We start from the raw sequence: 1,047,676 nt of genomic DNA, 5'->3' as shown, positions 1-1,047,676 counted from the left end.
GTATACAAATTACAAAACTTTTGGAAAATATATATGCGTGTCTTTATAACACGTTTCTTGCTACAATATGTTATTTATTCTTATTAATTATTGAATGAGACTTTCTACCCAAAAAAAAAATTATTGAAAGAGACTTTTTTTGGTAGAACTAGTAGAAAAAAACTCATAATAGAAAGTATAAAGGGACTACTATCTTTAAAAAAAAATACAATTACCTCGTTTTCGAATGGCCCAGGAACTCTGTAGTTGTGGCTATGGATCTGCTTTCCTGGCCACGATTTTATACCTAAAGATATAGATAGTTCTGATAGTTTTAGATTATATGTTAGATTGAAGTCTTAAGTTATTCATCAAGATCGGACGATGTATCTAGAAAATTGTAATCTAAAATCCAGCAGTGGCAAATGATTCAATCACTAACTGGTTTTTATAAGGGTAATATTAGAAACTAACTATAAAATTGAAAAGAATCAAGTAACTAACAATTGTCAGTTTTTCTACGGATAAATAACTATATGACGGCATAAGAAAATACAAAACTATCCTTGCAAGTTGAACCAAAAGCAGACTTATGTAGATATATTTGATGTTTTTTAGCAAATCGCATGAAACATGTTAAAATAGCACGATATTTATAAAAAATATGACATTTTATAACGTACATTTTACACAAATAGCATGTTATATAAACAAATATCGTTTTATTTGAAAAGTTGAACCAGGAGCAAGCTTATACGAAGATAAAATAATAGATTTAAGAAAGTTTTAACATTTAAATCATGTTTTTAGAAGAAATTACATGTGATTTAAATAAATAATGTGTTATATGAAAAAGTAGCATGTTGGGAGAGAGAGATTTCTAGTTATCACGTGTAATTCAAAAAAGTATCGTCGTATAAAAGAAAATAACATACAATTTAAAAAGAAAACATAACGACGGAGATTCCAAGAAAGAATCAAAATCGAATAAAAAATGACAAATCTTCTGCAAATTGAAGGAGAGATGATCTATCAATATAAATAACGTTTGAGAGCCTAGATTTATCGAAAAAGAGATCGGGTGGTTGTGATGGTGGAAGATGTGGTGGTTGTGGTGATGGGAGAAAGAAAGATGAGATGATTCTAAGTGTTTTATTTGATTTTGAAAAATACCATGTAATATATATAAAATACGAAAAATGGGTAAAAAAGTAATTGCAAGTGAAGAAAGAGAGTGTGGTCTGACACCATGGCTATTTTGTTAGTTCTTTTACAATCCATAGTTTTATAAAAAATGTTACATAAATATATGTGAGAAAACAAAGTTATTTTTTTAAAAATAAAATAAGTAGTTAGAAAATGATCTTTACCAGGAATATGAGCAACGTTTGGTTCTGTATAGTGTCCACTGCAAACAACAACGGCGTCAAAGATCTCATCGTGGGAAACACCGCCAGAGGTTTTAGACCAGACCCTCCATTTCCCGTTAACCGGTTCAACCCGAACCACCTCGATCTCGAACCGAACCATCTCCTCTAGGTTAAACTCTCTAGCAAAGTCTTGAAGGTACGCAAGAACTTCCATGTGGCTCGGATACCGTCTCGAGTCTCTTGACTCGTCATCGAAACGAGGCACAAAAGGGAAGTCCGTGAAACCCATACATTCTCGTGGGAGGTTGGTTCGGAGAGACTCGTACACGCTCGAGTGGACTATGGAACGGGTTGGGTCAAGGCTAAGCGGGTCGGATTCGGCTTTGGGTGAATAGATCCAGAGACCTCCTACTTCTTTCTCCCGCTCTAATACGACAACAGTGTGACCTTCACGACTGAGCTCCCTAGCCGCTACGAGACCGGCTGCTCCGGCTCCGATGACTACCACGTGTTGAGAACTGATCGGGTTTTGAGCTGGTGCCATATATTTGAACTTTATGGTATGGTGGATTTTTCTTTATTTGGTAGGAGACTGTCGTATGATCTCTGTGTTTTGGTTAAAGGTCGTTCCGTGCTATTAATGGGCTTATATAATAGAACTGAAACAAGATGGCTAATCATCATCATTTTCGTACTTTAACCAAAAACAAAAAAAAAACCATCTTTGTTGTAAGAACAATATACTTCATACAAAAATATTCGATCATTCTATTGTAAAAATGGAAGGGGAAATATCCGAAAAAGCACAATTTATTTTGTTATAAAATTAGCTGAAATTGTTTTGTTGTCAGAACAATACACAAACTAATTTAACTTAATAAAAGAATATGATCGAATTTAAAATCTGATTTTCTTCATTCAACAACCGTTACCGGTGTAAACCAAATCGTCAAAATAGAGTATATAGGCATGGCTGCCAGCTTGAACTAAAATAGTAAGAGACTTTTGACGGATCTAGGAGTAGTGAAGCATAGTGATCCGATGTTGATGTTTTGTGATAGGAAATCAGCATTGCACATTGCTGTTAACCCAATGTTCTATGAGAAAACTAAAAATATCAAAGCGGATTATCTTAGTATAAGAGATGTGGTTCAATATTATTACATATAATGTTCGAACCACATAGCCTTGAGAAGTTCCTGTTTTAGCTACTTGTCCAAGTTGAGCGTTTGTGATTTACATATATACTCAAACTTGAAAGGAAGTGTTAAAGTTTTATATGGTTCTACAATTTTCGGAGATATATGTTTATTAATTAGAGTGGGTACGGGATAAATCTTATGTTAAGATAAGGATTAGTAAGTTTAGTGCTTAAATTAATATATATAATTGTGTATTAGTGTATATATATATTGGTGCATGTGATCAATAAACTTAACTTTTCCCAAATCATCTTGAATTTTGAAACCATATTGAAAAACCATTGTTAAAAATATTTTCAATAACTGGATATTAAAATATTTTCCACAATCAATACTTCAATAGTTCTAGTTTTAAAATTCATAATAGAAAAACATAGGATTTATCATTTTAACATTAATTATTTAAAATGTGTGATTAAATTCATATATACCTCAAATGAAGAAAGAGAAGGAAGAAAAATATTTCATCCATTTCAAAATGTAAGATGTTTTGGAAGTTAGGACAGAGATTGATAAAATTTATGCTTTTAGTCAAATATATATTTTTAATAAGAAATACTCGGTGAAAGCCAATGAAGAAAAACAGTCATTTAATTCTTTATAAACCTTTTAGATAAAACTTTTTAATTAATATTTCTTTTATATGAAGATATGAAAACATCTATATTTTGACTCAAAAGAAAAACTCTAAAACAACTTATATCCCGTTTTAAAACGGAAAGAGTAAGTTTTAGCTTGGATATTACAATTTCTTAATTACATTTACCGATTTACGGACCTTGATTGCATTTTGAAAGGGACGGGCCATGGACCCAGACCTAACCGCAAATGGATGGACACGTACCCTCTCTTTCATTTATCTTCTTCAACGAATAGCCACCTAAAAGTACGAAGGCTTGGACCGTTCGGTTAATTGCGTTTTGTGGGTTGAGTGAAATATTTAATAAGCTTACTATTTAAATCGTCAAGTCATGTTATTTCAGTCTTTGCATAATTCACGTGTTTTGCTACCCGGCAAAATCGGCAACTTTATCTCAATCATTGTAGAATCAAGTGAAGAATAAACGTGACACAACTACCCGATTTTTGTTTGTAGCTTGTACATTTCTTCCTTTATTTTTTTTTGACATCCGTAAATTTCTTTTTTCTTTTTAGTAAATTTCTTGATTTTTTCTAATCCAGAAAAATCAAATTCTGACTTTATCCATCAATAATAGAGTTTTATGCAAAAAAAAAAACAATCTTAAAATCAACAATTTTTCAACTACCATTCATGTCGAAAAAATGCAAAATCATATGAAGTAAAAAAATAATACGGTATTGTATATAGCCTATTTTAACAACTTTACATATATTGATTTCATATAATTATTCTGTATTTTTTGGACGTGAAGGATAAAATTACAAAAATAAACGATTTTGACGTTTTTTGGTACAAAAACCATCAATAACATGGTCTTAGATCTTAACCATATATGGTTCCTACAAAAGTCTTATACATTAACTTTGTGTAGGTGATCAATCTACATCAATAATTTGGTCTTGTAGGGATTCTTCAAAAGTCATCATGTAGGAAACATTTTTAAGATACATTAGTCGATCAAGCATCCCTTACCCTTGGGTATAATAACTAGAGCATATAGATCAAAGATTGGACTACCGAGTAAAGCATCATGAGCAGTAAAAACAAGAGTTATCCGCGAAAGTAATGTCGGTTTTATATGTGATAACGCATGCTTGAGTTCGAGTACGAAAAAGAAAAATAACAAATTTGATAAACCGATAGCGAGGAAGGCTTTTCGAAAAAAAGCAGAGTCAAAACTTGTTTTTATCTTTTATCGTTCTATATTATTTTTGATAATTTTGATGATATGTTTGTATAATTGGTTTGAAAACTTGTTTTTTCTCCTTAACGTCTTAATAAATGAAACAGAGTAATAAAGAAACAGAGTAAAAAAAACAGAAATACAGAGAAAACGGACTGCAAAACATAATAGATTAGAACCAAAGACAAAACGGAAAAAGCTCATCCCATGCAAGAGTTGTACTTTAGACGTCATCGACTCGAACGGCTTTCCACTGCTATCCGTTCATGCAACCAAGCCGGACCACCCAACGCTAGGTATGAAAACTTGTTTAGAAATAATAAAAGACGTTAAAAAATCAAACTCTCAAAAGATAACTAGCAACAGTTTCTCACTCTTTCCAAGCAATATAAATGGGCCTTGGACCCTATTTTGCAAAACTAAAATATAAATTGAAGGCCCTTATAAGCTAATGAAGTTGATAAAACGAAAAAAGTTTGGCCTTGTGCCGTGGGCAGAGCCCATAAACCGGCCTGACTTCATGCCTTATATAGATTACATAGATCTACTATTTGTTTTGGTAATTAGATTTCTTTGTTACCATAACCATTTGCTCGCTCTTTTATTTTTATTTTGGGCAGCTTTTATTGTTTTTGGCAGTCTTGCTCGCTCAACCTAAATTTCCAAATCTAACATAAAAACAATTCAAATTTCCTCTGAGTCAAATTACAAAAGGAAATATACAATCATTGTGAACACAAAGAAAACAATTGAATATACAATGATAACTAGAAAAAATGGAAACAAAAATATTAGAATCTAAAATATTTTTGTTTTAATATAAGAAAGTGTTTTGCTTATGCCATTGATGGAAATAGAAAAATTATTGTATGGTTTTTGATATTCTTTTGAAAGTATGTCTTTGAGTTATAAAAAAATAAAAAGGATAGAAACGAAGTTGATATATATAAACATAAAAATGTTTGCTAATTGTGCCCACTAACACAATAATAACCACTAATTCTCAATCTCTCTAAAAATAAAAAATAATAAAGAGAAACACTTCTCGCTCCTCATGGTAAGATTTCTTCTGTAATTCCTATAACCCTATACAAACAGACCTGACATATATATATATATATATCTGTTGATTACATCTCAAAGACTCTAACCATGAATATTGTCTTACTAAGATTACTTCTATTTGTCTCATAGGTCTGTTGGTCAATCTAACAATTGAAAGCTGCAATTTTATTTTCTGGGTAATGATTCTTCTCTCTTGTTTTCCCTATTAAAATTATACTGTCTTTGAATTAGTTTTTGAATTATTCATAGTAGGAATATATTGATTTTTCCTCATTATATATTAATTGTTCTTTTGTCGATAATTTTGGTTAGTCATCATTGAAATCTCCGGTAAAAGTCATACTTAATGATCAAAATCATTTCTTTGTTAGTGTCACGAAATTTGCATGTTTAGAATAGATGCATAAGAAGAGAAATTGATTCTCTCTGTCTATGTATGTGAATGATCAATACAAGTTCAGTTTTTCATGAAATTTTCTGCAAATTAGGAAGGTTTTTCAAAGGATTTTGGATTCAGAACCTTTGAAAATCTGAATATATTTACTTTTAAACAATGATTAATGGTTTTAGTTACTTCTAATTAGATCAGTACCTGATAAAAATCTTAGTCAAATTTGTTATTCGATTTTAGTTCTTGATAATGGTTCTGTACAGCAATATTCAATAGTTATTTATATTTGTCATGTTAGAAGTTATGCAGCCATAGATTATGTGTATACATTTTCATAGCTAGTTTTCTTTTGTAAATGAAATCATTTGGAATCTGTAAAGGCCTGATTCTAGGGTTTAAGCTCGATTCTCTGTTCCAATTTTTGTGGCAATGTCACAGTTCTAACGATTTAGTTGATGTTTTGAGTATGGATTGTCTCATTATATATCCATTGCATTTGATAGAGAGACGTCCTATGGAGAAAATAAGACAAAAGGCATTGTAATGTATCTCCACGGTTTGTCCAAGGACGAAATTTTGTGCAAGAAACGTTTTGAATCGTATGAAGAAAGTTCTAAGAAAAATCAAATTAGAATGGTCACTCTTTTTGGGCAGCAGGTAAAGATTTTTAACGTTATGTCGCTAGTATACTATTTTAAATCTTTTTGTTCTCATTGTTGCCTTTGTTCTTAATTAAAATAGCAAAAATACATGTTCATCAACTCTCATTTCAGGTGTATACAGCAAGAGACGAGAGCTTTGTGTCGTGTAATGAGCAGGTGAATAGAAACTGCCTTAATCCACTGATGGAAGATTGTGATCTTCAACTTCCTGAAAATCATGAAAGCGTCGAATACCGAGAATTCCACAGCATTGGTTCTTCCCAAGATAGCATAGATTTGAGGATTGAAGCATATGGCACAAATTTGTGTGGCAAGAAAAGTGAGAAAGTGAATATTTCAGATGGATCATGTTTGCTGGATCTTAATAAACCCCCGGCTTACGAGCCGGTTTCAATTGATCATCAATGCGGTTTAGATGGTGTACATGAAAAAGATTGTTCAGCATCTCCAGCTTCATGTTGCACCGCAGAAAACAATTCAAGGACTGAAGGAGAAGATTCGTGTGAAGTAATTCAAATGGCAGCTGAATGTTTAGTCCACATCTCAGCTGTTTCTCATAATCAAAGTCACGGTGTCCAAGAACCGGGTCGTTCTTGCGATTCATTTGAGCTACATACTTTAGAAATAAGAGAAACTGTCCCTGAAGAGCTCTGTTGTGTATCATCAAAGGCCATATATGACTTCAGTAAGAAGAAAGAGTTTGGAGTCAAGCTGAGAAGAGGGAGGAGAATGAAGAATTTCCAAAAGGAGATACTCCCGGAGCTTGTATCGCTCTCTAGACATGAGATTCGAGAAGATATTAACCTCTTAGAGACGGTTTTTAGATCGAGAGATTACAAGAAAATGCAGGGGAAGACTAAAGATGGAAAATGCAAACCAAACCTGAGAAACACCAAAGGTTTGACTCAAACGTATGTAGGTAAAAGAAGGAGATGATGAAATTCACGGTGCTTGAGGTCTTATAGACATTTGCTCTAGCTCCATTGGTTTAGCTTTAACATATAGCAGTTTTCAAAATCATTCACTATATTGAAAGTTAGAGGAGGAAGTTGGAACTTTGTTCGAGTCTATGATCTTCAAAGATTAGTTGGTTCTTTTAAATTCTTGAAAGATTCGCTAGGACTGATTCCGTAAATTATTTTATGGGCCTAATGGGCCCAACAGGCCTAATTGTTTTTTTTTTTACATCAACAGGCCTAAATTTTACGCTTCTGTTATTTCTTCAATTTTTCATCACTTGTGCATTCTAAATATTCTTCTCCCTGCGGATCCAATGTAACTTTCATGATTTCTCATTTTCAATTTTTACTCTTTTTCTCTTCTTCTTTTTTTGACTTTAAATCTTTTACAAATGCTCTTTAGTGGGAATCACTTTTCACTGATTATTCCTTCTTTTGAACTACTCTCATCTCTCAGTTAAAATTTTGAAATTATTTATTTTATATTAAAGAAACGTTACAAAATTTGAAATTTTCCAACTATAGCTTTTCGCTTTAAGGAAGTAGTCGTGTAAGTAACGTAAAAGATATTTTAGTGGATAAAATATTTTACTATAGATGGAAGAAAATTGAATGTAGAATCAAAACCCAACTGTAAAAATTAATAACAATTGACTGTGTAATAAAATCTATTAATGGCATTGTAAAAGCCAACGCACCAAAATATTCACTATTTACGACATCATTTAATAAGAAAATATTTTACTACTAGTTGGGAAAGAAAGAAAGAAAGAAAATCTACTAATTGCCATTTTTTCTTGTCGTCAACAAAATTAATTACCATTTATCAACACAATTTTCTACCAATTTTACATTGGAAATAAAAACAAATCCCTAAACATTAGGGGAAAATTGCGTTGATAAATGAAATTACAATGTCAAAAAGTTAGAAACTAAAATAACTTTTATTTTTTTGAATTTTTACAACCGATAGATTATGAGAAAACAAGGCAACACCGCACGTGTATCGAACACGAGCAACTCTCCGTCGTCACCACTCACTGAGTCAAACCGTGACCTCAAATCCGAGTCATACTTTAACTCGTTTTGCTTAGTGACCCGACCCGCTATGACCCGACAAACCAACATTGCCTTCCTCCCTTTCCCACCGCCAGCTTTCTCATTCGCCGTGCTACTTCCGGCAAACGTATATATCGACGCGCCACCGCCTTTTCCTCCCAAAATACCCCACGCGCTGCCACCTCCACCGTAACTTGGACCCAAACAGTAAAACCTCATTGTTTCATTCCCGTCGGCAACCGAACGCGCGTTCTCTTCACGCGCTTTCCCCACGCTCCTAGCTTTCACGGCTTCACGATACTCTTCGAACCGGGTCAAAGTCTTAGACCCGTTTTGCACTTTGAAAATCATTTCGACCCGACCCGAAAACGGTTTCGGACCCCAGCTCGTCTGAAAGATAATCTCCACCACATTACGTGACTGATGACCTTCCGATAGCTCCGTCAATGTCGGTAAAAACGGATCACGATCACGAACTCCGGTTGATCGGATCCGGGTTGATGGTGATAAAACCGGGTCGGTTTCTCGTTTATCCGGTTTTGGATTGGGTTTCTTCGGTTTAGGTTTGGGTTTTTTGGTTTCGATCACATCTTTTAGACTCTGTGTGCTTTTTCTGCAACTGTAGCTTGACATGAGATGTTTCGGACTCGGGCTCGGATTCGGGTTCGGGTTTTTAATCGGATTGTAAACATCATCGAAAGCTTTCGACTTGCATTGTAACGATTTGACCCACCCATTTGCCATAATCAAGATCCGGAACCAAAGCTCTCTGTTTTTTGTTTTTCTTTCAGTCTCTCTCTCTCTCTTTAAAAACTTGGAAAAGAAACAGAAGCAGAAGAAGAAAGCAACATGGCGCGATGATGATGATGAATATTAAAAGTGTACGTCGAAACTTGGGAGTGTAAATTACGGTATTACCCTTTAGTTTAATATAACATAGTAATTTTTTACAACATAAATTTATTTTTTTGATTTATGTAAGATGATTCTACGATATGACCCCATTCCTTCATATCACTTTTGTCTTATTGATTTTAAGTTTTTTCAAAAAAATTATAAGAATGGAAAATTTGTTTTTTGATTTTATGTAAGGTAATGCAGAAAAACAAGACGGAAATAAATGTAAGATAAAAATTGACAGCCGGATTTTATTGTTTTTATTTTGGTACAGTCTTGTGATTCTTGTCTTTTTTTTATCATAAATGGATCACAAAAGAACACGAATAACATTTTTTAAAAATACGTCAACTTCGTAACTCTATTTGTTTTTATCTCAACAATAGAATTTCACATGTAATGTCTATTCAAGTCAATTAAGATATCTGGATCTCTTAGTCGATGACAAAAATATTTCGAAATCAACGTAAATTTTACGCTATCTTACAAAAAATATTCAATACAAAATAATGATTTCATTTCAACCTTTTTCTTAGAATACGCATTTCTACTTAATTTGTATATCTTGTTTATCATACAAATTATAAGTTTTCTTCTTGTCATAATTAATTAAAGCTAGTGAGCTAAAACAAAACTATATGTATTTCTAATTTTCTACACCATAGAATTTTGTAAGAATCACGATTCATTGTCGTCTTTGAATCAATCAGTGGTCAATGGTAGCTTGTTTGTAACTTTAAAAGTAAAACACCAAAATAATAAAAGATTCGAAGATGAATTAGAGAAAAATTGCACACAAAAAAAAAAAAAAAAACTATTTCTAACTATCGAAATTGTATATATATAAGCTAGTTTACTGTAACTAATTACTAACTTTGTTACTAACCAAAATGAAAGTCTATTTCAATTTATTTTGTCCTCTCATGGAACCCAAAATTTGATGCAATCTGACTACTGACTAGCTGATGTGTTTTCACAAAACATTGTATCAGTGAGCAAGTGATAAAAGCTATCTAACTTCACAAATTGTGTCTGTCAATGCTGAATATATGTTTCTGCACTACAGCGAGATATAGTTGGCTGCTTTCTGGTTCAGGAGTTCACATAATTTAATTCATAAAATCAACTCAACTAACACTCTGAAATATACACAATATAAATATAATATAGAGAAAATTGTATACTACTCACTAGGATATGCGTATCTTAATCACTTGTCATGCTACTAATATAAAAATAATTGTTTGCTTTTAAAAATAGGAGGAATCTTTAGAATTTTGAGATTTACAAAAACAAAATGGAAGAATAGAAGAATAGAAAGAGAATGGAAGCTGCCAACGACGGACTATTAAAACAAATCGCACTGAAAATTTTGAAATTCTCACATAATGACACCCATTTTCTTATCTGTCGTCTTCCTCTTATTTTTTCTTAATTACACACTTAAATTAATAATTATAATAATCTATACCCTGATGATATTACAATTGCCTTGTCTAACATAAGTAAGCATTTGACTAATTAGTGATTAATGCGTATATATGACATTGTTGGTTCTGAATAGTGTTCAAATATTTTGTAAATCCGTTTGTGTCACTCAATATATAATCTATCATACCGTGAAAATTTCAATTTCAATGACAATTTAGAAAGTTTCTTAGTATGAACGATTATACACTTCAACAGTATGTATCATGTATGATGCGAGTTTAAATTCGAGTGACGGTGCATCGACGATACTAACACAAATTACTATACTACATGTTTGATCTTAGATATTATAAAGATTTAGGTTGCCACTAATTATATTTTAAAGTTTCTATTTGACGCAATTGCTTAGTTTATACAGATGATAAGTGTTTTGTTATACTATATGTCTATATATATGTAGAAGACATATTTTAAATATGATCTTCTACTTAAATATTGCTTTACTTTATGTGACAATAATTGTTATTATCTTTAGTTAAATTTTATACCAACCATATGATTCACAGCTCAGTATGAATATATATGCATTTATAAGAATTGATACACAAAGCTCCGGAATTTATCGAATATATATATAACCATGCCAGAGTTATACCAGCTTAATTTGGTTGTATTAGTATATAATAAATCGTAAAAATGAGATATTAAGTGTGTTTATGAGAAAATGTGTATGTAAAAAAAAAAACAGACATTAGAAGTTAGAACCCAAAAAAAATATCAGACATGTGCATTAAAAACCGTATATACACTATACTTGAAATCTTATGGTGAAAATATTTTTTTAGTAGTAAGAAACTTTTGGGAGAGTGGGTCGTGTAGTAACATGAGGAGGCCACAACGTTGATATATGTAAACACATAATTAAAGCAATTCTAGTAAACTATTACGAAAAACTAAACAAAAGAATAGAATAATACATACTCCCATCCCGCACGTAATCATAAATGGTTTGAATTCATGTCCATACTTGACTCAAAGTATTTAAATACTAAAGTCTAAACATCACTACGCATCCTTAACTTTTAGAAATCTATTCAAAATGACTCTCACTATCTATATTGGAAAAGTAGATCCATTTTATCAAAATTCCGATTAATTCAATATCATAAGAAGTATATATAACTAGTGAAATACTCTATAATTAAATTATTAAACAAAGAAATGTAACTATAGATAGTCGTTAAAACTTTAAACTCAACAAACTATATGTAGTATACTAAACAAATTAAACGTACAAATATATATTAATTTTAAATTAATTAAGCAAATCAATAAAATTTGGTAGAAAGTTCAAAGTGGTATATACTAAACCAACTAATACATATATATTGTAAACTGTATATATATGGACTAAGCTGGTAGATTCCAAAGTTTAGGGTTGCGTTGTTACTTGGAAAAGTTCAGTGACTACTTTGTGCAATCTAAGTATCTCTAGGGCTTAGTTTGCCATTTTCACTTTCATATTCAAATTGCATGAATAGTAATAGTATATTATAAAGTGTGTAATGATTATAAGATCCAAACTAAGTAAATAAATAAATCAAATATGGATGGAGCTAGTTTGGAATTGAAATAAAAAGGAGAGCCAAGGAGGAAGTTTGGTTGGGTAGAAACTAGGGTTTTGTGAAAGATGTAAGTTTGTAATTGTAATGTTTTTTTTTTCGACAGCCTTTTAACTTCACGCTTTGCCCTAAGAATCTTCTTGGTCTCCTCCGGGAACGGTGTTCAAATTTTAATCCTCCTTTTTTGTTTTTTAATCCTCAGTAACCGATTTACGTATATAATCCTGGAAGAAATAATCTCAACCAAAAATAAAATGTGACACTAGTTACTAGTTACGAGTGACACAAGTTGAATATCTCGAAAAAAATAGTTGGACGGTTGGACATTTAATTTGATATATTTTTTCAAATGGGTATACATCTATATGGTCAATATCAGCACCCCATTTTTCATTAGTTGATCTGTATTAGGATATACTTCAAATAATGAGATGTAATACTATTCTACCATATAAGGAAATCTCATTATGTATAAATACTCTTCTTATGTTAATGAATAAATCAAGTTCTTTTTAATTATATCATGGTATTAGAACCATCCAATCGTTGGATCATCCAGTGGATGTTGTTTCAACATATATCTACGCTTCAGAGCCAATAATATCTGAACGTAAGAAGGGTGTTAATGAAGAAAATCCCACATCGAAACTTGGAGAAATTATTAAGTAGTATATAAAGGGTTAGAACCACTCCATCTATTGCCCAGATTAGGTCGCTGGTACCATGTTAAAAACCCAAATCTATCATGGTAGCAGTGACCTAATTTGTTTTTTAAATGGCCGTCGTTGCTTGGCTTCAGCAACCGCCGCCTTTGTTCTAAAATCATTAACCTAGCCACCGATGTACTAACTAGTGTTGCTTCCATTATCTTCTATTTTCTACAATTTTTAAACTATAAATATATTTGATTTTACCAGTTATCTATTAAACCTAGCTACTATTGCCTCGTTTTCCATAAAAGCCACCGCTGCAGCCGTTTAACTTCTTCTTTGCCGCTGCTTCACAAGCTGTCGCACGTCTATCTTCTACCGTTTCTACAAGCCATTGGTGTCGTTGTTTTCTATGAAAGCCACAAGCTGCCGCTTCACTTCTTTTACTTTGTTGTCGTTTTACAAGTCGACGCTCTTCTATTTTCTACACATATGTTTGAAAATTTATTGTCCAAATTGGTGCTCGAAATTTCAGATCACCAAGTTGAAGGAGGGTATTAGGATATATTAGGATAAATTTAAAATATTGAGATGTGATACGATTCTATCGTATAAAAAAATCTCATTATGTATAAATACTTTTCTTATGTTAATGAATAAACCAAGTCTTTCTAAATTATATCATGATGGTATCATTTTTCCACATTACGGCTTTAAAGCGTGACGGTTTATTTTTACTAATAAACTACTGGCTATCAAGTTTGTAAGAGGTTGGTTCAAATGGTATAGAACATAAACCATTAATATGATTATTTTTGATGAACAAAATATTTAAAATCAGAATAAAAGTAATCATTTAAAAAAAAAGAATCAAAGCTCAATAATTAATAAGGTTCAGATCTTGTTGTTTTGGAGTTTACAACGTGTGAATTCAGAAATAACAGTCAATAATTTTTTTGATCTATGAAATAATAAATACAGTTTTATTTCATTATGAGCTCCCAATAGCTAGGTTTGGTTTCATTTGAAAAATGGATTTCAAAATTAAAATCTATCAATGCTAGAATCTATCAACATGATGCATTCCAATCTAAAGAGCTTTTAATGTACCAATTACATTTTTTCACCATATTTCAAGAATTCAAAGAACTTACGCTGACAAGAACGTACGCTGTTTATGCAGAGGTTGACCAAAAAAAGTATATTTATTGATGATTACAATCTCAATATATCACATATACACACACCTCTTATACAGTTATAATTTCCCTTCCATCTCTTTCTATTAAACAGAAGTACAATATAACTATAATTAGCATCCCACTCTTTCCTATATAGGCGATCAAATATCCTGCAAATCAATTAATGAAAAAACAATGATAGATTCATAACAAAATTCGATATTGGTAGGGTTGATAGATACTGGTACGGTTTTGCAATACTTGAATTTTGGGCCATTTGATGGGCGAAGGCCCAATATGTCCATGTGATTTTGCAATGGTTAAAATATTGGGCCAATTTTATGGATGAAGGCCCAAAACTCAAGAGTGTCAACTGTCGAGTATTGATTGAAGTGCAAATGAATTAAAAAATGGTTTTGTTATACAATGTGAACAAAAAATATTTTAACAATATATGGTACATGTAAAATTTTTAGATTATTACACTACTGAATTTACAAATCTTTCATTTTGTGTGATTTGATATAAAAAATGTCAAACGACAAGAAAGGTTAAGAAAATTCTTCGGAAACATTTTAAAAAGTAAATCTCAAAATCAATAACATCCGAAAAATACACAAACATAAAAAAAAAGGTTCAAAACCTATAATTGTAGATTATGTAAATAATTATAGGTTTAAAATAAAATGACTTCCACCTTCCACACAAAATGTTTGTGTACAGAAATTAATGTGTTTTGACACACAAGTTCATAATCTATAGAATGGATCATCTTTTGTCATCCATGCACACGTGTACGAATTGTAAATAAGACATCTTTAGTAATCTATGTGAAGTAGGCCTTTTATGTATTATCATATATCATCTTATATTGTTTTCAATTGTTTTTTCTTTTTTGAAGAAAATGTAAAATTTATTCGGAAAAAATGTGTTTACTCAACGGAAATTTGATCGATTTTAAGTTACATAAACTGAAAAAGTAAAAGAGAAACCAGCCTCCTTCAATTGTTTCGTGAAGGGCACAAAGAGAATCAGCAGCTCCACTATCACATATTCTGAATAATGTTCATTTCTTTGAAACATTAAAGTATGGAGATTGAACATCATGGTTAGAAATGTTTATCTCTTTGTTAACATTATTGTATGGAAGTAGAACATCGCAGTTGGAGTTTCTTTGAGAACTGTAAATGTATGGAGATTGAAAATTACGGCTTGACATCTTTTACATTCCAAACGGCTTAACTTTTTTTTTGCTTTTTTCTAGAGTATATATAATCTTACAACATTTAACAAACACATTGAACATTTAATTAGAAAACAACCAAAGGTTAATAACAAAAATTTGAAATGTTTCAAACAACTTCTACATATTTTTGGATAATCGAACGCAGAAGATACAAGGAAGTTGCTTTAAAAGTATACAGATGAAGTATATCTATATGTCAGAATGTCTTCTTTCCGACGATATGCCTAGGTTATAGAGCAATTAGATTGAAACTTTGTCATATCTAGATTAATAATGCGACTTTATATATTAAAAAATACTACCAAGAGGATAAGTTCAAGAAGAGTTTCATCATAATCTGAAGAACCTAACAAAAATCCAAATATTCACCTTCTGTTGTTTGCCAGATCAATGTCCAAGGACCACACATGGTTTTAATCTTGTCATTTTCCTGCAAATTTCAATACTAACTATAAGAAAATAATGATAATTCAATAATAAGATAATAATGAGAGTATGTGACTAAAAAGAATAAAGATTATGTAGATAAATCACTCGCGATAAAAAAAAAAGATTCATAATTTTATTAAAAATTATAGCTGAACTTACTGGATGTTTTTTCTTAAGAAAACTGGACAATATATATTCCAAGTGTTATATGTTTTATCTTATAGAAAAGAGTCGTGGGAAACTAAAGGTGCAAAACTTCTTATTTACCTTTTTAACAAAAAAAAAAACTTCTTATTTACCATAATATACAAAATGGACAATATATATTCCAAATTTTGCTTTTGTCAATTTGCCACCACAGAGTTATCTAGCACTTGAATTTAATCATATAAATTGTTGGAAGAATCTTCTCGAACCCAGTCTAGAATCAGCACTAACATGCTCTGTTTACACAGGACATTCATATATCAAATAACCTCTTTTTATCAGTAATCAAAAATAATTATAAACCAAAAATTCAGAATTTCACCGATGTTTTTCTTAAATAATCACATATATGAGGTCATAAACATTCTCGGCATGTCCTTCAAACTACTATAAAAGCAACTTCGAACCCTCCATCTTTCTCCAACATCCCAATTCACACATACCAAAGAAAACAGTACTGTTTGTTTTTGAAACCTCTCCTCTATAACCAAAAGTGAGATTAACAATGGCTTCAAGAACCACAAAATCTTTAGCTCTTTTCTTGATCCTCAACTTCCTTTTCTTCACAACAATATCCGCCTGCGGTAACTGCGGTTGCCCTTCTCCCAAGCCAAAACATAAACCTAGCCCCTCTCCCAAGCCAAAACCTAACCCTAAACCCAAGCCAACACCACACCCTAGTCCTAGCCCGGCAATAGCCAAATGCCCTAGAGACGCCCTTAAGCTAGGAGTTTGCGCCAACGTACTCAACGGCCTACTAAACGTAACCCTTGGCAAGCCACCGGTCGAGCCATGTTGCACCCTCATCCAAGGACTCGCTGATCTTGAGGCTGCAGCTTGTCTTTGCACTGCGCTCAAGGCTAACATCCTCGGTATCAACCTGAATATCCCACTCTCTCTCAGTCTTCTTCTCAATGTTTGCAGCAAAAAAGTTCCTCGTGGCTTCCAATGCTAATCAAGAACCTAATTATACAACACACACTTCATATCAATATAATCTTCTTGTTTGGACAGACAAGATGATTTCTACCAAAAAAAAAAAGATTATATATTATTGTCTTTGTTATCTTGTATTTGTGTGTTCATCTAGTTACTTATGTATGTGTGTATGATTGCTTCTAAACTTCACAGTTATGTGTTTTTTTCTGTTCTCTTATATAGTTTCATTGGGGTGTGTATTTGTTGTTGTATGAATTAATAAATAATATCCTTATAACATCTCATCTTACAATACATCCAAAGTTACAAAACACAATCATTTCAATATATAAGATTATAAGGTATATATGGATATTATTGTTGCACATCGAATTTTAAACAATAATTAATTTGAAGACTGCAATCCCTTGTGTGGAAACCGAAGGTTTAACCATCAAAATTGAGGAACGACTTTAGGCACAACAAAAAGTCTCAAAATAAGAAGATGTGAAAATGAGCAGATCGTTGATATGAAGTAAATTAAACCAAACAAGAAGAAGCTAGGCTCATGGCGAAAACCATAAAGTCCAGTTATCCGTAAAATCGTGCAGAGATAATCTTCAGAAGTTACGGAACCAATTCATGATTCAAGCCTAATTTACTACATGCGCGTGTGTCTATCAAAGTTTAATAAGAAAGATTTGTTTTTCTTAACCAATACTGGAAACTTAAGAGAAAAAATACCCATGCGTTTTAACATCCAAAATTTTACGGGAAAAAAAATGGATCGACACAGATATGAACATGTCAAGCATCAGGTTAGATCTTTACAAAACTGTGTCAACCTCTTATCATTTTAGTGACACTGACAAATGGATATGGATTCGAAGAAATAAATTTATAAAAATGTCAATATATGGAATAATCAAGTATGAACATTAAAGATAGATGGTCAACTTTATAGAACAAAAACAAGGGTTTTTAAGGTGTTTCCCCCTACCCCTATATACTTTTCAAATTTAATTTCCAGCTAATGAATTCATTTGACAAATGATAAGAAAAAAAAAGAAACCAATTATCTCGGTAAGAAAATAAGAATAAAATCAAAAAAAAATTTCGTCCACAAGAGAAATGTAAGCAGTTATTTATAATAATATAATTAATAATAAAAAAATTAATTTGGTACAAATCAATTAGCCTTTAAAAGATAAAATGTTATGTGCTTATTTTTTGTCAAACTAAAAACAAATGTTGTCTTTATTGTCAAATCATGTCTATTGATATTTTTTTTTTGTTCATAAGTCTATTGATTTATATGTCATCTTACACACACACACGAACATTCAAGTAAATGGGACATTTTGTTTTACGTGTAAATGGGACATTTACGTGTAAGTAAGATTTTCTAATATTTTTTTTTTTTCAAGTAAGATTTCACTTTTGCTAGAACTCATTACATGGTATACTATATATCGTGTGACAAAACAAGCCCAAAGACAGATACAAGTATACATAGCATATAATAAAGTTGAAATGACATGTGACCACGTAAAATTTAGTCTCAAAGAACATACATTATATTATTATAGGTGGAAATACATATATAGTGTCTAAACCTGATGATTTCTACTAAAAAAAAAAATACAAATGACATAAACTTTTTTAATTTGGCTCTATCATTATCATATTATAAGGTAAATAATTTAAGAAAAAAGTGTTTGTCTTTATAAGTAACTGTATTATTTTGCTGATCGGATTAGCCATCTTTTCACTTAAAATGTTGTTGATCTATGCATGAGACCTGGTTATCTATACAATTATATATTCATTCATCATTCTTTTTTATTTTTGGATAAAATTCTTCACTTTTATTACATATAAAACAAGTTATATAGGCGTTTTTTTGTAAAACCAGAAGATCAAAAATAAAAATAAAAGAACATGTCTTAGCTCTAAAAATTTAGCATTTAAATTTAACGATCGTTTAAGCATTTAGACATATAAAGCTATCATGATATCACAATTCATTTAGAAAATTGATGAAAATTTTGAATGATTCATTAGTTTGATAAAAAAAAAGTAAAAAGTTATGGATTCTAATCTTAATCTCTCAGGTAATGTTGTGAAATACACTACGATAGGTTACTATATAAGTTTTGGTCTAGAAAAAAGCTAACTGACTACTTGGAATCGAATGAACCGATCAAATATGAGGCTATGAGCTATGCATAATATTTTATTAAAATATCTTAGTTTTGATGTCAAACCAAATTATTTATTTTTATGGTCCGATTAATAATTTAGTCGGTGTCTCTGCTCCACATAGTTTTTTGTTCTTTTAATAAAAAAAAAAGAAAGAATCATTGAGACTTCATTCTACTAAAATGGCTAGCTATACTACGGTATGCCACGATTGTGTGCCCTGTCATTTCCGAGTTGGATGGCCCTAATGAATAATTAAAATTCAATGGATCTATATGGAGCCCGTGAACTATAATTGTTTTTTTCTTACTCAACTTGTGTAAGGAATTATATCTTATTATTATTATTATTATTATTATTATTATTATTATTATTATTATGTGTAGGTACATAGACTATGGAACTGTAGAATCTATGTGCATTTTTGAATTTGAATAGTGAAACACATTTTACATAATACTTTATACAATAAAATAAAATAAAAACACATTGCGAATAATTTATCGTGAACTGGATTGGACCAACTTGTAACAATGAACTAAACTTTTTATACTTTCCGAAGTTACATGCAGTTTTATTTTTCATATATGTGACTAAAGCTTGAAGCTCCTTTTATCGAACATATAATCATTCTTTGACCCAAAAAAAACATATAATCATTTTTCATATATTTGCAAAACATTTTTTTTCTTACATATTAACACTTTAATTTGGTTTGAATATATTTACTAAAAAATCTTAACATGTTTTATGTGGATCAACCTTTAATTATCAGCAAAAATAAAAAATATATATATATAATCCACAGCACAACAGAGACCTAAGTAATTGAAAAATGATACATATTTTTTTGTTACCAAAGTAATGATAGATTTTGCCTTAGAATAATGCAAGATCTCCATGAGGACAAATGTCCTTGATGTTGGAGTTTAGCTGCGTTTTATGACAAAAGACAATGATTTGTATGAATATAATATAATAGTTCTCTTCATAAAAGTTTATTTCCGTACGATCCACACACGTTCCCATATCTGCACTGCATCTGCATGACTGCATGCATAATGCATGACAATACACACAAACTCCTACATACGTAGAGAGAGGGAGATAGAGAGACTAAAGAGTCAAATTGATAGACAGCGAGAAGCTGGAACAATACAAAACGTACGAAAGATTACACGCAAAAGAAATTTAAAGAAGGCCATGCAAAAACCCTAGCTTAATTATAACAACAACGACAATAACAGAAAACAACACTTGTTAATTAAAACCCTAGATAATCAACAAACCTGATAATCAAAAGTACCACATATATATTTGAATTATTACAAAAGCCTCGAAAACCACCCTTGATCATACGTACATTTGTTAAATCAAGGGGATGTTTTTAGATCAAGTGAGAGGAGGGCAGACAAAACCAGAAGGAGGATTGATCCCACAAGTGATAAGAGCTTGAAGTGCAAGAGGAATGAAGATGTTTAAGTTGAGAAGCTTAAGTCTTATGGTTGTGCAAAGACAAACGGCTGCTTCTAGCTCAAGTAACCCTTGTAACACTGGACAACACACATTCTCCACCGGATTTCCAAGTCCTATATGGATCAATCCTCCCAAAACATCAACACAGGCTCCAAGCTTCAATGCATTGATCGGACACGTTGGTTGTTTGCCGCCGCCTCCTCCTCCTCCACCGGAAGGTGGACCATATGGTGGATAGCCGGACGATGGTGGTGGGACTGTGACCGGAGGTGGGTTAATGATTGGAGGGAGAAGTCCTGGAGGAGTTGTGACTGGAGGGAGAAGTCCCGGAGGAGTTGTGACTGGAGGGAGGAGTCCCGGAGGAGTTGTGATCGGAGGGAGGAGTCCCGGAGGAGTTGTAACCGGCGGTGGTTGAATTGGAGGGATTATGATGGGAGGTCTTGTGATTGGCGGTGGCCTCACAATTGGTGGTGGATAGACGACCGGAGGAGGTCTTATGATTGGCGGTGGCCTCACCACTACGGGAGGAGGTCTAACAACCGGCGGTGATTTCCCTCCTCCTCCTCCTCCTCCACCATGATGCGGCGGTCCTCCACCTTTTCCACCGTGGGGTGGGGGTTTACCACCACCTTTTCCACCGTGATGTGGAGGCGGCTTGCTACCACCACCTCCACCACCGCCGTGTTGTGGAGGTTTCGGAACCGGAGGATGAGGACGAGTACAAGGAGTGCAAGCTTGGATCGTGGGAGGCAATGTGATGACCGTGAAGATTAAGAAAACAAAGAAGGAAGCCAAAACTCTCGAACCCATTATCGTTATTAACTAGGGTTCTTGAAATTTTCAATGAAACTCTTGTTGCATTATTGTCAAATCCTTTTGGCAAATAACATGCAAATATATAGTTGAAGCTTAAATGTGACCCGTGACTCTTGTATGGGTGTTAACCACTACGCACATAAATAGGTATAGTGTTTATAAGTGTAGTAGATTTGATTATTTGTTATGGTACGTACAAACGAACATGTGTAAGGCAAGAAAATGAAGAAAAAAGAAGATGTTCCAAACTTCGAGAAATATTGGAGCATTTTATTGCGTTACAACTAAAGGTTTTTTGGATCGTTGTTGGTCCGATGCAAACTTCAAGGTCAAGCCCGTGACTACAAAGTATATATCAGATTATGATCACTGTCTCCGAACTAAAGAGTCCGTGAAATTGTTTGTTCTCTTATGTATTTAACTTTATTTCTAATGACATTTTGTTGAAACTTGAAAAGACTTGACAACAAACAGTGAACGCTTCTTAATAACGTAGAGGGTTTCGTTGTCCGTACATTCTTAATAGAGAAAAAAGCAAAGCTACAAGGAAAGAGTGGCACAGTCGTAAATAATGGAGTTAGATCATTATGGCTTTAACATTGTTTTGAGCGATTAGGCCCAAAAGGCCCAATACTCTGATCATGTCGGAATCTAAAACCCAGATGACGAATTTTGTTTTCCCTCTCCAAAATCTTGTTCTTCGCGATTTTTTGGGTTCTAAGATTGATCCTCGAAGCGGAAGAGATTTGACTGGTTATGTGATGTGTTCTCTGATACTCCATGGAAGAAGATCTATCGAGTTACATAAATGGCGTAACTTTAGTGTTTCAGTGAAGCTTTTGCAAAATGTATTCTCTGCTTTTTCCAATTCCTTCTCCACTGTTGCTAGTGCTGCTGCTGATGTGAGCCTTATAGATAGTCAAAAAGGTAAGAACTTTACAGTCTCTTACCTCGTTGATTCATTGGGTTTACCTAAAAAGCTCGCTGAATCGATTTCAAAGAAATTTAGATTCGAGGACAAGGCCAATCCTGATTCTGTTCTGAGTCTTTTGAGAAGTCATGGGTTCACAGTTTCTCAGATCTCAAGTATCATTACGGATTATCCATAATTGCTTATAGTAGATGTTGAGAAATCACTTGGTCCCAAGTTTCCGTTTTTTGCAGTCCAGAGGAGCTTCAAGCTCTTAGCTCACTAAGATTGTTTCTACAGTTCCTAAACTCTTGGGAAAAAGAGGGCACAAAACTCTCAGCTTATACTATGATTTCGTTAAAGAGAGTTTAGAAGCAGATAAGAGTTCTAAGTATGAAACTTTATGTCAGTCTTTTCCACAGGGTAATCTGGAGAACAAGAAGAGAAATGTATCGGTTTTAAGAGAATTGGGAATGCCTCACAAGTTGTTATTCCCCTTGCTTATATCCGTTGGTCAACCTGTATGTGGAAAAGATAGATTTAATACGTCTCTCAAGAAGGTAGTTGAGATGGGTTTTGATCCGACCACCGCAAAGTTTGTCAAAGCTCTCCACGTATCTTACGAAATGAACGACAAAACAATAGAAGAAAAAGTCAATGTCTACAAAATGTTAGGCTTTGCTGTGGAAGATGTATGGGTAATCTTCAAGAAGTGGCCATACTCTTTGAAATACTCAGAGGAAAAGATTACTCAGACGATTGAAACCTTGAAGATGTGCGGTCTACGAGGTCCTTCAAGTTTTGAAGAAGTATCCTCAATTCATACGTACTTGAGAGCAGAGGATATTGAGCTTAATTGATACACTTTTAGGTGTAGGATTCAGTAGAGATGAGTGCGTGATGATAGTCACGTGTTTTCCTATGTGCTTTGGATTGTCTGCAGAGACAGTGAAAAAGAAGACTGAGTTTGTGGTGAAGAAGATGAATTGATCACTAAAGGACATTACTTTGTTCCCTCAGGTACTTGGATTAAGCATGGAGAAGAGGATTGTACCAAAGTGTAAATGTAATCAAAGCACTCACGTCCAGAGGATTGCTTGGAAGAGAACTCCCTTCAATGCGTCTGGCTTGGTATGTAACGATCATGATTTTGTAAAAAGGTATGTGATGATGCAGAATGACTAAGAGCTTGTGGCTGAATTGATGGCTGTTTTCATTGGAAAGAAGAGCAAAACAGATAAAGCTTCTGTATGAAGTGCACAACCTAATTTTTCCATGTAAAGTTTTCGCTTAGACGCTAAATTCTAACTTTGAAATGATGCAGAATGACTAGTTGATCCTAGGAGTAAATGGTTTGACTGTTAGATGTTAGATTGTATGCAATTGAATCTCCAAACTTTTTGTAATTTAAGAAACTGAAGTAATGTATCTCAAAAATCATCATTACCATATTGATCTCGCTGATTCTCTTCATGTGAATTGTTATCTAGTCTGGTCATAATCTTGGATCAAACAAACTATATATAAAATAATGTATATCTTATTAAAAATGATAACCATTGAAAATAGTACTTAAGAAGATTAAAAAACCAAAAGCAAGAAGAGTCATAGACTCAAAAACATAACAAGACACAAAGTACTTAAAGTAGCAAATAAATTACTTGCTAACATTTTCTTCTTCTTTTGTCTTTCAAAAGACAGTTTTTTTCTTCACATTTACTCATCAGCCTTCTCCACTGGAGCTGTCACGGAGGCTTCCACGGCGGGTTTCTCCTCCTCTGCCTCTGGCTTCTTCTCTTCCTCCACAACCACTGGAGCTTCCTCTGTCTTCTTTTCTTCTACTTCTTCCTCTTTCTTCGCCTCTACAACTTCCTCTGTTTTGCTCTCATCCTCCACAACCACCGGAGTTTCAACCGGAGCTTCTTCATCTTTCTTGATCTCCACAACCTCCGGAGTTTCAACTTGAGCTTCCTCTGTTTCTTCGATTGGTTTCTCTGTCTCTTCCACGACCAAATCTTTAGTTGTTACTTCGACAGGCGCTTGAGATTCTGTTACCGGAGCTGGAAGAGACTCGGAGACGGTGGTGACTTCCTCCGACTCCACAGCCTTTGGTGGTGGCACCTCGATGTTCTCAGCTGCTACTGGAGTCACTTGTTCAACCTACAAAAACCATTGTTTCAAACTTCAAAACTTAGATTATATAGATCAATTCAAAACTGCGTGAGGTTTTTATTTGATATAATAAAGGATATAATAAACGGCATGTAGTCTGTTTTAGTTAGCCTTCAACAGAATACATGATCATTATGTAAACTTTAGCATATAGTTAGTCTGTATTAAAGCAAGTGAATACATATATTCCGATTTTGATTTGTTTGCTTGGATCGCTAATCAAACGTTAGACCAACGAAATAAATTTGGTTGAAATTTTAAGAATATATGTTTGCATACCTCGATGGTGGCCATTTGAATATATGTAGAGAAAAGAGTTAAAAGAACTGAGAAAATAAGAGAAGAGAAAGTGTGTGTGTGAGTGTTATGTGATGCTTTGGTGAGTGAAGAGTTTGGTTGAGAAGATGGCTTAATTTATAGGAGAAACAAATACACCTTTATCAAAAAAAAAAAAAAAGCTTTAGAATCATTTTTCAAGATATATTTAAAAAAAAAAAATCCTAAAACAAAATCACATATTAAGCATAATTATTCTCTGGCAATAATAATGAAGCTTTTGTTGTATAGATGTTTGAGAAAGAAACATCATGTACAGTTTGTGATCGTGAAAGAAAATATATATCATATACAGATCTTACACCACTTGCAATTAACGTCTATTAGTCGTGAATATTATAGATTTAAATATATATTATTTTCTTAAGCAAAGAAATTCTGTAACTATTGTTTGATAGAAATATAGAATCATTATAGCATGAAAACAAACTATAGTTAAAATGAATATTTGAAGGAGTGATGATGGTGAGGAGAAAATCGATGGCAGAAACAGTATTGCAATGAATGAGAATGTTAATGATATGGAGTCGTCTTTAGTCTAGTTGTTGATTTAACCGTGCACTACAATTCTCACTATACCAAAAAATCTGAAATTTTAATTATAAAAATGTATAGAAACTCATAATTCTAGATGTCGTGTTAGATACTGATTATCATAAGTGAGGTTGGATATGAAAAAATATGTTTCATGAAAACAATATAATGACATAAATACGATTTTTTTGTATTTTGGTTAAAATATAGGAACACCGATTGAATTGGCTAAAATAGAACTCAAAACAATAGGTAAATCTTTGTGCCATTTAATTATGAACAATATTTTTTCATGATATTAAACATATTAACATGTTTATGAACAATATCAAATCATTTTCATCAATTCTTCCCACTAAAAAATCATATCAAATCTCGGATCGTGCATGGTCGATTTAATGTTTTAACAACTTAAACTTCTTTTTTTTTAAAACGTTTAAACCTTAGTTAGCATCAGCGAATTCTACCAAGACATTAAAACAGTGTTAAAGAGTCACAATGTTTTGGTTTTGTTTTTTTGATAGAAATACAGTTTGTTTGTTTATTTCTTCTTACTAGTTTTAGCCTCAAATTAGTCACAAAAAGAAGTTGATCCCTCGAGTAACAATTTCGGTGAAAGTGGTGGTTGGAATTTTTTATCATTCATAGAAGATTAGGTGATCATTTATTCACTTATAGTCGGTAATGTTATTAAGAATGTTGGTGTCACAGATGATAACTGTTCTTAGATTGCTATATAGATTGATCATTTTAAAGCTAGAATTAATTAATATCTACGTCTTTTTGTATGAATTGAGATAGAATGTGAGTGATATAAAGTGTAAACAACTAACAAAATAACACGATATATCATAAATGGATCCTTATTATAAACTCTAGCATTTGGATTTTTGCGTTTGCTTAACATTGTACAAAGCAAATTATTTACTGATCCAGATAAGATATCACATGGAATGTAAAACCGCAAAAGTAGCGAATAGTACATACTTTATATATGAATATATGTTTGTTTGTATCCAGTGAAACATATATATGAAATTGACCACAATATATTCATAAGTCGGCATAGAGGTAAATATTAGTTATTAGTGATCTGATTTTCTATGTAAGGGAAATATATGGAACCAATTACAGAAATTTGAATTTGGGTAGAATGAAAATGACATTTTAGTGAGTCATAGTCACTCGTGAATTAATCGTTTTCATATCCACTTAATTATAAGCTTGTTAAAAGTATACGATAGAACTTTTATATGTTCTATATATAATTTTACATTTATATAAATATTTTATAATTGTACGCATTATTATAACAAACTATATATATTTATCCTTCTTTATTTTGAGTATCCAGTATCCTGAAATTATTTTTTTCTTCTGGCTTTGAGATTTCTATTTTTTTACCCAGCATTTTATTTAGGTCACTGATTTTGTTATTAAATTACAGTTTTTGATCTTTTCCATGTTAAAAATCTACGTGGACAGTTGACGACAAGTAATAGGCCGGTGGGTAGGACCCATAAGAGTCAGAAATAATGACGTGGTGACAAGTTGTTTCCGATCGCTGACACGTGACTGTATGCCACGTATGATTCCATTTGAAAGTGGGTCCACATACCAGCCGGTCTGATTTGCCCCGTCAGATAAAATCCTCACCGCAGTTTCGTCTTGGTGTAGAACTCTTCAGGGTCTGTCTATTAGAAAGTATGAAAAGGATGCTTACTAAAAAAAAATTTTAACTGGTTTTATGAGAAGGATGTTCAATGCAAATTTTTAAAAATTTCATTTTATAATTAATATTTTTTCTTCATCCTTATTGAAAATTGTTGATTAAGTTGAATTTATTACTATTATTGAAAACTACGAAAACTTTATAAATTTTTATCTAAACTTAATAGGATTTTCAAAATTTTCAGAATGTTTTGTAAGTTCTTCACCAAAAAGTGATGAACGCAGTGCATAACATTTTCCGTTAATTTTTTTCAAACTGTTCAATTAATTTTAAAATTAGAAAATGCCATTTCATTAAATCAAGAATATAAAAGAAAATATCGGACCTATTTTCCGGAAAAGAAAGAGAGTCAAATCTTATTCACAAATGATACTCAATTACATGATAAATATAGTAGTTTAATTAAGTACTATGTGATGTCAAAAATAAAAATTAAGTACTATGTTAAAAAGTTGAAAAGGACTATCGTATTCAAAGGGACGGATCATATTGTCTGCGGTATTGGAAGGAAATTGAAGTGTCAATTTTGTATCAAACTTCTATCGCTATTTTTGAATTTGTAACCAAATTGCTAATTTTTATTTCATAAAGATTGGTATAGACACGTAATCACCATCTGGAAAGGTACGCCAGTGGAAAAGCTGATTAAAGAAAAAGGAGTTGGACGGCTAAGATGGCCCCATTAAAATTTTGGAATACTTTTATAATTAACAGAAGATATGACTTATATCGGATTTATCGAATCTTAGGAAGTGAATTTGTAAGCTCGTCGTTTATCTTTAAAAACAAATTAAACCATCTATATATACATTTTTGCAGCCATTTTGTGAAATAAATCATGTAGTTAAGACTTATTTACAATGGTTGCCACTGGATTTTAATGTTTGTTTTTGATAATTAAAAAAAAATATTCGAATTAAATATTTAATATTTAACAATCTTCCCTAAATCTCTCCACATTAACTAGACGATTAGTTACTAAAATAAAACTTCCAAAATATTTAATATCATTTAATTACTACAAAATTATCATTTTTGATATTGTTTTTCTCCATGACTATAACAATTCGATTATAATCATCAAACCGCAGAGATATTTGATAGCATTTAATTACTACAAAATTACAAAATATTTAGACAATAATTCATAAACATATCATAAATAAGATCAACATTAATAAAATAAATAGTTTTTTTTACGGTACGGGTTGGCGGGACGGGTTTGGCAGGACGTTACTTAATAACAATTGTAAACTATAAAATAAAATATTTTATAGATAGATACAATTTGCAAACTTTTATATATTCTAACTTTAAAAAATAAATTGTTCTCGCGGTGTACCGCAGGTTAAAATCTAGTCCTTTTGTGATTGTTTTTGGGAGCTAACTATCTTACATTCCACATCGTGTATTTGTAAGGTAAAAAAAGTTTACTGTATCGATATGTATTAACTTATTTTGGTTGTTAAGTATTAAGTTTATCACATACAAATCAACTAAACTGTAATTATTGTAGGTCGTATCTATTATGTAGTATGTACACATCACATATTTACTTTTGTTAATATATTAAAGGATTATGACATATATCATAGTAATTTGCTAGTCACTTCTTCATATTCAAATTTTTATATTATATGATTTTTGATAATAGAATTTTATTATTCATAAAAAGGTAGGTCTTCTCTTGCACTTTAGCTTTGAAATTATATTTTTTCATTCAGATCTTATAACAAAGATAAAGTTCGAAATAATTCGCTTTTTGCATCGGAATTATGTTAGACGACCCCATGCGGGCATGCCTTGAACATGTGTAATCCTAAAGTCGAACAATCTTAGGTATAATTGTCTCCTAATAGCTGTGTTAATTCTTAGCCGTTCATGTTAAGCACCGATTCAGATCAACGGTGGCAGATCAGCCAGCTGTCGATTATTCATTGGTCGGCCACATGTTAAGATTGATCCTATAACGAGTTCTCCTTGGCTCCACCAGAGTAGAATCTCTTCGTCACCAAATAGTTGGCCACCACCGCTAAACCACCAAAGAATGAATCTATTTTTTTTTTTTTTTTTTCAACTTCCGATCGAATCTTATCTATTATCCAGTTGTTTTGTTAATGCTAGCTGATTTGAAATCTAGTGTGAAAAATAAGCTAATTTGATATCTATTTTTTTGGATATATGGTTTACGATGTAAAACAAGAATCATGGTTGAGTGAAACAAACGTTTTGATCAATGTGTGTGTTGATGTAGAATAAGTAGTGCAAATACAACATTAAATGGTGATAAAAGAAAAAAAAATTACTTCAACCAGTTATAGTCATTGTCTCATTGAATAGAGTTTTATTGGATTATCATATCGGATAGTGTAAAGACGTTAAAATATATTTAACCATTCATATTCGGCTTATTTATCTATTTTAGTCATGATAATCAAATAAAAACCTACTCTTTATGTTTCAATTTCTTTGTATTTTAAGGGTTTTGCGCACATATTAAGAAACTACCTAGATTGTGTAAATAGTTATTTATCTATATTAAAAATATCATTAAATTAATATATTCAACCAATAACAAAATGTTCAGCAGAATATCAATAGTCAAAGAAATAAAAAATTTGCATTGAATAATGAGAACACTAAACTTACTAATCCCCTAAGTTTGTAAGAAACCGGATATTAATGTAATTTAATATGTTCACAATGGAAATACTTTTCGGAGTTACGTTGTCATTTACGAATTCCTTTTCTAAAGCAAAATCCGTTATATTTTTGCTTCATTCACATCAAATTTGGCAACTAATTGAAATGGTCCTATCGGAAAGTATACCATTTAATTGACATATAGTATACAACTTTACAATACATAATTATAAATAAAGAAAACTTTACAGTACATTCATAGTTAGCATGCACATGCACATATGTTGATGATGATATTGAATTCTAACGTTCTAGAACAATGATTTGTGGGAATTTTATTTTTGGGACAAACAATATATTACCTAGCTATAGAAAAAGACCAGATGCATGAAATTTCAGCATCCAAAAAAACACATACACTAAACGGTAGTAATTAGATGTTATGTCTGATTCTGAATAAAATCCACAAAATGATACATAACATATTCCAAAGTAAAAAAAAAAAAAAAAGATATTCAAAAGATTTGGTTCTGAATTCTGATAACATAACATAACAAATCATGACCATTGTTGACATTAAAACGGACAACAAGACCTAAGTACTATGTTCTACCTATTCTTCTTTCTTCCATCTGAAGAGAAAAAGAAAACTGTGATTATTTCTTGACAAAAATGTTTTTATTTTGCTTATCTTTCAATGGAGTTTTACATCTTTTTTTTATAGACTTCTTTAGAACAATCTAGAATCCTTGACAATGTTATCTTTAATCAATAGCTATTTATTGTGAATTACTGCAACGGCAGCGACTGCAACGGCTTGAATTTGTTTTCAAGTGTTATTGTCTTCTTCTTCGTATTAGTGACAGTCTTCTGTTTTGCAGGTAAAGAGCTTTTGGTCTTTATCTTCTTTTGCATATGTTGACTGGGCTTCTGTAGTGGGCTTTGTTGAGTTTGGGCTACCATGTCTTTGTTTTTGTCAAAGCCCGTTCTATTTATTGGGTTGTCTTCTACACCCTCCTTCAAACTTGGCGTGGGTGAGACCGGTGACGCAGACACGCCGAGTTTGGCTCTAAGCGTGATAAAGGGCCGTCGCGGTAGTGACTTGGTGAAGACATCAGCAAGTTGAATAGTTGCTGGGATGTGTTGCGTTTCTATGAGACCGAGAGCCACACGTTCCCTGATGTAGTGAAAGTCTTTATCGAAGTGTTTAGATCGTTTATGAAGAGCAGGATTTGCAGAGAGGTAGACAGCAGATAGGTTATCACAGAACACTCGTGTAGGTTGATGTTGAGAGATTCCAAGATCTCGGAGAAGAGAGGAAATCCAAGTGATTTCTCGAGCTGTATCGGAAAGAGCTCTATATTCGGCTTCTGTTGAGGAGTGAGAGATAGTGGGTTGTCTCTTTGCAGACCAAGATATCAGAGTAGATCCCAAGAGGATGCAGAAACCAGTAGTGGAGCGTCTAGTGTCCTTGCAGCCAGCGTAATCACTATCGCAAAATCCCGAAAGAACAGGGTTGTGGTGTTTTCTGATTGGAAGCCCCATGTTGATAGTTCCTTTCACATACCTGAGTATGCGTTTGAGAAGGCCAAAATCAGAGTTGGTCGGAGCGTGCATTCTTTGGCAGATGAAGTTCACGGCATATTGAATATCCGGTCTTGTGATTGTTAAGTATTGTAACTTGCCAGCTAAACTCCGAAAGTATGTTGGCTCTTCAAAGGGTTCTGAATTGAGGTCTTCCAAGTGTTGTGGCAGAGGGGTAGGCATAGGGTTGCATTCTGTCATGCCTGCTTGATGAAGAATGTCGGAAGCGTATGCGTGTTGATGTAAAAATAGACCATTGTTGTAAGATTCAATTTCTATACCCAAAAAATAGCGAGGAGGCCCAAGATCTTTCATCGAAAAGCGGTTGTTGAGAGCTTGAAGAAGTTTATCCATGAGCAGTTGATCACTTCCTGTGAGGAGTATATCGTCGACATATAAGAGGAGTATGAGACTTTGCCCATTTTGATGACAAACGAAGAGGGAAGGATCAGATGTGCTGCACTCAAAGCCAAAGTCAAGAAGAAAGTTGCTAAAGGTGTCAAACCAGGCTCTAGGCGCTTGTTTTAAACCATAAAGAGCTTTGGTGAGCCGACAAACGTGATTAGGCTTGTTAGGATCAACAAAACCAGAGGGTTGGAACATAAACACCGGTTCTTGTAATTCTCCATGGAGAAACGCGTTGGACACATCAAGCTGTTTGAGAGGCCACTCATTTGCAGTAGCGGTATCGAGAACAAGACGTATAGTTGCAGTTCGAACAACCGGACTGAATGTCTCAAGATAGTCGACTCCTTCTTCTTGATCAAACCCTTTGGCAACTAGACGAGCTTTCAACTTATCTATGGTGCCATCAGGTTTGAGTTTAGTCTTGAAAACCCATTTGGATGTCAGAATATTCATGTCCTCTGTTGCAGGAACTAGAGACCAAGTGTTTAGCATGTGAATGCGATCTATCTCATCCATAACTGCAGCGTTCCAGCCAGGATGCTTCATAGCAGTAGTAATAGTTTTTGGTTCATCAAAAGAGGATTTAGAGACAATGAGAGCATACCGGGGGTTTGGCTTCTGAATTCCATCTTTTGATCTTGTAATCATGGGATGGAGATTTTCTAATGAGCCTTGTCCTAGTGCATTGTCTTCATTTTGATCATTTAGTACGGGAGCTACTTCGTGGTCAAATTCATCATTTGATTCAGTTTCCTCATCAGAGCTAGTTTCCATATTAACATTGACGGCTTCCTCTGTCTCATAATTCATCATTGGCTGATTCTCACTTGTTGCCATAGGAGTCACTTGTCTTGCAAGAGGTTGTAATTGAGAAGAAGGCACTGAAGGTGGTGTGAGATCAGTATGTTGCCAAGCCTGTAGTAAGGTCGTCTGGTATTTTGGAACCAGACTGTGGTACTTTTCTTTAAATGGGAATTGAGCTTCATCAAAAATGACATGTCTAGAGATGTAGACTTTACCGGTAGGAGGATACAAACAGCGGTATCCCTTGTATTGGTTGTGATAGCCAAGAAACACGCATTGCAACGAGCGTGGATCAAACTTGTTCTTTGCTAACGGTCTCAAGCAGGGGTAGCAGGCTGTACCAAACACTCGGAGAGGTGTATAATCAACTTTTTGTTGAAACAAAGTTTCATAGGGACTTATTTCCTTGAGGACAGAAGAAGGCAAGAGATTACTGAGATAGTTGGCAGTGAAGAAAGCTTCTACCCAGAACTTGAGAGGCGTATGACTGTGATATAACATTGAAAGCCCAAGCTCTACCAAATGTCTGTGCTTCCTTTCGGCAACACCGTTTTGTTGCGGTGTATATGGACAAGATATACGATGATGAATGCCATGCTCTCTAAAGTGTTCTTTTAATTTGTTGCTTGTAAATTCTCCCCCTCCATCGCTTTGAAACTCTTTGATTTTTGTACCAAGTTGATTCTCAACCAATTTCTGATATGCAATAAACACTGAAATAAACTCTGACTTCATGCGCAAAGGAAAAAAACCAAGAGAATCTTGAGAAATCATCAACAAAAACTGCATAGTATTTGAATACTTGGTTTGATACAACCGGTGATGGTCCCCAAAGATCACAATGAACTCGATCTAAAGGTTTTAAAGCTCGAAAATCAGAAGAGAAAAACTGTAATCTAGTGCTCTTTCCCATTTGGCAAGGCTCACAAACGGGAGAAGTTCTGCTTTTATTCACTTGGATTTCCTTGCGCGTTAAAAGTTGCTGAAGAATCTTTGAGTTTGAGTGGCCAAGTCGATGATGCCATGTTTCCATGCTAGCTGCACATTGACGATTTGAATAGAGTGCTACAAACTCTGAATTCTCCAGCATGTAGAGCCCATTATTTCGTGGACCCTTGGACACCACTTTCTGAGTGGTTAAATCAATTATGCAAACCTTATTAGCATCAAAATAAACACCGCATGGATAATCATCGCAAAGTTTGGACACAGATAGAAGAGATTTTTGTATAGCAGGGCACACTAAGACTTCATTCAACGGAATAGTACCTTTGGATGAGGAAATTGTGGTGGATCCAACATGTGTAATAGGGAGGTATGTTCCATCTCCAACCAAGACTGCATCGTTTCCCTCATATGTTGTTGCGTTTTGCAGACCAGATGTTGAGGCTGTTATGTGGGCTGTGGCTGCAGAATCGGGGTACCATTCCTTGCCGGTTTCATTAGAGACACGGAGAGCAGAAAATGCTTGAGTAGGGACTTCACTTTGGTAGTTGATGTCAAATCAGTTGTAGCATTTGATAGCAGTGTGTCCTATGCGACCACAAATTTGACAAACTGGTCTTTGTCCTGATGATGGTGAAGCGGATTGATGTTGAGAAAATCCTCTGCCGCGTGTAGAGTAGCCACCGCGTCCTCTGTTTTGCCCAGAACGACCACGACCACGGGAATTGGAATTGTATTGAGGAGCGCCAGAGTTAGACCTTTCAGTATTGAACGCAAGATGAGGATTAACAGAGACAGTGTCGTCATAAGATTGCAGCTTACTGTCAAACCCTTGAACTTCGGAGATGACGTCGTTATACGTCGGAGCAGGGAGCTTGCTTAGGGAGCTTTGGATAACTGTGGTGATAGGATCGTACTCTCTGCCGAGTCCATTGAGAAAGCCAAAGATTTTCATGGATTCCTCTACTGGTTTGCCAATGGAGCTTAGAGAGTCGCATATTATTTTAAAATCACGACAGTAAAGAGATAGAGACTTATCTTTTTTTGTCAGAAGTTGAAGATTACGACGAAGAGAAAACTCTCTGGCGATGCTACTTTTGTTGAAATTTTCAGCTAGAGAGATCCAGATCTGACGAGATGTAGTGAGGTTGTGGACATGACCAAGCACTTCCTCTGAAAGCGTACCAAACAACCACGACCGGACGAGCTGGTCTGTGCAAAACCAGTCTTCATATTGAGGATTCGGAACTTCGCTGGTGACATCATCATTAACAACAAGACGAGTCTGAGCTGGAGGAGTGACGACTCCATTGACAAAACCTATGAGCTTTTGGCTCGATAGAAGGGACTCAAACTGTGTCTTCCACAACAAGTAGTTACTATCGTTGAGCTTTAAGGTAACGGAACTAGAGACATGGACATTGTCTGGAAAAGGGTAAGCAGGGGCCATTGAATCACCTGTTAAGGTATAATAGCTCTGATACCATGAAGAGAAAAAGAAAACTGTGATTATTTCTTGACAAAAATGTTTTTATTTTGCTTATCTTTCAATGGAGTTTTACATCTTTCTTTTATAGACTTCTTTAGAACAATCTAGAATCCTTGACAATGTTATCTTTAATCAATAGCTATTTATTGTGAATTACTGCAACGGCAGCGACTGCAACGGCTTGAATTTGTTTTCAAGTGTTATTGTCTTCTTCTCCGTATTAGTGACAGTCTTCTGTTTTGCAGGTAAAGAGCTTTTGGTCTTTATCTTCTTTTGCATATGTTGACTGGGCTTCTGTAGTGGGCTTTGTTGAGTTTGGGCTACCATATCTTTGTTTTTGTCAAAGCCCGTTCTATTTATTAGGTTGTCTTCTACACCATTTTCGCAAGCTCAATTTATCCTCTTATATGAATAACGCTTAGTTAATTGTTGGATATATTCTCTCCCCCTGGTCAAGAAATAAGGTTACCACCTCACATTGTCCCGTTACAGTACTTACTGTTTTCTCTCAAATCCACTAGATTTTGAGCCGTCAATCATCAACTTATTAGCTCGTGACTCGTGAGGTTGTTGTTGATGGTTGATTCTCAAAATAAATTACTTTGAAATTTGATTTTTGTAGATCTTTCTTAAAAAGCTTTAGTGTCCAGCGTGTTTGATATGAGCACTCAAGAAATTTTCTAAGCCTTCAAAAATAACCAACCGACCATCAAACAAAAAGTAAACCTTCTAACGTAATTAGAGTAAACCAAGAGATATTTAAGGTCATCTCTAGAAATGAATATTTTCAATCACACTATTGGGAAACTGCAAACCTCACGAGGCCACATTGGGCTAAGGAAACTGATAATAATAGCCCAACTACACGAGTTGATTCCTCCGAGTACTAGGTATATCTCCTTTTATAGTTTTTGTTAAAATCCTCTTTTTAGTCTCCTATAAGTCAAATTAGTTGCCATGTATTTAGGTGTTGAGCCTACAAATGTATGTGCATTGTAGAATACGTATATATTTAGACAATTTTGATTTGAAAGTGAGACTTACAAGATTGTAGGATCACCACATGACCATTTCTTCATGCTCCAAATATAAACATTGCTCAACAAAAATACACCAAAAAACTCTTTCTCTCTCTGTCTTCTCTATAGCCATCGTTGCATTCTACTCCAAGCCAACGGTTGAAATTGTGTAAGTTCTTATTAGATCAACAAGAACTTATTTTTTTGGTAAGAGGAAACAAAATTAAGATGGTTTTGGAAGATGAGATGAAGAAAGGTGAAGCGTCAGGAGAGACATCAGAGAAAATGGGGTTAAGCAGAAAGAACAGTGGGAGCTCTTTGTCTCCGACAGAGGATGATGAAGAAGATGAAGACAAGAAGCTCGAACTCGGTCCCATGATCGCTCTCAAAGAACAACTCGAGAGAGACAAGGTCTTTTACTTTGTTTATTTATACGAAATATGTAAACTATACCATATTATGAATGGGGAAAAAATGTTAGTAGTTTACTATATTCTTGGCATATTAAAGTATGAACTTGGTGAAATTAAAATTAATAATAGATGATAACGTCAAGAATAACTATCTGGTTTTTCTTGTTTAAAAATGGCTTTATATAATTTAAATTTTTTTCTTCGATATTTCTTATTTTCGACGAAAATTTGATAGGATGATGAAAGCCTGAGGAGATGGAAGGAACAGCTTCTTGGCGTCGTGGATTTGGAGGATGTCGGAGGTAAACCAAATTCATTACTTGATTTAGATTCCATGGTTCGTAAGTATGGTTTAGAATATTGATTAAGAATCAAATGTATTTAGCTCTAATGGTGAAAAGATTATACCGGTCTCACTAGTTCTGATTCAAATGAAGTATTACGTACGAAAGGAACGAATCATATGCATGTTAGTTAAATGACATTTTGGCTTGCCTTAGGCTCGGTTAAAAGGAAAAAAAAAACGGATACAAAATTCAAAACTATTGAATCATGTTATCTAACATAAAATTAATTAAACTGAAATGCAGAAACACCGGATCCAGTAGTAAAGATACTAGATCTCACAATTAGATCACCAGACAGAGAGGAAATGGTATTGACAATACCCGAAGATGGGTTGCCAAACCCGAAAGGCCCTTGGTTTACGATAAAGGAAGGTTCTAAATACACACTTGTCTTCAACTTCCGTGTCACAAACAATATCGTTTCGGGCCTTCGCTATAACAATACCGTGTGGAAAACCGGTGTTAAAGGTTACTTTGTATTTTCGTGTGTTTCTCCTTCATTTTAAAAATATTGTCGAATGTTCTCTTTTGATGTTCAGTTTTTTTTTTTCCCTACTGAGCAGTGGATAGTACAAAAGCAATGCTTGGGACGTTTAGTCCTCAAGCTGAGTCTTACCAACATGTAATGCCTGAAGAAATGACACCGTCTGGTATGTTTGCTAGAGGATCCTATTCCGCAAGAACTAAGGTATATCATTTAGTATACATGATGAAAGGTTTTGCAGAAACTGATCAGATTGTTATTAAATAATACAGTTATTTTCACTGAACTTGGTGAGTTTGATGTCATCTTATTGTACATATTTCAGTTCATCGATGACGATAACAAATGCTACTTGGAGATCAACTACACCTTCGACATCCGCAAGAGTTGGCAATGATCCACCGTATATACATTCTCCCAAAGTCTAAATCAATGCTCGTTTGAATATTTGATCATCAATATCTATTTAATCTTACATTCGATTTTCAAGACTAGAAAAATGATTTAGCTTTTGATTAAATGAGCAGAAATAAGAGACCGTTTGTGTATTTATGGAATTTACTCTTCACTTTTCTTGTAAGTAGACCGTTTTTTGGGCACTATTAATTTGAATGTAGGTAGAATAACGGTCATAAACATAAACAATTCTGTCAAAATGAATACAAACTCTTAGAAGAATTCAGCCTACAATTCTTTTGCCTTGCCGAAGAAAAGGAGAAAACAGAAAAGAGGATAACAACAATAAACAACAACACCTTTTAAGGATGGTCCCAAATTACATGAAAGAAATTAAAAAGACAATGTGAGTTCTACAGTGAGAAGAGGCTTTTGTGAAGGGAATGTATAATTATACTGAACATTATAGAAGAAAGGAAAATACATATAAGAGATGGGTAACCAATAATAAAATAAGTGAAACTATATACTCCATATTCTCTGTTTAATCAAGAAATAAAAGAACAAAATATTACTCGGAAAAAAAATAAGTCGAATGTCTCGTATCAACCATAAGACACAAATAGGTTGATGCCAAAAGAATTTTGATCATGCATGGTTTAAACTTAGTAGTATGGGATTGATGGTGGAGGAGGAGACGCATAAGAGACACCGCGGATAGGCGGAAGAGGTGTGTCTTCGTAATATGGAGGCGGCAGAGAAGGTGGTGTTGGTGTTTGGTAGTGATGGTCGTTACTTGGACTGTCGTTGCATCCCTTTGGTGGTGGTGATTGATACTCCGGTGGTGGAGACTGGTTTGGGCTTGCCGGTGGATGGTACTCAACTGGTGTTGACGGTGGAGGTGGGCTTTGTGTTACCGGTGGATAGTAGACTGGTGATGGTGGTGGAGGGCTTTTTGCTACCGGTGGATAGTAGACTGGTGATGGCGGTGGAGGGCTTTGAGTTACTGGAAGATAATAAACTGGTGGGGGAGGTGGACTTTGGGTAACTGGCGGATAGTAGACCGGTGATGGTGGTGGACTTTGTGTTACCGGGGGATAGTAAACCGGTGGTGGTGGTGGAGGACTTTGGGTAACAGGTGAATAGTAAACCGGTGGAGGAGGAGGAGATTGTATAACCGGTGTATAGTAGACCGGTGGTGGAGGAGGACTTGCTGTTACAGGTGGGTAGTATACCGGTGGTGGTGGCGGGGGAGATTGAACAGCGTAGTAAGTAGGCGGTGGTGGTGGCGGTGGAGATTGAGTGGCGTAGTAAGTAGGCGGTGGCGGAGAAGACGTGTATTGGTAGTAAGGTGGTGAAGGTGATGGATAGTATTCCCTTGGTGAAGGAGTTTGCTCATATTTCGGAGGTGGGGGACTTTGTGTTGTGGGTGGACAGTTAACTACGGGCGGAGGAGATGAGTAAATGTATGGCGGAGGAGGAGATGGTGACGGTGGTGGAGGAGATGAGTAGATGTATGGTGGAGGAGGAGATGGTGGTGGTGGTGATAGTGGTGGTGGTGGAGGGTATGCCCTAACGGAAGGTGACATTTCGGAAGAAGGAGGAGGCGGAGATGGCTCATACTCTGGCGGTGGTGGAGGAGGAGGATACGCCTTGACGGAAGGCGACATCTTAGAAGAAGGTGGTGGCGGAGTTGCTCTAAAAGAAGGCGACATTTTAGAAGAAGGCGGTGGCGGAGTTGCTCTAAAAGATGGTGACATCTTAGAAGACGGCGGTGGCGGAGTTGCTCTAAATGTAGGCGACATCTTGGAAGACGGAGGCGGTGGAGGAAGTACTCGAACGGTGGGTGACATCTTAAAAGACGGTGGTGGAGGAGAGAAAAAGTTGTTACACCCAAACTTACTACAATCAACAGAGCGTGAGGCTGGAGAAGAACACTCTTTAGACGATCTTTGATCTTCTTTACCATCAATACAATTCATCGAGCCATTAACCACCACATTGTCTCCCAAAAGAGCCACACATCTCGGGGCATCACCGGTGAAGAAGTTGGAAGAATAAGTGAAGTTCTCAAGGTTAGAGAGCTGACAAATGCTGCTTGGTATAACTCCTGTGAATCTATTGTTAGCAACATTGAGCTGTTCCAAACTCTTCATGTTTCCAATGCTTGATGGCAATGGACCGCTTAAACGGTTGAAACTGATATCGAAAACCGTCACATTCTTGAGATTCCCAATCTGTGGTGGTAAGCAACCGGTTAAGTTATCGTTAGAGAGGATGATCTCGTTGAGAGTCTTTCCCATTAAACCGATACTTCCCGGTATGCAACCTCCAAGATCATTATCCGCAAGAACTAGAGCAGACACCGGAGAGTTTCCCATGTTTTCGGGTATCCCAAACATAAACCGGTTATGGTTTAAGAATATCGCGTCGAGCTCTTTATCGAATAGCTTCGAAGGGATACTACCTTCAAACTCGTTGTACCGAAGATCCAAGAACTTGAGGGAAGGTAAAGACAAGACAACATTAGGGAACTTCCCAACAAAACGGTTGTTACTTAAGTCAAGCTCGAAGAGAAGCTTCATGTGTTTAAACGTGAGAGGTACTTCTCCACAAAAGCGGTTTGAGTTGAGATGAAAGAGAGCAAGATCAGTGAGAAGACCAAGCTCACGAGGTAAATAACCAGCCATGTCCGCATGGTTAAGGTCAATACCCGCAACAACTCGAGTTTTCGGACTAGAAGGAGAAGGAGCACAAAAGATACCGTTGTAGGAACAAACATCAGAGCCATTCCAATTAGCAGTGAAGTTAAAAGGATCAGAGAAAATAGCTTGTTTCCATGATTGAAGAGCAATGTAGGCTTGTCGAAGACTTGGGTTTTCGAACTTGAGACTCGGGTCGACTTTGATATTATCATCGCTTATATCATCATCATCATCATCTCCTCTAATCTGTAAGAAACAAGAGGAGAACAAGAGGAAGAGAAAGAAGAAGAGACGTAAAGAAGTAGAAGGAAACAACAACATTTTTTCTTAGTTTCAAGAGTTTGAGAAAATTGAAAATTTTGAGAGGTTTTTGTTGGGAGAAAATATAATTTAGCACATGGGAAAAGAGACCCCACCTCACTAATTGTGACATCTAAGAACTCCCATGTGCTTCTTTATAAAAATAACAGTCAGAAAAAAAACTCAGAAGTCGTATCTAATTTTGTTATAAAATTACAAGTAATCAATCAATTTTTGTGTTAATAAGTTTAATACTATGACATATTGATAAGCACGTCGAAGGAGGAGACAAAAAGACTGACCTTTAATTACGCGGCAATAGATTGGAGCCACCGTCACCGACTTTAACTCTATATATAAACTTGGATACATGTCCCTAAAGATTCTCTCAAGCCGTCACTTACCTATAAAACGCGTCAACCGATAATTCAAATAATATGGTTTTATATAACTCAAAAAGACATGAATGCACATCTGCATGTTATAACTTTGATGCATGTCTCTCACAAACATTATAGGTACAAGCTGATGTTGTAATTATATATGCAACATTTTTCCACGGACAACAAGTTTGTCTTGTACATTATGTACCAACAAGGTAGTTTTGGACCCGTAAGATTTTGTATTTAGTGTTGGAATCTTGAAGTTAAGCATGTACAAAATGAAGTTGAGTGTCTATCTAATGAAATTTTATGCAAAGAAATTCAAAGAGACTACATATATATATATATATATATATATGGATTAGTTAGGTTTAGACCTCGAGATTCATCAACTGGCCTATCTCAGTCAAGTTACCTTCATCATCCACTGCACCAAGATGAAAAAATCCGTCAAGGCCTGAATAAGAGTCCCAGGGGAAGGAGGTTCTATAATTTTCAAAGGATAACAAATCGTTCACACCGAGCCTTACACTAACTTCAAGCTCAAACCAAACTTATATATGTTAAAACACACTAAGGCACAAACAATCATACCAAACACACAAAAGATTCGGTAATCAAAATTGGTCTTTTATCCTAATCAGAACTCTTTCTTCATTTTAATCAAGATCTGTTAAAGAATAGAATAAATAGGAAGATACTTTCACGTCCGAATTAACGGACCTGAATGAAGCAATCGTCGGAAGACTCCATCCCAGCATTGCAGTCTTATAATTCGCTGATTCGGACGCCGGGAAGTTTCGTCGAGTTATGTCGCAGGAGCTTTACGATGTCGTTTCATACGACTGAACATTATTTTTTTTGGTGTAAGATTCATTCGACTAAACATAGTTTTCAATGTTTCATTCACTTTTTTTGTTTTTTAATTTTTTTTTTTGTCAACCAAAAATATAAATTTATTTGACTCGAATGCTACACTAATGAAGTTTAGTTTTGTAAAACTGTGGGAAAATTGATTTTTTTTTACAGAAACTAGAAATAAGGTGTATTTTTTTCTTAGACAGAGACATAAAGTGTATTTTTAAATCCAACTTATTGAAAATTGGAATGCGTAAATTAACCTCCAACTACCAAAATTAAATGACTAACGTTGATAAACTCTTTATAATATTTTAGAATTATCTTTACTAGAGACAATCTTAAAAGGGAATTGGGAATTAGTTTATGATTATTTTTTTATATTAAAGAAAAACACTAATAACAGAATTATGTATTAATGCTCAGTCAGATTATTTAATTTTTCTTTTCTCAAGCCAGATTATTTAATCAAAATATTTCCTACTAAAACAGATTTTATAATATTTGGGAGACAATTTATCGAATTAAACAGGCCGAGACAGGTAAGGCCCATGTGCCCTGAGACCATTTGGTTCCTTTCTCTTTTTATTTTTCTATAAACTAAAAGAGCTACAAAAATGTGAGCAAAATATTCGATATTCGTTTCATTTTTCAAAGAATATCACTAAACTAAAAGATAATATTTAATATTTGACATGTGTACAAATTGCCAAGTGAATGAATTTCTCAACAAATGTTAGAGAAGATGTTTGTTTCCCTTTCATTTCGAGCTGGAATCTTTATTGTGGGTCATGTTAATAATGTTTTTTCGAAGACTACTGTTTCGATTTTGAGAAAAATGGCATAGAACTGATAAAGAATGACGTACTTTCTTATTGATTAGCATGCATTCTCTAATTTTCATTTAACAAAAAAAAATGCATTCTCCAATTTTCTAAACTATGCAAATTGCTTAGAAACCGGTTTAGTTGTTTTTGGGTTCTCTTATTTCTCACGATTTCAATTTTATAATATATATAACTTTTTTATGGGTGTATGTCCTATATCTTTAGGAGTTTATTAGGTAAATGACAATTGAAAATAATCTACATTGGTAAAGTGATAATGGAACTTATTTAATTAGAAATCAAATCCTACATGTTGGCGGGAGAGTGGTCTCTGATTAAGCTTTAGCCTAACGATTGGTAGATCTCTTTAAAACTACGAAATCTTGGTGAAGATTGTATGCTATAAGTGTGTGTACTGTGTACTATTTCGAACAAAGTGAGAATGTCTAATTGTAGCCAAGCCGCCAAGTAGCTGCCTTAAATGTTTGAAGACACATTCATCATTTAAAAGGGACTTTACAATGAAATTGAATATGTATACCTCCTTTTTTTTTTTTTTTTCAACGTATACATACCTCAAATAAATGGCATTTTCAAAGGAAATCACTCAGTCGATGAGATATGTTTTTGTGGCGCTACGTGAAAACATAGGTAAATGAACTTTGTGCATCATTGTTGGAACGAAGGATATGGCTATACAAAAAAATATTTGGTTTCCGCGATGGATATGATATACAATTCAAAGTTTTGAAGTTGAATATTACACATTTTTCTTCAACATATATGTTTTCTTTTCAGTAACTTCTGAAACCTAAATTGTGATATGGAATTATATAAAACGAGTTGCAACTTTTTAAAGATATCAAAGATAATGTCAACGTTATTTTTTGTAACTTTTAAATGTATACATCACAAATTCATAATCTCTTTTTTTTTTTTTTGATAAACCGTAGGAATTCCAAACATTTGTTCCGTTGATAATACTAAGGCGTATAATCATCTCTTCCAAGTGGGGTTGAGCTAGTGATCTACTTCTTGAGCACTCACGCAGACACGCAGTCACTCTCTTGACCACTAGGCCAAAAACCCATCAGATAAATTCATACATAATCTTATACACTTTATATGTTTTATTATTACAACATAGAATATAATCATACACACCTAACAGAAAACCTTAAAAGCTTAAAACCTTTAAAGAGTAAACAAATGGTTGAAGTAGTAGACCCAAAATCATTAATCATAGGTATGTTACTTCCTATGTCAAAAGAAGAAATATGAAATCTTCTTCTTTTAGTTATAGGAATAAGCCAAATATACTAACAGCAACTAGAATATCAAAAGTGTGACCAAAAAAAAAAAAAATCACCAAAAACAATATAATTAAAATATCTATTTAATCCTCGTGCTTGCTCTCTCTTCCAGAGAAAGGGGAAAAAAAAAAAAAACAGATTCCTGATATTTTCTGCTTCGCTTCGCTTTGCTTTGGCCTTTGGGTTTGCTTTGCCTTTTATCTCCACAATAATAATATTCGTTAACCTCTCCTCGTTCTCGTCGCTGTTTCTTCCCGATCTTTGCTATAGTTCTGGATTCAAAATCTTTCTTCCCCAATAGGTATACGCGAAAAAAAAAATCCAACATTTTCTTCTTACTTAAATCCTCAAATTTTGTCACTTGTTCATGCTTTTAAGTAATCAATTTCTTAATTTCAGTGTTAAGTTTGTCACGAATCTTATTTCTTTTCTGTTGGGTTAATGAATAGTCGATTAAAAATCCCAGCTTTTTCAATCTGTTATTGCTAAGTGATTAGGAATCTCAGATGTTGACGTTCACTGATAGGGTTTTAGTCAAAATTCCTAATTTCTTCAAGCTTTATAGTAAGAATCTTAAGTTGTTTGTTTTGGGTACAGATGTTTGTCTCTTAATTTTTGATTTTTCTGCAAAATCAAATTTTTAAGAGCTATGGAGGAAGAGAATGTTACTAGTTCACCTTCAACACCGGTACATAGGCTTAGGCATCGAAGACGTTCTAATGAGGTTTGGTTCGTTATCTTCTGTAGCTTCATTGAAGAAAATTTGAAGTGAGGTTTACTTAGTGTTGCTTGTTTGTGTTAGGTTGTTACGGATGGGGATAAAGTGAATGCAAGTCCTTTGTTGGTTAATGATCGGAATAAGTACAAATCTTTCATGGTCCGGACCTACTCTACGTTATGGATGATTGGTGGTTTTGTTTTGGTTGTCTACATGGGTCATCTTTATATCACAGCTATGGTTGTTGTTATTCAAATATTTATGGCTAAAGAGTTGTTTAATCTGCTGAGGAAAGCTCCTGAGGATAAATGTCTCCCCTATATTAAACAGCTCAATTGGTAAAGTCACAAGCTTTTTATCTTCTAGTTTTAAAAAGGCTATTGGCTCAGGTGATGTAAGATGTTGTTAAGTCGTCTTGTTTGTTTGGTTTCCTCTGCAGGCACTTCTTTTTCACTGCCATGCTTTTCGTTTATGGACGGATCCTTAGTCAACGGTTAGCCAATACCATGACTGCAGATCAGTTCTTCTATCGGCTAGTCAGCGGCTTAATCAAATACCATATGGCAATCTGTTACTTGTTGTATATTATAGGTCAGTCTTGCTTCACCGTTCTGTCCTCTTTGTGGAATTTGATTTTCTAGCATCGGTGAAAATAGGTCTTGACGCTTGGCTTAGTTGATTCACCTTACGTTTAATGCTTATGGAATATGCCTCGATGTAACAAATTTCAGGTTTCATGTGGTTCATTCTCACATTAAAGAAGAAGATGTACAAGTACCAGTTTGGCCAGTATGCTTGGACCCACATGATCTTGATAGTCGTGTTTACTCAATCGTCGTTCACTGTTGCCAACATATTTGAAGGGATCTTCTGGTACACATTTAATAATGTCACCATATGAAGTTTATGCTTTTTCGACTATTCGTATATTAAGTTTGCTAAGGAATCATCTTTTTCTATTTGTCACCACATTGAATCAGACTGTTCTTAACAAACATAGCTTCTTACACTTGCATCTATTTTACTTTTTTCTTCGCTGTAATGTAAATTGTCTACTTCTGATGGCTTCCAATGCAGGTTTCTTCTCCCAGCATCTTTAATTATAATCAACGACATCTTCGCCTACATTTTCGGTTTCTTCTTTGGAAGAACGCCTTTAATAAAGCTGTCTCCAAAGAAAACATGGGAGGGATTCATCGGAGCCTCTGTGACAACTATCATCTCTGCATTTGTTGTGAGTATATGTTACTTTTGCCACCACATGGCACATCAAAATGCTTACATCATTTCATCATCTTTTTCTTCACCATGCTTCTGAAATGTTTTGTATGCGTAATGTTTCAGCTGGCAAATATTTTGGGTCGTTTCCCTTGGTTGACATGCCCACGACAGGTTAGTCATTGAGCACAAAGAATAACACTAATCTTGCAGACGATCTTTTAGGGAGTTTATAGTAAATCTTTGAATCATGATGCAGGATTTGTCCACTGGCTGGCTACAGTGTGACGCTGATCCATTGTTCAAACCTGAACCTTTTGCTTTACCTGCATGGATTCCAGAATGGGTAAGCTTTGGTATCATGTTGCATCGTGTAGAAGAAAATTATCTATGTTGTATATTTTGGCGTTTGTACTTGGTATATTTCTAGTCATGAATAAGTGAATGTAGGCGAACTCCCTCAGAGTATAACTTATTTCATAGTGTATTCTTAGATAGGTTCAGATCCTGGCCTTTTTATTAGTTTCTGAAATAGGTTTGGATTCTAGCCATTTTATGGAGGTTACTCAGTTAGCTCTTGTTAGCTAACAGATAGTAGTGTTAGACTGTGCGGTTAGCCTTTCTGTTTGAATAATATTGCATGAGGTTTCTCAACTTTCTAGTTCATTTGTGCAGTTTCCTTGGAAGGAAATGACGATCCTCCCTGTTCAGTGGCATGCTTTATGCCTCGGTTTGTTCGCTTCAATCATAGCACCTTTTGGAGGATTTTTCGCTAGCGGTTTCAAAAGAGCATTCAAAATTAAGGTCAGTAATCAATACCTCCAAATATGAGCCAAGCTTCACTTTCCATACGCATCTAACCTCTAACAAAACCTTGCTTGACAAAAACCGTAATCGCAGGACTTTGGTGATAGTATTCCAGGACATGGTGGAATCACAGATAGAATGGACTGCCAGGTAACTCTAATGAAACTAGTATCTCTTCGTAAGATTATGATTAGGTCTTTAGAGTTTTCATTCACAAGATTCGCATTGCATATTCTTCTTCTCTAACTCTCATCTTTAAGCATATACATAAACCAGACCTAATGTTATCTATTGTTACAGATGGTTATGGCAGTATTTGCCTACATATATCTTCAATCATTTATTGTCTCCCAAAGCGTTTCGGTTGACAAAATCCTAGACCAGGTAAATGAACTTCTCGACTTTGTATCAAAACTGAAAAATATTCACTTTTGCACTGAATCATTGAATCAAACATGTGATGGTTTCATTGTAGATATTGACGAACCTTACCTTTGAGGAACAACAAGCGCTCTTCGTGAAGTTAGGACAAATGCTGAAGGACAAGCTCTCATAGGCTCCATTGCCAAAAGTTTCTTTTATTCAGATTCTGATTCTCCAAGAACAGGTTCCTCTGGAATATCCTTTTATCTTTGTCCTTACTAGAGACAATAAATTTAAAATTGGATTAAGATTTGTTGTTTCCTGCCATTGTAAATCCTCTCGAAATTTGTCGAAAAAAATAGAAGTTTTTTTTTTTAAGTCTTCTCATTGGATACAAAAGGTTTGAAGGAAGTTGTATCTACTACTATCTACTTATTTAGTAGCTTTGGTGGTTTTTAGCTGTATTTTGTATATTGGTTAAAATGAAACAACATTTGGTTTGTTTGTCTCATGATTCGATTTGTTCTATGTTTTCTTTTTTAACTGGAGAAATTGAATGCATAACGATGACATAGTAGGCCCATATTCTTTTTGACTCTTCTGGGCTTTGAAGATAGGCCCACATGTTTTGTTGGAAATAGGCTGAGAATACGTATCTAGTTTTCCAATGTTTGTGAACATCCTTCGGCCTTTTTACTAACAGTGTTTTGCATGAACTAATCATAGATTATATTTCATATCGCAGCAGAATTACAGAAATTGAAACAGAATTACAGAATTATCGCACCAAAGACCAGTCTGCGGCCTTGTATTCACGGGTTTAGTCCTACCATGTCTTATGACCGGCGAGTTTATCTCTAGCTGACGGACTTAAAACCCAAATTTTGACACCTCAAAATGAAACAATGATCAACTAAACTATGACAAAAATGATTAGCCAAAACATAACTAAACTAAGGTGATACTACGATACTAGTATGAAAAAGATGATTTTATCACGTCTTTCACGTTTGTACCAAAAAGGTGATGCGATTAATTTTTTCAACAACTTCAAAGTGATAAATAGAGAGGCATTGAACAAACGAAAACGCTATTCATTAAATACATTGAAGCTAGACGTTCTTAGGTTATAAGCCTGCTTCTTATTTCCGCGTCTGAAGATAATACCAAAAATCTGGAAAAAAAACCAAGATAACCACATATTATCACGTGACAATCACATGTTAACCTTGAGTCACTTGTTATCTGGCACGTGTTCTCACGCGCCGGCACATTAGACTAAACACGCAAGGTCTTTAGTACACGTCAGCAACTGATAACCGATAATTACTATGACGTGGACGTTGGTTAAAGAAAATAAGAACAACAAACACAACACACAAATCAAAGTAAACTTTTTTTTGTCGTTTCTTTTTTTCTTTGGTCAATTTTTTTTTTACATGTTTTGTCGTATATCAATAAACTCTTAAGTGATAAAATACATAGAAATAAATCTGAATAATTTAATTCAGCACTAATTATTTTTAAGCATGAAATTATAATAAAGAGTATAACCATTGAAGATTTTATTTTGATACAAAGTGAATCTAGACGCTATATGTGCGATAAAACTGAGAATTTAACCATCAACATTTCACAATTATATTCAGTAAGTTATAAAAAACATTACATCAACGACGTTCAATCTTTTTAATTATTGTCACATAATTTCACCACTCTGTCGTCATCTTTTAACATTTTGTCGTTTACTCCGTTTAGTCTCTCTCTATTAAATCGTATAGGTATTATAAATATACGTTATAAATTCTTCGAATCATTTGTGTATCGTCAAAAAGATTTTATCAAAAGGACAAAAGAAAGAGATGGTTGAGATTCAGGGAAGATTCAAAAGAATTGAGTCGGCTTTCAACGTAGCCGCGGCTCGTGTACATCCACCGTGTGATAACAGTAGCGGAAGCGATCATTCGCCGGATCTTTCCGATTTGGTCGCATCTTTTATAGAGAAAGAGGGACAAATAGTATTACGTGAAGAAGAAGAAACTTCTTCCGACGATAACAATTTGGAAGATGTGAATGAGAGGTTACGGAAGCTTCTAGAAGGTTTATCCTGTGGCGAAGAGCGGATGAGAATACTGTCAGCGACGATGGAGGTTGCTGGAACGTTCGTCGGAGATATTAGTTCTTCTAAGCGTCACTTAATGGCGTTTCTACGTAACAAGGGTTTTGATGCAGGTACATATATATAGTCTATAATCATCTCTTTCTATATAATATACTGAAATTTACATTTTTTATATTGAAATGGGAATTAACGGAGATGATTTTACTAGTTTGTGACTAATATATGGGATTATATTTAACCTACGGAATAATTTTCGTATCTTATGTAAACTTGTAATTTTGTTTAACTATTTCGTGATTTTACAAGTGTAATTAGTGGCTAAAATGAATCAAAGTTTTGATTTTATTTGTGTTTTTCTTTTAAAAGTTAACTAGAAGATTTATTTTCATCATACTGTAGTTCCATTCCACCATTTTATAATTTAAATCACGATTCCACAATTTATTTTTATCATCTAGAGCGTACGTAAGGTTCCTTAACTTGAGTATTTTCTTCATTCGTTTTATGATTCAGTAGTGTCTTAAAAAATTAGTTTTTTGAGTTAATAAAATAGTGTTTTGGATATTGGAAATTTAGAACCATAAAATATTCAGACGAAATGGCTGCGAAGATTTTTTTTCTTGGGGGGTCGAATAGCTAAGTAGATTAAAAAAAATCCTCCTTTTCACCGCAAGTAGCCAAATTTGTTTTTCCTACTGATATCTATGATTTGTGCAATTGCTTACCAATCATATTAAACAGAAGTTACCTAAATAAAGTACTTAGAAATAATTAAGTTGTACTAAAAGTTATATAAATATGTACTTTATATTGCAGCCAAAAAAAGTTGTACTTTCTGTAGTATTATGATGTACTCGTGGTACTTGGAATAAGTTTCTACTATATGTAAGAAAAATGACAATAATCATCGCCATGTATGTGTATAGGTCTTTGCAAGTCGAGTTGGGAAAGATTCGGCAAAAACACCGGCGGAAAATACGAGTACGTCGACGTTCGTTGTGGCGGAGATTATAATAATCGGTATTTCGTCGAGACAAACCTTGCCGGAGAGTTTGAGATAGCTAGACCAACGAAAAGGTACCTCTCAATACTAAGCCAAGTGCCACGCGTCTTCGTGGGAACTTCAGAGGAACTGAAACTGCTCGTGAGAATCATGTGCCATGAGATGAGACGGTCGATGAAGCACGTAGGGATCCACGTGCCACCGTGGAGGAGAAACGGTTACATGCAAGCTAAGTGGTTCGGTTTCTATAAACGAACTTCGACGACCAATAACTACGAAATGGTTAATACTTATGATACGACTGCGTTTAAGGGTTGCAAGGAAGAGTTTTGGGAAGCTAAAGGTCTTAAGGTTATGGTTGGTCAGCTTTCGATTGCTTTCAACATTAGTGCGGTTGAAGTGTAATAATAATCAGAAAACAAAAGAGGGATCCTTTTCCAGTTTGAGCTAATATGTAAGCTAATTCTTGGGTTTTGTTTGTAAATACTAAAATAGTGAAATTTTTGTTGATTTAGTTACGCAGATTAATACGTAAAATGTATTTTAAATAACATGCATTTCGGAGCGGTTTTAACTCTACTGACCAAGTCAGATTTGTTTTGGTTTATTTTCATTTTTCAACACAAATCTAGTCAAAGACGAGTGTCATAAATTGAATGGTATTTTAGCGTTATTCCTTCCCCGAAAAAGAAATTTGTGTCCGAGTGTTTTTGACGGCAAAGTGTGTGTTTCATTAATTGTACTAACTAGTCAAAAAAGTATAAAGAAACTCACAAAATATTTATTTTTCATTTATAAGCTAAATGGTTTATTACTAATTTTGTTATCCTTCTACCATAATTAGTTGCCACTGTTAAAATCGGATGAATTATTTTTGTTCTATGTGATTGTTGATGATACAGTGCACTAAAAAAAGTTCTTCATCTTAGTGTTGTGATTATATCAAACAGATTTCCATTACTGTCTCCTCAGGTTTCATAAGTTTATAAGCATAATGTTTGCTTTCGATGTGAAATGACCAATAGACTCTTGACTCTTTAGGCCCATTATATAACCCGATCATGGGCCAGTAACATGTGGAAGGCTTTTCATGTGGAAGGCTTGTCTTCATTAACACATGTAAAGACAAGGATCAAACTCTTTTTTTACAAATCTGTTTAGTTTAGTTATGAGGTTGCAACAGGTAGCATAATAAATAAAAATTTTACCAAATGTTTCATTTGTATTAACAATCTTTTAGTAATATGTAAAATGGGAAAAATAGGAAAAATTGGAAATAGACTTTACAAATGGATAACACTGGATTTCTTGTAATTGATAAAATAATTTTTTTGAGATATCATATGTTTCCTCTTTTCACATTTACAACAACTACAGGTCCTAAAATTTGTCCAAATTATCGTTTATGTACTCAATTATTCATCTGCAAGTTCTCACAAAAATGTTGGTGTAAACCATTAGGTTAAATTCTCCGGTCTCCTCTGTAAGATTTTGAATTTTCCGCAATAGAATTAAACCTCAAAACGAAAATTAAAAAAAAATTATCCGAAAAATGCAGATAACGCATGTAGAAAAAAAATTACAATTTACGAAAATAATAATAATAGCAAAATATTTATAATTTTTAGTACTTTTGTTTCGTTTACCAAACGTAGAGGCATGCTCCTAGGCTCTTTAAACATCCATACACCATTTTAACTGTCTTCAAATATAATTAGCTAGTATTATAAATCCTGGAAAAAAAAACCCAGCCATTATCGTAGAACTCTAAAACAAATTACAAAGGAAACTTTAATTATGTGAAAAGCAAAAATTATATCAAATAGTATTGCATATGAAGTATTTTGAAAACACTACTAATCAGATCTTATCAACAAAAAGAACATAAGATAAACATTTATAAGAAACTTACCATTTAGACAAAAAAAAAAAAAAAAAAACTTACCATTTCATTTTTTTTTCTTCGAGTAATATTTTTAATTTTCTATATATACTACATGGTACATTTATTGTGTAGCTCTAGTAACATTGATGAGAATTGAAAACAACTACGTGTTACGGGACTGCAATGACAGATCATATTCTGGTAATTAAACAAATGTTATGATTTACATGTGGGATTTGGCTCAGTAGATACCTCCTCAATATAAACCTATCCATTATCCATACATTTTTATTTCCTTCAATGGCGAATAAAATACAACTTAGAAAATTAACAAATAAAAAGAAAACATAGTTGGACTTTTCTTAGACCTTTCGAAATTCGGCGTCACGAATAAAGAACAAAAAACCTTTCAAAATTCAAAGTCTCATCAAACTCATTCTTCAAGAAAGACTCACTCTCTTTTCTCTCTCTATGAAAAAGCTTTGCCGGAAAGGAACCGTTCATCCGTCGCCACCGCCGGCGATAAAGACCGACGAACAGTTTCTATCTCTTCTCCCCGTAGCTATCCTCTCTCTCGTGGCGGCGCTCTCGGTGGAGGATCGTGAAGTTCTTGCTTACCTCATCTCAAACTCCGGCGACTCAAATCGTATCTCTCGTCTCAAGAAAAACAAAGAAGATAATCATCACTCTCCTCTCTTTCTTTGTGATTGTTTTAGTTGTTACACGAGTTACTGGGTCAGATGGGACACGTCACCGAGGCGCCAACTCATTCACGAGATCATCGATGCTTACGAAGATAGTTTGGAGATGAAGAAGAAAAAGAAAGATCGGAGAAAGCGATCGGGAAAAGCTTCTGGACGAGTTAACTCGATAGGAACGAGTCGACTCAGTGAATTGGGTTCGAGTTCAGCCGAGTTTGCTGGTGGTGACTCGGAGAAAGATGGAAATTGCGGCGGTGAAGAGGCGGAGAAGGAGAAAGGCTCCGTTGGAAAGGTTATGAGTTTCATTGGTCAGAGATTTTTGGGAGTTTGGGGATAAGGAAATTTCCAAACATTTTGGTGGAAAAAATGATGAAATTTACTAAAAAGACAAATAAATAAACTTTAGTTTATTTTTGTAAAATTTATTTCTGGCTCAAGCTTTTTTCCAGAGATTTTTATTTTTTTTCTTTTCTTTTGCATTTCCGTTAATTTTAATTTTTCCTTTTAAAGGGTTTAGTTCATGTAATATAGATGTTTAACTACGCACCCTGTAATTTTTCAAGTTTAAGTCACTGTATTATAACATCTAAAATGAAATATATGTGTATCATAGCAAATACCTACACTTTTTAAAGAGTCTCTGCTTTATACTTTCTGATTGGCTCTGGTCGATGATATCATGGAATCGTAAACATGAAAAAATAAAGAATAAAAAAGATAATTTAATGAAAAAGATACATTTATCTTACAACTTATAATTTGTAAAGACGAAATAAGTGAATTCTTTACACTTGTAAAACCGATTAGCAACTTCCAAAATCATGGAATAGTTTTTTTTTGTATAAATGTTAAATTATTTTGGTTTTAATAAATGTTAAATTATATTCACCTAAAAACACCATTTTACAAATAATGCATCGTAATATCGAAGGAGTTCGAAAGTTTTAGAAAAAAAAATTAAAATTTGAAAAAGAGATTAGTGTCTATAGGTATGGAACCTGTAGTGTATAAACCACTTTTATATTCTGATGGATCCGACAGAGCTAAAATATTCAGCCAATTTCTAACACTTTTGTCAATCAAGCGGGTGAGTTTAGAGGCTGGCGGAGTGGCGGGTGAGTTTGGAGGCTGGTGTTGAAGTATCTTTGTGCCTTCGTCCATTCCTCTCTCACCAATTACTGTAGGTTGTAAGCTGAAACACATATCGCAACACGAACAAGTGAAGACTTGGAGTAGCTGAGGCGGAGAGTAAGGGAAGAAGTGACTCCCCATCTTGCCGTGAAACTGTTGCCTAAGATGTCACAAGTAAGTGCTGACCAAAACTTGGGAGGAATAGTTTAATTTTATTGTTCCATCTTCACGAGTTAGCATAATTTTTACTTTAGGACATACGATAAAAATTGCATATGACTACAAGTAAAGTCATTACGAGTATAATTTTTGTGATTAAATGGTTTAAATGTGTCAGAACGTATTTTCAAATATTCATTTGACAGTTGATTCGTTGTCGAATGCTATTTGGAAAACATCGTTGTTGCTGATTTTACCAACCAAAAACATTAAATAATATAAAGCTATATGAAGTAGTATGAGTTAGGCTATATATATAATATAAAACCATATGAATTATGAGTTTGGCTATACATATAATCACGTAGATACATACAAAAATAGTTTAAAGCATGTCCACAATATCTGGTGTGCCGGCCACCACCACCAACAAGCACTTTTATGCTTCCCATGAACATAAATGGGATTGGTACACTTACGTTAAAAAAATACATCACCTGACTGTTTGGAATTTTATATCCTTATCCCTATTCTCATGTATATAAATTCCTGAATGAAGATATATTTGAAATTTCTTTTGCTCGAAAGTACAAAGGCATAATTTTATTTTTATTTTAGGTTAATACTTCAAAGTATATGAAAACACCTTGACCAAATTGGCAAATAGATTATGAATTATATATCATGATAGATCAGGGGAATCTCAGGGACAAGGATCGATTCAGATAAATGCTAGGTTATTAAGCTTACAATTACTAATCAATCATCCCTTGTTAAATCGCATTTTGAATGTTTTGATGGACGAGTGCAAGATTGTTCGTTACATGGTATCATACAATTATAGATAGAGCTTTAACCAAAAAAAAACAATTATAGATATTGCATAGAGATTCGGTCGAATGCTTTACCAATATACAAATACAATGAATTGGTACTTTAATTCTAGAAATGAGCATATTCCAACATTGAACTTCACGAATAAAATACATAAAGAAGAGACAATACGGGCTCTTGTCTCGGTGTTCTACTTTACCTCTCCAGACACATTCCTTGGCATAAAAAAATGGTTAACAGTTCTGTATGTGAAATAATACTTTTCAATGACAAATGGTTTTTGGTCAAAACTTTAGTTCTATATATAAAACTGTTAAAACCTTTTTATGATAATTAAAACAATCTTAATTTTTAAATTTATATCAATGGGGTAATGAGATTTACGGTCTTAGCAATTACCAATCATAAAAATGTTACTAAAAACGTTATTTCTAAACTTTTAAACACACTAAATCGAATTAAGGTTCAGTTTGGTATTTTCCGTTAATGATCTTTTGTACTTAGTTAGTGTGGTTATTAGCACTATGCTTTTTATTTTTTGTATATTAATAGTAAACTTACTATTGAAACTTTTACCATTAACGTTAAGTGTAGTGTTAAACCTTATAATGAGAGATGTTTGTCACGGCATGAAACGTGTTTGAACTTTGAAGGGCTTTCTAATTTGTTTTTATTTCATACTACAAAAGTCAATACGTTGTCTTTGACTGCGTCTTGTTTTTGGTCATCACGAGCATCTTGAGGCTTTTTTTTTTTCTTTGAAATATAAAGCATCTTGACAGTACTCACTACAAAAAAAGTGATTGGATTACAGCAATTAATTAGAATCAGAAGTATAAATGATACTAGTTTAAATTACTTATAGTTTAAATTACTTATAGTTTAAATTACTTATAAGCAAATGACACAAAATAAATAATTCAACATCAATTCTAATAAGTGATTTGTTAATTAGTTTGTTTAGTGTCAGTTTAATCAAATTGATATAAATTTGTATTAGTTTGCATCACTTCAGAAAATGGATACAAAAATATGTATTTACATCAATTAAGATAACCGATGTATTCCCTTACTTTTATTAACATTATTTTTAAAAATGATACAAAATATAGATTAATAGAAAGTGATGCTAAAAACTTATTATTAGAAAAAAAAACTAACTGAATTAAACAATTTATTGTTATAAATGACACGGAATTGTTATTTCCGTAGATAAATAATATTATTAGATTTATCATTATTTTTAATTTTCTTTTCTCCTCAAAATCAGCGAAATTAAATAAATTTATTTCCTTAATCACGATCCTATTTTTACGTTCACGATCTTTTTTGCTATGTCATCTCCAAAAGACGTTCTTATGATATCTCCAAATCAGTTTTTGAAATCTCATAACTCTCATACCATTCTTCACCTTCACACATCTGTACTTTTTAATTCTCTATCGTTCTATTTTTCTCTCCTAAGTCCTAACCATCACTGAGGTTTTTTCTTTTCTTCTATTTTTATAAATCTGTCATGAACACGGAAGAACACTGCATAATTAATACAAATATGCATTGCTAATCATTAGGACTGTGTTTCCTACACAGATGGGAGAAGCATAAAGTAAAGGTATTCCATTATTTTATGTTCTGTTACAATTGCTTATTCTAATTCCGACCTAAAAATTCTAAAAATCTCCAAACAATTAATATCTTTTTCATTTTGTAGAGAAAATACTTAAGTGGGATAATGATTCAAGGGATCTCAAGTCAGCATGATTTTGATTCCATAAATGGAAGAGAGATGATATAAAAAAAGAAGAAATAGAAGTTCCAAGAAGAGCAAACAATTACTCGAAGGAAGAAGTATGAAACTGAAGGAATGTGTTTAAACATGAAGAACATCCAATTATTATTATTTTTGTTATAAAAATTTATTATTCTTAAAAAATGTAATTTATAAAATCTTGAAAAGATTTTAGTAGATATTGCAACTAGTGATTTTGGGAGAAAATATCCACCATGATTTATTATATATATTAAAAATGAAACAAAATAAAAGAATAATTAGAAAATATATTTTTTAAATAATTTTTTATTATTCTAAATATTATTATTCTGTAAATATATTACTATTTTTAAAATCACTTATTTTAACCAAAACAAATATTAACATCACTTAAATAAATTAAAGTAAATGTTAACATCATCTTTTAGCAATTGATGTAAATATCACATCAGTTTTTATAACCGTTGCAAATACTAATATCGTTTAGGCAAAATGATGTAATTATTTACATCACTTATAGAAAATGATGTAAATATCACATCAGTTTTTATAACCGACTCAAAATAAACATCAGTTATAACAAGCGATGCAAATATTATGTAAAGTTGCATCAGTTGTTAATAAATCGATGTAAATTATTTGCATCAACAAGATACGAATCATTTATTTAAGTGATATATTTTTATCAATTATAAGTAATACAAATATTTAAAATAAGTGCTTTAAAATGATCCCTTTTTTGTAGTGACTATATACATTTATCACCTGAAATATTGTATTTAAGATTTTTTTTTTTTTTCTTATGAGTCGTGGAACACATCAATTTTGGTTCGTTTGTTTCAGACTTTCAGTTATTGTGAACTATACCAGGAAATATCTGAATCTGGAATAAATTTGGCAAAGACAAATTTGGATTTGTTTTCTTCACTACAAAAGATTTATATATTTGGGTGAATATTGTTAACGACGTCATGTCTTAGTTTGGAATTGATCTTATTTTCGCCAAATAGAAATCGCTACTATAAACTTTTGTAATACTATATATATAAAAAAGTCAACCTTGAAAAACTAGCTACTACGTTGTAAGTTGTAACTTACATATACATTTCAATTTGTGAGATTTTTTCGGACCATAAAAAGGGCCAAATGTGATAATATTGACTTAGAAACTCTTATATATGCTAGAAGAATAAAAACAAAATAGTGGAAAACACTGACCCCTATATACTAAATTACTGTCAAGAGTTTATCGCTCAATGTTTCTCTTCTGACTTTTTTTTTTTCTCACCAACGAACCATTAAGAAATGCTAAAAATTTTGGCGTTAATGAAAAGTTAAATCATCATACGAGCTACCATCACTAGTGAATAGAGATGAATATTTAATTATCATAAGCCTAGCTAAGAGTGTTGACAAAAGGGATTAAACCATGATTCCTTAAATTTTCACTACAAAGGCAATAAATAATGAAATAAATTAACATCAAACCTAATAAATAAATAAATAAAATATAGGATTAGGTAGATTAGTTAGAACTTATATGCTTGTTACTAAGAATCTTTAGACTATCTTCTCCCTTAGTTAAGAAAACTTTCTTTGGTAGGTATCTATTGTTATCATCATCACTTCACAGTCAGTCGAGTTTCATATTCTTTGATCAACGCTAACTCAATAATAAAAGGATTTGAGGTGATATATATAGGTCGTGCTTACGTAGTGAGCTCTTGTTCATATCGTTGAGAACTTTGCTTTTTAGCGTCTATGTTTGAAAAAAAAATAAGTTCGATGGTTAATGATCTCACGTGCTTTACTTAAGTCTATAGAGATACCAAACAAATAAAATAAATGTGAACTTTGCTATAAATATTTTAAATTATATATCGTTAATCTGTTTTTTTTTGTCAATAGATATTATTAATATCCGTAATCTATTTTAAAAAGAAAATATTTCATACTAAATAGAAAAACATAACATATATAGAGTACTATTAATTTTTACCAATTTTATTCTTTTTTAACTTTATTCTTTTACCAATTTAAATATCGATACAAGTAGGCTTAAATAACTCATAACGTAAAATTTAAAGAGATGTGAAAAAGATATTCAGTATGAAATTGCGGATCTTTATTATGATATTAAGTACACTATGTTTAGCAAAAATAATGTTCAAAATAACCAAGCACATGAATGTTCATTTAATCAGAGACTTCGTAGCACAATGTTTTTTTTTTTTACAATTCACACTTCTATGGAAGTTTGATAAAAACAAGTGTTATCGGTAAATTCGAACACGGTAAAAAATTCTATAAAACGTATAAGAACAAATGAACAATGAGGAAATAGAGAATCTTTATTGTGGAAAGATCACTATGAAGGAAATAAGAATATAGAGTATGCAATTGAAAGCCGAAACCAAAGTGTATTGGTTCTCGGTTTAGTCTTTGTTTCATGTTACCTCATGTTAAGTTCTGGTTCAATTCTTAATTTGGGTCTAGTTCTTTAAGGCCCACTGACATCGGTTGACGAGCATCTAGTTTTGTTTCAACGAGCTTAGAAGAGAGTAAACATAGTTGTCGAGAAAAAACGAGATTTATGTGCTCGAATCATCATCTTCGTGACTGGTGAGTGATGCTTGGTTTTCGTTTTTTAACTTAGCATTGAATCTTCCAGAAATCTTATTAATTCTATCATTCTCATATGATGACATCCATGGATTCAAACAAAATTTTTGCCTTTAAGGCTATCATTAAGGCTAGAAGTGATGAAGGAACTAAAAAGCAAAGATCATGAAACACTAAGAGATTCATCCTTATGTTTGTGTTTTAGAATGCGATACATTCTATATGGAGGGAGAGAAATGATAAAGACACGGAGAGCGACCCTCAACAACGGAAAAATTGTCAAGTTGATTGATAAAAATGTGAGAAACCGATTGAGTACTCTAAGGAAAGGGAAGGTAGAAAAACATGTGGGAGGACTCCAAGTGTGGTTCACATCGAGATAATACCGAGGATATAACCACACTTGGAGTCCTCCCACATGTTTATAGGATCGGACTTTATCTGTATGCTAAGAAAACTTTGCATTCACATATATAAACGTTTATTTTTTTTTGAATATAATTTAACATTGAATTAAAAAAAAAAATTGTAAGTAGCAACAAAACAAAGTCTTAATCTCGTAACTCAGAAAGCTTATGATGTTTTCAAGGGTATTAGAACAACTCTTTCGCGCTGGGACCCCAATGGAGTGCAAATGGATGATCTTCCCAACCATTAATCTTAAGCTCATAACCAATTGAGGATGATTTGACAGATTCTTTAAACGTCTTAAAATCTCGTTCATCAGTTTTGAGTTCAATGAATCAAGCTTTTTGCCAACAGTGTTGAGAAAGAGACAAATAGCTATAATTTTTTCCTCTGATGGACACATTTGCTCAGCATCCTCCAAAAGCTTCTGTATGGTAAAAGTAAATTTAAATTATAACACACTAACACAAGTGTTAGGCATGTAGTCCCATCAGACCGGAACTAGAGAAAGTTAAACAGTCATCTTCCTAACCTGACCAATGGCTAAAACAACCTTTTCTGTCAACATCCGCTTCAAAAAAAGCTCACCACAAAAACGAAGATTTCCTAGAGTCCGGAGGTTCAACAGTCTTACTTCGTCTTCCCGTTCGGCCTCCTGATCTGGCGCGTTCATCTTTCTAATCTCCTCACTTAAGTCGTCAGTTCTCTCAAACACCTTTTGACATGTGTTCAGCAAAACCCTCTTGAATGAGATCTCATCAGTCTTAGGCGCTGAAGGTGGAAACCTAGGCATTTTGTGGCGGATATCAAAGCACAATTGAGCGTACATAGGGCAAAAGGTCGGCTCAAGGACTGCTTTGTCGAAAATAAGGGTTGTCAAACGCTGTAGTGAAAGAAAAGGGCACAAATTAGCCATATTCACGAAACTGAAGATAGATAACTCATTACGCAAAGAGAAGATGCAACCCATAAGCCATAACCAAACCTTCTTAAGTTCGTTGGGTTTTTTTCAGTTCAAATCAGAGTGTTATTCATATAAAAAAAATAACTAAAAACCAAGAAAAAAAAACTTAATACATGGTTAATTAGCTCAGACTTTTTTCCCCATAGCTAAAACCCCGACAGAAAATAATTTACGTAGAGCTTTAATATATGTAGTATAAACGAATGTAATTTTAACAAATATGATATATAGAACTAATTCTGGCAGATAATTATATAAAAGTTAATCTATATATATTACTATATGGTAAGAGCATGCACCTTTTAAGATATCAGATGTATTGCAAGAGCTGATAAGTTGGGTCATGAGACGACCATATTTCTCTTCGGCTATCTGGTTCGTTATACTGCCCAAGAAAAGTATAAAACACAAAGATAAATCTAAAGATTTGATGTTTGGAAGTTAAATAACATAATGATGCCAATATGAGAGATCAGAAGTGTATATATCTATATATATTCTGTACAAAATAGCGGATAGAGGAATTAAATTACCAGCTTATTCCTTCCAAAGCCAATGCTTTGAATGTTATCCAATCTTGCAACAATACTGTAGATCGAATACAAGCCAACCTAGCCTCTTCAATGGATTTTTCTGTCATCTGTAGTTATGAATTATGACACGTTTTGGGTGCAAAGACTTAGAAGAATCTACAATATATAAGAAAGGAATGGCCACAGCATGGTGGAAACGTGTCCAAAATTGATAATGGGGAATATTTCCCCATGCGTCAATGTTCAGAAAAAATCGAGCCTAGAAAACTGAAACGTCGGCGACCGAAATTTATTGTTTAATTTTTATTTAAGATTAGTTAAAATGGAATTACATTTGGAAAAGAAATAATGATATTATTATAAATGTAGATGGTCTCCGTTTTCCAATGTAAATCATTTTTTTTTCTAGTTATGAATGTTAATATCATTATAAACTGAAAAAGTCTGCCTTTACATTGTAATAGCCTATGATTTTAATTCCTTGAGAAAAAAAAAGTTAAAAACAATGAGTCAATATAACTAAGAAGTCACTTCTTGTGAGTTCAAGTTATCCACTTTCGACACATTTAGATAATTAGACACTTACGTATTCTTTTTGAGCTCATTCCCTTTTAAACGAGAGACCAGTGATCAATAAGTATCATTATATATCATACAAATTAGTTAGCCTAAGTTCGTGTATATCAAATCATAACATCACGTAGATGCAAATATACAATCAAATAACTAGTGAAAGAAAAAGAAGAATTGTAAACTTTGGAATGAGACCAGGTTACAGGTACTTCAAATAACTTTTATCTACTACTAGGCATTTACAGGAACAGAGGAGGAAGAAAATGGTGAGCTAATGGATGTGACACAGCCTTTAAGGTGATCAAGAATAGCTTTCTTTGTCTTCGTTAGGCTTGCGTGTGACGTCAAAGGCAGTCCTTCTTTGACACACTCGTCGTACTTCTCTAGCACCGCCACTATGTTTGAGAAGTCTGGCCGCTTCGACGGATTCTCTGACCAACACCTCTTGATTAGATGAGCTAGCGCTGGTTGACAGCTCGCCGGCAATGGTGGTCTTTCGTTCTGCTCATCAAAGAAACCAAAAAAATCAATAACTTGTATCCCAAGAAAAACAACAATCTGGTAAATAAGATGAATGGAGACTGACCTTTTCAGCGACTGCGAATGCGGCTTGCACAGGAGTCATGCCTTGGAACGGAAGCAACGCGGTGGTGAGTTCCCATAGAACGATGCCAAAGCTATAAACATCGACTTTTCTGGTATAAGGCTTCTCCTTGATCATCTCTGGAGCCATCCATCTATAAGTTCCCATGTTACCCTTGGCCTCTCTGCATTGCGTCTCAAGACAAGATGTCCCAAAGTCTGCAACTTTAACTCTCATCTCGTCGTTCAAAAGCAAATTGTTGGACTTTAGGTCTCTGTGGATAACACCTTGCGAGTGAAGATACTCCATTCCTCTTGAGATGTCTAGAGCCAGCCTTAGTACGGTCTCGATCGAAAGCGAGTAAGGCTCTTTCTTGTTTAGGTACATTCGGAGGTTTCCTTGTGACATGTACTCTGTTATAATGCAGTACACCGGCGGTTTCTTGCACGCCGCAATGAACTATATATCAAAATAAAAGATGAAATTAGCAAGAATTTTAAACCTTGTAGAGACACATATTTTCTAAAGCCAATGATCTTTGCTCTGTTTTTTTTCTCCCTCAATGATATTACTTCTTGATAATGAAAGCTACATGTTTTGATAAGAAGATAAACAATACAGACCTGAACGATGTTAGGGTGAAAGAGACGAGAAAGCAGAGCAACCTCGGACTTAAACTGTTGTTCAAGCTTAGCCCTTGTCTCTTCCTTGTGTGTTGGGATCCTCACCATCTTCACGGCAACGGCTCTTTGTTTGTAGATCCCTCTGTATATTCTAGAGTGTGCTCCGGAAGCAAATTTGTTTCCGATAAATAGCTGCGAAAGATCTGCGGTCCATTCCTCTCTTTCGCCTTTAGAAGCTTCCCATGTCTCCACGTTCTCGGACTCGAGGATCATCGACCAAGATTCCATACTGTCAAATCTCTTCTTCTCCATCGTCTCTGCTTCTGCATACCGGTTGGTTTTGGAGGAAGATGGGTTACAGGGTAAATTCGGGAGGGACGGCTCTAAAGGTAATTTGGATCTTAGAGACCAACGTAGACGAAACGGATTGAAACATAAACCAGACATATTGATCAAAGGAGAGTTTTGCTTGGTTCACAAGGTAGGGTTTGAAAGCAGAGAAATTAGGGTTAAAGATATGTTAAACTAGGTTTTTCCTTCTGAAAGTATGAATAGATTTCAGGAAGTGCATGAACTGATTCAAAAACATGGGTTCGATAGGATCTCCCGAGAATCTAACCGTCGTTTCATTAATTTTCTAGGGAAAACAAAACAGAATCAGGGAAAAGAAGAAATAAGCCAACAGAGAAAATTTGAAACAGAAGAGACTTGTGTCAAAAGGAAGAGACTTTCACAGGAAGGAAGCAGAAACAGAGAAGGAAACAAATGGGTTTCATCTTCTTCTTTTTTCCTAGTGTATAACAATGATGAAACTTTCCGGGGAAACTAACGAAGAGGAGCTTAAATTTTCCGGGGAAATAAAGGACACGAGAAGAAAGAAAAGCACCAGAAAGTTTTGGTTACAAGTTGAGTTTTGGAAGTTAAAGAAGAAACCAAGTGAATAAGGGAACGGATCCAAAGTAAGAGATTTTCAAAGGTTTCTCGTGATTGCTTGGTTCAAAAGTTAGCCTTTTGAGAAGTAAAGAGTTATAAATCTATTTATATATTTTCTCTTGAGAACAAATCAAATCGTGTTCGGTTCGTGTTTAGAAGTCTTTTTATAATTCGAACTGAATTAACGACTCGCCAAGTTACCGACTAAAATTGCTTCATATCATTGGTTCGATGATGATAATAAATATAAAGTAAAGCTGTATTTATTTACAGAAAATTATGGATATAATTATTTCTCTTCAACCTATTATTATCCTAATATTATTTAAAAAAAAATTATAGATGAAGATTGACTTCAAAAATAATCCAAAGATCACACTGTATTCAACTTCGTAAAAACCATTAGACGCGACTGCGAAAATATTTGTTATCTGACCGTCTTTTTCTATTTTAGTATTAGGATTATTTTATATATCAATAAACTATCCTATCTTAAAAGGGAATTGTCGCGATCGACGAATAATTAGTTACACAAAAAATTACACTTTGATTCATCCATATACAACACTGGCTAGTAAAATAACAAAATTACACCGTAATAATAAACCAAATTCAGATCACATTCTTATTGGTTTTCACGATCATCGTTGGAGCATTTTTATTGGTGTACCATTAGATCATGTTATATTTGGATATAGAAACTATTGATTTGATCATATAAGATATTAGGTCACAGAAAACCTTGTGGCATAAAAAATATATACATCCGAATGAGATAAAGAAACATAAATAAGACATGTTAATATTACATCAAAATTTCAATATATCAACAAAAAAAAATCTTCAATATATCAAAGTTAGAAACACTATATGATTTGCAGTTTTCTAGTCTCTGCAAAAACCTTCCCTTAAAATATGACTAAAAATGACAGAAAGTGTCATAAACTCTCTTTCTACCTGATATCTAGAACTTAATTAATTAACAAACTGTTTCATAAAGTATATTCGGAGATAAACGTAACGTTAATGGATGGAGATGATCTTTGGCAATGTGTAAAAAGCGAAATATTTTACACTACTTGGAGACAACATTTGTGAACAATCCGTGAGTGAGGATTCGATGCCTTTTCGTACTGAATTATTTAATCTTACAGATACAACTTGTCTTTCCAAAAAAAAATCATGTTTACCAAGTGGAATCGTACACGTGGCAATCCATGATCGGGACCACGTGGAAGCTGAGAAGCTGTAGAATCTTGTTCCGTTAGAGAAAACTGTTTGATCTTGGACCAAAAATATGTGACAAATGTTGAATAAAAATCCGAAGAGAAAACAGTTTGATCTTGGACCAAAAATATGTGACGAATGTTTCATACACTCAATTTGGAATGAAAGGAACCAAAGAAGACACGGGAAGAGCCCATCCCTGCCGGAGAGACTTATAAAAATGATAGACAAAAACGTCAGAAATCGTTTAAGTACGATGAGTGGTTGTGGTGTTTTGAAGTATAAGGATGAAATGAGAGTTTGGTTTGCATCGAGAGCTTAGAGAAGAGAAGTTTTTTTTTCATAAAAAGTTTCAATCAGTTTCCAGTTTTGTGTAAAAAACGTTTTTTTTTATTTTGAATATAATTTAGCATTAAATTCAAAAAACAAATGTTTCATAAATCTTTTGTGGGCACATTCACCAAAACCCGATGTTTGTTTTGCATGTCTATTCATCACTTATACCATAATGTCCTCTTCACAAAGCTAGTGAAACTTGTAGTAAGTGTATAATATATATAGAGGAAAATATTTCATTTTCCAATGTGAAATAAATGTTTATATTTGTTCATTGCTATTATAAGCTTTCAAACTAAGACCTCAATTTCTTATGTAATATGACTTCAATTTTTACATGTAGTTACATTAGTTTATAATGTTCATTGCAGAGAATCTAATGACTTCAAGATCCGATCATTTTGGTAATGAACTTCACCAGAAGTCATTGGTTTAGAATTGAAGTTCCAACAAGTAGATCATTTAACTAGACTTAGAAAGATAACTATACTTCTTCTTTTCTCACTCTTTTTTTTTTGTCAAAATTGCGATTCACAATCTTCTAATACATTTTGTCCTTTTGTAGGTTTATGAGATTTAGGGGTTGGCTTTGTGAGCGTTGGACACTCAATTAGTTCCAATTACCGATTTGATTCATTGGTTATTATAGTTTATTTTAACGAAATCTTGTTAACTAGTTTACATAGTATTAGAAACAGACACCATTTACATAGCTTGTATAGTTTAGACCATACAATTTTATAGATGATCTAGTCTACAACATCACATGTTTGGATGGTTTCCGATACTAGTTACAAATCCATTCATGCATAAAATGTTTTCAGCCATTGGGCTGAAAATCTCTAGGCCCATTATCTTCCATCTTCGGCCCAAAATTTATCTCACGACTTGGTAAAATAGTGGAGAGACAACAAGTTGATGATTCCCCTTTGAGCTAGGGTTTCTAGTTTTTCAAAACCCCGTCAGGCTCATCTTCTTCTAGCACCTTCTTCTTCCCTTAAAGTATTCAACTTTATCTGAATTTGACCATTTTCTCTTCATTTCTCCGACTAATTTCCCTTCATTTCGATCTTTAAGCATCTGGGTATCTCCCTTTCTCCATCTATTCATCGGAATTTGCGCTTAGATTTTGAATATTTTGAAGCTTTTTTTGGGATAGAGGAGATTGAAAATGGGGAAATCTGGAGGAAGGAAGAAGAAGAGTGGTGGTTCGAATTCGAATTCGAGTCAAGTCAATTCATCTGAAACTTCAGGATTATCCAAACCGTCAACGATTGTTAATGGTGGTGTTGATTTCGATGCTTCGATATTCTTGAAACGTGCACATGAGCTTAAGGAAGAAGGTAATAAAAAGTTTCAAGCAAGAGATTACGTTGGTGCTCTTGAACAATACGAGAATGGTATTAAGCTTATTCCTAAGAGTCATCCAGATAGAGCTGTGTTTCATAGCAATAGAGCTGCTTGTTTGATGCAGATGAAACCAATTGATTATGAATCTGTGATTTCTGAATGTTCAATGGCTCTTAAATCTCAGCCTGGTTTTACTCGTGCTTTGCTTAGAAGAGCTAGAGCTTTTGAAGCTGTTGGCAAGTTTGATTTAGCTGTTCAGGATGTTAATGTTTTGTTGGGTTCTGATCCTAATCATAAGGATGCTGGTGAGATTTCGAAGCGGTTAAAAACTGCTTTGGGTCCTCACCAAGATTTGCAGAGCCGTCCTTCACCTGCAGCTCTTGGTGCTTCGGCTGCTTTAGGCGGTCCTATTGCTGGACTTGGTCCTTGTTTGCCTTCTCGTAATGTTCATAAAAAGGGAGTTACTTCGCCTGTTGGGTCTGTTTCGTTGCCTAATGCTAGTAATGGTAAGGTTGAGAGGCCACAGGTGGTGAATCCTGTGACTGAAAATGGTGGTTCGGTGAGTAAGGGACAGGCGTCGAGAGTTGTGTTGAAGCCGGTTAGTCATTCGCCAAAAGGGTCGAAGGTTGAGGAGTTGGGTTCTTCTTCTGTGGCGGTTGTTGGGAAGGTTCAAGAGAAGAGGATTCGGTGGAGGCCGTTGAAGTTTGTTTATGACCATGACATAAGGTTGGGTCAGATGCCTGTGAACTGTAGGTTTAAGGAATTGAGAGAGATTGTGAGCAGTCGTTTCCCGTCTTCAAAGGCGGTTTTGATTAAGTACAAGGACAATGACGGAGATTTGGTGACTATAACTTCTACTGCAGAGCTGAAATTGGCGGAATCTGCTGCTGATTGTATTTTGACGAAAGAGCCTGATACTGATAAGTCTGATTCTGTTGGGATGTTGAGATTGCATGTTGTTGATGTGAGTCCTGAGCAAGAGCCGATGTTGCTCGAGGAAGAAGAGGAGGAAGTGGAAGAGAAGCCTGTTATAGAAGAAGTCATATCATCTCCTACAGAATCACTATCGGAAACAGAGATCAACACTGAGAAGACAGATAAGGAAGTTGAAAAGGAGAAAGCAAGTTCTTCTGAAGATCCTGAGACCAAGGAATTGGAGATGGACGACTGGTTGTTTGATTTTGCTCATCTGTTCCGTACTCATGTCGGTATTGACCCTGATGCTCATATTGATTTACATGAGTTGGGAATGGAGCTTTGCTCAGAGGCGCTTGAAGAAACTGTGACAAGCGAGAAAGCTCAACCACTATTCGATAAAGCTTCTGCGAAATTCCAAGAAGTCGCTGCTTTAGCTTTCTTTAACTGGGGAAATGTTCACATGTGTGCCGCTAGAAAGAGGATTCCTTTAGACGAATCTGCGGGAAAAGAAGTGGTTGCTGCACAACTTCAAACCGCTTACGAGTGGGTGAAAGAGAGATACACATTGGCAAAGGAGAAATATGAACAGGCTCTCTCGATCAAACCAGATTTTTACGAAGGTTTGCTTGCGTTAGGACAGCAGCAATTTGAAATGGCGAAGCTACACTGGTCTTACTTGCTAGCTCAGAAGATCGATATCTCAGGTTGGGATCCGTCGGAAACCCTAAATCTCTTTGACAGTGCAGAGGCGAAGATGAAAGATGCTACAGAGATGTGGGAGAAGCTTGAAGAGCAGAGGATGGATGATTTAAAAAACCCGAACTCGAACAAGAAAGAGGAAGTTTCAAAGAGGAGAAAGAAGCAAGGAGGAGATGGGAATGAAGAGGTTTCAGAGACAATCACAGCTGAGGAAGCAGCAGAACAAGCGACTGCAATGAGATCACAGATCCATCTGTTTTGGGGAAACATGCTGTTCGAAAGATCGCAAGTTGAATGCAAAATCGGGAAGGATGGTTGGAATAAGAATCTTGATTCAGCTGTTGAAAGATTCAAACTTGCAGGTGCTTCTGAAGCTGACATAGCAACAGTTGTCAAGAACCATTGTTCCAATGAAGCCGCTGCTACCGAAGGAGATGAGAAAAAGGTACCTGCGCCTTGAAACCCTTTATCCGAACAAGAATTACGATATCAAAAGCTATGAAACAAAAACCGATTCTCGCTTAATGAATGGTTGTGTGACTGGAAAATAACCCTGAAGATGTAGACTACTGAATCTTGCTTGATTTGATGATTCTCAGATGTTTTTTTTAAGTTTATCTTCTTCACCTCAAAGGTGATAAATTTTCCAGGGCATTTGTTAGATAAATTTGTAAACTCTGTTTAAGTTTCAACCTTTTAAGTATTTGTGTTGTTTTTGCATTAGTGATTGATTCTTCTGAACTTCCTTCTTCTTCTTTAATGATAAAAGCTACTTTAGCTTCATTTGTGTTAAGTTCTGAAACAGAGTGTTTTGACTTGATTTGGTGATGACCACGTTAGAACTCTTAGAATTTAGATTTTTATAATTATTATCATCTTCCATAAACATAAACACCCCACACTTTAAAACACACCAATTGACCAACAATTAATCAACACTAATACAAGTTTTAACTTATTGCCATAACACACAACACAAACTCATCTTTCTTTCTCTGCTTCACTTGAATCTCAAATCCATTTTTAGAAAGTCTCTACGGCTGCTGTAGGATTCAGTTCTGTAACTGCAGAAGCATTCTTCATTGCTGCGAACCGTGGCTCCTTGGGCTGAAACTTGACCCCTGCATAAAGCTTCATGTAGTCATCAAAGACGAAACTCGGGTACTCGGAATCTTTCTCGACAAGCGAAGTAGCTGGTGAGATCTCCGCATCGCTTCCCGGGTTGTAAAACGATGCAACCGACATCCTGTTTCCTTCTTGTTGAGTCACCACACGGTGCAGCACACTCTTATACTTCCCGTTGGTTATCACCTACAGACAATTCAGATCGGTTTAGCTGTACCGAATCATACTCAATTAAGATTGCATGTCGTTCTTCCGGTTTAACTCGGTTATAACATTTACTAACCGTTTCCTATAGTTCCATCAAACCGAGACTAAACCATAACACATTGGTTTTGTTAGCAAAAAGATATTTTGAAAATGTGGTGTGAACATGACATACCTCAAGTTGGTCACCAAGATTGATGACAATAGAGTGGTTGAGAGGAGGAACATCAATCCAGTCACCATCTTTAAGAAGCTGGAGACCACTGACCTTGTCGTCTTGAAACAACAAGATGATGCCTCCTGCATCAGTGTGGGCCCTAAGACCTTTGATCATCTCTGGTTTAGGACATGGTGGATAATTGCTCACCTTTGTCCCAAAGGTTGGGCCTTTTGTTCCATGAAACACTTTCTTCAAATACCCTTTCTCTAACCCTAGATTCTCACACAGTAGATCCAACAAATCCTCAGCAAGATTCTCCAGTCTCTTACCAAAGTCTTTCATGGCCGTCCTGCCAAATCAGAATATATTACATAATATTTCCCAAAAAAGAAAATGATTATGCTTCACTATGCAAGTTTCAAGTTACTTTTAAGTAAAATAATAATTTTTAAATGGGTTTTAACAATAAAATATTTACCAATAAATATCACAAAAAGTCAGAAATTCTTAAACTCATGCATGTGAGAAAAAGTAAAAAGTAAGAAAATATTTATAATTAAAGGTAAAAGAGGTAGAGTGTACAACTGAAATTTTTTTACAGTCAATTTGAGATTTATTTAAGAAAAATAGAATTAAATTCGGTCCTACAAATAAGTGATAATTAACTGGCCTTATTGGTATTCATGTATCCTAAGAGATGTTATGATTAAGGGGGAGTTTTTGTGTGGTGACTAATTTTTTTCATAGAAGAAAATAAATATTATTTATCACTAAATGAATATAACATTCGATCTAAAATAGTATTTTTCTAAAAACATTATGTACCTGTATTCATCAGACACATCTGAAATGTCATTGAGATTGGATTGAGGGAGGTGACGAACGTAGAAAGTGCTTTCCCAATCGACATCTTCGACTTCTGTCTCAAGATTATCCAAACCTTTGGACTTGAGCATGTCATTGAACTTTTGTTCTTGGCATGTCTTGTAATGGTCCTTTGTCATCTTCTCGATCTTGTCCATTAAGTCATGTGGTAATCCATGGTTCACTATCTGAAAAATGAAATTAACAAAAGATCAACCTTACCACTAAGAGCTAGCTATAGTCAAATCTTTTCAAACAATAATATGTTAGATATTGTGTATGTACCTCAAAGAAGCCCCAATTCTCACAAGCTTCATTGATTAGAGCCATGGTTTGGTCTCTCTCTTCCCCATTGAGCTTGGACAAGTCTACTACTGGAAACTTCATGTTCTTCTCCATCTTTCTTTCTCTCTCTCTTCTTTGAAAGTAATCTATTTGAAGTTACAAGTTGTGTATTTGTTAATTGCTTTGATGTGAGACTTGTAGAATGAGAGAGGGTTGCTATTTATAGGCGCAAATGAGAGAGATTGGCTTTCAATAAAATAAATAAAATTCTGAGAAAATATGTGCGAGTCATAGTCATAGATAAGATGTATAAATATGTTTCATTCAAATTGTTAAAAAAGAAGAAGTTAAAGTAAAAGAAACAAGAGTTCGTGGAGCATGTATGTGAGCACATCATAGATGGACCCCTACCATCTCCTTTCTTTAAGAGATTGATTCATTTGGCATTTTCCTTTTGGGTCTCTATTTATACACTTCAATTGGTTTCTTTTCTCTTCCCTTTTGGGGTTATTTTATTCGAAATAGTTTGAAAAATTTACGAAAAAAGAGAACAATAATGAGAGATTTCAAGTATTTCGAAACAACTCTGAATGACAAAGTTTACTAGTTGAGCCCATCGTTTGAATCATATAACCAAATTTGAGAAGAGACCCTTCCTAAAAAGGAGACTAGTTCTATCACTTACATTTTCCATTTTCAGGATACTGATTTCGAAAATTACTTGATATCCTTTTTATAAGGAATTTTTAAAATTGCAATAATGTAACATTCTAGGATTCTTTTCAAATGTGTAACACTTTACTTCTTTTGTATTTTAGATTTGGCTTTGCACACCGTCCGAATTATTTCCAGTATAAAGATTTTATTTTTATCAGACAAATCATCTGTTGATCCATAAAACTCGCTTAATTTGTCTCTTTTTATCATTTATCACATAATTTATTTTGTCTTGTATATTTATTGAAACTTACTTGTTAGAGATTCTCTACCCACTTGTTCTAGGATTTTTTTTTTTTTTTTGTATAGAATAAATGTATATTGAAAATACAAGTTCTTATATCAAGTGTGCCATCAATTTTCTAGTATCAAGGATAATTCATGGTGATATTGATAGCATGTATATCATCTTTCGAATTGATGTAAGAACTAAGAAACCTTTATCAAAAAAATTCTCTAATATATTTGTTTTTAGGAGATATTATGTATCAGTGTTTCAGAAAAATAGAAAGCATATGGGATATAAACTACCAAATTTACAGGGTGGCTTGTTTGATAATATTCGCCACCTTTTAATATATCAATTCATCTTAAAATTCCTTCACACTTTCTACGTTGATCTGATGTTTCATAATTAAAGAATACAAGTCAAATAATTATATATTGGAATTAAATTTATCGAATATTCCTACTCAACTTAAAGAGTGCATTATGGTATAAAACCATAAAATATTACTTCTTTCTTTTCACTTTATTAAAAAACCTGTTTTCTAACTCAATAATTCATCCAAAACAATATCACAACCATAAGCCGTCGTTACGTATACACAATGTAAAATGTTATTAGTTAGTTACTAGTTGCAATTAAGCTTATATTACATAATAAACTGTTGAATAACACAATGTCTCTTTCTCACTCTCCCTATCGTCTTAAAAACGTTAACCAAAGTGAGAACAAAGACTTCGGTCGTGGCTGCTACCTACTTTTCTCTTGGGCGATCTTAGACTCCATTCATGCGCGTGATATAATTTTTTATTTTCCAATAATTGTCTAATGGGTACACATGATTATGAATATATAATGTTTAGATCTAGATTAAAGTTTGGTTGGAGAAAAAGAGAAATTAAAGTGTGCATTTGAAACAGTTTAATGCAGTATTCATAAATCATAATCATATGTGTAGTGTGTACGCACATAATCTATGAACTATGATATGAGTACCAAAAGATAACATGGGAAGCAAAAATTAAGATAGATGTAAGTTTAAAATTTAAATATATATTTGGTTCCCATCATACCCTGTATATTCACTATTTCATGCGAGTTTGGTTCAATTTTTTTTGTTCAACTTAATTCTTCTTCTTTTTTTAATCATTTTTTGTAATCTACTCGATCATAGATTCTGTATCCATTTTAATTCAATATAAAACAAATCATCCTAAATTATAAATTATACTAGTTAATTTAGAAATGAATCCAAAAGTCAAAAAGGTGTTGATGCTAGATAGATGATTTGCATTGCCGCATCATTCTTGATTTATTTTCCTGGAAAAATGTTTTAACAAAACTATTGCTTCACTACAATAAAACTAAAAGTAAAGCTTATGTGTTTATGTTTAATACGCATTTAACTTGTATTTTACCAATGCCGACTATGTTTTTATAATCCGACGCACTGTATGTGTTTGCCGGAACAAGGTCTTGTTGAGTTGTTAATTTAATGAAATATTTTAAGTGGCAATTTGCTTGCTAACCTATTTTCGTTTTTCTGTCTTTTCAGTTTGCTCTAGTCTGATAGAAACTTTCGCAAACCATTTCTCTCGTTTTTTCTCAGATTATTTTGTGACGTTATTAAATACAATTTGATCTTTGACCATTCAAAAAACCACGAGAAATAATTGATAGAAATAAATAAAAAACTTTAATGGTTTGTATTAGTAGCTTCTGATGAAAAAAACAAGAAGTATTAGACTATTAGTAGCTGTTTTTTAATTGTATACCATAAGTTTTTTTTTTTTTGGGACAAATTGTTATACCATAAGATTTAAACCAGTTAAGATATATATTATTGCAAAAAAGTTGTATTAAGAAAAGGGTTAGTTTTTTACTACTAGTTAGAAGAAATATATAAGTTTTTAGATCTTAAAAAGAGTGCAAGCACGGTGTCATGGGATTAGCAAATTTCACGTATCTTTTTTGTTACATTCTCATTTTTATTCATTCTATCAATACCATTTTTATTCATTCTATCAATATTCATCGTTTTCCAGTTTTTTTTTCGTGAACCCATTTACAGTCTATATGATTTCTACATGAAATTAATCATTTAAAAATTTTAAAGGGTATATGTGAATGGTATTTTGGTTAAACGAGAAGCATATTTTTTTTTAATTAATGATTTTACCTTGATACGTTATTGAAACAAATATAGAAAATTAGGAAATTTTTGATTGGGAAAAATAAGAAATATAGTCGTTATTTCTAGATCGAGGATAAAATATAATGTAATCTACAAAATGTCTTTCTTTATTCCCTTGGAGAAATCAAAGTTTTTGGTCAATTGGTTATTCTTATAATTGGTTATCCTTATGAGTGGTTGAAAGCATGGCGTACGACAAATCAAATCATACAAATTAGGTTATATCACAAGAGGACATATATCAGGTTCATGAACTTCATCATTCATGGCTTTCGATTTTTATTTTTTATTCGTTTACGTCACGATTCAGCATTTTTATATAAGTTAAATATGTTTATTTGTATATCTATAAATCACGAGGGCAATATTGAATAATGGGAATTTTTCTTTTTCGAAATATTCGGTTTACATGAAAGAGATATGATGCAAAGTTACAATACATATATTTCATTCTATGTTGGGTGAATATTTTATAATTCTTATTGGTGCTTTGAATGCTATTACAATTATTAACGTTTTTAATCGATGAAAGTCCTCCACACTACTATATTTTTTAACACAAAAGAAGATTTACTCAACTAAACATTTCAAATGGTTACTATGCAATTAGAAAATCCCATGTTAGTTAATTTTGAATTTTGGTTGCTAGAAAGTTTTATGTTAGAAAATTTGGGTTGGAAAAAAGATTGGACGGCTTTTACAAAAAGTTTCGGATTTCAATCTTAGAGTTTACAGATTATCACAGTTTGTGATTTCCAGCTTTTTACAATTAAAGTTTACCGATTCAAAGTGATTTACAGATTCTATAGCAAATGATGGATATTATAAAAATAATTACTGATCTATTTTATTTTTTAAATAAAAAAGTAATCTAGCAAAAGATTTAACAACTTTAATCATACCGAATAGTACATATATATGATTTTACTTTAGTTACAAGTTTCTTAGGAATCATTTAGTATGTGTGTTTATCAAAATAGAAATATCATGTTGATTAGGTTATACATTCTTTATGATCAAGAATTTATTCTTCATATTCTTTATAACACTGCATTAGATTAAATGGTTAATCCTTGTTTGCTTTTTCTTTATATATAATTTAAATAATGACTTATTGTGGAACATTTAGTACCAGAGATTTTATATTATGGTTCTTACATATGTAAGGTTCGAAGAATCGATTAATGAACATAGTAACGCTAACTGCTAATGAGTTATATATGGCCGCCCTTCAAAATATTGTCTTTTGTTCAATATGTACATGAATCTACAATATAATAACAACTAATAATAGGTCTTTACTTGTGCACAAAAGAAAACATAACCAGGCTTACTTTAATTGTAGTGTTTTACATAATTTACAAAACTTTCAATATTGTTATGGTTTAAAGTTTAAGTTTTCGTAATTAACCGACATTGGTTCAATCATGTGTATGTGATTACTTCTCTATTGTTTCTTTGAAATAAAATGAGAAAGAAACATAGTTTTTTTTTTCCTTTCTTTTGGTGTAAATTATGAATTGAACTTACAACATCCCCTTAAACCGGGGTTATTCTTTAGTAATTTATTCGAATTACCACTAGATTCTGTAACCTATTAGATTATTCCATAATACTTTTTCAATTAAACTATTGACTTCTAGTGAGCAAATAAGAGTTTTTGCTTTCTGTCCAAGCTGCTTAATTAATCATGCGTTGTTTTAGTGTTAATGGTATGATCTCGAATCTAGTCTACCTAGAAAATTTATTAAAATTACATAGCCTAAATTTTATTGTTACCGAAATACAAATTTTTGCCTTTTGTTTGCTAGATCTTGGTTTTGTATTTATATAGTGCTGAACAAAGATTGGTGAACCAAAAAGGAGAGCGGGATCCGCGTATATTTCAGGATAACACCAAAGTAACTAACATAAAATGGTTTATTCAAACTTTTGAATTATTTGTGTGACATATATCAAACTTTTGTATGATAATGATAACTATAAAACGTTAAACAAATCGAAATAAATAGATGGAAAATGATAGAAATGGAAATGAAGGACCAGCGCATGCTTGGAATAAATGATGACAGAGACAAAATGTGAAATTGTCTATCAACTTTTTAGCTTTGCAAATTGCGGCCATTTTATCGTATTGAACAAAAGATAAATAAATTAAAATGAAGTATCGTTTATATAATGTTATTTTTTTGGATTAGCAAGAGATTAAATACTCATAATCCGTTCGGACCAGATCATATACTCTAGCGTAGGGCATTTAGTCTTCTCCCCATGTTCGAGATTCGAACTCGTGACTTTAACCATATCCTCTCTAGAAGGTATACTATTACACTAGCAGAACTATAGACCATGGAGCTTCTCCACATACGCTAAACAACACTTAACTGCTATGTTTAAACGATGTCGAAAACATATTAATAAACACTTATAGGTATAACTAGTAATAGTTGCGTGTATATATATATGGATCGTTCTGCATAGTATTAATTTGAATATAATCAGATAAAATTATTATTTTTGGGTATTATTAGTCCGGGTTTTGGACTAAATTCTATGAATCTTACCCATAATTCGGTTTCGTGTACTTCCTCGTTATGGCAAACATTGTGCCGTCTCATTTCTTGCTCAATAATCATATCTTAGGTCTACCAATTTTTCCTTTAGCTAGTTAATTCGGAGTCATATTTTGTTGCTCAATAAGGGTAGATCTTACTTATTTGATCTACCCTTTAAATGTGAGTGGTTATATATTATTTTCATCAATGCGGATTAGCAACGATCAAAGTGGGAGTTTAGAACTCACTTTATATTTCTCACAGTTATCTTCTTTTTTTGTTCGACTAATAACTTAATTGATGTACTTTTTTTTCTATCAATTGGGAGTTTAGAACTCCTTCTTTTTTTTGTCTTTTCTTCTTGTATAATAAACAAGTTCCGCATTCAAAAGAAAAATAAAAGAAGTTCCGTAGTCAAAATAGATAAGTAGAACAAATCATAGGACCGATTAATACATGCATAAAATACTTTAATTATAAATCTTAATTTTCAATCCCCATTTTAATTTGTGCCCAGCGTAAGATTTGTCGTAGATTTTTACAGCATGATCATTATAACAGCATGTAAAAAAGAAATTAAATTTTTACAAGATGATCGAAAATTAAATTTTACCACTAAATTAAACATTCATCTCTATGATCTCATCCTATGATCCTTATCGCACTAATATTTTTATTATCAAGTTGTTATAGCGCATTAATACATAATCATATCATTTGACAACATGATAATCAAAAAAAAAAAAATTAGGGGAAGCAAACTTATCCCTAATTAAATTTTATCATCATGTTGTATATACATAATTTTTGAAAAAGTCTTTGTGATCTACTTTTATTTATTAATCATAAACAAAAACATGTAATAGTTTTATCTCTAGAAAAAATAAAACATTTTCATCTTTTCGTTTAAATACTCGGAACACATCAACGTGTAAAAACAACTTTATTTAAATCAAATTAATTAGCCACTTAACTTTGTCGCCATGATGAATCTATAATCACGAGAGTGTGGGAATTAATAAACTAAATGATGGGATGGGGATAGGTAGATTGCCATTTTAGGAAAAGTGTGTTTCGTTAAATGTGTTTGGTCCATGAGAGGGGACATATTTAAGGTTTGTACCAATTGGTTAACCATAAATGAGAGATGGGTTCATGAACATGGACGACATTGTCTCAACTCTATTTTGGAACTTGATGCACATGCCTTGTTCTCATCTATTCATTACATTCATACATAGATATGTATCTAACCTGGGTCACATCCATGACACATCTTCTCTCAATAGCCACAAATAATACAGCACTCACTTTTGACATATCTATAGACTTATTACTTTTTTTTTAATAAAAAGAATTTGGTTTGAGTTAATAGAAGTATAAAAGTAAGTTTTCATTAAATACATAAGACAAAATAATTTATGTGATAGGTGATATAAATAGAAAAATTAAGGGGTTTTTATGATGTAACATACTTTCTGTGAGGTAAAAACAAATATATATATATATATATATATATATTGAAATATGCAAAGCTTAAACTATAATACTCTGTAAAATTATTACATGTATAGATACTAAAGTCTAAAGTATATGAGATCATAGTTATAAAAGACTTTTTTTCTTCTGCGTTTTTACATGTATAATAATTATTTTGACCCAAGAAAACAACTATTTTTTAAAAAAATATCATATAATTGTGAAAAAAGAAAACATTTCAAGTTTACATTAAAAAAATAAAAATTGTGAATGCTAAACGCAATAAAGAGTTTACAAAATTTCAAAATACCAAAAGACGTATATGTTGTGGGAAAAAACATCCTCTTTTTTTTTTTTGCAAATAAAACAAACAAGGGGATATATATCATTGAAACTAAGCAAAATAACCAATAAAAACACTCTCGACACATTGGCAAAACATCTTCTTAAAACTCTTTGAACAAGACATGTTCTCTCTTAACTTCTTTTTTGATAGATATGAGATGATATGATTTATACTTACTTTCACGTATAATGGTATTAACTAATGCATGACAAAGTTATAATACATTCGAAAAATAACACCAAACCGAATCGTCAACAATGTTGATGGCTGCACTTTCATACGATTTGTCAATTTATTTGCACCACTTATTGAATTTGAATGCAAATAGGTTACGTAAGGTACTTACTTAACACCAGTAGCTCTCGGTCATGATGGCACATAGAAATGTCTGAACTTGACACTAATAATAGAATTTGATTTTGATACCACCAAAAGTTATAGTCTCAAAGGCATATTTTCTCTTAAAACATTGACACGGAGAATAAACTCTTTAGCGTTATATACACCTTCTTGTTTTTTTCTTCTTCTTTAAACTCAAGAAGGGAATAAATTCAAAATGGAATGTTTGTTATATACATTTTTTTTTTGGACAGAGTTTGTTATATACATAATGATAGAGATATATCAGTTAGTTTATATTCTGTTATTGACAACACTTGAATTTTCCATCAGTATATATTGTCTTATGATTTTATGCATGACCTTTCGAATATTGTTGAAACTTAACTAGATAATTGATAATGCTTCATGATGTGATTTAAGCTTACCAACCCACTAATAACACATAAATCTATTCATAATCTCACACAGCCTAGATTCTACATATATGCGTGTAATTTCATGTAACGTTGACATCACAAACTCATGTATGCCTCGGAGATAACATCACAAGATTTGACAATATTTTGAATTTTCCATTTCATAATTTTGTTTGACTTCAACCACACGATTAAATCGTATATGTAACATTCAAAAGTTTCGTCGTGTATTACTCTGATAGTCAATTTCTAAGATTTCTCAAGTGACTATCATGTATTAGATCATTCGTGAACAAATAATATATTAAACAACCTCGACATTAGTGGTCCATATTTTCGATCAGGCCCAATAACTGATGATGTGCATAAACAGGCCTACAAGCATCTCTGCAACTTGTAAATTTTAGAAAGAAAAAAGCCCAACAAAGGCATACAAAGTGCCACGCTCAACAACGTGAAGCAATTAGTGGCAATAAGGTCCTTAAAGCTAGCGGTGCCGGCGATCGACGATCTTCCTTAGCGTTGCAGCCGAGCTCAAATTACATCACCATACAAGCTTTCTGCAGCAGAAACCGAGGCTAACCAGAATGGTATATATCACCACTACTAAGACATTAATTATACAAATTAAGTCCAAAGTTGATGAGATCAAGTTCTACGTGACTACGTCTAACTATGTTTACTATTAAAAAAACACTCTACTAAACAAGTAACAACGGTTGAAAATATATAATGACTTGAATTATTGTTTTTGAAGTGAATAAGAGAAAAGTTACTAAATTTAATCATAAAATTATATAGAATATTTTTCTTTAAAGATCTATAAGTACTTGTTCACAACGTTAATTAGTGGTACCTTTTTGATTAGTCACCATTTATTTATCTTTACTACAAGATTCATCACCAAATCATGTAATTACTAATATAAATATGCACAAAGAAATTTAACATATCATCACCGTCGATCAGATCGATCTATGAATTTTTTTTCAGTAAAGATCAAGAACGTCAAAGATCGAACGGTTACAAAGAGGACACGTCCCACGATTCATCCAAATCTCTCTTGAACAAACTCTACAATACGTATGTCCACAGGGAATAAAAGCCGCACCTTTCTCTCTTCCCATACACACACAACACAGCGGATCATTACCCAACCACGTCGTCGTCGAATCACAACCGTCCGATTCCGCAAGCAACCTCATCAACGGTACTTTAGTAACTGCTGTCTCCTCCTCCGTCACGTGCGCTAATCTCTCCTCCGCTAAAGCCTCTGCAAGGTTCCTCGTTGAGCCACGTGTCAAACAATCCAACTCCGTACCCGTACCCGGATCCGAAAAGTCAACGACCTGGTTTTGACTTTCTTCTTCGTCGTCATCATCATCGACGACGATTGGTGTCTCCGCTTGTCTGAGACGCAGAGTAAGAGGCTTACCACAACAACCAACCCAATCAAATCTCAGCCGTTGCTTTAACGTAGTCCATTTGCTCATCGTTCTATCTCCACCGTTGATTTGATCTTCTTCGAGCAAACTCATCATCATCGTCCTCTCACTTCTTGTTCCATCTTCTGATTCTCTAAGCAAATCTCCGAGTTGACTCATCGTGACTCGGACCCGTTACAAGAAAAGAAAAACTCAAGAAATATATAACCGTTTTGGCTCAAAAATTCACGAGAAATATAAAAGCTTTAATGGCTCCAATCAATAAATGCTTAAGCAAGAACTCTTGTTTTTTTTTATCTTGAGTTCTTTGAGAAGATCACAAATTTGGATATAAATATTAAATGTTGCATTTTTGTGACAATACATTATGCTATTAAAATGGACAAAATGACAAAATTAGGAGAATAATTAGTGGGAACCACTCAATATCAATAGTAACGTATTTGTTTGACTTACGTTTTGTATTATAGGGAATCGCACGTATTTCTCAATGTTATGATTTTATATTATTTTGGTACATCGATTTTTATATTATGTTTCCATTGGTTGGTTTGTTTTTGTTCTTAATAAGATTATTTTGTCCGTTAGGGAAGACATCAATTATCAAATGTTGCTTCTTCAAAAAAATGTTGTTATATTAATCAATGATTGAAGGCGTTTTAATTATATACTATACATTTTGAAACATTAATTCTAAAATATGATCTTGTGATTAACCAAGATTTCGTGACCAAATAAAAAAACTGAGACTAACAAAAGAATAAATATTTGGGCCTAAAGCTGAAGGCATAAGTCCAAGGTACAGGCCGATAAAATTATTTTTTTGGGCTCAAGAACACAGTCAAGAAGGTAGATTAGGCCAAGTTTAGTTGTTATCAACGCCAATTCTTGTCTACTTGCGGAATTCTATCAACCATCTTCTTGAACTTGATTTTTTGAATCATCTTTGTGATTGGTTTCTGTTGTAAGAACTTTCAAAACTAATGAGCTTAACAATTTACCAAAACCAAAAAAAACTTTAAAAACCAATGTCACTAGGTGACCAAAGAGTTTCCTACTAGTTTCGGATCCGATACAACATATTTAGGTTATAGAAATGTAATTAAAACCAGATGTACTGAAGTTTGTGTGTATTATTCTCTAACAATCTGCTCTTCTTACACTTGTGCCACAAATATTGAATTGTGATCCATTCTTCTTTATATTCCCACTGTTATGCTTTCGTTTGGAAAGCTAAGATATAGAATTATGTTTTATAACGAGATATAGAAGATAAATTACTAATCAAGTTGAAAAAGTTAAAACTGTGAAAATTATGAAAGTGCATAACTCAAAATGATTTGTACGAAGAACATTTGGAAAATAAATTATTAGTGTGGACTGTGGACCTAACTCGCATCCAAAAGTTAGTTCAAAAGAGGAGGAATTGCTACACACTTCTATATTCCCAAAGAATTTCGTCAATTTCCTATGTGGGACTCTACTAAAGTGTATGTTCGATATACAACTACAACGAATATAGCTATATAGAGCTTTGAAGGATAAACTCAAATTTTATTTTATTTTTAAAACATCTTTAGTTGTAGTCCTGTCGATAAGCAAGTACCGATCAGATTGAGAGCTATAGTGAAAGTAATTTGAGCATTGAAACTGAAAGCATAAGAGGGGAATGAAAGAAGGTAAGGTTGGGTGGTCCAAATGTAAGCCATTATTGTTTGAATGTTTGGTATAAGAGGGGAACAAGGAGAATATCTATTTGACGTTTGTAGTTACCAATCAATCTCTTGTCTTATGTCGTTTCTATCATATCCTAACATGAAGTTGTGGCTTGTGCACTATATATAATTAACAGGTATTCACCTTTTAATTTACCAAATTGCTTTTTGAATCCTAGTCAAACCTAAGAGTTTGATCAGATGTTACAAGACTTAATATTAGTCAATTGTTTTTGGTCGATCACTAGTTTTGATTCTTTTTGCTTATTGCCTTCTTGGGTTTGAGAGAACACAAGTCTCTCTACTCATTCTTATTTTTTCACTAAACATTTTTTTTTGGCTCAAACTCCATAACAAAACTTTATACATGGACGTACGTAAGTATGTATAGACCATAACAAAACAAAAATGTATGGAGTACTGTATAGACCATAACTAAACAAAAAGTTTGGACAAATTAAAATTCCATTATCATCATATCATGGCCCTTGTAATTTATTTCATACAATTTGTTTTCTAAAGTTACGATAATTTTATTTGTATCTAAATTTAAAATAGCATTTTCAAAATTCTAGTGCAAAAAATTATAGACTATAATTTATCTCGTAATTAAAAAAAACTTGTGGCAATTTATATATTTTGTTTTAACTTAAAAAATTTAATATGTTTAAAAATTGACAAATATTCATAAGTTTAAAATCTGATTATTAAGAATATTGGAAAAAAAGAATATTGGAATATAAGTATATTTTTATAGATATAGCACAGATCTGCAAGAAAGAAAAATAGGCTAAATTATCTATTACTAAAAATATTGGAATATAGGTATACATGCTTTATTAAATATACAAAATATAAAAATAGGAAAAGGCAAACAAAATAACAAATCTTTCAATAGTAGACAGAGGTGACGTAAAGCAAGGGAGAGAGAGAGAGAGTAAGAGATTGTAGTTTGTCTCCCTCTTCAATGACGTCTCACGACCTCACCTTTCCTCCTTTATTCTCTCTTCCCTCTGTTTTTATTTTTCTTTTGGTTCTATGGATTCACATTTCTCACACATCCATATATTTATGTATACTTACGTACGTATCTACGAGTTTTTGTGTAAACATGTGGATGTGTGTTTTTAAGAGCATGCTAATCCCTAACCCTACAAATCTTCGACTTCCTAAATTTTGGAATTTCTAGAGGTTGAAGCTTCCAACGTTATTAGGTAATTTTTCGACTTTTTAACAAATGTTAATATATCTCTTAGTTACATTAGTTCATTTCACTAACTCACAAAGAAATTTGAGGAGTGATTAGTTTAATGGTTTGCATGAAACAATATAATGATACAATAGCTTGTTTTTCATAATGCAAATGTTAAAATAGATAATTTGAATGAAATATTTGTACCAAACTCCTTTATATCATGCATTTATAATATTTTTCAAAAATGATTCTTTTGAATTCTAATTAATATCGTTAACAGGTATATATTAAATATAATTTACTTTAGGGAAAAGAAAAGAAATAAACAATACATTGTTGAAAAAGAAAAAAAAAACTACTTCCAATATTCATTGACATGAGATGTAATTTAAGTGTCATATTACGCCAAAAAATATTGTCATTATATGTTGAGATTGATATTTGTGGGTACGGTGATACCTTTCACGGGGGAACCCCGTGGCCCTACTATGATTTGAAGGGTACCATAATGGATTATGGATATATAAAATTATGTACACTATATCATCGCCATCTTCAATTCTTCATTATTCATCTTCTTGAAGATGATATTAACATTCACCGTTATTGTTTCAGTGTGTCAAATCATGGTTGGACCACGTCCACGAAATATATATCGAGTAAAAGTATCATTGTTGAAGAGTAATGATACATGGTGTTCCTTTTCGGAGCCAATGATACATGTTTGATTTAAAAAAAAAAAAAATTGATAAACATAATGGTACATGATATTACTAGGAACAAAATATATACCATAAAAAAAAATTTCATCAACTGCGACGTTTCTTTATGAAAGACAAAACCGATTGAAAAATACATGCATAAGAGATTGTAGTTTATTCCTACATGAAAACTACATTCACTTTCCACCACCATAAATTTCAATAAAACAATGTGATACAAATTTGGTAGTATATATTTCTTTTCTTTTTTGCTCTTCAGCAACAACAAAAAGGTGAAAACTGTAAATTAGAGAGATTAAATTCTTATACAAACATGCATAAAATACCTAATGTGCTCTAGTTGTGAGGTCAAACAACTTAAAGATATGACCCTACAATTTAACAAAAATATGTGATTGTTTACATAGATGGACATGTCATTGACATGTATGGGTATGCCGGTATGGTAATATACATATATATTATTTGGAATATGTGTTTGGCGAATACGAAATTATATATGTGACTAGTTTAGCAAAGACATAACGAACCGTATTAGAACCATGCATTCGTTTAGGACTTTTACATATCTGTTTTATTTTATGTATTGGTTTTTTAAAATTTCATTTGAGATTTGTTAAAACTGTTTCAGATTAGTTCATTTTTTTTGTCGTCTGAATTTTATTAAGAACTCAAGGTAGAATACCATTTGAAATACAAACGCCGGCAGACCAACAAAATGTCTTCAGAAACTAAGACCAAAAGAGGGAAGCTAAGCTCCAACCAAACGGAAAAACTATTTAGACCAACAATAAAAACAAAAAGACAAATATCTAAAAAAAAGATCGAAAATGAAAATTTAAACACTAAAATTGCGCAAAAGAACCAGAAACTCTTACAAAGGTTCCTCAAAGAAGCAGTGAACATCGGAAGCACCAATAAGATCAGAAAGAACTCATACTGATGTTAAACCAGTAACAATCCAACATGGAGGATAGCAAGAAACCACCCGAACGAGAGACACAAATACAAACACCATCACACATCACCAACCAGACCGAAATAGCAAAAATACTAGAGACAAGGCAAGAGCCTTAGAAATCGACTAGAGATAAGCCAATTAAGATCACTAGTTCTTACACGCGGTTTCAAGTTAGTTCCGAACCTCAGTTTTTAAGAGGTTATAAGTGTCCAATATTTAATGCTAACGACAGTGATCGCTAGACGTAGTAATACTAGATCTCGATTAGGGTATTACTATTACTATATTCTCTAAACATGATGTTTTCTTCTCAAAATTTTGCACCATTGGAGATCTTCTTTTCAAATAAAAGAAATATTTACTCTCTCAAACAACCATTTTCATCCAAATAAGAAACTAACAGATTTTACCTTACCCAAATTATCTTAATATATATTTTGATATTATTTTTTCACAAGCATATATTTGATAATTTATATCAATATAGTGAACACATTAAAACATATGAACTACCACTAAACATCTGTTATATGATACACAACAATATAGAATTTAAATTTATAGGGTCAAGAGTCCAATAATGTTTGGAATTATTACAAAGCATCAAAGCATATAGAATCTCCGAGACATGTATCTAACTTTTTATTTTGTCACGTATCTAAACATCAAGCACCCATTATAACCCAACCTAGCTGTCTTCAACAATTTTTTCTTAAAGAGAAGAAAAATTCAACTTCCTAGAAAGTAAAATGAAATTAAAACAAAAGTAATAGATTTTTAAGCAGTTCAGGACTAGTGTCATCATCTTCATGATAGTCTGTTTTAAAGATGTGCAAGAAGTACATAAATATGCATAATCTCGACTTTTGTTTTATGCATATAGTCTTAAAAAATTTAGCTATTAATTTGTATTACTACTTTAAAAATTAAGAATATCAAGGTGATATGTAAACGGACACAATTTAATGTAGACAAATACATGTCTTTTATCAGAATAATCTGACTGAAGCATGCTTTGGCATACATTACAGAGATTTATTTATAAAGTAACAATTTAAAATATTTTTGCGTATTTGTAATGGGTTCTAATTATAAAATTTATACGTATAGGTTGTATTCAATTTTCTTTTTTAATTATATAAGTTAATGTAAATCAAAGCAACTCATGTAATGGAGCCGATCCTATCAGTCGTCCCCAAAAGTTTGCTACTGTCACTGAGAAATAAGTAACCAAACATATTAATATTACAAAAACAATTAAAGTGGCTAATATAATTTGGTAAAAGTTTGTATTAAGACTTTGTTAATAACATCTAGCAATTTTATTAAACTGCGTATATGTTCTTATCTAAGCTATGAATTTACCAACTAACAAATTATGATTAACAGATATAGTCATAGTATAAATTTTAATTGCAATACAGTTTTTAAATGCTACTATTAATGTTCCAGTTGAGGATCTTCCCAGTTATTTTTTGGTCAATAACTAATCTCTTCGATTAAAACCAATAATTAATTTATCCTTAACCTTTTTTTTTGATGATTTGGAATAAAATAGCTTTTCAGACCAGTCAAGAAAAGTGAGCATGACATAATGCAACACGTTCTTTAATGTATTACCCATGAGATAATAATTAACTTATTTGGGGTTTAATGCATAAATACCCGTGATAACACAATCGGTCACTAAAACATTTACTTCTCTACTAATAAATGAAATCCTTTCGAAGATTGACGTGGAACTGTCGAAAACTTGGTTTTAAAATCAAACATTAACAAAAATATAGATAATTTACGAAGAATTATTACAATTTCTCTAGCCTCCGTTTAATTTAATGCAAAAAATTGTTTTAAGAATTAACATTATTAGTTTCAATAGGAGCGTCGAAATGGTTATAACTTTTAAGCGAGAAAAATTAGTTGTGAACAATAGGAATACAAAACTGCGGTACTACGTTTTTCATAGAATGTAGCAATACAAATATATGACGGTACCGTTATCCATCACCATTATATGTATATATGTATAATTTGATAAATATTCACTTTGTGTTTCGTCGTTTGCTTAATAAACAGCTCATTTCCATGGTATTGAGTCTTCTATATGCGAGAGAATCAGATTCCCGCTGGGATAACAAAAGAACAAGGTACTGAAAAAAATAGACAAAACTTTTTTTTAAATTATATAAGCTATAAAAGAAAAGAGTATAGAGAGAGATTAGCCCTACTGTTTAAGAGGGAGAGAGTAGGGTCATTAGGGCTTTAGAGAGAGAAGACATTCGGACTGTCCCCACTTGCTTTTCTGTAGAATAACATTATTTAAATCTTATTTTTAATTAAATATTACAACTAAAAGAAGAAACCAACTTTTAAAATAAATGCAGATTATATGCTCTGACTTGGACTAAATAAAACTTGCAAGTAACAGTTTCAAGTCCTTTTGTTTTAGAACTTTTTCTTTCGTAGAAGTGATAAATGATTGCCCTAGACCTGATAGATTCTCTAAAATTCTACGTATTACAGCATAAGTTACCTCCTTTATTTGACTATTAGACCATCCATATTGGTGGGCTTTTAGCAAATGTTCTTAACAATAATTTTATAATTTATTTTAATGTTAAGAGGTTTGATAATTTTTTTTTTTTAAGAGTGTATTTTGTTTATTAAAATGTGTTTTGTTTCTTATATAAGAACCAAATCTTAACTATTTTACCAATTAAACATTAAATTTAAATTTTAATATCTCTAAGAATTATATTAAGAGCCAATATAGATGCTTTTAAAACCATTGGTTGAATAAATAAATCTAACCTTCTTAATTATTTCTGTGTGAATATTTTCTAAATTTTCATTTTAATTTAGCACAATATAATCCATGTTCTAAAAAGAACAATTAACATAATATTTACAAACCTAAAAAGATTATAAAACACAATTTTATTTTTTACAGCTTATAATGTTTTAAAGTTCAGGTTTATTTTTTAAAAGTTCAGGTTTATTACATTAGGTTTGACTTGTAATCATCATTTATCACAACGATCAAACTATTATTACAATCACAATAGTAGACAAAATTTAGGATATATATATATATATATAATTATGTATAAACTATGAACATTTAAAGTGAGATTTTTCAAAATAATATATAAATTCAAATAGAAATAGACTATTTGGTTCTTAAATGAGAGACCCCCGAAAAAATCTTTTTTTTTTTCTCATCAAGCTGTTTACATTTTTAGATATAAAATCATATTCTTTATAGTTTAGAATATGAATTAAATAGTTTTATATGTTATTAACTTATCATAAGATATGCGTGAGGTTGGCCAAAAACTCATCAATTAACCAAATAAGAAAAGTAAAATTGTATTTTGCTTTGCTAAAAATGTAAATATTTCATTGAAAAATGAAAAAGGTTTAGGTAATACAATTAAGTAAATCCTACAATTTTGGTTCCATGGCAAAAGAATAAAATTGTATTGCTTTGGTAAAAGTTGATCCAACTAATATATTCAGTAGAAACTGCAAAACTGAAGAAATAAGTTTGTTTAGTAGAATTGCTTTCGGTTATGTAATGAATATACATCCAAAATGGCTTTTTAGTAATGATGTCTTTTCATACTCTTTCCAATCCCTACTACTTTCAGATTATTTGTCCTACTATTATAGAGATATACGTTCGTTTTCAATAATATGAAAAGTGATATATATTTAAATAGTGTGATATATATATAAGTTTTGCAAGTGCATCACTTCCCAAAATCGCATAAATCATTAATCATATTGTCGAAAACAGTATAATAACTTCTTAAACGAAAACGCAGCGCAATTAAAAATAACAACTAGAGATAATTGACAAAACATTGATTAATATTTACCTATAAGTTAATTATTGTATTTAAAATTTATTTAAAGTTCATAAGGAAAACATATGCAAAAATATTTATATCTAATATTTTGCTATGTTATCCTTTTTTTTTTTTACGTTATCCTAATTTTGTTTATCCTAATTTGTTGTGGTTAAAATCTTATTATTGATAAAAAGAGAACTTTTTTTTTTGTCATCATAAAAAAGAGAACTTATTACTTCGATTTTAAAATTCTATGAGCGTAGGAGACAAAGAAAAAAAAAATAAAAAAAAAAAGAAGAGAAAAATCACTTCTTTTCTTCTTTTTAGTCCAGATCCAACATATTTTGGATAACTAAATGAAGATTTTTTAAAAAAATATATTTTAGGGTATATATAAATCATAATTTGAAGCAAATGAAATAAAATCCAGTTTGGTAATATATAAATATGATTTGATGGGTTCCTTGTAATCTCTCTCTATCTATTAGTTTCTCAGTTATCTTTTCTTTGCCAGAAATGGCAGTGAAGGCAGTGGCTGAGGAGAGAGTTTTTTTTCTTCTTTCATGGGGAAAGTAAAACTTTGCCTTGAAGATTTCTCTCTTCAATATTTTTCTAAGACTTTTGATTTCAACGAATCACTGTCCTTAACCTAAAAGCAAGAAAAATTAGCTTTATACTGGTCTTTACTTTTTTTTAACATATTTATTTTTATATAGTTTACTTATAAACATAGACATACGAGTATGGGAATATATAGTATATCCAACTTCTAAATAATATTTCGAATAGTGATAACAAAATTAGCAATACATACGGCTAGTGAAATGTTGATCGAATAAACGGCACTGATGTAATGTACTTATCAATTTTGATAATTTTAATTGTATTGTTTTTCTTTTTTTCCCACAGTATTGAACTAGACAATTAAATTTAAAGTAAAATTATACATTTCTTTCGTTGTGTATTAAAGTAACATGCATAATATCATTTTCCTTCGTACAATCCTCCAAATTGACAATTGATGAATTACTTTGTCAATCGTAAATGAATTTTTCTCAAGTCTGTATACTATTTTCAGGGATAAACAGGTACAGGTGTCCCATGCTTATTCTCTTGATAGTAACATGTGTCCTATGTTGAGTCAATTCTACGTTCGAAGAAGTGCTAACAATTGTTAATAGCCTCGTATATTATTCTAATTAAAATGCCTCGATAGATTTGGTTAGTGGTCTGAATGTGATTGGTTATTTTTTCAAGTGGCAAGAGGTCTACCATCTAATATTACAATCAATCGACCAAAAAGGTCGAGAACATGATAATGGTGGCAAATACAAATGGTTCATTGTTGTCTAATATAACAAGCCATCAGTTGTCACTTTTTAAAAACAATACAGAATACAAGATACTTTTTTTTTAAGGTAAAATGTGTGTTTAATATTTTCGTTTATATAACAAATAAACAGTTACATGTTTTACTCTATGATTATATTTATGACATTTTTCTTCTTCTTAACAACATTTTTTTCCCATAAGAACATTTACAATAGTATTAAAACTTTGATTGCAATCAAATGTTAGATCACTTATTATAAAATTACTAAGACTGCTATCTTTTCCTATTGACAAAAGCGAATCCAATATATGTTACTGAAACAAATGCGTAAATTATACTATATGGAGATCTATCGGTTAATTATTGAGAGAATCTAAGAAAGTTTTTGAGTACAACAGTCCTAATAATATCTTCACATACCATATAATATACATATATACATATACACAAATGTACTTTTTAAACCAACATCAGCATACGTATATCCCATCAGGAAACTTAGACTTTTGGGAATTCATGGTATGAAAACCAAAACCAAATGACAACATTCGATTTGATACTCCCGACCCATGGTAAAGAAATAACAAATTCCAATATATCTTTCACTGGACTTTCCGAGGCACATTCCGGTTTTCTCCATTTCAAGAAATTGTCAAAAATAAATTGAGATCCGGTTTATTACCTCAAAAAAGAAGAAGAGAAATTACAACATTAATTTCCGAAAAGGCATAAATGAGAAATCATATTTCAGCAGAAGAACACAAAAGAGTTAAGAACCCACAGATCACACAACCTCTGTCCATGTCTGCTTTTTACACTTTTTTAAAATAAGTTTCTCCTAAAAAGTTATTTCCTATTTATAATAATTTCCTTAGATTTATCTTCCTGGTCTCTCTTCTGCTGCTTCCCTCTCCCCCATAACTATCACTATTTAGAATTTTCAATGTGGAAAAGGAAGCTGATTGTTGAAGCATAAATCCCGGGAGACCACTTTTGCATTTTCAAATAATTAAATTAAACCATAGATACACACACACAGTTACTTACTCTTTTAGGGTTTCCCAATAAATTTATAGTACTTTAATGTGTTTCATGATATTGATGATAAATGCTAGCTGTATTTACAATGGGGGCTCCTCTTTTTTTTTCTTTATGTTATTTTCATTTTTTATTTCTCATAGCTATATAGCAAAGCCAAAGTGAATAATAATACTAGTGAGAGAAAGAGAAGATGGAGAGTGGTTCCAACAGCACTTCTTGTCCAATGGCTTTTGCCGGGGATAATAGTGATGGTCCGATGTGTCCTATGATGATGATGATGCCGCCCATCATGACATCACATCAACATCATGGTCATGATCATCAACATCAACAACAAGAACATGATGGTTATGCATATCAGTCACACCACCAACAAAGTAGTTCCCTTTTTCTTCAATCACTAGCTCCTCCCCAAGGAACTAAGAACAAAGTTGCTTCTTCTTCTTCTCCTTCCTCTTGTGCTCCTGCCTATTCTCTAATGGAGATCCATCATAACGAAATCGTTGCAGGAGGAATCAACCCTTGCTCCTCTTCCTCTTCTTCAGCCTCTGTCAAGGCCAAGATCATGGCTCATCCTCACTACCACCGCCTCTTGGCCGCTTATGTCAATTGTCAGAAGGTGATGAGAGAAAGAAACTTGAAAAAATTACTTTGAAAGTTTCTTCGTAACTCTAATGATTCTTATTTGATTTTCTTGCACAAAAAAGAAGAGAAAGATTCTAGAAACCCTAATTACCAAACTTTACCTTTTATTTCCTTTTTACATAACCCTTTACTTGATGTCTGAGTTTGATTTTGATATCTACTTTTGTTTACTAGTTACTTAACCCAGCTAAGTATATACAAATCAAAGGATACAATTTTTCCTATATTGAGAAAGTTTCAAGAAACAATTTGTAAAAACCCTACTTGCAAGAGATTATCCAAAATATTGTATGTAGGCTTGAAGATTAGGACATATATAATTATTTCATTTTTTTCTTTACTATATTATATATCCACAATAAACGTGAGGATCCTTATCTTAGTTCAATTAACGTTTTTATGTCTATCATTTACTAATTACACAATTTCTTAAGGTTGGAGCACCACCGGAGGTTGTGGCGAGGCTAGAGGAGGCATGCTCGTCTGCCGCAGCCGCTGCCGCATCTATGGGACCAACAGGATGTCTAGGTGAAGATCCAGGGCTTGATCAATTCATGGAAGCTTACTGTGAAATGCTCGTTAAGTATGAGCAAGAGCTCTCCAAACCTTTCAAGGAAGCTATGGTCTTCCTTCAACGTGTCGAGTGTCAATTCAAATCCCTCTCTCTATCCTCACCTTCCTCTTTCTCCGGTTACTCTCTCCTCTCTCTCTAGTTCTCTGTTTTTTTTTCTTTCTTTTTAATTCATATTCTTGTTAATTATGGCGTCAAATTAAACGTAAGATGAGGAAAGTTGTTTTTTTTCTTTGTGGGTTTTAAGAAAGATTTTCCTTTTTCTGATTTTTCTTGGGTAAATACCCCTTTGATGGTTGTTACTAGGGTTAGTGTCAGATTGTTATATATAGCTTACTAGGTTTACGTGTATAATCTATCTATACATAAGTTAGTGTATGTAGTTGTTTTCATTGAATTAAAACAGTTTGTTTACTGTTTTTTTGTTTTGTTTGGAATTGAATTCATTTGCTTTGGTACAACAACAATCACTGTTCTTGTCTCTTTCTTCTCCGTTTGTTTTGGATCTATTTAATTCAAATGCATCAAAAAGAATATCTGGATCTAGAGTCTGCTCGTCCTTAGATCTATTGCTCAATTTAGACATACACATGTTTTTGTACGTATAATCACATATACATATATCTACACAATGTCATATCACTCTTCTTTTCAAGAATGTAGTTAAGTTTATATAGACACACAAACTCACATCTACTTAACATGTTACTTTGAATTATTTGGATCACTAGCCTATTCTTTTTCATTTCCCTAGACACATGTTCTTGTTGACAAATTTGTCTTGCTTTCACATGTTTAATCAATATAAGGTTATGGAGAGACAGCAATTGATAGGAACAATAATGGGTCATCCGAGGAAGAAGTCGATATGAACAATGAATTTGTAGATCCACAAGCTGAGGATAGAGAGCTTAAAGGACAGCTCTTGCGCAAGTACAGTGGTTACTTAGGGAGCCTCAAGCAAGAGTTCATGAAGAAGAGGAAGAAAGGAAAGCTCCCTAAAGAAGCTCGTCAACAACTGCTTGATTGGTGGAGCCGTCACTACAAATGGCCTTACCCTTCGGTAACTCTCTTCCCTTATACTCTAATTAAATAATCATTTCATGTTTTTAAAAAAGCATTTATATGATAGCAAATTCAATTTAGTTGTCTATTAGCTTGTTTCAATGTTTTTAGTGATTTTTGCATTCATACTATATCGTTAGGGACATTAGTTTATGTTAGCTCATGTTGGCATTGCACAATATGCATTTGCATAATTTGAAATCCTAAAAGCTGAATGAAGTGAACTTATTTAGTCTATGTGTACTGTTTTGGTCTATTAGCCGATGACAAACTTGATTCTTGCTTCCATACCTTTTTTAGGGTCCGAATAATATGTCAATCTTAGTCAAGACTACGATCAATTTCATCTTATGGCTGTGTACCATAACTTAGACTAAACTTTGTTGCACATATTTCAAGTCATAACTTTGGAAAGTAGGGTGCATGAGGCCATACCCTAATGCAATAGTAGCTCATGTCTTTATTACACTTGTATAGTGTCATTACCCATGTTCGTATGAGTAGATGGATTCTAAGTTCTCCTTACAATCTAGCAAATCGTGATGTAGCTGTGATCATGGACTGACCTTATATCGGAGAGAACACTTGATGATTGATTTTTTCTCGCATGTGATATGAAATTGCAGGAGCAACAAAAGCTCGCCCTTGCGGAATCAACGGGGCTGGACCAGAAACAGATAAACAATTGGTTCATAAACCAGAGGAAACGGCATTGGAAGCCGTCGGAGGACATGCAGTTTGTAGTAATGGACGCAACACATCCTCACCATTACTTCATGGATAATGTCTTGGGCAATCCTTTCCCAATGGATCACATCTCCTCCACCATGCTTTGATCGATCCTTTAAAACGTTTATTTCATTATATTTATAATCGTTAAACAGCTTATAATATGTATAATCTATGGTTCTCGGTATACTTGGAACATATGAAACATGTTCCGATTGATGAACAAGCGTTTGATGTTGTGGTGTGTATCCTTTTGTGTTGTTCTATTGTTATGCGAAATTCCTATTCCTATTATAATGATAGTAAAGCTTTTTTGATCTATTCTTTTTATTTGACAACCTTTTTGACAATTTGGACCATTTTTTGGTTGTATGTATATCTTCCTTGCTAATTTTTAAGTATTTGCGTCGAAATTTTGTACTTTTGGGATGGAAAAGACGAAAAGAAAAGAGAGAATGCTATTACTCCAAAAGACCTAGTCTGGCCCAAACAGACCCATCACTATCCCAAAAAGACAAGATCGACCAAAACTTAATCCACTTCTAATAGTTTTGTCCCTTAAAACGCTTTCTGCTGTATGTATCTTCACAAACATATGACTTATCTTGAACCGATTCAATACAGCAGCATTTAGCATTGCTGAGAGTGATCTTTACACATATATACGCTTATAAGCTTCTCAAATTCTTCTTCATATGCTCCTCATCATCTTCAGTTTTCAATAGCCATAATTTGTTCCTACCAAAGACGAATAGTTCCAGTTTCTGCATAGCCACAATCTTCCATTTGTTTTCCCACTTGATCTAACCTGAAACTGGGACATGGTTCCTGAAGTTAGTGGATGTGCAGAACAAGAGAAACTATGGATCGAAGATACATCGGGTCAGCCTCGAGGATAATATCATCACTGACATTTTGAGCACTAACTAAACAGTCCAAACCAAGCATTGATTCAAGACATACCTCTCTATTCAAGATCGCTATCTGTTCTTGCTTCTTCATCACTATCTTCACATATATCCTCAGGAGGATCGTATACAATCATTCCAGGGAAAAGCTCCAAGAAATCATCTTTAACTTTCTCTCTCAACTCAGGATAAGGAACGAGTCCTTTCAAAATAACTCGAAAAGGCAGAGATAAAGGCCGGTCAGGAGACTCTCTCATCTCTCCATACAATCTCATTGCTTCTAAAGGAAGTTCATTATCCAAGAACCCTCGAACAAGGTCTCCAAATGTATGTTGATCAAACAAAACCTCTTCTTTCTTTAAATCTTCCCATACTTTCTTGGTTTCATCAACTTTCTTGTTTCTTGCAAGCATCATTAGCATGTCTCTGTAAAAAAACATGTCCGGTCTGTACCATATTTCTCTCCTCACTACTTCATAGAGCTGAAACATAATAAGAAGACAAACACTAAACCAAATTAAACATCAACGACAAGTGACAATACATAAACATCAACAAGCTCCATATAAACCAAACCGAAATAGTTTAACCAAACCAGTTAGGCTAATTCGATTCTGATTCAGTTTATTAGGTATCAAGCGGCAAGAGGAAGTATGAAATTCAGTAACTGGTTTGGTTCGGCATTGCCAAACCGAAATTACCAAAATTTTATCCTAAATATAACCGAATTCACAGAAATATACCAAAATTTAACCGAAGCATAAACATTAACAGTAACACCATCAACAAACTCCATAACCAAACTTAGAACTAGGCTTATAAAATCAAACCGAAATAGCTGAACCAAACCAGTTAGGCTAATTCGGTTCGGATTCGGTTTATTAGGTGAAGCCAAGCGGCAAGAGGAAGCATGAAAACCGGTTCAGGACTGGTAAACCCAAATTTTATCCTTACTTTAACCAGAATCACCGAAATGTACCAAATCTTAACCAAAATGATGAGAAATGTCAAATTATCAATAACGAACCAAACCACATTTGGTTTTCGGTTCCATTTCAGCACCAATTTCCAAATCGAAACACCCAAATTTACGAACCGGAGGAGACCAATTAACCTAAACGCCCAGAACTATCAAAAACTCAGTTCGAAACTTAACCAAATTCAACGATTATACCTTCATACAGAGGAACACTTGGTTTTGTCTCTGAAATTCAGCAAGAACGGAAACGAGATCGGATTTAAGGAGACGAGAGACATGAGAACCAATGAATCGATCAAGTCGGACTGATTGGGTTTGGAGACGCTTGAGCTCTTTGGCTGCGATTAAACCTTCTTTGCTCATTTCTTTCTTCCGTCTCCATATCGATAAGCTTGGGCTTGAAGCAGGCCCTGATTGGTACGTACGAGTCGAATCAACACTAATTTCTTTGTTTCTAGAACCAAATTGGCGGAGAATATAAAGAACGAAGCTTTGTTGAATTGAGGATTTAGGGGTTTTAGCTCTCAACATTTAACAAGTTTTCAAGAGTTCCTGAGGTTTTTTGTTCGATATATGTTAGCAGATTTGGGTTTTGAGATTATATTTTCTTAAGACAATAGTCCGGCCCATCTTGGCCCAATAATAAATGAGTCGAGAAATGAAGTGGTTTGTGTACAATTCCATAAGGGATTTGGACGATAATATTGTTACATGAATTATATTTCGAATATTGTGGCTATATGAGAATATGAGATTGAGAATGCAAATATTCACATGTTTCAGAAATAAAATGTCTAATGAAAAAATCTAATTTTCTTTTCTGTAACAGTTTAAATGAAGGGTAAAATGGTTTAAACTTGTCTTAAGGAATATTCAAACAATCTTGTTATCTTTACATTGCTATATTTTAATTAATTTTCCATATTTCTCATTATAACTGAAATTACTCTTGAAAAATGTAGTTCACAATCTTATCAATCTGGGTCAGCAAAAACCTAGAAAACGAATCAAAACATGCCATGTGGCATACGATAAATTGTGTACCTATTTTATATAAGTTGAAAAATAACATTAAATGGGAAAAAAAGGAATGACAGATTGTTTAAGATATAACTTTTTCTAAATAAGCTTCCTTTTTACTTTTTCTTTATGGTTTGAACTAAGAAAATAACTTCCTTATAAGCAAGGCTCACACCATAATACCAAATATTACAAATTGTAACGCATATATATAAACCTCTGATAGAATAAAATGGTCACGTTGGTAATGTGCATTGTCCAAGAACATGACTCTCATTGCCCTCTACATGATATAAATTATCTTCATTAACGCAAATGGAGAATCCTAATAAAGATCTAATGGAAACCAATCCAAGAAAACTAAGATCATATTCCTACATATGTTTAATAGTATGTATATTTGTATTGGTTGTTTGTGCAATATTGTCCAGAGCAGAAGAAAAAGAAGGAAAAGGCGAAAACGATGATCATATACCAAAGATTTACTCTATTTTGGTTGAAGGTGAACCATTGGCCTTTCGAGCTTCTACTAATATCAACAGGTCCACATCAATACATTTTTCTTCGAAATTTAAAGAATTTATCACATTATTATTTTTTCATATACTTGGTTTAAATTCATCTATAAGTTCTTATTTTCTCATCTTCCATGTTCATTAACAATATGTCTTTGACTTGGCCAATATCTAAATTAATCATTATATAATTCATTTATTTATTGAGGAATACTTTTTTGATGTTCGACAATTAATTAGCAAAGCTATGGCGTTAGAAGCAAAGAAGATAGAAGAGATTCATGACGAAATACTTGGAAGCACACTTGAAAAGGGAAGTTATACAAAGCTTTATAGCTTCAAACATGTCATCAATGCTATTGCAGTCCGTACCACTGCTTCTCAGGTTCTCCGCTTACCCAAAATGAATATAACTCGGTTCACTTTTCTGTTTTGGTTCATTTCGTTAGTCAAGTTTAAGGACTTCATTTTTTTTTGGATAAAAAGTCATATTTTTAAGAAATTGAACCCACTTTATATCGCAAGTGCATAACTAAATGAATTCCCAATTTTTTTACTTGATATCAACTACTATGAATCCGATATATTAAGAAAATATCAAAAACAATTGAAACTAAACCAACCAGGATCGCCGAGTTTTGAATCTCTTGATAATTTCCATTTTTAATTAGGTTTAGTTCAATCACTGGTTAATTTTGGTTGTCTGATACTTGCAGGCCAAGAAACTCGGGAAAACAAAAGGAGTGAAGGCAGTAGAAGAAGACAAAGGAGTGAAACTAATGACAACATACACTCCCGATTTCTTGGAACTTCCTCAACAAGTCTGGCAAAAGATCTCAAACGAAGGAGACAGACGTGCTGGAGAAGACATCGTGATCGGTTTCGTGGACACCGGAATTAACCCTACTCATCCTAGCTTCGCCGCACTTGATCTCACAAACCCTTACTCATCAAATCTCTCACGTTTGCATTTCTCCGGTGACTGTGAGATCGGTCCCTTTTTTCCACCCGGATCTTGTAACGGAAAAATTATCTCCGCAAGGTTCTTTTCCGCCGGAGCTCGAGCTTCAGGCGCTCTTAACTCCTCCTTGGATATACTCTCTCCGTTCGATGCGTCCGGCCACGGAAGGTATAAATGTCTCTCTCTTTTTTGAAGAGATTTTGTGAAATACCATTTTTGAATTTGATAAATCACTTAGCCATTGTATTATAAATACATGTCTTTATTTTGTAGTCAACTATATATCTTAGAAAAAAAACTATAAATCTATCTTTTTTTGGTAAACTGTAATGATATGTTCATATTATTTTTTGAGAATATGGAAATGAGGTTGTAGACTTGACTCTATATAATGGTTTTAAATTATTGGCGGTAATGACAATAAGTTTTGCTAAAGTCTCTTTACGGCCATATTATGGGGGTAGATTATATGTCTTTATATTGTTTGTGTTTGTAAAATGGTCTATACATTTGCTTTGTAAGTTTGTTGTGCATTGTATGTGTTGCATAAGTGTTTACTATTTGGTCGGGTTGGTTCAGCCACGTGGCATCCATCGCAGCCGGGAACGCTGGAGTTCCGGTGATCGTCGACGGATTCTTCTACGGCCGTGCTAGCGGTATGGCCCCACGTTCACGGTTTGTCACCTCACGCATATTCATTAGCTCATATATTGAAAGTTCAAAGACTAAATGATACTTTATAGTTTTGGAAAAAAAATGACGAGTTATTTTATTGGTTTGTGTGGCAGAATAGCCGTCTACAAGGCGATTTATCCATCAATCGGAACTCTTGTTGACGTAATTGCAGCCATCGACCAAGTAAACAATACTAATTAGGGCCTATATTTCTCTTAGTGATCTTTAACCAATTTTATTTGTTTACTTATTTAATTTTGTCATAGGCAATTATGGACGGCGTAGATGTGTTGACGCTATCGGTTGGACCAGACGAACCACCGGTGGATAAGCCCACGGTACTCGGGATATTCGACCTCGCAATGCTATTGGCTAGAAAAGCCGGCGTGTTTGTGGTGCAAGCCGTAGGGAATAATGGCCCGTCGCCGTCTTCTGTGTTGTCTTATAGTCCGTGGGTCGTCGGTGTTGCTGCCGGAAATACTGACCGGTCTTATCCTGCCCCCCTCATCCTCGACGGTGGCCAAACCGTTCAGGGCGTTGGACTATCAGGTAAAACAAGAATTACTATAAACATATAAAGTTTCAAGACTTTTATAATAGAAGAATAATAACAATGTAGTGTTAGTGATGATCTTAGATCTTCAAATACCAAAATTTGCAAGATTTAGTATAAAATTATGGCACTCATCGCTATAAAAGTTTGTCTTCTTTCATAGATGCTTTATTTGGTTATTATTGTGTACCTAATTATAGCATAGCAGTAGCTAGTAAATTATTTAGGACCTAAACGATTTGAAATATTTGGATCATGTTCTTTCAAACTCGCAACAATTTATACTTGTAGTAAATATTCATGAAAGGAATGTCGTTTCTCCTTTTTTTCAACTTGAAATTAAAGGTCCAACCCTTGGAGCTCCATTAGTTCAACACAGACTTGTCTTAGCCAAAGACGCTGTTAGAACAAACGGCTCGGTTCTACAACCCTTAACCAGAGACATTGAAGAATGCCAGCGGCCGGAGAATTTTGACCCTGCCGCAGTTTTTGGAAGTATCGTGATATGTACATTTTCTGATGGCTTCTACAATCAGATGTCGACCGTTCTTGCCATCACCCAAACCGCCAGGACTCTTGGTTTCATGGGTTTTATACTCATTGCAAATCCTAGATTCGGCGATTATGTTGCAGAACCAGTGATATTTTCAGCTCCTGGTATTCTAATCCCTACAGTATCAGCTGCCCAGGTAATTTCTTTACGTAAAAGCCATATAATAAGAAAATAATTGCCATAACAAATTTTTGGACGAAAAATACTCTTGTACTTGTTTATGTGCAACTATTTGACACAATAAAAATAGTCTAGCAAATATATAAGTTCGAATATGTGATTTGATGTGGATGAAGAAGACTATTACATAGTATGTCACTTAGCAATAACGAAATCCACATTTATGTGTAGCAATGAACTTGAGTGAAGTAGGTAACTATATTCATGGTTCACTAACAAACTGGCCATTTGATTTGCATCGAAATTATATTTCAAACGTTTCCTCACATTTTGAGACTTTCTCATGTTAGATTATTTTGAGATACTACGAAGAGAAAACCTTTAGAGACACGAGAGGAGTGGCGACACAATTTGGGGCACGTGCTAGAATAGGCGAAGGCCGAAACTCGGTCTTCGCCGGAAAAGCACCGGTGGTGAGCAGATTTTCTTCGAGAGGGCCAGCTTTTATTGATGCAACTCGGAGTCCTTTAGATGTACTTAAGCCAGATATTCTTGCACCTGGTCACCAAATTTGGGGTGCTTGGAGCCTCCCTAGTGCCTTTGATCCTATTTTGACAGGTTCTAACTTTACATCCCTCATTTTTTGTTATCTTATGAAATTTACTCCCATAAGTTTAAAATTGATCATTTTGTGAGTAGGACGAAGCTTTGCCATATTGTCGGGAACAAGCATGGCGACTCCTCATATAGCAGGGATTGGTGCGCTCATAAAACAACTTAATCCTTCTTGGACTCCAGCCATGATTGCATCTGCCATCTCCACCACGGCTAACGAATACGATAGTAATGGTGAAATTATATCAGCGGAGTATTATGAGCTAAGTAGATTATTTCCATCTAATCATTTTGATCATGGTGCGGGCCATGTTAATCCTGCTAGAGCCCTAGATCCTGGACTAGTTTTACCCGCTGGTAAGTTTTTTACATATCATGGAAAGGAATTGATAAATTATACAAAGTTTGTGCTATTAATGTAGTAAAACAAAATCTTATAGGTAACTTTATAATATCATTTTTGGGGTATTGGACCAGGTTTTGAAGACTACATAAGTTTCTTGTGCTCACTGCCAAACATTAGCCCAGCCACTATCCGAGACGCGACAGGAGTCTTGTGTACCACTACGCTTAGCCACCCAGCGAACCTTAACCATCCGTCAGTAACTATATCTGCACTTAAAGAGTCACTTGTGGTGAGAAGAAGTTTCCAAGACGTCTCCAACAAGACTGAGACATATCTTGGTTCGGTTTTACCTCCCAATGGTACAACTGTACGGTTAACCCCAACTTGGTTTACCGTACCACCACAGAAAACTCAAGACCTAGACATCGAATTCAATGTCACACAAGTCTTAAACAAGTTTACATTTGGTGAAGTTGTTCTTACTGGAAGCTTAAACCATATTATAAGAATACCGTTGTCAGTTAAAACCATTTGAAAACATAAAATTTTATTGTTACTTGTCGATCTCACTTAAAATAAGGTCTTTATTCTTAAAAATTTCCAACGAAAAGGTTATTGACACTCCATCAAATAGGAACGGAGATAAGTTTTTTCATAAAATGAATGTATGGAATAAGGAAGAGTTATTTTTTTTATTTGTTCAGCGGCTCTCACATAAAACGTAAACAACAAACTAGTTATTATATTCTAAATTTTACATTACAAATACAAAATCAAATAAAGTGCAAGCGTGCTCCGTTTCAACCTACCACCCTGCGAAGGTTGAGATACATTCTAATTACACATATGAAGGATGATTACACAGATGAGCCTAATACACATGAAAGTGTTACACATATGAAATCTTTAAAGATCTAAGATGTTTCGACAATATATATTTCGAATTATATACTTAAATAGACCAAAACATTCATGACGACTAATATGGTGGTCTAGGAGGGCGTGGCCCAAGAAGTCCTGGAAACCAAGTAGCTCCGGGAAGTGGAGGTGGTGGATCAGGTCTGGGAGGAGGTGGAGGTGGTGGCTGAGGTCCTGGAGGAGGTGGAGGAGGGCGAGGCTCCGGAGGCGGTGGTCTTGGTGGCGGTGGATGGTGGAAAGGAGGAGGATGACGATGAGGAGGAGGATAAGGCATTTTGTGAATTGTTATTGCAATATCTGTCTTGTGTACTAACTTAGTTTATATATAACATCAAGATGAAGAATCATTGTTACCGACAAGTCTTTGAAGTGTAAAACAGTTACTCATTAAATAAGTGCTTAGTAGAATGGTAGTTATCCACCTAATCCTTCAAGCTAACTTTAATTCTTCTGGAAGGATTTCATACTTATGCATGTATAGAGAGATAAATTTCATACTTACCACCGGTTTACCAAACCCAATCTTAGTATTTCCAGCATCAAAATACCCCCAAAACCAAATACTAATAATACCATATTGGTACCAAACTCAAGCTTGGTACTCACTAGAATGTGTAGCCGCTACAAATGCCATGAAAAATATGAAGACCGTTTAAAAAACCGAACCAACAATGTAAACCAAATAATCAATCTTCATTACACATACATTCTTTACATCTTGGATAACGGTAAACGCTGCGTCCCGTCGGTCTAACCAATACATGTTTGGTTTGCCTAACCGTTTTTCTCACTCTCTGCTCGAACACTTTCCACTCTATAGTATTGTTCTTCAACAATATGTCTGAGAATCTCCGTTTGTTCGGTCTGATCGTCGGCATTTTCCCTGCTCCGTAATATATCCGATAACCCGAGACCAGAGACGACAATTGGCTCCCTGAATCCGTCATCGCAAAGGCGTCTGATGCAGCGCATGCAATGAAATCAAGAACCGCTAGCTACATAACCAGAAAGAAAAATATGCAATTCTTCGGTTTAGTTTAGCGGAGAAAGTTAACCGATAAACCGAAAAGGAAGTTTTGACGGGTTTTCTTGTTTTCATTTCACCTGAGATGAGAAGTTCTTGAAAGGCTCTAGCTCAGTTTGTGAGAGTACATTCTCTTTGGTGACTAGATTCGGGTAGAGACTCGTTAAAGCTGCTAACCGTTTATTCCCACCATATATATTCGCACCAGCGACGAAAACACGTGTCTTCCGACTAAAACCCAGACCCGCAAGCATAAGCACGGCTTCTTCAGGTGATAAAGGACAAAGTCCTTCTGTCCTCAGATCGTCTGGAGATGGCATTCTGCATAAGAGAAAACAAAAGGGCATTCAGTGAGATACCAAAACTGAAATAATAATGTGAAAAAGAGTTAAGAGAGGAAAGGAACAAACTTTTGCGTCTTTGTTAGATTTGCCAACGTCGGGAAATGCTTTTCCCGGTAAGCATCAAGCTCTGCCTTTTCCGCATCACCTCCTCCGAAGTAACAGAGAGAATGAGCCACCATATCAATTTCAAACCTGAGATGGACTGCTAGATACTTAGAAGCCTTATGGAGAGGACCTGCTTTCTTGTCCAATATGAATGACGCAAATTTTGGACCGACGAGATACGGGTCAACTGGTGCAAGGTGTGATCCACTATCTCGTAATCTCCTTACGAGTATCGCACCCGTTTCTTGTATCTTCGGAACGAAGTTTAGCGCATGAAAATTACATCTACACCGCAGCCTCTACTCCCCAAGAAAAAGTTGGATCATTACGGGTAATATATCGATATCCACGGTGCTAAAAGAAGGTTCTTTACCTGTAACTCAAACGGTATCGGGTCAAAGGCCAAACGGTTTCCGAATCCTAAGAAATGGACGACTCTGTTTTTGAGTAGAAGAGGAAGAATGTGCTTCATATAAAACCCGGGCTTGGCTTCTTTCATGACATCTATATCCGTAACCTTAAAAAACGACATAAAAGAGAACTACATTAGAAAAAATACGAAGATGAAATCGGTTTTTCACACTAAAAGCGGTGTAAGGAACTTACGACGCTGCCAATAGCCTCAAGATCTAGAGACTGAAGCTCTTTGGGTAGTTTCTTTACAATCCGGATATCAGGAGAAAGATACTTTATAAAGTGTTCCACCTGATAGATATCTCCAAACTGACTATGAAACATATATATACCATTCAAGAGTGTTAAAATTTGACGTTTTCAAGAAAGCATCAATTATAAGAGAAGGAGACAGAGAACGGAGGGACCTTACAATAGTTACCTTGCATCGGTCCAGACATCGCTGAACATAAATTTAGGAATAACGAGTGTCGCATTTAGCATCCGCGCAACAACAACGATGTTACAAACCTGTTTTAATAATGTCCCCGCGAAATCCAACGGTTAGTCAATATAAAGAGTGGGACATGACAAAGTAATGTGTAACGCAATCAAAACTTACAGCAACTCTCTGTTGGTTGATCCCACCATTTGCAGTTACCATTATATATCCATTTTTACCATCTAAACTCCACACACAAAAAAAAACACAAAAATCAGAAAAACTATACCTATATAGTACGAGAAATAAACTCATTGAGAGTAAGAGTAAGAGACCACTAGGCTTCCAGGAACGTTGATCAGCACAAGGCTTCCAAGCCAAAGCTTGGTCCTTTGGTTCTCTCCACAACTCTTTTGGTTCAAGCTTGTTTTGCCCCTAACGAACACAATGTCTCGGTCAGTAGGCTTTTCGGTTTCGGTTTAAGAATTCGAAATGTCGAAAGCGGAAAGGATAATACCTCAGCCAAAGCATGAGCAGCATAAGCCAACAATCTACCATATGTTCCATTATATGTCTTCTTTGGTTTTCCCATCTTTTTCTTCTCTTTATGCTACCAAATCATAAGTCACTCAACATCAAATGAAACTTCCATAACCATTAATCCAAATGCAAAAATCATGTAATATATAACATTACACTACATAAACTTACCATTTACTACAATAATTTCATACTTCACCTAGCAAAATCTCAAACATGTAAACTTTGTCTCCTAACCACAGCATTTTCACATTCTAACTAACAAATCTCAAACAGAGGATTTTATTTTTCTCTAACCAAATCTGTATTTGAAGTAATTGTATATTAGACAAAAAGTTTAAATTTTTACACAATTTAACCATTTGGGGATTTGAAATTGATTTGACAAGAAACAGACTGTTAAAAAGTTAAAGTTCACAGTAAACTGACTGACCAATCACATTATTAAATTTTTAACTAATTTACCTGTACATTCGCCGACACTTTAACGGATACCCGTTTCACACTCGAGTTCGGATCCGGGTTCAGTTTCGGTTTAAGATTCGTTTTTTTCGAGAATCCTCTCCGTAGCCAAGCTCGACCTTCATGGAGCTGAGAGAGCATAAACCAATTAACGAAAATGAAGAAACCAACAAGTACGATTACAAACGCGGCGGTTTTCGCCGTTCTGATTCGTTTCCTTTTTGCTCTCTTAACCGGATTTTTCAAATTCCGGTTTGGATCTCCGTTGATCCAAGACAAAACCGACCCGATACAATTCGACCCGGTGTTAAGAATCTTGTCTCCAGCTACTTCTGAAAAGCGGGTTGGACCGAGACGTGTCGGTGATTGAACCGGTGAAGCTCCTCCTCCTCCATGGATCAGATCTTGGACTCGAAGAACATCGCGAGTCTCTGGTTTCTCTTCGTCTGGTCTCTCAGAAGACATGGCTAAGCTCACACTCTCTCTCAGTTCTGTTCGATCGTGAGAGATAGATTTGCTGAATTTAACGAAGCTAGCGAAGAAAGAGCGAAGTGAGTGTTTTTTGCTCGAATTTCAGTGAGGATTTTTCTTCTTTGTCTGAACGTAATTATTAAAGTTTTTTTTAAACCTTGAGATTGACGCTGGTATTAATTTAAGGTCCCTGTCCTTTAAAATCATTTTAATCTTTACCTATTATTTTATCTAATACGAAATATAACCCTACGTATGTCCGTTGTGGTTTCAAAGTTATAAGAAATTGATCAAGTAGACTGTTCTTAGTAGTTGTTATCATTTCTTAGAATTAATAACATTTTGGTAAGACAGAATTAATAATTTTGTTGAGTATTTAAGATGAATAATAATTTTTCATTTAGCGATGTGTAAAGTTGGATTAGCTCCTACCAACTACGTAAATAATAAAATTGAAAACTAGTTTATTACTACTATCTACAGCTTGTTGAAGCTATATCTATGAAATTTGAATAATTTTTCATTGTGTTTCATAACATAAACAAGTAGCTAAACTAGCTGTCAAAAACAAAAATAGTTGCAAGCATGTGTTTGGTATATTGGGCTTTTTGTGTGGAGGGTTTCAAATACGCTTTCTGCATATCAGAGTAATATGATTTTAATTGGGGCCTAGACATCTGTTTTTGGTGTTATATTAATTAGACAAGAGTTAGAGAACTTATTAATTTCCTTTTGTCAGGCCTTTTTTTTTTGTTAAAGGAAATATAGCACATGCAGACACTTATTAACTTACTTTTTCAAGATAATTAAGTTAAGAATTTAAAATTGTATTTACAACCATTTTAATATATGTATATAGCAATTGATACAAATGTTTACTTTTTCGACATGGTACTAGTACTACACGTCTACAAGGACTAATATAATGAGAGTATTAAAAAACAATTGCAGTTTTGATGTAATCCCAGATAGTCTTAACGCACGTCCTTAGATAAATTTCTGTGACACTGATGAAAGGTGGTTATTAAAAAAAGAAAATGAAGAAAAATGTAGCTAGATTATTCACATTGATTTGGACGTAAGAAAAGTAATTCGTATTGGGAATAAAATAGACAAAAAGGTGATTTATACTGAAGAATATGATTATTAAAAAAAAACAAAAAAAATTATAGACTTCAACGTGATGGCACGGTATTTGCCTATTTTCATTATTTTCTTACTTGAGTAGTATTAGTAACAATTTAATTAAGCTAATTTCATGATTTTTTACTTTAGTCAACTATGAAGTCATTATCTTATTTTAGCAACAAAGTTATTATTTTAGTTATTTTAATCTAACTTTATCTCCAAAATAAGCATGGGTATATCTAAAACAAATAAGATAGATGTGTAATAATAATAAAAAGTTAGAGCTGGTTTAAGTTTAATTTAGGAATAAACCCAATTGGGACATTTTTTTGAAATGAAACTTTTTCAAGGAATAATAATAGTCTCTTGAGTTAGACGGCCGACCAACAACAACTAGATTCAAAGATTTTAAAAAGATCCAACTTTTTCATCATCTTCTTCTTCTTCTATTTCTCCGTGTATTTTCAGCGTTTTGTATCAACAAAAACGGCACGAAGTTTCTTTTCTTCTCTTCCCCATTTTTGTGCTGTTAACAGAACCAATCTCTCTGTTTTTTCCATACTCTGTTTTTTCTTCCCTCTCTCTGTTTCTGTTTTCAGAGGAAGGAGAAGAGAAAACTAAAGAAACTTGTGCAATACTTTTCCTTGAAGAAAATTTAAAGATTATATTCGAAGAAGCTTTTATACAAACCACACAAATCTCCACTTCACCAATATGATTTCTTGATTCATCTCATATTATTTTCTTCTTCAATCTGATCGCAAGAACATTGTGAAAAAAAAGAGTCAACGAAAGGGCCAAATTTTTTTGAGTAATGAGTTTCTAAAGGTGAGATTAGTATAAGCGTCTTTGACTATTATACAAATCTAAAACTTGATCTTTGTGTCTAAACTCTTATGACAATTTTTAGGGCTCTTATATATTTGCAGGTGAAGAAAGAATTTGTGAGGGTTTATTATAAATTAGTTTGAGGAGATGGCGACATTAGCAGATATTGGACTAGCAGCAGCGATTAATATTCTAAGTGCATTGATATTTCTATTGCTATTTGCAATCTTGAGGATTCAACCATTCAATGATAGGGTTTATTTCCCTAAATGGTACTTAAAAGGTGTTAGAAGCAGCCCTGTGAATTCGGGTGCTTTCGTTAGCAAGATTATGAATTTGGACTTTCGATCATACGTTCGGTTTTTAAACTGGATGCCTGATGCTCTTAAGATGCCAGAGCCTGAACTTATTGATCATGCTGGTTTGGATTCTGCTGTTTACTTGAGGATTTACTTGATTGGGTAATCAAAAAATGTTTTGTTCTTGCATACAGTTACTAATTATAGCTTTGTTTTTTTTTTCTAATGGTTTTTTTTTTTGTTTACTATTTTATAGGCTTAAGATCTTTGGTCCGATTGCATTACTTTCATGGTCAATTTTAGTACCTGTAAATTGGACAAGTGATGGATTGCAGCTAGCAAAACTTCGTAATGTAACATCGAGTAATATCGATAAGCTTTCGATTTCGAATGTCGAACGTGGATCAGACAGGTTTGTTAGTGAAAGAAAATTATGTAGTTGCTACTTCTGATTTTTGTTAAAAACTTTATAATGATTAGAATTTTTCTTAATTTGGTAAAAAGGTTTTGGGCACATCTTGTGATGGCTTATGCATTCACATTTTGGACTTGCTATGTACTAATGAAGGAATATGAGAAAATTGCTGCAATGCGGTTATCTTTTCTCCAATCAGAGAAGCGACGTGCTGATCAATTCACTGTAAAGATTATTGTTTTCATTAATATAGAATCTCTCTTTGCTATTTGGTCTGAAGAGATAGTTTCCAATTTTTAGGATATTGTATGCATTTGACAGGTTCTGGTTAGGAACGTACCACCGGACTCAGACGAGTCGATTAGCGAAAACGTGCAGCATTTCTTTCTTGTTAACCACCCAGACCATTATCTTACACATCAGGTTAGATCATAGCATTAAAGGAATGAATATTTCTTTAGGTTTATTGCTATTCGTTAAGTATTTTAGACTTATATATATCCAGGTGGTGTACAATGCAAATGAATTGGCTAAATTGGTAGAAGACAAGAAGAAAATGCAGAATTGGTTAGATTACTACCAGTTGAAGTATACAAGAAACAAGGAACAACGGCCACGGGTAAAGGTAAATACTTTGACAAACCCGAAAAGCCGACACACATATTGAGACCGAAACTTTTTTTTGATTCGCAGATGGGATTTCTCGGGCTATGGGGCAAAAAAGTAGATGCAATGGATCATTATACAGCAGAGATCGAGAAACTTAGCGAGCAAGTAAGTATCTTTCTCGTGTAGGGGTGCACAATGCCCCAAACCCTAAACCCTTAACCTTTCTTGTGTGAATTTGATTTTCATAGATAATGGAAGAAAGGAAGAGGATAAAGAAAGATGACAAAAGTGTAATGCAAGCAGCTTTTGTGTCTTTTAAAACGCGTTGGGGCGCTGCGGTCTGCGCGCAGACACAACAGACGAAGAATCCAACTGAATGGTTAACCGAATGGGCTCCTGAGGCAAGAGAAATGTACTGGCCAAATCTCGCAATGCCTTACGTATCTCTCACTGTAAGGAGATTTGTAATGCACATCGCCTTCTTCTTCCTCACGTTCTTTTTCATCATCCCAATCGCATTTGTGCAATCCTTAGCGAGTATTGAAGGTATCGAGAAATCCGCTCCGTTCCTCAGTCCCATTGTCAAAAAGTAGGTACATTCTCAAGTTTTTTACTTACCATTTCAAGAATAAGGCTTAATTCAATTCTTGATCAATCTTGCGTGTGCAGCAAGTTAATGAAATCATTGATCCAAGGTTTTCTTCCCGGTATTGTCTTGAAGCTCTTTTTGATATTCCTGCCAACAATATTGATGATCATGTCGAAATTCGAAGGGTTTATTTCAATATCATCGTTAGAGAGAAGAGCGGCTTTTCGATACTATATTTTCAACCTTGTGAATGTTTTCCTCGGTAGCGTAATCACTGGATCTGCTTTTGAACAGCTCGATTCTTTTCTTAAACAATCCGCAAACGAGTAAGTTCGATTCACTTGACCCGCACTTTTATTACTCTCTTGGAACTCTGCTCTCAACTTTTATTTACATTCTTGTTTTAAGCATTCCGCGGACAGTTGGAGTCGCGATACCGATAAAAGCAACGTTCTTTATAACGTATATAATGGTAGACGGTTGGGCGGGTGTGGCGGGAGAAATCTTTAGGCTGAAACCATTAGTCATTTTCCATTTAAAGAACTTCTTCTTTGTGAAAACTGAAAAGGATAGAGAAGAAGCTATGGATCCGGGACAGATTGATTTCTACGCTACCGAGCCTCGGATTCAACTATACTTCCTCCTTGGCCTTGTCTACGCTCCTGTCACTCCTGTTCTTCTTCCTTTCATCATCTTCTTCTTTGGTTTCGCCTACCTCGTCTTCCGTCATCAGGTAAAAACAAAGGAAACAAACTCTCTTTTACTATCAAACAACAAGGTAACATTTGGTTTCTATGCAGATCATAAATGTGTACAATCAGAAGTATGAGAGTGCGGGTGCATTCTGGCCAGACGTTCATGGACGTATAATATCGGCATTGATCATCTCACAAATCCTTTTGTTGGGATTAATGAGCACGAAAGGAAAAGTTCAGTCCACACCTTTCCTCCTCGTTCTAGCGATTCTCACCTTCGGTTTTCATCGGTTTTGCAAAGGCCGGTACGAATCGGCATTCGTCATTAACCCGTTGCAGGTTAGCTCAAACCAAGATCGAGCATTTTCGGTTAATGGATGGTAGTTTTAGCTACATTTGTTTTGGTTCAGTTTGTGTTATTTAATCTTGTGAGTACCGGTTTACAGGAAGCTATGATTAAGGATACATTGGAACGAGCAAGAGAACCAAACTTGAATCTTAAAGGGTTTCTTCAGAATGCATATGTTCATCCTGTTTTTAAAGACGAAGAAGATTCAGATGAAGAGGGACTAATCGAGGATTCAGATGACGAAGATTGTGTAGTTGTACAAACCAAACGTCAAAGATCACGGAGAACCACCGTTGCGAGCAGCAATGCGAGCCGTGGCTCGTCACAATCAACGCCTTTTAATCAACTTGATTTGGGTAAGGGGAAACCGGAGACTTGATGGTCCATGAGTAATTGACTTAACCGGATTGGTTTGTCTACGTAGAGATCTTTTTTTTTTATCTTTTCTTTTGTTACGTGTGGTGAAAGGTTTTGTATATTTGTATGATTATCATTGTTTTGTTTGAGTTTGATGTAAAAAAAAAGAGAGGTGATTAATGCAATTTCATATTGCTTCGTTTTTTGCTAAATCGGTTTTGTAATTGTTGTTTATGCTTATGCAATGAATTGTATCATTCTTTCGTTATAAATTTGAGCTGGAAGAAATATTAAACTAGACGTTTTATTTTAAAAATGAGACTTACATTGAAACGGTATATTTTTTCCTATTGGCAAGTGTATTTTTTTTGTTTGGTTGTCAACAAAAGTATTTTTTCCTTGGCTCAACAACAACAACCATCATTTTTTAAAAAGAATGTAAATATCATTCAAAATTAAACTTAGGTTTTAAATAAGCATAAACTTAAAACATAGTTCTATACCAAAGAAAGATTAAAAAAAAAACATGAAAACATGAAAACATTTGAGGTTCATTTCATCAACTAAACCTTAAACGATGAAGATCTTGGTAAAAAGATGTAGTGAACTCGACAAACTCCTTTAGGCGAAACCGAGAGAGAAATCAAAAACAAGATAAGCATTAGATCAACATTCAACAATATAGCGACCTTTCGACGATGGCCCAAAACAAGCAAAAACAGAGCTACACGAACTAGTAGCAGAAGACAATGCTTTCTTACTCTACCAAAATCCTCCTAATATCAATAGTCTAACAACATCACATCCTCTAAAAGCTTTATCAGCACTTCCAATCGCAAAAATTAGCAACTATCTTACTTGTATGTACCTTATCTTTACTGTTGTAAAAGTTTTATGATAATTTTTTCCTTAAAAGCTTTTATTTATTAACATAAAACAATTAAAAAAAAAATCCGACATGTATGTATCGTACTAGACGTAAGCATCGCATCGATAGGTTTGGTCAAGACTCAAGACTAACTATTGTGCGTGTTTCAAAGCTTACTCAGATCCATGACAAGAAGATATCGTACTCATTCTTTATTAAAAAAAAATGTTGGAACTTTTTATTTTTTTTCGTGAGATCCAATGAAATGGAACTGCATAAGGCTTATATCCAATTAAAACAATATTTTTTTTTAACATCTCAACTAAAACAATTTTTCTATTAAAAAAACCTAATTTTTTTTATACACTTCTTACTTTTTATTATTATTATTATATAAACTATCTAATTAGTCAATCTATTATAATTATGTTTAAAAGATCTTATAAAACACAGATAGTATCTACAGATATTAATTCATGATTGTAGGAATGAAACTCCTGGTTAGTTATGAGAATCTAATGAATTCATTGAGTTATAAAAATAAAATAAAAGATATCAGAAGATATTTTCAGTTTCTTATTCGGATAAATATCATACGATTTTTTTTTTATAATAACCTTTACAAATTGTTGATTACTAAAACGATAAACATGCCAATAAATATCAGTAAGAACAACAATAAATCCAAAAATCAAAAGATATCTCTTTAAATGCAAAGAAAAATCCACAACTACTTAAAAACCATTGACTAAAAGTAGAATCAAATCAGGAATTTTATTAAGACTGCTTTTAGCTTGTTGAAATAAAATAAAATAACTAACGCTTTATCAGAAGTGAGTAAACGTTCTTTATTTGTTTTCCACGTGGTGAGTATCGGTGAAGGTAATAATCACCTGCGATGCATTTCTTTAATCACTTGCGCTCCACGGATCTTATAGGTCCCAAAAAAGTGCTTTAACGGTCAGATTAGGCTCGATTCTTTTTCTTTTTTTCCGTGCTCAAGAAATTTTCCTTTTCCTAATTCTGGGATATTTCTCCGAATAAACTATTTCTCTTTTTTCCTTTATTCAGTTATGAAATAAAAAGGAAAGCTAAGTTTGAGAGAATCCAAAGTTTGTTCAATCTCTTTCATCTAACTTAGCTGGAATCTAGGGTTTATAGATTTGTTTTTCACAGGAGATTCATCGTTGCAGAGTTCTTCGAGCTTGTTTTTTTCTGTGTTTGTGTTCATCATAAGGTAAAATTGAGTTTTCGATCTTCTTCTGATTTCCAATTCTAGACTCAATTGTCTCTTTTGATTGATTTGGTTTTAATAATGTTGTTTGGTTTTGATTGGAATCGATTGATCATATACTGTTTTATTGCGATTAATTTTGATTATGATCGAAGAACTCGAATTTGTTGTCTCTGTTTTAGATATTCAAATCTGCATGTTCGTTTTGTTTCAATTTTGGTGTAAGAATCTGTTTCATAGATCTGAATTACCATCACTGGCGATTTTTGTTTGCAGGAGCTAAAGAATGGATTCTGGAGTTAAATTGGAGCATATGAATTGTTTCCAATTATCTTATCAATATTCGTGGACGACTAGGAAGAAGAGAACTCTGAAACCATTCATGTCAAAAGGTTCTAGCCCTAGTAGTAGTAGTGATAGTAGGAAACGGAAGCTTTCGAGAGCTGAAGATAGCGATGATTCAGCGGTTAAACGGAATGCGAAACGAAGGAGAAAGATATGCAAAGTAGAAGAATATTATGAAGATGATGATTGCATATTAAGTGATTGGGTTCAGAGGAATACTGCGAAAAGGATTGATAAGCGCAACGAAGAAGTTGAAGTTATGGTTAAGATAGAGTCAGGTGATGATTGCACAATAGGTAAGTGGTTTTCTGATGTTAGTAGTAAAAGGAAAGATAAACGACAAGTAGAAGTTGATGAAGATGAGGAATGGGAAGAAGAAGTTACACTGTGTTCTAAGATCAAGGCAACGTCGTCGCGAAGCAGAACCCATAGTTTAAGTGCTAACAGTCCAGAAAATGTTACAGATGTTATTAGTCCTTGTCGTTCACGGTCTCCAGCTTCTAATGTATCAGATTCCATTCAGAAAAATGACTGCACCAGTAGTAGAAAACAGAGTGGCCCAATTTGTCATCAGTGCTTGAAAGGGGAAAGGATAACACTTCTCATTTGTAGTGAATGTGAGAAGACAATGTTTTGTCTTCAATGTATAAGGAAATGGTTAGTTTCTGTTTTAACTTTGATAGTATATATCTCTGTCTTGTAATAATATATCCTTACTCTATTTGTGGTTTTGTTGCAGGTATCCAAATCTATCTGAGGATGATGTTGTTGAGAAATGTCCTTTATGCCGTCAAAATTGTAATTGTAGCAAATGCTTGCATTTGAATGGTTTAATTGAGGTATGATGAGATTATTTCTACCAATCCATTTGCAGAAGATTTTGATTTTTTTTGTTAATTCGTATTTGTGTTTACAGACATCGAAGAGGGAACTCGCGAAATCTGAAAGACGTCATCATCTCCAGTATTTGATTACGTTGATGCTTCCTTTTCTGAATAAGTTATCCATATTCCAGAAGCTAGAGATTGAATTTGAGGCAACTGTTCAAGGTATGAATCTTGCGCTACTAAGACAGGGTTTCTGTTGCTAAATGTGAGTTAACATGACGTCTTTTCTGTAGGAAAACTGCCTTCTGAAGTTGAAATAACTGCGGCTATAAGCTACACTGATGAACGTGTATACTGGTAAGTAAGAACTAAGTTAGGATATTTTTAATTTCTCGAGGATCTTACTGAAAATATTCATATGTGTTGCAGTGATCATTGTGCAACTTCAATTGTTGACTTGCATCGAAGCTGTCCAAAGTGCTCTTATGAACTTTGTTTGAAGTGCTGTCAAGAGATTCGTGAAGGATCGCTTTCTGAACGCCCTGAAATGAAGTTCCATTATGTTGATAGAGGACATCGATATATGCATGGTTTAGATGCTGCGGAACCGAGCTTGTCTTCCACTTTTGAAGACGAAGAAGCTAACCCATCTGACGCTAAGTGGAGCCTTGGTGAAAATGGAAGCATCACTTGTGCACCAGAAAAGCTAGGTGGTTGTGGTGAACGGATGCTAGAGCTTAGGCGGATCCTACCACTCACGTGGATGTCAGATTTAGAGCACAAAGCAGAGACTTTCTTATCATCATACAATATAAGCCCTAGAATGTTGAACTGTAGGTGTTCTTCTTTGGAGACAGAGCTGACAAGGAAATCAGCTTCGAGGACAACATCAAGTGACAACTACCTTTTCTGTCCTGAATCTCTCGGTGTCTTGAAGGAAGAAGAGCTTCTTCATTTTCAAGAGCATTGGGCAAAAGGCGAACCAGTAATCGTTAGGAACGCTCTTGACAACACACCTGGTTTAAGCTGGGAGCCGATGGTTATGTGGCGGGCTTTATGCGAAAATGTGAATTCAACATCAAGCTCTGAGATGTCCCAAGTCAAAGCAATTGATTGCTTAGCTAATTGTGAGGTGGAGATCAATACTCGTCAGTTCTTTGAAGGTTATAGCAAAGGAAGAACATATGAAAATTTCTGGCCTGAGATGTTGAAGCTTAAGGACTGGCCTCCTTCTGATAAGTTTGAAGATCTTCTACCTCGTCACTGTGATGAGTTCATATCCGCGTTACCTTTCCAGGAATATAGTGATCCTAGAACTGGAATTCTTAACATTGCAACAAAGCTTCCTGAAGGATTTATCAAACCAGATTTAGGTCCAAAAACTTACATCGCCTATGGGATTCCAGATGAGCTTGGTAGAGGCGATTCCGTGACTAAGCTTCACTGCGATATGTCAGACGCGGTAAAGCTTTCATTTATTTTGTTTTTAACACTCTTGGTTTGGTTTTAAATAGTCCATAGACTGACTTTGCGATTCATGTAGGTGAATATTCTAACGCATACGGCCGAAGTGACCCTAAGTCAAGAACAAATATCCTCAGTCAAAGCACTGAAACAGAAACACAAGTTACAGAATAAGGTCGATAAACAGAGTACTGAAGACTGTAACGAAAAGGAAGAAGAAGAAGAAGAAGAATTGAACATGCCAGAGATTTCGAGCAATGAAAATGAAGAAACGGGCAGTGCTCTTTGGGACATATTTAGGAGAGAAGACGTTCCCAAGTTAGAAGAGTATCTAAGAAAGCATTGCAAAGAATTTAGACACACTTATTGTAGTCCAGTTACAAAGGTAACAACACCCACCTGCATCAATTTTATGACGAATTTATTTCCGGTACTGACGGTTTCTTCTTTTCAGGTTTATCATCCGATACATGACCAATCATGCTATTTAACCTTAGAGCACAAAAGAAAACTCAAGGCGGAATATGGTATGTAACCGTTTACTTGGGGATAATGTTTCTAGTCAATCTTTTGAGTCAATATTGACAAGTTAACTGTAGGGATCGAGCCATGGACATTTGTGCAAAAGCTAGGTGAAGCGGTGTTTATTCCCGCGGGTTGTCCTCATCAAGTTCGGAATCTAAAGGTAAACTGAATGGTTTCTATTCTTCTTCTACTCATACAATTTGCTTTGTATTGGAAAATCTAAAACTTCTCTGTGATTGGGGGACAGTCGTGCACAAAAGTCGCAGTTGACTTTGTGTCACCAGAGAACATCCATGAGTGTCTGCGTTTGACCGAAGAGTTTCGCCAACTTCCCAAAAACCACAAGGCCAGAGAGGACAAACTCGAGGCAAGTCTTTTATCTCTTTGACATTTCTTTCTTTCTTTTTTTTTTGTTCGTTGTCTGAGCATACTGTGCATTGCTTGCTGCGGGTGTTTTTTTTTTTTTGGGATATCTGAATTCAATTAGAAGAGATGGGCGATTGAACTAAATCAAAACTAAGACCAAACCGATTTACTCAATTATTTTTGTTGTTTTTAAAATCGTGTTGAGAAAACTCCATATCAATGACGAGATAGAAATCAAACTAAAAATGACAAAAATATATGTTTTTCCTCCCCAATTCTAATTTACATTTAGACTTTAAATAGTTAGCAGCACATGATTTGATTACATATTTTTATTATTTGGATTTTCTTTTCTATTGAACCAAAATATTTCGATCCAAATATTGGATAAAATTTTGGTTTCAATTAGGTTAATATTTTGTTTTCATTTATAAAATTATAAATCATAAATCAAAAACTTAAATGCCCATCTCTACCTAATTACAATAACAAGGGGAAATATCTAATGGCCGGTTATCCGACCTATTGATAAGCTATTTTTATTTAAGCTTTCAATGCTTGTTATTTGTTTGCACAAATGCGTTTGTCTCCGTTCGATGGGTATATTTCACAAAACTAGTTTATCTAACAAGTTACAATGGTTTCTTTTTAAATGTGATTTTTTTTATTTTACAATGTTTTCCCATGTAAACTTAAACACATAGATTGAAAACTAGTGAGGTCTTATGCAAAATATTACTCGCCGTGCGCTTTATTGTAATCGGCCTCAAAAATAAAACATCTTTAAGTACTCAGGTGGTGCTAGTGTACTCACTTTGTCACCACCCATATTCGAACTCGCATGTTGCGTGTTGTTGACAAAAAAAAGAATCTAGGTTGCATTGTGGTACTTTAGGGTAAATATGACTTGTGTAGAAGTGTTGAATCATCGATTTACCCAATCCGGTCAAGATTGAAGACCCATGTCTCTACAACAAAGAAGGATGGGTTGCAAGTATACTTTTTCTATCAACGAAACATCAGGGCTCAGGATGCAGAGGGGACCTCTCTCTGCACTCGAGACCCTTGTCTTTCCACTAAATGCAGATCCCGGTGTAGGTTGCATCTCGTTCAATTTTCCGGGATAGTTTGTGGTTAGAGGCCATATCGTTCAATTTTCCGGGATACTTGGTGGTTAGTGGCAATCATCTTCCGCGCATATGGTTCTCAATGCATCCTATGAATATCTAGCTCTTAGTTTCCAACCAATTCCTCAAATCGTGGCATCCCCGACGTGGTGTGATCGTGTTGTGATCTCGTTGAATCCGGGGGATCATACGATCAATCTTGTCGGTTAAAGGATATAACACTACAATGTGATGTGTAAGCGACGCAGATTTCTTCTCACGTTCTCAAGTTCAATAAATTGAACGTAACGATGCGTGCTAATGGAGAACCTTAAAATCGCGGAAACAAAACTCGTTAGTGTCTTGATATATGTTCACCTACTTTTATCTACTTTCCTGTAATGTATTTATATGTGTGCTACTTTGTTTGTGTTGTTCTTGCATTATAATTTGCTTTGGGATTTTAATAAATTAGGGAAACTTCTAGAAAATGACAAAGTATAGCTTTCGATTCATGTCGAAGAAATTTTGGTCAATGAATGTTGATGGCAAATATCTCCGGGTTCTATCTAGTACATGTCTCCATAACAATTTGGTTTCAACTCGCAAAAGAATTCAACTCGTTTGAAAAGTTTAGGCCAACGATCCGATATCTTGGATGTTACCGGAAGTTGTGAATTCATGTTGTCACGATAAAGTGGTTTCAATTGGTGGACAATGGCGGGTCGACTAACATCGGAAATAGTTGGTCTAATGATCATCTTCGATGATAAGACGAATATCGGGGATTCCACCTACAAGAAATTAGGGATTTTAATTTCAAACGACGAAAAGAAATTAGGGATTTTAATAAATTTGGAAATTTCTATAAGTGACAAAATATAGCTTTCGATTAATGTCGAAGAAAATTTGGTCGATGATCGTAGATCTTGGATGATGGAAAATATCTCGGGTTCTAGTAAATTTCTTCGTAACAATGTGGTTTCAATTAGCAAAAAGAATTCAACTCATTCGAAAAATTGAGGTCTAGTGATCCTATATATTGGATGGTTTCGAAAGTTGTGAATTCATGTTGTCACAAAAATGTGGTTTCAATTAGTGGAAAATGGCGGGTTGACTAAGATCCGAAATAGTTGGTCGAATGATCATCTTCGATGATAAGACGACTATCGGGGATTTCACATACAATAATTTCAACTGACGAAAAGAAATTTGGGGTTATAATAAATTAGGGAAATTTCTTGAAAATTGACAAAGTATAGCTTTCGATTACTGTCGAACAAAATTTGGTCGGTGATCGTAGACCTTAGATGATGGCAAATATATCGGGTTCAACTAGCAAAAAGAATTCAACCCGTCCGAAAAATTTAGGTCCAGTGTTCTTATATCTTGGATGGTACCAGAAGTCGTGAATTCATGTGGTTTCAATTGGTGGAAAATGGCGGGTTGATGTTCACCAGTAAGAATATCATGCGGTCCAAAGTTAACTGGACCGCATGGTCCACCGTCTGAACACTGGTAAGGAAATCCAAAAAGTAAAAAAGTGACTGAAATTTTTAAACTATAAATTAATCCAAATAATAATAGTTGGTTGATCATTATCAAATATTTCTAATGATGATATAGTAGATGAAAAAAAAAAAGTTGAGACTAAGAAATAACCAGCTAAGAAATGTACAGGATTGTAATAATGATTTTAATTAATTTATCAAAGGAGCTTTCTACTTGATAATAGGGTTGGACCTCTATTTGTTTTGGCTTTTGCAACGACCAATCAAAGTCAATTAGTTCTGCTACGACCTTTCTTTATGAGACTTTTGGATTGACCCGAATCAGTACTCCTCTCCGTTTGTATTCAATCACAGGTCTAACCACTTTTCTGCTTTTTGTTTATGCTCGTGTAACAGACAAACAAGATGGTGATCTACGCGATCGAGCAAGCTCTTAAAGAACTTGAAACATTATCGAGCGAGAACCAACCGATGCTCCAATAGTTGAAGACTGCTGTTTGTGAATGTCCTGACCCCATCAGCTCCTTTGTTGTGCATTATTAAGCTGCGTAGGATTTTCAGGTTCTGTATAGATAATAGAATAAAAAAAGTCATGGAAACTGATCAGATAAGCAAGAGACAGCGTTAGTTTCGTCATACAAAAAGGTTTATCTATAGGAGAGGATATATAGCTTCGCTTCAAAAGAATAATTGCATTTGCGACTGATATTTTTATAGATTATAAGCGCATTTTAATGATTTTTTCTTTTTGTTGGTGGGTTTCAGAAATATGTTCATTACACATAATAATAGCAAGGTACATCTACCAATTGTACATAACCGCATGTTAAACCTATAATAACATGTAAGATGACGCGATTAGGTATCAAATCTACCTAAGGGTTAACAAACAACAAAATCTACCTAAGTAAAAATACCAAATCAACAAAATAAATGACTAAGTGTAGGCAGCTCACCTGTTTGAGAAGTTGCTTTCCAAATTCCAAAGGTGGTTGCGGTCTTTCAACCCAAGGGGGTGGCGTTTTTCTTGAAGGAAAATCTGTAAAAAAGCTAGCTTCAGCAAAATAAGAATATGACCAAGTAGGTGGTGGCCTAATGATCTTGAGAGTGAGTGCTCAAGTTCACTAGGTCAATCCTACGTAGTTCTTGTGGATTTTACGTCTTAAATGTGGTATTATCAACGGCTGGTTCCGGAAGAGATTATAGAAAACTTAAATACTAAGAGAGATAATCAACTATACACATTATAGATAACCGAAGATAACCGCACTATATTCAACATTAAACTAAAGAGATATAATCTTTAATATTCCCTGGCAAGATGGAAGTATGACATCTTGGAATTGAAGAATTTGTGTGCTCAAAGGGACTTTTATGAGAAAGCAAGAGTCTCATTTTCCTCCATGTAGAAAGACTTGACACCTTTCATAAACTTGATTATAGAGAAATGAATAAAGGTGTTGTCCTCTTCTTCAATAGCCATGTGAACTTGAGAGTTCTTATTTTCCGTGAGTGGCTACTAGTGGTTAGGCACTCTTATATGAGTCTTGGGTTGGGAACTTCCTTCAAATGCAGGGTGTTGGGAGGTTTTCATGGTCTCAAATATCATCAAATCAATTATAATCTTCTATGGGAGATGAAAGATAAAGAGAAACTTGTGAATTCTTCTTTGTAGTTCTATAATTCCTCCAAATATGCTGAAAACACTGGCCATTCGGTTCGAGAAAACATTATCTTCACAAGATCTGGGCACCAATCATACACAGTAAAACTTCGATTTCGGTATGTTATGTAGTGAAAATAGACTTCTTCGGAGATTAGCAGCTTCCATGGTTGACGGCTCTCATGGTTGAACCTAATCAAGTATATGTTGAACAAAATATTTATGTAAAATTAGATTTATAAAAGTTTCATAAGTTATGTTTGACATTTATATGGATTCATCCCAATAAAAGTTATGAAACACACAACCCACCCACATATATGTATAAAGAATGAGAAGAGTAACCTTTTTTTTTATGAGATGTATCTTGTTCTTTTCTTCTTTCAAAAACTTGTTTCACACCAAAATCCTTTGCATATCTCTTTTTCTAAACTTTTTTTTTCCAAACAACTTGATTCTATATAGTACATAACAGAATTGGAGATAGGGTTTTTGTGTCACCATCATAAAAAGACTAAAAGGACCTTTAGGATAATATGGAATTTATACTTTTTACTGAAAAGGAAGAATTGGAATCTTCTTAAAACCAAACGTCCCGCTCTTTCTGTTATTACATATTTGTTGACACAAAAAAAAATGATCAATTTCCAATCAAAAGTTTTTATTTTCTTATGTATTAATTAGTTTACTTGTTTACTCGTAAGTTTGCCGATTTTGGCTCGTGAATTGATATTTAGTAAATCTTTATAACCGTGCAAGATTCCAAAGTTGTTTAAATATATATGGAAACCAAGCAAATCGGGACTTCCGAGTGCCATCTGAAAGTCTAGTCAAGATCTGAGTTCCATTGTCTCAGAGTGTATTTTCTTCCACATTAATCTGATTAATATGAGGCAAATTAAAATTTGACGGATGGTAGAGAGTTCCATTACATATAGAGCCATCCATCGTGGTTTCTCGTGAATATGTTGCGTGTAAGAATAATTAGTTTGCCGATACAAGGGTTACGGAGGACATAGTTATTGTCTAATTAGATTTCATTTGTAACATGATTATATCAAATATATCTGATTATGTAAAAAAAACTATTTATATTAATCTAGTTTAGTAGACAAGATTCATCGATTACTTCGGAGGTTTGGTCAAATGACTTTCCCTATTTCATTTACAAAAGCGTATACGATCGCTACAAGCCTACAAGTGTAACGAGAGATGGGCGTTTCAGATCCTATTTAGCTCGTGGTAGTCCTGTGGAGTTACACACACGAATTGAAGATGAAAAGAGGAGACGAGATTACTGTGTTGGTCTTTCCATAGATTGTTATATTTGTGTTTCTTGGAGCGATTGGACTCTGTATTGATATGAGATTACTGTTTTGGTCTTTTTATAGATTGTTGTATTCTTATGGACACGAATCAAACTTTATTATTTATTCAAACTTTTGTTTTCAATAATTTTTTCGTTCAATAATAATTTTAGTCAAAATTAATAAATTTCATTTTAATAATTTTTTTTTAAATTTTTTTACTGTTATATATATATATATCTCAGCTCTGTTTGTCTTTGGTTCTTTTGCACATCCAGTCTTTTCTGTTACCCAACATTAACGATCTCTTTGGAAAGTTTGGTGGGAGGTCCTTTGGAACATTTAGGCCGTTTAGGGCATTGGCTTCTTTATTTTCCTTAGCAAACTCTGTTTTACACTTTATTATGGTTTGTTACCTTTTGATGTGGTTTATTTTATGGAGAGTTTACACTTTTCTCTAGATTATGTTTCCAATATTTATTTTTTGTTCTCGGACTTAGCTTCCCTCGTTTGGGCTTTAGACTCTGGAAATATCTCTGTTTTCCGCCGGCTTATGTTTGTATCTCATGTATCTCTTCAAGTTTCTTATAAATATAACCAGATGACAAAAAAATATATATATATATCTCAGCTCCCCGTTTCTGCTGTAGCTCCTTTCAACTACTCCTCCCTTCTCCACTTATCAATCAGGCCCCTTTAAAAGATAATTTTCACGCCTAAACCATCTTTTAAAACATCGAGTAACTAACCAAAATAAATTGATTAATAACATATGCATTCTAGTTGAAGTTAAAAAATACTACTATCTCTATTTTAGTCTTAAAAACTAACAAACATAAAAAAAAAAATGAAGTTAGTGTGTTCCGATGAAACAGACCAAAACACTGTAAAAGAAAAAAAATGAAACATACCAAAACAAATGCGTTTACCGCATTAACTTCCTAAGAAACGTCTTAATAAAAGACTCACACTCTTAATCCCCCTAGTCAAACCATTCAATGATCTTTTAATTCTCTTTTGTAGTATTAATTTGATTCCCTAATTAAAACAAAAAACGTTACACGTGGACAAAGACACGGTGTCGTTTTTCATCAGATTCAACGTCTTCCTTGGTGACTTGCCTTCTTCTTCTTCTACGTCTCTCACATGTCAAATCCTTACGATTTCGATTTCTCCTGAAAATCTCAATTTCAACAAAACCCTTAAGATTTTTCGATTTTGGATTCCCAATTCTCCCGGAGTTCTGATGCAGATCGCCGGAGATAAGTAATCTCGAGTTTACTAATGCCGCGGCTTCCGTCGTCTCGTCGCGGTGTCGTGTGGTTTCGATGGAAGATACTCATCACTATCTCCACCGCATTATGCATCCTCGCTCTCTTCTGTATCAACCGTCAGTCTAATTCCACTGCGACGACGACGACACTGTCTTCGTCTCTCTCCGTCGCGAGATCTCGTATCCCTCTCGTTAAATACTCCGGCGATCGTCCCAAACTCGCCTTCCTTTTCCTCGCTCGACGTGATTTGCCACTTGATTTTCTCTGGGACAGATTCTTCAAGGTTCTTAAAAAAAACTTTGATTATTCATTGAATTTTGAAAACATTTGCTCATTGTTATTGTGTGTTTTCGCAGAGTGCAGATCAGAGGAATTTCTCAATCTATGTACATTCAATACCTGGTTTCGTATTCGATGAATCATCCACAAGATCACATTTCTTCTACAATCGTCAATTGAAGAATAGCATTGAGGCAATATCTCTTTCGATGCATTGATTTTAGATAGTTCCTTTTTGTTCTGAGGATTTTGATGGATGAATTGATTCACTTGTTCAGGTAGTTTGGGGAGAATCAAGCATGATTGCAGCAGAAAGATTGTTGCTTGCATCTGCTTTGGAAGATCCTTCTAATCAAAGATTTGTTCTTTTGTCTGATAGGTTGGTCTCTTTATTCTATCTCTGACTAGAAGATCTTATTGACGTTGAAGTTAAGCCATTGGTTTTTACTCTTTTGTGATGCAGCTGTGTTCCGTTATACGACTTTGGTTACATTTACAGATATCTAGTTTCTTCACCAAAGAGTTTTGTAGACAGGTGATTTTGCGATTTTTGCGTTTCATTTTGTTTCGTAAAACTATATAGAGCATAAGCAGTAGATATAATTGCCTCAGCTAGCTGTTGTTGTGTTATAACTGTGTTGCTCTTTGTTTGCAGCTTCCTTGATAAAGATAATCGCTACACTATGAAAATGTTTCCTGTTATACGGAAAGAAAAATGGCGAAAAGGATCTCAGGTCTGTTTCTTATCATATTTGATCTCTGGAATAGAAAAAAGGAACTTCCTTATTTTGCTTTTGAAATGAACTTTTGCAGACTGTTTCCTTTGCAAGATATTGGAAGTTTGAGTTGTTTTGAAAAATAAGCTTCACAGACAGTGACAGAATTTTTATTGCAGTTTTGTGAATCAGTTTTTGTTTGTTGCAGTGGATATCATTGATCAGAAGCCATGCAGAGGTCATTGTTAATGATGATACTGTGTTCCCTGTTTTTCAGAAATTTTGCAAGGTAAAGCTCAGAGCTTTTGGTGTTGTCATTTTGATAATAGTTCTCGATTTCTCGAAGAACTCTATCACTCTTCTTAATGTATCTGGTGTTTTGATAGTTTCCTTTCTACTGTTTTCTTGAAGAAATAACGGATTTGTTGTTCGTTTCTTTTCTTTTCCAGCGATCTCTACCTCTGGATCCCAGAAAGAATTGGCTATATCTTGTAAGTACAGTCTTTCCATAATTTCCCAGAAACATAACTTTTGAAGTTTCTGACTATTAGTCGCACATATCTCATTCATTTCCAGTGAAGAGTGGATTAGTTCTTAACATTTTTTGTTGCGATGAATGCGAAAACAGAAAAAGAGGCGACACAACTGTATCCCTGATGAACACTACGTGCAAACTCTACTAACAGTAAGCACAAACAGTTATCAAAATCTCCCATTCAGTTCATCTATTTCTAACCCCCTGATTTTTCGGATTCACTTTTTGCATCCCAATCTTGATGGTCTCTTCAGATGCGTGGCTTGGAAAATGAAATGGAACGGAGAACAGTGACATACACCACATGGAACCTATCAGCAAAAAAAGCTGAAGCTAAATCTTGGCATCCTCTCACTTTCACATCTGACAATTGCGGACCAGAGGAAATAGAAGGAATAAAGGTACCTTTCTTATTTTTATATACTGTGCAATCCAGTTTATGGTTTTGTGCTCAACTCTATTTGTATCACGCCGGTTAAGCTGATCAAATCTCTTTTGCATTCCGGGTAACAGAAAATCAACCATGTATATTATGAATCGGAGTATCGAACAGAATGGTGCAGAGCGAATTCAAAACCCGTCCCGTGCTTTCTGTTTGCGAGGAAGTTCACTAGAGGAGCCGCAATGCGTCTTTTGAGTGAAGGATTAATAGAATCCTCTATAGATACAACAACCTTTTAGATACAAAAAAAAAAAGGTAAGCACAAAGGTTTTATAGAACTAAGAAAGAAGAAACCATGATTGACACCAGAAAAGAAAAAAGTTAACTTAGAATATACAGGTGAAAGCATACAGATAGTACATTAATCGATCATATGACAGTAGTTTGGTACAAACTATACATCCATCATGGATTTTCTTTTTAATGGTATTTATATGAAGTTGTTTATAAAATGGCAATTCATGAGGTTCTTGTAGGGAAATAATTCAATTGTTCTATACTTGCGCTAAGGATGTAGTGATTAGGTTTATTTTGTAGGAGACTTGGTGTGATGTTTCTTTTCAGAAACAAACCTCGCTTGTCTACAATACAAATTAGAGTTGGTAGTGTAATAATGGGCTTAAAATTCCAAGGTTGGCCTGATTTCATTCTAGAAAATTGGCGGACAGATCTAATAGTCCGTCAAGGCGATTCAGATATGGCCGGATTCGATGAGCTTGCCATTTTCTTATCTAACTTTTCATGTTGGCCACGAGCCAGCCTGTGGCCCGTATATTCAAATAATGGGAAGGCTCGACCGCGTTTAAAGTTGCCGGGCTAGACTAATCGACCCGGACTCAAAACAAGTCGGGCCTGTTAATCAATGTTCAACTATTTACTTTTCTCTAGCGTAATCCGAACCTCAAAGATTCAAGGAAAATTAGACAAGAACCATATAGTATATATAACCTTCATTTGGCCATGTGGCCAAATCCATTTTGTGATGGTTAGAAACTTAGAATACATATATAGTCTTTAAGATTATTGCATGGGTGAACAGACGTTGATATGCTCTAATTGCTCATGTATTCATTACATTCGTAGGTTATAATGAGTTAAGCATTAAAGAGATGTTGGTGTAGTCATATATAGATCATGCACTTCCACTAACAATATAAGCGTTTAGAAATGGTATCGGTTTTCCTTTTGATGAAAAGGATAATACATCATATAAGCATTGAAAAATGATTAAGTTCCCAAGTCTCTTTGAACTCGTAATTTTTTTGCTAGATCTATCGACTACAAAAAAAAACGCAATTGCATCTTTATCGTACATTGGGTCAACCATATAATTTTATGAAATAAATTATTTTTCATAGGTTGATAGTATTGTTAAGGAGTTGTGTTATGTGGTCTACCTATATTTCTTACCTTTTTAAATGCATATTTACACTTTGCTGCGATTTTCAAATTTATTGACTTATGAGAGAATTATTAAGAAACCACTAAATCACCCTAAATTGTTTGAAATATAAATTCAAAACAAATAAATCATAATCCATACATATGCTATATGTAGGATATATATAATAATGCATGCCCCGCCTTTTAAGAACATAAAGATCACAATATTATTTTTTATTTGAAAAACAAAAAATTTCTTAAAGTATTGTCTTTCTTTGACTCTTATTATTAGACAAAAGGCTCTTTATTTAGATTCTGACGAAATTGAAATGGTTCATGCATACTTGGACTATTGTAAGAAAGGTTTCTCTAAAAGTTAAAAACACATGCTAATTAACTACTTACCAAATTTATTTTGGTCTTGCAATGTTTGGTGAGATTTGGAATAAAGTTACATATTGGTCTGCCAGACATGTTGTTACTTGTTTAGTACATGTGGGGTAAAATTGAATAGGACCCCCTTAATCATGGTACGATACAAGGTCTACGAGCCTCAACAACAACAAGAACATTATTTCCGAAGCTTGAGCTACTTGGCACATATCATTCAAAGATGAAATCGGAAAATGCAGCCAGGTTGGAGACTCGACTTATGGAATATCTAGTAGTTATATACTAGTCTATGTTCCATCACACTTCCAATGCTTATATATATGCTAATAAAGTCTATAAAATAACAAATTATTAGACAATTTTCGACCAAATGATTATAGTTCTCTTTTTTCTGTACGTGGAAATTTCTCTATAAAACAAATGAGAGCTTCTTCTATTCTTCAACATGAAGACAGGAATCTTTGGCCATTTTCGTAAATGGCAGTCACAAGAGACAGTCGTAAATGGCAGACCAATTCCTTGATATGCACTTTGGCTCTCAAAAGAAATTTATTATTTTTATCTCTTTTTGTTTACTTTTGTTAATTCGGTATAAAGATGGCAGACATAGTACGGAACCAATGATTCTTTTCGTCAAACCAACCAATGTTTTTCTCTCCTTCATGTTTGAAGGTATTTGAAATTGATTATGACTTTCGAGAAGCTATAATAAATAATCAAGAGTTCCCTTTTCCTTCTTTTTCTTCTTATTTATTAGGTAAATAAAATCAAACTTCTCAAAAGAGAATATGTTGAATCACTTACCAAAAAAAAAAAAGAGAATATGTTAAATCCTTAATAAATAAACAAACTCTTACAAAAAGAAAAAAATATTGTATCAGAGAAAATACATTGTTCATTTTTTCTAAGATTACATAATATATTTTTTAATATGACATTTAAATAGACATATATATCCCTTTTTAAGTTAATCTCTATAATTTGTTTTCAGAAGAAAAAAACATGTGGTTCCTCTTAACCAAAAAATAAATATATAAATTAATTTCTGAAATGGTATAATGATTAAAAAAAATAAAGAGGCCTGATGATAGTATTTTTGGATAAGAGTCAAAATCTTCAGTTTTATGCAAAACAAATCTTCTTGGCCAAAACTAAGAGACGAATCTCATTCAGTTGCAATCACGAGGTCTAAGTTAGTCAAAATTAGATTGATAAGAAAGTGTTATTGATAACGTCTATGTTACCTTCTTCTTCCGTCGTTGAACTTTTTGGCCTCATTGCCTTCTACTAGTCATATAGATAGACCTCTTTTGGACTTATCCACTCTTTATAAAAGTCTTAATATACAATGACTTAGTGCCCCCAAAAAATCAATGTAAAGTATCAATAAGAAAGACCGCAATTGATTGGTCCCTTGGTTATATTAAAAACCTTTGGGTCACCCAAAATTTAATATGAGTTCGAACTCTCGTGGGAAATCAAAATGATAGTATAAAACCACTCTAGAAGAGTATATGACCAGGAAAGTATCAATAAGTACAAGAAAAGAGAATTTTGGATGTTTTCACTATTTTATTGATTTGATTTTTAAAACTTTGAAAACATGGGACTCAAAAGCACAAGGTTTATTCTTTTCTTCGTTTCTTGTTGACCTTATTGCCAAAGCAGCAGCTAGTAAAGAAACTTGTTCATATACGATTCAATGTTCTAAAAGATGTTAGTTTCTAGTTGGATAGAAAATTGAGTTTACTAAAAACTTAGACTATTACAATTTGTCTAAGATTGGTAAAGAGTGGTCCATACCATATCGTATTACTCGGCTAATCATTATGAGGTGAACATATCTTTCATAAAAAGTTCAAATGAGCATATCTTTCATAAAAAGTTCAAGACTCTATTTCACAATAAACTAGTAGATTAAAAATCTAGAGTCTAGTACTAGTATAGAGTAGATTATTTATAGACAAATAAAAGTATAAGCAAAATCTAAAACTTATGAATTACAGTTTGTTAAAACTTTCACATATGAGGTAAAGATTTATGATAAGAAGTTTTTGATCAAGTGATCACATAATGTCATAATTTTCACATAGTATCAAATATCCGAATTAGCTATGTTACCGTTCATTTGAACAAAAAAAACAGAAGATATGTTACCGTTCCTAAAACAAGATTTAGATTATACGAAAAACAACCATAATCTCGAATAAATCAGAATCCTATATCTAAATTAATTTTGAGAAACTCATAATAGTTCGTGGCACATATGATTCTTCTATTCCCTTTGATAATTACACCAATCAAACCTGACTTCATTTTATTTTTTAAGAAAAGGAAAATATATAAAATATTAATTTAATATAAATCTTGGACGGTTGAAACATTAAATTTCACCGATTTGGATAAAATCAGGTTGCTGACTGCGTCAAAATTTAAGACCATATATGTGGTCGGATTCAAATCTAAACCTCTCGTACATTCATAAAAGTTGGAAGATGTCTCACATGATCTCATCTATATACTTATATATTCATATAGGGGAAAACACAAAAGTACATAAAGATGTCATAAAAAGAAGTACAAAACTAAATATTAAAGTGTGAAAAGCATCAATAGTCAGATGGTTTACTTGTAAAACCAAAACTTATGTCCACAAGATTTCTACGTCATGCGAACTCGGCCACGTTGTGTAGTACTATCATGTTGGTCAATGCAAATCTCAGACAGCTCTGCAGATTTTCTTCTATTTTTCTTCAACTCATTTAATTGTTTTGGGGAAAAAAATATTTTTGATCGCTAAAAACTTTAATTTTTAGTGGACCTGTTTTTGACATCTTACACGCTTTCTTGGCTCCTTCCTCAGTCTTAAATGTAAAATGAATTAAATACATAATCCTGCAACTTAATCGTGGCTTAAATTAATCAAAATTATACTATAATTCATTGATTATTTTTTCAAATAAAGTTTATCTACGGCAAGTACTGTAGACTTTGAAGAGTTCTTGATGATGAAGAAACCTTTTAAAAATAAAATAACCAATAAACAGACAAACTTGTAATTGAAGAAAAAATTGACCTACATTAACAAACTGAAGCAGATTAGTGGCTTATAAATCGATCTAGAGTAGAGTAATAATTCGATCAAAATGAAAATTTTCTGCAGATTAATTTTCATAAATAAACATAAACGCATCGTGAGAATCCGTGAGCTTATTTTGAAAATTATAGAGGAAAAAATTAGGTAAAAAAAAAAATATAATTAGTTGCCCACAAGACAGGTAATATTAACACGAGGGACGGAGAAAAGTGCCAAAAAGGTCAGAAGAAAAGAAAATGAGATTTTTTGTAACCTTATTAATACAATTAGTTTAACGTGATTAGAGAGAGATTTGAAAAGGTAAAAAAGTCAAAGCTAATGACTCGGTCGTTCCGGTAGACAGTCAACCGATCTACACATCTCTTTTGTCAATACGTGGGAGCCCTTTAAGGCTTTTATCACTATTATTCTTATTATAACATGATAAAATAAAATAAACATGATCTCTCTTTCTTTCTGTCTATTTGTTTCTCTTATTTCTACGTGTGTGGACTCAAACTAAAATTTAGTTTTTATTATCTTCTCGAATTTTAAATTATAAGGTCATGCCAAATAAGGTGACACGTTTCTTCACTATCTAGTTATTTTAGTCATTTGACATAGCATATCAGTTTTTTTTTGTTTTTTTCGTTGGTGGTTTTAATCATCAAACTTTGGCGATGAAAACATAAAAAGGAAATCAACAGTAAAACAAATATCAAATATAATTATGATACTATAAATTTGTAACATTACTATATGAACAACATAACTAATTCACCAACCAAATTTTTTTTTTCTTTCTAATAAGGTTTATTATGGGCAACACATGTTATCACGATAAATATAATATAGACTATTTGGATATGTGTTATTAGTTGTATTCTTTTTCTTTCTTATTTTTTTTTATTTTTATTTTTTTCTATATTTTCATTAACTATTATTTTATAAGGTAAAAATATAAATATTAAAATACATTCGTCTGCTAAAATTATCCAATGTAATATTGCAATTCAAAATTAATTGTTTCAGAAAATAATCTCAGTAGAATGCGCTCTTATAACCGCATGTAGCCAACCAATGAGCGATTCCAATGATTAGTAACACTAAATCTCTTCGACTTTTCTAAATTTGTTGAACCTGTTTCGATTTCTTTATCCGGTTTGTATAGTACCATTTTTTGGTTATCCTTCAACAAATTTAACAAAAAAAATAAAAAAATTGCATTTACATTATGTAGTAGTCTAATAAAATATAATTATAGATAATAGAAAAGTCAATAGTTCTAATATGATAACAACAAAAGAAAATGTATACTTTAAAATCTGAAAATTACCATTCTTTTATTTGTTATCCCAAACATAAGCCATGTACTATAATTAGGTTATTGTAATTTATTATAAAAAAAAAAGAAAGAATATTCCTGTACTTCATGATTTCTTTTTGTAACGAAGTACATAAAATTTTCAAATCACATGTGGTAACCATGATTTAACAAAAAATTAAGTCGGTGACAAGCAACGAAACATAAATAATCGACTTTGTCAAGATATGTATAAAAATCGACTTTGTATTTAGAGAACAAGGTCTTCATTATTTTTCTTTTTTAACATTAGAGAAAGAGAACTAAAGGTCTACTTCAAGAAAACAAGAAACTAGGTGCTTAGCTTTAATAATATATCAAAGAAAAATGGGTCAAAAAATAAATTATTACATGAGTGGGGCCCGGCCGGCCACGGAAGTAAGACCTAACGACCAGCGCAACCGGTCACCAGTCAAGACTATTAGAAGCCGGGCCGTCAAAATCGTTGACTCGGTTTTTGTTTCCAACTGTTTTTGTATTTTGTTAAAAATAAATTAATACTAATAAATAAGCTGAAAAAAAAGAAAAGAGAAAAGGTATAATCACGTGGAACGCGCCGCAGTAAACGGAGCGGTGGATCAAACTTTTCGTCCGTTTGATCAAACAGAAGAGAACTAGTCAATGCTCTTTCTTCATATCACAATTTAATAGTCTCAAGACGATTACGCCACATAACCATTTTCTCGTGATTTCGACATCAAAATTTAATAAAAGGAACTGATTGATTGGTCATCATGTTACAAGTGTCAAATGAGCTAATCCGTTTTACAGTGGCATAGTTTACGATCAATTTACAAATTTTTGGTTTTATAACATACTTGTAGTTAAAACTATTTATAAGCTATTTATAGTGAGTTAGCTTATAAAACCCTATTCTTTTATCTAAAATTATGTTTTGACTCGTTTCATGATAAAATTTTATCCTTTTCATCGGAATAAAAAACTTTATTATTTATTTGGCAAAATAATTGGTGTAAAAATTATGTATATGTTAATAACAAAAAATATTAATCTGATTCATAATCTTAAAAAAGAAAAATTTCTTGAAATAAACTTTAGACATTGTAAATAAAAAAACATTATTTTTATATAATGGGATGTTTATATGTAATTTTTTATAAAAAAATAAAAGTTGTTTACTAGTAATCCGATTGGCTTTAACTATCGTCGCCAAAAGAATAATGTAGAACTGACTTTGAGGTAAAACTAAAAGAAATTTGTAAGATAATAGTCACATTAAATGCTAAAATTAATACATACTGATATATCGTATAAAATTTATGAAAACTACACCTTAACCTGAATCATACACTGTAATAAAAAAAACAAATTATATATAAACCCTAAAAACTAATCATAAATCCCAAACGGTGTACTCTCTATTAGCTTTGAAAGGATTGCCCAATTGTTTGTTAAAAATTTCTAATAATAGTACAATGTTTTGTTTCATTTTTCCTTTTCGTCAACCTGTTACCCAATAGCAAATGAAGTTTTTATGTGTGTGTGTGTGTGTGAATTTCCATGAAAATGAAACGGGCTTAGAATCCCGGTGTATTATGGGTCGGGTCGTAACCGGGCAATGACGCAGGATCTGACGTAAAACTCCCAAGAATTTTTTTAAAAAGTCTCCGGAAAATAAAATCAAAGTTCATTAACTTAAAAAGAAAAAACAAAATCGGTCCACGTCCCAAACCCTTTTTATAGGAGAGTCTTATGTTCTGGCAGAAGACTTCACAGACTCTTTCTTAATCTCTCTCTCTTTCAACCAAACCCCTAAACAAAAAAAAAATACATTTTCTGATCTCTCTAAAAATCTTTCTCCTTCGTTAATCTCGTGATCTCTTTCTTTTTCTATATATGGACAGAGGATGGTCTGGTCTCACTCTTGATTCATCTTCTCTTGATCTTTTAAACCCTAATCGTATTTCTCATAAGAATCACCGACGTTTCTCAAATCCTTTGGCGATGTCTAGAATTGACGAAGAAGATGATCAGAAGACGAGAATATCAACCAACGGTAGTGAATTTAGGTTTCCGGTGAGTCTCTCAGGTATTCGTGATCGTGAAGATGAAGATTTTTCATCTGGCGTTGCTGGAGATAATGACCGTGAAGTTCCCGGCGAAGTGGATTTCTTCTCCGACAAGAAATCTAGGGTTTGTCGTGAAGACGACGAAGGATTTCGTGTGAAGAAGGAAGAACAAGATGATCGAACGGACGTAAATGTAAGTACGACTTTTCGATAAATCATATGAAATACAATTTTCTTACTAATGGTTTGTATTAGTGTGGACGTGTCATAATTTGGTTTACATTTGAAATATCAAATAAAAATACCAAATTTTGTTTCATTTTTTTTTTTTTGATAAAGGTATCATATTTTGTTTTCTTACAAAATGATTTCTAAATTTGAATTTTAATTTGTTATAGACCGGTTTGAATCTTCGAACAACTGGTAATACAAAGAGTGATGAGTCAATGATCGATGATGGAGAATCTTCCGAAATGGAAGATAAGCGTGCGAAAAATGAGGTAAGTTTAGTTTGATTTTACATTAGTAATATTTAATAGATGAATAATTTGAACCGGTTTGATTAATATTTCGATTTTTTTTTGTTTATCACAGTTGGTGAAATTACAAGATGAGTTGAAGAAAATGACAATGGATAATCAAAAGCTTAGAGAATTGCTTACACAAGTTAGCAACAGTTACACTTCACTTCAGATGCATCTTGTTTCACTAATGCAGCAACAGCAACAACAGAACAATAAGGTAAATAATTATTAGATTGATCAACCACAAGTAAATGGAATTTACCCTACATGAATAGGCAATTAATTTTGGTGAACCTATATGATTAGGTAATAGAAGCTGCTGAGAAGCCTGAGGAGACGATAGTACCAAGGCAATTTATTGATTTAGGCCCTACGAGAGCAGTAGGTGAGGCCGAGGATGTGTCAAATTCTTCATCCGAAGATAGAACTCGTTCGGGGGGTTCTTCTGCAGCCGAGAGGCGTAGTAACGGGAAGAGACTTGGGCGTGAAGAAAGCCCCGAAACTGAGTCCAACAAAATTCAGAAGGTGAATTCTACTACCCCGACGACATTTGATCAAACCGCTGAAGCTACGATGAGGAAAGCCCGTGTCTCCGTTCGTGCCCGATCGGAAGCTCCGATGGTAAGTTGATTTATTAGATACTAATACTTATAAGACTATATAAAAAATAAACTATGTGCTTTAGAGATTAATTATCTTTGTACTTTATGTTTCTATAGATAAGCGATGGATGTCAATGGAGAAAATATGGCCAGAAGATGGCCAAAGGGAATCCTTGTCCGCGGGCATATTACCGCTGCACGATGGCCACGGGCTGTCCCGTTCGCAAACAAGTAAGATTTAAAAGATTTAACCATTGGACTAAAAGATTCTTGTTGTAAAAACATTAGAGATTTCAATGTATATATGTTTGCGTGATTGGCTAATACGTTCGGTCCGAAATGATATTTATAGGTTCAACGTTGCGCGGAAGACAGATCAATTCTGATTACAACCTACGAGGGAAACCATAACCATCCGTTGCCGCCAGCCGCGGTAGCCATGGCTTCTACCACCACGGCGGCGGCTAACATGTTGCTATCCGGGTCAATGTCTAGTCACGACGGGATGATGAACCCTACAAATTTACTAGCTAGGGCTGTTCTTCCTTGCTCCACAAGCATGGCAACAATCTCAGCCTCCGCGCCGTTTCCAACCGTCACATTAGACCTCACCCACTCACCTCCGCCTCCTAATGGTTCCAATCCTTCCTCTTCCGCGGCTACCAACAACAACCACAACTCACTGATGCAGCGGCCGCAACAACAACAACAGCAAATGACGAACTTACCTCCGGGAATGCTACCTCATGTAATAGGCCAGGCATTGTATAACCAATCCAAGTTCTCGGGGCTGCAGTTCTCTGGTGGCTCTCCCTCGACGGCAGCGTTTTCTCAGTCACACGCGGTGGCTGATACAATAACGGCACTCACAGCTGACCCGAATTTCACGGCGGCTCTTGCAGCCGTTATTTCTTCTATGATCAATGGTACGAACCACCACGACGGCGAAGGAAACAACAAAAATCAATAGAAAAATATTACATTTTTTTTTTGGGTATCTACATTTTTTTTCCAACTGGGTTATAGGAAACAGAGAGTTTATTTCATTGATTCACATTTGTTCTGTTTCGTACCAAAATCCCAGTAAATATACAAAAGCAAACTATACTCAAGTTCATATTCGTAAACACTATAAATAGTTACGTAACTTAATTAGCATTGCCTTTAAAGCTTTAATATTTGATATTTCTTTTGAGTGGTATATTAAATACTTCACATGTGAGCGCCGATACAAACCTAATAGTTTGGCCGTACCTTCAATAAGATAATGAGATATCATCAAATAAGTGTCCTACATAATGACACTTAATTATTGAACTTTTAATAACCTTTTTATATATATTTAACAATTGCAACGGTCAATAAATGCTACCATAACAATTTGACACGTAATTGCTGTCTAATTAAGTCACCTAAAAATCTGTACACATTAATATTTGCTAACAAATAGAGACAACTTCCTAGAAACTACGAGTTTAATGGCATGAAAAATTTGAAGATAAATAAACTGAAATATGTGACCAAAAATTTAGGCAACAATATAACGAAAAGTTTAGCTTTGTCAATTTCTTCATTTTTATGAAGTAAAAATAGGATTTTCTAGAAAATTATTAAAATTTCGATACGTAATTATCTGTGTACTGTGGAGTAATAATATTGTAAATAGATGGAATAATATCTCAAGCTTTGGAAGGAAGCGATACGCAAAAGTACGTTGTTGACTTTCCGTGCAACTCTAGTTGACGTGGGGGTCATGATTTGCCAATAATGCATTTTTTTAATACAGGTAAGTCTTTATTATGCTTAATTTTAAATTGCACTAAAAACCAAGTTTTGATCTGCTTCCGATCCGAGATGCCTCTCCTACTCTCATTATTTTATTTTGGATTATAAAGTGGTATTTTTTGAATAATCTTTTCTTTAGTAAAATATGTGAAAACGGAATCATAAAGCTGGTATTTTAAAAAAAAAAAGGCCATAAAAAAAAGAGAGTAGCTGTTTGTATTTTTTTTGTGTGCACAGTTTGAAGAAAATCCAAATCTATTCTTTTGAATGAACTTTACTAATTAGAAAAAGGAGCAAAATCCTACGTGAAAACGGTAGAAGGTATAGTAGTTGTTAAACGATAGGAGTATTCTCTTTAAAAAAAAAAATTAGTGTGTGAACTGCTTGTGAAATGTTTAGTATAGTATATAGAATATTAATTGAATTAAATGAAGAAAATGCAAAGTCATGGACTTATAAAGCCGCCGTTTATTATCTACCATTTCTATTTTGGAAGTTATAAGTTATTCATATGGTTTGCGTGAGGTCGAGAGACGAGAAGAGAGACTTCTCTACGACTTTTGAAAAGAGAGTCGTTGAGTCACATGTCTGCATGTGGTCATACTTGTTTTAACCTATCCGTCTTCTTTAGGACTCTTCCTAAATCAATACATTTTAAATGGTTGTTACAATATGGTTGGTAAAAGAATATAAGTCTATTGGTAATACTAATATATAGTTGTCACGTTGATTAATAGCAGTCGTTTTTATTCAGTATGGTTGCGCGTGGCCACTATTTAATTAAAGATCTAATCACTCTTGAAAGTAATCAAAATTTTGGCAAAATTTGGATTATCAAATGCTGAATTTTATAAGAAGTTTGAGATAGACGAAAATTGGATCTATAATATGCCAGACTAATAAATGTTGGTCTAAACCTTACTACGAAACGATTAGGTTTAGCTGAACTACATGAATGATAAATCTGTTATCGAATATAATTTATAGAAAAATATTGTATAATATTACGACTTTCATTTTATGATAATGGTTATTGGTTCCTAGTATGGCTTTGTGATGAACGATCATTTGCATCATCGTAACTTGCTTGTGTGATTTAGGTTGGACTGAATACTAAAAGACACATGTTAACGATATCATTGGGGCACAATTGATTGGCAAGGATCTAACTGGATTGACTGCTATAGACAACATAATCGTTGGAATTGGTGAGAACCCAAATGTGCATGTTATTCTTGTTTGTCTCTTTATTTTAAAACATCAAGAGCCATTATTCAAACCTTGAAATCTAATTATGATCAAACAGCTTGCAACAAGAAAAAGAAAAGTAGATTTTGAAATGCCAACAAGAATACGGTAATTTTGAATGTCATTGAACAACTTTTGGGGATAAAATTTCATACCAAATAACAAATTAAAATCTGATGCAAAGACGTGACTAATTAAAGTTTTCATAGCTAGCTAGGCAGTCAGAGCAAAATATCAAAATCATAAAATGGACATAAGAAAGGAAGAGACCAAGAAATTACTTCATGGTTCTTTTTGCCCCTCTTCTTTAGCCTTCGAGACTTCTCATCTTCTTAAACAAAATAATCATGTTTAAACAATCACAAAAGAACATAAACTGGTTATTTTGAAAATTTTGATGGCTCAAGAACTTTGGGAACTGTTCCGAAATGATTTAATAAGTACGTGGTGATGAAATTGAGTATATTAAAACATCTATCTGCACAGCAAGAAAGACAAACAACTAGAAAAATATTTTAAATGAAGCACCACCATCTTAACACTAAGCTTAGGTTAGGTGCTTTCGTTTTTTTTTTCCATTTTTGAGCTTAACTTATAGCATGTCAAAATTCTCATTTGATGGTTGTTTTTGTTTGTAATTGTTCAGATTCTCATTTACGTATGTGTAATTGCTCAAATCCTTATTTTTGGAGCATTATTGCGACACTATGTCAATCATATACCTGAGACTCATGTGGACATATGATATTATCGAGTTAAATATGGGTATTGTTTATAAATTGTATGATATATGTAGTTCATATGATTATTATTTTTGTTAGGATCATGTGTTCCTGATGAGATTGTTATATTGATTATTGCATGCATGGTTAATTTCAGGTTTGTGGCAAACGTTTATGAAACCCTTATCCAAATAGAATGAGCTTTTAAGGCCCATGAAAAACTATCCAAACATGATTTTTTTTGTCCCTTTTCTTCAACCATGTTATTTTTTCTCACAAAATTTGAAAATCTATTTTGGAATCTAAAAACTATTTCAAATTTTGGAAATTCTAAAATTGTCTAATTAAACAGTTATAAAAAATCCGAAAGAGCAAGTAAATTAAGCTCGAGTGTAGCAACTTACCAACAAAACTTAGTGGGTCATATCTTATCAACACGTCAACGATCAAAACCTTTAGCCTATTAAATTCAACGGCTTAGATCAAAACGAAACTAGGTGGGTCCCACTTTTAATATCGTGGCTGCATAACATTTCCTCGATAACTGAAGCCGTTGTGGTCTTTCTCAGAATCTGGTGCTTAAACACTCTGGTGAGTTCTAGTACTTCTGCTATGATCGATCTCATTACCATTTCTTAAATTTCTCTCCCTAAATATTCCGAGTTCTTGATTTTTGATAACTTCAGGTTTTCTCTTTTTGATAAATCTGGTCTTTCCATTTTTTTTTTTTTGTGGTTAATTTAGTTTCCTATGTTCTTCGATTGTATTATGCATGATCTGTGTTTGGATTCTGTTAGATTATGTATTGGTGAATATGTATGTGTTTTTGCATGTCTGGTTTTGGTCTTAAAAATGTTCAAATCTGATGATTTGATTGAAGCTTTTTTAGTGTTGGTTTGATTCTTCTCAAAACTACTGTTAATTTACTATCATGTTTTCCAACTTTGATTCATGATGACACTTTTGTTCTGCTTTGTTATAAAATTTTGGTTGGTTTGATTTTGTAATTATAGTGTAATTTTGTTAGGAATGAACATGTTTTAATACTCTGTTTTCGATTTGTCACACATTCGAATTATTAATCGATAATTTAACTGAAAATTCATGGTTCTAGATCTTGTTGTCATCAGATTATTTGTTTCGATAATTCATCAAATATGTAGTCCTTTTGCTGATTTGCGACTGTTTCATTTTTTCTCAAAATTGTTTTTTGTTAAGTTTATCTAACAGTTATCGTTGTCAAAAGTCTCTTTCATTTTGCAAAATCTTCTTTTTTTTTTTGTTTGTAACTTTGTTTTTTAAGCTACACATTTAGTCTGTAAAATAGCATCGAGGAACAGTTGTCTTAGTAGACTTGCATGTTCTTGTAACTTCTATTTGTTTCAGTTTGTTGATGACTGCTTTGATTTTGTAGGTCAAAATGGGAGTATACTCGAGAGCGGTTGCGTTTTCGGTCTTTGTGTCGTTTCTGCTGTTTTTCACTGCTTATTCTAAGAGAAATGATGGAACATTCAGAGTTGGCCTGAAAAAACTGAAGTTGGATCCTAACAACCGACTCGCAACACGCTTTGGTTCCAAGCAAGAAGAGGCCTTGAGATCTTCTTTGCGTTCGTACAACAACAATCTTGGTGGTGATTCTGGAGATGCTGATATTGTCCCGCTCAAGAATTACTTGGATGCTCAGTACTATGGTGAGATTGCTATTGGTACTCCACCGCAGAAGTTCACTGTCATTTTTGATACCGGAAGCTCTAACCTTTGGGTGCCATCAGGAAAATGTTTTTTCTCGGTAAGCTTTACACCATTTGTTAGTTTTTAGTTTAAGAGATAAAACTTATTGTTTTGTTCCCGTTGTTATCTAGCTGTCTTGTTACTTTCATGCTAAGTACAAGTCCTCGCGATCAAGCACATATAAGAAGAGTGGTATGCACGCTATCTCTTTTCAGTCCTGTACATTAAAAGTAGTTTAGCGAAATCTTGATATAAAGATGAGATATCAATGTTAATTGGATCTCTACAATTGTATGTATATCTTTGATGCAGGAAAACGTGCCGCAATCCATTACGGCTCAGGATCAATCTCTGGTTTCTTTAGTTATGATGCTGTCACGGTTGGTGATTTGGTTGTCAAAGATCAGGAGTTTATTGAGACAACCAGTGAGCCTGGTTTAACATTCCTGGTGGCTAAGTTTGATGGTCTTCTTGGTCTTGGGTTCCAAGAGATCGCTGTTGGAAACGCTACTCCTGTTTGGTATATGCGTGCACTTTTCTCTCATTTTGGATTGATGGTTACTTACGTACTTACACACACCCTACTAATGTTTGATGAGCTGACAACTAATTTTATTTCTTACAGGTACAATATGCTCAAGCAAGGCCTTATAAAGAGGCCGGTCTTTTCATTTTGGCTTAACCGTGATCCAAAGAGTGAAGAAGGCGGTGAAATCGTATTCGGAGGTGTTGATCCAAAGCATTTTAGAGGAGAACATACATTTGTTCCTGTGACACAAAGGGGTTACTGGCAGGTTTGTTCTTTATCTATTTGTCTTGGTTTGCTATGCTTGTTTCATAAAAATCTAATTCAAACTATTATTTTGGTCATAGTTCGACATGGGTGAGGTTCTCATTGCCGGTGAATCTACTGGTACGTCTATCACTCATTGTGATATCCTTTTTCATCATGTGTTGTTTTTAACATGACATATATTTTTCTTTTATTTTTGATAACTCACATCACAAAACTTTATTTATGCTTGTACAGGATATTGTGGAAGTGGTTGTTCTGCGATAGCAGATTCTGGAACATCGTTACTTGCGGGTCCAACGGTAAGCAAATACCACGAGTTTATAGTTTTATTTCAGTTAGTTTGAGTATATGTTTGCTCTTGAAGTTCTCATTTTCCTGGTAATTTCTTTCTAGGCTGTGGTTGCCATGATAAATAAGGCTATTGGAGCATCTGGAGTTGTTAGCCAGCAGTGCAAGACTGTTGTTGACCAGTATGGACAAACCATTTTGGATTTACTTTTGGCTGAGGTAAGAATATTGTTAATATATATGATACTTGATACAGAACGCAATGAATCATATATGCTTTTTTTTTTGCTGTATATGCAACTCTTTTGCTTCTTCCAGACTCAACCAAAGAAGATTTGCTCACAAATTGGTCTTTGCGCTTACGATGGCACCCATGGGGTCAGGTAAATTTCCAATGATTTTCTAACCAAATAACTATCTGTCTATTATGTACATTGGTGTTCTCTTATTGTGCGGTGTTGTATCATGTTTAGTATGGGGATTGAATCGGTGGTGGACAAGGAAAACACAAGATCATCTAGTGGTCTTCGAGACGCGGGTTGTCCTGCATGTGAAATGGCGGTTGTGTGGATACAGAGCCAATTGAGGCAGAACATGACTCAAGAGAGGATAGTGAACTACATTAATGAGGTAGAAAGACAATAACAAGTTTATATCTTGTGGAAGTAAGTAATGATATTGTTTTTGTTCTGATACCAAAATCGTAAATTCTTAGATATGCGAGCGCATGCCTAGTCCAAATGGAGAGTCTGCTGTTGACTGCTCACAACTTTCTAAAATGCCTACTGTTTCATTCACCATTGGAGGCAAAGTCTTTGATCTTGCTCCCGAAGAGGTACATTCTATATGTTGCCCTTGATGACATTTTGAAAACATATGTATATTATTTGTGACTGATAATGTTTGTGGGAACTAACAGTACGTACTGAAGATTGGGGAAGGACCAGTGGCACAATGTATTAGCGGCTTTACCGCACTTGATATCCCTCCACCTCGTGGACCTCTCTGGTAAATATCGCGACACGTAATACGTAATGATGATTGCTTTTTTACAATGTTAGATTCTGTCTGATGTGGTTTTTTAACATTGGCCAGGATACTTGGAGATGTGTTTATGGGAAAATACCACACTGTCTTTGACTTCGGAAACGAGCAGGTTGGCTTCGCAGAAGCCGTGTGAAAAATGTAACATCGATCTTTTGTTGATATGTTTTTGGTGTGAGAGCTTTGTTGTGTTGTGTTTACATGGAGAGGTTTTAAGAATGAAGCCTCGTTGTTGTTGTTAACAATGTTTTGCCATAAACATACGTTAAAGCTTTGGGGATGTTTTCTTTCTAACTCTCACCAATAAATAAAATAAAGACCTCTTTTTAAATAACTTGTTATGATTCGATATTTGAATGAAAACCACCTTATTTGAAAACAACACAAGTGCTTCGAATTATTCCAGAGTTTTCTATATAACCAAAGGTTCAATGTATTTTGTTTGGGCAAAAGGTTTCAATGGTTAAGACTTCATATTCCATATTCCTACTTATGTATTGGCTTTAAAAGCTTTTTGCATTTTATTCAAACATCTGCGACCATTTATTCATTGCTATAAATATAATCAACAATTACGTGTGACTTCAGCAAATATGCACCATGACTCATTTTATCGAGTTATTTCCGACCATTTATTCTTCTATTATTGTATACAAATCACCGACCTAGGAAAAACATAACATAATCTTTTCCTTTTTTTTGTAATATTGGTGTACTAAACCAAAACAAGTAATATAAGCGTCTACACAAACCGTACATTATAATGTCGTAGTGAGTTGCTGAAAGAAAAAGAGAATCTCTTAAAAATGATCTCAGATTTCAACTTGGCAAAAAAAATTGACTTCAAAAACTTTGTTCATGACTTTTCCATTTTCTTCATTTTCACCTACAAACCCACCATATGAGCACATAAATCCCATAAAGTATACTCAAATCTCATTCAAATTATATGAGGTAAGAACACACATTCTTGATCATGATATCGTACAATTCTAATAAACATAAACTAAATAAGTGAAAGCTAAGAAGGCACTTACAAATTCAAAAGTGACCAAAAACCTACCACTTTTTATGACCGGTTTTATGCTACATTGGCTCACAAAACATGTGAGCTTATTCCTCGAGCTAAGGCACTGGCTTTTGACCTCGATGAATAGGTGGTGAATACGTCTGTGACCCACTGGATTATCTTATTTCGACAATATGATTGTTTATCTAATTTTTCGAATTTTTCTTAGAGAAAATTATAAGTATTTAAGAATTTAGTGGGTCGCTGCCATCAGAGATAGTGGTAACATCTTATGATAAGAAAACCTAATAATCCTGTTTAATTATAATGTACTAGTTAGGTAAAGCAGGCAATAGATAAAAGATTAATTCGTAAAGTAATCAATTGGAATGACTTTGTGTGTGTGTATTTTTTTCAAGCTTAAACAAGACATGTTGAGACGTACTGTATAAGTTATTGAACTTACCAAAAGTTACTAAAAAGGTTATATCCTTATTTTGAGATTCCATTACTACTTTTGGTTTTAGGTATCATTTTTGTCCAACACTAACTAACTCCCCCTAAATCACGTGTTTTGTACTAATTAATCTCCATTATCTATAATTTCTCTACTTATATATACTAACTCTATCCTAAGGTTAGGAAACCATAGAGCCAAACAAGCCAATACCTCTTTTTCATCGATAAACCAAGATGGAAATTCCGAGGCAAGAAATTCATATCGAAATCGATAACTCAATACCGAGTAGTAAAGAGTTTAAAACTGGCCTAGCTGATGCTAAACCCGTTGTCTTGATGTCCGCTTTGCGTAGTCTCCACGCGGGCTATTTCAGGATAAGCCTCTCTCTTTGCAGCCAAGCTCTTCTGTGGAAGATAATGATCGCGCCTGAGTCACCGAGCATGTCTCATATGCACAGCAAACTCCCATCTATGGCGTTCCATCTCTTGTGGTACTTAGCACTTGTAACACAAGTGTCACTCTGTTTTTTGTATGCCTTGAAGTGCATTTTCTTCTTTGACAAGGTGAAGGAAGAGTTCTTGCACTATATCGGAGTGAACTATCTCTACGCTCCATCTATTTCATGGCTTCTCATGCTTCAATCAGCTCCAATGATGGAACCAAATAGCGTTTTGTATCAGACACTATTCTGGATCTTTGCTGTTCCAGTCTTGACACTAGACATAAAGCTTTATGGCCAGTGGTTCACAACGGAGAAGAGATTTTTGTCGATGCTAGCAAACCCGGCAAGCCAAGTATCGGTAATCGCAAACCTCGTGGCTGCACGAGGAGCAGCAGAGATGGGTTGGAATGAGTGTGCTCTATGCATGTTCTCACTCGGAATGGTTCACTATTTGGTTATCTTTGTCACCCTCTATCAACGCTTACCGGGAGGAAACAACTTCCCAGCCAAGTTAAGGCCAATTTTCTTCTTGTTCGTCGCTGCACCAGCCATGGCAAGTCTAGCCTGGAACTCTATTTGTGGAACTTTTGATGCCGTAGCGAAGATGTTGTTCTTCCTTTCACTTTTCATCTTCATGTCCCTGGTAAGTTATCGACACACTTATTAAGAAACAAGGTTCAAACATATATTGACCTTCTTTGTGTTTAACATTTTCAGGTCTGTAGGCCAAATCTTTTCAAGAAATCAATGAAAAGATTCAATGTCGCGTGGTGGGCTTACTCGTTCCCACTCACTTTTCTTGCGTTAGACTCGGTTCAGTATGCGCAAGAGGTGAAAGATCCGGTCGGTTCTGGCTTAATGCTTATCTTCTCATCTATCTCAGTTTTGATCTTCCTCGGTATGATGGTACTGACAGCAGCAAACAGCAATAGACTACTCAGACACGATCCTGTTCTTGGTTCTGCTACAGATCCAAAAGACAAACAAAAAACATTGTCGCTCAATGCGACTAACCAAAACTAGTCTACCCTTGAGATAGAAGCAAGAACTCTGTTACAAATTTGCAGATATTAAACAAGAACTTACTCACTTCTATTTGTTCTGTATTCTCTGATTTTACTTGTCAACCATACCTTGTTAACCTCATCCTCAAGTATTCTTCATGATGCTTGAGCCTGATAATTCCCAATCTAAAGTGTGCAACTAAACTTCTTGAGCCTAGATTTACAATCTTCTTCGCCAGAGTTGTTTCCCCAAAATATTGTATTGTTAGCTCGGTTTGCATTCTCAAACAAGTCACTCAATTTTACACCCATATTAGTACGTAGTTGGAGCTGCTTTGACTGCCCAACAACGTTCTGATTTGGGTGTAAAAAGATTCGTAACCCCGAGCGTGTAATGCAAAATAGCCCATTATGTTAGGAAACCGCTCTGATGACCAAGATGGCAAATCACGAACCAAGATAAGACAACGAACAAATTTCCATGTCGCTAGTCTATCAAGTAGTTCTTGAGTAGACTCAAGGGGCTAAGAGGCTCGAGTGATTATTGCTTATACAGAGCCACTGCACTGGATTCCTATAGCAAAAGACTTGCGCTACAAGTACTCCCTCCATTTTTCTATGTGAATTCAGGGACAATAGTTTGCAGATTATATCAAATTGAGATTGATATTTTTAAAGATAAAACAGGCAAGAAAAATACATTCTGTTTTAAATATGATTGTATCAGATCGTGATTGATATTATTTTATTTCTTAAAGGAAAGAATCATATTTTACGTTTTACGTATGATTGTATCATATTGAAATTGATATGACTTTTCTAAAGACAGGAAAGAATCATATTTTTACGTTTTAAATATGATTATATCAGATCATTGAGATTGATATAATTCTTTTGTAGAAAAAAAAGAGAGGAAAGAATCACGTTCTATGTTTTAAATTCATGTGATTGTATCGGATTGAGATTGATCAACATCATCCACCTGATCTGCATTTGTACTTCTTCTATAACCGTTTGATCCACACCGTCTTGTCTGTTTTCGCTGCCGAATTGAGGAATATGCTTACTTCATTATATATGTCAGTATGTCACATCATTTTCTTTTTCATAATCATCATGGATATACTATATTTATTTCACTATATATAGACTCTGACAAGAGATAAAATTTGCGGACAAGAGAACCCGAGAAGGGTTTAAGGCTAGGTTAAAGTTTGGATGATTATAGAGCCCGACTAAAGTTCAATGATCAAAGTGTAGATATATCAACTTTTTGGGTCTGAAAGTTGTTTTCCATTACAAAAGAATCGAGGAGGAACAGATTTTTGAATTGGTTTCTTGATAATATCTATTGGGAGCCTTTTGCTCTCTTTTTTCTTTCTATTTTGAGTGATCTTAAGCGCTCTTGAACCTTATAAAACAATATTCTAACTTCTAAGCGGTCAAATGCTTTTTTTTTTCAATATATAGTTTTTAATTTCTAATTACGTAGGTTTAGTTACATAGTTATAACTTATAAACGTTCATATCTTGTTTTGATAGGAACTAAATTGATTTTAATTTGTATAATTTTTATTTATAAACCTTTCTTAAACATTACATAGAAATTAAAAATCATTAAGTAGTCAAATGACGAAATGAGAGAAGAATGTGCAAAACTCTAACTAGGAATATCTGCTAGATTTGAACCAAACTAGGAACATAACTGAACATACGTGGCCGATATGATCTTTGTACAATATCCTCTTTTCTCCAATATTCATTCTCTCCAATAATGTATACAGTATCGTTGATGTCATCTTCCTCCTCATCACAACACACAATCACTTTATTCTCCTCGTCAACTAAAAAACTTACTTCATTCCCAAACCGATGACCGTAAGTGTACAAATCAATCTTAAGAAAAGGGCTCCAAGACATAGTTGTGGTTTTGGTCTCAGTGATATTATTTGTCATCCATATCTCCATCTTTAATGTACCGTCGTCCTGAAAAAACAGTGAAAGCCGCTCTTCTCGTACACAAGATAAGGAGATAGTATCCCAAGAAGATTCACACTTAAACGGAAGAGACACACGTGGACCAAATCTTTCTGTAGTAAAGTCAAAACTTATTAAGAAATCGTTGATGAAGTACTCATTTTCTTCTTCTTCTTCTTCCTCTATTTCTTCTCTTTTATGTGAAGCGATCCAGTAAGAATTCCCCCTTAAAGACACACCTTCGGCATCTAGTGGTATTGTGAAGTCTGGAGTGACGGTACCAAGAACCCTCCATGAATTAGAGTTAACCTCGTAGATTTCCAAATCAAAAGATTCAAGATCCAAGAACTTCATGATTTTGTAATTATAGCATGATTTGTAGTTTCCGTATCCGAGAGCGTACTTATCGTTTCTATTGTGAGGAACTTCGGTTTTGATCCACCTGGTTTGATCCGTACACGGATTCCAAACCACAAGTCCGGTCATGGTTGTGCATAACAATAAGCCGTTGCAGTGAAAGACTTTACTTACGAAAGTTTTCCTTGAACTACAATGTGGATCAATTAGGCTAAGTTCACCTTTAACCTCTATAGATGGATCAATATTATCGTGAAGTCCACGCAGATCAAGGCTCATTGAACAAACCGTATACAACCGCAATATGAGAACCAGAAACTGCTTTTCTGCTTTATCAAAGTGCATCTTGGTGAATATCTGATCATTGAATAAAAAGTTCCATTGTTTGCAAGTAGATCGTAATCGTTTTAGAGACGTAGCCGGAACCCTAGCGAGTATATCCTCTACTAAATCCCAGGGAAGACTGGAGAAGGACGAAGTTTTTAACGTCGTCATTGTGATCTCCCAAGGAAGAAGATATCGATATAAAAGAGGTGCAATTAGAAATTAGGGTTCGAACTTTCAGATTTGACATGCTTCGTCATATATATATATATATAGGCAAACAAGAATCAAGTTTCTTGTTTTATCACCTTTTCCTACGTGGATTATATTTGCTATATTTACTTCTTTTTTTTTCTTTGTTTCAGATTTAATTAAAAGGTCAAAGTTTTTCTATTTAATTATAACATTAGTCCTTGTAGTTTGCTGTCATTTTTAATAAATTCTTTTTTGGCTCACACTTGAGGGTGATCTGATTACCCCAAAATTTTCAAAACGAAAATATCGGCCATAATTGTTGAGCCTTCCAAACGCCTTTAGTGGAATGTTGAATTGATCCATGTTAATTATTCGACACAATATAACTACCATTTATGCGATAAATATAATTCAACTCCTAAAAGATATAGATAGATTTTTGTGAAAATTTCTAAAACCTCAGATAATTAATAAAATCGTAACGGTAACAGAAAAATCCTACTAGCCTTAGATCTAAAACCTCACATTACGATGGTCAACACTTTGACAAAAGTCGTCTGGTCATGATAAATTTAAATCCTCGGATACAATGGAGAACACTTCAACAAGAGTCTTGTCAGGGAAATTACAATGGACAATAAAAACGTATATCAAAACAAATATAGAGAACCAGCCAAGGAAGAAGAAGAGATTAGGAATTAGACAAATTAATCCCATTACTATCCCTAAGCCAACAATGAACCAAAAATGTTTCATCACCATTTCAAATTTATGGTCAGGCGTTGGATAAAAAAGATGGGAAATTGCAATGAGGCCAATGATGGACGACATGGTAAAGAAGAAAACCTCCACAACTTTTCCCAACCCGAGTGTCATAACACAGATAAACACCACAAATGCCAGTTCCGACCACGCTCTTTCAGCAGGACTACACTCTTCTGGAGGAGGACTAGAGGAGGATGGCATCCAACCCCACATCTCCTCTACTTTGATCGATGCACCGAACACTGCATACTGTATTATAAGATACTTAGCAGTGAATATTATTGCATATTCAGTTGAGTCTTCCATATTGTTGGGTTTTCCTCTCTTGCAAAATACCAACAGAGATATTGCCATAACCGCTATGGATAAAAACAATGTTATTTTCCAAAATTTTCTACGTTCGTTACACCAATCCACTTTTGCCATCACCACTCCACCGGCCTCCATTTTTTCCAATGCATCATTTGTCATCGTTTATCCTTTTCACTAGCAAGACTCGGTACTCTCTCTTCTTTTTAGCTTTATATTAGATACCTTTGGAAGTAAACCAAACAAAAAAAATCCACATAAAGATTGCTTTTGACTATGTAAGGAAAAAAAAGAAGAATATATTTTAGATATTTTGTTGTTCGTTTGTTTGGATATTGTTAAACTAATCATGAATGCGTATAAAACTGATCCCGACTTAAAATGACATTATTAAGTTATTTTTTCCACAAAAGTCTCACCGAAACCAAATGCTACAGTAATCGAATTACGGAATTAGTTTTAAAATTGCCGTTTAAAGTTTTTTACGAGTATTAATTTATAATATTTCTTAAGAATGTGATAAATTCACCCAATTTTTTCTAAAATATTGGCAAAATAATCTTCAAAATAAAAAATAGTCCATAATTATTAGACCTTACAACAAATCCATTAGACCATTTTCAATGGTTGTCTCTATTTGTTAGGAAAAAAAATTAAAATCTCTATTTTAGAGATAAATAAAGACAAAAATAGAGTATAGAAATAATAATAAAGATGGGTTGGAGATGTTTTAAGCGGCTTTTTTGTAGCTTGCAGGTTCCAATCTAAGTGAGAACGACTTTTTTTTGTTGGGTAAAAAAAAATTAAAAAAATTGTTTTCACTTGATTGAGACCTGTGAAGCTTAGGATTTTGATTGGTAGCACATTTCCAAATTTGAATTGTTTTGTTGGAGACCAATAAGAAAGAAACGAATCTGTTGAAAGTTGAAACATACAAATTTAATAGATATATAATTGAAATATTTGTTTACAACTTGTTTGACAAATATAGATTGTTTACCATCGTTCATTTACCAAATGGATATTTTGAGGAAAATATCTTTCTTTTGGGAATCATCTTACTAAAATAAAAAAAAATCTAATCGTATGTCTTTGCTTATAATTTCTTTTTCATCTTTTTGTCAACCAACGACATTAAACTTGTTTTTAAGGTTAATTATAAAGATTTTCTAAATATAACAATTGTATATAGTATACAATTGTATGTAAAAAAAAACAATTGTATAGCCGTCGTGACGTAGTAAAAAGGGATATTAGGATCACATAAATTCTTTATATAAGGAATCTTTACGTAAGGCAACATTATTATCTCCTCTCCCTTATTGAGAAGGGCTCATGGTCAACGTTGGTTATAGTCTTATAGATGAAATGGGGATCTAAGACGACAACCCAGAATCCGAAGACAGTTCAGGAATCTAGGCGACATTAGTATACCACAATCTGTGTGCAGACACTGGCGAAGCACAGACAGTTGAAGTATTAAAACAATTTTTAAATCGTTTCGCTGCAAATTATCCAGGTTTATTTAAATTATATAAGCTATATTTCATTTAGTACTTTGTATGAATTATAAGGAACTAATACTTAAAGTTATAAATCAGCTGAAAGAATTTATGATGATATAAGCAATTGAAATGGTTTGATGTTTATTCATGAAGCTTGAAGAAGAATTTTCGCTTCATCAAAAGAAAAAAAAAGTGTTGATGTCGAAAGAAAAAAGAAAAAGATGTTGATATGTATATATGTACTGTACAAGTTATTGAACTTACCAAAAGTTTCTGAATGTCCAACACTAACTTGTGTTTTGTACTTTTGATTTCTCTGCCTTATGCTTATGTACATGAATTCTTTTTTTTATAGGTTAGCACAACATAGAGCAAAATAAGCTCTATTTCATCGATATACCGAGATGGAAATACCTAGTCAAGAAATTCACATCATGATTGATAACACAATATCGAGGCGCAAAGAGAGAAAGACTAACCTCGCAGATGCCGAACCCATTGTCCTGATGTCTGTTTTGAGTAGTCTCCATGCGGGATATTTCAGAATAAGCCTTTCTCTATGTAGCCAAGCATTGTTGTGGAAGATTATGGTGCATTTGCATAGCGAACTCCCGTCTATGGCGTATTATCTCCTGTGGTACCTAGCACTTGCAACACAAGTATCACTCTGTTTTTTGTATGCCTTCAAGTGTATTTTTCTCTTTGACATGGTGAAGGAAGAGTTCTCGCACTATATTGGAGTGAACTATCTTTACGCTCCATCCATTTCATGTCTTCTATTGCTTCAATCAGCTCCTATGATAGAACCACACAGCGTTTTATATCAGACACTATTCTGGATCTTTGCTGTTCCAGTCTTGACTTTAGACACAAAGCTTTATGGTCAATGGTTCACAACAGAGAAAAGGTTTTTATCGATAATGGCAAACCCGGCAAGCCAAGTATCGGTAATCGCAAACCTAGTGGCTGCGCGGGGAGCAGCAGAGATGGGTTGGAAAGAGTGTGCTCTATGCTTATTCTCACTTGGAATGGTTCACTATTTGGTCATCTTTGTTACACTTTATCAACGCTTACCAGGCGGAAACAATTTCCCAACCACGCTAAGACCGGTTTTCTTCTTGTTTTTCGCTGCACCCGCCACAGCAAGTCTAGCTTGGAACTCTATTTGTGGAAACTTTGATACTATAGCCAAGATGTTATTCTTCCTTTCACTCTTCATCTTCATATCTCTGGTAAGTTTACATCTTTACGATACACCAAGAAACCGAAAACCGACATTTTTACATTCTTTTTCTTATACATTTTCAGGTTTGTAGGCCAAATCTTTTGAAGAAGTCGATAAAAAGATTCAATGTCGCATGGTGGGCTTACTCGTTTCCTATCACATTTCTCGCTTTAAACTCGGTTCAGTACGCGCAAGAGGTGAAAGACCATGTCGCTTCGGTCTTGATGTTTATCTTCTCATCCATGTCAGTTTTGATATTCATCAGTGTGATGTTACTGACAGCAGCAAATAGCAAAAGATTACTTAGACGTGATCATGTCCTCTGGTCTTCTACTGGTCCAAAAGACAAATAAACATCGTGTATGGCGAAACTTGTAAACCAAAGCTAATTACCCATAAAATAATGTATGTAAAAGTAGTTACAAAACTAGCTGGATAAAAAATTTCAGTTGGAAGATCAACCAACTACAGACTACTATGTAATACAATTTGTAGAAATTTCTACTCTAATTACTATCTGACCTGATATCAAACCCGGTTCAAATACTATAAAACCGGAAATGCTGAATTGAACCGAGTTATTACCGGTTTAAACACAGTAAAATCAAAATTCACCTGACTGTGAGAATCAACTGATCAATTCCATTCCACTGACTGATTCTTCCAAATCTCAGGAGTCAGGCCTCAGAGGCTAATTTGGTTTACAATAGACACATTTTACTATCTGAATTGAACCAAATGATTTCCGGTTCAAACATGGTAAACCGAAGAATGTCCATTACATCATCATCTGAACCAAATTTACCTGACTCTAATTTTCAAAGCTAGAGGCTTTTTTAGTTTTTGATCGCTGCAAATTTCGCCGGCGACGACGATGATCCGATCACGAAGTGTCTTGTTAATTTTCAGGAAGGTGTTGTATCAATCGTCTTGTCTTAAGTGTTTATTATGTGCAAACTCTTTCTCTACTTCAGTTTCGTCAAGCTTGGGTTTTCGAGCGACGAACAAAGAGTTAAACCAGATGATAAGATCGGGGTATATCGCCGAAGCTAGAGATATTTTTGAGAAACTGGAAGCGAGGAACACAGTGACATGGAATACGATGATAAGCGGGTATGTGAAAAGGCGTGAAATGAATCAAGCACGGAAACTGTTCGACGTAATGCCTAAGAGAGATGTTGTGACTTGGAACACGATGATTTCGGGGTATGTTTCATGTGGTGGGATTAGGTTTCTTGAGGAAGCAAGGAAGCTGTTTGATGAAATGCCTTCAAGGGATTCTTTTTCATGGAACACTATGATTAGTGGTTATGCGAAGAATCGGAGGATAGGTGAAGCGTTGTTGTTATTTGAGAAAATGCCTGAGAGAAATGCAGTGTCATGGAGTGCTATGATCACTGGGTTTTGTCAGAACGGTGAAGTGGATAGCGCGGTTGTGTTGTTTCGGAAAATGCCTGTGAAGGATTCGTCTCCTCTATGTGCACTTGTGGCTGGTCTTATTAAAAACGAGAGACTTTCAGAAGCTGCGTGGGTTTTGGGTCAGTATGGGAGTTTAGTTTCAGGAAGGGAAGATTTGGTGTATGCTTATAACACTTTGATTGTTGGATATGGACAGAGAGGACAAGTAGAAGCAGCTCGATGTCTGTTTGATCAGATTCCTGATCTCTGTGGTGATGATCATGGTGGAGAGTTTAGAGAGAGGTTCTGTAAAAATGTTGTGTCATGGAATTCTATGATCAAAGCTTACTTGAAAGTGGGTGATGTGGTCTCTGCAAGGTTGCTATTTGATCAGATGAAAGACCGCGATACAATTTCTTGGAACACAATGATTGATGGATACGTACATGTTTCCAGGATGGAAGATGCTTTTGCTCTGTTTTCGGAAATGCCGAACCGTGATGCACATTCGTGGAACATGATGGTCTCGGGTTATGCTAGTGTTGGCAATGTAGAGCTTGCTCGCCACTACTTTGAAAAAACACCTGAGAAACATACAGTCTCGTGGAACTCGATAATAGCAGCTTATGAGAAAAACAAGGACTACAAAGAAGCTGTTGATTTGTTTATCCGGATGAACATTGAAGGAGAGAAGCCTGACCCACATACTTTAACTTCTCTTCTCAGTGCATCTACCGGGCTTGTGAATCTGCGTTTAGGAATGCAGATGCACCAAATCGTTGTCAAGACTGTGATCCCCGATGTTCCAGTCCACAATGCCCTTATCACTATGTATTCAAGATGCGGTGAAATAATGGAGTCGAGGAGAATCTTCGATGAAATGAAACTCAAAAGAGAAGTAATCACATGGAATGCAATGATAGGAGGATATGCATTTCATGGTAATGCCTCAGAGGCCTTGAATCTGTTCGGGTCGATGAAAAGCAACGGGATATATCCTTCTCACATAACATTCGTCTCAGTTCTGAACGCTTGTGCTCACGCGGGACTTGTTGATGAGGCTAAAGCACAGTTTGTGTCCATGATGAGTGTGTACAAGATCGAGCCGCAGATGGAACATTATTCTTCCCTGGTCAACGTTACCAGTGGACAAGGGCAGTTTGAAGAGGCCATGTATATCATAACGAGTATGCCTTTTGAGCCAGACAAAACGGTATGGGGTGCATTATTGGATGCTTGTAGGATATATAACAATGTAGGGCTTGCACATGTTGCAGCTGAAGCAATGTCGAGACTCGAACCAGAGAGCTCAACACCTTATGTACTGTTATATAACATGTATGCGGATATGGGACTATGGGACGAAGCTTCTCAAGTGAGAATGAACATGGAGAGTAAAAGAATCAAGAAGGAAAGAGGATCCAGTTGGGTTGACTCCTCAACGTAAAAAGCAGCCTTTATTTATGTTTACTTAAACATAAAAATTGATTTGGGATCAGAATTGAGATAGAAATTGATAAGGTACTCTTGAAAGTTCTCTCTTTTCTCAATTCTCTTCATCATATTTGGACTCATATTCCAACGACATCGTTTTGGGAATCCCCATGATTCTTGTTTGCTTCTATCTGTTTTTCTTTTCCAGTGCCCAAAAATAAAATAAAAAGAATCTTTGTCTACATTGATTGAAAATTTGATGTTTTTCTTTTTGCAGCCATTCAAAATATTGGTGGCTTCAAATTCACCTCTTACACTTGTAGCTTGTGCTTCATCCAATTCTTTGCAGCGATTAAAACACACAAAAAGTTTGCATATGAATTGCTGACTCTGAATTTCTCAAAAAGGTAAGCCTTTTTTTGTTCATATCTTGCTTTTTAATCTCAGATGTATTTAAATGATCGTAAGTATCTGTGAATTGGTCCAGTATGATTAAGAGATTCTTGACACTTTCCAAAGATCAGAGGTTTTGATTTTCTTCTTGAGCTAATACAAATTTTCTGATCGCAATATTAGCTAATCTCCAAATCCAAATCATTTGAATTTGTTTTCTTTTTTGCCACTTATGGATATCTCTAAGGACTAAGAATGAATTGAGAGATGAAATTAGGGTTTCAACTTTCAATTTGAACAGGGAAGCTGATTTTTTTTTTCTAGAACATCAATGTATCTTAGACTCTTACACATCTTAATTCCTAATATAGTTGTGTTATTCAAAGAAAAAAGCTTCTCTCTTATGCAGATAAGGGCATTGCTTCATTGATATGGTTAAGAAATGTTAGTTGCGTATCCTGCGGGAACTATCAACAAATTCCAAATCCCTATTAGCTGCTATGCCGCTTTGCGCAGATTCAAGACCTCGCCTTTTGGTCCTCTGATTAGTTGTTCTGTCTCCCCAAGATCAATAGTTCCTTGTAGCAATGTAGAGTGTTATCATTCATCTTTTTCTACAAAATATCAAATTCAGCCTCGAAGGAGATGGATGGTTAGTAATTAAAGTTTTCGTCTCTTCGGCAAGTTATACATCCATCTGTATACTGCTCCTAAGTTTTTTTGTGTTTGTTCTTTTGATTTCATCAAGTTTTGTAACTCACGCAACAACTCGATTTCATCGGATGATGAGTACCGTTCATCACCCAACATAGCTATAAGTCTTTTAAGACGTTACAGGACCGTGATTGGACGCGGTGAAGGCGAAACCTTAAAAGTAACTTCCTTTTTTTATTTGAGTCATTCTTGTTTTCTTCTCGATTGTATATCCATCTTTCATTAATTTGTTTGTGTGTGTATCTTCAGGAATTCATATCCGCTGGTGTGAATGCATATGCGCTCGGCTGCACAGATGAAGATTTGAGAAAAGAACTAATGGCTATGAAAGATTCGGGTTTAGAGATTGAGAGAATGGAGAATTACGGCGGAAGCACACAGACTAAATCCAAAATTACGCTGTCTGAGGTTAGTTAGTTACAACGAACTTGTGATATCATCGGTTAATATATGAGCTAAGTCGTATCAGATCAATTTTAACTGGCGGTTTTAATTCCGCAGGTAGATGAATGCATATTGTGGCTTAGGATTGTATTCATCACGATCTTGTGTACGCCGCAACCAACAGTCATAAGATGGTCATCGACTCCTTCGGTTTCTGATGAAATTCTAAGCAAATGGAGAGGCTTTTGCGCGGTTATAGCAAATGCATACTATATTAGAGGAATGGCTTGGTAAGATCAAATATATTCGATTCTATCATTTTTAAAAATCCATTCTAAGATGAAAAATAAATGTTTGTAAAGAGTGTGAAATCTATGTGTATTTACGAATTACGACAATGCTATTATTGGACCTTGGTGTGAGTGTAGGCTGCCTGTGAAGACTCTTCAGTTGGAGCAGATGGCGGTGACAGGACAATCAGAGGAGCCGTCCGTTGTGGCCAGCCGAATGAGACTGGTGTTTAGCACTCTCGAGGTTAGTCTTATTGTATCTGTCTTATAAAAAAAAGTGATATGTTATTGTGTCTCCACTGTTTCAAAATGGATTGTTACTTTAAATTCGCCAAATATTGCGTCAAGAGTCAAAAAACTCGTTGGAGTGTTATGTTTAATAAAACTTGATTCTTTGTTTATCGTATTCGTAGGTAGTGAGTCCTCAATGGCCACGGGTTTAACTATGATGTTCTGCAGATTGAAATATACGAGTTCTAAGGTATCTTTGTTTTGTTCTTTGAATCTTCAAAATGTTTTTATCGTCTTGTTAATCCCATTTTGTAAATGGTTGTAGAACTACTGTAATTCAATAGGTCACTGTTTTAATACACAAACATATAAAATTGTGAATATGCGACCAACATATTATGATATTCAATGAACATATCACACATAAGACGAAGATCGAATAAGAATGTTATATATAGAAGCTTAGAATAAGGACACACATAATACTAGATACTATTTCAACTTCAATGATAGACATTGCCGCTTCCGCCACCGCTCCCACTACCACTGCCACTTCCGCTACCATCAACACCACCACCGCCTCCGCCGCCACCACCTCCACCACCGCCTCCACCACCTTCTACATGCATATACACATCAGGGCCACTAGCGGTTCCAGTTCCACTTCCACTTCCACTTCCGCTTCCACTACCGCTGCCGCTGCTACCGTCACCGCCACCACCACCGCCACTACCTTCACCACTGCCTCCCCCACCTGCACTTGCTGAATACTCACCACTGCTACTGACTCTACCATCACCACTACCATAGCCAGTACCGCTGCCACTGCCATTAAAGAAACTACCATTACTGCCGCCAGAACCGCCACCGCCTCCACCTCCGCCTCCACCACCACCTCCACCTCCAACAACTATGCCTCCGGGACAGTCGGCGCGTCCATGCGCATTCCCATTTCCATTCCCATCTCCGTACCCGTTTGCATTATCGTCGATACCTTTTTCGGTACCACCTTCAACACTAGCTCCTCCACCACCACCTCCACCTCCCCCAGCGGCACAAATTGGCTCACCATCGAATTTTGGATCCAACAATTTTGTGTTTTCGAAAAGTCCTTGGAGTTGCCTCGCGCCAACATTGGCACTCACTAGTCCAACGATAATCACCACAAGCAACTTAGTGATTTCCATCTTTTTTTCTTTAAATATCTCTGAAACACAAAAATGTGAGTTTTTTTTTTTTTCTTGTGAGTTTTTGTTCACAGCATCATTAGGCCATTGGCTATATATATATCACCACATACATACATACATTTACATATATAATATACAACGTGTTTGTATTTGTTATATGTTACTTGAATGACTTAAATTCATTTAATTTTTACCTAGATTACGTATATTCATTTAACCTAACTTTCAACAGTAGTAGTATTCATGATTTTTACGTATTGTTCTCAAATAAGATATATTAGCAAACCGTATGATATTCAAATGATATATTTCGACAATGTATAGTGTATAGATATTTAGGGTTTGTTTTGTTATAATCAGCAAACTGAGTTTTAGGTCCAGACATTTTTTGGGCTAGGATCAGTTCTTTCTCATATGCTGAATTATTACATACAATTGTCAATAGAATTAAGCATGTTTGGCTAGATTTACTATATCTTAGGTAAAAATGTATAATTATATACATGATCTTAGGATGTAAGCGTCCATAATATAATAGTCACACTCAAGCTAGGGCCATCAAACGTATAGAGGGATATCCTACATATTATTTGGGAAGTACATTTTAAATGTAACATTAATTTTTGTTAGTAATTACATAGGTATGCCATTAGAAATAAATTTTTAAAAAGCAATTAATTTATCTCTTTGAGGATTAAAAAGTCAAATACTAATTTAATTTAATTAAATTTAATTAAAAAACGAAATACATTATTAATTTCCAAAAATAATAACCAATCAAAATCAACATATAAGATTTGATATCTAAATTTTAATTAATTTAATTTAATTAGAAAAACGAAATACATTATTAATTCCCAAAAAAGTAACCAATTAAAATCAACAAATTAGATTTGATATCTAAATTATCATATTAATTTTTTATTAATTATTATAGTTCACTTCTCATCTTTATATGATTCTATTTTTGCCGAAAAATAATATCATCATTATAGAAAAATAATTAGAGTTTTTTCACATATGCCATAATTTGAATTTTTAAAAACGAATATAAACTGTTCAATACATGAAAAAATATTATAACGGGTGAAAAATAGATTTAAGAAAACTTTCTACTGAGTAACATGTCATAATTTGAAATATTTATATTCAATTTCATACATCTTATATTGAAAATTTATAATCTTATATACTACAATAATTAATAACATATTAGATGTGATTCAATTTTTAATACAAGCTGGAAAATCCTAGAATTGACGGGTTTAGATCGATATTAATACAAGATGATATACTACAGGTGAAACTCTTAAATTAACAATCAAACTATAAGTGTATAATCTTAAACACTAAACAATATAGATAATATCAACAAAACATATACAACTCACAGTTTACTATACATTTAAAATCAAATAAAATAATATCATATATTTTTAAATCATTTTTACAATAAAAGTTTTTAGTTGAACTAAAATATAAGGGTACTTGCGGTATACTGCAGGTTAATATCTAGATTACAGGGCTTATTGGATCTAAAGACAAGTCATCAAAGATTTTCTAAACTGAAGTAAAATATACTGAATATTCAAATATCTATCTGTTACCAAATTATAAACAAATAAGTTCGTAAAACAATTTAATATTTTATATATGAAATCAACTAAATCTTAATCACATAAAATTAGCACAAAAAAAAAGTATTCAACAATTAAAAAATTATCAAATCTCTATATAAGTTTTGATACTATATTCGAATAAAGTGTAATATACCTTTTCAATTTGTATTCTTTAACTAATTTAAGCGAACAAATATATTTGCTAATCTTATACCTATCAAAACCGACTATCGTTTCTTATCTCTATAGTATATATGCAAGACTTTTTTGGTGGATTTGGATAAAAGTGCATATCGTCCTACTATATTTTTTGGGAAGTACATTTTAAATGTAACCTTAATTTTTGTAATTAATTACATGACAATGCCATTAGAAAAATTTAATCAAAAACAAAATCTTTTAATGACATCATTAAGATTACCAAAATCATTTAACGACAATATTCATCTCTTAATTATAGGACTTATTGGATTTAAAGACGGATCATCAAAGATTTCCTAAACTGAAGCAAAATATACTGAATATTCAAATATCTATCTGTTACCAAATTATAAACAAATAAGTTCGTAAAACAATTTAATATTTTATATACGAAATCAATTAAATCTTAATCACATAAAAATTAGCACAAAAAAATATGGTACATTCGGGTCTATAGTAGTTTTGCAAGACTTTTTTGGTGGATTTGGGTAAAAGTGCATTCGGGTCATATGGTACATTCCCCTATTAAATAAATATGGTGCACTCCTATGTTATTAGCTAAAATGTTTAGATTATAATTCAGAGTCATATCATAAATAAAATTAATATTAATAAAATAAATGGGTTTTTGGCAAGACGGATTTGCAGGGACGGGTTTTTGAATCAACATTAATAAAAAGTAAAATATAATTAATCCACCGTTTTAATACGGGTTAAATCTTTAATTTATTATTTTTTAATAACAATTAATATATATAAATACTTAATAATAATTATAAACTGTAAAAATATAAATATTTTATAAAAATAAAATTTGCAAGTTTTAATATATATTACTTTTAAAAAATAAATCATCCCGCGGTATACCGCGGGTTAAAATCTAGTTGTATATATTGGATAAACCAGGTATCTCCTAATTTTACACATATTTGATATATTTATTCAGAATGTACTTTTAAATACTAATAATGTTAGAATTGGATATAATTACTAATTAAGATTTAAATACAACTAATTTAAGCTATCGGCAACCCAAATCACTCCTGCGTATTTATTAATGAAAACTATCATTACGAAAAATAAAGCAATTGAGAAATATCCAAAGATAATGTTCAGTGAGTTTCATTTATGGTAGAGAATGTCTTTGGGGCGAATAGGGTAAGGAAGGATAGCGTGAGGTTTCTCAAGGACTCGGGACTTGGCTTAGAAGGTATATGCAGCAAATGCGGCGTGTGGGAAGCATATAGGGCCAGCGGTATGGTGGAATAGATGATAGGTTGGGTGGTTCCACAAGCAGGCTCGTTTAAACCTTATACATATGGTGCATCATATGGAAATCCGGGCTGGCTACCGCTGGTGGTGTACGTGTTGAGAACTGGTGAAAGGGATTGATGTGGAGGGCTTGGGTTAAATGTAGGGCGATGCTTGACACCGTTAGCGGAGCTTTGTGGAGTTTACGATGGCCTATACATTGCTTTGGAACAGAGAATTACGTGTTTGGAGTTTTAGGTGAATTCAGAGTTGGTTATTTACAAAAACCGTCTCAATATCTTGTTGAGCTTTTGGCAAAACCAACAAAAATGTCAAAATCTTTTAATGAATTTTGTTTAAAAAATAATAATAGGCCTTTTACCCTTTTGCAAAATCAACAACCGTTGTTTTTCCTGACACGGTTGTACTATGATTTTTTTGTAAATTAAAATTAAATTGTCCATATTTCACATGTATATAAACAATCTAATTACCTTGCAGACATATTAGCTAACTCTAAGTTCTCTTTACATTTAGGATTTTATGTTTTTATTTTAGTTTTGGTGGAGGTTGCTCCGATTAATATATATGAGGGAAGATGTTGTTAGATCCTGTTTCCAAGACGAATTTCTATGTAAAATTGTTTCGTTTCTATTTTTAATTAAATCAGGGAGAATTATTTCCCGGTTTTTCACAAAGAAAAAAATTTATAGAGAATATCTATGAAAATTAAGGAAACAATGCAGTATTTTAGATCGCGATTCATACATACAGTAAACAGTATGTAATTAGTCTAAACTGTGTTATTTTAGATATCTCAATTCATAAGAGTTAAATGCAATCCTTTGACCTTTTGTTTTAGACTTTTAGTGAAAGTAATCTAAAATGGAATTAAGTAAAAAAAAAAATCACGACACCGGTATACTCTTACGTTACACAAAACAACTAATTAAATATTTGATAGTCACATAATTAAATCACAAGACAGTTTAGAAGCATATCTAGTTTCAAAATGTAAACATGTTTAAATTTTTATAATGGAGATAGATTTTGGCTAGACGTGTTTAGATGGTAACATTAATTTGACATCTAGGAAAGACTAGTAGTTATATGTTAAAATATTAACTATAGCATTAAAGTATATATCTTTTCTTGTAAGAAACGAACTCATATCCTAATAATTTCATGTGTATATACATAGAGGCTGCGATGTGGGAGGAACACATCATAACACACTTGAAAAAAAAACATCTTAATTAGAAAACAAAAAGGAGAGACATAAAGATGAATGCTATTAAGTTTGTTGTACTTCTCTTGATTGGAGTTGTATGTGTCAATGTTGGTGCAATTAGGCAACTCGAGAAAAGATCCAAAGAGACCGAATTAAGCGTCTCTCTTCCCAAAGCTACCAAAGGCGTTGGAGCTGAATTTACAGTTACTGTTTATACTCAGTCTATAGGTGATGGCAATGGCTTTGGTGATGCTAAAATAAAGGGTCGCAAAGGTTCCAGCAGCAATGCAATTGGAAGCGGCTCCGGAATTACTAGTGGATATGTCATTGCAAAGGGTCCCAACGCAACAGCTTTTTCTAGGAGTATTGCTTTCGGTCTAGGCCAAGCTAATGCTGTAGCGGGTCGCAAAGGTGCAACCGCCAAAGGAAATGGTTTTGGACGTGGCATTACTACTGCATTTGGCAGCACCGGGCCTAAACCGTGAGGTGATCATGCTCATTTCTCCGCCTATATATCATAATACTCTACAAACCCAACAATAATCTCTTTGTATTCATAAATAAGACTAGAGATTGCCACCTTTATTAATTATGATGAAAGTGCTACTCTTTGTGTGATGTCTATTGTTAAATAAAATAAATGCAATAATTACGACTTTAATAGTCTTTTTAAATGACGTCCAAATATAGAAAAAAGGAAGATAATCTATTTGAGCTCCTCATATCTCTTGTAACATGTAACATCTCAAAGTAAACTGAATTACATGGTATTTCTATCGTAGACGTATGATCCTCCTCTTAAAAGGATTTGAAAACATAAAATCGTCCGTTGCACACTTATTCTTGTTTCTTTTTTCTTGTGACTTCTTCCTCTCTTTCTCGATATATCACCGTTCGCGATACTCACTTATCTCCCAATCAGTCTCGTGGTTCACGGTTCTTGGTGAGTGTTTCGTTCTTAAATCTTAACAGCTAGCTAGTATCAGAGCCACATGTTCTTGGTGTGCGTGACGAAAAAGAAAAATCAAAATAGATCGATTTGATGGTAAAGGCGATTAATTACTGTTGTAGAAGGTTTGCTCATTTAGGTGTTGGGGCTCAAGGAAATCTTGATAGATGAAACGCTGGAGACTCCATCATCAACTTTGTTAGATAGAAAGATAAGAATGAAACACCTATGGAAAGGGTCATATCTTACTTGGAGATGCCGTAAATGTAAAATCGAAATGAGTAGGCTCCATTCAACTTGATATTCATGTTGGGACAGTGAATATGCCGAAGAGTTAATGTTGGGTATGTGCCTAATCAATTTGTAACACAGTAGGCTAGACGACATGACGACATGAGTGACTATCGTGTTTTAGCAAAGGCCACAAAAAATCAGTTTAGTCGGGAAACATAACACGGATAAGGTTTTTAGATATGTTTATGAGGATCTGTAGAATTGAGCTTTTCAAAAGGAAAATGTTTTTTTTTTTTCTTTTCCTTTTGTAATTACGTAAGACAATCTCTGGTTTTATTTATGAACAAGAAAGAGATTGTGAGTTTGTAGTTTTTAGGATATTATTTATATATAGGTTTGAGGAATTCGCATGCATGAGAATATGAGATCACCTCACGCTCAATCCTTTTTTCCTTTGCCCTTCTTTCCTTTGCCCTTCTTCTTCTCAGAGGAACCCTTCACCCTTGATGCCGAAGCTACCTTACCATTTGCTCGTGCAGCAGCAGCTTTGCGAGTCACTGCAGCTTTAGCATCACCTTTAGCGGTAGAAGCACTTGCAGAAGAAACTCTTGCCTTGCGACCCTTGGCAATGACTTGTCCGCTGGTACTTGTGTAGCCATTTTCGTATGCATTAGCGTCTGGACCTTTGGGATTGTTGAAACCAGTAGCAGAGCTATAGACATCACTACTGCTGGAAGTAATACCAGCAGCAGAAAGCTGAGCTCCAATGCCTTTGGTAGTACTTTTTGGAAGAGAGGTGCCTAATTTGGTCTCTTTAGACACTTCTTCGACATGCCTTGCGGTGACAATGGCACACAAAACGCTAATCACGAGAAGCACAACAAACTTTGTGGCATTCATCTTTTGATTGTTTTTATCTTTTGGAATTAAATTGTATGTTTGTGGTGAGTTGTGTTGTGTGCTTCTTCCCAGATCATAGCCATCTATATATACACACAAACTCGATGCACATGTATTTATTAAGGTACGTGAGCATTCTTTATCAAAAGAGATACGTGAGCATTTCTTACAATAAATATACATTCTTAAATTTCATTAGTCAAATTTCAACTAATAGTCATACCAAGATATTTTAACACCTCTCTTGCTCAAGATCAATCGCATGTTTATATGGATATATTTTGGTAGACGAAAAATATTATTTTGAATTAACATGAATGTAGATTTTGATACCAATATAGTTAAATGCTTTATGCTTATAACGTACGAGTTAACTCACCGTGAGGCAGGTCGAAGATGTGTCCAAGGAGACCAAATTAGGAACCTCTCTTCCAAAAACTACTACCAAAGGCATTGGAGCTCAGCTTTCTGCTTATGGCACAACTGACAGCACCTCTTACGTCTCTAGCTATACTAGTGGTTTTAACAATCCCAAAGGTCCAGGGGCCAATGCAACGAAGGTTGCTCCACATATACTAACGGACAAGTCATTGCCAAGGGTCGCAAGGCAAAAGTTTCTTCTAAAAGTGGTTCTTACGCTAAAGGAAATGCGTCAGCTGCAGTGAACCGGAAAGCTGCTGCTGCACGTGCAAAAGGTACAGTAGGTTCCGGCTCCATTGTGAACGGCACTTCCTCTGAGAAGAAAGGCCGCAAAGGGAACAAGAATTGAGCGGGAGGTGCTCTCATGCATATTGCTGATCAATCCTATTAATAATATCCTTAAAACTACAATCTCACAATCTCTTTTGTGTTCATAAATAAAATCACCTCTAAATATTACTATGAAATGCTACTCTTTTGTCTGTAATGGCTTTATTTAAAACATATAATAAATGCATTATTTATGATCTTATATTAATTTTCTTCAGTATTAAAAAATATTTTTATTAGACTCCAACGTCATCTCTTGGTATGCTAAACATTATCTTCGAGACTTGAACATGTGGTTCTTGGTGCATTATATTGGTTAATGGTTATTCAAGCGTATTCAAGTTCCTCGTAATTTAGAAATTCTCCGACCATTAAGTTCGTCGGAAACAAAATGTTTTCTTGTAGAATCCCCTGTTCTCACTTTCCACACAGAATTTTTTCGAGCAATTTAAGTTAGCAACTTCATGAAGTTCTTTAAACCTAGAGATAACGTTTTTTTACACTCGAGAATTTCCTGAATATGGTAAATTCAAATGACAAAATCTTATAAATTGATAGAAATCTACAACAACAAAAGGGCGCCCGGTCCAAGTTTCTTGTACCAAAGCTATTGACACAAGTTCTAATAAAAAATCCTACAAAAGACAAAATATGGAAATATTTATTGATATTTGATTTACACATAAGACTTTAAACCTTTGCGGGGTATCGGGTAGCCAACTCTTTTTATAATGTTGAAAATTAAAATGAAGAAATAGAAAGTCACAATCTCTAAATTATTTGTTTTGTCATACAAAAGAGATTAATGTGACTTTGTAGAGAATATTTATACGTACATATAAGCCTAAGCATGATCACTTACGCTTTATAATGTTTCAAGGCTTTGCACCACTCCCACCGTTGCTACCATCTTCACTCACCTTTGCATTGATGACAAATCTCGTTTCAAAGTTTTTAGTAGTAAAAAGAACTTCGCTTTGTACGTTGGTACCGACTCCCATAACGGAAACACTAGGTTTTCCAGTGTTGTTAGTGGCAAGAGTTGCTTCACCTTCACGTAGAGGAGCTGGTCTTAAAACGCCATTAAGAGGAGCTTTGGTGCCAATAGTGGCTCCACTTTCTTTGATGGGAGAAACTCCTACAATGACACCAATAACAGGAGTTTTAGTGCCATTAGTGGATCCGCCTTCTGTTACATGAGACGGAGCAACTCCTCTAATGCCACCACTAAGAGGAGCTTTGGTGCCATTTGTGGCTCCACCAGTAACATTGTTAGTAGAGTTTCCAATTGGCTGTTTTTTATTCATGAGTTTGGTATTATTGGCCATTCCTCCGATCTTACGTGCTCCAACATTACCACTCAAAGCTGCAATGAATACCACCACAAGTAACTTGATGATATTCATCGTTTTTGGCTCTAATTTTTTTTTATAATCTAAGATAATATTTTGTTTGTGTAGCTTTGAGATTGTGTTCCTAATATCATTCCCACATGTATATAAATAATGTGTATTTTGTACTTACTTAGAGAGAAATACATAGATGTGAAGAGAGTTTTATACGTTTTAATAATCATTCATTATCTTATAGTGACAAATAATGACTCTTCTTCGCTTCATTGAAATTTCAGAGATGCAATGTCCACAAGAATCATGCACACTTGAGCCGTTTAACGTGTGTTGATTCAGATGGATGACTATGCGAAAGTATAGCTACAAAATCACCTAACAGTCAAAATTTAAAATAATTTTCCAACATAAATGTTTCGTATCGTGGAAAGTATAACTTTCTTTTAAAACAAAGACGGTGATTGCATTAACTCGTACCAAATCAATACCATGGGCAACTTAGAGCATGTCCAACGGTTAAGGCCCTAAAAATTTCTAAAAAGACAAAAAAATAGATTTTATTTTAATAGTTATAATCTATTTTTTTAATACAGATAGACCAGTAATAAAAATACATGTGTTATTTTGTTTGTGAGCTCGTCCCTTACTTACGGGTTTTAAGAGTTTCTCTCTCATGTTCCTACTAACTTTTGATTATTTTTTACTTTTTTTATTGTTAGGGCCTCACCTAAAAGCCTCCGGTTGGGGATGGTCTTTAATGCATTAACTTTCAAATCAATATGGGATTGCATTCACTTTCTTTTTGGGTCTTCAAAAAGTTCAAAAACCTCAAGTAATTTCCCTACTTAAATTATCCTTAAAATCTGAAAAAAGAGATTAATCAACTTCTTAAATTCTTCTTATGGTTTTGGTTTACTTTTACTTTTTTTGGCATATGATTTATTTATTAACATTGAAAATAAAATAAAAACAACTTAAAAAGTTGGGTTTAAGTTTTTTTTTGAGCTTTAACACTTGAAGAATGAAATCATAAGACTTTTAAGTTATAAAATCGAATATGGACTTAAATATATCCGGATATCCGTTATCCGGTTCAAATTCTCGGATTATTCGTATCTATATCTTTATTCGGACTATCCGTCGTTTTACTATCTGCATATGTTGGCCGGCTATCCGTTTGTTTGGATAAAAATCCGTGGTAAAATATATTAACCTCATGCGTACTTTGGTCTACTAATAATTAGACTATAAATATTATTCTAATTTTTTGGTGTGTTATTATTGGAGTTGTCTCCTACCAAACAAAAATGCGAAAAGAGTCAATTTTGAATTTTGATCATTTTGATAAAAAGTAAAAGAATCGTTTTATTAAATATTTTTAAATGATCTTTTTTTTTCAAAATCAATCAAACCCGTTATATCTAGATATCTATTAACCGGCCTAAATTCTAGGATTATTTGTATCCGTCGTTTAACTATTCGTATATCTGGCCGGCTATCCGTTTGTTTGGTTCAAAAACCGGATACGGATATCCACGGTTTAAATAGATTAACCTCATGCCTACCTACTTTTGGTATTCTAATAATTAGACTATTCTAATTTTCTGGTGTGCTATTGTTGGAGTTGTCTCCTAAAAAAAATGCAAAGAAGAGTCAATTTTGATCATTTAAAAATATTTAATAAAAACAATTCCTTTAGTTTAATTGGTATACTGGGCCATCAATGGGACCGACCACCAAGAGTTGTGCAAGCAATCGGATTATTTAGCGTTTTTGATGAGTTCCAGTAATCTATTTGCTTTTCTCAATAGCTTTAAAATGGTGAATTCGAATGAAGAAGACGAAAGGAGAATTCTTGACGTTGAAGAATCTCTTCTTACACAGGTTTCGACTTAAATCTATCAATTTGCGTTTGCCAATTTCTCTCCATTTATTTACCCCTTGACATCTTTCTAATTATAGCTATACTTTCAATTTTTAGAATCCACTATGTTCAAGATTCTAACCACAAAAATCCAATCTTTTTTTTGTCTGAATATCTCAGGAGGAAGTGAACAATCACTTGACCGGATTGTCTTCTACAGCTGAAGATGGTTCTATTGACATTTATGGAAACCCACCATCGAAGAAGAAGACAGGAAACTGGAAAGCTTGTCCCTTTATTCTTGGTAAACAAAAAAAAAAGATAAAAAAAAAATTCTTGTTTTATCAGTACTTATATATAACCTCCAAATTTGGTCTCAATGTACAGGAAACGAATGTTGTGAGAGATTAGCTTACTATGGAATTGCCAAGAATCTAATCACTTACTACACAAGTGAATTACACGAGTCCAATGTTTCTGCAGCTAGTGACGTTATGATTTGGCAAGGAACTTGCTATATCACACCTCTCATTGGAGCTGTTATAGCTGATTCTTACTGGGGAAGATACTGGACCATTGCTTCTTTCTCTGCTATTTATTTCATTGTAAGACTAATCAATCTCTTTGGATACTTGCATTTGTTTGTTTAGGTGATTTGCATAGTTAGTTAATCTTGGTTTTTGAATTTAGGGAATGGCTTTGTTGACACTCTCGGCTTCACTTCCGGTTTTAAAGCCAGCGGCATGTGCTGGCGTTGCTGCGGCTCTATGCTCACCAGCAACAACGGTTCAGTATGCGGTTTTCTTTACAGGGCTTTACCTTATTGCTCTTGGTACTGGAGGTATCAAACCATGTGTATCATCTTTTGGTGCTGATCAGTTTGATGATACTGACCCGAGGGAACGAGTTAGAAAAGCTTCTTTCTTTAACTGGTTTTACTTCTCCATCAACATTGGTTCATTTATCTCATCCACTTTGTTAGTTTGGGTTCAAGAAAATGTCGGGTGGGGACTCGGTTTCTTGATTCCCACCGTGTTTATGGGAGTCTCTATTGCGAGTTTCTTCATTGGAACTCCGCTTTATCGGTTTCAGAAACCGGGAGGTAGTCCGATTACTAGAGTTTGCCAAGTTCTTGTAGCTGCATACCGTAAATTGAAGCTTAATCTCCCTGAAGATATCTCATTTCTGTATGAAACACGAGAGAAAAACTCCATGATTGCTGGAAGCAGGAAGATTCAACACACTGACGGTTACAAGAAAATACCTGTCCCCTTTCAGTTTCTCATTTTGAGCTTTTGGAAATGTTCATCGGAACATAAACCTTTGTTTTTATATCTGTGCAGGTTTCTTGACAAAGCTGCTGTTATCTCAGAATATGAATCTAAATCCGGTGCTTTTTCCAACCCATGGAAGCTATGTACTGTAACTCAAGTCGAAGAAGTTAAGACTCTAATCCGTATGTTTCCAATCTGGGCCTCGGGGATCGTCTACTCGGTCCTATATTCACAGATTTCCACTCTATTCGTGCAACAAGGACGGTCCATGAACCGAATAATCCGTTCTTTCGAGATCCCTCCTGCTTCATTCGGGGTTTTCGACACACTTATCGTGCTCATATCCATCCCAATATATGACCGTTTCCTCGTACCCTTTGTAAGACGGTTCACAGGGATACCAAAAGGGTTAACTGATCTGCAGCGAATGGGCATTGGTCTTTTTCTCTCTGTCCTAAGCATTGCAGCTGCAGCTATTGTTGAGACAGTGCGGTTGCAGCTTGCTCAAGACTTTGTTGCAATGAGCATATTTTGGCAGATCCCTCAGTACATACTAATGGGAATAGCAGAGGTCTTTTTCTTCATTGGTCGAGTTGAGTTTTTCTATGATGAATCTCCTGATGCAATGAGAAGTGTATGCAGCGCTTTGGCACTACTCAATACCGCAGTCGGAAGCTACCTGAGCTCGTTGATCCTCACTCTTGTGGCGTATTTCACAGCTCTTGGAGGTAAAGATGGTTGGGTTCCAGACGACCTTAATAAAGGACATCTTGACTACTTCTTCTGGCTTTTGGTCTCTCTTGGACTTGTCAACATTCCTGTTTATGCCTTGATTTGTGTTAAGCACACAAAGAAGAAGGCTTTGTAAGCTATTTTTGTAACAAGCTATGTTGTTTTGGTTCATCATATTCATGGTATACTCTGTATATTGTAATCTGTACTAGTAGATTTTCTTAAAAATATGAATAATGTTTCCGCCATGTAAAAAGAGACTAGAAAGGTTATTTGTAAAAAGTAGTAGTTCAGGTTATTGAAGTTTGCATGCTTACGAAAGATCATCAACAATGGAGGTTTAATCAGCTTACAAGATCTGATACTTAAACCTAATACATGCTCTTTATTCGACACACTCATACATATTCAGATATTCTTTAAATCTTTGTAAAGAAATTAGTCTCGGTTTCTTCTGTCCAGTCAGAGTTTGGCTCGTTCCACGAGTTTGGTCTCACACCGAACTGGAAAAACAACGCCATCTCCAATGCCTTAAATAAGTTACTTTCGTCCAAAACTTTGTTCCATGCCCCACTCACTACACAGTAGTTGCTGTTATACGGTGCTTGGTGATGTCCCGGGTGATCTTTCCGTGAGACAAGCAGTCCCATGTCCTGCAACGCCATCACGAGAGGTGGAAGCTTGCTCTTGGTTCCATGAGCCCAAGCATGGAATTGTTGGCTTAACAAAATGCAAAATGCAAATGTGCTCACAAAGCTATGAAACAGAGGATTGTTAATTGCAAGGTTTAGTGGTAGAACTATAAAAGTTATGGCTCGAGCGATAGTGTATGAATTGTTGGCGAATTGACGTTTTGTGATTGTCCAGGGATACTTGTGATGACCCTGAGACGCTTCAAGTTGGGCTCCAACTATAGGTGTTGATGCACCACCATAGTTATCAATGGCCCAGTGGTAAACACCGGAGCCTAGATCAGCAAACACGTACCCTGCATAACACGCTAAAGCTGGTTGGAGCCAAAGATGAGAACCAAACCCTCCAATGATAGATTTAGCGAAAGAGGCAAATATGGTTGTACTTCCCGCTGCAACCCATAACCGATGAGTCCATGTCGATTGCAGAGTCGGGTCGTTGTTCTTGGAAAGAGGAGGATTCACAAGGCGTTTCTCAACTACAAGGTTCTCATGATTAAGCTGAGGATTGGTGGTAGTAACAGAGCATGTGACACGTACACGCGTTGGACCATAGCTTCTTGGGATGTTGGTGATGGGTCTTAGAGGGTTCTTGGTTTGAAATGATACAGCCATTGAGAGAGATTAGAGGTCAAAGATATCAAAATTATTGTTTTTGGCAAAGATAGATGAAGCGATCACGATATATAGTGGCAGAGATAAACCAGAGTTATATTGTAGCATGTGGCCATGTGGGTACGTCAGAGATTTATGGGGGGGAAATTATGATCAAATACATCATATAACAATAATTTATCTATCAAAATGTTTGTGGGCGTGATATTGTGATCTAATATATCAATTTCAAGAATCAACGTATCGAATCGTATTAATTGTGTATCGAATCGCAATAACTGATGTTGTACTTTGTAAGAAAGACGAATAACAGAAAATCAGTTATACTAAATCATTAAAGAGCAAACAACAATGGAGGTTAGTAGGTTACTTGTAGCTCGCGAAACTGGAATTGGTTGACCAGACAAACCTTTTTTCTTCTTTTTTGGATAAATGTTTTCTTTAATTAACAAATTACATGCCTAACGGGCCTAGTGATTTAGAGTAGTTTTGGGGGTAGAATGTTTGGGCTGTAGTGTAGAGCAACGAAAGTTAAGGAACTATTTTATGGGGGTGGCTAATTTAAATACCAATAATATTTGGGCCATAGTGTAGAGAAACGAAAATTAGGGGAGATTATTAGTTCATGATCCAGAGTCTCCAGACTCTTTCTTCTACGGAGGCCATTTGAAAATGTATGGATCTCGTTTAATGAAAATGGGCCATAAACTTGATGACTTTATTTGTTGCCCTAGAAATTTACTAAAGGTTTTAAAATTTAAATGGTGTCAATTTAGAACAAGGTCTACTAGATAGGCAAATTTTACCATATTAATTCCTAAATCGACATATGAAAAAATCGTAAATAAAAGATGTTCATATATATATTGCCTAATAAATTGAAAATTCGGTGATATGCTATTTTACATAATAGTATTGAAATCACTTAATATATTCTCAACTATTCTTAGTGGGTAATGCATAAATCTTCTATCAAAATGATGTGATGTTCATAAATTTGCAACTTGAGAATATGATCCTTTCATTACTCAAGGATCCAGCTCACACCACATATATTATTCTTGTATACAATGTGGACCATGGTCCTAACATTTTAACATAACACTTATGAAAATAAAAAGAATATGCTATGTACAAAGAACCCAACTTCATATCCAATATCAAAATTTGTGTAAAATAACCCAATTAGTTTATTTGGTATATAATTCTCTTGAGATCAATTTATAGTCACAGGCACTCTAAAAAATTGAAACCCAAGAGGGTCAGATTAATTGATTAAACCGTTCTAAATCGAAGTTAAACCAATTATGTTTCTGAGTAAATTATTTTTCCTAAACAAAAATGAACCGAGATGATAAAATGAACCCACAACATAAATTTAAGTTCTCTTGAATATCAAAAAAACACAACAAAAAATTCAAAGCGGATATATACAGTTTTCTTTCATAATTCAATAAACCGATAAACCACAAAGAGAAACAAAACAATACCAAATAACTAGAACACATTTATGATTTCTTTGTTAAAATTTGAGTTTAAATTTAATAGTATATATGTGTGTAAGTTGAAGAAAACAAATTATAAAGATCATACATATGACAAGAAAAGAGTTAGATAGAGTGATTTTTAATGAAACTAAAATAATAAGTATCCTTTGTTGGACCCCAAAGGTCAGCAAGTGAGCTTCACCACAAGTATTATATTCCAAAGAAAAGCATTCCCCTCACACGAATCTAAATATAATCTTATGCAAAAGTAGCCACCAACACCAAAATATCATAATCAAACTTTTGGGAGACTTATGAATTACTATTTCATGGAATTATTAACATATAGAGCATGCATACGGACCATATAAAATAAATTTAAAAGTAGTTTCACCACTAGTTGTGCATGTTTAAAGGGTTTAAGTGGTTCTCATAAAAGATCCAAATCTTGTTTCCTTTTACATTTTGCAAGTGTGCCTTTATCCTCATGCATCATTATATACAAGCTTTGTTATAATCTCAGAAGGTTACATCTTACAATAATAATATTAAAAAAATCGAGCAAACTCAAGTGAAGTGTTACGTATAGTATACACTATACTAACAAGTCGCTTTATATTCATTTTAAAATCAAAATCCCAGCAATTCTTATGATAGTTTTCTTAGATTATATTATTACTCGCATATTATTCGATTAACATATGTGAAGCTTTATTTTGCAAAATGATAAGCTATCTAGCTACCTCAATATATATTCGATTTGTAATATATTGTTATCTCAAATTCTTGGTCGTCTGAGTTACGTATGCTTTTAATTTTAGCTACCCGAATATTTAAAAAATTAAATACATGAATGTATAATATACACATCTATTTTATTTTATTTTTACGACAACAAAATCACATATTAAAATACGTATATATGAAATACTTGAGTCTTGATCAATGACAGTTTTGTTTTGTTTTTAAAGGGTACAATGACAGTTTCAACATCTAGTGTTTTTGTTAGTTAAAAGTTTTAACATAGAGTTTTACTATGCTTTTGGAATCTTTCTTCTAATGTGCCAACTACAGAGAAATACATGTATTACCACTAGGAATCGGACCATATCATAGATATCAGGATTAGATAACTAGTTCTCGTCGCTATCACTTCGCATTAAGTTCTAGTAATTGTTAAAGATTCTAATTTTTTACTAAACAAAAACTAAATCAACATCAAATATGCAAAGTGTGTGTTGTCCACACAAGTGACTCAAAGTATACGCAGGTGGGATTGGACCATATTATTGCAAATCGTTTCCGAACCACTCATATTTCTTTTTTTCTCTCCTTTTTTTATCCGGAGAATTATGGAACCACTTCATTTCAACTTCAAAACTAATTTTTTGGTTCAGTGATCAAATACAAAAAAAAAAAAAAAGTTATAGATATTAAATAGAAAACTATTCCAATCTTAAAAATACAAATGAAACCATAATTTTAATTTATACAAAACTATTTAATTAGCTAAGGGTTGTCTTAACGTTTAGAAAATAAAAAATTATGATTGTCTGTTTAAAATTACAATGAATGAATAAAAAAAATATGCAATGAATGAAAGAATAAATTTTGTACATCCGATAGAATGAGAAAATGAATTTTGTACAAACCACTCAAGAATTCAAAACAATTGTCAAAGTTTTCTTCTCAGCCGTGTGTCCTCCTCTCCTAGCCGCCACATCTCACACACTAATGCTAACCACGCGATGTAACCGTAAGCGCTGAGTTTTTGCATTTCAGATTTCACTTCCACCAAACAAAACTCGCCACGTCATCAATACGAATCATTCCGTATAAACGTCTAGATTCTTTACAGCCTACAATGTTCTCTTCTTTGGTCGGCCATTATTTAACGCTTTGAACCTAAATCTAGCCCAGCCAACGAAGAAGACGAAGCAAATCCAAACCAAAGTTCTCCATTTTCGTAGCTTCTTTAAGCTTTTTCAGTATCATAGAGACACTTTTTTTTTTTTGATTAGAAATGGCTTTAGCTGTTACTTCTTCTTCAACTGCAATCTCTGGATCGAGTTTCTCTCGTTCTGGAGCTTCTTCTGAATCTAAAGGTACTAACTTTCTCTTTCATTTTCTCTGGAAAATACCCAAAATCGAATCTTTGATTGTTCATTGTTATACCCATTTGCTGGATTGTGTTGAATCTAACCAGAAATTTTGAAATCTGGTGTCTTTTTTTGCAGCTCTTCAAATATGTTCGATTAGGTTATCTGATCGAACCCATTTGTCTCAGAGACGTTACTCTATGAAACCTTTAAACGCTGAGTCACATTCACGAAGCGAATCTTGGGTTACTCGTGCTTCAACTCTAATTGCTCCTGGTTCGTGCTTGTCACTATTCTCAGATTTCGAATTTCATTTTCTGATTGATTTTGCTGATTTTCGATTTTGATGGATTGTAACAGAAGTTGAAGAGAAAGGAGGAGAAGTTGAAGACTTTGAGCAACTTGCTAAAAAGCTTGAAGATGCTTCTCCACTTGAAATCATGGATAAAGCTCTTGAGAGATTCGGAGACCAAATCGCAATTGCTTTTAGGTATCATTGATTATACATCATTGAGCAATTGATTCAGTTAGGATAAAAAATAAAACTTTAGTTGACTTATGAATCTGGTTTTGATTTGCAGTGGAGCTGAAGATGTTGCATTGATTGAATATGCACGTTTAACTGGAAAGCCATTTAGGGTTTTTAGTTTAGATACAGGGAGATTAAACCCTGAAACGTACAGGCTCTTTGACGCAGTCGAGAAGCAGTACGGGATTCGAATTGAGTACATGTTTCCTGATGCAGTTGAGGTTCAAGCTTTAGTGAGGAACAAGGGTTTGTTCTCATTCTATGAAGATGGTCATCAAGAGTGTTGCCGTGTGAGGAAAGTTAGACCTTTGCGTCGTGCTCTTAAGGGTCTTAAAGCTTGGATTACAGGACAGAGGAAAGACCAATCTCCGGGTACGAGATCTGAGATCCCTATTGTTCAGGTTGATCCAGTGTTTGAAGGGTTAGATGGCGGTGTTGGAAGTCTTGTGAAGTGGAATCCTTTGGCTAATGTTGAAGGAGCTGATGTGTGGAACTTTCTGAGAACTATGGATGTTCCGGTGAATGCATTGCACGCACAAGGGTATGTGTCAATCGGGTGTGAGCCGTGTACTAGGCCGGTGCTTCCAGGCCAACATGAGAGAGAAGGAAGGTGGTGGTGGGAAGATGCTAAAGCTAAAGAATGTGGTCTACACAAAGGGAACATCAAGGAGGAAGATGGTGCTGCAGACTCAAAGCCTGCTGCTGTGCAAGAGATATTTGAAAGCAACAATGTGGTTGCATTGAGCAAAGGAGGGGTTGAGAATCTTTTGAAGCTAGAGAACCGTAAAGAGGCGTGGTTGGTCGTACTTTACGCTCCTTGGTGCCCTTTCTGCCAGGCGATGGAAGCATCGTACATCGAATTGGCTGAGAAACTTGCGGGAAAAGGAGTTAAAGTGGCGAAATTCCGAGCTGACGGTGAGCAGAAGGAGTTTGCTAAGCAAGAGCTTCAGTTAGGGAGCTTCCCGACGATACTTCTCTTTCCGAAAAGAGCTCCACGGGCTATTAAGTACCCTTCAGAGCATAGAGATGTTGATTCACTCATGTCGTTTGTGAATCTTCTTCGGTGAGTTATGAGATAGAAAATAAAAAGAGGGTGATGAAGAATGAAAGAGAATTGAGATGAAGGAGTGATTTCATCTTGGTTATAATATTGTGGACGTCAGAGAATAAACAAGAGTTATTACTCTTCTACATGACTTTGTATATTTGTATTGTAGGGGTTTTTATAGACTCTTTTTGTTACCTCTATGTATCTTTTTTGGTCTACTTTTGAGTTCTACTTTTGTTTATAACGTTTTTCTCCTTGTTTATCAAATATAATTCAGCAAATCAAAACAATCTAAAACTACAAAGAATCAAAATTTAAATACCATACTCTGATCCGGTTAAGGCCGATCCTAAGCAGAAGGATCGAAGATTTGACCAGCGAACAAAACAGTTCCGGTTTGTTCTTCTCTAATCAAGAAAAGAAATGGATGATCTGCTACAAAATCAATAGGCTTCACCAAAGCGCAACCAAGGTATGCAGAACGAAATGCAGTAAAAGTAACAGCTTCGGTACCTTTTTCATCGATTTCAATCAAAGTTTTTTGGTAAAATGACACATCAAGCTCAAAGTCACTGAAAGCACTTGAAGCTTCAAACCCGAATTCGATCTTAAACTTTGGAATTCTGAATTTACCAACTTTAACTCTTCTTTCTGGATTGTGACTATCCAAGAATCCAGGAGTAGATGTCATTCTTTCCAAAAGATCATCCAATTCACCTTTCTTGTCCGGGAGATAGATATACATTGCAAAGTTGCGGTTGGTATTGTCACGGCCTTGTCGATAAGGAAGTCTGAGTACCTTAAAACCATCATAAGCCGCAATGTATTGTTTCTCAAAGCTACTCATGAATGGCACAGACACTGATGTTCCATTGAGAAGGTAAAAAGGTTTGCATTTCGTCATTGACTTTGAGTATTTTTCCTCCCAGGTTCCTTTGAAGTACAATGCGCTTCCATAAACCCTGTCGGTTAGGCTTGTAACTGATCCACGAGGAAGAAGATCTTTGATGAGACCATTTGTGTGACTTGATGCCCACGCATTCACCTCCGTACGCACTTCTTCGGCCTTCAAAACAACAAAAACCATAATCACAAAACCACAATGAACCGAACCAAAGAGGCAATGATATAGATTATCAGAAAAATCGAAAACATTGAATGTGTTATGTTTTACACTCCTAATTAAAGCAAATTTAAAATCGAAAAGTGTACTAATATGGAATATGCTCTCTAAAAGAGAGACGGCTAAACCTAACTTGTTTAGCACGTTACACTATACAAGCCAGTTAATATAAGATATGGCTCTATAGAAAGATATGTTTCTCAAGAAAACTAGAGATATTGAAACTAACCTTGGATCTGAAATCAACTTGAGCGAAAGCAGCACTGAAGAAATTCTTAAAGAGATCTTTCGACAAGGGATTGACAGATAGCGACTGATCCATCCACATTCCATTAACCACCGCGATTTTGGGGCCGCCTTTTTTGCTTCCGTCAACAAGAACGACGGAAGCGATTTCGCGGAAAATTGCGTTAAGTTCATCAGTTGAGGATGACTTGAGGAAGGAGAGGATGAAGGATCTTAGTTCTTCACCTTGTTCACCACCGGAACTAGCAGCAACCATGGTGAGTGCGGCGTTGATTGATGCAGGAGAGAAGACAAAATTAGAGTTTTTGGCTACGGAAGAGATTACTATCCCCGTAAGGAATATAGCGACATCGTTTTGCTTCTTCATTGCTTCTCCCACATCAATATTTGATAGAGAAGGACTTGCGATTACCAAATCTGTATTCTTTGACAGAGAGGGACTTGTGATTTCTTGTGATTTTCTGATTTTTTGCTTCTTCGTTTTCTTCTTCTTTAGATGCGTCTTTGAGAGAGAGGGACTTGCGACTTCTGATGTGTCAAGCTTTTGTTTCTTCTCTTTTGGCTCCATCTTTTAAGTTTTCTGTTTATTTCTTTTGAGCATATGAATATATTCATAGAGAGAAACTAAAGAAGATATATATAAGATGATGAGGCAGAGCTAGGGTTAGGTCTATCTCCCCATTGGAATATAAAAGGAAGAAATTTTCCTTTTATTAAAGTTGTTGCTTGTTACGCAAGTTTGCTTGCTTTCTTTACCCGCAAAGTTATATAGTTAAAAGTTGGAGTTGAGATTCAGAATTCACAATTTTATGTTTTTCAAAAATACAATAAAATGTAAATATAACTTTTACGAAGCATTTAGAAAAATGTAAATTCATAATAGAACATTACCCAAACGGTTTGTAGAATTAAACCGAACTAAAGTGACCATAGCAAATTGACAAGGAAAATTTATAGAATAATTTTTGTAGAATTTGGGAAAACAAAAATCAGAACAAAATGTTCCAATCATTAAAAAAAAAAAAAGTGTTTTAAGACAAAGACTAATAATAAAAATTAACCTACAGTAATTAGAATTCGTCGTGAAGCAACAAATCAAGGATTTTCAAATACCAAACTCTGATCCGGTTAAGGCCGGTCCTAAGCAGAAGGATCAAAGATTTGACCAGCAAACAAAACAGTTCCGGTTTGTTCTTCTCTAATCAAGAAAAGAAATGGATGATCTGCCACGAAATCTAACGTCTCCACAAAACCGCAGCCATCTTCGTTGTCAACAAAAGCAGTTGCAGCAGCAGCTTCAGTACCTTCTTCATCGATCTCAATCAAAGCTTTTTGGTAAAATGACACATCAATCTCAAAGTCACTGAAAACACTTGAAGCTTCAAACCCAAATTCGATCTTAAACTTTGGAATTCTGAATTCATCGACTTCAACTCTTTCTCTCGGAGTGTGACTATCCAAGAATCCAGGAGTAGATGTCATTCTCTTTAAAAGATCATCCAATTCACCTTTCTTGTCCGGTAGATAGAAATACATTGAGAAGTTGCGGTTGGTATTGTCACGGCCTTGTCGATAAGGAAGTCTGAGTACCTTAAAACCATCATAAGCCGCAATGTATTGTTTCTCAAAGCTACTCATGAATGGCACAGACACTGATGTACCTTGAAACCATCATAAGCCTCAATGTATTGGTCTTTAGAGCTACTCATGAATGGCACAGACACTGATATTCCATTGACAAGGTAAAAAGGTTTGCGTTTCGTCATTGACTTGGAGAATTTTTTCTCCCAGGTTCCTTTGAAGTACAATGCGTTTCCATAAATCCGTTTGGTTAGGCTTGTAACTGATCCAAGAGGAAGAAGATCTTTGATGAGCCCATTTGTGTGACTTGATGCCCACGCATTCACCTCCTTACGCACTTCTTATGCCCACGCATTTTAGGGCCGCCTTTTTTGCTTCCGTCAACGAAGACACTGGAAGCGATTTTGCGGAGAACAGCGTTGAGTTCATCGGTTGAGGAAGCCTTGAGGAAGGAGAGGATGAAGAATCTTAGTTCATCATCTTGTTCATCACCGGAACTAGCAGCAACCATGGTGAGTACGGCGTTGATTGATGCAGGAGAGAAGACGAAATTAGAGTTTTTGGCTACGGAAGAGATTAATATCCCGTAAGGAATACAGCGACATCGTTTTGCTTCTTCATCGCGTCTCCTACATCAATATTTGATAAAGAACGACTTGTGATTTTCTTTTTTGATCTTCTAAGATTTTGTTTCTTCTGTTTTGGATCCATCTTTTAAGTTTTCTTTTTATTTCTTCTGAGCACATGTCCGTGTATAAATAGAGAGATGGAATTGAGATTTTGTGTAGGGCTTCTGTAGATTTTCAAATCTAAGACGGCAAAAAAAAAATTAGGTTAACTTTTTACTTCTTTGTTTCCTTTGCAACATAAAACTGGAAACCCTTCGTCAAGCAACAAATCTTAAGTGGGCTTTTGCGTAAGATTGGCCCAGCTTCCCTTATGAATTATAATTGGACCAATAATAGAAATGACTGAAAGCCCACAACTCACATAAATTAACAATCGTATACCAAAATAAAATTGAATCTAAAATAAACCGGTTTGGTACTTTGTAATTAGGGATTTGCTCATAAACCATTAAACCCTAGTTTTTTCTTTCTTCCTTCTCCCCCTCAAATTTTGATTTTTGCCATTTTGGGTTTCTCGAACACTCATCGATCACTCTCGCCACTCGATGTATATTTGTAAGCTTGGATCCTGTAGTTTTCTCGAATTTAAATAGCTTGGTCGAACCTGTTTCAAGCATTTGTCTGTCAATCGCATTGGTATAGTCATGTGTTCTTCTCTAGTTCCTCATGGTAAAAGGTTGGTCCAGTTTCAGAAAGGGCGTGACTTTAGTGTTTCAGTGAAGCTTTTGCAAAATGTATTCTCTGTTTTTTCCAATTCATTCTCTTCTGTTGCTACTGCTGCTGATGTGAGCTTTAGAGATAGTCGAAAAGGTAACAACTTTACTGTCTCTTACCTCGTTGATTCATTGGGTTTAGCTTCAAAGCTCGCAGAATCGATCTCGATGAAAGTCAGTTTCGAGAACAAGGGCAATCCTGATACAGTTCTGAATCTTCTTAGAAGTCATGAGTTCACAGATTCTCAGATCTCCAGCATCATTTCGGATTATCCAACATTGCTTGTAGCAGATGCTGAAAATTCACTTGGTCCCAAGCTTCTGTTGATGCAGTCTAGAGGAGCTTCAAGCTCTGAGCTCACTGAGATTGTTTCTAAAGTTCCTAAAATCTTAGGAATGAAAGGGGACAAAAGTATCGGCAGATACTATGATATCGTCAAAGAGATTATAGAAGCGGATAAGAGCTCCAAGTTCGAAAAGCTGTGTCATTCTTTGCCTGAGGGTAGTAAGCAGGAGAATAAAATCAGGAATGTATTGGTTTTGAGAGATTTGGGTGTGCCTCAAAGGTTGTTATTCTCATTGCTCTTCTCTAATCACCATGTCTGCTGTGGAAAAGAAAAGTTTGAAGAATCACTCAACAAGGTTGTTGGGATGGGTTTTGATCCCACCACTCCAAAGTTTGTGGAAGCTTTATGCATTGTTTACGGATTGAGCGACAAAAGACTAGAAGAAAACTTCAATGTCTACAAGAGATTTGGCTTAACTGTAAACGATGTATGGGAACTTTTCAAGAAGTGCCCTGCCTTTCTTGGATACTCTGAGAATAGGATAATTCAGACATTTGAAGCCTTAAAGAGGTGTGGTCTGTGCGAAGATGAGGTATTGTCAGTGTTCAAGAAGAATCCACTATGCTTACGTGCTTCAGAGCAGCAGATATTGAACTCCATGGAAACATTTATAGGCTTAGGATTCAGCAGAGATGAGTTTGTCATGATGGTCAAGTGCCTTCCTCAGTGCATTGGATATTCTGCAGAGATGGTGAAGAAGAAGACTGAGTTTGTGGTGAAGAAGATGAATTGGCCACTTAAGGTCATTACTTTGTTCCCTCAGGTACTTGGATATAGCATGGAGAAGAGGACTGTCCCAAGGTGTAATGTAATCAAAGCTCTCATGTCCAAAGGATTGCTTGGAAGCGAACTCCCTCCAATGGCGTCTGTTTTGGCATGTACCGATCAGACCTTCTTAAAAAGGTATGTGGTTGAGCATGATGAAAAGCTGGTGCTTGAGTTGATGTCTATCTTCAACCAAGACCGTGTCTCATAGCATAGAGAGCTTGTGTCAAGGATTTTGCTTTTATTAATTAATTTTAGACTTTTGTAATCTCAATTTGACATTATATGAAATGTGCTCATAAATTTCTATGAATTGTTGTTATTGTCATTATAAATAGACTCTAGTAAATCATTACTAAATTAGAAAGAAAGTTTTTGAGAACTCTTGTTTTCAGGTGATTGTGAATTTGTTGGGTTAATTTTAGACTTTTATGTTGTGTTTCGTGACATGAGCAATTTTGTATTTTGTGGAGTTTTTGTCGATTCTTGTGTCTCGTGGCGTGTGAAATTTTTTAGTTTGAGAGTGGAGTGTTTGTTTTGTTTAATTGCTTCTTGTTCTGTATTTGTGATTGTGTTGAGTGTTTGTGAAGTTTTTGATGTTATTGTTGTTTTTTGTGTTAAGAGAGACAGAGAGATCTTACCTGACTCTTCATTTAGTCTGGACTACGCATTTGCCTTTCGAGAAAAACAATTCCATACTTCCCTTCTGCTCCCATTTCCCCATCTATTATATTGCATAAGGAATCTGCATTTGGCTCTTCCACAATTTTACTTACATTTTCAGTTGACTCCAATCGCATATGCAATAATTTAAAAGACTAAATTGTTATCCTAAGTTATGGAATAATATTCCACAAAGAAGATTTTTAACTTGTCGAGTGAAAAGATAATGAAGACTCCAAAGAAGAGTATGGAGAAACACGGCCAAAGAAAGGTCGGTTTAAATTCAATACAGTGGAAGACTATGTCTATAACTGGTACCTGATATTGTAAAACAGGTAAGCTTGAACATCAGTTACATAACACCATTGTAAATTGTAATACATAAGAAATATATAACACGAATACTCACCGTTAATCAGGATCCTCGCGACAATTATCAAAATTTGGAAAACAGAATTGCTTCCAAAACTTATGTTCACTGCAGTTTAAGAACATATTCACAAGGCAATAGTTGTGAACAAGATAGAAAGTTACATCACCTAACTAGTCATTTGCTCTTAGGCCCTTGGCTATCAAATGTTCAACAATCACAGATAAGCAAATGTGGTAAAGAAAATTACCTTAGTTTCCTTTTGAATTTTGGTTTTATTAAACCGGGCTTGCTCGAGTTAAACCGGTGTTATTTGAGAAAGGCTTATACGTATATATACACAAATTACACTCTCAGCACATTTCTGTTTCCTTGTTTCGAAATTCATCATCTCTCTCGCATTGATTCTTTCTTCTAACTCTCAAAGAATCAACGCAAGACTTCAAGAAATCGTCATGGTGTCACCGGGACGGAGTGAATCTATCTCCGGCGAGAACAATACAACCCTTCCCGACGGAAGCAGCGGCAAGAGAATTCCTCCATCGTCTCCTTCCGGAGACAAATCTCCTTCATCTAAACGCTCAAAGGTTTCTGATCGGAGACTTTACTTCCTCTTCACCATCTGGAGCTTCTCGTTTGAAATATTTAGGGCGATTTTGGGGATTTCCGTTTTCGTTTCAGTTGGGAGATGGCAGCGGCGCTTCTACCGATAGCAGTGAAGCTCCAACCTCCGAAGACGCCAAGATTGCCGAAGGTCCGTCGTCACTCTTCATTATTGTTCGATCTTTCTGCAATTTTTTTTATCTCAGTTTTGAAATTGGATTCTCAATTTCATCTTTGATTTTTGATTTCTAGGCTTAACACCGACTTTGCCAGATAGTTCTTTTTCGGGATGGACATATCGACACTGTACATTTAAGACCCCATGGTGTAAATTGCTATCACAGTCTGCAAAGGTTTGATTCAAAAAGAGAGAAACTTTTTTAAGGTTTAATGGTTTTATTATCCTGACAAATTGATGAGCTACTTATGAATTTTCAGCAACAAAACCTTTGCCTTTATGAATCTTCATGCACTTTTGGTTCTTGTTTAACCTCCGACTTCACATTACATGACCGGAATCTCGGTGCATTTTTGTGCAAGATCACAAGAATTCAGGTAGATTTTTGATAATCATCAGATTTTTATTCCTTTTTTTTTGTGGAGTGTGGAGATATATTCTTATTGTTTGTGCACATGTTCAGCGCAATGGCAATGTTGTAGCGGTTCTAGATATCACAGGAACCGGGGGACCTCTGCGGATAAATAAAGCATTTGTCATCAAGAATGTCAGCCATGAGCTACACTCTGGTGACGAATTGGTTTTCGGTTTAAACAGGAGCTATGCTTTCGTATCCTTTTCTTTTCTGTATGAAATATGCAACAAGTATCCAGATATGTTATCAGATGTCTATACTTGTATGAACTACACATAAGTTTTCCCATTAAGGTCTATCCAGATATATCAGCAGATGTCTAAAGTTACAGTCATATCTGGTGGGGAACAGGTTCCTGCAGGAAAATTTCTACAGTTAGAGAGAGAGGCAAGAGATCCATCAAGAGTTTCGATGTTGGCATCGCTTGAAATCTCGCGTGAGAATCCTGCTACTTCTGGGGTCCAAGAAGGCGTGGAAGGATATTTTCCTGTTAACAATCAAAGTAATAAAGCTGCAGACAGTGGAGTAGTCATCAGCCACAACCAAGATTCCAAAATGGAGGTATTTACTCTATGTTTCCCTTGGACCCTGGCGGCATCAACAATATTGACCACTATATTAACAAAGCTAGTATCAGATATTAGATGAGGAAAACGAGGTGACAAGAAACCGGAGGGCACAACAAGCTGCAAAGTTCAGGGAATATATTCGAGCTGGTATTGTTGACGGCAAAAGATTGGAATTTTCATTCGAAAATTTTCCTTATTATTTGAGGTATTTATGCAGAGTTAAGATACGTGCATGTGAATTTTCCATTAAGAATATTTTGGTCTAATGTTTTTTTGCTCTGAACTTTGAATTATCATAAATTCTAATTCCCTTCCTTAAGTATTACAGTTGGAGAATATGAGAGTTATCCTTCCTGTTTCAGTCTTTCACACGAATCATATTTTATTCTTTTCTTTGGTATTTTGGGCTTTGCATGTGTACTGTTCTATGTTTGGTGTATGCTGACTAAGGTCTTTCTGATTTATTTTTGCAGTGAGCATACAAAGTATGTCTTACTAGCTGTTTCAGATATGCATCTGAATAAGATGAATATAGGATATGCCCCATATGCATCCGACTTGACCATTTTGAATCCAAGGATATTGCTTTCTGGTCCTGCAGGTACAAGTATCTTGTTTGTGTGGTTCCTGTACTTCTTTTAGGCGGCAATATCATTTTCTCTTTTTGTTTGGAATTGTCTCAGGGTCTGAAATATACCAAGAGATATTAGCTAAAGCACTTGCCAATTCATTCAATGCGAAATTGCTAATATTTGACAGCAATCCAATTTTGGGGGTAAGATATTGTATGTGTTTCTTAAATATGACATCCGAGGAAGCTGTTTGTAAAAAAATCAATGTTGGTTACTTACAAGTATGATGATATGCTTGTTAGTTTACAAGAGGAAAGATTTTGCATCTACACTTATTTATCTGCTTTCCTGACTACGGGTATGATATGCATCCGCTCTGCAATTTCCTGCAGGTTATGACTGCTAAAGAATTTGAGTCACTGATGAATGGACCTGCGCTCATTGATCGAGGAAAAAGCTTAGATTTGTCATCAGGTCAAGGAGATTCATCTATCCCTTCTCCTGCTACTTCTCCCCGTTCATTTGGAACTCCAGTGAATCATAATTTGAAGAAAGGCATGCCCCTTTATATTGTTTGCAACAAAAGAATGTTCTTCAATCTTCTTAGATTTCTGGTTTACTGATACTTCATTGGGGAAAAACACTTGCAGGGGACAGGGTAAGATTCTTCGGTGATGAGTTGTGTCCGGGGCTACCTACCTCAAGGTTTGATTCTTATGATATTTCTGATGGAGGCAGCTGCTGAGACTGATATTGACTTCTATATTGTATGAATATGAATATTTGTTGGTTCTGGTGAAGAAAGTGAAGAAAAATGCAAATAATTTATTGATGAATTACTTTTATTTACATCCAAGAACTATATCTCTTTCAAAAAATCTATTACCTATCTTCTAATTTTGTCTAAATTTCTGGATTTGTTTGAGTTAGGCTTACAAATATATCTTCTGAACTTTTCTCTTGCCTTTTTATAGTCACTCTTTGACTTAATGATCCACTTTTTACTTAATCTTATTCAGGGGACCACCTTATGGGTTTATAGGGAAAGTACTGTTAGTATTTGATGAGAATCCTTCAGCTAAAGTGGGTGTTAGATTTGAGAATCCAGTACCTGATGGAGTTGATCTTGGTCAACTGTGTGAAATGGGACATGGGTTCTTCTGCAGTGGTACGTCATGTTCAGTAGTGCATTGGTTACTCGTCCTCAGCTGCTCTTGTCTCACACACTGTTTCGTCTGTTCTTTTAATAGCTACTGATCTTCAGTTCGAAAGCTCGGCATCTGACGATCTAAATGAATTACTTGTTACCAAATTGTTTGAGGTACTTATCAGTTGCAAGCAGTGAATTCTTTCTTCGTCTAATACTTTGCCTAATACTTTGTCCGTTTCCAGGTTGCCCATGATCAGAGCAGAACTTGTCCGGTTATTATATTTTTGAAAGATGCTGAGAAATATTTTGTTGGAAATTCCCATTTTTGCTCTGCATTCAAAAGCAAACTTGAAGTTATCTCAGATAACCTAATTGTGATCTGTTCCCAGACACATTCTGATAATCCCAAGGAGAAGGTAGTTTACATTAACTGTTATCAGTTCTGTCTTCTAGCCGGCGTTTAGTTCTGCATGTAGAGTGGGACTTATATTAATTTTTGCTTAATATTCCCAGGGTATTGGACGTCTAACGGATCTCTTTGTGAATAAAGTTACTATATACATGCCACAGGTCTGTTACGCTGTTCTAGTTGACGTAAGCACTCCCGTCTGTTGTCTGTCAAAAAAAACTTAAAGACTAGATGGATCTAATTATTACCAGGGTGAGGAACTTCTTAAATCTTGGAAGTATCATTTGGATCGTGATGCTGAGACTTTGAAAATGAAGGCTAATTACAATCACTTGCGCATGGTATATCTTTCATCTGAAATCTGAATATATGGAATCGATATACTTTTGGTTGTATTCTTGGAGTTAATATGTAGTTAGAAAAAGGTCATGGCAGCATTTTATATCTGGATACAGAATAAGTTTTACATATGATGGGTCAGATTGAAAATTAAGGATTTCAACCTCAGTGTGAAATCTTTCGATTTCCTTAGATACAGTCCTTATTTGCATATTTAGCTTCAAAAATTAAAGCTAAATTATATCTGTGGCATTTTGGCTGTTAGACGTAATTGTGGAGGCACAACCGCAGAGATAGCACATCATTAAAGTCTATAACTTTATCTTTTCTCTATTTCAAGACTTGATTGCTTCCATCTCAAGTCACACGAAAATAAATTGGTGATAGTATACCTTTTAGAATATGTTACTTTTTCTCAGGTGTACAAGACTATCTGTTTTTCATATGGCATAATTCCTTTTCCTGTTGTAAAACAGGGGAATACAGAAGCTTTAATAAAGAATTCATAATTGCATCTCAATTTAGGTGTTGGGACGATGTGGTATAGAGTGTGAAGGCATTGAGACGCTGTGCATGAAGGATCTCACACTTCGAAGAGACAGTATGTTTTCCCTTTCTTCGGCATGATGACCAGAGTTGACAATGGAATGCTTTTCGAAAAAGTTGACTTTGGATATCTGCATCAGGTGCAGAAAAGATCATTGGATGGGCTCTTAGTCACCATATAAAGTCTAATCCTGGTGCTGATCCAGATGTTAGGGTTATTTTGTCTCTTGAGAGGTAATTGGCAGCTTGTCCCTGTGCATCGTTGTTTACTTATTTTCACCAATGTATCTGTTTCAGTATTGAGAATGAACTTTCGATCCTTGCAGCTTAAAATGTGGAATAGAACTCTTGGAAATTGAATCTAAGAAGTCTCTCAAGGTTAGCAAATCGTCTTGGAAATTGAATTTTTGTTTACTTATTTTCACTCTGGCAATTCCTTCTATCATGTAACAATTGTTAATTTTCTCTGTTGCTTTCAGGACATTGTGACAGAAAATACGTTTGAAATAAGTGATATTATTCCGCCCAGTGAAATTGGTGTTACATTCGATGACATTGGGGCACTTGAGAATGTCAAAGACACTTTAAAGGAACTGGTTATGCTTCCTTTTCAATGGCCTGAACTTTTCTGCAAGGGGCAATTAACAAAGGTGGTTGTCTTATCCGCATTTGGTTTTAGGAAATTCCCATATTGTTTCACTATGTCCTGCCTCGAATTGATGACAGATCTGTGAAGGACCTTTTATTTGTGTGTACCAGTATACATGTTCATAAGTTTTGTGAAGTAATGACGATATTAGTAATACTAGCTGATAATTTGGCTTTCCTCAAAAAATTTATCTCCTATAATTTAGATGTTAACGTTATGGATTGGTGGCTTCCTAATCAGTCTGCTCCTGTACTTCTCTACACAGCCTTGTAACGGAATTCTCTTATTTGGACCTTCTGGAACTGGAAAGACCATGCTTGCAAAGGCAGTGGCAACGGAAGCTGGTGCTAACCTCATCAACATGTCAATGTCAAGGGTAACAGAATATCCTTGAAAAGTTGGACTCTACCAATTTATACACGGAATCTCTTGTTCAAACTTGTGTTCTTCTCAATATTGCAGTGGTTTAGTGAGGGTGAGAAATATGTCAAAGCTGTCTTTTCGTTGGCTAGTAAAATTTCCCCAAGCATTATCTTTTTGGACGAGGTAATTCCTCATGGTCAATTCGTGGGCGAATCTTGCTTGTAGTCAGAGCATTGACTGTCTTACAATATTTTACTGTCTTGTAGGTGGAAAGCATGCTACATCGGTACAGGCTGAAGACGAAAAATGAGTTCATAATAAATTGGGACGGTCTGAGGACAAATGAAAAGGAACGTGTTCTGGTTCTTGCAGCCACAAATAGACCTTTTGACCTTGACGAGGCTGTCATTAGAAGGTTGCCTCATAGGTAATTTATATATAGCTTCCTTGTTGGACTAAGCTTTCTGTCAAATTGACATGTCGTAACAAGTTTTTGGTATTGGCTTCTGCAGGTTGATGGTGGGACTACCAGATGCTCGTAGTAGATCAAAGATATTGAAGGTGATACTTTCAAAAGAAGACTTGTCCCCTGATTTCGATATTGATGAGGTTGCTAGTATGACAAATGGATATTCTGGAAACGATCTTAAGGTAAAATTCCTAGTAATTCCTTTTAACCTTTTGCTATGGTCTGACGAAATGATAAGTAATGCTCATATATATCCATGTTACATGCTCTTTTGGTGCGTGCAGAATCTATGTGTTACTGCTGCCCGCCGTCGAATCATAGAGATAGTGGAGAAGGAAAAAAGTGTAAGTAGTCTTTGTGTTAAACCAAGAAAACTAACTTTATGCTGCCTAAAACTAGTCTATAGAATAAAAATATGCTTATGATGAGATATATTATGGTAGGAGCGAGATGCTGCTGTGGCTGAAGGCAGAGTTCCTCCAGCTGGAAGTGGAGGTTCTGATCTCCGAGTTTTAAAAATGGAGGATTTCAGAAACGCACTCGAGCTGGTATGATTTTTGCTTGTGAGCTTTCTTTTCTCAAATCTGTCTCTGGCTCAGAGAACTGTATAACTGTTGTCGATGTTGTTGAATCAGGTGAGTATGAGCATCTCATCAAAGTCTGTCAACATGACAGCGCTTCGACAATGGAACGAAGACTACGGGGAAGGTGGATCCAGAAGGAATGAATCATTCAGCCAGTACGTGTAGGATTGAGTCTACTTCAGAAGCAGAATGTGTTGTATATAATATGTTCACGTGAATAGATAGATAGTCATAAAACAGTATAAACTATAAAGGTATAGTGAGTTCTGACAGAATAACAGGTTTTAGTCGGAGTTTTGATACAAACCTGTCAGGTTCGGTCACTGGTAGTTTCAAATGACTTATATTCTTGTCGTAGTCACATTTCAACAATTTGTTTTAGCTTAAATAGTTAATAACGGTTCACATTTCAACTAAACCAGTCAGGTTCGGTCTCTAGTTCCAAATGTTTTTTCCCTTTTCGATCAATCGGACGATCTTTGCTTTGAAAGCATAGAAACACTTGAAGAAATCAAGAACCGTATCCAAATGAAGCTTCATGTATCTGATGACGACTTTCCCAAGTGGAAGTTGCGTTCATGTGACCATGTCAATGGATGTTGTTTATAATCGCTTCCAGTAAATCGAACGAGTCGACTAAACCGAATTATATTGATCATCCGGTTTGTTTTGATTGAATTTGAGCGACACGCAGTTCAGCTCCAGAACTTGAATTCGGCAAGCAGTAACACCGATGTATAACGGAGGCGAGGCTTCTTCCCACACAGACACAGAGGATATAGGAAACTGCGAAGCGAAAAAGCTTCGTGGCTCTAAAGGTTAGAGCTTTATTCAATTTCTCGAATTGAATCAGATTTAGCACACTGTGAGTTATTTGCATTGTCTTTGTAATGTATTCTCTGATTCTCCATGGAAGAAAGTTGGTCCAGTTGCAGAAATGGCGCCATTTGAGGGTTTCAGTGAATCTTTTTCAAAATGGATCAGCTTTTTCCAATACCTTCTCCTCCTCTGCTATTGCTGCTGATGTGAGCTCAAGAGATGGTCGAAAAGGTCACAACTTTACAGTTTCTTACCTCGTTGATTCATTAGGTTTAGCTACAAAAGTCGCTGAATCGATCTCCATGAAAGTCAGTTTCGATAACAAGGGCAACCCTGATTCTGTTCTGAGTCTTTTGAGAAGTCATGGGTTCACTGATTCTCAGATCTCCAACATCATTAGGACTTTCCCAAGATTGCTTATCCTAGATGCTGAGAAATCCCTTGCTCCCAAGCTTCAGTTTCTGCAGTCCATAGGTGCTTCAAGCTCTGAGCTCACCGAGACTGTTTCTGCAGTTCCGAAAATATTGGGGAAGAGAAAGGGCAAATCTCTCAGCAGATACTATGATTTCGTCAAAGTCATTATAGAAGCGGATAAGAGTTCCAAGTTAGAAAAGTTATGTCATTCTTTGCCAGAGGGTAGTAAGCAGGAGAACAAAATCAGAAATTTATTGGTGTTGAGAGAAATGGGTGTGCCTCAGAGGTTGTTATTCTCATTGCTTATATCCGATGCCGGAGATGTTTGTGGTAAAGAAAAATTTAAAGAATCACTCAAGAAGGCTGTTGAGATTGGTTTTGATCCAACCACCGCAACTTTTGTCAAAGCTCTTAACGTTCTTTACGGATTAAGCGACAAAGGAATTGAAAATAAATTCAATGCCTGTAAAAGGTTAGGCTTGGCTGTGGACGATGTATGGGCAATGTTCAAGAAGTGGCCAAACATTCTGACAAAGTCTGAGAAGAAGATAGAGAACTCCGTTGAAACATTTCTAGGCCTAGGATTCAGCAGAGATGAGTTTTTGATGATGGTCAAGCGATTCCCTCAGTGCATTGGATATTCTACAGAGTTGATGAAGACGAAGACTGAGTTTCTGGTGACGGAGATGAATTGGCCACTAAAGGCTGTGGCTTCAATCCCTCAGGTACTCGGATACAGCCTAGAGAAGAGGACTGTCCCAAGGTGTAATGTTATCAAAGTTCTCATCTCAAAAGGATTGCTCGAAAGTGAACTCCCTCCAATATCCTCTGTTTTGACAAGTACCAGTGAGGTGTTTTTATATATGTATGTTAGGAAACATGATGACAAGCAGCTTGTGGCTGAGTTGATGGCTATCTTCACCGGAGATCGTGTTTCACTCACCGATCAGAAGACACGCCTAGAACAATGAGCAAAGTCAAGGATGGATTTTTTTTTTGTTTTCTGTTAGGTTTAGATTCATTAGTGAATCTTGATGCTTGACTTTTGGAAGTAGAGAATAGATTTTGTGTATGAGTGTCTGAAACCCATTTAGACTTTTGTAATCTTAAGTTGACCCGGATCCAACCCGTTTTCTTCTAATGTGAAATCCGTTTGGGACAATAACCAAGAAACAGCAACACAACTATTTACTACATGACATATGTAGGTTATTGGTAGAACTAGAATAGAGATCTAGAGGTTTTGGATTGTCTGAACACGAATACTTTTAACCCTGAAGGATGATGAATTAGTCTTGTACGAAACAATCTTGAAGGATATTACTCACTCTTCTGGTCCAAGAAATGGACATATAGTATGTGACCTTTAGAGGAAGACACTCTTGTGTGCTCATGTAAAGTCTATGTCGTTGTTACATCTTGTAATAATACTTCTGTTGTTGTTGTGAGACAAAAACAAGTATAGCCAAATAACAACAGTATGTTTATTTTTAGTTCTAAATTAAAACAAAACGAGGGCTTTGCCTAAACCCTAAAGAGCTCATTTTTTAATTTTGCCTCCCTCAATTTGGATAATTGGATCTTTGAGTCTTCTCTAATTCTCTATGGAGAAAAAGGTCACACTTTTAACAATCTATGAGAAGGTGGGTCACTGATTGATGAATGAATTTGCTCTTCTTCCTCGCTCAATCGTAAGTTTAGTAGAAATTTTCAGAGTCTTCTTCTCGAATAGAAACGGATAGTTGGGGTAGAATCGCTTTTACACTTCTGGGATTTGTTGGTTCTGCTCTTCTTGTATTCGCATTTTCTTTGTCATGTATTCTGTGATACTCCATGGAAGAAGGTTGGTACAGTTGCAGAAATGGCGTCATTTGAGATTTGTTGTGCAAAATGGATCAGCTTTTTCTAATTCCTATTCTTCTGCTAGTGCTACTGATTTGAGCTCAAGAGATGGTCGAAAAGTGAAGAACTTTACTGTCTCTTACCTCGTTGATTCATTGGGTTTAGCTACAAAACTCGCTGAATCAATCTCAAAGAAAGTCAGTTTCGTGAACAAGGGCAATCCTGATTTAGTTCTGAGTCTTTTTAGAAGTTATGGGTTCACAAATTCTCAGATCTCCAGCATCATTACGGATTATCCTAGATTGCTTCTAATAGATGCTGAGAAATCACTTGATATCAAGCTTCAGTTTTTGGAGTCTAGAGGAGCTTCAAGCCCTGAGCTCACTCAGATTGTTTCTACAGTTCCTAAAATATTGGGAATGAAAGAGGGAAAGTCTCTAGGCAGATACTATGATTTCGTCAAAGAGATTATAGAAGCAGATAAGAGTTCCAAGTACGAAACTTTGTGTCAACCTTTGCCAGAGGCTAATAGGCAGGGTAATAAAATCAGAAATGTTTCGGTTCTTAGAGACTTGGGTGTGCCTCAGAAGTTGTTATTCTCCTTGCTCATCTCTGATGCCCAACCTGTTTGTGGAAAAGAAAATTTTGAAGAATCACTCAAGAAGGTTGTTGAGATGGGTTTTGATCCAACCACCTCAAAGTTTGTCCAAGCTCTTAGGGCTGTTTACAGATTCACCGACAAAACAATAGAAGAAAGAGTTAATGTGTATAAAGGGTTCGGCTTTGCTGTGGAAGATGTATGGGCAATGTTCAAGAAATGTCCTTACTTTTTGAATAGTTCGGAGAAGAAGATTGGTCAGACAATTGAAACCCTGAAGAAGTGTGGACTACTCGAAGACGAGGTCATCTCAGTGTTGAAAAAGTATCCGCAGTGCATTGGTACTTCAGAGCAGAAGATATTGAACTCCATTGAAATATTTCTAGGCCTAGGCTTCAGCAGAGATGAGTTCATAACAATGGTTAAGCGCTTTCCTCAGTGTCTTATTTTATCTGCAGAGACGGTGAAGAAGAAGATTGAGTTTGTGGTGAAGAAGATGAATTGGCCACTGAAGGATGTGGTTTCAAATCCTACGGTACTTGGATACAACCTGGAGAAGAGGACTGTCCCAAGGTGTAATGTTATTGAAGCTCTCATGTCAAAAAGACTTCTCGGAGACACAGGAAGTGAACTCCCTCCAATGTCGTCTGTTTTGGTATGTACTGATGAGTTGTTCTTAAAAAGGTATGTGAGGAACCATGGTGACAAGGAGCTGGTGCTTGAGTTGATGACTATTTACACCAGAGGTCGTGTATCATCATAGATCAGAAGGATTTTCCTTTTATTTTTGGAGATTTGAAACCTTGATATTAGACTTTAAAAGCAATCCGGTTTGGAAAAGTAACTTTAAATTGTAATTTTGAATCTTTTTTTCTGATATATTACTAAGGTTTGCATCATAGAAACAGAATTGTTGCAAAATCACAGACTTGTGAATTCAAACTATGTATTTGCTGATTTAAATCTTCTGAATTTTTGGTGACCTTGTTTGTCTGAACTCTTGAAGTTTAAATTCAAGACGTATAAGAGAGTCAAGGTTCTGTTCTCTGCTCTTTTTACCAAAAATCTTCATTTTTTTTAAAAAAACTGTGAATTGTACTGTAATTTGGATCAGGTATGGTCTTATTTCAGTGTCACGTATCGGATCATGGTTTTTGGAACTGCAGATATGGACTAGAATGATGCAATGCAGCCCCTTAGCTCTTGGATTGGTCATGTAAGCCCTTTTCGTTTCTTTATTTGTGTTTGATCTTTGGTCTTCCCTGACAGCTAACGTTTTTGGAGTCGAGCCAAAATCATTTGATGATACTTCAAAACCTTGCTACGTAGAGATTCTTTTCCAAGTGATTTGCTTCGTCTCTGTCACAAGTTCTTGGATCATATGATTCATCTGATATGTGGAATGTATGTTTTCTTATCAGATTAGTAATCTTTTTCTTTACTTGATTGGATATCACTGAGACACTTGAAAGCTATCTCATGTCATTAGGACTCATAAATCATTGTCATCCAAATTGATGGTTGTAATGTTCAGAGTCTAGCTATTGTAATGGAAACTGAGATGCTTGAAACCTTTTAAAGGTTGTTGAGCTTCACTAAGTTAGTATATACACTGAAGATTATTTCTCTACGACAGTTGAGAAATCCAATACATGTAATATTTGATCCTAGAAAACCGTGCCAGGTGTATATTATTTGAAGTATGAATTTATGGATCTTTCTTCTATTCGACTTTCAGTTTCTTTGCATACTCATTTGGCTTGGAGACTTTATGAAAGAACTTGCTTTGGTAGGAAAGACAGATGCATAAACCGCTTTATCTTGGTATTTTCTTGGGGTATTTTAAATGCAATCCTCACGGTGCATTGCCGATTTTATAGTGTTTGCGGATATTTCGTGAGCTTTAGGTTGTAACTTGCCTTATCATGTATGTTCCTTTCTCTTTTTCTGACAGTAACCAAACTAGATGTACTATATGGTAGGCATACTTTGGTTTCGTGATCAATAAAATTAATCTGGTTCTGCTTGGTTAGTACTGAATCTTTTGTGTTGATGATGTTGTGATGTCGAAATTGAGATCCAAGTAAACCAAACTATAATAAAAGATGAGTAGCAATGAGGCTAAAGCTTAGCAGAAGTAAGGAAACGATGTTGTTTTGTGTACTGTTGCACTTTTTGTCCAGAGGTTGGCCAGTGAAAGCTACCCAAGATACATAAACACTAGATTTCACAAATGCTATTAACTAAACGATAAAGACATTATGTGTTTTGTTACTTCAAATCATTATTGAGTATGCAAGCAAGCACTACACTAAATACTGAAACCTCTGTTTTGACTTTTGAAACTAACCTTCCTTATATAAAACTTTTGCAGCGAGCTCGTCCGCTTCATGGCAAAATATTAAGCTACAAGAACAAAATAGAGAATCCTTTGTTGGATTCAACATTGGCACATATCTCTCATATCCGTTTATATGATGCTGCTCCTCATTTGCTCACAGTATTGTCCAAAACCAAGATCCGTGTCATAATCGGATTCTTGCAATCTGATCTACAAACAGAATTGCTGCGTCATGGATCGGTCTCATCAACAGTGCCTTCTTCAGTCTCAATGTTGTTACCTGCAATTGAGTCTATTTACAGTGTTCTTGTTGCTTCAAACCTCCACACACATATCAAAGTGTCTACGCCTCACGGTGATTCAATCTTTCTCGATACGTTTCCGCCATCTCAAGCTTACTGTAACCATAATTGAAATTCTGTTATGGTTCATTTCCTTCAGGCTTTGTCGATAACCAGTTCCAGTTGTCTGATGATGAATCTTTATCCGCAGAAAAACTATTTGTGCAAGCCTTTAACTCTGTTTAAAGAAATGGTCGATCCAAACACTGTTGCATTACACCAGACGTGGTTGACGCTATGACATCAAACAATTTCAGTTACGAGCACTTCCGGTGAGTGAAGCTAACTGGGGATTGTTTTACTAAATTTTAGGCCGGTTTATTTGCTTCATGATTTGCCGATTTGGGGATATGCCTTGTTTTCTTTATATAGTTACTAACAGAAAGAAGGAAAAATCTTTTGGTTCATGTGACTTTAAAGGTGGGGCAATGATTCACTTCTACAAAGCGCAAGTGTAAAGACTCCTTCTATCGCTTCTTTGCAATGACCAAGCTGATAAAAAATTTCGAGCACCGTTCTGAAATTAGTATAAACCACGATGGTTTTGTCTATTGTAGGTCATGAAACCTGCATTTTACCAGGAAGTTAACGGAAAATTTTGTATCTGAAACATGCTTTATTATTAGTGATGGGCCTTATCAACTGTGCCTTCTTCATCCATCGGATAGCAGAACAAAGATTGATAAATTATGCATGAGATCTCTGTTCTCTATCCGATGGAGAACGTTGGGAAGCCTCATGGAGTCTCCCAGTAAGAGGAAGCCCACTCCTACCTTGAAATTGTCTTCTTTACAAGCTGGAGTTTTCTTATTTGCACCATTTGACTTATTTGCTAAAGAACCAAAATTTCTAACAAAATCACCAAAAATAGTGCGGTGACAAAACAGTAAATAAATATATAGACACTATATGTGCTTTTGGTGCAGTGATGTATCCACGTTGCCTTCATCATCACGTTGACTATTAAGGCCAGCATGTTGTTATGACTGAAATGTTCTATGTTCTTTACTACTTGACAAATATATTTATTTGTTTGTTATTATTCGAATTTTTATAATGCTTGTGGCTGGGCCTGAAGAATTTATAAGTTACCTTCATTTTCCAGAAGAAGAGTTCCTTGCATCATTTGGTACTTCAACACCTTTGGTGAATTTCCCTGGAAGCAAACAGAGGATGATGAATCGTCAACTCTTATTCACGCTGCTTGTGGTTTTCGCCATTATACAACTCATATTTGCTCAGGAACCAGAAGGTAATTTACAAATTCTTTACATTGGTTTTGTTTATCTTTTTATCAGGATCAACATCATGAAATCTTGTTTTTCTATTACCAGGATTTATCAGCTTGGATTGTGGGCTATCCGCTAATGAGCCTCCTTATGTCGATGGAGATTTGGGATTAACATACTCGTCTGACGCTAAATTTGTTGAGGGTGGGAAAATTGGTCAAATTCAGAAAGATTTAGAGCCAGGCGTATTAAAGACGTATGCAACTCTAAGATACTTTCCAAACGGGATACGAAACTGCTATAACCTAAATGTCACGCAAGACACTCGTTATTTGGTCAGAGCTGGGTTCATGTATGGAAACTACAATGGTCTGGACAGTCCCCCAGAGTTTGATCTGTATATAGGTAGGACTTGGTGGGAAACAATATCTACAATGGGAGACCCTGATACCAATTGGGCATGACTGCGATCAGAGCAGAGAGGATATGGTACGTCCAGCGAAATCATTCACACCCCAAAGTCAAATACTTTGCAGATTTGTCTTGTAAGGACAAACGACGGAATCCCATTCATTTCAGTCCTAGAACTTCGGCCATTGAGTAATAATATTTATGCTACTCGAAGCGGCTCCTTGAATAGATTTGTCCGAGTGTATTTTACTGAGTCCAGTAACTATGTACGGTAAGTTTACTGAGTTTATGATCGAGCTTTATTTTCCGAAAACTCAGTGATAGATTTGTATATCATATAGACGTTTTATCCCATTAACCTATAGGTCGGAACTTTGGATTAGCAGCTAAAGCGAATGTAGTCGTAATACCTTCAACTAATAAGTAGATTTGCACGAAATCTTCATGCACGTCATTAACAAGACCATTCATTATTATTATTATTATTATTTTACGAATTCTTCATGCAACTAATTTTTTTTTTCTTTTCTTCAATAACTAAGAGGTTCTAGGCCTAGCTATGCCCGTACATCCCTCAAGTCAGTGACCGAATCATTTTATATGGTCCCCTCATATGTAACTGGCAAACAAGCAAATTGTTAGGTTTTGGCCTAGAAACACCTTATAAAAACCAATGGTAGAACTCACTGTCGAAAGCTACTATCTTAAGTGGAGAGGATGGCCTTTAAATTTGAACTTTTAAGTCATTTATAATTGTTTCCACTTTCTGATGTTGGGTATTTAGTGATAGTTTTCCACTTAGTAATATTTAGTCTCTTTATTCCAAGTTCCAAATGTTGGATCATATCACTAAACAACAAGCATGGAAGTAACTTTAGGGCCAATGACTTATTTATGGATTGTTGTGTCTTTTGCTCTGAACTTGTTATGGATTCTTGTCAGGTATCCTGATGACGTCCATGATCGTAAGTGGGTTCCATTCTCAGAAGATGAATTGATGACAGTAAACAACACTGTAGATACAGACTTTGATAATCCTTATGACCCGCCAAAAGCTGTAATTAGCACGGCTGCCATACCAACCAATGCCAGTTCAAGTCTGATCCTTACTTGGCTAACTTCCAATCCAGAAGATCAGATCTACATCTACATTCACTTTCTTGAACTACAAGTGTTACGGGGCAATGAAACTAGGATATTCGACATTTTGATGAATGGAATCATTACTTCTCCAGCTTATAGTCCTACGGACTCGGTTGTCGACACAGTATACAACAAAGAACCTCTAAGGTGCAATGCTTCAGTATGCAGCTTGGAACTAAGAAAAACACTCGGTTCAACTCTTCCACCTCTAATTAACGCCATCGAGATTTTCACAGTACTTGAGTTTCCAGAAACAGCAACATATGAAGATGATTGTAGGCCACCTAGCCTCTATATACCTTGCTCATAACATACACTTTCTTATTTATTTATATTCTAATTCCTGGAATTTGTTCCAGTCAGTGCAATTGAGAACATCCGAGCTGCGTATGCATTAAGCAACGGGAGTGGAGATCCATGCGTCCCTAAACCATCCCACTATCTCAAATGCAGCAACTTCACGGATACGTCCGTAGTACAATTGAGAATCATTTCCCTGTAAGTGTATTCTTTCACACTATGATTCATCATATAATATATGTCCTAATAAACAGTTCATGAGCTTGAAATAATTTTCTCATCATGCAACCAGAAATTTATCCTCAATGAGATTATCCGGTGTCATATCACCTAGCATTCAAACTCTGACCAAGCTTCAAGTGCTGTAAGTATAGCCTCTCGATCTTATGTTGACTAGAGTTATGAAATTATGACCATTTTGTTTTTTTCTGCAATGGCTAGGGACTTGTCGAATAACAATTTGACCGGAGGAGTACCCGGATTTCTATCCAACATGGTGTCCTTGTTGTCAATGTAAGTAACTCGAGAAAGAAACCAAAACATGTATACGAATAATAGTTTTTTTCTTCCATATCCTGCTAATCTTGACATAATTCGTCTCTTTGATAACAGAGACTTAAGCAATAATAGTTTAAGTGGTCCGATTCCACAAGCTCTTCTTGATAGACGAAAGGAAGGATTGGATTTAAAGTAAACTTTCCTCTTGTAATTTCCTGCTGGCTCTTATCCAACTACTCTTTGTGTTATAAGTAATTGTAGAAATGTCTGTTGTTTTGTAGGTTTCATGGAAACACAAAACTTTATGAGTTTATTTCACACAGGAAAAAGAATTTTCCATTAGTAGCAGTTGTTGCCTCAGCTTCTGCCATCGCCATTGTCCTGGTTGTTCTTGGTGTCCTTTTCATCTGCCTTCGAAGAAAGCCACCAAGTAGAGAGGGTATTGTATTTGCAGCAAACTCATCAATCTAGATATTTGATTAAGTACCATAAAAAACTATCGAGTTATTACATAGATTTTGTTGAATTCTTGCTTGCAGCTCCACACTCATCAATCGAAACAGTAAAGAGAAGATTTACTTATTCAGAGGTTATGGCAATGACAAATAATTTCAAGAAAATTATTGGTGAAGGAGGGTTTGGAATCATCTATCACGGTCATCTGAACGATGGCCAGCAAGTAGCTGTTAAAGTACTATCTGAATCATCATCCCAAGGATACAAGCAGTTCAAGGCTGAGGTACTGTATGTTTAATATATCATCCTCACAAATATATCTTTTAAAATCATGCTTCAACGGGCTAAGATGTTTTTGCATATGGTCAAAATCGCTTCCTAGGTTGAACTTTTAATGAGAGTTCATCATGTAAACCTGGTAAACCTTGCTGGATATTGTGATGACAGCAACCACTTAGCACTGATCTATGAGTTCATGGAGAATAGAGACTTAAAAGAGCATCTCTCAGGTAAACATAAATCCACACCACCTAACTTAATGATTTGAGTATTATGTTGTTTCGATGTCAATAACATATCTTGGTTAATACAGGAAAAGAAGGCTCCTCATTCTTGGACTGGCCATGTAGACTAAAAATAGCTGCAGAAGCTGCACTTGGTTTGTGTTTTGTCATAATCCATCTTCAAAGATCACTCTATATACAGTTGTGTTCATATTCCCTTCGAATTTCCATCAACTTTTTAACTTGTTAATCATATCACTTTGTAGGATTGGAATACTTGCACACAGGATGCAAACCACCGATGATTCATAGAGATGTTAAAAGCACAAATATATTGTTGAATGAAGACTTTCAGGCAAAACTCGGTGATTTTGGACTTTCGAGATCTTTCCCTATCGGGGGTGAAACTCATGTGTCGACAGTTGTTGTCGGAACTCATGGATTTCTCGATCCTGAGTAAGCATTGTTATAGCTTTATGTCACCAGCTTCTAATTCTTGTTATCTTCCTTCTTTAGTTATCACAAAACTCCTACAAACCATCCTTTTGCAGATATTACCAAACACAGCGGTTGTCCGAGAAGAGTGATGTCTACAGTTTCGGTATTGTCTTACTAGAAATCATCACAAACAAACTTGTGATTGATCAAACTCGTGAAAGGCCTCATATAGCAGAATGGGTGAGGTATATGCTTTCAATAGGTGATATCGAAAGTGTAATGGATCCAAACCTTAAGGGGAAATATGACTCTAGCTCTGCCTGGAAAGTTCTTGAACTAGCGATGTTGTGTTCGAAACTTTCTTTAGCAGAAAGACCAAACATGGCTCAAATTGTTCATGAACTAAATGAGTATCTATTGTACGAGAACTCAAGAAGAGAAATCAGTCAAGATGTGAGGTCAAAAAATTCCAGTGAAGTGAGCACAAACACCGAAATGGCTCCTATGGCACGTTAGATCAGGAGTCTTGTCAAGTGTTTTGTAGAATGGCAAAACGACTACCTTCACCTGAGGTTGTGTCATAAATCAGAAGTCTTGTCAAGGATCTTACCTTTTATGTATGAATCTCGGAAAGCCCGATTTTTACTTTTGTAATTTGACGACATGTTTCTTTTTGTGTGCAGTTCCGACTTGGAAAATAACTATATTTTCAATTTCAATCTCTTTTCCGAAACCTTGAACTCTGTCAGTGAGTCCGATATGTTACTTTTGATGTTATTTGTATTTTATATTCAAAAATATTTTCAAATCATTAACGAAGAATCATAAACCCTAAAAATCATACCTTTTTTTTTACTCCTCATTCCCCAATTTAGGGTCGGTCTGTGTGATTTTGGATTTCATGAGATTTTGATAGTCGACCACCCGTCGATCTTTGGCGGCACTCGATCTATGGTTCACTGTAACTTTTGAATTTTGAGACTAATCTTCGTAGCCTGGTCGATCCATTTTCACGAACTGAAGAATCAGATAGATTGCTTCTGAGCCTCCCGTCATGTATTCTCTGATACTCCATGGAAAAAGGTTGGTCCAGTTGAAGAAATGTCGTCATTTAAGCGTTCCAGTGAACCTCCTCGAAAAGGCATCTCCTTTTTCCAATTCCTTCTCCTATGCTAATGCTACAGATGCGAGCCTTAGAGCTGGTCGAAAAGGGTTGAGTTTTTCTGTCTCTTACCTCGTTGATTCATTGGGTTTACCTAAAAAGGTCGCAGAATCGATCTCAAAGAAAGTCAGCTTCGAGGACAAAGGCAATCCTGATTCTGTTCTGAGTCTATTGAGAAGTCATGGGTTCACTGATTCTCAGATCTCAAGCATCATTACGGATTATCCACAATTGCTAGTAGCTGATGCTGAGAAATCAATTGGTCCCAAGCTTCAGTTTCTGCAGTCCAGAGGAGCTTCAAGGTCTGAGCTCACTCATATTGTATCTACAGTTCCTGAAATCTTGGGGAAGAGAGGGGACAAAACTATCAGCATATACTATGATTTTGTTAAAGAGATTATAGAAGCGGATAAGAGTTCCAAGTTCGAAAAGTTATGTCATTCTTTGCCAGAGGGTAGTAAGCAGGAGAACAAAATCAGAAATGTTTTGGTTTTGAGAGAATTGGGTGTTCCTCAAAGGTTGTTGTTCCCATTGCTTATATCTGATCACCAACCTGTCTGTGGAAAAGAAAATTTTGAAGAATCACTCAAGAAAGTTGTTGAGATGGGTTTTGATCCAACCACCTCAAAGTTTGTCAAAGCTCTTAGGGTTGTTTACAGATTCCGCGACAAAACTATAGAAGCAAAAGTTAATGTCTGTAAAAGTTTAGGCTTTTCTGTTGGAGATGTATGGGCAATGTTTAAGAAGTGTCCTTCCTTTCTGAATTTCTCTGAGAACAAGATAGTTCAAACTTGGGAAACCCTGAAGAAGTGTGGACTACTCGAAGACGATGTCCTCTCAGTGTTGAAGAAGTTTCCACAATGCATTAATGCTTCAGAGCAGAAGATAATGAACTCCATTGAAACATTTCTAGGCTTAGGATTTAGCAGAGATGAGGTTGCAATGATAGCCAAGCGCTTTCCTCAATGCCTTATTTTATCTGCAGAGACAGTGAAGAAAAAGACTGAGTTTCTGGTGAAGAAGATGAATTGGCCACTAAAGGCTGTGGTTTCAACCCCTGCGGTACTTGGATACAGCTTAGAGAAGAGGACTATCCCAAGGTGTAATGTAATTAAAGCTCTCATGTCCAAAGGATCGCTTGGAAGTGAACTCCCTGGAATGTCGTCTGTTTTGGTATGTACCAATGAAGAATTCTTATGCAGGTATGTGAAGAACCATGATGACAAGAAGATAGTACCTGAGTTGATGGCTATTTTCACCGGAGATCGCGTTTCATAGATCAGAAGTCTTGTCAAGGATTTTGCTTTTATTTTTGAATTTCTGAAACCTTGATTTTAGACTTCAAAAGCTATCCAACTTGGAAATGTAACTTTTAATGTAATGTTGAATCTTTTATGATATATTACCAAGATTGGTAGCTTAGAAACGGCAATGCAGCCAATTAGTAGACATGTGAATCCAAACTATGTGTTTGCTGACTTTAGTTTTCTAAATAATTTTTCTTCTCACTTTTTGCTGACCTTGTTCGTCTTGACTCTTGAATTTTTACTGACCTTGTTCAGGAGCTGCATTGCACACAAGGTTTCTTGACTGTCTCTATACGTCTTGAGTTTGGATCATGTATTGTCTTATTTCTGTATCATGGTTTTTTGAACTGCAGATATGGATTGAAATTTGGAATGATGCAATGCAGCTCCTGAGCTCTTGGATTGGTCATGTAAGCCTTTTTTGTTTCTTTATTAGTGTTTGGTATTTGGTCTTACTGGGAGGCTTTAATTTCACTACAATTCATAGTTTTGGGAATAGAGCCAACTTCTCTTATGATACTTTAAAATCTTGCTACGGTGAGATTCTTTTGCAAGTGATTTGCTTCGTCTCTGTCATAAGTTTTTGGATCATATGATTCCACATTGCTCGTTTTTGTCATATTGGTAATATTGGTCTTTACTTGATTGGATATCACTGAGACACTTAAATGCTATCTGATATCATTAGGACTCTGGAATATAGCTATCATAGTGGAAACCGAAGAAGCTTGAGACCTTTTTTAATCTTGTTGAGCTGCTAAGAGAGTCGTTTCAAGTTCAATACTTTACTCTGAAAACCTTTTATACCAAGGTGTAACGTACTCAAAGCTCTCTTGTGGAAAGGACTGCTCAGAAAGAGAAGTGAGCTACCTGCAGTGTCCTCTGTTTTGTCGATGAAGGATTTTTAGATTGGTATGTGATGAAGTACAACGAGCTGATGCCTGCGTTGATGGCTATCTTCACCAAAAGTCGTGTTTGTTATGAAGCACAACGAGCTGGTGCCTACGTTGATGGCTATATTCACCAAAGGTCGTGTTTCATAGATCAGAAGGCACACCTACAACAATGAGCAGTGCCAAGGTTTGTTCTTATTTTGTTGTTGTCAGTTTTAGATTTCTAGATGAATCTTATGATGTGATAATGGAAAAACGAAAGAAAAGCTTTTGTTAAAGTATCTATGAGTGATATCATGATATGTCAAAAATGTTGCATGGATACATTGATTCTTTAGTACTTGTTACGAGCTGCTAAGAGAGTCGTGTCAAGTTCAATACTTTTCCTTGTCATTTAACATAATTGCTTGTCTGTTTGGATTCTATTGTGCGGAAGTTATGATTTATATTTTCAGATTCATATTTTCAATTAGGAAGCTTTAGTTGGAATCAAAGTGGATGACCCTGATTGAGGATTTTAATGATCGTTGTGAGAACCTTTCTTGTAGTTAGTTGGTGGATTGTAAAAAAATTATATGTATTTAACTCTTGATTGAGAGTCAGAAGTTGGAAAAATGAATTAAGAGGTTTTCGAATAAGAGATCACAGTTATAGTATAGTATTAATTGGATATCACAATCTATTCATAATATTAGCTAGTTAGATAAAATTGTGTTTGATCTTGGCAAGAGGTGTTAAAATAGTATCATGTTGACATGTTGGTATGACTATTAGTCGTAATTTAAGCTTATGTATATTTCTTGTAAGAAATGTTCATGTATCATAATAAATACAAGTGTATCGAGTTTTTGTATATATAGAGGTCTATGATTTGGGAAGAAGAACACAACATAACTCACCACAAACACAATCTAATCCAAAAAATCAAAAGATGAATGCCACAAAGTTTCTTGTGCTTCTCGTGATTGGCGTTTTGTGTGCCATTGTCACCGCAAGGCAGGTCAAAGATTTGTCCACAGAGACCAAATTAGGGGCCTCTCTTCCAAAAACGACTACCAAAGGCATTGGAGCTCAGCTTTCTGCAACTGGCTCAACTTTCAGCAGCAGCAGTGTCGTTAGCTATGCTAATGGTTTTAACAATCCCAAAGGCCCAGGGGCCAATGCATTCGAAAGTGGCTCCACATTTACCAGCGGACAAGTCACTGCCAAGGGTCGCAAGGCAAGAGTTTCTTCTGCAAGTGCTTCTACCGCTACAGGTGAGGCTGCAGCTGCAGTGACTCGCAAAGCTGCTGCTGCACGTGCAAAGGGTAAGGTAGCTTCCGCATCAAGGGTGAAGGGTTCCTCTGAGAAGAAGAAGAAGGACCGCAAAGGAAAAAAGGATTGAGCGTGAGGTCATCTCATATTCTCACACATGCGTATTCCTCAAACCTACATATTAATTATATCCTAAAAACTACAAACTCACAATCTCTTTCTTGTTCATAAATAAAACCAGAGATTGTCACCTCTAAATATTATTATGAAATGCTACTCTTTCTCATGTAATGGCTTTTTTAAAATAAAATAAATGCAATAAATATGATCTTATAGTATAATCTTCTTCAGTAATGGTAAAAAAATGTTTATAACACTTAATATTCTTGTGGAAGAGAAACTTCACGAACATGTGAATATGGTGACTCTCATAAACAACAGGGTGATGTGAATGTGAATATGTTTTCCTTAACATCACATAAGATAAATCCTCTAGTCATTTCTCATAAGATCCACTGTTTCTAAAATCTACTTGATTCTTTTGTCTTTAAACTTTGGTTTAAATTTAATCACTCACTACGAAAGAGAAAACTGGTTGAGACTGGTAACAAGGTTTCTTCTTCATCTTCGCATGCACGTAAAGACTTGGGATTTTTTTAAAGTATTTCTTCCTGAATATAGTTGTCATGAAATGGTAATGTTTCTCTATCTCTGTTTCTCCTCTTCACATCAAAAATACATTTCACATTTTATACATTTCACATGTGATTCCTCCAGATTTTATTGACATCTTAGAGCAGTGGCGGACCCACGTTGGAGGCAGGTGGGGCAAGTGCCCCATACTAACTCTTGTAAATATTATATAAGCTACTACTAAACATAGTAATTCAGTTAGCTCAAATGGTTTTCCAGCAACAAGTGCCCCATACTAACCCGACTTCAAGTCTCCAAATTGTCATTTTTGTTAAAAAAAATTATAATCACCATACAATTTAGGTAATTAAATTATACTTAGTACTATTTATATATATGGTGCCCCACATTAAATTACATTCTAGATCCGCCCCTGTCTTAGAGAAGTCATTACCAATGAAGCTGCCTTATTACTCGATGAGAGGAGACAAAAACAGAGGACACAGAAGAAAGAGTTGATTTTTGTTAAAAAGGTTTCGAAAGTATTGCTAACGATCAATCTCTTGAATTTTGAACAATTAATATTCTTGTGAACAACATGATGACTCTCGCTCAGAAACAACAGGGTTTTGTTGTCTGGTAATAGGATTCTTCCCAAGTAATTGAGCAAATAAGAAAGAAGATTTTTCATCACAGGTTGTTTAGGCGATATATCAAAGGTTCACCTAGACAATGGGTTTTGTTTATTTCTACGAGTGATCTTTCCTTATCGGCTTATTGTGTTTCCGATTATGCTTCATGCGCGGTGACTCAGAAATCATTGACCGGTTTGGTGATTATACTTTTGGTGGGTCTCTAGTGTCTTTGAAGACAAGGAACCAAAAAACGGTATATCTTGTTCGTCCGCATGCATAAGCTGAGTATAGGGCCATGGATTATAGTCAATGCGAACTCACATGGGTTATCGCTTTATTACGAAGTCTCGGAGTTGTGCAACATAAGACGATACCTTTATACTGTGGCAGTCAAGCGGTAATTCATCTATCAAACAATCCGCTGTTTCACGACCGCGCGTACTAAACACATTGAAGTTGACTGTCACTATGTACGAGATGCGATAAAAGCTGGGATCATTTCAACACATCACGTTAAAACAACGGAACAACTAGCACAAATCTTTTGACTAAAGCTTTGGGACGTAATCACTTTTGTTACTTATTTTTACTTATTGGGACATACACGCAACATCTTGAGAGAGAGCATTAGGCCGTATATATTGGGTTAGGCCATATGAAATATATTGTACTTGCTCGGCCAGTTAGTGTAGGGTTTTGGGATAGCTTCTCTCATTTGTATAAATACGTTGTATTGCGGTTAATCACTCAACCTTTTCTCTCAATCTCACCATAACGCTGCGTGTAAGGAATTAACTATTGTAATCTATGTTTATGTAAAACGTTATTGCTAATCTATTAATGTCTTTCAGATATAGAGTCAATCTACATCGCCATTTTAATATAAATGATGGTATGTTATGAAATCCTAATATATTAAAGAAAAATGTAATCTTAGTTTACAGATGTGTACCACTTTACAAGCACACACTTGACACTTCATCACTTCACTTCCTTATAACGAAAACTAATCTTAGAACATTGGATCATTGAAACATGGTTGTATATTATTTGGTTATCGATCAGTCAGACGGACACCATAATCACTCATACATATATTATTCAATAAGATAAAGCCGTAGTAAATTATTACATTTATTTTATATATTACACATAGAAAGTAGCATTTCATGATTATTATTAGGGATTTCTTATTATTAAAGGGGACAATCTCTAGTTTTATTTATGAACAGAAAAGAGACCGTGCGTTTGTAGAGTATTATTATCTTATTATATAGGTTTGAGCAATGAACAATTGAACATCATCACCTCACGCTCAAGGCCAAGGGTCAGTGCTGCCCGACGCATCACTCCTGCCACCTCCGGAACGATATCCTCTGGCTGTGGCACCATGGGAACCCGCTGGAGCATCTTTGGGTAGTCTACCATCTGCGTTCGCATCAACTCCTCCAGTGTCACCATTAGACATCTTTGGCGGAGTGGGTAAACCTGGTAACTGCGCTGGCGGTAATGTTGGTAATGGTGGTGGTAACGGTAACGGTGTCTTAGGAATCGAAACGGCCTTCTTATCCATAAGTTCTTTGGAAACTTCTTCTAGCGGCCTTGCGCCTACATTGGCACAAACATCTCCAATTACAATGAGCAAAAGTACCATCACATGAAACTTTATGGCGAGATTCATTGTTTTTGGTTTATAATTTATTTTTAAGATTTTGGTGTGTTTTGTGTTCCCTACATCATACCCTATATATAGTCACACACACCTAAACACATTTTTACATCATTTTTAATAATGTCCGTGTCTGTGTGTATTTTCTTAATTGTTACAGTGAAATAAATAAATGTGAAAGAGATTTGGTTTAAATTAGATAACTATTTTACTTGAGAGTGTTTAATCTGACGTACATATTGGTTAATTCAGTTCAACGTCTTATAGTGACATTAGATATTAATATTGATTAGATATTTTCTTACGTAATGTTCTCAAATCGGATAAATCAGTCAGTCAAGCCATTATAATAAAATATTATACGAAGTTATAAAAGAAGAAAAAGAACTTTTTACTAAGTTTAGAATTTATAATATTCAATTTTCACTTTACTAACATCGGTGATTCACCTAAAGCATTCTGTTTTACCAAGAATGTGTGTTTGCTTTAGAATTCACAGTATTTACTTCTCACTTGATCCCGTGTGTAGTAGACAATAAAACCATGTTGTTTCGGAGACTCATCATATTCACAAACAGATTTTCCGATTTAATAGTTCTTTTTCTTCTTTTATAATTTTCATAGTACTGTATCTTGTTTTAATGGCTTTGCCTTGACTGACTGATTTATCTGATTTGAGAACACTACGTAAGAAAACATCTAATACTATTATCTACTATCACTATATCTGTATTTAAATAACAATAGTTGTTTACCAATATCAAAATTACAGAGGGTGCTTAACTGCGTTTAGTATACATTTTTTATTATGTAATTTTAATTATAAATAAACCAGTTTACAATTTGGGATTTCTTTATTAGGATTTCATAACACACCATTGTTGAAAAATGGAGATCTAAATTGACATTATATATGAAAGACAATAAATAAGATACAACGTTTTATATAAACAATATGGATTATATACAATAGTTAAAAAATCCTTAGATGTCTGTTAAACACAGCGTTTTGGTGAGTTAACTCGTATGGTATAAGTTTAAAGCATTCCAGTAACTATATTGGTATCAAAATCTACATTCATATTAATTCAAATAATTTTTTACGTTTACCAAAATAAATCCATATAAACATGCGATTGATCTTGGGCAAGAGAGGTGTTAAAATAGTATCTTGGTATGACTATTAGTTGAAATTTGACTAATGCATTCAAGAATGTATATTTATTGTAAGAAATGCTCACGTATCTTATTTGATAAAGAATGCTCACGTACCTTAATAAATACGTGTGCATAGAGTTTGTGTGTATATATAGATGGTTATGATCAGGGAAGAAGAACACAACACAACTCACCTCAAACAGACAATTTAATTCCAAAAGATAAAAACAATCAAAAGATGAATGCCACAAAGTTTGTTGTGCTTCTCGTGATTGGCATTTTGTGTGCCATTGTCACCGCAAGGCAGGTCGAAGAAGTGTCCAAAGAGACCAAATTAGGCACCTCTCTTCCAAAATCTACTAACAAAGGCATTGGAGCTCAGCTTTCTGCTGCTGGTCTTACTTACAGCGGCAGCAGTGTCTCTAGCTCTGCTAGTGCTTTTAACAATCCCAAAGGTCCAGGGGCCAGTGCATCCGAAAGTGGCTACACAAGTACCATCGGACAAGTCATTGCCAAGGGTCGCAAGGCAAGAGTTTCTTCTGCAAGTGCTTCTGCCGCTACAGGTGAGGCTGCAGCTGCAGTGACTCGCAAAGCTGCTGCTGCACGTGCAAAGGGTAAGGTAGCTTCCGCATCAAGGGTGAAGGGTTCCTCTGAGAAGAAGAAGAAGGACCACAAAGGAAAAAAGGATTGAGCGTGAGGTCATCTCATATTCTCATGCATGCGAATTCCTCAAACCTATATATAAATAATATCCTAAAAACTACAAACTCAAAATCTCTATCTTGTTCATAAATAAAACCAGAGATTGTCACCTCTATATATTATTGTGAAATGCTACTCATTCTCATGTAATGGCTTTTTTAAAAATAAAATAAATGCAATAAATCTTATACTAATCTTCCTCAGTAATGTTAAATATATATATAGAACACTTAATATTCTTGTCAAGAACATGATGACTCTCAGTAACAAGTAACAACAGAGGTTTTGTTGTCTGGTATTGGTAATAAGATTCTTCCCAAGTAATTAAGCAAGTAAGAAAGAAGAATTTTCATCAAGAGGTTGAAGATTTCTTGATTTTAGTTGTTCTGAAAATGTTTAGCATTCGGTTGAACATTAACATCTATTGGACGAGACTTGAATATCTACTAGTAGTACTCACGCAAAATGGTGGTTCTCTATCTCTGTTTCTTCTCCTCGCATCAAAAATAAATTTCACATTTTATATATTGAAATAGATCTGCATGTGATTGATTCCTCCAGCTTTTATTGGCATCTTAGAGAATCCATTACCTAATGAAGCTTATTACTTCGATGAGATCGGATGGTTATGGTGAAAAAAACAGAGGACACAGATGAGAAAGTTTGTGTTTTGTTCAAAAAAGTTTGGGAAAGTTTTGCTAACGAAAAATCTCTTGAATTTGGAGACTTTCTCGTGTTTTAGCTACGACGAATATTTTGAGTTAACGTTATCAAAGCTCTCGTGTCCAATATCCTCTGTTTTGAACACTACCGATCAAATGTTTTTAAAAAGGCATGCAACGAAGCACGATGACAAGAAGCTTGTTGATGACACAAAGAAACTGTATTCATTTTTATTTATTGATTTTGATTTGTGTAGTCCATTAAGGAAATGTAGCATAAAGTTTACTTACTAAATATAATACGACGTGATTCCATTTGCCAAATCTTGATTATTTTATTTTAATGAATAATCATAAACCCTTAAACCCTCATTTTGAGAGTCGTCTCAGTGCAAAATCCATTTGCTTTTTCCAATTCCTTCTCTTCTACTAGTGCTAAAGATGGTCGAAAAGGTCAGATTTTCACTATCTCTTACCTCATTGATTCATTGGGATTAACCGAAAAACTCGCTGAATCCATCTCGAGGAAAGTAAGCGTCGATGAGAGGAGAAATCCTGATTCTGTTCTGAATCTTCTTAGAAGTTATGGTTTCACAGATTCTCAGATCTCAAGTATCATTACAAATTATCCTCGGTTGCTTATAGTAGATGCTAAGAAATCACTTGCTCCCAAGCTTCAGGTTTTGCAGTCTAGAGGAGCTTCAAGCTCTGAGCTCACTGAGACTGTTTCTACCGTTCCTAAAATCTTGGCAGTATTACAAAGTTTCAGAGAACTTTTATTTGGTTTCTGATTCTCGTAAGTGATGAATACAGAGAAGCATTAGAGTAGAGAGAGCTAATTTATAGATAGCAGTCACCATTATTGCATATCTACTTGAGTCATGTACTCATACTTACATGTGTTGATTCAAGTATGAGTACATTTCGTTGCACATATAAGAAAGGGAACGATGTCGTTTTGTGCTGTTGCAAATTTCTTCTCCACCAAGATTAGAGAACCATACTTATTATATATCAGTTCAAGAAGACTCAGTTTTAAGGCTTACGACTTCATTTTTGATAGTGAATTAGTTTAACGATGATGATAATAATATAATAATGAAGACTAATAAAGAAGCGGATTGGTCGGTTAGAGAGAGCAAAGTATATTTTTTAGCTAGCAGATAAATTTTATTCTGTTGCATAATTTGCATTTGGTCACGACAAAAGCGATTCTTTTCTCACTTTTCTTTATCTTTGTTTTACTTCGTATCGTACCTTGTGTCCTATTAAATACAATTAAATTATGGTTGGTCCATAGAAGCAAAAATGTGTAGATTTTGTAAGGGTATCTATAAACTTCAAATACTTATACTTAATACTAGCTTTTATTAAATAAAAAACAGTTAGGCAATGAATTTGAAGTTAAATCAAGTCCGTGAATAGTAATGTATACACAAAATTGGTTGTAACAATTTGTTGCATAAAGTACTCTAATCTCATAACGAATATGTATAACTATCAAATATGTGTAACTATCAAAATAGCCGTATTAAACATATATATGTACAAAAATAGTATCAATCAAATAAATAATGCTATAGTTTCGACAACCATGATAGTCACTAATAATTATTTATTTTATTTCTATCATTACTAGTCAACCATGAGTCATCACTATAAACTGTGACATCTCAAATAATTTTGTTTAAGAAAGTACTACTAATTATAACAAAATTCTTCACATCAATCAAATATATTTCAACCTATCATCAAATACAATAATGTGTATTTTTGTTTTAAAAAAAAGCCCATGATGTTCTAATTTATGCTACATTACAAAAAAACACCTAAAATCCAACAAAAAAAAAAAAAAAAAAAAAACTATAATGTAAAAGACAAAAAGCTCAAATAAGAAAACAAAGAAGAAATTAAAAGAAAAGAGTACTGACAAAAAGCCCAGAAATATCCTTATTACGAATCTCTTCTCTCACTCACGCCTCCCCAAATAAAGAGAGTTTTTATATTTTAAATAATCTAAACAATAAACAAATAAAACAAATAATAAATGAATGAAATAAAAAAGGAATTAAATTGCTCACCACAACTTCGAATTCTGTAACATCCCATTTCCAAAAACATTCCGTTTCAGCTTCAATCGAAGAAGACGAACTAGAAGAAGAAGAAGAAGAAGAAGAAGAAGAATAAGAATCACAATCACTCTTTTTGAGGAAGTTAGTTAGATTCTCAATCTCTCCGGAAACAATCATGGCTCGGCCTTCGTCGGCGTCTGCAACAACGGCAATTAGACCGGAAGATTACTCTCACAGTCCAGTTCATTACGCCGTCGTTTTGGGAGATCACGGTGCACTGACTCGTCTTCTCTCTTCCTTGCCGAAGCTAGGAGATCCTGAACAGATCCGAACAGAATCCGACTCACTGAGTCAAGAGCGAGTCGCGGATCAGATCTCCGCCGTGCTTGACCGTCGCGACGTTCCTTCACGCGAAACGCCTCTTCATCTGGCGGTTAGACTCGACGATTTGTTCGCGGCGAGGGCGATTTCGTCGGCCGGTGGTGATATTTCGTTACAGAATGCTTCTGGATGGAATCCGTTACAAGAGGCGTTTTGTCGCCGGAATTCTGAGGTTATGAAAGTGCTTTTACGGCATCACCACCGTTTAGCTTGGTGTAAATGGCGGCGGAGATTACCTCGTTTGATAGCTGTTCTCCGTCGTATGAGAGATTTTTACATGGAGATCTCTTTTCATTTCGAGAGCTCTGTGATTCCGTTCGTCGGAAAAATCGCTCCCTCTGATACTTACAAGATCTGGAAACGCGACGGTAACCTCCGTGCTGATACTACATTAGCCGGATTTGATGGTTTAAAAATTCAAAGAGCGGATCAAAGCTTTTTATTCCTCGGTGATGGTGATGAATCTCTAGATATTTCTCCTGGATCTTTGCTTGTACTGAATCGAGACGATCGGAAAATTCTCGACGCTTTTGAAAGTGCCGGAGCTCCGATTAGTGACTCCGACATCGCCGGATTCTGTTCTCAGTCAAGCTTATATCGTCCGGGAATGGATGTTACTAAAGCAGAGCTCGTCGGACGAACGAATTGGCGGCGGCAAGAGAAGATGGAGAACGTCGGAGAATGGAAAGCTAGGGTTTACGAAATCCAGAAAGTGACATTTAGTTTCAGATCTCGGAAAATTGTTACCGGAGATGGAAGCGAACAAGTTTTACCGTTGGAGTTAGACGAAGACGATGAAGGATTCTTAGTAGCTGAGAATCCGAGTTTCTTAGCTCCTCCGCCACGGTCACAGAGACGACACAGTAGCTTTGTTAAAGAAGATAGAGATTGGATCTCCGTTGGGAGAAAAAGCGTCGACGTTTATCCCTCCGCCGCACCACCGCCGCCGCGGCAATCTCAATCACCGCGAAGATCAGTGTCTCAATTTCAACCACCGAGAAGGTCAATGGCTCAGGTCCAGCCACCGAGAAGATCAGTAGCTCAAGCCCAGCCACCGAGAAGATCAGTGGCTCTACCTTCAACGGTGTCTCCGGTGAATCCTCCACCGTCTCCTCAGATCAAAGAGAAGGAATTTGTGAAAAGCTTGCATCCGTCAGTGTGGTTAACGGAACAATTTCCGTTAAAAACGGAGGAGCTGCTTCCGTTACTTGACATTTTAGCTAATAAAGTCAAAGCCGTCGCCAGAATGCGTGATCTTCTCACCACTAAGTTCCCGCCGGGAACTTTTCCAGTCAAGGTAACAAAAGTGGCAATCTCGTAAATATCTTTAATTTCTCTATTTACAGTTTTTCAAAAGGACTTTTCAAAAAACTATCATATCTTATACCAAAATTAGCAAAATAATCTATAGTTTAAAAGCAAAAAAAAATAACTAAATATTTTTAAAAATTAAACCTTAATCCTAAACCCTGAATCTTAAACCCAAAAAATCAAACCTTAAACTAAAAAAAATGAATTCTAAACCTTTAAAGTTAAAATCTAGAGTCAATAATAGTGTATTTACTTCATTTTGAAAGAGTTAGGCTAATTTAAGATAGATTTTGTTAGCATTATTTTTAATTGTCCCAGATTGTTATTAAAACCAGTAAATCACTTTTTCCGTTTGTTACTCTTTTTGGGTTCTTCCTAAGCCTAAAACATTACGACCGTTATACCTAATGGGTCAAACCAACTTACGAGTCAAGTTCTCATTGGCTAGTCTCGTCAATGGAACGCTGACGTGACAAGATCACGGACGGGTCACGGAGGAACCAAAGCTTTAGCTTTTTTAGGGACCCATGCTTTTTTTTTCACTTCTATAGATCTCTAATTTTGGGGAATTGTGCTTTTTAAATACCCAAGTCAAATTCTTTAGATGATTATGAAATTTGTTGCTTTCTTTATGCTAAACAAAATCTTTCTTGTGGGATCCAGCTGTCTATTCCGGTGGTCCCTACGGTCAAAGTAGTCATCACATTCACCAAGTTTGTCGAGCTTCCGCCGGCGGAGACATTCTACACGCCGCTCTCAAGCCCAAGATTCCTCTACTCCGCCACCGCGGGTGAAGAAGACCATTCCGATGGCGAGAAACCCGATGCTCGAAATTCGATTTCACGGCCATCGACGTGGCTGAGACTAGCCACCGGAAAAGGCTCACATCGACGGGTAGAAGAGGAGGAGCAACAAACGCCGGACCCATTCGCTATACCAATTGGGTATAAATGGACAAGCATGAGTAGTAGTAATAGTAAGTCAGGTAATAGTAGTAAAATGAAGAAATCAAAGTCTACTAAGAGAACTAAGTAGTATCTTCTTTGAGGTATTAAAGATACGAATCAAGTCCTCTTTTAGTGTAGATAATCTGATATTAGTAAAATACAGAGAAGCTGGTTGTAGTATTTCTTTACTATACATTTATATTTTTTCATATGATTAAAATGCTGTCGTTTTTACTCTTTTCGTCGGTCATGGTCTAAAAGAGTTCAATAATAAAAGCTTTCAGATAGAAGCACCAACTAAAGTAAAAATAAAATTGCATAAAAAGAAAAATAACTATTTGTTCATGCTTTCCTTTATTTATGGATCAACATTGGTGGTTGTATTAACTTTTCTAGATACAATAATACTTTTTTTTTATAGCAATTTTTTACTTTTTTTTGTTGCTTTAATATTCGTTATAGTATTCTGTACTAAACTTCGAACTAATGACTTTTGATAAAGCAATCACTGAGTGTTCTGCTTTAGGTTACATAAGACACATTTTAGACGTTTTGGATTACATTCCATTCCAAGCTGGCTTTGTATATCCGATTTAAATAACTTGACAAAGCTACAAAACCTATGAATTACCTAATGAGAGTCCTTAAGAGACTAGAAGTTGAAGTTAATAATATATAGTACATACATAATAGAACACTTAGAATTGCATAAGATTTATGTGAAAATAAAGTCTTTTTAGCTGTAAATCTAAAGAACATAAGATAGATCTGTCACATGGAATGGGACATAATTAGATGGCTTAAATCACGACCAATATCATATGCTTTATACCTAAATATTCCAAAACAATGTTTGCTTCGCAAGTCGGAAACGAACAAACTTGAGTTAATAAAGTGCATTCAAAGACAACCTAAAAAAAAAATATCTTACACATTAACAAATCTAAAGATAAAAAAAAAAAAAAAAAAAAAGACAACATAAACTACAATATTTTACACTTTGTCTAATAAAGAAAAGAACAACACATCTACTATTTGTCTCCATTCTCCGCGTTGGCACTCATTTTGCTAAATCAAAATCGTCTTTCTCCTCCAAAGAAGACCTCTCAAAACATTACAGGTAATTTTTCTTTTCTCTTCTATTTTCTTAGTTATGAACGTAAGTCATGTTTTGATCCAATATGAAAAAACGAATAATTTGTATCTCTAGATGTTTTTATTATGTTTCTTTTGATTGGTTGAAGAATTCATTTTGATATCTAACTATGATTTTCTATTTAGTTTGCGAAAAGATATCGCAATATGGCAAGTGAAGCACCGAGTTGGGCAGATCAATGGGGAACCGGAGGGATCGGGGAGATGCCGGAGGAAGACAACACCAAAAGCAAGAAAGATGCCGGCGGTAAGAACTCTGGCCAAACCAAATCAGCCAAGATTGTTGATTTCGTAAGTTTTAAGTGGATGAAGAATCTTGTCCATAAGAAGAAGAAAGACTCTGATTCTTGAAAGATAAGAAAGAATCATTAAATTTCGATGTTTTGGAAGAAATTGTTTCTTCCTAAGATCTCAATTTATCTATCAATCTATTTATTTATTTTTATTTGTTTTGTCTTTCATATGAGTTAATGCGTTTTGGTGCATCCCACGATCGAAAGTCTTTTGTTCTTTACGACATGGTTTAATATTTTAATAACATGTAGGCAACGCGGCCTCGCTTATCATTAGTTGTTTCTTTTCTCACAAATTGTTTACCACACACGTCACACTAGATTTGCTAACTAAAAAAAAAAAAAAACATGTACGCACCAGAATCCAGATAGTCAAATTCAACCTCAGTGTTTGCAAAAACATGAATGACATTGTAAGAGAACTTAATTCATTTTAAATAACACCAAAGATACACTACTTATTTAGTAGATGTCTTTTTTACCACAAATATATTGCCTAAATATTAATAGATGATCAAAAAATGGTAAAAGAGAATTAATAATAGTTGGATGACACAAGTTGTGTGTCCAAAAGTAAAACCCAAACTAACAACTTAAATTCAAAGCAACATTTACATTAATAGTAGTACATATAACTTTTGCATATTCATAGTGTTATAAAAGAGCATATAATATACACATCAGCACAAAAGCATTGGAAGGCACACATTTAAACCAAACCAAAGGTGTTCTCTCCACTGTAAGTCATGTAGAGAAACCCATCTTCGTCTTTGTTCTCATCATAGATTGCAGACATCATTGCAGCTGCAAAAACATCAATAAAGAAATCTTTTATCATTGTTTCGAATTTGCAGAGAAGTGTATGCGTAGATTACAGTACTAAGTTAGCAGCGGATTTCATGAGAGCGAAATTAACATAAACCAGCTTTTATGCTAAGAAGTTGTGTGTTTACCAGTTGGAGGCAATGTGTTCTTCACAAAGACGAAGATAGCCTTTTCGGCACTCAGCTTGATTCTTTTACGGACAACATACACAAATTGCCCAACAGTTAGATCAGCTGGAACAAGGTACCTGAATCCAACAACCAAAGAGTCACAGATCAACACATTTCCCTGATATAAGACTCTTTTAGTCTTCAATAGAAGATCAATCTCATTCCGTAATACTACACATAGATAAAGTTCTTCAAGATAATGTTCAAAGCAAGGCACACTCTTTCTTGTTAGATTATCAAGTAAACAAAAGATGTGTAGAACTCATAAGTTGCCAACAAGAAAGAACAGCAGGAACAGAATATCACTACTCATTACTCACTTCTTCTTGTCGATATTGGGAACATCACTTCTTTCAGCTCTCTCTACGATCACCTACACCATGAACTACCTCTGTTACAAAAGCAAAGCTACATGCAAGAATTTACACAGAGAGGTACATAAATGCTGGAAAACATTACTGGAATTCTGTCTGGATACTTCTCCCTGATGCGAGAAGATTCAATTTGTCTCCTCTCTGCCATTACCAAAACCCCCAAATAATGGTGAAAGAACATCAGTGAACTGATCAATCATTAGAAACATAAGAGATTTGATCGATCGTATATCAAAGTCTCTAACAATCCATTCAAAATCGTCTCTTTTAAAAGGGTAACAATCAAAGATCCATAATTTCTAGTGATCCACTAACAAAACCCAGAAAGTTTTAGTTTTTACCTAGTGGGTGTTCCAACTTGAAAGAGCTATTAGCCATGGCGATTAAAGAATCTGAAATTAAAACACCAAAATCAATCAACACAATCTATGAAATCTGATATTCAATTAGGGATTTCGCAGAGGAAAACAAAAACCCAGAAACTGCGAAATCAGAGGGAGCAACATACCAAAGATTAGGGCTTCTCGTTTCCCCTAAATGTGACTGATGAAGAGAATCAAATGGCAGAAATTAGAAACGATCAAAATTCGATTTTGATGGGTTTCGTGTAGAAAACAGAATTAGGGTTTCGAGATTCCTAATCTATGCACGAAACTGAAAACTTATTGAAGTCTGAAACTTTCGATCAAACTTATCATCGTTACTTTCCTTTGTTGCCATTTGTCCTGCTGCAGAACCGGAAATTTGTACCGGATTATGGTTTGGTTTAGAATAACATTCGGTTCTCGTTGAACTTTTTTGTCTTGACTCATTAATTTGGTTGATTTATTTTATTTTACAAGATACAAAACAAAAAATTTATACGATTTTTTTTTTGTTTACGAATTAGGTCGCATGCAACCATTTAAAGTCTACACTTTAATATGCTTGGTACAGAAAATGTGAAAACAAAAACTTTATTTTTATTGGTTGATGCAATTTAACATTTGTCTTTCCTTTTCTTTTTTTTTTTTTTAATTTAGTAGTGGATTTTCATAGAAACTTTTAGGCCTGGGAGTTCGGTTTTGTCGGTTTAATCGGGTCGGTTAAATCGGTTTTTGGGGTTTTAAAAATTCTGCCGAATTGGACCGAATTAAATTTCGGTTCGGGTCGGTTTGGTACTCGGTTTTTTCGGTTCGGTTACAGGGATTAAAATCAATTCCGAACTAAACCGACCCTTTTTCTAAATCGGTTAATTCAAACCGAATTAGACCAAAATTAAAATTATGGGCTCAATTATTAAATTTACAATTATAAACCAACAATAATAAATTAATAATGGGCTAAATCTAATAAAAGTCCAAGTCCAAAATAAACAACATGCCCAAGCCCATCTGAAATCTAGGTTTTTGACAAGTGAAGAATGATGACGGTGACGGAGACGCCGTTCACTCATGCGCGTCCGACTTTCAAAGGGAAAGAAAGAATAATTAGCGGCTTGACTAGATCTGTAATTCCTACATAGTGCAGATGTCTATGTTTGCCACCACCGGCAACTAGACGAGAGATTTGATGTCGCGGCGGTGAGAAAAAAAAAAAAATTGGATTGATGCCAGAGAGTGTTGGTTTCACAGCAGTAAACGAATATGATAAGCTGAGAACGAAGAAGAAGAAGACTGAAGAAGGAGAAGAAGATCAAAGAAGGATCTTGAGGAGAAGAGTTTAAGATTAGAAAAGGAAGGAGACGACATGAATTGTTGACATAGATCTAGGGTTTCTTCTATTTTATAGGGTGTACCTCTAAACCGAGAAAACCGATCGGTTTAGCTTGCCGAACCGAACCGAACCGTAATCCGAATCACAATATTATTTTTGCCGAACGGTTTGCCTTCTCTTTATCTCTCTGCGCCGAGAACCGAAACATTCGATTTCCTCGGGTTTAGCCGAAATCCCAGGCCTAGAAACTTTACTAGGTAAAATTAAGAGGGAAGTATAGATGTATTTCAAAAATGAAACCACCAAATTAGTTTCAAAATTCAAATAGATGTTGGGAGTAGCAGAGCCCACCAACATGCCTTTGTCTCTCATACAAGTCCTCATAAATACCGATTTTGAAAGCTCTATGGCATTCCTTGTTCCTTTATTTCATTTTATTCTACAAACCTCTCTACATAAAAAGTCACATGTACATATACTACATGTACATGCACTATTCATAGACCCATGTGTATATACTTGGAGATGAAAGCTACCTAATTGAGTAAATTTTACGTTCCTCTTGAATATCGTTATGAGATTTATAAATGCTGTTTTTCTTATCAAATATCAACTGACTACTTTTTCAACTTCTATGTTAACGTTTTAGAGTTAAAATAGTAAATCAAAGATATGGACGTGTCATGTGTGACATAGTGACATCAAACAGATTTAAGAACAATGCGTAGACCAAGCAAGCTTATGCATGAACATATCATGTAGTTATTGTTCCGATTTCCCCGTCGAGGCGTTACGTAGGTCAGGAGAGAGATCAAGAGCATATATATAATTCATAATACATGCAAGATGCAAGATGTAATAATATTATTTATAAATATTGCCTCACAAGTTTCATGAGGATGGAATCCAATTATAAATAAAGTTAAACAAATGAAAACTAAAATCGCAAAAATAACGTATTTTTAACACATTCTCACGTTTTCCACCTAACAAAAATTGTGACGTATTTTTTTGTGTTAGAAGTATGCGATAAATTTGTAATCATAGACTCAAAGAGAATATCCATCACAAAATAGTAACTTTTTCATGGCTTATAAGAAAATCATTATGATATATTTTGTCGTATATTTTGTTTTTTTTTTAAGAGAGAAACGTCTATAATGGTTTAGCTGTTTCTTATGGACTTTTTAATAAACAAGAACTAGCAAGCAATCATCATGAAATTCTTAAAAGTGGTTCAATGTTTTTTTTTTTGTTTTTTTTTTGTAACGGACGACCTAAATATTTTGTTTGATATTTATTATTTCGAAAAGTATTTCACTATTTCTTAAACAAACATATTTTTCAAATTTAATACAACCAACTTCCTTTTTGTTGTGGGGGTTGTTGGCCTAATTCAATGCTTGTTTTCCTCTGTCATTTCTTCATCACCCTCTTCGTATTTATATCTCCTTCACTCTGCAAACCCAAGAAAAAACATTGAAATAGCTCATGTTGTCTCTTTCTCATTTTCATATCTGCTAAAAAAAGAACCGTGTTTTCTAAACTGGTTTAACGGTAAGTACCTGTCTCTAGTAACTTACCTATCAATTTGTTCCAATCATTTACTTGCTTTGACTTATTTGGTTTCCTTTTGTTTTGTTTTTCTTTAATATGTGGATGGAGTTTGGTGTAATAAGCAACTGAAGAGTCGATGAGCGCACTATCGGACATCAAATACGAGATATTGGTGCGGTTCAATCAGAAAACCGTACTCTTTTGTTTTAAAGATCGGTTTATTTGATTGAGCCGTGCCAATATCACGCGTTTAAATAGTTTAAAGATTCTATGTTAGTTGATGTGATCAATCAAGGTATGAATCTATATCAATTCTCTTATGCATAGTTTTATATTTACAGAGATGAGGTATTATCAATGTCTATCGTCGAGGATCACGCTCTTACTTATGTTATATTTCTATATAATTTTATTAATTAGTTTTCTAAAAGAGAAGGACAATTTAAAATTATTTTAAAGAGTTTTTTTTAAGTAGTTTTGTTTTCATGTTTATCTTCTGCAGGCTCTGAAGTTAGGATAGTAACAAGAAAAAAGACAGAAAAAAAGAAGAAAATTCATATACATTCGTGAGAAGATACTACTATTAGCGATAATGAATTCATTACAAAAAACTGTAGCCCAATGTTATAAAGGGTAGTTTCTTCTCTCTTTTTTGTATAGATGATTTATGTCACTCACTCACTCATTAATGTAAAGATGTCTGACTGAATTGTTTATAATATTGTGTATATTCTGAACTTTTAATTAATTTGTTTATATTTTTATTCTATCACGAAATTGAAGGTGTCGATGATGTTCGTTATCCCGCGGATTAGACATAACTCGTCAATTACATCATTTTCTCAAATATATTTTGATCTTGTTGTATTTACATAGAATAACCTATAGACCAAATTTAACTCAATGTGTCATATGCAATTATATGATGAACGTTTTAACAGACGATTTTACCGTAGACACCTCTCCTCGCAATACAAAAATTTTCAAAAGACAATTCTACTTACATTTCACCCATGATACATAGTATAAATATAATGATGGATAGTTCTACATGCAATCTGTAGGAACCTCTAGTAAATTCTACACCTAAAATTTTGCATTTTATGAAATCAAATCCAAATTTGGTGTTAAGAGATTAAACCATGAACTAACCAGACGATCAAAGAATTTCCACGTGAAGTATAAGATCGAATTAACAAAAAAGAAAAACAATAATAAGAAAAGTACTTAAATTTTTATTATTATATATGTGAATCAGAAGTTTATTTTTCTTTAAAATATTAAAGTATAACCGAATGTCAAAACATATAATACATCTCTACATATACATTTATATATGTATATTGTTCAAATATGTGAACAGATATGCATAACCAACCAAAAACCTGCGAAGTGGTCGCAGATCTTAATTACACATCTCACAGAATACCCACGAGTTTAGGACCAAAACCTTAAATTGTTTTGGCGAGGACGTATTAAATGAGATAGCTCTACTCTCAATTATTGACAAATCTATATATATCCACTACATGATCTTGTCCAACAAAAGACATTTACAGTTTGTAAATTTATCATCCTTAATGAGTAAACGAATCTAACACCACATCTTGCTTCATCTTGGAAGAGTATTTGAAATTGTTTGACAAAAACAAAATTACATACAGTGACCTCATATTCGATCATTGATGTTCAACAACGGTAAAACTTCCAAATTGATTATTTAATTCGAAAATTTACCATATCTATTAATAGTATACAAATATTAATAGGAAAGTAAAAAAAACAAAAAAAACTACAAAACAGAAAGAAGAATTTAATGAGAAGGAAAAAGAGAGAGCATGTGGAAATAAATGAATGGAAATAAGAGCTCTGTCTCTTATAGGACAAACGAAATGTAACCAAAAACAATATGGTTGCTCTCTCTTTCTCTTCTTTAATTTCTTTCCTCTCCATTAAAACCACTTCACTTTCTCTGAATATTTTTTTATCTTCAACTTCTTTTATTTTTTCAACCAAGCATTCAAACTAGAATGAAGCTATCTGACTGGTTGTTCAATCGGGAGAAGAAAAAATTGCAAACTAAAATCATTAATAATTAGGCAAAACTTAGTTTACCACATCCTTTCATTATATCTTCAAAACGTGTTGTAGCTTCTTTTTTAATTCCATTTTCTAGTTTTGATGACATAGACTAAGGTAATTATATTTTACAAAAGTATCACTTGTAAAGAAGATATACATAATCATGTATGTGTTGCTGGATTCTTCTTGTTAGAAAGAGGTGTGTTTGGTCTGACTAACACACACGGAAACTAATATTCATACTTTTTAGTTGGAATAATCTGATGTAGCTCATAGGAACTTGACAAGAGAGTATATAGTTTTAAAGTTCATGTTGTTGTTTAAACCCAAAAAAAAAACAAATTCATGCTGTTGTCACACGTAATATAAACCTATTGCCATATGTATAATTTCTTATAGCTATCTGTTTGGTATTAGAGTATTTTTCGAATTTACTCTGTATTAACTAATCTTTTTTTTTTATTGTTTTGGAAAAGAAGTATCCAAAACAATCTGAAAATGTGCAAGTCTTAGGTTTGAGGAAAAGGAAGAAGAAGCAAATTGATCATGGTGCAGAGGCATGAAAAAGAACTTTGCTATATCAGCGAGCAGCAACAACGTCTAATGCTTCTTTTCGTGGAGAAGTAAAGTTATTCATTAAGGGTATGCTTGAATCTTCTTTCAATAGTTTTGCCTAGAACATCGGCAAAAGATTGGCGAAAACGAAAGGAGGATGTATCTAAAATCAAGGGAATGATTGCTACATGTGGGGTTACAAGAGAAACGACTTCGACACCGTCCCAACTACTAAAAGTGCAGCATAATTCTTTGGTACGTAAAAAGTAGCTTTGTCCTATGTTACCTTTGTGTGTTCTTGTTTTCTTTTCTTTGTATTTGATCCTATCACTTCCAAATCTGATATGTATCTGCATGTATAATTTTTTTAATCGGCAATGTATCTACATGTAGGTATTTTTAAGAAAGTGTATAACACTGCTGTAAACTTACGTATTTGTAATTAAATGTGTTTTTTAACCGTTATAATTACTTTTTTTATTTTTTTCACAGGATGAAAACATGAGTTAATTTGATTATATATGCACTACGAATTCTCACATAGACCTTAATTTGAGTACACAAGTGTTCATACAAAAAGCTAGCGGACACCTATCTCGGCAATCACAAGTACCTAAGTTCGATTCTACAGAGAACTTTTTTTGGTTTTTGGTTTGTAACATTGAATGAGATAATGTTTTTTTTAGGACTTTAAAATAAATTACTTACTGGTCTTCGAATTTTTGTTTCTGGTTTTTTTTTTTTTTGTTGCTCTGACTCATGTTCTTTATCTCTCTTAAAGTCTTTTTCTACGCATTTGGACTTTCCAAACTTAAAATAAGATCAGTGGTGAAGAGAACATGCATGATTGGATACCTGTGAAGTTTAACAAAGGAACAATTAGTTGGGAAAAAGTAAAACATTGTTAGATACAATGCATTGAATTTGTAGGGTTGTATCTGAATAGGCTGGTGCTAACATTAAATTTATTCACAACTAACACAAGCACTCGTGTCCTAGCAACCACCACTCAACTACGAACTCCAAACTTTATCCATCTTCTTATAACCTCTCAATTATCTAGCCCTAGCTAACCATAAGAAAAAAATTTAAAAAAACTCACATAGATCATACTCAATATCTCTCATATTTTTTTCTTACTCATACTACTCTCTGTACAACACTATGGATTTTGAGGGGGAGGTCATATCAGCCATTTCTCAACTAATCTCTATCGACGACCCTTGGGAAGTGGATAATGGGGATGCGAATACGGAGATCATTGCACGCGTTATTGAGATAAGCTACGTTAGTAACACATTCTGCGAATATGCTATGTTACTAACGCAGCAGAAGGCGGAGTCGGAGCTCATGTTACTTATTACTCAAACCATATCTTTCTACAACTCTATGGATTTGGATTCCCAGCCGGAGCCGCTAAGGAAGCTCATATCATTTATCGCTAAAAAAGCAGATCTCGACTACTATGTTGATCCCTTGTTGGAGCAGGATTTGGAGGTCTTGCCACTCTTTGGTAAAACATTAAGTCTTGAGCCAGAGCCAGAGCTTATATCACTCATCCGTAAAATAGTCTCCCTCGTCATCTCTATGGATCCAAAGTGGAAGAAACTTATTTCCTTATGTCCTCAAGTAGCCGTAAGATTGGAAAATGGTATATTACACGTGGATGAAGAATTCGTGTGGGAAACCAATGACAAGTGGTGTTGTTTCCCTTTATTCTGGCTGAAGTTCAGGTCACCAGAACAAGATGCTACCCATTTTTTCTGCCGAGGTTGCAACGGCAAGAACCATAACGAAAACAACAAGGCTCCAGTTGAGATCAAACACCCTCTTCATCCAAGACATTCTCTTCGGCTTGCTTTGTTGCGAAAGTCTAATGAAACGAGGCAGTGCTATTGTTGTGATGTAAGTCTTCAAGAGATATTTTATTATTGCTCAGCTTGCGACTATGCTATGAACATAGCTTGTGTGGAGAAACCTCCGGTCTATTCTATAGACCATTCCAAATGGCATGAGCATACTCTTGCTCTGTTTCCAAGACAGACTCCCTTTGCTTGCAGCCTATGTTCGTTGACACATACAAGCTGTCCTTTCTATATATGTCCCCCTTGTGACTTTGTGGCTCATCAAAGGTGTATCAGCTTACCGCGTGTCATAAGGATATCTCGCCATCCTCATCGTATCTCTTTTAACCATTCTTTTGGTCAAGGAGATTGGTCTTGTTGTGTTTGTCGTAGAAAGATCGACAATGATTACGGTGGTTATTCTTGCATCAAGGAAGGTTGTTCATATGTGGCTCATTCAAAATGTGCCACACAAAAGAACGTGTGGGACGGTAAAGAACTTGAGGGAATACTAGAAGAAGATGAAAAAGTTGAACCGCCGTTTGTGAGGATAAGTGATCGAATCATCGAGCATTTTAGTCATCAACATCATCATTTGAGACTTGATGAGAACACGGGTAGAGATTACGACGTGAATAAGTTGTGTCAAGCATGCATCATGCCAATCTATTCCGGTAACTTCTATTCATGTATGCAATGTGATTATATTCTCCACGAAAAATGTGCAAATCTCTCTCGCAAAATGCATCATCCGATACATCCACATATGCTCACTCTCAAAGTAGGATCTCGGGGTCTTGTGGAACATAGTGTTGATCCATGTTCAGCTTGTCCTTGGAAGTGCAAAGCCGGTTTCTTCTATGAGTGTGAACAACAGGATAAAGATGAATATCTTTTCAAGCTACATGTGCAGTGCGCCACAATGTCTGAGCCATTAGTCCATAAAAGTCATGAACATTCTTTATTCCTAACATCGAAACCAGAAGAGCAAAGAAGATGTTCCGTTTGCAAAAAGTTAGAACAGTTTTCAACAAACGAAACATTCAATTGCATTGAGTGTGACTACTTTGCTTTGTGTTTTGGATGCGCCACTTTACCTCAAGAGGTAAGGTATGAGCATGATAAACATATGCTCACTCTTTCTTATGGCGAGGAGACATGCATCACGACTTATTGGTGTGATATTTGCGAGCAAGAGATAGACCCAAAGGAGCGGTTTTATACGTGTGGTGAGTACTGTTGCGTCACCCTACACATTGAATGTCTGCTTGGGCAGGATTTATACGTGAAGCCTGGTTCATCTTGGATAAGCTTCTCCTTCAATGGAGAGAAGATATATGTTCGGGCCAACGATCATCATATGACTCGACCTATTTGCTCTCATTGCAAGAAGCGTTGTCCACACAAAATAGTTTTGGAGTCGTCTGGTTCAAAATTTTGTTCCACATCTTGTGTTGGTTATTTTTTGTCTACAAAGGTGAACACAGCTGGTCATCGCGAATATCTACAACGGAGAGGCTACGGAAATTATGAGTTCTCAGCACTGACGTAGAGATTAGTGTTCTCTGATGTGTCTCTGTTTTTGTGTTACTATCGGTTTAGTTGCGTCGGGTTCTGTCGGATCAATCTTTTTATAAAAGCTCGATTGATAAAACATGCAAGGAGAAAAAACTATTTAGCAATCAACATGTTACAGTGTTATCTTTCCCTAGAACTACAGTTAGTTGACTAAACAATTTGGTTTACTATCGGTTCAATTAAAAAAATACATTGGACTTTATCGGTACATTTCGTTGTAGATAAATTTGTAATTAGGAACGACACTCACAAAATTCAAAAATTTGGAGAATTTATAAAATCATAATTTCACAAGTAAACCATAATTTCCGAAATTGAAATTACAAGTTATCCAGTGCTACTATGCATCAAAAAGAGAAATTATAAAGCAAGAAGCTAAAGTTCTCATGTGTACTAAAAGATAAGAAACAACTTTTAAAAGAGTAATAAAAACCTGCAACGAGAAAAATCCTCAAACCTGATTGGTAAGTACACAATCACAAAAACACCAAAAGTTCAACACTCTTATTCTGTTAATAGAGCATCTCTGTATTGATTATGAAATCTGAAATTGATCACCGGACTTGAGATGGAGAGCATAACAAACCAGATGCGTCTGCGCCAATCACTGCTAGATCACAGACCGTGCAGATGTTTCCTTCCTGGTTTGGTACAAACCGGGCGGTGCAGTAAGGACATGAGACGTCTTTCTGTCCTCTGTAGATCGGGACATATGTGGAACCACATACCACAAAAGGGTTCCTGAAGTCGTAGTTAAGCTTTGTTTCATCGGTCATGTTACGTTCAGCGGCTTGCACAACTTGTCTAGCCATCTTGGCTTGGCTATCAACTGGGCTTGTTTCCAACAGTCTTCTGGCGAAATTAGAAGCAGTGGCGAGGTTCTTTGCCTTGTAGCAGACACCCATTGCACTAAGCAGCGCAAGCCGTAAGTGAGGTGTTTGGAGGTTGCAGTGAGTGAAGTAAGCAGCGAGCTCTTGCTGCCTCACCGGATCATCTTTCATCTCTCTCCTCTTGAGCTCCATTTGAAGACCAAGGACATATTCTTTAACGATAACGATTAATTCCTTGACCTCATCCACTTCTCTTCTTGTCTCGACTACCACTAGAGGGATGGTGTGCAGGATAGAAAGGAAGAGACGGAGAGCCTCAGTGAATTTCCCAGTTGTTGTAGCTTTGTAGCCGGATTTGAGCTTCTCGTCTAGCTGAGAGAAATCATAAACAAGAGCTGGTGGGCTACGGACGTTGGGACTGGAAGACTCGCTCCATCCACGCTCAATGGCAAGTGGAACCACAGGACATGAAGAAAAAGCACGCAGATAGCTATGGCTGCCATTGAACAGATCTAGAAACATCGATTTCAAAGGTGTAAAGTTCTTGATACCAAGCTGTCTGTGGAGCAGACGCATTGCAGTGTCGAAGCTTCCCGCTGCGGCTTGCTCAGCAGCAAGAGAAGATTTCTGGCTCCAGCTCTGACTTACGGGCATACCTTGGGGAGGTGTCACAAAAACAGATGAACGTGCATTAGCAGAGGCTTTAGGAGTGTCAAGCTCTGGTGGGAGCACCAAGTCTTCAAGTCCCCATCCACCTTCCTCATCGTTTTCTTCTTCACCTGCTTCTGCAGCCGCCAAAATGTCTTCAATATCTCTGTTCTCCATTCCATCAACATTAATGTCAAGTTCCTCACCCCAATCCCCTTCAACATCTTCTTCATCAACAGTACCTCCTCTGTCTGCACTCTCAAGTCCTCCTTCAAATATTCCTTTCATCACTCTAAGAAGAGGCCAATCACCACCACACATGATGGGTGTCGGTGGCATTAGAAGCGATGGAGTTTTTCCTTCAGGCAATGAGGGCACGTTGTCTCCTAACTCAGTTGCCAGTCGCTCAGCAATGTCATTTAAACCATGAACCGAAGCTGTGATATAAGCTAGAGGCAAATGACCAGCATTCTCCAGTATCTTAACACGCTCTTTAACATCTCCTAGGTAGAGAGCATTGTGAAACTGTCCCATTACGTTGTTCTTCACTTCTGCAATCTTCATCAACTTTGAAAGCTTGTCCAAATTTCCAGTAATGAGATAAAGAAAAGATAACCTCTCAAAGTTCTTTGTCTGCTGGTATGCAAACTCAACAATTCCAGAATTACCTTGGCGAAGAGCCTCCACTCCAAGTCTATACCAGTGGTCTTTCTCGTTAATCTGTGTAGCGGATGCAACAGCCACACTGATGTTGCCACTTTCAAGAGCCAGATTGAATCGGATCCTCTCATCTTCAACAAAATGGAGGGCAACTTCAGGGAATCCTTTCTGCTGCAGGTAAGCAATCATAGCCTGTCCACATAGCTGAGAGTTCTTTATCATGCTCATGACATGATCATATCTCTTCCTCAGCAGTGAAAGCTTGAAAATGTACTCGGTTGCATTAATGGTGATAGCCTTGTTTTTGCCATCCCGATCCAAGCAAAAGATTGTATTACCAGACACCTTGGTGATATAGATTGGGACATCCAGGGTTCGGATGATTCCACTATCTCCATTAGGAAGACAGTACTTGATATGATTCAAAGTTGTGTAAATGAAGACACCATTATCGTCCCAAGCTCCACTTTTCACACGTATCGTCTCATGAAGCGTGCACTGGAGAACAAGTTTTTTGCTCGCGATAATGATAGTATGTTTGCTGAGCAAAGCAACACTCTCCATATCACTGGACCAAACAACGTACCTAACAAATGGTGTCTGAAGCTCACCAAGAACAAGCCTTTGCTGGAGGTCAAAGATAACTACTTTATCCTCAGATCTACAAAGCAAATTCCCAGTCCCAGCATAAAAGATAGCATCTGTGGGAATAGGCAGAGGACTCTTTTTAACCACCTCATTCTTTAGATTCTTGACTAGCACTTGGCTGGTGCTTTTCTCGAGAACAGCAAATCGGTTACGGGCAATGAATACTGCAGAGCCACCTGTCCCTCTCTTTGCATCTTGCACAACGTCACTCCTGCCAACACTATCTTTCGGTATGATGTACAACTCATACGAACCACCATCCAGATCTGAGCAGATCAAAACTGCATTTTCAGTGGGACTGTATGATAGAGTCCTAGGACTTTGATTCAAGCTTGGAGTACCCGGACGCCGTATAGGGATAACTTGGGAATCCCTTTGAGTTGAATATTCATAGTACCGCAAGAATCTATCCTTGGCATAGAACAAAGAATCCCCACTCAAAGCAAATGCAGGACGTTCTCTCTCAAGCTTGAACACAATCATGCCACTGTCATGTCCTGCTGCTAGTAGATTCATCTCAGGGTGAACTGCAAGAATCCAGAATCTATCATGTTCACGACGGAAAGTCTGAAGTCCAGTTCGCTTGGTAGCATCCCAGACACGGATGCTCTTATCTTCAGAGTTTGATACAATTATGTCCTGTTTTGCATGGAACATAACAGATGAAACGTTATTCATATGGCCTCGCAATGTATCCACCTCCCAAGCTTTAGTTTCTGCAATGATATCGTTAAAAACATGTTACCAACTCGTCTTTGCAATTTCGAGATTCATCTAAGGATTAAGGCATGCAGAATATTTTCATATCAGTAACATCATTGACGATTGATAGCATATAAAAATTGTAAGCACAAAAGTATACCACCAAATAATTACCATTCATACGCCACAGCTTTACTTGGCGGTCATCTGCACCCGAGACAATAAGAGGCAGGGTGGGATGAAAAGCAGCCCAGTTTACACCTCTATCATGACCTTCAAGAACGTACTTGACAATGGCATCAACTCCACCAAAAAGATCACTATTCATCTGAGTCAACCTCATGATATCATCAGCAGGAGATACAGTCTTCTTCCTAAGAGCACCAATATCCCAAACACGAACAGTCTGATCTAACGAAGCTGATACGACGAGGTCTTCTTTCGGATGGAAAGAAGCACACATAACATAATGATTGTGACCAGTCAATACAGAAACACAAGTCCGTGATTGCCAGTTCCATATACGGATAGTTTGATCATCACTTGCACTCACAATCCATGGGTACTCATGATGGAACTGAACCGTGCGGATATAATCAAGATGCCCTAGAAGAGTGAAAAGGCACCTGTGGTTTTTGTAGTTCCACACTTTAATCTTGTAATCATCCCCTGCAATATCAAGATCAACATCATTGTAATGCAACAAATCATGTATAGATCCATTCTTTTGAGCTTATACGATTTCACTAACAATGATTCCGAATTATATATACCTCCGGAGACGAAGAGAGGCTGAGAATTGTGGAAATGAACACCACGAACAGGTCCTTCGTGTTCGTCGAATCTATCGATCAAAGTACCCATACGATAATCCCAGAGCTGGATCACGCCACTGTGCAAACTCGCGAGAATCCATGGTCGTTTAGGGTGAAAACTCAGTCCCTTAACTCTGTTACTTTTGGTTTCGAACTTTGTCAACATAATCTCTCAACGATAATGGCACTCTACAAAAACCAGATCACAGAAAAAAAAAAGCGAATCACGAACAATTAGAAATAGATCTAAATTGCAACAATGGTAGTGAGATCAAAACAGAAATTCGAAATCGTAAGGAGAGGAACAATGGTGGTTACCACAGATCAGATGAGTTTACGAACGAAGCGAAGAGGAAGAGGAAGAAGAAGAAGAAGAAGAAGGTGTATAGATCTGAGTGAGTCGCTATGCCCAGATCTCGAGTTCTCTCTTTTGCGTTAATTTGGGATAAAAACATGTATTCAGTGATGAATTCTATATATCCTTAAAAAAAAAAAGGATGAGTTCTAATCTTATTGGTCGAATGATGCAATTTAAACATATTTTTTCCTATTCTTTTTTAACGTCGAAGGAATAAATAATTACTCTAAATTATTTTCTGCCAAAAAAGCTCTTACGTAATTATTTTTTTATGTTTTTGGTCAAATTTAATTTAGAACCTTTGATTAAAACTAAGTTGTAATTTTATAAAAACCAAATAAAAATTAAACTGAGTAAGAAACAAAGTGAAGCCTATTAAAAAAAAAAAAACTAAATATTCATTCACTTGATTAAAAGACGTATATATTATCATCTATATCGTTTATTTTTAATAGATTGGAGCCTCAGAACGTCAAAAGTGATTTTATATATGATGAGCATTTCTAAATTTTTGTATACTATTGTTGAACATAAGTGAAAAATAAATTATGCATAAGATGAACAAATCACAAAAAAACATGAGAAATAATCTAAAAAATATTACGTCTCTATTTGTAATCACGGTTATCGAGTTTAAAAATCCAATTAGCGTAAATGTAATGTTTTCAAAAACATTGCAAAACTTGAAAACAAATTGATCATATGATTCTGAATGAGAGAGACCAATCAAACCTACACACAAAAAAAAAGTGATAGGCGGCCGAGCTAAACGCAGTTTAGGCAGCTGAGGAGGAGCCAGGAGGTAACAACAACCATTAGAGATCTAGTGACAGGTTCATTCACTCCCGTTCAATTATCCATCTCACACTTGCTCTTTGCATCAACTTATTTGCTATCTTAATAGATTCTAAAGTGTATTGATTCATGTTCAAAGAACAATCTTTACAAAAGAAAGGAAAACAGCAGAGAAGATAAGAAAAAGAGATATCCACGAAACATATAATGTATTGTTGTAATATAGACTAGTTAATGGTCTCCTTCTCCTTTCCTTTTGCCTTATAGTACCAGAGCTTGGTTGGAATAGCAAACCATGTAACCAACAAAGGAAGATGCTAGCGAGGTACAAGAACAATGCACAGTTTCTTGATATGACATTCCTTGGAGCAAAAACAGTAATCTCCAATACCAGCTTATCATCATGCTTCGAGACGTACCAGCTTTGATTAGGTTATAACTTGGGACAATCCTCTTCTCCAGCCTCTAGTTGCCACTGGTCAAGTCAACTTCTTTCATCAAATTACAATGCACTCAAGATAGCGCTTGATCATCATTATGCTGAATCCTAGGCCTATACATGTTTTAATGGAGCTCACTCGACACCATTGTGAAGTCATCATTATGTTGCAGGTTTGATGAAATTTGAAGCTTTGGAATCGGTTAGGAAGTGTAATGAAGACACTGTCTCCAACAGAAGGACTCAAGTGGAAAACGAAACTCTAGACTCTAGTGTTGCCCTCCTTGGCAAGGGATAACACTAAAAGACCTTGAATTGATTAACTACACCTATTTGCTTTATATAGATGGATCAACCAAATCTTTGTGGTTATGGATTCCATGAAGATTAACACTCATCAAACAAACACTAAAATTATTCATCCTCGGCTGCTTTACCACAGTGCTTCTTGTTAACAAATAACCAAAAATATCATGTAGTAAATAGTTGTCTTCTGTTTCTAGACTTTTAATGTTGAAGAGTTAAAAAAAGCTAGTAAAAAAGAGTTTAACAATTACAATTTGTCAGTCAGATTGCATACAGAGATGGATCAAGTAAATGGATTGGATATATCAATAGACTATAAAAGTCTTTTCTACTTATTTACCTTATTATAAATCCTCAACTAGCTTTTCTACTCTTTTCTACTAGCTTTTATAGTCTATTGATATATCCAATCCAAGAAGCTTGAAGATTTATAATCTCACTTGAAAGATTATTAGTTTGAGGCTTGATGGAGTTTGAAGATGTAGCAGAGACTGAAGAGTTGGAATTGGGTTGAACAAGAAGGTATGAAGTATACTGAAGACTCTAATACAAACTTAAGGACTCAAGTAGAAAAAGCAAACTAGGAATTTGAATAAACCGTTCCATCGTTTGCGAGTGGATCTTACTCCTCAGAGTTGTCTACCAAATCCTGCGAAACAGGAAAGATTTCTGCCACGAAACTAGTAAAATGAAATATATCATATGCTCTGTTTAATTTCCAAAACAGAACAAAGCACATCACAAAGATCTTAACCATAATTCATATCAACAAGACAAAGAAAGATAATTGTAAAGATTTTTTTCATACAAGACTGATTCATCATCCTTCAGGGTCAAAGGCTTAGACACTCATACACAAAATCTATTATCTACTTCCAAAAGTCAAGCAACAAGACTCACTAATGAATCTAAACCTAACAGAAAACAAAAAACAATCCTTAACGTTGCTCATTGTTCTAGGCGTGCCTTCTGATCGGTGAGTGAAACACGATTTCCGGTGAAGATTGCCATCAGCTCAGCCACAAGCTGCTTGTCATCATGTTTGCTAACATACAAATTTAAAAACGACTCACTAGTACTTGTCAAAACAGAAGACATTGGAGGGAGTTCACTTTCAAGCAATCCTTTTGACATGAGAACTTTGATAACATTACACCTTGGGACAGTCCTCTTCTCTAGGCTGTATCCAAGTACCTGAGGGATTGAAGCCACAGCCTTTACTGGCCAATTCATCTCCTTGACCAAAAACTCAGTCTTCTTCTTCACCGCCTCTGTAGAATATCCAATACACGGAGGAAACCGCTTGAACATCATCATAAACACATCTCTGCTGAATCCTAGACCTAGAAATGTTTCTATAGAGTTGGCTACCTTCTTCTCCGAATGTGTCAAAGAGCGTGGCCACTTCTTGAACATTGCCCATACATCATCAACAGAGAAACCTACACTTCTATAGACTCGGATTTTTTCTTCAATCGTTTTGTCGCTCATTTGGTAAAGCATATGCAAAGCGTGCACAAACGTTGAGGTGGTTGGATCAAAACCCATCTCAACTACCTTCTTGAGTGATGCATCAAACTTTTCTTTTCCACAAACAGGCTGCGATTTGGAGATGAGCAAAAGCAGTAACCGCTTTTGAGGCACGCCTAGTTCTCTCAAAACCAAGATATTTCTGATCTTGTTACCCTGTGCCAAAGAATGAGATATCTTTTCATACTTGGAACTCTTATCAGCTTCTATAATGACTTTGATGAAATCATAATATCTGCTGAGAGATTTGCCCTCTCTCTTCCCCAAGATTTTAGGAACTGTGGAAACAACCTCAGTGAGCTCAGAGCTTGAAGCTCCTCTGGACTGCAAAAACTGAAGCTTTGAACCAAGGGATGTCGCATCATTGTCTATAAGCACTCTTGAATCACTCCTGATGATGCTGGAGATCTGAGAATCAGTGAACCCATAACTTCTGAGAAGATCCAGAACGGAATCAGAATTTCCCTTGTCAGTGAGTTTTGTAGCTAAACGCAGTGAATCAAGGAAGGACGAGGATTTAAAGGTCTCCCCTTTAGGGCTCACATCAGCAGCACTAGCAGAAGAGAACGAATACGAAGAGAAAGATTCATTTTGCAAAAGGTTCACTGAAACTCTCAAATGCAACCCCACGAACCTTCTAGCAGCACCGAGTATAAGAGAATTCATGAGAATGCAAAGCGATTGCCTTTAAAGCGTTAAACCGATTCTAGCGAATTATCTGATTCAATTCGTGCCCGAGATTCTCAGAAACTTTCTACTTTCTTACTAAGCAACGAAGAACACGAAATCGATTAGTAAAATTACTGCACAGATCCAATATCGGAGAGGAAAGATAAGATTTTTAGGGTTTTAGTTCTGGACCGGTTTAAGGACAAATCAAATATTGATTTAATTGGTTTACTTTTTGGTTCATTATAACCATTATTTTTGTGCATTGTTTCCAACTTTCTAACCCAACGGTCACATGTACTACAATCAAAATTTGGACATTCACAAAAATCAAAATTTGGAGAGAATTCATAATCTCTTGAGTGATGCTAATGACAGGAGCATCACTCAAACAGTCAAACTTCCTAAAATTATGGACATGAACAATTGAGATAATATAAAACATGACATCTATATTAGATGATAAATAGCAAAACACATAGTTAATAATTGTTCAAAAGAACATTAAAGTCAATGGAATGAAACAAACGAAGATGATGCAATTTTAACAAAATACGTATGAAATGCGGATACTTCTTCAACACTTGAAGGACTTCGTTTTCGTTCAAACCACATATCTTCAAGGTTTCAATCGTCTGACTTATCTTTTCCTCTGAGAATTTCAAAGAGCAAGGCCACTTGTTGAAGATTTCCCACAGCAAAGCCTAACCTTTTCTTCAATTTTTTTGTCGCTCATTTGGTAAAAGACGTGGAGAGGTTTGACAAACTTTAAAGTGGTCGGATCAAAACCAATCTCAACAACCTTCTTGAGTGATTCTTCAAATTTTTCCGCTAGATGAGCAAGGGGAACAACAACTTCTGAGGCATTCCCAATTCTCTCAAAACCAATAAATTTCTGGTTTTGATCACCTGCTTACTACCCTGTGGCAAAGAATGACATAGCTTTTCATACTCGGAACTCTTATCCACTTGTATGAGAATGTACAAAGAATGCTATAAGCAATGCTTGTGGTCGGTGGATATTTGAGAATCAATAAAGAGAAGATATAATGTATCATTCAGAATATTATAAATTTTGCTATCATTTATATATCATCAATAGCCATTACAGAAAGATAGTAGTAGCATTTCATGATAAGTAAAGGTGACAATCTCTGGTTTTATTTATGATCAAGAAAGAGATTGTGAGTTTGTAGTTTGTAGGATATTATTAATATATAGGTTTGTACAATAACCATGAGATGACCTCACTCTCAATCCTTTTTTCCTTTGCCCTTCTTCTTCTCAGAGGAACCCTTTACCCTGGATTCGGAACCTGTGGCACCACCTGCAGAAGCAGCAGCAGCTTTGCGATTCGCTGCAGCTTAAGACCCTCCCTTTGAGGCAGCTTCATTGGTAATGGCTTCTCTAAGATGTCAATAAAATCTGGAGGAACCACATGCAGATCTATTTTGATATATAAAATTTGAAATTTATTTTTGATGTGAATAGAAGAAACAGAGATAACGAAACATTACCATTTCATGACAACTATATTCAGGAAGAAATACTTTAAAAAAATCCCAAGTCTTTACGTGCATACGAAGATGAAGAAGAAACCTTAGCTTGTTACCAGTTTCAACCATTTTTCTCTTTGGTAGTGAGTGATTAAATTTAAACCTCTGTTGTTACTGAGAGTCATCATGTTCTTGACAAGAATATTAAGTGTTCTATATATATATTTAACATTACTGAGGAAGATTAGTATAAGATTTATTGCATTTATTTTATTTTTAAAAAAGCCATTACATGAGAAAGAGTAGCATTTCATAATAATATATAGAGGTGACAATCTCTGGTTTTATTTATGAACAAGATAGAGATTGTGAGTTTGTAGTTTTTAGGATATTATTAATATATAGGTTTGAGGAATACGCATGCATGAGAATATGAGAGCACCTCACGCTCAATCCTTTTTTCCTTTGCCCTTCTTCTTCTCAGAGGAACCCTTCACCCTTGATGCGGAAGCTACCTTACCGTTTGCACGTGCAGCAGCAGCTTTGCGAGTCACTGCAGCTGCAGCATCGCCTTCAGCGGCAGAAGCACTTGTAGAAGAAACTCTTGCCTTGCGACCCTTGGCAGTGACTTGTCCGCTGGTAAATGTGTTGGCACTTTCGAATGAATTGGCCCCTGGACCTTTGGGATTGTTAAAACCATTAGCATAGCTAACGACACTGCTGGTGCTGTAAGTTGTGCCAGTTGCAGAAAGCTGAGCTCCAATGCCTTTGGTAGTAGTTTTTGGAAGAGAGGCCCCTAATTTGGTCTCCGTGGACAAATCTTTGACCTGCCTTGCGGTGACAATGGCACACAAAATGCCAATCACGAGAAGCACAACAAACTTTGTGGCATTCATCTTTTGATTTTTTGGATTAGATTGTGTTTGTGGTGAGTTGTGTTGTGTTCTTCTTCCCAAGTCATAGACCTCTATATATACAAAAACTCGATACACTTGTATTTATTATGATACATGGACATTTCTTACAAGAAATATACATAAACTTAAATTACGACTAATAGTCATACCAACATGTCAACATGATACTATTTTAACACCTCTTGCCAAGATCAAACACAATTTTATCTAACTAGCTAATATTATGAATAGATTGTGATATCCAATTAATACTATACTATAACTGTGATCTCTTATTCGAAAACCTCTTAATACAAATGAATTGAATTCATTTTTCCAACTTCTGACTCTCAATCCAGAAGTTAAGAACATATCAATTTTGATACAATCCACCAACTACAAGAAAGGTTCTAACAACGATCATTGAAATCCTCAATCAGAGTCATCCACTTTGATTCCAACTAAAGCTTCCTAAGTGAAAATATGAATCTGAAAATATAAATCATAACTTCCGCACAATAGAATCCAAACAGACAAGCAATTATGGAAATGACAAGGAAAAGTATTGAACTTGACACGACTCTCTTAGCAGCTCGTAACAAGTACTAAAGAGCCAATGTATCCATGCAACATTTTTGACATATCATGAATTCACTCATAGATACTTTAACAAAAGCTTTTCTTTCGTTTTTCCATTATCACATCATAAGATTCATCTAGAAATCTAAAACTGACAACAACAAAATAAGAACAAACCTTGGCACTGCTCATTGTTGTAGGTGTGCCTTCTGATCTATGAAACACTACCTTTGGTGAATATAGCCATCAACGTAGGCACCAGCTCGTTGTGCTTCATCACATACCTGTCTAAAAATCCTTCATCGGTACACGACAAAACAGAGGACACTGCAGGTAGTTCACTTCCCTTTCTGAGCAGTCCTTTCGACAAGAGAGCTTCGAGTATGTTACACCTTGGTATAATCCTCTTCTCCATGCTGTATCCAAACACCTGAGGGTGCAAAACCAAGGCGTTTCGTGGCCATTTCATCTTCTTCACCAGAAACTCATTCTTCTTTTTAACAGACTCTACAGAATATTCAATGCAAGGAGGATAACGCTTAACCATCATCAGAAACTCAGCTCTGCTATATCCTAGGTCTAGAAACGTTTCAGCCGACTTCAATATCTTCTTCTTGGAGACTTTCAAAACAGAAGGAGTCTTCTTGAAAATTTCCCATACATCATCCACAGTAAAACCTAAACTTCTAAAGACTACAACTTTTTCTTCAATCGTTTTCTCGCTCATTTGGTAAAGCATCCGCAAAGCTAAAACAAATTTAGTGGTGGTGGGATCAAACCCCATCTCAACAACCTTCTTAAGGGATGCATCAAAATTTTCTTTTCCACACACAGGCTGCGATTTGGAGACGAGCAAGGGTAATAACAACCGAGAAGGCATGCCTAATTCTCTCAAAGCCGATACATTTCGGATTTTATTCCCCTGAGAACCCTGTGGGAGTTCATAACTCGAACTCGTATCGGCTACTATAATGTCTTTGACAGCATCATAGTATACAGTAATAGATTTCTTTCCTAAGATTCTCGGTACTGTAGAAACAATCTCAGTGATCTCAGAGCTTGAAGCTCCTCTAGACTGCAGAATCTGAAGCTTGCGACCAAGTGCTTTCTTAGCATCTGCTACAAGCAATAACGGATAATCCGTAATGATGGTAGAGATCTGAGAATCTGTGAACCCGTAACTTCTAAACAGACTTAGAACAGAATCAGGATTGACCTTGTCCTCAAAGCTAACTTTCCTTGAGATGGATTCAGCGAGCTTTTTAGATAAACCCAATGAATCAACGAGGTAAGAGACTGTAAAGTTCTTCCCTTTTCGACCATCTCTAATGCTCACATCAGCAGCTCTAGCAGAAGAGAAGGAATTGGACAAAACAAATGCATTTTGCACTGAAACACTCAAACTCAAGCATTTCTGCGATTGGACCAACCTTCTTCCATGGAGAATCAGAGAATACATTACAAAAGACAATGCTACAAATGCTACAGTGTTGAAAGCTATTCCGACCCAACTACTCTCTGTTTCAATTCGAGAAGATGAATCGCGCAGTCATGAATCATAGATACCAAAATTTCTCTGGAATTACGAACAATAACAAGAAACTCACCATGAATCCGCTTCCAAATCGCGAAACCCTAAATCCCAAAATTTAGGGTTTATGTGTTGCTCCACCGATAGTAAACCTTGAAGAATTTCAATTATGATTCTTTTTTTTTCTCAAAAGAGTCAGGTGCCTGACAGGCCTGACTCGGCCCATATAGTATCACGGCAGGCGGATATGGACATTATGTTTCAAGCCCAAAACAAAGTTTGAGATCTTCAAAAATTGGAGGAGAAAAAAGGTGATCACACTATTTCTGAGATCTCAAACGATATCGGTTTGTTTTAAATTGCGAACATATGGTTGTAGAGCTTCTTCATTCACCAAATGTCATTTGCTTTATCTATTTAGGAATGACCTCAAATTGCATACTCTAGCCTCATTACGCCTCCTGTCATCTTCAGATATTGTTTCAGTTTGGTTCACTAGGATCTCACGTTCTGCATCAATTTAAAAGACTTGGTATTATTAACCAAGCAGAACCGGATTCATTTTGGTCTGGTTTAGATACTATTCAATTGTTGATCACGAACCAACTGTATGTATACCAGAGTACATTTGTAATCTGGTTACTGTCAACCAAATGTGATCCTACAAAATTAACATGCAACATTGGTGACTGCTCTGATGCAACATTAGTGACTGCTCTGATGTAACAATGGTGACTGCTCTATAGTCTGTATGAATAGCTCTCTTCAATAGTTTCTGGATTCATCACTGAAAAAAAAAGATATGAGAATCACAAACTATAAGAAAAAGTTCTCTGAAACATTTTTTCTGCGCCAAGAGATTCACCCTCAAGTTCCTATCAAGAACGAACAAATAGTTGATAATGTAATTTTCCTAGAATAAATAAGAGATTCAATTGCCAAAAGTGTTTGCTGAGTCCAAGTTGAAACAAGATTCTGAATTCTTCAATGATGAAAGAAACTTAACACAGTTTTGACGTACCATTGTAAACTTGTAGATTGCATTCTTTCAAGGGAACCATATCTCATACGTCTAAAACTCAATAAGATCAAGTAAAGGAAAAGATAGTTCTGATAGATAGCCTAGAGATATCGAGCAAATGCATTGAATGAGCACATTAATAAACAACCAACACATTATACTATCTCAATGTACCTATAATAACGCTAATAAGCATATTACCTTGCGAGTCAAAGAGAGAAAACTTGAGTATTCACTCCAGAGGTCGTTAGCCATAGCAAAAGCTCAAAACAACGTTCAACGTCCCAAGCTTCTTCAGCTAGAAGCTAGATATAAAGATTTTACCACCTTGGACTGGATGATTATCTGATTGATGTGTCCTAATGATGTAGGATAGGTTTCCAGTGCCCCTGACAATATATTCAAGACAATGTAATATAAAGCTCACAAAAAACGTGTACGAGTAAAAACCAAGATCACAAATCTGAAATACAAACATTCCACAAATCAGATGAATCATATGATCAAAGAATATATAAAGCAAAGACAGAGCTTACATGAGGACTCCAGGATCTCAGGAGCAAAGAATATATAAAGCAAAGACTTTATTGTACCATAAGAGGATTTTGGTATCAGTAGCTGTAATTTCAGTACTCCAATCCCAAAATTTAAAGAATAATGTGAAAGTAAACACTAACTGAGAAATAGAAAAGGCTTACATGACCAATTCAAGAATGCAGGAGCTGCATTGCATCATTCAAATCTATATCCGAACAAGGTCACAAAGAATTTGGAATTTAACTTCAGTAATATAGCAGAAAATGGATTCAAAACTTACAATTTCAAGCATCTATAGAGAGAGACAAACAGTTTGGATCGATATGAAATTGAGAACTAAAGTCTAAATTGAGGATTTCAGATATTTAAAGATAGAAACCAAAATCCTTGATCAGCCTTGTGATCTATGAAGCACGATAGATAGCCATCAACTCAGTCTCCAGCTGCTTGTCCTCATGCCTCTTCACATACCTGTTTAAGAACACCTGATCGGTACATACGAAGACACGCGATATCGAAGGGAGTTCACTTCCGATCAATCCCTTGGAGATGAGAGCTTGAACTACGTTACCCCTTGGGACAGTCCTCTTCTCTAGGCTGTATCCAAGCACCGCAGGGTTTGAAACAAGAGCCTTTAGTGGCCAATTCATCTTCTTTACCAAAAACTCAGTCTTCTTTTTAACCATCTCCGCGGATAATCCAATGCCCTGAGGAAAGCGCTTAATTAACACGCTAAACTCATCTCTGCTGAACCCTAGGCCTAGAAATGTTTCAATGGTGTTCAATATCTTCTTCTCCGAGTGTGTCAGAAAGTTTGGCCACCTCTTGAACACTGTCCATACATATTCCACATCAAAGCCTAACCTTTTATACGCATTGACTTTATCTTCTATGTTTTTGTCGCTCAATCTTTGAACAACGCACAAAGCTTCCACAAACTTTGAGGTGGATGGATCAAAACCCATCTCAACAACTTTCTTGAGGGATTCTTCAAATTTTTCTTTACCGAAGACAGGTACGTCACAAGAGATGAGCAAGGGGAATAACAACTTGTGAGGCATCCCCAATTCTCTCAAAACAGATAAATTTCTGATCTTGTTCTCCAGATTACCCTGTGGAAAAGGTTGACATGACTTTTCGGACTTGGAACTCTTATCAAGTAAAGTTTCTTTGATGAAATCATAGAATACGCTGATAGTTTTGTGGCCTCTCTTTCCCAAGATTTTAGGAACTGTAGAAACAATCTCAGTGAGCTCAGAGCTTGAAGCTCCTCTAGACTGCAAAAACTGAAGCTTGGGAGCAAGTGATTTCTCAGCATCAGCTACAAGCAATTGTGGATAATCCGTAACGATGGTGGAGATCTGAGAATCAGTGAACCCATGACTTCTCAAAAGATTCAGAACAGAGTCAGGGTTGTCCTTGTCCTCGAAGCTAACCTTCCTTGAGACCGATTCAGCGAGCTTTTTGGGTAAACCCAATGAATCAACGAGGTAAGAGACTGTAAAGCTCTTACCTTTTCGACCAACTCTAGGACTCAAACGCGCAGCAGAAGCAGAGGAGAAGGAATTGGACAAAGGAGACGCCTTTTGCACTAAAACTCTCAAATGACGCCATTTCTGTAACTCGACCAAACTTCTTCCATGGCGAATCAGAGAATACATGACAGAAGACAAGGATATGCGATTATGACCCAACTATCTATTTCAATTCGAGAAGTAGAATCACACAGTCATCCTCAAACTTCTCTGAAAATCACTCAAAATTTCATAAACCCTAATGATTTGCCAATTGGTATACGTCGTCCTTTAATTTATTCTCTTTAACAAAATTAATAAGGTTAATGTTACTGCTGGGATTCGAACCCAGGTCTCACCACTTGGCTACAGCTACAAAGAGAGTGTTTTATAAATTCCATGAATATTGTAGAGATGTGAAGATTTTTACTGAGTTTTCCAAAGACTATAAATGCATCACAGAGCAAAGTCATATTTTGATTTGAGGAGATTCTTAGAGTAATGATTTCTTACAAATTATGTCTAGTGAAGAGTGTGTGTTGTGTGTTGTGTACAGTTATCTTTGAATAACCAAGGAACCGGAGCTGGACTTGTCGTGACAACATTGAAGTTAAGTATATCATGCACGAGTTAAGGTCGGTTTGTTAGAACACCAAAGTAACAAGACAACAGAACTTAATGTCAAGCAACAACAGAAACTTCTTCATTTCATCATCCAAAACAATTTAAGAAACCCTCAAACGCAGGGCAAACAAAGCTTATCCATTTTTCTGGCTCTAACAAGTAAAAGTAAAAGGCCTTGGATTTTTTCCATAGAAAGCTTTGCTTTTTGGTTCCTCCCCGTGATTCTGCTAAAATGCAAGTCCTTTTACCTCTTCCGGAATACAGAGAATTAGACATCACCAGCACCCAGTCCAGAATAAGTTCATCAATGAGAGTATATGACGGTATCAGAAACTGTACAAAGATCATAATTTACCTTCAGTATACGAACCACCAAGCTTCTCAACAATAGATAATCCCTCAGCCAAAATATTAAACCCTCTATATAGCCACAGGACCTGCACCTCCACCTTTAAACCACCAAGCATTTTCAACCGATATTTCAACTTTTCAAAGAGCTATTTTGAAACATTTCTCATCTCTTCTGACTTCCTAATTCTCCTTTCCTTCTCAAGACCTGAATAGCCACAAATACGACTGCGAATAAGGTTTTCCGAGAAATATTTCTAGCAACTCACAATTGCACAGGTCCATCGCTGAGTAAACAAAGCTCTAAGAAGTAAAGTAAATGGCCTTCGATCATCCCATAGCTAAATTCAGGTTAAAGGTGCAAACTTTTATGAAAATAGATTCTGAATTCTTCAAAGATGAAAGGAACTTACCATAGTTTTAACTTTTAACGTACCCTTGTAAACTTGTAGATTGCCTTTTTTACAAGGGAACCATATCTCATATGGCTAAAAACACAATAAGACTAAAAAAAAGGAAAAGAGAGTTCTGTTACAATTAGTTTCCAGAGATATTGGGGGCAAATGCGTTGAGTGAGCACATTAATGAACAACCAAAGCAATACATTATCTCAATGATACCCCATAACAACGTTGAGTGTGAAACGGTTTCGATGATCATATCCTTCGATTTATTCAATAAACCTAGAGTAATAAGCTTGAGTGTGTACACTAAAAAGCATATTACCTTGTAGGTCAAACAGAGAAATAAACTTGAGTGTGTTCACTCCAATGGTCGTCAGCCATCGCAAAAACTCACCAAACTTCAAACCATCCAGAGCTTTGAAGTTTCTAGAGTAATAGCTAGATTCCAGATTTTACCAACCTGGATTGGATGATAATATGATTTATGAGTCCTAATGATGTGGGACAATGTACCATAAGCTCAGAAAAAATGAGTATGAAACGCCATAGCAAGTAAAGACCAAGATCACCAATCTGAGAATTAAAACATCTCACAAATCAAATGAATGATATAAAGCAACGACAGAGCAAGATTTTAATTATCATAAGAGGATTTTGGTATGACCAGCTGTGATTCAGTGTACTCCTATCTCAAAACTGTTAAAGAAAAAAGTGAAAATAAAGATCAAACACTACTTGAGGAACGGAAAAGGCTTACGTGATCAATCGTAGAACTCAAGAGCTGCATTGCATCATTCAACTCCATATCCAAACAATGTCACAGTGAATTCAGAAACTATCTCTGCTTTAGAAGAAATCAACAAACATAGAATTTGGATTCACATGTCCCCTGCAGCTCTTTGGCTAGAAACCTCAGTAATATATGGGAAAATTACAGTTTAAAGAGAGAGAAAGAGTTTAAATTTATGAAGCACGATAGATAGCCATCAACTCCGTCACCAGCTGCTTGTCCACGTGATTCGCCACATACCTGTTTAAAAACACCTGCTTGGTACACATGAGGACACACGATATCGAAGGGAGTTCATTTCTCATCAATCCTTTGGACATGAGAGCTTTGATTACGTTACCCCTTGGAACAATCCTCTTCTCCAGGCTATATCCAAATACCGCAGGGTTTGAAACAACAGCCTTTAGTGGCCAATTCATCTTCTTCACCAGAAACTCAGTTTTCTTTTTGACCGTCTCTGTAGATAATCCAATGCACGGAGGAAAGTGCTTGACCATCTTGGCAAACTCATCTCTGCTGAATCCTAGGCCAAGAAATGTTTCAATGGAGTCCAACATCTTCTTCTCCGATACTCTCAGCGAGATTGGCCACTTTTTAAAACTTGACCATACATCTCCCACATCAAAGCCTAAGCTTTTATAGAGATGGACTTTTTCTTCGATTGTTTTCTCGTTCATTTTGTAAATAACTTGTAGAGCTTCGACAAACTTTGAGGTGGTAGGATCAAAACCCATCTCAACAACTTTCTTGAGGGTTTCTTCAAATTTTTCTTTTCCACATACAGGTTGGCTATCGGAGATGAGCAAGGAGAATAACAACTTGTGAGGCATTCCCAATTCTCTTAAAACCGATACATTTCTGATCTTGTTCTCCAGATTACCCTGTGGCAAAGAATGACATAACTTTTCGTTCTTGGAACTCTTCTCAAGCAAAGTGTCTTTGATGAAATCATAGTATACGCTGATAGTTTTGTGCCCTTTCTTTCCCAATATTTCCGGAACTGAAGAAACAATCTCAGTGATTTCAGAGCTTGAAGCTCCTCTAGACTGCAAAAACTGAAGCTTGGGACCAAGTGATTTCTCAGCATCTGCTATAAGCAACTGTGGGTAATCCCTAATGATGGTGGAGATCTGAGAACCTGTGAACCCATGACTTGTCAAAAGATTCAGAACAGAATCAGGATTGTTCTTGTCCTCGAAGCTAACCTTCCGTGAAATGGATTCAGCGAGTTTTGTGGTTAAGCCCAATGAATCAACAAGGTAAGAGACTGTAAAGTTGTTTCCTTTTCGACCAACTCTAGGACTCAAACACGCAGCAGAAGCAGAGGAGAAGAAATTGGATGTAGGTGATGCCTTTTGCACTGAAAGACTAAAGTTACACCATTTCTGCAACTGTACCAACCTTCTTCCATGGAGTATCAGAGCATACATGACAACAGGCAATGCGATTACTACAAATCCCGAAAATAACAATTTTTGAAGCAATTCTACCAATCAATCTAACTCAATTCGAGCACAAATCTCAAACTTATGTTGAGCAGGGAAGACAAAAGACTCAATCATCGATCAGTGGTGACTCGTGCCGTTAAAGAGTTGATGAGTGATGGATCTTTCAAGGGTTCAAATTTGAGGAGAAGGAAAAAAAAAACGATTTTTTAGGGTTTATGATGATTATGATAGGCAAATTGATTTTAGGATCTGCTGATGTCAGCATTTTCTTATAAGATAACGAAATATAAAATGATCGGAGGGTTCTAATTATTGTTTTTAAAACATATCAATCTAACGGTTCCAATTGCTTTTGCTCTCTCTCTTTGCTTGGCATAACATTTTTTAACTGTAGACAAATCTGTACCTGCAGTTGCACGGTTGCACTGACCTAATGGATAAAGTCATTCGTTTAAGATTACGGTAATATGGTATGCTATTGAAACTGTAACTGAGAATCATCTTCCCTTACAAGAAGTAGCCAAAAGCAAAACCAGGAACACAAATGGTAAGCTGAAACTTTTGCTATTTATACAAAGGGACAAAGGTCACATTCGCTAAGAACCATGTAAAGATGGAGCGTAACAACTTCTTCTCCTCGGCTGCAACCTCAATGGAATGATATAACCAGAGTTCTTTATGATATCAAATCTGGAACCAAACCACTATCTTCGAAAACTTGCTCTTAGGATTGATCAATATATTGTAAGTTACCTGACTAACCAAGATATGTGCTTCATGTGAATGCAAAGAAGAACATATCTCCACGTTTCTAGGCCACTAAAAGAGTTCAAGACTCAAAAAAGATTGAAAAGTATTGCTACTTATTTTCAATGTTGGATTGTATATTAAAATGAGTCAAATTGAGATTACAAAAGTCTAAATAGGTATCAGAGATATATAAATGAAACTCCTCTTTTCACTTCTCATGGCCTGATGTCAACAGATTCATGGAAGAATCTAAAACTAACACAACAATACAAACCTTAATGATGCTCTTGTTGTGTGGTAGGTGTTCTGACTATATATAGAAGCTCCTCTTTTCACTTCCCATTTTCTCCAGTGAAGATAGCCATCAACTCAGGTGCCAACTTGTCGTGCTTCATCACATACCTCCTTAAAAACGCCTGATCGGTACTTGTTAAAACAGATGACATTGGAGGGGCTTCACTTCCGTCTTTCATCAGTCCTTTTGAGATGAGAGTTTTGATTACATTACACCTTGGGACAGTTCTCTTCTCCAGGCTGTATCCAAATACCTGAGGGATCGAAACCAAAGCCTCTAGTGGCCAATTCATATTCTTCACAATAAACTCAGTTTTCTTCTTCACTGTCTCAGCAGTATAGTCAATGCACTGAGGATATCGCTTGACCATCATCGCAAACTCATCTCTGCTGAATCCTAGGCCTAAGAATGTTTCTATGGAGTTCACAATCTTCTGCTCTGAAGAACAAATGCATTTTGGATGCTTCTTCAACAATAACAGGACCTCGTGTTTAAGCAGACCACAACTCTTAAGGGTTTCAAAAGTATGAGTTATCTTCTTCTCTGAGTATGACAAAAAAGAAGGCCACTTCTTGAAGATTGCCCATACATCAGCCACACCAAAGCCTAACCTTTTGTAGACATTGACTTTTTCTTCTATTGTTTTGTCACTCATACGGTAAATAACTCGCAGAGCTTCAACGAACTTTGTAGTCTCCGGATCAAAACCCATCTCAACAACCTTCTTGAGAGATTCTTCAAATCTTTCTTTACCACAGACAGGTTGGCCATCTGAGATGAGCAAAGGGAATAACAAACGCTGAGCCACACCCAATTCTCTCAAAACAGAGATATTTCTGATCTTATTCTTCTTGTTACCCTGTGGAAAAGAATGACATAACTTTTCGTAACTAGAACTCTTATCAGCTTCTATAATGTCTTTGACGAAATCATAGTATACAGTTATAGATTTGTGCCCTCTCTTCCCCAAGATTTTAGGAACAGTAGAAACAATCTGAGTGAGCTCAGAGCTTGAAGCTCCTCTGGACTGCAGAGACTGAAGCTTGGGAGCAATGGATTTCTCAGCATCTAATGCAAGCAATCGTGGGTAGATAGTAATGATACTTGAAATCTGAGACTTTGTGAACCCATAACTTGTAAGAAGACTCAGAACAGAATCCGGATTTCTCCTCTCCTCGAAGCTTACTTTCTTGGAGATCGATTCTGCGAGCTTTGTGGTTAAACCCAATGAATCAACTAGGTAAGAGACTGTAAAGTTGTTACCTTTAAGGCTATCTATAAGGGTCGCATCAGCAACACTAGCAAAAGAGAAGGAATTGGACAAAGCAGATCCGTTTTGAACTGAAACTCTGAAATTAGACAATTTCTGTAACTGGACCAACCTTCTTCCATGGTGTATCAGAGCATACATGACAAGAGAAAAAACTGTTACCGAACAAGAAATGACACGGCTTGAAAAGATTCTACCGAACTATCTGACTCAATTTTGAGAAATGAATCGCTAGTTGTAGACGACGAACAACCCTTTTTCGCCAAAAAAAATAATTCGGTTAATTCTTAAACCGAAATCGGTTTACGGAGAGTACAATACCAATGATGGACCAAAAACAAATTGTATGAGGAATATTATGGACAGTTTATTTATCCAAATTACATTCGAAATTTTATGTACTGAACTAAAAATGAATTAAATCGGAGATTATGGTCCTTAATTCGGTTGAACCAATTTTGATTGGTGTGATTGTGAGCAGCTCTTCATCATATTGCAAAACTCTTGATAATTTATACTTCCATCCTTTTTTAAAAACAAACAAAAATATGAATTAGAACATTTTAAAACTATCATTAAACTAAACAAATTGTGTTTGGTATTTTATAAATTGAGATATTCGACTTACATTATCAGCATCAACTTCTGAGATAATCTCTTTGATCATAATATCATCTCCCATATTATACTCTTTCATAGCTGTTTCTAATTCTTGTCTCGAAATAAACCTACAAACACATGTAATTTGGTTATTAATCCGGTTTAATTCTGGTTCATCAGTTTGGTACATATCGGTTTCCGACACATACCCGCTGTTATCTTTATCGAAATGTTGAAAAGCTTTGAACAAATTATCCTCTCTTTCTACTCTGAACCGGTTCATAGTAGCTGAAATGAACTCAATGTAATCAATAGTACCGTTCCCATCGACATCAGCCTAAACCAAAAAACATTAACCAAATTGATCAAAACCGGTTAGTTTAAGTTAGTAAAGAGAACAAAACGCCTTACATCTTCCAAGAGCTGCTTAACTTCGGTTTCGGTTAACCTCGAACCGAGTTTTTCCAGTCCGGATTTCAATTCGTCGTAAGTGATTGTACCGCTCTTATCGGTATCCATGTTTGCGAACATTGTCTTGAGACCCTTTAGTTCCTCTTCTTTGAGATTTTGCGCGATAAACTTAAACCAAACCAAATCATATTAATGAATCAAAACCGGTCTAATTTCATCAAGTAAAACGAAACATCAAAGATACTTACTTTAAATGCAAGCTTCTTAAGCTTATTCATAGCTCGGAGTTGCTTCATCCGCGACAAAACAGCACTATCGATTGGTTTATCAGAAGCTTCTCCACCTTCTCGTATCCAAGGATGTTCTAAAGAAAAACCAAAACCGGTTCAATTTCCTTCGTTCGAAACATTAAACCAAACAAACCAAGTATACTAGTAACGTTTACCTAGGACTTGAGCCGCAGTAAACCGTTTCTTGGGATCATACTTTAACATGTTTCTCACCAAATCCTTAGCACTCTCCGAAATCGACGGCCATGGTTCCGACTCAAAATCAATCTCTCCTCTCAAAATCTCCTCAAATATTCCCTTATCAGTCTCTGCACACGACAACCAAAAATTAAGATCAACTTAACTTTAGAAACTACAGAACCAAACCTAGTGGTTCAGTTGAAGTTTACCTGCCCAAAATGGAGGATTTCCGCAGAGAAGGATGTAGAGAATAACTCCGGCGCTCCAAATATCGATTGCTTTGCCGTAGTTTCTCTTCAGAACCTCCGGTGCAACGTAATATGCACTTCCAACAATGTCTTCATACACTTTCCCTGAAAAAAACAGATTGGTTTAGTCACTGAATTCGAGTTTATTTTTCGAGGAATGTTGCTCGGGTTTTACTTTTAGGTTCATTCAAAACCATGACATCCAAAATCAGATAGCAGTTCAAGAAAGAAGCAAAAACAGAAACAGAATAATCGTTTCTTCAGTAGCAAGAAACAGCGCGTAGAAATCATTTCTTAGGTTGCAAGAAAGAAAGTTTATCCCTTGCATATTTCTTATTTTGGCTATATACCTTCTTCGATGAAAACTGAAACACCAAAATCAGTAGCCTTGAGCATTGAGGAAGCTTCATCTTTACTGGACAACAAGAAGTTTTCGGGTTTAAGGTCGCGATGAATCACACCCATGAAATGACAAATCTGTACAACTTTAACCACACTTCTAATGATCTCCGCGGCTGCTTTCTCTGAGTAATGTCCTCGTTTAGTGATCTTATCAAAAAGCTCACCGCCTTCGCAAAGCTCCATTACAAGATGAACACTTTGTCTGTCTTCATAAGCTCCTTTGATTTCCACAATGTTTGGTTGTCCTGATAAGTAGTGCATTATCTGTATCTCCCTTCTTACATCCTCTCTGTCCTGTCACAGTAAATGTCATCAAATTTCTGAAGATTAATGGTCTAATGAGGAATAGGATTACCAATATAAACCTAAAACTCAAATCAAAGTAATGTTAAAATGTGAGTGTTTATAAGGTTCTTGCCTTAGTTCTGATGAGCTTTCTCTTCAAGATGGATTTACAAGCAAAGTTCTTGCCTGATGAAATCTCTGTACATATATACGTTATACCGAATTGGCCACGACCTAATTCGCGACCAAGACTATACTTCTCCTTAATATCTTCAAATGGTCTCCCTAAGATCGGTTCTGGTTGTTGCAGGGTGCTCTGTTTTTGATGATTGATCAGCTTTTGTTTTTCTTGAGGCTGAGGAAGTGGAAGTGGGAGTTTATGAGGTTGCACCACAATCTGGAACTTGGCTCTTGGAGCTGGTTGTCTTTGACGAGGTTGTTCTTTTGGTGTTATTTCTCTGCTCTTTACCTCTGTGTTTTGTTCTCCACTGATGTCTGGTGTTGGTTTCTTGACCTTCTTCTTCAGATTGATGCAGAGACATCCCATTTTTTGTACTGAACAAGGAAATCTTAGGACATAGCCTTAGAAGAGTTAAGAGATTTGGTGTGTTTAATGTATTTATTGGATTTCATAAGGACACCTAAGCACGTTAGTGAAATATGTTCCAAGTCAAATATGAGATAACACCAAGAATAAATATAAATTTCAACAACTAGCAACATTTTATTCTTGTTTTATATTTCTCTATATTAAAAATTGAAATTTTCGTGTGGTATCTTTGAAATTTTCCATGGACACCCAAGAAACTAAAGAGTTTATACAAAACTATATCAATGTGATTGGCTCTTTAAGTGGCAGGCATGTTATAAGTAGTGAATTCATAGATAGAAAAAAATGGCTGATTGATAAAAGTAACAAAAAATATCTCCATCTTCATTTATATTTAATCCTATATACAACTACACATTTACAGAAGAAAAAATGTCATGATTTTTTTTTGAGCTTAGGTTAACGAAATATATGTTTGTATAAAACTTCAAGTGGCTGTCTTTAATTAGCTCCTTAAATGCTAGATAGAACCAAATCCAAAGGATGAATATGAAGGAGAAATTTGGTCCAAATATTTCTATTAAAAGGCCGAAGAATCGGTCTTGTTCCTTGAGAAGAGGAACACATTTCCATATTTCCAATATTCATAAGTTGTAGGGATCAGTTGAGATCTCATAGTTACTATTGTTTCCTTGTTAGGGTTCTTGAAAAGTCAGCATTGCTTGAAGTGTGGTAGAGCTATGTCGTCTCGAAAGAGATTCGATGTGAGATTTGGGTATTGTGGGAAAAATGGGGGAAGTCTCAAGGAATGGTTTAAGAACTGAGCTGTTGGGCTAATATGCCTCCTGAGCTTCTGAGAGATGTTCTGATGAGGATAGAGCGATCCGAAGACACTTGGCCTTCTAGGAAGAATGTTGTTTCTTGTGTAGGTGTGTGTAAGAACTGGCGACAAATATTCAAAGAGATCGTTAACGTTCCTGAGGTTTCTAGCAAATTCACTTTTCCAATCTCCTTGAAACAGGTCACATTCTATGTTTTACTTTATAACTGACTTGTGTGCTTCTTCAGACTAATAATCTTTGCTCTGATATTTCTTATAGCCTGGTCCAGGAGGATCACTTGTTCAATGCTATGTTAAGAGAAACCGTAGCAATCAAACTTTCTATCTATACCTTGGAGGTGAAGCAAAAATATTTTGTCAGTCTGAACCAAGTGAGCCTAATAAGTCAATCTGGAAACTATCCTGTAGCCCATATCTCACGTGAGATTCTTAAAGTCAAAATCTTGGTCTTCGGTTTTTAGGTGATATTTATCTCGTTCCTTACAGTTACAGAGAGTAAAAGATGGTTTGCTTTTTGTGGCTTTTGCTAATTGTGATCATTGTTGTGTCAAACCAGAATAACGGGGCCTTAGAGGACGCATTGCGTCATGGATGCCATCTCTGCATCAGCAGTAAAACCTGGAGGAACAGCTACAACTCAGACAGAACTCGATAATTTCGTGTCATTCAGGTCTCCTTCTGGTCAAAAGGAAGGAGTGCTTGTTCTTAAGAGCAAAGTGCCTAGATTGGAAGAACAGAGCTGGTGTCTCGACTTCAATGGGTGGAGAGACATTGTGTCTTCCGGAAAAAAATTTCAGCTAGTAGCTCTCCTGAGAACGAACCTGAGAATGAAAACGACATTTTCCAGTTTGCGAAAGTCGGAAACTTGCACAAACTCTTCAGTTTAGTTAGAAAACTTGTGAAATGTGTTTAACGGTATCTGAACTTCAATCATCTTTGTGTTGTGTATTTTACAGACTGTACTTGGTAGCAGTATGAGGCTGAATGGATTCCTCTCGTTCGCACCTCAGTGTTTGCTGTCATTGCTCGAGTTTGTAGAGATAAAAAGCATACACCATCGTATGAATTGAAACTTGCATTGTACTTTGCAAAAAACTCTGCAATCCTCAAGAAATTCGTTCTCCGCGGTTACACTCGAGAAGAAGATTTACTCGCATTGCCCGTGGCTAACTAGCACATGTCAAATTGTCTATGTTGCTGACCTAGCACTTGTAGGTGCTTCTACTATGATCATTCAGTCTTAAAGTTGGACTTGGATTTTGATTTAGTGAACTCTTGGATGATGTTTGAGGATTCCAATTTGATTGTCTTATTTGTCCTAGTTGGTGCAAGTGTTTTTTGAGTCGTTGTTATAAACAACTTTGTTATCTACTTCTGTTTTCTTAGCCACTGAAACCGGAAGAAAAGCTCAAGTATAGAGCAATTGATCTTGAGTTTCCTAGATATAATTCCGGCGAGACATAGGTACAAATCCCGAACTCGTAAAATCCATTCTTGCACAAACTCATTTCTGTTCTTCGCATCTTAACACCAATATCTTTGATATTTGCCTTGTCATGGCAACCAAACCTGCAACATTTAATAAATTAACTTTGTTGAAAAAAAATATTAAAAAGTTTTCTACAAATAATATTGAAAAAAATGAAATAGAATATGTAGCGTAAGCTCTGTTGAAACTTTAGGTGACAAATATTAGATTATGACCACCATTGGCTCTTCGTAAAGATATTCTAGAGAATAATGTTTCATTATTGTTTAAGTCGGATGTATAGTATATGTTTAGAATAAATTTTTCCTACAAGATGCAGATTAAGTAGATAAACAAATATATATTCTCTGATTTTTTAAGCCATTGAAAATTAAAAAGTAACTATAGTTCTTCGAGAATCGATAACTATAAAGCATCAAGTCAATGAACGTGTAAATTGTTATTATGAAGAATCATATCAAACACTAAAATATCTGACTATAAAAATGTACTATATCATTTCTTAACTATGCAAGTATACAATGTAATAGTGAATTGATGGACCTAATGTTATTCCATTATTGCTACAAAAGTACCTCTAGAGCGTTTTGTTCTTTCTTAATTCAAGTATTTTCACCTGTAGAAATCTCTATTTTCTGGCTAAAGTTGAAATTTAAAAATATAAAACTAAATTATCAGATGGATGTTGAAAATTGAAATTATAACTTTATGGCTGCTGCTAGAAATATGGTACCTTCCTAACACTTGTCAAGAAAAAAGGTTCATCTAATTTTTTAAACGGTGTTTTTCTGTCATATGTGGGATGTTATTGATCTCTAATCATTTTTCTTTTTTAAACAATGTATTTTTTAATAGAAACCTGTCGGCAAAAAAAAAAAAAAAAAAAGATTCTAGATTATTATTAGAAAATATAGAAATGAACGGTGAATAGAAGTTGGGAAGAGACATGAGAGTGTATGAAGAGAACTCTCTAAACTCATTTTCAAAGGGACTTTTTTTAAAAATGGCAAATGCAGTAAGGGACCAAAGAGACCCCAAAACATTTTTGACAAATTTGCCTGTATTATATGCTTTGACACAACACTCTCCAAACTTATGTCACTCTCTTTGATCACTATTATACCCATTACTCCATTTCCTTCCACATTTATACAGTATTAGATATTGATATATAATATTTGATAAGCGTAGTTCATTTCGATTTTTAAAAATATTGTTTAGAAAAGAAGAAATGAATTTTTAATATAGTTCCAATATACATTAAAGAAACTAACTATGCATTTTGCATATATTATGATCGGTAAGTCTTGAATCTAGAAAGATTACACATCGAAATACGCTCCAAGGAGAGACCATATAATCAACTATATATAGTGATTTAGAAATCACTTGAAACTTATGATAAACAAAACTACGTTGTAGGAGTAAGTAACCGTATCATATGGTTTTGGAGCATCGACCTACACTTATACACGTAATATGTATAAGCATAAATATCCACTTTACACTGCATATGTAGCACATTTAGTCATTTAGTCAAAAGTGATGTTGGGTCGATTTGTGTATGTTACTGAATTACAAATTTTTGGACAAAATAATTTTCTTCTTCTCCTATTACCTAACAAAAATTCATGAGTTTTTTTTTAAAATATTCTTTTTGGAACATAAAAGATTCATTTAAACTTAGAGGCTATTGAGCTTTAGGTCATTTTTCTATTATAGGGATGATTGGAATACTCCTAATATGTCAGTTGTCTTGTCATAATCAAACCATATATTGCTATTAATTTATATATGCATCTCACTACAATGTTTAAAGATATTCAATCAAGGAAAATTAGTCAAATATACACAAATGAAGGAAGCAATTGTCCAATTCTGTAATTTATAGATCTTTTTATTCCATCAATATTGATCATGAATTTTCTTACATATTTTAGTGTTCTACTAGCATAATACATTTTTGGTTTTTGGTGATATTTGACTTAAAGGCTATGAATGGGAAGAGTGACGGAGTGATATATTGTTTGCATTATGTGGGCATTATTAAACAAAATCAATTATAGTCTGCATGCATGATGATCATTTTACAAAGCAAAACTATGTTCTACCCATGACTCAATCCTTAGTTAATTGGTTAATCTTCCAATTAGTAACTTATATTCTTGTAGTATATAAAGGGTTTATTGCTTTAATAATACTAATCGAAAAACGATAAGAAATTAGCGTTTCCAATATCAGAAACGGTATTTTCATTTTTAGTTTTGTTGTATTGTTATCTTTTACCGCGACTTTGCTTATGATCTGTCTATTAACAACAAAATATAATATTTAGTTAATCAGTGATTTTCTATTAAAAAAAAAAAAATTAAAGAAACTTTGTAAATAGTAGCTACGCCATTGATTCACCATCATGGTTTTTGCTGATAAAAAGACAAATAAAACTTCTAAAAAGTGTCCTCTTCTTGCTCGTGAGTGCCCACTTTGAAGTGGATTCTTTGGACTGTTTACATAAATTATGTTTCCAGGACAAATCTGTTCTTGTTATTATACAACTTCCCTTTCACATGATATCAATAACCTAAATTAGTTAAACTTAAAAGAACATTAATAATTTAACATTTATATATTATACTTTAAATTCATTTTGAAGTAAATCTGACCAATAAAGTATGAACCGTTCTAACTTCTAAATATTTAAAATATTTGATGACAGCACCTGATCTTTATAAATCTATATCAATCATAGAAATTACATTTGGGAATAAAACTACTTATATATGTCGCTTTCTACTATTTTTTTTTTTGTTTTATAAAAAGTAGCATCTTACATTTTCAATATAAGAGATTTGATAAACTCAACTCTAACATTGTAATATTATTAGTTAGAAAGATAAATTAAATGAAAATGAAATGATGTTGTATTTCTTGAGTCTAAACTGAAAATGATGTTGTATTAATTAAATAAGAACATTATCTAGCATTTTTTAAAAATCTCAAAACTTACGTTGCACTGATAATTTATAACTACAGCTAATTAAACTAATTAACATAAGACAAAATTATTTTCGAGTTATAATATACATATAGACAGAACAACAACATATACGAGGAACTTGAAATTTTGGTCTCGTTCATAATAAAACTCAAAATTAAAAATTTGCATAATCACAAAAATTACTTCTATACTGGCAAAAACAAGTAATTTTAATTGAAATCTAAAATGTTTTTTTTTTTAGTTTTGTTAATTATACTTAGCCGTAGAACCCTGTTTGGCTCCAAATCGCGTCACGAACGCGCCTTAGTTCTCTGCCTTTGAGAGTCCTTCCGACGCCGTCAAACACCGACGCACCACCACCTCCGATCTTTCTACTCCGCCGTGCTTGACTCTTAGCAAGGTACTCATGCGGCGGCATCATCCCGGATTCCTCATCCTCGTCATCCTCGTCGTCTAACTCGTGTATTGACTCAACCGAGTCAACTCGGTATATCTTACTCCAGTCCGGTACGTTTACCGGCGCCGAAGACGCCAATTTTCTCCGGTCTTCCTCTCCCTCACCTCCTCCGCCGTGAATCTTCTGCACTATCATCGGCGAAGACGACGGCGGAGCAACCAAAGAGCCCTCGAAAGCCAGCGACAATCCTCCCACGCGCCCGTTTTTTCCCAAGGTAGCGCGTAAGTTCCACGTGCCGTAGGATTCCTCATTCTCGGTGGTGTCGTCGTGAATGACGGCCGGTGACCAGATGTCTTCCTCACCGAGCTCTAATTCGTCGGTAACGGAGTTTCCGTGACTGTCACCGTAAGTGTAGCTTCCAAGGTATCGATCGCTCCGGTTCATTGTCGTCGGCTTTCGACCTTTTGCCATGCAACAACAACTTCACCCTCTTCTTTAATCTCTAAATTAATCACTGATTAATTCAAGTTTAATTACTATAAAATTTAACCATTAATTCATATAATCAATTATTAGAGATTTTGCTATAAGGTTCACACCGAGAGAAATGGAGGAGTATATATAGCATCTGTGAAGACAAGAGTACAAATGAAGAAAATAAAATTATTCAAATTTGACACCTATATTATCCATTTCTTACAAAAGGATACTTACATTTATTATGGAGAGTTAGAACCCAAATTTTGTCTTTTTCCCAAAAAAACATTTGTATTCTTGGATGATCTTATAGTCACATCCAGTAACTAAAAAATGGAATAAAATAATAACAAAAAATCCTGATAGTAAGGATTTATTCCAACTTGATTATACTCTACGTAAGTATCGTTTTTAAATTATTTTAACACGAATTCATAAAAATTAAATATATCTTTACAAAATAAGATTAATTGGAAATTCTCATATGTTTGGAAATTGGAGATTAATATAAATTAGGGGTAAATTAAATATAGTCTTCTTATCTAAAATTAAATTGATAATATTAATCGACTCTTTAGAAGAAAAAAAGTTGGTCATTTTTCTTTTCATTTTTGGATAACAGAAGAAGTATTTTTTTAATTTTTTTTTATAGAAAATCATGTAGCATTCACAATGTTACACATAATGAAAATCAAGTGTTAAAACTAATGAAAATGTGAAGTTGCACATATTATATCTATAATTCACTTCTTATTTTCTTATAAACTTTGCGTGGGAGGAATATGTTGTTCAATAAATGTTCTTAATATTCGGTCATCTAATGAATGAAACGAATTTTTAATTTCGACCATCTGTTTTATATTTGGGTCAAATCAAAAGAGGAATCTATGTGACTATGTCACTTTGATATGAAGGTGAAGGACCTTTCACACCCCAATAAAATCGCCGATGAGTTAACGAGAATTTGTCAAAAAAAAAAAAAAAACATTTCCGTTATTTCTAATATGTGATTACGTATATAAATTTAGAATCTACAAAAAATAATGTAAATTTTAGGAGTTTTTTTCTTGGAAATTACGAGATCGATTCAAATATGACTCATTTCACGGTTATATCGAAAGAGAACGAAATAGTTGTATATAGGAATCTACGATTAAAGCAAACTAAACAAATCATATGTTGAATGCTTTTAGCATTGGCAGATTATACGAGATTACAATATTACTAACATACGTTTACATTATTGTCACTCAGTAATGAATCAGGTTAATGGTTAAGAACTAGTAGTTAATTAAAATTGAATCAGCCTTTTTGCGTTTGTATTAATTGAAATATTGAATAACAAAAGCAAGAATAGTCCACTTGTAAAAGTCTGCGACGTACTCTGTACAAAAGATGGCTCACACTGAACGGCTGAGAATGAGAGACAGGAGTATCAGACAGATTTTAGTAAATTTAGCAGTTACAAACTTACACATTTTGTTTTATTTTTATTTTTCTTAGAATATGTATATGCATTACGTTAAGTCCGAATTTAAATAGCAAGCCACACAACAACATTAACACAACATTTTAAGTTTTTAACTACAAATCTTACTCACTTACACAAACAAAAGAACAATCATCTATTTACATTTGCGCAATAATATTACTTGAAACTCGACAAAAAGAAAAAATACATTATTATTTAAATTATCCATGTATCGTTTATATTTAAACATTGAAAGAATTACATACAATAGCAAATTACAAGATAATCATAACAATGCAATATGACTTAACTAACCGAATTTTCTTTCCAACAATATAAAAGTTATCACAAAAAAATGTGACGTTTAACAAAAAAAAAAAAAATGTGACGCAAAGAAATTGAAAATTTCATAAACTAGTTATGATTTTTTTTTTGCTGACAACACATAATTTTTAACAACTACTGTATGTACTTCAGTTACTATGAATTATATTCCACATAGTTCCATGAAAATTTACTACAAAAGCTAAAGAAAAATGAACCTTTCCAAATATCTTTTTTGTGTTTTCGAGAAAAACGAAATGAACCGAGAAATTAATTCACACATGATCTAATTGGAACATCTCAACTCTCAAGTAAAGAAAAAACAAATGTCGATATTTTTATTTTTATTTGCAGGGATTTAATGTGATTTTTTTGGTATATAAAAGAGTCTACTTTTTAATGTGATTTTTTTGGTGTCAGTGTATACTTGTCTTTTTGTGAGATGAAACGGTCAGTGTGTTGTTATCACTCAATGTCCCACCACCTCAAGGGAAATTATAGCATTATTATTGTATATTTATTTACATTTCCTCCTCGTAGTTTTTTTTTTCTTTCTTGAATGATAAAGTTCTCCTCATAGTTCGTAGTTGTATTTATATTTCTTAATTGTTATAGATTGTAAATATATTAGATTGAATTCAACAAAGATAGGTGTATATGACTCAATAGTCAAATATATATACTCTTAAGAGATATATAATTATATATACAGGCCCGATAATTATATATACAGGCTCGACTCTACACATGTGCTTGAAGAGCTGAGGTATAGGGTCCACCCAAAATTTCTCTTTTTTTTTAAGTAAATCTAGTACAATTACGATCCAAAAAAAAATTTACATAACAAAACACAGGAAATGAGAACTAATTTTTTTTCCAGCTATGGATCCTTTATTATTTTGAGCCAGCCCTACATATATAGCTTTAAAAAATAAAAATGTAGCTTTGTTTTTAGACATACCAAACAATTGAATTGATCTTGAATTCTTGATAAGATAGATAATGAAAATGTTTACGATACTTTTGATTTATTTTTCTTTGATGCACATCTTAAATTTTCATATCAAGTAACTATATATTATTTTAGAAGAAAACATAACATTTTTATCCTTTTTATCATACATTTTGCAGAAATTAGAAACGCGTAGGGGTATATCCTAGTCTCTCCATCTTGTATCGCTTTATTCTATTCATTAATTGTCGTAATTTTAAAGTACAAAAGTGGGTGCAACTAATAAAAAGGCACCACCTTCTATAAAATAATTTGTAGTGACCTACCAAAAATAAGGGGTTATATATGAATTTTGTTCCCATGTTATTAGTATACCATCACGAGTGACCTGCCAAAATAACTGAATGTATATCTTTCTTTCTCATGAACTTAAATAATTTAAGGGAGAACAAAGAAACACCGTATGACAAAATGAAAGTACTTTACGCAACACGAATCCTTTGTTAAATTATAATGTTAGCTATTTTGGATGGCCAAATAACGCTTACTAATCCCACTATTTTAGTTCAATGAATGAATGATTCCTTTAATGATTACAGCTTTTAAGTTGTCTCATTTTAAATTAGTGATATGCTACGCGTTTATTTTTTAAGTTTTCCGAGTTTAATGGTTTCCGTTTGGCTTTCCTTAAAGGACAGTTTGTATTCGTAAAACTTGATGAAATAAAAAAAGAAAAAAAAAAAAATCAATTCTAAAGTCTAACAATTATTGCAGTTCTCTCTATGATAATCGGAAATCTTTAACCGAAACTCAAACTAATATATCCTATGTAAAATATCTATAATAGCAAACCATAATAAACAAATAAAAATTTAAAGGGTAATATTAGAAACTAACTGTAAAATTAAAAAGAATCAAGTAACTAACTATTGTCAGTTTTTCTATGGATAAATAACTATATGACGGCATAAGAAAATACAAAACTATCCTTGCAAATTGAACCAAAAGTAAGTTTATGTAAATATATTTGATGTTTTTTAGCAAATCGCATGAAACATGTTAAAATAGCACGATATTTATAAATAAGATGACATTTTATAACGTACATTTTACACAAATAGCATGTTATATAAACAAATATCGTTTCATTTGAAAAGTTGAACTAGGAGCAAGCTTATACGAAGATAAAATAGTAGATTTGAGAAAGTTTTAACATTTAAATCATGTTTTTAGAAAAAATTACATGTGATTTTAATAAATAATGTGTTATATGAAAAAGTAGCATGTTGAGAGAGAGATTTCTAGTTATCACGTGTAATTCGAAAAAGTAGCGTGGTATAAAAGAAAGGGAAATTTGGAAAAATAACGCACAAAAATTTATAAATTAGGTAAGTAACCAAACAAAAAAAAGACGAGTGATATTGTGTGTGTAAACTGTAAATCAGATCTTTTTACCCTTTTCTCTTTCCAAATGCATACACATACATGTCCATTTCTATCTCCAGATGCATATCAAAACTCAATTTCACATTCACCTCATAGTTTCACCACCACTAACAACATATTTGCCGGAGTATGTCCAAAAATCTTCACTTTCCCACTAAAGTAAATATGAAGATTTTGGATTCATAGATCCATGAGAAAAAAATTAAGAATTTGAATGATACAAAAATTAAAAAATAAGAATTCAAAACATCTAAATCATTGATGATGAAGCATATAAGGCTGAAGCCGCCACCATCACTAACGCTACCGCTGCTTGAGCCATCACCATCGCCACCACTGTTGTTGATGTCACCATCGTAACCGCCGCTGTTGTTGTCATAATCGCCACCGCCGCTGTTGCCGTTATCATCGGCACCACCATCACCACCACTACCACGACACCACCATCACTACCGCTGTTGTTGCCGTTATCATCGGCACCACCACTACCACGACACCACCACTACCACGACACCACCACTACCACGACACCACCACATTGCCCATGCTTCTCTCTTTTCATGCGTGTCCAAACCGAAACGAGTGATAGATCACGTCCCTCTCTTCTTCATTACAGGAGTTACTTGACTTTTCACTCCTCGGTAGTGTTATTTACTTAATTTTATCTATGAAGGTGCTATATTTTTAAATAGTTTATCAAAAATGGTTATTTATGCAAATCACCCTAAAAAAAAATAACATACAATTTAAAAAAAAAAACATAACGACGGAGATTCCAAGAAAGAATCAAAATCGAATAAAAAAATGACAAATCTTCTGCAAATTGAAAGAGAGATGATCTATCAATATAAATAACGTTTGGCAGCCTAGATTTATCGAAAAAGAGATCGGGTGGTTGTGATGGTGGAAGATGTGGTGGTTGTGGTGGTGGAAAAAAGAAAGATGAGATAATTCTAAGTGTTTTATATGATTTTGAAAAATAGCATGTAATATATATAAAATACGAAAATGGGTAAAAAGGTAATTGAAAGTGAAGAAAGAGAGTGTACTCTGAAACCATGACTATTTTGTTAGTTCTTTTACAATCCATAGTTATCTAGTGCATATTCTCAAATTTAAACTCTAGAGTCCAGTCGACTAATCTTTTAATTTACATAATGAAATTTTTAATGATTGGATTACCATGAATTAGTTTGTTATCTTATAAGCTATAAATATTGGTTGTCAAGGACTATAAATAGAGAATGATTGGCCATGTGCAAAGCCGTAAGGCCGGCCAAGATTGGATCTGTAAATTCTATCGATCATTCGCCAACCATAAAAGTAAAACAAACAAATGTGTGGATTACATATTACATGTATGCATGAGAAACATACAAAATAAATAATAGAGATGAATAATTTGATTTCCTGATAAAGACTAAAGTGTTAAGTGGACTACTCCACGAATTAATAAAAAGACATCTTTAGAGAAGAAAAGTAGACATCCAACAAAGTTGGAACCCGTGAGACTGATCGGTGATTTGCTATTTTCTTCGTCTCAAATTGACAACATACATCCCTAGTTTAAAGTTTAAACCTGCCCCAAGGATACTCAGGTCAATGATCCATCACATTTACTAGCATGTCCATTACTTAACTGGTCGTTTTTAATTGAATCTGAAAAAGTTGGACCTTTTATCGGATTATTTAGGTTTGGGCCCTTTGGGGCCGGGTTTTTCTCTGCCAACCATCAGCCCAATAAATTTTTGTTTTATATTTGTCAAGAAAAGATCTATAAAAAAAAAACAGTTTCGCAAATCCAAACCACAAAAACGAATACTAGCAGTACAATTGTTCAAAATTTATTTGACAACTGTGGGATTTGAACCCACGCCCTTTCGGACCAGAGCCTAAATCTGGCGCCTTAGACCACTCGGCCAAATTGTCAATTGTTAAGAGCATCATAAACTATTTATATAAAGCAATCCACATTTTAATGTTATTATTAAAGATCATCCAATTTTTTTTTATGTGAAAGCATGAAATATTCAGCGTTACGTTGATAGTTCAAATGGTGTACTAGACTTTTATTTTTTATCTTACTGAAGAAAACTTTAAAAATCATGAATTCGGATACTGGCTGCAATGAAGAAACCAGTTTAACATGTTATGTCCTCCAGTGTGAGGAATAATAAGTTTTCAAGTTTCACTATAGAACATCTTGATCATCTTAAAGCGTAAGATTATATTCGATTTTTAAATTCTTTATTATGAAAGTAAATTGTTTCTCTTGGGTCTTTTTATAAAATTTATTCAAATATCTCATGAAATATGAAGATGAAACGAAAACATATGTCACTGTTAAAGTTAATCTTTATAAGCCAGAAAAAGAATGACAAGATCTTCGGTCACTCACAAGTCACAACCTAGGGGATAATGAATTTGGGTGATCTCAAAACTCAAAAAGGAAAATTAAGGTGGTGTGACAATATAAGGAAAGAAAATTGGTTGATTTTAATATTAGAACGTGGGCCTGTAAAGGCCCATTAATAGTCCAGCATTATGATCTGGATCCCTCTTTAATCTTATCTCCAAAAGCAGTAAGCACGGTTCCGCTCACGTGACCATACCCTACGCCTTAAGCATAGTCACGTGCCATTAGTGTTCCATTTCTTCAGCACGACGAACCTATCAGAAAGTAAAAAATCAATAAATAATATGAAAGTTAATTATTTTGTATTTTCTTGTTTCACCTATGAAAGTTAATTATTTGATTTACAGTTTATGTTTTTTTTGGTGGTGAACTGTAATTTACCTATTATTTTAGGGGGTCTCTTATTTTTATCCGTAAAACGACATATTGTAGAAATTTTTCTAGTTAAAAAGTTGACTTAGAATAATCGTGTATGACTTTTGCCCATAACTAATAATATATACACGTATCCTAAAGAGTCTGAAATTAATACGAACACAATTCATTCACTAATTCACTTTGTACTTTGTAGAATGATTGATTTATTATACTTGTTACATGCTTTAAGATTATGGACAAAAAATATAAAATTATGGACAAAGAATTGAAAATTATGGGCAAGAAAGTAAAAACTTTCTAATGTAACAACATATTTGGTTGAATTAAATACGACCACAATAATAGCCTTACTTATTATATCACATATCTTTCATGTCCCCAAGTCGCGAAGTTATAAATGCGATCCAATATTCTCAATTTTGGACCGGCTTAAACCAACAGGCGTTATAACAGCTCCAACGGTTTGGTTCTGTTAATTTATTTCGCGGTACGATGAACATTCAATTTAGCTGATGTACTAGCTACTAGCTTTTTTTTTGGTCATTGAGGTTAATTTTCAATGAAGTTATTTTTTTTTGTCAATTTATAGTCTTGTTTTAGAGAATTTACTTTCAAGTACAATCGATTTCACGATAATAAATTTATTATAGGCTAAACAACGATCATTAGAATAACTCCAAACTTGTAATCCAAAAATAACATTTACACTAAAAAAAATTCAACTTATTATACAAAACTAAAAAATTTGGTATCACTTCAAAAGTTTAACTTCGGATAAAATTGAGACATTCTCATTTTTATATAAAAATTTATTCGAGATATTCTTTTTTTTCATCTCCAACTAAAATAACAACAAAACCGATTATAAACAAAACAAGCAAAGTAGCAAAAAAACTATTAAACATCATTAAGATTTTTAAAACTAAATAATTACCTAATAATACTAAATTATATGATCCTCAACAATCATTCGGTTAATTTGGATAAATCAGAACCCGGTTTAAATTTGATATGATATGAAATCCGGTTAAGTTCCGGTACCGGTCCGGGTTTTGGTTTTGTTTAATTTCCACTATGGAAAGAGTGAGAGAGAGATAGAGAAAAAGGTGGGGGGAATTTAATGGAGGAGTAATAAATGCTCTCAAGCGCTCTCTCTTCCCTTCTCTTCTCCCACAACAGACTGTGTTCATTACTCGTGGGGTCGGTCTCTCTCCTCTCTATCTCTCTCTTTCTCTGTGAAGACGAAGACAGCTGTTTCTGAGTTTCCCTTTTGTTTTTGTGTCTATCTTCTCAACCAAGTTTTTTGGTGTCCAAAATTCGCAAAGAAACGCCTTTCTCTTCTTCTCCTTAGATTTCTCGGACTTTCTTTCAATAGTGGGAAAAAGACACAGAATCTCAAAAAAGTCCTCTCTTGTCCAAAGTCCAAAGCTTTTGAAAGAGACCATAAAAACAGAGCTTAATCTCTCTCTGTCTCTGTCTCTCTCTCTTTTGGAGGCTTGAGGATGACGAGAAGAGCTGAATTTGAGATGGGTTTGTTCGTGATTCTTCAATCCATGTTTCTGATATCTCTATGTGAGTTTCCTTTCCTTAATTTGGGGAGTTTTGAGGGAAATGGGTTTAGAATTATCTGTTTCTAATTCTGTTTCTGTTTGATAGAAAAATTCGTTTTTTTCGTTGAGATTTCGCTTGTTTTGGAACAATTTGCTTGTTTATATTGATGGGTCATTGTAAATTCACCTTCTTTATGTAGAAATTGATCGAATTTGTGGTGGAATGTTGAAGTAAGCTTCATGGTGTTTTAGGTTACTTAGATTAGGGTTTTGGTGTAGTTAACGAATTAGGTTTCTTTCTTCAGAGATATTTAAGCTTTTGCAAAATCAAAAGTGTGATGATTTTTGTATCTTATCTGGTTCAGGTTCATCACAGAAACCTGAGGAGTTCTTACCTGAGATATCACCAGATACTTCTCCTCAACCGTTTCTTCCTTTCATTGCACCTTCTCCAATGGTTCCATACATAAATAGTACCATGCCTAAACTATCAGGTTTGTTCTTGTTTTAACTTGATCACTTTTCTCTATTAGTAATTTGCTTTTTGTAATTTACTAATCGGTATTAGTTTTTTCGTGTATCTTCAGGGCTTTGCTCGCTTAATTTCAGTGCGTCTGAGAGTTTGATTCAGACTACTTCACACAACTGTTGGACTGTTTTTGCTCCATTGTTGGCAAATGTGATGTGTTGTCCTCAGCTAGATGCTACACTCACAATAATCCTTGGTAAAGCGAGTAAAGAAACCGGTTTGCTTGCTTTAAACAGAACCCAGTCTAAGCACTGTCTCTCGGATTTAGAGCAAATCTTGGTAGGAAAAGGCGCTTCAGGTCAGCTTAATAAGATCTGTTCTATTCACTCGTCGAATCTCACTTCTTCGTCGTGCCCTGTTATCAATGTCGATGAGTTTGAAAGCACGGTGGATACAGCGAAACTTCTTTTGGCCTGTGAAAAAATTGATCCTGTGAAGGAATGTTGCGAAGAGGCTTGCCAAAATGCGATACTCGATGCTGCTACGAATATATCTCTTAAAGCATCAGAAACTTTAACTGATAATTCGGATAGGATCAATGACTGCAAGAACGTAGTAAACCGCTGGCTCGCTACTAAACTTGACCCTTCTCGGGTTAAGGAAACTCTCAGAGGATTAGCAAACTGCAAAATCAATAGAGGTAAAAGCAATCTGGTTTTAAAATTTAACCTTCCATTTTGGGTGAACATTTCACATTTTTGTGTTTATTGGTTTTCAGTTTGTCCTCTTGTCTTTCCGCACATGAAGCATATTGGTGGTAACTGCAGCAACGAGTTGAGTAACCAAACGGGTTGTTGCCGTGCAATGGAGAGTTATGTGTCTCACTTGCAAAAGCAAACACTTATAACCAATTTGCAAGCTTTAGATTGCGCAACCAGCCTTGGGACAAAGTTACAGAAACTGAACATCACTAAGAACATATTCAGTGTTTGTCATATAAGTCTCAAGGACTTCTCTCTTCAAGGTTCATACTTTATACTACAACTTCTCTCGCTTCTTAAATTTCAAGATATGTCTCTAACTCGTTTTGTTTGTTTTTCGTGCTTGTTGATGCATCGTGGTTGGATTCAAACAGTTGGAAACCAAGGTATAAATTAATTTCCTCGATTTTCAATTCTATATTCATCATCACAAAAACCCAAAAACCATTTTGTTAACTTGAGTATTCTGTTCTTTTTGGTTTAAAGAATCTGGTTGTCTATTACCGAGCCTACCATCGGATGCGATATTTGATAAAGACACGGGGATAAGCTTTACTTGTGACCTCAATGACAACATTCCCGCTCCGTGGCCTTCATCTTCTCTATCCTCAGCCTCTACCTGTAAAAAACGTGCGTGGTTTATCGTATTTATCTTCTTGATTTCCGACATTTTTGCCTCTCTTTTTTTCTTAACTTGCATACGTTTTTCTGTATTGTTCTTTTGCAGCTGTTAGAATTCCTGCTCTTCCAGCTGCTGCCTCCTCGCAACCTCGTAAGTGTTTCACATCTCACGGATTTCACAAAAAGAACTCTTTAAAGGTTCTTTCGAAATCTGAAATGTGTATTTTCTTTTTATCTTTCAGGTCTCCACGATGAAGGAGTGACACGTTTGGTGATCTTTGTCTTGTCTATGCTTCTTGTGATGCTTCTGTCATAGTACCAGAACTAAGCCGGATCCAGTCTTCTCTTATACCGGTTTACTAGTCAATAGGTGTGTTTGTGTAGATCAAACTGGTACAGTCAGCTACAAAAGTCGGATGTTGACATGACCGGTTCAAGTGTATGAGTTGTTGAGGTATAAGTTTCGGAAAGTCTTTTTATCTTTATTGATTTATGATTCTTGAAAACCTTTTTAATGTAAAGAAAAGGTCTTGTAGGGTTTATAACGTAAGGTTATAATATATTTATTTATAGACTGTCGATTTCATAATTCAAAAGTGTTACTTGAGTAATTTTTATGCTAAATTTAAGAATCTGTCTTTGCAGCCGTTTAGATGCTTACTTTCTCTGAACTATTTTTGTTTGCCATAGTGTATGATTGAAATAGACAATATAGTAGTAGTCTTCTCGGCATTGAGATACAGAAATAATGTCACGAGTACGACAATTCATGTTTTTTTAAGGATCTTCCAAAACTCACAATTCTGATGTTTGTTTTTGAAATTCAATGGGTAGGTTACTTTCACTTTGTAGATTACCAAAGATTGATGGTGATAGCTTAACAAAGATGGACCCATAAAATTGTACTCCTTGATCAAACATCGAGTCTCGCTAACCACCAATCACTCATCCTAGTTCCTGTGAAAGAACCACAATATACAACTAGACAACCCCACCTATGTCACACACCGTTAATATTCAATCATACACACCGTTAGAAATATCGAAAAACATTTGTATATGGAGACATTGGTCAACAGGCCCATAATTTAGTTAATGGGATAGAGTCTCTAAGAATAGATAAGGGCAATGTGGGCCTCTCTTTGTCTTTGATTGTTTTTGCATGCAAATTATTGGGTTTTTTTTTGTTAAAGTGCAAATTATTGGTTAACCATGCAAATTACTCCATCTATTCCTAACTAATTCAATTTTTAACATTTTCACAACTATTAAGAAGAAAGAAAATTAGTTATAAATACATCATTTTCTGTAATTAACAATTTTTTATAATTGTAAGCCAATAGTATTCATTTTGATTTATTTGGCCTATGATAGTTTATAATTATAGTAGGAGAGTCATATAAACTTATATAAAAAAATGTTATTTCCAAACATATTTTCTGTAAATTTCAAACTCTAATTTTCTTTTCATTTTCAAACTCAACTATATCTTATAGGATGTCACAAACCTTTTAAGTCGATGATGGCTGCAGCCTGCATGGCATTGATTTTTATGTCGACCGCGACCACTAGACTAAAGTCACTAAATATCATGGACTTATGATGGTCCACAATTTTATAATATATGTATCAGATCAGTTTATTGTTTTATAGTTATCAGGATAATAGAATTAATTGGCTGGTAATGTGATTAAAGAATATGAATGTTTGAAAGAAAAAATAAATATGAATGCCTACGTTCGAAGGATTTTCTTTTTTTATCTACGAATAGGTGAGGTGGCAAAAGAAAGCTCAACCACTTCTTACTAAACGATACGAAGTTCCAATTTTCCACTCGAAACTTATCCACGTTCCACACTGACAAGAAGCAGAAGAAAAAAACTCAAAGTAGTACTTATTACAAAAGAAACAAATTTCCAATTTTCTACTCGGAAACCTATCCACACTAATTCTTTTATCAACAGACGTGGACACAACAATCCCACGAGAGTCTCGAGTTTTCAATCTCATAGGTATAGATATGAACACGGCTTACAAAATTCCAAGTCGGCGTATGTATGCATTTATACCAACGTAGCCTACTAAATATAGTAATCTACGATGTCATAATGTTATGGTTATCTATGGAAAAAAGATATGGTGGAGTGGATATATTAGCTAGAAAACAGTTCAGCTATGTCGTGAACATCTGTCAATTCAATTCATTACACATTTGTAATGAAGACGAATCCAAGATTCTTTTAGTTGTAGCGACAACTCATTAGCGCAGTATCTTTTGAAAATCTCTTGGTAAGGACAAAGTTAATCTTATCTTAAATCTATATTTACTTAATTCATTTATAAATACAGGTAAACTATTATTTTAGAGTATAAATGTGATCCCCCATGTGGCATGTGAGAGAGTAGTAAATATCTCCATTTATGCATCTGGCTGTTCAATACTCAGGAATTGAATTTGGATGATGAGCATGGGTTGCACAAAAAAATATCTAGATTTTGGGTAAATTAGAGAGTTTCGATGCGTCCAAACTCATCAAATACCATAATATATTACAACTTTCCAAACCTAAGATAGAAGAAATTTGTCGTCATAGAGTTCAATTAATTCATTTTTACCATACATATATATTTATCTTCTTCTATATTTTAAACTATTATAGGCCAAATAAATCAAAAGGGTGTGTTAGAATATCTTATATTATAAATGAAATTATTCAATATGAATCAAAGGATATAAGTTCCAATCATTTCTAATTGATTTTAAAATTTTCACAATCTTAACATTATGGTCCAGCACTATAACGCATTGATGGAAAAAAATATATATACACATTGATCATCAACGTTGATAAGATAGACGAATCTTAACATTGTGGTCCAATACTATGAGATCCCGACAAAGAGTATGTACTAACAAAAGTTAACATAAACGTTTGTGATAATGCAACAAAGATAAACACAAAAGAGTTTCATACATATTCTAAGTGGTCCATTAATAGGTTGAGACACTATATATGGATTCCCCATGGTGGAATTTAAACTAGCATTGAATTTTCTGTTGACAAAAAATTACTAACTCGTTAAATTATTAAAAACACTTAAAACACATATAACAAGAATGCAAGCTATTCAGAACAGTGTATATATATATATTTTTATTAATCTAATCTTAACTCTCAAGTCGAAAATATTATATCATTTTTAATATATTAGTAAACATATTTAATTAGATATTGTATTTCAGATGTATCAGTCACGTATAGATTGATATTATCAATGAAATCATACATATCAAATATCAATTTTTAAGAAATCCTCTAATCAAACTAAGGAAAATACATATTCCAAAGAAAACCATGTGCATACCTTAGGATAACCCCTAGTGATTAATAATTAATATACTAATTTATCATTGACACTTGGTAATTAAATTAAAAAGTAATGTTATTTTTGTCTTTTGAAGAATCCCTACCAAAAGTTGAATGGAGGAGCACGAATTATGAAATTATTATAAGTGAGTTAGGTTTGCTTCCCAAGAGTTATTACATAGTTTATCTCCGCTCACTACTAAATTAGCACAAACGATGTTCTCCAACAAACAAAATTAGATATGCCAAATCATACGTTTTAAACTTTGAAATTTGAAAATGAAATCAATTTTTGTCTGCTTTAGTTTTGAAGCTTAGGTTTATAGTGACGACGTTAAAATTTATAGACTTGAATTGGTATAAAAATTGTAATTAAATAACTGTTAGAGGCAAGAAGAAAAACATAGAACTAGTAGGCCAACATTTAAAAACTGCGGAAGATGAATTTGATGTTAGATATATGTCAACATACACACACACACATATATAAATTACTAGTCATTTTAACAAATTAACACTCACTTATCTATAGCGAATCAAATTGACGGGTCACCAAAGGATAAACAATAGTTCATGTCCCCCCAAATCAATTAAATGAAATTATATAGTAGGTTTTGGGTCAAATTAGCTAGAGAAACTCACATAAAGTCAATAAAATACTGCATGTAGATATATCCTGTATATTATAACCAATAGTCAAAATTGTGGACTTTCATTAGACTATATTTGTTTACAGCTCAGGCAATCATTGTGGACGGAAAAATCTGAAATGTCCAAACTCCTGAAGAAAAAGCATTTGTTTGAAGAAGACATTCAAATACACAACTACATAAGTGTGCTAATCACGAAAGTATTAGAAGATTCACATTCGCGGTCAACATATACAATATTATACACATATAAAAAGCATGAGATAGTAGTCCTTAAAACACATAAAACATATAATAAAACGGGCTCTTATTAAACACACACACACAAGGTGTTTAAGTTGAATCCGCACAAAAAGTAAAAATCTCTTGATTAATCAATACCAGTCAGTAATTTACATTGCATGCAACAAAATGAGTTCTCTTTCACGTAATCAAAACTAATAATATTTTTAATTTACTTAAGCAAATAAAGAATATTTCCCTTTTCCTAAATCAAAATGTAGCTTTGGATCAATTTATTAAAGCTACTTGTAAACAGTGTTGTGCGAGGTTTTTAGGACCTTAAGCGAGTTGAAAAATATATATAATTGTTATGGTTTGGATATAAAAAGTTAACAAAATTGATAGAAATAAACTTTTCCTTGAAAACGAAAATGTGTTCTTAACAAAAACGAAAACGAAAATGTGTTTCACACTCGAGATTTTTTTTTAAGTACATTCTAAATTTTTTGATTATCTCTTTTTTTTTTTGAAAATTTTGAACTAATACATTTATATATTATATCTTTGTTGTTTTAAGGGTTTCAAATTTATATATCATATATCTGGAATTCGAAATAAATTTTCTTTAAAGTAAGCATTTTCATTGCATATAAAATAACTAAAGAATAAAATTGGGAAAATTCATAAATTTAGAATATTAATAATATGTACATTTACATATATATATATATATATATAAATACAATAAAATCAATCACCACATTATTATTTTTAGGTTTAAACGGACCTAAATTTTCCTTAAGTCGGTTTGAAGAATTTGCTGGGCCACCTCACGCCCTTTATGTTCACATATCACTGCAACAGACGCATTTAATAGATTTATGAAATTTCTTGTAACATCGTTATTGTTTTTTAACTGTATGTATGAAATTGTTTCTTATGGTTTGGCGTTGATGAGATCACCGCGTTTGCGGTTAAAACGCGTTGACCAGATGAGTCCATACTTGATGTGTGATTTGAAGCACGAGTTTGGTGTGTTTTTTATTTGCTTATTAATCCACGTGGCATTCTTACTAAAAGTATAGTGCATGGTCCCCGTAAAGTAACTAACTACACAACTCATCTTCTTTACGTTTGTTCTAAGTAACGCTCAAAGTTGTTGTCCCCAAATTTTGCTTTTGTCCAAAATACCCTTTATTTCCGTAATTGTATATCCTCTATATATATATATAATTTTATTTATTCAATACAATATATGTATATATATTTGTCACTATATCATTAAATATATAAAGTCATTTCTCTTATTGACGTCAATTATTTTATTTATAATCTGAATTTCTACAAAGTCGAAACATGGATTTTTAATTGGATTTAACTTTGGTAGTATTGGGTAAAGCATAATGTCACGATTAATAATACGTACCAACAATCATTTTAAAAAAAATAATACTATATCCTTGATTTTATGCGTAAATAAAATTAGAAACACTGAACTCGTTTGTAACTCCAGATTTTCTCTTTGTTAAAGTCTTTTTTTTTGTAACTCCAGATAGTCCAAGATAGTATGTTTTTTTCTTTTATGCGAGAGGCTTCCACTTGTGCTATGTGTTTTTCTTTTTTTTTAGCAGATTTTGCTCTATTTAAGTCATGTTTTGTGCTCACTTTTTCTTCTCCTTTTTCTGGTAACAAAATGTAATTTCCAATTTCATTGATTACTAATATAATATAAATGAAAAATATAAATTGAACTAACCAAAATATTACATAAAATATGTTTCTTTACTTAATATTTTTGTTAAAAAAATCGCTTAGCGTTAATCGGGCGATTGGTATAAACCTAGCGATTAATCAAAAAATCGGATTAAAATCAAGGATTAATCGGAATTTGTTTTAGAGTTATTTTAATATTTTTAAAACACATTAATCTAATATTGTTTTCATAATTATAATAAATACATAAACCTATATTTTTAACACAAAAAATATGATTTTTATTAAAATTTTGAACTTATGTTATTGTAAAACATCAGAAACTCTTAAAATAAATAATTAAATAACAAAAATAATTGTTTTATATTTGCACTCTAAAAGTAGTTTGGATATACAAGATTAGCCGAAGATTAATAAAAAAGAAATCGGATTAGACAAAAAATAATAAATAATTTATTTTTTTAAAATTAGTTATTAATCAAAGTGGATATGATGAACCTAACGATTAAGTAGAAATTAATCAGGGTAGACGGAAACTTTAAAACGAGACTTAATATTATATCAATATAAATATAAAAATAATGGTTAGCTCATATATGAGTTTTCATATATGTGCTAATTAGACGTAGTTGATCGTATTGAGCTAACCACTTAATTTCTCTTAACCGAATAGTCTAACCGTTCGAATACTACTTCGTAAAATTGAACTGGTTAGGTTGGACATAGATAGAGATCGATATTATTGATCAAAGAGTTAGGCACCAGTTCATATAATTACTTTATACGTGTCGTGCATATACACCATATATATTTTATAATATGATATGTTCGATAACTTTTTTGCATGATAATGCATAATACGTCAACACTTATATAAATATGGCCTGGACACATGTCTCTAGATACGCAAGTCGACATGCAACTAAATTATCAAAGATCTAATAAATCGTTGACACGTATCAGTATCACAACCTCAAATTTTCGTAACAGTGATTCTCCGTTATTAAGTTAATACATTAAATTCTTTAGCTTACCAAATAGTTGTCATTTTCCCCTTTTCTAGTATTTTCTTTAGGCACACCCAACAAATATTTGAAAATAAGAAAATATTTTGCAAATTTATGCATTTGTGGTTGGGGAGATACAAATTGTATATTTCATGGCAAATAATAAAAATATAAAATACAATATCTCTCTATTTGAGAGACCAGATTCAGTATCTTTGTGAATGTTCCGTGCGAATAAATTAAAGTAGTAACGGTAGGTTTCTAGAATCTTGTATCATTTGTAGTGGTATTCCAAAAGTAATCTTGGATTCTAGTGTAAATGTGAAGTCACTTATTGAGTTATTTCTGTAGGGGTGAATCAATATTTACACAAATCGAAGCAGTTTTTAAATACTATCAAGGAATAGTTCTTGAGTATTGGTTAGTACAGAAAACGAATTTTGGAATTAGCTTACTCACATTCGAATCTTTCTAGTGGGATCTTGTATGTTACAATAACCACGGAACTAAAAATATAATTAACTAATCATTGATTGGAGAAATCACTTTTCGTTTTTGCCTAATTATATAATTGTTGCTGCTTAATAGAGTAGCCTAAATTCTAAGCACCACAATAATAATAAGGTCAGATGCAGCTGACCGTTCTATAAATGGTCGCTCGTGTCGTGTCTTGTTACTATACAGTCTATACTCAGTCACATGATTGGAATTTCTTTAGGGATAATCTGTTGAAAATAAGTAATTATATAGAACAATCAAATAAAATGAATCAAAATAAAATCCAAAATGTCATCGTTTACGGCGATCGACTGGATGGATTCTTTCAAATGTTAATAATAATAATAATAATAATAATTCAGTACTAATTAAACTAGTACATATCAATATATCATATACTATCATAATAAATATGAGTAGGACTCAGTGATGTATTGTCGCATTGTCGTAATTATAGCATAACGCTAGCTCTTTATTATTCCACGTCTTACATATTCGCAAGTGCATGCATTATTTCTGTAACTTTACTGTAAAAATATAGTAATTTTGAATCTTGTTTAAAAAGAAGTGGATATATGTTTCTTTTCTATTTGTTAAGAGAAGAAGAAGACGTGGTAAAGTGGATATTAATAGTAACGTTTTCATTAGGAGAGAGCGATCACGAGGCCAAAATAATATGCCTGCTCCACCCATGTTATTTGTCATTTTCTTAGCTATTACATTACCTATTTTTTTTTCTTGTTCATAAACAAAAGGTTTGAAGAAAACTTAAAGTTGGGCTCATGGATCATGCAAATTGTTCCAACCATAATTTGTTCATCTTTAATATGTATGTATATCAACTTCTAATTAAATTTATCATTCAATGGTGGAATCCTATTTTTTTTCTGTTAAAAATGCATTATTTTTAATTTATTAGAAATATAATGGTTTGAAATTTTTATAACATATATTATCCACAAATATATATTTGAAAATATTCTACGATGGGTTAAACATTGTTTATAATAAAATTAAGTCAAATGTTTATAAAACGAACTTCGGTCACAAGTAAGTTTTTTTGAAAATAGCTCCACAACATACTATTGTTATGGGGTAATTTTTCAAATACATAACACACTATACTACATGATCATGTACGAGTATGCCAAAACATTTTGATAGTTCAGAATCCCGTTATATTGATCATATTGTTAGATACATTTTTTTTTCTTAGATACATACATATGACGTCACACACTCACACAACACCCAGCAAATTAACATGGATTAATTTATCCATCAATGTGGCCTCCATACTTTGTCTTTGTGTTTATCAGTTTCCATTTTCAAAACGTATGGAGAGTACATTGATTGATAAATGTATTAATCCTATTCAAAACATCTAATTTGTATTTTGGCAAAAACATAAAAGAGTACTTTCCAATATTTGTTGTGAACCACCGCCAAATACGTCTCGGGTTTGCGTTGGACCCTTATGTTTGTGATATCTGTTCGAATTCTTTGTTGATTCAGCTTAAAATTGTGTGATTAACCAAAACCTCAGCTTGTAACAACTTTTGTATGTGCTTTTATATTTGCTTAGATTGACTCAACTCTTAACATAAATAACTTAAATGACACGTTTGGTTTCAAAAACTGTAGTAACCCATATCTTTGATAAAAAGACGAAATAACCTTAATGATTAATTGTAATCAAATTAAAACAAAAAATAAAAAAATAAAACAAATTTTTTATATTTTAAAGCACAAGTCACTCTACCAATAAAATTTTGACAAATCAGCAAAATCAAATTATTTTTCAACAGAATTATAAAACCAAAAAAGAAATCGTGGATAAAAAAGAAAACCAAAACCTATATTACATAATTAAAACAAAAACAAAAATCCACGTTAACAAACTTTTAAAAAAATAATAATTTTGAACAAAATTTAGATAAAGAAGAATCTGCTTCACATATTTCGTTTTTGATTTTAAAAATAGTAAAGAAATGTTTTTTAATTTTGATATTGCATATTATAAAATGACTTGTTTTAGCTTACCAATAATATTTTGACATGTATCAATTCACAAATAATTGATTTGATGGTAGGAATAGAAGAAGAAAAAAAACGGTTATGAAAACCCTTGGAGAATTTATCATGACTCACAATTGGATATTTAATACATTAAAATTCAAATATGACAATATTATGTAAAAATTTGCCGATATTAATAAAAGTCTGTTGTAACATTTTCAAAAAAAAAAAAAAAATCGAGTCAAACCAGATTTAACATACAATCAAACCGGAAATAATTTAATTGAGGGCTAGCTAATAAATCTCATATAACAAAAAATTTTGAAATTTTAAAAACAAATCTGCCAAAAAAAGTCTGTTAGTACTAAAAAGGTTATTGTAGTCATAAACAAATCAGCCATAACATTGACATGAGTAAATCTGTTATGCTTTGACACTGAAAAACAAAACTGTCATCACTAAAAACAAATCTGTTATCATTATGTGACTGTCTAGTAATTTTATTTTTAAACAAAAAACTGTTGTAAAACACCAGATTTGTTAACAAGTTAATTAAATCTCTGATTACACAAAACAACTCTGTCATGCCTATATAACATTTTTCGAGGTTAACAAATCTGTTATAACACAACAGATTTTTGGGTACAAATAGAAAATCTGTTGCCACCATAAAGAAAAATATGCGGTATGGAAAACAAATCAGTGACATATTTGGTTTCAACATTCTTACTTTTGAAATTTAAATAAAATCTGTGGAAACTATATGAAACAAATCAGTCACGGTTGAAAAATCTGCGGAAAAAAAAAATCTGGCGTAATATAACACAGTAAAGTCTGTGGTACAAAACAAGTCTGTTGTAAAAAGTCTGTGGTTGACCAACAAATCTGTGATCGATAACAAATCCGTCGCAACAAGAGCCACAGATTTACCAAAAACGACGATGGCATTTTCGTAAATAAATGTGGTTTTATTGCCATGCTGGAATTAAATAGTAGTGACATTTCTGTAATATTGTTTTTTTCTGCAAAGGAAAATAATGATATTTTTGGTATAATTATTATTCAAATAACTCATATTTTTAGCATTTCTTTTGGGTCATTATGTATAAAATATGGATTACTCTAGTAATTTTCCCTTTTATATATATATAAAAAACCATTTGTGTGTGCTCGATTTTATCTATTTCTATTTTTTTTTGAAAATTAGATTAAAAAAATTCACCAAAACTTAACATTACAAGTTTATATATAACATAATATTCTTATGAAGTAAGAACAATGATCTGATCACATATTGTGACTTTGAATATGTTGATGAAAAATTACTGTGATATTATACAATTTTTAATTTTAATTTAATCCCTAAAACTTATGAAACTTATACCAACTGAGTAATCATCAAAAATTCTATTTTTTCATTTAAAAAATTCAACTTCCATTTTCAAACCGTTATGAAACTATGAAAAGGATCGGGGTTATATTGGTTCTTTGATTTTCATAAAGTTATTGTCAACTTGATTAGTTTTGGAAGTTTGTTAATTAGATTTATGATTTCAATTGATTTGTTTTTTTTGAAAATTTTCAATTGATTTGTTATTCAATTTGTAGATTTGAACATTTATTAAAATTTAGTGTTATTTAACTAAAAAAGTCAAAATACACTTAACATATTTAACACATCTTCACATACTGTATATCTCAACTAAATATCCAAATAAACAAAATTTAGCATACTTTTTAATATTCAGAAACTTACTTTTTAAAAATATTTATATATATACACACTTTTCTTATATACTTTTTCTTAAATTTGGAAATAGTAACAAAACTCCAATGGCTGTTTTTAAAAAAAACAAATTTAGGTTGGACACATCTTATGTGTGATATAGCCTCATAATAGTACGAGAAAGAAAAAAAAAAAAACAAATAATACAAAAGGGCAAAACAGGTAAAACAGCCTTTCCTCGTTACTTCATTTCCATATTATTAAAAAATATATTATTAATTCCGTCAGCTATACACGGCAAAAACTCACATTATATAAACTCTGCCAAAGCTGCAGAGACAACAACACAGAACTAGAAAAGAGAAACACTATTAGATCATCACTTCTCAGATTTCGATATTCCCAATAAATAATAAATACTCTCAGTTCTTCTCTTCTCCAAGAACAAAAAAAAAAAATGAATTCAGAATCGCTAGAAAATCTTCACCGTCCATTAATCGAATCATCGAAGTCGTTCGTCGATTATCGTCTCGAGACTGTGTTAACAGATCGAGAGTTACCGTATTTTCGCCGGATTTATCTAGCGATGATGATTGAGATGAAGTTTCTCTTTCATCTGGCGGCTCCGGCGATCTTTGTTTACGTCATCAACAACGGCATGTCAATTCTTACACGTATCTTCGCTGGACACGTAGGAAGCTTCGAACTCGCCGCCGCTTCACTTGGAAACAGTGGTTTCAACATGTTCACCTATGGACTTCTGGTAACATAACAAAATGATTTTTCATCTCTTTTTGTTTAGATTTAGTTGTAACCACTAATATGGTTACGAATCACCAAAGCGATTTTTTTCTTTTTGGTTAAAACCAATCACCAAAATGATCAGATGTATTATATCAAATTATTAATAAAAAATAACATTGAAAATTTATTAAAATTGAGAAAAAAGTAGAAAATTTACTGAAATTTGACTAAAGTTTTACCGGTTTTTTCCTGATCAGTTGAAAAAACAGAGAAAATTTCTTGAAATTTTGATTAAAATTCCTCTGAATCTAATTGTTTTCTTTTCTCTGGTGATGATATAGCTTGGAATGGGAAGTGCAGTGGAAACATTATGTGGTCAAGCACATGGAGCTCATAGATACGAAATGCTTGGAGTTTACCTCCAAAGATCAACAGTTGTTCTAATCCTAACATGTCTACCAATGTCATTTCTCTTCCTCTTCTCAAATCCGATCCTCACAGCACTTGGAGAGCCAGAGCAAGTGGCAACATTGGCTTCAGTATTCGTCTACGGTATGATCCCGGTGATCTTCGCTTACGCAGTCAATTTCCCTATCCAGAAGTTTCTCCAATCACAAAGCATCGTCACTCCAAGTGCCTACATATCAGCTGCAACGCTTGTGATCCATCTCATACTTTCGTGGATCGCTGTGTATCGTCTTGGTTACGGTCTTTTGGCTTTGTCTTTGATACATAGCTTCTCGTGGTGGATCATTGTTGTGGCTCAGATTGTTTATATTAAAATGAGTCCGAGATGTCGTCGGACTTGGGAAGGTTTTAGTTGGAAAGCTTTTGAAGGTCTTTGGGATTTTTTCCGATTATCAGCTGCTTCTGCCGTCATGCTTTGTCTTGAATCTTGGTACTCTCAGATTCTTGTTTTACTCGCCGGACTTCTCAAGAACCCTGAGCTTGCTTTGGATTCTCTTGCTATCTGGTACAATTTTCTAACTTCTAATTATTTTTTCATTCAAAGTGATTTGATTCTTTACCTTTTGAGACGTAATAACATAAGGACATAAATTGCAAAAAGAGAAAAGTAAAATTGAGTAACGTCTAAAATCTAGTAAAAGGGTCTATGAAATTTAGCAGGAAACTTTGCTTTTAAAGTCGGAAAGTGTATCTTTTCAAAACAATTTCCATTTTAATACTACAATTAACTATGATGACAAATCATTTGTAGCATCTTTAGCCAAAAACAATAATATAGTTTGTCGTATTAAGGTGACTCAAATTTAACTAGTGTAGTGGTCAAGTAGTATTCAAATTTAAATTTAACTTTTTTTCATTAAAAACAATTTGATTTCTTTCTGTTTTTTGGTTTAACAATTTTATTTCTTACCTTTTGAGACTTAATAACATAAATTGCAGAAAGAGAAATTTATTTTCATTTAAAATTGTCCATGAATATTAGCTGTAAATTTGTTTATTTCCATGTTTGTTATAATCTGACATATGACAAATCATTTGTCGCATTATGGTGTGACACAAATGTAATTATTGTAGTGGTTAAGTATTTAAAGTGCTTTATGATTTCTTTCTTTCTGAAGAAGTCGAAAATGACGACTCCTCACCTCGTTACGTCTTTTTCAGTTTCAGTAGAAGATCTATAAGTTTTTGTCGTCACTTTGTCGTTTTGTTAGAGTTCTTACCGCATGTCGTTTCCATTGACTAGAAACGGCATACACTTGCACAAACCAGTTGTCGAAAACTCATTTTTTTGTTTTGTTTTTGCAGCATGTCAATTTCTGCAATCTCATTCATGGTCTCCGTTGGATTCAACGCAGCTGCAAGGTTGGTAACAAAACTAACATTATTCACTCCAAACTATAGTTATTGTTTTGCTCCTTATGGTTTACTAATAATACACTTTTTTCAATTTATGTGTAGTGTGAGAGTAAGCAACGAGCTAGGAGCCGGAAACCCGAGAGCAGCCGCGTTCTCCACAGTCGTGACAACGGGAGTATCATTCTTACTATCGGTTTTCGAAGCCATCGTGGTCTTATCGTGGCGTCACGTCATCAGCTATGCGTTTACTGATAGTCCAGCAGTGGCTGAGGCCGTTGCGGATTTATCTCCCTTTTTAGCCATCACAATTGTCCTCAATGGAATTCAGCCTGTTTTGTCCGGTATAAAAAAAACCCCCACATTTCACACAAATCGTTATACATCATTAATAAACGTACTAAAAACTGAAATTAATTTGATGTACAATATTTAGGTGTGGCTGTTGGATGTGGATGGCAAGCATTTGTTGCGTACGTAAACATTGGATGTTACTACGTTGTGGGGATTCCAGTGGGATTCGTTCTTGGCTTCACTTATGATATGGGAGCTAAGGTAAATTTTTTCTCATGTAAATTTGGTTACAATAATTGTACCTTATTAAATAATAATAGCTGTAATATTTAATGTGTGTGTTTGATATGGTGCAGGGAATATGGACTGGGATGATTGGTGGTACTTTAATGCAAACAATAATCTTAGTGATTGTCACTTTACGAACTGATTGGGACAAAGAGGTAAATTATTTTTATTTTTTTAATCTAGGAGCATTTTTAGGTTTATAATGAAAAGTTTTATGCACAAATCTTTGTATGAGTTTTGGTAGATATGATAATGATGGAATTCAATGAATCGTGGTATTAATCTAAATTTATTTTGTAATTTAGGTTGAGAAAGCTTCGAGCAGATTGGACCAGTGGGAAGAGAGCCGTGAGCCGCTTTTGAAGCAATAAATAAATTAATGAAATGATTTGTTTATTTTTATTTTTTTTGGGAGTTTTGAGGTCAGATTGAAATCAAAATTTTTGTTTCCCCGAAATATGGCGATAGATGATCACTTGTAAGATGCATATTCAATTGTTAAACTCTCGTTTTTCAATCGAAAAATGTATATCGCTTTGTTATTTAATGACTTGGAAATTTGAGTTTTTTTTTTGGTTTCTTGGTGTTGTGGGAGTTTTTTTTTTGATGGACATTTGAGATTAGAATATATAGGAGCAAAGTTGAAAGTTTATTTCAGTGTATGATTGTATATGAAAATAAAGAGTGAGTTGTTTCTTCTTACCAACTTCTGTCAGTTTTTAGCTAAAAGTTGAAGAAGAAAGGGTATCTTTTCAACGTCTGATTAATAGGAGTTAGGACCAAATACAATGGCCCAATCACTTCCCTAAATTAAATGAATCCAACCATCGAGAGTTGGAGTTTTAATTAATTCCATAAGTTAAACTGGCAATGGACAATAAAATATGTGGTCCTAACATTACTGAATCTAAGAGGAAAAACCAATCTTACTATGAAAAGAAAACCAATCACAAGCGTATCAAATGCATCAGCTAAACCTTAAGAAAACACCATCTTCCATCTATCTTCTCTGGTGTCGGATCCTGCACAAGACAAAGCTGTGATCATCGCAAAGGGAATAATACTGAGTCATGAACCAAGTATACTTCCATAGGAATTACAATTCTGTTTCTTGCGGTACACGAAACTCTCCCTGTAACCTATCAACATCTCGGCTTCGTCAACGATCGGAAATTTCCAATCAATGGGTCTCCAAGTGCCGCCTTCGCTCTCTCCGTTTATTGCGGGTACTTTGCGATCTTGCGGTCTATTCGTCCCATCCTTGTCTACTCGGAATAAAATAGAACCACTCTCTAAAACTTGAAGAAAGGATGTGGTGTTACGTGTTGAAGAAGCCACAACTCGACTTGGTACAATCTCTTATGGAGCTGTTTTGCCCCTTTTCAACCTTATTTCGAAGATAGTCTCTCACCAGTTGAAAATCGCTTGGATTGAACACTGAACCAATCTGATTAGTCCCCTTATTTCTAGCCTTGGACCGTTGTAAGATCGAGAAATTAAAGTAGAAAAAAGTAGTTTATGGGAAGCGTATGCGTGTGTGACTTATTCATCACCAGATTTGTCACCTCAACCGCAGCAACCATTCGCACCATAATACAATTTATCTTCTGCAATATATATAAGTTAGAGAGACTATTAATTACCGGATCCGTGGCGCAATGGTAGCGCGTCTGACTCCAGATCAGAAGGTTGCGTGTTCGATTCACGTCGGGTTCAATTCCCCGAACAAATCCGGATCTCAACTTTTTTAATTTTCGTTTTCATCTCAACCGTCCATTGTGAAGACTTTTAAAATACCCATCAACGGCTATGATTAGATTTTACACAACACAAAAACCCTAACAATCCCTAATTCTCCAGTCTCCGTCTTCTTCTTCATTTCACAGTCATCTTCTTCATCTAAAACCCTAAGAAAACAACAATGGCGTTACTCTCTCGAATCCGTTCATCAACATCTCTCTTCCGTCACCTCAACGCATCACCACAAATCCGATCACTCTCCTCGGCTTCAACAATCCTCTCACCAGATTCAAAAACTCCTCTCACAAGCAAAGAAAAAAGCAAAGCAGCTCTCTCTCTTCTCAAATCCGAGAAAGATCCAGATCGTATCCTCGAAATCTGCCGTGCAGCTTCTCTTACTCCAGATTGCCGCATAGATCGAATCGCTTTCTCCGCCGCCGTCGAGAATCTCGCCGAGAAGAAACATTTCTCCGCTGTATCGAATCTCCTCGACGGATTCATCGAAAACAGACCAGATCTCAAATCGGAACGTTTTGCTGCTCACGCCATTGTTTTGTATGCTCAAGCTAATATGCTTGATCACTCTTTAAGAGTTTTTCGTGATCTCGAGAAATTCGAAATCTCTCGTACGGTGAAGTCTTTAAACGCGCTTCTCTTTGCTTGTTTAGTAGCTAAGGATTACAAAGAAGCTAAAAGAGTTTACATTGAGATGCCTAAGATGTATGGAATTGAACCTGATCTCGAGACTTATAATCGTATGATCAAAGTGTTTTGTGAATCCGGTTCAGCGAGTTCGTCGTACTCCATTGTTGCGGAGATGGAGAGGAAAGGGATAAAGCCGAATAGTTCAAGCTTTGGTTTGATGATTTCTGGGTTTTATGCAGAGGATAAGAGTGATGAAGTAGGGAAAGTGTTGGCGATGATGAAAGATCGTGGTGTTAATATCGGTGTTTCGACTTATAACATTAGGATTCAGAGTTTGTGTAAGAGGAAGAAATCTAAGGAAGCGAAGGCTTTGCTTGATGGGATGTTATCTGCAGGGATGAAACCGAATACGGTAACGTATAGCCATTTGATTCACGGGTTTTGTAATGAAGATGATTTCGAGGAAGCGAAGAAGTTGTTTAAGATTATGGTGAACAGAGGATGTAAGCCTGATAGTGAGTGTTACTTCACTCTTATATATTACTTATGCAAAGGAGGAGACTTTGAGACGGCTTTGAGTCTTTGTAAAGAGAGTATGGAGAAGAATTGGGTTCCGAGTTTTAGTATCATGAAGTCGCTTGTTAACGGACTAGCTAAGGATTCGAAAGTCGAAGAAGCAAAGGAGCTTATTGGGCAAGTGAAAGAGAAGTTCACTAGAAACGTTGAGTTGTGGAACGAAGTCGAAGCCGCATTACCGCAATGAATCAAAAGATAGTTCCCGAGATCGGTATTTTCAAAATTTTACGAATTTTCTCTCTTCATTTGTCAGCAATGAAATAAGTTTATATCTTCTTAGAAGATAGTAATCTTTTGCTCATCATGGTAGCTATAGATTAATGGTTTATCTTGTTAGTTTTTGGATTTGGAATCAGAGAGATGTTGAGCAGTTTATCTGTAAGATTTGGTCAAAGCATTGTAGCAATGTTAAGTGTCTTCCTATGTTTATATTATATAGTATGATGACTATATAATATAGAAAGAAGTTTAATGTTTACATGCTTACCACGAACTAATGTGTTTTGGAGTAAAGATTTGATTGGAAGTTTGTTAAAAGAGAGAGACGCGTTGGCTTATTCACGAACAGAGAAGAGAACCCTAAAAATAAGAAAAAGAAGAATAATCCTTTTATCCAAATTTGAGAGATGGGAACATTCATATATAACAATAAGAGAGAGCAAAACTTTGTGATCGTCCCCTAAATTCTCGTGTCATGCAACATCATTTTCCTGGGAAAGATCTGATCTTTCTTTCAGATTCGTTTTGCCCAGACAGGGTTTGGATCTGAAAGGATCGGTAAGAGAGACAAGATCGAATCTTTCCTTGGGGGATTCATTACAAAGGATTTGTTTTTGTCTGAAGAATCAAGAACAGAAAAGAAAAAACAAACAGAGGAAGGAAGAAGAAGGAAAATGATGAAGCTTTGTCCTTGTTTCATCAACCCGCATCAGCTTGGACCTAATTCGCCTAGAGATTCATTTGACGAAGGTCTTACAGCTTATAGAGGCCATAGCCGTAAACTTTTTGCACTGTTCACATTTCGCTCACATCGGAAAGGTATTCGTAAACGTTGTCTCTTCTTCATCTAACTCAATCTTCTCAAAGATTTGATCACATATCATTTGGTTTCTGAAAATGTTTATGAACATTGATAAATGCAGGAAGCTGCAGGCAGAAGTATATAACGGAAGAGATAAAGAAGTATGGGAACGTGAAGAACTGCGGTCGAATCTTCAAATTCAAGGAGCTAATAGCTGCAACCGACAATTTCAGCATGGATTGTATGATTGGTGAAGGCGGTTTTGGAAGAGTCTACAAAGGGTTTCTCACCAGCCTCAATCAGGTCCTTTTCAATCTCTCAAAACTTCTATGTAAGTGTGTGAAATTTGGCGAAAAGTTGCTAATTTTTGTTTGATTGAATGATGAGAAGTTTAGGTGGTGGCTGTAAAGAGGCTTGATAGGAATGGGTTGCAAGGAACAAGAGAGTTCTTTGCAGAAGTAATGGTATTGAGTCTGGCTCAACATCCAAACCTTGTCAATCTCATTGGCTATTGCGTCGAAGACGAGCAACGAGTCCTCGTTTATGAATTCATGCCTAACGGATCTTTGGAAGATCATTTGTTCGGTAAAGATTGTGACCTTCTCATGTTATATCATCAAAGCTTTTGCATTGTAATCTAAAGTTTTAATCTTTCTTCACTACATAGACTTACCAGAAGGGTCACCAAGTCTAGACTGGTTCACCAGAATGCGGATAGTGCACGGAGCAGCGAAAGGGCTCGAGTACTTGCACGACTACGCAGATCCTCCTGTGATCTACCGCGATTTCAAAGCTTCAAACATATTGTTACAATCTGACTTCAACTCAAAGCTATCGGATTTCGGGTTAGCTAGACTTGGACCAACTGAAGGCAAAGATCATGTGTCCACAAGAGTCATGGGAACATACGGATACTGTGCCCCTGAATATGCGATGACCGGTCAACTCACTGCTAAATCCGATGTCTACAGTTTCGGTGTTGTCCTTCTTGAGATCATTTCCGGAAGACGAGCTATTGATGGCGATAGACCAACTGAAGAACAAAACTTGATCTCTTGGGTATTTCATCAAGCAAGAGTCTTGTTAACATATTTGTGTTGTTGCTTGAGAAGAAAGAAACCGATGAAAGTCTTTTTTTTTTTGGTTTGGCAGGCGGAACCGTTGTTGAAAGATAGAAGGATGTTTGCGCAGATTGTGGATCCAAATCTAGATGGGAACTACCCAGTAAAAGGGTTGCATCAAGCTCTAGCGATTGCAGCGATGTGTTTGCAAGAAGAAGCAGAGACTAGGCCATTGATGGGAGATGTGGTCACAGCACTTGAGTTCTTGGCTAAGCCTATAGAGGTGGTTGATAACACTAACACTACTCCTGCCTCTCCTACTCAGACATCATCATCTGATTCATCAAACTAATTTTTATTTTCTTTTTCATCCTTTTAAATCATTAAGTTTTTTTTTCTTTTAACGTAAAACCCAAGAAAAGTAATTAGGGTTAGAGTTCGAAGTCAATCGGATGCAAACAGTTCTTTGTAATATGGTGTAATTTGGCATTGGGGAGATCGCATCATCTGTGAATCACATTGTTAATCTCTTTTGTTGATAAGTTAAATCTTGATCTCTTTTATTTACATTTCAAACTTTTTGAATCTTTCCCGTTCCTGAATTTATTATTTAATCAGTGATCAATCTGTTTCATTGAACGGTCTATTGCTATACGCCATGAAAACGAAAGATTTTCGTTTTGAATCAGCTGTTGAAACCTGCGAGATGGATCGAATATGACTACGGTGCGGACTTGACCATTCCATGGATGTGTATGGTCTTTGATACGTTAGTAACCAATCATCATCAAGTTGTGATTACATTATTACAAATGCGTTGAAATCTGATGGAAGGTTGTTGTTGATAAAACCTTTGATGGTTTCTACGGATTACCAGTGTCAAGTGTGTGTTTTCGAGGAAGAGGGATTGGATTGTTGATAAAACCTTGTCGATACAGAGTTTCGATTTCTCAAAAGAGACATTTGAGCCATTGACAGGGTCTCTTCAAAAGAAAACAACTACAAGTTTTATTTAAAAAGTTGTTAATATCTTTTCTTCCTCATACCTCTTAAATGCTTCAAACGCAATGAACTTATTTGATACTTTTATTTGCAGAAACGAACAAAACTTCGACAATGTTATTGTTTTTCTTTCTCTCAATTTCTTTCCTCTCCCCACGGGTCAAAAAAGTATAAAAATTAATAAAATTTGTAATTTTGTCTTTCTATACATTAGGAAGATGACAAGTGTACCTGAGCTTTCGATGAGAGGCAAGAGCTTTTTGAAGAGCAACATCAACTCTTGAGTTCTCTCTGAACAACTGATCATATAACTGGCAAACAAATTCAGACACTTCTTCTTCATCATCTTCCCAAAGACCACAATACTTACCGTCTCTGTTTGTTTTCTCGTGGTCGCTATCTTCCCAGTCACTTGTCGGTGTCGGTGGTTCCATCTCTTCCCTTTCCGTTTCCTCGTTTACTTCTTCATCTTCGTCTTCTTCTTCTCCAATCTCAAACTTCCCGTTCTGATCTCCAATGTTGTACTCAGATGAGCCTTGGGATGTGATTAGTGGTGTCTCTTGTGGCTCGTTTGATGGACCAATCACAGCTTTGGCACCAGAGTCCAAAAAGGCTTTAACTACAGCTTGTGTTGGTCCAAATGTTCCTGAGAAGACTATTATCCTATCTCTCCATGCTCCTACCTGTTTCAGATAAGATGTTCATAGCATAAGACAAACTTTTGGCCTTCTTCTTATTAGCCTTCCTTATGTTTATCACTAGCTTTGATGGTTTGGGTTCTGTACCCGTCAAACAAACTGAACATAAGTATACGGACAATATTTTCGTAGAAGCTAGCCTTTTAAGGAATGCGAGAGTAAATATATGTGAGCAAAAGCTAGCCTTTCGGCAATTTTAGGTATACAAAAGTCAAGTAACAACATTACCATCCAGCGAATATCATCAGGAGTCAAGTGTGCCGAAGGTACAGTTCTGCGGAACATAAACGATGCAATTTCTTGATCATCTTCCATCACCTACAGTATATTAACAAGTAACATCAAAAATAAAATAAAGCTTTCAACGCTATAACAGTAACACCACAAAGAAGTTAATATGAAAACATATTCTTACTAGGGTCTGGCGTCCAATATAACGGTGGATGATATTTCCAACTTGGAAGCATTTCTTGCTACGCACCAAATCCGAGATTGAACAGATATTGGAAAGAACTGATGCAGCCTTTCGGCGATTACTTTGCATGACTGACAATATACTGACTTTGACGCTTTGGAGAAACTTATCAGCTAGATCTCCAGGTTCAGCAACCACAAATACATCATTTTGCCAACTAAATGAAACCAAAAAGCAAATGTAATCAATTCACTAGAATCAACCTTTTTAGAACTGAGTGTGATATGGTGGAAACTGAAAAGTTTGGACTAACCTCAGTATTGAACCATTAGAATCATTTTGAAGTGAGAGATGTAAGATCCCCACTTGGGGTAAATTCTGTAACTTTTCATGCATCTGTCGTAGTGGAAGATAGAGTTGTCTTTGTCGCGGAGGAGATGATGGAGGCGACATAACCGTCTTCCCAACATGTCCCCCATCCAAGCTAAGTGGCGGAACCATATCAATCCTATTGAACTTTTGTGGGCCAAGCTCAGGAGTGAAGAGAAGGGGGCTCGGAGGCAAGCTTCCAGTTATAAGAGGAGAGGTAAATGGTGTGGGAAAAGCAGTTCCTGGAGATGGTTTTTGGCATCCAGGAGTAGCAGTAGTATGTAATGAGGATAACTTTATTCCATTATTCGAACAAAATGACTCGAGCGCACGAGCATGATACTTTACTCTCCCTGAGTCAGGACTATGCTGAGCCTCCATAAGCAAAACATTGCGTCTCCATCCAAGAGAAGGACTGCTCTCTACTGTTTAGGAATGAAAGAAAAATGATAGAAGTTACTAAGCTAACAGTTTGAGAAGGTTTTGCTGAAAAGCAAATAAATTTTAAAATAGATACCTCTGCTATTTGGTAGCTTTCCATTCATAAATCGTGGTTTCAAATTATCACACCATTTCTCATCGTTTAGGAAGGGGAGTGTTAATCTCTCGCATACGTTTTTAAATACTTGGGGATTGCTTTGTATGAATTCTTCAATCGCAGCTTCCAATTTTAGCCAGATCGCTGGATCAGTCTCATCCAACTCCATTCCACAGCGATCGTCAACTGCATATACCCAGATATGTAAAGATTAACTAGATTCTACGTCAAAACACATGCATTATGGAAATCGGCATGGATAAGAAATTCAAGGTTTCATAGGTGTTCAACAGGATAAGAGTGTTCTTGCATGTTGTAAAATGCTGTTTGTTACCTGGGTTGAACCGAAAATATTGTATTTCTGGCAACATAGGGAGCAATGTGCTTAGAGCTTCTTCAACACGTTCCACTGAGCATGCACTCTCAATCAGTACTTGCCCAGTATCTAAATAACGCCATCCACCTTTCCGTACCTACAAGGGAGTTAGATCAACAATGAAAAATAATTACTTAACATTACAAGGACGGCAAGATTTTATCCACCATATGTATTTCAGTGGTTTTCCAACATAAACATAGATTTTGCACAATCTGGAGCCACAGGAAAAACGGGAATTACCCTTGTTGGTACAGAGCCAGAGCCAATCGAAACCAAGCAATCAATTTTTGTGTCAGGCCATAGAAGTTGTGCTTCTCTGATGGCAAAGATTGTAGGATTGTTTGCCACTATTGCACCATCTTGCCAGCGATATGAGTCTTAATGATTTAGAAAGGAAACAAGATAATATCAGCGTAAAAGCTTACAACAAAGAGTCATGGATAAGAGTGGAGAATAGAGAAGGTAGACTTGTACCAACTGAAAAATCATCAAGATAATATGGAGCAGCTGATGATGCTCGTATCGCTTGCCAAACCTGATGCTTACAACTTCCCATAAAAGCACTTTGCTTGTAGTAGCCAGCTTGATCACTGGCAGTTGATGAAGTTAGTGTACTGCCGCCTGAATGATCTGAAAATGCATACGACATTTCCGGTGTTCCAACAGGATACTGCAAATAGAAAAGAGAGAACATGATACACACAAGAAGAATAGACAGACAAATTTAAAGTGGTAAAAACTTCATACGCAATTAACAGAGAATAAAGAATTAACCAAAAGTAAAAAGAGAAGTGTTGTACCTGGTAGTTCCGAAATATAAATGGTTGCGCAGGCATCACACTAACAAGAGTAGATACAACAAATACTTTTGGAACATTCTTCACAGCTGATTCTATTAGTAAATCTCCATCCTCATCAGCACACATTTCCTTTAACAGTCTCTCAAACTCGTTTGCACTGTGCTGCAAGACAGTATATTATAAAATCTGATTCCAAGTCATGTCGGAACTACGAAGAGCTATTTGGTTTTCTACAAGCATATATCTTTACAATCCTTAGTGGCAATAATTTTTTTTTGGAATTCTTACATTTAAAATCCAAGACGCTAAATAATATCAAAATGATAAGTCCTTAAAAACATAACCAAAAGTCTAGATCTTTGATTCTATGTCGCTACAGAAGAAATCAACTGTGAATAGACCAACAGCGTTGTGTATACCTTAGATCCATGGATAACAACTCTAAAACTTTGCGATGAACTTTTATATAGCTGATCCAACTTTTCCCGCCAGCTTGCAGCTTCATTGTCCTTTGGGACAGATTCAGCAAAAACAAGCTTTCCTATAGAAAAACATCCAAAGTAAAGTCCAGAACCAATAAGTCAACGAAGCTGTAAAGGGAATTTTACACACCTAGATTCTTGTAAATTTCTTCACATTGTTCCAATGTCATAAGCTTGACACCAAGGGCAATAGCTAGCATTCCTCCTGTTGATGTGCCACATATAAGGTCGAATAGTTCATGAATAGGCTTGCCACTTCCCTTCTCAATCTCCTTAAGAATCTGCACCGTTGCAAGACCTTTCATTCCTCCTCCATCCATGGTGAGTATCCGCAGTCCCTGTTTTGGTACTTGCCTGCCTTTTATGGAACGTCGCAGAATTTCATTTTCTCCTGTCATCAGAAGAAAAACGTTCTATGTAATGCCCAACCAGAATATCAAGCAAAATGACGATTTGATACACAAGAAACACACCAAGAATTGCCAAAGCTCGAGCCGCAGCTTTGTTGACTCGTGGTTCAGGTGTGACAATTAACCGCATCAATAACTCTCTCAAACTCTCTGAAGTAATCAGAATACGACGATTTTCTAAACAGAAGGCCAAGTTCCCAACTGCTAATAAGGCTTGTCTTTGAACCTAAGGGAAAGGATACTCAGTCGAAGAAACTATAGGGTTTTCTTATAAGGAGAGCAAAAATGCAACAAACTTACTTCAGGATTCTTATGGGCACACAAGGATTTTAAAGCTTTTAGCATATCCTTGGTGAGCATCTTCTGAGAAACGGAATCAGATACAAAAGCTAAGGTGACCACGACTTGTAAAACGGATATCACTTCGTCTGGGGACGAAGATTTCAGAACTGTTTCAGTCGGCTTCATTATATCACACTTCATCAGCTGCATTGCTACGCCAACATCTCGAGCAAGAGATGATAAAGCAACACAAGCTTGCTCAACCTATCAAACCTGTAGTTATGGTGATTGTTCCCAAAAGAAAGTAAAAGTTTTTTCAAACCATAGCACAGAACAAAAACCAACATACCACGTGTTGATTGTCACTAGTTATCATACTTATAAGCTGCCTCACCGCATTTTCATCTTTACCAATAACAGAACGATTTCCTTCATCTTGCATTATCTTCACCAATGTAGATGCTAGAAGAGGATGATGACAAGACGACGAACGGAATATAAGGGGAGAGAAGGCACTGAGCTTGTGCCTAGATGCCCCAAAATAGGAAGTGTTTTCTGTCTGCAATCATGAAAACTTATCCTTAGCATAAACTTAGTGACCTAGAGAATGAAAAGTAGCAGCAGATAGTCTGATGAGTTTTCTTCTTACCTCTATCTGTACATTTACTGATCTTAGATTCTCATCAGACACAATTCTGATATTTACAAGAGACAAGTGACGAAGCTGATGCAAAGGTAAAATTTCCGGAAGGAATTCAAGGGGATTACCAAAAAGCCGTAGAATTCGTAACCCAGCCATCGCCCTGCATTTCAATCGTATACTTAATCAGCATCCTAACTAACTTCAAGAAGAAATTAAAACAGTAATACCAGCTCTCTGCCCCAATGACCTGAAATCAAGAAGAGGCCGGACAAGTTTATTGTGTTCCAACGACAATTCAACAAGACCTACACACTGTCTTAGTTCCACTACACAAGAGTTTCAACCAACATCAGCTGAAAAATCTAATGATTCCAATATGTTTTTTTTTTATCATTAAGATGCGATAACGGTCACCTGGGACAGAAATAAGCATGTTATTGTCAACCCTAAGTATCTTAAGGTTCTTCAGCTTCCCTATCTCAGGTGGCAAAACTGACAGTTTATTGTGCTCAAGGCATAGCTTCTCAAGCAGAGGTAACTCAGTCACTTCAACTGGCATTACCTGCCCAACATTGCAAAGCATTAAAGACGGATCAGCATAACCCAATTCCTAATCAAAGTTTCTTCCTTGGATTCAGAAATGCTAAAAGTAACATACCAATAAACCACAACCAGATAGACTCAACGAAGTCACAGTCTTCCAATGCACCCCACAAGAAGAAGCAACGTCGATAGCCGGCGCAGGAATGGCTGCAGGCATCATATCAGACCGCATTAGCCTTGTCAAAACGCCGACACCGTCGTACTGCTGACCGGAACCAACCGCTTTCATCAATGTAACTGCTCGTAACGGCTCTCTCCGTTTCTCAACTCTCATCTCTAATCCAACATTCTCTAAACCACCTTCATCGTCATCGCCAATTCCCTTCAATTCAACCACTACTGTATCATGCGGTGCAGGCAAAGCCACCATCAGCTGCGATTCCAATCGCAACGCTACCTGATCCTCCGAATCGCCTGCCGTCCAATCTAAATCAATCCGAAACCCTAATTCAGGATCCTCCACGGCGGATGGAGAAGAACATGTAGAAGACATCGACGTTGGAGATCCGAATGGAGACGCCGACGGTGATTGAATCGGATCGTCGTTCAGATCATCGGCGCCGTAGCTGAGACTTAAACGGAAACTCTCCGATGATCTCTTCCATCCTAATCCCCACGACATGGCGAAATTCTCCGATCACCGCTGGAGGGTGAAATCAAAACAGGAGAATTTCGAATCAAAATCGGTAATCTTCGATTGAATTCGATAAACAAAATGTGATCCGATCAATGGTTGAAGATGAAGAAGTGATGATCAGAAGAGACTAACTCTCTCATCACCTTTTCTTCCGTTTTCTGATCTCTCTCGCCTGGAAGTTTTGGAGTAACTTGAATACTTGATAATAATCAATGTGACGCTACCAAACGTCGTCGTTCGCTTGAAAGGTGAATAATTCGAATATCCAAAAAGAAAAAAAAAAATATGCATTACATCTGGGAAAATATGTATGACAGAAATAAATGAAATTTCTAAAAGTGATACCATGGAACTATGGGGAGCATATTATGGCTCACATATAGCTGGATCGCGGTATCATACACTTCGAGCTGGAGATTGGCTTAGAGATGGTGGTTGGTTTTCTTTGGACATAGATAAATAACTTTTTTTCAAAGGAATGGGTAGTACGGATTTCATATGCGTATAGAAAGGCTAATCGTCTTGCGAATGAGTTAGCTATATATTTACACTTTACCCTTAGATTTTCATTTGTTTAATTCTACTTTGGATAGTGTTATGTCGATTGTTCTTGAGTATGTAAATGGGTATGCGGGCTCTCTGAATGTTCGGGTGTGATTGTTTTTTTAGTTATTAATAAAAGTGGGGGTTCGATCCCATCTCCTACCCCAAAAAAAAAAAACATAGAAATAATTCAAATTTCTAAAAGTGATTTCATACCATGGAAACTACAATTAGTGAAACAGTGTAAATCAAAATATGTATATAATGAAGAAGTATATAATCAATTATTTTTTACAATAAAAAGAGCATAAGTAAATATAAAGATCTAGTTGAACTCTCCCACGAGACGATGCTCTCAATTTTCATAATTTTCTCGACGATTTTTCACTACAAAAAACCGTGTAGAGGTGGAACGAAAATCGGTGAACTTCAAACCGAATTGGTTATTTTGGATCGGCTAACAAAGTGTGTTTGCTGACAAAGGATTGTATGACTGAAAACTGATACGATTGGTGTATCATGTGAATGGGAGACAAAGCAAAAGAAGACATGTGCAAGTGAAGAGGCACGTGAGAAGGAAGCTTGCTTGAAGAAGATATAAAAATATCTCTAACAAACTCCGTTCTAGTATAAATAAGGAAAGAGATCAATTTAGAGGGATTATGCTTTATGTTGTTGTTGTTGAATTGTGCGAGTCTCGCATGAGAGACTTGAGAGCTGAGCTAGTGATGTGCTAGTCTCTCTCGTATGGTGTAATGTGAGCTGAGCTAGTGATGTGCTAGTCTCTCTCGTGTATGGTACGTACTGGTTTGGTTAAGGAATCGGAGCTATCGATATTAAAAACTTAACAAAAACCCGATCAACGAAATCAATACCGGAGAACGTCGATCGGATTGGATGATTCAGAAATGGAGACTCAAAAATGCAAATCTGATCAATGAGTGATGATCAGAGGAGAGAGTAGTCTCATTCTTCACTGAATTATTCTTCTCTTCCGTTTCTGATCTCTCTCTCTCGCCTGAGTTTTGGTAACTCGATAATCTTATGGGAGTTACAAAACGTCGTCATTCGTTTCAATATGATTATTAAATTTTAATTTATAATATTTTTAAGTTTTTAAACTAGATATTAATCCGCGGTATACTGCATGCCTATAATTTTATTAAAAAATTAAATATTTATTTTTAAGTTGATCAATAAATATATGTTTTTATTTTGTTTAATTTAAATGTATGGTACATCACAAAACTATATTTTTTAAACTAAAAATTTGAAATTTTAATTTTATATTTGTTTAAATAATATTGTTTATTTTATTTAGTGTTTAAGATTTTATAATTGTATTTGATTGTTAATTTCTCCCATAGTATATAATTTGTATTAATATCAATCTAGGATTTCACCCGTAGTATAAAGTTTATAACGTACTAAGATATGACCCGCGGTATACCGCGGGTTAAATATATATATTTTTTTTTTTATAAGATAAAGAATTTGTTGTTGTTTGTGTTGATTAATAATTCTCGATAAGGTTGTGTACGGTTTTTAGTGAGTCGTAATTATGATATTAGTAAGTTTAATATATATTATTTTATCTTATAGAATTTGACTGGTGATAGACCACACCACGGGATAATATTTTGTCATGTCTCATCTAAACCCGTTCCACCGTATAATCCGTCCCGTGATAACTAAAAATCAAATTATTTATTTTCTATTTTTAATAATATTATTATTTAAGATACTTCGAGTCAATTTAAAATTTCAGTCTAATAAGAAAAATTGTATATTATATTAATATTTTTATTTAAGAATCAATATCGGATTCGTATTGAAGATTTTATATTGAATTCATTGAAATTTGTTTTTTTTAAAACAAAATTTCTTTATAAATATTTTGTATCTTTTAAATTATTATATTTCCTATTTGTATTTTTTTTATCTTCAATATATTCGAACGATATTTTTAGAAAACCTGTTCACATCCTAATTATTGAAATCTGAATCCCGAAAATATTTATGTGATTTTTTTATAATTTAAAGATATGTTATGTAGATGCTATAGAAAATAAGGATAAAAAATCTTTTAGTTAATACATATTCCTAATTCATTTTGTGGGATTAAATATAGAATTAATATTTTTTCTTATTATTTAGGAAACAAATATATTTAAGTTTATAAATAATGATGATTTGACATAATCATCTCATTGTTTCCTAAAACTTTTGAACCAACAAATGTTTCTTGGTAAATGGTTTGTTAATTTTACATTAATTAGAAAAAGAAAACCCAAAGATCTCAAAAATCTAAATTAGTAAAGGATTTGATTTTATTAAATTAGACTAATATGTATGAAGTATAAAGAAAGACCCGGGTCAAAAATTTTATAAATTAAAAAAAGAGCAATTATGCACTTCAAAAATGTTAAGTAGATAAAATGAAATAAAATTATTTTTTGTAACATGGTGTTATAATTTTCTGAATTATAGATTTTGCAAGTATTATTAGATTGACAAATAGTGTAAATAAGTGTAATGTATATGTGAAACTTAGGGTTTTAATGAGAATTAAAATGTTACATGATCATCAAAGCCTAGTTAGCTAAATAGCCCAACACCATACAACATAAGAATTCAATTTCAATAAAGAAAATCCACACAAAGAATAATTAAAAGAAGAGAATTCGTAGACAAAGATGCCCCAACAAACTGTCGTCGTTAGAGACGGTGCCGTCGAGGCAAAAGAGAAGTAAGAAGAAAAAGAGAGTCATGGCCATGATGCAGTGAGGAGAACCATGACCCTTTTCATTCTCTTTTTCGATTTTTATTTCGATTGTAAAATTATACACAAAGGATCAGTAGTAGAACCTAGCGCTCCTATGAAGTTGATGAGAGGTCCAAGGATCTTTCCAGAACCGGAAAGAACGACCGTGATGAATGGCTACATATAATATGTGACGCTCATTTAATATTGATGTTCTGTTCTTCAAATAATATTTTACTTATTCTATTTCATAAGCATGTTTTGGTTTTGATATCCAAAAAATCTTTAATCGATGGGTATTTGCTAATATTTCATGCTTATGAAATCGAATCTTTCGACCTTAAGTATAGGCAAAGGTAATTTTGATTTAAAAGTTCTATAGTTTCCAATTTCATTGCGTAATTACATTTACCCATCTTCGAATGCTAATTTAAAATTAGATTATCGAATAGTGAATCCTACCAACCATACTAATTCAACTAATTAGATAAAGTGAAGAGAGATGGGCGATGTAGATAAAGTGGCATGCGTCACCGGAGCTTCCGTTTGTCTTGGATTGTCAAGCTTTTTCTCCTCTGTGGATACACGGTCACCGTCAATGCCACCGCCGTTCGAGTCCCAAGTTTCTTCCCTTGTCTCTTTTTTTCCATCCTTCTCCTTTTCTACTTTTACTAAGAATGCAGAAACATCAAAGAAAACAAAAAGAAAACGTTGAAGTTTAATTAAGACCACAATACCATGTCAAGAGAATCTTCAAATCTTGTGTTTTCACGTATAAAGGATCCTCAACCACAACTGAACATGTCATGCAGTCTTGTATAGCAAAACATCTCTAGAAGTATGCATACAAAATATTTTGCTAGATGAGAATTCTCAGGGATCGTTTAGACTGACGCAATTGTTCGATAGAAGAGAGTGTAAGGTTTTAGCTGTTTCGGTTTCAGAATATCTTGGAGAACAAGTAAAAAAATCATAGATACGAATCAAAAATTAGAATCATACCCACATATTTAAGGGAAGAATGCAAATCATTATATAACAATAAAGATATTCTTGTTAACACATTTACGTTAGAATGTTCTAGATGTTTTGATTTAGGCAATATTCTTGCCGAAAGATATATTAACAACGATCGCCTATAATGAAGGAAATTTGCGGTCTATCAAAGAGATTTTTTTTTGGAAAGTCTCAAATTATTTGGATCCGAAAGACTTATTTCCGAGTCAAAAACTTTTTTAAAAAAACGACCCGATTTGATTTCTTAAAATGTAATTTAAAAATGTTAAGTAGATAAACTTCTTATAAAAGAATCGAGATGTGTTTCTTTAAAAAAATAAATTTGAAGTTGTATTTGTTTGGTTAATATAGTTTGTTTTGTTTAGTGTTTAAGATTGTATACAAATATTTTGATTGTTAATTCTCGGATTTCACCTATAGTGTATGGTCCCAAATTATTATCGACTCAAAACCGTTAATTCTAAGATTCACCTGTTCTATAAAATAATCAAGATGTGTTTTAAAAAAAACAAATTAAGTTGTGTTTGTTTTGTTAATATTGTTTATTTTGTTTAGTGTTTAAAATTGTATAATTATATTTTGATCGTTAATTTTAGGATTTCACCCATAATATATCGTCACTTATTATTATCGACCTAAACACGTCAATTCTAGGATTTAACCCTTAGTATAAAATTTAAATATTTACAATTTTTAAACTTCTTATTTAATTATTATAACTTTCAAACATTTATAATATTTGAAACTTCATAAAAAATTTAATATTTGAAACAGTTATAGTGATTCACTTTAATAATGGTTAAATATTTATAATTTTTTGAATCTTTTTAAAAGTTTCTATTCTTTTAAATTAAGAACCGAAGTAAACCGAACGCTATTAGTTTTGGACGTTTGAGAACTCAAGTTTCTTGTTCATTCATATTCAGAATAATTTTTGTCCTTTTTATAGTATGACTCTCAACTATTGTCTAACATTTTTTAAGCAATGTTGGACATTATACACATATTATTTCTTCATTGATTGAATAATATATGATTGTTTTAAATTTTTTGAATCACATCATATACAGAAAAAAATCTAATATTTTATGAACTATATGTATTTTGATAAATTTAAAGTAAAGTAAATATAAGATCAAATAAAAGTGAAAGAAAAATCATATATTTATATTTAAATTAGAGAGGTTTTGGAAAATTAGTTAAGGTAAATAACAAATATAACTCTGAGAATCAAACCATCTCCATATACTGGTAGCCATGAGCAGGATTTTATCCCGTTTAACCTTCCACTTCGGTTGTATTCAAGACCAAAGGTCCCAACACGTCAAAAGCCAGACCCCCCCCCCCCCCCACTAGATGGATGACGCAATCCAAATAAGAGAACAAAGAAACCATTCAAAGAAACCATTCAAAAAATAATCCAGTATGACAACTTTCAAAGAGTAAGAGACAGGGAGGGGGAGGCTTTCAAAACCAAACGAGACTAGAAGGAACATCATGGAAGTGAGCTGAGAAAGTAAAGGTTCGACATCGAGTGGTTGACTGGGTTGCCGTGAAACAGCCTTATACTTAGAAAGAATATCGGACAGATTTGAGCAGCTAGTGTCATCCATCTTGCAGAAGAAGTGTCATCTGCAAAGAGGAGGTGGTTGGTATGAGCGTTAGTTTAGAGATATTCTATATATTAAATTTGGTAACTATATAAGGTGAAGCCCCTTTCAGTTATTTGTTGCATTTGAATCGTTTAATTTACAGTTATCAACATCGTTATCTTTATGATCATCTCAATTATAAAACATTAGAAATAATATATATATATATATATATATATATATATATATATATATATATATATATATGAAAGTACAAAATAATTTACCAAAAATAAAACAAAAGTATGAATTCAAAACAAAAGCTGTATTACATAGAGAAATATCTCTTGTTGACCAAAATAAAAATAAAAACAAAGATACAACAAATAACTTAGTGGATGGTGGTTCATCTTTAGAGAACACTTAAACAATGTCACTGGCGCATATCAAAGAACATGCTATGCGATTATCTCTCGTAAATATTTTGCCTTGACAACGGTTTTTGCAAATATTGCAAAATGGTCTAGAAGAAGTAGCTTTCCCAAGAATTTGGAACTCTTTCCCACCACTATCAAAAATATACTTACCAAGTTTTAGATATAGGATTTCCCCATATAAGCATTCAATATGAAGAGTAGTGCAGCACTCGTTGCACCAATAGAACACTTTTGTGTCTGTATCTCCTAAATTACGCTCACACACCTCACACCAATCTTTTCCACATACCTCTTCTCCCCACAGAATTGTGAGAGAGTGTCTGTCATGCTTATACTTTGCTTTAAATGGTAACGTCGCACACTTGATACATACAACAAAATCGCATTTAATGCAATTTAATGGTATATGGCTCTCTGATTTGCACATCTGACAAATGGGTTTTTCGCTTGGGTCTATAGCTAGGAACAATGAATGTTCATGACCTTGGAAATTAAACGGTTCAGAAATTGAAGCGCATCGTACATCTAGATCGAAGTTGCATTCCTTTCTCGAACACATATAGACAAAGCCACCAGAATTACGAACACAAGCATTGCACTCGAAGTCGCCCGTATCATATTTACTCACGGCATTTAATGTAAGTGGATGAGGATGTAACGCATGTTGTATTCTTCGCCGATCTTTTGCGCATATTTCATGGATGGTGAAGTCACATTCCACACAAATGTAATGATTACCTTCATAGATAGGAATGACACATGCTTGACAAAACTTCTCTTCATCATATAATATGCTAACCTCAAGTTGGAGATGATGGTCATGAAGAAAATGAAGTATCACTCCTTCAGATATTATCTCGAACGGCCCGACATCTTTTGTTATATCATCTTCTTCTGGTACACCTTCAAGTTCAACTCCATCCCACACATCTTTCCGTAGAGCACATCTTACGTGAACAACATAATCCTTACATTTTTCACAAGTATATGCACCATAATCACCGTCAATACTTTTACGACAAACTCCACAAGACCATTCTTCGGATTGGAGAGAAGCAGTGTAGGAGATACGATGATGGTGACGTGAAATCTTGATGATGTGTGGAGAATACATACAGTCTTTATGAGCAACAAAGTTGCATCTAAGACAAACAAAGGTGGGATAGTTTTTTCTGAGTAAACCACAAACGTTGCAAGTTAAGGAAGCTTGTCTCGGAAAAAGAGTGAGGGAATGGTCATGGCTTTTTGGTTGGTCGATAACAAAAGGTATCGACTTCATTGCACATGGTGTATGCATTACAGCTTCACATATGGTACAACCATATACTAGATCTGTAGCTGTTGTTCCACAACATAAACACTCTATATCGGGAGCACTAGGTAGGCGATAGGAAAGCTGCAAAGAATGCTCAGGATGATAAGGGTGTTTGATTGAAATTGGAGACTGCACGCATTCTTTGTGATAAATTTTATCACAGTAGACACAGAAATAATAGTCTGTGCCAAAATTTGAGCCGCTGCATATGTCGCACCCACCATCAACATTGAATTCTTTATTGTTACACCAAAACAAAGGGAGTACTGACAAATCTTCATCACTTTTTGTTGTAGAGACGATGTATTCAGGGGAATAACTGATTGGGTAAGTGAGAGAATCAGAAGAATTTTTAGTAACACGTAGATGAGGACATAAGAAAAGTGGTTGAAATGGGAGATCGTGGTTGGCTGTTTTATCAGAGGAGGGGCTTTTTGTTTGTGGTATGGGTTGGTATTTTGGGTGATGATATACAAAAAATAGTTTACCATTGTTTTCCAACTCGTGAAATCCACCTAAGGGTATCGACTTCATCGCACACACTGTATGCATTAGAACATCACATATGGTACAGTAATATACCAGATATGTTGCTCTTCTTCCACAACAAAAACACTCCATAATGCGAGCATTAAGGTCAAGATAGGAAAGTTGTAGAGAGTGCTCCGGATGGTATGGGTGCTCAATTTTGAATGGAGATTGGACGCATTCTTTGTGGTATATACTATCACAGTGGACACATAAATAATAGTCTGTGCCAAAATTTGAGCCGCTGCATATATCGCACCCACCATCCACATCGATTTCTTTATTGTTGCACCAAAACAAAGGGAGTAGTGAATGATCTTCATACTTTTGATCACTTTTTGTTGCAGAGACGATGTATTCAGGGGAATTACTGATTGGAAAAGTGATAGAATCAGAAAGTTGTTTAGTAACACGTGGATGAGGACATAAAAAAAGTGGTTGAAAAAGGAGATCGTGGCTGGCTGTTTTATGAGAGGAGGTTGGGCTTTTTGTTTGTGGTATGGGTGTGTATTTTGGGTGATAATATACAAGCTGCTGATATAGTTTATCATCAGTTTCTGTCTCATGAAATCTACCGATGGAATCCATGGCTATTCCACCAATAATTTTGATAGTTTTCTCTCTCTTTTCTTTTGGGTGAAGGATTTTTGGTATGATATGATGTTCGTTTCCTGCTGTTCCCACATATATAGCACAAACAAATAAAAGTTAACTAGTCGTGCACATGGTTTACGTCGTCGTCTCTAAGATCATCTGGCGATCAAGCTTTTATATATTATTTCATGATTAATAATTGAGCAAGTTGAGAATATTTTCATATTTTATTTTCTGTCAATTTGGGACACTTGCTCATCGACCAGATGAAAAAAAATTAAAAAATTTTATTTTCTACATCGACCGGTAAATTAAAAAATTATTTTCATTCGCTGTTTACAACTCGATGTAGTCTTACTTTTTAGTTAGATTTAAGTTCTGGTCTTTAAAAATTGTTTCGTATTAAAATACCATTGTGTCTTTCAGCTATTTGAGATTTAAATATCATAGTCATATTTGGTTGTGAAATGTGTAGAATATTACTACCGCTTTCCGCATTTTGTTTTTCAAATTTAACGATTCTTTGATGTAAAATACAAGGTTTTTGTGTGGTTAAAATACACTTTCCACATCTGTATTTTTTGTCTTCAAATTACCATGATTACTCATCCCTTTTCTTTGTACAAAGTACATAGATATTTTTAATAGAGTAAAATATAAGGATAACTTTGAAGGCAGCACTTCAGAAAAGTCTCCATTACTATTGCAGCAAATATTTTAAAAACTGACGATTTGGTCAAGAACCAATTAGTAAGCTAGGTAATTTCATCCAAGCTCATGATAAAAAATAAGGGTGTGAATGTTTTTTTTTTTTCCAGGTAGAAATTGCGAACAGAAAAAGATGATCCACTTGCAACAAAATAATAACGCCTCATATTTCCAAGTGATCTTCTTATTAGTTCTTACAGCTGGTGCGTTTCAAAGTGTTTTTCTTCTTCTTTTGTTCAGTTACTTTAAAATATATATATATATATATATATATATATATATATATAAAATATGCATACTAACTTCAAACACAAATAATAATATGCATATGGATTCTAAAATTAAATGGTTTTAAAAAAATCTTAATTTACATATATAAAATAATAACATAGGAAATTATTTATAAGATACTTTAATTTGTGTACTTATTTATATTTAAATGTTATTACTTAGTACATTAAAAAATAAATAGGATTGCTACAATAATTAAAAACTTGAAAGTGAATTTTTGAAAAATTAGTCATATATAAAGTTACTATAATTTATTATTGTTTAATTATCATTGTAAATTATAAAAATGATAATAGTATAATTTATGTTACATACTAATTTTAACATAATTTTATTATAATATTTACGTAATGTTATTAAATAGTTTATCTAAAATTTATGTTAGATACTATATTTTTTTTGTTTAATACCTAAACCGCTTTTTAAGTTTTTCGTCATTTAAAAATTTATTTGAACGGTTTGATCCGCTTGATACCCACTTTTTATGTATGATATGTTTGATACGGTTGAACAACATTTTACATGCTATGCTTTTTCCATTCGAAGATCACAAGAAAAGGATCTACTATTTTTCTCGAGACACAAAATTTAAGACATTAAAAATTATTCCCAGTAGATTTTGACATCAACGCAAATTATTCATTTATTAAAATCATTTAGAATTTCAGTGTTTTACTATGATTGAAAAAAATTTGTAATGTTTTTTCTGAATTTAAAATTCCGTCATTCTAAATTTTATCTAGGATATTATCATTATCTATACTCCAAAGATTTAGAAATTAAGTCAATCATTTTTCCACTATTTATCTTACACTGTTTATGTGGCAAATACTATAACACCTCTATATTATATTATTGTTCTTATCGCCATACTACCTGTGAAGATTACGGCAATGGTAGTTTTTGTTAAAACACAAATTGGTTAACAATCAAATTATCGAGTTAAATAAGTTTTTATCTAGAGATAGTGATAATAATAATCTTATTGGATGAAATTCATATTTTGCACGTTATAGTAACTCGTTAATTTTTTCTGTATGATATAATCAATGAGTTAAGATGGTAAATATAAATATATCATATAAGTTATAACTTATCCCGATACAAAATGACTTAGCATGACATAATTATAAACTTATTGATACAAATATTTTGTTTTCATGTTAACCTAATAAATATTACCGAGATATTTGTTATCATGTTATCTTGATAATATGTTATTTGCTAACTATTTTGATGCATGTATTTTTTTACATGATTATTCGGTCGCGAGTCAAGTTTTTTGCTCTTCATGCTAAATATTTTGTTACTTTTTAATAATAATGTTATCGTCTTCTCATATATATCAGTCTTTGAAATCTAATCATTGGTTCAATCACTGAGAATTTGTTTATATCGTCAAATATATTATTAACATATTAAGTTGGTTTGTACCCCATATCATTTCATCCATATATTAAACTTCATCCATATTTCGCTAACGATATTATCTCGATAATGCTATTTTAGCATGCTAACAAACTAATTATACACTAAAATCATAAAATATTTAACAGTAACGCTAAATCTGTTATATAGGGGCATTTTTGTCATATTGATTTTGTAAAGAAAACTCACCTAAATAAATAATTTTCAGGTATAATTCTTAGTTATTTAGTCTTCTATATACATATTTTTAAATCACCCTTTTATCCAACATACTAAATCTGACATCACGAATCACCAATTATTTTGTAATTGTGTATATACAATCTATACATACAAAGCCAGTTGACAAGAAAAAAAATGGAAACTAACAAAATGTCAAAGAAAAAAAAAAGATGCAATCAGTCTAATTGGTAGAGTCAAACAAAAACGAAAATCTAGTTTAATCAAATCACGGATACTTATTTAATTCTAAGCAAATGTATAAAGCATTCCCATGATTTTATTAACACTTGGAAAGCTTGACTTGAAGGTAGTACTGAACCACGATTTTAATTTGTTTTGATCAAGAAAATTGTGCTTTTACGGTTTAAATTAGCTCATGATAATAATAATATAAACCCATTTGTAGTGTGTTTTCTAAGAAAAAAATTGTTCAACAATTTCCTAATATTCCTAAATTGTTAAATTTTCTAACGCATGAAAAGTTATACTACAATACAATCTCGAAAACTGAAAAGTACATACTACTATAACATACTACGATAATATATCCAAATATTATTATATTAGCTGTGACAAATGTATTAAGAAAATTAACAGATTGGAAATAATGTATTTGAGATCTATTTTTGTTGTGTGCATTTAGTATGGTGGGGCTTACGCCCATTAACGTTGTATCAGTTGATTAAATTAAAGATGACTTCTGGGTCTTTGATTAACTGAAATAATAAACTTATTAAATTATTTGGTAATGCATTACAATTTACAGCTAGAAGCCTCGAATCAATTGATTGGTTTATAGAGATTAAAAATGAAAACAAATTAAAAGACGTGCATATAGTTGACTTGAAAGCAGTACTGAACCACGACTATAATTTGTTTTGATCAAGATAATTGTGCTTTTACGTTTTAAATTGGTTTATGAAAATAATAATATAAACCCATTTGTAGTGTTTTTCTAAAACAAATTTTGTTCTCAACCATTTCCTAAATTGTTAACTTTCTAACGCATGTAAAGTTATACAATACCATATTGAAAACTGGAAAGTATATTGTTAATACCACATCGGAAACTAGAACAGATCTCAAATGCATTATTGTAATACTATAACATATTACAATAACTTATCCAAAGTTTATTATATTAGCTGTAACAAGTGTAATATATGTTCTTGTTGTGTGCATTTAATATGGTGGGGCTCACGTCCATTAACGCTCTATCAGTTGATTAGATTAAAGAAGACTTTTGGGTCTTTAATTAACTGAAATAATAACCTTACTAAATTATTTGGCAATGCATTACAATTTACAGCTAGAAGTCTCAAACCAATTGATTAAAAATGAAAACAAATTAAAAGACGTGCATATAGTTGACTTTAGCTTAAGAAGAAGTTCATGATTTATGATAAACCAACTACATAATTGAAGTTTTTTTTTTTTTTTTTCAAAACTACATGATTGAAGTTTTCTACAAAAGACGATCACGATCAAATAATTATGTTATAAGACATTCACTAAAACAAAAGGTTGTGTAATGAAACATTTTCTTAAGATTTTATTGTTTTGAAAAATAAAAATAAATAGGGTAAATATCACTTTCAAGATAATCAAAAACTTTATTCAGAACAATAAAACGCATTATTTTGCATCTGTTAAACGCAATATCACTTTCAAGATAATCAAAAATACATTGGTTACGAATTTTCACGCCCATTAACCAATATATTTATGTCTTCGAAGTTAAGCCGACGCAACTCTAACATAAGCATCTAGCATCTAGCATCAGATCTTCCCCACCGTTGTCCACATTTCTCTTATCAAGGAGAAGACTTCAATGGATGCAGAAACTCCTCGAAACGGCATTGTTTCAGCCAAACTTGCAAAACAACAAAAACGACGTCACTCTTATAAACGGATTTTTAACGGTGATCATCACCAGTAAGAAACAAAAAAAAAACAGAGGAAGGTCACTCAAAGCAATGCAGCAAAAGAAGTGTAAGTTGTCTTATGGATCGAATCGTCCTCAATCACCAATTTGATCATGAATCGTGTATCACCTTCTTAGAGGACATGTGGCAATTAGAAATTTAGATGTCTCCAATTGTAACAAACACCGTTAAACACAATTAAAACAAAAGTATTGTTTAAGATTATCTTGCAATTTGAAATGCTTGTCTTGATATAATTAGTATAAATATATACACCCCCAAGAAACAACTATACGTAACGTAGCACAGAGTAGAGCCCCAAAATTGTTGATAAATGTTTGTCGAATGTCACCACTTCTTTCGCCATAGATTGGATATTCAAATTGGAGACGCCTAGTTGAGTTTTCGAATTTCTTTCAATGAATTTCATGGCCATGGCCAAACAGAACTAGTAAACGGTTGCAAATCAAAACATGTATATATTGGAAAAAGATGAATCAGTATTCAGGAAAACGGATTAGATAACCACATAGCAGTGTTAGGCACTTGACAAATATCTACCATAAAATGAGCTTAAGCGAAGACAAAGATGTAGGGAAAAACTCTCCAATGAGACGACAATCTCTTCCGTTCCAATTAATCCTCACTACTCATCGACAATCTTCCACTACTGATAAACCGTGAGAAAGTGAAATCACAATAAGAGAACCTTGAACCAAATTGGTAACCATTGATCGGCTAACCAAAGATTTTGTGAATAAAAAATCAAGACTGTAGAAAGAGACGAGATGTGATTCTATTAAAGGATGATGAAGTGATTAGAAAGTAAGAATCAACAAAGTAAATATACCATATTTATAATTACATCAAAGAAAAAATAAATCAAACTTAATTATAAAACTGAAATTACACTTAAATAGAGGAATAGACAACACACTAGACTCAATAAAAAACTTGATTCCCACATTTAACTGAACATACTATATCGTTGTATGTCTTCAATATTTTGACTTGGCAAGGGTTCTTGCAATCCGGGTTCATGCATAACGGTCGAGAAAGATTACTTTTGCCAAGAATTTCAGCATCCCTATCAAAAAACTTTAAAGTTTGACCAGGCTTCACATATATTAGGTCTCCACCAAATAAGCATTCAATATGAAATGTGGTGCCACACTCGTTGCACCAATAGAACACTTTTGTGTCTGTAGCTCTTAAATTACGTTCACATACCTCGCACCAGTCTCCCTTACATAATTCTTCTCCAAATAAAACTCTGAGAAAGTGTTTGTCATGTTTATACCTTACTTTTTCTGGCAAGGTAGCACACTTGATGCATACAATAAAATCACATTTGATACAATTTAATTGTTTATGACATATTGTTTTGCATACCTGACAAAGTAGTTCTTCTTTTGGATCTGAAGCGAGGAACATGGAATGTTCATGATATTTGTAATTAAATGGCTCATAAATGGAAGCACACCGTACATCAAGATAGAATTTGCATTCCCTTATGTGACATCCATAGATAAAACCACCACAAAAACGTTCACAAGCATTGCACATGAATCTACAAGAATCGTACTCCACATGTTCCAATGTAAGTTGATGCGGATGTAACGCATGTAGTAGTATGCGGCAAGAATTTGGGCATGTTTCATGGAAGATGAAATCACACTCCATACATGAGTAGAAATTACCTTCAACGATAGGAAGAACACACGCTTGACAAAACTTGTTTTCATCATAAAGTATGCTAACCTTGAGCCGGAGATGATGGTCATGAAGAAAATGAAGTATTACTCCGTCAGATATTATATCAAAAGACGTGACATCTTGTAATTTATTATCTTCTTCAGGTACATTTTCAAGATCTTCACCATCCCATACATCTTTTCCTAAAGCACATCTTGAATGAACAACATAATCACCACACATAGCACAACTATATGCACCATAATCACTGTCAATACTTTGACGACATATTGTACAAGAACAATCTCTAGATTGAAGAGACGAAATGTAGGAGAGACGATGGGGTGACGTGATATCTTGATTATGCGTGGAGAATACATACAATCTTTATGGGCTACAAAGTTGCATATGGCACATATGTATGTGGAATAAAGTTTTCTTAACAAACCACAAACGTTGCAGGTTAAAGAATTTTGTTTAGGAAAGAAAATGAGAGGATGATCATGCCTTTTTGGTTGGTTTATAACCATAGGTATCGTCTTCATCGCACATATTGAATGCATAAGAACTCTACATATGGAACAATAATATACCTGACCTGATGCTATTCTTCCACAACATAAACACTCAATATTGTGAGCAAAAGGAGGATGAATGTAACATTCGAGAGAGTGCTCAGGGTGGTAAGGGTGTTTTATTTTAAGTGGAGACTCGACACATTCTTTGTGATACATTTTATTACAGTTACAGAAATAATAATCAGTGCCAAAATATGAGCCATTGCATGCACTGCATCCACCATTGACATCAAATTCTTTATCGTTGCACCAAAACAAAGGGAGTACAAAATGATCATCATGAGCATATTTAATTCTGACGTAATTTATGATAGAACCGAATGGGACATTGGTAATTGAAGAAAATCTTATGGTATACGGAAAGTCTCTATTTTTCCATCGTACTATAGGGCATAAGAAAAAAAGGTTGAAGAAGGGAATTATCGCTACTTACTATTCTACCGGAGGAGGTTGGACTTCGAGTTTGTATTATGGGAGGGCGATATACCAAGGATAATTTACCATCTTTCTCCATCATATGAAATATTCCACGGTCATTATCCATGGTAGCTCCGGGTCTTTCTTTATTGTATCTCTATTAAGGTTTTTTAAAAGTGTTGTTATACAGAAGTCAAATGTTTAACAATCCAATGAATATGAAAACTATTGGATTCTTATATAGTGTAAAAACGAAATGAATTTTGTTCTTTTCTTTGTAGTTATCATAATGTTCTTGCCATGCAAATAAAGAATCAACTTTTCTTTGCGTATGGTTTTTGTCCCGTATGAAATTATCCTACGATTCAAGATAGTTAATTAACGTGTAAACGAAGTGGATTTTGTCTTTCCACGTACATAAAGAATCCAATTTCTTCGCATATAGTTTTCGTCATTTCGGATGACATACGCACTTCTAGGCGTCTCCTTCGTCGAATTTGGATCTCCCCGTGGTCTCCCAGGATTTGTTTCTGAAAATTATCTTGCAAGCAGGAAATATTTTATTTTTGTATACAAACTCGAAATTTTTTTACCAAAAAAAAAAAAAAAAAAAAAAAAATCGAAATTCTGAAATCAAATCACCACTTTGAAACAAGAGAGACTTGGCCACTCGTTTTGCTACATACTATCGAAACTACATGCTTTGAAGAAACTTATTATGAAATTTGTTCAAATTGAACTTATTTTTTTTGGATCCGTGACGTGAAAACTAAGTGGAATTTGTTATTTTCTCTGTAGTTGTGATAATGTTTTTTCCACTACAAACATTAGTTTAATGAAATATCTCTTCAAACATCACTCCACCCAAAAGAAAATTTCAGTTTCTTTGATTTTAGTTGTCGATTTAAATTTATTTTGATATTTCTCTATAGATGGACATATTGATATTTCTCTACAATTAATTGTAGTTGTCGATTTAATTTAATGAATATCAAAATATATATCTATATTATGTGTACTGGTATATTTCTAGACATATATTGATATATTCAAAAAAAATTATTTATATTTTATAACAAATTTTGTATTTTGATATCAACTATATATATAATATTTTTAGATATATTTCTAGATTCACCACAGGCTTTATTGGTACAAAGTGACCATGAATATAGCGATGAATGTTGTTTGGAATTCATGAACACATTTGGCTTGATAGTAGCTTTTTTTTGTCAATAAAACAACAAGATTTGAGGAATCGAACTCAAGTTCTGTGGGTTGCAAAACCTACCTCTCACTCTAGACTAAGGTAATTGTACCTTTCTTTTTAGCAACTAAATTTGTGACCGCGTTGATGATAAGTTTCTACTATAATAACTAACTTCTAATTACATTGACTACATGTTTGCATCCATATATTATGGCAGTTCTTAAACCAGATTTTGAAATTTATGTTAACAATTATTATTTTCATAACATAATCTTAATAGATGTGCACCCAAATTTTTTATAAACACCATATTGTGCAAGATTAGAAAAAACAGTTATGTATAAGATACACCAAACACATTAAAAAATAAAACAACAATGAGAAGATTTTTAATTAAGCCTTCCTAGTTATAACTTCCTTTGCTTAAGAATACTAATTAATTCTTTATTAATTTACATTTATATTTATTTATCTATTTGATCTTCTATATTCACGTTCTGTTCAATGAAGTTCTTGTACCATGTAGCTGATTGCTTTGGTGTCCTTTTCAAAGTTGTAAAATCAACGTGGAATAGCCCAAATCGAACCTTGTATCCGTACAACCATTCAAAATTATCTAATAGTGACCATGCGAAATATCCCTTCACATTTGCTCCATCCCTACATAAGAGTTTACAATAAATTTATTAGGAATTGGTAATTGCCTAAGTGGTTATTACGTACATTCAACTTCTCTATGTTTTTGAGATCCATTTGTATATATGAGTTGGTTTATAATCTAACTAAATATACAATTCACATACCTCATTGCTGCTTTCAAAGCATCCAAATATCCACTCAAGTATTGTATCCTTTTTGTATCATGCAGAAGTTCTTCAACTGTTGTCTCTGGTTTTTGCAACTGTCCGAAACCTGCAAAACCATCGTTAATATTAATTTTTCAGCATACCATTCTTATAAAATGGATATAAGTCATATAACCCAAACAAAGTTGAGGTATTAGTACCATTTTCGGTGATGTACATTGGTATGTTGTGGTACCTATTTTTTAGGTAATTCAACATCTTTCTGAATCCGTTAGGATCAATATGCTGCCAATTTACGTCGGTCTATCATGTGCAAAAAGCCAAATATTTCAAAAGCCATGTTAGAAAATTCACTGTAATACACAAAGGAGCTCACTACAAACTTTAGATGATAGCTAAAGAAATGTACTTACCAGTTCTCCGATGGAAACATTTCCTTTCCGGTCCAATTTGAGGGCTAATCCTTCGCTTTTAGAAGCTCCGTCTCCAGAATTACAAGCAGTGATCAAACAATCTTGTATGAAGTAACTTGTATAGTGATTAATACCCAAAAAGTCTGATTTATAGCTCATTAGGCTGTTCATTTCATTGCTCGAAAATTTTGGCAAAGCTGATCCAAGTAGATTCACCATTTCTTCCGGATATTTCCCATACACAACGGGATCTAGAATCCTGGTACACATTAGATAAGAAGACATGAGTATGTGAACTATACATACTAATATATGATGAATTTTTTGGTCTAACTTATTATAACATAACATACCAATTTGAATAAAATGATTGAGCTCTCTCGGCAGCATTTTTATCAGCAATCGAATCGCTTATGGGTTCAAACCATGATGTTTGTACCACAATGCCAATGATTCCCTTTTGTTCTCTCTACAACAACAAAAAACGTATTTATATCGATATAATGCATACAAATATATAGTTTAAATCATATATCTATAGTATATTGGTTATTGTTACTTGATATTTGGTTCGGTATATTTGAATCGCCTTTGCATGTGCGAGGATCATATTATGAGCGGCTATAAAAGGCTCAGTTTCTGAGTTCCCGTGAGTACAATTTCCGTATGGCATGGAGCACCGCGCTGGTGGAAACAAACCACTTCGATATGCTAAGCTTATATGTTGGTTTGGTTCGTTAATCGTGATCCAGTGTTTAACTCGGTCTCCAAAATGTTTGAAACATATATCAGCTAAGTACCCGAAATCTTTCCTGAATTATAAACAGTGAATGAATCAGTTTTAGTTATGGTAAAATAGATAGAGACTTAATTTTATCAACTCACTGCATCTCGGAGCTTAACCAACTCTTGAACCGGTTCTCGAGTTCTTGAGGATAGTCGAAGTGGTTCAACGTCACAAATGGTGTAATCCCTGTAAACATTTACATGAAAAATAGCAATCTTTTGAAGTTAAAATTTCTGTATGTAATGCTTCAATAGATACTAACTTAAAAATTAAGAAGTAGGGAGAGTAAATATTACCTTTTTTAATAAGAGCGTCGATCAAATTGTTGTAATACTTTATTCCCTTATAATTAATAACTCCAAATCTTCCATCTGTATTTTTATTACATAAGTTAACAGTTTGTTTTATTTTTATCTATATATCAAAGGAAAGGTACACACTTTTAACATATTGTTTCCGGTTTAGATATCTGAACCAATCAATTGATGGTAGAAGTTTAATTTCAAACCAAATTTAATTATTACAGTCATGATTAAGAAGATAAAGACTTACTAGGTAAGACTCTAGACCAGGAAATAGATAATCTGTAACTATTGACTCCAAGAAAATTCATTGATTGGATATCTTCCTGTAATCATATATAGTAGATAGATGTCAATATAAAAAAGAATTAAAAACAACTAAAGTAAATAGTTTATTCAGGTAAAAGGAACAAAATATTATAATAATGTATTTATTTTACCATATATCGATGATATTGGTCCGTAGCTATGTCTCCATTGCTTCCATCAACTATTTTCCCTGAATTTTTTAATATAATATTGTCAATGGAATCAACATGGCATTTATAAGATAAAAAAACTTTGTCGAGAACCAATCAAAGAAAGCTAAACTGTAATTTATTTTAAATATGATATGCATGGATATATAATTAACTACAAATAAACACAAACTTAATTGAACCCAGAACTAAACCACAAGATTCATTCAAAACATAAAAATCATATTGTTTAGCTTATCTAAGCCAAAACATAATTGGATGGGAAAAAAAATATTCAACTTAAAGTCCAAGTTAGTTCAATTTCCACATTCTTCAAGACTCATTCCAAACCAAGCTAACCATAGACATAATCCAAAATAAACACATACCAGGGTTTTCATGGGCAAAGACATCCCAATTGTTCAGACCTTTTCCATCGGTTAAGAAGGCACCTTCATACTAAATACATCAAATAAAAACCAAAATTATAAAGTGACTCCAAAAACTGATTACAGAAATATAAAAAGAAGGAAAATAAAGGTACCTGGAAAGCAGAAGAAGCTGTGCCAAAGAGGAAATCAGAAGGAAATGGAGATGAATCATCTGAAGTTTGATGAAGGCATGAACTGTAAAGAGGAAACAATAAGCTTTGTAATAAAAACAGAATTGCAAAGTTGGCAAAAGTTTTCATTTTGGTTTTTTTTCTTTCTCGTGTATGTCGTCTGTGGTTTTGTGTGCACTCTTATCTATACGTGTCTATATTTATATGAAAAAATTGCAGAATATTTTAAATGCATCATTGCGATTTTGGGGCAGTCTTGTCAACTTTTTAAAAATTCCCCAATTTCTACCTACTGAATATATTCGAAACTATTAAATATCATAAACTATGCATCAATTTGGTTACAACTATAGACAAAGCATACCAAATTTTTACATATATTATAACCAAAAAAAGAATATGTACATGCTTTAAATATCATAAAGTTTAAAAGAAAATCATTAAAATTTTAATATATGAAATGTGCCTAACAACTCCATCTAATTTCGTACGTTAGATTTTACTGGTTTTACTTTCTAGATATATAGCGTTGATGATTATTATATAAAATATAAAAATTTGGAAGTTAGAAAGTATAAATAAGTATAAATAAAAATACTATGGCTATAGTTTATGGCGTAATAGTTTTTAATATTGTTGTTACTATGCTTCGAATTCAAAATCACATATTTTATGTTATTGACAGTGTGAAACATTAATTAATTACTGATATCTTACTTTTTAACAACAAACATATTCTTTAATAAATGTCTTCAATACTACTCACGTGTTAAATATTATATCATCCGTCGCCATAATTTACAATTCTATGACACGGCTAATTCTTTTTCTTTTCTTTTTTGGCAAACACACGACTAATTCATACGTTTATATAAATTCAAGTAAAAAGAAGAAACTTACGGTTTCGTACAAGAAGTGCTAGTGCGGCGGAGAACGTTGACCCATTTGGTGAAGGGGTTGGTGTTGCGGCGGCTGAGGATATGGTTGGTGACATGGCTACTCCTAGCTTCATAACTATCATCGGAAGTTTCGTACCTCAACTTACTTCTTTTGAAGTTTCCAGTGTCTGAACAAAATTTGCAGAACACGGTTGCGTATACCACAAGAAATATGAAAAATAGGAATAAAAAATTGATGATTCTAATTGGTTTAAAAAATGTCATCTTCTTCTTCTTCTTATTCAACTCTATAGCTGTTTTTTTCTTTCTTGATTCTAAGTTTGGTTACTAGTATATCTGTTTTCTTTTCTAGGTCTTTATACAGCTATGTGAAGATTAATTCAGAGAAATTGAAGATATCAGCGATGGAGACCAAACGATTAACTCAACCACGCAACTTTTTTTAATTTTTTAATTCTCGATTGAAAATTTCGCAAACAAATATTTTGATTAAATTAAATTTTTGAACTTGATAAATAAACCAGATTGTATGACTAAGTGTTATACAGTTTATATGGCAACGAAGTTGACTTCTATGTACCTAGAAACGATCTTGTCGTGAAAATACCAAATGAAATCATTAACCACGCAACCATTTATATATGTAATTGTTGATTCCGACCTATTTTGCTTATATGTTATCTATGTTATCAGTTTGTTCGTGTGTCTTTTTCTTTAGATTGTTTAACGACTCATTGTGTATTTGATTAAATCATAGTCTATATGTAACTCAAAATATAATAAATATTCAAAAAATTTCTATTCAACCAATATACGTGTACGGGTAGTTTTGTAAATTAAAAAGTTTTGGGAGTGAAATGAATGAATAAATTTTTTGAAAAATGTTGTGAATCGTACTTGAAACTTGACTGTTTCGCAGACAATATTGAAGGATGATTGCAAAAAAAAAAAAAAAAAAAAAAAAAAAAATCAGCATGTTTACATAATTTGAAGTGAACTAAAATCTTAACATATTTTAAATAAGTATCTTTTTTTTTCTTCTGAAAGTCTGAAACATATTTCAATCAAACAAAAACCAAGTTCACTTTCGTAAAATAACTTTCCTAGATGTTACTGACGTTAAACCGCAGATAGAAAACACAGAAATATAATTTTCTAGGTGTTTATGGTTCCTTTGGTCATTATCAGTTAGTTTATGATTTTATTTTTAATTTTAAATTTTTTTATTGAAAAAATTAAGAAGAATTTATCTTACAAAAAACAGTGATATAGCGTTTAGAATCCATATCTTAGAAACGCTTGCTTGCGTGAAATTAAATTTGGAGGTGATGTCAAATGCTTTCTAACGCGTGTTTAGTTTTTTCGGTGATTTTTAATCTAAAATAAGTTTAGTTTACTTTTGTACTACTTTTGATTTAACACTATTATCATCATAGAGAACAAAAAAAGTTTTCTTTGAAAACGTGTTGAATGATTGTGCAAGATTAGACAATTACTTCCGTATGGCGCGTAACACTGATTAAACATTCACTTTAAGGTAAAGAAAACCATTAATCATTCATTTAACGAAGTTACATAAATTCTTTCCTAGTTTGACTTTCTTTACTTAGGAATACGAATTACTATTCTTCCTTTGACCAAAAAAAAAACCTAAATTCTCTTCTCACGTGTTCTTCAACATCTTAAGCTAATAGAATTATTGTGCAAGATTAGACAAATAATCATGTAACACATTAAACATTCACTTTTAGGAGGAAAAGACAAATTTAATCATTCAACAATCAACAACAATGATAAGTATCAATTTTAAATGCTTTTGTAATTTTTGACTTTCTTTGGCAGTGAATACGAATTAAAAATAAATGTGTTTAATAATTATCTACGATATCTCTTCGATTCACGTGTTCTTCGATATAATTTTTGTACCATGAAGCTGATTGTTTCGGTGACCTTTTAAGAGTTGTTAGATCCACATGGAATAGACCAAACCGAACCTTGTATCCGAACAACCACTCAAAATTGTCTAATAGTGACCACACAAAATAACCCTTCACATTTGCTCCATCCCTACCAAAACAATTCACAACTTATATAGAATTAGTAAATTTTCATTAGATAAAAATTGGTTTAAAGACTATTTGAATGCATGATTTTAAGAATTGGATTTCTGCATAAATTTACATAAATTATTTACCTCATTGCTGCTTGTAAAGCTTCTAAGTATCCACTCATGTATTGGATCCTTTTTGTATCATTTAGAAGTTCTTTATCCGTTGTTTCAGGTTTTTGCAAGTCTCCAAAACCTTCAAGCCATTAATAATAATTTTTCATGATAATTTCAAATATGGTTGATGACTCGATCATTGATCAAATTTGAGGTCTTGTACCGTTTTCAGTTATGAACATTGGCATGTTTGGGTACCTATCTTTTAAATAATTCAGCATCTTGTGGAATCCTGTGGGATCAATATGCTGCCAATTTACATCGGTCTAACAATAGAAACATGGTCAATAAACAATAAAATTTACTAAAACATTTGAATATAGTCGTAAAATATTGAATATAAGAAACTGAATGAATGTACTTACAAGTTCTCCTATAGTAACATTGCCTTTCCGGTCTAACTTGAGAGCATATCCTTCGGCCTTAAAAGCTCCATGTCCAGTATTACAAGCAGAGGTCAAACAATCTTGAATGAAGTAACTTGTATAGTGATTAATACCAACGAAATCTGCCCTCGACTTCTCTAAGTTCTTCACTTCATTGCTCGAAAATTGTGGCAAGGCTGGTCCAAGAATATCTACCATTTCTTTTGGATATTTCCCATATATAACGGGATCTAGAATCCTAGTACATGTTAGAATACAAATAGATAAAACAATATATATTCCATATGTGGGTGAAGTACTATACTTCATATCTACAAATATGATCTCAACATATATAGTAATATAACATACCAATTAGAGTAAAATGATTGAGCTCTCTCAGCAGCTTCTTTATCCGCATTGGAATCACTAATGGGTTCAAACCATGATGTTTGTACCACAATGCCAATGCTTCCCTTTTGTTCTTTCTGCAAAAACATTATATTTATATCGATAACTCACGAAACCAGGTCTTAATTTGATGTATGAGTTTTATTACCTGATATTTGGTCTTGTATATGTTAACCGCTTTTGCGTGTGCAAGGATCATGTTATGTGCGGCTATGAAAGGTTCGGTTTCTGAATTCCCCTGGCTACAGTTCCCGTATGGCGAGGAGCAACGAGAGGGTGGAAATTTACCTGTTAGATAGCCTAAGATTAATTGTTGATTTGGTTCGTTAAGCGTGGTCCAGTATTTAACTCGGTTTCCAAAATGCTTGAAACATATATCGGCTAAATAACCAAATTCCTTCCTATCAAAAATAACAAAAAAAAAAAAAGTGTTTATAAGTTCATTGCCATTCTAAGTAATTAGGGGTTCATAAAAATACTAATTCTATTTAACCACTCACTGCATCTCGGGGTTTAACCAACTTTGAAACCGGTCCTCGAGTTCTTGAGGATAGTCGACATGGTTCAACGTCACAAATGGTTTAATCCCTGGATAGTGATTAGTTGATACAATTATGTATTTTCATTAACTTTATGAGATTACAATATTTTAAAAAAAAACTTAAATTATTATAAACCGGAAAGACAAAAAAGTACCTCTACTAATGAGAGCATCGATAAATATGTTGTAATACTTTATCCCCAAATAATTAATCTCTCCAAATCTTCCTCCTGTCTCACAAATAATAAGCTAAATCTAAATAACTATTCGTCGATTGAGTTTCAGTATTTTAATTTATCAACTCTGGTTAGTATATGAGATGCAATCGAATATTTTCTTTTTTTTACCATGCAATGCAATGTAGTATTAATAATACTGCTGATTTAACTAAAGAAGGACTTACTAGGTAAGATTCTACACCAAGAAATTGAAAACCTATAACTGTTCACTCCAAGAAAAGACATTAATTGGATGTCCTCCTAAGCATAGAAGATAATATAAAATAAATAACAACATCAAATAATATGAGAATATAATATGATAAAAGAAGTTGACAAGAACAAAAATAGAAAGAAATAATTATCATAAGAAAATAACCAAAAATCGATTATATTGGTCCACAGCTCTATCTGCATTGTTCTTGTCAAGTATTTTCCCTGCAGTTCCAATATATATACTTGTCAATAGAATAAGTGAATTAAAAAAAAATAAAAATCTTAAACTAATCTTAAACTATTTCAAATAGAAAATAAACCAAATGGAAACCAAAATAAAATACATACCAGGATTTTTATGCGTAAAGACATCCCAATTGTTCAAACTTTTTCCATCAGTCAAGAACGCACCTTCATACTATTCACAATTTTTTTATATATAAAATAAACATTTCGTAATGACGATACACTAAATAAATCTGATATTAAATTATCAGTGGGACGCAAAATAAGTACCTGGTAAGCGGAAGAAGCTGTACCAAAGAGGAAATCAGAAGGAAATGGAGATGAATCTACTAAAATGTTCTTCGAAGAACTTTGATGACGACCATATACATGAAACAATAAGCTTTGTAGTAAGATAACAATTACGAAACTGGTTAAATTTTTCATTGTTCTTGATTCTCTTGTGTGTCTTCAGAGATTTGTTTTACTATATATATGTACATGTAAGAAACGTGAAAATTTTGGTCTGCATTATTGAGAAAACGTCAATTCAAATCTGTCAACTCTATGTAAATAAACGTCAAAGGTCACTAAGAAACCAACAAAAGTAGATAAAATGAGCAACGTCAAGAGTGGAGCCCAAGAGTTTCTTTACACGATAAAAGATAGGTCTATCCATCCGTACCGGATAAGTTTGGGCCGAGCAGCCGAGTTTTAAAAGTAATAAAATTTGTGGCAATTAGTTGAGTATCCCATTTATTCTTTCTTAAAATCTAGCTTAATTGCCGTGACGATTTAAATGTGGTCCATGAGAAAAAGATAACTGGTTAATAAGACGATTTGGTTCTTGTATTAGCATTTTCCTTCGTGGTGGTAGCTAGGTGACGTTGGTCCTGAATTGATTGTTGAGTGATTATCTTAATTAATCATGCTTTACCAACTAATATTTAACCGTTAGATTTCATAAACCGATTTATTGAATGGTAGTTAATGAATCATATCATTGTCAAACTATATCATTGAATGGCGATGATGTGATTAGTCCTTTCTTTTTCTTTTAAAATTTTTGTTTCCGCCTTTCACAAAATTTTCTTAATGACATTTAGCGCTTACTTTAATTTTTTATTTAATAATTAAAATATATATTTCTACTAATTTTATGTTAAAAATGTGATCTCCAAAATTTCCTCCAATTTTGTTTTAACACTACTAGGTAATTATCCGCGCTACGTCGCGGTTTTTTCGGATTCTTTTGTAGTGTTTAATTTAAATATAATTTATATTTATCTAATCATTCAATCATGCAATAAACAATTACTTTTAGTATTAAAAATATTTTTTTCTAGCAACGTTCTCAACAATGCATCATATACATAATTCATAAACAACGTTTGTTTTAAACCAATTTAACAGAGGTTAGTGTTGGATTCTAGAAACCTAAGAATTTGATGATGGAACTCCTTACGCATTTTTCACCCTTAGTGATTTATTATATAAATATCAATTTAAGAAAATATAAATATTCATTTAAGAGAATAACTTACTCAAATTATTAAGTAATCCACGACTATTATACACTCATACTTTGAGTTTGGATTACAAAAAAAAAAAAAAAACTTCAGAGTATAAGAAAACTATTAAAATGGTTTTATTGAAAAATCATGTAATATTAAAATAAATATAGTAATAGTATAATTAAATACGTAAAATAAAATAAGATGTAAAATTAAATAATAAATATATCTTTAACCTATAAATTAGAAGTTGAAGAGCTTACATTAATTATTTAATAGACACATGTCAAATGCTAAAGTGATTATGTGTCAATCATATGGAGAGAGTTGGTCAATTTTCATATATATGATTTCCTCCAAAATTACTATCCTCCAATTTTCTGTCAAAAAACATAATTTTACTGTTTTCTACCAAAAATACGACTCAACAATTTTTTACCAAAAATGTAATCCTATAACTTTCAGTTCAAACTCCGACTGTGTAACTATTCACTCATAAATCAGAATAACACCTAAATCAAATTTATAGTCGGGGTTTCAAAGCCTCTCCAAAATCAGTTTTGATGTCAAAAAAAAATAAGGGAGAAAATATGGCAGTGGTTGATATTGGAACAGTGTTTTATTAAGTTAATGCGATTTTGGTGTTACCCAAATTTAACTAATGGAAACAAGTGGGACGTTTCGTTGTCTAGTTGGTGGTTCGTCGTTCGTTACAAAACCGAGAATGGGTAAAAAGAATAGAATCCGTGAGTAAAGTTAATTTGTCTTACCATATATATATCTTCAATAGATTACGATGATGATAAGGCCAGACGAGATGTGAGCTCTCTCCATCACGTCCAATCAGTGAACGTATCTCTTCTTTGGCCTTACATTTTGTAGTGAGTTAGATTATATTCTTGTTGTGATAATTTATCTTCTTTTTTAAAACAAAGCTTTTAGGATATTTTAAAGGGTTGTAATTGATTTTGAGTAAAAAAAGACCGTCATTTAGTTTACTCAAAAATTACAAAGGCTATTTGATTTAATACTCTAAAATTTATGTGAAAATTTGAAAGTTACAATAATCACTCTGAAAATTATTATACGTTATGTTTAAATGAACTTTTATTATGCATGCAAACTTTTGGTATTGTACGTTGCTCCTTAGGATCGGTGGCAATTGTCTATTGGACAGTAAATAAATTTATACACTACAAAAGAGATTAGTTGAAATTTTTGACATGCAGCAACTTGAAATTTCTTATCAAAAAGTACATACAGAATCTGGAAAATTTTACATTTCCTGAAATCAAATCCAGAATCAGTCAAAAGTCAAAACCTTAATTATTTTATCAACGAAACTAACAATTTCCCAACCTATTATATATGATATGTATAAATGTATCCATCTCATCTGCCGACAAGATTAGCATAAAATAATTGGAAGCCGGAATTGCTTTACGTACTCCTTTTGGGTGGGTGTCGTCTCACCAACTTCACTACAGTGACTACTGACTAGATCGCAAAAAATAATATGATCATAATTTAGTAAAATATTAAACGCGCATTAAGATTTGATTATTGGGGATGATTTTCAGGCCATCAGATCTGACCACAAAATATAGAAACAAAATTCGGAATCGTTTAAAACAGCTTACAAAATACTAATACCCCCAGATGACTAGTATGTAATGGGTTCTCTAGCACCCTAACCGATCAAAAAAGGCTCCTAAAACAATGTAAATGACTCGAATCTTTTTTAACAAATTTTTATGATGGCTCATACTTTTTCCATACGAAGCCAAGCAAGCATGAAATGCATTGATACAAATAAGCACATCCACATAATTGAAATTTTAGAGACGTGTGTCAAACACACTTGTCATAAGAAGTTTTGCATGCCGTAAATATTTTGCAGTCATTGGATTGTAGATCCCTAGCCCACAAAATGGAGACAGTGTCCAAGTATAGACGAACTTAGAAGAGTACATGGACCAGGCCCAATATTGGAGTTTCCTAATGTTCTTCTTGGAATAAGAGAGTGTGTGAGAGACCAATATAGCTAACTAGACCAATTATAAGGAATGGATTGAGTAGAATTTTTAACCTAATGGCCTAATATGATATGTATATAGGCCAGTAGCGACACACCTCAATATATTTATAATTCAGTGATTTCTGAAACTATTACACATGCATCAACTGATAGATACCTCAAAAATAATTCAGTAGATGGTCTGATCAAGAAATGACACTGATATCTTTATTATTACGATCATCTAAATAAAACATAGATAATATAGAATTAGCCTGTCTTGTGCAGAATCTATTATGAGACAATGAAAAAAAAAGTAAAAGCAAACACTCTATCAACTTCAAGCTCCAGTTTCTTCATATCCATGGACCGGGGAAAAGCATTTTCCGATGTTGATCTCACCGGAATGTTCTCTCCTCCCCGGCTACTCTTTTGTTAGTTTTCATTTTCTTTTGCAAAACAAACCCAAAAAACTGCCTCCTAAACCATCCTCACTGCTTCGCCTGCTCAATGATTGCAAAGAACATAGGAAGAACGTCAATGAATTATATTAGAACTAGAAATTGTTCACTAAAGAACCAAGTACTAGAGGTAGGTAAACAAGAATAAGTTTGTTTGTTTACCTGTGAGTAGAGGAAAGTTCCAAAAATCGCAATGGCAGCACCGAGGGCATTAACCGGTTGAATCGGGGTATGGAAAATGATGATCGATGCAACAATAACGGAAATCCGCTTCATCGTATTACCGATACTGAAAGTTAACGGCGAAATCTGGTCTAATGACATGTATGAGACCTGATTGTACAAATGGTAAAACACACTTTGTGCCACTACCCACCTATTGATTCAAAAAACAAAAACAACACATTAAGTTAGAATCTTATATCTTAAGTTAGAAGGGAACTAAAGCAATATATACCAATCCACTCATAGTCATTTGAGTTGGAGTCTATAAAACTTAACAAACAATTAAAGATTATTGATTTGGTTTTTAGATCATACCAGACAAAGTTTGGTCCGACTTGAGAAACCGCATTTTGCCAACCAGCAGCCCACATTTGAGGACCTTCCACGGCAATAGAAAATGGAGTGAGGATCACAAGAGACATCATCGATAAGCAAGCGTAGTAGTTCATTCCGCTCACTGACTTCCCTTTCATCCCTTTCTTCGAAAAGATATTCCGGAACACAAATGCCAAATTCGATATCATTGCCCCCATAAACCCTACAAAAAAAATTCCACAAAGTTTCACATAAGACCATAAATCAAAGAAATGTCACCATGTGAAACCAATATTCTAGGATTGTGAGTTTTACCAGTGATGTTGAAGTTAAGCTCGGTGATGGCCGCGAGAGCGCAGCCTCCGATGATTGGTAAGAGAGAGAGATAGACAGGAAGAGGGAAAGTCTCTCCCATGAAGAATCTTGAGACTAAGACACTGAAAGCTGGTTCACCACTTTTAATGATGTGTGTGAAGGAAACTGCTACTTTTGACATACTCACTGTTGCTGCAACGTGTCCTATCGTGTGTGCTACAGCGACCTTGAAGAATAAGAAAAAACGGGAACATCGATCAAAACACACTCTTTCATTATCAGACAACAAACAAAATTATAAATCCATCAAGCAACAACATCATGAAAATACCTAAACCATTACCGGAAGACAGATCTCAAGATCAGTTTCATGCTCGAAAGTACACTAAATTCTTACATGAAAACAGAGAAGATATAAAATACTTACATGAAAACAGAGAATCTAAAATTCTTACCGTAAAACAGAGTAAATCATGACTTTTTACCAGAAAACAGAATAAATCATGAATTCGTACCGGAAAAACAGAGTATTCCAGAAACTGAGCTCTCAATCGTAAAAAAAAAAGATTGAAACTTTTGAGGCAACAACTACACACAATAAACCCTAATTACTTACCGGGAACAGAGTTTTCCAGAACTCGAGATCAGTTTTAGGAGCATCTGCGATTCTAGTAGCCCAAGAGACAAGCATCATCAAAGAACCACAAGCGAGAGACAACGTCGAAGTAAGCCACGGGTAAGGAAAAGCATTGAGGACTTTCTTGTTGTAGATGTTGAAGACAACGTTAAGTGCCCACCAAGTTGCGAAGTAGATTCCGATTTTCAGTTTCTGCGCGGATTGTTCATCGGGAAGCTCGATGTTGATGTCCAGTGGACGGGAACGATCGGCCTCGTAAGCTTCGACTTTGACCTCACGCTTGAAATTCGAAGCAGATGAAATGTGTAGAGGCTTTTGATGGGAGACAACATTAGCGTTAAAGCTTTGGTTATGGCAGTTTTTGATGATGAGTAAAGGAGAAAACTTGAGCTTTGTAGGAATTGACCGCCTTACGCTGCCGGAGATAGCGGTGGAGAAGGAAGACGAAGATGGTTTGATTGAAGAAAGCATTGTGCTTTTTTATGGCTAATTGATGAAGACTATGATCTCGAGGTGGGTTTTAAGATTTTATCAGAGAGAGAGAGACTTTGTGTTGTTGGGAAAATGGAAGAAGAAGAAGAAGAGAATTTATAGAAAGATTGAGAACAGAGGAGGGAAAGATTTCGTTTTTGAGTGTAACGACAAGTTCGACTATTCAGATATTTTTATAATATACGAATATACCCTTTGTGGTTATGGTTTGGTGGTTTATATTGTATGGGGTAATTTTGTCAACATATCCGAGAGGCGGTGCATGAGCTGATGATATTGACATTAAGATCCGTTTAAGGTTTTTCTAAATTATGAATATCATCAAATAAAAGTTTATAATCGTAAAAATAGTTGGTTGTATACTAATAATTTTCTGGAATAAAAAAAAAAAACTAGTGAAAATTGAGAAAATATTGTTTTTCGTTTAAACTTTGTCGTCATTAGTTATAAACTTTTAATAATCTACGACCATGAAGAAACCAAGTGTTAATCTTTGGGTCTTACGTTACGTTACGTTATGGAAGCAAATATCAATTTTGAAATAGTACACAATACACGTACCCAATTATCTTCTTGATATTTATCGCTTTTGTTAAGATTAAATTGAATTCAAAAAAATCTGAGACGTTCATCTTTTTGTTGCCTACTAAAACCATAGGGTAATTTATAAGAAAATGCCTGAAAATAGTATTAATATAAGTTTCTCAAAAACAATTATAAAAAATAATGATTGATTTAGGATATTAATCATTTATTTGAATTTTTGAAATTTGGTCAGTCCTCGGAATACCACATTTTATGCTTTATTTTCCAAAATTACCACCAAAAATCATAAAATTTACTAAAATGTTTAGGCTTTACAAGGGTTACTAATATTTTGGAGAGAATTAAAAATGATTAGTCTAAATTTGAAGAAAGAGTTTTAGGAGTTTTCAAGTTTTGGGCTTAGTAATTCTTAATAAACGTTTAGAGACCCTTCCTAAGCCTAGATTTTGTGATATTTTGGGACCTTTTCCAAAGTAATGGCATTTTTAAATACTAAAAATTTGTTTTTGTGGTACTTCTCTTTGATTTTATTTTCTTTTATATCATAGAGGTATAAGAATTTTCAATATTCAAGAATTTTATTTTCTCCTCCTTTGTGGACTTAAAATATTTCCAACCACGAGTTTGATAATATTGCCGTCAATAGTTGTCACGAGTCAATGAGTAATTTACATGTGACAAGTTAGTTTGTAAGTTGAGCTATAATATAATGGAATGGGAACATCATAAGTTATAAAAAGAAATGTTGAAAAAGGTGTGTCTTTTAGTATTGAAAATTTTATATCGTTAATTACCAAAATTCATCGATGAAATAGATCGTTGTAAACCAGCGGGCAACGCCAATACAATGAACATAGTTCCATTATTATCACATCGTTTTGGCAACAATAACACGAATTCGAACAACACAATGTATCGTTTGTCATTTTCATTCGTCATTGATGCTAACGAGGTAACGACAATAAAAAGAAGAACAGGAACAATAGTATTAAATATATAATATATTTGTGTATGTTAATGTAATGTTAATTTGGACCGTTGATATAAAAGAAGGTCTGGTCACATGTTGGACGTACAGGCTTCACCCATTGATGTAACCTTGCAAATGGAATTCTCACCGTAGAAAATATCACAAGAGGAAAATTACAAAACATACACAAAGTTGTTGAACACATGCAACTCTCATTACACGACAAGCTCTCTCTTCACCAACACTGATTCATAGAACACATGTGTCCATTTGCCTGCATATGTGTGTGTTTATAGGTCAGGTAATAAATTTGGTTCATATTCGACGGCTAGGAAAGATTTCAGGAAAGTTCGTAATATTGGGGAAATCAACGATTCATCAGAAATATCGCTTTCCAAATTGTTCGCTTGGTGGATTTTTCTGCATGCGCGTTTTGCTCCGTGATATATGAGTCGTTGATTCATTTAACTATTAGATATGAATTGGACACAATCGAGTTATGATGTTCATCGTTTACACAATGTTCAGTTAAAATAGTAAACCTTTTTAAGAAATAAAAAATTCTACCTCACAATATATATATATATATATATAATAATTTTCAAAGTAGATTTTCTCCTAATAAATTAAAATTAGATTAAAAAGTCAGTCACTTTTTTATATAATTTTTAATAATTATCTCTTAAATTAGATATTTTTACTGTTAAATTTTATAAAATGTAATATTCTTAGGTTGAATACGATCGAAGCTTAATAGGTAAATTAAAAAAATTCAATGTTCATAAATTTTACTTCATTGCCAATTGGACAGCACCAACGATTGATATTGAATCTCAAGTCGTTTTCTTTTCGCTGTTCAAAATTTCTATAAGTTTATTATCATTGCCTGCAGTAGGAATCCTGCTACTATTCTCTTTTTCTTCGACCGTAAAAAGTATAAATAATAAAAAAAAGGTATGGGCTTATGGCAATATATGAGAATTTCATGGTCACTGAACAATATCGATTCCATTCATTCTTTGCTACTACAAATTCGTTACTTCTTAAAGATGTAGATACATATTAATAAATGGGCCGGATCATATATGCTAGGCAAAATGTTTAGCCCATGTTAACAAAGTATTAGCTTTTTGGTGCATTTTTCAAGACTTTAGAGTATGTCCACTACTATATCGGCACAAGGCCATATAAGCCAATGAAATCAGGTGTAATCGGGGGTTTCTACCACCCGAAAAATCTCTGTATATAGTAAATTTAGCTATTGAATAGTCCACTCACATGGTTTTTTAATGAGCGTAAAAATATAACACCATTTCGATTGATCAAATAAAATGATTTTGTAAATCACACGTTTAAGAAGAATTGATCTTTGCCTCTTTGGCGACATAAGAAGCAATTCTTCCTTAAGTAAGAACCACTTAACCAGTATCACTTGATTAATGAAACCATTTTATCATATTTTAGATTTTGTGAAGGAGGTCATTCAATCCATTTATAACTAAATTAGTTTTAACTTCTTTTTTTGATTATTTGTTTTTTTTCTGTTAAGCATCATCTCATTTGATCAAACTTTCGATGATTACAAACACCATAATATAAATTACTAAGTACTTGATAAAAATTGAGCTGCGAAGTTTAAAAACTTTCAAAAGTGCAATAGAGAAATCAAGGGTTCATTACATTTTAAAACCCATAACCATCAAATGTTCTTCACTCAAACCACTAACTCAATAAATTGTGATTATTGTTGCACTTACGACCAATATACACTAATCCTTGATCATCCCAATTTCCCCCGCTGTCCCAAACGGAATGTCGTATAGTAAATTTTCACATTCACAACCCTACTGAACTAGATTTTCACCATATTCATTCTTTTCAAAGAAACTTCGAAATTCGAAAACAAAAATATAGATCTAAAACAAGTCATAATCATTAGATTTGTGAAAGTTTTCTTAATGGATACTTTTTGAAACAATAATTTGTGAAATTAGTAAAACCATCCCAATATCATTGCGAAGACAGTATGAATATTAATTTGTACACACTTGTGAAAAGACATACGTATCTCGAATGAAAACATTAAGATTGATATCTTACTATACGCTCTATATATTATTATATAAACAATGGCATGGGAAATTAAATTAAAATGAAAAATAATTAAGCCAGGACCTTGCTTGATCTTGAGAATCTTGGTGACCATGAATTACACAATAGAGAAGCTTTTGAAGAGAGTTTCTTCTTCAGATTTTGTTTAGTTGATTCTCTTTCCATTTCTTTGCTGCTTTCAACTTCTCCAAATGCCTCCATCGCTGACTTCAAATCTATATATTTTTAAAATTACATTTCATTAGGATCTATGTTGTCAAACACATATATTAGTTTATGCATCCATCTATCAAGTAATACATTTGGAGGTCTGCTTAAATTATTTATTTTTTGATATAAATTTCAATAAGGACTAGTAATACGTGGAAACCATTTGCTTATTATTGACAGAAAGCTTCTTTTAAAAAAGGAATATAATAGAAAAAAACTTGCCTTGAAATGGCCACGATGAGTTTGGCTCTAAAACATTGTTGCTCGTCTTGAATTCATGTAGCTGCAAAATTCCATAAATAGGTTAAAACTTAACCTAAATCGATCCACGTTCTATTTTTTTTGCTCATCTGATATCTTAAAACATCAAAACAGAGTACAAATGATGAAATCCACAACACAGAGCACATTAACGTTGTAATTAAAAAACACACACCATAATTTCTAATTGTTGCAAAAAAATGTCTTACCCAACTAGGTGCACTACTTGATGAACTATCCCAACCGATATGTGACACGTGTCGAACATCGGTCGGATAACCAATTTCCATCTCCTCCTCCTCCTCCACATCTACAAATTTAATCCATTTTGTAATCATTAGAAAGCTTATTCATGTCCATTTAAAGATAAAACTAAACAAGATTAGAGGTTTTATCTATTTACCAAAAATGTCGGAGAAACATTTGAAGCTCTTGTTATAAAGCCCCTTGAATCTTGTAGCCATGCTCAAGAATCCGACGCAACAATAAAAATCTGTCTACTTATAAAGAACTGAAACACTTCTATAAAAAATGTAAGATGATATTGTTAACAAGACCAAAAGAAAATTTGGTAAAGAACGCAATGAATCGAACAGAAGAAAAGAATCAGAGATGATTGAAGAGGATGATGAAAATGAAGAAGAAAGAGAAAAGAGACAAAATACTCTTTCGTTTGAGATTGGAATAGTATTTGAAGACAAAGAAAAATTGGAAGGAGACATGAAAGAGTAGTGGTAATATATAAATAAAAATGAAAGTATATATATTCTTGATCAATTATTGGAGGATATAAAATTTGTATATATTTTAACGGAAAACAGAAAAACGAATATCTTATCCGACCAAGGACAAGGAGAATAGTGTTTACAGTTTTGTTTACCGATGTTATGTATAAGACAATAAGAAATTAGTTAAAGGTTTAGGTGATCCATTCCACGAGTTTTAGTTCAACTACCAATTCCATTCGTTTACTAGTTATCATCCACTCCAATACAACTGTTCAAAAATTGGACTAGAATGCGTTTAGGAATTTAGCAATTTATTTTTAAAAATCTAAATTTTCGTAAACGATTAGAGAAAATAAAAAAAACAGAAATGATTTATAATGGTTCATTTTAATGTGAAAATTATGATGGTTCGGTTTCGTTATGATTAAACGAATGTTTACACAGTTCGAGTGACATTTGAGAAGATATCATATAAAATGATTTGGTCGTTGATCAGAGGATTATGTACAAATCTAGTCTCAAAACTTCTTCTTTACTCAAAAACTAAGAAAATAAAAATGTATTTACAACTTTCATTTTCCTATGTTAGCTTTATAAACAATAATTAATAGGAAACAACGACAAATAATTAATAAGCTTGAAATTTTCTGAAAATATACTATTCAAGAACACTATAACAAATTTGGTCATGACCGCAACTCTCAAATGGGAGGAGGTTTTCCGGTCCATCGTCGACATAACCGCTTCGGTTAAACCGCATCTAGCACGCTCATTGGATCGATTAACGAATCCAAGATATTTTCGCTCCACAATTCAACAAAATGTTAAATGAATCATATTGTAACAATTATATCTAAAGAATAGACAAAAATTTTGGTGGCATTTTAGCAGTATATGTTGTCGAAATCGCATGTAATAAGCATTCTAGGGATTTTCTTCGTCTACTCTAATACATACTTTTATATATACAACTAAATGTTGCGTATGCCTAATTCTATAAAGTTTTGATGTCAATTATAATACTGGATTTGGACAGTATAACAACTAGAATTTGGAGTTGAAAAAGTAAGAAATTATTAGACTAAAAAAAGAAGCAAACTTTTATCCTTTTAGCTAAACAAAATTTCTTTCAATATAAAATACAATCATTGGTTTTTCTTACAACTTTAAATATGTAATTAATTAATATATATATATATATAAATCATGATATTTCATTAATATTATTTTATAATATTTCTTATAAAAATTGAAACGTCTTAAAAGCGTTTTAGATTTTGATTAAGCATTTAAACGCTTGATATGTCCTCAAGACACCTATCTTTTCTTAATAATATGTCAATTTTAAAAAGTGTGAATTTTTTAATTTGTTTATTAGAATGAATCTTTTCTTTTTATCGGTTATGTATGGAAAGATATTAATAAAATGACTACCATTTAGGTTTTCTTTTATAAACAAAGTTTTTTTGCTAATTAGAAATATATCGTATAGACAATGAAGATGGATCTAATATTTTGACTCAAAAGCATATATTTCTCTGAAATTTTTTCTTAAAAAGTGGTCTAATTTTGGGCTCACCAAGAGGGTTCACATAGCTAGTTGACAAAGTTTAAAAATAGGGTTTATACCTTAATATGGTATAGTCCCGTGAAGCAAAGATAGGATCGAATCTTAGACGTTCAAGGAAATTAACCACCATAGTGGTTAACTACATACTAGTCCAAAGGTCTTTTTATTTTTAAAAATTGGTTCAACTATGGTATAGTTTTCTTGTGTTTAATTATTTTTTTCGTTCACTAACTAACCAATATGGAAGTATATATGCAACGCAATCATAAGATTTGGTCCAACAACTTGAAAAACTATAGTAATCTGAAAAGGTGACGTGAAAAAACTAAAATAACTGATTTTACATACTCATATTTTCAAAGCACAATTATAGTTTTGAAAGTCTGCACTAAATCTATAGTAACTGCGTAATAGATGATCATACAAAGATCAGGATATAACTAATATCGTATAACTGAAGACAATTTTTTCTTTTAATGCAACAAAATATTGTGGGGCTTTTTCAAATGATTTGCTACCATTTGAAGAAAATAAGATCCACAAATCTAAAACAGACAAGAAAATGGGAAGTTCACGGATAAAGCTATCCGATCATTAGAAAACATAAATTCCAAATCATATGAATTTTTATTATTCACAGTTTTCAAATACATGCCTCTAAACATCTTTTCTTTTATGCTAGTTAACAAAAGACTTTGCTTTGTTTATCAATAATAATCAATAAAGTTGTCATTTATTGTTATATTAACCATAGCTAATTAGTGACTAATAATATATTCATAATCCATACAAGACGCAACAAAAACTTATATTGCTGTCAAATCAAATGATTAGCCTTGCTCTTTTCTATTTAGATTTTGAAAGCTATACATATTGAGATATTTGAGTTGTGGCCTTCACGTTTTCAAGATATATGTGTGTATAAATAATTTTTATGTATATGCAATCGTCATTGTCTTAAATTGTAATAACATACAATGTGACTGTGTGAGACAGGCTGTGTTTTTTTTTTATATAGGTTGAAAATTTGTGCTTAGTCACTTTCAAGACACCTCGTGCCTTTGGGTTAGTTCAATATCCTCGTCGAAAATGAATTTAGTTTTTAAATATTTATTTACCTAAATTTTACTAAATGAGTATTCTTTAAAAATTTGCAAACCTAAATTATGGTAGACTAGTGATTTTGTTTTGTTAGTCCAGAGTATATTTAAATGTTCGCCAAGAGCACTAATGAAATCTTATTAGATTAATTTCATATAAAGATGGAGAAGAGAGTTGTACCATCAGCAATTCTAAAGTTACTTCTCTTCTTCTCATTACACAAATTTATCTCTGAATCTATCTTGAAAGAAACCTTAAACACATGGGCTAATGGACTATTTTTATGATAATGATTGGGCTGCTCTAATAATAAGAAGCATACATACCAAATTTACTAGTGGTTAATTAAAATTAGAGTCGTAAATCCATTAAACATAGCAATATGTCGAAACCCGAACATGCGCCAGTCCAACTCAAACGAAGATCAATCTGACCCGAAATTGTCAAATGAGAGACCTAAAGAAATATGTAAGAAACGTGGATTAGCAAGACTTAGACCCATACACAACGTACAAATAAAACTCAAGGCCCAAGTCGAGAAGCCCCCAAAAACTTATTAGAAAAAGTGAAACACTCATATGGATTAAGCTCATTTTTTCTGTGTGGGCTAGAAATGGATCGAATGAGCTAACTAAGTCGAGATTGTCCAACTAAATTCAAAGACGAAAGAAAATTTCCATCAACCATTTGATTCGACAAAAGACAAATCATAGGTTACTTCACTTTCTCGAGTGAAATCTGAAACTTTTTCAATTTTGCGTGTGAGTGTGACATTTTTTTTTTTTTACCATAAACAAGTATAATCTGTTTTAACTGCTGAAGATTGTAAATTCATTTGATGAAAAAAAAATTAATTGCACAATAAACGCAAACAAACAATCAAAGTCATACTGATGTATCAGAGAGGCATGCTTTGCAATTTTCAAGTTGAAATGATCTCACAAAATGTGTGTACACAAATGAAAAGCCTATCAAGAAGAGACTTGGTTCCCACCTGCGCAAGCCTATGTCATGTCGAATGGCTAAACCTAATCCGAAACTCCATCTCTATCACAAATTTATACTTGAACCTAAATTTTACTTAGACTCATTCTAAAACAGAGAGCAAAACGAGAAGAGGACACAGTCAACGACAAAACATAAGGTCCCATAATGCTTAAACAGAAACACTATCCTCAATCACAAAGTCCCTTTTTCTGAATAGATGCAGTAAGCAAGGGGCGCAAGGCTGAAGACACATAGAAACTCTAAAAGTGTCAATGTACCAAATAACAACAATCCTAGACTGATCTCAAGAAACAGTACCTGAATTTCCAAATATGGTTCCTATATTCAATCGACTAAAGATCCCATATTCTTGGTTATATAAGTTACTCATTCAGATAAATAACTTAACAATGGACTAATGTAACAGTAAGGAGTTTTAAACCATCTGAAATAGTAGTACTACACCGATTCAAAAGTATTTCAAATCGAAACACAAAACATCCAGAAACATCATTACTCAATTCCCATAACTGTTTTTCCAAAACTAAAGCCATTACCTTGTGAAACAGAGATCCTCAAGTGTGATGTAATCAACGCCAACTCGATGGCCAATACGGATGAATTCCATATCCAGTCTTCCAGTTATCCAAGTAAACAACTTTCTTCACAGCCCAGAACGATATGAACAAAGCCAAAAGCATAATCAACCTTTGTGCAGTAATATTCTTCACTCGAACAAGCACATTGGTAACAAACGCCAAAAGCAATCCAACAACAGTATACAAGAATCCAACAGCAAATCCTTCAGCTCCAAGCTGCATTCCAGATCCTTGGTAGAAAAACACAAGCTTATTCGGATCGTTACGATCTTGAAGAAACATCGGCATTTTCCTGATAATGTTGTGCATTGTACCAGCAACACTAAAGAAGTAAATGAAGATAGCACCAGATAACCAAAGTCTAGTATCATGAAGAATAGTTTCTCCTTTCAAAACTCTTTTGATGATAAACGGAGTAGCGATAACGATCAACGCAACGATAATACCGATCTGTGGTTTCGAAAGTAGCGGTGGACGTTGAATAGGACCGACCTTGAGTTTAGTTCGTTGCTCAACAAACTCAGCCATTGATTCAGCTAATCTAGAGTAATCCGATTGATCCATTTGACCAGATTCATCACGTAGATTCGATATCGAAGGACTTACAAGACGAATGTGAGGTAAAGCGTTAACGCCAAAGAGCTGGAACGAAGATTGAGACTTCGAAAACTCGATCTCACAGAAGAAAAGCTTAGTTCCTTCAGATCCATTGTTGTTAGCGAGGAATGAAGCGGAGACGATGCCGAATTCGCGACGGAGCTCTTGAAGACGAAGCTCGTTTTTGCTGTGGAGTTGAGTAGCGTCGAAGAAGACGAGTAACGAGTAAGGACGAGGCGTGGAAGCGGAGGTTAGGAATTTTGAGATTCCATGGTCATCGAGATGGATTACGCCTGATTCGCTTGTTGATCTGAGAGATACAAGTTCGTTGAGAAGATCTGAATCGGAATCCGAATCGGAAAACGAAGCTGCGAATGTGGATGATAGTGTTGCTATGAGGAAGAGAAGAGAGACGAGTTTTGATTTGAGCGCCATTGTTGTTGATCTCTCGTTCTCTCAGATTCGAGAAGACGAAGAAAGTGAAGGAAAAGGGTATTTGCCGTTTACCGGAAAGCCTCTATCTGGAGAAGAAGGTCTCGAAGTTCTTGGTATCTCGCTGGTTGTACCACGTGGAACGTTTTTATTGGTTGATGTACCACGTGGATTATTACGATTCGTGGCATAAAATACCTGTGAGGCTATGAGTTTTGACGAGACATATCCGACTTTCCAAATCCAGAAAAGGAAAAAAAATATATTTAAACATAGATAAAAATTTCAACACCGATAAGTTTTCGTCGTAACTCTAACCCATTCGAATTGATTTAGGCGTTAGGGTTTCTTCATATTTCTCTCTCGGAAGAAGAAGATGGTTTGCGATAAGTGTAAGTCCATCAATAATCTTCTCTTTGAATTCCATATTCTAATTGAATCAATCTATACTTGGATCGGTTTTAATTCTAATTGAATCTATACTATTGGCGTTAGGATTTGTGATTCGTTTCGTTTCTAGCTTAATCGATTACATGTTTCAGGAAGAAATTTAATGATCTCTGATTCGATTTTGGTTTCTTAGATCGAAACCCTAGTTGTAGGATCTCTAATTTAGTTCAAAGTATGAACCTTTTGACTCAATTTGTTTTTATCTTTTAATTTTAGGTGAGAAGAAGTTATCGAAAGTGATAGTTCCTGATAAGTGGAAGGATGGTGCTCGTAATGTAACTGAAGGTGGTGGTCGTAAAATCAATGAGAATAAGCTTCTCTCCAAGAAGAATAGGTATGCATTTCTTATGTTTATCCATCTTCATTTTACTACTTTTCATTATTTGAATTGCAATATGGAAATAGTGATTAATTTGTAGCTTTGGGGATGTTTGTATCGTCTAGTTTGGTATTGGTTTTGTTTCCTGTAGTTTCTTCTAAGAAATATTGGTATTGTAGTTTCGTGTAGTGTCTTTTTTGAGTTGATCCCTCCAGGTTCTTCTAAAAATCATTAGTAATTATAGAATTTCTCATGGAAATAGCGATAAATTTTTTAAGTTTGGGATGTTTGTATTATCTGTTGAGTTGATTAGGCTACTGGACTCTTGCCATCTAGGGTGTAGAACTCCACCGCTTCGCTAGTCCTCTAGGTTTTAATAAGAATCATTAGTAAATGTACAACTTCTCATGGAACTAGCGATATTTGTAACTGTGAATGTTTGTGTTGTCTTTTTTGAGTTGAGTTATTAGTTTTGTTTACTCTTGTTCTGCTTCTAATTTTCTATTGTGATATTTCTTTGCCTTGTAGATGGTCACCTTACAGTACCTGTACCACAAAATGTATGATCTGCAAGCAGCAAGTGCATCAAGATGGTAAATACTGTCACACATGTGCCTATAGCAAAGGTAAATAGTTAATACATCTGTTTTACTCTACTAAATTCTTACCTCTGGTTGGATAGTGATATTATAGAGTAACTTAACAACTGATGGAATTGCCTCTTCGTGGTTGTGCAGGAGTGTGCGCAATGTGCGGGAAGCAAGTGTTGGACACCAAGATGTACAAGCAAAGCAATGTATAAACAAATCCGCAAGCGTTTCACATTTTAGTTTTTGTCCCTTTGATGTCAACGTTGTATCCTCTCACTCATGTATTTTTTTGTATCGGTTTCCTCCGGTTTTAATATAACCAAACAGAATCTTGTTGCTTCACTGTGTTTCTTGACTGATCATAAAGTTAATGTTTCGTTTTAGAACTCGAATTCAAGTATCAAAGATAGATTTGAACATTCCACGGAGCAAATTGGTTTTAAACAAAACTGAGTCAAAACTGGACCATGTCCATTGACAGACATGATTTCATCTTGTATATGACAAATTGAGATTTGGTTCCTGGTACCGTACAATTATACTAGTGTCTCTTCTTGTAACTGGTTCGTTCTTATAACATTAAAGTAGAGTGATAATGGTAAAAATGGTGTCTCTGAAACTCGAATTGTATTTTGTATCGTTGCATGGTAAGCGACAAGTGACCTATCTTCTCCGCTTCGATTCTTTACGCATTTCTGCAAAGTAATTCTCAAGATTCTGCTTCTCCCACAGCCTTTTCTGCACCAGATCTTCCTTCCTATATTCATCTGAAAAATATCGAATTTGCACAATAGATTTAATCACATTGTATTAGACATCAATCTTTATCAATATGTCGGTTCAGGTTGGAAATTAGAGAATAGAAGGATACCTAGATTAGCCCATGCGTCGGCAGGCACACTAAGTGATCTTCGGGTTAGGTATGATGCGTCTTCCCATGAATAAGGAGCTTTCTTGACCTTATATCTCCACACCCAACTGCTGTACCATACTAGAAGCTGGAAGATAACAGAATGTTGAATCAGCTATCTCGGGAAAGTAGGATATGGAGGAATCTGTGAAATGTGGCACAGTGAAAGTATTTTAAGAAAATGAAACCTTAATGATAGTGTATGGTAGGAGAATGAATCGAACACCGAGAAGTTCCCAGACCGATGGTTTTTCAGCTCCTTTGATTTGTAAGTCAAGTTCGTTGCTTAGCTCTTCCTGTAGTTTCCTGCCAAAACAATAAATGATTATGATTTATTCAGCGATACGACACATTCTCAGCTAATAAAAAGGCAATTTAAATAACTGGGGGTACATACTGGTCAATCTGCTTTGAACCCTTCTTCTTGTTACTTACTCCACCTGTGCGTTCGAGTTCTAATGCCTTGAGCTTATTTTTGTAAGCAGGTGTTCGCTTAACCGTCGCTATAGCCTGCATCACAACAATAATGCAAGATCTCATTAAGAAAATGAGCCGAGGTTTGTATAATTTCTAATTATAGGCTTTAAGAGTTTAAGCTACATAAAGTTCTCATAACAAAGTATATGAATCACATTCAAGAGGTCAAATTCTACGTTTCTTGAGATGCTATGATACATGTGATTAGGTATTGCACATACATGTGATTAGGTATTGCACATACATGTGATATATAGATGAGTAGTACTGATGCTTAAATATATAACAATATAGGTCTGGCATGCATCAGAAAAACGATACAGAACAACTACTTGAGACTATTAACACATAGTGAGAGAATCCCGATCTCTAATACGTACCTCATTATACCTTGCCACGTTGTTCAGATATTGAAATGCAGATAAAACCACCAATAGACCAACAAGAACAGCACGGGGATCCTAGAACACACATTAGGCAGTCGTAACATCAGTTAAAAAAGCCAATGGTTTTCCGAAAGAAAAGTCATCAGAAACATTCAATAACATCGTACCGATTTATGTCCATATTTCGCGCGGTAATATTGAGCGGTGTTGTAAAATACCTATATACAAAGAAACACAAAGCGGTACAGAATTTTTTTCAAAGATCTTTCACCTATGCAATGTACACAAAGTCACAAACCAAGAATAACAGTTGAGAATTCTCAGAATAATGGTCTACTAACCTCTTCTGGATGTTCAATTGCATAATCATATTGTGCCCGAGTAGTATTATCTTTCAAAATCTGCAACAAGACGAATCCTTTTGAGAAACTTTCATGTTCAATTATTCTCAGCTATAACAAAAAAACCATACACTATCAAATCTATCTCCCAATGTAATGATTCTCGATTCGCTAAAACTGGATCATACCTAAGAAATTATACGCAGAGATATATAATGGGATTGACTAAGCCAGATTCCAAAGTTTCAGAATCATAAAAATATTGAAGTACCTCATAAGCAGTGGCGATTTTAACAAACAGTTTCCTCGATTCAGGATCCGGATTCTTATCTGGATGACTAAATCGAATCATCAAAATTGAGAAACAAAGATTAGCAAAACACTAATCAAAATCAAATCTGAACAATGTCTAAACAAATCCAGAATCATCCTTACTGTTGAAGAGAGAGCTTATAATAAGATCTCTTGATATCCGATGCGTTCGCATCTTGAGCGACTCTGAAATCGATAATGCAAAACGATTAAGAGAACGAAATCAAAATCTGAATTTGAAAATGAAGATCGGAAGCTGATGAACAAACCCGAGAAGAGCATAACAATCTTCAGCACCGCAGTAAATTGCCGTTGAAGATTGGACGAACAAGGAGAGAAAGAGAAGAATCAAAGCTAAGCACCACCGCTCCGTCACCGGCGGCGCCATCTCGTGATTAGTCGTCGGCGAATTCGGAGGAAAATACTCTTTGGGCCTTTTTTTGTTTGTTATGTTGTTATAAGAAACAGAAAATTGAGAGTTTTTTTTTTTTGTGAAGGTCAACAATAAATGTGACTTTTTAGAATATTTAATTTTGTTGGGCCATTATAGATTTTACGTTAGTAGTATATTCTCTTCTTAAATAATTGAGTCTTATCGTGCAAAATAATAGGAATTTAAAAACTTACAAAACATTATACTATATATTTATATATTTGGTTTACTATTTAGATGAAAGATAATTATATATGTTTTGGTTTTTTCTTTTATTATATACATTTTAATACTTACCACTATAACATCGAGTTTTAATAGTCATACAAAGACAATACTAATATAAAGTTTTGTGCTGTATATGTGTTTGCTTCGAAACAATAAATTGTTTGTGTATGCGTATTGAAAGTATGGATAGCAGATTGTTTAATTTTTGACAATAGATATTGCTAAAATTAGTAGAGTTTACAATTTTATTGTCTCATCCTAGTCTTGAAAACTGTATATATTAATGGGTCCATATTAATTATTGTTGATCTATATTTCATTTTGTCGTTTTTTTGTGAAATTAGTGCTACTATTAAATAAGATTGAGGAACACACCAAAAAAAAAAAAGTTGAGGACAAATTAGTACTGAATTATGGTTCAACTATATACTTTCGTCTTCCGGTTTACCAAAAAAAAACTACTATATACTTCCGAATTTTCTAAAAGTAATTCTGAAAATGATATATCAAGATGTTAGTCTTCAAAGCACAAGAAATAATTAGAACATCATAGATACAATAAATTCAATGTAAGAAACAAAAAGTATCCTTATAATATATACTTAAGCTCTAAGATAACATAATTTTGAAGTTATTATTGAAGAATTTTGTAGCAAAAAAAGAATGTTACTGTTGAGAATTGAGAATTGACTCAATTGAGTCTTTTGATTAAGTGAGAAGAAGAAGATGAAAAGCAGAGATCATAAATCAAGATGAAAAAGAAGAAGAAATGATGGGAAGAGGAAGAAGAAAGTCAAAATGGAGTTAGTCAAGAAGGCCATTACTGGGCCATTAGTCAAGCCCATACATTTGGGTTGTTTTGTTTAAAAGTAACTAAGCTAAACTACAATGATTAAGAGTTGTTTCTAAGATGAGTATTTTATCCTTGCTTGTAAAACTAGGCTATTATCTAAGAGCTAAAGTCTAACTTGTAGTTGTTAAATTAGATGCCTATACAAACCCTAAGAAAATAGAATATTTTTACAAACCCTCATATAAATTATGCATTTATAGTTAATTAGTTTTGGACATATGGGCTACTTGGGAGTTGGGATGAAGTACTTGACAAGAAAATCAAATAAAGAAGTACCTCAATTCTATCTAGCTCGAAGCAAATCTAATTTTGGACTTAGGGCCTTTTTCAAAATTTCTAACAGGGTATTAGGACATATGTTAATTCGAAATCTTACACAAAATTCTAAAACTTTTCTTTTTTATAATATCAAATACTTCTCAAGCACTCCTTCACATCACATGTTAGCAAAACTCTTAACATATGGACACTTTGCAGGAGTATGTCCCTCCAGCAAGAAACCTCAAATCCGCTCAAAATAAATTAATCGATTTTTAGAGAAGAAAATTACATGCAAATATATCAACTTAATTGATAATCCACATAGCTAATAGCTAATTAATCGATTAAAAATTTTACAAGTTTCAGGCATTGGGCCGGCCTTGGTTTCAGGAACTAGCTAGTAAGGACAAGGAGTTTGGTCTAAATTTTTTAATGAACTTTATGATTGCATCTAAATCTTTGCATTGCATATACGGAAAAGCAATGCACTTTTAGCTACTTAGTTTTCCTCTATCTTTTTAGTTAAAAATTTAGATACTTAGTTGTCTATTCTTTTCTTCTCAAAGTGTAATAACCATAATATTTTCCAAGGTATCTTTTGCTTTCTTCTTAACTACCAACAATGTTTTTCTTTTAGAAAAAATTGCTACATAAACCTCACATTACATCATTTTACTTCCCATGACCCACTAACACTAAATCTACCCCCAAAAAAAAAATGCACAACAAGGTCGATTCTTTACCGGTTCGATCGAACCCATCAACGCGACCCATATCCCGTCACCACTCGGCGAGTAACATCGTTCATCGGGTTAAAGAAAGCCTCACAACAAGAGTCTCTAAACTCATATGTGCCATTTTCTTATCTCTTTTACTATGTTTAGGCATTATCACTTTCATCTTATGGATCAGTCTACAACCACACCGACCACGCGTCCATATCCGCGGGTTCTCAATCTCTGGTCTATCCAGGCCCGACGGGTTCGAGACGTCACACATAAGCTTCAAGATAACGGCTCATAACCCGAACCAAAACGTCGGCATTTACTACGATTCCATGGAAGGATCCGTTTACTACAAAGAGAAACGGATCGGTTCGACTAAACTTACTAATCCGTTTTACCAAGACCCAAAGAACACGAGCTCGATCGACGGAGCCTTAAGTCGACCCGCAATGGCCGTGAATAAGGACCGTTGGATGGAGATGGAACGAGACAGGAACCAAGGGAAGATAATGTTCCGTTTGAAGGTAAGGTCCATGATACGTTTTAAGGTGTACACATGGCATAGTAAGAGTCACAAGATGTACGCAAGCTGTTATATTGAGATCGGTTGGGATGGAATGTTGTTGAGTGCGACTAAAGACAAGAGATGTCCAGTTTATTTCACTTGATTTGAACAAAAGTGTATGTGTCACCAACATAATTTACATAGATATGTATTAACATTATGAAATTACATTTTGTTTTTAATGCTTACAAAAAATTATTGGAACATTTTATTGGTTTTCGTGTATTGAATTTGGTTGTAACTTGTAACATTCGGCCTGATGACCTCTACGATATTTGTTTTTGTTTTTACTAGCCATTATCTATATATGACTCGACGTTAGTGTTCTTTTTTTGTTTTCGTTGACGGCCGACATTAGTGCTTTATATAATCTTATTGTCACCTAATTATTTGCACAATTTACGCGTTTGATTAATATACGTTGGGAAAAAAAAATTATGCTTATGTTGTCACGTCGTAGAACTTATTATTAAAGATAGTTATTTGAAATTTGAGAGATTGAGACTGTGCAATAGATAATATGATTATCATGAACAACATAATAGAAAAGAATTAGTCATTTTAAATTGAACTTGTAAAAGAAAATAAACGTTTTGTAACTTTTGTTAAAATGATTACGTACATTTTAAAAGAAAAGTACTAAAATCTAAAAGTAATATGATTTTTGTTTTATTAAAATCAAAATCGAAATAAGAAAATGGGCAAAATTCTTATGTTAATTTTGAATTCGATCTTTCAAAATAAATCTCTGCCACACGAATTACTTTAGTAAAACGATTATTTAAGTCATAATTTTACATAGTTTATCTTTATTAATATCTTTCAAGATATACTTTAAAATAATAAATTCCTAGTTTCATCAAATCAATAGTTTTCCCAAACTTAAAAAATTTACTCGTAAAAGGGATTGGACTTTTCTTATAGAAAAAAAATCAGCTAAAAGGCATATAGGCATGCATATAATTTTATATTAAGTTTGAAACCTCGTCCTTATTTATACATTATCAAGTTCATAATCATTAAAGTCAAATTAGGACAGCCTGGCCCAAAGTTGACCATTAGAAGAGGGAAACAAAATAGTGTATAGTTTTTTTAAAAATGAAAATATGCGAACCAAACTATATCGTCTACTAAAAGGATATACATAAGAAGAGTCAATTCAAATAATATAGACCTATAGCTCGATATTATGTTGAAGAACACAACAAGTTTACTCAAACGAAGATGTTCTCTCTCCCTCTTCATCAATCAAAACTCATCTTCCTTCTCTCTTTTCTTCTCATCAAAACCCTTAATGCACAACCAACATACCTCCTTAGCTATTGCTACACATCAGGAAACTACACACCGAACAGTTCGTACAAATCCAATCTAGATACTTTAATATCCGTTCTTGATTCTCAATCATCCAACAAAGGCTTTTATAGCTACGCCTCGGGTTCTTCCCCAACCACAACAGTGTACGGAAGTTATCTATGTCGCGGAGATATCTCGTCCTCAACTTGTGAAACATGCATCTCAAGAGCATCCAAAAACGTTTTTATATGGTGTCCGGTCCAAAAAGAAGCTATCATATGGTATGAAGAATGCTTCCTCAGGTACTCCAGCCGTAAGATTTTCTCGATTCTTGATCAAGGTCCATTTGTTACATGGACATCTTACGATACCACGTTGTACCAGTTTTATTTCATTAACACCGTGGAATATCGTATGGACCGGTTGATACAAGAAGCCTATTCGAGCTCTTCATATTTTGCGGAAGAAACTTATCATGTCAGTTATCTTGGAGAAGTTTACGATCTAAATGGATTGGTACAGTGCACACCCGATCTGAATCAGTATGATTGCTATAGGTGCTTGAAATCAGCGTATAATGAGACTAAGGATTGTTGTTATGGTAAACGTTTTGCTCTGGTTTACTCTTCGAACTGTATGTTGACATATAAAGCCACTTTTTTGGCGCCACCACCCCCTCCTCCTCCACCTCCACCACCTCCACCACCCCCACAACGTCTTTACGGAGAAAATGATACTCCTAGCTCCGACGAATCATTTTCATTCAAGTTAGGTGAGAATAAATATATATAAAATATAGTTCTACGCTAGGGTTTGAATTTTTTTTCATTTATGTTTGTGTCTTCACTGAAAATTACCTAAACATGTAAGTGTAACTGATGTGAAATTAGGGTTAATAGCAACTTATGCATATGATAATATAATTAGGTGTTTGACTAATCATCAAGAATTAGAAGTAACGGACTCTTTTGTTTTGTTTTTGTCCAAACTGAATTTACCGACTAATATTCATATTCACCCTGATAAAAGATCGGTAGCAATATTCATCGTGTTCCTTGACGAACACTTAGGATTGGAGCAACATATTCATGTTATATATCATATTTTTTTTTTAATTAACATTAAAACATATCTTATATATATAACGTGGATCATTTATCTCTTTCTTTTGTCAACGATTGGAACTATTTATCAAAATCAACATTTTTTACACAGATTGCTATGGATAATACATGTAAGCGTACTTATATAAATTTTAGCTAAGATATGGTAGTTTTGATGATATGGAAGTGTAATTTAAATATATTGTACTTGACGAAATTTTCTCTTTATAACAACTGCTATACATGTATGTAAATATGAATTTAAATATTTTATGAACCTTGAAATGCTAATTTAAACAAATTTCCTTTGATAGTCTTTATAACATAGAGTTTTGTTTTATGTGTGTAGGTAAAGTGTTTAGAAGAATCATAGCTCCGGTGATAGCTGCGGTGGTAATAATCTTGGTAATTTCCGTGTGTTCTCTTTGTTGTTGTTGCATTAAAAAGAAAAAGAAGGCAAACCAAAGAGAAGCATCGATAGAAATTCCCACGCTTAACACTGGAGAGAATCTCACGGTTGATCACCAATAACGAACACCGAATCGGATTTACGAAAGTAAACTCGTTTGTTTAAATCAGATTTCAATTGTACTGATCACTGTTGAAACCCACACAATTAATTAGCCATCTGTTTATCGTTGCCAAATTAATTTGTACATGTGTTCTTTTATACCATAAACGAATGATTTTGAGCTTAAAGTTAAACTACAACTTTTCAACAAACTAAAAGTCTGGACAATTCCAAACCGTTGGTGTTAACTTTTTGTATTATAGAAATTGATCCCCCTTCACTTGACCAATACATCACAACACAATATCATTAGACTAGTGCAAGTTGGTAAATGGTAATACGTGTTGCGTGTAAACCCTATATATACTTGAAAGATACTCCTATTATATATATTTTTTTTAAACAATTTTTTTATATGAAATATGTATTTAGTTCGCGTTATCATTCGGCGCCAGAATGACTTATACACCATGTTATAGATAACAATTATCAATAAACTTATACAGCTTGTTTCATTTATTAAAAGTTGTATCGATTAGATAAGCTTAGAAAAATTGATGGTGTAGAAACTAAATAAGTTTGTTTTAAAATCTTGGTATTTCAACAAGTAATGAAAACGTACGATCTATTATGAGATCTCAAATATAATACTTGCTAATTATGTTTGATCATGAGAATGGAAAATTGGTGACTTTTAGAGCCGGCTCATACTTATCATATTTTTATCGTTTATGTTGCTTTTTAAGTGATTATTTACTATTGGATCATAGTACAAGCCCGACTCAGGAGACTTTCCAAGAGCCAAAATCATATCGAAACAGTTCGAGATTACAATAATGTTATTACGAATACACGACTACGACTTTAACCAAAAAGTTCACAACACTTTTGATTAATATAAGAAAGTGCATCGGAAAATTGTGTACACTAGGTTGTTCTAGATAATGTAAAGAACTTACCTGATCATGATTGCTAAAAATAAGAAAATTAGAAGAAATTTAAGTCTTCTTTCAGGTTTAGCGAAATATCTAATTCTCCATATGGCTATATATAAAAATCTGTAAACAGACAACTTGTATTCTTTGTTAAAATTTATCTTGTGTAGTTGTACAACCAATAATTGGAATATTCGTTGTCCTAGATTCAGGTTATCAGACCCCTAAAGATTAATGTCTTATGGAATGCTTGTATAGTTGTATATTCTCCAGTTTAATATATACCAGTCTCGTATTTAAACCTTATACTATTTATCCAGCAGCATGATAATGTATAGTTTACAAATTATAAAATATTTCAATGCTTCTACGGTAATCATATTTAAATAGGAGAATTTGGCGCCGTGATATGATTGTAGTTTTAAATTTTGGTTCCTTTAATCAAAATACATACATTTGTTTTTCCAAATAAAGTTAAATTTCAGTTCAAATTATTTCATGGTGGGTTTGGTTTCCACTTTTCAGGTACGTATAAAAAATCTTTTTATATTTAGGTAAGATCGATATAGTTTGATATTTAGATCAATTTTTTGGTTTAAATTAGGTAGGAAGTTTCCGATCTATATATGTATACTGAAAACTGAGTAGAATCGAACGTTACCGTTAATCAACCATTACTTAATCTTGGTTATAAATAAAACAAAATTTGTTGCAATTTCAGAACTATATTGCAATCTTGAGGCTTTCTACAAAACATAATAAAAAACTTACACACAAGACAGTTATATTTTTGGAAAAATAAGAATTGAAAGCTTGATTTAAGGATCTCTTTTAGTTAGGTAAATCTTTAAGATCAATCTACTATCAGATGGCAAAAATAATACTAGATACTATTCCAACTTCAAGCGAGGTTAGCAGTTAGAGTGTGGGTCACGTACAAATAATTTCTTTTCATTTGTGTAGCTTAGAATTGGCCGGCATTATAAACTTTCCATCCAAGAAATCTATAACAAAAAGATATAACACCAGACAATTGATTATCGTTGGAGAATTTTCATATTAACTACATCTTCTTACAACGAGTCTATATAACCATTTCAAACTTAATACCATCAGAAAATGTAAAATTTAAAATAGTTATTCAAAACTTAAAATAGTTATTCAATTATATAATCGGTTACTAGCTAGATCAAGTTAGTCGGCGTAGAAGTGAAGGATCCAATAATATCTGGTTAATAATGTCGACAAACATTGTATACTTACATGCAAACATATACATAAGCATATATATAGTTTATATTATTATCAATTTGGTCGTATATGCAAAGAGCAAGTTGATCTACATAAAACGAAACACAACAGATAAGTGTTTATTTTTTCGCCAACTCATGACTCTAAAGATAAGTATGCCATTGAATAAAGGAAAGTTTCATATAAACTATTACATTGATTTGACAATTACCTGCTTACTTGAGTTAGACATATATTTGGGAAAATAACACGAGAATGACTCATTACGTCATTCGTTTCATCATCTTTCGATTAAAACACATAAGTATATTTACTCCCCATCAAAAAAGAATTAAATTTTACTTGCATGTGGCTTTGGAGGTTTATGGTATAGTTTTTTGCATGTGGGTTTGACATTAGAGAAATAAACTGTCTGCATGTGGTCGGAACATGGGGATTTCCAAAAGATATAAAATTTTACACTTGGCTTGTGGGTTAACCTATATGGGTTTCGAGAGACGAACGTTAAATAAAGCATGTTGCAAGTAATATATCAAAATTTTATAATATCTCTTATAAAACTGTTTTGTTTGGAAGAAGCTAAAACCAGACTATTAGTATTGAGCCGTTCATGATGTCTGGAAGTTTCTAGGTAGGTACTGTCTAAAGTATCAATCAGAGAAATTGAAATCATTCACTTATCATTTTGTTCTTCTAAGTGATGAAGTGAACCAATACTATCACTTATCATTTACTAATATTGATAGTTATAATACTCTGTTCGGGTTGAAAAAGCAGACAAACCAAAATAAAACTATATATATGTTTACTTTAATTTCACTCAAAGATTAAAGAATTTAGTTTTTAATTGAATTGAAATGTGATTTAGAAATTTATATAGTCTCTTTAACTGAAATTTTATTGTTAATGAAATAATATTTTTTTGAGGCTAACAGTTTTCAAAAGTATTGTAGATATTAATTATATTTATATTTTTTATATAATAACTATATAAAAAAATCTGTAGCATATTTTTAAAAAATACAAAAGTCTCACTTTTAAGATCAGTGGATCTTATTTAAATAAAAGTCTCGCTCCTAAGTTATTCTGGTTTTACATAATAATATTTAACAAGTATGAGAAAGTAATAGGTAATGGTGGGAGCAAATAACATAATGCCCACACAAGTTCTATGTGGTATTATTTCATTTTCTCACCACTTGCCAATTGTTGATTTGTCTCTTTTTATCTTCTTCTTTCTATTTCTATTTCTATTTCTATTTAATATATTTTTTTTTTCTTTCTACTTGACAATCCAAGCATCACACACTCTCCTATATGGCTATATATAAAGTGTTATAAACAGAAATAACATACATAAAAATCCCAACATCTCCTAAAATCTCCCAAACTTTTAAAAAGTTAACCAAAACCCCCAAACAAAAAAATGAGAAACAATTTCGTCCCTATAATTCTCTCCTTCATCATCTTCTTGACTCCATCAATCGCAGAACAAGAACCTTCAATTCTTTCTCCCGTCGATCAACTCCTCAACAAAACAAGCTCATACCTCGATTTTTCAACAAAATTCAACCAACCAAGAATCGAACTAACAACATCAACGATCATCGCCGGCTTACTCTCTTTCCTAGCTTCATCAATCTCAAGCGCCGGTGGAATCGGCGGTGGAGGTTTATATGTTCCGATAATGACAATCGTGGCCGGTCTCGATCTAAAGACAGCTTCAAGCTTCTCAGCTTTTATGGTTACTGGTGGATCTATAGCTAACGTGGGATGCAATCTATTCGTTAGAAACCCTAAATCTGGTGGCAAAACCCTAATCGACTTCGATTTAGCTCTTTTATTGGAACCATGTATGCTTCTTGGAGTTAGTATTGGTGTGATCTGTAATCTTGTTTTTCCGAACTGGTTGATTACGAGTCTCTTCGCTGTGTTTCTTGCGTGGTCGACGTTGAAGACTTTTGGAAATGGACTTTATTATTGGAGATTGGAATCGGAGATGGTGAAGATTAGAGAATCGAATAGAATTGAAGAAGATGATGAAGAAGATAAGATTGAGAGTCTAAAGTTGCCTCTCTTGGAGGATTATCAGAGACCAAAGAGGTTTCCATGGATTAAGCTTGGAGTTTTGGTCATTATTTGGCTTTCTTACTTCGCAGTTTATCTTCTTCGAGGAAACAAATATGGCGAGGTAACTAAAAAGTTTCATTTAATTTAATTTAATTTCATTATTAGTATTAGAATTAATGTTGCCTGCATTTAATGAATCGTATTTAATGTCTTTTATAGATCTGCTTAAAAGTTTGAAATTTGGAATTGACAATTTAGACTACTAGAGACAAAACACAGAAAATTAAAGGAAAAAAAAACAAGAAAGAAAAAGCCAAAAAGGCTTGCAACTTTGCATAGTTATCCAGAAAAAAAAAGAATTATTTGCATAATATTTGAATGATTTTTTTTTTTGGAATAGTTAATATTGTTTTCATTGAGTTATTATTATTTTTAATTGGCTGACTTGTAAATTTCATTTCACTAATACCTCTAACCAAACTTTCTAAAACTATTTGATAAAAAGTAATTTTTTTTACCATAAAAGGAAAAAACTATGACCGAGAATAAAAATATGTCAAAATGATGATTCTGTAAGATATTCCTTTATTTTTCAGTTGGTTTTTATATACCAATTACATTTTTTGCTTTATCTAGGTATATTTCAAAGACGTAAAAGATTATACAGAGAAAGTATATGTCAAAATCACGTTGATGGAGTAATTAGGTGAACGTTAAGATTTATGTTTAATGTTTGAGAAGTAAATGAAACACGTTTGAATTTTTCTCATCTACCTTCATGACATCTTTTTTTTTTAGTCTTGTATATGTTTTTTGTTTTTTGGAATCACGTGGTGAAGAATAAAGATGCGTTTGAAAAACGATAGGGAACTTTTTTTTTTTTTTTTGATGAAAAGCGATAGCGAACTTGTTCACGTGAAAGACAGGTCATCAATAATGTTTGTTAGTTTTGAGATGGTCCTAATAAAGGGAATCAAAAATACAAACACTACTTACGTGTCTTTTTCTTCCTAGGATCTTCTTTAAGATTTGCACTTTTTTAGATTCCTTACCCTTTCAATGATGCTTAGGGCTACTATTTTTATGTCATTTTCAAGAAAGAAAGTATAACACAGTATTTCTCTACAGTGACATTGAAATGTGACTTCATAAAAAAATATATGAAAGGAACAAATTCAAGATTTTCTTTTATTTTTTAAGAATTTCATGATTTGTATTTGCAGGGAATCATATCGATCGAGCCATGTGGAAACGCCTACTGGCTCATTTCATCGTCTCAAATACCACTAACTCTCTTCTTCACTCTCTGGATCTGCTTCAGTGACAATGTTCAAAGCCAACAACAATCAGATTACCATGTCTCAGTAAAGGTTAGATTTCAAACAAATCTAACAAACACTTGAATAGTTTTTAAAAAAAGGACGAGAATCGATGAATGTCTTAAAACAATTTTGTGCTTGCAGGATGTAGAAGATTTGAGATCAAATGATGGAGCAAGATCAAACAAGTGTATGTTCCCTGTAATGGCTCTATTAGCTGGAGTTTTGGGTGGTGTTTTTGGTATTGGAGGTGGAATGCTCATTAGTCCTCTTCTTCTCCAAGTTGGTATCGCTCCCGAGGTAATTAAGTTCTTGGCTCGATCAGAAAATACTCTGTTTTGTTTATCGATCTCTAGTTTAAATACTCTGTTTATATTGTTATAGGTAACTGCAGCGACATGTTCTTTCATGGTTCTTTTTTCATCAACGATGTCTGCGATTCAATACTTATTACTAGGCATGGAACATACCGGAACCGCAAGTATATTTGCGGTTATATGTTTTGTGGCATCACTCGTGGGACTAAAGGTGGTTCAAAAGGTAATAACCGAGTATGGAAGGGCTTCGATCATTGTGTTCTCGGTTGGTATCGTCATGGCATTGAGTATTGTGTTGATGACAAGCTATGGAGCTCTTGATGTTTGGAATGATTATGTCTCTGGTCGTTACATGGGTTTCAAGTTACCTTGTTGAGACCAAGTTTCATAATACATGTGTATATCATATCACCATGTTGTTGCTCTTTCATCCATTTGGTCATTTAGAGTTAACAAGCTTTCTATTTCTTTCTTTTGTATGATTTTTAAATCACTATTCAGAATGCACATCTCGTGCATTCGAATATATGGTCAAATAAAAGTTATGTTCTGGACCTAAATTCAGATTTCAATATCCAATTCTATGCATTTGTTTGTGTAGTTTTATTGTCATAGTGTTGTCCACAATTGCCGTCGTTGGCAACTACATTCAGAAAGAGATTGATTTGAACTATAGAATGCTTTGAGTTATTCAAAAACAAAGAAGTTCTTGGATTAAAACGCTTGTGACACTCTTCTCAACATAAAGATCAGGTCTCACAATCGGTTCCTTTCTTCCCAAGAAATCAAGATTTCATTGCTGATCACAAGTCAAAAAAGAAAGAAAGCTAAACTAGTTTCTTGGTTCAGAAACTAGTGTCGCAGACCATAACATATGGTGAAAATTGCTCTGGTCAGAGGTGTATACGGGCCATAATGATATCCATTATTCTTGGGTTGCTGGAGATGACATTAACCACGCCAATGTTCTAGTATCTCATTATGATTTATAATCCCTTTGATATATTGGAACATTGCGGCGGTTGGTGTGGCCTCCAACTACAAAATAATGGATATCGTTCTGGGACCTCTTACCAGTAAGGTTCTTGCACTACGTGTGGGTCTAATGGTTAAGTGTATCTCTATTACACATAAACCTCTGACTCTGAGAAAGCACTCGATCGAGTTTCAATTTTGTAGGAAAGATCTTTGTTTGACACCATGATCTCAAGACCGTTTCTCTGATCCCAACCAAGACTCTACGTCTCTAACACAAGAATTCATCCGGATTATTGTTGTTGGATAATGGAGATAACTACAATCCGGATGAGTTCTTCTTCCTCTTTTTCCTTTATGATTTTATTTTACAATATCCTCAAATGAAAGGCACAATAAATTTCTACCATATCTCGCATGTATCGAAGGTTGTATGTGGGAGCACTAGAGTGTGGTAATTTGTGGGACAAGGATCATGCATTGAGCATTTTTTTTCTTGAACGGCACATGTTATGTTTTGGGCATTTTGGCCACGTAAGAAATTAATTACACAAGTAGATTTGTAGCAAAAGTTATTGACCAATAACAAAAGAAACTTGTTGAAAAATGATCAAAATCATCCAACAGTCATGGTGTTCCTCACGTTCGGATATTTAGCCAATGAAAGGGAAATACATAACCACAACCAATAGGTATTAGAGCTTTAGCCAATTAGTCAGTCTTGTCGTTAACAAGGATACAAGATCGTGCAATACCTTTGCTCTAAGAAATTCTGCTTCTAATGGTGTTGAATATACACATCTTACTTTGATCTTGACCCCTTGAACTCTTAAGACCCATCATGGCTTTGTATTTTTCTACACACACAAAAAAGAAAAACAAAACTTGAACTTTTAAGACCGATCATGCCTATGTACCTTCTACACCCATTTTGAAGCTCGCATTGCAGTTGACCCAATTGTTATTGGTGGCTTAAATCCAATGGACTATACGTCCTTGCAAGCTCCTTCCGTAGTCAAGTTCTTGGCTCCATCAGAAAATAATATGTTTTTGATATATCTCAAGTTAAAAGACTTGTTATTTCATGGTTCTGTTTTCATCAACAATATATGAAAAAAAAAACAATGTCTATGATTCAACACATGTTGCTAGGCATATAACATACTGGAACCACAAGTATATATGCAATTATTTGTTTTTGTGTCTTCCCTCGTGGGACTAAAAGGTGGTTCAAAAGGTTATAACCGAGCATGGAAGAGCTTCGATTATTATGTTCTTGGTTGGTATTGTCATGGTATTGAACAGTGTTGATGACTAGCTATGGATATATGTTTGGAATGATTTGTCTCTGTAGTTACATGACTTTCAAATTACCACAGAAATAAAGTTTTGGTTTCTTTGCTAAATAGTTCAAAATAGATGTGTATAACCATATCATCATATTCTTTTGGTTGTTCCTTCATCCATTTGGTTATTAGTCCATAATGCCATGTCATCATTAAACTTATAACATTATTCTTGAAATTGCTATTGTCACTTTACGCAGGAAATAATCGATCAAATCTTTACTTGTTGTCACATGCACTCAATAATACACGGAATCAGAAACAGAAACAGAGCAAAACAGAGGAAAAAGACGATCTTAAGTAGTTCGAGCTCACATAGTGAATAATACGTCTAAGCTTGATTCTCTACAAAATTCACTCTCATCTTTAATGGTTACATTAAAAATAAGACCCCAACTCTCTCAAAATCCGAGAAAAGATTACAAGAATGATCAACAGCAAAAACGTTAACACCTTGAGCTTGAACCGGCTTTCAACTGACATCAAACCAACAACCATGTTGCTTGATTGTTGAGTAGTTGGTTAAGCCAGAGACTCATGATCACTAAGAAACCTAATCTCTACATGGAACAGAGTTGGCTCTAAGACACACCGCTAGAGCCAACTTCGTTCCATGAATGTCTTAGGTGCCTTAGTTAACCTCTAAGGTAGCCATCGAGTGTCGATTTAGTAGGAAAAAAAAAATCAGGTTAAAGCCATGAACATCAATAGAAGACTTAGAATCTTGGAAAATCGTAGACGATCTTGTCAACGTTTTCACATGATCTTAAGAATTCTATTGAGTTCGTGGCTATAATCCCAACCAAATTTCATCACTGGAAGTAAAAAGTCATAACTCTGCCACAAGGAGATGTTTAGGGTTCCGATGGATTTGTTTAAGAGGTTGTCTCTGTATGTACTTCCTCTAAAGTATTACTCTTAGATCGAAAATACAAGAGGAACCAAAATCAAAAGCAAAAAGAAACGTATAATTAAGAATGGTGGTAAGTAATGTGGGTAGACTTATCATCTTTCGTTCCTTTATATAATGTTTCACCATGCTCATTTAATAATAATCTAACCATATTTTCATCAACAAGGCCCATCATGCCTTGTACCATATTTTCTTCAACGACACATGATGTTATGTTTTCTATTTTGTGAGCTGATTGTATCTGGGTCAAAATGGTCTCTGGGCCTAGTAATGGGCTCTACACAATTGGATTTACACCTCATTTAACAGAAGAACAGAAGTTAAGCATGTACAAGCCTGAAAGCCCATACTTCAGTTTGATACTGAAAAGAGAAATTTAGGCCAAGATTTTAGGAGATTTTAGATTTCAGATTTTGGTTTTTGTAAATAACATGAGATTTTTGGATCTTGTTAAGAAATTAGTAAAAACTCTTAGAATTAGATTCCCTAATTTATATAGGGAATCAACTTTCCTCAAAATCTTGAATGGTTTAAAAAATGGATTTTTGGAAAAAGCTAAAAGCAAAAACCATAGCCTTGGCTTAGGCCTTTTTTTTTTGGTTATACATAAGAAAAATAGAGAAAATATTTACCAAAGCAAATAATAAAAATCCTAAATTACTTTGACCAAAAGAAAGAGATAAAATATTACCAAAGCAAAAGTAATAAAAATACTAAATTACTTTGACCAACAGAAAAAGAGAAAAAAATAATTAATTCCCTATATTAAAAACCCTAAAATATCTATTGGAAGACAGCAACCACTTTAAACTAAAGTTAACACCTTTATATTCCCAAACACTTTTGCCGTCCTCTCCTCACAAACCCTAAAAAGCTTCTCTCTTCTCTTCTGCTTGAAGGATTCCGATTTGCCTCCTTGAAAATTTCCAATGACGAAGAAACTCAATCCACTGGAAGATCCACCAACGGCAACTTCAAGCGACGAAGATGACGTCGAGACTTCCGAAGCTGGTGAAGCTTCAGACGATTCCTCTTCATCTGAAGAAGACGTACCAATCAAAATTCGAATCAAATCCCCTTCCGCCACAACCGCCGCCGCTCCTCCAGCTAAATCCACCGCCGTCTCCACCGCCGCTGATTCAGATTCTGGATCCGAGACTGAAACAGATTCGGATTCTGAATCAACAAATCCACCGAATTCTGGATCTGGGAAGACAATCGCTTTAAACACAGTGAATCTAAAGAAGAAAGAGGATCCAACGTCGTCGTCAGCTACTTTAGCTTTACCGGCGATGAAATCAGGAACAAAACGGCCAGCGAGTGAAGCTGCTGCTACGACTTCAACGAAACGAGTGAAGAAAGATGAAGAGAGTGTGAAGAAACCAGGAGGTTTTCAAAGACTATGGAGTGAAGAAGACGAAATCTTAGTGTTACAAGGAATGATTGATTTCAAAGCTGATACAGGGAAGTCTCCTTATGTAGATACTAATGCGTTTTACGATTTCTTGAAGAAATCGATTAGCTTTGAGGTTAGTAAGAATCAATTCATGGATAAGATTAGGAGTTTAAGGAAGAAGTATATTGGTAAAGAAGGAAGGAACGAACCTAGTTTTGTGAAAGCTCATGATAAGAAAGCTTTTGAATTGTCTAAGTTTATTTGGGGACCTAAAGGAATAGCTCTTGATTCTAATGTTAAGTCGAACGGTGTATCGAAAAAGAGTGTGGCGAAGAAGAAGATTGATTCTGTTAAGCAAGAGTTGGTGTTTGCCGGTGGTTCTTCAACTAATGGTAAAAAAGTTGAAGAAGATGGTGGTGATGATGGATGTGATTGGTTTGATAACTCGTCTCTTGTTAGGATGATTGCTAGTTTGGGTGTTGATGAGTATTATGTGAAGCAGCAATGGAGTTTGGTTTCGGTTGAGAGTAAGAAGATTGTTGAAGAGAAGTATAAGTTGTTGCAAGCTAAGGAGTTGGAATTTGTGTTGGAGAAGACTAAGTTTTTGAATGAGGTTGCTTCTATGTTCGTTGAAGCTTCTAAGAACAAGCCATTAGATACATAGATTTATCGGTTTTTTAAAATCGGAATGCTATTGCCAATGCCTTCTTTTGTTTTCGATTTAGGATTTACCCTCTCTTTTTTTTGTCTTCTTCACTTTTTATCTTTCAATGTAACTTTCTGGTTATTTTATCTTTGTTAAACTCTGTTATGGATTTGTAGCTTAAATATGATAAAATTGCTTAAGGCCAGATTCTGTGAAACATGGACAAGAACAGAGCAAGTTATGTTGAATTGACTCGTGTAATTCGTGAAACAGAACATAGCAAGTCCAAGTTGTGTTAAAAACTGCAGAGAATTTGACAGATTGGTGGAAGTAAAAAGCATTCTTTTGCAACTCATTTTAAGATCGGCAAAGAAAAAATTGAAGTAACAGAACCTTACTGTAACACTATTCGTTACTCTAAAGCTGTGTTATATTGTTTAGAGACAGAAATAATCAAACTCTTGTGATAATTTGGTAGATGATAACAAATCAGAACTCTGAAGGTCAATCTTTTTTGATTCTTAGGTGAAGACAAGTTGGTTATTTCAAAGATCACGTGCTTACCTTCTAAAACAGCCTTATTGATCTACTGTTGTACCTAATGAGCAAGGACTATTTGCAAATCTTTTTACTTCTTATATAGAAGTCTCAAGACGATAAACTCATAACAACTAAATCTCTATCTCTGTAATTTCAAAAGTACAATCATGGACCAGACTCTTACACACACCGGATCGAAGAAGGCTTGTGTCATTGGTGGCACGGGAAACTTAGCCTCTATTCTCATCAAGCATTTGCTTCAAAGTGGCTACAAAGTTAACACTACAGTTAGAGATCCAGGTTCTTCACTCTCTTCTTCTTTCTTTTTTCTCTGAAGGCATTTTGAATGTTTAATGGATTTTTTTTATTCTGAAACTGCAGAAAACGAGAAGAAAATAGCTCACCTTAGGAAACTTCAAGAGCTTGGCGACCTGAAGATCTTCAAGGCAGATTTGACTGATGAAGACAGTTTCGAATCCTCATTCTCCGGCTGTGAATACATCTTCCATGTCGCAACTCCGATCAACTTTAAATCCGAAGATCCCGAGGTCTATCTTGAACAGAATGTGCAGGCTTTTATATACTCATAAGAGAAACATTATCAAGCTTATCTTGTTTTTGTTTCAATATACAGAAAGACATGATCAAGCCGGCGATACAAGGAGTGATCAATGTGTTGAAATCTTGCTTAAAATCGAAATCAGTCAAGCGTGTGATCTACACATCTTCAGCTGCTGCTGTTTCCATCAACAATCTTTCTGGAACCGGAATCGTGATGAACGAAGAAAACTGGACTGACGTTGAATTTCTCACAGAGGAGAAGCCTTTTAACTGGGTAATTACGTTTCTTGTTACACAAGCTAGGGCTTTTTCATACATAAACCAACTTACCTCTCTGTTCTTTTCTAGGGTTACCCAATCTCGAAGGTGTTAGCAGAAAAGACAGCTTGGGAATTTGCAAAAGAGAATAAGATCAATCTCGTTACCGTGATTCCGGCACTTATAGCCGGAAACTCTCTCCTCTCCGATCCTCCGAGTAGCTTATCTCTCTCGATGTCTTTCATCACCGGTAAACACGAATTTACCATTTTATCCCATTCTGTTTCACGATAAATAATCAAGATGATTTGGTGTTGTTGTCAGGGAAAGAAATGCATGTGACCGGTCTCAAGGAAATGCAGAAGCTATCTGGCTCGATCTCGTTCGTCCACGTAGACGATTTAGCTCGTGCCCATTTGTTTCTTGCGGAGAAAGAAACTGCTTCTGGTCGCTACATTTGCTGTGCTTACAACACAAGTGTTCCAGAGATTGCGGATTTTCTCATACAGAGATATCCTAAGTACAATGTGTTGTCAGAGTAAGCCTTTATGTTCTACAGAAATTGCAAAAATATTAATTGAAAATTCGATTTTCTTTTGTCTAATCAATTTTTGTTTTGTGAAATTTGGCAGATTCGAAGAGGGCTTGTCGATTCCGAAATTGACACTATCTTCGCAAAAACTTATCAATGAAGGCTTTCGATTCGAATATGGGATCAATGAGATGTATGATCAAATGATAGAGTACTTCGAGTCAAAAGGATTGATCAAAGCTAAATAAACTTGACTTTTATAATGTCAAAATGGATTCAAAGAGTATATGAGTCTTTGGTCTCATTCTCATTCTATAAAATGGTATTGAATAATTATGTATTATATGTTGGTTGATTTAATGTCTTTTGATACATAAATATTACATACTTTTGAAATGAACTTGTGAAAAACAAGATTCTTTGATCATACACACATGATAATTCTATTACTCTAGGAAGCTGCTTTGTAAATTCTATTACCTGAAAGACTACTTCACATTTCCCCATTGTGAATCATTCTTTCCTCGAGAAGAGAAGAAAGCTAAGAGTACAATTGTAAAAGAATCTTGATTGGATGACTAATGATTTCTTTTGATAACAAAAACCAAAAACTGACTAAAAAAGTAGTTACCATTTAAGTTAAGGTCTCAATTTGTTCTCTATTGTAATTGATCGTAAAATTAAAATCTTGACGAGTCGGATATATAAGTTCCGTAAGGGTGAAAACTATGTGGAAAAGAGTATTCTTTACTTGCGTGGAAAGAAAATTACCATTCAATACAAAGAAAAGAACATAATTCAACTCATTTTCACGGTTAAGGATCCAATAATTAAACGTAGAAGGAGACCTTTGGTATCAGATTTTCTTATGTATAGTGGAAAACTCTCAAAACTAGTATTTTGCATTTATATAAAAAAAAAAGATCTTAACAGAAGTATAGTAAACAAAGACTAGGAGAAGCCATGGATTTCGGTGGATTTCATGAGGAGGAAAAGGATGGTAACCTATTTCTGGAATATCATCATCCCAAGTATCATCCCAAACCAAAAACACATAGCCTATCTCCATCCGGTGAAGCAGTCAGCGATGACCATCTTCTTCAACCTCTTTTTTTATGCCCAAGTGCACGAAAATTTAAAGATAGAACTGGGAATATTTTCCCGCTCAATTCTTCCCCCGAGTTCGTCTTCTCTACAAGAAGTGCTACATATCATTCAGTACTCCCGTTGTTTTGGTGCAACAATAAAGAATTCGATATTGATGGTGGATGCAATATATGCCGTCACTCAAATTTTGGCACTGACTATTATTTTTGTGACATTTGCACGAAAAAGTATCACAAAGAATGCGTCGAGTCTCCACTTAAAATCAAACACCCTTATCACCCTCAGCATTCGCTCCAACTTTACTTTCACTTCCTTCTTTACAGTATTAATTGTTTATGCTGTAGAAGAAGAGTAAACTTCCTGGTATATTATTGTACCATATGTAACGTTTTCATGCATCCAGTATGTGCAGTGAAGCCAATACCCTTTGTTATAGACCCACCAAAAAGGCATGCCGACCATCCTCTCACTTTTTTTCCTAGACAAACTTCTTTAACTTGCAACTTTTGTGGTTTGGTGAGAAAACTATATCCCACCTACATATGTGTCAGATGCAACTTTGTGTTTCATAGTGATTGTATGTACTCTCCAAGCGTCATCAAGATATCACGTCACAACCATCGTATCTCCTACACTTTTTCTCTACGATCATGTGAATGGTCTTGTGGAGTTTTTCATCAAATTATTGACGGTGATTATGGTGCATATACTTGTGATAAGTGTGGTCATTATGCTGTTCATTCGAGATGTGCTCTAGAGAAAAATGTGTGGGATGGAAAAGATCTCGAAGGTTTACCAGACAAAGATGATATTACACAAGATGTTGGATCATTCAATATAATATCTAAGGAAGTGATACTTCATTTTCTCCATGACCATCATTTCCGGCTCGAAGTCAGTATACTTTATAACGAAAAAAAACTTTGTCAAGCGTGTTATTTACCTATTTTCGAAGGTAATTTCTATTCTTGTGTGGAGTGTGATGATTTCATCTTCCATGAAACATGTGCAAAATTTTGCAGGATATTACAACATGCATTACATCCTCATCCACTAACATTAAAAGCTGCAAGTAGATATGGTATGGATCGTTTTGGATGCAGTTCTTGTAATCGTGGTTGTCGTGGCTTTGTCTATGAGTGTTGCATAAGGGGATGTATCTTCACTCTAGATGTAAAATGTGCTTCAATTGCTGAGCCGTTTTGTTTCCAAGGTCATAAACATCCATTGTTCATATTTGTAGGCCGAGACGGAAAACTCATATGTCGCGTATGCAAAACAGAACGTCATAATCAATTAAATTGCATCAAATGTGATTTTATTGTTTGTATGAAGTGTGCTACATTACCCTATAGAGCAAGGTATGAACATGACAAACACTTTCTCACAGCTATATGGGAAGAAGAGGTCCGTGAAAAAGATTGGTGCGAAGTATGTGAACGTAATTTAAGAGACACAAACACAAAAGTGTTCTATTGGTGCGTTGAGTGCTGCACCATTTTCCATATTGAATGCGTACTAGGTAAAAACTCGAATTTGAGTCTAAGCCAAACTCTCAAATTCTGGGTTCAGCGGGCTCAAATTCTTTTAGAAAATCTTAATCTGTAATAGACTAATAGACAATATTTCCAAGCATTCAGTGAGTTATATAGCTCTACCTCTCTATTCAAATGTAATTTGTTTTCTTCATATTTGTCTCCTTGGTTTGTGTTTGAAAAAAAATAAAATAAAAAAAGTCTCCTTGGTTTGTTAAGTTCAGTATATTGTTCAATAAACATATTTCAGAATAAATTTTTATAATAAAAATATATCTTAATAAACATTTGATCCAAAATAAATATATATTCAACTAATTATAGTGTATATTTAATATAAATATTTATATTTCTTTTGTTAAATGGTTTCCTTGAATTAATACAACCACTTGTAACTAAAAAACTTTGATATTCTCCGGTTATAAAATGGGAGCTCCATTCAAATTGTTTTTATGTGCTCTGTTCTCATTACCAATTTGATATCGTACAAAAAGAGCTGCTTCCTACTCGTGATCTAGATTGTAGATTTGAACCTTATCAAATGTGTGATCTTTACTATTTATCAGGATTAGATTACCAAAAACAAATCAATAGATGATGACTCTACAGGCTTGAGCTTTATTTTTGGCTCGAAAAATTGTCTAGATTTCTAAAACCGAACAAGAACATCAGAAAACATTGAAATATCAACATTCCTAGTTATAAATTAAACCAAAATTTCTGAAACATTGTGGTTTTATTAAGACGCCCACATGGATGAGATGCATCACTCCTTCACTTCAGCTCTTGATGATTTGTTATTCATTATAGCATCTTTTTTTAATTGGGGTCGGATTTCTCCATAGCTGCAAAAGAGAAGTATTCGAATAAGCAAGTTAACAAAAAGAATAGAGCAGAGGCAACACAAGGCAAAAGAACCGGGTATGGAGATATTACTGTTGTAGTTTAGAAGCTTTTCGATTAGATCGACATGAGTCATAAGCATACGCCTGCAGCAGTAACGGACTAATCCAAGCGCGTCAAGAGCATCCCTGCGTATTCCAAAACCAAAATTCAGATTTTCAGTTCAACAAAATGCAATTTTAGCATAATGCCTAAAACCAAAGTAGCTAAAAGATTAGATAGAAACAAGAGAATGGAATATATCAGTGATCACCTACCATCATGCTCTTTACTAACACTTAAGATAACATCTATGAACTTCAAGATGATCAAATTGCAACTAAAACAAAAACGAAATTGCGCAATTCCAAATCATGTAGCTTAACACCTAGAACCAAACGGGCTAAAGATTACACTAGCGATTAAAACAAGAAAATCGAAAAATCCCAATGATCTAACTTCATGCTTTTAGTAACAAGGCTAAAACATGTATAAACTTTCAAGATGATCATACAAGACAAGATCATGCAATCTCTTTGACTACACAAAACCATCAAATCATTCTATTGTCATGTTCCACTATTGTTTCATCTTTTACATGACTCTCATTTCAACTAAGAAAATGTCAGAAAACGTTCAAAATTCCAAGATTCAATCACTCTCATGTTCACCAAAAAAATTTCTCACAAATTATGATTCTTTTTCTAATCATAAACTATATATCGCTTACCCTTCAGCGTAATCAGCCTGGAGAAGTTCAAGGTATGTGTCCCATTTGTTCCCAATCACCTACAAAAAATCATAAACAAAAGCTTCATAAATCTCAATACTACAAACCCTAGAGATTTGTCACACACATATATATATAACAAATCGAAATCGTACAAAAAGAGAGAAGAAAAAACAAACCTTTCCACAAGTAAAACAACGAACAGGGACGATCATCGTGAACGAATCGAAACTTTAAGAGTTTATCGTCTCAAAGCGATCTTTAGGGCTTGTCTCTTTCTAACTTCGTTCTCGTCTCAAAGCAAAAATTAGTTTCATGTCTAATTATTATTGCTTTATATATTGAGTCCTATTATGTGTTTTAGCTAAAACGATACCGTATTAGTTAAAATTATTTATTTTATATCTGACAATAGAGGAGGAAAAGTATTCTTCTTCTTCTTCTTCTTCATCTGCTCGATCTTTTACATTTCCGGTAAGATCAAAATCAAAACCAAGTTCGTTTCGCGGCGGAGGAGAAGAAGAATCAGACGGGAAAATGTTGGAGAAGATCGGATTACCGCCGAAGCCATCTCTAAGAGGAAATAGTTGGGTCGTTGATGCTTCTCATTGTCAAGGATGTTCTTCTCAATTCACTTTCATCAATCGCAAGGTCTTCCTCTCTCTTAATTTCCTTACTCTCTCTATCAATTGGTACTTGCTTATTGCTATCGCGATCTTTAGATTCTTAGTTTCTTCGATCGAAATTTAGTTTCGTCTTAGTCGATTCTTCTTCGAGATCTAATTCAGAATCTGTTTATCGGAAAACTTCACTGAATGATCGGTTTCTGGTGATGTGCCTATTTGATAGATTCCATATTTTTGAGTAAATTTGGTGAATCTGGATGTTTTGTGGTTTGTGTATTACTAGACTTGTGACTTGCTGGATTCTTCTATGTCTCCCAAAAACCTTTGAATTTGCTTAATTTTTCTTAGTTTCTGTTGGCTTTGTTTTTTTGAGCGAGCAGCATCATTGCCGGAGATGTGGGGGATTGTTCTGTGGAACCTGCACTCAGCAAAGGTTGTCACTACGTGGACAAGGTGACTCACCTGTGCGTATATGTGAACCATGTAAGAAAATTGAAGAAGCTGCACGGTTTGAGTTGCGTCATGGTTACAAAAATAGAGCTGCTAAAGGTATTTATGTACCTATAGTGATCTTATTTATGACACTTTTGTGTTATCTGCTAGTTTTTGATGTAAAGAGATTGTGAATTTGTTCAGGAGGTAGCTCGAAAAGGACTGTAAAGAATGAGGATGATGTTCTCAGTGAGATTCTAGGCTCTGATGTTGATGTATCTTCTTCATCTGAATCTGTGTCTAGCACAGACAGGAATGCTTCTAAAGAAATGGCAAGTAGCAGTAGTAATAAAGGTATGGAGTTGGATGCTAGTCCTGAAGAATTGCGTAAACAAGCAGTAGAAGCGAAGAATAAGTACAGAATTCTTAAAGGAGAAGGGAAATCTGATGAAGCTCTAAAAGCATTTAAGAGAGGGAGGGAACTTGAGAGAGAGGCCGACGCATTAGAGATATCTTTAAGAAGGAACCGGAAAAGGGAACTGTCTATGCGAAATGTTGCTGAGACGCAGAACAAGGCTGCTACCAAAGAATCTAGCAAATCACAAAAGCCTCTACGTCAAGGGGGTAAAGGAAATGATGATTTGGCAGCTGACCTGAGGGAGCTTGGGTGGTCTGACGATGAAGATAAGAAACCAGCAACTATAAGTTTGGAGGGCGAATTTTCGTCTCTTCTCCGTGAAATTCCGCGAAGTGCTAATCCTCAGAAGACTGGGGGTATTGACAAGAGTCAGGTAATTGCCCTTAAGAGAAAAGCCCTTACGCTGAAACGTGAAGGGAAGCTTGCGGAAGCTAAAGATGAACTGAAAAAGGCTAAAATTTTGGAAAGGGAACTGGAAGAGCAGGAACTTTTGGGTGGAGCTGATGGATCAGATGATGAGCTATCTGCACTTATTAATAGTATGGATGATGACAAAGAAGATGATCTGTTAGCTCAATACGAGGGAAGCCATGATTTCGACATTAGTAACCTTGTGGGAAATTTAGATGATATTGGAGTTCATGGTGAATATGATGTCACAGATGAAGATATGGAGGACCCAGCAATCGCTGCTGCATTGAAATCTTTGGGTTGGAGTGAGGATCCTGGACACCATGAGAATGTCCACTCTCGACCATCTCCTAAAAACAGAGATGAAAGTTTAGCTGAAATTCAGACATTGAAAAGAGAGGCCCTTAATCTAAAACGGGCTGGAAATGTCGTTGAGGCCATGGCTACACTAAAGAAGGCAAAATTACTTGAGAAGGAACTAGAGGCTGCTGATACTTCCTCTGAAACTGTTGACACAACTAGGGCAGAGAGGGATACGAGTCTTAAACCTCCTCCCAGAAGCAGGCTAGCGATTCAGAAAGAACTTCTTGCAGTGAAAAAGAAAGCACTTACTTTGAGAAGGGAAGGAAAGTTTAACGAAGCAGAAGAAGAATTGAAGAAAGGAGCGGTTCTCCAAAATCAGCTTGATGAGCTGGACAATTCGTCAAAGTTAGCTGCCACAGGGAAGGCCACTCGTGAAAAAGGAAATGATCTGCCTGATATTAGTTCTCTGGATGATGATGGAGAGGTGGATGTAAAAGATGAGGAGTTAAATGATCCGAATTACTTGTCGATGCTAAAGAGCTTAGGTTGGAATGATGAAGATAATAATCCTGCAGGTCCTTCATCAGAAAAATCTGACCCACTAAATTCTCGACCAGGGAAAACAGCAGAAGCTCAAGGTGCATATGAAGTACGTGTTACTAAACCAAGGAGAACTAAAGCAGAAATACAACGAGAACTCTTAGGGCTGAAAAGAAAGGCTTTAACTTTGCGACGACAGGGTAATGTTGATGAAGCTGAGGAAGTTCTGAACCAGACACAAATATTGGAAGCTCAGATAATGGAGATTGATTCAGGCAAGAATCTATATGCTGACAGTGATCAGCCGAAAAAACGATCCAATGATCTTGCCACCGACAGTCGGCTCAATGGAGGAGATGATAGCGTTACAGAAAATGATATGAAGGACCCAGCGTTATTGTCGACTCTTAAGAATTTGGGATGGGAGGATGAAGAACCAAAGAAAGAAGAAGCTTCTTTCGGCTCTGTGCAGTCAAGCGGTCCACGGATAGCAGCCAAAAGCAAGGGACAAATCCAAAGAGAACTTCTTGACTTAAAAAGAAAGGCACTTGCCTTCAAGCGTCAAGGGAAAACTGGAGATGCTGATGAATTATACAGTAAGGCCAGTGTTTTGGAGGCACAGCTAGCAGAACTGGAAACCCCCAAGATGGAGATGAAAGGCTCAGCTTCTGCAATTAAACCTGAAAACTACATGGATGTTGATTTATTAGTTGGATCGCAAATGGAGGATAAAGCGATAAAATCTGCTAGTGTTTCTCATGCTCCTCAAGATAGTTATGACTTGTTAGGAGACTTTATCTCCCCTGCTAAATCTGGTTCCTCTGGCGTTGTTTCTCAACCTGGCCAGCAGCAACCAAGTATGATGGATTTGCTGACTGGTGAGCATTCTGAGAGGTCTCAAATTCATGCAGAAAAAGGAAATGCTGAGACTATGTCAGGCTTTCGTTCAGGAAACAATCACGGCGCTGAACAAAGAGTGGCACGTGAAGAGTCAGAGCCCAGTCATATTCAATCAGCTTCGATTCAAAATACATCTCCTCAGAACACCCTTAAACAAGAGATTCTGGCTCATAAGAAAAAGGCACTTGCCTTAAAGAGAGAAGGAAACATAAGTGAAGCCAAAAAGGCATTGCAAGAAGCAAAATTGTTGGAGAGGAGACTACAAGAAGGAGAAAATCCCTCTCCTGAAAAGCTCGGACGAGATGATATGGTTTCCACAACGGAGGATCCTCCTGCTCGAGAGAAAGAGAATAGTCCTTCAAGTTCAGCTCCAAAGGCAATGTCAGGTCGTGACCGTTTTAAGCTGCAGCAAGAGTCACTAAGTCACAAACGTCAAGCCATGAAGCTTCGGAGGGAAGGTAAAATGCAGGAAGCTGAAGCTGAGTTTGAAATCGCCAAAACTCTTGAAGCTCAATTGGAAGATTCAACATCCTCTAAACCAGAACCGGTGGACGATGTAGCGGTGGAAGATTTTCTCGATCCTCAACTCCTGTCTGCCCTCAAAGCTATTGGATTAGACAATCCCGTGAATCCTCCACCGGTAAGTAAAACAGACACAACACAAGCTGCGGCAAAACCAAACCCAGTGAAGGAGAGTAATAGAAATACTAATAATCAAGAGAGAAGTCAATTGGAGGAACGAATCAAAGCAGAGAAGGTAAAAGCTGTGACCTTCAAACGTGCAGGGAAACAAGCTGAGGCATTAGATGCTCTTCGACGGGCAAAACTATATGAAAAGAAGCTAAACGCTCTTGCTTCAAGTTGATTCAACTCTCCAGTTCATTGGATATTTGTAACATAACCTTCATGTTACTCGAGTGTTTATCATCTGATTTGTAAACTGACGAGAGTCGGAAGTTTTTTCATTAGTCATATTTTGTCGATGGAACAACACAGAAGACTCATATGTACATTTGAATCAGAGCTTTCTCTTTTACCTGTTGATATCTTTGTGGTTTATATCAACTCAGTTGTGTATTTTGCATTACTTAGGTTCTTCCTAGGGTTTGGAGCATGTATCATGAAGAATGAGCTTAAAGAGGAAGTTTTGATCGTAGAAAGAGCAAAATCATGTATTATGATTCATGAAAGGTGAAGAAACATTTTGGAGAGGAGCCCATTGATCACTCCCCATCAGACCAAGGCATCTGATGTACAAACAACATCCTACAAAAAAATTCAAATCATAGCATACGCGAAAAGATGATGTGATGATTTGTTTTTTCAGAAAAGTAGAATTAAACGAAGATGAGCGGTGAAGTACAATGATTAAATAAAAATTAATATGTTAAATTAGATATCAAATCTTCTTTATTTAATTTGATTAATTAAATATTTTTGAAAACTACTAAAGCATGTTCGTTTTAAGAAAGTAGCCCTCGAATGGATGTGGTTTTTAAATTAGTTTTTGGTTTTAGTTTTTCCCAAAATCTATTTTGTACCCATTTAAGATCTATTTTGTACAAAATCTATTTTGTACCCATTTAAGATTAAAAGAAAAACAAGTTTTCCTAAAAAATAGGGAATCTAGTTTTTGAGTGTTTGAACAATTTTTCAAGAAAACCAAAATCTATAATTATGGGAGTTTCTTTCTCAAAAACCATTGATCACATTTTTTTATTTTATTTTAGATTTGTTTAAAAAAATATATATTATTCATTAACATAAAAACCAAAATCTAAACAAATTATCATTCAAGTTTTTAAGAAACTAAAATCTACACCGAAAACAAAAACCAAGAAAATCAAAAATTAAAAACCAAAAACCAAAATCCAAAAACCATTTTAAAAACTACAAACATTCATGGCCGTAGTGTTTACTATTTTACTTGTAATGATTATTATTAATTTGTTTAATGAAAACCTATATTTTAATGAAAATTTGATGTAATTTTTGATATGAAATATGGTTAATTTTAATTATGCACTTCATAAATATTAGTAAGGGTAATGCCGGTGTTCTAAAGTGCTTGGTAAGAAAAAACATTCTATGTATTTTATTTTGACTACAATTCTATAAAGAAATAAACTGAAGGGATAAGATATTTATTTTGACCATATGAAAATAAATTGTAAATTATAGTATCATAAGTTATTTACATCTTTGACTAGGAAAACAACCATTTACGTATATTTGTATTAATATATATATATATATATATATATATATATATATATATATATAATCAATCAAAGTATTGAAGACCTCATTGACAAAAAAAAATAAGAATATAAAAAATGGCTAACACCCCAAAAACCCTAATCGCATTTGTTTTCAGCGTTATTGTCATCATATCTTATGTTCATTGTCATACAACAATTGCAAGTGCCCCAAGCAGTGGTGAACCAACAACATACGCAACAGGTAAACTTTACCAACCATTTAGAATTTAGAGCAAAACTTTTATAGTGACTGTTGTTGATTTTTCAGTTTCCATCCTCTTTCATTCTTGTTTCATTTGAAGATAAGAATTCTATGTTCCATTATTATATATTTAACTTTTAATGTGTTAGTGTATTCTTATAACCCATTTTATAATTATGAACATATTTTTGTCCTTTTTTTTAAATGAATGTCTATATTGTACTGATTTTTATTAATAATTAGGTCCTGCACTTTCGAAGCACTCGCACGACAACGATGGGATTTGCTTCGTAACACCAGCGTGTTTTGCCCCAGGCCAATATGAAATAGGTTGCATTGTGTATTGTCACGAATCCCATTATAAACATTACAAATGTGTTAATAGATCATGTTGTTGTTATAATACAGATAAGAATGCGTCCGAGCTGAAATAATCCAACGAAAATGTAAATGTATCTACTTGAAAAAATAATCAACAGTTTTCCTATGTTCTCAATATCTATATAAAAGATCAAATAACAAAATAGATAAACTTTACCAATCAAAAGTATAGTTTGATTAAATGTTTGAGTGATATCTTTTTTTTGTATTGAATAAAATCTAAAATCGAAAATATAACATAATGAATATTAGAAAATCCAAATACTTTCACATGTTATACGGGGTCCATTTGGTAAACGTGTTGTTTCATCAAATTTGGGTTTAATTGGTAACCTCTACTGATGTAGTACATGTATATACCAATTCCAAAAGCGATAGATGATAACTCCAAGAGAGCACAAGTGGAAAGGTTTTCGATGTGTAGGCCTATGGGTTGAGACAGTTTCAGTAACCGATAAATTGATGAGAGTAAAGAAAATAAAAATGTTTAGGAAGAATTATGTTAGACTCTCATCAGAATAAAGATGCAAGATTTATTGTCTTATAAAGAGATGAAATAAATCTAAGTTCTCTTAAAATGATAAACTTAAATGTAAATAATATAATAAGACATAATATCAAATTTTATAAACTCGTATATTCACAGTCCACAATATCTCCATAATTATATCTTAATTTTGGTTTGTAATTTCTATGTGTCTCAATTCGGTTTGGGTCGATCTCATCGATCTCCCAATAGAAATGTCTTTCGGAATCAACTATTGCTAGATTGAGAAAACTTGGCAAGCTTCAATATGTGTTGTCAACCTTGGGCTCACATGGTGTTAAACGTATGCATATTACATATTCTTGTGCATCAATTATGTTGGCACGAGGATTGCTTTTTGTGAAATGATGTGGATTATTCACTGGATATGAGGCCAGACAAAAGGAGCATATGTTGCCTGCTTCTAAAATTTTAATAGAGAGATGTGGTATTCTTTACGCACTCCTTTGTTCCGATTCATGATAATGGCTTCTGTAGGTTTTTAACAAGGCAAGAAGTTCAACCTATCTTTTTATATACAATTAAATAAGAAGTATCGTCGGAATATTTTTGGCGGAAAAAATCAATATTTCATTATGTTAACCGAAAACATTTTCAAATAAAGATAAAATGGTCATTAATAATTTAAAAATGTATAAATAAAAATGAACTAAATGAAAGGGTAGAATTAAAAAGGTAACCTTGGAAGGGTAATCTTAACAATCTCTCTAATTCTTATTATATTTTGTTTTCATTATTATACAAAATCTCGTAAGAATTTGATAGTTAATCACATGAAATTACTAGTCATTTTTTTTATTAAACTAAAAATCAACCAAAAAAACAATCAAAATTTGTTTTTCTTGTTCCCTCCTCTTAACTAGCCAATCAAAATATAACTAGTTCAAATCAACCCATTTATTTTTCTTATTCCCCCCCCCCCTCTTAAGTAGCCCATCAAAATTTGCCATATCATCTTATTAAACAAACTAAAACAGTCATTATTATCTAATAATAATAAAATTCATTAATTCATTACAAACTCTTAAATTGAATTAACTATAAAATCTAAACCATAAAAAACCCAAACCGCATCTAGTTTCATTTAGTTGTAAATCTAAACCCAAACTCTTATTTATAAACATTAATTTTGTTTAATTAAATGTATACAGATTTTGTTTCCTTAATTTGTTTTTATAAATTTAATTTTGATTTATTTTTAGTAGTACATGGCAAAATGTTATAATCAATGTTTTGAAACCCGACCCGGACGATGAACCGGACTACCTTTTGGGTCACCGGGTCATCGGGTCAACCGGGTTGGACCACGGGTTAATTAGTTAAAATTTATTTAATAAATTTAATATTAATAGAAATTTTAGAATATTTTATATAAAAAAAAATTCAGTTTTATAAATATAAAACAAAAATAATCATATCATATTTAATCAAATATAAAATTATATTATGTTTAACAAAATATAAAATCATTTACACCCAAATATATATATATATATATATAAAATCAAACAATAATAATAAAGTGGTTAAAAATTTGAAATCCAACTAAATGTCTAACACTGTAACAAATATATTAGGAGATCATCAATGACAGAAATAAATTAATAAAACATCGTGAATTCAAACAACTAATCTCGATTGTCTCTCTCACCATTCGATTCAATTTTAAGGCGGTATTGTAAAGTTTTCACCAAAATCTAAAACATCAAATGAATTTAAGAACTGAAAAAACTTTTAAAAATAATTGAATAAAGTCTAAAATCCCATATTTTATTGTAAAATCAAGAGAACTTTTTAAAACCCACACTCGGCCGGTTCAACCGGGTCACGGGTTAATTGCGAGTTTTTGTGGGTTTTTTCGGTTTTGTACTTGTTGGGTTTTAGCACTAAACCCAAACCGGAATGTGTTCGGGTCACGGGTTAACCGGTCGGACCGGACGGTTTGGGTCGGGCGTGAAAACACTGGTTTTGCTTCATGCTAATGGCGTGTTATTCCGCAGGGCAACTAGGTTGTCTTGTGTTTTGTAATGAAGCCGAGTATTCTTATGGCAAATGTATTGGTAGAGGACGATGTTGTTGTTATGACTTATGATAATGATAAGAATGCGTTCAATGTGAAATAATCCAACCAAATGTAATTTTTTCTGCCTAAGAAATAACATCAACAGTTTTTATATGTTCTCAATATATATAAAAGATTCCTACCAAATATATATATATATATATATATATATATATATATATATATATATATATATATATATATAAGATATAAAGAACATAAACTTTTACATATCAATGGAAGTTTCAGTTAAAAAATTTAGTGATATATTTTGCTTCGCATTAGAACAAAATCTAAAAGAAAATTGAAACACGGAGGAATGAATATTTATTTGTTTTTTCTTTATTATTTTTTATTATTATTTTTTTTTTATACGTTATGAATATTAGATGGTCTAATATCAACCTAAAAACAATTTTAAGTGATACTCATAAATTTTTTGTATACTTATATATATATAGCTATTTTCTACGACTTTAATCTATTTTGTATTTATTGCTTACTGGTCGTCTATTTTATTAAAAACCTTGTACCGTTTTGAGTTTCCAATCTAACCATTTATTTATTATCAATATAATGTTCCAAGAGTCTCTACTAGTAGGTCTCATGTATTTTCTCGGGTCTGTGGGTCTATTTCTGTCCAACGATCGATACGCCATGTCTGAGAGGCTTTAAAAACTTGGTACTTACCTTACAAATCACCACATGATTTTCTCCCGTATTTTGTTCTCACTCACACGGTTCCGACAATCATTTCCTCGAAAGTTATCTATCATAAGACTTTCCCAGCTTAAAAATGCTTAATTGTAGAATTTTCTTTAAGACGTTTGACAAAAAAGATAAGTGTGTTTTAGTAACATAGATGACCAAATTAATTTTTATAAATTTCTCCACATGCACCACCATATTCCTGTAACCGAAGTTTTACAATTAATTTGTATTGGTTAAATTATTTAATTAACGACTGTAGTGGTTATAAAAGAAAATGATGATGTTTGTTATCCCCCATCCCCATTAACGACTGTAATAGTTATAAAAGAGCATTTCTTTTGAAGTTTAGCCTTGATACATCATGCCCATGATCATAGGTCCCACGATATGTTCACTTTCTTGTTTTGATGTTTCTAATATCAAAAGTTTCACAGTACGGCCGGTAGCTTGTTCTTCCCCAGCAAAAACTGCAAACATAATGCTTTGAATTTGCAAATGTTTTTTTTTTTGGTAAAAGAATGTGTAAAATTTGGTTTGGAATGTGTAAACTTTCCTCCCACCAACAACATTCTTTACCCATAACATCAAGTTGGAACCACTAAAATTTGGAATTGTAATACAAAATCTTAAATATATGCTACAACCATTTTCGTAATGTGAAAAAAAATTGAAATGTAGAGAAAACAGTGTACATAACATAATATATATTTGCCAAAAAAAAAAATATATAATACTAGCACTTTACCATTGTTCAAACGTAATTAGGTAAGAAATTAAAAACATTATTTTCTAGTTTCTTTTGACTAATTATATAAGGAAATAAATTGAAAGTATAAGTTATATTCTTTTGATTATAAATCTATAAAAAAATAAATGGAAAGGTTATAGTACCTCTCAACTTTGACCACAAAAAATATCATTTACACAATGAAACCCGACCCGGACGATGAACCGGACTACCTTTTGGGTCACCGGGTCATCGGGTCAACCGGGTTGGACCACGGGTTAATTAGTTAAAATTTATTTAATAAATTTAATATTAATAGAAATTTTAGAGTATTTTATATAAAAAAAAATTTAGTATTATAAATATAAAACAAAAATAATCATATCATATTTAATCAAATATAAAATTATATTATGTTTAACAAAATATAAAATCATTTACACCCAAATATATATATATATATATAATCAAACAATAATAATAAAGTGGTTAAAAATTTGAAATCCAACTAAATGTCTAACACCGTAACAAATATATTAGGAGATCATCAATGACAGAAATAAATTAATAAAACATCGTGAATTCAAACAACTAATCTCGATTGTCTCTCTCACCATTCGATTCAATTTTAAGGCGGTATTGTAAAGTCTTCACCAAAATCTAAAACATCAAATGAATTTAAGAACTGAAAAAAATTTTTAAAAATAATTGAATAAAGTCTAAAATCCCATATTTTATTGTAAAATCAAGAGAACTTTTTAAAACCCACACTCGGCCGGTTCAACCGGTTCACCGGGTCACGGGTTAATTGCGAGTTTTTGTGGGTTTTTTCGGTTTTGAACTTGTTGGGTTTTAGCACTAAACCCAAACCGGAAACGTGTTCGGGTCACGGGTTAACCGGTCGGACCGGACGGTTCGGGTCGGGCGTGAAAACACTGGTCTAAATAGTAACCGAAAAATCTGGCTGAGTCAGGCTGAATTGCTGACTAACTGAATTTTAGTGATTTTCAGATGGATCTAGCTGAACTTTTACATTTCCAAACCGCCGGAATCAAACTGAACTTTCTTTTTTGTGATTTTTGGTCAAATCTGTCAAAATAGTTAAGAAATTTAATTCAAAAATAACGTCAAATAATTATGAATGTTAATAATATAAAATACATCAAAATTATCTAATGGTTTAATTAAATCTTATACTAGAATAATTATCTAAAATGAATACTAACATTAATATATTGCTTAGGAAAATTGAGTTATTTTTCCATCTTTAATTTTTGAACAATTAAATATGTAAATAACTAATGAAAAACTTTGACAAATCATTATATAAAAAAAATTGTTTCAAAAATTAACATGATAATAGAAAATAGCTTATCGCAAGGAAGCATCATTAAATTCATTTTTTCGTATTTGTTTTCTTTAGTATATGGCACATAACTTGGCTTATATAATTAAAAGAAAAAATCTGAAGTTTTGTAGTGCACTTTGTACTTGTTTTTGTAATACCAATTTTCTAATGAAACTTTTTAAACTGAAAGAAAAATGGAAAAAAAATATCAGTGTCAGTCATCATTATTGGTTTGTTCCGTTGATCATTTGGTTCTTCACGTTCTTCGGATTTGCTTCCACAATTGATGTCTTCCGAACTTGTCTAACAATAAATACAAACCGTTTCTATATTAAGTTGAAAAATATAGTGAAGCCACCAAACATGATACATAATGCATTTAATATTTACCCAATTAATCTTAATGTTAGCTAGCCAAACTTATTGGAATGTATCAGTTCTATAAGATCTTAAAATTACGACTCCAGTAATTCAAATAAAAGCTTAGTACAAAGACTCTTTATAATTCATTTATATATGGTTGAGGCTTGAAGTTTAATGCTTTTCACTAGTATGCACATGATACAAATTATATATATATATACAAAACATAGTTGATAACGAATTTTATTATGCATGGCCCCGTCCCCTAAATGCTACATCCACCACTCCTTTATAATCCATAATCGCTATATGTATAGAGCATTTCGTTTGAAGTTTAACACCATTCTCATTAAAAGCTTAAGTTCATACAAAAACAAAACAAAACTTAAGTTCATACATCATGGCCTTAATAGCTACCAAAATAAGTTCACGTTCTTGTTTTGTTTCTGCTTATCCAAACAATTCTCCAACGTTTCTGATATCCAAATTTCCCAATACGGTCGATTCTTTGTCGCCTGCAAATACTGCTAAAAGATCGATCTTGAGAAACGTCCATGCTTCAGTTTCTAACCCTTCGAAGCAGTTTCATAATAAGACATCCTTAGTATATATATTCTGCTTACTTTTTGTTGCTCATGCTGTTTTCAGAACTAAGAATGTGTTTGTTCTTGTACGTAGGAATATTTACACGAGTTGAATATCAAGAAGATCAAGAATATACTAAGTGCAAACGTAGATGTTCCATCCGAGAACCTGGAGATGATCGATGTCATTCAAAGTTTAGGCATTGATCTCCATTTTCGACAAGAGATCGAGCAAACCCTTCACATGATTTACAAAGAAGGCCTCCAATTCAACGGTGATCTCCATGAGATAGCGCTTCGCTTTCGATTGCTGAGACAAGAGGGTCACTATGTTCAAGAAAGTATGTGATGTTATATATATATATTTACTTACTATATTGCTCGTATGAGATATGCGTATTTACTGTTACAATTTTTATAAAACATTTAGTTATTTTCAAAAACATCCTAGACAAGAAGGGTGGATTTAAAGACGTAGTAAAAAATGACGTCAAGGGTCTAACAGAATTGTTTGAAGCTTCTGAGCTCCGTGTAGAAGGTGAAGAAACACTCGACGGTGCGAGAGAATTCACATATAGCCGCCTTAATGAACTTTGCTCAGGTAGAGAAAGTCATCAAAAGCAAGAGATAATGAAGTCTTTGGCGCAACCTCGCCACAAAACCGTAAGAGGATTAACGTCCAAGAGGTTCACAAGCATGATCAAAATCGCGGGTCAAGAAGATCCAGAATGGTTACAGTCTCTATTACGAGTGGCGGAGATCGATTCCATTAGGCTAAAGTCATTGACTCAAGGAGAAATGTCTCAAACATTTAAGTAAAATCAATGATGATACTCCCTGAAGATCAATGTTAACTTTTTGTCGAAAATAATTGAATTCCGATATACGATTTTGTTTTTGTATGGTTTTTGATGTTTCAGATGGTGGACAGAACTTGGTTTAGAAAAAGATGTGGAGAAGGCAAGAAGCCAGCCGTTAAAATGGCATACGTGGTCCATGAAAATTCTTCAAGATCCGACCTTAACCGAACAAAGGCTTGATCTTACCAAACCAATATCGCTTGTTTATGTTATAGATGACATTTTCGATGTCTATGGGGAGCTAGAAGAACTAACCATCTTCACACGAGTTGTTGAGAGGTACATACAAATTACTTTATACATTTTCTTGATTAACATTCTGTCAAACATAATGAAATCATTCGTCTAGATGGGATCATAAGGGGCTTAAGACGCTACCCAAATACATGAGGGTTTGTTTTGAAGCTCTAGATATGATCACAACGGAGATTAGCATGAAGATCTACAAATCACATGGTTGGAACCCGACATACGCTCTTCGACAATCGGTAATTATCATTCAAAACGTAATGTGTATATATATTTTGTATCATATAGCTCAACTGGTTCAAACCCTACTAAAAATATGATGTCTTTGTTTCTCAGTGGGCAAGTTTGTGTAAAGCATTCTTGGTAGAAGCAAAGTGGTTTAATTCGGGTTACTTACCCACCACTGAAGAGTATATGAAGAATGGGGTTGTGAGTTCAGGTGTTCATTTAGTGATGCTTCATGCCTATATCTTGTTAGGCGAAGAACTAACAAAAGAGAAAGTCGAACTAATAGAGAGTAACCCGGGGATTGTATCATCTGCAGCTACAATTCTCAGGCTCTGGGATGATCTCGGAAGTGCCAAGGTTATATTGAACTACTGATAACTAATGTGACTAGAGAGAATCTGAAACTTGATATCGAATCTTAGATATGGTTTTTGTTGTTTAACAGGATGAGAACCAAGATGGAACTGATGGATCATATGTAGAGTGTTACCTGAACGAGTACAAGGGATCAACTGTTGATGAAGCAAGAACACATGTTGCCCAGAAGATATCTAGAGCATGGAAACGCTTGAACAGGGAGTGTCTGAATCCATGTCCATTCTCAAGATCATTCTCAAAAGCTTGTCTCAACATTGCAAGAACAGTTCCTTTAATGTACAGCTATGATGATGATCAACGACTTCCCGACGAATATCTCAAGTCTCTAATGTAAAAAAGTTCCCTTTGACGCTCTGGAAATAAGCAGTCTGTAAATCTTTCTATAAGACTAAAAGAACTTCGATCTGGTAAACAAGTCCTTAAAGGTCAGTAAACAACTTACTCAGGTACAACGGATAAAAGACATAAGGTTACATACACTAAAAACTACTCGGCGAGGTATGGACTATCTAACGCTTGCTATCTGGAGCTTACTCACGTTTGCCCTCTTCAACGTCGTCTGGAAGCCCAAATAGAAGTTCATTCCTTTCAACATCTTCTGTACTCTTAATTCCACTACCTGTCAATGAGATACCTTCCTCTTCAAACTCATCCCCTGTTTCCGCTAAGTATGAGTACCTGAAAGGTTTAAACCAATTAGAGGTAAGCTGAGTGCAAAATGATAATCTCTCGGTGAAGAGCAAATAAGTGTCTTGAATCTTGACATCTTTGGCAGTTGACCCATTGGGACCATCGGAGTCCAAAACATTTGAGTAAACGCTAATGGAAGTATTAGAACCTTGTAGGATTATTTGATGGAGCCCAAAGGATGCATATGACTGCTAACAGACCATAAGAGAGTAAATTCCAAAAAGCTGGAATGATCCACGCCATTCGCCAGAGTTCGATTAGAGGGTCAGTTCCGTTGAAGTATAGCTGATACAGACACATAGAAGAATTTGATTTCAGTTACACTCCTCTGACTAGGGGTTTCATGTTATACACGAGACACAGTCACTAGAGTAGCGATTTGTTACCTCAAAACCAATCCAAGCGATAGAGAGCAGAACAGAGATAGCGAGTGCATTGGTGAAGTTCCTATAAAGCTCAAGCTTGGCCATGTTTCTCTTAATCTGTAGTGAAATTTAGACAGATAAGCAGCTGAAAAAAAGAGTACGAAGAACTGGATCGTCATAGATGGCTTAAGCAGCAATTGTATATGATTTTCCCTCGAATAGGCTGCATAAATTGGAATCTAAGTACGATAACATGGTTAAAACCCATGAAAGCCTATGGTATATATACATCCTTCTGATATAATAATGTGACGGATCATGAGTATCCAATATTCGATATAAGTGTGGTATCTTACCTGAAGTTTCTCAAGTGTTCTTGCCAATGATGAGAAAATCCACAGAATAAAGCAAGCATCCAGTAATGCCACGGGAATAACCAAAACTATCATCGTCTTTCCCGAAAAGTCATTGATGTTTCCCAAATGCTCAACCAACTCAAGAGCCTCTGTTGCAACAAAATATATGACTCCAAGTAGAAGTATCCTCGAGGTTATACCACCAAGGGTAGGCTTTACAACACCATAACCCATAGAGACTACCAGAAGAAGAAGCCTAGAAAGCGTCTTCTTTATAGAAGAAAAGGTCACCGCCCATAGGGTAACATCCATTGGCCTCATCCCAGTGGAGTTAAAATTAACATACTCAAAGTATCGAACAGCCATTTCACACATACCAAGAGCAATAACCAAAGTGATATGATAATGCAACTGAATTATATCCTTCCAAAACTGAACAAACCTCACAAACCAAACTAGACCAAGCAAAATATACGCTAACGACATAAAGCCAAAAACGTTCATTAAAGGAGCAACCTTTCCAGGTAAATAACCATCAGGGTTCTTCCAAACTGTTCTCCCCTTGATCCTAGTACCATCCAATTCCGGGTCACATATCATGAAATAAAGATAATACATCCCAGTCTTATTGATAACCACAGTTTCAGGGGACATGTTAACTTCAGTCTTATTCCCTTTAAAGAATGTCTTGATCTGTCTTGGCCACTCAACATCATTAGACTCTCTCTTAATGATAACTTCCCCAAGACTACAAGATCCAGTATCAGCTAGCTCCGGCGTGCAACAAATCACTTCGGATTTGAGAAAAGTACCACCGATTCTATCACGGTCTTTTACCTCAAGTATAATTGCTTCCACTAATCCTGAAGTTGACTGCATTGCATTCTGTTTACTAGCAGATTCCTTTGTCCTCACAAATGTTACATCATCAAACCTAAAAGGAACAAACTTTGAATCAGTACGATTCCAAATGCACAAACTTTGAATTATGAAGCTGATTCAGAAAGAGTGAAACTGACCTTATAAAGGACTTGCCTTTAAAAGAATTATCAGAAGAAGAAGAAGAGTTTAGATCTTGAGATTTGGAAGCGTAAAGACCTTCGCTACCACCATGGAAGAAGCGAGCATTGAATTTTGCAGTGAACTTTTCGTTGTTGTACTCATGAATCGAGCCTTCCGTAGCTCCGATCAAGCTTCCGATGAGCAAAACCCCGATCGCCCAAAACCCTAAAGAACGATTCTTCATCGAAATATCCGATCTGATTCTAGAAATTGATCATTCAGAGATGAAGAAAGCAGAAGATGCTCGTCGAAGATTTTTGTTGGGTTCATTCACCTGTAACAGACACGATTACTACTTAAAAAGACGAGCATTGATCATATACCAAAATAGTCACAAATTAATTTAATTTATTTATTTTTCTTTATGTACTATTAATAAAAATAAAACGAAATTGATGTTTTTAAAATTTATCTTTAGTATTATACAAATTTTTCGTAAAAATATCATTTATCAATTAAACTTTAACATAATATGAAATATATAAACAAAATAATGTAATTTAAGTTTTGAATTATCTAATAATATATCTACTAAATAAATGTATAACATTATTATCTCGAGGGCTATATATAGTAAATGTAGTTCATCATAAATTTGAATTATGTCACGTAACTATAATTATTATCAAATTTCTTAAACTTTAGATATTAACATAAATCTAGCAAAAAAAATCCTTAGAACCAAAAACCTCAAATTTTAACATAGCCAAAATCATGATTTAATATCATCATAAAATTTTTACTATATAATACCACAGTGATTAAACCTTGAGACAGATTCTTCATCTCTCGTGTCCACCACAAATGTGAACTGTTTTGTGATGGAAGATCTTCCGATGCTGTGGTGAGCATAGACAAAATATATGACTCCAAAAAGAATTCAATTTGTATCAAAATCTCCTATACACTCATAACACTTTATCCGATTTGAAGATCACCAACTGATTCTTTTATCTCGTTTACTTAAAACTATGTAAATTAAAAAATTTACAATAGGTTGTGCCTATAAATATATTATTTTTAATTAAAAAGTTTGGTTAACATAAAAAATGTTAGGTTATCTAATTTCAACTACCTTTATATCATTTAAGAATTTTAAATATATTCTAGAATCAATTGGTGAAATGACTATAAATTCAAATAAAACTGGTGAAAACATGTTTACTAAAATAATTTGATCAACGATATACATGTGATATTCAACACTGAAAATTCCAAAAATGTTACTAAAATCGCATATAACTAACATATATCACACTCTGACGCGTATTGACATCTGTGATATCAGAATAATTGGTGGTTTGAAATTGACCCGTGTTCTTTTTTTTCTATGCAAAATTTTTATATTTTTTCCTTATGACTATTTATATTTTATTTTATCATTTATTGAATATGTATAAATAAATAAATTACGTTTTTATTTCGGAAAAAAATATAATAACTTCTGATCTTTGTGTAAAAAAGTTAAACATCATTTATTTTGGTACAAATGGGAGTATTTATTTTACCCGAAATATCTACCTGATTTTTTTTTTTTTTAAACTTCTTGTGTAAAAATGAGTGAAAGTTTTAAATAGGTATTTCAGTGCTAGAATTTTATAATCCGTCAGTTGTGTTTAGGTTAACAGCTGTGATTGCCTGTTTGGTAACAAATGCAGCTTTGAGCTTCCATTCAAAGAATAATTCTATGTCAATGATTATGCTAGAGGATAATGATTAAACGAAAACATCATTCCTCAAAAATTAAAGCAAAAGTTAAACAAATATCTAAAGTACTCTATATTCCCTCTATATAAAGAAAAGAAAAATAATTGACAAGTGACAAAATTGATTACTTTATGGACCCCATAATTTATACAAAGTTCCAAAATTTTCCTCCCTTCTTTCCAGATTTTACACATATCTCCCGACACTTTCCACGGTTTCCCAAACAACCCCGAACAAAAAGGTAAAAGAAGAAAGAAAAAAACACATTTTTTGTTCAAGTTTCAAAGAGACAAGTTTGAGTTTTGAATCTTACACAACCCCAAAAAAAAAAAAACTCATTCATCTCTTGAGCTGAATATCCATCTTGCTTTTTTCTAACTTCTCCATTATAGATCCTACAAATAAAAACATACAATTATTACTACAAAAATATTCTGTTCAAGATCATATATATGTTACCAATAAATAAAACACTTGGCATTAAACACTAAAACGTTTTGAGGAACAAACTTTGACTCACCAGGAGGATAACAAACAGGAGGATCTTCAAAGAGAGAACGAGAGATTTGTTTATGAGCAACACCGATATCGAAGAGAACAAGTCCAGAAGAAGGATCATTCACTGCAATGCCTTTAACAGGTAACCAAAGAAAAAGCTCTTCTTGTGTTAAACCTTCAAGTCCAACAAGCCCACCATAGCTTAAATTTGCTTTAATCACACGATCAAAATATACTCTGTTTTCGAACCGAGCGAAACAAGGATTTTGTAGCTGAACTTCGAGCTCTCCTGTCTTATCATCTAGACTATAACTCTCCACGTTGTCTGGAAACAAACCACCTGGTAAACCGCGAGCTTCGAGGAGGTTTCGAATGGAAGATTGCGAAGATGGAGTAATGAATGGGACAAGAAGAAGAAGAAGAAGAAGCATAGACATATTTTCTTTTTTTACGTGTGATGGTGAGATTTGTGTTTTTGAAGGGTTTAATGTTTGGTGCTCTGTTTTTGTCAAAAGAGTGGAGAAATGAGTTGTCTTTTTTAGCATATGAGCTGGTTAGCAATGAGTTGTGTTTTGTGAAAAATTGTGATTATTTCAAATATACATATATTTAAATAATTTTTGTACCATGTTAATGATTTGAAAAACAATCCACTTAATTTTTAATAATATTATTATCTGTATAGTCTCACTATTTGAATTTGTAGTCTTTTGCCTTAAGTAAAGCCATGTTGAACTAATTGACGTTGTAACATCCGCAAATCACGGTTTGTTTCCGGGAAACATTATAATGGAATATCATTTTCTTAAAACATAAATTAGTGGATCCAAAGTACCAATCATGGTTAAGTGTATCACACATTATTGTTTTTATCTCTTTTTTCTACCTTATTTTAGTTTACACTTAAAACATAAATTAATTGATTTTAAATACTAATCAAGATAAAGATTGCAAAAATTTTACTTATCTAAAAAAAATCCAGACTCATTCCAATAGTAACTCATTAATTGTATTGAATTTATAAATGTTGTTGTTGATTATCATGATTCATGGACAGTGTAAACTTCTCACCAAATTTCGCCTACTGATTTTGATTAGTATGCTAATGAATAGTTTCGTTACTTCTTTTTAAAAGGTTTCGTTAAGTCAGTCTTCCATTTAGACGTTATTCTTTTGTCTTGTCTGAAAAATGGTACAAGGAACTTGGGCTGTGGGATCAAAAAAGGAACCCAAACGGAACTGAAAATGACACAGTTTCTATATTGAAATATGAAGTACAGAAATTACATAAAATAAATATTTAAAAATTATTTTGATTTCCAACTAAAGCTTGTAATACTTCCTCTGTTTTAAATTAAGTGATGTTTTAGAAGAAAAAATTATTTCAAATTAAACGATATTTAATTTTATTTTAATTGGTGTGCCAAAACATCAAATAAAATAATGAAACAGAGAGAACATCTGAGAGTTAAAATGATCCGACATTACTCCACATTTTAATTCATTCACTAGCAGAATTATTATTTTCAGTTTTAAATAAATGACATAGAATTTAAATTAAATTATAGCATAAAACTCTTTTTCTAATAATTTAATTGCAAGTTTTGCACACATGTATATGTGATTTTTTTTCTCGCCCTCCAAATTTTTTAATTATCCAAGCAAATACAAAATCAAATATCATTATAACCACAACTCATCGATCAAGTGATGATTTAGCGGCCTCTTCAGACTATTGCTGAAAATGCAACAAAAGAATGGTGAGGTATAATTTACAACAAACTCACTATATATAACTTCAGAGCATACTTCAGAGATGCACTACATTGCCTTATCCATTAGTATTAACCACCTAACTTTTCTTCATCGGGTGAATGGATTATGGACTTGTGATGTTGTAATATATTTCGATAATGAGATGTGTGGTGAGAAGTAATAGATCTTGCAGCCAATAGATTCTCAGTTTAATATATTTATTTTGGATGAAATATACCAGTCTGAATTTTTTACGCAGAAAAAATAGATCTCCATATTCATGGGATGCGCAAAATGTAAAGACCAAAAGTGTTGAGTGTGATAGCATATGGCAAGGAGACATTAAAGATGGGGTTGTTATGGAAAATGGCTCTAGACTTAGTGGATGTGAGTCATCCAAACCTTGAGCCAACAATGGATTGCCGAAGTTCTGCAAAAACAATGAAAACATATCGCTAATAACACTAAAATGTATTTAACATTACATGTTTGTTTGTATTTTAAAAAAAGTAGTGGTAAAATTCATTGCTTATTTGTAAAGTTTATATAAATTTGAATGAAATATAAAACTATTTACATTTAGAATTCTTTGACGATATAATAAACCATTTCTTTTAGAAAAAAAAAACTTTTTTTAACACACAAAAAAATGATACCAGTCCGGAATAATGGCTTCCTAAAATTTATATTAGTTTATGAACTATATAGTAGCAATGTTAAATCAATCTTGCTTTCTCCCTAAAACTTTGTACGACGATGAACATTTTTCATTTATATAAGCTTATTAAGTATCGTTTTTGGGTAGCTCTGTAAATAAAAAAGTGTGTTAAAAATAAAACTTTGGAAAATATCTAAAACCTATAAAAGTAAAATATCTCCATTTCCTCAGTTCTATACAAAAATCAATATATACATAAACAAAACCGTATGATGATCATTATGAGAATCAAGAATTAATGCACATATAACGTTTTCTTAATTGAATTGTAGAACTTCAACAGTCAACACCAACAAAAAGTTATTTATTATCTCATAAAGACTATACTATCTAAATAAATAGAAAAATCTCAATTTATAAAACGTTACTCAAGGTCCTCAAGTGCTTCATTATAAGTGCTTCGTTAAGGTTCTCAATTTGATATCATTCTACAACTTCTCAAATTTTCACTTTAAGCACGATTTCTCTTTTCAATGCTCTTTTGATTTTGCGGTGAGGCCAACGCAACAACCCCATTTTCCTGCGAAGTTTATTTTACCACAAAGATTCATTTTTTTTTTTGCATCTTCTTTAGAAAGAGGAAAGTGTATAAGTGTAGTTCTTCTCGTTTTATCCACACGATCCTCTTTCTAAAAAATTAAAAAAGTTGCAAAAATAAATCTTTTCATACGTGGCAAAGAAAATTTTGTAGGAAAGAAGGTTTATTATGTTGGCCTCATCGTAAGATGAAGAGCATTCAAAAGTAGAAAAATGTTTGCCCATGCAGTTGCATGCAAGCCTTGCATTGGACCTTTAACAATCTTTAACGTTTGCAGTTCAAAACGTCGATGTTGTTCAAGAAGGTTTTATGATACTATAGATGATTTTACAAGAAAAACACTAAGAGCTTATAGCAAATTAGCAACTAACCAATAGATAATATATATCTTTCCTACGAACCTTTGTAATCTTTCTATCGTTCAAGGTGAATCAGAAGCAGCCGGTTCTTGTCTTTGTCTTCTTTGTTCAGGAGGCAGACCATCTATTTTTGTCTCTCATACTTCTTAATCTGGTATTTCGAGTTTCTTACTCTTATTCTATATCAGCTAACACAGATTCAAATATGTTCTTTTTTAAAAAAAAACAGGCTTAAGATTCAAGAATCTCAAAGAGCATTATCAAGTCAAGACAAGTGAAGCAAGATGTTCTAGTAATTTGAGTGGATCCCAATAAAAATTCATTGGATACACATGTATAATTCAATATGAATTTGATCAAATTTGAAACTGAATGTGAAGATTTCAACCTTATTTGAACCCTTAGAAATAATCATCCTTAACTTAAGTGTATGTGCTGAATATGAATCTGAGTAAACGAAACAAATTCGATAATCAATAGAAATCAAATTAGGTATAAACTTCAAAAGGTCCGACAACCGACGTCGCAAATTATTTATCCTGATGAGTACATTTTTTTTTTTGGTCAAACTACTGATGAATACATAAAATTCAAAAGCTGTATAAAACGACTTAGTCAATTATCGTGGGCTTCGTGTTTTTGATGGGCCGAGATAAGAAACAAGAAACATTTATAGTCCAGTCCACTCTAGATATTTATGAGTTTTCTTACACAAGTTACAAATTACAATATGAAGTTATGAACCGAACAAAACCAGAATTTAGTGCCTTAGAGCACCATTATTGGTTGTCTCTTAGATTAATTCTTAGGATTTTTTTTTTGTAATTGATTGCAAAGAACATCTCATTCTTAGCCTAAGAACTAATTTAAGAGTTAACCAATAATGATGCTCTTACTGGCATAGTGCAATCAAATAAATTGAACAAAAGAAATCTAAAGTCATGTGAATTTGAACACGAAATTTCAAAATAGAAACAACAATTATATGATTAAACTGAAGATGTATCACAAATCTTCTTCTTCTCCTCTATGCTAATATTAGATAAGATGTTTTACAAATTTCTGTGTTTATTTTACTCAAATAAATCTCTTGAACTTAAACACCAAATGAATCATATGTGTTGTAACCAAATGAATCATATTCATATCTTTTAACTTAAACACAAATTTCATACACTTCAACTTTTTTATACATTTAAACTAAAATAATTTTCAAAAATTGAATTCTTTAAGAACTCTAACTTAAGAGTCTGTCTAGCATTGGACACATAAAAAAATTAAAATCATTACACAACCTCTTAAGTATAAAATTTTCAAAATTAATATTAAAAAATTCATTAGAGCTTCTACTAAAAAAATATTGTTGGAGATGGTCTAATAGTTTGTCTAAAAATAGCACAATTCTAGTAGACTCCACATGCATGCATAACCCAAATCAGGATCTCCAGCTTTGCGAGAAGCTCGTTCACAAATCCAGCTCATTCCTGATGTCACTTCACAAATGTAATACACAAACTTCAACCGAGTAAAATGTTAACTCATATTGTTTTCATTACATTTTAAAATCAGTGCCTAAAAAGTAAGAAATAGAACGAGTCAAATTGTATTAGTTTTTGGCAACTTATACCGGAATTGACTTACAACTTACAAGTGGGACCATGGAGACTACCACACCCCGAAGACTCTAAAACCCATTGACGTTGTTTATTCATTTCTTCTCTCGAAACCTTCTTAGAAGTCTGCGAAATTATGATGATTGCTTTCTCTACTAAAACGAAAATTACGGAGAAAATCTATAACAAATGAAAATTAAATAAGTAATAGAGATTCTCAAGTTTACCGAATTTCGGCCTGATGCAATCAAGCATACTTATCTCATTTCGCATCTCATTAAAAATAATTTATTTGTTTTTAGTCATAGACTACAAGTGAAATATATTGCGGCAACAAAAATAATAATTATTAATGTTGACTACGTGTTGTTCTTACGAATATAGGAAAAAAAAGACATAAAGTTTAATTATAGTACAATTTACTATGTCTATAAAGTGAACAAAAAAAGATACTAGTACTGTATAGTTTATACACGGTTTTATTAATTACTGTATAACATTTAAACAGATTTTGTAAAATGTTCTTACAATTAATATAGGGGCAATATATAATCTTATTTTAAAAATGATGAAGATGATTACAATTTATTATCAATGTTGTAGTCTATCAGAGCTTGTAACCTTCTTATACTAGTGTGAAGGTGATGAGTTGCGGATGCAAAATAGCTCAAGAAGAATAATGACTGCATTTTCGTATAGAGTTTTAAACATATAACTGTATTTTAGGAACGTAGGATATTTTTGCATAACAAAGGTTAGAGAAAGTGATTTATATATGTTTAAAGAAAAAACAAAGGTTAGTGAAATGTTATTATTTTATTCAAGTTTTATTAGTGTATGTAATTTGACTTAAATAACATGCTCTATTATAAAACAACAATATTTGCAAACTATATTCTTTTTAGTTGCAAATGTTATATCCAAGTATAGCAAGAGATCGCTCTCTCTTTATATCTCAACTATTACTTCAAAAACTATAGGCATAATCTTCGATTAGAATAAATTATTTTTGATCTTTCAAATGATCCTGGGTTTTACTACTAACTTTGAATTTTATTCATATTTATTAGAATTTTTCGGAAAACAAAAAGAACAAATGAAAATGACAAAACTAGAGTAAAAGCGTGGGGCGGCTCTTGTCGTGTTCTTGGCACGATATCTAGAAGAGTCGTATTGATCTTGAGTTCTGCGTTGACCTTTAATTGTAATCAAGAAAATAAATTGAATAAGAGATAAACTAGGAGTCAACTTTACCTAAAAAAAAAGTAAAACTTATAAGAAGACTACTACTTTTCACTGGTCAACCACTAATCAGTAGTACATAAACCAAAATTTTAGCGTGTCAAATGATTACAGTTTTTTGTTTAAATTACTTTCTCAGAAGACAATTAGAAGTTTATAAGTACTTTTTCAACTATCACCAGTTTCACATGTTTTAGCCAAATAAAAAATCATTACATGTTTATAAGTTCATGAACCATAAAATACTGTTCCATATTTAGATGTTATATAATTTGTAGAATGTCTACAAAACAAATGTGACTTATTACATGTGAATAATTCCATATTTTCTCAGTCCCAATTAATTCTCAGTTTTTACCTAATCATATGTAGTTCTCTTGGTGTCTATGAGAGTTCTCAAAAGTAGTGCGCCTCAAGGTCACGTATTCAAATTTTGATATAGGAAACATGACTAATTTACATATTTTTGTGTTTGGCGTCCAAGAAATTGTGTGTCAAGTTTATAACATTTTGGGTTCATAAAAAACATTAGTTTGATCGACCACAGTATTCTGGACACCACCTACTAAGAGTCTGACCATGCTTAGTTTTTAGCCAGTTGTATTGATAATGTGTGGTACCGGTAGAACCAATTGCATAATGATGATCGGGGACTTCATGTAAATATTTTTCATGTAGACGGTTCTTGGAACGGTGCTGTCCCAAAATTCGTTTTGCTCCACGAATTCGTGATAAAAATAACCAAGCAAAATTACAAACACAGAAACTTAAAATCTTACCTTTATTGCCAAATTTGTTTTTATCAGTTAGATGATTGCATGAATTGTGAACAAAAAAAAACATACAAGTAAAATCTAAAATGTAACAACTCCTTAATTTCACCATGACAAAATAACTTATATTGATCGTAAATGGACACAAATTAATATATAACATATATGAATCAAAAGATTCAGCTAAGAGTATATAACATATTTGTAACTTTTAGTTAGCTAGTTGTATAATAATACTATAATAGATATAAGTTAAGTAATTATATGTCACATGTAAATTAATATATCTATATGAAAAATAAGAAGTAGCAAATCATACACAATCCATTTTATAAATATTTGAATTCGATGTAAATTCAGGTTTCAACAGAAAAACAAGATGCAAAGTATAGATGTACACACCTTATGACTATGTCATTGTCATGTCATCAAACACTCTACAAATGTTGTGATATTACATTTGCGACATCTATTATGAGAATGAGTGGCATGTAATAAATTTTAAATTGATAAATTACCAAAGAAACCATAAGAACATTATGTTGATTTTGTCATATAAACTGTAATTAATTAAGCGAATAATTAAACTGACCGTAAATCATAATTAATAACCATAACTTAAGATAGGAGTGGACTAATTAAAGCGCTTTTCTTTTGACCGTCATTGCTACAAGGAATACAATTTCGTTTCTTTATTCATGGAGCTCACTACCCCACGTGTCTGTCACGGCCATGATGATTTTTTCCGATCGTATCATCATCGTTCTGTAATCGTGCAAAAAAAAAAAGCTTCGTTTTTGTAGTTTTCTGCATTTCATCCTTACGTCAGTATGACATATATCCTACATAGTATGAGATAATGAGATATATAATATTACGATCAATAAAAATTTGATAGATAAATAAAAATAGAAATACAACTGATATGTAAAATCGGATGTAGAAATGGCATGTCATGAGAGAAATATGCGTTACGCTTGTATTCTTCGACTGTTATTCTTCAGTGACTTTCATTTCAACCAATAAAAATAAAACAAAACATTATTTGTGTTCTAATATCTTTTGCATGTTAAAAGCCTCATAATAATATTTTATAGTTTATGTATGAGATAGCAAATTATCTGTATAATTGACAATTAATGGTTCGAAGTTTTTATCCGCACCATCACTAAAAAATTACGTAACTATACAAGTTTTAACACATCTCGCCATGATATACACTCTTTAGTAACAGTATTAATTGAATTCCAATATTACTTGGGTTTTTTTGTTGGTTTATATATATCAATATATCGAATATTTATATCAATTTTAATGATTATAGTATATTTTAATATGAGGTATTCCTTTTAAATTTCGATATGTTTAGTTTGTTTAAAAAATTAAGGCTGAGTTTGTTGCAAAAGAGATTAGTACGTATGTTGTTGACATAATTTGTTATATGGGACATTTTGAGAATTTGATTCATATAATACTAGGACTCTTTTTAGATAACTTAATTATTTATTAGTTTTCGAACTTATGTGAACTACATGAAAATAATAATTACATATGAGCTCCCGTGAGTCCCAAAAACAGCATTACGTTACTTACGTGTAAAAAGAATGTTATCATAAACATAAAAACAAAGAAACATGTGCTTTTCCAAATACAAAACAAAAAATTGTTAGGACATATGATGATTTGATTTTGGGGTTTGAAGAAAAGAATGAGTCGCTGACACTTATCCGACTATCTGCGCCAAACAAAGTCTCCACTCATATTTGCCGTGTGGGTCCTATTTTTTGACTACTTGTCGTTTTCCTTCACCTACTTTAAATTTTATACATGTTCATATTGCTTCTAATCGTATATACGTGTCTATATCACTTTATATACGTATATAGCAATACGTATTTTGGAGCAATTCTTCGTCAACTAAGTTTTTTTCATACAACGAGTGCATGAATCTCATTGTTCGTGATCAAGTTTTACTCCAACATCCGAAAGTGTTCGTATACTTGCATTGTGAAAAGCGGTATATTTCAAAACTAGTCGTTGATTCAACTATATATGTTGCCACCATGAATATACTAAACAGAAAATGGAAGAAAGCTGAATAAGATTGGGGACTATAAAATTTAGCATATGTGTCCGATAATAATAAAATCCAAATATCGACCGACAAGAGCTTAGAGGAGTGTCGGTGTACATATCGATGGGATCGACCAGACCGTTAGAGAAAACAACCGATGGGCTGACAAAGATTCTTCGGATTTAACTTATGTTGTCATACGGTGGCTGTGACACATTCTTTTGACGTTCATTTCATAACTTTTATTTTATCGATATCAACCTAAACGAAACAAGTGTTTTCATAAATAAATAAAAAGTTAGTCACGTTGCAATAATGAATTATTATTTTTTTCATTTTTGGCGGAGTGGACTGGTGGGCTTAAGCAAATTGATCAAATTTGTTTTGACACTTTCTTAGTTTATATTAAAATTAATTTTAATTGCACGATGAAAACTTACTAGTCAGTCGCATGGATCTGACCTAACTGTCTCTGTATTTCAGTGCTTCAAAGCTCTTTTAAGTTTTAAGTCAAAATGCATTGTGTCGCATAGAGAGACCATTAAGAAAAAAATTCAATTAGTTCTTAATTAATATTTTAATAATAATTAGATAAATTGGGGCCTTTATAGTCTTCATTTGTCCTCAATAGCCATTATCCAATAAAATATTACCAGTTTCATTTGATATTTTTGTGTCATATTTTTACCATTTAAGACTTTTCACAATTCGAATAGCCATGAACAATAAAAATCTACGAGTTTCATTTGATATTTTTTTTTTTTTGCCGAATACATTTAAGACTTTCACTTCTACTAACCATGAACAATGGTCTCCCAATTACAAAATATATTTTTGAATCATTGGACTACCATAAATGATTAGTGTCTTTTTTGTATTACATGTAACGTAAAAATACCATTCTTCAAGCATTCATAACAATTTTTTTTTTGTCAAGATACATAACGTAAATTTGAATTTCGTAATAACGATACTAGCACAATTTAGCTTAGAATATGTCCAATTTTTTTTTTTATTTTGAAAGGAGATAGATATATAAATATTATATACATGGATATCGGTGAAATTATGTTTATTATCTATGCCTATCGTTTGATAAAACTTGTATATTTTATGGACGGTGACACAGCCCGGTTCACTATGCCTCGAGCCGTATAATGATCATAAAGAACAGAACTGGTTACTATTATCAGGTTCAACAAATCCATTTTTTGATATTTTGTGTGGCTATCAGTCTATCACATAAAATGGAAAAAGAATTAAGAGAAAGAAGAAAAACAAAACAATGACTTGTAATTAAAGTGCAATAATTGATTGACTTATCAAATTTATTAGAAGAATAAAATATTTACGGAATTTAGAAAAAGCTAGTTGAAAAGAATAAGGACCGTTTGGTATAAAGAGATTGTGAAAAAAGTCACAAACACAATAGGTCCAGAAACGGTGACGTGACACACAGATCGAAACTCAGCATCGATCGACGATCGTCATCATATACCATTTATCCCTTTAGCCTCAAGCCACAAGAACAAATCTTATTTTATAGTACTATTTTTAACCGAAAGAATCCGATCGACAATGAAATAAATATCGAACTCATATCAAGTGCTAACTCTAGGTTTTGCCATTAATTTTGCGTTTTCCAATCGAGCTAAAAACAATTGATCGTCTATTAAAAAAATAAAAATTCCTATGATCGCTTTTTCGATCTAAAACTAATTTTTAGTAATAGTAATACCTGTTAAAGTATAAATATCCCTCCCAAGTACTGAAAACTCAAACCTGAACGAGCTAGCCTAGGACTCAACTTTTATCTCGAAAGAATCTTTGAATATTACTTTTGAAAATAAGTGAGTCTAATCCTTGAAGATATATGTTTTAAAGTTTTTTTTAGCAAATGCGATTGAGAAAACATATATTTTAACTTCAAGATAATCATTACTGTATGAAAGTATGGATAATTAATTAGAAGAAACGTTGTTCAAAAATTGGTTAGTCGTTTATAATTACCAAAATAATAAAACAATTATTAATACGCTTGCATAGACTAATTAGTTTTTTTTTTTCCTAAGCTTACTAAAGTGATCTGATAAAAATCATGTATGGAAGCATGAAAGTAATAAAAAAATATCAAGTTTCAAAATTTTAGTCTTTCATATTTATGTACATTTATATATATACGCATGCGTAGACTATAATCAGTCATTTTCGTGTTTTGTCTATACAATTACTAAAAACTGATTTAATCAAAATCGTGATATGTTTTCTATTTCTGACCACTTAATATAAACGATCGATTTGTAGAATTTGATGGCAACCAATCAAAGGTTACCGTTAGATATAATGTCTATATATAAATAGTATCCCCTTTTGGCATCTTGCATAATAGTACCAAACACCTATCTAATCTCAAATTAAATATTTAAATATTTATAAAATGAGGATCATTATCACTTCTTCGAAAAGCTAAGCAGCAAAGAAACAAATCTCACAAAGACAGTTGTTCTTATAATAATAGAAGAAAATTGAGGGATTAGGAACACTATTATTACAACATCTTTCTGTCAAATAAAATATTTAGCTTAAGGAAAAAATTTAAAATCAAGATTATTTAATTAAAAAAATCACATAGGAATGTTATGATGATATAAGTTTTTGTCTTCAAATGTCAACTAAATTCCGGTAATTTCCACACACTTGTCCGTACTTGCCTATATAAACATACACACCCTCATAAACATATATCAAAATTTTACACTTATGCTCTTCATATCACATACAACAAACTCATATATATAAAAACTTTAACCTTCGTATAGCAACGATCTAGTAGAAAGCTTATACTAAAACTTTCTGATTCTCTTAATATGGCGGAGGAGTTTAAAGCTACGGCATCGATTTGTGGTGGCGGAGGTGGCGCGTGGTGGAACTCGCCAAGGAGCGTTATGTCTCCTTCGGATCATTTCTTGTCACCATGCTTCGGAGCGGCTATCACTTCCAATGATTTTAGCTCGCAAGAGAATCATCTCAAATCTAGGATGACTTGTACGGACAACAACAACATCGTTTTCGGGCAGCGAGAGGCGGATTCTGACAGTGGAGGAAGTACCGTGACGATGGACTCGACGTTGCAGATGATGGGTCTAGGGTTTTCCTCAAATTGTTCTTCAGATTGGAACCAAACCATTTTGTAAACTTCTTAAAGAAAAACCCTAACTTAATTTTTTTTGTTCACTTTCTTGATGAACAAGATTGAAGATTTTTAATAATAATCATGAGATCTCTTTTGTTCTTGTTTTGTATTTTTCAGACAAGAAGACTTAAACTCAAGCTTCATAAGGAGCTCACAAGATCAAGATCATGGCCAAGGATTCTTATCCACAACTACTTCACCTTATATACTTAATCCAGCTTGTTCTTCATCTCCATCAACTTCTTCGTCCTCAAGCTTGATACGAACCTTTTACGATCCCGAACCAAGTCCATACAACTTTGTCTCCACCACAAGTGGTTCAATCAACGATCCTCAACTTTCTTGGGCTAATAAGACAAATCCTCATCATCAAGTAGCTTATGGACTAATTAACAGCTTCTCTAACAACGCAAACTCTCGACCCTTTTGGAATTCTTCATCAACCACTAACTTAAACAACACGACGCCGAGCAATTTTGTAACCACTCCGCAGATAATATCTACTCGTTTGGAGGACAAAACCAAGGTAAATTATCTCATATATGTCAAAATAATTTTGCTACTATATAAGTTTTGTGGCTATATTATTGAATTTATTTATTTATTTATTTTTGTTGAGAAGAATCTGAAGACAAGAGCTCAGAGTGAGTCTTTGAAGAGAGCAAAGGATAATGAATCTGCGGCGAAGAAACCGAGAGTCACCACGCCTTCACCGTTGCCAACTTTCAAGGTACATGATCATATTTCAAGATTTGTTTAAGACCTTTTATTTTAATTCAATTTCTTGGTGGATAAAATGGATTGTATATGTAACAGGTGAGAAAAGAGAATCTAAGGGACCAGATAACTTCATTACAACAACTAGTTTCACCTTTCGGAAAGGTGAATGATTTATGTGTTTACTTTATTTTATATGGCTTAATATATACAACCAAAAGCATTTATTTTCCCTTGGTTATGTATTGAGCTTCTTAGTTTGTTTATTTTGTATATCTTTGGGTTAAACTTCAGACAGATACTGCATCTGTTCTCCAAGAAGCTATAGAGTACATCAAGTTCCTTCACGACCAAGTCACTGTACGTTTCTTGTGATTTCTCTCCTAACTCACTGAATTCATAAAACCCTAGAAATGAGCAAATTTTTAAGCATATTAATGTTTTTTAAATACAGGTTCTAAGCACTCCATACATGAAACAAGGTGCCTCGAACCAACAACAACAGCAGGTTCAATACACGATCTAGTGTTTTAGTTTTGTCCAAGTTGGAGTCTTCGTGCTATAATCATGGTTAAATAAGTACTAATTTCAGTATGGATTCATGTAGATATCTGGTAAATCGAAGAGTCAAGATGAAAATGAGAATCACGAACTAAGAGGACATGGTCTATGTCTCGTCCCAATATCAAGCACGTTTCCGGTGGCTAACGAAACAACAGCCGATTTTTGGACACCAACGTTTGGGGGCAACAATTTCAGGTAGAGAAGGTGAATTACGTATATCATACGGTTCTTAATTAGCATTAAGATATTATTTAATAATGCTTAGCATAAAAATAAAAGAAAATAAAATTCACAAGTCATGATCAAAGATTGAATCATTACTTGGAGAAAAAGTAGAGATGGGAGAAGAAGAAGGTGACTCTTCAAAGGTGGGCAGAGGCAACAATAGTGTTGGAGGGGACCAACTACGAAAGCAAGAATGATTTAGGGCTTAGAAAATTTGGGATAATAATCTATCATAAACTAATAGATAGATATATTTTTAAAAACATTAACTTACATACTCTCATGTTATATATGTAATAATTAACCTAAATTTCACTTTTTAATTATATATAGGTGATTAAAGAGAGAGGGTTGTGGTTGTCAAGACGGATGGGAACATATGCTAAATTCAGCTTGGAGACTCTAAAGCATAACAATAATTTTTAATGTATTTTCTTCTTCTTTCAATATTTTAAGGGGGGTTTATTGCTGAATTTAGCATATATGGGTTGTTTTTATGTTGAATAACCTTTTGTTCCTGTCATTGTTCTTGAATATATATATATACATATTTTTGTCGTTGGTAACATCTTTGTTAATCACTTATTAAAGTTAGAGAACATAATAATTGGTGGTTTGTCATATGAAGTTCTTTGTTGTTTTTATAGAGTTGTTTTTTTCATGTTTAATCATAAATTTTAATTTTAACAATCACAAAACCAACACTTATAACCTAATTGTTTGTGATAGTGCCGTTACTCTTACATAGTTACATTTATGTCCAAACTTGCAAACTTGCACATTTTCTGGATACATGCATGTATTTATGTTCGTACATATCCATGTATAAATATGTGTCCATATGGATTCAACTTTTTGTTGGTTCGATTAAGAACTATATATTATGGAAATTCAGTAGTGGAAGCCAGTAGAATAGCGGCCCACACTGCTTCCTACTTTATGATTTGAATATACATATATGATTTTAGTATAGATACCGATAAATATATACTGATTTGCATTCAACATCATTTATGTTTACAGAAAAAAGATTATTCATATGTTACTATAAAGACATATATGTGTGTCTAATCTATCAAATGCCACTCAAAAATATATGCAATGCAAGAACAGAATTCTTACCTTAGATCTCAATATCGATAAAATACTCAACAAGTCCCATGCATGATTAGTACGTATTTATTATTAAAAAACAAAATCTCAAATTATGCCCTATTGGAAATTAATGTTGGTTTTCTCCAAAGTACAAACAAATTAAAAGAACATAGCATGGAGTCAGGATTCAAGATTCTAAAAAGTGAAAATGGAGTTAAGGTCGAAAGTGAACGTATGGAACGGTGAATCTACACATTCAAATATGGTTCTCGGAACCATAAATTAAAGAAGTACTAGGCTTGATTACCACAACATGTCTCTGGCCATTGGAAAGAGATCATTCCGCGACTAAAGGAGAACCGGCAAATGTTTGTTTATGAATGTTTTTCATGTTGCAACTAAGATTATCGTCGTTGATAGAGAGAAGTTAAGATTTGGTTGCAACTCATATTCGGCTATATCCTTTGTCTCAGGATCAACAAAAGTTACCGTCCTACGTAGATTTTTTGGATTCATGAGGTGCTTCGGCTCTTGTCATTGGTTTAATATGTAACTTGGATTCATGTAAATTTAAGTTGCTAAGTTTGTGAATCTAGTGACATCGGTCCCTCTTCTAGTCTTCTTAAATCTTAACCAATAAATTACAGAAAATGGTCGATTACAACTATATATGTGGTGGCTCATATAAATTTTTCGTACCTAACAAATAACAATCTTCGACATAAACAACATATAACTAGTCTAAAATATTGGATATTATATGAGAAAGATAGCATAAACTTGAGTACATTTCAAATCAAATTTAACTTCTACCTGAAAATTCGATTCACTAGTTTCAACTGTAGATCGATTAGAATCAATGTTGTAATAGAGTTTGACAAAATATGCCATGCGCCAAAAGAAAGGAGGATCATGTATAATGTAATATGAATATAAAAGGCAAAAGAAAACATTATGAGCATAAATTTTTAGTCTTTTAGATGTACAATAAAGGACGAACAAGTTTCATCTTTTTTGCTTTATGTGAATACAACAAGTTCTTAATATCTTCAGCTATAAGCTTCGTTTGATTGAAGCTTAAAAGCCTTATTCCTTTTTCTATAAATAAATCACATTGATTCTAATATTGTTTAAGTTTCCGAGTATCACAAAGACACACGGCTTATTTTCCTCCAAAGAGTTTATATATTCTCTACTATCATGAATCAAAATATATCCGTTTTATATTGATATCCTTTATATATTGATATCATTTACAGATTTTCTTTTGAAAATCTTTTACGTGAAGGTTTTTTTCCATAAAACATTCGAATGAAATTGCTCATATAGTTTATGAAGTTTGTTAATTGTTCCCAATATATTTAGAATCACAGAAGTAACCTTTAAATTGTGACATAGTGTTACAAAGATAACATTGGTAAAATTACTTTATTTTTGGCTTTTTTTTTATATGAACGGTAAAATAAAATTATCTATTTAAACTAGAACTGTACGGTTTTCTTTGGAAAAAAATCAGTCCAAAATAAAAGAGCTTACATGAAAAAGATAAAACCTCGTGCTATTGCCTTTTTTGCAAGACAATCAGCACGTATATTGTTTATAAGAGTCCTCTTTTTAAATGCTAGTCATCATGCATGGGATTAACTATATATCAACTTTCTCTTATGTTACATCATTTTTAGGTGTATTAGAAGGAATACAAATCAGAAGAAGATACTTGGGAGCCGTATGATGGATTGGGGTAAGGTTTTTTAAATTACTGCTTTGGCCTTCTCATGTTGTCCTCTAATCTGTATATGGTTTCATTAGAAAATACAAATAAAAACTTAAGGAATTCGTAACGAAGGGTTTCAAGTCAAATTTATTGCCACTTCTTGTAAGCTAAGTCATGTTAATTACACATGTAAATCCTCCAAATATTTCTTGTTCCCCACTTTTCGTAACTTTTCGACCTTGTGTCGTTCTTTTAGGAATATGTGCATCTTGTATGTGGGGGTCTTCCATGCCAGGGACTTAGTGGTTTTACACCGATTTAGAAATAAAGATAAACCACTTCAAGATGAAAAAAAACAATGAAGTGACGGTTTCATGAATATCATAGACTATACTTGAAGCCCAAATACGTCTTGATGGAGAACGTTGTAAATCTTTTAGGTTTCATGGAAAGATTTGTTGGTCGTTATGTTGTAGCTCGTCTTGTAAACAAGAATTACCAAGCAAGATGAGGCATAATGGCTGCTGGTGCATACAATGTTCCTCAATGTAGGTACATGGTGTATTAGTATCGGTAGATTAAGGATCCCAAATCAATTCATGAAGAGGAAATGAGGACTAAGGGAAGAAAGGCTAGAGTTTGGGAGAAGATGAAGATTGTGGAAAGTGGCATGTTGTTGCTGTTCCAGTCGGGATTGCCTTAGGATACATGTTTGGGATGGCGAGTCAAAGGTTGTGTGATGATAAACCTGTCATAGACTACCCTTTCATGTATCCCTGAATGTCTTAAGAGAAAGGTAGATTCTGATAGATTAAAGATCCCAATTCAGTTCATGAAAAGGAAATTGAGGACTAAGGGGAGAAAGCCGAGAGTCTGTGAGAAGAAGAAAATTATGGAAAGTGGCTAAGTGTCGAGTAAAGGAGTATTGAAGAAACCTCTTCCTGAGCTAGAGGATTTTTTCTTCTTATTATCTTCCTTTAGAGGATTCCAAAACAACTGTTGTGATCTCATCTCTTAATAACTTCTTCATTGTTTATCTTGCTTTGACTTGGATTTATATTAGGATTTAGGACTGTTTATTTTTTTTCTTTTAAATGATTTCATTAATAACTCTAAATTATCTGCTAGGTTTCATGATACTATGGGGATCCTCAGCTTTTGTTAGATAGGTTTGAGGAACTTAGTGAAGAAAGTACACATCTTGAATTATGGGTGGATACTAAGAATTAAATTATGAATTTCGTATTTATTAGATTAGTTGCTGAGGACGAATTATTGTTGGAGTGACTAATACTTGACGAAATCTTGATGCACTCTATTCTTTCCTTTTTATTTGCTCTACTTCAACATGAAGACTAAAACTATCAAAAGAGAGTTTAGATCCATGGAAATATGGAATGGATGTATTTAGGGATGGTAGAGTGTACACCAAGCTAGGGCATGTGCAGAACCTAACCTAAAGCTTAGGCAGCAACTGTTTTAAGATTTTACAACCAATTTTTTTTTAAATAGATCATGGGATCATAGGGGCCAGAGAGTGATTGCGCCTATCTACCCGAACTATTAACATCAGATAAATCAATCGTGTCTCTCCATCTTTTGCAATTACCATATTCTCTTTTAAGGTTTTTTTTTTTTTGTTTAACTGGTCAAGTTACTTATTACTCTATCTGTTATTTTTTAATTGATTTTCTAGAAAAACACACAAACACATATTAAAACTAATTATAAATATATTAGTTTTTGTGATGTAGATTTTTTTATAATTCTAAACCAATAATTATTTGTCTTAAAGTTTAAAATTCATCAATAATAACTAAAAATAGTGTCTAGAAAACTTAAAAATCAACTTTTTAAAAACAATTTTTTTTCTAAAAAATCAAATAATAATGAATAGAGGGAGTATCGACCAAAATTAAATTTTGTTATTATAAAAATGTGAAATTATTTTTTCACAACAAATTATTTAGCACTTTCAGTTGGGAAAATGGACACAAAAACAATTGATAATTTCTTTACGGAAAGATAAGTATGTTTTCATATAAAATAAATAAGTCAAAATAATTAAATAAATAATTCGAAATTAGTGAATTACCTCTGTGAAAACTATGGAAAAGTAGAATTTTCCATATATTTTTAATTTCTATCTACCAAGCTTTTTATTTCAAAAACATTCATCCAATTAATAAAATAAATTGAAATGTCAAAGTGAATCCAATAAACGAATAAGCCGACAAATAAAATTTTAGCGTGAAGCCCACGAGGTTTTTTTTATGGGCCCCACTTTTCTCCGCACCAAATCACTGACTTCTCTTTCTCCGTATCTTTCTTCAGCTCCTAAAACCCAGAACCTTCTTTTTCCGGCGAGGGAAGAGCTTCCTCAGCCCTAATCGCTAAATCGATGAAATTATGCTCCCAACGTTTAACGGTTTAAAGATCATTCCAAAAACTCAACCTTTTGCGTGTCTCCTCTCGCCATGACCCTAATCTCAAGGTTCGTCTCTAATCTCATATTCAGGGTCTCTCGTGAATCTCTAATCCGATTAATTTTGATTGCCCTTTTAGCCGGAGATTGCTTAAATTGATTGCTATGTTTAAAAATTGAACCTTTGTTTATAAAGTTTTGAACTTTTCTCCAAAGTCTTCGTTTGATTAGATCTTCATTGGGTGGGTTTGGTTTTGGTTTCTTTTGCAGATTTTTGATCTCTAGAGTGATTAGTAGAACTCTGTTTTCGAATCAGAATAATAGAACAGCTATTAATGTTTCTGTAAAGTTGCCACAATTCAGAATTCAGAGTAATGGATATCACACATTGGGTCTTCTTCATAATGTTAAAGGAAGGTTTTTAGGTAGTAATCATCATCAGCTTGCGCGTAGGAGCTATTCGATTGCAGTTGCGAGTAATGTAGTTAAGCAACATGCTCAAGTCTCTTGGGGAAGGCTTGTACAGAGAGTAACTCTGAGTCGTAGTTGGAACTTACCTCGGATAAGTCAGATTGCTCAAGCGTGTAGCTTGTCTTTAGCCCGTTCGCACTTCTTGTTACCTGGTTTATTGGCTCTTACCTATAGACAAGTGGCGTATGCGCAAAGGGTGGTTCCAAATCCTGTGGTCTATTCTCCTTCACACATTTCTCCTTATAGGAGTTCGATAAACTTCCCTATCGTTCTCTCGTCTTTAGTGTTTTCTGCGGTCAAGGGTGTTGTTCTGATCGGGAGAGCTCTTTATTTAGCAATTTTGTTTTCTCCAAATGTTATTATGGCGTTGTTGGGATTTGCTTGCGGGCCTCGTTACAGACAGCTGCAGTATGAGGTCCTCCATCGAACTCTGGAGAAAGCAGGTCCTGCTTTTATCAAATTTGGTCAATGGATTGCTACGCGACCTGATCGGTTTAATAAGGATTTGTGTTTGCAGCTTTCAAAGCTTCACAGTAATGCTCCTGAGCACAGTTTTGCGTTCACCAAAAAGAGCATTGAAAATGCATTTGGTCGTAAACTCTCTGAGATATTTGAGGAATTTGATGAGGCGCCAGTGGCATCTGGGAGTATAGCTCAAGTACACCGAGCTTCCTTGAAGTTTCAGTATGCAGGACAAAAGGTGAAGTCCTCGGAAGTTGCTGTGAAAGTTAGACATCCTTGTGTTGAGGAAACGATGAAGCGAGATTTTGTGATAATTAATTTCGTGGCGAGGCTAACCACTTTTATTCCGGGGTTAAATTGGCTTAGATTGGACGAGTGTGTGCAACAGTTTAGTGTCTACATGTTGTCCCAAGTTGATCTCTCAAGGGAAGCTTCTCATTTGAGTCGGTTTATATATAACTTCCGTGGATGGAAAGATGTCTCTTTTCCTAAGCCCATCTATCCTCTAATACATCCCGCTGTTTTAGTCGAGACGTATGAGCACGGAGAGAGTGTGGCTCGTTATGTTGATGGCTCCGAAGGACAAGAAAAACTTAAGGCTAAAGTAGCTCATATCGGAACTAATGCTCTCTTGAAAATGCTCCTGGTTCTGTCTCTTTCTTCACAGTGTATCTTTTTATTCATTTCGGTTACTTATGTAACTTATAGTTGCTTTGATTCTTGTTTTTCAGGTCGACAACTTCATTCATGCTGATATGCATCCTGGGAATATTCTTGTCCGGCCAAACAATACTAGAAGAGGTCTATTCAGATCGAGGAAGCCACACATCGTTTTCCTAGATGTGGGCATGACTGCAGAACTTTCAAAAACTGACCGAGATAACCTACTCGGATTTTTCAAGGCCGTTGCACGTAGAGACGGCCGGACTGCTGCTGAACGAACACTTAAATTATCTAAACAACAGAATTGTCCTGATCCACAGGCCTTTATCAAGGTAAGATCTCTGCTCTGTGTTTCTCTTACATCATTCAAAGTTTCTTCATTTTTGTAGTGTTTATACATACATACACACATTTTGACAGGAAGTAGAAGAAGCATTTACATTCTGGGGAACAGAGGAAGGGGATCTAGTCCATCCAGCGGATTGTATGCACGAACTATTCGAGAAAATGAGGAGTCATAGAGTTAATATCGACGGCAATGTGTCCACCGTCATGTTTACAACATTAGTTCTCGAGGTGAGTTTAAATCTCTTATCATCCCATAGAACCACGAAGAACACTCGCCTTTTGGATTATTATTGACCTATGAACTTTAGCTAGAGTTGATTACATCAGTATTTTAGAGCCAGTCTCTTGATGGTTTAAAGTTTGCTTCAAATCTAACAACACTGAGGTTTGTGCTTAACTTTCCACGTTTTCAGGGTTGGCAACGGAAACTGGATCCAGGATACGATGTGATGCGTACGCTACAAACAATGCTGCTGAAAACGGATTGGATGAAATCACTTTCTTACACGATCGATGGACTTATGGCTCCGTAGATTGAAAAGGTTCAATCTTTGATTCTTTTACCCATTTAACACTTGAGAGCCACATTTTTGTTTTGTTGCCTTAGGATGTGAAGAAGAACCAAAACATATATTTTAGAGAAAAACAAAGGAAAAGTCCTTTACTGTTTTGTCTTCTTCTTATCTTTTGCTTATTCTTTGATTATTCTTTTTGCTAGAAATTGGAATTCTTCATCATTCTAAAACAGAGAATTTGTATTTTGGGTATATATCAGTTTTGAATTTCCTCGAAGCTCAAAGAACAACCAGTGATAAATTTTCTAAATTCATTCGACCTATAAATATCTCTCCTTCATTTGAAAAAAAAATATACTCAACTGAACATAACTTGTTTCATCCACACTAGTTACAATAGAGATAAAAATAAATTTTAGACAAAACCCTGAAGAATTAATGTCAAAAAACACATTCAACCGTTAAATTGTAATGAGCTGAATTTTAATAATTTTGCGCTTGGCAGCAAAAAAAAAAGAAAATAGTTATATGATCTCTAAAACGAATCGTTGCCAATGAGCCAAAGCCAACCCAAACAAACTCCAGCGAAGATCCCTCCCAATAGAAACACACACATCAAATTCCCTAATGCATTTGCTTCCGGTCCCTATACAAATTTGATCGAACCAAATTAACATAACCGATCAAATATTAAACCAAATCGAACCGAGGTTGAGTTTTGTAAGGAGAGAAGTAACTTACATTGTAGCCCTTTGGTGCAGTGCTGAAGATACAAACGGTTAAATAACCGTTACTCAATCCCAAGAAAGAGGTGAGGAAAAGCATCCATCCTTGATCTGCGTATTTAGCAGTAAAGTAAAAGGCCGGAACGAGCAAAAGACGTGCCACAACGCAGACCGTGATCCATTTCCTAGACTCCATTGCTAACGGTTTGATCGAGGGAATGAACCTCGATATCGCATCCCACCCGTTGTACATGGCTACTAGAACCGGTGCATACCTTTCAACACATCAAAACATAAATGGTAATTTTTATGTAACCAATATGAGCATAGAATGGTTTAAAAAAAAAATGTTAATGTTGCATACCAATCGCCCAATCTATGTTCTCCTGTGTTCTCGTAAAGAAACCCCGGGAAAATCGATAGCGTCACCACGTAAATCAAGGAAAGATTGATTCCAAGATCTATGTTTTCCCGTAGTAACTGCTTCTTGGTTAGTTTTTGGATCTTGGACTCATCCATTTGGTGAACCTGTTCAGCTTGCTCTTGGAGGCCAGCTGCGGCAAGATCCGCTGAAACAGTTTTGGCCCCTTCTTTCCCAGCTTTTGCGCGGTAGTACTTCACGATAGGGAGCTTAGCAAAGACTAGTGTATATAGAAAGACACAGGCTAACTCGATCAATGTCGCTATTCCTATGAACAACACTGCAAAAAAATAAACAAACACATAATGATTAAAATTAGCTTAACAAAGATAACACTACAAGCGCCTATAAGAATTTGTAGGAGAGGCATTACAAGCGCCTTTTCGAAGACCATCAGGCGAATTGTCGAAGATTGCTTTAGTAATAAGCCTTAATACCGAGGTTAGAGCTCCAGCTATGCCTAAACCGGCCATGAACGCCTGACAAAATAATCAAACATTTTAACAAGTAACAACATTAAGTTAAATGGATATTACCATTGCAAAAATACAACAAAGTTTTAACCTGGATGAAGTCGGGGGACATGAAGGATAAATCTCCAACCATTGCACCTTGTACAAAAGCATCAGCGAGACCGAAAAGAGCAACGATCAAACATAACAACACATATGCTACTACGCTTCCACTGCCATGTGAAGCAAGATCCAACTTCACCAAACCGAATCAAATCAAGTCAAAATCACAACTTTATATTTATAAAACCAACGTTACAACAGAAAAATGAGAGTACTTACAATGATGAGACAAAAGGTACCAGCGGTATAAAGGCTATACCCAAAAATGTTACGAAGTCGAGTATTGAGCTTAGCTTCTTTAGTAGCAAGTGTTATTATAAACACATTCGCAACCAATTGGTAAACTATTGTCAGCACCCTCGATGGATGGTATTTCTGTTGTTAACCAAGTAAACATATCAAATTAAACTGATTTATATATCCACTGAAACAATTTGTCTTAATACCGAAAAGTTGCTTAGAGTCATACTGGGAAAAGTTGATAATAGTAATCAGTGATGGTCAGCATCGCATTCCATGCCACGAGAGACCCTACTCCAAGGAAACAACACACAAGTCTTGCTACATTCTTGCCCTGTTCATCATCAAAATTATTTCAGAAGTTGCATATATCACTATATATAATAATTACTATGTAGTGTGTAATTTATGAATGATTGATTAATATGAAACTGTACACTAACCTCGATCCTGCTAGGGATATCCTCTGGATTAGTCATCAGGCGATCACAAATCCCCTAAATCTTCAAAATCTTTAAAACAACTGTAAATATATAAAATTTAGTTACTAGCAAAGAAACTTCGTCTATTATTGAAACGACTAACAATTCAACCTCTTAGGGTTTCTTACATATGAATAAACTCTAACTTTTTGAATCACGTTCTTCACAATTTTCGAGTATTTCACCCAAAAAAAAAACTCCTGATATTCATGAGTTGGTCTAGGGTCACTGATCAAAGAAAAATAAATAAAATTCTACGAGTAGGAAAAAAATGCTAACCTTAGGGAAACTTATTCAAAGTTGGCAGCAAACGATGTAAGAAATCCCCCAAAACCTAAGAAAATATGAGATTTTATAAAAAAAAAAGATTCTTTGATTCCGAAATCAATGGATTTATCTGAGGTAGAATCGTAACAAATTTAATCCGAAAAAGATTCGTTGACAAAAAATGAGAGAAACAAAAATTGGAAAAAATATTCATCAGTAGTAGTTAAGAATTTTTTGCTCAAAAGTAAATTTAAATCTGATAAAGAAGGGAATATATATTTAATTTAATTATAGAAGATTTGGTTTTACTCCGCTGAATGCGTGTGATTATCTAAATACATATATAGTTATAAATATTTGTTTGTTTGACATTGATAGAAATAAGAAATTATTTTCTTATGGTTGAAAATTGCTATATTTATTTTAGGATTTCTTTAGTTAAAGGTATATACCGTATATTAATTTACTTCCTATATAACACACCAAAAAAAAAAAAATTACTTCTACCCTGTTCTTTTGTTGATCGCTGCGACAAGCACCGGCGGCACAAAATATAAAAGAAAAAAGAAGGAGAGATGAAGGTGAGATGAATGAAAGAGTCGCAGCGATAGATCTGAAGAGATAGGAAAAAGGGAATTTGAGACGCTGAAAATTCCAGCGTCTACGGAATGGTCGAATTATAGTTGCTGCGGCAGAGATGAAAGAGAGGAGAAATGAAAGTGAAAGAGAGATGAGAGCTTTTTTTGGATCGCAGGTAGCTGACGCAGCGATCAATCAAAGAACAGGGCCTTCCTATATATATTTATACCTTTCTGAGGATTATATGTTATTTAAGACAAAAAGAATATGATCTTAATAAATATATAGATTGGACTGATTTTTTTTTTTCAAATCAATTTGTCAGCAACTAATAATCTAGTAATTGCACCTAGTATCAATGAAGAAATGAGTTTACACCACACAAATAGATTCTTAAAAATAATTTCAAATTTCAAATCTAAACCTTAAATAATTGACTACTCTCAATAAGTTAACACCCCCTTAATGATTTGATTTTCATCTATACCTGTTATGAGAAATGTAAAAAAAAAAAAAAAATGTAATTTAGATGTGAAGACTCTAGTCCCAAATTTCTTTGCTTTTTTTATCCCATACGAACTATCACTTTTAAAAAAGAGTGGGAGAGTTAAGTTTATATTACTTAATCACATCTACCAGAACCAATATACTTTTTTTCAAACCAAACTAAACTAGAGGCAAATTTGTCTTCGTGATTCTTGGTTTCATAATATCTTGGTAGTTAAACATCGTATTCGTATGGTAAGACTACATTTTTAACTTAAGGAATATTTTATAAGCATATGGAACTAGAGAAAGTTTGTGTGCAACAATTTCACAATTAAACATCGATGAACTAGTAGTCTAGTACTATTCATAAATCAACTAAAATGTAGTACTTTTGCGGTGATGGGAAAAAGCTTACCTCCAATTGTGAGAGCATGCTATTCTTATGGATGGTACCACCGGTGACGGTGTTCCAATTGTTTCAATGATTGATCTAATACGAGAAATAATAGTCTAATATTATACAACAAATAATAAGCTAACTAAAATTTATCAGAACCATAACTTTTTTAATAAAACTTAATTAACAACAGTTAAAAAAAACTGTGTTTTGTAACAGAAGTATCATCTAATATTAAAATTATTTTACAGGTTTACTAGGGTTGATTAAGTTACGGAGTTGATGCAAAAACAAAAGAAGAACTAATATTATTTTTGTTATTTTAATCAAGATATGTATAATGATTTAATCCTAGAAATTAAAACGGATCAACTAAAAATTTAACACAAAACACAAAAAAAGAATCATCCTGATGAGAACAAACAAACAATAGCCGCCGCATCATCGAAACAAACGAAATTAAACAACTAAAAGAGATTAACCTAAATCAATAAAATCCTAATTAATGTTTACATGAATATTTTTCGCAGATCGTAGTTAGAATTAGTAATCGCTGCTTGATAGCTTCCCTCTCCGCCACGCTCTTCCTCGCCATAGCTCTCCTGATATAAAGTTTCCGACTATTAAAACGATCCACAGAGGATAATGCCTGTGACATGGAAGTTAGATCGAATGCACTTTTTTTCTTTGTCGGGACATTAGTTTTCACAAGAAGAGCTTTGTCGCTTGGTTTGTTGATAGCTTCTTTGAGCGAACTTAGATCAAAAGTAGAACCTCCATCATCGTTGATCTTAACTAGTTTTTTCTCTGAAATTTTCTTTGACTCTGGCTTCATCGTTTCGTCGACAGAGATCAAAAGTAAACAATAGGTTTAGAGAGAGACATGGAAGGGAATTTCCTTTATATATAGAAGATGTAACTCGTTTACGACCTAAACTAGGCCCAACAGATGTTTTCGTGGTGGGCCCAATAAAATTAGGTCAAATAATATTATTTCTAAAGGAAATTGATGGAGCTAAACAAAATTAGTTTCCATTCTTTGTTTGCGCTAGTTTTAAATTTTGATATATATTTTTTAACCATCATTAAAATAGTTTTTATATTCAATACAAAAACAGAATCCTCTAGATTTTAGAAAATCTTCAAAACTTTTTGGGTGATAAAATTGCATTTCAATCATCTTGTTTTAATTACATTTTTGATGATAAATTTACAATCTATTAATTACATTTCCATTTTATAATTAATCATACTTTATAAGTAAGCCAAATCTATTAATTAAGAAATAAAATTAAACAAAGAAAATAAAGAACCTAACAAACAATAAAAAGAATCATCAATTATCTTTTTTTAAATCAAATATATATACATCAATCCTAGAAATTAAAACGGATCAACAAAAAATAATATTAAATTAAAAAAAAAATCTCCAAAACCTAATAATAAAGAGAAATTATCATTGATGAGAATGAACGTAACAACAATCGCCGCATCATCACAACGACATGAAAATTACCAAACTAATTCCAAGAAATTAACGTGAATCATAAACTATTTTTTTTTTTTATTGAAATATTTTTGTTGTAACACGACACTCCTTAGAAATCGAAACTGGTTCTGCTCAAAAAATTCCTTATCCTCCGTTGATGCTAGACGTCTCTTCATCGCATTCACATAACATCTCCGTTTATCACACTGACGATTCACAGAGGATAATGCATGCGACATCGATGTTAAATCGAATGAATCTTTTTTCTTAGTCTTTGGGACAATGGTCTCCACTAGAAGTGGCTTCTCGCTTGCATTGTTGGCAGCCTCTTTGAGCAAACTTAGATCAAACGAAGAGTCGCAAACGCCATCGTTGATCTGAATCCTTCTTTTCTCGTTAATTTTCTTTGATTCTGGCTTCATATTTTTGTTGAGAATCAAAAGTATTAGGTTATAGTGATATCTAATTGCTTATATAGAAGATGTAATCCGTTATGGGCCATAATGGACCCAAATTTTGTTTTTATGAACAAAGGCCGAAATAGGCATATATGTTTGTTTTTTTTGTTTTTTTTTGAAGTTTTAAAAGTCTTTGGATTTAAATTTTCGAAAAGAAAATCATTCATTAAAATAAATCTTAGATTCTCTACTAAAATAAAAAAAAATGTTACTGGATTCTCTAGATTTTAGGAAAGCAAAAACTTGATTGGATAAAAGAGATGCATTAACTCATATTATTTAATTAATAAGAAAATTATCTAGGATTAAAGTGGAAATTTTTAGTTTTTGATATTATAATTAATAGATATACTAGAATCTTAAAAACGAAAGGAGATCAATTAATTAAGAAATAATTTACCTTTTTTTATTGTTCAAAGAATAAATTATTTACCTAAAAAAAGAAAATCCAAACTTAAAATTGAATAGAATCATCAATGACAGTAACGAACAAATAATTTGAAATATATATATATATTTAAATTTTCACTAAACAATTATTTAGATTTTAATTATTGAAAATTAAACGTTAACATGAACAAACAAATAAAATGTTTAAATACCAAGTAAATATATATGAGAAGAATATTTGTATGAAAAATATATATAGTCAGACAATTTGGTTTTTTACACTTCTATAAAAATTTATGCAAAATGAGACTTACATGCAAGACTTGGTACTAATAATCAAAAATGGTGAGGATTGTGTTCCATGCTAGTGCTACAAGTTTTCTTATTCCTAGGATACAACATACCACCACTACTTTAAACTTACCCTAGTCCATATATTCACCCATCATAATCCAAATCAATTTTAATTTACATTGATGAAAGCTAAGCACATTATGTAAATTTACTAACCTGGAGCTTCCTTGTGATATTCTGTGATCCTAAACGTACGTATCAGCCACAACTACAAGAGAAATTGAAACAAATAATAATACGGGGATGGACATTATAAACTGAGATCGTAACAACCTGTCTTATGTTTGAGATAATTTATGGGCCAATATTTTGAACAGCTCATTGATCATTTCTATCTCTGCATGTTCATAGCCTAAAAGAAGAATATTTGAATTGATCAATTACTTAAATGTTAAATTTCCATTTGATCTCCGTAGGGAAGAAACACAAATAGGATCCGATCAAAAGGACAAACCAAGAGCCAAAATGGAGAAAGCAGCGTCTCTTAGTTGTAGCAAAGGATACAAGCCATAAGTATTACAAAATCAAGGATATTTTCTGTAACTGGAACAGAACATTTGATGTGGTTACATCATGTCTTAACCGGCCTCACAAGCCCCAAACCAGATCCACTACCCAAATGCTTGTACTCCTTAGCCTCAAGATGATCGTCGTGCTCAGCGAAACCCGTGCCTCCTTTCTTTAACCCAACCAAGTTCCTATCCTTGCAAGGTTTGTCACACACAAGACAGACTTTGTCGACGGGCATAAACTTCTCAGCACACTTCTTGCAGAAAACATGTCCGCATGAGCTAAGTGCCACGAGGGACATTGTGTTGGTGAGAGTGACTTTGCAGCTCGGGCAGATGTAGGATTTATCATAAGAGCTTGAAGATGCTGATTTTGTCTTGGTCTCTTCCTCTTCGCTGTTGTCTTCTGTGAAACGAATTGCAAAGAGGTTCTTAAGCTTGAGCTTCTCTTTGCCCTCTGGACAGACTGTGTGAGTTTCTGGAGCATCTACTCTGACCGAAGCTGCTGGTGTAGCTGATGGGAGCCAGAAGGCTTTCATTGTCCTAAGCGCTTCTTCTTCAAAGGAAGTCGTCTTCACACTGTTTGCCCCATGAAAACCATTCTTATCTTCGTTGTGATTCTTGTCACTGTTTCGAGGCATTGCACTATGGTTTTGCTGATCAAATTCGTCGAGCTCTCTCGCCTTTTGTAACATTAGCCTCTCTTCTTCTTCATCCTTATCTTGCTTCTTTTGAGACGAATGTGCAGCAAGCCTCCTATAGACATCTCAGCACTACATATCAGTATCTTAAATATACAGAGCAAAGATAAATCAGACACAAAATCTTTTTAAAATATGTAATTTTAAAATTCCCAACAGGTCCTAACAAGTGAGGAGAGTCAGCTCCAACAGTTTCTACACCGGTGGTTATTTATATACAAACTCAAACAATCATATGCAACCATAGGCTAACCCTGAGACCCGTACTCATTAAACCCAAAACAGAAGCATCAAAATCAACTCTAACATTACTTTAGTTATCACTCCATACGTTTATCCAAGCTTTCATGCCAAAACTCAAGTAAAGTTACCAGCTTCTCCTTCTCAAAAACTGTGGGACTAGTAGTAACAAAACCAGTACTCCTTTAAACAAACACTATTCAAGCATTAAATATCAGATCTTTGTTATCAGAGTGATGCTAAAGAGACTTGATCTAATCCATGACTTGATCTAAGAACCTCAATCATCCAATTCACACCAGATTCATGAGGAATTCAACAATCCTATATAGATACTAAAGCTAGAAACTTCAATCACAAATCCAAAGTGTTTCATAAATACATAACAAAGGAACTTAAAGTTCCAAACTTTTGAAAGAAAACTCCAAAAAGTTTATACCTTTGGATATCTTTCTTCTGAGCAAGGAAACATTCAAGTATACACTCTCTGCAAAAGACATGACCCTTATGGCAACACATCGGATCAATGAAAGGCTTCAAGCAGAGAGAACAAGCATCAAAGGGTTTGATCGAGTCTCTCCCCAATCTCTCTCTCTGAGTTCCATAACCTAACTTCTTCTTCTCGTCGTAAGTGAAATACGCAAGATCATTGTTGTTCTTCGAGTGTCTTTGCGGCATATTGGCGACGAATATTGAATTGGGGGTAGGATGAGAAGACGAGTCAGGTGTCTGAATTAAGGATCCAAATCGGAAACCCTATTTTCTCAGATTGGAGAAATTGGGGAATTGAGTTTTCCAGTGTTTCGTTCTCATGTAAGTCGGTGATGGTATCACAGCCTTTACCGTCCGATATGAATCTAATCTAACGGTTCCTAATTATTACCATTTGTTTTTTTCAGCAAGAGTTATTACCACTTTTTTGGTTATGTTTACTAGGAGAGATAGGTAAAATAAAATCTTGAATAAAGGTTTTGGTGTGATTTGTATTAAAATCTTGTGTTATTCAAACATGAATTTAAAAAGTTTGTAAAACTCAAGTGTTATTGGATTATTAATTTTAAAATGTAGAATCAAATCAACCAACATTGTTCACAAATGAGAACTTAGTTATAAATGAAAATTTTCTCTTTTAAATAGGATTTTTACAAATGGGTGGAAAAATATAATTTATAATCAAACATAAAAATGTAGATAACTCCACTTCAAGAGTGTTGATTTCATTACTAGCCCTAGGGATGGGCATACCGTTTTTCGGTTTGGTTTCACTTCGGTTTTTTGGTTTTACGGTTTTTAGTTTTATAAAAGCTATAATCATATAGAAACCGTAAATAATTTTTTTTTTTTTATGGTTTTACAGTTTTTTAAAAAAGAAATATGTGAGATGTCAAAAAAAAAAAAATTAAGAATACAAATGTCCAAATCATATGATTTAAGGGAAGATTTTTATAAATTTAATAACAAATTTTCTAATTCCCTAAAATTCAACAAAATCATCTTAAAACTCATTAAATCTCAAATCACTGGAAATTCCTCCTTCGATGCCACTACCTTTGTCCATATTCCAACTTCTCCAATTCATGTTCGAACAACAACGCTTTTTTCTTCACAATTAAGTATGTTGTTGAGCTTCTTCTCTTTTGTTGCTAAAAGTATGTTGTGTACAAATCCGATTAGTTTTTCATCGTCAATGTACATGTATTATAATATTTTCAACGAAGAATTTAATTATGTATAAAAAGTTGAAAACTATGGAGAAAAGAGTTCGAGACCAAATGGATAGTCAAAGAGCGTTTTGGGGAAAAATAACTTCTGGTCAGTGAGTCATCTACCAACAATTGTTGTGAAAGTAACATCGTTAACGGAGGCAACATCGTGACCGTCAAAGTTGAGTTCAATGTCACCAGAGTTCAAGAACGAGTGGAAGGTCGGCTGTCTCGGGGGTGGAAGTTGACTGGTTTGACTCTCCAACATCAACAAAACCGAACCCATGTTTGGTCTGTGAATGACCGAGTCTTGTGTACACAACATACCCACGTGGATGCATCTCATCGCTTCCGTCACGTCTCTAGTGTCCTTCACAATTGGATCTATCATCTCTTTTGTCTTTCCTTGGCTCCATAAATGCCACGCCTTATTTTTTTTTTTCCGTTTAGAACATTCATTAGTAACAAATATTCGAATATTTTAGTTAGACCTGAAAATTTATGGTTAAAGAAAAGAGACGTACATAACCAATGAGACTTCCATGATCAGTCCCTCGAAAGCTAACGTTTTTTCTTCCACTCACAATCTCCAATATCAACACTCCAAAGCTATACACATCTGATTTCTCTGAGAATATCCCTTCCATTGCATACTCCGGAGCCATATAACCACTACACTTGTTGAACATCAAAATCATTAAAAATTGATAGAGTTCGATATTGTTTAATTTAGAGGAGATAAAGAGGTTTGTTAAGTTACTATGTGCCGACGACTCGGATTGTGTTGGCATGGTCTTGTCGGTAGTTGAATATCCTAGCCATACCGAAATCCGAGATCTTTGGATTCATTTCCGTGTCTAGCAAGATATTGCTAGCTTTTAGGTCACGGTGAATGATCTTTAGTCTTGAGTCTCTATGTAAGTAAAGTAATCCCCTCGCGATTCCTCCAATGACCTCCCATCGTTTTCTCCAGTCCAAACTTCCTTGTTTACTCTCATCTGCGCAGAGTCATTATATACTCAATCCGAACATTTTCAAAACATTTTAATTGAAATTGTTTAGAAAAAAACATACCAAAAAGAAAGCGGTCCAAACTCTTGTTTGGCATATATTCATAGAGAAGCATCTTCTCATTGTCTTCAATGCAACATCCTAGTAATCTAACAAGATTCCGATGCTGGAGTTTCGCGATTAGTAAGATCTCGTTCTTGAACTCCTCTAGTCCTTGTTTAGATTTCCCTGATAGTCTCTTCACTGCAATCTCTCTTCCTTCTGAAAAGTTTCCCTGTCCAAACATAACACATAAGTTTTTGCATACAAAGCAAAGTTTTATTATCCAGTATTATTGTCAGAAAAAAAAAATCATTTTCTACCTTATATACAGTACCGAATCCGCCCTGTCCAAGCTTGTTCTCTTCAGCGAAATCTCCAGTAGCTGAGGCTACGCTGTCAAAACTGAATATTGGTAAATCGGGTGTGTCAACTTGATCCCCTACTAGAACTTTGATCGGCGAGCTTGAGTAATCTCTGTTCTCTATGATATCAGAAACTGTGATATCTTTCTTCTTCCACAAGAAAGCTGCAGATCATGGAGTAATTGACAGTCTCAGTAGTTTAATTCTTGTGAAACAAGACTATGTACGAATAGAGACTTTACCTTTAAGGCTTTTCTTAAACTTCCATAAGATCCAAATGCATAATCCTAGTAAGAATGCTCCTATAACACTGAAAACAATTATCCAAAGTGTTGAATTTTCCTTCCCACCACCTGTATACACAACAAAAGAAACAGATTAGTCATGTTTAAATCTTTCACAATGTTATATGATAGCTTAAACATTTTTCCAAACCTAGTTTAGAACCCGCTAGCCGGATGTTGATAGAGTTTCCACCGCGTTCAAAATGTTCCATATCGATCAAATCACGGGTCCAAATCATGCATCCGATCCCTACTACTAACGCATAAGCCTTACAAGAACAGTCCCTTGCGCATACATCTTTACAGGTCTCTGAGTTGTTATGTAAAACAACTGATCCAAAATCAGGCACCTTTATTCCCTTAAGTACCGTAAACCCATCCTCTTGACCTGCAACCAGACTCTGATTACAGTTCAAAGGAACTCTTCTTTGGCAGCCACCTGAGAAGTCCCTGTTGTTCCATTGATCCTGATGAACCGGCTCAAATCCATCAATGCAACTGCATTTACCGGAATCAAACTCCTTACTATCATCACATACACTGTAATTACCACAACGGTTATACTTCTCACATTCCGTGCTTGGTTTCCATTGAAGCAAATTCCAGTTCCTGATATCCTTATTCCATCTGAACTGCTCTTCTACGCCATCAGGCCTAATCCAAAACCTCAAGAAATCGGAACTATCTGAGGCAACATACGTGAAGTACACGCTACCATCTCTATCAGGAGGAGAAGAGAGCTTAAACCCGTAAATATAATTTGTGAAACGGAGCATATCAGGTATACCGGTAAAGATAGCCGAATTCCACGGTCCGCTACGCCATTTTCTCTTTTCCCCTTCCCAAATCACAATCTCTAGTGCTCCCACAGGATCAATCCCCATTGAATACTTTCCTGGTGAAGGATCACTCTCGGATTTCCACGGGATAAATGCGCGATTTTCTCCAAGCGAAGGATTCACCCGAACCCTCATACCGGGCAAGAAAGTGTCGGTTGGATTGTTAAAACTCTCCCAATACCATTTTCTTCTGTCTGAGTCTGAACACAGAACCAAATCCCCTGTTTTGAACAGAACAGCAACCGTGTTGTTTGACTCGGGCTCGACATTTGTGGACCAAATGGTTTCGTTTTGACCGTTCACGATCACCAAATTTCCGTCATCTGCAATCTTTAGAGCTCCCTTGTGATCCAACAACGGCTTCTCTCTATTCGCAACCCAAACAACTGTTTGAGGTTCTATGTTCTTGTACCATATTCCAACATACCTTAACGTCGAATTTTTGGGGGTGAAGAATCCAAGCTCGAAGCTTTCATCCTCGCTGATCAGTGAGTCTCCCTCTCGTATTGTGTGGTTTCTAGTGAATGAGTTGCTTGTGGAGCAAGATACGTTGCTACATAGTTGATGGAATATCAAAAGAGTCGTCACCAAAGTAAGGTTTCTGTTAAATCCTGCCATATTTGAGATGATTTGAGCTTCAGAGATCTGTATATAACAAGAAGGAAAAGAAAGAAAAGAACAAAAATAGTGGCTATCGAAGTTTCATGTAGACTAGTTTGGTCTTTCTCAATTTAACGAGAAAAGTCGTCTTTAAAATTGAGGAAAATAGTGGAAATCATCTCCAAAAACAAATACCAACGAATGAAAAGGACAACCGACGAATTCGTGTTGACAAGAATATGAACTTTCACGTTTTATTTAAGACTTTTGATTTTATAGTGCAAAATTGTGACTTTTAAGGCAAGAAAAGGATATATCAATTGATTTTTATCTCTTATTGAGAATACGACCTTCTTCATTTGGGTGGTTGAAAACATCCAAAATAAATAAATATTCTAAATACATAAAAATACTAATGTAGAATGGTAATCAATATAGATTGGGGCACAACAGTACAATTTTATTTTTATGAGTTCAAAAATTTATTGGTGAAGAAAAACTGTAAATTCTATTGTTGAGTGGCGTTTTCACCTTACAAAACGCAATTATGGAAATATGCATAATTCAAATTTTGTGATGAATATAATCTAGCTGCATTACGAAGCACAAGTTCCTCTTGCGCAGATTCACTCATTGACATGCGTGTGAGGAAGCAAATAAACTACATTTTCCGACAGTGAGTGACATGATACTGGCGAAGGCATGACTTTTGGAGAATTATATTGCCCCACCACTTATTACTCGTGTAAGTCCTCGTCTTATAGCCTAGTTTGGTACAAACCCATTTTAAACATGGCTTTATCATATGCTTAGATTTTTATTTTTATTTTTATTTTGGTTTATAGATAAGAAATTTTCAGCAAATTTGTTATTAAAAAAAAAAATATATATATATATATATAGCAAAACCTTAAATAAATGGTGTGTGTGTGTGTTTTGCATTTGATTTGAAGAAATAATGTGATTTCATATCAAACAGTGTGATATCGGTTAAAATAACATGACAGTTGTTATTTAAAAAACACTAATAAATTTCACGTTATTGATAAATAAAAAAAGTATGTAAAAATGAATCAACTTTTACAATATTTCTCATCCATCATTTTTGCAACTGGTAAAATTTGGAGATCTTGGCCCTGAATGGATGCTGATTTTCGATTCAGTTTTTGGATTTAGATTTTAGTTTCTAGATTTTAGATTTTAGTTTTAGATTTTTGTTATTATATATTTGTTTTAAAAATCCCAAAAATTGGTTTTTAGTTTTTGAGATAAATAACGTTGATGAAGTAAAAACTAAATTTCCTAAATTTTAGGAAAACTAAAAAACTAAAATCATAAATGGAAAATTACAACAAAATAGTTTTTCTAAATTGTAGGGAAACCAAAATTTTAAAATCTTGATTGGTATGAAAATAAGTTTTTGAAAAACAAAATCCAAAAACTCTTACAAAATCTACGAAACATTCAAAGCCCTTGTAAATTTTACACATTTATAACCAAAACTTTAAACACTAGTCCTGCAGGTTTGAAATACGCTCTACCCAAAAACCAAAGGGTGAAATACATAGATAACGCTATAAACCTTTGTACATTGTCATGCTTTTCATTTTTGAATCAATAATTCTCAACGAAAGAAAAACAAAGAAATCAAGATTGTCAAATGCTTCAAATGAACACAATTCTTTCTAATGGTTTGTGGATTCTTCAGTCGTACCAAACCCGTATTAGAGTCATTTCCTATGTTTGGTAAGAAACTACAAACACGGAAACACCAATCATTCAGTATTGTTTTGGTCTCCGTCGACCAAAAGAGAGAAACATGAGTTTTAAATATGAAACTAAAACGCCAATATTGAAGGAACACAATGACATTCACAGATGGTATTTTCTTATATTCTGAATTCCATACATGTATGATATTTTAATAAACAATTCTTTAAACTGACTATTATTTCGGCTTTAGACTAAGTTATAAAGTAAAGATATTGTGGGACAAACCAAACCAAACAAAGATAGGTTTATGCTCAATAGAGCATGAGCTTATTAAAATAGATAAAAATGAGACTGAATTGAAATAGCTTATTAAAGCTTTATAGTTTGGGCTTGTTGAAATGGCTTGTGTTAAGAATCCTCTAATAGATATAACTTGTTGGCTGATTTTATTTAATGTTTTCCATCATTTTAGAGTAATGATTTAGTAAAGAAGTACTACAGTTTATAAAACATAATCCATAAGCATAGGCTTAGGGATTTTAGTATATATATATATATATAGAAGTAATAAATTTTATAACATAAGATGAAGTGTCACTCCCAGTTACATCTCAATCTATTAGTATGTCTAAATACACATTTAACCAACAAAACTCCATCTGCTCTTCTCAGCCCAAAACTCTCCACCAACACATAACACCCAAATCTCCTCCAATTTCTATCATTGTTACCATTCATATTCCTACCATCTCTTCTACAAACCCTGATTGGTTCATCTCTCTCCACCCTCACCACTTTCCTTCCTCCTCCCACCCACCCTCCTTCCTCCATTACCCTTCTCATCCTTTCTACCACCACAAAACTCAGCCCCACCGGAGACCTTAAACCCGTCTTCCTCCTCCTCTCCCCCGGTCCCCGTGGACCTTGAACCTGCCTATACCAATAAAACCCTCCATGCCCTTCTTTCTCTCCCTTAACCGCCTCCATACCCTTCACATAGTTGGCCTCTCTCACGACGTTAGCCTCTACTCTCACAACTTCTTCTTCGTTTTCATCATTGTTTTCATCAAGATCATTGTTTCCGCAATGGTAAATTCGTTCCCAGTATTGGGATAGTGTGATCCTATAGAACATTGACTTCCTCATTTGTTGACTTACACTACAATTCTCCTTCACAAACATAAAAGGGCAATACCATTCTCCAACTATCACACTTCCTGACCGAATTGTAGAAACTGGAAATCCAAATGCTGGGAGACGAGCTCTTAGTTCCTCGTCTAGGCCAAGAGCTTCTCTAGGTCTCCTCGGATGTAGGCTCCTCGAGGTTCGTAGCTCCCATCCTTTCTTCTTGAGAAATGTTGGCGGTGTACCGTCTGGCGCCACAGATTTTGCATAGAATGTCCGGTCGTGATGCCGGTTGATCTTAACCGTCTGATATATGTTTCTTGGATCCAGAGGTTTAGGTTTCTTGTCATGCAAGATATCTGGAAAACAACATACCCCTTTCTCTATCTCTCTAGAACACACGGAAACTTTCCTGCAAAGAAAAACAGAGAAGATCTCTCAACACTAATTCCTCAATCTTCTTTATAATAAAGCCTTATAACTTACAATTTCTCGTATTTTTTTGGATCTTACCCTTTGTGTCTGCCTCTAGCGTGAACAACGTAATACCGATTGGAAGACAAAGGTTGATCGAGAGCCGGTATGAACAAGACCTTCTTAACCGAAGTCTCTCTGTTACCAGAACTGTCTAAGTGAACAACTGATAAGATCTTGTCCTGAGGTAACGGAAGCTTCTCTATTTTTGTCCTCGTACACATCCCGAAACAGAACGTATCCTCTGTTTCAGCTTCTTCATCTGTGATAACCAAAACGCCGGAGAACGGACCTTCCGGTGACTCTTCCGAGAGCGTCTTCTGATATTTTCTGAACTGCGACAATGTTCTCGTCACGTACATTTTTTCGTTCTTGAAGCTTTAAGGGAATTAGTGAGTTATGATGAAGTTTTAGTATCAATCTGAGGGATTTTATTAATGAATTTTAACAATTGTAGGGGTGTAAACGACGAGATTATAAAGTAGTTGGGTGGCTCAATGTAACTTTTGATAGTGGAGGGTAAAGTTATGTAATTTTAGTGTTTGCTGATTGCCAAGTCTTTAACTTTGATTTTATGAAAGTAAAGATAAAAAGATAAAGCTATAACAGTCACATTCCACTCTCAATTCTTAGTAAGTTAATTTTTTACTATTTAAAATTCAGATCTAAGATATTCTTTTCATTTCAATATTTCAGATAAATTGGGATTTTGTATTTCGTAAATTCGGCGGTTGATTAAAGTAAATGATTTTAATAAAATTATACTAACTAATGAAAATTAGAGATACCTGTAGCCTGGAGCCACTCATAATGAATAGCTTTAACTTAGTGGATGGACTAAAGCGATGATATAAAAGGAGGGAAAAAGAAAGAAAACGAATAAAGGTATATAAAAAAAATTGTGTTAATAAATCTAAAGTTTTTCTTGTGAGCATACACATACTAGTAGATTTAAAATATTTTGAGTAAGACAAACAATTTAAGGTTTAAAAAGTGAACCAACATCTTCCTATGACATTCTTACTGTAAATTTAACATATGAAAATTTGATGGTTTATGTTATGAAACAAAGCATCGATTCCACCTAATCGAAACACATAACCTCACGAATCCAAAAAGCACAATCAAAGACACAAACGATTTTAACGAGTTCCCTGCCAACAACAGGTACGTCTCGTGAGGGATCGGTACCCTCAAACATCCACTAAAGATCAAGAGATACAAGTGTTTGTGTTCTCTCACTTTCTCATGATTACAAATCAATCGTGTTACAAAGAAGAAGAAAAATAGCGAAGAACAAAGAAGAAGAATGAATCAGAGATGAACCCTAACTTGAGAAGACTCTAACAAGATATCTCTCATCATCATCTCTCTTACGCACACAACGATCTAAAATCGAATGATCACGCTAATCACCAAGCTCGCTTCTTTGTACGCTCTGTTTCAGGTTTTATAGTCGATGATGATTTAAGACAGCTCCTCTCATATGATGACAAGTGTCATCATAAGCTCCTTTCAAAATCTCTACTTGGTACAGAGTCTTAGCCTTTTCCTTAAACCCCTGAAATCCTCTGCATCAACTAGAATGTTTAACACTTAGTTGATTCTTGTGTTTACTTACTCTTTTTCCTTTCTTCTACTTCAAGCAGTCTTCAAGTTTTTGTCTAAGCTTCTCCAAGATGATTTAGAGTAGTCTCGAGGTTGAATCATATTTCAACAGTTTACACGTTTATTTTGGTCAAATCTTACACGCACACACTTAAGCCATCACCTGCAGTGCACATACTATATTCTCCTATAAGATAGAATATGATAGATATTCAAGAGATCAAGAGGACAAGTACAAGACTGAGTGGATCTATGTCCAAACATAACCTTAACAATCTAGCAGGCCCGGCTCAATATTTTATTGGGCCATGTGCTACAAAAAAAATGATATTCTTTAAACTCTTAACTCTAAACAAAATAACCTTATGTGACATGTATTTACTGTATTCTTTTTCTAAACCTATTACTAAAACACACAAAAATTAAGAAAAAAAATATGAGGACCCTGTGCATTGGCACCTCTGGCACTCCCCTAGAGCCGGGCCTGCAATCTAGTCATATAAATTTTTCTGAAAGGTTGATTATACATAGTCTCATGTAAACTAAAAATGGTTTACACAAGCATTCATCTTAATACTCAATCACGTATAATAACTAACATACTCAGTCCTTGTTTAAACACTTGTTATCTTATAACCCTATTACTTTGTTACTTCGCGAGCATGCTATCTAATTTTTACATATAAGTGATATAAACATACAATAACTATATGTCTATATCCATGAACCTTACTTTATAAGACAATCATGAACCATAACCATGCATGGAAAATATGCGGATGTGTTAAGAAATTTTTATCGACATTAGCTATTCGAGTTAATTTATTAAGTGGTTTGTATTTGAAACTATATATGTACACTGTACACAGAAGAAAAAATAATTTTAGGATACCACATATGGTTGATCAAGGAACAAAAAAAAAGAAAAGATGGAGTAGAATAAGCCAATAGTTTTGAAAAGTGGAGCAGGAAGAAGCGTAATGGAAATGATAAAGTTTTGTTATAGTAGACATTATCCATTTCTGCATACATCATCCATTATCTCACTTTAACTGCTCCTATGATTTTTCACAAGAAAAAATAATAAGAAATTAATTAAGATGTAAACAAAACTGAAAACCAAAAACCATCCGTTGAGGAAATATCCTTGTACACACTATAAACCCCACAGTAATATGATATAAAAATATTTTCCTTAACAATAAAATGAAATATTTGGGTATAGGTCAATGACCAAACTGTGGATCAACTAAAGTAAATATATTTCTATTATTGGAATGGAAGTTCACACTTAACTCAGAGTCCTTTCTGGATATATCAAATCCGATCAGAGAATTTTTCCTGAATGATCTGTCATTCAGTCAAATTAACTAACCCTTAAGACCCAAAAATGCAATAGACCTTTGTTAGAGGTGGAGGTAACCCTGGCCGAAGACGTAACCATGGCCTAATAGGTTTATGTCATAATAAAAATAAATTAAAAACATTATCTATCAATTTATTCCAACATAACTAAATGTTTTTTCTACTCCTACATTTTTCGTAATATACATTTATTGGCATTTCGTAAAGCTAAAAACTTATAAATTTTATCAAACAACATCTTTGATTACAATTGATTAATTTCTCGTAATCTCTCTTTCTCTTGTAACTGGATCTTCAGAGCCAAAACTAAGTTAAAATCTTAATTTAGCCATTAAGTGAAATATGTAGTGATAAAAAAGCTTCCCCTTAAAAAATCGTCTCCAACTTGTTTGACTAATATAACAAATCCACTACACTTATTAGTTAATGATTTGATAACTCCAAACTAGTCCGTAATTTTTAAATCGCTTACGCTAACAATATTGTATCTTCAAATTTACTAAGATATATTTTGTTTTTCCGAGTCAAATGTGATACCACATGTACATATATCTTTACAATGGAGTCAAAAGAGAAGACATCATGACGCAAAACCCCAAATTTTGAGTAGAGTGGTTAGGGCAGTTGATGAAAGAACGTCCCTACTCTTTCCTCTTCATCCTTTATTTATCAGCTTATCCTTAATCGAAAGCTAGAAAACAAAACCGCTATTTCACATTTTCTAATCGTTATTCAAATAATAAGTTTGTGTGAGTCTAAAAGTTAGATAGCAAAAGTTGCAAAACTATTGAATTTATTTTTCCATGTTTTTTTCGGAAATACTGTAATGTGATGAGTATAATTGGATCTGTTAGTTTGTTGGTTTTAATTAGAGGTTACTACTATAGAACATTTTATAGTTTTAATGTTTCTATAACCAACCAAAAATCCATTAGATCAAAGTATCCGAATTCAAATATCGTGTCAAAAAAAACACGATCATGCAATATACATTTAAGTGTCATAAATTAACCGTTACGTATTACATTGTGACCTATATGATAGTTACATTTATTTATTATACTTATATAAGCATAGTCCGTCCCTATCTCATATGTATAAATAAGACCCAACCCATCCATCATTGTTTTGCCTCCTAAAATCTTACAACACAAAAAAAAAAAAAACATTTAGTTAAATCCAATGAGAGACTCTTCAACAACTGCATCCACCAAATCCTCACCGTTATGGAAACCCTTTGCCTCAAACTGTTGTTCCGTTGATGACCAAACCGTCTTTGGCAATCTCAGCCGTTGCCGACCTTCGAGATCAGAATTCTCCAAGAACCATCTCGGACCACTTCCTTCTTTTCGGCGACTCTCCTTTGCTGATCTAAGCCGTTCTTCTTCGGCTAGGATCAATGAAGATCTTGCACAGACTCTTGGAGCCGACTTAGTGGATTTTCAGATGTGTGAACTCAAGATGATCACTCAGAGTTTCTCCGGGAACTATCTTCTCGGAGAAGGTGGGTTCGGTAAAGTGTATAAAGGTTATGTTGATGATTATCTCCGACAAAGTCTCAAGGCTCAGCCTGTTGCTGTCAAGCTATTGGACATTGAGGGGCTTCAAGGACATCGTGAATGGCTTGTAAGAACGTTTACCAATAATTGCATGCTAATTATTGTGTTATTTTTCTTGTTACTGTTCAGTAATTATTATTTAGTTATGACATACATTTGATTACGCATACGTATATGGTTTAAGTTATAGGACATCCCAAATATTATTCTAAAATTACAAACCACTCCTCATGGTTTTTATATTTTGAAGATTCTTTGGACTCATTTATTTTTAATTACTTTAGGCTAGGAAACTATATTAAAAAATGTGTTTGGTCATAATATGGACTAATTAAGTACGCATACGATACGAGCTTGTTGTTTCTTTTTTTGGTGTCACGTACATTGTAAGAGAATCTTTTTCTTGTTAGTCTGATATATGTAAGAGTTGGTTAGACCACTTTCGTATACTCTTATATACACCTATCATCTTAATTTAGTCTCTAAGAATATAATTAATTAAAAACATCTGATACATAATATGTTTTTGGTTCATATGCAGTCTGAGGTCATATTTCTTGGACAGCTAAAACACCCGAATTTAGTCAAACTTATTGGTTACTGCTGCGAAGAAGAGGAACGAGTACTCATCTACGAGTTTATGCCACGTGGTAGCCTAGAAAATCACCTCTTCAGACGTAAGAACATTTTTAATAATTAAAATTTAATTCGTATCTTAATGTAATTTTTACTGTATTAAGTGATCAGTATTTCATTTTACTTTCATATTAACGTAATTAAATTGTCAGGGATATCACTATCGTTGCCGTGGGCGACGCGGCTGAAGATAGCGGTCGCAGCTGCTAAGGGTTTGGCGTTTTTGCATGATTTGGAGAGTCCAATCATTTACCGTGATTTCAAAACTTCTAATATACTACTTGATTCGGTAATTTACTAATTTTAGTTTGATTTTTTTTTTTTCAGCGTACAAAATTATCCTAAATACATTCTTCAAAAATATATTTTCTTATTATTACATGGGGGTTTTCAGGATTTTACTGCAAAACTCTCAGATTTTGGGTTGGCAAAAATGGGACCAGAAGGATCCAAATCTCATGTCACAACTCGAGTCATGGGCACTTATGGTTATGCTGCTCCTGAATATGTTTCAACAGGTTTATACACAATGATTTCATTGTCTGTTTTTTCAGTATTTATTCAAATCATTAGGGTCCTTTTAAAAAAAAGGATATAGTTTCCTTCTCATATATATATCTTCCATTGCTTTCTCTTACAAAGAGACCATTTTGATAGAGTCATTTTGAGGATTACACAGAACATAGAAATAAGTAAAACATATAAATCTGTAATGCGTCAAAATTTGAATGAATAGGAATTAATTAATTTTATGGGATTCTAATTTTTGATTAATTTTTCTTTTCTTAACTCAACAGAGCTTTATTAATAAGAGTGGACATAGTCATGGTGTAATCAGAATCTAATTTTGATTAATTATCTAACGCATGTGAGCATTATTTTCAGGGCATTTAACAACAAAGAGTGACGTGTATAGTTATGGCGTCGTTTTACTCGAGCTCCTAACGGGAAGAAGAGCCACAGAAAAGTCACGGCCAAAAAACCAGCAGAACATCATCGACTGGTCAAAGCCTTATCTAACAAGCAGCCGCCGACTCCGATGTGTTATGGACCCGAGGCTCGCTGGACAATACTCCGTCAAGGCGGCTAAAGATACAGCTCTTCTAGCCTTACAATGTGTGAGCCCAAACCCTAAAGACCGGCCCAAAATGCTTGCCGTTGTGGAAGCTCTAGAGAGTCTCATACATTATAAGGACATGGCGGTTTCTTCTGGTCATTGGCCACTGTCTCCTAAATCTCAGGGCGGGAAGGTTTCCCCGAAGGTTCGAGGGGATCATCGGAGTGGTAGAAAATCAGCTCCGGGTTCGTTAAGATCGTGAACTTAGGGTTGAATGACCTTATAAAAAAAGAGAGAAAATAACATGTGTGATGTGGTGTGTGTGTATGTGTGTATACGGTCATACGTCTAAGAGTGACATAGTGAGAGACATATGACTCTCACTAAGAAAAAACAATGATATGAATATATAAATATTGTAGATTAGGGTTTTCGTATAAAATATTTAATCCAATTGGCTTTGATATAGTTTTGCGTTTTTCATTGTGAATATCACATCTGTAGATCATTCATGGTGTATAGTATCACTTAATTGGATCTAGTAATATCATATCATCTAACATATGTTTGCGTAATAGATTGAGGTCTTTTAAATACACTCTTTCATTTGATCAGATTCTAGAATTTTTTTTAAATAGTTTTAATGCAATATTTTGGATATATGCTAATTAATTAAAACTAAATGGGCCGGGCTACTTGACCCTAACCATAAGCCAAGCCCATAGAAGGCGTAACCCGTAATTCAGAAGCCCTAGGTTTCAGAGAAAGTATAAATACCTTATTTCAGTTTTCATTTTACCCCAAACATTAATATCTCTACTCATATCGCCGACTTAAAGGTACATAAAGTTTCTCTTGATTCTTTCGATCTTGCTTCAGGAATCAGGACACTGGTTCATCTCTTACCTCATTTGATTTTCATCATTAGGTTTCAATTTATGTGCGCTTTGTCTGTTAAATTTTCGTAATTTGCCTTGGTTGATCATAGTTTCACATTCTCTAGCTGCTTAAGTTTTGTAGTATGTTGTAAAAATGTGTGTTTTGATTATGATATACTCTCAAGGTAGTTCTGGTTTATGATTCAAAATGAGAACCCTCGGAGATACTTTATAAAATCAAGGCCGGAGTCTCTGAATCAGCTCTTTTGCTAGAATCCAGATTTATCTGATTTTTTAGTGAGAAACACTCTTATAGAGCTTGAGATTTGGTTTATCTTAAATGATACCATCGGCCTTTGATCGAGGGAACATTTCGTTTCATTTTTCCAGAATTCCTTAAGAGTATATCTTCTATTGTCATAATTTCTCTGCAAAGTCCTGATTTTTGTATATACCTGATTCGATTGATTCTATTAGATTGTTATAGGGGTTTCTGCTAATAGTTTAAATATGTAGTCTGGTAATAGTTGGTGTTCATTGATATGAGATTTTTGCTTGAGTACATGGGACCTTTTTGTTCTTGCTTGGTTTTGTCATTGGATTTGTTAGATGTTATCTGCTGTGTTTATAAGTTTTTATCTTATTTTCTAGTATTTGTTTCTGGTTGAAAGAATGTCTCACAGAAAGTTTGAGCATCCAAGACATGGTTCTTTGGGTTTCCTTCCAAGGAAAAGAGCTAGCCGACACCGTGGGAAAGGTAATTTCATCTATTCACCTATTTATTGCTACTTCTGTGTACTTAGTAGAATGAGCTGAGGTTTTCTTTGATGTCAAAAATGTTTTGTGTATGCTTCTATGTAGTGTTGTTCTTATATTCCTTGATTGTGTTTTTCCAGTGAAGGCCTTCCCTAAGGATGATCCAACTAAGCCTTGCAGACTCACCTCCTTCTTGGGATACAAAGCTGGGATGACTCACATTGTGAGAGATGTTGAAAAACCTGGATCAAGTGTGTTCTCACTCTCTTCTCTTATCAAGTCTTAATTTTTGCATGTGGTTTTGTACTTAACTTTTTATTAATATTGTTGACAGAACTACACAAGAAGGAAACATGTGAAGCTGTGACGATCATTGAGACACCTCCAATGGTGGTTGTTGGTGTGGTTGGTTATGTAAAGACACCTCGTGGTCTGCGGTCTCTATGCACTGTGTGGGCTCAGCATCTGAGCGAAGAATTGAGAAGGAGGTTCTACAAGAACTGGGCCAAGTCAAAGAAGAAGGCTTTCACTAGATATTCTAAGAAACATGAAACTGAAGAAGGGAAAAAAGATATTCAAAGTCAATTGGAGAAGATGAAGAAGTACTGCTCTGTCATCAGAGTTCTTGCTCACACTCAGGTATGCCATTTACTTCAAATTCACAATCATTTTGCAAATTTCATTTGTTTCTGATTACGATTGTTGGATATGTTTTAGATAAGGAAAATGAAAGGGCTGAAGCAGAAGAAGGCACATCTGAATGAGATTCAGATCAATGGTGGAGATATAGCAAAGAAAGTTGACTATGCCTGCAGTTTATTTGAAAAACAAGTCCCAGTTGATGCCATCTTCCAGAAAGATGAAATGATTGATATCATTGGTGTCACCAAAGGAAAAGGTTATGAAGGTGTGGTTACAAGATGGGGAGTGACCCGACTTCCAAGAAAGACTCATCGTGGTCTTCGCAAGGTTGCTTGTATCGGTGCTTGGCATCCAGCTAGAGTCTCCTACACGGTGGCTAGAGCTGGACAAAACGGTTACCATCACCGTACTGAAATGAACAAGAAGGTATACCGGGTTGGGAAAGTTGGCCAGGAGACTCACTCAGCCATGACCGAGTATGACAGGTAATAATACTAACGATCTTGAGGTGTTTCAGTCATCTGTGTAGTAAGCGGACTTGTCTTGGTGTTCATATGCTGTTTTCTGTTTTCTTTTCAATAGAACCGAGAAGGATATCACACCAATGGGAGGATTTCCCCACTATGGGATAGTGAAGGAAGATTATTTGATGATCAAGGGATGTTGCGTGGGGCCTAAGAAACGTGTGGTGACTTTAAGACAGACTTTGCTTAAGCAGACGTCTAGGCTTGCTATGGAGGAGATCAAGCTTAAGTTCATTGACGCTGCTTCCAATGGGGGACACGGTCGTTTCCAGACTTCTCAAGAGAAGGCCAAGTTCTATGGTAGAACCATCAAAGCTTAGATTTCTAAGTATTTTGTTGTTTTTTGAGTTTCTTTCTTTGGTGTTTGTCGGATTTTTCTTGACAGTTGATATCAACTATCTTCTCTTTTTTTTCTTCTGGATATTATCAAAGTTTCTTTGGTTTAAGATTAGATTTGCTTAAACATATATTTCATTGGGTTATGGCCACAGTTACATTATTATCAAATTATAGTGAGCCTAAAACATCCAGCACCTTGCATTTAGTATACGTGTGGCTTAATAAGTAGGTATGATTTGATTTGTTCAGATTCATGAAGCTTTTATTTTTATGGTCTCAGGACGCTAGCTCTAGTACCCATTGAAACATCCATCTAACCTAACTAGAATTCTTTGTTGCAAACATAGGGTTCATAATTCATGACAACTTTATTCACAAGTTTTTCAAGTCCTTGACCAGCTTGTGAGAGCCTCTTAATTGCGATTTCCTGCCCTTGAAATTTTTCCTAAATTCAGTATTACCAATGAATCAGTAGTTCTTCAAGTCCTTGACCAGAAGCTTGTGAGAGACTCTTAACCGCGATTTCCTGCCCTTCTAATTTTTCCTAAAATCAGTATTACCAATGAATCAGTTAGTTTACCTAGAATCAGTATTACCAATCCCTTCTTAGGATTCATATATCAAGAGAGAGCTTACAGAAAAAGGAAGTTTTGCTTAGATATACCGCATTGACCAAGCTTGTTGTGAGACCAAAATTGTCTGTTGCTGACCGTTGTACAGACTCTGGAACTTTCATCTTTTGCAACTTTACAATGTTATCTTCTTCTATGTTTCTTGTGCATCTAAATGGAACCTTTATGATGCATCCATTAGTTTCCTGGAAAAGAAAGAAGAACCAGATTAAATGAATAGTTTCCTCGTGAAGGATCTTAAATGCTTTTCCAAAAAGTACGGTGGCGAGTTTCTCCGGTTCTCGCCTCGGTTCCAATCTTGGCAAGAACGAGTCATGTGGATAATTGAAGCTCTCCCTTGCAGCACAAAGTTCCCTGAACAGAACAACTCATGTTTTCCATTGTGTGGCCTATATACTATGAGAGTGTTATTAGTAATACCTAAAAGAACGAAATATCTTTCACCTTTCGAACCCCTGAACATTTCACTCGCACACTATTCTGCTAATTTACCATTCAAAAGTCAAAACCTCTGAAGTTGTTGTGGTTACAAATCTGCTGCTCGATTTGGATTCAAAACAGGCCCATTAATAAATTGAATAAAAGGGCTTCAAGGCCCAATATCTCAAAACCTAGTCCATTAAGGATCAAGCTATTTTAGGAGGTGGAAGAGGTTTTAGGGTTTTAATTCATCGCAGAAACTTGACTTTTGAGAGAGAGAGAGAAGAAATGGATTCATACTCTTCGCCGCCGATGGGAGGTTCAGGTAGTTCGGTTTCGCCCGAAGTAATGATGGAGTCGGTCAAGACTCAGCTCGCTCAAGCTTACGCCGAAGAGTTAATCGAGGTCTAAATCTTTTTTCTAATATCTCTTTCAATCTTCACCGACCAATTTGAGGTTTTTTTTTAGTACACGAAGTTGAAATTTCCGACTAATCTCATGTAGTTTCTCATAGATTGTCTGTGAATCAGTAGTTATCTCCATGGATTCTTAATGTTGTATTAAAGTTTCAATCTTTGAAATCTTCTACCAATTTGACTCTGTTTTGGTACACAGTAGTATTTTTTTTCCGACCAAATCAAATCTAATTTCAGTTATGCATCAACCTTGTGTCGATGGATCTCAAAGTTTGCTTTTTTTTGTTGTTGTGGTTGTGCAGACTTTGAGGACAAAATGTTTTGACAAGTGCGTAACGAAGCCAGGATCAAGCCTCGGTGGAAGTGAGAGTAGCTGTATTTCGAGATGTGTTGAACGTTACATGGAAGCTACTGCAATCATAAGTCGTTCTCTTTTCACTCAACGTTGATCAATTCCAGCTACCTCTTCCTTTTTTAATGATCTTGTTGGGATTTCAAGTATAAAAACGTTTTATCCAGAGTAGAAAACAAAATTACTTTTGGTTAAAAAATGAAGAGTTGCAACTATCAATTCGAGAATGGTTATGTTTCTATATGTTGTTAATTGGTTCAAAGTTCAAACTTGTTTTATTCTGTGTTTCATTGATTTGGGTCAAAATCTTAGCTCTATGCATTATATGATACGTGCATGATCCTGAAAACAATAGAAGCACACTAGAGATTGTTGCTTATCTTGTTTTGGCACACATGAAGTGATGAAGAGCATCTATGAATTATCCAATCATCATCTTTAGATCATTCTCTCTGAAAGCATTCTTTGTTATAAGATTAACTGTGTGTGGTTCTTCTAACATCCTTTTGAGGACGGGTCTTTTTGATTCAGTCTCATTTATTAGCTGGTACTTGACAACATTGAAAAGGCAAGATGACTATTGACAATCAGAATTAAAGAGAACGGAGCTTTGTTTTAGATAGACTCCAACTTCTATCAGTTTAACGCTTCCATCAGTTTCAAAATTCTAGGAATTTTTAGGAATCAAACTTGGTTGTGTGTCAATGTATCTTTCATGTTATGACTCCATCTCAGTCAATGTTCGAGCTACATCAACCTTTCTATCACTCGTTGAAGCTATGTCTCTTACCTCTCTATCTCTTCTCTACTCTCTTTCAAGCTGTAGATGATTATTTTCGACATCCGTTCAAATTCCGACATTTCTTGCATCCACTAAAGGAGTTGAACAAGATGAAAATGGATTCGTTCTAACAAGATCCTAGCGTCACTCTTGAATTTTTGGATTCAATATTTGGTCATCTAGCAAGACGTTGCTTGTTTTTAACCTATTTTAAAGTCTCTTTACATTTTTACAAAAGAACCTCTCCAAAACCCTTCAAGTAAGTATGCTAAAGAGCAAACTCCAGTCGAGGAACTTATTACTTCAGCAGGGGCAGTAGGAAATGTTGAATGCAACATAAAAATAAAAATCTTTCATATGTACGCAAATTTTACTATAATTCTAGAAACCATTTCCTTAGAATTATTTAAATCGACGAGTCGTCTTTGTTTAAAAGTAGTTCGCGTAACTTACGTCAAGACAAACACTATATATGGAACTCAAGAAAAACAACATTCATTTACTAAAATATATGTGGTTACTAATCATCATCCAAATATAACCAAGTTTGAAATCCATATGTTCTCTACTATATAAACACCAACTAGCGCTTGTTCATAATCCCATAGAGCCAATTTCCGATACAATATTAGATATATAAATAACACAAAGTGAACTCCTAATCAGGGTTCATTTTATAAATTTATTATTTAGTTATTGCGGATAAAGAACAATAATAATATGGGGATGTCTAAAAGTATCAAGGTTATCTTATCTCTTGCTCTCGTAGTGTTCTTGGCCCTTGCTGCAACCAAGGTTGAGGCCACAAGATACATAACTTATCCTGCTATCGATCGTGGAGATCATGCTGTACATTGTGACAAAGCCCACCCTAACACCTGCAAGAAGAAAGAAGCAAATCCTTACCAGAGAGGATGCGAGAAGATCAATCGTTGCCGTGGTGGATAGGTGGAAAACAGTGAATTAACCAACCCACCCAAGAGCATAAAATATACATCAATACATTATCTATATACACACTTTTGACATCCTCATATTCATTTTTAATGATATTATTTTTAGTCTATTATTGGCTTTGTAATTGATTGTAATCAGAATGTTATGATCAATCATATATATAAATACTTCAGTTATTATCCGATATCTTAACTAATTTTTCGAGCTATTTTTTTACTTCCTTCAGTTCCTTGCATACATTTGAGCGATTATCATAATTTTTGGCACAATAATTTGTCAAGAATTATAAGAATATACAATGATTTATTCATCGCTAGGATGGAATTCAAAAAAGTAAACCCAAGACTAAAATTACATAGTTTGTTTCATGTTCTAGATTCTCATACAGAATAAAAACTCTTTGTAAAACACATTGCAATTTTTTGAAACGGCTGCCTAGACGTTGGCCTATTAGACGATCAATTTTGTTCAGTTTACTAGATTTGTGCAAACCATTGTTCTAATATGTTATTTATTGATGACATATTTTTAATTGTTAAGAAAAATTTAATTGCCAAAGAAAACAGTAAACAAATGTATGACTTAATTAATTGAGAGAGAACTTTACAAATAACCAAGAATATTCAAGTTTGGAGAATTTGACTAACATGCATGAGCATATATATAGGGATAATGAGAAAATTAAAGTATTTAATTGTGATATAGATAAATGACATATTATAGAAAAAATACAAAACGATAGTATATAATATATTAGTTATTGGCATATTGCAATTTCTCAAATCAAATAAGTTATTCCTTTGTGTCGACGTTTTTTTTTCTAATTGGTATTCAGTTTGGTTTATCTGTATATTTAAGAAAAACAGATTTTTTTTCTCTCGTTTTTAACATGGTCCTAGCGCTAGACTCTTGTATTTTTGGATTAAATATTTGGTCATCTAGCAAAATGTTACTAAACCGTATAAATTTACAATATGACACTGTTTGGTAAAACAAATAAATACAAAATATGCCACTAAAAATATACACTACACATAATACAGGAATACAAAGGGAAGACCTAGCTAGCATAACAAGTTAAACATACAATTTCCCGATTCAGTTTTAAGACTACGATTGTGATTGTTTTTTTATATAAAAAAACTACTTCTTTAACTAACTTTACATCTTGTAAATACTACGAAAGAATACCGCAGTTGCGAAAGATATCGGCAAAGGAGGCTTTAAATATACTTCAAAAGAATATATTTTCTAGTGACACATATCATAGATATTTTGACAAAAGATTTTCTTTTGAAATGGAAAAGAGATCACATGAAATAAAATATCAAAAACAATATATGAACTAAATCCAAAGGAAGGCAGCAAGAGAACTAGAGAAGGTACGAGCAAAAAAGGGTATAGGACTGACTGGATATGATGGCTCCGAGAGCCACAAAGGCTAAGGACATCGAGCAAAGAAATGTGAAGCACAGCCCAGCATCTACAATGCAACGTCCATGGATAGAGGCAGCGACAACCAAGCTAGTCAAACTAGAGCCATATATATAGTCAATCTAAATATAGTTATTTTATAAAGATACAAATCCCTAAACTAAATAAATTTGTATGCAAATTCTATAATAATTTTCTAGAAACCTTTTTTTGTTATTTTCTATTTTAAACAGACGTATCTATCTTTATTTTTACTAAAAATAACATTCATTTACTAAAATATATGTGGTTACTAATCATCATCTAAATATAACCAACTTTGAAATCAATCTAGTCTCTACTATATAAACACCAACTAGCGCTTGTTCATAATCCCACAGAGCCAATTCCCGATACATTATCAATTATATAAATAACATAAACTGAACTCCTAAGCAGGGTTCTTTTTATAAATTTATTATTTATTTATTGTGGAAAAAGAACAATAATAATATGGGGATGTCTAAAAGTATCAAGGTTATCCTATCTCTTGCTCTTGTAGTGTTCTTGGCACTTGCAGGAACCAAGGTTGAGGCCTCCGTAAGATACATAACTTATCCTGCTATCGATCGTGGAGATCATGCTGTACATTGTGACAAAGCCCACCCTAACACCTGCAAGAAGAAACAAGCAAATCCTTACAGGAGAGGATGCGGAGTGCTCGAAGGTTGCCATCGTGAAACAGGTCCAAAGCCCACCTAACAGCATTAAATATACATTTGGTTGACATGTTTCTCATTGGAGTATTTGGTTATTTGTATACACTCTTTACATCCTCATATTCATCTGTTAATTTGGCTTTGTAATTGATTGTAATCACATCGTGTTATGGTCAATCATATATAAATATTTTAACGATATATCGAGCTATTTTTCAATTTCTTATAGACATTTGAGCGATTATCATACTTCTTGCCACAATAACAAGAACTATGGGAATATACAATAACTATTAATCCCTAGGATGGAACTTGGAAGAGGTTTCACTTTTTGATTTCACTTTCAACAAATGCGTGTGGCCACATAAACTTTTGAGCTTTGACCCAAATGTTTTATCTAAAGTGGGCTTGCCAAAAAGCTCTTGTTAAAAGACTTGATCACCTCTAGATTAATAGGGCTTGACTCGGACATTTGTGCCAATAGGAAACAAAAATGGATAACCAAAAAGAATACCAAAAGCTGTTAGATAGAATAGGAAAAAGTGTTAAGTGATCATCAGTACAACAAATGTCACATCTAATAAACAAGTAACAAAGTACTACACGGTTCATTTACAAATGAGCTTGTTTGCAATCTTCAAGGAAAAAGTAGTATGCAGCAAATTTCTTCCAAGCAGGAACATTTTGTTTGTTTTCGCGATTTGCAGTAGCGAACAGAATTGACCATGCACGTTTGTATTTTGTAAGATTGACGTTGAGATCACAGCCCACCGGGACTGGTGAGATTAAAGCATGTTAGAGTATGTTAGAGTTTTGTAAGGTAAGTACGACCGGATAATACACATATTGAATTGCTATTTGTCATTAATAAATGTCATCACGACAGTCGAAATAACATCATTTGTAGTAGACATGTATGTTGTCGTTTGTTACAATATTTTCTTACCAGATTAGTATTCATTATAGACGTCAATGCATAAAATTACAGATGTACGAACGTATATGTAGTACCATGTGCATGGTTATATCAATATTCGTTTTAGGTTTGTTAGAATGCAAATTAATCGTTGTAGAGCCATGTCCGCATTGCATTGAAAAATGTAAGTCTATAACACAGTTTTACATGACATGTTAATGACTAGGGTTTGCCAAAATATATAAATACTTGATTTGATTAGTTATATGTCCGAATCTGTTTTAAATTATCATACGCGCGCCAATTACAAATTGTTTATCACAATATACAAACTACAACACCATATTTCATTATAGTAAAACCAAAATTTAACTACGAATCTGAACGTAGCCCTGCTTTATGATAAATATTTCCCGAAAAAAAATCATTAGAATTCCTATAATGATAAAAAAAACGCTGGTTCTTATGGTAACACCATGTGAAAAGTGATGACTTTTTCATAGCAGTAGAAGTAGTCAACTACCTCAGATAAGTACTGTAATTAAATAAACTAATTGCCCAAAATGATACAACTTTGTCGCATTAAATTAAAAGTTAAACCTTCACTGGATGCATTACCAAAATGGTCATATAACAATACGTAATCCAACTCGCTGTAGCTATCAATCTCTTTATCACAACCAACCAATATTCAACAATGTTGTTTTATTTATTTTTCATATGGTTTATTTAATCACCTCGACTTTTTTGGCATCGATCACATCTACAAATAAATTGTTAGTTAGCACGACCGTTATTATTACTTTATGAAGAATTGTTAATCTGAAAAATATCCTTTTGATATCAGTTGGAAATATTTTTTTAAATAATTTATTATGTAGAGCTTGCGGCTGAGTCAAATAAAAATAAAATTGAAAACTAAAAGCGTGATTGACAAAATGACTTTAAAGGCTGATTTGTTTTTGAAAAAACCAAGTTCTTAAGAACACATTTGAACCAATCATCGAAATATATGGTGGAAATATATTTCTACCAAAGATTTGTTTTTTAACCAAATAATTGAACACAACGCTAACTGAATATTTTATAAAACTGATACAGATTTATTAAAAATTTTGCTAATAAACATTATAAAATTGCTTTTACCAATTATAGGATGTATTGTATCTCTTGGACTTTAATATCGTTGACGATCTTGACAAATAAAAAGCTGGCGTTTCATTAAATTGGTATTTACAATGAGAAAAATGTGTGGGATCCAAAACTGGATATAGGATTCGCTTTACTGTATCTGGATCCGAAACTCTAAAATATGATGTTTCTTATGATCTGGATTTTTTCAAACTATAAATGATTTCTGAATTTCCGTGTATGTCAACCAATATTTAAAAACAGATTATATTTCTTAAATATTTTTCAGATTTTTTGAAAAATATTCTGTAAATTACAAATGCAAATAAATTATTTAAGACCGTTAAGGATCAAATATGTTTTTAGTTTATTCAAATCTCTCGTTCTCTCATATCGCTATTTTGTACTTAGTTTAGATAAAAGTATTAAGTTTGGCTTCTTAGAATTTGATGTTTCTTTTTTTCGTTTTTGCTATCGACTTTTGTTTTTTTTTTTTTTACTATTTTGTTGTTATTTATCTATTCCTTAGATTTTGGTTTTGTTTCTGATACTTATATTTTCTGTAATTTATGTCGCAACTTCAAAAATAATATAAATACTTTACATTGATATTAAAAAAAAAAAATTGAGCTCTAATGACCTTTGGAGCTCATGCTCATCTATGGAAAAAAAAATCCATGCAGGAAGAACCAAGAGGAAACGGTATACAAAATAATATTAAATAAATAATTATTTGTCAATAAAATAAATAAAAACTCACCAAAGTACATAACAGTTCACACAGCATGTTTTTAGAAAAGATCATATACTATTGGTTTCAAAGTCTTTGACTTTGAATGTTTGAACTTTTCAAGGTTCGCCTACTCGCCGGTCGTCTCCTTTAACCTTCGTCTCTGTGTTTATATAAGAACATATACGTATTTGATGATTACAAAAAGACAATTCTTTATCCTTCTTTAGATTTCTGTGGAAAGTTCACTATTTATTAGGAGAGACAATTTCAAAAAGGAAAGCTTTTTGCTTGGAACTGTTCTGTGAGTTCTAATGGCGGATCAAGTTAAAGAAAAGACATTGGAGGAAACTTCTACATGGGCCGTCGCGGTGGTTTGCTTCGTCTTGCTTCTGATTTCGATCGTTATTGAAAAACTTATTCATAAAATTGGATCCGTAAGCCACTTTCTTAACCTTGTTCTCCTCCTTCAAGATTCTCTGTTTCTGTATCTGTTTAGTTCTTCCCAAAAATCAAACTTGATTGTTCTCACGAACTTACATCAGTTTATGTTTGAAACTGCCAAAACCCAAACGGGTTTTAGTCTTTTTTTTTTTTTTTTTTTTTTGTATGTACTTGTGTCGGTTTCATAGTATCCTCTGTTTCTAATACTAAACAAAACTCTGTTTTTTTTTGTGTTTCTTCTTACAGTGGTTTAAAAAGAAGAACAAAAAAGCTCTATATGAAGCACTTGAAAAAGTGAAAGCAGGTAAATTTATTGTTAATTTAAATCATTATAAAAAGAAACAAGTTTTCCCTCTCAAAGATTCTTTTAATCACCTTTAGTTTTGGTTAATTATATGTGAATTTACAGAGCTTATGCTGATGGGATTCATATCACTACTTCTAACAATTGGACAAGGATATATCTCAAATATTTGCATCCCTAAGAACATCGCAGCATCGATGCACCCTTGTAGTGCATCCGAAGAAGCAAGAAAGTATGGTAAGAAAGATGTCCCAAAGGAAGATGAAGAAGAAAACTTGCGTCGAAAGCTTCTACAGTTAGTTGATTCTCTTATTCCTCGAAGGAGTTTGGCTACTAAAGGTTATGATAAGTGTGCAGAGAAGGTAAATTCTCATTCTATAGAAATATTTTCTTTGTAAGAGCCACTAGTGTGACATTTACTAATGTTTGTTACCAGGGAAAAGTCGCTTTTGTATCGGCTTATGGCATGCATCAGCTGCATATATTCATCTTTGTTCTTGCGGTTTGTCATGTGATCTACTGCATTGTTACTTATGCTTTGGGAAAGACCAAAGTAAGTTCTTTTATATCCATCCACATTCTGATCACACCGGTTTTGATGTTCCTTTTTTCGCTGAAGAGAAGATCTTTTTTGTTTTGTTTCTGTTATTGCAGATGAGAAGGTGGAAGAAGTGGGAAGAGGAGACTAAGACTATCGAATATCAGTATTCACACGGTATAATTTACAAACTTGGAATGAAAAATTGATTAAATGTAAAACTTGAGTGTGAAGTTTCAACAAGGAATGATTCGGATAATGTAGATCCCGAGAGGTTTAGGTTTGCGCGGGATACATCTTTCGGGCGTAGACATCTGAGTTTCTGGAGCAAATCAACTATTACGCTGTGGATTGTATGTTTCTTCAGGCAGTTCTTTAGATCTGTAACCAAAGTTGATTACTTAACACTGAGACATGGTTTCATCATGGTATAAGTCAATCTTTTGATCTTTAACTTTTCTGTTGTATAATAACTTATCTCTCAAGGCAAAGATCTTACAGCATTGCACGAATGCTTCTTCTTTTTCTTCTGTTTCAGGCCCATTTGGCTCCTGGGAGCGACGCAAGGTTCGATTTCCGAAAGTATATTCAGAGATCACTAGAGGAAGACTTCAAAACCATTGTCGAGATCAAGTATGGAACTAATTAAGATTACAAACTCCACTTCACTAACCACTACTTAATCTGATGTTTTAACTGCTTATATCTTCAGCCCTGTGATCTGGTTCATAGCTGTGCTATTCCTCCTGACAAACACAAACGGTACACTCGTTTTCAAAACGTCGCTGCATCGATACCTCTTTAAAAGCCTTCAACAATCCAAAACTAATAGATTACTCTGCTTTTCTAATGAACAGGATTGAATTCTTACCTCTGGCTACCGTTCATTCCCTTCATCGTAAGCAACAACCAAAACCTTTAGACTAAACCTATTTTGTTTCGGTTTCAACTCCGTAACAAGAATGAATGTATAAACAAACTGCAGGTGATTCTTATTGTTGGAACAAAACTTCAAGTGATAATAACAAAACTAGGACTTAGAATCCAAGAGAAAGGCGACGTAGTGAAAGGCACACCGCTAGTTCAACCCGGTGATCATTTCTTCTGGTTCGGTCGTCCACGTTTCATTCTCTTCCTCATTCACTTAGTCCTCTTCACGGTATACATTCATCTTTTACTTTCTACTCTCTCTCCTTACAAAAATGCCTGAAATTTAACCATTTCTTTTTCGCCATCATCAGAACGCGTTTCAACTAGCTTTCTTTGTCTGGAGTACGGTAAGCAAGCAATCCTGCATTCTCCATGAACTTGAAACGTAATAATACCTATACAATCATCATTTTCATCAAAATCTTTTGTTATCTCTTCAGTATGAATTCGGTCTAAAGAACTGTTTCCATGAAAGCAGAGTTGACGTGATCATCAGAATCTCAATCGGGTAAGTGGAAAACATAAGCTTCAAAACCCTTCATAGAAACCATCCCTTAACATCTAACAAAGTCACAACCTTTTGGAAAACATAAGCTTCAAACATAGAACTGAGAAACCATTCCTTAAAATCTAACAAAGTCACGACCTTTTGGATCTTGCAGACTTTTAGTTCAGATTCTTTGCAGCTACGTTACTCTTCCTCTATATGCTCTTGTTACTCAAGTAAGATCCACGCACACACAAAAACACATAAAGATTGAAACTTTCAATTTCAAAAACTGACATTTTTGAATTCAATTTTGGTGAAGATGGGTTCAAAGATGAAACCAACAGTGTTCAACGAGAGAGTAGCAACAGCGTTAAAGAGTTGGCATCACACAGCTAAGAAAAATATCAAACATGGAAGAACTTCAGAATCAACAACACCTTTCTCTAGTAGACCAACAACACCAACTCATGGTTCTTCTCCGATTCATCTCCTTCGTAATGCTCCTCACAAACGAAGCAGAAGCGTTGACGAAAGCTTTGCGAATTCGTTTTCTCCGAGAAACTCTGATTTCGATTCGTGGGATCCTGAGTCTCAACATGAAACTGCTGAGACTTCGAATTCGAATCATCGTTCTAGGTTTGGAGAAGAAGAATCGGAGAAAAAGTTTGTTTCTTCATCAGTGGAACTTCCTCCTGGACCTGGACAAATACGAACACAGCATGAGATTAGTACTATAAGCTTAAGGGATTTTTCGTTTAAGCGATGATTTAATGTTTTCTTAATTCATTATTTAGTGATTTGTTAATATGCTAAATGAAACCAGTTCTTGTAAATTTTCTATACTATGTTTGTTAAAACCAGCCCTTGAAGCTTTAATTTCTCAATGTAAAAGTCTGATGATTTTGGATTTTAAGACTATGGAGATTCATGGGTAGTTGGTGAAGAGTGTTCTTGTCTTTTGGGTTTGAGAGTTTGTGGAAGATGTGTTAGCAGATTTAGAAAGCATGCAAGGGGTTTGATAAAATGCCTGAGTGAGACTTGGTTTTCCTGAAACACAGTGGTTTCTGGGTGTAGATAGATTGGATTGGCGAGGATTGTATTTTGATATGGTTTGTAGAATCTGAAGACTCGTTTTATCGCCACTATTTTTTTGAGTATTGACAAGGTGATTAGGGATCTCTTGTGAATGCCTTCAAGGATTTGGTTGAAATGCAATTTGCTAGATAGCTCTTTAGTGGAATGTTATATTCATGGGGTTCGATGAATGACGGGGTATGTGCAAAATGAGAATTTTAAAAAAGCAATTCGTGAATTTATGCCGGACAAAGGGTTGGAAACCAAGATCATTGGTGCTTTGCATGCTTGTGCTTACGCAGGTGATCAGGACCTAGTGGCCAGGCCAGGACCGTTGTATCTTGGAATACTAGATGGCAGATACGTTGTATTGGGGTCAAAAAAGGTCAGTGGTACAATTCTCATGTTTGAAAATGAATGGTAGCGGTGTTGCCTATTTTTCATTGGTTGTGGGCTCAATTTACCTGAAAATAATAGGTCAACTGTTGCATGGTTGATTGGGTAAACATAAGCATTTCACTTTTCTAGAATCTGTATTATAAAACAAGGTTTTAAGTTGATCGTGAATAAAGTAATGCAGAATCTTGGAAAATGGGTGCTTTGTAGTCAACATTGGTTAGAGGTGCTTCCATTTTCTATTCAGCACTTGACTTTGTTTTATTTGCTTACTTTTCTCTTTTTTACAGTATACATGTTCTCTTCCTACAATAATCTGAGGAGATTGTTCTTGGACATTGGGGATGACGAGGTTTGCTTGCTTTCTCTTCTCTACCTTGCTCTTAAGTTTTAGCTATGCAGCTATAACACCAACAAGTCCTTTGTCAATTGGACAAACTCTCAGCTCCCCTAATGGAATTTTCGAACTGGGGTTTTTCAGTCCTAATAACTCTCGGAATTTGTATGTTGGAATCTGGTTCAAGGGTATCATTCCCCGGACGGTTGTGTGGGTGGCCAATAGAGAAAATTCTGTTACAGACGCCACTGCGGATCTAGCTATCAGTAGCAATGGAAGTCTTCTCTTATTTGATGGCAAACATAGCACTGTCTGGTCCACCGGAGAAACTTTTGCATCTAACGGGTCTAGTGCAGAGCTTTCAGACAGCGGAAATCTTTTGGTCATAGACAAAGTTTCGGGAATAACTCTATGGCAAAGCTTTGAGCATCTTGGTGATACTATGCTACCTTACTCCTCCCTGATGTATAACCCCGGCACTGGTGAGAAGCGGGTATTGTCTTCTTGGAAAAGTTACACTGATCCATTGCCTGGTGAGTTTGTGGGTTATATTACAACACAAGTGCCACCACAGGGGTTTATTATGAGAGGCTCGAAGCCTTATTGGAGAAGCGGTCCTTGGGCTAAAACAAGGTTTACTGGCGTACCACTAACGGATGAATCATACACACATCCATTTAGCGTTCAGCAAGATGCAAACGGGTCAGTATACTTCTCTCATTTACAAAGAAACTTCAAACGTTCATTGTTAGTATTAACATCAGAGGGGTCACTGAAGGTTACTCATCATAATGGCACGGACTGGGTATTGAACATTGATGTTCCAGCTAACACATGTGATTTTTACGGTGTATGTGGACCTTTTGGATTGTGTGTAATGTCCATTCCTCCAAAGTGTAAATGCTTTAAAGGCTTTGTACCACAATTCAGTGAGGAATGGAAAAGAGGAAATTGGACTGGTGGTTGTGTGAGGCGTACTGAACTACTTTGTCAAGGAAACTCTACTGGGAGACATGTAAACGTCTTCCATCCTGTTGCCAACATAAAACCTCCAGACTTTTACGAATTTGTGTCCTCCGGGAGTGCAGAAGAATGCTACCAAAGTTGCCTCCACAATTGTTCATGCTTGGCCTTTGCTTATATTAATGGAATAGGGTGCTTAATTTGGAACCAGGAGCTAATGGATGTAATGCAATTCTCTGTGGGAGGAGAGCTTCTTTCTATACGTCTTGCAAGTTCTGAAATGGGTATGCCATACAAAAATAACATCAAACTTCTTTGTCATTTACAACTTTTACTTCATTTTCACTGATTAGCATGGCTTATTTGTTTATTTTTTGTCTTATATATCTCAGGTGGAAACCAGCGCAAGAAGACCATTATTGCTAGTATTGTTAGCATTTCTCTTTTTGTGACATTGGCTTCTGCTGCGTTTGGTTTCTGGAGATACAGATTGAAACATAATGGTAACATATTGTTGACTTTACTGTGAGCTTTTGCTTGATGGTTAAATACCTAAATGTTAAGCACTAACACATGAATTCTTGAAACTCGAATCAGCAATTGTATCGAAGGTTTCTTTACAAGGTGCATGGAGGAATGATTTGAAATCAGAAGATGTCTCAGGTTTATATTTCTTTGAGATGAAGACCATTGAAATTGCCACCAATAATTTCAGTCTCGTAAACAAACTCGGACAAGGTGGATTTGGTCCAGTTTACAAGGTCAGATAATTTTTATTCTCTTTATTCATTTTATCTCAAGAAATTTATAGAAATGTCTTTACCTTATGCAATCTGTCTCAGGGAAAGTTACAAGATGGGAAAGAAATAGCTGTAAAACGGCTTTCCAGCAGCTCTGGACAGGGAAAGGAGGAGTTCATGAATGAAATACTACTCATCTCAAAACTCCAACACATAAACTTGGTTCGGATTTTAGGATGTTGCATTGAAGGAGAAGAGCGACTGTTGGTTTATGAGTTCATGGTGAACAAAAGCCTTGATACTTTTATCTTTGGTGGGTTCTCTTTCCTTTTCTATTAGCAGCTTTTCTCTATAGAACTGTTTTTTTATATAGCTTTCACAATGTATAGATTCAAGAAAAAGGGTTGAGATTGATTGGCCTAAGAGGTTCAGTATTATTCAAGGAATTGCGCGTGGTCTTCTCTATCTCCACCGTGACTCACGCCTCAGGATAATTCACCGAGATGTGAAGGTTAGCAATATTCTTCTTGACGATAAAATGAACCCGAAAATATCAGATTTTGGATTGGCTCGGATGTATGAAGGAACCAAATATCAGGACAACACTCGCAGGATTGTAGGAACTCTGTAAGAACCACTTTTCGAAAACATGCTTAACTAGGATTCATAGTTATAATGATATATTAACTTGGAAACTATTTAATATATGTGCAGAGGATATATGTCTCCTGAGTATGCATGGACTGGAGTTTTCTCTGAGAAGTCCGACACCTACAGCTTTGGAGTTCTCTTGTTAGAAGTTATCAGCGGAGAGAAGATCTCGAGGTTTAGCTATGATAAAGAGCGCAAAAACCTTCTTGCATATGTAAGTAAGACTTTGGATTTAGAATATTGGACTTATGCAGAGATTTCACAACCTGTTCAAAAATGTTTCTTGCTCTTATATATTTCTTGTTCTGAAACCACAACAGGCGTGGGAATCTTGGTGCGAAAATGGAGGAGTTGGTTTTTTGGATAAAGATGCTACTGATTCATGTCACCCATCTGAAGTTGGAAGGTGTGTTCAGATTGGTCTGCTTTGTGTTCAGCACCAACCTGCTGATAGACCCAACACACTTGAGTTGTTGTCTATGCTCACAACAACATCAGATCTTCCACTACCTAAAGAACCCACATTTGCAGTGCATACTAGCGATGACGGATCCCGCACTAGTGATTTGATTACAGTCAATGAGGTGACACAATCTGTGGTGCTAGGGCGTTAAGAACAATGCTTTACCATAGTTTAAAATGATCTAATTTTCAGTGTTTGTACTTTGTAACTTCAACATACATTCATAATTTACTTACATTTTCAAATAAAGGGGTTTGGTAAGTCTTTCGGTTCTGTTAATGCCTATAGGGACTGTATATTGTTGAGTCCTCGTTTTGAGGCTTTACTAAAGTCTGTCTTCTCTTGCGTATAGGCATTTTTGCTCTGTTCTCGCTGGTAACAGTGACACACGCCAATGTTACATAATGTAACTTACATTAGACACACAAACAGTGACATTAATGTAAAGAGAACCGTAGCCTTCTAATTTATGCAACACAACAAAAGTGTATTCAAATACATTTTGTAAGAGGAAGCAAAACAATGCCAATTGCATTCGCTAAAACCGTAAACCAAATATTCATCATAGGAACATACTAATCAAAACAAAATGACATTATCCGCGTTAACCATTCAAGCCATCAAAGAGTAGCAGAAAGACCATCCGCATACAACAAACGACAAGACTTGTGGACTGGAAGCACAGCATCAAACCACTCAACTTTCCCCCAAATCTCATCTCCATCACCACGCCTTTCAAGCGAAATCTCCGCACACCAAATCACATTCTCTTTACGTCTACTTGAATAATACACAGACGCATCCCACAACACCATCATCTTCCCACCAACATCCACCATTAAACAATACCCACGGTGATAAAAATCAGGCAAGCCTTCAACACCATTAAGTTTCTTCCATTACCTCACCATTAAGAGCTTTTTCTTACTTTCTCTATTTCTTTTCTAATAATTTTATAGGTAAGAATCATCTAAGAGTCCTCCAGTGACTAACAAACACTTAACCATGTTGTCTTGTTTTAGTTATTCTCGTGAATGTAACAAGAACCGTACCCTTTAATTTGTGCAACACAACAAAAGTGTTATCATGTGCATTTAGTCAAAATAAGCTAGCTCGTCTACAAGTAAGCGCATATGTTTAGAAGTTTTAAACAATGCAAAATTGCATTTCACTAAAATACCATGGAAAAAAAATCATTCATCATAGTCAATACTCATTACTAATAGAAAAGAAACACCAAAAAATATTCAAAACAAAATGAAACTATCCATATAAGCCGTTCAAGCCTAATCTCATGGTAGCCCATTTCATCAAACAACAACGGAAATAGTATCCGCGCAGAGCAATGAAAAAGACGAGTGGACACTAAGCACAATATCAAACCACTCAACCTTCCCCCAAATCTCATCTCTATCGCGTCTTTCAAGGCTAATCTCAGCACACCAAATCCTTTTAATTTTCTTATTAGTCAGACACTCTTGCCACAAAACCGCTATCTTTCCACCAAGATCCACCATTTTAACATACCCACGGTCACTTAAATCAGGCAATCCTTCAACACCATTCAATTCCTTCCACAAACTTACCTTAAAGTCATACCATTTGAACACTCGAGTTCCCTTATCCAAAATGAACAAGACATTGTCTACCACGCAAGAACTAGAGTTTATGCGAGACATAGGGTCTACTGCATGATACAAATTATACTTATCTCGGCCTATACATTTCCATCTATCTTCCTCAAAATTGTAAACCACAAACTCACTTCCAAACATGTATATTTTTCCATCAAGACCTAAGCTTTTGACTTCACATCTATATCCAATATCATGTTGATACTCAATGCATGGGTTCTTCAGAGTGCCCCAAGTTTGAGTTTTTGGATCAAACACTTCAATCCAGTACAAGGAACCGATGTCTTCTTTACAGCCTCCTGCTATATATATCTTCCCATCAACTTCACATACTGTGGAGGAACAGCCCCGGGCCACTCGCATTCCTGGAGCCTGACGCCACCTGTGACTCCGACAATCCAGGACAGAGACAGAAGAAGAATAGCGCGTCCTTTTCCAGAGTTTGTGTCTATAAGACTTAGTGCCGCCGATTTTGTAGATATTAGAACCAACGGCTATGACACTCGACGAATGCACAGGAAGTAAACCATTGGGAGATGGAACTTGGACCAGAAGATAGCCACTTGAATTCTCGGCAACGTTTCGATTAGGTTCCCGGCAGAGAGTGAACCAATGCGTGTTCATGTCGTAAGGGAAGCAAAGATAGAGACACTTATCCGTACGGTTTAAGCGTGATCGGATCTCGTAAAGTTCGCGTGAAGTAATGATAGATCGAAAAGTTTTGGAAACGAGGGAGAGAGTTGGATAATACAACCTTGAGACGAGTGAGAAGCAGTTCAATAACAAGTCATAAGGAAGTGACATGATAGAGATTGGTTCTTCTGTCACCGGAGAAGGATACGGCATCTTCTTCTTCCTCTCACGGAGTGGTTTTTCGCCGTTCATGGCGGCGTATGGAAGATCTGGCTTTGGACGTCAATAGGGCAATAACGAAGATTCTTCTTTATCAAGGAAGGAATAATAAGGGTTTCCTTGATTTCAAAAATCGACCAAAACCTAGGCATATAGGCCCAAAGTTAGCATGTAAATGGGCCTTACGGAAAACGTTTTTTGAATTAGGTAAATGAGTCACAAAACTTTTTATATGGATCTGAATCTGGTGGATGAAAATAGTATGAAACAAAATTTGGGATTAATATCGGATATCAAACATTCTTTAGGGGTTAATATGAAAAGCTATCAGATATTATTGTCAGCGGGAGTGACAAATCCTGATCACCGGAAACACTATTTTAGACCGGATCTTCTTACCGGAAATTTGCGTCAGCTTCCCCTAAATGCCGAATTGGCTTCCAGCTGGTTGAATCGGTCAATCTACATACAGTTCAAAAACATTAAGTGTTTACTATAATCGCATGTGGCGTATGCATGCACTTGAACTGTTCGATGAAATGCCTGAACGAGAATGTAGGGTTACAAAGAGTTGGGGTGGTTTCTTTTAGCTATTTGGATCTTGTGAATGCCAGAAGGGTTTTGATAGAAGGGTTTCAGAAATCGCCAGGATTTTTCAGCATAATGACCTTTGAGACTCCAGCGAACTCATGTGATTAGTACAGTGGATGTGGATCTTTTGGTTTGTGTGTGACGCACGTTCCTCCAAAATTTAAATGCTACAAAGGGTTTATATATCCATTAGGGTTTGCAAGTGTTTTGGATGCTGAAGATTGTTACCAGATTTGTCTCCGCAATTGTTCTTGCTTGGCCTTTGTTTATATCAATGGACTAGGGTTCTTTATGTGGAACCAGGACCTAATGGACGCAGTGCAATTTTCTGCTGGTGGAGAACTTCTTTCCATTCGTCTTGCAAGTTCTGAACTAGGTACGGCTTAAAAGATAACACGAAAGAGCTACTTCTTCAATTATAGTTTTGTCTTCAAATCCATTGATAGTGTTTCTCTTTGATAGCACCAACATGGCTTATTGTTAAATTTGTTTTTGTCTTAAATGTCTAAGGTGGTTTGGGAGATACAGAGTGATAAGATGAGACTACTTTTAAAGCATAACAGGTACAGTATTTCATAACATTCTTTGAATATACTAACCGCTTTGTTTGGTTTGCAAATGCCAACTGTTAATCCTAAAAGTTTTTTCGTTTGGCCATTGACATTGTCATTTCTTACAAAACACGAATATGTTTACACAGGGTGTTACAATACGAAGAAGCCAATGGTAGCGAAAGATGGAAATATTGTACGATACAAGAGACATAAAAACACATGAGATGATGATCACCTCAGTGGAACTTGAGGCTGGTCAAGACGTTGTTGTTGACGGGATCAGCCAAGTGATCAAGCAGGTTCTGATAAGGTCCCACACCGGTCACTAGTCCTTGGATAAAGTAACCGAGGATGGCGAGCATAGCCAGTCTACCGTTCTTGACCTCCTTGAGTTTCAACTCCTTCAGTGACTTCTCATCTTTCCCAAACCCAAGAGGGTTGAAGAAAGGTCCACCGGGGTAAGCCGGGTTACCTGAACCGGCCAAACCCTTCTCTAACCCCAAGAAGTACTGTTTTCCCATAGATCCTGGGTTGTACCAGTCCTGTAACCTCCGGTGCTCAGCGAATCCCATCAGAGCCATCTCGAGAACAAAGAGTGTGTAATTGTCTGCCCAGTAAGTGTATGTCCCTGCTGGTGGAATCACACCGGTTTGGAACCAAGGAAGAGCAGTCTCTGCTGGAATCAGACCAGCCTTTCCTAAAATCTCAGGAGCAATAGCTCCAGCTGCACCCAACATGGCGAACCGTCCGTTGATGATCTCTCCGTATGCTAGCCATCTTGGCTCAATGAATCCTCCAGTACCTTCTGGGTCTGAAAGACCAAGAGGGTCGAATCCATAGTCACCAGGTAAGCTGCAAGAAGAATCAGAACATCTCCAAATTTTGAACATCATGAAGTTCTCAAAACAAATAAAATTCCAAAAGTTGTTTGAACATTACCTGCCATCCAAGTAAGAGAGACTCTGCGATGAAGCAAACCACAATGGTCTGTTGGCTCCTTGCTGAAAAACCAAAACACAAAATCAAGATCAGATTATTCAGTACATAGAGAAAGAGAGAGATCTGTGAAAGAATAGAGACTGTCATGTACCTTGACAGGTGGAGTTGCAGCAGCTTTAACAACAAAGGAACTCTTCTTCTGTGAGGCAGACGCAACTGGTTTTGAGCCAAATATCTGTCTAGCTGTCTGAACAGAGGAGGTAAGTGAAGAAGACACAAGTGCTTGTGCTGCCATTTTCTCTGTTCCTCAACTCTTTTCTTCTGTCACCAAGAGATGATGATGATGATGGTTTGGTTATGGTTTGCAAGGGCTATGTTAGGGTAGAAGAAACAAAGGTTCCAAGTACTTGTGGCTTTCAAATAGCCCAACTGGTTTTGCTCAGATTAGATTAGTATCTGCTTCACCAACTATATCTGTCCACGTGGCAATATAAGTTGGATAAGAGATTATGTTATTCTGTTTTTGCTTATCCGCCACACACGAACAAAAAATCTTTACAAAGATGACTATTGGATACAAAAAATACATATGATTTATATAGATTGAAAATTGGAATGGAGATGCACTTGTGTGGTAGAAAAAAATTTTGAACTATTGATTTACGAAAACATTGGAGAGGCTGATACGGTTAAAAAGCATCCATGGTATTTGTTAAACAAGGTTTCCTTAGCATGAATCAGTTCTCAGTTTCTTTTTATACCCAATCAGTTCAAATTTTGATATAACAATTCAACTGATAATAGAGATAAACAAACCATTAATAGTCTGTCAAATACACCAAAGAAAAATCGTGGTAAAACCGAGTTTTAGGCTTGTAGCAACTCTGGATAGGGCAAAGAGAAAGTACATGAATAAAATAGTACTTAATTACTTATTAACTATGTGATCCTTCATCCTTGGGCATTAAGAAACAATTTGTGATGGAAATTGTAAATATTATATTTTTTTTAAACTATTTGTAGTTTTTAAAATAAAAATCTATAATTCTTTTTGATTAAATTATTTTATTAATCAATTTGTAAGAGTTCTTTTTTGGGTTGTTCTATTAAGGTCCTGTTTGTTTGTCCATTTGGATGAACCATCTCAATGAAGATGAAAATTGTTGTTTGTTTTTCATGTTTAAATAGATCATTTGAATGATTCAGTTGAATGTTTTTTTCTAAACTCATCCAAAAAATAAAAAAAATCTGACTGAGTTTGATTTGTTCATTCTGCTGAAGCTGATTCAGCCAAAATTATAAAATGTCAATAATACCCTAATCTAATATATGGAATTACATCCAAAAACCACATCTCTTCTTCACCCTCTCCTCGACACAAAACACTCAAAATTGAGATTCATAGCCGTCAATGATGCTGATTCTTCGCCGGTGATCTCGCCGTCGCCGATTCTTCACTGGAGACTCGTCGGATCCATCGCCGGAGTGTAGTAGGTTTGTGTTTCTCTCTCTCTCTCTCTCTCTCTCTCCCTCTCTCGCTTCCTCTCTCTCGCTCCATGTCTCTCTCGTTGTTTCTCTTTGTATCCTTGTTGCAATCACTTGTTCTTGGGTTTGATCCACCATGGTTACATTGTTTAATTGTGGGTTTGCTTTACTTTGCTTTGTGTTGCTTTTGATTCTTCGATTAGCTTTAGTTTACGGCTTGTGTTGCTTTGCTTGCTTTGTGTTGCTTTTGAGTCTTCGATTTGCTCTTAAGAGGCTTTGTTGTCTCTACATTAGGAGCAACAGAACCATTTGGTGCTGCCACTTTAGCATCTGCACTTTAGCCCTCTTTAGATTGACCATCCATAGTTACAAACTTCAGCTGCCTCCTTGACGTGTTCAATTGCATCCAAAGTGGAATTGTTTTTGTGTTTATAGGTCTTTTGTATTTTTGATGCAGAAAGCTAGGATCCAGATTGTGTTATCTGATTTGTTTTGAGATACAATGATTGATGATGTTGTGACTCGTGTATAGCTCATTGATAAAAAACTTTGCATTAGTCTCTATTTAGTCTCGAAGAACAAGTTTGGCTCTGAGTTTTGTTGATTGATGATGTTGTGACTCGTGTATAGCTTATAACTGCTTATTTATACGGGAGAATTTCATCTTATAAAAGATTTTTTCTCTTCAGTCCTTGTTTCAGCAAGTTTTGTCTCCAAGTAAGAAAGCTTTGGTTTCTCAGGTACGTCCTCTGTAATTAGTGGTTGCATTTGGCTTTCTGTAGTAGTAGCATGAGTTCGTCTAAGGTTTGAGTTCAAATACTGTAGAAATAGTCAAGAATAATATCTCATGATTGTTCAATATCAAATAGTTTTTCTTTGCTTTGTTATCTCTAATCTTTGTACACGTTTTATTTGCTTTGCTTTGTTATCATAAGTTGTGTATTGTTTGCTTTGTTATCTCTGATCTTTGTTTTATTTGTTTGGTATCTTTGATCTTGTTCTAACACAACTACAAAACGTTTGTTTTCATTGTGTGCTACAGATGACAACTATCAATGGTACCGATGTGAGTATATTTTCCTCTAAACTTAGATTTACTGTAACATTTTCTGTAATTTAGACTGATTTTGTACAAAAACACATGATCAACTAAGAATCTTGCGTGGAATGATGAGCAAACTCGTTTCTACCTTGAACTAAGAATTGAGGAGAAGCTTAAAGGAAATATTAGGAATCAGAATGTCAATGATGCTGGGAGACAGACTATTATAGATAGATTTTATGAGGTTTATGGGAAAGACATACATGGAGAAAATTTGGGATCAAGTTTACTACTTGTAAGAAGCAGTATGAAGGTTTTAAGAAGCTGACTCACAACAGAACCGGTCTTGGTTACTATCCAAATGGGAGCATAAGAATGTCTGATGATTGGTGGAATGAACGGTGTAAGGTATATAGATTCTTAAACTTCTTCTGTCCTTTGTTTGTTCTAGATCAAGTTCTCATTGTTTGTTTATTCTCATTGTTTGTTAAGAATGGCCTGGAGCTCGGAAATTTAAAGATAAGCCAGTGGCAAATGTGGATTTGATGGAAAAGGTATTTGGTACAGTGCATATCAGTGGAGCCGAGGGCTGGGCTCCTAAACAAGGTGAAGAGAAATTAGACTCAATGCATCAAGATGATGATGGTGATTCAACGCAGATCCCTATAACTCAAGATGATGATGGTGAATCAAGGCAGATCCCTCTAAATCTAGATGATGATGAAGCAGCGCATATCCTTCCTACTCAAAGCAATGTTGGCAATGGTCCCTCATATTCAAGTAAGTCAAAGAGTAGTAAGAAAAGATCAAGGTCTGTACAAGATGAACAAGGTGTAGCAGAGGTGATTAAGGATAGTATCGAGTCACGGGATAAAATTCTTTCCCACAAGAACCAACTAATAGAGATGCACCCTGAGTTTAGTTGCTGTCAGCTTCGAGCCATGCAAATTCTACACTCGCTGCCTGCTATAAGGGTGTGGTCTCCCTTATACAAAGCAGCAATTCAACATCTTAAGAAAGATATCGCCAATCGTCAGACATTCTTGTTTTATGAAGATGATGAGAACAAGGTTCTCTACTTGGAGTTTGAAACTGGTGTAAGCAGGAATGCATGAGAAAGAAGACAGTGTCTTGCATTGTTATTTTTAAGAATTCTTGTATTTCAATGGTTTTTATGAACTCTATTGTCTGTTATCATCTTGTGTATGAGAACCAAGTTTTTTTAGAGAATGAGAATAAAATTAGCTGCTTTCTATTATCTTGTGTATGAGAAACAAGTTTTTTATCTTGTATATGTTCTGTTGCTCAGGTCTGCTTAGGTCAGAGGAGTGTGAGGTGAAAAGATTCTTGTCGGTATTGTAAGTTTATCATTTCCTTGTTATGCTTCTGATTGTATCGTTTTAGTATATCATCTGATTTGAGTTTTTTATTTGTTTCAGGCTGATTTAGATTCTTCAAAGCAATCAACTTCACAGTCAGTTATGCTTCAAGAGGTACATTTCTGAGATCTATAGCTTGTACATTTCTGATTAATGGAATCTATTTGATGGGCATGAATGTGATCAATTGATTTTCTCTCCGTTTCCATTATGATCTTGTTGTGCTTTGTACTGTCACTTTATCTTGGCGTAGTAGTTCTTAGGGTGAGTTATAACAATTGGAAAATTCTTCGTATTCAATCCGTGTATGAACAATATGTCAATGTCCTGTTTTTCACTGTCAAAATTCTTCCGTAATCTGAAGTGACTTATATTTGTTCTAGCAATTCTCTTGTCTAGTCTCACTCGTGTTGGCTACTTTCTTATGTAGGGATGACTAGTAATCTGAAGTGACTTATACATTCTTGTTTCATTTTTATGTAGGGATGGATTTGAAAGAGACATTTAGATTTTTAGTTGAGGATGATGACATGGATTTGGTACTAGAGGAAGAGAACAATATGTATGCTCTTGTAAAGGAATTGTATGGAGGGAAGAATGTGAATACTGAAAGACAGTTAGTGAGGATAAACAGAGGTGGAGGCTGGCGTCGTGTTCAGCGGTTGATGGTCGAGTCCAAGGTAGAATGCTTCGATATTTTACGCATGCACCAGTCAACATTTAGGACTTTATGCAAGATTCTTTCAGAACAATACAAGTTAGAGGAGTCCTGCAATATCTATCTTGAAGAGAGCGTTGCAATGTTCATAGAGATGGTTGCACAAGATTTAACTGTACGGGTCATAGCTGAGAGATATCAGCATTCACTTGAGACAGTGAAAAGGAAGCTGGATGAAGTATTAAGTGCTCTTTTGAAACTCGCAGCAGACATAGTGAAACCTACAAGAGATGATGTCACAGGTATTAGTCCCTTTCTAGTAAATGATAAACGCTATATGCCTTATTTTATAGATTGCATTGGTGCCCTTGATGGTACACATGTGTCTGTGCGTCCTCCATCAGGGGATGTGGAGCGATATAGAGGTAGGAAATCTGAAGCTACAATGAACATTCTAGCTGTGTGTAATTTCAGTATGAAATTCAATATTGCATATGTAGGAGTACCCGGAAGAGCGCATGACACTAAAGTACTAACCTACTGTGCTACACACGAAGCTTCATTTCCTCACCCACCTGCTGGAAAATATTACTTAGTAGATTCAGGATATCCTACTAGAAGTGGCTACTTAGGTCCTCACCGTAGGACTAGATACCATTTAGAACTGTTTAATAGAGGAGGTCCTCCGACAAACAGCAGAGAATTGTTTAATCGTAGACATTCTAGTTTGAGATCTGTAATCGAAAGAACATTTGGTGTGTGGAAAGCTAAATGGAGAATACTTGATAGGAAGCACCCAAAGTATGAAGTGAAGAAGTGGATTAAGATTGTGACATCAACGATGGCTTTACATAATTATATACGAGATTCACAACAAGAAGATAGTGATTTTAGGCATTGGGAAATAGTTGAATCATATGAGCAGCATGGTGATGAAAATGATGGGCATGTTCCATATGTGCCTACTGGTGACAGAGTAATGGAGAATATACGAGATTCCATCACTACAGAGATGGCCAAAGGAACAAGACTCCCATATTAACAGGTTCCATCTCTCTGTCTTATGTTATTGATTGTCTCTGTCTTATGCTATTGTCTGTTTCTGTCTTGGTTTTAAATTTTGTGACTAATAGTGACAGCTGAATGGTCACGTCACTACATAAGTTGGTTGATTACACACGTTTTAAATTTTGTGACTAGTAGTGACAGCTGACAAGTAATTCGTTGAACATAGTGTTCATTAGTTTGGATTAGACTTGATTCAATTGAATAGCTTGACATAATGACAGCTGAATGGTCTATGTTTCTGGTTTTAGCTCATTGTTGAATAGTCTCTCTCTCAATCTAGTTGTTGTATTCTTGAGCAGCTGCAATTCTAGTGTCTCTTGATGTTGTTTGCTTTAGTGTTATGGTTTGGTAATATGCATAAGACCATACTTTGGTTTCTGATTCTAGTTTGTGTCATGATTGAATTACTTTTGAGAATGTGTCATGGTTGAATCGTTAGGTAAGTACTAGCCAATATGCATGCTTGCTCTTATTGGAGAATTGGTGATGATTCAGGTTATTGCTCTTCTTTACAGGTTTAGTAATTTGAAATTGAAGTTTGAAATGGGAAATGATCAACGACGACAAGATTTGAAGCACAAAACCAAATTCTCTTTTTCAAACTTTACTTTGATTTATAAGAATGTAGCAATTGACTTGTTACTTAACAGAGGGTATTTTAGTCATTTATATATATATGAGAAAGTGAATGATTCATCCAAATGATCAAACAAACAAAGCTCTATCTAAATGATGCATTTAGATGAATTAGCAAATGATTAGCAAATGATCAAACAAACATCATTAAGATGAATCATTCAAATGGATTATTTGGATGAATCATTTGGATGCAAATTCCAAATGATCAAACAAATAGAGCCTAAATTTTTTGTTTATTCCAAAATATTGAAGTTGTTTTGCTATAATTTTTTATTTTTATATTTAAACTTACTAATTTCGGTTTCTTTTTGGTTTCAATTAAAGCGTAAAAGCCGCACTTATAAATAGTTTAGTCGACTGTTTTTTGAAATTAGTAACTTAATGGTCTCGGAACAGTTATGTTCTACCTGAGACACACCAACGTTCACTATTAAAGTGGCGATTTTTTTCAAGATATAGTTAAGTCCAAATGGTGGGAATTGAATTAATTGGCCATACTATCTGTCTCGATCGTGATTTTAGGCCCGGCGACATTAGCAAGTCTTTAACATGTGTCTCTTCGAACGTTTAGATTACGCACTGTATGTGTTCGATGAAATGCCTGACCGAAATGTGAGAGTTCAAAGCTACGCTCTTTTTATCTGGAGATAAAAGGAGTCTCAGGAATCGCTTGTAGATCCTATAAAATAGAAAGTGAACTGCTCAAGCCTAAGCTCTCCAGTTGTTTCTTTTTTTAATTGGTCTTTGGTCTATATTTGAGTTCTTGCATCTCGGTAAGTCGGTATATTGGCTTACACACGAGATGACGAATCACAGTTCCATCTTTTTTATTGATTCAGAGTGTAGACGTCTACCTCTCACTGAGTCTGGTCAATTTTGCGTGGTTTGATTGGGTAAAAGTTTGGAGTTCTTGGTTCAGACAATGAAAGGTAAGAGCTACAAATTTTCATCTTTTGATTGGTTCAAACTGTTGATGACTATCTATTATTGGTTGTATCAAAGACATGAAAGTGACACAATGTTTCTATATGAGGCCAACCGTTGCATGGTTTATTTGGAAGAAAGTTGGAATTTTTAAGATTCAATTCTTTGGGTTCAACTTGTAATAAAGTTGTTTTATAAACAAGGTTTAAGTTGATTGTGAATAAAGTAATGCAGAATCTTGGAAGATGGGTGCTGTGGTCAACACTGTTTAGAGAATTATTGTTTATTAAGTACTTGAGTTTGTTTTCGTGGATTACTTTCTCTTGCACTAATCTGAAGAAGATTGTTCTTGGAGACACAAGGAGCACACATGATGACGAGGTTTGCTTGTTTGCACCTCTTTACCATGTTCTTGTTTACCTTGCTCTCAGGTTCAAGTTCTGCAGTTATAACGACAGAAAGTCCTTTGTCAATGGGACAAACTCTCAGCTCCGCTAATGAGGTTTATGAATTGGGGTTCTTCAGTCCTAATAACACCCAAGATCAGTATGTTGGAATCTGGTTCAAGGATACCATTCCCCGGGTTGTTGTGTGGGTGGCCAATAGAGAGAAGCCTGTTACAGACTCTACGGCATATCTAGCTATAAGCAGCAGTGGAAGTCTTCTGTTACTTAATGGCAAACATGGCACTGTGTGGTCTAGTGGAGTAACTTTTTCCTCTAGCGGGTGTCGTGCAGAGCTTTCAGATAGCGGAAATCTTAAGGTCATAGATAATGTTTCGGAAAGAGCTCTGTGGCAAAGCTTTGATCATCTTGGGGATACACTGCTACATACCTCATCCCTGACGTATAACCTCGCCACCGCTGAGAAGCGGGTGTTGACTTCTTGGAAAAGTTACACCGATCCATCACCTGGCGACTTTTTGGGCCAGATTACACCTCAAGTGCCATCACAGGGGTTCGTTATGAGAGGGTCAACGCCTTACTGGAGAAGCGGTCCATGGGCTAAAACAAGGTTCACTGGGATACCGTTTATGGATGAATCATACACAGGTCCATTCACCCTTCACCAGGATGTAAACGGGTCAGGATACTTGACTTATTTTCAAAGAGACTACAAACTTTCACGTATAACTTTAACATCAGAGGGATCAATAAAGATGTTTCGGGATAATGGAATGGGCTGGGAATTGTACTATGAGGCTCCAAAAAAATTATGCGATTTTTATGGTGCGTGTGGACCATTTGGGTTGTGTGTTATGTCACCTTCTCCCATGTGTAAATGCTTCAGAGGTTTTGTACCAAAATCTGTTGAGGAGTGGAAAAGGGGAAACTGGACTGGTGGTTGTGTGAGGCATACCGAACTAGATTGTCTAGGAAACTCTACTGGCGAAGATGCAGATGACTTCCATCAAATTGCCAACATAAAGCCTCCAGACTTTTATGAATTTGCAAGTTCTGTGAATGCTGAAGAATGCCACCAACGTTGCGTCCACAATTGTTCTTGCTTGGCATTTGCTTATATTAAGGGAATAGGGTGCCTAGTGTGGAACCAGGACCTAATGGATGCCGTACAATTTTCTGCAACAGGAGAACTTCTTTCCATTCGTCTTGCACGATCTGAGCTAGGTATGGCTTAAAAATTAAAATCACAGACCTTCCTTGATATTTCTCTTTCTTTTTAGTTTAATTTGTTGTCTTACATTTCTCAGATGGAAATAAGCGCAAGAAGACTATTGTTGCTAGTATAGTGAGCCTGACTCTATTCATGATCTTGGGCTTCACTGCGTTTGGTGTCTGGAGATGCAGAGTGGAACATATCGGTAACATATTGATGACTTTACTATCTAATGATCTCTTGTTGCTCTTCAATTCATTTGCTTGCAAAAGAAAAAAAGGTTTTAGGCTCTTTTACATTTGTTAGAAATTACCGATTACTAAACTAGAATAAAAGGGAGTGTTTCCACTAAATCGACGCACTAATACATGTTCTTTAAACGACAATTTGTTCTTTTGGTACATTGATTTCGGCTTTAAAAAATAAAAAAGCTTAATATGCTCACATACGATTATAACGCCATGTTTTGAATTGCAGCTCATATATCAAAGGATGCATGGAAGAATGATCTGAAACCACAAGATGTCCCAGGTTTAGATTTCTTTGATATGCATACCATTCAAAACGCCACCAATAATTTTAGTCTATCAAACAAACTCGGACAAGGTGGATTTGGTTCAGTTTACAAGGTCAGAGAATTTATCCTTTTTGCTCTTCTCGATTCTCTGTTTATACTCTCAAAATGACCTTCTGCAATTCTGTTTTAGGGAAAGCTGCAAGATGGGAAAGAAATTGCTGTTAAACGGCTTTCTAGCAGCTCTGGACAGGGAAAAGAGGAGTTTATGAATGAAATAGTACTCATCTCAAAACTCCAACACAGAAACTTAGTCAGGGTTTTGGGATGTTGCATCGAAGAAGAAGAGAAGCTATTGATTTATGAGTTTATGGTGAACAAAAGCCTTGATACCTTTCTCTTTGGTTGGTCCCTTCTTGCATCCTTCCTTTACTATTCAGTAACTTTTTATATATATGTGGAAACTGTTTGTCTGACAGTTTTATTTCTTAGATTCAAGAAAAAGGCTGGAGATTGATTGGCCAAAAAGATTTGATATCATTCAAGGTATTGCACGTGGACTTCTCTATCTCCACCATGACTCACGCCTCAGAGTTATTCACCGAGACCTGAAGGTCAGCAACATCCTTCTGGATGAGAAAATGAACCCAAAAATATCAGATTTTGGATTGGCTCGGATGTATCAGGGGACCGAATATCAGGATAACACTCGCAGGGTTGTAGGAACTCTGTAAGAATCTAATTTCAAAGACATGATTAACTAAGATTCAAAGTTAATATCAGATATTAACTTGGGAGAAACTATTTGATATATGTGCAGAGGATATATGTCTCCAGAGTATGCATGGACTGGGATGTTCTCTGAGAAATCTGACATCTACAGCTTCGGAGTTCTAATGTTAGAAATCATCAGTGGAGAGAAGATCTCAAGATTCAGCTATGGCGTAGAAGGAAAAACCCTTATTGCATATGTAAGTAAGATTTATAGGCATTGACACAGTAAGATCTTGTATTTGATTCTCATTAAGTGCGCAGATCTCGCTGACTGTTTGAAAACATGTATTGCTCTTATATTCGCTTGGTCTGAAATCACAACAGGCGTGGGAATCTTGGTCTGAATACAGAGGAATTGATCTTTTGGACCAAGATCTTGCTGATTCATGTCACCCATTAGAAGTTGGGAGATGTATTCAAATCGGCTTGCTCTGTGTACAACACCAACCTGCAGACAGACCCAACACACTTGAGTTGCTGGCTATGCTCACCACAACATCAGATCTTCCATCACCAAAACAACCCACATTTGCATTTCACACGAGAGATGACGAATCACTGTCTAACGATTTGATCACCGTCAATGGGATGACGCAATCTGTGATCCTTGGGCGTTAAGAAACCATTTGTGATGGAAATTGTGGAATTGAAGTGTGTTAAAATTGTTCTCTTAAAGAGTTCATTTTTCAGTGTTAATGACTTCACCATTGTTTAAAATAAAAACTTCAACATTGTTTAATCCAAATAAAAAGGTTTTTAACTTAAACATCTCACGAACTTGGAAGAGATTGAAGGCAACCCAGAAGAGTCGATGGATCCTTCGACCTATATGTTGGCTCATTCAGTGGTTCTCGACCCATCTCCTATTCTGGGGTTTCTTCGGTTCCAATGTGTGTCGTCTCACAACTTCTGCTCTCGCCGGTGACACCAATGTTAAATTTGGGGGAGAATCACTTAAGCCCAGATTTTGGGAGTTGGAATCAGCCATACTTCCATGTGTAGTTTCGGTCTCGATTTGGGGAACTAGAGTTCAACGACATTAGCGATTATGCACTCTAAGTGTTCGGTGAAATGCTTGAACGAGATTTAACGTAGTTTGCAGTACAAGAACTTGTTCCGGTATATCTAGTCAACAATTTAAACTGTGTTGTAAGATAAAAACAACGACTTCAGAAACCAATAAGAAAGATTTGATGTTAATTCATCTGATTTATTCATATATTCATCTTTCAATTGTTGCAGGGAATGTAGATTTGGTTCTTGGACTCCAAGACCTGGCAAGGACATGGAAACAACACAATATTTCAGTCTGAAGTCGATCGATTGGATTCTTCTAGCCAGGCTATAAATTCTCATCTTTTGACTAATGCAGGGTATACATGCCTAACATTCACTGGTTCTGGCCCAACAACTTAACAATGACATGAAAAATGTTGCTTTGTGAGGTCAAATGTTGATTGGGTAAAAGGTTAGACTTCTTGGAAATTATTGAAATTTTTTTGGTATTATGAGATAAGGTTTAGTAAAGTTTCATGGAAATTACTACTCACAATGCCAAGTGGGGAACCTAGACTGTTTTTTGCTGAGATATTGCAGCTTTGAATCAGTCAATATGTCAAGACTCTATATTGCAGACCTTTTGCTCATCTCTTGTGGTCAACATTGCTTATAGGTCCCAGAAAACAGTTCCCACAAGTCCCTGCGATTTTGCTTTTCCTGGCTAACTTTCTCACTTCGCTTCATAAACTAATGTTGAAAAATCTGATTGATTGATATTTTCATCTCAGAGTGTAGATGTCTAACTTTCATTGGTTCCAAGGTCAACTTGAATGGTTGATTGGGTTAAAAGGTTAGACTTCTCCGTGACAAACTGAAAACATAATTAATATTATTTTTATACTAATAATTTGATTGTGGATGAAGTAATGCAGAATTTTGGAACACAACTGCGGTCAGGCAGTCAGCATTGTTTTAAGGTCCTCACAAGCCCCTGACTTTGTTATTGTGACTTACTTTCTTGCTAAATAAATAATTCTTTGTTTTTTAAATTAATCTTAAGAAAATAGTTCTTGTAGACACATGGGGAAGAAGAGGATTGTGTTCTTTGCTTGTTTGCTCTTGTTTACCGTCCTATTACGTTTTAGCTATGCAGGGATAACGACAGAAAGTCCTTTGTCAGTCGAACAAACACTCAGCTCCTCTAATGGAATTTATGAATTGGGGTTTTTCAGTCCTAATAACTCCCAAAATCTGTATGTGGGAATCTGGTTCAAGGGTATCATTCCCCGGGTGGTTGTGTGGGTGGCAAATAGAGAAACACCTACTACAGACACATCGGCAAATCTTGCTATCAGCAGCAATGGTAGTCTTCTATTGTTTAATGGCAAACATGGTGTTGTGTGGTCCATCGGAGAAAATTTTGCATCTAATGGGTCTCGTGCAGAGCTTACAGACAACGGAAATCTAGTTGTCATAGACAATGCTTCGGGAAGAACTTTATGGGAAAGCTTTGAGCACTTTGGTGACACTATGCTACCTTTCTCAAGCCTGATGTATAATCTCGCCACAGGTGAGAAGCGGGTGTTGACTTCTTGGAAAACTGACACTGATCCATCGCCTGGCGTATTTGTGGGTCAGATTACACCACAAGTGCCATCACAGGTGCTTATTATGAGAGGCTCGACGCGTTATTATAGAACCGGTCCATGGGCTAAAACAAGGTTCACAGGGATACCACTAATGGATGACACATATGCAAGTCCATTCAGCCTTCAGCAGGATGCTAACGGGTCAGGATTCTTTACTTATTTTGATAGAAGTTTCAAACTTTCACGTATAATTATATCATCAGAAGGATCAATGAAAAGGTTTCGGCATAATGGAACGGACTGGGAATTAAGCTACATGGCTCCAGCCAATTCATGCGATATTTACGGTGTATGTGGACCATTTGGGTTGTGTATTGTGTCAGTACCTTTAAAGTGCAAATGCTTGAAAGGATTTGTTCCTCATTCCACTGAGGAATGGAAAAGAGGAAACTGGACTGGTGGTTGTGCGAGGCTTACGGAACTACATTGTCAAGGAAACTCTACTGGCAAAGATGTAAATATCTTCCATCCTGTTACCAACGTAAAGCTTCCAGACTTTTACGAATATGAAAGTTCTGTGGATGCTGAAGAATGCCACCAAAGTTGCCTCCACAATTGTTCTTGCTTGGCCTTTGCTTATATCCATGGAATAGGGTGCTTAATCTGGAACCAGAACCTAATGGACGCTGTGCAATTTTCTGCTGGAGGAGAAATTCTGTCCATTCGTCTTGCACACTCTGAACTAGGTACGGCTTAAAAGATAACATAGACGATCTTGTCTGTTAATTATAACTTTGTCTTCAACTCTAGTGTTCTCTTTGATAGCAATATGGTTTATTGTTTAATTTATTTATGTCTTAAATATCTCAGGTGGAAATAAGCGCAACAAAATCATTGTTGCTAGTACTGTGAGCCTTTCTCTGTTTGTGATATTGACTTCTGCTGCATTTGGTTTCTGGAGATACAGAGTGAAACATAAAGGTACACACTGATTATCATAGTATCTCTTTGTCGTTACATTTATTACAAATTACTGAAAACTTAAATTGATAAAAAGCGAAGTTTTTCCCACTACGTCAAACCTACACTAAATCGACGCACTCTATGTTCTTTGAACTATCATATGTTCTCTTTGCTTCAAAATATCTGAAGATATTATGACCTAACACGCGAGTTCTAACTCAATTTTCAGCCTATACGTTAAAGGATGCCTGGAGGAATGATCTGAAATCAAAGGAGGTCCCAGGTTTAGAATTTTTTGAGATGAATACCATACAAACTGCCACCAATAATTTCAGTCTATCAAACAAACTCGGACAAGGTGGATTTGGTTCTGTTTACAAGGTCAGGAGAAGTTATCCTTTTTGCTCTTCAAGATCCTCTGTTTATGCCCTCGAACTGACCTTCTGCAATCTGTTTCAGGGAAAGTTACAAGATGGGAAAGAAATTGCTGTAAAACAGCTTTCTAGCAGCTCCGGACAGGGAAAAGAGGAGTTCATGAATGAAATAGTACTGATATCAAAACTCCAACACAGAAACTTAGTCCGGGTTTTGGGATGTTGCATCGAAGGAGAAGAGAAACTACTGATCTATGAGTTTATGTTGAACAAAAGCCTTGATACTTTTGTCTTTGGTGGGTCACTTCTTGGTCTTTCTCTTTTTGTTTTGCAGCTTTTTCTCCCTATACCGGAATTTCTTATCTGATAACTTGTATATGGTAGATGCAAGAAAAAAGCTCGAGGTTGATTGGCCAAAGAGATTTGATATCGTTCAAGGTATTGCACGTGGACTTCTTTATCTTCACCGTGACTCACGCCTCAAGGTAATTCACCGAGACCTGAAGGTCAGCAACATTCTTCTGGATGAGAAAATGAACCCGAAAATATCAGATTTTGGATTGGCTCGGATGTATGAGGGAACCCAATGTCAGGACAAAACTCGCAGGGTTGTAGGAACTCTGTAAGAACCTGTCTTTAATAACATGCTTGGCAAGATTCATTGTCATGTTAGTCCAATATTAAACTAGGTGATATGATACTATTTTATTTTTGACCAGAGGATATATGTCTCCTGAGTATGCATGGACCGGAGTATTCTCTGAGAAATCAGACATTTACAGCTTCGGAGTTCTACTGCTAGAAATTATCATCGGAGAGAAGATCTCAAGGTTCAGCTATGGCGAAGAAGGAAAAACACTTCTCGCATATGTAAGTTAATTCTTTATGTTTTCACACATTTACAAAGGATTTCAAAAGTGGTTCTTGCTCTGATACTCTTTAAGATATGAAACTAAACGTCTAAACAACAGGCATGGGAATCTTGGGGTGAAACCAAAGGAATTGATCTTTTGGACCAAGATCTTGCTGATTCATGTCGTCCGTTAGAAGTTGGAAGGTGTGTTCAGATTGGTCTGCTCTGTGTACAACACCAACCTGCAGACAGACCAAACACACTTGAGTTGCTGGCTATGCTCACGACAACATCAGATCTTCCATCACCAAAACAACCCACATTTGTAGTGCACTCTAGGGATGATGAATCATCTCTGTCTAAGGATTTGTTTACCGTCAATGAGATGACACAATCTATGATCCTTGGGCGTTAAGAAACCACCGTGATGGAAATTGTACTACTGATGTTGATAACTTCAATTTTATTATCATTTTTTTTTATGAATGTTGAAATCTTCAGAACTGATCCATTCTTTTATTGCGTTTTTTTTTCGTTCTTTAAGAAACCATTTAGTTGGTGTATTACCCATGGTTCTTTAAGAAAAGCTTTAAAGTTGCGCTTTAGGCTTACAAGTTACTGATTCTGAGGCTGACACAGTGTTTCAAGCTAAGGATTCATTTCGTTGGGTCCAACTGGTGAAAATTGTTTAGAGGTGCTTATTTTAGACGAGTCATCACTCATCACTACTTCATTATTGTCTAAGAAATGTCTGATTAATTAAACATTGATGTATCTTTCACAGATTAGGTCAATCAATGCGTGATTGATTGGGTTAAATGTCGGGTTCTTAAAGTCAGATTGACCATTCGATTGATGCAAGAGTATATATTCCTATCATTGACAAGAACATGAAAATGACAATGTTGCTATGGGAGAAACAGATTGGGTAAAAACGTTGGACTTTTTCGTGGCCATTACATAAGTATTATATTTATTTTCTATTACTATATTAAGCAATGCAGAATTTTCGAACATAAGTCTGGTTTGGTCAACATATTTGTAGGTGTTTGAGAATATAGTACTCACAACGTGACTTTGTTTTCTTGGTTTACTTTTTCTTTTGTTAACATGTTTGTTTCTTAAATTGATCCAAAGATATAGTTCTTGTAGACACAATAACACATGGGGAAGAAGAGGATCATGTTCTTTGCTTCCTTGCTCTTAATTACCATCTTTTTAAGTTTCAGCTATGCAGGGATAACGAGAGAAAGTCCTCTGTCAATAGGAAAAACTCTCAGCTCCTCTAATGGAGTTTATGAATTGGGATTCTTCAGTTTTAATAACTCCCAAAATCAGTATGTTGGAATCTGGTTCAAGGGTATCATTCCCCGGGTGGTTGTGTGGGTGGCCAATAGAGAAAAGCCTGTTACAGACTCTGCAGCAAATTTAACTATCAGCAGCAATGGAAGTCTTCTGTTGTTTAATGAAAATCATAGCGTTGTGTGGTCCATTGGAGAAACTTTTGCATCTAACGGGTCTCGTGCGGAGCTTACAGACAACGGAAATTTAGTTGTCATAGACAATAATTCGGGAAGAACTCTATGGGAAAGCTTTGAGCATTTTGGTGACACTATGCTACCTTTCTCAAACCTGATGTATAATCTTGCCACAGGTGAGAAGCGGGTGTTGACTTCTTGGAAAAGTCACACTGATCCATCGCCTGGCGATTTTACGGTTCAGATTACACCGCAAGTTCCATCCCAGGCGTGTACTATGAGAGGCTCAAAGACTTATTGGAGAAGCGGTCCATGGGCTAAAACAAGGTTCACCGGGATACCTGTAATGGATGACACATATACAAGTCCATTCAGCCTTCAGCAAGATACAAACGGGTCAGGATCCTTCACTTATTTTGAAAGAAACTTCAAACTTTCATATATAATGATAACATCAGAAGGCTCACTGAAGATTTTTCAGCATAATGGAATGGACTGGGAATTAAACTTCGAGGCTCCAGAAAATTCATGCGATATTTACGGCTTTTGTGGACCTTTTGGAATTTGTGTTATGTCAGTACCTCCAAAGTGTAAATGCTTCAAAGGGTTTGTACCAAAATCCATTGAGGAGTGGAAAAGAGGAAACTGGACTGATGGTTGTGTGAGGCATACTGAACTACATTGCCAAGGAAACACTAATGGTAAAACTGTAAACGGCTTCTATCACGTTGCCAACATAAAGCCTCCAGACTTTTACGAATTTGCAAGTTTTGTGGATGCTGAAGGATGCTACCAAATTTGCCTCCACAATTGTTCTTGCTTGGCCTTTGCTTATATCAATGGAATAGGTTGCTTAATGTGGAACCAAGACCTAATGGACGCAGTGCAATTTTCTGCAGGGGGAGAAATTCTTTCCATTCGCCTTGCAAGTTCTGAACTAGGTATTGCTTAAAACATAACACGAAAGAGAGACTTCGCCATTACAACTTTATCTTCCACTCCATTGGTACTGTTCTCTAACTTTTTTTCGTTTTATATATCTCAGGTGGAAATAAGCGCAACAAAATCATTGTTGCTAGTATTGTGAGCCTTTCTCTTTTTGTGATACTGGCTTTTGCTGCGTTTTGTTTCTTGAGATACAAAGTGAAACATACCGGTACACACCGATGATCTTACTATCTTTCTATTGATTTCGAGTTTTTTGTTTATTCATTTGCTAGCTAATGCATGGTAACACACTGACTATTATTGAAAGTCTAGTTTCAGCGAAGATATCAAAGATTGCTTCAAAAGAGGCATGGAATAATGATCTAGAGCCACAAGATGTCTCAGGTTTAAAGTTCTTTGAGATGAATACCATTCAAACTGCCACTGATAATTTCAGTCTCTCAAATAAACTAGGACAAGGTGGATTTGGCTCAGTTTACAAGGTAGGAGATTTTTTTTCTTTTCTTTGCTTCTATGTATTCGCCTTTATGTTCACGAGATGACTTTCTGCAATCTGTTTTAGGGAAAGCTGCAAGATGGGAAAGAAATTGCTGTAAAACGGCTTTCTAGCAGCTCCGGACAGGGAAAAGAGGAGTTCATGAATGAAATAGTACTCATCTCGAAACTACAACATAAAAACTTGGTTAGGATTCTGGGATGTTGCATTGAAGGAGAAGAGAGGCTGTTGGTATATGAGTTTTTGCTGAACAAAAGCCTTGATACTTTTCTCTTCGGTGGGTTCCTTCTTGCCTCATTTCTTTTCTACAAGCGGCTTTTTTTCTACATGGAACTGTCAGTTCTGATCGTTTCTATACGGTATTATTGCTTAGATTCAAGAAAAAGGCTTGAGATTGACTGGCCTAAGAGATTTAATATCATTGAAGGCATTGCGCGTGGGCTTCACTATCTCCACCGTGACTCATGCCTCAGGGTCATTCACCGTGATCTTAAGGTTAGCAATATTCTTCTGGATGAGAAGATGAACCCAAAAATATCAGACTTTGGATTGGCTCGGATGTATCAGGGAACCGAATATCAGGACAACACTCGTAGGGTTGCAGGAACTCTGTAAGAACATGTCTTTAATTACATGCTTGTGAATGATTCATAGTTATAATCATATTTAAACTATTTGATATATGTGTAGAGGATATATGGCTCCCGAGTATGCATGGACTGGGATGTTCTCTGAGAAATCAGATATCTACAGTTTTGGAGTTATACTGTTGGAAATCATCACCGGGGAGAAGATCTCAAGATTCAGCTATGGTAGACAAGGAAAAACCCTTCTTGCATATGTAAGTAAGGCTTTTAGGTTTTTATACACTTGTAGATGTTTCAAAAATGTTTCTTGCTGTTACATTCTGAAGACCTGAAACCTAAACAACAGGCATGGGAATCTTGGTGTGAAAGTGGAGGAATCGATCTTTTGGATAAAGATGTTGCTGATTCATGTCACCCATTAGAAGTTGAGAGATGTGTGCAGATTGGTTTGCTATGTGTTCAACACCAACCTGCTGATAGACCAAACACAATGGAGTTGTTGTCTATGCTCACCACAACATCAGATCTTACATCACCAAAACAGCCCACATTTGTAGTGCACACGAGAGATGAAGAATCTCTGTCTCAGGGTTTGATCACCGTCAATGAGATGACCCAATCTGTGATCCTTGGGCGTTAAGAAACTGTGTGATATGGAAAATTTTTACAGTTGAAATGTTTGGATTGTACATTAGGTTCTTGGCCTAACACGCTAGCTAACAGGGATATGAAAATGACAATGTTGTTATGTGAGCTCAATGAAAAAGAAACGTTTAATGATAGCAGTCTAACGTTCTCGTCTAGGTTCCCCCTCCTCCACTTGACGTTTTGAGCTATATCCATGGACTTTATAAACCGCTATTTTTGCAGCTTTGAATCAGTCAATATTGCTGACCTTATGCTCATCTCTTGTGGTCAACATTGCGAATAGGTGCTTGAAATTAGTTCCCCTGCGTACGTTATTATTATTTTTGGCTTATATTCTCTTGTTCAAAGTTCAAACCATCACTTTTAAAACCACCAATATTGTCTCTTGTTCAAAGTTCTCTGATTTGATCACATATTTTTGTGTTTTTTTGAAGTAGTCATTTGAAAATCGTATTACACGTCTTAGAAATTTACATCAAAGGGATCAATGAAGAGGTTTCATGCTTAATATAAATGGAGTGAGAACTAAAACTACGAGGCTCTAGTACTTAAGTTTGCTTTCCTAAGGATTTAATAGTGCGCTGAAAGCGTTCGGTATGTTATGTTTCAAAGCTGATCAGAGCAAGTAGACCAGGACCTAATGGACACAGTGCAATTTTCTCCAGGAGGAGAAATTATTTCCATTCGTCTTGCACGTTCTGAACTAGGTACATATAACAGGAAAGAGCTACTCCGTCAATTAAACGATGATAGTGTTCTCTTTGGTAGCAGTATGACTTGTTGTTTATTTTTCTTTTGTCTTATAAATCTCAGATGCAAATGAGCGTAACATGATCATTACAGCTAGTATTGTAAGCTTTGCTCTGTTTGTGATAATGGCTTCTGCTGCGTTTGGTTTCTGGAGATATAAAGGTACAAACTGATGTTCTTGCTACCTTTCTATTGATTTCTTGTTTTTTTTTATTTACAGTACTCATATCTTGCTATCGGTAACACACTGATGACCTATATTATAATCAGCTAAGATATCAAAGGATGCTTCACAAGTTGCATGGAGGAATGATTTGAAACCACAAGATGTATCAGGTTTAAATTTCTTTGAGATGAATACCATTCAAAATGCCACCAATAATTTCAGTATATCAAACAAACTCGGACAAGGTGGATTCGGTCCAGTTTATAAGGTCAGAGATTTTTTATTTATAACCTCTTTGGTCTTTTCTATTATTTGCTTATGCTCTCCAGATAACCTTCTGCAATGTGTTTCAGGGAAAGCTGCAAGATGGGAAAGAAATTGCTGTAAAAAGGCTTTCTAGCAGCTCGGGCCAGGGCAAAGAGGAGTTCATGAATGAAATAGTACTCATCTCAAAACTACAACATAAAAACTTAGTTCGGATTTTGGGATGTTGCATGTCGCCCATTAGAAGTTGAGAGATGTGTGCAGATTGGTCTTCTCTGTGTCCAACACCAACCTGCAGACAGACCAAACACACTTGAATTGCTGTCCATGCTCACCACAACATCAGATCTTCCACCACCAAAACAACCCACATTTGTAGTGAACACGGTAGTTGATGAATCACCGTCTAAGAGGTTGATCACTGTCAATGAGATGACCCATTCTATGATCCTAGGGCGGTAAGAGATTATGTGATGAAACCTGTAGAGTGAATGTGTGTTTGATTGTTCACGAAAGGAATCAGTTTTCGAATGTATATAACTTAACCTTTCATGCTTTTTGTAAAAGATTTTTCACTTAAGTAAATAGAGAAAATTACTATAGATGAGCTTCCAATTTGGTTGACCAATGATTTACTATAGAGTTTGCATTTCCAGTTGTTCTCCAGCAGAATTGTCTAATCTTGTGAGGAGCTTATCTGCAGAGCCAAATGAGCTCATAATTTTGGGTTTCCATTGGTTAGATACTATCATATCCTCATAGTATAAAAGTAGAATTAGTCAATGCCTTAAATCTAAATAAGGGAGCCATGATTGAATTTGCACGTATTAAAAGTGAAGAAGAAACTCAAGTCCACAGGAGAAAAGTGTGACACTCCAACCAAAACAACTCATAATTGGTACTAACAAAATATTTCACATAGATTCCAAATTTTGATTAGTGTATAGCGAAAAAGGAAAAAACTGGGCTTGTTACATATCTTCAGCTCAATTCGGAGGAAACTGATAGATAGTAATTCCAAGACAAAGATGTTACATGAGAGGCTTTTGAGTAGATTCTAACTTTAGATTCATTAAAGTATTTACTAAAGAGCAATAGTCATAATATTGAGAGAATTGTTTTGATGGACAATAAAAGCTGAAAGTTAAATCCTAAGCATATAAAGAAAGAATTTGCATACTAGCAACAAGACATGCTAAACATTGAGGGATCACAATACGTAGTTCCTTCCTTGGACCGGTATCGGGATGTAACATCTAGTCATCATAAGCTGTTGCTGATGCTGCTGCTGCTCTAGTTGATATTGCTGATCATCAGCTCTTCTTCCAGTACTCTCCTTTCTACTATTGACCAAATCGAAAATCAACTTAGTGAAGACACGAGCCGTCAATTCGCTGTCTGATCCAGCGTGATGAGCTTTTCCAACACGCCTCATCTGCAACACATCCGCTATTCTCTGTAGTCCGAAACGGCTACTTAGTCCGCTGCATAATCCAGCCATTTTCTTCACATCATAAACAAACCTTCCCAAAAGCTGCTGGACGGTTTCATCAAACTCTTTCGAAGTCTCGGGTAATGGTTTTCTAGTTAAACCTTTAAGTAGATAAGCTTTGTCGTAAGAGCCTTGAAAAGTCACCCATCTCATTTTTCCATGTTTCTCATTGAGAATCTGAGAAAACTCCATGAAGAACTCTTCGATTCCAATACCTTCTTCTCTGATCTTATCCAGATCCAAACCATTGTTTTTTAAAAACGCTATAGATTTATCATTTTTCAAGCTCTTAGATTCGTTGAAATCTGACAAGTTGATCTCCCAGGTTTTAGTGATTCCTTTGCCGAATAGCGTTAACCCTAACTGGATGAGATGGGTGTTGTCCACATTGAATTTCATGTCTCTATAACGAATTTCATCACTTGCGTCCATGGGAGTCTCCTTTAAGCATCCGGGAAACTCTGTGTCGATAGCGATGGAATTACAATGTTTCAAACAATCTCTTATCGAATTCATCTCTGCTTGCTTGTTCCATCTCCAAACTTCACCGCTCATCTCGAACGAAACTAAGAAACTGTTTGTTTATCTGAAAGAGAAAGTGAGATAACAAATGAATTTTATTTGGTTGGCGTTATATTATTAGAGAATTTATAGGGATTAGATTAAGACACCGACTTCAGTTTCCTTATTTTTAGGATACTATAAAGTTTTCATTTTTTTTCCATCAAAAGTTCGTGTTGACTTTTTTGACTCCTAATTCTTGTTAAACACGAGTTTTCAATTTTTCTCTTAAAATTCAAAAACAAAAAAACGCGTGGTTCCGAAGCGGTTTTCAATTTTTAACACTAAACCGAATTAAATTCCTTGCCCGAACCGAATTAAATTCTAATTTCTCTCTCAAAACTCAAAAGCCTTGTTTCCGAAGCGGTTTACGATTTCAACGCTAAACCGAATTAAATTCCTATTACAAATTAAAGTCTAATTTTCCATCCCGAAATACACGAAATTGACAAAAGACTTTATTTTAAGTCTTCCCGGAAGGTTCTTCTCTGGGTTAGTGGCTTGACGACACAAGTCAAGCAACCTGTCATACACTGACACAAGTCAATCTTGACTGTTGAATTATTCGGCTGCTTTTGGATAGTGACAGTTAAGCCCATATGGTTGGAGTACGAATCAATCGATTGGGGTCATTAAGGTCTTCAAGACATCACCGAAGCTCTGACTTTTTGTTATGCACTGCAAGTGTTCGAGGAAATGCCTAAACGAGATAATTCATAGTCTGCAGTTCAAGAAAAATATAGGTTCTTCTGGGCCTAACAAGCTAGTAAGGACTGGAACAATGAAAACGTTGCGTATCTGATACGGTAATGACTTCTTCGTGCCAATGTATCTATCATGTATTTATTAAATAATGCATATTTTTGGAAAATAAGTAAAGTAGTTCTGACAAGACACAGTGTTTTTTTTTTCCCCGGCTCTCTTGCTTCATACACACTAATCCAAAAAAGATAGTTATTGGAGAAAGAAAAAAACAAACAAACGGGGACGATGAGGATCACGTTCTTTGCTTCTTTGCTCTTATTTACCAATACCATCTTTATAAGTTTTAGCTTTGCAATTGCAGGGATAAACAAAGAGAGTCCTTTGTCAATAGGACAAACTCTCAGCTCCTCTAATGGAGTTTATGAATTGGGTTTCTTCAGTTTTAATAACTCGGAAAATCATTATCTTGGAATCTGGTTCAAGGGAATCATTCCCCGGGTGGTTGTGTGGGTGGCCAATAGAGAAAATCCTGTTACAGATTCCACAGCAAATCTCGCTATCAGCAGCAACGCAAGTCTTCTGTTATATAATGGAAAACATGGCGTTGCATGGTCCAGTGGTGAAACTCTTGCTTCTAACGGGTCTCGTGCAGAGCTTTCAGACACCGGAAATCTTATTGTCATAGACAATTTTTCGGGAAGAACTCTTTGGCAAAGCTTTGACCATCTTGGTGATACTATGCTTCCTTTCTCAGCTCTGATGTATAACCTCGCCACTGGCGAGAAGCAGGTCTTGACTTCTTGGAAAAGTTACACTAATCCAGCGGTTGGTGACTTTGTGCTTCAGATTACAACGCAAGTGCCAACACAAGCTTTAACTATGAGAGGCTCGAAGCCTTATTGGAGAAGCGGTCCATGGGCTAAAACAAGGTTCACGGGGGTACCACTAATGGATGATTCATTTACAAATCCATTAAGCCTTTAGCAAGATGCAAACGGGTCAGGATCCCTTACTTATTTAAACAGAAACTTCAAACTTCCACGTATAGTGATAACATCGAAGGGTTCACTGGAGATTTCTAGGCATAGTGGGACTGATTGGGTATTGAACTTTGTGGCTCCAGCGCACTCATGTGATTATTACGGTGTATGTGGACCTTTTGGGATTTGTGTCAAGTCAGTGTGTAAATGCTTCAAAGGGTTTATACCAAAATATATTGAGGAGTGGAAAAGAGGAAATTGGACTGATGGTTGTGTGAGGCGTACCAAACTACATTGTCAGGAAAACTCAACTAAAAAAGATGCAAACTTCTTCCATCCAGTTGCCAACATAAAGCCTCCAGACTTTTACGAATTTGCAAGTGCTGTGGATGCAGAAGGATGCTACAAAATTTGCCTCCACAACTGTTCTTGCTTGGCCTTTTCTTATATTCATGGAATTGGGTGCTTAATATGGAACCAAGACTTCATGGACACAGTGCAATTTTCTGCAGGAGGAGAGATTCTTTCCATTCGTCTTGCACGTTCTGAATTAGGTACGGCTTAAATGATATCAAGAAAGAGCTACTTCTTCAATTACAACTTTATCTAGAACTCCATTGATACTATTCGTTCCGGTAGCAGCATGGCTAGTTGTTCAATTTATTTTTGTCTTATATCTCAGGTGGGAATAAGCGCAAGAAGACCATTACTGCTAGTATTGTCAGCCTTTCTCTTTTTCTGATATTGGGTTCTACTGCGTTTGGTTTCTGGAGATACAGAGTTAAACATAATGGTAACACTCTGATGATCTTACTAGCTCTATATCGATCTCTTATTGTTTTTATTCATATTCATGGCCTTATTATTATCTCTTTATCTATTCCTGAAATTCTAGCTTCACAAGATGCACCGAAATATGATTTGGAACCACAAGATGTCTCAGGTTCATATTTGTTTGAGATGAACACCATTCAAACTGCCACCAATAATTTCAGTCTCTCAAATAAACTGGGACAAGGTGGATTTGGTTCAGTTTACAAGGTTGGAGAATTTTAATCTTCTTTGCTCTTTTGTATTTTCCGCTTATGTTCTCGAAATGACTTTCTGCAATCTGTATTAGGGAAAGCTGCAAGATGGGAAAGAAATTGCTGTAAAACGGCTTTCTAGCAGCTCAGGGCAGGGCAAAGAGGAGTTCATGAATGAAATAGTACTCATCTCAAAACTACAACACAAAAACTTAGTTCGGATTTTAGGATGTTGCATTGAAGGAGAAGAGAGGCTGTTGATTTATGAGTTTATGTTGAACAAAAGCCTTGATACTTTTCTCTTCGGTGGGTTCTTTCTTGCCTCATTCCTTTACTATCGGCAGCTTTTTTTCTCTATATGGAATTGTCTTTTCTGATTGTTTTCACGCTGTATTGTTGCTTAGATTCAAGAAAAAGGCTTGAGATTGACTGGCCAAAGAGATTTGATATCATTCAAGGTATTGCGCGTGGAATTCACTATCTCCATCGTGACTCATGCCTCAAGGTAATTCACCGTGATCTGAAGGTCAGCAATATTCTTCTTGACGAGAAGATGAATCCAAAGATATCAGATTTTGGATTGGCTCGGATGTATCAGGGAACCGAATATCAGGACAATACTCGCAGGGTCGTAGGAACTCTGTAAGAATCTATTTCAAAAACATAATTGACTAAAGACTCAAAGTTATAATCAGATATTAACTTGGGAGAAACTATTTGATATATGTGCAGAGGATATATGTCTCCAGAGGATATATTAGAAATCATAAGCGGAGAGAAGATCTCAAGATTCAGCTATGGCAAAGAAGAAAAAACCCTTATTGCATATGTAAGTACGACTTTAGGTATACAGTTGCAAATATCTCAAATCGTTTCTTGCTTTTATAATTTTAAGATCAAACAACAGGCATGGGAATCTTGGTGTGAAACTGGAGGAGTTGATCTTTTGGATAAAGATGTTGCTGATTCATGTCGCCCATTAGAAGTTGAGAGATGTATTCAGATTGGTCTTCTCTGTGTTCAACACCAACCTGCAGACAGACCAAACACACTTGAGTTGATGTCTATGCTCACGACAACATCAGATCTTCCATCACCAAAACAACCCACATTTGTAGTGCACTGGAGAGATGACGAATCATCGTCTAAGGATTTGATCACTGTGAATGAGATGACAAAGTCTGTGATCTTAGGGCGTTGAGAAATGATGTTTGATTGAAACTTTAGTCTGTTTTGTAAACGATTTTTTCTATTTATGAAAGGTATATTCCAACAGATGAACCTCCATTTTGGTGCACCAGTGAATTACTGTAGAGTAAGAATTTACCATGGTTAAAGATTAGGTGACTAATAATAGTACTTAGATTCGAAGCCAATGGCTAAAAGTTTCATATTTCCAGAAACACTAATCAGATAATAGATTCATCATTTCATCTTCCATGTAAGCCAAAATAGAGTTCTTCACATCCATGTTCTTCTCTTCCAACATCCGAACTTCGTTTTCCAGACGCTCCTTCTCAGCCAATAAACTCCTGAATTCACTGTCTTCAATCTCTCTTTGGAATCCAAAACACATCTTCACAAACCCTTCCCTGTGTACAAGTTTCCATATAAATGCTTAGTAACTTCAAGATTAGACAAAATCAAGAACAATGCAGTTATTGATGTTTACCGCTTCTCGGTTAGTCTTTGTAATTAGCTCACTGTGCTCACTTCTTAAGCAACAAATCTCATCCTCCAATAGCTTCAGAGAGTTTCTTGAATCAGCTTTTAAGGAAATAAAACCATAGTGATCAAAATTACGAATGTGAATATTGAACAAATCCTTCGGAAAATTTAGACACCTGTAACGGAGATCAAACCGCTGATCTCGAATTGAGAAGCAAGGAACGATCTAGTAAGCTCAGGTTCCTTGAGAGACAGAGAAGATTCAATCTCAGAACACGCTCCGATCTGTGATTCGATCTCTCGCGTCACCTGAATGTTTGCTTCGATTTCCCGATTGACCTGTTTCATTCGATCACAGCTCAGATTAAGCTAAAGACGAGAGATACCAATCCAGTGAAGAAGATGAAGAATAGTGAAACCTGATCAAGCATGTCCTTGAAAATGGAGATCTGACATAGAATCGCTCCTGAATCCTCCATCTCCGCAGAAATCACTCTCTGTCTCTCTCTCTCTCTCGCTCGCTCTTGCTTCCGCTTCTTTTCAAAATTCAAAATCAATATCGTTATGAGTTAGGGGAAGATAAGATTTTACCGGGCCTTTATGGGCGTTTACCAAAATCGGCCCAATCGGATTTCGGATCTTTCAATATTTGTAAATACGAACCGACTTTTTAATTTATTTCGGATCTAGTTTGGTTCGGTTCAGATTCGAGTTGGGTTTGTAATCTTTCAATATGTGCGTTCGAAATGGTAGAATTGATGATCGTCTTCTTCTCTCTGGTGACACTGGCACACCAATGTTGACTGTTGAAGTCAGCTATTTTGGACAAAAACAGTTTCACGTTGGGAATGGCTATATGTACTTTCAATTGTGTAATCGGGGCATTAGTGTCAAACGACATTATGGGAGCTTTGAGCGTTCTGATAATGCATTACAAGTGTTCGGTGAAATGCCTGAACGAGATTTCACGTAGTCTCCCACTTCAAGAAAGCTCTTCCGGTGAATCCACTAACATTTAAACCGTGTATTGTACGGGTAAAAACAATGATTTCAGAAACCAATGTCATCTGATTTATTCATATACCAAGAGTTTTGATGTATATCATTGGCACGTTCTGGATTTAAAGAGCTGGCAAGATTATGGTCAAGCAATGCGTTCTGCATCGAAAAATTTCTTATCTTTAGATTGGTGGAGAGTAAATTTGCACATCTTTCACTTGTTCACGTCATGAAATATGACTATGTTGCGTAATTGACTGGGTAAAAAATTGGACTTTGTTTGTGGCATTTACGTTTCCATTGAAAAATGAGTATTTTGGAACATTAGTGCGGTCTGGTCAACATTGTTTATAGTAGGTGCTTGAAAATAGTTTTGACGAGTCCCTCGAAGAAAAAAAATCCCTGAGTGTTTCTTCACTTGGCTTTCTTTGTCTTGTTATATGTTCGTTTCTTAGTTATTAGAGAAAAAAAAATACACATGGGGAAGAAGAGGATCGTGTTGCTCTTATTTATAAGTTTTAGCTATGCAGAGATAACAAAAGAGAGTCCTTTGTCTATAGGACAAACTCTCAGCTCCTCTAATGGAGTGTATGAACTGGGGTTCTTCAGTTTTAATAACTCCCAAAATCAGTATGTTGGAATCTGGTTCAAGGGAATCATTCCCCGGGTGGTTGTTTGGGTGGCCAATAGAGAAAAGCCTGTTACAGACTCTGCAGCAAATTTAGTTATCAGCAGCAGTGGAAGTCTTCTGTTAATTAATGGCAAACATGACGTCGTGTGGTCCACTGGAGAAATTTCTGCATCTAAGGGATCTCATGCAGAGCTTTCCGACTATGGAAATCTAATGGTCAAAGACAACGTTACAGGAAGAACTCTATGGGAAAGCTTTGAGCACCTTGGTAATACTCTACTCCCTCTCTCAACTATGATGTATAATCTCGTCACCGGTGAGAAGCGAGGGTTGAGTTCTTGGAAAAGTTATACTGATCCATCGCCTGGTGACTTTTGGGTTCAGATCACACCGCAAGTGCCATCACAGGGGTTTGTTATGCGAGGCTCGACCCCTTATTATAGAACCGGTCCATGGGCTAAAACAAGGTATACCGGGATACCACAGATGGATGAATCATATACTAGTCCATTCAGCCTACATCAGGATGTAAATGGGTCAGGATACTTTTCGTATTTTGAAAGAGACTACAAACTTTCACGTATAATGTTAACATCAGAGGGATCAATGAAGGTGTTACGGTATAATGGATTGGACTGGAAATCAAGCTACGAGGGTCCAGCCAATTCATGTGATATTTACGGCGTATGTGGGCCTTTTGGTTTTTGTGTTATCTCAGATCCTCCAAAGTGTAAATGCTTCAAAGGTTTTGTTCCTAAATCCATTGAGGAATGGAAAAGAGGAAACTGGACAAGTGGTTGTGCGAGGCGTACCGAACTACATTGTCAAGGAAACTCTACTGGCAAAGATGCAAACGTCTTCCATACTGTTCCAAACATAAAGCCTCCAGACTTTTATGAATATGCAAATTCTGTGGATGCTGAAGGATGCTACCAAAGTTGCCTCCACAATTGTTCTTGCTTGGCCTTCGCTTATATTCCTGGAATAGGGTGCTTAATGTGGAGCAAAGACCTAATGGACACAATGCAATTTTCTGCAGGAGGAGAAATTCTTTCCATTCGTCTTGCACATTCTGAGCTAGGTATGAATTAGAAGATAATTCAAGGATCTTCTTTATCTTTTTCAATTATATCTTCTACTTCATTGATATTGATGTTTTCAATAGAAGCATGACTTATTGTTTAATTCTTGTTCTAAATTTTTCAGATGTACATAAGCGCAAGATGACCATTGTTGCTAGTACAGTGAGCCTTACCCTCTTTGTGATCTTGGGCTTTGCCACGTTTGGTTTTTGGAGAAACAGAGTAAAACATCACGGTAACATTATTGATGCTATCGAACAATCTCTGATTGTTTATCTACTCATTTGGTTGTCAACAAAATTACTCTTTTACCTTTGTTACGAACTTACGATATATCGTGAAATACAACAAATCTACACTAAACTGACGGAATTTTCTATGTTCTCTTTGGTACATTGGTTTTGGCTGGTTTTAAATACTCTTAATATGCTCATTTGGCACTGACTCACAAATTCTAACCCAAATTTCAGCTCATATATCAGAAGATGCATGGAGGAATGATTTGCAATCACAAGACGTCCCAGGTTTAGAATTTTTTGAGATGAATACCATACAAACTGCCACCAGTAATTTCAGTCTATCAAACAAACTCGGACATGGTGGCTTTGGTTCCGTTTACAAGGCGAGAAACGTTTTATCCTATTCGCTCTTTTTCTTTTCTGTTTTTTCTGAAGATGACATTTGCAACTTTTTTCAGGGAAAACTGCAAGATGGAAGGGAAATTGCGGTAAAACGCCTTTCTAGCAGCTCTGAGCAGGGCAAACAGGAGTTCATGAATGAAATAGTACTGATATCAAAACTCCAACACAGAAACTTGGTACGGGTTTTGGGATGCTGTGTTGAAGGAAAAGAAAAGCTATTGATTTATGAGTTTATGAAAAACAAAAGCCTTGATACCTTTGTTTTTGGTGGGTTACATCTTGCCTCTTTCTTGTAGGTTTCCTCTGGAACTGCTTATTTTATAGTTTTTACATGGTATTTTTGCTTAGGTTCAAGAAAAAGGCTCGAGCTTGATTGGCCAAAGAGATTTGATATCATTCAAGGTATTGTGCGTGGACTTCTCTATCTCCACCGTGACTCACGCCTCAGAGTAATTCACAGAGACCTGAAGGTTAGCAACATTCTTCTGGACGAGAAAATGAACCCGAAAATATCAGATTTTGGGTTGGCTCGGTTGTTTCAGGGAAGCCAATATCAGGACAAAACTCGCAGGGTTGTGGGAACTCTGTAAGAACCATTCTTCGATAACATGATAAACTAATTCCCTTGTCATGATAGTCATATGTGAAACTATGTGATGTTTGCACAGAGGATATATGTCTCCAGAGTATGCATGGACTGGAGTATTCTCTGAGAAATCAGACATCTACAGCTTCGGAGTTCTTCTGTTAGAAATCATCAGCGGAGAGAAGATTTCAAGGTTCAGCTATGGTGAGGAAGGAAAAGCACTTCTTGCATATGTAAGTCAGCCTTTATGTTTTCTTGCACTTTCCGATTTTGTAAAAGGTTTGTTGCTCTTGTATTGTTAAGATCTGAAACCAATGCAGGTATGGGAATGTTGGTGTGAAACCCGAGGAGTTAATCTCTTGGACCAAGCTCTTGATGATTCTTCTCATCCAGCCGAAGTTGGAAGGTGTGTCCAGATTGGTTTGCTCTGTGTTCAACATCAACCTGCAGACAGACCAAACACACTTGAGTTGTTGTCTATGCTTACCACAACATCAGATCTTCCTCTGCCAAAACAACCCACATTTGCAGTGCACACAAGAAATGACGAACCACCGTCTAATGATTTGATGATCACTGTCAATGAGATGACAGAGTCTGTGATCCTAGGACGTTGAACATCAATGTGTGATGGAAAATTTTAGAATTGGAATTATTCTCCAAAGGATCAAATTTTCTAATGTTGCTAACTTCAACGTAGATTATTTCATTATGTTAAAACTTAAAAGAGAAGATCACATCCAAAATTATGCAAAAAGGCTTGTTCAAAGAGAAGAGAGAAGAGTTGGTCATTTCCTAAACTTCCAATTTGGTTAACCAAAGATTATCCAGTTCCTGTTTCGTAAGCATCTCTTGTGTTTTACTTCGATTTCCCGATTGATCAGTGTCATTCGATCACAGCTCAAATTAAGCTAAAGACGAGAAACCATACCAGTGAAGAAGAAGAAGGAGAAGAGTAGAACCTGATCAAGCATGTCCTAGAAACCATACCAGTGAAGAAGAAGAAGGAGAAGAGTAGAACCTGATCAAGCATGTCCTTGAAAATAGAGATTTGACATAGAATCGCACCTGAATTCTCGATCTCCAAATCTCTCTATCTCTCTCTCAACTCTCGTGCTTACGCTTGTTTTCAAATTCAAAAACATAATCGTTAAGAGTTGAGTTGGGTGGGGGGGGGGGGGAATAATATTTTACTGGGCCTTATGGGCTTATATTGGCCATTCGTATTTTGGACCTTTTAATATTCGAAAATACGACCCGATTCGGAATGTGTTTGGTTCGGTTTGTATTTTTTTGTGGTCCGGTTCAGATTTCGAGTTTGGATTTGGAGAAAAGCTTGTGTTCGAAATTCTAGTGTTGTAGAATTGACTGTTGAAGTCGTCTTCTTCTCTCCGGCGAAACTGGCACACCAATATTGACTGTAGAATTCTTCGGCTATTTTGGAGAAAACAGTCACGCCCAGTCGCCCAGATGGTTGGAGTCTTGGAGATGGAATTGGGCACTAGTGGAGCTCTGAAAGTTTTGATTATGCATTTCAAATGTTCGGTAAAATGCCTGAACGAGAATTAATGTAGTCTCCAATTCAAGACAGCTGTTCCAATGAATCAAGTAACATTTAAAGACGAGTGTTGATGTTTATCATTTGCAGATTCTGGAAACTAAGAGCTGGCGACAAGAACATGGGAACATCACGGGATTTTTAATCTGCGGTCAATCAATGGATTCAGACTTGTGAAAGTTCTCGTCTTTCGATATGGTTGCAGAGTATCGGTGGCTATCTTTCACTGGTTCTCAGCGCAAGAAGCTAAACGGACATGGAAATGACAATGTTGCGTATTTGAATGGGTAAAATAGTTGGACTTTGTTTGTTGAAGTTATGTAACTATTTTGATAAAATTTTGTTTGTATTCATTAAATAGGGTTTAACTTGATCCTGTATAAAGATAAGTGTGGTTGATCTGGTCAACATTGTTTATAGGTGCTTGAAAATAGTTCTCACTAAGTCCCTCTGTGTTTTTGTTTTGGCTTTCTTACTCTGTTTGCTTCTTAAAATAATCTGAAGAAGATAGTTTTTGGAGAGGAAAAAAACCAGATGGGGAAGAAGAGGATAGTGTTCTTTGCTTATTTGCCCTTTTTTACCATCTTTATGAGTTTTAGCTTTGCAGGGATAACCAAAGAGAGTCCCTTTTCAATTGGACAAACTCTCAGCTCCTCTAATGGTGTTTATGAATTGGGATTCTTCAGTCTTAATAACTCCCAAAATCAGTATCTCGGAATTTGGTTCAAGAGTATCATTCCCCAGGTGGTTGTGTGGGTGGCTAATAGAGAAAAGCCTGTTACAGACTCTGCGGCAAATCTCGGTATCAGCAGCAATGGTAGTCTTCTGTTATCTAATGGCAAACATGGCGTTGTGTGGTCTACCGGAGATATTTTTGCATCTAATGGGTCTCGTGCAGAGCTTACAGACCATGGAAATCTTGTTTTCATAGACAAAGTTTCGGGAAGGACTCTATGGCAAAGCTTTGAGCATCTTGGTAATACTCTGCTCCCTACGTCAATTATGATGTATAATCTCGTCGCTGGTGAGAAGCGAGGATTGACTGCTTGGAAAAGTTACACCGATCCATCGCCTGGCGAATTTGTGGCTCTGATTACACCGCAAGTGCCATCACAGGGGATTATTATGAGAGGCTCGACACGTTATTATAGAACCGGTCCATGGGCTAAAACAAGGTTCACTGGATCACCACAAATGGATGAATCATACACAAGTCCATTCATCTTAACACAGGATGTAAATGGGTCAGGATACTTTTCATTTGTTGAAAGAGGCAAACCTTCACGCATGATTTTAACATCAGAGGGAACAATGAAGGTCTTAGTGCATAATGGAATGGACTGGGAATCAACCTACGAGGGTCCAGCCAATTCATGTGATATATATGGCGTATGTGGACCTTTTGGGCTTTGTGTTGTATCAATTCCTCCAAAATGTAAATGCTTCAAAGGTTTTGTTCCTAAATTCGCTAAGGAGTGGAAGAAAGGAAACTGGACTAGTGGTTGTGTGAGGCGTACCGAACTACATTGTCAAGGAAACTCCAGTGGCAAAGATGCAAATGTCTTCTATACTGTTCCCAACATAAAGCCTCCAGACTTTTACGAGTATGCAAATTCTCAGAATGCTGAAGAATGCCACCAAAATTGCCTCCACAATTGTTCTTGCTTGGCGTTTTCTTATATTCCTGGAATAGGGTGCTTAATGTGGAGCAAGGATCTAATGGACACAAGGCAATTTTCTGCAGCAGGAGAACTTCTTTCCATTCGTCTTGCACGTTCTGAGCTAGGTATGACTTACAATATAATTCAAGGACCTTTTGTATCTTTTGTAATTATATCTTCCACTTCTTTGATATTGATGTTTTCGATAGAAGCATGACTTATTGTTCAATTCTTATCCTAAATTCCTCAGATGTAAATAAGCGCAAGATGACCATTGTTGCTAGTACAGTGAGCCTGACCCTATTCGTGATCTTTGGATTTGCTGCATTTGGTTTCTGGAGATGCAGAGTGGAACATAATGGTAACACATTGATGACTTTACTATCGAACAATCTCTCACTGTTCATCTAATCATTTGGTTGTCAATAAAATTGCTCTGTTACATTTGTTATAAGATATCGTTAAATAAAAAGGTGTTTTTTCCACTACTAAATTGACTGACTTGTATATTATTTTTCTGGTACATTGGTTTCGGCCTGTTTTAAAAACTCTGAATATACTCACTTGGCACTGACACACATATTCTAACCCATATTTTAGCTCATATATCAAACGATGCATGGAGGAATTTTCTGCAATCACAAGACGTCCCAGGTTTAGAATTTTTTGAGATGAATGCCATACAAACTGCCACCAATAATTTCAGTCTATCAAACAAACTCGGTCCTGGTGGATTTGGTTCTGTTTACAAGGCGAGAAACGTTTTATCCTCTTTGCTCTTTTTCTTTTCTGTCATTTCTTGACATGACATTTGCAACTTGTTTCAGGGAAAACTGCAAGATGGAAGAGAAATTGCGGTAAAACGTCTTTCTAGCAGCTCTGGGCAGGGCAAACAGGAGTTCATGAATGAAATAGTACTGATATCAAAACTCCAACACAGAAACTTAGTCCGGGTTTTGGGATGCTGCGTCGAAGGAACAGAGAAGCTATTGATTTATGGGTTCTTGAAAAACAAAAGCCTGGATACTTTTGTCTTTGGTGGGTCACTTCTTACCCCTTTCGTGTAGTTTTCCCCTTTATATCTGGAATTTCTTATCTGATAGCTTGTATACTTAGATGCAAGAAAAAAGCTCGAACTTGATTGGCCAAAGAGATTTGAGATCATTGAAGGTATTGCACGTGGACTTCTCTATCTCCACCGTGACTCACGCCTCAGAGTAATTCACCGAGACCTGAAGGTCAGCAACATTCTTCTGGATGAGAAAATGAACCCGAAAATATCAGATTTTGGTTTGGCTCGGATGTTTCAGGGAACCCAATATCAGGAAAAAACTCGCAGGGTTGTCGGAACTCTGTAAGAACCATCCCTTGATAACATATTAAACTAGATTGGTAGTCATATATTAAATTGGGTGAAACTATTTGATCTTTGAACAGAGGATATATGTCTCCTGAGTATGCATGGACTGGCGTATTCTCTGAGAAATCCGATATCTACAGTTTCGGAGTTCTGTTGTTAGAAATCATCAGCGGAAAGAAGATCTCAAGTTTCAGCTATGGCGAGGAGGGAAAAGCACTTCTTGCATATGTTAGTAAGACTTTATGTTTTCATGCATTTGCAGAGGTTGCAAAAGGTTTGTTGCTTTGATATTCTTAAGAGTGGAAACTGAAAAACAGGCATGGGAATGTTGGTGTGAAACCCGAGAAGTTAATTTTTTGGACCAAGCTCTTGCTGATTCTAGTCACCCATCTGAAGTTGGAAGGTGTGTACAGATTGGTTTGCTCTGTGTTCAACACGAGCCTGCAGACAGACCAAACACACTTGAGTTGCTGTCTATGCTTACCACAACATCAGATCTTCCTCTGCCCAAAAAACCCACATTTGTAGTGCACACTAGAAAAGACGAATCACCGTCAAATGATTCGATGATCACTGTCAATGAGATGACAGAGTCTGTGATCCAAGGACGTTGAAACTGTAGAATTGGAATTATTCTCTATAAGGATCAAAATTTCTAATGGTTGTAAAATTACATCCCTTCCTTTATTATTCAGAAACTTTTTATCTATGTGGAAACTGTTTGGTAAAATTGACTAAGGTATATTTTATTAGGCATGATTACATGATTCCACTTCCCACTAAATTGACAAAATACTTTGCTCAAAAACAAATCGTTGACTCTACTTCATTTTAAGACTTCCCGGGAGATTATTCTCGGGCCTAGTGGCACACCAATGTTGACTGTTGAATTCTTCGGTTCTTTTGGACAGAAACAGTTAAGCCCATATGGTTGGAGTTGGGAATCAGTCGATTAGGGTCATTACGGGTCTAACGACATTAGCGAGGCTCGGAGGTTTTTTTTATGCACTGCAAGTGTTCGAGGAAATGTCTAAACGAGATAAAACATAGCCTGCATTTCAAGAAAGTTATTGTGTTGTAATGGTGAAGCAAGGATTGGATTCTTTCGATTGATGCAGAACTAATAAGGACTTGAACAATGACAACGTTGCGTATCTGATTGGGTAAGGACTTCTTCGTGCCAATCTATCATGTATGCATTGTTTCTATTATTGATGCAGAGCTAATAAGGACTTGGAATTGTCTCCCACTCATTCACGTTGTTATTTGTTTAGTGAGCAGTTACTTTCTGAACACCTTTTTTGTGTATTTAAGTAAATGATTGTCTTTGAATGGAATAGAAGAAAATTTGCAGTAACTTATTCTAAAGTCTTTGATAACCAAAGTCTTCTTCTTTTTGTTCTTGATAGCATTGAACAATGACAACGTTGCGTATCTGATTGGGTAAGGACTTATTCGTGCTTTGACACTTTTGTTCTCTATTATCAAATAACGCATGATTTTTGGAACATTAGTAAAGATTATTAAATAACGCATGATTTTTGTTCTGTATTATTCTCACAAGTCAGTCCCTGAGTTGACAAAACAAAAAATGTGCAAAGAGAGTTTTTTTTTTTTTTTTTCTTGCTTTCTCGCTTTATGTAAAGCTAATCTAAAAAAGATAGTTTTTGGAGAGAAATAACAAATATGGGGAAGAAGTGGATCGTGTTCTTTGCTTATTTGCTCTTATCTAGCTTCTTTATAAGTTCTAGCTCTGCAGGGATAACGAAAGAAAGTCCTTTGCCAATAGGACAAACTCTCAGCTCCTCTAATGGTTTTTATGAACTGGGGTTCTTCAATTTTAATAACTCCCAGAATCAGTATGTCGGAATCTGGTTCAAGGGTATTATTCCCCGGGTGGTTGTGTGGGTGGCCAATAGAGAAAAGCCTGTTACAGATTCCACGGCAAATCTCGCTATCAGCAACAATGGAAGTCTTCTGTTATTTAATGGCAAACATGGCGTTGCATGGTCCAGTGGAGAAGCTCTTGTTTCTAACGGGTCTCGTGCAGAGCTTTCAGACACCGGAAATCTTATTGTCATAGACAATTTTTCGGGAAGAACTCTATGGCAAAGCTTTGACCATCTTGGTGATACTATGCTTCCTTCCTCAACCCTGAAGTATAACCTCGCCACTGGCGAGAAGCAGGTGTTGAGTTCTTGGAAAAGTTACACTGATCCATCGGTTGGCGACTTTGTGCTTCAGATTACGCCACAAGTGCCAACGCAGGTGCTTGTTACGAAAGGATCAACGCCTTATTATAGAAGCGGTCCATGGGCTAAAACAAGGTTCACGGGGATACCGCTAATGGATGACACATTTACAGGTCCAGTCAGCGTTCAGCAGGATACAAATGGGTCAGGATCTCTCACTTATTTAAACAGAAACGATAGACTTCAACGTACAATGCTAACATCAAAGGGCACACAGGAGTTGTCTTGGCATAATGGGACGGACTGGGTATTGAACTTTGTGGCTCCAGAACACTCATGTGATTACTACGGTGTATGTGGACCTTTTGGGTTATGTGTGAAGTCTGTTCCTCCAAAATGTACGTGTTTCAAAGGGTTTGTTCCTAAACTCATTGAGGAGTGGAAAAGAGGAAACTGGACTGGTGGTTGTGTGAGGCGTACCGAACTATATTGTCAAGGAAACTCTACTGGCAAATATGCAAACGTGTTCCATCCTGTTGCCAGGATAAAGCCTCCAGACTTTTACGAATTTGCAAGTTTTGTGAATGTTGAAGAATGCCAGAAAAGTTGCCTCCACAATTGTTCTTGCTTGGCCTTTGCTTATATCGATGGAATTGGGTGCTTAATGTGGAACCAAGACCTAATGGACGCAGTGCAATTTTCTGAAGGAGGAGAACTTCTCTCCATTCGTCTGGCACGTTCTGAACTAGGTATGGCGCTCAAATGATTACACGGAAGAATTACTTCGTTTACAACTTTATCTACAACTCCATTGATACTCTTCTTACCGGAAGCAGCATGGCTTATTGTTTAATTTGTTTTTGTCTTATATGTCACAGGTGGAAATAAGCGCAAGAAGGCCATTACTGCTAGTATTGTGAGCCTTTCTCTTGTTGTGATAATTGCGTTTGTTGCGTTTTGTTTCTGGAGATATAGAGTGAAACATAATGGTAAAAACTGATGATCTTACTCCCTCTCTATTGATTTCTTTTCTTTATTTACAGTACTCATTTTCTTGCTATTGGTAAGACACTGATGACCTATATTATCTATAATTGAAACACTAGTTTCAGCTGATATAACAACGGATGCTTCACAAGTTTCATGGAGGAATGATCTGAAACCACAAGATGTCCCAGGTTTAGATTTCTTTGATATGCATACCATTCAAACTGCCACCAATAATTTCAGTATATCAAACAAACTCGGACAAGGTGGATTTGGCCCTGTTTATAAGGTTAGAGAATTTTTAACCTCTTTGCTCTTTTCTATTCTTTGCTTATGCTCTCCAGATGACCTTATGCAATGTGTTTCAGGGTAAGCTGCAAGATGGGAAAGAAATTGCTGTAAAACGGCTTTCTAGCAGCTCGGGCCAGGGCAAAGAGGAGTTCATGAATGAAATAGTACTCATCTCAAAACTACAACATAAAAACTTAGTTCGGATTTTGGGATGTTGCATTGAAGGAGAAGAGAAGCTATTGATTTATGAGTTCATGTTGAACAATAGCCTTGATACCTTTCTCTTCGGTGGGTTCCTTCTTGCTTCATTCCTTTACTATCAGCAACTTTTTCTCTACATGGAACTGTCTTATCTGATTGTTCATACTCTATATTGTCGCTTAGATTCAAGAAAAAGGCTTGAGATTGACTGGCCAAAGAGATTGGATATCATTCAAGGTATTGCGCGTGGAATTCACTATCTCCATCGTGACTCACACCTCAAGGTTATTCACCGAGATCTGAAGGTTAGCAATATTCTTCTTGACGAGAAGATGAATCCAAAGATATCAGATTTTGGATTGGCTCGGATGTATCAGGGAACCGAATATCAGGACAATACTCGCAGGGTTGTAGGAACTCTGTAAGACTCTATTTTCCATAACATTGTTAACAAGATTCATAGTCATAAACTCATAATCGTTTATTAAACATTGGGTGAAACTATTCGATGTTCGCACAGAGGATATATGGCTCCTGAGTATGCATGGACTGGGATGTTTTCTGAAAAGTCCGACATCTATAGCTTTGGAGTTCTAATGTTAGAAATCATAAGCGGGGAGAAGATCTCAAGATTCAGCTATGGCAAAGAAGAAAAAACCCTTATTGCATATGTAAGTACAACTTTTAGGTATTCATACAGTTGCAAATGTCTCAAAACGTTTCTTGCTTTTATATTCTTAAGACCTGAATCTGAACAACAGGCGTGGGAATCTTGGTGTGATACTGGAGGAATTGATCTCTTGGACAAAGATGTCGCCGATTCATGTCGCCCACTGGAAGTTGAGAGATGTGTTCAGATCGGTCTGCTCTGTGTTCAACACCAACCTGCAGATAGACCCAACACACTTGAGTTGCTGTCTATGCTCACCACAACATCAGATCTTCCACCACCAGAACAACCGACATTTGTAGTGCACAGGAGAGATGACAAATCATCGTCTGAGGATTTGATCACTGTGAATGAGATGACAAAGTCTGTGATCTTAGGGCGTTAAGAAATGATGTTTGATCTTAGGGCGTTGATAACAAACTTCACCTTTTATTCTTTTTGTAACATATTTTTTGTATACATGAACCTCCATTCTGGTGCACCAATGATCCATGGTGTTGAAGATAATGTGACCAGAAACACTAATCAGATAATAGATTCATCATTTCATCTTCCATGTAAGCCAAAATAGAGTTCTTCACATCTAAGTTCTTCTCCTCCAACATCCGAACTTCGTTGTCGAGAAACTCTCTTTCCAACAATAAATTCCTGAATTCACTGTCTTCAATCTCCCTTTGAAACCCAAAACACATCTTCACAAAACCTTCCCTGTGTAAAAAAATTCCATAAGCAATGCTTTATCAATCAGAGGATCAAGAACACAAATGCTTGTTTACAACACAATCGATGTTTACCGCTTCTCGGTTAGTCTTGTAATTAGCTCACTATGCTCATTTCTCAAACGACAAATCTCATCCTCCAATAGCTTCAGAGAGTTTCTTGAATCAGCTTTAAGAAAATAAAACATAGTGATAGAGATTTAACAACACAGAAACAAAAAACAAATTCAGAAATTAGAAGCGACTCAAATTCAGAAACCTGTAACGGAGATCAAACCATTGATCTCGAACTGAGAAGCAAGGAACGATTTAGTAAGCTCAGCTTCTTTGACAGACAGAGCCGATTCCGTCTCAGAACAATTTCCGATCTGTGATTCGATCTCTCGCGTGACCTGAATGTTTGCTTCGATTTCCCGATTGACCTGTTTCATTCGATCACAGCTCAGATTAAGCTAAAGACGAGAGATACCAATCCAGTGAAGAAGATGAAGAATAGTGAAACCTGATCAAGCATGTCCTTGAAAATGGAGATTTGACATAGAATCGCACCTGAATCCTCCATTTCCTCTTGCTTCCTCTTCTTTTCAAATTCAAAATCAAAATCGTTAAGCGCGCTATGGGAAGATAAGCTTTTACTGGGCCTGATGGGCTTTTAACTTAAATCACGGCCCATTGAGACCTTGTGTTTCGTCGCAAATCGAATATTCCGATCTTTCAATATTTTTGGAAACACGAACCGAATATCGGCGACTTTGATCGAGATCGAAACAATGGTTGAATCGGAGAAAACGAAACACACATGTCTCCATCTTGAAATCTCCGGCGCCGATCCAATTTTCGTCAAAGGAACATGGTATCACTCTCGTTTCGATATCTCCGTCACCGATGGCTCCTTCACTTGGACTTGCAATGCGACGGAGGAGGAGGTAGCGGAGAGAGCAGCAATGGGACCAGCCTGTATCTGAGTATTTAGAGCTCGCCGAGCAATACTTAGGGTTTCAGCAGCCTAATTCGGTCTATGGTTTCTCCGATGCTATTGAGGGATCTAAACGGCTCTCTTGGACGTTTGAGAAGGAAGGGACTAAACTTGAGTGGAGGTGGAAATGTAAACCATCAGATGATAGCAAGAAGATCACTGTTAGGATTTTGGATTTTCTTATGGAGGCTAACATAAGGCTAAGTGAAGAAGTTGTGAACAAGACGAGATCGTTTGAGAAGATGAAAAGTGAAGCTGAGAGATGTCTCGCGCAAGGTGAAAAACTATGCGATGAAAAAACAGAGTTTGAGAATGCAACTTATGCAAAGTTCCTTTCTGTTTTAAATGCAAAGAAGGCGAAACTGAGAGCAGTAAGGGACAAAGAAGATTCAGTGAGAGCAGTTGAGGAGGAAGAGTCGACATACAAAGCTGAAAGCTTCGAGAGTGGAAGAAGTGATGATGAGCAGAGTGGGGAAGAAGCGTCAGAAAAGGCAACAAGCAGCAAAGCCCGTGGCGGAAAGAGAGCTGCACGGAGCTAAGACTTAGAGATTCCCCTGCCTTGAGATTTCAGGTGGGAGATTCCATTCAGTGTTTTGTGAATCTCATAGCTAGGAAATGAGAGTTTTCGTTGAAAAATCGCTAGAATCTGTATTGCTTGTGAAAGAAAATGCAATAGACTTGGAGATAAAGTAATTTTTAATTTCGGATCCAGTTTGGTTTGGTTTTTTAATTTCCTTGGTTCAGTTCAGAATCTGGTTTGGTTTTTAAATTTCCTTGGTTCAGTTCAGAATCGAGTTTGGTTTGCAATCTTTCACGTGCGTTCGAAATTGTAGAATGATCGTCTCCTCTTCTATCTGGTGAGTCGGTGGCAATGGTACACCAATATTGACTGTTGAAGTCAGCTATTTTGGATAAAAACAGTGAATCCCTGATGGTTGGCGTTGGAAATGGCCATAGTGTGTAGATTGGGGCATTATTGTACAACGGTATCTCTGAACGTTTATGATTATGCATTACAAGTGTTCGATGAAATGCCTGAACGAGATTTCACGTAGTCTCCAGTTCAAGAAAACTGGTTCTACTGAACCAGTGAGAAAGAGTGTTAATGTTTACCATTCGTAGGTTCTGGGTATATCAATCTATGGTCAATCAATGCGTTCAGATTTGTGAATTTTCTCATCTTTTGATTGGTGAAGAGTATATATATAGGTGCCTATGTTTCACTGGTTCTCGGCGCAACAAGCTTATGTAGTCATGAAAAATGACAGTGTTGCGTTATTGACTGGGTAAAAAGTTGACTTTTTCGTGGAAATGACGTAACTATTGACAAATTTAGTTGGTTTTATTAGATATGGTTTAAGTTGATCTTGTATATCAGAATTTTGGAACAAGAGTACTGTCTGGTCTAGTCTGGTCAGTATTGTATATAGGTGCTTGAAAATAGTCTTACAAGTACCTGAGTATTTGTTTCCATGGATTTCTTGTTCTTGTTATTGGAGAGAAAAAATAAACACATGGGGAAGAAGAGGGTCGTGTTGCTTTGGCTTAGCATCTTTATAAGTTTTAGCTCTGCAGAGATAACGGAAGAGAGCCCTTTGTCAATAGGACAAACTCTCAGCTCCTCCAATGGAGTTTATGAACTGGGCTTCTTCAGTTTTAATAACTCCCAAAATCAGTATGTCGGAATCTCCTTCAAGGGTATCATTCCCCGGGTGGTTGTGTGGGTGGCAAATAGAGAAAAGCCTGTTACAGACTCTGCGGCAAATCTGGTTATCAGCAGCAACGGAAGTCTTCAGTTATTTAATGGCAAACATGGTGTTGTGTGGTCCAGTGGAAAAGCTCTTGCATCTAACGGGTCTCGTGTAGAGCTTTTAGACAGTGGAAATCTAGTTGTCATAGAAAAAGTTTCGGGAAGAACTCTATGGGAAAGTTTTGAGCATCTTGGTGATACTCTGCTCCCTCACTCAACTATCATGTATAATGTCCACACCGGTGAGAAGCGAGGGTTGACTTCTTGGAAAAGTTACACTGATCCATCGCCTGGTGACTTTGTCGTTCTGATTACACCGCAAGTGCCATCACAGGGGTTTCTTATGAGAGGCTCGACCCCTTATTTTAGATCTGGTCCATGGGCTAAAACAAAGTTCACCGGGTTACCTCAAATGGATGAATCATACACAAGTCCATTCAGCTTAACACAGGATGTAAATGGGTCAGGATACTATTCGTATTTTGATAGAGACAACAAACGTTCACGTATTAGGTTAACACCAGATGGATCAATGAAGGCGTTACGGTATAATGGAATGGACTGGGACACAACCTACGAGGGTCCTGCCAATTCATGTGATATTTATGGCGTATGTGGACCTTTTGGTTTTTGTGTTATCTCAGTTCCTCCAAAGTGTAAATGCTTCAAAGGTTTTATTCCTAAATCCATTGAGGAGTGGAAAACAGGAAACTGGACTAGTGGTTGTGTGAGGCGTAGCGAACTACATTGTCAAGGAAACTCTACTGGCAAAGATGCAAATGTCTTCCATACTGTTCCCAACATAAAGCCTCCAGACTTTTACGAATACGCAGATTCTGTGGATGCGGAAGAATGCCAACAAAATTGCCTCAACAATTGTTCTTGCTTGGCCTTCGCTTATATTCCTGGAATAGGGTGCTTAATGTGGAGCAAGGACCTAATGGACACAGTTCAATTTGCTGCAGGAGGAGAACTTCTTTCCATTCGTCTTGCACGTTCTGAGCTAGGTATGACTTGGAATATAATTCAAGGACCTTCTGTATATTTTGCAATTATATTGATATTGATGTTTTCGATAGATGCATGACTTATTGTTTAATTCTTATGCTAAATTCCTCAGACGTAAATAAGCGCAAGAAGACCATCATTGCTATTACAGTGAGCCTTACCCTTTTTGTGATCTTGGGCTTTACTGCGTTTGGTTTCTGGAGACGCAGAGTGGAACAAAATGGTAACACATTAATGACTTTACTATCGAAAAGATCTAATCATTTGGTTGTCAATAAAATTGATCTGTTACATTTATTATGAGATATCGTTAAATAAAAGGTTGTTTTTCCACTACATCAGACCTATACTAAATTGATCGACTCATATATGTTCTTTTGGTACATTGGTTTCGCCTTAAAAAACTCTTAATATACTCACTTGGTACTAACACACAAATTCTAACCCAAATTTCAGCTCTTATATCAGAAGATGCATGGAGGAATGATCTGCAAACACAAGACGTCCCAGGTCTAGAATATTTTGAGATGAATACCATACAAACTGCCACCAATAATTTCAGTCTATCAAACAAACTCGGTCATGGTGGATTTGGTTCAGTTTACAAGGCGAGAAACGTTTTATCCTCTTTGCTCTTTTTCTTTTCTGTCATTTCTTGAGATGACATTTGCAAATTGTTTCAGGGAAAACTGCAAGATGGAAGGGAAATTGCGGTAAAACGCCTTTCTAGCAGCTCTGAGCAGGGCAAACAGGAGTTCATGAATGAAATAGTACTGATATCAAAACTCCAACACAGAAACTTAGTCCGGGTTTTGGGATGCTGCGTCGAAGGAACAGAGAAGCTATTGATTTATGAGTTTATGAAAAACAAAAGCCTTGATACTTTTGTCTTTGGTGGGTCACAACTTGCCTCTTTCTTGTAGCATTCCTCTCTCTATATGTCGAACTGCTTGTTTGATAGTTTTTACACGGTGTTTTTGCTTAGATTCAAAAAAAAGGCTTGAGATAGATTGGCCAAAGAGATTTGATATCATTCAAGGTATTGCACGTGGACTTCTCTATCTCCATCGTGACTCACGCCTCAGAATAATTCACCGAGACCTGAAGGTCAGCAACATTCTTCTGGACGAGAAAATGAACCCGAAAATATCAGATTTTGGGTTGGCTCGGATGTTTCATGGAACCGAATATCAGGATAAAACTCGCAGGGTTGTCGGAACTCTGTAAGAACCATTCTTCAATAACATATTAAACTAGATTGGTAAGTCATATACTAAAATGGGTACAACTATTTGATTTTTTGAACAGAGGTTATATGTCTCCTGAGTATGCATGGGCTGGAGTATTCTCTGAGAAATCAGACATCTACAGCTTCGGAGTTCTACTGCTAGAAATCATCAGCGGAGAGAAGATCTCGAGGTTCAGCTATGGCGAAGAAGGAAAAACACTTCTTGCATATGTAAGTAAGAGTGTAAGACTTTATGTTTTCATACACTTGCAGAGGTTTTAAAAGGTTCGTTGCCCTCGTATTCTTAAGATCTGAAACTAACACAGGCATGGGAATGTTGGTGTGGAGCCCGAGGAGTTAATCTTTTGGACCAAGCTCTTGGTGATTCTTGTCACCCATATGAAGTTGGAAGGTGTGTCCAGATTGGTTTGCTTTGTGTTCAATACCAGCCTGCAGACAGACCAAACACACTTGAGTTGCTTTCTATGCTTACCACAACATCAGATCTTCCTCTGCCAAAACAACCTACATTTGTAGTGCACACGAGAGATGGCAAATCTCCGTCAAATGATTCGATGATCACTGTCAATGAGATGACAGAGTCTGTGATCCATGGACGTTGATCAACATTGTGTGATGGAAACTTTTGATGACTTTCATTCACAATATTTTCTTAGTGGATTTCATTCCATTATGTAAAAAGATAAACTTACATCGAAAATTATGCTAAAAGGTTTGTTGAAAGAGATGAGACAAGAGTTGGTCATTTCCTAAACTTCCAATTTAGTTCACCAAAGATTATCCAAGTTGAGTTTCCTAAACATCTATTTTGTGTCATTTATATCTGCCATTCTCTTCTTTGAGACTATAGACATCATTCATGTGAGTGTGTTTTGTTTCGATTAAAGCCTTAAAGTCGGCAACTTTGACTAGAAGTAGTTAAGCCCAGGTCGAGACTTCAGCAACGGTGACATTAGCAAGCCTTTGAATGGTATGTCTTGGAACGTTAGGATTACGCAGCTACTTTGACCACATGTAGATTAGCCCAGATGGTGGAAGTTGCATTCATTGGTACTATTTGTCTCAAGAGTCAAGATATAGGTCCCGGCAACATTAGCAATGCTATGAATACGCACTAAACGTGTTTGATGAAATGCCTGAGCGATATACAAAGTTTCCAACGCTGGCCACAAGGAGTTGGGGTTATGTTTAAATACGTACAGTGTTTCAGGTTAGCTTCACTTTCTAGTTTGCACTTTATCTATCAATAAAGTTATATAACGTTTGAAAGAAATTTCTAAATCTGTTTTGCCTTTTGGAAATTGAAAAAGCTGCAAACTTAATTGCTGTGTAGGTTTGACTTATGAGAGACCAAAATGTGGAAAAAACAAAACTCATTTACTAGATTCTATCTTTAAGGAAGAGTAACATGGAACTTCTTGTCAAGGCTGTCTATACAGATTATTTTAATGCTTATGTTTAGATTATAGTTATAATTATTCTCTTTGACAAAAGAAAACATAATCAACTAGTGCAATGCTTAAGATATAGAGGATAACATGAAAGTCTTGATTTCTTTTGTCTCATTGATCTCTGTTCCTCTACGTAAAGTTTTGCTCATATGTACAAACTTCCACAAAGAAATTGTGCAGACAAACAGGAGTACACTGTACACATGAGAAAGATGGGTATGGTTATATTTGCTTGCTTGCTCTTGCTGATTATATTTCCAACTTTTGGCTATGCAGATATAAACACATCAAGTCCTTTGTCAATAGGACAAACTCTGAGTTCCCCTGATGGAGTTTATGAGCTAGGCTTCTTCAGTCCTAATAATTCTCGGAAACAGTATGTTGGGATCTGGTTCAAGAACATCGCTCCTCAAGTGGTTGTCTGGGTGGCTAACAGAGATAAGCCAGTCACAAAAACTGCGGCGAATCTAACTATTAGCAGCAATGGGAGTCTGATCTTGCTTGATGGTACGCAAGATGTTATTTGGTCAACAGGAGAGGCTTTCACATCCAACAAGTGTCATGCTGAGCTTTTAGACACCGGAAATCTTGTTGTAATTGATGATGTTTCCGGAAAAACTTTATGGAAAAGCTTCGAGAATCTTGGTAATACTATGCTGCCTCAGTCTTCTGTGATGTATGATATTCCCCGTGGAAAGAATCGTGTGTTGACCTCATGGAGAAGTAACAGCGATCCATCGCCTGGGGAATTCACACTGGAGTTTACGCCACAAGTCCCCCCACAAGGCCTTATAAGGAGAGGCTCATCGCCCTACTGGAGAAGTGGTCCATGGGCAAAAACAAGATTCTCTGGTATACCTGGAATTGATGCATCATATGTAAGTCCATTCACTGTTCTCCAAGATGTAGCAAAGGGCACAGCATCCTTTTCTTATTCCATGTTAAGAAACTATAAACTGTCGTATGTAACGCTAACATCAGAGGGGAAAATGAAGATCCTCTGGAATGATGGAAAAAGTTGGAAGCTTCACTTTGAGGCTCCAACAAGCTCATGTGATCTATATCGTGCTTGTGGTCCTTTTGGTTTGTGTGTGAGATCCAGAAATCCAAAGTGCATATGCTTGAAAGGGTTTGTACCAAAGTCAGATGACGAGTGGAAAAAAGGGAATTGGACAAGTGGGTGTGTGAGACGTACACAATTATCTTGCCATACGAATTCTTCTACAAAAACACAAGGCAAAGAAACAGACAGCTTCTACCATATGACCCGTGTTAAGACTCCAGATCTGTACCAACTTGCAGGCTTCCTCAATGCAGAACAGTGCTACCAAGATTGCCTAGGCAACTGTTCCTGCACAGCTTTTGCTTATATTAGTGGAATTGGATGCTTGGTATGGAACCGGGAGCTGGTAGACACAGTTCAATTTTTATCTGATGGGGAATCTCTCTCCCTTCGGCTTGCAAGTTCAGAATTGGGTAGGAATGAAAGGCCCTTATTACATTTGAAGTTTCAGCTTTCTTTATATGATGTTTTTTCCCTCTGCAGCATGGTTTTAAGTTTTTGTTTTTCTGGTGATTATTTCAGCTGGTAGCAATCGAACAAAGATTATTCTAGGTACTACTGTCAGCCTATCTATTTTCGTAATCTTGGTCTTTGCCGCTTATAAGTCCTGGAGATACAGAACAAAACAAAATGGTGAGACACAGGCACTTTGTTCTCACTCACTCTCTTTCCTTGTCCTCTTTTTTAATCTAACTCGGTACCAAATCCGAAGCAAATTAATCTCTTCCTCTTCATCTGATACACACTACATTTCTAGAATTCTTAAGTTGTGTCCCAAGGTACAGTCTCAGGTTGACAGTTCTTTTGGGAAGTCTATATGGTCAGTTTAAAGCTAGATGTCCTAACGGTTAATATGTTCGCTTCTATTGAAAGTCAATGCTTATGCTAATAAACTGCTACAAATTAAGCACTAATACATGCACACTTGTTACTCGTAGAACCAAATCCTATGTTCATCCACAGTTCACAAGATGCATGGGCGAAGGATATGGAACCACAAGATGTCTCAGGCGTAAATTTATTTGATATGCATACTATACGTACTGCCACCAATAACTTCAGTTCCTCAAATAAACTTGGGCAAGGTGGATTTGGTCCAGTGTATAAGGTAATGTATCATTCTGTTCTATTTACCTTTTCTTGTTTTCCTATTCTGTATTTTCTTCTTCTGTAGATGACTATGTGCAACTATTCTTCCAGGGAAAGTTGGTAGATGGAAAGGAAATAGCCGTTAAACGCCTTTCTAGCAGCTCTGGACAGGGTACAGATGAGTTCATGAATGAAATAAGACTAATCTCCAAACTGCAACATAAAAACTTGGTTCGGCTTTTGGGATGCTGCATCAAAGGAGAAGAGAAACTGTTGATTTATGAGTATCTGGTGAACAAAAGCCTCGACGTGTTCCTCTTTGGTCAGTCCTCTATAACTCTATTCCATTGACCTCTTCGTTCTTCCATCATATGAGAATTATGAAATGTGTCGTTGTCACTACTATCACTGATCTGTACTATCTTATTGGATAGATTCAACTCTGAAGTTTGAGATTGATTGGCAAAAGAGGTTCAACATCATTCAAGGTGTTGCACGTGGACTTCTCTATCTCCACCGTGACTCACGCCTCAGGGTAATTCACCGAGACCTGAAGGTCAGCAACATTCTTCTGGACGAGAAAATGATCCCGAAAATATCAGATTTCGGATTGGCTCGGATGTCTCAGGGAACGCAATACCAGGACAACACTCGCAGGGTCGTAGGAACTCTGTAAGAACCATTCTTCGAAAACATTCTCTACAAGATTCATAGTCATGATATTCCATATAGGTGAACCTATTTGATGTTTGAACAGAGGATATATGGCTCCTGAGTATGCATGGACTGGGGTATTCTCTGAGAAATCAGACATCTACAGCTTTGGAGTTCTACTGTTAGAAATCATCATTGGAGAGAAGATCTCAAGATTCAGCGAAGAGGGAAAAACTCTTCTTGCATATGTAAGTTTTTTGGTAAACTTGCATATGTAAGTTAAGACTTAGGTTTCCTACACTTGCAGAGTTTCTTGCTCTAATATTCTTAGGATGTGAAACTAAATAACAGGCATGGGAATCTTGGTGTGAAACCAAAGGAGTTGATCTTCTTGATCAAGCTCTTGCGGATTCTTCTCATCCAGCTGAAGTTGGAAGGTGTGTCCAGATTGGTCTACTCTGTGTTCAACATCAACCTGCAGACAGACCAAACACACTTGAGTTGATGTCAATGCTCACCACAATATCAGAACTTCCATCACCAAAACAACCTACGTTTACAGTGCACTCTAGAGATGACGACTCTACATCTAATGATTTGATCACCGTCAATGAGATTACACAATCTGTGATTCAAGGGCGTTAAAGAAACAGTGTGTGATCGAAATTTGTTCGAATTTGAAGTGTGGGTTCTGCTCAGGTAAATTAAAGTGATCAACTTTTCTTCATTACCTTTTAAAAATATTTTCTCTACTTGTAAAAGAGTTTGTACTCTTTATTGTTGTCCATGTGCTCATGAAGCTCCAATGTTTTCGTTGACTTGGTCACAAACTCAAACAAACAGGTCATCATCATTTTTTTATTATATTCTTTAACGGTTTTATAAATTTAAGATAAACGGTCGAAATTAAAATCACAATGGTTAAGTTCGAGTTTTTGAGGCAATTGTGAATTTGTGAGTTCATTTATTCTTCTTCTGGTCAAAGTTTGCAACTTTTGGCTACAAGCACATATTTTTCTGAGTCGTCGTCACTGTCTCTGTCTCTTCAAAGTCCCACGATAGTTGAAGTTTACTTTGAATCTGGCTCATCTGAATTATGCATTGAATGTGTTCGATGAAATGCCTAAACGAGAATTTAAATTGGTTTTATCATTCTTTTGTTTTTTGCTGGTCTTCTAAGGTTTTGGATCTTCACTTTGCAACTTGCAAAACGTTTGTCGGTAATTTCCAGTTTTGTGTTGTCCTTCTCGAAGAATGCAAAAGCTCAACTTCTTGGCTTAGTAGAAACGAGAAAGTTGACTTATGAGTACCACACGTTATTTTCTGTGGACAGTAAGGTTGGGAGATTCTTTGTCAAGGTCGTCTATTATTTTATTATTTTTGTTTCTCTCTTTGCTGGTCAATAGGGTATTGTTTAGTACTTGTAATATTCAAAGAAGTAGTGTGAACCAAGATCTAGATATTTAATTATCTCAGGATACGTTAACATAAAAGTTTTTTTTTCTCTTGGTCTCAATGCTCACTCTATCCCCATGAAGTTTTGCTCATACTCAAGTTATCTTGCAGAGAAATAGAAAAAAGATGGGTATGGTTTTATTTGCTTGCTTGCTTTTACTAATCATATTCCCAACTTGTGGCTATGCAGCTATAAACACATCAAGTCCTTTGTCAATAAGACAAACTCTGAGTTCTCCTGGTGGATTTTATGAGTTAGGCTTCTTCAGTCCTAATAATACTCAGAATCAGTATGTCGGGATCTGGTTCAAGAAGATTGTTCCTCGTGTAGTTGTGTGGGTGGCTAACAGAGATACGCCAGTTACTAGCTCTGCAGCAAATCTCACTATCAGCAGCAATGGGAGCCTGATCTTGCTTGATGGGAAACAAGATGTTATTTGGTCAACAGGAAAAGCTTTCACATCCAACAAATGTCATGCGGAGCTCTTAGATACCGGAAATTTTGTTGTAATTGATGATGTTTCAGGGAATAAATTATGGCAAAGCTTCGAGCATCTTGGTAATACTATGCTGCCTCAGTCATCATTGATGTATGATACTTCTAATGGCAAGAAGCGTGTGTTGACTACATGGAAAAGTAACAGCGATCCTTCGCCTGGGGAGTTCTCACTGGAGATTACACCACAAATCCCCACACAAGGCCTTATAAGAAGAGGCTCAGTACCTTACTGGAGATGTGGTCCTTGGGCAAAAACAAGATTCTCTGGGATATCTGGAATTGATGCATCATATGTAAGTCCATTCAGCGTTGTCCAGGATACAGCAGCCGGCACAGGATCTTTCTCTTATTCCACATTAAGAAACTATAATCTCTCATATGTTACGCTAACACCAGAAGGGAAAATGAAGATCCTCTGGGATGATGGAAATAATTGGAAGCTTCACTTGTCTCTCCCAGAGAACCCATGTGATCTATATGGTAGATGCGGGCCTTATGGTTTGTGTGTGAGATCTGATCCCCCAAAGTGTGAATGCTTGAAAGGGTTTGTACCAAAGTCTGATGAGGAGTGGGGAAAAGGAAACTGGACAAGTGGGTGTGTGAGACGTACAAAATTATCTTGCCAAGCAAAATCTTCTATGAAAACACAAGGCAAAGACACAGACATCTTCTATCGTATGACAGATGTAAAGACTCCGGATCTGCACCAATTTGCAAGCTTTCTCAATGCCGAACAGTGCTATCAAGGTTGTCTAGGCAACTGTTCTTGCACAGCCTTCGCCTATATTAGTGGAATTGGATGTTTGGTATGGAATGGGGAGCTAGCAGACACCGTTCAATTTTTGTCTAGCGGAGAGTTTCTCTTCATTCGTCTTGCAAGTTCAGAATTGGGTAAGGATAAAATACATTTCTTCCGAGATTATGAAATTCAACTTTCTTTATAATGTTTTGTAGCAGCATGATTTAGCGTTTTTTTATCTGTTTCTGGTGAATATCTCAGCTGGAAGCAGTCGAAGGAAGATTATCGTAGGCACTACTGTCAGCCTTTCCATTTTCTTGATCTTGGTATTTGCTGCAATTATGTTGTGGAGATACAGAGCGAAACAAAATGGTAAGAGACTGAGAAACTTAGAAGCTTTCTCTCTCTCTCTCTCTCTGTTACTCTCTTTTCCTCTATATCGAAACTGTAGTAAAAGACACTTCTATATATACACACTAATTAGTCTATAATCTGTCAAATCTTGACGTTAAGCCTTTGGTTGTTAAACTGCTACAAATCAAGCAATACAACATGCACATATCTTATTCGTATTTCTGTTGTCTTTGATACTTTATAAGATGCATGGAAGAATGGTTTTGAACGACAAGATGTCTCCGGCGTCAATTTCTTTGAGATGCATACAATACGAACTGCCACCAATAACTTCAGTCCTTCAAATAAACTTGGTCAAGGTGGATTTGGTCCAGTTTACAAGGTATGTGAAATTATGTTTTAGTTCCTCAAATGGAAAGTTTGGTGTTCTCTAGATAACTTTCTGCAACTTTTTCCAGGGAAAGTTGGTAGATGGGAAGGAAATAGGTGTTAAACGCCTTGCTAGTAGTTCCGGTCAGGGTACAGAGGAGTTCATGAATGAAATAACACTGATCTCAAAATTGCAACACAGAAACTTGGTTCGGCTTTTGGGATACTGCATCGACGGAGAAGAGAAGCTACTGATCTATGAGTTCATGGTGAACAAAAGTCTCGATATTTTTATATTTGGTATGTCTTTTATTCCATACATCTCTCGTTATTCCTTTTCCTTCCATCTTATGAGACATTTTTAATGTGTCACTTTCACTAATCTGTTCTACTTTATTGGCTAGATCCATGTCTAAAGTTTGAGCTTGATTGGCCAAAGAGATTTAATATCATTCAAGGTATTGCGCGTGGACTTCTCTATCTCCACCGTGACTCACGCCTCAGAGTTATTCACCGAGACCTGAAGGTCAGCAATATTCTTCTGGACGACAGAATGAATCCAAAAATATCAGATTTTGGATTGGCTCGGATGTTCCAGGGAACCCAATATCAAGACAACACTCGCAGAGTTGTAGGAACTCTGTAAGAATCTGTCCACAACAACATTCTTAAGAAAGGATTTATAGTATAGTCTTATATATTGACATTTTAGTGAAACTATTTGATATTTGAACAGAGGATATATGTCTCCCGAGTATGCATGGGCAGGATTGTTCTCTGAGAAGTCTGATATCTATAGCTTCGGAGTTCTGATGTTAGAAATCATCAGCGGAAAGAGAATTTCACGGTTCATCTATGGTGATGAAAGCAAAGGCCTTCTTGCTTATGTAAGTGAAACAACTTACTGTTTTAACAATCTAATATTTCATCAAATGCAGACACTTCCCTGTTTCCTTTTCTAAAACACTTCTTCACATTCTTTAGACATGGGATTCTTGGTGCGAGACCGGGGGATCAAATCTACTTGACAGAGATCTTACTGATACATGCCAAGCATTCGAAGTTGCGAGATGTGTTCAGATTGGTCTGCTCTGTGTTCAACACGAAGCCGTCGACAGACCCAACACTCTTCAAGTACTATCCATGCTTACTTCAGCAACAGATCTTCCAGTACCAAAACAGCCAATATTTGCAGTGCATACTCTAAACGATATGCCAATGTTACAGGCTAATTCTCAAGATTTCTTATCTGTAAATGAGATGACAGAATCTATGATCCAAGGAAGGTAAGCCTAAGGATCTTGTTATCTCACTACAGAAGTAGTAGTATATACTTGTAAATTCATGAACATTTAAAGCTTAAGATTTTGATATCTCACTCTATTTTCTTAAGCATGTGATCTCATAAAGCCCCAATATTGCGTTGACACGTCATCATTTTCGGTATAATATTGTTATTAAGCGTCGCAAAGATAAAAATATGCTTTTTGATGACTTCTCTGGCATTCTCTTCTCTGCATTTTATAAGATCATGTTGATGGAAAGTCTTCGACTTTGGTTACAAGCGTCGATGCCCAGTTGGTTAGATTTGGATTTCTCCGCTATACTTTGTTTCTTTGTAATTAAAAACCATGTTGCTTCGAACTTTGGAACGTTTGGGTTATGCACTGAATGTGTTCGATGAAATGCGTGAACGAGAATTTAAAATTCAAAGTTTTGGGCAGTGGGGGCCCAATGTTTGAAGCCGCCCATGAAAAGTCATACCTCCACTATAGGAAATCGGAGCTAGAACTCTGCACTCTTCTTCAGGTAAGCTTCTCCTAAATCCAAAGTCTGTTGCTTTCGATTTCATATCAGGGTAACATTCTTTCCCAATGAATTGAAAAGTTCTTGTGTTGGTATTTATTCCCCAAATTTGATTAATCTACAGAGGAAATAGAACTTTTAGCTGCAAGTAAAATGTTGCAAAAACGTTCTTGTGCTCTGTTACTTTCTAGAAAATGGAGAAAGTTTTAGCTGCAAGTAAAATGTTTTGCTTTTGTCTTTCTGTTACTTTCCTAGAAAATGTGTTGGCTTTATTTATGGTTAAGGCCCAGAGATGGGAATATACAAAGTTATCTTCTAAAGCAACATGGAATATAAAACTAGTAAAACATTTAGTTTTTTGACTTCTAATTTGGTGTCACCGTGTGATTTTGTGAATGGAAAGATGTGACTCTAGTGGTCAACGAGGTCTATGATTTTTCTTTCCTTTTTTATATTGCGGTCACGATGGCTTTACTAGTTATTATAATAATATAAGTTAGGAGTCTCCATAGATATACCATCCAAGAGGTTTCATATTTTATTTGTTCTGTTATTGCATTGACTTTATAAAGATTCATACATTCAAATCCTTAGAAGAGCTCTTGCATATCGTATGGGAAAGATTGGTATTGTTTTCTTTGCTTCGTTGCTCTTCTTGCTAATTATATTCCCAAGTTGTGCCTTTGCAGCTATAACCAGAGCAAGTCCTTTGTCAATAGGACAAACTCTGAGCTCCCCTAATGGAACTTATGAGTTAGGGTTCTTCAGTCCAAACAACTCTCGGAATCAGTATGTTGGGATCTGGTTCAAGAACATCACCCCTCGGGTTGTTGTCTGGGTGGCTAACAGAGATAAGCCAGTTACAAACAACGCAGCGAATCTCACTATCAACAGCAATGGGAGCCTTATCTTGGTTGAGAGAGAACAAAATGTTGTTTGGTCAATAGGAGAAACTTTCTCTTCTAACGAGCTTCGTGCTGAGCTATTAGAAAACGGAAATCTTGTACTCATTGATGGAGTTTCAGAAAGAAACTTATGGGAAAGTTTCGAGCATCTTGGTGATACTATGTTACTTGAATCATCTGTGATGTATGATGTTCCGAATAACAAGAAACGTGTTTTATCTTCTTGGAAAAATCCCACCGATCCTTCACCTGGAGAATTCGTAGCTGAGCTTACGACACAAGTACCTCCGCAAGGCTTTATAATGAGAGGATCCAGGCCTTACTGGAGAGGTGGTCCATGGGCAAGGGTAAGGTTCACCGGCATACCAGAAATGGATGGATCACATGTAAGCAAATTCGACATTTCCCAAGATGTTGCAGCCGGCACAGGATCTTTGACTTATTCATTAGAACGAAGAAATTCGAACCTGTCGTACACTACGCTCACATCAGCGGGATCGTTAAAGATCATTTGGAATAATGGCTCTGGTTGGGTTACTGACTTGGAGGCCCCTGTAAGCTCATGTGATGTTTATAATACATGTGGACCTTTTGGCTTGTGTATAAGATCTAATCCCCCAAAGTGTGAATGCTTGAAAGGCTTTGTACCAAAATCAGATGAGGAGTGGAATAAAAGGAATTGGACTGGTGGTTGTATGAGAAGAACAAATTTATCTTGTGATGTGAACTCTTCTGCAACAGCACAAGCCAATAATGGAGACATCTTCGACATAGTTGCAAATGTGAAGCCTCCAGACTTTTATGAATATCTAAGTTTGATCAATGAAGAGGATTGCCAACAACGTTGTCTTGGAAACTGTTCTTGCACGGCATTTTCCTATATTGAACAAATTGGATGTTTGGTATGGAATCGAGAGCTTGTGGATGTAATGCAGTTTGTTGCTGGAGGAGAAACTCTTTCCATTCGTCTTGCAAGTTCTGAGTTAGGTACGGCATTAAGCTGAGCATAAAGTAATTCTAAAAAATTTCGAGTTTCTTCGTGATGTTCTTGTTTGCTGCAGCATGGTTTACAGTTTTATTTTATGGTGCATCTCTCAGCTGGAAGCAATCGAGTGAAGATTATTGTTGCTAGCATTGTCAGCATTTCTGTTTTCATGATCTTGGTTTTTGCCTCTTATTGGTACTGGAGATACAAAGCCAAACAAAATGGTGAGACACTGAAATGCGTAGTAGCCCTTATTTCTCTGTTTTCTTTTCAATCAGCTACGTTAGTGTAGCCTTTGAATGCTAATTTTCTACAATTTAGTACTGACTTGGATACTTGTAAATCATAGATTCAAATCCTATACCATTGGAGACATCACAAGATGCATGGAGGGAACAACTGAAACCACAAGATGTAAATTTCTTTGATATGCAAACCATATTAACTATCACCAATAACTTTAGCATGGAAAATAAGCTTGGTCAAGGTGGATTCGGTCCAGTGTATAAGGTAAACTTTATCATGCTTTATCTACTCTTTTTCTTTTGTCATCCTCTTTCTTGTTCACCATATGACTATCTCCAACTGTGGATCCAGGGAAATCTACAAGATGGGAAAGAAATAGCCATAAAACGCCTTTCGAGCACCTCTGGACAGGGTCTAGAGGAGTTCATGAATGAAATAATACTCATCTCGAAACTCCAACACAGAAACTTGGTCCGCCTTTTGGGATGTTGCATTGAAGGAGAAGAAAAGCTATTGATTTATGAGTTTATGGCGAACAAAAGCCTCAATACCTTTATCTTTGGTCAGTCCCTTATTGTGCATATCTCTGCATCTTTCCAATTATATTCATCATGTGGAACTCTTGTACCCTTGTTTATGTGTGAAGCTGACCAATCTGTTTTTAATTTGGCTAGATTCGACGAAAAAGCTTGAGCTTGATTGGCCCAAGCGGTTTGAAATCATTCAAGGTATTGCTTGCGGACTTCTTTATCTTCACCGCGACTCATGTCTTAGGGTTGTACACCGAGATATGAAGGTCAGCAACATCCTTTTAGACGAGGAAATGAACCCAAAAATATCAGATTTTGGATTGGCTCGGATGTTTCAAGGAACCCAACATCAAGCCAACACTCGCAGGGTTGTTGGAACGCTGTATGTATCTCTGCCTCCTCTATAGATAGATAACAAGCGTTTACTTGTTTAAATAATCAACCTGAGGAATTTTTGTCAAAATGAACAGCGGATACATGTCTCCAGAGTATGCTTGGACAGGCATGTTCTCTGAGAAATCCGACATCTACGCATTTGGAGTTCTGCTATTGGAAATCATAACCGGCAAGAGGATTTCAAGTTTCACCATTGGAGAGGAAGGCAAAACTCTTCTTGAATTTGTAAGCCATTGCCCTCTATATCCTCCTTGAATCTGAGTATAAATCAAAATGTTTCTAATAGGACTGTGTTCATCGAATTTGAAGGCATGGGATTCTTGGTGCGAAAGCGGTGGATCGGATCTACTGGACCAAGATATCTCTAGCTCGGGTTCTGAATCCGAAGTAGCGAGATGTGTTCAGATTGGTTTGCTCTGTATTCAACAACAAGCCGGGGATAGACCCAACATTGCACAAGTAATGTCAATGCTTACAACCACAATGGATCTTCCGAAACCAAAACAACCCGTATTCGCAATGCAAGTCCAAGAGAGTGATTCAGAGTCTAAGACTATGTACTCTGTCAATAATATAACACAAACTGCTATAGTTGGTCGATAAAAGCAATGATCACACATGTCTACAAAAGAATCTCATTGTAAATTTTAGAGGTTTTAATATTCAAAAAAAGGTGACCTTGGTTATTGTAAAACAACAAAACAAAAACCATTTAATCCTTATGCACGAGGGATAGAGACAGAGATATTACTTCAACAGTACGGCACAAATCTCCAAAGGCACGACGAATATTTGTGTTATTTGAGTTTTGACTTAATCTTCCCAAGCCAATACAAATCGAGAGTGTGGCTTGTTTCTCACGGCCTTTGAATTCTTTTTTATCTCTAAAGTTGTTGTCTTTCTTTTATCATCAATTGTGTGTTGTTGACATTGTTTCTCAGCCAAAGTTTGAGACTTTGGATCGAATCACTTATGCCCAGATGATCTCTGCATGATTAATCACAATTTCTTTTTAAAAAATTGTTTAGTCTTGCACTATTTAAGGTTTGACCGCTTCTACAATAAGATATGCACTGAATGTGTTCGACGAAATGACTGAGTGAGATTTAACTTTCAAATATTTTGACTTCGTGCGGTTTCTTTTTTCAACAGATTTACCAAAGAGACATGTTGAAGCGACTCGAGAAAGTAGGTACATTGAATTGCTCTTAATTGAGAGAACTGTAAGTAAACTAAAATTTGTGTACTGTGTTATTATTATTAAGCTGGCTTATCTAATAGTGGTTTTGTCATTATATCACTCTTAGGAGATTATTCGAGAAATGGAAAGCTTATGTAACATCCAGGTAAATTCTGCAAATGGGTCCTGTTTAATTGTGTTAATCTCTTTCATGGAATGGAAGGTGACAAGTGTGAAAGCTTAAAAGTATTTTTCAGAGGTTGGAGAAAAAGTTGACTTCTTTTTAGACTTAATGCAATTGGAATGTTTCAATGTTTTATTGTTTATTCTGTTTAATATTAGAAAGGAACATATTGCATTATTGTACCAGAGAGAGAGCTGAACTTTGAATAAGTCAAGTTTTGTGAACAAAAGCTTGGTCAACTTATTAGGTGTCTTAAGTAGAAGCAGACCCCATGAATTTTTATGTATATACATGAAACTTGAGGAAGATTGTTCTCTCAATTCTTTGAGTTCACCAAAATAACGTTTTTTTTTTGTCAACATGCGTATTGTTGCATGCTTGCTCTTGATAACAGCCTTATTCTCAAGCTATGGCTATGCAGCTATTACCACGTCAAGTCCTTTGTCGATAGGGGTAACTTTGAGCTCTCCTGGTGGATCATATGAGCTTGGTTTCTTCAGTTCTAACAACTCTGGGAATCAGTATGTTGGAATCTGGTTCAAGAAAGTCACTCCTCGGGTTATTGTTTGGGTGGCTAACAGAGAAAAGCCAGTCTCTAGTACTATGGCGAATCTCACAATCAGCAGCAATGGAAGTCTTATCTTGCTTGATAGCAAAAAAGATCTGGTGTGGTCATCTGGAGGAGATCCCACATCTAACAAGTGTCGTGCTGAGCTTTTAGACACCGGAAATCTTGTCGTCGTAGATAATGTTACTGGAAATTATTTGTGGCAAAGTTTTGAGCATCTTGGTGATACAATGCTACCTCTTACATCTCTCATGTACGATATTCCTAACAACAAGAAACGTGTGCTGACTTCTTGGAAGAGTGAGACCGATCCATCGCCTGGGGAGTTTGTAGCTGAGATTACACCACAAGTACCCTCGCAAGGCCTTATAAGGAAAGGCTCGTCACCTTATTGGAGAAGCGGTCCATGGGCGGGAACAAGGTTCACTGGGATACCAGAAATGGATGCATCGTATGTGAATCCATTGGGAATGGTCCAAGATGAAGTCAACGGCACAGGAGTTTTCGCTTTTTGTGTTCTGAGAAATTTCAATTTGTCATACATCAAGCTAACGCCAGAAGGATCATTGAGGATTACACGGAATAATGGAACCGACTGGATCAAGCACTTTGAGGGTCCGCTAACCTCGTGTGATCTATATGGTAGATGTGGACCTTTTGGCTTGTGTGTGAGATCCGGTACTCCAATGTGCCAATGCTTAAAAGGGTTCGAACCAAAATCAGATGAGGAGTGGAGAAGTGGGAATTGGAGTCGTGGATGTGTGAGACGCACAAACTTATCTTGTCAAGGAAACTCTTCTGTAGAAACGCAGGGCAAGGACAGAGACGTATTCTATCATGTATCCAACATAAAGCCTCCAGATTCATACGAATTAGCAAGCTTTAGCAATGAAGAACAATGCCACCAAGGCTGTCTCAGGAACTGTTCTTGCACAGCCTTTTCCTATGTCAGTGGAATAGGATGTTTGGTGTGGAACCAGGAGCTGTTGGACACAGTGAAATTTATTGGCGGAGGAGAGACTCTTTCCCTTCGTCTTGCACATTCTGAATTGAGTAAGCCCTCATAAATTCTTAAATCTTTACAATGTTCATTTTGGGTAACAGTGTGGTTTACAGTTTAGTTTTTTTGTGACCTTTCAGCTGGAAGAAAGCGAATCAAGATTATCACTGTTGCCACTCTCAGCCTTTCTGTTTGCTTGATTTTGGTGCTTGTTGCATGTGGGTGCTGGAGATACAGAGTAAAACAAAATGGTGAGAGTCCAAATAGCTGATCTCTCTTTTACATATCATCTTATTTTTCTACATATTATCCTGATATGGTTCCATGTTTACTTGGGCATCACTTGTTTCGGTTTTAGCTTTAGACTTTATTTGAGCTTTAGCCCAATGTATCAACGTCTAGAAATTCTGTGCTAACACTTTGATACTTGTAACCCGTAGGTTCAAGTCTTGTATCCAAAGACAATGTAGAAGGCGCTTGGAAGAGTGATTTACAATCACAAGATGTCTCAGGTTTAAATTTCTTTGAGATTCATGACCTACAAACCGCCACGAATAATTTCAGCGTGTTAAATAAACTCGGTCAGGGTGGATTTGGTACGGTTTATAAGGTAAGAGATATGGTTCCTTCTATTTTGTCTTCTCTATTCTGATATTTCTTGTTCTTTATATGACTGTCTGCAACTATGATGACTTCAGGGGAAGCTTCAGGACGGAAAGGAAATAGCTGTAAAACGTCTTACTAGCAGCTCTGTACAGGGCACAGAGGAGTTCATGAACGAGATAAAACTCATCTCGAAATTACAACACAGAAACTTGCTTCGGCTTTTGGGATGCTGCATCGATGGAGAAGAGAAGCTATTGGTCTATGAATATATGGTGAACAAAAGCCTTGATATCTTTATATTTGGTAAGTCCCTTCCTGCTTTTCTCCTTCCATGACGATAGAGAGTTCTTTATGCTGATCGATTTCTGCCATACTCTGTGTGTTGTACTTTTGGCCAGCAGATTTGAAGAAAAAGCTTGAGATTGATTGGGCTACGAGATTCAATATCATTCAAGGAATCGCTCGTGGACTTCTCTATCTCCATCGTGACTCATTCCTCAGAGTTGTACACCGCGATCTGAAGGTCAGCAATATTCTCTTGGATGAGAAAATGAACCCAAAAATATCGGATTTTGGATTGGCTCGGCTGTTTCATGGAAATCAACATCAAGACAGCACTGGTAGTGTTGTAGGCACTCTGTAAGTAACCACTACCATTCTTATGACATGCTTAACTAAAAGTCGTTCATGTATATAAATACTCAACTTGACTAACTATTGTATGATATGAACAGAGGATACATGTCTCCCGAGTATGCTTGGACTGGTACGTTCTCTGAAAAATCCGACATTTACAGCTTCGGAGTTCTGATGCTCGAAATCATCACTGGCAAGGAGATTTCAAGTTTCAGCTATGGCAAAGATAACAAAAACCTTCTTTCATATGTAAGAACCTATCTTAATCACTTGCAAGGTCTAAATTTGATTCTAAATTCTTACGTTTTCGCGCGTTTTTTATTTGTTGTGACAGGCATGGGACTCGTGGAGCGAAAACGGGGGAGTGAATCTACTGGACCAAGATCTTGATGATTCTGATTCAGTTAATTCAGTTGAAGCAGGAAGATGTGTTCATATTGGTCTGCTCTGTGTTCAGCATCAAGCTATTGATAGACCAAACATCAAACAAGTTATGTCAATGCTGACTTCAACAACGGATCTTCCTAAGCCAACACAACCAATGTTTGTATTGGAGACAAGTGATGAGGATTCTTCTCTGTCTCACTCTCAACGCTCCAATGATCTCTCCTCTGTTGATGAAAACAAATCTTCTGAAGAGCTAAATGCTTCCTCATGAATGTTCCAATCGGATTCGTTCACGTGGACTTGCGTTGTTTTGTACAAATTGTCAGTTGTGGAATAAATCAGTGATGTAAATTGGCTTCATAATCTGTAAATTTACATTTACCCTTCTCTTATAAACCTTTTTAATATTCTTATAGGTAATTTTTGGGCTACAAATTACTTGGATTTGGTTAGACTGGATTTTGTTTGATAAAATATATTCATTTAGTCAATTCATCATCTTTATGAAAAACATTTTTTTCCCTACATCTGTTGTGATTTAGATTTTAAAAACAGATACAAATTACTTGACTCATTTAGAAATGTGGCATACATTACACATATCATTGTTTACATGATATAAAATGTTATACATATAACATGGACTGTTATATGGATTACACATAAAACAGACACAAATTACTCGAATCATTCGTAAAATGTTATAAAACAAATTTTAAATTTTAATAACATGATTTAGGATATAATATAATTATGTAACATAACATAACATGAATATAACTTTTGGTAACAGAGCATAACATGATATAGTTTTAAATAACATTATATAATTTAAACACAAACATACTAAATTTTATTAAAACTATTATGGCAACAAGCCAATAACAATAAAAGTCAAAGTTTTCATAATATTTTAATGTGATATAAAAGGCTGATGTAGCCTAACTGTTCATCTAATTTGAGTTGAACCAAATATAATTTGATATGTAAGTACATGGCTTTTTTGCAACTTGAGGAAAAGTTTTGTAGAAACTGTGTTGATATGTGAATTGTGTGATACAAAATCCTGAAATGGCTGTAAAGTTCATCTTATTGGAACTACACCAAACCTGACCAATATTGAAAACTGAAATAGTTGACATTAATTGAATCAAATCATTATATTTCTCAAAAAACAATTGACAAATATAATGATTCCTGACCAAACAAAACTTAAGCATACATAGCCAAATTGATAGTCCAATATAAGGTCCAATATAAGTGAACAGAAAATGATAAACCAGTTTGATTCTCCCTAAAAATCAAACTAATTAATTACCAAACCAAACTTAATAAATTCAGTTCAACTTCATTTCATACTTTCCCCAAAATGAATAAGCATAACCATAACAAATCGAACCAGAAATCGGATGAGCCGCCTCTACTTGGGACCATCGTTTCTAGGATTTACCAAGCTGTCCTTAGCCAAACTAGAGTTAGCACAAAGCATATTTGTTTGTCACCAAACGCACATGGCCCCCAAATCTTACTCACAACACTATAAGTTTAAGTAACAAGAAGACACAATTTTTAATTCTCATTTGATCCATCACTCTCACTTATCTCTCTCCATATAATTGAATTGTGGTAGATGCGAGAGATCACTCTATCTCTACACAACCTCACATGCCTCTTTATCACTTGACTCCATGTGCTTCCCCATTTCCCATATACTTCCAAGATTACATGCATTTATACAAAACTATTCCCCATATTTAGTTTCGTTTTTCTAATCAAATCCTCTAAGCTTGGATCTTAATGTATGTCTTATATCTTATTTAGAAGTTTTGCCCATTCAAGAACGACTTTTATGATTTTATCTAATGTTTATTCTGCCAAAAAGCTATAAAAGGATCAATGTAAGGAAATGTTTGATTTAATCATTGAACAACATAATAAAATAATTATGTTTATAGCAATTTGGTTGCGAATTGTCATCCTAAAAGTGTTAAACATTGCAGCTTCTAAGAAGAATCTCTTTAGTCTATATTAAAGCCTTAAAGAAAACTTTTGATAAGATACCCACTGCACACCAAAATAACTTCTTTTTGTTTGCATTTCACCAAATTAAAAAAGAGAGAATAATATTAAGAAAGAAGAAAAAGAAAGAAGAAAAAGAGATATTCTAAAGCTATCTTAATATTCTTGTAGTTGAATTTGGAGGTCACATGGGATTGAAATTGGGATTAGTGGAAAGAGAACTAACAAAAACACCTTTGTAAAAATATACACTCAAGAAAAATTCACAAAAAAAAAACTATAAGGAAACAAAATAAAATTAGGAATGCCAAATACCACTGAGTATGCTGCGGAATCTGTTCATTGATAGCTTCTTCACAAGTTTCTTAGCATCTGAACCTTCAGTTTCTGCTAGCTTCTCTATGCTTTTCAAATACCCTGAACTCGCAATCTTTCTTCTCGCGCTATTGCAGCTCGTTAAAGACATCAATATCGATATCAAAAACTTTGTGTTACCTGAATCGCTGCTCACATTGCTCCCATCTTCATGGTCTAGCAACTGGAGAATGTAGCTAATGTTAAAGTCGTCTTGTGCAAACTTCTTCCTGTTCCTTGGAACCGAGATCAAACAGTACAGTGCCACGCTCGCCATTTCTCGTACATCTATCGATTTGGCGTCGAGAAATTTAACTAGCTCGGGCATAAAACCCGCCTCTCCCATTATCCTCTTAACCTCTTCTTGTAAACTACATAGCCTAGATGTGACCTTCAAGGCTGATTCTTGAACAGAAATCTCCCCATTTCTTAGCAGATTCAGCAAATGATCCAAGAATTTGCAACCCATCAATGCATTCAAACAACCCGCAGACCCGAAACATAAGTTATCAATCGCCCTTAATGCTATCTCCTTAGATTTCGAAGAAGACAACGAATTGGGATCTGATAACACACTCACTAGCTCCTGAATTCCTCCTTCTCTAACCAAGATGTCCCGGGTTTGTTCGTCTTTACAACACATACTCAACAGTAAATCAATAGAATTTACCTGAACAATCTCCTCCTTTGATCCAATAAGCTTGATGAAAGTAGCAACAGTATGATCTTCTTCAATCATAAACCTCTTGATCTCTTCAACACCAACGAGATTTCTCAACACACCACACGAAGTACCAATCAATTCACCACCAAAATCACTACAAGAACAAATCTTCAACAAAGCTGAAACACCTCCATGAGCAGAAACAGACCAAGCATTCTCAGAATTCTCAGTTAATTTCATCAAACACCTTGCAGACGCTTCTCTACCAACACCATTCCCATTCTCAAGAACCCTAACCAAAGGACCAATCACACCTGATCTGATCAAAACATCCCTATAAGAACCAAACCCAGATATAAAAAACACAGCTTTGGCAGATTCTTCTTGAATCCCAATCTCAGAATCAAGAAACCCAACAAGAACATTAACCATATCACTAATCTCAATCAGAATCTTAACATATCTATCATCTTCCTCCATAGCTTCATTCAGCTTAACCAAAGCTTGTTTCTTCATCTCCAGATCTCCAATCTTCATTCTCGTTAACAAATCCCTAATGTAAAACCTCATGTCATCTTTACAAGCATTACCATTAGGCTTCAACACAACGATCGCAAATCCATGACTTAGAATCCCAGCTGAGTAAATCCGAGATAGATTCCTCGTATGTCCATCGAATTTCCCCGCCATAACATCTAAATCGCTTTGCATCAGAAGCTTACCACTGAAGGAGACGTTAACGCAGCGAGTAGCGAGATCGTAAGTGTCTTTGAGAGAGATTAGAATGGCGGAGATTAAGCTTGAGAGAGATGGGTCGAATCCAGAATTGAGATTTCGGAGAGAATCGAGACCAGAGTAAAGCTCTTGGAGTTTGGTTCTTATGAGTTGCCATTTGATGTTGAAGGATTTGATTGAGTGAGAGAGTGAAATCAATGAAGATATTGCTTCGATTGCTTTCTCTATGCTTGCTTTTGATGATTCCTCACAAGCTTCTTCACCCATTTTGGTTGATAAAGTCTTCTTCTTTCTTGTTCTTATCAAAGTGGTTTTAAAGCAAACTCATCTTCAGAAAGTGAGGATATTAGAGGGAAAATGATGGGAAGACGAAGACTTTCACAGGTAATCTCGTTGGGTTATCAGTAATGGTTAATGGGTTTTGAGGAAAGAGAGAGAGGGGAAGAGAGTTTGGTAATATTTGACGGAGCTGGCGTTTCTCGGTGGGGTTGGAGGCAGTGACATGTCGAGGAAGATGAAGGTGAGGGTATAATGGTCATTTTGATTATTTTTGGGGTTAGATGAAAAAGCGTATTTGGGAAAGGTAAGTTGGTTCTTAAAATGGTTTTGGTGACGAGCACGAGGTCCTCGAGAATTCGATTCTTTTTCTCTTCTTTTCCTCTTTTTTTCTCTTTTCCAATTCAACATTTTGGTGTTCTTATCATTTTATTATTTTGGTTCTTATTATGCTTTTGAAAAAATGTTCTTTTTCAATGTGAAAATGCATGCGTTTAATAAATAACAAGTGAAACTTAAAAATTATACGGAAGAGATTTGTAATGAAATTCATAATGTGGAGTTGGACAATTCGATTACATAAACTTTCAGCATAATTACCAATCTCATAAACTTTCTGCATATTTTTTGGATTTTGATTATTATATTATTTTACGTAAAAATATTTCACTTCAAAGCACTCATATAAAAATCAATTATATTAGATAGTTTTTGGTTTTCATGATATTAGATAGAAGCTTAACTCTAAAGGAACAACCAATATCTACACAAGTACGAGAAAGCCGGAAATAGAAATAGTTGAAGCTGGTAGACAATAGTATATATTAGTAGTTTAAGTTTACTCATCCTCTTTCTTATTACTTTTTGTTATAAAAAAAATATATTTTTTTGGACGACAAGATTTTATAAATCACTACTCTCCATCAAAGGAGGGAATGGTTACAAAAGAAGAGGCCAAAGCCACCAATGCTAACAAATTCGCTGCACCAAACGTCAAGCAAATATTTTTGTTATAATCTAAAATGTCAATACACTAGGCAAACACAAGTTATTGTTGTAAAAAGGGTGGAGGATATATAATTTCACGGGAATACATTAGTAAATGTATTAAATTGAATAAGATGTATACAAGCTATTTTCATTCAACTACTTTGGTATTAAATTACAGAATATATACGTATATAATATTTGTAAAGACTATAAATTTTCAAACAGTTGAAACTTATAAATATATGTATAACAGTTGACTCAACTTACGTATATTAAAGGAAACAAGAAATGGTCCGTGACGAAATATGAAGAGCCAAAAATATATATGGCAAAATTGAATGTAAAGCAAAAGGATTGGCTACCTTTCACATGATTCCAAATTTAGATCGTAGTTGATATTATACAAATTTCTCCATGTAAAATAAAACTTTCAAATTTGATTTTATTGTTCAACCTAAATTTTACATAGCACTCATCTAGCTTATATTTTGTTTGATACCATCCATGGTGTGAGTGGGTTTTTCTTTTTTCTTGTTTCTTTGTTCTTTGCGATCCGAAATGTACATCTATCGAAGAACTAATTTGACTATTGGTATTATCATTAATGCTACTATTGATATCAATCACATGAAATTTTATTGACTTTCTGAGTTTTCAAGTTTAAAGCGACTCGTAGATTGAACACACCTAGCTACACAAATAAGTCATTGGAATTTTGAGCATTTTCATGAAAACCAAAGAGCCCGTAAAGTTATATAGATTAATGCTACTATTAATATCTCTCTTTTTCTGGTTTTACGGTTCTAATAATCAGAAAAATGTTACTTGCAGTAAATTGTCTATGCAAGAGTGTGGTTAATGGTTTTAAGATGTTTCTATCATGTTAATAACCACATGCATGTGGTATTTGTTTATATATATGGCACTTTGATGGATGGAAAACAAGACACACTAATTAGTGTACTTTTTCAAATTAGATTATGCGATTAAAGATCCTGTAAATAAGTAAGTGTAATGCTAAAAAAACAAAAGTTAGGTGTGGAAACTGGAAAGACAAAAAAACAAGCAAAGAAAGTGATCCATGATATCGACGTTTGAGTAGTTGAGAAGGGAGATATTCATATGTGCAAACGCATTACAACATATTCCTTAGTTTTCACGAAAAATATAATAATCAAAATATATAATCATTATTCAATAACAAAAAGCTATTATAAAAAAGAAAACCTAACCTTTGTTATTTATATATTATATCATCTACTTGTTTATTGGTCATCGATTTACTAGACTGGAACAAATAATCAATTTTTCACCAAGTGATTGTGTATCATAATTGTATATATTTCAAAGATAATATTGAACTATAATCTGAATTTCCTTACACGCTTTTTGTTTAAATGAAGCATACTAATAGGTTATATATTTAACATAAAATATCTGATAAAAATAATAATTGAAATGTCATATTTTTAAATAGGAACACAAGCATTTTAACAATCAAATCGTAAATATGTCTTGCAACGATACTGTCGAATAAATAGGGATCCCGTGAAAACCACAATATAATGTTCTTGCACTAGAGAATTCATCACATAATTGGTGAAACATTAACAAAATAAAAACTACAAAAACTTCGTCATTTTCGGATATCCCTATCTTTTCCAAAGTTTGGATTTTTCATTTTATAGTTGTTACTAGTATGTTACCCAAATTATTTGTATATTATAAATCGAATCATTGATCAGAAAAATCACCGAAAAACTAGACCAATTCAAGATTAATATGAGTCATGTAAAACTAGAAAAAGGAAAAGTAATTATTTATAAACTCGTGAAGGAAAAGTGATTATAACTTGAGATCGCTTGACGATGACATGTTGTAATTTAGTGTGCACGACATAAAAAGGTCCACATGGGAGTCATATTTGCTCCAAGCTAGGCTAATAGGGGTTGATAATAACTAAAGGAGAAGCCTTGTCTTAAGCTTCAACACATAAATTTCAACTAACTACATATATTATTATAAATTATTTATGCATTCCGATTCACTTCTTAGTATTCAACCAATTGATTGATTTGGTAATGGGTTGAGTTGAAGATGATGCAATGGTGTTTATATGGGAAAAAAAAAGTTTTGTATTATTAGCATTACAAATAATTAGCAGTGAATAGTTAGATTTAGGACTCTTAAGACTTTGAATAGAATTTTTAATTATTATGATTGTAATGCCTAATATATATCTTAAGTTTAATTATAGAAAAAAAAAACTAAAACTATAGATGTATATCAACTATTTATGTGAGAATTTATGTTGTAAATTATATTAGTTTTGATAAACATTTGTCAAATATTGTGATAACTTCTAGTACAAGAGTCATTTCAGTATTTAAGAATATCTTTGACATGTGGTTTTACTCCTACCAAGGACAAACATTTTTTTTTTTAATTTAGAATCATCTTGTTCCATGGACATATAAAATTGGACAATTCAAAAGGGTTTACAACCACCCACATAGCTAGGTTAGTAAATCATCTAAACTTAATTTTAACCTAATTATCTAGTCATACCATCTATATTTAGCAACCTAAACCTCTATGTTGCTTAATCCAATTTACAATAACATTGATCAAGAAGATGGTAAATTTGTATATTAAGATAAAATTGATCAAGAAGATGGTAAATTAACAATTACTTGTTTATATCTGATATGCTTTAAGTTTTATGTATCAACCTAAAAATTTTGGAGAAAGAATTAGTAAAACTCGCTCAAAGACAGGATTGGTAAGGAGTTTGTATAACTGAAGCCAAAAAATATGAGAATATGAGCTGGGCTACTTGTTAAGGGCCCAATATGACTCAGGCCGTTTGGGCCCAAATGGATTCTGTTTATACTCTCTAGAATGAGAAATGCGTTTTTTTTTTACTGAAATGTCTCTTTATGAAAGCAAATTATCTTACCAAGCCACTGTTCTTGAGACAAAGGCTCAAACAGGTTATACGAATCCAGCATCAGAGACAAATGCTGATTACGTGGTGTGTGTGTAATCAAATAAAGACTTTAGATTGAAATCAAGAGGCTAAAAACTAATGAAATAAATATGCATCTCTTATTATTAATCCACTTTGTAAAAACCAAATAAACTATATTCACACTACACAACATACAAAAAGATCTATAACCCTCCCATAGAGTTTGTTTGTGACCTTCTAAAGAAGCTAGCCTTTCCAAAACCCTATCTCTCTTTTTGTATCTAACAACAATTTACAGAGACCTATCCAAACCAAAACCCAAAAAAAAACATAACTAAAAACCCCTCCTCTTCAATTAAGAATCTTGAAGAAACCAAGTTGTTTGATTCAGTGGAATAGAGCCACTGAGACTCCGGAATCGTCCTTGTTGCGGTTTATCCTCGAAAGACGGTACCTTTTCTGCAACGGAGCTCCCGGAGCTTCAATCTCTTCATCATCATCCTCTACATCAAACGGTTTATCCCAACCAAATCTGCCATGGTGGAAAACCGAGGTTTTCCGAGGTGTACTATACGCGAAATGTGACTGCTTTGCTATCATTGTCTGCAAAGAAAAACAAAGAACATTTAGATTCAGAATCAACTAATGGTGTATGTATCATCAAAACCTACTAATGATGCCAAATTTTACTTACAGCTTCTCTTATTGTCTTTGAAACATGAAACAATTGTTTCAAGTCTTCATGCTCGACCCCACAGATAATCCTCACCTGTAATAATGAATCACAAGATCTATCAACACGTGTCTATGAAATGTCAAACGATCTTACGCACAATGACAAAAGTTTTCCAGATATGGAAAAAGTTGAACATTTTCTCATTTCCATTACGATTTTGAATCTCAGAGAACAAAAAGGATTCAACTTTTAGCTCAATCTGATTGACACTCGCTGAATTAACAAAGACTCTCAGCTAATTAACAGAACCCAGAAATCACAAACAGATAAAAATAAGTTGTGATGAAATTCTTGAATCTCAAAGACCAAAAAGGTTCAACTTTCAGCTCAAATCTGATTAATACTCAGTAAATTATTATGAAATCTCAACTAATTAACAGAACCCAGAAATCAGAAATGATTAAGAATGAGTTTCTGATGAAATGAACCAGAAATTTAAACACTTTCTCATTTCCAAAACGAATTTTGAATCTCAGATTAAAAACAAAAGGATTCAACTTTCAGCTCAATATGATTGATACTTTGTAAATTAAGAAGAAATGACAACTAATTAACAAAACCAGAAAGAGATTAAAAGAAAGAGTTAGTGAAGAAACGAACCAGAATATCTAGGGGAAGATCTTCAAGCTCTCGACTCTGACCCTCTGCAACCGAAGTAGTTTTGTCATCGCAGAGCTTTTTTCCAACAGGTGAAGTGAAAATCGAATCCTCCATCTCATCACCAGATGAAATGAGAATCCTCTTTCTCCCAAATCCTCTCTTGTACTGTACAAACTCTAACCCTAACCCTAATCCTCCATTATCCACATCACGACGTTGCCTCAAATTCGGCTTCTGGGTAACGATTCTTTTCTTCCCCAATGCCATTTTTATCAATCTGCAACAGCAAAAGTACAAAAAATCAGATCTTTCCCCAAATTTCAGAGAATCCCCAAAACAGAGGAATTGGATAAAGAGAAAATGAAAAGTGAACCTAAGAGCAAGAAACAAACTTACAAATAAATAAGATTTTTCCGAAGATTTTCCGAGATTTGTTGATGTGAGTCTTGAAAGTATATGTTTGTGGGAAATGAACAAAAGCTGAGAGAAAAATGAGTAATTTTTCTTTTTTGGTGTTAATATTATGACAAAGAAAAATGAACTACTACTTCTTCTCTACTTATAGTAGATTAATTATCTTTCTTTTTCTTTTTAAGTCAATTTATTATTATTTAAATGAAAACGAGTAAAGTAGAAAATGCTGGAAATTTCCTAAGCAAAAAAAAATATCTAAATTTTTTAAATTTTGTTGTTCTCCCTCTCTTCCTTACTTTTTGCTGGTAAGCAAAAGACGGCTTACAAAAAAACTAGCCGTTGGGGAAAGACACGTGGTGAACTTTGAGCCGGAGGAGGAACCAACGTGGGTGGTTCGTGTGCTGACGTGGCGACAAGTTGTTCGTTTGACGGTTTAGTCGCCTCACACGGTTTTGTTTTGTTCTTAGGATTCGCAAAAAGTAAAAATCTTTCGAGTCACTGACACAATCTTTGATAATCTAACACTTATCAGTTATCACCGACCAAAAGAAATTAGATGATTATTGTTTAATTTATTTATTATTATTGATTACTCTTTATTTTAATCCATTGTTATTGAATTTTTTTGACATTTAATTATGGTATATGCAATTAGTTTCTTTTATGTCAATATTGTATCATCAAGATCTATAGATGTTATATGTATATATCATTGTTATATTTTTCTATTTTTATTTCCACATTCTTATTGGAGAAAATTACAATATTACTAGAAATAAAAAGATTTGCATGCCATTTGTTGAGATTTAGTCTTTATTGATTAACTCTTCATTTTAATCCATTATTTGTTTTTGAAAAAAAATAAGAAGATTTGCATGCCATTTGTTAAGTTTTTTTTTTTTTTTTTTTTAATAAATATGGACTTCTCATTTATAAAGGTTTTCCCCAAATATGGGATTGGATCACGGTAATACACAACGAGAAACACAGTTACAAAAATGCAAATCGGAGAATAATAACCTGGCACCGGAAAGGAGGATTATATCCTGGAGACACCGTGAAACAGAGAGTCCGACACACTAGCGACGGCAGATGCGCAGTCCACAGTTTTGCAGTCCGACACACTAATGACGACACATTTATTAAGATTTAGTTATCAATGGTTAACTTTCATTTTAATCCATTCTTATTGAGTCTTTTTGACATTTTTTTATGGTATATATGCAATTGATTTTGTTTTAGGTCAATATTATATCAAGATCCAAATTAAGCTTTTAACAAATAAAAAAATATAAGATATGCATGCATAATTGTTATATTTTTCTATTTTTGTTTCCACAATGTTATTGAAAAAATACAATATTATGGAAAAAAATATATGCATGCCATTTGTTCATATTTTTACTAACTTATTGGCTAATGTAAGGATATGTTTAAAGTATATTTTAAAATTGGTCAATTTGTTTTTTATTTCTCAATAAAACAGTAATTAATAATTAAGAGATACAAATATTACATTAATTAAATTGACAAAACTAATTAAATTAAATTATATATATATATAGTATTGAATTTTTGTACCTAAGTATGATATATCATATATATAATTTACTTAAGTTATTTACTGAAAAATCAAGGTCCAAAAATATGCATAGATTAATGATCATTATTATATATCTCTATTTTTATTCCCAAACTCTTATTGAAAAAAGTGTGCATGCCCATTAGTTGAGGATCTTACTAAATTATTAACTAATTTTAGGTACATCTAGTTAAGAATTTTTTTTCTTATTGTAAGTTTTTTTTATCAACCTATTATAAATTAGCAAAAAGAGCTGAATGATATTATTCACCGAACCTAATAATATTTGAAAAGACAATTGTATATCGAAAATATTAGTTATTTATAGATGAAATAATCAAAAATATGCAAAAATATATAAAAGCGAAAAAATACTTAAAAATAACCAAATATATATGTATGAAAATATCCAAAAATAACCAAAATATCTAAAACTATTCAAAACAAAATACCGAATCAATACCAAAATTTAAAACCAAAAAACCTGAACTGAACCAAAACCGAACTAAAATATTAAAATATTCTAATTGATCATAAAATCTACAACTGAAAAGAATCAAAACTGAGTGGAACCGAACCGAATCTTAACGCCTAGGACTATTCTTCAATGAAAAGTTTAGGTATTTATTTAAAAAATAATATGTTTATATTTTTGGTCAAAATTTTATTTTAAAAAAAAATTGTAATTAATAACTAAAATACAAATATGATATCATAATAGAGAACACATTATGTGATTCAAGGATCTTACGATACAACTTCTCTAAACTGGTTTCACACCACTCGAAAACAGAGCTCTAAACAAAATCACTACAATACTCTCGAAATTACTTTTTAAAAGAGAGAAAATGCTGGAGAATTCTATTTGTGTGTAAAACGATCAAGTTCTTAATCTATTAAAGAAGACGACTTGAAATATGGGTTTTAAATAGAAGTTTGTGTTAGGTCTGATGTGGAATCAATCAACCACAATCCCCCACAAATCCAAGAGAGGTAGGCAACATTACGAGAGACGATATCTCCATAAAACCCGATTCACAAAGATCGTGAATAACAAAGGAGACCGAGTCTCACGTTCAACCCGATCCGACTTCTCTCGGAGCTCCAATGTGAGCTAGGCCTTAAGCCCATTTCTTTTTACACAATTTATTTATATTAAGTCCAATTAGATAGCTTAAGTAAAAAGTTGGCCCAACATTGAACTGATCATTTCTTCATACATAATTATCAGTTATGAGATAACTTGTTTGGCCATTATTAAGCCCATCTCTAGATTGGCTTATTGACTAGTTAAAAACAATGACAACAAAAATAGGTGGCGCTACTAAAGTATTCCAGACTTCTCTTCACACTTGATCATGTATAATTTGTATGGTTTCTCTATAAAACTTAAGATCATTTTCACTTGACAAAGATTTGATTTATTTTATTTTCACATCCAATTTCTTTCTCTTTCATTAGAAATTTTTGTTTTGGAGAATCTATTAACGATGAAGGAGGGCCTAATTGATAAAATGGATTCCATGCATCCACACCTCTAAAGAAAGTAGCCAAGCTGGCCTTAGTGGCCAAATTGGCCTTTATCATCAATGTGTTGATCCCTTCTCCTACAAATTCAAATTTATTTATTAATCAGCCCAATATTTTATTTGTGTGGCCCAATTATCCAGGGCTTTCTCTGAGTACACGGTGTTTAAATGCAACAAATTTTCCAAGAACAAAGGTGTCAAATACTCAAATGACTTGTTTACGATTTCAACAACAAGCTGGTAAAGATGACTTGTGTAAACTAAGATTGATTAGGGTCGATTTAAATCAACGGATGTATACAAAGTACTAATATGTAAGTAATCATATAGCTTTTTGTAATTATTCCAAAAGTGCATATGGTTAACTTAGTACTATTAATTGATTAGTAGCAATTGTTTTCCTACATTTTATAAGTGACGCTAAATGACTTTCCTTTTAGTAGTTGCAGGAGCATGGGAACATGTTACCATAGTCTAAGTGGCTATAATAAGCATTATAATACCAATGATCCCAAATAATTAAGTTCAAATCTGAAATAAATTAAATTACAAAAAGAGTTCAAATCTAAGATAAACCAAAGACAGAAATAAGAGAGTTCAAATCTAAGATAAACCAAAGACAGAAATAAGAGAGTTCAAATCTGAGTGAAGAGCAAAAAAGGAAAAAAAGGACATGTTTCACTCGCTGTGATGTTTCAAAACATCAAAAGAGCTATTTCATGCAGTTTGGATGCTTGAGCTTAAACTTCGGTAACTTTAACCCCTGAAAATATGGTTTTTATGAGCTTTATCCTTGCAACATCTGGGGTGTGAGCATCGTTCTTCGCGTTCTTAGGCATCTGTAACTCCAACCTCTTTAGAGATGGTGCGTTCTTGACAAAGAACTCTACTATATCAAGCTCATGCCAGTGGCCTTTATAGCCAATGATCTTCACGTCCGTGAGACACTTCAAAAGGTAGTTGTTATTCGAAGTATTCTGAATCTGCGCCTTATGATGTATCTCCCAAAAATACATTTGAGGTTCAAATGTGAAATTCTGAATCTGCACATAACAATCAAAAGTTTTAGTAGTAACTTATATGTAGACCATAGGGAGGCAGGGAGGGGGGAGAGAGAGAGACTTACATCAATGATAAACTGTTCGAGTTTAGGGCACTCTTTAAGGAATTCAGCGATATCAAAGAGAGTGCAAAATGTTGGAGCCTTAAAGAAAATCTTGAATTCTCTCAAGTTCTCAAACTTGAAAAGCGGCTTTTCCAGTTTCCCTTTTAAGTATCTATACGTGATTGCCTATTTAAATATATGTGGAAAACACCATCAAAACGAGTCTGAACAAAACAAAATAGAGACAAACATAGCGGAAACACATTTGTGATTATTGTAACCACGTATTATCACTATTCGAAAAACTTGTACCTCAAGCAAGATGTTTGTCGTTGTGAGGGCATGAACTGCTGAACAGGCTAGCATACTATCAACCACCGTGTCAGAAGAATGCCTTCTTTTACTTCGACTATAATGAAATTCTGCCTCTTCAAGTGCATTAACCTTTAAAACGTTGATGGTCTTGGCATATCCATCATACTTGTAACATTCAAGAGTGGGTGCATCCAAAAAGATGCTCAAAAGATTTGGCATACAAGACACGACCAACGACTTGAACTTCTTATGATCATGAGCGTATATGGTCAGTATCCCATTCCCAGACATTTGGCATTTGACTAGTTCAAGCGACTCAAGGTGGATGCAGTTGTTGAAAATTGAATCTATCATTTCATTCGTTACCTCAGTCCGCATGAGCGAAAGTGTCTTCAAGAGCCTTAGACCTTTTGGAAGATTATTCGGTATTTCAAATCTACACCATTGCAGCTTCAAAACAGTAAGTGTCTCGCTGGATGAGAAATTGAGTGGGATCTCCATAACCTTCTTGGAGCTTGAGAAATCCAACACAAGCTCTTTGATGTTTTTACGAAGACACGTATCGACCCACGAAAGTATCTTATCCTCCACGCCGGTATGGTCGAGAGACAAAACAAACCGGTCGATCTCTGGTCCTTGGTGCTGAATAAAAACGTCTTCGATTATGCGTACAGCCTCTGATTGACTACGTCTGACAGAAAATATTCCGCTGAAATCGAGGTCGCGAGATAGCTTCCATGTGTCCCTATATCTCTTCGACAAAACACGGTGTTGTAAAGTAGATTGGACTGGAAGAAATGACAAGATGCACTCCACCAACTCATCAGACAATCTTTTGATGAGTTTCATCTGCTTATTAGACGCTTCTGACATTTTGATCGCGATGGATTCCTCTCTAGTTTAGATTACTTCGGAAAAGAAAATTATGGTTTGGCTATGTATTTTTCTTACAAAGTATGAATTTGTTGCTTTCAATTGTAGCAAAACAGGTGTGTTGAAACTTATTTATATTAGTCAATTGTTGTTTCTGGGTTGTTTAGATGCAGATATATTTTGAAAAGTATTGAATTTCTTAATAAAGAAAAAAATATTTTTGGCTATGTAAGGTATATGTAAATGTTTTTCTCCAAAAATATATATTTGATTTAATCTATATTTTATGTATTGTTATCAAATAATTAATTAATAACAACTTTAAATATTTGTTTCTTTAATCTTACATTTGCTTTCCAAACTTGACAAAATAGTAGATTTACTTCTTCTTTTGTTTTAAATTATGAATTGTTGCCAGATATGTGATATTATTACCATTTTTTACTAATAAATTATATTTAAATTGACATAGAATTTAATTAGGATTTGGGACCAAATATGTCATATTATTTACCAGTAAAATTAATTGTTTTTTTGGTAAATTTTTGAATGGCTCCATATCATATCTTTTAGAGATGACACATTCGAAAATATTGATAGTATACTTGTCTTTTAATTGATAAACGAACAACAATTAAAATATAAAATTAAATCTAAAACACAAATAAAATCCTATTATATTATTTGGGAAGTACATTTTAAATATAACCTTAATTTTTGTAAGTAATTACATAGGTATGCCATTAGATATAAAATTTTAAGGAGTAAATTAATTTATCTCTTTGAGGATTAAAAAGTCAAATACTAATTTAATTAATTAAATTTAATTAAAAACGAAATATATTATTAATTTCCAAAAAAAATAACCAATCAAAATCAACATATAAGATTTGATATCTGAATTTTAATTAATTTAATTTAATTAGAAAAACGAAATACATTATTAATTCCCAAAAAAGTAACCAATTAAAATCAACAAATTAGATTTGATATCTAAATTATCATATTAATTTTTTATTAATTATTATAGTTTACTTCTCATCTTTATATGATTCTATTTTTGCCGAAAAATAATATCATCATTACAGAAAAATAATTAGAGTTTTTTCGCATATGCCATAATTTGAATTTTTAAAAGTTTTTAGTTGAACTAAAATATAAGCCTACCTGCGGTATACTGCAAGTTAATATCTAGATTACAGGGCTTATTGGATCTAAAGACAACTCATCAAAGATTTCCTAAACTGAAGCAAAATATACTGAATATTCAAATATCTATCTGTTACCAAATTATAAACAAATAAGTTCGTAAAACAATTTAATATTTTATATACGAAATCAACTAAATCTTAATCACATAAAATTTGCTCAAAAAAAAAGTATTCAACAATTAAAAATTTATCAAATCTCTATATAAGTTTTGATACTATATTCGAATAAAGTGTAATATACCTTTTCAATTTATATTCTTTAACTAATTTAAGCGAACTAATATATTTGCTAATCTTATACCTATCAAAACCGACTATCGTTTCTTATCTCTATAGTATATTTGCAAGACTTTTTTGGTGGATTTGGATAAAAGTGCATATCGTTCTACTATATTATTTGGGAAGTACATTTTAAATGTAACTTTAATTTTTGTAATTAATTACATGACAATGCCATTAAAAAAATTTAATCAAAAACAAAATCTTTTAATGACATCATTAAGATTACCAAAATCATTTAACGACAATATTCATCTCTTAATTATAGGGCTTATTGGATTTAAAGATGGGTCATTAAAGATTTCCTAAACTGAAACAAAATATACTGAATATTCAATTATCTATCTGTTACCAAATTATAAACAAATAAGTTCGTAAAACAATTTAATATTTTATATACGAAATCAATTAAATCTTAATCACATAAAAATTAGCACAAAAAAATATGGTACATTCGGGTCTATAGTAGTTTTGCAAGACTTTTTTGGTGGATTTGGGTAAAAGTGCATTCGGGTCATATGGTACATTCCCCTTATTAAATAAATATGGTGCACTCCTATGTTATTAGCTAAAATGTTTATATTATAATTCAGAGTTATATCATAAATAAAATTAATATTAATAAAATAAATGGCTTTTTGGCAAGACGGATTTGGAGGGACGGGTTTTTGAATCAACATTAATAAAAAGTAAAATATAATTAATTCACCGTTTCAATACAGGTTAAATCTTTGATTTATTATTTTTTAATAAAAAATAATATATATAAATACTTAATAATAATTATAAACTGTAAAAATATAAATATTTTATAAAAATAAAATTTACAAGTTTTAATATATATTACTTTTAAAAAATAAATCATCCCGCGGTATACCGCGGGTTAAAATCTAGTTATGATTTATTTTTGGTGCTTTGTGAACTTTTACCAAATTAAACAACAAAACAAAAAAGATGTCGTCCATTATAGAGTCTCGTTGGAGTTGAGATCACCAAATATGGTGTTTTGGTTTCTCCTTGGAGATGGTCTTATATAGCAACACATGTGAGTTTTATTCCTCTAAATTTTCTAAGTTACCAATTTTTTTTTGTTATTTCAACTTTTTATGTTTCTATCTTTCCATTTTCTTTATCCAAATTTAATTTTTTTTTTAAAAGGCCTAGCTAACTACACTGTATGGCTCAGTATCCTCAGACACAGAGCTAATCCGGACTGGCGATGGTCTTTTGTTTTCCTCCGTTTTTTCAACCTACGATCTACCACCTATATATGTCGTGAACGCAATGGGAGACGTCACCAATGTGACTATACACCGGCTGACAATCTCATATCCACCTTTAACAGAGTGATCTCCACCCGCATATCTTCGTTGGACAACGTTCTTGAGGAGCTGCCATGGAGATGGAACTTACTATCTATGCCTTAATTTTAGGCTATATTTCTTTTATTTAAGCAGCTCTATTTTTAAATGCCTCTTTGTCTAGTACTTGATTTACTGTTAAAAAAAAAAATTGATTAATAAATTTCACATTTCATATAAAATAAATTTGAAAAAGAGTTCAAACCTGAAATTAAACAAAGGCATACACAATAGAATTTCAAACTAAGAGTTTTTTTTTTTTTTTTTTTTGGACAAAGAATTTAAAACTAAGAGAACATCATAAAAACTCAAAAAAAAAACATAAAATCTGAGATGACTTTTGATGTTTCAAACACATGAATTGAAGTTATAGTTTGGCATGCTTGGGCTGGGCACAACCTGAGTTTAAACTTCGGTAACTTTAACCCCTGAAAAGATGGTTTTTATGAGCTTTATCCTTGCAACATCTGGGGTGTGAGCATCGTTCTTCGCGTTCTTAGGCATCTGTAACTCCAACCTCTTTAGAGATGGTGCGTTCTTGACAAAGAACTCTACTATATCAAGCTCATGCCAGTGGCCTTTATAGCCAATGATCTTCACGTCCGTGAGACACTTCAAAAGGTAGTTGTTATTCGAAGTATTCTGAATCTGCGCCTTATGATGTATCTCCCAAAAATACATTTGAGGTTCAAATGTGAAATTCTGAATCTACACATAGCAAACAAAAGTTTTAGTGAACTTATATGTAGACGATAAGGAAGCAGTGAGGGAGGGACAAGGAGGGAGAGAGAGAGAGAGAGAGAGAGAGACTTACATCGATCACAACCTGTTTGAGTTTAGGGCACTCTTTGAGGAATTCAGCGATGTCAAATAGAGTGCAAAATGTTGGAGTTATAAAGGAAATCTTGAATTCTGTTAAGTTCTCAAACTTGAAAGGCGGATTTTCTAGTCTTCCTTCTCCGACGTATCTCTTCGTAAGAGCCTATAAATACATGTTAAAAATACCATCAAAACTCGCTCTAAATCAAGAATGAAAGATTATGAACAAAAGAAAATGGAGACAACCATAAGGTGACAAAATCATGTGAAAATTCCATACGTTATATATGATATCGATGAGATATCATCTTCTATCATGATCATCAAGAGAGTTTGTGCAAACTCTAAAATCCAACCACTTTAAGAATAATGCTTGTAACAAAAAAAAGTATCTTAAGTTTTAAGGTATAAGATTTAGTGAAATTTCTCGATCAAATACCTAGTCAAACAAATAATATTTGGATGCACTGTTATGTTGGTATAAGATTATAATTCTTGCTAAGTCCTATATATATATATATATTGATGTGATTTATACCTTTTGAGAATGTATTGGATTCTTATACCATGTAAGTCTAAGAATCTTATCTAAATATCAATTAGTAAGAAAAAAAAGTAATACAAATACAAACAAATGAACATCAACATCTGATCTTATTTCTTAAAGATGCACCATTTCTCATGAAAAATAGAGATAGTAATATAAGTAGTTATTCTCCATTAATCCCGATAATCTAGATAATTTAGATACACAATCTCAAAAATACATAAGATGTTACCTTCTAAGTAAAAAAAACAATAGAGCGAAAAAATAATTTATTTTGAAAATATGGAAAGAAAATTCAAAAGTATATATTTTTTAAAAATCGAATTTATTAAGAGCGCGAAAATAATATACTCATTCTTTAAAAAACGGAAAAAGAATATGGAAAAGCATATTTTTATTTACGGATTGACCACGATTCTAATAAGCGCTCGAAATAGGAATTTCGAAAAAAAGTTATATTAGATTCATAAATAATTTACCTCAAGAAAGATGGTTGTCGTTGCGAGGACAGTAAGTCTTGTATAGAATCGCAGTGTATCCACCAAATCAGATTTTTGGTGGTATAAACGCCGAATCCGAGTGTAGTAGAGATTTGCCTCTTTAAGTGCATTTGTTATCAGAATGTTAACACAAATGACATATCCATCATACTTGTAGTTTTCTAAAGTGGGTGCGTCCAACCGGATGTGTCGGAGATCCGGCATAAAAGACACAACAAGCGACTTGAACTTCTTATGATTCTGAGCACGTATGCTTAATATCCCATCCATACGGCATTCGATTAGTTCAAGCGACTCTAGGTGGATGCAGTTGTTGAAGATTGCATCGATAGTCTTCACCATCACTTGGGTACGCATAAGCGAGAGTGTCTTCAAGAGCTTTAGACCTTTTGGGGAACTATCAGGTATTTCAAATTTACACCATCGCAGCTTCAAAACTTGTAGACTCTCCACAGCCGAGAAATCAATGGGGATGGCCATAACTTTTCTAGATTTTGAAAAATCTAAGACAAGCTCCTTGATGTTTTTGTCAAAACATGTATTGGTCCATGAGATGATTTTATCTTCTACCCCAATATGATTGAGAAGTAGAACGAATCGGTGAATCTCTGATCCTTTATGTTGATTGAACACTTTTTCGATGATGCCAACAACTTCTACTTTACGACGTCTTCTAGAATATATTCCACTGAAATCGAGGTCAAGAGAACGTACCTCGGTCTCGCGAAATCTTTTGGACAACACACGAGTTGTTAACAGAGATTGGACGGGAAGATACGTAGACATCATGAGTTCCAACACATCTTCAGGAACCGTTTCACTAGGTTTCATCCTCTTATTTGATGATTCTGCCATTTCTACTCTTGTTCTCTTGGTAGGAGGAGCCATGGATTGATTTTTCTGTGGTGATAAGATATGATATATGAAGATTATATATATATATACACACACTTATTGTGAACAACTATAGATTTGCTTTTGTTTTAGACATTTAGTTAAATTTTGCTTCTTCTTTTTTTCTTTTGTCTTTTTAAAGAAATATAATAAAGGGTAATTTTTATTAAACATTTATATTTATTTTTGTTTTAAATGCTGGATTGCATTTAGAAGAAACTCAACAACAACTTTACTTATGTTGACGAATATTTTTTATTTTTTCTAAAAAATTACATATCTATTAAATTTTATGTTATTTCTTTCCAATATAATTTATTTATTTCTTTAGAAATTGTTTGCATGTTTGCTATATAAAACGTTTTCCATATAAATCATCAGATACAGCTGAACATATTGTAGAGCGACACATGTAGTTTACTTGATTTAAATAGGTGTCAGGAAAAACGAAACTGAAAATTTGATGAATATAAAAGAAACCAAATACAAATACATATGATTTGCTTCTTCTTTTTTCAATATAAAATTTGCTTTTGTTTTACTTAAATTTAGTCTAATTACTTTTTAATATGAAGTTAGTTTTCAGAAAAAGGTTGGTTCGAGCTCTCTCGAATGAACAAAAATAAAAAAGAATAGGTCACTATTTTCAGTTCCTAGAACTAAAACCAAGAAAAGAACACGCAAACAACCTAAGCGAGATGTTCTAGTAGTACTTAGATCAGGATCTAATAGAAGAAGATTCCATTTTTTCTGATTTTAGTGTGTTTGAGTTTAATTCACACTAGGATTAGGAACTTAATCAATTTGCTTAGACCACTAAATTTTGGTCACGATGCTTAATATGTGGTAGTCATAAACCCGTTTTCTAACCCTTAGATTTGGTTTGGTCTAGTGAACCAGATTTTAATAACAAAACCACATTGACCTAAAAAAAACAGAACCACACTTACGCTTAAACCAGCTCGGAGAATAATCAAACCAGCCATAAGTAAACCACAGAACTCAATTTCTTCTTCCTCTTCCATCTCTCTTCATCATAAGCCACGAAAAGTCCCAAAACATCCTGGAAAGCTTCCAAATCCCCAGGTATGAACTCGACATCTCACGCATTATTGCAGTCTCAGGTCAAGCTCCACTGTAGTAGTACTCAGCTTCGTATTTTTATTTTATTCAATAAAAGTTTTAATGGTTTGTACTAACCAACGATATAAATTTTACTGTATGCTAAAATAGAAGCTAGTCAATATTTTCACCTAAAAACACTTGTTCTCCTTTTCCAGATCTAAATTGTACTTAGCTCTTCTTCTCTCTTCTTCTTCTCATTCTCTTCGCTTGTAACCACAGAACTTTGCAGTGGTCTTGTTCCACTATTATTAGCCTCGTTTTTGCTTACTAAAAGTTTATCTCTATTCTCATCATCATGGGGAGTTGTTTTTCTTTTCAAATTGCTGTTGGTGATCAAACGATGAATCGTATCTTTGATTGCTTAATTGGTAAAAGTTATATTCGAACCCTCGAGCAGAATCTCAGAGCTCTGCAGAGGGAAATGGAAGATCTGAGAGCAACTCAACATGAGGTACAGAACAAGGTAGCGAGAGAGGAGTCACGCCATCAACAAAGGCTTGAAGCTGTCCAGGTATGGCTTGACCGTGTCAATAGCATTGATATAGAGTGCAAAGATCTGCTAAGTGTTAGTCCCGTTGAGCTTCAAAAGTTGTGTCTCTGCGGTTTGTGTACAAAATATGTATGTTCAAGCTACAAATATGGGAAAAAGGTATTCTTGTTACTGGAAGAGGTTAAGATACTAAAATCGGAGGGAAATTTTGACGAAGTTTCTCAGCCACCTCCAAGATCTGAAGTTGAAGAGAGGCCTACTCAGCCTACGATAGGTCAAGAAGAAATGCTCGAAAAGGCATGGAACCGCCTTATGGAAGATGGAGTCGGAATCATGGGTCTGCACGGTATGGGTGGTGTAGGCAAAACAACCCTTTTCAAGAAAATCCACAACAAGTTCGCTGAAATAGGTGGTACGTTTGACATTGTGATCTGGATCGTGGTGTCTCAAGGCGCAAAGCTTTCAAAGCTTCAAGAAGATATTGCAGAGAAACTGCACCTTTGTGACGACCTGTGGAAGAACAAGAATGAAAGTGATAAGGCCACTGATATACACAGAGTTTTAAAGGGAAAGAGATTTGTTTTGATGCTAGATGATATATGGGAGAAAGTGGATTTAGAGGCCATTGGTATTCCCTATCCGAGTGAAGTAAATAAATGCAAAGTAGCATTCACGACACGTTCTCGGGAAGTTTGTGGGGAGATGGGGGATCATAAGCCGATGCAAGTCAACTGTTTGGAACCAGAGGATGCATGGGAGTTGTTCAAAAACAAGGTCGGAGACAACACATTAAGTAGTGATCCTGTTATTGTGGGGTTGGCAAGAGAGGTGGCTCAAAAATGTCGTGGTCTGCCATTGGCGCTCAACGTCATTGGTGAGACAATGGCATCTAAAACTATGGTACAAGAATGGGAGTATGCAATCGATGTTTTGACTAGATCCGCTGCAGAGTTTTCTGGCATGGAAAACAAAATTCTTCCGATTCTCAAGTACAGCTACGATAGCTTGGGGGATGAACATATCAAGTCGTGTTTCCTATATTGTGCTCTGTTTCCTGAAGATGGTCAGATATATACCGAAACCTTGATAGACAAATTGATATGCGAAGGATTCATCGGAGAAGACCAAGTTATAAAAAGAGCGAGGAATAAGGGTTATGCGATGCTCGGTACCCTTACCCGTGCAAACTTGCTAACAAAGGTTGGTACAGAACTTGCTAATTTACTAACAAAGGTTAGTATATATCATTGTGTGATGCATGACGTGGTTCGTGAAATGGCTTTATGGATTGCTTCCGATTTTGGGAAACAGAAAGAGAATTTTGTTGTGCAAGCAAGTGCCGGGTTACATGAAATACCAGAAGTCAAGGATTGGGGAGCTGTAAGAAGGATGTCATTAATGAGGAATGAAATTGAAGAGATAACATGCGAGTCCAAGTGTTCTGAACTTACAACTTTGTTCCTTCAAAGTAATCAATTGAAGAATCTATCAGGTGAATTCATTCGGTATATGCAAAAGCTAGTTGTTTTGGATCTTTCAGATAATCGTGACTTCAATGAACTTCCAGAGCAGATATCGGGGCTAGTCTCGTTGCAGTATCTTGACTTGTCGTTTACAAGAATAGAGCAACTGCCTGTTGGCCTCAAAGAGTTGAAAAAGCTAACTTTCCTAGATTTGGCTTATACTGCGCGACTTTGTAGTATCAGTGGGATATCAAGGTTGTTGAGTTTAAGAGTGTTGAGCCTGCTAGGGTCTAAAGTTCATGGAGATGCTAGCGTATTGAAGGAGCTGCAGCAATTGGAGAATCTACAAGATCTAGCCATAACTCTATCCGCCGAGTTAATTAGTTTGGATCAAAGGTTGGCGAAGGTAATCTCTATTCTTGGTATTGAGGGGTTTCTTCAAAAGCCATTCGATTTATCATTCCTGGCGAGTATGGAGAATCTTAGTTCCCTATGGGTGAAAAATAGTTATTTCTCGGAGATAAAGTGCAGAGAAAGCGAGACAGACTCGTCTTATTTACACATCAATCCGAAAATTCCATGCTTTACCAACCTCTCACGACTGGATATAGTGAAGTGCCATAGCATGAAGGATCTGACTTGGATATTGTTTGCTCCAAATCTTGTCGTGCTATTCATTGAAGATTCAAGAGAAGTGGGAGAAATAATAAACAAAGAGAAAGCAACCAATCTTACAAGTATTACACCATTTCTGAAACTAGAAAGGTTGATTTTGTGTTATTTGCCGAAGCTGGAGAGTATCTACTGGAGTCCTCTCCCCTTTCCGCTTTTGTTGAACATAGATGTTGAAGAATGTCCAAAGCTGAGAAAGCTTCCATTAAATGCTACAAGTGCTCCAAAAGTTGAAGAGTTTCGAATACTTATGTATCCTCCAGAACTTGAATGGGAGGACGAAGATACCAAAAATCGATTCTTGCCTGAAATGGTTAGTACTAGTACGTCGTCTAAAGATCCATTACTCAGGAATGGGATTCCTCGCTGTCTAAAATCAGAATCAACGCTTCTTCTTCTTATATTGCTTTATCTATCTTCTTGTAGAGCATTTGGATTGTATAATTGATTTGCATTCTGGAATGTGTTGTGTTGTTCACTTGGATTATGTTTTTCATTTTCCTTTTGTATTCCCTAAAAAGTTTTGCATCCTGTTCAGACTACATTTTTACACAATCAACAGTTTATCCGTTTAGGTAAAATCCATTTGTTGGTTTCTCTTTCATCTTTCAGTGTCCTTCTTCTATCTGTTGTTTCCAGTATGTTTGTGTTGTTCGATTAAGTGACAGATAAGTCCTAAGCTATCTCTAGTGTAGTGGCTTTCTTAATCTTGTTGCATGTTATGGTTATTTCTTAATCCTTCTTTTTTTTAACTTCCCTTTACGTTCTCCTCCTATAGATTCCCTCTGTTTATGATCTCTAACTAGATTTAAGACTCAGTTCGTTTTCTCCGCTATCCCTTAAGCATCAAATCAAGGATTTGAATATGCTTCCCCTCAGAAAAGAGATCTAGGAATCTCTACAGAGCCACCACAAAACCATCCGAAACCAATTTTAAGCTCTTTTCCAACATTCAAAAGGATGAAAAGGTTATTAATAGAAATTGACTCTTACCGTAAAACGTAGATTGCATTGCATGATCAAAAACATTCACCACAATCCTCTGTAAAAGTCTCTGAAAACTGAAACGTTTATTTTCTTGTAAACTGTCTTAACAAAACCTTTAACAGACATGAAATTTCATAAAGTTATAATCTTAATAAATTCTGATACAAAGAGAGGGTCTTAATAACATGTCCCAAGTCAAACACATCATAAAGCTTTGTTTTCTTCCAATGTTTCCATGTACCAAAAATTGGGGAAAAAAAGAATTTCCTCTCCTCTCAAATTTGTAACAATGAGCTTTTATATGTTCCTCCACAAAATAAGCAGTTTTGAATTCAAGTGCAGTTCTTGCTGGAACATCATCAACCACATGTTTTAAATCATTCTTGACAAGCTCAAATTGTTCGATGTTTCTAGGTTTAGCCGCTTAAGACACTTTTTCTTCTTGATAACTTTGTTAATTTTTCATTATCCACCATACATCATATATATACACTAAACTTAACCATATAACCTATGGTTTTATGCAAACCTCTAAACTCATTTACTAGTTGGGTCTTATGTACATTTGTGGCCCAAAAGACCATTTATACTTAAACCGAAGTCTTCTTCTTCTCCCTCAATCTTGGACGCTTCTTCTTCTTACGTCTTCTCTTGTCAATCTTCTTCACTTTCCCATCTAGTCTCAATCTCTGGTTCCTCAATTCGAATTTAGATAATAATCATAGTTTGATTCCAACACAAATGTCAATCTATTCTTTTGACGGTAGAACATTCTGTTTTCAGATGAACAAATCCTTGACATCCATACCACTGTATGTTCAACTTCTCATCTTCTCTAGCTTCATTCCACACTATAAAGCTATTGGATATGCAAAAGATTCATGAGGGTTCCAATTAAACAATAACTCAAAATGAAGGTTTCGTTTTCTTCACTAGTCCCTTGAGTCATCAAATTCTTCATTGAGTCATCAATTTTTTCATTAGGCATCTTAAAACCCCCCAATTATTTGCACCTGGTTTCCTCAATATAAATCTTGGTGTTCATTTTCTAAATCATTCACATCTTTGTCTTCAACAAACAAAGTCTGTAAAATCTTCTTCCATCTTCTTTCTCTGATCCAGAATCACTAAAGACACTACTTCTGAAGCTTAGTGAAGGAGCTGCAGACCTTGGTCCTTTGGAGCATCATCTACTAGTTCTAACCATGACGATACCTACATAGTTAGGTTTGGATCAACATTTCGGCGGTCAAAGGTTGGTGAACTGCATCACTTCGCTGCATATTCATGCTTTTCAAGAAAAGCTATTCAATACATCATCACTGGCTAGTATGGAGAATCTTCATCATCTCTATGTCGAAAGTAGTCATGTCTAGGAGATGTATAGATTGCAGGAAAGCTAAATGGACTAGTCTAATTTAAACAATCCGACAATTCCATGCTTTACCAGTCGTCTCTCAGACGTGTTTATACGTGAGTGCATAAATGATCTGGCTTGGCTTCTGTTTGCCTGCAGATTAGATGTTCAGATTATGTGTCATTAATTTTTCAAAATTTAAAGAAAGATGCGTATTCTACTCTTTTAAGTTTTAATGATCAAATCTCACAAAAAATAATAATCTTTTCTTTTCCTAAGAATAAGTTCAGCTTCTTTAGATATTGATAAGTAATTAGGTAGATGGGGTGTTAGGGATATTTCTCAATTTCATTCAGTTCCACAATTGTCAAGTGTTTTTTTTTCTTATTTTGCTTCTTCTTCTTCTTTAGTGATGTGGGTTAGTCATAAGTTGTTCACTAGCTAAAAGCAGAGTCCATGGCTTCTTCTTATGTTGTTCTCCCTTTCTTCTTGTAATTTGGATTTTTTTCATTACTTTTCTTTTGCATTTTTTTCTTTCTCCAGTGTGTTGTTCACTTGGATTATGTTTTTCATCATTTCCGTATCGTATTACTTAAAAGTTAAAACGGATTGAATTAATCCTTTTCAAACTACATATTTATACATAATTTCTTTTCTAGAGTTCAATTCTATATACAATTTATTTAGTTAAAAGACTTGATATCAGAGCGACAAAGGACTTAAATAGTTCTACCAAACATGAAAGATACTAATTTCCAAACATGAAAGAAAGAATTATTCAATTTTTACTCTAACAGTCTACACGAAAATGAAAGAGTTGTCATTTTGAGAAGTCCTTAGATGCCATATTATTGCCAGAAACTAATTTGTATGGACTCTAGCTACCAAAAAAAGAGGAGAAAAATCAAAGTCCTTCATATGGAAAATGGGTGGTCTGAAAATCAGTGACAGCAATGTCTTTTATTATCTTCTATCTTTCTTTGATAATCTCAACCCACCCGTACTGGAACAAGATGTTATCTAAAAAACTTCTTCACCTTCAGCTTTAGCTTCGTTGTTGCTTACTGAAACTTTTCTCTCTTTACATCAAATTTATGGGGTGTTGTTTTTCTGTCCAGTTTTCTTTTGATGATCAAACCCTGGTACGTATCTTTAATTTCTTATGTGGGAACATCAACAGAAACTCTTTTGGAGTGGAGGAGAGGCCTACTCAGCCTACTATTGGTCAAGAAGAAATGCTCGAAAAGGCATGGAATCGCCTTATGGAAGATAGAGTCGGAATCATGGGTCTTCACGGTATGGGTGGTGTTGGAAAAACCACCCTTTTCAAGAAAATCCACAATAAGTTCGCTAAAATGTCTAGTAGGTTTGACATTGTGATCTGGATCGTGGTGTCTAAAGGCGCAAAGCTTTCAAAGCTTCAAGAAGATATTGCAGAGAAACTACACCTTTGTGACGACCTGTGGAAGAACAAGAATGAAAGTGATAAGGCCACCGATATACACAGAGTCTTAAAGGGCAAGAGATTTGTTTTGATGTTGGATGATATATGGGAGAAAGTGGATTTAGAGGCCATTGGTGTTCCCTATCCGAGTGAAGTAAATAAATGCAAAGTAGCATTCACCACCCGAGATCAAAAAGTTTGTGGGGAGATGGGGGATCATAAGCCGATGCAAGTCAAATGTTTGGAACCAGAGGATGCATGGGAGTTGTTCAAAAACAAGGTCGGAGACAACACATTACGTAGTGATCCCGTCATTGTGGAGTTGGCAAGAGAGGTCGCTCAAAAATGTCGTGGTCTGCCATTGGCGCTCAGTGTCATTGGTGAGACAATGGCATCTAAAACTATGGTACAAGAATGGGAGCATGCAATCGATGTTTTGACTAGATCCGCTGCAGAGTTTTCTAATATGGGAAACAAAATTCTTCCGATTCTCAAGTACAGCTACGATAGCTTGGGGGATGAACATATCAAGTCGTGTTTCCTATATTGTGCTTTGTTTCCCGAAGATGATGAGATATATAACGAAAAGTTGATAGACTACTGGATATGCGAAGGATTCATCGGAGAAGACCAAGTTATAAAAAGAGCGAGGAATAAGGGTTATGAGATGCTCGGTACCCTTACCCTTGCGAACTTGCTAACAAAGGTTGGTACAGAACATGTTGTGATGCATGACGTGGTTCGTGAAATGGCTTTATGGATTGCATCCGATTTTGGGAAACAGAAAGAGAATTTTGTTGTGCGAGCAAGAGTCGGGTTACATGAAAGACCAGAAGCCAAGGATTGGGGAGCTGTGAGAAGGATGTCATTAATGGATAATCATATTGAAGAGATAACATGCGAGTCCAAGTGTTCTGAACTTACAACTTTGTTCCTTCAAAGTAATCAATTGAAGAATCTATCAGGTGAATTCATTCGGTATATGCAAAAGCTAGTTGTTTTAGATCTTTCATATAATCGTGACTTCAATAAACTTCCAGAGCAGATATCGGGGCTGGTCTCGTTGCAGTTTCTTGACTTGTCGAATACAAGTATAAAGCAACTGCCTGTTGGTCTTAAAAAGTTGAAAAAGCTAACTTTTCTGAATTTGGCTTATACTGTGCGACTTTGTAGTATCAGTGGGATATCAAGGTTGTTGAGTTTAAGATTGTTGAGACTGCTAGGGTCTAAAGTTCATGGAGATGCTAGCGTATTGAAGGAGCTGCAGAAATTGCAGAATCTACAACATCTAGCCATAACTCTATCCGCGGAGTTAAGTTTGAATCAAAGGTTGGCGAACTTAATCTCTATTCTTGGTATTGAGGGGTTTCTTCAAAAGCCATTCGATTTATCATTCCTGGCGAGTATGGAGAATCTTAGTTCCCTATGGGTGAAAAATAGTTATTTCTCGGAGATAAAGTGCAGAGAAAGCGAGACGGCCTCGTCTTATTTACGCATCAATCCGAAAATTCCATGCTTTACCAACCTCTCACGACTGGGGTTAAGTAAGTGCCATAGCATAAAGGATCTGACTTGGATATTGTTTGCTCCAAATCTTGTCTACCTATACATTGAAGATTCAAGAGAAGTGGGAGAAATAATAAACAAAGAGAAAGCAACCAATCTTACAAGTATTACACCATTTCTGAAACTAGAAAGGTTGATTTTGTATAATTTGCCGAAGCTGGAGAGTATCTACTGGAGTCCTCTCCACTTTCCACGTTTGTTAATTATACATGTTCTAGACTGTCCAAAGCTGAGAAAGCTTCCATTAAATGCTACAAGTGTCCCACTAGTTGAAGAATTTCAAATACGTATGTATCCTCCAGGACTGGGAAATGAGCTTGAATGGGAGGACGAAGATACCAAAAATCGATTCGTGCTTTCAATCAAGAAGGTAATCATTTCTTAATCTCTTATGCTTGAGTTATTTGTATTTCTTGCTAATGTTTCTTTCAAGGTTAGCATGAGATATTGTCCTTCTGCAAAATGGATCACACAATAGAATATACTGTGCCTCTCAATTTCAATGCATTTTTACTAACATTGTTTCATTTTCTTCTTCTTTAGTAGTACTAGTACGTCGTCTAAAGATCCATTACTCAGGAATGGGATTCCTCGCTGTCCAAAATCAGAATCCACGCTTCTTCTTCTTCTATTGCTTTATCTATCTTCTTGTAGTTATGGTGTGTTGTTCATTTGGATTGTATAAAACTGATTTGCATTCTGATATCTTTGAAGTGTGTTGTGCTGTTCACTTGGATTATGTTACAAAACTGATTTGGAGTCTGATGCTTTTTTATATGAAGTTAATTTTTAGAAAAAGGCTGGTTTAGCTTTTTTTTTTCATCAAAGGCTGGTTTACCTTTAGAAGGAAAAAAAAACACGTTTACTTCTGTAAATTAATTAATATATACGGAAATTATTTTTTGCTCAAAACATTTACCTATCTATCAAATGTTGTGCTATTTTTTTACCAATTAATATTTTATTTAGAAATGTATTGCTATATAAACATTTTTCCATATATTCTATCATATAGAGTTGAAAGTATGTAAGAGCCACACATGTAGTTTTGATTACTAACTTGATTTCAATAGGTGTTAGAAGATAAATTAAGATTTTGATAGATAATAATTTGAACTAATATATCACCCTTTCTATTTCTTTTTAATTAGAAAATATGCATAAAATAACCAAATTTTTGAGGATAATTAACAAAATAGTCATATGCTACAGTAACTTGTCGGTAACATATAACAGAGCACGTGTAATAACGTGAACGTCCTTTTTAACATGTTTTTCTCCGATTACATGTGATAACATAATATTTTTTTTATCATGTTATTTTCTCATATTGCACGTAATTTATAAAGAGCATTCTTGGGAAAAAATAACATTCTATTTAGTTTAATATCACATGTTATTTTTCGTATTACACGTTTTTTTTTTATCAAAATCACATATGATTTCTTTAAAAAAATATTATGTTCAGGTTAAATTTTTCCATAACAATGTTTTTTCTTACAAACACACCACTATGTGCAATGTTTTTCTTTAAAAAAATCACTACATTTTTTTAAAACATCATGTCTTTTAATTAAATATAACATATAAAATTTAAATGTTACACGATATTTTACAAAATCTCACGAAACTGTGCTTATTGTTGATCTTGCAACACACAAAGTATGGTTTTGTTATTTCACCTTTTTTACAAAGTGTGTCCATTACTATTTCGCAACAAAAAAAAAAAAAATTCTCTGCTATTTTCCTTAATTTTTGTGTTTTATTTGACTATTTTTAAAAATTACCATTTTTTATTGTTTATTTTTTTTTAACTTTTATTACCCTATCTAAAAAGGTTTCCTAATAGCTTCAGATATCACTACTACAAAAATTGCTTATTTTCAAATAAGATTCTTATTAAGATTTTATTTTTCTTATTGTTCAAACTTATAAAAAATGTTTAGAATAAACCGCTGTTAAAAAGTAAAATAAAATCTACACTTACCATTGAGAATTAAGATGAGAACAAATAAATTATAGACAAGATTCTACCCAAAAAAATCACTTCAACATGAGCATGATATGAGGTAAGGCTGGTATGAGAAGCAAAGCGAAAACGACTATGAAGAGAAGAATGGCATAACAAGTCCATTTCCTCGAGCTCTTTTGGTATTCTCTTGCATCTTGAAGCTGGTCTGTCCCTCTTCTCACGAACGAGCTCGCCTTCGAGACGTGGCTTTCTATGTCATTTAGTTGCTGACCTTGTGATTCCACCAGAGCCGCCATGTCTAAGAACACTTGGTGAAGCTCTATAAGATTCTTCTCTATCTCTTTGACCGCGTCGTGTCTCTCTTGAATCTCTGATATAGTGTCTAATATTTGGCCTCTCCCTTGTTCTTGTATTGCTTTCTGAAGAAAATTCTCGCTTTCACCACTCGAAATCAAGTTCTCAATCGTCTGTTCGTCTGCCTGTTCTCCGGTTATCGTGAAATATCTGCAACAATTCCAATTTTGTTACGTCAACAAATCAAACTTCTTTAGTAAGGAGAAAAAAACAGAGCACTAATGTATCCTTCAAGAAGAAAGGAAAATGGAGAAAGTTTGTATTCACCTGCGCTCTACGGTTTCTTTATACTCAGCGTTCATCCGCGCACGCAGACCTTGAAAACTATCCATCAAGTCCTTAAGCTTTTTCCCGAGTCCACTAACAACAGACGTCCTGGTCCTATCGGTGGAAGAGCCAGGGCCACAACCAGAGACATTACGGCTATTAGCATTTGCTTTTTCAAGCGCCTCAAGCTTTTGTTTGATCATCTTGACTCTCTTGAGGACCTGAGCGACATCTCCATCCATCTTTGCTCGGAGTTCCTTCACCTTCTTGGCATTGTGTACAGTTTTGCACTCTTCGTTAGAATCCTGAAGACTCTTGTAAAGAGTCTCTACGCCTTTCATGTTATCTTTGACATTTTCGACATCCTCAAAGAACTTATCGAGGTTCATCGTCTCTTTACCTGACTCAATATCATCCATTTGGGCCTGTTGCTTCAGGTCCGTGTACTTCTTGAACGAACTAGAGAATAAATCATTCATTTTTTTTCCTTTTTGCTTTTAAAAAGATTCACCAAGTGTATGCAATTATATACAGAAACAAGTTCTTTCCGAAGATTATTTTGGGTTCAAGAGAATCTTGATGAAGATCATCATCATCATCCTCTGCCTGTTAGGAGGAAGAAGATGGGAAGAATTTTTTTGTCTTTTTTGGAAGAGGTTCGCAACTAGTTTTGTTAGAAAAGTTTGTTTTGTTTTTGTTTGGAGAAGAGAGACTACCAGTTTTGGGAATCACCCCAAATTAGCCGATGACAAATCTTTTGTTAACCAAATTAGCAAATGTGCTAAGAATAGTTTGTGAAATAAACAAAACAAGACAATTTTACTTGGACTATGATTACAACCCAAAACCCTATATAGTAGAAACATTAACCTGAATCGCTTCGCTTTATCGAGGTTGTTGGTATGATGCCCTGTGAACTGAAACCAACAGAGACAAGTCAGTGTAGAAATATTACGCGAAATACTCAGCTCAATCCAACACAAGTTCCCAAAGTTCATATATGATGCAAAGTTTAAGTCATTCTTAAAAGCTAAAACCTCTCTTTGTTAAAACTGAACCAGAAGAACTAAGTTATCTCCTTTCGGCCTAACCCGATGAAGACCTCCAAAAGCTCTCTTCTATTAAACAAGTCTCAGAAACTAGTTCTCATCCCTATTTATATAAGCAAAGCACTCTAAGAAGGAAATAGAAAAATGGAATTACTAGATCGCTTACAAAAACTCCAATAGCTCTCTTCTTGTGCTTTAGCTCAAGTAACATATTCTAAATAATACTCAAAATCACATTCTCTCTCAGAAGGTCTGAACCAAAGCCTGGTTTACTACTCAAAAGCAGCAAAAATGTTTTTTCATGTAAACACCAAAACCAATATCTCTCCACAAGATTCTAAAGCCTGTATCACTCACACACATATCTATCTACGCTTCACAACAACACTCTAGATGTAAAAATAGAGACATATACACACAGAAACAACCATCATATCTTCAACTTTGTAACACCAAATGATCCAGTTTTTCCTTTGAATTTGAAGAACATTCATTTGTTCCTGTTACTTACCTAAGCGAAATTCGAACAAAGGCCATCACTTGGCAAGATGTGAATCGAACATAAGATCGTTGATTCTTGTAATATCAATGTCAGAGATTGGATCTATTGGCCTGTCTTCCCCATTCTTCATCAAAGGAAGAAAATTCACATCTTCTCTACTGTAGTCATCTGTCACAACAAGCAACATAACCAAACAACTCAATCAAACTCCGAAAGTCTAACAAAACTGAAATGAGAATCAGTAACTCACCAAACAAAGTATTGAGAGAGGTTGGTTTTGAAGTAGACATGAAGTTGAGACCAATGTAAAACACCAAAGCTACTAACAGAGTCACCATCGAATACATCGGCATCGCCATGGCCCAGTACTTGCTCGGGTAGTAATAAATGCCTATGGACTCTAAGAACTTATCTGGTACATATCCCCAAATTAAGAAGATCACAGTGGCAACAACAATCGAAATAGATCCTACAAAACCATAAACCTCGGAAGTTTTTGGTCCGTGTACTTCTTGATTCAAGCTTAACATTCTTCTCGGACTATATTGCAAAATCGTTGAGAAATTGACGAAGATAAGCGATGTGTTTTTTCTTAAGAAAAGACCAATTTGAAGGACGAGACTTGCTAACACTCGAAACCTCACAATAAGCGAATCTTTCAATAAATCAGGAAAGATGCAATCGAAATCTCAAATCACAGATTGCTTAATCCCAAAATGCGATTATGAAACCCTAAATCCCACTAATGGCCTCAAAATCTTCGAAAATTCATTTACTTTTTTGCAATAATCAGAAAGTTTTGGGAACTAGGGATGATTGGGGGATGGGTGTAGGGAGGCCCGCACGAGGTGAGTTCTGCAAAAGTAAGCAGCGTCAACACATCGGCCAGCCTATAACCCCTCCATAAATTATTGCGCCAATTTTGTGTTTTACGATTAGCGCCGCGACCGGTTCTCACCGGACGCTTTGTTTTCCTTACTCATTAGTTTAAGGCAAGTATTCCAGATGCTGTCTATCACTTTCTTATAGTAGTCTCGATAGGTCTCCAACGAGTTATAGTTCCGATGTGGGACAAAAATAATACTTACAATCACGATACTCGTTGAATGAAAGCTACTCTAATAACAAATGAAAGCCCAATAATCAATTCAAGGCCCATTTTCAATTTTCTTGCAAACATGAGTCTATTTAACATAATGCCCAAAGATTTTGCAATTGTCGTGGTACTAATATGCTAATTTCGACATGGGATAACACACGATGAACTTCATTTATTTTATTTACCATTTTTTATTTTTATTTTATTTTATATCCCTAACAACGAGTATAATAACAATATATTTGAGATCTATGTAAAGTTGTGTATCTCTTATGAAATTTTATTTTATTTTAGGAAAAGGTAAACTAATGTGGGTTAAATTCTAGTAAATTGACCAATTAATTTAACTTTCTTAACATTATCTATAATGTAATAATACATTTTCAAGGTTACTGATAAGTGATTCACCTAATTGCATTCGTAGAATTCCTACATCTCAGTGATGATGGACCCCAATGAGATGTAGATGAGATGGACACAAAAAAAAAATGGGCTCTAAAGATCCCAGCTTATAAAATTCTGATTAAACAATAATAACAATTATGGAAATTTTCCAATAGTGACATAGAATCATATACAAATAGGGTTAGTGTGTAACTGGTGGAGTCATTATGAACATTGTATCCAATCAACGAACATTTCAGTGCGAGAAAAAAAAATGACAACACACAAAATTTTAGGCCATTTCAAGAATACAAAATCAGGAACAGGTCATAGAATTAGGCATTAGAACCAGCTAATAAACTTCAGAAAATATAATCTCCCTTCAATGAGGTAAAAGTCAACTTTTATTCCCTCTCTATCTGTCTCTCTATCTCTCGTGCACACAACTTTTAGAAAGATTGTCTCGCAAGTCACAATATTCCTAAGTTGACAATGAAAGGAATCCCAAGTTCGTCAAACCAGATCCTAAACCAAGATCTTGTTGAGGTATGCTATTTGTGATGATCATGTTTATAATGAATTTGGAAACTTTGGTCTTGAGAGAGTTTGTTCCGCTTTTGAAGCTTGATGTGCCGTAAGATGATAATTTTGCGTATATAAATTTGAGGAATGAAAACTCTAAGAGACTTACAGGATCAATCATTTGAGCTGGAAGATTGGCTTCCAATTACAGCATCACGAAATGCTAATTGGTACTATTCAGCTTTCCACAACGTCACTGCCATAGTTGGTGCTGGAGTTCTTGGTCTCCCTTACGCCATGTCAGAACTTGGATGGTATATATCTTTTTCCTGAGAATTATATTTTAAGAGTCAGTCTAGAGATATAAAAATTATTTTGTTTTCAGGGGACCTGGAGTTGTGGTGTTGATCCTGTCATGGGTCATAACGTTATACACGTTCTGGCAAATGATTGAGATGCACGAAATGTTTGAAGGGAAACGGTTTGATAGGTACCACGAGCTAGGACAAGCAGCCTTTGGCAAAAAGCTTGGTTTGTACATCGTCGTGCCGCTTCAACTTCTTGTTGAGACAAGTGCTTGCATAGTGTATATGGTGACAGGAGGTGAATCACTGAAAAAGATTCATCAACTTTCTGTGGGAGACTACGAGTGTAGAAAGTTGAAAGTTCGACACTTCATTTTGATCTTTGCCTCTTCACAGTTTGTGCTTTCCCTTCTTAAAAATTTCAACTCCATTTCCGGTGTCTCTTTGGTAGCTGCCGTCATGTCTATGAGGTAAGTGAATCTCATCCTCTTTGTTTCTATGTATCATGAGCTTGTGCTTTAGATTAACCTCGATAAACATGTGGTCAGTAATCCAGCCTTAGAACTAGAGAATATATTAGTTTAAGCTTCCTCTTAAGCCAAGTCTCTCTTATAGAATTAGGTTAGTTGTTGGAAGTTATTTCTTTCATTAAGAGGAAGATACCTTATATAGGCCACGATACATTGCATTTAAAGAAATCTTAAAACCTAACGTGAAAAAAGAATACTCTCAAAACCAATATTAAAAGGAAAAGACCAAAACACCGCTAATAGAACACCACTTCTCGCGATTATACAAAATCGTATATCATATATCTTGTGCAAACATAACATTGAGGTCTCTGACCTATGTTTTATTACTTTCCCATAGCTATTCCACAATTGCTTGGGTAGCTTCACTGACAAAGGGTGTCGCGAACAATGTTGAATATGGATATAAAAGAAGAAACAACACCTCAGTGCCATTAGCCTTCTTAGGCGCATTGGGGGAGATGGCTTTTGCGTATGCAGGTCACAATGTTGTTTTAGAAATTCAAGCAACGATTCCATCAACACCAGAAAATCCATCAAAACGACCCATGTGGAAGGGAGCCATTGTAGCCTATATTATTGTAGCTTTCTGTTACTTCCCTGTGGCCCTTGTAGGGTTTTGGACATTCGGAAACAACGTTGAAGAAAACATTCTCAAAACACTCCGGGGCCCGAAGGGACTTATAATTGTGGCCAACATTTTTGTGATTATACATCTCATGGGAAGCTACCAGGTATATATACCAAGAAACACCTTATCTATTAGAAAACTTCTAACTACTAAAAACCCGCCTTCATATTTCTTTTCCTAGGTGTACGCAATGCCCGTGTTTGACATGATCGAATCTGTAATGATAAAGAAATGGCACTTCAGTCCAACAAGAGTTCTACGGTTTACCATCCGTTGGACTTTTGTGGGTATGTCTCTGTGATTTTCATACCAAGATTACATATTTTGTAAAGAAACACGATCTAACTTGTATATATGTCACAGCCGCCACGATGGGGATAGCAGTCGCTCTACCGCATTTCAGTGCTTTGCTGTCATTTTTTGGAGGATTCATATTTGCCCCGACCACATACTTTGTAAGCTCTTAAACTCTATCAACATATCTTTCTTTCTTTTTTTGAATAAAATGTAAAATTTTTTTCAAATTTTTTTTTTTGTTAAAACAAGTGCATCGTTCACTTAAAAGATTTTAACCAAATTTTCTAGGCAAAGCTAGTCTTCTTGGTGACTATCTTGAAGCAAACCACATTCCCCTACAATCTTCATATCGTCTATCTCAATCAACAGATCTTGATATCTTCAACAAAATATATATAAATTAATGAAGTTCTCTTTCAGATCCCTTGCATCATATGGCTGATCCTGAAGAAACCAAAGAGATTTAGTCTATCATGGTGTATCAATTGGGCAAGTGGAACTCCTCCCTTTGGTCTTTTTGTCAATTGATGATAATCTTGTTATAGCTAATAATACATGTTTTTTTTTGGGGTCAGATTTGCATCATTCTTGGGGTTCTAGTGATGATTATAGCACCTATTGGGGGACTCGCCAAATTAATGAATGCTTTAAAGCAACCCGACTCCAGTTGCAAAAGCACCTAAATATTGTACTGAATTTTCTTGTAGGTAACACAAGTTTTTCTCTAGTAGTTTGATATATTGTTTAATCATGGCTTCACTATAACAAACTCTGAGTGTGAATCTGTATTGAAACAAATGTATGTGGAGGAAAGAAACAGAAGAAATAATTCTGATTTCTCTCGGTTTGGTTAATCAGTCCGGTTTTGCCTTTGGTTAAACAGAAGAAATGTATCGTTGGACCATGATGACTAATCTTTATTCTAACTATTTGATTTGTACCATATTATATCAAACAAAACAAAAAACTATTTGATTGTAATTTTTGCTTCTCGTAACATTGCCAAGGGTTCAGAGTATTATAGGTATTATTATTTTTTTGTTTAAGAAAAAAGTATTATATGTTATTGAGCGTTGGTTTTATAGTTCTTTTTAAGAAGAGTGAATACCTTTAGTTAAGCAGTTTGTTCTATTGGCTAAGAATTATGCCCGATATATAAGTATCACCAAATTTCACTAGTTAAACCATGTTTAACTGCCGCTGTTTGTAGGGCATGCATTAGTTAGTAAACATTGTCACAACACACAAACCCTATTCATCTAAACTATGATCGTTCTTTACATATTGAAATTGAAACCGACCAAATTACAATAAAAAGGGTTACTTTTGGGCAAAGTAGTAATTAAAGAACTGATTAACTACCTCGTACGCGTATTTGACTTACGAAACACACGTTAAGGATATTTAGTTGTTAAGTTATTCTATCTACTGAATAATTGTCGTATGTTCAAGTTAATTACTTTAATAATAACGTTATCATTTCCTTTCTTTGTTTTTAATAGAAACAGTCAAAGACTCAAATATTAGTATGTATCACCATTTATTACATTTGTCTCCTTACATACTGATTTATCCATTCCCGTAATTTATTCACATTATCTCTGTCGAACAACCGAGAAGATCTAAGTCGACCAAATTTTCAACGTCTTCTAAAATGACACGTATCGTATCTTATTAGCTCTGGCCGGTGCACTAAGTAACGGATCTTCATATAAATTCTCCTAAAACCGTTGTGATGATACTCGAGTAATTACCGGAACAAGATGGCATCATTCACACTCGCAATACCAAGCGCGTGACGTCTAGACATTGCGTCGTTGAACGACACGTGGAGTTCTGTTCGTAAATTCGTGGAGCTTCAGAAGAAACTCACAACAGTCTATTTCCGTTGGACGAAAATGACGGTTACCCATCACTAGCTAGAAAACAGTTGTCAAACTTGACAGTTAAGAAAACGTTGTCGTTTTGTTCTTTCACAATTTCTACGAAATTTCTATCGAAAGACTCCTGATTCCGTGATGTCTGAGCTTTATGGTACAACCATTTGCAACTTTAATTTTCACACAAAAGCCAAGTTTATGCTGGTGGTTTATCATCAACTTGTGTCTATAATATCTCTAATAAATTACGACTTATGAGGTTACGCGTTACTTATGCATGGAGCATGCACACACATATGTATAACGTAAACAGATTTTAGTTTAATAGATGAGTGCGCAGACATATATCGTTTCGTTTTTATTGTTGTTGTGCGCCACAACCTGTCTCTATATCTTAAATAGCTATCGCAATCGATTTTATTTAAATCCTAAATACACTTGCATGTTAAAGAAACATGTATTCATTGACTAATAATTGGATTAGATGAAATAATAATAATAATAATAATAATAATAATAATAATAATTGGATATTTGGATTAGAGAAATTATTGAAAGTAATGTATAAACTATTGAACCATGAAAATATATTTGCGAATAAATCATCAAACTGAAACTATCAAAATGTATAAGATTTTGAAAAACATAATTTCACGAAATATTTTTTTTTTTTTAAATCTATGTTTTGACTTTTTATCAAATTAACAAAAGCACTATCTGATTATCTCAAGCTGATTTAGTAGACCGACCAACAATTTTATCTTTTAAGCCAAACAAGTAATATACTTTATCATACCAAAAATTAATATATTTATGATACTAAAGAAAAAACTTTATATATCTCCTCTAGTATATAGTAAAAGCAACAAAAAAAATTAAAAATAAATGTTAAGAGAGCGTTTTATGGTCGGCTTTTCACGCGTTTCACTTTCCAATTTTCATTTCACTTTATAAGAATAGAAGAACTCCAAAACATTAAAAATAAGGAATCAGAAAAAAAATCTATAATAAAGTTGTGATTAAATCATTAGTTTTTTTTATATAATAAAACGCAGGTGATCCTAAAAGTTTTCAAAGCCCAAAGACTAATTGTAAGATCCGATAAATTACTCGAATTTTGGTGACTAATGTTACTTAAACCCAAATAGTGGAATTAACACTCTTTACCAGTAGACCAAAGCAACTTGGTTTAATTTATTTTCTTCAATTTACCAGATCATGATGCCGTTTAGGACCATTGGACTAGTCCATGCTGAGTGAAAATAATTCACTCAAAAGAATACCGTAAATCAGAATTTTCCACGTTTATCAAATAACTGACTAAAAAGCACACATAACAAAATTTTCATGCATCAACTTGTACTAAAATTTATAGAAAACTGGCGTATATTGGTAAATAAATAGCAGAAACAAAAGTGGAAAAGTTTTGTGGCGCCACTTGCGAAGTGAACTTTGGAGCTGGAGCACAGCTGGACACGAGCAGTGGGGCTGCAGCTGCTAAGTGCTGACCCAAATTGGGGTCACAACCTTTCCTCTTATAACGGTCCAATATATATTACCGTTATGTTACATACAATATAGTAATTTATATATATATATATATTTTTTATATAGTAATTTATATTATTTTTTGCACACTATCGATTTGATTTACAACAAGTCCTTTTGTTTTTTGTTTTTTGTTTTTTTTGCACAATATCGATTGTTTGAACCTTCAAAATTCATGATAGAACTCCCGGGGTTTTTCCTTTTTATTTTTATTTTTTTACTCTCAAAATAAGAAAATCATAGTCCGACGACTCCATTTAAAAGACTTAAAAAAAATTATGGTCAAAATATGAATATTTTATATAGATACTTAATGCAGAAGCTATAGTTGCACTTTTTCCTCGACAAGACTCTTGTCTCTTCAATAAAAAATGCGTTGGTTTAGTTTTATACTGTATTTAGTAAGTATATATGCTTTTCCCCACGGCCCACACTCATGCATTGATACATACCACTTTATTGGTCTCCAGACTAATCTGGTTATATGTGCCCATCATTAATTCAAATTCATTAACTTACGTAAGAATACCACCCTTACAAAACAACTTAAAAAAAAAAACTTGAATCAACATTTAATTAAAATTTGACAAACATCGTTATAAATTTTATATAACTATTACTTAGTTAATTTGAAAAATCCGTTGCTTAATAGTTAATAATTAATCAAAAACACATTGATTTACTACATATTCTTTTTATGCCCTCGGTTTGGTATCTTGATATATCAAGCGGCTTGTAACTTGAATTCAGAATCTACGTTTTCAATGTTGTTTCCTATGATGGTCAAGTGGCCGCTACTTGATTTCAGAATCTACGTTCTATGATGGTGAAGATATTGAAATGAATGTTGGAATTTCTTTTATTAAATTTTTAGTTGGTATGACTGATTAGCCATACAAAATAATTAGGTTGCAGCCACTTATTTTAACTTGTATAAAAAATAAGTGATACTACTAATTTAAATCACCTATTATTACTTTTTTTTTATGGGCACAAAATCACCTATTATTACTAATTGATACTTTTATTGATTTATTTAATATTATTCAATCAATTTGGTGTAAATCTATATTAATTTCCGCTAACATCATCCTAGTACTGGAGAAACTTGATTTCGTATCTACAGCCTTTCTAGAACAATTTTTATCCAAAACTTAAATTTGTTTACGTTCATTTTCCTTGTTCCAAATAAATAATTTTCTTTTTTTGACATTATGCCTTTGTTGAAGTAATGCATGTCACATACAGTACAAGAAAACACGAGTTTCAGACTTCAGTGTAAAACAGGATTACATGTATTGTAAGCGAAAATAATTAACATCAAGTAGTCAAAATATTTTACACTATGTAATGTTAATGATGTGTAAGATTAGCAAGACTTACACGTTCGCGGAAAGTAATCTAAATTATATATTTCCATTAACAAAAGGTAATCTAGCTAGAATTCTTAATTGACTTTGATAGCTAGTTCTTGTATAAACAATAATTCTTTTCTCGTTGATATTTATATCAAAGTGGTTATCATCTATCTAAAAATCTATACATAAGAATTAGAATATCCTTAAAAATTCTACCAGTAACTTTCAATAGAGAGTTATCAAATATGAATCATGATTACATCAGTGTTTATTACACACATATTTACACGTAACACATAATTAGTTTCATGGTCATCGTTAATTACTCTGACGATAATGTAAACTAAAACCGGGTGGATTTAACCGGACCCATTTGCCATCACTCTCCATAAATCCTAACCGTCCATCTAATCAAGCGTAGATCTAACGGTGGATATCAAATCAAAGGTTAATTCCCTCCCTATATATATTAGAAAATTGATCCTGAAGCGTGTACCGTACACACATCCCCATACGAACACTCACAATCGTTAAAAAGAAAGAAGAGAAGAGAGAGAAAGCTTAAATCGGAAAAAATGGTTTCGTGGATGATGACAACCAAGGCGGTGCTAATCTCAAGCGGCGTCGCCACCGTGGCTCTGTTACTGAAACTCTCTGTTCCGGTAGCTGTTGATTTCTCCGTGTCACGAGCTCCGATCTTGTGGAGCTCCTTGTTGTCATGGCTGAAACCACCGTATCTTTACGTTGTTACCAACGGAATTATCATCACTATCGTTGCTTCTTCTAAGTATTACCGAAGTCACCATGACCGTGATGAAGAAGATGAGATCGTCGTGTACGGTGGTGGAGGTTATAAGATCCAGACGGAGGAGCCGATTGTGAATCAACATCAAGCTTCTCCGAGGATTCTGGAGGTTAAGGATTTGGATACTGGTGCGCATTTTGGTTTCGTTGTGGCGAATCTGGAGGCTGAGGAACTGGAATCAGAGGCGGTTACGGCGGTTGTGTTTGACGATGAGGAGGAGGAGAAGAAGATTATAGATAGCGCGGCGACGGCGGAGGATGAAATTGAAGAGGAGCTTAAGAGTGTGATTATGGTTGAGAATTCAGATCTGGTTGAATCCGATGTCATACCGCCGCCGATGATGATCGAATCGGAGAATCTTCCTCCGATTGAGAAGCCTCTCGTTACTTCAAGGTTCGGTCACCGGAAATTGATGAAAGCAAGTCAAGAAGGTACTGATTTGATTCTTCACTTTTTAAAAAAAAATTGGATATTAGAAAAACAGAGCAAAAAGATGATGACGTCATGTTAAAAAAACGGTTAGGTAGATTTTTTTATTTTTGAAAATTCAAATATGGCGTGGCGTCGAAAACACGCGTCGGTGGACCAAAGGGTAAATATGTAATCTAACATTATACTTTTCTTCAGGTGGAAGAGCTTTGAGAGTGACGAAGCCGAAGAAGAACGAGACGTTGGAGAATACGTGGAAGATGATAACGGAAGGGAAATCAACGCCGTTGACTAGACAGTTATACCGGAGATCTGACACGTTTGGACGTGGAGATTCCGGGGGAGTTGACGGTGAGGTGAAACCGGTTTATAAGAAGTCGGATACGTTTAGGGACAGGACTAATTATTATCAGTTGGCGGAGACGGCGAAGGTGAGGAAAGAGCCGTCGCTGAGTCAGGAAGAGTTGAATCGGCGAGTTGAGGCGTTTATAAAGAAGTTTAATGAGGAGATGAAGTTGCAGAGAATGGAGTCTCTCAGACAGTACAAAGAGATAACTAGCCGTGGGGTTTAGTTTACTGTTTTTATTTTCTGGTTAAAATTTTTTCATTGGCTTTTTTATACACAGAAAAAAATAGAAAAAGAAGATTAGTCAGAGTGGATTTAACTTAAAAGAAAAAAAAGTTAACAGTAGAAAAAAAATCTGTTTATTAATTTGTGAAGCTTGAAGGTTTTTTTTTGTCAACGCTTTGAAGTTACATAGTTTTTTTTTTTGTTTGTGTGTGTATAATTTTGAGAAATATATAGTTTGGTTTGTAAATATTTATTTGTTGGTTTTACAATAAAAAAATAGATAAAGTAAATGAATATATACACTTGTGGTCGATGTATTATGCTAAATGATTGTTCAAATTTGAAGGTGTGAAAGAAAAAAGAAAAAAAAATTGAAGGTGTGTGAATGTTTTAATACAGTACATATTTAACAGAATTTGTTTAATAACTTCGAAGTAAAATTTTTATCAATAAGTGTGATCTTTTTTGTTTTCTCAAGTCAATGGGGGTCTATTTTGAATTATCTTTTTAAAGTTCAGTTTGAATTTAAGGCATGATTGGTTGGGTTGTAAAAATTTTTTAAAACCACCAAAAATGTTACATCATCAAAATTGAAACAATTATGCTGTAACTTTCCTATTTTTTCTCAAAGCCCAAATAATATTTTCTTAATTATTTTGGCTATAAGTACAAGTTTTTCTAAAGTACAAGTTTATGGTTTTTAGAAGATACGTACATTTTTCTCTTTTTTTTTTTCATTTTCTTATAAATATTACTCTAGTTTTCATATATATATATATTAAATATAGTTTTATGGATATAAATAGTAGGTAAATATCTACTTTATGACATATATATATAACTAACATTTTTTTAATATATATATATATATATATACATTAATTAAGTTTATATTTGTGAATAATATTATATAACACATAAATACAATTTACCAATAATATTTTTTTTTTTAAAAATGCATACAATCAAAATCTTATTTCTACAACCAATTTCTTTAAATAATAATATTATATAAATAAAACCTACAGTCTAATTTCTACAGCAATAAAACCTACAGCCATATCCATCACACCTACAACAAAAATTTTACAGCAATAAATCTACAGTTACAGACGAACCAATCACCCACTTAATTGGTTGTGTACCAATATATTGTAAACTAGTATTAGTACCACTTAAATGTTGTGATACTTTTTCTTGTAAACTAGTAGTAGAGTTTGTTAATTAAAGTCAAAACACTTGTTTCATAACTTCAAACTATGTAAGTCACAATCGTATATAATATATAAACTAACTTTCAGCAGTACATTTCTAACTAATTTCATAACTACTTTTTCTATATCTACATAAATATATATACATACTAATAATTACCTTTCAAGTTAGAAAAAAAAAGTGATGAAACTCCCATATTGTTTACACAATTTGTAACTTTGTTCTAACGTGAAAGTGTTTTAAAGATGCAAAACTTTTTGGGGAAACTTTTTTCGAACAACATGACAAATCAACTTTAATGTATTTGAATTGTAATCATTTCTTTTAATTTTGGTAAACGATTACTTGCATGATGATCCTGACGATGATGTTGTGAATGTGAATGCAGAAGTAGTTGTTAACGTTGGTGCCCCTGCTGAATTGGTCTTGCACGCTGCTGCCCATGCAAGGATTCCAATTCCACAATGGGGACTTCTATGAATGCAGCTTATGAAGTGGCATTAGCTCATTAGCTCAGCTCCATGTGTCCAAACGCAAGCCACAACCTGTCTATGAGATTATGAAGCTTCAATTCCCTGGTTTGACCATTGAGCAGGTTAAAAACCCTGGCTAAGCGAATTGCTAAAGCAGAAAAGGCGGCTCAGAGATGATTAATCAGATGAATGGATGTATCTCTGGGAGTTCTTTCTTTTGTCTTCCCATTGACACTCTACTAGTAAACACTGATATGTAATTAGCTTAAACTCTAGGGTTAAGTTATACCGGAGAAAGTTACATATTATCACATAACTTCTCTTTTGTGTTTGCTGTTTTGGCTATGCTATCGATCGATAACTATGTTTGGACTTTGGAGAATTATTAATTACACTGTTTTTGACGAGGACAAAAAAATAATAGAATCAACATCTGAAGCTTGAGCCTTTTTTTTTTTTTTTTTATGTATTGCTAGGTGAATTCCCTCTAGCATTATGATGAAGATTCTCCTACCAACTAACTATGATATAATTATGTAGTATAATATATATTTGCAGTCACATCCATTCAACATTTTTCGAAAACAAATATAAAGTGAATATTCAAAGATTTGTACTTGTTTATAATTTAGACAGTGTCTTCTTAAATACATAAATGTACAAGCATTTTAACGACCAAAATTTAAAGGAAATTATGAGAAGTGCATATGAAAAAATCATTTTCATGGAATACGGTGGGTGAACCAAATACACTTTAGTAGACAGGTGGGGTTTTCTTGTGAATGAATTTTCTTTCTCAAATAGACTTTTCTTAGAAAACAAACACAGAACAAAGGGTCCCCAAGAAGTTTGTATATCGTTGAAAACAATATTCAACTATCATAAAAATATATTTTAGAAACAAAATGATAAGATATAATATGTTATATACTTAATTATATATATATATATATACTTATATATATATATAGTGTATCATGCATGCACAAAACACCCAACGACTAAACTACTCAAATATGGAAAACTAGTTGGTCAGATTCTAACATAAATTTAATGGTTTTAATTATACTTTGGAAGATTAGTTGGAATGAAAAATTCAAATGGTTATAAATAAAAAACATAGTTTGCTTAAGAAAAATAAAAGTAGATGATAGCTGAGGAACTTAATGGCACTTTCTCTTCTGTTACGTGAAGTGGGAAAATCATCTGTCGACACATCTGTTGTCTGCAATAAAGTCAGTTGTGGGTTTGTACTGCCAAATTGCAATTAGACCATCATGAGAAAGGACCGACCAGTAGAGAGTATGACTTTTAGATAGAGACATTAGTCATTTATTCTTTTTCCTTCTCTACTTGAAAATCATTTTATATCTTGTGTATATATTTTCATCTTTTTAAAGTATATATATATATATATTTATTTTTGCCTTATTAATCTTTAAATTCTGAAATGATATCATGATTCATGTATCTCCACATTTACAAAAATAATAACTATATTTATTTTGATTTTAAAAATATTTAAACCCCCATCTAATATATTCATTAATCAACTGAAGATTGATTACATAGTGGAGAGAGATAGAACACTAATCTGAATTTTACAAAGAACACAATACATAATAAATTGAAAAATGAGTTTTAAACGATAGTTTTACACCACAACCCTCATTCATTAACAAGTATGCATAAATGCTATACATTTACTATAGAATCTCACAAGCTTTAATTTGTTTTTCCTCACTTTAGTTCTTTTTATTTTGTTTTTTTTTGTTTTTAATTGAGGAACTCTATCGAGAGTACGATAGTTCCTCTGAAATTAAATGAGAATCGAACTGGAGAACTAAGTAACATAACCTTACAAAATTTAGGTAACACTACTAGCTAGCCCAAAGGTATTGGCTCTCTGTATATCTAAGTTTCCATGTCTTATGTGTAATCTAAATAATATTTTACATACAATCTCTAGTGAGAGTAACAATATCAATAGTTTCATTAACCCATAGTTCATGAAATCTCCATCCTCGTCCCTTGTTAACAAAACGGACCTATGGTTACATACTTACATATGAGAACCATCAGAAGTCTTGCGTATTTTCTGCTTGTCAACAACGATTTGAGTTTTACTAAAATGGAATGAATCCAAACAAAAACCAAACCAAACTACAACAATTTGTTTAATATCTTTCTATAAAACCAAAAAAAAAAAATCGAACCGAAACCAAACCATATATTTTAAGTTCGTAATTTTCAACCATCACCAACTTCTCCTCCAAATCAATTAAATGCTTTTCGGAGACTATAAAACCTTAGTTTTCTCTATAAATAAACTATTCTCTTTTCTTCAAAAAACCAAATCCAACACTCGCCCAAAAGAATGGCTACAAAACTCAATCTCCTCTTCACGATTTTGCTTCTCACACTAACACTCTCTCACTCACGCCCGGCCCGACCCGAATCATCATCATCAACCGGATCCTACTCGGATCAGCTCAAGAAACACTCTAAAGATAACTATAACAAGGGCTATGGATCAGGAGGATACCCTGGCCTTACAACCGAACCAGCAACCGGTTTTATTTTACCGGGTTCCGGTCCTGGCGGTAGTTACAGCGAACTTAGCGGCGGATATAGCAAAGGACGTGGGGTGAGACTAACGGTGATGTGTGAAGAGAAAGGTCATTGTTACATGAAGAAGCTGACTTGTCCGGCAAAGTGTTTCAAGTCTTTAAGCCGGAAAGGCAAAGGATACGGTGGTGGTGGTGGTGGTTGCACCATTGATTGTAAGAAGTGTGTGGCTTATTGTTGAAATGTGAATGTCGTGGGAAATTTTTATTTATATAATATAATAGCATATAGTCTTTAGTTTTTATTTTTGTTTTCTAGATTTGGTGCGTTTTGATTTGGTCAATATACCCAAAATATTGCTAATGGAATGGAGCAACCCTAGCAAAAAGAGAACGGTGCTGTCAAAAAAAAAAAAAAAAAAAAAAAGAGAACGGTAAGAGGTGTACCGTTACTACGTTTGGTTACAAACGGTAAAAGTTATTGAAAAATATTTGACAATGTATGCAAACTAATATTTTCCTAAATGTAAGAATTTCTCTTAAAATTATATTTGAAAACTGAAACACATAAAAATAGCCGTTAAAAATATTGGTGTGGATGTAAGATGAGTTCTTATAAAAAAAGTAAAAATTCATGAATGATTTCAAAATACGTATGAATCTGAACTCTGATTTTTGAACAAACAAATTTACATGACATAAAGGTACAAAGGAAAAATTAAATCTTTTTTTTTTTGTTTATAGAGCAGAGAGAGAGAGAGAGAGAGAGAGAGACTTCAAGAAAATCTGAAAAAAGAAACAGTGCATACACAAACCAGAATGTTACAAGGAGAACTCTCAAACAGCGGCTCTCAAGGCTCCTCTCGCTGCTTCCCGTCTCATTTGATCTTGTTTCCCGCTGCCTCGGAAGTACATATACACTTGCTGCTCCAACAAAACAAACCCATACCAAAAGAAATGAGTACAGATTATAACACTATGTTCAAAGACTGATAATATAGTGATGGGAGTTGAAGAGACAGACCTGAATAACCCAGATGCTAACCACTGATTCGAGGCAGAAAAATGCAAACCCAATGAAGTAGAATATCTATAAACAGAACAGATATCAGATCATTGATACATATAATCAGATCAGGCTTTTATCTTAGAGTTGTTTTTAAGATCATCAAAGGGTGAGAGAGCTTACCCCAACAATTGCTTGACCACTTAAGACATCTATTGCAGGTAAGATCCCACTGTTACAGAAAGAAAAATAGATTACAAAAAGAAGGTTATAGAATTTTCCAAACAATGGATAGCAACTATTTATGCAACTATTGTTCAGTGGAGTATGCCAATGACAGGTACCAGAATGGTTACTAATATACCAGTGTTTTCTGAAGTATGCAATAAAGATTTGGAGCAAAAAAACTTGTGGTTGTTTGCTTTTGATCAATTCAAATGGATTTTCTCCACACTCAAATTACCAAACACAGTGACAAGATCAACTTCAATTGTTTAGAAGTTCGATGACAAAGAAACTTACGCAAGAGATTTTCCTTTGAAGACGACAGGTGGAGCAACTGCAGCAAAGACGCAGAAAGCAATGTGGAGCTGCAGCAAGAACAAGATTTCAGAACTGATTTTTTTTATACTGAGCATAAATGTAAAAATATCCATAAAAGCTAATTATAGCTCACCATATAGAACAAGAAAAACCATCCAAAGCTCAATGCACTATCAGTTCTGCAAACATTCAACAAAAAATTGATAAATCAGTAACATAATAACATTATGAAAAATATATCTACACTTTGAAAGTAGAGAACTCCAAAAATCATGTAAGAACCTGAAGGCACGGTAGAGTGGTCGATACCATAACACATAGCCTCCTGGAACACCCGCTATGAAGTAAATTAAGGCAAGAAGCCATATCGTCACTCCTGAACAAAATAAAACCAAACTCTTAAGCCTGTTAATATGCATTTAAGGTCTCTTACAGAAGAACAAGCAACATTTGAAATAGACTTAAGAAACAAACCTTCTCCTTTGATCCAAGCTGTAGTAACGGCGATGATATTCCAGAAAAGACAAAGAACCAACCCTGCCAAACAAGAATTACATCTAGATGGTGTCAACCAAATGAAAGAAGCAACAAATACAAATCTCATGCTTGAAAACTGTGATCCTTTAAATTTGAATACTAATGCAGGAAAGAGCAAGTATTTGTATCATATGAAAAATGTTAACCTAGAACACTATACGTACCCAAATACGTTGCAAAGGTAACATACTGTAGTCTTTGGAGATGAACCGGAATTTCGTTTGCGATGTCATGGTGGATAAGTGGGAAGAAAGGCGGCCAGTTTTTCACTTCAATAACGATTCCAGCTGCATAGAGTAAACCGCAAAATGAAAGATTTTAATAGAGGAACAAATAAACCAGTCATTTGAGACACAAATAAGTTAAAACAGTTAATAACAAGTTCAAAATCATCTAGGAGACAACTTGGAAACAAGTGCTTGAAAAGAGTATATTGTAGTACCTCGTGCAGCAGCATCTTCTTTCCGTTTGAGGTCCTAAATAAAACCAAATAAAACAAATAACAACACCGATGCTTAGTAATACGAATTTCAAAAGGTTTAAACATGTAACCAAGGAAACCAAAAAAATAATCATGTTTGCACTTATAGAACCATTGCAAAGAACTATCTAAAGACGGCTCATAGTTGATAAGTCCATGCTTTAATTTAACTAATTATAGCAGCCAATACCTGCTCTCGTCGTTTTAGCTCAGCTTCTTTGGCTTGGAGTTCCTTCTCTTTCTTCTTCAAATCCTGGATTCCAAGGCACAAAATGCTATCATAAGTAACTCCAAGATCCACCTAATCACAATATCATATAATAAACAATTACTCCAATATCTCTAACTAACCTGTGTACCAGCTCTGTCAAGAGGAATGTCTACGGTTCGACCATAATCGAAACCAACAGGCTCTGGAGGCAAAGGCGAAAGTCTCGAATTCGACGCAGGTGGAACTCCTCTAGCATTCTACATCATGTAAAATAGATTCACAACCATTACAAATCATTTAAGAAAAAACAAAATTCAGTGAGAAACGTCTTCAAGATTCATGACAAATAGTAGATAAAAGCATCACAAACCCAAGTTTTAGTGAACATAAAGGTAGAAACTTTATCAACCCCATGAATTACAAATCTCTCATAATTTCCAATTCCTTTAAACCCATTTTCAATTTCTAAGTTACAAGCCAGTAGAAATCAAATCAACAACAAAATAAAACCCTAAGTAAAACCCAAAGATTAACAAGATTCAACGAATCAACCAAAATTGAAAAACCCAATTCGGAGAAAGATCAATCTCTAGTTTTTACGAGTTGAATCGAAAAGTCAAGAAGCTTACAGCGAAAGGATTGACTTCTTCTTCCTCAGCGAAAGGATTTGGATCATAACGATTAGCCATGGGTATGAAAAAATTAAAGCTTCAGAAGATTGAAAAAGCTAGTTATCAGAAGAAGAAGAAGACGAAGACTTTAGAAATCGATCTAAGATCTTAGCACGGACCAAGGATTAGCCGAACGTTGAAGACAAGCTTATATGAAGACACAAAAGCGTGTCTTTTTAGTAAATAATTGTTCTTTTTTTGCTATATTGCTAATTACCATTTATCTTATCTGAATTTATTCTTAATCCTCCTTAGTACTTTACACTTTAAAATATTTCAATTTTATTAGTTGTAAAATTTGTAGATTCATTACATTGATGTCATTATCACCATTGTAAGACAAATTAAATATTAGCCTTTTTTTAGTTATTCAACAACTGAAGTTTCAAATAATTTGAATTTTCTAATGAGTACACACACACACATAGGAAAAAATTGAAATTGTCCTCCTTTGGTCAATGATCTTGTCTGCTTCTAAGAACATTTGAAAAGTAACCCATCACATACGGCACAATTTCGTTTTATACAAAAATTGATATTAATTTTGAAAAAATGCTCAAGCTTGAAAAAAAAATAACTTTTAGAAAAATAAAACAAAAACTTTAAATTTTGTTTTCTCTGTCTTTTATATGATTGATTGAAAGCTTTTACTTTATAACAAGAAGATATATGTTTTTAAATCTTTTTAGTTATATGAAACTGATTGAGAGAACCTTTAATGGGATATTTCATAACTTTATATCTAAATCAAAAAGAGGGTTTATTGAGAAAAAAAGAATTGAACTTTATCCTTAATTTTTTAATATGAACACTTTTTTCAAGAAAAATATGCTCATATAATTGGAATTTAATCAAAATGGAGAGAGACTGAACCATTAAAGAAGATCATGAAAACTACACTAATCAAAGAGAGGTAAATGATTAACTATTAACTTATATATAACAATGAGACCAACCAAAAAAACATTTCTCTATATTTAATCTGATTAAAACTGTATCTGTTTATGTTGTAGTCTCTTCAGCTTTCCTCTGCAATAAACTTGGAATCATACTACTTCTTTTTAATCTCCGGTTATTGCCTATTCGGTTCCGGCTCGGTGAAGACCGCTCCACCCAGTATTTGTCTTCTGCAACCGCTTGGTTCCACCGTTCTTTAAAAGCTTGCAGCTCCCACGTTGATTGTCTCCGTATCTGCTCACAAAACACACACATTACACTCCTGCTCTATAGACGAAAGAAAGTTCCTAAAGCAGATTCATCATCAGGTAATAATAACTCACCTCTGTTCTTGAATCAAAAGTCGCAGAACCGCGTCTCTGTACATAAGAAAAAAGTGACCAAAGTTGTGAACTTTCTGTTTGTTTTACAGTAAACAAATGAGGATTTGGATAGTTACGTAGCTTACCCTATTTACTCCGCTGCGAGCTGAGTTCTGTGGAAATTAGGAAGAGATTATTCGTTTATCGGTTTTGGGTATACATACAAGGAGAATAGGTGGGGAAGTAGATGATCTTACCTTCTTATCGGGATAACCGCTTCCACCTAGTGTTTGAATGCCTTGATGGAAGATATATTCACTGTCGACAATGCCTACTTTCTTGCTACGGTCACCCTAAAAACGACATTTTCAAAACCGATTCATCTAGAGAATGCAATCGGATCACAATGCTAATGGAGACGAGTGATGTTGCAAGGTCTTAAAGAAGAAAAAGTCTTTACCTGAGCACAGTATCCAAGTTTCATATCCATTCCCCAACCATGAACCAGATCATTCTACAAACCGCAAAAACAATAAGTAGGATGCAATTTCATTTAAAGAAGAACAGATATATTTGTTTATAAGCATTCATCTCTTAAAATTACTTGTATTAGATTCCAAGTGCAAAACCATGCAGATCTCGAAAACACTGGAGCCATTCCTTCAACAAATCTGGAAAAAACAGAGAAAAAACAGACAAAACAATGACATTAATGTCTGTGTTTTGGCATATAGAGAAGTCTTAAACTGTTATGCTACTTAAGAAATTTTACCCTGTGCATGGGGGCCCTTCACTAGCATTTGAACATTTCATATTGCCTCTACTATCGTAAACTCGCCTGCGGTTTTGTTATCATTTTGTGTAAGTAATCGAAGACACAAATTATCAAGAGAACTACTTAACAAAGTGGTTCACAAAATCACAAGGAACTCACCTATGAAATATTTTCGTTCTAGACCGGACTGTAATTCTATGGTGAACTTCAGTTGAGTTTGGGTGCAAGGCCGGTTGAGATATCTCCAGTCCCGCTGTTTTAACTATCCTCAGGTACCTGTAGAGAGACTGCTTAGAAAAGGCACTCCAAGATTTGATCTCAGGTAAATTCACAAGTGAAGTTGTAAATGGAATTTTACTTTTGAGGGTTGAAATTCTCCACTCCAAGATCTTCATCCCAAAGAAAAACATAATCGTAAATGGAGACAATATCAGGATGGAGAAAACGTTTCGCAAACCACCTGAGTAAATATCATTGTTACAAGCCATATATATAGTTGATCTTCATAGATTTTATATTGGAAACATCACTATACCATTTTGTTTGGTTATGTGCAACAATGTGTATGGCTTTTGAGCTCCACTCTAGATCCCACCATTGATCCATGTTTCCATCATAATGAAATAGAATGACAGTGAAATTCGCAGGAAGAAACTGAATACAACAAACTAACTAACATTAGAAACAGAAAATTTTCAGTAATTCACTGATCTAGACAAAAGCATACTTACCTTCTTTACAACAGCATCAACATTATCCTTTTGCTTAAGTCCTACCGGCATTGCCAACAAGTTACGGTTGGTCAATTCGCCGCTCTGTTGTAAGACAACAACAGTCTATTAGAAACTTCCTACAGCAACAAATATATCTGATTCCTCTATCTAAAGCTTACAGAAAAATCTAACCTTTGACCTCAAACTACTACTTGACCAAAGTGGCTTTAACTCCAAATCTGATTTAGGTTGCATGATACCAAAAGGTAAGCCTTTCAACTTTTCACTGACCGGTTCAGATTCCTGAACAAGATCCACACACATCAACTTCAGACCAGTAATGCATCAACATTAGAAACAAAGATATTCAAAAATGTTACCTTTGCCATCTCAAATGGATAATCTGTTTCTTCTATCTGAGTAATGCATATAGCAAACAAAAGAGAGTTACATATCAATAATCACATCGTTATATCTAAACATGATAGCTCTGTCTTTTCCACAATACCTCTGTTTGTTCATACTGAATATTTGTAGTCTTATACCAAAAGATCAAAAGTACTGTACACATTAGCACCACAACTGGTTTCATTTTCCATGACGATTTACCCTGCAGATTTCAGCATTCCCACATCAAAATCAACAGCATAAACCAGGAATATTGTGGTGAGATACAGAGAAAAAAAGCTTGACTTACCCCTTCTTGAGCATTGTTTCTTCTCTTAACAAGTGACTTCCATGATTTAATAGACGGTAAACCATGTTCCATAATCTATTTACCGAGCTACAAAAAACCACACACAAAGCAATATTCATCAATTCCCATACAAACACAAAGACATTTCAAAATTTCCACTATCTGAAAAACTCACCAAAGCCACCGTCTTTGTGTTGTTCCCTTCACAAGAACAGAAAGAACAAAGAAACCAATTCAACAAAGCTTCACCAAAATCTCAGTTCTATACAAGGCTGATCTACGCACATGCAAGAATGTATCTTTTCGAAAAATCTACAAAAGAACACAAAAATCAGAGGCTCCACATACCAAATAAAAATCGAAACTTTTTTAGCATGTATTCTAATAAATCTGTTCTACAAAGATGAGATATCTTTTCTGGAACAATGAGATTATAAGAAGATAAAAAGCTTAAAGAGACACACAAAGATGGCTTCTTACAGAGTTTTACTCACTCTCACAGACACAGACGAACACAATCTGGGCCACTGTTGAAAGCGAAACGGCTAAGGATTCGTATAAATAAACGAATAGAAACAATTCATTAAAATTTTCTTGGAGTTTTGTTATCTTTCTCCAGATCTAGGGAAAGTAAATAAACTCTAAATACTAATGATATGAAATTAAAAAGAAAAAAAGTTGCTTTGGTTAAGACATTAATTAACAACAACAAAAATTAGTCATTTAAAGCTTATATTTAGGAAGAAATCTGGTCACGAACTGTTCAACAAATTACAATGAAAAATTAATGGCGGTGCGATAAATTTCTAAGAGGTAATCTTTAATTAAAGCATAGACAACATAAAAGAAACTGAGTAAGAAGAAAAGATAAAAAAACAGACACAAACCTTAAAGAGAAGATATCTGAAAACTTGAAAGATTGCAGAGTCACTGTAATGGTTAATGAAGCAAAACCCAGATGGTAAGTGGTACTTTTGAGAGAAAGTAAAGTGTTTACACTTTAAAGGTGAGATTTTTTACCAAAACCAATTTCAAGAATCAATCGAAACCAAACCCAACAACAAATGTTCTACGCGGAATCAGAAGAAAACAAAAAAGAGAGAAGAAGCTATGGTGGAGTGATTCGTGTCATCTGCTGAATCTATCTCTGTCTTTCTCTTCCTAAATATAATAGTAATAATTAATTTAATTGTTTATTAAGTTGGATTCTGCGACCAAATACGAGAATTGGAGGAATGATTTTTTAAAAAATAAGTTTAGTAATGTGTGGTGTATTTGTTTATAAGAAAATAAAAAATGTATTTTTGATTACCATGTTTTGCGTTTCCTTAATTATTTTAGTTTACAACAACTTTCAATAAGAAACAGAACATATAAGTGTGTCTGGTTTGCTCTTGAAGCAACTCCAAATCCAAAGCTCCAAAAAGTTTTCTACTTCTTGGGTTGTTCAACTAGAACATGACTTATTGGCACTAACTAGATTCGTATTGGCTTTTGTTTTTCAGATTTGTTTAAAGTTTGTTAGCTCTCAAAGATGCTAAACGTTAAACCGGAGTAAACCAGCTTGGCTTGTTATTGGATTGAAAAATACTGCTTTTATTGGATGTTAGACAATTCAGGAAATTAATGTTTAATGCTATCAATTTATTTAGACAAATGTTTTTTATAATTGAGTAGTTATTTTTAAAAAATAATTTTTATGTGATGTTTAACAAGGACTTGCAGCAAATTACGTTTGCATGTTGTTGATATAAAAAGAGAAAAAACAAAATAAAAACTAGGATGATTCTTATTACATGAGAGATTAAGGATATAGTATTAAGATGATCAGTGGGTGATGGGAATGACATGAACCCCAAGCTGATGAATCATGTTACTTGCTTTTCCATGGAACCCAACGATTTTGAAGCCTTCTTTCTCGAGTAGAAAGCTTGAACTAGATTCGAATCCAAAGGATATAGATGTTCGTTTGTTAGTCTTAAACTTAAGCATGGTTATAGATTCCACGTCACCCTCAATTCCTTTATTGTAACAGCCCTCCACCGCTGTGACATATTCACCAGGATACTCAAGGTCCAACTGTGCCAGATCAACAAAAATATTAAGCTAATATGTTCCCAAAGATAAATGTAAGAACAAGTTTGATAATTAGAATTACCTCTTTGACTTCAAGTGGTGTTTTGTTTCCATGATCGTCTCCAATAACCATCCGAGTGTCCTTGTCGTAAACGAACTTGAGGAATGCGATACCATTTTCACATTGTCCTACATATATCTTTCTAACACCATCGTAAACACCATCATCCCAAAAAGCTCCTCGATCATAACCTCGTGCTTCTAGTTTCTCCGCATTAGGAGGACAAGGCAGCAGAGAAAAATATGCACCAATAGCAGTAAGAAAACCAAGAAAAGTCCATCCATGGAACCCAGCTAGAGCACAATCTTTGGTCTCCAACACAAATTTAGTCCCAGTCACGCTTCCATATGTCGGAGAAATTCTCCCTTTTGATGTTTTGAAAACCAAAGACGTAACGCACATCACTTTCCTCATGCCAGAGTTTTTGAAAGTACCATCCACAGATGTGATAAATTCATTGGGATAGTTTAACTCAAACTGTATTAAACTTCTTATTTTAGATACAAGTCAAGAACAAGAAGTATATAATCAACAAGTATAAGCTATCAAGGAATCTGACCTCTTCTACTAATGATGTGTTATTCCCGTGCTGACGCTTCACAACTGAGTGATTACTGATGTACTCAAACGTGATACACGCTACATGATTGATAGAATAACTAACATACACCTTTCTTATGCCGTCAAAAACACCATCATCCCAAGACTCGATTATCTTACTACCGTGACATACCGATTTAGTAACAGAAACTGTTGTGAAATATGCTCCAAGAGAAATGAGGTTCTTCTCAGCATATCCATGAAACCCAATAATTTTCTTTCCCTTGTCTGCAAGTGAAAACTTCTTACCCTTTTCATATCCTAGCAGCTCAGAAGTCTTTATGTTAGTTTTGAATTGAAGTGCTTGAATGGCTGTAGACTCGTCATCATAGTAACCCTCTACAGATACCAAATGTTCATTGTTGAGATGGTCATCTCAAACTGAAAACAAATAAGAAAAAGAAAATGGTGGAGAAAAGAGAGGTTAGAAATCATGCCAATAATGAGAACATGGGAAATTCCAATACATACCGCCTGCGAGAAACCTCTACCCGAGAGACCGTGGACTGAGCCAATTTTAGGCTGTCCACTCTTGACATAGTCGAACTTGATGTATTGAATGCCTTCAAAACCACCTCTTACATGAATCTTTGTTATACCTTCATGGTCTGCTCCATCATCCCATTGTATGCCTCCCTTGCTGCCTTTTGCTTCTAATCTACAATCAGGAATCCATGTGAAATATGCTCCAAGAGATTTTACTAGTGGATTGTTCTGGCTTTTTATATATCCATGAAACCCAATGATAATCTTTCCCTTGACTGAAAGTGAAAATTTGGTACCCTTGCCATATCCAATCAGTTCGGAAACCTTGAAATTGGTTTTAAATTGAAGTGCTTGAATGTAACAGGGTGCATCGTCGTAATAACTCTCAACAGATTCAAGATGCTCATTGTTAAGATGGTCAATCTCAATCTGCATTAGAAAAATAAAAGAAACAAATATTGTCATTCCGTTATTCGCAACAATCTGATTTTCGTCGAGATTAGTCACATGAAATCGGATAAAACAAGTTTTATTTATGTTTCGAATTGTTATGCTCTCTATAGCCTAATATATTTTAAAGTCATACCGTTTGTGTGAAACCACTCCCAAACACCAAACAGTTCTCCACTTTTCAGCTGTCCGTTCTTGAAATATTCAAAATGGATGGTCTGGATACCCAGTGCAGTGCCCACACTTATCAGGGCTTAAGGCGAAGTTGAGATTAATAGCCTTACCAATTTTTTCTTTAATAAAATAATTTCGTAACTAAATAAATTATTGAAAACAAAACAATAATATAACTAAAACATAATTTTTCTTCCTTCATCTTTAATTAAAGCTTTTACCAAATTATCATAATCTTATTGTTGTTTTATAATCTCAAAAACATGTTGCTAAAGATTTATAATTTTTTTTAATTATCAAGTCACCACAATCATTATTTATAAACAAAACTACTATAAAGATGAATTAGTATATGTTAAGTTAATAAATATTTAGAAGTGCTAAAACAGATTCCAACTGTTTTAAAATAAATAAAGTGAATAAATAAAACCATTAAAAATAGATTAGTCACTTTTAAGAGAAATAATAAAAAAATTATATGAATGGAAAACAGTGTCTTTCAAAACCATTATGTTACAGCATCTTGGGGGCCTTAAAAAAGTTTTAGATTTTGAAAACATGAGGCAAATGCCTTTTTTATTACCCATAGGCACGGCTCTGTGGATACCGGTATGACCACCACGTACATGAATCTTATAAATTCCATCATGTTCGGATCCATCATCCCACTTATCGCCTCCCGGTATGCCTATCGCTTCCAACATTTCAACCATTGTGAACTGAAGGAGATAGAGATGACCTCAGGTGTATGAGGCGAGAAGAATACTTGATGAGTGGAGAGTAATGTCGTGCCTGGTGATCTTTAAACGAGAGTTGATCATGTCTTATAAATTGTATACAAGTATCGAGTTTTCGACAAATATTTTGCACAATATCATAATAGTGAAAATAATTTAAAAGAGAATAGTGGAAAGATTGCAGGCCGAAAGGCTCAAGAACGTGCGTTTGACAAACAAATGGAGAACAAATGACAAAGACTTTTCTTGAAACTCTTTAATCCACCAAAAAAAAAACGTACCTCAAAAGAGTTGGTCATTAGTCGAATTTACCGGGATACACGAGCACAATAAATCTGGTGTAATTCAAGCACTTCAATTCAAAACTAACATCAAGACTTTCGAGCTGATGGGATATGATAAAAGTAAGAAGTTTCCACTTGCAGATCATTATCCCACTGCTTGCCTCCCGCAACCATTCAGCTTCCAATCGTGTTTGTCATAATCATATATCCCAATGATTTTTTGTCCCTTGAATGCAAGTGAATACTTGTTACCATTTATCATATCCAATTAGTTCAGAAATCATGAAGTTTGTTCTGAATAGAAGTCCTTGAATGAAACCGGATGTGGCATCATCGTGATCAACCTCAACGGATTCAAGATGTTTGTTATCGAGGCGGTTAATCTCAAACTGCTAATATCAACATAAAATTCAAATAAAGGGAGTTTAATTTAGAATATACTTCTAAGAGATACATAAACATACCGTAATAAATAGAGCTTCACTTTTCAATTGTCCATATTTGTTGACCTAAGAAAACATAAGTGGGATGACGGATCTGACCATGATGGTGTTTCGATCCCTGGACAATAACTACATCATACATAAATTTCTGCAACACCATCATGGTCGGATTCATCATCCCGCTTATAGCCTCTCTTTTCGAAAATGTTTCTGTCACCCTGAACGGTACTGAATCTTCTTTTTTTTTTTTTTTTTTTTTTTTTTGAGCAAAACGGTACTGAATCTTCATACCAAGAAAAAAGGATCTTGTGTTAATCATTTTCAGTAAAAAAACACTAACCTTTTAAGTCAATGATCCAATCTAATATCTAGTTTAAAACTAATGGGGCTAAACTAATTTGAAGAAAACAGAGAAGAAGATCAAGTTTTTTTATTCACCAACATTTGGATAAATTTCTTGTTATACAAGTTTACAAAACATGCTAATTACAATTAGTCAATAACAAGTACTTTCAGATTCAGAATAATTATATTTCCGAGTGTTTAGATGCTCTTCAAATTCATCTCTCTAATCAAAAGCATATTGTTAAGAAAAAATGTATAATTCAATCAAAAACATATAGCTCCATTGCCTTGAACAGATAAAACAAATATCACTTTCCAATCAACCAAAAACATAAAACAGTATCACTTTTGAGATGTAACTAAAACCATGTTCCAAAACGACCAACTGGATATAAAATCAAAACTACCTCGTGTTTGTTCGAGTTACGAACTAAATCCCTGCGAGTCGATGCTCCTCAAATCGAAGCAGCCCTAACCTTCACAGTTGTAGGCGAACCAAAGGAGATGCATTCGTGTGATCTGGATCGAGAACGTCGCGAGTCTAATAATAAAGGAAAGTAGTGCTTTGGTCGTGTCAATGAAAACGACGTAGTTAATGACACACTAAACGGCGTTAACAACGATGTGCTTTTTTATTTTGACCGGTAAAATTCTTTTTTTTATGTCGTCTACAAAAAAAGAAAAGAAAATTCGATTACACATGGTCATTCATTTATCAACCTAACTACATGCAATGGAAAATGGTCAAAATTAACCGGAACAATTTGTCAGATGAATGGTCGTTTCTTACACGAACTGATAAACTATTCAAATTTACAATCTAAACTTAACAACAATAGATCAAAACTAACATTGATTTTGTCGTGTTAGTCAACCATTACGTTTTGCTGACTGTATTACCACATGTATCGCTGACGTGGCTAGATATAAATCAAAACGACGTTGTTTTTCTCGGTTTCATCAATGTCGAAGTCATCGTCTTCGGAGTCGTTAGTCTCTGGATATTCAGTAGTTATTGTCTCTTGCGGAAGCGGATTAATCGATAATGGCAAAGACAAATACTACAAGAAAACATGCAATTTGGGACTTTTTCTTGTGATTTAGCCTTCTTATTAGAAAAAGGTATGAAATGACTCGACTAAAAGAGGAACTTTACTCTTTTTGTAGTCGCAAATATTTGTGATGTTGTTAATACTACTTTGTGACTATGTAACGACGAACACGACAACAAACGCAAAATCGTTGCAAATGTAAACCGTTGCAAACCATTATATACTTCACAAATGGTCTGTTAGTGATCATAAACACTTACAACTAATGTATTTACATCCCTACGTGCTATTGAACAACCTTCTATCAATTTTCTCTATGATTAGTAAATAAATTAAAAGGTGACAATGAGAGAAACTAACAATGAGATTAATATACATTTTCTTTAACAATTAGTTTTACCAATGATCATGATTCATCACTGTCTATGCCTGCAGATTAGATTGACCCAAATATAAACTACTACATCAAATAAGCTTTCTCTGCCTAACTACAAAAAACATATGAAACAAACCCTTCATACAAAAATCATCTAACCCGGTTCCGCTTTCTCCCCATCAATGCAGGAGATTCGAGTCCGCGATTCGCTTGTCTACCGTCTTTTCTTACCGCAGTTCCCTTCTTACCCGCTGCCGAGGATTTCACAGCAGAAACTGGTAAATCCGTAACAGACCTTTTGTTACCCCTACTTGAAGTCTTTGCCATATCTTGCACAACCGTTTTAAGAGGGTGCGCCCCGGTTCTTGGTTTTTTAGCTGCCAGACTCGTTCGGACAGAAGGAGATGTCGATTTCTGATGAAGAACCACAACCTTTGTGCTTCCAGCAGTAATGCTGCTGCGATGAGGAGGATGATCTTCTGTTAAATAGTGTCTTAGAGACTTGGTAACAATGTCTCTAAGTCCCACCGCGGATTTGTATTCTCGAGTGTTCTTAGAGTAAAAAATAGCTGCATTGTTCGCCACCAAAAGAAAGTCCCTAAAAAGCTCTTTCGCCGAAGATATCGAACAACCGTTGATTCTTGATTGTACAGTGTCTAAATCCATATGCCTCCGTACTAATTTCTTGTATCTTCCTCTTTTCTGTTTAGCACCAAAAAAAAGAAAGAGATAAGCGAAAAAGTGGTTTCAAGCAAAGACTAAAGGATTACTATATATGATCATCACCTGGCTATCAAGCCGTCTACGGAAGACGAGTGCACATTCGTTCTGTGCAATAGTGTTGTATATCTTCATAAGCTCTTTGGGTAAAGCCAAACTGTGACCTCGGCTTTGACTGCTGCTAGTAGAAGCAGCTTCTTTACTCCTATAAATGCTAGCAATATCCGCAGATGTATCAAACAAATCGCTTTCTTCCACAGCGCTAACTTCCATCACTTCTTTACCGACACTGACACTGCAATCTTTTCGTTTTCTCTTGCCTCGTTTCTTCCTCATACTCGGAAGCACTTGTCCTCCACCTCCGTACACTGACTCGAAAATGTCGTTGTGTAATAGGTCTTTCGTCTTCTCTTGCTCTATTACCACTGGAGCTTCTGACTTAGCTTCCGGTGACCAGTTTGTTGTGGTCAGCTCTTGCTGTGTGAAACTACCAACTGATGACAAGTCTTTGGATGTATCTTTGCTCGTGCATTCTCCCCCGCCCTCGGATTTTGGGGAGGGTTCGAGTGATAACGTTCGGCTAGAATCATAATTGTTTTGATGACATTCATCATTACTTTCTGACTTCAGACTCTGAAGCTTTGATTCCAAAGACCTACAGACAGAATATCATAGCACAGAATTGAACATTCAAAATCTGGTTTTGCCTTTGATTCCAAGACATAAAAACGTTTAAGCCAATAAAAAGAAATATAAGAAACAAATCCTAACCCAATAGAGTCTTCGGATTTAAGTAAAGCTGCTTTAAGCTCAGCTACTCGTTTCTTCTTAAGCTCTTCAAACCAAGCTCTACAAGAACATTATCATATAAGTAAAGTTTAGGTCACAAAAGTCCACAAGAAAAAGTGTTGAAGAACAAGGAAAAAAGAATCTTTACTTGCATCCCACATAACGTTTTCGCAAGTCTTTGTACTTGGCCTTGCATATCTGCAAACAAGAGTAGAATTTAGCAGATTCAGAAAGAGAGACAATGTCTGCATTGACCCTGATATATCGCCAACCACACTGACATTTTCTAATTTCTTGCATAACTAAAACCTATTTAGGAAACTTCGAATTCAATGTGGTTATCTTTCACAGTTCAAGCAGAAGCATAAGAGTTATTTACAATTGTCTAACAAGAGTATTTTTTTTTTGACATTACCCTAAACCTTTCTTGACACACAAGTGATAATAAATCTATGCTTCTAAATCTACCGACAACAACACTGTTGTTCTGCCTTAAAGCCTTTTATCTTCTATTTTTAATTTTTAAAAATTAGTTTCACATCAACATAATTTTTTTTTTTTTTTTTTCACATTAACATAACAAATTTTGCTTAAATTGCCTAAAAAGATATCAATTTTGATTCTGACATTAATCTAATCGAAATTTTCTCTGAGTCAAAGAAAATGAGGAGATTGAGACAAAACCTCAGGTGTGAAAATCTCAGGTAAAGAATGAGAACGGAGTTCGTCGGCAACGACGGTCCAATCACCGGTTCCATGACGGAGAACAGCGCCGCCGAGAAGAAGCTCCTCCCATGTTCCCCAATCACTCTCCATTGTCGTCGTCATCATCACCATAACCATCAAAAATAATAATCACGCGTGTGCCTTACGCGCTCCTCGATTTTGAAAAAGAAAAAGAAACCCAAAACTTAACTTACGCACCCCAAGCGCATGTTAGCGCTTTCCACCTAATTTTCCCTTTTTTTCTCCGACCACTCAATTCTCAAAAAAAACAAAAAAAACAGAGACAGAGACAACAAACCAAGACCAAGATAAAAGTTTGTAATCTGGTATGATAAGACAAGAAACCAGAAAAAGCCGTTACGAGTGGGTTTGTGTCGGAGGTAAATTACACGAAAAGCTGTTTTCCGACAAGAAAATGGGGGAGAAAAATTAAATTAAAATTCAAAATTAGTAAGAAGGAAAGAAAAAGAAAAATCTGAGGTGGGAGAGAAAGAGTTGGCGAAGGGTCTGGATTTGTTCGACGTTTGTGAAATGGAACAAATTAGAAATTGATGGTTGTGGTTTGTTTTATTTGTTTTTTCTTGTTTTGTTCAAAAGGCAAAGAAGAAGAAGATTGGTTTGTTTTTGAACAAAGAAGAAAGACTTGAGACTAGATTTGTGTGCCTTTGTTTTTTTTTTTGGTCTAAATAAAGTAAATTTTTAATTTAAACAGAATTTTTCTATCTTTTCTTTAATTTATTCGATTTTTTCCGTCATTACCACAACTTGTTGGAATAATTATTGTTAGATAATAGTGCTTTTGTATACCCAAAATCCAAAATAATTTTAATTTTTGATAGTTTCACCGAGGATAATATAATGAATGATATAACGGATATTATTAAATTAGTTCTCTTTATAATCTGATCAATATAACAAAATTTCAATACATCATTCAATTCAGTCACCAAACTAATATCATGATTAATAATCACTAGATTTAAGTTTCGGAAAGTTCATTAAATAAAAAAATCTTTGATCATAATTTATATACTTTTCAACTATTTTTAGAAATACTAAATGTAATCCAAATTTGCTAATTCGTTTGTATGTCCCACTATTTAAAAGAGACAACAAGTTTCTTCGTACATTCCTTAATTTATTTCCTACTTAATTTATTTCCTACTTTTGAGATAGACGAAGACCAATAACAAAGACTGTAATTATGAAGACTAGCTACTATCTGAAATATGTCATTATCACATTTGGTAGATAAACAATCTTTGATAGGTCTATATTCTAACCTCAACATGACACATGACCAATTCCAAAAATCAGATATATGTCGAGGGACCAAAAGTGGATTGCCAAGTGAAATTCATATACCGATTGCGTCTTCTCATTAGGATTGCACATTACATTCACATAGAACGACATTGTAATTGCCATTTCAGCTACACATTTGAGATTCACTGAATCAAGAATCTGAAGCACATACAACTCTAATCCCAGACAGATTGATTTACAGCAATATACCGAGTTTTTCCCCGAGTGACTTTTCATGTTCTCCTGGCACAATTCTATATCAAACCCCGCACAAGAACCTGCGACTTTTCAGCGAATCTTCAATACAAAAGCACCGGGAGGAACATGAAGATGGTTCTTGATAATGTACATTGTACAAATTGGAAAACTCAGCAGGAGGGGGTTACAGTTCGCAAGTGATTCCGAGTGGTCTTGACTTTGAACCAGGAGCTATGGTGTTTGAAGAACTAGGTTTAGTTCTTGTGCCTTTCTTGCTATAAGACCACCTCTTCTGTAATAAATGGAAGAGGACGGAAACAATTACACAACCGAAAGCAAATACCGATCAACAAGAGCTGTCATGCTCGCAATGGTCCATAATAAGATGTGTAAAAAGTATTCTTTTACCTTGTCAGTAGTGGAAGAATCTTCTGAACCTTTTGCAATTCCGCAGAACAGCTTTGGCAGATCTGTAACCTGCAGTTCTCGATTTGTTTTACTTTCTCGAAAAAGAGAGATATGTGTGACATGAAGATATAAGAGGAGCCGAAAGTATAAGTACCTTTCCTCTGCATGAAGATCAACGCCGACAACTCGTCGTGCTGAAACAGTTGATTGTATAACTGTGCCAAACACTGCTACAAGCTTCAAGAGCATTTCCAAGGAGACATTTACAGGCCTATACAAAATTGAAATCACATGTTGCTTTCCTCTGTTAAGTCAAAAGCTCATATTAACATATAAACAGTGACTGTAATAAACAAATGAATTTTCTTGCCATTCCCTCATTCACAAGCCAAATGATGGAGACGACTATATATCTCAAACTAAAAGCAAACCAAAGAAGGTTGAATATGGGATAAAATAATTTACCTCTCAGTCTTGCTGCCCAATAAGCCTGTGAGGACGGGTGCTAATTGAGAAAATAAATCTAATGTTAAAATCTCTGTTTTGTCTGTTAGAATATTGATCACATCTGCTTGAACCTGTTCCAGTTTAAGCGAGTCAGCTTTTTCCAAACATCTAAGCATTAAAAAAGACAGGTAAAAGTATATCTACTGGGGTACTTACAGAGTGATCTGACAGTTTTCTTAAGGCCGCAATCGCGCCTTTAATATCACTACGTTCCCAGAAATGTCTTACAATCTGCATGGTTGTGATATCAGCCATTTAGTTTATCCTCACAAGCAGGAAAAAAAGACACGTAAAGGAAAAACCAAACAGAAATAGGACAAGAGAACAAGAGAAAACGATATTAAAAAGAATAATAGCAGAGACAAAATTTACCTGTAATTTTGTCAACCGTGATTGAAGAGTGTTTAAGACCTCACTATGAGTTCGCATTAAAATCTCCCAAATGTCACCATCATCCTCTCTCCCAGATATCTGAGGCTCTTCCTTCTACAAAAGCCAAACAAATCAAATACTTGTTATGTATTCAGAGCTCTTCCAACTTTGTAATCCTAGCAATTTCATATTTTCTGTATAGCATCAGCGACTATATTCAATTATACAACAAACTACATTTCGAAGTTGGAGAAAGTACGCTGTCTATTAGTTTCCAAAACTTATTAATTGAAGCTTACCTGGGTCAAGATATCAGAAGATTGTTGAGTTTTTGTAGTCTCATCCAGTGTCATATCAGTCACCTGATCAAATACTGCAGGTGTTGCCAGCGTTTGAGTTGGACTAAATCTTTGCCTGGATCTTATATGAGATGCATCAGCTGTCACATTTGTTGCTTGATTAAGTTTCACAGGAATTACACGGGCGGGAGAGTTCCTAGCTGATCGTGTTAATGCAACTGGAGGCTCATACGATGGCATATTATCTGCTTGATTGAGTTTCATAGGCATTATACGGGCAGGAGAAGTTCTAGCCGATCGTGAAGATGATAAAGGACGCTCATCATACGTGGTAGATGCTTGATTGAGTATCACAGGCATTACTCGTGCCGAAGAGGTCCTAAGTGGTCTTGTTGATATTACAGGAGGCTCATCAGATTTCATGTTAGTTGTTTGACGCTGATTTAGTATCACAGGCGTAACTGGGGCTGGAGAAGTCTTTGCTTGTCGTGTTGATGTTACAGGAGACTCATCAGATGTCAAATTAGTAGCTGAAGGCCTATCAGGCCGTGTTGATGTTATAGGAGGCTCATCAGATTTTATTTTTGTTTTCTGATTGAGTTTCATTGGCATGACCGGTGCTGGAGAAGTCCTAGTTTGTCGTGATGATATTACACCAGACACATCAGATGTCAAATCAGTAGCCGAAGTCCTATCAGGCCATGTTGATGTTATAGAAGGCTCATCAGATTTCATTTTTGTTGTCTGATTGAGTATCATTGGCATGACGGGGGCTGGAGAAGTCCTAGTTTGTCGTTTTGATGTTACACCAGACACATCAGATGTCAAATTAGTAGCTGAAGTCCTATCAGGTCGGGTTGATGTTACAGGAGGCGTATCAGTTGCCATGCTAGTGTCCCGACCGAGTACTACAGGCATTACTCTGACTGGAGTACTCTTAGTTCGTCGTGTTGATAACACAGGAACGTCAACTGTGGTCGAGTTAGTTGCCTGATCAAGTTTAACTGGCATTACCTGGGTAGGCATCATGCTAACTGTCTGTACCGATGCTGTCAGGGGCTCTTCCTCTACAGAATTAGAGCTATGAACTACTGTTGCACTGGCTGCTTTATCTTCAGAATGAGTAATTTTTTCTCCTCTTTCAAACCTCTCAACCAATGACCGTGTCCTTCCCGAAACAACTTTTACTGCAAACACAGCAGTTTTTAAAGAATCAATAACCAGATGACGCATATCCTACCAAAGAAAAACAAAGACAGCAAACTTTGAATGGCTAACCTCCTCTAACAACCTTCACAGATTTTGATTCTTTGCTACCTCCAGGGGATTCAAGGCCTGCATGACAAAATATTCATAACCAATTATAAAATGATTGCTGCCTGAAGACCGAGACTCTTGACCACAACTGACAAGAAAACTGTTAAGGAAGCCCTAAAAGTAGCTAAAGATTTAGATGTAGAAACCTACAAGCTAATGCTATTACTTTTCTGCCGGCTCATTTTTCCAGATTGATTTTTCTTGTAGACGGTCTTTAATTTAATACCTCTTCTTAATTAACAGTTTTAAAAGGTGAAAGGAAGCCAAACACATAACGTTTCACTAGTTTTAACATTGGCTTTAGAAGCAAAAATCCCCATTAATTAGTCTACGCCACTTTTGAATCAGGAACTTACTTTTTAGTTCATCACCAGCTTTTTCTGGTGACAGAACTCTTTCTGACCTACTTGAAATGCTCTTGTTCTCGATATCTTCCTCACATGGGTTACTACCTCTGTCATCCCTGAGCCCTGTTGGCAAGTCCATGTCTCTTGAGGACTCTAACCCATTCTTTTTACTGTCTAAAGCTCCAGAATCAGTAGATGTCGCCCATCTTGCCTCATTGTACTTAGTACTTGGTGATCTCTGTACACGAGGCGGTTTCAGCAGCATACCTAAGTCAAAGATTGCAAGATTTCCAAAAGGATAGGATTAGATCATCTGAACGCTCAAATCTAATGAAACTAAGGTATGAACTGGGAGAACCTACATTTTGCTTCATCAGTCGGTGATTCTGGTAATAAAGCTTGTTCAAACTTGTTGGTGATACTCTTGATGATAGAATCGTCGGCATCATATGGGTTCCTACCACTCATTTCTGAATCAAACGCCGTCTCAGTATCTAGTTTCTTCTCACCATCCAATCCACTTTTCTTTAGATATCCAACAGCCACTGACTGCTTCTTTGTTTCATCAAACTTTGTTGGCGTCTTTCTTACATAAGCCGGTCTCAACAGCATGCCTGGCTTTGTTTTTGAGAAAGTGATAGATTCCTTTCCTGAATCAGAAGAGTCTTTCCCAATATCACTATCCCGTGGAACAACACTATGCACTACTAAAGACTTATTATCCCCTGCTTGTCCAGTAGAAGTTGCTGGAGTACTTAGAGATCCTGACTTATGTGCAACAGCCGAATTTCCGCCTGTAGCTTTGAAGAGAAGAGAGAATATTAAACCAAATATAAACGATAAGCATACAGAAGTGAGAGACAAATGAAATTTACACTGTCGCAAAACAGAAACTGACATTAAAGACTAAAAATAACAGTCCAGGTCACACAGTGGTTATGGCTAGCGATATTTAATTTATTCAGAAACGACGACCACCATTTCAGTCTCATTCAATTTCAATAGGTACAAAATTTAGGAATATACACCAACACATGCACGGAAAATATATGATTAGAGCAGGCCTAAAGATAAGGTAGCTTTCCTATCACTAATACAAGAAAACCAGAGTCAGTGATCTCTGCTAATAGTCCATTGCAACTAATCGTTAAATGTTGATTCACTTTCTAGATATAGGTGGTTGAGAGTAATAAGTAAGCTACCGCCCAGGGACTTCTCAAAACCTAACCAAAAACCTGCCATATCCTACTCTAAAACGAGAAACTTCAATAAGTTCAAGGTAGAAAACTGAATCTACAAACATCGAACAAAATTAACATTCACTCACAGTCGATGTATATGTTTTTGATCTCTTTCGTCTCATAATCTGGAGATGAGCTGCGCCTTGGGGTACTCTTTATTCTATCGAAGGACTGATCATCCAGAGCACTGAGTATTTTCTCCACGCACTCTTTTTTATCCGCAGATCCAATGCCGTATGGCTCAATCTGCTGTGTTAATTAAGGATAAAAGAAAAAACAAAAACATGAGCCTTCAAAACACTTATTTACCAGCTCGGACATAAATTTTTAGAGGAAAATCACAATAGCTGACATACTGATATATCTGAGACCCAAATCCCTACTGAATTTTGGTAGTATGAACAACCCAGGAGCTTTCCTTCGCTGATGCATAAGTCACCAAGCGTTGACCATCCCATATCAACACCATCATGGCAAACCACAGGTTCCCATGAATAAACCTGAATTATGAACATCAGCTTATGATATCAATGTTTTTGACTCTGGAGAACCCTTTATATGGTAAAGCTCATCACAAAGAAAATCAAAACCTTTAAGCTGTCATCCAAACCACAAAATAAGGTTCGCCCATCCGGATGAAATTTGATTGAACGAACTCCAGTAGCCTGTGAAAACAAGGAAAACCACATACCACATAAATTGTGTGAATAACATCTTCCGAGACGGCTACAAAGCTAGCTCAACGCCAAAACATATTTCATCACATGCTGCTTTCTGGACTCCGTTCACTTTTATTTACTTCTAAATCTTTTTAAGAACTAAATTTTATCTTGGCATTTCTCTAACACACTCTTCAGATCAAGGCCGAGAATAAGCAGATTTCTGATATTTTTTATGTGTGAGATTTCCCTTCAAGGTGATCACGCTAACAGGAAATAAACGTAAAAAACACTTGTTATAGAGTCCCCTAGAAAACAGTATCTAGTGACACCACAGGCTAGTACCTCTGGTCGGGTAGATCCAATCAATTCAAACGTTTCCAAATCCCAGAACTTTACAGTCCTGTCAGCAGAACCTGAATATGAATAGGGAGAGTGTGAAATCACAAGAATTCAATATAAAACTGTGATTAAGGAAATGTCAGTAGTTAATCTACCAATCGAAAACGACACCAAGTTACCCCTATAATGCCTGAAAAACAAAGAATCACAGACTAACCTGTGGCTAGGAGGAACTCAAGCGGGTGGAAGTCTAGCGAACGGATAGGTCCTTCATGAAACTTAAATTCATGCAAAAGCTTTCCAGCAGTCAAATCCCATACCTATTGGATACAACATATATAGCAGTATCGTTCTAAGATCATAAGTTTGAAAAATATGATGCACAAGCTTCATTTGTTGAAAATGCTGTTCTTACCTTTACAACATTGTCAAGTCCTCCGGAGACTACCCAACGACCATCGGGAGTAAACCTGATAGTGCTGATGCCACGAGAATGACCCTTGTACGTCTGTATGCATCCCTTCTTCCTGATGTCCCAAATCTTTAGATTCGCGTCACTAGATCCCGATGCCAAAAATTCACCAAAGGGATGAAATTCAACAGCAGAACAATTGGATCTATGTCCAGTAAAAGCTCGAACCACTACACTTCAAGAGCAAGAGTGAAAATGTTAGACCTCATAATTCTAAACTAAAAGTCTGGTACACTGCTCAAATAACCAAACCCATAATCCACATAGCCGATAACTCAAATGATATCCAATATATTCCCATTAAACAACACTAGCTCAACATAAAAGAAGCAACAAATATTCTAAAACAAAGGAGAGCAGAAAATCAATAAACTAACTCTTTGCTTCTTCAACATCCCACAGCTTTATCACACCCGAAGAAGCTCCAGCAAGTACCAAAACTTCAGCGGAGTCAAAAGCTACTGAATCCACTGCACTAGTATGTCCACACAGACTCTGCCAATAAAAGGCTATAGCATCATTCTTCTATCCATAATAAAACACAAATTTTCTGTCAAAGACATACTGAAGAAAGCAAATGTGAAACAAACCATTAAAGAAGTAGGCTTGCCAATCGCCCAAAGATTGACTTTGTAATCATCACCACCAGTTATAAAGAGCCGTGATGTCTTCTTTCCGATACTTAGACAATTCACATTTGCAGAATGTGCCAAAAACTCCTCTAAGTTTCCAAAATCAAGTTAAGTTATAAACAAACCCACAGAGAATAACATATCAACAAAAATAAATTCAAAGCATATCCAGAAAAAAAAAATTGGAGAAGACAAACATATTAATTGCAGTGTCTTTTTCTATCAATTTGCTCTCAGTTTAATTAAGCAAACAATAATAGAAACATTTTGACCAAATTGACGAAGAGCTAATAAACCAAAGCTTGTTTATGAAATAAACCCCAAGCGATTCAGTGATAAAGAAACTGTTAAAATTTCTCAAAATCGTCAATATAAGGATACGTAGCTTATAACCACGCTTCGCCATTTTTTAACTCGATTTTCCAGCGAATCCGTGAGGGGGAAATAGAAATTTGAATCTGGAATCGAATCTGTAGCTTCCGGAATCGATTTAAAACGGTGAATCGGAGCTACAAAAATCCGAATTGTCACTAAACGACAGAGGTCGAGATTTTAGGGAGATTTCAAAGGGAGGGATATGAGAAGAGATCGCTTTCCGTTGAGATTTGAAATCCAAAAAACGTGAGAGAGAATCAGATTCGGGGAAGAAGATTGAAAGAAACGAGACGAAATCAGATTCAAATAGTGACACGAAGCAGAATTAAGAAAGAAACAGAGAAGAAGAAGAAGAAATTTTGATAAAGCGAAGAAAGTTTTTTTTTTTTTTAATCGGTCGGTAGGTTTTTTAATTTTTTAAAAAATTTAAAAATATAATTAAGCATTTTTCTTGGACAGTGGACCTCTAGTTTCTTCGTTGTTCGTTCTTCTCGGTTCTGACGAAAACACCCTTTTGTCCGGGCATTGAATTCGAGTGGAAATTACGAAAAGAACCCTTGCTTCCAATTGACTTCTATTGGTACAGTTTTTTTCTCCAACTCCATCATAATTTGTTAGTTTTCTTTTGTCGAAAATATTATTTGATTGGTGAGGCAACACGTCATCATCTCTTGGTTTTGTTTGTTTCTTGAAGACATTTTCAACCTTAGGAATGAATTATAGTAATTTCAATCCATAGATGTATGATGGATGCTAACTGACGTTAAAAAAAGAAGAAGATTATGATGATAATTGTGTGTTTTTTTTTTTGACGAAATGGAATTATATTGAGCTTGAATAATTCAATTTCAACTGTTGTTCAAGACAAAGTAGCGGTTTAGCTACATCAATGTAGGAACTGGAATTCAAACAACCAAATTTTGCTAGTTTATGAGCCGTTTCATTACATCGACAACATTTCATATTCAGACAAATCAGTTTTTATTTTTTTATTATTTAACTTCTTGTGCCAATAGATAACATCTTGGTGTATAAAGATGTGTTAAGTAAAAAAAAAAAGATGCGTGAGTAGAACCAATAACCGGATCATGAAGTAAAATGATTTTAAGAAGAGGAAAAATGTCGTTTTATACGCGAACTTTCAAAAAGTGGTCATTTAATACGTGAACTTTTTGTGTGGCTAAATAAAACATAATAAAAACGTTGACCGATCATTTCACACAAATGTTATTGTTGACCAGGCCAAAATCCCCATGCCGTTATCTTTCATTAATGGATATGTTAGTTCCGTTAACACACGTTAATTAATTTCCGTTAATACTCAAAACGACGTCGTTTCATTGAAAAAAAAGAATCAATATTCCCAAATTGATTTCAAAATCCCTAAATTCCAAAATGGAATCCAATTCGTTTTTCTTCAATCCATCTGCTTCACATGGCAACAACATGTTCTTCTTTAGGAATCTCAATCCCGTTGTCCAAGGTTCTTTTCTCACTCTCATAATCTTATTTTACCATGTTGGAAGTTTCCCTGTTTTTGTTTTGTTTTGTTGTCTTGTGAATAAAATATGATGAACACACACACATGAGAACCAATTTGAATATGAATAACAACATTGACTATTGACAGCAGTTGTTCGTTTGAATTTATGAAGGAGGAGGAACAAGATCGATGATGAACAAGGAGGAAACATCAAAGCGAAGGCCTTTCTTTAGCTCCCTTGAGGATCCCTACGACGATGACTATTACGACGACCACTTGCTGAAAATAAGAGGCTGTTAGGGATTTGGTTTTTAGAATTTAAGGATTTGGTTTTTGGAATTTAGGAATTAAGGAATTAAGGATTTTTTGGAATTTAGGGATTTTGAAATCAATTTGGGAATTTTGATTCTTTTATTTTAATGAAACGACGTCGTTTTGAGTATTAATGGAAACTAATTAACGTGTGTTAACGGAACTAACAGATCCGTTAATGAAAGATAACGACATGGGAATTTTGGCCTGGTCAACAATAACATTTGTGTGAAATGGTCGGTCAACGTTTTTATTATGTTTTATTTGGCCACACAAGAAGTTCACGTATTAAATGACCACTTTTTGAAAGTTCGCGTATAAAACGACATTTTTCCCCTTTAAGAAGATAATATTATAGTGATTTGATTGTTGTGGGATATTTGATTTTGTTCCGTAATATGTTATCTTTTCATAATAAAATTTATCAAATTATTGGACAATTTTTCTCATTTCATTTAACTATTGAGAAAATTATGCTAAATTTTTGTCTCATGTTAAAAGTTGTCCACGATAGAGAGTAGTTAACATGTTTTGAATTGTAAGAATTCAAGTTAAAAACAATTCAGGAACAAAAAAAAAAAAAAGAGAGAAGATATTCTATGAGACATTTGTAACATTGGATGAACGAGGTTCAAGACCAGTGAACGATTGATCGAAATTTGAGTTTCTGAATTTGGTATAAGTTCTTGTTTTAAATGGTAGTTGATGTGGTGAACCCATTCACTACAGGAGAAAACAGGCTCTTGTTGTTGCCCCCAAATCAGAAACCTACCATGCACTAGACATTAGATCACAGTTTTAGTATCTGCATACTAGCTAGGTTTAGAGGACCTGAGTTTATGATTTTCACGATTTAACAAAATAAACCATCACCCAAATGAATCACACAAACAAGCTGCAAGCTAAAACAGAGATGCAAAAATAATACAATAAAAATAATAATAACATAATCCAAGTGAACAACACAACACACTGCAGAAAGATAAAGAAATTATACAATCCAAATGAACAACACAACACACACTAGAAGAAGAAATATAAAGCAATAGAAGAAGAAGCGTGGATTCCGATTTTAGACAGAGAGGAATCCGAATCCAGCGTAAAGTTTGTTTAGTCCTGTCTAAAGAAGAAGAAAAAGAAACAGAGTTAGATTCACATGTGGAAGCGAAGTCAGATCCTTCATGTTGTGGCAGTGAGTTATAGACACGCGGCATAGGTTGGTAAAGCAAGGAATTGTGGGACTGTGTAAATCATACGAGTCCGTCTTGCTTTCTTTGCACTTCATATATGTATCAATCTCTGAAACATGACTTCTTTCCACACTGATCATACGATAATACGAGATTGTTCATACCTACTAGCAAAGATATGTTGAATGGCTTTTGTTGAAAATCCCTAATCTCCATATGAGTAATGCAGCTCGCCAACCTTTGATCATTTGATATTAGCTCCAAACTCAACTCTGTGGATATCGTTATGGTTCGAACTTGTAGATGCTCCAAGAGCTGCAGCTCCTTCACTCAGCTTACATCTCCATGAACATTAGAATATAGTAGTTTCAATATTCTTAAACTCGAAAACTTTGGTATTCCACTGAGACTACCAAGTCTCTTTGCACAATCCAAATTCAGCTGAGTAAGATTTTTCAACTCTTACGTAATCTTCAGGAAACAGAGCACAATATAAGAAACACGACTTGATATTTTCATCCACCAAGCTATCGTAGCTGTACTTTAGAATTGGAAGAATTTTATTTTCCATGTCAGAAAAATCTGCAGCGGATCTAGTCAAAACATCGATTGCATGCTCCCATTCTTGTACCATAGTTTTAGATGTCATCTCTCTTGCCAACTCCACAATAACAGGATCTCTACTTAATGTGTTGTCTCCCACCTTTGTAGAGATTCCCAATCCTTGACTATTGGTTTTGTGGTGGCTCTGTAGAGATTCCTAGATCTCTTTTCTGAGGGGAGGCATATTCAAATTCAAATCCTTGATTTGATGCTTAAGTGATAGCGGAGAAAACGAACTGAGTCGTAAATCTAGTTAGAGATCATAAACAGAGGGATAAAGAGGATACCATAACACGCAACAAGATTAAGAAAGCCACTACACTAGAGATAGCTTAGGATTATATCACAATTTTAGTATACTCAGAATAGCTTTAGGGGATTGACATTAGAGAATCTAATTACAAGATCTTTTTCATCTGGATCCTGTAAATTATCAGTCACTTATTCGAACAACACAAAAATATTGGAACTTGTAAAAGAAAACAACAGATAGAAGAAGGACACTGCAAGATGAAAGAGAAACCAACAAATGGATTTCACCTAAACGCATAAACTTTTGATTGTGTAAAAATGTAGTCTGAAAAGGATGCAAAACGTTTTAGGGAATACAAAAGGAAAATGAAAAACATAATCCAAGTGAACAACACAACACATTCCAGAAGTGTCAGAATGCAAATCAATTATACAATCCAAATGCACTACAAGAAGATAGATAAAGCAATAGAAGAAGAAGCGTGGATTCTGATTTTTGACATTGAGGAATCCCATTCCTGAGTAATGGATCTTTAGACGACGTACTAGCTCACCACTAAAGAAGAAGAAAATGAAACAATGTTAGCAACATTGCATTGAAATTGAGAGGCACATTATATTCTATTGTGTGATCCATTTTGCAGAAGGATAATATATCATGCTAACCTTGAAAGAAACAATAGCAAGAAATACAAATAACTCAAGCATAAGAGATGAAAAGAAATGATTACCGGTTTGATTGAAGGCAAGAATCGATTTTTGGTATCTTCGTCCTCCCATTCAAGCTCATTTTCCTGTTCTGGAGGATCCATACGTATTTCAAATTCTTCAACTAGTGGGACACTTGTAGCATTTAATGGAAGCTTTCTCAGCTTTGGACAGTATTTAACAACTATGTTCGACAAAAGCGGAAAGGGGAGAGGACTCCAGTAGATACTCTCCAGCTTCGGCAAACCATACAAAAACAACCTTTCTAGTTTCTGAAATGGTGTAATAATACTTGTAAGATTGATTGCTTTCTCTTTGTTTATTATTTCTCCCACTTCTCTTGAATCACGAATGTCTAGGTTGACAAGATTTGGAGCAAACAATATCCAAGTCAGATCCTTCATGCTATGGCACTTCATTATAATCAGTCCTGTGAGGTTGGTAAAGCATGGAATTTTCGGATTGATGTGTAAATAAGACGATTCTGTCTCGCTTTCTCTGCACTTTATATTAATCTCCGAGAAATAACTATTTTCCACCAGTAGCCCATAAAGATTCTCCATACTCGCCAGGAATGATAAATCGAATGGCTTTTGAAGAAACCCCTCAATACGCAGAACAGAGATTAACTTCGCCAACCTTTGATCCAAACTAATTAACTCCGCGGATTCAGTTATGCGTAGATCTTGTAGATTCTCCAATTGCTGCAGCTCCTTCAATACGCTAGCATCTCCATGAACATTAGACTCTCGCAGACTCAACCATCTTAAACTCAACAACCTTGATATCCCACTGATACTACAAAGTCGCTCGGTGAAACATAAATTCAGAAAAATTAGCTTTTTCAACTCTTTGAGACCAACAGGCAGTTGCTCTATTCTTGTCCACGACAAGTCAAGATACTGCAACGAGACCAGCCCCGATATCTGCTCTGGAAGTTCATTGAAGTCAGGATTATGTGAAAGATCCAAAACAACTAGCTTTTGCATATACCGAATGAATTCACCTGATAGATTCTTCAATTGATTACTTTGAAGGAACAAAGTTGTAAGTTCAGAACACTTGGACTCGCATGTTATCTCTTCAATTTCATTCATCATTAGTGACATTCTTCTTACAGCTCCCCAATCCTTGACTTTTGGTATTTCATGTAACCCGACTCTTGCTCGCACAACATAATTCTCTTTCTGTTTCCCAAAATCGGATGCAATCCACAAAGCCATTTCACGAACCACGTCATGCATCACAACATGCCATTTCACGAACCCACGATCATTTGTTAGTAAATTAGCACGGATAAGGGTACCGAGCATCTCATAACCCTTATTCCTCGCTCTTTTTATAACTTGGTCTTCTCCGATGAATCCTTCGCAGATCCATTTGTTTATCAAGGTTTTGGTATCTATCTTATCATCTTCGGGAAACAGAGCACAATATAGGAAACACGACTTGATATGTTCATCCTCCAAGCTATCGTAGCTGTACTTGAGAATCGGAAGAATTTTGTTTTGCATGTCAGAAAACTCTGCAGCGGATCTAGTCAAAACATCGATTGCATGCTCCCATTCTTGTACCATAGTTTTAGATGCCATTGTCTCACCAATGCAACTGAGCGCCAATGGCAGACCACGACATTTTTGAGCGACCTCTCTTGCCAACCCCACAATAACAGGATCACTACGTAATGTGTTGTCTCCGACCTTGTTTTTGAACAACTCCCATGCATCCTCTGGTTCCAAACATTTGACTTGCATCGGCTTATGATCCCCCATCTGCCCACAAACTTTTTGATCTCGGGTGGTGAATGCTACTTTGCATTTATTTACTTCACTCGGATAGGGAATACCAATGGCCTCTAAATCCACTTTCTCCCATATATCATCTAGCATCAAAACAAATCTCTTTCCCTTTAAAACTCTGTGTATATCGGTGGCCTTATCACTTTCATTCTTGTTCTTCCACAGGTCGTCACAAAGGTGTAATTTCTCTGCAATATCTTCTTGAAGCTTTGAAAGCTTTGCGCCTTGAGACACCACGATCCAGATCACAATGTCAAACGTACCACCTGTTTCAGCGAACTTATTGTGGATTTTCTTGAAAAGGGTTGTTTTGCCTACACCACCCATACCGTGCAGACCCATGATTCCGACTCCATCTTCCATAAGGCGGTTCCATGCCTTTTTGAGCATTTCTTCTTGACCAATCGTAGGCTGAGTAGGCCTCTCTTCAACTTCAGATCTTGGAGGCGGCTGAGAAACCTCGTCAAAATTTCCCTCCGATTTTAGTTTCGTAACCTCTTCCAATAACAAAAACACCCTTTTCCCATATTTGTAGCTTGAACATACATATTTTGAACATAAACCGCAGAGACACAACTTTTGAAGCTCAACGGGACTAACACTTAGCAGATCTTTGCACTCTATATCAATGCTATTGACACGGTCAAGCCATACCTGGACAGCTTCAAGCCTTTGTTGATGGCGTGACTCCTCTCTCGCTACCTTGTTCTGTACCTCATGTTGAGTTGCTCTTAGATCTTCCATTTCCCTCTGCAGAGCTCTGAGATTCTTCTCGAGGTTTCGAATATAACCTTTACCACATAAGCATCTAATGATACGATCCAGCATTTGATCACCAGAAATTTCTATACACACAAAATTTCCCATGGTGAAGTTAAGAGAGAAAAGTTTCAGTAAGCAACAACGAAGCTAAAGCTAAAGCTGAAGGTGAAGAAGTGTTTTAGATAACATCTTGCTCCAATACGGGTGGGTTGAGATTATCAAAGAAAGATAGAAGATAATAAAAGACATTGCTGTCACTGATTTTCAGACCACCCATTTTCCATATGAAGGACTTTGATTTTTCTCTTCTTTTTTTGGTAGCTAGAGTCCATACAAATTAGTGTCTGGCAATAATATGGCATCTAATGACTTTTCAAAATGACAAATCTTTCATTTTCGTGTAGACTATTAGACTAGTATCTTTTACCATCCCACAGCAAAGTGGTAGAACTATGTAAGTCCTTTGTCGCTCTGATATCAAGTCTTGTAACTAAATAAATTGAAAATAGAACTGACCTCTAAATTACGAAGACCAAAAAGCATACACTGTTGATTGTGTAAAAATATGTAGTTTGAAAAGGATTAATTCAATCCGTTTTAACTTTGAAGTAATACGATACGGAAATGATGAAAAACATAATCCAAGTGAACAACACACTGGAGAAAGAAAAAAATGCAAAAGAAAAGTAGTGAAAAAGAAATCCAAATGAAGATATCACAAATTACAAGAAGAAAGAGAGAACAACATAAAAAGAAGCCATGGACTCTGCTTTTAGCCAGTGAACAACTTATGACTAACCCACATCACTAAAGAATAAGAAGAAGAAGCAAAAAAAAAACTTGACAATTGTGGAACTGAATGAAATTGAGAGGTATAACCTCTCTGCTGGGAATATCCCTAACACCCCATCTACCTAATTACTTATTAATATCTAAAGAAGCTGAACTTATTTTAAGGTTTCTCCTCCATATATGTCTATCCTATGTCTATACTTATTTTAAGCTGAACTGATTTTATAGTTTGAAAGGAAAAGAAAAGATTTTTTTTTTGTGAGATTTGATCATTAGAAGAGTAGAATACACATCTTTCTTTAAATTTTGAAAAATTGATGACACATAATCTGAACATCTAATCTGAAGGCAAACAGAAGCCAAGCCAGATCATTTATGCACTCAGGTATAAGCACGTCTGAGAGACGACTGGTAAAGCATGGAATTGTCGGATTGTTTAAATTAGACTAGTCCATTTAGCTTTCCTGCAATATATACATCTCCTAGACATGACTACTTTCGACATAGAGATGATGAAGATTCTCCATACTAGCCAGTGATGATGTATTGAATAGCTTTTCTTGAAAAGCATGAATATGCAGAGAAGTGATGCAGTTCACCAACCTTTGACCGCCGAAATGTTTGATCCAAACCTAACTATGTAGGTATCGTCATGGTTAGAACTAGTAGATGATGCTCCAAAGGACCAAGGTCTGCAGCTCCTTCACTAAGCTTCAGAAGTAGTGTCTTTAGTGATTCTGGATCAGAGAAAGAAGATGGAAGAAGATTTTACAGACTTTGTTGAAGACAAAGATGTGAATGATTTAGACAATGAACACCAAGATTTATATTAATGAAAAAATTGATGCCGGCTCATAGAGAGATTCCCAGACTTCTCCAGGGCAATGAAGAATTTGATGACTCAAGGGACTAGTGAAGAAAACGAAACCTTCATTTTGAGTTATTGTTTAATTGGAAACCCTCATGAATCTTTTTGCATATCCAATAGCTTTATTGTGTGGAATGAAGCTAGAGAAGATGAGAAGTTGAACATACAGTGGTATGGATGTCAAGGATTTGGTCATCTGAAAACAGAATGTTCTACCGTCAAAAGAATAGATTGGCATTTGCGTTGGAATCAAAATATGATTATTATCTAAATTCGAATTGAGGAACCAGAGATTGAGACTAGATGGGAAAGTGAAGAAGATTGACAAGAGAAGACGTCAGAAGACGAAGCGTCAAAGATTGAGGGAGAAGAAGAAGACTTTGGTTTTAAGTGTAAAAGGGCTTTTGGGCCACAAATGTATTTAAGGCCCAACTAGTAAATGGGTTTAGAGGTTTGCACAAAAGTTATAACTATGAAATTTCAGGTATGTTCAAGGTTTTGTTAAGACAATGTACAAGAAAATAAACGTTTCAGTTTTCAGCGACTTTTACAGAAGGCTGTGGTGAATCTTTGATCATGCAATCTACGATTTAAAGTAAAGAGTCAACATCTATTAGTAACCTTTTCATCGTTTTGAATGTTTAAAAAGAGCACAAAATTTGGTTTTTAGATGGTTTCGTGCTGGCTCCAAAGAGATTCGTAGATAACTTCTCCGAGACAAGAGAGGGGAGGCAATATTCAAATCCTTCATTTGATGCTTAAGGGATAGCGCATAAAACGAACTAAGTCTTAAAACTAGTTATAAAGATCATAAACAGATGGAAGCTATACGAGAACGTGAAGAGAGATATGCTTCTTGACAAAAGTGAGAAGATGCAAAAAAAAAGATTAAGAGTTTACCATAACACTCAACAAAATTAAGAAATTAAGCCACCACACTAGACATAGTGATACGATTGATGTATCAAGAAGAATGTGAATGAGAGAAAGCAAAAGAAGACACGTGCAAGTGAGGAGGCACGTGAGAAGAAACTTGCTTGAAGAAGAAGATATTTTTAGGATCTAAAAATATCTTGAACAAACTCAGTTCGAGTATAAATAATGGCTCTGAATGTTTAGAGAGGTTTATGTTGTTTGTTGTTGAATGGTATGAGAGACTTAAGAGCAGAGCTAGTGATGTGCTAGTCTCTCTCGTATGGTGTATTGAGAGCTGAGCTAGTGATGTGCTAGTCTCTCTCTTGTATGGTGTGTTAGTGTGTACCGGTTTGGTTAAGGAATCGGAGGTATCGATATTGAAATCTTAACACATAGCTTAGGAGTATATCACAATTTTAGATATTCAGAATAGGTTTGAGGGATTGACACTAGAGAATCTGAGTACAAGATCTTCATGATTTACCAAAATCAAATCTTTTCATTAACAACTGGAACATGAAAAAGAAACCAACAGATGAAGAAAGACACTGCAAGGTGAAAGAGAAACCAACAAATGGATTTTACCTAAACGCATAAACTTTTGATTGTGTAAAAATGTAGTTTGAACAGGATGCAAAACGTTTTAGGGAATACAAAAGGAAAATGAAAAACATAATCCAAGTGAACAACACAACAACACATTCCAGAAGTATCAGAATGCAAATCAATTATACAATCCAAATGCAGCACTACAAGAAGATAGATAAAGCAATAGAAGAAGAAGAAGCGTGAATTCTGATTTTAGACAGTGAGGAAACTCATTCCTGGGTAGACGAAGTACTTGTACTAAAGAAGAAGAAAATGAAACAATGTTAGTAACAATGCATTGAAATTGAGAGGCACAGTATATTCTATTGTGTGATCCATTTTGCAGAAGGACAATATCTCATGCTAACCTTGAAAGAAACATTAGCAAGAAATACAAATAACTCAAGCATAAGAGATTAAAAGAAATGATTACCGGTTTGATTGAAGGCAAGAATCGATTTTTGGTATCATCGTCCTCCCATTCAAGCTCATTTTCCTGTTCTGGAGGAGGATACATATGTATTTCAAATTCTTCAACTTTTGAAACACTTGTAGCATTTAATGGAAGCTTTCTCAGCTTTGGACAGTTTGAAACATCCATGGTCAACAAAACCGGAAAGGGGAGAGGACTCCAGTAGATACTCTCCAGCTTCGGCAAATTATACAAAATCAACCATTCTAGTTTCAGAAATGGTGTAATACTTGTAAGATTGGTTGCTTTCTCTTTGTTTATTATTTCTCCCACTTCTCTTGAATCTTCAATGAGTAGCACGACAAGATTTGGAGCAAACAATATCCAAGTCAGATCCTTCATGCTATGGCACTTCATTATCTCCAGTCGTGAGAGGTTGGTAAAGCATGGAATTTTCGGATTGATGCGTAAATAAGACGATTCTGTCTCGCTTTCTCTGCACTTTATCTCCGAGAAATAACTATTTTCCACCCGTAGGGAACTAAGATTCTCCATACTCGCCAAGAATGATAAATCGAATGGCTTTTGAAGAAACCCTTCAATACAAAGATTAGAGATTAACTTCGCCAACCTTTGATCCAAACTAATTAACTCCGCGGATACAGTTATGGCTAGCTCTTGTAGATTCTGCAATTGCTGCAGCTCCTTCAATACGCTAGCATCTCCATGAACTTTAGACCCTAGCAGTCTCAACAATCTTAAACTCAACAACCTTGATATCCCACTGATACTACAAAGTCGATCAGTATAAGTCAAATCCAGGAAAGTTAGCTTTTTCAACTCTTTGAGACCAATAGGCATGTGCTCTATACTTGTATTCGACAAGTCAAGAAACTGCAACGAGACCAGCCCCGATATCTGCTCTGGAAGTTTATTGAAGTCACGATTATATGAAAGATCCAAAACAACTAGCTTTTGCATATACCGAATGAATGCACCTGGTAGATTCTTCAATTTATTACTTTGAAGGAACAAAGTTGTAAGTTCAGAACACTTGGACTCGCATGTTATCTCTTCAATATCATTATCCATTAATGACATCTTTCTTACAGCTCCCCAATCCTTGACTTTTGGTATTTCATGTAACCCGACTCCTGCTTGCACAACAAAATTCTCTTTCTGTTTCCCAAAATCGGAAGCAATCCATAAAGCCATTTCACGAACCACGTCATGCATCACACAATAATATGTACCAACCTTTGTTAGCAAATTTGCACGGGTAAGGGTACCGAGCATCGCATAACCCTTATTCCTCGCTCTTTTTATAACTTGGTCTTCTCCGATGAATCCTTCGCATATCCAGTAGTCTATCAACTTTTCGTTATATATCTCACCATCTTCAGGAAACAGAGCACAATATAGGAAACACGACTTGATATGTTCATCCCCCAAGCTATCGTAGCTGTACTTGAGAATCGGAAGAATTTTGTTTTGCATGTCAGAAAACTCTGCAGCGGATGTATTAAAAACATGGATTGCATGCTCCCATTCTTGTACCATAGTTTTAGATGACATTGTCTCACCAATGACGTTGAGCGCCAATGGCAGACCACGACATTTTTGAGCGACCTCTCTTGCCAACTCCACAATAACAGGATCACTACTTAATGTGTTGTCTCCGACCTTGTTTTTGAACAGCTCCCATGCATCCTCTGGTTCCAAACAGTTGACTTGCATCGGCTTATGATCCCCCATCTCCCCACAAACTTCCCGAGAACGTGTCGTGAATGCTACTTTGCATTTATTTACTTCACTCGGATAGGGAATACCAATGGCCTCTAAATCCACTTTCTCCCATATATCATCTAGCATCAAAACAAATCTCTTGCCCTTTAAAACTCTGTGTATATCAGTGGCCTTATCACTTTCATTCTTGTTCTTCCACAGGTCGTCACAAAGGTGTAGTTTCTCTGCAATATCTTCTTGAAGCTTTGAAATCATTACGCCTTTAGACACCACGATCCAGATCACAATGTCAAACGTACCACCTATTTCAGCGAACTTGTTGTGGATTTTCTTGAAAAGGGTTGTTTTGCCTACACCACCCATACCGTGCAGACCCATGATTCCGACTCCATCTTCCATAAGGCGGTTCCATGCCTTTTCGAGCATGTCTTCCTGACCAATCGTAGGCTGAGTAGGCCTCTCTTCAACTTCAGACCTTGGAGGCGGCTGAGAAACCTCGTCAAAATTTCCCTCCGAGTTTAGTTTCTTAACCTCTTCCAGTAACAAGAATACCTTTTTCCCATATTTGTAGCTTGAACATACATATTTTGAACACAAACCGCATAGACACAACTTTTGAAGCTCAACAGGAGTAACACTTAGCAGATCTTTGCACTCTATATCAACGCTATTGACACGGTCAAGCCATACCTGGACAGCTTCAAGCCTTCGTTGATGGCGTGCCTCGTCTCTAGCTACCTTGTTTTGTACCTCATGTTGAATTGCTCTGAGATCTTCCATTTCCCTCTGCAGAGCTCTGAGATTCTTCTCGAGGGTTCGAATATAACTTTTACCAATTAAGCAATTAAAGATACGATTCAGTGTTTGATCACTAACTTGAAGAGAAAAACAACTCCCCATGGTGATGAGAATAGAGATAAACTTTTAGTAAGCAAAAACGAGGCTAATATTAGTGGAACAAGACCACTGCAAAGTTCTGTGGTTACAAGCGAAGAGAATGAGAAGAAGAAGAGAGAAGAAGAGCTAAGTACAATCTCTAGATCTGGGAAAGGAGAAGTCAAGCGATAGTTTTTTTTTTTTTTTTTTGGACCAATCAAAGCGATAGTTAAATTATGAAGTTTGTATAACTTGTCATCTTTGCTTTGCTTTGACTATGAATAAATCAATTGAGTTTGCCCCCCAAAAAAAAACTTGCCCTGTTTTGGAGAAATTTTCAATAGATATAATTAAAGTAAAATAAATAAATAAACAAAAGCAACGTTCATATCTAGAAAAGCAAACTTTTGAATTAATTATTTATGTCTTGGATTATCTTTCTCTTTGCAAAACACGAAAAATATTCAAAACTAGTGTAATTATGAGTTCCACTTTCTTACGACAAAAAAAATAATGTGTTCCCCTATCACTGCTAGTGACGATCCCAAATAGGATGAGAACTTTCAATTTAATATAATTTTCATGTAACCGTTTGAATGATTATTCAAATGATTGTTGATTCGGTGATTACATAATTTCTCGTCTGACCCCGATTCTAATGTAATACTAGCTTCACCTTGTGGTAATAGCACTTGCAATGTTTCAGATTCGAGTCTTCGTGAAAGTAATTTTTTTGTGATTTTAAAGAACATTATTAATTACTAATTTCCAAAATTAAAGAACTTATAAATGAGTGGTATTTATTTTGGATATATATTATTCTACGTGGTGTTTAAAACATACATATGTATTCATTTCTAATCTTGAATTTTCGTTTACTCGAACATTACATCATTCAACCGAATTATAACTTTAAATCAGCAAATACAACACAGAAATGAATTACAGAGGTAACGTAATTAAGTAAGTAGCTTTACGAATTATGAATCCAACGTCAAATGAGAAGACATTATTCCCATCGAAATATTCTTCTTTTTCAAAGAAATATGAAACACTCTAACGAAACAAGCGGGTTCTCTAACAATTCCTCTGTGGTATAACCGTAATTCTGATGCTGTTGCTGATCCAACCCGTTTTTAGCCGGATCTAGTCTAACCCGACCCGGAGACTGATTATTCTTCCTAGTCTTTGCCCCACCCACCCGACTACTCTGATTCGAATCCATCACCGATCTATTCGTCGCCGGCGATCTTGACCTTCTTCCGGATCTCTCACCCGGGTCTCTCACACCCGACCCGTATCTCGCTCCATTACATGTACCATTGTTTCTCTTACGTGGAGATTGATCAGTTCTCCGGGTCGGATAATTATTACCGGTGACCTGGGTCCGAGTTTTCGCCGGAGATCTCTGAGATTTCCTCTGTTTCATCATCACATGTTCCTCATCGTAACCATTCATCACAACCGTTGAAGACACACTCTCGCTCAAACTCAAGCTACAAATCTCCGAAACCTCAGAGCCTTCTTCAGGATCAACCGAACCGGGTCGGATCAAAACCGGGTCTGAAGCCATTTTCAAGAAACCGGGTTTTTTCTCCTCATCTTCTCGGATCTTGGTCTTCACCGGGTCTTTGAACGTCGAAGTGCGGAAACTAGAGGAAGGAGTGAACAAGGTTGTCTCTGACAAGACTTCTTTGACTACTGTCTCTTCTTCGACAATGGTTGTGTTCTTGTCGGAAACGTTCTCGTTTTCCCGATCGGTGGTACCGGAGCTGACGCAGCAATTACCCATTAGAGAGAGAGAGAAGAGACGACGTCGTTTGATCGGAGATTAGAGAGTAGTACTCCTTGGTTGTGTTGTGTGGTGACAGCAGAGGATGATTGTGAAGTGAGAGTATTTATTGTTAATATTTTGGGACAGTTGATAATATGAGTAAAAAGAATAATTATACAACAACTACCCCAAAGTAGCTTTAGTTTATAATGATTTCAGCAGCAATTATGTCTGTGATTAAACCCCATGCAAATTTTCAATTTTCTTGATATAATGACGTTAATAAAGTTATGATAACTTTTTAGTCAAGAAAATTAAAAAAAACTTTTGAATATTAAAAACGTTTGAATGCGTAGAAATATTACGCATTCAAAGTTATGATAACTTTTTAGTCATGAGGTGTGTTACACTGTTACGTACTTACGACCAAAAAAAAAAAATGATGTATCATGTAATGGATTTTGTTGTTGAGACTTGAGAGGTAGAAATTGACAAAAAAAAATTTTTTTTAACTAATGTGAGTTTTATCTGAGATCCATTTACATCCTTCAAAATTTGATCGGATCCAAAATCTATAAGATAAATATTGTAGATGTCATTGAAAAAGGTCTAAATGAAAGATCTAAAAAGTCACATGACTCACATGCACGGAAATGGCTAGAGATCTAAACAAGCCCACAAAGAGTTCATTTCCTTTAAATATATCATTGAACTTAACATTTTTTTTGTCAGGATGTCCTTAAGCTGTCAGGTAATAATTTTGACAAATAAATCTCTACAAAAGCAGATGATATATAGTTTAGTTCTGTACAATTTGGAGTTTTTAGAGGACCTGATTTAAGAAAAAAAAAGAGAGAATGTTTCTTTAAAAACCAATGATAATAATGAAGGTCAGAAATAAAGGTTATGTCAGAGATCTAAAATAAAATCGTATCATAACATAAGACGAATCATTTGACCAAAAAGAACAAACATAAGACGAACCTTACGACTAGATCTAGTTTTTTTCTTTCTCGGGGACACATCATGGTGTCTTCTGTAATATTATGATTGAACACATGTTACGTATGTTACCAATCACAACCACATTGTACAATATACTTTACCATTTATTGCTTATTGGGTCGGGCTTAAAGATGATTAGGCTTAGGCAGGTCGACAATAGCATATTCATGAAAACTCATGACCACTACAGTTCACTGACAGACACATTCTTCTCAACGATCAATTATTTTGTGATAAGAAAAATGAAATTCAACAAAAAGAAAATCTGGCAAAAATCGTAAAATACATATATACTTGAGCCAAGGCTTTTGCAGTTTGGTTTCTTCTAATTATATTTACACAAAATTCTCATAACAAAAATCTTGGCAATGAAGATGCAATCAGTTTGCAAGACACGGTAGAGAAAAAGTTAACCGCAGAAGCACAAAACATAGCATAACGCAAAAAGCACAAAAAAATAGCATATATAATGCAAAAATCAAACTTTTTAACATTCTTGAATGGAGTTTGGACTTGAAGTTCGACTGTTGGAATCTCCGGGTGCAGGAGTGGGATAGGCGATGAATGAAGCTATATCGTCTCCTAGCATCAACATCGAGACTCCTTTTGAGTACACAACTATTTGCAAATCGATATAAACGCCACAAAATCAGTTTCCAATCAAAGCAATTGATATCCAAACAGTTTTATTGAGAAGACAAGAACATATCTAAACCCTTATCTGTGTTATGTTCCCCAAAACAGAATTTGATGTTAGCACAAAGTCACACAAAAATGAAGTTGATATAAACCTCTTAAATTAAAAGATAGGACTTGAAGATTTACATTGTATGGGTCCTCCCATGTTTGAATGATTCTAGTTATGTTCACATGGTAGGTTCTTTGTGTATATGTCACATGCCAATTAATTTCTAACCCCCAAATGACTATTAATTCCTAACCAAAAACAAAATCATTTCCATTTCCAATTGATAATCAAGATTCAAGACAATGGGATAATTATCTCACATCCAACAAAACCCATTTTCTTTTTTTCCTTTTTTTTTGGCCAAACAAAACCCATTTTCAAGTTCATATATTTGTGTGAGATTTGCCATTCCAAGAATCAATCCTCTCTCAAGCAAGTCGATCAAGATTTATTCGGAGTTTGTGACCGTAGCCGATATTATCAAATCCAAATCACCTTATTCAGTTAAGCTTGCTTAGTATCAAAACTCGAAGAGTTGAGAAACAAAAGGGAATCTTCAGTCTCTATGAAACTATATCATTCTCAATAACGTGAAAAAGAAGAGGACACTCTCTAGTCTCTATGAAACAAAGGGACAGAGCCAGTGGGCCATTTTGTGTTCCTAGGAAATGCAAGCACACATAGTAGAGTAGAGACCTCTTCTACTATCTCCACACGCATAGAATCCACTATTTTCTCTCACTCATAAATACTTACATACAAATCAATCTCAAATACAAAATCACATTTCTCTTTTACCTTTTTTTATCTTTATGGAATGAAAGAACAGGTATGATGCCGAATGATATCAATGAATGCATCACTATATAAGTCTCTGTGTGTGTGTGTGTGACAAAGCTTATGAGACAGTTAAATTAGTGATGATCCAAAAACATGTGTGTGGGTCAGTTTCATTAATACCAATGAGTACGCAAACCCTATGATGTTTCTTGTTTTGGTACCAAAGAAAGTGTTCAAATCAATTAAAAGAACTATTTGGAACACATCTCTATCACATAAAAGATCAAATCTGACGTAACTTAAATTTAGATTTACCTTTTATACAATTATTTAATTTTGTATACCATATAAAACTATTTCGGGAACATATTAATGAACAAGTCAAAAGACTACAAGAGTCAATCTCCATATTAAATTTAAAATTTATTTTAAATTTGGAATTATAATAATAACTTTCTATCTTTGGGACTTTAAAAAAAAAAAAATTTGGGAACAAATTTACAATATTAGAAAAATATAATTGTGAAAATATCATAATTAATCGATTTTGATAATTTACCATATTTTAGAAACTAGAAACCGAAATTGTTACAAAACATTAATATTATGTACCAGTACTATACATACACACACACACACATATATATATATATATATATATATATATATATATATTCTAATTAGATTTTCATAATGATTCAATTTTAACTCAAACTTATTTAATACAAAATACGATACTGTAAATTGGGTATATGAGATATTTATTAGAAATTATGAAAAGAAAATAAAAGCTAATTTATTATAATTAAAATTTATTGTATTTCCATATTTTTTTGATTTGCGAGCGGACATAAAAAAAAAAAATTTTGCCAGCGTATGTCTTAATCAATTATTATATAAGAAAAATGAATCAGGTTAATTTTTTATTTATAGAACATAAATCAATGATATCCCATTTTGGGAGTTAATAAAAGTACATCATTTGGTTAGACTCACTTTAAGAGCTTCATTTCCCATTTTTTTTATTTCTTCATTCTCCACAATGACTAATGGAAGAAGTAATATCAATTTGTAAGTTCCTTAGATATTCTCAATTTTCTATTATCTATTTCACAATATCTATTAATGATTTTGATAAAATATATTAAGAAACTATATTATTTTCAATCTTTTAGCTTTCAGATTAGTTTGTTAGATTTTTTTTTTCTGTAATGATAAAGCATGAAATGAAAATCTTGTAAAGGATCATGATCAAAAGGTCTTTGCTCATTTTATATCAAATTGAATCAATTTTATTTTTGCTTAAAATATTTAAAGTTCAATAAAAATAGGTGAAGATAGATCTTTTTCAGACAAAATAAAATAAGATATAAATCTCTTTTCCACTATTCGACATTACGATTGCTTTATTCTATTTGATCCATTTCGAGTCATCATTTTTATACTCGAGTTTCATATAAATTATGTTTTCGCAAAATTCAGTTTTAATTTTGTTGAATTATAATGATAATTTATACTCCCTCAAATCCATAATATTTGATAATTTGTTAGAATTTTGATGTAAAGTTTTTTATTTAAATATATTAGATTTAGCATAGTCATGATTTTCTAAGATAATAAATTGTTTTTCTAACTGAAAACTATCCTTGTTTTCATATTTTGTAACAAATTATTAAATGTATAAAACTCGATGAATTATTGACCCGCAGGCAGACCAGGTCGATCAAGACATCTGGTGAACCAAAAAACTTTGAGCTCACAGGGGTAGTTGGGGAGGAGGATCAGCCACCCCGAGAAGCTTCTGAGCGCGGAGCCTTCGATGAGTCTAAGCTGGTTGACGTCAACATTGCCTTGAGCTGGGAAGCCTTTGAGGTGAAGCAAGGAACAGAGACAGTGCGTGAGTATTATAACGAGTTCCTTAAGAAGGTCAAGAACCTCGGAAGAGAGTTGGAGGAAGAGCAGCTGGCGTGTCTGTTCCAGGAAGGGCTACGCGAGGAGTTGCAGGAAGGGGTATGTGCAGCGAACTGCGGATGGATCCTTAATTATGTGTCAGATGTAGTTGATGAAGCTGAGAAGGTAGAGGCCAAACTTAGAAGCATCAAGGAAAAGGTGCCGCTCGTGTCTGAGGAGTTTGCAGATGTTGACTGCGGACAAAGCAATTTGGGCCGACCCGCATCCGAAGATGAGGTGGAGAGCAAACCCTCCAAATCCTATGATCCGGAAGACCATATCATGCAAGATTGAGATGGCTAGAGTCAACATAAGGTCTTGAGTCTTGTGGATTATGTTTCCTATTTTATATATCAAAAAGTTGCTATTACTACTTCCCTTTATTTACTTCGTACCATGTCATGCAAGATTCAAAGCTGTGTCAGTACCAAAATAATATTTTGCGAAGAAGAAGAAAAATCAAATGATGTTTCAGTACGGTTCGCAGAGATTCTCCATTTCGACGGTAACAGCACTCAATTCAATAGGTCATGTTGCTTTCTAGGTAAGTAGGAACCGTGCCAAGTTGATTCATTGATTCATGTAACTATACATGGGATGAATAAGCCATCTCTCTTGTTTACAATTCGAACCTTTTGGAACAAAAATATTCCTCAAAACAAACACAAAGATCCAAACAAAGTCGATAACTTCATTCAAATCAAATGCACGTATGCAATGAGTCATCAAATATGTTGATAATAAGAACATTTGACTAGAGTAATTCATTGCCTACAAAAGCTTATGTTCCCCTCCCCATATCCTAACGATTGCGGGTCCAACAAATCCCGATGCAGAAGAAAAGGAAAAGCAGAAAGCATATGAATTGTAAGTTATTGAGATTGACGGGAAGAGAAGAGAGCACCATTCATTGTTCCTTTTTGCTACTGATTTCCAATGGCTGAAAGAAGTACGGAATCATTCTGACGGGTCTTCGAGCTTACCGGTAGACAAATCATTAATGTGCGGATACACTGCTTTCTCGTCCAGTTGAGTTTGAGCCCAAATCAACATCTTCAACAAGCTTGGAAGTTTAGGATCTGTTTGTTCACAAACATTGAGTTGCTACATTAACCATGGAGGAAAATGGAAAGTTTCAAGAAGAACTTGGATGATACATGTTGTGGGTGAAGTAATGAATGAAAAATTTTACTTGTTATGTAGAGAAGAGTTGCATATACTTTGAATCTTAAGATTGATAATGAATGATGCTCGAGATTATAATGGTATTTTGTGGCTACTAAAAGACAACCAGTATAACATCAAAATTCAAAAGCTACCTTTTTCGTGGCTCTGGCTTGTAAGAATCGCTGCATTTACTTCACTTGCTGTCTTAAGACGGTGGGAAAGATCAAGAAGCTCTTTAACCGGGCAGGTAGAGGCATCGTCAAAAACAAGTAGGGCTACAGTTTTTTCCAATTCTTCCAGAAACGCTTGCTGCAGAGAGATATAACAGACTGTATGAATGAAGTTTCAGCAACAACAGATATTACACACAGTCAATGAGCAATACACATGGAAAACACCATCTTTAACGACAGAAATCAAAGTGAAATACAAAGACTTACGTTTTCTTCGCCACGTGGTGCAAGTTCCTCCTGAGCAAACTCTAAGGCCTCTTCTGTCTTCCCTTGTCGAATTAATTCTATCAACCTTTGCTGCTGAAGATGAAAAAAGAGCTCCGGATTCGTGTCTAGTATCTGCAAGCATGGGTTCAAAGAAGAATCAGATTTTGCTTCTTTATTACATCAGAAAAGTGAATGACTACTCTCCACACAAGATATGAAGAAGCATTGTACCTCAGGATTCAAATCATTAACTTTTTCAATCGCATCCTCGACATTTCCGTTTTGAACAGCCTTTTTAACAGCCATTCGATCAGTAATGGTCGCAAGATCTATCTCTGCTGTTTCTCGATAAGGAAGTTCAAAAGGAGTAGATAAGCTAAACATCAAACACACCAATTCCATAAACAAAAACTCAAAACCAGAATCAGAAAAAGGATACGTTTGGTTCCAGACTCCCTTTGGAATTTCTCAGCAGCTTCAACATATCCTTCAGTCACAAGAAAATTCATCACCAAAGTATTCATATCTTCTTTCCTAAGCTTCACAGCATTTAGTTTCTTCTCCCATTCTTCACGTGTGATCATTTTCTTCGAAGTAGCCTGCGACAAGCCACGATTAAAACTAGGTCACACAACGTGCATAAAGATTAAAGTTTTCCAAAAACCCATCATCAAGTTGTATCAAATAACACAAAGAACAGACTCATAAGAGGAGTCAAAATTACCATATCTTCGTCGTCTTCTTCAAGCTGATTGATAAAAATACGAAACAGTGACATTAGAACGCCAGTGAGGCTCTCATATCTTGAAATCTAATCTAATCCACTCAATACGAAATTAATACCTGTTCGAGCAACACTCCGATCAGAGCTATTTCCAAAAGAAATTGACTTTGTGATCAGATAGTGATACAAAGTAATTTAGGGCTTTAGTCAAAATTCAAGCTTTAATCTCAAAACAGCACAGGAGTGGTAGTTCTAAGAAAGAGAGAGTGTGCGACTATTTTCCTCAAAAATTGAATATAACGATGTACCTGGAGAAGTGGAGAATCTGGGGAAGATTATCTGGGAACGATTCTTGCAAATAATCCGGAGATTTGGCGATCGATTTGCTTCTAGATTGCTTGCGAAAGTCTCTTCCCTAAATTTACAATCTGATAAAACAAAAAAAAGTTGGAGGTTTTCGATAGAGAAGAAGAGATCGGGTTTAAATTATTAGGATGTTGACGAACCGTCGATGAATAATCCGGTTTAAATTATTAAGGGAACCGGTTTGTTTTTGGATTTGGTTCTTTATATACCGGATAGTATTATGTAACTCATTTCCAAATGATTTTAATACCCAAAGATTTTTAAACTATTTTACCTTTGAAGAACAAAATTTCGATTTAAAATCATAATTTTTTTTTATTTTTTTTTTTAAATCTTGGAGGTTGTGGGTCAAAGTCCGTAATCCCCCAGGCCTGAAACCACAGCATAAAATATTAGTTTCGTCCCAAGCGTCACTCGAACCGGCGACCTCTAAGCTTTGCATAAGGTCTTTACCAATTGAGCTAACGACACTTGGTTAAAATCATAATTAAATAAGACTGATGTTAAAAATCTCTATATTATTTGGAATTTGATACACAATTTAAAACCAATAACTGATACTCTATTATACTCTATTAAAATCAACTATTAGGTAACAAATATGTGACATAAACATTTTGCAGTCCGATGCAAAATATATCTTTCAATCTCAACAATATGTTTTTTCTTGGTCAACAATCTAACAATATGTTTAATTGCATCTTCAAACTAAAGTCCCAAAACATGTTTTGTTCTTTGCACATGGTTGTTTGTGTGGAACCACAATAAGACAAAGGATCGATTGCAGAATTTGAGGTCTTCTAGCTAGTTGACCGACTAAGAATCAATGGACCACTTATTCTTTAATATTATTTTTCCCAACTGGTTTGGAAGGACTTAGTGAAGAAGTTACACTAAAACTTCTCGAGTCAATCCTCATATGGTTTCTTTTGGCAATTCCTATCTCTGCAAAATCAAAGGCTCTTCATATCAATTAATATGGCAAGCAACTACTTTGAGACATGGCAAGAACGGAATTGTTGATCACATAATAAGCAAGCTCTTTCTCATCAAACTACCTACAAAGTTTTGCGCTCTACAAGATATTTGATCAATCATAAAAATGGTGATCTCGTATAATACTAGTCTTCTTTTAGGGCTAACAAATGATTCAGAAGATTACAAATGTGCTTTGTAGAAATTAGCAATATAGTGCTTTGTAGAATTTTATGACCACAAGATTGGTAAGATCATTTAGTCAAATATATGTTTTATCTCTTCTTATTGATTGAGATGATTATTTTTCTAATGAGTCGATCCACATGTCTAATTCCAATTGATCTTTGTGATTTAGTTTCATATTTGTTTTCTTTAACATATGAAATTTTTTTGTTAGTGTAGAAAATCTAATTTTCACACAATTAAAAATAATTTTTACAATAAATTATGATTAGCAAACACTTCAAAAAAATCTCCATTACTTAAACACTTCAGTTTCCTACTACTAATTAAAGTTGTTTCCTTTTGTTTAAATTGTGATTTTGCTTTAACAATAAAGATGACGGCGCATAAAATATAATTATATATAATCATGCATTATTAAATAATGAAAAAATGGAAAAAAATGAAAGAAAAAGAAAAACAAATGTTCGACCGTTCCTTATTTAAAGCCGGAAGTCCCATAGCCTTGTGGTGTTTACTTTTTCCAATTCGGAGAAAGCCAAAAGAGAGAACAAGGCAATAAAAAGAAGCCACCGTCGCTACAAAAAGTCGCGATTTTTATTTTCTCTATCCCAACTGCTCTCTACCTTTCCTCGAAAATTCCTTCAAAACCCAATTCTCAAGCCTTCTTCTTCGTCGTACCTGAAAATTCTACAATCTCTGGATCTACGCGTCTACTTCTGAATTTCGATTTGGGTTTCCCGGGAGCTGAAATTCCGTGACTTTTGGGTTTTCTGATTTAGGGTTTGTTCCTCTTCTCGTTCTTTCTCGGGTTAGTTTTTTTTTTTTTTTTTTGTGATTTTTGATGGGTGAGGAAGGTTCAATGTTTGGTCTGGGAGGTGAATTTCCGGTTGATGATTGTGATGGTGGTTTTGAGTTTGAAGATGATGACGAGACTATTGACATCGAAACGCTTTATCGGATTCTAGATGAGAAGCCTGATTCTGCTGAGGTAGTTTTCTCGGCTTTTGTGGTAGCTTGAGAATTTTGATTACACGCTTCTCTAACTTCAATTTCATCGTTTTGATTTAGCTGAATTTCATTGCATTATTTGAATGCTGCTACAAAGATGTTTGGATTTGTATTTTGTTATAAAGTTTATGTATGTGTGATTTCACAATTCTGTAGCTACACTAATCTCTAATTGACTATTTTTTTCGATAGAGAAGAAACTAACATTGAGAGTGACTACTTTTAGGGTAGCCAAGAAAACTTATCACCAGTTGGTTCATCTGCTGACGAGCTCAAGGATTCACAGTTGCTAAATGGTTAGTAGTTGTTGGAAAGGGTGCCTTGTTACATAGTCATTTAGTATTTATTGAGCTGTTTGAGGTACATCGTATTAACATCGCTTGGATTTTTTTTGTTGTGCCAGGTTCATTTGATGAACATGTGAAAATGGAAGCCGGGCTGAGTCCTTCACCTGCTCATACTTGCTCTGCAAGTCTTAAAGATTGGTTTTCGTTAAGTCAGGGTGAGCAGCCTGTGGAAACATGTGGAGTATCTCAATCTGAGATGACTAGTTGTAGTATATCGTCTAGTTTCTCTGATCCTGATGGCAATATGATGGCCTTCAATCCTGTGAATTGTGACGTTGACACTGTTTCCAAGCAGGATGATAAGATAATCGATTCCAAATGTATGCACCTTATCTACTAAATGTCAGGTTATTTTTTTTTTTAAAAGTTTGACACTAATCTATCTGTTGCTAATTTCCATATTCCTCATTTTTTGTTACATCAAATTGCAGCTATGTTGACTCCATATTTTGACAACGTGACTGGATACGGAGTGGGGTTGGGAGCCAATCATAATTCGTCTGCCATGTCTGTTTTTTTTAATAATTCCAATTCCCTCAGTGACAGTGCGGATAACTATGTCTCTTCTGCACAAGATTGCTACAATACAAGTGGTACATCCTTGTCAGACCATACCCCCAATTCTGTTCAGAATTTCGCGTTTGAGTTCTTTCCTAATAAAGAAGAAGCTGTAAATGATGTTGAGAGTGGAGTAAGTGAGTCTCAGTCGGATGGTGCCAGCCGGATGATTTTTGATAGACATGGAAGAGTGGATAATGGATCTTTAGAAAGGAAACCTCCTATTGATTTTTCTAGTGCAAGAGGGATCAGTTTCAAGTTTGAAAGTAATCCTTCAGTTTCTCCTGCCTGTGTCAAACCCTACAACAGTTTTGACAGTCATTTAGCTGATAGTGACCTTGACCGGCCTAATAATTATTCATGCAGTTTTCAGGATAATAAAACTGTTCATGTGAAGGTTAAACCAGAGGCTGAATCAGAGAAAGTTGTCTACAGTTCAGTTCCAGGGGAATTTAGTGTCAGGGATGATGCTTATCTTTCTGGAGAAACCAATCGTTGGTGGTCTGGTGCATCAAGCTCTGCAGTCTCCTATCAAACAGATATTGAAAAAGGATACTCATATATGGCACCGCAAACAGCTCTACCTAGCCAAGACAGTGGCAAGATAAGCTCCAATCATTTTTACGATTCAGATACATGTTTGCAATATGTTGTAGAAGATCCCAGCCCAGTGACACAAAACAATGAGTATAAAGACTTTCAAATTCAACAAGGAGACCGGGAATATATTCAACCGAGGGGCATTGATTCTCAATTCTCAAATGCCAGCTTTGAATCAGTTCAAAGCCATTCTTCAGAATGTATATCCGATAGTGATGATGATTCTGACGTCTGCATAATAGAACCTTATGGTCAATCTGCAATCCCACATCGACCTCTAGCTATGAAAATGCCGGTAGTTTCTTCAGAATATTCTACAGTTAGTCATAATTTTAATCAATCTGGAGGCCTGAAGCTTCAGTCAAATAAAGAAAATATGATCTTTCAAGCTGCATTGCAGGTTAGCAGCTGTTAGCCTTATAAGGGAGTAGGCGTTTTACCCAATTGCCATTTTATATCTTGTTGATTCCATTTTCCTCTCTCCCAGACACCAACAGTCCAACACCTTAGTTTTTACTGATTGTGGATACATATTTGGTTTAAAACCCTGTCCATGATGCATCGTTATGCTGCTAAACTACAATTTATGACAGTTCCATATTTACCTTTGTTCGTGGTTTTAATTCAGACTCATTAGGTCTAATGACATGGTCTGATGTGACAGGATCTCACTCAGCCTAATTCTGAAGCAATTCTGCCTGATGGTGTCTTGACAGTCCCGCTTCTGAGACATCAGGTATGTATGTAATTATTAAAATTAAACACAAGCTGTAGAAATGAAAGGTATGTGGTACTGTATTGATGTATTGTATGCTTAACTAAGATGATTTGGACCCGAAAGGAGAATGGAACTTTTGAATCTGTTGATATCTTTCCCAGCTTGATGGTTGATTGTTTTGGCCAATGAGAATAGTTATAATTATTATTGTTAAGACTGACTGCATCTTACTCATGAACAGCGAATCGCATTGTCATGGATGGCCCAGAAGGAGACAAGTGGCTTCCCCTGTTCGGGTGGAATTCTTGCTGATGATCAGGTTATTTTGTCTTCTGTTGTAATCTTTATGTCAATTATAAACATTCAGCATAAATTTTCTCAAATTTCCTGGTATAATTATCTTTTGCAGGGTCTTGGGAAGACAGTTTCCACTATAGCTCTTATACTGAAGGAAAGGTCTAAACCTGCCCAAGCATGTGAAGAAAGTACGAAGAAAGAAATTTTTGACCTAGAAAGCGAGACTGGAGAATGTGCGCCTTTAAAACCCAGTGGAAGAAGCAAGCATTTTGAACACTCTCAATTGCTTTCCAATGAAAACAAAGTTGGTGGAGACAGTGTGGGTAAAGTGACGGGAAGGCCAGCTGCTGGAACGCTTGTTGTATGTCCCACTAGTGTTATGCGGCAGTGGGCTGATGAATTACATAAGAAGGTGACTAGTGAAGCAAATCTCTCTGTTCTGGTATACCATGGGTCTAGCAGAACAAAGGATCCTCATGAGTTGGCTAAATATGATGTTGTTGTTACCACATTTTCTATTGTAAGTATGGAAGTGCCAAAGCAGCCTCTTGTTGATGATGAGGATGAAGAGAAGGATGGTGTACATGATGGTGGAACTGCAGCTACTGGCTTTTGCTCAAACAAGAAAAGGAAATATCCTCCCGATTCTAAAAAGAAGGGTTCAAAGAAGAAGAAAGTTGAGTTTCTGTCTGGCCCTCTTGCGAAAGTTTCATGGTTTAGAGTTGTTCTAGATGAGGCACAGAGCATTAAAAATTACAAAACCCAAGTTGCAAGAGCATGCTGGGGCCTTCGTGCTAAACGGAGGTGGTGTTTGTCTGGCACTCCAATCCAGAATTCAATCGATGACCTTTACAGCTACTTTCGATTCCTCAAATATGATCCTTACTCTTCCTACGTATTGTTCTGTAGCACGATTAAGAACCCTATAACTAGGAACCCAGTGAAAGGATATCAGAAGCTGCAGGCTATCCTTAAAACAGTGATGCTTCGCCGAACTAAAGGTCAGTCTACTGGTATTGAATCTAATTTTCTTTGAATGTTCATCTGAGGGTTTTTATGGTTTCTAACTGGTAAACGCATTTAGGTTCACTTCTTGATGGGAAACCCATAATCTCTTTACCTCCGAAGTCCATTGAGTTGAGAAAAGTGGATTTCACTGTGGAGGAACGTGATTTCTACTCCAAACTAGAGGCTGAATCTCGTACTCAATTCAGGGTATGGCTGTGGACTCAATATACCCTCAAAGAAATATGCAATATACCATGAAGAAATGGTTGTAGATTATGCATTTTCCATTGTATTTATCTACATTCCCAAGGCCTTAGTTTTTTTTTTTTCTTTTTCTTTTTCTTTTACTTCAGGAATATGCAGAAGCTGGAACAGTGAAGCAAAATTATGTAAATATCTTGTTGATGCTCTTGCGCCTTCGCCAAGCTTGTGATCACCCTCTTCTCGTGAATGGTGAATACAGTTTTACCTGGGAATCTTCTGTTGGATTAGCTAAGAAGCAGATTCAGTCAGACGCTTCATTGGCAATTTGTGGTATCTGCAATGTAAGATTCTTTTGTCTCGTAAATTATTATACAACATGTTTTTTTTTTTCCCTGATGAACGTGAGAGGGCAGTTCTAAAACATTAAAAAAGTCAAGACATGGAATTGAAAGCATCAGTGGATATTAACAATCATATTAAGCAATGGTTTTTACTCTATTATGCAGATCCTTGAGTTATCTCATTTCATATCACCTTTCGTTGTCAAACCATCATATAGTTTTCTTGACTTGTAGTTCTTAATCTATATCCCTTCTTTACACACAGGATGCACCTGAAGATGCTGTTGCTTCAGTTTGCGGTCATGTTTTCTGTAAACAGTGCATTTATGAACGCCTTACTGGTGATAGTAATCACTGTCCCTTTGCAAACTGCAATGTCAGACTCACCATCTCATCGTTATCTTCCAAAACGAGATTGGACGATGCTATGCCTGACATGCAGGAGCGTGCTACTTCGAATAGCCTTAGCCCTTGTTCTGATGAAGATCTTCCATATGGTTCATCTAAAATCAAGGCTGCTCTAGAGATCTTACAATCACTGCCCAAAGCACATGATTTGACAGATTCAAATCAGATCTCTGAAAACAGAGAATACTCCGGTCTTTCTATAACTCCTGTGAAGAATGAGGGTATGAGCGTTGATGTTCCGATTAAGGTAGCTGGAGAAAAAGCCATTGTTTTTTCCCAATGGACAAAGATGCTAAACCTACTTGAAGCTTCTCTTGTAAGTTCACATATTCAGTATAGAAGGCTCGATGGAACAATGTCAGTTGCTGCTAGGGATAAAGCAGTGCAGGATTTCAACACTCTCCCTGAGGTACATAGCCGTTAATTGAATTTGAAGGACTTGGGTTGACTCGCTTTCTATGATAGCAACACATGATGATAAGATATTTTTTGGCTCTTTTTCTACTTTTTAGGTTACTGTAATGATAATGTCTCTCAAGGCTGCTAGTCTCGGACTGAACATGGTGGCAGCTTGTCATGTTCTGATGCTGGACTTATGGTGGAACCCAACAACCGAGGATCAAGCAATCGATAGAGCACATCGTATAGGACAGACACGACCAGTAACAGTAGTTCGCTTCACAGTAAAAGATACAGTCGAAGATCGGATATTAGCCCTTCAGGTCTGTGAACTGGTTGATTTGGTTCTCTTCAATTTCTCTATAAGCTTTAAGCCATTTCATTTTTGATCTCTAAACACGTTTTGTCGATGCAGCAAAAGAAGAGAATGATGGTAGCCTCTGCATTTGGAGAAGATGAAAAGGGAAGCCGACAGTCTCACCTCACAGTAGAGGACTTGAGCTATCTGTTTATGGCTGATTCATGAGAACGAGCTTCGTGCTCTTTTTGACCAATGCGGGCGGGTACATATGATAGGGTTTTTGTGCAGTTTTAGGAGGAAGAAACTCTTCGTTTAACTGACTACAGGTTTGTGCAAAAAAAAAAAAGATTAGAAAAGACGATTATTGGGTTTGGGGTATAAAAATAGAAAGCTGATCCGATTTGATTATTGGTTACATTTAGACTTTAGGTATTGACAGTTAAATGGAAGATGACAATACATAGGAGTGTATTTGCTTTTGAATTTCTCATTGTAAGATCACAATGCGATTGGTCCAGCGAGTTATAATAGCTTACTTTCAAGATCCTCAATTTCCTAGTACTTTAATACATACAAAACAAATTCGTATTGGTAACACACCTAAGATTTCCAAATTTTGTACAGGAATATTCACTCATGTCTTAATTAATTCCTGGAATTTGAAATCTCATAAAAAAAAATATTCTATCGGCTTCGAGTCTCTCGCTTGGACACTTTCACGTCATTTTTCCAGACATAACGATAGGTGACATGTGAAGACTTGTACTAGATAGAACATATGAATAAACATGTCAGATAGAGAATCCGAGTTATGTCACATCTATGGTTATATAACGCAAACACAAGACCGAATAAATTCTAGACCGGTCAAATCGATTGATGATAACTAAACCTTCGTAGAGCATTTTGGTCATTCTCTAGTGCTCTATTTTAGATTCCATATTCTCATATCATTTGTTTCCAAGTAATATCACAAAAGTTCGAATTTATACTTTCGCTTTCTTTGACTCCACATTATCTAAACCACCAAACTTTCCTTCGTCTCAATTTATATCAATTAACAAATGATTCTTTTTTTGCTACTTAAAAAGTAAAAAAATAACTGAAGGACAAAACTAATTTTTGCGTGAAACCAATTAGCTTTAACGATAACTAGAGGCACGATAAACTAATGCAAGGCTCGAGAGACAATGAAAGTAGTTCATACTCTCATCACTTAGCAAATATGACATGAAATTCAATAAGATTCAAGTTCATAAGTTTAAATCAATCTTCATTCTTCAATTAACTCAAATTGCATTATTGATGTCACTATTCATATCATGCACCTCCATATGCAAAAATAGTCATGAACTAGTTAAAAAGCGGTCCCCATCACATGTCACACGTTCTATTTTCTCAATATCCAATAGTGTGTTAAAGTAATATTAAAAATATAAAGTCTTAGCATTATAACCATTTAAAGATTATTTTAAAAAATTTATTGGAGATATTTTATTCACGCATTCTAAATATAGACCAAATAATACCTATAAGTTGCAAGCTAGTGGCTATACACCTACTAAAGGGTTCTATGAAGAGGAGGATTACTTCTACAAGCTACATTTAAAAATATGGAAGGTCTCATTCTATTATAAACCAAATGATGTTAAAGATTTCCCTTTAACTTCTTATTATAGTAAGTTGAATTCCATGTCATAAGTCATAACCAAGGAAAAACACACTATTTCTTTGTTTCTTAAATTATGTTATATCTTTTGTATATTTTAAATTTTACAATTTAATTAATTATTTCCAAATGATAAATAATTTGAAACTTGAAAATATTTCAAAAATTAAGACGCACTAGCTAGGCTCGCCACAAATGATAAAAAGGTCCATTTACTTTTGGTAGTTTGCGAAAATCATCTGCGTTTGTTGATTTTTTTTTTTTTGAAAGAAACGAAATAATATTTTAATTGAAGGCACCACCAAGTTAGAATATATACCCAAATATTATTTGTTCAAAGATATTTCAACGTGTTATGTCTTTTTCTTTTCTCGTATTTGGTAATTGACAAGTTTCATTTTTCTGTTCTTATTGGAATGTTTAGTTCTTCCGAATCCTAGCTCAATGGAATAACGTTATGTTTGAAAATTGATCATTTACGTATGTAAGAATTTGCTAAATATTTTTTTGGTTTAATAAAATATAATTCTGTTAATATATAATACTAAAATGAATTAAAACTAGAAAACAAATGTTTTAATAGTTTAACAATCTTTTTCATATTTATGTTAATTAAATTGTACAAAAAGTTATTTCAACTGAGTCCACGATTAATTGATTAGGCTTTAATCAAACTCTTCTCAAAGACCGACTAGTGCCTAACAAATTTGTAAACATAACGTTCCAATTAAGTAATTCTAACCCTGAGTAACGTATTTACCCTTATAAACATCATTTAAAATTTGTGGAATTCAATGATTCTATGCATAATGCAGTTATGCTATTGTGGGGCTACCAATTCTCGTATTTCACAGGTTTAATAAGAAAATAAAGTTGCATTACTTTTTGCCATTTCGTGATTAAAACCCATCAAAGACAAAGTGCTTCACCCGCTCCACAAAAGTCATATAGCTAGCAAAATAATTTTCTTGAAAATATATTCAAACAGATTCATTAGAATAAATACTTAGATTAATTTGATCTAAAATTTGTCTGTTATTTGATAATGGATCATAATACAAAAAAAAAATAGAACATAGTCTTGTAATTATAATATTAGTAAAAACTAGATCATTTAGTATGAAAGTACGTCAAAATTTCTTATTACTCAAAAAATCACAAGATACTACTACGGTATGTCATATTAAGTAATGCTTGTTCTTCATAAAATTAATGGGCTGATACATTAATATAATGTTGGTTAGGTCCCAATCACCCAATTAATTATCTGCTTCCCATTAACTGTGTGAAAGCTTTAATATTATACAACTAACATGGCTTTCTCTGCTTCAATTGGGCTCTAGGTTATGTTAGCTAGGTTTGTTTTCAAAGTATACATTAATTACTCTGTATTTTTGTTTTTTTCCAATTTTTAATAAAAGTTTTGACCAAAAATAAATTATGCATATAAGTTTTTAAATCAATAGAAAAACTACAATTTTGGATCGAAACATACTTTAAAAATATTTTGTGAAAGGGAAATAATTCGACCAAATGATCAAACCAGCTAAAACCATTAAATAAATAAAATATTATATATATAGTAAATAAAGCCTCAAGCCATTAATTGCCAAATAGGATACTACTATTCCATACCCACCTAATTTATGTATTTTCAATTTAATAAAAAAAATAAACACAAAATTCCCCTTGATACAAAAAAAAGGTCACCATGCATATTTCCTTATAAATAGATAGACATCAAAGCCATAATGTCTAAACCATCTCATCTCAGTGCTTCTTACTTATCTCCATTAGAATCATCAAATTATGATGAACATTTCCAATGTGTCCATTGCTTTGTATCTTTGCACTCTTTTCGCATTTGTTTCATCTGATAGTCCAGAAGCAATGAGAGATCTTGTGACAAACTTTCCTGGCCAACCAAAAGTGAGCTTCAGACATTACGCCGGTTATGTCACGGTTAATATAATCAGTGGGAGGGCTTTATTTTATTGGTTCTTCGAAGCTATGACTCATCCTAACGTGAAGCCTTTAGTATTGTGGCTTAATGGAGGTAACCAAACTAAAATTTTCAGTAACAAGAAAACTTCAATATGCTAATTTTGCTTCTTCTTTTTTGTTGACAATTAAATTCATATTTTTTTTTTCTTTTAAATCGTTTTGACCTATGGGGACACATTTTGATATTCCTTTGGTTATAACTAAAACAAATATAGGTCCTGGATGTTCTTCTGTGGGATACGGGGCTACACAAGAGATTGGTCCATTTCTTGTCGATAATAAAGGAAACAGTCTTAAGTTTAACCCCTATGCATGGAATAAAGGTATATTATATATGTCCATCGATCTTCTTCATTCTCATCAAGAATCATATTTATATGTTAAATAACGAAACTAAATGGGTTAAATTTGGTGATGCAGAGGCCAATATTCTCTTTCTTGAATCTCCTGCTGGTGTTGGGTTTTCGTATTCAAACACAAGTAGTGATTATAGAAAACTTGGCGATGACTTTACAGGTAATAAATATCTATATGAAATTATGTTTATGTATTTATAAGATAAAATATTTAGCTTCTTGGTTGTTATTGGGGACGTCAATTGATTGTTTTTTATAATCTACAATTAACAGCGAGAGACTCATACACTTTTCTCCAAAAGTGGTTCTTGAGATTCCCAGCTTACAAAGAAAAGGACTTCTTCATCGCAGGAGAGAGCTATGCAGGTTTCAGTTTTCGTGTAAAATCAATATTTTACAATACGTCATATATCTAGGGTTTTGGTCATTATGTTTTGAGTTATATAAACAATTATGAATGGACAGGAAAATACGTACCCGAGCTTGCAGAAGTTATTTATGACAAGAACAAGGACAACGAAAACTTGTCTCTTCACATTAATTTAAAAGGCATTTTGGTACTTAACACCTTTGATTTGAACTTTAAGGACATTTTTGTATGTGTTTGATTTGCATACAGTACAACTAATCAAATTGACGTTGAAGATTATTCTATTTTCGATCTATATATACATTAGAAGACCTGATATTTGAACTCATAGCACATTTAACTATTTAAGTATATGTGAATCTCATATAACACTAATATATTATAACAGAAATTCAAATTTTGACCAATCTTTGAATATATTTTAGACTTGTTATTTGAACTTTGAAGCTAAGTAGCTTTTATAAACACTAAACAAACTTATTTACATTGTCCGATGATCCATTTCAAGACATCATTTTTGTAACTTTTTTATTTTATTTATTTATGGATGCAGCTTGGAAATCCATTGACATCATATGCGGAAGATTGGACAGGATGGGTGGATTATGCGTGGAATCACGCAGTGGTATCAGACGAGACATACAGAGTCATAAAACAAAGTTGCAATTTCAGTAGTGACACTACATGGGACGTTAAAGATTGCAAAGAAGGCGTGGACGAAATACTCAAACAATACAAAGAGATCGATCAATTCAGCCTGTACACTCCTATCTGCATGCACCATTCATCAAAGGTTGATTCTTATGCAAATTACAAGACGACGGTAAAGTACTGATTATACAACACATTCATTAATAATGTGTTTTTGCTACAAGAACTTAATTATCCGAAACTCTAAAACAGATACCGAGGCTGTTCGATGGATTTGACCCGTGTTTGGATGATTACGCAAAAGTATTCTACAATAGAGCTGATGTTCAGAAGGCTCTTCACGCGACTGATGGTGTTCATCTCAAGAACTGGACCATTTGCAAGTATGTATTACTCTTGTTATTTAGATATATTTAATTTCTGTTTATAGTCTATGACAAAGATTATATATATTAATCTCATTTTTTGTTTTCACGAAAAACAGCGATGATATTTTAAATCACTGGAACTGGACTGATTCAAAGCGATCCGTTTTGCCTATATATAAGAAACTCATTGCCGGAGGATTTAGAGTTTGGGTTTATAGGTAAAATTTTGGTTACATTTTTGGCAAACAAAACTTTCTACAGACAATTACTTCAAATCAGTTATGAATATATGAACAACGGGACTGAAACATACATTTTAAACTTGGTTGCTTGAAACCCAAGCAAAATGTATTTCCATCTATTTTTCTTTTATCCTCTTGGTTTCAAAAGTTGATTTATCCGGTTTGGCAATAATTGGCTGAACAATTGTCAATTTTATGTGGTAAATCAGTGGCGATACTGATGGAAGAGTACCGGTACTCTCGACAAGGTACTGCATAAATAAACTGGAATTACCAATCAAGACAGCTTGGAGGCCATGGTACCATGAGACACAGGTCACAACTCATCGAAGTCAAAATATTACTAAAATATTACTAATAAATGTTATTTCATACTACGGTTTTTGTTTATGAAGCTTGATTAATTAACAGATTTTTCTGATGATATTTTAGGTAAGTGGATGGTTTCAGGAATATGAAGGTCTAACGTTTGCAACGTTCAGAGGAGCAGGACATGATGTGCCTTCCTTCAAACCTAGCGAATCCCTTGCATTTTTCTCTGCCTTTCTCAACGGAGTTCCTCCTCCTTTGTCGCGATAGTGAAAAAGTTGTTATATTAATCAATAAGGAAATAATCCACCAGATCAACCGAGATTTTAATTTTCTACTATTTAGGAATCATACTTCCAAATCTAAACTAATTACTGGTAATGAGAAGAAACACCCAGACCATTTTATATATTAAGATATAGATCCTATAACAAAATAAAAATACTAATATAGATCCATTTCACTTTCAGTATGAGATTCTTAAAAGTTTTTTTTTAAATTCATATAGCTATCACACAAATCAATTTGAAAACAACATAGTTTCTAAATTTTCCACTCACACCTCTCTTAACAATTTGCACAGAAGAAGAAAACAGAAAAACAAAACACACTATTTTACATGTAATTGAGGTAAAGATTAATCACCAATCTATATACAGTATACATATATAATATAGATAATGATAAGATATTAATTAGTAGAAGCATGGTGCGAATATCGATTGCATCATTGGTACCGGTTTCCGCTGCGACGCAACAATCTTGAGAGGCTTATGTTGATCATCAAGCTGTGAGGCCATAACGCGTTTATTAACACGATAACTTCTTCCAAAGCACATAGATGTTTTCATTGCTCCGTATCCGTCCTTCCTCTTAAATTCAAGAATATTTGGCAAACTGTTCAAAAGCAAAGGAAGAATCATATATTCATCACCATGTGCCATCAGTGGCATAGGCTCCATCTCTGATAGTTCATAAACATTGATGGGATCATAGAGAGCCTTCTTAATGTCATGAAGCATCTCCGTGTTTGAATCATAACGGTTCTTCTTGTTAAAAAACATCTCGAAGACTTTACAACAAGACATGTGAATCTCCTTGCACGGTTTTGGCAAATCGCTTAGTCCATCAACTAGTACATGCTCCAGAAACTCTTTCCTTTTTGAATCGATAATCTTTTCGATATGAGCGATCGAGTCCTCAATCTCCAGACCTGGATGATTCTTCATGTGGAGCAGCACGGAGTTCATCTTCCCTTGTTCTTGTTCCTTCTGAAAAATAACGTTGCATGACAAATTTGATAGTTTAATAACAAAATTATCTAGTGAGGGTTAACATCCCTTAGTTTAATTTGAATATACTAAACCCCTAAAAAAAACATAAAAGTTGAATCACCTGATAACTTTGTAGGTCATTTAAAAGTCGAGGTATGATCATGAGCAATGTAGTTATGCTATCGTAATTTCCCGGTTTGAGTTTGTTGTGGGGAAAACAAGGTTCCATGAGACATGAGATGGAAAGAGCAATGGTGTGTGCTGCGATTGAGATCATTCCGTTTCGAATATATTCGTCCATTGACGATGTGTGTCCCTTTTTACTCCATTCAGCTTCACGTAGCCACGACTCAAATGTTTCACCCCACTACGATATCATTCATGGTTTATGATTAATCCTTAAGAAGTTGAGACTTTCTTTTTTTTCAATGCATTAAAGCAGGGAATATATGTCAATTTATTCCAAAAAAAAAAAATCGGGATAAGGGTCGAGTAAAGAGACATACGATGTTGCGAAGATGGACAATTATGTCGGTTTTGTGGTGCGTACGACAAGTATTTGCAGTCTCTCTTACAATATCATCAAGTGCTCTAAAAATGATATTGCCGTAACTTTTAAGCTCTTCTCCTTCCCATCTATCATTTAAGCGCAAACAATAATTCAATCAAGAATCAACAAAATAACTAAATTCTGATGCAACGTAAAATTAAGATAATATAGGGGTTTTGGGATCCTAATTAAAATTAAGATAACTAACTTGTCTTCATCTACATTTAAAAAAAAATTAAGATAATATAGGGGTTATTAGTTAGGATCTCTCTAATCGCCCCAGTCTAACCGGATAATAATTAATTTACCTTAAAACTGCTTTAGTAAGACCTTCCAAGTCATTGAAGGAACCTTTTTCATCGAAGAAGTCATCGGCAATTGTGATGAGGATAGCAGTTTTTGCTGCAAGCTTACCAAATTTAATGGCATATTCATAGGGCAACGAAGTCACAGTTGCAAAGTAACAATATGTTGTCTTCTCTCTACCGAAACCAATATCACTAAGTCCCCATTTCTTTACCCACCTGTCTCAAATTGCTATTGTTAGCTAGACTATATATATTTACTTTTTATATTAGAGTTTGTGTACCAAAAGGCAATTTTGCTATACCAAAATGCTTTTGTTCTCACAAATACCATGCAGTGTAAACTAAAGCCTACTCACATTGTCAGTTCCTCCAGCTCGCGACAGTATTTGGCTTGTTGAAACTCGAAGTTTCTTGCAGCAAGATGAGTCAGTTTGTCGCTATACGAACTATGTAGTCTGTTTCCAGAATTCACAAGAAAAAAATCATCCCCTTGAATTAGCTTATTATTCTTGGATCTAAAATTTGATAGATCAATTACATATGTATTGTGTATACCTTAGAAAAGAGGCTTTTTCCATGGATAAAACATTTGAGTTCTTGTCCTCAATCCACATCCTATGGTCAAGGTGTTTGAGTCGAGCTATCCATGGAGTACTTAATTCATGCATAATCTACCAATCAATAATTATTTGAAGCATTAGGCCGTGAACTTTTAATCACTTTCACCTTATTGAGATATATTGGTACCATTTTTTCTTTGATGGACCGACGTTTCTCGAGTAAATTCCGAGTATATTCTCTTGCTTCTTGAAGATCATGCTCTCCCGGAAACATGAGATCCGTGGCTCTGTAAACACTTAGGATCACAAGCAAGAAAGAGTCTATATTTCTTTCTAAATGATTTCGAGTTTCTTGATCATTCAAGAACCAGCAAAAGCTTCCTGCAAAATAAGTATACTTAGGATTTTAAACTCAGTATAGACAAAACTAAAGAATTATTTTTGACAAATCTAGATGATATACGTTTTTTCTGTTAATGGTTAATTTTTATTGTCAATTTTTTTTTTTTACTTTAAGAACTACAAAACGGTAGTGCTTTATGCCGAAAAAGGACTACCGTTTTATATTTAAGTGAGAACTTGATATGGAGTTGAAAAGAGAACACAAACAATGAAGAAAGACATAGGAACGAGAAATTCTTACTAGGTGAAACATCCCGACCATGCATTCTTAACATTCGAAATGCAAGAGAGTCTTTGTGCAATTGATCCGCCAGATAACTCATGGGCATTCTCTCAAAATCTTTTTCTTCGTAGCGGCTTAAAATTACACAGGAGAAAATAAGATTTGGTTACATATATTAAATATTTAAAGAAATGAAAAAAAAGGTAAAAGAAAGTTGACCATAATTTTCCCCTCACCTGTAAACTTGTTCCAGAACGTGTTCAATCTCTATACCAAAGAACTCTCCTAAACCAGTACTCTCGATTAGATTAACCATGGAGAGTTTTATGAGATCTTCATTGAGAGGGTACTTTTGTGGCACTAAGAGAAAGAAATCACACCTAGCTTGTTAATTAAACAATTATGCACTTAAATAATAATCATATTCACGTTAATTATAGCGTTTGGAATAATAAGAATGTTTTTAACCTCCATTAGGGCATTTTTGAACGAGATTTTGAAGATAAGCTAGACATTTTGTGTTGCGAGTGAGCATAAACGCTGATGCAGTTGCTGAAGGTGACTGAAACAAAGAGCCATCCATACTGTCGAGACTCTTCACAATGATGTCTTCTTGATTTGTGACATATAATTTCGATGGCAACACCTCTAGATAGGCCAGTAAAGGTTTATAATTACAGTCATGTACCAATTTTTCTCTGGAAAAAAAAGAAGCCCAATATTTTAGAACTATTGTCTATGTTTATGGGGAAATATTTTGGATCAAGATTTCTTATCATGTAACGTTACCTTTGGATAATCTCTTGGCGTTGATAAAACATCCCTTTGATCATTTCGATACAGCGACTAGAGAAAACAAAGTGTAAGCCAAGTTTTTGAGCAAGCTCTAGGATTCCTGTGAATTTGATAGCGAACCAACGAGGATAAGATCCTTCTTCGTTGATGTATTTCCCAATTATCATCTCCGTATTTCTTTCGATATATCTCGTCCCTTTAGAAACAAAAATTATAAAATGGAAAAAATGTATTATAAAAGAAACAAAAATTGTTTTATTTACAAGATAAAGAAGCAAGTAAAGTGGAATGAGTAAGAGTCTATTTGTTTATAATATTGAGTATTAACATTTGTGCTTATATATGTATATACCTACAAGGCCACAACCTAAAAAGCACATCTATTGGGAAGTTCTTACATGAGTATCTCACAGTATAAAAAATGAAACAAAATAGAAAATGCAAAGAGAAATGAGAAGTTCTTATTTGAGATACTAATTATGAGAGATTTTTAAGACAGTTGTCTTGTTGTGAATGTTCAATGTTCTTTTCTAAATTAAAATTTACAGTCAAATTTATTAAATATTTATATTCTTTTCTTTTTTTAGGAAACTCAAAAAGTCAAAGGTTATCTCATGAATGTAGATGCTTTAAACTTTTAAACAATAATTCATTCAACACCATAACGTAAAAAGACATGTCCGTTTTTTTAGCGTGTGTTTGTAACTTTTAAACATATATATATTTTTTTGAGTTTGTATTTGTTTTGCTAAATGAAAATTGTACCTGAAATGTATAGCTTAAAGTACTGTTGCATTTTCATTATAAAAAATGCATGCAAGTCATGTGAACAACCTTTGACCAAAAAAGAAAAAAAAAAGGTCATGTGAATATATATATATATATATATATATATGCTTTTTTGTGTGTGTGGAAGGGGTACATATATGCTTTTGGGTAGAACTATAAAACCAAATTCGTAATTTGTATATATTTGCACATGATATGGGCCATGCATGTCAGTGGCTTACGTAGTGAGTTATCGGAGTCTGGTTACGTAGTGATACGTTTTACATGCACGAACGTTAGTCAAAGAGTACAAAAATACAAAGTCAAAGTCTTTACACACCTTTGTGGAGATGAAAACACCCAATATTCCATTTCTGAAGTGCTACAACACAAGCAAGAGTGGAAGTTAGAATACACATGTCCTTTTCGCCGTCTTCGTCTCTGCCATCAGCCACCGTTGTATAACTGGTGGAGTTCATCCAGAAACCTTCTCTGGCATTTTGATTGCACATAATCCAATCTAGACAACCTTGGAACATCGGTTTAAGCTCATTATCATCTACGTTGATGTCTTCTTCGATCATGGATAACCAAGCCGTGTCGTAAGCGGAAGGAGAGACAAATGAGTAAGGATCAAGATTAATGTTGGACAACTGAATTTCTCCCTTGATCTCATTGACAAAAGCGTGGAGATCATTAGAGGAAGAACCGTAAGAAGACTTCATTGTTTTTATAAAAAAAGTTTTCTGTCTAGAGGATGGTCTTTAGATTGAGTGTAAAATATGGGTCACTAATCTGCGTGTGTTTTTATAGAAGGAATCGAGTATGCATATGATTGAGTCGTCTAAATGTAACCATGTGAAAAATACTTTGAATAGTTTGAATATTCTAATGGTCTACTCTTCTCCTGGTCTTCCAAGTAATAAATGGAGATACAACGAATAAACCCCCATGTGATAAATACTAAATAAATGATCTTTAGTGAGTCACATACTAAATAACTCGTATCAATAATTTTTTGTGAGTTCTACAATAATGAAAAGTAAAAAATATTAATAAAAATTAAATGAATATCTTCAATAGTTAAAAGACTCATCTCAAAGTTTCTTCAATATATTTTTTAAATATTACAGATACCCACTTAATTTTCTATTATTATTATTATTTTTTATTATTATAAATAATTTATACAATAACAATACTGAGACTTAAAAAAAGGAAAATATTGAGATATGTCTGACTATGTCCCGTATATTTACCGATACATTTGCTGTAAATTCCTAATATTTGATTAGTTACATTGATTGTAAAACAATAAAAAACAAAAAATATTCGTAGTTAGTAATCTACAATGCTAATGTCGCTATGGATCCATCCCTGTGTAAACTTGCATAATGTATATCACAATATTGAAAACAGAAAAATAATGGGCATTAAGTAGTAGTAAATTTATATACATATTTTTATTTTTTGGGTGCAAATAGTACTTTATGTACAAGAAACTAGTGATTGCCATAAGTTAGAGATGTCTGATAGACTTGCCTATTCATCTACAATGATTCATAATCTCTAAGAATTAGTGAACCACACAAGTTATGTACTATTACAGGTAATGTACTTGTCCACTTCGTTCTTTCTTCGACCACTTGTGCATCAAATCCATATCTCAATTCAAATCTCGATACTTGGCCGTTGCATATCCACATCATCATGTTTTCAATATCAATCAAAATACAATTCATCAACCTCAAAATGTAATCCAGTTCCATAAAGATTTAAGTCTTAACCTCAGATTTCCTTCAATCTTGTCACATCCTCGGCAGCTTCCTAGCGTTTGGCACCACCGCTCTCTCATCAGTACTAGGAAGTCATTGTCAAGGCCATCGTTTAAGCGCGTTTCACCCGGAAGCTCTCTGAAGTGACTAATTGATCATCATTGGTCATTTCTGAAACACCCGAACTCGGCGGTTCCGGGTATTTACTGTAAAGAATATTGGGATTGGTACTTCCGAAGTGACTAACCAATGATTTGGTTTTCTCTGGAAAATGAAAATGTAAAACAATTTGGTGCATGCAAATTGTAATATTTGAAACAAGATCTACTCTATAATTTAGCCTAAAATTACCATATTTTAATTGTTACGATAAATGGTGTATCACAAAGCTGAACCTTCGTGTTCGTATATAACTGTTTAAAAACAGTCTATTTGGTTGTTTCGGATATGTCCGTCCTAACTCTTTTTTTTTCTGTGTCAAATGGCAGAGAAGATGAGACACAAGAGTGTAAGGTAGGATATGTAAGACGAATTAGGGGAGTATATTGGATCTTAAATTTTGAATGATTTGAATTTTAGTTAGTTTTTATTAGATTTTAATGATTTGAGAGAAGTTGATATGATTTATTATAAAAAAAAAATCAAATTTCACCTAAAACCATGAGATTTGAATTTTTGTATTTTTAACTAAAGAAATCTTTTCAAATCCTCTTAAATCTTTCAAAATTAATAAGAATCAAATCTACAAATTGTTTTCAGTAACAATGGATTTAAAGGTAGATTTTTAAATCATTAGTTCAACTACATTGTATTCCATTAGAGTTTTTAAAATTCATGTTTGAATAACATATAATTTGTAAATATTACACAAATCACTTAAAATACTAGATTGAATACACCCTCTTAGTGTCTAAAATTGATATCGAAAACAAAGAAAACCAGTGGAAACTAGAAATGAAGATTTGGGATATTTGATCGTTTTAAATCAATGAACAAGCTGAGTTCTTTTAACAGTATTATAACTTTCATACCTGCTAGTTAAAGTAGTTCTTTTGTTTGGCCAAAAATTACAAAGTTTGATATTTGTGGATGTCGGATCTCGTATATTTGCTCCGACCCGCGATCCGTCATATTTCTTTAATGGGCCTGGGTCAAAGCCTTAACGATGAATCCAGGATTGTCAAATATGGAGTGGGCCGAGATAAGCCCACCAGAGCCAGGTCGATTTGAAGAATCATTTTAAGCGTTACGTAACGGAAATCTGCGGAGTAAATGAGAATGCGTTAATACGCGAGGTGGCTATGTGAAACATAAACATTAATGAGACGTGATTCGCGGCGTGATTCGAGCGTCCATTTACTTCGCAGATATTCGATTAGTTTGTATAAATAGGATTGATTCGTCATTTGTAAAGGGGACGAGAAAATTACTATACAAAAAAATTCCGATTAACTGAAATACTGTTCGATTCGATCTTAGTTCGACTAACAAGGTTTAAGGCCCTTGCAACATCCACAAATTCCTAATTGCGGATTCCGACATCCACAATATTCAATTTTTAAATGAGAAAGTATGATTTAAAAAAAACAAATTGATTTGATAAGCAAAATTAGTTCTTTATTTTCTCTCCAATTTACTAAATAATATTAAAGTATCATTTTGCAACTTTATTTCATTATTTTACAATTGTTTTTTCTATCAGCACTTATCTAATAATGATTACATTGATGAACTTAAATTTTATAGGATATCATAAAGACATAAAGACTGTTAAAGAATTATTGCTGTAAAACAATCTTTAAGATAAACAACTAATCTATCAAAATCTTATAGATTGTTAGCTATACGTCCTAGCACCATCGAGTAATCGTTTTCATATTGTATGTCAATACGGAAACACTAATCGACAAATCCAAGAGTTTTCTAACTTTCAACTGCCGGGTAGTGGTGAAAAATCAAATCTTAAGGACAAAAAAAAAAAACGAAACAAAAATCGCAATGAGTTATTAGAGAGAGAGAAGACAGGGAATTGACGTTGTTTGCATGAGACACATGATTAAATACAAGTTCAAACTAATTTTCATAACACAAACGAAAACGTCTATATATTGACTTTTCCTTATATCCCTAAAAAGAATAAATTCAAATACTTATTATTGAGTAGAGGATGCCTTTCCCACATGAAAAAATATTTTAATTAAAAAAAGATTTTAATAACAAATTTGAGGGCTACGTTTCTTAAAAAAGTATGCTAATATTGAACAAAAAAAAGTTATATAGTAAACAGTAAAAATCTAAGTAATTGAAATGATCAAAACAGTAAAAATAGATAAACTGATGATATCTCACATCTATTTTGGTTATATTTTCTGATTTTTATTTTTTTCTTGGTTATTTATATATATATATATATGCATTCTTTTATTTGTGTCTTGCACTAATTAATAGACTGTGAACCAATTATATAAAAAAAAAAGACTTGTGAACCGTATAAAACGTGAAACATGCAAAATTCGTCAAGAAATAATAATAGTATAATACGACTAGAAATGTATTGCTTTGAATTTTTGTGATGTGGAATAGACGAAGGGGTGGTCATGTACTACTACTGTAAGTTGACCCTGTAACCAAGTGATTCAAAGACAACAACAACTGGGAAACCAATAATTTTAAAATCCGTCCAATTGTATCATCTGACATACTAGGGAGAAGGACAAATATTTAAAACATGTTAGTTCGCATAGTTCACCGACCTACATTCTAAAACTCCGCATAAGTACACAGTCCCAGCCCAACATTATTAAAAGCCTTAGGGCGAAAAAATAATTTTGGACCTTTTTGTTTGTTTTTTAAAAGAAAAAACAGAATTTTTGGACATATTTTTAAAATTGTTCGGGCCTATTCTTGACTAAAAATAAAAGGTATAATTATCAGGGCCTAAATATAATATTTTAGTAGGTTTTTTTTAGTGAATATTATAAATAAATAAAAACGATTTGAACCCTTTTAAGTACAAAATCAATAAATTAAATGGTCTGTTTTATAGCAGAAATATTTTAGAGTTGGGTATTAATTAATCCACGGCGGTCGCACTTCTTTCCTACCCAAGTGAAAAATACAATTCTTATCATCATAAGAATTGTATGACTGAAGTGAGAATAGTGACAGATCCGGAAATGATCTAATAAATTAATTGGAGAAGAATTAACAATTCGTGGAAGAGTCTATTTATATATGTTTGTGCAAGACAATAATTTGCAGAAGAATAGTCATATGCAAAATTGCCAGTAAGCATTAAACATGCTAGTTATAGTACTTATTCAAAATTGGAAAAATCAAACACGCTAATCTCATTTTTAGGTGGAACCAGTCAAAGACTAGGCCACCCGCCACTGTACACGCATCAGCATACGTATAGTTAAATACACTTCGGATTTACGTACGTGGTTTTTCTTTAATGTCAGTTAATTAACTACAAGAAAACATAGTTTCTGAAGGTGATGAGCAATGAAGTTGACAAAACGTTAACGTGTTTTGAATTCACCTCTTTTTTTCATTTCTCAAAGGCAGTTCACCTCATGAAATAATTTAAGGTAGTGAAAACCATAACCATTTACCACTTTCAACACAAAAATGTGTGACGTAAATTTGTTCTCATCATCAACTTTTATAATTCCATGATGATGAAAAAGTGGGTTCGAATGAAACGAAATTTAATTTGATCTCAGTGTAGGTTTAATCAAAGATTACATGTGGTACAGTTCGAGTAACATGTAATTGTGGTTTAAATGTTGGTCTAGACTCCATCGAGCTAAACCAAAGTCGGGTTTGAGATCTTGTATAACAACCCAACAAAGAAACAGAGCATTTGATCCTCCACTTATAAAAAGATCGAGTGTATGTATGATGATGTTTGAAGATTGATCTGAGCTAAAGAAATCCTAGGAATACTTTTAGCTAGCCAACCTCAACTCATAAAATCCGGTGTGTCATCTTCATTTTCGTTTTTTTTTTGTGTCATCTTCTTATACTTCTCATCTTCCCCATATTTTCATCTCTATTTTTTTCTCATAGTTTTTGTTCAAATTGATTTGTGCATGTTTAAGGAGTGGTAATGAGATAGATAGAAATAGTTTGGACCATGAAGACGAAGAGTTTAAGTTTTCCTAAAAAAATATTCATATGGAAGTCAACTTCATAGTAAACTTCAACGTAAGAATGTCAACTTCATAGTAAAACAGAAAAATTATCTGCATCCTATTCACGTACTCACTTATGGGAAAATGAACCAAACCTTGCATAATGTATATTAACATGTTGAATATTTAACTTTGCTAAATTGTATCATATTGGAAAAAATATACTTTTATATTTTTTATTAATCAGCTTCTGTTATTAGTACACATCTTTGCAGCCATTGAGTAAAAAGAAACGTATACACTTTTTCTTGACGTAATTAAACAGATACGTATACATTTGTAAGACCGCGTACTTGTATATATATATTCCCAGATGATTTATGTGTAAACTATATTAGGCCTGCATAGATACATATATGATACACACATATATATCTATATAGATTATGAGTGCCAGTTCATGTTAGGAAGCTGAAACGCCTGTCTTAAAACCCCATGATCAGCTAGAGACGACGTCGTATCCATAACACCATTTGCATGAAACCCCGAACTCTGAGGAATCTCACTAAGCATCGAAACAAAAGAGACATTGTAGTTATCATTGTTGAGATCACCTGTATGATGAAACCTCTTGCTCGATAAGAAAGATCCGAATGAAGATGATCCTGAGGCCTCGTGGCCCATTCGGTATTGACCACACAAGGAACGTTTGTCTGAAGAAACGACCATACCGTCGAAAAAGTGTTCTTCGTTATTGTTATTATTGTTGTCGTTGTTGTCTAGTACTGATGTAGAAGAAGAATTAGCAGATGATTTTGAGAGCATGCCTTCCATTAGATCCTCTCTAAGTAATACTCTCTCCATTGTTGGTCTTTGTGAACTATTCTTCTTATAGATCCTACATAGAACCCAATCGTCTAGCTGCAAAATTTTGATTTGTGGTACAAATCAACACACCAAACTATATAATAATAATGTCAGTCGCATTAATCCAACCAGAAGAGTATCTTGAGTTTTCCCAAAAAAGAAAAGATTTTGGTATGATTTTCCCACGTGAAACAATATTGTAGATTAAAATAGTAGTGTATAATGGTGGCTTAGTGAGTTTGGTTAATATCATTTTTCACATACCCGTAGTGAGTTTTTCCTTGTCGTGGTTAAGTCAGGCGGCTTAGCCGCAGTGCTAAGGTTACCATCAGTGAGGCGATATTCATGCATGATCCAATCTGTTTTTATCCCTTTAGGAGGCTTTCCACCGTAAAAAACAAGCGCTTTCTTGACACCAACCTTGTGACTATTGCACGTAAATATCGGTTTATCGGTTCCCGTTGCTTTCCAATAACCGGAAGTTGCTGCCCGGTTTGGCCTAACCCCATTTGGATACTTCCGATCCCGAGGACTAAAGAAGTACCACTCGTGCTCTCCAAAACTCGCCTTGCCTAAACCATTCAAAATATTATTATCCACAAGATAGTTACTATATATACCAAATTTAAATAGTGGCTAGATTACAGTGGTCATAGTAAAATTAAATCGTACATTTTAATCATATCATTAAAGCATAAATTAGGAAATATAAATACTTGGAAGCTCCCAAGGATCAAACTTGTAAAGATCAATCTCTGCGATGATTGAGACTGGAAGTGGAACAGAATCTGCTTTCTTCTTGAGGTAATGAACTACTAGTTCCTCATCAGTCGGGTGAAACCGAAACCCGGGAGGGAGATGCGGATGGCCCGGCCCTATGCTCGAATCCCCCATGTTTTCCATCAACTTCTAATTTGATATAATGACGATATTTTCACGAAATCAGTCTCATGATCGTCAAGAGAATATGTAGGAAAAGTATAGATTATTTTGGAGAGTGAATGTGTTTCATATAAGATGCGAGAAGAAATAGGTGTTAGGTTTGTGTGAGCATATGAGTACCGAACTGGGTCCCTCGACGAGGAAATTACACGTGGCTAATCGTAGGGCCCAAAATTAGCGGCCAATGGGCATTAAATTTTGGAGAAAAGGCAGGGTTTTTTCGAACTGCCTTATGTCATGCCTTTCTTATGCTACACATCACGCACATACCTCATTTTGGTTTTTGTGTAAGATTTTATAAAAACTAGAAATGTGGGAATTCTCTATAAATATATTTTAAAAAATTATCGTGTTACCAAAATGTGTTTTTCGTTCGCAATTGAACTCTAGTAAACTATGAAGATAATTAATACAAAGAAAATCCAAATAGTCGACTGTAGTAGTTATATATATATATATATATATATATATACATGTATAAACTTTGGGTACTAGCATAATTTTCCAAGTTAGTAATATTATCAATAATCAAGAGTTTCAAATTACTGATGATGTTTTTAGGAATCGATCGACTCGTTGCATGGAACTACACGAGGTGTACGAAGATTCTTCGTCGTCGAAGGACATTGTTCAAGAGATATGGTGAGGTGACTTTATCAGGAGTCAGGAGATATGAGGTCATGGGGTCTGCTAGGATGTTTTGTTACATTTCGGTGGACATCACTAGGACGTGGTATAAAAAGACTGGCTCACCTTGATATAGATTGAATCTAGTGGACCTCATCCTATAGTAGTAGGCCCGGCCATAGGCATGCATGCGATGCTAAGACTCAAAAGGTAAGGCCCATGATCCTTTCATCTAAATTCCTTTGAAGCCTAACTTTAAGAGTTTGGGTGATAGAATTGAGGATTTGCTTCTGAGATATGGACTAGGCTAGGATTTTAGGCCTCTAATGGCTAAATTTTTGAGAAATTTCTTCTTCTTCCCCCTCTTCATTCTTGTGAGTTGTGACAATTCTTTTTGACACTATGTTAGCAAACTCTCCAAATTCTTCTTCTTCCAACTGTTCCATGAGAGGATTCGAGGAGACTCATATATTAGTATTACACACGGTTGTGGTTCAGATTACTGTCCACTCCCAGCCCAGCCCAGCCCCGACATCTCGAACATTAATTCTATATATATTTCGTCTCTTTTTTTTCTGTACGAACAAAATAGTTTAGTATTTCACTTATAAAATTAACGAGAGTAAAAACTACGATATAATACAAATGGCCATTAAAGATTAAATAAATATAAACATCAAAACATATCAAAGCGGACTGGTTAGTTATGTTACGTTGTACCACCTTTTTATAACTTTTTTTAAACCGTTTTATTTATATATAAGCTGTTGACTAAACTGAAAACATCAAAACATATATCTTCCTAAGAAATTGGTGTGTCTATTTAAATTTAATATCTGAGTTAATATGAAATTTAATTTTATTGATGAATTTGTATTTTGATTTAATATCTTTATTCTAGATACAGTTGGTCATTTCTCTTTGCTTTTACTATGTTACTTTTTGAGATGGTGACCGTTTCAAAGATGTTTACACTTTTACTTACTTCTTTCAACGGGGTTTAGTATAAAAAAGAACAAAGGAAAAGTAGCGAATACTTTTTGACGCAAATATAACTAACAAATATTTTTTGATTCAAAAGTATATGTACGTCTTTGAAGGTTTTTTTTTAATCTTTTCTTCAAACCACACGAGAAAAGACAAAAATGCTTGCAAGTCAAAGATAAGAATAAATTCACTCGTTTCTTGAAGTATTTTCAAATAGACACTAGTATTTTCTTGAAGTCCAAATGTTAGAAAAAGAAGTTTGAATTCTTCCTTGAGTATTAGCGCGAGAAGAATCACAATTTTTATGAATATTTACAAAAACAAAGTGGCAAAATATCCAAGATCCGACATGGAGTTCTCGGACCTTATTCACAAAGACACAAACCATAGCTAACTATAAGCGTAAAACGATCACTTATAAATATAGAGACACATATCTATTTCTTACTAATCTAAAATCATTTCTTCTTCCACAATACTAAAAGCAATTATCAAAAATATATCAAAACCAGTCTTCATCTCTAAATCACTCTTTCGCTTAATTCAATCATTTCATTTCTTCCTCGTCTATTCAAAACTCTTCGATGCAACGTTTGTTAACACCTTGCTCAAAAATCGCATACACAACAAGATACATTGCAAATCCAACCCTACCTTACCCAAACCCATGTGATATTTTCATCAATCATCGTGGGATCGATACCAAGAAGACTATTTCAGGCCTACTATATGATTGTTTCACTAGACAACGTTTGACTGCTTTCTTGGATAGTAAGAGTTTAAAGCCTGGAGACAGGCTTTTTGTCGAGATCGACATGGCAATCAAAGCATGCGGGGTTGGTATTGCGGTTTTCTCTCCTCGTTACTGTGACTCTTACTTCTGTCTCCATGAACTCGCATTGCTCGTGAAGAACAAGAAAAGAGTCATCCCTATATTTTGCGATGTCAAGCCATCGGAACTCTGCGTAAAAGACGACAAGACACGTCCAGCTGCCGAGATCCGGAGGTTTCAATTGGCTCTCGAGGAAGCAAAATATACCGTAGGACTCACGTTTGATACATCTAATGGGTATGCTCTTGTTTTTCTACATTATATATATATATATATACATATATATATATATATATATATTTATCATTTTTAACCATATGAATGCAATATATAGTTCATTTTTACATATTAAAATATTAGGATTGCTTAAAATAAAAACATAGCATTTTATTTTATAAAACATTCGACTGTTTTTTTGATTACAGGTTCTTTTACGAATTTGTTAGAAATCATACACGCAATATAGAAATAACAATCTTATATCTCATAAATTATTATTTGGTAATGTAAATGTGCTTGTTTCTAAATTGAGTTTTCTATTGTTCAGAGACTGGTCAGAGTTCTTGGCCATGGCATCGGATGCAGTCACGAAGAACTTGTTAGAAGTTGAAGAAAGGATTGGAGATTAATTAAGGAGCATCAACACCACGTACAAGCTGACCATTACCATCAATAAAATTAAAATAAAATGAAGGAGAAAAAATACGCTAATTTTCCTTGATTCTAATATAATTTAATTGATGATAATTCTATTTTAATTTAATTGATGGCAATTAAGTATTTTGTGAATTTTAACTACTCATTTTTCGATGAACTTCATCCTCGTAAGAAGTTAGTTAATTGTGTTTATTGATTCTCTTGTCACAAAGTGATTTATTTTGTAACCTATCTAATCATATAGAAATAATTTTAAAGAGAAGCAAAATGTAATTTCCCATTATTATGAAATGTTTCTCGCATTTTTTTTTATCTGTTTCCTTATTTTTAAACAGGTTTGAAAGTTTTCAATGAATCCAAACTGTTGTAATATTTTTTTTTTTGTTGATTAGTCAATTTAACATTAGAAAAACAATTAGTCAACTAAATACTTGAGTAAAAACATAATTTATTGAACATAATCACAAATGCTCTACACTGTATTACTGTTAATCATATCAATTGAAAGAAGCTGTTAAAAAAAAAAAAATTGAACATAATCACAATTTCTTTTGGTATATATATCGAGTGATCGAATTTTTACAAATACAATAAGCAAAATTTTCACATCCTTCTAGAAGCATTCTGAATTAAAATAAATAATCTTACATTTAGGACGAATTCCAAATTTATATATAATCCATTCTGTATTAAAATATGTATCATTTAAAACCTTGTGCAACTAAATTTGTTTGGATTCACATTTTAAAATCCTCACATTTCGCATAATGTTTCAATATATAAATCTATTCATTGCTTGATCATTATACATTTCTGACGATATCTTTTTTATTCTCACTTGCAAATATTTTCAAGAAACCAAAATCAAAATTTATTCCCAATCCAAACAAAACTCATAACCCTAATTCCATAGATCATTCTTGTCATGGTCATTCGTCTCTCATATGTCTTTTCCTTCCAATATGGACCTACTCATCTATTAAACTCCAATTAAGAATAACTTCTACCCGTTGAGGTGGGCTTACACCACTTTCCCTAAACGGTACTTTGTTATGTTGTTTGATATTTCTTTTCTAGTGTCTATGATATATCGATTTAATAGCCGACAAGAGAAAAAAATAACACATACTATAACAATAACATTGATTATAAGAAGATGGATCGATTAGGAAAAATAATTAAAAAAAAACGACGACGAGGATGAGCATAAAACATAATTGAATGGGGACCACTAAATAATAGTATTGGTCAGTCACTAATGTGAATCCAACCATGTGCCAACTCTTAACTCATCCTTTGCTGTCACCGAAAGCTTCGAATCCACCAAAAAAAAAAAAAAAAAGTCAATATGTCTCCTTCACGTCTCTGCCTTTATCTTCTTCTTCCTTCTTCTCCATCATCATCAGAGAGACGAAGACGAAGAAGAAGAACTTCACTGGTTATTCTCTCTCCGTAGCCAACCACTATGGATTCTAGAGCTATTCTCGATTCCGCTTTGTTTCAACTCACTCCTACTCGCACTAGGTCTCACTTTTGATTTGATTGATTGATCTTCATTTGTTGTTGAATTTTGATTTTCTTTTGTTGAATTGTGTTTTGGTTTTGTGGTTTTTGTGTTGAAGATTCGATCTGGTTCTATTCTGTGGGAGTAAGAAGGAGAAGCTAGCTTCAGGGATTTTTGAACCATTCGTCTCTCATCTTAAGTTCGCTAGAGATCAGATCTCTAAAGGCGGTTACTCCATTTCTCTGACTCCTCCTTCTTCTCACTCTTCTTGGTTCACCAAATCCACTTTTGATCGGTAATTTCAATTTTGATAATCCGGCTTCGATTTTGTTGACAATTTCCAAATTCAGATTCGAATTATGCTAATTCGAGTAGAAATCTGGTGTTTATGTCAAGTTTGTGATAATGACTTTGTGATGATAAATGGTGTGTGGAAGATTTTTGTTACTGTGTAGAGACAATGTTGACTTGTTATTGATTAAGTTTCTTTAATTGTAGGTTTGTGAGATTTGTAAACACGCCTGCGATTATCGAAAGATTTGCGACTCTGGAGAAAGAGATTTTGCAGATTGAGAATTCTATTCAAGCTAATGAAATTGCCAATGCTGCTGATGCTCTGCAATTACAAGACGGTAAGCTAAAAAGCTAGCTTGTAATGGCAATTGTGTTGGTTTAAACAGCGTTCTTGACATTATCTTAATCCTGTTTTGCTTATCATTTGCAGGGAGTAATTCTGGAGATAGCAGTAATCTAAAGAAGTCGAATGAGTCCTCTAAGGTAACTCGTGCGCGCTTTCAAGTGGTACTGTGTTATTTTCGTAAGGGCTGGTTTGGTGAATTGATTTTTTTCGTCTCAATGTATTACACAGAAGGAATCTGAGAATGGCAATGAGGTGGTAGGAGAGGAAACCTCTAAGTAACTCTTTTAACTATGGAACATTTCTTTTGGTGCATTATGCAACTGATGGTGAGTGTTGCTTTGACTAATTTCTTTTTTTGTGTTTGTTTCATTTATTAGGATTCAACTTCAACGTCTTCTTGAAACTAGAAGAACATTGCTTCGAAGAGAGCAAGCAATGGCTTATGCACGAGGGGTTGTTGCTGGTTATGAAATTGATAGTATTGATGATCTCATTTTATTTGCTGATGCTTTCGGGGCTTCAAGGTTAAGGTATGTAATGTAACTACTACTAAACATTTCATCGTTTCTTAACCTCTTTCATTTGCTTTACTATGAGATCAGTTTGAAATCTAATGTCCTTTTCCATCATTATGCAGAGAAGCATGCATAATGTATAAAGAACTATGGAAGAAGAAGCACGGTGATGGGCTTTGGATGGCGGAATTAGCAGCTGTGAAAGCGTGTGCTCCAGTGGACATGTCATTGTTGGGTTCCTCAGGCATCATCCTCACTAATGAAGGTGCTGCTCTATCACTAAATGGGACAGACTCAATGCCATCTAATACAGGTTCGGAAAATAAACCACCTTGTAGTATTTCATCTCAGAGATTCCAATAAAGGTTAGATTGCTAATGTGAAGAAGTTTTGATTTGTAGATGACAAGTCAGTTAATTTAGAGCAACATCCGTCCGGTGTTCCAAACTTTCAAGCACCAATGGGATGGCCAAACCATATGCCTCAATACTTTTACCCGTCTCCATACCAAGGCTATCCGTACCCTCCTATGCAACACATGCCAAATCAAAACCAAGGAAACATGCCATGGCCTTCAAGGGGCAAAACATCCAAGAAAAAAGGGAAGGGGGATTCTGATGGAGATGAGTCTAGTGAATCAAGTGAATCTAGTGAATCTGAATCGGCCAGCGATGATTCTGCTTCATCTTTGGAAGATCAAGGTAAAAGACACTCTCGTACAAGTAAAAACTCACGCCGATCAAAGAAAAACCGGAAGAAGTCATCTAAAACTGTTATCATCCGTAATATTAACTATATAACCCCGGAGGGAAGAAATGGAGACATGGAGGGAAATGAGTTTACGGACAACGGTTCCATCAAAGAGACTGTAGATGCTGCTGTTGGAATGCTCAACGAAAAAAGAGCTCATGAGGGAGAAGTTTCTGGTGAAGAAAAACGAAGCAACGAGAATTGGGATTCATTTCAGAATATTTTGATGAGGCACGATGATGGCTCAGATGTGCATTCAATGGATGTCATCGGTCAGGAGCATTTCACACATAGAGGCGCTAGTGTGGGTGCAAATTCTAATGGCTTGCAAACAAAGAACACTGCCTCGGGTGATTCCATCATCACAACGCATAAGTACATAGAAGATGGAGGAGATAGCTTTGATCATTTTGAAAGTGAGGATAGTGCTCGCAGGCTTCCAAGAACGAGGGACTCGACTGAAGAATGTATGTTACTGCTTAAGAGATCAGAAATGTTAGGAGATGAAAGCAAAGACATGTATAATGCTACAAGGGGTGAATCGTTGGTGAAGAAGTCAGGGAGTGGAGAGGATTGGTTTACTGCTTCGGGTAATCGTGCTGGGAAACCGGAAATCAACTACGGGAGAATGTCATTTGATGACAGCATTTTGACATCTCAAGGTTCTGATAAGAGCAAGAAACAAGAATTCGTTGATGATTCTTTCATGGTCCATTCATCATCGCTTGCTGCTGATGATCTTTATGACTCTCGGTGGAGACCAGACATGGCTGCTGATATTGTTTTAGCCTCTGACGTTGACAACGGGCATGCTAATGAAAAACACGATTCATGGGAACCAAATGATCTTTGTATGATTCCTGAACGCAATTCAGGAGACTCTTTGGCTAATGATTATTCGATTGATTTCTCTGCTGAAGCAAATGCAAGGCTATCCAGTAACGGAACAGCTCAGGAGAAAGAAGATAAGAGCGGCGAGAAGAAAAACAATGTGAAGAACCCGGAAACTCGTAAGTCTAAAACTCCAAGTAGAACCAGAGCGGAAACAATGTCCAAGACTGCAAAGAAACCAACAGTAGCTAGCAGAACAATGGCACAGAAGAACAAGTTTGAAAAGGTAAGATCAAAAAAATTTACAATCGCAGTTTCTTTAGCGGTTTTTATCCGATAATTGAATTAGTTTCTTGCTTTGGGATTGTAGGAAGAAGAGATGCGGAAGAGAATAGAAAACCTTGTAATGGAAAGGCAAAAAAGAATCGCAGAGAGATCAGCCATGACTGCATCTCGTAAAGTTTCTCTAGACAAAGGTTCGAGCAGAGCTCCTTTGGTTCGCGAAAGGGCTACATAAGTGAAGAAAACCGTTGGAGCTGCGTCAAATGAGATACTCAAAACGCTTTTCTTTGGTCACTTCAAAAATTCTTTTACATTCATTTGGTGGTGATACAAGCTCTTCTTGATTTTGCTTGTGTCACGACTATTTATTTATTATTTTCTCAAACGTTTTTCTTTTCTGAATATTAATTTGTAATTTATTTGGGTAAGACACTGAGATTTATATATTTGTAATTTTGATTATATACACAAAAGATACAGAATCTCTTAGTGCAAATTAAATTGCGACAATGAAGAAAGTTTATGAGCAAGTAACATTTGCGACAAAGTTTCTAGGGTCATCTAGACTACCTTCTCAAGAAATTGTGATTAACCAACGAATATAATAATTTTCGTGACAAAAAAAAATCAGTTGATGTTTTGTAACTACATCCAAGATATTTTACATTAAAAGCAACACTAATAATTAATAAAGAAAGTTTATAACAAGTTATGAGTTTGTGATTCATCTTCTGTTTCTTTTTGGGTTTTCAACGTTGGAAAATTTGGGTAGATACTTAAATGGGAAGGTTGATTCTTTTTTTGTAAACATATTTTCCTAGTTCCAACTAACCCTTAACTCAATTAGCAAATTAAAGAGACGTGAACACAATGCTTTGCCGATTTTGCCTAGAAAGCAAAGCGAGTACTAAACACATCGTAAGATTACTCAAAACCTTTGTTTCATTGGTCTCTTTCTTACACATTTCGTGTCAATCAAAGGTAATTTTTTAGTGGATCCCAGGTATGATATTTGTTTCTTGCGTAATGGGTCATGAAGTTATGCCTATAAAAAACAGAGCTAGTAGTAAACATATTCACACATTCTATTCTTACTAAACAATCCTCGTTTCATTGCTCAATTTTCTATACATTTTCGTGTTTTTTCTTCAATCAAAGGTACGTTTTGAAATAGCAGAGCAAATACCAAACACATCCCTCGTTTCATTGCTCTCTTTCTTATACTTTTCTTCTTCAATCAAAGGTAACATTCTTTTAGTTGGTCTCAGAACCAATCTTTGTTTCTTGAACTTTATGGGTCTTGAAGTCATTTTCCAAATTTTGCTGCTTATTAATTTTCTTGAATGTGCATCTTTGAAATCGACACGTTTTCGTAACTTTTGTGATCTGCAAAGAGATTTTTCTGAGGGTATTTGGGATGGTAAACTAAATATGGATACAGTTTTGTCTTTTACAATGCTTTACTCTCACTTTAGTAAGGTTTTGATTATTTTCTCACTTTTTAATAATCTTGTGTTAAATCATTTGTTTTGTTCTCTAGAATCATCAATTCATCTTGGTAATCAATTTTGTTGGTGTCATTGTAGATGAATCCTGAAATTCTCGAGGCAATTCAGAAAAAGCTCAAGGCTATGGAGGCGGCTAATAGAATTCCGGGAGACAAAGATGAAAAACAATTCGTTGATGAGTACATGTTCTGTTTCAGAAACAGCTACACTGAGAATGAAACTGTGTTTCACATGAAAAATAAGTTTCCGTCTTTAGTACCTGCGGATGCGGATGTGAGAAAGTTCTTTAAATTGTTGATATCAGCGACCGGTAAAGAGTCAAAAAAGGCGTATCTCAAGGATGCTGAAGCTTGTTGGTCTCGAAGATGTAGTCAGGGGCGTGACACTTCTGAGGAAGCTAAGAACAGTCAAGGTGAGGCCAGTACATCTCACAAATGTGAACGTAACTGCAAGAAACGTTATCCCAAAATTCCGAAAAATTAATACTTTGATCAAAGGATACGTTGTCTAAATAAGAGTGGTTTTTGTGTTCCTATACAACCAAAATCCATGTTTATATATGATGTACCTTTGTTTAGGAGTTGTACTCCAACGTCTTTGTGATTCACCAATAAAAGTAGTATAATGAAATACCAAAAATAATTTTATCTATCTTTTCATTTTATTCGTAAATGAATTGATTACAACTTAAGAGTCCCACTTGAGGATCCAATCTTGTGTGTTTTGTTTATGTACAAAGATAGGTATTGGTTAGTGACTCTGGATCTTCTTGAATAATGTCAAATTGAGTAAACATAAATAGGTCAGGTGCATGTGGTATAGATGCATAAACGATGTATATATATTTTGTAATGTGGATTATATACTCCGAATATAAATGTATACTTAATGTTTTAATAGTGCACATAAATGTAAATCTAAAAAAATCTCGACTTGCATGCAAACTCAAAAAGATACTTACGGCACAACGCGTTTTAAAAATTTGAGTGATCCACGTAAAAATTGGGATGCACGAATGGTTTACTCAAACTGAATCCGCCTCATCTCTTCGTCAATAGTTTACTTTAATTATTTTTCACCTTTTTGTTAATCTTTTTTAGTTTTCAAAGAGTGTTTAATTAGATAACAACTTTATCAACTTTTCGTAGTTTTGGCATTTCTTGACGATGTAAAATTTCAAACTCTATAACCCTTCCCATATATGGCATGCAAAGAGTGTTATAACTCAAAGTATACATCAATTTCTGTACTCCACTAACATTTTTAACGTATTGATTCACGCAAGAGGTTGATAAATAAATATGATGAATTCCGAAGGTTTTTTAACCAATGGGGATGATTATTATTAAAATCCATAAATATATAAAACTCAATTCTGTACAGCAATTACAATTTATTTTATTTTTTGTTATTGATTGAACTCTATAATGTAAATATGTAATACACTCTATAATATATATGGATAATATTTTTATATGGGGAAAATTATGAGCAAGGAACTATTGCACTGCATATCAATGAATTGTGATTAACCAACGAATATAATAATTTTTATGACACTAAAAAAACTTTCTGTAATAATATCCGAGATAGATATTTTAGATATAAAAAAATTGTAATAATAAAGAAAGATTATAACAAGTGATGATGAGTTTCTGATGCTTTGAGATTCTTCTTTTTCTGTTTCTTTGGTTTTCCTACGTTGCAAATTTTGAGTAAATACTTTAATCGGAATTTGATTCTTTTTGTTTTTCTGTAAATAAATTTCCTTAGTTCCAACTAACCCTTAACTCAATTAGCCAATTAGAGAGACGTGAACACAAAGCCATTGCCGATTTTGCTTGTAAAGCAAATCGAGTAGTACTAAACACATCGTCAGATTACTCAAATCCTCGTTTCATTTCTCTCTTTCCTACACATTTCGTGTCAATGGTATTTTTTAGTGGATCCTAGGTCTGATCTTTGTTTCTTGCGTAACAGGTCATGAAGTTTTGCCTATAAAATAACAGAGCAAGTACTAAACATATGCACATATCCTACGCTTACTTTCAATCTTCGTTTCGTTTTCGTTTCGTTTCTTCAATCAAAGGAACGTTTGTTATTTGATCTTTGAAGAAACAGAGCAAATATTAAACACATCCCTCGTTCCATCTTTCTTATACATTTTTTCTTCAATCAAAGGTACCATATTTTAAGTTGATATCCTGATTTTTCAAATTTTGCTGCTTTTTGATTTCAGTCTTGATCATTTTTTATTTCTCGAATGTGATTCTTTGAAATCGAACACGTTTTCGTAATTCTTGTGATCTGCAAAGAGATTTTTCTGATGGCATTTGGATAATGTCTGAAATATGGACAAACTTTTGTTTTGTGTAATGCTTTACTCTCACGTTAGTCCGGTTTTGATTATTGTTTCAGTTTTGATGATCTTGTATTTGATCCTAAGATAATCATTTTTCTCTTGTTGGTATGATTTTAGATGAGACCAGAAACTCTCGCGGTTATTCAGAAACAGCTCACAGAAATGAAAGCGTCTCAGAGAAATATGACCGACCACGAAGTAATACGAGCCATGAACGAGTTCATGTTCTGTTTCGAAAACTGTTACACAGAGAATGAAACTGTGAATCATATAGTTCAGAAGTTTCCTTCTTACGTACCCAAGAGTGTAAGAAGTTTCTTTCAGAAGTCCATAGCCTTGATCGATGAAGAGTCAAGAGAGGCGTATCTTACGGATGCTGAAGAATGTGCTAGTGTAAGAAGGAGTCAGGCTCGTGATACTTCTGAGGAAGCTAAGAGAAGTCAAGGTGAGGCCAGTACATCTCACAAATGTGAACCTAACTGCAACAAACATTAAAATTAATACTATGATCAAAGGATACGTTTTCTAGATCTATATACAACAAATAAGAGTGGGTATTGTGTTCCTTATACAACAAAAACCACGTTTATGTTTTCCCTTTGTTTGTAGGAGTTGTACTCCCTTTAATTCCCCTTTGTTTAGGAATTGGTATTTGTGATCCCAAAATAAAAACAGCGTAATGAAAAACTAAAAAAAAAATTTATCTATATTTTCATTTTATTCGGAAGTTATAATTGATTACAACTCAAGAACCCACTTGAGGAGCCTGTGTTTTCCTTTCGCCTAAGTTCTTATGGAACCAATCTTGTGTGTTTATTTACGAACAGAGACAAGTATATATTCGTTAGTGACTAAAGATTGTTTTACTTCTTTGTTTTTTATCATAATTTTTGCCAAGGAACTAAATATTTAGGAGTTTCTATTGTAATTCCTAACTATTTCATTTTTATGATATTTACTGACTTAGAAATATATATATATTAGTGACTCGGGATCTTCTTGACTAATTTAATTTTGAGTAAACATAAATAGGTCAGATGATATACATAATACATGCATACACGATTTTACATAATTTTTTGTACTTGTGATTATATACTCAGAATATAAATGTATACTTGATCATTTGTACTTTTAACCTTTTTGTTAATCATTTTTTCGTTTTCAAAGAGTGTTTAATTATATAACAACTTTTCGTAGTTTTGGCATTTCTTGACGATGTAAATTCAAACTATGATCCTTCCCATATATGGCATGCAAAGAGTGGTAACTTTTTTTTTTTTTTTTTTAAGAGTGGTAACTTATGTACATCAGTTTCTCACTCCACCAACATTTTTAACGTATTGAATCTCGCAAGACGTTGATAAACTAATAAATATGAAAACAATTTGTTTGGAAAAAGTAAAAAAAATATGAGTTCCGAAGCTTTTTAACCAATGGGTGATTGTTATTAAAAGAATTATTAATATAGAAAACTCAATTCTGTTAAGTAATTACAAGTTACTTTTTGTTATAGTATATTCTATATTTCTATTGAAATATATATATATAGACAGTATTTTTATATGGGAAAAATTATGAGCAAGGAACAATATTTCGACGATGATGTTTCTAGTGGAAGACGAGTAATACAATATTTCTGAGGCATTAGACTATAGCATCTCGAAAAGTTTGTATTGCACTTGCATGCATATCAATAAATTGTGATTAACCAACGTATATAATAATAATATTCGTGATAATAAAAGCAGTTGATGTTTTGTAATAACATCCGAGATATTCATTTTAGATTAAAACCAATACGAATAATAATTAAAAAAAAATATTATAACAAGTACATGATGAGTTTTTGATGCTTTGACATTCTTCTTGTTCTGTTTCTTTTCGGTTTTTCAACGTTAAATTGTTTTGTGTAGATACTTTAATGGGAAGGTTGATTCTTATTTTTGTAAGTAAATCTACCTAGTTCCAACTAACCCTTAACTCAATTAGCAAATTAGAGAGACGTGAACACAATGCTTTGCCGATTTTGCCTAGAAAGCAAAGCGAGTACTAAACACATCGTCAGATTACTCAAATCCTCGATCGTTTCATTTCTCTCTTTCCTACACAATTCAAAGCTACTTTTTTAGTGGATCACAGGTCTGATCTTTTTTGTTTCTTGCGTAATGGGTTTTGATGTTTTGGCTATAAAAACAGAGCCAAAGCAAAGGTCTAAATACATTCTCTACTCTTTCTTACAATCTTCGTTTCATTTCTCTCTTTCCTATACATTTCCGTACTTTTTTCTTTCAATCAAAGGTACGTTTGTTATTTGATCTTTATAAAAACAGAGAAAATATTAAACACATCCCTCGTTCCATCTTTCTTATACATTTGTTCTTCAATCAAAGGTACCATATTTTAAGTTGATATCCTGATTTTTCTTGCAATATGGGTCTTGTCCTTATTTTTCAAATTTTGCTGCTTTTTGATTTCAGTCTTGATCATTTTTTGTTTCTTGAATGTGATTCTTTGAACTGGAACACGTTTTCGTAATTATTGTGATCCGCAAAGAGATTTTTCTGATTGCATTTGGATAATGTCTGAAATATGGACAAACTTTTGTTTTGTGTAATGCTTTACTCTCACGTTAGTCCGGTTTTGATTATTGTTTCAGTTTTAATGATCTTGTATTTGATCCTAAGATAATCAATTCCTTTTGTTGGTATGATTCTAGATGAGACCAGAAACTCTCGCGGTTATTCAGAAACAGCTCACAAAAATTAAAGCGGCTCAGAGAAATATGACCGACAACGAAGTACTACGATCCATGGACGAGATCATGTTCTGTTTCGAAAACTGTTACACAGAGGATGAAACTTTTACTCATATCGCCCAGATGTTTCCTTCTTACGTACTTAAGATTGTGAAAAGTTTCTTTCAGATCTCTAAAGCCGTAACCGATGAAGAGTCAAGAGAGGCGTATCTCACGGATGCTGAAGAATGTGCTAGTGTAAGAAGGAGTCAGGCTCGTGATACTTCTGAGGAAGCTAAGAGAAGTCAAGGTGAGGCCAGTACATCTCAGAAATGTGAACCTAACTGCAACAAGCATTAAAATTAATACTATGATCAAAGGATACGTTTTCTAAATTTATATACAACAAATAAGAGTGGTTATTGTGATCCTTATACAACAAAATCTACGTTTATGTTTTCCCTTTGTTTATAGGAGTTGTACTCCCTTTAATTCCCCTTTGTTTAGGAATTGGTCTTTGTGATCCCAAAATAAAAACAGTGTAATGAAAAACCAAAAAATAATTTTATCTATATTTTCATTTTATTCGGAAGTTATAATTGATTACAACTCAATGAGACCCAATTGAGGATCCTGTGTTTTCCTTTCGCCTAAGTTCTTATGGAAACCAATCTTGTGTGTTTATTTACGTACAGAGACAAGCTAAGTATATATTCGTTAGTGACTCTGGATCTTCTTGACTAATTTAATTTTGAGTAAACATAAATAGGTCAGATGGTATACATAATACATGCATAAACGATTTACTGTACATATTTTTTTTGTACTTTGGGTTATATACTCAGAATATAATTAATGTATACTTGATCTCTTATTAGTGCACATTAATGTTTAAAATTGGCATGGTGAAAAATCTTATGATGATTTAATCTCGTGTTGCATTTAAATTAGTTTAGTGGTCCACGTAAAAATTGGGATGCATGAAAGAGTTTACTCAAACTGAATCCGCCTCATCTCTTCGTCAATATTTTACTTTTCACCTTTTTGTTAATCTTTTTTAGTTTTCAAAGAATGTTTAATTAGATAACAACTTTATCAACTTTTCGTAGTTTTTGGCATTATCTTGACGATGTAAATTCAAACTATAACCCTTCCCATATATGGCATGCAAAGAGTGGTAACTTATGTACATCAATTTCTCACTCCACCAACATTTTTAACGTATTGAATCTCGCAAGACGTTGATAAACTAATTAATATGAAACAAATTTGTTTGGAAAAAGTAAAAAAAAAATATGAATTTCGAAGCTTTTTAACCAATGGGTGATTGTTATAAAAACTATAATTAATATATAAAACTCAATTCTGTTAAGTAATTACAAGTTACTTTTTGTTATAGTATATTCTATTGAAATATATATATGGACAATATTTTTATATGGGAATAATTATGAGCAGGGAACAATACTTCGACGATGATGTTTCTAGTGGAAGACGAGCAATACAATATTTCTGAGTCATTAGACTATAGCATCTCGAAAAGGTTGTATTGCACTTGCATGCATATCAATAAATTGTGATTAACCAACGTATATAATAATAATATTCGTGATAATAAAAGCAGTTGATGTTTTGTAATAACATCCGAGATATTCATTTTAGATTAAAACCAATACGAATAATAACCCTTAACTCAACGTATATATTATAACAAGTACATTATGAGTTTTTTGATGCTTTGACATTCTTCTTGTTCTGTTTCTTTTCGGTTTTTCAACGTTAAATTGTTTTGTGTAGATACTTTAATGGGAAGGTTGATTCTTATTTTTGTAAGTAAATTTACCTAGTTCCAACTAACCCATTAGAGAAACGTGAACACAAGGCTTTGCCGATTTTGCCTAGAAAGCAAAGCGAGTAGTACTAAACACATCGTCAGATTACTCAAATCCTCGTTTCATTTCTCTCTTTCCTACACATTTCAAAACTACTTTTCTTAGTGGATCACAGGTCTGATCTTTTTTGTTTCTTGCGTAATGGGTTTTGAAGTTTTGGCTATAAAAACAGAGCCAACGCAAAGGTCTAAATACATTCTCTACTCTTTCTTACAATCTTCGTTTCATTCCTCTCTTTCCTATACATTTCCGTACTTTTTTCTTTCAATCAAAGGTACGTTTTCTTCAAACAGAGCAAGTACTACGCATTACTGTGTCTTTTTACTTACAATCCTTGTTTTGTTCTCTTTCCTATACTTTTCTGTGTATTTCTTAGATCAAAGGTACTTTTTCTGTAGTTATCTCAGGTTTGATAGTTAGGGATTTATGGTCTTGTCTTGATTTCGAAATTTTACTACATTTTACTGGCTCTGTTTCATGTTGTTTTCTGTCTGGATCTTTTTTTTGTTTCTTGATTGTGCGTTGAAAGAATCTTCGAGTTTCTTAATTCTTGTGATCTGCGGATGATCTGTCTGAGGGCATTTGTGATATTATCTGAAATCTTGAAAGTGGATAGACTTTTGTTGACTCTCTATAGTGTTACTTAGAATAAATCCATTTTTTGTTGGTGTGATTGTAGATGAGACCAGAAACTCGCGAGATCATTGAGATGCAGCTGCTCCCGGCTATGAAGTTGGTTAAGGAAAGGCTCGAGAGGGAAGTAGAGAAACAAAGCATGGATGAGTTTATGTTCTGCTTCGAAAACTGCTACACTGAGAAGGAAACTGAGATGCACGTGACCCGCAAGTTCCCTTCTTTAAAACAATCGGATGTGGGAATTGGCTTTCAGACGTTTATAGGCTTGATCGATAAAGAGTCCTCAAGAGAGGCGTATCTCAAGGATGCTGAAGATTGTGCTAATGTAAGAAGGATAGAGGCACGTCAAGGTGAGGCCAGTACATCTCACAAATGTGAACCTAACTGCAACAAACATTAAATTAATACTATGATCAAAGGATACGTTTTCTAGATCTATATACAACAAATAAGAGTGGGTATTGTGTTCCTTATACAACAAAAACCACGTTTATGTTTTCCCTTTGTTTATAGGAGTTGTACTCCCTTTAAGTTCCCTTTGTTTAGGAACTGGTCTTTGTGATTCCAAAATAAAAAATAGTATTATGAAAAACAATAAATAAATTTTATCTATTTGATGCATATTGTTGAATTTGCAATTTTATTGAGCCTGTTTTCTGGAAATGTATGGAATTCTTGTTTTGAATGTTATGTAAATGTTATGGTTGATCATTTTATTCGGAAATTAATTGATTACAACATCAAGAGACCCACTTGAGGTGCCTGTGTTTTCTTTTCGTCAAGTTCTTATGGAACCATTCCTGTGTGTTTTGTTTATGTAAAAGTCCTAAAACTAAATTGAATCCTAATCTCAGCGAATAACACAAAAGACCAAGATATGATTTCTCACCTCATTACATGACACCTATGTTGTGAAGCCAATTTTCTCAGAAACAATTCCTTGCTAGAAAAGCAAAACAAATCTTACCATTGTCCATTGGTACTGAAATAAATAAGCAGTAACCTGGACCATTGGAACAACAAAGAGTGCTTGAAAATCACAACCATGCATGCATATCGGATTTAAAAGCCTGTTCAACCGGTTTTCTCTTCGGATTTGGGTTAGTTTCTCCGTTTTCTTAAACTTAGTATTAGTGGTTTTTTTTGGGCCTATTACAAAGATTAAGTGTACTCCATCTCTTAGCCGGAAGTTGATTTTATCTCGTGTTGTAAAAGTCTAATCCACACCGCGTTTAACTATATTTGAATTGTTCACCTAATGAAACTTATGCCATTTATATTTTGATGCATGAATTTTATATATGCCATTTATATAGAAATTGGATGCATGAATCATATAGATAATATCCCGTATCTACTTGTAAAGTTTGACTAGCATTAAGCAAAAAAGCTTATAATATATTACCATGTAATACCATATTAAAAAGATTATTAAAAACCACAACTGGACTGTTTTTTCACAAAACATATGTCATGAATTGATGCAACCAACATAGACTATGTCTTAGCACATTTAACAAAAAGAATCGTATACTATTGGGTCGAACAAAAGTAAAACTATAAAAAAAACATAGTAGAACTATTACAGCATTTATTTTTCTTTCTTTATTGCATCATTTAATCATCAGTAGAACCATAATTCATTAATTTAACAAAAAATATTTCCGTCGAAACAATATATATTCTACAAGATTTGAATGTGAATAGTGTCACACAATGACAACATTAAGATTCCTTTTGAATTTTTCTTGTTAAGAAACTTTGTAATTTCCTGTATATATAAATAAAATTTATTTTCCAAAAATATGAAATTTTTGAGGTAGTCATTAGTTGTGTTTAAACCAACTTTACCACTTATATAGTAGTTATATATATTTTAACATAAAAACAAACTAATTCAAAGAAATGTTTACAATTGTGCATGTAAGATTATGTATATGAGTTATTGGTAGATTAGTATCCTTTATTGCACATTCATACTGTATATAATTCGTGAAAAGAAGAGTTTGATCATGTATTTATATCACGGATTATGGCCAGTGTATAAAAAGAGTTTGATTATTGACTTATTGTGTGACTATTCAAGAAAATTTTATTTACTTAAAGGCACTGGTCTGTTTTTGTCTGTAAACAAGAATTTCACTGTCTCACCACAGCTACGTACAAAATCTTCGAAAGAGGTATGTGATATTGTATACAATTTAATTTCTCTGGTTAAAGTTTATTTTGAATGTTGTTTTCTATTTTTCTCAAAAAAATATCTCAAAAATATTACTCATATGGCATATATATTTTTAGTATATATATTTTATTACTAACACCCGCAGATTGTGCATAAGATGGCATCATATATTTTCTGTGTATTACCAAGAAAGATAATATGTTTTTTTTTCTGTTATGATTTAATCGAAATAGAAAAAGGTTTAATCTTTCAAGTAAAAGGTGTAACAATAAAACAAGATATGAGAGAAAAAGAATTATATCGTTTTAAACTACTTTCCCAAAAAATTATAATTAGTAATTACACAGGTGAGAAAAAAATAACAGAAAAAAGTTTAACTAAAAAAAGGACAGATAGGTTTTAGTAAGGGGTTAGAGAAATTTGCCCATAAAAAAGACAGATTCAACATTAGTTTTCCTTTGGCTCTCTCTTTCTTGAGAAAGTTCCATAAGTCCTGAATCTCAAAACCCTAATAAGATTTGCTCTGCACGATTCTGAATTCTACGATTGTGATGTTATTCTTTATTAATTTCTTCAGCTGTAAGGCTTTGAACAAGTCTGTAAATATTCATTTTTTATTTTGAATTTTTCAACAGAAATACCAAAAAAATAGTTTATTTTTTGACATTATAAAGCCGGAGTCGCCGGCAATTAATGACAGCCGGAGGCTGTTTTGGTATTCAAACAACAATGTTGTTCGGTCGTAAATCATCAAGCAAGTTACAGGTAAAACATCTTAATATTTCTTGATTGATTATAGATGATTATTCACATATCCTTGATTATATGCTAAACTTTTCTCGATTGATTTTGATATACGTATATATACACACAAAACCCTTTCATATAAATTTTCTATGAATCATATTTATGAATTGGAAATTAATCACATGATCCATATATAAAAAACTCTTAATAAGTTTCCTGTCTCTAGGAGTTATGGTTACATGAACTAGTTCCAAGAAGACTAAAAATTCCATGTAGTCTTCATTTGTTCATGTTAGATCATTCTTGCTAATATATACCATCATAAAATCTATATCTTTTGGTCAATAGAACCATATAGTTCTGCATCTTTGGTTTCTTGATGGTTCTTGAAACTTAATTCTATGATGATGAAACAAAAAAGAACTAACAAATTTTTCATCATCACGTTTCCAAAATGCAAAATACTTGATTCTGAATTTCTATTTTTGTTTTTTTTAGCAGCCTGTAAAAGGGCAAGCATCACCTAAAGTTAGCAAGAGTAGCAAGCAGGATGTTAAAACTTCTTCTTCTTCACCTAAACCTTCTTCGTCACCTATACCGATTAGATCATCTAAGTCAATATTATCCGGGAGTTACTTAACATCATCAAGACGTGTTTCATCGCCTATAGGCAACCTCAAGAATATTTCTGTTAAAGAAGCTAGGAGCCCCAAGACGAGCAGCTCGCCTAAATGGACAGGAAATTTTATTCTTATGGTCGAGCTTCGCAGGAAGATCTTTACCTTTAGAGACATCATTGATCTTTCTACCCTTGATGGTTCTCCTTCCATAACCGATGTGCGTAAACCGCAACCTTATATCCTTGTTTATTGTATCTAGATGCTTTACATGTAATTTTGACTCACTTGTTTGTTTTGTTGTGTAGATGGTGATGCATACAATGAAAGATCTCCAGAAAATTTGTCCTGAGATCATTCATAGCTCCCATATCATGGAAATTAGACGTGCAAATGTAGATAAGGTATTCAAAACATGATCCGAATATATGATTTACCTTTGTCCTAATATATGTTCATATATCTTGAATCTGATCAAGTGTTTTTCTCGCAGGTTCTTGACCATTTCTTTAATGCTTTGAAATCCATTGGAGATTCATGGATTGATAACCCTGAATGGATAGCTAAATCCAAGTATTGGAGTAGCAGCGTCGGGAAGAATCAGTCTGATCGCTTAGGTAACAAGAAAATCATCTTTTTTATATTAATGTTAAACATGTTTTGAAGTGCAAAACTCTTTAAATTAAATGTTTTGTTTTCTTTTGCAGTGGAAAAAGTGTTAGCTGCATTAGATGGACTGATTAAGATGTCCAAAGAGAGGTTTGATATGATGGAGATTGATGAAGAAGAAGAGAAGAAAGAGTCCACTAGTCCACAGACAGGTAAAACATCGAGCAGTCGAGTTTTATCGCCATCCGAATCATTCTCCGATAGCAAATCATCCTTTGGTAGCAGAAACTCGTTTTGCGGGTCACCGACCACGCCAAGATCAGTTCTACCAGAATCGATGATGGGTTCACCGGGAAGAGTTGGAGACTTTGCAAACTCTGCATCTCATCTTTTATGGAATATGAGAGTTCAAGCACTTGAAAAGCTTAGTCCTATCGATGTTAAACGACTCGCTATCCACATCTTGTCACAGAAAGAAGCTCAGGAACCAAACGAAAGCAATGATGAAGATGTGATTAGTGTTGTTGAAGAGATCAAGCAGAAGAAGGATGAAATAGAGAGCATTGATGTGAAAATGGAGACAGAAGAATCTGTTAATCTTGATGAAGAATCCGTTGTTCTTAATGGCGAACAAGACACTATCATGAAGATCTCTTCATTGGAGTCAACATCTGAATCCAAACTCAATCATTCAGAAAAATATGAAAATTCATCACAACTTTTCCCGCCACCGCCGCCTCCTCCTCCTCCTCCTCCACTATCCTTTATAAAAACTGCTTCTTTACCTCTTCCATCACCACCTCCTACTCCGCCAATTGCTGACATCGCAATATCAATGCCACCTCCTCCGCCACCACCACCGCCTCCTCCAGCAGTTATGCCTTTGAAACACTTTGCTCCACCACCACCACCACCGCTTCCACCAGCAGTTATGCCTTTGAAACACTTTGCTCCACCACCACCGACTCCACCAGCATTTAAGCCTTTAAAAGGCTCTGCTCCACCACCACCGCCACCTCCTCCACTTCCAACAACTATAGCGGCTCCACCTCCACCGCCTCCACCTCCAAGAGCTGCAGTGGCCCCACCACCACCTCCTCCACCTCCAGGAACTGCAGCGGCACCACCACCGCCTCCTCCACCTCCAGGAACTCAAGCGGCACCACCACCGCCTCCTCCTCCACCTATGCAAAACAGAGCACCATCTCCACCTCCAATGCCTATGGGAAATAGTGGAAGTGGTGGACCACCCCCTCCACCACCTCCTATGCCTCTAGCTAATGGAGCAACACCGCCACCGCCGCCACCTCCTATGGCTATGGCAAACGGAGCAGCAGGACCGCCTCCGCCACCACCTCGAATGGGTATGGCGAATGGAGCAGCTGGTCCACCACCGCCACCAGGAGCTGCAAGAAGCTTGCGTCCCAAGAAAGCTGCCACAAAGCTGAAAAGGTCAACACAACTAGGAAACCTTTATAGAATCCTTAAAGGGAAAGTAGAAGGGCGTGATCCTAACGCAAAAACCGGCAGCGGAAGCGGAAGAAAAGCTGGAGCCGGAAGCGCTCCAGCTGGTGGAAAGCAAGGAATGGCTGATGCTCTTGCTGAGATCACAAAGAAATCTGCATATTTTTTGCAAATACAAGCCGATATTGCAAAGTACATGACGTCAATAAATGAGCTGAAGATTGAGATCACTAAGTTCCAGACTAAAGACATGACTGAGCTTCTTAGCTTCCACCGTCGCGTCGAATCAGTTCTTGAAAACCTAACAGACGAGTCACAGGTCTGCAACATTTAAACATCTTTTTACCATCACTTTCATATCTAATATCCTCTGTTTTTGTGATTCTTGATTGTGAAAGTGTTCTAAAATTTTTAGGTTCTTGCCCGATGCGAAGGGTTTCCGCAGAAGAAACTCGAAGCAATGAGAATGGCTGTTGCATTGTACACGAAACTACACGGTATGATCACCGAGCTACAGAACATGAAAATAGAACCTCCTTTGAACCAGCTTCTTGATAAAGTAGAACGTTACTTCACCAAGGTAACTACAATACTTTATTTAATATCTTCACTAAGATCCTAATTTCAACTACATTTTGTAACTTAAATATCCAAAACTCAATGATTAATCAAACAGATCAAAGGAGACATTGACACTTTGGATCGAACCAAAGATGAAGAATCAAAGAAGTTCCAGAGCCACAACATCCACTTTGATTTCAATATACTTATTCAGATCAAAGAAACAATGGTTGATATCTCATCAAATTGCATGGAACTTGCATTGAAGGTAACTAACTGCTAATACTATTAAAACAACTTTCCTTTTAACTCTTTTTGTTGTACGAAATCTTATCGTATCAACAATGGATTCACAGGAAAAGAGAGACGAAAAGCTCGTGTCCCCCGATGCAAAGCCGAGTTTGAAGAAGACAGTAGGATCTGCTAAAATGCTTTGGCGGGCATTTCAGTTTGCATTCAAAGTCTACACATTTGCAGGAGGACACGACGATCGTGCTGATTCTCTAACCAGAGAGTTGGCTCATGAGATCCAAACTGATTCTGATCCGAACCCATGATGATTACATCATTCAGATCATCTTCACAAGTTCCCAACTACTACTCCTTTTTGCTATTTTCAACAGCGTAAAATATTTTCCTAAAATGTTCGATATCGAACAATAAAAGAGTTTATGTATATGTATAAGCTTTAACCTATTGTTTTTGACTTTTGAATGTGTATAATTTTTGAGTCTCCCTCAAAAAAATAGGATTTAGAAGTTTCATGGGAGCTCGGAGATACAGAATCTTTTGAGTGAAAAGGCTTTAAGAACCTTTTAAGTCAAGCAAGACCTTTTGTGTTGCCACAATATGTAATATTGTTTTGCTGTTATATATTAAAGTTTTTCTTTCTTTTAACTTTTATTTGTAAACTAAAATGTCTTCATTTAGCACCTTCAATGCCACATCGAAATACACAGATACTATTGTGTCACTAAATAATTTCACATTTTTAATAATCTTCATTCACATGTACATATATAATTATATTCTGCCAAAATTTAATTTCATAAACCAAATTTTATATTTGTTTACAACCAAAGAAACGTGAATAGAGCAAGAACCAAAGAAACGGCGATATTGTGGTCAAACAACCACTCTATCTGATAACAAAAACACGTCCAACATGAATTAATAAATAGTCTCTTATCATATCAATTTTCAGTTCCTATATAATTAAGTTTCACTTTCTTCCTTAATAGCTCTTCAAAACACTTTTTGTCCAAACTCTCTCTTAAAAAATGAAGGTCTCTCCTCGTTTGAACTCAGCCCTTCTCCTATTGTTCATGATCCTTGCCACAGGTTCTTAATTCATACCATCATGATACATCTAAATAAAAACTCATGTCAACATGTAATCATCTACATAATATATTTGCAAGTCTACATAATATGATACATATGGTATCCGTCATTGTATTTTGGTTAACATATTTGATGTATGATTATGCAGAAGCTTGTGGATAAGCCCATATTAATTACATGTTCGAATAATCTATAACGTTTAATTAATGTCTTGTAGTGATGGGTCTGGTCACGGTAGAGGCACGGACGTGTGAAACAAGTAGCAACTTGTTCAACGGACCATGTCTGAGCTCAAGCAATTGCGCTAATGTTTGCCACAATGAAGGTTTTTCAGATGGTGACTGCCGTGGATTCCGTCGTCGCTGTTTGTGCACCAGACCTTGTTGATAGATGATCTATTTATATATAATGAATATATATTATCAAAAACTTAATAATCTTTTCTATGTTTTCTATCTCTTTGATCATTTTCTGACTTTTATCCTAGATATCGTTTGCCCTTGAAACAACAATAAGGAGATCTAAAATCTTTAAGCCCTTTTGGCTTGAGCTTTCGATTATCTACCAAGGTTAAACAATAGTGCCTTTTAGTTACCATTTTCAAATCTTATGACTTTTTATGTATCCAATTAGATTGGACTTACGCATCCAATATAAATAAAACATGATTATGTATAATATCGCATTTTTCTTTGAATAACCAATGGTCCATGAGATTTTATCCCGATATTATTGTTAGCTAAAAAAGTTTATAGTGAATTTTTCTTACCACTAGAGCACAAAAAAGTTGATTTACCAACTAAATAAAATTATCTCTTATAATTTCATTTAGCAATAATCAAAATAATATTCGAAAAGACAAAAGAGCATGTAAAAAGCGTGCGAATGGAAAACAAAAAATTAATAACACGTGTCCTCTTCGTTCACAAGTTTCCTCTTTCCTTAGCACAGTATGTTTTTTGACTTCTTCGCGTCGGCGATATTATCCAGAAACAGTAGTGTCGAAGAAGAAGAAGAAGAAGAAGGAGAGATTCTGAGTTTAGGGTTTTGTTTGTGTTGCTTCGAATTGAGCAGCTATGGCTTCCGTGTTGCTACTTCTTCTGGTGTTCGTGTTTGATCTCATTGCTTTTGGTCTTGCTGTTGCTGCAGAGCAACGAAGAACCACCGTCAGTTTCTCTCTCTTTAATTCTTCAAACATTTCTTGTCAAATTTATTTGATTATTAGTGTGTTTATCTCTCAATTTCACATCTTTGGATCTATCTGCTTAGGATTCTTAAAGTTGGGTTCTTGAATTTTTTTTGGGTTTTGTAAAATTCAATTAGTTTCATAGAAAGCTGAAAGCTTTGGTTCTGTTTTGGTTTGTTTCAAAGAGTTGAGATTTGTCCTGTTTTGTGTTCATTGTGTTGTTGTTCCTGATTTTGTTGCAGTGGCAAATTTCTAGAGAATCAAGAGATTTGAGCTACTGTGTGTATGACAAGGACATAGCAACGGGTCTCGGAGTCGGTTCTTTCTTGGTCTTATTAGCGAGTCAGCTCTTAATAATGGTGGCGAGCCGATGTTTATGCTGTGGAAGAGCATTGACACCAAGTGGTTCAAGATCTTGGGCAATTTTTCTCTTCATCACCACCTGGTAACATCCTCTTTTATTCCTTCACAATCTATGTATTATATCATCAAGTGTTTTGTGTCATATATGAATGTCATGGAACTAGGATGATTGTTGCAGGGTTTTCTTCTTCATAGCACAAGTGTGTTTACTTGCTGGCTCTGTACGAAACGCTTACCATACAAAGTACCGTGTCTACTTTGGTAACACTTCCCCTTCTTGTCGATCACTGAGGAAAGGCGTGTTTGGGGCTGGAGCAGCATTCATAGTGCTCACGGGGATTGTCTCCGAGCTTTACTATGTGACCCTTTCGAGGGCCAAAGACTTTCAACCTTCAAGAGATCCCGGTATCCGAATGAGTAGCCTGTAGAACTTACACCTGCTTTGTAGATTTAGAATAGTTATGTTCATTGTTGTTATCATCTTACTATCTTAGGTCATTGTTGTTATGATTTTAATAGTATGGAGGAAACTAACATTATTTTCAATTTCTTAAAATATATGTACCTATCAAAAACGATAGATTGAAAACAATAAAGAACCATAAAGTTGATATATAATAACACTAATTTAAAATTATTTCTTCTTTTTTTTCCTGTCAAAGAACTAATTTAAAAACTCTAAACAATAAATGTGATATAAAATCTACAATAACACTAATTTAAAAATTATAACCAATAAATTTGATATAAAAATTTACAATTACACCTATTTAAAAAATACGAAAATATCTCTACCTAATTAAAATCAATATATTGGAAAAAGCATAAATCAGATGGCATTAAGTTAAAGGATACAAAATGTTTAGATAAAAAGTATCTAAAAATTCATTTGATAGAAAATCTTCAATAACATTAATTTCGAATTTCCTAAAATATCATTATCTAATTAAAACTGATAAACTGGAAGAGGATTAAACAAAAGCGATGTCATTAAACTTAATGATACAAAATATTTATATAAGAAAATCTAAAGATATTTACTTCTTTAAAAAAAAAACTCATCAACCCTTATAAATATAAAAGATTGAACTCACAAAAAAAAACAGCCACTAGAAATAGAACCATTTGACCTTTGATCCATTCACCATGAACCATCAGAAGTCCACAACCTCTGGGGACGACGAAACAGATTATTTTGATGCTATCCATGTTGATCTCTTCACTGCTAAGATCTTGTCGAAACTGCCAGTGAAGTCTATAGCTCAGTGTCGTTGCGTATCAAAGCTATGGTCATCACAAATTCGTCGTCCATATTACAACATGTTGTTCCCGATCATGTCTCCAGCCCCACCGCGGATCCTTTTCACCATCGAAAATGCAGAAGGGTTGTTCTTCTACACTTCACCTCAGCCTCGAAACCCTGATGAGAACACGTCTCTTGTAGCCACCCTTCATCATAGGACAAGTGGAAACAGTTTACTTATAACAAGTCCTCCTGTTGGCGGATTGTTATGTCTTGAACATGATCGAAAGAATTATTCAAGAGTGCTGGTGATTTCTAATCCCATCACAGGAGAGTTTTTAGCATTGCCCAAACTGAGAATAAACGAGATTAAGAAAGAGTTGTTATATCTAAATGAAACATATATTTTTGGGTATGATCCAATAGACAAACAGTCGAAGGTATTGCGTATAACCTCGTCGTCGTGTCGCTTACCCAAATTCGGTAAGTATCATGTTCTCACATTCGAGTCTGGAAACAAAAATCTCTTATGGAGAAAGACTGAATGTTGCACACTTCATTTTCCTATGGGAGATATTAGGGCGATGTGCATAAGTGGTATCTTGTATTATGCAGCGGATGTCTCAACTAACTTTACGATCGCTTGCTTTCATGTTAGGTCTGAGGATTTTACTTTTATTGACATTAATCAAGACATAAAAAAGATGGGACAAACCCTCAATTTTATCGACGTCAAGGGTAAATTAGGTGCTTTTTGTTACAAAAAATTCTCTAAAACTTTTGAATTGTGGGTTTTAGAGGATGCAGAGAGACATCAATGGTCAAAGCATATCTACCAATTGCCTAATAGATATTTGAACAAAGTTGTTGCTGCTGGAGTGGTTGGTAGTAGCGAAATTGTGTTTTACAGAAAGTATACACGAGAACAAGATCAGTTCTTCATAGCTTACTACAATCTCGAGAGCAACATTATCACAAGAGTAATACTTGAAGTTCCACTATTGTTTAGTGGGACGTGTTGTGTTAATGCATTTACAAACTATGTAGGAGATGTGAGACTTATGTAAGCGTTTACTTGTTCCAAAAGTAAACTTATCTCAATATTTATCTTTGTATTTTATGTTTCGTGCGTGTCTTTTAAAGTTAAACATTTTCTTATTTTGGTTTCGGATGGTTAACATTTTTTTGGAATTTTTGATTTATACAACGCTCAGATTGTTATGATGGTGATTCTTTGGTTTTGTTATTGATATATATGAAACTTTAAAACATTATTCGTAATCGGCAGTGAGCAAATAACAATGATCATAATGCTAAACAATTTAAAACAGCAAAAAGATATTGCAATGGACAAATTCGAATCAAATTGTCGATGCAAAATCCGGCAGTTTTTCACGATTCGGCAAATATAACACTTTTGATGTACAAATTACAAAATACACATTGCCTATTTGTACGGCTCCTAAGAATGGCAGATAGATCAGCACATCTGTATGTTCACAACACACAAAGATTTGTCCTTTTTTTTGTCTCTCTCTCTATCTCTCTTGTGGAAATTTACTTTACATGTTTTAACTTAAATGTAAAGAAGAAGAGTTACAAAAGATGCAAGAATGAGACATGAGTTGATGAATGATGCTTCCTTCTTCAATCCTGAGTTTCTTACTCTCTCTGTTCCAAAGATGAACAGCGAATGTATTTTTGCGTAAATGCGTAAGCCTCTTCCGCAACCAAGCATCGCTCTCATTCGTGGGCGCTCTGTAGAATCCTTTGATTCTAGTCCAGTCCACCGGATAAAATGCAGATGGTGGAAGAACAGAGAATCCCAAATCTGAAGAGGATGATATCTTGATTCTTGTAATGACTCTCGACACTAAGTAGGGACCGTTGTGTCCCCATTTGTTACCGTTAAAGGTTCTTGAGAATTCGTCGATGAACCTTTTAAGCAAAGGATGGTTCTTGTCGAAGATGAGCACCGCGTTGTTGAGCCTACTCCATTTTTTTGTAACCGGGTCAACTGTTTGTGCTCCGATTACGTTGTGGAGATTGCTGAGAGATTTGAGGATTATAACGTCTGTGTCTAAGTAGATTCCGCCGTATTTGTAGAGCAGGACTAATCTTAGAAGGTTTGAGAGGTTTTGCTCTAATGGAATCACTCCTGGACTGAGTGTTCCTTTCTTCAATCTTTCAAACCATTTCTCTGCTGATGTATCTTTGAAGATGTAAGCAAAATCAGGTTTGATTGGAAGCACTTTAAGCCCTTTATCTGTAAAGGGTTTCAAGATTAAGGTTCCTCTGTCACAGTCAAATGAGTTTGAGACCAAGATCAAACAGCCATTTGGGTGAAATTTGAAGAGACTTTCTATAGTGAATCGCTCTCGATCACCGAAAGATTCTATGGAGGAGATCCAAGTCATGAAGAAGAGTGACTCACAAGAAGATTTGGACAACAAAGACTTGACCCTCGTCTGGAATCTTTGTCTTGATTTGACTTGTAACCGCTGTGTTATCGCAGGAGTTAACTCGGTACTTCTCTTGAATCTCCTCGTCTTTTTCTCTATCCTCGTCGACGAAACGTTCTGCTTCTGTATGAACCCTAAAGAGGTTTCTTTCACCACAAGTAACAATGAAGAATCTGACACAGATGATGATGTTGATGTCTGGTGATGAAGAATCTGAAGATGAGTTGGTGAAAGAGTGGATTGAATAGGTTGGTTGGGAACAAGATGAAGAGAGAAAACAGAGAAGCTGTTATAGATTAAGAGAAGCATGAGAAGGAGACCAAGAAGAGACATGGGAAGACAAAAAACAAAGGAGACTATCAATCTTTTTAATCTCTGCACTAACAGAACTTGTTCTGTTCTTCTGCTCTGTTCCATCATTTGATTTCTTTTCTTCAAACAATGTTTGCAAAAGACAGACTTGTTCTTCTGTAAGAGATTTTTATTTTTATTTTTTGTAAGGCTAGAGGTTGTGTGTATTAGTATTAGTGAGATCACCAATACAAAATAGTATTATAATAAGTGCGAATAGTTTTTTACTTAACTATCATATGAAGAGTGTGGTAGAGTTCTAGTTTTGATGTATCAAATTACTAGAATTAATAAAAGTATTATTTTAGGTTTTTAGTTAGTTTAATAAGGTAAATAGCTAAAAATGTCAATTAGGACCAATCATGGTTATCCATGGAAGAAACTCACTAGAAACAATCAGACCAGACCAATTAGAAAAATATTATTCACCTTATATGATTCATTACTTGGAAACACATGCAAGAGATAGTTTCCAAGCATAACCATGACTTTAATCGGTTTCTTGAGCAATTGAAACACTAATTATTGACTCACCATATGCAATAATAAGGTTGGTGGTTGAAATGTATTTTAAAACTCAATGGTATATTTTTTTGTATAATAAATTATTAATATAAAAAAGATTTTATTCTTATAAAATATATTTGCATTATAATGACAGATATTGGATTTTATTGATAAGTCAACACTTCTCTTTCAATTGTGTTACGAGTAATTTGTTTTTATCGTCCACGATCCATACACGAGCATGATGATTGCATAATCACTAACTTCTACAAAACCAAACTAATATTGAACTGTTAATTAGCTCATAACTAAATTCATCTAATTAAGAGTAGCAAAACTGCAAAAGACTTGATTTTCTAATTTCATGCAGTCATACACTAATCAGGAGAGTTCACACAAAAACGAGTACAAAAATATTTCAAGAAAAAACAAACTGATCTAAACATATTTTGTGGAGTACAAAAGAAAGATATGAAGAAAAGAAGAACCAAGAAGCAGTTTTCAGAAGATAATGAAACACTGAGACTTGAAAAAAATGCAAATAAATCAGAGAAGACCTCTCCTTCTCTTGTAATCACTAACAGTTAACGTAAGGCCATGTCTCTTGCCATCGTTCTCTGCGACTCTGCATCCCACAGTTGCTTCGGTCAGTTGCTTCCTCGCCATGAACGCTTTCTGTACTCCTTGAGGTCCTCCGTACTTCTGTAAAGCCGTTAGCGATAACGACAATTCAAAGTTATGAAGCTGATTGTGTTCTGCTCCTTGACCTATTGGAGCTCTTGTGTCTATTAGCTTTCCTGCCTCTGCAGCTGCTTCTAAAGCTGCTTCTGTCGCTTCAACACCTGCTCCTGCATCTGCTCCATTGGTCTCAACCGCTGCTGCAACCGCTGCCTCGTTCTCTTCTCCATCTTTCCCCTTGTTTTTCCCGTTGTAGTAGTTTGATGATCGGGTCCATCTTCTTGAAAACGGATCATACCCTGCTTCACCGGCTTTGAGACTAGCAGTTATTGATTTTACCTCAGATGCGTTCTTGAAATTCTCGGCTCTGTTCTTCTTGTTCATCTCAGCAAGTTTAAGCGCTTTTTTATCTACCCCTTTCTTGTTCCGTGAAGCGTCGAGCTGTTTGATTTTCGACTTGATCCTCTCTACACCTGCTTCATCGTTTTTGCTCTGCGCAATTTCCAATTCTTTTCTAAGCCGATCTTTCTCGGCCGCAACATTCATTGGCCTGACTGACGCAGATTTTTTCTCCTGCAGCATCTGTTTAACAGTTTCCGCAGAGTAAACAAAACTGTTTGTTCTTTGTATCGCTTCTTTCTTCTCCGATATATCTTGCTTTGTGGGCATGCGACCATTTGTTCGCTCAACCTCTCTGATCCATTGCCTATACTCTTCCTCCAGCGGATGACCATCTGAGATCATAGCCATTTGCCATCGAGCCGCCGAGGTTTCATTTCCCCAGACGACGTTAAGGTACTTGTGTGTAGTTTTATTCTCTAGCTTGTAGGTCTTGTCAGGATCGGTTGCATCAACATTCTTCACCCAGCAGAGTCTGTAAATTGGACCACTCTTTGACCTTCCGATCCCAACCCTCACAAAGCACCCAACTATAAGCTCTTCAAAGAAAGGCTCCATTAGCCATTTGGCAAGCTTAGACCGTCTAATGGTAACTTCCTTAACATCCTCAAACGTAGGCACATCTGACCTGTCATCATCACTGTCTAGCATTCCTCCATTCGAGCCTTCATCATCACTCTGAGACCTACTATCACTGTCACTTTGGCTGGAACTACTCAAATTGGAGGAAGCTAACGGTTTCCTCTTCGTTGATGAGAAATCTCGACTACCTGAACCACCTTTTGATGCATCTCTCAGTTTCCTGAGAGCTGCTGGGTCCTGCTGCTTCATACGCTTCGCCCTCAATTCATTCAGGGCATCATCCTTAGCAGCGGCTCTGTCTGCAGATCTAGCAGATGAACGCACACCACGAGAGGCCGGAAGAGGCTGAGTCTCCTTTTTAGAAACAGGGGTTTTCTCACTTTCTCTCTTGGACCTAAGTTTCTCAGTGAAGTTCTTATCACCTTTCTTATCAGCACGTTCAGAGAGAATCATCTCTCTCTGAAACTCAGTCATTCCAGCAAGCTTCTGCCTGTCTTCCTCATTCTTGTAAAGGTCATCTCCAAAATCAGACTCCTCGCTGCTGTCACCTTCACGATCAGATGGTCCATCACCATAACCACCTTCAACTCGAGCAGCTCGATCTTCTCTCTCTGCCTCCAATCTCTTCTTCAAAGGAACTTGAGACCCAGAGGGTTTTCTACTAGCATAGCCACGATCTTCATCAGAATCATCCCTTGAATCGCTACTACCATCAGAGTAAGAACCCTCACGTCTCCTCGATGATGGAGGATGACGACTCCTCCCTGCTGAATTTGTTCTCCCAGCAGCTTCCAAAAGCAAGTTCTCTAAATCACCCATAATCTTCTAAGGAGGCTCACAAGTAACGAATTTAAATGGTTTTCACTGTCACCTGAAATTATGAGAAGTATACAGTTAGAGAAGCAAAAGACCTCACCACATTGGTCAAGTACGGTGTATACCACAAAAAACCAGTAGATAGCTAACTACAAGAGCAAAACAATCCTTTGGATTCTAACCCTAGATAAGCCATTAATAGGGTTAAGGAAAACTTTTCACCCAATCAGGTAACGGTGAAGTCTAAAGCCAAATCGCGGTTTTGCGAAAACCAATACGAGTTTCTGAGGTTAATCAAGCGAATTCGGAGACGGAGAAGGATCGATTTCTGGTATGGATCTTCAATTTGATTGGAAGAGGTAAGGACGGCGGAAACAGGGAACGCAGAAGCCGTTTGTGGCGGAGAAAAGGAAATAGAGAGAGGGAAGGGTATAGAAAAGAAGAGAAAAGTTGAAGGAGACTCACTTGAGATCAGACGGAGAAATCGTCGGAAAGTGTTGCAGAGATCGACGACGGGCGGCTAAAGGAGAAGAAGGAAGGGGTGAAAAACGAAAGAGTAATGTCGAAATTGTCGAGAGGAAGCAGATGCTGAAGTCTTTTTATTTTTTAAGAAGAAGAGCTGAACAAGGGAAAAACTATATATTTAATGAAAAACCCCTTCAATGTAAATATTGCAAAACGGGAAAAATGTCACTAAAATTCCCCACTTATTGAAAGCATTCATTTAAATCCTCAACTTCTAACAAAACGAAACAAATATTAATTTTACGTTGATTTTCTAAACAAAAATCAGATTTATGTTGTCTTTCCAAATAAATACCAAATTTTTGTTAATATGGTCATGTTAAGCATGATGTTAAGTAAATTATCAGATCCCGTTAACAAAATTAAATTTCTATTAACATACCCGTTAATTCAAACGTTATTGCTTTTTATAAAAACAAAGCGACGTCGTTTAATTGTAACAGGATGTGTTATCCCACTTAACGGCATGTCTAATATGACTAGGTCAACGAAAGTTTAGTATTTATTTGGAAAGTCAACAAAATTGGTATTTATTTGAAAACTCGACATAAGTTTGATATTTATTTCGTTTCGTCGTTTAAAATATCACTAAAATCCTCAACTTGTTAAAAATGTTGATTTTAATTACACTTTTCCTATTGCAAAACTATAAATTATCACTTATCTTAGTTTATCACTAATTCGTTCTCAATCATAAATTGGAATTAATCATGTGAGTATTGATTAATATATTTTTTCAAAAACAAAGATATTTTCTTATACTAGAGGAAAATGAGTCAGAAAAAAAAAAGAATTTTTTTCTTTAGGCTAGAAAATTATGACTCTTTCATAGTTTCATTAAGCCTCGTAATTCCAATATTGATGATTATGAATAACAAAGAAAATGTGATTTTGAGCACACAAATAAACGATATACTAAGATACGATATGATTAACTCTCATTAAGCAATCTATTTCTATATATCTGTTTGTTCTTTCTTTGTATGACAAAAGTACAAAAGAATGGGGGATGTGAATTACTAAACTAAGCTGAACCAAAAAAACAAAACCTCAAAAGAAAGAACTAAAAGATACTCTATTTGTGTCCATATTATACGTGTAACATGTTCCATTGTGTGAGACCACTAACTATAAGTGTGGAGCAAACCCAAAGTGTGGCAGAAGCTGTACAGTGAGAGGAGAACGAAGATGTCGCCTGTTTTTTTCCCTCCGTTCTATGGCAATTTGCACGACTCGATAACTTCCATAACCACTTTATGTGTTTCTGGAGGAATCATGTCCAGTGTTGTATGAAACGCCTAACACAGTAAGAACAAGTACATGGTCGCATCAAAAGGTTTCAGTGCGCATACCACATCGACTACTAAGACTGAAATATGAAGGGTTTAGAGGAACGTACCACAAATCTATCCAACACGGGTACCAGAATTGCCATGTCGCGTTTTGGGAGATAATCTCTGATGGCATTTCGTATACTTCTACTGCTAAGAATAAGAGATTATGTTACAACTTTTTGAGAATTAGAATACTTAAAAAGGTAGTAAGGAAGATATAGATAAATAACCTTTCTGTGGATAGAAATGCAAGTAGAAGGGCAGAATATGCCTCCACGATCATCTTTTCCGCTTCCTTTTCGCTTTCTAAAACAGCTTCTTCATCGTCCTGAAACATGAGGAAGGAGCAGGTTTTAAGACATACTTTCTACTAAGGGCTATTTAAATTCGACAAGAAAACAATGATTAGATACCAACCAAAGTGAAAGTACTCGTTTCATCTTTGGTGTCTGCGGATCCTTTATTGGTGAGAAAGATTGAACATAAAAGAGGGATCATGTCTTGTTCACTATCTTGTAACCCTTCTGGATTGGTAATCGGAACACTAGCTGCCGCGAGCCTTGACCTGGACCAAATAATAACTGATTAGCGAATATTTTTCAAGACATGGGTACGAGTCAGATCATAATATTATGAAATCACGAGTTCCCCCCATTTGCATAAAAGACAATCAGTGACTATGTTTTCCTGAGTTGACATAAAGATGTAAATCGAAAAGAGCAGTTTGGTACCTGTTTATTCCGTTTTTCTCCACCAAGTTTACCAGTAGCCCCAGGATGGCAACAAGAAAATCTAATTCCTGGTCTGTGAGATGTTTATCTTTCTGGTGGCATGTCCCGGACTCCATCTGACTGTAAAGCGGAGATCTGGTGAAGGAAGGAAAGTGTCCAACAACTAATTCAGCCATGCTCTCCAGTCCTCCGCAGGCAGCAACTTCCCGACAACCAACAGAATTACCATTTGTTAGGTTCATTAATACCTGAAAATATGTTCAACAGAATCAGAACGTAGCAAAAGATCACATGATATCCTCACATATCTAAACAGATTAGCATAAAAGGTGACATTCCATTCTGGTCCAAACATATTTTCATTCCAGCTGCAGAAATTTGTTACATAACAGAAAAGTAATTGTTAAAAAGACTGTACATTACCTTCACGGCTGTTAAAAGGCAATCAGATAAAAGACAGAGACATCCTTTATCAATGTCATATGTTAAAGAAGGTTGCTCTGTTACATGGTGATCTCTATCACTTGATTCCTCCTGAGAATTTAAACCATGGTTTGATTCCTCCTGGCTCGAGAAGAGCTGAAGCGAGCGTTCATCTTTCTTATCTCTGTAGCTTCCCTTCCTCTTTTGACCTTTAGATTTCTTTTGCTTTCCTACTGCCCATCTGGAAGGTCCTGAATCTTCTAAATCAAATGAAAAAGGATCTTGACTATCCTCGAAGGATGCAAAGTTTTCAACTTTTTTACAACTGGATTCTCTAGTTTGGCTAGTCCTTGTTTTACTTCTGGAAATGCCACTACCCAATGAGGCTAATCTGCCTGCAAACGACCCAGTGTTGGAACCAGCTGTAGTCGTCAGCGTGCAGTGATCAATTGTCGACATTACACTTGATTGAGACCCCGGCTTTGGTGTCGTTGAGCAACCTACCAGGAATGCAGACTGATTTCTCTTGGATACGCTCAAACTTTTTATGGAGCTAAAGCCAGTGGTAGAGCAAGTATCTGAACTAATAATTGTCACAAAGCCCTTCTTAACAGCAGAAGCTAGATGTGGCTGAGGGTGAGGATGCTTTTCGTTCCTGTGAGCACGTAACTGAAGACCTGGTGTAATCATTCCAACCAGCCATCAGCATAAGAGATGATAACATACGAAGCAAGTCATGGTGGTAAAATCCAAATATAGGAATGGGTACCTGAAAGTATTTTGATGACACTTATCATGAGCTCTGTGAAAGACAGTCGGGATTCATGAGAACCCATGCTTTTATTAAGTCTGAGCAAATGAATCTGAAAGATATATTATGTACAGTTATTTTTTAGGTGCAAACTGCAGAGCTATTCAATACAAGCTATCATGAGGCTGGGAATCCAAAATAAATAAAAGTTACCTGGTTTTCTGTGCTGAGGAATGTAGCATTCTCCATGATTTTTAGACATTTCAGAAGTAACATCAGACTCTGCTTATTCAAGTCATCTTTTATATCCTCGACAGAGAGTGTGTCATGAGTCACCCAGCTCTGCAAACAAAATATGCAATAGAGACTCTTATTAAATACAGTTGCAAAGGTCCAGTAACTATTGACAACTTAAGTACAGAGTCTTTGCCACCACTAAGACAGACATCCAACTTGTCCACAACAAACGCAGTCACAATAACATTAAACTGTGTTACACAAACAAGAGAATTCTCTTGCCCAAGGACAAGAAAAGAACCTTGACTTGCAACGATTTTCAGCAATAAATTAGATTGAAATAAAACATGAACCTGAAGATAGCAAACAATTATAAAGCTACCAATCTACGACACTTTACACAAGTTATTGACGTCCTAGCCAAATAAAGACATATATAGCAAGATCCCTATAACATACAGGTTCACACCTCCATTACAGTGTGGCAATCCATAACAACATCAAAGACAGCATCAAGTCCTCCAAGTTCTCTCAGTTTCTCCTTGAACATTCCTCCAGATTTTTTCACAGTACCAGAGGTATCTGGATGGGGAATGATAATATCAATAATTAGAAATTTATAAATCAATTATAATCTGGTCGTAGGATTCTATTACCGCTGACACATTTGTTAAACTGATTCACTGAAGCAGATAACATAACTTTCCAATTCTATAACTCAATATAATATACCAGATGCGTCTTAAATAGTTAGCTAGTCATTGTTCCAGCAAAACAGACAGGAAGTTAAAGTACCATCAAAAGAGATTTTGGACAAGCACGCCTTCTCCATCACCAACAAAGCTACCCATTTCGTACTTAGCTCAGGCCTCATCCTCTCGATTTTATAGCTATCAATCAATCTCAACTCCTTGCAATTAACAAGAATTTCCTGAGCTCTGTCAATTATATCACAGGAGCTTAAATCATGCATACTGGCTGCATCACGTGCTGCATCAACATCCTTGATTATTGATAAGAGCCTAGATCCTATATTCCGCGGCTTTACTTTAGTACTGGCAGAAACCACAGGTCTCAACAGCTTAACCAAAAACTTGATGGAGTTGGGTGACTCCATAAAGTGATCATCTTGACCCTAGAATCATGAACATAAAACTAGTAAACAAGAGAAAAATGCCAATGGAGCAAGAGAAAAGAGCATCACAAGCAGATTTCACAATGCAAATAAGTTACTTACATCAGTAGTTAGCACAAAGAAAAGGGTAGCTGCAGCAAGATTGCTTGGTATGTCATCAAGGCAAAGACCCAAAATCGCATCAATTATGGACTGTGAGATCCTGAAATAACAAAATTCAGAAACTTTTAAAAGAACTCGACTTCAAACAAACCCTAGAAAGTCTAGAAAGGAAGATACTGAAAATCTTAAGTAAATAAACATACCCTAAAGCTCTCAAAGAGCGTCGCTGATACTGAGATTCACAAATCGAGAGTAGAGAGGACAAAGCAGCTCTTCTGATCCTAACTTTATGTCCTTTCTTCAACCCATCAAGAGCGAAGTTAACTTCGTCCTCATTCTCAATTAACTCGCCGAACTCTTGAGCCTCCATCAAAGTCGAATTCGAACCAAACCCTCCACCACCGTTTCTGGGTCTCTTGTTCCTCTTCTCAGAAAAATCATTATCCGAAAAAGTGGATCTTGAAGAATAATTCCAGACACAAGATGATTCTTGAGTTGAGAAATCAACTGGCTCGAGTTCTGGAGATGAAGAAGACGGAAAAATATGTTCCGCCCGCGAGACGTCGTCGTTTAACATCCCCGGCTTGCGACGGCCGTAAGTTCGCTCCATCATCGCCGAGAAAGCTTCGAATTTTCTCTTCGTTCGCAGATTTGAGTGACAAAATAAGACAAGGGTATTTTCGGTATATAATATGACTTTCTATATAAATATAATATTTTCAATTGCTATGTATTGACCGCATAGCGCAGTGGATTAGCGCGTCTGACTTCGGATCAGAAGGTCGTGGGTTCGACTCCCACTGTGGTCGTTTTTTTTTTTTTAAAGGCTTTTAGGGTTTGAAGATATACACTAACTGAAATTGCTGTACTCAGTTCTTTGAGTTTCTTCTTCTCTTGGAGGAAAATCGAGAAAGACGAAACATGGCTTCTTCTTCTACTTCTCTGAAAAGAAGAGAGCAACCAATTTCGCGAGATGGAGATCAACTTATCGTTACTCCGTTAGGAGCCGGAAGTGAAGTGGGTCGTTCCTGTGTTTACATGTCCTTCCGAGGCAAAAATATTCTGGTCAGCTTCTCCGTTTTGTTCTAATCAAGCAAATGTGTTTTGATTTTGTTGTTGGGGCATGTCTTATAGTTGATTTTGGTTGTGTTGTGCAGTTTGATTGTGGGATTCATCCTGCGTACTCGGGCATGGCTGCGTTGCCTTACTTCGATGAGATTGATCCTTCTTCCATTGATGTCCTCTTGATTACTCAGTATGTTTCCTTCTTCTTCCTCTTTTGGCTAATACCCATTAAGAAAAATTGAAACTTTGAAGAGAAAATGATAGTCTTGATTTGAATAGAATGATAATTTGAGCAAAATCTTCGAAGTTTAAGTTTGTTTATACAAAAACAGAAGGATGATGTGTAGTAGAGAGACCTTCTTGGATTAATTAGTTCAAGCTTGTAGGAGGCTAGAGTTTGTTCTGTCTCTGTTTGTCTACTTGAAAGAGTTTGTGTTTTGTGTAAGAGGTTTATTGGGTTAAGATAACATATAATGTGTTGATGCTTTTGGTTGCAGCTTTCATATAGATCATGCAGCATCTCTACCTTATTTTCTGGAGAAGGTTTGTTTCTCTTTTCAAAATGATTTTGTTTTTTGGGATGTGTTAAAACATAGCTGAGAACTAATTCAGGTTATTGATGTTTTGATCAGACGACATTCAATGGGCGGGTTTTCATGACACATGCAACAAAGGCCATCTACAAGCTGTTGCTTACAGATTATGTAAAAGTGAGCAAAGTGTCTGTGGAAGATATGTTGTTCGATGAACAAGACATCAACAAGTCTATGGACAAAATTGAGGTTAGTACTGCATTATATTCTATGACTATGTTTATACTTTGACTGCTCCACTAGGTTTGGGATAAGTTCAAAAGAAATTAAATCTGCTTCAAAACTGTGATTGTTGAGTTAAGGTTTATATTTGATTTCCTCTATAGGTAATTGACTTCCATCAAACAGTTGAAGTGAATGGCATAAAGTTCTGGTGTTACACGGCAGGCCATGTTTTGGGTGCAGCCATGTTTATGGTGGATATAGCTGGTGTCCGAATCCTCTATACAGGCGACTATTCCCGTGAGGAAGACCGACATCTGAGAGCAGCTGAGCTTCCTCAATTCTCCCCTGACATATGCATCATTGAATCCACTTCTGGTGTCCAGCTTCATCAATCTCGTCATATTCGTGAGAAACGCTTCACTGATGTAATCCATTCAACGGTTGCTCAGGGTGGACGTGTGCTGATCCCGGCTTTTGCACTGGGCCGTGCTCAGGAACTTCTCTTGATTCTTGATGAATACTGGGCGAACCACCCAGATCTACACAATATCCCAATCTACTATGCATCACCACTCGCCAAAAAGTGTATGGCGGTTTACCAAACCTACATATTATCTATGAACGACAGAATCCGCAACCAGTTTGCAAATTCTAATCCGTTTGTGTTCAAGCACATTTCTCCATTAAACAGCATCGATGATTTTAATGATGTCGGTCCATCTGTGGTAATGGCTACTCCTGGAGGTCTTCAAAGCGGTCTCTCAAGGCAACTCTTTGACAGCTGGTGTTCAGATAAGAAGAATGCTTGTATCATACCAGGTTATATGGTGGAAGGTACACTGGCCAAGACGATAATTAATGAACCAAAGGAGGTGACTCTTATGAATGGTCTTACTGCTCCGCTCAACATGCAAGTGCACTATATATCGTTCTCTGCTCATGCAGATTACGCGCAGACGAGCACGTTCTTGAAAGAGCTCATGCCTCCTAACATCATCCTTGTTCACGGTGAAGCTAACGAGATGATGAGGCTCAAACAGAAGCTCTTAACAGAGTTTCCTGATGGAAACACAAAGATCATGACCCCGAAGAACTGTGAGTCAGTGGAAATGTATTTTAATTCTGAGAAATTGGCGAAAACCATTGGGAGATTGGCGGAAAAGACACCTGATGTTGGCGATACAGTAAGCGGGATTCTGGTGAAGAAAGGGTTCACTTATCAGATAATGGCACCTGACGAACTCCATGTTTTCTCACAGCTATCAACAGCAACTGTAACTCAGCGAATTACAATCCCGTTTGTAGGAGCTTTTGGTGTGATAAAACATCGCCTGGAGAAGATTTTCGAGAGCGTGGAATTTTCAACAGATGAGGAATCGGGGCTTCCAGCACTGAAAGTTCATGAAAGAGTAACGGTGAAACAAGAGTCAGAGAAGCACATCTCACTTCAGTGGTCATCAGATCCAATAAGTGACATGGTTTCAGACTCCATTGTAGCTCTGATTCTCAACATCAGCCGAGAAGTCCCCAAGATCGTTATGGAAGAAGAAGATGCTGTGAAATCCGAGGAAGAGAACGGGAAGAAAGTTGAGAAAGTGATATACGCACTTCTTGTTTCGCTTTTCGGGGATGTGAAACTAGGAGAAAACGGGAAACTGGTGATTAGGGTCGATGGCAATGTCGCTCAGCTGGATAAAGAGAGTGGAGAGGTAGAGAGTGAGCATTCAGGTCTTAAGGAAAGAGTGAGAGTAGCTTTTGAGCGGATTCAGAGCGCTGTGAAACCAATCCCTCTCTCAGCTTCTTAGTAGCTTTTTAAAGTCATCGTTGAGGTATCTTAAATCATCATAGAGTTTTATCCATCTGATGATGTTTCTGTTCCCATGTTTAGTAATAGTGAATGATCAAGTCTAATGGATGTTATTTAAGAAGGTGTTTATTGAGAAACTTTGCTACTACCCTACTGTGATAATGATCAAGTCTTATGGATGTTATCAACTATGAGTTTTTAACTTTTTTAGGTTTTTTCATAAATCATTTTGCTGATTCGTGCTTTTCCCATATGCATTTTTCTATCATTATGCTGATCTAGGATATGGAAGCAAAAGCTTTGTGGTGCATCAAGTTAAGAGGTTTCTAAAGTTAAAAAAGTACTAGGCTTCTTCCAGATTCTTTGTAAGACATATTAGTGAGCCTTGCTTTTGATATTTGCAGTTTCATGAATACACGGTGTCGTTTGATGCGTTTCTACCAAGCCTCTAAAGTACAAGGCAGGTCTGATTGAGCTAAAGTAAGGTAGAAGAGAGATTGTAATGAGCACATTTTCTATTATTTTTCCACGTACAAAGTATACATTATTCACATCAGTGAATGTCTCTTGACCTCTATGTTTTGGCAAGATGTCTAGTGCATCAAGATATTAAGACCAAATCTCTACAATATTAAAATGCTTAATTTTTTTTTTTGTAGATTAAAGTTTCTTTTTTAATTTTATTTATAAAAGCTTCTACGTTCTACCGTATCCAAATATGCATCAATATCTGCAGAGACTGCAGTTTCATATAGGCGGGAAAAGCAAATGCAAAAAACAAATCGAACCTGACCCAACTAAAATCAAAGGCTCTCTTTTTTTTTTTTCATTTCTTTCCAAATTGTCATTTTCAGTTTCTTCGAATCCAGACACAACAAATCCGAACCTGACCAAAACTGAAAACTATGTCAGCCTACGAGTACCCGAGGCTCTCTCGTTCCGACATTATCACGGCGCTCAAGGATGCTCAAATCGCTAGCGTTACAGAGACCGATCTCAAAACCCCAACTTCCGACTTTGTCTCCGAGCTTTACACCAGAATTCTTATCTATCTCGACGCCCTCGACGAGTATGTACTCCTCAAAACCCTAGTTCCTCTCTTAGCTCTTCACTCAATTTTACCCTCGATTTTGAAACTCTTCGTCTAGTTTCGAGCTAGGTCATCGAATTCTGTCAGAAATTATGTTAAATATTGAATCTTTGGGATTTTCTATTTTTGATTGTATGAACTGCTAAGTAATTTTGAAAACCCTATTTTTTGTTTCAATTTGGGGGAATTTCTGATGATGCTTCTTTTTTGAATTGCGTTTTTCGACATTGTAGAGAAGAGAAAGGGCAAGTTGATTTTGAGGCTTTGGAGCAATTGGAGAATCCAGATCATCATGCCACTTCAATGCAAGCTATGAAGCTTTATTGCAAAGTGAAAGATATGTTAGAAATGCTTGATTGTCCATTACCAATTAGTTTCAAGGATCTCTTACGCCCTGAATCATCCCGAACCGAGTTTTTCATCAGCGCACTTTTGAACTATGGTCTATACAAGTATGTCCTTCATGCTCTTAGTTCTTCTCTGTAGTATCTATTTCGATGCACCAAGAAGTTAAAATAGAGAGTTCTTATTTGTCCCACTTGATCTTCTTTAATCTTTTTTTCGTACCAGAGACTCGAAAATGGATCTTATAAGACCAAAGGCAGAAGAGTTGGGTCTCCTTGATGAGCAGCGAAAGCAGTGTGAGGCAAAGGTTGCTCAGGTAATGCAAGAAAAATATGTATCCCATAGATAAGTCATTTATCTTTTTCTAAAAGCTGTACATGCAGTTGAATGCAGAGATTGGAGAATTTGATGAAGCCGTTGAGAGGGACTTACCTTTTGTCCAAGAGCTAGAAGCGAACATTGAACAACTGAATAAAAAAATATTGGAACTAAATAATCAGCAGATGTCACTGCGAGCTACCTTCCAGAAAATGAGAGAGAAGAGTACACAGATGGATAACGAGGTACGTAACCGCAGGATATGGTGTCGAGCTCCTTCCTCAAACTAAATTGGGTTATTTGTAATTTATTATGAAGTTGGTGAAGAAACAAATTTTGTTTGTCAATTAGGTGATTTGCATATGCTTGAACTTGAGAGGCGTTTTCTGCTCCTGACATGTGTATTTCTCTCTACAGATTTCCAAAGCAGAGTTTGATCTTGTGGAAACTGTCCAAGAAAATGCAAACCTCCGCTCACAAATTGTTCAATCACCGGACAAATTGCAGGTATATTTTTATTCCAACTAGTACTAGTCCTAAGATAAACTTTTGGTATACACTAGTATAAACGTTTGTTGTGGAGACAGGGAGCTTTAGAAGAGAAGAAACTAGTACTTGGGGAAACAAAGAAAGCTGAACAATCAGCAATGGTAACTTTCCAGGAAAAGGCTGCCATTCTTGAGGTTTTTGAAAAGGTATCTAATGAAAACTCTAGATTGTTACTAAATCCTGTCGCTTAGCAAGTAGCTAAATGCATTTACGACATTTGCAACTTAATGGTCACTGCGGATACTGCTCTCAAACCAGTTTTTAGAGAAGGATATTTCAAGTCATTATTCTTCTAAGTTTGGTGTGTTTATTGCTCTATCACTTTTGTTCATACTTCATGAAATTCTGTCCAGAAGCTTTAGGAAGAACTTCTTTTATTTTGTTGTATAGTGGATGAGAATGATCCCAAGATGGAAAATATTAGATTGAGACCTTATTCTGTGTTGTTACTTCAAAATTTTCTTATGTTTTGTCTTGCAACAGTTTTATGCTTTATTTTTGAGTCGAATAAGTTTTGCTTTAATATTGAGGTAATAAAGTTTATTCAACTATGGTTGCCTTTTGCAGGCCTTGAAGAAAATTTTAAAGTCATCTTCGCAACTGCAGTTAATAAACGAACAGGTGACCAAGCAAAAAAACTCCTTTCCTCTTTCATTGCTTATAGATTGTGAACCATGTATTGTATCTCTAGCATGTGGCAACACACAGATCCTTCCAATTATTGGAATGAGATCTAATGTGTCTTTAGATTTATCTTTCATTTTTATGTATATTTGATGATGTTACAGGTAACCAATGCGAAAACGGTTGAGAAAGAATTCAAAGCTCTTAAAGATAAGCTGAGTGAGGATGGGGTAGCATACAAATCACTTGAGGCGAAAGTGGTTGAGCGGGAAAGAATAGGCAAGTGTTGGTTTATTTCTTCCTTCTTCAGATATTGTTTCTGAATTTTGTTTTGGGACGGAGACTGTAATCATCTCTTCTGTCAACAGTGGAACAGTTGAACGAATCATTGAAACAACTAGAGAAAGAAAAAGCAGTCATGTTTGATGATTGGACGAAACAGTTGAATGAATTAAAAGTGGAGGTTGAATCCAGAAGACGTGAACTTGAAACCAGGCAAACGAATGTTGAATCAGTAGTAGCTATGGTATTGCTTCCTTTCTATCGAACATCTAACAACGTGAATCTGTTGTGCACGATGCTTTATCATCTCCGTAAGTTTTATTTGTTTATATATCAACAGGTTGATGACAATACTGCGAAGACTAACCAGGTGAGACAGTCAGGAGAAGCTAAAGTTAAAAAACTAGCCGCTAAATATGAAGAGATCGTGAAGCAGGTTTATTTCGTTTCCATTATTTTTATCTGCTAATATATTGAACCATGGAAACAAAAGCTTTGTGGTGCATCAAGTTAAAGAGGTTTCCAAAGTTAAAAAGCTACTAGGGTTCTTCCAGATTCTCTGTAAGACATATTAGTGAGCCTTGCTTTTGATATTTGCAGTTTCATGAATACACGGTGTCGTTTGATGCGTTTCTACCAAGCCTCTAAAGGACAAGGAAGGTCTGATTCATCTAAATTAAGGTAGACGAGAGATTGTAATGAGCACATTTTCTCTGCAAATGGTTAAGAATTTGACTACTAAATTCCTCTTGTGATTGTATTAAAGTTGGAAAATGTTATGAATTTCTCTTCATGGAAATGGCATGTATTGAAGTAGTTTATAAAAGAATGTTAACAGAAAAAAAATGAAGAGAAAATGAGAGCTTTATGGTTGTGTTGAAGGAATCGAACTCTTGTCCTGGAAGCAAAAGAATCCTATCGCTTTCCCAATTGCGCCACTCTCACTAGGGATTTTTGAAGAAAAATAAAAACAATTTAACAGCAAACAAAGTGTAAAATTTGCTTCGCGGTGCTTTTCTTTTCAATCATCTTCACTCTTCAATTTCTGTGGATTCGACAATCTCCCAGAACGAGAAGAAATCTACGATCCTCGCAACGGAGCAATTCAAATTCGATGACTACGTAGTGTTAACGAAGAAGACGAAAAAGTGCATCGGAGATCCGAAATATGGATCCGGAGCAGACGTTTATTAGGGTTCAGGAGAGGTTTTCGCAGATCTTAACGCCAAGGATTAGAGGTTTCTTAGAGTATACTTACCTCTTCGTTGCCATCACTTTGTTCTGTATCCTCGTTGTTATGCACGCCAATTATGTTCAGCAGGTAATTTTTGACTCTCGTATTGAATCCTTTAATTTATAGGTCGTTTTTAGTGCAAATTGCCTTTGTTAATGACTTCATTGTTGAAATTTTAAGTCTGAGATACTACAATTTGAAAAGGATGATGTAGCATTTTTCTGTGTTAGGAGTAATCTGATATGAATTGTGGAGCTTAAGCTAATTCTGTAGAACATGTTCGCATGAGCGTGGTTAGGAGACTACTGTTTGTATCTTTACTAAGGTTGCACTGGTCATAATTATATAAATCCGACGGAAGATACTTTTCTGATTTCTTTGTGTTTATGTTTATGTAAACATTAGTACACTTTCCAATAGGAATTACGGCCTATGCAAATGCATTTGAATACTTCTAAGATTGCAAACTTCAAAAATCAAATATCTGTTGGCTTAGCTCTCTTCTACTTTAAGAGTTTCGTGTAGTGTGCATGCCTTCCTAAGATTTATCTTTGCTAGACTCTCCTAAGCTTCTCTTATCTGACCATTATTGTTTCTCTCTAACTAATTTCGTTAATTTTTTTGATTATTATTAAAGCCTGGTTGTTCAAGTGAGCTGACTGGAGTTGAGTTAGCTGAAGCAGAGCTTATGCAAATCAAGGTATGTAGCTATTATCGCTTCTGATGCTAGCATGCATAATTAGTGAAAAATTTTAGATTTTCTAGGCTTTGAACTGGTTCCTCACTCGTACTTTGGAAAACTCTTTCTTGAAATCAGTTAGCCACAAATAAAATTTCTATTCATCCTTAGTTCTCTAACCAACTGATTTTCTGTGATATAGATAACAAGTGCAGGGTTGTGGTCACGTAATGATGAAAGTACTGCTGCAGATGTTCCTCGAGTTGTTGCTGCAACTGATAGTTTAGAAGTGTCAAAGACTGATCAAGGTGTTTTTTTATTGGTTTGGATAGACTGTTTGTAGGAGCTCAATATCTTTGACGTTTGCAGGTACTGACACTGCCTCTTTTGCAATCATGCAGAAAGCTCTACCAGTGAAGAAAATACCGATGATACATTTGTGAAAATTGATAAGGAAGAGCCCCGCAGTAGTTTCTCAGTGTCTGCAAAAGAGAATGTCAGAGCAGCTATTCTTCGCTTTCTTAAAAAGTGTTACAGGCGCATATCTTTCGTTTTACAGCATACAGCACGGATCCTCAGAGGTGTTAGAAAAATATGGGTGAGTTATCTCTTAGAATGTGTAACAACGCCTCTTTGTTTCATTTCCTTTTTGTTTCTCAGATTCTGACTTAGATAGTGCGTATGGCTGTCATGTAATATATATATATATATATATATGTTGTATTTTCTCTGGGAGGTTTCTGTTGGATGTTTTTGGTATATCACTTATAAAGCAGGGTTCTTAAGCGGCGTTCCTTTGATCGGAAATATATGTTACTAAAAATTTAACTGGCACGTGGCTCAATCATCAGGGTGTGAAGATTTCCCCTTGATTTTTTGAGGAAAATGGACTTAGGTCTAGCTACTAATTTAGCTCTTGTGATATCTGTTATTGGTGCCACAGTACTTAGGTCATCTGATGGGTTGCAATCCTGATTATTTATATTGTTACTAAAACAAATTATTTTGCTCTTCAAATTTAAATGCAGAACATCATTGGCATACCGCTAAATCTTGATGTGCCCAAATTGTTGCATGTACTGTATATGGATAAAGTCAACTACTATGCAGGTAAAAGCCACCTCCATAGAATCTCGATTTTATATTTACTTTAGTTTTGTTCTTCATCATCTGAATGAACCTATCAAGATTAGCGTTTACACCATGTAAATGAATTGATTACATACATTTCCTTTTTGAAAATCATTCCTTGTTTTGAGCTACGCAAACTACCATATAAAATTTCTGTCAAACGGCACCTTCTTAATAGCCTTTTTACGATTTTACATGTGAGAGGTTTAGCTACTAGAAGAGTAAAATCACATAGGTTTGGTTTTTTGTGCTTTGGATGGGAAGATGTCTATATGAACTGCTATGGTTTAATTGGTTTGTTATGTTTTTTCAGTTCAGTGGCTTGAGAGTAAAACTCAAGAGTTTGAGCCAACATATCTATATACCATGGAAAAGGTAAACGTTATTCTCTCTCAAGAATGTAAAGCTCACTAGTGGAAAATGCTGGAGCATCTTATCAAAGAAAGATGTGAAATGAGGAATTCTTCGGTTGAACTTCTGGTTCGGTCTCACAATTGTGTTGTTCTTTTTCCATATAGGGTTACTTCTTGCTGCCTGATGAAGCAAAATCACGGCATAACATTCGCACTGCAAATGTCAGCATATCGGCACGGCATCCCTGCTTTGGCAACAGGTAATATTCACGTTATTGGCCCTCAATTTGGAAACAGTGATTTTAATTGCTAGAGCTGTATCCTTATGATAAGCTTCTAAAATTGGATTACTTTTTCAGGTGGCAGCAACTTCTTATAAACAGAGTTGTTGGATATGATACTATTATAATGAATAGCTTACAGAACTCTGCTGGTCAAGGTAGGCAGTAGGTCTTTGTCTTGTTCATAATGTCCATGCAAGTTTTGCTATTTGTGGGTCTCATCCTTTGAAGCCTGTAATTCCTCAACTATGGGTTTGTCTTTTCTTTTGTATTTTGTGCGGAAACTGTTTCTTTCTGAAATGTTAGGCTACCACTAAAAAGAGGTTGTCTATTTAGCTTATTGTAACTTTAAACTAAGTTATCCTCGGGGAATTCTAGTCGAATTTCAGTGTGCAGCAATATATTGGTTCATGCAAGACTTTGCAAAATGTAAAATAACCAATGTCGTTGTTGGTAGCTGTTACATGATATTTCCATCTGTCGTTGTCGCTGCTCATGTCCCTTTGATTGTTTCTTACTTTCTATATGCTATTGTGAAAGCGTCAGTTTGCACTCCATATGACTGCCAACTTCCTCCATTACAGGTTATCTATACAACTACCAGACAAGAGAATTTTACAATCTCAGTTACTCCCAAGAACTTCCTGACGGTTCTGCGCATTTCGGAGGTTTGTCATTTTCTGTCACGGAAACAGCATATGTTGAAAACTTTCCCTTGAATCTCGCAAGTCTATCGATTATGAGCGTTACGTTGGATTGGAAGATCTTACCTTGGCTGCTTTATTAGCTCTTGCAACTTTTATCTGTAGTTTGGTGTAAGCATTTACTTTAAGAGTAATATTTTAATGCCGGTGTATGCAGATTACTTGGTGACGAAATGTGGTGTCCTAATGATGTCACTTTTTGTGTTTTTCACAACCACAATGTCTGTATCATTCACATTGCGAGAGACACAAACTCGCATGTTGAAGTTTACAGGTTAGAATTTCTTCTATTCCAATAGCTTATGGTTTCCAATCTTTGCTTCTCAACAATCATCTTTGTTTCGATATCACTTTGTTGCAGTGCAGCTTCAACACCATGCCCAGCATCGGTTACCAACATTTCAGTTGATCTTTGTACACGTGATCGAATCGCTTGTCTTTGTACCGGTATGCATACATAACCCTGGTTCTTTTTTATTCCAAGATTTCAGAGGATTCTCTTAAGCGACATGATATAACTATTTGAAATTGCAGATTATGATTGGGATTTTGTTCTTCCTGTTTGAGTTTTACGACGATCAGCTATTGGCTTTTATGGTTCTAGTTCTTGTCTGGCTTTGCGAATTATTCACCCTGATAAGGTTTTGGTCTCCTCTTTTGCCTCAGTCACCTGTATTTCCACTATGAAGCTCTTTTGCTCGTGATAATCTCACTGCCAAGTTAAAGTTTTTTTTGTAGCTGTTCAATGGAATAATAACAAACTCTTATCCTCCATATATTGCAGTGTCAGGACACCAATATCGATGAAGTTCTTCCCGCGTTTCTTCTTGCTGTACTTCTTGGTGTTCCATATTTATTTCTTCTCATATGCATATGGTAAGAGATGTGGTTTTACGTTATATTTGTCTCATTAACTACTGAAACTGCAGACGCGTTCACTTACTGCATAACTCTCCACAGGTTTTTCTTATCTCGCCCTAATGACAACCGCTGCATTCATGCAACACTTAATTTTATACTTCTGGAACCGTTTTGAGGTACGCGTTTGATTCCAACAACTCGAAGATTGGCCAAATCCAGAGAAGCTAAGCTTCAATTCAAAGTTTTTATCACAAAATTACAGGTACCAGCTCTTCAGAGGTTCCTTCAAAGCCGACAGTCACACCTTCAGCAACACCCAGACTTTCACATCACTTCCTCAACAATCCTAGCATCAACTCTTCACATCACAAGGCTGAACAGAACAACAAGAAACCGAACTCCGTCTGGTCCTAACCACACAACCCCAAACCAAAACACGGAAACAAGATCTTTTACAGCGGATGGAGGAGGTGTCGGGAATCCGGCACAATATCAAGAGCAGCAAGAAGAGAATGAAGCAAACACCGTTCCTGCAGAGCCTAACCCACAACAAGCAGGCGCAATGAGCTCGTTCAGCTCGATGCTTCTATGGATTTTAGGCGGGGCTTCGTCAGAAGGACTTAACTCGTTTCTTTCGATGTTTAGAGATGTGAGAGATGAAGATGAAGCACAAGTGTTTGCAGATACTAGTCCACCTCAAAACCCGCATCATGATCCTCTTTCAGTTGATTAAAGTTTTTTTTTTCTTTGTTTGCTGTATATTTTGTATTTTTGGCCTCTGGTTTTTGTTCCTTGTTTGCTTGTATAGTCACTGGCCAAAAACAGACTAGCTTTTGAAATATTAAGGTGATCAAAAATTGGTAAAGAAGGGAGAAAAAAAAATGATTCTGAAAAGCTTTTGAGAAAATGTGGTAAAGTCATAATTTTCGCAAAATACTTTTTATCATTTCTATGTTTTTATATGTTCCTAAAATATTAATAAAAAAAAAGAACAACAAATGTGATCAGTAGAGTAAGTAGTAATTACCCAATCAGAGATACGAGTTATATATATGAGGAGGATAAATAAACTTGTCAATTTTATATGAACCTTCTCCAGAGTTGTAAGGACATGGCGATGATGATGAGGATAGATAGCGTGAGCCACATCACCAATACTGCTCTACTTCCATGTCTCTACAACGGAACAGTTCTTCGCCGGCGCTCCCTCAGTCTCCGAAAGTGTGGTTTCCGAGAACGAAAGTTTCAGCTCCGATGCGTCTCTGCTTCTTCCGATTCGTTGCAGTTTGATTTCTCTCCGCCTCCAATTGATCACGATTTTCTTGTAAGCTTCACTTGTTTGCTTCTGCGAATTTCAATTTCTTTGAACAGCAAAGTGTTAAAGTCTAGCTCTATGAAACAGTTATTGGAATTTTTTCTGTGAATTAGGAGTTTCTGAGTAGTATAATAATGCTAATGCATTTTTACTTATCGACTTGTGAAGGATACAATAAGTGTTTCTGGAGGTAAAGTTTCTGAAGATGGTGTTGTTGAGAGTTTTGATAACGACGATGAGGCTTTGGATGCATTTGATAATGGAGTTGTGGTATGTAACTTAACTTTGGAGCTCTTTGGATTTGCATTATCATTTTTGTTTGATCAAAACTTGCTTTATAGGTTGTGGACCTCTCACATTTTGGGAGAATTCGAGGTATATCCTTGTTTATCTGCTGTCTTATTTGACATTGAATTCGTTCTAATTTGCTTAGCTTTTCGCTCTGAATTTGCCTATGAATACTACCTTAAGTTTTTTTTTTTTAATCTATTTTCCATCAAGTTAGTGGAGATGACCGTGCTCATTTCCTTCATAACCAAACCACTGCCAATTTTGAAAGCCTTTATGAAGGACAGGTGAGTCTTTTTAGGGATATTTGAATTTGAGTGTATATTGTTGCCTCTGTGATTGGTAATCACTTGTGGATCTATCTGCTCGTTTGTGAAGGGATGTGACACTGTATTTGTTACCCCAACAGCAAGGACGATAGATATTGCACATGCCTGGATCATGGTAATAATACTTCTTCTTATGGGAGTAAGATAAGTTTGGGTTCACATTTAGTGGCTCATATATTGATAATCTATGTTTAACATACCTTTTTTTGTTTCCAGAAAAATGCAATATTGCTGACTGTTTCTCCAACGACATGCCAAAGCATAATTGAGATGCTCAACAAGTATGTTAAAACGTTTCATCTTGTTAACATATAACATTTTTGCTGGTTTCTTTGAAAATCTGCTTTCGTTGGATAACCATGACATCACTTATTTCTCATCTTCGTCTTCTCAGGTACATTTTCTTTGCTGACAAGGTAGAGATCAAGGACATCACCAAGCAAACTTGCTTATTTGCTTTAGCTGGACCCAAAAGCAACCAAGTAAGATTATTCTTTAAGCAGACTGACTAATCCTTGTAAAATTTTCTCTGTTTTAGTCTTTATGCTAGTTCAGTTACATTATTCTTATGCTACTGTAAAAAACATGAAACAGATCATGTCTAAACTGAATCTGGGAGATCTTATTGGGCAGCCATATGGCAGGCATCAGCATTATAGTGTAAGTCTTTTTTTGTAATATCGAAACAGATCTTGTGAAGCAACATGTAAGTAACAAGCCCTTTTCTTTGTCAGTTTGATGGAATGCCAATAACAGTTGGGGTCGGAAGTCTTATTTCAGATGAAGGCTTTACCATGTTAATGTCGCCAGGGGGTGCCGTTTCAGTCTGGAAGACCCTTTTAGCTGAAGGTGCTATTCCGATGGGTTCTGTAGCCTGGGAGAAACTTAGAATCACTCAAGGTTAGTAAAAATTATTGTCCAAATGCAGGCGCCATAAGTATTTGTCGATTTGGTTTTGCACTGATGACACTACTATCACCCGTTAACCTCCAAAATCTAATATCATGAATTTGTAGCCACTAGTCCGATAGTCCTACTAATGGCATGATTGGTCGATATTTACCTAATATAGGCAAGAAGTTCATAAGTATGCTCTCAGATCTTTGCCTTGCCATTAGCGAAATCAGAATTGTTAGATCTTACAGAACTGTTGATGTAGTGAATACGCAGAGAAAATAAAATGTTTCTCAGGCCAAAAGCATTGATGTTTTGCAGGAAGACCAGCACCTGAGAGAGAACTCAGCAAGGAATTTAATGTTCTGGAGGCGGGCCTATGGAACTCGATTTCATTGAACAAAGGTATTTGAGAAGCTTTTGTTCAATGAACTAAAATGATACAATAAACACCTATCAGTAAACAATCTTCAAACATCTCAGGATGTTATAAGGGACAGGAGACAATAGCAAGACTCATGACATATGATGGAATCAAGCAAAGATTATGTGGACTTAATCTCTCTGCACCATCGGAACCCGGCAGCACCATCACAGTCGACGGGAAAAAGGTTTTGAGCGTTTGTGTGCATACCTTAGTAGCTTGAAACGAAAACAAAGAAGAAAATCCAAATTTTGTTATACTTTTACTTAACTAACTTATAAACATTATTTTTAGGTGGGGAAGCTAACGAGCTACACTGGGGGAAAAAACGGGTCTGGCCATTTCGGGTTAGGCTACATCAAGAAACAAGCAGCCTCAATTGGCAACACAGTGACTGTAGGTGAAGATATTTCAGGGATTGTATCTGAAGTCCCTTATCTAGCGCGGCAACATCCTCCATCAGCCAACTCGAGTTCTTGAGTAGAAGAAAAAACGCTATGATGCAAGGAACTACATAAGGACAACACACGGGTACCGGAAACAAAACTTGTTTCTGCATTTATTTTGATTTGGAGTATGTTACATTCGGAAATTGAAACATTATTAATGATACATAGGAAGATAGAACAACAGTTTGGGATCTTAAATAGACGTGTTTTAGAGGCAAATCATACTAGGACAATCGCAGAGACGCTTGTTGTGACGTTTAGGAGTGCAATCACAGTAGATAGGGCTAAGCCTTACACTTGGATTCCATGTCCATAATAAGTCATTTAGACATTTTTGTCCTCCATCGTCTGAGCATGAACCTCTGAACACTTGTTGTTTTGATGGGCACCACTGCCTTCTCTCCCCAGCAGCTTCACCTAATCCATCAACGAAAAGAAGAGTTTTTGGTTAATCGGAGATCGATGAGAAAAATTGTAATCTCAGTAGACTGATAAGAAGAACCTTGCGAAAGGTGGATTGGAAGAAGGGAGAGTAAGACAGAGGAAGCCAAGAAGATTGCAGCCAACTTCATATGTGTTTCTGTAAGTTTTTCTCTCTTTGTTTTTTTCTTTGTTCTTTTATATATTATAATTGTTATGATTATGTGATTGTCCCCAAACAAGCACTAACATTTAAAATATTGGCATATATTGGAGTGTATCATGAGTTTTGCTGTTTTGGGTAGTCCTATACATTAGAATGTATATAATCTCTCTATCCTAAAACAAGTTATTCAATAAGTGGATAGTTACTTTTGTATATTTTCAATAATATCAGTAGCTCATTTTTTCTACACATGTTAGTTAACTTCATCTACCCCTATTTATTCAATTTCTTACTTTTGTCTAAAGTCTTCACTTTCTTATATGCATAATATATTAATCAAGAAACATAATAATAGATGTATAAGTGGAATTGTAGTCTCATTGGACCACGTTCTGAATAATAGCAAAAGCAAAATGCACTGAGCTATAAAGTGGTATATGCGGAGGCGCTAGGTCGCTTTCACCTGCGTAATGTTTTGTCTTGACCCGGTGTTAATTTGAAATCAGTTAGAAGATTATTTTCTGTTTACAACTATGCAGGTAGATATTTTGTTAGGGATGCACAAAATATTGAGAAACATTAGACGATAATGGATAATACAGTCTGATTCCTATAATGGTTTAAGGATTACGTAGGATTGAACAAATATGCAAAATTGTTTCTAAAATATAGCTATTCTATTGAAAATTTGATGACCAAATCAAATATATCACTATGTCATCTCCACTATCTTGCAGTCGTGGATGCATTCGTCATTCTGTTCTATACATTATTTCATTTGACACGATTTTGTGACTCTGCATGTTACCAATTAGTGATTTGAGCCTTGGTACACTTCAAGAAATGTTAGGCTTTAATAGCCCACCTTGATGATGGGCCTAAAGGGCCCTTAATATCCATTTGGTGCAAAACTAAACTAAAAGTGAAAGACATTTTTAGAGAAGATTTTTTAAAATAAGACCCAAAGGTTTATTGTTCTTCCATTCGGAGAAAATGTGAATTGTTAATGGAGATAAGTTTGTTGTTGTTTTTTTAATAATAACTCAGGTGATCCTATGAGGTTTCCACGGCCCAAAAACTATTCTTCGGGTTCGGGGAAACCATATTAAATTACTCGAATCCCAGTAGCCAATATTACTCGAACACAAGTGGCGGAAATTACTTTCCTTTACCACTGGACCAAAGCGACAAGGAGATAAGCTTACCAAATAGTTACAATCTATTTGTTGCGGTGTTGTTTGATGAGAATTACGTAGGATATCGTAATTCTTTGTAACAAATTAAGTATATCATTGTTTAGCTTTTCATTAGAAACTGAAACATTATTCTTGACACATAGAAAAATGATTTAGAACAACAGTTTGGGTCTTATATAGACGTTTTCTAGGGACAAATCATATTAGGACAACTACACATCATATTCCTGTAAGGAAAATCAGAGCAAATGCAAGAGACTCGGGTGAGCCTTACACTTGGATCCCAAGTACTTATTAAGAGATCTAGACATTGTTTTGCTCCATCCACTTCACAATTAGTATCAAACATTTGTATTTTAGACGGACACCATGGCCTTCTCTCCGCATTAATATTCATCCTTGATTCTTCACCTAATTGATCAACAACAACTAAAAGAGTTAAATCAAACTGGTTTAGGTCAACCAAATTTCAATGAGCAAAATGGTAACTTCGGTGGAATGATTAGAAGACCTTGTGACAGGTGGCTTGGGAAAAGGGAGAATAAGACACAAGTAACCAAGAAGATTGCAACAAACTTCATATTTTCTTGCAAGTTTCTTCTATTTTTTGTTTTTCTTTGCTTATGTGTTGTTAAGAGCTTGTGATTGTCCCAAGAACGAACTTACATTTTACATATATACACAGAGCAGATCCAACATATTAGAGGCCCAAGGAAAATTCACTAAATTGTGGCCCTTATCGCCTTATCTGAAACTATATCATGATTTTTTTCTATATTTAACAACATTTTCATTTGTGATATTAATGTTTAACAAACCAAAATTGGATAAATCATCACGTAAAATAGGTATTGATTACTTATTTATTTAGAATCATTCTTTTGATATCTATATATTTATTATTAGATTTTTTCCAAAAGATAGATTTAAAACTAAAAACATAAATTTAAAAAATTACTAGGCATGTCAATCGGGCTAACTCGGCCTAGTCTGAACCCTAAGCCCACAAAACCAGGCATATATTATATTTGAATCTGGCATGGCCTGTAAAAATTTGGAGTCGTATTTTGATATATGTCATTGCCCTAACAAAAAAAGATGATGTTTAAGACCCAAAGCTATATAGTTCACAAAACAAAACATGGTGTTTAAGAAAAAAAGAGAGATATTTTTTATTCACGTTGACTAGACTGAATTGCATCCATTTTGGACGATTTTTGAATCATATGCGTACTAGAATTTGGACGCAAGATAAATCCAAATTAGCAATTAAATTTTGTTGTTCCTAAATAATGACAACTAGGTCTGGGCACGAAGCGAATATCCAGAAAAATTGTCTCGATTCGTTTTAACCGAATATTTGATCATTGACAACAAGTACTTAAAATTGCACACAAATACATACTAATATCCCAAAATAACAACTTGTTTCCACATTTATACTGAAATCAAGTCTTCGGGGTTTTCACGAGAAACTGAAACATATATTATTATTATTGATACAGATAAAAATGATTTAGAACAACAGTTTGGGTCTTAAATAGACGTTTTCTATGGGCAAATCATGTTAGGACAACTGCAAAGAATATTGTTGTTAGGTTGAGGAGTGCAATTGCAGGAGACTGGGCTAAGCCTTACACTTGGATCCCATGTACTTAATAAGTTATTTAGACATTGTTGTGCTCCATCATTTCCACACGAACCACCGAACACTTGTTTTTTAGACGGACACCATGGCCTTCTCTGCGCATCAATATTCATGCTTGATTCTTCACCTAATTCATCATCAACAAAAAAAAAAAAAGTTAAACCAAACTTGTTTACGTCAAGCAAATTTCGATGAGCAAAATGGTAATCTCAGTAGAATGATTAGAAGACCTTGTGAAAGATGGCTTGGGAGAAGGGAGAATAAGACACAAGTAACCAACAAGATTGCAGCAAACTTCATATTTTCTTGTAAGTTTTTTCTCTCTTTTGTTTTTCTTTGCTTATGTGATGTTATGAGCTTGTGATTGTCTCCAAGAAAGAACTTATATTTCACAAATATATACATAGCAGATTTAATATAGTAGAGGCCAAAAGGAAAATTCATTTAAATGTGGGCCTTTTATTTTAAAATATATCATGATTGTTTTCTATTTTTAACAACATTTTCATTTATTATATTAATGTTTTTAAAAACCTAAATTAGATCAATCATCACTTTCAAATGGTTTTAGTTACTTATCTATTTAAAATCATTGTTTTGTTATCTATGTATTTATTATTAGATTTTACAAAAAGATATATTTCAAATTAAAAGCATAAATGTGGGATATCTTGCATCATATTAAATATTGATGCAGTTTCAAAATATAAAAATTTCTAAGAACTTAGTGAAATATATGAATTCTTAATATATCATCATCTTATATATTGAAAACTAATTTGGACTAATAGAAAGGAAAAATGAGCAAATAATTGACAGATGGGTGAATTGGACAGAATCTCTACTTTTTTACATATACTCATTCACATTCTAACAACTCATTTTCGTATATAAGAAAAAAAAATTCTATCAAATATATAAGTATGTAACTTCTGAATAATATTTATAAATTTTAAGTACGTATAAAAATAAGAAATAATGGTAATTATTATTATTAATTTTCCGGTTTAAATCTAATTCGACTTATCTTTTGTGGTTGTTTTAAAGGTTTTTTCAAGCTTTTATCTTAGGGCTTTCAGTTGTGTAATAGATTGTTCTCTGGTATCCTCTATATATGGCTCTAGATTCTTCTTTGGCATATTCTCTATCTTATACTGAATGCTCGAATAACTACTCGATAAACTTAATCACAAGGTAGTAATAGTATATATATACACTAAAGAATTGTGAGATTCGTTCTAGGTTAAAGCTTTGAAGTTTGTTTGTTGGTTTTCACATTTTTGAATAAATTTGCAAAGTCAATAATAGATTAAATTAATGAATTGGGTTATAGGGTATTTTAAAGAACAATAATTAGCAGCACATAATACGAAATTCAGTAATGAAGAAATGTTCTCGAACATGAAACGCAAGTTTAAACTAATTCTTTTCAAGACTTTAGCCACTACATTTTAATACTCGAGTAATAAAATTTTATTTGTAATTTTCTAGTCAAATTCGCATTATCAAACAAGTTTATTTGGTTCACAATGCGTTCTAACATCAATTCTCATTGGTTAGAAATACATTGCTCAATTTACAATCGTTCAAGCATTTTATCGAACACTTTTGATGCATTTAAAAACTTATCATCTAAAATAGGGTGATCATTTCTATTTTATCATTAAGAGAATGTGAATCCAAGAACCTAGTGATGGAGAATTCTTAATGACAATCAATTCACTTATTCATTGACTCTTTCCCTTAGAACCCTAAAACCCAATTGGACAACTACTCACACATAGAAAAACAAATAAGAGAAATAGATTATGTAACTATGCATATTTACCAATCAGTGATTTAAGCCTTCGAACACTTGTTCAAGCTTTGACAGCCCACCTTCGAAGATGGGAGTAAGGGCCTTGATCTCCATTTGGTGCAAAACTTAACTAAAAGTGGTAGACACTTTTAAGTTCTTGAAATAAAGAGCCAAAGTGTAGTGTATTCGATGAGGTTTTGTTTGATACAAATTTAAAACTATCATGAATGTGGTGCATGTAGAATATCGTAATTCTTTGTAAATAAGTATATCATCTTTGGGATTTTCATTAGAACCTAAAACATTATTCTTGATACGCAGAAAAAGTATTTAGAACAACGTAACAGTTTGGAGTCTTATATAGATGTTTTCTAGGGACAAATCATATTAGGACAACTACAGAGAATTTTGTAGTTAGGATAAGTAGTGCAATTGCAGGAGATGGAGCTATGCCTTAAACTTTCATCCCAACTAGCTGCTAAGAGCATTAGACATAGAGAGTCTCCATCGTTTCCACAATTACCACCAAACATTTGTTTTTTCGACGGACACCACGGCCTCCTCGTAGGATCCATGCTTAATTTTTCACCTTATTATTCAACAACAATACAAAGAGTTAAACCAAACTAGTTTAGGACAACCGAATTTCAATGAGCAAAATGGTAACTTCAGTAAAATGATTAAAAAACCTTGTGAAAGGTTGCTTGAGAAAAGGGAGAAGAAGACACAAGTAACCAAGAAGATTGCAGCAAACTTCATATTGTTTTGCAAGTTTCTTCTCTCTTTTGTTTTTCTTTGCTTATGTGATGTTTATGAGCTTGTGATTGTCTCCAAGAAAGAACTTATTTTAAATATATACACAGAGCATATCTATCATATTAGAGGCCTAAGGAAAATTCATTGAAATTTCATGATTGTTTTCTATTTTTAACACTATTTTCATTTATTTTATTAAATTATTATTGTTAAAAAAAGAAGTAGATTATAATATTATATTTATGGAAATAATGTATTACAATATATACTTTGCTATTCAATCATGTAGTCAGATTCAATTCTTTAAAGTTTCGATTAAATTTTGATATTATTTTTAAGAATCCATTTGTGTGGATTTCAAATCTCTGCAGTATATCTTGGATTTTGATTCTAAAAATTTAGGAAAATTAGATATTAAGGATCTTTTTTCAAAAGTTTGTCCATCTATAACAGTACAAAGAGATTTCATTCCAAATAAGAAAACAAACTCTAATTTTATAATTTTCTCCGCCTTGGGTTCTAAGTAATAAATCTAATCATCTTTGTCAAACAGAGGGTTCAACTTGGGTTAATAAGTTGTGGCCGGATTATCGGTTTAACTGAAACTAATCAATTTTAAAACGCGATTTAGTGATTTTAAAACGTAATTAGGGAGAAAATTTGATTTTGATTCATTGGGTTGAATTGTATAAAATTAGGTGGAATTGGAAAGAATATCAATACTTCAAGGGGAAATGGGAAGAGGGTGAAAGTACAGTGGAAACCTAGTTGAAACACTATATTAGAGGGAACAGAGGCAAACAACCCTTATAAAAATTCTAGGGTTTATAACATACTTGACCTTGGGATTAGGATTTGTAACCTTTTCTGAACTTTTTGGTATAATTTCTGAGGTGGTGAGCTAGTGGTTCTAGTCTGATGATAGAGTAGCCATATTGGTTTAGGCTAAAGATCGATTATCCCGAGATAAAAAATTGCTTAACTCTATCCTTTTGGCTACATGTGTATACGCCTACTGTGTAAAACCATTTGAAAACTAGTTTATCTATGTAGCCAAAGGGATATAAAGCTATACTAAATTTCCAAATTAGTTTGTGATAATAAAATAATTGTGAATATGTTTTGTGAGTTCTCATCGGAAATTTAAATCATTGTTATTATTGAAAATATTTAGGATACATGAGAACAATCAGTTTTGGTTTGGACATCTCTGATCATATTGGAGGATTTAGGTACTAGGACAAGGCAAGTAACGACAATAACAGAGACGTTTATTCTGTGGTTGAGGAGTGCAAGTGCAATCGGTCGGACAAAGATCTCCAATATCATCCCATGTATTTCTTAAGTCGTTAAAGCATTGTGTGTAATCAGTTCTATTGCATGAACCATCAAATATTTGTTTTCTTGTTGGACACCACGGCCTTTTCTCCGCAATGGTTAGGCTTGGGAGAAGAGACAATAAGACACAAGAAACCAAGAAAATTGCAGCTAACTTCATCTTTTTTTGTTCCAAGTTTTTTTTCTGGATCTTGCTTGTATGTTGTTTTGACTTGTGAGTTCTAATATTCGACATGTATATAGTAGCTCAATGTATATATAACTACACATGTTTGACCATACATGATATTAAAACTTGTTTTGGAATCTAGTAAATTGGTGAGACTTAAAAAGGCAATTAGTGTTTAAGTAAGCTATATATTGGTTAAACTTTTCTATTAAACAATAACTGTAAAGAAACCATTACCAATATTATTTTGAAAATAGTCAAATGCATTTAATCATTTTCTTACCCAAAAATTTAGCTCATTTCACTCAAAATAGTTACAATATGACATCTATAATTAATACTTCCTTAAATTAATAATTTTCTCCAGTCCTAAATTGATATTTTGGCCCAAATATCACCTCTATAAATTAAGAAACATGATAAATTAATAAATTTAGTAAAATACATTGACCCTAATATTATTGATTTATACAGGTTTTATTGTAGATGTTTTAAATTTATTAAATATATAAGAATTTATTTTCAATTACAAATTTATCATTTTTATTGACGTATCGTTTGCTGTAGGTTTTACATTTTCTTCCATAGTATTTTTTTTATTTCCGATAGATCCTTCTAAAATTTGCGCCACAATTCAGTTTTTTTTATTTGTAAAAAGTAATTCTAGATATCTAAATTTTATCAAAGTTTTCATTTAAAAAATATTTCTCTTGTTTCTGAAACTTATTATGATTTTTTAATTTTTTGTTATACATTTTTTTATTTAAATCGTTTATTAGATTTCTATTCATAACAAAATAAGTAGAATATTAAAATTTCATAAAATAGTCAATTAATGTATAACATAAGTAAATTAATATTTTATATATTTCCTGTATACTTCTTGTTGAATAGCAAAAATACTTTTTTCAGACTCATTGGCTTGTGAATAGTTTATATTATGATGGGTCATTTTGGATATATTATATCATCGATAAAATTTATTCATTTAATGAAATAACATATCCTTCACAATTTAGATTACTTTAGAAATAGCTTATATTTTTTTCTATGGTAAAACGAATGAAACTTAAGTTCCTAGCAACGTCTTCAAAATACTAAAAGTTACTTACTTACTTGCTGCGCCACAACACATATTGTGTCCTGCCTAGCTCTTACCAAGATCCTTCTTCAGAAACTTCCTTTGTTCTTGAGCCAATTTGTAAACTCTTCAAGAGTGTTCATATCTGCTCTATAGTGCTTCATTGTGAACTCAAGAAACATAGACCATGTAAAATCGGGATACGCTCTCTCACCTTCTAATTCACTTGGTGGCTTCACCACTTTGTCCACTTTCGGACATAGGAAGAATGCAAGTGTCTTCCTTGTCGTCTCGCCGTTCACCACCGCCCGATGCAAGCAACTCTTGTATATTCCATTCGTTAGAGCCTATGGTCAAATCCCCCAAAAAAAATTTTAAAAAATTAGGCTTCTTCTATATTATTAGTTCTCAATTCTCACATACTACTTAGAGAGGTGCATTGATCTTCTTTTTTTTTGTCAAACGAGAGGTGCATTGATCAAACTTCTTAAATCTGTCTCGATTTCTCAAACTATTTGAAGGTTTTCTACCAAATTTATATCAAAAGAATGTTTTGTAAAATAAAATTAAGGGAAATTTGGGACTCCAATTTTCAAACGTGTTTTAAAAAAACAAATTGCGCTCATCCATGCTGGATCTTAAACGAAAGAAAAACAAAAAAAAAGTTACCATTAAAGTGTCGCCAATGTTCACCACCAATGCTTGAGGTATAGGAGGGATTGATTGCCACTGGTTGTCCACAAAAACTTGAAGACCACTGACTTGATCTTGTTGAAGTATAGTTAGAGAGGTTGGGTCGCAGTGAGGCCCCGTACCTAGTACAAGATCTGGTTGCTTGCATTTTGGATAGTAATTTAATCTAAATATCGATTCATTGTCTTCAAAAAATTCTCTAAAATGCTCCCTTTTGATACCAAGACTCATTCCAAGAAGTTCCATGATCTTTAGAGAGAGATTGCTCATGGTCTCCGCGTATTCTTGATAAACACTCCTGCATAAATGCATGGACAAAATCCAACTATTTTAGTCTTCTTGCATTATACGTAGTATATCGATAACGTAAACGTAATAGTAAAGGCGAAGGAAAAAAATATATTTTTATATACCCGAAATCTTTGTATCCGTCTCCCATTGTCTTACTAATGTAATTTTTAACGGTTTGGGAGTAGTTTTCGCTCTTCTCCGTCGGGGAAAACGAAAACGATAGCGTTTCCTTCCACGGAAGATTCTCCTTGAATCTCCCTACAAAACTACTAGCGTAGCCTGTGGTTTCACCCACCTTCCTCTGAGCCTTTAGTTTCTCATAATTCGGTGACTTAAAGAATGTGTCCATAAGCTTATGGGCAGTAGACAAAAGCCTCTCGTCAACTCCGTGGTTGGTGACTAGGAAGAAACCATGTTTCTTTGCTGCTTCAGAGACGAGTCTTTCAGCCTCCGAGACCAATAATGGGTCGTTGGAGAGGAAGCCTGCGAGGTCGATGACAGGGACTTGGAGGATTGGAACATTTTTGGAAGGTTTCTCATGGTCAGGCCATACAAACTCTTGAGGTATATGGTCTGGTTGATGATTTAGAACCGTTGAATCGAAGATCCTCAAAGGGTTCTTTTTGGATTTGTTTTTGTTGAATCTTTGAGGGAGCTTTATGATGCATTCCATTTTAGGTAGAGACTAAAAGATGTTTCATCAAATTTATCGCTCTTTTCTTTTGCAAGTGTTGTCGTGTAAAAAAATGGACAGGTGAAGAGTGACATTTATAGGGGCTGTAGTGACATTTACAGATCATGAAACCTATCACGGATATATATACATAAAATGATGGAATAGGAATCATGATCTGTAAAAATTTAAGTGAGGATAACTACTACCACGTATAGATTATTTGGATCTTACAAAGACTTAAGTCTTTAGATTATTCGTTTTTAGTTATATTTATTTTCTACCAAATGGATCAAATACTCTTTGGCTCTATTAAGATAAGAAATATTAATTTAGGATCCAATTTAGGATTATGATACTTGTTTCTCTAAAGCTTTTACATATCTAAATTTTTTATTAGTGATAACTATTATTATTATGATAACATCAAAACGTATAATCTTCATTTGCTGACGAAAAAAAATCATTATCTTGAATTACAATCTTTTTGATGTTGTTACATTTATTGTTGATTAGCTGGTGAGTGATTATTTTCTCAATGTCGTTGTAATCAACAATAAACTAGCAACTAGATTTTAACCCGCGGTATACCGCGGGACGATTTAGTTTTAAAAGTAATATATATTAAAACTTGTAAATTTTATTTTTACAAAATATTTATATTTTACAGTTTATAATTGTTATTAAGTAACGCTATACCACGAATTCATGAGACAATTGGTAAAAAACTGAAGTTTTGACCCCTATTAAAACAGCATATTAATAATATTTTAAAATTTTATAAATATTGATTCAAATACATCCACCATATAACTCAATTCCAAAATAAAACACGTTCTGTAATTTCTTTACCCGTCCCATGATTTTTTTTAAAAGTAGTAATTTTTAAAATTTTAGAATTATTTTTTATATATAAAAGTTTTGCAAATTGTATCATTCTCTAATACATTTATATTTTATAGTTTAATTTTATATATAGTAACATTATACATACCACATAACATTTTTGGTTTTATATAATTTTTTCTAAATTAGGATGATTTGATATGTTTAATATTAGTGGTCTTAAAAAATCATAAATTAAAGATTAAACCCATATTGAAACGGTGGATTAATTATATTTTATTTTTTTATTAATGTTGATTCAAAAACCTGTCCCTCCAAATCCGTCTTGCCAAAAAGTCATTTATTTTATTAATATTAGTTTTATTAATGATATGACTCTAAATTATAATCTAAACATTTTAGCTAATAACATAGGAGTGCACCATATTTATTTAATAGGGGAATGTACCATATGACCCGAATGCATTTTTACCCAAATCCACCAAAAAAGTCTTGTAAAAATACTATAGAGATAAGAAACGATAGTCGGTTTTGATAATAAGATTAGCAAATATATTAGTTAGCTTAAATTAGTTAAAGAATACAAATTAAAAAGGTATATTACACTTTATTCAAATATAGTATCAAAACTTATATAACACAAAGATTTGGTAATTTTTTAATTGTTGAATACTTTTTTTTGTGCTAATTTTATGTGATTAAGATTTAATTGATTTCATATATAAAATATTAAATTGACTTATTTGTTTATAATTTGGTAACAGATAGATATTTGAATATTCAGTATATTTTGCTTCAGTTTAGAAAATCTTTGATGACCCGTCTTTAGATCCAATAAGTCCTATAATCTAGAGATTAATCTGCAGTATACCGCAGGTAGGCTTATATTTTAGTTAAACTAAAAACTTTTATTGTAAAGATGATTTAAAAATATATGATATTATTTTATTTGATTTTAAATGTATAGTAAATATGAGTTGTATATGTTTTGTTGATATTATCTATATTGTTTAGTGTTTAAGATTATAGATTATACACTTGTAGTTTGATTGTTAATTTAAGAGTTTCACATGTAGTATATCATCTTGTATTAATATCGATCTAAACCCGTCAATTCTAGGATTTTCCAGCTTGTATTAAAAATTGAATCACATCTGATATGTTATTAACTATTGTAGTATATAAGATTATAAATTTTCAATATAATATGTATGAAATTGAATATAAATATTTCAAATTTATGTCCCGTTACTCAGTAGAAAGTTTTCTTAAATCTATTTTTCACCCGTTACAATATTATTTCATGTATTGAACAGTTTTTATTCGTTTTTAAAAATTCAAATTATGGCATATGCGAAAAAACTCTAATTATTTTTTTATAATGATGATATTATTTTTCCGTAAAAATAGAATCATATAAAGATGAGAAGTGAACAATAATAATTAATAAAAAATTAATATGATAATTTAGATACCAAATATAGTTTGTTGATTTTAATTGGTTACTTTTTTTAGAAATTAATAATGTATTTCGTTTTTCTAATTAAATTAAATTAATTAAAATTTAGATATCAAATCTTATATGTTGATTTTAATTGGCTATTATTTTTGGAAATTGATAATATATTTCGTTTTTTAATTAATTTAATTAATTAAATTAGTATTTGACTTTTTAATCCTTAAAGAGATAAATTAATTTACTTTTTAAAATTTTATTTCTAATGGCATACCTATATAATTACTTACAAAAATTAAGGTTACATTTAAAATGTATTTTCCAAATAATATAGTAGGATTAGAAGTGGTCACAGGTCCGTTTGTAATTGCTTGATTTTTCTTAATTACCAAAAAAGAACTAATTTATCATAAATAACTTAGGCGGGCCTGTGGAGGCACATGCTTGGGCTGACAGAGTTTCGGATGATTAAGCCGGGTCGAGTAAGACCCGTTTTAATGTTCCCAAGATCCACACGGCCCAAGAGAAGAGTGTACCAAATATTACCCAAATCTCGGTCCGGACTGAATCAGGAACCGGTTTAGAGAAAACCAGACAGAGTAATGACATCTGGAAACTCTGGATTCTTCGCTTCCAATGTCAAGTTGACTGATGTCACAAGAAAAACAAATCAAAGTTGACCAGAAAAAGAAAAAGCAACTAATTAATTACATAATTAAGAGAGAAAAAAAAGAGAGAGTGTTTTAGTAAAAGAAAATTAATATTCCTGAAAATATGAATTTGCCAATTTGTAACGTTTTCTGAAAATTTCCTCTGCCAAAGTCCAAAGGAGAGTTTTTCTTTATTACTAGGGCATTCTCTGCAGATTTCTTCTCCTTAAGCCATGGTATGAATCTATTTTTCTAAACTTCTTTTATTTCAGAGATTTCTTCTCTGTTTCTATTGCACCGATCATTCCTATGTTTTATTATCTGCGATATTGTAATACTTTACATGCATGTGAGAAGTGACAAATTTCAGATTTTGTAATTGTTTTCATCTATAGATACGATCGTCTTAAATCTTTAGTCATATAAAAAATTTGATTGAAGTTACGCATGATTTTCAGATAATCACTCATTAGGTGTTAGACAATTGTGGATAGCTAATTGTACTATATACAGAAAAGAGATTGTTACTGTTCACTGATTCATGTTCTGTTACATCTTTTGGTTGGTGATTTTCAATATCTCTTAATCTTTATTCTATTCTGTGTTTTCATTACTTACATTTAGGAATTGCCCCCAAAAGTGAAAAACATCTTGCTTTTGGATTCTGAAGGAAAGCGTGTAGCGGTTAAGTATTACTCAGATGACTGGCCAACAAATTCAGCTCAGGAAGCGTTCGAAAAATCCGTGTTTACAAAGACTCAGAAAACAAATGCTAGGACCGAAGGTAGATTTCGACATCAACCATGTTTTAGATACTTCATAGTGTACTTGTTGAGTATCTTTTATCAAATCTTTTCCGTCATTACAATTGCTAGTTCTTGATATGTAGTGGAAGTGACAGCACTGGAGAACAACATTGTTGTGTACAAATTTGTGCAAGATCTCCATTTCTTTGTTACGGGCGGTGAAGAGGAAAACGAGCTTATCTTAGCCAGTGTGCTTGAGGGACTCTTTGATGCAGTGACCCTTCTCCTTAGGTTTGTCTAATCATAGCTTCAAATTTTTGTTATATTATTTCTACATTCCCAACTTCGCTCAAATTTTCGATCTTCCTCTCTTCTGAACCCAAATTACAGAAGCAATGTTGATAAGAGAGAGGCACTAGACAACCTTGATCTCATCTTTCTAAGCTTTGATGAAATTATCGATGGCGGGTATAAAAAAAAATCTTCTTTTCGACATTACTAAAACCATTAGATCATAAATGGACTGTTTCATAGGTTACATAGTCAAATAAAACTATCTTATATTTCAGTATTGTTCTGGAGACGGATGCAAATGTAATAGCAGGTAAAGCAGGGATCAATAGCACTGACCCTAACGCTCCTCTATCCGAGCAGGTACAGTGGTTTTGAAATTGTGATCATATTTTTCTTGATAATTACATCATCTTGATACAAACTTTGAAATAGTTACATTGATCCGAACTCTCAAGTAACACCATCACTAATGAACTTGATACATTTCTCTGCGGTGTTTTTTTTTTCCTTCAGACGATAAGTCAAGCACTCGCGACTGCAAGAGAACATTTGACAAGGTCACTTATGAAATGATGTGTGTTTTGCTCTTCGGTAATAATGGTTGTTTTTGTCATGGTGAATGTGTGTTTTGTCTCTTGTAGTTGAGTGACTATACTCTTAAATATAAAAGTTACTTTGCACTTGGGAGATAGTTACCGTTCTTAAGGTCAAACAATTCTCTGGTGATTTCTTCACTCTTTTTCATGTTCCATACACAATTAAATTACAACATACAGTATATACCTAAGATTAAAATATAATTCAACATCTACCTGTTCGAGATGCTCATAAGCTAAAAGTATGATGTATTATTGCAAATTTGCAATAGGCCAAATGGGTTTAGGTAGGGATACTTTTTTTTTACTATTTCAAGTTTTCAACTGTGAGATATACTTTACTAGTACCGTAACCATTACATTTTTTAATCAAATAATGGATCTGATTGGTAACCAAAAGTTGTATAAATATTTTAGATGTTAGCTTTATCGGAACAGTGCAAAACTTTTAGAACGAGCTCTACAAAAAAAGCTGAGAGTAAAACTTTTTGTAACGTTTTTGATAAAGTTTTTATGATTGATAACTATCAAAACTGTACAAAAGTGTATTGTGTTACCATTCAAACCCAATATGTTTTACAATCCAAAAAGTATTGATGAAGGGTAATATTGTATTTAACCCAAAAAAAAAAGATGAATAAAAAATGAAATTACAACAAAATGTCGACATTTAGTTGGCGTGTGGCTACAATATTCGGAAGAATTGTATCTTCTATGCCAAGACTCTAACCCGTTTCTCAACTGCAAACTTCCTCACGATGTCGACATTACTTGTATCTTTCTCCAACTTGCTTTTGTCTGATTTCATCATCAGATGGATCTGTCTGATTCTCATATTTAATTCCCATTCGTGTTTTTTCGGATTGCGAGAATCCTACGTTATTTCTTCACTTTTCATGATCCCGAGGACATCTTAGACCCCAAATGTTCTTCGTCGATGTTCGTAATCAATCAGAATTTTGATTGTTTCGATTGAAGTTTGTTGTTTTGATTACCGAAACTGATTCTGGGTTTTCTTATTTAGGTTCTTTGGAAACTGGTTCCTCTATACTTGTTCGGATCAGAAACAAAGTCTCTCTCAGGTATTTCATCGAACACTTCGTCAACTATTTCATTTGACTTAAAGGTTCATATTTTGATGTCTTTACATGTGATTTGATTCAAAGTCTCGCAATTTCTTATCCATTGCTAGGTTTATTTACTAATGTAATATTGAATTTGCTCTGATATGCTTGATTTGTTAAATGGTCCTCTGTTTTTTTTAAAAACAGCAACAGAGTCCATTTTGCAGATAGTTCCTGAGGCAATGGCTGCTACTTCATCTAACGTCCTTTGCAATGCTAGCGAGTCAGATCTTTGTCGTGATGATTCCGCTGCATTTCTACTTAAATTTGTAGCCATTGCTTCGATTCTCTTAGCTGGAGCTGCTGGTGTAACTATACCACTCATTGGCAGGAACCGTCGTTTCCTTCAAACTGATGGTAATCTCTTTGTGACTGCTAAAGCTTTTGCAGCTGGTGTGATTCTCGCCACGGGTTTTGTTCATATGTTGGCGGGTGGCACGGAAGCTTTGAAGAACCCGTGCTTACCGGATTTCCCTTGGTCTAAGTTTCCTTTCCCGGGATTCTTTGCGATGATTGCTGCTTTGATCACTCTGTTTGTGGATTTCATGGGGACTCAGTACTATGAACGGAAGCAAGAGAGGGAAGCTAGTGAGTCTGTTGAACCGTTTGGCCGTGAACAATCACCGGGTATTGTTGTTCCCATGATTGGAGAAGGAACGAATGATGGGAAAGTGTTTGGTGAAGAAGACAGTGGTGGGATTCACATTGTTGGCATTCATGCTCATGCTGCTCATCATAGACATAGTCATCCTCCTGGTCATGATTCATGTGAAGGACACAGTAAAATCGACATTGGTCATGCTCATGCTCATGGGCACGGGCATGGACACGGACATGGACACGTACACGGGGGTTTGGATGCTGTTAATGGAGCTAGGCATATCGTTGTTTCTCAGGTACAAAGCTCTGTTCTTTTTTTTTCTGATTCTTTCAGAGTTGCAAATACTATTTGGGTTTCTTCAAAAAAGCTCCAAAATTTGTGCTAATACTGTTAGGTTCTGGAGCTTGGAATTGTGTCACATTCCATAATCATCGGTCTATCCCTTGGAGTATCTCAGTCTCCTTGCACAATCCGGCCTCTAATCGCAGCACTATCCTTCCATCAATTCTTTGAAGGATTTGCGCTCGGTGGATGCATCTCCCAAGCGCAATTCAGGAACAAATCAGCGACCATAATGGCTTGTTTTTTCGCCCTCACAACCCCGATAGGGATCGGGATTGGAACCGCAGTGGCGTCGTCTTTCAATTCTCACAGTGTCGGAGCATTGGTCACTGAAGGTATCTTGGACTCGCTCTCAGCCGGAATTCTTGTGTACATGGCTTTAGTGGATCTCATAGCTGCTGATTTCTTGAGTACAAAAATGAGGTGTAACTTTAGGCTTCAAATTGTATCTTATGTAATGTTGTTCCTAGGAGCTGGACTCATGTCTTCTCTTGCCATTTGGGCTTAATTAGAGTATAAGATTCCATAGTTTCTTCTATAGCTACAAATAACATGTATAGTTCTTTCTAGAGAATTTATCAATCTAAGATTTCACAATTGCTCGCAAATCGGATTTTTCTTGATACTTTGATGATTGTTGAGTTCAGAATAAGAACTACAAACCAAAGCTAGCTAGACTTCAAGAAAATGTATTTCCAATGTTTAAACGATAATGTTAGATTCTCATCGAAAGTGTTGCAGAATTTGCAGTTGCATAGTTTAAAATGTCATCGATTGATGGTGAGCCAAACCAGGAACAATAACAACAGATAACAATAGTTTTTAGTAACAACAAACTCAACCCAAAATGTGAAATTTATAAAGACATGATTTTTAAACCATCAAAAGCTGGTGAGTAGGTGAGGCTTAAACAATGTCTTCTTCTTTGTGGGTTTCAATGGTAACATCAGAGGTAGGGTAAGCAGCACAAGTGAGAACAAACCCTTCACCAATCTGTTCATCATCAAGGAAACTCTGGTCAGACTGATCAACAGATCCAGACACAACTTTACCAGCACAGCTCGAACAAGAACCAGCACGGCAAGAGTAAGGCAAATCGATTCCAGCTTCCTCAGCAGCATCAAGAACGTAGACGTCGTCGTCACACTCAACCTCTAGCTCACCTTCTGGTGTGATGAACTTGACCTTGTATGTAGCCATGGCTGTGACACGTCCACCACGAGCGGTGCCTGATTTGAGACCGAAGAGGGATTGTGTGTTGGCTGATGGAAGGGAACGGAGACTGATTGGAGCTGGGGAACGACGGATGAATGAAGTTCCGACGATGGCGCTTGAGAGAGCAGTGGAAGCCATTTTTTTTTGTTTTGTGTTTTGGGAGATAAAGTTGAGATTTTTGAGGATTATGGCTTGTGGAAATGGCGTGGAGAAAGATTAAAAGGTGAGAACTTTTTAGTGAGAATCCTATCTACCACGTGGCGTCTATTCTGTGGATCGATGGATTATCGTCTTTGTGTTTTATGATTTGTGTGTGTGTGATTGTGTTTGACACACTTTAAGAACACTATCTTGTTGAGGTGAGTATTACGTGGTCTTACTTGGGACAGCTCACACTTATTCGGACCTTGTTTGTATCGTCTAAATAACTCTTCGTTTGTTCCACTAAAATCATAAAAGATGTGGACTGGTTGTAACATCATATCTAGGCCGGGTTTAACTTCCAAACCGTATCAACCTGACCGAATCAAACCATTTTAACCCAATTACTGTAAATTACTCCATTATAATTATATAACGTAAATAATTGAACCTTACATAGAATGTATACCAAATCAACAAGTGAATACATAATCTCCACCTTCACACTTCAGTCAACTTCTAATGGCCTTTCAGTACATGAATAAATTGTTGGGAGAAGAGGTCATACTTGCTTGAATTGGGTGGAAGTAGTTTTCTAGTGAAGACCAGCCTCTTGGCATAACGTCGGAAAGTAGAAAAATCCTCAGAAACTTAAACACAATCAACAAAGTAGAGTATGAGACCATCTACATCGGTTGATTCTCAAAAAAGAGTTTCTCATGAATAAAATATTGCTTATTTTAATTGAATTTAGATAAAGTATTAAATTTTAATAAAAAGAATAAAATCAATCATTTCTGGAAAAACACGTGGCCATAAACATTTTTCAGAGTTTCTGAAAACAGAGACGATTCTCACTTCTCTCTTCTTTTCACCACTTTGTATTATTTTAATAATAAATATCTCTTTTAAATACTGTTGATGGAAGTGTCCTGATAGGTTTAAAACTTTTTAGTTATTTTTAATAAAAAGTGACTAAATTTTTTATTTTAGTTAAAGAAAAGTGGTTGAGATCTCTTTTAAAAACAATCTATCTATCATATCGAAATGACAAATTAGATAATCGTATTATCAAAAGCTAGATCTAACTAGGAATTGCAAGAGCATATTTTGCAGCCCCATTTCAATCTACTACATGTTGCAAATAGACAAATAGATAATCATATAGATAAAACTCATCAAGGAGATTGACTTATTGTTAACGAAACCAAACCCATGACATAATTTAGTAATGATGTAAGTGTTTTTGTACATGAAACAGTTTGCCACAAGCAACAACTGGACTTATGCCACTGAAATCAACGAAATTAGAAACCATATTAAAACCTAATCCATAGTGCCACGAACACAAGAAACCTACAACGCAGTCGATAAACACTTGCTAGAATTACGTTTCTTAAAGTTGTGCATTAGCCTTACTTCATCTATTGGGCCTTAAAATCATAAAGCCCATTACGAGAATGCAATCGTAAATGTTTTTTTTTCTTTCTTACTCAACATCTATATGATATATCCGTTATCTGTTGGGGTAGCTTAAGCAAAGTCACAACTCACAAATCTATCCATCATTCAATGTAACAAATCTATTGCTTTTTTAGTTAAGAAGAGAATTTATTTAGTTTGCATCTCCTATTATTTTAACAAAACTAATAATTTTTTGCAAATTTTAAAATTATATCTCAACTTTATACATATAATCAAAATGTGATTTCACATAGCCACATTCGGAAAGTATAAACCAACCATTCTACAAACAACCAACAAGTCAATGTTTAATTACGTTTTTCAGGTTAATTCAGAAGTTGTTCCAAATCGAATCTTTCCGTAAAAGGCAAAAACATATCTAGACAATCCAACAAGATAACTAAGTCATATTCAGATTCGTTATATAACTTATATAGCTTTCTACTGACCGTTAGTTGCAATTATAGTTTATCTAATATTAAACTAACTTTCTTTTTTGTAACTAAATACTCTCGGGTAAAAAAAGTCCTAACAATCTCATTTTTTGATAACTGGATACTTTAAGATAAAATCCAAACTAATCTCCAGCTCTTATAAAGATCCACTAGAGAATTATAGTAAACATTCTTGAGTACAAGTTGTTTTCGTATTCTCTTGATTCTTTAAAAAAAGCATATCCAATAAACAAATGATGTTCTCGTAGAATCGGCAAATTGCAAAAAGATGAAAAAATAAGAAATAGACGCAATTCTGTGACAACTAAAATATCCTTTTCACATATAGCGACGTCTCAGTCACTAAAGAACCGATAGAATTGGAATTTGTAGGTCCCACATTTATTAATATACCTCTTAAATTAACCAAAAATAATTCAATAAGTAAACTATTACTTAAATAATAAAAAAATAAGAGCCATCGTGACTTCGAGAGAAGAAGCCAGCAAGGAACGATGGAGATTATTACGGCATCATCATCATCATCATCATCATTGTAATTCGTAATCATATCTTCTTTTGGAATTTCTTCACGGATAAGAAAAAAGGATATCGACAATTTCGCTTTTGCTTTCAAAATCTCATTCTATCACTTTGTGCCTTTTTTAGCCATCGCGAAAAACCTCTGAATCGCATCCCTTGATTTTCTGGGTTTGTGACTTTGTGTAGTGGAAATTAGGCTTGTTGTTTGATTTCGCTACGAGAAAATGGACAAGTACGAGCTTGTTAAAGACATCGGTGCTGGGAATTTTGGAGTGGCGAGGCTCATGAGAGTCAAAAACTCCAAGGAACTCGTTGCTATGAAGTACATCGAGCGTGGACCTAAGGTTCTTCTTCTAACTCTCAAATTACTTCCTTTTACGTGTGCAATTTTGCAAGTTGGAGTGTTCTTCTGCTTCGTTTATCTGGGATTCTTACTTTTGTGAGCATAGTACTGGTTCATTGTCTTATAAGATCAAAGATTGAGTATGTGATTTTCAATCCTTTTTTTTCTGGTTTTGTTTTGGTGAATAGATTGATGAGAACGTGGCGAGAGAGATTATTAACCACAGATCACTTCGTCATCCCAATATTATCCGGTTTAAGGAGGTAACTGCATTTTTTCCATGGCTTCATGGTGTCATGTTTAAACCGATGGTGATTAGTCTCAGCGGAAGTTGGTATCCTAAGTTCACTGTTGTGGCATTTCCAGGTGGTTTTGACACCAACGCACATCGCCATTGCTATGGAATATGCTGCTGGCGGTGAGCTATTTGAGCGTATATGTAGCGCTGGAAGATTCAGTGAGGATGAGGTGAGCTTCCCCTGGCATTTAAAGATTTTAAGTCATGGTGGTGTACTAAATGATCAATTTCAGAGTTGTATTGTGGTCTGAGATTAATTGAGTGGAAAGGAAAGCGGAAATCTTGTAGAATTATATTTGTGTTTTGTAGTACAGGAAGCAAAAGGAATATGTGTTGTAAATCATTTGGAGCAGCTTCTCCGATTATGATAGCTTTTTGTGCACATCTTTGTTTTCAGGCAAGATACTTTTTCCAGCAGCTTATCTCAGGAGTCAGCTATTGTCATGCTATGGTAAGAGAAAGAAATGGGTTACGAAGTTTTTTTAACTTCACAGATATACATAATTTCTGCGGTATCAGTCCTTTACTTGCATTAGTTCCTTATTGTCACAGCAAATATGCCACAGAGATCTGAAGCTTGAAAATACCCTCTTAGATGGAAGTCCTGCTCCACGCCTGAAGATCTGTGATTTTGGTTATTCCAAGGTCTGCCATATATCTCCAGCATGCACTTGAATGTGCTAGTGATTTCTTAATTTATCCTGTTGTAACAAGCTCCTCTTTCTTCTTTTTCCCTCCATTTGCGAGGCCCCTTGTCACTTCCATGTGAGCTATTTTTCTTCTTTTGTAGTCCTCACTGTTGCACTCTATGCCCAAATCAACTGTTGGAACTCCAGCATATATTGCACCTGAGGTTCTTTCTCGCGGAGAGTATGATGGCAAGGTAATCTTATTGGTTTGCAAGTATTAGTATATCAAGTATGCTTAGCATCTTGATAGAGACATCATAGTTTGAAAAAATTTCCTGCGTAGTAATGTAGCTCTTTCAACTTTTTCTCATGCATAATATGTTTATACATCAAGAAGGTATCGCCCATATTGGCAGATATCTGCTGTGGCCTTGATAGATTTGGGCAGTAAACATGTCTTTTTAATTATCCAGGACCAGAATGTGTTATTTTTCCATTTTTTATCATTTAATCGCCATTCCTTTTTTGCATTTCTCGACTCTTTAAGTGCGTTTGTTCATTGATAATTATAAGCTTTCTAGCCTTGAGCCATGCATAAAGAATTTTTTAGAAACGCAATGGATCCCAAATACTTATCTTGACCCATATGCTCTATGAAATTGTTATGATCTTATTGTTTGGATTTGGAAACATCAACTTCACAGAAATCATCAGAGTTTTGGTACTTATATTCTTCCTTCTCACTCAGATGGCTGATGTATGGTCTTGTGGTGTGACTCTTTATGTCATGCTGGTGGGAGCATACCCATTTGAAGACCAAGAGGATCCCAAAAACTTCAAAAAAACAATACAAGTAGGTTTCTTTGTTTTTGCATTCTTTGCTTAAGAGTTGACACGACACCACCACTGATCGTTGTGCCACATTGTTACAGAGAATAATGGCTGTCAAGTACAAGATCCCGGACTATGTCCATATCTCACAAGATTGCAAACATCTCCTCTCCCGTATATTTGTCACCAACTCGAATAAGGTATCATCACTCTGTCGAAAAGCTTGTCCATCCTTTTTGAGATAATTACTTGTATAACTTATCATTTTTCTTGTCAGAGGATTACGATAGGTGACATCAAGAAACATCCATGGTTCCTAAAGAACCTGCCAAGGGAACTTACAGAAATAGCTCAAGCTGCATACTTCAGGAAAGAGAACCCGACATTCTCACTCCAAAGCGTCGAAGAGATAATGAAGATTGTGGAAGAGGCAAAAACTCCAGCTCGTGTTTCTCGGTCGATTGGAGCATTTGGGTGGGGAGGAGGAGAAGATGCCGAGGGCAAGGAGGAAGATGCAGAGGAAGAAGTTGAGGAAGTAGAAGAAGAAGAAGACGAAGAAGATGAGTATGATAAGACGGTGAAGCAAGTGCATGCTAGCATGGGAGAAGTCCGAGTCAGTTAAAAAAAAAGATTGATTTTCTTTTCACGAAAGTATTCTAAAACCAAAAAAAAAAGAAAAAAAAGTTTTCGTTGGTCTGTCGAATTTGTCTCTTGCTCTGTGTTGAGTTCTTATTTTCTTTTCTTGGTCATAATTTTTAAGGTTAGTCTCATAAATGCTTTGGAATTTTGCTTCTGAAAATCTTGTAAAATCTGCAGTAGAAGAAAGAACAAACTGGTTTGATGATAAGTTCGGTTTGGGCGAATAAAATATTTTGTATATTATATGGTCTATTTTGCAAATTACCTCAGATTTCACCTTGTTTATTTTGCTAATTAATTTTCATATACAAACAGAGCTTAAAAATTACAATTTACAACATTTTTATACTTGTGAAATTGAAATCTCGTGTAATACTATTTTGTCATGTTATAATTTTTCAAAAATTTATCGTTGCTGTTTTTAAAATATGGATTTAAAACCGATACATGGAATTATTTTCCTTTGAAATCAAAATATATTTGTTTTTGATGTCTGTGAAAGTGAGGGAGAGAGAGAGTGAACCTTTTTAACTATCCCGCCATACGAAAATCGCAGAAAGCTGTAATTGGAGACGCGCTCTTTCTTCTCTCTCGCCTCGTGATCTTACCGGAAAAGTTTCGTCGCCGGAGTTTCACTATTTCGCCGCAGAAGCACTAGAGTTTCATCTGTTTGAAAATGTAATCTCGATCTTCCCGTTTCCCAGTCATTTCTAGGGGTTTTTGTTCGCTTTTTCTCACACCGATTCATTTGCGAATAATTTTTGAGTGTATTGTTCGGTGTTCGTCTGTGTGTAAAGAGGAATTTTCGTTAGTTATAGCAGAATCGCTTCATCTTCTAGTTGGAGAACTTATTAGCTTCTGGATTTGGTTAGTTCTTCGTTTTCCTATGCATAGATTTTGAAATTAATCGTCAAATTCGTTGTGGTGTATTGTAATTGTCATAGCGATCATGATTACAGCTCAAAATCGGCACAATTGTATCTTCCAGCTGGTACAGTATGCAATTTCTGCAGTTTATGTTACAATTTCATCAGATTCAACTAATCGCAATGCCACTTGTTTTGTTTTTGTACAGTAAATGGTGGTGACAAGAGGAGATAAATTTGCTGGAAGCTCTTTGGCATGTAAATCTATGATCGGTGCTAATAAAATGAGGCAAAATTGATCATATCCCTGTCCATTTTGGTTTTATAAAGAACTTTTCACGGATCTTTTGTTTTATTCTTCCTGATTGTGTAAATGCAGTGGGAGTCATCTCCATGAAGTTAATAATTCCAGAAGTCACTTTCCTCAAACAAATTGGTTGAAAGTTGCCAAGGCGTTTGAGTGTATACCATCCTTAAATAAGTTTATGGGCTCCAATTTCCTTTACTCTCTAGAAAGTCAAAAGCTGGGAAGAGATAGAGAAATGGCTGCAAGGTAATGCATTATCTTCTTTTGAGGACCAATCAGCTATTTCTGTATGTTTTTCTTGCGTTTTTGTATCCATTTCTGTTCAATTGTTTGGTTACTGGTGAAGATTACTTATAACTAATCCCGCTGACTTTATAAATAGTGTTTCCACCACGCTGTAACATCTAGCTTTTCCAGCTTCGTTTGAACCTGTGTTATTGCTTGTTCTGATTCTGGATATAGGAGATCTTGAGCTAGAATAAGGCTATTTCTTTATGAGTGAAAATCCCGTATTCATTCTTCAGTTACTTCCAACACCTCCAGTTAAAAGAGAGCTAGTTGTTCATAATATCATCCTTTGATCTTTCTAGTAAATAATTCAGTGATGGAAACTCTTGTGAGGTTTTCTCTGTTGTCTTCAGGTATTAGTCTGTTAGCTGAAGTGGTCTGAAAAACTTGTTTCTCTCTATGTCTAGGTCAATTGAAAACATCGCTCCTGTAACTGTACAAACTTTGGCACGACCACAAATTGAGAAGGTACTATAGTTGAAGGAAAACTCTTGATGGTAACAGAATTTTAACGTAATCCAAACCTTTCGGCATGTTTGTTGTGGAGGATTTTCTTGTCTATAGCGTACTTTCTTCCATTTCCTGTCTCTGAATTTTGGTCACCATTGCAATTAAATTCTGGTTTTTGTCAGATTGATTTTCCCCTGGCAGAGAAGCCTTACTTCAATCATTGTACATATATATAACTTTTGTTATCCAATGTTTTCAGGCTTGGTGTACTCTTATAAATCTATCAATAAATAATACCTACCTGAGACCTGGCATTACTCCTGCAATTGATAATGACAGCACTAGTCGTACATCTTCTACGAAAGGATCCACTTTTAAAGTTACATCCAATGCTGATGGATCTTTCTGCGCACACAATCATCCAGAGCATAGTCAAAGGAGTGTAAGAGGCACTGCAAAATCAATTGACAGTTTCTCCTCCTCTTCCGTAGGTGATAATAAAATAATTATTGACAAGGTTCCACGGGTCAACTATGAGGTTAGAGATTCAGTAACTGTTACAAATGGTATGGAGATGCCACCAATCAAAAATTCTGCACAACTAGCCAGACCGGTGGAGCCTAGGGAAGTTAGTCTTGGTGAGATTGATTATGATGACATAATGGAGGTAATATTCTTTATACAACTAGGGAAAATTTTTAAAATCATAAGTACTTTTTCTATGAGAACAAGAAACTTTTTCTCAATTCGGATTTGTAGTACCAGTAAAATGTAACATATATTATGAAAAAGTTTGTGGGATACTCTTTACAGAGTTTGCACCATTTTTCAGTGAACTAAAATGAAATCTTTTCATAATTACTTGTGCCGAATAACAGAATAGATTAACTTCAACATGTGCTAACTTTGGAGCGCAGATTATTGACGTAGACCAGATTGCGATGGAACACTGCCCTTCAACGTGTACGAAGCAACCATCAGTATCTAAGTTTGTGGATATATTTACTTCCAGAAGAGAAGAAGAGCAAGGTTTGCCTCCTGAAATATGTTCCAACTGTAGTCATGGAATAAAGGTATGCTACCAATTCTCTCATTTTCTCCATAGTTACTTCATAAACCAATTGGGTTTCTCATGTTGTTTGCTTTGATATCCACGCAGCTAGGGCTTTGTCCTGAAGCTTCTACCCATGTGGAACAAATGAAGGATACGCTGCTTGCAATATCAAATGAAATCCTCGACAATACTTATGACCTGGGCCCTGATCATGTTGAACAGCTTCATCAAAAGAGGTTCGCATTCCCATCACTCTTCAACTATATTCCCTTTTTCTTTGCTTTGTCCTATTTGGAAAATGATTTAGCTTCTTCAATAGGCTGTAATACATTACACAGAAAAGTTGTTAGGAACTTATACAGCAAGAAGGAATTAGATGTAAGGACTAATGAAACATCTGATATCATGTCTGATTTTTTTTTTTTTATCTCGTTAATTGCATCACAACTGAGAGTATACTTTGAGTTCTGACGTAGTTTCTAAGCTTTTGACACTTGTATCGTTGCTAGATTACTGTTGAAAAAGCAAATCCAGCAGCTCGAGATCCTTATCCATAATAAAGAAAGGAAAAAATCTCAGTGTTTGGTATCTATACCTTCTCATAATACTCAGTATGAAACACCTCAAACAACAAATCTTGAGGTGGTTTATGGGCAGACAGATTCTCCAACTCATGTAAAAGAGCAAGGCAGATGTGTAACTGATAACTGGAATATGCCAAGAGACTATTTAGTTTCTAAAGAGAGGTATGATATTTCATCTGGTTCTGAAGAGAGGGAACAATCTGTTTCCGAGGTTATAGATGTCACTGATACCGAGAGTTCAAATGACAAAAAGTGGACCAGTAGTGATTTTCCTTGGACGAAAAATCTGGAGGTGATTGGTTATCTGTCGTCCGCTGTTCCATTATTTACATCCCTCCTGTGTACTCATGTGCTCCATTGCAATGATTAGGTCTATAACAAATTAGTGTTTGGAAACCACTCATTTCGACCCAACCAAAGAGAGATCATTAATGCTACAATGAGTGGTTGTGATGTTTTTGTTTTGATGCCAACCGGAGGGGGGAAAAGCTTAACATATCGGTAACGGCATCTTAACTGTTACGTTGAAATGTAATTTTATTTGAAAAGCTAATTCTGGCTTTTATTCTATACACAGACTTTTGCTTACATCCTGTAAAAAGAGATGACAGTTTAAGTTGTGTTCTAGGGTGAAACTATAAGCTAGTATTCTGTCCTTGTGGAGGTTATACTTCAGAAAGTTGCTCTGCGTCTAGGACATCAAAAACGTCTTCATAATATCTTTTTCTCTGCAGCTCCCTGCTCTACTCTGTGCAGGAATAACATTAGTCATTTCTCCACTTGTTTCACTCATTCAAGACCAGATAATGAACTTATTGCAGGTGAGAACTTTAGCAACAGAATGTTGTTTCTGTCTTTAGTTTCATTTCTATGTTGTACTCAGAAAATTTGTCCCGATTAACACTTTGGTTTCTGAAACATGGCTATAGACCAATATATCTGCTGCTTCCTTAAGTGCCGGAATGGAATGGGCTGAACAACTAGAGATACTTCAGGAGCTGAGCTCTGAGAAGTCTAAATACAAGTTACTGTATGTAACACCAGAAAAAGTGGCAAAGTGAGTCATTATTTTCTTTAGTTGTTGATTCTGAGAAGAATGTGGGTATTCAAAAAATGCCCATCGGATAGGAGTGGAACAAATTAAAGCCTTATAAGGCCTAAGAACATTCATACCCAAGCTATCTTTTGTTGTGACTGGTGACTAGAGCCTTTGTAGGCTTAATTTGGGCTCAACTCCCATCAGATTCTCCCCTGCTACTAGATATTTCTGGGTTAAACTATACTATCTGGTGTTGAAAATTATTATTACATTAGATACTTGCAATAGTTTCTCGATAGAATTGAACCAAAGTCTTACATCTTATAGTTCTAGGAATGTAAGTATTGCAATTCTGTCCCATCCCATCATTACCAGTAACATCATCAAGCTGATAAGCTTCTCTTTCTTGACTACAGAAGTGAATCCCTTTTAAGGCACCTCGAAATCTTAAACTCCCGTAGTTTGCTTGCTCGATTTGTTATTGATGAAGCTCATTGTGTGAGTCAGTGGGGGCATGACTTTCGACCTGACTACCAGGTGAAGCGTCTGTAAAGCTTAAAACAGACATTGCTTATACACTTCTGTTTTTAAGAAACACAAGCTCCCTTTTTTATCTCTTAAAACAATGCTGCAATATGCAGGGTCTTGGTGTTCTGAAGCAGAAGTTTCCAAACATTCCCATGTTAGCTTTGACAGCTACTGCAACAACCAGCGTGAAAGAAGATGTTGTACAAGCTCTCGGGCTGGTAAACTGTGTTGTTTTCCGGCAAAGTTTTAATCGCCCTAATCTATGGTAATGTACTGAAAATAGCTTAAAAGAATGCTGCTTTCAGAATGTTGCTTACCAAAAAATTTGCAGGTATTCTGTTGTTCCCAAGACAAATAAGTGTTTGGAAGATATTGACAAGTTTATCCGGGAAAACCATTTTGATGAATGTGGCATCATTTATTGTCTTTCAAGAATGGACTGCGAAAAAGTCACGGAAGCATTGCGGGTTAGTCGTTTGTTGGCCTTTCTCGTATCTGTTTAAATGGAGGTTTTTACATATTGTGAGCGTACCACATTTGTTATGTTCCAATTTCAGGTGTTTGGCCATAAAGCGGCCTTCTACCATGGCAGTATGGATCCTGGTAAACGTGCCTTTGTACAGAAACAATGGAGCAAGGATGAAATCAATATAATATGTGCTACAGTGGCATTTGGAATGGGTAATTAATGGTCTCTGTTATAGCCACTTTGATTGATTGAAGTTTGCTGCCTGCTAACGTTGATATTTCAGGAATCAATAAGCCTGATGTTCGTTTTGTAATTCATCATTCTCTACCAAAGTCCATAGAAGGCTATCATCAGGTGTTTTATTTGAACACTGAATTATAAATATCCTAGTAAACTGATTTATAAATATCCTAGTAAACTGAAAAGATGTATTTTTTCTCATACAAGGAATGTGGTCGTGCTGGTAGAGACGGCCAGAGGTCATCATGTGTTTTGTATTACAGTTACACTGATTATGTAAGTTGCATAAATCACAATATCAAGTTACAACTCAGGGGGAATACCTACGCTCTTGGTCATGTTTGTGGTTAAAAAATACATCTTTTCAGATTCGAGTGAAGCATATGATTAGCCAAGGAGGACTTGGCCAAGGCCAGATGAAAATGGGATATAATTGCAAAGCAAGTTCAGGGAGGATGCTCGAAACGAACACGGAAAACCTTCTCCGCATGGTACCTATTGGCAAGATTCTCTGTGTTTGCTTTCAAAGTTCGAACTCTACTTGCTGAGATATATTTCCATATTTTGCTGCTTCAGGTTAGTTACTGTGAAAATGAGGTGGATTGTCGACGTTTCTTACAGCTAGTTCATTTGGGAGAAAAATTTGATTCGACAAACTGCAAAAACACATGTGATAATTGTTCCAGCAGCAAAATTTTGATTGACAAAGATGTAACTGTGATTGCAAGGCAACTGGTATAGGATTCATCTGAAGTTCATCATTACTTTACCTGCTGGATGTTGTACCAGTGACGTACCTCAATCTTTTGTGCCTGGATAGGTGGCACTGGTTAAGCTAACAGGAGAAAGATTTTCGTCAGCTCATATTGTAGAAATCTACAGGGGATCCTTAAACCAGTCGGTATGCACAACTAACACTTATATTTATTCTATTTCCAGAATCTGGTAACCATTTATGTCTCACAAAACATGTTTACTTTACTTCGCTGGTATCTTCAAGCCCATATCCTACCAGTGTCACTCACTTGCAAGTAATTGGCTTTTGATTAGGTCAAGAGAAACAGACAAGACACTTTGCACCTCCACGGAGCAGGAAAGCATTTAACTAAAAGTGAAGCCTCTCGTATTTTGCACTACCTTGTGACAGAGGATATTCTCGCAGAGGGTGTTAAAAAAAGTGAACTGTATGGATCTGTATCGTCATTGCTGAAGGTACAAATAATTCTTATATCGGTTTTTACTATATTTGATGTTGTAAAAGAGATCTTTGTGGATATGTATCATTGTTGCTGGGGGTTTGTTTCTGGTAACATATTGCTTTTTGCGCTTTTCTCTCTGGTTAATTTATGCTTAAGAATGAATGTGTGCGTGTACACAGGTGACATCTATTTATCTATCTTTTTGTATAGGTGAACAGATCAAAGGCCGCCTCGCTCTTATCTGGAGGCCAGAGTATAACAATGAGGTTTGACTTTACACTCGAGATATATCTTTCTTTTATGTTCACATAAACTACTTGCAACCAAATTGATGTCATTAGTAGCTCAAACGTTGGGAAATGTTCTGAAATCTACCTGTTCTTACTGCAATGTTATTGCTGCTCTTCAGTAGTTCTATATTCTTGAGCGAGCTAATAGAGTTGGTTATATGTTTATTCGTTTTGAAAAAGGTTAGTTTTAGCTAAGACTTGCATATCTCTTACAGATTTCCTTCGACCATAAAAGTGTCAAAGCAGAGCAAATCCACAGCAAATCCAGCAAAAGTTCCACTTAAGCAAACTACCCTTCCAATGGCAAAAGCTGCCCCACAAGATTCGGTATATCTTCTTGTATCCTTGTTTCTATCTATTGCTCAAAGATTAAAAACCACCACTCTAAATTGCTAAAGGCTGCTTATTTTTTCTCAATGTCGGTCTAGAATCTCTCCGGCATTTTGTTGACAGCCTTGAAAAATCTTCGGACTGATATTGTCAAAGAATCGCCAGATTTAGTCATGGCATATCATATATTCGGGTAAGTTGACGATCCATTTAATGATATTTTCAGTTTCTTTCTCAGATCATAAGTAATAGAAAAATCCTTGTGTGTTTATAGCAATGCGACGCTTAAAGAGATAAGTAAACGACTTCCCAGAACCAAAGAGGAACTCCTTGATATCAATGGTCTAGGAAAGTAAGTATCTTGAAGCTTTTTGAACGCTACTCTCTCTCTTTGTATAACCAAAGGTATGAAGAAAACTCGGGGGATTTTGGTGTTTTAAACTCTAAACAGAGCCAAGGTGAGCAAATACGGAGATCGGTTATTGGAAACCATAGATTCAACCATCAACGACCACTACAAAACCCGTCCCGGTTCAGGGAAGAGGAGAAGAGACGAGAACGTTAATCCGAATGTAGCAGAAGATGATGATCCCGATTGGAGTGCGAGTCAGTCTCACAAAAAGGTAGTGAAGAACAAAAAATAACACGTTCATAAACTTTAAAGGACCCAAACAAACTAAAAAATTAAGAAGCTATAGAAATCATTTACATTTGCAAAAATAGTAATTCAATACCATCTGTCAAGCAACATATTTGCCCATACCGGGGTGTGATTTAGGGTTAGGTTAAATAAACCTTTACACCTAATCCACCATGTCCCATGAACTATTGTTAATATGTCATATTCTGCAACTATTTATATACTCATGCAATTCAAATCATCCTTTCGGTATCACGTGTCAAATTTTCCTCATATTTAAATTTGTGTAATTGCAAAACCCTAGTTTCAATGGGTTATCTTATAATCTCAATTCACGACCCCTAAATGTCTCCACTGCGAACTATTTAATAACCTCTACCAAATATTAGTTTCAACGACTCCTCTGTCCATAATCGCATCTTAGCCACTCGACAAACAGAGGAAAGAGACGATATAGAGTGTCTCTTGTCGCGCAAGAAACCGTCTCTAAGGTTAGGGTTTTGGCATATGAGAGAATGTGAACATAAAAAAAGGAAAAACAAGTAGAAAAGAGTAGTACTCTTATGTATTTTACCAAAATAGTTCCAAAAAAAGGTAATCTTAGGAAACAACCCCTTTGCCAAAAAAAAACAAAAGGAAACAACCCATTATGGAAATTTTCTTAATAGAGAATGAATCAATAATGTAAAAAGTTGAGATATGGGAAGAGAGTACACTAGTATAAAGAGAGGACGATGAAAACAATCTCTGTCTTTCTGTGTAATTAGCTTTCTACAAGTTTCAAACAATCTCTGTCTGTAATTTGGCTTTCTTCCTTTGAAGTTTCAATATGGGAGGCACAAAAAGAAAGATAGAGATGAAGAGAATCGAAGATAAGAACGTGAGAGCAGTTGCTTTCACAAAACGCAAAAGCGGACTCTTCCACAAAGCTTCAGAGCTCTGTCTCCTCTCTCCGGGGACTCAAATCGCAATCTTAGCAACTCCTCTTTCTTCCCACTCCCATGCTTCTTTCTACTCTTTCGGTCATTCCTCTGTCGATCACGTTGTCTCCTCTCTCCTTCACAATCAGCATCCATCTCTTCCCACAAACCAAGATAACAGATCAGGGTTAGGGTTTTGGTGGGAAGACCAAGCCTTTGACAGATTGGAGAACGTCGACGAGTTGAAAGAGGCAGTCGATGCGGTTTCGAGGATGTTGAACAATGTGAGGCTACGATTAGATGATGCCGTGAAGAGCAATCAAAGAGATGGAAGTTTAGTGATTCATCAGGAGGATGAGGAGGTTCTTCAGCTTGGCTACAAAGACACAAATCAAATTACCAAACTCGAAGGTGAAACTTCCGCTTCTGCAAGTTTGTTAAAGAACGTAGTGGATAATCTACACATTGATGATCGTTATTACTGATTTCAACATTGATCCTTTGATTTAACCAACTTACTTAATCATCATGTCTTGTTTATTTAGGCTATTATCTAATCTAGCTGTGCATTATTATTTTTTGGATTTTTTCGGTGTTTTGGTTTGGGAAAAAAAAAAGCTACTAATATAAAACCAAAATTTTGTTCAGTTTGATTGAGACTGAAATACATTTAATTAAATAACAAAAGAAAGGTTCATTGTCGATTTTATTAGCAAACAAGTCAGTTGTCCAGCCTTTGGTATGAAGAAAGGTGGCGATTAGGTCTTTGTACCGTTTCTGATTCTTCTCGAACTCTGTTGGCTCTGTCTCGGCCTCGTGGTGGCTTGGTACAGTAGTGTGTAATTCCACTGGAGATAGAGAAAGAGGATTTGAGAAACTCATGTTGTGTTCTTTTGAAGATGAGTGCTGGTCTCTGTGTCCATGAAGCTAGTTTTCCCATATATTATTGCTGCTATAATCGTAACTAAACCTATCCATAAACTTATCCATTAGATCGCAGGGAATGTTTCATTCTAAGACATGTAACTATTCTTATCTCTAGAGATTTCATACCAAACAGAACAAACGAAAAGAATTATCTCTAGAGATTTCATACCAAAAAGAAAATGAAAGAAACATAAATTCCTCCTAATGAAACAAAATTGAAATATAAGATCCACTAAGTTCCTTATGCACACATATTATGCACTGGCCTTCTGTATTTAGAATCATCTCTCTTGTTATAAATTAAAAAAAAAAAAAAAACCAATAATCACCAACTCAAACTGCAAAATACAACAACAAAGAAAAAGACCAAGAAGATTAAATACATCATTTTTCGGTTTCTAAACAATGGCTGCACACAAAATGAGTCTTACTAGTCTTTTCTTTGTGTCAATAGTGATTGTATTATCATTGTTCAGCGGATTCGGAGAAGGAAGATACATAAAATATAGAGCTATTGCAAAAGATAGAGTTCCAGACTGCACTCAAGATCCCAAAAATTGTGTCAGAGTTCCAGTCAACCAGTACCATCTTCCTCCTGGTTGTCAAAACACTACACATTGTTATCGTGAAAAGTATCATATTTAATTATGTATTCATATATACAAATCATTTTCTACTAAATATGAAAAAAAATTTATCACTAATCTACATTATTGATGTGATATGGAACTTGTTACATTATCAAATTTTAATTATTTTAAAATTCTTTCATTTTTTTTAACTTCAAATTATTGTTATATATATTTTAATAAATTATAAATTAATGTGTTATCAGGCATAACTTCAAGTTCGTGTAACATGAGATGTGTCTTGTGAAAGCATGACATGTAACTTTCGTTGTAAAATAAAATAAAAAACAAATGAGCTCAGATATGAGGCTATATTATCCGATTCATCGGAGAATTGCTAAGGACCCAACCTTAGCTTAAAGCAAATTTCATCAACGCTCAAATGCACCAGCCGGGAATTGAACCCGGGTCTGTACCGTGGCAGGGTACTATTCTACCACTAGACCACTGGTGCTACTTGCCTACTATCTTACTTTTCTAATATAAATCCAGTATTTCACGTTTAGTGAGAGCAATTGCACATGTTCCAGCATTGCATTTAGAAACTGATGTGGTTTGGTCTTTTAGTTTTTAAAAGAACAATAATATAAACTGATGTGGTTTGGTTAGTGTTCAATGAAACCAAAAGCTACTATTACCAACACACACCTTAATTGATTGTGCCTGGACAAGTACTATTGCAGTCAGATTCTAGACAAATTTCTCCATTTAGTAGAGAGAGAACTAAACATGTAAAAAACTTAAAAATAAAAAAGAACCAAACTTGTTGCTAAGAGATCCAAACTAAAAGCTTAAGAAGAAGACGATAGATAGCTCAGTCTTCGTAGTCGCCTTGGGCATACTTGTCTTCGGGGTAATACACAGCCACTACTTGGTTTCCTCCAAATTTTCTTCCATTCATCCCCGATCTGGCCTTTGATGAGCCATCCACATCCGCATACTCTAAGAAAACCTGCATTAGTATTACCATTAGAGTATGCAATTTATATATGAATTTGGTAGACATTTGTATCTGAGGACTGAAATCTAACCTTCCCAACTCCTGGTGTTGGGTCATGATCTGGATTAGGCCTCGGAATCACAACATTCACTAAGTTACCTACACACACAACAATGATTTATCAAAGTTCATTTTAGACCATGAGCCTCAGTAATGTGCTATTGGTATAATGTCAGAACAGACAATAAGAAAATCTAATTGCTTACCGAATTTTCCACCTTCTTGTCGCATGTCCTCCATTATCTCTGCATATTCTTCATCGTCTCTAAGATCATCAGCTGTAACCACTTGAGTCAAACAGACAATCTTGGTGGGAGTACCTCCTGGTTGGAACATAAGCCTCTGCAACAAAGTTTGAGACAGATTTAGCATTACTGATCATTTAGATAGAGTGAATCAGAATCCTTTACCTGCAAAGCAATCTGTTGTTGGGCATAAAGTAAGACTTCTTCTTGCTCGGGTTTAGGTTGAATTGCACCCTGGATTGCACGCCTAACTGTAAGTGTCTTATCACCCATCTTAATCCCGTTTAGAGCGGCACATGCAATATCTGTTACTGACGGATCTTGGTAAACACAGAATGCATATCCCTTCGAATTTCCAGTCTCCCTGTCTTTGACCAAGTTGAAACCTCTTAGGGGCCCAAAAGACTCCAAGAGCTCCCTGATCTGTACCTCTGTGAAGTAATAGGGAAGTCCGCCCACAAAAATGCGGTCGGGACCCTCAAGCCCACCAGTAGACCCTGAAGACAATCCAACAGCCCCTAAGTTGAGGTTGGGATTAGGCTGGCTCGGACCAAGAGTTGCAGCAAGAGACGGGTTATAGTCAGTTGGCCTCCTCACCTTTACAGGAACTCCCTAGAGATGAAAAAAGCTATGATTTCAGATAGGTTTCAATACTCATAATACAGATTGTAACTAATAAACACCAAACATCTAAAGTGTAGAAGAGCTAATAAATCACCTCTAATATAATGCCGTCTAATGCCATTGCGTTACTAGCCTCCTCAACAGATCTCATCTCTACAAAAGCAAACTTCTTTTCGTGGTTTATATAAACATTGACCACCGCATCACCTATGAATTAATAATCCAAAAAAAGGATGAGATTTCGTATAGACTTGCGGCCAATATGACAAAAATATAATGAACTTTTCAATACCTGGCCCAGCAGTGTTTCCCCCAATGGCCGACATCACTTGGCTAAAGAACGTTGACACCGACTAGGACATGAAAACCCATTCTCAGTAGGCATACAATGGATATTGAAATGTGGTTTAAATAGACAATAATAAACAAAAAGTCACAAAACCTTAAACAAAACAAAAGTAACAAACCTGTTCATTAGCAGTTGGTGGAAGGCCACCAACATAGACTCGCCGAGCATGCCTAGTTGCCTGCGACTACATATTTTAGGAAGGGAATCGTGACAAAAGGTGAAGAACCTAAGAATAAGATAGATTGATAGATCGTACCTGTTGAGTCATTGCCTGAACTGGCAGTACAGGAAGCGCACCTAGTTGCTATGTGAGAAAAAAGATTGAGAAGTTCTGAGCATGTTCGCATAAAACAAAAGAAAAGAGGAACATAAGAGACACAAAAATACAAATTTTTATACCTGACCAGGGACCATTGGAAACATGTTTGAGAACATCCCTGGAATAGTAGCAGTAGTTGGCACACTAGGAACCTGGCCTGCTAGGTAAAGTAGTATGCGTCATAAAAATGTTTGTTAGATACATTATTATGTTTCCCGGAGGAGCAGACCTACCAACAAGTACAAAGCTACAGATAACACCTTGCTACTTACAAAACCCACAAGTAGAAAGTATACCAACAACTTATGAATATTAAAATGAAAAGTTGTGATGTAATATTCGTTTTAGTTGTCAGAGATTGTAAGGCTCGAAAACAGGCATATAGTTGCCAGTCGAAGATGAAAAATACCCATGACAACCGTTGCACTGATTCCTCCTTGTACAATTAAAGCTAGAGAGGTCGGCTCATTGTCAGCACAGTGGGGCAACTAACCCAACATAGCCTTCTTACTACAAAAAGACAAGACACAGAAACAAACAAACACCACCAAAAAAACACAAACAAAAAATTTCTCAGTTCCAGAACCACCAGTCAAACAAAAATAACAAGACATCCTATGAAGAAAGCAAGACTTCAAAGTCCTCTTTGTTCACGAGTAAACAATAAAATTGCAGCTTACCAAAGTCACACCGTGTAATTGACTATGATCTTTCCAAACTACGTAAAATCAAAAACAACAAGCAGTTAAGAAATATAATAACCCTGAGTAGATGATGAAGCAAATACCTGCTGCAGCAACAGCAGTAGCAGCTAACATATCAGGAGGCGCCATATCAAATCCACTTCTCCTCTTGCTGAAAGAGCAAAATATAATTGGTTAGACATCAGTAGAGACGAGTTCGAAAAAATAATGCCAAGTAAACGTATGAAACACACATAAACATCAATGACCCAGATCAGACTAAAATATTGGTAATCATATAAGGAGGGACCGTTCAACCCAGTAGAAGACCATGATAATCATATTGTGTCAACAAAACAAAGACATCAAATACTAAACAATAATGGTTTTATTTGATTTGACATCAATATCATAACACATTGCAATGTGGCCACGGAAAGAACTAGTTAGAAAAGATAAAAATAGCAGGAGAGCCCAGGTACCTCTTTGACCTTGATCGCGACCGTGAGCGTGATCTATGTTCAGACTTATGTCTATGTTCTGACCTTGACCTACGTTCAGAGCGGCTCCTTGACCGAGAGCGTGACCGTCGCCTGTGTCTCACCTCTCTGTCTCGATCGCGAGACCTCCTCCTGTCGAGAAATGACTACACCTTCAATTTTAAGAATAAAACAATCTAAAACTACAAAAACAATTGCAACACACTAATGAGTACCTATCACGGTCTCGACTTCTGCGATGATGATCATCATCCAAATCATCTCTTTTCTCACTACGTTCTCTGCTACGGTCCCTATGACGATCTCTATGATGACGGTCTCGTTGCCTATCCTTACTTCTCTCCCTATCCCTATCTCTATCTCTGCTTTTCTCCCTATCTCTGTCTCTGCTCTTCTCCCTATCACGATCCTTCTCACGATCACGATCTTTGTTTCCGTCTTTATCACGTCCATTTTCATTGTCTTTCTCACTGATTTTCGAAGAATCCTTTTTAAGATCATGAGATTCCTGCAGGAAACAAATGTCAAAAGGCTTCTCTCATATACTATCCCCAGATTTCTAAAGAGAACATATGAACTTAACATGATAATATATACTCTAAATCCAGTGAATCCTTCAAATCAAACTATCAAAAACATAAATTCAACAAGCAGAATCCGAGAATTGTACCAAATTACAATACAAGTGGAGAACAAATTATGATTACCAGTCTAATTCACGAGAGAAACCTAAAAGCTACAGAATCGAACGCAAGATATGTAAAGAAGAAAGTGTAACATACTCGAGACTTGGAGTCTTCATGAAAAGGCGAGCTCTCTAGAGATATGTAGTTCTCGTTGTGGTTTTCGGTGGAGATAGCGACACCATCTCCGTTGCCTTCGTAACTCATCATCCACTTGTGATCTCTTCTCCGATTGGTACTTATCGTTGAGTCTGATTGTGTATGGAAGAAAACCCTAGGGATTCTAATGGAGGATGAATTAAAAATTATGAAGATTCTTCGAGGAAGATGAAGTGATATATGGGTATTATTGTAAATTGAACAGTATTTTTTGGTGTTACACCAAAACCGTAAATGGGCTTGTCTAGTCCAAATTTGAAAACTAGGGTCTCATTATACTTAATGGGCTTATCAGCTTTATCGGCTTATAGTCTAAATTTTTAGTTTCTATCACCAAAAAAAAAAAAAAACTAAATATTTTAAAAATTGATCATTCTAATATTGTTTTACATTATTATTTTTTGTGTAATTAAGGGTTGATTATTATTAGATGTCTTTGTTTATGACTTTTTAAAAGTGTGTTTTATAAGTCTTTATCTGATAGTTTAAAGTCACATATGTTTCTAGGCGTAACTAGCAATTGAAGATGAAAGACCACGTTAAAACATCACAAATATCTCCGGCGTTTAGAGGTTTCTCTCACCATGGATCAAATTCAATTGTTGACACAAAATATTACAAAAAAAGAAGAAGTTTAAATTAGCTTTCATTTGACGGTGGTTTGAAGTTAAACGTACTGATGGATTGGAAAAACATACGATTCTAGTGAAAACAAGTCAACCTAACAACATATATTGCAGAGACTGGTCCACACTCGATCCCTTCATGGACCGTAGCATTCACGGCCAATCAATCTGTTCATTGAGTTTTGACTAGTGTCAATAATTCATAGGATTTTGTTTATATGAAATAACTTTGATATGAGTCAATAATTCATACGAATTTGTCTTTTTCTGTGCTTCTTGAAGAATCCTTTTCAAGATCATGAGATCCCTGTTTTAAAACGGAGATGTCCAAGGCTTGCTTCGTCATAAGTACGACGAAAAGTAAAATGCAATTATATCTTCGAACATCTCTAGATCCTATTATTAAAACACTTAGGGTTACTAGGAATAGATTCATGTGGAGTGTGAATTATGAAGATAGATATTTAGGAGCCCATTAATCGTTTAAAATTATGGCCTCATTATGATTCATTGGCTTAATAGTCTTATTTTTTATTTTATTGTATCCCAAATATATACGTTTGGACACAACCAGTTTTACGGTAGAAAGATTCGAAACATCCCCATATTTTTATAATTTGACTACCATAATATTGTAGAAAGAAAGCATAGCTATTAGAGACTAGTACTTACCAGTTTTTTTTGGGTTATTTTATTTTTAGTTCTAAAACTAAGATAGTTACAAAAACAGATGATTCTAAATATTATTATGTAAATTCTAAATTGATTAGCATTAATTTTAGTACAAAACCTAATAAGCATCATTACAATAATGAAAGACTGCAAGACCATTGGATTGCTAACTTATATATATATATATATATATATATATATATATATATATTGGGTCTTATTAATAATATAAAAATTTACAAGTTTTTTACCTGGTAGTTATAATGGTAAGATGGTACATAATGATGTATAAAAAAGAAAAAGAAAAATAGTACAGAAAAACTGTAAAAAAACAGTGTAACAATTTTGATATTTGATTGATAAATTTATAAATTGTAGAAATTGTAGTGCTTTGATTTTGTTCACCAATCAAAGCCATTGTTTGTTCAGTTTGTCAAACAGTCGACAATAGAAACAGTCATAAAATGGTGTTCTGATGTTGGGCCCAAAATTTTCTTTTTAATATTACCCTTAATTTTAATATCCTTTTCAATTGGATTTCTCTTTTGGTTTCCTTAAGGCAAAATTTTTGGTTGACTAGAGAAATATAGAAGAAAATAGAGAATGGGGGCAGAGATGCATGAATGATGAAAGTGATGAAAAAGGACGAGAGGGAGAAAAAGAGAGATAGATGATAGGTGATGTGACATTGACAAGTGATGGAAACTATTTAAAAAATAAATTTGGTGAATTTGAAGAGGTAGAGACAACGTAAAAGTTTTATATTCTCCTAAACAGTTCTATTTTGTGTTTCGTTTATATTTATACTCCTATTTCTTTTCTTTTACTTTTTGTTAAAATATATTGGTATATCTTATAATTGCACAAATATAAAAACAATTATAATCACAATCCTAATTCCAATAATAACTCATAACAAGCTTAATTCTATAAATTGAAGCCAACATATAGCATAACTACTTAAATAGCTAGCACTATAGCCACTTAAATGTCGATAGCTTGGTAGATAGATGGACGTTCTAATCGTTCACAATTGTTGTACTGACAACATCCACTATTCAGTATCTTGACAACATCCACTATTCACTATCTTGAATTGCGGAATCCTTAAATTTCACGTTACTTTGATCACCAAAGAATGTTTGAACAAGAGATTTTATGATCTATGAATATGTGACATTATATTTCGATTAGCAAAAAAAAAAAAAAATCACAATTCGGCCACAACCATACGCTAACAATTCATTATGATCTTAAGAGATTACAAAACAATTCATCAATCATAACACACAATATATATATTAACATAACAACAAATCAATTAATTAAAATGAATACAACACTGGTTAATCAACTCGAACTCTAAATTGTTATCATCTCTCCAATCTTTTGAACCCTTAGCCTTAAATCAAAACTTCTCTTAAAGTAAGATTGCTCTTATGGATGAACTCCACACACGCGAACCTAATTTAAACCGAGCTCAATTTTAATATTATACCAACAGTCAACACACAACAACAATAATATTCGGATAACTTATACAATCTCTCTAAATAAAAACAATAGTTAGATGTAATTAGGTGCTGGTTTTTTACAAAGAAAATGGCCATCGTGGATAGGATCAATCCTTCGTGTGGTGGATGGAGAACGAATCAGATACATTTAGAGAATTAACTAATCAAAAATTAAAACGAAAATTAGGTTAATAGTAGTTTAAAAAGATAATTAAAGAAGGTAAGATCTTGAATTCTTGATGATACTTAGCAACGACGAGTACGGCAATGAGAGGGACAAATAAATAAAAGGCAGAAACAACAGAAGAGGGCCACACACCACTTTTTTTTTTGTCTCGATGCGTTACGTGACAACCACATAACTTCTTCTTTTATTTATATATATTTATATTGATATTATAGTTTCTTCTCAATCACATGCAATTTTTCTGTTTTCATTTCATTTATTTCGTCCTTTTTGTTTCAACAACTATTACTGTTTCTTATTTAACTTGTTTTTAGTTTTTTTTTCTTTAACAAATTCTGAAGTTGTTAGAGAATTGTTTATTATTTTATCTTATTTTATTTTTTGCACAAAAGGAATTTTGATATTTATACTGTTTACCGTTTACTTTTGAGAGTTTTGACTCTTGGTCGTATATATGTCGACGAATAAAACACAATTGTAAAGAATACACATTGAGAGTTTATGGATCAGTTAACGTAAAGGAGGTAAAGACATTAATTAGGAAAACATATTTATCGTACGTGGTCTTATTTTGTACGTCTCGTCGTAAAATAACGACTTTTAAGATTTCTTTAGTAAGTAGTTTCATAACTCATACCCAAAAACTAGGTTAAAAGGCAAAGATTGCCATAACATATATATATTGTTCAAAGAATATTAAATCTTCCGATGTGTGATAATTCTAACAATAATATTATTGAAGTATGAAAAATATCTTAGGAAGGTGTCCAAATTATTTGAAAAAATCTTCCCTCAAATGATTTAGGATCCATTCTAAAAAGTTTTGAAATTCCTGTTAAATATTGCTGTAAAGTCGAATCTCCTCTGTAAAGCTTTACATTTTTTCTGCAATATAATTGATTAAAACAGAATAAAAAACCATCTTAATTTTTTGCAGAAGAAAATACATTTTTGAGACGAATTGAGACAAGAAACAGAATAATCTTATTTCGAGCTGTCGCACTTCATGAAATTTTCTTAGCTACATCAAGTAGTTTTGAACATTTTAGAAAATAGATGTACGATTTTTTAATGTCAACTTTGGTTTGGTTTTTAGCTATTTCTCATATACGATAGTGAGCGACCACAACGCTGGATTTCTTTTTTTGTGCTGTAGTTACGTATAGTTTCTCATATGCGACGATGATGATGAGTGACTCATATGATTTTACAAATTACAATTATAGTTTTTTAGAAAGTTCATTGGATGCTTCGAACGTTGAACAAAACAAATCGTAATAAAGCAGCTAAATATATATTCGTAAGCGTCGATGTTTGTCTTTTTGTGTTTGGCCATGTTAGGTTAAGTCCAGATATTTCATATCTCTATTCATACCATCCACGTCTATATTTTAAATATATTCGTATCAAAATATCCGCCGCGACATATTTTGAATTCATGTTCATGTTTGGGGTCAATCGCATTAATTTTAGTTTTGTCATAACACGTAGATATACATAAATAAGTATACAGTATGTAGTTTAGTAATTTGCCAAAAAGTTTTTGGACCTACTTTACAAAACTTTGGCTACTCTAATCTAAAACTGATACCATGACAATGATCCTAATTAAGGTTTAATATAATACAGGGTTTGGACAAATTCTTAACGTTTCTAAACGTTTCTCAAAATGGAAAAAATCAATTCAATCCTCGTATATAAGCAACCCAAATATATAATCTAGAGTAAAAGTAAAATACTTGGTAAACACTTTATCTTTGCTTCGATTATTGTGCATCATGCATCAGGAATAAGCTCAATGCGTATACCATGTTCAACTTTAAAGAGATTAGCAAGATAGAGCATACATCATCTCCAACATGTATATATAAAAAAATATACGTCATTTGTTTTAGGGTTAGGATAAGCAAATTTGTCTAGTATGACAACTATATATACATAGTTGGATCAACACGTCTTTCTAGAATTCTCTGTACATTTGTGATCTGAATCTCATATATAAGTTTTTTTTTTTTTTTTGTCATTCTTTTACATCATCATTAGAGATATTTATTCTAATCATATTATGATGAGATCCAATTACTTGCACCATATGCTATTATGATGAATAATTCTCACGAACAACAATTCTACGGCGCAGTTCTTACGATATTCCTTCAATGGACATACTTTCCCCCACAACACTCAAACCACTACAAACGGTTTTGCATGTGGGCATGCAACACTTTGTACTTCTAATAAATTTTGCACCACTAATCTATAAAAATCTGTATTCTCTAAAATTCGAATCCAAAACCTAAATATTAAAATATTAATGTATTTTTAAATATTAATGAACTTTTGATCGTTAGGTTAGAACTTTTTAATTTAATGGTTAAAGATCATAAATCCTTAATATGACGTATAACAACTTCTTTCTTTGGTGTTATTTTCATCTCAATCTTCTAGTTTTTCTTTTTTGTTTTTCCGACAAAACCTTGATAGTCAAATGCTGATTTGAATGTCAGAAAAATCATTATGTAAAAAAAATACCATGTCAATGTTATATAATTGTGAAGTATTTATTGGCATTTGCTTTCTAATGTTCGGATTTGATATGCTCTTGAGATTATTCTCTGAAACAGTATCTTGATATGCAGAGAATAGCTTTATCAAATAAATGCAAAAATAAACAATTTTATTATGTAAAATGAATAAGTACCTAACGACTAGATATGCATGCAACATACTATATATAGTGGACAATATCAAATTCCATCAAATTCGAATCGTGAAATCGTATATTTATTATATATTTTTTCGTAAAAATAGGCCGATATATGTGTTGGATTCGACGTTAATTAGAAAGATTTTTTTAAAAGTAGATGAATTTAATTTGGTGTGAATTCTGTTTCTAAAAAATGTAGAGTATTCGAATTTGAACTTCTATATATATATAAAAAATCATTACATTATGTAACGCAATTGTATTCTGCTTAGTTGACTAGCTGTGACGCATTTAGGTGTAAAACAAAACTTGTAGTGAAATAAATAAAAATTGAATAGCTATTGCTTACCTAAAGTCTTAAATTTAAAATAAAACCTTCCTATTGATCCAATTTCTAATTTATTTAAGTTAATAAAGCTATCTAATGAGACAAACAATAGGAAAAGATCTCAATTTGACTCTAGTGGATTTTTTTTTTCTATAATAAGAGGAAGATGTCAGAAGTCCAATAATAATCTCAAAATTTGGCCTAATAACGTGACTATAGTTTATCAAAATTGATCTGTTTTTTAAAACTTGGTTTGTATATATACATACATACTTAACACGAAATCTATAATTTTTTTGTAGATTTCTATTTTTTAATTTTAATTATGTTTTGATATTTGTTAATTAGTATTAATATTAACTAAGATATATAATTGATATGATATACATATTTTAGTTATTAGGTAAAGAATTAAAATCCAACTTAATATGATAAAATAGATAGCTAAATTTTATTACAAAATAAAATGTATAAGGTTGAAATTTGGTTTAAAAAAAAATCAAATTAAATATATATTAAATAGAATATTTAAGATTAAAATTTTGTTTAGCAAAAATTACTAATTAAATATTTTTAAAATATGTGCATTACTATTTACTATTCAAGATAGTATATAATAAAAAGAACAAATATGATATTTTATCTTGATAGGCCTTTTTCGTCTGAACCGTACAATCCCAACAAAATTAAGACCAGAGTAATGTGGGGCCCAAAACTGGAAAAAAAACCCAATACTTTTTTGAAAGTTTACAAAATGTTTTTATAAACACAAAAAAAATAAAGGGAAAAACAGATCGAAAAAAAAAAAGTTTGGCAAAAAAGAAGACTCTTTGAGACTGAGAGGACTTAGCGTGCATGGGAACATTTATAGACAGACGAAATTCTCCGAATTGAAGAAGAGCTTCTCTATCTTCAACGAAGAAGACGACTTATCAACCTTTGCTTAATCTAGGGGTTTCTTCTTCCTTTTGTTTCTTCTTCTCCAGTTTTCAAGGAGATTCTTAAGCTCCATCTCTGTGAGTCATCTTCTGCGAATCGACGCGATTATTGGATTGTTTTTGTTTTGAATTTTGCTGTCGGTTCTTCACATCTATCGTATTGTAGCTCGTAAAGTCATTTTCTGGGATTTGAACTCGAGATTTCTCAGTTTCCTGCTGAGAATTTTAGTTCAAAACTTCATTGATTTGTTCTCTTTCTCTCTAATTACTTGTATAATTAGTTAATTGGAATAGCTTTTGTTATATTTCGTTTAGTTGGTGATGGGTGAGTTGCATTGTGCTCACAATTGGGTATTTGGTGGTCAATCTTTGGATTTTTATGTTTGAATCCACTGATTAGCTGTATTGTTTGACCTTAATTTTGGTTAAACCCTGATTTTAATTTTTCTCTTTTCCAGTGACAGGGGTGGATCATTGGTGAATTCTTGAGGTCCAGGAGAATCTGTCATTTTCAACACATTGTGTGGAATCATCTGAGAGGTTTGGTAAATAGATAGAACAAGGATCTATGAAGATCTGAGTTGAAGAATGGGCTATTGTTCCATGAAGTCCTCTTGGATTGGTGTATCTTTAATGTAATTAAAACTCAAGAAATTGTTTAATTATATCATGTGCTCATATGATGGATTGATGAGCGTGGTAAGGTATCAAATGTAAGATTGAAATCAGCAGATAGATCCTTGTCAAGATGGAAACAAGGTGTGTTATTATTCCTTGTCAACGGATCTTCCTGTAATTTACTTTCTTCTTGTTATTTTCCAATTCTTAGATCTGGAATGTACTTTTTGTCTATCTTCAGGCCTGCAGAGAGAGTATTCTCAAATGGTGATGTTTATTCTGGTCAACTCAAAGGAACACTTCCTCATGGGAAGGGAAAGTATGCATGGCCTGATGGTATCATTTATGAGGGTGATTGGGAAGAAGGGAAGATATCCGGGAGAGGAAAGCTTATGTGGTCATCTGGAGCTAAATATGAGGGAGATTTCTCCGGGGGATACCTTCATGGCTTTGGTACATTGACTTCGCCTGATGGATCTGTCTACGCTGGAGCATGGAGGATGAATGTTAGGCACGGTCTAGGAAGGAAAGAGTATTGTAACTCAGATGTATATGATGGCTCATGGAGAGAAGGATTACAAGATGGTAGTGGTAGTTATTCTTGGTACAATGGAAATAGGTTCATTGGGAACTGGAAAAAAGGTAAAATGTCTGGCAGAGGGGTTATGAGCTGGGCAAATGGTGATCTCTTTAATGGGTTTTGGTTGAATGGTCTTAGACATGGATCTGGAGTTTATAAGTATGCGGATGGTGGTTTTTATTTTGGAACCTGGTCACGTGGCCTAAAAGATGGGAGTGGAGTCTTTTATCCTGCTGGAAGTAAACACCCTTCTCTAAAGAAGTGGCATCGGCATTTTGGGTACGATGACACCGGCAACTTCCTCCTCTCTCATAATTCAACAATAAATATTGATGATTTACGGACTTCAAAAGCTGTATCACGAAGTCTTTCTGAGTTAACCACAACAAGCGGACTGACAAGAACTTCGGAGAGGTATCCTGATGATTACTGGAGCACCAGTGATCCCCCTAGAGACTTTATGCATCATGGGCCTTCATCCAAATCTGCACGGTCTGTTGACTCTGGTCAAAGCGAGATCCGGGATAAGAACCCTATTGTTTTTGAAAGGGAATACATGCAAGGAGTTTTGATTAAAGAACGAATTATGAGTTCTATCGACATGTCACACAGGGCTAGACCTTTGAATCTTACTAAAGAAGTCACAGTTAGCGCTTGTGTGAGCTTTCTAGGGGGGAAATGGAACCATTATCTAATGCTTAACCTCCAACTCGGTATCAGGTAAACAAGTTCGAGACACAAGTCATTTATCTTTCTGGAAGCTTATGAACAAATTTTCACAGATCTTAGTTATCAAGAGATCTTCATTCAGACCACCTCTGAACATGTTCCTCAATTCTCGTATGATCTTGAGACTACTCAGTTGTAGCCTAGAAATACAGTTATTTTTGCCTACTATGACTTGATTAATGATTTAGACCAGAACACAAACAGTCAGACCATGCTTGTACTAGTTATTGCTCTTACAAAACAAATCTTTTGAAGTTCACAGGTATACTGTTGGGAAAATCACACCAGTGCCTCCGCGGGAAGTTCGTGCTTCTGACTTTAGTGAAAGAGCCAGAATCATGATGTTCTTCCCTAGAAACGGTTCCCAGTATACACCTCCACACAAGTCTATTGATTTCGATTGGAAAGACTATTGTCCTATGGTTTTCAGGTAACTTTCTTTCGCCACATTCCAAAAAAATGCTTAAAATCAGTATAAACCAAGAGGACTCTTTTGTTCATAAACACGTTTTCTTAGTGGATGCAAGAATACCTGCTCTTCAAATGATTTACTATGCATTTATCTCAATGGCATGTCATAGGAATTTAAGGGAGATGTTCAAGTTAGATGCTGCAGACTACATGATGTCTATATGTGGCGATGATGGCTTGAGGGAAATTTCTTCCCCTGGGAAAAGTGGCAGTATCTTCTACCTTTCTCATGACGACAGATTTGTGATAAAGACATTAAAAAGATCTGAGTTGAAGGTTTGATATGACTAAACCAAGCTGCTATCTCTACTTGATTGTCGTAATGAATTATAGTGGTTTGGGCCTTGGGGATATTGTAAACCCTTCGTTAGTAAGCAAATTCTTGCTCCTGTTGGGTTTTCTTGTTGCGTTTTTAGGATGCATGTGACCTACAGATAGTCTAGCCTGTCTTTCCTTGTATGTATTTTTCTTAGTGTATCACATAATCTTTAATTTATAAGGTAGTAACATCTCATTGGTTTATGTATATGCATAACTGAGAGCATCTCTTTCTGTTATAGGTTCTTCTTAGGATGTTGCCTAGGTACTATGAACATGTAGGAGACTATGAAAATACGCTCATAACGAAATTTTTTGGAGTTCACAGAATAAAACTCAAGTGGGGTAAAAAGGTAAGAACTAGTCTGATCCCTTCTATGTATTAATTCCATTATATTTCATTTCTTTTTAGTATGGGCGTTGTGCTTCTCTGACAGGTACGCTTTGTGGTCATGGGGAATATGTTTTGCACAGAATTGAAGATTCATCGTCGCTATGACCTAAAGGGCTCAACACAAGGGAGATATACAGAAAAGAATAAAATTGGAGAAAAGACTACATTGAAAGATCTTGATCTAGCTTATGAATTTCATATGGACAAGCTGCTGCGAGAGGCTCTCTTCAAGTGAGTTCTCATCAAATCCATTTTTGCATGACCTGATTGATAGCCTAGTCAACTAACTAGTATTTAGAGAACCGAAGCACTTAATAATTTCTCTGTAACGAGAGATAACAGAACCCTTGAAAAGGAATAAAGCAGCTATTTCCTATGATTTGCAAACGCTTTTACTGAAATAATTAAGATGGTAGAAAAATGAGCTGCAGAGAAGAGGTTGTACCAAATGTCTTACTTTCAATGCTGTCTTCACACATACCTTCCTTGAATTTCTCATTATATTTATTTTCTTTTTGCACGTAATTATATTGCTGTAGTTTTCGCATTTGTGTCTGCCTAATTGTTTGTGGAACCTCTTTGTTTCCCACATGGCAGGCAAATTATTTTAGACTGTTCGTTCTTGGAATCTCTTCAAATCCTTGATTACAGTCTTCTGTTGGGATTACATTTTAGAGCCCCCGATCCACTTACTGATATCCTGGAGCCTCCCAATGAAATGTCAGATCAAGAAAGTGATAGTGTTGGTTCGGTTGACGGTAGGCCTCTCAACCCTTTTAGTGACTATATATCTTTTCAGTTTAGAGAGAATAGTCGTTCACTCGCTTAGATAAATCAGGTGATCAGTTTTTCTACGACACTATATGGTATAGTTCTAGAGCTCACACATGGAGTCTATGTAAACTAGATTTAAATGTCATGGATTTGTGTCTCTTACTGTTTTTGTTTTGTCTTTCATCAGTCAATTTGCCTCGTGAACCCTCCATTCCTCCAAAAGGGCTATTAATGGTTACCCATGAACCCAATTCCGTTAATACCGCCCCGGGTCCTCACATCAGAGGAAGCACACTACGAGCATTCTCTGTTGGCGAGAAAGAAGTTGATCTTATTCTACCTGGAACTGCAAGGTTAGTAACTTCCTGCAAAAACCTAACTTGACTCCACAAGATCACTCAGAGTCCAATAACCTTATTTCCTGTTCATTAAATTGTCCCCAACCATACCTTTTGGAATCATCTTATTCAGGCTCCGGGTACAGTTAGGAGTGAACATGCCAGCTCAAGCCCACCACAAACTCGGCCAAGACAACGAGGAATCAGGAACGGTCGAGCTCTTTGAAGTATATGATGTGGTTGTATACATGGGCATCATTGACATCCTCCAAGAGTACAACATGAAGAAGAAAGTGGAACATACTTGCAAATCTATGAAATATGATCCAATGACAATTTCAGCCATCGAGCCTACACTTTACTCTAAACGATTCATCGATTTCCTCCTTAAGGTATTCCCAGAAAAAGCATAGAGAGAGAGAGATATCAACGGACCATTGATCTTCCTAAAGATGAAAGGTTCCATGATTTGACTCGACCGATAATATTCTTTCCTGTTCATAAGCCATAAAAAGACTCTGAGGGATTTGGCTCGTAATCTTCTTTCGCCCTTATGTACACTAACATTTAGGATCTTATATACTTGAAAAAGTTTTCGTATATTATTATTATTGAGTAGATTTGTGCCACTCTTAAAATCCAAACAAGTGCATCAGTAATAGATTAGATGATAAAATAAGTTGATCAAAACAAAGGATCAATACCAGTATAAAAATCATCATCAAAGTGAAGAATATCATCCTCGTTCTCTAACCAACTTGCAGAACCAGAAGTTTCGCCGCCTTCAAATTCGTGAGTTTGATTCGTCTTTGTCTCGTCGTTGCGAGTCTGAAGAACTTCCTCCTCCTGATGATGAAGAATCTCTAAACCTCCATCTCTTTGAGTACTCTTCACGGCATCATTTAATCGGCATCTCACATTGTTCAACATCCTCGAAACAGCATCGACCGCCTCTTTTAACTCCTCAACGTTCTCCGATACGTCAAAACGTTTGTCTTCCCACCAAAACCCTAACCCTGACCTGTTGTCTTGGTTTGCCGTAAGAGGAGGATGGTCATAAAGCAGAGAGGAGACAACGTTATCGACAGAGGAATGACCGAAAGAGTAGAAAGAAGCGTGAGATTTGGAAGTCATAGGAGCCGCTAAGATTGCGATTTGAGTGGCTGGAGAGAGGAGACAAAGCTGTGAAGCTTTGCGGAAGAGACCTTCCCTGCGTTTTGTGAAAGCAACCGTTTTTGCGGGTTTGTTTATGATCTTCTTAATCTCAATCTTTGTTTTTTTGCCTCCCATGTTGAAACACTTGCAAGAAAGAAACCCCAATTACACAGACAGACAGACAGAGATTCTTCTCTTTATAGTACATTTTATTTATTCTTCATAATTAATTGCATGTTCCCCATTATTGGTCTTATTCCATATTCGGAGAATTTCCATAATCTGAGATGTTTTTTAATATTACCTTTCTTTAACTATTTTCCTAAAATCTCTTAGCAAAAAATTAGAAAAAAAAATACACAAAGGTAGAGAACTCTTTTCCTTTCTTTTGTGGTGTTCTTAATGAACTAATATATTTACTTTCCCGTGGAGGAAAAAAGTAAAACAAACAAATCTAATTTTATTTGGTTCACTTTTTGGAGCGAAGATAATTTTTTTTACAGTATTGTAAACCCAAATCCAAAACCTCTTGCATTACCGCATTTATTCCATGACCCATCTGCGAAAACCCTAACCCTAGAGATAATTTCTTGCGGGCCAAGAAATATGGTATCTGATGAACAGAGGAGCGTCGAAGACGGATAGTTTGCCAACGCAGTCTTGGTCGGAGATTATATAAATAGTTCGCGGTGGAGACATTTTAGGCATTGTTGTTAATTTGTTAATCATTTGGTGTTAATGAATGATCTTTTCTTTTGGTGAGTATTGTGATACGCACCATTTTAGAGTAAAAATAATTTGTATACTGTAATCAATATACAGTATATTTGGGATTATAAGGAAGTCGTAAAATGTGGTACTAGTTTATTGGTTTGATGGAACATAAGCGTGTTTCTGCTTTTCCATAAGCGCCATATGTAAACATTTTGGAGAGATAAAGCTTCGAGAGATCAGCCGAAATGGCACATTTTTTTGTCGAAACCGAAAGGGCACTTAAACGGTGGTTTATAGTTGATTTTCGTTCGTTGTCTCAATTCTGATCTATGTGTCGATTCTATGACAAATTTGTCACTAAATCACCCAAACTTTAATGCTTCCGCATAATAGAATAACAACATCACATACATATCTTTCTTTCTAAAACCGAATGACGCATATTTTTTATGTAATTTTTTCGTACTTTTAGGTGTCCCACCAATTTTTTTTTTTTTTTTTCTGTTCTACCATCAAACCAATAAACTAGTACCACATTTTACGACTTCCTATAATCCCATAAATATATATTGATTACAAATTACAGATACATAAACTAGAAACTACCTATAATTCATAATTCTTCGGCAATAGTAAGTAGTAACCCATATGTTTATCAAAGGAAATAATTATTCATTAAAATGTTCTTGACCTACTAATCCTATAACATGGGGACCAATACTTTGACAATCATCGTCATCTTATCATATTCATCATCATCATCATCGATCAAGATGGATGAACCTTATTTCCAGCTGCAGTCTTCCAAGCTGATCTCATAGACGCGGCGGCTGATCCCATCGCCGCCGCAATATGTCGTTTCGCGGCAACTGTCGCCGCTTTCTCCATTAAATTCCCCGTTCTCCGAGCAGTCTCCGCTTTCTCCTCAAGCTCTTTCAGCTCCGCCGCCTCCATCCTCTCCATCTCCTCCAACGTCCGCCTATACTCCTCCATCCCCCACTCCATATCCCTGAAGAAACCATAAAAATCAGATCTCTCCAGATCTATGAAAATTCCATACAAGAAAAGACGAAAATGTTACCGATCAAGTTCAAGTTCAGCTTCACGGAGAGATTCTTCAGCTTCTTCGAGTTCTTGTTGCTGTTCGGATTCGAGAGCTGCCCAAGCTTTGTATGAATCGACTTCAAAGAGACGCATGAGGTCCTCGATTCTTGAAGGGTCGAATGTTTTGTCGACAAGAGCTTGATCGGAGAGGAGAGTGAAGTGGTGAATTAGAGCTTCCATGTTTTGGTGAATTTTGATGGAGAAGAAGAAGATGATGATAGAAGAGAATCGAATGATTCTTGTAATGTGGAACTTTGCAACAAGTGGATGACAATAATGTAAGGCAGAGAGTAAAGTTTACCGTTGGGGATATGTATTTGACGCAATTGTCAAAAGTTGAAATGATTGGTGTGTGGTAAAAAGTAAAGTTGGAACCTAAAAACCTTTTATTTTATTTTATTTTAACCTATGGTTTCTATGAAGACCGTTACTTTAGTTTTTTTCTAAAAATGAAAGTAAATAAGCATTATGAAAAAAGTAATTAAGTCATTTGCTTTAGGATTTTCGTTGGAATTTAATCCTACATGTATGGCTACGGATGGTTGCCTAAAATTGAATGGATTAAAAGTATTGAGTCGAAAAGTTTTGGATCGAATATCATTCAACTTATTCATCTCCAAAATTGTAGCTGAACAAGTTGAACATTTTGTTGTTATAACTTGCTCATTTTTTTCAATTTTTTAAAATTGAATGGGTTGAATAATTTTTTCAACTCTTTCATCTCAAATGGTAAAAAACTAGTTGATGAATGTACATGTAAAGAACTAGTTGTTTAAAGTTCGAACTTGACAAGCTAACAAGTGCTCATGGCGCATATCCTGATAAGATGTTGAATGTACATGTAAAGAATACGATGAAAACCTCTTCTTTTTTATCTCTTTTTCCTTCAATCTTAAAACTGTTTGATAGAATATGTTGATGCTAGCTAAGATATATTCACCACAAAACCTAAATCATCGGATGCTGTACGAGGTGTATGACATGGATGATGAGAGATGTCTTCTCAAGATGTGTTCTTCAAAAAAATATAAAGAACTGGGGTCTCCATTAAAGAAGCTTGAACAACAAGTACAAATTTTTAATCTTCTATTTATTAATTTGCTCAACAGATTTCCGTTTTGATATTTTTTTAAAATCTTACTTTGAGTTAACTTTCTCATAGGATAAGCTCAGAAGTTTATTTTTTTATTTTTATTTTTTTCGGTTTGATTTTTCTTTCGAGATTAGTCAGGTTTAATTGCACTACCATATTAGTTTTCTTTAGATGTTGAATGTATATGGTTTTTCTCTAGCTTTAATTTGGTTTTTGAACATATTCTTTATTTGTTATAAGTAAAAACATTATTAACATAATTTTCATTATCATTTTTAATAGAGAACCTCAAACTTTATAATCTTAGTTATTTTTTTCTCCAAAATAAATCAAAAGTAAAACTTAAAAACTCATACTAAAAATACATACACATTTTTCTAAGTCATCATATACATAGGTTTCAAACCAACACAATGGAGTAAAATTTTAATGGAAATAAATTATAATGATAGGTTTTGGAAACAAGCCGTGAAGAAGATATAAAAGTGTTTTTGGACAGAAGAAAGAAACTAGAATAAATCAAACGAGAGATAACAAGAGCAAGACCGTGCAATCTAATGGTTTGGGGTATTTGCTTACATCCTAAAATTAATGAGTTCGATCCATTTCTTTGGGGTGTGTGTGGGTGTACATGTCAAAAACCGTTATCGAAAAAAAACAGAGAGATGACGATCGCAACTATGAGGACAAAATCTTTAACAGAGAAATTAGAGAGCATACGAACAAAGACAAAGAATTTTTTGTAACTTTGTTGTTTCAAATGGAAAATTTGGAGAGCCTAAAAGCTGAGCAAGATGGATAAATTCTACTTTTTGAGTGTTGTTACAACAACATTTTGAACTTATTAAAGTGGCTTACTTAAATTTCGTAAGACATGTGACATGAGGATGGTTTTGTTATCTGATATTATTTTCCTCTGTTTCTGTAATAAATAATAAAATGAGGGGTTTATTTGTAAACAACTTTAGTTCCCAGATTTTTCTGTGTCTCTCTTCTCGAAGCAAATGAAAACATCATCAGACAGCTGAAAACGCCTCTGAAACTCGCGAGATCTATTTTCAAATCGAAGAAGACAGCAATTCGAGGGTTTACTTGTCTTGTCTTGTTGACTCGATTCGTAGACTTTTGGTCTGAAGCTTCTTCGTGTTTTATCTTAACAATGGCGGGTTTTATCAATCTTGAGGATTCCCCAATGTTTCAAAAACAGGTACACTACCTTTTTACCTCATTAGTGATATATTCAAGTTTTCTCCAATAAAGTTTTGAAACTTGATTGATTTATTGACTGGATCAGGTCTTCTCCTTGGAAGGGACAAGTGATGAGCTTAAAGATCGTTGTCAGAAGTTATACAAAGGTGTTAAGAAGTTCATGTAAGAAGAGTATCTCTACCTACTTTTTTTGGTTGTTTCCGTTTTTTGTCGTAATATCTTAATCATCTTTCTCTGGTTCTCTATTATATAAGGCTTTGTCTTATTCATAAGTCATTCTCTTGAACTGTTTGACCATTGAAAGCTGAAAGTTTTAAACTTTGTACCATTTAAGACTCAATGGGAAGGAATTTTTCAATGAATTAGATTTAGCATTCTCGTTCTCACCTTCATTTTTTCTGTCTCCTTGTTGTATCTTTCTCTTCAGTTGTCTTTTCTGAAACTTAGGAATTGCATTATTTTTTGTTATAGGGGAGCTTTAGGAGAGGCATCTACTGGAGTTAGTGCCTTTGCAGATTCTCTTGAAGAGTTTGGTGCTGGACATGATGATCCAGTCAGTGTTTCAATTGGAGGTTGTTTATTCACTTTCAATTTAATTTGCCCACTCTTATTAGTTGATTACTTAGTTTAGGTGCTATGAACTTTGATACATTCTCCACAGAGGAGATTGTGGGCTCTTTGGTTGATATAAATATACTATGATGCATTCCTTTAGCTCACCAGTTAATTATAAAGTACTGATCTATGCAAGTAGTGGTGGTTTTGCTGTTTCTCCTTTTGGGATTCTCATCCACTAATTTACTGAACTTTTAAAGCAAGGCATTTTATTGACGCCTGGTTTTAGCTAAGTAAACGTTGTTGGAGGTCTGGGTTACACTTGGGATAGACAGTGGTAGTGGGAAGGATATTACAAAAAAAACCACTTAGGTATGTTGAGAACGTTGGATGATAAATAGGAAGCATAGCTTTAATAGAGTTTCACAGGCTCAATCTGGATAACTCCTGTATGAACTCTTAGTTCATGAGTTCTAGTTTCCCACTTTTTTCTTATGATGTGATTGACTGAATATCCAAGAAAATATCTAGAAGTTCATGTTTCTGATATATTTCGGTGTTATACTTTTGGGTGGCACCAGGTCCAGTAATATCTAAGTTCATAAATACACTTCGAGAGCTCTCCTCTTATAAGGAGTTTCTTCGCTCACAGGTAACTCTCATCATATCTTGTGAGTGGAAGCTATATTTTTGTCTGGTCGCTAAAAATTTTTTAGGGCATACAAGTCTTGTTTATTCGTATTATTCTTTATACACATGTTTGGTAGAGAAATCTAAGATATAATGAGTTTGATAACCAATTTGAATATTTGCTTGAAAGCTGTTTCCCTTCACTGCATCATTTGTATAAATGTTGTCTTTTTGTAGGTGGAGCATGTATTACTTGAGAGGCTGACAAACTTTATGACTGTTGATCTACAAGAAGCAAAGGTAACCTTTATTACCCTGCAAATTTTGATTGTTTTCTACTTTCTTGTACTGTGAAGTCTAAAATGTGATCGTCCAATATCATAGACTCCAGATTGATCAATAAACAAAAAAATAGGTTGTTGTTTTCTGAATCCACTTGTTGACAAGTTCTATTAAACCCCTTGCCATTAGTTAGGTCGGATTTAAAAACGATTTGTCCCTTTTTTATTTATATATATTCCTTTTCTTGAGTAAATCGTTTTAGAAGAAAAGTACATTTTTTCCTGCACTGATCTATATAATATGTTATCAAAATCTAAAATTATTTACCAATATCAACTTTACTATTTTTTTCCTACCTTTTCAGGAGTCTCGGCGTCGGTTCGATAAAGCTGTCCATTCTTATGATCAGGTAATTGATTATAGTCTAGTGCTTCGTTTACTTTTGTGCATGGAGAGATCCTCCTTATTAGTATCTTGAATAAATATGTTATAGGTGTCAGTGTGCACTACAGTTAGAACTTAGAACTTAGTTTTTTTTTTGTTTCCACACTAATATATAAATAGCTGGTCCTGGTCATATAAAAGGAGACTAGATGGAAGTTTATTTGTTTATGTGAAACAAGTTTGCAGAAAAAATTGTTGTATTCATTTTCCAACATGGGCGACTGACAAGCATCGTAGTTGATGATTAATCTATCTAAGATATGATGTTGTGCCTGGAATTCTTGATCTGAAGCTATGCAATGAATTTTCTTATTCAATTGAAGGCACGCGAAAAGTTTGTGTCGCTAAAGAAGAATACCAGAGGAGACATTGTTGCTGAGTTGGAAGAGGTATTGGCAATATATTTCATATATGTAAATATTCAAGAAAAATCTCCTTATCCATATTCAGGCATGCATAAACTGTACATGTGCACTATATAACCGTATATTATATCTTTGGGATTCTAACGAACTTGTCAATCTATAGGATTTGGAGAACTCGAAGTCAGCATTTGAGAAAAGTCGTTTCAATCTAGTATGCTAAGTCTACGAATAGAAGCACTACTACGATTGTCTTTTGACCTTTCTGCATTTAAATGGTTTTCTCTTTGGTTTAAGGAATGCAGGTAAATTCACTGATGACCATTGAAGCAAAAAAGAAGTACGAGTTCTTGGAATCTATAAGTGCAATTATGGATTCCCATTTCAAATATTTTAAGCTTGTATGTTTCTTCTCTTATTTTGCATTTAGAGATGTAACCAAGTGTGACCAACTAAGGGAAACATCAGTACCTCGTTGTACTCCTTAATGTGGTCTCTTTGTTCTCCAGGGTTATGATCTATTAAGTCAATTGGAGCCTTACATCCATCAGGTACCACCTTAATGTCAAATCCTTTCTGACTATGCAAATAAGCAGAAAAAGTTTGGGAGCTTGTAATGCTAATTCGTTTACAAATGCATATGAAATAGGTGCCAGTTATCTCTTTTAAATCATGTATCTCTCCCTTTTTGTTCCGTAAAAAAAGCTAAAAAGGAAAAATAGTGACTTTAATAACTTGTACTATAACTTGTACTACGCTAACATGTGACTTTAATAAATTTATAGTCTTAAGCGAAGAGAGAAATAGTGATGTGCAGACTTAGAGAGTTAACAGTTAAAGATACTTAAAGCTTTCTCTAATAAAATTCATTAATACTGCTACTTTTCCTCTTACAGGTATTGACATACGCACAACAGTCAAAAGAACAGTCTAAGATTGAACAAGATCGATTTGCACAACGCATTCAAGAATTCAGGACTCAATCTGAATTAGACAGCCAACAGGCCTCTGCTAAAGCAGATCCCTCCGATGTTGGTGGAAACCATGTTTATAGAGCTATCCCCCGTAAAAACGTAGAAGCAAACTCAGTTTCAACAGCAGACAAGGAAGTAAGGTTCTCCAAACCATAGTTTTCACAAATTGTTCCAATGGTTCTCTGGTAAAGAAATGGATTAAGTTTTGTCTTGCCACCGGAAAATGGTTAGAAGTGGCATAGTTTGTCCAAAGATATAATGGTCGCTGTTTCTGAATATGGCTATTTATATTGACAGGATCTTGCTTACCCTACTGTTGTTTTCTAACTGACACAATTAATCCAGCTCTCATTCAGATGCTTATAAAGTTAAAGTAATAGTGTCAATATTTGAGTTGCGCTCGCAAAGAATATTTCTGGCTTCAAGACTTGGGCCTTCTGTTATTAGATATAATACTGCTTTACAACCATGTAGACATTGAGATTTATGATGACTCATTTGGTGATTAGCTATACACTTCACTGCTTCAGTTCTTGTCCAGGCTAATGTCTTACTTATTTTGTCTTGTGTACTAATGCAGGTAACTAAACAAGGGTATCTATTAAAGCGATCAGCTAGTTTGAGAGCTGATTGGAAAAGGAGATTCTTTGTGCTTGACAACCATGGATCCCTATACTATTACAGAAACACCGGTAATAAATCAGCGGTATGTTTGCCAAGCTCCTTTTCACTTCCTCGTTTCCATGAAAGAGATCCATAAGCTCTTTGAGACTTGGTTATAGTTCAATTTCCAATGTCCAATTTCGTACATTTTTATAGTTATGTAGATATACTAGCACTCCCTCATGTCTTGGCTATATTTATATTTGTTGACTGTTAAACAAATCTCTCTCACCTGTGTATTCTTTTATTTTAAGTTTCACTTTCTCAGTTTCTATCCTTCTAATCATCTTTTTCTATTTATAGAAATCTCAGCATTACTACAGTGGTTTAGGAGAGCATAGTAGCGGCGTCTTTGGGAGATTTCGTACAAGACACAATCGATCAGCTTCACAGGGAAGCCTAGATTGCAATATGATCGATCTCCGTACTTCACTGATAAAATTGGACGCAGAGGACACAGATCTTCGACTCTGTTTTAGAATTATATCTCCTCAAAAGACTTACACACTACAGGTACTAAATTTATTAGATATAGAAACGTGAAGGAGCAAATATAGCATCAAGAGGCCAACACAATTTATTTCTATATGCTACAGGCTGAAAATGGAGCTGATAGGATGGATTGGGTAAATAAGATCACAGCAGCTATAACAATACGTCTGAATTCTCATTTTCTGCAGCAGGTTTACTCAATATGAGTCTCATACTTTTCTTTTACCTTCAAATTGAAAATTTTGTGTTGTTATAGAATCTAATATCTTCTGCAGTCACCAGCAAGATACTTGGATAAAAAGAATACTAGTTCTGGTCCTGCCACTGAAAACCTCACCCTGAATCAAAAAGAAGATTATAATCAAAGACTAAATGTGGGGGATGACGTCCTTACAATACTCAGAGAAATTCCTGGAAATAACACTTGTGCAGAATGCAATGCACCTGACCCCGATTGGGCATCATTGAATCTTGGAGTTTTGATGTGCATTGAATGCTCTGGTGTTCACAGGAATCTCGGCGTTCATATATCCAAGGTAAATTTCTTCATTTTGGTACGATATTGCGTAGCTTCTTTCCATTTAGTTCGAGGTTGTATAAGCTCATTTGTTGTAAAGCTAACCATGTGCTATATATCTTTGCATCAACCAAAATTTGCAGAGCTCAATTTTTTAAGATGAAGTGTTTATATTTCTTGCTGAATTAAACATCTGTGTATGAAGCTTAGATATTTAGCTAATGTCAAAGAATGTCTGCAGGTGAGATCGCTCACATTGGATGTGAAAGTATGGGAGCCTACAATCTTGGACTTATTTCGGAACTTAGGCAACGGATACTGTAATTCAGTCTGGGAGGAGCTACTTCATCACCTTGACGATGACAGGTATAATTTCTCAAGGAAAATTAGATTGTTTATATAAGTAAAGACTGTCTCTATAACACAATCAAGAAATAACATTCCTTGAATCAAAATCATCTGTTCCTCTTTTACAAGTTTCTATTTTCCCAATTGTGTAAAATCATGAGATTGGTGATCTTTACTTTCCTATGATCCTATCTTCTGTTGAATATTTACAGTGAAAAGGGATCGACAGACACACTTGCATCAGTTTCGAAACCATCTTCAGAAGATTGGTTTACTCTGAAGGAGAAATATATTAACGGAAAGGTATGAGATTTAGTTCTTAAAGTTTTCGCATACATAGACCTCAGATTCATGTCACTTGACGCATCATCCAAATGAGCATATTCTTGTGAATAGAAAAGGCTTATGATACTAAAGCTGATAATGTTTATGCCTAGCTAGTACCTGGAGAAAGCACTAGTTGTCAAAGATGAAAGAGAAGCAAATTCTACTGCCTCAAGTAGAATATGGGAAGCGGTTCAAAGCAGGAACATAAGAGACATCTACCGACTCATTGTAAAAGCAGATGCAAATATCATCAATACCAAGTTCGATGATATTACTGACCTTGATGTATATCACCACCACCATGTTGATGCACCAGATGAAGTAAAGAAAAGGCACGATCCAAATGCGTGTCAGAGAATCAAGAATTCGAACGAAGCAAGAAACTGTCTTCAAGGCTGCTCATTGTTGCATGTGGCGTGTCAAAGCGGTGACCCAATCTTGCTTGAACTGCTGTTGCAGTTCGGGGCTGACATAAACATGAGAGATTACCACGGACGAACTCCATTACACCATTGCATCGCATCAGGGAACAACGCATTTGCAAAGGTTTTGCTGAGAAGGTAACACACTAACTAATAAATCTCATGAGGGGCACTTTGAGTAGATACTTAGTGTCTCTCTTCTTTGAATTTGACAGAGGTGCTCGTCCATCAATAGAGGATGGTGGAGGATTAAGTGTGTTGGAAAGGGCAATGGAGATGGGAGCCATAACCGATGAAGAGCTCTTCCTTCTATTAGCAGAGTGTCAGTAAATTACCAATATACCATTTGCTGATTGATTGCTACGCAAAGGAATGTAACTTGTAACTGTTGTAGTATTTGGTCATGACTTGCTCATCGCATTGATGCTCCAATATTTACCTAATTCCCGAAGGAGATAGAACTCTAGGAAATGTCAAGATTCCGACCTACTGTATTAGCCTTTGTAATGTTATACATAAGATGATCTCAAAGATTCTAAGCCTGCACCTCAAAGTTTTTTTTTCTTCTTCTGTATTTGATATCCGAGATACAAATATGTGTTTTGTAGCCGGAAACTTTATTATAGACAACATTCTCATTGCCCAACAAAAATTTGATGAAGTAAGTGTCGTGTTTTCTTCTATTATTTTGCTCTAAATTAAGTAGTGCTATTGCCACATTCTTAGATACTAACGTAGAAGAGTCCCATCGACATTTTTTTTTTGACCAATATTAATTAGAGTTCAAAAAAGCCTATCATTCACAGTAGATGCCAAAAACAAAAGGAGTCATTCCTAGAATTGTTGTTTACATATGTTTTTAGTTTATATTCTTAGCTTAACCAATATGCTGCGAATTGATTGCAGAAAAGTTTTTTTTTTTTTTTTAAATTAAACAATTCACCGAAAAAGAATAAATTCTTATTATTGTTTTTTGCTATAAAACAAAATCATGAGCAAAAGAAAGTATTCATCTTGTGGAATAAATTTTTATTTTTTAAAGTAATGGCTTTATTTTTAGTGTTAAACAGTATTCTTTTGAAATGTAAAAAAAGAAGAAGTATTCTTTTGAAATGAATTTTTTATTGTTTCTTTTGGTAATAATGCGTTTTAATTCGAACCGGAAAGAGTTAAGGGATTAAATAAAACCGGCGGCTTTTTCAAAACCCTTCACCGTTTGTTCTTCATCTCCTCGCCGCCGCCTCCTACTCTCTCTTTCTCTCTAAATTGCTCAATTCTCTCGGCCACAGGTAAGCTTCTTCGACTTCACTCTTTGACCCAATACTACTTTCCTCACCCCCTGTGGTTTCCTTTGTTAAACCCTTCAATTCTCTTTCTCAATTTGATAAACCCTAGTTCTGCTATAGACCTAGACAAGGATGGTGACTAAAGCAGAAAAACAATTCGCCAAAAATTTCAACATAGACGATCTCCCTGACGTCCCTGCCGGACTTCCTCCACATCTCAAAGCCCAGCAAACTCGTGTCGTCTCTAAAAACAACGCTCCTGCTCATGTAAGAACTATTCTCGTTCAAAGTTACAATCTTTTATGCTCTGTTTTGTTGGTTATAAGCTTATCTAATTACAAATTTTATAGCTTTTCTCAATGATCCCATGTGGGTTTGAGTTCTATCGTTGCTGTGTTCATGATACAGAGTAAAAGTTTTGTTTTTTCCTGTGAAAAGCTGTGAATTTACGAGTTTGGCTCTTAAGTGTTTTACCAGAATACACCTTTTGTTTTCAAATTCAAGATGATATTGAGTAGTGATTGTTTGAAATTTGAAGTCTTTAATCTTGTGTTTGTGTTTTCTGTAGACTGCGAGTGCCATTTACTCGGGTACCTATGTTTCTTCTACGGAAGAGGACGACAATGTGAAGCTAGGAAACTTCTATGATAACTTCAAAGTTGATGTGGTTAGTCTCACAAAGACAGATATGGAATTTGATATGATTGGTATTGATGCAGCGTTTGCCAATGCATTCCGAAGGATCCTTATAGCTGAGGTCTGTCAAGTTTTCATACAACCTCTGATGAATCCCTCATTGTTGTAATCTTTGGCTTAAAGTGCTTCTTTCTTTATTGCAGGTTCCTTCAATGGCTATTGAAAAAGTGTTGATAGCGTACAACACATCGGTTATTATAGACGAAGTTCTTGCTCACAGGATGGGTCTTATTCCAATTGCCGCAGATCCAAGACTTTTTGAATATTTATCCGGTAAGCATATATTTCAGTGGTATGTGATCCATCTACATATGATGATAATTCTTCTGATTAGCTTACTTCTTTATCTGTGTATGATAGAACATGATCAGGCGAATGAAAAGAACACCATTGTATTCAAACTCCATGTGAAATGTCCGAAAAATAGACCACGTCTTAAAGGTAATATATGTTCATTAGTTAGCATCAGAAGATTTCTTGTTTTATTATCAGCTCCATCTCTCATGAAAGATATCATTTCGTTTTCTTGTAGTTTTAACGAGTGATTTAAAATGGTTACCAAATGGAAGTGAGCTTCTGAGAGAATCGGAAAATAAAACCTCAAAGCCAAAAACTTACACTTCATTCAGTTGCAGCCAAGATTCATTACCTGAATTTGCTAATAATCCTATCACTCCATGCGACCTCGATATCTTGATAGCAAAACTCGCCCCTGGTCAGGTAGTGTTTCTGTACATTCTTTTTATATACACCCAAGCAGACCATACTTGCAATGAGAGATGAAACATGTGCATCTTCTTTTATCTCTTTTTTCCCAGGAAATCGAGCTCGAAGCTCATGCGGTTAAGGGCATTGGTAAAACACATGCAAAGTGGTCTCCAGTAGGGACTGCTTGGTATAGAATGCATCCTGAGGTGAGAAGTATATACATCAATCTATCATATGCTTTATGGGAAACAGCTCTTTGTTTTGTCTTTCCTCATCCCAATATATATGTTTCGTAATGCTTTTGTTTATACTATCTTAGGTGGTTCTACGTGGGGAAGTTGAGGATGAACTTGCTGAACGACTTGTAAACGTCTGCCCACAGAATGTTTTCGACATTGAAGACATGGGAAAAGGTGAAGTATAAAATCTTATGCAAGCTGATGAACTTGGCTGCATGACTTACTTAAATTTGATTTCATACTGACTTGTGGAAAACAGGTAAGAAAAGGGCAACAGTAGCGCAGCCACGTAAGTGCACATTGTGTAAGGAATGCGTAAGAGACGATGATTTGGTAGACCATGTGGATCTTGGCAGTGTTAAGAACCATTTTATATGTAAGAAGAGAAAAATAAAACCCATTCCTTTTACTCTGCTACTCATGATCTGAAAGATATCGTAATTGAGTTTCTTGTCGTCTTTTTTCTCAGTTAACATTGAGTCCACCGGATCACTGCCTCCAGAGGTTCTCTTCACTGAAGCTGTGAAGATATTGGAAGCTAAATGTGAAGCTATAACCGACTTTTGAGTTCTGGTTTAGTTCAATTTTGAATTGTCTGTCTATCAATGTTTCTCCTCCTATTGATAAATTACCAACAAACAACATTGACATATTTATTTATACGGTTGTTGTTCAATTTGGATTTTCATTAGCCTTCTGAGTTCTGATTCATAACAAAATTCCTAGCTGAACCAATTTTGGAAATCTGCTTCGGTTTAATTTGGTTTTACTATTCTACCACTAGAACACTGACGCCATTCCTTACATTGTGCCAATCAAGGTGTGTGTTGGTAATAGTAGTTTTTGGTTTCATTGAACACTTAAAATAGCGTCAGTGGTAGAATAGATCCCTGCCACATTAGATTATACAAAATGTTCTCATTAAATATGAACTATGAGAGTTTATGTATAAATAACTGAAGAAGTAACATTTAAACAAGTAGCACCAGTGGTCTAGTGGTAGAATAGTACTCTGCCACGGTACAGACCCGGGTTCGATTCCCGGCTGGTGCAATAGAGCTGTGATGAAATCGGTTTCTGTAAAGGTTGGGTCCTTTGCATTTCTCCAGTTTATCTGGTGATATGGCCTCTTAACTGAGCTCTTTCTTTTTCTATTTTTTCTTTACCTTTTTAAGTTTTCTAATTAGAAGACATCAGTACATAAACAGTTGATTATGCTAATAGTAAGACTGATTATGATAAGGGAATATAAACAAAGTTCGACAATGTGGTTGTGAATTTTATAACGAACATGTTTTACAATATATCACAAGACTCACATGTTTTATTGGTTATTAGTGGATCTTTACAACATAACCACAAATAGGGGTGCTGAGTTTTTGAAAGAGTTTAGAAGTTTTGACCAAACAATTTTAAGTTCTTCGGATTCAATTACCAAATGTCAAAATACTCGTCTAACTATGATTTACAAGTAAATACCACTATTACAAGAAGTTTTTTTTTTTTTTTTTTTTTTTTTTTTTTTTTAACAAGAAGTTTAAGCTATGCATGGTAACATATTAATTTATTAGTATATAAAAAAAAATAATTCCAGGTTACAAAATAAAACAAAAGTATCTTACAATAATTAAATTTTGACGGTATGACGATATACAATATCACATCAATAATAATAAAAAAATTCATAGTTTATAGAAAATGGTTTAGACATATCATATCATACATATATTCTTAACCCGAATCCGGATGTTGTTCACGACGATAACGCGTAGCAATTTCACAACCACGATGGTAAAGGTTGACTGGAAATTTGACACATTCTTTGGGGGCTTTTACTGCCGCAAGCTGGAATTCTGTCTTTTATCATATCTTTATAGTTTATATATTTGCTTCCTTCTCCTAATCCGCTGAACAATGATAATATAATCAATTACTGAAACAAAGAAAAGACGGGTAAGACTCTTTTTATGACCAGCCATTGTTAAAAAAAACAATGTTTTTGAATCTTTTTGATCTTTTTCTTTGACACTATATTTTGTAAATTGAATTGGTAATTATTAGTTTGTGTATCTTTGAATTATAACAAGAGAAAGTATTTCTAAATACAGAAGACCAGTGCATAATGTGTGTGCAAGAGTTTAGTGGTTATTTTAATTCTTCCTTTCCCCACACCATTCGTCCATAACTCCGTATTCTTCTTCATTGTTCTAAAGAGAAAACAAGAAACGTTTAACGGTTTAAGCACTTTAAACGAGTACATTGATAATAAAGCTTGCATGATTCTCTTACACAACATACACATACTTACTTACTACTTTCTTACACACTTACACACACAAGCATGCTTTTAAACACATAACTAACTCTAGACTCTTGCAAGCCACTCTACTACTTACATATTCTTGCATACTACTCTCCTTAAGATAGAACCATAGTTGGGCTTAACCAAGTAGCCCAACGTCTCCTTAAGACAAAACAGTAAGCCCGATCTCCTTTGTTGACTTGTGTCTTCCTCCTCTTAATCGTTGACTCCTCTCTTCACGTCTCCAACGTGTCTTCGTCTTTGCTTCTGCTCTGTTCTTCTTTTGCTTTGCTTCTCATCTTCATCACACTGATTCATCTTTTCTTGTTGCAGGTTTGAGCACAGGCTCAAACGCTAACAGTTACTTTGTTTGTTGAATTCATAGTTTACTAGTCCATGTAGCTTAGTGTGTTGGATCAATACATGATCATATCAATATTTAAAACGTTAAGGTTTTTGTTAACGTGAAGGCTTTGTTTTTGTTCGTCCTCAAGGTTGTAATCAGATTTGCTTCTTTGTTCTCCTCATTAAGAATTTCATGCTTAGATACTGTAACTGGTTTCCTTAGATTTCATCGCAGGTTTTTGTAGTTCAGACATAGATCTATTGCCATAAGGCTTACTTGATTGATTGTCTGTTTAATTTACTTTATAGTTTGTTTACAAATCGTTGGCCTTTCACTCTATCTATCTAAAAGATCACTAATTTTAAATATCTCTCAAACTTTGTTGCAGAGGCTATGTTACAACCAGGAGGCACTCCCACCAAGATTGTCTGTTTGACTCAAGTGGTTACAGCTGATGACCTTAGAGACGATGCAGAATATGCAGACATAATGGAGGACATGAGCCAAGAAGGTGGTAAATTCGGTAAGCAATTCGTTTTTTTTTTTACTATTGTATGTTCTGACATTATACCATTAGCACATAGCATATACTCAGGCTTTTACATAGTCCAATATGAACTTTTGATAATTTATTGGTGTGTCATTTGGGTGCAGGTAACTTGGTGAATGTTGTGATTCCGAGGCCTAATCCAGATCATGACCCAACACCAGGAGTTGGGAAGGTTAGATTTCAGTCCTCAGATACAAATGTCTACCAAATTCATATATAAATTGCATACTCTAATGGTAATACTAATGCAGGTTTTCTTAGAGTATGCGGATGTGGATGGCTCATCAAAGGCCAGATCGGGGATGAATGGAAGAAAATTTGGAGGAAACCAAGTAGTGGCTGTGTATTACCCCGAAGACAAGTATGCCCAAGGCGACTACGAAGACTGAGCTATCTATCGTCTTCTTCTTAAGCTTTTTTTTGTTTGGTTCTCTTAAATGTTTCTTGCATGTTAAGGTCTCTCTACTCTACTAAATAGAGATATCTGTTTGTCTAGAATCTGACTGCGATAGTACTTATCGAGATACAATCAATCAATGTGTGCGTTGCTAATAATAGCTTTTTGTGTCATTAAACACTTTTAAGTTTGTATTCTTTTTACATGCCAAAATACCGAATGTTCAAAAGCTCTCATGAAAATCCACCACTTTCACTTTATAATTATTCAAAATTCAGTGGACAAATGTGAACTATAGCATGTTAAGTATAAATTGTTAAAGAAGGAGCATATTGTCAAATAGCACCAGTGGTCTAGTGGTAGAATAGTACCCTGCCACGGTACAGACCCGGGTTCGATTCCCGGCTGGTGCATTGAGCGGTGACGAAATTGGTTTAAGTGAAGGTTGGGTCCTTCACATATCTCTGATCTATCGGATGATATAGCCTCGAATCTGAGCTCTTTCTTTTTTTTTATTTACCTTTTTTCGGTTTTCTAATTAGAAGATATCATACATAAACAGTTGATTATGCTAATAGTAACAGCTCGTGGGGCAAGATAAACCATTGAGTTTTTGCTCTTATTAAGTTCTCATCATGGGATCTTAATAGATCACCCTGTCTTTCCACATGTACTCATCACTTTTTTGGATATTTGATTGTCTTAGTCTTTTATGGAGATACTATATGCGTGTCCTTGTTCTTTCGTTTCATATTACTGGTCTAAAAAAATGGGTTGTTCAAGGCTCAATATTTAATTAAATTAGTGATGGACTTATTGGACTTCTGACTATATATTGTGAAATCAATTTTCTTTCTTTCGAAATGTATAATGTTAATAAGGTATTTGGTTTAATGCATGTAACTACACTCCTTCCTCAGAACTATGAAACTCCCAGATCTCCAATAAACTCACGAATTGTCCTTACAACTCCACAAAGAGCTGAATAGTCATCAAATTCACCTTTACTAGAAGCTCACTCGACTCAATTGAGCCAAACATGTTTTTTTCCGACATTAATTAGTGACATCTCAACCGCCCAAAGACTAGGGACAGTTCTTGGGTTGTGCAGGTAGAGCAAATGTGTAGGTTCCAAATAAAATTGAGTAAATTTGAAGACCATAAAAAAAATTGAGTTATTTTAAGGACCAAAAAAAAAAAAAAAACCCAAGTTTGAAGGCCAAAACAGAATTTGACTAAGTTTGAGAGCCAATTTCTTTAAATTTTGTACATGGAACCTAAATTTTTTGAGACGCCCCTGCCCAAGACTGTTATATTGCATTACATCAGCAAGAAGCATATACAACTACCAAACTCATAACTCTCCTTTTGGCTCAAAGAGTCTTTGCCGCAAGAAACAAGAATTTAATTGCTTATAAAAAACTTTTGAAAAATGGTGGCTATGTTGATTTTGATATGCGCGCGATCACAACGATTTGGGTGCAAGCATCTCAAATGCACGTTGAAGAGAAAGACACAATGGCCTCTGATTTATTCACCTTTCATTAATGGATGTACATACACATTCATTCTTAAACAATGATTAGAGTAAAAAAATCAAAACAACAAATAATTGTAAGAAAAAACCTTTGACACATATCTCTTCACATATCCACATTATAACTCTAGCCTCTAGGGTAATAGATGATTAGTTTCTAAAAGAGTTTAGAAAGTGATCGATATAGGGTAAAGTGCCTATCAAACAATTAAATTTTTCTCGGATTCAATTACCAAATGTCAAAATATACACCTAACTATGATTAAAAACAATAGTGTCTGTAGAGACCACCACTTACAAGAAGTTTAAGCTATGCATGATTACACATTAGTTTATAATTTATTAAAAAATATAATAAACAATTCAAGGTTACAAAAACAAATGGAGAGAATCTTACAATAATTAAAATTTGAATTAACAATATCACATCAATAATATAAATTAATAATAACATATTTTTTGTTAAAAAGTTAAATATCAAAGGGAATAAACACATGTTTTCATATTTGATAGAAAATGACATATCATACATGCATGATTAACCCGAACTCGAATGCTGTTCACGATGACAACGTGTAGAAATTTCACAACCACGATGGTAAGTGTTGGCTGGAACTTTGACGCATTCTTTAGGGTTCTTACTAGTGCAACCTGGAATTGTGTCTTTTATCAAATCTTTATAGTTTATCTGTTTTATTCCTTCTCCAAATCCGCTGACCAATGATATTATAATCATTATTGAAACAAAGAAAACATGGATACGATTCTTTTTGCGTGCAGACATTGTTTTTTTTTAAAAACAATGTATTTGAATCGTGTTGATCTTTTCTCTGTGTTATTATATTTTGTAATTGAATAGGTGATTAATTATTATTTATGTTTCTTTGATTTATAACGAGAGATGATTCTAAAAAAAGATGGCCAGTGCATAATGTATGTGCATGTAGAGTTTACTTGCTATTTATATGTCATTTCAGTTTTTTTGTTTCATCAAAACAGAAATATGTGCAATAGATTTTTAGCATGGCAGCACAGTTAAACTGTTCAACCAATTAAGATGTATAGTTGTCAAACTGTCTTGGGATTTCGTAGTCATGAAGCTATGAGCTGCACCTCCCTCAGGGATTGGTCAGGGACTCATGGTGGCAACAACTTCTAGTTAACGAACTAGTAATGTTATCTCATTATTTCGATTATTCAGCCTTAGCTTATACTAATTATTTCATTATGCTATTTTTCTATATTTATCTAATTCAAAGTCATGATTTCTTGTATAATAAAGGATTAGTGTTTTAAGAAAGGATTACTTACAAGTTATAACCATTTACTTGCGAATCCCCAAAAAAATATATTTATTTATTTATAGATGTATGAATGTTTATAAGAAAAAGATCTAAATTTTGTATTTTGACTCATGGACCTATTATCACGAACATGTATGCAAAATCTCAAGATGAAGATTCATTTTGATCACTAGTTCGTTACCAATAAGCAGAATCCCTTATAGCTGAGGTCTGTCCACTTCATTACAGCCTATGGACCAATGCAGAACTTTTTGAAGCGAGCCATTATAGCCATGCTTGTTTCCTAGATAAGCCTCCTTTATTAGAGGTATATATGCGTTACACTTGAATAAAATGTTAAGTATTTGGAGGATAACAAAAATTGGTAGTAGTTATGTATAGCTTTTATAAGATGCTCGATGATTACTTTAAAGTTAGAATGTAACACATCTTGAATTTGATGGATATTTGTTACATGTGAGGTCTACTGAAGTAATAAATTCATGTTATTTAGTGTTGTTCTTCCTGTTCAGGGAAAACTCAAGACTAATAACCCTGCAGCTGATTCAGGCCATGGAAATTGATACCAAAATCGTAAAATTAGTAGCTGCATTTTGTAATTGGTTTGTTTAACAATGTATGGTGGACTAACTCCTTTTATACAAGAAATATTATAGTAAAAACACATATGAATTCATACGTACAAATTTGAAATATTTAATGGGAATTGTTACAAAAATATTGGATAGAAAAATGAAAAACAAAATCGAAATGGTTGGGAGTTGAAACGTTTGCTTACAAGTTAGGTATAACTTTTATGATGGAAGAGTAACTCCAAAGGTTTTACAACTAATTTTTTTTTTTTGGTAAGTAAGGTTTTACAACTAATTTTGTAGTATGATTTAATTTATCTATAAAAAAAATTAGCATAAATTGAACAGATTAATAAATATGTTTTGTTTTAAGAAATTTTTTTTTTTCCAAAACCACAAAAAAAAATAAAAAATAAAAAAAATAAAGAAAAATGTTTAAATATAAATAACGATCCTAAAGCGAAAAGAGGTATCGAATTAGTTTGCTAACTAACGAAGCTGTAGCTACCTCCTCTCTCAACGGTAAGATCCGCCATTTTCATCGATCTCCATTTTCTGAATCAAGAGGTCTCGAATCCCCACTAATTGAATAGTTAGTGATCTGATTCGTATTTTATCAATTTTGTTTGTATCGTTGTGAAGTATGGCTCGGAAGAAGATCAGAGAGTATGACTCAAAGAGACTGGTGAAAGAACACTTCAAAAGACTCTCTGGTCAAGAATTGCCTATCAGATCCGTTCAGGTTTAGATCCATTTCTCTAGATTTTATCTTCTTTGATAAACTTGTGTTTAGTGTGCATTGCATTGGTTTCTCCGACATGTCTCAGTTAGTTTCATTAACAAGGCTTTGATTCATATCTGTATGTGATGTGTTTTAGATTAACCAAGAGACTGATCTAAATGAGCTAGTAGAGAGAGAGCCTTGGCTCTCATCTGAGAAGCTTGTGGTGAAACCTGATATGTTGTTCGGAAAGCGTGGCAAAAGCGGTTTGGTTGCATTGAACTTAGATTTCGCTGATGTTGCAACTTTCGTGAAAGAACGCTTAGGCAAAGAGGTAAACTTTTGTTGAACTTGGCTTGTTTTTAGTTTCCTTCCTTCTACTTCCAGTTTAGCTTTGTGTGTCTATCACTGTACAGGTAGAGATGAGTGGATGCAAAGGACCCATAACAACATTCATTGTTGAACCATTTGTCCCACACAATGAAGAGTTCTATCTTAATATTGTCTCTGATAGACTTGGCTGCAGCATTAGCTTTTCGGAGTGTGGAGGAATTGACATCGAGGAGAACTGGGACAAGGTCTTTTTGGATGCTTTTTCCATTTATCTTCCTTGTTTCAGTTTCACTATCTTCTAAGCGTAAAGCTGATAATTGAGTCGTAACTCCACTTTCTATGTAGGTCAAGACCATAACTATACCAACAGGTGCTTCCCTGACATTTGAGATATGTGCACCTCTTGTTGCAACCCTTCCTCTAGAGGTAATATCAATGAGAACTGAAGTTTGGCATTGAAACAAACTACTTGTGATTTCGACTTACTAATTTAACATGTACAGATCAAAGGGGAACTTGAAGATTTTATTCAAGTCATTTTTACCCTATTCGAAGGTATGCCAAATATTCACTAATTCAAATTGAAGACATCTGAACCAAAAACTGAAGATTTATTATTATCTTCTTTTTTTCTTTGACACCAGATCTTGATTTCACTTTCTTGGAGATGAATCCTTTCACATTGGTTGATGGAAAGCCTTATCCTCTGGATATGAGGGGTGAGCTTGATGACACCGCTGCTTTCAAAAACTTTAAGAAGTAAGTTTTGACTCTTCCACTTTTTTCAACTGTTCCGAAGTCAAGAGCTTTAAGAAGTCATGATAAGTCAAGAGTTTGGGCGGTATGATTAACCTCTTACGTTTTGCAGGTGGGGCGACATTGAATTTCCCATGCCATTTGGAAGAGTGATGAGTTCAACAGAGAGCTTCATCCACGGTCTAGATGAGAAGGTATCATACCAATAAGCGTAGAGTAATTGACGCTTCTGGAAACACCAGTTTCTCTATGACTTATGACCCTTTTGTATATGCAGACAAGTGCCTCTTTGAAGTTCACTGTTCTGAATCCCAAGGGAAGAATTTGGACTATGGTAGCTGGAGGAGGTGCAAGTGTCATCTATGCTGATACCGTATGTTTTTATATGAACACCGAGAATCTCCTGCATTTTTCTGCTTAGAAGCCTTAGCCTCTAAAGTGTTTACTGAAATGTTATCCAGGTTGGAGATCTCGGGTATGCATCTGAGCTTGGCAATTATGCTGAATACAGTGGAGCACCCAAAGAAGACGAGGTTTTGCAGTATGCCAGAGTTGTCATTGATGTAAGATGCTGCTTTAACTTCTGCCAATAAAGCATCTGAAAATAAAGTCACTCCTGACTTGGTCGTGGTGCTGAATGATAATACTGCTTCTTCAGTGTGCTACAGCGAATCCGGATGGAAAAAGCAGGGCTCTGGTAATTGGAGGTGGAATTGCTAACTTCACCGATGTTGCTGCTACCTTCAATGGCATAATCCGAGCTCTCAAGGAAAAAGTAAGCAAGAAGAGAGTAGAATCATCCACAAACACTTCATTGCCCCTTGACTACAAGTATAAATGAACCATGCTTTAACCGTTTACAGGAAGCAAAGCTGAAAGCAGCAAGGATGCATATATTTGTGAGGAGAGGAGGACCAAACTACCAAAAGGGACTTGCTAAAATGAGATCACTTGGAGACGAAATCGGTGTCCCCATCGAGGTATGTAGACACACAATGAATAAACTCAAGACATTCCCGCTTAATCAGTTTCTAACTGTTTTTACATGTCTGTTTGATTTCAAGGTGTATGGTCCTGAAGCAACAATGACAGGTATATGCAAGGAGGCAATCCAGTACATCACAGCGGCTGCATAAGCCTTTACAATCTTATCACTTACTTTCAAAATACTCTTTAGCGTCTCTTGAGTTTGAGACGTGTTTGGATTATGTTTCACTTCTAATGTATCTTACTATTCATAAATAAAGAACAAGTATCTTCTTTTTTCTTACTTGGTATTTTCTCTTTTGATTCTCATCTTCTTCTTGACTTAGATCAGAAGAAAACGTATTTAATCAACTTTTATCTAGCAACTCCAAAAATTCTACTAGGAAATAACGATATGGAATCAGAAGCATTTAAGCCTTTTACACACGATGCAAGCAATTTGCTGAAGTGGATATCGACAGTCATAGACATGTCCATTTTTAGACTTGGCTATTCAAAAATTTGGACCATTTTTCTATTAATCAGGGCCCGTTTTTAGTGATAGCTCTGGATATTTTCATTGAGCTGGGCCTTTTCTGGTCATGGAAAGAGATTGCAATATCTATTTAGCCATCCCAAGTGGGCAAAACATAATCTACGCTTACAAAATTTGTGTAAACGAATTCGTCTACGCTTACATTTTTGTGTAGTAAAGAGAAGTATTATGTTATCCTTTAATCAAAAACTCAAAAAGGGGTAAAATAATTGAAGCCTGAAAAAGCCAACAAGATAGGAGACAGGCCATGAACGTGATCTGCCCATCAAAAAAAACTTTTTTTTTTTCTCGGTAACTTTTTCTAAAAAGCAAAATATTAAAATAAGAGAGAGATGTCCTTGTTCTTATGTTTTTTCTTTTATCATCTATGTGACCCATCTCTTCAATCTAATCACATTTTTGTATATTAAAGTGTTTTCTTGAAACATTTGTCCGAAAGCAGAAAATAAAAAGGATTCAAACTGAAATCATGAAAACATAAACAAAAAAAATGTACTATTCTTTTTACCTCACAGTAATTTTGTTTTATATAAAAAGCTTATAAATTAACAAAACTTATAAAAAAGTGAGAAAAACAGAGAGTCTCTTCTTTTCTTGTTATTCTGTCAGTATCTTTCTGTGTGTGTTTGTGGATTTTTTGGCATTTTCATTTTGGATTTTGCTTGTTTGGTCCCTTTCTTTTCATGATTATTATTTTTAAATTCCTTTTTTATATTGGTGGTGTGAATGATAAGAGTAGGCAGATGAGAGATTAGATGATTTGGTAATAGTGGTGTGGAATTAGAAGCAAACCTTTTTTGAAAAAATTAAGAATGTTATAGAGATTAGTTATTCAATAACAACTACTACCAAAGTCATAAAAATGATATAAAATATAAACCAAGAAGCACTATTAGTATCACTCATCACTCAATAGCTTTTTTTTTTTCAGATCTCTAGGAAAATTTCTCAGACTTTCAGAGCATTTTGGTGCTTTTGTTTTGCTTGGTTTCTCGGGAAAATTCTCTTCACACTTTTAGAGTTTTCTCTCTCTTCTCTATCTCTTGTCACAGCTCGTTTAGCATTCATTCTCTTAATCGTTTCTTCATTCAAAAATTCTCTCTTTCTAAGCTGAGTAACTTGCAAGTCGTCATTTTTCAATTGGGGTCTTCTCCTTTTTACTTCCTTTGAATTGAAATCACAGAGAAAGAGAGGTTCCATTGCTGGAAAATGGATTGCTCAAATTAGTTTCTGTGTCTAAATAAAGACAGAGAAGAAGAAAAGTAGACAAAAGCTAAGTTTTTTTTTCAGATATGGGAGAGAGAAAAATGAGTTGGTGGGTTCTTTGAAACTTGTTTTTGTTCAGACCAAAGTTGATTGCTTTAAGAAGGGATATGGAAGGTGTGAGATTTGTGGTGTGGAGATTAGGATTTCTGGTTTTTGTATGGTTCTTTGATATCTCTTCTGCTACACTTTCTCCTACTGGTGTAAACTATGAAGGTTAGTCTTTTTCTTCTTGGAGAAATCTCAATTTTTTTCTCTATGAATTTATCATCTTTGGTTTTGTCTATTTTGTTTAGTTGTTCCGAAAATTCTGGTGAATGTTTGTGTGGATTAGGTTCTTTTTTGTTTCTTTATTGGATAATAAATATCACAGCTTTAAATGCTCACCAGACTCATATAACCTTAGCCAATAGCAGCTCAAGTTTACTTCATTCTCTGTGAAACTATACTGCATATAAGCTTACTGGGTTTTTCTTGGATAAGATTTCAATTTCGAAAAATGCAGCTTTAGCAATAAGATAATTCATAGGAGTTTTGAGGCTAGATTTGTTCTTTCAATCTGAAGTTTCTTTCTTTTTGTTTGTCTGAAATGAGCAGTGACAGCTTTGGTTGCTGTGAAGAATGAATTGAATGATCCGTACAAAGTTCTTGAGAATTGGGATGTGAATTCAGTTGATCCTTGTAGCTGGAGAATGGTTTCTTGCACTGATGGCTATGTCTCTTCACTGTGAGTCTTCTCTTCTCTTCTCGTATATTAGATTAAAAAAACCAGATAGATCTTTAAGACTTGTCTTGTTTTCTTAATGAAACAGGGATCTTCCTAGCCAAAGCTTGTCTGGTACATTGTCTCCTAGAATCGGAAACCTCACCTATTTACAATCAGTGTAAGATTTTTCTAGTCTTTGCTATATGTGATTCTTGTTCTCTGTTTTGCTTCTTGTTGAGCTTAATGTTTTGTTGTTTAGGGTGTTGCAAAACAATGCAATCACTGGTCCAATTCCGGAAACGATTGGGAGGTTGGAGAAGCTTCAGTCACTTGATCTTTCGAACAATTCATTCACCGGGGAGATACCGGCCTCACTTGGAGAACTCAAGAACTTGAATTACTTGTGAGTGCTCCTTTACGGTTTCACAATGATTCTTTTGTTGCATGTTTATAAAATTCCAATTCAATTCTGAGTGGTCTGTTGTTCTGTTCTTGTCATTTTCATTTTCAGGCGGTTAAACAATAACAGTCTTATAGGAACTTGCCCTGAGTCTCTATCCAAGATTGAGGGACTCACTCTAGTGTAAGTCTCTAAATCCTGCTTTTTCTATTGTTCACAGTGGAAAAACATACATTGGGAGAATATTTATTTACTTACTTTTTACTGATTCTTAATGTGCAGCGACATTTCGTATAACAATCTTAGTGGTTCGCTGCCAAAAGTTTCTGCCAGAACTTTCAAGTAAGCTTTACTAAACTTATACAAGAACTTATCTTTCCGTTGAAGCTGAAACTAAGATTCAGCGTTGGGCTTCTTAAACTGAAGGGTAATTGGTAATGCGTTAATCTGTGGCCCAAAAGCTGTTTCAAACTGTTCTGCTGTTCCCGAGCCTCTCACGCTTCCACAAGATGGTCCAGGTATTAGGCATCTGCTTCTCATAGCTCCCTATTCTTCTTCTGCGTCAATGTATCTCATCACTTCCATCTTTGGTTCTTCTTTCTGTTTTAGATGAATCAGGAACTCGTACCAATGGCCATCACGTTGCTCTTGCATTTGCCGCAAGCTTCAGTGCAGCATTTTTTGTTTTCTTTACAAGCGGAATGTTTCTTTGGTGGAGATATCGCCGTAACAAGCAAATATTTTTTGACGTTAATGGTTAGTATCTTGAAATACTATCGGCTTCACATCATTTTGTGCAGAGCAAAACTGACACTTGCATCTTGATGATTAATATTTTGCAGAACAATATGATCCAGAAGTGAGTTTAGGGCACTTGAAGAGGTATACATTCAAAGAGCTTAGATCTGCCACCAATCATTTCAACTCGAAGAACATTCTCGGAAGAGGCGGATACGGGATTGTGTACAAAGGACACTTAAACGATGGAACTTTGGTGGCTGTCAAACGTCTCAAGGACTGTAACATTGCGGGTGGAGAAGTCCAGTTTCAGACAGAAGTAGAGACTATAAGTTTGGCTCTTCATCGCAATCTCCTCCGGCTCCGCGGTTTCTGTAGTAGCAACCAGGAGAGAATTTTAGTCTACCCTTACATGCCAAATGGGAGTGTCGCATCACGCTTAAAAGGTAATGCAGTTTCCAAAAAAACTGCTAATTTCTTCATGCTCTTTTGCAAGTTTTTAATAGTTCCATCTTGCTACATTTTTTGTTTAGATAATATCCGTGGAGAGCCAGCATTAGACTGGTCGAGAAGGAAGAAGATAGCGGTTGGGACAGCGAGAGGACTAGTTTACCTACACGAGCAATGTGACCCGAAGATTATACACCGCGATGTGAAAGCAGCTAACATTCTGTTAGATGAGGACTTCGAAGCAGTTGTTGGTGATTTTGGGTTAGCTAAGCTTCTAGACCATAGAGACTCTCATGTCACAACTGCAGTCCGTGGAACTGTTGGCCACATTGCACCTGAGTACTTATCCACGGGTCAGTCCTCAGAGAAGACTGATGTCTTTGGCTTTGGCATACTTCTCCTTGAGCTCATTACTGGTCAGAAAGCTCTTGATTTTGGCAGATCCGCACACCAGAAAGGTGTAATGCTTGACTGGGTAAGTCTCTTTTCTCTGTTTCTTGTTTCACTTTCTAGAATCTTGAAGCTATTGTTCATAATTGTGGTTTGGTTCGGTTCAGTCTTGTTTGATAGAAAACTTAAACCAAAACAAAATATAAATTAGCCGTGATTTTGGCTAAATTTTGGTTCTGTTTTTGTGCTTGATAAAAGACTCAGTTTGGTTTTCTGTTATCTTTGATTTGAATTCGGTATAGTTTGAAGACTAAACTGTTATTTTGGATTCGGTTTGGTTCTGTTTTTGTGCTTGATCTGGAATTGGTTTGGTTTGGTTTATTGGTCTGAGAAATGAGATTGTTAAAAATGGCAGGTGAAGAAGCTGCACCAAGAAGGGAAACTAAAGCAGTTAATAGACAAAGATCTAAATGACAAGTTCGATAGAGTAGAACTCGAAGAAATCGTTCAAGTTGCGCTACTCTGCACTCAATTCAATCCATCTCATCGACCGAAAATGTCAGAAGTTATGAAGATGCTTGAAGGTGACGGTTTGGCTGAGAGATGGGAAGCGACGCAGAACGGTACTGGTGAGCATCAGCCACCGCCATTGCCACCGGGGATGGTGAGTTCTTCGCCGCGTGTGAGGTATTACTCGGATTATATTCAGGAATCGTCTCTTGTAGTAGAAGCCATTGAGCTCTCGGGTCCTCGATGATTATGACTCACTGTTTTTAAAAAATTTCTTTTCTTGGGTTTGTTTTTTATTTGTCGTTTTATAATGTTGATATAGATGTGAAGTTGAGTGTGTAATTTTTATGTAAAGAAAAAATATGAAATGCAAAAGAAAATGTTGATTAGCCTGCCACATTACTCAATATTTGAATTTTCAAAGTGAGGTAAGAATTTTGGATGGCATATAAATCAAACCGAACTGAAAGTTTTTGAATCGAAATGAACCGAATTGTAAGCTAAACGTAATTTCAATACCGAATAAACTGAATTGAATACATCAAGTTTCAGGACTACAAAATAATTTTGTAACATGTATATAAAAAAAACATTTGCATGTATAACTTTTTGTAATTCTTAAATAAAATTAAATTTGTTTAAACTATGTTATCTCCAATGCAAAACCGAAACAAATCTAAGATTTTCAAACTGACCTAAACCAAAACCAAAACAAAATCGAAAAGGTTCAAACTAATTACTAACCGAAAGAAAATTCTGATATAGTTTTTCTAAAACCGAAAAACCTAAAACCTTGAACCGAGTAAACCGGAAAACAAAATTCCTAAACATATATTCATCACTTAACCAAATTAAAGATTCCAAACCGAAATAATTCGGTATAAAGAGAATCGAACTCTATTCGGTCAACGTGTAATGAAGCATTAAACTTCGCCTCAGACACACTATACAAAACCACCGAACATAGGAATTAGGATGGTCTTTAAAATCAACGAATAATGGGTCAAGCAGAGTCGTAAACGTGGAGACTATTCAGGTGTGAGGACAGAAGCGTGCACCTGCAGCTTGAGAGACCACACATGAAACCGTTAGATCACGCGGCTATAAGCAATCGCAATAAACGAGAAGAAGAATGATGTCGGTCCAAAGTCTCGTGAGCCGTTCTTATGCCACGTGCCTTAGATACAGTCGGTGCCACTCTGCCGTATTATTTTGGTCATTACCACGATCTCATTAAATTCCTCATTAGTAGTAATTACCTTAATCATCTAAAATTATTAAGGGAAATAATTAAAATCATACTACAAATGAGCACCTCCATGATTTAATTAAAAGTTTAGATCCACATATACCGCATTACTTACCACAATTATTGACAAACAAAAAAGGATAAACATACATTAACAATTTCATTAAGAAATGGCTTTCAATTTAACTTTTGACAAACATGAATGGTGGTTTAAAACTGAAATCGTTATCTTCGAGAGAAACCGCTCTTCCCCCAAATTCAAGTTCATCGAAATAAAAAATTTAATAAACTCTCCCTCACTTTTACATTCTGAACCAGAATTTACCATTTTCTTAACCACTTCAGTTTCTTCTCCAAGTTTCCATTTGAACAAACTAAGAAGATGGACTCGTCGAAGAAACTCCTGTTTCCAGACCAGATTCTGTCTTCTAGAAGAAACATATTAACCAGATTCGGTTTAGGAATCGCTGCTTCTTTCCTTCTCCTTACTCTTCTCTCCCTTACTAGTTCCTCCTTCAATGTACCCTTCGTCTCTCCTCTGCTTCAAGGTCTCAAAAGCTCCAATCTAAACAATTCTTCTTCTGTCAAGCAAGTGAACGAGAAGCCTGAAGTAGTGAATCTCACCGACAAGGTCCCAGATGTCAAAGTTCCAAGCTTTGTGGTCCCAGACGCTGGTTCGAAGAACACAACTTTGTCTGAAGAAAGTAAAGTTCCAAGCTTTGATTCTGGACAAAGATCTGGAGAAACAGTTAAGAACTCGAGTCTGGCTGAAGAGGGTAATGGTTCAGTTGCAGATGACCAAAATACCCTTGAAGCAAATGCGACAACAAGTGTGGGAAACAGCTCGAGCTTGGTGTCTGATTTGGGAGGAAGATTTGTTGTACCTGCAAACACAAGCAAAGAGAATGGCTCTGTGACTGAAGATCGAAGCAGAGGTTCGTATGAGGATTGTGATATCTACGATGGAAGTTGGGTTAGAGCTGATGATGAGACAATGCCGTATTACCCACCTGGTTCTTGTCCGTATATAGACAGAGATTTCAACTGTCACGCTAATGGAAGACCTGATGATGCTTATGTTAAATGGAGATGGCAACCAAATGGGTGTGACATTCCCAGGTATATGATTCTTAATGTTCTTGATGAAATAACAAGATTTTGATGAGGTTTTAGTGAACTAAGTTTTGAGATTAGATTGCTAGTTATTGTTCTGATAAGTAGAGCAATGTGGTCTCTGTGTTGGAATGTGAAGGTTGAATGGAACTGATTTTCTGGAGAAGCTAAGAGGGAAGAAGCTGGTTTTCGTGGGAGATTCGATAAACCGGAACATGTGGGAGTCTCTTATTTGCATCCTTAGACATAGTCTCAAGGACAAGAAACGAGTGTATGAGATCTCTGGGAGAAGAGAGTTCAAGAAGAAAGGGTTTTATGCTTTCAGATTCGAGGTGAGATATCGATTTTTCTTGCGGAATATGTAGTACCATACTAAGAGCTGCAAACAATGTCTGTTCGCTTGATGTGATTTTTGGATCTTGTTCTTGTTCTTGCAGGACTATAATTGCACGGTGGATTTCGTTGGCTCGCCCTTTTTTGTAAGGGAATCAAGTTTCAAAGGTGTGAATGGGACTACATTGGAGACTTTAAGGTTGGATATGATGGATAAGACGACATCCATGTATCGAGATGCTGATATACTGATTTTCAACACTGGCCATTGGTGGACTCATGACAAAACAAAGCTAGGGTATGAGTCTGAAACAGAGAACATAAACAAGAAGACCTTGTTGTGTTTTAGTTAACAGTGATTTTGATGTTCTTTTGCAGAGAAAACTATTACCAAGAAGGTAACGTTGTGTACCCGAGGCTCAAGGTTCTCGAAGCTTATAAACGAGCTCTCATTACTTGGGCGAAATGGGTCGATAAGAACATCGACCGCAGTCAAACCCACATAGTATTTAGAGGATATTCCGTTACACACTTCAGGTAATTCTCAATCTAAAAGTACTTTTTGTTTACTGCAAAACGTGTTTCTTGACCGTAGTGAAACTGGTGCTCTTTGACAGAGGAGGGCCATGGAACTCAGGTGGACAATGCCACAAAGAAACAGAACCGATTTTCAACACGAGTTACTTAGCAAAGTATCCATCGAAGATGAAAGCTCTCGAGTATATTCTCCGTGATACAATGAAAACTCCGGTGATATATATGAACATAAGTCGACTAACAGATTTCAGAAAAGATGGTCATCCTTCGATATACAGAATGGTTTACAGGACGGAAAAAGAGAAAAGAGAGGCCGTGAGTCACCAAGATTGTAGCCATTGGTGCTTGCCGGGTGTACCGGACACATGGAACCAGCTCTTGTACGTATCACTGTTAAAGGCCGGGCTAGCGTCTAAGTGGTAGTCGAAAGTCCTCTGTCTTTGTATTCTTGTTTACTGTTGTAAAGTAAAAAATGTACCAAATGAAATCTCCTTTATAGAAAAAGAGATTGTATCATGTCACATCACATTTATCACTGGTTGGTTACTACGGTATATAGAAATATTTTTGTATGAGGCAATAATTTAATCTGCCTATACTATAGTATATAAAAGGAAATTTATTAAGATAGAATAGATCGGATCTAAAATCTTGAGTTTCCTTCTTTAGTTGACTTTCTTGCTCTCCCATGGCGATGATGAAAGAGCTCCAACATGGCTCCCACGAATGCGTGTGAACCACGCCTGAAACTATAGGTATCACAACTACTTAGTCTAATACATATATAGTACTTAGTCTAGGGTTTACACAACTACTAATGGCAATTATATCCTTAATATATACAACTCCTTATACAAGTCTCATGAACACACATTGTTTTATGTTGGGTGCTATACTTCTGAATATATAGTTGGTTTAGAGGAGGATCGTCACTGTGTAATATGCAAGACATGTGCGGGTAAACAGTTTTATCAGTGCGTGGAATGTGACTGGAAGATTCATTTCGAATGTATCGAGATACCTCTCGGTCCGTGGTAAAGAAGAATTTCTAGGAGATGATGATTCTTTGGAGTATTGTGGGGTTTGCGAGATAATGGTACATGTAGGACATCATGTTTATTTCTGCCAAGAATGTGATTATATTGGCCACATTGAATGCGTTTTACGCTAGGTACGTAATATGTCTATGTTGTCATATAACTCTGTTTATTCTTGATGGATATGTTTGTAAAGAAATAAAATGCAGCAAGCCTGCCTGTTCGAAGTCATCATTTGTTTGAAGTTATGGTATCTAATTCATATATGATAGCTTGCACCATTTGTGATGAGAGGTTTTGTGTGGAAACGTTTTGACATGTAGGAGTGTGGAGAGATATATTATCCTCATTGTATTGAACGGTTCAGAGAGAAACTCGTTCATCCCATTCATTCTCACAAACTTGAAATGGAGCTGCTGAGGGATTTTAAGTGCATTGCCTGCAAACTGGATATTAAATCATATGGCCATTTTTGCTTCATTTGTGAAGTCGCCTTCCATATTAAGTGCATCAAAGATGTTGATGGACTAGGTAAGAACAGCTTTCACAAGCATACTCTCTATAACTTTTGGATTGAGGACTTGAAGGTACTGACTCATCAAGCATGTAGTGTGTGTGGTAGACCTTGTGGTGTGTCGCTCTATGGTTGTATTGATTGTAACTTCAGAGCCCATGTAGAATGCCTTGGGTTTCCAGGCATTGTGAAGTCCCAACTGCATCAACATACTGTCCTAGAAGAGGAAAATTATGATGCGGGAAAGTGTGCGCTCTGTAGGTCAGGATGCTTGGGTAAGAGATATTCTTGTAAACAGTGCAAGGAAGTGTTTCATAAGGAATGCATAATGTCCAAGGTAAAATTCAATATACCAATATATGTTTTAGAACCCAAACTATATAGTATTTTCTATTTCATGTTTTTATCTAGTTTATGAAATTTGTATTTTCATACAGGATGCCCGCGAAGCTGCAACAGAAGAAGAACAGCTTATTGGAGACATCTATTTTATGTACATTGAGCGCTTTCTCCTAATGTTCAAAGAAGAAGAAGAAAAGGAAGAAAAAAAGAAAAGCGGCAAATTCAAGATGAGGAGATTACAGAATTATGTAAGTGGTATATACTTTGGTTTTGCCTCCCCCTCTATGAACTAAGTACGCCAACCTCTTTTTTCTGTGGTTATGCCTTAAATAATCCCTCTCTTATTTTCTTTATCGTGTTCACAGCGATGGAAATGAAGCACACGGAAAGTGATGAAGAAGCCGACAATTCTGTTACTAGCTAGCTGGTTCTGCCTCGGTGCCTCAACATTCTCTTATGTTCTTTTTTTTTTTATCAGGTTTAGGATCCATTTATTGAATTGTACTTCTAGTGATATACTATTTGCTTGATTTTTACTTTTTAGCTAACTTTTAAAAATATTTGCAATTTTTTAAAAATGTGAATTTCTCAATAAAACCAATAGCCGACACATCCATGGTTTATCAAAAGGAAAAATAAAAAATAATTCTGTCATAATTCAGTAATTCATAAATAATCAATAATTTAGTTGGTACTTAATTTATGGTGTTGATTATTGTTCAAAATGTTAATAGGGTTTAATCCCCACTTTTGTGTTGTAGGATTTCATTTAAAAACAAAAATTCTTGACGTACGATCCTTATCAAGCTTCTAAAACCTCTCTTTTCTCTACTAATTAAGGCTGGAAAGAAACATATGAATTACATCAAAAACAAAATCTTGCATTGAAGGTAAGGAAACAACAAAGTTAGAAAGAGAATGATCACATAAATTCACTTCACGTGGAGAGTGAGTATCCTTTCACCTGGGGAAAAAGATTTTGAAAATGTCGGATCTCATGCAATAAAACTCCAAGAAATGGGCACTCCTCTGAAATTCTGAATCCATTAATTCTGCCACAACTTTAGCCAAGTCCATTTTGATAGTGAGTCAGCAAATTAAACCCTTTCTCTGCCCAGACTGTTAGTTTCTGCTTCCAAAACCATAGAAGACACGTGAAAGTTTCTCACCCCCCTAACCGATAGTTTTATGGGAGCAACCAAAATAGTTTAGAAAATTTTCAAAAGTACTATTTTAGCAAAACCCTTATATGTGTTTCAAAAGTACTATTAAGAAGTGCTTTTTAGTTTATTGTCGCGTTCACAACTTCAATCTACTAGACAAGAAAATCAAAAACCAAAATTTTAAATCGAATTCACTATCTTATTATAAACGAGATTTTCTTTTCAATATCTACTTAAAAAACAAAACAGACCATGAAAGTCATAACCTTATATAATTCAATACTAAAATTTATTTTAAATCTACTATTCGAATTTTTATATTAAACATGTAACAAGTGAACCGTCTAGATCCAACGATCTCCTTCAGAAAATATTTGTCCTCAATCAAACACAACTTGGTAATAGTTTAATGGGGCGATTTTGTATATAAAATAACGGTCAAAATTCTTCAATTAATTGAAAGTTTTGAAATGTAGTTTCTATTTAAATAGGGCAAAACAAATTGTGGTACGTTTTGGGTTAGAAAGTACAAGTTGACAGTTGAAATGGCTTTTTAGATGTATTGAGTTCAGGTCATGAGGTGTACTTTCTCAGTTGCTATGCATGAACATGCAGTAGTGTGGAGTACTGATTGGATTCTTTCATAAATAGGGTGGCAACTTTTTGGATTATACTCTCTCTATATAATTTGAAGTGATTAATTTTATTTGTTTTTTCATTTTAAGTGATGTCTTTTTTTTACTCATTATAGTTTGTAGTATTTTTTCCTTATTGCCTTAATTCATTGAGAAATTCCCACAAACTTTTAAGTTTTTTGGACAAAAATAGCATTAAAAAGTTTTTTAGACAAAAATAGCATTCAAATAATTATTTGAGAAATTCCTAAAAGTAACACTAAAACAAGTTTTATGGACAATAATAATACCACTTTTATATAAAATCTATTCAACCAAAATAAATTAGAAATAAATTTAAAATATTATATTTGGGTTCTCTATTTCCAATTTAGAGTATATATTTCAACTATTTAAAAGAAATTTTGATTCATTTTAATATTAGTTTATGCTATTATATTTGGGTTTCCTATTTCCAATTTAGGGTTTATATTTTCACCATTTAAAAGAGACTTTTCATTTTAAAATTAGTTTGTAGTATTATATTTGGTTTTTTTTATTTCCAATTTAAGGAATATATTTCCACTATTTAAAAGTTTTATGATTCAATTTAATATTAGATTAGTGTTTGCTCTCATTTTTATTTGGGGGGGGGGGGAGATTGATACAAATGGTAATAAAAAAAACATTATTATTTAATTAGTTTATAGAGGATTTAAATTTTATATGTTTTTAGTTTTGGAAATTTCAAAAGAATGCGCCATTTTTGGAATAATAAAGTTTTTTAGTGTCATTTGTGTCAGTCCCCCTATATATTAATCATGAGTTTTTGTTAAATATAAATTGGCGATAGTAAAATTTCTGTGTTATTAATAGATATATATACTGGACTAGGTTCTCCAACTTGTATATAGTCGATGAGAGATTATCAAACTACTCTATTTTGACCTATGGTGCAATGATTCGATGATTTCGATCATGATGGAACTAGTTATGTCAAAATCTTCATAGTTGAGTCTTCTACTAACAAAACTTCACTGGTAGACAAACATTCGGAGTAAAATTGAATCATGATGACAGAATCATGAAGACAGAAGACTAAAGTAAACAAAGTTTCTTTTAACCATCTTACAGTTTTCAACGATTTAGATATTATCTTGGAACAGGGACGAGTACTTACAATTTGTTGGAAAAAATAGAATAATAGCTTATGGTAAAATCAAAAGAAAATAAAAAATAAGAAACAAAAACTAAAAGATAGATACTTAGTAATTGTATCTTTTTTTGACAACCATTTTAATGTTAAGACACTTCAGAATAAAGAAGCTAAAGTAAGGAAGAACTCATTTAGAAATTTAAGAAACTATTTTTTTGAAGTAAACCAAAACAGGTTAGAGAGAGTAGAGATTATATATAAGTGATCTCTATATATAATTAATCAAAAATTCAAAATCAAGTAGTTCTGTATATGAAGACGGTCTCGAGATCTGGTGGCGAAAAGAACTCTCTAGGGCCGTAGCTAACCTTCAATGTCAGTTTCCGTTTCTTAGGCGCCGGAGGACACGGAATTACCGTCGGTATTCTAACGGAATCCGCTGTTGGAGTCGTTGGACAGAGATCTTCGTCTTCCGTGTTGGATACGGCAGAGGAAGAGAGGCTAATCGGCTTCACCGTAGAATGTAAGGAGATTCCGGTGATGACGCATTTCTTCCCTTCGGTAGTTTCGCTAAATTTTCTGTCAAACTGGTGGTAAGTCTTGCCGGAAAATCCCATAAGTTATCGTATGAAGTTAAGAGAGAAACAAGAATTTTTTTTGATGTAAATGAAGGAAATGGAGAATGAAAGAGTAAAAGATTAGGTTGTTGTTAAAGTAAGACTTGTTTGGAACGAGAGAGAATGTGAAGAGAATGAAACATGTGATTCAGAGAAGGGGATTGGTCTTATAGTCAACAGTGACTTCAAGACAATCGATCGTTCGATGTCGATTCAGTTCAGTTATTTTTTCCACGAATTTTTTTTTTCGAAAATTCGTATCTTAGTATTTATTTCCTTGGTTACATTAAAAGAACGTAACGAAGAGATAGTGACATTGAGTGTACATTGTATCTTTTATTAAATGTGAGAGAATATCCTTTTTTGTTTCTTTTCTCAAGCATAAAGAATGTAATCATGGTATTTAAAGCATATGTTTAATGTGAAAGAAATACAGTATTATGTACCCTAAATGGAACAACTTATTTTGATATACGTTCTTAAGTTATTTTTTGATACATAATTTAGTGGTGATGCCAATAGTTTTTGTTTTAGTCATACAAACTGAAAGGTGCTATAGTTTTTAAAGGGTGGTGCAAAAGATATCGATCGTAGTCAACTAAAAAGTGCCCTAACTAATGATTACGATAATCCGTTTTATATTGGTCGAAGTTAGGTGATTAAAATATGGTTTCTCTACAAGTATTTTGTTTGGACACTGCAAATAAAACCTTCATGCACATAAATTCTGGAACCATCTTCATTTTTTTCATAATTAATCTCTATCATATATAGTAGTATAGACCCCGAAGTAACTTAAATACCAATTATGTATTATAAATACGGATTGATAACATTTCATATCGAAACATTTCATACATTTTATATCTGTAATGTTACAACCAGTCTAAAGCCAAGGATTCTAGAAACTAGAAACAAATTTTACTAAAATTAATTGAGGGAAAACTCAAGAATGTGTGTGTGATCATTGAAGAAATGAAGAATGTGTGTTAGAGTGAGTGAATATTCAAAAGACTCAAATAGGTTTTTAATGAACAATAGGGAACCCGAGGAAACGCGTGACTCTAAGATATATGAATTTATTTTGCACTTATTACTTTTGATTAATTTTTATATTCTAACCCTTTTTTATATACTATTTTTTTCAGTGCAAGTAATGAATGAAGTAACGAGATGAGAGTCTAGTTTCAAAGTTTTGAATCTTTTTGGTCAATGTCGTCTCTATTTGTTGACCATATTATACGTTTGACTTTAACCCCATTTTTCTTTAATCTCATTCTTCTTCTTTGCTTCAATGGTTGACGAATTCTTACCGTAGAAGTTGCATCTAAATATACCAAAGATTAATACTGCGAAAATATGATAAAGAAGATTTTTTTTTTTTGTACTCTCTAGAAATTTGTAAACGATATTATTAGTGTTTGATTAAAGACTCCAATTTTTAACATAATGTCTATATCCACATAATGAATTTGTGTCTCTACTATATGTAGTGTTCCCGTCATATATGCATTTTTGCGATAGTCAATCGGATCTTTGTATTGCGGTTAATTGATCTGGTCTTTCTTGAGCGTACAAAATAAATAGAATTGTACGTATTATTAGAGATGGTTACATTTGGTTTACATTATTAGTTAAAGTTAACCAATAATGTAAACCAATAAAGTTAACCAATAATGTAAACCAAATGTAACTATCTCTAATACGTATGTTGACTATGATGTACTTCAAGACAAGTTCATCATCACTTAACGTAACTAACACTATATTAGTTAAGTTCAAGACTTATTGCCCATGATTCATTTGTAAACTATGAAGTAACATATCTCTGATTTTTTCCTCTTATGTTTGATAAATTAGTCATTATAATTAGTGTCTTGCCAAAAAGTACACTTCTATCTTATTAGCATTCTACATTACAAACTATTAATTTCACTACGTATAGCGGTATAGGGAGAAGATCAATAAGGCGATCACAATATTAGTTAAGTTCCGAGTCTTGCATTACCATTGTCCTATGAATCACAGAACAAGAGGACGCATATATATATAGTATTTATAAAAGACTAAGATAGTCACAGAACAAGAGGACGCATATATAATTGACAAATACTCAAAACATGTGAAAAGATAAGGGCTATTACGTCTTCATTAAGATCCCATAATCTTTATGATGAGAACTTAAGAGCCAAACTAGCTATGTAACAAAATATCAAGTTTGAAAGTAATAAACTGCTTGAATAAGCTTCAAGTTCACTACATGGTTTAGAAAGGTTTAAAATCTATTACTTTCAAACGCTTTTATTGTGTACCAATCAATCCAACAAAGTATGCAATCGTACTAATCAATCCAACAAAGTATACACTCACACCGGTAACATCAAAAATTCAAAAATTCAAAATTTCATGTTACCAATCAATCCAACAAAATATACAATCCCTGAGACCGAGTTATAATTTGTTGGAATGATTGGTACCAGTGAAATTGTGTTGTCGTGTGAACATCAACACATAGGAGGTAATATACGTAAATATGCTAGCAATCAAGCTAAGTATACAAAACACTTCATGTTGCAGTGTTCTATTGAAATTTTATATATCGAACTAGAATACTATCATGGAGAATGATCAAATGTTGCATATCTTCATATCCACGAAAAATGAGTACACAAACATTCGATCATACCCCATGACAGTTTTCTAGTTTATACTTGATAGTCCTCACGATTTCATGGTGGTGACACTACACAAACCCTAGATTCCCCTAAAGTTTTTGTGAAAAACGCATATGTTCGATTTTAGGTTTTACTTCTATCCTTGATTCATTACAAACCTATTTTTATACTAATTCGTCGTTAACCTAATAATTTTAACCTACGAAACCCAACCTATATGGGCCTGACTTTATGTAATGATCCAATGGGCCTTTCTTCTTCAATGATGACTTTCTTCATTGACTCTCCTTCTACTTTCGATGGTATTAAATTTGACGGAAAAAGTAAAACGATACCGTCTGGGTGAAAGGCAGAGCTCTTTGCTTCTGAATATTATTATTTTCTTAAATTCTTCCGTTTTTTTTTTTAATCCAACCACAAGGATCGATAACGAAATCATCAGATCGCCAGAAAAAAAAAAAAAATTGCGAAATGGAGAATCTGAGCTGCAGATCTGCGTCAATCTCCATCTAGATGTTGTTGCTACTTCTTCCTCTATAGAACCATAATTTCATCAGATCTCGCTGATTAATCATCCCCATTTGGATCTGATCGAAACTCTTAGGGAAGAACATGGCAGGAGCTGCCTCCGCGCTGTTTCTGCTTGATATCAAGGGACGCGTTCTCGTCTGGCGTGATTATCGTGGCGATGTCTCCGCTGCTCAAGCCGAGCGATTCTTCACTAAGCTCATCGAGAAAGAGGTTGTTCTGATCTTCCTCTTATCGCTAATTGGTCTTTGTTTATTGCTTGGTTACTGTAGAATTTTCAGAGAAACATAGAGTTAGCGAACGAACTTGTAGATTTGTGTTTGAAAGATTCGTCAATTGGAATTGAAACATTTCGAAGATAATGGATTCGTGTCCATTTTCATCTGCACTGGAAATGAATTTTGAAGATAATGGATTCGTATCAGTCTTTGTGATCTGATGCCGCTGAAATTTTTTGGAAGTAATGAACAAGTTTGATCATTGGTTAAATGTTTTGGATTAGAATTTGATTTGAATCTGTACTTTTGAAGCATTCTGGTTTAAATCAGAGTAATCATCGTTTTGTTTAATTGTTCAGGGTGATTCACAGTCAAATGATCCAGTTGCTTACGATAATGGGGTGACTTATATGTTTGTACAACATAGTAATGTATACTTGATGATAGCATCCAGGCAGAATTGTAATGCTGCCAGTCTTCTCTTCTTTCTTCACCGCGTTGTCGATGTAAGTATGGCTGGTCAATTCTTTAGTTTTTCTCTTAAGGTTCCATCTTTTTCCTGGATATTTGATGTAATGGCAATGGTATCTGTTATCTGGTTATAGGTTTTCAAGCATTACTTCGAGGAGTTAGAAGAGGAATCATTGAGGGATAACTTTGTGGTAGTGGTATGTTAAGCTTCTGTCATCGCTCTTTTAGTACTATTTCGCAATATATTTTTCTATTACTTGGGCAATCAAAAAGATCCTTAAAATTTTGGAAAAGTATTTGTCATTGTTAGATGCTGAAATTGATTTTTTGGTGCTGGCAGTATGAGCTACTTGACGAGATGATGGACTTTGGTTACCCTCAGTATACCGAAGCAAGAATTCTCAGTGAATTCATCAAGACTGATGCATATAGAATGGAAGTTACACAGAGACCTCCAATGGCTGTGACGAATGCTGTCTCCTGGAGGAGTGAGGGAATACAGTACAAGAAGAATGAAGTGAGTGCCATTGTTTTCGCAAGATAGGAATATGTTTCTGATGTTTCGGTTTGCAAATAATGACAACCTGCTTCTTTTTCCAGGTTTTCTTGGATGTTATTGAGAATGTAAATATTCTTGTCAACAGTAATGGGCAAATTGTCAGGTCTGATGTTGTTGGAGCGCTGAAGATGCGAACTTACTTGACGTATGTCAACACATCAAATTTACGATATAGTTCCTAATCAGCCAAAGCATGTTAAATCACGTCCCTTTTTGACTATTTTGCTCTTTGATCCATTCTATTGCAGTGGAATGCCAGAGTGTAAGTTAGGACTGAATGATAGAGTATTGCTGGAAGCGCAGGGACGAGCAACTAAGGGAAAAGCCATTGATTTGGAGGACATCAAATTTCATCAGTACGTCTTTAAGTTTTTATTATATTGAAACTTGGAAAGTCTTCACTGATCTTAACCCTTCTATTTTCTTTTTGTTCAAAAAGATTATATACTTGAGTTTTATGTATTCTCTTCTTCAACAACCATTTATTTAATGCAGGTGTGTTCGATTGGCCCGTTTTGAAAACGATAGGACGATATCTTTCATACCACCTGATGGGGCTTTTGATCTGATGACATATAGACTCAGCACTCAGGTTTGACATGTGGGATATAGCATCTACTGGAATTGTTCCACGTCTTCAACAAGTAAATATCATGATTTGTTTCTTTTATGTTCAGGTAAAGCCACTTATATGGGTGGAAGCACAAATAGAAAGTCATTCAAGAAGTCGTGTTGAGATGCTCATAAAAGCTAGAAGTCAGTTCAAGGAACGAAGGTAAATATATTCTATGGTATTTGTGCCACTTTCCTTTTCTGTCTTACTGTCATGCAAAGATCCTGATTGATCAGATTCTTTAAACCTTTGATCACGAACATTCTTTTTGTAGCACCGCAACGAACGTTGAGATTGAGTTGCCTGTACCAACCGATGCATCTAACCCCACCGTTAGGACATCTCTAGGGTCTGCCTCTTATGCTCCTGAAAAAGATGCGTTAGTCTGGAAAATCAAATCTTTCCCGGGGAACAAGGTATAACACTAACAAGGTTCAATAAACTCTTAAATTCAGTTGAAACAGTCAGCAATGTAGACTATGTAGTATCAATGCTAACCTTCAGAAAACCAATATAGGAGTACATGTTAAGGGCAGAGTTCCATCTTCCAAGTATCACTGCAGAGGAAGCAACTCCTGAGCGAAAGGCTCCTATCCGTGTCAAATTTGAGATCCCTTATTTCACTGTTTCAGGGATTCAGGTAAGCTTGTGCTTAATAATAAATGGTTACTGTCTCTTCCACAATGTCATATATATAATATATATGTTCTTTGGTGTGTAGGTTCGGTACCTAAAGATTATTGAGAAGAGTGGGTACCAAGCACTTCCATGGGTGAGATACATAACCATGGCTGGTGAGTACGAACTAAGACTCGTGTAATGCACATTTAGTTTCATCGTCTATGTCAATTGTGATTCCCACATCCCTCAAGGAATTGCCTGAATCAAAGAAGCAAAACGAAACAGGACAAAAGTAGAGGGAAAAGAAAACGTTTTGAAACATTTTAGCTGATCAAATTTTCCTTTAATTTGTTTTAGAAGCCATATTCTTGTGAATTTGTCTTTATGGTGATTCTATTTTATTTTACATGAGGCTCTCTGTAACCTTTCACGACATGGTTCATTATTTTCCTTTAGACTGCTACATTTCTGTCTATGTGTTCGTTCTGCGATCAAAATTGTTAAACGTTGAGGTTTTGGTTTTGTTTTTTGGGGCATTCGTCTATGTTTACATAGGTTTCTCTCGAGTTATGATCAAAATGAAACTACATAAACAAATTATGCTTCAATAGAGTGAGGTGAGAGAGCCTTACAATAGAGAGAACGTATATTTTGGTGTTTCTCATATTGTTTAACTGATATAGTATGGGCCGAAATGAAATAATCGTCAGGCCCATTAAAAAGCCCATAATCACCATACTTTCTCCTCCAATTCTGTTTCGAGCTTGGGAAGTGACAGTGAATTAGGGTTTTACTCAAAAAACCTTCTCGTTGTCGTTGTTTACTGCTCCGACGAGAAAATGGCGATGCGACATTTGAGCCGATCGAGAGACGTTACAAAGAGATCGACAAAGAAGTACATCGAAGAACCTCTGTACAATCGCCTCTTCAAAGATGGTGGTACAGAGGTCAAAGTTCGACAGCAGCTTAATCAGTTCCTCAAAGGCACTAAACACGTCTTCAAATGGGAGGTCGGCGATACGATCAAGAAACTCCGAAATCGCGGCCTCTATTACCCAGCTCTCAAGGTTTCATAAATCCAAATTGCATTTTCGATTCTCTAGGATTAGCTTCACAATAAGCATTTGCTTCAAATCTGTTGAATACATATAGAAATGTAGATTCTTAAGTGGTATTTTGATGCTCATTATGAACAATTTAGTAATTGTTGAATAATTTTTTCACTGTGTGATGATTGTGTCTTTAGATTTCATATTGTGGAGTTGTTTTTTTGGTTTGTAGCTATCTGAAGTTATGGAAGAGAGAGGTATGAACAAGACAGTGAGTGATCAAGCAATCCATCTTGATCTTGTTGCTAAAGCTCGTGAAATTACTGCTGGGGAGAATTATTTTGTTGATCTTCCGGAAACATCTAAGACGGAACTCACGTATGGGTCTCTTTTGAACTGTTACTGCAAGGAGTTGTTGACAGAGAAAGCGGAAGGTTTGCTGAATAAGATGAAAGAGCTCAACATTACTCCTAGTTCCATGTCTTATAACAGCCTCATGACTCTTTACACCAAGACAGGTGAGACTGAGAAAGTTCCGGCGATGATTCAAGAATTGAAGGCGGAGAATGTGATGCCGGATTCGTACACTTATAATGTCTGGATGAGGGCTTTGGCTGCTACTAATGATATTTCTGGTGTTGAGAGAGTCATTGAAGAGATGAATAGAGATGGTAGAGTTGCTCCGGATTGGACTACGTATAGCAATATGGCATCGATATATGTTGATGCTGGACTGTCTCAGAAAGCTGAGAAGGCTCTTCAGGAACTGGAGATGAAAAACACGCAACGGGATTTTACGGCATATCAGTTTCTTATTACTTTGTATGGACGTCTGGGGAAGCTGACTGAAGTTTACAGAATTTGGCGTTCGTTGAGGCTGGCTATTCCGAAAACCTCAAATGTAGCTTATCTAAACATGATACAAGTGCTGGTCAAGTTGAATGATTTACCTGGTGCAGAGACATTGTTCAAGGAATGGCAAGCTAACTGTTCTACTTATGACATCAGGATTGTGAATGTGTTGATTGGAGCTTATGCTCAAGAGGGTCTAATCCAGAAAGCAAATGAGCTCAAGGAGAAAGCTCCCAGAAGAGGTGGAAAGCTCAATGCTAAAACATGGGAGATCTTCATGGATTACTATGTAAAGAGCGGTGATATGGCTCGAGCACTCGAATGCATGTCAAAGGCAGTCTCCATCGGCAAAGGAGATGGTGGCAAGTGGCTACCGTCACCTGAAACAGTCAGAGCTTTGATGAGCTATTTCGAGCAAAAGAAAGATGTTAATGGAGCTGAGAATTTGTTGGAGATTTTAAAGAATGGAACAGACAACATAGGCGCAGAAATATTTGAACCATTGATAAGAACATATGCAGCAGCGGGAAAGAGTCACCCTGCTATGCGACGGCGCCTGAAGATGGAAAACGTGGAGGTTAATGAAGCGACAAAGAAGCTACTCGATGAAGTATCTCAGGATGTGTGAGGTCTGTTCCATCTCTTTCTCCTTCATTATTCACTTCAGACAAAGACATCATTAGTCGTGATAGGGTCACTTGCATTCTCACAGCTCTGTCTCTTATTGGTAATAAAAAAATAGGCTCTGAATCGGCAAAATCAATTGTATGGGTCTGTTTTACTTTCACCGTAGACTGTTTGTTCATGTTTTTGTGAATTGTTTTTGGTTTAGCTTGGATTTACAGTTGAGACAGCTCTCACAATGTAATCCCTTTTTTTGGAGATCTTATTTTGGTTCAAGACAGAAACAGTGTCAAGAATACGATATAATGCTCATCATTGTTAATGAGGAACAAATGTTTGCGTATTGTGTTCGAAAATGCACTAATTAAATCTGCGAAGAGCCGTTTTTCTGTTAAGTCCGTTAAAAGTGATTTGTCAAGAAATTCTGGGGAAAAAGATACCACAAAAAACTCATGGGCTCGGAAAAATTTGGAAATGGCTAAAACTTTCTATTATAGTTACATTTACCCGATTGAAGTTGACCAAGAACACCCTCTGAAATCTAAAAATGAACATTTACATAAACATAATTAAGAATAAGCTTCGTCTGGTCAGTTTTACAGGAATTAGTTTTAGTGTTTTCTTCTTCTATAGGCTCGATCATCTTATCAATGTAGCAAGCAACAAGCAGTTAGTTCCCATCTTCCTGAGCTCATCTACATCGTTCTGAAGAGTGTTGACTTGATGTGAATCTATGAACCCGTTGACACAAACACCATAATCTGACACAGCCGCGGTCAAAAACATTTTTAGCATCATAACATTTCTTTTCCTAATGCTAGTCCTTGCCCTCCTAAGATTGAAGGATGCATCCACAAGAGTCGCATAGCAAATTGCAACAGTTGGATTTCCGCTCTTGAATCTCGCAGAGTCTGTAATTGCCAATTTCGTCTTAGCCTCCAAGGCTCGGATCGTGCTGTGTGTGGCTCGTCTCGGGTTTGGCCCTTTCACCAGCGGTCGACACAAGGTTGGGTATGCGGTTTGAGCGCATAGGCTCGTGAAACGAGCTTCCGTGGCTTGGCTTGCCGCCAGGAGGATCACGATTGCGACAACAGTCGTGAGGTACATCTGGATTGTGTTGCGACTCGCCATTTTCGTAAAAAAGTTGGAAGGAATGATGGCGGGTAATCTTCTAATCATATTTCTCCTTCTAAATATAGAAACCTTTTTGTTGGTGTCTTAATTATTGGTAATGGGAGTTTTCTGATATTTTTTTTCATTGGTAATTATAAATTGATTAGTTGGAGGTTTAACTTATTTGTAGGAGAATCTACTCTCTGAACACTTTATACATATAAACAGAGCCGGCGCACAGATCAAGAGGCACACAAGCCCAAAAAGACTTATGGGCTGTTAATTTATTGTAATATTTGTTAATTTATAGAGAATTTGTTTTCATTGTTAAGTGTTTTGGATGTTATAAATTTTGTTGTTTTAGAATTGAACCATTAATATTTAGGAGAATTTTTTTTTTTGCAATAAATAACAAAGATAATATATGAACTCACAAATACAATCGATATCAATAAATTTAAAATTGTGTGAATAATGACATCAATTATTGTATTTGAACAGCATGTATGACTATTGAAATGAAAATCTGCATATTTAAAATTTAAAAACTGACAAACATTTTTGATTATTTTTATGAAACTATTATAGACGATAAAACAATAACCTAGTTTAAAAATCACAACATAACTTTTACTTATATAAGAAAATTTATTGGTGAGATCTAATAGAATTTCATTTAAATAAAAAACATACTAAAAATTATCTTTACATGATTAGAAATTTATTTTATTTGACGGGACCATATATTTACATTGATATTATTTTAAAAATATTGTCTTATTATTTTATCAATTTTTGTTCGTTTCTACTTTGTCCTGATTTGGGAATAGGGAGTTTTGCTAATTTATACTATTTATTAAATTTATCAAAAAAAAAATTATAAAGATTTTACTGTATAATTAAATATTAGTTTATATTGATTTTACTCTATAAGTAACAGCTCTTAAAAACAAATTGAGAAGCCTATGCTATATAACAATGTATATATCAGAGATAAACAAAAACGAAAACTCAAGAAATATATAAGAGACTAATTGAGAAGCCTATATAACAACGTCAAGTCGTTTAGGTTAGTCTCACTTAGACATATTGTGGTCCGAGGTTATCCCATTTTAGGATGTGAGATACGACACACATGACCCAGCAGCATATATTGTTTTCTTAAGGGGAACCATATTAATAAGGGAATAATGGTTAGAAAAAGTTCTTGAAAGATGATGACTTGCAGATCAAGTAAGCCTAACTTATCCCTTTTAACATCTCTAAACCTCGTTTGATTAGCCTTTATGGTGAAGATATCATCTGTTCAAACAACTTAACTCATGTAGTAGTTTTGGTTAATTTCAAACACTATCATTTTTTATTTCTTTCATCCGATTGAATATTAATTAGTATTTGGAAAAAGCAAAACATTTGATGATCGGATTCACCTTATCTAGTTATCTTAGATGTATACTATTCTATAAAAAACAACGAATTTTATACTGTTATTAATTGGTTATTCCAACTACAGTCTTTTTAGAATCTTCTTGCAAGAGGTTATCTTAGATGTATACTTTTCTATAAAAACAACAAATTTTATATTATTATTAATTGTTATTCCAACTAATGTCTTTTTTAGAATCTTCTTGCAAGAGGTCGAAATTTAAAATTCCAAATACTCTAAAAAGGTTTTGGAAATCAAATGATGAATGCTGATATGAAATCATCAATGACGACGTCAAAGTTTATAGAACTTATATATTCTTTTCGATCATATAATAACAATTTTGAAGTAATACTAACAAATGAAGAAGAATACAATTTTGTTTTTGTCCTCTTAATTATAAAAAACACTCTAGAACATTGTCACTAATGGCGAGGCGGTGATCATTAATTGCTTTATCTTCCACTCAACTCCACTCCTATAAATCCCACTCGAATCTGTTTCTGATTTCACAAAAACACATAGTCTTTGTATTTCTTTTTTTTTATCTTCTAAAGATTGATACATCAATGGCAGAGGAAGCTTGTCAAGTGCGTAGGATGAAGTTAGGGAGTCAAGGTCTTGAGGTTTCGGCTCAGGGACTTGGCTGCATGGGTCTCTCCGACTTTTACGGTGCTCCGACACCTGAGACTAACGCCGTCGCTCTCCTCCGTCACGCCATCAACGCTGGGGTCACATTTCTCGATACCTCCGACATCTACGGTCCCGAGACAAACGAGCTGCTTCTTGGAAAGGTAACAAATTTGGTGACTGATGACCGCTCGTGGATTTGATTTTTGGAATTAGGGTTTTAGGCTGTGATCTAGGGTTTAGGATTTTAGGCTTTTAGGGTTCATTCCAAGTATCATTTTTGTGTTCTTTTTGGTGGCAGGCTTTGAAAGATGGTTTGAGAGATAAAGTGGAATTAGCGACAAAGTTTGGGATCACTGCTTCTGAAGATGGAAAATTTGGTTTCAGGGGAGATCCAGAGTATGTAAGGATTGCTTGTGAAGCAAGCTTAAAGCGTCTTGGTGTAACCTGCATTGATCTTTATTACCAGCATCGAATTGATACCACTCTGCCCATCGAAATCACGGTATGGCTTCTTGCTTTTAATCTGTTTCAATATGTGTTAAATGTTACTCATAGAGAACCAACTAGGGATAGTTAGAGATATGCATGCAATACTCTGTTACTTGTGCTGATTCTTGTTGCTTTATAATTTGTTATCTTGTAGTTGTTGTTGAACTTATGGTTTTCATTGAATCTATTTTCAAAGATTGGAGAGCTGAAGAAGCTAGTTGAAGAAGGCAAAATAAAGTACATCGGTTTGTCAGAAGCTTCGGCTTCAACTATAAGAAGAGCACATGCTGTTCACCCGATAACCGCTGTGCAAATAGAATGGTCCTTATGGTCGAGAGACGTGGAAGAAGATATCATTCCAACCTGCAGGTGTGAGGAATCAGAATCAGCCATAAGTTTCGTCTTTGTTAACATGTTTAATTCATAACAAGTCTCTTTTGAATTCTCTAGGGAACTTGGGATTGGAATTGTAGCTTATAGCCCTCTAGGAAGAGGCTTCTTAGCATCCGGACCAAGATTGTTGAGAATCTAGAGCAAGATGATTATCGAAAGCCAAGTGCATGATTGATTCAGTTCTCTGTTTCCGTATACATACATTGTATATGAGTTCTTTAAAGCATATTTCAAGATTTGGAGTCATCTCATGCTTCTTGATACTACTCTGTCACAGGGTTTACCAAGATTCCAACAGGAGAATCTAGAAAACAACAAGATTCTCTACGAGAAAGTCCAAGCGATGGCGACAAAGAAAAGTTGCACTCCTGCACAACTAGCTCTAGCGTGGGTTCACCATCAAGGAGATGATGTATGTCCAATTCCAGGAACCTCCAAGATCCAAAACCTCAACCAAAACATTGGAGCTTTATCCGTGAAGCTCACTCCTGAAGAGATGGTTGAGCTTGAAGCCATTGCTCAACCGGATTTCGTGAAAGGTGAACGGTATGACAACAACATGGTTACTTACAAAGACTCAGAGACTCCACCATTGTCTTCTTGGAAAGCAAGATAAAATACATGTTTGGAAACTGTTTTGAGGGTATACCGCATTCGCCAAATCGCGGTAAAATTGTGCTGAAGATGTATCTCTGTGTGTGTGAAATAAGTTAAGTATATAGGTGTGCGAGTTTGCAATAAGAAAGAGCCAATAATGCCTTAGAAAGAATAAAGGTTTTGTACAAAGCAAGTTTACTTTGTGTTTGTTTGTTAATAAAGACTCTATATTAAAGAGGTACTTGTGAGGACTTTGCGTTTCTGTGTTCGTATCTCTATTTGAGCCAGTTATTGTGGATTTCTATAAGGTTGCAACTCATTTTAAGTACTCATATCTTTCATGAATCAACGCAAAGAAAAACATTAAAACCAAATACTTTATTATGCCAAGCAAGTCAATACACTTGCTTGTTGATTGAAATCAGGCTATATAATTCTCTTCTTCACATACAGCGGTTTAGATTCACAATACAACAAGCGAATGATAATGTTTCTTAGAGAGCCTTAAGGATATCCTCTGCGCTGGAAACCGTGAACTCGCCACCATTTTCGACATTGGCTACAGTTACCTTAAGGTTATCAAGCAACAGAGCAAATCTCCTTGACCTAATACCAAGACCCTTGTCCTTGAGATCAAGCTCAAGTCCAAGAAGATGTGTGTATTCTCCAGACCCATCTGCTACAAACTTCACATGCTTGTTCTCTTGGTATGTCTTTCCCCATGCCTTCATCACAAATGGATCATTCACTGCAACAAATGCATTCAACATTTTTTGGTCACTATACACAAACTCATAGAGGCAAGAATAGAGTAGAGATCCAAAACATATCAATATTCATACTTACCACTAAAGCAAATGATCTCATCGATACCCTTTGACTTCAGCTCCTCTGCTTTCCCAATGAATCCAGGCACATGGCTCATGCTAACCTCAGAAAAACCAAAAACGCCAATTCTCAAATCAAAATCTAAGAATCCATCAGCTTAGCATCAAAGGATAAATCTGAAAAAGCGTTTGAAACTTTGTACCTGCATGTGGGAGTGAAAGCACCAGGAACACCAAAGAGAATGACTTTTTTACCGGCGGCGATAGAGTGAACAGAGACGGTCTGAAGCTGATCATTTTCATCGAAGAAAGAGATAGTTCCGTCTGGTACAACATCGCCGACAGTAATTGGAGCCATGAAGAGATCTCTGTTGGATATGAAGACAGGGGAAAATAGAAGAGTTTTGACTTGAGAGCGAATATGAGTTTAGGACAATTTATAGTGTTTTACGGAATGAAGTAAACCATTCATAGATTTCTTAATTTAGTAATAGATTTTCTAAAATTATGATTTAAAAAACAAATTAGATGTAAAATGCAGAACCAATATCCAAAAATAAACTTTGTTTTCCAAAAATACAACAATCTTTTTGAGGAAACCCTCACTAATTAACTCATATGCAAGAACATGTACACATATTTTGGAAAACATTGTATGACAATAAAAATTGAGTTTTTTTCTTTCTTTTTAAGCAATTTCAAAAATCCAAAAATTTCAAAAATGATTCTCCATGGATGAGAAACAAACATGCATGATATATGTATAATGTATTAAAAAAATAATGTCAATGCACTCTATTGGAAGTTGGCAAGAGACATGAAAAGATGAATTATGAATCATGTTGCTCAATTAAGATATGCATCGTGAGTCGAGAGTTCACCAAGTTAACTTCACAAGACTCATAGCCAAAAAAAAAAAAGGTTATTTTCAAGACTTTGAAATTGATATTTTTTTATTTTCAAGATCAAAATGTTATACTACTACATGCTGCGTTTTTATATAATATTAATTCAAAGATATATCTTGAAAACAAAAACTAATAAGAGAAAATTGTACTTCAAATTTTCAACCTAAAAAAACATTTATACGTGAACAAATTATTAGGAAAGTTTATTTCTCACAAGAAGTTAATAATTGATTGAGAAAGAAAGTGAAGACATTATTTGGTTAACTACATCAAAAATGAGTTTGACTTATGAAGATTCCATTACTTTATTTGGTTAACAAATTCAATTTTGTTTTCGTTAAGAGGGAAAAAAAAAACTGCACCAGCCATCCAAAATTGACACTGAATTTATCTTCACCATCACACCAATCCAACTCCATTTAAATTCACAGCTCTATAAGAGTCACCTAGACAAGTCAAGAGAGAGAGATAGTTCTGACTTCTGACAGAGACTCATGGCGGAAGCTTGCGGAGTGAGAAGGATTAAGCTAGGAAGCCAAGGCCTTGAGGTATCGGCGCAAGGTCTTGGTTGCATGGGTCTCTCTGCTTTCTACGGTACTCCCAAGCCGGAAACCGAAGCTATCGCTCTCATCCACCACGCCATTCACTCCGGCGTCACTTTCCTTGACACCTCCGATATCTACGGTCCTGAGACCAACGAGCTTCTCCTCAGCAAGGTTCGATTTTGATAATTCCCCTTTTGATATTGATATTTTTTAATATTTGAGTTCGTGATTTAGATATGGGAACACTGGCCTTGTGATATGGGAACACTGGCCTTGATTCGCTGAGCTTCAGAGCTGTATAAATGATTTGGATGTTGAAAGTTTGGATTTTTGTTGAAAGTTTGGATTTTTGTCAGGCTCTCAAGGATGGGGTGAGAGAAAAAGTGGAACTTGCGACCAAATATGGAATCAGGTATGCAGAGGGGAAAGTAGAGTTTAAGGGAGATCCTGCTTATGTAAGAGCTGCGTGTGAGGCTAGTTTAATGCGAGTAGATGTTGCCTGCATTGATCTCTATTATCAGCATCGAATTGATACTCGTGTCCCTATCGAAATCACTGTAAGCACTCTTCTTGTCAATCTTCCTTCATGGTTTTGCAACTTTCAAATGAAATGGAAGTTATATAGTTCCTCTCACTTCTCAGTGAGCTTCACACATGTGGCTAGAGACATGTTGGGACTAATATAGAGTCGAAGAGTTTAGCTTTCAGAACTATGTTTTCTGCTTGGGTCACTCTTTCTGAAATTACTAGCTTATTCATGAAGAACCATTGTCTGGTGAAATGATCTTATCATCTCCCTTAGAATTTTTCGTTTGAATAGACTCCTTTAGGTTTGACTCTGAGCTCACACTTCATGACCTATATTGAAAGCCAGCAACTTTAGCTGAACTTGACAATCTCTTTTGTCTGTCAATTTCAAAGATTGGAGAGCTGAAGAAGCTAGTTGAAGAAGGTAAAATAAAGTATATCGGTTTGTCTGAAGCTTCAGCTTCAACTATCAGAAGAGCACATGCTGTTCACCCGATAACCGCTCTGCAAATAGAATGGTCCTTATGGTCGAGAGACGTGGAAGAAGATATAATTCCAACCTGCAGGTAACCAGATTTCATTTCATCCTCATTCTTGATGCACTATCTATTAAATATGTAACATCTTCTCTCTCTTTCTTCAGGGAACTTGGGATTGGAATTGTTGCTTACAGTCCTCTGGGACGAGGTTTCTTTGCTTCAGGACCCAAGCTTGTTGAGAACCTAGACAATAATGACGTCAGAAAGGCAAGTACACAGGCTTTATATGACTTGTTTGATTGATGAACTGTTGGTAATCAACTCACTGTTTATCTGTTCAATTCTGTTTCTTATCGCAGACTCTACCAAGATTCCAACAGGAAAACTTAGACCACAACAAGATTCTCTTTGAGAAGGTTTCTGCAATGTCTGAGAAGAAAGGATGCACTCCTGCACAACTAGCCCTTGCATGGGTTCATCACCAGGGAGATGATGTTTGCCCCATCCCAGGAACCACTAAGATTGAAAACCTCAACCAGAACATTGGAGCTTTATCAGTGAAACTTACTCCCGAAGAGATGTCTGAGCTCGAATCCCTTGCACAACCAGGTTTTGTGAAAGGAGAAAGATCCATTAGCATCCTGACCACGTTCAAAAACTCTGAGACTCCACCATTGTCTTCTTGGAAAGCCGCTTAAAATCGTCTGAGTTTCTCTGATTGTTGTGGGGTTCATGTCATTTAAGTGGTCTAAGTTATGTCAGCTAGATCAAGGTAATAAAAGTGCTGTGTCTTCGAGAGTGGATTATGGTAGGTTCATTCCCAGGGAAAGCCAAAACTATCAAGGGTTGATGCCTTTAAGAGTAAATAATGTATAGAGTTCCCCAAGTGAGAACTTCAATTTACATTTCATACATTTTGACCAAACTCTATAAAGAAAGTTATGTTTAGACTTTTTTTTTGCTAAAAATGTTAATTTTCATTATATGAATAAGAGGCTTTTACAAAAACGAAAGGCCTATACAAGAGTAGCCGAGGCAAAAAATAAAACAAGGCTACAATAGAGATTTAGGGAAGATATAAGGTTAGCGAATCCAAAGCACCATGAGGTTGCGCCATCTCTTTCTGTGGTAACGAGAGGAGATGATGTTACGAATCTCGCGGTCGACAATCTTGAAGATGATAATAGGAGCGATCCTAAGATTGTTATGGAGGACATTGTTGCGCTGACGCCAAATGTTGTAGATGATAGCATGGGCTGAGACTTTTCTGAGGAGGGAAGGCGCCGAAGAAGAGGAAGAACGCATCCAAGAGAGGAGCTCTGCCCAAGAGCAAAACAGCCTCTGACGCGGACATAAGCGAGAAAACGCTAATCTCCAAACTTGAGCCGCAAATTCACAGGAAAAAAGGAGATGGTCTCTGGATTCAGTCTCAATAGTGCATAAGCAACAATCGAAAGACTGGATATGGCCCCAAGAGGCTAGCCTTTGACGAGTTGGGAGTCTATCCAACTGACTAATCCACATGTTGAAGGCATGCTTAGGAACAGCACCCTTGAACCAAACAGCCTTTGCCCAGTCCAATTCCGGTGCTCTTGGTCTAATAGCATCCCAAGTCCTTGCCGAAGAGAAACCTTGACAAACAACACCACCAACAACCCAATCAAAGGAGTCTTCAATTGTAGCAGGAGAGGGGGTCGTGATGGTAGAGATGTGGTCATGGATGGCTTGAGCTGGAGCAGACCGAGAAAGGGGGAGCTTCCAGCCATTAACCCCAAGAGCCTCAACCACCCTAGCGTTAAGAGGGATGCGAAGTGATCTGGAGCCATAATCACCCATAACCTTTATCAGCGGGCCAAGGGAAGTCCAACTGTCATGCCAGAAGTGAGCTATGCGGCCATTACCCAAGTTGCATTTAACAAATTGCTCCGCCAAAGGTCTAAGGAACAAGAGCATACGCCAAGACCAAGGATCTGATGGGGAAGGAGCCACATCCCAAAAAGACCTGCTTCTAAGATGTTTAGACTACTGATACAAACTTAAATAACCCAACTCTATATCGTCAAAAAAGACTATCTATATCGTCACCCAACTCTATGAAGGATATGTGCGACTAATTGTATCGGTTCCTTCTCTTTCGTTCTTGAATTTTTTTTTTTTGGAGGTTTATAGTTTCTCACAAGTGAGACATGTTATTTATTATTATTTTATTTTTTCCCCCGACCAAATCACAAGTGAGACATGTACCAACCAGACAAAAGCGACCACACGGCTTTTTCTTCATCATCACATTCACACCATCACCACCAACAACAACAACTCCACTAAAAAATTCATAGCTCTACAAGAGTCACCTCATAGAGAAGTGAAGAGACAGAGATAGTTGTGACAGAGAGATTCATGGCGGAAGCTTGCGGAGTGAGAAGGATGAAGCTGGGAAGCCAAGGCCTTGAGGTATCTGCGCAAGGCCTTGGTTGCATGGGCCTCTCCGCTTTCTACGGTGCTCCCAAGCCGGAAAATGAAGCCATCGCTCTCATCCACCACGCTATTCACTCCGGCGTTACTCTCCTTGACACCTCCGATATCTACGGCCCTGAGACCAATGAAGTTCTCCTCGGAAAGGTTCGATTTTGATTATTCCAGATCTTCGGTTTTATTAGATTCCCGCTAAGATGGTTGATTTTCAATGTTTTTTCTCTTTTGGGGAACAAAGAACGATTTAGAGATGGGAGTTGCCCTTTGATTCTTCTAGCTTCATAGCTGTAGAAATGATTTGGATGTTGAAGAAGTTTGGATTTTTGTCAGGCTCTCAAGGATGGGGTGAGAGAAAAAGTGGAACTTGCGACCAAATTTGGAATCAGTTATGCAGAGGGGAAAAGAGAGGTCAGAGGAGATCCTGAATATGTAAGGGCTGCTTGTGAGGCAAGTTTAAAGAGGCTAGATATTGCCTGCATCGATCTCTATTATCAGCATCGTGTCGATACTCGTGTCCCTATCGAAATCACTGTAAGCCCTTAGCCCTCTTGCCATTCCTACTTAATGGTTTTGATAACTTTCTAATGAAATCGTTTGAATAGACTCTGGTTCTGAACTCTACTTCCTGACCTTTATTTAAAGATGGCATCTTTTGCTGCACTAAACCATTTTTTTGTCTGTCAATTCCAAGATGGGAGAACTGAAGAAGCTGGTTGAAGAGGGTAAAATAAAGTACATTGGTTTGTCTGAAGCCTCTGCCTCAACTATCAGAAGAGCACATGCTGTTCACCCAATTACTGCCGTGCAGATAGAATGGTCCTTGTGGACGAGAGATGTGGAAGAAGAAATCATTCCGACCTGCAGGTATGTATTCAGATGTCATCCGATTTTCTTGGTGCAATATCTGTCGATCATGTAACTTCAAATTCTCTTTCCTTCTTCAGGGAACTTGGGATTGGGATTGTTGCTTACAGTCCTCTAGGACGAGGTTTCTTCGCATCTGGACCCAAGCTTGTTGAGAACCTAGAAAAGGATGACTTCAGAAAGGCAAGTACATTGGCTTTGTTTGACTTGTTTGCTGATGAGCCTTAGATAAGCTGTGGATTAATCAAATGGCTTTATATAAACCCACTTATTGCAGGCTCTACCAAGATTCCAAGAGGAAAACTTAGACCACAACAAGATTGTTTATGAAAAAGTTTGTGCAATATCGGAGAAGAAAGGGTGCACTCCTGGACAACTAGCCCTGGCATGGGTTCATCACCAGGGAGATGACGTTTGCCCTATCCCAGGAACCACTAAGATCGAGAACCTCAAACAGAACATTGGAGCTTTGTCAGTGAAACTCACTCCTGAAGAGATGACTGAGCTTGAGGCCATTGCCCAACCAGGTTTTGTGAAAGGAGATAGATACAGTAACATGATACCAACTTTCAAGAACGCTGAGACACCACCATTGTCTGCTTGGAAAGCCGCTTAAAACCGGCTGAAGTTTCTACGGTTGTGGTGGTGCATCATGACATTGAAGTGGTCTTAACTTTCTGTCAGCTAGATCAGTGTGTTGGGGAATAATGGTGCGTCTTCGAGAGTAGAGTATCATTCCCACGGAAACCCAAGTATCATGGTTAATGCCTTGAAGAATAAATAATGTAGAGTTCCCCAAGTGAAAACTTCAATTTTACATTTCCATACATTGTAACCAAACTCTATAAATAAAGTGTTGTGATACATACCTTACCAAAAAAGGCTATCTATATTGTAAAATTCATCTTCTACTCAATAACTTGTGCTTCTCTTACCAATTCAGAGTCTCAATGGTGATAACCAGCTTGTCCTCTATAAACTTCTACTCAATTCAGCTTCTTCTCTATCAGATTCAACTAATAACTTCTGATCATCTTTCGATTCTTTACCAATTCTAGAGTTTCAAATGGTAAAATCATTCATTATGTTATTTTCGGTTTTGTTTAGGACTTAAACCAGGATTCGAGTGTTATTTTTGGTCCAACACGGTTAAGCGACCCAATTGTGTTTTTTTGTGTGTGTTCATCTTCATCAACCCAACTTCACTCAGCTGATTGCAGTCTCAGCTCTTCTCTTCGATAAATTTTGGGCAGAAACAGTCACCACCGTTGCTTGGAACCGAGTTGGGTCGTTCAATTCCTCAACTAAATGTGAAAATGGAAGAAGGTCTTCGAGTATCTGAGCATCTCTTCGTCAATAAGGATCTCTTCGTGCGTCTCTCTCTATTCATCTATATATCTTTCTCATCAGTATTGCAGACATTGAACCATATATAAAGGAAATGACGTGATCATCTCATTTCATGAATTTCGCGTTTTTATCTGCTACACTTACACTAAATGATCGATCCTCTTAAGTAGCTTAAGAATCTCCATGGTTGAAATGGCTTTTTTTTTGCCCACTATTTGCATTAGATCCCAGATTTTTAGTTCTCAATGGAGCAATTTGCACAAGCCTTTTTCTGATTTTAGTCTTTTGTCACATGACAGGGTGGTGATGTCAAAATTTCTGGTGAAGAAGATACATCAGAGAGTTCCAATGTCAAAAGGAAAGTTGAAAGTCTATTCTCTGTCATGAGAAAGAGAACATGTAGGCACAAGTCTGTTGATGATGATATGTTTCCGGATTTAGATAATAATGCAGATATTGGTGATGGTGATGAGGATATACGAAATTGTCTGAGACCTGAAAGTGATTTCTGGTTTAAAAATCTTATGGATAATCCTTATGATCCTCTGGATGAGGGTTCAATTGTAGACGCAAGTGGCAGTGACACAGACATATCTGAATCTTCAGAGTTTGATGTTATATCAGAGCATGTTCCTGAAGACAATGATTTGATAACCGGATCGAAATCTTTGTCTATATGGTCCAGTGAGGATGATGGAACTCTGGTTAGTAAGTGGTCTTCAGAAACTCATAACGAGAAGAATGATGTAAGGTCTAAAGAAGATTCAGGTGTCCCAAGCAATTCTGATATTTTCAAGAATGATGGCGACAAATCATCTGCAATTGAAGTTAGATGTGGAGATGAAATCAACATGCAGGGGTCTATGGAGATAATGTGCATCAATGATGATCATAGACTGTGGAATAAAGACGATGAACCAATACCGATCAGCATTGTTCCTCCTAATGGCTGCGAAAGCTTATTGCTAGAAACGTGTTCACGTCATCAGATCGACAGATGTATAAATGAATACAACGTTCATGAGGATAATATTGGTCTTGAAATCTCTCCAATACCTTTAACAAAAACTCTTGAAAGACCTAGAAGGCCATGGTCAGTTTGTTGCTCTATAGCTGCACTCAGAAACTTACCTCTAATGGAAGATAGCTCAGGTGCTTGTACTTCTTTGGATGAACAATTATATGCAAATGCTACTACCTCTGAGGATAGGGACGCAGAACTTTCTCAACCCCCATCAACTCTATATCAGGAAGAAGTGGATGGTGAAGAAGAGATTGACATTGATGCAATGGTAAACCCTGATTACTCTTTACGCACATTATCATTCAATGTGTTTTTCTGATTTCTGATAGATATCACATGAAAATATCTCCAGATCCGCAAATTGAATCTAGTCCCAGATGATTCAGATTCATGCTTCAACAGGGAAGGTAAGCCATATGGCTGTTGATTTTCAACCAATCATGTAACTAGTTCACACTGTTGCATGCTAAAAAATAGTTATGTCTCTCTCAAACTATGGTTGTCTCAACTATGGTTCGCTTCCTGATACCTAGAATGGAACATGTCTAAGCACCCAAGACATGCATTAATTGGATTGGAACAATGCACAAGAACTTCAATGCAAAGAGCAATTATGTTTCATGGGGCAATTGCCGTCCTGCATTGTCCTGATTCAAAGCATTTTGTCAGAAAACGCGAGGTATGTTAAGAAAAATCATTTTCTTCTGCCTGGATGTTTTCATGTCATATCAAATCCTCTTAGTTACATGGCAGATGATCATTTATTTGTCATAGGTAATTATTGGGAGATCATCTGGTGGCCTGAATGTTGACATTGACTTGGGTAAATATAATTATGGGAGCAAGATATCTCGGCGTCAGGTGATCCTCTTCCCCTTTCCCAAATTAAATTTAGTTTACCTCCTTGCTAATTAGTTGCTAATGTGCTATACTTTTCTGTCTCCATGTTTTGAACAAGGCATTGGTTAAGCTAGAGAACTACGGATCATTCTCTCTAAAGAACCTTGGAAAGCAACATATCCTTGTAAATGGCGGAAAACTCGATAGAGGCCAGATTGTAACCCTCACATCGTGTAGTTCAATCAATGTAAGCACCAGCTTATGCTTTGTACAAGTGTGTTTCTGCATCTTTCTATCTATAACTAGAACCGCCCAAATTTTGCAGATTAGAGGAATAACCTTTGTGTTCAAGATTAACAAAGAAGCAGTGGGACAATTCTTGAAGAACAACACACGGAGGAAGAGCGAGGACGACAATAAATTCAGATGGTGTGAATAGATTCTGTGAATACCTTTAGCTATACCACTCTCTTCATAGTCTTAGTGACCCATCCGCATGATTTAAATGTCCCACCTGGCTTAGGGTTAGGAGTTTAAACACCTAATACCAATGGATGAATGATCCCATCGATTATCTTATTTTCGGTTTAATTAAAACGTAATTGATATTTTTCGGTTTAAAAGTGATGGTTTAGTCAAACCAGGATTTGAGCGTTAAAATTAAAACTGCGCCACCTATTGGCTTTTTTGTTCAATCATCATCATCACTCATCTGTCAAATTAAACCACTCCACTCGACCACTCCAATTCAAAACTCGCCATTGATACACGAGAGATAGAGAGAGAGATTTGTGTGAGAGAAATCCATGGCGGAATCTTGCAGAGTGAGGAGGATAAAGCTAGGAAGTCAAGGCCTAGAGGTATCGGCGCAAGGCCTTGGTTGCATGGGACTCACCGGTCATTACGGTGCTTCCAAGCCGGAAACTGAAGCCATCGCTCTCATCCACCACGCTATTCACTCCGGTGTTACTTTCCTTGACACTTCTGACATGTATGGTCCTGAAACCAATGAAATTCTCCTCGGAAAGGTTCTATTTTCGAAATTCCCCAATCTGCCATCTGACCTTTCCGCTTTTAGATGGTTAAATTTCGAAGAAATTGTCCAACAAATTTGAATTCGTTCTCTGTTGGGAAAACTTAGAGATGGGAATGATTGATCAATCATTATTGAAATTTTGAATGCTGTTAGGCTCTTAAGGATGGTGTGAGGGAGAAAGTGGAGCTTGCGACCAAATTTGGAATCAGTTATGCAGAGGGAAACAGAGAGATTAAGGGAGATCCTGCTTATGTTAGAGCTGCCTGTGAGGCTAGTTTAAAGAGACTAGATGTTACCTGCATTGATCTGTATTATCAGCATCGGATTGATACTCGTGTTCCTATTGAAATCACTGTAAGCATTTTTACTTTCAGATGAAAGGGAAGTTACATACTTTAGTACTTCAAGTGTGCTTGAGTTTATCTCAGTGAGCTTCACATCTTTGGCTTGGTATATGTTTGGTTTCTGCGTAGGTTTCTTTCAGAAAGTGCTAACTTATTCATATAGAACCAATTTCTGATGAAATGATATTTAGTATAAGCCATTTACTATTGTTTCCTCTCTCTGATGTGGGATGCTTACTTAGTTACTTTTCCTTCCAGTGTGGTTTTTTATCATCTCCCCTAATGATTTTTCATTTGACTAGACTCCTTAAGGGTTGGTTCTAAGCTCTCTAGTTCGCTTACACTTCCTGACCTTTATAGAAAGCTGGCACCTTTTGCTAAACTTAAACCATTTATTTTGATTGTCAATACCAAGATGGGAGAACTGAAGAAGCTAATTGAAGAGGGTAAAATAAAGTACATAGGTTTGTCTGAGGCCTCTGCCTCAACTATCAGAAGAGCGCATACTGTTCACCCAATCACCGCCGTGCAGTTAGAGTGGTCCTTGTGGACAAGAGACGTGGAAGAAGAAATTGTCCCAACCTGCAGGTATGCAGATTTCATCATCCTTTCATGATGCATAAATCCATCAATTATGTAACGTCTTGTCTTCCTTTCTTCAGGGAACTTGGAATTGGGATTGTTTCTTACAGTCCTCTAGGAAGAGGTTTCTTTGCATCAGGACCTAAGCTTGTTGAGAACCTAGACAATAATGACTTCAGAAAGGCAAGTGCAGAGGCTTTTTGGATGACTTGTTTGATTGATGAACCTTACATAACCTGTGGATAAATCAAATGATTTTATATATAAACTCAATTATTGCAGGCTCTACCAAGATTCCAACAGGAAAACTTGGATCACAACAAGATTCTCTATGAGAAAGTTTCTGCAATGTCTGAGAAGAAAGGGTGCACTCCCGCACAACTAGCCCTCGCTTGGGTTCACCACCAGGGAGATGATGTTTGTCCCATTCCAGGAACCACTAAGATTGAAAACCTCAACCAGAACATTAGAGCTTTATCAGTGAAACTCACTCCTGAAGAGATGTCTGAGCTTGAGACCATTGCCCAACCAGAGTCTGTGAAAGGAGAAAGATACATGGCCACAGTGCCAACCTTCAAAAACTCCGACACTCCACCATTGTCTTCTTGGAATGCTGTGTAAAACTGTCTGAGAGTTTCTCTGGCCAAAGGATGATTTATGTATAGAATATGTTATTTTCTTCTACCCATCTTATATATACGGTGACCATTCTCTGTATAGTCTTAGTGACCTATCGCCATCAGCATGAGTTAAGCGTCCCAGCTGACTTAGGTTTAGAGTTTAGGCACCTAATGGCTAATGCCAATGATGAGTCCTCCCATCATATTTGAACATTTTACCATTAGTTAGAGCCAATGATCTGGAACCTGCCTACAAGCTTCCAATGAGACAAACTATAGGTGACACAAATTGTAGATAGAAACATGAAGACCAAACACTACCTAATAAGACAAACCTTGCCTACTCAAGAAGATCGACATTACTCATTGACTCAAGACCATGAAAGAAAACAAATATCGATTACGTGAAGACTACTGAACACAAATTGATGACACATCTTTGAAGAAATATCACTTAAACACGTACGTAGTTTTTTGTTTTTGGTTAAATCTCATGTAAGAAAGATATTTTGTAAAAGCACTTTTGTAAAAGACATAGGCAATTTGAGAGTTTTTTTAATCACACCACTCATCAACCCAACTTCAACAACTACTCCACTCAGTTCTAAACTCTACAAAAGAGAGAAAGAGAGAAAGCGAGTTGTGACATAAAATCCATGGCTGAAGCTTGCAGAGTTAGGAGGATGAAGCTAGGAAGCCAAGGCCTTGAGGTATCTGCGCAAGGCCTTGGCTGCATGGCCCTCTCCGCTCGATACGGTGCTCCCAAGCCGGAAACTGACGCCATCGCTCTCCTCCACCATGCTATTAACTCCGGTGTTACTTTCTTTGACACCTCTGACATGTATGGTCCTGAAACCAACGAGTTGCTCCTCGGAAAGGTTCGAGTTTATCTTGTTTTGTTCGAAAGAGTGATCAAGATACTTTAGTTTGTTCTGTTTCTTGATTCTATGGTACTAACTTAGACCACAACAAGATTTTGTATGAGAAAGTTTGTTGCAATTCATTTTCTTGTCAGGCTCTGAAAGATGGGGTGAAGGAGAAAGTGGAGCTTGCGACCAAATTTGGATTCTTTATAGTAGAGGGGGAAATTTCTGAGGTAAGAGGAGATCCTGAGTATGTAAGGGCAGCGTGTGAGGCTAGTTTAAAGAGGCTAGATATTGCCTGCATTGATCTTTATTATCAGCATCGAATCGATACTCGTGTCCCTATCGAAATCACTGTAAGCCTCCTCCACAATCCTGCTTCATGTCATGGTTTCAATGTTTCCAAGTTGGCTCTGAAAATGATTCTTTGTCTCTGAATTCCAAGATGAGAGAACTGAAGAAGCTAGTTGAAGAGGGTAAGATAAAGTATATTGGTCTGTCAGAAGCTTCAGCTTCAACTATCAGAAGAGCACATGCTGTTCACCCGATAACTGCGGTGCAAATAGAATGGTCCTTATGGTCGAGAGACGCGGAAGAAGATATCATTCCTATCTGCAGGTGTGAAGAATCAAAATCAGATATAACTTTCCTCTTTGTTTACATGTTTGGTTAACATTTCGTTTATGCTTCACCAGGGAACTTGGGATTGGAATCGTAGCTTATAGCCCTCTAGGAAGAGGCTTCTTAGCAGCAGGACCCAAACTTGCTGAGAATCTGGAAAACGATGACTTCAGAAAGGCAACTACTGTTATTTGCATTAAAACACATGATTAATATACTGTACTAATTTGTGTTTCTTTATTGCAGACTCTACCAAGATTCCAACAAGAAAACGTAGACCACAACAAGATTCTCTTTGAGAAAGTTTCTGCAATGGCTGAGAAGAAAGGGTGCACTCCAGCACAACTAGCCTTAGCATGGGTTCATCACCAGGGAGATGATGTTTGCCCCATTCCAGGAACCACTAAGATTGAAAACCTCAACCAGAACATTAGAGCTTTGTCAGTAAAACTCACTCCTGAAGAAATATCTGAGCTCGACTCCCTTGCCAAACCAGAGTCTGTGAAAGGAGAAAGATACATGGCCTCAATGTCCACCTTCAAGAACTCCAACACTCCACCGTTGTCTTCCTGGAAAGCCACTTAAAACCGCATGAGAGTTTCTCTAGCTAAACCTACTAAAATTAATATGCTAAGGGCTTGTGTAAGCCCACAAAAATAATATGTAAGAGTTTGTGTTGATGTTCAGAGTGTTCAATGTATAATTTTCTATGCATTTCATATACTGCGACCAACCTCTAAATCTAAAACATCACCTTTTCAACCATTTAGAAAAATTTAATACATGGAAAAAGAGGAGCCATACCATATGGTAGCTGATTTGAAGATAAGATTTGAAGAATGAAAATGCCTCTGAAAACCAAACCTTACAAAGATGTGTTCTTGATACAAACTTTAAAGTAACTCTCATTTAAAACCTTACAGAAACAGCTAATCTATACAACCAACTTTTAACATGGATCTGTGCAACGAATTCATATCTTGGATTGACCGCCAAAGCATTTTGGCAACGGAAAAATAATCAGTTATGGAGACGTGAAAGGATTTGTAAAAGGGGTTTTTGGCTAGCCTGCGGTTCATTGTTAATATTAGCCGACAGCACAAAGGGTTCCACAAGATCCCATCTTCTTCAATCCTGTGTTTTGCAAGAGGTTTAGCAGTTGACAAAACCATCATCTTTCATGTGGGTCACGGTGAACAGCTGCCATTTACCAGAGGTTTCTTGTGCTAGTTCCTTTAGCATTGGTCAAAATCCAGTTTCCTCCCCCATCAGTTTCTTGGCTCCTGCTTCAGATAGATGCTCGAGGGAATGGTATAAGATCTCGGCTGAGAGACAGACAGATAAAAAATTATATTTTACCATCAAACATTGTGTTTCCATCATTCACCAGATTTAAAGCAATGTTCTTGTACAAGATCATAGTTCCCTAAAATACTAGAAGCCGATTTTTAGGGGTTATGGAAGTCCTATGATTTGAAGCGATTAGACATTTTTTCATGAAACAGAGGCAAATTTGGTAAGGGAAGCATTTGAGGTTTTTAATCCCTTACATATTCAGGAATATCCACGTTCAGAGAAAATGCAAGATTGCTTACCTGTGTGGCACTTGTCACTAAACTGCTTGCAAGATCATTGTTAATTGAGACAGGCAGAGGCGGCATCCGGCTGATGATCCCAGGCATCTCCTTCATGCTGCAGTAATAATAAGTAAAGAGTATAGTAAATCAAGCTTTCATAGACGAGAAGGTGAAGGACAACAGAGGAAATGTATCATTAGTGATTCAACCATGCTATTAGATCCACATACTCATTCAAGATGGCACTGATGTTATTTCTTGCCATATAAAACAGACTGACGTTATCCTGTGGCTGTATGCAGAAAATAGGATGTCAGGATGGGAATTCCATTACGAAAGGACAACAGCATGTATCCCAACCAAACAATAAGTTGCATTGAATAAAACATTGTGCATGTGAAAAATACATTCTACGATCTTTTTAAAGTCAATTTTCTGCTAATGCAATCTTTTTCTACCAGCTAGCATTTGGATCAGATACAAATCAATTACCTTGCACACAGAAAGGTTTGAGGAGATTTGACTGAAAGCTTGAGCATTCTGCCGTAGACGCTCCATAACCGCATCACTTAGACCTAGGAGAATAAAAGTTTGGAAAATATATATGAGACCGTAAAAATGTGACAGGTGAGAAAAAGGTATCAAGCTAACAAGATTGAGTTTTCTTGGCACAACTAAGGAGATGAGACAATAACTGAGAGAGTCCAGGAACTCTCCAACATCGATAATGCCTATATTCAGGCATGAACAAGATGAACAACAAATTGCCTAGTACATTTGATTGAGATTTCAAACAAGATGCAGTTTGTCTTTCTAAAATAATCTTTCTTTACAGTTACAACCTTTGCAGGAGAGGGAAGGAAATAATACCGACAATACTGTTACGGTGTTACCCAAATAGTACTAACCTTCAAAAGGCATGCGTGCACTCTGGCACATATGGTTCATGGCATATGTAGCATTTTGTTGTGGCTCAGTTGAGAACATGTTCAGTTTTGGGGGTAAATCCACTACCTAAATCAAGGAGAAATCAGTTACTTGTGTGTTGGGTATCTCAAGGAGAACAAATTTGTAGCTGTTTTGAACAAAAAACCATTTGTAGCCAATAACCTCTTGTAAAGCGAACTATAACCTAGGCCACCAACCGTTATCTGGTTATTTACTAACATTACATACCTTTCTATAACTAACCTTCGTGCCAGTACTATGTTCTTCCCCTTTTCTTCGCTTTTGCTGAAAAAAAGGATTTCAATCTTAGCCCAGACAAACTCAAAAGTCATGAATTTAAATAGTTGAAAGATATTAGATAGCAAACTGGCAGTTATTATTAATGTTAAAAAGGCCCCGTGTCAAGACTTATGTTTGTATGAGTCATATATCTGCTTGTACAACTCAAGTCATAAAAAATCTATCTATTTCTTCAGCCCAACTTCATAAAAAAAATATGACAGGATAGATAGTATGGATAAGCCAATAAGGTAATATTTGGCACTATAATCTGTCAACTTTTTTCCCCCATTTATTATATGAATCTTAACACTACAGTGTAGGCCATACTGCAGAGGATATAACCAATGTTTAACCATCGCTCATAGAAATCTTATCCTTCATAAAAAGTAACATATCAAAATAAACTTCAGAAAGTCGAAAAAAGCCCAAGGCTATCTGACATCACTCGTTTGGCGATATTAGTTTCAGGGTAACTACAGAAATCAAATCAAGCTTTAGGGTCAAATCAAGTTCCAACATGACTCCAGAGCTAACAGAAAGCCAGATCTATCGTCAGCAATACTTGTTATTACTCTCCTTGCACACTCTTAACCATACTTTAAACAACCTTTATGATATGGTAAGGTGTCTTTTCATCAATATAGCAATAGAACTTTAAGCCTACCTTATAGCCAAAAAAATATAAAAGAACTTTTCCCATAGGACTTTATCTTTAACAAAGCATACACCCAAAGTAGCGTCACTATGTTTTTCCTCCTTTTTTCATCTCCCAAGCTAAATGACGTTACCAAGATCTCTTTGAATAACAACTAATAAGAAGTCTGCAAGCCACTTATGAAACTTAATGACAATGCATTGGGAACTTACCGTCATCCATTTACATCTCATTGCTACATCCCGTACACTTTTATCTGGTAGAGTTGCTGCGATCTTTACATACTTTGTAACTTGTGGTTCATCTTTAAATCTACAAAAGACATGACAAAGGTTTTAGGCAAACAAAACAATAAAAGACAAACTCGAAACAACATAAAACAGCGCAAGGTAAGAAACTAACACAGAGAAAAACTCAGCCATCTTTCGTAGAAATTTTCTGATACAAAATACATCTATAAGAATCTGAATCAGCTTATGATTCCAGATAACAACACGAGCTATAACAGTTCATATGAAACATAAATGCAAAACCTTTTCCTTCATCTACATATAAAAATTTATCTACTCTAACATTGTATAATAGCTACGAAGTGAGAAAATTTGCAGAGAACGAAGAACAATGGAGAATAACAAAAATACTTACTTTGAAAGACCTTTCTCCAATATATATTGTTCCTCAACAGACCAATCAACAGCCAAAGAAGCTTCATGTTTGAGTCCAGTAACCGAAGTCGGAGAATTTACAGTAAGATGAAATCCAGAAGAAGCATTCATGCTCGAAGTCGCCGAAAACACTAAACCGGTCGTGCTAGTACTCGGTACGCAATAATTATCCATCGGAATCATCACTCAAAAGCTATTTCGTAGAGATTAAGTTGACCTACAACGAAGCACGCCCAAAAACATGTTCAATTTAGGGTTTTAGCAATTTCAGAATCATACGGAAAAAAATCCGATTAAAACCCAACAGAAACCTAAAAGAGCAAAACCTGAGCAAAACCCACCTCGGATTTAGCCAAAATAGAAGATGAGTATGCTTCTCCGTAGCTCGATAGATGGCGTCGATGCAAAAACCCTAAACCCCCAACGATTGGTGATGAAAGTAGAGATACTGAAATCGTGAAGCTACAAAATTCAGAGAGATCGCAATAGAGAAGAAGAAGATTGAAGAATCGTGATTCGATTCGCGAGAGAGTGGTGACAGCAAGATGATGCGAAGAACTTTCGAATTGCAGAAGCTGGCGAGGAGAGAGAGAGAGAAAATGGTGGTTTTGTTTTGTAATGGTTTTTATTCTATTAAGAAACAGAACCACTTTTTATTCCATTGTGGTGGTTTTGCTTTTTTGTTTTTGTCTAGTCCACTCTTTGAAGAAAGATGGTTTGTTCCTCCTTATTTTTTTAAACTTTTACTCAATTTTTGTGAATTACACAGTCACCTACACTTTGGAAATTCAGATATTTAAATTACAACAAGGTATTATAAATCATAAAGTTTGGTATCCATTTCACTAAGTGACATTTGTTTTTTTTGTTTTTTTTTACATGTCTTATGTGAGTTATGAATAATTAAATTTGTTTCAAACTTTTACATGTGTAATTTTATGATAAATCTTTTATTTACTTATATACCTAAATAATCAAGTTGAATTTGTGCATAGACAAAAATGAGACATCAAATTAGTTAATCGATAATAGTAGGATTCGCCGGGGAGAAGGAGAAAAAAAATTAGATGCATGGGTCTCAGGTTCGAGTAATAACCAAAATAACTACAACTTCATTTTTGCATAGACGTGGAGATGCTTTTTGGTTAGAAACCTCGACAACCACTAACGAAGATGAGGACAATGAAAACGTTGTGTTTTGACTTTTATGCCCCTCTAAACCCTAAATTCAATAATTTGGGTCGTCACTCGTCAGCAAGCTGGATCTAATCCACCACTCTCTCCAATTGTCATTCACTCCGGTTTTGCTATTTCCAAGGAGAGAAAGATGATAGCTGTGATCGGATTGCTTCTGGGTTTTCTAGTATCAGCATTGTTCTTAATCCAAGGAAAGCGAAGAAGAACAAACGACAATCAAGAGAAGAAGAGATCTAGCAGTGAGCCTGTAGAAGATGTGGTAAGACCAAAAAGTTACAGCAAGAGTGAAGTCGCAGTACATAACAAAAGGAACGATTGTTGGATCATAATCAAAGATAAAGTCTATGATATTACTTCTTATGTTGAAGAACATCCTGGTGGTGACGCTATTCTTGATCATGCTGGTGATGATTCTACTGATGGCTTCTTCGGACCTCAACACGCCACTCGTGTTTTCGACATGATTGAAGATTTCTACATCGGGGAACTTCATTAGTAAAAGCTTAAAGATTTGAGATTTGATTGAAGATTTGAGATTTCTTCTTAAGTAAGCTTAAAGATGGCTTTTTTAATTCTCTTCTCATTGAAGATTTGAGATTGCATTACCTTTTTGTCTTGCTAGTGTAACACTTCTTCTTCCATTGTATTGCCAAAGTTTCCTCCTTTCTCTTAATTTTCATGGTGAAGCTATGCTCTGTTTCAAGTGTTCTATGCTTAACTCTGTCTCAAGTGTTTTAAATCCATCAATTTTGAGTTTAATCTATTGAATTGCTTTATGGGAATCAATAGGATCATAAGAACATAACTTTTTTACTGCGATGAAGAATCATAATATTCGACAAAAAAGCATAACAGAGATCTCGAGTTCGAGTTCTATCTCTGATATAGACCTAAATCCCAAAGCATAAGCATTGACATCTGGTTAACCAAAACAAACTACCAACGTTCATATGATGAAGGTCTGCCTCCAGGACGGCTAGGACGGTCATAAGGACCTGGTCTGCTTCTGTAGGGTCTTCCCTCATCGCGTATCGGTCCCATATCTCCATATCTGTCACTTGTATCCCTTGCGTATCTGTCCCTGTCATAGCTTCTCTCTCTCCCGCGATATTCATTCTCAAGATGATGTTCAGGCATCCCATACCTATCACTCACAAAACGGTCTCCTGGTGGTGCGTATCTACATTGTTAATACATCAAAAGGTCATGACTTTCCTAAAAGAACACATGTTGGAACATTTATTTAGACCTGAGGACAAGAGCTACAAACCTCTCAAATGGATAGTGATCACGAGGCTCATACTTGTCTCCACTGTCGAAGCGGTCCCTGTAGCTATATCGTCCCCCATCTCGGTCACGGCGTCCATCCATGTAGCGGTCAAACTCACGCTCCCGCTCCCGCTCCCTCTCCAGATCACGATCTCCATAGCGATCTCGGTGTCCATCTATGTCTCCAATACGAGAGCGCATCGCAAGGGGAACTCTGAACCGTTCTCGATCGTCACCAGTTGATGGGCAATCTCGAGCCCAATGACCAGGGCGTCTGCATTTAAAGCACTCATCCTCGGTTCCCTTCCCTCGAGATGAATAGCCTCCACCTTTCTTTAATTGGTCTACATCTTCTCCACCAACTTTGGGCTCAGCTTTGTTCACGGAGATGACCTTATTGCCCAACTCCCTTCCATGCATGTGCTTAATTGCATCATCAGCTCCTCTGCGATCAGTGAATGTAATAAACCCAAAACCACGTGGACGCCCAGTATCTCTCCCCACCATAATCTACAAGTACGCAAAGAAGACCAATAATGTTATTAAAATGCATATTGAGCCAGGAACAAGATATATTACTAAGAACCAGATGTTACATTAGAGTTAAGAAATAAGCAGATGTATTACATTCCTATCTCTCATATAGCATGTCCTAGAAGTGGCAAACTCAGAACATTTACAAGCAAACAGAAGACGGTAGCAAGATTCACAAATTTACTTCATTTCAAGTCCTTAGAATCACACAACACAAAGTCAAACTACAGCTGCATACTTGTAGAAATACTAATCCACAAGAAGTATCACCACAACAATAATCCTAGCAAAACGATGTTGGAGATTAGCCTCTAGCCAACCATACTTTTAACCCTTACAACAGACCTGTTACCTCAAATCAGTTTCCCACAACAAATCCACAGGAATGCGTTTTCCATGCTAATTCCACTAAAAAAGAAGACTAATATTCTGATCAAGACCTAAAAAAGAAGACTAATATTCTGATCAAGACCATTTTTGACCAGAAACTTATCATCTTGGTGTATTGATAGACTACTTAGAGATGCTTACATGTGCCAATAACTGTACTTTTACAATTACAACAACTAGTGGCTCATGATGAATGAGTACAAGAAAACCATCTCAGTGACTACTAAAGCAGATACCACAGGCAAGAGAATAAAAGATGGTTAGTCCTGATTGGTGTCAAAACCACTGAAAAGAGAGCTCAGCTGCAATTTAATCATAATATCCAACAAAACACAGTGACGTCAAACCAAAATTACTGCACTGATGCTGAGACAAGAGCCATGATCTATCTCAAAACTCTTGCATTTCTAAACATACGGCTCTCAAACAGATTTTCAGATCAAGAGGAGGTTGAGATGCATGTTTACTTCCTAAGAAAGCTCTACTAATTCCTCGACTGCATCCTTCAACAAGTCAATAAACCTCAATATCTGTGTGTGCTCTTCTACAGAATAGATGAGTCTTAGGTTCATCAAACAAAACTATCCTACAATCTCAGAGGTATCATTCACTAAACACAGGTTTCAAAACGAGTCTCTGAGACTTCTGATCATAAAGTACGAGAATCGATACAAGACCTGACACTCAGTGATTTTCCCGTAGCGGTCAAAGGTACTCTCAAGCTGTCTCTCTGTGACATCCCACGATAACCCTCCCACGAAGATTCTGCTCTCAAGATTTCCATCGTTTTCTCTATCTTTCATTGTGAAACTCTCACTGAAACCAAAAACGCATAAACATAGTTAGCCCACAAAATCAAACTCGAAAAATCAAAGCGAAACTCCAACTCTTACTTAAACAACTCAAAAAAATTCTATTGAAACAAAGATTCGGGTCAATAAACTTGCTGAAATCCGAAGTAAGAAAAAGAAACCCTAGAAATTTCGATATGATAAACCCTAATTACTCACCGCTAATCCAAAGGTCAGACCTTTCTGCGGTTTTGGCGATTGGTGATGGACAATGAAATAACTGCAGAGGATTAACTTCAACTCAATAAGTATATTTATTGGGATAAAATGTTGTCCACTCAATGACTAAAACACCCTTATAAAAGTTACTTAATTTACAAAAATAACCTAAAAACCCTAAAACCCTTCTCTTTAGCAAAGCTTTCCCCTTTTCAGTCTCCAAGCTCTCTTCTGCGGAACTCACGGTACGAAAGTCTCCTCTTTTCTATTTACTTTAATCCGAAGTTTGCTCCTTTACTTTTGATTTGTTGGAGAATTTCGAATTCTAAATTTGGGTTTTGTCTCTGTAGAGTAAACACGAAGTAAAAATGATAAAGAGACGATTTTACAAGCTTGAGCATGGTGATAAAGACAGTGGATCCGATTCATCGTGCTTCTCTTCTGACTCTGATCCTGAGACGGAAGAATCAGAACAATCTGAAGAAGAAGACTCTGTTGCAGAAGTTTCCGAGGACGGTGATGATTCAGGAGATGATGAATCCCCAGGTTTGCTTCTTCAATTGAGCAATTATCTCTTTTAGTTCTCTTGTGATTGTACTCTCAGAGAACCTTTGGTAAAATCTTTGCTTATTCTCTGTTATAGCTGCTGGCGAAGACGCTGATGTTGATGATGGTGATGATAACTCTGATGCTGATGACTATGGTGGGACATTGGAGAAGATGTCAATGAATCGTTTTTTAGAAGAACCACCCGAAGAAGAGGAAGAGAACTATATTCTCGGTTGTATGATACAATCCAAATCGGTTTATAAATGCAGATATTGTCCAACCGTTGTTTGCTTGAATGAGAACACAATGCAAGCACATGTTTCATCAAAGGTAAATTAGGTAGCTTTGAATTAGCATTTGAGTGTTTGGTCCTTTTTGGAATCAAGTAGTAGATGATAAGCACGGGATTAGTTTTGAGCTTTTCCTCATCAGTCTTGTAGTTGATGAGATAGTATTTTTTGTCGTTTGACTCATTTCAGAAGCATGCTCGTATGGAGAAATTAGTGAAAGAAGGAAAGATTAGAACTGATGACGAAGAAGTTGACGATCTAGAGACAGCATCTCAGGTTACATTAGAGAATTTGCCAACGAGTGCTTTTTGTTTTGTCAATGAGTCCTAACCAAATTCTTGCACAAATCTTAAATGTAGGAGAAGGAGAAAAAAGGAAACAGAAGATCACAAAGACAGGGAAAGAGATCTCAAAAACAGGAAAAGGTAAATGTAGCTTGCTCAATACTGAAGCATTGTGACCATGGTTGGTTTGTTGGAAACCTAATTGATTCGTGTTTTCAATATAAACGTCTAGGATTCATTGACCAAAAATGGAGAAAACGAAGAAGTTGAAGATCCAGAGACGCCATCTCAGGTGAGATTTAAGACAATGCCATCAAATGCTTGTGTTAGTCCAATGAGTCCTAACCAAAGTCTTGCAAATATCCTAAATGTAGGAGAAGCAGATAAAAGGAAACAGAAGAGCTCGGAGAGAGCTTAGGAGATCACAAAAACAGGAAAAGGTAAAATTTGCCTGCTCTATAACCCTGTGACCATGGTTGACCTGTCAAAAACCTTATCTATTCGTTTCTTAATATGAACATCCAGGATTCATCGACCAAACATGGAGAAAACGAAGAGGTTGACAATTCAGGGACGCCATCTCAGGTTTTTCTTTTTGACGTTCGAGCAAATGTCAACAAGTGCTTTGTGTTCTTCCCATGAGTCATTTACTCAACCAAATTCTTGCAAAACTACTAAATGTAGGGGAAGCAGATAAAAGAAAACAGTAGAGCACGAAGACAGCGTAAGAGATTAGAAAAACAGGGAAAGGTAAAAGTAGCCTGCTCATTACTGTAACCTTGTGACGATGGATGGTTTGTCTGAAACCTTATTGATTCGTCTTTTTAATATGAACATCCAGGGTTCATTAACCAAACATGGAGAAAACGAAGAAGTTGACAATCCAGAGACACCATCACAGGTTTTCTTTTTGAATTCTAGCAAATGCAAACAAGTGCTTTGTTATTCTTCCGCTGAGACCTAACAAATTGTTTCAAAAATCTTAATTTTAGGAGAAGCAGATAAAAGGAAACAGTAGCTCACGAAGACAGCTTAAGAGATCAGAAAAACAGGAAAAGGTAAATAGCCTGCTCATAATTGTATCCTTGTAACCATTGTTGGTCTGTCAAAACCCCTAATCGATTCATTCTTTCTTACCAATATCCAGATTCCATCGACTAAGGAAGGAGAAAACGAAGATGCATCACAAAAATCTAGAAAGAAAAGGCGTCAAACTAAGGATTGAAACTGCTGTATTGCCCAATATGGTTAGCCAGAAAGATTCATCTTTTTTTACTTGGATGTCGATGAATAGATGAAGAAACATAGGTTGAGAGTGAGTTAATTATGTGCTTTTTAAACTTCAAGTTTTGTCTACCAAATACGGTGCTTGTTATAACTGATATGATTTTGATAATTGAGTTATACAATTCTTTTTTACAAGTTGTATCCTTTTTTCATTTCGAACCATCCCCCTCTTACTCAACGAGAGAGATTGGGAAATAATTGCTTGAAGCAGAAAATCGAATAACAGATTAGTTGAATTAAAAATATGTTTACTTGAAACTATGTTCCTCCAATACCATCAATGATCTCTGGCATTTCCCTCCAATTTCTGTCGTTTTCTCTTCCCAAGTCAGCACTCAGCACTTGTCTTGAGAAAGTTCAAAGACTTGAGTGAAAAAGACAAAAACTTTAATATTTTCTTCTCTTCTTTTAATCTTGGTCTCCACCATAAACAATTATTGATCTACATATCTGTGTAAAACAGTGGAAGTGTACACACGAAATAATATTTTTATGAATGCATTGAAAAAGGAAACAAGTGAGACAAGTGAGATTTGATTAACTTCTCCTACTGCTCTTAAAGTATCAAGAAGCATTGGCTTCACGTGACATCTTCGCTGTCATGTCCGTGATCGAGCTTCTTCATCGATGCCACTTACAACTGCTGATTCTATCATGACTTGGTAAAAAATCTCTTGAATTCCATTATGATCTCTTCTTCTTCTTGTATGTTCTTCTTGGTGTTTGCTTTCTTTTTGATTTCTCCGGTGAGATCAAGCGATGTTGAAGCTCTACTGAGTTTGAAATCATCCATTGATCCTTCAAATTCGATTCCATGGCGAGGAACAGATCCTTGCAACTGGGAAGGAGTCAAGAAATGCATGAAAGGAAGAGTCTCAAAGCTTGTTCTTGAGAATTTGAACCTCAGTGGCTCACTCAACGGCAAGAGTTTGAACCAATTGGATCAACTTAGAGTTCTTAGTTTCAAAGGAAACTCTCTCTCTGGCTCAATCCCTAACCTATCTGGTTTAGTCAACCTCAAATCTCTTTATCTCAACGATAATAACTTCTCCGGTGAGTTCCCTGAATCACTGACGTCTCTACACCGATTGAAAACGGTTGTTCTTTCCAGGAATCGGTTTTCCGGCAAGATTCCTAGCTCGTTGCTCCGACTCTCCCGCCTTTACACGTTTTACGTTCAAGACAATCTCTTCTCTGGTTCCATTCCTCCTCTCAACCAAGCAACTCTCAGATTCTTTAATGTCTCGAATAATCAACTCTCTGGTCATATCCCACCAACACAAGCTCTGAATCGGTTCAATGAGTCGTCGTTTACTGACAACATTGCTCTCTGCGGTGATCAGATTCAAAACTCATGCAATGACACCACTGGAATCACTTCAACTCCATCAGCAAAACCAGCTATCCCTGTAGCCAAAACACGTAGCAGAACGAAGCTCATCGGAATCATTTCCGGAAGCATTTGTGGCGGAATATTGATACTTCTGCTGACATTTCTTCTCATATGTCTTCTTTGGAGACGGAAGCGAAGCAAATCCAAAAGAGAAGAGAGGAGAAGCAAACGCGTGGCAGAGTCAAAAGAAGCAAAGACGGCTGAAACAGAGGAAGGTACGAGTGACCAGAAAAACAAAAGGTTCTCTTGGGAGAAAGAAAGCGAAGAAGGATCAGTAGGGACTCTGGTTTTCTTGGGAAGAGACATCACGGTGGTGAGATACACCATGGATGATCTACTCAAAGCTTCAGCAGAAACGTTGGGAAGAGGAACGTTAGGGAGCACTTACAAGGCAGTGATGGAGTCTGGATTCATCATCACTGTTAAGAGGCTCAAGGACGCAGGGTTTCCTCGAATGGATGAATTCAAGAGACATATTGAGATCCTTGGCAGACTCAAGCACCCTAATCTGGTGCCACTCAGAGCTTATTTCCAAGCCAAAGAAGAATGCTTGCTCGTCTACGATTACTTCCCCAATGGAAGTCTCTTCTCTCTTATCCATGGTATGTATTGCACACACACTCTTCTCTGATTCAGCACTTGTGTTAATCTGTTTGATATGTGTCTTATTCGTAGGAAGTAAGGTCTCTGGGAGTGGGAAGCCTCTTCACTGGACATCATGTTTGAAAATAGCAGAGGACTTGGCAATGGGTCTGGTCTACATTCATCAGAATCCTGGCTTAACGCATGGGAACTTGAAATCATCTAATGTTTTGTTAGGTCCGGACTTCGAGTCCTGTCTCACGGACTACGGTCTCAGCGATCTCCATGATCCTTACTCGATTGAAGACACAAGTGCAGCTTCTCTCTTTTACAAAGCTCCTGAATGCAGAGACTTACGCAAGGCTTCAACACAACCAGCTGATGTTTATAGCTTTGGAGTCCTCCTTCTAGAGCTTCTAACAGGTAGAACTTCATTCAAGGACCTTGTTCATAAATACGGGTCTGATATCTCCACATGGGTGCGTGCGGTGAGAGAGGAAGAGACTGAAGTAAGTGAGGAGCTGAATGCTTCTGAGGAGAAACTTCAAGCTCTTTTGACCATCGCGACAGCTTGCGTGGCTGTTAAGCCGGAAAACCGTCCTGCGATGAGAGAGGTATTGAAGATGGTGAAAGATGCAAGGGCTGAAGCAGCTCTTTTCTCATTTAACAGCAGTGATCATTCGCCTGGGAGATGGTCGGATACGATTCAGAGCTTGCCAAGGGAGGATCATATGAGCATCTGATTCAAGTTGTTGTAGCTTTCTCTATTGTTTTGGTTTTTGAAGTAGCTAGGGGTTCAAAATATAATATATGCTTCCTAAATTGGATAATACCCATAATTACATGATCACAATGGGTTGCTTAACAAAACTGAGTCTCTTTAAATAAGGAGAGGCTTACATGCCCTCTTTCACAGTTACAAATATATTTTCCTTAGACCGCGACATTCACTATGAGCTCATATTTCACTAGCACTGTCTCTAAAATGATCGTATAAGTTATGACCTAGTTCATATGCACATTATTTCCTCTTAACATCTGGACAAATCTTGTTTCCCCACCAAAACCCTAAACAGCTCCTTGCGTCTAAAGCAAAAGCAGAAATTTCCTTCCTAAATTAGGGCTTCCAATTAAACTATTTGGGGGAAAGATACACTTAACTTGGGCTTTAATCGTAGGGGTAAAGAAATCAATTATTAAAACATATAATAAATAAATCCAGGTTACAAAGAAAAATGGAAAGAACCTTACCATAATTAAAATTTGAGTTAGTAATATCACTTTAATAATAAAAAACTTCATATTCGAAAATGATTTAAACATATCATACATCAATTAACTCGAACTCGAATGCTGTTGACGTTGACAACGTGTAGAGATTTCACAACCACGATTGTAAGAGTATGCTGGAATTTTGACACATTCTTTGGGATTCTTACTGCTGCAACCTGGAATTATGTCTCCTTTCATACCATTATAGTTTATATATGTTTGTCCTTCTCCAAATCCGCTGAACAATGATAATATAATCATTACTGAAACAAAGAAAATGCGGATATGACTCTTTTTGTGTGCAGCCATTGTTTTTTGAGAAAACAAAAACAATGTAATTGAAACTTCTTGATATTTTTCTGTGTTATTATATTTTTGTAGTTTGAATACGTGATTAATTATTAATTTGTGTTTCTTTGATTTATAATGAGAAGGATGATTCTAAAAAAAAGACGGCCAGTGCATAATGTATGTGCTGATAGAGTTTCGTGGCTATTTATATGTCATTTACAGTTTTTTCGGTTAATATGTTCGGTTGGTTTCTAGCATGGCAGCAAATTTATCGGCCACAACAAGACTTTCGTGAATATCTGTGTTGTCGTTAGTGTTTGTTTGTTTCGTTGTTGTAAAAATTGATCTGTTCTGTTGTTTCTTCACTCTGTTCAGTGCTTGATGAATGTGTACGTACGTACATCCATCTACTCTTCAACGTTCACATGTATATTCTAAATTTGAACCGAGCCGAAACCAAGTATATATAAATTTCAATGTTCTTTGTATTAACTTCGATACAAAACCCAAAACTGAACTAAACCGGAACCAAGCCGGTAGAGCTAAACCAATTTAATCTCTTTTCAGGAGAGTTCAGAGATTACTCTTTCACATTTATCTTCCAATATCTTCACTGCTTCGTTGAAAAGAACCTCCGGAGGCTGTGATCCCGTGGACTCAATTGTAACTGCGAAAGATGATAAGAAACTCAATTAGAATCTCTTTCAGTACCATGGAATTGCCAGGTTGAAGGAACTGTGTTTTTCTTTTTCTTTTCTTACATATAAAATGGTTCTTGACACGGCGCAGATCCACTTGGTCCTCCCATTCCACTCCATCTCTTATGCATTCTCTACACAACGAACAATCACGCGGCCGAGCTACTGTTGCCCTCTTCCTACCTGTTTTCCACGTTTGCAAGTCAAATTAATTTGCCGCCAAAGTTCTCAGGTTTCATCAGAATCTCTTATTGTTACTCAAAAGCAAGTAAAGACATTTGAAGGAAACTTGGGAAGGCTTTTACTTCACCTTGGCCCATGTCTTCAATGTCAAAAACTTTCTTGGGGCAGACTTTTACGAGTTCTTCGGCATGTTTACCCTCGAATTCCTTTAGTAGAACCACCTAAGATATTATAAACAAAAAGCATTACCGGAAAAGCCTAGGACGAGTCAAGAAGAAATTAATTAAGTCCTTTTCCCAGAAGGCTTATGGTGAACTTCTCACCTCAGGAAGCATTCGATACCAAGCCGTTGCTACTGGGGACCACTTTGCATGTGTTTTACCAATGCCCTTAACGGCATGAGCCTCAAGCTCGATTTCCTGCAAGAAGAAGATGCAAGTCTTTCATCTCTCAACGGAATTAAGTCCTCAAAAATGTCACAATTAAGGGGAAGAGTATAAATAGAAACAGTACCTGGCCAGGGCCAAGTTTTGCTATCAAGATATCTTTTAAGGTTGGCCTGATAGGATTTTCAGCAAATTCAGGGAAGGAATCTTGGCTATGGTTGAATGAAGTGTAAGTTTTTGGCGTTGTGGTTGAACCTCCAGATTCTTTGATAAGCTCACTTCCATTTGGTAACCATTTCAATTCGCTTGTTAAGACTTCAAGAAATAAAAAAATGATACCTCTCATGAGATCTCGAGCTAACAATAAAACAAAGACTCTTCTTGAGCAAACCAAAGAACATATATTACCTTTACGACGCGGGTCACCTTTTAGACATTTCACATGGAGTTTGAAAACAATGGTGTTCTTTTCATTTGGCTGATCGTTTTCTATGACACAAAGATAAACAACAACAAAACTAAGCGTGACACAAAGAGTTTATATGCTTAATGAGATGGATCACATTCCACAGAATATTTCTTACCAGATAAATATTCAAAGAGTCTCGGATCTGCGGCAATTGGAATAAGACCCAACCTGTGAGCAAGAACTTCGTCTTGAATAACCGATGTGTTGTTTGCTACATACACTTTTTCAATAGCCATTGAAGGAAGCTGTAATCAAAGAAACACTATTAACCAAAGATTCTAATAATCAGAGATTCATCAGAGGTAGTGAGACAGTGGGCAGACCTCAGCTAAGAGGATTCTTCGGAAAGCATTAGCGATTCCTGCATGGACACCGATCATATCGAATACCATATCTGTCTCTGTGAGACTAATCACATCAACTTTGAAATCCTCAGAGAAGTTTTCTAGTCTCACACTGTTGTCCACTCCCATAGAGGAATAGGCACCCGAGAAAGTGATAGCCGTAGGCTACAATAAAACACAAAAAGAAAGGGAAGAACATTAAAGACTTCAAATTTCAAACAATCATCACTCAATATCATTCGGATTTCGACAAACCCACAGTGTAATCTTCTTAAATTGCTAAGACCAAACTCAGTAAATTCACAGCTTTCTACAAGCAAGTTTTAAACTTTACTCTGTAAATCTACACGAAATCGATGAACATAGCAAACCCACATGGGACACACTGAGAAAAGCCAATAAATTTCTAGTTAGCTGAACTTATACATAGCTTAAAAAGAGTGTAAATTTTGATCGAGAATAGTACTTACATGAATATTAGAATCCTTCTTACAGACAACGCGAGTTCGCTGGAGCTCAAGATGCGGAGGAAGTCCGGTAGGAACGTCAGGGAGATCAAATATGTTGAAGTTCTTCGCTTCTCTCTTTTCTTCATCAGTCACAATCCTTGTTACTTCGTTAGTCCCCATCCTTCTCTGCAGCCAAGTTCGATTGTGAGAATCCGAAATCAGGGTTTAAGGAGAAGAGGAAGATGAAAATTGCACGATTTCACTTTTCACTTCAATTTCGTTCTTCAATTTCATAAAACTGGAAAATTAGGGTTTATGGACACGTGTGAATACTAGAAAAAAAAACATCCATTTTTCTAATAGCGGCATGGCTTAAGTCCGAACCGAAGCGGCTGAACCGTCCAACCGGAGTTTGGTTGATTTCTGACTTTTAAAATTTTCGTTACCACCAAACCGAAATTCTAATCTTAAGTCCGAACCAAATCGACATTTTTTTATTTTTTAATTAACCACATATTAGTTAAAAGATAATTATATGATTGGTCGCCGAATATGGAAAAAAAATCTACAAAACAAATTTGAGAAAACAGTAAACGAAAAGAACGAACTAAACAATCTGTCTTATAATTAAACAAATGAGATATATAGAAAATCATGAAACGAGAAATATAACATTCGACATTTTGTTTGATTTTCTACTATATAACTTTTCCAAATATAAGTAGAAATGTCGATTTCTAAACAAACCCGATCTGAATAATCATATTCTCCAAATTTAGTTATGGCAGTTCAAACCCATAATGGTGAAGGTTCTCACTCCAGTATTTTTTTTATTATAGCATACCAAGATAACCAGAAGAATGAGCCAAGAAACTAAACAAAACTAAAACCAAAACTAGTTCCAATCAACTCAAACACGAAAGTAGATAAATAACAAACCACATGTGATTTCAAATTTAGTTTAGTCTAATAAAAAACAAAAAGACTAAACCGGACGACCATACATTGGGTCCCTATCGTAAATTAGCAAACAAATTAGTGTTGCCCATTTTAAAAGTTTGAACTCTTCTTTATTTAAAAAAAGAAGAAGAAGAATTGAACTGGTCAGGAAGAAAAAAATAGAAAAGGAGAAAAAGGACAGAGGGAAAATGGAGAAAAGTAGAGTAAAATGGCGTCACACCAGAGAGAAGGCACAACTCACGGGGAAATCAGCAGAACCAATACCACCGCCACCGGTTACTATTACTATTCTTGTTATCATCATCTCCCAAAAAAAAAATGTTAGTATTATTTTCGAGTCTATTTTTCAAGTTTTTGTTTTGTTTTTAATATCTCGACTTTGCCACCCAACTCCTCCCACTCCTTCACAACTGTGTCCTGTCCTCTGCTGATTTCTCACCTTTCCATCATTCATTTCATTCTTTCTTTTTTCCCATCCGTTTCTTTTATTCTTCTTTCTCCTTAAATTTAAAATCTTTGAATTAAATTATTGGATTTTATTGTTTCAAAGCGTTTCTATCATCAAAACCCATCTTCTTCTTCTTAAGATTCTGAATCATTCATTGATTGATTTAGCTTCTCTTCGACTTCTTAATTTTACAGTTTTTTTTGTTTTTTAAACTTTAATTGATGCAAATAAGCAAACTTGGATCGCTGTGAGCCTGTGATAATGATTTCTTTTAGGTTTGTAGGATCTGAAGGAAGCTACGGTTTATTTTTTTTTATGGGCAATCTCTAACAGGTACAAATCTTCTCTTAGCTTCTCTCTTACAAGATCTTTAGGTTATGTCTTGTTCTTTGGAGTTGCTATCTTTCTTCCATGTTCCAGAGGTTTGCCTTATTTTATCACTTTTGACATAATAATTTATTTTGCCTGTTTTTTGTTACTTGGTTTAATATTCAGATGAATCTTTGACCATGATCTCTAAATTTGGTTCCTAGGCAAGATCAAAGAAAGTTCATCACATAGGAGTTGATCATGAACCATAGTTTCCTCAAAGATCTCAACTTTGTCTCTAGTTGGATTGTAATCTGTATTGCTTAGGACAGTTAAATCTTATTACATCTTGGCTCGTCATGTCAAAAGCTGAAGATATTTGAGCTTTCATATCTTACAACTAATTAGTTTCGTATGTCTACAGGTTTCTTACTGTAATTTTTCTGTTTCAGTTCTTTACGGGTATATATATACACATAAAACGGTTAAGCTCTAGAGAAGATGTTGGGAGGCAACAATGATAACCCTGTGCCGCAGGTTCTAATGAACGACAGCCAGTTTCGGTATCAATCAAACACATCGTTGAATCAGCTTCACTTGCTTGGGACGAGTAAGTTTCTGAATTTTGTTATTCATTTGGTTTGAATGTTGTTAGAACTTTATAGAGCTAAAAGCTTGTTCCTTTGTATGTGGTTGCAGTGAGAGCTGGTTGTACTATTGATCCTGTAAACTACTTTGCTAATGATAACCTTGCTCCTATGATGCGGCTTAATAGCACACGCGGAAGGGAAACTGAAAACAACAATATTATGCAGAGACAGCAGAAGCTGCAGATCTCTTTGAATTATAACTACAACAACAATAATACTGTTGTTCAAGATGAAGTCCCAAAGCAGAACTTAGTGTCAACTGGTCTGAGACTATCTTATGATGATGATGAGCGCAACTCTTCTGTAACTTCAGCAAATGGAAGCATAACAACTCCAGTCTATCAGTCACTCGGTGACAATATCAGATTGGACCTCAATAGACAGAACGACGAGCTTGATCAGTTTATCAAATTCCGGGTATTAATTTTATCTACAAAGCGTATGTTTTTGCTTACATATCCCATGTCGTTGAAATTGTTCTCTCTTGGAACAGGCAGATCAAATGGCGAAAGGTGTGAGAGATATTAAACAGAGACATGTCACGTCCTTTGTCACGGCCTTAGAGAAGGATGTGAGTAAGAAGCTTCAAGAGAAAGACCATGAGATTGAAAGCATGAACAAGAAGAACCGGGAACTCGTGGATAAGATAAAACAAGTGGCAGTGGAAGCTCAGAACTGGCATTACAAAGCAAAATACAATGAATCTGTGGTTAATGCCTTAAAGGTAAATTTGCAACAAGTGATGTCACATGGAAACGACAACAATGCAGTAGGAGGAGGAGTTGCTGATCATCATCAAATGAAAGAAGGGTTTGGGGATAGTGAGATTGATGACGAAGCAGCTTCTTACAATTACTTGAACATCCCGGGGATGCCAAGTACTGGGATGAGATGTAAGTTGTGTAACGTAAAGAATGTTTCGGTCTTGCTCGTGCCATGTAGGCACTTGAGTTTGTGTAAAGATTGTGATGTGTTTACTGGTGTTTGTCCTGTTTGCCAGTCTTTGAAAACTTCTAGCGTTCAGGTCTTCTTCTTCTGAGTTGTCTTCATACTCTTGAAAAGTAAATGGTGGATGAACATATTTGTATGTGATGGTGGTGATGAATGAAAACTTGGTCGAGTCTTTCTTTGCTTTTGCCATTAAACCTATATAGCATGATTCTGCTATTTCGTAGTTATTAAGCAGCCGTTCTTTGAACACGAGATAATAATTGAGTTCCGTGTCGTGTGCGATATGTCAAGCTGTGGATTACATTGTTAGAAGAAATTATTAAACTTGTTTTGGCTGATTTTTTTCTTCTTAATATTTTTGCTGCAAAACTTGTTTCCCAAGTAAGGTTATTTATGTACTAAAACAATATTTTTTTAATGTAAAGGATTTTGATCAATATTTCCGTTAGAAAAATACTAATAAAGTTGATATTAATATACATCATATTACGTTTGCAAAAATAAAAAAGACGCAGTTAATTTCCCCATCTGAATATTAATTTTTGGCATTAATATTAATTTGGTTTAATTATAAATTATGTCAACATTGTTTAATTTGTAAATCATGCAAATCTAGTTTACTTGTAGTAGTTTGTACCAACCAAACCCTCAAAGGCTCGAAAGTAATGGGCCTTAAAGGCCCACCTTTCTACTTGTATTTAAAATTGGTCAAAGACACGTGAACCTCACGTGATTTTATCTTCCAACGAGGGAGCTTCTGTTATCCACTTCATCATTCACGTCTCTTCCGCAAAACCCAACATTCAAATTCTTGTCTGAATAACGAAATCCCAACATTTGCATTGCATAGATTCCTTCACAAATCCTCTGATTCTGATTCTGGTCACTCAATTTTGCCTGTTTATTGGCATAATTCGGGCACTTTTCTCTCAGTTTTTGTATAAGGTTCAATGAGTTTGTTCTGTACTTCTGTGTGCGTTATCTTCTCCAAATTAAGATTCCAGATTCGTGGGTTCATGAAAATCTCGTTGTAGACGAGCCAAGTTGAAATATTTTTCCTCAAGTGAATTTTGTTATGATCACGTCGTGGTTTTGATCTGACTCCACTTCCGTCGCTAACTCTCTTCGAAAGATTCGTGTTAAAAAAGGTAAAGTTCCAAACTTCATACTTTTTTTACTTCATCTTACTCATTTTCCATTGTCTCTGATTCATGCCAGAACAAAGATTTTAGTTATAGGGTTCCAGAATCTCGGACTTTAACTCGGAAGTAGTGTTCTTCCTCTGTTAACTGAAATTCTTTCTTTTGTTTTATGCAGAAACCTGAAAATGGTGAATTTTGTTTCTCTCTGTGACATAAAGTATGGGTTTGTGCCCAAAAATTCAACTGATTTGTTTGTGAAACGGAAAATTCACAAGGTAGGCTTAGCACTTCATCCAAAGCTTTGTTCTTTGACAATAATCTACTTTGTACTGTCACTAAAATTACTTAGCTTAGCTTCCCAGCAGAGGAGATGTAATCACTAGATTACCGGTGTTTGGTTCGAATGCACGAGAGAATCTGAATGCTAAACCAAGAAGAAACCTTAGAGTTAGGCCAATCTTTTGTAAGAGTTATGGAGATGCAGCAAAGGTTTACCAAGAAGAGGAGATTCCCAGAGCAAAATTGATATGGAGAGCAATCAAACTACCAATGTACTCTGTCGCTTTAGTTCCTCTTACCGTATGTTTCCTCAAGAAACCTTTCTATGTCCTCCATTGCCTTTATCTGCTAGGGAATATTCACTGTTCAAATGTCACACAGGTTGGCGCTTCAGCGGCCTATTTAGAGACGGGTTTGTTCTTAGCTAGACGTTATGTTACTCTATTGCTCTCATCAATTCTTATCATTACTTGGCTCAACCTAAGGTGATTAATTGATTGATTCCTTTTAACATTTTCGTTGACTGTATTTACTCTTTCATGTATTTACTCTTTCCAAACATGGTTTTATGTTTGCAGCAATGATGTTTATGATTTTGATACCGGAGCTGATAAGAACAAAATGGAATCAGTAGTAAATCTGGTTGGAAGGTAAAGTATTATCAAAGGATAGAGTTTGCAACTTTGAAGTTTATGTTTTTGAGTTCCATCCTAATAAACTGTGTTTTACTTGGAAAAGCCGGACAGGAACCTTAGCCGCTGCAATCACATCGCTAGCGCTTGGTGTTTCTGGTCTAGTTTGGACATCGTTAAATGCAAGTAATATCCGTGCAATACTATTGCTAGCCTCAGCAATACTCTGTGGCTACGTATACCAGGTGAACGTTACTTCCTAGATGACAATTTGATACTAATCTAGGAGATTTCTAACTTAGAGTAATACTTTGTGACTAGTGTCCGCCATTTCGGTTAAGTTACCAAGGATTAGGAGAGCCTCTATGCTTTGCAGCATTTGGTCCATTTGCTACTACTGCTTTTTATCTACTTCTTGGTAGCTCAAGGTAATATCAAAATTTTGTTTTAAGCCTAATCCATTCGTGTTTCCATGAGGTGTTAATAATGGAAGCTTGTTAATCGGTTTTGGCAGCGAGATGAGGCATCTTCCGCTAAGCGGTAGGGTCCTTTCATCATCTGTCCTTGTTGGTTTTACTACATCTCTTATCCTTTTCTGCAGCCACTTTCATCAGGTTGGTTAATGAAAAAGTGGTCTAATGAGTCCTGAAATGACAAACACAGTACTGACTACATTTACATTCTATAGGTGGATGGAGATTTAGCTGTGGGGAAATATTCACCTCTGGTACAAATGTGAAAAAAACTCAACAAGGTTTAATATGAATATGGTGATTGTGTTTATGATTAGAGTTTTTTTTTGGTTGACACAGGTTCGGTTAGGGACTGAAAAAGGAGCTTTTGTTGTGAGATGGACTATTCGTTTACTATATTCAATGCTTCTTGTTCTTGGTTTAACCAGGATTTTGCCACTACCTTGCACCGTAAGTTAACAGATTTGAGAACATGACTGAAATATAAGAACATATATTAAAACCTCCTTTTTGTTGTTGGTGTTTCAGTTGATGTGCTTCCTGACATTACCAGTTGGGAATTTGGTTTCAAGCTACGTTGAAAAGCACCACAAGGTAAGATATTTAGAATTGAAATTTGTAATACTCAAAGTTTTGCTAATCTATTCTTTTAATGCAGGATAATGGGAAGATATTCATGGCCAAGTATTACTGTGTGAGACTCCACGCCTTGCTTGGAGCCGCATTGTCGTTGGGGCTAGTTATCGCGCGCTAGAAATCAGTCACCAAACATTTGTTTCTCTCTTTAGCCTTCGTTGTATCTACCTAAACGTTTAGCCACTACAGTATGCTGTAGCTAAAAGGAAACATTCGAACTTACAACAGTTGTGAAAGGTCTCAAATTAATCACAAGCATGGTGAGCGATTGTATCCTCAATTGTTAAAGTGACGGGTGCCACCATGGATATGTTGAAACATGGGCCATGTCGGATTTAGTGCAAGCCCGTTGACGGCGTTTGTGTTAGGTAATTCAGATTTCCAACACACAAGATGGCCCAACAAAGAGGTTATGCTTGTGTTTGTAGGACATAATTGTTTCTCGATATGGACCTTTCTCCAATTCTTGAATCCATCCCAAACCACTGAAGTTGGATCCCATGTGCATTTAAGAAAATCATTAGAAGGTGAGATCCAGATTTATATTAGAGAACACATAAAACCCCAAAATATTATCATTTGAGAAGCCTATTCAGCCTATGTTATTAGGTTTTATAGCAAAATCATTAGCGGGTTTAGATGGGCTGCTCAAATGATAATATATTAGGCTTTATGTGTGCTCTAATAACTTTGATGGTAATGAGTTGACGGTATTGACCAAGTTGAAGATTGTGGACATTGTTGATTGCAATTTGATTCCTCGTGATCTGTTGTTGCTTTATGAATTACCTTCATGGCCGAGAAGCCTAGTTCATTCTAATCTTTTCACATCCTCTAAAGAATCCACAAGCTAGTAATTTTTCTTAAGCTTTTTACATTTTATTAATTTTCTCAACAAATTATTATATATTACTTGGATCTCAATATTACTTATATAGTACTAATATAAAACATTAAAAATCTTAACGAAATGTATATATTGTTGTTTTATATATATATATATGTGTCATCTTCTAATTATTCTAACTAAACATTAAAAAACTAAAGAATATACAAAGAATATCAAAATCGTTCAAAAAACCAAAAGTATCAAAATTGTCAATTTGTACAAGTCTAACACAAAATCGCAAAAGACATATTGGTCAATACAAAATTTGGTAACAAAAATTAACCTCTTAAAGGAGGATCAATCTACAAGAAATCAAAAAGTGTCATTAGAGGAGAATAAATGAATAGAGACAATTGTTCAATAGTTTGCTTTTGAAGGTTGGTAATTCAAAACTAATATAAACTTCTTGTATAGAAGACTAAGTAATTATGTTTTACATGTATATGAGGAAAAGTGAATTATGGTAAGATTCGAAGCATATCAACAATGATGTTATTAACTTTGACTCATTGGAGACTGATATGAAGTTATTGATAACATTTAGTTCATGTGACACGATTTATAACCAATTACAATAGGTAAAGTAAAGTTCTATAGTTTTCTATACAAGCAAGGTAGATTATTTTTGAATAGTTTTAACTTATCAGCCTTCTAAGCAAATTATTCATACAAAAGGTGTTCCTCTATATAGTCTATATATACTTGTTTCAATTTTTAAACTATATTTGTACAGGATTGTTCTACTGCGCCGACTCACCAATTTTTTGCTACATCTAGCAACCAGCAAACCCAATCTATCATTGCTGACACATTTCAAAGCTTACCACCATTCGTTTTTCCTACCTACCGTCACAGTAGGTAAAACATACTTCCATAGTTTTCAATATAAAAATTTAGACTAGCAATAAATTACCAGCCTTCAAAAATAAACTATTTTTGTAAATTTTCAAATTGTTTCTGTTCATATATTTTCCTCTAATGCGATTTTTTGTTTTTGGTTCAGAGTGATATAAACCATATCTATTTGGTAGCTCACTAATCTCTTTTCGGCGTCTTCGGCAAAGGACTTTCAAGATCCTATAAAAATAACATTGTATTGAAAAATGTATCCTCAAAATTTTTTGTGTAGCACCACTAACCTTGTTGGTTTAAGGATATAGTGGAATATTGCTAGTATGACTGAAATAAATATGAGAATATATCTTTGATATCAGATATAAGAAGTAATATTAATATAGTTGAAATCATATATACAATCAAATATAAAATCAATAAAATAGCTAGTATAATTTATGGGTGCCTATACTATAATGGGATGGCATGTTTTATGATTTTTTATCTCCGTCAAATTGGATGTATATGATTAACCTAATCAATTACATGTATCAAAGAAATGTACATGCACATATATTAATACATCCTTCATATATATATTGTATGACACAGTTATTTTTAAATATTAGTCTTAATCATGCTCCAATGTTGAACTTATTAGATCTTTTACCAGGAATTGGACATCAATGATTTGGCTGGATCAGGACATTTATCAAACCAAAATAAACTGATTATACAGAAAGTGAAGATGGAACAAATTAAGGGCATGGACGCATGGTCATTCTCCAACCAACGAATAGACAATGGACTTCACTTCACGTCTCACGGGAAAGTTAGAATAAAAACGAAACACAACAAATAAATAAATAATCACGAGAATGTCTTAGTTAAAAGACGGCATATAGAAATATAAGAACGCAGTGTACTTAATTTTGTAAAACCATACGAGAAAACAAAAGACAATTAAATAAAGTCTCCCAGAAAGTCAGAAAAATAATAGCCACATGAAAAAGAAAAAAATCTGCAGATTATCGTTTCTATGTCTCGTATTCGTATAGTTTTATTACTTTTTTTTGTTGTTAAAGTTATAGTTTTATTACTTTATAATTTGATGTTTTAAAATGAATGATAATAAATAAATAAAAAGACTCCAACTATTAATTAAGTTTGTAAATTTTAATATCCAAACTATTATAATACCTAAACAAAAAACTGTTATAAATTAAGTTATAATACATTATTTTTATCACAAACTATACATCTTTTTGAAAGTTGTGAAATAAAGATTCTGTTAAAAAATACATAGAAAACTATTAATTAATTTAGAGCAAAACAATAAACGGTGAAGTGATGATTGTTTTTTTTTTTTCTTTTTGGTATAAACGATAATAAAGTATACACCGTGTATATCAACAAATGTGCACACATGCAGTTACGTGTAGTTTATCATATACGCATAGATAGAATATATTACTATAAATGTTGGAATTTATATGAAAACCTCGAAGACAGGTAACACATATTGGCATATATAACAGATTACTTCTTTTGGCGTATCAAGAAAGAGGTACGGTCCACATATATTTTTCACATGATCAAGAAGATTGCCCAATACCACAAAGAGTCGAGCTCTGAAGTCAAAGGAGGGCTTGTAATAATATTGTATTCCTTTATATATTATCCAATTATTATCTTTTTTATCAACTTTCAATGAAACCACCAATTAGGAGTGTGGAACGAAAATTCAATTAATTCCACACAAAAAATGAAGATAACCAATCAATATAATCTAGCTATGAAAGAAAACACAAACGCTATTGATAGAAACGATCATCACTAATTAAATATAGCTCACAGTAAAATCCGTGTCTCATATCTACATCTAGCTAAAAACAATCTACTTGGAATTTCATTGAATTTTGAACATATGCATTGTGGTGGTGGAAATACTTCTCTGTTTCAAGAAAAGCCAGTGCTACGTACTAAATGGTTGCACGACAAAACTAACCTATATATTTATTAAAAATATAGCTAACCAATAAATTTATCAAACATATGCAGATTGTGGTGGTATTATTGAAGAAAAAAACAGGGATAGTAAATGGTTTTATGACAAAAACTCCCGATTCTTCAAGATCCTTCAAGAATAAATGAAATGAAAAGGGTTATTGTTTCTTATACTTAATTACTAATACGTCTCGTGTAGCAATGAACAGTGACATTTTATGAATTTAATGAGAAAGGAACATTTTATGACAAGAACATTAGAAAGTTATGAAAGCATCTTGATTTGTGTACATATACAGACACACACAAATTTGTCATAATGCCCATGGGATCTCTCCCCTCACTCATATTCACACACATGGACTAAAGTTCAATTTTTTATATTCTTCTTAATTATTAGTATAGTGTTTAATCATATGATATAACTGGTGATCGTTTCTATCAATAGCGTTTGTGTCGTCTTTTGTCACCAGAAACGTTTCTGTATCATATTTAATGTGCTTCCATACATTTATTTAAATTTATGGTTACATCTAAATTTATTATAGAATGTATACTCTAAAATGTTATCAGTATAATAGAATTTCTTTTACAATTTGCAACATTGAATCATAAATTACTTTTCTATTTGGTTGGAATGCAAGGGAGGAAATTTTCTAGTCCCACAAATAAAAGTATAATTTTTTGAAAACATTATTCTGTATAATAGAGATGTGAGAAATTACTTTCATCTCTTTCCATATCATGATTCGCCAGTCATAATCTTTATCATATAATTATCAACTTCTGGATATATGATCTTATATTTTGAAGAGCTAATTAACTACAAAATTATAATACAGATTCTCACAAATTAAATATAGAACAAACTACTAAGCCAACCTTTTTCTTTAATAAGTATACGGGTATAAATAGCTAAATTTTTTTTTTTATCTCTTTTGCATATATAATAGATATATTATTTGATTTATACTCTCTTTTTGTCAAATATCAACCAAATATTTTTTGATTATGTGTGTGTTGATGGTAATTTTCAGTTATCATATATTCATCAATCATGAAGTGACATGTGGATTTCAAACTCGCAACCAACCTTGCGAAAAGCAATCTCCCGCCCATCTCAATATATACTGAGACGGTGAGACATATAGCAAAACCAAACAAAAATTAAACTCTCTTAGTCAAAGAAAAAAATGAAAACTTTGGGCCTTTTTTCTTAAGATTTTTCAAAACTAATATTGGACCATTGGCATTTGCCTACCATGCCTAGGAGCAGAAACGAGCGAACTCCGTAATCACTAGACAACTTGTTATGTAACATAGCCAACCTTCAATATAAGAGAACTAAGCTATTTAAGTAGAGATTCTAGGATACAAGATCATATATATCGAAATGTACTCACGAGAAGTGAGAAACTTGTAAAAATTGTTTCTTCCAATCACTTCTCAGCATTCGACAGCGTGCAAGTGCGAGAAATAGAGATAGAGAGAAATCGTGACTTGCGATTTAATACAACTTATTTAGAAGGTTGATTTCTTCACATCATAACTAATGAATTATTAAGTGCGACAAGAAAAAAAAAGAAAAGAAGAACTGTTAAATATGCATTTTCATATAAGACAAAGAAAGAAGATAAGAAAAGTTTTTAAAAGAAAAGTTGGAGGAGTTGTGGAGACAATAGCAAAGCCCGTGAAGTGGTGCATGTGATCACTAAAAGAGATGTTATAATCAACTGCCCATTGACAAAAATATAGACCCAATCACATGTCTCATCCATTTTTACATGCACACACACATATATATTACATATATATGCAGGTGTGCAATGTTTCTCTTGGAAGAAACTAAATACGACAAAATTACCTCTTAAGAAACTGTCAAGGTGAGCTCATCATTAAAAGAAAATAACTTTGGATTCATTGAATATCAACTAATAGGGTCTTAATAGACACATTTTACGATGAAAGCAAATTGAATGGAAACATGCAGTTTTTTTTCCTTTAAGTTAACATATTAAAAGGTTTAAATCAATAATATTCTTAATCTAGTTAAACATTAGATACAATATTTTCATCAACGAAAAACATTTCTTTAAATGAAAAAAAAAAATCTATCGATGCAAATGGCAAATTGCACGTATAGATTTCTTACATTTTTCATCACTGATAAATTGCAAAAATTCTGTAATTGTTGGTCTGATTATAGAGTGCTAGAAAACCGCAACTGGTTTGTAACATGTAAATATTTTAAAGTTTATTGGTCCGTACTAAAAAAAAAAACTAACTTTATAACCATTCTGTTCAAAGTTCTTATATTATGAATTAAATTTATGATTCAAAAATAATGATAAGGTGTATATTTAACTCAAAAAAGTCACTCAACACACTTGTAAATGAAGATAATTTACACATGATGAAACGAATTCGTGATAATTCAATATCCTATAGTAAATATAGAGACCATAAGACACTTATCTGATCACCACGATGGCACATCAACAAACACATCTATACAAAAATGTTTATCCCTATATGTATACATTAAAAAAAAACCACCTCATTTTCACGTAGCCCCACTCTATGGTGCATCATATGCCTATATTATTGTCATATATAAGTGAGTATATATGTATTTGTATGTTACTAGATGAGGTTTTGCAACAGGAAAGGTATATGTGTTTGTCTGAACAGGTGCCTCTTTGTGGTATGTTTGTCTTGGCTTGCTCTAGTGTATGTTTCAGCCAACCATAGTGGATGAGTCTCAACCAACCTTTAGTATACACGTGGCGCACACATATCCCCTGAAATTATATATCCTAATTTATAAACTAATAATCTCCAAAAAAACAGATAAAGAGAAACCTAATCATCTCCAATGCTATTTGTAAAATCCTGACCGCAACTTTTAATGGGTTCCATGTCATTTTTCGACTCATGGGTCTAATCTCATACGACGGCCAATTCGCTACATACGGAAAGTTCAAAATCGGGGCGTTACACTATCACATTTATGATAACAACTATTAATATGTAGATATGTGTTTATTTTGCGTCCGAAAAACTGATTCTATTGGTTAATCCTGAATAACACCAACTTTTGAGTTAATTAGATTGTTGAAATTACTCGTTAGGATTAGTATAACTTGTTTCCTCGGATAAATGCATGGACTTTAAGCCTAAACTGTCCAAAATCTCTAATAATTATTTAAAGGTTGCTTGAAATATCTGAAAATATCAAAACACAACTCCAACGATTATTCCAATTAATAAGAGTTGGATAGTGATTAGAAGGAACTACGTACCCAAACTATTTTTATGAACCCTATCCAGTACTCAGAATTATACGAACCATTCTTGAAGGGTATAGTTCGATGATAATTTTAGATACTCAAATTACTTGTCCAATATGTATCACTTCTTACCCGAAATAGACAGTCCTGAATTTTGGCATCAACTTGTATTTTAGTTTGTGTAGGGAATATATTCCAGGACAGTTTACTGCAGTTAAGAAAAAAACACTGTAAAAAAAGTTCATAGAGGGTTGTTTTCAATAATAGTTTTACTGAATAATAATGATTAGGATACTAAGATTACGTGCTATATTATAATGAAACTTATTAAAAAATTGGATCCAAATCAGTAATCACACAAAACAAAATTTAATGTGGATATGTAATAATACGATAGTAGTAACCTTGGGGTTTTAAGCTTACAGTACTGTCAACGCTTAGGATTTTTAAGTTTATGGCTTAATTTGGTAAATGACAATAGATCAGAATTTTGTATTACTAGAAATGATTCCCATTATATATCTCATGATTTCTATGTTGAAACTGAAAATTTCATAAGTTACTTTTCCAAGATAACAAAAGAAGGCCAAAAATTGGGATGAATACAAGCCTCATATTTTAGTGAATCATTAAAAACATACTAATATTTTAGTGGATCATAGAAAATAACATGTTACAGAAAGAACCACATATCAGTAAAACCGTACAAGATTATTCCATTTTGTTTCTTGGGCAAAGAAGTTCCATTGTCATTTTCTAAATTACTATCGTATATATCTAGTGCAATATTTCTAAGTTTATGAGAAAACAATATTTTTAAAAAAACTTTCGTCATAAAATTCCATTTTAGGCTCCCGTGAGTCGTTCTATATTCTTGGACCGATTCCTTATATAAACCCCCACAAATTCCTTTATCTTTTTATTCATTCTATAACAACAACAAATAAACCAAACTCTCTTCTTCTTCTTCTGCTTTTGTCTCAAACCATTACAAAGAGAACATTTTTTGTTTAGTAAAGAAAAAACAACAAAAAGACATGATAACGAGAGAGAGTTTAACGCTGAGAAGCATCACAATGATGACTTTAGTGACAATCCTGGTCTGGTCTGCAACTCTAGAGACCTGCATTGCCAGAAGAGGAAGACATTGGAGACACCACCATAGGAGCTCCTCCTCTTTGTCTGATTCCTTGTCCAGCAAGAAACCAAAAAGCCATGAGAACAACCACCACCACATGTCCCATAAGTCAAAACCAAAACCGAAGATGAAAACTCAGCCGCCAAAATCCAACGACGGTTCACCTGTTGTGTCACAGCCACCACAAGTTCAACAACCACCACCACCACATGTCCAACCACCACCAACACCTCTTCCGCTGCAGCCAGTTGAGGACTCTCAACAATTCAATGTGCTTGATTTTGGAGCTAAGGGTGATGGAATGAGTGATGACACTCAGGTACAGACTCAAAAGATTCATAATCCGTTACAAAATTCAATCTAGTTGTTCTTGACTAATCAAGAATTTTAATCTCGCTTTCATGAGAATTGTTTCTAAAAAATAACCATAATGTGAATTACAGTTGAGAAGGTAACACGAGACAGAACAAGAAACAGAGCATAAAAAAAGTTTTCTCTCTGTTCTGTAAAGTCATAACTTTTTTCTTTTTTCCTCTCAATGTTTTAATTAAATTCCCCAATAAACTAACAAACGAGCATAGAGAGAAATAACAACAAAAATACCCGATTTAAGAGTGGACCATATTCTCTGTTTTTTTCCTCCGTAATTGTGTTTTAGTCTTAAACCAAACAATGACGAGTGGTAACAATTCTGCAGGCGTTTGAAGCTGCATGGGCATCTGCCTGCAAAGTCGAGGCCTCAACGATGATCATACCGCCTGACTACATCTTCCTCGTTGGCCCGATTTCATTCTCGGGTCCTTATTGTCAAGCAAACATTGTATTCCAAGTGAGAAAATTTATGACATTTGCAAGATTTTAAAACAAAAATGAACCTTTTGGATTGAAAGATGTGAGATATTTATTGCTTGCAGCTGGAGGGGATGATTGTAGCTCCTACCGATACTGAATCGTGGGGAGGAGGGTTAATGTGGTGGATTGAGTTCACGAAGCTTAGCGGAATTACAATACAAGGTAATGGTGTTATTGATGGAAGAGGCACTGTTTGGTGGCAACAAGATTACCTTTCCGATTATCCTATCGACGATGACTTTAAGCTCATTGTCCCGTTGAACAACTCGGTCCAAGAACGTCCTCCAATGCCGGTAAAAAACTTCTTCATCATCTCATTCTATAAAATCTACTCAAGTTTCTTTATCTAACACCAAACTCTGTTTTTGTATTTTTGTCACATGACAGATAAGAAGTGAACTTAATTGGAGAATGCCAAGTATTAAACCAACGGTGAGAAATATAAATGATTTAGTAGTCGCTACATGTTTTTACAACTCAGTGAATTCTTTTGCTTACCTTAGCTTGCGTTTTACGGTATAGGCGCTGAGGTTTTATGGCAGTATCGATGTGACTGTGACGGGTATAACTATACAGAACAGTCCTCAATGTCACCTCAAATTTGATAACTGTGTCAAGGTTTTAGTTCATGACGTGAATGTGTCTTCTCCCGGAGACAGTCCAAACACAGATGGGATTCATCTTCAGAACACCAGAGATGTCATGATTCACACCACCACACTAGCTTGCGGTACGAACTAATTGTAATCGAAAAAATCGTTATAAAACTCGTAAATATCGGGTCTTAATATCGTTGATTTCCCTCTGTTTTTCCAGGAGACGATTGTATTTCGATTCAAACCGGTTGCTCCAATGTGTATGTTCACAATGTGAATTGTGGACCAGGGCATGGAATCAGCATTGGTAGCCTTGGTAAAGACAGTACCAAAGCCTGTGTCTCCAACATAACAGTCCGAGATGTCGTTATGCACAACACAATGACCGGTGTCCGGATCAAGACTTGGCAGGTAATGATTAACACTTTCATAAAAAAAACGAATGAGTGATTTGGTTTGGAAGCTCATGAAACTTAACAGCTTCAATGTGAATACAGGGAGGTATAGGGTCAGTGAAAGGAATACTTTTCTCAAATATTCAACTCACAGAGGTTCAGCTACCGATAGTGATCGATCAATTCTACTGTGATCACAGCAAATGCATGAACCATACTTCAGCAGTGTCCGTAGAAGGAGTCACATATGAGAAGATACGAGGCACTTACACCGTGAAGCCTGTGCATTTTGCTTGCAGTGACAGTTTCCCTTGCATAGACGTGCAATTATCAGGCATAGAGCTAAAACCAGTGCAACTACAATACCACATGTACGATCCATTTTGTTGGAAAACATTTGGAGAGCTCAATTCCGCAACCGTTCCACCGATTGATTGCTTACAGATCGGAAAGCCAGCGCGAAATGGAGTCCATTCAGATCATGATATATGTTTATGACCTACAGGGGAATGCAAAATCATTAGGAAAAAATAATATTAGTACTTCATACGGACTCTATTGATTTGTCCCGTTTGTGTGAAAGTGTTGTGGACTGTTTAGAAGATTAGAAAGTGCTTTTTTTTTCCTTCTCTAAAGTAATTAAGACAGACTCTTAAGAGAGAAATCAAAAACAAGAACTGCCTAATTGCTTTGTTGAAGCAGTATATGTATATTGTTTGTATAACATATAGTTTGATTGTTTCACATATATCATAATGGTCCAAATTGTTTTGGTTTATGTTTCTTGAAAACAGAAATTGTAAGTAAGAAGGTGCAACTAGAAATTTGTTACCGCGCGACTAAATCTTGTCAGTGTTTGGATTAGAGGTTTATGATGCACTAATCACTATTAATTGATTAACTAGTGTAATTTCTATGAACTATAATGCATTCCTTTAACTCATCATATACAGTATATATGCAAGTATTGTTGGTTTTGGATCTTCTTTATCCAACCTGAATTAAATCAAGTATTTTTTTTTACAGACCGATTTGTCTATATAGGAATTGCATTATTTTTTTCTTTTATACGGGATTTTTTGGAGAGGCATGTAATGAAGTCAGTGCTTTAGGAGTTTATGTGGAAGAGATTTGTGCAGGACCTGATGTTTTTGTTTTATACTATCTTTTGTTTTTGTTTCAATTCATTTACGTCGGTAGATATTTTTTGGATTTATTATTGGAATTAATAAAAGAGAGTTGAATTTGCACCAACATTGCTAAAGACAATGCTAATTGACACCACAATCACCTTTTAAGTCTTTTGAATAGCTATATTGTATAAGAATGAGCTAAACTAAAATAAATCGTTGTAGCAAAGTCAAAAGACTCAAAACAACGTTCGCTAGGGCTATTTTACAAATTACAAGATGAACTAAAATAAACAACATAGGCAAGTAGCACCAGTGGTCTAGTGGTAGAATAGTACCCTGCCACGGTACAGACCCGGGTTCGATTCCCGGCTGGTGCATTGAGCTGTGAGGATTTAGGTTTCTGCAATGGTTGGGTCCATTGAACACATCTGAACTTTCGGATGTTATATAAGCCTTGTACTGAGCTCTTTTTATTTTCTTTTTTTTCCCCAAAAGATGAATCATGTCGTTAATTAATGTTTTAAAGACATGTGAACGAAGTTTTTAGTTTCATTACAGGCTTTCTTTACTTCGATCATGAAATTAACAATAAATTTGATGAAATGTATCATAATCACAACATATGGTTGAATCATGACAGCCTTTAGCACTACAAAACAAAAAAAGAAACCATCAAAGCGTTACAAATGAAATGATGTTTTTGCAGAAAACTTGAAACAAGAAAGACAATCCTCCAACAATATGATATAACACCCGCATGACTCACACTAAAGATTCACCACATTTAAGTGTGACTCTTATGGCATTCATCAAACTTTGACAGAACCGACATACTCAAATGCATATTCCAGGGGAATTTGATTTGGAAGCACTGGACCAAACCACTCGACCTTCCCCCAAATCTCTCCACTATCACTTCTTTCAAGTGCAATCATCGCACACCACATCATCGTTTTATGAAAGCCAAGACCATCACCAGAAGCCACAAACTTATCCCAAAACATTACCATTTTCCCACCATAATCCGCCAACGTAACACTGGCATGACGAACAAACTTATGCAGTTCTCTCATACCATTCAACAAACTTCTCCAAGTTCTTGCCTTAGTGTCATACCATTTGATATCAAGTTCTTCGTAAAAAAAATCATAAAGCACGTTCTCTATCACACAACAATAAAACAATGTCAAACACATATCCATCTCCGGTACTTCTAAACTATCCCATGTATCATCCTTGGGATTGTAAACCACACCCTTATCAGCCCAAAAAATGTATAGCTTTCCATCAACCAATAAGTTATTAGTTCGTTCATGATAACTCTCGAACGTCAATCTATCTGAACGGCACAATACAGGCTCCCAAGTTTCGGTTTTTAGATCGAAAACCTCCATCCACTTTGATGGATTGTAGGAGCCTCTGTGACAGCCTCCTGTTACGTATATCTTTCCATCAATTAAATTGGCTGATGGGCGGTCCCGTTCCATCTGCATGCTTGGAGCTTCGAGCCACCTGTGAGACCAGCAGTCTAGGATTGAAACACTAGATCCATCCATGACTCCGCCAATTTTGTAGATTTTAGAACCAACCGCCACGATACTCGACGCGTGCAAAGAAGGAGAATGGGAAATTGGGATTGGTGCCAAAACATACCCACTTGACTTGTTCTTCTCACGAAGCATGAACCAGCGATGGCTACGGCCAGTATGAGAGAAACGTAAGCACACATAGAGACAATTCTCGGTATAACCTGATAGTGACCGGAACCGGTAAATCTCTCCTGAAGTAAGGAGCGAGTGGAAGCGCTTGCAGACTAAGGAGAGAGATCGATAAGACAATCTCGAGACGCGGGCTAAGATACTCAATATCAACTCCTCTGGAAGTGAAGGAATCAAGGTTGGTTCTTCTACTGGCAGCTTATTCTTCTTCAGCGGTGGCTCTTCATCGTCGCTCATGGCTCAGGTGTTAGGGTTTTCAAATGAATTTTCCCAACTTGGCAAACGTATGTAGTTCATGGCTCAGGTGTTAGGATTTGCACTGCATAATGTATGGGCCGAATCAAAAGATCTGCCCCAGTAATCAAGCCCATACGTAGTTCCACATATTGTTTACTTTTTTCGTATCATTCTGAATTTTTTTTCCACAAAATCAGATACATTTTGTACAGTATATTGAAGTAATCACCAAAAAATGATTAACATATGAAAGATCTGTTTTATTTTCATCCTTATACTCATGTCTTTTTTTTTTTATCAAACATATAGCCATTTTGCTGGGGACGAAAAAGCAAAAACAATGGTTCCCCGAGGCTCATTTTAAATATTTAGGACAAAATTAACAAATTAGAAATATAAGGGCGACTGTTAAAATAAATAATAATACGTGGACTTGTTTGTAATAACATTTCTCATTTCCTCTCCAATATTCATCTTCTTCTTCCAAATTCAATTCCTCTCTTAAAAAAAACCTAATTTCTGGGACCTGTGCAGTCGCACAGCTCACTCAAAACAGAGATGGAAATAGTCGAATCATTAGAAGAGATTCCAGTGCAAAACCCACAAGTAGAAGACTTTTCATGGGCTGATTTGACCTGGACCAAATTCGGAACATCAGAGCATCACGACCAAGTAGCATTAGTTCCATACGCAAGAGTCGACGAATTCATCATCGGAGAATGCTCAAACGCAGAGTGCCCTACACGATTCCACATCGAAAGAGGAAGAAAACGCTCTCGAGGCAGTCTCAAAGAGTACAAGAGCGACGAGTATTTGGAATATAGACTGTAAGTTTCCATTTCAGTTTCAAAGTACTCAAAGATCTCATTTTTCACTTGTGGTTTTCATTTGTTTTACTTCTTATTGAAGGTATTGGTGTTCATTTGGTCCTGAGAACTATGGAGAAGGTGGTGGTGTGTTACCCAGTAGGAAATATCGTCTCAACACTAGAAATCGAGCTGCGAGACCTCAATCTATGAGAGGATGTACATGTCATTTTGTGGTTAAACGACTCTATGCTCGTCCTTCACTTGCGCTTCTTATATACAATGAGAGACGACATGTCAACAAAGCTGGGTTCGTTTGTCATGGACCTCTTGATAGAGATGCGATTGGTCCTGGTGCTAAGAAGATTCCTTATATATGTAATGAGATTCAGCAGCAAACTATGTCTATGATCTATCTTGGGATTCCTGAAGAAAACGTTTTGGAGAAACATATTGAAGGGATTCAGAGGTATTGTGGTTCTGATGCAACTGTTGATAGTCTTGCCTCTCAGTATGTTCATAAACTTGGGATGATTATCAAACGTTCCACTCATGAGCTGGATTTAGATGATCAAGCTAGTATCAAGATTTGGGCTGAGCGCAACAAGAAATCCATCTTCTTTTATCAGGAATCTTCGGAGACGGATCAGTTTATGTTGGGGATTCAAACGGAGTGGCAGTTGCAGCAGCTTGTGCGTTTTGGGCATTGTAGTCTTGTTGCAGCTGATTCGACTTTTGGGATAAAAAGACTTAAGGTAAAATGGATCTTGTTCTTATGTCTGTCTCTGCTTTTGTGAAATTTATGTGCTTTATCCTGATCTCCTAAACATTGTGGCAGTATCCTCTGTGCACGCTTCTTGTATTTGATTCAAGACATCATGCTCTCCCTGTCGCTTGGATTATCTCGCGTAGCTATTTGAAATCTGATGTTGAGAAGTGGATGAAAATACTACTCCAACGCGCCCAGAGTGTTGAGCCTGGTTTCAAAATCAATGGCTTTATCATTGACGATGCTGCAACGGAGACTGATCCCATAAGGCATGAATGATGGTTCTTCAACTTTGTAGAAAGCTTCGAAAATAGGATAAACAGTCTATTGTGAACTGACTGGATTCATTTTTTGTGTTTCCAGGGACACATTTTGTTGCCCCATCCTTTTCTCTCTCTGGCGTGTTCGTAGATCATGGCTTCGAAATGTTGTGAAGAAGTGCGATAGCATTGAGGTTCAAAGAGATTTATTCAAATGTCTAGGAGAACTCGTGTACAGTATTTGGGATGGAGTAGATACAACAAAGGCTTTAGAAAAGTTAACGCAGGATTTTGTTGATCAAACCGCGTTCATGCAGTATTTCACATCCACTTGGTTGCCTAAAATAGGTTAGGGCCTTAACTTTTCACCTTCTCATCCTTATTATATAGAACCTTTGGGAACACCGCAATCAAGTTCACATGTACTCGGTCTTAGTGCCTCATATCTTCTTCAATTATTGCAGGAATGTGGCTTTCAACTATGAAAAGTCTTCCGCTTGCAAGCCAAGAAGCATGTGGTGCGATAGAAGCTTACCATATAAAGCTGAAAGTAAAATTGTTTGACGATACACACCTCGGTGCCCTTCAGAGAGTAGATTGGTTGGTACACAAGCTGACGACTGAACTTCATTCTAGTTATTGGCTTGATCGGTATGCTGATGAAAGTGATTCTTTCCAGAATGTTAAAGAAGAATACATTGCTTCAACATCATGGTACCGAGCGATGGAGATTCCTGACTCTGCTGTTACACTAGACGAAAACAATATCCTTCTAGCGAAGGTTCAGTCTCAGAGAGATAGCGATGTAACACGAGTCGTGTGGAACCCAGGTTCGGAGTTTGCTTTCTGTGATTGCACTTGGTCTTTGCAAGGAAATCTATGCAAACACATCATAAAGGTAAATACAATGTGTGAAAACCGCGAAGGATATGGTGACTCAATGTCCTTGCGTTCCTTCAAAGAGAAACTGAGAAACATTAAGATGAAACCTATGGATGACTCGATAGCTTTGGATCTGTCGATGGCATTGACGCTGCAGATGTTTGATCAGATAAAGCAGTTGGTGCGATTAAGCGGAACAAATGATATCAGCAATATAGTCAATGATTTGCCAGTGAAATGGGGTTGTAAGAAAGGCCGAACAACCATAGGCATTCCTGCATCTATTGCTGCCTTTACAAAGAAAAGAAGCCAGAAAAGAAAGCGATAAGTCAGAGATGAGATGAGAAGTGGTAGCATAGATCACTTGTATTGGCTTACAAGAACACGGCAGGTTGTTGCGTAGCTTCAGAGTTAGAGAATTCATAGACGGTTAGCTATAGTTATAGGTTCTTGATAGCAGCCATTACTTTCTCCGTTGCTTTTTCTAAGTGTAAATCCTCTAGGTTAATTTGATAATTTCATTGCAATATATTCAAGTTTTTGGGACAAAAGGATTTTTTTTGTGTGTGGTTAACATTAATAACTGTAAACAGAGTTTATTTAGTAGATACATCAGAGGTTATTTTGAATGGAAAATAACTTCAAGAGGAATGAAACAACTCTTTTCATATAACGAAGAAGCTGGGCGTATTACAGTCAAATCTTAAACTTTTGATTGATTTTGAGTATTATGCGCATAAAAGGGTATTTATGGAAATAACTACAATTGAAACGCACGTTTTCTTGCGTTTTGCCTTATCTTATCTCATCGTCAAAAACGTTTTTATGGAAAGAGACAGAGCGCGAAGCAATTCTGTCCACTTCCTCTGATTCTGCAAAGCTTGAACCTTCTTTTAGGAAATTTTTAATTAATTTTGTTGTCTTTTTTCAATTGAAAAATGTATTATCACCACCATTGTCAAAGCCCATGCTCTAGAATCTTTGGTAGTCTTCATCATCTTTCTCTATCTCTCGTCATCCTATCCAATGGCGGATTCCAATGAGCTTGGCTCGGCGAGCCGACGACTCTCCGTCGTCACCAATCATCTCATCCCTATCGGATTCAGTCCAGCTCGTGCTGACTCAGTGGAACTCTGTAGTGCTTCGTCGATGGATGATAGATTCCATAAGGTTCACGGTGAAGTTCCGACCCACGAAGTCGTTTGGAAAAAAACTGATTTCTTTGGTGAAGGAGATAACAAGGAGTTTGTTGATATTATTTATGAGAAAGCCCTTGATGAAGGCATTGCAAAGGTTTGTGCTTGTAAAGTGTTTGATGATATTCCTGAGAGAGTTATGTATTTGGTGAAGTGGGTTTTGAATTGCATAGTTTTTGGTTTCTGGGGTTTATGTAGATTACTATAAACCGGCCAGAGAGAAGAAATGCGTTCCGGCCTCAGACTGTGAAGGAGCTTATGCGTGCGTTTAATGATGCTAGAGATGATAGCTCTGTAGGAGTCATCATACTCACCGGCAAGGTAAAGCTCTTGGTATTTGAATTGATATCTGCTAGTTAAATGCTATGAAGCATTAAAATGTAATAGAAGAACTATATCAGAGTTAATTTGCGTATGTGTATGAACATTGAAGATGGAGTCTAGGAAGAAAAATATGGATTTAGGTTATTTTACTTAAGTCAGTGTGTCTAGCTATGAGCTTTGTGTTGAGTCTCATAAGTGCCAAGATCAAATCCTACATTTGAGTTGATGACTGTTGACAAAGAGTTCGATTGTATTCCTATTTTTTTGTTTTTAATTTGTTTGTGAAACGATTGTTCTGAATAGTGATATTGATGGTTTAGGGAACAAAAGCATTTTGCAGTGGTGGTGATCAGGCTTTGAGAACACAAGACGGGTATGCTGATCCCAATGACGTTGGCCGCCTTAATGTTCTTGATCTTCAGGTATGTCCTTGATGGACAAGACAATAAAAAGTTTGGGTTTCCTCATCCTTATCGGGCTCATGTATTTTCCACCTTCCTTCTTCTGTTTCTACTCAGGTTCAAATCCGCAGATTGCCAAAGCCAGTTATTGCAATGGTAAGTACCTTCAAACAACTGCTCGTTTACTGTATGCATCTTTGTACTAATCCTGGATTAGCTAGTTCCTGAGGTTGATCTGTTTGATTTTGGACTGAGTCAGGTAGCTGGTTATGCTGTTGGAGGAGGACACATTTTGCACATGGTCTGCGATCTAACAATTGCAGCTGATAATGCGATTTTTGGTCAAACGGGTCCTAAGGTTTTCCCTCTAGCTTCTGTTTCAGCCTTGAATTGACTGTGTAAGTGAAGTAAGTACTAGAGTTATTACTAATCCCCACTGATTATGTGGATTGACTTGATGTCTGCAGGTTGGAAGTTTTGATGCTGGTTATGGAAGTTCCATCATGTCTCGTCTGGTAATTGAACTCACTATTACTGCAATGCAATATCCAAAATCTAACAAACATAGGCTAATCAAAGTGTATGAATGTATACAGGTTGGTCCTAAAAAGGCACGAGAAATGTGGTTTATGACGAGGTTCTACACAGCTTCTGAAGCAGAGAAAATGGGACTTATCAATACAGTTGTACCGGTAAATTTTACCAGTAAACCCCATAGTGTTGTCACAGATACACAAAAAAATCAGTCTATTTGTTGGTAATTGTTTTGTTCCTTCACTGAGACCTATTTTTCTGTTCCAGCTAGAGGATTTGGAGAAAGAAACTGTGAAATGGTGCAGAGAAATCTTACGGAACAGTCCAACTGCAATCCGAGTACTTAAGGCAGCACTTAATGCAGTTGATGATGGCCATGCCGGCCTTCAGGTACCTCCTTCAATCAACTTGCTTAGTCTTTTTCCGTTCTAAAGGAACAAAATCCTATTAGTCAAATTTGCAATCTAAGTCACAAAATCACAATTTGGATAGGTTCAGTTCTTATGCAACCCACTAGCACACAGTTTTTTAACGGATTTACAAACTTTTCTTGCTGCAGGGACTCGGTGGTGATGCGACACTCTTATTCTATGGAACCGAAGAAGCTACTGAAGGGAGAACTGCTTATATGCACCGCCGACCACCGGACTTCTCTAAATTTCACCGGCGACCTTAAACACATTTCTAGCTCTGTTCAGGTGTTTTCATTAGAGCATTTGTTCTCATTCCAATCCAAGTCTCTTTTTTTTTTCTTTTTTTTTTTCCATTTTTTTTATTTGTTTACCAAACTATGAATTAACGATTTTATGAAAATAAAACGGGAAACGTTCAACATTAAAAAAAACTCAGCATTACCAAACAGAAGGAAAAATCCAGAGTTCAAGAGATCACAAAAGCCTTGCCTCCCATTGAAAATTCATTCCAGGACAAGAAGTTACTTTAATCTCTAAACCAAAACGATAATTATCAATCAATCACATACATTTGCAGTGGTGACATTTGCATGTGGTGAAGAGTGATTGAAATGACGGAACGAAATGAGCAGAGCAACTCGTTGGGAAGTAGAGTGCTGCTGAGTGCTGACAGATACTCATGATACAGATAAACAAATTTACATTTACTTATAATATAGATTTATACAAAATATGAATTGTTGTAAACTGAAGTTTTTTACCAAACAAAAAACTGAAAAAAAAAGAATTGAATGTAATCAAAATTCAGGCTGATGAGAGGGAGTTTGTTTAGTTCTAATTATGAAGCGAATATGTATGTCAGTAACATCTATGAGATTCCTTCTGTGAGCTACAACTTAGGTTATAATTCCAAATGTCTTGTCTACCTGAAAATAGTAAAATATTGATATCTCACACATTCATTATATTAAAGGATTTGAGAGAGGCTTTTTTATATTCAACTATGAGCTAATATCTATAGGTAATAGGTGTAATCATGAACTTAATTAATTAGCTTTGTTCAGTTCCAATATGCTTTTTACTTACGTCATTTCATGTCAAACGTCTGCTTCTGTAGTATAGTGCTCATAAACACAAAGCCCTTCAAATATCTCAGTATATATATTTGCATATCTCTTTGATAAATCTCAACTACGCTTATCTCACTTACTTCTATTCTCTATCTCATTCTATTCTACTCTTGTATTGTCTCCTCAAGCAACAAAATGGGACGTAGTAACAAGCATGATGTCACTAGTACCACTCCTTCTCTGGCAATTGTCCAGGCGAATCCTCACCCCCACAAAGATGTTGTTCCCACAGAAGCACCAATTGTATCATCTTACAATGACCACATCAGGCCGTTGCTTGACACTGTGGACAAGCTCAGGAACTTGAATGTGATGCAAGAAGGGATTCAGCTTCCTACCATTGTTGTGGTTGGAGACCAGTCCTCGGGGAAGTCGAGTGTCCTCGAGTCGTTGGCAGGAATCAGTTTGCCACGTGGGCAAGGAATCTGCACTAGAGTTCCTCTTGTCATGAGGCTCCAGAGAAGTCGAAGCCCTGAACCTGAGATCTGGCTGGAGTACGGTGACAAAATTGTTCCTACAGATGAGGAACACATTGCTCAAACTATTTGTGCAGCTACAGACGTGATAGCTGGTATGTTTTGCCTCTATTCCTTCCATACTGTTAAATATGTTTGGTTTAAGCTTCCAAGCCTCTGAAAATGAAAACGACACCTTTATTTGAAATATGCCAAATTTAGAACGAGCTAGCTACTGGTATAGAAAAAGTTCCTGAAACTAAATGTGCATTTATTATTGAATACTAGTGCTAGAGGTGTTAATAGGATTCTGAAAATGAAAACGACACCTTTATTTGAGATATCCCACATTCAAAACGAGCTAACTACTATATAATATGCCCTGAAACTACATGTGCTCTTATATGAATACTAGTGCTAGTGTTAATAGGATTCTGTAATTCCTAGTGGGTCCTTAGTGATCTGATTTTCTTTCATCCTGTTACACTAGTTCTGCTATCAGCTGAAATTTCACAGTATTCAAGTGTTGAGACTAACCAGTTGAAGTCTTGATTTTGATTAGTACTTGTGAATACTGTGTTGCAGGATCTGGCAAAGGGGTTTCAGACACACCCCTTACGCTCCATGTGAAGAAGGCTGGTGTTCCAGATATTACTATGGTTGATCTCCCTGGAATAACCCGTGTTCCTGTGAACGGACAGCCTGAAAATATTTATGAACAGATTTCCAGGATGGTTATGAAGTATATTGAGCCACAAGAATCAATCATACTCAATGTTCTGTCAGCGACAGTTGATTTCACTACTTGTGAATCCATCAGAATGTCTAAACAGGTGGACAAAACCGGTGAGCGGACTCTGGCTGTAGTCACAAAGGCTGACATGGCTCCTGAAGGGCTTCTCCAGAAAGTAACTGCAGATGATGTGAGTATCGGACTTGGTTATGTCTGTGTTAGAAACCGGATAGGGGAGGAAACCTATGAAGAAGCTCGAATGCAAGAAGAGTTACTTTTCAGGACCCACCCGATGCTTTCAATGATCAATGATGAGATTGTGGGTATCCCCGTCTTAGCTCAGAAGCTGACGCAGATCCAGGGAATGATGATATCTAGGTGTTTGCCGGAAATCGAAAGGAAGATAAATGTGAAGATGGAAATCAGTGTCCTGGAGTTTAACAAGCTCCCAATAGTCATGGCTTCTACTGGGGAAGCATTAATGTCTCTAATGGATATCATTGGTTCTGCCAAGGAGTCTCTACTAAGAATCCTTGTCCATGGAGATTTCTCTGAATACCCTAACGATCAAAAGATGCATTGCACAGCTCGCTTGGCTGAAATGTTAAACCGATTCTCAGACAATCTGCAGGCACAGCCTCAAGCCGTGACAGAAGAGTTCTTGATGGATGAAATCAAAGTCTTAGAAGAGCGCAAATGTATCGGATTGCCTAATTTTATACCAAGATCTTCTTTCTTAGCAATCCTTTCACAACATGTGGATGGGATACAAGACAAGCCAGTTGAGTTCATCAAGGAGATATGGGACTACATTGAAGTCGTTCTGTCATCAGTCATTACGACATATTCTGACAACTTTCCCCAGATTCAATCCTCCATCAAAAGGGCTGGTCGTAATCTAATGAGCAGGACTAAGGAACGTTCCGTGAACTGAGTAATTGAGATCGTTGAGATGGAGAAGCTTACCGATTACACATGTAACCCAGATTACATGACTTCTTGGACTCAGAAGACAACCTCACAGCAAAACTTCATCAATTCTGTGTTGCACGATGAGAATAAACCTGAGAATTTTGCTTTACCTGGATTCGGGGATGTGAAGATCTCGCATCTGCGAAAGTATCACGCTCATTTGCTGCAACAAGCGTTTGATATGAAGATGAGGATCACATCTTACTGGACGATCGTATTGCGAAGGGTTGTCGATAACCTTGCTCTCTACCTTCAATTCTCTGTGAAGAATCTGGTCAACAGTCAGTTTCAGAAGGAGATTGTGGCGGAGATGGTGGATCCAAGAGCTGGCGGAGGAATAGATAGGATGCTGGAGGAATCACCGTCGGTGGCGAGCAAGAGGGAGAAGCTGAAGAATAGTCTCAAGCTTCTGAAGGAATCCAAGGACGTTGTGGCGGCCATTGTTGATCAGAACTCTGTATACGCTGATCGTTAAGCGATTGCTTCATTCGTCGAGTTTTTTGGTGAAGTCAGGTCGGGTATGTTTCTTTCTCTGTTGTTGAAGTTGGGCTTGGGCCTTGTGTAGTTTTTGAACTTTTGAATTTTCCGGCCTATTTTATGTTTTTAATCTCTTTGTTGTAACAAACTAAGCTAATCGTTATGTCGTCTTTACCGTTTGGAATGAATTAACTAAGTTTAGCTTCATTAAATGTTTCATTATCGTACCAATTCCACTCATCTTTTTCTTCTAATTCTTCTAATATTTTACCATTTAGATCCGACTGTATCTATTACCAGAGGTGTTCAGAAATGGTGAATCCCAACAAATTCGAATTATAATAATATAGTTTTATTTTAGATATCTTGCATAAACATTTGAGCTTATTAAAGTATTCATCAGGTCCGGATACAGATTGAGAAATATTCGATCTTAGTCTGCTGTAACCGACTAATGTCTATAAAGTATAAACATATGTATTATATATAATTTATGATATATAATTAATCATTTATTTCTTAATGATTGAGCCAGGTTCTAACTAAAAGTTAAACTAATGAAATCTTTACATTTAAACAAAAAATAAATAAAGACTGGACCAGGTTAATATACTAAATTTATTGATAAAGCCCTGTTTAAAAAAAACAAATATCGTAGTTCTTAAGATTTTAAAGATGCAACAAAAATTGGACATGGTTTAACTTCTGTTCAAAGTTTTTTTTTTTTTTTTTGTTCAAATCTGTTAAAAGTTAAGAAGTTAAAACCATTAAGGACTTTGAACCACCATAGATCGGGTTTGTGATCAAAACTTTCATCCCACTATCTCATGATTCTCCATGTTTTCAGAAAACATATTTTAAACTTCAATTTAAATCTTTCCTAGCTTATGAAAGTTTGAATGAAGTATTTATTTAGAATTTAAGAGACTTTATAAAACGGGAAAGCCACATTAACGTAAAGCTTTACTAGCTTAGCTTAGCGTTACATTATTACCAACCACACAAGAAGATTGAAAACATAAACAAAGAAAATCCGAAAATTCAAAACACACAAAAGCCCAAATCTTAAAAGGCCCAAATCTAAAACACGACCCGACCCGACTTATGTGAAGCAATAGATCAACGATCTCCATATCAAGAGCTCTGATCAACAATGGCCGCCACAACATCCTTGGACTCCTTCAGAAGCTTGATACTGTTCTTAAGCTTCTCCCTCTTGCTCGCCACCGACGGATACTCCTCCAGCATCTTCTCAACTACTCCTCCACTACTTGAATTCACCAATTCCGCCACGATCTCCTCATGTAATTGAATGTTCACAAGATGCCGACAATGTCACCATCAATCAAACTTAGCAGTGGATGAGTCCTGAAGAGTAAATCTTCCTGCACCCTAGCTTCTTCATATGTCTCTTCTCCTATACGGTTTCTAACACAGATGTAACCTAGTCCGATACTCACATCATCTGCAGTTACTTTCTGCAGGAGACCTTCAGGAGCCATGTCAGCCTTTGTCACAACAGCCAGAGTCCGTTCACCAGTTTTGTCAACTTGTCTTGACATGCGAATGGATTCGCATGTGGTGAAGTCGACCGTAGCTGACAGAACATTGAGGATTATTGATTCTTGAGGCTCGATGTACTTCATGATCATCCTAGAAATCTGTTCGTAAATATTCTCCGGTTGTCCATTCACTGGAACTCGAGTTATACCGGGAAGATCGACCATCGTAAGATCTGGGACATTGTTCTTCTTAACACTGAGGGTCAGGGGAGTGTCTGAAACTCCTTCACCAGTTCCTGCAGCACAGGTAGACAAAACTGGTTAGTATCAAACACACAACACTCTAAAGTTCCATCATATAGCAAAAGTAGGGTAAGCAGCATTAAAAATATCAGATGAGTAAAGACCAGTCTAGGAGATCCAGAAACATTAAACACTTTTAGACAACTTGTATTCAGGTATATATTACACATCTAACTAATGACTTCTATGGTAGGTAATAACAGTAAGAAGTTTCATTGTGTTTCAAACTAGTATAATTAACTGCATGAATAAAACCATAAATGTAATGACCAAACTAGGATCCAGAATCGAATAAAACCTCTAGGCACTTTTATTGAGAGACTTCTTAAGGTAAATAAATATCTCCTTTCTAAGGTCCAATGTTTAGGATTAAAGGTCGCATTCTATTTGATTTATGTATCACTTTTGCAGCAAAACACACTTAACACTACACTGAGAAGGAGAGAGAGAAAACTTACCAGCAATCACATCTGTTGCAGCACAAATAGCTTCAGCGACGTGTTCTTCATCTGTGGGAACAACTTTGTCACTGTATTCCAGCCAAATCTCTGGTTCAGGGCTGGAGCTTCGCTGAAGCCTCATGACTAGAGGAACCCTAGTGCAGATTCCTTGTCCACGAGGCAAATTGATTCCTGCCAACGACTCAAGAACACTCGACTTCCCTGAAGACTGGTCTCCAACCACCACAATGGTGGGAAGCTGGATCCCTTCTCTCATCACATTCAGGTTTCTCAATCTGTCGACAGTGTCAAGCAATGGCCGGATCCGGTCATTGTAAGATGATACAATTGGTGCTTCAATGGGTGTGTTGACTATAGAAAGAGAAGACATCCCAGCTTCGACATCAATTTCATAGTCATTGGACATCTTACTGCCTCCCATTTTTGCACGAGTATAAACAAAAGAGAGTGAGAGAGGAAATAAAGGATTAGATGCAGAGAAGAAAAGTTTTTAGTGAGTGAAGAGACTCATGTTGGTGGTGACATTTATAGATTGGCTTGTGGTGACCTTTGGTGTTTTAACTTTTACAAAGAAGAAGTTTGAAAGTTTTTTTTTTGGTTAAATGTAGAAGTTTGAAAGTTCTTCATTGTTTTAAGAACAAGAGATAGATGTAAATGTTGACATCTGAGGTTTGTAACTTTTACGGAGTACAAGAGATAAATTTAACTGTTAAATTACTATTTTCTATCTTTGATTTTTTAGCCGTCAAGGACTTTGTAGTTTGAACCACGATAGATTGCAAGTTTGTGATATGAAATTTCATCCCATTACCTCGTTATTCTCCATAGTTTCGAGAACAAGTTTTTTTTTTGTCGAGTACAATTTAAATTGGTAAAATATTTTAATTTAACTTTAATATTTCATCAAATTAGAGAATGCAATAAAAAACTTTTCTTTTTTTAATTTATAAAACTAGAACACTATATAATGTCAAGCGTATAAGAAAACAACAACAAAGAGATCACAAAAGTTCCGAACTTTGAAAAATAAACATTTAGGCAAGACCTAAAAACACGATCTTTCTTCACCAAAGCTTGTGAAAGAAGCAATCGATTAACGATCTCCGTACCCAGAATCCTGATCAACAATGGCTGCCACAACATCCTTGGCAATCGCTTAAAACCTAACAAGTGTTCATACTTTGTTTCTTTTTTTTCAAGCCCATTCTCTGTATTTATCTCTAACAACTTTATTCATGTTGTTGAACCGAAACATCTAGAACCTAAACATAAGGAGGACCAATTCTCTTCTATTTTTAACTTGAAGCAAATAGCATAATTACTTTAAGAAACAGAGAACAAGAACCCTTTACTGCAAGTATTTTCGGTTTGGATATTAGTCCCCGTTTCGATCTCCTCAGGGGCGGTTTACTTGGTTTTGCAGCTGCTAGGGATATCTTTGTTTATCATGGAAAGCAGTGGATGATTACTAAACACTAACTCTTCTTCCATACGAGCTTCTTCAAAGATTTCCTCCCCTATCCGGTTTCTAACACATACATAACCAATTCCGATACTCACCTCATCTGCAGTAACTTTCTTCACGAGCCCTTCAGTAGCCATGTCAACCTTTGTGACCACAGCCAGAGTCCGTTCCCCTGTTTTGTTCACAAGTTGTGAAATCAACTGTCGCTGGCAGAACATTGAGGATGATGGATTCATGTGGCTTGATGTACTTCATAATCACCTTGGAGATTTTTCGCATGGATGTTTTGAGTCTGTCCATTCACGGGAACTCGAGTTATCTCAGGGAGATCAACCAATGTAAGATCAGGAACATCAGCCTTCTTGACATGGAGAGTTAAGGGAGTGTATGATACACCTTTACCAGATCCTGAAAACATGAATATATATTTAAGATTACTCATCATAACAACAATTCCCAACAATCCATTTTTTTAGTCTCAAACATGCTACACTCAAGTCTCAACGATACAGTATTAAAAAAATCGATTACTTAGGCAACACGTAAAGTCGTCTCTAGTGTGTGGAGAGACTCATTCTAAGAATCTGTCTTTGCAGGTTTAAAATATATAAATAAACATCTAGTAACAGATAAGAGAAAGTAAGAACGTACCAGCAATGGCCTCAGCTGCAGAAGAAATAGCTTCGGCGATATGCTCCTCATCACTCATCAGTATCAACTCTTCTGTAATCGTACTCAAGCCAGATTTCAGGCTCAGGGCAAGGAGTTCTCTGTAATCGCATCACAAGAGGAACCCTTGTGCAAGTCCTTTGTCCTCGAGGCAACCTGATTCCAGCCAGAGACTCAAAAATTTATTACATTTGATTATTCAGACCAACGAAACTCTTGTAAAGGTTTAACTTTGCTTGAGTTATGTACGGACTTTCTTTTACTGTCTATTTTCTTCTTCCACCGAGCAAAACCATCATACGAAGTTATTGGTTTTATTCCACATTTCCTATAAAGAAATTCGACTTTAACTTTTTGTTTTTGATTTGAGATAAATATCGTAATTGAGTGAATCTGTGCCAAATGGTTCTTTGGTCTAGTTAGTTACTGTGGATTTTAAATCTCAAAATATGTTTCTTTGCGACTTTGCTACTGAATTAAAAAATTAAAATAGTCAAATTCTTTCATTTAAATGGAATAAATTCAAAACAATAATCCGAGTGAAGATAAAACGAAGAGATAGTTTCATATAGGCTATATGATATAGTAGATGGTATGAAAATAATAATTGCAATAAAAATCTTCTTAAGAAACTTATAACTTATGAAATTCATTCAAACAGACGCCAACATAACGTTATTAAGCTTAATAGCTTAATCGGTACCACACACAAAATATGAAAAACATAAACGAGAAAATCCGAAAGTTCAAAGAAAAACACAAAAGGCCCAACTCCAAAAAAGAAACCCATCAAAAGCCCAAAAATACCTGACCCGAACTAACCGAAGCAAATCAATCCATAAACCCGACATCACGAGAGAAACCAACGATCAACGATCTCCGTACCCAGAACTCTGATCGACAATGGCCGCCACTGCATCCTTGGACTCCTTCGGAAGCTTGATACTGTTCTTCAGCTTCTCTCTCTTGCTCGCCACCGACGGCGACTCCTCTAGCATCCTCTGAAGACCTCCGCCAGCTCTTGGATCCACCATCTCCGCCACAATCTCCTTCTGAAACTAATAATTCACGAGATTCTTCACTGACAGCTGAAGATACAGAGCAAGACTGTCCACAATCCTTCGTAAGACTATCGTCCAGTAAGATGCTATCCTCATCTTCATATCGAAGGCTTGCTGCAGGAGATGAGCATGATACTTCCGTAGGTGAGAGATCTTCACAATTCCACCAAATCCAGTCAACGAGAAGTGCTCAGGCTTTTTCCCATCGGACAACACAGCATAAATGAAGTTTTGTTGTTCAGCAGTCATCTGAGTCCAAGACGTCATGTACTCAGGGTTACATGTGTAATCAGTCAGCTTCTCCATTTCAACAATCTCCAACACTCGCTCCACAGAGTGTTCCTTGATCTTGGTGATTAGATTTCGACCAGCACGTTTGATGGCAGATTGGATCTGTGGGAAGTTTTCAGAATACTTGGCAATGACGGATGAGAGAACAACTTCAATGTAGTCCCATATCTTCTTGATGAACTCCACGGGCTTGACATGTATGGCATCTTCGTGTTGTGATAGTATAGCCAAGAAGGCTGACCTGGGGATGAAATTGGGCAGTCCAACACACTTGCATTCGTCAAGGATCTTGATCTCATTCATCAAGAACTCGGTCACTTCCTTTGGCTTCTCTTGCAGATTATCGGAGAATTGGCTTAACATGTCAGCCAAACGAGCAGTACAGTGCATGTTCTGGTCATCCGGGAATTCAGAGAAGTCTCCTTGGACAAGGATTCTGAAGAGGGACTCCTTGGCAGAACCAATGATGTCCATCAATGCCATCAATGCTTCTCCGGTAGAAGCCATAACCATCGGTAGCTTGTTCAACTCCAGGACAGCAGTTTCCATCTTGTGATTGATCTTGCGAACGATTTCAGGCAAACAGCGGGAAATCATCGTTGCTTGGATAAGCATTAGCTTCTGAGCTATAACAGGGATTCCCACGATGTCTTCATCAATCAAGCTCAGCATCGGGTGAGTCCTGAAGAGCAACTCTTCTTGCATTCTAGCTTGTTCATACGCTCTTCTCCAATGCGGTTTCTGACACAGACGTAACCTAGACCAATACTCACATCATCCGCAGTTACTTTCTGTAGGAGACCTTCGGGAGCCATGTCTGCCTTGGTGACAACGGCCAGAGTCCGTTCACATACGGATGGATTCACAGGTGGTGAAGTCGACTGTAGCTGACAGAACATTGAGGATTATTGATTCTTGTGGCTCGATGTACTTCATGATCATCCCAGAAATCTGTTCGTAAATATTCTCCGGTTGTCCATTCACTGGCCTCGAGTTATACCGGGAAGATCGACCATGGTAAGATATGGGACCCCAGCCTTCTTAACATGGAGGGTCAATGGAGCGTCTGAGACCCCTTTGCCAGATCCTGCAGTATAGGTAGTCAAAAGTTCAAAACTGGTTAGCATCACACACAACACTTTTAGTTCCTTCAAATAGCAAAACTAGTAGTATAAAGAGCACTAAAGTTATCAGACTACACTAGGTTTTCCATAATCATATTTCAAATCTAGGTACTTGTATTCAGGTTCATGTAGACATCTTATTTTAGGGACATCAATGGTAGTAAGTAACACTATGAAGTTTCAACAGTAAGTAACGTGAACAGCTAAAGTATAATTAACAGCATGAAAAAAAACCAGACCATTAAGATCCAACTAGGAGTTTCAGAGTATATAAAACACATCACTAGGCACTGTCATTTAGGTATATGTACACATCTAACTCCAAGGAATTCTATGGTAAGTAAACCAACTTCGTTCAAATATTCATGTTTTAGATTAAAGGTCGCACTCTCAGTAATCTCTCTTGCAGCTAAACACACTTAATACCAAGATAGAGAGTGAACTTACCAGCAATCACATCTGTTGCAGCACAGATAGCTTCAGCGATGTGCTCCTCATCCGTGGGAACAATCTTGTCACTGTACTCAAGCCATATCTCAGGTACAGGGCTAGAGCTTCGCTGAAGTCGCATGACAAGAGGAACCCTAGTGCAGATTCCTTGGCCACGAGGTAGACTGATTCCTGCCAACGAGTCGAGGACACTTGACTTCCCCGAGGACTGGTCTCCAACCACGACAATGGTGGGAAGCTGAATGCCTTCTCTCATCACATTGAGGTTCCTTAGACGGTCAACCGTGTCAAGCAACGGCCTAATCCTATCGTTATATGAAGATATAATCGGTGCTTCGATGGGAACAACTTCTCTGTTGTCATGAGGATTCGCCTGGACAATTGCAAGAGAAGGAGAAGAGGTTCTAGTGACAACATGCTTCTTACTACCTCCCATTTGTGTTCTTTTAGAGATAAGACAAGAGTAGAAGATATAAAAGACAGAAAAGAGAAGTTCTATGGGTAAGTGAGATTCTTCTTAGAGATATGCAAAGATATATATAGAGATATTAGAAGGGCTTTGTGTATACGAAGAATTTACGAAGCAAGTAAATTGCATGAAAGGATGCAAGTAGCGTGCATGTTGGAATTGAAAAAAGCTAATTAAGTCAGTAATTGCACCTATATCTAGCTCGTAGTTGAAACTAAAACGTCTCTCTTAAGATGTGTATTTGAATATTTTATTGGTTCCAATTGGCTGAATTCTTTTGTGGTGAAGTTTGGAATTTTGACTAAAGGCGTAACTTGATAATTTTCGTTCATTGGGCTCAACACTTGATAATTTCCAATGGTTGTTAGCAGATGATTCAATTGCAAGCATGCTTTAAGTTTCCAATGGTCGTGATTTACAAGTTTCATAGAACTAAGTATCAAACTCTAACTTTTTTCCACATGAGATTAACTGAAATAGCTTAATCTCTAATATCAATCCCAGATGGGTTTTAAGAAGTTAAGTAGGATTTTGCTGCCATTTTGTGAATATTTCCGCTAATCTATTGAGGTAATTTTGCGCTAGAGCTAGTCAATGTTTAGGTTTCCCTAATGCATATAAAAGCCTATTAAAGTTCTTTAGGAGAAAAAAAATGGAAAGTGTTGGCTGTTAAAACTGAGAACTAATTCCAAACTGAGATTGAAAACAAGAAAATCCGAAAGTTCAAAAAACATAAAAGGCCCAAGTCCACAAATAGCCCATCTAGGAGCCCTAATAACTCGACCCGACTTCACCGAAACAAATAAATCAAGGACGATCTCTTAACCTGACCCGATTTCACCAAAGCTTGTGAAAGAAGCAATCGCTTAACAATTTTGATCAACAATGGCGGCCACAGCATCCTTAGACTCCTTCAAGAGCTTGATACTATTCTGAAGCTTCTCCCTTTTGCTCGCCACCAACGGAGACTCCTCCAACATCTTTTCAACTCCTCCACCATCTCTTGGATCAACCATTTCCGCCACAATCTCCTTCTGAAATCGAGTGTTGACGAGAGACTTCACAGATAGCTGAAGATACAGTGCAAGGTTGTCTACGATTCTCCGCAGGACGATCTTCCAGTAAGATGTGATCCTCATCTTCATGTCGAAAGCCGGAATCAGTAAATGAGCGTGATACTTTCGTAGATGCGAAATCTTCACATTTCCAAATCCAGTCACAGAGAAGTAGTCAGGTATGTTCTCATTTTTCACAACAGCATCGATGAAGCTCTCTTGTGCACTTGTCTTCTGAGTCCAAGACGTCATGTACTCAGGGTTACATGTGTAATCAGTCAGCTTCTCCATCTCAACGATCTCCATCACTCGATTCACAGATTGTTCTTTGATCTTGGAGATGAGATTACGACCGGCTCGTTTGATGGAAGATTGAATCTGTGGGAAATTGTCAGAACGCTTAGCAGTGACGGATGAGAGAACATCTTCAATGTAGTCCCATATCTTGTTGATGAACTCAACTGGCTTGTCTTGTATACCATCAACATGTTGTGAAAGTATAGCCAAGAAGGCTGACCTGGGGATGAAATTGGGCAGTCCAACACACTTGCATTCGTCAAGGATCTTGATCTCATCCATCAAGAACTCGGCCACTTCTTTTGGCTTTGCTTGCAGACTATCAGAGAATTGGCTTAACATATCAGCCAAGCGAGCAGTACAATGCATGTTCTGATCATCTGGGTATTCAGAGAAGTCTCCTTGGACTAGAATCCTTAAGAGGGACTCTTTGGCAGAACCAATGATGTCCATCAATGCCATCAATGCTTCCCCGGTAGAAGCCATTACCATTGGCAGTTTGTTCAACTCTAGAACAGCAGTGTCCAACTTCTGGTTGATCTTGCTTACAATTTTAGGCAAACATCTAGCAATCATGCTTGATTGGATAAGCATTAGCTTCTGAGCTAACACAGGGATTCCCACTATGTCTTCATCAATTAAACTTAGCACTGGATGGGTCCTGAAAAGTAACTCTTCTTGCATCCTTGCTTCTTCATATGTCTCTTCTCCAATGCGGTTTCTGACGCACACGTAACCAAGAACAATACTCACATCATCTGCAGTTACTTTCTGCAAGAGACCTTCAGGAGCCATGTCTGCCTTTGTCACAACAGCTAGTGTCCGTTGACCGGTTTTGTCAACTTTTCTAGACATGCGAATGGATTCGCATGTGGTGAAGTCGACCGTAGCTGACAGAACATTGAGGATTATTGATTCTTGAGGCTCAATGTACTCCATAATCATCCCAGAGATCTGCTCATAAATATTTTCCGGCTGTCCATTCACTGGAACTCGAGTTATACCGGGAAGATCGACCATCGTAAGGTCTGGAACACCAGCCTTCTTCACATGGAGGGTCAATGGAGCATCTGAGACCCCTTTACCAGATCCTGCAGCACATGAATTTTATTAGTAGTTAATCATAGTCAATACTTGTTAACCTCAAACTCATAACTTTGTATCAGTTTCATCAAATAGCAAAACTTGTAAAAAAATCAGATGGGTAAAGACCAAACTAGTAGCTCATATAACACCTCTAGGCACTTGTGGTCAGATAAATGTCTCTGTCAGGTTAGCAGCAAAATACACTTAACACTTAGAGAGAGAGAAAGAGAACATACCAGCAATCACATCTGTTGCAGCACGAATAGCTTCAGCGATGTGTTCCTCGTCCGTAGGAACCACTTTGTCGTTATACTCAAGCCAAATCTCAGGTTCAGGGCTAGAGCTTCGCTGAAGCCTCATGACAAGAGGAACCCTAGTGCAGATTCCTTGGCCACGAGGTAAACTGATTCCTGCCAAGGATTCAAGAACACTTGACTTCCCTGAGGACTGGTCTCCAACCACGACAATGGTGGGAAGATGGATCCCTTCTCTCATGACATTGAGGTTCCTAAGTCTGTCCACAGTGTCAAGCAACGGCCTTATCCGATCGTTATATGAAGATATAATCGGTGCTTCAACAGAAACAACATCTTTGTTGCTACGGGACTTCTTTTTGGCAATTGCGAGAGAAGGAGAGTTTTTTTTAGTGGCAACTTTCTTCTTAACCATTTTCTTCTTGAGACAAGACAAGAGTGGGAGAGATAGAGACAGAAAAGAGATGTTTTAAGGGTAAGTGATGAGATTGTTCTAAAGAGATATGCAAAGATATATATTAGAAGTAAACGTTTGAGATAAAAGGATGTGAGTAACGTGCATGTTGTTGGAATCTTAAAAAAACTAATTAAGTCCATTATTACAATATAGATTATAGCTCATAGTTGAAACTAAAAAGTCTCCATTAAATCCTTAATTATGTGTATATCAATATTTAACTGGCTTTAATTGGCTGAATTTTCCTACGGTGACGTTTGGTAATATGAGGTACCGTTTGAACTTGTAAGTTTGTAACAAAAGGCGTACCTAACAGAGCGTTTTTTGTTGATCTCAAGATTCGAGATCTTATTGTTTATGGCTTTATGCTCTGCTTTTCTCTGTTTCTTACTTTGTCTTAATTTAAAAACAAGAGTGGAAGAGAAGGAACGTAAAAGAGAAGTTAATGGTCTTGTACTCTTGTAGTAGTTAAAGGTAAATTCATTTCTTACTAACACATATTTTCAGCAGCAAGAGAGACTTGAGAGATTTTGTAGATAATAAATTTGTAATATGATGTAAGAATTTCTCAGCTCGATGATATTATGTAGAAAAGAAACTGCTTTCAAATTGTTAAATTCTTCCCATGATGCAGATTTTTTCTTATGACGGACTTTTGTATAACAAATCACATATAAATCTATTTTCTATTATGTTCTTAGTTCAAAAATAACAAAGATTACTCTATCAAACAACAGAGTAACACAATTTTCATAGAGATTTATTTTTTAGATTAGTAATGTTTGAATAATTTTATTATTGTAATGAAAAATATTGTGTATTTAAATTCAATCAACCAAACAATTTTACTAAAATCTAAAGTACATGACATACCCAATTTTAACATTAGCTCAACAAAAGAAAAGAAAAAAAATCTATAAACTTTTGGATTTACAGTCTACTACAAATAACATTTTATTGTTTGTCACAAAATAAGACTAACATTTTAATTTTAGGGATTTTATAAGATTTTGGTTGTTATTTCTGTGTTTTTTTTTTAAGGTTTAAAATAAATTCTAAAAGGTATATTATGATGCAAATCAAAGTTTATATTATTTTCTTTAATTATGTTAAAGTAAAAGTAATTTGTTTTTTTGGTAGAAGTAAAAGTAAAATTTTCCCAGAGTCGTCTGCGTTCAGACTTGGGGACAAATTAAAGCTGATGATCTCCGGTCAAGTACTCCTCTCGACGACTCAAAAACACACATATTTTACGAATTCGAATTTCAAGTTTCCGATTCTCTAAATCCAATTGATTTCACTCTTCCTCAAATGAAAAAGCCCTAATTTTGATCGTCTAAATTTCATACATGGGTGCGAACGAGTTTCGTTTCTTCCTCTCCTGCGATATCAATTCGCCGGTCACTTTTCGTATCGAGAAGCTTGATGGAAACCTCCCCGTCAAGAAATCGTCTGATTCGGGTACTCAAATATTTTTGATCTCCCACAGTTACTGATTGAAAGAAGCTTGAATTGATTATGTTCTAATTTTTAGTGCAAATTGGTTTGATTTATGTGTGTTTTCAGGAGTTGTCTCCATCGCAGAGGAGAAAAAACCAGAGCTTTACATTGAGTGTGCATTGTACATTGATGGAGCTCCTTTTGGCCTTCCCATGAGAACAAGGTTTCTCTCTCTTATGTTTCTTTATTCCCTGTAGTGTTGTTGTGTTTTGATGATGTTGATGACTCTTGTAGAAGTGCTTTGTGTTTCATCTAGCTCTATTCTTAATTCCAGATTGAAAACTACAGGACCACCATACTGCTGGAACGAACTCATCACTCTCAGTTCTAAATACCGGGACTTGACTGCCCATTCACAACTTGCGATTACAGTAAACAAAAACTCTCTGACCTTATTGCTTCTTTTATGGTACCTCTCTCCTTTTTCTGCTTATCGAAAAGTTTATGCTCATATCAGGTATGGGATGTTTCGTGTGGCAAAACTGAGGGACTGATTGGTGGGGCAACAGTCCTTCTTTTTAACAGCAAGATGCAAATGAAATCAGGGAAGCAGAAGCTAAGGCTCTGGCAGGGGAAAGAAGCGGATGGTTCATTTCCAACCTCTACTCCTGGAAAGGTTTCTGATACATCTCAACTCTTCCTATATAATCCGAAATATCGTTCTTGATGCCGACCTACTTTTTCTTGGGTTATCTGTTATTTTTCTGTACTCGTAGGTTCCACGGCATGAGCGTGGAGAGCTAGAGCGTTTAGAGAAGCTCATGAATAAGTATGAGAGGGGGCAGATTCAAAGCATAGATTGGCTGGATCGACTTATGTTGAAATCCTTGGATACGATTAAGGAGCAAGAAAGCACCAAACATGGAAGCTCACATCTGTTTGTGGTCATTGATTTCTGTAGTTTTGAACATCGGGTTGTATTTCAGGTGCAGTATCTACTGCAGTTAGATCTGTCTGTGACCTTCTTATATATTCAAATTGTCTCCATGTGTGTCTTGCAATATTGAAATCACCAGTGGATTTATGTCTCTCTGCTTTTGATTTCAAGGAGTCTGGAGCCAATTTGTTCATAACTGCCCCAATAGGTTCAACAAATGAATTTGTTACTGTCTGGGATACAGAACTGGGAAAGACTAATCCTTCAGAGAACAAGCAACTAAAGCTGGCAAGGAGCTTGGATCGTGGCATTATCGACAGGGATCTAAAGCCAAGTAATATCGAGCGGAAGTAAGTGTGGGACTCTGTTGGAATGAATTTTTGTTTTTGGGTTGAATTGGAGTTGTGTGGCATTCTTCAGGGAAACAGTTCACTTCATGATCATATATATAATTATGATATATAGTCGCATATAGTCTCATGGTTAGATGATGTCTTCTTTTTTTTTTTCTTTTTTTTTTTCATTTTTAGATCCATTCAAAGAGTTTTGAAATATCCGCCAACAAGGACATTGAGTGGAGATGAAAGACAACTTCTTTGGAAGTTTCGTTTCTCTCTAATGTCTGAAAAGAGAGCTCTAACAAAGTTTCTTCGTTGTGTGGAGTGGAGTGATGTTCAGGTAAGTGTACAACTTTTACTTGTAGATCTATTTTCATGGTTCTTATTATTCATGTTGCATAAGCTTCCCGTGTTGGCAGGAAGCAAAGCAAGCAATTCAACTGATGTACAAATGGGAAATGATAGATGTATGTGATGCTTTGGAGCTATTGTCTCCTCTATTTGAGAGTGAAGAGGTACTACGAGTGTCCAATTTACTTTTCTTCTGCTCTTCTAATTCGCCACTCGATCTGCTTGGCTGTCATCTTGGTATATTTAAATGTAGGCTCATTCTTCACTACACTTACTGATAGGTTCGAGCTTATGCTGTGAGTGTCCTGGAAAGAGCTGATGATGAAGAGCTTCAGTGTTACTTGCTTCAACTGGTTCAGGCTCTTCGTTTTGAACGCTCTGATAGATCTTGCCTTTCTCAATTCCTTGTCCAGAGGGGTATGTGCTGAACATCTAGACATGAAATCATGTTGAGTTTTCTATGTAAAACTGGTTTATGTACTTGTTACATTGCTTGACTTCCGTTACATTTCTTTCAAATTTTTTAGCATTACAGAATATTGAGTTGGCCAGTTTTCTTCGGTGGTATGTTGCTGTGGAACTTCATGACCATGTCTATGCCAAGAGATTTTACAGTACATATGAGTTACTCGAGGAGAATATAATCAAGGTGTGGACCTAATTACTATATACTCCCTTTTCTTTCCCTGTTTTCTTTTCACTGAGTTAAATACATAGATCAATCTTCCTCCTGCCTCTGTTTTCTTTGTAATAGTCAGATTGCAAACCTTTTGAACCTGGGATATACATTGTTAACAGTGTCAGATTGTTCGGGTTTTGTCTCTTGAAAAGCTAATGTATGATGCAGTGAAGATAATACGATAGTCCTTACTTTTAGTTAGTGTTTGTCCAAGAATGATAAGCAAACTGCTGAAGGAATTGAGCTGCTTTCTACGTCAAGTGAGATCTGTTTAGCTGATCTAGACTGATATTTGCTTTGATGGCAGCTGCCGCCTGGTGTTAACGGCGAAGATGGATATCAATTGTGGCAAAGTTTGGTGCGCCAAACAGAACTGACTGCTCAGTTATGTTCCATTACACGAGAAGTGAGGAATGTACGTGGAAACACCCAGAAAAAAATTGAGAAGCTCAGGCAGCTTTTAGGTGGACTGCTTAGCGAACTTACCTACTTCGAAGAGGTACTTTCACTATGGTTTTAACTGGTAACTAATGCCTTTAAATGTGATGTTATCCAAGAATGTCTGAGTCAAGTTTCTCTAACCCTTGTGTATTAACTTTTGGATTTTGTTTTTCTTTCAGCCTATTCGATCACCGCTTACCCCTAATGTTCTCATAAAGGGGATTGTGGCAGGAGAATCATCACTCTTTAAAAGTGCATTGCATCCTCTGCGCCTTACTTTCCGAACACCAGAAGAAGGAGGAAGTTGCAAACTTATATTTAAGAAGGGAGATGATCTCCGGCAAGACCAACTGGTATATTCGGTTCATTACATCATATTATCTGTAATTTTTGTTTATGTTGTGATTTTTTTTCATTACTCGATAGGTTGTTCAAATGGTTTGGCTCATGGATAGACTACTTAAGCTGGAAAATCTTGATCTATGCCTAACGCCTTATAAGGTGTTAGCAACTGGACATGACGAAGGGATGTTGGAATTCATACCGTCCCGTTCTTTGGCTCAGGTACAGTATCAGTGCTTAAACCCATTGCCCCCATGCCTAAGTAATTTTGACCCTCTCTTATAATTTTGAGAGTAGCTAATCTCGTTATCCTGTGATATGTGCCTTTGCATGTTTAGATTCTCTCAGAGCACCGAAGCATAACAAGTTATCTGCAGAAGTTTCATCCTGATGAGCATGCACCTTTCGGGATAACAGCCACTTGTCTTGATACATTTATAAAAAGTTGTGCGGGCTATTCTGTGATCACATATATACTTGGCATTGGAGACAGGTATGGTGCAAAACATGATCTCGTTAAGGTTTTTGAGAATTTTTTTCAATTTGCTGTAAATTGTGATGATGGCCTGATTTTGATATGTAGACACCTGGACAACCTCCTCCTTACAGATGATGGTCGTCTGTTCCACGTTGATTTTGCTTTTATTCTCGGTAGAGATCCTAAACCATTCCCTCCACCTATGAAACTCTGCAAAGAAATGGTGGAAGCCATGGGCGGAGCAGAAAGGTACCTTAAAATGATATAATTCCATGAATATTTTGCTCTGAGAGTTGCAGCATATAAGACTTGAAAATGTTGGCTACTTTGTATTCTGTGTTGCAGCCAATACTACACAAGGTTCAAATCCTACTGTTGCGAAGCCTACAACATTCTCCGGAAATCGAGCAACCTTATTTTGAATCTGTTTCATCTCATGGCGGGTTCAACTATTCCCGATATAGCTTCAGACCCAGAAAAGGGCATTCTCAAAGTAAGTTTCTTTCACTTTCACCTAACCAAATGAAACCCACCATTCTTCTCCTAACCGGATTGGCTTTTGCTTGCTCCTTATTATTCTCGTAAATGGTGTCTTTTTATTCAGCTCCAAGAAAAGTTTAGGCTTGACATGGATGATGAAGCATGCATCCATTTCTTTCAAGACCTGATTAATGAAAGCGTAAGTGCGCTGTTCCCGCAAATGGTTGAAACCATACACAGATGGGCTCAATACTGGCGTTGAACCCACAGGGTTTAACAACACAACCATGTTAACTCCTCCAGTTTAGCCGAAAATTGTAGATGCATTATACTTTTCTCACGTTAATAACACTGAAATGTTTGATTACTGTTCTATGCTTTTACATCTGCGACATCTGCGGTGATAACATTATCTGTAAATAACGTTAACGTTGAAACTAGATACGTTTTATCTTCATTCATATATTTGCGAAATTACTCACAACTCTAACTATTTGCTAATTGTTCCAACACTTTGGGTATTTGCGAATTTGCCCCATTACCTTCTTTATTTACGAATTGGCCAAGAACTTTCTTTGTAAAAGTTAAGACAATGTAATAATCAGAGGTGGGTGGTAGTGAAAAAAATACATTACCTTTCGAGAGCAAATTTTCATTAGAAACCTCGTTGTCACGTTGATTTTGAAGCTTCTCTCTCGTTCAGATCCCTTGGTATCAAGTTCGAAAGGTATTATTTAGATCATTTTTATTAGCTTCTTACGATCTTATGGAATATGAATATACGTGCCGTGAAGAGATTCCGAATACAACATCATCGGGATCTTCTTTTTGATTGGTTTTCTCACTTTGGTGATCATTGTTCTTCAATACATTTTGGGATGCTCATATTTTGGTTGACTTTGATCTATTTGTATTTTGTTTCGTATAGTTTTCATGCTAAATCTTGAGTGAAATGTCTTCTCTGCAATATCACAAAAATGGGGCTTTCATTTGCAAAGCTTTTCAGCAGGCTTTTCGCCAAGAAGGAGATGCGCATCCTTATGGTGGGTCTTGATGCTGCTGGTAAGACCACCATTTTGTACAAGCTCAAGCTTGGTGAGATTGTCACCACCATCCCCACCATTGGTCAGTTCTCTTCTTCTAAACACAAATAATTGCTACATCATCTCATTTCCTCTGCTCTATCATCATTCATCAGTTGCATGATTGCTTATGGTAGCATGTACTAGTAATAATAACCTCTACTGAGTACTTTCTGTTTCCTAGTAGCAGACCATGTTGACCGCTGTTACCGCTGTTCTAAACAGACTTGTCTGAGTCTGATTAGCATGATCATCTAAGGCTCCTATATACTTGGCTGGCCTTATCAATGTTTCTACCTTGCAGGATGAGCTTCGTGATGCAGTACTGCTTGTGTTTGCCAACAAACAGGATCTTCCAAACGCAATGAATGCTGCTGAAATAACTGATAAGCTTGGACTCCACTCTCTCCGGCAGCGTCACTGGTAAGCATCATGATCTATCGACCTTTGTTGCTTTCCTTTGCTATTAGTCTAGCTCACAAACCAGAGAACCAACACTCTCCGATTGATCTCTTCAGGTACATACAGATCACGTGCGCCACCACCGGTGAGGGACTGTACGAAGGCCTGGACTGGCTCTCCAACAACATTGCTAACAAAGTAAGCACATTCTAAAATTATAAATATGGGAACAAAGGTTTATTAACATATCGGTTTTGAAACAGTCATAGATAGACCTTTTTCTCTATCTCCTAATCCACACTATGATAATAATATAACCAAAGTTTTGTAGTCATTTTGTGGTCATATTTTGATGTTGTTCTATGTTTTCTTGATGGCAGGCTTGAATTTTGCGATATCGGATTTAGAGAGAAGCATTATCTTTGTTCCTTGTTATATAACCTTCTTTTTTATTTGTTTTTGCTTATGGTTATTTGTTTTAGGATTGTGATATTAAGAAACTTATCATTTTACTACTCTAGATATAATAGACAACTGTAATGAGCTAATATTCTTAGACTGTTTTCAACTTATTCTCTCTCAAACCGTTTCTGCTATCTTTGATCGTTTGGCTCTTTCCGGATGTGAAACATTTTATTATATTTTTCCCTTCCCCTAAACCAAGTTTGCTTTCAAAGATAATTGGTTTTCTTAAGATTTAACTTTGGCAAGATTGTTCTCATATGCATCTTAATCATATTTCGAGTCTCCCATTGTAATGTTAATCATGATTGTTTACTACAAACGCTTAAAATAGCAAATATATGCGATTTTTTCTTTCTTTTCTAAACGTTTTCGATTTATAAGTATAGGTTATGAAGATTATACCATTTGCCACTTGTTATGAAATTTTGCCGGTCTCCTTAAGAAAATGAAAATGTAATTGTCCTTTTCATTTTTTTATAGAGACCAATAAAAATGGTAAAACTAGTCATACCAAATATACCCTAAACGCGTGTAATACGTGATGCCAATGTGTAGGGTCTAAATTATTTATTATCTTTCGTTATAATATAAATTAATTAAAGGATGTCGATAGGTAGAAAACAAAGTTCCAATTATTTTACCATTTTAAAGAGATTTTTTCAATTTAAAATTCCCTTATGAATATCTAGCTCATGACCGAAATCAGGCACTAATTTAGTAAGACAATGTAATTGGTGTTGTGAGCAAAGGAGTCTCTCGAAGCTTTTTTACACAAGAAAATAAATTATATAATTTTTGTTTCAATTTCTTTCATATAACTATAAAATATTCCAACGGTCTCTCTGGGATAAAATCGCTTATATACTTGGAAAGTGGTTTTAGTAAAAATATATAATGTGTTATTGTTGGGTGGTAACTAAAAATTTCTCGAATCGGTTAGTTGCTTAACAGTTATCTAAAATTCAACAATGGTCTACAAGATTTGGAAATTTTTAAAATTGACAAAAACCTCAAAAAATTTCAAAGACCTTTCCGAAACAAATCAAATCAAATTAAATTTTAGAGTATTCGGATTAGATCAAATTAAATTTAAATTCTAATCAAAAACCAGTAATCACATTTCAATAAAACATGGTTATCGGTTAACGAGATATGGTATTTCAAATAAATATGTCGAATTACATAGATTCTAATAAATTGTGATGTTTAGTGAATTAATAATAATTTTCTCGATTAACAAACAAAAAATATCAAAAGTTTAAGATTCAATCATGTGACGAATAGAATTTGGATAAATCGTATATTCTACTGTTATATTTATTATTATTATTATATAAAAATGCATGAAGTATATGATTAATAACGATAAGCGAAAAAAAATATTTTACACAGATTGTTACGACTCCTACTGAATAGTTAACATTTTTCACATACTTCAAAAAAATATAGTTTAACAGAAACTTTTTTCATATTTTTATCTTTTTTGTAATACAAATATTAAAACAAAATGTTTATAATAAACTGTATTATGTTACATATATAAATAATATCTTTAAAAATTTGCTCATTTGAGATAATCTAGTAAAATGGTTGAAAAAGTAATATTTTTATGTTAGAAAAAGTAAAATCTAAAAAAGCTACATGGCAGACTACTATACGTTTGCAATTATAAAATTAGGAGAGCCAACCGACATGAAAGAGCATTTATGTAAATAACAATATAATTGTGGAATATGGGCACATTGTTTTCATTTGTTAATTAAAAAAGACATAAAAGGTCACCTGATAAAAAAACTCTAATACCTACGCTTTTGTTTGTGTTCGATCTAAAGTACACATTTTCGTTCTATTTTATACAATCTTTTGGCAAAAGTCGCATAAACTAAAAACTCATAGAAGCTACAAATGTTTTCATTTGTATTTTCTTTTTTTAACTAGGAAATGTCGTACCAAAATTCATCATAACTAAGCTTTATTAATTTAGGCATATTAGCTGCTACTCTCGATGACTCGATCAATCGATTGTCTGAACTCCAAGACATAATTGCAGCCGAGTTATCAACCTTTGTTACAAATGTTTTCTTCATCAATTCATCAAATGAAGTGACATAAAATACCGACATGTCTCTTTATTCAGCTAGGTACTCTCATTGATTTCATGTACTTTCTTAAGTCGCACCCGTCAATTCCTCTTATAGTATGTGTGTTTCAAACAGTATACACGATATATAGAGAGAGAAAAGAACAGAAGATGACATGGAGAACAAACAACTTTATGCGGCTTCTCTTCTTTAAACCATTGCACTCTGAAGATACAGAACAACGACAAGCTAAGAGGATATGTTGCGAGAAATGTTTTCAACTAGATATTCCAAAATCACATACAAATAGTCTTTAGACTCTATTTTTTACTTCATTTTATATTCTCTAATTTTTTTCAAATTCAAACTCAACACATAAGGATGAAAGATGTGTATAATGTAACCATATTTTATGCTGAACAAATTTAACATTCATACAAAAAAAAGAAATAAATAGCTACTTATTTATATTTTCTTTTTTATGTGAAATAAATTAAATTTGATAAAGCAATTTACAGTAGTGAATTACCATTTTACTCTTTTGTACTTGTGTCGTTCTACTTTCTCGTTCTCATCAAATAGCTAACCATCAAAAATCTCTAGTTATACTGTATTTTCTAAACTTACAACATTAGTTTTAACTTTTAACAAACAGAAGTTGGATAAACAGAAAAAAAAAGGATTCAAAATAATTTTTAAATAAAGGATTATCAATTATCATTTAAGTGCACATTAATACCCGTTTAATAATTTATTCATGTAATTATTAATTGTTCTAACGTCTGAAAACATAATTGCCAACTGCCAAGTTCTTCTACACACATGCCACATCCTTGGAGCCTTAACGACCTTCCACGAGGAACTTCGTCCAATCTTATTATATTACTAACCCTTTTGAATCTGCCTTTTCGTTAAAATATTTTTATAATCTATGAAAACGATTTAAATTTATCTACTGAACAAACAAAAATTTGTCTTGATATTTTTTAATTCTACCGTTTTGTTTTCACTTTAACTATTAAATTTTCTTCTACATTTTGTTATTGTCAACCAAATACGGTCCATAATCGAAATCTACGGAACATATATACACAAAAGAAAAAATAAATTGTGAACATGAATTCAAGTTATACTATCAGTTTTAAAAAGTTTAAAATTCATGAACTATAAATAAAAATAAATCTTTGCAATCTTCTCTAGATACATCAAGAACTTCTCTAAAGCTATATTTGACTTTTCATTTCGTTAGTTACATCACCCATGGAAAAAAGCCAAAGGTTTAAATTTTCATATCTGAAAAGTAAAACTTATATAAAAATGCAATTAATAGAAGAACAATATCGAAAAAAGAAAAGTTATTCATAATTAATTTGTTCCGGATTTACCCTTCGCGCTACGCCTATTTAATCAAACGTTGTGGTAGCCTTCGTAGAAACTACTCACAAGCCAAAGACCAAAGTAACTAAAAAGTTTACAAGTCCATCAAACTGTTCTTTTACTTCTCAAACACTCAAGAAAACTTTTCAGTTATCTTCTATAACCTACCCCAATACTTTTTCTTTGCTCAAAATGGCCCCTGAGATTTCCGTAAACCCGATGTATTTATCCGAAAAGGCGCATCAAGCACCTCCAAGGAGAGCTTATGTGACGTTTTTGGCAGGAAATGGAGACTACGTGAAGGGAGTGGTGGGACTAGCAAAGGGTTTGCGTAAGGTCAAAAGTGCGTATCCTCTTGTTGTTGCTATGTTACCTGATGTGCCTGAGGAACATAGAGAGATCTTGAGGTCTCAAGGCTGTGTCGTGCGTGAGATCGAACCTGTTTATCCTCCAGACAACCAAGTTGAGTTTGCCATGGCTTATTACGTTCTCAACTACTCAAAACTTCGTATTTGGAACGTAAGTTACGTTCTTTACAATTATCTAACTTAAGATATGTTATGGTTAAAAGATCTTTGTGGTTTCTGACCTTTGAAACGTGTTGCAGTTTGAAGAGTACAGCAAGATGATATACCTTGACGCAGATATTCAAGTCTTTGACAATATCGATCACCTCTTTGATTTGTCTGATGCATATTTCTATGCCGTGATGGACTGTTTCTGTGAGAAAACATGGAGCCACTCGCTGCAGTATTCAATTGGGTATTGTCAACAGTGCCCGGAGAAGGTCACGTGGCCAGAAGATATGGAATCTCCACCTCCTCCTCTGTATTTCAACGCCGGTATGTTTGTGTTTGAGCCTAGTCCTTTGACTTATGAGAGTCTCCTTCAGACCCTGGAGATCACACCACCTTCACCGTTTGCAGAACAAGTGAGTAACATATTAGTTCATTGGTTTTGAAATGCTCCAAAATCCAAATCAAGACCTGATTTTTAATAAATTTTTGGATTTTGTAACTTTGATTGGACAGGATTTTCTCAATATGTTCTTTGAGAAAGTGTACAAACCGATCCCTTTGGTATACAATCTGGTTTTGGCTATGCTTTGGCGTCACCCGGAGAACGTGGAGCTGGAGAAAGTCAAAGTTGTTCACTACTGTGCAGCTGTAAGTAGTTCTGTCTTTGCTTTGAAACCCTGAGCCCCTTAAGCTTGTTGCTGAAATTTGATTCCTTTTTTCTGTTGATAGGGATCCAAGCCATGGAGATACACAGGAGAAGAAGCTAACATGGACAGAGAAGACATCAAGATGTTAGTTGATAAATGGTGGGATGTCTATAATGATGAATCTCTCGATTTCAAATCGAAAATCCCTGCAGATGCGGAAGAAACCGTTACAAAATCAAGCATCCTAGCTTCCGTTCTTGAACCAGAAATGACCTACTTTCCTGCTCCTTCTGCTGCTTGAGATATCTTGCAGGGAAGTCACAAGACTTGGTGTGTTCCTCTATCTGTTTTCTTTTGATATATGTATACATAGTTTGAAATAGTATTAACCAGAAAATAGAAACCTTGGTGAGTTTTTTCTCGACCCGAGAGGTTTTCAAATAGTATTGCTAAAGTGTGTAAGTGTTAAAGTACTAAGGAAATGAAGTGTTTGTATTGCTATATTTATGTACGGATCAGAAACATATCACTGTGAAGCTGTACAGAACAAATATACTACTAATGTTAAGCCTAGAATCAGAAAGTGCCCTATTGACTATTCCTGCAGCATAGTCGCCAGACATTTGAACTGTGTATAAGCTTTAGTTGCTGTAGCATCATATTCATGCGTGGAATTTTCTCGATCTGAATGTGATTGAAAAACAAATAGAGAAGTAAGTGATGCAAAATTGTGTTACTGGCTTTGGACAAACTAGCTCAAGAACACAACAAACTTGCAGATTCTTACAGATTTGATCATGTAAGGCTTTTATAAACAAGTCTATCCAAAACGATGAGAATTTGTAAGCAATAACATATGCAAATGCGTAACATATATTTTCACAATTTTACTATCTACTTGTCAGAAGCAGATGTATCATTCCAGGGAGCTAGAGTAATACTCACCTTCTACTTCCTCATCTTCAAAGAACGACGTCTCAGACTCGCCATCAAAAAACAGAAAAGGAGCAGCTTCTTGGTCTTTCTGGGGTTTCCTCTCATTCATTCCTATAACCGTCACGATCTTTCTCTGGATATAGTTCTCGACTGTGTCACGCTCAACTTCTTGTGTCTGAAATCCAAGAACAGATAGGCAATCTCCTTGGAAGTCTAAGTCAGTAGAGGAGAATATTAGGCCTGCTATTGATCTTGCAAGGTCAGGGACATAGCTGCAAATCTAAGAAAGATAAACAACAACAACAAAATCTTGGTCAAACCTGTATAAATTTAAGAGATTGACACAAACAACAAAGGAGAATAACCGAGAGAGCACCTTACGAGAATGTGAGCTTAGAAGAAAACCCTCATGTTTAGCCTTCAAATTGTCCAAAGCATTTTTTATTCCCTTCTTCAGAAGACTTATACCAGGCCCATTCTTCTGCCTTGTTGGATATTGATTGTGATACCAATGGAGGGCGATTTGTATTTGAACATATGAAGGGAAATTGTCCCACTCGAGAAACACATGTCCGTCTTGATCATTCACATTCGCCAGGATCAAACCATATTTTTTCCAGTCAATCTTTTTCAATGCGCTCAATGCCAAATGTGGAACAGGGGAAGGTAAGAAATTGTCAAAGTATAGAACCTGGGGAAATCCATTAGTTAAGATCAGCCAATCATACATCACATCTCAATATGAGCTTTTGTATTAGAGTGAGTTTAACAAACCTCTGTTTTGCCGTTGCATGATCTGCTGCAATGCTGAGTTGACTCTAGCAAGTCACTTATCACAATAACCACTTCCATCGTCCCTCCAACTCTCTTATGTTTGTCTTCCTGGCATACTGTTCCACTTCCAACTTTTAGATGCTCTCTGAAAGTAAATATACCAAGATTTGTCAGACTTAACTAGTGGAACTGGAAACAAGAATGGTGTTACATTTTATATAAGCCGAAGTAAGTTAAGTCGTAAGAGTACCAGAAACAAGAATGGTGTTACATTTTATATACCTATCAGAGAAGCAATAGTCACACATCGTATCCAAACAGTTAGCATGCCTTAAAACATAGTCCTCAAGACCAGACTTCAACCGTTCAAGATTGGAGGCAGTAAAGCATGGAGTTTTGTCAGCGTTCACTGCAAAGACGTATTGAGTTTGATTACCAGGAGAAGTCCCTTGTTTAACCATCAGATCCAATGTGACATTCTGAGAGGAAGAAAAGAATCAGCTTTGTAATTCCATGATTTGTTTGGTTCTCTTTCTAAATTACCATGTATAGGGAAACCAATTTTCTAGACAAAATTGTAAATCACCAAAGGGAGTCACTTGAACTTACAAGTATCTGTAGAACAATGATCTGCAAGAAAACAGGATACAAATATCATTACAGTGTAACTTAAGCAATCATGAGGGAACTAAGTTGACAAAATTGACTACACTCAAATGATAGGGCCAGAAGGCCAACAATACCAATTTAAAAGATATGCTAAATATAAACCACTAAACAAGCTTCGGTTATTCATGATACAGATTCATTGCTTGACCAAATTAAAGCAGTAGCTTAAACACTGGTTAACTAATGAGCGACCTTCAAACATAAACTTTCATTCCATTGGAATTCAGTACGGTTCTTCTTCCCTTAAAGATGTAATATTTTGGCTCTTTATCTTGGTTCTATAACAAGTGGTTAGCAGTGTTTTTGTAACGTTGTGTTCTGTACTTGAATCCAATTGAAATAAGTAGTTACAAGAGCAACAAGGTTGCAGAAGAGAAGGGAAGACCTTTTGAAAGAAGCCAATTATCGGTGCCACGAGAACATCCATACTTCCAAAAACACTCAGGGATACTTCAGTCCCACTGAAAACAACACAATCCGAATATATAATCAAGTCAAGGGCACTCACAGTGGCTTAGAAATCAGTGAAATAAGATATAAATTGAGGAACTTGCACACCTAAACTTTGCACCATTCTTAGCCTGAGAAGGTTGTCTTTTCAGTCTTTTGTTCGCTATATACTCATCCAGATTTATATGATAATAGTATACCTCATCGTCAGTAAAGCCTGCACTTCCATCACCACAGTGGAGGAAGAACAATAACAAGTTACTTAGTTTCGGTGACTCGAACTTAATGTAGACAACTAACAATCAATCATATAACCCAGAGAGGAAAACAAGATATGTTTCTCCATTGGACTTACAAGCAAAACCAGGAAAAAGGCTAAAGCATTTAAAACCATAAGCAAGATTTGAGGTCAATATAGCAAAACTTACAAGTCGTTTTGACGGAGAGTAACCCATCTGCAACACATCATTATCCACAGTCAGAATCGCATTAACGTATTACAAAGATAACAGAGAAGCGAACAAATTCAGCTCAATTTGTACAATTCTAAATAAAACTAAAATTTCATAGTTAACATTCAATAATCGAATACTGAAGATGCTAGTAATGTAACTGACCCCAAATCTTCGCTCCATTGAATTCTCTTGGGCACCTCAAATTCTGAAATTCCTCCAAATTGCATCCAATTCCCGTATCGGCAACTATACACAGCATCAAATAGACAGATAATGTGACCAATTTAGCGAAGACAGATTCGATTTTCATCGAGGGCGACGCAGAATCAAAAACAAAAGAGAGTGAAATTACTCGAAATACAAGTAATCGGAGGATCTCTTTCGGTGGATTGGTCAAGAAGAACTGATAATCTACAGAGATCTTCTGCTAAACGGCATCTTTGGAAAGCAGATGAGATTAACTACAGAATTTGAATTTCTCAGAACAGAAAAAATAGAAAAATCTATGAAAAACGGAGAAAGATCGATCAGAGAGTGGTGAAGATGATCGGTGACTTACTTGTAGAAGAAGCTTCGGAACCGGAGCATTGTTTTCCATGGCAGAGATTCTCCGCTTTCGAAATTGTCCCGCGTATAGCTAAAATTTTGAATTCCAAATCCTCAAGCACTGTGTCACTCTTCTACAAGTAGTCCAGTGAGTGTCAAAATAGATACAAGGATATCCACTAGAAAAATGATTTTGGGCAAAATATGATTCATAATTATTTTGATATAAAATTACTATTTTTTTATTAGACATATTTCTTAGAAATAATTATTTAATGTAAGCTCAAATCTGACTAAATCAATTTAGATTTCTGTTTAACACTTTAATTGTAGTCTTAAAAGTTATATAATGAATTATTTACTGAATTTTTTTTATAGTAATTTGATATAGTATATTTTCATAAATGGAGAAGAAAAAAAAGCCAAGAAACAAAAATATGGAGGAAATAGTTTGGTATTTTGTTTTGAACCCCATAATGAATTACTAGCTAGGCCATAAACTGATGGCATTCCGCTGTCAAATATATAGCCAATGAAAATCTAACTAATATAGAGAAATCATATTTTGAAGTACATTTTCATGAATCTAAATTCTTGTTGGTCTATTCCAATTAAAAAACTAATGAAGAAATATTGAAGAGGTAAATACTAAAATAGATAATCCTTTTCTTTTTTCTTACAGCAGTAAGCAGCTAATCTTATAGTAGCATAAACAAATAATATGGAACCCCGATCAATCAGACCAATCAATCAACCATATAATAACTGTAGAAACCATAAATGGGCTTACTGGAAAATATTCACGACTTACTGAAAATTTCTCATTGGTTCACTAACAAAGTATATGTGTTACAGAAAGGAGGTTGTGGAAGTCATGATCATTATTAAAAAGACGCTAAGCCTTTCCATTCGTGCGCCACACTATTCTTTTGTCTTCGTCGTTTGCTGACTTCTAGTTTTCAGCCAGGTATGAGATCGAGGAAGTCTTAGAAATGAGTTCTAATTCATTCACACAAAATGTCCTCGTGACTTTTTCCCAATTTCTTTATATACAGCTTCACTAGTAAGGTTTTAGTTGTTATTTTCTCCATTTTTATTTGACGGAGTTGTTATTTTCTTACCAGTCAAAGTCTTAATATTGTTAAATAATTAATATCGAGAATTTGGAAATGTGTTTTTATATGTATGTTTGTTCAAATGCTCTAACTTTGTTTATTTTGTATAGAACATGGTCGTATGGAAGTTCAGAAGAACGTGTAATAGAAAAATATACGAGTACGCTAGTCCAATAAACTCGGACGACTTGTATTCGACTTGTAAATCTATGAATAGGAAAATAGATTACAAATTCATTTAGGTATAGATATAACTTTAAATACTTAAGCTAGCTAAGAGCCTAGTATTTTATTTTTATATACGATGATGACCTATTCATAACGACCGGTACTGGTTAAACTGTAATCTTTAAATTTCCTATAAAATATTTATCATGTGTTTGTAATTTTTATTTGTATCATTTTACTTTTATAAAATACCGATACCTTATTGATCATTGACTAGGTTATAAACATTTATCACTATTTTTTGTGAAACATGCCTTGGTTGGTCCGTTGTTGAAGAGTTAAGTAAATTAAATAGACGGATGAATCTCATGCTAATAAAAAAAACAGACGCGTGGAAGTTTTGGAACACCGGTATGATGTTTTCGAAAAATAATACTCATATTTTGTAAAATAATTATTGGAAACTAGAAAAAAAAACAATCATATCACATAGTTAATAAATTATCTGTCTCGTTTAAATCGTTTTTAAAAACAGAACTGTTAAATCTACAAAAGTGATTTTCAACACGGTGTGATTCTTATAATATTTAGTCCAACGCTTCATGGAACGCAAGTACCACTTAGTATAATTAAAAGTCCTTCTCACCGAGATAAAAAACAAAATCTCGTAATTACATCATCCCACGATTAAGACAAACACAAAGAAGGGTTCCTTTCCTTTCAACAACACCGGTATTATATATAAACTCATAGTCCATTGGTGCTCTAACATGTCACAATTTGGGTTATAATATGAATTATGTTTAATGCATTCGAGTTCTAATAAAAAAATATGTAAGTGTATATAATGCATAAGAAAAAAATGAAACATAACCTTTATATCGTTTAACTTATGAGAAATCAGAATATAATAATGAAAGATTAATTCATTATGTTACATAAAAGTTACAATGTTAATAAACCGTAGTTAAAATTTCCAGGATTTACCTATCTCTTTCTACGCTTATTTAAGCAAAACGTTAGTGGTAGTTTTCAAATAAACTTTTTCAAAGCCAAGAGCCCAAGTAACCAAGTTGGCATATTCTCATTCTTCATCAGAAGTATCCTCCTCTTTTAATTTGAAAACCCACCTCTTCATTTTCCTTTGGCGCAAAATGACCCCTGAAACTCATGTGGACATGATCAATGCATCCGAGAAGGCTCCTAAGGAGAGAGCCTACGTGACGTTTTTGGCAGGAAATGGAGACTACGTGAAGGGAGTGGTGGGATTAGCAAAGGGTTTGCGGAAGGTCAAAAGTGCGTATCCTCTTGTTGTTGCTATGTTACCTGATGTGCCTGAAGAACATAGAGAGATCTTGAGGTCTCAAGGATGCATTGTGCGTGAGATCGAGCCTGTTCATCCTCCAGATAGCCAAGATGCATACGCAAGGGCTTATTACATTATTAACTACTCAAAACTGCGAATTTGGAATGTAAGTGTGTATATATATAGACTTCATGAAAACGAGAGCCTCCGTTTATTATCTTTAAATAATGTTTATATAAACATATTCAAAAGTATGTTTATTTTCAAGTGAATTTTAGTTCATAGTGTTTTAGTTATAAATTTTATGTAAATTTTCATTTCTCGTCATAGCTTCTACAATTTACAAAAAGTATTTTATAAGAAATTTCTTTATATATTTTTGAACTGAAAATATTTTCATATTTAAACGCAAACACAAATATTTGCTTTTGAATTTAGATTATAAAGTTATACTCCCTTAGTTATTTCATAATTAATATATTTTTGAAACAAATTCAGATTTTTGAACAAAGTTCAAGATCTATGCATATGATCTAAATTCTAATAGAAACAAATATATGATGTATTGGTGATGGGTTCGCTAGAATTTCTGAAATGACTTTTTAAGTGAAATAGAAAGAGTACTATGTGAAATCTTTTGTATATATCTAATATATTTTGGACTTATAAACTTTGTAGTTTGAAGAGTACAACAAGATGATCTACTTGGACGCAGATATTCAAGTCTTTGGCAATATCGATGACCTCTTTGATATGCAAGATGGCTATTTACATGGCGTGTTGAGTTGTTTCTGTGAGAAAATATGGAGTTACACTCCTCTCTACTCGATCGGCTATTGTCAATATTGTCCTGAGAAGGTCGTGTGGCCCGCCGAGATGGAATCTGCTCCTCCCTCTCCATACTTCAATGCCGGTATGTTTGTATTTGAGCCTAATCCTTTGACGTATGAGAGTCTCCTTCAGACCCTCCAGGTCACACCTCCTACACCATTTGCGGAGCAAGTGAGTGACATATATATACATCAATTATTCAATTAATCTTTAGGGTTTTGATCTATATAATGTTCAGATGTTCTGAATCGTTTTTGATGTATGACATATTTTGGTTTTTTTTTTTGTTGGATTTTGGTTGCCAGGATTTTCTCAATATGTTCTTTGGGAAGGTCTTTAAACCGGTATCTCCGGTATACAACCTGATTTTGTCTGTGCTTTGGCGCCATCCGGGGAAGGTTGACTTGGAGAGTGTCAAAGTTGTTCACTACTGTCCACCTGTAAGTACTTTTTCTTAAGCTCCAAAGATGGGAAATTAATTGGAATATAATATATGGTATATGACCAAAAAAAAAAAAAAATGGTATATAATATATGGTATATGACTTTTATTCTGCTGAGCATATAAAATTGTTAGTTTTGGGGGAAATTTAGTATCTCTATTACTATAAAATCTATATATATACATCAATATAAATTAATTTTATTCCAAATTAAACCTTCTTTAAACAGAAATTAAAGTATTGTCCTATATGGGAATGCATTTACATGAGGATAGTTCTGCCAATGCTTTCTCTTGCATTTTAACATCTATTGATTATTATTGGTGAAACTAAAATGAAAGGGATCCAAGCCATGGAGGTACACAGGAGAAGAACCTAACATGGACAGAGAAGACGTCAAAATGTTAATTAAGAAATGGTGGGATATCTACAATGACGAGTCTCTTGATTTTAAACCGAAAAGCCCTGCAGATTTGGAAGCAACCGTTTTGGAATCAACAATTATAGCTTCGGTAACCGAAGCACCACTTTCCTACTCTCCTGCTGCACCTTCTGCCGCTTGAGAAATCGGAAACGCAAGTACCACAAGAATGTATGTTTGAATCAAGTTGGTGTGTTTTTGATATATTCTCATTTTTTGTATTTGTTTGGTGTGGTGAATTTTGTTTCGTTTTTGTTAAATTACTATTTGCCAACTGCAAAGAAATACTTATTTCAAATTACAAATAATCTATTTGTATTTATGCTTATATGTTCAATCTTGTATAATAAAGTAATGTTTTCTTTAAAAGAGTTATGATTTGACAATCTGATGTTTCAATTTCTTGCAGTAACTTTACTTAATTAATTTCTTAAAAAATTAGACACGTTACTGGTTTCAACACATTATAGGCTACTGCTTCAATTAGTAACTATGATTTAGAAAAAGAATGAGAAAGAATATATAATCTAATGCTTGAAATAGACTACAAATTTTAATATATTTTTTAATTTTGTTGTAAGTCTAGATTATACATTAATGCCGTCTACCTAACTAAATCACATGAATATTTAAATTGTTAATCATTGTCTGTTTTATTCACACTAAATATTTTCTTCTTCTTCTTATCTCTCTTTTTTTTTTTTTTTTTTTTTCTAGTAACAGTATAAGGGAGAGATAGTAATCATAAAAAATTGAATACAAAGAAAGAAAAAAATAAACAATAAGAGCACCCTCAATAGGGGTTTCTAAACAAGTTTCTTAACAAATAATAAAAATTTTATATGATTTAAATATTACATAAGTCTCTTAAATTTGATGAAACCTAAGTAAATTGTCTCTTAATTAAGAGATAATTGGTTTTAGTTTCACCAAATTTAAGAGACCCATAATTAAAAATAATATTTATCTATACTTACACTTTAATTTTGTTTAAGAGATTTATGATTAGAAATTACCACTGAGGATGCTCTAAGGTGCTGACACAATGCGCAAGAATCAATAGTGTCACATTATGAAATTCAAGTTTTGTTGTTTTGTTGAGTTAAATTTATCAAATTCAAGGTTATGTGTGCTAACAAGCATAACTGGATTCATTGGAAGATATGGGGGCAAAATGATAACAAAGAATGCTTCATGTCATTTTGTAAACAGTTTGATTGAAAAAAATGGTTAACAAAGAATGCATGCATACAAGAACGAAAGAGCTTAAAACTTGAAAGTAGGCAATTATTTAACAATGGGGGGAGGGGAGGCATAAACAACTCAAACACGATTCGTGGGTTTAACCAACCTAACCCTAACTCTTAGGCCCACGATTATGATTTTTATATTTTTGAACTCAGAAATTGAGTTTTTCCCATATATACTGTGAACTAGTCCGTCACATGTTATCATCAAATGCCCCGACCATCCCAACCAATGTTCTTCGTGGGCCTATCAACAAGGTCAGAAACGCGAGTGAATGTATGGTTTATGTCAGTAACTGTTATTACAAGTGGTCGACAAAACACTTCCATGTCTTGAATACGACAAGACGTAGGAGAAGCACTTCCATATCTCTTAATACGACAAGGTTATCAGCAATGCGGTGGAACTTGATTTGAAGTCAATGAAAGCATTTACTGCTCATATTTGATTCGATTTGTTGAATAGGCGTAGAATTTTCCATTCAATTAAACTACACAAGTAAATTTTTTATTTTTCTTTAAAAGTCTTTTTTTGTTTGTTTAAACAGAAAATTAGTAGTACAGAAAATGAAATATTTTTCTATACAACGAAAACACCTCTAAGTTTTATATATAGATTTGAAAAAAGTTGTTATTATTATTTTATTTTTTGGCATCGAAATTATTTCTATTCTGGGAGAGCGTTTGTATTTCAAATTCTATTTTTTTTGGTCAAAACAAAACACCTTTAGATTACTTTTCAGTTTCTTACATTTTAGTTTAACGCACAGAAAAAAAAAAAATACTATTTTCTATCCAATCCGGAGAAGACTAAATGACAGGTCAGCAAAATTCGTCTCTCTTTCTTTTTAAAAGAAAAATTATTGACGCAATCAATACAGCCAAACATCGCTCCATGAAGAAGAAAAAACAACAACAACAAGTCAGCCATGGAGAAAGAGAGAAGAAGTAGATAGATGGTTTAGATCCAAAGTAGTTGATCGTTGAAATTTATTTCTATTTAACGTTGAAAAAAGAGAATTTTGCAAAAACCCAAACAAAAAACCCGCCATGGATCCGACTCAAATCTCTCATTTGGCTCTCGACATCGGAGGTAATTTAAAAATCCAAACTTGGCTTTGTTTCATTCAGTTTTAGAATTTTTCGGTTCTGGGTTTGTCTCGAATTAACCGGAATTGGGGTTTTTTTTTTTCTGGTTTCGTAGGGACTCTGATCAAGCTTGTGTATTTCTCTGCAAATGGAGATTATAGCGAAGAGTCTCGTAATGGTTGCTCTGTTGTGAAAGGAAGGCTTTGTTTCGCTAAGTTTGAGACTAGAAAGATTGATGATTGTTTGGAGTTTATTCGATTCAATATCCTTCATCATTCCGGTAAAGTTTTGATTTTTATGATCCTAACCTCTGATTCATAATCGGATTCATATGTACTCAGAAGTATTATGTCTATTTGCAGTAGTAATGTATGAGTCATTAGCTTACTGATTTCGAGAAAAGTTGAGTTCTTTTGATATTTCACTGACAGAGGTAACTATTCAGGTGTACAGCAACCGAATGGCGAAGGTCATGATAAACTTTATGTTAAGGTAAAAGCTAGCATCGGTTATAGTTTGGATAAAGCTTTGTAATGAAGAATGTTGAAGTGGGATTTTTGTTTGTAAGTTGATTATGGTATGGTATATTATTCCAAAGGCCACAGGTGGTGGGGCATTTAAGTTTGCTGATCTCTTTAAGGAGAAACTTGGTATTCTTTTCGATAAGGAAGATGAGATGTGTTCTCTTGTTGGTGGTGTTAATTTTCTACTAAAGGTTTGATTTTTTTTTCTATCCTATCATCATCTTCTATTCATTTTTCCTCAAACATAACCCACATGAGGATATATATGTACTCTGAATAGTCTAGGCTACACGTTGCTATCACTCATCTTTGTCAACACTTTTTGCTAATTCTTTATGAGTGAAGTTGTATTATGTTTCCCTGATAGTGATCTTGGCCTGAGTGTTGTTGCAGACTAACGTCTATAAGACTGAAAATATAGCTACATTAACATTTAGGACATTATAAATTTGAAGATGGTGATCATTTGCAATTTTGATTAAATGAGCTGTGCTCCCTGAGGTTTTTTAACCGATAGTTTCTTCATTGCATTAAAAGCATCTGTGGCAGAATAGTTTTTGATAAACTTCTTATTTCTGCCATTTTAAATTAACAATAGATTATTGCATGATTGCAGACTGTCCCAAGGGAAGCTTTTACCTACTTAGATGGCCAAAAGAAGTTTGTCGAGATCGACCATAATGATTTGTATCCATATCTACTAGTCAACATCGGTTCTGGCGTTAGCATGATCAAGGTTCATTCTGGTTTTGGTTTCTCTGATCTCTCTGTTTTTGTTTGCTACTACACCAGCGATGTTGCTTACTCAAACTCGTTCTTATATAGGTCGATGGAGATGGAAAATATGAGAGGATAAGTGGAACAAGCCTTGGCGGAGGCACATTTTTAGGTCTTGGGAAGCTTTTAACAAAATGCAAGAGGTGACTTCTTAGTTAAGTCTATTAATGTAAGTTTCCTCCTTGCCTGAGTAACAACTAATATTTCTTAATTTCAGTTTTGATGAGCTGCTAGAGTTAAGCCACCATGGAAATAACAGAGTAATTGACATGCTTGTGGGGGATATCTACGGTGGAACAGATTATTCAAAGGTAATTGATTGATCCTGGTTTTGCTTAAACATGTCTGAAGACTTTTAGATTAGATTCATATGTTAATATAACCTTTTGTTCATTCTTTTTTGATAGATTGGTCTCTCCTCAACAGCTATCGCTTCCAGCTTTGGGAAAGCGATTTCTGATGGTAAAGAACTTGAAGATTACCAGCCAGAAGATGTGGCAAGGTCCCTTCTAAGAATGATATCAAATAACATCGGTCAGGTCAGTTCCTCTGAACATTTTAATGCCATTTTAAAACATAATTTGAAGCTGATGATATTCTGATCGAATTGTAACGTTTTCTACTCTCCCTCCAGATTGCTTATTTGAATGCTCTCAGATTCGGTCTTAAGCGTATTTTCTTTGGTGGATTTTTCATCCGTGGGCTTGAGTACACCATGGACACAATCTCCGTTGCTGTTCACTTTTGGTAAATCCAAAACCGAAACTACTTAATCAAATCCCTCCATATCTTAAACTCATGTATGTCCACAAAATCTTTATCGAACTTTCTCATTTTTCCTTCTCATTTCAGGTCGAGAGGTGAGGCAAAGGCAATGTTTTTACGACATGAAGGGTTTCTTGGAGCATTAGGCGCTTTCACGAGCTACAATGACCAGAGCCATAACGATTTAAAACCGCATCATCACACTGTGCAAAGAGCAATTCTCAACTGTTCAGGTCATAACTTTCGGCACATCCCAGTAACTTCAAATTTAAACGAAAGCGAGACCATAGAATGTAGCATCAATTTAGTTTAGTTATCACCAGTTGTATTATTATCAATTCAGTGTAGAAATATGTTTAATCAACTGTTTGAGTCAAGAGCTGCTCATTACTAGTTTGTTGAATGTTAGACACATTTATGTAAGATGATTCACGTATTAATATTCATGTATGACCAATGTAACTTGTACTATATATCACACAAAGAATCAAACACACTTATTAAATCTCACTAGAGCTTCTTTAAATCTCGGTTTAGTCCGGTGCATTGCAAGTATTTGTGCATTTCTGTTTAGCCTTTGTTTACTAAGTTTTGTATATTGCTTATGTAACAAGTTTTTATCCATTCAGCAGAAATAACAGAAACTTGACACTTATATGGACATTTTGTTGTTGTTGTTGATTGAAGATCAATGTTTAATCCGGTCAAACCACTTTGATGTAACCCGAAACTGAACCGAAGAATGAACCACATCATTATTTGGTTTTTGATGTACCTAATTCCAGTGGTCGATAAGAAACCAAATTTCAAATAAAAAAACCGAGAAACTCAAAAATCAAAGCTAAGCCGGATTTAACATTGGTTACTCCCGGTACGAAGCAATGTACCACATTCATGGAGTCTTACACGTGTCATCCATACCTCTCTGTCTTCTTCTTCTTCTGTTCTTCATTCCTTTTTCCTACTTCGTCGATTTTCCATTTCAATTTCTTCTTCAGCCGGCGATTAAGCTTCCCAATAAGACAATCTCCGACCGCCGCAACATCACGAAGGATTCTTCACCGTGTGAACTTTACGCAGTCTTTCCTCTTTCGTAGACGCTAAAGAAGTTGAAATTGATCTGATCTCGTTTAGGTAAAAACTTTTTCTTTCTTCATCTATAGAATCAATCGTTCACCTAAATTCTGATTCTTATATATCCAAGATCTTAATTGCAGCAGATCTACCTTCGATTCGATTCTTCTCCTTCCTGATATCGCTTCATTGTTCAAATTCGGCACAAAATGGTACGGATCACCATTTTCTTATCTTTCAATTAGCATTAATCGCATTTCATTTTGTAACTAATGAAATTAGATTAGATCTTCGATGAGATTTTTTTTATTTATTGAGCTTGTTTCACTTTGATTTGGTTCCATGGAGTATTTAACTCTGCGATGCTCATTTTGTTTCCTTAATCCTTGTGATTAAATGCTCTGATCAGGTTTATCACTCGAGTTTTGTGGATGAAGAAGGAGTAACAAAGGCATGTGGTTGTCCATTGCTTCCTCTCAAGAGTCATATAAAAGGTCCTGCACCTGTTTCAGAACAAGGTAATTAATCAAAACATGTGATTTTTTTCAATTGTGCGATCGAAAGCTTTTGTAAATTGTTGGTTTTATATGCAGATAAAACTGATATAGTAGACGAGGCAATCACCTTCTTTCGTGCTAATGTCTTCTTCACAAACTTTGATATCAAAAGTCCTGCTGATAAGCTCCTTATTTACTTGACGTTTTATATAAATGTGGCGTTAAAGAGGCTTGAAGGCTGTAGAACATTGGCTGTTGGAACTAAAGCGATTATCAACTTGGGTTTAGAAGATATTCCTGTTCCTGGAGAAACTGGCTTTCCTTTCCCAGGTCTCTTTTCGCTTCCGCAGTCCCAGGACGAAGCAGGTATATATACATGTCTAAACAACTCTTATTGATTTTTCTTTCAGTTACTTGGTCCTTAGCCTTGTGTTCTGTTTGGCTTCAAATGTCAGAGCTTTTCAGGAACTATCTTAAGCAGGTTCGAGAGGAGACAAGTGGGAGGTTACTGAGTGTAGCATATAGAGCCAACGGGACACCAAATAAATGGTGGCTTGCATTCGCCAAGAGGAAATTCATGAACGTGGTCGTCCTATGATAAAACAGAGAATCACTGGTAAGTATCACTTTAGTTTACTGGATCCAAAATCCCACGTGATCTTAGATCCATCTCAAACAGTTCTACATTTCAAGCTTAAAATGTTTTTCTTTTGATCTGATTTTTTCATAATTTAGCAGCTGGTTATTCTTCCTTGCTTGCTGCCCATTACGAATGAGGGAATCCAAAGCCACTGGAGATCATGAGAATCGCCACCTTTAGCTTCCTCTGCATAGGTGTTAGCCACTGGAACCAGGAAGACGAAAATTTCATCTGAGAGCAGAATGCTCTCTCTCTGTATCTCTTGATATATACATAGAGTGTGCCAATGTATTGTTTCATACAACTCCTGTTGGAATATAAAATTTGTTGATACAAGATCAAAGTTAAATAAGAAGATTCTTTTATTATTACTTTAGATTAACAGAGTTTATCTCCAAGGTCTTAATCAGATATCAGATTGTAACCACACATTCTCACTCTTAGCAATTATACAAAGAAAGGAAATAGCTTTGCATACACATAGTGACATAACTGTGCCTGAAGCTACCTATCAGGCCTTGGTGCATACGTTTCCTTCACAAACCCAACCATCTTTGGACTCGTCGCCACCAACTTTCACAGCCTCATCGCCGTTTTCTTTTGTGTCCTCGTTTAAAGCACACTTGGCGTGAAGATCAAAGTCGCATTCGTCGCAATGGTAAGACCATATTGTCCCTTCTTCCTCACACTTATCGCATGTGTAAACCTGAACACGAGTTAGTTCTAGCTCATGTTCTTCATGGAGAACATGTTTCACCTTCTTAGGCCAATCTTTTGCTATCTCATCGTACTTAGCTTCAATCTCCTTCAAACGTTCCTCAGTAAAAGGGTAAGCATCGGCTCCATGGGCTACGACAAGGTCCCTTGCTTCTTTTGTTACGGTTTGCCCAGTTGGTCCCAGAGCTGCTAGCATTGGGATCCCACCAACCTTAAAGGTTTTTGCCAAGGATGCTTTCCTAGGATCACCAAATGGAAGAGCCAGCCACGGCATTTGCGAATAGTACTCATCGAATGATTCCTGGTCACGGTCACTGGAGATGAAGATCAATTCAAACGCTTCATTCCGCTCCTTTATCTGCTTGTATACTTCAACAAGCTTTGGTGTAAAAGCGCGACAAGGAGGACACCAGTGAGCTGAGAAGTACATAAGAATAGTCTTCCCCACCAGATCCGAAACAAGCACCTAACAAAGAAAGCCAAATTTTTACAGGTTGGTTCAGATCAGCCTTGAAGAACAGTGTTTAGAAAATGAAGAGGGTATCGAGAGCTATACCTTTGCCCCATCTTTTCCGAGAACGTAGTTGAGATCACCTGAGACAAGAAGTGACTCGAGCGTTTGAGCCTCTACCTTTGCCTTTTCTAGCTCCTTGAGTTCTTGAAACTTCTCTGGAGTGAAAGGATACGCAAGAACTCCATAGTCATCAATAGCTTCAGCGACATTCGAGTGACGGGTTTTTCCATCAGGGCCGAGAATGACCAGTGTCGGTAGTGTTGACAGCATGAAATGCCGAGCCAATTTTGATCCACTTTTGTCGTTGAACGGCAATGCTAGCCATGGCTTGGTCTTGAAGTCTTGATTAAAAGACTCCTCATCATCTTCAAGAGATATCAACACAATCTCAAAATCCTCCTTATTCTCCTTCAGCTTCGTATAAAACTCAACAAGCTTTGGAGTAAGCTCTGTGCATTTCCTGTAAGAGGCCACAGAGAAGAGAAGGCCAATGGTTTTTCCCTCAAGCTCTGATACGGGTACCTAATGAATATGCAATTGATCGGTCTCATTAAGTCAACAAAAGAGAAACAGGTCCGTAATAACTAACTAATGCAAGAGTCTTGTATAGATATAATCTTCCTATTGACGAAAAAGAATCTGATCTCACAAGCTATTAATGTGCACCTTGTTTCCGTCAGGCGAAATCACAAAGTCTCGTGAAGGAGTCACCAAGACAGATCTTAAGGTCTGTCCTCTCCGAGCTCTATCTTCATCCTCTTTGATCTCCTTCATTTTCTCTGGTGTGAAAGGATAAGCATCAGCTCCATAGCTTCGTATGACCCCAACACCATTCTCATTCACAAGTTTACCATGATCATCAACCATCACTAGGTTAGGTATTCCCCTAACCTTAAACAACTCATCCAAACGGTCACGGGTTTCCGAATCAGTAAACGGAACAGCGAGCCAGGGCATCTTTCTGAAATAATCTCCAAATGACTCTTCATCCTCATCACCTGACACAAACACAATCTCAAAACCAACTTTCGAAGAGAGCTCGTTGTAGACTTCCACCAGCTGTGGAGTAAACCGCTGACACGGTCCACACCAAGCAGCTGAAAAATACAATCCAATCTTCTTCCCTAACAAGCTGTCAACTTTCACCTAAACATCATAAAAATGCATAAAAAATTAAACTCTACCCAAACAACATAAGCCATGTGAAATAGACACAAGCCAAATCAATAAAGGACCAAGCACTGAATGAATCTTAACACTTGAAAGCAATCGATTAAAGTCATCTATAGCAAATCAATCAACTACACGAAGCTATCTATATTCTGTAAACCAGAAGAGTCGGTTCAAAGAATCGCGAGACAATCACAGGATCGTTATCGAAGATCAGAAGAAGTTGCGATCGAAGACCATAAACTCAAAATCACGTCAAAAACTATTTTACCTGTTCGCCGTCATTACGAACGAGGAAATCCCTCGCCGGAGAAGAAAGAAGCGAGTGAAGATCCTGGGCATCGTCGCCGTTGACTTGCTTCGAGGTTTCGGCCATTGTTTGTACGGAGATCGAATTTGAGAATCGCCAATTACGAGCACACGAAGACTGGTCTGTGTATTCTTTTGAGAGGGCCAAGTAATGCTCAAAGCGTTGTATAAAAGCGTCTCTTTTGAAGTTTTTTTTTCTTCTTAATCCAGAATTAGATTACTTAGCGATTAATTAAAGACCAGAAAATGCTAAAAACAAATGGTTGACCAACCAACACAATTATATTCCGGTTCGTCCATCAAACGAGGTCAAATACAAAACACTAAAAAGTCAGCAGTAGAAATATCTCGATGGGGTATAAATTGGTCAAAATCGAATATTTGGGGTTAATATTAAATATTTACAAAACATTAAGCGCTATCTCGACAATTCACGAGGATCAGTTCCCGGTATTAAACTCGGAAAATCCTTAACAAAACCCTAGCTTTTTGTGCAATTAGCTATTCAGATTGTTTTGTTTTCTGATCTGACTGTTTTTAATCTAATTCTGCTATATATATGGTATGTTCTTTGGGTTATGTCTAAGAAAACAAAAGCTTTATCTTTTTTTTTTGTCTACATTATACTTTCACCAAAAAATAATATATGTCTTATTAATGCGTTTCTTATTTCGTCTAGACTCCATGCGTGATTAGAGGACCACCAACGGTGGTCCCTTAACAAAATTTCTAATGATAAAAAGAATGAAAAATAATTAAAAGGTAAGTGTAAGAAGAGAGAGAGGCCCTAAAATTCTTTATTTAAGGGACAGTCTCGAGAAAATTATATACATGTGTTTTTATTATTGGTCAAATTATACAGAAGCCCTAATAAGATTAAAATATTATTATTTGTATGTTTTTAAGGGATTTTCATAGAGTCCAGCGTTGGGGGTGCTCTTAGTTACCCAATTTGAATGAGCATATGTCCTGTGTACTTGATAGATTCAACCAAATGGTTTGAGATTAAAGGAAGCAATTAAGTATCTAAAACTTTGTTGCTATAGTTTTGTATATTTTACATGTATTGTACACTATAGCAACCTAATTACAATGCATGTGATATATATATAGAAAACTATAGCAACAAACTTTCAACGAAACTTTGACGTTGAATCCAACCCGTAACAACATGGATGAAGTCCAAGATACTTCACTTTTAAGTTTACTCATTGCAATATAGTTTACGAGTAAGAATCAATGAAAGAATATAAAAATTTATAATCAATCCTACATATAGTTGCAACATAGAATTTCAATTTTGTTTTAAGAGATAGAAATTTACTAAAGAACATCCATAAAAAAAAACTAGAAAACATAAAGCCATGTCTAACAAGAAAATCTAAAAAGTCTTACAATAGATTATTTGATAATTAACTGTTGATAGGTAAACTTGATTTAGGAGAGACGACATTATACACATAACAACTTGACACCTTTCAGCATATCTTTGGAATCCTTTTCATTTTCTTGATGATGTTACTGCCCACTTAAAAGCATTTTCGTCAAGCGTGTACACTTCTTCCTAAAATATGTCGCAAGTTTCATTTTACTTGGTGTCGATGGTGCCTTCAACTGAAGAAAGTCGAGAGAGGATAAGACACATTGAGGCACTGGTGAGAGTTTAATCTCCTCCATCTCTGGAACACAGTCAAGTTCCTAGTAACATAAAACTTTTGATAAGTTTTCTTGGGATATGAATCTCAATGTAACTACGTGAAATATAGACAAATAAATGAAACTCACTATGACGAGCGAATCTAGATTCATGCAGCAACTAAGAAAGGCTGGTAAAACTTCCCAAGAAGATTCGACTAACGAAGCATCCAAGCCAAACAAGTTAGAGAATGGAGGCAATGGTCCCACCTTGGAGTAGTCATGGATGGACTGTGTATAGCCAAAAAAAAAGTAAGTCAACACCATATACAAAATTGTACAAGCTTAATGTTATATTTAATCCACCAATCATATGTGTACCTCTAGAGTTCGAGCAGAGATGGTCAGTTCGTGAAATGTGGATAACCCGACGAGAAACTTACGTATCTTAGATATCTCCAATGGATCATCATCCTCAACATCAAACTCAACATCAACGGTTACCTCCGCAAAAGGACCAATTCTATGTATTTTAAGGCTTTCAGGTTTCTTATCACAGATACTCATAAACTCAAGGCTTGGAGAATCGATTTCAACTTTGGGATTGTCACACTCAAAACGCTTAGACTCAAGTCTAAAGCTCTCCAGTGATTGAGAACGAACACATATGACTTCCAAATAATCCTCCGGATGCGGAATCACGGTTAACTCCTCAAGAACCGGACTATGCGATATGAGAGTCTCCAGAACAGAATCACCATCAAACTTGACCCCCTCAAAATACATTTTCTTCACACTAGGTAAAGAAACCGATTTTGATCTTGGATGATCAAAGACAACACAGTAGAGAATCAAATTCACTAAAGTAGCACATGAATAAAGCGAGGGAGGCATCCTAACTAATGCTACATCAACATCCACCATATTCTGAATATTCAGATCACAAACTCCACGCCTAACCACTTTATTTAGCCTCCTCACAAATGGCTCATGCAAGTGCTCATTAGCATCATAAAACATATTGAAGCTCTTCAACTTCAAGCCTAACTCTTCGTGATATTCCATAAAGCTATCTATGAATTCTCCCATGTCGTGTTCACCTTTAAAATCTTGGAAATCCAAATCCAAAACAGAAACAAGCGACCAGAGATTACTCCAACGAGGGGACAAAACGCTAGTACGAACCGATTCCTTGGTAGAGAGATTAGAGAGGATGCGACATAGCAAATGACACGGTAAATCGCTTAACCTATCTTTCCCTGAGACTTCGGTTCTAGCCATGACTTCTCCCGGAAACCCTATATTTCGGACAAAGCTACACTATTAATTTATTATTAATTAATCAAACATAATCCAAAGTATGAAAGAGAGTTCAGAGATTAGGTTAGAGATTACCTAGTAGAGATAGAGAGGAAGAAGAAGAACCTTCAATTTGACGACCAGAGATCTTCTCGCTAGATTTTCTTCCTCTTTGACAGTTTTTATAATAAGTTGAAAAATAAAAAGAGGCTATACGAAACGTGTCGTGAGCGCCCTTTCAAATTTCTTCAATATTTTATTGACCACAAAACGAAACGTTGTGATTTTTTTTTAATTACATTTAATGAACTTTATTGTCAATCGAAATAATGATATGTATTTAATTTACTGTTAATATAAAAGAATACTTGAAATACTCATGATTGATTTTTTTTTTGTTAACTCTTTGTCTTTCAAGAATAAAAGCTCAAATTGTATCCGTTTTTTTTTCTCAACTCTTGTTCAATTCTATCCGTTTCACAATTCACAAAATAATATCGTTTACATTTTAACTAGTTTTCAGATTTTCCTCTTGTCTAAAGCTAAAAGAAATTTTCTATTTAAATCATTATGGTATAATTAGGGGTATATTAAATAAGGGTATATTTGTATGTTTAACTCATTTTTAATGTGTGAAATGTGTCAAAATTACACTTTTTATGAAAGAGAGATACATTGTAAGTTTTAACCAAAACTAGGTAAAATTGCCTGCTAGTCTAGGTAAATCTTATGCTATTTAATTTTATGAATGATCATTTATAATATTTAATTTTATGCTTTCCAATCTTATAAATAATTTTATGTATAATATTTCAAATGACTACATTTTAATATATGTATATATATATATATGTAATGTTTTATATAGAAATGTAAAGTGCATTTAAAAAAATCAAAGCATTAAATGTACATAAATTTCAACAAATCATATATGGTAATAATCAATAGAGATATTTGAAAAAAACTAAATTTGGATATTCAAAATATATAAGAACAAAATAAGGTGTGTTTGAGTAATGGTTTAAAGAGGATAAGGAAAGGAAATATGTGTTTGGCAAATATGATAGTAGAAGGTATCTTTAATTTTGTGCCTAACATATTTAGCCATTTTTTAAAAACAACTAAATAGTACATTATTGGTAATTGAATAAAACAACAACTCACAATATAAAATAGTATAGTTTTTTTTAGATTGCATAAAATCATTAACGGACATACAGAAATGTGGAACGATTTTTATAAGAATAATGGGAATAGGAAATGGTTACGTGGTTAAAGAGAAAGTATATATATTAAAATGTAGTTTCTTGAAGTTTCAATTTTCTAAATTTTGACCAATTTGATATCCCTGAAATGGTCTTAAATACATATTTTTGGAGATGTTGTGAATATAACTTCTCCAAACACATAACCTCTGAGAAAATTGATTCACCACTTGCTCATGGAAAGACACAGCCTCACGTTGCTGCAAAATAGAGAGAGAGAGAGAGAAACAACTCAAAGACAATAACGAGAAGCTAAGCAATTCGTCTTAGAAAGGAAGAAAGCGAAGATAATTGCATTAATGCATATTTATACTACTATTTGCATCATAGAAATCAAAATAAGTATCTAAGAAAAAAGAAATAACTATATATCGAATAATCGAAACGACCCTCCCGTATAGCACTTAATTACTACTTAGTAGAGAAGAAACATTCATTAGTGTATAGATAAGAACCATAGCAAGACATGATAATCGAGGAACAAAACACATATCGCTTCATGAAACAAAATATTCTATTATATATACCATTGTAAGATTCATGATCTATACAATTTTTTCCTGTTTAAAGTTCCGAAAAAAAACAAACAAACAAAAACATCTTCGTTTTGTATTTCTAGATCAGGCAAACCCAAATTTCCATGTTTGCATTTGTTATTTTCCCGCCAAGAAGTGCCAATAGAGATCTCTTTCTTTCGTTTTTTTCTACCAGCTTCAACAACTGTATACAAGCAAAATAGCTAAGAAGTAAGAACCATCTCAAAGGACATCAAAGCGTACACTAATTAAGGGTTAAGCATAGACAGAGAAGAGCCGTTGCAATCTTTGACCCACCCAAACCATGATGATTTAGTTTGAGGGAATAGACAAGCAAAGAAGAAACAAATTTAGTGTGGAAACCCAGTAAAGATGAAAATTTTTAGTAATGAAAGTTAAAGTTTCATCGACATATGATTGCAGCACAGCTAAATATAAAACAGTAACTTTAGTGGCTTTGTCCTCCCATTGAATCCTTGTAATCCATTGATCTTGATCATTTTTGTAATTATTGACAATTATTTAATTTTCGTATTGTTATAGAACTGTAATTAACGGATCAAAATTCAATATGGCTAGTTTCACTAAAATACAACTATTTATTTTGTTTTAATTATACTTCTAAGGAATTGTATAATAATAATCTGTCGCATGATGTATAAATGGTTGAAGACTTGAAGGTATTTTTAACACTATCGTACTTTGTATTATCTTGAACATATATCTGTTGAATTCTCTAATAATTCTTTGTATAGTACTCGCGATCCTGTTTCTACCTCGATATGATATCTTCATATCTTGTATGAAGTTGTATGCCTTACAATTTTATTTTTTTTGATAAACAGTATGCCTTACCATAACTCTTTGTAAAGCACCCAGTTAAGTCAGTGATCAAACCTATTGAAAATACTCCAATTTTAGCATAATCTATGAAAGGCCATTAAACTCAAAATCCAATCGAGCCATATATATTGCCAAAGATTTATCCATATGTGGCAAAAAGCTGGTCGTAAGCACATCCTTTTTTGGGAATCATAAGTACATATATATCACATAAAAAAGAATCTTGTAATTTGCTAATCATATCTTCCTCACCAATTCTAAAATCACCAGGGTTGTTAACTTAACTTTATAAAAAATAAAGAGTTCGCATAAACTTAAGTCGTGTGATTTTAATCAAGTCAGAAAAAGAAGGCTAGACTCAATTAGACAGGAAAGAGTATTGAGCAAGGAAAAGGGTTCACTAGGCATAGAGAGCTAGGGTTGCAGAGTTTACCGTAGATGGAACAAGGGAACCAAGAAAGAGTATTACGACTACGATTTCAAAAAATAACTGTATACCTAGGAACCATAAAGTCTTGTCAACCAAAAACGGAAATTTACCTTACAAATATCCATATAACCAGGAACCATAAAGTCATGTCCACCAAAAAATTATAAAGTCTTACATAAAATGGATTATTGGTAGATAACGGGTTGAACCCCAGATAATAATATGTTATTGCTCACTTTTAGCCACTTTTCTTCACAAAATATGCTGCTATTTTCCTTTCACTTGATGTCTTTGTGACTGAAACTGGTGTCTTCTGCTGAACAAACCCACGAGCAGATAGGGAATCTTGAAGCAGTGGTGAAACTTTAAACTCCTCTATCTCGGAAAGGCCATCAAGTTCCTATTGATATAACAAAACAAAAAAAATTGTAATATTTTCTTGGGATATAAATCCCAATGTAATTACATGAGCATATGCAAATGAAATTAAACTCACCACGACGAGTGAATTTAGATTGATGCAACAACCAAGAAAGACTGGTAAGAGTTCCCAATATGATTCGACTAACAAAGCATCCAAGCTAGACAAGTTGGAAAATTGAGGTAATGCTTTCACCATGGAGTGATAGCCACGGATGACCTGTGTATATATGTAGCAAGAAAGAAAGAATGTATTCAAGAAACTGTATAAACATATATGCTATGGAATAAAACATTTAAATGTACCTCTAACGTTCGACTTGAGATGGTCATTTCACGGACTTTGGATATCCCGGTGAGAAAATTTCTGATCATAGATATCGCCAGTGGATCTTCATACTCAACTTCAAAGAAAATATCGACGTCTACCTTTGCATAGGGACCAATACTGTGTACTACAAAGCTTTCAGATTGGTATTCCCTAATACACATATACTCAAGCCTAGGACAATCAATCTCAACATTGGGGTCTTTATACTCACACTGAGACTCTATTGTGAAGCTTTTTACTGATTGAGAGCGAAAACATACGACCTTCTCATAGTCACCAGGATGCGTAACCACGGTTAAATCTTCGAGAACCGAACAACTTGATACGAGAGTCCCCAGAATGGAATCGCCATCAAGTTTAACCCCATGTAAATATAAGGTCTTGACACGAGGTAAACAAACCGATTCTGACGGTAGATTATTCATGGCAACAAAAGAGAGGTTTAAATTCACCAATGTTGCACATGAATAAAGGGATATAGGCATTTTAACTAACTTTTCATTAACAACATACGGGTTATTGGTAACCATTAGATCACAAACTCTACGCTTAACCACATCATCGATCATCCACAGAAAATCATCATACCAGAGGACATTAACATCATAAAATATATCGAAACTCTTTAAGTCTATCTCTTTGTCAAATCCGACAAATCTATCAATGAACTCCCTAAAGACCAGATTATCTGGAAAATCACTGGTTTCCAATTCCAAAACAGGAACATGTAACCAAAGATTTCTCCAATGCTTAGACAAAACACTCGTGCGAACCGAATCCTTGGTGGAGAGTTCAGAGAGTATACGACACAACAAATGCTCTGGTAAAGCGCTTAACCTATCTATCCCCGAGCCTATGCTTTTGATAGAGGTTCTAACCATGACTTCTAACGAAAACCCTAACTTCCACACAAACTAAGCTACGAAATGAATCATAGTCCTAAGTACCAAGAGAGTTCAGAGATTACGTGAGATTTTAGGTGTAAGATTAGGTGAGAACGAGAAAGAAGAACACTCGATTGGCCAACAGAGATCTTATCTCTATTTGTTTTGAATTTTTTTTTACCTTATTGTTGATTAAAATAATTAACATTATTTATAAGGAAAGATATCCAAGGCATTTCAATCTTAGTTATAATATATTAGTATATATAGACTAATAGTAATGTGAATTTTAATCTACAGTTGTTACATAAATGAAAACTCTTGTCTTTCAATCTGTCTTTTGGGTAATTCGTATATATATATGGGTAAATGAAAATTTCTTATTTATGAATTTAGACCAATATTAATATCTCTTTTGCACTAAACATATTTATAGTTTAAAAAATAACTAGTGAGATACTGAGTAAAACAAATATAACAAATCAGGTTCTGACAATATAAACTATTTTAAATATTAACTAGAGATTTATAAGCAAAAATATAAGTACAACATATGTAAAATTATAAGAAAAACAAGAAAAATTAAAGGAAAAATAAATTAAAGTTGAAAGAATAAAAGTGAGATAGTAACTAAACTTCATGGTGTTTAACCTCTGAACAAATGTTGTTTGTCCTCTTCATTCGAAATGTTAATTGGTATTGTAAATCGTGAAATTTGAATTTTAATCACGAAATCTAAACCTTAATAACTATTTAATCCCCATTAAAGTTAGAAATAAATGTCTTCAATAAACCCTGAAAAAACTAACATGATAGCTAACCCCATACACTCGTTTAATCATAGTCAAGTCGTCGGCAACTCAATCTCAACTTGTCAGTCGTTTATGTTTCAAAAAGAGAATTGTGTCCTTATATTCAAAAATAATAATTAGTTTTTTTAGAGCATTCCAAAAATGTTATGTTTGCATATTTGTTTCCCAGATAAAATATTTGTCTCATTGTTCTTTTTGTAGTTAGATAGTCCGCAGTTTTCCTGAAGTTTAGATTTTATCTAAAAGTTATAAGTTATAAGGTGCGTTTATAAATTCTTGAACTTAGGACATATTATGTTTCAGATTTCTAGTAGTTCCAATCGTTAATGCAGCTCCTCTATTGTGCTAGCATCGGACGAAAAGTTTGAATTGAAGATATCTCATCAATACTCTTCGTCATTTCCAAATTGAGATGTTTTAGACGTTGCAACTTTCCTATAACATCCGGCAATCACTTCATAATAAGATCACGATATATATATATATATATATATCAATTAGTATGTAGTCAATTAGATTATAGAATGTATGGTTGTATTGACAGAACTTTGTTTAAGACCAGTGGATATAAAATTTAATGTTGAATGATTTTTCTTATTTCAAAATTTTGGATAGATATTGAAATAAACAGTGATTCCATTCCATTAATTAACATATATTTTTCTCCTTATAATTAACTCTGTTGGTTTGATTTGATGTAAACAAATGGAAATCAATGACAAACCAGAAAAAAACTTTAAATAGAAAGAGCCTCGCCAAGACTTTAAGCCCTCGTCACAGTGAATTTTAAGGAAGATGAAGATATAATTTAGTCTATCAGTTGGATGCTTAATTCTTCTAGATAAGAAGTTTAAACACACAAAATAAAATAAAAATAATAATAAAAAATAATAAAAAAATCACATACTATAATAAGACTTCTTTGATAAGTAGCCAGAATGAATTAATTTTATTGTCCGAGTCTCCGAGACAAGAAAACAGAAAACGGTCTCACTATCTTCGGGACGGTTTCACTAGAGCACTGGTTGTTCAAGCTTTGAGTATTTGTTGTCCAAGTTGGGCCTACAAATACTGAAACCAAACTATGTTCCAAAGTGTACAGAATTGAATGAACTATACATGGAGGAAACAATTTAAACAAAAAAAAAAATCTTGTCTTAATATGTGTCAAAATTTACTGTAAGAATTCTTTTCTTTATCCGTGTGAGAATATTAACCAAGAAGCCTGTTTGGTCTTGAGTTCACGATCAAAGTGAGGTGAGTGAGTTTGCTGATTAAGTAAGCACAAGTCAGTGATCAAACCTATAAACCTATTGACAAACAATCAAATTTCTCATAATCTTTAAAGCCATTATAAACTCCAAATCCATTCTAGCTAAATTTTACCAAAGATTTCTCCATGTAGGAAGCTAGTTCTAACGACATCTATTATAAATTTTAGTTGGATTTAATAATTTTTATTTTTTCTTTAAGTAGATAAATAAAAAATATAGTAATTTGCTCTTAGAGACCAAAGTCTTACTTTAAATTTAATCTTCTTCTTAAAAATTTTACATATAGAATTGAATAAATTTAGTTTTATACTTCTATTCTCCATGCATTTAAATTTACTTTCATTCTAAAACTCACTAACACATTTAAAATTTTGAAGTATGATAAAAACAATTTATCTAATAAAAGTTGAATTATATTATTGCTAATAATAAAATTTTAATGAGATTATTTTTTATTATATTAACATCTCATTTCTTTTACATAATTTGTTTTTTTATTTTTTTTTATTTTTTTTTAATCAATTATAAGTAACATAATTATGCACTAAATGAATGTTTTAAATGAATGTTACTAACACTATCTTAATCAATATTGTAACATCCCAATAGTATGTGTAAATTATGTTTTTGTTGCATCAATTTTCATACTTTACTTTCATTTGGATGTAATATGATCCTCACCACCCAAATAATGATTTTCTACTTATATAACCTTTTACTTTTGTTTAAAAATCAATTTATGTAAACCTAACACATGCTTAACTTTACTAAATGACTGTGATAATATACTCCAGATGTAATCAATACTACTAGAAAAGAACTAAGCATTCTAACTAGTTTACAACTAAAATACATATATATACATTTGCTTACAAATATATAAGTATGAAAATATGAAAGAAACGTTTTAGAGACTCAGAGTATGAAGTACATGAACAATCATAGATATATCTTATGAATAGTTTTTTTTTTATCAACCACACATTAATTAAAAAATAATTCTATGATTGATTGTCCAATTAGAAGGAGAAGTGTTTACAAAAGTAATTTCAAAAAATAAAAATCTATCATATGAATGGTTTTAAATATTAACGTTTTTGTTTATAAAGATTATATAGATTACATGGTATCTGGATATTTTAAAGCTGTTTTCCCTTTTAAAACTATTTTCTTACTAAAATATGTAAATATATGAATATTCTCGTCGGCAAACATCGGAGAGCTAGCCCATCATCATCGCACCAAGTGCTAAAACGCGGTATTCTATGGCCATTAATGGAAGCAATAAACTATAAAATGTACTAAAGTTACATTGGTCGCACTTTAGCCACCACCACCACATTTCGTCGAGTTTGATTTGATGATCCATTTCTTGCATACATCCAATCTAAAGATCGCTAATTCTTCTACTTAAAAACGTTAATAAATTTATGAGTAATCACTTTAAAACAAAGTTGTACAAGAGATAGTTACCTAATTTATTTGTTTTGGTAATTGACATTGTCCAAGTACAGCGCTCATGATGTAGGATTATGTACTAATAGTACTATTGAATAAATTGAGAAGAAGAAAAAGTAATATAATAATTTTAAGAATCTTTGTTTTGGTGGGAGACAGAATTATAAAAGTCACCTATTATTATTAGTCACTCTTAACAAACCATGATATCAATTTCCAAGATTTATAGTTTATACTTTATACGTAGGGTTCAGGGATCCAAGTCCATCAATACCACTTGTTTCAAACTCTCATTAGTAATTAACACTAAGCGCAAAAACTAAAACTAATCAAAAGCTACTAGTTTTCATAACCTTGAACTGATTTTCTTTCTTTTTTTTCTATTTACTTTCTCGCTTTCTTCAACAACAAGCAGTCTCTCAGCTTTTTCTTTTTCTTTATATTTCTCTTTCATATAATTTTGATCTTTTTGATACTAACAATTAGGGAGAGATTCATCTTTAATACTTTATGCAGCCTTATTTAGTTATTTCAGATTCTTTCTTATAATATTTTAACTGATATGAAATGATATGTTCCCTCTTTTTTGACTTTTTGTAAGGTTGGTTATACCAGCTAAAGCTTAATCCTCTTTTGGACTCTTTTGACCTATTATCAGTTGATTAAAACAGTAAAACCTCGATTACTGTTCTTTCGAGATACCTAATAAAGTTATAGAAAAAAAATTGATTATCAAATTTATAACCTGAAGCTGATACGGTAGTGGTTTCTGAGTGAGTTTTTGGATTTTGTCTTTAAGAAACTTATTTAAATTCCCAATCAAGAATATGAAAATTTTAGTATTTTCAAACTAGTTTTTAGTTTACGTTTTCTATCTTATTTGAACACCTAAAATCTGTTTAATTGGAGTTTTTTGTTTCTCAAAAATATACTATAAACTACGAAACTTGTATTCTATAGTGCCCCTGCTTGGGTTAAAAACCTCTCGTGGAGTTATACACAATTGCACCAAATGTTCATAAATTTTGAAATGTTTTTAATTAAATTATAATTATAATAGATATATTCAATCGTTAAAATAATTTAGTACTAAAATTTAGTGATACAAGTTCAAATATTGTAGTACCTAATAAAGTTGATAAAAATAAAAAATAAACTGTAGTTCTAAAATTTTATAATTATGACTCACTTCATAGTGAAGTCTCGATAGACTCTCTCTTCATGAAATCATAGTGAAATCTCATTACTCTCTCTTCATCTTATTTCTTCTTCTCAACCAACAAATCTCTCTCACCAAGAAGATGAACAATATTGAAGCAACTCTATTCCTCTGCTTCTTCTGCATCTTCTCATCTTCTAATGTACGAAATATTCAATCTTTTAGTTTCATTAACATTTTGATAGATACATAACAACTTGCGTTTTTTTGTAGGTGCATTTCGCCGGAGCTAAACAAACCGCCGGCAACATCACGCCATCGGAGAATCCATTCACACCAAAAGCTTCTTTGATTCGTTATTGGAACAATCACATCAATGGCGATTCACCAAAACCTTCTTTTTTCCTCTCAAAGGCCTCTCCTCTAACCGCCGTGGACTCCACGCGTTTCGCCTCACTCGCTTCTAATCACGCGCTTAACACGCATCACTCTGATTTCTGCTCCGCCGCGAAACTCTTCTGCTTCCCTGAGCTCGCCGCTCATTCCCTGGAAAAACACGGCGATGACGTCAACTTCGCCGCTTACAGCGGCAAGAACTTCACAAACTACGGCTCCGACCGTCTCTCCGGAGCAGACTCATTCAAAAACTATTCCGGCGGTGACAACATCGCCGTAGACTCATTCCGACGTTACAGCCGAAACTCCGCCGGACACGACGATGGATTTACAAATTACGCCGGAGAAGTAAACGTAGCTGACCAAAGCTTCACAACTTACGCCACCGGAACAACAGGAGGCTCCGGCGAATTCACGAACTACAACACAGACGCAAACGAACCAAACGGAAGATTCACTTCTTACTCCGATAAAGCCAACGGAAGATCACAAACCTTCACTACCTACTCCGAGAACGGCAACACCGGATATCAATCATTCACAAGCTACAGCAAAAACGGAAACGGAGCTCCGAATGAGTTCTCGGGTTACGGAACCGGGTCAAACGTAGTTAATACGGGTTTTACCAAATACGGAGAATCCGCTAACGGAGCTAACGACAGTTTCACGAGCTACGGAGAAAACGGTAATGTTCCGGTTAACGAATTTAAAGGATACGGTGACGGAGGTAACGGCGCCGTTTATGGGTTTAAAAATTACAGAGACCAATCAAACATCGGAGTTGATTCTTTCTCTTCTTACGCTAAAAACTCAAACAACGAGAAGGTCAATTTCGTAAATTACGGTAAATCTTTTAACCTTGGCTCTGATAATTTCACCGGTTACGGCCAAGATAACGTCGGAGGTAACGTCAGCTTCAAAACTTACGGCCAAGGACAGAGTTTTAAGGTTTACACTAAAGACGGCGTCGTTTTTGCGCGTTATTCTAATAATGTGAGTTCTAATGGCAAAACGGTGAATAAGTGGGTTGAGGAGGGTAAATTCTTCAGAGAAGCGATGTTGAAAGAAGGGACTTTGATGCAAATGCCGGATATTAAAGATAAAATGCCTAAAAGGACATTTTTACCCCGAAACATAGTTAAGAATTTACCGTTTTCGTCATCTACGATCGGAGAGATTTGGAGGGTTTTTGGTGCCGGTGAGAATTCATCAATGGCGGGGATAATCTCGTCGGCGGTTTCAGAGTGTGAGAGACCGGCGAGTCACGGTGAGACAAAGCGGTGTGTTGGATCAGCGGAGGATATGATAGATTTCGCTACGTCGGTGCTCGGACGCGGCGTAGTGGTGAGGACGACGGAAAATGTTGTCGGGTCAAAGAAGAAGGTCGTCATTGGAAAAGTCAATGGAATCAACGGTGGAGATGTAACAAGAGCAGTTTCGTGTCACCAGAGTTTGTACCCGTATTTACTGTATTATTGTCACTCGGTTCCTCGGGTACGTGTTTATGAAACGGATCTACTTGACCCGAAGAGTTTAGAGAAGATTAACCATGGTGTTGCCATCTGTCACATTGATACGTCAGCTTGGAGTCCGAGTCATGGAGCGTTTTTGGCTTTAGGTTCTGGTCCGGGTCAGATTGAAGTTTGCCATTGGATCTTTGAGAATGATATGACGTGGAATATTATTGATTAAGGTTTAGGTCATTTTTGGCCTTTTGTGGTACATTTTTTTTTTTAGTTTGAGATTTGCTTCATCCGGTTTTTTTATTTTCTGCAAAATATGTCACTCTCTCCCATTTTGTTCATATATAATATGTTTGAAGTTTGATCAACTTAGTATGCGTTTCTTTTTCTCTCTAGTTCCTCTGTTTCTTGGTCGATTTAGTTTCGTTATGGCGGACACACTGCTCAACGCAGAAGACGAAGTAATAATCTCACGTTATCTGAAGCCTATGATCGTTAACAGAGTATCATGGCCTGATCTCTTCATCGAAGACGCAGACGTGTTCAACAAGGATCCATATGTGAAGTTCCATGCTGAGATCCCTAGCTTCGTGATCGTTAAACCACGAACAAAGGCTTGTGGTAAAACCGATGGATGTGATTCGGGTTGCTGGAGGATCATTGGTCGTGATAAGCTGATAAAGTCGGAGGAGACTGGTAAGATTCTAGGGTTCAAGAAGATACTCAAGTTCTGCCTAAAGTGGAAACCTAGAGAATACAAGAGAAGTTTGGTAATGGAAGAGTATAGGCTTACCAATAACTTCAACTGGAAGCAAGATCATGTGATTTGCAAGATTCGGCTTTTGTTTGAAGCAGAAATTAGTTTCTTGCTAGCCAAGCATTTCTACACTACATCAGACTCACTTCCTCGAAATGTGCTGTTGCCAGCTTATGGATTCTGTTCACCAGATAAACAAGAGGAGGACGAATTTTATCCGGTGACGATAATGATTTCAGAAGGAAAAGATTGGCCTAGCTACGTTACCAACAACGTGTATTGTCTGCATCCATCGGAGCTTGTGAATGTTCACGATGGGAAGTTTCATGATAACGGAATCTGCATCTTCGCTAACAGGACTTGTGGTGTAACCGATAAATGCAATGAAGGTTACTGGAAGATTAAGCACCGTGAGAAGCTGATCATGTCACGGTACGGGCAGACCATTGGTTGGAAGAAAGTTTTTCAGTTTTATGAAACGGAGAAAGAAAGACATTTTGGTAATGGAGAAGAAGTGAAGGTAACTTGGACTCTAAAAGAGTATAGGCTTACCAGAAAAATGAACAAGAATAAAGTGGTGTGCGTTATCAAGTATAAGGTAAAGTGTTTACCGAGGATAACTAGCTAGGGACTTCTACTCTTGGTTTCATGATCGATCATCTCGAACATGGTCATGATTCATGAGTCTTTGTGTTTCATTATCGATCATTTCTCTGTTCAATATGGTTTAAAGACTAGTATGCTTTTTTTTCTTTTCTTGTGGTTTGTGGTTATGAGGAGAGGCTTTTTAATCTGATTACAAGAGACGAGAGCATCGTAGTTGTTGTGTTGATCTGCGATGTTGTGTGTGTGCTCGTGTAAGAGATTTAAGAGAGAAATAATGTTTTCTTCTGTTTTTAAGAATATTCAAAGAATGGTATAAAAATGTGCTAAAAAAACATATAATAATGTTAGAGAAGCACAGAACCAGCTTCGCCGACGAACCTTTCTCTATATTGCCACTCAGAAGCATATATATATAACGCAATAAATTTACAATAATCTTTAAAATCTTATTATCACTCTTCTGAATTTTCTCTTCTCCAACAGAATCAAACACAATAAGTAACCAAAAAGTCCAAAACCAATGAAAAACGCAACACACAAAGCCACAGATTATCCGGTTAAATTTAATTTCTGTTTCCAAGTTATTAGATCATATAGTTGTCTTAAGTCAAGCATTTTTGCTATTGGAGAAGATTTATCTAACCGAAACTTGTTTGAGTTTGCTATATGATTAAGTCAAGTTTCTGGTGAGATTTTTGTTTTAGTGATAACTGGACGGAATTTATCAACTGGCCATAAAAGCATATGACAATAAACTCGAATTTCTCACACCTAAAATCAAAGCAAACAATCACATCAGACCGTTCATGATCATCATCATCATCATCAGACGTGTCATCGTCAGATGACGATTCAACAATTCGGGAAGCTTTGTAATACAAAACTCCATTGATGCATACCCCTTCATTAGACAATATATTATGGGTTAAGCTACATTCGATCTTCCTCCCCAACATTTTTTCAGTTGTTCCTAACGTCAGAATTCTATGGTCATCACCACTATCTGGATCAGACATGAACAGTACCTTGATTTGCTTCTCAATCGGATCATACCCTACAAAGCTATACGAATTTTCGTACCTTGTCCTTGTCAGTTTAGGTAGGACCGCATATTGTCCCGTGCGAGGGTTACATACCACCGGCACTGTATATGCGCCTTTCATCATAGAGAAATGGATCAAACCAGAGCAACTATGAAAATCTGGGAACGTGCTTACAGAGAACTTCATGTGGAAATCAGCTACTACAAAAGACGGCTTCTCATATATATTCTGATTTTGAGGCGAAGAGAAGACGCTGAAGCTCCATTTACGGTTGTGTTGGAGGACGAATAAGAGACGTGGACGAGCACGCGACCTGGTCAAGAACAGCTCGGTGAAATATGGACGGCGAAACATAGACCCCCATAGCTTCGACACGCAGCGAAACCTTGCGACTGACTCCGCTGGTAATCTTGAATGTATCTCAATAATGAGATCAATCGGGATAGATTCTAACTTTTCTCCTCCGTTCATGATGTCTCCTGGTATTTTGCTTATAACAAGGAGAAAGATAGACGACTATATATCTAAGGTTTGAAGCCTAGGGCATTTATTCAGTACTGATCGAACCGAACCCTAATTGCCGAGGTTTGTGTAATTCTGTTTGATTTGGCTTTAAAGGCATTAACCAATCAGTAGCCTTATTAACAGATAGAATATTCTCAAATATTAGTTGGAAATACTGTGGATATTCTCCGTGAATCTAGGGAAATCCCTGAACATATTGTAACAACTTTGGCTATATATTGAATGCAATACAGAGAGCTCTCCTGATCGGAGACTTTCATTATCTTTCAAGCCTTTGTTATATTGAACGGTTCGATCAGGAACACACCAACATATAAGTGAAACCGATCGGTTTGACCTAATAAAACCCTAGATCAAATTTTCTAGTTCGTAAGCCGCTCGCTATATTCTCTTCTTTAAGACCAAGCTATTTATATCAAGCAAGGCAAGTAAAAAGTTACCAAGAAAAACAAATTCAGATAAAACTAAATAGAATTAGATGATGTTCAAGAAAACCAAAAGGTTAAGCGCAACAAAGACACGGCATGTGATGATGAATGTGCTATGATAAAAAAATTATTCTTGGACTAAAAAAGCAAAAGGCAGAGAGATATGGTCTTCATTTCAACTCGTGTTCCAATTTTTATCTATGCTTTGTGATATTGATATGCCTTTGCTCTTGGACAATATTTTCTCTCATTAGTCTCCCAACTATGTATGTATTAATCAATGGAGACTATGGCAGTAAAATATAGGGTCTTCATATCAACACGTTTTCCAATTTCTAAATGCTCAATTGAGTGCATAAAGATGGAATTAAAAATCAATTACTAATTCTTCTAATTTGAAACTACTAATTCTAAAAGAAAACTATTTATGTTAATTCTAAAACTGAAAATGATCCTTCATAACCACCATAATAATTCAGTATGCCCAATATTCGTTAACGGTCCAGGCCTTAGAAAAATAAATGGATTCGAGAAATGATTCTAGCCTTTAGCTAGAGGTAATCTTAAAAGCATAGAAAACTAGAAAAAATGAGCATTGCTTCTTCATCCATCTCAAGCTTTGCCTCAAAGAAACCAAGACCTATATTTGAAAAGAATCTGCCCTTTTCAATTGCCTCATGCAACCCTCAACGTTATCTATAAATGTTGTAAATGTTTATATGTCTTGTGTATAACAATTCCTTCCAACAATGTCATTGAGTCAGCCAATAACACGGACCGATAGTGCACCCAATGGAGCATTTAGGACTTTTGGTCTCTACTGGTGCTACCATTGTGATCGTATGGTCAGAATTGCATCCTCTAACCCATCAGAGATCGCCTGTCCTCGATGTTTGAGGCAATTTGTCGTTGAGATTGAAACGAGACAACGGCCTCGGTTTACTTTCAACCATGCTACTCCGCCTTTTGATGCTTCTCCTGAGGCTCGTCTTCTCGAAGCTCTCTCGCTCATGTTTGAGCCTGCAACCATAGGTAGGTTTGGTGCAGACCCATTTCTTAGGGCAAGATCCAGAAACATCTTGGAACCTGAATCAAGACCCCGACCGCAACATCGAAGACGACACAGCCTTGACAATGTTAACAATGGTGGTTTACCTCTACCAAGAAGAACATATGTTATTCTCCGGCCCAATAATCCGACTAGTCCACTCGGAAACATAATTGCGCCACCAAATCAAGCACCACCACGGCATGTGAACTCACATGATTACTTTACTGGAGCATCAAGCTTAGAGCAGCTGATTGAACAACTAACACAAGACGATAGGCCTGGACCACCACCTGCGTCAGAACCCACCATTAATTCCCTACCATCTGTGAAAATAACACCACAACATCTAACTAACGACATGTCCCAATGCACAGTGTGCATGGAAGAATTCATTGTTGGTGGGGACGCAACGGAATTACCATGTAAACATATTTACCATAAAGATTGTATAGTCCCGTGGCTTAGGCTTAACAATTCTTGCCCTATCTGCCGCCGTGACCTGCCACTTGTCAACACCGTTGCTGAATCTCGAGAAAGGAGCAATCCTATTAGACAAGACATGCCTGAAAGAAGGCGTCCAAGGTGGATGCAACTCGGTAACATTTGGCCATTTAGAGCAAGATACCAAAGGGTTAGTCCAGAAGAAACAGCAAACCAGAATCCTCGAGATAACAGGAGCTAACTCTGAATATTCCATGGGAAATAAAAATCGTGACTATCTATATGTATAGACTCTATGAGACATTGTCTATTTGAATGTGCATGTATATCTCAGAAATAAACTCAAGCGAAACATATTTAACGACTAGAGAAAGCCCTACCAAGCCCATAGCGATAAGAAGGACTTGCATGCTATAACAAAAATAATTAGTGGAAAAAGACTGTAACCTTGAGTAAACTAAACTTCTCTCTCAAATCTTACTGCAGTTCTGTCTTAGTGGTCTTACTGTAACATCCTTTAGTTTCTTGAACCCATCCATTAAAGAGGGAAATAAAGTTGCGAAATAAAGAGAGATCATCAAGAGTCAATTGGTCACCACGAAAATTATAAATAACGGTCGCTACTAACTTAAAAGCACATTTATTCTCTACTCTCTTCCTATTCGCTTCGTCTCCAAGAAACAAACACTCATTCTTGCGTTTGATCTTTCTTTCTCTAGATCCCATATTTTTCTTGATCAATTTAGTTTCATTATGGAGGAAGATGCAGCTTTTGATCTACTCAAAGCCGAACTCTTAAACGCAGAAGACGATGCAATAATCTCACGTTATCTGAAGCGTATGGTCGTCAACGGAGACTCATGGCCTGATCACTTCATCGAAGACGCAGACGTGTTCAACAAGAATCCAAATGTGGAGTTCGATGCTGAGAGCCCTAGCTTCGTGATAGTTAAACCTCGAACAGAGGCTTGTGGTAAAACCGATGGATGTGAAACTGGTTGCTGGAGGATCATGGGTCGTGATAAACCGATAAAATCGACGGAGACTGTGAAGATTCAAGGGTTCAAGAAGATTCTCAAGTTCTGCCTAAAGAGGAAACCTAGAGGATACAAGAGAAGTTGGGTAATGGAAGAGTATAGGCTTACCAATAACTTGAACTGGAAGCAAGATCATGTGATTTGCAAGATTCGGTTTATGTTTGAAGCTGAAATCAGTTTCTTGCTAGCCAAGCATTTCTACACTACATCAGAATCACTTCCTCGAAATGAGCTGTTGCCAGCTTACGGATTCCTTTCATCAGATAAGCAATTGGAGGATGTATCTTATCCGGTGACGATAATGACTTCTGAAGGAAACGATTGGCCTAGCTACGTTACCAACAATGTGTATTGTCTGCATCCATTGGAGCTCGTTGATCTTCAAGATCGGATGTTTAATGATTACGGAACCTGCATCTTCGCTAACAAGACTTGTGGTAAAACCGATAGATGCATTAATGGTGGTTACTGGAAAATTTTGCACCGTGATAGGCTGATCAAGTCAAAGTCCGGGATAGTTATTGGTTTCAAGAAGGTGTTTAAGTTTCATGAAACGGAGAAAGAAAGATACTTCTGTGGTGGAGAAGATGTGAAGGTAACTTGGACTCTAGAAGAGTATAGGCTTAGCGTGAAGCAGAATAAATTCTTGTGCGTTATCAAGTTTACTTATGATAACTAAGAATCTTTTCTTTGGATTTTATGATCATCTTAGTATCTTGAGGACATTCTCTTTAAAACATATATCGATAGTCTTTGTGTTTATATTTCTCTGTTCAATATGATTTAGAGACTAGTGTGCTTTTTTCTCTCTTTCATGTGGTTTGTGATTGTGAGAGGAGAGGCTTTTTTGTCGCTGCAATATTTTAAACCCAAAATAACACTAATCGCATGTAAACAATCGATATTAGCAGCAATCACAAACATCAGAGACAAATTGAGCCTTATGTAACCAAACATGTACATATGATTCGACAACAACCTACATGTTTCTGAATCAGCAACCCGAACAATCTATAAATTAAATGAAGATCAATTAAATTGACATGTTTTTTTATCTGCTAAGCAGAGATTGTTGTTGTGTTGATTTCTCGTGTATATGCACATGTAGCCTTTTTGGTTGCCAGAGACTTAAGAGAGAAAGAATATTTTCCTCTGTTTTAAGAAATATTCAAAGAATGCCATGGACTAGGATATAAAATGCCATGGTCTAATATGATCCGTTTTAACATTATATTTATACATATGTCAACGAAACAACTATCATATATTTTAAGCTGATACTAATTTAAGCAGACCAGGAAAAACAAAAAAAAAAGTTTATAAATTTTTTATCCATTATAGCAAAGTCAAAATATCCGTGGACGAAGGGTGGTAGCGAAATAAAGAGACATCATCAAGGGTAAATTGGTCACTACGTAAAGATATAATGGTCCCCACTAAAGTTTCAACATGAGTCTCACTTCTTCTTCGCTCTCCAAGAAACAAAACACTCGATCTTGCGTTTGATCTTTCTCTCTCTATAGATCTTTTTCTTGATCGATTTTATCTCATTATGGAAGATAACGACGCAGCTTATGATCAAGTCAAATCCGAACTGTTAAACTCAGAAGACGAAGTAATAATCTCACGTTATCTGAAGCCTATGGTCGTTAACGGAGATTCTTGGCCAGATCACTTCATCGAAGACGCAAACGTGTTCACCAAGAATCCAAATGAGGTGTTCAATTCTGAGAGACCTAGATTCGTTATCGTTAAACCACGAACAGAGGCTTGTGGTAAGACCGATGGATGTGAATCTGGTTGCTGGAGGACCATGGGTCGTGATAAACTGATAAAGTCGGAGGAGACTGGGAAGATTCTAGGGTTCAAGAAGATTCTCAAGTTTTGCATAAAGTGGAAACCTATAGAATACAAGAGAAGTTGGGTAATGGAAGAGTATAGGCTTACCAATAACTTGAACTGGAAGCAAGATCATGTGATTTGCAAGATTCGGCTTTTGTTTGAAGCAGAAATTAGTTTCTTGCTAGCCAAGCATTTCTACACTACGTCAGAATCACTTCTTCGACATGAGCTATTGCCATCTTATGGATATTTATCCAATACACAAGAGGAGGATGAATTTTATCTGAAGACGATAATGACTTCGGAAGGAAACGATTGGCCTAGCTACGTTACCAACAACGTGTACTGTCTTCATCCATTGGAGCTTGTGGATCTTCAAGATGTGATGTTTCAAAGTTACGGAACCTGCATCTTCGCTAACGGGACTTGTGGTGAATCTGATAAATGCGATGGTGGTTACTGGAAGATCCTGCACGGTGATAAGCTGATCAAGTCAAATTTCGGGATGGTCACTGGTTTCAAGAAGGTATTTGAGTTCTATGAAACGGTGATACATAGATATTTTTGTGATGGAGAAGAAGTGAAGGTAACTTGGACTATAGAAGAGTATAGGCTTAGCAAAAACGTGAAGCAGAATAAATTGTTGTGCGTTATCAAGTTTACTGATGATAAATAGGATACTTTACTTTGGTTTTTGTGATCATCTTAGTATCTTACGAATATTCTAGATACACACATCTATAGATTCATGAGTCTTTGTGTTTCTTATTTCTCTGTTCAATATGGTTTAAAGACTAGTATGCTTGTTTCTTGTGGTTTGTGGTTGTGAGAGGAGAGGCTTTTTTTGTCGTCGCTTCAATTTGCTAATCGCATGTAAACAACCATATTAGCAGCAATCACAAACATCAGAGACAAATTGAGCCTAAACGTAGAGAATGGATATGATCTGAAACCAACTATATGTTTCTGAATCAGCAACCCTATAATAATCTATAAATAAATATCAATGGAAAGAAAATTGACATGTTTTTGTTATCTAATTGGTACATAAAATGATTTTCGTTGTTGTTGTGTTGATTTGCAATTTCGGAGTGTCCTCGTGTATATATGTACATATAGCCGTCAACATTTTGCAGGAAGAAACAGAGAGGTTAGGTCATCAACGTTGCCAAGGCTTGTTGTTGCCACACCGTCGTGGCCATGTACAAACCAAGAGTTGCGGTGTCGTCACCGTGAAGGAGAAGAGGAGTTTGGTAGAGCAACCGGAGGAGATTGTCGCTGCACCTGAGACACCACGCCAAGGAAAAAGTGAGCATAATGATCCACTAAAGCGAAAGAAAGCGATTGGTTGCGTGGGAGAGAAAGCTGAGATGTAGGCGAGACGTCACCACTACGAATGGAGATTAGGTTCAAAACGAAAATGAAGAATTTTGGAGATGGGGCAGAGCAAAAGACAAGCAAAGAAGGAAGAAAAGGAAGGAAAAAAGGGCTGTTTCAAATTGGTGTTTTAGGAGGAGGATTCGGGTCATACATGAACTGAGAGTGTTTCAATCGAGTTTAGCTTGAGGAGTTATTCACGTTGCTTCTTGCGCAAGAATAAACGATAAACAGTTCTTATTATGGGAAAAAGGGCCTTTCTCGATTTAGAAGCGCGCGGTTTCAACTTATACAAATGACTAGTTGCTGATTTATATAAACGCTTTCAAATTTCAAAAAAAAAACTTGAAATTGGCTTTTAAAACAATGTCATAAAAGTGTGCAACATAAAAGTGTGCATAGCTACACGTTCTCACTACTATATGTTTGTTGTGAATTAAAATGTTTTGCAGATTCCGTTTTCTAAAGACGATATCATTCCTACAACTGGACAAGCTGTGGTCGAGAATAAGCTGTTGGCAGAGGCAGTTCTTTAATCAATCATTGGAAGTAATGGGGTGTCTCCTGCGACTAGGCTAAGTCTTGCAGAGAGATTGGCTCAGGTGATCGATGAATAAGAACAAGGTCGAAGAAGAAGCAAAAGAGAACAAATGATGAGACGTTTTTCTTGTAGGTCTTATGTTTCAATATTCAATAATAAGACATTTTCGCTCCCATCAAATGTTTTCCTCTGTTTCTAAGAATAGTCAAAGAATGTCATGGACTAGGATCAAAAAATGCCGAACAGATAAAATTATATTATCAATAGTTGGTCTTGATTCTCCACATTATACGCCAAACGAAATCAGTGATCAATAAATTATAGGGCAAAGATTTGGAACTATTGGTCAAAGAAAAATCTTAATTTTCAAGAACATGAGAGTCTACCATTGGAGATGCTAAAATTCAAGAGCTCTTCATGAGTTTCTCAACTTTTAAATTTGCAAAATTTATATTAGAAATAATGGTGAGAGCCAATGAGGGGCTCTCACCATTGGAGATGCTCTAGTCATTAAAATGTTTTTAGAAGCTTAATGAATTTATAAAAAATTTGAGACTCAACTCCCTGAATAACAATGAATTTAGATTAGATCTTTTTAAGGCTATTCAGAAATTCCGAAGCATACAAAGATCTTATGTTAATATACCAAATCGTTACATCATACGCGTGTGGTCCATTATGTACACGTTTGAATTTACAAATAGTAAACACATAATTACAGTTTTAGTATATTTACTATTAGAGAAATGCTAATGCAGTTTGCAAATAATTTTAACCAAATCTCGGCATTGTTGTGTATGATGAACTGAATTGATTTTTCATCGGAATTTTCTTGTTTTGCTCGTTTCACAGTGAGAAAATTCATAGAGACCACTCATTACATGCATTCTCTAGTTCTTTTTCTCGAGGAAAGATAGAGAGTATGATCCTTCCTCTCTTCTATTGGGATTCTCCTTCGTACGCTCTCCAGTTCCGCAACAATTTGTTTGACAAAATCTGCCTCTGAGCTGGGAAAAGGAATGACCAAAACCAACTAGTTAGACACACTAGCTAAGAGTCAATTCTACAAGGCGAAAAAAGAATTCCGCTGGAAATTAACAATACTTGATTAGGAAAATAATTTAAAAAAACAATGCTATGCATGCTAATTCTATATTTTTAGCCTATTTAGCCTATATTTATGGATGATAATCAATAATTAAAATAAACATCCCTCAAAAGTAATGTCACATTAATAAAAAAAACTATTATTCATCCGAATTTAATTTCTTAATGTGCAAATGTTAAAATATATAACTTAGCAATGAAAAATAATACCAAAGTACATCATATCACATTTGTAAACAACATTTTTCATAAATGACTCTTTTAAGGTTAATTTAAAAGCTGTTGACACTAAACAGAATCCAGATTTAAACACCTATAAATCACGAAACACATATCATGGGATGAGAGAAAATGTTTAAAAAACTAAGTTGTTCCAAAAAAATACGTGGTAGGCATCATTTGGACTTGCCATTTTTTATTAATAGCAAGGACTTATCAGCCAATAATATAATTTTTGTTAGTGTCTTGTTGAACGGGTAAATTAGTATACAACGGGCAAATTAGTACTTATATGATGTAAAATAAATTAACATCTATTAAATTGACTATAGCAGAAGACAAAAAGAAATGATCCATATTGAGAAGCATTTTAAAAATTGGAGGTTGATTTATTAAAAAGCTTATTTATTTTTGAGCTCGTCATGTTCAAGGCAAGTAACGCCGGTAAACAACATTACAATTGTGCTTTTAGGTTCAAGAGTGGATTCTTATGTATGGTCCAATCTTGGTTTTCGTTTTGGCTTGAATCCCGAATCAGAACAGTTTTGGTTTGAAAATGAAGAGCTTTTTTATTTGTTCGTTGTCACAAATGCATCAACTATATTGTTGATTGGTAATGTGTTGGGATCATGGTATGAAGATTTACCTATCCCGATGAATGCTTGGTGAGAATTGAAGAAAATTCAGTGGTTAATAATGAATGCATAAAGTAAGCGTTATGGTAGATGGTTGTTCGCTGAGATCATATTCACCTAAATGAATCTCTTAATTAATTGTTTTCTTGTATGAATGTATGATGCCGCTTTGTAAATACAATTTGTAAAGTTGGATCATATCTTATATATTAAGATATGAAGTTGACAAGGAAGTCAAAACAAAATCAATATATAAAACTAAATTTTAACTTTTACAGAGGTGCATATAACTTGACTAACTGACTATTAATTGGGTTCATTTTCAGTAACGTTTAATTTAAAATTCGCTCCAAATAAAAATTTTAAAATCTAAGAAGAATATAAATCAAAACTAAAAAATACACTCTTAAACCATATTAAACAAACAAACCATTTTCTTATTTTTCTAAATCTATGATTGAAGCTTTATTCTTCTATTTTTCTTTTGCAAATATCACGGAATTGTTTCAGCTGATCACTTTATGCTAGTGTCGTGTTATGCTTTTATTTCTTGACTCACAAGTCACGAAAACAATCTGTACATGTAGTGACATATATGTACGTACTCTTAGATAAAAAGAAAGATCATGTAGAGTACCTCTTGCCACATAACGTCAAGCCCATCTTATTAGAGAAAAACTCCAAAGCTTCCTTCCACTTCTTGATCTCGTCACCACTAGAAATCTTTGCCAACTTCCAAAAGTTACTACCAAATTTTCCCTCTTGGTGTCTCACATCATTTACCTCCACCTTGTAGAAAATAGGAACCACATTTAATTTGCCCTTCTTTGCAAGTTTCTTCATCTTTGCCAGTTCGTTCAAGCACCATGGGGACTCCGCATATCTTTCGGAAAAGATTGCTAATGCAATCTGCGACTGCTTGATCCTTTTGAAAAGGTGTTTAAGGTCTTTTCCCTTCTGTTCATCTTTGTCAATGAAGAAGTTTATTCCGTGTAGTTCAAAAGCGGCAGCGAGGTGGCTGAGGAAGCTATAGCGAATTTCCTCTCCTCGGAAGTTGATAAACACCTGGTCCTGGAACTGTGGAGGCTGCATGAATCGAGAGATAGCCACCATCGGGATCTTCTTAACACTCTTTGTCATATTATTGTAAGACTGACTTTACAGAGATGGAAAGAGAAAACTTGAAACCGTAACTTTTGTAAGTTGTTTGATTGGTTAGACTAGAAAATTAGGATTTGTACGTAGTGTAAAACCGATTCTGATTAGCAAGTTTTTTTTATCTAATCTAGTCTATATTTATAGGCCATGTAGTTGGTGCTTCTAGCTAGATCAGATTTAATTGAAATCACCAAACAATCTAGCTAGTAGATAAAATTGCTGATTATTTTAACTAGAAAATCCACGTTCGTATGGATACTATACGAATAGTGTAGCGCACTATTATGTATACGTTTAACGATTAGTAATAATAAAGTACGGCTGTTAGAAAGACGGAAAGGTACGTACAAGATTATTTGAAAACCTACAAAGAATTGGTTCTATGACTAATAAAAAGGAATAGAAAAGAAGCTAATCAAATGACATGTATTTTCCTAAAGAAAATATTTAGTTATAATGAACGAGGCAAACTCCTTTTTTTAAGTAATAAAACTTGTTGATACTAAACTGAATTGGAATTTTATAATCGGCACATGACAAAATCAATACGTTTTAAACTGAGCCGAGTCAGCTCAATGAAGTCGAGCATGTTTAGGCATTTTGGTCCGTTTTGATAATGACTCTCTTTTGGTTTCAAGTATCATGCTCTCCCAATTCACCACGTCTCATAAGTCATAATGAAGGGACAAAAAAAAGTAATATAATAGAGGTTGACATAAAACCTAATCAAAACCGGATCCAAAAAGATTTCTTGAGTTGAAGAAATGTTCTAATCTAATATTATTGATTTTTTCCTATGATACTGCGGATATTCTAATGGTTTACTTTACAAATCGAATGATCTTTATGCTCCCTGTTAGAGAGAACGTTACTCATCACGACCAAGCACAAAAATTGATGAGTAAATTATGTATTGACTTTAATTGTTAAACCAGTCAAGCCCTAAGTTTAGCATTATTGTAATAGATTCGCCGTGTTTCCCTCCCACCTTCATACGTTCCTGCATATATAAGAATTAATATTACTCAAATTAGACCAAACTTCCAAATAAAAGTTAATCGATGCATTGAGATTTGAGAGTATCAATTATATATTAAAATTTTCATCTCTTTTTCTACATATCTTGCTTCGTTTCTACGTTTTGGTGGCAGAGTTTATTTTATCATTTAAAGTTATGACATAAGACATAAACACATGACCAAATTTACGAAAACACTCCCGCCGTCGGCTATTGGCCCAGAAGTATTGATCAGTCACTTATCTTATTATTTTTCTAAATCCCCTAAACATTTGATAAACAAACGACTTCTTCTTTCTCAGATTGACTTTCCAAGTTACATTTGATATACACCCTTTTTGTGTGGTAAAGAGTGCTTTTTCACTTTACCAAAGGTGCAGTAAGTTAATGGTCAGTAGTTGAACTAGGTTCTATTGTATATATCAAAGATGCGCCAATTGTTTTATAAATAAGGTTTAGATGGAAGTTACTCGGAAAACATATATTTCCCAAAAACTCTTTTAAAACTATTCTTCAAATTCTCTTCTGATGGGATGAAGAAAAGTTTTCCTTCAAACAGCTAGGGAAGAAAAATTATGCTTTGTGATCCGCGACAAACATTAACAAAGGCTGGTGCTTGACTTAAGACAACTATATATATGGTCTAATAACTTGGAAAATCTTTGACAGAAATTAACTTTAAGTGCGGAGAATCTGTGATGTTGCGTTCTTCATTAATTGGTTTTGGACTTTTTAATTACATTATTGAGGTGTTTGATTCAGTAGGAGAAAAGTAAATTGAGAAGAGTGAAACAGGTCATAATTAACATCAACGTTTCAACCTCAAATCTAAGAAGCACGAACACTTGCAATGCAAATTTGGGCTTATATATATAGAGGGTTGTTTTGATGGGTCAGACACGTTCAATCATGTATGTTATGTTGAGTCAATCCGTGATTTTTTAACTTGACTTTAAGATTTAGATCCGTGGCTCACCCGAAATATGTAAATGATACCAATTTCAGGTGAACGTAAACTAGTGAGTTGTAGTAAATTAGTACCATATATATATATATATTCATATTGATCAGCTGTTAAGAAACAGTGAGTTGGCTAATCATGCATTTCATTAGTAATTCTAAATATTGCCAATAATTTAGAATTTCGCCTACTATTACAGTCATGTACTTGTATTATTTTATTATGTGTTTTTAATTTTATTAGTTAAGGATACAAATATCTGTATAACAGCTATAAAGTGTGTTAAACATGAACAAGAAAATAAAGGTGCTTTCATAATTAAGAAAATTTTATTTTACTGCCTCTATTGACCTAAGTTTGCAAAAATATAGGTCTCACTCACCTAAGTTTTGCAGATGACATCATGGTTCTCTCTGATGGTAAAATTCGGTCAATTGATGGAGTGGTCCGAGTTTTCAATGACTTTGCTCTGTGGTCAGGACTCAGAATAAGTATGGAGAAGTCGACTCTGTTTTTAGCGGGCACGTCTGCAACAGCTCACCAAACGATCACCTCTACATACCCGTTTTCAGTGGGAACATTACCTGTAAGGTATCTTGGACTTCCCCTTGTTAATAAACGTCTATCTGCAGCTGATTACCTTCCTCTCCTTGAAAAGATAAGACAACGAATTGGCTCTTGGACAGCAAGATTTCTCTCTTTTGCTGGTAGATTGAATCTAATAAGTTCAGTACTCTGGAGTATTTGTAACTTTTGGATGGCAGCGTTTAGACTTCCTCGCGGTTGTATTCGTGAAGTGGATAAAATTTGTTCTGCATTTCTTTGGTCTGGGCAGGAAATGAAAACAACGAAAGCAAAGGTGTCATGGCAAGAGATTTGTAAGCCTAAGCATGAAGGTGGTTTGGGTCTAAGATCCTTAAAGGAGGCTAACGATGTCTGTTGTTTGAAGCTAATATGGAGAATAGTGTCTCATGGAAACTCTCTTTGGGTGAAGTGGATAGAAGAAAATCTTCTCAAACAGAAGTCCTTCTGGTCTGTCAAACACACATAGGCTCTTGGATGTGGAAGAAACTCCTCAAATATCGGGCAGTTGCAAGTCCTTTATGTCGAGCGGAAGTCAAGAATGGGCAAACCACATCATTTTGGTATGATAACTGGTCTGATTTGGGTCGTTTATCTGATCTTGTGGGTGAGCGAGGTGCTATTGATTTGGGAATAGATTGGCAAAAATCTGTGGCGGATGCGTGGACAATGCGTCGTCGTCGAAGGCATAGAGACGGATTACTCATGCAAATAGAAGAGGCTTTAAATAAAAAAATGCAGAATCGTAAAGATGAAGCAGATCATATTCTTTGGCGTGGTATAAATGACACTTATCGGCCACGTTTCTCTACCAAGGATACATGGCATCATCTAAGAACTATCTCTCCCACGATCACTTGGCACAAAGGAGTATGGTTTACTCACGCGACGCCTAGGCAATCCTTTTGTGTGTGGCTAGCGGTTCTAAATCGTCTCTCCACCGGGGACCGTATGAGGATGTGGAATGTCGGAGCAACAGACACGTGTTTTCTCTGTCACACCGAGGTAGAAACTAGGGAGCACCTCTTCTAAGAACATTTTTCAAACTAGCTACTCAACAGATTGGCACACGAACCTAATGCGCGTCTCTTGCCACCAAAACCAGCGGGTAGAAGGATTTTTACAAAGGTATGTGTTTCAGACTGTAATCTATGCATTATGGAGAGAGAGGAATGGAAGAATGCATGGGGATGATCCTAACCCACCAGCTCGGTTAGTCGGATGGCTAGACAAGCAGATTCGAAATCGATTATCAGCAATTAGGCTCATGGGCGATGGGCGTTATGCGAGTGGTCTCCAAAAGTGGTTTGCGTCAAAGCACTAAGTTCTCAACTCATCAAAGTTTAATCTTTTCTCTGCTATTGTAATCTAAATTAAAGCTGCACTTGTTGTAAAAACGTTTTCTTTTGAATCTAATTTAACATGAAATTCAAAAAAAAGAAATAAGATTATTACTTATACATATGTCAACGAAACAAAACTATCGTATAACTGACAGTAATTTATTTTAACAAAAGCACCAGAAGAAAAGAAGAAAAAAAGTTTACAAAAAAATTATCCGCGGAGGAAAGGGTAGTTCATAATTGCGAAATAAAGAGATATCATCAGGGGTAAATTGGTCAACACAAAAATTATATATAACGGTCGCCACTAACTTATTAACACGAGTCTCTCTTCCTCTTCCCTTCATCTCCAAGAAACAAACACTCATTCTTGCGATTGATCTTTCTCTAGATAATTTTTTTGATCGATTTAGTTTCATTATGGAGGACGACGACGCAGCTTATGATCTAATCAAACACGAACTGTTATACTCAGAAGACGAAGTAATAATCTCACGTTATCTGAAGGGTATGGTCGTTAACGGAGATTCTTGGCCAGATCACTTCATCGAAGACGCAAACGTGTTCACCAAGAATCCAGATAAGGTGTTCAATTCTGAGAGACCTAGATTCGTGATCGTTAAACCACGAACAGAGGCTTGTGGTAAAACCGATGGATGTGATTCGGGTTGCTGGAGGATCATTGGTCGTGATAAACTGATAAAGTCGGAGGAGACTGGGAAGATTCTAGGGTTCAAGAAGATACTCAAGTTTTGCCTAAAGAGGAAACCTATAGACTACAAGAGAAGTTGGGTAATGGAAGAGTATAGGCTTACCAATAACTTGAACTGGAAGCAAGATCATGTGATTTGCAAAATTCGGTTTATGTTTGAAGCTGAAATTAGTTTCTTGCTAAGCAAGCATTTCTACACTACATCAGAATCGGTTCTTGAAAATGAGCTGTTGCCATCTTATGGATATTATTTATCCAATACACAAGAGGAGGATGAATTTTATCTGGACGCGATAATGACTTCGGAAGGAAACGAGTGGCCTAGCTACGTTACCAACAACGTGTACTGTCTGCATCCATTGGAGCTTGTGGATCTTCAAGATCGGATGTTTAATGATTACGGAACCTGCATCTTCGCTAACAAGACTTGTGGTGAAACTGATAAATGCGATGGTGGTTACTGGAAGATCCTGCACGGTGATAAGCTGATCAAGTCAAATTTCGGAAAGGTCATTGGTTTCAAGAAGGTATTTGAGTTCTATGAAACGGTGAGACAAATATATCTTTGTGATGGAGAAGAAGTGACGGTAACTTGGACTATACAAGAGTATAGGCTTAGCAAAAACGTGAAGCAGAATAAAGTGTTGTGCGTTATCAAGTTGACTTATGATAGATAGGATACTTTACTTTGGTTTTTGTGATCATCTTAGTATCTTACGAATATTCTAGATACACACATCTATAGATTCATGAGTCTTTGTGTTTCTTATTTCTCTGTTCAATATGGTTTAAAGACTAGTATGCTTATTTCTTGTGGTTTGTGGTAGTGAGAGGAGAGACTTTTTTTGTCGTCGCTGCAATTTGCTAATCGCATGTAAACAACCATATTAGCAGCAATCAAAAACATCAGAGACAAGTTGAGCCTAAACGTATAGAATTGATATGATCTGAAACCAACTACATGTTTCTGAATCAGCAACCCTAATAATCTATAAATGAAGATCAATGGGCAGAAAAATTGACATTTGTTTTTATCTGATTAGCAGAGATCATCGTTGTTGTGTTGTTTTGCGATTTCGTGTGTGTGCTCGTGTGTATATCGTTGTTTACATATAGCCGTCATATAGCCGTCATATATTTTTCCAGGAAGAAACAGAGAATTAAGAGATAGGTTAGGTCATCAACTTTGCCAAGGCTTGTTGTTGCCACACCGTCGTCGCCATGTATAAACCAAGAGTTGCGGTGTCGTCTTGAACCGTGAAGGAGAAGAGGAGTTGGGTAGAGCCACTGGAAAAGATTGTCGCTGCACCTTAGACACCAAACCAGGATACCAAGGAGAAAGTGAGCATAATGAGCATAAACGCTTTTATATAAACGCTTTCAAATTTCAAAAAAAAAACTTGAAATTGGCTTTTAAAACAATGTCATAAAAGTGTGCATAGCTACACGTTCTCACTACTATATGTTTGTTGTGAATTAAAATGTTTTGCAGATTGCGTTTTCTAAAGACGATATCATTCCTACAACTGGACAAGCTATGGTCGAGAATAAGCTGTTGGCAGTTCTTTAATCAATCATTGGAAGTAATGGGGTGTCTCCTGCGACTAGGCTAAATCTTGCAGAGAGATTGGCCCAGTTGATGAATAAGAACAAAGTCGAAGAAGAAGCAAAAGAGAACAAATGAATATGAGACATTTTTCTTGTAGGTCTTTATGTTTCAATATTCAATAATAAGACTTTTTAGCTCCCTTCAAATGTTTTCCTCTGTTTTTAAGGATATTCAAAGAATGTCATGGACTAGGATCAAAAATGCCCAACAGATAAAAATTATATTATCAATAGTTGGTCTTGATTCTCCACATTACGCCAAACGAAACCAGTGATCAGTAAATTATGGGGCAAAGATTTGGAACTATTGGTCAAAGAAAAAAAAAATCTGAATCTTATCAATTAGACATTAGACAATCAAAGTAAATAACCTAAATCCGTGTTTTACCACACGTCCACACTACTAATTTCACATGTGGAGTATTGTACTGTGTGGTACTCACGTGGAAAGTGAAGGACATGTGGATCGGAGTATCTATTTCTGTATATTCTTATGCTATTCTAACTTGATATGATGAAGATGCGCCGACCGTTTTATGAATAAGGACAAACATTATCAAAGGTTGGTGCTTGACTTGAGACAATTATATGGTCTAAATAACTTGGAAACTCTGGTTGACAACTATGTAGACTTTTTGGTTACATTATTGAGGTGTTTCCCTTCTTTTTTTTAATCCATTCACAAATTTTGGATAAACAGTGAAAAAATATCCGTGGAAGAAGGGTAGTTGAGAAATAAAAAGAGATCAACAAGGGTAAATTAATCAATACGAAACTTAGATATAACGGTTGCCATTAACTTAAAAGCACATTTATGAACATGAGTCTTCTTCGCTTCATCTCCAAGAAACAACACTCATTTTTGCGTTTAATCTTTCTCTCTCTCTTGATCGATTTAGTTTCTTTATGAGGACGAACCAATGAAAGTTGAAGACGAAGCAACTTATGAGCTTATCAAAGACGAACTGATGAAAGCAGAAGACGAAGCAACTTATTGGCTAATCAAAGAAGAACTGATCAAAGCAGAAGACGATGTAATCATCTCACGTTATCTGAAGCGTATGATCGTTAACGGGGATTCGTGGCCTGATCACTTCATCGAAGATGTAGACGTGTTCAACAAGAATCCAAATGAGGAGTTTCATTCTCAGAGCCCTAGATTCGTGATCGTTAAACCACGAACAGAGAATTGTGGTAGAACCGATGGATGTCAATCTGGTTGCTGGAGGATCATTGGTCGTGATAAACTGATAAAATCGAAGGAGACTGGGAAGATTCTAGGGTTCAAGAAGATTCTCAAGTTCTGCCTAAAGAAGAAACCTAGAGAATACAAGAGAAGTTGGGTAATGGAAGAGTACAGGCTTAACAATAACTTGAACTGCAAGCAAGATCATGTGATTTGCAAGATTCGGTTTATGTTCGATGCTGAAATCAGTTTCTTGCTAGCCAAGCATTTCTCGTGTCTCTCCACTAGATCACCGCTTCCTGCAAATCAATTGTTGCCAGCTTATGGAGTCTGTTTCTTCGATTCAGAAGCGGAGGGTGCATTTTATCTGGAGACGATAATCGGTTATGATGGAAACACTTGGCCTAGCTACGTTACCAACGATGTGTACCGTTTGCATCCGTTGACGCTTGTGGATCCTCAAGATGACAAGTTTAAAGAGTTCGGAACCTGTATCTTTGCTAACAGGACAAAGACTTGTGGTAAAACCGATGAATGTGATGGTGGTGGTTGCTGGAGGATCGTAGAAGGTCATAGAGTTATCAAGTCAAAAGGTAAGGTTCTTGGTTACAGGAGGATTTTTCAATTTTCGGAAAATGAGGAACCAAGAAATGTTTGTGAAGGAGAAGATCCGAAGAAAACTGCTTGGTTCATAGAAGAGTATAGGCCTGACGAAAATAATAAGAAGGATAAAGTGTTATGCGTTATCAAGTTCTTAATCCCACTCAACCAAAGGTAACAAGGAGATTTTACTCTGGAAGTCATACTCCGTAGCACTTCGATGTGTTCTTACTGAGACTGGTCACATTAGCTGATAGGGTATATCAAAAAAAAAAAAAAATTACTCTTTGTCTTTATTTTTTTTTTTTGTTTCTAGTATTTCAACAATATAGTTTTCTTATTCTCTCTATTAATTGCTTTAGAGACTAGTTAATATTCTTATTTTCCATGGTTTGTGGTTGTGAGATGAGAGGTTTGTGATTAAACACAAAATAACGCTAATCGAATATAAACAATGATATTACCAGTAATGACAAACATCACACAAAAATTAAACCCCGCACGTAATCAATTTCTTTTTTACCAAAAAAAAAAGTCTATCTTTCTCGATTCGAGAGAGAAGCTAAGGCGAACTACTGATGGAGAGATAAGATTTAATAGCATTTTTATTGGAAGATCTTTCACAACTAAAATAATTAAAAAAAATAGAAATGAAAAAAAAAGAGAAAATTTCTCACTTTGCCCATAGACTCTGAATTAATCTAACAAACTCATTTTGCCAGATATATTAATTCTATTGGTGTGATTTAATTTAGTTATTTCAAATTTTATTTGAATAATAAAATTGTAACAAAAACAATACATTTTATTCATCAAAGACCATTTTTGTAGATCTTACCGATGAGGATTGTCTAAGTGGTTAAATCTATCAATAACTAGACTTTCTATCTTTTAAAATGAGTTTAGTTAATAACTAGACTCTTTTTTTTTTTTTAGAACAAAATATCTTCAACTATACATTTCAATTTTCAGAGTCTTTAATCAATGAATAACAATGAGGAAAAACAATGAATAAGTTTTAAGCTAAAAAAGAAGAAGAAAAAAAAAAAGAAAAAAGAAAAGAAAAAATAACGAATACATTTAATTTTCCAAAACAAATCTAAATATTCAAAATGTAAGTTAAACTGATACTTCACCATCTACTTATCAATCAAAATTTCCAGTTTATTTAGCTTCCAAATCCGGTACCATGACACTCTAAATCTGGACCCGCAGCTGGTATGTTTATATCGATCGACAAAGCCTTAATTTAGAAAATTTTAGAATTTATAACTCGTGGAGCCGACCAATTTTTAATGAATTTGCCATAATAAAAAGATTAGTTTTCGAATAAACCAAATGAAGAAAGATGTGGTTACCTGTTGAACAAGTGTTCCAATTTTCCTACATGAATGCATTGGACCATCCTTTTGTCACACACAGCTTGGACCAATCTTTATTTATTCATTTCACCAACATTCCACCGACATATCTCTCTCGCGGGAAAGGGCATTTTAAAAACATTTAGCAATTTAGGAGCGATGCTCAATATTTATTTATTTTTTTTTTATTTTTTTTGGATGTAAATTCAAATATAACACAATAACGGTACTATCATAAATTACTAGCTTACCTATCTGAATTTTCATTTTGTTATTTATAAATATAATGGTATTTCATTATATGATATCAAACTTAAAATATCTAAATAAATATGATTTCTCATAATTTATTTAATCTAAAAATGCGTATGGAAATAACACAAAATTTGTTTGGATAAGATATCATCTTTTTGTCAACAAATTATATTAGTTCTAGTAAAAATATATATAATACTAACTCTAAACGATTCAAAAAATTCAAACCAAAATAGTAGAACCTGAAAAAATAATATCATGGTGCTAATTTATCCATTTTAAAGTATGGAAAATACGTGAAAAGTGAGGAAACAAGAAACTCCTAAATATTTTCGAAATCATCCAAGATTCCAAGTGTGTTGAGAAAGCAAGTAGCTAGTTCACAGCCTGAGAGCCAATCCAAATTTTTTTTTTTTTTTTTTGAACAACATAGCCAATCCAAATTCAAGTTCAATTTATAACTTATATATGGAGCTGACCAATTTGAGTCTTGGATTAATCCAAAGGTTCCAAATTTTTTTTCTTTTTTACAAATCTATATATATGGTCTTCATTACAAATTTACATTACGTATTCCAATTTCTGCGGATAGATTTTTTCTTACTTCATACAGAACTAAATCTAAGACCATCTCCATTGGTAGTCTCTCAAGAGAGTTTCTCACTACTAAAATAATAAAAATAATAAAAAGAGAAGAGAGAGAGTATAGAAAGTTTCTCAAGTGAGAAACTATGAGATATTCTCTACAAGCCATCATTACATTTCTCTCCTCTCAATTGGTTCAATTTTTTCATTAAAATAAAAATTTAATCATATAATAAAAATTTAGTAAAATACTAATTTGTTTGTTTGAAAAACTTTTTGGGTTTCTCCTTGATGGAGATGCCCAAAGATATTTTTTACACTTCATATAGTACTAATTACTAAATCTAGGATAATATATTTTTCAAACCCCAAAACAAAAATGGATAGTAGTACACTACTATGCATATTTGATATTTCTATTTGTGGGAAGCGTAATATTCATTTCAACACGTGGTAATTCAAAAGTGGACCATCTTTCTTTTTCATCCTCACAGAAATAACACTGGAGGGGCAGGTGGTACAGTGAGCGAGAGACTCGTAATTTATTAATTCTAAGTTCTGACAAGCCAATAATGGAACGAAAAGAGAGAAAAAGTGTGAAAAAATGGAAAAGACTTTTGCTCTGATTACCATTTTTCTTGCTTTTGCTTTCTCCGGGAAATGCAGCGACGTTTTCAGCAGATGTGATTTTCCTGAGGGATTCGTCTTTGGATCTTCCACTTCTGCTTATCAGGTTTGGAATCAATTTATTATCTTGAATCTTCGAACAGAACTGAAACAAAGGTTTTAATATCTGAAAGTGGGAAGGAGCTGTTGCGGAAGACGGAAGGAAACCTAGTGTCTGGGACAGATTTTGTCACTCACGTAAGAGCTTTCGTTTTTCAACATTTAATTATTGTTAGTGTTTGAACAAATATTAATATTAACATTGCAGATAATAACCAAGGTAACGGAGATATAACATGTGATGGGTATCACAAATACAAGGTTCTTTCTCTTCTCTGCTAATTTACTCTTGCTACATTATGAGTTTTTTGTTCATCAAGCCTGAGTTTATTGTGACTATTCAGGAAGATGTGAAGTTGATGGTGGACACTAACTTAGATGCTTTCAGATTCTCCATCTCTTGGTCTAGGCTAATACCTAGTAAGTCTTCATTAATCTTCAGTTTTACTCATTAATCTTAGATCAAGTTTATGATCAGTTCTTAATTATCTCATTAGATAGAAGAGGCCCTGTTAACCAAAAGGGTCTTCAGTTCTACAAGAATCTTATCCAAGAATTAGTAAACCATGGTAAGACCTCTCGTCATATCCACTCGATATTCTGCGCGGTGTTATTATTATTAACTTGACTTTAAGTAAACTAATTACTATAGGAATTGAACCATATGTTACACTGCACCACTTTGATCATCCTCAATATCTTGAGGACGAATATGAAGGATGGCTCAACCACATGATCGTGTAGGTTAACAAAAAGCGGCATTGTACTTTCTTTTTACAGATTATGTAGAAAAAGATGATGTGAAATAGTAAACAAAACTTGTTGTTGTTTTTACCATTGCAGCGAAGACTTTACTGCTTATGCAGATGTTTGCTTCAGAGAGTTTGGAAACCATGTCAAATTCTGGACCACGATCAACGAGGGCAATATATTCTCTATTGGAGGTTACAACGATGGGGATTCACCGCCTGGTCGTTGTTCCATACCAGGCCAAAACTGCTTATTAGGGAACTCTTCCACTGAACCATATATTGTAGGCCATAATTTGTTGCTTGCGCACGCCTCTGTTTCAAGACTATATAAGCAAAATTACAAGGTACATATAGTTTTGCATAACACTATTCTTGAATGTGTGAGTTGATGACAAGAGAACAATAACATACTAAATAGTACATACAATGTGCAGGATAAGCAGGGAGGTTCCATAGGCTTTAGCATATTGACGATAGGGTTTAGTCCTTCCACAAGCTCCAAAGATGATGCCATTGCAACTCAAAGAGCCAACGATTTCTTCAACGGCTGGTGAGTCAAGCACAAACTGTTCCAAAAGATATCCTCATAAAATGAGAAGAAATACCAAATACACTCTTTCAAACTCAGGATGCTTGGGCCTCTTATATATGGAGACTATCCGGATACAATGAAAAGAATCGTCGGATCAAGAATGCCCGTTTTCTCGGAGGAAGAATCAGAACAAGTGAAAGGCTCATCTGACTATATAGGAATCAATCACTATCTTGCAGCTTCTATCACAAACAGCAAACTGAAACCTTCTATTTCAGGAAACCCTGATTTCTACTCAGACATGAACGTAATTTTGAGTTGTAGGAATCAAACTCAATCTTTTTGACTAACAAAAATTAGCTCTTTACTATTTATCTCGATATTTTTTCTTCGCTAACCATCTCGTCTTCGCTTTACTGCTTGGGAGGGACAGTCTTTGCGAATTTTTCATCTTCTGAGGTAAGAGTTTCTACGGCTACCAAATTCTTATACAAAGTTTTAAACCAAATGAGTGTTCTTAGTTATTTTTTGTTTTGTTTTGGATAAGTATGATGTTGCTCCATGGGCTATAGAAGCTGTCTTGTAGTATGTAAAGCAGAGCTATGGCAATCCTCCTGTCTACGTTCTTGAGAATGGTCTCTCTCTCTCTCTCATTCTCTCTCTATCTCTCTCTCGTTTTAGTCAGCTAAATTCTCTTGTTAATGTCAACGAATAGGTCGACCGATAAATCGAGATTCGCAGTTGAAAGAAAAGGACACACCAAGGATTGAGTTCTTACAAGCTTACATTGGTGGTGTGCTGAAATCCATTAGGTGAGTAAAGTTTCTTATTGCATATTTTCGTCACTTCTCTTGTCAGTGTAATAAAGAAAAAAAACATTACTACATGTAGGAATGGATCAGATACGAGAGGCTACTTTGTATGGTCACTTATGGATTTATACGAGATTAAGGGGGGATACGATGTTGGTTATGGATTGTACTCTGTCAATTTCAGTGATCCTCATCGCAAAAGATCTCCCAAACTCTCTGCTCATTGGTATTCTGATTTTCTCAAGGGCAAAACCGCTTTTCTTGGTTCTCAAGGCATCACGGAATTGCAGAGCAACCTCTCTCCTTACTCCTAGTAATGAATTGCAATAATATATTCTGATGAATCCGTTGTCATAATGAGAAGCGTAATAAATTCATTCGAATATTATTTGTTTTCATTTATTTTACAATCAAATATTGATAACCGAATTGCTTCTTATTTCAAAATGGACTGAAAACAGTGCAAAAAAATCCCAATAATGTATGAAAAACTCAAAACTAAAGGCTTTTTTTTTGTAAAAACGCTAGAGTTATTTATTTCAACACGTGTTACACACTTTAAATAAATACAGTGGACCATATACTTTGTTTCTTCGTCACACAAATATTATCTCTAGTAGCAGTACAAGAGAAAGAGCATTAGAAATGGAACAGTTTTTTGCTCTGTTTACCATTTTTCTATCTTTTGCTTTCCCCGGGAGATGCAGCGACGTTTTCAGCAGATCTGATTTCCCCGAGGGATTCCTCTTCGGAGCTGGCACTTCTGCTTATCAGGTTTGGAATCAATTCCTAAGCTTTTTTTTTTTTTGGAATTTTTGAACCAAATGTTTGATCTCTGCAAGTGGGAAGGAGCTGCTGCGGAAGATGGAAGGAAACCTAGCGTGTGGGACACTCTTTGTTACTCTCGTAAGCTTTCATTTTAACATAAACTGTTATTAGCATCAGTATTTGAACAGATATATTTAGAAACAGAGATTAGTTGTTGCCTTTGAATTATTTATGCTTCTGATCAATTTTTTCGTTTCTAACTTTTCAGGTAACATTGGTAACGGAGATGTAACATGTGATGGGTATCACAAGTATAAGGTTCTTTCTCTTTTCTGCTTTACTCTCTCCTTGTGACTACTACTACATTATATAGTTTATTCATCAAGCCTGACTTCATTGTGACTTTGTAGGAAGATGTGAAGCTGATGGTAGACACTAACTTAGATGCCTTCAGATTCTCTATATCTTGGTCTAGGCTAATACCTAGTAAGCCTTCTTAAACATTTATGCCGGTTTTGTTTCACTTGAAGGGATCAACTTTATAATTAGCTCTTATCTCATTAGATGGAAGAGGCTCTGTTAACCAAAAGGGTCTACAGTTCTACAAGAACCTCATCAGCGAATTAATAACCCATGGGATTGAACCACATGTTACACTGTATCACTACGATCATCCTCAGTATCTTGAGGATGAATATGGAGGATGGGTCAACAATATGATGATGTAGGCTAAGAAAAAACAACATTAATTAAATCTCTTTTACAGATTTTCTAGGACAGTATTATGTGAAACTAAATTTGGTGTTATTTGGCATTGTAGCAAAGACTTCACTGCTTATGTAGATGTTTGTTTCAGAGAGTTTGGGAACTATGTCAAATTCTGGACCACTATCAATGAGGCTAATGTATTTACTATTGGAGGTTACAACGATGGGGATACACCGCCTGGTCGTTGTTCTTTACCGGGCAAAAACTGCTTGTTAGGGAACTCTTCTACTGAAACATATATTGTAGGCCATAACTTACTTCTTGCGCACGCCTCTGCTTCAAGACTATATAAGCAAAAGTACAAGGTATACTTGCTTATACATAACCCTCTTTTGAATGTATAAGAAGCAACATACTATATACAATGTGCAGGATAAGCAGGGTGGTTCCATAGGCTTTGGCTTATATTTAATGGGGTTGACTCCTTCTACAAGCTCCAAGGATGATGCCATTGCAACTCAAAGAGCCAAAGATTTCTATTTCGGTTGGTGAGTCAGGCACAAACAGTTCTAAAAGGTTTTTCAAATTGGGCAACATGTGCAAGATCTTAAGCTGAAAAGAAAGAAAATCTGCTCTTTAAAACTCAGGTTCCTTGGACCTCTTATATTTGGAGACTATCCAGATACAATGAAAAGAACCATTGGATCAAGACTGCCAGTTTTCTCAGAGGAAGAATCAGAACAAGTTAAAGGCTCATCTGACTTCATAGGAATCAATCATTAGTTTGCGGCTTCTGTCACAAACATCAAATTCAAACCTTCTATTTCTGGAAACCCGGACTTCTACTCAGACATGGGCGCATATGTGACTTGTATGAATCAGACTCATTCTTTTGTATAACAAAAAAAAAACCTCTTTTATCTTTATAATTTGTTACTACTCATTTTTTCTTCGTTTTACTGGTTAGAAGACCTTGGGAATTTTTCAGTTATAGAGGTAAGAGTTTTAAGGCTACCAAATTCAGATACAAAACACCTTATATTCCTTGACATTATAAGTCTTTAAACAAATAAGTGCTACTAATCTATCTTTCATTGTTTGTTTTGTTTTTGTTTGGACAAGTATCCTGTTGCTCCGTGGACTATGGAAGCTGTCCTAGAGTATATAAAGCAGAGCTATGACAATCCTCCTGTCTACATTCTTGAGAATGGTCAATCTCTTCTATGATTAATTTATTCGTCTCTCCCTCATGTTTTTGATTTGGACTTAAAATGTCATATACAAACAGGTACACCGATGACGCAACACAAGGATACACATAGGGTGGAATACATGAATGCTTACATTGGTGGTGTGCTCAAATCCATAAGGTAAGTAAAGTTTTTTTATTGCATCTTTTCTTCTCTTATCTTGTTCGTGTAATTAAGGAAAAGGACATTGCTACGTGTAGGAATGGATCAGACACTAGAGGCTATTTTGTATGGTCATTTATGGATTTATTCGAGCTTATAGGGCGGTACGATTATGGTTATGGATTGTACTCTGTAAATTTCAGTGATCCACATCGCAAGAGATCTCCTAGACTCTCTGCTCATTGGTACTCTGATTTTCTCAAGGGCAAAACTTCTTTTCTTGATTCCAAAGGCATCAAGGAATTGCAGAGCAACTTCTCTTCTTCCTCTTAGTACTGTGATGAAATAACTCTTATGTTCTACTGAATTTAGACTACTTGTCATGAGAGCCACTTCTTTTTTTCTATAAATTCTAAATTAAACTAGTTTAGTAACTTTACACGACAAAATAATGAGAAATCACAGATGCTGAATACAAGAATTGCCCGTTTTTAAATGCTAAAAAGAAATTCGTACCCAGGCCTAAGCATGACATCAAGTTCAAGCTAGCATTGTATCAAAAAACCATATTACAGAACCATACAAACACTTGAATAGTTAGTAACTCTTAGCAAAGTTGTTTTTTACACAAAAGCATGCTAATCCGCATCAAAAAAGAGACACAAAAGAGCAGCTTCAAATTCATATACCATCCATTGTTAAGGCTGCATTTCCACATTAAAAAGAACAAAAGCGCAGCTTCCTACCTACATGTGAAAATCATAACAAAGACTGATCAGAAACTTAAGTATGTAAGTACTAAGCTAACAATCTAAACTCTAAAGCAAAATAGTTATACAAAAAAAAAAAACTCATTAATTTACCTGTTTGTCCCCCGTTTGGTTATGTTGATAAAGTTGGGATATTTTTTTCTTCAAAAAAAAAAGATTTCTACATCAAAATTTAAGAAACGACATTATTCTTACTGATCTTTAAGATCCGATAAAAGGAAAAAAAAAAACTTTATTCTTAACAAAAAAATGAGAAACAAGGATCAATTTTTCAAATATCATATAATTATCTTTTTTCTTTCTTATTCTCAATTAATAAATGTAATGTTGAATTTTGAGAATAATTTATAGTTAAAGATAAGTATATAACTTAGTAAAATATATCCTTCTACATAATCAGTTTGTTAAAAAAAAATCTACAAATTAGAAACTCCATCTAAATACGAGCTTCACAGATTGTTTCACAGAGAAAACAAAACTTTGGCTTCCTTCTCTCCTTGGTTCGTGTAAGTTGAATGTTTTTTTTTATTTTAAATTCGTGTTTCTTCTCTTCCGTTTTGCGAAGTTGATAATTTTGTTATAATCTTATATGAATATTTTTCAGGAAACATGGCTCAAGTTTGTCACACATGTAGACATGTAACAGCCGTGATCCATTGTGTTACAGAAGCTCTTAACTTCTGCCTTACATGTGACAACCTTCGCCATCATAATAACATACATGCAGAACACGTACGTTACCAACTTTGCGATAACTGCTCGATGTATCCGTCTATACTTTTCTGTTATGAGGACGGGATGGTTCTTTGTCAATCATGTTATTCGCACCATTACAATTGTGCCACTAATGGCCATCAAACTCAAGTCGTCTTCGCTAACATGAATAATCAACACCATGATCATGCACATATGCCTCATGTGGTTCACCATAACAATAACAATAATCATCAGCAGCAGCATGTGGGTGGTCACCAAAGAAGAGCAGAGATGTTTGAGAGGAGCTGCCACGGGGATAACAATTGCGAGAGATGGATGTTTGCAATGAGATGTGAGTTATGCGTAGCTTCGAATTCAAATGCTGTTGTTTATTGTCCTACACACAACCAGATTCTATGCGATAGTTGCGACCGGATGATTCACAGTCACGAGGACGCGGTGCCGCCGCATTCGAGGTGTAAGCTTTGCGTAATCTGCAAGAGACCTTCTCGCCGTTTTCTCATTGGCGGCTATCAGTTTAATTTCCCACCGGTTCATCCTCCTGCGGCAGAGGGGATTCCAGTTACGCCCCCAACAGAACTACCTCAACAAGATATTAATTATGATTATCTAGATGATGTTGATGATTTTTCTTGGTTTGGTAGGTGAATAGAAAATCGTCTTCTTTAGCTTTTTATTTATGTGTGTTTCTTAGAGTTTTCGTTAGGGGTTTAATTCTTGGTGTTATAATTGCTTCTGGATTTGAAAAAGAAAAGAAGAAGAAAAAAAAAACAATCAGTTGGATTTAATATGTTAGAAGAAAATAAAATGTCAAAACTAACTCCAATTTGTTCGAGGATGGAAGATATCATATCTTGATGTATGTATATCTCATCATTTAACTAGAAACTATCTAGAAACCACAATTACCGAAAAAACATAAAACAATTTTGCTAAAATGTTAAGAACACAAATTAATTTGATTAACAATCGATGCTTAAGGGGTTTATAGGAATTAAATAATATTTTTTTTTCAACAATAAAATTAAATTTCACTTTGCGATTTTAATTTTATTTAAGAAAGTCAAGAACCAACTCCAATATTTCCGGGGATGTGATTTTCTCAATAAAATCGTCTAATTATCTTGATTTTTGATGTTGTTGTTGTACTTTACGTGAATATCTCACAATTAGTAAGCAGAGTAGAAGATTTTGATTAGTATGACGACAAAAAATAGTACAAATAAAATTTACATGACCTTTTTTGTGTTAAAAAAAGTTACATGATGTTCTGCAAGAAAATATGCTTGTATAATAAATAATTTTTATTAATATTTTATTTCTGACTATTTTCTTCAATAAGAGAAAACATAGTCATTTTGTAAAAGGAAAGAACGAAATAAAAATGCAAATTCTTCACGTTTTGTTAAATAGATCTAATTTAGTTCTTATTTAAGAACTTAATATTACATCTTTAAACCAAAGTAAAATATACAAATATTGACAACTATCGGTCTAATTATTTCAATAAGCAAAGATTATAGAATAATTTCGTTAAGTGTATATATCGAAGAGAAAAAAACAAAGGACAAATCGGTCAATTCACTAATTTGATATAAACGGTACCAACAGATGACGAAGCGCCTCTCTATATATAGAGTACCTTCTTTCCCAAGAAACACTATCATCTTCATATTTTACATCTTCCGTTTCTTGTTTCTCTCCCTTCATCAATCATCATCAGCATTTTCCTTAAATCTTCTTCTTCTAAGAGATCTTAGTTTCACTGAAGAACGAAGATGATGAAGTCAAGACGTGAACAATCAATCGAAGAAGCAATCGTCGCAAATTATTTGAAGATGATGATCGATAACGTAAACGTTTGGCCTCGCCACTTCCTCCGAAGCGAAGACGTGTACTGCAAGAATCCGTGGACGCTTTTCGTTACTAGAGATCCTATAATCCTACACTTCGGACGATACTTCTTCGTTAATCGGAGTGTGAATTCAGGTTTAACCGATGGATGTGAATACGGTTGTTGGAGAATCATCGGTCGTGATAGAGTGATCAAGTCGGTGACGACCGGGAAGATTCTAGGGTTAAAGAAGGTTTATAAGTTCTGTGAAACTGATCGGAAACCGAAATCGGTTTTTAAGTTCTTGGAAAAGGAGAAGAGAAGAGTAAGAGATAGACGAATCTGGGCGATGGAAGAGTATAGGTTTGCAAGTACGTGGAAACAAGATTACGTGATCTGCAAGATTCGACGTCTGTATCCACAACCATTTGACTACATGTTGGCCCAGCACATTCGAGGTTACTATAAATGAATCACTGATATTCTGATCCTGGATTTGAACACTCGATTACTGTTTTTGGTGTCACGTTATTGAACCCGTTGTTTGGGAATTTTCATGTATTCTCATTATCCAGTTTCTTGATTTCTCTCATTCATCTTTGTTCAATCTTTTTGTTTGTTTGGGGCAAATCGTCTCTGTACAATCTTTATGTTACTAGAATTGAAAAGAAAGATTGGTGGAATCGTTTTAAAACTGTGGCATCTTTAAGTGTTATTTTTGGTTATGCAATTGCGTTGATTTTGTAAAGAAATATTTAGATGTAGGGTGATTGGTCGGTGGATTTGTTATCGAGTTCCAAATTTGGAATTCTTCTAAGATTAGATTTCTCTATCCAAAGGCATAATTTTCTTTTATACATTGATACTATTGCTAATTTGCTCTCAAACATGATTCTCAATTGACCTAACAAAAAATATATATACAGTACTAAATGTAGACATTACCTACGATTAAATAATTTTATTGTTGCGTTTACACAAAAAAAAAATTGTTGTTGCTATCTTAAATATACTGCAATATTCCAAATTTAGTTTGCGAAAAAAGGAGATATCACAAAATGATAAATAAATCAAAGTGTAATCAAAGACTTCAAAAATAGATTTCATTGTACATTTGAAACATAAGCAAAAAATACATTTTCTTGATATACTCAACTAAAATTCTACAATGTCTTAACTCTCAATAACTGTTTATAATCTTAAGTTAAATGCTTCTATTTACAAAACGAAAACGATAAGTAGAAAATTCCATCAAATAATGAATCTTCAAAAAAAATATACACCATGAAAAAGTAAAGAAAGATTCACAAATAAAAAATGGTTTCTGATAAGTCTACAAAAGTAGCTTTAATATCACCCATATCGAAGTTAAATTTCTATTACGTACGAAATGCAATGTGTATATTTTGAGTATATACAAAAATGGTTCATGTACTTTTATGAAAATTGAAAACTAGCTGGGTGTTATACAAAAAAAAAAAAAAGAGCAATTTTGTGTCTAAATATTAAAGGGATAATAAAAATTCAATTTTGTGATTGGTCGTATGTCGACGACAATGAGGCGTCTTGGAATCATCACTCTCACCAATTCCGCCGCCGTCGTCACTCCGTCGCTACTCTCTTCAACGGCAGCTTTCCCCGGAACCCTAACTTTACCCTCTCCCCTCCTCAGCGACCGTCTTACCAATTCAATTCTCTTTCACGAATCCAGAAGCCTCTCCTTCTCTTGCTTCTCTTCTTCTTCTTCTTCTTCAGCAGCTTATCTTCCTTCACTAGAAGAGTACCCATCAGCTAAAGGTGACTACTTTTGTTTAACCACTGTTTCAACTTCGGATTTTGAGTTAAAGTTTGCTGAGGAATGTAGTAATTATCTATCTTTAAGGTTCTGTGAAGAGAGATGATAACCAGAAGGTGGTCTTGAAGGGTATGACTTATGCTTCGCTCCAAGTACGTCCCTTTTGCAATTCTCAATCTTTTCTTCATTTGGTTTATGATCTTTGAGGTGGAATTGGGGATATTTTCAACTTGTAGGAATGGGTTCAATCTCATGGGTTTAGACCAGGACAGGCTTTAATGTTGTGGAAGAGATTGTACAAGGACAATATATGGGCAAATAATGTTGATGAACTTGAAGGTTTGTCTTCTGATATGTCTTTGCTCAGAAGTTTTTGTGATTTAGCAATGAGGATTGGTTTTCATTTATGTGTTCATTCTTTTAGGTTTGAACAAAGATCTCAAGAGAATGATTAGTGAACATGCTGAGTTTGGGGCATTATCTTTTAAGGATATTCGTTCGGCTTCAGATGGAACTAGGAAGGTGAATAGATCGTTTTATTTTTTCGTCTAATGATGTGGATGAGTCAATGACTGGGAAGTGGTTATTTCTCTTTATGAGTTTTTGGGGAATCTTCTCATTGATTCATAACTCGCAGGATGTTGCAGATTCTGTTCACGTTGGATGATGGACTTGTGATTGAGACTGTTGTTATACCTTGTGATCGAGGCAGGACAACAGTTTGTGTTTCGAGCCAAGTTGGTTGTGCCATGAATTGTCAGTTCTGCTACACTGGCAGGTAAGCATATATTATCTTGAGCCACTTTTTTCAGGTCTTGATTTGTGTTTAATGTATGTTTGTACTGATTTCACAGGATGGGCTTGAAGAGAAATCTCACTACTGCTGAGATAGTTGAGCAGGCTGTTTATGCCAGGCGATTGCTTTCCCATGAAGTTGGGTCAATTACAAATGTCGTCTTTATGGTATGCATGTTCGTTAGACAAACAAAAAACTCAACATAGATCACATTTAAGGTCTGTTTATACTGGTGTCTCCAGTTTCTCATGGAGCTGGATGTGTTTTGTAGGGAATGGGAGAGCCATTTCACAACATTGACAATGTCATCAAAGCTGCAAACATAATGGTAGACGAGAATGGACTTCACTTCAGTCCCCGCAAGGTCACAGTCTCGACTAGTGGCCTTGTTCCTCAGCTGAAGCGTTTTCTCCGTGAGTCAAATTGCGCTTTGGCAGTCAGTCTGAATGCAACAACTGATGAGGTTTTTTCATGCTCTCTTTAAGCCAGTCATCATTCATGAGGTATGATCTGACCTCATTGAACCGTGCAGGTCAGAAACTGGATTATGCCTATAAACAGGAAATACAAGTTATCTTTGCTCCTTGAGACGCTCAGAGAAGGACTCAGTTCAAGGCATAAGTACAAAGTGTTGTTTGAATATGTAATGCTCGCAGGAGTCAATGACAGGTAAGTGATAATTCAGTAGAGACCGCTATTAAGCTCTCTGTTTCTCAATTTAAGTCTCCTCTGTTAAAAATGGTTCAATTCTGAAACCATCATGAACTAGAAACTCTTTAATTGTGCAGCATGGATGATGCAAGGAGGCTAGTGGAGCTTGTGCAGGGGATTCCATGCAAGATCAACCTTATTCAATTCAACCCACACAGTGGTTCTCAGTTCATACAGACCGAGGAAGACAAGATGATCAAGTTTCGTAACGTTTTGGCTGAAGGAGGCTGCACTGTTCTCATGCGGTTTAGCCGAGGCAATGATCAAATGGCAGCATGTGGGCAGCTTGGTATGATTGGGGCGGTTCAGGCACCAGTGATGCGGGTGCCCGAGCAGTTCCGCACCGCTTTAAAAGCATCAGTTTGATCTGTCAAATGTTGGATTAGTGAAAAGAAAACAAAATCCCCACCTTGTTGTAACGTAACTCTTATTAGATGCCAATTTTTTATGCTTCTTCTGAGATTCTTTAACAATGAAATTTTGTGAAACTACAATTAAAAGTTCAAAGGTATTTTTTTTTTTTGGATTACAACATTAACCTATGGAGTCTGTAGCCATTTTTTAATTTAACTTTTGGCCCAAATAATACTTCTGCCAAGTCTATACAAGAACAAAAACTTGAACTCTGTTAGAGCGGTGAGAAATGTCTTGATTTGAAGCTGCATAATCTGTACTGGTTTACTCTGTCTGGTCACTGACACGGAATAGCTCGATGAGCGTGTTTCGGATTTTGATTCTCAGAGCAGAGGCTTCATCGGGTCTAAACCACTTCTTGTCGAACTGGATACATTGAGGACACAAGTTTAGACAAGAGTAAGAAGAAGATATGTGATTCGGTATCAGGAAAAGAGTTTGAGATTACTCACCATTCCCAGGTCTTTCCTTTTCAGCCTTTGAGGCGCCTCTTCAATGAACCGTTTAATGAAGAAGAGCACAAACGGACCACAATCAAAATCGTTTTTCTGCTGCGGAACCTGGTTGCACAAAGAGAATAATATCATAAGACGAATTGAACTTCCTGTGGTTCTAGTGTCTGAATATAATCATATTTCCGAAGAAACCGTATAAACAAAGTTCCTTGAATCATGGGATTAAGAAGGTAAAAGACTGACCTGAACAACAGCTTCGCTGATCCTACGAGGGAGGTTTTTCCATACTTTTTCTGAGATAGGCAGATCCAAGGAATAGTCATCTTGATTCAAATAATTCCATTCGTCTTTTAGAAACCTACAACAAATTGACATAGAAACTAGTAAATGTCGTACATTTTCAAGCCAGTGTAATAATTTTTCCTTTTATGAACTGAAACCATATGCATACAACGTCAAGCATGTGAGAACATAAAGTCACGGGTAAAGCCCCTAGCATCTCACCTTTTTACATTTTCAACAATTGATTTTCTCGAGTGAAGTCCTAGAGAATCAAGGTGAAGTATAGTCAACCCCGATTCATCTTTCTTATCAGGGATGCAAACTATCACAAGGCTCCAGTGGAGACTGAAACATGGTACAAGAATCTGAATTCTTGAGAACTCTTGCGAAAAAATCGAAAGTAGAGTGCTAAAAGGAAAGATACTTACTCTTCATGTATTGGTATGAAAATATAAGCCTTACGAAATAGATCAATACCCTTCCACCACCGCCTGAACCTCACAAAGAAGGCATCCTTGTCATTCCCCTATTTCATTGAAAGGACAAGATAAATAGACCAGTTAACATAAATAACAATGATAAAAATTTGAATCGCAAGAATGCCAACAGATAATTATTTTTAAAGGATCACATTTTTCTAATCACCTTGTACGTAACAGCGTCACTGAGCTTCTTGTAGAAATAGGTATTAAAGAAGTGACAATCAGCAGAGATTTGATTCGATGATGATATCTGCTGCTGCAAGAACCTACCAAAAGAAAACAGGACAATAGTTATATAAATAACATGCAAATAGCGCTAGCATAATATAAGATGACATATATGGCAAGTCTATCACTCCAAAAAATACCTCATGTAGAAATTCATAACCGGCGATGTCAGATATTCTCGAGGTGCAAGGCATTCAAGATCTTTAAGACAAACTTGAACAAAGTGAGGATCATCCCTGAATCACCAAGCATTAAATCTTTTGAGGGTTACAAATTTACAGGAAGTTAGCCTAGATCAGTCTTGAGATAGATTTACCTTGTTGGGTAGCATATATCTTCCTGTAAGCTGCATGTTTTATCAACTATTAGTTTATATATAGCCAGTTGTAACTTAATGAGGCTAAAGAGAAAATAGGTCACATTTACCCTTCAGGCAGTTCAGCCGCTTGCTCCGCCACTGTTGAAGGCTGAGCTTCTTCTTCATCCACATTTATCACTGTGTCCTCTGATTTCTATAGTTTTTTTAGGGAATATCATCAATAAGTAAGAAAAACAACATAACAAATGAGTTGGAGTAAAGACAATATTAAAGAAGCCAAATAAATGATATAGTCAAGTAGGAAGTTTTCCTGGCAAGTATAAATCCTGCAGTTCATCTAGAGAGGAATCAAACGTTCGAAAACTGAAGTCTTTTTAAGGAATTCATAAAATTTTCTGTTGGGAGATAACAAGAAGGTTTAGAAAATGAGTCATGCTTCTGCTGGTGTAAATTTCTTAAGGACTATAATGACTACGTAAAAACTGCAATTGCAAGATATACAGTAGCGGGAGTAAGCAAGAATACCTTACGGCGCCTTGAACTTTGTGATGGAGATTTTTCCCAAGACCACTCCCTATGAGAGAAAGAAGTTGAGCAATTACAATACATCTCATTCTATTATGTACCAGATTGTCATGTCACAACAAAATTGCAGTAACCAGCAGTGGTAAACTTGAGAACCCTTAGAGAAAACAACAAACTAGTAGCAGAAACAGTTGGAAACGAACCTAGGAGTTTCATGGCCACTGGTGTCGTTGTCATCATCATCATCATCATCATCATCATCATCAATCAGAGAATAAGTCGAAGATTCCATGGGCCTTTTCTTTCCATAAGGTTCCTTGGATTTCTTATTCCCTTTTGATTCTTTAAGTCCAGAATCAAACTGCTTTGCACTGTGCTCAGCTTTCCCTACATCTGGCAACAACCGCCACCCGTTGCTCAGCCTTGTTACAGGCTTTCTACCAGCCTTGTGTTTCCTCCTTTCACATCCCAGATCTTCTAGTTCTTTACCAAAGGCTTTCTTTGACTGAGAATCCGTCTGTTGAACACAGATTACAAAATCGTATCATGAAGAAGTACCCATCCAAAACAGTTTTAAAATTGCAAAATATAGAGGCTCCATACGTTGAACAAAAAAAAAAAAACGATGCTCCATACTTTTGGTTTACTGAAAACCGCAGAAAATGTTGACCGTGAGACTTCTTTTGAATCTGCATTCCCTTGTCTAGAGGTGTCTTTTGAGTCTGCATTCCCTCTAGAGGTATCTTTTGAAACTGCATTTCCTTGCGGTAAAACATCTGAACCTACATGAAACATGGCTCATCAAACTTAAGTCCAAAAAATGAAAGATAAATCGAAAAACCATACAGAAAAATGAACCACTATGTTAGAAGCAAACAACTTTAACATTATCCACCAAGAATACCTGAGCTAGTCGAAGACACGACCTTAGAACTTCTGTCCACCTCCTGCCAAAAAAGTCTTTTGTAGCATCATATTCATATTCAAACACATAAATGAGCTCGAACACATAGATGTTCTGTGACTATAGATCATACACATAAATGAGCTCGAATCTAGCTTGGACTATGAGGTAAGACCAGTAAAGATACACATAAATGTACTCAAAAAAAGCCAAACTTTAGCATAAACTTGAAAACCCCAACCTAAAACAGTAACATATCTAAGAAAATCAAACGAACTAAGCATGCAATTGAATCAGAATGCGAACCATTTTCGAGCCTTCTAAAACTCTACGCTGCTTCTCCTCTTCGAGATCAGCGATTTTGAGTCGAATTTTCTCACCCTTGTCGGGTAAGCCCGGACCTAATGTCAGGATCGCTTTTTTACGCTCTAGCTGCTCGTCGAGGTCACGATCGGTTAGGAGTTTCGGAGAATCGGTTTGATCGTCGGAGAAAAACGTTGGCGGTGGCGGAGGAGTAGGTTTGGTGGTATTAACAATCTCGAGCTCGGGAACTTCGTCTTCCTTATCCATAGCGGAAGACCAATCAATCACAAAATCTTTCTTCTCGGAGCAATCGACATCTATTACTTCCTTCTTCCTCTTCGTCATTTCCGAGAGAGAACGAAGGTTTCTTCTTCGCTCAATCGCCCATTTGTCGTCTTTGTTCTCACAATCTCTTCACTGTCAGCCCCTTTTTGAAGAGTCTCTTCCTCACAAACAAACAAACAAACAAAAGGATTTTTTTCTATTTTTTGTTTTCGTAAAGTTTGGTAATTTTGTAACTTGAGCAATTATTTGCTTGTGAAAATGTTTGACTCTTTTTCGCAATCCACAAAAGAAAGAGATTTTTTCCCTTTTTTTTGTTATTTCGTAAATGTTGGTAATTTTGCAATTTGAGTAACTTATTTACTTGTGTAAATGTATGGGTATGTGTAATTGTCAAGAATTTACTTTTGCTCAAATATTATTAATTTAGGATTTTTAAAACACTAGTTCAGATTTACTTGTGAAAAATATAAAATTATCATTAAAAATAATATTTTCTAACGATTTAATACACGACAAAAGAAAAACTTAATTTTATAAGGTTGGAGCGGTTTGAGTTTTCGATTTTGTGAAATGTATGTATATTGTCATGAAACCCTAGTTTGGATTTACTTGAAAAATATAAGATCATCATTGAAAATAGTACTTTTTAACAGACACGACAAAAAAATTAATTTTATCTTGTTGGATCGGTTTGAGGTTTTAGATTTTTCCAATAGTGTTAAAGATATGCATGTGTATTGTCATGAAACCCTAGTTTGAATTTTCTTGAAAAATGTAATATCATCATTAGAAATAGTATTTTCTAACGACAAAAAAAACTTAATTTTATTGGATTAGAACGGTTTGAGTTTTGGATTTTTCTAATTTTTTGAAAATGTATGTGTCATGTACATGAAACATTTACTTTAATTTAGGATTTCAAAACCCTAGTTTAGATTTGCTTATCAAATGTATAAGATCATCATTGTTAAAAATAATATTTTCTAATGACGTAATACACGACAAAAAAACCCTAATTTGTACGGTTTGATCAGTTTGAATTTTGGATCTTTCTAATTTTGTACAAAAAAACAAGTCTCAAATAGAACCATTTTATTCAAGTTTGCATCTTATTATATAAAATAGGGTTTTTAAAGTTGCTAACTAACGTGATCACGCACGAGTCAACTACATTGATGAGATATCGACATGTGTCAAATCTAAGTTTTTGTTAAAATATTTAAAAACAAAAAATAGAAAATTTCCTAACCGAAAAGAATCTATATACATGAATCACAAAAAATTAATTATATATTCGTAATTATTAATTATTTATTATATAATAAGATAATTCATAATATAACAGATTTATAAAAAATGGGGACCTTCCAAATAAGTTTTTTTAGTATTTGTCAAAAAATTTCTCTTTTTCCTATTGCTATGTTAAGATAACTATAAAATATAGATCTCAACAAAACACATAAATGGTGTGATGCATAGATAAAGATTATAATGGGAAAACTCAATAGTACAAAGATGAATGAGAATTAAGTATAATTATGTTTGAGTAAAACGTTAAGGATAAGTTACTAATATTTAAAGTCTTTTTTATCGTCACTAATATTTAAAGTTTAAGTTACACAGTAGTAATTATTTAGTAAACAACAAAAATAACTGACGTTATTTAAAGATATATTGAGAGAATAAATAAATTGAGATAAAAGTAAAAACACTAAATATAGAAAAAATGTGTGGTTTACTATTAAAATTTTAAATATCATTAAAAAAAAACAATTAAGATAGAATATGTGTTTTTTTTTTTGGGTCACAAGAGTGTTATTTTTATATATGAACCATTAAAATGGACAAACCCATAGTAAACAAAAACCTATCAACTAGTACAAAACAAGATTACTGAGACTAAACTTGACAATCACTAAGACATGGAGATGACTAACAATTAAAGACTCCAAAGCAATTCACTACTAGAAACTCTTCACCACAAGAAAGGTTACAAACAAAAGCCTTGAAGAAAACCAAATCATTAGAATGCCTTCAAAAGAGAAAGCCCGAGAAAAGGGCTAAACCGAGCTCACACAACCACTACCTCAGCAGAAATGAAGACGGATAATCAAATAGAGTAGAGCAAAGAACCAAACTAATACTACCTTCCAGCAACCAAAGAAGACGAGAAAGCAAAGGTACAAGGAGAAAACTTGATATCCGAAGGGGAAAATGCCAAAGAGGACCCTCATTTCTTACACGAGGACATTTGTAGACCCAACCAAAGCCTTAAAACTAAGGCTTCAATCCACAACCATTCTCAAAAAATCAGTAAACGACACCACAATTCTTTAGCCAAGAACTCAGTCCCAAACTAAAAACAGAATGAATAGCCGAGAAAGAGAAGTAAAGCCCAACTAAGAACACCAAATCGCCTACAACGATGAAAATAATATTCAAAGTGGTGATAGAAGGACAAAACCTCCGATCTAGCAACCTTCCAAGATGACATATGAAAGAATTAACAAAGGAGCTCAGCACCGCCGACTTCACTCCACACCAACGTCACCATCTTCACCCCAAATTGAATCAGATTTGTCACTTCCAAAGCAAAGGCTAATCAACCACCAAAGATTTCAAGGCTAAATTGAGTGGATCAACAAGTAAATTTCTTTCTTTTATAAATTAAACTGGTTAAGTATCTTGATCCATTAAAAATATTATTTTATCATCATGTTTTCAAGGATGATTGCTTAAATAAGTATATTGATTAATGATTACTAAGTACCAAGACAATAATATCATAAAAATAAATTGAATATATTAAGAGTTTGTTGGTCAATTAAGCAAATTACCATTAATTTTCTTTATTAAGTATAGATGAATTATATTTTCCCGACTGCCTATTATTTGTCTTGTATAATGAAAATTGACTTTGAAACAATGGAATAATGAGCCAATAATTTATTGACACGTGTAACAATAAACAAAAGTTACTTAAGATTTTTGTCGTAAAGAAGGGAAAGAAATTGTAACTTTGACACACACACACACACACACAGATAAAGAGTAATTAAAATTGGAGTTTCTGATTTCTAGGGCACAAAATCTTTAGATTCGGTGAAGTCATTCATTACTTCATTGCCAAAGCTTGTAACCAAAACTCCCATGGCCGACGAATCTTCTTCTCCGGCCACGGGGGATCCCAATTCACAGAAACCAGAATCCACTACTCCGATTTCAATTCCCAATCCAAATCCCAATCCTTCACTAACACCACCGCCGCCTCAACAACATTCGCAACCACCAGTCGCTCCTCTGGTTCCACCTGGTCCGCCTTATGCTCCTCCGGCTCAGATTCCTAGCTCGCTTCTCCCCACCAATCTCCCGCCGCCACCACCATTCCGTCCCGGTATGCAGTTCACTCCCGTTGCGAATTTTCAAAACCCTAGCTCTGGAGTTCCTCCTCCAGGATCTATGCCTCAGTATCAACCGCAGCCTGGTATGAGACCTTTCCAGCCTATGGCTAATGGTTATCCCGGAATTCATGGTGTTGCTCCTCCTGGTGCCATGCCTCCTCATGGTGGGTTCTTCTATCTCTTAATTTTATAAGTTCTTACTCTTTTTTTTGTTTATGATGCACTTTAGGCTATATAGTTTATTTTCGTGGCGTTTTTTTTCGTTCTGTGTATGTTGAATGTGAATTTGTGATGCTTAAAGTAGTGAAGGGGAACTATATATGTCTATGTAGTTGGATTAGATTAAAGGTTTAGAGTAAAAAGAAGTTTTATTGAAAGAGGAATTAGGGAGAAAACTAGAAACAGGAACACCGATGACCGGGTGTTTTCTCCTACAGCGTCTTGATTGAGTTCCCTGAGAATGGTTGCAAGGCATCAAATTTTGGGTAGGGACTCACTTCTACGACTCCCTCATTTTGGTATGCGCAAATTCGCTTTTTGTTCTTCTTATTCTCTTAATTTATTTAGTTAGTGTAACACATCTTTAACCAAACCGCTTACCTAAAGGTTCTTGAAAGATTTGCCCCAATTTATATGTTAAGTTGAGAATTACTGTAGTTTTAAGAACAAAACTTTGAACTTGATGGGTTAATCAACTGCCAGCAGCAAGCATTTGTAGCGACTGAGTGCTCCTTGGTCTTGATTTTGAGGTATTGCAATTCTTTCAAATTACACCTTCCGTTACATCTTCGACATGTTTCTTTTTTCTATTCCCTTCTGTGGTCAAGCTGCTAATGGTTGAAATAAAGCTATTATGATGGGTAATAATAGTTTTTATAAGTTCTATATGGGCATGAAATGATGGGAGTTTCAATATTACTGAATCTCAAATTCAACAGATGATTATAGATTCTTACCTATTTCAAGTTGCCCTGTGAGGTATGACTACTTAATGTGGTAATAATGACTACGATCCTGGTGCTATCTTCTCAATGTGTCCTTCAGGATCTCTGTTCAGCTGGGTGGTATTTGTACTGCCTCTGGTGTGCATATCTAATTTGCTCTAGTTTGTGGTAACAATACAAAATGATTTTTATTTACTGCTTCTTGATACTCTTGATTTATGCCAATGCAGTTGTTCAGGGTATTCCAATGTAAACATCTACTGATGAATTTGTAGAGACTTGTTTTTGTTTATGCAGGGCTTCTCCGGTATCCTTCTCCATATCCAACAATGGTTCGTCCTGGATTCATTATGCGGCCGCCTGGTACAATCGGTGCTGTTCAACTAGCACCACGACCCCTTATTCCAGGAATGCCTGGTCTCCGTCCTGTAATGCCTCCTATGGTTAGACCGGCTTCTCTTCCTTTTGTAACACCTGCAGAAAAGCCCCAGACCACAATTTACATTGGCAAGATAGCTACCGTGGAAAATGACTTTATGATGTCTATTCTTGAGGTTTGTTTTCTTCTTTCTATCTGTATGTTCCTCTTCTACTACTTTTAAGGTTTATGTTCGAGGCACTTACTTCCATCTCTTTTGCTATACATTTTATAAGAATTGATTTTGTCATTTTTTTTCTGCAGTTTTGTGGCCATGTCAAAAGCTGTTTACGTGCGGAAGATCCTACCACCAAGAAACCTAAAGGTTTTGGATTCTATGAATTTGAATCAGCTGAAGGGATTCTCCGCGCAATACGCCTGCTGACCCAACGTACTATAGATGGACAAGAGCTTTTGGTAATTGTGGATTTCTCTTCTCATTTCAAAATATATTTATGTTTCTTCAATAGATGCACTTCTGTGTCAACCAATATCTAGGTATGCTTCTACGGTATTCTCTTAGCTTTATTCTCATTTTTTTCTTCTATATGGTCGGTAGGTGAATGTTAATCAAGCAACAAAGGAGTATTTGCTAAAATATGTTGAGAAGAAAATAGAGACTGCAAAGAAAGCCAAGGAAAGTCAAGGAACCAAAGAGAACCAAGCTGAAGGTCCTGAGAGTGAGCAAGACAAGCTTGAGAGTGCTGATAATGAGACAGGGAAGGATGGAGAATCGAAGATTAAAGAAAACATCGATATTGCGAATTCTGCTGTCCTAACTGATGAAGAAAGGGAAGCAGACAGAGAGGCTATGGAAAAGATTGAAACTGCTATTGAAGAAAGGTTAAAGTCCAACCCTTTGCCTCCTCCACCACCACCACCTGCTGATGGTTCAGGCATGGAATTTGCTTTCAAATCTAAGGATGGTGACTCCAACACTGACGTAGCTAGGAGTGGTCTGTTTTTACCTCCACTAATCTTCTTCTCTCTTTTTTGTCCTTGATTTGGCTGCCATTTCTATTTTTCCTTGAAATATTGGTCTGATAGGATGTTTTTATCATGTAGATGCCGCAGCAAATGATGTTGAGACTTCTGGAGAACACAATAGGCCTGACACAAGCTCACCTGATTGGAGTAAGAGAAATGACCGAAGAAGCAGAGAAAGAGGTGAGAAGGAGCAAGAAATGGATAGATACGAGAGGGAGGCTGAAAGAGAACGGTCAAGGAAAGAGAGAGAGCAAAGGAGGAAACTTGAGGATGCAGAGCGTGCTTACCAGACTCGTCTTCGACAATGGGAACGAAGAGAAAGAGAAAAGGAGAAGGAACGACAGTACGAGAAGGAGAAAGAGAAAGAGAAAGAGCGCAAGAGGAAAAAGGAAATCCGCTATGAGGAAGAAGAGGAAGAAGACGATGATGATTCAAGAAGAAGATGGCATAGGGCTGCATTAGATGAGAGAAGAAGACGACAACTAAGAGAAAAGGAGGATGACTTAGCTGATAGATTGAAAGAAGAGGAAGAGGTTGCTGAGGCGAAGAGGAGTGCCGAGGAGCAAAATTTGCAGCAACAGCAATTAGATGCCTTAAGAATCCTATCGGGACAGGCAGCTATTGGAAGCGAAACGGTTCAGACATCACCTATTGAAAATGATCACAAGGCAACTCTCCAAACTGTCGGTGAATCTGCCAATGAGCACCATGCAGCAGGTAAGGAGTTTATATTCTCTCTGTCTTATTCTCATTATCGTCTTTCTCATTTTCCTCTGTCTCTCTTTCTAATGCTCTCATTGCCAATTGCAGATTTTGAAGAAAATGGTTCTGGTAATGAATCGATGGCTATCGATAATAATAGTGGATCAGAGGCACATGCTCCCTCAAAGAAATTAGGATTTGGGCTTGTGGGATCCGGAAAGCGAACTTCTGTGCCTTCTGTTTTCTATGAGGAGGATGAAGATGAAGCACGTAAGGCTAAAAAGATGAAACCTTTGGTTCCTATAGATTACTCAACCGAGGAACAAGAGGCTGTGGCCCATGGTGGCTCAGGGAATACACCACCTCATTTGGCTTTAGCCGCTGAATTTGCAAAACGAATTTCGAGTACCAATCCCAAGGAAGAGACGATAGAAACCGAAAAACAAAGGAGCAGACGTTCTCATGATAAGGCAAGCCACCGGGACAGGGAAAGGGAAAGGGAAAGGGACAGGGACAGGGATAGAGTCAGGGACCGAGGTGACGGGCATAGTGGTCCCACCAAAGACGCCAAAGAGTCTGGAAAAGCAAAGATAATTGATACTAAGTTTCTGGATGCGAAACAATTGATAGATACAATCCCAAAGACAAAGGAAGATTTATTTTCTTACGAGATAAACTGGGCTATGTATGACAAGGTAAGCTACTCATAAATCTCATTACACTTTTACTAGATCAATGTTTTTTTTTACCTTGACTGTGAGTTTGTTTTGGTGCTGACATGTTTCACCTTTTTTAACATTGAAAAGCACCAAGTGCACGAAAGAATGAGACCATGGATCTCAAAGAAAATTATGGAGTTTCTCGGAGAAGAGGAAGCCACTCTGGTAGATTTCATCGTGTCAAACACTCAACAACACGTGCAGGCGTCTCAGATGCTTGAGCTGTTGCAATCAATTCTAGACGAAGAAGCTGAGATGTTTGTGCTGAAGATGTGGAGAATGCTCATCTTTGAGATCAAGCGGGTTGAAGCTGGAGTCCCGGTAAAATCCAAAGCCTGAAACTTTTCTTTAAAGATCTTTATCTTCCTTTGTTGCTTAGTATCCCAATTTTTTTCCAAGTCTTCTTGTCTTTGGATTAAAAAAGAATCGCCATGTTTAAATGCAAAAGAAGATATTGAAACAAGAAAATACAAAATATACATTTAGTTCACAGAATAAATATTTGCACCACTTGAGTTTAATGTTCTCTTTTTTCTTCACTTTAGTTCAAAAATCGGTAATGCTTTATTACATTACATTTTGAAAACAAGAGACTGATTACAATAGTATAGCTCTTTGGGTTATTAAAAATCCCAGAACTAAAATATACACAAGTATTGTAAAATATAGTATTTCAACCTTAACCTATAAAAAATGAAGTTATATTAACTCTTTGATAAAAAAAAAGCTCAAAGAGTTATTGTGTATCATCAAATCATCACCAGGCGTGGACAAACCGTTCTCTTTCTAGAACCGGTTCACCCGGACCGGTTTTCCTCTCCTGAAACTCGTGGATCATTTTAATTAGAGCACTTGCCTTTTTCCCACCTCCCAACTCTCCGTTACTTGACGCCGTGTAAAGCGACCCCATGATAGACGGATTCTTAGCCAGAGACCCAACGACGTCACTTCCGCCGTTATGACACAGATTCAAAAGCAGAGCAACACAATGCTGTTTCGTCGCCGGCGAAACCTCCGACGAACCCAATATCTTCACCGCGAGTTTTAATCCCCCACGACGGAGCACTGATATCATCCCGTCGGGATACTCAGCCATTTTCGCTAAAATCGCCATCGAGTCCGCCGTAACTCCGTCGCTAATCTCCTCCGATTTCACTAAATCTAGAAGAACAGGAACAATTCCGGCGGCGAGGATCCGCCAGTGATTATCAGGTTGGTTCATTAACAAACTCCGAATCGCGATTAACGCGTTGCGTTTCGCTGAATCACCGTAATCGCAACTTTTAACGATTCTCACCAATCCCGGAATCGCATCAGAGATTTCTCCGATCAATCTGCTGTAATCTCCGAGAGAAGATAGATAAAACAGAGCAGCTGCTGCGTATTGTCTGCTCTCTCTTCTCGCACCATCGTTTAAAACCTCAACGATTAGCCTTAATCCACCACCGTCTTCTCCGACGATTCGAGTTTTTCCGGCGATATCTTTCGATAAATTCATAATCCCAGCCATGGCGTTCTCTTGGATCCTCGGATCATCCGAACGAAGAATCTTCATCAACGATTCAACAACTCCAGCTTCCACTAAACACGATCTGTAAAAAGTACTCGTCTTGGTGAGAATTCGAATCTCCACTAATGCTTTAACCATCTCTTCTTCGTCTCCCTTGATCAATTCTCCGGCGAGAAACTCCGCCGTTAGTTTTCCAGCTTCTTCCGCCGCTAAACTCTCCGCCACATCCACCTTCTTCTTCCCCTTTTGACCCATAACTACACCGTTTTGCTTGGAGTAGCTTTGAATCACTTGCTTGACAGAGAAGTTATCCACCAACACAGTACTAACCAAAGTTTTACCGGTTTTAGGGCACGTAATGTTACCGGAAGCGAACCACTTTGTGATAGAGCTCCGATCATAAGTGTGTCCTGATTCTAAAACCACTGGATCACTCATGATCTCTAGAGAAATCGGACAACGAAGATCATCAACGTTTAAACTTCGAACCATCATCAAATCATCTTCTTCCTTGTCTTTCTCTTCATCATCAACATCAATGCCTCGAAGTATAACACATCTGCAGTAACATATGAACCCCATTAAGTTGCTGAGAAGCTCGATTTCGATGTTACTCTTCTTCCCCACGGAGATCTCTTCTCGTAAAAAATCGATCTCTTTGACACAATCTCTCCATTTTCTTACACCAATGTGATCAAGAACTCGGAGTATTTCATCAGAATTCGGATTAATTCTGTTCTCAAACAGATTAAAGAACCAATAAACAGAGTCTATAGCTCGTTTGTCGTCTCGGTCGGGTCTTGCTTCGGATTTTCGAGTCTGACGCATTACTAGATAGATTAGCTCATTAACTTCTCCAGGTAAGTCAACAGACCTGACTGGAAACGTGTCGAGGCTAGTGGATATGGATCGGGTCAAATCCCGGAAATGAGCCGAGACTTGACCGGAGTTCATTAACATATATAGCTTAGCTCCATCTCTTGTACAGTCGTCTAGTAGGAACTTGAGTTTCTGGAAGATGACGTGAAGCTCTGAAAGGCTCAAGATTACCGAACGACCCGCCGGTATTGACCCGACTCGGATTTGAATCCGGAGCTCTTCAAAGAAGATCACAAGAGTTTGAACATGTCGGAGAGTTTCTTTAACACTTCTTTTGTTGGTAGAGAAGTGTTTTGGTTTGAAGCTAAGAATCTCGCCGGCGAGTTGTAAAAGTGAGTCGACGAGAGTGGTTAAAGAGATCGATTCGCATGGATTCACCGCCGGAAAGGTCAGAATCCGACGACTCGACCCGGTTGGTGTATGGATCATTTAATAAAGATAAGATATGAGTGAAAACAAAGATAGTTCTTTCAAGTCTTTGTTTGAAGTAATGTTTATGTTTGTGTTGTGAAGAGGATATATACACTTCGTGTGAGTGGGGGGTTTCAACGTTCTACAAGTTTGCGACACGTGAAGAGGTTTGATTAGTTCATAATTTTGGGGTCTGTAATTGCCACGTTGAATGGGACTTTGTTACACGTGAAGAGGTATGATTAGTAGATATGTTTTGGTGTATGTAAAATTGACACGTGGTATAGCGTGGCGATGAAGTGTGTGAGGGACCAACTGTTTCGTGAAGGTTCCGTGCATGGAGGTAGCCGACAATTTCTATGACGCTTCTGATATTTTTCATAGTGTGCAATTATTATAATCGTTTCTTTATTCGAGTTAGTTTAGATAAACATGAATTTCGTTGGATCCAATGATTTAGAGGAGACTTCGAGGATGTTATTGGATGAAAACATTATTAAGGTTTTGATAATTGTTCTTGAAGGACTAATTAAGTGGTTTTTAAATTCTGACTCTGTTTTCTTATATTATTTTTTTGTTAAGAGTTAATAAAGACCAACTTAGATAAATCATGCGATTATTTTGTAATTATATGCGACTAAAATAACATGTTCCTTTTGTCATAAATTGTACATTGGTTTTAGACACTGCTTCGAAGAAATATATGTTTTCAGGTCTTTATTTTATTGATTTAACTCGAGAGACTCTGCTATAGAGTTATTTAACAGAGTCGTCTCTGTGTCTCTTTGTCTTTTCTTTACATTTTCTGTTCTTTTAGTCAGATAATAGTTTTCAAGAAACAATGGACGGTGCAACTTTCTCATAGAAAATCAAAACATATAATAATTAGGACCCCATCCTGATTTTTTTTAACAAATAATTTCTCTTTTTAATTAAAATTCTCATTTAATTTTAACAGAAACCTAATACAATATAAAATATAAAAACCACATTTTTGCAAAAGTCCAGTATAGCCCGACTACACCATATAATAAGTTTAAAAAAACGAAAAAAATAAAATGCCAATTTTTTTTTTTAAATGCCGATTTATTGTTCTAAGAGCACTTATTAGGGAAGACTTTTTAAAAAAAATAGTTAATTAAATTTGCTATAAATTGTTTGACATGTATTTTGAAAGAATGTTATTATATATAGAAAACAATATGCGGCTAAAATTAAGATTTAAACCCTAATTAAGAAGATCACAAGTTAGGTTAATAAAGTAAGATGGCCCGAGAGAGCTCCACAGCCACTTCCAGTCTTCCTATCCACTGTAACGATCGTGGTCGTCATCGCCGGAATATTGACCTAATCAGCTTATTGCCTGATGAGATCCTCCAACAAATCCTATTATTTGTTCCGACCAAACTCTCGATCACAACTTCCGTCTTGTAAAAACGATGGAGGCATGTATGGTCCGATATACCTTCTCTTTCCTTTGATGATAGTGATACACTGCATGCTGCTTCGATAAACGAAACCCTAACTCGCTACACAGCTCTCAAGATGATAAAGTTTCATCTCAAAACCAGCAACCAGCACACTGTTCCCCACTTCGACAAGTGGATCAAGTTCGCCATGTCCCGCAACGTGGAGAATCTATCATTCAGTAGTACTTTTTTTCATAGTTATAATCTTCCTGATTTCTTCTACATCAATTCCTCTATTAAGCAACTCAGCTTTTGAGTTATTTAATATGATTCCTAGATGTTCCGTATCTTGGACGTCCCTGAAGAAGTTGTCCCTGCGTTTTTGTGAGCTCTCTGATGAATGTATTGCGAAGATTCTATCTGGTTGTCCGATTCTCGAAAGCTTAACATTGTCCCACTGCATCTACCTTACGGTTCTTGATCTTAGCAAATCGCTGCGCTTGAGAACATTAGAAATAGCCTGCAACATTGACAATACGAGGCCAAGGCAGATTGTGGCACCGCATATCCATCGTCTCAGACTGAAAACCTATCAGTCACCATGTGCTTTAGTTGATGTCTCGTCTTTAGATGAAGCTCAAGTGGACTGTTTCATTTACTCACATCTAAAGACCCTCGACGCTTATTTACTTCAAGACATTCTTAAAATGCTAGAGAAGTTGCAGAATGCAGAGAAGCTTATTTTTGGGTGCAACATTCTTCAGGTATGTTTTGGGCTCATTCTTGCATTCTCCAATGTCTTCAAGTACTCTCTTACTTACTTCACTTATGTTGGTTGCACACTCAACGTTTACCGATGCTATATAAGTTTACTAATGGACTAATGGTACTCATCAATATGCGTTTTGGTGTTGACTATCTATCTTTGTGTTAGATTTTATCTCTTGCCGAGGTTTGCGGTCTTCCTTTCCCGATGTTCAAGACAAAAGCTTTGACTCTTGAGACAGATATCTTTCAGTATGTTATTCCTGGTATAGAAAGACTTTTACAAAACTCACCTGATTTAAAGACGGTGACAGTTCGTCCAAGTGATGGCAACATCATGCCGGTATATTTACCACAAACTTCTTTGATTTTTTTCATGGCCTACCTTCTAACTACCTTCCTTCTAATAATCCAAGAACCATGTTTACTCTTCTGTTGTGTAGGGTAGGTGTTTTGACAACTACTTGGACTTGCAAGGCTTGAATCCGAATCAATGTTGGAGATCAAAAGATGGGGTCTTTTGGAATAAATCCCGTTCGAATTTAGGGTCAAAGAGAGTGACTTTATTCGTGGAACTTATGCTTAAAAACACAAAGATATTAGACAAGATGGTCGTTCAGTTAAACGAACATTACCTTAGGTCTAAGTTAAAAGAGTTTGTTCCAACATTTTCTCAGAAGAATAATGTCTTGATTGTGCTCTCAACCACACTGAGACTATGAGTGGTGTGAATCATTTGGTTTAGTCTTGATTGAACCTCAATTAAATATAGTGTTTTTTCTTTTCTTGTTTTTACTAACTATGTTCGAAGAGTGGTTAAAACCTGCAATGGCTTGTGTCATGTATGATGGTAATAAGAAGATGGATCTTTAGGTATGGCTCTAATACAAAAATAAAATTTATAAAACGTTTCCAAAGAGTGATCAAAACAATGCCTTTTGTCTCTTAAGTGACCGAAGAAACCTTAAAACAGACATGAGATAGAGAAAGCAGTTTCTTTCCACCTTTGTTTCATTTTTACACTTTTAGTGCTCGGCTTTTCAAGACTTGTATCTCTGTCTTCCATATTTTAGATCTTCTTCAGCTTCGAGAAGGTTCCTGACTCTGAGAAGTAAGTGCTTTGAGTCCCACTTCCTAATCCTAAAGCCTGCTGAGGATTGCACAACTCTATTCCCTGTCAAATAGATAACCAATTGGAGTCAGACAGTGATGCAAATGGAACACAGGATCAAACTTTTGTCAAGAATCGAATGAAATGTTTGTACCTGCACAGGAGTGAAAGCCAGGCTCGATGTCAAACCAGAGGTAGTCGCACCACCCGCATACTGCCTTTCTTTAAGCCTGAAAAAGTAATTGATATAAAGACGCAAATGAGATATGATGGAAGAAGAACAGGGCAGGATAATTTGTAAGAGTAAAAATATTAACATGATAAATCCGAAAAAACACAGGAGAAATAGAGGAACACTTACTTTTTGGCGACCTTAGCATTAATCTTAAGCTTGCTCGGAACACTGGATACTCGCAGCCTGTTGCTTCCTGCCTGGCCAAGCATTCCATAACCTTCTCCTAGTCCATCACCTATCATCATGAAGAGTAGATATTAGACTAAGTGCCTTATAAGTGGCCATTAACAAGTGTAACTACAAGATATATTACCGAGGGAGCTCTCTTCAGGTGTACCAAACGCCATTCTGTTGGCCAGCTTCCTCATATCTGTTACTTGATACCTGATTTAAAGAGAAACGTAAGAATGCAACAAAATAAATACAGGTGAATAGAACTCAATCTACAGTAATTAAGGACACAAAGTAGGATGAAAAAGGCTACCTTTCTTTCATTTTTCTTAGACGGCGACCACCCCTTCTTTTCTTCGGTTCAGAATCAGGAACAGGAAGTGGCTTAGGCTGTCTTGCAGGAGGAGGTTCTTGCCATTTCTCAATCTTCTTACGGATCTCCTCCCTGAAAGCTTTTCCACTTATCCCTAACGGATCCCCTCTAGTAGCATCAACTCTTGCTGCCAAAGTTGATTTTGCAGCCACGAGCCTGCCAGCGCGAGCCTGAAGTCCAGGAGGCGTGCTTTGGTAAATCTCTGTCTGCTCCAGATAACCCACACGGGACTGAGACGTTGCAGAAGAAAACCCAGCAAGGTTCTTCCTCTTGTGGCCAAGAACTTGAACATTACACGCAGGCATTTTAGCAAGTGCTGACAAACCTCCAGCAGTCCCCATGAGTTTGGCTGCAACAGCACTCCCAACAATAGCAGAAAGATTAGGTGCAATAGATCCCATCTTACTTTCAACAAACTCAAGGACCTTCTTCCTTGCGGAATCAAGATCTAAAGCCCGATCACAAGCCTCTAACACCTTTTGCAAAACATCCTCTGGCAGTGCACTCCCTTTCGTAGTTAAAGCAGTAACTGAAACAACCATGATAATAGCTGAAGGAAGAAGGTCAGCGAGATCAACAAGAGCCAAATCCGTCTCATTCCCAATCTTCTTCACAACACATGCATAGTCAATAGGGTGATGAACCAACGACTCAAGCTCTTGAAACTTAAGCTTGTACTTGTCTTTGATAAAGTTGTGGACAATAACGATTTCATTCTCAATATCGACCGAAAGCTGATTACAATCCACAATAAGCTTATACTCAGGATCATCTTCCAAGACAGTTCCTTTCTCAGCTCCATCAGAATCTTTCCCAAGAGCCTCCTCTACTTTATGCATAATATCAGCATATCTCTGACTCTTCTGCAGCTTAGAAACATTATCGAGATCATCATAGTTAAGTGTCTCTAAATCAGCCATATCCATATCAACATCTTCTTCTTCCTTTCCAACATCACCATCATTCTCGTCCTGCATATGTATAATCAAACAAACTACAATTACAATCATAGCTCCTCCAAGTAAACAGATAATAGTAATCAAAAGTGTTTTAACACTCACCAATTCTGCTTCATTGTCAGATAACTCGTCCAAATCAGCAAGGAAAGAATCTTCAAGAGTTGCCTATAACAAATCCAACATATTGAAAGTTAGTAAAACAAGCTTAAGAATAACTCAAATCTCGGAAACAAAGCAATATCTATGATCTCGGAATCCCTAATTTTGAAATTGAACTTTAGAGAAGATGAGTCAAATCAAAATTAACACAATACGATTACAATAAACAGAGAATACAATCGCCAATAACTGAAACAATGAAGAAAATAGAGTTAAAGAAACGCTTACCATATCTCTTTCTACTTGGGAGGCAAAAGCTTCAGTGATTCTCCTACGGATAAAAGAAAAATCGTTGATTCAGAAACCCTAATTTATAGAGAAAGCTTGGGATATACACAATTGATTAGAGGAGGATAATCAAAAGTTACCTGAAGAATCGAAGGAGAAATCAATCGATTAGATTCGAGAAGAAAATTGAAGAGCAGCGAGCGACTAGTGTTTTTTCCTTAGGAAGGCGAAGAGGAATGTTTTCAGTTGAAACCTTGTGTGCTATAAAAAAGTCGAGTTTCGAAGCCGGCAATATTTGGGCCTTTTTTAATGGGCCTTCTTTGAAACTAACACTAGTAAATGGGCTTCTGCAAATTTCCGTTTTAAAATATCTTACTATACAATCTTTTGTTGAAATAATTATATTTCTACAAAAGGAAGTTACTCTTTAGGTTTGCTTCAGTTCTATTTTATGTCACACTAGATTTTAATCCGCGGTACACCGCGGGGATAATTAATTTTTTAATATATATAAAAATTTGCAAATTGTATCTATATATAAAATATTTTTATTTTAAAGTTTACAATTGTTATTAAGTAACGTCCTGCCAAACCCGTCCCGTAAAAGAAACCTATTTATTTTATTAATGTTGATTTTATTTATGATATATTTATAAATCATTGTATAAATATTTTGTAATTTTGTAGTAATTAACTGCTATCAAATATTTCTGCGGTTTGATGCTTATAATCGAATTGTTATAGTCATGAAAAAAGCAATATCAAAAATGATAATTTTGTAGTGTTTAAATGATATTAAATATTTTGGAAGTTTTATTTTAGTAACTAATTGTGTAGTTAATATGGAGAGATTTCGGGAAGATAGTTAAATGTCAAATATTTAATTCGAAGATTTACTTTCTAATTATCAAAAATAATTATTAAATGTCAGTGGCAGCCACTGTAAATAAGTCCCAACTTGAGGATTTATTTCACAAAGTGGCTGCAAAAATGTATATATAGATTAAAATAATTATACATATGTAGCAAATTTTATATTACAATTACAAATCAACAATTTTTTTTGATAAAACAAAATTTTCACCCATCGAAAAAAAAAAATTCTCTCTTTATAATGTGTTTCTTGAAACAACAAAAAATTAAACTAAAATCTATTGTATATCAAATAAAATAGAGTAAAATGTATCTAAAAAAATGGTTGAGACAGAGATCCTTGTTCTCCATTGGGGAAAATGTTGCTACCAAAAAAGCAAAGAAACTAAAAAGAGTAAATTTTTTCTTGAATAAAGTAAATTTCCATTATACATAACAAAAGAAAGAAGGAACTAAAATACTTTTATAGGATAAGGATAGATAATCGAGGAAAAAAAAAAAAAAATATAGTGTTTTCATTGGGAACGTTATTAAAGTAGTTCAAATAATTGTCTGTTTCTTGACAGTAACTATGAACATGTTACCCGTGAGATATTGTCAGAGAGTGAAGTCACACTCAACCAATAACAATGACCAATCCAATCTCTTCTAATTTTTCCTCCAACCAAAATTATAATCCTTTCAAGAAAACAGAGTTGTTAGTTTCTCTGCTTCTTCTCGTTTTGGAGGATTATTCTAAATAATGGAGGAAATTGAAGAAGGAAGCAGCAACAACAGCATAAGACGTGTTGGTACCGGAAGTAGTGACCGGAGATGGGTTGATGGAAGCGAGGTAGACTCTGAAACGCCGCTGTTTTCAGAAATCAGAGATAGAGACTATAGTTTTGGGAATTTGAGGAGAAGATTAATGAAAAAACCCAAAAGAGCTGATTCTCTTGATGTTGAAGCTATGGAAATTGCAGGTTCTCATGGTCACAATCTCAAGGTTAATCACCCATGATTAAAGTTTTGATTTTTATAAGTGCACATGTTGTGTTTGTGTTATTGACATTGAAAAATGAAAACTTTTTTAGGATTTGTCACTTTTGACTACACTTGGAATAGCGTTTCAGACGTTAGGTGTTGTGTATGGTGATATGGGAACAAGTCCTTTGTATGTGTTCAGTGATGTGTTTAGTAAAGTTCCTATAAGATCAGAAGTTGATGTTCTTGGAGCTTTGTCTCTCGTTATCTACACTATTGCTGTGATTCCTTTGGCAAAGTATGTATTTGTAGTCCTTAAAGCTAACGACAATGGCGAAGGTAATGCTTCCGCACCGATGTGTTTAGTAAAGTGAGATATTTAAGTGGTTTCTCAGGATATGTTTGTTATGTGTGCAGGAGGGACATTTGCGTTGTATTCACTTATTTGTAGGTATGCAAAGGTGAATAAGCTGCCAAATCAACAACCTGCGGATGAGCAGATCTCGAGTTTTAGGCTTAAACTCCCAACTCCTGAGCTGGAAAGAGCTCTGGGGATTAAAGAAGCTTTGGAGACAAAAGGGTATTTGAAAACTCTTCTTTTGCTTTTAGTCCTAATGGGAACTTCCATGATTATTGGCGATGGAATTCTAACACCAGCTATGTCAGGTGAGTCTTATTTGTATTAATACAGTGTAACTTGAGCTGCATTTACAGTTGGAATTTGATCTTCCTTTTGATTCTTCTGCAGTGATGTCTGCAATGAGTGGTCTACAAGGTGAAGTTAAAGGATTTGGAACAAGTGGGTATCATTATCACATGATTTCTCTCTCTATGTCTTGATGTCAATTTGATCTTTGATTTTCAATCTTGATGTGTTGTTCTTGTCAGATGCATTGGTTATGTCTTCGATTGTGATTCTCGTGGCTTTGTTCAGCATACAACGGTTTGGGACGGGTAAAGTTGGTTTTCTATTTGCTCCAGTTCTGGCGCTCTGGTTCTTCTCTCTTGGTGCTATTGGAATCTATAATCTGTTGAAGTATGACTTCACTGTCATAAGAGCACTAAACCCGTTTTATATCGTTTTGTTCTTCAACAAGAATAGCAAACAGGCTTGGTCTGCTCTTGGTGGATGTGTCTTATGCATAACAGGTAAGTCAACACGCTTAACAACTTCTAAAATAAATCAAACCTTTCTTACAAAGTGTTTAAAACTACGCAGGAGCTGAAGCAATGTTTGCAGATTTAGGACATTTCTCAGTTCGTTCTATACAGATGGCATTTACTTGCGTGGTGTTCCCATGCCTTCTCTTAGCTTACATGGGTCAAGCTGCTTATCTAACAAAGCATCCCGAGGCCTCAGCTCGCATATTCTATGATTCAGTTCCAAGTAATAGTTCAATATATCCTTAATCTCTCAGCTTTGATTATATTAGATGTCAAAAATTCTGAAAGTTGTGATAAAATGCAATGTTGAGCAGAGAGTTTGTTCTGGCCGGTGTTTGTGATTGCAACATTAGCTGCTATGATAGCTAGCCAAGCCATGATCTCCGCGACTTTCTCATGCGTCAAACAAGCCATGGCTCTCGGTTGCTTTCCAAGGCTGAAGATAATCCACACTTCTAAGAAACGGATAGGTCAAATCTATATACCAGTTATCAACTGGTTCTTGATGATCATGTGCATTCTTGTCGTCTCCATCTTCAGAAGCACAACCCACATTGCCAATGCTTACGGTCAGTCTTTCGGTTTGATTTCTACGCAGAGTCCTGAAAAGGCTTTCTCGTTTTGATATTTTTTCTTCTTTTTTCCTGTTTCAGGCATAGCAGAGGTAGGTGTAATGATGGTTAGCACAGTTTTGGTAACTCTAGTGATGCTTCTTATTTGGCAAACCAATATATTTCTCGCCCTTTGCTTTCCCCTTATATTTGGATCAGTGGAGACCATTTACTTGCTAGCTGTTCTCACCAAGATATTGGAAGGCGGTTGGGTTCCGCTAGTATTCGCCACTTTCTTCCTCACTGTAATGTACATTTGGAACTACGGAAGTGTACTCAAGTACCAAAGCGAGGTCAGGGAAAGAATCTCCATGGATTTTATGCGTGAGCTCGGTTCAACTCTTGGGACCATTCGAATCCCTGGGATTGGACTCCTTTATAACGAGCTTGTCCAAGGTATACCTTCCATTTTTGGACAGTTCTTGCTCACTCTTCCTGCGATTCACTCAACAATCATCTTTGTCTGCATCAAATATGTTCCTGTCCCGGTTGTTCCTCAAGAAGAGAGGTTCCTCTTCAGACGGGTTTGTCCTAAGGACTACCATATGTTCAGGTGCATTGCGAGGTATGGTTACAAAGATGTCAGAAAAGAAGATTCTAGAGTCTTTGAACAGCTTCTTATTGAAAGTCTAGAGAAGTTCTTGAGATGTGAAGCATTAGAGGATGCTCTAGAGAGCACTCTGAATGATTTTGATCCCGATAGAGTTTCCGTTGCAAGTGATACTTACACGGACGACCTCATGGCTCCTCTCATCCACCGTGCAAAGCGTTCTGAGCCAGAGCAAGAGTTGGATTCAGAGGTTTTGCCATCTTCAAGCGTAGGGTCGTCTATGGAGGAAGATCCAGCTCTGGAATATGAACTTGCGGCTTTGAGAGAAGCCACAGACTCGGGGCTAACGTATTTACTGGCTCATGGAGATGTAAGGGCGAAGAAGAATTCGATTTTCGTGAAGAAGCTTGTGATTAATTACTTCTATGCGTTTCTAAGGAGAAATTGCAGAGCTGGAGCTGCGAATCTCACTGTTCCTCATATGAACATCTTGCAAGCTGGGATGACTTATATGGTCTAGTGTATGATTCTTTAGCTATACTCTCTTTGGAACATTTCTCCTCTGGATATCTCCATGAATTAGGGTTTGTTTCTTGCGGTTGACGTCTGTGACTGTCGTTACCGTAAGGAACAAGCAAAGGTTGAAGATTTCCTAATATTATTTATATTCTAATACTTAGGGAAATAAAAGTGTATCAACTACTTAATACAAATATACCAAATTCACTTGTGATTATAGTCTAGTGTGTTGCTAAATTTAAAATTGATAATTGAGTTTAGATGTGCATATTTTTTGCATCACTACTAAATTCGCATGGTGGTTTATAATCATATTAATTGAATAATCTGAGTTTCAACTAAAGATATTTGTTAAAGAAGCATAGAGACCAATAGGTAAGTGGGATTTGAGTTAGTCTTTGATTGGATGTTAAAGTAGATAATGTGACATTCTTTTTCATATTAATGTCGAAAAACAAATTTCTAATTACAAAGTGAATCCTACTTGTAACTCACTGCGCTTCTTTTTATCCCCTTTATGTCACTTAAAGCTCTAATTAAAAATCTCATTAAACAAAAATCTTTGAATTTAATTTGGCTACTAGCTAGTGACATGTTAAGTTGCCCCTCCACAATATATTTTATAATAACTAAAAATATTACAAAATTTGTGACAGCTTCACATACAAATGTCAAATTCAAAAGACGAGTGTACAAATAAAACTCTCATATATGTTTATGTAGTAGATTATTCGTATTGGTCGAGTTTGGATTACTTATTAAATAAAAGTCAATACAACAAAGTGAAGGGACACCTTCACCTATGCTTTGAATAACAACCATCATTTATATTTGTTTATAGTCGAAGGGGTCATTTTCTGGATAAATAGACTCTTTTCCATCACTGTCAAAACTATTATAGAACAAACAAATTATAACATAGTATAGTTACTAAAAATTGCTACTTTGATTGGAAAAATATTCAGAAATAATTTAAGAAATCATATGATTAAATGACAAACAGTACAAATAAATTATTTAATGTTGCTTCGAATCGTTTAAAAATATATAAATAGATTTTTCTGTTCGGAATCTCTTAGTTGATAAATTAAAACAATAAAAGAAAAACATAATATAGTTGTATATTGAAGTTTATGCAACTATCGATTTGATATCCAATAACAATTTGTATCTACTGCTAATTTCTATGTGTATGCTATGTCATGTACACTATTTGTTTCTATCAAAGTGAAGAAATTAAGCATTGGCATGTCTTTGAATTACATTATATATAAACCCACGTACATGTGCAACATGTTTAGAAATTGTGCATGTGATAGTAATATACCTACAAACTGAAACAATCACTCAAGAATTTTGTGATTGGGAATTTAGTTATTTTAAACAAATGTTTGGATGGTAAAATTAATAATAACTCCTTGGTTTTCAAGACTTGATAAACATTTGATATTGAAGCAGAGTAACTTAGAAGATAACTGTGAGTTAGGAGAGATTATTTCTTTTCACCTAAAGAGTTGTTAATAAATAGAAATAACTTAAACTAGTGGCATCGACAACCAGACCGCAAATTACATGAATGGATTGTAGCAATACGAGCTAAATAGTCGGGTTTTGAAGCAATTTTTTTTCTAGGGAAAACAACTGAAGTGAAAATCAGTGGAAGGGTGCATTGGTGTCTATTCGACTGATGTTTGGTCTAAAAAATTGGACTCATATCTAATATCCTTACTAAATTGATAAATTGTCCTTAATTCTTTCACATTACCAGTTTTGATTGGTGACTTTCAAATGAGGAAATTTGGGATTTGTAACACATTTCACATTTTTTTAGTAACCATATAAAGAGAGAAAATTTGTAACACCTTCACAATTTGTTTACTAACCATATAAGTTTATAAAATGTAATTGCATTCTGTAATGCAAAACAAACTATTCACCAAAATATTATAAACTAAACAAATTGTGTTGCTTCGTTTCAACTAATATGTTTTTTCTTTTGCCGATTAATTTTGTGTCGTTCTTTTATAATATCCCTATTTGGTTTTAAGTTTAAACATACCAAAAAGCAGTCTACAGTAATTTCTGATGCATCTTGACTTAATCCAAAAACAAAAGTATCTCTTTGTACCACGTCTCTTAATAAATTTCGTATCTCATTGTACCACGTCTTTTTTAAGATACAGTTTTGCGAGTAAGTAGTGTTCTTAACTAGAAGTAGACAAGATCTTCAAATCCAAAAATCCGATCCGAATTCCATACCTATCGGTCCCAAAAAAAGGATGATTGATCAAAAATAGTAATCTTACACCAACACACAACCCACAGTTTCAAAAAAATAAAATAAAAAATAGACATGATATTAGTTTTGTCGACTTGCGGACAAAGGTTGGAACTAGAACAATTGAAGTGGCCTTTGATTTATGCCCATAATAAAAAGACTTGCACGGTTGTCTATAACTTCCAAGACAATTTATGATTCCTGCTTAGTCTGTATTTAATATTTATCCACTCGTTAGGTCATTTTCACAACTTTCCATTTCCTTTTCTTATCTCTATGTGCTATCTTCTTTAATTTTTGTCCTTTTGAAAAGATGAACATTTATCTTTATTTGTTTCTTTCCTGGTGTCACCATTGCCGACTAGGGTTGGGTACACCGTACACGTATCATGTTTATATACTCTCTCTCATTTTTTTTAATGATGTTCAAAATTTTGACATATTATTTAGGAAATTATTTTAATAATTTGTATTAAAATATTATTTTCCTGATTTTTTATAATTCTGTCATTTAAAAGTTTTTCATATATATTAAAATTAAGTAAATTTTCATTACAAAAAGAATTAGGAAGGTAAGAGACAAATAAAGTTGATATTGTAAGATCTGTGGTGATTGTGACTGTATATAAATATCAGACCATTGATTAAGAAATTTTTAATTAGAATCTCTTTTGGTGGGTCTGCGTAAGATTTTCTTTGACTCCTTGTTAAATATTACACACGTAAATTATAGACTTCAAATTTCGTGATGTGTATCGTTGTGTAAAAACAAATGTAGAGGTTATGATTGGTAAGATACTAGAGTAATTACATTGTAATAGAGAGGAATGAATGAACAGAAGAAAAACAACACAAAGAAAGGTATAAATCCACCAAAAATAAATTATCATACTCTAATAATGTCTACCAGTTATATCCGTAAATATTGAACGACAATTTCTAATTATTTTATAACTGCAAACAATTAAATTTTTTGTTAAATAGCTAATATAATTAACAAAAAAATTAAGATAGTTGGTTGCCTTGCATTGATAGTAACTTGACAGTAATCCTCTAAATTAAGGTATTCGCATAATAATTATCTTTACGTTTAAAATAGAGCCTATAAAAAAAGTAGAAACTTTGAAAAAATGAAAAAAAAATGCCCAATTGGTCAACTCAGTTAGGTTTATGGTAATATTTCGTCGGTGAGAAGATGAGGATCAGGCCATTAAGAGTGTGGGTCCCACCTTATGAGCTAAAACCGAAAAACGCGGCGAAGTGGATAAGCCAGTGGGACCCATACCGTCGTCACAGCACCACAAGCCACCAACGCATGTTTTTTGTCTATTCACGTACCCCGTGGCGACCACGTGCCCAAAACATAGTATATTTTTTTTTTTCGTTCTTTAAACACCACAAAAATTCGAACCTAAACTTTGAGACACCTAACACCTTCACAAATTTCTTTTTATACATATAAGACTAAAAACTACAAACAATTGAGATATAATGACAACAATTGCTCATAAACCAATATAGGGAAGATATACTAACGAATCCATAATAATGGGATTCTTTTAAAACCTTTAACAAAAATAATTCATTTGAGAACAAAATAACCATACATTAAGTAGATTTTGTTTAATTTTATTGCTAGAATTTCTACATCCAAAACTTATATACAGTAAAAACTCTAGTTATCTAAAATTTATTACAAAAATGGAAATTACAGTCACAATCTTTGTCAAGTCACTCCTTAGTTTTTGTTATTTTACAGTTGGTTAATTAGTTGAATTTTAAAGACAGAATTCATTTTTTTTGTGGAGAATGAAATGTGTGATGTTTAAAAATAACTAGAAATAATTTTTAATATTAGTTTTCTGGTATGTTGGAATAGTCTAAATATAATAAATCTACACTTCCACCACCACAATGCAAATTACTTGTCAAAACTATTGTTTCAAGATTTGATAGACATAATCTGGCAGTAAAAGAGGATCTAGTACCTAATCAATAAATCGGGGTATGTTATTTACCACATACAAATAATTGTATGTTATGATTTTGATAAACCTTTTTTATATAGATGATTATATGTGTATTACATTCCAACTTTTTGTTATTTTTTTCTTTCATTCATCCAAACAAAAAAATCTTATGTTAAATTTAATACTGATACCTATCCATCATAAATAATATGGGTGGAGATTATGGTGCTTGTCCTCGATTCAAAAACTTGACAATTTGTTCGTACCAAAATGTCCTCTCAGAAAAAATAAGTGGTAATTAATCATTTTGTCATGTAAATGCAACATTTAATATTTATGTGGTCGGACGAGGAAAACTAAAGGCGATAGATTAGAGTTTGAATACGTATAATTAGTGATATACCATTGCATTTTTACTTGGTTCGTTAGTAGACAGCCAGATAACTGAAGTCACTGGACAATACCTTGTTTTGAGCTTCATTTACTCATCAGTCATCACGCATGAGTCATGGTGCGAGAAGCTAGCCATAACCTTGTTTAATTTATACTATTGCCAACTCAAAATTAAATATTAATGCATGATAAAAATTCGTTGATTGATAGTGCACTATTATTAAGTATTAACTACGAGTCTTTGACATTAGAGTTGAGTTTCTCAAACTTCATAAATCAAGAGTGTTACACTTGCACATTTTTCTTTTTCTTATCAAATTTTTTAGTTACCTTCAACATTTAACTTAAGCTATAATAGTGTTTGTACTTTTAACTATTTTAGTTATCTATTGAAATAATTTGGGAAGCAAGACAGCAAACCAAATATGTGAAGCAGAAGTAAAAAAATATTCTAAATATCTTACTGTACTAAAATATTATTTAACTTCTGCTTCACGAGGTTTTGGTTTGTTATCTTGTTTTCCAGGTTAGCTCAATATTATTATGATTAACTTGTGTACTCTGCAACAACAATATCGAAACAAGAAACCACCTATTTTTCTCCTGCTGCTACACCGCAGAAATATGGGAAAATCTTGCCAAAAACATATACAAAACTAAGTTCTCAACAAACTGGTCTACTATTTTAACTTCTGTCTCTACTACTTGGCGAAACAGAACAGAGAGTTTTCTTGCTAGATACATCTTCCAGGAAACCATACACACCATATGGCATGAGAGAAATGGTAGAAGACATGGGGAACGTTCGAATTCAGCGACTCATCTAATCCGGTGGCTCGACAAACAAATGAGGAATCAAATTTCCACAATCGCAGCAAGCGGAGACTATCGATATGATAAGGCTCTCCAACTATAGTTTCAATCAAGATCATGAGCTTTTTTACAAAAAATTTTCTACTCTTTCAATCATATGTTGCACTTGATGTATAAACGTTTATTTACTTTTTAAATATAATTTAACATTAAATTCAAAAAAAAAAAAAATATTATGATTTTTGATTGGTAACTGGTAACCCCATTTAACTTATAAAATCACAAAAAAAATATTTATGCATGACAACCTTTGCCGAGTCGCATAATGGTTAAAGTTAAGTTAAAACATCTATTAAAATGATTAAGTGATAGCATTATTCGTAAGTTACGAGTATACGACAAATCATATTTGATATGATAACGTTCTTTATTATTAATTAGCATCGGTGCCACTTTCTTGTCAAATATATTTATCTTCTCTCTTTATCAATCATAAAATTAATGATATCTTAAAGTCTTTGATAACTGACCAAAACATAAAGATTTTTTCTTTTGTTTTTGAATTTTGAGCACTATGTAAACATGATACATTATGTTATATATACAATATGTAGTACAAAATATATTTATTAATGAAATAAAATTGTTTGTGATTTCATTGATGAATTCTTAATTTGTTAAAAAAAATCATGTGAAATTGAATATGGTTGATAGTTTGAATATGTTGACACTTGACATTAATAAATTTGTATATATATTATTTTATGAAAAATAGATTTGTACAATTTAATTAGTTATGAACTTTTGATTGTTTGTTTTACTATTTTTTTTATCGACAACATATATAATATGCAAATTTGAATCATATGACTATGATACATCGACGGCATTAACATAAACCATAACGCTAGAAATCTTAAAGTATTCTAATAGCCTAATTTGGTTTTTATTAGAATTAAAACCCTACATAATCCTGGATGTGCGTAACGTAGTAGTTGAGCTCTATTCTTATACACCAGTAAAGTAAATAAATAAAAAGAACAGAAAATTTCATGAGCATGCAGTAGAAAAATCAGTCGAATGTTATAAAAATAGGGTTACAGCTAAGTTCGACGAGGTGCTATTTCATTGGATATCACGAAACTTGATCGTCAATATGTTTTCTTTTTGTCTTTTTTGTTTTTGGGTCAACAGATGTATAAATGTATTTGTATATAGCTTACATGAAGAACACTTGGTTAGCTAAAAAGAAAAGCTAAAAGAAACAAAAGAGGAGGCAGCTAAAAAACGAAAAAAGAGCCAGCATTATAGATGAGCCTCTTCGTGAGCAAGTGAGTCGTTTATTGTAAGATTTGCCTCTTCTAATTTTTTTCTTTAAAACCTTATAATTGTATTTAAACAAATATCTTCATAAGAAAAAATATCAAATAGATATCAATGTACTTTTCTTTGAAATAGGATTTCGCTATTAATCCTTATTTTAACATTCATATAACTGACCAATTATATTGGTATACAGAAAAAAAGAATTGTATTTGTTTTTTTCACATTTTAGTAAATCTCATTTTTTTCTTTCTAAATTATGATTAATATGAAAATTAAAATAGAAAGTGACATGTCCTTATTTTAACTCCTTTTATTTCATTCATTGGTTTAATGTTATTTACCTAAGGATACTAATCATTGGTTTTTGAAAGATAACAATAAAAATTCATTCCAAACATGTGGTGCAATTATATATAATTACAAAGTGGATAGAGTATAGAACTACAAAATGGATAGAGTTTAGTTATAACAACTAATTTAAAAAAGTGTTCATTTGATAGAGTCTAAAATCACCACTTACATTGACTAACCCCAAAAATTTGTCCTAAACACTAATCAATCCGAAGATTATAAAATGTCGACAAAGAAAATAAAATAAAATAGGAGTCTATGAGTCGATGGAACTTATCCAACTAAACTTTAATAAGAATGAACCAAACTCAATTTTGTAATAATATTTAAAATACGTTTTTACTCTCTCCCAGAATATCCCATCTCTCTGATTCCAATTCCTCCTCTCTCTCTTTCGTCTCTCTACTTCGAATTGATTGTTTTAACCGCCGGTGATCGGAGCAAACTCTCTGACGGTGACCGCCGGTGATCATTTTTTGTGAACTTCACTTTTGGTAAGCAGCTTTGACTTTTGTTCATAATCCTTCACTTTTCCTTTTCAATTTTGCTTTTTCCTCTGATCTGATCTTAGTTATTAAGCTGTTGAATCGCATGATCCTTTCTTCTCTGATTGATTATTTCTAATCCTTCATGGGTTTTATGACGAATCGTGTCTTAGGGATTGGTTTTTTCTGGGTTGGGTTTCTAAATTTGTTGGTCTAAGAACAGTGAAATTGTTGTTTCAGTGATCTCAGATTCTACACTTCTAGTGATTGAACTGTTATGGAAAATTACAAAATATGTGGCTCTGCTTTCATTTAAATTCAATCATCATCATCTCTGCTACTTGATGATCAGGTCACCTTCTCTGTGTTTTGTAATCTCCATAACGTAAGAGTTTGTTTGATATTGCAATTTTGAATAAGATGATTAGCATCCAATCCAATAGCTGATGTTGAAACCTAACTCTGTAAAGACTTTAAATTTGTTTTCTCTGGCTTTGTGCTCGTTGAAGGGTAACCTAAAGATTTGACCTTTTTGATCCAACACTTCTCTTTTTGTACTGTAGGTGTATAAAGCATAGTTCGTTGGGAACTTTTTTTTACAGCTTTGGAGTAACTACCTTTCATGGTTTTTGGTTCCAACAATGGGGTCAAAATCATTTGGAAATCTATTAGACTTGGCCTCTGGGGATCTTTTGGACATTCCTCAGACTCCGAGATATCTTCCAAGAGTGATGACTGTTCCTGGCATTATCTCTGACGTTGATGGATATGGAATTAGTGATGGCGATTCAGATGTCATTTCATTACCTTGCCGTGAGCGGAAAATCATTGTGGCCAATTTTCTTCCTTTGAATGGTAAAAAGGATTCAGAAACTGGAAAGTGGAAATTCAGTCTCGACAATGATTCTCCCCTGTTACATCTCAAGGATGGTTTTTCTCCAGAGACTGAAGTCATTTATGTTGGATCGCTCAAGACGCATGTTGATGTTAGTGAGCAAGACGAGGTTTCCCATAATCTTTTTGAGGAATTCAATTGTGTAGCGACTTTCCTCCCACAAGATGTGCATAAAAAATTCTACCTTGGCTTTTGTAAACAGCAACTATGGCCACTTTTCCATTACATGTTACCCATGTGTCCTGATCATGGTGAACGGTTTGATCGTGGTCTTTGGCAGGCATATGTTTCTGCCAACAAGATATTTGCAGATAAGGTAATGGGTGTGATTAATCTTGAAGAAGATTATATCTGGATTCATGACTATCATTTAATGGTTCTCCCAACATTTTTGAGAAGGCGGTTTCACAGGGTTAAGCTTGGTTTCTTCCTCCACAGTCCATTCCCTTCTTCAGAAATTTATCGAACCTTACCTGTTCGAGAGGAACTACTAAGAGGGCTCTTAAATTGTGACTTAATTGGTTTTCACACGTTTGATTATGCACGGCATTTCTTGTCATGCTGCTGTAGAATGCTTGGATTGGAGTATGAATCTAAGAGAGGGCATATTGCTCTTGACTACTTGGGACGTACAGTTTTTCTGAAGATTCTTCCTATAGGTATTCACATGGGAAGGCTGGAATCCGTTCTGAATCTTCCTGCTACAGCTGAAAAGCTGAAAGAGATTCAAGAAAAGTATCGGGGTAAAAAGATAATTCTCGGTGTTGATGACATGGATATATTCAAAGGTTTAAGTCTTAAAATTTTGGCCTTTGAACACCTCCTTCAGCAATATCCTAGCATGCTAGGGAAAATAGTTCTTATTCAGATTGTGAACCCAGCCAGAGGCTCAGGTAAAGACGTTCAGGAAGCGAGGAAAGAAACGTATGATACTGTTAAAAGAATCAACGAGCGTTATGGTTCACATGATTATGAGCCAGTGGTTCTGATTGATCGCCCTGTTCCTCGGTTTGAGAAGTCTGCCTATTATGCCCTGGCAGAATGCTGCATAGTCAATGCAGTGAGGGATGGGATGAACTTAGTTCCGTACAAGTACACTGTTTGTCGGCAGGGAACTCCTAGTATGAATAAGTCTTTGGGAGTAAGTGATGATTTGCCTCGCACAAGCACCCTTGTTCTGTCCGAGTTCATTGGTTGCTCGCCTTCTCTAAGTGGTGCGATTAGGGTTAATCCTTGGGACGTTGACGCGGTAGCCGATTCACTATATTCTGCTATTACCATGTCTGATTTTGAGAAGCAACTACGACATAAAAAACACTTTCACTACATTAGTACACATGATGTGGGTTATTGGGCGCGCAGCTTTTCGCAGGATTTGGAGAGGGCATCTCGAGATCATTACAGTAAACGGTGCTGGGGTGTGGGTTGGGGTTTGGGTTTCAGGCTTGTCGCTCTCTCTCCTAATTTCAGAAGGCTATCCATTGAGCAAACTGTTAGTGCTTACAGAAGATCGAGCAAGAGAGCAATATTTCTTGATTATGATGGTACTTTAGTTCCTGAGACCTCGATTGTAAAGGACCCAAGTGCTGAAGTTATATCTGCGTTGAAGGCACTGTGTAGTGATCCTAACAACACTATATTTATTGTTAGCGGGAGGGGAAAAGTTTCTTTGAGCGAGTGGCTTGCGCCATGTGAGAATCTTGGAATAGCGGCTGAACATGGTTACTTTACAAGGTAAGTTACTGGTTTGTCTTAATTCTGAAAGTTTTATGAAAATTTCTGGTGGGAAAGAAATACTTAGAAGATAATCTATGTAATGCAGGTGGAATAAGTCTTCTGACTGGGAAACAAGCGGCTTATCTGATGACCTTGAGTGGAAGAAAGTTGTGGAACCTATTATGAGACTTTATACAGAGACTACTGATGGATCCAATATAGAAGCAAAAGAGAGTGCTTTAGTCTGGCATCACCAAGATGCTGACCCAGACTTTGGTTCTTGTCAAGCCAAGGAACTACTGGACCATCTAGAAACTGTTCTTGTGAATGAACCAGTTATTGTGAACAGAGGCCACCAAATCGTTGAAGTTAAGCCTCAGGTAAGTACACATTCGCCACCGATCTTCTGTTGATGAGAAATATCTCCAAATTTTCCATGATTCATAATGTCTCGGTTTCATTTCACTAAATTAAAGCAGTCCTTATATTGTCTGGTTTGTACGTAGTCTTAATCTGAGATTTTTGGACTAACAGGGAGTAAGCAAAGGGCTTGTCACCGGGAAAATTCTTAGCCGAATGCTTGAAGATGGGATAGCGCCAGATTTTGTGGTATGCATTGGGGATGATAGATCAGACGAGGAGATGTTTGAAAACATATCAACAACCCTCTCAGCTCAATCATCGTCAATGTCTACAGAGATATTCGCGTGTACTGTGGGAAGAAAACCGAGCAAAGCCAAATACTTCCTCGATGAAGTAAGCGACGTGGTGAAGTTGCTTCAAGGACTTGCCAACACTTCGAGCCCAAAGCCTAGGTACCCTTCTCACCTCAGAGTCTCCTTCGAAAGCGTGGTATGAGAAATCAGAGATCAACGGGGGTTACCAAGTTATGTAGGGGAAAATGTGAATTTGAATCATGATAAAAAACATGATTTGTACATAGAAAACACGCAAAAACAGAGAGGCAAAACCTAATGTTGCGAGATTTGGACCTGTTTTAGTTCAGGTTTGTACATGTACGTAACTTACGACTTATGAGCAGGAAACAGCTCTTTCCATTTGTGTTTGTATATAATAATGTCTCGTGTATGATCTAAAGTTTCTTGTTTTCTCCTTAAGAATCTATTTCGGCGGTGTTTTCTATTAATTACATATTCAAACTTAGATATTTTTCTTCTAATTGTCGTTACAAAATATAAAAGCGTTTGGTTACACTTACACCATGTTTACATTGTCGTAGCCATTATGGAAGTTCTTGAGTTTTGTTCTCGATCACATAATCAGTTCACAAAAAGTGGAGTTCATGGGATCGTACACCCGTTCGAAGTGTCCCCAAGAATGGACCGAGTCCATCTATCGAAAGATATACTTGACCTTAGGACCCTTTGCCAAAAGAAGTATGGACCATGCTGTGACCACTTGGGATACTCGGCTATGAAAATCATATTGACCCAACCCACCACGCTTCTTACCATTAGCATAATCAACAACGATTAATACACTGATGGTTTGCGTAGCAAGTTTCCTTGAAATGGAAAGATGTTGTTTATGTTATACTGGCTGGATTCAAATCTAATTCCTTAACGAATTGAATTTAAAAGAACTGAATTTTAAACGCAAACGCTGTCTTATTATTACCTGAAAATGTGGAATACAAGCCATAAAACATAGGAAATAATACATAGTTAGAGTAGATGATAGGAGGCCATTAAAGAACATGATCAAACATCAAACTTGCTCGAGAATGTTTCATTCGAGCTCATATATAATATCTGAAGATGCTCAATCTATAATAGGTAAGACATGGACCCCAATTTGATGAAGCATCTTACCTATTTTCCCATGGAACCCGACGATCTTGTGACATTCCTTCTCGAGTATGAAGCTTGATGTTGTGTCGAGTCCAAAGACTTGAGAGGTTCGCATATTGGTCTTGAACCTAAGCATGAGTATAACTTCGGATTCACTTCCATCTACTACATCATAACTACCCTCCACAGATATCAGGTATTCATCTGGATGCTCCAACTCAAACTGCCACAAAAAACAACAAAAAGTTCGATGTAAATATTAAGTTGATCAAGAACACATGTTCATAACGAAAATGAAGTAATCACCTCATCAACTCCAAGTAATGTCTTGCTCCCATGATCATCTCCGACCACGAACTTATTGTCCTTGTCGTAGAGAAACTTTACAAATGCGATACCCATCTCGCCGTGTCCTATGTATATCTTTCTAATGCAATCAAAACCGCCATCGTCCCAAGAAGCTCCTCCATCACCACCTTTTGCTTCTACTTTTTCTCCGTCAGGAAGAGGTGGCAGCAGACGGAAATATGCTCCAAGCCCAGAAATATAATCATTGGACAACACTCCATGGAACCCAACAACGCCACAACCTTTGCTCTGAAGCACAAATTTTTTAGTACCCGGAGTTCCAAATGTTGAAGAAGTTCTCCCTTTTGATGTTTTGAAAGTCAATGACGCAACATGAGGATCTTTTTCATTTGTGAATGTCCCCTCCACAGATATGATAAATTCGTAAGGATAGTTCACAACAAACTGCAATAATAATAATAAAATTAAAAAAAGGCTTGCTATAATTTATTCAACAACTAACACATAAACAAGTTGACGAATATTAAGAGTTATAGGAATCATTACCTCTCCTTCTTCTGCTATAAATACCCTCAACCCCAGGTCACGATTTTCCACCTCGCCTCTGTTTACATACTCGAATTGGATCACTGAATATAAAACCGGCTGTTTATGAATGCACACCTTCCTTACACCTTCAAAAGTGCCATCATCCCAGAGATCACCAGTAGATTCCCTGGATTCCAATTTAATAAAAGGAGAGGTTGTGAAATATGCTCCAAGAGAGTTTAGATTCTGGTCAGCATATCCATGAAACCCAATGATCTTCTTTCCATTGGCTGCAAGTGAAAACTTCTTACCATTGTTGTATCCTATCAGTTCTGAAGTCTTGATATTAGTTCTGAATTGAATTCCCTGAATGATCCCCGAATCACCTTCGTCATAATAACCCTCAACAGATACCATATATTCATTGTCGAGATGGTTAATCTCGAACTGCAAAAAAGTTGATGAAAGAAATTCTACATTAACAGCTTATAATAAAGTCCTTGAATCATATCCCAAGCCATACATACAGACTCTGTGAAACCTCTACCCCTGACACCATGGGCTGGCCCATATATATATTTTCTATCCTTGACATAATCGAACTTGATGTATTGTATACAATCACGCCCACCTCGGACGTATATTTTTGCAACACCTTCATGGTCAGCTCCATCGTTCCAATCCGTTCCTCCTTTTGCTCCTTTTGCTTCCATTCTAGTTGGAGCAATGCAAGTGAAATATGCTCCAAGAGACTCTAGGTAACTGCCGGAACATCCGTGAAACCCGATGATTTTCTTTCCGTCCACAGCTAATGAAAACTTAGTATCATCCTTTTTTCCATGTCCTATCAGTTCAGAAATCCTCAAGTTGGTTTTAAATTGAAGTCCTACAATTGTACGCGAGTCTGGCTTATAAAAACCCTCAACAGATTCAAGTTGTTCATCTTCTTTATGGTTAATCTTAAACTGCATAATTTGATGAAACAAAATCAACATTAACAGTAAAATGAAGGGAGTTTAGTTAGTAGATCCAAATTATACCGTTTGGGTGAAACCTGCCCACGAGGGACCATAGAATGATTTATATTTCCGTTGTCCACTCTTGATATAATCAAATCGGATGCAGTTTATGCCTCGAGAGTCACCTCTTACATGTATTTTTGTTACGTCATCATGGTCGGATCCATCATCCCACACAAATGGGCTATCCAGGGTCTTTTGACCTTGTGCTTCCAACCTTTGGGTCATCTGGAACAGATTTGAAAAAACTTGAGACATGGAGGAGCATTGTGTTTGTTAGTCAATCATTCATAAATATACTCACATGTGCTTTTTTACAAGTTTGTAGTTAAAATATAAAAATAGATAACCCTTAGGTAAATCGAAGCATATTGAAAATCAAAGAAGAAAGAGAGAGAGCAGACCTCTGATGGTGGAGGAGAGCGAGAGAGAGTGCTGTAGAGATGTAAAAGCTCATGGATATATGAAGGTTTCTTTCATATACACGTTTGGAGTCTTTCTATACCAATTTGTTTTTTTTTTTTGTCTTTTAAAAATGTAAAATATGACTCGGTATTCGCCAGTCAGTTTATATTACGCAAGCCATCCTAGAACATGTCCTTCTTTTTTCGTCAACTTATGTATCATTTGATATAGAAAGTTAAACCCATTACAAATAGATATAGATAAATCTATTACGATACACAAACCCATTAAAACGTAAAATTATTTTCGGGTGACTCTTAGAACATTTAAATTAAAATATAATCATGATAAAAAAAGATTTAGTTTCATAAATATAGAAAAAAAAAAATGTCTTTTAGCTAAATTTCCTCTACAGATTGGATAAAAAGTATAGCTGGCAAGAGAGAAAAGACTCTAAATTCGATTCATGATTTGAAAAGTAATATTGGGCACATAATGGAAGCGTACTTGGATTGTAATTATTTAATTTGGTCAATGCATTGTATTTAATTCTTTTTTTTGGGCACTGGTATCTATTTAATGTAGTTCACATATTCGATAGAAGACTTTAATTGATTATCATTTGGTTAAGTTTATAGGATAGCTTACAGCGTTTTGTTTATTAAATTTCTAGGCAAGTATTATTTGTTTGATAATTTATAACTATTTGTATTCTGCGTAGTTTTAGCTTAAGACATTTTTTTTTTGTAATTTTTTTTTTTGGCATCTTAAAACCCCATTAGCCAGTTTTGGAAAATAGTACATGCTTAAAAGTTTTCAGAGAAATTGCACTCTATAATATACGACTGAATAATAATTAAACTAAAGAAAAATGTGCATTATCGTAATATTGAGCAACATGAAAATATCCATAAAAAAATGACACTGCCCTTATTTTGTTGCATCTTTGTCAACTCTCTCTTCTGTCCTTTTGTTTCTCTTTCTCTTTTCTATTATCAACAAAAACAAAATCTAAAATTTTAATTGGGTTGAATTCCAAATCAGATTTTTTCGAGTGTTCAACAAACATATCAGAATTTTTGATGAGATTACATTGAATGACCCCTATTTGGAACGTGTGAAGATGTTTGGCTTCACGGTAATGTTACTAATGTAGAACGTCCACGGCGAGAATGATGGAAGGCGTGCTTTTCACTGCTACCACCACCGTTAACACCACAAACACCACCATGATCACCTTGATCTCTTGCATCGAAACACATCACAATCATAATAAATAAGCATTAGCGTCCAACATATACCCTTCACCAGATCTCGGAAGAGCTAACAACGGAGCAAAAGTTACCCTTTTGCTTTAGTGCTCCAAAACTCTACTCATAAGACTTACTCCAAACAAACTTAGTTCCTTGGCGAAGTAGTTGAGTGAGTGGTTTAGCCATTTGAGAAAAAAAAATTATGAACCTTATAGTATCTTGCCAAACCTAGAAAAATACGGATCTCTAAAATATTGCTTGGCTGCTTCCACTTACTTATTGCCTCTTGTAGTTACCAAATGTTCCAAAAACAAAACTTTTTGAAGGCAAAATTCGCATTTGCTAAGTTTAGCATGTAACTACTCTTCCTTCAACCTCTGAAGTATCAATCTCAAGTGTTCAACATATTTTTCTCAACTTTTTGAATACACCAAGATATCATCGATGAACACTATAATAAATTCGTCCAAGTGCCGTCTAAATACTCTGTTAATCAAATCTATGAGTATAGCTATAGTATTAGTTAAACTGAAAGACATAACCACAAATTCAAAATGTCCAAATCTGGTCCGAAAAGCTAGTACTTACAGACGATCGAGCAAGAGAGCAATATTTCTTGATTCTGATGGTACTTTAGTTCCTGAGGCCTCCATCGTAAAGGACCCAAGTGCTGAAGTTATATCTGCTTTGAAGGCACTGTGACGTGATCCTAACAACACTATATTTATTGTCAGCGGGAGCGGAAAAGTTTCTTTGAGCGAATGGCTTGCACCGTGTGAGAATCTTGGAATAGCGGCTGAACACGGTTACTTCACAAGGTAAGTTACTGTTCTGTCTTAATTCTGAATCTGGTGGGTGGGAAAGAAAAACTTAGAAGAAAACCTATGTAATGCAGGTGGAATAAGTCTTCTGAATTCTGACTGGGAAACAAGCGGCTTATCTGATGACCTCGAGTGGAAGAAAGTTGTGGAACCTATTATGAGACTATATACAGAGACTACCGATGGATCCAGTATAGAAGCGAAAGAGCGTGCTTTAGTCTGGCATCACCAAGATGCTGACCCGGACTGTAGTTCTTGTCAATGTATACCAAGAAATGTAGGGCAGGGGATAAAAGTGAATTTGAATCATGATAAGAAAACATGATTTGTACATAGACAACACGAAGAAAAAACAGAGAGACGAAACTTAATGTTGCGAGATTTGGGCCTGTTTTAGGTCAGGTTTGTACGTAGCTTACGAGTTATGAGCAAGAAACAGCTCTCTTTCCAATTGTGTTTGTATATAATACTGTCTTGTGTATGATCTAAAAGTTTTCTTATTATCTACTTCAGATGTGTCTTCCAATAATTCATTACATGTTCAAAATCAGATATTTTTTCTTCTAATGACACAAATATAAAAGCTCTCCGTTACACTTACACCATGTCCTCTAGTTTTCTTCTCAATTTTGTTCTGTTCTTAATCCCTGTCAAAGTCAAAGTGTTTTTGCTGTGTTTGATTTGAGTATAATGAGGTAAGTTCATTATTCGATCAAGCTAGATCAAGAAATTGAATGCCCTCAGTATATAACAAGTGGTATTTAGAGTGTTTGGTTAAATACACGACAGCGAATACTCAAATCTAGTAACACTTTCAGTTCTTCCTCGCGAATGAGGAACGTAAAAGCAACTTTTTTCTTATCAGCGACGAAAGTAATGCTGAGGTATGCAATTAAAGGCTGACATGACTTCAAAACTGCCGCATTTTAAGGCGTAAGCTTTCTAGCTCTGCTTTTGGTTTCTGTATAACTTTCCTTGATTTTTGTTTACTTCTGAATTCTGATAACTCTCATTATTAGTAATTGTATTGATAACCAATTTTTTAAGTAGTTTCTTCCATAAGAAGAATACTTTTCCTTGAAATGGAAATAAGTTATTTAAGTTTTACCTGCTGGATTCAAATCTAATTCCCTAAAGAATTAATTTTTAAAGAACTGAATTTTAAAAGCAATCTTTGTTTTATTATTACATGAAAATGGGGAATACGTACAAGCCATAAAGCATAAGGAAATAATATGTAGTAGAGTACATGATAGGAGATAATTAAAGAACATGAACAAACTTGCTCGAGAATGTTTCATTTTGAGCTCAATCTGTAATGGGTAGGACATGGACCCCAATTTGATGAAGCATCTCACCTATTTTTCCATGGAACCCGACGATCTTGTGACATTCCTTCTGGAGTGTGAAGTTTGATGTTGTCTCGTGTCCAAAGAGTTGAGAGGTACGCATATTAGTCTTGAACCTAAGCATGCGTATAACTTCAGATTCACTTCCATCAACTACATCATAACTACCCTCGACAGATATAAGGTATTCATCTGGATGCTCCAACTCAAACTGCCAAAACCAGAAAATTGCAGTGTAAATAAGTTGATCAAGAACACAAGTTCATAAGAAAAATGATGTAATCACCTCATCAACTCCAAGTAATGTCTTGCTCCCATGATCATCTCCGACCACGACCTTATTGTCTTTGTCGTAGAGAAACTTGACGAATGCGATACCCATTTCGCTGTGTCCTATGTATATTTTTCTAATGCAATCAAAACGGCCATCGTCCCAAGAAGCTCCTCCATCACCCCCTTTTGCTTCTACTTTTTCTCCGTCAGGAAGAGGTGGTAACGGACAGAAATGTGCTCCAAGCGCATAAGTATAATAACTGGACCGTCCAAGGAACCCAACAACGCCACAACCTTTGCTCTGAAGCACAAATTTTTTAGTAGCCGGACTTCCAAATGTTGAAGAAGTTCTCCCTTTTGATGTTTTGAAAGTCAATGACGCAACTGTTTCGGAAGTCAATGACGGAACTGGCGAATCATTTTGTTTTGATATAGTCACCTCCACAGATGTGATAAATTCATTAGGATAGTCCACCACAAACTGCCATACAAAAAAGGCTTTGTAAAAATCTTTTAAATAACACACATGTACGAGTCCACGAATACTAAGAGTTGTAGAAATTATGATTACCTCTCCTCTTTCTATGAAGGGTGCAATCATTATTCCATGCTCACGCTTTTCCACTTTGCCTTTGTTGTCATAGTCGACCTCGACACAACATACAGCATCGCCATCATAGTGAATGTAAACATTTCTTATGCCATCAAAAGTACCATCATCCCAAAGATCAGCCGAAGTAGTACCAACTTCCAGTTTTGTAAAAGGAGAAGTTGTGAAATATGCTCCAAGAGAGTTTAGATTCTTCTCAGCATATCCATGAAACCCGATAATCTTCTTTCCATTGGCTGCAAGGGAAAATTTCCTACCTCTGTTGTCTCCCATCAATTCAGAAGTCCTGATATTAGTTTTGAATTGAATTCCTTGAATGACCCCGGATTCCCCTTCGTCATAGTAGCCTTCAACAGAAATCAAATATTCCTTGTCGAGATGGTTAATCTCAAACTGCAAAAAAAAAAGAAAGAAAAAAAGAAGTAGAGTTAATGAAACAATAACTGGATTAACAGCTAATAATAAGCCTGTTGAATCAAATTTTAAGTCACACATACCAGCTCTGTAAAACCTCTACCCCTAACACCATGGGGTGACCCATATATTTGTTGCCCATCCTTGATATAATCGAATTTGACGTACTGTAAACCCTCATAACCACCTCGTACATATATTTTTGTAATACCTTCATGGTCGGCTCCATCGTTCCACTCCTTGCCTCCTTTTCCACCTTTTGCTTTCAATTTAGTTGGAACAATCCAAGTAACGTATGCTCCAAGAGAGTTAAGGTATGTGTTGTATGCTCCGTGAAATCCGATGATCTTCTTTCCTTCCACAGCTAGTGAAAACTTAGTAGCACCATCGTTTGCATATCCTATCAGTTCGGAAATCCTCATGTTGGTTTTGAATTGAAGTCCTTTAATCGCATCTGACTTTGGATCGTAATAACCCTCAACCGATTCAAGATGTTCGTCATTTTTGTGGTTAATGTCAAACTGCATGCATAATTCGGTAAAGAAAATTTAGATCATAGTCAATAGTCAATAGGGAGCTTAGTTAGCAGTTGTCAAGTTATACCGTCTGGAGGATACCTCTACCCGGGTTTCCTGGGAATGTATTATATTGCGGTTGTCCACTCTTGATATAGTCGAATCGGATGTACGTTATGCCTCCATCTTCACATCTTACTGATATTTTTCCTATATCATCTTTGTCGGATCCATCATCCCACTTAGATTTGCCTTTAAAATTCTTATTTCCTTCTGCTTCCAACCTTTGGGCCATCTCGAACGAGAGAGAGAGAAAGAGAGAGGGGGAGGTTTCGAGTCCTTTAAGAAAAGTTTTTGAGTCTTTCATTAAACGAAAGATATTACAGTATATAAATGTAAAATAAATATGATTCTGTTTAGAACATGTCTTTTTTTTGTTTTTATTTGTCAACTTGATAGTATACTGTATATTGATATTAAAAAATAAAAGGAAATTAAGTTTAATACATTACAAAGGTCAATGCATTCTAAATAATTCTATTTTGTTGGCACTTGTACTTAAATAGTGTAGCTCACATATTCGATAGAAGACTATAATTTATTATCATTGAGGCTTTAAATTTTTAATTTTATCATCCACTCAATATATTAAAAAAGAGTTTCTGATATTTATATGTTAAGCATACAATTATTCTCAGCTTTTTCATTTATTTAATTTTACTATTCATCGTGCCAAACATTATTATTTCGATATACTACTTATTTTTGTTAACTAAACTTGCTAAAATTAAATATTTCGAATTTTTAAATAAGAAAACTATAGATAATATAAGAGTTTGTTTGAAAATTAGTACGTTTTGGGAAAATAATTAGAAAATAGTACGGTTCCTATTTAATATTGGGTTTGTACTATATATGTTACTGTTGGCTTTATGGTGAGTTCGTTTTTGCCACTTATAAAATCATCTATTTACATTCATGTCACTAAAACAATAGAAGAGAGGTTTTATGGAGAGAGAGAAAGCGTGTGAAAGAACTAGAGTGTGGGTCCGTTTTTTTTATATTTTCCTTTTTTTAATATATTATATTTCATTCCCTTCAATTTTAAGAATTAAAATGCTCGTTTGTAAAATTTATTTTTCCAAAATAGATCATATACATAAAAATTTATGTTTTTTTCTCAATCATTTGATATGCATTTTGTTTAATAATTTTTAAATTTTATATTACTGAGCACTGTACAGGTATAGACTACTGTACAGATATAGACCACTGTACAGATATTACTATGCATTTCTTTTTTTCTCTCTTTGAAGTTAGGTTTTCTGCTCGTCAATCAATAATTTAGTCGCAGGTTGATTTCTATCTATACATTATTATGGTTGCTAATTCAGAAATTTGTAGTTGGCTTCGAATCATGTATATACTAACTGGCTATGTTCGGATTCAATTTTTATGTGATATTTGTCACTGCTGGTAATATCATTGTTTATATTCGATTCACGTTATTTTGTGTTTAACCACAACCTCTCCTCTCACAACCACAAACCATGGAAAATAAATAAGCATATTAGCTAGTCTCTAAACCAATTGAATAGAGAGAATAAAAAAACTATATTGTTGAAATACCAGAAACAAAAAAGAACACAAAGACAAAAAGTAATTTTTGTACTTATTTGTACAGTTGTTTATTCATCTATAATAATTTATATCCATATATGTAAATACCTTATATCTGTACAGTAATTTATATCTGTACAGATGTATCTGTACACCACTGTACAGATACTACTGTACAGATACAATTGAATAAAGAGAATAAGAAAACTATTTTGTTAAAATACCAGAAACAAAAAATAACACAAAGACAAAGAGTAATTTTTGTACTTATTTGTATAGTTGTTTATTCATCTATATTAATTTGTATCTATATATGTAAATGGCTTATATCTGTACACCACTGTACAGATACCACTGTACAGATGTGGTGTACAAATATATCTGTACATCACTATACAGATACATCTGTACAGTGGTTTATATCTATACATCAAATTTTTATGTACAATAGTTTATGATATAATTTTTTAAAAAATTATCAAACAAATTGCATATCAAATGATAAAGAAAAAAACATAGATTTTTATGTATTTGTTAAATTTTAGAAAAACAAAATTCATTAACGAACACTTTAATTATGAGACATTAGAAGAATATGAGGTAACAAATAAAAGCAAAATAAAAAAAAATAAAAAAATCTGACCCACACACCCTCTCTCCCACACGCTGTCTCTTTCTTTCTATCTCTCACCAATCAAAAACCTAACCCTTATACGTAATTTCCATCACACAAGATATACCCCATTTTTTTCTATTTCACAGTTCGTGTATTAGACGAAGAGGTGGACCCGGTAAAATCTCAAATTATGAATAGGAACTGTACTAGTTCGATAATTATGTTTGAAAAATGTATGTTTTTCCAACATATCTCATAATATAAACATATAGTACATATATTCAGTTAAATGTATTGTGTTTCTTCAATTGAAAAATAAATAATATAAACATATAGTACATATGCATTTTAACACCACCAATATTTTTAATATATTTTTAAATTGAAACTGCTAATCTATAAGTCTAAATTTATGAATAACGTAAATGTAATTTTATTTTTATAATATAACCATTAATTATTTAAATTTTTATTTGTAAGTTTATTTATAAACTAAAAAGTAGTATCATTGCATTGTATTTGTACAACATCATTTTATTTTAAAATATCTTAGCGTATTAACAAAATTTAGTTTTGACATCTCCGAGTTCAATATAAAATTTTTGATTTTTTGTTTTGTTTTTTAAATCGTTCTATTCTTAAACTAAAAGAAAAATTCTTTCTAATGCCCTTTTCATGATGCCCCTTTTCAACTCTACCCTTTTTTTTAGCAATTTTCATTTCTACCCTCTTTAAATTTTTAATGATCATTTTACCCCTATTTGGAAATTGTTTTAGGTTAACAAAATGAAATATTAATATTTTTTTGCCTAAAATATTCTAAAATAAATTTCTCGTCACAATTTTCCCGCCAAAATTTTTCAAAAAATAAAATTCCACCAAAAATAATTTTCCCGTAAAAAAATTTTTTTTGACGGGAAATAGATTTACAAGGGATTTTAAAAGGGTTTTAAAAGATTTACAATTGATTTTAAAAGGGTTCTAAAATATTTATAAGGAATTTTAATAGGGTTTTAAAAGATTTACAAGAGATTTTAAAAGGGTTTTAAAAGATGTACAAGAGTTTCTTAAAGAATTTACAAGAAGACCCTTTAAAAACTCTTGTAAATCTTTTTAAAACTTTTTAAAATCCCTTGTAAATCTTTTAAAACTCTTTTAAAATTCTTTGTAAATCTTTTAAATTCCTTGTAAATCTTTTAAATCCCTTTTAAAATCCCTTGTAAATCTATTTTCCGCCAAAAAAATTTACAAGGATTTTTAAAAGCATTTTTTTGGCTGAGAAAAAATTTGTTAAGGAAAAAAAATTTGGCGGGAATTTTTTTTTTTTTGGCGGAAAAAAAGTTTGGTGGAAATTATTTTTTTTGGCGGGAAAATTTCAGTTTCCAATTACATGTTCCTATTAGATGAGGGTAATTTGGTCATTCTGTTCAAGGGAAAGGGTATTTATAAAAATGGACAACATAAAAGGGTATTGTTGCAAAAGAGTAGTAAAAAAAGGGTAGTTTTGCAAATCTCCCAAACTAAATAGCATAATATTTAAATCAGTCGCAGTTGATATTGAGAATGAGATTGTCATCGTCCACAACACATGATTACAAATTAGTGAAGGGATGTGATCCAGTTCTTGTTTTGCTTGAATCTGATGTCGCTTTGGTATAACATAATTGTAGTTGGTTTTGTGGTTAAGTCTTGTTTAGGCTTTGGCAGTTTGAATAATTAAGAAACTATGAGATTTAGAGGGTGTAAGAAGACTTTAAATTGAAGAAATATCCGTGAAACCCGATGATTTTCTTTCCGTCCACAGGCCACAACTAATGAAAACTTAGTATCATCCTTTTTTCCATGTCCTATCAGTTTAGAACTCCTCAAGTTGGTTTTAATTTGAAGTCCTACAATCGCACTCGAGTCTGGCTCATAATGACCCTCAACAGATACAAGTTGTTCATCTTCTTTATGGTTAATCTTAAACTGCATAATTTGGTGAAACAAATTCAAATCGCTGTCAATAGAGTAAAATGAAGGGAGTTTAGTTAGTAGATCCAAATTATACCGTCTGGGTGAAACCTCCACACGAGGCACCATGGAATGAATTATATTTCGGTTGTCCACTCTTGATATAGTCAAATCGGATGCATCTTATGCCCTGAGAGTCACCTCTTACATATATTTTTTGCGTCATCATGGTCGGATCCATCATCCCACTTAAATCGGCTATCGGGATTCTTTTGTCCTTCTGCTTCTAACCTTTGGATCATCTCGGATAGATTCAAATCTTGAGACATGGAGGAGTATCGTGTTTGTTAGTCAACCATTCATCAATAATGACGGTAATGTTGACGGTAAACGATTCATGAATGATTTGAAATATAATATTGTGCATAAATAATAAATGCATAGTGGAAGCGCACTTGGCCACTTGGGATGTAATTTGGTCAATGCATGCATTGTATATAGGGCTTATTAGAGAAGTAGACACTTTTTACAAAATTACTTGGAAACTAGATACTTTTTTTAGAAATAGGAGGAATGGGTACTTTTTGTTGGGCTTGTGAGATAGAGAGCTTATGAGATAGAGAATATGCTACTAAAATCTAAAATATGAGTCAAATACTATTGTACCCTTTTGTTGTGAAAAGGAAAATTTTGTGTGGGTCCAAAATTTTAGGAATAATGGGTCAAATAATATTTACTAAGCCCAAATACAATATTTCGTAGACCAGTTAAAATAATTTACACCTCAAGTGTCTATACTAGCATAAGTACACCACATACGTACACCAACATTAGTACACCACATATGTACACCAACATTAGTACACTACATACGTACACCAACATTAGTACACTATATACGTACACTAGAATAAGGGAAACAACATGCATACACCAGAGTTAGTACACCTCAAATGTCTACATTAGCATAAGTACACCACATACGTACACCAACATTAGTACACCACATACGTACGCCAACATTAGTACACCATATACGTACATTAGAATAAGGAAAATATTTTGATTTAGCTTTTAATCAAAATTATTTTCAATATTTTGATTTAGTTTTTAATCAAAATTTTGCTAAGAACCCTTCATGGATGATGGTCCAATTGATTTAAAAATTGAAAATGTTATTGGGTTGGTTTTAGTGAAGGCCCAATTAATATCAACTACACAATAAAAGAGTAAAAGTGTCTATTACTAAAAGCTCTATTAGAGGTGAAGTTCTATTAGAGAAGAGAGAGAAAAGTACCTCTATCTCTAATTTCTAAAAAAAGTACATACTTTACCAATTATTTTTGCAAAATGTGTTTACTTCCCAACTTATCTCTTGTATATAGGGTTCTTTTGTATATATATATACTTTTAGGCACTTGTATTAAATTTCTTGTTCACATATTATATAGAAGACTTTAATTGATTATCATTTGGACTTTCAATTTTTCATATATTATTACATTCTCTCTCTTTCATTATATATGATAGCTTACAAATTTTATTTTATATATTTTATGTGATGTTTTTAAAGTTACTAGACAATTTTCAATTTATTTTAAAATTTATTACCATTTGTATTCTACATAGTTTTAGCTAAGACATCTTAATATCCTTCCGTTATTTATTAATTGATGTTTAAGATTTTTGCACATCGATTAAAGAATCATTTAAGTTTTGTTTATTTCTAAATTAAAACATTATTTCTTGTCTAATCAACTAATAGAAAAATATTATGCACGATAGAAATCGTCAAAATCAATAAAAACTAGTTAATATTGCATCAAAAACGATAAACATCATCAAATTTTGGAACATCAATTAGAAAAAAACGGAGAAAATATATTAAACTGAGTAATCAAGTTTTTTTTTTTTTGATATCGTAATACCTCATTAGTTTAACCCTTTTTTGGGAAATTCTTTCTATTTTACCTGCTGGATTCAAATAATATTATTTCCTAAAGAATTTTTTTTTTTTTTTTTTTTGAATATCAGGAGGTTCTGGGCTGAAGCGCGTAATTCCCCCAGGCCCGAAACTACAGCATGTAATATTTAGTTTCGTCTCAAACGTCACTCGAACCGACCTCTAAGCTTCGCGTAGAGTTTTTACCAATTGAGCTAATGACACTTGGTTATTCTCTAAATAATTGAATATTAAAGAACTGAGTTTTAAAAGCAAACGCTGTCTTATTACATGAAAATGGGGAATACAAGCCATAAAGCATTAAGAAATAATACGTAGTAGAGTACTGGCTCGAGACTGTTTCATTGGATGTCATATACTCATATATATACGAAGATGCTCAATCTGTAATCGGTAAAACATTGACCCCAATTTGATGAAGCATCTTACCGATTTTTCCATGGAACCCGACGATCTTGTGACATTCCTTCTCGAGTATGAAGCTTGGCGTTGTCTCGTGTCCAAAGAGTTGAGAGGTTCGCAAATTAGTCTTGAACCTAAGCATGCGTATAACTTCAGACTCACTTCCATCTACTACATCATAACTACCCTCGACAGATATCAAGTATTCACCCGGATGCTCCAACTCAAACTACATAGACAGAAAATTCCAAGTAATGATTAGTTGATCAAGAACAGAATATTTTTTTTTTTGGTTCAAAACGTTTTAGGTTTACAGTCCTAGGATTTAAACCTTTTCTATTAATCCCATGCCAAAAAAGAAGTAAAACCATGGAAGCATAATTTTTCAAACCATGGAATCATAATTTTTCAGTCCATCCATTTCAAGAAAAGCATAGAAGCTAATGGAAATTAGACGAATTGATGATGAAGATTTTGCTGTTATGTGCTCATAAGAAAAAGTAAATAAGTACCTCGTCAACTCTTAGTAATGTGTTGCTACCATGATCATCTCCGACCACGATCTGACTGTCCTTATCGTAAAGAAACTTGACGAATGCGATACCCATCTTGTTGTGTCCTATGTATATATTTCTAATGCCGTCAAAACCACCATCATCCCAAGAGGCTCCACCATCACCACCTTTTGCTTCTACTTTCTCTGTGTTGGAAGGAGGCGGCAGCGGACGAAAATATGCTCCAAGGTCAAAAATACTACTAAAACACCGTCCATAGAACCCAACAACACCACAACCTTTGCTTTCAAGCAAGAATTTACTATCACTTGGACTTCCAAACGTCGAAGAAGTTCTACCTTTTGATGTTTTGAAAGTCAATGATGCAACCTGCATAAAGGATTCAGTGCGCATAGTCCCCTCCACAGATGTGATAAATTCATTAGGATAGTCCACCACAAACTGCAATACACAAAAAGAAGCTTCGTATAATCTATTCAAACAACACACACTTATACAAGTTGACGTAAATATTTACCTCTCCTTGTTGTACCCATGAATAAAACATCCCATGCTCACGCTTTTCCACTTTGCCTTTGTTGTCATAGTCAAACTCGACATAACATATCTCCAAGCTATCATAGCGAACATATACTTTTCTTACGCCTTCAAAACTTCCATCATCCCAAATATGATTAACTAAATCAGAACCTGTAGTGTGTTCTAATGAAATCAAAGGAGAGGTTGTGAAATATGCTCCGAGAGAGTTTAGATTCTTGTCAGCATATCCATGAAACCCAATGATCTTCTTTCCATTGGCTGCTAGTGAAAACTTCCTACCCTTTTTGTCTCCTATCAGTTCCGAAGTCTTTATATTAGTTTTGAATTGAATTCCTTGAATAACCCCCGAATCGCCTTCATCATAATAACCCTCCACGGATATCAAATATTCTTTGTCGAGATGGTTAATCTCAAACTACAAAAAAGGGTAATGAAAAAAATACATTAATTAGCAGCTAATAAGGGCTTGAGTGATTTAAACACAGTATACTTACCGGTTCTGTGGATTCGCTACCCTTGACACCATGGGGTGACCCATATTTATGTTGTCCATCCTTGACATAATCGAACTTGATGTATTGTATACCATCACAACCACCTTGTACATATATTTTTGTAAAACCTTCATGTTCAGCTCCATCGTTCCACTCTGTGCCTCCTTTTCCTCCTTTTGCTTCCATCTTAGTTGGAGAAATCCAAGTGAAGTATGCTCCAAGAGAGTTTAGGTTTGCCATGGAATATCCGTGAAACCCGATGATCTTCTTTCCATCCTCAGCTAGTGAAAACGTAGTAGGATTACCAAATATAGCTTTTTCAAATCCTATGATTTCAGAAATCCTCAAGTTGGTTTTGAATTGAACTCCTTGAATCAAATCCGACCCGGGCTTGCAATAACCCTCAACAGATACAAGTTGTTCATCTTTTTTATGGTCAATCTCAAACTGCATATAATTTGGTACAAAAAAAAAATTCAGATCATAGTCAATAGTATCCACATTAAAACTAAACTAAAGAACTTTAGTTAGTATCTTTCAACTAAAGATACCGTTTGGAGGAGGCCTTGAAAAGTGGGACCATGGAACGATCCATATTTTGGTTGTCCACTCTTGATATAGTCGAATCGGATGTTCCTTATGCATTCTTTACCAAAGCTTACATATATTTTTGTTACGTCATCATGCTCGGATCCATCGTCCCACTTATAATCGCTTGAAGAATCTATTTTACCTTGTGCTTCCAATCTCTCGAACATATTTGAATCTTGAGACATCGAGGATCTAGCATAGTGTTTTTGTTAGTCAATTCTTCATCAATAAATCTTACATAAATCGAAGCATATTAAAAAAGAGAGAAAGATCTAACCGTTGATGGTGGAGGAGAGGAGAGATCAGAGTGCTGTTATGTTGTAGAGGTGGTATAAAATTAAAAGCTCATGGACGAAGGGTTTCTTTCTTATTTATTGTACAAGTTTTGAGTCTTTCATTAACGAAAAAAGTTTCGGTCCTTTTATAAATGTAACATATAACTAGTAGTTCGCTAGTCACTTATACTATTATACTATTAGTCTATTACACTAGTAGTTCGCTAGTCACTTAGAAACTTGTCTTTTTGTCAAATTATGTATTGATTGATATTTAATCCACTACACATATGTTTAATCCATTGATATGAATCTATTCACGTGTTGCTTTCAACATATATACAACTTTTGAATCTTTCATTAACGAAAAAAGTTTCGGTCTTTTATAAATGTAAAATATAACTAGTAGTCAATATATTCGATTAGTCTTTACACAAGCCATCTTAGAACATGTCTTTTTGTCAAACTATGTATTGATTGATATTTAATCTCTACTGCACATAAGTTTAATCCATTGATATAAATCTATTCAGGTGTTGCTTTCAAAATATACCTATACAAGTTTTGAAACTTTAATTCACGGAAATTGTTTGGTCTTTTATAAATGTAAAATATAACTATTAGTTCGCTATTAATTTATACTATTATCAGTATTCAAGAGGGCCTCGGCGCTATGTTGACGTCGACCTTCCGCCTAACGCCTAAAATTTTTAGTCGATGCCTAGATGATTTAGGCGGTTTAGGAGATTTTAAAATAAAACAATATATATTTATATATTATTATATTAGATATTGAAAATACATTATAATTTTTTTAAACCTGTCAAAATTTTGAAAATGAATTGAAATATATCATTTTAAAATAAAGTATAGAAACTGTGGGTGTCTTTAGAAACAATTTTTAAATATGTTTTTTATTATTTTATACTGCAAATATGTATTTTAAAAAAACTTTAAAAACATTCAGAAACATTTATTTATGAGTCAATCTTATATATATTACTTCGTCAGGAATTTTATATTTAAGTCAATTTCTATGATTTGAATATAATATTGTCCTGTGAAAACGCACTTGCATTGTAATATATGGTCGATACATTGCATCTAACCCTTCTTTTTAACATTTGTATTTAATTATTTAGCGTAGTTCACAAATTTCGCTTACAAAATCTAATTATCATTTGGACGTTAATTTATAAATAGAGTAGTTTTTACTATTGCATGTCATAGAAAAAAGAATGAGAGGACATGAGAAATTATATAAAATTAGGTTTTCTCTCTATTCCTTCATACTAAACGATTAAACTCTGTTTCTTTTTCCTAAAATATTTTTAGTTTTAAGGTTTTAAAAATTCTCCATAAATTCTTGGACTAGGATTCTCACTTCAGTTCAAGTTCTTGTAAAATGTTTAAGTTGCTACAAACATTCCTTCAGCTTCGAATCGGCAATTATTTCATATGCCGTCTGATTGTAGCATCAATCACATGCTACAGAATTCAAACTCAACAGTAATGAGTTTAATTTTGCATGCTCTTTATTTATTTTCTGGGATCCTTCTCATACTTTTTCATTAGTAGCAACTGAGTGAAACAACATCTCAAATCCAAGGCAAAACCACCGTGTCTACTGAGAGTTTGTCGGCTCCAGAAACTAAATTGAACTTATGTATGGTGTCGTCACTAAACTAGCTCATGGCAAGCAGCCTAAACTCAGTAGAACATGAGATTTTATTCATTACACTTCTCATAAACAATACGGAGTCTAGAAGGAAGAAGAGTATTTGCTCTGCAATTCCTTGATGCCTTGGGAATCAAGAAAGGCAGATTCACCCTTGAGAAAATCAGAGTACCAATAAGCAGAGAGTTTGGGAGATCTCTTGCGATGAGGATCGCTGAAATTGACAGTGTACAACCCAAAACCAACCTCATATCCCCCTAGAAGCTCGTATAAATCCATAAATGACCATACGAAGTAGCCTCTCGTGTCTGATCCATTCCTATACGTTGTAATGTATTTTTTCTTGATTACAATGATAAAAAAAAGTGAAGAGAAGAAGCAATAAGGAACTTTACTTACCTTATGGATTTGAGCACACCACCAATGTAGGCATGCAAGTATTCCACCCTTGGTATATCCTTCTGTTTCAGCTGCGAATCTTGCTTCATCGGTGTACCTATTTGTTGCCATTGGAAAGTGAATTTAGCTGAGGATAAAAAAAGAGAGAGATAGAGAGCGAGCGAGCGAGAGACCACTCTCAAGAATGTAGACAGGAGGATTTCCATAGCTCTGCTTTATATACTCCAGCACAACTTCCATAGCCCATGGAGTATTAGCATACTTGTTTAAACAAAAACAAAACAACTTAGTAACACTATTCTCTATCAAGACTAAAGAAATCTTAGCCTCAAAACTCCTACCTGAAAATCTAAACTTTTTCCAAAATCTGTCTCTCCCAAGAAAGAAAGAAGAAGAGATGATTAGCAAAAACAAGATATCATAAAAGAGAAAAAATCTTGTTTTGTTATTTAAAAGATTGAGTTTGATTCATACAATGAAAAGATACACCCATGTATGAGTAGAAATCCGGGTTTCCGGACAGAGAAGGTTTGGATTTGATGTTAGTGACAGAAGCCGCATGATAGTGTATGACTCCTACAAAGTCACATGAGCCTTTAACTTGTTCTGATTCTTTCTCAGAGAAAACTGGCAGTCTTGATCCAATGGTTCTTTTCATTGTATCAGGATAGTCTCCAAATAAAAGAGGTCTAAGGAACCTGAGTTTTAAAGAGTAAATCTTTTTTATTGAGATATGTTGAACAATATTTTGGAACAGTTTGTGCCTGACTCACCAGCCGACGTAGAAATCTTGGGCTCTTTGGGTTGCAGTGGCATCATCCTTGGAGCTTGTAGTAGGAATAAGCCCTAATATGAATAAGCTAAATCCTATGGAACCTCCCTGCTTATCCTGCATATTATATATACTTTATAGTGTGTTTCTTCTCACACATTCAAGAGAGGGTTATGTAATATATACCTTGTATTTTTGTTTGTATCGTCTTGAAACAGAGGCGTGCGCAAGCAACAAATTATGGCCTACAATATATGGTTCAATGGAAGAGTTCCCTGAAGAACAGTTTTTGCTCGGTTTGGAACAACGACCAGGCGGTGTATCCCCATCGTTGTAACCTCCTATAGAGAATATATTAGCCTCGTTGATCGTGGTCCATAGTTTGACATGGTTCCCAAACTCTCTGAAGCAAACATCTGCATAAGTAGTAAAGTCTTTGCTGCAATGGCAAATAACATCAACTTTTGTTATTTTATCTTAAACTACAAAATCTGTAAGAGAAAATAAGTAACGCCTACATCATTCTGTGGTTGAGCCATCCTCCATATTCATCCTCCAGAGACTGAGGATGATCATAGTGGTAGAGTGTAACATGTGGTTCAATTCCTGTAGTAAGTCTACTTAAACTCTAGTTAATACGAACTAAACCTAACTCTTGAGTCCTACCGTGGATATGAAGATAGGTCTTACCGTGGCTTACTAACTCTTGGATGAGGTTCTTGTAGAACTGTAGACCCTTTTGGTTAACAGGCCCTCTTCCATCTAATCAGATAATAAATTACGAACTGATCATAAATTTGATCCCTTCACTGAGCTATAACATGTTTAAGAAAACTTACTAGGTATTAGCCTAGACCAAGAGATGGAGAATCTGAAAGCATCTAAGTTAGTGTCCACCATCAACTTCACATCATCCTGTATAAATTCATAATGAAACTCAGGCTTGATGAATAAAACCTCATGATGTAGTCAGAGAAACAGAGAAGCTAAAGAACCTTGTACTTGTGATACCCATCACATGCTATATCTCCGTTACCTTGGTCACCTGCAATGTTAGAAACAAGAATCAAAGCACAAGAGTGACAAACTCTAATACTAATAATAGTTTGTGTTAAAATGAAAAGCTTACGAGAGTGACAAAGAGTGTCCCACAGGCTAGGTTTCCTTCCGTCTTCTGCAGCAGCTCCTTCCCACTAGTAGAGACCAAACATTTGGTTCAGTTTTGTTCAAAAGTTAAGAAAAAAGAAGCTCATAAATTGGTTCCAAACCTGATAAGCAGAAGTGCCGGCTCCAAAGACGAATCCCTCAGGGTAGTCAGATCTGCTGAAAACGTCGCTGCATTTCCCGGAGAAAGCAAAAGCAAGAAAAATGGCAAACAGAGCCAAAATCTGTTCCATTTCTCACACACACACACACTCTTTTCTTCGTTCCATGTTAGAATAAGTAAGTCCAGTAGCCATTTGCGTACCCGCTAGATATAGTTGTGACGTAGACATTAATGATGATGCAATTTAGATAAGAAACATATTGGGAAGTGTGTTGAAATGAATTATGGTCTTTATTTACTATGATAAGAAACAGATTACGCTGGATCGGAGCCCAGGTCTGACCAACCCAAATAACGAAAGAAACTAGGGGACCGGAAAACCATGCGGCTATGCAGCCCCAGCCCCACATATATGAGGGCTTTTGGGCCAAAAAAATATTTTTGGACTTTTTGTTACATTTCAATTTTTTTTGGGTATTCCTAAATTTTTGTTAATAGTATGGACTATGATATAATAACTTTTGAGGTATTAAAGTAAAAATATTTGGTCCTCTTATAAAGAAAAAAATATTTTATTTCATAAAACTTAATAATTATTACAAAGCATAAAATATTAAACATACATTATCTTAAAATTTTAAAATAGATGTGAAAAAAACGGAATAACGATAAGTTTTTCTGTTGATTGTTGCAAATTTCAATATACGAATACTTATAACGATGTTTTGAATTGAAATTTTCTACGAATACTTATAACGATATATATAGTAAAAGAGAAATTTCTTAACTTATAATTAAACACCATTAAGTAATGTATGGAGGATTAACAAAATTGGATATAAAACAAGAATGTATAATGTTCATTTTGACGCCATTTCTTCTTCTTCATATTTTACAATTTACACTAAACATTTTCCCAAATTCAGCTCATAATCAAGTGCGCCTCATATTTTCGCCAAATTCATCTAATTGAAAACCCAAATTTCAATATACTCATGTCTTGTGAAGCAAACAAATCTCTTATTTCGCATTTCTTTGGGCTTCGCAACATTATTGGGCTTTGTTTGGGGCCCATTTAGAATGAAGAAGTACTTTAGTTAAAAACTCAGATAAACCTAGCCGTCGTCACCGTCACCGTCTCCGTCGAAATCCCCATTACTTACGACACCGCGAGCTCTCAATCTTCTTCTTACACTCTATTGCTTGTGTTTCCTCTTCACTACAACAGTTTCGTGTACCAAAGGCAGTTCTTTCTTTTGTCCCAAGGTAAGCTTTGTGATTCCTTGAGACTGTGTTGATGAAGCACAGACTCAGAGACTTTTGGTTTATGATTCTCTTTATCTTTGTGACATGAAGCAGAGCTAAAGAAAACATGGGAATACCAGATGCAGCTCAAGACTTGTCGACAGAGATGGAAGTTGATGCTTTTAGAAGAATCTTCCCTCTTCGTTTCTTTGAGCGTCATCTCTCTGAATCTCTTCGTCCTGATGGAAGACAACTTGGAAAAGCTAGAGACACCATTGTTAATCTTGGTATAAACAATGAAGATTGATTCTTTTTAGTTTTTATCAAATTAAAAATGTCAACTTTATAGTGGTTTCTTGTGTTTGTTGTAGGACTTGTTTCAACTGCTGATGGGTCTGCTCTTGCTAAGATTGGTTCCACTGTAAGAACCCGCCTTAGTCGTTTCGATAGTATTCACATGATCAGCAATGTTTTGCTTACATAGTTGTTTCGTGTTTATAGACTATGCTTGCTGCTATTAGAATGGAAGTTATGACTCCTTCTACGGACTCTCCAGACGAAGGATGCATAGGTTGTTATCTCGTTGTCTTGTTCTCTATGTGGTTTGTTGTTCTTCTTTGGTGATTCATTTTGTGATTCCTTTTTGGTAGCTATTGAGTTCCATATGCCTCCAATTTGTTCTCCGACTGTTCGTCCTGGAAGACCAGCCGAAGCTGCTCCCGTTATTTCAAAGCGTTTGTCTGATACTATTTTAAGGTGTGTTTTGGTTTGATCTTTCTCTTTATATTTTCTCTGTCTCATTGAGCATCAAATACAATGTTCCTTCTAAAAGTGTTTCTTTTTTGTTCTAGTTCTGGTATGATTGATCTTAAAGAACTGTGTCTAGTTAGTGGAAAAGCTGCTTGGATGGGTTATCTGGTGAGTACTCGTTGGTCTTATATCGGTGCTTGTCCGTCAGTTGATTCACATCTATTCTTCTAGGGATCTTTCTCTTTGATATTTAACTGAGTTCTCTAGCATATATATGAACATTGTTGCTCTCTGAAATTTCTCATAGGACATATATTGCCTGGATGCTGATGGTGCTCTCTTTGATGCTGCTCTGCTTGCTGCTGTCGCAGCCTTCTCCAATCGTAAGTTCTTCTCTGTTCTCATCCTTTAGTTGGTTTCACAGCTCCTTTAGAGAACCTTTGAATAAAGCTGATTCTCAAGTTTATCAAATCCATTTCGAATATGAGTAAAAAGAGCAAGCCTTAGAGAACACTTAAATCTTGCTGAGTGAGTCATACCTGAGTAATATTCTTCCCTGCACAATAGCGGTTTGTTCAGAAGTTGTGTGATTGGTGTTCCGAGACAGAAGAATTTTTCCTCTGATGCATAAAATATCTTTTATATTGCAGTGCAAATTCCAATTGTTGCTCTGAATGACAATGGAAGAATAGTTGCCGTCACTGGAGAAAAAGATCAAGACAATGCTTTGATCACCGAGAAAGAAGCAGTGAACAAGGAGAAGAGAAAACTTACGCTTAAGAACATTCCTTTCTCTTTAACTTGCATACTTCACAAGAACTACATCTTAGCAGATCCAACAACCGAAGAAGAATCGATCATGGACACTCTTGTGACTGTTGTTTTGGATTCCTCGGATCAAATGGTTTCTTTCTACAAATCAGGAGGAGCTGCTCTCGCCTATTCATCAGCCATCAAGGTGAGAGTTTTAGCTTTCTCTTAGGTTAATCCACCACTTGATTTACACCGTTTTTTGTTTCTTATAAAGTTGCTATGCGCAGAGCTGTGTCGAGTTAGCAAGGAAGAGAGCAAAGGAGCTTAAGCAGATATTGGGAGAGATGGATATCGACTAATTTATCAGATGGAACGATTCCATAACATTGTTGAAATTTTGTGTTACATATTTTAATCAGATCACCAAGTTACCCATTTAGAGGCAAAGGAAGAAGCTCTTCACCATTTTTGTTCGATTGTGTTACGGTTTTGTTTGTCATATAACGACTTTAATTTAGTGCTAGTGTAAGTGTGAGATTATATTATCTCCATTTCAAACGAACCGAAATGTGCGTAAGCTGATTAATTTTACAAATGTTCAAATCAAAAGCAATTAACAAGTTTGTTTGTTGACCACCATCGCAAGTTTGTTTTTGATTAGGCTTTTCTGAATTTTTTTATGTTATAATGTAAGGGTATGTTAAAATATTATTCCATTTAAAAGAGGCATTGTAACAAGAACCATTCTGAATCTGTGAAAGAAATATTCCATACTAGACGAGGAAAGTCCTCGAGAGACTAATTAAATACTAAATAACATAAAATCATTCTGAATCTGTGGAAGAATCATATGCTAAGCGAGGAACTTCCTCCAAAGACATGAGACTCTCAGTGTGATTATGATAATAGCGGACCTCTCTTACATTTTTATGATTAAGCTTCCAGAATTCTTCGTCACCAATTCCTTCATATAATCATATTTGACCCTCCTTACTAGGGTTCTTTTTGGATCATAATATAAGACATAAATTGCTTCAGATGTTGTTGCAGCTGTATAAATAAACTCACCAGTGGATCATGAGTAATACCTCTCAGCCCCCAAGAAACTTTCCAGATCGGGTCACGTTGAGGAAATTTTCTAAGTGACCGTTCTTGTTTCTCTTCATCCTCCAAAACCCAAAATCATTTACCAGAGACGTCGTCAGAGCAAACCCATGCAAATTTTCCTTCGTAGTTGAGGAAAAATTTGCAAAGTAAATTATCAGCCGCTGATTTTCTTATTGTGTTGAACTTTTCGTACCTCACATCGAAGCTCATAAGGACTTTCTCAACTTCAGAACTATCATCGACTCCAAAAGGTATACTCGCTTCATAATACACTTCCCCGTTGATACATATACTTTGTATTAGTCCCTCGGCGGATAGAGGGACATGTTTAGGGGTATTTTGTGTCACTCTCCATGATTCTTGAGGTCCCAAAGTAAAAACAAGAGGATCTTGGTATCTAGAGCATGAGATGCACAAGACTTTATACTTACCCTCGACCGGATCATATCCTAAAGAGCTACATTCAAATGCGACTTTTGGTAAGGTAACATGTTGTCTCATGATTGGATTCCAAACTACAATATGCCCCAAGAATCTCCCAAACATATCAAGCCATGGACCGACTGGGACCATTCGTGATAATCAAATATGAGAGTGTCTTTCAGATAACGCTCCACATGTGGATAACATGATCTGTCCGGATTTTCATGTTGGGGCATTGCGCAGAAAATACGCTTGTCACTTGTTTTCACGCAGACCAAAAGACACAACCTAGTTGAAGACTGACTCGCGAACGACCTGATGAAATCTGGATGAGTGGTGATTGATGACCATAGCTAAGAGACCCAGTGGAACCTCGCAGCAGATTTAGCAGGAAGTCTCAAGAGTATATCAGGAATTAGATCAAGAGGAATCATCTCGAGAAACTTACAAAAACTCTCATCTTCTTTAGATTGTATACTTACTTCCCTATCTTCCGCCTCTTCCTCTACTCTATCCATTGGCGTCGATCCACTAGTTTTTTTTTTTAACCCTAATTTTTCAACCCTAAGTTTTTCAAACCATTATAGTAGTTGTCATCTCTGGACAAAAGGAACAAGTCAATGCATCGATCACCGAAAAGGAAGCATCGTACAAAGAGAAGAAAACTGAAGATTAAGAACATCTCTTTCTCTTTAACTTGCATACATCATGTTCAAGAACTACATCTTAGCAAATCCAACGACCGAAGACGAATTGATCATGGACACTCTAGCTAGTGACCATTGTTTTAAAAACCATACTCAAAATGTATTAAAAAAACAAATAAAAGAATTTTACATTTGGTTGTATTTGACAAAACATATCAACACTTTAGATTCTTGCGGTAAGTCAGAATTCTTACCAGAAGAATCTAAAACTTTGGTTCACTGATTCATGAGAACTTTGATCCGAACAATATTTACCTAGAAAACTGATCTCACCCTCATCAATACTGATCTTGATGAAAGTGAATCTTACAAAAACAAAAAAATAATGATAGATTTGCACTTAATTACTGATAAGTAGACTAAAAGAAGAACGATGAAATTATAGCAAATCAGCAACATGACCATCACGGAACTAGTTAATACTAAAAAGCATCAAAGTTGGATTTCTAAGTGATCTAACAAACGCTTTTTTAAAGATTAAATTCGAGATGAAAATATGGATGAAAAAGAATTAAATTGCTAACATAAATTGACCAAAATCGTAAGCATTGATCATCACCCATATCTTCATCTCAAATGAATCCATATAATCAACACTCTAACGTAACCAGAAAACTTGTTATACTTATTTTTGGGTAAAAGATTATAAAATTTAGATTTCCAAGCAATCTACGAGCAAATTTTTAACGGATTAAATTTGAGATGGCCATATGGGTAACCAATATATAAATTGGTAACTTAAATTGACCAAAATCTTAAATATTAGTTACCCAAACAGCCATCTGAAATGAATCCATGCATATGATCAACTCTCTAATGTAACAAGACAAGTTTATCCACTCTAACGATAGATAGCTCCACAACGTCATCAACATAATTAACGAAAGATAGACGTCGATATCTATCTACTGTGAAACCAAACATGAGTATTATGAATCAAAAAGATCCATTAATGTTAATTCATACTCATGTTTGACTTCACAACAGAGAGATTTCGACATCTACCTTTATCCATCGGCGACTCACTTTTGTTTTTCTAAACCCTAATTTTCTGTCTGGGTCTCTCTGTCTTTGACGTATTTATAGTACAAAAAAAATTGTTGCCCAAGAAAAAAAAAAAAAAGAAAAACAAACCTTCTGAATCCGACAGAGGCTTTAATCTGTTACCGTTAAAGTGTTGTATGATTCCGTTAGAATCTGCAACTCCGTTAATATTTTTTCCGTTTTCTTTCAGGGAAGAGAAAAAAAAAACACAGACCTCTCTTTTCTCTCTTCATGTTTTCATCGATAGTGGAAGAGATCAAGTGAAAGAAAAACACTCAGATCTGGAAATTCAGCTTCTTAGATCTATGAATTTTCAAATTCGTTGATCCATTTTTCCGCTTCAATCGTCTCCGATCTGATTTCATCAGCTTCGTACCGCTCCGGTCATGAATCCATTCTCTTCCGGCACGCGTCTCAGGTTAGGAATCACTTTACTCCGATCTCCAACTAGTAATCTGCTTTTTCTCTATTGCGACTTTGCGATACTTCCATTTTCGTGCGTTTTCTAGTGTCTAAATCCATAATGTAGCTTGATTCTTCTAGTAATCGGCAAATTCAATCGGAAATTGACGATTATCAGAAAAATGTTTTGGCTGATTGTGTGAGATTAGGCATGTTGTATGATAGAATCCTCTTAGCATTTTTGATGAAGCTTCGATTCTTTATAAATTGAGAGTATGTAAATGTAAATGAATTCATCATTTTAATGACAATTTGTGTTGCAGCGACATGATTCGAGCTATACGTGCGAGTAAAACCGCTGCTGAGGAACGTGCTGTTGTGAGGAAAGAATGTGCTGCGATCCGTGCTTCGATTAATGAAAATGACCAGGACTATAGACATCGGGATCTAGCGAAGCTTATGTTCATTCATATGCTTGGTTACCCTACTCATTTTGGGCAAATGGAATGCTTGAAGTTAATTGCTTCTCCTGGATTTCCTGAGAAGAGGATTGGTTATCTTGGATTAATGTTGCTTCTTGATGAAAGGCAAGAAGTATTAATGCTTGTCACCAACTCGCTGAAGCAGTATCCTTTATGGTGTTAATTTTTGATTTTGATTCCCTAGTAGTGTTTTAACTTTTTGCTGGCATCTTCGCACAAATTTTTAAGTTCATCTTGTGAGAACCTTGACTTACGTCTAGAGATCTGAATCACACGAACCAGTACATTGTGGGGCTTGCTCTCTGTGCTTTAGGAAATATTTGTTCAGCAGAAATGGCTCGTGATCTCGCCCCTGAAGTTGAACGATTACTTCAGTTTCGTGATCCAAATATACGCAAGAAAGTGAGTGTTTTCTTGTACTGTCATTGTACCCGTTCAGATAACAGGTGTCTTTGTTGTGAGGGTCAGTGGTGGAAATGTTGGAAAACCTTAGATGCTAGGTTAACGTGCATGTATTAACCACGTGAAGGCTTTAATTTACGAGCTATGTATCATTTTCACGAATTTACACTTTACTTCTGTCATTTTTTTGTATGCATAGACTAATACATTATAGTGAACTAGTTTTTTTTTTCTTTATTTAGGCAGCTCTTTGCGCGATAAGGATCATCAGAAAAGTTCCGGATCTTTCTGAGAACTTTATTAATCCTGGTGCTGCTTTACTCAAAGAAAAGCATCATGGTGTTCTCATTACGGGAGTTCACCTTTGCACAGAAATCTGTAAAGTCAGTTCCGAAGCCCTTGAATATTTCCGGAAGGTAATCTGCTGATATCCTATCTATGTGGTTAAACGAATATTAGGATGCCTTATATGTTCTAGTTTGCGTTCTTCTTCTTTCTTGGAGAATCGGAAAGTACTCTACATTTGTTCATTAGGCTTCTCTTTGTAACTCATAGCCTCTTACTGTCTCATGGTTTCATGATTCTTGTCTGGAATCTGTATGATCCCTGCATTCTCCATTTTGTCTCTTTAGATTCATTATCTTCCTGGATAATATTTGCCTGTATTCTAAACTGATTTGAGTGTTTTCAATCTTTGATGTTCTTGCCATGATGGAAAATGAGCGGTTTCCTTATCTAATTGACAGAAATGCACAGAGGGCTTGGTTAAAACCCTGAGAGATATTGCAAACAGTCCATATTCACCTGAGTATGACGTCGCTGGAATTACGGATCCATTCCTTCACATCAGATTGCTCAAACTGTTGCGTGTTTTGGGCCAAGGGGATGCAGATGCCAGTGACTGTATGAATGATATACTTGCTCAGGTTTGTTCGTACGTAGTCTGTCGAGCTTTTTTTTCAAGCCTTTTTCTCTTTTCAAACAATGGTAAAAAATGAAGCCTTTTTCTCATCTTTATAGGTTTTGTTTCAAAGATCATTTGTGAAATTTGCTTTGAAAACGCTTTTGATCTACATCAGTCAGGATCGTAATTGCAGATAATCATTTTTGATTCCTAAGTTGATTTTTAATGTATTAGGTGGCATCAAAAACCGAGTCAAACAAAAATGCAGGGAATGCTATCCTATACGAATGCGTTCAAACGATAATGAGCATCGAAGAAAATGGTGGCCTACGAGTCCTTGCAATCAATATCTTAGGAAAATTCTTGTCCAACCGAGATAATAACATCAGGTTTTTATCGAGTACCACCATATTTGAGTTTTTTTTTGTAACTAATCTCTGAGATCTTATTATTCATCTACAATAATCTTCCAAATTTAGTTTGCTATAATGCTGACAGAAGTTGTTACACTCATATATGTCTAGTTTGCAGTGATTCTGTTTTTTTTTCTATTATTCCACTTGAAGGAGCAGCTGTTTATAAAGATAAAATAAACCAAAACTGACGTGTTTGGACAGTATTGTGTATGGATGGAACTATTGTATGAGATTTTGTGAAAAATTGATAGAACACTTCATCTGATCTCTTTCTTGTCTCTCCACTGACCACCTTCCAGAAAATAATAAACCTTAGCTTTGCTTTCTCAGATACGTAGCATTAAACATGCTGATGAGATCCTTAACTGTTGATTCCCAAGCGGTTCAAAGACACAGAGCTACAATCCTGGAGTGTGTTAAGGTATTTTATGTGGTGTTACTTCTTTGTTGGGATATCCTATTGATTTACTAGGCGATTTAGATTCCACTGGATTTACTGGTTATGGAATGCAATTTATGTATCAGAGCTGTAACATGCTTCCGACTTTGTGTCTTAGTATAGTAAACCATCTAATTCTGTGTAGGTCGACTGAGATCATTCTTTATTAAATGGAAAGTGTTTAATATCTTGTGCTTTAGGATTCAGATGCTTCAATTCAGAAAAGGGCACTTGAGCTTATTTACCTTCTAGTGAATGAGAATAACGTGAAGCCACTAGCAAAGGAGCTTATAGAATATTTGGAAGTAAGCGAACAAGATTTTAAAGGAGATCTTACTGCAAAGATATGCTCCATAGTTGAAAAGTAAGTTGCGCAACTCTTCAGCCAGCATGTACAGAGATTTCATTCTTCTAGTATATGGTAACTGAACATTTTAATTTGTATCAAAGTTGTGCGTTAAGCTCAATTAATAGTAATCCCTTAAGTTTATCAGAATGCTGGCCTGGATAAATGGTGTCCATCAGACCTAATTGGTTACTGAATTAGTATTTCCTTTCTGCTAGGTTTGCTCCAGAGAAAATCTGGTACATTGATCAAATGCTAAAGGTTCTATCTGAGGTATATTTTGAACCCAGGTTGTGAGATTACGTTTTTCCGTACACTTAACTAACAACAAACTTTTTACTTCATATGAATTTATGTAGGTTCTAATCTGAGAGTTCTAATCTTGATTATGTCCATAACAGGCTGGAACTTATGTGAAAGAGGATGTATGGCACGCGCTGATTGTTGTAATAACAAATGCCCCTGATCTCCATGGGTACACTGTCAGGGCTTTGTATAGAGCATTACATACATCTTTTGAACAGGTAGACATTTCTTTGGTTAGACATTTCCTAAATTTGAATATCTTGTAACTTAGGAGTAAGAGGGTCATTATCATGTTTGGGCAGGAAACTCTTGTGCGCGTTGCAATATGGTGCATAGGAGAATATGCTGATCTGTTGGTTAACAATGCTGGAATGCTTGACTTAGAAGATCCAATAACGGTAAGTACTATCATCCTGCACTCAGGGTTTATTGTTGTGACTGGTACTGGAGGTGCAATTTGGGGATCTCTTTCTTAATTTGCTTTTTTTGGTCTTGTAAAATATTTCTGCTTCACTGATTTATGTGGGGATCCTCACACCCTAGAAATGTTAACTCGTCATCTTGTGGATTTTCTGCGCTGGCTAGTTTTCTGTTTGATAAAAAATGAAGAAAATGGTATCAGTTGTTATTTTCTGTGTCTTAAGGGGATGTATTTTCCTTACTATTTGATTGCTCATTCAAATAGATTCATTAATGAACATTCTGCCTGCAACATTTTGAATGATCCTCTTTACATGCCAAAGGTATATTTTTCAATGAGATATTAGGAGGATAGATATTTATTTGTGTTCTCAAGCTTCTGTAATCAGGTAACAGAATCAGATGCAGTGGATGTTGTCGAGAATGCTATTAAGCATCATTTATCAGATGTCACAACTAAGGCAATGGCACTCATTGCTCTGTTAAAGATCTCATCTCGTTTCCCATCCTGTTCAGAGTATGCCAACTCCTACCTAGCTAGTTGATTCTAGATTTTCTGGTTATAATCACGCATGAACTCATTTCACGTCCCTGATTTTTTCTTATTAATTATGCCGCGATGAAAATTAGTCAATGATACTTCTCACCAGTGTTGGGCTTGTTGTATTGCTTACAGGAGAGTTAAAAGTATTATAGGACAGAACAAAGGTAGCTTTGTCTTAGAACTTCAACAAAGATCCCTGGAGTTCAGTTCAGTTATTCAAAAGCATCAGAATATAAGGTAATTCTTTCGATGCTACTGGACATATCTGTTTTCATCAATTTGAATGAGAGAGTCCTATAGATATTGATCTACTAAATTACTCAACACGATTGATATAAATATGCAGATCTTCTCTGGTTGAAAGAATGCCGGTCCTTGATGAGGCAACATTTAGTGGAAGGAGAGCTGGTTCTTTACCAGCATCTGTGTCAACTTCTGGAAAATCTCCGCTTGGTATTCCAAACGGTGTTGCTAAAGCAGCAGCTCCTCTTGTTGATTTACTCGATCTGGGCTCTGATGATACTCCTGCGCCTACCTCCTCCAGTAACAACTTTCTTCAAGATCTTCTTGGTGTTGATTTATCGCAGCCTTCAGCACAACCTGGTTAGACTTCCAAGCTTACACTATTCCACTTCATTAGCTCAAAGAAAAAACTAACTTATTGAAGTTTTTCTTGTATTGCAACTGATAATATTAATTGTTAACCATCTGTATAGCACTATCTTCCTGGAATAGAAGTTAGATTATAATTCATATACGTTTTCTTCAGCCAGATAATTTTCTCTGGTCATGTCCTCAACTTATTGGCTTCAGCTGCAGTATGGCCTGTCCTAACTATAACCCGAAGAAAACTGTAAAAATTTTAGTGAAGATAAGTGTAGTGTTAAGTTTTGTAGAGAGTTTGGGATGTTCAGTTGTGAAGTTTCATCATATATTCTAAATCGTCGACCCCTTTGTTTACCCCTGCATTTTTCAATTTCAGGTGCCATGCAGCCATCGCAAGCTGGTGCGGATATTCTTATGGATCTGTTGTCAATCGGAACTCCTGCCCCTGTGCAAAATGGCTCGGCGAATGGAGACTTATTATCTATTCAAGATAACAATGCTCCAATAGCGCCTTCTTTGACTTCTCCCACTGCGCCTTCTTCGATGATGGATTTATTGGATGGATTTGGTCCCACCCCACCAAAGAGCGGTAAAGATGCGCTATATTAAACATTGAAAAGTTACATAGCACAGTTTCTCCCCTCTTTCTTCTTGTTTTCAAATGTGATGATATCATCTCTTTTCTTCCATGACAGAGGACAAGAGTGCAGCATATCCGTCCATTGTTGCATTTGAAAGCAGCTCCTTGAAGATTGAGTTCAACTTCACAAAGCAATCAGAAAATCCTCAAACGACAGACATTGTGGCCAATTTCATAAATCTTACTCCTAACGTGTACACAGAATTTCTTTTCCAGGCTGCAGTTCCAAAGGTCAGGTCCCAAATTTGCTTTTTCTGCTTACGTTATAGGCCTTATGATTCATAGCTAATAAGAACACAATCTTTCCTAAAGAACAATTCTGCCATGTGCTTGGTTCTTAACGTTCCACATTTTTATGGTCGTGATAGTGATAGATTCATGTTTTTTGCAAAGTTCTTATTAGTGGAAATACTTGGAACTGTTTTGGAGTAAATTGGGTTCGGTTTAGGTTTCCATGATATGTTTTGTTGACGATGTTCTAATATATTCATGTTATCACACACATTGCAGTTTCTACAACTTCACCTGGATCCCGCTAGCAGCAATTCTCTTCCAGCTAACGGAAACATCAAACAAACTATGAGAGTTACAAATAGCCAAAAGGGGAAGGTACATTTTCTTCTTTTTCTTTCTTCTCTTCACCAGATTTATATAACAACAAGCACAAAACCTCAATCTTTTGTGAAACCGATACCACAAAGCGCTCAGAATAATCGCTGTTCTTCTCTGTTTTCAGAAACCCATTGTGATGCGGATGAGGGTAGGTTACAAGATTAATGGCAAAGATGTGTTGGAGGAAGGACAAATCAACAATTTCCCACGTGGGTTATGAGAACGTTTCAGGTATTCCAAGATTCATATACATATTCCTAATTTATATAATCACTTCCCATAGACTAAAACAAACTTCTTCATAGAACCTTTGTATGTGTGATTCGTTGGCTTTGTGTGAAATCTGGGTTTAAAGTGAGATAACTTTTTGATGGTCTGAGTTACTTATGAGAATGTGTGACGTCAAATGTATTCTTCTTGCTGCTTCAAGTTCTTCTCTATCATTTATATCATTAATAAAACGTTTTTGTTTTTTCCATAGTAACATTTTGAGAAAACAATTTATTATTAGTTTAGAAAATAACTTATTTTGTCTTTTGTAATAACGAAGATTTTCATCAACTCCGAATTCAGTATAATAATTAGAAATTAGACGGACAATTTTTTTTAATTTTAAACAAAAATTGTGTATGACAAATTAGGCCTATCGATATTGTTTATGCACTATTCAAACCGTTCAAATTGTGTTTACATGCAGTCCAAAATGCTGAATTTTCATTTCTTGCCTAACCATGCTGCCTAAAGTTAGTAATCGTCATAGTGAGATGCAATACTTAGCCGCCTAGTATTTTCTTGAACAGTTATTAAAACATAAAACAATGTAATGCAACCATTTGATTAGTTTTCTGGTTAATAGTATGAACATATCCAACAAAATAACAGCAACTTCATTTTCAACACTTATTGAAGCTATATATAGCTAAACAAAACAAGATAAAAGAAGTCCTTGATACCTAAAATCTGTTGATTATATTTGTATCTATCATGATCTAAAGTTTAAAAGTCATGAGATGTAATTCATATGGAAACAGTGTAGTACCAGATCAGTTCTTTTGGAGTTTAATTCTGTCCAGAATTTTAGTCCAATGCTTTCTCTGAATTAATGTGTCTGAATGTAATTTTTTTTGTTTAGCTATATATTTTCTCACTTCTCAACTAATCGGCACTACGATTTTATCAAATTTTTGGTGCTAATTATAAAAGAATTACATATTTTTGGACCAAATGAAGTATTTATACATAGGGCGTGGTGAATTGCAAATAAGAATATTTTACATATTAATTACTTTCATATTTTTTTTTATATACATAATTCTTACGTAATATTTTGTTCAGGACATGGAATCTGCAACATTTTAACACAAGTACCGTTAAAACAACGTACTACTATGTCACTATGTCAGAAACAAGACATATACACTGCTACAATGCAAATATTAAAATAAAATCATTTATATTAAATTTGCCAACCAGTAGAAAAATAAAATCTAAGAATTACAAATGTCAGACTACGAAAATTCTTAGTACAATTTATACTTATTGTACGACAAAAAAAAGAGAGATATTTTACTAGACTCATCAATAATCCTCACTAAGAAACCCACCGATCTTATTCTCTCTATCGTAATTATTGTTGCTGCAATTATTGCTATAGTTATAAATATCATTATTACTATTGTAATTATTATTATGATTATGATTATTACTACCCTCACCCACCAAATCATTACGTTCAACCCTAAACGCATCGTTTTGTTCTTCTTGACTCATTTCCTCTTTAGCACTGTGGTGAAACGGGTAGTACCCTGGTTGTGTCGCCGGAGGTACAACCGACGGGAGCTTCGAGAGAAGCGCCTCGAGGCTGCTCATTGACGGTGTTATCTTCATCGAAAGCGGTAGAGGCGGTGCAGCCCCTCCTACAGCTTGTGGCTGGTTGTGGTGGCCTATCAAAAAGCGGTGGTTGTGGTCAGAATGATAAAACTGGTGCTCAGGCTGCTGATGCGGAGGAGCGACTCCCGGGAAATGCCACGTGTCAGAAGGAGAAGCGTTGATGAAAGGGTAACCAGAAGAAGAAGGGTGAGGAAGAAGTACTCCAGGGATGCTCTCTATATAGCTCAGCTTTTTTCTTAGCATCACAACATAGCTTAAATCCTCTATCACCTTTAATCAATACAAAAATTTAATACATAAATATTAATGCAAAATATGTAACGTATAGAGAAAGAGAGAGAGAGAGGGGAAACCTTGTGAACAGCTCCTAACTGGACAACACCTTCTCGAACAGAAATCAAGGCAATGGTCTGAAAAAACATTTTCATGTAATCATATATAAAGAGACACAATTTTACAAGTTAAATGTATGATCATGCATATATGAAATTATGTACATATAATATAAGATTTGGAGAAATATACTTTGATACCAGACTGAAACTGAGCTTCCCATGTCCTAGGGTACTGCAAAATTACATAAATTTCAATTAGTGTTAGTGAATAAGAATGCTTATACATATGTGTAAATTTCACATACACACTGATACATTTTTTTCTTCTTATAAAACGGAACTAGCATGCATGTGAGTATGTAAAGGAGTGTATAGCATATAGGTAGGTTATAAGCATATGCTTACTGAGTCAGCGGAATTATGCCAAGCAGATAAGAAGTTAATCTCTTGGTCATTAGGTTCTTTATAAATCCACTTGTGACTGTGATCTGCAGCTACTTTTCCTATCAACCTGCACAAAATTTAATAACATTTTTTCAATCATTAGAGTATTATTAAATTAATTAACAACCATTATAATATTTAGTTGACAATGATTAGTTTAACACTTCCTTCGCCAAAAAAATAATACTTAAATACTCTTCTCTTATCAGCTTTTTGATCAAACACTTTGCAAACAATGTTCAAGACTTTTAAAACAGTTACGGATAAACTTTGAAAAATAGAATAAAAGAGGTACTTTGACTCATAAATTTCTAAAACCAACTTATTTACATATACATACATATGGATATAAAATGTGAGTTAGAAAATAGTATGGACTTGGGTCCAAAAACTCGGTTAACAAAAAAAGTGAAACCCAAAAGAGAGAAAGTACTATATACAAAAATATAAATAGAAAAAAGGTTATATTTCTTTGTGTAAATATCATTTAATTTTTGCTGAAAAATTATCCTCACAGACCCTTCTCCATAATTGTAGATTTCATGAGACATCTTGAAGAACAATTCAGGCTGAAGCCCTTGGTATTGTTGAAAATCACTATTTCCATAAGCCGCTGAGCCACCACCGCCACCACTACCTTCTCCGGAGCTCATTTCCGCGGCAGAAGCTGCAAAGTTGCAAAAACCATCTTCCCAAACCAAGATCCTGCCAATTATTTACATACAACATATATATCTTAATTATATACACCAAGAAATGTTTAGATATACATACAACTTTGTGACATATATAGGTTGTTTTATTGTACCAGTTTCTCCTGTTCCCTCTTGATCTATCATAAGCTCCTTGACCATCCCATCTGCTTGCCAACAACATGAAATGATCAGTACATATTTACCATTGAAAGATTTGTGTTTCTTAATGAAAAATTACCTATTTTCCCCAAAACAAACTCACAATAATACTTGCAGAATAATTGAAAAATAATAACAAGAAAGTAGAAATATTTTCGAAATGAAAAATCGAGTTTTAGATTTCTTATATATGTAGGAGGTTGATTTTGAAGATAAGCTTACTTGGGAGGAGGATAGTTTCTAGGCAAGATCCTCCAGAAAACAGCATAAACCCATTGAGAGTTCTCATGGATGCATAAGCTTCTTAGTGTGTGTTGAAGAAGATGAGTCACTGCTAATGGATTTAGATGTTCTTCCATTTATTCTGAATTTACAATGGCTTTTTTTTTTTGGGTTCTTTTCTCTTTATTTTTCTTTTGGTTCTCTGAGTAAAGACTTCCTTTAGATAGAAGAAGGTAGAAAACCCTCACTATCTATCCTCCTTTATATAACAAGATTTATAGATCCACTCCCCAAAGCATCTTTTCATTATTTATTTCTTAATTTTTATTTACTTTTATTAAATCTTGATGGAGATAAGAAATTGAATTATTTATATTTTTGGCTTTTCCTCGTGTTTAGCCATTTACCTAACGTTACTTTTTTCGTGTTTTATTTACTCCTTTTTCTTTCGCATGTAAGTAAATGTCACATAATTTATGACGCATGAAAAACTCTAAGTAGACGTCCTGATACTTACTAAATAAATATTTAAAATAGCATTTCAAATATTGCTTATTTGATGACACTTTTTTAGTTTGTTTATAAACCATTTTAAGTGTGTAACTTCTCCAATAGTATACTATAGTATAGTCCTTGTTGTTTGTCTCTAGTGAGTTAAAATTTAAATAATATTATTAAGAACAATTTTCAGATTCATGTTTGTGCATGTATTTACAAGGAGAAATCAATAGAACAACATGTACAATATTGTAGTATGGGTAGACATAAATACATGTTATGTGTTATCCATCGCGTAGTCTCTATATATTCTGTATATCAAGTTCGCCATATTTTTGGATTGGCAGATCAATCAACAACTAGATTATATTTAACAAAATACAATTAGATTATCCTCATGTAAACTTGATATCTTTTCAGCTACACATGATCTTTTAACATGAATATACACATTAAATCTATTGATAGTCCGGACCAGATATATACTTTACCAAGAATACCAAATTTGCAAGTTTTATGACTATGTCAACCTTGAACTCTAATTATAATGTAGAGATACCATATTCATCATTATTGGGTTTTACACTAAATGAGAAACTGTCTATTTACCTGAAAATCATATGTAGTTAATGAATACATTTTCAAATAAGTGTTTTATTTTTCTGACAAAACTGCCAAATTGATTTAATTTCAAATCCTATGAAATAAAGGTTTGGGGTTTTCCTTTACCAACAACACATTCATTTATTTTCAGTTCAGTAGTCAGTTAACGAAAACTGTACCTCTTTTTTTGATTCTTTTGTACATGTGTTTTAATTTCTCTCTCTCACCTCTATTCTTTTCTTTCCTAATTCTCTTGTAAAAAAAAGTTAAATTCAGTCTACTAATAAAGTTTGCTAAATTTTTTGTATGTATTGAAACTCGAAAGTATGAACTCTCGTGCATGTACCATATTACTTTACTAGTTAGAAAATTGATGTTACATCCACGAGAATTCATACTTCAATACATAAAAAAAAATCGAAAACTTTTACTTGCACAAAAAGTCAAAAATATACATGTATAGGCATGTGTGTATCGATTTATGCACATGTCATGGTCTTAGGAATCAAAATCTCATTGATGATGCTAAGGATTTAATCAACGACATTATACAGGTATTTAGGTCACATGATATTTAAGTCAAATCAAAATCCAAATCATTATACACCTAGGAATTTAACAAGACATCTCTACATAAGGAGATGTTACGTTTGTGAAAATTATAGTACTTAAAGGACCCACAGTTTGCGGTAGAACTAATTCAAATGTGTCACATGGATCCTTATGATAGTATTGACGAATTAAATGATTCTTTTTTGGACAAGGATATTGAAACATATAATCGAACTTTATATATCTACTTAAGCATATTAATAAAATATACTAAGATGTAAGTCCAATGATTATTCTCTTATGTTGGTCAAAGCTAGCTACGATTTTTAATTTATTACTGTTGTATCATCTGCAACATCAATTTCACCCGAGAGGCCTCGTAATGTGATTTTCGACTTTAAATTCATCTTTAATGATTTTGGAGAATAAGAGCTAATAAGCGTCAATGGTGAATGATATATCAATATTTTTTTATCTCACCACGTAATGCCGTTATTTTTTGTTTAATATTTTTAAAAATTAACTTAAGAAATGAATTAGACTTCATTAATCTTAAAAGCTCATTTGTTTTTATTATAAATATAATTATCATGCGTAAGCTATTTTCAGATAAAATATTTTCATTATTCGATCATTTAAACTATTTGTTACTTTTGCATATATATATATAGAATATCTAACTAAGGCTTTATAAAACAAGTGCTTGATACATATTTCTAACTTTTTCATATTTGCGCCAATATTGTTATGTGATGTTTAGTGAATAATAACATGTTTTGTTTTCATATAAAGATGAAAATTAATATTTCAATTGCTAAAATAAATATTGCACAAGAAAAAAAATTACTAAACAGAAATACAAATACAAATCCAAATATTTTGTTTAAAATCGTAAATCAAAAAGGTTAGCAACTTGCATTTAGATAAATCACTTTTCGATCGGAACTTAAAAGCCAAATAGCTACAAAAAATGAACATAATCTTCCAATTCTCGCAGACATCCAAGTTTGTTTATCTAGAGTTATAATCGAGAATCATAACAAAGACTTGATCATAATGTTTCTACTCTATCCATCATCCATGCAGACTTTGATTTCTCTTAAAATACTAGATAATTCACGGTACCTTAACAACTAGCTTTGAAACATTCCCCTTTTAGATTTCTCTTAAAACATTTAGATTTCTATTTAATTTGTTCAATATATCCAGTTTTAAAATATAATTACTTCTCCATGAAGCATAATGGTCCACATAGGCATACATTGAAGCCAACAACAACAAAAAGTGTACGTTGGAAAACTTTTATCATTTTGGTACGAAGATTGTGTGCCCACGTAGATAGGTTTAGGGACTAGAAGTAGAAATAATAATAGATGCTTCATTTAATTTATCATACATCTCTCTCTATACGGATAGAAAAAAACAATTAAAAATGTGTAAATGGTAAGAATAATAAGAAAATAAAAACGGAAATAGATTGGAGGAAAAAGACATGATGACTAAAAGGAGCTTTCAGTGCTTTCAATTCAGCTCTGAGGCTGACACTAAGAAAGTGTTTTTGGGCAGACCATTATGCTCTTGTCTTTGACCATTCTTCCTACCTTCTCTCCTTTTTTTTTGTTTAAACTAAATTCTCTAATTATGTTTACATGGTTTTGGTTCTACTTCTCATAATTTAGGTGCATATTGTTTGGTATATACTTTACAAAATCTTGAAAAGAAAAAATATGTATGTCGAACTAAATGTTTTTCTCTTAAAGTTGTCTGTAATGAATGGAAATAATTCGAATATACTTTAACATGCAATTCAATAATATCAAGTGCTTGCAAAATTTGTAAAGATCAATATATTATTCATTCCTTTCCTCTCAAAATTTTGGTATATAGCTCAATTGTTCAGTTGTTGCATGTTCCTGTAACTTTTTTTTTGAAACTGAATTTTTGTTTTTCATTGCTTACATGGAAATCGTAAGTTATAATGAGGGGAAAAGACTTATGATTTACATTATGTTACAGAAAAAATGGTGAATTTTTGTTTCTCCGGGAGATGATTACAGAAATATGTATCTAGAAAGCAAATTATTAAAAACTCTGTAAGATATGGGCTCACATAAAAACGTATCAGTTTATTAGAATGTGGAGATTCGCTTTCAAAGTTTATAATGTTTTTTTGTTTTTAATAATGAGTTTGAGAAGCTGATACATAATATAAAAACAATATATCGTTTTTTCTTAATTCATGTGAAAAAAATTCACATGCATAGTCTTTAATGTTCATAGGTCTAGCAATTTGTCCACACCTCTTAGATTTTCTAGATAGGGACAGACATTGCAATCTTTACTATCTCTCTCTTGGATTCTTCCCCTGGCAACCCATATTTTGTATTTTCATCTACGTATATACATACATACACAGTTATATTTTTATACATCTATGAAAAATTAATTAGAACATAAATATAAATGTATTTATGCTAGTCTAATTAGTTATATGATATAACTTATATCTATATATTTATGAGCTATTGAAAACCATATGATTGTAATAGAGATTATTTAAGAGTGAATTTTAAGTTATAGTTGAAGCATATGATACTAAAGTAATTAAAAGTTTTCTCATTTCATTTACCATTTAGTTTGAGTGTTTTTATGTAGATTGACTGGGCGAGGTTTATTAGATTTCTTTTTATTGGAATTAGGATTCGTGAACAAATAAAACAAACAACTATAGAAAATGATCTACAACAACAATAAAAATGTAGCCACTGTGAGCTAGCTACCGATATTGGGCAGCATAATATTTTCAACAATTCTGAAAATCTCTTAAAATTAATTAATAAATGGAAATTTGTTACATATCCAGGGTTTGGTGGTGAATATTAATCTAATACAATATTTTGTTGAACTTTTGTAAGCTTTAAGAACAAAAATAAATGCTATATATATATATATATATATATATATATATACGTGTGTGTGTGTTCGTTAAATCTTATTCTTAAGAAACAATTGTAATATTTCCGACACGGTAAGATGCCATAACAGAACTAGCTAGGGACAAGCTCTGAATGAGATGAGGTAAGCACTCGAGTACTAAAAAACTTTTCAATAGTGACACACACATATATACTAATTAAATCTAATTTTGTATAACAAATGAAAGAGCATTGTATATGACTTCAATAACAATGTATGTTGCGAACTAATAATTATGGGTCGACAAAGTTCGGATATTAATTAAGTGAAGTCCGTTAAGTCTTAGACGTTCAAATGTGTGTGTTTGTGACTGGGAAAATATTCTCTAGTTATAAGATATTATTTTTTGAACAAATAATTATCATTATGTCTTTAGTTTCTTATGTATGTTAGAGACTTAAAGTAATACAAAGTATTTACATTATGTGGATGTTAGCATTATTTTAATGCTATTACTATATTTATGTATTGAAATCTCATACTATTAAACAACAATTAAATTATACTTTATACCACAATTTTTTTTTTTTTGGGTCAAAATACCACAAAAAATTATTATGGTACAACTCAACATGGTTCTTATGGCAAGTAGTCTAAGGTTGTTTGGCTGTCAATTCTAGGTTAAACAACATAGAGATTTGTTATGAAATAGTGTGCCAGCGTTGCAGTGCTATAGGGAGACGATCAATCACAACTTTTGAATCAAAGCTTCTTACTTCTTTTCAAACGTGGGCTCTATAGATCACAGTTTAGTTTTATCCAACTTCAGTAAATGGATTCCGAAACTTTTTATCATTTATGATTTACATGGCAACATTTTCTGGGACGGCCGGTGATCATCTGGAGTAATTGTTGTATGTTAGGAAAGTTGGTATGGGCACAAGTCGAGAAATTTATTATTTCATGTATATGTATTTTGTATGCATTGAATTCATTTACTTTTTAATTTATTTTGAGGTCTAAGATAATAAGTACACTGAGATAGAGAATGCCCCATCCCTTTCCTTCATTTAGGACGTGGAATCTCTGCTCCACCCATTTGCTCGAATTATCCCCATTGTTGTAAAAACCTTCTAAAAGTTTAGTGGAAAAAAACATTATACTAGTATAGATGCTTTAGATTAGCAATAAATGTTAAAAGACATGTAGGAATGTACAAAAAAAAAACTACTAGGATTCTCTAGAGAATGTATACACATAAACTTTTAACTCATCAATTGCATTATAGCATGGAATAATATTGATAGTACTTTAACCATCGATCAATTGCATTTTATAAATCATAAAGTTTGGAGAGCGTTGGTCAAGATTTATGGTTATCAAATTACAAACAAATATCTTGACATTTCATTAGACAGTGGTTTGTTGATAGTAACGGTGGTACAAACTAGGAACTAAAATTTCGTTGAGGAGAAACCAAAAGTTCGGGACCTTTGAAAAAGAATTGTTTTGTTAGGTTCTGCAAATCATGTGAACTCTATAAATTTTTATTTTTAATCAAAGTAGTCAAATAATTACGTACGATTTTTTTTTAGTATTAGTTACTTCTCGAAAATAATATTTTATATTAACTAGAACTGGATTTGACTTATAATGTATTAGATAATCATTGTCTAATCTTTCTTCGTGGGACTTTAATTGACATCCAAATAAATTTCTCCACAAAACACCACAAACTTTTGGTTTGTCCACTAACAAAACTTTGGCATCCATTTTAATCGCCATATCACATTGAGCGCTCCTCTCATAACAAACATGTAGTCTTACATCCAATTTTTAAGGACCAAAATTTTGAATCTTGCTAGTAGTTAAGCTATGCAATATATCGAATCCTCCCATCCAGGGATCTTTACTATCATCTCTCTTGGTGTTGTGGAGGTTCCGTTGGTCTGTTTTCCCGTTCAATCTCATCATCAACAAGGTCATGAAAGACCTTTATGTTTTCTTTCGAATTTGCTTTTAGTTTTTTACGATTATGTTTTCTTTCGAATTTGCTTTTAGTTTTTTACGATCTCTAACAATACTGGAATTACAATTTTACATTCTTTTATGGAAGTTCATTAATGAATATTTTCTATTAATGTATATGTATTTCACTATTTCTCCTTGATAAACTTATCATGTCCATAAACCCAAATGCATTTCCTGGTTTCACTACCACATGCTAGCTAAATTTAAAACAATGAAAGTTAATTCCTTATTAAACTAATATAGAATGTGATATATAATCATTGTCTCCTTTGACATTCCATATTGTTTATTCATTGCCTCTTTTCTACATAAAAAGGGACAAGAAACAGCAGATCAATAAGTAGATTATGGTATGTTCAGTGCATTTAATAATAATTAAGAAGGTCCCAAATATTTGTTTGTATAACATGATTAGACTAGGTGAAGCCGTGAAGGTGATGTCCATACAAAAACCTAAATTTCAGTGTCTTCTTGAAATGATAAATAGAAAAATAAAATACTAATATAAGTAAATAAATGTGTTTATATCTTACCACTATCATCACACGGTACCAAAAAAAAACTATATCGATCTTTCGCCTTTCTAGATTAATTAGAATAACCCAATCCGTTTCCCAACAATCCAACATCCGTCGTTTTTGCTCCTCGGACTTTTAAAACTATTATTCATTTATTACGAAAATTATTTTTTATATAGCCTATTATAATGATTCGTTCAACTAAATAATAAATGCTCCTCACCTCTCTTAGTCAATACTCAATATATATAATATTTCGTGGCCTTCTCGTAAACCATGCACATGCATTTGTGCCTTCTATATTAGATGAGAGATGCAATTTCTATATTACAAGAGAAAGAGAAAGATGCAACAAGTACAAATGTATGTGATGATTTATAATCATTGGCTTCAAGTTTATATATTACTAGGTTAATACCAAAGCTAATTATATATATATATATATATATATATATATATCTGTTATATTTTCAGATATATATTATTGTTGAGATCGATCAGTCATAAACATAGCTATGGGTGTTATTGTTGTATAACTTTCTTACACAGTTGATCATGAGCAAACGATAAAAAAAAAAAATATATTTTATAGTGTGGTTAACGGAAGACAAACAAATATGTAAACAAATGATTATATATTTAAAACTTGTGTGATTCCACAAACATTGTCATTACTAAGAAAATCTATAAATTGTGGAGATAGACCAAAAAAGAAGACAAAAAAAAAAAAACTAAGCAAGCCTTGGTCGTGCGGAATTTGAATAGCTTCCGCTTGCATGTCCTTTTGTCAGGATTTCTTTGCTATAATAGGATTTTTGGAAATGACAATCGCGTTGAAGCCAAATGCCGTAAATCGGGTTTGGCAGGAGTTATAGGCGCGAGAAATCTCGTAGAGAAGATCTCCCAAAAGAAATCTGAAACAGATGAAATGAACATTCTCACATGTAAATAGTAAACCAAGAAAAAACTGTAAATATTTTCCTTCAAAAGTCAAAAACTTACATAGATTGGTATAGTATTTGGCCTAACATACAAAAGAAAACAACAGCTCTTGATACGACTGATTGTTAACTTATGATGACTTGTTTTGATACACAATGCTATTGTTCTCTTGTTCAATGGTCTTTACGTTTACATCTTAAAAAGTTAAGTTACTAGTAGAGTTCAAAAAGGTGAATTTATCTCATAAAAAGAAGTTACTTCGTACAGTATCTAAAATAGTGTCGTGCATCTATATATAGATATGCGTGTTTAAGGTGCACTTGAGGCATAATAATTACATTTTAATTGTCTATTTTCCATGTAAAAATAGACCAAACAAGATAAGTGAATCTCAGCTGACAAAGTAGCTCGACTTATATATGGTAAAGGGCAATGCTTAATTAGTATTCGATTGCGACGACCCTCACCACTCTCCTTGGTGCAATATCATGATACACGTTTTATATATATTATTAGCATATACATTTGGGTGAGAGAGAATAAGTACGATCGAGTCATAACTCATATGCTACTGCGCCAGTTTTTCTAGCCGGTAATTTTAGGATTATTCTCCATGAGATCCGATTTTAAAAGTTAAATAAATGAGCTGTCCACTTAAATCTAGTGGACAAAAGAAAGAGTGAAACATTTCCAACTATGTATTACACACATTTTGGATTATTCTAAGTTTCGATGCACAACATAGTGCTATACTGTTCATTTTAAAAAAAAAAAATTTCAAATTTTCTGATGATAAGTTAATAATCCTTTGGTTCTCTCAATATAAGAAAAATTAGTACAAATTTAATACAAGAAAACCTTACAAAAACAAATAAATATTATATGGTGATTGGAGCATACAAGAATAGTAGTTTTCACAATTTCATATACTAAAAACATATAGATAAAAATCTAAGACTGATGAGAAAAGTTGGTCGATATTTAAACATAAATAAGCTCTATTAGTATACTTTTAGCAATTCGAATGGAAGAAGAAAACACAGAAAATAAAGTGGTTTGAAACAGAATGATAGAGAGGTCTTATTGTGGACAAGAAGTTGGTCAAGTGTAAGAAAGGCAGTAAGGAAATGAACCTTAGCTGCAGATGTTAAAACTCCCAAAGCATCACGTGAAAGCCTTTCTTGTCCTCCTTCTCTTTTAGCTATATAATTTAATTAAGACAGTTAAGCTTAAACAAATCAAAACGTTATTTACAATTATTCTTGAAAACACATACTCTTTCTTTAAATTAAGAAATGAGATCATCTTTAGACATATTTGGCAGTGAACTTCATCAAAACTTACAGTTTATTAGTATTACAGTTTACATAAAAACTAGATATTTCATGTATATAATTTTTACAATGATTAAGTTTGCTTTTATCACTGTCTATTTAAGAGTGTAGTTTGTGAATGAAGTATTTTCCCAAGACTTCCGATCTTAAAATAATTTATGCTTTCAATTAACAAAAATAAATCCCCTAAAATGACGTATAAGATATTCTACTTGGATTTTAAGTCAGCAAGTTTTTTTCGTATTAATGTAGGAGTATTTTTGTTTTTATTACAAATATCTCTATGATTTTACAAGATGGTATAATACTAACTTTTACATTTTTTCTAATCTTTTGTAACATTCCCACAAAAAAGGTTAAATGATTTATTTATTTTTAAGTTAAAGGAAACTTCTTTATGCATAATCAGATTATTTAGGCCATCTCCATTGGGGTATCTCAATGAGATACTCTCCCACTAGAATAATGAAAAAAAAATGAAGGAGATAGAGAGAGGTTCTTATTTGAGAACCTATGTATAGTTGTATACTACACTTGTCTTTTCCTAATTGGTTCTTATCTTAAATTAAAATAATAAAAAATTAAATATATAATTAAACTATATAAAATACTAATATTCTTGTGTTGAGATATCTATAGGAGTATATAAACTAATGGAGATGCTCTTAAAACCGAAAAATTTGTTGATCTTTTAATTTAAACAAGGAAAATAACACATTAAAAGTTAACTTTATTTGGCTTATAAGGTCAAAAAGAGAAAGCGATTTATCAAAAATTTTGGAGAACACCCACTTTCCGTAAATTTCAATATATGAATTAGACAACTCTGAAACGAAGTTGGTCCACGAAGCATTAATAAATTTATCATCGTGTGAAGGAGAGATTTATCAAAATATTATTTAAAGATAACTGTTATTTCATTTGTGCATGACAGCAGGAACAATATTAAGTATGAGATTCGAAACAGTACTCATCAAAACATTATTGGAATCTACAAAGTCATGCGCGACACCAACGGTGTCCACCTAAAGAGATATTGCTACACACACACACACATACATATACATATCATACTGAAATATGTGTACGTACTTGTGTACGTTGTATAGTGTGTAATTGCTATGCATAGAGCTAGAGGAGGAACTATGAACCATCTATAGTGTACAAGAATTCAATTGTAGATACTTTTATAACTACTCATTTTAAAGGCTCTAAGGCATATATTTGGTTTTATTAAGTATACAAAACATTAAAGATTAACTGGATTCATTACCTATAAAATTCAAACCCACATATACGATAAACTTTTAAAAAAAAGGACTGCAAATCGGAATTGTTAATACGAAGATTAACCTCGGGTTTATGATGGATCATCATCAAGATGTAACATACTCGTGGGTAGAGAGAAAGAGGTGGGGAAATGATGATATAAGAGTGTGAAATCAATAGATCTATGAAAGGGACAAACAATGATAGAGAAAAGGAAAAGAGGTAACAAACATCTTAAAGCTCCTATGGGTTGGAGGACAATATGACTGAGATCTCTTAATGTGGGGTCTTTTTTTAAGATAGAGACACTTATAATTGGATCCATCACTTCCACAACTATCTTCTTACTTTTTCCTTTTTCTCATACTCTTTTTTTTTTTTGATTTGATTCTTGCTTTTAGTTTTCCTTTTCGCTTTATATATATATATTTTTTCTTTTTCATTCGACCATTGCACCAATGTGTTTAAAACTCAGATTTTTAAAACACCTATGAGACAATTTGTATAAGCTACCAATTTTTTACTTTTGTGTTTCAAAAATACCATAGTTATTTTTAACTACCTCAATTTTGTTTCTTTTCGAAAGTTCTATAAGTTAATATTATTTATAAAGGGTTTGTAAAAGCGTCCTGATAAAAAAAAAAACTAAAAAGATTCGAACCTTCACCAATATTAAACTATTAGTTATAGACACAATGCCAGTTTTCTTTTATACCTATATAAAAAAATAATGGTAATGGAAATTATTGGAAAGTATGTTTTCATATGAATGAAACATTAGTTGTGGTATAGGTATCCATAATAGTAGTAAGGTGGCTAGTGCATTGTCCTCCTCAAAGGGCCAAAGAAAGCTTAGTGATATATACTTTGGTAAGCATTTCTTCTCCCTAACAACCAACCAAGGACTTTGGGCAAAGATACCCTCGCATAGTTTTCAACACTTTATTAATTTAATAATTTTTTGGATTACAAAAATCAATATGTCATTTCAAATGTCAAAGCACTTGATTTGCTTTGCTTAGCATAAAATATAGTATTTGTTTTAATTTTCCATTTTCTTTACAGAAAGGATGGCACATGGGAGACATGGTCACAGTGTAGGCAATATCCTCTTCTATTCTATCTTCTCATCAAACCCATCTTCATTTCAAAACATGCATAAATTCCATGGAATATGCAAATATACAAAGCAAAAATAAAGAAAGCTTTTTAGCATAACACAAGATGTTTTTTATAGAAATTAAAAAACACTAACTAGTTTATTTAATGTTAATCTAGTTCAGTTTAAAGTTCTGATAAGAGTTTAAAATTTAAATAAGTATATATTTACCTGCCGTATACAACAATATTTTGTATATGTAGACTGTTTTACCTTCCTTTTTTTGTGAATTGTCAATTATGAGTTAGAGTCCAGACATATTAAAAATTAAGTGATGTTAACACATATAGGAAGGGAATCTTGTGATATGTGTATACAATATAGAGCTATTTTCTTCCACGATAATTTGGGCTACAAGTCATATCATGCTCAACTCTTTGTGGCTAGTTATAGTTCAGAGTGAATGAAATATATTTGTCTTGATCCAAAAATTTTGGACCACTTTTCTTTATTTTGGATTTTTGTTATTAATAATAACTAGTTGTTCGCTTTCTTAATTTATGTTAAAAATATTCAACTTACTGCCAGAATACTAATTTGGTAAACTATTGTTTGTATCTTTCAAAATGATAAACTAAGACTATTCTTTCCACGTTTTACCTTCTGCAAGTGTATCAGTAAGACAGTAACATCAGTCTTCTGTCTTTCAATATTAGTTTTGTAATTCTATGAGGTGAATTTTCAAAGTTTTAGCTCTATGCAGTTATGTACTGCTAAAAGATTAAACAACCAAAATAAGGAATTTATATAATTCCTCTTAAAAATGTTCATATACAATTTTGCAATAATCGGATGCGATGTGAGCTAAAAGATTCGTTGGGCTTCAGCCCATTTACTCGAGCCTACTAAGAAGTAAGAAGTTAAAGTGCACGGAACTGGAGACCTTAGATACTGCGATTTGTGACTCCAACAATTGCTTAAAGTTATACATATGGTTTGTATTGTAAATGAAATATTTTCACATTTTTCTCAATTAAATAAGGAAGGTATTATTTGACAAGAGAAGACTCGGTTTACCCAAACCCATATTCATTGTGGAGACATATTTGTAAAATCCATATTTATCCTTTCAAAATCCGAAGAAGCATTTAAAATAAGAATAAAAAAACAGAGAAAAATATAAAGATTCGATCATCACATTGTGATGACTATATATACTAAATATATACATTGTTAAGATACTTTCTGACTAATCCAGTTGGACTTCTTACATTATCTTCTTTTAAAAAATTAAAACAAGTATAATCTATAGTATAATATAAAAAGAACATTCTGTGATGGGTCATTTACTCATTTATCTCCTCTAACATAATTATGGAGCCATTTAATAGTTGTCCACATCCTTGCTGAATCTTTTCAAAGATGATCATTCAGTTAATGCGAAACTGCGCGAGAATGTTAAAGTTTCAAAAATATAAAATTCACATCTCAAAATCTGACCCTAAAGATGGGTATGCGTGACTCATTCGTATATATACCAATGACATTCTGGTTACGTCCGAGTATTCAAGTATCGGTTCAGATTCAGATCGGTTCTATCAACTTCAATTCTTTATGATCTACAATATAAGTCTAGGTCCCATTCAAGTATTTAAGAAATTCAGTTCAGTTCGAATTTGGTTCGGTATCGTGTAAGTTGGAATTTTTGTATAAAAAGCTAGCTAAAAACCAAAAAGATATCGGTTCGATTCGGATTGGTTAATTTAAATCCAAATTATTTGAAAGACCTGACTAAACTGGTGAATATATGTTTCAAAAAAGATGATAAATTTAGTTGGATTTCATGCATATATTTGGATAATTATTCGATTTTTGGATATTACCTAATCCAAACCGAAAACCAGAATATATTTTTAAAATATGCATTCAGATATTTTAAGAGAACTGAACCCGATCCGAACCGTCCAATTCAATTTTTATTTTTTTTGTACTAGTTTTTTTGTTTTTTTTGTTTTTTTAGGGCTACCATTATGTAAAATGAAACTGTTTTATTTTGAGATACAGTTCAACATTAACCTAAACTAAATACATAACGATCACCTACAAGTCATATATAATTAAGAAAAACAATCCCAACTTTAAATTATTTCTCTACATTATACTAACTAACCTATTTTTTCATTTATAACTTATAATAATATTTGTGAAGACAGTTAGAAGATAATATATTCTCCACATTTCTTCTGCCTCACCATCGTGGGAATATTTCAAATGTCGTCACCATTTTAATCCTAACATTAATATAAAAGGTGACGTTTCATTCCCCCAACTGCTACGTCAAAGGAAATGCGACTCTTAATCGATTAAGAAAAATTCAAGGTCAAACATTATATATTCATTTGTGTCTTTTAAAAAAACAATGGTTTTGAAAACAGTTGTTGAGATTTAGGGTTTTCCAATTATTTTGTTGGTACCAACACAGACATAATTGTCAATGAATAGATTGTTCAATATTGTCGTGATATATAAGTGGCTAACACCTTCTTGGAACGATAAATCTTTTAGCTCATTCATCTTAAATCGAACAACATTTTCTTGATTGCTTATATCCGTTTGTATTTACTGGACTCTAGTACTATATATGTTAAAATATTATTGGCTTTTAACTAAAAATCAGTTATTCAGTAGATTGACCCAGATTTTTATAAACGATTGTTGGTTCTTTCACACTTTTGATCTGTGATCTTAACACAGCTTTTCAAAGGGATGAATGTTGTCACGACTCTTTCATTTTGAAGTTCAGCTCGTAAAGACTTATACACAAATTATGTTTTTTTGATATATAAACCACAACAATACCGTTTTCGGTGTTAATTTCAATTGTCAATTTGTCATCGTTTATGAATCCCCTTTTCTTTAAGCTTGGTTTTACAACTGAAATTTGACAACGAAAACAATATTGTTGTGAGTTATATATTAAAACAGATATCTGCGTATAGAGAGACTCGAACTTTGGATCTCTTGCAATCAAATAATATTTTGACTTCTTGCACTAAATTGAAGTACACTATCAATTTTGCAATTTAAACCACAACTTATACTACCACCACCACCATTTTGTGGGGATCTGTTTTATTTATTATAAAAATGATTTTTGGAGTTTCAACAAATGGGAGTTGATATTGCATAGAATTAGTAACTCAAAACGTTTTCAGTTTTTCATTATACTAAGCCCAATTCTTCCAGAAACTTGGTATTATATCCGAACAAGATTAAACGTAAATAGTTGCATTAGGATATTTGTCCACTAATTAATATTTTTATATACATTAAGAAAAGCATCATATTTTGGTTATCTATATAAATGAAACATAAATCCAATAAAAAGTAGTATTAAACATTTTTCCATGTCTATTTTTATAAATGATGTTTTAAAATATTGTAGAATTAAATGAATATTTTTTTGTAGAAATAATTATGATACGTAGAAAAAAAAAACGAAATAAGTCTTGTTTAGGATTGTTTCCTTGTTTGTGGAATGTTGTTGTGTACCAAAATTTGATTTATTCTTTTCATATTTGCATATATTTTAAAATAGAAGGGAATGTTCTTATTTTGTCCAACAGAAAACTATTTAGATATATTAGTCATAAGAGATGAGGCGAAACAAATTATTAGCTTCATCACCTCTCCAAAGGCTAACTAATGACTCTCTCCACGTCTAGAAAAACCCTCTTCTTCATTTGGCCCTCCACTCACATGCAAACACATATAAATATTAATGAAGACACACTAACATTTTAATTGCAAGACAAGTAGACAACCTAACAAAGTTTTGTTGTGGACTTGGTCTCTCATCTTCTCCGAGAGAGAAAGAGAGAGAGAGACAGAGATCAACAAAATTTCGGCTCATCCAAGGCTGTGTATTATCAACATAAGCCGCACACAAACGAAATGGGATTAATGGATACAAGATGGGAAACCATAGTTCCATTTATTGTTATGGCGTTGATGGAGGCATGTACCATTGCACTCACCATCTTGGCTAAGACCGCACTGACCGGTGGCATGAGCCCTTTCGTGTTCATCGTCTACACCAACGCTCTTGGCTCTCTCCTTCTCCTCCCTTACTCTTTCTACTTCCATAGAGATGAAAGGTACTTAAAAAGCATGATCTATGTGTTTATACATGGCTTTCTCAATTTGAGATATTATGATGATATAGATGTTCTAATTTGTTTACAGTGACGATGAACCCTTCCTCACGAAACCTTCCCTTGTTCGTATCTTCCTACTCGGTTTTACAGGGTTAGTTCCCTTTAAAACTTTATATATATCATTGTCTATCTATTTACATAAGATTCAATGATATATTTTGCATTCCTATTTATCTCCCAATTTCATTCAATAACTAAATATATTGGGACTGTAATAGCTGTAATAATTAAAAAAAATAGTAATTAAATAAAAAAAATTGGAACACCTGATTTCATAATTAAATAGTTATATTAGAGTTTAGATTCTTAAATTAATATTTTTCTTGAACAGGGTGTTTTTGTTCCAGAACATGGCATTTTTGGGGCTAAGTTATAGCTCTCCAATTGTGGTATGTGCCATGGGCTTGCAGTCACCTGCTTTCTCCTTCTTGCTATCTCTTGCTCTTGGGTAAACTAAATTACTTCTATTAAAATTTAAATTTCTTTAGCTATGTTTATAATTGAACTATAACTAACAATGATTTCAATAAATTTTGAATATAAATTAGTAAGGAAGGAGGGTTAGGATGGGCAAGTAAGAGAACAAAAGGAAGAGTGATAGGCACGTTGATATGTTTCACAGGAGCCTTTGTTGAAGTTATTTACTTAGGACCTTTTATAAGACCTTCTCCTCCTTCATCCCCAACCTCCAATTTCCTTACTACAATCTCACACTACTTAACTTTCTTCAAAAATTCTGACAATTGGGCTCTCGGCTCTCTCCTCCTTGCATGCGCCACGCTCTCCATCTCCATTTGGAATATTATACAGGTAATCAAAATTACGTTTCAAGATATCGATTTTCGAAAACAAATATTATCATTTGTAGATGAATCTACACACGTCTTAACTTGATTCTTAAGTAATGCATACACGTTTTAATTATTAATTATTTTTTTTGTTTTTGTTGGTCGGGTTATGTTATTCGGTATATCAGTTGGATACAGTCCAAAAATATCCTCAAGTGATGAAAGTAGTGTCTGCCTATAGTTTAGCTGGGACACTCCAATGTGCAATCTTCTCAGCGTTCATGGAGCCAGACCTAAGTGCATGGGAACTCAAACTTAACATGGACCTATATCTCATTATTGCCACGGTATATCTATGTGATCATATATTATAATTACTATATAGTATGTATTTCGTAATCTGAGGATGTGTATATATAATCATATATATTGTTCATTTATAGGGAATATTTGGGAGCATAATCAGAACAAGTGTTCAAGTGAAGTGCTCCAAAATGAAGGGGCCTTATTATGTGCCACTCTTCAAGCCATTTGGGATCCTTTGGGCTTCCATTTTTGGCACAAGCTTCTTTGTCAATAGTCTTCACTATGGAAGGTAAATATAATTTTCGAAAGTTATATTTAAACAACGAAGAGACTCAAATTATTCTCTAGTTACATGCGTTCATTTATTTTTAACCCAAATGCTTAATACCAAATCAAATATGCATATATGTTTGATATGACTTTTATTCCTGTTCAAATTTTATTATATACATATCTTAATGTGTTATATAAAAAATTTAAGTTGTCCCTTAGTTTCCTTTTTGATTTTTTCATATTTTAAAATAAGTAAAAAAGTTCAAACCAATTTTTTTTTTTTTAGTTTACATATCAATTTTCGATTTGAATATGATATGTTCAGGTTGTTAAATGTGAACTTCTTGTGAACAGTGTGTTAGGAGCTGCTATAGCAGGAACTGGATATCTATTGATAATGTGGAGTCAAGTTCAAAAAGATGATCCAAATGAAACGGTGGAGAAAAACGATAATCATCAATTGGATTCAGATGAACAGACAACTCCACTTTTGCTCGCGAATGGTGATTTTGATCAAGTTTAATTCAGAAATGGTTGTTCGCCTAATGTGTTTAGTTGTGTTATGTTAAACATAAATTAAGGGTAAGTAAATCGAAGAAATTATATATAAAAAAAAACATATGTGTGTGAAGCAAAACAAATATATATATAAAGTCTTGTAACGTTTTTTTGTATGAGAGGAATGTATCAAAGTCTATCAAAATTAAAAGTAAATTATGAGTTAAAATAAAACGAAAAAAATATAAGTTTTACTTTTTATCCAAATAAAACTCACGATGCAATCATATATGCAACCTCAAATGAGGACTAAATAGTAAATAGTTGTTACTTATATGAAACTACTTGAAGGTCCATCTTTGGCATTCGTCTCACTATAAACGGGAATGATCCGGTTGATCTAATTTAGTAATTTATATCAGTTCCAAGAGAATTTTCACAAACACTGAACCCAACCAAAACTCATTCGATATAATCAAACTACAATAAAAACAGTTCAAATAGAAAAAAAACCATAAATGACCATGAAAACAAATTGTGGTTAATGTTTTTGATATATAGCTACTAAAACAGTCAAAATTGTTTAACATCCAATTAGCTACATCTTTTTGCAGCACCCACCGCATCTGCAAAAAAAATGAATAAAATCCAAAACCGAGGTGAATGCTGAATCAGACACAAACCAGTTGTGGAGAGTTTGGTTGAAGACATGAATTCAAACCCGAAACAGACTAACCAAAAAGCTTTTCTACGAACTTTTCTTAAAAAGACACATTTGTTTAGTCATTAACTTAGAATAACTAACAAAATTATCTCTAAGCATTTGGAGGGTAATTATGCACTCAATTAGTTGCCAAATTATAAGTTGTATTGAAGGAGAAATTAGGTAAGAGGAATTCTTGATTTCGAAGGCGTTGGACTCGAATTACCCTATTTCTCTATCAATCCAACTTAATTTCGATTCTAGAATTCCTAGGGTTTGAAGAGTATGTTGGACGGTTTGTGGGATCTTATCTCTGAAAGCAGTGTTCTTATTGAAAAATTGGGAAAATCAATCGTCTCTCAGGTTTTTACCAATTACATGAGTTGTGAGTTAATTAAGGTTTAACGTATATGACCAGTTGTGTTTATGTTCTGCTTTGTGTTGTCCAATTATTGAGACCTTTTTTTTTTGGGCAAATCCAATTATTGAGACCATGTGTAAATGTTATTACTTTTTAAAGCAAATATGTAGGTAAATAAAAATAATTGACTTAAGCCAAATAATAAAATTGACAAAACCACTTAAGAAGACTGCGTCGATTTATAAAATATTTGTTGGCAATTAATTGAGGAAAAATACAGTTACGCGTTTCATAAAAACTAAATAAAATAGGATGAAGCAAAAAAAGGAAAATATCACTACGAGATCTAATGAAAAGACCTCACAAGATTTCGGACGCGCATATTAGATATGATTTTTTACGCATTTTCACCAAATTATGACCGTTGTGGGATTGAGGAAACCTAATCTTCTAAGTCTCTATATATTAAAGAATCATCATAGCCTTCTCGTTGCACTTCCCATTACGATCGAAAGTTCTCTGCTTTTTATCTCTCTCTCACGATTTAATCAAAGTTTCATCTTCTCTCTCTCTTTCAAAAGATGGCTCCTCGTCAGAAGAAACCTAACAAGTCCGATGATGATGATGGTGATTTGCATAGGAAGAAACAGAGCTTTTTCAAACAGAGATTTCCAGGCTTTAAGAAGAAAGCCTCAGAGCTCTCTGTTCTCTGCGGCAACTCTGTCGGTTTCATCTGTTACGGTCCCGACAACGATCTCCATGTTTGGCCTCAGTCTCAAGATCATAACCCACAAGCCCTACATGAGATCGTGGCCAAGTTCAATGCCTTGAGTGATGAGAGGAGGAAGAATCATGCATGTGATCTCAATGACTTCCCTCATCATCTCAAGGGTTTGTCTCGTGAGGAGTTAAGGAAGCATCTCCTTCACCTTGACTCTCAATTACTTGGAGTCAGGGAACAAAAGATAGAAATTCTTAAGAAGACGCTCACGGGTTCTTCCGAAAAAGATGGTGCAAGGGTTTCAGAGAACTCGGCCATCTCCGATCACAAGTTGAAGATAGAGCCTAATTTGACGGATATATTGTCAGAAGATCATCTAATTAGGGTTTCAGATAAGAAGCTGGGTTCGTGTGATGTATTTGACGAGTTGGCTTACGTGGTCCGCGGGTCAAGGAATTTGAACGAGAATGTTTCCAATTACGAATCAAAAGATGCAGCTTACACGGGAATGGATCATCTTGGCACTTTCGGCGGTAATTATCTTCAGGAGGCGGCGGCAGAACTTTACCAAACTTACAATCTAGGGAATTTTTGTGATGATCATGTTTGGGATCTGGAGTTTGCCTCAAGACTACCACCACTTCATACATTTAGCGATCCTCTCATGACCACCAATACTTGCCAAACGATGAGCTCCGATATGATTTCAATTTGATAACTTGATGACTACGTTAGTGAAATCATGTTTCTTTCACCTTTTCTCGGTGATTGATCATTTTTTAGTATCTCTTAACTTGTATGTTTGCTCCAACACAAATCCATGTTTGTAAAGTTGGTAGTTTTTTTTCTTGTTTATTATTGATTAATCAAACTTTTCCTTTCTTTCTGTTATTCTTTCTCTGTAACCCTATTTTGACTGCAACACCAACTTATCAGATAAACAAAACGTTGTAAACCATGCAAGAAACAAAGAGTTCATAACCTAAATTGCACAACTCGTTAAAGCTTCTAGAGCAGGGAATGAAAGTTATACATACTTGTTCAGATGTTAATTCACTGTCAAGTCTTGGAGATGCCTTGTTTTTAATGACGGATGACACGTTCTTTATGTCAATCTAGTGTTTGCTTCAGCAAGTCTTTCTGTCCCTCGACCTCGTGTTTACCAAGTCAACATTCCTAATCAGCATTCTCATAATTAGAACGAACTTCAGTGGAGTAACTCAACTGATCAACTTGTGACGTAAACACAAAATAAAGTACCCATGAAACTACATATAAGCTTTGTTCACGATCAAATTCATAAGCATATCCATGAATCAAATCCCCAAAACTTCAATTCTACAAGGCTTGCGATGCAATATAATTATTACTCTATATGCTATTTATTTGATTGCCACTGATTTGGCCACTACCACAAGTTTTAAAAAATTTGAGATAAAAATTGGCACATGTTCTCCCTAAAGTAACTGTTAGAACGTGACGACTAGTAGTTACCAATGAAAAGTTGGCAGACGTTCTTGCAAAAATATTAGCTAATGGTGAGTGACTAGCAGCTGCCAATGACAAAGCTAACAGTTTTTTTTTTTTTTTCTAAATTATCTAAAGACAAAACTAACAGTAAGTCCCCAAAAAATAACAGTTAGTTGTGAAACTATATACAGTATACTATCAATTAGCGACTGCTAGTACTGTCGAACCGACGACTAACGTCAGCTAGTTGAAGAACTTGCCGTCTCTTCTGGAACTCCGTTGGTCTATTTTTCAGCCAAAACACAAAAACTAAAAAGTTTTAAGTACTGATGTTCACAGAGCAATGATTTGTCAAATTTTTCAAGTGAAAAGTCCTCCCTTAATAATACTGTTACTTGTAAAGTTTCAAAAGTCAAAGTGGTTGTAACTTGTGGTGTAGTAAGGTAGAGTTTTACGCTAAATAAAAACATCCCAAAACTGATTATAACCCCATTCAATATGGTTCCAATTTAGAAAAGTATATAGTATTAATAGAGTAAAGTGTGGGGATGGAGTCATTAAAGGTAGAAGAGAAGTATGCATGTCTACGGATTGCTTCGACTTTACGTTATGCTAAAGTATATAAAGGTGAAAGAAGCGACTGTTGAATTTATTTCATTTTTCCTCAATTACAATTTTTTGATTAACTAGGTTCTAAATTGACGGTCATACAATTTCTAAACACATAATATTTTTTGAATATTTTATCCGTACCAACAACTATCACTCGATTCTGTCAACTCTTGAAATATTTTCAAGTTTCTTTACCGTCGAGTTATCGATCTCTAGTTCCCTCTATTACATTTTATTTGTAACGTCCAGACTTTCTTAACTTTTGTCTTTCAAAGTGTTCTTGCATTATTTCTCCTAAAAACTTTGTCAAGCTTCTGTATTTAACGTGATTTTAGCGATTAAATGTGAATTTCTATCTTGATATTTGTGATTAATGGAAGAGAGTTGAGCAAAGAAGATATTCATTTTTGTGTTTCATTCTGTCTGAATCAGTATACATACTATTTATGCGTGTTTCCAAAATCTCTTGTTTTATTGATATCAAATACGATTTATAATATACTTTAAATGTGGTCCTTAAGTTAGGTGATGTTGCTATAAATATACAAACTCTATATTAAAACTAAAATTTAATACTTTTGTTTGTATTTGTAAATTTATTTACCTATTTCTTTGTTTCACAATTTATGCTGTTCTATATTATATTCACTAGAATTTAAAAGTAATTTATAAAAATAGCTCTTTTCCTCTTCCTCTTCACATTGAAGCTTTTATTTTTCTTATAGGTTTCGTGTCCTCCAAGTGGTTCTTTCTTCTCAAAGGTCTTTAAACGAAAACGCGCAAAATCAACTTTTTGACGTTCTTGCTTTATATTGACGGTTTCTTACTTAAATTCCCCGACAAATGTCTTTCTCTTTTTCTAGCTTCATCTTCGTCTTCTTTCACTTTCTCACTCTCATTTCTTAAACCCTTTTTCACTTTCGGTGTCTAGGTTTGGATTTTATCTTCCAAGCTCCTACAAACTTAACTCGTTCTTCAAGATTCCAGCATAAAGACTCAACCTATCTCTGTTTTTTCTTCTCTTGAATTGCTTTTGGGTTTCATCAGAAGTTAAAGGAAATGGCCGGTGGTGGTGGAGGAGGAGGAGGGGTAGCGCCGCCGCTAAAACATGATGGGCTTGAGCCACATCCGGTGAAAGATCAACTTTCTTCTATCTCTTATTGCATCACAAGTCCTCCTCCTTGGCGTAACCATCTTCTCTCATACTTTCATTTGTGCAATGTGTAATCTTTGATTTAACAACTAAAGATCACTTCTTTTTTTTCTGATCAGCGGAGGCAATACTTTTGGGGTTTCAGCATTACTTAGTGATGCTTGGAACAACTGTTCTCATCCCAACATATTTAGTTCCACAGATGGGTGGTGGAAATGTAAGTTATCTTCTTAGACAAGTCATTTCCATGAACATATATAGAAACTCTGTTTTTTTATCGGATTTGTATTCATTTGTTGTAGGAAGAGAAGGCAAAGATGGTTCAGACATTACTTTTTGTTTCTGGACTTAATACTTTATTGCAAAGTTTCTTTGGGACTAGACTTCCAGCGGTCATTGGAGGCTCTTACACCTATGTACCAACCACGCTTTCCATCATCTTGGCTGGTCGGTACAGCGACATTTTGGATCCTCAGGAGGTTAGTTAAAGAAAAACAGAGCATCTATCTGTTTCTGTATCATATTTTCTCATTCATAGAGTGAAAATATGCAGAAATTTAAGAGGATCATGCGAGGAATCCAGGGTGCTCTTATCGTTGCCTCGATTCTTCAGATCGTTGTTGGCTTCAGCGGGCTTTGGCGCAATGTAGTTAGGTTAGCTAAGAACACTCAATCATATACAAAACACAACTAACAGATTCTCTTCTGCTATTTTCTGATGATTGTTCTTACTTTCTTTAGGCTCCTGAGTCCTCTCTCTGCAGTTCCTCTAGTAGCACTAGCTGGTTTTGGACTTTATGAGCACGGTTTCCCTCTGGTGTGTTATTGCTTTACTTGATCTCTCTTTCAGTTTTATAACATTTTCTTGAATACAGAGTTGTTCTGTTTCTGGCAGCTAGCCAAATGCATCGAGATTGGACTGCCTGAGATCATCCTTCTACTCTTATTCTCACAGGTTAACGCTCTGCGAAAAGCTCTTCTCGTGATTTCGAAAGAGATGTTAACTAGAGATTCATCATTTTGGTTTCTTTTTGCAGTACATTCCTCATCTCATTCGAGGAGAAAGACAAGTCTTCCATCGATTTGCTGTGATTTTCTCTGTGGTTATTGTCTGGATTTACGCGCATCTACTTACCGTTGGTGGAGCCTATAAGAACACAGGAGTCAACACTCAGACAAGTTGTAGAACAGATCGTTCTGGCCTTATTAGCGGCTCTCCATGGTTAGAGAAACTTTGTCTCTTATCTTTGTGCATTCTCTAGTGACATTATTTGGCTACATAATTTAGTACATTTTGAGACTGATTCTTGAGGATTCCAGGATAAGAGTTCCTTACCCTTTTCAATGGGGACCTCCAACATTTCATGCCGGTGAAGCTTTCGCTATGATGGCTGTTTCATTTGTTTCCCTAATTGAGGTCAGAATTGAAAATTTTCTTTTTGCTGTAACAACACTAAATACTTAGATCATTGTGCATATTCATGTTCTTATACTTCTGATTCATGTAAACAGTCCACAGGGACTTACATTGTTGTGTCGAGGTTCGCAAGCGCAACTCCGCCCCCGCCTTCCGTTCTCAGCCGTGGGGTTGGTTGGCAGGTAACATTAACAAAAAAAATTCATCCTAATTTTCCTTACTAGATTATATATTTAAGCAAATGCATTTATGTATAGGGTGTAGGAGTTCTTCTCTGTGGACTATTTGGAGCAGGAAATGGAGCATCTGTGTCAGTGTAAGACTAGTTTACCTATGAACAAATGAAGTATTTGAACCGAAACCAACGATCTTTATTGCAAAATCCAATGGTTATAATGATGATCTTGCAGAGAAAATGCCGGTTTGTTAGCGCTAACACGCGTTGGTAGTAGAAGGGTAGTTCAAATATCAGCCGGTTTTATGATTTTCTTTTCCATTCTTGGTAAATTTGGAGCTATCTTTGCTTCGATTCCAGCTCCAGTAGTCGCAGCATTACATTGCTTGTTTTTTGCATACGTTGGTAGGTTTCTTGAAACACCTCTTCTTTTGTTGAAACCGCTAGGTTTTTTAAACTGCAAACTGAGCAAAGAAATGAAATTGCATGCAGGTGCTGGTGGTCTAAGCTTACTTCAGTTCTGTAATCTAAACAGCTTCAGAACAAAATTCATCCTCGGATTCTCGGTCTTCATGGGCTTATCGATACCACAGTACTTCAACCAGTATACAGCTGTTAACAAGTATGGACCAGTTCACACACACGCAAGATGGGTAAATAACAAAACAAGAATCTCAATCTTTTCGATATCTTCCCACTTATGATAAGTTTATAACCAAAACACAAAGCTGATTTGTTGTGTTCTGTGCAGTTCAATGATATGATCAATGTTCCATTCTCTTCTAAAGCCTTTGTGGCTGGGATTTTGGCATTCTTTCTTGATGTAACAATGTCATCTAAAGACAGTGCGACGAGGAAAGACCGAGGGATGTTTTGGTGGGATCGATTCATGTCGTTCAAATCAGATACTAGAAGTGAAGAGTTTTACTCTTTGCCTTTCAATCTCAACAAGTATTTTCCCTCTGTGTGATCAATGAAAATTATGCTGAAAGTGTTCATTGGCTTGGCACTGACTCTACTCTTATGTATAACATTTTGTGTCAAATATAACTCTGTTTTCTCAAACTGTATCCCGTTTAGTTACTTTGGTAATGTACTTCTTTGTGGTGTGTGCCTGTTTTCAGCGTAGGGCACTTTGCACAGCTTGCCGTTTCAGATTGATGTTATTTGACATTTCTAGCTGGAATTTTTTCTTTCTCTAGAATACAAAGGAGGATCTAGAGAATATACACTAGAGATTTACATAAGAAGATATGGAAGTTTAACATTTATCTATTACTCCAACAAGCAGCATATATCTCTTTACCATCAATTTTTCCCCTCTCTTCATGTAGGCACAATTGTTGAGTTTTATGAACTTTGCTTCCTAGCTTTTGTTTGAACACATGAAACTCTCGTACTACTTTGTTGAGATTAAAATCGAAGATTTGCTTAGAAAGATTCAAGCTTCAATTCTCTTTCCCTCTTTAGCTTCTTAACCATAGAATTAAATTTATATAGTTTTTAATTAAAAATACAGGAAAAATTATATTAAAAATGCAATTAAATTAAATTAAATTTGTATAAGTATACTTGCAATAAACCGGAGGAAGTAGGGAAGATTATTTCTTCATTTCTGGTCATCACGTGATTAAAATGATTAATGTTGCTTAAAGAATATACCAGCTAAGGTGATTATGAATTACAGTAGAAACTCTATAAATTAATACTCGATAAATTAATAAACACAATAAATTAATAAAATATATCGGTCTCAAGTCGGGCCAATGTGAAAATTAACCAAAATCGATAAGATAATATGATAATAATTTTTTTGAAATCTCTATGTCAAAATATGGTCCCAATAATATCATAAATTAATAATTACTAATATTAAGCATACTTTTAAAGATAATCTAGTATAATATGACTTTAGTTATATTTGTCTTTTCTTAAAATTTGAATCTTTTTGAAGTTCATCTCTAATTTTCTTTATTGCATCAAAAACTCTTGGTGTTGTCTTTTCGATATGCATCCAAAAGTTGTAAAGAGTTCTAGACGCGGTAATTGCTTCCTTACGTGTCACTATTTCAAAAAGTTTCACATTATCGTTTTCAAGTTCTTTACCAACATTATAGACAGAAATCACAATTTCCTTTAAAAACTCTGAATTTTTGAGTATGCTTCATTTGCATCTAGATATTCGAATAGTTTGTTGACATTTATTTTAGAGTATTTATAATAAATGACTATAGATTTGAAAAGAATGTACAAATTAACCTTGAGTCACAGTATCTTGTCGGAAACATGTTGGAGAACACGTGTAATTACGTAAATGTCCTTTGTAACATGTTATTTTTCCGAAATACATGCGATAACATAATATCCTCTTTTTATCTTGTTATTTTCTCTTATTACATAGTATTTGTAAAAAGCACATAGTATTTTTTGGAAAAAACATTCTATTCAGTTTAATATCTCATTTTATCATGATATTTTGTAGTAATACACGTTTTTTATTAAGATCACACGTGATTTCTTTAAAAATATATTCTTATTTTTTAGTAATACATGGTTTTTATTAAAATCACATATAATTTTTTTTTTTTAAGATTCTGTTCATGTAAAAGAATTTCATAATAATGTTTTTTCTTAAAAATTCATAACGTTTTTTGAAATAGCATGTTTTTAAACTAAATATAACATGTGAAATTTTAATGTTACATGCTATTTTGAAAAATTACACGGATGTGTTTCGTTTACTGTTCATCTTTCAACAAATGAAGGGTAGCTTTGTTATTTTCTTTCTTCCGACAACGTGGGTCCATGGTTATTTTGTAAAAAAAACTTTCTCTCTGCTAGTTTCTTAATTTGTATGTTTTATTTGGTTATCTACTAATATTACCCTTTATTTTATTCCGGAAAAGATAGTATTGTATTTTGCTTAAATATTTTTATAAATTAAATTAATATCACTATAAATTAATAAAATTTTATGGTCCTAACATTATTAATTTATAATGTTATAGTGTTAGGAAAATGTTGTACAACAAATTTTGTATTTTTCTTAAGAAATCGAAGCAATTTGAGCGACCAAAGAGGCCAGTGACTTCTGCTTCTGTCTCATCCTTCTCTGTAGTCTCTCTCATTCCTTTTGAGTTTTTTCTTTTTCTTTTTTCCTTTTCTAGTTTCCACTCTCAATCTCTCATAGTTATCTTCCAAGTTCATTGAAGTATTTTAATCAGAGATGTCTTGACATATTGATACATGTGCGTGTTCGTATTTATACGTGAACTGTTTCACATAATAGACCAGTACGATCTAACATTCTTCAATTTGTACGTAAAGGCCTAATTAGGAAGTAAGTCATATGACCCTATAACCCTATTAAATAATAGATATGTAAATTAAAATGGCGATTTTCATTCTTTCCAATCCATGCAAATTGGATGAATTGATCCTTTTGCTTTTCCACGTCCAAAAACGTTTATAATTTTCCCGTCTCTTAACTTACTTCTTCAATCTAAGATGGCCACGACGTAATAATCCAAGTAGTGTATATTACCATCGTTACGTTATTATCCAAATTTAATTCATAGTTGACAAAACAAACAAGAAAAACTATTTTCTTTTGAAATGATAACTTTTTTTTCTTGATTAAAAAATGATCTTGGGAAATCGAATCAATTGCACATTGAAGCCAATATGAATTCCATTTATTTTGTAAAAGCTGACAGTAAGTTTATTTATTATCATGTTTGCATATAAGATTATTTATTATTATCGTTATACATCATGCAAAACTTTAAAGCTAACTAATCAGCGACACATGTAAAAGTTTCCTCAGAGTATCTCTCGTCAGAAGATTACATGTACCTTTGTTTCTGTTTGATTTGTCGGTTAAACGAATTTAAAATGTCCATCTTCTAAGAAAAAAATGTTAATTAAAATACGAATAATATACATATTGATAAAGTGTGTAAGATCACTCGTGCAGAAATGCACGTCTCTAAACATCCTTTGGTGGACATACTTTGACTTAAAGAAATTTACATATATAATACATATTTTCCTTATCCAGCTCCAGAGTTTCTATATATCTAGTGCATTCCCAGCTCAATTAAATTAATTTGGCCTTATTTTTATTTTCATAATTTGCAAACCTAAAAGTTTTAACATAAAAAAACTTTTTTGATTTAGCTATTGCAAAACGTATCAATGAACAAGTAAATTACAAAACAAACACTGTTTGATTTCTCGTGGTCAGGGTATATAAGTATTATATGTATCTCTGTAATATGGAATAAATGTCATTTCCGCAAATTTTGAAAATACAGTATTTTTAAGGAAATTATGTGCAATAATATTCTCACATGATTGGAACGTCTATAATATTTACATAAAACTGTTTACGAAAAAGTTGACATGCTCTGTAGGATCCTTCATAGTTGGTGATTGCTGATGTAGTGTCCTGGTGGCGATTCTCTTTGTCGGAAAACGATTGGACATTTCACACACTGTTTTTGTTACTATAGAAAAGTATTTGATAATTTATGGAAAAGAATTAGACTTGATGATGTCAAAAACATATAGGAGTGATGAAAAGAAATTAGTCTTCGCACATAAAAGAATATCTATTACATAATGCTAAGATTTGCGTTTTACATTATCTAGTTGCTTGATTGCTTCTATGATCTAACACTTTTGTCAGCAATTAGATATCACCTAGTTTTTTTTTTCTTTTTTTTTTTTTTTTTTCCTATAAATGTCACCTAGTTTGTATTGTATCTGCCTTTATCATTCTTTTTTTTGGGTCTAAATCCTTTATCATTCATACTTCTACTCCAATGACTAATTTTCTTTTCTACTTTTATGACTTAATTCAATTTTCCCCTATTATATCATAAAATGTTCAATATTTAGATAAGAGTTAAATACAATAACCTATGACGTAATTTATGTTTTGTGTTTGTCTCCATGCGTTTTTTTTTTTGGTGTTTTTTTTTTTTGCTAAACTGTTGGGTGTTTTAGGAGAAAATTTATTTTAGATTAGATGATATTTATAACTTTCAATGCAAAACTAATTATATTTTTATTGGTTTAGATAATTAATATTTTGCAGATTGTTTTACTATTAGTTAAATCGTGCTTATCTAAATAAAAATAATGTTTTCATTTATAAATACAAAATATTAATCGTATAAAAAACCTTAATCGAAAGTATAACATTATTTATATAAAAAGAAGGGAAAGAAAAAGGATCCTTAGGTTCAGTGTACTATGGTTAATGACTTAATGGTTTGGTAGAAGAAGCCAAACAATTAAAGGATGTAGTATTAGACAAGTGCTTTGTTTAAAACGAATAATATATAAGAGTTTTGGGTGTTTAGTGGCAAGCAAAGTAACAAAACGACATTCTACAACTAACTTTGGACTGTCCTAAACACCACCACATTTTCTACTTAATAAGTGGTTCCCTTATCTATACGAAGATTAGTAACACCATAGAATACCATATATATATATATATATATATATATATATATATATATATATATAAACCAAAAGAAGAATTATATTTTTTTGATATTTTATGAACCAAGGACGATATATTATATAACTTTTTGGGATAAAATTTGAGTTTATTTAAGTGAAAATAAGAAAGCTAGAACCATAAAACATGAGAAAGCCCACTTAATTTAATCATGAATATTGTTAATTCATTGATACATTGTTAATTTGCTAACTAGTCATTAATATGTTCAGAAATTTCATGTTCAAAACATATACAATACAAATAGTAAGTTAGTAACTTCTAATTCATAGAACGAATTAAATCATGATCAATATATATATATATATATATATATATATATATATAAACTTTATTAACATGATATTGGAATCCAACAAAACTGTAATTTAATTCTCCTATATACACCAAAGACTAAATTTTTTGAATGATGACCAATAAACAATCTAATCACAAAATGATTTAATGACGTCATTGTTCCAACTTTGTAGGAAACCATTCAGCCATTGTAACTCAAACAGCCACCTCTGGCATATAAGCGAAAATGAACAGAACTACCACATTTTTTCAAAATTCTTTTCAAAAATATCATTTCTTCTTCATCCTTTTCTAATTATCTACCACATATCAAATATTAAATGACATAAATGCTTTTTCTTTTGCAGACGCCCAAAAGCTGCCAAAAATTTGGCTTCCATGTTTAATTCTTTCCTATATTTTTTATTATTTTTATTATTATTTTATATTTATCATTTTCTATTATTTTTTCTTTTACTCTAAATTTTTATCTTTTTTAAGAACAATGAAGTTTTCTTCTTCTTTTTCTTCTCATATGATTTTCATCTCTTACAAAATTTAAATTTGGTTTTGAAATATATTTGATTAATTGTATATTTTTTGGTCCACGACGTTAAATCGGCTAGACGGCATCATAATTTTGGTTCACAATCTTGTCTCCGATCTAATTTATTATTCATTTGATTTGAATTTATTCTCAATATAATTTGACTACTCAATCGATTTGAACTTATCCCCGATCTAATTATATTAGTCATTCGATATGAATTTGTGGTTGTGTCCTCAACTCACAAGTGAAGATCTTCGCATATCTCTTTGGAGGAGCTGTGTTAACCTCAACGCTTTCAACATTCATAGACAGCATCATAAGGAGTCGACTATTGTTGATATCTATCATGGACACTTTTCTAGGCATGTGGTGTTTTGTGCTTGATGGATTGGCTCCCTTTGTGATTGGGATCACGGTACAGGACCGTATGGCACGAGACCTCTCTCTATTTTGTCTCACTACTGCAATCATTGGCTTTTTACTCACGAGCCCAGTAGATTCCACAAGCAACAACTTATTGGATCCTAGGAGTCTCCATGGTCCTTTCCATAGCGCTAATTGTCTTCTTTGTTGACAAGACCAACCATTTGCGGTATGAAAGTAACAAGCAAACCAAGAGTTTAAGTCCAAGTAACAAGTGAGAATTCTTCACAAACGGATGATGGTGTTGTTTCTTTCCTCTATATATTTTTATTTATTTATTTAATGCTTATTTTTTCTTATTGTTTTCTCTCTTATTCTTAACTTTTCTTCTTTTTCAAGAACAATGAAGTTTTTTTTCTTCTTATGTGATTTTCATCTCTTACAAAATTTAAATCTGGTTTTGAAATATATTTGATCAATTGTATGTCTTTTGGTCCACGACGTTAAATCGGCTACACGTCATTATGATTTTGGTCCACAATCTTCTATTCGATCTAATTTATTACTCATTCGCTTTGAATTTGTTCTCAATCTAATTTGACTACTTATTCGATTTGAACGTATCCCCTATCTAATTCTATTAGTCATTCGATATGAATTTTTTCTCGGTCTAATTGTATTAGTCATTCGATATGAAATTTTCTTCAATATAATTGTATTACCCATTCAATATAAACTTATCCTCGAGTTAAATTCTATCATTCATTTGATATGAATTTGTCTCGAGTTTAATTTTATTTTTTCCTCATATGTCCTTCGGTTATTTCAAATCGTCATGTGGACAAGTATTCTAGTACTACCCGTAAGGACAAATTTCCAAAAATTGTCCCCCCTCCCCCTCCCCCTCCCGATATATGATTTTGTCCCCCAACGATGATAAAGATAAATAGCTAATCGTCTATTCTAACTGATCCATTGCATATTCCAACTGGTTGTCCATCCTAATCATTCGATTTAAACTTGTTGATGCTTCACTCTTTTCTCTATCATCACTTTTGTCCCTTTATCTGATAAACAGAAATCATGCTCTACTAGCAAGGGTAAATCATCATCAAACTATCACATTACTACAAAATGTGATAGATTCATAAAAGAACAAAAGAAATTGATAGATTTGGAAAGTTTCCACGAGAAGTGGTACATCTGACTAAAATCACATTTGTTAACATGCTTAGGCATAAAGCAAATTAAACATTAACCAAACAATCTCATCGGAGTCATCATGCATAGATAAAAACACCTTTGATGTGGAAAACAAAGAAAAATGATTACACATCACATGAACTTTTGACATCTCGAATGATTAATTCTTTCTCGGTCAAACCCCCAAGAAATTTATAAAATTTTACATATTAATATCTAATAAGCAAAATGATTGATAGTGGATGGATGAAATTCATGATGATGATATCCCGAGTCGAATCACAGTCAATACCCTAGTTTAGTCGCATGCCCAGCTATCTTTATTAGAGTTTAGATCATAATTATTCTCAGCCCTTTCATATTTAGTCTATATAAATAGACAAAACCAGATTGTATATAAGTAGGGGTGTTAAAATGGGTCAAAATTCATGGGTCAACTCAACTAATGAACCCTAATGAGTTGAAAATTTTGACTCAAATGAGTTGATGGGTCAAATGAGTTGATGAGTCAATTGGTTTGATGAGTAAAATAAGTTGGGTTGTAATGGTTAATGGTTTCAATGGTTTACCCAATTAACCCATCAAATTTTGTAAAATTGAATAAAACCAACTAAAATCTCAAAACCAATACCAATTTAAGTTTAACCAACACATCTAAACCAATTTAATAAAATTAATATTTTTCCAAATTTCTTAAATATACAAGCGATGAAATTGAGAAAAAGTAAACTCGTAATTTTTCCACCAAAAAACATAAATCCGTGATTTTCCCGCTAAAAACGTAAACCCGTTATTTTCTCGCAAAAAACGAAAACCCAAGATTTTCCCGCCAAAAACGTAAACCCGAGATTTTCCCGCCAAAAACGTAAATCCATAATTTTCCCGCCAAAAACGTAAACCCGTGATTTTCCCGCCAAAAACGTAAACCCGTAATTTTCCAGCCAAAAATGT

General features: G+C 34.9%; 261 protein-coding genes, 36 long non-coding RNA genes, 26 other non-coding genes and 25 pseudogenes across 576 annotated transcripts in view; 193 read left to right on the top strand and 155 right to left on the bottom strand.

Moving 5' to 3' along the window:
• The window catches only part of FMO GS-OX2 (flavin-monooxygenase glucosinolate S-oxygenase 2), a 4,095-nt gene extending 1,966 nt beyond the window's left edge, over positions 1-2,129 (bottom strand). Inside the window, exons 1-2 of one of the 3 annotated variants that reach the window (NM_001334036.1) lie at positions 1,350-2,129; positions 216-286 (exon numbers count right to left, since the gene is read on the bottom strand). In NM_001334036.1, coding sequence (NP_001320894.1) covers positions 216-286; positions 1,350-1,893 — 615 coding nt within the window. In that variant the 5' untranslated portion in view covers positions 1,894-2,129. The remainder of the gene's footprint in view (positions 1-215; positions 287-1,349) is intronic. The other 2 variants (NM_104933.3, NM_001334037.1) reach the window with 2 other exon arrangements.
• Positions 2,130-5,395: 3,266 nt separating this feature from the next.
• Positions 5,396-7,563, top strand: AT1G62530 (hypothetical protein (DUF863); the record flags this gene model as incomplete). 2 transcript variants are annotated; one of them, NM_104932.3, is made up of 4 exons in its annotated part: positions 5,396-5,434; positions 5,572-5,618; positions 6,337-6,490; positions 6,607-7,431. In NM_104932.3, exons 3-4 carry the CDS (start codon positions 6,377-6,379, stop codon positions 7,429-7,431), a joined length of 939 nt encoding a protein of 312 aa, NP_176442.2. In that variant the 5' UTR covers positions 5,396-5,434; positions 5,572-5,618; positions 6,337-6,376. The 2 variants fall into 2 exon arrangements, with proteins under 2 accessions (NP_176442.2, NP_001117534.1); NM_001124062.2 differs by lacking the exon at positions 5,396-5,434 and having other exon boundaries at positions 5,439-5,618; positions 6,607-7,563.
• A 668-nt stretch (positions 7,564-8,231) lies between these two features.
• Positions 8,232-9,378, bottom strand: AT1G62520 (sulfated surface-like glycoprotein). The gene has a single exon (NM_104931.3). It carries the CDS (start codon positions 9,255-9,257, stop codon positions 8,415-8,417), a length of 843 nt encoding a protein of 280 aa, NP_176441.1. The 5' UTR covers positions 9,258-9,378; the 3' UTR covers positions 8,232-8,414.
• A 6,971-nt stretch (positions 9,379-16,349) lies between these two features.
• On the bottom strand, positions 16,350-17,043 carry AT1G62515 (uncharacterized protein; the record flags this gene model as incomplete). The annotated part of the gene is made up of 2 exons (NM_001334035.1): positions 16,350-16,412; positions 16,651-17,043. 2 exons carry the CDS (start codon positions 17,041-17,043, stop codon positions 16,350-16,352), a joined length of 456 nt encoding a protein of 151 aa, NP_001322411.1.
• On the top strand, positions 16,509-17,397 carry AT1G62510 (Bifunctional inhibitor/lipid-transfer protein/seed storage 2S albumin superfamily protein). The gene has a single exon (NM_104930.5). The coding sequence runs from the start codon at positions 16,682-16,684 to the stop codon at positions 17,129-17,131; it is 450 nt and encodes a 149-aa protein (NP_176440.1). The 5' UTR covers positions 16,509-16,681; the 3' UTR covers positions 17,132-17,397.
• A 2,858-nt stretch (positions 17,398-20,255) lies between these two features.
• On the bottom strand, positions 20,256-21,835 carry AT1G62500 (Bifunctional inhibitor/lipid-transfer protein/seed storage 2S albumin superfamily protein). The gene has a single exon (NM_104929.3). The coding sequence runs from the start codon at positions 21,580-21,582 to the stop codon at positions 20,689-20,691; it is 894 nt and encodes a 297-aa protein (NP_176439.1). The 5' UTR covers positions 21,583-21,835; the 3' UTR covers positions 20,256-20,688.
• Positions 21,836-22,229: 394 nt separating this feature from the next.
• On the top strand, positions 22,230-23,891 carry AT1G62490 (Mitochondrial transcription termination factor family protein; the record flags this gene model as incomplete). The annotated part of the gene is made up of 2 exons (NM_104928.2): positions 22,230-22,674; positions 22,799-23,891. 2 exons carry the CDS (start codon positions 22,230-22,232, stop codon positions 23,356-23,358), a joined length of 1,005 nt encoding a protein of 334 aa, NP_176438.1. The 3' UTR covers positions 23,359-23,891.
• Positions 23,892-24,003: 112 nt separating this feature from the next.
• Positions 24,004-25,112, bottom strand: AT1G62480 (Vacuolar calcium-binding protein-like protein). The gene is made up of 2 exons (NM_104927.3): positions 24,950-25,112; positions 24,004-24,658 (listed from the first exon to the last, which is right to left on the bottom strand). Exons 1-2 carry the CDS (start codon positions 24,962-24,964, stop codon positions 24,215-24,217), a joined length of 459 nt encoding a protein of 152 aa, NP_564795.1. The 5' UTR covers positions 24,965-25,112; the 3' UTR covers positions 24,004-24,214.
• A 5,592-nt stretch (positions 25,113-30,704) lies between these two features.
• Positions 30,705-35,106, bottom strand: AT1G62460 (annotated as a pseudogene; the record flags this gene model as incomplete). Its single annotated transcript has 1 exon — positions 30,705-35,106.
• Positions 35,107-36,168: 1,062 nt separating this feature from the next.
• AT1G62450 (Immunoglobulin E-set superfamily protein) lies at positions 36,169-38,227 on the top strand. The gene is made up of 5 exons (NM_104925.2): positions 36,169-36,575; positions 36,813-36,879; positions 37,168-37,392; positions 37,488-37,612; positions 37,734-38,227. The coding sequence occupies exons 1-5, from the start codon at positions 36,393-36,395 to the stop codon at positions 37,803-37,805; spliced, it is 672 nt and encodes a 223-aa protein (NP_176435.1). The 5' UTR covers positions 36,169-36,392; the 3' UTR covers positions 37,806-38,227.
• Positions 38,228-38,469: 242 nt separating this feature from the next.
• LRX2 (leucine-rich repeat/extensin 2) lies at positions 38,470-40,830 on the bottom strand (the record flags this gene model as incomplete). Its single annotated transcript, NM_104924.2, has 1 exon — positions 38,470-40,830. The coding sequence occupies one exon, from the start codon at positions 40,828-40,830 to the stop codon at positions 38,470-38,472; it is 2,361 nt and encodes a 786-aa protein (NP_176434.2).
• Positions 40,831-44,228: 3,398 nt separating this feature from the next.
• Positions 44,229-47,858, top strand: CDS1 (CDP-diacylglycerol synthase 1). Its single transcript, NM_104923.4, has 12 exons — positions 44,229-44,491; positions 44,788-44,914; positions 44,993-45,246; positions 45,348-45,499; positions 45,640-45,781; positions 45,986-46,142; positions 46,253-46,300; positions 46,386-46,472; positions 46,802-46,930; positions 47,027-47,083; positions 47,234-47,317; positions 47,409-47,858. Exons 2-12 carry the CDS (start codon positions 44,840-44,842, stop codon positions 47,487-47,489), a joined length of 1,266 nt encoding a protein of 421 aa, NP_176433.2. The 5' UTR covers positions 44,229-44,491; positions 44,788-44,839; the 3' UTR covers positions 47,490-47,858.
• A 1,148-nt stretch (positions 47,859-49,006) lies between these two features.
• AT1G62420 (DUF506 family protein (DUF506)) lies at positions 49,007-50,986 on the top strand. Its single transcript, NM_104922.3, has 2 exons — positions 49,007-49,528; positions 50,345-50,986. Exons 1-2 carry the CDS (start codon positions 49,159-49,161, stop codon positions 50,824-50,826), a joined length of 852 nt encoding a protein of 283 aa, NP_176432.2. The 5' UTR covers positions 49,007-49,158; the 3' UTR covers positions 50,827-50,986.
• Positions 50,987-52,427: 1,441 nt separating this feature from the next.
• On the top strand, positions 52,428-53,644 carry AT1G62422 (uncharacterized protein). The gene has a single exon (NM_001084290.2). It carries the CDS (start codon positions 52,778-52,780, stop codon positions 53,342-53,344), a length of 567 nt encoding a protein of 188 aa, NP_001077759.1. The 5' UTR covers positions 52,428-52,777; the 3' UTR covers positions 53,345-53,644.
• Positions 53,645-53,873: 229 nt separating this feature from the next.
• Positions 53,874-54,279, bottom strand: AT1G62421 (uncharacterized protein; the record flags this gene model as incomplete). Its single annotated transcript, NM_001084289.2, has 1 exon — positions 53,874-54,279. One exon carries the CDS (start codon positions 54,277-54,279, stop codon positions 53,965-53,967), a length of 315 nt encoding a protein of 104 aa, NP_001077758.1. The 3' UTR covers positions 53,874-53,964.
• Positions 54,280-59,893: 5,614 nt separating this feature from the next.
• On the bottom strand, positions 59,894-60,848 carry AT1G62410 (MIF4G domain-containing protein; the record flags this gene model as incomplete). The annotated part of the gene is made up of 3 exons (NM_104921.1): positions 59,894-59,965; positions 60,144-60,359; positions 60,465-60,848. The coding sequence occupies 3 exons, from the start codon at positions 60,846-60,848 to the stop codon at positions 59,894-59,896; spliced, it is 672 nt and encodes a 223-aa protein (NP_176431.1).
• A 1,182-nt stretch (positions 60,849-62,030) lies between these two features.
• On the bottom strand, positions 62,031-64,153 carry HT1 (Protein kinase superfamily protein). Its single transcript, NM_104920.3, has 3 exons — positions 63,209-64,153; positions 62,589-63,044; positions 62,031-62,503 (listed from the first exon to the last, which is right to left on the bottom strand). The coding sequence occupies exons 1-3, from the start codon at positions 63,653-63,655 to the stop codon at positions 62,234-62,236; spliced, it is 1,173 nt and encodes a 390-aa protein (NP_176430.2). The 5' UTR covers positions 63,656-64,153; the 3' UTR covers positions 62,031-62,233.
• Positions 64,154-66,621: 2,468 nt separating this feature from the next.
• Phox2 (Octicosapeptide/Phox/Bem1p (PB1) domain-containing protein / tetratricopeptide repeat (TPR)-containing protein) lies at positions 66,622-69,470 on the top strand. Its single transcript, NM_104919.4, has one exon. It carries the CDS (start codon positions 66,876-66,878, stop codon positions 69,129-69,131), a length of 2,256 nt encoding a protein of 751 aa, NP_564794.1. The 5' UTR covers positions 66,622-66,875; the 3' UTR covers positions 69,132-69,470.
• A 39-nt stretch (positions 69,471-69,509) lies between these two features.
• Positions 69,510-71,727, bottom strand: ACO2 (ACC oxidase 2). The gene is made up of 4 exons (NM_104918.5): positions 71,310-71,727; positions 70,986-71,212; positions 70,176-70,509; positions 69,510-69,982 (listed from the first exon to the last, which is right to left on the bottom strand). Exons 1-4 carry the CDS (start codon positions 71,421-71,423, stop codon positions 69,695-69,697), a joined length of 963 nt encoding a protein of 320 aa, NP_176428.1. The 5' UTR covers positions 71,424-71,727; the 3' UTR covers positions 69,510-69,694.
• A 4,434-nt stretch (positions 71,728-76,161) lies between these two features.
• Positions 76,162-76,567, bottom strand: AT1G08523. Its single transcript, NR_139446.1, has one exon. It is a non-coding gene; the product is annotated as an other RNA (long non-coding RNA).
• A 3,650-nt stretch (positions 76,568-80,217) lies between these two features.
• Positions 80,218-81,541, bottom strand: AT1G62370 (RING/U-box superfamily protein). The gene has a single exon (NM_104917.2). The coding sequence runs from the start codon at positions 81,186-81,188 to the stop codon at positions 80,574-80,576; it is 615 nt and encodes a 204-aa protein (NP_176427.1). The 5' UTR covers positions 81,189-81,541; the 3' UTR covers positions 80,218-80,573.
• A 3,867-nt stretch (positions 81,542-85,408) lies between these two features.
• Positions 85,409-85,716, bottom strand: AT1G08517. The gene has a single exon (NR_139445.1). It is a non-coding gene; the product is annotated as an other RNA (long non-coding RNA).
• Positions 85,717-91,699: 5,983 nt separating this feature from the next.
• STM (KNOX/ELK homeobox transcription factor) lies at positions 91,700-95,181 on the top strand. Its single transcript, NM_104916.4, has 4 exons — positions 91,700-92,469; positions 92,930-93,185; positions 93,876-94,129; positions 94,758-95,181. The coding sequence occupies exons 1-4, from the start codon at positions 92,041-92,043 to the stop codon at positions 94,965-94,967; spliced, it is 1,149 nt and encodes a 382-aa protein (NP_176426.1). The 5' UTR covers positions 91,700-92,040; the 3' UTR covers positions 94,968-95,181.
• Positions 95,182-95,606: 425 nt separating this feature from the next.
• On the bottom strand, positions 95,607-95,729 carry MIR413. Its single transcript, NR_139897.1, has one exon. It is a non-coding gene; the product is annotated as a microRNA ath-MIR413 precursor (primary transcript).
• On the bottom strand, positions 95,649-97,377 carry AT1G62350 (Pentatricopeptide repeat (PPR) superfamily protein; the record flags this gene model as incomplete). 3 transcript variants are annotated; one of them, NM_104915.4, is made up of 3 exons in its annotated part: positions 96,943-97,275; positions 95,824-96,250; positions 95,649-95,674 (listed from the first exon to the last, which is right to left on the bottom strand). In NM_104915.4, exons 1-2 carry the CDS (start codon positions 97,108-97,110, stop codon positions 95,828-95,830), a joined length of 591 nt encoding a protein of 196 aa, NP_176425.2. In that variant the 5' UTR covers positions 97,111-97,275. The 3 variants fall into 3 exon arrangements, with proteins under 3 accessions (NP_176425.2, NP_001322035.1, NP_001322036.1); NM_001334033.1 differs by lacking the exon at positions 95,649-95,674 and having other exon boundaries at positions 95,828-96,250; positions 96,943-97,377; NM_001334034.1 differs by lacking the exons at positions 95,649-95,674; positions 96,943-97,275 and having other exon boundaries at positions 95,828-96,363.
• Positions 97,378-98,090: 713 nt separating this feature from the next.
• Positions 98,091-102,761, top strand: ALE1 (PA-domain containing subtilase family protein). Its single transcript, NM_104914.2, has 10 exons — positions 98,091-98,309; positions 98,523-98,667; positions 98,999-99,411; positions 99,823-99,918; positions 100,032-100,101; positions 100,185-100,467; positions 100,817-101,160; positions 101,495-101,762; positions 101,844-102,116; positions 102,237-102,761. Exons 1-10 carry the CDS (start codon positions 98,107-98,109, stop codon positions 102,638-102,640), a joined length of 2,499 nt encoding a protein of 832 aa, NP_564793.2. The 5' UTR covers positions 98,091-98,106; the 3' UTR covers positions 102,641-102,761.
• A 61-nt stretch (positions 102,762-102,822) lies between these two features.
• Positions 102,823-103,382, bottom strand: AT1G62333 (uncharacterized protein). Its single transcript, NM_001124061.2, has one exon. It carries the CDS (start codon positions 103,295-103,297, stop codon positions 103,085-103,087), a length of 213 nt encoding a protein of 70 aa, NP_001117533.1. The 5' UTR covers positions 103,298-103,382; the 3' UTR covers positions 102,823-103,084.
• Positions 103,383-103,425: 43 nt separating this feature from the next.
• Positions 103,426-106,995, bottom strand: AT1G62330 (O-fucosyltransferase family protein). The gene is made up of 10 exons (NM_104913.4): positions 106,337-106,995; positions 105,849-105,941; positions 105,667-105,766; positions 105,512-105,573; positions 105,332-105,420; positions 105,103-105,223; positions 104,870-105,013; positions 104,458-104,795; positions 104,128-104,368; positions 103,426-104,018 (listed from the first exon to the last, which is right to left on the bottom strand). Exons 1-10 carry the CDS (start codon positions 106,796-106,798, stop codon positions 103,710-103,712), a joined length of 1,959 nt encoding a protein of 652 aa, NP_176423.3. The 5' UTR covers positions 106,799-106,995; the 3' UTR covers positions 103,426-103,709.
• A 1,341-nt stretch (positions 106,996-108,336) lies between these two features.
• AT1G62320 (ERD (early-responsive to dehydration stress) family protein) lies at positions 108,337-112,355 on the top strand (the record flags this gene model as incomplete). 5 transcript variants are annotated; one of them, NM_001334030.1, is made up of 12 exons in its annotated part: positions 108,337-108,760; positions 108,862-109,221; positions 109,316-109,471; positions 109,564-109,699; positions 109,796-109,897; positions 109,980-110,099; positions 110,168-110,248; positions 110,332-110,672; positions 110,753-110,998; positions 111,081-111,405; positions 111,473-111,706; positions 111,814-112,355. In NM_001334030.1, the coding sequence occupies 11 exons, from the start codon at positions 108,908-108,910 to the stop codon at positions 112,093-112,095; spliced, it is 2,337 nt and encodes a 778-aa protein (NP_001323266.1). The 5 variants fall into 5 exon arrangements, with proteins under 5 accessions (NP_001323266.1, NP_001323267.1, NP_001319293.1 ...); NM_001334028.1 differs by having other exon boundaries at positions 108,472-108,760; positions 108,843-109,221; positions 109,980-110,093; positions 111,494-111,706; positions 111,814-112,095; NM_001334029.1 differs by having other exon boundaries at positions 111,081-111,706.
• Positions 112,356-113,975: 1,620 nt separating this feature from the next.
• On the top strand, positions 113,976-120,360 carry AT1G62310 (transcription factor jumonji (jmjC) domain-containing protein). Its single transcript, NM_104911.3, has 10 exons — positions 113,976-114,178; positions 114,452-115,177; positions 115,260-115,359; positions 115,437-115,569; positions 115,641-115,704; positions 115,777-116,809; positions 116,891-117,196; positions 117,266-117,338; positions 117,411-117,496; positions 117,584-120,360. Exons 2-10 carry the CDS (start codon positions 114,462-114,464, stop codon positions 117,722-117,724), a joined length of 2,652 nt encoding a protein of 883 aa, NP_176421.1. The 5' UTR covers positions 113,976-114,178; positions 114,452-114,461; the 3' UTR covers positions 117,725-120,360.
• Positions 118,382-119,074, bottom strand: AT1G08513. The gene is made up of 2 exons (NR_139444.1): positions 118,746-119,074; positions 118,382-118,667 (listed from the first exon to the last, which is right to left on the bottom strand). It is a non-coding gene; the product is annotated as an other RNA (long non-coding RNA).
• Positions 120,361-120,727: 367 nt separating the features above from the next.
• AT1G08507 lies at positions 120,728-121,416 on the top strand. The gene is made up of 2 exons (NR_139443.1): positions 120,728-121,115; positions 121,269-121,416. It is a non-coding gene; the product is annotated as an other RNA (long non-coding RNA).
• Positions 121,417-122,975: 1,559 nt separating this feature from the next.
• AT1G08503 lies at positions 122,976-123,271 on the bottom strand. The gene has a single exon (NR_139442.1). It is a non-coding gene; the product is annotated as an other RNA (long non-coding RNA).
• Positions 123,272-124,231: 960 nt separating this feature from the next.
• On the top strand, positions 124,232-127,071 carry AT1G62305 (Core-2/I-branching beta-1,6-N-acetylglucosaminyltransferase family protein). Of its 3 annotated transcripts, NM_148618.5 has the most exons (10): positions 124,232-124,846; positions 124,920-125,036; positions 125,121-125,221; positions 125,306-125,377; positions 125,498-125,576; positions 125,767-125,847; positions 126,008-126,049; positions 126,187-126,243; positions 126,348-126,494; positions 126,607-127,033. In NM_148618.5, exons 1-10 carry the CDS (start codon positions 124,574-124,576, stop codon positions 126,772-126,774), a joined length of 1,137 nt encoding a protein of 378 aa, NP_683459.2. In that variant the 5' UTR covers positions 124,232-124,573; the 3' UTR covers positions 126,775-127,033. The 3 variants fall into 3 exon arrangements, with proteins under 3 accessions (NP_683459.2, NP_001323374.1, NP_974071.1); NM_001334027.1 differs by having other exon boundaries at positions 124,389-124,846; positions 126,187-126,494; positions 126,607-127,071; NM_202342.3 differs by lacking the exon at positions 125,306-125,377 and having other exon boundaries at positions 124,424-124,846; positions 126,607-126,987.
• A 2,502-nt stretch (positions 127,072-129,573) lies between these two features.
• Positions 129,574-129,831, top strand: AT1G08497. Its single transcript, NR_139441.1, has one exon. It is a non-coding gene; the product is annotated as an other RNA (long non-coding RNA).
• Positions 129,832-134,268: 4,437 nt separating this feature from the next.
• Positions 134,269-137,194, top strand: WRKY6 (WRKY family transcription factor). The gene is made up of 6 exons (NM_104910.3): positions 134,269-134,973; positions 135,179-135,280; positions 135,375-135,521; positions 135,611-135,925; positions 136,024-136,137; positions 136,259-137,194. Exons 1-6 carry the CDS (start codon positions 134,608-134,610, stop codon positions 136,874-136,876), a joined length of 1,662 nt encoding a protein of 553 aa, NP_564792.1. The 5' UTR covers positions 134,269-134,607; the 3' UTR covers positions 136,877-137,194.
• A 2,967-nt stretch (positions 137,195-140,161) lies between these two features.
• On the top strand, positions 140,162-143,878 carry AT1G62290 (Saposin-like aspartyl protease family protein). 6 transcript variants are annotated; one of them, NM_001036142.3, is made up of 13 exons: positions 140,162-140,252; positions 141,076-141,450; positions 141,524-141,584; positions 141,705-141,912; positions 142,018-142,186; positions 142,266-142,305; positions 142,423-142,487; positions 142,582-142,695; positions 142,795-142,859; positions 142,950-143,106; positions 143,192-143,311; positions 143,396-143,484; positions 143,572-143,878. In NM_001036142.3, the coding sequence occupies exons 2-13, from the start codon at positions 141,082-141,084 to the stop codon at positions 143,654-143,656; spliced, it is 1,542 nt and encodes a 513-aa protein (NP_001031219.1). In that variant the 5' UTR covers positions 140,162-140,252; positions 141,076-141,081; the 3' UTR covers positions 143,657-143,878. The 6 variants fall into 6 exon arrangements, with proteins under 6 accessions (NP_001031219.1, NP_001322880.1, NP_001322882.1 ...); NM_104909.5 differs by lacking the exon at positions 140,162-140,252 and adding an exon at positions 140,271-140,347 and having other exon boundaries at positions 143,572-143,856; NM_001334025.1 differs by lacking the exon at positions 140,162-140,252 and adding an exon at positions 140,286-140,347 and having other exon boundaries at positions 143,396-143,856.
• Positions 143,879-145,152: 1,274 nt separating this feature from the next.
• On the top strand, positions 145,153-146,719 carry SLAH1 (SLAC1 homologue 1). Its single transcript, NM_104908.4, has 2 exons — positions 145,153-146,074; positions 146,149-146,719. Exons 1-2 carry the CDS (start codon positions 145,223-145,225, stop codon positions 146,452-146,454), a joined length of 1,158 nt encoding a protein of 385 aa, NP_176418.2. The 5' UTR covers positions 145,153-145,222; the 3' UTR covers positions 146,455-146,719.
• Positions 146,720-146,850: 131 nt separating this feature from the next.
• AT1G08493 lies at positions 146,851-147,049 on the bottom strand. The gene has a single exon (NR_139440.1). It is a non-coding gene; the product is annotated as an other RNA (non-coding RNA).
• A 1,063-nt stretch (positions 147,050-148,112) lies between these two features.
• AT1G62270 (F-box and associated interaction domains-containing protein) lies at positions 148,113-149,264 on the bottom strand (the record flags this gene model as incomplete). The annotated part of the gene is made up of 1 exon (NM_104907.1): positions 148,113-149,264. One exon carries the CDS (start codon positions 149,262-149,264, stop codon positions 148,113-148,115), a length of 1,152 nt encoding a protein of 383 aa, NP_176417.1.
• Positions 149,265-150,048: 784 nt separating this feature from the next.
• Positions 150,049-150,258, bottom strand: AT1G08487. The gene has a single exon (NR_139439.1). It is a non-coding gene; the product is annotated as an other RNA (long non-coding RNA).
• Positions 150,259-151,666: 1,408 nt separating this feature from the next.
• On the top strand, positions 151,667-153,606 carry SLAH4 (SLAC1 homologue 4). Its single transcript, NM_001084288.2, has 3 exons — positions 151,667-151,881; positions 152,223-153,099; positions 153,176-153,606. Exons 2-3 carry the CDS (start codon positions 152,272-152,274, stop codon positions 153,443-153,445), a joined length of 1,098 nt encoding a protein of 365 aa, NP_001077757.1. The 5' UTR covers positions 151,667-151,881; positions 152,223-152,271; the 3' UTR covers positions 153,446-153,606.
• Positions 153,607-153,933: 327 nt separating this feature from the next.
• On the top strand, positions 153,934-156,008 carry MEF9 (mitochondrial editing factor 9). Its single transcript, NM_104906.2, has one exon. It carries the CDS (start codon positions 153,967-153,969, stop codon positions 155,935-155,937), a length of 1,971 nt encoding a protein of 656 aa, NP_176416.1. The 5' UTR covers positions 153,934-153,966; the 3' UTR covers positions 155,938-156,008.
• Positions 156,009-156,053: 45 nt separating this feature from the next.
• On the top strand, positions 156,054-159,225 carry AT1G62250 (orotidine 5'-phosphate decarboxylase). 3 transcript variants are annotated; one of them, NM_001334022.1, is made up of 8 exons: positions 156,101-156,331; positions 156,727-156,969; positions 157,066-157,191; positions 157,281-157,439; positions 157,533-157,705; positions 157,844-157,949; positions 158,119-158,186; positions 158,450-158,818. In NM_001334022.1, exons 2-7 carry the CDS (start codon positions 156,760-156,762, stop codon positions 158,146-158,148), a joined length of 804 nt encoding a protein of 267 aa, NP_001322257.1. In that variant the 5' UTR covers positions 156,101-156,331; positions 156,727-156,759; the 3' UTR covers positions 158,149-158,186; positions 158,450-158,818. The 3 variants fall into 3 exon arrangements, with proteins under 3 accessions (NP_176415.1, NP_001322257.1, NP_974070.1); NM_104905.6 differs by having other exon boundaries at positions 156,054-156,331; positions 158,119-159,225; NM_202341.2 differs by lacking the exon at positions 158,450-158,818 and having other exon boundaries at positions 156,150-156,331; positions 157,533-157,949; positions 158,119-158,259.
• On the bottom strand, positions 158,292-159,219 carry AT1G62240 (uncharacterized protein). Its single transcript, NM_104904.4, has one exon. It carries the CDS (start codon positions 159,121-159,123, stop codon positions 158,440-158,442), a length of 684 nt encoding a protein of 227 aa, NP_176414.1. The 5' UTR covers positions 159,124-159,219; the 3' UTR covers positions 158,292-158,439.
• Positions 159,226-162,083: 2,858 nt separating the features above from the next.
• AT1G62230 lies at positions 162,084-162,788 on the top strand (annotated as a pseudogene; the record flags this gene model as incomplete). The annotated part of the gene is made up of 1 exon: positions 162,084-162,788.
• Positions 162,789-163,421: 633 nt separating this feature from the next.
• On the top strand, positions 163,422-164,213 carry AT1G62225 (uncharacterized protein). Its single transcript, NM_148617.3, has one exon. It carries the CDS (start codon positions 163,482-163,484, stop codon positions 163,911-163,913), a length of 432 nt encoding a protein of 143 aa, NP_683458.1. The 5' UTR covers positions 163,422-163,481; the 3' UTR covers positions 163,914-164,213.
• A 217-nt stretch (positions 164,214-164,430) lies between these two features.
• Positions 164,431-164,782, bottom strand: AT1G08483. Its single transcript, NR_139438.1, has 2 exons — positions 164,626-164,782; positions 164,431-164,600 (listed from the first exon to the last, which is right to left on the bottom strand). It is a non-coding gene; the product is annotated as an other RNA (long non-coding RNA).
• Positions 164,783-164,918: 136 nt separating this feature from the next.
• Positions 164,919-165,567, bottom strand: AT1G62220 (uncharacterized protein). The gene has a single exon (NM_104903.2). The coding sequence runs from the start codon at positions 165,509-165,511 to the stop codon at positions 165,050-165,052; it is 462 nt and encodes a 153-aa protein (NP_176413.1). The 5' UTR covers positions 165,512-165,567; the 3' UTR covers positions 164,919-165,049.
• Positions 165,568-165,824: 257 nt separating this feature from the next.
• On the top strand, positions 165,825-166,280 carry AT1G62214 (annotated as a pseudogene). The gene is made up of 2 exons: positions 165,825-165,961; positions 166,055-166,280.
• Positions 166,281-166,901: 621 nt separating this feature from the next.
• On the bottom strand, positions 166,902-167,761 carry AT1G62210 (uncharacterized protein). The gene has a single exon (NM_104902.2). It carries the CDS (start codon positions 167,665-167,667, stop codon positions 167,137-167,139), a length of 531 nt encoding a protein of 176 aa, NP_176412.1. The 5' UTR covers positions 167,668-167,761; the 3' UTR covers positions 166,902-167,136.
• Positions 167,762-169,340: 1,579 nt separating this feature from the next.
• On the top strand, positions 169,341-172,829 carry PTR6 (Major facilitator superfamily protein). 3 transcript variants are annotated; one of them, NM_104901.2, is made up of 5 exons: positions 169,404-169,494; positions 169,655-169,778; positions 169,862-170,079; positions 170,165-170,730; positions 170,818-171,727. In NM_104901.2, exons 1-5 carry the CDS (start codon positions 169,429-169,431, stop codon positions 171,614-171,616), a joined length of 1,773 nt encoding a protein of 590 aa, NP_176411.2. In that variant the 5' UTR covers positions 169,404-169,428; the 3' UTR covers positions 171,617-171,727. The 3 variants fall into 3 exon arrangements, with proteins under 3 accessions (NP_001320834.1, NP_176411.2, NP_001320833.1); NM_001334021.1 differs by having other exon boundaries at positions 169,341-169,494; positions 170,165-171,818; NM_001334020.1 differs by having other exon boundaries at positions 170,165-172,829.
• AT1G62190 (Kua-ubiquitin conjugating enzyme hybrid localization domain-containing protein) lies at positions 171,756-172,946 on the bottom strand. The gene has a single exon (NM_104900.3). The coding sequence runs from the start codon at positions 172,785-172,787 to the stop codon at positions 171,900-171,902; it is 888 nt and encodes a 295-aa protein (NP_176410.1). The 5' UTR covers positions 172,788-172,946; the 3' UTR covers positions 171,756-171,899.
• A 2,931-nt stretch (positions 172,947-175,877) lies between these two features.
• APR2 (5'adenylylphosphosulfate reductase 2) lies at positions 175,878-178,233 on the top strand. Of its 2 annotated transcripts, none has more exons than NM_104899.3 (4): positions 175,878-176,379; positions 176,512-176,649; positions 176,734-176,863; positions 176,955-178,233. In NM_104899.3, exons 1-4 carry the CDS (start codon positions 176,298-176,300, stop codon positions 177,967-177,969), a joined length of 1,365 nt encoding a protein of 454 aa, NP_176409.1. In that variant the 5' UTR covers positions 175,878-176,297; the 3' UTR covers positions 177,970-178,233. The 2 variants fall into 2 exon arrangements, with proteins under 2 accessions (NP_176409.1, NP_001185293.1); NM_001198364.1 differs by having other exon boundaries at positions 176,138-176,379; positions 176,755-176,863; positions 176,955-178,003.
• AT1G08477 lies at positions 177,284-178,065 on the bottom strand. The gene has a single exon (NR_139437.1). It is a non-coding gene; the product is annotated as an other RNA (long non-coding RNA).
• AT1G62170 (Serine protease inhibitor (SERPIN) family protein) lies at positions 178,009-179,923 on the bottom strand (the record flags this gene model as incomplete). 2 transcript variants are annotated; one of them, NM_001198363.1, is made up of 3 exons in its annotated part: positions 178,009-179,016; positions 179,125-179,223; positions 179,303-179,923. In NM_001198363.1, the coding sequence occupies 3 exons, from the start codon at positions 179,885-179,887 to the stop codon at positions 178,300-178,302; spliced, it is 1,401 nt and encodes a 466-aa protein (NP_001185292.1). The 2 variants fall into 2 exon arrangements, with proteins under 2 accessions (NP_001185292.1, NP_176408.1); NM_104898.1 differs by lacking the exon at positions 179,125-179,223 and having other exon boundaries at positions 178,300-179,016; positions 179,303-179,887.
• A 536-nt stretch (positions 179,924-180,459) lies between these two features.
• AT1G62160 (Serine protease inhibitor (SERPIN) family protein) lies at positions 180,460-181,411 on the bottom strand (the record flags this gene model as incomplete). The annotated part of the gene is made up of 2 exons (NM_104897.2): positions 180,460-180,949; positions 181,239-181,411. The coding sequence occupies 2 exons, from the start codon at positions 181,409-181,411 to the stop codon at positions 180,460-180,462; spliced, it is 663 nt and encodes a 220-aa protein (NP_176407.2).
• A 580-nt stretch (positions 181,412-181,991) lies between these two features.
• On the top strand, positions 181,992-183,933 carry AT1G62150 (Mitochondrial transcription termination factor family protein). The gene has a single exon (NM_104896.3). It carries the CDS (start codon positions 182,174-182,176, stop codon positions 183,563-183,565), a length of 1,392 nt encoding a protein of 463 aa, NP_176406.1. The 5' UTR covers positions 181,992-182,173; the 3' UTR covers positions 183,566-183,933.
• An 831-nt stretch (positions 183,934-184,764) lies between these two features.
• AT1G62130 (AAA-type ATPase family protein) lies at positions 184,765-191,634 on the top strand. 2 transcript variants are annotated; one of them, NM_104894.4, is made up of 27 exons: positions 184,765-184,974; positions 185,069-185,141; positions 185,243-185,343; positions 185,429-185,545; positions 185,632-185,778; positions 185,887-186,144; positions 186,221-186,357; positions 186,626-186,753; positions 186,836-186,927; positions 187,117-187,257; positions 187,332-187,429; positions 187,744-187,892; positions 187,975-188,045; positions 188,117-188,290; positions 188,388-188,444; positions 188,535-188,624; positions 189,148-189,223; positions 189,309-189,402; positions 189,495-189,546; positions 189,648-189,818; positions 190,083-190,193; positions 190,280-190,363; positions 190,447-190,607; positions 190,693-190,831; positions 190,934-190,993; positions 191,093-191,197; positions 191,285-191,423. In NM_104894.4, exons 1-27 carry the CDS (start codon positions 184,843-184,845, stop codon positions 191,396-191,398), a joined length of 3,132 nt encoding a protein of 1,043 aa, NP_176404.3. In that variant the 5' UTR covers positions 184,765-184,842; the 3' UTR covers positions 191,399-191,423. The 2 variants fall into 2 exon arrangements, with proteins under 2 accessions (NP_176404.3, NP_001322281.1); NM_001334019.1 differs by having other exon boundaries at positions 184,766-184,974; positions 187,117-187,279; positions 187,375-187,429; positions 191,285-191,634.
• A 25-nt stretch (positions 191,635-191,659) lies between these two features.
• AT1G62120 (Mitochondrial transcription termination factor family protein) lies at positions 191,660-193,624 on the top strand. The gene has a single exon (NM_104893.3). The coding sequence runs from the start codon at positions 192,124-192,126 to the stop codon at positions 193,435-193,437; it is 1,314 nt and encodes a 437-aa protein (NP_176403.1). The 5' UTR covers positions 191,660-192,123; the 3' UTR covers positions 193,438-193,624.
• Positions 193,625-193,878: 254 nt separating this feature from the next.
• On the top strand, positions 193,879-195,887 carry AT1G62110 (Mitochondrial transcription termination factor family protein). The gene has a single exon (NM_104892.3). It carries the CDS (start codon positions 194,281-194,283, stop codon positions 195,667-195,669), a length of 1,389 nt encoding a protein of 462 aa, NP_176402.2. The 5' UTR covers positions 193,879-194,280; the 3' UTR covers positions 195,670-195,887.
• A 158-nt stretch (positions 195,888-196,045) lies between these two features.
• On the top strand, positions 196,046-198,115 carry AT1G62095 (annotated as a pseudogene). Its single transcript has 4 exons — positions 196,046-196,122; positions 197,281-197,602; positions 197,740-197,860; positions 198,009-198,115.
• On the bottom strand, positions 197,921-198,335 carry AT1G08473. The gene is made up of 2 exons (NR_139436.1): positions 198,166-198,335; positions 197,921-198,077 (listed from the first exon to the last, which is right to left on the bottom strand). It is a non-coding gene; the product is annotated as an other RNA (long non-coding RNA).
• A 309-nt stretch (positions 198,336-198,644) lies between these two features.
• Positions 198,645-203,082, top strand: AT1G62090 (annotated as a pseudogene). The gene has a single exon.
• Positions 203,083-203,274: 192 nt separating this feature from the next.
• On the top strand, positions 203,275-205,920 carry AT1G62085 (Mitochondrial transcription termination factor family protein). Of its 2 annotated transcripts, NM_001334018.1 has the most exons (2): positions 203,319-205,445; positions 205,724-205,920. In NM_001334018.1, the coding sequence occupies exon 1, from the start codon at positions 203,621-203,623 to the stop codon at positions 205,004-205,006; it is 1,386 nt and encodes a 461-aa protein (NP_001319292.1). In that variant the 5' UTR covers positions 203,319-203,620; the 3' UTR covers positions 205,007-205,445; positions 205,724-205,920. The 2 variants fall into 2 exon arrangements, with proteins under 2 accessions (NP_974069.1, NP_001319292.1); NM_202340.2 differs by lacking the exon at positions 205,724-205,920 and having other exon boundaries at positions 203,275-205,296.
• On the top strand, positions 205,872-206,349 carry AT1G08457. The gene is made up of 2 exons (NR_139434.1): positions 205,872-206,115; positions 206,158-206,349. It is a non-coding gene; the product is annotated as an other RNA (long non-coding RNA).
• Positions 206,015-206,244, bottom strand: AT1G08463. Its single transcript, NR_139435.1, has one exon. It is a non-coding gene; the product is annotated as an other RNA (long non-coding RNA).
• A 464-nt stretch (positions 206,350-206,813) lies between the features above and the next one.
• Positions 206,814-207,521, top strand: AT1G62080 (uncharacterized protein). Its single transcript, NM_104889.2, has one exon. The coding sequence runs from the start codon at positions 206,860-206,862 to the stop codon at positions 207,310-207,312; it is 453 nt and encodes a 150-aa protein (NP_564791.1). The 5' UTR covers positions 206,814-206,859; the 3' UTR covers positions 207,313-207,521.
• Positions 207,522-208,520: 999 nt separating this feature from the next.
• AT1G62075 lies at positions 208,521-209,042 on the top strand (annotated as a pseudogene; the record flags this gene model as incomplete). The annotated part of the gene is made up of 1 exon: positions 208,521-209,042.
• A 431-nt stretch (positions 209,043-209,473) lies between these two features.
• AT1G62070 (uncharacterized protein) lies at positions 209,474-210,169 on the bottom strand. The gene has a single exon (NM_104888.2). The coding sequence runs from the start codon at positions 210,129-210,131 to the stop codon at positions 209,766-209,768; it is 366 nt and encodes a 121-aa protein (NP_176398.1). The 5' UTR covers positions 210,132-210,169; the 3' UTR covers positions 209,474-209,765.
• A 1,293-nt stretch (positions 210,170-211,462) lies between these two features.
• Positions 211,463-212,194, top strand: AT1G62060 (uncharacterized protein). Its single transcript, NM_104887.3, has one exon. It carries the CDS (start codon positions 211,516-211,518, stop codon positions 211,966-211,968), a length of 453 nt encoding a protein of 150 aa, NP_176397.1. The 5' UTR covers positions 211,463-211,515; the 3' UTR covers positions 211,969-212,194.
• A 704-nt stretch (positions 212,195-212,898) lies between these two features.
• Positions 212,899-213,432, top strand: AT1G62055 (annotated as a pseudogene). Its single transcript has one exon.
• Positions 213,433-214,738: 1,306 nt separating this feature from the next.
• AT1G62050 (Ankyrin repeat family protein) lies at positions 214,739-217,714 on the top strand. The gene is made up of 2 exons (NM_104886.5): positions 214,739-216,391; positions 217,069-217,714. Exons 1-2 carry the CDS (start codon positions 214,889-214,891, stop codon positions 217,438-217,440), a joined length of 1,875 nt encoding a protein of 624 aa, NP_564790.3. The 5' UTR covers positions 214,739-214,888; the 3' UTR covers positions 217,441-217,714.
• A 590-nt stretch (positions 217,715-218,304) lies between these two features.
• On the top strand, positions 218,305-219,096 carry AT1G62045 (ankyrin repeat protein). The gene is made up of 2 exons (NM_104885.2): positions 218,305-218,472; positions 218,634-219,096. The coding sequence occupies exon 2, from the start codon at positions 218,655-218,657 to the stop codon at positions 218,856-218,858; it is 204 nt and encodes a 67-aa protein (NP_564789.1). The 5' UTR covers positions 218,305-218,472; positions 218,634-218,654; the 3' UTR covers positions 218,859-219,096.
• A 117-nt stretch (positions 219,097-219,213) lies between these two features.
• ATG8C (Ubiquitin-like superfamily protein) lies at positions 219,214-221,003 on the bottom strand. 2 transcript variants are annotated; one of them, NM_104884.5, is made up of 6 exons: positions 220,678-221,003; positions 220,511-220,561; positions 220,255-220,310; positions 220,116-220,168; positions 219,754-219,872; positions 219,323-219,604 (listed from the first exon to the last, which is right to left on the bottom strand). In NM_104884.5, exons 2-6 carry the CDS (start codon positions 220,545-220,547, stop codon positions 219,510-219,512), a joined length of 360 nt encoding a protein of 119 aa, NP_176395.1. In that variant the 5' UTR covers positions 220,548-220,561; positions 220,678-221,003; the 3' UTR covers positions 219,323-219,509. The 2 variants fall into 2 exon arrangements, with proteins under 2 accessions (NP_001319291.1, NP_176395.1); NM_001334017.1 differs by having other exon boundaries at positions 219,214-219,872.
• Positions 221,004-223,558: 2,555 nt separating this feature from the next.
• On the top strand, positions 223,559-223,674 carry MIR171c. The gene has a single exon (NR_139896.1). It is a non-coding gene; the product is annotated as a microRNA ath-MIR171c precursor (primary transcript).
• A 1,664-nt stretch (positions 223,675-225,338) lies between these two features.
• AT1G09725 lies at positions 225,339-226,526 on the top strand. Of its 2 annotated transcripts, NR_143516.1 has the most exons (2): positions 225,339-225,617; positions 225,983-226,526. It is a non-coding gene; the product is annotated as an uncharacterized misc_RNA (transcript). The 2 variants fall into 2 exon arrangements; NR_143517.1 differs by having other exon boundaries at positions 225,600-226,434.
• Positions 226,527-227,137: 611 nt separating this feature from the next.
• On the top strand, positions 227,138-229,724 carry AT1G62030 (Cysteine/Histidine-rich C1 domain family protein). Its single transcript, NM_104883.3, has one exon. The coding sequence runs from the start codon at positions 227,223-227,225 to the stop codon at positions 229,452-229,454; it is 2,232 nt and encodes a 743-aa protein (NP_176394.1). The 5' UTR covers positions 227,138-227,222; the 3' UTR covers positions 229,455-229,724.
• Positions 229,725-229,738: 14 nt separating this feature from the next.
• On the bottom strand, positions 229,739-234,276 carry AT1G62020 (Coatomer, alpha subunit). The gene is made up of 4 exons (NM_104882.5): positions 234,102-234,276; positions 233,742-233,972; positions 233,143-233,637; positions 229,739-232,982 (listed from the first exon to the last, which is right to left on the bottom strand). Exons 2-4 carry the CDS (start codon positions 233,947-233,949, stop codon positions 230,035-230,037), a joined length of 3,651 nt encoding a protein of 1,216 aa, NP_176393.1. The 5' UTR covers positions 233,950-233,972; positions 234,102-234,276; the 3' UTR covers positions 229,739-230,034.
• An 894-nt stretch (positions 234,277-235,170) lies between these two features.
• Positions 235,171-235,407, top strand: AT1G08453. Its single transcript, NR_139433.1, has one exon. It is a non-coding gene; the product is annotated as an other RNA (long non-coding RNA).
• Positions 235,408-236,399: 992 nt separating this feature from the next.
• AT1G62010 (Mitochondrial transcription termination factor family protein) lies at positions 236,400-238,064 on the bottom strand. Its single transcript, NM_104881.3, has one exon. The coding sequence runs from the start codon at positions 237,875-237,877 to the stop codon at positions 236,630-236,632; it is 1,248 nt and encodes a 415-aa protein (NP_176392.1). The 5' UTR covers positions 237,878-238,064; the 3' UTR covers positions 236,400-236,629.
• Positions 238,065-238,730: 666 nt separating this feature from the next.
• Positions 238,731-239,397, bottom strand: AT1G08447. The gene has a single exon (NR_139432.1). It is a non-coding gene; the product is annotated as an other RNA (long non-coding RNA).
• A 219-nt stretch (positions 239,398-239,616) lies between these two features.
• On the bottom strand, positions 239,617-240,404 carry AT1G62000 (uncharacterized protein). The gene has a single exon (NM_104880.3). It carries the CDS (start codon positions 240,270-240,272, stop codon positions 239,826-239,828), a length of 447 nt encoding a protein of 148 aa, NP_176391.1. The 5' UTR covers positions 240,273-240,404; the 3' UTR covers positions 239,617-239,825.
• Positions 240,405-240,640: 236 nt separating this feature from the next.
• AT1G61990 (Mitochondrial transcription termination factor family protein) lies at positions 240,641-242,604 on the bottom strand. Of its 2 annotated transcripts, NM_001334016.1 has the most exons (2): positions 242,459-242,604; positions 240,641-242,369 (listed from the first exon to the last, which is right to left on the bottom strand). In NM_001334016.1, exon 2 carries the CDS (start codon positions 242,308-242,310, stop codon positions 241,066-241,068), a length of 1,245 nt encoding a protein of 414 aa, NP_001322437.1. In that variant the 5' UTR covers positions 242,311-242,369; positions 242,459-242,604; the 3' UTR covers positions 240,641-241,065. The 2 variants fall into 2 exon arrangements, with proteins under 2 accessions (NP_001322437.1, NP_176390.1); NM_104879.4 differs by having other exon boundaries at positions 240,641-242,604.
• A 280-nt stretch (positions 242,605-242,884) lies between these two features.
• AT1G61980 (Mitochondrial transcription termination factor family protein) lies at positions 242,885-245,745 on the bottom strand. Of its 3 annotated transcripts, none has more exons than NM_001334014.1 (2): positions 243,605-245,745; positions 242,885-243,169 (listed from the first exon to the last, which is right to left on the bottom strand). In NM_001334014.1, the coding sequence occupies exon 1, from the start codon at positions 245,599-245,601 to the stop codon at positions 244,345-244,347; it is 1,257 nt and encodes a 418-aa protein (NP_001319290.1). In that variant the 5' UTR covers positions 245,602-245,745; the 3' UTR covers positions 242,885-243,169; positions 243,605-244,344. The 3 variants fall into 3 exon arrangements, with proteins under 3 accessions (NP_001319290.1, NP_001320795.1, NP_176389.1); NM_001334015.1 differs by lacking the exon at positions 242,885-243,169 and having other exon boundaries at positions 243,775-243,792; positions 243,940-245,733; NM_104878.4 differs by lacking the exon at positions 242,885-243,169 and having other exon boundaries at positions 244,054-245,724.
• A 287-nt stretch (positions 245,746-246,032) lies between these two features.
• Positions 246,033-249,314, bottom strand: AT1G61970 (Mitochondrial transcription termination factor family protein). Of its 7 annotated transcripts, none has more exons than NM_001198361.2 (3): positions 247,588-249,314; positions 246,434-247,290; positions 246,033-246,328 (listed from the first exon to the last, which is right to left on the bottom strand). In NM_001198361.2, the coding sequence occupies exon 1, from the start codon at positions 249,048-249,050 to the stop codon at positions 247,794-247,796; it is 1,257 nt and encodes a 418-aa protein (NP_001185290.1). In that variant the 5' UTR covers positions 249,051-249,314; the 3' UTR covers positions 246,033-246,328; positions 246,434-247,290; positions 247,588-247,793. The 7 variants fall into 7 exon arrangements, with proteins under 7 accessions (NP_001185290.1, NP_001322529.1, NP_001322528.1 ...); NM_001334009.1 differs by having other exon boundaries at positions 246,033-246,634; positions 246,840-247,290; NM_001334010.1 differs by having other exon boundaries at positions 246,033-246,931; positions 247,153-247,290.
• Positions 249,315-249,802: 488 nt separating this feature from the next.
• Positions 249,803-251,613, bottom strand: AT1G61960 (Mitochondrial transcription termination factor family protein). Its single transcript, NM_104876.3, has one exon. The coding sequence runs from the start codon at positions 251,522-251,524 to the stop codon at positions 250,151-250,153; it is 1,374 nt and encodes a 457-aa protein (NP_176387.1). The 5' UTR covers positions 251,525-251,613; the 3' UTR covers positions 249,803-250,150.
• Positions 251,614-251,644: 31 nt separating this feature from the next.
• Positions 251,645-254,374, bottom strand: CPK19 (calcium-dependent protein kinase 19). Its single transcript, NM_104875.3, has 9 exons — positions 253,933-254,374; positions 253,463-253,808; positions 253,074-253,217; positions 252,840-252,992; positions 252,643-252,758; positions 252,395-252,562; positions 252,193-252,320; positions 252,012-252,111; positions 251,645-251,908 (listed from the first exon to the last, which is right to left on the bottom strand). The coding sequence occupies exons 1-9, from the start codon at positions 254,344-254,346 to the stop codon at positions 251,822-251,824; spliced, it is 1,656 nt and encodes a 551-aa protein (NP_176386.2). The 5' UTR covers positions 254,347-254,374; the 3' UTR covers positions 251,645-251,821.
• A 663-nt stretch (positions 254,375-255,037) lies between these two features.
• On the top strand, positions 255,038-256,364 carry TLP4 (tubby like protein 4; the record flags this gene model as incomplete). Of its 2 annotated transcripts, NM_104874.3 has the most annotated exons (5): positions 255,038-255,370; positions 255,460-255,550; positions 255,652-255,685; positions 255,765-255,990; positions 256,164-256,364. In NM_104874.3, 5 exons carry the CDS (start codon positions 255,188-255,190, stop codon positions 256,362-256,364), a joined length of 735 nt encoding a protein of 244 aa, NP_176385.2. The 2 variants fall into 2 exon arrangements, with proteins under 2 accessions (NP_176385.2, NP_001321047.1); NM_001334008.1 differs by lacking the exon at positions 255,652-255,685 and having other exon boundaries at positions 255,188-255,370; positions 255,450-255,594; positions 255,803-256,071.
• A 3,334-nt stretch (positions 256,365-259,698) lies between these two features.
• Positions 259,699-260,662, bottom strand: AT1G61930 (senescence regulator (Protein of unknown function, DUF584)). The gene has a single exon (NM_104873.3). It carries the CDS (start codon positions 260,543-260,545, stop codon positions 259,934-259,936), a length of 612 nt encoding a protein of 203 aa, NP_564788.1. The 5' UTR covers positions 260,546-260,662; the 3' UTR covers positions 259,699-259,933.
• Positions 260,663-264,725: 4,063 nt separating this feature from the next.
• AT1G61920 (uncharacterized protein) lies at positions 264,726-265,311 on the bottom strand. Its single transcript, NM_104872.2, has one exon. The coding sequence runs from the start codon at positions 265,163-265,165 to the stop codon at positions 264,995-264,997; it is 171 nt and encodes a 56-aa protein (NP_176383.2). The 5' UTR covers positions 265,166-265,311; the 3' UTR covers positions 264,726-264,994.
• A 1,282-nt stretch (positions 265,312-266,593) lies between these two features.
• AT1G61910 lies at positions 266,594-266,673 on the bottom strand. The gene has a single exon. It is a non-coding gene; the product is annotated as a tRNA-Leu (tRNA).
• A 1,964-nt stretch (positions 266,674-268,637) lies between these two features.
• Positions 268,638-271,587, top strand: AT1G61900 (uncharacterized protein). Of its 3 annotated transcripts, none has more exons than NM_104871.3 (8): positions 268,638-269,110; positions 269,454-269,582; positions 269,676-270,257; positions 270,336-270,581; positions 270,693-270,704; positions 270,805-270,948; positions 271,046-271,090; positions 271,182-271,587. In NM_104871.3, the coding sequence occupies exons 1-8, from the start codon at positions 269,041-269,043 to the stop codon at positions 271,253-271,255; spliced, it is 1,302 nt and encodes a 433-aa protein (NP_176382.2). In that variant the 5' UTR covers positions 268,638-269,040; the 3' UTR covers positions 271,256-271,587. The 3 variants fall into 3 exon arrangements, with proteins under 3 accessions (NP_176382.2, NP_974068.1, NP_001185289.1); NM_202339.1 differs by having other exon boundaries at positions 268,710-269,110; positions 271,053-271,090; positions 271,182-271,548; NM_001198360.1 differs by lacking the exon at positions 270,693-270,704 and having other exon boundaries at positions 268,711-269,110; positions 271,182-271,548.
• A 10,817-nt stretch (positions 271,588-282,404) lies between these two features.
• On the top strand, positions 282,405-286,074 carry AT1G61890 (MATE efflux family protein). 3 transcript variants are annotated; one of them, NM_104870.4, is made up of 7 exons: positions 282,405-282,905; positions 283,228-283,859; positions 284,660-284,716; positions 284,813-285,051; positions 285,144-285,262; positions 285,358-285,444; positions 285,595-286,074. In NM_104870.4, the coding sequence occupies exons 1-7, from the start codon at positions 282,600-282,602 to the stop codon at positions 285,658-285,660; spliced, it is 1,506 nt and encodes a 501-aa protein (NP_564787.1). In that variant the 5' UTR covers positions 282,405-282,599; the 3' UTR covers positions 285,661-286,074. The 3 variants fall into 3 exon arrangements, with proteins under 3 accessions (NP_564787.1, NP_001321716.1, NP_001321717.1); NM_001334006.1 differs by having other exon boundaries at positions 285,358-286,074; NM_001334007.1 differs by having other exon boundaries at positions 282,465-282,905; positions 285,144-285,993.
• Positions 286,075-286,221: 147 nt separating this feature from the next.
• On the bottom strand, positions 286,222-286,447 carry AT1G08443. Its single transcript, NR_139431.1, has one exon. It is a non-coding gene; the product is annotated as an other RNA (long non-coding RNA).
• A 486-nt stretch (positions 286,448-286,933) lies between these two features.
• Positions 286,934-287,005, top strand: AT1G61880. The gene has a single exon. It is a non-coding gene; the product is annotated as a tRNA-Trp (tRNA).
• Positions 287,006-287,096: 91 nt separating this feature from the next.
• Positions 287,097-288,812, top strand: PPR336 (pentatricopeptide repeat 336). Its single transcript, NM_104869.3, has one exon. It carries the CDS (start codon positions 287,211-287,213, stop codon positions 288,435-288,437), a length of 1,227 nt encoding a protein of 408 aa, NP_564786.1. The 5' UTR covers positions 287,097-287,210; the 3' UTR covers positions 288,438-288,812.
• Positions 288,813-288,864: 52 nt separating this feature from the next.
• AT1G61860 (Protein kinase superfamily protein) lies at positions 288,865-291,108 on the top strand. Its single transcript, NM_104868.5, has 5 exons — positions 288,865-289,288; positions 289,393-289,574; positions 289,667-289,856; positions 289,939-290,330; positions 290,424-291,108. Exons 1-5 carry the CDS (start codon positions 289,144-289,146, stop codon positions 290,682-290,684), a joined length of 1,170 nt encoding a protein of 389 aa, NP_176379.2. The 5' UTR covers positions 288,865-289,143; the 3' UTR covers positions 290,685-291,108.
• Positions 291,109-291,364: 256 nt separating this feature from the next.
• Positions 291,365-298,012, bottom strand: AT1G61850 (phospholipase A I-like protein). Of its 2 annotated transcripts, NM_001198359.2 has the most exons (18): positions 297,009-298,012; positions 296,765-296,912; positions 296,598-296,676; positions 296,357-296,510; positions 296,057-296,266; positions 295,726-295,971; positions 295,489-295,651; positions 295,146-295,406; positions 294,953-295,074; positions 294,534-294,695; positions 294,208-294,403; positions 293,974-294,110; positions 293,689-293,827; positions 293,334-293,540; positions 292,761-293,241; positions 292,448-292,664; positions 292,261-292,350; positions 291,365-292,017 (listed from the first exon to the last, which is right to left on the bottom strand). In NM_001198359.2, the coding sequence occupies exons 1-18, from the start codon at positions 297,573-297,575 to the stop codon at positions 291,538-291,540; spliced, it is 4,059 nt and encodes a 1,352-aa protein (NP_001185288.2). In that variant the 5' UTR covers positions 297,576-298,012; the 3' UTR covers positions 291,365-291,537. The 2 variants fall into 2 exon arrangements, with proteins under 2 accessions (NP_001185288.2, NP_001319289.1); NM_001334005.1 differs by having other exon boundaries at positions 291,365-292,350.
• Positions 298,013-303,773: 5,761 nt separating this feature from the next.
• AT1G61840 (Cysteine/Histidine-rich C1 domain family protein) lies at positions 303,774-306,516 on the bottom strand. The gene has a single exon (NM_104866.2). The coding sequence runs from the start codon at positions 306,372-306,374 to the stop codon at positions 303,930-303,932; it is 2,445 nt and encodes an 814-aa protein (NP_176377.1). The 5' UTR covers positions 306,375-306,516; the 3' UTR covers positions 303,774-303,929.
• A 5,349-nt stretch (positions 306,517-311,865) lies between these two features.
• AT1G61830 lies at positions 311,866-313,855 on the bottom strand (annotated as a pseudogene). The gene has a single exon.
• Positions 313,856-315,127: 1,272 nt separating this feature from the next.
• On the bottom strand, positions 315,128-318,685 carry BGLU46 (beta glucosidase 46). Of its 2 annotated transcripts, NM_180637.2 has the most exons (12): positions 318,165-318,685; positions 318,010-318,079; positions 317,603-317,661; positions 317,413-317,488; positions 317,157-317,231; positions 316,959-317,046; positions 316,633-316,885; positions 316,427-316,542; positions 316,074-316,332; positions 315,861-315,963; positions 315,658-315,766; positions 315,128-315,514 (listed from the first exon to the last, which is right to left on the bottom strand). In NM_180637.2, exons 1-12 carry the CDS (start codon positions 318,309-318,311, stop codon positions 315,319-315,321), a joined length of 1,551 nt encoding a protein of 516 aa, NP_850968.1. In that variant the 5' UTR covers positions 318,312-318,685; the 3' UTR covers positions 315,128-315,318. The 2 variants fall into 2 exon arrangements, with proteins under 2 accessions (NP_850968.1, NP_974067.1); NM_202338.2 differs by lacking the exons at positions 317,603-317,661; positions 318,010-318,079; positions 318,165-318,685 and having other exon boundaries at positions 315,148-315,514; positions 316,959-317,436.
• A 268-nt stretch (positions 318,686-318,953) lies between these two features.
• AT1G08437 lies at positions 318,954-319,224 on the top strand. Its single transcript, NR_139430.1, has one exon. It is a non-coding gene; the product is annotated as an other RNA (long non-coding RNA).
• On the bottom strand, positions 319,035-323,842 carry BGLU45 (beta-glucosidase 45). 5 transcript variants are annotated; one of them, NM_001198358.1, is made up of 13 exons: positions 323,573-323,748; positions 323,405-323,474; positions 323,220-323,278; positions 323,026-323,101; positions 322,778-322,852; positions 322,582-322,669; positions 322,230-322,482; positions 322,043-322,158; positions 321,671-321,929; positions 321,469-321,571; positions 321,276-321,384; positions 321,032-321,148; positions 319,035-319,229 (listed from the first exon to the last, which is right to left on the bottom strand). In NM_001198358.1, exons 1-13 carry the CDS (start codon positions 323,726-323,728, stop codon positions 319,079-319,081), a joined length of 1,632 nt encoding a protein of 543 aa, NP_001185287.1. In that variant the 5' UTR covers positions 323,729-323,748; the 3' UTR covers positions 319,035-319,078. The 5 variants fall into 5 exon arrangements, with proteins under 5 accessions (NP_001185287.1, NP_176374.1, NP_001322277.1 ...); NM_104863.3 differs by lacking the exon at positions 319,035-319,229 and having other exon boundaries at positions 320,801-321,148; positions 323,573-323,842; NM_001334003.1 differs by lacking the exon at positions 319,035-319,229 and having other exon boundaries at positions 320,801-321,148; positions 321,276-321,571; positions 323,573-323,746.
• On the top strand, positions 319,701-319,952 carry AT1G08433. Its single transcript, NR_139429.1, has one exon. It is a non-coding gene; the product is annotated as an other RNA (long non-coding RNA).
• A 3,018-nt stretch (positions 323,843-326,860) lies between the features above and the next one.
• On the bottom strand, positions 326,861-329,349 carry GPT2 (glucose-6-phosphate/phosphate translocator 2). 2 transcript variants are annotated; one of them, NM_104862.4, is made up of 5 exons: positions 328,745-329,349; positions 328,129-328,354; positions 327,814-328,036; positions 327,436-327,649; positions 326,861-327,315 (listed from the first exon to the last, which is right to left on the bottom strand). In NM_104862.4, the coding sequence occupies exons 1-5, from the start codon at positions 329,234-329,236 to the stop codon at positions 327,304-327,306; spliced, it is 1,167 nt and encodes a 388-aa protein (NP_564785.1). In that variant the 5' UTR covers positions 329,237-329,349; the 3' UTR covers positions 326,861-327,303. The 2 variants fall into 2 exon arrangements, with proteins under 2 accessions (NP_564785.1, NP_001320539.1); NM_001334001.1 differs by having other exon boundaries at positions 326,980-327,649.
• Positions 329,350-332,709: 3,360 nt separating this feature from the next.
• On the bottom strand, positions 332,710-334,162 carry AT1G61795 (PAK-box/P21-Rho-binding family protein). Its single transcript, NM_001084287.3, has 4 exons — positions 333,760-334,162; positions 333,566-333,666; positions 333,318-333,378; positions 332,710-333,100 (listed from the first exon to the last, which is right to left on the bottom strand). Exons 1-4 carry the CDS (start codon positions 333,818-333,820, stop codon positions 332,937-332,939), a joined length of 387 nt encoding a protein of 128 aa, NP_001077756.1. The 5' UTR covers positions 333,821-334,162; the 3' UTR covers positions 332,710-332,936.
• Positions 334,163-337,074: 2,912 nt separating this feature from the next.
• Positions 337,075-339,547, bottom strand: AT1G61790 (Oligosaccharyltransferase complex/magnesium transporter family protein). Of its 2 annotated transcripts, NM_001334000.1 has the most exons (2): positions 338,300-339,396; positions 337,075-337,211 (listed from the first exon to the last, which is right to left on the bottom strand). In NM_001334000.1, exon 1 carries the CDS (start codon positions 339,371-339,373, stop codon positions 338,333-338,335), a length of 1,041 nt encoding a protein of 346 aa, NP_001320885.1. In that variant the 5' UTR covers positions 339,374-339,396; the 3' UTR covers positions 337,075-337,211; positions 338,300-338,332. The 2 variants fall into 2 exon arrangements, with proteins under 2 accessions (NP_001320885.1, NP_176372.1); NM_104861.2 differs by lacking the exon at positions 337,075-337,211 and having other exon boundaries at positions 337,606-339,547.
• A 53-nt stretch (positions 339,548-339,600) lies between these two features.
• AT1G61780 (postsynaptic protein-like protein) lies at positions 339,601-341,190 on the top strand. Its single transcript, NM_104860.5, has 4 exons — positions 339,601-339,762; positions 340,037-340,154; positions 340,668-340,765; positions 340,877-341,190. The coding sequence occupies exons 1-4, from the start codon at positions 339,747-339,749 to the stop codon at positions 340,939-340,941; spliced, it is 297 nt and encodes a 98-aa protein (NP_176371.1). The 5' UTR covers positions 339,601-339,746; the 3' UTR covers positions 340,942-341,190.
• AT1G61770 (Chaperone DnaJ-domain superfamily protein) lies at positions 341,086-343,652 on the bottom strand. The gene is made up of 10 exons (NM_104859.3): positions 343,425-343,652; positions 343,279-343,341; positions 343,115-343,181; positions 342,844-342,903; positions 342,670-342,720; positions 342,497-342,577; positions 342,037-342,149; positions 341,828-341,945; positions 341,601-341,727; positions 341,086-341,496 (listed from the first exon to the last, which is right to left on the bottom strand). Exons 1-10 carry the CDS (start codon positions 343,541-343,543, stop codon positions 341,393-341,395), a joined length of 903 nt encoding a protein of 300 aa, NP_176370.2. The 5' UTR covers positions 343,544-343,652; the 3' UTR covers positions 341,086-341,392.
• Positions 343,653-345,482: 1,830 nt separating this feature from the next.
• Positions 345,483-346,570, top strand: AT1G61760 (Late embryogenesis abundant (LEA) hydroxyproline-rich glycoprotein family). The gene has a single exon (NM_104858.2). It carries the CDS (start codon positions 345,649-345,651, stop codon positions 346,321-346,323), a length of 675 nt encoding a protein of 224 aa, NP_176369.1. The 5' UTR covers positions 345,483-345,648; the 3' UTR covers positions 346,324-346,570.
• An 841-nt stretch (positions 346,571-347,411) lies between these two features.
• AT1G61750 (Receptor-like protein kinase-related family protein) lies at positions 347,412-349,336 on the top strand. Its single transcript, NM_104857.5, has 2 exons — positions 347,412-348,288; positions 348,969-349,336. Exons 1-2 carry the CDS (start codon positions 347,445-347,447, stop codon positions 349,148-349,150), a joined length of 1,026 nt encoding a protein of 341 aa, NP_176368.4. The 5' UTR covers positions 347,412-347,444; the 3' UTR covers positions 349,151-349,336.
• A 3,010-nt stretch (positions 349,337-352,346) lies between these two features.
• AT1G61740 (Sulfite exporter TauE/SafE family protein) lies at positions 352,347-355,728 on the top strand. The gene is made up of 4 exons (NM_104856.4): positions 352,347-353,507; positions 354,610-354,756; positions 354,850-355,005; positions 355,090-355,728. Exons 1-4 carry the CDS (start codon positions 352,743-352,745, stop codon positions 355,396-355,398), a joined length of 1,377 nt encoding a protein of 458 aa, NP_176367.1. The 5' UTR covers positions 352,347-352,742; the 3' UTR covers positions 355,399-355,728.
• A 2,299-nt stretch (positions 355,729-358,027) lies between these two features.
• On the bottom strand, positions 358,028-358,145 carry MIR776. The gene has a single exon (NR_139895.1). It is a non-coding gene; the product is annotated as a microRNA ath-MIR776 precursor (primary transcript).
• Positions 358,146-359,048: 903 nt separating this feature from the next.
• Positions 359,049-360,593, top strand: AT1G61730 (DNA-binding storekeeper protein-related transcriptional regulator). Its single transcript, NM_104855.4, has one exon. The coding sequence runs from the start codon at positions 359,186-359,188 to the stop codon at positions 360,314-360,316; it is 1,131 nt and encodes a 376-aa protein (NP_564784.1). The 5' UTR covers positions 359,049-359,185; the 3' UTR covers positions 360,317-360,593.
• Positions 360,594-360,959: 366 nt separating this feature from the next.
• BAN (NAD(P)-binding Rossmann-fold superfamily protein) lies at positions 360,960-362,797 on the top strand. Its single transcript, NM_104854.4, has 6 exons — positions 360,960-361,138; positions 361,220-361,386; positions 361,473-361,673; positions 361,748-361,907; positions 361,982-362,195; positions 362,290-362,797. The coding sequence occupies exons 1-6, from the start codon at positions 361,006-361,008 to the stop codon at positions 362,435-362,437; spliced, it is 1,023 nt and encodes a 340-aa protein (NP_176365.1). The 5' UTR covers positions 360,960-361,005; the 3' UTR covers positions 362,438-362,797.
• A 389-nt stretch (positions 362,798-363,186) lies between these two features.
• AT1G61710 (Cysteine/Histidine-rich C1 domain family protein) lies at positions 363,187-364,904 on the top strand (the record flags this gene model as incomplete). The annotated part of the gene is made up of 3 exons (NM_104853.1): positions 363,187-363,647; positions 363,869-364,251; positions 364,540-364,904. The coding sequence occupies 3 exons, from the start codon at positions 363,187-363,189 to the stop codon at positions 364,902-364,904; spliced, it is 1,209 nt and encodes a 402-aa protein (NP_176364.1).
• Positions 364,905-365,382: 478 nt separating this feature from the next.
• AT1G61700 (RNA polymerases N / 8 kDa subunit) lies at positions 365,383-366,751 on the bottom strand. The gene is made up of 4 exons (NM_104852.4): positions 366,623-366,751; positions 366,444-366,502; positions 365,768-365,862; positions 365,383-365,676 (listed from the first exon to the last, which is right to left on the bottom strand). Exons 1-4 carry the CDS (start codon positions 366,656-366,658, stop codon positions 365,651-365,653), a joined length of 216 nt encoding a protein of 71 aa, NP_176363.1. The 5' UTR covers positions 366,659-366,751; the 3' UTR covers positions 365,383-365,650.
• Positions 366,752-366,820: 69 nt separating this feature from the next.
• AT1G61690 (phosphoinositide binding protein) lies at positions 366,821-371,336 on the top strand. The gene is made up of 3 exons (NM_104851.6): positions 366,821-367,094; positions 367,450-367,618; positions 367,706-371,336. Exons 1-3 carry the CDS (start codon positions 366,981-366,983, stop codon positions 370,936-370,938), a joined length of 3,516 nt encoding a protein of 1,171 aa, NP_176362.3. The 5' UTR covers positions 366,821-366,980; the 3' UTR covers positions 370,939-371,336.
• A 1,038-nt stretch (positions 371,337-372,374) lies between these two features.
• On the top strand, positions 372,375-373,031 carry AT1G61688 (Defensin-like (DEFL) family protein). The gene is made up of 2 exons (NM_001036141.4): positions 372,375-372,536; positions 372,780-373,031. Exons 1-2 carry the CDS (start codon positions 372,410-372,412, stop codon positions 372,968-372,970), a joined length of 318 nt encoding a protein of 105 aa, NP_001031218.2. The 5' UTR covers positions 372,375-372,409; the 3' UTR covers positions 372,971-373,031.
• A 2,408-nt stretch (positions 373,032-375,439) lies between these two features.
• AT1G61685 lies at positions 375,440-375,556 on the top strand (annotated as a pseudogene). The gene has a single exon.
• Positions 375,557-379,042: 3,486 nt separating this feature from the next.
• Positions 379,043-381,448, top strand: TPS14 (terpene synthase 14; the record flags this gene model as incomplete). Of its 2 annotated transcripts, none has more annotated exons than NM_001198357.1 (7): positions 379,043-379,279; positions 379,354-379,600; positions 379,711-380,074; positions 380,180-380,398; positions 380,469-380,607; positions 380,705-380,953; positions 381,042-381,448. In NM_001198357.1, the coding sequence occupies 7 exons, from the start codon at positions 379,076-379,078 to the stop codon at positions 381,306-381,308; spliced, it is 1,689 nt and encodes a 562-aa protein (NP_001185286.1). The 2 variants fall into 2 exon arrangements, with proteins under 2 accessions (NP_001185286.1, NP_176361.2); NM_104850.2 differs by having other exon boundaries at positions 379,076-379,279; positions 379,690-380,074; positions 381,042-381,308.
• Positions 381,337-384,399, bottom strand: AT1G61670 (Lung seven transmembrane receptor family protein; the record flags this gene model as incomplete). Of its 2 annotated transcripts, NM_001333999.1 has the most annotated exons (6): positions 384,215-384,399; positions 383,405-383,721; positions 382,386-383,319; positions 382,051-382,146; positions 381,813-381,949; positions 381,337-381,652 (listed from the first exon to the last, which is right to left on the bottom strand). In NM_001333999.1, the coding sequence occupies exons 2-6, from the start codon at positions 383,629-383,631 to the stop codon at positions 381,505-381,507; spliced, it is 1,542 nt and encodes a 513-aa protein (NP_001319287.1). In that variant the 5' UTR covers positions 383,632-383,721; positions 384,215-384,399. The 2 variants fall into 2 exon arrangements, with proteins under 2 accessions (NP_001319287.1, NP_176360.2); NM_104849.4 differs by lacking the exon at positions 384,215-384,399 and having other exon boundaries at positions 381,505-381,652; positions 383,405-383,782.
• On the top strand, positions 381,632-381,826 carry AT1G08427. The gene has a single exon (NR_139428.1).
• Positions 384,400-385,117: 718 nt separating the features above from the next.
• Positions 385,118-386,299, bottom strand: AT1G61667 (serine protease, putative (Protein of unknown function, DUF538)). Of its 2 annotated transcripts, none has more exons than NM_001333998.1 (2): positions 385,675-386,299; positions 385,118-385,549 (listed from the first exon to the last, which is right to left on the bottom strand). In NM_001333998.1, exons 1-2 carry the CDS (start codon positions 386,195-386,197, stop codon positions 385,494-385,496), a joined length of 579 nt encoding a protein of 192 aa, NP_001322874.1. In that variant the 5' UTR covers positions 386,198-386,299; the 3' UTR covers positions 385,118-385,493. The 2 variants fall into 2 exon arrangements, with proteins under 2 accessions (NP_001322874.1, NP_564783.1); NM_104848.3 differs by having other exon boundaries at positions 385,262-385,549; positions 385,675-386,146.
• An 11,076-nt stretch (positions 386,300-397,375) lies between these two features.
• AT1G61660 (basic helix-loop-helix (bHLH) DNA-binding superfamily protein) lies at positions 397,376-400,152 on the top strand. Of its 7 annotated transcripts, none has more exons than NM_104847.4 (8): positions 397,392-397,914; positions 398,035-398,443; positions 398,540-398,647; positions 398,734-398,799; positions 398,929-398,994; positions 399,089-399,142; positions 399,242-399,393; positions 399,757-400,152. In NM_104847.4, the coding sequence occupies exons 1-8, from the start codon at positions 397,592-397,594 to the stop codon at positions 399,758-399,760; spliced, it is 1,182 nt and encodes a 393-aa protein (NP_564782.1). In that variant the 5' UTR covers positions 397,392-397,591; the 3' UTR covers positions 399,761-400,152. The 7 variants fall into 7 exon arrangements, with proteins under 7 accessions (NP_001322872.1, NP_564782.1, NP_001322873.1 ...); NM_001198355.1 differs by having other exon boundaries at positions 397,463-397,914; positions 398,549-398,647; positions 399,242-399,402; positions 399,757-400,027; NM_001333997.1 differs by having other exon boundaries at positions 397,376-397,914; positions 399,242-400,058.
• Positions 400,153-402,200: 2,048 nt separating this feature from the next.
• AT1G61650 lies at positions 402,201-402,798 on the top strand (annotated as a pseudogene). Its single transcript has one exon.
• Positions 402,799-404,498: 1,700 nt separating this feature from the next.
• AT1G61640 (Protein kinase superfamily protein) lies at positions 404,499-407,423 on the top strand. 3 transcript variants are annotated; one of them, NM_104846.4, is made up of 5 exons: positions 404,499-404,726; positions 404,928-406,236; positions 406,322-406,585; positions 406,674-406,829; positions 407,015-407,401. In NM_104846.4, exons 1-5 carry the CDS (start codon positions 404,710-404,712, stop codon positions 407,132-407,134), a joined length of 1,866 nt encoding a protein of 621 aa, NP_176358.2. In that variant the 5' UTR covers positions 404,499-404,709; the 3' UTR covers positions 407,135-407,401. The 3 variants fall into 3 exon arrangements, with proteins under 3 accessions (NP_176358.2, NP_001323013.1, NP_974065.1); NM_001333994.1 differs by having other exon boundaries at positions 404,511-404,726; positions 406,674-407,401; NM_202336.3 differs by having other exon boundaries at positions 404,564-404,726; positions 404,928-406,585; positions 407,015-407,423.
• A 192-nt stretch (positions 407,424-407,615) lies between these two features.
• ENT7 (equilibrative nucleoside transporter 7) lies at positions 407,616-409,556 on the bottom strand (the record flags this gene model as incomplete). The annotated part of the gene is made up of 8 exons (NM_104845.3): positions 407,616-407,762; positions 407,858-408,116; positions 408,206-408,542; positions 408,636-408,741; positions 408,827-408,970; positions 409,057-409,212; positions 409,307-409,411; positions 409,521-409,556. 8 exons carry the CDS (start codon positions 409,554-409,556, stop codon positions 407,652-407,654), a joined length of 1,254 nt encoding a protein of 417 aa, NP_176357.2. The 3' UTR covers positions 407,616-407,651.
• Positions 409,557-410,290: 734 nt separating this feature from the next.
• On the top strand, positions 410,291-410,591 carry AT1G08417. The gene has a single exon (NR_139427.1). It is a non-coding gene; the product is annotated as an other RNA (long non-coding RNA).
• Positions 410,592-411,840: 1,249 nt separating this feature from the next.
• On the top strand, positions 411,841-412,081 carry AT1G08413. The gene has a single exon (NR_139426.1). It is a non-coding gene; the product is annotated as an other RNA (long non-coding RNA).
• On the bottom strand, positions 411,947-412,188 carry AT1G08403. The gene has a single exon (NR_139425.1). It is a non-coding gene; the product is annotated as an other RNA (long non-coding RNA).
• Positions 412,189-412,939: 751 nt separating this feature from the next.
• On the top strand, positions 412,940-413,142 carry AT1G08397. The gene has a single exon (NR_139424.1). It is a non-coding gene; the product is annotated as an other RNA (long non-coding RNA).
• A 1,177-nt stretch (positions 413,143-414,319) lies between these two features.
• AT1G61620 (phosphoinositide binding protein) lies at positions 414,320-416,288 on the bottom strand. The gene is made up of 2 exons (NM_104844.3): positions 415,872-416,288; positions 414,320-415,247 (listed from the first exon to the last, which is right to left on the bottom strand). Exons 1-2 carry the CDS (start codon positions 416,108-416,110, stop codon positions 414,554-414,556), a joined length of 933 nt encoding a protein of 310 aa, NP_564781.1. The 5' UTR covers positions 416,111-416,288; the 3' UTR covers positions 414,320-414,553.
• A 616-nt stretch (positions 416,289-416,904) lies between these two features.
• Positions 416,905-420,404, bottom strand: AT1G61610 (S-locus lectin protein kinase family protein). Of its 2 annotated transcripts, NM_104843.2 has the most exons (7): positions 418,986-420,404; positions 418,793-418,903; positions 418,509-418,714; positions 418,210-418,420; positions 417,896-418,133; positions 417,660-417,807; positions 416,905-417,562 (listed from the first exon to the last, which is right to left on the bottom strand). In NM_104843.2, exons 1-7 carry the CDS (start codon positions 420,289-420,291, stop codon positions 417,254-417,256), a joined length of 2,529 nt encoding a protein of 842 aa, NP_176355.1. In that variant the 5' UTR covers positions 420,292-420,404; the 3' UTR covers positions 416,905-417,253. The 2 variants fall into 2 exon arrangements, with proteins under 2 accessions (NP_176355.1, NP_001321603.1); NM_001333993.1 differs by having other exon boundaries at positions 416,905-417,807.
• A 2,026-nt stretch (positions 420,405-422,430) lies between these two features.
• Positions 422,431-423,947, bottom strand: AT1G61600 (DUF1262 family protein (DUF1262); the record flags this gene model as incomplete). Its single annotated transcript, NM_104842.2, has 2 exons — positions 422,431-423,523; positions 423,625-423,947. The coding sequence occupies 2 exons, from the start codon at positions 423,945-423,947 to the stop codon at positions 422,581-422,583; spliced, it is 1,266 nt and encodes a 421-aa protein (NP_176354.1). The 3' UTR covers positions 422,431-422,580.
• A 776-nt stretch (positions 423,948-424,723) lies between these two features.
• AT1G08393 lies at positions 424,724-425,029 on the top strand. Its single transcript, NR_139423.1, has one exon. It is a non-coding gene; the product is annotated as an other RNA (long non-coding RNA).
• Positions 425,030-427,572: 2,543 nt separating this feature from the next.
• On the top strand, positions 427,573-430,395 carry AT1G61590 (Protein kinase superfamily protein). Its single transcript, NM_104841.3, has 5 exons — positions 427,573-428,184; positions 428,659-428,794; positions 428,906-429,042; positions 429,148-429,271; positions 429,639-430,395. The coding sequence occupies exons 1-5, from the start codon at positions 427,741-427,743 to the stop codon at positions 430,070-430,072; spliced, it is 1,275 nt and encodes a 424-aa protein (NP_176353.1). The 5' UTR covers positions 427,573-427,740; the 3' UTR covers positions 430,073-430,395.
• A 215-nt stretch (positions 430,396-430,610) lies between these two features.
• RPL3B (R-protein L3 B) lies at positions 430,611-433,203 on the top strand. Its single transcript, NM_104840.5, has 6 exons — positions 430,611-430,649; positions 431,360-431,445; positions 431,585-431,695; positions 431,779-432,083; positions 432,162-432,571; positions 432,669-433,203. Exons 2-6 carry the CDS (start codon positions 431,361-431,363, stop codon positions 432,928-432,930), a joined length of 1,173 nt encoding a protein of 390 aa, NP_176352.1. The 5' UTR covers positions 430,611-430,649; position 431,360; the 3' UTR covers positions 432,931-433,203.
• On the bottom strand, positions 433,188-433,998 carry AT1G61575 (Serine/Threonine kinase; kinase; ATP-binding; sugar-binding; kinase; carbohydrate-binding protein). 2 transcript variants are annotated; one of them, NM_001333992.1, is made up of 3 exons: positions 433,867-433,998; positions 433,614-433,766; positions 433,196-433,493 (listed from the first exon to the last, which is right to left on the bottom strand). In NM_001333992.1, exons 2-3 carry the CDS (start codon positions 433,683-433,685, stop codon positions 433,407-433,409), a joined length of 159 nt encoding a protein of 52 aa, NP_001319286.1. In that variant the 5' UTR covers positions 433,686-433,766; positions 433,867-433,998; the 3' UTR covers positions 433,196-433,406. The 2 variants fall into 2 exon arrangements, with proteins under 2 accessions (NP_001077755.1, NP_001319286.1); NM_001084286.3 differs by lacking the exon at positions 433,867-433,998 and having other exon boundaries at positions 433,188-433,493; positions 433,614-433,792.
• Positions 433,999-434,227: 229 nt separating this feature from the next.
• TIM13 (translocase of the inner mitochondrial membrane 13) lies at positions 434,228-435,301 on the top strand. Its single transcript, NM_104839.3, has 2 exons — positions 434,228-434,406; positions 434,720-435,301. The coding sequence occupies exons 1-2, from the start codon at positions 434,290-434,292 to the stop codon at positions 434,864-434,866; spliced, it is 264 nt and encodes an 87-aa protein (NP_564780.1). The 5' UTR covers positions 434,228-434,289; the 3' UTR covers positions 434,867-435,301.
• Positions 435,302-436,152: 851 nt separating this feature from the next.
• On the top strand, positions 436,153-436,703 carry RALFL9 (ralf-like 9). Its single transcript, NM_104838.2, has one exon. The coding sequence runs from the start codon at positions 436,271-436,273 to the stop codon at positions 436,496-436,498; it is 228 nt and encodes a 75-aa protein (NP_564779.1). The 5' UTR covers positions 436,153-436,270; the 3' UTR covers positions 436,499-436,703.
• On the bottom strand, positions 436,168-438,688 carry AT1G61565 (uncharacterized protein; the record flags this gene model as incomplete). The annotated part of the gene is made up of 3 exons (NM_001333991.1): positions 436,168-436,428; positions 438,535-438,594; positions 438,679-438,688. 3 exons carry the CDS (start codon positions 438,686-438,688, stop codon positions 436,301-436,303), a joined length of 198 nt encoding a protein of 65 aa, NP_001322612.1. The 3' UTR covers positions 436,168-436,300.
• RALFL8 (ralf-like 8) lies at positions 438,315-438,842 on the top strand. The gene has a single exon (NM_104837.2). The coding sequence runs from the start codon at positions 438,434-438,436 to the stop codon at positions 438,680-438,682; it is 249 nt and encodes an 82-aa protein (NP_564778.1). The 5' UTR covers positions 438,315-438,433; the 3' UTR covers positions 438,683-438,842.
• A 2,631-nt stretch (positions 438,843-441,473) lies between these two features.
• MLO6 (Seven transmembrane MLO family protein) lies at positions 441,474-445,295 on the top strand. Of its 10 annotated transcripts, none has more exons than NM_104836.2 (14): positions 441,474-441,853; positions 442,107-442,164; positions 442,270-442,526; positions 442,601-442,717; positions 442,819-442,879; positions 442,967-443,130; positions 443,241-443,335; positions 443,415-443,464; positions 443,560-443,600; positions 443,688-443,861; positions 443,944-443,979; positions 444,073-444,140; positions 444,295-444,355; positions 444,442-445,295. In NM_104836.2, the coding sequence occupies exons 1-14, from the start codon at positions 441,731-441,733 to the stop codon at positions 444,886-444,888; spliced, it is 1,752 nt and encodes a 583-aa protein (NP_176350.1). In that variant the 5' UTR covers positions 441,474-441,730; the 3' UTR covers positions 444,889-445,295. The 10 variants fall into 10 exon arrangements, with proteins under 10 accessions (NP_176350.1, NP_001322614.1, NP_001322616.1 ...); NM_001198352.1 differs by having other exon boundaries at positions 441,553-441,581; positions 442,000-442,164; positions 444,442-445,159; NM_001198354.1 differs by having other exon boundaries at positions 441,553-441,583; positions 442,000-442,164; positions 444,442-445,159.
• On the bottom strand, positions 443,641-444,754 carry AT1G61562 (uncharacterized protein). Its single transcript, NM_001333990.1, has 2 exons — positions 444,584-444,754; positions 443,641-444,027 (listed from the first exon to the last, which is right to left on the bottom strand). Exons 1-2 carry the CDS (start codon positions 444,748-444,750, stop codon positions 443,952-443,954), a joined length of 243 nt encoding a protein of 80 aa, NP_001322613.1. The 5' UTR covers positions 444,751-444,754; the 3' UTR covers positions 443,641-443,951.
• Positions 445,296-445,933: 638 nt separating the features above from the next.
• Positions 445,934-449,565, top strand: AT1G61550 (S-locus lectin protein kinase family protein). The gene is made up of 8 exons (NM_104835.3): positions 445,934-447,176; positions 447,285-447,395; positions 447,490-447,653; positions 447,735-447,945; positions 448,022-448,259; positions 448,347-448,497; positions 448,604-449,003; positions 449,099-449,565. The coding sequence occupies exons 1-7, from the start codon at positions 445,937-445,939 to the stop codon at positions 448,895-448,897; spliced, it is 2,409 nt and encodes an 802-aa protein (NP_176349.1). The 5' UTR covers positions 445,934-445,936; the 3' UTR covers positions 448,898-449,003; positions 449,099-449,565.
• Positions 449,367-449,753, bottom strand: AT1G61542 (annotated as a pseudogene). Its single transcript has 2 exons — positions 449,744-449,753; positions 449,367-449,620 (listed from the first exon to the last, which is right to left on the bottom strand).
• A 303-nt stretch (positions 449,754-450,056) lies between these two features.
• AT1G61540 (Galactose oxidase/kelch repeat superfamily protein) lies at positions 450,057-451,265 on the bottom strand (the record flags this gene model as incomplete). The annotated part of the gene is made up of 1 exon (NM_104834.1): positions 450,057-451,265. The coding sequence occupies one exon, from the start codon at positions 451,263-451,265 to the stop codon at positions 450,057-450,059; it is 1,209 nt and encodes a 402-aa protein (NP_176348.1).
• A 751-nt stretch (positions 451,266-452,016) lies between these two features.
• On the top strand, positions 452,017-452,273 carry AT1G61665 (annotated as a pseudogene). Its single transcript has one exon.
• Positions 452,274-452,350: 77 nt separating this feature from the next.
• On the bottom strand, positions 452,351-454,048 carry LHCA3 (PSI type III chlorophyll a/b-binding protein). Of its 3 annotated transcripts, NM_001198351.1 has the most exons (4): positions 453,944-454,048; positions 453,468-453,637; positions 453,317-453,378; positions 452,594-453,229 (listed from the first exon to the last, which is right to left on the bottom strand). In NM_001198351.1, the coding sequence occupies exons 2-4, from the start codon at positions 453,609-453,611 to the stop codon at positions 452,614-452,616; spliced, it is 822 nt and encodes a 273-aa protein (NP_001185280.1). In that variant the 5' UTR covers positions 453,612-453,637; positions 453,944-454,048; the 3' UTR covers positions 452,594-452,613. The 3 variants fall into 3 exon arrangements, with proteins under 3 accessions (NP_176347.1, NP_001031217.1, NP_001185280.1); NM_104833.3 differs by lacking the exon at positions 453,944-454,048 and having other exon boundaries at positions 452,351-453,229; positions 453,468-453,870; NM_001036140.1 differs by lacking the exon at positions 453,944-454,048 and having other exon boundaries at positions 452,380-453,690.
• A 2,340-nt stretch (positions 454,049-456,388) lies between these two features.
• AT1G61510 lies at positions 456,389-458,922 on the top strand (annotated as a pseudogene; the record flags this gene model as incomplete). Its single annotated transcript has 4 exons — positions 456,389-456,938; positions 457,153-457,196; positions 457,283-457,336; positions 457,744-458,922.
• A 1,041-nt stretch (positions 458,923-459,963) lies between these two features.
• On the top strand, positions 459,964-464,140 carry AT1G61500 (S-locus lectin protein kinase family protein; the record flags this gene model as incomplete). 3 transcript variants are annotated; one of them, NM_001333981.1, is made up of 8 exons in its annotated part: positions 459,975-460,516; positions 460,943-462,139; positions 462,223-462,333; positions 462,606-462,757; positions 462,836-463,046; positions 463,135-463,372; positions 463,463-463,613; positions 463,741-464,140. In NM_001333981.1, exons 1-8 carry the CDS (start codon positions 460,510-460,512, stop codon positions 464,032-464,034), a joined length of 2,361 nt encoding a protein of 786 aa, NP_001322479.1. In that variant the 5' UTR covers positions 459,975-460,509. The 3 variants fall into 3 exon arrangements, with proteins under 3 accessions (NP_564777.1, NP_001322479.1, NP_001322478.1); NM_001333982.1 differs by having other exon boundaries at positions 460,332-460,516; positions 460,874-462,139; positions 463,741-464,068; NM_104831.3 differs by having other exon boundaries at positions 459,964-462,139; positions 463,741-464,034.
• An 11-nt stretch (positions 464,141-464,151) lies between these two features.
• AT1G61490 (S-locus lectin protein kinase family protein) lies at positions 464,152-468,869 on the top strand (the record flags this gene model as incomplete). Of its 7 annotated transcripts, none has more annotated exons than NM_001333978.1 (9): positions 464,152-464,535; positions 464,659-465,265; positions 465,340-466,750; positions 466,875-466,985; positions 467,197-467,348; positions 467,427-467,637; positions 467,726-467,963; positions 468,061-468,211; positions 468,313-468,632. In NM_001333978.1, the coding sequence occupies 7 exons, from the start codon at positions 465,496-465,498 to the stop codon at positions 468,607-468,609; spliced, it is 2,415 nt and encodes an 804-aa protein (NP_001322951.1). The 7 variants fall into 7 exon arrangements, with proteins under 7 accessions (NP_001322951.1, NP_001322954.1, NP_001322955.1 ...); NM_001333979.1 differs by having other exon boundaries at positions 464,659-466,205; positions 466,284-466,750; NM_001333976.1 differs by lacking the exon at positions 464,152-464,535 and having other exon boundaries at positions 464,754-464,884; positions 465,204-465,392; positions 465,561-466,750; positions 468,313-468,692.
• Positions 468,870-469,136: 267 nt separating this feature from the next.
• AT1G61480 (S-locus lectin protein kinase family protein) lies at positions 469,137-472,507 on the top strand. The gene is made up of 7 exons (NM_104829.3): positions 469,137-470,613; positions 470,718-470,828; positions 470,933-471,102; positions 471,183-471,393; positions 471,490-471,727; positions 471,807-471,957; positions 472,050-472,507. Exons 1-7 carry the CDS (start codon positions 469,359-469,361, stop codon positions 472,341-472,343), a joined length of 2,430 nt encoding a protein of 809 aa, NP_176343.2. The 5' UTR covers positions 469,137-469,358; the 3' UTR covers positions 472,344-472,507.
• A 484-nt stretch (positions 472,508-472,991) lies between these two features.
• AT1G61475 (ATP binding / protein kinase) lies at positions 472,992-473,993 on the top strand (the record flags this gene model as incomplete). The annotated part of the gene is made up of 5 exons (NM_001160968.1): positions 472,992-473,058; positions 473,165-473,263; positions 473,372-473,535; positions 473,597-473,707; positions 473,796-473,993. The coding sequence occupies 5 exons, from the start codon at positions 472,992-472,994 to the stop codon at positions 473,991-473,993; spliced, it is 639 nt and encodes a 212-aa protein (NP_001154440.1).
• A 467-nt stretch (positions 473,994-474,460) lies between these two features.
• On the bottom strand, positions 474,461-475,671 carry AT1G61470 (Polynucleotidyl transferase, ribonuclease H-like superfamily protein). The gene has a single exon (NM_104828.2). The coding sequence runs from the start codon at positions 475,576-475,578 to the stop codon at positions 474,742-474,744; it is 837 nt and encodes a 278-aa protein (NP_176342.1). The 5' UTR covers positions 475,579-475,671; the 3' UTR covers positions 474,461-474,741.
• A 903-nt stretch (positions 475,672-476,574) lies between these two features.
• On the top strand, positions 476,575-479,495 carry AT1G61460 (G-type lectin S-receptor-like Serine/Threonine-kinase; the record flags this gene model as incomplete). The annotated part of the gene is made up of 8 exons (NM_104827.3): positions 476,575-477,218; positions 477,315-477,823; positions 477,952-478,062; positions 478,165-478,310; positions 478,390-478,600; positions 478,699-478,936; positions 479,027-479,123; positions 479,202-479,495. The coding sequence occupies 8 exons, from the start codon at positions 476,575-476,577 to the stop codon at positions 479,493-479,495; spliced, it is 2,250 nt and encodes a 749-aa protein (NP_176341.3).
• A 158-nt stretch (positions 479,496-479,653) lies between these two features.
• On the bottom strand, positions 479,654-480,771 carry AT1G61450 (CAP-gly domain linker). Its single transcript, NM_104826.3, has 4 exons — positions 480,382-480,771; positions 480,139-480,301; positions 479,967-480,061; positions 479,654-479,886 (listed from the first exon to the last, which is right to left on the bottom strand). The coding sequence occupies exons 1-4, from the start codon at positions 480,439-480,441 to the stop codon at positions 479,842-479,844; spliced, it is 363 nt and encodes a 120-aa protein (NP_176340.2). The 5' UTR covers positions 480,442-480,771; the 3' UTR covers positions 479,654-479,841.
• Positions 480,652-484,629, top strand: AT1G61440 (S-locus lectin protein kinase family protein; the record flags this gene model as incomplete). Of its 3 annotated transcripts, none has more annotated exons than NM_001333974.1 (7): positions 481,336-482,673; positions 482,799-482,909; positions 483,145-483,296; positions 483,372-483,582; positions 483,664-483,901; positions 483,984-484,134; positions 484,222-484,518. In NM_001333974.1, exons 1-7 carry the CDS (start codon positions 481,440-481,442, stop codon positions 484,516-484,518), a joined length of 2,394 nt encoding a protein of 797 aa, NP_001321944.1. In that variant the 5' UTR covers positions 481,336-481,439. The 3 variants fall into 3 exon arrangements, with proteins under 3 accessions (NP_001321945.1, NP_001321944.1, NP_176339.1); NM_104825.2 differs by having other exon boundaries at positions 481,346-482,673; positions 483,160-483,296; positions 484,222-484,531; NM_001333973.1 differs by having other exon boundaries at positions 480,652-482,673; positions 483,145-483,582; positions 484,222-484,629.
• Positions 484,630-485,111: 482 nt separating this feature from the next.
• Positions 485,112-489,262, top strand: AT1G61430 (S-locus lectin protein kinase family protein; the record flags this gene model as incomplete). 13 transcript variants are annotated; one of them, NM_001333964.1, is made up of 9 exons in its annotated part: positions 485,232-485,446; positions 485,550-485,746; positions 486,067-487,245; positions 487,371-487,481; positions 487,721-487,872; positions 487,948-488,158; positions 488,237-488,474; positions 488,558-488,708; positions 488,798-489,094. In NM_001333964.1, the coding sequence occupies exons 2-9, from the start codon at positions 485,743-485,745 to the stop codon at positions 489,092-489,094; spliced, it is 2,343 nt and encodes a 780-aa protein (NP_001320256.1). In that variant the 5' UTR covers positions 485,232-485,446; positions 485,550-485,742. The 13 variants fall into 13 exon arrangements, with proteins under 13 accessions (NP_001320258.1, NP_001320259.1, NP_001320262.1 ...); NM_001333963.1 differs by having other exon boundaries at positions 485,245-485,471; NM_001333961.1 differs by having other exon boundaries at positions 485,112-485,446; positions 488,558-489,189.
• Positions 489,224-490,810, bottom strand: AT1G08387. Its single transcript, NR_139422.1, has one exon. It is a non-coding gene; the product is annotated as an other RNA (long non-coding RNA).
• AT1G61420 (S-locus lectin protein kinase family protein) lies at positions 489,261-493,303 on the top strand (the record flags this gene model as incomplete). Of its 5 annotated transcripts, none has more annotated exons than NM_001333958.1 (8): positions 489,261-489,643; positions 490,240-491,421; positions 491,551-491,661; positions 491,785-491,948; positions 492,028-492,238; positions 492,335-492,572; positions 492,672-492,822; positions 492,913-493,206. In NM_001333958.1, the coding sequence occupies exons 2-8, from the start codon at positions 490,617-490,619 to the stop codon at positions 493,204-493,206; spliced, it is 1,974 nt and encodes a 657-aa protein (NP_001321797.1). In that variant the 5' UTR covers positions 489,261-489,643; positions 490,240-490,616. The 5 variants fall into 5 exon arrangements, with proteins under 5 accessions (NP_001321797.1, NP_176337.1, NP_001321794.1 ...); NM_104823.4 differs by having other exon boundaries at positions 489,276-489,878; positions 490,086-491,421; positions 492,913-493,303; NM_001333960.1 differs by having other exon boundaries at positions 489,621-489,643; positions 491,779-491,948.
• On the bottom strand, positions 492,796-494,102 carry AT1G61415 (CAP-gly domain linker; the record flags this gene model as incomplete). Of its 2 annotated transcripts, NM_001124057.2 has the most annotated exons (4): positions 492,796-493,529; positions 493,616-493,709; positions 493,800-493,962; positions 494,043-494,102. In NM_001124057.2, the coding sequence occupies 4 exons, from the start codon at positions 494,100-494,102 to the stop codon at positions 493,343-493,345; spliced, it is 504 nt and encodes a 167-aa protein (NP_001117529.1). In that variant the 3' UTR covers positions 492,796-493,342. The 2 variants fall into 2 exon arrangements, with proteins under 2 accessions (NP_001117529.1, NP_001117530.1); NM_001124058.2 differs by lacking the exon at positions 494,043-494,102 and having other exon boundaries at positions 493,800-493,971.
• A 108-nt stretch (positions 494,103-494,210) lies between these two features.
• AT1G61410 (DNA double-strand break repair and VJ recombination XRCC4) lies at positions 494,211-495,211 on the top strand. Its single transcript, NM_104822.3, has one exon. It carries the CDS (start codon positions 494,699-494,701, stop codon positions 495,053-495,055), a length of 357 nt encoding a protein of 118 aa, NP_564776.1. The 5' UTR covers positions 494,211-494,698; the 3' UTR covers positions 495,056-495,211.
• An 82-nt stretch (positions 495,212-495,293) lies between these two features.
• AT1G61400 (S-locus lectin protein kinase family protein) lies at positions 495,294-499,256 on the top strand (the record flags this gene model as incomplete). 2 transcript variants are annotated; one of them, NM_001333955.1, is made up of 7 exons in its annotated part: positions 495,294-497,273; positions 497,387-497,497; positions 497,731-497,882; positions 497,958-498,168; positions 498,260-498,497; positions 498,583-498,733; positions 498,829-499,256. In NM_001333955.1, the coding sequence occupies 7 exons, from the start codon at positions 495,989-495,991 to the stop codon at positions 499,123-499,125; spliced, it is 2,445 nt and encodes an 814-aa protein (NP_001319284.1). In that variant the 3' UTR covers positions 499,126-499,256. The 2 variants fall into 2 exon arrangements, with proteins under 2 accessions (NP_001319284.1, NP_001322986.1); NM_001333956.1 differs by having other exon boundaries at positions 495,989-497,273; positions 498,236-498,497; positions 498,829-499,167.
• Positions 499,257-499,367: 111 nt separating this feature from the next.
• AT1G61390 (S-locus lectin protein kinase family protein) lies at positions 499,368-503,652 on the top strand. 2 transcript variants are annotated; one of them, NM_001160967.2, is made up of 8 exons: positions 499,368-499,733; positions 500,251-501,450; positions 501,560-501,670; positions 501,976-502,145; positions 502,238-502,448; positions 502,561-502,798; positions 502,884-503,028; positions 503,132-503,652. In NM_001160967.2, the coding sequence occupies exons 2-8, from the start codon at positions 500,628-500,630 to the stop codon at positions 503,423-503,425; spliced, it is 1,992 nt and encodes a 663-aa protein (NP_001154439.1). In that variant the 5' UTR covers positions 499,368-499,733; positions 500,251-500,627; the 3' UTR covers positions 503,426-503,652. The 2 variants fall into 2 exon arrangements, with proteins under 2 accessions (NP_001154439.1, NP_176334.1); NM_104820.2 differs by lacking the exon at positions 499,368-499,733 and having other exon boundaries at positions 500,034-501,450; positions 503,132-503,566.
• Positions 503,653-503,690: 38 nt separating this feature from the next.
• SD1-29 (S-domain-1 29) lies at positions 503,691-507,840 on the top strand. 2 transcript variants are annotated; one of them, NM_001333954.1, is made up of 8 exons: positions 503,691-504,138; positions 504,426-505,625; positions 505,735-505,845; positions 506,073-506,209; positions 506,286-506,496; positions 506,601-506,838; positions 506,933-507,083; positions 507,181-507,691. In NM_001333954.1, exons 2-8 carry the CDS (start codon positions 504,803-504,805, stop codon positions 507,484-507,486), a joined length of 1,977 nt encoding a protein of 658 aa, NP_001321370.1. In that variant the 5' UTR covers positions 503,691-504,138; positions 504,426-504,802; the 3' UTR covers positions 507,487-507,691. The 2 variants fall into 2 exon arrangements, with proteins under 2 accessions (NP_001321370.1, NP_564775.1); NM_104819.2 differs by lacking the exon at positions 503,691-504,138 and having other exon boundaries at positions 504,242-505,625; positions 507,181-507,840.
• Positions 507,841-511,920, top strand: AT1G61370 (S-locus lectin protein kinase family protein; the record flags this gene model as incomplete). 2 transcript variants are annotated; one of them, NM_001333953.1, is made up of 8 exons in its annotated part: positions 507,841-508,005; positions 508,692-509,894; positions 510,006-510,116; positions 510,242-510,402; positions 510,490-510,700; positions 510,813-511,050; positions 511,139-511,289; positions 511,374-511,920. In NM_001333953.1, exons 2-8 carry the CDS (start codon positions 509,069-509,071, stop codon positions 511,665-511,667), a joined length of 1,992 nt encoding a protein of 663 aa, NP_001323343.1. In that variant the 5' UTR covers positions 507,841-508,005; positions 508,692-509,068. The 2 variants fall into 2 exon arrangements, with proteins under 2 accessions (NP_001323343.1, NP_176332.1); NM_104818.2 differs by having other exon boundaries at positions 507,982-509,894; positions 511,374-511,667.
• On the top strand, positions 511,764-516,075 carry AT1G61360 (S-locus lectin protein kinase family protein). 4 transcript variants are annotated; one of them, NM_001160966.1, is made up of 10 exons: positions 511,938-512,108; positions 512,217-512,287; positions 512,372-512,410; positions 512,850-514,049; positions 514,137-514,247; positions 514,437-514,606; positions 514,695-514,905; positions 515,004-515,241; positions 515,337-515,487; positions 515,573-516,035. In NM_001160966.1, exons 4-10 carry the CDS (start codon positions 513,032-513,034, stop codon positions 515,894-515,896), a joined length of 2,223 nt encoding a protein of 740 aa, NP_001154438.1. In that variant the 5' UTR covers positions 511,938-512,108; positions 512,217-512,287; positions 512,372-512,410; positions 512,850-513,031; the 3' UTR covers positions 515,897-516,035. The 4 variants fall into 4 exon arrangements, with proteins under 4 accessions (NP_001321708.1, NP_001321709.1, NP_001154438.1 ...); NM_001333952.1 differs by having other exon boundaries at positions 511,764-512,287; positions 515,573-516,075; NM_001333951.1 differs by having other exon boundaries at positions 511,764-512,287; positions 512,823-514,049; positions 515,573-516,075.
• Positions 516,076-517,661: 1,586 nt separating this feature from the next.
• AT1G61350 (ARM repeat superfamily protein) lies at positions 517,662-519,989 on the bottom strand. The gene has a single exon (NM_104816.3). It carries the CDS (start codon positions 519,662-519,664, stop codon positions 517,943-517,945), a length of 1,722 nt encoding a protein of 573 aa, NP_564774.1. The 5' UTR covers positions 519,665-519,989; the 3' UTR covers positions 517,662-517,942.
• Positions 519,990-523,742: 3,753 nt separating this feature from the next.
• FBS1 (F-box family protein) lies at positions 523,743-525,499 on the bottom strand. 2 transcript variants are annotated; one of them, NM_104815.3, is made up of 4 exons: positions 525,367-525,499; positions 524,971-525,247; positions 524,329-524,403; positions 523,743-524,237 (listed from the first exon to the last, which is right to left on the bottom strand). In NM_104815.3, exons 2-4 carry the CDS (start codon positions 525,235-525,237, stop codon positions 524,022-524,024), a joined length of 558 nt encoding a protein of 185 aa, NP_176329.1. In that variant the 5' UTR covers positions 525,238-525,247; positions 525,367-525,499; the 3' UTR covers positions 523,743-524,021. The 2 variants fall into 2 exon arrangements, with proteins under 2 accessions (NP_176329.1, NP_001319283.1); NM_001333950.1 differs by lacking the exon at positions 525,367-525,499 and having other exon boundaries at positions 523,753-524,237; positions 524,971-525,354.
• Positions 525,500-529,235: 3,736 nt separating this feature from the next.
• On the bottom strand, positions 529,236-530,788 carry AT1G61330 (FBD, F-box and Leucine Rich Repeat domains containing protein; the record flags this gene model as incomplete). The annotated part of the gene is made up of 3 exons (NM_104814.1): positions 529,236-529,538; positions 529,622-529,786; positions 529,913-530,788. 3 exons carry the CDS (start codon positions 530,786-530,788, stop codon positions 529,236-529,238), a joined length of 1,344 nt encoding a protein of 447 aa, NP_176328.1.
• A 2,667-nt stretch (positions 530,789-533,455) lies between these two features.
• AT1G08383 lies at positions 533,456-533,678 on the bottom strand. The gene has a single exon (NR_139421.1). It is a non-coding gene; the product is annotated as an other RNA (long non-coding RNA).
• A 231-nt stretch (positions 533,679-533,909) lies between these two features.
• AT1G61320 (FBD / Leucine Rich Repeat domains containing protein) lies at positions 533,910-536,393 on the bottom strand (the record flags this gene model as incomplete). The annotated part of the gene is made up of 3 exons (NM_104813.2): positions 533,910-534,347; positions 534,454-534,621; positions 535,485-536,393. 3 exons carry the CDS (start codon positions 536,391-536,393, stop codon positions 534,045-534,047), a joined length of 1,380 nt encoding a protein of 459 aa, NP_176327.1. The 3' UTR covers positions 533,910-534,044.
• A 996-nt stretch (positions 536,394-537,389) lies between these two features.
• AT1G61310 (LRR and NB-ARC domains-containing disease resistance protein) lies at positions 537,390-540,765 on the top strand. Its single transcript, NM_104812.3, has one exon. It carries the CDS (start codon positions 537,820-537,822, stop codon positions 540,595-540,597), a length of 2,778 nt encoding a protein of 925 aa, NP_176326.2. The 5' UTR covers positions 537,390-537,819; the 3' UTR covers positions 540,598-540,765.
• A 523-nt stretch (positions 540,766-541,288) lies between these two features.
• Positions 541,289-541,505, bottom strand: AT1G08377. The gene has a single exon (NR_139420.1). It is a non-coding gene; the product is annotated as an other RNA (long non-coding RNA).
• Positions 541,506-543,205: 1,700 nt separating this feature from the next.
• On the top strand, positions 543,206-546,301 carry AT1G61300 (LRR and NB-ARC domains-containing disease resistance protein). 2 transcript variants are annotated; one of them, NM_001333949.1, is made up of 3 exons: positions 543,438-544,902; positions 544,978-545,873; positions 546,047-546,301. In NM_001333949.1, the coding sequence occupies exons 1-3, from the start codon at positions 543,588-543,590 to the stop codon at positions 546,047-546,049; spliced, it is 2,214 nt and encodes a 737-aa protein (NP_001321856.1). In that variant the 5' UTR covers positions 543,438-543,587; the 3' UTR covers positions 546,050-546,301. The 2 variants fall into 2 exon arrangements, with proteins under 2 accessions (NP_176325.2, NP_001321856.1); NM_104811.4 differs by having other exon boundaries at positions 543,206-545,873.
• A 501-nt stretch (positions 546,302-546,802) lies between these two features.
• U12*$ lies at positions 546,803-546,977 on the bottom strand. Its single transcript, NR_139419.1, has one exon. It is a non-coding gene; the product is annotated as an other RNA (small nuclear RNA).
• A 400-nt stretch (positions 546,978-547,377) lies between these two features.
• SYP124 (syntaxin of plants 124) lies at positions 547,378-548,986 on the bottom strand. Of its 2 annotated transcripts, NM_001333948.1 has the most exons (3): positions 548,967-548,986; positions 548,097-548,590; positions 547,500-547,979 (listed from the first exon to the last, which is right to left on the bottom strand). In NM_001333948.1, the coding sequence occupies exons 2-3, from the start codon at positions 548,573-548,575 to the stop codon at positions 547,547-547,549; spliced, it is 912 nt and encodes a 303-aa protein (NP_001319282.1). In that variant the 5' UTR covers positions 548,576-548,590; positions 548,967-548,986; the 3' UTR covers positions 547,500-547,546. The 2 variants fall into 2 exon arrangements, with proteins under 2 accessions (NP_176324.1, NP_001319282.1); NM_104810.3 differs by lacking the exon at positions 548,967-548,986 and having other exon boundaries at positions 547,378-547,979; positions 548,097-548,758.
• AT1G61280 (Phosphatidylinositol N-acetylglucosaminyltransferase, GPI19/PIG-P subunit) lies at positions 548,755-550,177 on the bottom strand (the record flags this gene model as incomplete). 2 transcript variants are annotated; one of them, NM_001333947.1, is made up of 3 exons in its annotated part: positions 548,755-549,013; positions 549,657-549,815; positions 549,898-550,177. In NM_001333947.1, the coding sequence occupies 2 exons, from the start codon at positions 550,175-550,177 to the stop codon at positions 549,682-549,684; spliced, it is 414 nt and encodes a 137-aa protein (NP_001319281.1). In that variant the 3' UTR covers positions 548,755-549,013; positions 549,657-549,681. The 2 variants fall into 2 exon arrangements, with proteins under 2 accessions (NP_001319281.1, NP_176323.1); NM_104809.2 differs by lacking the exon at positions 548,755-549,013 and having other exon boundaries at positions 549,119-549,815.
• A 290-nt stretch (positions 550,178-550,467) lies between these two features.
• Positions 550,468-550,642, bottom strand: U12. The gene has a single exon (NR_139894.1). It is a non-coding gene; the product is annotated as a U12; snRNA (small nuclear RNA).
• Positions 550,643-551,510: 868 nt separating this feature from the next.
• On the top strand, positions 551,511-554,222 carry AT1G61270 (Transmembrane amino acid transporter family protein). Its single transcript, NM_104808.2, has 8 exons — positions 551,511-551,676; positions 551,824-551,966; positions 552,038-552,427; positions 552,828-553,221; positions 553,300-553,405; positions 553,482-553,573; positions 553,836-553,904; positions 553,991-554,222. Exons 1-8 carry the CDS (start codon positions 551,623-551,625, stop codon positions 554,096-554,098), a joined length of 1,356 nt encoding a protein of 451 aa, NP_176322.1. The 5' UTR covers positions 551,511-551,622; the 3' UTR covers positions 554,099-554,222.
• A 4,202-nt stretch (positions 554,223-558,424) lies between these two features.
• On the top strand, positions 558,425-560,298 carry AT1G61260 (cotton fiber (DUF761)). The gene is made up of 2 exons (NM_104807.3): positions 558,425-559,437; positions 559,634-560,298. The coding sequence occupies exons 1-2, from the start codon at positions 558,777-558,779 to the stop codon at positions 560,005-560,007; spliced, it is 1,035 nt and encodes a 344-aa protein (NP_176321.2). The 5' UTR covers positions 558,425-558,776; the 3' UTR covers positions 560,008-560,298.
• A 3,675-nt stretch (positions 560,299-563,973) lies between these two features.
• AT1G61255 (uncharacterized protein) lies at positions 563,974-564,665 on the top strand. Its single transcript, NM_148616.3, has one exon. It carries the CDS (start codon positions 564,072-564,074, stop codon positions 564,501-564,503), a length of 432 nt encoding a protein of 143 aa, NP_683457.1. The 5' UTR covers positions 563,974-564,071; the 3' UTR covers positions 564,504-564,665.
• Positions 564,666-564,793: 128 nt separating this feature from the next.
• SC3 (secretory carrier 3) lies at positions 564,794-568,011 on the bottom strand. Of its 2 annotated transcripts, none has more exons than NM_001198349.1 (12): positions 567,669-567,925; positions 567,180-567,296; positions 567,019-567,081; positions 566,790-566,823; positions 566,512-566,634; positions 566,285-566,347; positions 566,093-566,186; positions 565,944-565,989; positions 565,790-565,857; positions 565,451-565,499; positions 565,196-565,351; positions 564,794-565,035 (listed from the first exon to the last, which is right to left on the bottom strand). In NM_001198349.1, the coding sequence occupies exons 1-11, from the start codon at positions 567,726-567,728 to the stop codon at positions 565,244-565,246; spliced, it is 825 nt and encodes a 274-aa protein (NP_001185278.1). In that variant the 5' UTR covers positions 567,729-567,925; the 3' UTR covers positions 564,794-565,035; positions 565,196-565,243. The 2 variants fall into 2 exon arrangements, with proteins under 2 accessions (NP_001185278.1, NP_176320.1); NM_104806.4 differs by having other exon boundaries at positions 564,849-565,185; positions 565,286-565,351; positions 567,669-568,011.
• A 526-nt stretch (positions 568,012-568,537) lies between these two features.
• On the bottom strand, positions 568,538-572,427 carry AT1G61240 (lysine ketoglutarate reductase trans-splicing-like protein (DUF707)). Of its 8 annotated transcripts, NM_001084285.1 has the most exons (18): positions 572,042-572,124; positions 571,635-571,681; positions 571,330-571,466; positions 571,155-571,241; positions 570,966-571,067; positions 570,838-570,873; positions 570,650-570,760; positions 570,476-570,559; positions 570,280-570,398; positions 570,103-570,204; positions 569,904-570,020; positions 569,742-569,807; positions 569,574-569,640; positions 569,430-569,483; positions 569,227-569,322; positions 569,116-569,142; positions 568,991-569,026; positions 568,551-568,901 (listed from the first exon to the last, which is right to left on the bottom strand). In NM_001084285.1, the coding sequence occupies exons 4-18, from the start codon at positions 571,224-571,226 to the stop codon at positions 568,713-568,715; spliced, it is 1,278 nt and encodes a 425-aa protein (NP_001077754.1). In that variant the 5' UTR covers positions 571,227-571,241; positions 571,330-571,466; positions 571,635-571,681; positions 572,042-572,124; the 3' UTR covers positions 568,551-568,712. The 8 variants fall into 8 exon arrangements, with proteins under 8 accessions (NP_001321298.1, NP_176319.1, NP_001077754.1 ...); NM_001333944.1 differs by lacking the exon at positions 572,042-572,124 and having other exon boundaries at positions 568,538-568,901; positions 571,635-572,038; NM_001333943.1 differs by lacking the exon at positions 571,635-571,681 and having other exon boundaries at positions 571,330-571,355; positions 572,042-572,427.
• Positions 572,428-572,460: 33 nt separating this feature from the next.
• AT1G08363 lies at positions 572,461-572,664 on the top strand. The gene has a single exon (NR_139418.1). It is a non-coding gene; the product is annotated as an other RNA (long non-coding RNA).
• A 317-nt stretch (positions 572,665-572,981) lies between these two features.
• AT1G61230 (Mannose-binding lectin superfamily protein) lies at positions 572,982-574,812 on the bottom strand (the record flags this gene model as incomplete). Its single annotated transcript, NM_104804.3, has 4 exons — positions 572,982-573,233; positions 573,313-573,768; positions 573,851-574,230; positions 574,383-574,812. 4 exons carry the CDS (start codon positions 574,810-574,812, stop codon positions 572,982-572,984), a joined length of 1,518 nt encoding a protein of 505 aa, NP_176318.3.
• A 1,217-nt stretch (positions 574,813-576,029) lies between these two features.
• On the bottom strand, positions 576,030-576,388 carry MIR846. The gene has a single exon (NR_139893.1). It is a non-coding gene; the product is annotated as a microRNA ath-MIR846 precursor (primary transcript).
• Positions 576,389-576,497: 109 nt separating this feature from the next.
• Positions 576,498-576,696, bottom strand: MIR842. The gene has a single exon (NR_139892.1). It is a non-coding gene; the product is annotated as a microRNA ath-MIR842 precursor (primary transcript).
• A 1,483-nt stretch (positions 576,697-578,179) lies between these two features.
• On the bottom strand, positions 578,180-581,154 carry BRD4 (bromodomain 4). 2 transcript variants are annotated; one of them, NM_202334.2, is made up of 5 exons: positions 580,432-581,154; positions 579,896-579,945; positions 579,730-579,807; positions 579,025-579,613; positions 578,180-578,940 (listed from the first exon to the last, which is right to left on the bottom strand). In NM_202334.2, the coding sequence occupies exons 1-5, from the start codon at positions 580,588-580,590 to the stop codon at positions 578,389-578,391; spliced, it is 1,428 nt and encodes a 475-aa protein (NP_974063.1). In that variant the 5' UTR covers positions 580,591-581,154; the 3' UTR covers positions 578,180-578,388. The 2 variants fall into 2 exon arrangements, with proteins under 2 accessions (NP_974063.1, NP_001322808.1); NM_001333942.1 differs by lacking the exon at positions 580,432-581,154 and having other exon boundaries at positions 578,236-578,940; positions 579,896-580,073.
• Positions 581,155-581,733: 579 nt separating this feature from the next.
• On the bottom strand, positions 581,734-589,404 carry DWA3 (Transducin/WD40 repeat-like superfamily protein). Of its 3 annotated transcripts, NM_001333941.1 has the most exons (20): positions 588,954-589,381; positions 588,531-588,661; positions 588,318-588,435; positions 587,884-588,110; positions 587,686-587,788; positions 587,472-587,542; positions 587,058-587,132; positions 586,824-586,967; positions 586,554-586,716; positions 585,589-586,020; positions 585,236-585,493; positions 584,841-584,897; positions 584,386-584,749; positions 583,563-584,079; positions 583,264-583,377; positions 583,048-583,122; positions 582,850-582,962; positions 582,539-582,655; positions 582,385-582,453; positions 581,807-582,268 (listed from the first exon to the last, which is right to left on the bottom strand). In NM_001333941.1, the coding sequence occupies exons 1-20, from the start codon at positions 588,976-588,978 to the stop codon at positions 582,208-582,210; spliced, it is 3,234 nt and encodes a 1,077-aa protein (NP_001322807.1). In that variant the 5' UTR covers positions 588,979-589,381; the 3' UTR covers positions 581,807-582,207. The 3 variants fall into 3 exon arrangements, with proteins under 3 accessions (NP_001185277.1, NP_001322807.1, NP_176316.4); NM_001198348.2 differs by having other exon boundaries at positions 581,734-582,268; positions 583,563-584,749; positions 588,954-589,404; NM_104802.5 differs by having other exon boundaries at positions 581,856-582,268; positions 583,563-584,749; positions 585,589-586,026; positions 588,954-589,268.
• A 781-nt stretch (positions 589,405-590,185) lies between these two features.
• Positions 590,186-590,952, top strand: AT1G61200 (homeobox-leucine zipper protein-like protein). The gene is made up of 2 exons (NM_104801.2): positions 590,186-590,430; positions 590,603-590,952. Exons 1-2 carry the CDS (start codon positions 590,343-590,345, stop codon positions 590,728-590,730), a joined length of 216 nt encoding a protein of 71 aa, NP_176315.1. The 5' UTR covers positions 590,186-590,342; the 3' UTR covers positions 590,731-590,952.
• A 2,053-nt stretch (positions 590,953-593,005) lies between these two features.
• On the bottom strand, positions 593,006-598,074 carry AT1G61190 (LRR and NB-ARC domains-containing disease resistance protein; the record flags this gene model as incomplete). 4 transcript variants are annotated; one of them, NM_001333939.1, is made up of 3 exons in its annotated part: positions 593,006-593,343; positions 593,519-597,585; positions 597,777-598,063. In NM_001333939.1, the coding sequence occupies 2 exons, from the start codon at positions 596,159-596,161 to the stop codon at positions 593,338-593,340; spliced, it is 2,649 nt and encodes an 882-aa protein (NP_001320536.1). The 4 variants fall into 4 exon arrangements, with proteins under 4 accessions (NP_001320536.1, NP_001320537.1, NP_001320538.1 ...); NM_001333940.1 differs by lacking the exon at positions 597,777-598,063 and having other exon boundaries at positions 593,075-593,343; positions 593,519-594,426; positions 594,502-596,595; NM_001333938.1 differs by having other exon boundaries at positions 593,013-593,343; positions 593,519-598,074.
• A 1,004-nt stretch (positions 598,075-599,078) lies between these two features.
• Positions 599,079-602,492, bottom strand: AT1G61180 (LRR and NB-ARC domains-containing disease resistance protein). 2 transcript variants are annotated; one of them, NM_104799.4, is made up of 2 exons: positions 599,653-602,492; positions 599,079-599,477 (listed from the first exon to the last, which is right to left on the bottom strand). In NM_104799.4, the coding sequence occupies exons 1-2, from the start codon at positions 602,275-602,277 to the stop codon at positions 599,433-599,435; spliced, it is 2,670 nt and encodes an 889-aa protein (NP_176313.1). In that variant the 5' UTR covers positions 602,278-602,492; the 3' UTR covers positions 599,079-599,432. The 2 variants fall into 2 exon arrangements, with proteins under 2 accessions (NP_176313.1, NP_001031216.1); NM_001036139.2 differs by having other exon boundaries at positions 599,079-602,492.
• A 559-nt stretch (positions 602,493-603,051) lies between these two features.
• Positions 603,052-604,240, bottom strand: AT1G61170 (uncharacterized protein). The gene has a single exon (NM_104798.3). The coding sequence runs from the start codon at positions 604,043-604,045 to the stop codon at positions 603,290-603,292; it is 756 nt and encodes a 251-aa protein (NP_564773.1). The 5' UTR covers positions 604,046-604,240; the 3' UTR covers positions 603,052-603,289.
• Positions 604,241-605,519: 1,279 nt separating this feature from the next.
• On the bottom strand, positions 605,520-605,740 carry AT1G61165 (uncharacterized protein; the record flags this gene model as incomplete). Its single annotated transcript, NM_001124054.2, has 1 exon — positions 605,520-605,740. Exon 1 carries the CDS (start codon positions 605,625-605,627, stop codon positions 605,520-605,522), a length of 108 nt encoding a protein of 35 aa, NP_001117526.1. The 5' UTR covers positions 605,628-605,740.
• A 1,792-nt stretch (positions 605,741-607,532) lies between these two features.
• AT1G61160 (retrotransposon gag) lies at positions 607,533-608,895 on the top strand. The gene is made up of 3 exons (NM_104797.2): positions 607,533-607,571; positions 608,210-608,765; positions 608,859-608,895. Exons 1-2 carry the CDS (start codon positions 607,543-607,545, stop codon positions 608,742-608,744), a joined length of 564 nt encoding a protein of 187 aa, NP_176311.2. The 5' UTR covers positions 607,533-607,542; the 3' UTR covers positions 608,745-608,765; positions 608,859-608,895.
• Positions 608,102-611,361, bottom strand: AT1G61150 (LisH and RanBPM domains containing protein). Of its 11 annotated transcripts, none has more exons than NM_001084281.2 (8): positions 611,090-611,266; positions 610,901-610,926; positions 610,782-610,805; positions 610,497-610,656; positions 610,289-610,395; positions 610,058-610,189; positions 609,770-609,926; positions 608,102-609,529 (listed from the first exon to the last, which is right to left on the bottom strand). In NM_001084281.2, exons 3-8 carry the CDS (start codon positions 610,782-610,784, stop codon positions 609,408-609,410), a joined length of 681 nt encoding a protein of 226 aa, NP_001077750.1. In that variant the 5' UTR covers positions 610,785-610,805; positions 610,901-610,926; positions 611,090-611,266; the 3' UTR covers positions 608,102-609,407. The 11 variants fall into 11 exon arrangements, with proteins under 11 accessions (NP_001077750.1, NP_176310.3, NP_001077752.1 ...); NM_202332.3 differs by having other exon boundaries at positions 609,001-609,529; positions 610,901-610,946; positions 611,090-611,214; NM_001333936.1 differs by lacking the exon at positions 610,901-610,926 and adding an exon at positions 611,288-611,361 and having other exon boundaries at positions 609,079-609,529; positions 611,090-611,209.
• Positions 611,362-612,829: 1,468 nt separating this feature from the next.
• EDA16 (SNF2 domain-containing protein / helicase domain-containing protein / zinc finger protein-like protein) lies at positions 612,830-619,100 on the top strand (the record flags this gene model as incomplete). Of its 3 annotated transcripts, none has more annotated exons than NM_001124053.2 (12): positions 612,830-613,299; positions 613,546-613,615; positions 613,723-614,013; positions 614,098-615,224; positions 615,489-615,560; positions 615,784-615,861; positions 615,952-616,840; positions 616,924-617,054; positions 617,201-617,392; positions 617,658-618,209; positions 618,313-618,522; positions 618,615-619,057. In NM_001124053.2, the coding sequence occupies 10 exons, from the start codon at positions 614,007-614,009 to the stop codon at positions 618,723-618,725; spliced, it is 3,369 nt and encodes a 1,122-aa protein (NP_001117525.1). In that variant the 3' UTR covers positions 618,726-619,057. The 3 variants fall into 3 exon arrangements, with proteins under 3 accessions (NP_001117525.1, NP_176309.2, NP_001117524.1); NM_104795.4 differs by having other exon boundaries at positions 612,831-613,299; positions 613,723-613,986; positions 618,615-619,100; NM_001124052.2 differs by lacking the exons at positions 618,313-618,522; positions 618,615-619,057 and having other exon boundaries at positions 613,153-613,320; positions 613,723-613,986; positions 617,201-617,680.
• Positions 619,101-621,935: 2,835 nt separating this feature from the next.
• On the top strand, positions 621,936-624,910 carry SCPL32 (serine carboxypeptidase-like 32). Its single transcript, NM_104794.3, has 10 exons — positions 621,936-622,225; positions 622,389-622,496; positions 622,594-622,689; positions 622,803-622,895; positions 622,995-623,086; positions 623,453-623,722; positions 623,803-623,933; positions 624,035-624,136; positions 624,370-624,475; positions 624,593-624,910. Exons 1-10 carry the CDS (start codon positions 621,979-621,981, stop codon positions 624,737-624,739), a joined length of 1,392 nt encoding a protein of 463 aa, NP_176308.2. The 5' UTR covers positions 621,936-621,978; the 3' UTR covers positions 624,740-624,910.
• A 16-nt stretch (positions 624,911-624,926) lies between these two features.
• On the bottom strand, positions 624,927-630,128 carry TPS04 (terpene synthase 04). The gene is made up of 12 exons (NM_104793.3): positions 629,690-630,128; positions 628,576-628,777; positions 628,255-628,484; positions 628,023-628,146; positions 627,805-627,920; positions 627,349-627,542; positions 627,157-627,272; positions 626,958-627,056; positions 626,602-626,817; positions 626,250-626,379; positions 625,865-626,110; positions 624,927-625,740 (listed from the first exon to the last, which is right to left on the bottom strand). The coding sequence occupies exons 1-12, from the start codon at positions 630,072-630,074 to the stop codon at positions 625,165-625,167; spliced, it is 2,634 nt and encodes an 877-aa protein (NP_564772.1). The 5' UTR covers positions 630,075-630,128; the 3' UTR covers positions 624,927-625,164.
• Positions 630,129-631,037: 909 nt separating this feature from the next.
• AT1G08357 lies at positions 631,038-631,274 on the top strand. Its single transcript, NR_139417.1, has one exon. It is a non-coding gene; the product is annotated as an other RNA (long non-coding RNA).
• A 4,196-nt stretch (positions 631,275-635,470) lies between these two features.
• NAC025 (NAC domain containing protein 25) lies at positions 635,471-637,161 on the bottom strand. Its single transcript, NM_104792.3, has 3 exons — positions 636,847-637,161; positions 636,395-636,702; positions 635,471-636,184 (listed from the first exon to the last, which is right to left on the bottom strand). The coding sequence occupies exons 1-3, from the start codon at positions 637,031-637,033 to the stop codon at positions 635,708-635,710; spliced, it is 972 nt and encodes a 323-aa protein (NP_564771.1). The 5' UTR covers positions 637,034-637,161; the 3' UTR covers positions 635,471-635,707.
• Positions 637,162-639,270: 2,109 nt separating this feature from the next.
• On the top strand, positions 639,271-640,178 carry AT1G61105 (Toll-Interleukin-Resistance (TIR) domain family protein; the record flags this gene model as incomplete). The annotated part of the gene is made up of 2 exons (NM_202331.2): positions 639,271-639,755; positions 640,066-640,178. 2 exons carry the CDS (start codon positions 639,271-639,273, stop codon positions 640,145-640,147), a joined length of 567 nt encoding a protein of 188 aa, NP_974060.1. The 3' UTR covers positions 640,148-640,178.
• A 1,251-nt stretch (positions 640,179-641,429) lies between these two features.
• On the top strand, positions 641,430-645,239 carry AT1G61100 (disease resistance protein (TIR class)). Of its 2 annotated transcripts, none has more exons than NM_001198347.1 (9): positions 641,430-641,699; positions 641,798-641,974; positions 642,178-642,311; positions 642,404-642,456; positions 642,551-642,594; positions 642,697-642,849; positions 642,957-643,147; positions 643,236-644,701; positions 644,786-645,212. In NM_001198347.1, exons 1-9 carry the CDS (start codon positions 641,641-641,643, stop codon positions 644,930-644,932), a joined length of 2,424 nt encoding a protein of 807 aa, NP_001185276.1. In that variant the 5' UTR covers positions 641,430-641,640; the 3' UTR covers positions 644,933-645,212. The 2 variants fall into 2 exon arrangements, with proteins under 2 accessions (NP_001185276.1, NP_176305.2); NM_104791.3 differs by having other exon boundaries at positions 641,492-641,699; positions 642,548-642,594; positions 644,786-645,239.
• A 576-nt stretch (positions 645,240-645,815) lies between these two features.
• Positions 645,816-646,844, top strand: AT1G61097 (uncharacterized protein). The gene is made up of 2 exons (NM_202330.1): positions 645,816-645,940; positions 646,284-646,844. The coding sequence occupies exon 2, from the start codon at positions 646,284-646,286 to the stop codon at positions 646,686-646,688; it is 405 nt and encodes a 134-aa protein (NP_974059.1). The 5' UTR covers positions 645,816-645,940; the 3' UTR covers positions 646,689-646,844.
• A 1,407-nt stretch (positions 646,845-648,251) lies between these two features.
• Positions 648,252-649,249, top strand: AT1G61095 (uncharacterized protein). Its single transcript, NM_148615.2, has 2 exons — positions 648,252-648,386; positions 648,685-649,249. Exon 2 carries the CDS (start codon positions 648,685-648,687, stop codon positions 649,060-649,062), a length of 378 nt encoding a protein of 125 aa, NP_683456.1. The 5' UTR covers positions 648,252-648,386; the 3' UTR covers positions 649,063-649,249.
• Positions 649,250-650,821: 1,572 nt separating this feature from the next.
• AT1G61093 (uncharacterized protein) lies at positions 650,822-651,878 on the top strand. Its single transcript, NM_001124051.1, has 2 exons — positions 650,822-650,960; positions 651,287-651,878. The coding sequence occupies exon 2, from the start codon at positions 651,287-651,289 to the stop codon at positions 651,662-651,664; it is 378 nt and encodes a 125-aa protein (NP_001117523.1). The 5' UTR covers positions 650,822-650,960; the 3' UTR covers positions 651,665-651,878.
• Positions 651,879-653,431: 1,553 nt separating this feature from the next.
• AT1G61090 (uncharacterized protein) lies at positions 653,432-654,446 on the top strand. Its single transcript, NM_104790.2, has 2 exons — positions 653,432-653,579; positions 653,876-654,446. Exon 2 carries the CDS (start codon positions 653,876-653,878, stop codon positions 654,230-654,232), a length of 357 nt encoding a protein of 118 aa, NP_564770.2. The 5' UTR covers positions 653,432-653,579; the 3' UTR covers positions 654,233-654,446.
• Positions 654,447-656,495: 2,049 nt separating this feature from the next.
• Positions 656,496-660,885, top strand: AT1G61080 (Hydroxyproline-rich glycoprotein family protein; the record flags this gene model as incomplete). Of its 6 annotated transcripts, none has more annotated exons than NM_001333929.1 (8): positions 656,496-656,779; positions 657,263-657,598; positions 657,687-657,782; positions 657,872-657,995; positions 658,086-659,770; positions 659,867-660,031; positions 660,128-660,280; positions 660,369-660,885. In NM_001333929.1, 8 exons carry the CDS (start codon positions 656,708-656,710, stop codon positions 660,567-660,569), a joined length of 2,832 nt encoding a protein of 943 aa, NP_001323348.1. In that variant the 3' UTR covers positions 660,570-660,885. The 6 variants fall into 6 exon arrangements, with proteins under 6 accessions (NP_001323348.1, NP_001323346.1, NP_001323347.1 ...); NM_001333932.1 differs by having other exon boundaries at positions 656,696-656,779; positions 657,260-657,598; positions 660,369-660,872; NM_001333930.1 differs by having other exon boundaries at positions 656,717-656,779; positions 660,369-660,880.
• Positions 660,886-661,220: 335 nt separating this feature from the next.
• On the top strand, positions 661,221-662,071 carry LCR66 (low-molecular-weight cysteine-rich 66). The gene is made up of 2 exons (NM_104788.4): positions 661,221-661,353; positions 661,574-662,071. Exons 1-2 carry the CDS (start codon positions 661,293-661,295, stop codon positions 661,741-661,743), a joined length of 231 nt encoding a protein of 76 aa, NP_176302.2. The 5' UTR covers positions 661,221-661,292; the 3' UTR covers positions 661,744-662,071.
• Positions 662,072-662,223: 152 nt separating this feature from the next.
• AT1G61065 (1,3-beta-glucan synthase component (DUF1218)) lies at positions 662,224-663,542 on the top strand. Its single transcript, NM_104787.3, has 3 exons — positions 662,224-662,522; positions 662,785-662,987; positions 663,084-663,542. The coding sequence occupies exons 1-3, from the start codon at positions 662,433-662,435 to the stop codon at positions 663,331-663,333; spliced, it is 543 nt and encodes a 180-aa protein (NP_564769.1). The 5' UTR covers positions 662,224-662,432; the 3' UTR covers positions 663,334-663,542.
• A 509-nt stretch (positions 663,543-664,051) lies between these two features.
• AT1G61060 (F-box family protein) lies at positions 664,052-665,215 on the top strand (the record flags this gene model as incomplete). The annotated part of the gene is made up of 2 exons (NM_104786.2): positions 664,052-664,588; positions 664,949-665,215. 2 exons carry the CDS (start codon positions 664,052-664,054, stop codon positions 665,213-665,215), a joined length of 804 nt encoding a protein of 267 aa, NP_176301.2.
• A 186-nt stretch (positions 665,216-665,401) lies between these two features.
• On the bottom strand, positions 665,402-667,106 carry AT1G61050 (alpha 1,4-glycosyltransferase family protein; the record flags this gene model as incomplete). Of its 2 annotated transcripts, none has more annotated exons than NM_001333928.1 (1): positions 665,402-667,106. In NM_001333928.1, the coding sequence occupies one exon, from the start codon at positions 667,028-667,030 to the stop codon at positions 665,720-665,722; it is 1,311 nt and encodes a 436-aa protein (NP_001321052.1). In that variant the 3' UTR covers positions 665,402-665,719. The 2 variants fall into 2 exon arrangements, with proteins under 2 accessions (NP_001321052.1, NP_176300.1); NM_104785.2 differs by having other exon boundaries at positions 665,479-667,027.
• Positions 667,107-667,793: 687 nt separating this feature from the next.
• On the bottom strand, positions 667,794-670,659 carry VIP5 (plus-3 domain-containing protein). Of its 3 annotated transcripts, none has more exons than NM_001333926.1 (2): positions 670,126-670,659; positions 667,794-669,998 (listed from the first exon to the last, which is right to left on the bottom strand). In NM_001333926.1, the coding sequence occupies exon 2, from the start codon at positions 669,944-669,946 to the stop codon at positions 668,015-668,017; it is 1,932 nt and encodes a 643-aa protein (NP_001322667.1). In that variant the 5' UTR covers positions 669,947-669,998; positions 670,126-670,659; the 3' UTR covers positions 667,794-668,014. The 3 variants fall into 3 exon arrangements, with proteins under 3 accessions (NP_001322667.1, NP_001322666.1, NP_176299.1); NM_001333927.1 differs by having other exon boundaries at positions 670,166-670,659; NM_104784.4 differs by having other exon boundaries at positions 670,409-670,659.
• A 652-nt stretch (positions 670,660-671,311) lies between these two features.
• On the bottom strand, positions 671,312-675,867 carry AT1G61030 (WAPL (Wings apart-like protein regulation of heterochromatin) protein). Its single transcript, NM_104783.3, has 12 exons — positions 675,385-675,867; positions 675,182-675,281; positions 674,740-675,079; positions 674,414-674,526; positions 673,921-674,049; positions 673,726-673,819; positions 672,957-673,633; positions 672,534-672,781; positions 672,220-672,367; positions 672,033-672,130; positions 671,868-671,949; positions 671,312-671,766 (listed from the first exon to the last, which is right to left on the bottom strand). Exons 1-12 carry the CDS (start codon positions 675,792-675,794, stop codon positions 671,683-671,685), a joined length of 2,523 nt encoding a protein of 840 aa, NP_176298.1. The 5' UTR covers positions 675,795-675,867; the 3' UTR covers positions 671,312-671,682.
• A 49-nt stretch (positions 675,868-675,916) lies between these two features.
• AT1G61020 lies at positions 675,917-675,990 on the top strand. Its single transcript has one exon. It is a non-coding gene; the product is annotated as a tRNA-Arg (tRNA).
• Positions 675,991-675,997: 7 nt separating this feature from the next.
• On the top strand, positions 675,998-679,496 carry CPSF73-I (cleavage and polyadenylation specificity factor 73-I). 5 transcript variants are annotated; one of them, NM_179504.2, is made up of 7 exons: positions 675,998-676,246; positions 676,339-676,436; positions 676,744-676,789; positions 676,879-677,028; positions 677,166-678,833; positions 679,094-679,133; positions 679,216-679,496. In NM_179504.2, the coding sequence occupies exons 1-5, from the start codon at positions 676,103-676,105 to the stop codon at positions 678,807-678,809; spliced, it is 2,082 nt and encodes a 693-aa protein (NP_849835.1). In that variant the 5' UTR covers positions 675,998-676,102; the 3' UTR covers positions 678,810-678,833; positions 679,094-679,133; positions 679,216-679,496. The 5 variants fall into 5 exon arrangements, with proteins under 5 accessions (NP_849835.1, NP_001031215.1, NP_001319278.1 ...); NM_001036138.2 differs by lacking the exon at positions 679,094-679,133; NM_001333924.1 differs by having other exon boundaries at positions 677,166-679,133.
• Positions 679,497-679,575: 79 nt separating this feature from the next.
• Positions 679,576-682,935, top strand: AT1G61000 (kinetochore protein). Its single transcript, NM_104781.3, has 11 exons — positions 679,576-679,880; positions 680,135-680,353; positions 680,472-680,562; positions 680,630-680,809; positions 680,982-681,071; positions 681,152-681,259; positions 681,681-681,734; positions 681,902-682,016; positions 682,106-682,263; positions 682,360-682,455; positions 682,620-682,935. The coding sequence occupies exons 1-11, from the start codon at positions 679,717-679,719 to the stop codon at positions 682,665-682,667; spliced, it is 1,323 nt and encodes a 440-aa protein (NP_176296.2). The 5' UTR covers positions 679,576-679,716; the 3' UTR covers positions 682,668-682,935.
• Positions 682,924-688,192, top strand: AT1G60995 (S3 self-incompatibility locus-linked pollen protein). The gene is made up of 15 exons (NM_001084280.2): positions 682,924-683,340; positions 683,891-683,953; positions 684,135-684,240; positions 684,334-684,530; positions 684,961-685,042; positions 685,377-685,438; positions 685,582-685,676; positions 685,776-685,855; positions 686,282-686,365; positions 686,559-686,675; positions 686,763-686,848; positions 686,936-687,042; positions 687,186-687,277; positions 687,362-687,438; positions 687,525-688,192. Exons 1-15 carry the CDS (start codon positions 683,188-683,190, stop codon positions 687,993-687,995), a joined length of 1,872 nt encoding a protein of 623 aa, NP_001077749.1. The 5' UTR covers positions 682,924-683,187; the 3' UTR covers positions 687,996-688,192.
• Positions 688,193-688,267: 75 nt separating this feature from the next.
• Positions 688,268-691,737, top strand: AT1G60990 (Glycine cleavage T-protein family). Of its 3 annotated transcripts, none has more exons than NM_001124050.2 (13): positions 688,268-688,586; positions 688,746-688,847; positions 688,919-688,952; positions 689,079-689,152; positions 689,244-689,309; positions 689,411-689,475; positions 689,589-689,676; positions 689,789-689,854; positions 689,929-690,094; positions 690,410-690,493; positions 690,572-690,699; positions 690,807-691,043; positions 691,373-691,737. In NM_001124050.2, the coding sequence occupies exons 1-12, from the start codon at positions 688,347-688,349 to the stop codon at positions 690,990-690,992; spliced, it is 1,299 nt and encodes a 432-aa protein (NP_001117522.1). In that variant the 5' UTR covers positions 688,268-688,346; the 3' UTR covers positions 690,993-691,043; positions 691,373-691,737. The 3 variants fall into 3 exon arrangements, with proteins under 3 accessions (NP_001117522.1, NP_176295.3, NP_001077748.1); NM_001084279.1 differs by having other exon boundaries at positions 688,339-688,586; positions 691,370-691,737; NM_104780.4 differs by lacking the exon at positions 691,373-691,737 and having other exon boundaries at positions 690,807-691,123.
• On the bottom strand, positions 691,042-691,603 carry SCRL7 (SCR-like 7). The gene is made up of 2 exons (NM_001036137.3): positions 691,464-691,603; positions 691,042-691,378 (listed from the first exon to the last, which is right to left on the bottom strand). The coding sequence occupies exons 1-2, from the start codon at positions 691,531-691,533 to the stop codon at positions 691,170-691,172; spliced, it is 279 nt and encodes a 92-aa protein (NP_001031214.1). The 5' UTR covers positions 691,534-691,603; the 3' UTR covers positions 691,042-691,169.
• An 861-nt stretch (positions 691,738-692,598) lies between the features above and the next one.
• Positions 692,599-693,398, bottom strand: SCRL5 (SCR-like 5). The gene is made up of 2 exons (NM_202329.3): positions 693,255-693,398; positions 692,599-693,154 (listed from the first exon to the last, which is right to left on the bottom strand). The coding sequence occupies exons 1-2, from the start codon at positions 693,322-693,324 to the stop codon at positions 692,931-692,933; spliced, it is 294 nt and encodes a 97-aa protein (NP_974058.1). The 5' UTR covers positions 693,325-693,398; the 3' UTR covers positions 692,599-692,930.
• Positions 693,399-694,112: 714 nt separating this feature from the next.
• On the bottom strand, positions 694,113-694,763 carry SCRL4 (SCR-like 4). The gene is made up of 2 exons (NM_001036136.2): positions 694,622-694,763; positions 694,113-694,518 (listed from the first exon to the last, which is right to left on the bottom strand). Exons 1-2 carry the CDS (start codon positions 694,689-694,691, stop codon positions 694,295-694,297), a joined length of 294 nt encoding a protein of 97 aa, NP_001031213.1. The 5' UTR covers positions 694,692-694,763; the 3' UTR covers positions 694,113-694,294.
• A 1,673-nt stretch (positions 694,764-696,436) lies between these two features.
• On the bottom strand, positions 696,437-697,014 carry SCRL6 (SCR-like 6). Its single transcript, NM_104779.4, has 2 exons — positions 696,879-697,014; positions 696,437-696,778 (listed from the first exon to the last, which is right to left on the bottom strand). Exons 1-2 carry the CDS (start codon positions 696,946-696,948, stop codon positions 696,561-696,563), a joined length of 288 nt encoding a protein of 95 aa, NP_564768.1. The 5' UTR covers positions 696,949-697,014; the 3' UTR covers positions 696,437-696,560.
• Positions 697,015-698,173: 1,159 nt separating this feature from the next.
• SCRL8 (SCR-like 8) lies at positions 698,174-698,443 on the bottom strand (the record flags this gene model as incomplete). Its single annotated transcript, NM_001036135.1, has 1 exon — positions 698,174-698,443. One exon carries the CDS (start codon positions 698,441-698,443, stop codon positions 698,174-698,176), a length of 270 nt encoding a protein of 89 aa, NP_001031212.1.
• A 1,179-nt stretch (positions 698,444-699,622) lies between these two features.
• Positions 699,623-701,190, bottom strand: GA20OX4 (gibberellin 20-oxidase 4; the record flags this gene model as incomplete). The annotated part of the gene is made up of 3 exons (NM_104778.1): positions 699,623-699,880; positions 700,203-700,524; positions 700,640-701,190. 3 exons carry the CDS (start codon positions 701,188-701,190, stop codon positions 699,623-699,625), a joined length of 1,131 nt encoding a protein of 376 aa, NP_176294.1.
• Positions 701,191-704,226: 3,036 nt separating this feature from the next.
• On the top strand, positions 704,227-705,952 carry AT1G60970 (SNARE-like superfamily protein). The gene is made up of 6 exons (NM_104777.4): positions 704,227-704,378; positions 704,767-704,926; positions 705,032-705,179; positions 705,279-705,356; positions 705,458-705,542; positions 705,696-705,952. Exons 1-6 carry the CDS (start codon positions 704,376-704,378, stop codon positions 705,753-705,755), a joined length of 534 nt encoding a protein of 177 aa, NP_564767.1. The 5' UTR covers positions 704,227-704,375; the 3' UTR covers positions 705,756-705,952.
• A 511-nt stretch (positions 705,953-706,463) lies between these two features.
• On the top strand, positions 706,464-708,464 carry IRT3 (iron regulated transporter 3). Of its 3 annotated transcripts, NM_104776.5 has the most exons (4): positions 706,464-706,717; positions 706,803-706,860; positions 707,050-707,798; positions 707,898-708,453. In NM_104776.5, exons 1-4 carry the CDS (start codon positions 706,703-706,705, stop codon positions 708,351-708,353), a joined length of 1,278 nt encoding a protein of 425 aa, NP_564766.1. In that variant the 5' UTR covers positions 706,464-706,702; the 3' UTR covers positions 708,354-708,453. The 3 variants fall into 3 exon arrangements, with proteins under 3 accessions (NP_564766.1, NP_001321605.1, NP_001321604.1); NM_001333922.1 differs by having other exon boundaries at positions 707,050-708,464; NM_001333923.1 differs by lacking the exons at positions 706,464-706,717; positions 706,803-706,860 and having other exon boundaries at positions 706,861-707,798.
• Positions 708,465-708,471: 7 nt separating this feature from the next.
• On the bottom strand, positions 708,472-709,456 carry FED A (2Fe-2S ferredoxin-like superfamily protein). Its single transcript, NM_104775.3, has one exon. The coding sequence runs from the start codon at positions 709,196-709,198 to the stop codon at positions 708,752-708,754; it is 447 nt and encodes a 148-aa protein (NP_176291.1). The 5' UTR covers positions 709,199-709,456; the 3' UTR covers positions 708,472-708,751.
• A 2,085-nt stretch (positions 709,457-711,541) lies between these two features.
• On the top strand, positions 711,542-714,700 carry SNRK2.10 (SNF1-related protein kinase 2.10). 2 transcript variants are annotated; one of them, NM_179503.3, is made up of 10 exons: positions 711,542-711,655; positions 711,829-711,986; positions 712,174-712,248; positions 712,352-712,453; positions 712,681-712,734; positions 712,836-712,928; positions 713,074-713,166; positions 713,661-713,765; positions 713,845-713,943; positions 714,021-714,700. In NM_179503.3, exons 2-10 carry the CDS (start codon positions 711,867-711,869, stop codon positions 714,363-714,365), a joined length of 1,086 nt encoding a protein of 361 aa, NP_849834.1. In that variant the 5' UTR covers positions 711,542-711,655; positions 711,829-711,866; the 3' UTR covers positions 714,366-714,700. The 2 variants fall into 2 exon arrangements, with proteins under 2 accessions (NP_849834.1, NP_176290.1); NM_104774.6 differs by having other exon boundaries at positions 711,542-711,986.
• Positions 714,701-714,885: 185 nt separating this feature from the next.
• On the top strand, positions 714,886-722,916 carry RECQ4B (RECQ helicase L4B). Its single transcript, NM_104773.7, is given in 26 exon segments — positions 714,886-715,060; positions 715,458-715,537; positions 715,628-715,801; positions 716,251-716,311; positions 716,553-716,960; positions 717,211-717,366; positions 717,453-717,583; positions 717,857-718,223; positions 718,302-718,432; positions 718,666-718,752; positions 718,861-718,988; positions 719,387-719,507; positions 719,612-719,763; positions 719,830-719,965; positions 720,056-720,179; positions 720,251-720,321; positions 720,415-720,483; positions 720,576-720,698; positions 720,784-720,942; positions 721,028-721,108; positions 721,258-721,419; positions 721,617-721,672; positions 721,912-722,023; positions 722,125-722,219; positions 722,301-722,378; positions 722,478-722,916. Coding segments are annotated over 25 exon segments (3,452 nt in total). The 5' UTR covers positions 714,886-715,060; positions 715,458-715,460; the 3' UTR covers positions 722,671-722,916.
• Positions 722,917-723,401: 485 nt separating this feature from the next.
• Positions 723,402-724,071, top strand: AGL55 (AGAMOUS-like 55; the record flags this gene model as incomplete). The annotated part of the gene is made up of 1 exon (NM_104772.2): positions 723,402-724,071. Exon 1 carries the CDS (start codon positions 723,496-723,498, stop codon positions 724,069-724,071), a length of 576 nt encoding a protein of 191 aa, NP_176288.1. The 5' UTR covers positions 723,402-723,495.
• Positions 724,072-724,848: 777 nt separating this feature from the next.
• On the top strand, positions 724,849-725,158 carry AT1G60913 (Rapid alkalinization factor (RALF) family protein; the record flags this gene model as incomplete). Its single annotated transcript, NM_001084278.2, has 1 exon — positions 724,849-725,158. The coding sequence occupies exon 1, from the start codon at positions 724,919-724,921 to the stop codon at positions 725,156-725,158; it is 240 nt and encodes a 79-aa protein (NP_001077747.1). The 5' UTR covers positions 724,849-724,918.
• A 277-nt stretch (positions 725,159-725,435) lies between these two features.
• Positions 725,436-725,522, bottom strand: AT1G08353. Its single transcript, NR_139416.1, has one exon. It is a non-coding gene; the product is annotated as an other RNA (small nucleolar RNA).
• Positions 725,523-725,525: 3 nt separating this feature from the next.
• On the bottom strand, positions 725,526-725,596 carry AT1G60910. The gene has a single exon. It is a non-coding gene; the product is annotated as a tRNA-Gly (tRNA).
• A 113-nt stretch (positions 725,597-725,709) lies between these two features.
• On the bottom strand, positions 725,710-729,869 carry AT1G60900 (U2 snRNP auxilliary factor, large subunit, splicing factor). Its single transcript, NM_104771.4, has 13 exons — positions 729,645-729,869; positions 729,078-729,370; positions 728,845-728,994; positions 728,467-728,534; positions 727,760-727,836; positions 727,617-727,664; positions 727,479-727,538; positions 727,304-727,364; positions 727,106-727,218; positions 726,553-726,999; positions 726,349-726,484; positions 726,174-726,241; positions 725,710-726,094 (listed from the first exon to the last, which is right to left on the bottom strand). Exons 1-13 carry the CDS (start codon positions 729,753-729,755, stop codon positions 725,957-725,959), a joined length of 1,770 nt encoding a protein of 589 aa, NP_176287.3. The 5' UTR covers positions 729,756-729,869; the 3' UTR covers positions 725,710-725,956.
• A 6,581-nt stretch (positions 729,870-736,450) lies between these two features.
• Positions 736,451-741,575, top strand: AT1G60890 (Phosphatidylinositol-4-phosphate 5-kinase family protein). Of its 2 annotated transcripts, none has more exons than NM_104770.5 (10): positions 736,451-736,754; positions 737,135-737,435; positions 737,536-738,594; positions 738,866-739,033; positions 739,185-739,350; positions 739,635-739,745; positions 739,830-740,017; positions 740,384-740,544; positions 740,748-740,913; positions 741,032-741,575. In NM_104770.5, exons 2-10 carry the CDS (start codon positions 737,425-737,427, stop codon positions 741,309-741,311), a joined length of 2,310 nt encoding a protein of 769 aa, NP_176286.2. In that variant the 5' UTR covers positions 736,451-736,754; positions 737,135-737,424; the 3' UTR covers positions 741,312-741,575. The 2 variants fall into 2 exon arrangements, with proteins under 2 accessions (NP_176286.2, NP_001185275.1); NM_001198346.1 differs by having other exon boundaries at positions 736,519-736,754; positions 737,135-737,311; positions 741,032-741,517.
• Positions 741,576-741,582: 7 nt separating this feature from the next.
• Positions 741,583-742,188, bottom strand: AGL56 (AGAMOUS-like-56; the record flags this gene model as incomplete). Its single annotated transcript, NM_104769.1, has 1 exon — positions 741,583-742,188. One exon carries the CDS (start codon positions 742,186-742,188, stop codon positions 741,583-741,585), a length of 606 nt encoding a protein of 201 aa, NP_176285.1.
• A 720-nt stretch (positions 742,189-742,908) lies between these two features.
• Positions 742,909-744,465, bottom strand: MEE9 (maternal effect embryo arrest 9). Its single transcript, NM_104768.4, has 2 exons — positions 743,849-744,465; positions 742,909-743,776 (listed from the first exon to the last, which is right to left on the bottom strand). Exons 1-2 carry the CDS (start codon positions 744,049-744,051, stop codon positions 743,536-743,538), a joined length of 444 nt encoding a protein of 147 aa, NP_564765.1. The 5' UTR covers positions 744,052-744,465; the 3' UTR covers positions 742,909-743,535.
• Positions 744,466-745,938: 1,473 nt separating this feature from the next.
• On the top strand, positions 745,939-752,906 carry AGD2 (ARF-GAP domain 2). Of its 3 annotated transcripts, NM_104767.4 has the most exons (19): positions 745,939-746,171; positions 746,259-746,335; positions 746,645-746,745; positions 747,310-747,380; positions 747,596-747,658; positions 748,005-748,049; positions 748,408-748,473; positions 748,613-748,660; positions 748,752-748,847; positions 748,956-748,997; positions 749,343-749,555; positions 750,001-750,126; positions 750,387-750,596; positions 750,680-750,766; positions 750,851-751,111; positions 751,334-751,458; positions 751,653-751,743; positions 751,882-752,327; positions 752,405-752,906. In NM_104767.4, exons 1-19 carry the CDS (start codon positions 746,124-746,126, stop codon positions 752,517-752,519), a joined length of 2,331 nt encoding a protein of 776 aa, NP_176283.1. In that variant the 5' UTR covers positions 745,939-746,123; the 3' UTR covers positions 752,520-752,906. The 3 variants fall into 3 exon arrangements, with proteins under 3 accessions (NP_176283.1, NP_001322222.1, NP_001322221.1); NM_001333920.1 differs by lacking the exons at positions 745,939-746,171; positions 746,259-746,335 and having other exon boundaries at positions 746,457-746,745; positions 752,405-752,862; NM_001333921.1 differs by lacking the exons at positions 745,939-746,171; positions 746,259-746,335; positions 746,645-746,745; ... (2 more) ...; positions 748,005-748,049; positions 748,408-748,473 and having other exon boundaries at positions 748,495-748,847; positions 752,405-752,836.
• A 443-nt stretch (positions 752,907-753,349) lies between these two features.
• ATRPAC42 (DNA-directed RNA polymerase family protein) lies at positions 753,350-755,850 on the top strand. Of its 4 annotated transcripts, none has more exons than NM_179502.4 (10): positions 753,350-753,478; positions 753,596-753,742; positions 754,044-754,232; positions 754,315-754,444; positions 754,532-754,612; positions 754,704-754,891; positions 754,990-755,085; positions 755,199-755,292; positions 755,378-755,494; positions 755,588-755,850. In NM_179502.4, exons 2-10 carry the CDS (start codon positions 753,608-753,610, stop codon positions 755,683-755,685), a joined length of 1,128 nt encoding a protein of 375 aa, NP_849833.1. In that variant the 5' UTR covers positions 753,350-753,478; positions 753,596-753,607; the 3' UTR covers positions 755,686-755,850. The 4 variants fall into 4 exon arrangements, with proteins under 4 accessions (NP_849833.1, NP_176282.1, NP_001320360.1 ...); NM_104766.5 differs by having other exon boundaries at positions 753,585-753,742; positions 755,588-755,847; NM_001333919.1 differs by having other exon boundaries at positions 753,350-753,742; positions 755,588-755,847.
• Positions 755,851-756,100: 250 nt separating this feature from the next.
• Positions 756,101-756,171, top strand: AT1G60840. The gene has a single exon. It is a non-coding gene; the product is annotated as a tRNA-Gly (tRNA).
• Positions 756,172-756,849: 678 nt separating this feature from the next.
• On the bottom strand, positions 756,850-757,097 carry AT1G60835 (annotated as a pseudogene). Its single transcript has one exon.
• A 532-nt stretch (positions 757,098-757,629) lies between these two features.
• AT1G60830 (RNA-binding (RRM/RBD/RNP motifs) family protein) lies at positions 757,630-758,760 on the top strand (the record flags this gene model as incomplete). Of its 2 annotated transcripts, NM_001333918.1 has the most annotated exons (4): positions 757,630-757,753; positions 758,155-758,289; positions 758,421-758,488; positions 758,568-758,760. In NM_001333918.1, the coding sequence occupies 3 exons, from the start codon at positions 758,160-758,162 to the stop codon at positions 758,703-758,705; spliced, it is 336 nt and encodes a 111-aa protein (NP_001320689.1). In that variant the 3' UTR covers positions 758,706-758,760. The 2 variants fall into 2 exon arrangements, with proteins under 2 accessions (NP_001320689.1, NP_564764.1); NM_104765.2 differs by lacking the exon at positions 757,630-757,753 and having other exon boundaries at positions 758,160-758,289; positions 758,568-758,734.
• Positions 758,761-759,055: 295 nt separating this feature from the next.
• Positions 759,056-759,126, top strand: AT1G60820. The gene has a single exon. It is a non-coding gene; the product is annotated as a tRNA-Gly (tRNA).
• A 2-nt stretch (positions 759,127-759,128) lies between these two features.
• On the top strand, positions 759,129-759,214 carry AT1G08347. The gene has a single exon (NR_139415.1). It is a non-coding gene; the product is annotated as an other RNA (small nucleolar RNA).
• Positions 759,215-760,788: 1,574 nt separating this feature from the next.
• On the bottom strand, positions 760,789-761,034 carry RALFL7 (RALF-like 7; the record flags this gene model as incomplete). The annotated part of the gene is made up of 1 exon (NM_001084277.1): positions 760,789-761,034. The coding sequence occupies one exon, from the start codon at positions 761,032-761,034 to the stop codon at positions 760,789-760,791; it is 246 nt and encodes an 81-aa protein (NP_001077746.1).
• A 1,491-nt stretch (positions 761,035-762,525) lies between these two features.
• ACLA-2 (ATP-citrate lyase A-2) lies at positions 762,526-765,236 on the top strand. Of its 2 annotated transcripts, NM_104764.4 has the most exons (13): positions 762,526-762,648; positions 762,769-762,868; positions 763,005-763,181; positions 763,264-763,425; positions 763,526-763,606; positions 763,684-763,735; positions 763,825-763,939; positions 764,049-764,130; positions 764,214-764,309; positions 764,398-764,499; positions 764,595-764,711; positions 764,800-764,916; positions 765,001-765,236. In NM_104764.4, exons 2-13 carry the CDS (start codon positions 762,770-762,772, stop codon positions 765,070-765,072), a joined length of 1,272 nt encoding a protein of 423 aa, NP_176280.1. In that variant the 5' UTR covers positions 762,526-762,648; position 762,769; the 3' UTR covers positions 765,073-765,236. The 2 variants fall into 2 exon arrangements, with proteins under 2 accessions (NP_176280.1, NP_001320572.1); NM_001333917.1 differs by having other exon boundaries at positions 762,598-762,868.
• A 760-nt stretch (positions 765,237-765,996) lies between these two features.
• On the top strand, positions 765,997-770,370 carry NIK3 (NSP-interacting kinase 3). Of its 2 annotated transcripts, NM_104763.3 has the most exons (11): positions 765,997-766,937; positions 767,319-767,448; positions 767,534-767,605; positions 767,687-767,830; positions 767,939-768,010; positions 768,110-768,169; positions 768,254-768,345; positions 768,437-768,583; positions 768,670-769,011; positions 769,099-769,490; positions 769,821-770,370. In NM_104763.3, exons 1-11 carry the CDS (start codon positions 766,832-766,834, stop codon positions 770,160-770,162), a joined length of 1,899 nt encoding a protein of 632 aa, NP_176279.1. In that variant the 5' UTR covers positions 765,997-766,831; the 3' UTR covers positions 770,163-770,370. The 2 variants fall into 2 exon arrangements, with proteins under 2 accessions (NP_176279.1, NP_001322341.1); NM_001333916.1 differs by lacking the exon at positions 765,997-766,937 and having other exon boundaries at positions 767,062-767,448; positions 769,821-770,368.
• Positions 770,371-771,340: 970 nt separating this feature from the next.
• Positions 771,341-773,761, top strand: TBL2 (trichome birefringence-like protein (DUF828)). Its single transcript, NM_104762.5, has 5 exons — positions 771,341-772,283; positions 772,417-772,609; positions 772,715-772,908; positions 772,989-773,147; positions 773,228-773,761. The coding sequence occupies exons 1-5, from the start codon at positions 771,547-771,549 to the stop codon at positions 773,568-773,570; spliced, it is 1,626 nt and encodes a 541-aa protein (NP_176278.2). The 5' UTR covers positions 771,341-771,546; the 3' UTR covers positions 773,571-773,761.
• A 20-nt stretch (positions 773,762-773,781) lies between these two features.
• On the top strand, positions 773,782-775,661 carry AT1G60787 (cysteine/histidine-rich C1 domain protein). 4 transcript variants are annotated; one of them, NM_001333912.1, is made up of 5 exons: positions 773,782-773,902; positions 774,058-774,318; positions 774,508-775,035; positions 775,136-775,288; positions 775,406-775,661. In NM_001333912.1, exons 3-5 carry the CDS (start codon positions 774,592-774,594, stop codon positions 775,415-775,417), a joined length of 609 nt encoding a protein of 202 aa, NP_001322297.1. In that variant the 5' UTR covers positions 773,782-773,902; positions 774,058-774,318; positions 774,508-774,591; the 3' UTR covers positions 775,418-775,661. The 4 variants fall into 4 exon arrangements, with proteins under 4 accessions (NP_001322297.1, NP_001322296.1, NP_001322298.1 ...); NM_001333914.1 differs by having other exon boundaries at positions 774,058-775,035; positions 775,406-775,655; NM_001333915.1 differs by having other exon boundaries at positions 773,782-774,318; positions 775,406-775,655.
• Positions 775,662-777,916: 2,255 nt separating this feature from the next.
• Positions 777,917-778,854, bottom strand: AT1G60783 (cyclin-dependent kinase inhibitor SMR2-like protein). The gene has a single exon (NM_001124049.1). The coding sequence runs from the start codon at positions 778,588-778,590 to the stop codon at positions 778,270-778,272; it is 321 nt and encodes a 106-aa protein (NP_001117521.1). The 5' UTR covers positions 778,591-778,854; the 3' UTR covers positions 777,917-778,269.
• Positions 778,855-780,972: 2,118 nt separating this feature from the next.
• On the bottom strand, positions 780,973-781,093 carry MIR4227. Its single transcript, NR_139414.1, has one exon. It is a non-coding gene; the product is annotated as a microRNA ath-MIR4227 precursor (primary transcript).
• A 91-nt stretch (positions 781,094-781,184) lies between these two features.
• On the bottom strand, positions 781,185-781,301 carry MIR5022. The gene has a single exon (NR_139413.1). It is a non-coding gene; the product is annotated as a microRNA ath-MIR5022 precursor (primary transcript).
• Positions 781,302-781,539: 238 nt separating this feature from the next.
• HAP13 (Clathrin adaptor complexes medium subunit family protein) lies at positions 781,540-784,810 on the top strand. Its single transcript, NM_104761.4, has 11 exons — positions 781,540-782,006; positions 782,371-782,517; positions 782,617-782,679; positions 782,823-782,999; positions 783,083-783,186; positions 783,290-783,397; positions 783,537-783,633; positions 783,719-783,816; positions 783,929-784,070; positions 784,172-784,294; positions 784,376-784,810. The coding sequence occupies exons 1-11, from the start codon at positions 781,878-781,880 to the stop codon at positions 784,472-784,474; spliced, it is 1,287 nt and encodes a 428-aa protein (NP_176277.1). The 5' UTR covers positions 781,540-781,877; the 3' UTR covers positions 784,475-784,810.
• A 238-nt stretch (positions 784,811-785,048) lies between these two features.
• Positions 785,049-787,062, top strand: AT1G60770 (Tetratricopeptide repeat (TPR)-like superfamily protein). The gene is made up of 2 exons (NM_104760.2): positions 785,049-785,342; positions 785,557-787,062. Exons 1-2 carry the CDS (start codon positions 785,115-785,117, stop codon positions 786,802-786,804), a joined length of 1,476 nt encoding a protein of 491 aa, NP_176276.1. The 5' UTR covers positions 785,049-785,114; the 3' UTR covers positions 786,805-787,062.
• Positions 787,063-787,164: 102 nt separating this feature from the next.
• Positions 787,165-787,964, bottom strand: AT1G60760 (Plant invertase/pectin methylesterase inhibitor superfamily protein). The gene has a single exon (NM_104759.2). It carries the CDS (start codon positions 787,929-787,931, stop codon positions 787,440-787,442), a length of 492 nt encoding a protein of 163 aa, NP_176275.1. The 5' UTR covers positions 787,932-787,964; the 3' UTR covers positions 787,165-787,439.
• A 1,944-nt stretch (positions 787,965-789,908) lies between these two features.
• On the top strand, positions 789,909-791,470 carry AT1G60750 (NAD(P)-linked oxidoreductase superfamily protein; the record flags this gene model as incomplete). Its single annotated transcript, NM_104758.1, has 5 exons — positions 789,909-790,133; positions 790,271-790,474; positions 790,658-790,830; positions 790,912-790,963; positions 791,132-791,470. The coding sequence occupies 5 exons, from the start codon at positions 789,909-789,911 to the stop codon at positions 791,468-791,470; spliced, it is 993 nt and encodes a 330-aa protein (NP_176274.1).
• A 289-nt stretch (positions 791,471-791,759) lies between these two features.
• AT1G60740 (Thioredoxin superfamily protein) lies at positions 791,760-792,786 on the bottom strand. The gene is made up of 3 exons (NM_104757.4): positions 792,482-792,786; positions 792,298-792,377; positions 791,760-792,199 (listed from the first exon to the last, which is right to left on the bottom strand). The coding sequence occupies exons 1-3, from the start codon at positions 792,634-792,636 to the stop codon at positions 791,946-791,948; spliced, it is 489 nt and encodes a 162-aa protein (NP_564763.1). The 5' UTR covers positions 792,637-792,786; the 3' UTR covers positions 791,760-791,945.
• A 699-nt stretch (positions 792,787-793,485) lies between these two features.
• Positions 793,486-795,787, top strand: AT1G60730 (NAD(P)-linked oxidoreductase superfamily protein). Of its 3 annotated transcripts, NM_001198345.1 has the most exons (6): positions 793,579-793,902; positions 794,088-794,288; positions 794,482-794,541; positions 794,653-794,825; positions 794,903-795,005; positions 795,098-795,532. In NM_001198345.1, exons 1-6 carry the CDS (start codon positions 793,681-793,683, stop codon positions 795,434-795,436), a joined length of 1,098 nt encoding a protein of 365 aa, NP_001185274.1. In that variant the 5' UTR covers positions 793,579-793,680; the 3' UTR covers positions 795,437-795,532. The 3 variants fall into 3 exon arrangements, with proteins under 3 accessions (NP_564762.2, NP_001185274.1, NP_001319277.1); NM_104756.4 differs by lacking the exon at positions 794,482-794,541 and having other exon boundaries at positions 793,486-793,902; positions 795,098-795,787; NM_001333911.1 differs by having other exon boundaries at positions 793,614-793,902; positions 794,088-794,825; positions 794,903-795,009; positions 795,098-795,728.
• Positions 795,788-795,821: 34 nt separating this feature from the next.
• On the bottom strand, positions 795,822-796,903 carry AT1G60720 (RNA-directed DNA polymerase (reverse transcriptase)-related family protein; the record flags this gene model as incomplete). The annotated part of the gene is made up of 1 exon (NM_104755.2): positions 795,822-796,903. Exon 1 carries the CDS (start codon positions 796,689-796,691, stop codon positions 795,822-795,824), a length of 870 nt encoding a protein of 289 aa, NP_176271.1. The 5' UTR covers positions 796,692-796,903.
• Positions 796,888-799,065, top strand: ATB2 (NAD(P)-linked oxidoreductase superfamily protein). The gene is made up of 5 exons (NM_104754.4): positions 796,888-797,357; positions 797,541-797,741; positions 797,902-798,074; positions 798,155-798,257; positions 798,352-799,065. The coding sequence occupies exons 1-5, from the start codon at positions 797,136-797,138 to the stop codon at positions 798,688-798,690; spliced, it is 1,038 nt and encodes a 345-aa protein (NP_564761.1). The 5' UTR covers positions 796,888-797,135; the 3' UTR covers positions 798,691-799,065.
• Positions 799,066-799,245: 180 nt separating this feature from the next.
• Positions 799,246-801,959, top strand: AT1G60700 (SMAD/FHA domain-containing protein). Of its 2 annotated transcripts, NM_104753.4 has the most exons (7): positions 799,246-799,444; positions 799,724-800,716; positions 800,801-800,855; positions 800,982-801,127; positions 801,223-801,309; positions 801,407-801,535; positions 801,614-801,959. In NM_104753.4, the coding sequence occupies exons 1-7, from the start codon at positions 799,391-799,393 to the stop codon at positions 801,725-801,727; spliced, it is 1,578 nt and encodes a 525-aa protein (NP_176269.2). In that variant the 5' UTR covers positions 799,246-799,390; the 3' UTR covers positions 801,728-801,959. The 2 variants fall into 2 exon arrangements, with proteins under 2 accessions (NP_176269.2, NP_001323076.1); NM_001333910.1 differs by having other exon boundaries at positions 801,223-801,535.
• A 23-nt stretch (positions 801,960-801,982) lies between these two features.
• AT1G60690 (NAD(P)-linked oxidoreductase superfamily protein) lies at positions 801,983-804,004 on the top strand. The gene is made up of 5 exons (NM_104752.2): positions 801,983-802,316; positions 802,478-802,678; positions 803,084-803,256; positions 803,331-803,433; positions 803,533-804,004. The coding sequence occupies exons 1-5, from the start codon at positions 802,095-802,097 to the stop codon at positions 803,869-803,871; spliced, it is 1,038 nt and encodes a 345-aa protein (NP_176268.1). The 5' UTR covers positions 801,983-802,094; the 3' UTR covers positions 803,872-804,004.
• Positions 804,005-804,445: 441 nt separating this feature from the next.
• On the top strand, positions 804,446-806,141 carry AT1G60680 (NAD(P)-linked oxidoreductase superfamily protein; the record flags this gene model as incomplete). 2 transcript variants are annotated; one of them, NM_104751.5, is made up of 5 exons in its annotated part: positions 804,446-804,748; positions 804,886-805,089; positions 805,179-805,351; positions 805,429-805,531; positions 805,601-806,141. In NM_104751.5, the coding sequence occupies exons 1-5, from the start codon at positions 804,527-804,529 to the stop codon at positions 805,937-805,939; spliced, it is 1,041 nt and encodes a 346-aa protein (NP_176267.3). In that variant the 5' UTR covers positions 804,446-804,526. The 2 variants fall into 2 exon arrangements, with proteins under 2 accessions (NP_176267.3, NP_001323339.1); NM_001333909.1 differs by lacking the exon at positions 805,601-806,141 and having other exon boundaries at positions 804,466-804,748; positions 805,429-805,567.
• On the bottom strand, positions 806,139-810,178 carry AT1G60670 (hypothetical protein (DUF3755); the record flags this gene model as incomplete). Of its 5 annotated transcripts, none has more annotated exons than NM_001084276.2 (9): positions 809,823-810,178; positions 809,462-809,698; positions 809,029-809,128; positions 808,108-808,164; positions 807,840-807,945; positions 807,424-807,506; positions 807,162-807,223; positions 806,950-807,046; positions 806,139-806,679 (listed from the first exon to the last, which is right to left on the bottom strand). In NM_001084276.2, exons 2-9 carry the CDS (start codon positions 809,662-809,664, stop codon positions 806,623-806,625), a joined length of 765 nt encoding a protein of 254 aa, NP_001077745.1. In that variant the 5' UTR covers positions 809,665-809,698; positions 809,823-810,178. The 5 variants fall into 5 exon arrangements, with proteins under 5 accessions (NP_001077745.1, NP_564760.2, NP_001322274.1 ...); NM_001333906.1 differs by having other exon boundaries at positions 806,623-806,679; positions 808,123-808,164; positions 809,823-810,147; NM_104750.3 differs by lacking the exon at positions 807,162-807,223 and having other exon boundaries at positions 806,155-806,679; positions 809,823-810,108.
• On the top strand, positions 806,717-806,944 carry AT1G08333. The gene has a single exon (NR_139412.1). It is a non-coding gene; the product is annotated as an other RNA (long non-coding RNA).
• A 315-nt stretch (positions 810,179-810,493) lies between the features above and the next one.
• On the top strand, positions 810,494-811,473 carry CB5LP (cytochrome B5-like protein). The gene has a single exon (NM_104749.3). The coding sequence runs from the start codon at positions 810,809-810,811 to the stop codon at positions 811,172-811,174; it is 366 nt and encodes a 121-aa protein (NP_176265.1). The 5' UTR covers positions 810,494-810,808; the 3' UTR covers positions 811,175-811,473.
• AtRZ-1b (RNA-binding (RRM/RBD/RNP motifs) family protein with retrovirus zinc finger-like domain-containing protein) lies at positions 811,426-813,954 on the bottom strand. Of its 4 annotated transcripts, none has more exons than NM_001333904.1 (4): positions 813,882-813,954; positions 812,575-813,687; positions 811,949-812,457; positions 811,426-811,858 (listed from the first exon to the last, which is right to left on the bottom strand). In NM_001333904.1, exons 2-4 carry the CDS (start codon positions 812,587-812,589, stop codon positions 811,615-811,617), a joined length of 768 nt encoding a protein of 255 aa, NP_001322374.1. In that variant the 5' UTR covers positions 812,590-813,687; positions 813,882-813,954; the 3' UTR covers positions 811,426-811,614. The 4 variants fall into 4 exon arrangements, with proteins under 4 accessions (NP_001322374.1, NP_849832.1, NP_001322375.1 ...); NM_179501.1 differs by lacking the exon at positions 813,882-813,954 and adding an exon at positions 813,765-813,876 and having other exon boundaries at positions 813,549-813,687; NM_104748.3 differs by having other exon boundaries at positions 811,466-811,858; positions 813,549-813,687.
• Positions 813,955-814,026: 72 nt separating this feature from the next.
• AT1G60640 (stress response protein) lies at positions 814,027-816,510 on the top strand. 7 transcript variants are annotated; one of them, NM_104747.4, is made up of 12 exons: positions 814,027-814,126; positions 814,232-814,427; positions 814,525-814,760; positions 814,910-814,996; positions 815,080-815,145; positions 815,237-815,296; positions 815,379-815,444; positions 815,530-815,589; positions 815,689-815,754; positions 815,846-815,905; positions 815,997-816,062; positions 816,152-816,388. In NM_104747.4, exons 2-12 carry the CDS (start codon positions 814,250-814,252, stop codon positions 816,227-816,229), a joined length of 1,023 nt encoding a protein of 340 aa, NP_176263.2. In that variant the 5' UTR covers positions 814,027-814,126; positions 814,232-814,249; the 3' UTR covers positions 816,230-816,388. The 7 variants fall into 7 exon arrangements, with proteins under 7 accessions (NP_176263.2, NP_001320732.1, NP_001320731.1 ...); NM_001198342.1 differs by having other exon boundaries at positions 814,091-814,126; positions 815,382-815,444; NM_001124048.3 differs by having other exon boundaries at positions 814,124-814,427; positions 816,152-816,450.
• Positions 816,511-816,768: 258 nt separating this feature from the next.
• AT1G60630 (Leucine-rich repeat protein kinase family protein) lies at positions 816,769-819,223 on the top strand. Its single transcript, NM_104746.3, has 2 exons — positions 816,769-818,286; positions 818,360-819,223. Exons 1-2 carry the CDS (start codon positions 816,978-816,980, stop codon positions 819,007-819,009), a joined length of 1,959 nt encoding a protein of 652 aa, NP_176262.2. The 5' UTR covers positions 816,769-816,977; the 3' UTR covers positions 819,010-819,223.
• Positions 819,224-819,601: 378 nt separating this feature from the next.
• Positions 819,602-819,847, bottom strand: RALFL6 (RALF-like 6; the record flags this gene model as incomplete). The annotated part of the gene is made up of 1 exon (NM_001084275.1): positions 819,602-819,847. The coding sequence occupies one exon, from the start codon at positions 819,845-819,847 to the stop codon at positions 819,602-819,604; it is 246 nt and encodes an 81-aa protein (NP_001077744.1).
• A 347-nt stretch (positions 819,848-820,194) lies between these two features.
• On the bottom strand, positions 820,195-822,869 carry RPAC43 (RNA polymerase I subunit 43). 2 transcript variants are annotated; one of them, NM_001333901.1, is made up of 10 exons: positions 822,380-822,699; positions 822,169-822,294; positions 821,889-822,074; positions 821,681-821,810; positions 821,505-821,585; positions 821,224-821,411; positions 821,034-821,129; positions 820,838-820,931; positions 820,591-820,710; positions 820,239-820,496 (listed from the first exon to the last, which is right to left on the bottom strand). In NM_001333901.1, the coding sequence occupies exons 3-10, from the start codon at positions 822,036-822,038 to the stop codon at positions 820,393-820,395; spliced, it is 963 nt and encodes a 320-aa protein (NP_001320426.1). In that variant the 5' UTR covers positions 822,039-822,074; positions 822,169-822,294; positions 822,380-822,699; the 3' UTR covers positions 820,239-820,392. The 2 variants fall into 2 exon arrangements, with proteins under 2 accessions (NP_176261.1, NP_001320426.1); NM_104745.3 differs by lacking the exon at positions 822,169-822,294 and having other exon boundaries at positions 820,195-820,496; positions 822,380-822,869.
• Positions 822,870-823,444: 575 nt separating this feature from the next.
• On the top strand, positions 823,445-825,971 carry AT1G60610 (SBP (S-ribonuclease binding protein) family protein). Of its 5 annotated transcripts, none has more exons than NM_202326.3 (5): positions 823,445-823,638; positions 824,042-824,099; positions 824,528-824,685; positions 824,775-825,142; positions 825,219-825,851. In NM_202326.3, exons 3-5 carry the CDS (start codon positions 824,577-824,579, stop codon positions 825,762-825,764), a joined length of 1,023 nt encoding a protein of 340 aa, NP_974055.1. In that variant the 5' UTR covers positions 823,445-823,638; positions 824,042-824,099; positions 824,528-824,576; the 3' UTR covers positions 825,765-825,851. The 5 variants fall into 5 exon arrangements, with proteins under 5 accessions (NP_974055.1, NP_176260.1, NP_001117519.1 ...); NM_001124047.2 differs by having other exon boundaries at positions 823,463-823,638; positions 824,050-824,099; positions 825,219-825,921; NM_104744.4 differs by having other exon boundaries at positions 823,457-824,099; positions 825,219-825,971.
• A 432-nt stretch (positions 825,972-826,403) lies between these two features.
• ABC4 (UbiA prenyltransferase family protein) lies at positions 826,404-829,326 on the top strand. 2 transcript variants are annotated; one of them, NM_001124046.2, is made up of 12 exons: positions 826,404-826,824; positions 826,994-827,093; positions 827,173-827,397; positions 827,479-827,582; positions 827,676-827,747; positions 827,836-827,974; positions 828,051-828,157; positions 828,244-828,343; positions 828,418-828,456; positions 828,542-828,652; positions 828,731-828,796; positions 828,861-829,326. In NM_001124046.2, exons 2-12 carry the CDS (start codon positions 827,004-827,006, stop codon positions 828,954-828,956), a joined length of 1,149 nt encoding a protein of 382 aa, NP_001117518.1. In that variant the 5' UTR covers positions 826,404-826,824; positions 826,994-827,003; the 3' UTR covers positions 828,957-829,326. The 2 variants fall into 2 exon arrangements, with proteins under 2 accessions (NP_001117518.1, NP_176259.2); NM_104743.3 differs by having other exon boundaries at positions 827,181-827,397; positions 828,861-829,118.
• Positions 829,327-836,692: 7,366 nt separating this feature from the next.
• On the top strand, positions 836,693-839,674 carry AT1G60590 (Pectin lyase-like superfamily protein). The gene is made up of 7 exons (NM_104742.4): positions 836,693-837,315; positions 837,694-837,825; positions 837,911-838,141; positions 838,236-838,280; positions 838,371-838,578; positions 838,665-838,855; positions 838,942-839,674. The coding sequence occupies exons 1-7, from the start codon at positions 836,896-836,898 to the stop codon at positions 839,335-839,337; spliced, it is 1,623 nt and encodes a 540-aa protein (NP_564758.2). The 5' UTR covers positions 836,693-836,895; the 3' UTR covers positions 839,338-839,674.
• A 604-nt stretch (positions 839,675-840,278) lies between these two features.
• On the top strand, positions 840,279-840,349 carry AT1G60580. The gene has a single exon. It is a non-coding gene; the product is annotated as a tRNA-Gly (tRNA).
• A 2-nt stretch (positions 840,350-840,351) lies between these two features.
• Positions 840,352-840,439, top strand: AT1G08327. The gene has a single exon (NR_139411.1). It is a non-coding gene; the product is annotated as an other RNA (small nucleolar RNA).
• A 342-nt stretch (positions 840,440-840,781) lies between these two features.
• AT1G60570 (Galactose oxidase/kelch repeat superfamily protein) lies at positions 840,782-841,927 on the bottom strand (the record flags this gene model as incomplete). The annotated part of the gene is made up of 1 exon (NM_104741.1): positions 840,782-841,927. The coding sequence occupies one exon, from the start codon at positions 841,925-841,927 to the stop codon at positions 840,782-840,784; it is 1,146 nt and encodes a 381-aa protein (NP_176257.1).
• Positions 841,928-842,385: 458 nt separating this feature from the next.
• Positions 842,386-845,285, top strand: AT1G60560 (SWIM zinc finger family protein). Of its 3 annotated transcripts, NM_202325.2 has the most exons (6): positions 842,386-842,754; positions 842,837-843,488; positions 843,572-843,771; positions 843,866-844,110; positions 844,227-844,362; positions 844,442-845,285. In NM_202325.2, coding segments are annotated over exons 1-6 (1,503 nt in total). In that variant the 5' UTR covers positions 842,386-842,485; the 3' UTR covers positions 844,443-845,285. The 3 variants fall into 3 exon arrangements, with proteins under 3 accessions (NP_974054.1, NP_176256.2, NP_001320926.1); NM_104740.3 differs by having other exon boundaries at positions 844,227-845,285; NM_001333898.1 differs by lacking the exons at positions 844,227-844,362; positions 844,442-845,285 and having other exon boundaries at positions 842,402-842,754; positions 843,866-844,191.
• Positions 845,286-845,473: 188 nt separating this feature from the next.
• On the top strand, positions 845,474-847,983 carry ECHID (enoyl-CoA hydratase/isomerase D). Its single transcript, NM_104739.5, has 9 exons — positions 845,474-845,937; positions 846,039-846,161; positions 846,485-846,586; positions 846,683-846,721; positions 846,825-846,923; positions 847,033-847,080; positions 847,162-847,257; positions 847,367-847,489; positions 847,659-847,983. The coding sequence occupies exons 1-9, from the start codon at positions 845,671-845,673 to the stop codon at positions 847,773-847,775; spliced, it is 1,014 nt and encodes a 337-aa protein (NP_176255.2). The 5' UTR covers positions 845,474-845,670; the 3' UTR covers positions 847,776-847,983.
• A 330-nt stretch (positions 847,984-848,313) lies between these two features.
• DRP4B lies at positions 848,314-851,337 on the top strand (annotated as a pseudogene). Its single transcript has 2 exons — positions 848,314-849,213; positions 849,683-851,337.
• On the bottom strand, positions 848,521-851,457 carry AT1G60545. Of its 4 annotated transcripts, none has more exons than NR_139890.1 (3): positions 849,869-851,457; positions 849,635-849,799; positions 848,521-849,274 (listed from the first exon to the last, which is right to left on the bottom strand). It is a non-coding gene; the product is annotated as an other RNA (long non-coding RNA). The 4 variants fall into 4 exon arrangements; NR_139889.1 differs by having other exon boundaries at positions 849,635-849,784; NR_139888.1 differs by having other exon boundaries at positions 849,635-851,457.
• An 864-nt stretch (positions 851,458-852,321) lies between these two features.
• Positions 852,322-854,328, top strand: AT1G60525. Of its 3 annotated transcripts, none has more exons than NR_139886.1 (3): positions 852,322-852,654; positions 852,764-853,101; positions 853,496-854,328. It is a non-coding gene; the product is annotated as an other RNA (long non-coding RNA). The 3 variants fall into 3 exon arrangements; NR_139885.1 differs by having other exon boundaries at positions 852,751-853,088; NR_139887.1 differs by having other exon boundaries at positions 852,764-854,328.
• DRP4A (Dynamin related protein 4A) lies at positions 852,596-853,966 on the bottom strand (the record flags this gene model as incomplete). The annotated part of the gene is made up of 2 exons (NM_104737.1): positions 852,596-853,077; positions 853,543-853,966. 2 exons carry the CDS (start codon positions 853,964-853,966, stop codon positions 852,596-852,598), a joined length of 906 nt encoding a protein of 301 aa, NP_176253.1.
• A 624-nt stretch (positions 854,329-854,952) lies between the features above and the next one.
• On the bottom strand, positions 854,953-855,719 carry AT1G60520 (annotated as a pseudogene). Its single transcript has 3 exons — positions 855,662-855,719; positions 855,272-855,418; positions 854,953-855,182 (listed from the first exon to the last, which is right to left on the bottom strand).
• Positions 855,720-856,388: 669 nt separating this feature from the next.
• Positions 856,389-859,401, top strand: AT1G60505. Of its 7 annotated transcripts, none has more exons than NR_139880.1 (2): positions 856,389-857,706; positions 857,829-859,401. It is a non-coding gene; the product is annotated as an other RNA (long non-coding RNA). The 7 variants fall into 7 exon arrangements; NR_139879.1 differs by having other exon boundaries at positions 857,816-859,401; NR_139878.1 differs by having other exon boundaries at positions 856,389-858,048; positions 858,624-859,401.
• DRP4D lies at positions 856,513-859,342 on the bottom strand (annotated as a pseudogene). Its single transcript has one exon.
• A 397-nt stretch (positions 859,402-859,798) lies between the features above and the next one.
• On the bottom strand, positions 859,799-862,181 carry DRP4C (Dynamin related protein 4C; the record flags this gene model as incomplete). Its single annotated transcript, NM_104736.2, has 2 exons — positions 859,799-861,517; positions 861,749-862,181. The coding sequence occupies 2 exons, from the start codon at positions 862,179-862,181 to the stop codon at positions 859,941-859,943; spliced, it is 2,010 nt and encodes a 669-aa protein (NP_176252.1). The 3' UTR covers positions 859,799-859,940.
• Positions 862,182-863,373: 1,192 nt separating this feature from the next.
• VPS34 (vacuolar protein sorting 34) lies at positions 863,374-868,191 on the top strand. The gene is made up of 17 exons (NM_104735.4): positions 863,374-863,684; positions 863,790-863,886; positions 863,998-864,094; positions 864,181-864,339; positions 864,440-864,649; positions 864,772-864,950; positions 865,131-865,278; positions 865,358-865,453; positions 865,571-865,706; positions 865,817-865,938; positions 866,276-866,467; positions 866,589-866,762; positions 866,836-866,973; positions 867,090-867,244; positions 867,335-867,478; positions 867,575-867,722; positions 867,834-868,191. The coding sequence occupies exons 1-17, from the start codon at positions 863,573-863,575 to the stop codon at positions 867,969-867,971; spliced, it is 2,445 nt and encodes an 814-aa protein (NP_176251.1). The 5' UTR covers positions 863,374-863,572; the 3' UTR covers positions 867,972-868,191.
• Positions 868,192-868,686: 495 nt separating this feature from the next.
• AT1G60480 lies at positions 868,687-869,641 on the top strand (annotated as a pseudogene). Its single transcript has one exon.
• Positions 869,642-873,169: 3,528 nt separating this feature from the next.
• Positions 873,170-874,788, top strand: GolS4 (galactinol synthase 4). The gene is made up of 4 exons (NM_104734.4): positions 873,170-873,635; positions 873,724-874,047; positions 874,148-874,282; positions 874,364-874,788. Exons 1-4 carry the CDS (start codon positions 873,309-873,311, stop codon positions 874,580-874,582), a joined length of 1,005 nt encoding a protein of 334 aa, NP_176250.1. The 5' UTR covers positions 873,170-873,308; the 3' UTR covers positions 874,583-874,788.
• Positions 874,756-878,279, bottom strand: AT1G60460 (uncharacterized protein). 5 transcript variants are annotated; one of them, NM_104733.4, is made up of 12 exons: positions 878,125-878,279; positions 877,918-878,026; positions 877,728-877,811; positions 877,539-877,565; positions 877,219-877,327; positions 877,046-877,121; positions 876,601-876,621; positions 876,274-876,470; positions 875,992-876,136; positions 875,594-875,908; positions 875,227-875,497; positions 874,756-874,965 (listed from the first exon to the last, which is right to left on the bottom strand). In NM_104733.4, exons 1-12 carry the CDS (start codon positions 878,161-878,163, stop codon positions 874,877-874,879), a joined length of 1,482 nt encoding a protein of 493 aa, NP_176249.2. In that variant the 5' UTR covers positions 878,164-878,279; the 3' UTR covers positions 874,756-874,876. The 5 variants fall into 5 exon arrangements, with proteins under 5 accessions (NP_176249.2, NP_001320534.1, NP_001031211.1 ...); NM_001036134.1 differs by lacking the exon at positions 874,756-874,965 and having other exon boundaries at positions 874,978-875,497; NM_001036133.1 differs by lacking the exon at positions 874,756-874,965 and having other exon boundaries at positions 874,978-875,497; positions 877,918-878,003; positions 878,125-878,181.
• Positions 875,206-875,481, top strand: AT1G08323. The gene has a single exon (NR_139410.1). It is a non-coding gene; the product is annotated as an other RNA (long non-coding RNA).
• Positions 878,280-880,395: 2,116 nt separating the features above from the next.
• On the top strand, positions 880,396-882,632 carry GolS7 (galactinol synthase 7). Its single transcript, NM_104732.2, has 4 exons — positions 880,396-880,866; positions 881,379-881,702; positions 881,837-881,971; positions 882,316-882,632. The coding sequence occupies exons 1-4, from the start codon at positions 880,549-880,551 to the stop codon at positions 882,535-882,537; spliced, it is 999 nt and encodes a 332-aa protein (NP_176248.1). The 5' UTR covers positions 880,396-880,548; the 3' UTR covers positions 882,538-882,632.
• A 1,872-nt stretch (positions 882,633-884,504) lies between these two features.
• PANK1 (pantothenate kinase 1) lies at positions 884,505-887,347 on the top strand. Of its 3 annotated transcripts, NM_104731.5 has the most exons (10): positions 884,505-884,735; positions 884,847-885,011; positions 885,177-885,223; positions 885,330-885,446; positions 885,872-885,991; positions 886,081-886,175; positions 886,250-886,343; positions 886,440-886,571; positions 886,667-886,779; positions 886,885-887,347. In NM_104731.5, exons 1-10 carry the CDS (start codon positions 884,693-884,695, stop codon positions 887,108-887,110), a joined length of 1,152 nt encoding a protein of 383 aa, NP_176247.2. In that variant the 5' UTR covers positions 884,505-884,692; the 3' UTR covers positions 887,111-887,347. The 3 variants fall into 3 exon arrangements, with proteins under 3 accessions (NP_176247.2, NP_001320517.1, NP_001320518.1); NM_001333894.1 differs by having other exon boundaries at positions 884,507-884,735; positions 885,177-885,446; positions 886,885-887,313; NM_001333895.1 differs by lacking the exon at positions 885,330-885,446 and having other exon boundaries at positions 884,520-884,735; positions 886,885-887,308.
• A 336-nt stretch (positions 887,348-887,683) lies between these two features.
• Positions 887,684-889,378, top strand: ARPC3 (actin-related protein C3; the record flags this gene model as incomplete). 4 transcript variants are annotated; one of them, NM_104730.3, is made up of 6 exons in its annotated part: positions 887,687-887,931; positions 888,015-888,083; positions 888,281-888,389; positions 888,465-888,734; positions 888,824-888,984; positions 889,107-889,378. In NM_104730.3, exons 2-5 carry the CDS (start codon positions 888,081-888,083, stop codon positions 888,964-888,966), a joined length of 525 nt encoding a protein of 174 aa, NP_564757.1. In that variant the 5' UTR covers positions 887,687-887,931; positions 888,015-888,080. The 4 variants fall into 4 exon arrangements, with proteins under 4 accessions (NP_001077743.1, NP_564757.1, NP_001319276.1 ...); NM_001333892.1 differs by having other exon boundaries at positions 888,002-888,083; NM_001084274.2 differs by lacking the exon at positions 889,107-889,378 and having other exon boundaries at positions 887,684-887,931; positions 888,018-888,083; positions 888,824-888,966.
• Positions 889,355-892,009, bottom strand: AT1G60420 (DC1 domain-containing protein). The gene is made up of 4 exons (NM_104729.4): positions 891,681-892,009; positions 890,906-891,385; positions 890,282-890,761; positions 889,355-890,191 (listed from the first exon to the last, which is right to left on the bottom strand). Exons 1-4 carry the CDS (start codon positions 891,783-891,785, stop codon positions 889,520-889,522), a joined length of 1,737 nt encoding a protein of 578 aa, NP_564756.1. The 5' UTR covers positions 891,786-892,009; the 3' UTR covers positions 889,355-889,519.
• On the top strand, positions 889,730-890,036 carry AT1G08317. Its single transcript, NR_139409.1, has one exon. It is a non-coding gene; the product is annotated as an other RNA (long non-coding RNA).
• A 966-nt stretch (positions 892,010-892,975) lies between the features above and the next one.
• AT1G60410 (F-box family protein) lies at positions 892,976-894,824 on the bottom strand. Its single transcript, NM_104728.3, has 4 exons — positions 894,749-894,824; positions 893,735-894,651; positions 893,504-893,644; positions 892,976-893,416 (listed from the first exon to the last, which is right to left on the bottom strand). The coding sequence occupies exons 2-4, from the start codon at positions 894,632-894,634 to the stop codon at positions 893,237-893,239; spliced, it is 1,221 nt and encodes a 406-aa protein (NP_176244.1). The 5' UTR covers positions 894,635-894,651; positions 894,749-894,824; the 3' UTR covers positions 892,976-893,236.
• Positions 894,825-897,964: 3,140 nt separating this feature from the next.
• AT1G60400 (F-box/RNI-like superfamily protein) lies at positions 897,965-899,358 on the bottom strand (the record flags this gene model as incomplete). The annotated part of the gene is made up of 3 exons (NM_104727.1): positions 897,965-898,126; positions 898,223-898,366; positions 898,453-899,358. The coding sequence occupies 3 exons, from the start codon at positions 899,356-899,358 to the stop codon at positions 897,965-897,967; spliced, it is 1,212 nt and encodes a 403-aa protein (NP_176243.1).
• Positions 899,359-904,041: 4,683 nt separating this feature from the next.
• Positions 904,042-906,291, top strand: PG1 (polygalacturonase 1). The gene is made up of 2 exons (NM_104726.3): positions 904,042-904,266; positions 904,338-906,291. The coding sequence occupies exons 1-2, from the start codon at positions 904,207-904,209 to the stop codon at positions 906,150-906,152; spliced, it is 1,875 nt and encodes a 624-aa protein (NP_176242.1). The 5' UTR covers positions 904,042-904,206; the 3' UTR covers positions 906,153-906,291.
• A 60-nt stretch (positions 906,292-906,351) lies between these two features.
• AT1G60380 (NAC (No Apical Meristem) domain transcriptional regulator superfamily protein) lies at positions 906,352-907,308 on the top strand (the record flags this gene model as incomplete). Its single annotated transcript, NM_104725.1, has 1 exon — positions 906,352-907,308. The coding sequence occupies one exon, from the start codon at positions 906,352-906,354 to the stop codon at positions 907,306-907,308; it is 957 nt and encodes a 318-aa protein (NP_176241.1).
• Positions 907,309-907,948: 640 nt separating this feature from the next.
• On the bottom strand, positions 907,949-908,800 carry AT1G60370 (F-box and associated interaction domains-containing protein; the record flags this gene model as incomplete). Its single annotated transcript, NM_104724.1, has 1 exon — positions 907,949-908,800. One exon carries the CDS (start codon positions 908,798-908,800, stop codon positions 907,949-907,951), a length of 852 nt encoding a protein of 283 aa, NP_176240.1.
• Positions 908,801-909,356: 556 nt separating this feature from the next.
• On the bottom strand, positions 909,357-909,584 carry AT1G08313. The gene has a single exon (NR_139408.1). It is a non-coding gene; the product is annotated as an other RNA (long non-coding RNA).
• A 418-nt stretch (positions 909,585-910,002) lies between these two features.
• AT1G60360 (RING/U-box superfamily protein) lies at positions 910,003-911,232 on the top strand. Its single transcript, NM_104723.2, has one exon. It carries the CDS (start codon positions 910,032-910,034, stop codon positions 911,013-911,015), a length of 984 nt encoding a protein of 327 aa, NP_176239.1. The 5' UTR covers positions 910,003-910,031; the 3' UTR covers positions 911,016-911,232.
• Positions 911,233-911,527: 295 nt separating this feature from the next.
• Positions 911,528-912,490, top strand: NAC024 (NAC domain containing protein 24; the record flags this gene model as incomplete). The annotated part of the gene is made up of 1 exon (NM_104722.1): positions 911,528-912,490. One exon carries the CDS (start codon positions 911,528-911,530, stop codon positions 912,488-912,490), a length of 963 nt encoding a protein of 320 aa, NP_176238.1.
• Positions 912,491-913,363: 873 nt separating this feature from the next.
• AT1G60340 (NAC (No Apical Meristem) domain transcriptional regulator superfamily protein) lies at positions 913,364-915,029 on the top strand (the record flags this gene model as incomplete). The annotated part of the gene is made up of 2 exons (NM_104721.1): positions 913,364-914,239; positions 914,790-915,029. The coding sequence occupies 2 exons, from the start codon at positions 913,364-913,366 to the stop codon at positions 915,027-915,029; spliced, it is 1,116 nt and encodes a 371-aa protein (NP_176237.1).
• Positions 915,030-915,400: 371 nt separating this feature from the next.
• On the top strand, positions 915,401-915,755 carry AT1G60330 (annotated as a pseudogene). Its single transcript has one exon.
• Positions 915,756-918,156: 2,401 nt separating this feature from the next.
• AT1G60320 (Toll-Interleukin-Resistance (TIR) domain family protein) lies at positions 918,157-918,672 on the bottom strand (the record flags this gene model as incomplete). The annotated part of the gene is made up of 1 exon (NM_104720.1): positions 918,157-918,672. The coding sequence occupies one exon, from the start codon at positions 918,670-918,672 to the stop codon at positions 918,157-918,159; it is 516 nt and encodes a 171-aa protein (NP_176236.1).
• A 2,353-nt stretch (positions 918,673-921,025) lies between these two features.
• On the top strand, positions 921,026-922,575 carry AT1G60310 (annotated as a pseudogene; the record flags this gene model as incomplete). The annotated part of the gene is made up of 1 exon: positions 921,026-922,575.
• A 439-nt stretch (positions 922,576-923,014) lies between these two features.
• On the top strand, positions 923,015-923,983 carry AT1G60300 (NAC (No Apical Meristem) domain transcriptional regulator superfamily protein; the record flags this gene model as incomplete). Its single annotated transcript, NM_104719.1, has 1 exon — positions 923,015-923,983. The coding sequence occupies one exon, from the start codon at positions 923,015-923,017 to the stop codon at positions 923,981-923,983; it is 969 nt and encodes a 322-aa protein (NP_176235.1).
• Positions 923,984-924,785: 802 nt separating this feature from the next.
• AT1G60290 lies at positions 924,786-925,063 on the top strand (annotated as a pseudogene). The gene has a single exon.
• A 771-nt stretch (positions 925,064-925,834) lies between these two features.
• NAC023 (NAC domain containing protein 23) lies at positions 925,835-926,878 on the top strand (the record flags this gene model as incomplete). Its single annotated transcript, NM_104718.1, has 1 exon — positions 925,835-926,878. One exon carries the CDS (start codon positions 925,835-925,837, stop codon positions 926,876-926,878), a length of 1,044 nt encoding a protein of 347 aa, NP_176234.1.
• Positions 926,879-929,404: 2,526 nt separating this feature from the next.
• BGLU6 (beta glucosidase 6) lies at positions 929,405-932,188 on the top strand. 2 transcript variants are annotated; one of them, NM_104717.3, is made up of 13 exons: positions 929,446-929,634; positions 929,702-929,765; positions 929,836-929,888; positions 929,972-930,047; positions 930,125-930,196; positions 930,280-930,367; positions 930,471-930,723; positions 930,814-930,929; positions 931,008-931,231; positions 931,345-931,370; positions 931,459-931,546; positions 931,627-931,723; positions 931,803-932,188. In NM_104717.3, the coding sequence occupies exons 1-11, from the start codon at positions 929,506-929,508 to the stop codon at positions 931,495-931,497; spliced, it is 1,140 nt and encodes a 379-aa protein (NP_176233.2). In that variant the 5' UTR covers positions 929,446-929,505; the 3' UTR covers positions 931,498-931,546; positions 931,627-931,723; positions 931,803-932,188. The 2 variants fall into 2 exon arrangements, with proteins under 2 accessions (NP_001322949.1, NP_176233.2); NM_001333891.1 differs by having other exon boundaries at positions 929,405-929,765; positions 931,803-932,086.
• Positions 932,189-932,329: 141 nt separating this feature from the next.
• On the top strand, positions 932,330-934,976 carry BGLU5 (beta glucosidase 5). Its single transcript, NM_001333890.1, is given in 12 exon segments — positions 932,330-932,497; positions 932,566-932,629; positions 932,760-932,809; positions 932,902-932,977; positions 933,056-933,215; positions 933,312-933,564; positions 933,632-933,747; positions 933,847-934,070; positions 934,170-934,195; positions 934,322-934,409; positions 934,488-934,569; positions 934,650-934,976. Coding segments are annotated over 12 exon segments (1,503 nt in total). The 5' UTR covers positions 932,330-932,368; the 3' UTR covers positions 934,885-934,976.
• A 954-nt stretch (positions 934,977-935,930) lies between these two features.
• Positions 935,931-936,686, top strand: BBX26 (B-box zinc finger family protein; the record flags this gene model as incomplete). The annotated part of the gene is made up of 1 exon (NM_104715.1): positions 935,931-936,686. One exon carries the CDS (start codon positions 935,931-935,933, stop codon positions 936,684-936,686), a length of 756 nt encoding a protein of 251 aa, NP_176231.1.
• Positions 936,687-937,433: 747 nt separating this feature from the next.
• Positions 937,434-938,595, top strand: AT1G60240 (NAC (No Apical Meristem) domain transcriptional regulator superfamily protein). The gene has a single exon (NM_104714.4). The coding sequence runs from the start codon at positions 937,817-937,819 to the stop codon at positions 938,342-938,344; it is 528 nt and encodes a 175-aa protein (NP_176230.2). The 5' UTR covers positions 937,434-937,816; the 3' UTR covers positions 938,345-938,595.
• Positions 938,596-939,331: 736 nt separating this feature from the next.
• AT1G60230 (Radical SAM superfamily protein) lies at positions 939,332-941,679 on the top strand. The gene is made up of 9 exons (NM_104713.4): positions 939,332-939,669; positions 939,755-939,819; positions 939,904-940,006; positions 940,092-940,189; positions 940,315-940,445; positions 940,522-940,630; positions 940,735-940,926; positions 940,996-941,132; positions 941,252-941,679. The coding sequence occupies exons 1-9, from the start codon at positions 939,417-939,419 to the stop codon at positions 941,538-941,540; spliced, it is 1,377 nt and encodes a 458-aa protein (NP_564755.1). The 5' UTR covers positions 939,332-939,416; the 3' UTR covers positions 941,541-941,679.
• On the bottom strand, positions 941,592-945,674 carry ULP1D (UB-like protease 1D). Its single transcript, NM_104712.5, has 14 exons — positions 945,090-945,674; positions 944,784-944,826; positions 944,516-944,661; positions 944,083-944,396; positions 943,880-943,928; positions 943,462-943,547; positions 943,352-943,381; positions 943,176-943,271; positions 942,971-943,073; positions 942,754-942,851; positions 942,548-942,670; positions 942,287-942,401; positions 942,041-942,148; positions 941,592-941,954 (listed from the first exon to the last, which is right to left on the bottom strand). The coding sequence occupies exons 1-14, from the start codon at positions 945,429-945,431 to the stop codon at positions 941,853-941,855; spliced, it is 1,755 nt and encodes a 584-aa protein (NP_176228.3). The 5' UTR covers positions 945,432-945,674; the 3' UTR covers positions 941,592-941,852.
• A 2,688-nt stretch (positions 945,675-948,362) lies between these two features.
• On the top strand, positions 948,363-953,069 carry AT1G60200 (splicing factor PWI domain-containing protein / RNA recognition motif (RRM)-containing protein). 4 transcript variants are annotated; one of them, NM_001333887.1, is made up of 7 exons: positions 948,363-948,936; positions 949,210-950,270; positions 950,399-950,551; positions 950,694-951,090; positions 951,200-951,838; positions 951,932-952,518; positions 952,630-953,069. In NM_001333887.1, exons 2-7 carry the CDS (start codon positions 950,046-950,048, stop codon positions 952,879-952,881), a joined length of 2,253 nt encoding a protein of 750 aa, NP_001321661.1. In that variant the 5' UTR covers positions 948,363-948,936; positions 949,210-950,045; the 3' UTR covers positions 952,882-953,069. The 4 variants fall into 4 exon arrangements, with proteins under 4 accessions (NP_001321661.1, NP_176226.3, NP_001321662.1 ...); NM_104710.5 differs by having other exon boundaries at positions 950,014-950,270; positions 952,630-953,030; NM_001333889.1 differs by having other exon boundaries at positions 948,427-949,884; positions 950,014-950,270; positions 952,630-953,030.
• A 6-nt stretch (positions 953,070-953,075) lies between these two features.
• PUB19 (ARM repeat superfamily protein) lies at positions 953,076-955,497 on the bottom strand. The gene has a single exon (NM_104709.3). The coding sequence runs from the start codon at positions 955,358-955,360 to the stop codon at positions 953,300-953,302; it is 2,061 nt and encodes a 686-aa protein (NP_176225.1). The 5' UTR covers positions 955,361-955,497; the 3' UTR covers positions 953,076-953,299.
• Positions 955,498-957,077: 1,580 nt separating this feature from the next.
• On the top strand, positions 957,078-958,238 carry AT1G60180 (annotated as a pseudogene). The gene is made up of 3 exons: positions 957,078-957,515; positions 957,686-957,859; positions 957,960-958,238.
• A 124-nt stretch (positions 958,239-958,362) lies between these two features.
• On the bottom strand, positions 958,363-961,005 carry emb1220 (pre-mRNA processing ribonucleoprotein binding region-containing protein). The gene is made up of 8 exons (NM_104707.4): positions 960,893-961,005; positions 960,753-960,795; positions 960,468-960,530; positions 959,347-960,377; positions 959,176-959,246; positions 958,989-959,097; positions 958,782-958,857; positions 958,363-958,690 (listed from the first exon to the last, which is right to left on the bottom strand). Exons 2-8 carry the CDS (start codon positions 960,753-960,755, stop codon positions 958,586-958,588), a joined length of 1,458 nt encoding a protein of 485 aa, NP_564754.1. The 5' UTR covers positions 960,756-960,795; positions 960,893-961,005; the 3' UTR covers positions 958,363-958,585.
• A 1,214-nt stretch (positions 961,006-962,219) lies between these two features.
• Positions 962,220-965,733, top strand: AT1G60160 (Potassium transporter family protein). Its single transcript, NM_104706.5, has 8 exons — positions 962,220-962,610; positions 962,699-962,927; positions 963,006-963,254; positions 963,337-963,387; positions 963,477-963,737; positions 963,808-963,975; positions 964,067-964,321; positions 964,406-965,733. The coding sequence occupies exons 1-8, from the start codon at positions 962,368-962,370 to the stop codon at positions 965,431-965,433; spliced, it is 2,484 nt and encodes an 827-aa protein (NP_176222.2). The 5' UTR covers positions 962,220-962,367; the 3' UTR covers positions 965,434-965,733.
• A 4,886-nt stretch (positions 965,734-970,619) lies between these two features.
• Positions 970,620-971,244, top strand: AT1G60150 (annotated as a pseudogene; the record flags this gene model as incomplete). Its single annotated transcript has 1 exon — positions 970,620-971,244.
• A 778-nt stretch (positions 971,245-972,022) lies between these two features.
• Positions 972,023-976,829, top strand: TPS10 (trehalose phosphate synthase). 6 transcript variants are annotated; one of them, NM_001333885.1, is made up of 5 exons: positions 972,023-972,217; positions 972,917-973,057; positions 973,612-975,677; positions 975,766-976,039; positions 976,194-976,829. In NM_001333885.1, exons 3-5 carry the CDS (start codon positions 973,690-973,692, stop codon positions 976,515-976,517), a joined length of 2,586 nt encoding a protein of 861 aa, NP_001322703.1. In that variant the 5' UTR covers positions 972,023-972,217; positions 972,917-973,057; positions 973,612-973,689; the 3' UTR covers positions 976,518-976,829. The 6 variants fall into 6 exon arrangements, with proteins under 6 accessions (NP_001322703.1, NP_001322706.1, NP_176221.1 ...); NM_001333884.1 differs by lacking the exon at positions 972,023-972,217 and adding an exon at positions 973,289-973,433 and having other exon boundaries at positions 972,450-973,057; NM_104705.4 differs by lacking the exon at positions 972,023-972,217 and having other exon boundaries at positions 972,450-973,057.
• A 590-nt stretch (positions 976,830-977,419) lies between these two features.
• On the bottom strand, positions 977,420-979,826 carry AT1G60130 (Mannose-binding lectin superfamily protein; the record flags this gene model as incomplete). 2 transcript variants are annotated; one of them, NM_001333881.1, is made up of 6 exons in its annotated part: positions 977,442-977,693; positions 977,777-978,223; positions 978,326-978,754; positions 978,835-979,272; positions 979,348-979,554; positions 979,731-979,826. In NM_001333881.1, 5 exons carry the CDS (start codon positions 979,552-979,554, stop codon positions 977,442-977,444), a joined length of 1,773 nt encoding a protein of 590 aa, NP_001320730.1. The 2 variants fall into 2 exon arrangements, with proteins under 2 accessions (NP_176220.1, NP_001320730.1); NM_104704.2 differs by lacking the exon at positions 979,731-979,826 and having other exon boundaries at positions 977,420-977,693; positions 979,348-979,584.
• On the bottom strand, positions 979,709-979,955 carry AT1G08307. The gene has a single exon (NR_139407.1). It is a non-coding gene; the product is annotated as an other RNA (long non-coding RNA).
• Positions 979,956-981,077: 1,122 nt separating this feature from the next.
• Positions 981,078-982,130, top strand: AT1G60120 (annotated as a pseudogene; the record flags this gene model as incomplete). The annotated part of the gene is made up of 1 exon: positions 981,078-982,130.
• An 829-nt stretch (positions 982,131-982,959) lies between these two features.
• Positions 982,960-985,339, bottom strand: AT1G60110 (Mannose-binding lectin superfamily protein). Of its 3 annotated transcripts, none has more exons than NM_001333879.1 (5): positions 985,055-985,325; positions 984,535-984,972; positions 983,999-984,430; positions 983,441-983,908; positions 982,960-983,365 (listed from the first exon to the last, which is right to left on the bottom strand). In NM_001333879.1, the coding sequence occupies exons 1-5, from the start codon at positions 985,259-985,261 to the stop codon at positions 983,114-983,116; spliced, it is 1,797 nt and encodes a 598-aa protein (NP_001319274.1). In that variant the 5' UTR covers positions 985,262-985,325; the 3' UTR covers positions 982,960-983,113. The 3 variants fall into 3 exon arrangements, with proteins under 3 accessions (NP_001319274.1, NP_176219.2, NP_001320856.1); NM_104703.3 differs by having other exon boundaries at positions 983,003-983,365; positions 985,055-985,339; NM_001333880.1 differs by having other exon boundaries at positions 983,003-983,365; positions 985,069-985,339.
• Positions 985,340-991,336: 5,997 nt separating this feature from the next.
• Positions 991,337-994,069, bottom strand: AT1G60095 (Mannose-binding lectin superfamily protein). Of its 2 annotated transcripts, NM_001333877.1 has the most exons (6): positions 993,938-994,069; positions 993,621-993,852; positions 993,070-993,516; positions 992,553-992,990; positions 992,033-992,476; positions 991,337-991,749 (listed from the first exon to the last, which is right to left on the bottom strand). In NM_001333877.1, exons 2-6 carry the CDS (start codon positions 993,843-993,845, stop codon positions 991,498-991,500), a joined length of 1,806 nt encoding a protein of 601 aa, NP_001319273.1. In that variant the 5' UTR covers positions 993,846-993,852; positions 993,938-994,069; the 3' UTR covers positions 991,337-991,497. The 2 variants fall into 2 exon arrangements, with proteins under 2 accessions (NP_001319273.1, NP_001321032.1); NM_001333878.1 differs by lacking the exon at positions 993,938-994,069 and having other exon boundaries at positions 991,344-991,749; positions 993,621-993,670.
• A 1,421-nt stretch (positions 994,070-995,490) lies between these two features.
• On the bottom strand, positions 995,491-998,204 carry BGLU4 (beta glucosidase 4; the record flags this gene model as incomplete). Of its 2 annotated transcripts, none has more annotated exons than NM_001333876.1 (13): positions 995,491-995,932; positions 996,013-996,109; positions 996,186-996,273; positions 996,354-996,379; positions 996,487-996,710; positions 996,786-996,901; positions 996,971-997,223; positions 997,303-997,390; positions 997,475-997,546; positions 997,624-997,699; positions 997,780-997,829; positions 997,914-997,977; positions 998,053-998,204. In NM_001333876.1, the coding sequence occupies 13 exons, from the start codon at positions 998,179-998,181 to the stop codon at positions 995,698-995,700; spliced, it is 1,518 nt and encodes a 505-aa protein (NP_001322340.1). In that variant the 3' UTR covers positions 995,491-995,697. The 2 variants fall into 2 exon arrangements, with proteins under 2 accessions (NP_001322340.1, NP_176217.2); NM_104701.3 differs by having other exon boundaries at positions 995,605-995,932; positions 996,013-996,139; positions 996,354-996,385; positions 996,502-996,710; positions 998,053-998,181.
• A 915-nt stretch (positions 998,205-999,119) lies between these two features.
• On the top strand, positions 999,120-1,001,533 carry AT1G60080 (3'-5'-exoribonuclease family protein). The gene is made up of 9 exons (NM_104700.5): positions 999,120-999,317; positions 999,411-999,583; positions 999,668-999,717; positions 999,798-999,867; positions 999,947-1,000,052; positions 1,000,148-1,000,214; positions 1,000,354-1,000,429; positions 1,000,697-1,001,004; positions 1,001,087-1,001,533. Exons 2-9 carry the CDS (start codon positions 999,424-999,426, stop codon positions 1,001,156-1,001,158), a joined length of 909 nt encoding a protein of 302 aa, NP_176216.1. The 5' UTR covers positions 999,120-999,317; positions 999,411-999,423; the 3' UTR covers positions 1,001,159-1,001,533.
• Positions 1,001,534-1,001,623: 90 nt separating this feature from the next.
• AT1G60075 lies at positions 1,001,624-1,002,847 on the bottom strand (annotated as a pseudogene). The gene has a single exon.
• A 649-nt stretch (positions 1,002,848-1,003,496) lies between these two features.
• On the bottom strand, positions 1,003,497-1,003,635 carry MIR774b. Its single transcript, NR_139406.1, has one exon. It is a non-coding gene; the product is annotated as a microRNA ath-MIR774b precursor (primary transcript).
• Positions 1,003,636-1,003,729: 94 nt separating this feature from the next.
• Positions 1,003,730-1,003,827, bottom strand: MIR774a. The gene has a single exon (NR_139877.1). It is a non-coding gene; the product is annotated as a microRNA ath-MIR774a precursor (primary transcript).
• A 92-nt stretch (positions 1,003,828-1,003,919) lies between these two features.
• MIR859 lies at positions 1,003,920-1,004,045 on the bottom strand. Its single transcript, NR_139876.1, has one exon. It is a non-coding gene; the product is annotated as a microRNA ath-MIR859 precursor (primary transcript).
• A 190-nt stretch (positions 1,004,046-1,004,235) lies between these two features.
• AT1G60070 (Adaptor protein complex AP-1, gamma subunit) lies at positions 1,004,236-1,011,159 on the top strand. 2 transcript variants are annotated; one of them, NM_001198341.1, is made up of 19 exons: positions 1,004,236-1,004,498; positions 1,004,806-1,005,108; positions 1,005,225-1,005,366; positions 1,005,609-1,005,782; positions 1,006,113-1,006,292; positions 1,006,505-1,006,659; positions 1,007,017-1,007,107; positions 1,007,326-1,007,489; positions 1,007,690-1,007,744; positions 1,007,873-1,007,995; positions 1,008,080-1,008,175; positions 1,008,587-1,008,714; positions 1,008,874-1,008,978; positions 1,009,088-1,009,344; positions 1,009,724-1,009,936; positions 1,010,043-1,010,218; positions 1,010,300-1,010,407; positions 1,010,498-1,010,596; positions 1,010,724-1,011,159. In NM_001198341.1, exons 1-19 carry the CDS (start codon positions 1,004,467-1,004,469, stop codon positions 1,010,817-1,010,819), a joined length of 2,697 nt encoding a protein of 898 aa, NP_001185270.1. In that variant the 5' UTR covers positions 1,004,236-1,004,466; the 3' UTR covers positions 1,010,820-1,011,159. The 2 variants fall into 2 exon arrangements, with proteins under 2 accessions (NP_001185270.1, NP_176215.2); NM_104699.3 differs by lacking the exon at positions 1,010,300-1,010,407 and having other exon boundaries at positions 1,004,237-1,004,498; positions 1,010,724-1,011,158.
• Positions 1,011,160-1,011,947: 788 nt separating this feature from the next.
• AT1G60060 (Serine/threonine-protein kinase WNK (With No Lysine)-like protein) lies at positions 1,011,948-1,014,593 on the bottom strand. Of its 2 annotated transcripts, NM_104698.2 has the most exons (7): positions 1,014,345-1,014,593; positions 1,014,077-1,014,127; positions 1,013,788-1,013,973; positions 1,013,230-1,013,335; positions 1,013,015-1,013,056; positions 1,012,843-1,012,899; positions 1,011,948-1,012,759 (listed from the first exon to the last, which is right to left on the bottom strand). In NM_104698.2, the coding sequence occupies exons 1-7, from the start codon at positions 1,014,479-1,014,481 to the stop codon at positions 1,012,178-1,012,180; spliced, it is 1,161 nt and encodes a 386-aa protein (NP_564753.1). In that variant the 5' UTR covers positions 1,014,482-1,014,593; the 3' UTR covers positions 1,011,948-1,012,177. The 2 variants fall into 2 exon arrangements, with proteins under 2 accessions (NP_564753.1, NP_001323128.1); NM_001333875.1 differs by lacking the exon at positions 1,014,345-1,014,593 and having other exon boundaries at positions 1,011,973-1,012,759; positions 1,014,077-1,014,191.
• A 9,968-nt stretch (positions 1,014,594-1,024,561) lies between these two features.
• AT1G08297 lies at positions 1,024,562-1,024,892 on the bottom strand. Its single transcript, NR_139405.1, has one exon. It is a non-coding gene; the product is annotated as an other RNA (long non-coding RNA).
• Positions 1,024,893-1,029,881: 4,989 nt separating this feature from the next.
• Positions 1,029,882-1,032,388, top strand: UMAMIT35 (Nodulin MtN21 /EamA-like transporter family protein). Its single transcript, NM_104697.2, has 7 exons — positions 1,029,882-1,030,263; positions 1,030,352-1,030,414; positions 1,030,655-1,030,771; positions 1,030,872-1,031,133; positions 1,031,300-1,031,458; positions 1,031,555-1,031,706; positions 1,032,045-1,032,388. The coding sequence occupies exons 1-7, from the start codon at positions 1,030,061-1,030,063 to the stop codon at positions 1,032,211-1,032,213; spliced, it is 1,125 nt and encodes a 374-aa protein (NP_176213.1). The 5' UTR covers positions 1,029,882-1,030,060; the 3' UTR covers positions 1,032,214-1,032,388.
• Positions 1,032,389-1,033,833: 1,445 nt separating this feature from the next.
• AGL49 (AGAMOUS-like 49) lies at positions 1,033,834-1,034,789 on the top strand (the record flags this gene model as incomplete). The annotated part of the gene is made up of 1 exon (NM_104696.2): positions 1,033,834-1,034,789. The coding sequence occupies one exon, from the start codon at positions 1,033,834-1,033,836 to the stop codon at positions 1,034,686-1,034,688; it is 855 nt and encodes a 284-aa protein (NP_176212.1). The 3' UTR covers positions 1,034,689-1,034,789.
• Positions 1,034,790-1,036,744: 1,955 nt separating this feature from the next.
• Positions 1,036,745-1,040,092, top strand: NAT7 (nucleobase-ascorbate transporter 7). Its single transcript, NM_104695.5, has 13 exons — positions 1,036,745-1,037,241; positions 1,037,328-1,037,425; positions 1,037,511-1,037,687; positions 1,037,762-1,037,862; positions 1,037,950-1,038,025; positions 1,038,104-1,038,163; positions 1,038,246-1,038,430; positions 1,038,529-1,038,625; positions 1,038,721-1,038,807; positions 1,038,883-1,038,941; positions 1,039,036-1,039,205; positions 1,039,293-1,039,453; positions 1,039,552-1,040,092. Exons 1-13 carry the CDS (start codon positions 1,037,115-1,037,117, stop codon positions 1,039,768-1,039,770), a joined length of 1,617 nt encoding a protein of 538 aa, NP_176211.2. The 5' UTR covers positions 1,036,745-1,037,114; the 3' UTR covers positions 1,039,771-1,040,092.
• Positions 1,040,093-1,046,306: 6,214 nt separating this feature from the next.
• On the bottom strand, positions 1,046,307-1,046,417 carry MIR426. Its single transcript, NR_139875.1, has one exon. It is a non-coding gene; the product is annotated as a microRNA ath-MIR426 precursor (primary transcript).
• Between the last annotated feature and the right edge of the window lie 1,259 nt (positions 1,046,418-1,047,676).

This window comes from Arabidopsis thaliana (assembly GCF_000001735.4).
Source record: "Arabidopsis thaliana chromosome 1 sequence".
Classification (NCBI taxonomy): Eukaryota; Viridiplantae; Streptophyta; class Magnoliopsida; order Brassicales; family Brassicaceae; genus Arabidopsis; species Arabidopsis thaliana.
Note: the sequence above shows the minus strand (reverse complement) of the source record. Positions and strands in the feature narration are given on the sequence as shown.

What these genes read in the sequence shown, in the direction of transcription:
- NIK3 (NM_104763.3), top strand. Translation starts at nt 766,832, where the DNA reads ATGGAAGGTGTGAGATTTGTGGTGTGGAGATTAGGATTTCTGGTTTTT. An exon ending in CTCACCTATTTACAATCAGT is followed by an intron (nt 767,606 to 767,686) that starts GTAAGATTTTTC and finishes TTTGTTGTTTAG; the next exon opens with GGTGTTGCAAAACAATGCAA. An exon ending in CTCAAGAACTTGAATTACTT is followed by an intron (nt 767,831 to 767,938) that starts GTGAGTGCTCCT and finishes TTTCATTTTCAG; the next exon opens with GCGGTTAAACAATAACAGTC.
- CB5LP (NM_104749.3), top strand. Translation starts at nt 810,809, where the DNA reads ATGATAGCTGTGATCGGATTGCTTCTGGGTTTTCTAGTATCAGCATTG.
- BRD4 (NM_202334.2), bottom strand. Translation starts at nt 580,590, where the DNA reads ATGGTTATGGTGATGATGACGACGACAATGGAGAGTGATTGGGGAACA. An exon ending in AAATCCGAAGACTCTATTGG is followed by an intron (nt 579,614 to 579,729) that starts GTTAGGATTTGT and finishes TTCTGTCTGTAG; the next exon opens with GTCTTTGGAATCAAAGCTTC. An exon ending in GTAGACGGCTTGATAGCCAG is followed by an intron (nt 578,941 to 579,024) that starts GTGATGATCATA and finishes GGTGCTAAACAG; the next exon opens with AAAAGAGGAAGATACAAGAA.
- AT1G61700 (NM_104852.4), bottom strand. Translation starts at nt 366,658, where the DNA reads ATGATCGTCCCTGTTCGTTGTTTTACTTGTGGAAAG. An exon ending in CAGGCTGATTACGCTGAAGG is followed by an intron (nt 365,863 to 366,443) that starts GTAAGCGATATA and finishes TGGAATACGCAG; the next exon opens with GGATGCTCTTGACGCGCTTG. An exon ending in AAAGCTTCTAAACTACAACA is followed by an intron (nt 365,677 to 365,767) that starts GTAATATCTCCA and finishes TCTCTTTTGCAG; the next exon opens with CTATGGAGAAATCCGACCCC.
- PUB19 (NM_104709.3), bottom strand. Translation starts at nt 955,360, where the DNA reads ATGATCCATACACCAACCGGGTCGAGTCGTCGGATTCTGACCTTTCCG.
- AT1G61750 (NM_104857.5), top strand. Translation starts at nt 347,445, where the DNA reads ATGTTCTCTCTCCCTCTTCATCAATCAAAACTCATCTTCCTTCTCTCT. An exon ending in ATCATTTTCATTCAAGTTAG is followed by an intron (nt 348,289 to 348,968) that starts GTGAGAATAAAT and finishes TTATGTGTGTAG; the next exon opens with GTAAAGTGTTTAGAAGAATC.
- AT1G61660 (NM_104847.4), top strand. Translation starts at nt 397,592, where the DNA reads ATGGCGGAGGAGTTTAAAGCTACGGCATCGATTTGTGGTGGCGGAGGT. An exon ending in GTTTGGAGGACAAAACCAAG is followed by an intron (nt 398,444 to 398,539) that starts GTAAATTATCTC and finishes TTTGTTGAGAAG; the next exon opens with AATCTGAAGACAAGAGCTCA. An exon ending in TCCTTCACGACCAAGTCACT is followed by an intron (nt 398,995 to 399,088) that starts GTACGTTTCTTG and finishes TTTTAAATACAG; the next exon opens with GTTCTAAGCACTCCATACAT.
- AT1G62085 (NM_001334018.1), top strand. Translation starts at nt 203,621, where the DNA reads ATGTATTCTCTGATACTCCATGGAAAAAGGTTGGTCCAGTTGAAGAAA.
- AT1G60070 (NM_001198341.1), top strand. Translation starts at nt 1,004,467, where the DNA reads ATGAATCCATTCTCTTCCGGCACGCGTCTCAG. An exon ending in ATATGCTCCATAGTTGAAAA is followed by an intron (nt 1,007,490 to 1,007,689) that starts GTAAGTTGCGCA and finishes CCTTTCTGCTAG; the next exon opens with GTTTGCTCCAGAGAAAATCT. An exon ending in CAAAAGCATCAGAATATAAG is followed by an intron (nt 1,008,979 to 1,009,087) that starts GTAATTCTTTCG and finishes ATAAATATGCAG; the next exon opens with ATCTTCTCTGGTTGAAAGAA.
- PTR6 (NM_001334021.1), top strand. Translation starts at nt 169,387, where the DNA reads ATGAGTTCCAGTAATCTATTTGCTTTTCTCAATAGCTTTAAAATGGTG. An exon ending in AGCTTGTCCCTTTATTCTTG is followed by an intron (nt 169,779 to 169,861) that starts GTAAACAAAAAA and finishes CTCAATGTACAG; the next exon opens with GAAACGAATGTTGTGAGAGA. An exon ending in TCTCTGCTATTTATTTCATT is followed by an intron (nt 170,080 to 170,164) that starts GTAAGACTAATC and finishes TTTTGAATTTAG; the next exon opens with GGAATGGCTTTGTTGACACT.
- AT1G62210 (NM_104902.2), bottom strand. Translation starts at nt 167,667, where the DNA reads ATGAATATCATCAAGTTACTTGTGGTGGTATTCATTGCAGCTTTGAGT.
- AT1G61160 (NM_104797.2), top strand. Translation starts at nt 607,543, where the DNA reads ATGACTAATGGAAGAAGTAATATCAATTT. An exon ending in GGAAGAAGTAATATCAATTT is followed by an intron (nt 607,572 to 608,209) that starts GTAAGTTCCTTA and finishes ATTGACCCGCAG; the next exon opens with GCAGACCAGGTCGATCAAGA.
- AT1G62110 (NM_104892.3), top strand. Translation starts at nt 194,281, where the DNA reads ATGTATTCTGTGATACTCCATGGAAGAAGGTTGGTACAGTTGCAGAAA.
- SCRL7 (NM_001036137.3), bottom strand. Translation starts at nt 691,533, where the DNA reads ATGAAGTTGGCTGCAATCTTCTTGGCTTCCTCTGTCTTACTCTCCCTT. An exon ending in TCCAATCCACCTTTCGCAAG is followed by an intron (nt 691,379 to 691,463) that starts GTTCTTCTTATC and finishes TTGATGGATTAG; the next exon opens with GTGAAGCTGCTGGGGAGAGA.
- LCR66 (NM_104788.4), top strand. Translation starts at nt 661,293, where the DNA reads ATGAAGGTCTCTCCTCGTTTGAACTCAGCCCTTCTCCTATTGTTCATG. An exon ending in GTTCATGATCCTTGCCACAG is followed by an intron (nt 661,354 to 661,573) that starts GTTCTTAATTCA and finishes AATGTCTTGTAG; the next exon opens with TGATGGGTCTGGTCACGGTA.
- AT1G60460 (NM_104733.4), bottom strand. Translation starts at nt 878,163, where the DNA reads ATGGAAAACAATGCTCCGGTTCCGAAGCTTCTTCTACAA. An exon ending in ACTCTCCGTCAAAACGACTT is followed by an intron (nt 877,328 to 877,538) that starts GTAAGTTTTGCT and finishes ATGGAAGTGCAG; the next exon opens with GCTTTACTGACGATGAGGTA. An exon ending in TGAAGATGAGGAAGTAGAAG is followed by an intron (nt 874,966 to 875,226) that starts GTGAGTATTACT and finishes AATCACATTCAG; the next exon opens with ATCGAGAAAATTCCACGCAT.
- AT1G60420 (NM_104729.4), bottom strand. Translation starts at nt 891,785, where the DNA reads ATGGCCGAAACCTCGAAGCAAGTCAACGGCGACGATGCCCAGGATCTT. An exon ending in TTCGTAATGACGGCGAACAG is followed by an intron (nt 891,386 to 891,680) that starts GTAAAATAGTTT and finishes TATGATGTTTAG; the next exon opens with GTGAAAGTTGACAGCTTGTT. An exon ending in TTTCGCCTGACGGAAACAAG is followed by an intron (nt 890,762 to 890,905) that starts GTGCACATTAAT and finishes CATATTCATTAG; the next exon opens with GTACCCGTATCAGAGCTTGA.
- AT1G61690 (NM_104851.6), top strand. Translation starts at nt 366,981, where the DNA reads ATGTTGGAGAAGATCGGATTACCGCCGAAGCCATCTCTAAGAGGAAAT. An exon ending in TCACTTTCATCAATCGCAAG is followed by an intron (nt 367,095 to 367,449) that starts GTCTTCCTCTCT and finishes TTGAGCGAGCAG; the next exon opens with CATCATTGCCGGAGATGTGG. An exon ending in CAAAAATAGAGCTGCTAAAG is followed by an intron (nt 367,619 to 367,705) that starts GTATTTATGTAC and finishes GAATTTGTTCAG; the next exon opens with GAGGTAGCTCGAAAAGGACT.
- AT1G61640 (NM_104846.4), top strand. An exon ending in CTCTCTTGAAAATGCTCCTG is followed by an intron (nt 406,237 to 406,321) that starts GTTCTGTCTCTT and finishes CTTGTTTTTCAG; the next exon opens with GTCGACAACTTCATTCATGC. An exon ending in ATCCACAGGCCTTTATCAAG is followed by an intron (nt 406,586 to 406,673) that starts GTAAGATCTCTG and finishes ACATTTTGACAG; the next exon opens with GAAGTAGAAGAAGCATTTAC.
- ACO2 (NM_104918.5), bottom strand. Translation starts at nt 71,423, where the DNA reads ATGGAGAAGAACATGAAGTTTCCAGTAGTAGACTTGTCCAAGCTCAAT. An exon ending in GATGTGTCTGATGAATACAG is followed by an intron (nt 70,510 to 70,985) that starts GTACATAATGTT and finishes CTGATTTGGCAG; the next exon opens with GACGGCCATGAAAGACTTTG. An exon ending in ATCTTGGTGACCAACTTGAG is followed by an intron (nt 69,983 to 70,175) that starts GTATGTCATGTT and finishes AATTGTCTGTAG; the next exon opens with GTGATAACCAACGGGAAGTA.
- SC3 (NM_104806.4), bottom strand. Translation starts at nt 567,728, where the DNA reads ATGGCTAATCGTTATGATCCAAATCCTTTCGCTGAGGAAGAAGAAGTC. An exon ending in AGCTAAAACGACGAGAGCAG is followed by an intron (nt 566,824 to 567,018) that starts GTATTGGCTGCT and finishes GGTTTTATTTAG; the next exon opens with GACCTCAAACGGAAAGAAGA. An exon ending in CCACTCTACCGTGCCTTCAG is followed by an intron (nt 565,990 to 566,092) that starts GTTCTTACATGA and finishes GAATGTTTGCAG; the next exon opens with AACTGATAGTGCATTGAGCT.
- PG1 (NM_104726.3), top strand. Translation starts at nt 904,207, where the DNA reads ATGAACAATATTGAAGCAACTCTATTCCTCTGCTTCTTCTGCATCTTC. An exon ending in GCATCTTCTCATCTTCTAAT is followed by an intron (nt 904,267 to 904,337) that starts GTACGAAATATT and finishes GTTTTTTTGTAG; the next exon opens with GTGCATTTCGCCGGAGCTAA.
- HT1 (NM_104920.3), bottom strand. Translation starts at nt 63,655, where the DNA reads ATGTCTGGTTTATGTTTCAATCCGTTTCGTCTACGTTGGTCTCTAAGA. An exon ending in TTCACCCTAACATCGTTCAG is followed by an intron (nt 63,045 to 63,208) that starts GTCTGTATTGTT and finishes TTTGATATATAG; the next exon opens with TTCATTGCGGCGTGCAAGAA. An exon ending in CATTCGCAGTCGCTGAAAAG is followed by an intron (nt 62,504 to 62,588) that starts GTCAGTCTCCAT and finishes TTTGATGAGCAG; the next exon opens with AACGAAAGACCACCATTGCC.
- AT1G60990 (NM_001124050.2), top strand. Translation starts at nt 688,347, where the DNA reads ATGAACCTTCTCCAGAGTTGTAAGGACATGGCGATGATGATGAGGATA. An exon ending in ATAATTGAGATGCTCAACAA is followed by an intron (nt 689,476 to 689,588) that starts GTATGTTAAAAC and finishes TCGTCTTCTCAG; the next exon opens with GTACATTTTCTTTGCTGACA. An exon ending in GCAGGCATCAGCATTATAGT is followed by an intron (nt 689,855 to 689,928) that starts GTAAGTCTTTTT and finishes TTTCTTTGTCAG; the next exon opens with TTTGATGGAATGCCAATAAC.
- AT1G61000 (NM_104781.3), top strand. Translation starts at nt 679,717, where the DNA reads ATGTCAGCCTACGAGTACCCGAGGCTCTCTCGTTCCGACATTATCACG. An exon ending in GTACACAGATGGATAACGAG is followed by an intron (nt 680,810 to 680,981) that starts GTACGTAACCGC and finishes TTCTCTCTACAG; the next exon opens with ATTTCCAAAGCAGAGTTTGA. An exon ending in GGTTGAGCGGGAAAGAATAG is followed by an intron (nt 682,017 to 682,105) that starts GCAAGTGTTGGT and finishes TTCTGTCAACAG; the next exon opens with TGGAACAGTTGAACGAATCA.
- AT1G61310 (NM_104812.3), top strand. Translation starts at nt 537,820, where the DNA reads ATGGGGAGTTGTTTTTCTTTTCAAATTGCTGTTGGTGATCAAACGATG.
- GolS4 (NM_104734.4), top strand. Translation starts at nt 873,309, where the DNA reads ATGGCCCCTGAGATTTCCGTAAACCCGATGTATTTATCCGAAAAGGCG. An exon ending in CAAAACTTCGTATTTGGAAC is followed by an intron (nt 873,636 to 873,723) that starts GTAAGTTACGTT and finishes AACGTGTTGCAG; the next exon opens with TTTGAAGAGTACAGCAAGAT. An exon ending in TTGTTCACTACTGTGCAGCT is followed by an intron (nt 874,283 to 874,363) that starts GTAAGTAGTTCT and finishes TTCTGTTGATAG; the next exon opens with GGATCCAAGCCATGGAGATA.
- AT1G61920 (NM_104872.2), bottom strand. Translation starts at nt 265,165, where the DNA reads ATGGTGGTGCCGATGATAACGGCAACAGCGGCGGTGGCGATTATGACA.
- AT1G60640 (NM_001124048.3), top strand. Translation starts at nt 814,250, where the DNA reads ATGATAAAGAGACGATTTTACAAGCTTGAGCATGGTGATAAAGACAGT. An exon ending in ATCTAGAGACAGCATCTCAG is followed by an intron (nt 814,997 to 815,079) that starts GTTACATTAGAG and finishes TCTTAAATGTAG; the next exon opens with GAGAAGGAGAAAAAAGGAAA. An exon ending in GATCACAAAAACAGGAAAAG is followed by an intron (nt 815,445 to 815,529) that starts GTAAAATTTGCC and finishes ATGAACATCCAG; the next exon opens with GATTCATCGACCAAACATGG.
- MEE9 (NM_104768.4), bottom strand. Translation starts at nt 744,051, where the DNA reads ATGGAAGCTCTAATTCACCACTTCACTCTCCTCTCCGATCAAGCTCTT. An exon ending in GCTGAACTTGAACTTGATCG is followed by an intron (nt 743,777 to 743,848) that starts GTAACATTTTCG and finishes TGGTTTCTTCAG; the next exon opens with GGATATGGAGTGGGGGATGG.
- IRT3 (NM_104776.5), top strand. An exon ending in AGAAACAAAGTCTCTCTCAG is followed by an intron (nt 706,861 to 707,049) that starts GTATTTCATCGA and finishes TTTTAAAAACAG; the next exon opens with CAACAGAGTCCATTTTGCAG. An exon ending in GGCATATCGTTGTTTCTCAG is followed by an intron (nt 707,799 to 707,897) that starts GTACAAAGCTCT and finishes TAATACTGTTAG; the next exon opens with GTTCTGGAGCTTGGAATTGT.
- AT1G60690 (NM_104752.2), top strand. Translation starts at nt 802,095, where the DNA reads ATGGCGGAATCTTGCAGAGTGAGGAGGATAAAGCTAGGAAGTCAAGGC. An exon ending in GTGTTCCTATTGAAATCACT is followed by an intron (nt 802,679 to 803,083) that starts GTAAGCATTTTT and finishes GTCAATACCAAG; the next exon opens with ATGGGAGAACTGAAGAAGCT. An exon ending in ACAATAATGACTTCAGAAAG is followed by an intron (nt 803,434 to 803,532) that starts GCAAGTGCAGAG and finishes CAATTATTGCAG; the next exon opens with GCTCTACCAAGATTCCAACA.
- ABC4 (NM_001124046.2), top strand. Translation starts at nt 827,004, where the DNA reads ATGGTGAATTTTGTTTCTCTCTGTGACATAAAGTATGGGTTTGTGCCC. An exon ending in TGAAACGGAAAATTCACAAG is followed by an intron (nt 827,094 to 827,172) that starts GTAGGCTTAGCA and finishes TACTTAGCTTAG; the next exon opens with CTTCCCAGCAGAGGAGATGT. An exon ending in TCGCTTTAGTTCCTCTTACC is followed by an intron (nt 827,398 to 827,478) that starts GTATGTTTCCTC and finishes AATGTCACACAG; the next exon opens with GTTGGCGCTTCAGCGGCCTA.
- TBL2 (NM_104762.5), top strand. Translation starts at nt 771,547, where the DNA reads ATGGACTCGTCGAAGAAACTCCTGTTTCCAGACCAGATTCTGTCTTCT. An exon ending in CATGACAAAACAAAGCTAGG is followed by an intron (nt 772,909 to 772,988) that starts GTATGAGTCTGA and finishes GTTCTTTTGCAG; the next exon opens with AGAAAACTATTACCAAGAAG. An exon ending in TATTCCGTTACACACTTCAG is followed by an intron (nt 773,148 to 773,227) that starts GTAATTCTCAAT and finishes GCTCTTTGACAG; the next exon opens with AGGAGGGCCATGGAACTCAG.
- WRKY6 (NM_104910.3), top strand. Translation starts at nt 134,608, where the DNA reads ATGGACAGAGGATGGTCTGGTCTCACTCTTGATTCATCTTCTCTTGAT. An exon ending in ATAAGCGTGCGAAAAATGAG is followed by an intron (nt 135,281 to 135,374) that starts GTAAGTTTAGTT and finishes TGTTTATCACAG; the next exon opens with TTGGTGAAATTACAAGATGA. An exon ending in AGCAACAACAGAACAATAAG is followed by an intron (nt 135,522 to 135,610) that starts GTAAATAATTAT and finishes CTATATGATTAG; the next exon opens with GTAATAGAAGCTGCTGAGAA.
- AT1G62030 (NM_104883.3), top strand. Translation starts at nt 227,223, where the DNA reads ATGGATTTTGAGGGGGAGGTCATATCAGCCATTTCTCAACTAATCTCT.
- ATB2 (NM_104754.4), top strand. Translation starts at nt 797,136, where the DNA reads ATGGCGGAAGCTTGCGGAGTGAGAAGGATGAAGCTGGGAAGCCAAGGC. An exon ending in GAAATCATTCCGACCTGCAG is followed by an intron (nt 798,075 to 798,154) that starts GTATGTATTCAG and finishes TTCCTTCTTCAG; the next exon opens with GGAACTTGGGATTGGGATTG. An exon ending in AAAAGGATGACTTCAGAAAG is followed by an intron (nt 798,258 to 798,351) that starts GCAAGTACATTG and finishes CACTTATTGCAG; the next exon opens with GCTCTACCAAGATTCCAAGA.
- SCRL4 (NM_001036136.2), bottom strand. Translation starts at nt 694,691, where the DNA reads ATGAAGTTTGCTGCAATCTTGTTGGTTACTTGTGTCTTATTCTCCCTT. An exon ending in CCCAAGCCATCTTTCACAAG is followed by an intron (nt 694,519 to 694,621) that starts GTCTTCTAATCA and finishes ATGATGAATTAG; the next exon opens with GTGAAGAATCAAGCATGAAT.
- AT1G60770 (NM_104760.2), top strand. Translation starts at nt 785,115, where the DNA reads ATGGCGATGCGACATTTGAGCCGATCGAGAGACGTTACAAAGAGATCG. An exon ending in TCTATTACCCAGCTCTCAAG is followed by an intron (nt 785,343 to 785,556) that starts GTTTCATAAATC and finishes TTTGGTTTGTAG; the next exon opens with CTATCTGAAGTTATGGAAGA.
- AT1G62130 (NM_104894.4), top strand. Translation starts at nt 184,843, where the DNA reads ATGGTGTCACCGGGACGGAGTGAATCTATCTCCGGCGAGAACAATACA. An exon ending in ATTACAATCACTTGCGCATG is followed by an intron (nt 188,625 to 189,147) that starts GTATATCTTTCA and finishes ATCTCAATTTAG; the next exon opens with GTGTTGGGACGATGTGGTAT. An exon ending in TAGTGGAGAAGGAAAAAAGT is followed by an intron (nt 190,994 to 191,092) that starts GTAAGTAGTCTT and finishes ATATTATGGTAG; the next exon opens with GAGCGAGATGCTGCTGTGGC.
- AT1G62240 (NM_104904.4), bottom strand. Translation starts at nt 159,123, where the DNA reads ATGGAAATCACTAAGTTGCTTGTGGTGATTATCGTTGGACTAGTGAGT.
- AT1G61930 (NM_104873.3), bottom strand. Translation starts at nt 260,545, where the DNA reads ATGGCAAAAGGTCGAAAGCCGACGACAATGAACCGGAGCGATCGATAC.
- AT1G62500 (NM_104929.3), bottom strand. Translation starts at nt 21,582, where the DNA reads ATGGGTTCGAGAGTTTTGGCTTCCTTCTTTGTTTTCTTAATCTTCACG.
- AT1G61688 (NM_001036141.4), top strand. Translation starts at nt 372,410, where the DNA reads ATGGCTAACACCCCAAAAACCCTAATCGCATTTGTTTTCAGCGTTATT. An exon ending in ACCAACAACATACGCAACAG is followed by an intron (nt 372,537 to 372,779) that starts GTAAACTTTACC and finishes ATTAATAATTAG; the next exon opens with GTCCTGCACTTTCGAAGCAC.
- VPS34 (NM_104735.4), top strand. Translation starts at nt 863,573, where the DNA reads ATGGGTGCGAACGAGTTTCGTTTCTTCCTCTCCTGCGATATCAATTCG. An exon ending in ATTCACAACTTGCGATTACA is followed by an intron (nt 864,095 to 864,180) that starts GTAAACAAAAAC and finishes TGCTCATATCAG; the next exon opens with GTATGGGATGTTTCGTGTGG. An exon ending in CCAAGTAATATCGAGCGGAA is followed by an intron (nt 864,951 to 865,130) that starts GTAAGTGTGGGA and finishes TTTCATTTTTAG; the next exon opens with ATCCATTCAAAGAGTTTTGA.
- Phox2 (NM_104919.4), top strand. Translation starts at nt 66,876, where the DNA reads ATGGGGAAATCTGGAGGAAGGAAGAAGAAGAGTGGTGGTTCGAATTCG.
- ALE1 (NM_104914.2), top strand. Translation starts at nt 98,107, where the DNA reads ATGGAAACCAATCCAAGAAAACTAAGATCATATTCCTACATATGTTTA. An exon ending in GATGCGTCCGGCCACGGAAG is followed by an intron (nt 99,412 to 99,822) that starts GTATAAATGTCT and finishes GGGTTGGTTCAG; the next exon opens with CCACGTGGCATCCATCGCAG. An exon ending in TCAGGGCGTTGGACTATCAG is followed by an intron (nt 100,468 to 100,816) that starts GTAAAACAAGAA and finishes TTGAAATTAAAG; the next exon opens with GTCCAACCCTTGGAGCTCCA.
- TPS04 (NM_104793.3), bottom strand. Translation starts at nt 630,074, where the DNA reads ATGAAGTCTTCTTACGGTTCTTCCTCTAATGATCTCCACGCTTTTGTC. An exon ending in CGCCAAGAGATTATCCAAAG is followed by an intron (nt 628,485 to 628,575) that starts GTAACGTTACAT and finishes TTTTTTTTCCAG; the next exon opens with AGAAAAATTGGTACATGACT. An exon ending in TCAAAAATGCCCTAATGGAG is followed by an intron (nt 628,147 to 628,254) that starts GTTAAAAACATT and finishes TCTTTCTCTTAG; the next exon opens with TGCCACAAAAGTACCCTCTC.
- AT1G62250 (NM_104905.6), top strand. Translation starts at nt 156,760, where the DNA reads ATGTTAGTTGCGTATCCTGCGGGAACTATCAACAAATTCCAAATCCCT. An exon ending in AGCCTCGAAGGAGATGGATG is followed by an intron (nt 156,970 to 157,065) that starts GTTAGTAATTAA and finishes GATTTCATCAAG; the next exon opens with TTTTGTAACTCACGCAACAA. An exon ending in TGGTGTTTAGCACTCTCGAG is followed by an intron (nt 157,950 to 158,118) that starts GTTAGTCTTATT and finishes TCGTATTCGTAG; the next exon opens with GTAGTGAGTCCTCAATGGCC.
- AT1G61960 (NM_104876.3), bottom strand. Translation starts at nt 251,524, where the DNA reads ATGTATGCTCTGATACACCATGGAAGAAGGTTGGTCCAGTTACAGAAA.
- AT1G62330 (NM_104913.4), bottom strand. Translation starts at nt 106,798, where the DNA reads ATGTCTTCTGAGAGACCAGACGAAGAGAAACCAGAGACTCGCGATGTT. An exon ending in TCAACCAACAGAGAGTTGCT is followed by an intron (nt 105,421 to 105,511) that starts GTAAGTTTTGAT and finishes TTATTAAAACAG; the next exon opens with GTTTGTAACATCGTTGTTGT. An exon ending in TTGAGGCTATTGGCAGCGTC is followed by an intron (nt 105,014 to 105,102) that starts GTAAGTTCCTTA and finishes TCGTTTTTTAAG; the next exon opens with GTTACGGATATAGATGTCAT.
- AT1G61390 (NM_104820.2), top strand. Translation starts at nt 500,124, where the DNA reads ATGTACAAACTTCCACAAAGAAATTGTGCAGACAAACAGGAGTACACT. An exon ending in CCTCGACGTGTTCCTCTTTG is followed by an intron (nt 502,449 to 502,560) that starts GTCAGTCCTCTA and finishes CTTATTGGATAG; the next exon opens with ATTCAACTCTGAAGTTTGAG. An exon ending in GAAAAACTCTTCTTGCATAT is followed by an intron (nt 503,029 to 503,131) that starts GTAAGTTTTTTG and finishes ACTAAATAACAG; the next exon opens with GCATGGGAATCTTGGTGTGA.
- AT1G62070 (NM_104888.2), bottom strand. Translation starts at nt 210,131, where the DNA reads ATGAATCTCGCCATAAAGTTTCATGTGATGGTACTTTTGCTCATTGTA.
- SYP124 (NM_001333948.1), bottom strand. Translation starts at nt 548,575, where the DNA reads ATGAATGATTTATTCTCTAGTTCGTTCAAGAAGTACACGGACCTGAAG. An exon ending in AAAGAAACCGTAGAGCGCAG is followed by an intron (nt 547,980 to 548,096) that starts GTGAATACAAAC and finishes GAATTGTTGCAG; the next exon opens with ATATTTCACGATAACCGGAG.
- AT1G60200 (NM_104710.5), top strand. Translation starts at nt 948,522, where the DNA reads ATGGCCGACGAATCTTCTTCTCCGGCCACGGGGGATCCCAATTCACAG. An exon ending in TGGTGCCATGCCTCCTCATG is followed by an intron (nt 948,937 to 950,013) that starts GTGGGTTCTTCT and finishes TTGTTTATGCAG; the next exon opens with GGCTTCTCCGGTATCCTTCT. An exon ending in CACTGACGTAGCTAGGAGTG is followed by an intron (nt 951,091 to 951,199) that starts GTCTGTTTTTAC and finishes TTTATCATGTAG; the next exon opens with ATGCCGCAGCAAATGATGTT.
- AtRZ-1b (NM_104748.3), bottom strand. Translation starts at nt 813,674, where the DNA reads ATGAAAGATAGAGAAAACGATGGAAATCTTGAGAGCAGAATCTTCGTG. An exon ending in GGAAAATCACTGAGTGTCAG is followed by an intron (nt 812,458 to 813,548) that starts GTCTTGTATCGA and finishes GCGTACTTGTAG; the next exon opens with ATTATGGTGGGGAGAGATAC. An exon ending in GATCACTATCCATTTGAGAG is followed by an intron (nt 811,859 to 811,948) that starts GTTTGTAGCTCT and finishes TTAACAATGTAG; the next exon opens with ATACGCACCACCAGGAGACC.
- AT1G61990 (NM_104879.4), bottom strand. Translation starts at nt 242,310, where the DNA reads ATGTATTCTCTGATTCTCCATGGAAGAAGGTTGGTCCAATCGCAGAAA.
- AT1G62370 (NM_104917.2), bottom strand. Translation starts at nt 81,188, where the DNA reads ATGAGTCAACTCGGAGATTTGCTTAGAGAATCAGAAGATGGAACAAGA.
- ATG8C (NM_104884.5), bottom strand. Translation starts at nt 220,547, where the DNA reads ATGGCTAATAGCTCTTTCAAGTTGGAACACCCACTAG. An exon ending in CAAGTTGGAACACCCACTAG is followed by an intron (nt 220,311 to 220,510) that starts GTAAAAACTAAA and finishes TGGTAATGGCAG; the next exon opens with AGAGGAGACAAATTGAATCT. An exon ending in AGTATCCAGACAGAATTCCA is followed by an intron (nt 220,169 to 220,254) that starts GTAATGTTTTCC and finishes TTCATGGTGTAG; the next exon opens with GTGATCGTAGAGAGAGCTGA.
- AT1G61780 (NM_104860.5), top strand. An exon ending in CTTCTCTCCAAGAAGAATAG is followed by an intron (nt 340,155 to 340,667) that starts GTATGCATTTCT and finishes TTTGCCTTGTAG; the next exon opens with ATGGTCACCTTACAGTACCT. An exon ending in CACATGTGCCTATAGCAAAG is followed by an intron (nt 340,766 to 340,876) that starts GTAAATAGTTAA and finishes GTGGTTGTGCAG; the next exon opens with GAGTGTGCGCAATGTGCGGG.
- AT1G61730 (NM_104855.4), top strand. Translation starts at nt 359,186, where the DNA reads ATGACGAAGAAACTCAATCCACTGGAAGATCCACCAACGGCAACTTCA.
- BGLU45 (NM_001198358.1), bottom strand. Translation starts at nt 323,728, where the DNA reads ATGAAAAATTTAACCAGTTTCGTAATTGTTATCTTACTACAAAGCTTA. An exon ending in CTTTACGCATAAAAATCCTG is followed by an intron (nt 323,279 to 323,404) that starts GTATGTATTTTA and finishes TTGGAACTGCAG; the next exon opens with GGAAAATACTTGACAAGAAC. An exon ending in TTGGTGTAGAATCTTACCTA is followed by an intron (nt 322,853 to 323,025) that starts GTAAGTCCTTCT and finishes TTTGTGAGACAG; the next exon opens with GAGGAAGATTTGGAGAGATT.
- AT1G60080 (NM_104700.5), top strand. Translation starts at nt 999,424, where the DNA reads ATGGGAATACCAGATGCAGCTCAAGACTTGTCGACAGAGATGGAAGTT. An exon ending in AGACACCATTGTTAATCTTG is followed by an intron (nt 999,584 to 999,667) that starts GTATAAACAATG and finishes TGTTTGTTGTAG; the next exon opens with GACTTGTTTCAACTGCTGAT. An exon ending in TGTCGCAGCCTTCTCCAATC is followed by an intron (nt 1,000,430 to 1,000,696) that starts GTAAGTTCTTCT and finishes TTTATATTGCAG; the next exon opens with TGCAAATTCCAATTGTTGCT.
- AT1G61260 (NM_104807.3), top strand. Translation starts at nt 558,777, where the DNA reads ATGGTTTCGTGGATGATGACAACCAAGGCGGTGCTAATCTCAAGCGGC. An exon ending in GATGAAAGCAAGTCAAGAAG is followed by an intron (nt 559,438 to 559,633) that starts GTACTGATTTGA and finishes ACTTTTCTTCAG; the next exon opens with GTGGAAGAGCTTTGAGAGTG.
- AT1G61620 (NM_104844.3), bottom strand. Translation starts at nt 416,110, where the DNA reads ATGCCGCAAAGACACTCGAAGAACAACAATGATCTTGCGTATTTCACT. An exon ending in CAGAAGAAAGATATCCAAAG is followed by an intron (nt 415,248 to 415,871) that starts GTATAAACTTTT and finishes AGATGTCTATAG; the next exon opens with GAGGCTTGCTGCACATTCGT.
- AT1G60890 (NM_001198346.1), top strand. Translation starts at nt 737,265, where the DNA reads ATGGGCTATTGTTCCATGAAGTCCTCTTGGATTGGTGTATCTTTAAT. An exon ending in AACTCAAGTGGGGTAAAAAG is followed by an intron (nt 739,746 to 739,829) that starts GTAAGAACTAGT and finishes CTTCTCTGACAG; the next exon opens with GTACGCTTTGTGGTCATGGG. An exon ending in CTGCGAGAGGCTCTCTTCAA is followed by an intron (nt 740,018 to 740,383) that starts GTGAGTTCTCAT and finishes CCCACATGGCAG; the next exon opens with GCAAATTATTTTAGACTGTT.
- AT1G61093 (NM_001124051.1), top strand. Translation starts at nt 651,287, where the DNA reads ATGAGACCAGAAACTCTCGCGGTTATTCAGAAACAGCTCACAAAAATT.
- BGLU46 (NM_180637.2), bottom strand. Translation starts at nt 318,311, where the DNA reads ATGAAAACTTTTGCCAACTTTGCAATTCTGTTTTTATTACAAAGCTTA. An exon ending in TGGTTAAGCTCCGAGATGCA is followed by an intron (nt 316,886 to 316,958) that starts GTGAGTTGATAA and finishes TTTATAATTCAG; the next exon opens with GAAAGATTTCGGGTACTTAG. An exon ending in GCTTTGAAAGCAGCAATGAG is followed by an intron (nt 315,515 to 315,657) that starts GTATGTGAATTG and finishes ACTCTTATGTAG; the next exon opens with GGATGGAGCAAATGTGAAGG.
- SLAH1 (NM_104908.4), top strand. Translation starts at nt 145,223, where the DNA reads ATGGAAATTCCGAGGCAAGAAATTCATATCGAAATCGATAACTCAATA. An exon ending in TTTTCATCTTCATGTCCCTG is followed by an intron (nt 146,075 to 146,148) that starts GTAAGTTATCGA and finishes TAACATTTTCAG; the next exon opens with GTCTGTAGGCCAAATCTTTT.
- BGLU6 (NM_104717.3), top strand. Translation starts at nt 929,506, where the DNA reads ATGGAAAAGACTTTTGCTCTGATTACCATTTTTCTTGCTTTTGCTTTC. An exon ending in GGACAGATTTTGTCACTCAC is followed by an intron (nt 929,766 to 929,835) that starts GTAAGAGCTTTC and finishes TTAACATTGCAG; the next exon opens with ATAATAACCAAGGTAACGGA. An exon ending in TGGCTCAACCACATGATCGT is followed by an intron (nt 930,368 to 930,470) that starts GTAGGTTAACAA and finishes TTACCATTGCAG; the next exon opens with CGAAGACTTTACTGCTTATG.
- AT1G61795 (NM_001084287.3), bottom strand. Translation starts at nt 333,820, where the DNA reads ATGGCTACAAGATTCAAGGGGCTTTATAACAAGAGCTTCAAATGTTTC. An exon ending in ATGTTTCTCCGACATTTTTG is followed by an intron (nt 333,667 to 333,759) that starts GTAAATAGATAA and finishes TTAAATTTGTAG; the next exon opens with ATGTGGAGGAGGAGGAGGAG. An exon ending in CAAGTAGTGCACCTAGTTGG is followed by an intron (nt 333,379 to 333,565) that starts GTAAGACATTTT and finishes GGAATTTTGCAG; the next exon opens with CTACATGAATTCAAGACGAG.
- AT1G62150 (NM_104896.3), top strand. Translation starts at nt 182,174, where the DNA reads ATGTGTTCTTCTCTAGTTCCTCATGGTAAAAGGTTGGTCCAGTTTCAG.
- AT1G62000 (NM_104880.3), bottom strand. Translation starts at nt 240,272, where the DNA reads ATGAATGCCACAAAGTTTGTTGTGCTTCTCGTGATTGGCATTTTGTGT.
- AT1G60590 (NM_104742.4), top strand. Translation starts at nt 836,896, where the DNA reads ATGATAACGAGAGAGAGTTTAACGCTGAGAAGCATCACAATGATGACT. An exon ending in TGCCAAGTATTAAACCAACG is followed by an intron (nt 838,281 to 838,370) that starts GTGAGAAATATA and finishes TTTACGGTATAG; the next exon opens with GCGCTGAGGTTTTATGGCAG. An exon ending in TCCGGATCAAGACTTGGCAG is followed by an intron (nt 838,856 to 838,941) that starts GTAATGATTAAC and finishes ATGTGAATACAG; the next exon opens with GGAGGTATAGGGTCAGTGAA.
- AT1G62220 (NM_104903.2), bottom strand. Translation starts at nt 165,511, where the DNA reads ATGAATGCCACAAAGTTTGTTGTGCTTCTCGTGATTAGCGTTTTGTGT.
- AT1G61270 (NM_104808.2), top strand. Translation starts at nt 551,623, where the DNA reads ATGAAAGGAATCCCAAGTTCGTCAAACCAGATCCTAAACCAAGATCTT. An exon ending in TAAACCAAGATCTTGTTGAG is followed by an intron (nt 551,677 to 551,823) that starts GTATGCTATTTG and finishes AGAGACTTACAG; the next exon opens with GATCAATCATTTGAGCTGGA. An exon ending in TATCATGGTGTATCAATTGG is followed by an intron (nt 553,905 to 553,990) that starts GCAAGTGGAACT and finishes TTTTGGGGTCAG; the next exon opens with ATTTGCATCATTCTTGGGGT.
- AT1G60230 (NM_104713.4), top strand. Translation starts at nt 939,417, where the DNA reads ATGTCGACGACAATGAGGCGTCTTGGAATCATCACTCTCACCAATTCC. An exon ending in TGACTTATGCTTCGCTCCAA is followed by an intron (nt 939,820 to 939,903) that starts GTACGTCCCTTT and finishes TTCAACTTGTAG; the next exon opens with GAATGGGTTCAATCTCATGG. An exon ending in TAATGTTGATGAACTTGAAG is followed by an intron (nt 940,007 to 940,091) that starts GTTTGTCTTCTG and finishes TCATTCTTTTAG; the next exon opens with GTTTGAACAAAGATCTCAAG.
- AT1G62420 (NM_104922.3), top strand. Translation starts at nt 49,159, where the DNA reads ATGGTTGAGATTCAGGGAAGATTCAAAAGAATTGAGTCGGCTTTCAAC. An exon ending in TAACAAGGGTTTTGATGCAG is followed by an intron (nt 49,529 to 50,344) that starts GTACATATATAT and finishes GTATGTGTATAG; the next exon opens with GTCTTTGCAAGTCGAGTTGG.
- AT1G60610 (NM_104744.4), top strand. Translation starts at nt 824,577, where the DNA reads ATGTTGGGAGGCAACAATGATAACCCTGTGCCGCAGGTTCTAATGAAC. An exon ending in GCTTCACTTGCTTGGGACGA is followed by an intron (nt 824,686 to 824,774) that starts GTAAGTTTCTGA and finishes ATGTGGTTGCAG; the next exon opens with TGAGAGCTGGTTGTACTATT. An exon ending in ATCAGTTTATCAAATTCCGG is followed by an intron (nt 825,143 to 825,218) that starts GTATTAATTTTA and finishes CTCTTGGAACAG; the next exon opens with GCAGATCAAATGGCGAAAGG.
- AT1G61090 (NM_104790.2), top strand. Translation starts at nt 653,876, where the DNA reads ATGAGACCAGAAACTCGCGAGATCATTGAGATGCAGCTGCTCCCGGCT.
- AT1G61300 (NM_104811.4), top strand. Translation starts at nt 543,588, where the DNA reads ATGGGGTGTTGTTTTTCTGTCCAGTTTTCTTTTGATGATCAAACCCTG.
- AT1G60630 (NM_104746.3), top strand. Translation starts at nt 816,978, where the DNA reads ATGATCTCTTCTTCTTCTTGTATGTTCTTCTTGGTGTTTGCTTTCTTT. An exon ending in TCTCTTCTCTCTTATCCATG is followed by an intron (nt 818,287 to 818,359) that starts GTATGTATTGCA and finishes TCTTATTCGTAG; the next exon opens with GAAGTAAGGTCTCTGGGAGT.
- AT1G61760 (NM_104858.2), top strand. Translation starts at nt 345,649, where the DNA reads ATGCACAACAAGGTCGATTCTTTACCGGTTCGATCGAACCCATCAACG.
- AT1G62120 (NM_104893.3), top strand. Translation starts at nt 192,124, where the DNA reads ATGTATTCTCTGATTCTCCATGGAAGAAAGTTGGTCCAGTTGCAGAAA.
- TPS10 (NM_001333885.1), top strand. Translation starts at nt 973,690, where the DNA reads ATGGGGTCAAAATCATTTGGAAATCTATTAGACTTGGCCTCTGGGGAT. An exon ending in GAACATGGTTACTTTACAAG is followed by an intron (nt 975,678 to 975,765) that starts GTAAGTTACTGG and finishes TATGTAATGCAG; the next exon opens with GTGGAATAAGTCTTCTGACT. An exon ending in TCGTTGAAGTTAAGCCTCAG is followed by an intron (nt 976,040 to 976,193) that starts GTAAGTACACAT and finishes TTGGACTAACAG; the next exon opens with GGAGTAAGCAAAGGGCTTGT.
- RPAC43 (NM_104745.3), bottom strand. Translation starts at nt 822,538, where the DNA reads ATGGGGACTAACGAAGTAACAAGGATTGTGACTGATGAAGAAAAGAGA. An exon ending in GAAGAATCCTCTTAGCTGAG is followed by an intron (nt 821,811 to 821,888) that starts GTCTGCCCACTG and finishes CTTTGATTACAG; the next exon opens with CTTCCTTCAATGGCTATTGA. An exon ending in ACTCTTTGAATATTTATCTG is followed by an intron (nt 821,586 to 821,680) that starts GTAAGAAATATT and finishes TTTGTGTCATAG; the next exon opens with AAAACGATCAGCCAAATGAA.
- AT1G61480 (NM_104829.3), top strand. Translation starts at nt 469,359, where the DNA reads ATGGGGAAGAAGAGGATCATGTTCTTTGCTTCCTTGCTCTTAATTACC. An exon ending in ATACAAAGTGAAACATACCG is followed by an intron (nt 470,829 to 470,932) that starts GTACACACCGAT and finishes TTGAAAGTCTAG; the next exon opens with TTTCAGCGAAGATATCAAAG. An exon ending in GATTTGGCTCAGTTTACAAG is followed by an intron (nt 471,103 to 471,182) that starts GTAGGAGATTTT and finishes AATCTGTTTTAG; the next exon opens with GGAAAGCTGCAAGATGGGAA.
- SCPL32 (NM_104794.3), top strand. Translation starts at nt 621,979, where the DNA reads ATGATGAACATTTCCAATGTGTCCATTGCTTTGTATCTTTGCACTCTT. An exon ending in TTAATTTAAAAGGCATTTTG is followed by an intron (nt 623,087 to 623,452) that starts GTACTTAACACC and finishes TTATGGATGCAG; the next exon opens with CTTGGAAATCCATTGACATC. An exon ending in ATGCAAATTACAAGACGACG is followed by an intron (nt 623,723 to 623,802) that starts GTAAAGTACTGA and finishes ACTCTAAAACAG; the next exon opens with ATACCGAGGCTGTTCGATGG.
- GPT2 (NM_001334001.1), bottom strand. Translation starts at nt 329,236, where the DNA reads ATGCTTTCTTCAATCAAACCATCTTCGTCTTCCTTCTCCACCGCTATC. An exon ending in GCTTAACTTCAACATCACTG is followed by an intron (nt 328,037 to 328,128) that starts GTAAAACTCACA and finishes TTTTTTTTGTAG; the next exon opens with GGTTTATGGGGGCAATGATA. An exon ending in GTCGGACCAAACTTTGTCTG is followed by an intron (nt 327,650 to 327,813) that starts GTATGATCTAAA and finishes TTGAATCAATAG; the next exon opens with GTGGGTAGTGGCACAAAGTG.
- AT1G62080 (NM_104889.2), top strand. Translation starts at nt 206,860, where the DNA reads ATGAATGCCACAAAGTTTCTTGTGCTTCTCGTGATTGGCGTTTTGTGT.
- AT1G61840 (NM_104866.2), bottom strand. Translation starts at nt 306,374, where the DNA reads ATGGATTCCATCGGTAGATTTCATGAGACAGAAACTGATGATAAACTA.
- AT1G62060 (NM_104887.3), top strand. Translation starts at nt 211,516, where the DNA reads ATGAATGCCACAAAGTTTGTTGTGCTTCTCGTGATTGGCATTTTGTGT.
- NAC025 (NM_104792.3), bottom strand. Translation starts at nt 637,033, where the DNA reads ATGGAAAACATGGGGGATTCGAGCATAGGGCCGGGCCATCCGCATCTC. An exon ending in TGATCCTTGGGAGCTTCCAA is followed by an intron (nt 636,703 to 636,846) that starts GTATTTATATTT and finishes TGAATGGTTTAG; the next exon opens with GCAAGGCGAGTTTTGGAGAG. An exon ending in CAAGGAAAAACTCACTACGG is followed by an intron (nt 636,185 to 636,394) that starts GTATGTGAAAAA and finishes AAAATTTTGCAG; the next exon opens with CTAGACGATTGGGTTCTATG.
- AT1G62450 (NM_104925.2), top strand. Translation starts at nt 36,393, where the DNA reads ATGGTTTTGGAAGATGAGATGAAGAAAGGTGAAGCGTCAGGAGAGACA. An exon ending in GGATTTGGAGGATGTCGGAG is followed by an intron (nt 36,880 to 37,167) that starts GTAAACCAAATT and finishes ACTGAAATGCAG; the next exon opens with AAACACCGGATCCAGTAGTA. An exon ending in CCTATTCCGCAAGAACTAAG is followed by an intron (nt 37,613 to 37,733) that starts GTATATCATTTA and finishes TACATATTTCAG; the next exon opens with TTCATCGATGACGATAACAA.
- AT1G61860 (NM_104868.5), top strand. Translation starts at nt 289,144, where the DNA reads ATGATGAAGCTTTGTCCTTGTTTCATCAACCCGCATCAGCTTGGACCT. An exon ending in ATTTCGCTCACATCGGAAAG is followed by an intron (nt 289,289 to 289,392) that starts GTATTCGTAAAC and finishes TGATAAATGCAG; the next exon opens with GAAGCTGCAGGCAGAAGTAT. An exon ending in TTTGGAAGATCATTTGTTCG is followed by an intron (nt 289,857 to 289,938) that starts GTAAAGATTGTG and finishes TTCACTACATAG; the next exon opens with ACTTACCAGAAGGGTCACCA.
- ATRPAC42 (NM_179502.4), top strand. Translation starts at nt 753,608, where the DNA reads ATGGTGACTAAAGCAGAAAAACAATTCGCCAAAAATTTCAACATAGAC. An exon ending in AAATAGACCACGTCTTAAAG is followed by an intron (nt 754,613 to 754,703) that starts GTAATATATGTT and finishes GTTTTCTTGTAG; the next exon opens with TTTTAACGAGTGATTTAAAA. An exon ending in GGTATAGAATGCATCCTGAG is followed by an intron (nt 755,086 to 755,198) that starts GTGAGAAGTATA and finishes ATACTATCTTAG; the next exon opens with GTGGTTCTACGTGGGGAAGT.
- RPL3B (NM_104840.5), top strand. Translation starts at nt 431,361, where the DNA reads ATGTCTCACAGAAAGTTTGAGCATCCAAGACATGGTTCTTTGGGTTTC. An exon ending in TAGCCGACACCGTGGGAAAG is followed by an intron (nt 431,446 to 431,584) that starts GTAATTTCATCT and finishes GTGTTTTTCCAG; the next exon opens with TGAAGGCCTTCCCTAAGGAT. An exon ending in GCCATGACCGAGTATGACAG is followed by an intron (nt 432,572 to 432,668) that starts GTAATAATACTA and finishes TCTTTTCAATAG; the next exon opens with AACCGAGAAGGATATCACAC.
- SLAH4 (NM_001084288.2), top strand. Translation starts at nt 152,272, where the DNA reads ATGGAAATACCTAGTCAAGAAATTCACATCATGATTGATAACACAATA. An exon ending in TCTTCATCTTCATATCTCTG is followed by an intron (nt 153,100 to 153,175) that starts GTAAGTTTACAT and finishes ATACATTTTCAG; the next exon opens with GTTTGTAGGCCAAATCTTTT.
- AT1G61562 (NM_001333990.1), bottom strand. Translation starts at nt 444,750, where the DNA reads ATGATTCGAATTCGAAGTCTCAGCAGTTTCATGTTGAGACTCAGGATC. An exon ending in CGGAGAAGAACCATGAGTTG is followed by an intron (nt 444,028 to 444,583) that starts GTGTTGTTGGTC and finishes ATGATTGTATAG; the next exon opens with GTATTATTACGTTTCAAGTT.
- AT1G61790 (NM_104861.2), bottom strand. Translation starts at nt 339,373, where the DNA reads ATGGCGCTCAAATCAAAACTCGTCTCTCTTCTCTTCCTCATAGCAACA.
- AT1G61350 (NM_104816.3), bottom strand. Translation starts at nt 519,664, where the DNA reads ATGGGTGAAGAAGCTTGTGAGGAATCATCAAAAGCAAGCATAGAGAAA.
- STM (NM_104916.4), top strand. Translation starts at nt 92,041, where the DNA reads ATGGAGAGTGGTTCCAACAGCACTTCTTGTCCAATGGCTTTTGCCGGG. An exon ending in CTCACCTTCCTCTTTCTCCG is followed by an intron (nt 93,186 to 93,875) that starts GTTACTCTCTCC and finishes AATCAATATAAG; the next exon opens with GTTATGGAGAGACAGCAATT. An exon ending in ACAAATGGCCTTACCCTTCG is followed by an intron (nt 94,130 to 94,757) that starts GTAACTCTCTTC and finishes ATGAAATTGCAG; the next exon opens with GAGCAACAAAAGCTCGCCCT.
- AT1G61850 (NM_001198359.2), bottom strand. Translation starts at nt 297,575, where the DNA reads ATGTCGTGGGGATTAGGATGGAAGAGATCATCGGAGAGTTTCCGTTTA. An exon ending in TCTAATGGTTCAATACTGAG is followed by an intron (nt 292,665 to 292,760) that starts GTTAGTCCAAAC and finishes GGTTTCATTTAG; the next exon opens with TTGGCAAAATGATGTATTTG. An exon ending in CTGATGATATTCGCTGGATG is followed by an intron (nt 292,018 to 292,260) that starts GTAATGTTGTTA and finishes TATCTGAAACAG; the next exon opens with GTAGGAGCATGGAGAGATAG.
- PPR336 (NM_104869.3), top strand. Translation starts at nt 287,211, where the DNA reads ATGGCGTTACTCTCTCGAATCCGTTCATCAACATCTCTCTTCCGTCAC.
- RALFL8 (NM_104837.2), top strand. Translation starts at nt 438,434, where the DNA reads ATGGGGATGTCTAAAAGTATCAAGGTTATCCTATCTCTTGCTCTTGTA.
- CPK19 (NM_104875.3), bottom strand. Translation starts at nt 254,346, where the DNA reads ATGGGATGTCTCTGCATCAATCTGAAGAAGAAGGTCAAGAAACCAACA. An exon ending in GAAAGCTCATCAGAACTAAG is followed by an intron (nt 253,809 to 253,932) that starts GCAAGAACCTTA and finishes TTACTGTGACAG; the next exon opens with GACAGAGAGGATGTAAGAAG. An exon ending in AAATCCTCCATTTTGGGCAG is followed by an intron (nt 252,993 to 253,073) that starts GTAAACTTCAAC and finishes TGTCGTGTGCAG; the next exon opens with AGACTGATAAGGGAATATTT.
- ULP1D (NM_104712.5), bottom strand. Translation starts at nt 945,431, where the DNA reads ATGACGAAGAGGAAGAAGGAAGTAATAGATGTCGATTGCTCCGAGAAG. An exon ending in GATATATGCTACCCAACAAG is followed by an intron (nt 943,272 to 943,351) that starts GTAAATCTATCT and finishes TTGGTGATTCAG; the next exon opens with GGATGATCCTCACTTTGTTC. An exon ending in TCAGCGAAGCTGTTGTTCAG is followed by an intron (nt 942,149 to 942,286) that starts GTCAGTCTTTTA and finishes TTGTGCAACCAG; the next exon opens with GTTCCGCAGCAGAAAAACGA.
- PANK1 (NM_104731.5), top strand. Translation starts at nt 884,693, where the DNA reads ATGGATCCGACTCAAATCTCTCATTTGGCTCTCGACATCGGAG. An exon ending in ATGATAAACTTTATGTTAAG is followed by an intron (nt 885,224 to 885,329) that starts GTAAAAGCTAGC and finishes ATTATTCCAAAG; the next exon opens with GCCACAGGTGGTGGGGCATT. An exon ending in CTTTTAACAAAATGCAAGAG is followed by an intron (nt 886,176 to 886,249) that starts GTGACTTCTTAG and finishes TCTTAATTTCAG; the next exon opens with TTTTGATGAGCTGCTAGAGT.
- SCRL6 (NM_104779.4), bottom strand. Translation starts at nt 696,948, where the DNA reads ATGAAGTTTGCTGCAATCTTCTTGGTTACTTGTGTCTTCTTCTCCCTT. An exon ending in CTCAAGCAACCTTTCACAAG is followed by an intron (nt 696,779 to 696,878) that starts GTTTTTTAATCA and finishes TTGAATAATAAG; the next exon opens with GTGAAAAATTAAGCATGGAT.
- AT1G61770 (NM_104859.3), bottom strand. Translation starts at nt 343,543, where the DNA reads ATGGCGCCGCCGGTGACGGAGCGGTGGTGCTTAGCTTTGATTCTTCTC. An exon ending in TATAAGCTCTCTCTTCAACA is followed by an intron (nt 343,182 to 343,278) that starts GTAAGGATGATT and finishes GATTCGATTTAG; the next exon opens with TCATCCAGATAAGAATCCGG. An exon ending in GGTTCAAAGCAGATTGACCA is followed by an intron (nt 341,946 to 342,036) that starts GTATGTACCCCC and finishes TTGTTTTGGCAG; the next exon opens with GAAACTACAGGAAGAGCTAA.
- ECHID (NM_104739.5), top strand. Translation starts at nt 845,671, where the DNA reads ATGGCGGATTCCAATGAGCTTGGCTCGGCGAGCCGACGACTCTCCGTC. An exon ending in CAAAGCCAGTTATTGCAATG is followed by an intron (nt 846,722 to 846,824) that starts GTAAGTACCTTC and finishes GGACTGAGTCAG; the next exon opens with GTAGCTGGTTATGCTGTTGG. An exon ending in GTTCCATCATGTCTCGTCTG is followed by an intron (nt 847,081 to 847,161) that starts GTAATTGAACTC and finishes GAATGTATACAG; the next exon opens with GTTGGTCCTAAAAAGGCACG.
- AT1G60787 (NM_001333912.1), top strand. Translation starts at nt 774,592, where the DNA reads ATGGAGCTGCTGAGGGATTTTAAGTGCATTGCCTGCAAACTGGATATT. An exon ending in AGGAATGCATAATGTCCAAG is followed by an intron (nt 775,036 to 775,135) that starts GTAAAATTCAAT and finishes ATTTTCATACAG; the next exon opens with GATGCCCGCGAAGCTGCAAC.
- AT1G61890 (NM_104870.4), top strand. Translation starts at nt 282,600, where the DNA reads ATGAATTCAGAATCGCTAGAAAATCTTCACCGTCCATTAATCGAATCA. An exon ending in TGTTCACCTATGGACTTCTG is followed by an intron (nt 282,906 to 283,227) that starts GTAACATAACAA and finishes GTGATGATATAG; the next exon opens with CTTGGAATGGGAAGTGCAGT. An exon ending in GAACTGATTGGGACAAAGAG is followed by an intron (nt 285,445 to 285,594) that starts GTAAATTATTTT and finishes TTTGTAATTTAG; the next exon opens with GTTGAGAAAGCTTCGAGCAG.
- AT1G60110 (NM_104703.3), bottom strand. Translation starts at nt 985,333, where the DNA reads ATGAAAGACTCAAAAACTTTTCTTAAAGGACTCGAAACCTCCCCCTCT. An exon ending in GTAGAGGTATCCTCCAGACG is followed by an intron (nt 984,973 to 985,054) that starts GTATAACTTGAC and finishes TTATGCATGCAG; the next exon opens with TTTGACATTAACCACAAAAA. An exon ending in CCTTCATAGAAAGAGGAGAG is followed by an intron (nt 983,909 to 983,998) that starts GTAATCATAATT and finishes TTTGTATGGCAG; the next exon opens with TTTGTGGTGGACTATCCTAA.
- AT1G61970 (NM_104877.4), bottom strand. Translation starts at nt 249,050, where the DNA reads ATGTATGCTCTGATACTCCATGGAAGAAGGTTGGTACAGTTGCAGAAA.
- MEF9 (NM_104906.2), top strand. Translation starts at nt 153,967, where the DNA reads ATGATCCGATCACGAAGTGTCTTGTTAATTTTCAGGAAGGTGTTGTAT.
- AT1G61097 (NM_202330.1), top strand. Translation starts at nt 646,284, where the DNA reads ATGAATCCTGAAATTCTCGAGGCAATTCAGAAAAAGCTCAAGGCTATG.
- HAP13 (NM_104761.4), top strand. Translation starts at nt 781,878, where the DNA reads ATGGCAGGAGCTGCCTCCGCGCTGTTTCTGCTTGATATCAAGGGACGC. An exon ending in GGGATAACTTTGTGGTAGTG is followed by an intron (nt 782,680 to 782,822) that starts GTATGTTAAGCT and finishes TGGTGCTGGCAG; the next exon opens with TATGAGCTACTTGACGAGAT. An exon ending in CATATAGACTCAGCACTCAG is followed by an intron (nt 783,634 to 783,718) that starts GTTTGACATGTG and finishes TTTTATGTTCAG; the next exon opens with GTAAAGCCACTTATATGGGT.
- AT1G61590 (NM_104841.3), top strand. Translation starts at nt 427,741, where the DNA reads ATGAGAGACTCTTCAACAACTGCATCCACCAAATCCTCACCGTTATGG. An exon ending in AGAAAATCACCTCTTCAGAC is followed by an intron (nt 428,795 to 428,905) that starts GTAAGAACATTT and finishes TTAAATTGTCAG; the next exon opens with GGATATCACTATCGTTGCCG. An exon ending in CTAATATACTACTTGATTCG is followed by an intron (nt 429,043 to 429,147) that starts GTAATTTACTAA and finishes GGGGGTTTTCAG; the next exon opens with GATTTTACTGCAAAACTCTC.
- AT1G61200 (NM_104801.2), top strand. Translation starts at nt 590,343, where the DNA reads ATGGAATCCAATTCGTTTTTCTTCAATCCATCTGCTTCACATGGCAAC. An exon ending in TCTCAATCCCGTTGTCCAAG is followed by an intron (nt 590,431 to 590,602) that starts GTTCTTTTCTCA and finishes GAATTTATGAAG; the next exon opens with GAGGAGGAACAAGATCGATG.
- AT1G62333 (NM_001124061.2), bottom strand. Translation starts at nt 103,297, where the DNA reads ATGCCTTATCCTCCTCCTCATCGTCATCCTCCTCCTTTCCACCATCCA.
- AT1G60970 (NM_104777.4), top strand. An exon ending in AACAAATGCTAGGACCGAAG is followed by an intron (nt 704,927 to 705,031) that starts GTAGATTTCGAC and finishes CTTGATATGTAG; the next exon opens with TGGAAGTGACAGCACTGGAG. An exon ending in ACGCTCCTCTATCCGAGCAG is followed by an intron (nt 705,543 to 705,695) that starts GTACAGTGGTTT and finishes TTTTTCCTTCAG; the next exon opens with ACGATAAGTCAAGCACTCGC.
- DWA3 (NM_104802.5), bottom strand. Translation starts at nt 588,978, where the DNA reads ATGGCGAAGCGTGGTTATAAGCTAC. An exon ending in TGTGAAGGTTGTTAGAGGAG is followed by an intron (nt 584,750 to 584,840) that starts GTTAGCCATTCA and finishes CTGTGTTTGCAG; the next exon opens with TAAAAGTTGTTTCGGGAAGG. An exon ending in CTTCTGATATCTTGACCCAG is followed by an intron (nt 583,378 to 583,562) that starts GTAAGCTTCAAT and finishes TGGCTTTTGTAG; the next exon opens with AAGGAAGAGCCTCAGATATC.
- CDS1 (NM_104923.4), top strand. Translation starts at nt 44,840, where the DNA reads ATGGAGGAAGAGAATGTTACTAGTTCACCTTCAACACCGGTACATAGG. An exon ending in AAAGAGCATTCAAAATTAAG is followed by an intron (nt 46,931 to 47,026) that starts GTCAGTAATCAA and finishes CCGTAATCGCAG; the next exon opens with GACTTTGGTGATAGTATTCC. An exon ending in TTGACAAAATCCTAGACCAG is followed by an intron (nt 47,318 to 47,408) that starts GTAAATGAACTT and finishes GTTTCATTGTAG; the next exon opens with ATATTGACGAACCTTACCTT.
- SNRK2.10 (NM_179503.3), top strand. Translation starts at nt 711,867, where the DNA reads ATGGACAAGTACGAGCTTGTTAAAGACATCGGTGCTGGGAATTTTGGA. An exon ending in TCAGCTATTGTCATGCTATG is followed by an intron (nt 712,735 to 712,835) that starts GTAAGAGAAAGA and finishes TTATTGTCACAG; the next exon opens with CAAATATGCCACAGAGATCT. An exon ending in ACTTCAAAAAAACAATACAA is followed by an intron (nt 713,766 to 713,844) that starts GTAGGTTTCTTT and finishes ACATTGTTACAG; the next exon opens with AGAATAATGGCTGTCAAGTA.
- AT1G62422 (NM_001084290.2), top strand. Translation starts at nt 52,778, where the DNA reads ATGAAAAAGCTTTGCCGGAAAGGAACCGTTCATCCGTCGCCACCGCCG.
- AT1G61095 (NM_148615.2), top strand. Translation starts at nt 648,685, where the DNA reads ATGAGACCAGAAACTCTCGCGGTTATTCAGAAACAGCTCACAGAAATG.
- AT1G62520 (NM_104931.3), bottom strand. Translation starts at nt 9,257, where the DNA reads ATGGCAAATGGGTGGGTCAAATCGTTACAATGCAAGTCGAAAGCTTTC.
- AT1G60740 (NM_104757.4), bottom strand. Translation starts at nt 792,636, where the DNA reads ATGGCTCCAATTACTGTCGGCGATGTTGTACCAGACGGAACTATCTCT. An exon ending in GCTTTCACTCCCACATGCAG is followed by an intron (nt 792,378 to 792,481) that starts GTACAAAGTTTC and finishes TTCTGAGGTTAG; the next exon opens with CATGAGCCATGTGCCTGGAT. An exon ending in TGAGATCATTTGCTTTAGTG is followed by an intron (nt 792,200 to 792,297) that starts GTAAGTATGAAT and finishes CATTTGTTGCAG; the next exon opens with TGAATGATCCATTTGTGATG.
- AT1G61575 (NM_001333992.1), bottom strand. Translation starts at nt 433,685, where the DNA reads ATGAAAGTTCCAGAGTCTGTACAACGGTCAGCAACAGACAATTTTGGT. An exon ending in CAACAAGCTTGGTCAATGCG is followed by an intron (nt 433,494 to 433,613) that starts GTATATCTAAGC and finishes TACTGATTTTAG; the next exon opens with GAAAAATTAGAAGGGCAGGA.
- APR2 (NM_104899.3), top strand. Translation starts at nt 176,298, where the DNA reads ATGGCTTTAGCTGTTACTTCTTCTTCAACTGCAATCTCTGGATCGAGT. An exon ending in AGCTTCTTCTGAATCTAAAG is followed by an intron (nt 176,380 to 176,511) that starts GTACTAACTTTC and finishes CTTTTTTTGCAG; the next exon opens with CTCTTCAAATATGTTCGATT. An exon ending in TTCAACTCTAATTGCTCCTG is followed by an intron (nt 176,650 to 176,733) that starts GTTCGTGCTTGT and finishes GGATTGTAACAG; the next exon opens with AAGTTGAAGAGAAAGGAGGA.
- AT1G62290 (NM_001036142.3), top strand. Translation starts at nt 141,082, where the DNA reads ATGGGAGTATACTCGAGAGCGGTTGCGTTTTCGGTCTTTGTGTCGTTT. An exon ending in GATGGCACCCATGGGGTCAG is followed by an intron (nt 142,860 to 142,949) that starts GTAAATTTCCAA and finishes TATCATGTTTAG; the next exon opens with TATGGGGATTGAATCGGTGG. An exon ending in TAGTGAACTACATTAATGAG is followed by an intron (nt 143,107 to 143,191) that starts GTAGAAAGACAA and finishes GTAAATTCTTAG; the next exon opens with ATATGCGAGCGCATGCCTAG.
- SCRL5 (NM_202329.3), bottom strand. Translation starts at nt 693,324, where the DNA reads ATGAAGTTTGTTGCAATCTTCTTGGTTACTTGTGTCTTATTCTCCCTT. An exon ending in CCCAAGCCACCTGTCACAAG is followed by an intron (nt 693,155 to 693,254) that starts GTCTTCTAATCA and finishes TTGATCAATTAG; the next exon opens with GTGAAGAATCAAGGATGAAT.
- AT1G61030 (NM_104783.3), bottom strand. Translation starts at nt 675,794, where the DNA reads ATGATGGAGCGAACTTACGGCCGTCGCAAGCCGGGGATGTTAAACGAC. An exon ending in TCCTCAGCACAGAAAACCAG is followed by an intron (nt 673,820 to 673,920) that starts GTAACTTTTATT and finishes TATATCTTTCAG; the next exon opens with ATTCATTTGCTCAGACTTAA. An exon ending in GCCTTTTAACAGCCGTGAAG is followed by an intron (nt 672,782 to 672,956) that starts GTAATGTACAGT and finishes ACATATTTTCAG; the next exon opens with GTATTAATGAACCTAACAAA.
- AT1G62010 (NM_104881.3), bottom strand. Translation starts at nt 237,877, where the DNA reads ATGAATTCTCTTATACTCGGTGCTGCTAGAAGGTTCGTGGGGTTGCAT.
- emb1220 (NM_104707.4), bottom strand. An exon ending in CTGACAATGAAGCAGAATTG is followed by an intron (nt 960,378 to 960,467) that starts GTGAGTGTTAAA and finishes ATACATATGCAG; the next exon opens with GACGAGAATGATGGTGATGT. An exon ending in AATGCTAAGGTCGCCAAAAA is followed by an intron (nt 958,858 to 958,988) that starts GTAAGTGTTCCT and finishes TTACTTTTTCAG; the next exon opens with GCTTAAAGAAAGGCAGTATG.
- AT1G60730 (NM_001198345.1), top strand. Translation starts at nt 793,681, where the DNA reads ATGGCGGAAGCTTGCGGAGTGAGAAGGATTAAGCTAGGAAGCCAAGGC. An exon ending in ACGAGCTTCTCCTCAGCAAG is followed by an intron (nt 793,903 to 794,087) that starts GTTCGATTTTGA and finishes GATTTTTGTCAG; the next exon opens with GCTCTCAAGGATGGGGTGAG. An exon ending in GTGTCCCTATCGAAATCACT is followed by an intron (nt 794,289 to 794,481) that starts GTAAGCACTCTT and finishes TGAAATTACTAG; the next exon opens with CTTATTCATGAAGAACCATT.
- AT1G62050 (NM_104886.5), top strand. Translation starts at nt 214,889, where the DNA reads ATGGCTCGGCCTTCGTCGGCGTCTGCAACAACGGCAATTAGACCGGAA. An exon ending in CGGGAACTTTTCCAGTCAAG is followed by an intron (nt 216,392 to 217,068) that starts GTAACAAAAGTG and finishes TGTGGGATCCAG; the next exon opens with CTGTCTATTCCGGTGGTCCC.
- AT1G61100 (NM_104791.3), top strand. Translation starts at nt 641,641, where the DNA reads ATGGATTCTAGAGCTATTCTCGATTCCGCTTTGTTTCAACTCACTCCT. An exon ending in CTCACTCCTACTCGCACTAG is followed by an intron (nt 641,700 to 641,797) that starts GTCTCACTTTTG and finishes TTTGTGTTGAAG; the next exon opens with ATTCGATCTGGTTCTATTCT. An exon ending in CTCAATGCCATCTAATACAG is followed by an intron (nt 643,148 to 643,235) that starts GTTCGGAAAATA and finishes TTTGATTTGTAG; the next exon opens with ATGACAAGTCAGTTAATTTA.
- AT1G62310 (NM_104911.3), top strand. Translation starts at nt 114,462, where the DNA reads ATGGATTCTGGAGTTAAATTGGAGCATATGAATTGTTTCCAATTATCT. An exon ending in ACTGCGATATGTCAGACGCG is followed by an intron (nt 116,810 to 116,890) that starts GTAAAGCTTTCA and finishes CGATTCATGTAG; the next exon opens with GTGAATATTCTAACGCATAC. An exon ending in ATCAAGTTCGGAATCTAAAG is followed by an intron (nt 117,497 to 117,583) that starts GTAAACTGAATG and finishes ATTGGGGGACAG; the next exon opens with TCGTGCACAAAAGTCGCAGT.
- AT1G61150 (NM_104796.5), bottom strand. Translation starts at nt 610,835, where the DNA reads ATGTCACTGTTTCGTATTTTTATCAATCAGCTTGAAGAAGACGACGAA. An exon ending in AAGGGAGTCTGGAACCAAAC is followed by an intron (nt 610,396 to 610,496) that starts GTATCCTTTTTC and finishes ATCGAGAAACAG; the next exon opens with CAGAGATAGATCTTGCGACC. An exon ending in TTAATGATTTGAATCCTGAG is followed by an intron (nt 610,190 to 610,288) that starts GTACAATGCTTC and finishes CCATGCTTGCAG; the next exon opens with ATACTAGACACGAATCCGGA.
- AT1G61170 (NM_104798.3), bottom strand. Translation starts at nt 604,045, where the DNA reads ATGGGTAATTGCTGCGTCAGCTCCGGTACCACCGATCGGGAAAACGAG.
- CPSF73-I (NM_001036138.2), top strand. Translation starts at nt 676,103, where the DNA reads ATGGCTTCTTCTTCTACTTCTCTGAAAAGAAGAGAGCAACCAATTTCG. An exon ending in TCCGAGGCAAAAATATTCTG is followed by an intron (nt 676,247 to 676,338) that starts GTCAGCTTCTCC and finishes TGTGTTGTGCAG; the next exon opens with TTTGATTGTGGGATTCATCC. An exon ending in GATGTCCTCTTGATTACTCA is followed by an intron (nt 676,437 to 676,743) that starts GTATGTTTCCTT and finishes TTTTGGTTGCAG; the next exon opens with CTTTCATATAGATCATGCAG.
- TIM13 (NM_104839.3), top strand. Translation starts at nt 434,290, where the DNA reads ATGGATTCATACTCTTCGCCGCCGATGGGAGGTTCAGGTAGTTCGGTT. An exon ending in ACGCCGAAGAGTTAATCGAG is followed by an intron (nt 434,407 to 434,719) that starts GTCTAAATCTTT and finishes GTGGTTGTGCAG; the next exon opens with ACTTTGAGGACAAAATGTTT.
- AT1G62225 (NM_148617.3), top strand. Translation starts at nt 163,482, where the DNA reads ATGAATGCTATTAAGTTTGTTGTACTTCTCTTGATTGGAGTTGTATGT.
- AT1G61550 (NM_104835.3), top strand. Translation starts at nt 445,937, where the DNA reads ATGACGAGGTTTGCTTGCTTTCTCTTCTCTACCTTGCTCTTAAGTTTT. An exon ending in TCTTGCAAGTTCTGAAATGG is followed by an intron (nt 447,177 to 447,284) that starts GTATGCCATACA and finishes TATATATCTCAG; the next exon opens with GTGGAAACCAGCGCAAGAAG. An exon ending in GATTTGGTCCAGTTTACAAG is followed by an intron (nt 447,654 to 447,734) that starts GTCAGATAATTT and finishes AATCTGTCTCAG; the next exon opens with GGAAAGTTACAAGATGGGAA.
- AT1G61410 (NM_104822.3), top strand. Translation starts at nt 494,699, where the DNA reads ATGGAGGCTAACATAAGGCTAAGTGAAGAAGTTGTGAACAAGACGAGA.
- BAN (NM_104854.4), top strand. Translation starts at nt 361,006, where the DNA reads ATGGACCAGACTCTTACACACACCGGATCGAAGAAGGCTTGTGTCATT. An exon ending in TTAAATCCGAAGATCCCGAG is followed by an intron (nt 361,387 to 361,472) that starts GTCTATCTTGAA and finishes TTCAATATACAG; the next exon opens with AAAGACATGATCAAGCCGGC. An exon ending in AGGAGAAGCCTTTTAACTGG is followed by an intron (nt 361,674 to 361,747) that starts GTAATTACGTTT and finishes GTTCTTTTCTAG; the next exon opens with GGTTACCCAATCTCGAAGGT.
- AT1G61240 (NM_001333943.1), bottom strand. Translation starts at nt 571,226, where the DNA reads ATGGAACATGGTTTACCGTCTATTAAATCATGGAAGTCACTTGTTAAG. An exon ending in GAGAATTTCAACCCTCAAAA is followed by an intron (nt 570,021 to 570,102) that starts GTAAAATTCCAT and finishes GTCTCTCTACAG; the next exon opens with GTACCTGAGGATAGTTAAAA. An exon ending in GCGGTTATCCCGATAAGAAG is followed by an intron (nt 569,143 to 569,226) that starts GTAAGATCATCT and finishes TAATTTCCACAG; the next exon opens with AACTCAGCTCGCAGCGGAGT.
- AT1G60060 (NM_104698.2), bottom strand. Translation starts at nt 1,014,481, where the DNA reads ATGGAAGAACATCTAAATCCATTAGCAGTGACTCATCTTCTTCAACAC. An exon ending in ATCTACAATTATGGAGAAGG is followed by an intron (nt 1,013,336 to 1,013,787) that starts GTCTGTGAGGAT and finishes AATTTTGTGCAG; the next exon opens with GTTGATAGGAAAAGTAGCTG. An exon ending in GGCATAATTCCGCTGACTCA is followed by an intron (nt 1,013,057 to 1,013,229) that starts GTAAGCATATGC and finishes GTAATTTTGCAG; the next exon opens with TACCCTAGGACATGGGAAGC.
- AT1G61255 (NM_148616.3), top strand. Translation starts at nt 564,072, where the DNA reads ATGGCTACAAAACTCAATCTCCTCTTCACGATTTTGCTTCTCACACTA.
- AT1G60160 (NM_104706.5), top strand. Translation starts at nt 962,368, where the DNA reads ATGGAGGAAATTGAAGAAGGAAGCAGCAACAACAGCATAAGACGTGTT. An exon ending in CTCATGGTCACAATCTCAAG is followed by an intron (nt 962,611 to 962,698) that starts GTTAATCACCCA and finishes AAACTTTTTTAG; the next exon opens with GATTTGTCACTTTTGACTAC. An exon ending in CCACATTGCCAATGCTTACG is followed by an intron (nt 964,322 to 964,405) that starts GTCAGTCTTTCG and finishes TTCCTGTTTCAG; the next exon opens with GCATAGCAGAGGTAGGTGTA.
- AT1G60240 (NM_104714.4), top strand. Translation starts at nt 937,817, where the DNA reads ATGATGAAGTCAAGACGTGAACAATCAATCGAAGAAGCAATCGTCGCA.
- AT1G61180 (NM_001036139.2), bottom strand. Translation starts at nt 602,277, where the DNA reads ATGGGGAGTTGTTTTTCTCTTCAAGTTAGTGATCAAACACTGAATCGT.
- AT1G61450 (NM_104826.3), bottom strand. Translation starts at nt 480,441, where the DNA reads ATGGAGGATTCAGGAGCGATTCTATGTCAGATCTCCATTTTCAAGGAC. An exon ending in CGGTTTGATCTCCGTTACAG is followed by an intron (nt 480,062 to 480,138) that starts GTGTCTAAATTT and finishes TTTCCTTAAAAG; the next exon opens with CTGATTCAAGAAACTCTCTG. An exon ending in CAAAGACTAACCGAGAAGCG is followed by an intron (nt 479,887 to 479,966) that starts GTAAACATCAAT and finishes ACTTGTACACAG; the next exon opens with GGAAGGGTTTGTGAAGATGT.
- MLO6 (NM_104836.2), top strand. Translation starts at nt 441,731, where the DNA reads ATGGCGGATCAAGTTAAAGAAAAGACATTGGAGGAAACTTCTACATGG. An exon ending in TTATTCATAAAATTGGATCC is followed by an intron (nt 441,854 to 442,106) that starts GTAAGCCACTTT and finishes TTCTTCTTACAG; the next exon opens with TGGTTTAAAAAGAAGAACAA. An exon ending in ATGATAAGTGTGCAGAGAAG is followed by an intron (nt 442,527 to 442,600) that starts GTAAATTCTCAT and finishes GTTTGTTACCAG; the next exon opens with GGAAAAGTCGCTTTTGTATC.
- AT1G60410 (NM_104728.3), bottom strand. Translation starts at nt 894,634, where the DNA reads ATGGCTAGAACCGAAGTCTCAGGGAAAGATAGGTTAAGCGATTTACCG. An exon ending in TCTCTGCTCGAACTCTAGAG is followed by an intron (nt 893,645 to 893,734) that starts GTACACATATGA and finishes GGCTATACACAG; the next exon opens with TCCATCCATGACTACTCCAA. An exon ending in ATCTAGATTCGCTCGTCATA is followed by an intron (nt 893,417 to 893,503) that starts GTGAGTTTCATT and finishes TTATGTTACTAG; the next exon opens with GAACTTGACTGTGTTCCAGA.
- AT1G62305 (NM_148618.5), top strand. Translation starts at nt 124,574, where the DNA reads ATGCCGCGGCTTCCGTCGTCTCGTCGCGGTGTCGTGTGGTTTCGATGG. An exon ending in TCTGGGACAGATTCTTCAAG is followed by an intron (nt 124,847 to 124,919) that starts GTTCTTAAAAAA and finishes GTGTTTTCGCAG; the next exon opens with AGTGCAGATCAGAGGAATTT. An exon ending in TTTTTCAGAAATTTTGCAAG is followed by an intron (nt 125,848 to 126,007) that starts GTAAAGCTCAGA and finishes TTTCTTTTCCAG; the next exon opens with CGATCTCTACCTCTGGATCC.
- NAT7 (NM_104695.5), top strand. Translation starts at nt 1,037,115, where the DNA reads ATGGCCGGTGGTGGTGGAGGAGGAGGAGGGGTAGCGCCGCCGCTAAAA. An exon ending in ATGAGCACGGTTTCCCTCTG is followed by an intron (nt 1,038,026 to 1,038,103) that starts GTGTGTTATTGC and finishes TGTTTCTGGCAG; the next exon opens with CTAGCCAAATGCATCGAGAT. An exon ending in CATTTGTTTCCCTAATTGAG is followed by an intron (nt 1,038,626 to 1,038,720) that starts GTCAGAATTGAA and finishes TCATGTAAACAG; the next exon opens with TCCACAGGGACTTACATTGT.
- AGD2 (NM_104767.4), top strand. Translation starts at nt 746,124, where the DNA reads ATGGCGGGTTTTATCAATCTTGAGGATTCCCCAATGTTTCAAAAACAG. An exon ending in AAAGGTGTTAAGAAGTTCAT is followed by an intron (nt 746,336 to 746,644) that starts GTAAGAAGAGTA and finishes TTTTTGTTATAG; the next exon opens with GGGAGCTTTAGGAGAGGCAT. An exon ending in AGTCAGTGTTTCAATTGGAG is followed by an intron (nt 746,746 to 747,309) that starts GTTGTTTATTCA and finishes GGGTGGCACCAG; the next exon opens with GTCCAGTAATATCTAAGTTC.
- AT1G60360 (NM_104723.2), top strand. Translation starts at nt 910,032, where the DNA reads ATGTCATTGAGTCAGCCAATAACACGGACCGATAGTGCACCCAATGGA.
- FBS1 (NM_104815.3), bottom strand. Translation starts at nt 525,237, where the DNA reads ATGGCATTGGGGAAGAAAAGAATCGTTACCCAGAAGCCGAATTTGAGG. An exon ending in ATCTTCCCCTAGATATTCTG is followed by an intron (nt 524,404 to 524,970) that starts GTTCGTTTCTTC and finishes TCATTATTACAG; the next exon opens with GTGAGGATTATCTGTGGGGT. An exon ending in CAAAGACAATAAGAGAAGCT is followed by an intron (nt 524,238 to 524,328) that starts GTAAGTAAAATT and finishes TTTTCTTTGCAG; the next exon opens with ACAATGATAGCAAAGCAGTC.
- AT1G61980 (NM_001334014.1), bottom strand. Translation starts at nt 245,601, where the DNA reads ATGTATTCTCTGATTCGCCATGGAAGAAGTTTGGTCGAGTTACAGAAA.
- ACLA-2 (NM_104764.4), top strand. Translation starts at nt 762,770, where the DNA reads ATGGCTCGGAAGAAGATCAGAGAGTATGACTCAAAGAGACTGGTGAAA. An exon ending in AAGAACGCTTAGGCAAAGAG is followed by an intron (nt 763,182 to 763,263) that starts GTAAACTTTTGT and finishes ATCACTGTACAG; the next exon opens with GTAGAGATGAGTGGATGCAA. An exon ending in TCGAGGAGAACTGGGACAAG is followed by an intron (nt 763,426 to 763,525) that starts GTCTTTTTGGAT and finishes CTTTCTATGTAG; the next exon opens with GTCAAGACCATAACTATACC.
- GolS7 (NM_104732.2), top strand. Translation starts at nt 880,549, where the DNA reads ATGACCCCTGAAACTCATGTGGACATGATCAATGCATCCGAGAAGGCT. An exon ending in CAAAACTGCGAATTTGGAAT is followed by an intron (nt 880,867 to 881,378) that starts GTAAGTGTGTAT and finishes TAAACTTTGTAG; the next exon opens with TTTGAAGAGTACAACAAGAT. An exon ending in CTACACCATTTGCGGAGCAA is followed by an intron (nt 881,703 to 881,836) that starts GTGAGTGACATA and finishes TTTGGTTGCCAG; the next exon opens with GATTTTCTCAATATGTTCTT.
- AT1G61610 (NM_104843.2), bottom strand. Translation starts at nt 420,291, where the DNA reads ATGGCAGGATTTAACAGAAACCTTACTTTGGTGACGACTCTTTTGATA. An exon ending in GCTAGCGGGTTCTAAACTAG is followed by an intron (nt 418,904 to 418,985) that starts GTTTGGAAAAAT and finishes TTGTGTATACAG; the next exon opens with GTGGTGGGAAGGAAAATTCA. An exon ending in TTTGGACCGCTTTCTTTTTG is followed by an intron (nt 418,134 to 418,209) that starts GTATGTTTTTTT and finishes GACTCTGCGCAG; the next exon opens with ATGAGAGTAAACAAGGAAGT.
- AT1G61360 (NM_104817.3), top strand. Translation starts at nt 512,789, where the DNA reads ATGCGTATTGTTGCATGCTTGCTCTTGATAACAGCCTTATTCTCAAGC. An exon ending in TCTTGCACATTCTGAATTGA is followed by an intron (nt 514,050 to 514,136) that starts GTAAGCCCTCAT and finishes GTGACCTTTCAG; the next exon opens with CTGGAAGAAAGCGAATCAAG. An exon ending in ACAAAAACCTTCTTTCATAT is followed by an intron (nt 515,488 to 515,572) that starts GTAAGAACCTAT and finishes TTGTTGTGACAG; the next exon opens with GCATGGGACTCGTGGAGCGA.
- AT1G61470 (NM_104828.2), bottom strand. Translation starts at nt 475,578, where the DNA reads ATGAGCGGTGAAGTTTGGAGATGGAACAAGCAAGCAGAGATGAATTCG.
- AT1G60095 (NM_001333877.1), bottom strand. Translation starts at nt 993,845, where the DNA reads ATGTCTCAAGATTCAAATATGTTCGAGAGATTGGAAGCACAAGGTAAA. An exon ending in TTCAAGGCCTCCTCCAAACG is followed by an intron (nt 993,517 to 993,620) that starts GTATCTTTAGTT and finishes AATTATATGCAG; the next exon opens with TTTGAGATTGACCATAAAAA. An exon ending in CATTACTAAGAGTTGACGAG is followed by an intron (nt 991,750 to 992,032) that starts GTACTTATTTAC and finishes CTGTCTATGTAG; the next exon opens with TTTGAGTTGGAGCATCCGGG.
- AT1G60700 (NM_104753.4), top strand. Translation starts at nt 799,391, where the DNA reads ATGGAAGAAGGTCTTCGAGTATCTGAGCATCTCTTCGTCAATAAGGAT. An exon ending in TTCATGCTTCAACAGGGAAG is followed by an intron (nt 800,856 to 800,981) that starts GTAAGCCATATG and finishes CCTGATACCTAG; the next exon opens with AATGGAACATGTCTAAGCAC. An exon ending in GCAAGATATCTCGGCGTCAG is followed by an intron (nt 801,310 to 801,406) that starts GTGATCCTCTTC and finishes GTTTTGAACAAG; the next exon opens with GCATTGGTTAAGCTAGAGAA.
- AT1G62020 (NM_104882.5), bottom strand. Translation starts at nt 233,949, where the DNA reads ATGTTGACAAAGTTCGAAACCAAAAGTAACAGAGTTAAGGGACTGAGT. An exon ending in GCCTCTCTTCGTCTCCGGAG is followed by an intron (nt 233,638 to 233,741) that starts GTATATATAATT and finishes TTGATATTGCAG; the next exon opens with GGGATGATTACAAGATTAAA. An exon ending in AAAGCTGTGGCGTATGAATG is followed by an intron (nt 232,983 to 233,142) that starts GTAATTATTTGG and finishes ATATCATTGCAG; the next exon opens with AAACTAAAGCTTGGGAGGTG.
- RALFL9 (NM_104838.2), top strand. Translation starts at nt 436,271, where the DNA reads ATGGGGATGTCTAAAAGTATCAAGGTTATCTTATCTCTTGCTCTCGTA.
- AT1G62045 (NM_104885.2), top strand. Translation starts at nt 218,655, where the DNA reads ATGGCAAGTGAAGCACCGAGTTGGGCAGATCAATGGGGAACCGGAGGG.
- AT1G62510 (NM_104930.5), top strand. Translation starts at nt 16,682, where the DNA reads ATGGCTTCAAGAACCACAAAATCTTTAGCTCTTTTCTTGATCCTCAAC.
- AT1G61667 (NM_001333998.1), bottom strand. Translation starts at nt 386,197, where the DNA reads ATGCTAAAAAAGACAACTCATTTCTCCACTCTTTTGACAAAAACAGAG. An exon ending in TCCTGTTTGTTATCCTCCTG is followed by an intron (nt 385,550 to 385,674) that starts GTGAGTCAAAGT and finishes TTTTATTTGTAG; the next exon opens with GATCTATAATGGAGAAGTTA.
- AT1G60760 (NM_104759.2), bottom strand. Translation starts at nt 787,931, where the DNA reads ATGGCGAGTCGCAACACAATCCAGATGTACCTCACGACTGTTGTCGCA.
- AT1G60995 (NM_001084280.2), top strand. Translation starts at nt 683,188, where the DNA reads ATGGATCCGGAGCAGACGTTTATTAGGGTTCAGGAGAGGTTTTCGCAG. An exon ending in TAAAGTCAACTACTATGCAG is followed by an intron (nt 685,043 to 685,376) that starts GTAAAAGCCACC and finishes ATGTTTTTTCAG; the next exon opens with TTCAGTGGCTTGAGAGTAAA. An exon ending in AATCGCTTGTCTTTGTACCG is followed by an intron (nt 686,849 to 686,935) that starts GTATGCATACAT and finishes TTGAAATTGCAG; the next exon opens with ATTATGATTGGGATTTTGTT.
- AT1G60900 (NM_104771.4), bottom strand. Translation starts at nt 729,755, where the DNA reads ATGATGAGTTACGAAGGCAACGGAGATGGTGTCGCTATCTCCACCGAA. An exon ending in TCGCGATCAAGGTCAAAGAG is followed by an intron (nt 728,535 to 728,844) that starts GTACCTGGGCTC and finishes TTGCTCTTTCAG; the next exon opens with CAAGAGGAGAAGTGGATTTG. An exon ending in GGGAAACACTGCTGGGCCAG is followed by an intron (nt 727,219 to 727,303) that starts GTATTGAAAAGT and finishes ATTAATTCATAG; the next exon opens with GTGATGCGGTGGTCAATGTT.
- UMAMIT35 (NM_104697.2), top strand. Translation starts at nt 1,030,061, where the DNA reads ATGGGATTAATGGATACAAGATGGGAAACCATAGTTCCATTTATTGTT. An exon ending in TTCCTACTCGGTTTTACAGG is followed by an intron (nt 1,030,415 to 1,030,654) that starts GTTAGTTCCCTT and finishes TTTCTTGAACAG; the next exon opens with GGTGTTTTTGTTCCAGAACA. An exon ending in CCATTTGGAATATTATACAG is followed by an intron (nt 1,031,134 to 1,031,299) that starts GTAATCAAAATT and finishes TCGGTATATCAG; the next exon opens with TTGGATACAGTCCAAAAATA.
- AT1G60783 (NM_001124049.1), bottom strand. Translation starts at nt 778,590, where the DNA reads ATGGGATTTTCCGGCAAGACTTACCACCAGTTTGACAGAAAATTTAGC.
- AT1G61900 (NM_104871.3), top strand. Translation starts at nt 269,041, where the DNA reads ATGACGAGAAGAGCTGAATTTGAGATGGGTTTGTTCGTGATTCTTCAA. An exon ending in TACCATGCCTAAACTATCAG is followed by an intron (nt 269,583 to 269,675) that starts GTTTGTTCTTGT and finishes GTGTATCTTCAG; the next exon opens with GGCTTTGCTCGCTTAATTTC. An exon ending in AAACTGCAAAATCAATAGAG is followed by an intron (nt 270,258 to 270,335) that starts GTAAAAGCAATC and finishes ATTGGTTTTCAG; the next exon opens with TTTGTCCTCTTGTCTTTCCG.
- AT1G60560 (NM_104740.3), top strand. Translation starts at nt 842,486, where the DNA reads ATGGAAATAGTCGAATCATTAGAAGAGATTCCAGTGCAAAACCCACAA. An exon ending in ACGGAGACTGATCCCATAAG is followed by an intron (nt 843,772 to 843,865) that starts GCATGAATGATG and finishes TTGTGTTTCCAG; the next exon opens with GGACACATTTTGTTGCCCCA. An exon ending in CACTTGGTTGCCTAAAATAG is followed by an intron (nt 844,111 to 844,226) that starts GTTAGGGCCTTA and finishes CAATTATTGCAG; the next exon opens with GAATGTGGCTTTCAACTATG.
- AT1G61065 (NM_104787.3), top strand. Translation starts at nt 662,433, where the DNA reads ATGGCTTCCGTGTTGCTACTTCTTCTGGTGTTCGTGTTTGATCTCATT. An exon ending in CAGAGCAACGAAGAACCACC is followed by an intron (nt 662,523 to 662,784) that starts GTCAGTTTCTCT and finishes ATTTTGTTGCAG; the next exon opens with TGGCAAATTTCTAGAGAATC. An exon ending in TTTCTCTTCATCACCACCTG is followed by an intron (nt 662,988 to 663,083) that starts GTAACATCCTCT and finishes TGATTGTTGCAG; the next exon opens with GGTTTTCTTCTTCATAGCAC.
- SD1-29 (NM_104819.2), top strand. Translation starts at nt 504,362, where the DNA reads ATGGGTATGGTTTTATTTGCTTGCTTGCTTTTACTAATCATATTCCCA. An exon ending in CGCAGAGTTGTAGGAACTCT is followed by an intron (nt 506,839 to 506,932) that starts GTAAGAATCTGT and finishes ATATTTGAACAG; the next exon opens with AGGATATATGTCTCCCGAGT. An exon ending in GCAAAGGCCTTCTTGCTTAT is followed by an intron (nt 507,084 to 507,180) that starts GTAAGTGAAACA and finishes CACATTCTTTAG; the next exon opens with ACATGGGATTCTTGGTGCGA.
- VIP5 (NM_001333926.1), bottom strand. Translation starts at nt 669,946, where the DNA reads ATGGGTGATTTAGAGAACTTGCTTTTGGAAGCTGCTGGGAGAACAAAT.
- AT1G61740 (NM_104856.4), top strand. Translation starts at nt 352,743, where the DNA reads ATGAGAAACAATTTCGTCCCTATAATTCTCTCCTTCATCATCTTCTTG. An exon ending in ATTACCATGTCTCAGTAAAG is followed by an intron (nt 354,757 to 354,849) that starts GTTAGATTTCAA and finishes TTGTGCTTGCAG; the next exon opens with GATGTAGAAGATTTGAGATC. An exon ending in AAGTTGGTATCGCTCCCGAG is followed by an intron (nt 355,006 to 355,089) that starts GTAATTAAGTTC and finishes ATATTGTTATAG; the next exon opens with GTAACTGCAGCGACATGTTC.
- AT1G62190 (NM_104900.3), bottom strand. Translation starts at nt 172,787, where the DNA reads ATGGCTGTATCATTTCAAACCAAGAACCCTCTAAGACCCATCACCAAC.
- LHCA3 (NM_001198351.1), bottom strand. Translation starts at nt 453,611, where the DNA reads ATGGCAGCACAAGCACTTGTGTCTTCTTCACTTACCTCCTCTGTTCAG. An exon ending in CTGCAACTCCACCTGTCAAG is followed by an intron (nt 453,379 to 453,467) that starts GTACATGACAGT and finishes TTGGTTTTTCAG; the next exon opens with CAAGGAGCCAACAGACCATT. An exon ending in CTCTCTTACTTGGATGGCAG is followed by an intron (nt 453,230 to 453,316) that starts GTAATGTTCAAA and finishes TTCTTCTTGCAG; the next exon opens with CTTACCTGGTGACTATGGAT.